The sequence below is a fragment of the Acanthopagrus latus genome, chromosome 23, assembly GCF_904848185.1.
Source record: "Acanthopagrus latus isolate v.2019 chromosome 23, fAcaLat1.1, whole genome shotgun sequence".
Lineage (NCBI taxonomy): Eukaryota > Metazoa > Chordata > Actinopteri > Spariformes > Sparidae > Acanthopagrus > Acanthopagrus latus.
In genome coordinates this window covers 22,535,276-23,688,708 of record NC_051061.1, presented here as the reverse complement: position 1 = coordinate 23,688,708, position 1,153,433 = coordinate 22,535,276, and the positions used below count along the sequence as shown (strand labels likewise).

At 43.5% G+C, this 1,153,433-nt stretch overlaps 24 protein-coding genes, 8 long non-coding RNA genes and 2 other non-coding genes across 72 annotated transcripts; 18 read left to right on the top strand and 16 right to left on the bottom strand.

Moving 5' to 3' along the window:
* Positions 1-10,668: 10,668 nt before the first annotated feature.
* On the bottom strand, positions 10,669-11,518 carry hoatz (HOATZ cilia and flagella associated protein). The gene has a single exon (XM_037088084.1). The coding sequence runs from the start codon at positions 11,375-11,377 to the stop codon at positions 10,853-10,855; it is 525 nt and encodes a 174-aa protein (XP_036943979.1). The 5' UTR covers positions 11,378-11,518; the 3' UTR covers positions 10,669-10,852.
* A 203-nt stretch (positions 11,519-11,721) lies between these two features.
* On the top strand, positions 11,722-32,985 carry LOC119013499 (myosin-11-like). Its single transcript, XM_037088081.1, has 43 exons — positions 11,722-12,768; positions 14,711-15,041; positions 15,299-15,469; positions 16,859-17,015; positions 18,478-18,505; positions 18,735-18,834; positions 19,787-19,819; positions 19,907-19,999; positions 20,080-20,143; positions 20,263-20,361; positions 20,712-20,855; positions 20,984-21,079; positions 21,173-21,291; positions 21,436-21,588; positions 21,688-21,861; positions 22,000-22,173; positions 22,404-22,518; positions 22,608-22,804; positions 22,897-23,018; positions 23,444-23,513; positions 23,623-23,783; positions 23,943-24,051; positions 24,373-24,504; positions 24,586-24,792; positions 24,882-25,019; positions 25,103-25,226; positions 25,413-25,584; positions 25,676-25,888; positions 26,030-26,174; positions 26,302-26,508; positions 26,632-26,736; positions 26,833-26,985; positions 27,105-27,353; positions 27,457-27,669; positions 27,754-27,966; positions 28,079-28,240; positions 28,336-28,464; positions 28,603-28,691; positions 29,063-29,186; positions 29,264-29,472; positions 29,564-29,672; positions 30,423-30,595; positions 31,156-32,985. Exons 2-43 carry the CDS (start codon positions 14,877-14,879, stop codon positions 31,376-31,378), a joined length of 6,033 nt encoding a protein of 2,010 aa, XP_036943976.1. The 5' UTR covers positions 11,722-12,768; positions 14,711-14,876; the 3' UTR covers positions 31,379-32,985.
* A 904-nt stretch (positions 32,986-33,889) lies between these two features.
* Positions 33,890-41,010, bottom strand: LOC119013500 (nuclear distribution protein nudE homolog 1-like). Of its 2 annotated transcripts, none has more exons than XM_037088083.1 (9): positions 40,784-41,010; positions 39,683-39,820; positions 38,671-38,824; positions 36,865-37,013; positions 36,633-36,769; positions 36,004-36,276; positions 35,734-35,819; positions 35,194-35,378; positions 33,890-35,077 (listed from the first exon to the last, which is right to left on the bottom strand). In XM_037088083.1, exons 2-8 carry the CDS (start codon positions 39,766-39,768, stop codon positions 35,229-35,231), a joined length of 1,035 nt encoding a protein of 344 aa, XP_036943978.1. In that variant the 5' UTR covers positions 39,769-39,820; positions 40,784-41,010; the 3' UTR covers positions 33,890-35,077; positions 35,194-35,228. The 2 variants fall into 2 exon arrangements, with proteins under 2 accessions (XP_036943978.1, XP_036943977.1); XM_037088082.1 differs by having other exon boundaries at positions 35,233-35,378; positions 40,784-41,009.
* Positions 41,011-42,553: 1,543 nt separating this feature from the next.
* Positions 42,554-47,757, bottom strand: mpv17l (MPV17 mitochondrial membrane protein like). Of its 2 annotated transcripts, XR_005072894.1 has the most exons (5): positions 46,785-47,757; positions 46,275-46,345; positions 44,985-45,014; positions 44,290-44,682; positions 42,554-43,901 (listed from the first exon to the last, which is right to left on the bottom strand). XR_005072894.1 is itself a non-coding variant. In XM_037089142.1 (4 exons), the coding sequence occupies exons 1-4, from the start codon at positions 47,089-47,091 to the stop codon at positions 44,467-44,469; spliced, it is 624 nt and encodes a 207-aa protein (XP_036945037.1). In that variant the 5' UTR covers positions 47,092-47,757; the 3' UTR covers positions 42,554-44,466. The 2 variants fall into 2 exon arrangements, 1 of the variants encoding a protein (XP_036945037.1); XM_037089142.1 differs by having other exon boundaries at positions 42,554-44,682.
* An 867-nt stretch (positions 47,758-48,624) lies between these two features.
* On the top strand, positions 48,625-66,415 carry crlf3 (cytokine receptor-like factor 3). Of its 4 annotated transcripts, XR_005072884.1 has the most exons (10): positions 50,317-50,431; positions 55,934-56,061; positions 59,874-60,081; positions 60,183-60,270; positions 60,559-60,736; positions 60,824-61,052; positions 61,937-62,075; positions 62,686-62,798; positions 63,045-63,232; positions 63,430-63,569. XR_005072884.1 is itself a non-coding variant. In XM_037089024.1 (9 exons), the coding sequence occupies exons 2-9, from the start codon at positions 55,945-55,947 to the stop codon at positions 63,693-63,695; spliced, it is 1,338 nt and encodes a 445-aa protein (XP_036944919.1). In that variant the 5' UTR covers positions 48,625-48,686; positions 55,934-55,944; the 3' UTR covers positions 63,696-66,415. The 4 variants fall into 4 exon arrangements, 3 of the variants coding, with proteins under 3 accessions (XP_036944919.1, XP_036944918.1, XP_036944920.1); XM_037089024.1 differs by lacking the exons at positions 50,317-50,431; positions 63,045-63,232 and adding an exon at positions 48,625-48,686 and having other exon boundaries at positions 63,430-66,415; XM_037089023.1 differs by lacking the exon at positions 63,045-63,232 and having other exon boundaries at positions 63,430-66,415.
* A 231-nt stretch (positions 66,416-66,646) lies between these two features.
* LOC119014237 (polycomb protein suz12-B-like) lies at positions 66,647-77,425 on the bottom strand. Of its 3 annotated transcripts, none has more exons than XM_037089235.1 (16): positions 77,290-77,425; positions 76,454-76,652; positions 75,770-75,816; positions 75,588-75,652; positions 72,477-72,545; positions 72,165-72,214; positions 71,981-72,066; positions 71,632-71,878; positions 71,381-71,483; positions 71,182-71,287; positions 70,311-70,655; positions 70,009-70,152; positions 69,769-69,926; positions 69,472-69,670; positions 69,264-69,343; positions 66,647-69,082 (listed from the first exon to the last, which is right to left on the bottom strand). In XM_037089235.1, the coding sequence occupies exons 2-16, from the start codon at positions 76,620-76,622 to the stop codon at positions 68,665-68,667; spliced, it is 2,286 nt and encodes a 761-aa protein (XP_036945130.1). In that variant the 5' UTR covers positions 76,623-76,652; positions 77,290-77,425; the 3' UTR covers positions 66,647-68,664. The 3 variants fall into 3 exon arrangements, with proteins under 3 accessions (XP_036945130.1, XP_036945131.1, XP_036945129.1); XM_037089236.1 differs by lacking the exon at positions 77,290-77,425 and having other exon boundaries at positions 70,311-70,399; positions 70,481-70,655; positions 76,454-77,215; XM_037089234.1 differs by lacking the exon at positions 77,290-77,425 and having other exon boundaries at positions 76,454-77,216.
* A 1,336-nt stretch (positions 77,426-78,761) lies between these two features.
* LOC119013974 lies at positions 78,762-81,535 on the bottom strand. The gene is made up of 2 exons (XR_005072863.1): positions 81,355-81,535; positions 78,762-80,578 (listed from the first exon to the last, which is right to left on the bottom strand). It is a non-coding gene; the product is annotated as an uncharacterized LOC119013974 (long non-coding RNA).
* Positions 81,536-82,078: 543 nt separating this feature from the next.
* Positions 82,079-82,150, top strand: trnat-cgu. The gene has a single exon. It is a non-coding gene; the product is annotated as a tRNA-Thr (tRNA).
* Positions 82,151-82,777: 627 nt separating this feature from the next.
* Positions 82,778-84,602, bottom strand: LOC119013973 (pentraxin fusion protein-like). Its single transcript, XM_037088909.1, has 3 exons — positions 83,962-84,602; positions 83,371-83,578; positions 82,778-83,262 (listed from the first exon to the last, which is right to left on the bottom strand). The coding sequence occupies exons 1-3, from the start codon at positions 84,011-84,013 to the stop codon at positions 82,857-82,859; spliced, it is 666 nt and encodes a 221-aa protein (XP_036944804.1). The 5' UTR covers positions 84,014-84,602; the 3' UTR covers positions 82,778-82,856.
* Positions 84,603-86,140: 1,538 nt separating this feature from the next.
* tsen54 (TSEN54 tRNA splicing endonuclease subunit) lies at positions 86,141-94,424 on the top strand. Its single transcript, XM_037088908.1, has 12 exons — positions 86,141-86,299; positions 87,679-87,837; positions 88,080-88,143; positions 88,248-88,331; positions 88,479-88,577; positions 88,655-88,707; positions 88,862-88,969; positions 90,060-90,510; positions 90,735-90,870; positions 90,968-91,028; positions 92,505-92,618; positions 92,931-94,424. The coding sequence occupies exons 1-12, from the start codon at positions 86,214-86,216 to the stop codon at positions 93,079-93,081; spliced, it is 1,566 nt and encodes a 521-aa protein (XP_036944803.1). The 5' UTR covers positions 86,141-86,213; the 3' UTR covers positions 93,082-94,424.
* A 488-nt stretch (positions 94,425-94,912) lies between these two features.
* On the top strand, positions 94,913-98,234 carry LOC119014313 (5-hydroxytryptamine receptor 3A-like). Its single transcript, XM_037089350.1, has 8 exons — positions 94,913-95,020; positions 95,179-95,223; positions 95,343-95,452; positions 96,394-96,566; positions 96,651-96,811; positions 96,875-97,094; positions 97,179-97,337; positions 97,583-98,234. The coding sequence occupies exons 1-8, from the start codon at positions 94,946-94,948 to the stop codon at positions 97,855-97,857; spliced, it is 1,218 nt and encodes a 405-aa protein (XP_036945245.1). The 5' UTR covers positions 94,913-94,945; the 3' UTR covers positions 97,858-98,234.
* A 494-nt stretch (positions 98,235-98,728) lies between these two features.
* Positions 98,729-156,151, top strand: tmem104 (transmembrane protein 104). 2 transcript variants are annotated; one of them, XM_037089243.1, is made up of 10 exons: positions 98,729-99,038; positions 99,724-99,793; positions 100,662-100,783; positions 102,509-102,590; positions 105,708-105,828; positions 106,749-106,832; positions 114,240-114,339; positions 115,580-115,676; positions 139,231-139,324; positions 151,123-156,151. In XM_037089243.1, the coding sequence occupies exons 2-10, from the start codon at positions 99,749-99,751 to the stop codon at positions 151,884-151,886; spliced, it is 1,509 nt and encodes a 502-aa protein (XP_036945138.1). In that variant the 5' UTR covers positions 98,729-99,038; positions 99,724-99,748; the 3' UTR covers positions 151,887-156,151. The 2 variants fall into 2 exon arrangements, with proteins under 2 accessions (XP_036945138.1, XP_036945139.1); XM_037089244.1 differs by having other exon boundaries at positions 98,730-99,038; positions 105,708-105,801.
* Positions 156,152-170,810: 14,659 nt separating this feature from the next.
* Positions 170,811-175,728, top strand: LOC119014264. The gene is made up of 2 exons (XR_005072910.1): positions 170,811-171,056; positions 174,750-175,728. It is a non-coding gene; the product is annotated as an uncharacterized LOC119014264 (long non-coding RNA).
* An 18,003-nt stretch (positions 175,729-193,731) lies between these two features.
* On the top strand, positions 193,732-356,373 carry LOC119014608. 13 transcript variants are annotated; one of them, XR_005073014.1, is made up of 6 exons: positions 193,732-193,996; positions 195,291-195,407; positions 290,741-290,838; positions 297,603-297,634; positions 298,553-299,124; positions 301,134-301,710. It is a non-coding gene; the product is annotated as an uncharacterized LOC119014608 (long non-coding RNA). The 13 variants fall into 13 exon arrangements; XR_005073021.1 differs by lacking the exons at positions 297,603-297,634; positions 298,553-299,124; positions 301,134-301,710 and adding exons at positions 344,869-345,010; positions 353,656-354,058; XR_005073020.1 differs by lacking the exons at positions 297,603-297,634; positions 298,553-299,124; positions 301,134-301,710 and adding exons at positions 344,869-345,010; positions 345,104-345,344.
* Positions 199,101-263,077, bottom strand: grin2ca (glutamate receptor, ionotropic, N-methyl D-aspartate 2Ca). Of its 2 annotated transcripts, XM_037089933.1 has the most exons (13): positions 262,794-263,077; positions 243,393-243,840; positions 230,511-231,112; positions 226,044-226,158; positions 220,922-221,133; positions 211,709-211,877; positions 209,263-209,416; positions 208,455-208,580; positions 206,586-206,815; positions 203,319-203,479; positions 203,013-203,200; positions 201,723-201,955; positions 199,362-200,984 (listed from the first exon to the last, which is right to left on the bottom strand). In XM_037089933.1, the coding sequence occupies exons 2-13, from the start codon at positions 243,822-243,824 to the stop codon at positions 199,362-199,364; spliced, it is 4,245 nt and encodes a 1,414-aa protein (XP_036945828.1). In that variant the 5' UTR covers positions 243,825-243,840; positions 262,794-263,077. The 2 variants fall into 2 exon arrangements, with proteins under 2 accessions (XP_036945829.1, XP_036945828.1); XM_037089934.1 differs by lacking the exon at positions 262,794-263,077 and having other exon boundaries at positions 199,101-200,984; positions 243,393-243,824.
* Positions 287,265-709,587, bottom strand: LOC119014606 (RNA binding protein fox-1 homolog 3-like). 9 transcript variants are annotated; one of them, XM_037089938.1, is made up of 18 exons: positions 709,075-709,587; positions 666,033-666,156; positions 622,053-622,162; positions 561,647-561,709; positions 558,640-558,697; positions 499,327-499,419; positions 425,709-425,818; positions 331,426-331,728; positions 322,199-322,342; positions 317,790-317,843; positions 314,081-314,173; positions 313,082-313,142; positions 312,932-312,985; positions 306,616-306,748; positions 304,646-304,685; positions 302,253-302,311; positions 297,941-298,019; positions 295,556-295,665 (listed from the first exon to the last, which is right to left on the bottom strand). In XM_037089938.1, the coding sequence occupies exons 6-18, from the start codon at positions 499,346-499,348 to the stop codon at positions 295,621-295,623; spliced, it is 1,197 nt and encodes a 398-aa protein (XP_036945833.1). In that variant the 5' UTR covers positions 499,349-499,419; positions 558,640-558,697; positions 561,647-561,709; positions 622,053-622,162; positions 666,033-666,156; positions 709,075-709,587; the 3' UTR covers positions 295,556-295,620. The 9 variants fall into 9 exon arrangements, with proteins under 9 accessions (XP_036945835.1, XP_036945833.1, XP_036945832.1 ...); XM_037089937.1 differs by lacking the exon at positions 558,640-558,697; XM_037089940.1 differs by lacking the exons at positions 295,556-295,665; positions 499,327-499,419; positions 558,640-558,697; ... (2 more) ...; positions 666,033-666,156; positions 709,075-709,587 and adding an exon at positions 287,265-287,505 and having other exon boundaries at positions 425,709-425,892.
* A 53,740-nt stretch (positions 709,588-763,327) lies between these two features.
* LOC119013595 (ectonucleotide pyrophosphatase/phosphodiesterase family member 7-like) lies at positions 763,328-770,335 on the top strand. The gene is made up of 6 exons (XM_037088279.1): positions 763,328-763,688; positions 764,131-764,276; positions 765,871-766,500; positions 767,915-768,164; positions 769,866-769,992; positions 770,085-770,335. The coding sequence occupies exons 1-6, from the start codon at positions 763,454-763,456 to the stop codon at positions 770,143-770,145; spliced, it is 1,449 nt and encodes a 482-aa protein (XP_036944174.1). The 5' UTR covers positions 763,328-763,453; the 3' UTR covers positions 770,146-770,335.
* Positions 770,336-771,723: 1,388 nt separating this feature from the next.
* cbx2 (chromobox homolog 2 (Drosophila Pc class)) lies at positions 771,724-777,421 on the top strand. The gene is made up of 5 exons (XM_037088278.1): positions 771,724-771,910; positions 772,011-772,054; positions 773,945-774,010; positions 774,221-774,290; positions 774,368-777,421. The coding sequence occupies exons 1-5, from the start codon at positions 771,839-771,841 to the stop codon at positions 775,694-775,696; spliced, it is 1,581 nt and encodes a 526-aa protein (XP_036944173.1). The 5' UTR covers positions 771,724-771,838; the 3' UTR covers positions 775,697-777,421.
* Positions 777,422-799,155: 21,734 nt separating this feature from the next.
* nog1 (noggin 1) lies at positions 799,156-800,742 on the bottom strand. The gene has a single exon (XM_037088280.1). The coding sequence runs from the start codon at positions 800,372-800,374 to the stop codon at positions 799,703-799,705; it is 672 nt and encodes a 223-aa protein (XP_036944175.1). The 5' UTR covers positions 800,375-800,742; the 3' UTR covers positions 799,156-799,702.
* Positions 800,743-833,885: 33,143 nt separating this feature from the next.
* Positions 833,886-839,428, bottom strand: LOC119014713 (phosphatidylcholine transfer protein). Of its 2 annotated transcripts, none has more exons than XM_037090121.1 (6): positions 839,222-839,428; positions 838,205-838,322; positions 836,998-837,077; positions 836,713-836,884; positions 835,988-836,055; positions 833,886-834,708 (listed from the first exon to the last, which is right to left on the bottom strand). In XM_037090121.1, exons 1-6 carry the CDS (start codon positions 839,348-839,350, stop codon positions 834,634-834,636), a joined length of 642 nt encoding a protein of 213 aa, XP_036946016.1. In that variant the 5' UTR covers positions 839,351-839,428; the 3' UTR covers positions 833,886-834,633. The 2 variants fall into 2 exon arrangements, with proteins under 2 accessions (XP_036946016.1, XP_036946017.1); XM_037090122.1 differs by having other exon boundaries at positions 836,998-837,094; positions 839,222-839,394.
* A 2,025-nt stretch (positions 839,429-841,453) lies between these two features.
* Positions 841,454-845,389, top strand: tmem100a (transmembrane protein 100a). 2 transcript variants are annotated; one of them, XM_037090326.1, is made up of 2 exons: positions 841,454-841,725; positions 844,108-845,389. In XM_037090326.1, exon 2 carries the CDS (start codon positions 844,192-844,194, stop codon positions 844,597-844,599), a length of 408 nt encoding a protein of 135 aa, XP_036946221.1. In that variant the 5' UTR covers positions 841,454-841,725; positions 844,108-844,191; the 3' UTR covers positions 844,600-845,389. The 2 variants fall into 2 exon arrangements, with proteins under 2 accessions (XP_036946221.1, XP_036946222.1); XM_037090327.1 differs by lacking the exon at positions 841,454-841,725 and adding an exon at positions 841,760-843,409.
* Positions 845,390-856,273: 10,884 nt separating this feature from the next.
* LOC119013982 (WAS/WASL-interacting protein family member 3-like) lies at positions 856,274-860,570 on the top strand. 3 transcript variants are annotated; one of them, XM_037088923.1, is made up of 3 exons: positions 856,274-856,952; positions 857,771-857,932; positions 858,679-860,570. In XM_037088923.1, the coding sequence occupies exons 1-3, from the start codon at positions 856,653-856,655 to the stop codon at positions 858,907-858,909; spliced, it is 693 nt and encodes a 230-aa protein (XP_036944818.1). In that variant the 5' UTR covers positions 856,274-856,652; the 3' UTR covers positions 858,910-860,570. The 3 variants fall into 3 exon arrangements, with proteins under 3 accessions (XP_036944818.1, XP_036944820.1, XP_036944819.1); XM_037088925.1 differs by having other exon boundaries at positions 856,274-856,998; XM_037088924.1 differs by lacking the exon at positions 858,679-860,570 and having other exon boundaries at positions 856,274-856,998; positions 857,771-858,013.
* LOC119013985 lies at positions 857,354-858,685 on the bottom strand. The gene is made up of 3 exons (XR_005072864.1): positions 858,518-858,685; positions 858,270-858,380; positions 857,354-857,987 (listed from the first exon to the last, which is right to left on the bottom strand). It is a non-coding gene; the product is annotated as an uncharacterized LOC119013985 (long non-coding RNA).
* Positions 860,571-860,630: 60 nt separating the features above from the next.
* Positions 860,631-863,010, top strand: LOC119013986. The gene is made up of 3 exons (XR_005072865.1): positions 860,631-861,307; positions 861,432-861,553; positions 861,990-863,010. It is a non-coding gene; the product is annotated as an uncharacterized LOC119013986 (long non-coding RNA).
* A 657-nt stretch (positions 863,011-863,667) lies between these two features.
* LOC119013984 (small integral membrane protein 36-like) lies at positions 863,668-864,160 on the top strand. The gene has a single exon (XM_037088926.1). The coding sequence runs from the start codon at positions 863,821-863,823 to the stop codon at positions 864,121-864,123; it is 303 nt and encodes a 100-aa protein (XP_036944821.1). The 5' UTR covers positions 863,668-863,820; the 3' UTR covers positions 864,124-864,160.
* On the top strand, positions 864,095-877,855 carry mmd (monocyte to macrophage differentiation-associated). 3 transcript variants are annotated; one of them, XM_037088920.1, is made up of 8 exons: positions 871,924-872,203; positions 872,540-872,573; positions 873,671-873,752; positions 873,851-874,011; positions 874,879-874,953; positions 875,049-875,150; positions 875,653-875,722; positions 876,107-877,855. In XM_037088920.1, the coding sequence occupies exons 1-8, from the start codon at positions 871,939-871,941 to the stop codon at positions 876,308-876,310; spliced, it is 993 nt and encodes a 330-aa protein (XP_036944815.1). In that variant the 5' UTR covers positions 871,924-871,938; the 3' UTR covers positions 876,311-877,855. The 3 variants fall into 3 exon arrangements, with proteins under 3 accessions (XP_036944816.1, XP_036944815.1, XP_036944817.1); XM_037088922.1 differs by having other exon boundaries at positions 872,149-872,258; positions 876,107-876,310; XM_037088921.1 differs by lacking the exons at positions 871,924-872,203; positions 872,540-872,573 and adding an exon at positions 864,095-864,259 and having other exon boundaries at positions 876,107-876,310.
* Positions 877,856-882,066: 4,211 nt separating this feature from the next.
* hlfa (HLF transcription factor, PAR bZIP family member a) lies at positions 882,067-893,364 on the bottom strand. 2 transcript variants are annotated; one of them, XM_037088744.1, is made up of 4 exons: positions 892,992-893,364; positions 891,788-892,144; positions 883,766-883,983; positions 882,067-883,201 (listed from the first exon to the last, which is right to left on the bottom strand). In XM_037088744.1, the coding sequence occupies exons 1-4, from the start codon at positions 893,104-893,106 to the stop codon at positions 882,986-882,988; spliced, it is 906 nt and encodes a 301-aa protein (XP_036944639.1). In that variant the 5' UTR covers positions 893,107-893,364; the 3' UTR covers positions 882,067-882,985. The 2 variants fall into 2 exon arrangements, with proteins under 2 accessions (XP_036944639.1, XP_036944638.1); XM_037088743.1 differs by having other exon boundaries at positions 883,766-883,986; positions 892,992-893,360.
* Positions 893,365-893,993: 629 nt separating this feature from the next.
* Positions 893,994-894,065, top strand: trnac-gca. The gene has a single exon. It is a non-coding gene; the product is annotated as a tRNA-Cys (tRNA).
* A 39,971-nt stretch (positions 894,066-934,036) lies between these two features.
* LOC119013723 lies at positions 934,037-935,591 on the top strand. The gene is made up of 2 exons (XR_005072809.1): positions 934,037-934,972; positions 935,020-935,591. It is a non-coding gene; the product is annotated as an uncharacterized LOC119013723 (long non-coding RNA).
* Positions 935,592-935,966: 375 nt separating this feature from the next.
* On the bottom strand, positions 935,967-949,994 carry LOC119013721 (forkhead box K2). Its single transcript, XM_037088534.1, has 9 exons — positions 949,008-949,994; positions 941,820-942,014; positions 939,879-940,032; positions 939,380-939,526; positions 939,092-939,285; positions 938,769-938,971; positions 938,434-938,679; positions 937,415-937,615; positions 935,967-936,573 (listed from the first exon to the last, which is right to left on the bottom strand). The coding sequence occupies exons 1-9, from the start codon at positions 949,298-949,300 to the stop codon at positions 936,371-936,373; spliced, it is 1,836 nt and encodes a 611-aa protein (XP_036944429.1). The 5' UTR covers positions 949,301-949,994; the 3' UTR covers positions 935,967-936,370.
* A 42-nt stretch (positions 949,995-950,036) lies between these two features.
* On the top strand, positions 950,037-952,192 carry LOC119013724. The gene is made up of 2 exons (XR_005072810.1): positions 950,037-950,169; positions 951,806-952,192. It is a non-coding gene; the product is annotated as an uncharacterized LOC119013724 (long non-coding RNA).
* Positions 952,193-958,749: 6,557 nt separating this feature from the next.
* LOC119013722 (phosphoinositide-interacting protein-like) lies at positions 958,750-987,458 on the bottom strand. The gene is made up of 4 exons (XM_037088535.1): positions 987,168-987,458; positions 986,756-986,828; positions 962,262-962,391; positions 958,750-960,649 (listed from the first exon to the last, which is right to left on the bottom strand). Exon 4 carries the CDS (start codon positions 960,631-960,633, stop codon positions 960,226-960,228), a length of 408 nt encoding a protein of 135 aa, XP_036944430.1. The 5' UTR covers positions 960,634-960,649; positions 962,262-962,391; positions 986,756-986,828; positions 987,168-987,458; the 3' UTR covers positions 958,750-960,225.
* Positions 987,459-988,191: 733 nt separating this feature from the next.
* Positions 988,192-1,065,410, bottom strand: LOC119013299 (protein shisa-6). Of its 3 annotated transcripts, XM_037087690.1 has the most exons (10): positions 1,065,331-1,065,410; positions 1,063,980-1,064,929; positions 1,057,679-1,057,836; positions 1,048,066-1,048,161; positions 1,047,563-1,047,631; positions 1,015,201-1,015,344; positions 1,001,785-1,001,847; positions 1,000,800-1,000,820; positions 998,970-999,098; positions 988,192-992,215 (listed from the first exon to the last, which is right to left on the bottom strand). In XM_037087690.1, the coding sequence occupies exons 2-10, from the start codon at positions 1,064,537-1,064,539 to the stop codon at positions 991,605-991,607; spliced, it is 1,851 nt and encodes a 616-aa protein (XP_036943585.1). In that variant the 5' UTR covers positions 1,064,540-1,064,929; positions 1,065,331-1,065,410; the 3' UTR covers positions 988,192-991,604. The 3 variants fall into 3 exon arrangements, with proteins under 3 accessions (XP_036943585.1, XP_036943586.1, XP_036943587.1); XM_037087691.1 differs by lacking the exon at positions 1,015,201-1,015,344; XM_037087692.1 differs by lacking the exons at positions 1,000,800-1,000,820; positions 1,015,201-1,015,344.
* Positions 1,065,411-1,122,441: 57,031 nt separating this feature from the next.
* Positions 1,122,442-1,126,536, bottom strand: LOC119014632. The gene is made up of 3 exons (XR_005073027.1): positions 1,126,314-1,126,536; positions 1,123,129-1,123,236; positions 1,122,442-1,122,565 (listed from the first exon to the last, which is right to left on the bottom strand). It is a non-coding gene; the product is annotated as an uncharacterized LOC119014632 (long non-coding RNA).
* Between the last annotated feature and the right edge of the window lie 26,897 nt (positions 1,126,537-1,153,433).

Genomic DNA, 1,153,433 nt, shown 5'->3' with positions numbered 1-1,153,433 from the left:
ATGTTCACACCTACCACAGTTGGGGCTTTTTGGAAAAGAAGGAATATTACACCTGCCGCCTTTACCTTGCTGTAAATGTGCCACCTTTTTGATGTAAAAGGGGCTAGTTTGTAGTTGTTTCAGCATTTTCCTAAACAACTGAAATAACTGGGAAAAACAAAAGAAAACAAAAGAAAACTCATAAAATCTAATCCAAGATCAAGATGCCAAGCTGACAAAAGCTGTTGATGCTGAGCTACAAGTGTTCTCTTCCATCTGAAGTTGATGCATCTTGGGTCCTTCAGAGACGTGGATTCATTCATCATGTTTTCTGCATTTTAAATCAAGTCTCCAGCTCCTTCAGTTGTTCAGCAGAATGCTGCAACTCTGTTTTGCTCCAGAAAAGTTTTGTGGACTTCACCTGACGTTGCATCAGCATGGAGGGAGGAGATGATGACTGGATTCACATGTTTGCCTTCAGTTCCCCACATCCACTTTGTGTGATCAGATCTGCCAGCGTCCAAAGAACTGAGGTTAAATCACTGACGAGTGGCTCGAAAATGAAAGATGGGGTCGCAACAACTTCTGGCTTCCAGCTCCACTCAAAGTTTCAGACTTTGGACTTGAGTGCATTTTTGGGTGAACTGGTCCTTTAAGGTTTCCTGAGAGTAAAGTCCTGCACAGTCAGCAACTGCAGCTAATCCAGGCGGCTGCAACAAACTCAGAGACAATCGTGTACGTGACCATGAACTCAGTCTGCATCGGCTCCACCACCCTGCTGCTGGAAATAACAAGAGAACTAAATGTAGTTCTACCAGAAACATCTGATAAAAGCTGGAGTGTCCTGCTGTTTTTAGGACATTATTGGATGATTTGTTTGAAAGTTGAAGGTCAGAGAGCACGGAGAGATGAGACACGTGGACCAACACTTCACACTCTTGGCTGTGAACCCTGCCAGATAACCTCCGCACTCATTTCTGCACACAAATTATTAATTCAAGCTAATTAATTAAGCGATGTGAGGGCACACATTACTAATACGAGTGCGTGAAATCATAATTTGCAGCATGAATAATTCAGATAAATTAGCGCTGCCACCTGAACTCCTCTGATTTGCAGAGACCTCCGTCTGAAGAAGAATCGAACTCCGAGCTGACCTGCAGTTATGGATTCCTCTCCCTCCCGTCCCTTACAGACGTGCCGACTACACTCACTTTGATCCATAATGTCTCCACACACACACACACACACACACACACACACACACTTGTGATGAATGGACTCTATGAGCTGTAATGGGCGGCAGAGATGCAGACTGGGAAAACGAGCTTCACTGCATCACCTGCTGTTTTAAATGGAGATATAACAAAGGAGAGAAGCAGCATCGTTCCTCTTTACAGCAATCTGACTGACACTGAAGGCAGCACATTAGATACAAGTGACACCTTTCTGTTGGGTTTTGTAGTTTGAATATAATATCAGAGATGTTTCACCCAGCAGTCAACAATAACACATCTTCAAGCAGACGTTAAATCTCCTCCAAACTGGCAGTCGGTTCGGTCACCGTTGCGTAAAAGATGACCCACTTTATGAAGTCCATGTTTTTCAAAATGAAGCCAGATGAAGCGATGAACTGTGTCTGTGTCCGCTGTGATATTTTGTCACAGAGCAGACGTCTCCTGGGAGAACAGATTCTGCTGAATGAACAGAGTATCATAGAAACACGACGGGCAGCAGTTTGTCTCCACGATCCTCTCGCTCTTCACACCGACCGATTTCAACGCTGCATTCCAGCCGGCATCAGGTCAGTTGTAGGTGGTTTGTAGATCAGGGGGTTCAGCTTCAGATCACGAGGGTTTGCAGTTTGATCGCAGAGAAACGATTTACTAAACAGGTTACTGCACATTCATTCTCACAAAGAACAACTCCTGGATCCATCATTTTATTTTCACAGATGGGAAACTTGATTTGCAGGTACATGATTGTGAATCTACGGTCTGAGAGCGATGCAGCGCTTCCTGTCCAGAAGCGCCTGGAGATGTTTCCACGCTCAGACATTCACGCTGCCATCAGCAGCAGTTTGAGGTTCAGGAGGCCTGCGGTCTGTTCGACTGGGCCATAGATCCTAACGTGTCCAATCATCAGTCAGATTGAGGATCGATGAGTTAACAAGATGGATGCACCCCCCACCTCAAGTCACCAGCCAATTCTAAACACAAAATGTCAAATATTTGTGTGTTAAAAAACGTGACAGCACCGACCTCACTGTCAGCTGATACACTCAGAAATAATGACATGAACTCTTGTTTGGCACTAAAGCAGCCACGGCACAGTGTCAGTCCTTGGAGAGTACATTAGATGCATATTTCTGTGCTGCTCTGGGGCTTAATGGGGCTTGATGATAGTAATGCTTCATCTCAAGGTGGACCTGCATTTTTCAGTCAGTACAAACAGCTCACTGTATGACCTTCTCTATTAATATCAGCACGGTATTAAACAGGAGCTTTTATTCAACATGGAGCGGGCGGAGAGACGTCACAGGGTATTGTGTCGTGAATCTGGCATCAGGAATACAAATAAAATGGTCAGAAGAAGAAGAAGAAGAAGAAGAAGGAAACTGGTTATTTGTTTGCATCAGACAGCAGGAGGCGTTTATAATGACACAATTCATTTCTAATGGGACATCCCAGCGATCAATAGGCTTTATTTTCATGAATTGATCTGCCATCCTTCACCTCAGACTCACCTCTGCTGCTCAGGCTGATCAATGCCTTTTCATTAACAAGGATATTTTATGTATGTGATCAGTGGAGCTGGATGTTACATTATTCAGTAAAACAATAATAAACAGCAGCGTTAAAAGTCTTGAAATCGGCCTAATGTGCAACAGAAAAGAGAAGAAAGACACATAAACTAGTCTGAATTCTATTTTTTTAAATCTCTTTAAAGAGAACAGGAATTAATCTGGACGTCTTTGTGAAATGTTTGGCTCTGGAAGTTCGTTTACATAATGACTTTACTCCAGGGTGAACACGCGTCCTCGTTTCTGGAGGCCTGTCCAGAGAAATGTCCCCATTTTATAACTGCCAGGCTGCAAAGTGAATTAATATTTTACTTGGTTGATGTCTCAGTCACGGTGTGTTACTTTTTACCATTGGTTGTGTTAATACAAACTACTATTCTGGACCACTAGCTGCACGGCTAACTGAGCTAACTAGCAAAGGGCAACTGCATTTAGAAGCAGCAAGCATCATACATGTGATTTATGGTACAATGGAAGTGTCACTGGTCACCTTACTGCACTCTCAGGACGAGTTGGTTAGCTCCTGCAGCGGTCACGCTAACTGCTAACTGCTAACTGCTAAAGGCTAACTGGCCACATAGCTAACTCCTGAAACTGCTGTTTTCTCTCTCTGCTGTTCTGTTTACTCCCGCTCTGGTGTTTTGCGCAACATTACACATAATATTATTTTTAAGCTAAAGCTCTCCAAGCTAACAAGCACGCTAACTGACCATTAGCAAGCTTGTTAGCTCACCTGCAGTTCATGGAGCTGACTGCACGATGGGCCTGCAGGAGACCCACAGTTACAAGTTTATGTACTGGCAGTTGGTTAAAATCAGAAGTTAATTAAAAACCTGAGACAAAGCTCCTCGTAAACTCCTCGTTAAACATTTAACACTCGTATTAACGAGCTGTCCATTGGTTCAGAGGAACCAGGCGGATGAGCTTCCTGTCAAGGCCATTTTCACTCCACTTGTGCCAAGACACAAGGAGGAGGAAAACAAGCTGATGTTTCTTTATTAGCAGTAAAACATGTTAGTGTCTGAGTGTGTCTGAGCGGCAGCAGCTCTCTGCAGGTACAGTCAGGCTGCCCGATCAAACACCCAGCAGTGAAGCGCCATTAATGCAGCTTTGAGGCCATTCTGTTGAATCCCAAAGGACGTCTGAAAGTCAGAGAGCGGCCGCGAAGCTTGTTCATTAAAAGTGGAAACCTTTTACGAGACTGCTCCTGGTACTTATCAACTGTAAAACATCCCGCTGGGTGCGCAGCTTTTACTGGAGAGGAGACAGTTGTATATCACCTCCCTTTAAACTCAGCCTCGGGGACTTGCCTTCGGAAAGCTTGCGTGTCGCTGTGATTTGTGTCCCTCTGCAGTTTATTGTCATTGACTGTGTTTTTCCATGCATCTTTGTTCTTGTATTACACAACAGGTTGTCACAGACGCCAGAGACGGATCCATAAATATCCCCAGTGTTCCTCTCCAGCCTGAGCACATAAAACACTCCAGTGCACTGATGTATGCAGGTGTGTGTTCATGTTAACTGGCAAACACTTGTTGTGGTCTCACATTTTAGCATTCCGCTCTCGTTTCAGACCCTGAAGTCTCAGATATGGTGAAAATAAAAACTCGCTTCTGATCTGTTGACTTATGTGTTGAGTAATGTAACGCTCCACTCCCAGCAAGACAAGACTTAAAGGGACCCAAAAGTGAAAATTCAGCCATCATCTCCCTCCAATTTGGGATCTCTGGGCTTCTGCTGACTTGGATTAAGCCACATGAGCTGTATGGAGCCAATTTACGCTTCTTGGACAATGAAAACTTCACGTGACCTTTCATTTTTGGAGGAACTTGTCCTTTAACATGTCCACGAAGATCTACGGTTACATCACTGACGAACAACTTCTGGCTTTGTTTGACATTTGAAGTTGGTTGAGGTTTGTTACGAGCACACTGTTACTTGTTTAGAGCGTAAACTTAAAGTCTAAGGTTTGAAACTCGCCCGTCGAGACCTCTCTGTTCCTGCCGCTCCTCCTCACCTGTCCTCACCTTGCCCACCGGCACACCGTACTGTCCTGATTCCATCATCCACCCACTTCCATTCATTCTCTGCAAACTCCATTTTCTTTTAATGCTACTTCTCTCTGGCCTGATCCCCTGTTGGATCAGTTCGCCTCCAGCCTGCCTGCTTCTGATGTTTTACCGCCCTTGACTGAACATACTGTATTTTCCCGCCTGGTCTCAGAGTCGTGTTTTTGGATTCAGACCTGTTTTTACAGAACCATTACACGCCAAGATATCTGAGTCTGCTACATAAGTGAGCATTTATATTAAAAATACATGAAACGACCATCTATCTTAGAAACGTCTGTTAACACACGCGCCTAACCCCGAACACTGACCCACGGTGCCTCACGGACCAACAGTCTGGACCTTACAGAGCTCGGCCGGCTACTTAACTGGACTGTTTCTGCGAGGTTGCGTCAGGGAGCAGCCCTTTGATGCTGTCTGTGTTGTATTATTAACCACATACGAGCATGAGAGGTCGACACAAGAAGGGAAAGTGTTTTAATACAGGTGAAGAAGAGAGGATTCAGACAGATAAAAGATATTTCTCTCAATAAAATTTAAAGCTTCAGTTATTAAATTTCAGCCACTAGGGGGCAGAAAACACCTTTAAACAAACTTGAACATGCAGTTCATCACAGATGATTTGGTCGTGTGAGGGGTTCACGTCCAGTCTTTCAAGCCGGAGTTTCTGATTTTCTCTCATTGTTGCTGCTCGGGACGCTTTACCAACCCAACATGTGTCTATTTGACGTCCTGGGAATGAGACTCAACAATCAGCTGTCTTTGTGGTGCATTCAGGAACAGCTGGGACAAATCCTACTGATTCTACCTTTAACTTTAATAGTCTTTGAATTATATAAATATGACGTGAGCTTCAGTTAGCTTTGAGCACGAATGTCCTTCAGAGGGAGACTTTTTACTCTGATACTCTGAGTCCATGTCAGAGCCTGAACTCTGTTACTGTACTGGAGGAAACAAGATGAGTACTTTGCCACCTTTGCATCTTGAACAGTGGTCTCTGGCCCGGCTGTCGGCATTTGATTTGAAGTCAATAAAAACAATTATACAGAGCTTTTAGAACGATTACTTCTGTGAAATCTTCTGGGTTTAAACATCCTCTGGAATGTAATCTGTAATATTATTCAGACGCTGAGGGCACAATGTTTGGAAGAATTGGCCAAATTTCCCCCATCTAAATGGAGAGAAATGTCAGTGTGTTAATCAGAGTCCTCTGTCAGTGACATTAACCAGTAACAAACTCTCCCTTCAGAACCAAATGAATCAATTGAGTCCACACCAAAGAGGCCGACTGTCAGCCCGTGTGTGTGCTGGGCCTCAGTGTCGAGCGTCAGACCTCGACTGTGAGGACGTTTTTGTGAATTGATGACATTTTGTCGGGTTTCCTCGAGATAAGGAGAATGGAAATACTTTATGTAAATAAGAGTCCTCACCAACACAGAGGTACAAACGTGTGTGTGTTTGTTCTGTATAAACAAATGCAGCTGATTGTGTCGAGCCTCTCAGATGGCTGTTTGAATGCCTGGTGTGTGTGTGTGTGTGTGTGTGTGTGTGTGTGTGTGTGTGTGTGTGTGTGTGTGTGTGTGTGTCTGCTTGACACACAAGACTTGATGCCAATTTTTACTTAATAAAAGACAAAATAAATGACAGTAAATGTGTTTTTCTTGTAGGTGTCGGCTGGCAGAGCAGCTGCCCCACAGTGATATAAAGAGTAATGGCTGGCGCTGGTAGACTAACACACACACACACACACACACATCCATTTTAATTACAGGTGCATTGTTGCGGTGACAGTTTGGGAATTAAGTATTTGTGATCAACAGGTTTTTTTCTTCTTCCTCCTGGTCCTTATTATTCTCTGCAGGTCCCTGAGAGGGGGAAGAACTACACGACTACACCGATCCACTCACTGCTAAAATTTAAATTATGATAAAGCAAAGAGTGATTAGATGAATATCAGTTTGATGTGATAAACCTTTGTACCATCCATCACAGAGGTTTATGTGTCGCTGATGTGGATCTCTTTTAACCTTTCTGGATCACCATGGTAACTAAACCTGGTCTGGACCAGAGGCCTCATTTATAAAAGTTTTGACGCACAAAAGGGGTTTGAAATGTGCGTATACCTTTTTCCGAGCCATACGAAAACACGTATTGTGTTTTTTAAGATTTACCTGTCAAGTAGCAACCAGTGAGTTAAAGTTAAAGTACTGAGAGACGAGCTTCTCGAGGCTGTCAGGGCCCACCGGGGGCCTCGTCCTACCAGTGTTTATCACCATTATGTTATAAATAATCTGACACTAACAAAAAATGTACGAAATCTAAACCTGTTTTTAATACCAGTGTCAAAAACATGAGTTTAGAGGAGATTTAAATATGCAGGTTTAAGTGGCAACAGTCACATGTCATGTAGTTTTGTGTTAAAGCGCTCAGTGAGCTCCATCGTCTCATCAACACGTCACCAGCACCAACATGGAGCCAACTGGGCTCAGAAGAAGGTCGTAAACAAGATGAACATCACAGTAAATCTGCTCATATTGACAACTGCAATTCTGTGAAAGGAGAGTTGGTTCTGTTTCAGTTCTGTGTCCAAGTCAAGACGACGTCACTAACAAACCTGTCGGCTGTGTCGTCTTCAAACTTTATTTTCTACAGACAAAATGCCTTGGAGTTGAACATTTGACTTGTCTGCCTGATGTATTCTTTCAAACATGTGCAGTCTTTAAACGTGAGGCTCAAAGCAGAGACGCGGCCGGACTCTGAGCGACATGTCGTCCACGTCGTGCAGCTGAAGGTTCATCAGATCAGCTCTGTATCAGACGCTGAAGTCTCCCGAGGCTCTGTACGAAATGTCAGTTAAATATCAGGAACATCAGTTCCCACTGACCATAATACTCCCTCAGAGCTGCGTGTCTCATCTGAGCGGTGATGAAGTGCAGCACACTGAGCGAGGAGCAGCTGGCGAGCAGATATTACAGCGATCTGTTTCCACCCCGGAGAAAAGACACTGCCGGGCTGAGATATCTGGCACCGACCAGCCACAGTCTCTGGATTTCACCCTGAATGATCAGGTGGAGCCGGTCGAGCTTCAGCTCAGGAGTCAACAGATCAGAGACACTGAATGTAAACAACAAGTTCAGCTTTACACCTTTTATTTATCTAGAATAAAAGTCTTTGCCCTCTAACACACACACACACACACACACACACACACACACACACACACACACACACACACACACACACACACACACACACACACACACACACTCAGGTTTCTGTATCAGGTGAAATCCATTAATGAGTGTTCACTGACATCTTATGGCACATTGTCATCATTACACCAGCTTCCAACTCATATACAGGGTGTTAAAACCTGATGAATACTGTTTATGCCTCTGACAAAAATAATGATGGAAATTAATCTGTTCCCTCGTGTGTTGTTTTCTTCTTCTCTTCTCTGTATAATGCACTTTTTGTTCACTTTTGCACCTGGAACACTTTGAGGTTGGAAGTCAGAAGTTTCAACTCGGAGATTACAACCTCCAATGTTACCTGGAACGCAATATTTGTGTATTTGTGGGAGGTTGTTGTTGACGATGTGGTCCAGCAGCGCCAACTTTACTTGTGGCCTGTTCTGTTTTTGTTTGGAGGAGTGCTGTTTTCTTCTTCTTGTGTTTTTATGATGCTGTGCGTGCTGCTTTCCTCCCAGCCACCTGTGCTCGTACATCGTCTGAGGTACAGTAATAGAATAAAAGCGAAGCGGTTTTGTATGTTGTTTTGTACAGTTGTCTGTTTTTGAATCCTGTGAGATATGAGTTCATACTGCAACTTCCTTATTTTTATATTGTTGTTATGCCCAAGACTAATCTCTCAGTTTCTCAGGTGATCAGAAACTCCTCCCCATCATTCCCTCCTGATCTCCTGCACCTGCTGCAATGCCACCAGCCTCCACCTGTGGTTTTCCTCTTTTCTTCTTTGAAAGCCTTTTAACTGGGCTTGTTCCCACTGCAACTGAACCCCCATCATCATCCACCTCTCTGCCTTGTTTCCCTCCTTTCTGTGAGACTGTCAGGGGTCAATGTGAGACTTTCAACATGAACTTCCATCGTCACTGCGAGGGTCAGGTCTCTCAGGTCTCTCAGGTCTCTCAGGTCAGAACCTCCTTCTCTTTGCTGATCTGCATCTCTTGAATTTGTATCTGTACCTTTTGAGATCATCCTCACTGGACAATTTCTCACATGATGCAGCTTTGTTTGGGCATTTCAAAGCATTTTCATCATTGGATGATGATGCTATCTGAATTACATTGAAGTCTGGGTGTAATCCTTTAAGGCTGGAAACTTCAGACTCTGAGGAATATATGTAGTCCATCTCTGTTGTCCTCACAAAAAGCATGTAACACTCTTTTGTTTGACACTTGTCATATTTCATTGGTAATTCAGTATTAGCCTGTTAAAATGATTTGTACTGGGTTTGAAATGTGATTAATAGGGTTACAACAAAACATGATTTCTATATGAATTGTTTGTGGAACTACATGGAAATATCTGGTATGTCTTCTGTTTTTATCCTGTAGTTTTTACGGTGTTTATGATGATGGAGAAGAAGGAGAGGGAATTAAAAAGACACCCGTTTGAAACTCGCCGTGTCTTGCTGTTAAATCCGAGAGGCCACTACACCCCGATCTATGAGATGCAGGAAGTGGCTACTTTCTCCTGTTGATGTTTTGGAGTTTTGGCTATTTTTTTCGGGAAGTCGGACCATCTCCATCCTGATCCTGGGGGACCGTAACAGGTATTTAAAGCCAAACGTGATGTTTTCCTGACTCTAAACCAAGTGGTTTGTGCCTGAACATTGTGGTGATAAGAAACAGAAAATTCACAATAAACAAATGTAAAGTTGAAACTTGAAGTTTGAATTTATCTGTGGTTTAGCACGAATGTACCCAACATTTATACTGGAGATTGGGTTGGAAAAACACGAAAGCCTTTCTGTAGAACCGGTGTCTGTCTGGTTCGTCCAATCTGGGCTACTGTAGAAAAACATGGCAGTGTAACATTGTGGATTATGGAAGAGGACCTGCTCCCTCTGCTCACTTTGAGATGACAAAAACACATTTATTATTTTCCCACCGCAACCATGATTATAATTCACTTCTACCAATAAATCCTCCTTAGTCTCACACACTTGACCTTTTAAGGTGGCTGGTAAAAGTTTCACCATGTAGAAAGATAATCCACTTTTCCTGTTCCTCATCTATCTTCAGCATGTTCCAAACTGTCACATATATCATATCTATATATACTTCTGCTCCCATCAAGTAAATCACATGCTATTCTTAAACAGTGGAGAAACTATAAACTTATGTTACAGAAGTGGACTGCTGATCCTCAGGAGAGATCTGAGGTGGAGGTTCAAAGCCACTTAAGGGTGAATTTCATGGATACTAGAGGTTAAGGAGCCTTTATGGGCGACGGGCTTCTGTATGCTCTTTGTGCTTTGACAACTTTAACCAAATTAGCTAAAGTCAACAGTCAGCAGGCCTCTTCTTATCCTATTATGGTTTGGCCGTCTCCACTGGATATTTGGAATTTGAATATCCACACAGGCTTCACTTCACGTTATGTAATGCTGGTTGAAGCAAACCGCTGTGTACCGGCTCCGGCTCACAGCAGCACGACTTCAAGAATACAACCAGATGATTCAGTCTTTAATAAACTCCATGTTTAAAATATTCAATTAAATTCTAAAAATGTGGTTTGCAAACAAAACTTTAATCTGCCTCATTAAAAAACACACATATAAAGGAGTCACTGATGACATTGTTCAACATTTTCTGACAACTAATCAATTTATTGAGAAAGTAATGGACAGATTGAAAATGAAATCTTTGGTTGAAGGTGTAGTTTTCTGTACACCTTGTTATTTTTCAGGAATTTTGAGAGAGTTTCTGCTGTTTGGAGTCAGAAGTGATTTTTAATTTTCAACATATTTATTTGTCCTACTGCAGCTGCCTGACCAGCTCCTGGTCCATCTCAGAGTCTGACTGTTGTAGCTTCACCACTTTCTCTCTGCTGATCTTCATCTTCGGTTTAAAGTCCACGGAGATCAGCTCCTTCTGGATCCTCTGCTCCCTCTGCCTCCCCAGCAGGGCCAGGATCTCCCTCCTCTGGTCGGCCATGGCCACATACCGCTGTCTCTCCTCTTGTCTCTGCCGGAGAGCGGGGACGCTCGGCGGCACAGGTGCGATGATTTTGGGGCCGGCGGTGCTGCTGCGCTGCGGCCGGGACACCGGCAGTCTCTGACGGATGTCCGCCGACACCAGCCGGGATTCCAGCGGCGGCAGGAGGGACAGGGAGCTCCACAGCTGCCTGGCGTGGGACACATCCTCCGGAGAAGAGCCGTCAAACACGGTGAAGAACTTATCAAAGTCCTCCTGCTGTGCAGCCTCAGCTGGGGCGGACATTTTACAGTAACAGTTAACAGGATTTAAAAATGAACAAGAAAAGTGTGCTGCTGTTGTCATGCAGTCACCATGGAAACAAGACTACTACGGCAAGCCAGTGAGGGCAAGAGAGAACACCCGCGCAAAATAAAACAAATTAGTTTGGCTAGTTAGGTAAAAATATTATTCATAGATAGATTGGGGAAAGATAACTTATCCAGTAAACTCAATACAAACTAGAAAATAATTTATAAGTTGTTTTCAGAATGCGAGTCCAAAGCCCGGGAAGACCGCCGAGCATTACATCACTGTATCGCTAAACCGGAAGTAGGCCGGCTCGTTAATGCTAATGTGTTGGTGGCTAAATGCGATTTCTTTTTTAATACCTAGCCTGAAAAGACGAGCTTAATTCGCATACTTGTCTAATAATTTGAATTTTAAGTAGAACAGACTTTATGATTTACATAAGAAGCATCAGGCTGTCTTGTCTTGTTTTTCCTTCTTGTCCACTGTATAGTCTTACATTATTTTAAAGGTAACATTCGGTTTATTTTAAGCTATAGAGGTGTGCTAACATTAGCTTAAGTCTAGCTTAACGCTACATTTTTTTAAAAATCAAAAATGACTTTTTGAAGAGTTAAAAGAGGAGAGAATAACAAACACAATTCACAATTCCCCTGTTGGAAAGAGAGGCAGGTATGCTTTATGTTTAAATTGTAAATGTATTTCTTTAGTAGTAGGCAATTCATACACATTATTCATGATTGCAGATTGTAGCCTAGATAGCATTTGGCATTCAGAGCCTAGAAAGAGCAGATTAGCCTATGGTTTGTTGTTCTTTCTAATCAGTTCAAGATAAAAAAAATAAATAAATAAATTTAAAAAACATGCAAACATTATACAAGTAACATAGAGGTATTATAAGCTCTTTGTACTAAAAGTATCGTAAGTTAAAATACTCATTTTGACACTTATTAGGCTAGCCTATCTTATTATCAGAGATGTTGATTTGAGTTCAAGTATGAAGAGAATGAGATAACTGGTACGCTGGTAATACCTTCTGTTTTGTCCTTATTAAGAATACTACTGTGGGTAAGATTGTAGTATATTTAACAGGAAGTGTGATTTTAAATTGGCTCCAAAAAATTACATGGCACTTGTTTGAGGCCAAATAACTTGAATGAGTCCCAGTGCAGTTCTACAAAACCAACTCTACAAAAGGTTTTATTTTGAAAGGCAGAGCAATTAAACCTCTCCTCTCCTCCTGATTGGCTGGATGGATGTCGCTTGTGGCTGCTGCCAACTTTGGCAACGAGGCCGGCTCGCGCTGCTGCTCCACCCCCAGGTGTCGCGGGCCTGTTTAAATAGCGGAGGAGGAGGAAGGACGACATCCTCATCATCATCAGCAGCATCACTTCATTTACCTGACATGATACTCTCGTTCCTCTGGTGTTGAGCCTCCATCCTGCACAGTGAGTATGGACTTTTTATTCTTCTTCTGTGGTGGCGACTGCAGAAATTACCTTTTTTTACATTACATTACAAGAACATTAATATTATATAAACGTTTAGAACACATTTTAACAACTTATTTTTCATCTATTTATCACTCTTAACACAACAAGAGGAATACGTGTTGAATATTTGCTGGTGAAGTGTATTTGAGTTTGTATGGGTGTGTTTATTTGTTGCCTGTTGCATTATTCTGGATCTCTTTAAGTGATGTCAGAAGGTTAAAAAACTCCAGGATGACATTTTAATGACTTAAGTTGATGTGTTAAGTGGCTTTAATTCACTCAGAGCACCACATCGCTCAGTAAATCTTCATTAGAGATACTGCTTCATATTGATTTCTGCTCACATACATGCTCTGTGTGCCCACGGCCACACATGGATGCACCTTGTGACATGTCACCATTTTGGTGTAAACGGTAAGCTTGGGTGGACACATGAGCTGCACCTTATAAGGTAGTATGCCTGCTAAGTCCCTAGCATCCCTCTTTGGGCTACCAAGCTACCAGGAGCAAAGGGTTAGCCAAACATGGGCATTCCAGCATGGCAGCTCACTTGTTTGATTATAGGGGTTATCTGTGTGCTGCTTTTCATGTTTTATTGCCTGACGTTCAATGGGAGGTCAAAGCAGCCTTGTGACCTGCGTGAAGAGACACAGACGAGGATAAGTGAGTAAGTAGCTGATTGCAAATCTAGGGAAATGTGCCAGCGGTAATCTGTCGGGCAGCTCAGTCAGACCAAATGTAAATGATCTGAGCGACAGAGGCTGCAGTTTGAGTCGAGGAAGGTGGAAGAGAAACAATTCTCTGTTCTGTGACGATGTGCAAAGAAAAAGCTGTGTGCCAGTTACTTAAATCTGAGAGATTGTGACCAAAGCTATGTGTTATTTTGCTCATTAAATCCAAAGTTGTTTTGGCGTTGAATCAAAATGGGTTGACAGTTTTCTGTTTCCAGCGCTGTCAATCAAATCTGATTAACTGGACCACACAGTCCTGAGGAAGAAGATTCGCTTGTGAGGATTCATCTCTTGAAGATTTCTCTAAACTTTAACTTTGATCATTGTGATATTTTAAGGCTTGATATTGTTATTGTGTCGGTATTGTACGGATCACTTTTGGTACTTTTACAAAATATGAACACAATGAGATTTTTTATAAATAATCATCAATAATGTGGATATCATGACTTAGTGGGTGAAAACAATATTAGAAAAACAGTCTTGTCAGTTCCGAAAATTACATCACTTTAATGTGATGCAGCCTTTAAACCCAGGAAATGACAACACTGATGACATATCACCATAAAACGATATCCAAAATCTAAGACAGTATATAGAGATGGATATAAAATGAATTATATGGATATGATGGTTGATTTCTTCAGCACTGGAGTCTCTTAATTTTCTTCGTCATTGAGTTAATGGGTTAATAGATTAATGAATGAAACATCTGGCTAAATTAATTCAACATGGACTTCATGTCAACATTTTGAGAAGGACACTTATTGAGGAGAGTTGAATGAAAATATTGGCGGCTAATTAGCTTAGCTTAGCATAAAGGCTGGAAACAGGTGGGAAAGCTATCCTGGCTCTGCTGGCCAGCTGTAAGACTCTATTTGGCCTGCAAGATGATGAGAAAATAATTTAAAAAATCAACTAGTAATGCTCAGAATGTTTATTCCTAATTATTGTGTTTTTTAGACAGACATGAGAGCGGCATCATCTAACTCCTTAAAGCTAACAAGTGTCACGCAGACTCACTCGCAGATATAGAAACAAGCAAATTAAAGGAACAGTTCACCCCATCTCATTCTTTTACCCTTTTGCTCAAATTAATTTTTGTGTTTATTTTGAATAGAAAGTACCATTTTCAGATCTTAATTTTCTTTCCTCTGTAATAACAGCAGTCCAGAGGTCAACCCGACTCCTGTCATCCCACCTGAGGCTGACCCAGTCCCCAGTAACGATCCAGACGTCAGCTCGACCACCTCTGAACAACCAGTGATCGACTCCGACGGCGACGCTGCTGACTGCACGCCTGACTCGACCACTGACGGTGACATCACAAACATGGCTGACCCGGCCACTGATGACAACAAGTTCCTCTTCTTGGAAAATGACTTTCGCAACAGCGGGCTGGCGCAAGCCGACTGGGCGGCCAAGAAGATGGTGTGGGTGCCATCAGAGAGGGAGGGCTTCGAGCAGGCCAGCGTAAAGGAGGAGAAGGGTGACCAGGTAACGTACACCTTGATGATGTCACCACTGTCAGATGATGCTGCATTATCATTTGGGGAGAGTTTTTATTATTTAGCAGCTGTCTTTTTATCTCTTGGTACATGTTACTTAAGATTTCTTGATGATAAGGTCTTCAAAAGATTAAACTATTGTCACTAAAGCAAACTTGGAGATACGGCACCAAGCTGCTTGATATCAGTACCACATTTATTAGTATTTAAAGTAAAGTTATGGTAAAATAATAATTTTGGCTGCAGGTGCTGGTGGAGCTCTCCAACGGTCAGAAGATGACGGTGAACAAAGACGACATCCAGAAGATGAACCCGCCCAAGTTCAGCAAGGTGGAGGACATGGCCGCCCTCACCTTCCTCAACGAAGCCTCCGTCCTCCACAACCTGCGAGAGAGATACTTCTCCAGCCTGATCTATGTGAGGAACACACACAGACACAGACACAGACACACACACACACAGACACACACACACACACAATCAACTATGTTTCTCTAGGAGGTTACATGTTGTTGCTTTAATTAGCCAAAAACTAAAAACATTTTATTTAGATTACAATCATAAACCTGCTGGTTGCAGCTGACCATTCTTTGATGAACACAGTCTTAAACCCAAAGACTTTTTTATTTACTGTCATCAGTAATTAAGAAAAAGCAGCAGATATTCACAGTTAAGAAGCTGGAACCATCAAATGTTTTGCGGAACAATTACCAGAATCAAAAAACTTTAGAATTTAATCAACTAATCATTGCAGCTCTACTTAATATTAGACAAATTAAGTTTCCTTTTATTATCCTTTGAACTAAAAATTATATATGAATCTTTGTGTTCACCAATTATTGAAGAATAAATAAATGAAAATCAAACACAATCCAAAAGAAAAAGGTGTTTAAATCGTGAACTTTTCAAACTGATCAAACATCAGCACTTTTACACCTGCTTGAAAACCTAAATATCATCAGAGCTGTTTACTGAATAAGAGAATCGACTTGATCTGAGGTCAGCAGACAATCACAGACCTGCTTCCAATTTTCTCCTTATTAAACCTAAAGTTCACACAGACTCCACTTTTTGGTAGAAAAGTGCTCGTTCGAGGTCTTTGTGCTCTCCAGACAGACTCGGGATGTACCGAGAGGATCATCAGCTTACGTTTTTATTTTTTCAGTCAGTCTGACAAAGTCTAATAAGGTACGGGATGTAAAATTAAAAACCCAGGCTGATGCATTTATTACAGACTGCCATGACAAGAAAGTTAAGAGCTGCAGTCCCTCCAGTCCATATATGAGCAGACAGCATCTGAGAGCCAAAACTGTCTCATACACTCAACTCTCAATATAAACCCAAACCCTCTGGAACATTATAGAGTCCTTGAAGATGGAGCGGCTTCTGTTTTCCGTTTTGCGCACCTAATTTTGAACCGTTTAGAGCATATCACCCGAAATAAATGTATTTGTAACCTGAAAAGTTGGTTCCCAGAGAGAGATGAGAAGCTGGAGAGGGACATTTATCTTCCACGTAACCGTCCTCTGTGACTTCCGTTCAGATAGACTGAATAGCAAAACAAAAGCTCACAGGTGATAACTGTGATCTGCTGTCTACTGTTTACCTCCACTGTGCAACTGTGAGTGTCAAATACATGAAGTATAACGTAGAATAAAACTGAAATACTTGTGCTGTTCGTACTTTAACAACATTAAAAGCAGTTAAAAAGATCACTGTAAAGATGTCTAACTGCTCTGATGTCATGATGTAAAATGATGATGATGATGATGATGATGATGTTTCCTGTATCCCTGCTCTCCACAGACGTACTCGGGTCTGTTCTGCGTGGTGGTGAATCCCTACAAGATGCTGCCCATCTACTCCGAAAAGATCATCGAGATGTATAAGGGCAAGAAACGCCACGAGGTGCCGCCACACATCTACTCCATCACAGACAACGCCTACAGGAACATGATGCAAGGTCAGTGTCTGTGTGTGTGTGTGTTTGTGTGTGTGTTTGTGCGATCGAGCATTTTAGTCCTTTCTTCATTGTTTCCATGGAAGGTGCTGTTGAGATTTAAAGAGTTATTAATAAGCCACATTTTGAGAAAGAACAAATATTTCCATACATTCTTGCAGGGAAATCTTTAGCACTCCCAGCTGATAATTCAAACCTTAAAGGGTCAGTTCACCTAAATTACAAGAGAACATGTTTTCTCTTGCCTTTAAGGAAGTGTTGTTCTTAGAACCAAAGTGGTTGCTGATGCAGAGCCGAAGAGCTGGAGCACAGATTAGATGAAGGGTTAACCCTCTCTCAGTGGTGCGAGTTGTACCTAATTCGGCAACAGGTAATTTGAGTTTTATTAACATTTTGGTAATCCTAGGCAGTTGTTAACGTCATGTAATTAAAGGAAAAGTTCACCCAAAAAGAAGAATTCAGATGGAAAGTCAGAGTTGCAGCGTTCTCCTGAACAACTGAAGTAGCTGAAGACCTCCGTCGCTCGTCTGGCATCATCCAAGTCTCCAGAAGAGCACAGAGATCCCAAATCCCTAACAGACGGGATTCGTGGACTACGAAACTTCACCTGACTTTCCATCAGCATGGAGGGAGGAGATGATGACTGGAGTCTCTTGAACGATGAATCCTTACTCTGTCATGCATAACATCAGATTGCTCAACGTCACGAGGATGTTAGCAACATTTTCTCTGGTCTAAAGTCAGCAAACTGAAGTGGTTGCATGCAGCATGCTTTGGGAAAGTTGTCTCCAGGGCTACCAGTGGAAAAACTTACATAGTGATGACCTATACAACAAAACTCATGACATAAGTATTAACTTATACACTCCTGTGAATTATGTATTTATCTTGTATCCAATGATCTACAACTACAGCTACTGTTACTGCTGTACAGCTCTGGAAAGGAATGCTGATTTATTGCACAATATGCCTCCAAAGCTAAATGTGTGACAGACCTGTGTGTTTCATATAAGGAACAGCAGAGAATTAGCTTTATTTAGCACTTAATGAAACAGCAAACACACACACACACATACAGGGACAATTATGAAATGAAAGCGATTAAAGTCAGACGGTGGCGGCCCCTGACTGAAGCCTCAGAGCGTGCCGGCTCGTCTCCGGATGGTCCACCGGTGACCTCAGACCAACTCCATACTTTCCACTCAGCTCAGGAATGGCCATACATGGAGCAGGGAGACAAGATTACGGCGATGGAGCCCTGCATCCACCTGCTATTTTTAGACGATATGAGTGATGGAGGCTAATCTCCCTCTGAACGAGATTTTCAGAGCCATTTTGCTTTCGTGTCCGAGCGGAGTTCATGTTTGGTCGGTTCAGCTTGGCTTCAACTAACGAGTTCAGCTCGGTCAACATCTCACATTATTTCCCCTTTTTTTAACGTCTGTCTCTCTCTCTCTCCCCACAGACCGTGAGGATCAGTCTATTCTCTGCACGTGAGTCAAAACATACAAGACTTAACCTTTTTCCATCACACTCTACCCTTCATGTGAGCAAACACACACATGTAGACTGACCTACATTCACTCCCTGGAGACTTCTTAACCATAGACCAAGTGTTTACCCTCAAACTGAACGATGTGCACTGTGGGGGGCTTCACATTTTGTCCCCACAGTGCGAGTGTGTTTACTGATAAATGTCCAGGTGTCTGCTCTCTCACACAGAGGTGAGTCTGGAGCAGGAAAGACAGAAAACACCAAGAAGGTGATTCAGTACCTGGCCGTCGTCGCCTCCTCACACAAAGGAAAGAAGGACGTGAATCCTGTGAGTAGAAACATGTTTTTGATAAACAAGATCTACATCACAACCAAATAAATATTTGACAAAACAAATTGCAAATAGAAGTTAATTATGATATTGATTATTATAGATTACAATAATGATACTGACACATTTTACTCGGCTGACACTACTCGCTCAACTATACTAACAAAACTAACAAATATGGAATGAAAATGTGCCTCAGGGTTAATTTCAATCTGTCAGCTCGATTATTTATTTGTTTTATTAATATTTTTTTAATGTTTGCTTAAAGAAACTACGTATTTGGAAACTTAACCACTAAAAGTGTGGTTATCATCATATTAAAGTTTCATCCAAACATGAAATAATAAGAAAAATCACAAAAATGAAGAAAACTATTGATCATTTTTGTGTTTAGGCAGTTTTTACAGTTTGAAATGTGAAACGTAATGATGTCCAGTTTGATTGATCTTTTAGTGTTAAGGTTTATCACAAAATATTAAATGACATGAATTATACTGTACATGACAGGATTCAGTGGCTGCAGCTGTGGCTAAGGTGAGGACAGATCATTATTGTCTCTGTTGCTGCTGATGCTGCTGCTGGGGCTTCTGACTTTTCTCATCAGCATCAGTGAAACAGGTGCTATTAATGGAGAGACTCTATACTTAGAGGAGATCATCATCATCGTGCCAGGTCTTCATATCTTTCCCACAAATCCTCCATAATGTGATTAGAAGTTACAGCCGATGTTCGCTCAGCTGCTTTTAATCCAGTGAAGAACTATCTGTGGTTTGTTTAGCCAAGATTTATTGATGCTTGACCTCTGGCCCTGCCGCTCTGCTGCATCTCAAGCTGTCATGCAGGAGGCCAATTTTGGGGAAATGCTAAAAGCAGCGCCTTCTCAACGAAGAAGGAAAAACGTTGAGGGTTCATTGACCTTCTTACCAGTTTGTTTTCCTGTTTCTTCCAGCAACAGCAGCAGCAGGCGGGATCTCTGGCCTACGTGAGTTTACAATCTAACACTTCAGATTTTGTTAAATACACTGAATAATAGATATGGAGCAGTGATGTGTGACCTTGTGGGCTGTAGGGGGAGCTAGAGAAGCAGCTGCTGCAGGCTAATCCCATCCTGGAGGCCTTTGGAAACGCCAAAACCATCAAGAACGACAACTCGTCCCGATTTGTACGTTTTTCACCAGTTACATGAAGCCATTTTGAACTTTTCCCTCAGTGGCTTCATGTTGCTGTCTCCTCTTCCTTCAGGGCAAGTTCATCAAGCTCAACTTTGATGTGACGGGATACATTGTTGGAGCGAATATTGACACCTGTATCCTTTTATTTCCTAGATGGAATTTGTTCATTAGATTGTGAATGAATTAAATAGGAATGAAATATTAGCTGAAAACAGACGTTGTTATCTGCTTAACCCTCTCCTGACCCAATCAGACCTCCTGGAGAAGTCTCGCTGCATTCGTCAGGCCAACACTGAGAGAGCCTTTCACATCTTCTATTACATGGTGGCAGGAGCCAAAGACAAGATGAGAGGTGAGCAAGGAAAAAAATCATAAACGCACTTCTCATCGAAGATTTCATGGGCTTAAAGAGTCTTTAACTCATTGGCTGTCATCCACAAGAATCAGTTTCTTTGAACAGGGAAATATATTTCTCAGTCGGGACAGGATTTTAGCATTTTAACAGAATAGGCTGAGAAGTTAAGATTGATCCATGTTGCAAAATGTGTCTTTGAAGTTGTTTTTAAGATTTTCTTCCTTTTCTATAAAGCTAGGTTGGCATTTCCCCTGATTCCAGTCTTTCTGATAAGCTCGGTTAAACACATCCTGATATCTCTGTCGAAGATGAAAGATGTAACTGATGTTGATGTCGTCTGTGTTCAGAGGAGCTCCTGCTGGAGGATTTCAGCTGCTATCGTTTCCTGGTAGCGGGACACGTTGAGATCCCCGGTCAGGAGGATGAAATCATGTTCGATGAGACTCTGGAGGCCATGGAGATCATGGGCTTCACCGAGGACGAGAGAATAGGTACCGACTGCTCCAACTTAACAGGCTGCTATGTGTAATTTAATCACTTTCAGTGTCTTGAATTACCATTTTACTACTTGTATCGGGCAACCTTTAATGCAGCATCCTGATCTTCTTCGTTGCTGCAGGGATGTTGAAGGTGGTGTCCACTGTGCTCCAGCTTGGCAACATCAAGTTTGAGAAGGAGAGGAACAGCGAGCAGGCGACCATGCCCGACAACACCGGTAACCATTTTGAAAACACAGAGAGCGCCACTGTCAGTTAACCTCTGAACCTCTCTGATGTGTTCTCTGTCTCGTGTCGCCCATCAACTCCAGCTGCCCAGAAGGTGTGTCACCTGCAGGGCATCAATGTCACCGACTTCACCCGTGCCATCCTCACCCCCAGGATCAAAGTGGGCAGGGAGGTGGTGCAGAAGGCGCAGACCAAGCAGCAGGTAACAGCAAACTCCTGAAGACAGAAAATAAAGGCTCTTGTGGAACATTTCCCTCTGAAATGTAGTCGAGGAAAGTAAGAAAAGAGCTATAAATAAATCATAACAGAAGTGTCTCCCTCTGTCCTTCTCCTTCGCCTCCTCCAGGCTGATTTTGCGGTGGAGGCTCTGGCTAAGGCGATGTACGAGCGGCTGTTTCGTTGGATCCTGGCCAGAGTCAACAAGACGCTGGATAAGAGCAAGAGGCAGTCGTCCTCCTTCCTGGGCATCCTGGACATCGCTGGTTTTGAGATCTTTGAGGTGAACGCTCACTGAAAACAAACGTTTAAACACTCAGTTGTTTTGTTTCTGTTGTTTTCTTATCGCTGACCCGATCGCTGCGATGTTTCCCCGCCTCAGGACAACTCCTTCGAGCAGCTCTGCATCAACTACACCAACGAGCGTCTGCAGCAGCTCTTCAACCACACCATGTTCATCCTGGAGCAGGAGGAGTACAAGAGAGAGGGCATCGAGTGGAACTTCATCGACTTCGGCCTCGACCTGCTGCCCTGCATCGAGCTCATCGAGAGGCCGGTGAGGACAAGCTGCACCTTCACGATAAACCTCGCTGTCACTGTGATATTTTGTCATGAAACCAACACCTGAACAGTCTCCGTATTCAAACAATTAAATGTAGATGAAAGATTTTCTCTTGTCCTGATCCTCATGCAGAACAACCCTCCAGGCATCCTGGCCCTGCTGGACGAGGAGTGCTGGTTCCCGAAAGCCACTGATGTTTCTTTTGTGGACAAACTGCAGACCGCACACGCCAGTCACAGCAAGTTCTCCAAACCCAAACAGCACAAAGACAAACTGATGTTCAGTGTTCTGCACTACGCTGGGAAGGTGAGGATCACTGAGGGAGACGATCATCCTAATAATATAACAACCGCACTGTTTCCTTTGATTATAAAGTAATATGGAGGACTGAAACTAAATCGAAAACAAATATTGAAATAAATAAATTATCCAATAAATAGATTACATACCATTAAATAGGCATGTAAGCTTTATCATTCGATCATTTTCTCTTCATGCTCGTCATCAACAAACGTGGTTTTCGTTTTTGTTTCCAGGTCGACTATAACGCAGCTAACTGGTTGACTAAGAACATGGATCCTCTGAACGACAACGTGACGGCTCTGCTCAACAACTCGTCCAGCAACTTCATCCAAGACCTTTGGAAAGACGGTCAGTCCTCCATGTCGGGACAGTTTCACTGCGTGTCTCCTGTTACAACTGTGGTATTAATCTCTCCCGTGTTTGTCCTCCGGTGGCAGTGGACCGAGTGGTGGGTCTGGACACTCTGACCAAGATGTCGGAGAGTTCAGCGCCGGTGGCCTCTACTAAATCTAAGAAGGGGATGTTCCGTACAGTGGGTCAGCTGTACAAAGAGTCTCTGGGCAAACTGATGACGACTCTGCACAACACGCAGCCCAACTTCGTCCGCTGCATCATCCCCAACCACGAGAAGAGGGTCAGTCGTCTGTGTTCTTTACATTAAAGTGAAGTGATTAGAGACTGAGCGAGTCCATACATTCATTTTGTTGGTCTGCTGATGTGCTGCAGGCCGGGAAGATGGACTCCAACCTGGTGCTGGAGCAGCTCAGGTGTAACGGGGTGCTGGAGGGGATCCGTATCTGCAGGCAGGGATTCCCCAACCGCATCGTGTTCCAGGAGTTCAGGCAGAGGTGAGGAAACAGTCTTATTGATTTCTTTAGAGGTTTCAGCGACGATATTCTTTTCTCTGTTTGCACTGATATTAAAAGTTAACTCCCCTGCAATGAACATTATCTTTTTGTGGATGTAGGTTGCAGTTGGATTACAGGAAGTGAAATAATCAGTGTGTTTTTTAGCCACATTAACATTATGTTGTAGTTCCATATGGTGACCACTGGAGGGCAGTGAACACTCACGATTCTCCACCAATCATCAAGACAGAAACAAAACAAAGAGAACTTTCCATTTAAATCTAAAATCAACTGAATTTACCATGAGATTATTTTGAGTGTGGTTTCGTCCAAATCGCAACAAACTTAATTAAAAATGTAGATTCTAGTGTAGATTTATGTTACTGATTGTTTGATGTTTCGCTGAATGATGTTCTTGTTTGCAGATATGAGATTCTGGCTGCCAACGCCATCCCGAAGGGCTTCATGGACGGGAAGCAGGCGTGCTGTCTGATGGTGAGCCAGAACTTTAAAAATGAAGTTACTTAAATAAAATAATATGAAGATGGAGTTCAAAGAGCAGAGGTTTCTGTTTCACTCCTCTTCTCCTCCTCTCCTCCTCCAGGTGAAGCACCTGGATCTGGATACGAACCTGTATCGCATCGGTCAGAGTAAGATGTTCTTCAGGACGGGAGTTTTGGCTCAGCTGGAGGAGGAGCGAGATCTCAAACTGACCGTCGTCATCATCGCTTTCCAGGGACAAGCAAGAGGCTTCCTGGCCCGCAAGTAAGACAAGCGGACTGGACACTGATATGAACAAATGTTTCCTAATATTTTTTTACAGCCTTTTGGGTCCCAATGCACAAAATTAACTTCTGCACACACACACAGATATACAGATATACACAGGCTTTCATCTTATCTCGCCGTGTGTGTGTTTTTCAGGGCGTTCAGTAAACGTCAGCAGCAACTGACCGCCATGAAGGTCATCCAGAGGAACTGCGCCTGTTACCTCAAACTCAAGAACTGGCAGTGGTGGAGGCTCTTCACCAAGGTTACACACACAACATTTTACTTTTCTTAATGTAATACTGAATTATTATAAATCACAAAATGCAGATACTTTAAAACAAAATAAGTTTAAAAAAGAGACGTGCGCAAGTTTTCTCTCAGTCCGACACATTACACACTTTATCCTTAATACTACACAGTAAATGCTTCTAACCATTTGAGGTCGTACATTCACATGTTGGCTTATGTTAACATGCTAAAGTTACACTGTGACTTGGCTGAATACTGAAGTTATCAGGATAACCATTTACACAATGGAAGGGAACCCATGTCTGAGTTGTGGATGTGTCTGGTCGTGGTTCAGGTGAAGCCGCTGCTGCAGGTCACCAGACAGGAAGAAGAGATGGGTCAGAAAGAGGAGGAACTAAAGGCGGCGAAGGAGGTGGCAGCGAAGAGCGAGGCCGAGCTGAAGGACATCACCCAGAAACACACACAGGTGATGCGTAAATTAATGTTTTAATCCTGTGTTTTTTTTACATTTGAACATTTCTTAAATGACAGAAATCTGTGTTTGTAGCTGCTGGAGGAGCGAGCCCAGCTGGAGTCGAAGCTTCATGCGGAGACGGAGCTGTATGCCGAGTCGGAGGAAATGAGGGTACGACTGGAGGCCAAGAAGCAGGAGCTGGAGGAGGTGCTGCATGAGATGGAGGCCCGGCTGGAGGAGGAGGAGGAGCGCAGCCTTTCTCTGCAGCAGGAGAGGAAGGACATGGAGCAGCAGCTACAGGTGGAAACATTATTATGGTAGTTGTAGTTTCTTTTAGCTCTGCTTTATTTTCAACCTGTCGTTTAACCACACATGATGTTTCTCCGCAGCTCATGGAGTCCCACATCGCCGAGGAGGAAGATGCTCGTCAGAAGCTGCAGCTGGAGAAAGTGGCCGTGGAGGGAAAAGTCAAGAAACTGGAGGAGGACGTTCTGCTCATGGAGGACCAGAATATCAAGCTGCAGAAGGTAGAAAGACGCAGGTTTGTTTTGTGGTCGTTCTTTAATACACAACACGCACATGTTTTTCTAACGTGTTGCGTCGTTTGCAGGAGCGAAAGCTGCTGGAGGAGAGGTTGGCTGATATGACCTCCAACCTGGCAGAGGAGGAGGAGAAGTCCAAGAATCTGACCAAACTGAAGGCCAAACACGAGTCCATGATCTCTGACCTCGAGGGTCAGTCAGCACCACCGAGTCTATGAACTGTTTGACCATCTTTTATGAATTAAAACGTCTGACTTTACCTTAAATAATGAACATTTAAATCAAAGCAATAAAGAAAAAGATTTAAATAACAGCTGCAAACATAAAAAAATGAGCTTTTACAAAGAGTCTGTTCACTTTATCTGTCTGTGCGTTCAGTGCGTATGAAGAAGGAAGAGAAGGGTCGTCAGGACATGGAGAAGGCTAAGAGGAAGGTGGAGGCGGAGCTGGCCGACCTCCAGGAGCAGCACGCCGACCTGCAGGCCCAACTAGCTGAGCTCCGGGCCCAGCTAGCCGCCAAGGAAGAGGAGCTCCAGGCCACGCAGGCCCGGTAAGTAATAATAAAGAATTAACCTTCTGAAATCAAAAGACAGATGTAAAGAGTGTAAAAAACTAAATATGTTTATTTTCCGTGTCCGCAGCTTGGAGGACGAGAGCAATCAGCGAGGGATGGCTGTGAAGCGGGTTCGGGAGCTGGAGGCTCTCCTTCAAGAGATGCAGGAGGACCTGGAGGCAGAGAGGGCGGCGAGGGGGAAGGTGGAGGCGGCACGACGGGATCTGGGAGAGGAGCTGAATGCTCTCCGCACCGAGCTGGAGGACAGTCTGGATACCACCGCCGCCCAGCAAGAGCTCAGGTCTGTATGACTGATTGGATCGCACATATACGACCTCTGATTGATCCACACGTCATAATTAGTGTTTAACCAAAGCGGACTCTGTAAGCCTGTTGCTGTTGAATGTGTTGTGGTGATGTTTTGTGTACATGTGACTGGCAGGGCGAAGCGTGAGCAGGAGGTGGCCCTGCTCAAGAAAGCCATGGAGGACGAGGGGCGGAGCCACGAGGCTCAAGTCCAGGACCTGAGACAGAAACACAACCAGGCCGTGGAGGAGCTCAGTGAGCAGCTGGAGCAGGCCAAGAGGGTAAAGTTCATCCAAACTGCATCACATCAGAACTGTTTACATTCTAGATTCTGATTTTGACCTGGACTCTGAGAAGGTCTCTTTAAACCACGATGTCGCTCACTCAGCACCTCGTCTCTTTATCCAGGTGAGAGCCGGTCTGGAGAAAGCCAAGCAGGCTCTGGAGAAAGAAACAGCAGATCTGAGCGCTGACCTGCGATCCCTTGCCAGCGCCAAGCAGGACGTGGAGCACAAGAAGAAGAAGGTGGAAGGTCAGCTGAACGACCTGCACTCACGTTTCAACGAGAGCGAGCGGCAGAGGACTGAGCTGGGCGAGCGAGTCTCTAAGATGACGGTGAGTCATGACGGGAGCGTTGGACAGTTTGTCAGATTCAAATTGTGTTCCAGGTGAATCTGAAGGATAAGACTATTTGGGAGTTTAACACCTTTCTGTGATCTCTCTCCTCGTCTCTGCCAGGTGGAGCTGGACAGTGTGACCAGTGTGTTGAATGATGCCGAGGGAAAGAACATCAAGCTGAGTAAAGACGTCTCCGCTCTGACCTCCCAGCTCCAGGATGCTCAGGTGGGCGACCCCACCAACATACACCTATTTCAGTGTGTCCCAAACTGAGGCATCGACCAACACCTTTCTCCTCACCTCCTTGTCTTCCTCTTCCAGGAGCTGCTGTCAGAGGAGACCCGTCAGAAGTTGAATCTGTCTGGACGTCTGCGTCAGATGGAGGACGACAGGAACAGCCTGATGGAGCAGCTGGAGGAGGAAACTGAGGCCAAACGGGGCGTAGAGAGGCAGGTCTCCAGCCTCAACATGCAGGTCAGTAACTTGTGGTGTTAAAACCTAAAGTAGAACTAGTTAATTGAGAACTTTTCAAGCACCTTTTTAAGAGCATGACAAACTCTAAACCCTCTAAACTCTGTTTCACTCTCTGTCAGCTGTCCGATTACAAGAAGAAGCTGGATGAGATGTCGGGGACGGTGGAGATGCTGGAGGAGAGTAAGAAGCGTCTGCAGCGCGACCTGGAGGCGGCCAACGGCGAGTACGAGGAGAAGGCCTCCGCCTACGACAAGCTGGAGAAGAGCCGCATCCGGTTGCAGCAGGAGCTGGAGGACGTCCTCATGGACCTGGACAGCCAGCGGCAGCTCGTCTCCAACCTGGAGAAGAAGCAGAAGAAGTTTGATCAGGTCTGACCGCAAATTTGGAAGACTGCTGAATTGCAGTGAAAATGTCATTGTACTCTGATTTTTGACATTTCACATTCATGTTTTCTGTCCTGGTGTTGGTCAGATGCTGGCAGAGGAGCGTGCAGTGTCCAGTAAGTTTGCAGACGAGCGTGATCGAGCAGAGGCGGATGTGAGGGAGAAGGAAACGAGGGTGTTGGCTCTCGCCAGAGCGCTGGACGACAGCCAGAACGCTCTCGAGGAGGCGGAGAAGACCATGAAGGGCCTCCGAGCTGAGATGGAGGACCTCATCAGCTCCAAGGATGACGTGGGAAAGAATGTAAGAGGAAACATCTGAACGTCAACAAATCCAGTTAGAGGGCAACTTCATTTCTGACATCGTCTTCATTTTGTCCTCCATCAGGTCCATGACCTGGAGAAGGCCAAGCGCGGTCTGGAGGCCATCGTGGACGAGATGCGAACGCAGATGGAGGAGCTGGAGGACGAACTGCAGGTCGCCGAGGACGCCAAGCTGCGTCTGGAGGTCAACACTCAGGCGCTGAGAGCTCAGCATGAGAGGGAGCTGCACGCCCGCGATGAGATGGGCGAGGAGAAGAGGAAGCAGCTCCTCAAACAGGTGGAGTTCAACTTACTACTTACTACCCCACCCACATTATTTTCTAAGATGAAATCCAACCACAATGAAGAGAAAAAGACAGTGAGTGTTTACAAATGATGAACCTCGGCAGGTGCGTGAGCTGGAGGCGGAGCTTGAGGAGGAGAGGAAGCAGCGAGGTCAAGCGTCAGGCAGCAAGAAGAAGCTGGAGGGCGAGCTGAAGGACATGGAGGACCAGCTGGAGGCCACCAGCAGGGGGCGCGACGAAGCAATCAAGCAGCTGCGCAAGATCCAGGTCAGCACATTAATGCAATTATTTTCAACCAATGACATTCACCTGATCAGAAATAATACAATATATACCCCTAATAATAAACATGCTCCTCACAGGGCCAGGTGAAGGAGCTCCAGAGGGAGCTGGAGGACTCACGTGCATCCCAGAAGGAGGTTCTGGCTTCAGCCCGGGAGTCCGAGCGCAGATCCAAAGCCATGGAGGCCGACATCGTCCAGCTGCACGAGGTGAGGCCAGTCGTCAAGAAATGTGTCTTTAAATCATCTATCACACTTTGACAACGATAAGTTATTTCGTCTTTCTTTCCTTTATGTCACCATCATCTTCCTCCCGTCCATCTGTGTCTCTTCTGTCCGTCTGTCCAGATGTTGGCAGCAGCTGAAAGAGCTCGCAAGCAGGCGGAGACAGAAAGAGACGAGCTGGCAGAAGAACTGGCCAGTAACTCCTCCGGGAAGTGAGTTTCTTATGTCATTAACATTTACATTATTAATACATTAATACAGGTGAAGGGCACTGAAGTAATAAAGAAAGTTTCAACATTAGATGAGGCAGATTTGAAAGAGACGTGAGTTATTTCTGCGAGCGTCCTGGAGGTGAATTATGAATTTTCTTCAAAACAATAAGAAAATACACTAAAAATGTCATGGAATTTCAGCCAGAAGCTGCTGAGATATCTGATGTGAACTTGAGAAGATTTATTAAATACCAGGAAGAAATAAAAGTTGTGTGATGTGCTAACAGGAAGTACAAATCAGTCAGAAATACAGATTCTTCTGAGTGGAAAAGTCTATAAAAGAAGAACTTCTCCTCCCTCCATCCAACCAGATCAATGCTGTCTGATGAAAAGCGCCGTATGGATGCAAAGATCAGCCAGCTGGAGGAGGAGCTGGAGGAAGAGCAGGCCAACGTGGAGAGTCTGAACGACCGGCTGAGGAAGAGCCAGCAGCTGGTGGGTCCGGGGTGGACATGAGCGCGAGGAAGAACCTGAGCAAAAGTTCCTTTCTCTTAATGTTTCTTGTTGTGTAGGTGGACCAGCTGGGTGCGGAGCTGGCGGCAGAGAGAGCTTCCTCTCAGACCAGGGAGGGATCCAGGCAGCAGCTGGAGAGACAAAACCGAGATCTGAAGGCCAAACTGCAGGAGATCGAAGGACAGGGCCGCTCCAAACTCAAATCCTCCATCGCCGCCCTCGAGGCCAAACTGAGAGAGGTGGAGGAGCAGCTGGAGATCGAGAGCAGGTAAAACAAAGAGGAATAGTGAAACAGTCTGAGCTAAAACACAGTTAAGAGACTCACAAGGATTAAATGTTTCAACGAATCTGTCGTGTAGAGAGCGTCAGGCCAACGCCAAGAATCTGCGTCAGAAAGAGAAGAAACTGAAGGATTTAACCATCCAGGTGGAGGATGAGAGGAAGCAGGCGCAGCAGTATAAAGACCAGGTGACAGCAAAGCCCACAAACACGCCACTCGACTGTCATTTATCCTGCTGTAAGTAAAGCATAGTGAGAGCAGCTGAGAGGATCATCGGTACCCCCCTCCCCTCCCTCCAGGACATTTACAAAACACGCCTAGCCCGCAAAGCACTCAGCATTGCGGGCGACCCCACCCACCCCAACCACCATCTCTTCAGTCTCCTGCCATCTGGGAGGAGGGTGAGGAGCCTCCGGGCGAGAACCAGCAGACTGAGGGACAGCTTCATGCACCAGGCCACCAGGATGCTGAACTCTCTCCCAGAACTGCCCCCCCCTTCCCTCTCCGCCCGCTGCCCCCACAAACTCTGGACCTTGCTGACCCCCCCCTGACCCCCCTCCTCCCCCCACGGACATTACTGACCCCCCCCCCACCCAAAAGGCACCAGCCACTTTACAAACTCAGTAAAAACTCAGTAAAAGAACACTTAGAAAAATATATATATATATATATATATAAAAATAAAAAAAAAAATGCAAATTGCACTATGTACAAATGTTTCACATGTTTACATTCCGTGATGTCACCTGTATATATTTAAAATATATATTTAAATCTTTATTTTTTCATTTTTACTTCTACTTTTTTTTTACACTCATTGTGGATAGAGAGTAACAGAATTTCAATTCTCTGTATGTCTTGCACATATTGCAGCATTGACAATAAAGCCAACTTTGAACTTTTGAACTTTGAACTAAACGCATCTCTGCTCCGTGCAGGCGGAGAAGGGCAACGTGCGGGTGAAGCAGCTGAAGCATCAGCTGGAGGAGGCGGAGGAGGAGGCCCAGCGCGTCGCAGCTGCTCGCAGGAAACTGCAGAGGGAGCTGGAGGAGGCGAGCGAGGCCAACGACACTCTGAACAGAGAGGTGTCTTCACTCCGCAGCAAGCTGAGGTACTGACGGCCGGCTGGGATCCAAGTGTGTGTGTGTGTGTGGAGGACAATGTCTTCAAAATGTCTTTAAATGCACTAGTCATCAATTTAAAGGAACAGTTCACCCAAAAAGTTAAACTCAGTCATCCTCTCCTCCCTCCACGTAGTCCACAAAACATATCTGTTGTCGTCCAGTCGTAAACGAAACGTTCATCTTTAAGTCTTTGTGATGAACCCTTTGTCGTGTCTGTGAAGGCCTGAGATCATTTGTGATTTTTTTTTTTTTTTACATTTCCTCTTCCTCCTTCCATGTCCTGTCTCACACCTGTCCTCAGACACTACTGATCTGTCCTCAAAGCTTCCTGGGAATATTCTGCTCTTCCTCAGCGGGCTTTTTTTTTTTTTTTTTTTTACTTCCTCATCCCTCCGGTTTACACCTGCTGCAGATTCCAGGGGCTTCAACTTTAAAAGAAATCTAGCTTTTGCAACAGCTGCTCTCTGTTCTTCCTCTGTCCTTCATCTCCTTCTCACCCTCCTCTTCCTCCTGTGTCTCTTCCTCCTGATGTGTCGGGTGTTCCCAGGCGTGGCGGCGGCGGCGAGGCGACGTACAGCAGCCCCAGTCCCCGGAGCAGCGGCGGTGGCAGCAGCATGAGGAGCCTGGGGCTGGGAGGGAGCATCAGCAGGAGGAGCGCCATCAAGGAGAACTCGGTGGAGCTGCAGGAGGAGGAGCCTCGTTCTCCGTCTCCTCGTGGCTGCTCTCCTCCTCTGGAGCCCCGCGGGGAAGTTTACACCCCCGACGAGTAGAGAGACGACTGTGATCAAGTGGGCGGAACCTGTTAGACTTTTAATTTGAAAGATTTCTTTAAGGATATCCTAGAAACTGATTTATGTTCAAATTTAAATTCATTTCGGTCCCTGAGTAACGACACAAACAACAAACGCTCCCAGAAGAAATATGAGCAGCTTCAATCCAGTTCAATCCAAAAACATCAGATAAACCCGCCGCTAACGGACCAAACGTCTGGTCGTTTCCTCCCTCTGTGGAGCTCCGTCAAGTCGTACTGCTTCGTTTTCATCTCCCCCTCTCAAAACACATCAAATTAAATTCAAAAATATAAAACAGGTCACAGCTCAGGAGGCCGACTTGTTGCTGGGTTCATATTTTGTAGTTAACATCAGCTGGACATTGACGCTGCGGCCATTTTCTTCTGACGTCAAGCTCAGATTGTGTAAAGATGAGAATCTGAACTATCATCTCTCCAATGAGATGGACAGTGAAAATATGGAGGGACATCGTAAAACAACATCTGATAACACGTAAGTTAAGTTATTTCTTGATTACATCCAGCGTCCTTAACTTCAGGTTTAAATGAATTAATTTACACTATCGAACAGTAATATTAGCGAGGAAGTAGAAGAATGCCAATGTTAGCTCCAAATTATTCAACTTCATTTAGTGGGCGTGCGTTTCATTATTTAATAAAGTTACTATCATGCAATGAGCACAAAGACGGACGTTTGAACGCAGCAGATTTTAACTCCTATAATAAAGTTTACACGAAAAAATTCAAATTCAAATCGATTCTGATGTGAACCTGAAATCTTTCAAGAGGTTTTGTGAAGAAAAAGTAGCCATTACTTTCTATGTTTGTGGATTAATATAACATAATTTATGTGAACTTAATATATTTACATTTATTTATATTCCAGGTAGTTTAAATTATTCTGATACATATAACGTCAGTTTGTGTCGTCACAGTCGAGTCAGAGTTTTTGTTTTTCCAAAAAATAACACGCTTATCTTTTAAAAAGACCAAGAAGTTTGTTAAGCAACACCTGCAGGTTTCCTTACGCTGTTTCAAGAATATTTTAACCATTTGGATTAAAAAAATATATTTTACTAAATGATTTATTTCAAGTTGCAACTGATACTTTGTAACGAAGTCGCCGTAAATGTCTTCTGTCTTTTCTTCAACCAAAAGAAAAATGCAAAAAGAAAATAAATGGAAAAAATTGAGAAGATGGACGAATAAATGATCAATATATTACAATTAATGAATACTTATTAATTGAATTTGTTCTGGAAACATCTTCAGAACAACAAGACGTTTTAATGACCTGGTTTTTATTTTTGGAGAATGAGACTCGACAGACACAAACTGGATCCGTCTGTTCTGGTTCTGCACTTCCTCAAAGGGCTTTTCAGAATCTTCCAGAGAGAATCTGTTCATTTGGAAACTGAATGTAAAACTCTATTTATAATCCCGCTGTTTGTATATTCATTCTAGAGATTTAGACCGTGTGGTGAACCCTCACAGACGCACCGTGTAGAACTAGAATAAAAAGAGTTGTACGATGACTTCCTGCTTTGTGAACCAATCAAGTGCGATTAAACTCCTACTCAAACCATCCGCACGTGTCGGCTTCAGTTCTTTGAATTTCTAGAAAAAAATAAAATCAAGACTTTCTTTTATTTTTTTACATTTCAAGTTTTATTGCTTTTTCAGAAACATTTAAGCAGCACTGAAGGTAACAAAGAGCAGAACAGGTCTCATGTACGTTCTCTTAACGAGTCAGAAGGCAGAAAAGAAAAATAAACGCCAAACTTTTCCACGTCTGCTGACCTTCGACCTTCACGTTTTAAAGGTCCAGTCCGCTGCTGTCGTTTCACTCTCGACCCTGAGCGGCTAAACACGACCTACAGATTCAACCTATGTTAGTGAGTCTACAGTAGAGGTACAGTATATAACACTACAAGTCAAAACTATTACATTTCATTTTTAACATAAAACATGAGTAGCCTTCACTGAAGTTTTCATATCTCCTCACGAACAGAAGACGTTTTCCTTTTTCACTCCTGGAGAAGTCAGAAGTAGCTCTGCAGAGGGGTCGTTCATCGTAACGAGCGTCTCCACGGACTAAAAGGTGCCGCCTCTCCTCTCCTCGACCCGAACTAGACTAAAACTATCACGCTCTGATTTCATCCCATCAGGTATCAAAGTATTGGACAGAACGAACAACATGCTGATGGATTTCTCCTCTTAGAGCCTAAACGAAGCAGAGCTAAACGTGTGAAGTTTGTCCTGAAGGTCCTGTGTTAAAATCTAAAAGCTCATGAATGTGATCTGTAAATTTCATCCCCTCAGATTTGATATTTTTAGTGTAACAGGAGAGTTTAGCGAGCGTCCTCTGAGGACCGGGAACATCCACAGGAAGACACTTCAAATTCTTACTTTTTGCCTTCAATTGTGAAAAAAAAAAAATCTGTAATTATCTAAAACTACCTAAAATATCAAGACTCCGTGTTTTTTTAAAATATTTTCTCTGGGATAAGTGGCAGAAAGAAATGTATTCCTGATGAGGAAAATTCACACGATCCCCTCAGGTCAGAGCAATGATGCTAAAACATGGTGGACGATAGTAAACACTGGGCTGATGCTCACATGCATGTTTGTGAAATATATATTTATTTTCCTTGTCACTTAAATACGTGAATCAGTCAACATGTTTAAAACCACATGAACACACTGAAGTCAGAGGAACTACATCCAAACTTGGACCATCCAGAGGAAGTTCTCTTCTTCCTTTCCTTAACTGATGGTGCTTAACTTTTTATTATGAAACACTTTGTAACTTGGTTTTTGAAAAGTGCTGTAAAACTAAAGTTATTAATTATTATTAAAATATGTCCCGAGTCTTTACAGAAGCAGCTTCGTGCTGCACAGAGCAGATCGAGCCGGGCAGGACGTCAGACACAAGAACGGTACAAAGCATCAGGTCAACTTTCAAAAAACACAAACAAAAACGCTTCCGGTGAGAAATGAAGCCGCAGAGGACGGAACGAAAGTCCAGCCCGTTTAAATCAAGGCGTTATTCAACAAATACGCCTGCAGAGACACACTGGACGAAAGCAGAACGTCAACAGACGACGAGGTTTAATGACGACAAAAAAGACTAAACTGAACTTCAACACTTAAATGAAGCTTTCAAAGACAAAAACCCTCCGTGAAGGTAAAAGTGTTCGTCCAGTGTTCACCACTCCGACACTCTGAACGTGTTCAAACTGAACATGAAGCCGATGTTCACTTTGGTTTAATTGCACAGGTTCTGACCGCTGAAAGCACAGACGCGATCAGGATGTCTCAACAGTTCACCTCCTGTTCAGTGTCGACGCAGCTTTTGGGCACAAATAAAAAGACACACAAAAAAAAGAAAAAGCAAAACACCTGGCAAACAAACACGAAGGAGGCGACAGGCAGCATGAGTCCGGTAAATTAGTTCAAGCTAAGTGCGAGTGCCGAGAAAACAAAGAGGCGGTATCAAAGTGTCCGTCTGTTTTATCCCTGCAGCTCGCAGTGAGAGGTCCGTATGATGTGCAGCACACAGTACCGGTAAACGTCCAGGCGGAATCGAGCAGCTCGCAGGAGGATCGAGGTGGACGCCGTCGGACACTTTCACAGCAGCAGTTTGGGTCCCGCTCCGAAGTCTAATCTCTTCACCAGCCTGCCAAACACAACGAAAACGCTCAGGGAGCCGTTTCCTCAACAAACACCTCAACAGAGCTTTAGGAAAAAATAATTAGACGTTTAGATTTCATCAAACAAATAAAGCTTTTCTACCCGGACAACAACAAGTCTCCTCGACGACTGGCAGCTCACCCCTTGTTGTAGAGGCCGTTGGTAGGATGAGTGTCTGAGGAGCTGTTCTGGCCCGGCGCCGCTCCCTGTCCTCCAGCGTGACCTCTGCGGTTCGGCTTCTGCTCGTTGACGTACTCCCGACACGACGCCAGCTTCGACTCCAGGTTCTACGTACAGGGAAGAAAAGCTTCAGCCTCACATCGATGCCCTCTGCCTCGACATTATTCATCGCCTTAACGTGCCAGTGAAACACCAGATTATGTTGAACATTAAGTACATTTCGTATTGAAGCACATTGCTAAACATGAAAACACATCGGTTCAAATAAAGCATTTATCCAAACTAATAACAAACCGTGAAAAAATAAAGTATTTATGTTCGTTTGAGGGGAGAAAGCAGAGACACCCTGCAGCGTCACATGATAAGTCACCAGTCGATGAAAACAGAAAGAGACGATTCTTTTTAAAAAACACCAAACTTCTCTTCGGTCCTTTGAGTCCAAATCACAAGCGAAACTCTTACCCCGACTTTTCTCAGCAGCTCTCCGACGATGTTCAGAGCCGAGATTCTCGCCGACGTGGTGAGAGGAGTCGCCGAGAGGCTTTCACCTGCAGGAACACAACAGCTGATGAGTGTGGAGATAATCAAGTCAAACATGCAACAGCGACAACACATGATGATTTACATTAAACGATTATCTGGTAATCACAAGTTCTGTCTTAACATAAGGTAGCCTGTAGTTTGGAGGAAGAGAAGAAGAAGTAGTTTTGACAACAACACTCGCGGGCCGACCTCTGCTGATGGAGGGCAGCGGGGTGCTGAAGGACTCTGCGGCGGCTGGAGGTCTGGACGGCGTGCTGACTGACGGGGCGGGCTGGCTGGAGGACGACGACGTGGGTTTGTCCTCCACTCTTTTGTCTGGAGGGGTGAGGGGTGGGGTGGGCAGACCAGCCATGGATGAGGAGGAGGAGGAGGAGGAGGAAGGCTCTTTGACTGCACCGCTGAGAGACGGCTTCCTGTCCTGAACCTGCTGCTTCTGCTGCACGGCGAGCTCCTGTCTCAGGTCTGACGCACAAATAAAAGACGTCAGTTCAGCCGTCAATTACAACAAACTGCGTTCACTCTGACTGGAAACACGTGAAGAAGAAAATGCTTTGTGTAATCTCTGTTTAGCTGGTTTATGATCTGCGACAGAAACAGAAGTTAAGTCACTCTGCCAATAGTCTGGGAACCTTCTGGAGAGAAAGGAAGCTAAGACTGAAACTGTTTGCACATAACAGTCTGGTAACTGTCACAGTAACTTGATGTAATTGGTGTTTACATGCTGAATCACATCACACAGATACGTCAAACCCCTTTCTCCACGACAGCAAAGGTCTGTAAAACCAGACTGATCTGACAGCAGATCAGTGAGTCTCCACCTCTGGCCTCGTCCTTCAGCCTCTGGACGGACTCCAGCAGATTCTCCTTCTCGTCCAGCTCGCTCTCCAGGAAGGCGTTCCTCTCGATCACCTGGTTCATCCTCTGCTCGAAGTCCTCCAGTGACATGATGGTCGCCCTGAAACACACACAGTCAGGCTCCAGAACTGCTGCCCATTTTTATTTAGGTTTACAGTTACAGTTAAAGAGCGTCTGCGTGTGACGTCCTCTGACCTCTTGGTCCTCTCCAGGTCGTCGTTGGCCTGCTCCAGCTCTCTGATGTATTTGTGAAGCTGGTCTCTGACGGCCGTGGTCTCAGCCAGGTCTCCCTCCAGGGTGGAGATCTGTCGGTAGGCCTCAGAGTGCTGCGTCTCATACTTCTCCTGGCAGGAGGACGACCGCAGGACAAGGAGAGGACGCGACAACGGACAGAATACAGAAAAAGAGAGGTGAGTTTAATATCAGAGGTATATTCAGCTCATGAAAAGTGACATTTACTCATCTAAAAGCTTTAAATTCTTCTCCAGGAAAAGAAAACTTTGACACACATACGTCTGTTTCATGACCATCAACACCGGATCAGAACTTTACTTGTCAAACACAGTGAAAATCTTCCTGTGCTGAGCTTCATGGAGGGTTTGTGAGGAACAGAGAGTCGATACCAGACAACACGGCACACTTTCAAGCTTCAGCATGCTTTAGCTACATTCCACAGAGTCTCTGCATACTGGTCATACGAGCTGTCAGAGATTATAAAGCTCGTTTTACTGTTATGGAAATCTTTTTATCTTCTCAGCACAGGAACAGTTCAAAGAGGGGTGTGGTCAAAGCAAAGGCGCCAGAACTAAAAGTGTAGGAAGGAAGCAGGACCGGGTCCACTGGTGCCCCACTTCACTTCATCACCCCGGGACTGAAGGCTTTTGATGTTGCGGATCATTTGAAACTCTAGTTTAGCTGAGACAGATTCTGTCAACATGCTGGAGTCACTAGTTCTGTGTCTGTACTTTGTTTGGTCACTGTTACGATCACGTCCTTGTGATGTGTATTAACATTTGGGGAACGTTTCAGTGGTTTCAGTGCTAATTTCTCTTTAAAGACTCTGACTTGTTTCATAATGCTGGTTTCTTCCCACTGTAACAGTCTGATTACTGACTGTGGTTAATGATGCTTTAAAAGTGAAGATTGGCTCCAACACGAGACTTTTTTCCCCCTCTCCTCTTCTGTAACGTTACATTTATGAAGTTAAATAATTTCCCCTCTGTGCTGCAGTCAGGTTGATAAACAGGAGTGAAGATAAATCCACTTTTTAATCCCAAAAGTTAAGAAGACTTGTTGCTGAGCTCTACAGCTACATGACTTATTCTCTCCTGAATGATTAGCAGAAGTGTTTAACACCTCGTCACAGAGACACTGAGCTGCAGCCTCACGTTAGGAACGCTTGTGGAAACAGCAGCACACATTTCAATGACCTCACCCTCGAAGCACCGGGGACGCTGGGCAGAGCACAAACAAGGCTTCACAACGGACGATATTTATGCAGCGTTTTGTTTTTTTTGCCTCTGAACGTCTCAGCAGGACGACAAACAAAATATACTTCTTTAAAAAAGGGAGAAGAGGGTGCGAATGAACTGCGACACGACTGAAGTTAGTCTTATGTAAAGTGCTATCCCCTCCAGACACAGACGGAGCGAGAGTCATCAGCTGCCTTTCTCTGCGCTGAATCAATCCTCTGTGTGTGTGTGTGTGTGTGTGTGTGTGTGTGTGTGTGTTCAGAGAAGAGGGTCAGGCCATAAAACTCCACTAACTATCAGCTGATGAATATGGAAATCCCCAGTCAAACACACTTTAACAGGTCAGTTGGTTGAGTGTTATGAAAATGACCTGCCTGATGCAGCGTCTCTGTGCTTCAGTGTAACATTATATTACAAGACGTGTACATCTAAATCTAAAACACCCAAACCAAAGTTTTTTCAAGAATCTACATTGGGAAAGTTGGGGTTCTCGTTTCCAGTCTCTGATATCTGATAATGTCGTGTGCACCTTGTAGTTTTCCACCTCCATCCTGAGGCGGTTGTTGGCTGCGATGAGCTCTCGGTTTCGCGTCTCGCACTGTTTCAGCTCCGTCTCCAGCTCCACCTCGTAGTCCCGACTCATCTGCTGGAACTCCTGCAGCTCCTCCTGGGCTTCCTCCGCACTGCGCACACACACACACACACACACACACACACACAACCGCAGAACATAAAGTTTGTCTTTATTAACTTTAGAGGCTATCACAGCAAATCTGATCTATTATTCAATTTGGTTTATTGGTTTAGATTTGCTGGTTCTATTGAGTGAAAACACATCATTCACAGTCATGTTTAGAGCAAAATAATCTGACCGCACTGTGGAGGAAGGCTGGGCAGAATTATTCTAAATTTGTTTGGATAAACAACATAACCTGATCATTTCCCACCCAACCACAGGAAACACTGGGCATTATGGACTAAACACAAAAGTTTAAACATCGCAGAAATGTGTTTAATAGGAAAACAGCTTGAGGTTCACAGTTGTTTGTCTTGCAGGAGTGTCTCCAGACTCCCATTTCTATAAACTGAAAACGAGAGAAACAAATAGGTACTGATTGTTTTTTTTTCAGAATTTAATTGCAGAGCACCTGAGTCCTGAAACATCATATTAGATTCTGTTATAATCTTGCTGCCACAAGCTTATCAGCACAAAATATGAATTTACGCAACTTATATAACAAGTTACATGAAACTAAAAAAAACTGGGACTCTGTATTTTCATGGATGGACTGTTTCTCACATGCTTTCCAAAATAGTCACTTATAATGTGATCATACTTCAAAACCAATAAAAGACGACAGTGGAGGGACAATAACAAGAAATGTGTATTACAAAGTGTTAAGATGTGGCCCAGATTTACTATATTTACCCAGTTGGACCAGTATAGCACTTTTGACATCTTTTAACATGAGGAACTGCAGTAAGCAGAAGTGAAAATGGATCCTGGTCTGTTAAAAACAACATAAATGGGGCCCACTCACCTCTGCTGGTGCTGGGCAGCCTGCTCCTTCCAGTACTCCAGCTCCTCCTCCAGGGACCCAAACTCTGGAGGCTCCGGATCCCCCATCTCCAGCCCGGTCCGGATGGAGAGCTCACTCTCCTGTCACACCACTCCTGGTCTGGGGTTCAATTAAAACAAGGCAATTAGGCAAGTTCTGGTGGAGCAGAATTCCGTTTAGAAATCGGGCAATTTGTAATCAACGTCACACCGGTTAATGGAAAATCTCAAATTATTAGAAAACATTATTTTAAACGATCCATCTTGATTTTTGCTTTAATACGGCAATATGTGAAACATCATTAACCATCATGTCCCACATAAAATCTGAGTTTATAGACTTTGATTGTCACCGTCCTTCATGGAGTTAACGGTGCGCTGAGTTAGGAAACATAACGGGAAAATCGGACTACCACGGACTTCTCTACGAATATCAACGTTACAATTCTCTGAATAGTGTTACTGAATATATGCCGAATTAAAGATTAGAGTCTATCGATTCATAAAACGCCTTCACGTTTAACTAAATTTAGTTAAAAGTGGCTCATGACACTGCTGAAATAAATTAGTCACCAAATTTATACGGAGTCTGGACGTAGAAAACGGGTACCCGAAATGCTAATGAGGAGAAAATCAGACTTATCAATAGCGACGTTACACTTCTTTGAATAATGTTAGTGAATACATGCCGAATTAAAGATTAGATTCTATCAACTCACAAAACACCTTCAATTTAAGCTCATTTTGGTAAAATGAGAATCAAGCCACTGCTGAAATTAATTTGTTACCAAATTTATAAGGAGTCTGGTCGCAGAAAACGGGAACCCGAACAAAACGGTGCCTCAAAGATAACGGGTAATTTACGATACTGTCACCTTCTTTATCATTAGTTACACCTGCTTTTATGAACTTTTGAGACACTGAGCTCAAACTGTTTTCTTTCTACGAAACTTATAAAACACAAGAAAGTCAGAGGAATGTTCTCAGTTGTCTAAAAGTAAAGTTAGCTAGTTGGGCTAACGGAGTTTAGCGTTAACCATTTAAATCCCAGCTGAGATAAACACAACAGCCAACTGGAACTTACGCTCAACAGTTCGCTTCTTTCGACGCAATGTTGTTTTCTTATTCTTCCTCTAGATCGTCGTCATGAGCCGGTACAACAACCGACGGCTGTGTCGGTGAAGTCTGAAAGAGAGCCGGTGAAAGAGAAGTAGAAGAAGTCTCTCCGGAGTTGGAAACCGCAAAGTTGCTGCTTTCTTGGGAAGACGTCGAACAATACATGTTGCCATTCATATTGTCCAGTCCCACTAACCAATCACAAGTTAGATGGCAGCCTCGAGGACTCCTGTTATTGGTTGAGTGTCTGTCAATCAATATGTGATAGGCGGGATTAGGATCCTCGTCCAATCGGAGGAGAGATGTCAGAGTAAAACGGGTCCAGACGTTTTGATGGATTAGCAGCGGCCGGTGCTGCGTTCAAGTGCAGTCGAAAATACCAGGTAATATGAGCACAACATTAGATACCAAGGTCAATCTTCATGTTTCTGAAATATGAGCAAGCATATTCTCTGATGTTGAGTTGAAAACTGAGTTAAGTTAGAATTTTACATTTGTATACAATTTATGTTCGTTTGTCTTTGTGTTGAATGTTTCACATTAGGAGGCCACCTGACAAGATATTACCTGTTTTTCTTTTTTTTAGCTCTTCTTATCTGATCTATTATGTGTTTTTATGTGCAGTTGAATCGATAATTTAATTTTTGTTGAGCTTTTCTTTAAGGTTCAACAAATTTTTCTTTGATTTTGGAAATAATGAAACCTTTTCTTCCAGTGTTGCATTCCGTGACAGCTGGGAAAATCTGGCACTCAAATTCTAAACACCAATTTTCTTTATCTAGGCTTTAATTCGTTAGTATTGCAGTGCAGGGAATTCAGTCAACTGGACACGTTTTATTGCCTGCGCCATTTTATTTTTTAATTCAAACTGATTTGTTCAAATATTAAAGAATCTAAACAAATCTTGGGGATATAATTACCTCTCCTTTTCTGTTCCATTCATCACTGTGGTATTCTTCTGCTCTGCTTTCAGGAAATAACAACCATGCACAAATATAAATTAATTTAAACTACATTCTGCATCTCTTCCTCTTATGAATAAATATTTAGACTATATTTAAAGAAGTTAATAGAAACCAAAGGTACCTTCCATAACCTTTAACAGGACACTTCAAGAAAACTTCACTTTTATTTAGAATTGATGCTCATAACAAGAATTTATTTCCAGCTTTTTTTTATTTTTTATTCCTCCTTCTATGCAGATGATTTGGCCTGACTGTGGGTGGATGTGTTGTATTTTAAATCCTCTGCTTCCCCTCGTAATTACTTCCTGTTTTTACATCTGGCCACTTACATTATGTGTAGCAAACAGATGTCGGAGCGCAGCACCTGACAGCGTCTTTGACTCTGATTGGGGGAATTTCACTTCCTGTTGCTGGGGTCAGAGGTCACACTGGGTCAACGCCGTCCTTTTTCAGAGGGATTAAGCAGGCCTATCTGATCCTGGTTAATCCACACGCACCATCACTAGAGCATAAAGCTGTTATACACTCCAATCCTCTGTGTCCTTGCTTCATATCTGGGCTGCGTGTTTTCAGAGAGTCTTTACAACACCGACAGCAGATTACAAACATGCACGCGTGACTGTCACGAAGTGTGGAGGTAAATATAGAGAGTAAAATATCAGGGTGTAATTGGCCTAGCTTGGAATAAAAAAACAAGTGATAAGCATCAAAATAGTTGAATAGTTTTTTAGTGTTTGTCACCAAACCATCAATATAAAGACTTTCACACAAAGTTCTGAACAATCTTTGAAGTTTTATTTTTGTTTCGTACATGAAAAAACAGAGAATCTCTATGTTGTTATTCACTTAAAGCTTATCTACAGAAGGGCCGTGTCCAAACATCTTAAAGTCCAACTAAACTTGCTCCACCTTATTGTAACTGACAGGTACGTTTTCTTAACAATATCCGAGCCGTTCACACCTGGTGCAGCGCTTGTTCTGAAAATCTTCAGTTCTTTTAATCGTCTTTTTTTGATAACTTATAATAAGAGTCACAAATCTTCTTAAAAGTCTAAAGGAGAGCGATTCATGGGCGTGGTTTCAGGGAGGTGATGTGTTACGTGATAAGGTATCTGGGCTGATGGCAACCTATGTGATGTTTCAAGTAAGAGGACAGGATTAAGATACTGCAGCTTCACAGGTCAGACTAGGAGACACAACACGAGCGGGATGCACTGACACATGTGGTGACAACACACCAGGAACTGTTGAGCTTCAAATATGGATTGGTATTATTAATTAATCCGCCACTGAAAATAGTCCCCAATTCCTGAAATGGTCTGATGACTTCCTGATGCTTTCTCTCCTCAAAAAGATACTGATGACCCCCAGGGGAGGAACCATTTGGATTTGGGACACTTAAAGGAACAGTTCACCCCCCAAAAAGTTACATTTCACTCATTATCCCCTCACCTCCATGGTGATGCTCTCTTGTTTGTGGAGACTTCTGTAGCCAGTGTTTTCTTTCTTTCTCCAGCTGCTTCAGTTGTTTAGCAGAACGCTGCAACACTGTTTTGCTGTGAAGCTCCAGAACTGTTCTGTGGACTACGACACTTCACTTGACTTTATCTAACATAAGGGGAGGAGATAAAGGCTCCGCAAATCCACTTAGAAACCCCCAAGCTAGACCCTCCTTACATGTGCAGAACTTGCCTTAGAAACATCATGTTTTTAAGTTTTCTCAGTGTCAAAGTGATCCAGCGACAGTCGTCTGTACGTCCATCAGTAAACTGCAAACAGGAAGTGCTAACAGCTAATTCAGCAAAGTTTTGATGTAGATTTGAAGCATTTCATTTGTTTTTTGGTTGTTTTTTCATATTTTAAATCAAGTCTCCAGCTACTTAAGTTGTTTAGCAGGATGCTGCAACTTTTAAGGACTACGAGACTTCACCTGACTTCACTTTCCATCATCATGATGGCGGAGGGGATAATGAATGAATCTGGAATCAGTGCATCCCAAAATAAAACACGTAAACTCAATTTATAACTGTACACTAACAAAAAATATATATACTGTACCTCACTGTATTGATTAATATGAATGACTGTCACCACTCAGCCAAACACTGCGAGCTCTCCGACCTGTGTGGTCCAGACAGTCAGTCACCAAGAGAAGGCACAACAAGTGTAAAGCAGAAAATATGGAACCTTAAATCTGATCTTCACTGGACTGCAGGCTCACGTCAGCTCAACATCACAACATCACATCATCTCAACACAGTTTGTTCATCAGCTGTAAACAGGATGAAGCGCTCAGACCTCATATTCTGTGAATCTGTTCCACTAGAACTATTTTCCATCTGTGATCCAAAGCAAAACATCTCGATAACTCACTGTATGAGATTCGTGTTCCCCTGAGAAGGACTTCTGATCATTTAACCCTCCACTAATGTACAGTTAACACCCAAATGTTCAAATATTATGAGAATATTCAGCAGAAAGAACACATCAACACACTGGAGACTTCAACCTTCAGATATCATGACGACTGTGATGATGGGCTTCTCCTCGGCTCTCTGTGGCTTCTCAGTTTGTGGGTGCCGATTCGCAAAAAGTAGGAACCACACTGTCCTGTGACTGAAGCTCCAAGGCCTGAGAGAGAGGCAGCATCCTCCTCCTCCTCCTCTTCTTCCTCCTCATGCTGTCTTTAGTTTTCCCTCTGGATCTTTTGCTTCTTCCGGGCCAGTCGGGCCTGCCGCATCTCCTCCAGGGTCTTGCGAGGGTCCATGATGAAGGCCAGAGCCACGCCGGCCGTGCCGTCACCGCTCTGCCGTGAGAAGCACAGGAAGGTGGCCCAGAGGAAGGCGCAGCAGCCCATGAAGGCCGTTCTCATGTAGAGCGGCATCAGGACAAAGTTCAGAAACTGTGAAGAGGCAGCAGGATGAGAGGGCAGAAACAGGATGAGAGGTAAAGTCGACTAATGAGGCATGAAGAGTAATCCCCGAGCGTCTGAGCGACTCATCAATACAATCAACTTCATCCGATTTCATCTGGATTTTCTAATAAATTTGACTCTGTCGTTTGGTTTCAGAGGACAGTTTCACTCTCTGATCCCTCCAGTGGTCTGATTGTTCTAAGATTTGAATTCAGAGTTTGATTTCAGTGAAGTTCATCTAATTAACAGATATAAATGTGCACAAAACAATAACCAGTTGTCATGTTTACCTGCATGAATGGCCAGTACATGAGTCCAGTCTGAAAGAGAAAACAGGATGTGATGAGCTGCTTGACGACACAAACGACCTGATACTGAGTTTTGATTGGATGTTATGAGCGTTCGATCCTTTTTCATCTAGAAATACCAAACTGAAAGTTGTTGAATTGTTACATTTCCCCTCAGAATGAGCGGTTTAAACTTCAAACTATACAACTATAGATTCACATGAGCTGCTTCACTCCCAGGTTACTCTGAACATCTAAAGTAAAATCTTTCTCCTTCTAAAATATCGTGTCACAGAGGCGGCGCTCTGTCTGCTATCAGGGCGATGGAGAGGTGGGACGGCAGCTTCTCTTCAAGCCTTTAAACAACAGAAATAAAGTTAAATAAAATAAAGTTTTCCTCCCTCTGAAAGGAGCAAAGAGTCTCGTAACCTCTGTGTGACGGCTGTCAGAAAAAAAACTGAATGATCTGCAGGTAACAGAATTATTCATAGTCTATTGAAACCACAGTTATAATATAAATTACTGGTAAAACACCAGATTTCAAAACAGTTCTGAGGTGAAACAGATGAATATGAATATAAATAAATGTATTAAGAGTGTCCAGGGTGAAGGATTATAATAGTAAGTCCTTTATATTCTGCAGAAGAAATGAGATAACACTGCTGGGTCGCTTCTCACAGTGACCATCATGTGTCAATTCTAAACATACAGTTTATCAAACTTTAGTTAAAAGTTATTTTCACTGTTACCAAAGTGAAACGCTTCATGGAAGGTTTATAGCGATCAGTTTTAATCGCTTGATAATTGGTTCATTACTAAAGTTTAATCAGCTCTAAAAGTTTCACCAGTTCAACATTTTATGTACTTAATCTGCGTTGGCTTTAGACAATATGATGCACTGTTGAAGTGGAGTCAGTAAGTGAGTAAATCTACTTGCACCACTGTGAATAATGTAACTTAAATACATTTCTTGAACGCTGGTCTGTAATCACTGATCTGGGTCTTTTTGTTTTGTTTTTGGAAGGAAACTCAGATTTCTGGACACAAACGTCTGCACATGTTCACCAAGACATGACCAAGCATGGCAGCATGACACTGTGATTTCCATTTGGCAGGACTTCAGCTCCTGAACGTCCTGAAACGCTCTGACACGATTGAATTACCCGGCGTGCTCCCGGGCCGGGCGGAGCGCCCACTGCGCAACAGCAGCAAGTGAGACAATCTGGGTTAATCTGGCTGTGAGCTGGCAGCAGTCAGTGTGTGAAGGGAAGGTGACTTTCCTTCCTTTCTTACCTTCCAGGTGTTGAAGAACTTCTCTCTCCAGTCTTCAAAGATATCCTCCTTTCCCTCCAAGAAGCTCACCCCTGCAGGACAGAGGACACGTTTACGCACAGTTTGGAGTGCGTCATTACGCACATCCTTAAAACGCCTGTAATGACTCTTCAGCTTGGTACACACGACGTTTGATTGATTGGCGACCTTAATAGAGATTATTAAGGTCATCAGCTCATTACAGTCATTAGCTCACTGCTCAGTCTTTTATCTTTTTTAATGATTGTTGGTCAAGAAAGGCACAAAGATTCTGATCATTTTACAGATTTCTAACGGATTAGAGATGATCTGTGTTCCTGCTCTGACGGTTTTCTGACAAGACAAAAATAGTTATTTAGATTTAAATATTTGACGTTTTGGATGTTAAGATTATATTCGCACAGTATCTCTACCCAATCTGAGACCAAGCTGTGCCTCCACAGGTCGTGTCTTTGCATTAAATGTGGGTCTGCTGAGCTGAATCCATCTTACCCGTGTAGAAGACACTGGTGGCCAAAGGCGACGCAAAGCTTTGGTCCAGCAGCAGTTTGCGGAAAACCATCCCGGGGCACTTTCCGGGGAACCGCCTCTCCAGGGCTCGCAGCCAGAAGTAATTAAAGTTTCCATGGAAGCTGATGGCCACGATGGCCACGTTGCGAGTGTGTCTCCAGTCAATGCGCTCCTTCTGAGCGATGAGCTGATGGACAAGGTCACCGCCGGCGAATAAGCACCCGTACAGAGTGACATTGGCCAGCCAGGGGAAGCGTTTAGCGGCTTCTTTCAGCACGGCTCTTCTCATTTTGGCACCAGGGGGAAGAAGCTGAGGTCCCGCTTACAAAGTGATGCTGGACTGCCTTCAATTCAGCAGTCACAGCGCAAACATAGCGGTTGAATCAATTCGTCTGGGCCCTGATGTCAGTCGGCTGGCCGGCAGGACGCAATCCATTTGTGCGCGGTAATCGGGGAGGGATTAGACGTTTCCACCGGCAGCAGGAGTATCACACATGATCAGATCTCAGACGACTAATGAGAAATAAAGAGTGCAGCAGAAAGTTTCTCACACACTCCTGTCGGCGTATTTCTGTGTGTAAAACCTGCCATGGCTCCACTTTGCTCCTTGGAGAGGGCTCCTGGCGTCCTGGAGTCAAGCGTGCGTAAAATGCGTCCAGGCATTATTAAACAAAACCAGACACGGAGAAGCTTCTTGAAAACGACTCCAGAGGAATAAACATGTAAAATCTAGATCATTCTGTCTGCTCTGACTGTCCGTGTCGCTCCCGGTGAATCAGGTGCCTCTCCAACAAATCCTGCGGGTCAAGCGCTAATCTGAGTGGGGATTGTCGCAGGCTGTCCAGACGTGGATCTCCGGTCTAACTGCGTCACAGACATCCACAGCAGCAGCTCGATGTCCCGACGCGCGTTCAGCCACTCCAGGCGCTGTGAGATCAGCGCATCATCGCTCACGTCTCCTGCAAATCAACGCAACTGACACACAGTGGAGGGACGTCTGGGGATGCAGGCTGAGGACTGCAGGCCTGAGGAAACAGAAATATGTAACGATATAACGATATATGCCACCATAAATACATTTTTAAAAAATCTCATCATAATAATGACATGAATAGTCAAAATAGTTGGATAAAAAGTGATTGTCATGAGATAACAAGTAGTCTTGATATTAAAAAAATATATTTATTAGATTAAAAATGGATATTAATTAGTTTAAAAGTCAAAATTATTAGATAAAGAGTCAAAATCTGAGATTTAAATTATATATTATGAGATACATTTCAGAATATTAAGACTAAAAAGTCATAATTATGACATATATAAAGTAGATTTGAGATTAGAAGGTAAAAGGAGAATATTCATAAATGTTCCCTTTTAAACTAACACACACACACACATATGAGATTTAAACTATATATTATGGGATACATTTAACAATTTTAAGACTAACTTTTATGACACAAAAACTAGAGTTGAGATTAAAAAGTAACATCTGTTAGATTAAAGATGTCATGACTCTGGATTCATGTTCTTTGTGTTGTGTTCTTGTGTCTGGTTTTTGGTTTCTTGTATGTGATTTGTGTCTTTGTATCATCTCTGGTTGTGTCTTTGATTTGAGGTTCCATGACCCTCTTTAAGTTCCTCCCATGTTCTCCCCTCTGGCTCCCTCTGTCTGTTGTATTGTTCCCCTCATGTGTTCTCATGTGCTCCTCCCCCTCGTCACCACACCTGTTCCATGTCTGCTCATTAGTGTTTGTGTTTTGAGTCTCTGCTTTCCCTCTTGTCTTTGTCCGGTCATTGTCTGAATCTGTCTGCCTCATGTCCCTGTTCATGTTCCTGTTCATGTTCCTGTTCCTGCTCCTGTCTGTTTCCAGTCCCCTCGTGGTATGTTTTGGTTTTAAGTTTTCCATGTTTGAGCCAAACTTTGATTTTTTGATTTGCACTTTGCTACTTTGTTTCGCTCTTGTGTTGCTACTTTGGTTTTGTTTTTGTATTTCAGCTTTGTTAAAATAAAACTCGCCCTGCGTTTTCCCCATTTCTCTGTTTTATAAATATTCCCTTTTAAACTAATGAACTTTATTTATTTTACTTTGTATCTTATATATGAAATAAAATGTAAAAATCATACTTTTTAAAACTCATCCACAGAAACAAAAAATGTGATAGAGTCCAAATATGATATTTAAAACTAATATTTATGAGATATAAATGATATTGAGATTTAAACTGTATATTATAAGATAGAAAATAGATATGGGATTAAAGAGGGATATTATGAGTGATAACAGAAACTGCAATAAACTGTATTCAGTGTGAATATAAATTATATTGATAAGACAACATGTCTGGGAGGTGACAGGAAGTCTGTGGAGGAGTCAGCGTGCTTCCTTGTTTTCCAAAATAAAAGCCCCTGACTGCCAGCGAGCACAGACGGAGCTTCTTGTAATAAGATCAGTTTCTTCAAAGGGTCGAAGCCAAAATCCTGCAGAGATCCTGCACACATGTTGTTTCCATCACGACCACTAGAGAGCCACGTCACTCCACAGTCACTGGATCTGACTCACAGATACTTTCATGATCTCAGAGGGGAACTGGGTGACGTCACAGTTACTCCCTCTGCAGAACTGTCACAGAACAGTGAAATGATATGAAGTAGAGAAGAAATAAGTATGTTAAAACGAAATTATGAGATATAAAGTCTACATTATCAGTTAAAAAGTCAAAGTTATGAGATAAAAAGTCATTTATCAGATAAAGTCATAGTTAAAGGGTCAAACTCACAATTATTAAAGAATTATAGAGTTAAAAAGATTTTATTATTATTGTCATAATGAGATTCAGTCATATTATGAGTTTAAAAAACTCACAATTGTGAGATTATAGATGGATGTAATGAGAAAAATTTCATAATTATTAGAGAACAAGCCAAAATTACGAAATAAACAGTCTAATCTATGAGATAGAAACTCTAAAACGTCAAAATTATGAGTTAAAAGCTATAATTATGAGGCAAAAAGTCAACATTTTAAAATAAAAAGTCAATTTATGACATAAAAAACGTCATATTATGACATAAAAGTGAATTAATGTCACCATTTTAATTTTTCAACTCTATGACCAATACGATGGATGAATGGCAGGAATTAATACAGAATATGTTCTATAAGATTCTTCAAGTTTTCAGCATTTTTATTCTGTAAGTGTAGATGATGCTGAGAAACATTTAAATATTTAAATAGTCAGGCCTGATAACTGACAATAAGTTCCAGTGTCTAACTGCTACAGTGTAGTTGTAAAGGCTCTGGTGATGTATTATGATATAATATTATTTATATGTCTGGTTTTATCAATTAAACATAAATCCGGATTACACATTAGTTTATTTCAGCAGCTCCACCTTGATCTGAGGGGTCTTTTAATTAAGGAGGGGACGACTGAACATTTCTCAATCTGATTGGCTCATATTCTTGTCAATCAAATCTATCTCGTCTGTGATTGGCTGTTACGCCCAAAGCTTCGGAAGTGTCATTTTTGGACTTGAGCAAAACTTGGACAGATTCTAGCGGCGGCGGCTGCGAGCTGATTCTCAACTTTCAGGACGTAATGGCCACCAGAAAGCACTAAAACAGGTACGTTTGGAAACTTACTCTTCGCATACAGAAGGGGAACCTGTCAATGAAACCGATTCGCTGTTGTTTTCAGCCGTAGTTAAAAGGGAGTGTTGTGTTGACTCACTCAAGCATGAGCCGAGTTTCATTGTCTTTGGCCACAAGCTAGCCTCAACTTTCCTCCTGTCTTGTAACGTTGCTGAGAGAAAGTAACGCCGAAACTCCACCAAAGTGCGGTCATGTCGTCTCGTTACCTGCCTTTCATAACTCGTAGCTTTTCTGAATCTCTCATACCAACTCCCCGCTACACCAGCAGCACCGCCTCAGCCTCCTTTACAGCTGATACTGACCATTTTTATGCTAGTTGTCTGTTATTGTCATCATCATCTTCAAACAAAATCCGCCGTGACGAGCAGCGCCGACCATCTTTCTGAGTTGACATTTCATAGGTAAATATGTTGCTTATTGGATTATTTTGACGCCGAATTCACGTAAAGACATTAGATATTTAGGAAAACTCTTGTTCATATTATTGCGATGTGTTTTAATTTGCCTGACTGTTCCGTAAAGTTAAAAACACGAGATTTCTTAACGGAGTTCGGGAGCACTTCCCCTGCACACATCAGATGCATTATGATTACCAGGACAATGTGCCTCCTCGTGACATACCAGCAGGAAAATATGCCAAATATGCATATTAAATTATGCAATTATGCATTTCACATGCGTTGTCTTCAAAAATGAGAATATATGGCAGCTCCAGTGATGGTGGGCGGAGGTTTAACTTGATGAAAATAACTTTAAAAAATACGGAAGTTGCTATGAGCCAGTTGAGACATGTCTGATGTCTCCTGTTGTCTCGTCTTGTCACTGGTCTGCTCTAATAATAATAACGTGGTTTGCACTTGAGTGCCTTTCATAACTCTCCTGTTAGTCAGAGCATGTGCAGCATGCTTGGAGGAATGTCATGCAGCCCCTTTAAACTCCATTCTGGTGACATTTATTGAAATATGACGCCTGTAAATGTGGGTTATGTCACTGTGAGGCGTTCAGGTGCCTCACAACATCAAAAACAAAGTGTAATTTGTGCTATTATTAGCTTTTCTTGTGTAGGTTTTGTCAGGACGGAAGCATGACAGTTAGCGGTTTGTGTTGAATGCTTCCAAAACAGCATCTCATAAACTTTGTAGTCACAGCCGTCATATTTATGGGTTTTAAAGGAATAGTTCACAAAAAAATGATGATGCAGTCATCATGTACTCTTTCAAGAAAGCCAGAAGATCTTCCTCTGTATGGAGACATTTTATTTTTTGTCTGCTGTGTTAAAACCAGAAATCTTTGACGACACTCCAGGACATTTTCAGGCTGATTTGTGGCGACAGAAGTGAATATTTTTGCTGAGATGTCGGGACTTTTCCAGCCGTGTTTTCGCAGACAAAACCACATTTTACTGATAAGATGTCAGGGACATTTCCAGCTACGTTCATGGCGACTAAACTGTTTGTCAGTCTTTTTCTGGAGCTTCGCAGCAAAGTAGATTTGCTCTCTTTAAACAGGTGAAGTAGCTGTGGACTAGTTTTAAAACAGGAAAAAAAAAACAAAACCAGAATTATTTTCAGGACATTTTCAGGCCTGTGAGGTGAATATTTTTGCTGCGATGTCTGGACACTTTCCAGCCGTGTTTTTGGTCTGATAAAACATGTTATTGATGAGATATCAGGACAGATTGTGCGTCTTTGAAAAGATGTTAATTACGCTGCCTTCGTGTGATTGAGCTGGTGCGCCTGCTTCAGACGGGGTGACGGTGATTTGAATGTGGTGTGATGTCAGATTCTTGGCTTTTCTCACCTGTTCTGAAGTTTCTTTTAGATATGTGAGACTTGTCACATCATATACTTCTCACAGAGTAAACAGAGTGACAGACCTGTGGAAGCAGGACAGGAGGACATCAGTCCACACAGTTTGACCTAAATACTCTGTAAACCACACTGTTGACAACTCCCTGACTCTGGATTTACCTCGTGCGAGAATTGTAGAATAATAATAAAGACAGAGTAGATTTTTATTTCCAGCCACACCCGTTTCATATAGACAAGATTTATTCTGTGTTTAAGTAAACCAGCTTAATGTTTGCTTGGCTAAGTGCCTGCTTCTACTGGAGTCTTTAGTTGGTTTTGGAGAGAGACGGAGGGATTATAAACCGCAGGATTAAAGGGAGAGAGTGCCAGCGCCCCTTTTTTTTTTTTTTTTAGAGGACAAAAAAGAAAATCTGTGTCGGCTGGTGGCTGGTGATAGCTCGACTGAAAGCTGCCCGTGTGGGAAGTTTGTTAACAAAAAGAAAAAGAGCCGGAGAGAGGGAGGGGTCTGAGTGTGTGTTGTTTATGTCAAAGCGAGTGCATGCCTGCATAATTCTGCTCTGCATTCATGTGTGTGTTAATGCACACTGGAGCTTTGTTTGGTGTCACCAGTTTATTAGCTTTGTGTTTTGTGTGGGATCGCAGCAGTCGCCAGAATGAAATGTTGGCATTTTTAAATTTCTGCAAACCACGAGATGTACGCAGATTTGTACATGTCATACATATTATATTAACATTCCTGCGATATGTGTCATTTCATATGAATATTGCATCTTTATGAGCCGCCCCGCTTGTCGAGAAGTTGAGGCGGTGGTCGCGTGTAAGCGTGAAACTACTGGATGTTTTTAACAAGACATCAGCCGGGTCGTAGCAACAGAACCGGGTGTGTAAACACCAAAACGTGATCTTTTATCTAAACATAACAAACTGGGTTTTATGCCTTAACCTAACCAGTCCATAATCAGAGTAGTAACGACATAAAAATGAAAATTGAATGTCAAGAAGTGTATGGTTGCAACATATATGCGTTTTTTTTCGTAACAATTACAAGTATTTTTACTTAAGTATTATTCAAATGGATGACTTTCGCTTTTTACCAAAAGAAGGTTTTAACATGATACTTTTACCCAAGTACGACTTTTTGGTTCTGGTCGGGGATCTAATAAGAAATATTCTGCTGCAATCAGTTCTGATCCATTCACAGACTTTCCTTTAACAGGAAATTGTGATTTTCTTTTTCAAAATATAATGAATCTACCAATATTTTTAAACAGCCACTTGTTTCAGTCACTCATTGTTGATTCCAGATCCTCAAACGTGACGATTTGTTTCTTTTCTGTCATTTCTGATAGTAAATTAAATATCTTTGGACTGTTTGACACAGGAAGACGTTTGTTGATGTCACCTCGGGGCTCTGGGGAATTTTGAAGAGCATTTCTACCGTTATTTTCTAGTTTTGAGGTGTTGCAGTCTTACAGTTGACTCTTCCCACAAAGATCATTTTTACTGTGTGGTCCTTGTTTCAATGGAGAGGAGAAACTGCAACTGAATATTTAGCCTGTAAAATGTCTGAAAACAGTAGAAAAGGCTCACAAATGTTCAGAACTCAAGGTGACTTCTTCCTGCTGTCCGTATTCCATGAACAATCTAATAAAACAGAAAAGTCTTGCTTGATAAATGACTTAAATTATTGATTTATTACCAACATTTGATTTTTTTCAGAGCAGTTAAGTTAGAACTGGAGAATAAAAGTAAATAATTCTTGATGAAGAAGATGTTCCACTCTTCTCTCGACTGGCTTCGATAAGAGTTTGATTTAGCGCTCTCCTACAGGTGATCTGATTGGATAAAGTTAAAGCCCGCCATAACCGGTGATGGACAGATGGCTCATCCAATCACTTGCCGAGGTTTCGTTTTGAAAGCGTGAGTCCGTCTCCAAACGGTTTCTGGTGGCGCCTTTCCAGATGCTTCTTTATAACAAACCATCTGGTGCGTCGGGTTTGTTGATCTGCAGCCTGACGTCAGATTCTGGATAAGAAACGAGCAAAGACACTGACTGATTATGGATTTGATCGCAGGAGATGCACGATGACGACGATGATGATACTGTATGTGGCAGAAGCATGAGTCCTGTGAGCGACTTCCTCTTTACACGCTGTAAAGGAAGCGCTGCCGACCACAGAGAGGAGACAGGTTGTGTCACCGCTCTCAGCTCTGAGGACGACGTTAATTCTATGAGAGAATTCGATACTCGTGCAGCAGCATGGAGTTTTTATTTTACAATGCTTCTGTGTGTGAGGCTGTCTATAAATCCGTTGGACTCAAACGAGAAATCGTGAGACATCGAAGAGCCTAGATGTCTTTAAATAGACCGATGTCCTTAAACACAGCGATGAGCAGCGAGACGAAGGATCAACGTCTGATGTGTTAAAGAGAGATGGGAATAAATGTAGGCCCAGTAATATCAAACACAGTAGACTTATAGCTTCTTTAATGACATGACAATTATCTGATAGGCTCGGCTGTATTAAACACACAGAGGCTTTATTAACATGTTCATGCCATGAGAAATGATAATAAACGCTTCTCTTCGGTCGGTAACGCAGATTGTTAAGTGTTACATGACACAAGTGTAGTAATATATCACTGAAATACTATTAGTGACATGTTATATTACTCTGTTACCTCTAATAATAATATATTACTGTAACTCGTTACCCCGACACTGATCACATCTCTCAGTCTTTAACTTCTGTGAACACTGTTGGAAACCGTCTCAAGTGTTGGTGACTTTAACGCCGACAGAGCTGCTGGTTTAAAACTCTACGTGTTGATGTCCGTCGCACACTGAATGACTTCATCATTAACACGCAGCCAAAATAACCAGAAGAGCAGCGTTATTTTAATGATCTCTGATAACAGATTTAAGGTCACAGGAAGTGACCCGGCCACAAACAGCCGGGTCTCACCGGGTGTGTTCAGTATCGTATCATGAGTTTTCACCTGTTCTGAGTTTTATTTGTATCGCAGGTTCTTATCCAAACTGAATGTAAATGTCAGTCTTATCTCACGCTGCTGCTGCTGCTGAACGCTGAAGTCAGTCATGAAGTCGTGCTGTTAACGGACTGGTGCGTTGGTTTCTACTCTGGGAGGAAGTGGTTTTTCTTGTTGTTGCACATCCTCTACCTGTCAGAAACTCTTTGTGTGCCGTGTTGTACGTACGTCTTGATCGTCCTCTTGGTGCATTATCTCCACTGAGCCGCATCACACAGTTTAATTAAAATTCATTTAAATTGCAGCCCCGTCTTGAGGACTTTATTTTGAGGATGATCAGTCGCTGCCTGGATCATGTTCAATGGCAAAATGATCTAAATTTACATTTCTGTTGGTAGGTAGGATGCTGCATGCAACACTGGAGTATGATAATTATAAGAAATGTGTAATAGGTAAAATTTAATATCCACAATATCATAATATCCTGCAAACAGACCTTCAACAGGACCGGCTGCAGTCCGTTTACACTCTGATGTCTCCAGATAAACTCGGCACGGGAGCTTGTTTGTGTCTGGTTTCAGGTTAAACTGCATCATGGTTGTGTTTTGTAAATACTGGTGTCTCGTGTGTGTGTGTGTGTGTGTGTGTGTGTGTGTGTGTGTGTGTGTGTCAGGAGGCGGGAGGATGTCTGTGGAGGTGGACGCGTTGCTGCAGGAGGCGAAGGAAAGCATCGAGGCGGCCCAGAACTACCGCAGTGAGCTGCAGCAGCGCCTGCATGGCCTCAACCAGGCACGCAAACAGGTACCACCATCTGTTCACACCTCATATACACATTTCACACAGTTTTTCTTGCTTGGTCGCCATCTTTGTCCATTTGACACCCTCACACATTCTCTCTGTTTCGAACACACTCGGCCGGGCCGGGCCTGACCCAGCTGAGTCCCAGGAGAGTTTATATATTCCCTCCGTCTCTCTCTGCTATCTCTTCCTTCCTCCTGCTGTCTAGATTTACCCTTCCAGCCGCTCACAGTAAACAATGCTGCTATTTCCTGTTGCGCTGGACGGACAGAAAGCCTCAGAGGGGAGAAATTCAGACTTCCAGTTCAGATGTTTAACCTCTTCCTCTTCACCAAAACAAGATGCTGTCTGACTTTAACTTTGACACATTTTGGTCAGAGACAGGAAGTTTCGAGGTTTGATTCTCTAAGTTATTATTATTATTCACTTGTTCCAACATGCGAGCTGATTAAGCGGTACAGTTGTGGCGATGTCGGTCGGTCTGTTGGTTTATTAGCACAACACACAGTGGATGATGTTGATAGACGTGATGCTCGATGATACGCTAACTGTAGGATGTTTTGAACGTGTGTGTCTGGCAGCCTGTGGGCCACATGAAACCCTTGAATTACCTCATTCCGGCCATTTAGTCATTTGGTTAGCAGACTAATTGGCCGAGAGAATTAAGAGAAACTTGCAGTATGTGTTCCTCAGGTTTTCAGAGAGGAGGGAGAAAGTCTGACTTAACACGATAAATCTTATTACAGCATGAAAAATAAACCATTCAGTTATATCTGAGCCTTTTTTTTACCCTCAGTGCTGCATAAACTACAGGTTATTAACTTATTTTTATTATTATTGGAACAGGTATCAACTGAAAAAAGTCCATATTGTGAATCCCTACTGGTTTTGGAAGCAGAGGTGATTCAGCTTGCCTCTAAGATAAAGTAAGAGACACTTCAAAAAGAAGTTGAACAGGCTGCGCTTCAGTTTGCTGACTCAACTCAACGTAAAGCTGAGCAAAGTCTGAGAGGGCAGAGTTCAGCCTGATGAGTCATGTTGAGTCTTGACTCTGCATTTCTCACATCCAGATGTTTATATATTTGTATGCAGGCATTTCATGTTCGATGTGTTTTCACCTGGAGGCAGTGAGCTTCATTTTTATGGAGAGGTGTTGCATCTTTAGTTGAGATCTCGTTTCAAGTGACTAATAATTAAAGAAAAGCTTCATCACATCGCTGCAGCTCAGCCAGAGCTTGAATCCAGATTTCCGCCCTCTGGACTTGTGGACTGAGCTCCTCCTGGGCTTCTGTTGTACGAACCACAATTCGTGAAGTCCAGACATTTGGATGCAGCAAAAAATATTAGTATCGTCTTTAAAATGATAAAGATTTAAACTAAACTAAAGATTCAACAGAGCTCGGCCACGTCATCAGCTACACTTACAACTCATCCTTCTATCTCAGCTTATTGAAAATGCATTAATATTCAGTTTTTCCAGGAACATTTCTGTTGCTACGTCACTGACGGAAGACTTTTGAACCTCAGTGCTTCAGACTTTTCATCCTCACTGTTCCACAACTTAAAAAAACATTCCGCTGTGGCCTGAATGTCAGATTCTTCTCATGTAACTCCATCTGAAATTAATTTATAACTTAATTGTCTGGGGACCCCTCGACCACATTTTTGGATCCACTCCGCTTAAACCACTGAACTGGTCCCAGACCAGTTTCCACAGTGGTGGTAAAGTCTTGGTTGTTGCAAGAAGATCCAGAAAGAGAGAGAGAGTAAATATCAAAAGGGAAAAGATGAATTAGTCATAAATTGCTCATCCTGTCTTCCTCTCAGTCGTCTTCACTGCTGAGTCACGACCAGAAGACTCCGCTGTCAAACAAATACTGTACAAATCATCTTCAACATTTAAATTGATGTAAAACCAAATTTGAATATTGGTTTTATTCTCTGGTTTCTGTTAGTCAGATCGGTCTTTTAGCTTTCTCTGCTACTTGTTGGTTTTGTCAGCGGTTGATTTTTTGGATTTATTTCGAGAGTTGCATCAGAATATATAGTGAAACTTTACCCAGCAGCTGATCTGAAGGTGATAAAATCCTCCAGTCGGCCCCTCTGAAGCTCACACGTTAACACACTATCTCGTTTTGTTTAATTTGTGTAAAACTGAAGCGTATACGTGAAAAGTGTAATTTCATCACAGGGTGTTGTGACCTCTACACGTACGTCATGATGCTGTCCTACTTCAATCTGCAGCCTCTAAAATCAGCTGTTTGTTGATATTGTAAAGAGAAATCTCTCTCACACACGATGTTTTGTGTTTGTGTGTCTGACTCTGCCTCCACCCAATCCCAGCTGCTCCATCGCACATTATCTTGGATCTAGTGTGTGATGGTGCTTCTTTCCCACAGTGAGGATGACTCGCCAGCAGATTAAAGGAATCCAGGAAGCATTACGCGCACACACACGCACACACACACACACACACACACACACACACGAGGAGGAGATACTAAATGTGTGTTTTTGGAAACTCAGACAATGCTATCACCGCAGCATCTCGTCCCTGTAAGAGGAGTCGTCCAAACATTTATGAAACCTCTTTGTCTGCGTGTGTTTGGCCTGATCTCAGATCAGCTCCTCCCTGTTCGCTCATATTTTTAGTCTGACTTGGGATTTTTTTTTACCCCCCGACGCCCAAAATATTGATCATCATCGGCCGTCTGTGTCGCGCTGATAGTCGCCAGGAAGTGATGTGTCGCCTCCAGAGGAAAATGTCCAGTGTGTATCCTGGCAAATGGTGTGTGCACGTGTGTGTGTACGTGTGTGTGTGTTTCCATTCTCATCGTCATACTGTCCATGTTTTATCAGTGCAGCAGCCGTCAATCAGCTTCCGTTTCCTGCTATCTCTCCATCACTCTCTTTGTGTACTCATTGTGAAATGCTGGGACGTGTGTGTGTGTGTGTGTGTGTGTGTGTGTGTGTGTGTGTGTGTGTGTGTGTGTGTGTGTGTGCGCGCGTGTGTGCATATAAAAGTGTGTTCTGTAAAGAGGAACTGAAACAAGAGCCCGACCGCTGATGACAAACCAGCAAGCTTCCTGACGAGCTACTCTGAGGGCAGTTTGTGCTCGTACTCAGTAGTAGTAACAGTAGAAGTATTACAGTACTTGTGTATCACAGCCTGATACATGTTCTTCCTCTGCATCAACCTTAAAATATATTTGTGAGTCATTTTTGAATATTAACGCCTTCAGAAGGAACCGAGCCACCGACAGGAACTGATCTAGTCATGAAGTTATTAATATCACCGGACTCCCTTAACAAATTGTGCAATTTTGAGAGTTTTTGCTTGAGGACAAACTTAAAAAAACATATTTTGAAACAGCTACAACAGTTTCCAAATCACTGGTTCCTTTTTGTAAATTCGGCAAAAGCAAAACATGAAGTTGTTTGTTTTTCCATGTAAAAAGTGCTAAAGTCTTAACTGGCAACAGCTGTTTGAACACACTGTTTTCACCATTTACACTCCATTTAGAAGGAAGACAACATTTAATTTGTGCTAAACATGTCACATTTTACAAATATACTAAACAGTAACCAATATAGGCTACGTCTTGGAGAAAATTAACCAGTCTCCCTTTAAAAAACTCTCAATTTAGTGAGTTGTTGAGTTAGGAGAAACTTTGTGAACATTGTGAAACGCTTTCTTTGACAAATTCTTAACGACTTGAGTCTTCTTGTTAATTCGGCACCTGTTCTACATGAACCGTCTGAACTATAACCTGTCCAGTAGTTTAACCTCCTTCCCTTCTTTCTGTGCCCTTCAGGTGCGTGGCAGCTCGGGTCAGGCCCGCGAGGCTCTCCGGCGGCACTTTGCGGAGCTGCAGGCGGCAGCGAGCCGGTTGCTGACGGAGCGATTGGCCTCCCTGCTGGCCGAGGTCGACACCATCGAGGCGGACAGCGTCAAACCGCTCGATGACTGCCAGAGTCTCATCGAGCACGGGGTGGGCCAGGCCGACGAGCTGCTGAGAGAGGGTAGGTTTATACCTCCGTCTGTAATCTGACTAAACAATCGATTAATTAAGAAATGTCCTGCATGTATTAACTCTCAGATCCTCTGTCTCTGTGTGTCTCAGGGGAAGCAGCTCTGCGTTGTGGTCTCGGGGAGAAAGAGGACAAGCTGGGCAGTTTCACCAAGAAGGCCATGCACATCCAGCTGGACAGGTAGGACGAGACGCTCGGTGTGACTGCAGGTGTTTCCAAAAACACACATTATCTGATAGATGTCAAACATTTGTTGGTTCCAGCTTCTTAAATGTGAGGATTTCCTGCTTTTCATTGTGATTTCTGACTTCTTTATTGAACATTATTCCTAATTTTTGCCAATTTATAGACGTTTGGCTGCAGCTGAACGACATTGGCTCTGACTGTCCTGTGCAGTAATCCGGTACTTTGTGGTGTTTTGTATTGACCACCTGAAACGTTTTCTAACTGGTTCTGTGTGTTTTCCAGTCTTCCAGAGGTACCAGCGCTGGTGGACGTGCCGAGTGTTTCGGCCCAGCTGGACGACTCCCTGCTGGGTCTCCTGAGGGAGCGAGTGTCGCGTCACGGCTCCGTCTCCTCACACCCGCCCGTCCAGATCGAAGAGCTGCAGGAGAGACCGGGCGGCATCCTGGTCCGCTGGTGTAAGGTCAGAACAGGAGGGAGGAATAAAACAACTTACTCAGGTGTATTAAACATGTTCAGCACCTGTGTTGTTGTTGTGTGTGTGCGTCAGGTGGACGAGGACTACGCAGCGGCAGATTACCGGCTGCAGTTCCGGCGGTCTGGCAGCGGGGGGAGCCAGTACGAGGACGCCTACATCGGTCGGGACTGTGAGTTCCTGGTTCTCCACCTGGACCCTCACACTGATTATCTGTTCAGGGTCTGCGCCCGCGGGGAGGGTCGCACCGAGTGGAGCCCCTGGAGCGTCCCGCAGACAGGATACACCACCCTCGCACCGCACGGTGGGTGGAGCTGACGGCTGCAGTCAGTCACCAAGGATTTTGAAAACAGATTAATTGTTTCGCTTGATTCCAGCTTTTTAATGTGAATATTGTCTGGTTTCTTTCCTCCTCTGAGACAGAAAATATCTTTGGAATACAATGAAAATGTGTGAAAGCTTTGAATAATTCCACTGCAGCTTGAATTCATTTACGCACAAACACACAAATGTTTTAACACACGAGAATAATAAAAGTGACGGACGTAGAAGAATGTTTTCTGAACTTTAAACTGAAGGGAAACGCCCGTCTGAGGCTTATTTGCACGTCAGGTCCTCACTGCCGAAAACACTTTTATCCCTTTATCCCCTGGATTGACCCGTCAGCCACGGTACCTGAATTATCACAGGGAGTTCCCAACTATTATATAAAGAAGGTGCGGCAGCTGAGCCACTTTGGGCACCAACTAAAACTAAATGACTTTAGTCAGGTCCAGTGATCCTCAGTGGACGAGCAAGATGTATTATTAATTATAATCATGTTTATTTACTGTCTGCTTTAGTTTTCCCAACTTTTGTCGACAGTTCAGGTCATTAAAATGTTATAAAATGATGTGAAGTTACATATTTTTCATTGAAATTTGACCAGGACTCAAGCACACACACAGTTTTATTTCCCTTCTCCCACTCATCCATTCCCAGAGCCTTTTAAAAAAATTCAAACAATAGTCCCTGACTCGACGTTTGTTAAGGTGTGTGTGTGTGTGTGTGTGTGTGTGTGTGTGTGTGTGTGTGTGTGTGTGTGTGTGTGTGTGTGTGTGTGTGTGTGTGTCTGTGTGTGTGTGTGTGTGTCTGTGTGTGTGTGTGTGTGTGTGTGTGTGTGTGTGTGTGTGTGGTCTCATCATGCAGAGTGGTGTCCGGGCACTGAGGGCTACATCCTGAGCAGCAGGAGGAACATCGCTCTGCGTAACGACTCCTCCCAGTCGCGCTGCCCCGTCCTTTATTCCAACGCACCCACGTACTTCTGTGGCCAGACGCTGACCTTCAAGTACGAACACACACCAACAAACTGTGACGCTCACAGACGGATTCATCCCTGCAGACTCATTTAATGAGTGTTAACTTGATAATGTCGACACATTTCTGTCCTGGTAGTTTTAGCGACACCTGATAGTAATCTACTATAAATGAACATTTATCCATCGTTATGTGAACAACTGTGATCTGATTTTATGAGTCTGGGATCAGAAGGACACTTTAATCTGAGTTTGTTACCTGGCTGAGACGTTGGAGGTGTTCAGCCTCAGCATCTCCTACTTGTTCCATCACTTCCAGAAACTGTTTAAAACTGTTTCGAGCTGTTTAAAACTGTATTTATAATGTTTAAATACTGTTAAAAAATGTTTAAACTTCTCTGACATATTGTCATACTGATCAGCTGTCAACAGAAACTGAAAATAACGTCATTATTTTCTCTGTAAACACATTTACAAACTAAATATAGCAGATAAATATTGTAAAACTTTACCATATTCAGCCACAGACATTTATGTCTGTCTGTTACTTTGGAATATTAGATTTGTTATTGGCCTGATTCCTGATGTAAATTATTTGTGAATCTATCTAACTTGTGTTTTCGTCTCATATTTCGTGTTTAGGATTTCTGCAACGAGTCAGATGGATCGCAGAGACAGTCTGGGTGTGTGTGTCGACAGCCAGAGGGGGGCGGAGTCACTTCAGAGAGACCAGGCCGTCTGTATTTCCACCAACGGTACGCCGACGCAAACAGCTTCATTTTTTTTGTCTCTATTGTCGTGACTGCAGCCGACCTGTAACAGGCGCCGTCTCACCCTAAAATCGATACTGAACAACAACTTCAACCGTCTCGTCATCTTTCTTCTTTCAAACATCCGCTGTGTTTTACTGTTCCATTGTGTTCAGTTTCAGCTGGTTCAGCTGTCGTGTTTAGTTTCCAACGTTTCCTGAATGGTCTTTGTTTGCTGTGATTCTTCGATAGTCCTGCAGGGGATCGAGACGAGCGTGTCACCTTCCAGCAGGTAGTCCAGCTGTGGAGGAAATGCAAATCCCTGCAACACCAATCAAACTGAGTAGAGTCCGGCAGTAGAGCCCCGACACATCGAACTAAAAAGTCGGCCGCGTCTCGGCCTAAAAGCTGCACTTGAACGCACCGCAAGGACGCCAGCTGTACGTTCTGCGCCTGTGTGAGAGGAAATAACTCTGTCAGTGTTCATCATCCAAGAAAGGAGAATTTACAAACCGTTGTTATGACAGATTGAGGGAATTTAAGAAGGAAATATTTGAAATGATGAAAGTGATTTTAATGAATTGATCCGAGGAGTTTTCACCCTAAACGGATGTTGTGGTTGTGTTTGGATGTTCAGGTGCCGTGTTCGTCAACGGCAAAGAGATGACCAACCAGCTTCCCGCCATCATGCTGGGCTCCGCCATCACCTTTGACATGGAGGTGGTGAACCTGTTCCCCATCAGCAACAACAACCTGAGCGAGGGCGGCAACTTCAAGCTGCGGGTGACCATCGGCTCGGGGAACCGGGAGGTGGTGTTCGACTGGCTGGTGGACCAGGCGGTGGACTGCCTCTTCTTCGGCTGCTCGTTCGTCCACTCCGGCTGGAAGGTGCTCGTGTATTAAAAGCTCGATCGTGAAGACGGATCATTGAGAGCTCGTCACACCAGCTCCGCTTTCTCCACCTCCGTTTCTGGTATCTTCCTGTCACAGCTGAGCGACTGACAGGACGACACGTCTGGACAAAAAAAAAGGAAAAATCTGTCATTTCTCCTCAGAATTTCTTCGGCAATCGTCAACTTCCAGATAATGTTTTGTTTTCTCTGCATCAGCAGCTGCACAGTATTTGTCTGTAACTCTTCAAAGACGAAATTGGCCGACATTAGAACTAAAGTTTAGTTAAACGCAGCAGACGTCCTTCTCATTTGGAAAACAGATATTTCTGTAGCAGGAAACTTTCTTTGAGGATTGCAGACAAATCTTAATATCAGTTGAAATTCTGCTGCTTTGGCTCGAGCGTTGCAGATTCAGTGTGTTTACGTACATTTAAAATACGCGGAGCATCATTGTCGCGTCTTTCTTCTGTTAAAATGTTATTAAATTATCTCACCGACACAAACGCAAGAAGAAAACCTCCTCAACCATTTTTCTCTGAGCTAATTATTATTTTCTGGGTGCTTGTGAACGTGCTGGATGTTTGGGAGGAAATGTGATCGCTCCAGATTTTATTCCAGATGTTAAATAAAGTCCTGTCAGTCTGGACCAACAGTCTCAGTCAGAAACTGGATCCTCCAACAATGATCCGGCTCTTCTTCAGCCACGCTGGAGCTTCTGGGCTTTTTAGTTTGATTCTCAGGCCGTCTGACGAGGTCGGCCGGTTGTTTACAGCTTTTTTTAATTATTTTTTTTTTAAACTTGGCTGTTTTATCTATGCATCGTCTTAATTTAGCCGTAGCGACGAGCCTCTCGGGACACTCGCTGTTTCCTCGGAGGCCACAAAATAATAGATGGGTTACGTTTTTTATTGGCAGCGGCAGGAGAGCGAAGATGTTACAATCTGCTGCTGCTAAACTTTAGTACTTTTTTTTAATTATCTAAATGAAAACGTCACTGTGAAAGTCGCACGTCCTCGTGTATTCTTCTATGCCTCCTAGACTTGTTCATTTAAAGGGTCAGTTCACCAAAAATACAAACCAGTCTGAGCGTGTTCGTCTGTCTGTCTGAGTTTTGGGGAGAATTCAGAGGATTTGGAGCTCAGTTGATAATCAGAGGCAACAACAGAAATGCAAAAAAAAAAAAAAATGGCACAAAGATCGAGTTGTGTCTCATTACGGTGTCTGCGTTGAGGGGGAGCGTTTGTGTTTTGGTTCCTCTTATTTTTCCGGATAGTGTTTTGTTTTTACGGTTTCGTACTGTTGGAAATGCTCGGAGCCTCGGCTGCAGCTCAGCCTTTTCTGATTTAGACTGAACTAAAGTGACTTCAGTTTGTCATTCGTCATCCTCATCTCAGCATAAAGAGTTTTATTGCAACATTTTTAAATACTGTAACCCAGATCTGGTGTTTCAGTCACATCCCGCTCTCGTCTGAGCTGCAGAGACGAGCGACTTCTTGATTAGATTAAATCTGAGCGTTTATTGTGAGTTTGAGGATTCAGATGAAAGATATTTTCTCTTAATGTCAACTAAACTTTTAAGAGAACTGAAGCTGTTTTTTGTCTCTGTGAAGAACCGTTCAGTCATTTTAAAATATCTTATAGTTGTTGGTGTCGGTGTAAAGAGGTTCTGATCTGATCCGGTGACTCAGGCTGAAGATCATCTTCGTTTCGTCGCCTCTAAACTAATCAAACTGTTACTTTGAATTATTTTGCTTTTTGCCTCGACAATCCTAACAGTATTTACAGGCCCTGATGTTGTTTTAGTGGGAGGGTGCTGGTTATTGATAAATCTGTTTACAGTCTGACTCAGTTCTGCTGTTCACGCTGTTAATTAGAGTGAGCTGACTTCTTCTTCTGTGGTGGTGTAGATACAAAGATATATATACAGTTTGAAAAACAAGGAATCTTTGGTGTTAAAGTGATACTGAGGACTCAGGCTCAGTTATGGTGTCAACTAACGATTATTGATTAGTTCCGATAATAAAACGTCGAGATTGTGACGAATGCTCGGTTTTCACCTGAATGTTGACTTTAAACATTTCGTCAATTATCGGCTACAACTAATCACTATTAATTATCTTTTAAATCGACTTATCACACCTATAAACTCATCCTCAGCTGACTCTTCGTTTCAGCTCTGTTGAGGATTTCCACCATATTTATGTAATTCTCACGGATGTATTTGTCTGCCGTCTGTTCTGTCCTTTATTGTTTTGACCCGTCTGTCGGAGTGAAGCCTTTAACAGCGATGACGTCTCAGCGTTTCTTCTGATTCACTCACGGTGGAGTGATGTGACACATTCACTAACCCCGACTTATCACATTTCAATGAAACGGGAGAAACTTTTCTTTTTGGGCGCAGCTCAAGTTCAGCCTCTTCTAACCCACGTTCTTCAGAGATGTTTACTTGTTTTTCGGCTGATCTGACGCCAGTGTTATGTCTTTGTGGAGGACGGTGGGTGCGTCCAGATGATGGTACAGATTTCCTGAAACCAGTGAACACAACCTCAGTTTATCTTCTTCCTGCCTGAAGGAGAGAAACCTGCAGCTGAGACACACCGAGGTGTGTTTTTTAAAAGTGTTGGACCGTCAACACAGTGACACCTGCTGGTCAAACATTTGCATTGAATTGTTCTCACTGCTGTCATCCTTCATGTTTTGTTCAATAAAGGTCATATCATGTAAACTGAACACTTCTCTATGGAGTTATTGACTAAACGAGGCTCAGTTAAACTGCAGGCTGACGAGACGGGAGGATTTCTTTTTCTATCCCCCCAAAAATGTTCTGAATATGAATTTATTTTTACAAACTTCAACAAACACTCGTCTGGTTGCGATGTTACAAATCTTTTAGCACAGTGTCGTTTGTGATTCACTGACGTTGGATCAGATGTAATTTGAGTGAAAGCAACAGACCACATCCTGTTTAATAGTACAAAATTGTTCTTTTAATAGAAAACCATTTTGACTCCACATAAATGTTCACAACGTTACGCTGGTTTGTTAACATACATTGTTGAAGAAAAAGTCTTGTTTTCTTGACATGGCTCCTCCCATCCTGTGCAAAATGCTGCTGGTCTCGTGTGAATGAACAAAGAAAACAAGAAAAACCTGCAGACGACTCAAACCAGATCTGTAGGTGCTGGATTTGGATCAGCGTCACACTTCTGACTGATGTAAAGCTTTGCACGAGCAGAGTCAAACAAATCTGAATAACTGTCATCAAACCTCTAAAACATTTGTTTTGTTTTCTTCATTTTGAGGCAGTGATTTTCAGGTTTTTGTTCTTTTTTTTCATTTTTAAAAACAAAAGGTTTTCACAGGAGACGAGAAACAAGAGCGGAGAAATCTGCAGAAACTGTATCCCCCCCCTTTGGTCTGTAAACTAAGAAACTACTAAACCTGCCGGGCGGCTGTCAGGTTTCCGAACAATCATAACTCCAACGCTAATTTATTACACATATATTCAGTCTTATGTACTTAACGGCAGGTGCAGCCACGGGGAAAAAAATAGACTAAACCAGCTTGAATATGATGCTTCAGTCTAGTTGGCGGTGGGCTGCGACTGTTCATTCTCTTTAATTATCATTTTGTCAATTAATGATTAAAGTTGATCAATTAGGAGTCCGGAGCCCTCGTGTCAGACTGAAAGGATTCAGCTCATAATGGAGACACAAAAGCAGCAAATTCACAAACTGGAACGAGCACCTGAAGCAACAGTTCTCTAACGGGTTGAGTTTAAAGGAGGCTTTGTGAGGACTGAACGACTGGCTCGGACACGGACTGAACTCAGAGGATACAACTCTTCTGCTCTGCCTTGAATCGTGGATTTCAGTAAGGAGGAGGAATACATCGAGTCTGTTTAAAGCACCAACGCCACATCTTGTGAAGGCGTTTGTGAGCGCTGGCAGTAGAGGTCGCTGTGAGGAAGGGAAGGAAGGAGCCGAGATGCATCTGATGATCACCGAGTGTTTCTGAGGAGTAAAAAGACGTAGCACCAGCAGTAGAAACTGCACTGGAAGTGAGTGTGGAGGCTCAGGAAGTGTCCCGGGTGAATCCTCCTGATTTGTCTGCGTGTGTAAACATCTGACATGAGCCATCGAAGGATTCAGGTCCTTTACAAAAATGAATAATATAATAAATATCATTATATACTGGTGATCAGATGGAGAGAGTAAGAGTGTGAAGCTGCAGCAGCTTCAGTTCAGACCTTATCAGACACGTGTGGAAGGTCACTGATTGGCTCTTCACACGGAGGAAGACAGAAGACACGATCACAGTTTGTTAACTGAACTGCAGAGCGAGCACAAAATGATCAGATCTCCCTTCCTTCCACATACACCACTGGGACAAACAATGTTTTTTTTTTACCCAAAAAAGAAAGAACTTTATATAGAACGTTTGCCGAATTTATGAGAAGGCCCAAATAGTTGAGATCTCGTCAGAGACGGTGTTGCACAATGTCTATATAGTTTGTCCGAACTCAACAACTCACTAAATTGAGCGTTCTTTTAAGGGAGTCTGGTGAATTTCTCCATGAAGTGTCAGCCATTGAAAAAGTGAGCAGTCACGGCTGAGCTCTGTAACGTTAACTGAATCCGTTCTGTGCTCGCTCCATAGTTTCGTTAATAGAAGTTTTGGGTTGAACATGATGGGAAGAAGGATGAAGGCGGGTGACTGACTGAGAGCGAGAACCCTGTTACATCTACAGCGTCTGTCAGGTCACATGACACAGAATAACAAGACAATAACGATGATTATCGGCTTCAAGTTCTCACTGTTCCAAGTAATGAAATGATCAACGTCTCTGAGGAATCTCTTCATTTTGTTTCTGAAAACATAATCCCTGCAGTAACCTGTGTGTGTGAGCACCTGTTTGATTCTCCGTTTTGTTGAAACCACTCGTCCAGTTTGTGGATCTCCGTCTCGCAGATTGACAGTCAGTTTAAAACGGATCCATTGTTGGAGAGTTTCTGCTGCTGCTGCTGCTGCTGCTGCTGCTGCTGGTTCCCGTTCTCCTGAGAGCCGCTGCTAGTCTCGTCACTACAGGGTTTATACTCGGACGGATCGAGATCTGGATCTGGATCCGGCTCCGGCTGGGACTCCACGGCCGTCTCCCAGTCCTCCTCTTCTTCTTCCTCTTCCTCATCCTCTCTGTCTCTCTGATTGGTCTGGCTCTGCGTGAGGCGGAGTCGGGCCATGGCCTGGTCGATGGTCTGAGTGGTGATCAGGTTGAAGTCGTGCATGCTGATCAGGTGCAGCAGGAAGTTGCGGAAGAGGTTGTGTTTGACGATGTGGGCGGCGTTGTGTTCGGCAAACAGCAGGCAGGCTTCATTCATCTGGTTGTCAGCAATGAAGCTGGAAGGAGGAGAGAAGAGTCGGTGTGAGTTAAAACACATTTTCAGATTTCAGCTACAAACTGTAGAGTTTCTGCCTGTTAATCATCTTTGAGTTGCTTCAGTCTTCAGTTGCACTTTGCCAAAGTTAAGGCAAACTAAATCAGACCTGATAAACTGAACCATCTCTGCTTCATACACACCCGCGCTTCATGACGTGGAGGTTCCACAGCTTCATGATCTCCTTCTCGCCCTCGTTGACGTCGGTGAAATCCTCAATTTGCTGCAGTGAGAGCAGAGAAATCAGACTTCAGACAGAATCTAATCGCTTCTTATGTCTGAGCAAACAGTCAAAGAAAAGCAGAAAATTCATCCTGACACGATCATTTAATCGTGCTGCTGTAAACCCACCTTGGCGGTCTTCTCTTTGAGCCAGTCCGGGTCCCTCTCATCCTCGCTGTCCACCTCCATCTCCTGCGGCCGGAGCGGCACGCAGCTGTCGCTGTGGAAGTAAAGGCGGTTGTGTCCGCTGATGTACGTCCTCTGCTGCTCCCGATCGCCGTCCTCAGACTCCAGAAACTCAGACAGACTCGCCTTCGTCCTCTTGGGTCTGGACAGAACGAGTGGGCAGGTTGGTAAGAAAGAAGATATCCAGGAACAGGAATTATTGGCTCTTTTGAAACATTTCAGTCAGATCATCAGGAGTACCTGCAGGTGAGAACGTGAGTGACGGCGGTCCTCTTGACCGGACCGTTCCTGCTGAAGGCGAAGCCCGGCTGGTTGTGGATGTCCTGCGGGTTTCCTGCATACGAACCATCGTAACTGTCGTTAATGGAGACCTCGATCTTCGCTCCTTTAGGATGAGGCTGCCGCGCATCACGAGAGGTACACTGTTAGACACAGAATTATTTTATGGTTCTGTATTCATGTGAAGCACTTTGTACTCACCACGTAGTTGAAGATGAAGCGGGAGTGGGACAGTTTGAGGTGTTTGATCAGACTGTAGAGCTTCCTGCAGTTCAGCGTGCACCAGGGACAGTGGAGGTCGTCTCTGGCCTCCGTCTGCTGCCGCGTGTTGTTGTTGTACTGGAACTGGACGGAACAACAGGGGAGAGCGAGCGTTAATGAGCCCAAACAGCACAGACAGAAACAGGGTCGTGCGTCGGGTTTGACCCCTGCAGAGAAAACAGCTGAGAGTGTCGAACGAGTGGATCAGATTCACATCAGCCCAAGTTTCAGATGAGACTCACCTGGTAGAAGATCCGTAGCTTCTGTCGCGGCTCAGCTGAGATTTGTTCTCTTCTGGTTTGCATCTCATTACTTATGGATTCTTTAACAGCTGCAGCACGGACGAGAAAAACACCATCAAAAACTGTTTCACCACTGACTGAATGATCCAACATGCCGAGTGTGTGCTCACCCAGCGTGTGCGTGGCTCTCAGGGTGCTGGGTCTGGGCTCCTGGTTGGTCTCAGAGTTGCGGGTGGCCAGAGGTTTGGCCACGGGTGCAGTGGAGCGATCGGACGAGTCAGTGGTCCAGCGCAGGGTGAACTGAAGGGTGGGGCCCTGAGAGAAAGTCTCAAACGGAGGCAAACACTGCAAAAAGAGAGCAGATCGTCTCATTACAGCCACTCAAACTCATTTTTTTTTATCAGCATGACAAACACAATCCCTACAGTTATGCAGGCTGGAGAGGAAGCGAGTTTCACTCACGTTCAGTGTGATTGAGGGCAGTTCGTTCTGTTTTTAAAGACTCGTGATTACTTGTTTGTCTTGGACATAAAGGCTGCCACATAAATACATAATGCAATAACAGATAAGTGCAGGCATAAACATAAATGAGGTCGTAAAACATGTTACGCTGCAGTTCCCTACAGAGCAGCACCACTGGAGGTGTGTTTACGCCTGTTAACATCTTTGTTGTGCCGTCATTCACGGCTTTTCAAATGACGTTGTTTTTACGTGTAACTTGACCCTGATGACTGAGTTCATTCAGAACATTTCTGAGGAAACAAAACTCCTCTGAAGCATGAAAAGAGGATTCAACTACCTGCTCGTTTCTGTCTACATTTCTAAAAAGTGTCTACTTGATGTGGAGCTGTTTAGCTTCTGTCTCACACACCTTTCCGTCCAGGATGGTCTCCCAGGTCGCCCTCTTCTTATTGACGGGACACTCCTCCATCTCTTGCATAGACACCTCATACTCCCCGTCCAACAGCTGCAGACGTCTGCACACAAGCACACAGCACAGAGATTATAACCAGACGCTTTCCTGTGTGTCAGGAGGTGACAGTTTGTGTGTCAAATGGTGTGAACTTCACCTGTTTTTATCAAAGACTGTCATCTGAGCCACAAATGTGGTTTCTCCCTCCTCCCTGATAGAGGAGCTCCTCCTCTTCCTGTTTACCACTTCCTCTGTAAAATCTGCAACACATGACAAAGTGACATGTGTTACCACACAGTGCTGAGGAGGCTTCAAACTGGTCTTAACAACCTGATCAGTGACCACAACTCTTCACATTATCAGGAAAAAGACAATATAAAATGAAACAATCCTTTAAAAACAACACACCTCTGCTGTGGTGATTCTCTCCGTTGGTCAGGCCGTTGATCTGTGTTCGGGGGTATCCGGGCCTCGACACTCTGAACAGCAGCGAGTAAGACTTGACCATGTGAGAGTTGCTGGGTTCGAACTCGCTGCTGGGGACCAGCAGGGAGGGGACGGAGCCCGGCTTGGCCTGGACTCCAGCGCCCGTGTCTGGGTTCAGAGGAACCTGCTTCTTCCCTGTGGGGACCTGCTTCACCGGACAGCTCACATCCTGGACACAATGACAGTCATCTTAGATCAATTTAGCACAGAAACTCTTTTAAAAGATGTTTACATCTGTAGTGACGAGGTACCGCATGATCATCTCACACACCTTCCTCTTCTTGTGACAGACTTTGACCAGCAGCACCTCCAGAGACACCGAGTTCTGCTCGTTCTCACAGTCCTGAGACGGCTTCCCTGAAATCACGACAACACAAACCAGGTAAAAATCACTTCCACTAACAGTATAGATAGACTGTGTATAGATTTACGGCTGACGAGACGGACAAACTTACCAGCTTTATGAAAGAAGCCAGTAAAGGTGAGCTGCAGGTTGGAGGCCAAACTGTGAAAAACAGAACAGAAAGAAAAAATGTTATCATTTAGACGTTTGCTACGCTAAAAGCGTCGATGTGAAGTAGGTGCAAAAACTCGAGCATGTGGCCGAGGGTGTAAATATCATCATTTCAAATCAGTGTGGGATCTTGCATGTAGAGACTTGGATCACAGAGCTGCATGCAGCAGTTTTATGGTTTTTTCTTTTGTCCCCAGTGACTTCAGTTGTTTTGGAAAATGCAGCAACAAATCTGTGTGGAATCGGTATTCACCTGTGAGTCTCCTGTTCGCCTCTCATCTTTTCCACTTTGAACAACAGATTGTCGACCTTGGAGCTTTTCCTGCACATGCAGACACACAGCAGGAGGTTAGCAACACAACACCACTATCAACACCAACCCACAGGCACAACAACAGATCACTACACAGAGGAAGTCAGATTAAATTCTTCCAAAGATAGATCCAGTCTGCTGACTATCATCTGCTGTAACTACAAAACATCAAGTATATTAAAATCCTGCTGATTTAAAGCAGATCCTTCACACAACATGAGTTTCTTTAATTCTTTAGATTAAACTGTTCAGACTGGAACTGTTTGTTTTAACAGAAAACAAAAGTTAAGGCCATTATTAGAATTAGCAGTGACCTCTAAAACATAACACACACACACACACACACACACACACACGGTCTGTGAAGGCTGAGATGTTGTGAGGCATTTTACTTTAGTCACAAAAGTATAAAATACATTATAATATACCATTCAAATGTAGGAAACCATCTGTTATATTAATGTTTTTATTCACACCACATGTATAACTTACTTCTAAGATTGTTTTGTCCCCAAAAAAAGAAGAATTTAATGATTCAAACTCCCATTTAGTTGATGCCTCCCACAGTGTCAAACAACAGAATGCTGCTGTAACCTTCAGTTTTAATTATTGACAAGTTATTATTGAACCATCTGAAGTTGAGCCTTGCCACAGCAGTCGTGTTGCTGCTGTTACACGGTGGCCAGCGTACACGGATTACATTTCTTCCCTCCTGTGTTCACCATCGCCTTTGCCTTTTTAAATAAAACGTAATTGGACAGGTGACGTTACGATTAAGTCGACACTGCAGCAGCTGGTTTGAGCTGTGATTTGTCAGTTCACAGCATGTTCAGCTGATATTTTGGGATCACCGAAGACCAAACTTCTGCTTCTAGTTTCAAGTTTTAAGAAGAACTCTGCTAAAGCAGCTAGTTACAGACATTACTGTGCCCTTTAATACTTTACACTTCTATTCTTATCAGACTGTTGCTCAGAGGGAACTTCACCTCTTTCTTCCCTTTCAGTCGTCAGTCTGGTTCAACTATTGTGCAGCGTTTTACTCTCCATGAAAAAAACAAACCCTTCATACATAGCATGAATTCATAAATGAGGACTGCTCTTTTTTGAGCTGTGCTGAAGCTAAATGGGAAACATGCCCACCTGGCTCAAATCGGCAGCGTGTCGACGGGGGTTTCGAGTGCAGTTTAGTGACCTCACATAATTCCTGGTTCTGTCCAACCTGAGTCGAGGTCTAATGAGCCAAAGTAACTGAAAACACCTGTGAGGCTGTACAAAGCTTCAAGAACCCCGCCCGCCCCCCCCCATACGTCTTCAGACTGTGTCGAGACTGACATTTACTCTGAATCAAACGCACCACCACGCTGGCCCCTGCAAAAACATTTACTGTGTGATGTGAATGCCATTGTTTTACTGTTCTCCAGGAGGAAATAACTGCAGCTGGACATGCTGCCAGCTGGCTGCCTTTCACTTTAATTGGGTCATAGTTAGATACATAAAACATGAAGAAGACTTCAGATCGAGCTCAGGTAGGAGAAGATATGCAGCCATTTTGGAAACAGCCCTTTCTAAGAGGCAGAACCACTTTACCACCTTTACATGAACAATAAATCAGTTTGAATTTTAGTTTGTGATCCAATAAATAAAGAACAATAACAGCGTTTAGTTTATGAAATCCCCAGCCCTTCTGTTTCTCTGTCAGTCAGTCATACTATGTGCACAGTTACTGCGGAGTTGTAATGATTAGATCTTATTCATCTCAAATCACAAGCAGCGCTTCATGTGACTGAAGCATGCAAGTGAAACTGAGCCAAGCGGCAGCAGACGAGTCGCCTGGTTCACTGCCTCCACTTCAAATCTTTACTTTTGTACCGGGTGAAGAACAGAAAGCGTACCTCCAATCTCATGAGTGCACGACCAAATAAGGACTGACAAAAACTACTAAACTTGATCTCATGAAAGTTGAATTTAAGTCTAATAATGATAATGCTCCGTTTAATCTTTGATAGCTGCGAGTACAAATCAATTAATTACCAACTAAATTATTCAACAACTATTTTAATAATTAATCAGTCAGTTAAAATTATTACCAAGACAAAAATTTAAAAAAACAACTGTCTGATTCCAGTTTCTTAAATGTAAATGTTTTCTGGTTTCTTTCCTCCTCTGTAACAGTAACCTGAATATATTTTGAATGTGGACAAGAAACAATTTCCACTAATTTTTGACTTTCAATAGATCAAAGAATCGACTGATCAAGAAAACAATCAACAGAATAATCCACAACAAAAATAACTGCTCCTTATATCTTCTTCATCCTTCTTTTTTATTTATAGTTAAAAATTAAGGATCAAAAATAATTTGTTGTAATCTAATCTTAAAAATATTACATGAACAACACATAAAACATTTTCATAGATTACTACAGTTAAATACTGAAAGAATGACTCAATGGTATCACTGCCCAGATAACACTATTTCAATACTTTACTTTTTAGACATTCAATGCATATTTCTGCAAAGTTTATTAATGAAACAGCTGTGTAAGAACAATGCATGAAACAATCAACACTTTCAGTCACAGTTTGACTGCTAATGGAAAACTTTAAATTATCAACAAATATTCATCTTGCCGCTACTTGGTACAAACGGGTTTGTGCCCAAGCTCTTTCCTTCAACATCACATCCACGTGATAACACCAGACAATGCTCTCCGTATTTCAACACACCCCTTCAGCGCAGACTGAACCACAAGAAGCCACATGTGAATACGTGCAGCGTCTGTATGCAAAGCAGCCTAACTGAAAAAGTCTCTTCTATCTCAGCTTTAACTGAGCCCCCACCTACAGCAGCCTACACGTCGGTTAGCTTCAGATAACAGTCTGACCTGATTTTTAAAAGATGGAATACTTCACACCAGGTTTCCATCTAGTGTACAGTAATGAGAAACAGAGAGAAACTTCACCACAAAAGACAACTGACTTCTATACCAATTAGATTTTCTGCACCACAACAGACTGAGAAAACCATCATGAATGGATTATTTTATTTTACCTTTTGGAGTTACTCCTTGAGTTTCTGTGGGACATGTAGGTGAGTGTCCTGTGCAAGAATATAGGCTGGAATTTAACAAGGACAAGGAAATAAAAAATGGTGTTAGAAATCTACTTCAACATGCCAAGAGGTACAAAAAAATATCTGCTCTTTTCCAAAAAAAAAAAAACTAGGTAACTCACAGCGATCAAGTTCCTGGTGCGGAGGAACCTGTAGATTTGGGTCGGTTCTGCAAATAAACACCATCAGCAAAATTATTTTATGTATTAACTATAATTCAAATGGGAAGTCTGGATCTTTATCAAGGATCAAGCCAAACCAAATGCATGATATCTCAATATACTTATCGCTGAAACTACTACATTAATCTTCTTATCATATTTAATTTGGCAGTCAAACAAAACAAGACATTATGAGGCATAAAGTTGTGCGAAAGCAACTTTGCTCACTCCATATTTATTAAAATTTGATTAACAAATTAACTGAAAACAATCCTTTGTTGCAGCATTGTTGAACATGTGGCTAAACAGATACATGCATGTCTGTGTCTAATTACTTTCTGATTTTATCTTCACTGTGAATTTAATTGAAATAACCAGACAAACTGCAGCTTATAACGTGTTATGTCAAAGATATAAAGGGTGTAAATACTTCAGCAGGTGTAATAATTAGAAAATACACACTGATTATGGCTGAAATCAAACTGTACAATACTGTCAGTCGATGATAAGTGTGGAGGTCAACTCTACAGCTGCAAAATTATCTATCCCTCACCACTCTGATGGACTCAAAGCTTCATGTGACCTTCAATTTAAGTTCAACACTGATATCTATAAATATGCAACTTGATGACAGCAGCAACTCACTCTCGAAGGCCTGCAGGAACAACTCGTGGTCGGCTTGAATGAGCTGCAGGTTGGGCTTCTTGGCTGCAGCCATCGCAGAGGACGACTGGTACAAGCCGTTGGCTTTTCCTCCAGAACCAAAACCCACCGGGTGGCTTCCACCTGAAGAGCTGTGCTTCTGTGGAGCCATTGTCCGAAAAAAATGGTCAAAGTAGCTGACCTACAATCAGATGTGAAGTGGTGTAAAGAAATCAGAGATGAAGAAAAAAAAAAAAAGAAAGAAACTCAGGTCGTCTTCCTTTGTCAAAACAAAAGAGCAGCGTTTGTAGAAATCCAGCCGGTCAGGAGAAACACAGTTGAATCCTCATTTTAAAAGCGGTGTAAAGAAGTTTCAGTCTTTTACATTCGACATTGGTGAAGTCGCAATCTAGTGTTTTCGTTTCGGTGCTGGTTTAACTGTACCAGAGGTCGGCGAACAGGCTCTAAATGCGCGAAACAAGATATCAGCCTCCGGCAAGCTGACGCGGCTTGCTAGCTAACTGGCTAACTTCCTTAGCCAGCTAGCAATAACGCCGGGCTAACTAGCTAGCATTGTCCGTCACTCTGATATCACTAATGAAGAACTCTAAAGCTGCGGCCAAACGACAACCGGTTAAACACACGAATGGCACAGGTATTCACGGGTTTTGATGCCATACTTTCACCGAAAGTCGCATTCTGTCTCGCCCAGCGCCCGTTGGCAAGCTGTGTTAGCGGTAATGGAAAGTAGCATAAAGTAACATCGCGGTTATCCGGACGTCATTTTCTAAATAAATTCCACTTAAAATTAAAATTTGCTAAACACACGGTTCACTTACTTTTGATGAATTAAAAATACAAATATGAAAATTAGAAATATATATCCATGAAGACAGCCATCAAAATAAACACACATTATCTAAGAATGACATCCTGAGCAATCACATGCTTTTATTTTGGAGGCTTAATCAATTTGAGTTTCTTCTTCTTCGTTCTGATTTTGGCGGCTTGACAGATGTAGGTTGACGCTTCCACTGTGACTTGTGTTGAAAGATCCCGCCTTCTGACACCTCTAACCAATCACAGTGCCTGTTTGTAAAAACCGGTGCTCTCATTGGTGGAAATATTTGGCCGGTCTCATTCAACGAATAAGAAGCAGGAGGAGCAGACAGAGGCACGTTTGCCGCCTGCAGCATGGCGAGACCGGTTTAAATAAGGTCAAAGACATAAAACGTTATTACATTTAAATAAACATACACTGATTAAGTCTGTTTTGACAGTATTATTTGGTAAAATAAAAGTCACATAAACTGTATGTTGTGATTTTCCTCTGATGTTTTCTTTTTCCTTGAAAAAGCAAAGAACATCAAATTTTAAATCACAAAATATAATAATTTTGAGACCTCCACCAGTTAAAATCCAGGCTACATGGAAGGTTGTAGCCATAAGAAATATTATCAGTGCTGGGTAGAATAATTAATGCCAATATCTATCTATTAAATGCCACATCTAATGCTTAAACTGTTTAAATTACAAATAATAATTCATTAATTGAAAATGTATTTATTTAATAATATATTTATTTAGCAACTATTTTGAACAATAGAACAATTTATCACACTCCCTCTTTTGTTTTTGTTTTCATCATAGAAGTGTTTGAGTTTTATAAAGATTTATTTCTTCAAATTAAATTCCTAAAAACATCCAAACTGCTTGTTGAAAAACAAAATAAAACTGGACACTACCAGAACAGTTTGAGGAGATGATATTATGTGGTTGTAATCTCTCCTGAAATGGTTCAACATTAGCACAGTGCTGCTGGCACATGACTAAACCACTGACCCCGAAACATAATGAGGACTAAAATAGCTTCAGCACACACAGTACTCAAACCTACACACACAGTCACATATTTCCACTGTTACGGACCTGCAGAAATATCCATCAGTGAACCTAGAAAGTCACTGACAGCACGCCTCACTTTAGCTTTGTTTTTTTTTTTATGCTGAAGGCACTTTAACTGTGATGAGACCGTTTTTCTGTTTTACAACCCTCATGCTGCTTTAATAGCACAACTGTAGCATTGTTCATGTAAATTTCCTTTGAAGTTTCCCATCTCACAAGGCTGTCACCTCATCATGCTTTATACAGATTTTATCCTACAACAACACCAACGATTTCATAGCATATATATATATAAAACAACTTAATGTGATAATGAAGAAGGGTAGAATGTTCTCTCCATTACGGTTTATCTATTTTAATTGTGAAATGGAACAAACATGCACAAATGAGTGGAGAAAAAAACATCTGGGATTTAAATTATGATTTATTATTCAAACATATTCCCTTTAATAGTATCCATGGTGGTGGTTTGTTTAAGTAGCATGAAGTAGTGCATACAGTACTATGAATGAATCCCAGGAAGTAAGCAGGTACAGTAGTGGAAATGGTGGAGTAAGAAAAACTTGGATGGCAGAGCGGAAACTGTCATTAAAAATATAAACTTGGACACATTAAAACACACAACACTTAATAAAAATGACTAACCTCCATCCTACATCTCTAATCCCTTCTGCTCAACATGAATATTTAAAAAAAAATCACATAAAAGGATGAATTCATTTCCCAGTGTTTGAACTTCTTAACAGTGCTTTTCTGTGCTTTTCCTGTCACCTGAAACCAGGTTAATTACAGACCACAGCAGCCAAAGGCAAACGTACGGTATTAAGATCTCTGCTTTGATTATAATCTTTACTGTAACAGTGCAACACGATCACTTCCACCCATTAAACTCTGACTCTGCAAGGTAGAATTATTGGCAGTGAGGAGGGAGGTTTCATGTTCTGGATTCAGCCCAGTTTCCTGTTCCCACCGAAACTCTGTCATGTCCCAACACCAAAATTCAAACAGTGAAACACACCAGTTTTTATGCTGGTCCACTTCCCTATAAAACCTATCTAAGAGGATGAAATTTCATCCAATTTACCTGCAAACGATTCAAGTGCTGGACAGTCACTGGTGGGTGATGTTGCCAGAAAAAGAAAGGGATGTATTTCTAAAATTGTTCAATTTCATAAGCCTGCTGTCTCAAGATCACAACTTAATGATCATATTGTGTTTTTAACCCTAATATCCAAATCAAGAGTTCACTATAATGCCATTTTATTTAGAAACTCTTCAGATAACTCCAGATGACTGTCCCTTTCAGATTAGAGGATAGAGGCATCTCAGAAGATCAACATTACATGATGACCACCATTTCAAGATAGAGATAATTAAATCATGATGATAAATTGTCAAGATAATGACATTGTTACTCAGGAAGATTAATAAACTCTACAACAAACAGATGTCAGATTTTTAAAAAAGTAAATTATCAATATGTAAACATGAGAAAACGGTTGATCTGGAGGTAATTACGTTGTGATCTTGTGATAACAGGTTGTAGCATCCACAATCTTGACTCTGCATGACTTCTGTAACAAATCCAAACTTTTAAATTCTACAGCAACTATTAAAACGATGACTGAACGTCTTCCCCCCTCATCACACACACACTGGGGTGATGTTTGCATGTATGGATGTGATCTCAGAGGGCTTTTCTAGACTGTCAAGTCTTCAAGCTTAGCAAAAAAAAAGTGCAATGTTGCCTTGAGAAGCTGTTACGATTTTACATTAGTGTAACTCAAACCAAAACAGACAAACAGACAGACCAAGCACCCACAACCTGACAGGTACCACGTGTGTTTTCAGAGACTGCATGTCAGTGGAGTCCTTCGTTGCCCATCAGTGCTCCTGACTTCATTTGGGGCATGAGATGTCCTGCGACAAACAACACTGAGTATCTTGGCCATGGTCCATGTTGATTTTTAGTGTTTTCTCCATAGTATGTATGTTATGAGCAGGATGAGGCCTGCCGACAGGCCTGCGATCACAAACTGGTGGATGGAGAGGACATTTTCCAGCGTGTGGATCCTCTCCTCCATGGCGCTGGTGTGGAAGTAGTCATAGATGCCGGCTCCAATGCTCCACAGCGCCCACACGGCGTCCACCACCAGCGGCATGGTGAGACAGACAGGGAGGCTCAGCTGCAGCAGGTCAGACAGCCTCTGTCAAACACCGGAGCTAAGACATAAGACATTAACATTTAATTTAGAAATTATTATTTATTTTTATTTAACACCAAAAGAATACTGTGGTACTGCTTTTATATCCCTTTGTTGTTGTACTGCCTTTCTATTTGATTGACATTGACAGAGACTGGGAGATATACTTGAAATCGATTCAATATTAAATTTTTTAAAAGGCAAACGTGTAAAACAATCACATGTAAAATAACCACACTAATGCCAAATGCAAAAACCTGAGCTTCAATAACTCCTGTTGTCCACTGATTGATACATACTGAAGAGGTTTGCTCCATAAAAGCAACCTTGTGCTAATAATAGAAGCGAGTTGTATAGAAAGGCCTTATAGACCCTTTATCAAGTTTTCCCTGTACATATTAATATTATTTGAGTTGCCGATTTGAAGAACAGCTCACAACTACATGTAAGAAGTCTTACTTCATCCTTTGCCTTGGCCGTAAACTTATCTATCAGGACGTTTTTCTTAATTTCACAAAGTTTTAAATGCAATTTGGCATACGTAGTACAACCCGCTGGAATGCTCTTAAACGAGCGAAACTAAACTACAGTAACAACAACATTAACTTAACCGCTCACACTAGCAACACTTTAGTTTAAACTATAAGTTGATATACTTAAAAACAATACGATATTAACGAAGATTAAGATTCTCTGCTAGCAAGCTAACGCTTTTAGCTAGCAGCATTCAACACTCCAGCCTTGTTTCTTCGTTCCACGCTGGCACTGATTTTTTTATGAAGTCTCTTTACTTACAGCATGAAGTTAGCAGCATGAAATAACTGCAACATCCGATACACGAAAATTCAACTTTCACATCATCGTATGACAAGTGAAACTACTCATGTTTCCAGGAAAGATTGAATCGCATCTGCCGTGAGCTGATTCAGCCACTTCCGGGTGTGTACTGGATCTAGACATCCCTCTTCGGTATGGCGTCACAGGTACGCCAAACCTCATTTCGACATTTTATGTTTTTTTATGAGTTCGATGCCAACAAAAAAACAACCAACAAAATATTACCCAAGACATTTTATTCTCAACATTGTTGTCTTCTGGAACTTTCGGCTGCATATAAGCATTCTATAAAGGTGTGCTTTATTTTAGATTGAGTCACATCTCATCAGCTTTTACATGGTGTACGTTGATTCGGCAACATAGAAAATGCATAGCAGACACAAGCGAACCCTTGGCAAAAGTCTACTGAATCGTAATCTTTGGTGTTTTGAGTTTTGCGGAATTTTCGCCTGCCTTTGAACGATATGAGAAATTGTCATTAATCATGTGAAAGTGAACGATTATTCCTTGTACTGCAAAAAAAGCCACAATGTAATATATTTTGAATGGAGTTTGGAACGTGTCTACCTTCTTGCTGGCGACTTTGTATATGATGATACAAGACGTAACTTGGTTAATCTATGACCGCATTGTCGAAACAGCGGTGTGTAAGTAAGCATAGAGTGGCCACTTTGTACTGCCAGGCGCGGTGGCCAAGTGGTAAGGCGTCGGTCTCGTAAACCGAAGATCGCGGGTTCGAACCCCGTCCGTGCCTGCGACCAAAGGCTGAAACATAAACACTTTTTCGTGCACAGCTGCTCTGACAGATCCATTGCAACAAAACAAGGTTAGTAATGAATTCAAATCATTTATGAGTAAAAGAGCCACAGAGATACTTTGTTTAGTACTTAAAGCAGATAGAGTTAGTCTATACTGCAGTTGCTGAGTGCATCGTGCTAACAGTTGTCCCTAATGGAGTTTATTGCTTCCACTGCAGCTCTCCTTCTCAAGCAGGGCCTGTGTGCTTTGTGCTAACATGACTCACCAAAGGAATTCGACAAAAGTTGGCTTCAATTTCTTCGACCTTCTTGTGCAACCAGCTCGCTAATTGCTTCAGCAATAAATCCGTACCATTGTGGAATAAAGTTACTGATAGCATTTGAGTTGTCATGTGGTGTATTTTCCTTCACAAATTTTGATTAAAATTAGCACAAACCAGTTCATTCTCAGTGACACTTTTTGGTTTGGTCTGGTTGTTGTCCCAGTCTTTCAGTATATGTTGGTACAGTGATTTCAGTCATTTCACCACAACAGGCATTGCCAGCATAGGTTTTTTAATTGGGCAGAGATAAGAAACATGTTTACAGAAGTAGTGACACTTAAACTGGTGCACAGAGCTGCATTTTGGTCAACAAATCATCATGTATATCATACAAGTGTTGTGTGTACATTATTCCAGCATGTTAGTGTGAGAATCAGAGCTACAGCTCAGTATTAAGAACCTCCACTGCCCCGTTGGTTCTAAGCTGTATGGTTTCCCAGTCAAAGATGTTCCCTCTTGGTACTCTCTTCCCGGAGAACATGTCTTTAATCGTGCTGTCAGAGAGGACAGAGTCCCACATATTCACATCATTGATCTCCCCAACAAAGCTCTGCTTGGCATCAAATTCACCCAAGTAACTGTCCGGATCTTGCCCGATGATGACCTTTCCCCCGGGGGGGATGGTGTGACCCTTCTTGTAAAGTTTGGTCAGGCTTTTCCTCCCGTCCATGAAGAGGGCGGACGCACCTGAACTTGAATCCCAGGTGATACAGAAGTGGGTCTGCAGAGCGCCGAGGTCAGGGACACTGAATATAACAGTGCCTCCACTCAGGGCAAAGGAATATCTAAACACACATACAGAAAAAATAAATATTTGTCGGAGCAGTATTGTGGTAGTCTTAATAGTAATTTTAAATCACACTGTCTTTGCTCCAGTACAGAAGTGTGTCTACCTGCCGTCCAGCTCACGCCACACGTTCAGCTCATCATAGTACTGAGTCCGGTACGCAAAGAGGATGATCTCGCGCTCTCCGCTGAGCTCTGTGGCCACTCGCATGCACAGAGTGAAAGCCTTCAGGTTGAGGGGTTTCAGAGGGACCATCTCCACATAACTGGTACTGGTCTCAGAGGGGAAGACCAGGGTCTGGATGGGAACGCTCCCTGAGAGACAACAAACAGACAGCTTGAAGGTTATCAAGAGCAGCAGCAACATCTGTAGGGTTTTTAGGTCCTAAATATGATAAAATAATGACAGATATTTATTAAAAAGTTTTAAATACTGTAAGGAGAGACACCAAATGAATACAGTAACAATTTAAACTAACACATTACTCTGAGAAGAAGCTGGAATTTTTAAACCAGTTTTGCTTGAAAAATGACTTAAATGATAAATCAGAAAATTAATTGCTTTTTATTGAATGTGAAAACTGTTTCAGTTGGTTTATTCTCCTTTAAACTGACAGACAAATGTCTCAAAATAAAAAAGCAAAACTTTACATTCAGCCTTTAATATATAAACAGAAAAGAAAATGGTGTATAATTACCAGCCAACACTGTGGAGATGGCAATGAGAAAAAGTATCGCAGGGAGTCTCATTTTGTCTCAGCAAACCTGCAGAACATTTATTCATGATGTTATTTCCAATTTCAGTAGTTTATATGCACAGAATTGGTTATATAAAGATATATAAGTACAGTTAAAGTTGTATACAAACCGTGCAGCTGCAGAGGTCCTCCTGCAGACGGTCTGAACTGGAGGGTTTTTATGTTGTGATTCCCAAAACTCCTCCTGATATGCAAATAACAGCATCTTTAAACCTTTGCTCACCCTTATGTATTATCTAGACACACAGAATCTGACTGTTTAAACAAGTTTGTACATCTGCTGGGTTGACAAACTCGACTGTGAGGCCAACATAGATAACTGTAAAGTTCAGATACTGAGTCATGTTGAGGTTAGCAAAATTCAGAGGCCCCAAAAAGAGGACGCCTCATCAACCAGTGACAGAGTTTAGATTAGATTAGAGGATCTTTATTGTCCCTGAGATGCAATTTGGTTTGCAACAACACAACCAGTACACATCATCCTGAAAGATACAATACTTAACAATCCTGTTCCAGTCTTTCAGTTTATGTTGGTTCAGTGATGCAGTCTTAGTTTGACATCATCTTGATACACATTTCACCACAACAGACATTGCCAGCATAGTTTTTTTTAATTGGGCAGAGATTAAAAAAAACAAACAACATGTTTACAGAAGTAATGACTCTTGAACTGATGCACAGAGCTGCATTTTGGTCAACAAATCATCATGTAAATCATACAATTGTTGTGTGGCTGCAGTGACTCACATTGGCTTCAGAGTTATATATTGACTTACATGACATCATGCAATTAACTACATTATTCCAGCATGTTAGTGTGAGAATCAGAGCTACAGCTCAGTATTAAGAACCTCCACTGCCCCGTTGGTTCTAAGCTGTATGGTTTCCCAGTCAAAGATGTTCCCTCTTGGTACTCTCTTCCGGGAGAACATGTCTTTAATCGTGCTGTCAGAGAGGACAGAGTCCCACATATTCACATCATTGATCTCCCCAACAAAACTCTGCTTGACATCGAAATCACCCACGAAATTGTCTGGATCTTGACCGAGGAGGACCTTTCCCCCGGGGCGGATGCTGTGACCCTTCCTGTAAATTTTAGTCAGGCTTTTCCTCCCGTCCATGAAGAGGGCAGCTGCACCTGAACTTGAATCCCAGGTGATACAGAAGTGGGTCTGCAGAGCGCCGAGGTCAGGGACACTGAATATAACAGTGCCTCCACTCAGGGCAAAGGAATATCTAAACACACACATATAAGATAGATTTGTTTGTATCTCCAGAAGGTTAAACAAAGCAAAATAAAAACACACTGGACATGTTTGTACATCGTCTGTGTTGACGAACTCAACTGTGAGTGTTTCAAGGACAGTAAACATCAGAGGCGCGGGAAAGAAGACACTGGTTATTAAACCGACTTTTCAAGGTCCTTTAAAGACCAAAATTTTCTGACGTACCTCGTCAACCAGCGGTGGAGTTTAAATTTCCCTTTGTTTCCAATTCAGCCCATTTCTACAAAAAATGTCTACAGTAAATTTGTTTGATTTATATTAATGCCTGTTTGACACGTTTGTTAAAAAAAATTAGGAAGAACTGAACTCAGTTCCCAGAATTCCTCTGTCTTCACGCCATCTTCTCCGGTTGTGCCCCCACTGGGCTTCACCCCACGCTCTTCTCCAGGATTCTTTTGGGCCCAACAGCTGCTGAAAGCTGCCAGCAGGCCCAAAGAAGTTCTCCCCACAGCACCGAGTCACTATCACTGCAAGGGAAAGGAGCGGCCAGTTTCCTCCATCCACCTTCTTGCATCTGACTTTTGAACGTCCAGGCTGTCATTTAATACTGTTGAGTGAATGCTGCCAAAATTGGAAATTATGATATCTTAATATTTATCATAGAGTTTATCAATCAAAAACAGTAGTAATAAATAAATAATAACAATAAAAAATACATTTTTAAAAAGCAGTTAAAACAGTATAAACAATATATTTACAATACTAGAAAGAAAAACTCGGTTAAAAAGTCAAATAAAAGTTTTGGACATTTATGTGAATTAACATTATTGTGGTTATTAACATGATTTAATGGCTGAATTATGTTTATTCCATATACAGCTGTTTGCACTTCAGGTCCCCCTGCTGGCCATGTTTGTAACTACTTTAATACTCAGTGAACCTGACAGGCGGTAGGACCCAGAGGAGATGTACAGGACAGGACAGCGCTGCCCGGTAAACATGGCGGACCATAACAAGAGCGACGCCGAGGGGTTCTTCGGTGAAGTGTTAAGGTCCGTTATCATCTTTATTGACACTTTTAATACATTTATCGACAGAGGAGAAATAACTTACACATTTCTCCCGCTCAGTGGATGTTTGTCGGACATTTTGTGTCGTCGGAAACCATGTGTGCGTCTTTTCTCGTGGGTCATTTAACTGTCAGCTAGCTAGCAAAGTTGTCAGGTTGTGGTTCCAGCATGTCACTTCATTTGCTGGGAAAACATCAGTGAATGTTTAGAAAAATACAGAAACCAGCTGTACAGCAGTTAGTAGATCATTATTCTACACTGTGCTCTCTCTGCCACACTCTAGTTTGTGGAAATTAGTCGTTGAACAAGATATAAACCATTTAAAATGAAAGAATTCATAGCAGTAAAAGCTGTTTACATGTGTACATTAGCCAGTTGTTTTGAATATAGTGTTCACAAAGGGACGTTTCACATAGTTGCCCAGGCATCATGCAGTTAATCTATTTTTATAAAAGTCAAAATAATAACTCAGGGCGAGGTCCAGTGGTAGTGAGTCATGGCTTCATGACTCACAGTGGAAATAAACAGTACTTGGAGCCATTCATGCAGCTGGTTTTCATTAAGTTATATAACAGAGACATGCTCAGGCAGAAGAGTGAGTTATTAGCTGTGTGAACGCACTCATAATCTGAGTCAGACTGTAAAACACACTCAGATGAAAAGTGATAATTGTGCTTCCCATAATAATGATAAATTAATAACACTTTGCTGTGTGAGCTAGCCTGAGTTAAAGTCACGAGCTCCTTTTTCCACTTCTTCTTTCAGCTATGTGATTGAACTAGGTTTGCAAGGATGTGAGATTTTCATGGTACGAAAATGCCAGATTACTTTTACTATCATCAGATACAGTGATCCTTAAAGGAATGAAAACAGAAAAGCAACAAATGCTTTATTAGAATCTCACAAAACATTGAGAAACCTGAGAAGTGTGAAACTTGATATAAACTCCAAATATATATCGTTTTTAAAACCCCAATATGTAAGATTTTAAAACTGGAGATAAGCAAATGAATAAAGTATGATAACTGTCAATACCAATACCGATGTATACCTTAAAGTTGCACATTGCTGCAGCACTCAAAGAACATTTATAAAACTGCTCAGGTGCAACACTACAAACTCATCTGTACTTTTCCTCTCCAAAAAGAACTATTGCGGTTGTTTTTAAACTTTAAATCTGGACCTAAAAACTTGATCTTTGCTTTCTTCTGGAAATATCTTTGATAAACCTGTCAGGCACAGTTGTTTTCCTTCTCACCTCTTCAGTGTCGACTTGAAGTTCAGTTTTAAAACATTATGTTATCATGTCCAGACTTTAAAGTGTATATTGATATGTTTACTTTTATTTCTTTAAATTCCAGCCCGTCTGAGCTGTTTGCAGCCCGGTCCAGGAGTCACAAGATCCCGGTCCGAGGTCAGAAGGACTTCTTCCCCAATGAGTCAGACGAGCAAAGACAGCGACTGGAGCAGAGTCTCAACGAACACTGGAGCCTCATATCCGAGGAGAGAGTGGAGAGATTGTGAGTTAGCGTCACTTAATTATCACCAGAAGAGTTGAAAGTTCATTAAAATTTCAAAGGGTGCATTTGCATTATGATGCCGCTATATTGCCAGTATATTAGTGGCACGAAGTGGTTTTAGAATTACAACAAGATGGTTTATTGCACTTTTTTCTGGGACAGTACATCATCTGACAAAACTAGTTTGTGTCACTCTGCTGCACCAACATGAGATGAACACTGTCTGTTTTATTTTCCTGCAGAGGAAACCTGGTGAAGGCCACATGGCTTCCAAGTGAGCAGATAGTGGAGCTTCAGTCTCCTGCAGTGAGTGAAACAAACTATCAGTACTCACACTCTGTAATCAGCTTTTCTTGTTATAAAATGTCTGTCGAAATATTAAACTCTGTCTCACAATATTTGTTTTTTAGGGGAAGTTCTGGCAGACGATGGGCTTTTCTGCCAGCGGCAAGCAGCATCTCCTCCCTGAAGAGGCTCTGTACCTGATGGAGTGTGTGAGTGGCAGTTTAAACCTGTTCTCCAGGGTGTGGTTCGCCCTCTTAGGACAATATTGTTTAATAGTATTTGTAAAACACAAATGCTGCAACACATGTGATCTGTGAAACACTGATTGATGACACGTGAGTGTCCCGTGTGATCAGGGGAACCTGCAGGTGTTCTACCAGAAGCTGCCGCTGTCCATCCAGGACGGCTACGAGAAGTTTCTGTCCTCGAGCACAGTGAGCCTCCAGCAGTATCAGGTACAGATAAACTCTCAGAGATCCTGAAGGACGACCGCTCTGCTGAACAGTTCTAACCATTCTTTGTCATCACAAAGGTGTTCGCACATCTGAAGAGGCTCGGCTACGTGGTGCACAGATTCGATCCCAGGTACTGGAATCTAATGCTTCATTCAGACGCCGTTAGAAGCATTTAAAGACCCTTTCAGACATGCACTTCCTTAAATATGTCTTTAGTTACTCATATATTGAATATTGTTGCTGTGGAAGTCAGAAAGATCTGTGTATTGTTTGTCTTTTCTCAGTTTGGAGCCGTCGTCCTACGCGAGGCAGCTGAACCTGCTGCAGTCACGTGACCGGGCGGTGAAACAGCTGAAGAGGAAGCGCAGCGCCAGTCCCACGGCAGCATCCAGGTAGACTGAGGCAAAAGTGCATTCCATTTACTGTCCATGTTATTACTGAGTGTGAAATATTTAATTTAAAGAGTTATCTGGGGCTCAACTAGATTTTATGGTTCAGATGCTGCTCGATGAAAGAACAGGAAGAAATAAAAAGTAGGATTATTATTTGTCGTTATAGAACAAGCTATTGATTTTAAAGTAATTCTAGAGGAACTCCAGTGATTATTACATAAATCTGCCAAACCTAGAAATTGATGTAGAGGCCTTGCGAGGGTGCAGCCCATCATGACACCAAACAAGTTTTTCTTGTGGCAGCTGGTCAATAGAGGATCAATAGAGGGCGCCAGACATCGAGACAGAGGAAAGGAGCGAGTTTAACAATAAGTTTCTGCTAACTGCATGCAGAGATGCTTTAATTCTCTCTCCCTGCTTCCTTTTTCAAACTTTCAGATTATAGTCAGTGTACATTTAGACAGGTGTGATTGATTTAAAGGAGGCTGTTTTCAATCCTGGTAACACTTGAACTTGAAGCGCCACCTTCCAAGAAAAATGTCACCAGCTGCCACCGGGTCGTCTGTAAAGCAGACGATCGAATTAAATCGATCGATCAGAGTGGAGGCAAAGTCACACTGAGGACACAAACGGAGTGTAAGGAGATATTCTGACTGTTTGACTCTAACAGGTCGTTCATCCTCAAAAATACTGAGTCCTACAACCCTGATAATACACTTCACGTCATGTTTTTATCAGTTTTATCGGTGTGGTGATCGCCACATCTGTCAGACTCAAACTTAATGTGTAATAGTTCCTCTTGACTTGTTTCACCTGTGAAAGTGTCAGAAAATAGTGAAAAATTACAGACTCTATTTCCCAGAGTTAAAGATGATGTCTCCAACTAACTAGATTTTTCTACATTTCAATGATATTTAATTTTCACTCATGACTGACTATTATTGGTTCTCACAACTTTTCTATCCATCACTACACTCGGACACATTATTGAGTTTTATTGCAGCTTCATCTGTAAAACGTTGCTCAGATAAATGACTGACTTGAGACTTTTGTAAATCAGAAGCTTACACAAAGTTTTCTCTCGCTTTAGTCATACAGAAGTACAAGAAACACCCACAGCTGACAGAATGGAGGAAGATGAATGTGGCCCTGAACGTGGTGAGGACAAAAAACCTCCTGAATCTTCCCTGACGGCGTCTGCAGGGACTGCCGCTGCAGCTTCCTCGGATGAAGGCGGGGGCAGGACCTGGTGGATGACGGACGATCTCGGGGAGCGATCGGATCACCAGCCCGCCTCTGGTCGCTCACGCTGGCACTTCGGCTCCATCCCTTTCCCTGACCTGGGCTCCAGGGGGAGCTCCTCCAGCTGCCTGGTCCCTCCAGACCCCTCTCTGCTCCCTGGGTCTGTCGCTGTGGGAGTCTGTGACATCGCCCCCTGGAGGCGGAGGATAAACCAGCGGGAGGTGAAGATGTCCTCAAAGGATCGGAGGAGGGAGGAGGACAAGCGAAGGCGCCGGTGGGACATCAACAGAGACAGAGAGGTTTGTAACATGTAGTATAACACCAAAATACAATTTAGGTGTCTTAATGTTAAAAGGACAGTTAGCTCAGCTCTGATACACATCAGATAAACAGAAGCTGATTCTGCTCCTTTCTACAAGCTCTGGGATGTTTTATTTGAAATAAAAGATTTCTCTGCATAAGAATGACCTTTATACACACAGAGCCACATCATGGGGGCTCACGTTCTGCTTTTCTGTTGAAGGTTCGGCGCTGCAGAAACTGGGCGGAGTATCGGGAGCTCCTGGCGAGGCGGGAGGGGAGACGTAAAGGCCGACCAGCTCACCTGTGGAACAGAGAGGTCACTCCTCTCCATGACCCCAGACAACCAATCCCCACTAGTGAGATCACACAGATCCAGTTTCTAGAGATGATTATAGCCTCTGGACCTTTTAGTTGTATCTGATTCAATCAGTGATGTTTGTTTTTTTATTCCAGAGGAGCTGCTGGATAAACTGAGTGTGATTAAATCGACACATCTGCTGGAGGACGCATCCAGGTATCACGTGTTTCTGCTTCTGTTGTCACACAGACAACTGGTCAGGAGTGAAAACGATTTGCCTTATCTGATGTCTGTTCAGTCAGGCGCGACTGAAAGCAGTCACCAGACATTCACCGCCTCCTATGACATACCTTTAAACTGATATCGTTCAGTCTGACAGGGATTTATGAGCCCCATCCGACTCCGCGTGGCGTGATGAGCCGGTGAGATTCTGCAGGTCTCTAGGCGTCTTTACCGGAGATCAAACTGAAATCAGCAGGGTGTCTGCAGCTCTTAAAGTCCTAATAAGTATTGAATTCAGCCTGCTGTTGACAAAAACGCTGATAAACTACATGTGGCAGGGCAGTGTCCATGCAGGAGGCTTTATAATCCTTTTTTTTGTAGCCTTTATCCTTTACCAGGCCTGTCACAATAACATACTGTCTCAGAAGTTTATTCTGTCATATGATATGATACTATGATCATATGATACTAATAATAGCTTTATTCATATAGCACCTTTCATGCAAAGACAGGATGAAAGAATACATGATAGAAACGAATAGAAGTGATATTAAACAGATTAAAACAAGCAGCAGTTGCAATAAATTAGAGGAAAACAAGCAGAAAAAGGGGCTAATATGCTACACTATCTTTTACAGCGTTTACTTTAGCAAACACACAAAAAAATATAATAATTTTATTAATCATTAATTGACTTGATTGTTGTGTGGAGCTGGAAAATACAGACAAAACAGTCTTATAAATGTTGGTAAATTAAAGGAGGATTATGTAGTTTTGGCGAATAAATTCAAATTATGAACTTAAATATTTATAATATTAATATATTATATTATTAAACATTTATTACATCAATAAGGTCCCAGAACCCCGTTTGAAGTTACAGATGTGGCCAGTAAAACAGTAAAACAGTATAAACTGTGTCGTCCTTTAAGGTCAGTTTGTTCATTCAGTTTGGGGAAAAAAAGAGTTTGTTAATGTTGTTTGTTTAAATATTAAAAAATCAGCTGATGAAGATCTTAAGATGTCTTCCCTAAAAACTACGGCATGCTCCTTTAATGTATTGACAAGTAATTGTAGCCTTATTGTCTGTGTTTGATCTCCGTCATCCTCTGACTGCTGTGACAGTAAAAACAAAGGTGTTGAATTTAATTTGTAATTTGTATGAAAGACTTGAGATGTAATGCGGTGAACGCCACATCAGCCCAGATGAAGTAAGTCGCCGCGTCACAGTCACGCCTGCGTCGCCTCTCAGAGAGAATAAATCAGTTTGGACTTTCTATGAACCCGACTCGTCTCACTGCTATCACACTTTATGATCTTTAATTTACAAACTCATAAAGACGCTGAGACAAAGGCGTGAGGTGCTGTTTGTCACGGCCTCGTGTCGCTCGCGTACGGCGAGGTTGATGTATTGTTGCCGTGATGGAGAGTCCATCATTCAGGCGGAGGCGCTGTGCTTTGTCTCCGCAGTATAAAAGCTTCAGACGAGTGGAGGATTTGTTTCAATGTTTACCAGCCGGATACGGTGGCCGACTTCAAGAAGAGCAACCCGGGGAAACCTTACTCCCGCATGTGTGTGTGCAGGTAAGTGATCAAACAAACTGTGTGTGTTCAGGATTACCTTACAGAAATGACAAATGTCATCCGACCCACACTGACTAAATGTGATGGTGGTAGTTAGAGATGAATGACCGTTTTGTCCCATCTAGAGCTGCAGTTAACTAATTGATCTTTTTATTGTTTGGTCAGTAAAATGTAATATAAAACTGAAATACTCACCACAACTGCCCAGAAGAAGAAGAAGGAGAGTCTGTTCATGGATCATTGTGAAACTGTTCAGTCGTCTCTCTCTTGAATCCGACAACATGAATTGATTCCCCTCCTGTGGTCTCTCAGTTTCGACGGTCCCGTCCCCGACCTGCGAGCCATCAAGCTCCTGACCTCCCAGAGTGGAGACGTCCCGGTGGTGTTGGCGGTGGTCGACCACGGAGACATCTCCTTCTACACCTTTAAAGACTTCCACCTGCCCACTGACGTGTTCCCCTGAGACCTCGCTGCTCTTCAACAACACCGCAGGACTTTTATATCAGCCTGCATCTGTTGGGTCGATCGGACAAGAGACATAAAAACACGTCTTTTTTTCTTAAACGATGTGAAGACGATCCTGCAAAATGCTTGTTTGTGTTTTCGTGCCAAAAGTTTGAATCCTCAGGTCGTTTCTGTGGGAAAGGTGGAGGCTTGTGCCAAAATCTGGTAGTTTTTTAATTCTTTTTTATTGGTTTTCATGATTTGTTTGACCTTTTGAAAGTGTTTTGAGACACAACAGGTCATTTTACAGCATCAGCACTGCAGTGAGGAGGAAAATATTAAAATTAAAGTGAAGGTCTCCTTGTTCTTGAGTTACACACACTTGTCTTCCTACTTTTTTAGGCGATAAAACTTGTCTGAATGAACTGTGTCTTCTTGTGCAGCTCTGATTGATGTTCTGTTCTCTATCTGAGAGGCTGTAATCAAATGAATGCTTCACTTTGCACGTTAGTTTTGCTCTTTGAGAAATGTGGTTCATCATGCAAACTATAAATGCAACTCATCAGGAACAGTATAACCTAAAAACTAACATCCAGTCATCCTCTCCTCCCTCCACGCTGATGGAAAGTCAGATGGAGTTTCTTAGTCCACAAAACATTTCTGGAGCTTCGCAGTAAAACGGAGTTGCAGCATAAAATGCATGGAAGCATAAAACGGCTCCACGCAGCTCGCCCAGTGTAAATCTCCAGAGTTGATTTGAAAAGACGTCGTTTACACCCTCGACTCGTGGTCGAGCTCCTGCACCGACTTCCAAGAATCCAGAAATTGTCATTGTTGTTGCAAGATTGGACATTTTCCAACATGTAAATGATGTTTTTTCAAATCACTTTGGGATCTTGTGGGCTTCTGGAGACTTTGATTACAGCAGACGAACTGTGTGGAGCCTTTTGATGTTGTCTTTTAGTTGTTTTTCTGTTTTATATCAAGTCTCCAGCTCCTTCAGTTGTTTAGCGATGTGATGCTGCATCACTGTTTTGCTCTGAAGCTCCAGAAATGTTTTGTGAGCTACTGAGATGATGTCTGGACATTTTTGCATGAACTGTTCCTTTAAACAGATTTATCTTAAGGTTGACTTACAAACTTTTTCTTGGACTTTCATCCTCGTCGGCCACTTTGCAGATGGAGATCGAGTTAATAAGTGGATCTTGAGTTGAGAGTAAGAGTGAAAATATGACATTCACAGTGAGACTCTTCGGTCCAGTCATTACTGGTGCTGGAGTTCTTGTTTCTTGTGTGAGATGTTACTAATGTGCAGGTTCTTTTTCTACATTTTCTAATTAATAAAACCTTGAATCATTTCTACTCGTGTGCCTGTTTCCTCTCGACCACAGGTGTTATCAGCATCGAGAACTCTGATGTAACTCTGAGCTCTCCTCTTGTTGACTTTCTTGCTTCAGCTGCAGGTCGACAATAGAAATGTTCTGTGTGTTCTGGTGATCTATGTTGTTCGTGTGCAGACCGCAGAGCAGAGCAGTTAATTAGATCTTTTGAAGTCCTTTCCGGGACTTACCTGTCGTATTGTTCAGCTGTCTTTGTAGCGTTGCAGCTTAAAAGGGTTTCGCTCAGATCGAGATGAAGGCAAACAGCCATGTCGGCTCTGAGGATTCTCGTCTTTGTTGCTCTAATTGGTGAGTTATTGAATTAAACTTTTAAAGATTGGTTTGGATTAAGACAGAGAAAACTGCAGCTGTTATTTAGAAACGATGAGGATGTTTTGAGTGTTTTTCCCTGCAGGTGTTTCCAGCAGTCAGACTTCAGACTGCTCATACTTGAGTCTTCTGCAACACTTAAACCTGAAAACATCTAATGAACTTCTATCAATCATGCGACCCGTGAAGAACTGGACGACACCCTCCAGTGTTCTGATGGACATGTATGTGTACGGTATTTTAAATGTGGTGAGTGTCGAGACAGATGGAATATATCACTCTGAATATATGTGTGGATAGAAACTTCTACATTTATCAGAGGAAAAGTGTTTTTTCGTCAAGCAAAGTTGCTGTTTTTGTCGTAAATGTTTCTGAAAACTCACCGTAGTGCTGCTGATTGTCTGCAGGATGAAAAGTCTCAGACTGTCACGAGTCACATCTGGATTCAAATGGTAAGAAAAGCTTTAAGAGTTTAAACACATCAGTGGTCATTTCTTAACTTCAGCAGCGGCAGGTTGCTTCAGCTTCAGTCTCTTGTGCCATGTTGTGTTTTAAAACTGCATTTTTTCAGGGTTGGCAAAATGAATTCCTAACTTGGAATTCCTCTGACTTTTGTGGGATCAACACGCTGACCATTCCGACATCGAATCTGTGGATCCCTGATATAAACATCCAAGAGGAGTATGTATTTATCTTAACACCATCTTATAACACAACAGCTGAAGTTTGTGGATCTGATCTTATTCTAAAAAAGGCAGGAAAGCTGCTCTCATTGTGACAAAAGTTTCATCAGGCTAAAGATAAGAAAGCTGAAGAGAAAATGTTTTCAGCTACAGAGCAACATATTAGAATTATAATTGTAATTATAATAGTATCCTTATTTATGTAGCGAGATTATAAAGTGCTTTAACGGACAAAACGACTGGAAACTCAGGAGGACAACATGACAGAAACAAGACCAGACCCAGGAGAAGTTAATGCAAGCATATGAATAACAGGGATAAGAGCGATTAAAACAGGCAACATTAAAGTAATTTAACACAAATTAAAGGAAATAAAATCACTCGCTGGTCAGCTGGGACACGTGTGTCAGTGGTTAGTGCTACATTCAGCAACCTCCCCGTTTTTTTGGTCAAAAAAATAGAAAAACAAGCGACTCAACACCTCACTTACCACTGTAGGTGTGTGCTTTGTGCTAACTGGGTAAGCTTGGCTCAGGTGCTGTGTGCTTTGTGCTAATGTTAGCCGCTGAAGGAGTGCGTTGCTGCAGCTGCTTTGTTCTTTGGATCAGGCGTTGTGCACTTTGAGCCCAGCCGGCTCGCTCAGAGGCTTTTTACTGTGAGCTGAACGCATCGCTGTCATCGGTACCCACATGTTAGAAAACTCCTCATAGCGCACATAAACAATGAACATGGCTTTTGTTATTACTGTCATTCCTGCGTGACTAGCTCGCCAATAGCTTAGCAGGACATCCACCTAGCCTTGTCGTGAAGACTCCAATATGTAGGCTGACAGACAGGAGAAACCAGCTGGTGTTTGATGAAGACAAGCAAACCAATTAATCCTGTCATTACATTTCATTTCCACTTTGCTCTCCATTCAAACCTTCTTTGCTCCCTCAGTGCCTCTGACAGTGGGAGCACTCAGAGAGGGACGCTTGCCAGTGTGACCTCCAACGGTTGGGTGGTGGTGAGCGCCCGTCAGCGCCTCACCGCCACCTGTCAGCTGAAGCTGCAGCTGTTCCCCTTCGACACACAACACTGTAACATCACATTTGCATCCATGACCACTGACGGTAAATGACACCATATCATCCAGAACTGTTTCAGGACATGTTTGACATTAAGACCTCATAGTTGTTTTCTTATGACCTTCACAGATAAAAGTATAAAGCTGGGAACTTTCAGCAATGACACGACCCTGACGAGACTGTCTGAGAACTTCATGGTCACACAGGGAGAATGGCAGCTTCTAAACATGGACACTTTCGTGTATGATCTCTCCATTGGCTCTAAGGCTCAAAGCAAACTTACATACAGGGTAGGAAAGGCTTCTTGACAACAGTTCTCTGTTCCTCAGGTGTGTTTGTCTCTAATTAATTAGGTTTTTCAGGTTAAAATCATCAGAAAGCCGTTGCTTTATTTGGTCATTTTCATCGTGCCCCTGTTCTACCTGCTGGTCCTGGATCTGGCCTCGTTCTTCATCAGTGAGGGCAGCGGAGAAAAGATGAGCTTCAAAGTGACCATCCTGCTCTCCATCTCCGTCTTGCTGCTCATTCTCAAGGACATGCTGCCGTCCACAGAGGACCAGCTGCCGATGATCGGTGAGATTTAACCGTGATATGACCTTCAGCGTCCTCGTCACCGACGTCACACTGACCTGTAACGTCTCTGCACCTTCATTCCAGCAAACTACTGCGTCGCCATCTTCGCCCTGGTGGGGATCAGCGTCCTGGAGGCCATGTTGATTTCCTTCTTATTTGAACTCGATGGTCATTGTGACAAGAAGAAGAAAAGATGTGTTGATGCGGAAGAGGAGATTCAGCTGGAAACAGAGTGTCACAAAGGTACGTTTATTCTAACTAAATATTTTTCGTTGTCTGTTTTCCTTCCCTTTTTATTTTGGAAAGACTTTAAAAAAACACAAATATATAAACACAGGATCCAGGTAAAAATACTGTAATTAGCCCTTTAAATGCAGATTCTCTATAGTTTCATCATCACTAGATCAATAATCCTACACGTGTATGTAGACACTGATGAAAACTTAGTAGTACCCCAGCTCATTCTGATGGTTTATCTTCCCACGCAGACTCTGCTGGATCTGTGGAGAACGGCCCAGAGAAACCAGAGAAAAGCTGCCCTCCTCTGGACGGGCCGAGTGGCCACGACCTCCTGAAGCGAATCCTGATGGAAGTGAAAGAAGCTCGGCGGGGAATAAAAGAACAAGAGAAAGAAAAGAGCAAGCCTGGATACTACAAGCGAGTGGCTATAATCGTAGACTCCGTGTTCTTCTTCCTCTATTTCTCGACTGTTGTCACTTTCCTGACGTTCATGTATGTCTCGTGGGTTCAAAATGGTATATGATGTTGTGTGTTTACTCTACCAATGCATGCTTATAAATTCAATGATGATGGGCTCTTACATAGATAACAAAATATAAACAGGGCATTAATGCATCTAAAACTAAAAACACCTCATTCTAATCCTTCAGTGATTCAACTACTTTTTGCACCACAGATCTCTAATTTTCCCAGACATGAATTCACAACCCGCATATACTGTTGTAAAATGTCACACATGATAAATATATTTTGTGTATTTGTGTGATAAGTTATATCAGCCTTAATAACCCAGTTCATTTTATGTCATTATTTAATTTGTCTCATATTGTTGGATAACATTTTTTGTCACGTTTGCATTTTACTAACATTTTACAAACTTAACATTTATCGTATTCATGTAAGAAAGTATTTGTTTGTATCTGACTGCGCTGCACTTTTGCACGTTTCATATTAAAATAGTGAATTAATTTACAGTAATTATCTGCTGGTTTATGTTTTTATTATATAGTTGATGTTGGTGGTGCAGAGGAGGGTTGTGGGTTTAGCTGGGGGCCCCAAATTAAATTCTGCTAAGGGCCCGGTAAGGGTTCGGTCGTTTTGGTGACCTAAACAGCACAGAGGGGCGGGTGCAAACTAATCAGGAACAACAAGATTTAAATAAGTAAAATAAATAAATAAATAATATAATAAAAATATGATAAAATTCATCATACAAAACATGCCCTCACAATCTGATTTGATTGAACCTTGTGATTTGTTTCAACAATCAGAGCATTAAGCTCCACATAAGAACAACAAAGACAACTCCGTGTCGCCTTCATAATAAAAGCTTTGTCACAGTAACCACCATTCAGCGCATCTCATAGATGCCAGACACTGTTTTATTTTGAATATCACTACCGGAAGTGTATGTTTGTGTTAGCATTAGCTTGATTTCTGTTCGTGCCGGAGCAAGTCAGCTGGTTTGTTAGTTTACTGCTTCAGTTAGCTCAGTGAAAGCCTTGCTAGCCCATGGGAAAGTGCTTTTCTCCAAACTTTATTTTTAAAGTGACTTCCCTCCATTTATTTAACAAAGAAACGCCTCATGTTAGCTAGGTGCCTGCGGTTATTCCGCTAGCTAGCGAGGATTTGATCCAGCTGGAAGCTTGGAGCATCCTGCTAGCCTAGCAGCTAAATTAGCAAAACACACTGGAAAGAAGTAAGGTGAGTAGAATTGACTTGTTTTGCTCATTAATGACATTCGTGTAGCTAGCTAGCGAACAGCATGACTATTTTCTTACTTTTATCGGCGTGTTTTATAAACTGACACAACAGTACATTACCCGTGTGTATTTTTGTGTGACTGGTTTTCAAACATATGCAGACATTTACGTTGCTAGCAAGTAGATTTAAGCTCACTGAGCTCAACACTGACTTTAACACAACTTTATACAACCCTGACAGCTGTTGGAAGTAACCATACCCTCCATAAAGCTAACACTGTGTCATGGTTTTAATGGAAGTGGTAGTTGTTGTTCCATAATCTCTTGTCACCAGACTACACAGTACTGTTCAGTAAACATTAGCCAAAACACACACTCATGTTGAAATATGTGCTGCTTATTCAATCATATGTATGCCGAATTAGAAAGAGCATCTTAAAGTATAAGAAATTATTTGAAATTAATTTATATCTAGTGTGATTTTTCTGCGAGCGTTAACATAATTCTTAATTTCAAGATATGTAAATGGGGTTCTTTATTCTTTCAAGATTTTAACTTTCTTACATTAAAGACTTTACACAACCAGTTGTGGCAAACTGAACTTAAGTGTATTCACGAAATTAATCCTAATTTGAAAGAACAAAGATGGAATTGGCTTCAGGTGGCTGTTGTTGTTGTTTCTTCAGGTGAGGAGGACCAGTGTCATCAACCATGGCAGGTGGAATTACAGAGACCGGGGAACCCTACTCTGCATTTGTGAGTGTCCTACTCCGCATTTGTGAGAATACTGTGATAATCCTGTTTTTTTCCAGTAGTAAAAGGAGAAGTCTTTAAAATCTGGGTTGTCATTAAGCTTTGTGGTAGCAAGAAGTTTGGTGCTGCAGTGGTCACATTTATGAAAGCAAAGTCCACCTGACACAGTTTTAAATGCAGAAGTTTTTTTCTTTACTGACTTGCAGATGCTCTAACCTTTAAATAGAAGCTTGTGTTGAACTTTTGAACCGCCTGTCTTCTGAGTCAGTTAAATCAGCTGAAATGAACTCGATATAATGACAGTGTAAACTTAAGACTGAAAAGAAAAGTCAGGGTTGTAAAATGAGAAATGTCTTTGTAAGAAGTCATGTTCATATGGAAATGAAGTGAAAACTAAAGAGGAAGCTAAAATGCTTACACACTTCCGTTTTACACATCAGGCCTCTTTATGGTCTGGACTCAGCTTTGACGACTCATATAAGTCCCTGCCTACGTCAGCAGGAATTGACCACAGAGATTAAGTTCTGCTGGTCAAGTGCTTTTTTTCTTTTCTTTCAGGAAGCTTGAGCTTTGAATCATTTAAGCACTCTGATACCTGATAGGACTGAGTGCTGCCCCATTATCCCAGTTGTCTTCCCTGACAGTGGTTGATTCCTCCACCTGGTCTTTTTTATCAGCCGGTGCTGACCAGCAGCTGATGCTGTAGATTTTGTAGCTGTTCATCAATTAAATCATTGATTGATTGATTCAGGAGTTACGTCAGGCTGCTGGACAAAAATCAGAGGTTGCCGTGTAGAAAAAAACTGTAGTAAACAATAAATTCTCAGTATGTTCATGTCTTTCCCTTCCGTCCTGCTCATCTCTCGATCAGGTGGGGCTGGTCTACATGTTCAACCTGATCGTGGGGACAGGAGCTCTGACGATGCCCAAAGCCTTCGCCACAGCCGGTTGGGTGGTCAGCTTAGCCCTCATTTCCTTTTTAGGTTTCATGAGGTAAGTGTTGTTCTCACACCAACTCCAGTTTGTATGCAACACGTGGAATACATGCAGGTAGACTGATTATTGGCCTGTCTGACTATCAGGGCTGATATTCAGCATTTTTCCGCATTTATTACTTTTCTGTCGGATTGCCGATAAAATAAACACATTTTTAAAAAACTTTTCAAATGTGCTTCTTTGGCTCTGATGCAGAATCCTCTCACAGTGTCCAGCCCACCACAATATGTGACTGGTAACACGTTATAATTCACTGCTTGTAAACACTAAATATACAACTGATTCTGCAAAGTAAATAGTAACTACATTTATCAAATGAATGTCGTAGGGAGGAAGTATCAAAAAATGGAAATACTGAAGTAGCGGACCTAAAATGTGTACATAAGAAAAGTACTTGAGTAAATTGAACTTTTGATGTATACGTTTAAATTTTTACGCAAATATCAGTTTCAGTCTCCTTAATTTCTAATAATCGGCATCGTTATCAGCCATAGTAGTCGCGCCTGAGTGAATATCTCTCCAGCTCCTTCTCATTTACTGCATGTGTCACTTCTCTTTCTGTTGAGGATGCATCAGCAGAAACATTATCTACCAACATCTGCTCTCTGTGGATGCATTGTAGTCGAGATGTGTTCCTCATGACTCATTTCCTTCCCAAACTTGGTCGCCGAGTCTAAAAGTAAGAAAACACAAGAGCAGAATTTAATCTATCAGGTCGAACGTTTACTGTAAAAATATTGCGTGTATTATCAGAGTGATTGGAGACCACAAACAACAATCTTGAATCACCAAATTTTACTTTAAATAATGCTTAAAATTGTGCCATTATGAACTAAAAGCAGTTTCTACTTTTATTTACCTACATCTTTTGCTTATTTTGCTGCCGCATTTTTAATAATTAGATGGTAAAATCACAACAAAACACCATTTATTTCTCTGCTGGCCAATTTTAATCTCAAATCTCTCAAACTATTTATCTCAATATTTTATTACATTATTTTTAGAGGTTGCCGTTTACGATTAGTTCTCTCAGTATCATATCTGAGAAAAAATGGTATTATTGAATGAAACGTCCCAAACTAGATCAGTATTTAATCAAATCTGGTTGAATCAGAACTCAAATTTAACGTTGAGATGCAACAGTTAAATGCTCACTGAACAAAGTAGACATGTAACGTACATGATACATTAATAAAATACTCATAACGAGTATTGCTGGTGCTGATTAGAGTCTTTGATTAGTCGCCCATGTCTGTAGTTTATATTCATTCAGTAGTAAAACATCTGTTTTTCAGCCTGAGCTAACGTCCATATAATCGGGTCAATCGTGTGTTTTCCAGTAAAAAGGTATGAAGAGGTGAAAGGTTGTTTGAATATTCACGCAGTGTCAAATCATTTCTGATTTCACTCTCAGTGTTTAATCAGAGTGTCGCACATGGTGAAGATCTGAGCAGATGAAGGACATTTCCAGACGACACGAGTTGTGCGTCTGTATGAAGAACAATAATTTCATGTGTGTTTTGGTTCCTGAATCAATAAAAGTTCTAGTTCTTTTGAAACTGAAGTGTGGGATTAAAGACTTAATCCAGATGTAATGAATAAAAAACTCCACTCGGGGAAATTAAAAGGTGCAGGTAAAGGCCTAAATGATGATGGGAAGTTAATTGCAGCTTTTCAACCTGTTGGTCGTCTTATCTTAATCCTTCCGTCTCCTCTCTGCAGCTACATGACGACCACGTTTGTGATCGAGGCGATGGCGGCGGCCAACGCTCAGCTGCGCTGGAAGAGGAGAGAGCAGGAAGAGGTGAGATTACCAACTGTGTGCAGGAGCCGAGTCTTACTCTATATGTAAATATCTCTAATAGGATGGTGGCAGGATGGACGGCTCTCTGTTTGCTGTCACGATGTGTCAGACTAGCCAAATATTAAAGAAGTAAATGTTCCTCTCTGTCAGGGAGAGTTTGTCTAATAAGACATTAAGCCAAACACTCTTTAAACCCTGCAGGCAAAAAAGTGGAACTAATGTTCGTATAAACGCTGCAGAGGGATGTTTCCAGTTCTTAGCTCTGGTTAATATGCTTTCAGGTCTCCGTCTGACATGTTGAAGCATGTTTAGGCAGCTAATAACACAACGAGCTCCGTCGTCTTTCACGGAGATAAACCAGTGAAACAAATCCAGAGTGATTTCTGTCGGGGAGACTGATGGTTTACTTCTGTCGAGCCGCACTGTGAGACAGATTAATGACGTCTATCCTTCTATCCTGCCATCCTTTTGGAGCTCGCCAGATCTAGTTTGTGTCATTGATTCTCAAAAAGAGACTTATGTTAATCCCCCTGCGCCAAAAACACAAACACTGTGTAATAGAGGAGTGTACAGTGGGCAGCGGTGCACTCACCACAGGATGAGACTAACAGGGCGATCATGAAAGGCAGGAAGTGGAGCCGAAAACTACAAAATAAAACGGGGAAATAACTGAAACAAAAACCTGAAACCATGTCAGACTTGTCAGGTCTGTGAGAGGATTCAGTAGAAGTGTCTCAAACCTGCATTCTTTCCAGTGGCCAGCAGGGGGCGACTCTACAGGTTTCATACAGAAGTCTGGTCGTATGTAAGCTTATGAGAAAATGAGCCTTCTTCTCACTTGTTTCCTGATACGTTTATATTCTCAATCTCTGGTTTCAAGTCGTCTTCAACACAGCACGGCGTTCATTTTCTCAATGAAGGTCTTAATTATGGTAAAATACAGGATAAAGCAGGATGTGTTTTATGGTCGACTCGGTGTCAGATCCAGTCAGGATTTCCTCCCCAGCTCCGGCCTCTCGTCCACGTTCGGTCACTCTTGGTACCTTCATTCTATCATTCGTAAAGCTTCTTTATAACTGACGTGAGGGTCTTTTCAGCAAATAACATGTTAGATATTAACAACACCTGACTGAGTTTATTCAAGGCTCACAGCAGATTGTCCCCTCTTATCAATAATATCCTCCTTATTCCATCTGAAGTTTACGACCATATAGAAAATGAACTTCCGCTGACCGAAGCAATAACCGTTTTCATTTGTATCCCAGTAAAATCAACTAAACTATGAAATATTTCACGTTTAAAGCCTGAAAAAGAAATCTCTGTTTTAATAGGAGGCTGTATTTTTTAATTTTTTACTCAGATGGCTGCTGTTGTTTTATTGTCCGGTCCGTGTGCAAGTGAAACGAGTCTCTTGCCACCCGGCTGTAAGAAACCCAATTCGGAATGAAGCCTTCGGTGGAGGACTGTACTCCACAACCCGCTCCTCAATCATTTTTACTTTGACTAAAAAAAAAAGACTTTGTGCACTTTAAATGTCTCGGCCTTTGCCTTTTGTTTCTCCCCCCGGTACACAAGTCATCTTGCTTAATGCATGTGGGTTTCCAGTTGAGGAGTTATGAGCCTGAGGACAATAGCCCGACTCTAACTGAGCCCCGAACGCTCGCCGCTGATTCATGGCGGCTGTACTCCTCTCAGCCTTCTCCTCCTACGTAATGGAAAACAAGACGGTGGGGGGGCGGCGGGGAAACTGGAAGTGTTTGCAGCCGAACGCGTTTTATGTCTCTCTGCTCGAGTGAAGCATATTAACTAAAATGAAGGGGTATTTTTTTACAGCGATGGATTGCATCATATATGTATTCTGAGAAAGTTTCGTTTAAGTTTATGAGCCGGAAAGACTCGAGATTTAAAGTTAGAGATCGGCCGTTCTGTCTGCTTTACCTGCTATGGACACAATTTAAAAGCAGTTAACGTAAAAGATTTGCAGTGAAAGAAAGTTTCGAGACGAAATACCGATCTCCAGAACCGTATGTCTGACTGTAATCGACCTAAATATCACACGATTGGCTGCGTTACATGTGAAGCTGAGTGACATCCTGATTGGGACACTGGACGGGGAGACGTGACCGCCCTCTGCTGGAATTTAAAGTTGAGAGATGAGATATTTTACACATTTTAGAGACGCGGAAACTGTCTTTGAAACGTGCCGTTATCTCCTCTCGCATCGAACATCGCCACAGTCGTTTGTTTCGTCTTGTGTTTTAACAGTAATGTCTTCTGAAAGTGAGAGGTGAAGATAACTAAAGTATGTTTTCTCCTTGTGTGAAGGAGCTTCGTAACATCCGGTTGTGTAACTTTAGATGTTGACAATCGCTCCCGTTTCCTCACTTCATTTGTATATCTGATTTGCCGTCTTCCGTCTGCCCGAGTCCACATAAATGCAGCTAACAGGTTGAACTTTGCTCTCAGAAACTTCTTCACTGCCTTTTGTGATTCACCTGCGTGAAATTTAAAAACTCACATTCAAACATTTGCACGTAGGCTGCTGTGTGAAAGTTAGTTTGACTTTGTTTCTTTATCGGCGCCTGAAGGCATCTGACTCTCGTCCTCAGCCGCACATATTAATCTCTTATTTTGTCGTTTTTGCTTCTGTTTGCTGTTGTTGTTTGTCACAGAGCCATTTTCTGCTGTCACTCCTCATCTCCTCCTCCTCCTCGTCCTCCCTCTCTCCCAGCCAGCTTGTCACTGATTAATGCAGCTGATGACGCTCACAAAGTTAACTATCATCGACAGCTAATTGACATTAATCTGCAGAGAATTTGCAAAATGATTCAAAAGCGCTGTGTGTGTGGGGGTGTGTGTGTGTGTGTGTGTGTGTGGGGGTGTGTGTGTGTGTGTGTGTGTGTGTGATTGGTGTAAACTGTGAAGTCACTCCAATCTCCAAAGTGCTTTTCCAGCTGTTACTTGTAATTCCCAGATGTTTCCTTCCCCCTGCTGCCTCTCAAACTCCGCAAATAAACACCAAGTTTAATCACTTGTAAACTGACTGTTGTTTACTGGGAAATTAGGGAAAAACAGGCAAACAAACGGAGCATTTACACACTCGCATTATCTCCGCAGATCAATGACAGCGACTCCACCTCTGACTATTCGGACGATGACGGCATGGGCCGAGGCCGATCAGAGCCGGAGACGAAGCCCATCCTGTCTGTTCGTGAGTATCGTGACAGAAGCGTTCACGGTAAATAGGTTTGATTACCTGTGAAAATAAACACGGCATTTTAATCTGGACTGGATCTAGTTACATATCAACATGCCCTACAAAATAAAAGCAGGTCGTTTGTGATTTTCCTGATAAAAACACGTCATTTGAAGGCCGTGTGCCGCAAATGTGAGCATCGTTTCACTAGTGAATAGTTTGGTGTTGTTTGTGAACAGAGCCACAGCAAAAAGAGACAAGTGCTGAATAATTATCATCAGTTTTGGTAATCAGCTCATTGTTTATGTGTTTATTCTGCAAAAATGTTAAACTTCTCTTGGTTTCATTCGCTCCAACGTGAAATATATAAAGTATTGAGTTAGATATATTCAGGTGTGGCCAAGATAACAATGTTATTAATCAGTTTAGCCAGTAAATCTCAACAAGGTTGAACAGTTGACGTATAAAATCCTTTTTTACTGCGCTTCATATGATGTTTATAATGATATGATCGGATTAAAGAACCGTCTTGTTCCTCAGTTTGTCGAACTGTTACTGGGCAGTCAGTTTTACGGGGGTCTGTTGCAGTCTGGCGTTTAACTTCATTGTCAGTTAATCTGTTTATTATTTTCTTTATTGATTGATTGATTGAATTGTTTGGTCTATAAAACCCAAGACGACATCTTCAAATGTCAGTTTACTGTCTCAGAGGAGGAAAGAAACCAGGAAACAATCACATTTAACAAGCTGGAAGAAAATAACATGCCAGTTTTCTTTAAATACTTGAAGTGAAGTTAATTAGTTATCAAATTGGTTCGCAAATTGATTTAGTAGTTGACAGCTATTGACGACTAGAAAAATGTCATACACCAAGGGATGCAAGCTGTAAACTGTCTTTGACATTTAACTCCCTCCTCTCATGCCTGGCATTTACTGTAAAATGGTGTTTCGTGTTTTCACAGAGAGATCGGGAGGTCACGTCGATCACTTCGACATCGCGGAGCGGGTCGAGATGGGTCAAATGGCCTCCATGTTCTTCAACAAAGGTAAAAATATTCCTGTGGCCTCGAGCTTCTAATCTCGGCGCCCATTATTCAGCTAACCGCCGACACCGCCGTCGTGTGACGTTTGTGGAGGAGGAGTGTTGAAGGTTGTGTGGGATCGTTTAGAAAATGCTTTTTCACACCTTTTCTGTCCAATCGTTACATTCTCAGAGGAAGGCTGCGGGCGCTCTAATTGGATGTAATTATAACTGAGTAAATTGCCTGTGGTTGTAATTACCTGTATGAGACTCCATCAAGGCTGTTAATCTTTCTGCGGTGCTCGTGTGTGGGAGGAGGTGCAACCTGTACTGGTGGCAAAGACGTTAAGGCTTAACCACGTTCACCTTGGACCGCAGAACAACCTTGCAGCTTTACATTCGTCGAACCTGTCAGTACGTTTTCCCTGCCTGGCACCTCCCTCCCCTTCATCTCCTCATGTCCTCATCTCCTCATCTCCTCATCTCCACCCTCCTCTTGTCTGCTTGCATTACGGCGACCGGCTCTTCTTAACCCGATGAGAGTGACTCAACAGTCCGCAGCGTCCCTGTTGTCGCAGGAATCGAGGAACGACAAAAGGTCAAATCTCTGACAACATCATCTGTGCTGACACCTTCTGTCCTTCGGCGCTTCAACACTAGGTGGAGCCCTCGCCACACACGTGCACACACGGTGTAAACGCGACACATCCACCCGGCTCATGTTCACACCCACACGTGTGAACGCACTCATGCATGCCGTCATGCAGCTCATGCTGATAAAGCTGCAGTGTGCTCCCGTCCCTCCGGCCTCTCGTCACTCAGCTCCACTGTCCTGCCCGTTAAAGGTGAAAAAAATCTCTGCTGACGACCTTTCTCCCCGCTGTGCAGGTGAGACACGTGCAGGTATCGATTGGCAATAAGGAAATGAGTTTTCTCTCCTCTTCTCTCTCTCCACATGCTATGGGAACGCTGCCCGGTGACTCCAATCAGAAATGAATTAGATCGGCACGCGTCCCAGCACATGCTGAACGAGGAGAAGGGAACGCTGCTCTTCTGTCTCCCCTGACAGCTCAGTTTTCTACCTGATGTCCAGAATTTTCACACCTGCGTGTGAGCTTCCTGTTTGTGCCACTAATGAGGAAATTTAACAGGTCAAGCAAGCTGTCATATTAATTTTTTGATACCAAAACAAATTAGAACACTGGTTAAAATCTACCAACAAACTGTAGTTACAATCACAAAGGTGAAGAATGTTTTTTGCGACCTCTTGAATATATTTTTAATCGCCACAGAAACTCTTCAGCGCCTCCCAGAGCTCAAAAGCTCAAACTGGCAGAAGAGAGTATGAGATGCATCTACCAGGGTGCTCCTCACCTTCTACCCTATACTTTGAATAAAAATCAAGTCAAAGGCTTTTCTGAGGTTTACACACTATTTCGCTTGCCATTGACACAATCTTAGAAAGTTTATTCTCAAATATGTGGTTCAGGTGAGGCAGGAAAATGAAAGGTGAAGACACTCAAAGGTAGATTTGACACCAGTTCGAACACCGAGGCTGTTAAGTTCGCTGAGAAAATCGCTGAGAACATTTCTTGAAAGTCTTCTGTGTCCAGAAATGTACCAAAGTATTTGAAGTATTCCCCCGTTTCAACGAGTCAGCCATCAAATGAAACTGGCTTTTTTTTTTTTTTTTTAAGATCTTGTTTTGTGCAAATAATTAATTCTCTTGTCTCGGCCACATTGATTTATAGCTGGCTAATGCGACGCCATGTCTCCAGGGCCTTTGCGTGGGCAATCCCAGCGATGGCCATGTCATCTGCATACTTAAATTAACCAAAGTATTTGTCACTGATTTTAAAATTCATTAGCAGAAAACAGAGAATAGCACCGGGGGAAAGAGCTCAGCCTTGTTGGCAGCCAGTACTCACAGTGAGAAGCAGATGTTGATGAGGCAAAACATTAAATATCGTGTGTTTGTGCGTTTTTCAATGGAGTGTGCGTCAGAAAGGATTAGTGAACGATCACATTCTGTGTGATTTGTGTTTTATACAGCATGCCAACGTTTTTTTGGACTCGAGGTTGAATTACAGCGAATATCTGAGTTTTGTATTGAACACCAAAATGCTTCTCAAGTATGAAATGTTTTCCAAACACAAGTGAACATTCAAGAAGTTTACTGTCCAAATTTAGTAGAAGTTTGATTTTAATTGGCATTATCGGCCCATCGCAGACACATTGGTATCTGCATTTATATTGGTTGATGTGAAAACTTTGTTTTGACAGATAATTATGCAGAAAATCATGCTCGAGGTGATATTAAATTATTATATTTACTGTTTCTTTGTCAACAGCAGTGAAGGAAGTCCCCAGACTCCTTTAAAAAAATTACTAGATGTTGAGTTAAGAGGAACTTAATTACTTTGTGAAGCATTGTCTGTGACGAATCCTTTATTATTTGGGCCTTCTTGTAAATTCAGCAAACGTTCTACGTTAATTTCTTTCTGTCTTTGTCCCAGTCATGTACGTGTTGTCTTTGCATATCGAACCTCCAAAATTGAACTTAAGTACTTCATTAAATGCACTTAGTTACATTCCATCACTGTCAATAGTCCCATTTTGTAGTTACTTGTGGATGTCAGCCATCAAAATTAATCTGATTGTATCTTCAAGACCCATTAATTACTCCCCAAGACATTAACAGAATGTGGAAAAACACTCTGTGTCACAATGTTGAATAAAGTGACACACCAGAAGTTTCTGAAGTCTGATCTGGGCCGAGAACAATCCTCCATCCAAGTTTGGAGGAAAAACTATTCCTGTTATCTTATTCTGGTTCTGCCTCTTGTGCATTCAGTTTTTTTAAAAGTGTGAGTTCAAAACAATCTGTTAAATATGAGGTTAAACACGTTTGGACCATAAGGCGCTCTTTATTTATATCTAGACTGTAAAGCCTGAACATGTAATTCTCTTCCAGTGGGAGAATGGCTGTGCAGTTTGTTAGAAGTAACTGCTTAATTCAAACCAACCCCATGAACCTAAATTGCGAGGGGATTATGTGTGCGAGGGGACAGATGTCGACGTGTGATAACCAGCAGTTCGTGTTTCTTGGAAAGCGAGTGCAGAGTGTGATCTGGAGCGACAGTTGTGTTCAAGCTCTCGTCTGCGTGTGTTTCGAGGAGCTGAGAGTGTAAACAAGTCCATCACGTTTAAAACGGTTTAAACGCCGCTTCTCCTTCTTCCTCTTCTTCTTCTTCTTCTTCATCTTCATCTTCTTCTCCTCACTGATAATAAACTGTAGGCGTGATTGCACACTGTCTGTCCTGCGCCGCTGCAGGCAATTAAAAAGCATCTCTCCCGCTGTTGAAGAAGCACTCTTAGAGGGCATCGACTTCCTCCTGGACTGAAATTGACGTGGCAGCGGCGGTGCGGCAGGCTTGGAATAAGGCCATGGGTATCGTATCAGCCTGACCTGCAAGCCACTGACAGGAATGTTGATGGGGGCCGGTTTATCTGCACCGCTGTGGAAAGGTGTTACTATAACCTTCACATTGATGATTTGAAAGTTGATTAGAAGACGACTTTGGCTAAAGTCACGAAGAGGGAGAGAGAGAGAGGGAGACGAACAGAGCGCTGTCCTTGCATCAGCATCTTGTCTCAGCTGTTTCTTACCCCTGTGAGGTGATGTGATGCGGCGGTTAGCATGCCGGCTAAGCAAACACCAGGATTTTCACCAGCGTTAGCCGTCCTTCCCCTGACATACGGAGGAATATGGCGGCGAATACTAATTCACTCCGCCGTTACCCGGCTCTGTCTATAATGAGAGCCAAACATGGGCACATCCATTTTTAATACTTCAGTGACTTTTACTTAAATGTCATACTTGAGCATCGAGAGCTCTGGCAAAATGAAAAGTGCCCGAGCCACGGGGAAGATAAATGGACATGTTTGCTTCAGCTCGCAGCCCAATCTTTTCCTACAAGCCTCCCGCGACAATAGTTTCCTGTGTCAGCTTGGTCAGAGATGCACTTTAATCTCGGGGAGTTTGTGTTATAATGGATAACTGCGATCAACCAAACAGATCGATTTTACAAGTTGAGCCCCGGGAAAGAAGCTTGATCCACGAAAGCTTGACTTGTTTCTTAAAAGTGAGGCCTGTTGCGTTGTAACTAAGAGCCTGTTCAGACCTGTTATTAACATCCATCCTGAGCGATTGATTACAGGTGGAAAGCTCCAACACTGCCCACTCAAAATGGATAAAAAACATGTACACCACTGGGACAAACAGGCATGTAACTTAAATGTAGACAAATAACTTAATGTAGAACATTTGCCGAATTAACAAGAAGGCCCAAGTAGTTAAGGATTTGTTGTAGACAGTGTTTTACAATATTTATAAAGTTTCTCCAAACCCAGCAACTCATTAAATTAAGTTTTTTTTAAGGAAGTCTGGTGACTTTCTTCACAGGCATCAAAAAAGTGTATACTGGTCACTGCATTTGTAAAATGTGACGTGTCTAGCATCAACCTATGACATGCCAGTGTGAACAGCACACTGTTTGTAAACACACCACTGAACTAGTAACCACAATATCACCAGACTCCCTTAAGAAATCGTGCAATTTTAGAAGTTATTGAGTGAGGAGAAACCTTTTCACAGCAAATTTTAAATCATTGGTGAATTCTTGTGAATTCAGCATTAAATCAGTTGTTTTGTAAAGTTGTTTTGTTACCTTGTAAAAAGTGTCAGTTTGTACCAGTCTGTCTGCTTCTGTGTCTTACCTGAGAGAAAGTCCCCAGACTCCCTTTAAAAATTGCTAAATTTTGAGAGTTGTTGAGTTTGGAGAAACTTATCAACTTTTTGAAACACCGTCTCTGACAAATTCTTAATTATTTGGGCTTTCTAGTGATTTCGGCAAATATTAAACTTTTATTTATGTCTTTGCATTGTTAATACCAGGTCTGAACAGCTTCTAAGAATCTGTTCAAGCCTTTCAGACCTCGACTGTGTTTCCTGATGGTTAGAGGCATATGTGGAGCAGTGGGGATGAACGTCAGAGGAGTTGTTGACTCATGCTTTCCATGACACTCATTTCTGGGTTCAAGGTGTGTTTGCATGTTCTCACAGCAGTGAAAAACTAGATCAGATTGACCTTTTTTAAGTGGCTTTTACGAGGCAGTTTGACAGAAGAAGCTAAGAAGAAGCACATTAATGGTTCATTAGATTTATGTCGTTATCTTCCCTTTTTGTTGCTGCCTGCTTGTGTCTTTCTCTGTGTTTTGGAATATTTCTAATGTGGGTCTTTATTCATGAGACGATACATTTAAAAGTCCAAATGAATCGTGCATTTTTGAGAATCATGATTTCCAAAACGAGTTCCAACACAAGTCATTCCTAAATTTGGCCATCTCTTCCTCTGCGCTGCCCTATTTACCTATTTTTAGAGACATATTGTTAATGGTGTTGTTGCCTGCGGGGCCGGCTCAATTTAGATTTGATTTGTGAACGTCTCTTATCTCACTTCATCAGATATTTCACTCTGATATTCCCACAAGAAGTAGAAGTGGAAAATAAGGAGAGAACGATTAATGAGTTGAAGTTCAAAGTTAAATTTTCCTCGTCTTCTTCCCTCCTCTTCATTTCAGAGGCGTTTTCAGTGTTACAGCGACTTCCTGATGACTTATTTGTGACCATGAAACTCACTTCACAAGGGAGGTCGAAGCCGTTTCCCTTTTAATAGGATATTAAAATAACATATATTTCCATTTCTGTTATGTAATGTACTGTACTAAATCCCTATTAAATGCCCCTGTACGAGGTAATAAAAGTGACTCCCCATATTATACACGATACTAAACAGCGGCAGCTTCTTTCTGTCTGTGCTCACAGTGAGGTTGCCCGGTCTGCTGTCCGTCAGAAGCAAACTGATGATGGATCGTGATGCGTTTCACAGCTACATGAAAGACCGGGCTCCGACGTGAAGACACATTTTGCAGCATTTTAGCCTGCGGCTCGGGGTAATTTGGAAATATTAGTTACAGTGCCGTGAAGGCCTGCATCCCTGCGGTCATGCAGGGCTCTCGCCTTGCTATCGCTTACTGCCAGTGGCGGCAGAGTACAGTCCGTCCTGTTTCTGCTATCTGCCACTGGGACGCTAATATGGCTCGTCCAGCGCCGTGGCACAGGAGACATTACGGAGCGTGGAGGAGGAGTTGTTTCTGCAGCTGACCGTGGTAAATTAGACCGAGAGAGAATTAATTTCCCTTCTTCTTCTCAACATATTGTTATCCTGGTTTGAACCTGGACTATATGTTAAAATCATTATATCATCATAGTGCTTTAGTTTGAACAGTAATTCATCCGTTGATCCACCACAGAACTACTTACACTGTGTTCAGCACCTTTTTGCTGGGCAATAATATACTACAGACTGATTTATGCTTATATTATTTGATCTATTTCTGCAAAACGCTTCATTTTATTCACCTTATTGAATGTTAATTGTTAAAAGAAAGATGTGACGAGTGAGTGACATGATTCATGAAGTCAAAACGTGCCAACTTCAGTTCATAAAATCAGTCATGTCATGAAGTATTGATCCAGAAGAGTGTCTCTGATTCTGACTCGACTCTGTCGGTCTCCAGTTTCTGATGTTGGCGTTGTGAATCAGCTAAAGTTAGATGAAGGGTTGTTTATGAGGCTGCCAGTCTCGTATGTTTTTAACTTCCATCACAGCCTAATTGAAGCGTTTGATAGAAACCCTCAGCCGTTAATTCATGAAAGAATCAGTGTACCCAGCAAAGCTGTAAATCTGTCACTTTTTTATTCCTCTTTAATGGACTCTGTGCTCTAATTTCCTTGTCAGTAATGAATTAGCCGAGGGGTCCGGTCGGACGTTTGAACCCCCCTGTGAGAGTTGAAGAGCATGATGGATGTGTGGCGCTCTGTGATGATCCGTCTGCCGGTCAGAGCTCTCGATCTTGTCTTGGCAAAGGCAGCCGGGTCGGGCCTGCCAGTCGGCCGGTGGATGAAAAGAAAAGGGCAGATGGTTAAGAGCCCGCCGCTGTGGAGAGTAAAGGCTGACGGGGAAAATTTCCTTCATGGTGTGATTAGTTTCTCTTTAATTAATGCTATTAATATTTTCCATCGGACCAGTAAGATGTGGCTCTGCTGTACAGGCCACGTGTCCCAGAAAAGAGATGGAGGGATGAGCAGAGCGGAGGTGTGGACCGGAGTGTATTTTAATAGAGATGACACCGCGGCGGTTCAGTCTGACACACATCCATCAGCCGCGTTTCACGACCAAGTGTTTGGACGGCCGATAAAGATGAAAAATGTGTTTGCTCGTCACCCGTCGACCTCGTGTTTGTTGATATTCGTCACGTCTTGACTCCACGTCTTGATCTTTTGTTTTTGAACGTTTTTGTCTTTCAGTCGGCGTCAACATGTTCTACATCTGCATAATCGTCTATCTCTACGGAGATCTGGCCATCTACGCAGCAGCTGTGCCGATATCCCTGATGGAAGTCGCCTGGTGAGACACTTTATCACGTTCATTTTTTAGTTTGATTGTGAAATATAAATTATATATCGATGGATTTATAAATTTTCCCCTTGAAGAACTTTTGTCTTCGTCTCATTGGCTCTTCTGCCCCCAAACATTGGTCCTTTTCTCACCTTCTGAACTCGAGATTAAGACAATAAAGCTCTGGTGACGGAGGCCTTCGGGCCTGCTGACCTTTTACCGGTGCTGCTGGCGTCCGAGTCCTGGTCACCTGCTTCCAGACACATTTTTATTACAAGTCAAGGCCAGACTGGGTGAGGAAAAAGTGTTTCATATAGTTAGATCCTGGACCGCAGAAACAACCATTTCCTCTTTGTTTTAGTGAGCTGATCTCAACATAAAGTTTCCAACAGTTTCAGGCAGTTTTTGTAAGTTTTAAAGAAAGTTTATTGTGCGATGTTTTTAAGAACTGACACTATTTAATCTCAGATACTTTTTCAGACTTTTGTGTTCAGTGTGAAGTAGAATTAGAGCCCAGACTCTTATATCAGGGGGCCAATACTGGGCTCAACAGATCAGATTGATTAATATCCTTGTATATGTTGACGTATTTGCACCAATATGAGCTAAATTTGTAAAAGTAAAAGTGGTTCTATACTGATCGGATCTTCCACCAGGACACATTGTTGTTGATACTTTAACTTCACCTTCAATAAGTATGTAAAACATTTAGATGCCCTCTGTTTCCTTTATTTCCTGTTTCATTGGTTTAACAATAATAAAAACCCCAGTTGTAGTTTTTTGAGTTTAAAAGTCACCCTGTAAACTCTCCCTTCTTCTTCTTCTTCTAATTGTTGTTGCGACAAAGCGCCTCCCTCATCCCGTCCTGAGGCGCAGCACACTGACGCTGTCTTATCGTATTAAATTCTCCTCCGCTGTGGTCCAAACCTTGCTAACCTTCCAGCAAGAATAAATGTGAGATGTAACTGAGACTTCAAAAGCGGTTTGCTTTGCCTGAAGGCACAGACCGCAGACTTCTCAGCAGAACGGGCAGAGCTGGATGATTTTACTGGAGCTCGGTCTGTCACGCAACACTGACGGTTTGTGATTACTTCCAAGAGATAAACAACCCCGGCCGCTGCTTTTCCTTCAGCTGATCCAACCCGATCGTGTCCTTATTATGTGTGAACTCAAACCTCTTACGTGAAAAGTAAAGGGTTAGTTTGGGTTAAACTTGAAGCCATGTTTGTTTGTGTTTTGTCCTGTTCAGTGGGAATCACTCCTGCAGCGCTGGAAGCGTCAAGTACAACGACACGGATCCGTGCTGGGGTTCCGTCACGAGGAAAGACGCTTACCGGGTGTTTCTGGTAAGTGTCGATTCCTTGTCCTTTCTTCTGCCGTGCTTCAGCATCACATGACGTCAAATTGTCGACCAGATTCTTGTGTTATTCTTTCTCCGGGTTGTTGTCCCGACACGAGGGGCATTAATGGCCTCCATTAGTAGATGCTTGAGCACAGTGATACGGTTGATGGGTGTAGTTCAGTAGAGAGAAAGTAGTTCCTACATGAAACTGCTCACATCAAGCTCTCTGGATTATCCTGAGTCACCTATTATCCCGATCTTACGATCAACTTATTGTGTTTTTTTTTTTATCATAATTTGCGACATAATCTATTATCGTCCCGTCCATAAAGCTGGGAGCTATCTGGTTCTGTTCTCCAACACTAAAACAGAATGTATATTTTTGATTTATGGGGCGAACTGTCTGTTTTTATATAAAATAAAGACTCCCTGGGTTTAGGAACGCTTCTGAGTGACCTACAAAACAACAAGTCAAAGTAATTACACGTCGACTTCCCAGCTGTGAAGACGACAGACAGTATAAGTTAATTTATCCGCTGAACTGTTTACATTTCGCAGAGACAAGGTCAAAGTTAATGATTGTTGTTGCTCAGTCAAAGCACAGCTCGTATTTTCTGGGGAATTCTCCTGTTTTGAAAGGTATTCTGAGGTGATGAAGCCGCTCGCCCGCACATACACCCTCTTATCTCCCCGTTTTGAACGAGGTGCAGCACGTCCAGCCGTGCCTGAATCTCCGACATCGTTTTCTGTCGGTTTTTTTTTTGAATCCTTCCTTCGGTTAAAACTTCCTCCTCAGCCCACAGGAAGTGAGCGTCTGCGTGTGTGTCCTTGAAGTCTTAAACGGGCCAAACTCTGTGATTTTCTACTCCGGCTTTAACTTTGCACAGCGACAGTGATAGATGTGCTGATCTCCTCCTGTATAATTTCTCAGCCTCGCTCTCTCTCACTCTCTCTCACTCTCTCTCACTGTTTCCTATCCTTGCTTGTATTTTAATAGAATGAGCAGACCCCAAATAATTTGCCAGTGAATTAACTCTTCCCCTTTTTATCTCTCGGGGGGATAAGCCTCTTACTGTGTGTAAGCAAATTGAAATAATGCTGATTTGTAATCTCTGGTCAATTTGTTGACACTTGCAGTTTTTGCAGACTCATTTCCGCAGTTTCATCATGAACCCTCGGGGAAATAGATATCTAACACTACACAATAGTTTTACCAGTGAACTCTGATTGGTAGGGATGCGCTGATCTCCCTCTTCTTTTCTCCGACTGTACTAATTTATACAAGTCCTGCACCAGTAGCATCATCTGAAACCTCTCTTGTGGCGTTACAGTGCATTAAACTCAGAACAGGAAGAAAAGACGTCACGTTCTGCTTGTTTTTTACATTTAACAGTCATTGTTTCTGTTTTTAATGGCCTTATAAATCTCTTCGTTCAGTGTAGTTAAATGTGTCGGCGTTGTCAGAAGAACTTGCGTCAGTTTTGTAAAAAATAAGCAATTTTCGATTGAGAGACTCCAACTGTGTTTTTAATTGTGCAAACAGTCAAATGTTTCAGCACTTCTGAGTCAAAGTGAAGAGTAACAAAAGCTATTTCTTCTGTGAAGTGTTTTCAAATGTTTATAAAGACTTTACACAAGCTTTCCGAATGTTTGTCGCCTCTGGCTGATGACCAGTCAGCGTAATGCGTTTGGTATTGATGGATCAAATTGGATTCCCCCCTACAGATAAGCCTTTAATGATATTTGTCACAGTAATATTTCCCCAGAGATGAAAAAAAAAAGTTCTGTTAATATTTTAATCAACCAGTTCCTCTTCGCTGTCGACTTCGTAGTCTTCGTCTCAGCTAATCAGAAGCCAGTCGAGCCAACAAATTAACTGTCTAAGTTAAAGTTATTGTCCAATTAGTTAGAAAAACATAATTAGACTGTATTTATTTCGTCTCAACACTCAGTTTTGCACAGCAGCGGCGTCTGTCTGTGTCTCGTCTTTAACAGATTCTGATGTCGTTGAACATGACGTACTTGTTTGATGATTGTTTTTGTCTTTGCTGATCCATATTTCTGTCCTGGAAATCTTCTTCTTTCTGTTTTTTTTTGTCCTGGTTGACCTCCTCTTAAATAAATCAGAAATCGTTGAGCTGTGATGAAACATTCAGCACTTCCTGTTAGGATACTGTACAGTCTCCACTGTGTGTGTGTGTGTGTGTGTGTGTGTGTGTGTGTGCCGTCACCGGGTCAGAGGTTCTGGCCCAGAGACACTGCCCCGACTCTGAACGATGAGTCTAAATGATTGACAGTCTCTCATCAGCTGTGCTGTAGTGGAGAGAGCAGTCAGAATCTGCCCCACCCAGCATCCACCTTTGTATTCTCAGTGTCACATCGGGGGGCTGAGCTGGAGGGACAAAGTGCCTCCTTCTGCCACAGAACCGACCCGAGTGTCTGTTTTAGTAACGGGCCATTTTCACTCGGGTCTTTCAGAGGTGCAGAGGGTCAGTCAGAGAAGCCTTGCTCAAAATTGCTATGGATAAAAAAAAAATAGCCTTGAAGGAAAATACCCTCACACAAATCATTAATCTGCAGTGAAACTGTTTGTCTCAGCCTTCGCAACAAACACAGCAAAGCTGTTTATATTTTCACACTGATATTCAACACTTTATCGACGATCGTATTAACATGATTGATTGAGTTGGTCTTGGTTAGATCAACCGAACACTGACAAGAAACCCTTAAGCCTGAAACACGCCGGGCCAACGGTTGGCTGTCTGAAGTGTTTGTGGAGACTCGGCGAGGTCGGGAACAAATCTGTTCCGTGTGTTCAGCTTCAGACACCACGTGGGCAGAAGTCTGAGAACGTTGGCATTGGTTGTGTGCTAGCGAATCAGCGCCGTGTGTTGGAGGGGCTGAATACTGTGTGCGCTTTGTTTTTCTGTGCACTCCGCTCCGTCATTTCCTGCTTTCATGTTTTGGATTGCAGAACGTACACGCTGCTGTGTAACTGACAGCCGTCGAAGCGGTTTGTTTCTGCTGAACGGGTCAGACGAGAGGCAACAGAGAGGTCAGATAAAGGCAGTTTATCCTTTATAAACCTCATCATGTACATAATATACATTAGAAGTATGAAAAATAAATCAGATGAGTAAAATACTACCAAACACAGTATATAAGAACCTCGTCCTGCAGACAGAGATGAGTTCACTGATGCCTCTCACATGAGTTTATGACAAATGATTCATGAGTTATGGAAAGGGGCTGTGACAGAGCTGCCTGTGTATGTCTATTCTACAAAGTTCAGCGACAGTAATTTGTGAAAGCTTCGCACGTCTTGTTGGCCGATTGACAGTTAGTCAGCTGTCCTTGGCTTGTGACCAGCCTTTCCATGAAAGTCTGTGCATCCATTTGGAAGTTATGTCCCATTTTGTGACAGGCTCGTCTGATTGCCCAACTCACTTTTCAGCCAATTGGCATGAAAACAAACACACACCTTCACAAACATCCACTTGACCTCCACGCCAAATTTCTGTCTCCAAGGGCGAAAAACTTCAGCTGCCAAAGGGCTGCGGACAGAGCGACCTATGGTCACTGCTCATACTTAACAAATAAATCCTACCAAATGATTGCACTTTATATTTTGTATGAGAGACACATGCAACATATATACTGTGACAGCTAAACAATCAGCAGCTGCATGTGCTTGATTCTTCCCAGTGTAGTTATTTAGTTTTCCTTGTCCGCATTGCTGAGCCTGAATTCTAAAAATCTTTATTCACCTCCTCTTATTCAATTTGTTCTGTAGGAACAGAGCTGTATAAGCAGCGGGGATTATCGGACATTGGCCTGCAGCAGTGTTGTCTTTTTGCCAGAGCGTGATAAGGGAGCCGCTTGCTCGTGTCCAGGGGAATCACTGAGAGTGATGCTACAGACGTTACTGCAGCCATAACATTTTTAGAGTTTGGAAAATGACGGGAGATTAAAGAGCAGCCTGATTATGGTGTTGCTCTAAGGAGTTTTAATCCATGTGAGGGTGATTGGAGCACAGAGAGTGAAAGAGAGGAGAAGAGACAGGGAGGGAGGTTGATGTCAGAGGGATGTGGACAGAGACGGAGAGTTGTCGTCCTGCAGGGAAAACCTTTTTCCTCATGAGTTCAGAAGCTTCCACTGACTGCTCTCCTACAGCTGGACTTCATCCTGACCCGACAACCTGTGGAGGTTTTTAGGTATCTGTTGGCCCAGATTCTGTGAATCAACAGATCAAATTCTTTAAGCTTTTAAAAATGTTTGTTTTTTGTTATTATACTGAAGCAACCAGGTTCCTGCTGCGTCCAGGTTCTTGCAGCAGCTGTATCAATAGCTGCGACCAGTCCAGTTCACTGAAATGTCTTTTTTGTTCAAACATAACAACAAAACAAAGAAAACAAAAAGCAGCGAGTCCTTAAATGCACATTGATCATGGGACTGTTGTCTTCTTTGTTAAACAGCCATCATTATGGTGATGCTGAAGCAGTTTATTCACATTTTGTTTTGCTGTGTTCGCTGTCCTCCTTCCTCACTCTGGACTAGATTATTCTGGGTTTTAAACACAGTTGGAAACATTTGGGATTATGTAAATGTGACTAAAGATGATTTTTTTTTTTTGACATTTTAATACAGAAATGTTGGATATATTATCTCTAAACTTTATGAGCTCTAATTCATCCTTTTCATAATAAATCACTTTATAAAATGAAATGGATTCCCAGAATTTCGTACAGATTAATTTACTGATGATTAATAGATTGATTAGACACTTTCAGCACTAATCTGTCTCATCCTCAGAGTTTCTTGACCTTATTCGTTGGTTCTCCGTCTGTCTGGACTTTCACGTGTGAATATATTCAACAGTTTTGGCAGGTTTCCCCCAGATGGCTGCTCTGCAGCGATTAGGGTGCTTTGTTCGCAGTGGACAGCAGATTGTGGGTTATTTTTAGGTTTGTGAACAGCTGTCCCGGTACAGATGAGTAGACCTTTACCAACAACAACAGCACTCCTGATAGACACTAAGGAAATGAGGAGGGAACGTTCAGCCTGAAACCCGGTTTGGTTCATTTTTCATCGCTGACACAAATCCTCTAAAAGGTTGAAAAAAGAAAAATACCCAGGCTGGTGTTTTTCTTCAACCTGTTGCTGAAAGTTTGTTTTCCACAGATCGCCTGACTCGTGTTTCTCAGCTTCAGCTCTTGGAGGGCATGTTTGGATTTAGTGTGTTTTCCGGCGCCACGTTTTCTTTTTAGCTCCTCACCTCCGGCCCCGTCCTTCATCATGTGTCAGTCACACCAGCTGAGTGTCAGTCTTGACACTGACGCTCAGCCTATAGGGACACTGCGGGTATATGTGTGGCTGTCACACATTTTAAAGAAACAGTTAATGCAGGAATAAAGATTTGGTCATCATCATCGCCTCAGTCCCATGCTGATGGAAATACCTGAACATTAGAACACCTGAACAAAGTGCATGTATACTTTAGCGACTCTCAGTACACCTGGGTGGCGTTGACGATCTGTACAGTCGTTTGTGGGGAAACGCCGTCAAATAAAAGGTATTTTTGATCTGCTGGATGCAGATTTCTACTTGGATTGACATCAAATTGTACTAACTCGTAGATATCAGCCACCTAAATATGGCTTCATCAAGATCCGCTGCTTCTGTTGTTTCGGAGAGTCCTGCATCGCTGTATTTTAATTTATGGGTGAACTGCTCCTTTAATTTAGCTGGACTCTGCACGTTATTCACAGCCTGTATTGTGTAGTGTTCAGTTTCTCCTCGGCTCTCAGAGGCCGCGAGCCGCCACAGAATGATGTTATAATGCACATCTCACCCTCATTACAGTCACATTGTCACTTTTATGAAGACCTAAGTGCTGAATTCACAGAGACAGACTAATTACTCATGATAATAAGGCCCGCAGCAGCCTGGGTTGATATTTCATCAGGTCACATCTTTGACTTAATCAGTATTGACTTGACACATCAGCACTCTCAGCTGTGGACATGTCACAACAGCCATTTTCCTCATCGCAGCTTCTGAAAGCTCTTAAGAAGATCAATTGACCGTGATTTGCTCCGCCGCTGATTGATTCTCGTGTTTGTTGCCTGACTGGACGACTGAGGGCTTTTCTTCTCATATCTACGATATTTGTTGATGGCTTTGGGGGGTGTGAAAGCGAGATGACGGGTGGCCATTGCATAACAGTGTTGATCCTCGGCCTTTACGCTGCTTTGATTGAAAAGATTAAGCGGCCGTGTAACAGTGGGGTCTTACTGAGTTTTTGTTCGGCTCCAGCAGAGATTCCAGAGACCTCAATTAAACTTCTCTGTCCTTGATTGTCCCCTGCTAAGTTTTCTTTTTGAATTTGACTGCAGGGGCTTCGTCACAGTGGCTAGCCAAGCAGTGGTCGGTGTACTCCGCCCTGCTGGACAGCCGGTACAATTTTAAACGGCTGATTTATTGTCCTCCCAGTATGTGGGAAGTGATGGAAAATCAATGCCGCATATGAGCTCAAAGACATTTTATGCTTACGCTGCATTGTTCACTGCTTATCTTCATGCAGATGTTTCAATTATAGCGTGTTTCTATTGGGCCGCACGCTGTCTCATGTATTGAAATGGAGTTAATTTGAAGTTGTTGCTCGTCCCCTAAGAGTTCAGAAATGACCCGGCCTGCCACTTTCCTCAATACTGAGCTGATTGATTAATTAACTGACTAATAAAGATTTATTCCAGGAGGGATTTCAGCGACCTCGATGCCCGTTCCCTGCAGGGGCCTCCTGCCATCCTGTTACTGCAGTGTTTTAGCCTGTTGCACACGTGAGTCATATAAGTTGTTTAGTTTAATATGTTTGTCCACAAGCACAATGGAGCCTCTTCAGCTGCAGCAGTGTCGTGTTTAACTGAGAGTGTAAAATTTTCCTGCATGCATTTTTTCTTTAAACCTTTATTGACTAAGAAATAACTGGAGTGGTAAAGTGAAACTAAAGTTGAGTCTGATAAACTTAACTAATAATAAAGTCGTTATCAGAAAATGGTGACAAAGACCAAGATGACGTCCGCAAATACCTGGAAGACAGTTTTCTGTCATGGAAGATGGAAGAACCCAGAAAATATTCACATTTAAGAAGCTGATGTTGGAGGATATCCAATCACTCTTACACAATAAGATTAAAAACTCTACTAAAAGCTCTAGTTACACAAATTTAGAGGATTTTTTTCACAGATTTTTGACTTTTTTGTGCTTTAAAAATGTATTTGATTATCAAAACGGTTGACAATTAACTCAGTAGTCTTTAGGTTACAATTTTAGCTTCATGTTTGTCTTCCTAACGAGTTTATAAATCAGGATATCGTCTGACTACTTCTGTCTCTTGCCCTGTCGGACTTGTTTGTCGTTTGTCTTCATATTTAAGTCTCTCGTTGTTTTCCCTCCCAGTGGCCTCTGAGATTTACAACCTAAACCGTTTAAATCCTGATAATGAAATAACTGCTCTGAGTATGTACTCATGTCTGAAGCACTCGTGTTAGACGTGGACATTAAGGAGGTATATAAATATATAGTATAGTGTAGTATAGTGTGTATATATACCTCCACATACCTCCCCATGAGGGCCTGAGCTGTGGGGGAGACGACGACTGTGCAGATGGTTTAATGGAGATTATCGCAGCAGGAAGAAGTGTTTGAGCTGCGATCCACACGGGGGGAGTCCTCTCCACGCAGCAGCAGGACGCCGTTTCAGAGCAGCTGATCGGGAGGACGGGGAGGAGGCGGCGTGGTGCTGCTGGCACTGGGATGACTGGTGCAGACTGGTGATGAGGGAACAGTCGTCGAGGAGACGCGGAGGTCACGGAGAAAATGACTGATTGGCTCCGGTTAGACGTCGGCAGTTCTTCAGCCCAGTTTGTCGCCGCCTGATAAACTGAATGATTAATTTGTTTGTACTAGATCATGAATATACTCGTCCGTCGTGCTTTTATTCAACAGTGGTGCCTTTTTCTGCGTCACACTGAAGTCTTCTGTCAGAGATCTCTTCTGCTTCAGCACGTTCAAGGGCACCGTGAGTGTGTTTGGCCTTGATGAGGCAGCCGTGCCAGGAAAAATAACAGCGTCAGTTATTTTTTTTTTCCCACAGAAATGTCTGAAACCAACAAATGTTTACGGTCAAGTGAGAAATCTCTGTAGCAGCTGCAGTGATTATGACTCGAGGAGGAAGTGGTCTGATGTCGTTGACCTGGAGGCCTGAGTGGGTCAACAAAATGTAGAAGTTTGAAACAATAGTTAGGTGATTGTTTCCTGTTGTTATTATGGAAAATTAAAGGATATATTGTTTCTGTCTGACGCTACGCGAGTTGTGTTTGTGCCTGAACCACAACAAAACTTCATTACATGCAAAATTATTGATTATTGAGTCTGTTTGGGCATCATGGCCATCACCATTTTGGCCGTTTTGGAGCCAGAAGTGATCATATCTGGACGAGGATATCCTGATCGGATCTGACAGAGAACTTGAGGATGTGGTCGTGGTAGAGACGTGTAAATCAAAAGGTGTCCTGCTCTATCGCCTGTTTTACTCTGTATGTGACCTCGATTTACAAACTGAAACCAGTGGATGGAGAATTCACCAAGTGTGAAGGTGGTTATCTGGTCCAAGGTCGTCTCAGAGTGATGTAATGGTCTCGCTCGCTGAAGGCAAGTTAGCGTGATTTGCGTGAAATCTGCACGAGTTCACGTCCACGTTTAAAATGTGGGCTGCACAATCGGCGTCCACACTGAGACCCGGTGTAACCTTTAGCTCATTATGTGTCGGGCTGCGTGTTTGTGTATTTATATGCTGCAGGCTGACACCTCTTGAATTGATTGGGTAGTCGGGTCACGGCGCCGTGGAGTCGCTCCTTAGGGAGCTGCTGCTTAAGTGCTGCCCACCGACCCGCCGTGCCCGAAAATACAATATCCAGTCGTTTTCAATTACATCTTGACGTATTGTGTATTCGTATCTGTTGATTTATTTTTTCATAAAGTCCATCATCAGTTTAATTTGGGGGGGAAAGTCCCTTGTGCTATAATCCTCCTCCTCCTCCTCCTCTGTCTCCTTTTTACAATACTTTGGATGAAGGGAGGAGTGAAATAACCATCGTCCTATTAAACCACTGGCAAATTATCGTTTCTCATTTCCTCCCCAGATACGTCCCAAGCCCGTCATAAATCTTCGCCGTGTGCTGTTGCTCGTTATTTTTACCCACGTAGGTGCGTAATGGATTCTTTTTTGAGGCGCAGAAACGGCACATTAGGAGTTTTAATTAGGTGAACGTCTTAGGAAACAGCAGCTTGTTCAAAGTCATGAAGTCTGCAGCGAACGGATGCTCGTCAGTGTTCACTTTGACAAGTCGCTGCCCTTTGCTTTCACCAGAGATGGATGCCTGCGAATACATGTTTTTAAATACAGCTGCAACAAGGTTTTCTTTCCACATTAGAAGCAGAGTTCATTCTGGACACGTCCCACTAACATCTGGCTTTTATCTTCTATTTGTAAAAGGTGTGATTGGAGCTCATTCCAGGTCAGATGACTCTGCAGAATCACAGGTATATAACTGGAAGTGATTTTCAGCAAGTTCTCTCGACACTGGATCTTAAATAACTTTCCGTCCGTCTCCGTTCAAGCTGCACTAGAACATTAATTAGTCAGCATTCAGTTTGGAAGTAGAACTAAAATAAAGTACATTTAAAATGCGATCAGCTTCACCTGGTCCCTGTTTTCTGAATGAAACAAACACGTCAGCTGGGATTTAGAAATGAATGATTCGCTTGTTTTGTTTTTGTGCGTTTGAAGGTTAAATATTCGACTTTGGCTGCCACTACATGTCGCATTAGAGCAGCAGCATCTCAGACCAAAGCAAATGCATGTGGCGTTCATTCAAGAAAGTTAGAAAACAAAACAAAAAAAAGGCAATATATGCAAACATGGATGAATATTCTGTTACTGTACAGCCTGTGTCTCACTTACAGTGTTTCTGTTTTTAGAATACTCTCGTCTGACGAAGTTTGTAATTATTATGGTGACATTTATGTTGGATCTTATTTACAAACTCTGAATAAAAGTTGAGTAAAGATGATGAAGAAGAGTCACAAAAACTGTCTTCCATCTTTGTGATAGTTAAACGTGCGTTAGCTTGACTAGTTTATACGACGTGTCATCAAAACGTGTCGGGAGGCAAAATTATTGATAGCTGTTCCACATGACCTGCGAAAGGTCATCGAACAAACTCGTCTTCTTCAAGCTAACATGTGTTCAAGTATCGTAAAGATGCTCCGTGTTCTGCCTCTCAACCATTTTCCTCCGTTTTTGCTCCTCTTAATTATCTTTTCGCCCAACTGTTATTCAGAGTTTGTAAACAGGATCCATGTAAATGTGACCTCGCTGCTGGAAGGTGAGCGCGCTCTGTCCAAAGACCTTTCGCTGTTATTAAAAACCGCGGAGGTGGAACATCGTAATCACCTGCTAAATCACACTGCAGATGACCAGTGTGTGATTAACTTTTTACACACAAGCAGTCCAGCACACTCATTAATTCTCTTCGCGTATTGCAACAGTCTTTTGTTGACAGTTAAAATATTGGTCTGATTTAGTAACGCTGCAGTGAAATGAAGGCGTCTCTGCTCAGAACTTTTTCCTTCAGGCAGCCTAAAGTTAATTTAAGTGCTTGGCTTGCCTTTTTTTTTTTTTTCAGCACGGTGACCCGAGTCAGGACACTTGGCAGCCTTTTGTTTAATCTAAATCTCAACTTGTATCACAGTTTAAAATATCCCGACCTGAACTTGGTCTCCGGGAACAGGATGATGCATTCTCCTTGCATCTCCGCCCTCACTTTATCCCTCCTCCACCTTTCCTTTTGTCTGAGTTGTCTTCCTTCCCCTCATTAGAGTCCTATCTTTAATCGCGTGGAGGCCTGGCGGTCTCCGGGGCCACATACCTAATTAACAATATAGGCCTCTGCGTTGGATGTGTTTTAGTTTCCACCAACTGCAAATGAGATGAAAGGAGCTGTGAGAGTTCGTCTGTAGATGATCGTCAAATCTGGTCACGTAGATATTAGTAGTTCTGGAGGTGTTTATTCTCATACTCAGTTTAGTGTCGTCAGTTTCCATCACTTGTTTTTCATCTACACTTTAATTGTGGGAGGATTGTGTCCCTGGTGTTCAGGGAGGAAAACACAACTGTGAATGCTTTGTTGGCACTGAAGCCACATTTTCCTTGCCGGGGTTTGTTTTGCATGAAGCTGTGAGTCAATGGCAACAACAACCGATATGCAAACATGCATACTCATCAATTTTCTTAATGCATTGTTAATAAGTGATCCATATTTTGTGTGTTTTCCAGCCCCCACTGTTTCTGAGTGCAACACAGCTGTTGTAAATATGAATACTAATGTAACTTTACGTTTACTACAAACAAAACTTGGCACATTTCAACCACGTTATGTCTGGAAAAACCTACGTCACAACGCAAACGTGAAATCCTGAATCCTGAACAAACGTCCTCCTGGCTTCTGTTTGGAGAAACACCACCTGTGAGTGAGCGAATGTACATTTACTCACTTACACTGAAGGCCAAAACACACTGGCAGTGCACAGGATTGTCCAAACAGACTGTTATTATCTGTGTGAGCACCGGTGGACGAGGCACCGACGTCCTGTTGTCATTGACGGGTGGAAACAGCAGCGCTTGTTATTTTCTAACAGCGTCCAGATCTCTGAGAGTCTCAGTGAGGTAAACATACTGTAACTCTCTGAATTCACTTGGATTTGTGTGTGTCTTCTGGCTTCACTGGGCTTTTTCTTTTTTTGCTTTCCTATGCCGGTACGAACACTTGGAAAAATTTCACATACGTTTCTGCCAGACAAGAAGTCGAACAAAGCGGCTGAAGGTCCTCCTGTGATTTGAACCGTCTTCCCGTCGGACCTGACAGTCGGTCCACCGCCTGCTTCACTGGTTTCCTGAAGTCTGCTGCTAGTCGTTCTGAGAGAGAGCGAGCATTACGTATTCATCTATACTGTATGTGTGTTGGTGCAGCTGAATATCTATAGCTTCACGGCGACCCAGAGACCCAGAGGGGGAGGAGGGCAGCGTCCAGAGCTGACAGAGTCGGTCGCTTCAGAGACGGATGGAGAGGCGCCTGTTGGCAGCTGATAAGCCCTCAGTTTAACCGTCGCTTCGCTTCATGAAACACAGAAATATGCACACGCATTTAGATAAATTAACATAGCATTGACCTTAATTCTGTCATCGGTTAATAGTATTTATAACAGACTCATTTTTTTACAGAGTTAGACAAGTGTTTCTGCCCGTCAGATTTTAGGGACCTGCAGAGGTTGAACTGATTTAGATCCACAGTTTTGACACCTGTCAGTCGTGTTGAAACAACACCTGGACGCACAACGTAACACGGCAGATGGCGGCTGATTTGTCGACGGAAAAAAACAGTGTTCCAACATTTTCTTCAAGATGTTTGCAGGAGGTCGACTCGTCTGTTTCTCTCGCTGCCCTCGTCTCTTGCTGTTGAATCTGGTCATTTTTCTAATTTCTCTCCAAAAGCTTTTCAAACAGGCCAAGTCTTAGAAAAACAGGTCAAGACCTGCTGGCACGGCTGTGTTTGTGTTTTTCCTCAATCTTCTGTCATTTGAATTTACACTTCTGCTTTTACTGCCAAGGAAATAAAAAAAAAAAAAAAAGTGGAGTTGAATTTCTTGATAACTTATGTAGTGATTTTTTTCAAGCATCACTTGGATTTAGTTTCTTTTCCAAGTGGAAGCATTTGTAGAACGAGATTTGTTCAAGGTACATTGGAAAATTAAAAAATCTTTTTTTCACTTTCTATGATAAATGACTTTCAAACCAGCCCAGTGTTTGTTTTTTGAAGGTTAATCTGGCACTTATTTTCTTTTTTAAACCCTTTTTTTTAAAATTATGACTGCCAGAAAATAGTCTGAGAGACTGGAACAAGAAAAAATGTTGCATTTCTCAATAGTCGGTTAATCCACATCTTCATCGAGCGATCATTTCAGCGTGACCCTCTTTCCCGACTTGTATTCATCTTCTTATTAATTATTCTAAATTACGGTTTACTGTCACTTCACGATGGCATTCGTACACAAGGTTAACCACCCACACAAGAAATCAAAAAACTAGGATGGAAACTTATATCTTAATTGGCGTCATTAACTGAAATATGACTGGTCGGATCATCTCCCTCATTCTTTATTTTTTTTTTAATTGATTTATGTTAATCAAGTCGGCGCGATGGAGACGTTTGCAGGTGATTAATGGCGCTGAAGGTAGACACTCGTTCATCCTGACAAAGCTCCAATATGGTGGTAAGTGCGTCGTGTTGCCTCCGAGGCAGCAGGTCTCTGTGTTACCTGCCCCGCGATAATCATGCTCGTGTTTGTCTTACTTCCTCCTCCTCGCCGCTGCCTCGCTGTGCGTTCACTGAATCACTTGACTTGTTATTGCCATCATCAGGGTTTGTACGTATCTCCTGGGCTTTTATGGCCTATTTTATACCGTTTCTATTCCATACCGCCGTGGTCAAGTTACCCCTCAAGTCTTTCATCATACATGTCACAAACCCAGGCAATGAATTGCCCCATAACATCCAATATTACGTCGTGTGTGTGTGTGTGTGTGTGTGTGTGTGTGTGTGTGTGTGTGTGTGATGTAGTCGAAGCTGCGTTTTTCTTTTTCCCAGCGTCACGGCAATTTATCTTGTTTTGCATCATTAAGATGAAATATCGCGTTGGAAATCTAAATAATCTGTCTTTTTTTTTAGACTTTGATACCTGTCTCTGTCGTGGACACACACACACACACACACACACACACACACACACAGACAACACTGCAGAGATGTGAGTCATTAAACTGTGTATCGGATACTTGGCTCATTTTCTTTCTGCTGATTAATTTCAATCAGTCCTAATGAAAAGAAAAGCAAATTGTGGATCATTCTCATTGGGAATATTTCTTAATTTCTGTCAAACTGTCTGCAGGATGAAGAAAGTAATAGATTGCTTGAGTATTCTTTACACATTCAAGGACTCAACTCAAGGTCTTGATTAACATGAAATGATGCGTGCAGTCATAGACGCCTGGAATTATTCAGTATCTTTTATTTTTACAGCTGCTCTGCTGGTGAGGAAACGGATCTGTGTTTCAGCTGGTGTAGAGACGTCTGCATTGCAACTTCATGTGTTCCTGCTGAGAAATGCATCTTTTCTTTAATCACAGCCGGCGTTTATGTGTGTTTTTATAGCTTACTGAAAGAGGCGGAGGTGCAGTAAATCATGCTACATATCTGCATGTGACTGGGAACATTGTTTTATTCTTCACACTTGAGGTCTCGTACTAATTACAGTCAGGAGGAGGAGGAGGAGGAGGAGGAGGAGGAGGAGGAGGAGGAGGAGGAGGAGGAGGATTCAGTTGGAATAAAAAGGATTCAGATGTCAGAATTAGTGTTGTTCCAGGTCCATTATCCCAAACTGTTGTACTCCCTGCTTATCACTTCCTGTTTCTTTTCAGTTTTCTGTCGCTGTTTGTTGAGGTTTAAGGAATTAAAGTCCCAAGAATACGTAGTTAGATCCAGGATGTGAGTATAAAATCGACCCTTTCACAACATTGACCACGTGTTTGAAAGCCTGTCTTCGCCCGTGTGTGTGTGTGTGTGTGTGTGTGTATATTTCCTGTCCTTCCTCCCCCGAGTCGCTAAGCTGTGACATCACTAAAGCGTGATTGGTCGGTTTCGATGACGGCTCAGGGGCAACAAACACCATCGACATCAACAACAGACTATATTTATCAGATATTGTATTAAGTCTCAGGGAAAATAAGTTGAGATGCTACAAAGAAAAGGACACGTAACGCAACAAGCAGCAATTTTAATGTTGATTATATTCTGATTAATTGTTTAGTTTTTGTTCTCAAATGTCAATTTTCCGTCACAGAGGCAGAAAGAAGTCAGAAAATATTCACGTTTAAGAAGCTTGAGAGATTTTTCTGTCTTTAAAAGTGACAAAACCTGATCAATCGTTTGTTCAAATAGGTGCTCAGCCGGTGACGATGATTGATTCCTCTCATTGCGTTTACGAGTTGGACAGGAACTGATGCGACTTTATTCACACCAGTGTCGTTATCGATTCTGCTTATCGGTCCAAAGTTCGTTTGATAAACATCAGCTGGACACTCGATCCAGATCCAGTTCATCCTGGTAGAAAACCTGATCAACATCATCATGACCTTTAACCTTGAATCACATCCAGCTTCCCTTTGCTTTAATCAGCAGAATAATTAGTTTTTTAGACTTTAAAGTGACAGCGAATGAGAATGACAAAGGCAGCGAGGTGAAATGAACGAGTGACGGCATGCAGGACATTTAGTTTCTGTGAACTCTGTGTGGAGTGAAGATTAACATCAGACACAAATGGCTGGGGGATCTTGGGACTGTGCGGATTGGGGGAATGATAATCCTGCGTTCTCTGTTTGATTGTCGGGGGATTATCAGCGTCCAGGCTGGAACCTCCGCATGGAACCAACAGGGCACTTAGGATTTTCATCGCTGGCCTTTCTCCCTAATGTGATCCCCGCTCGTCCCCCTGGGTCTTCTGCCGTTAACCCTCTTTGTGTCTGATGGAACATCAGCTAAACGGCGATTTCACAGTTGCTTGGCAGACCTGAGCGAAGCCGTCGTATGGCTCCCTCGGATATAAATTCCACTGCAGTGACGTCCAAGAGCTCGAGGACATCTGTGCCGCGGCAGAGTTTGGCTGACCCTCCCGAAAAATATGTTGATTAATTACTTAAATGGTTTGGGCGGTCATTGGTCAACTTATGTTGCCCAACTGTGATGGATGAAGAGCCTCCACAAACACGTGGCTCGGGAGAAAATGGCTCGCATTTGTGCCGGTCAGGCCGAGGCTCCGAGTGACGCAATCTAATGCCAATTAAATGTCTTTTCCATACCCGCCGCGCTCTCTCATCCACACAAATCCAAACACTGGCCTTTTATAGACTTCTGAAAGTGATTGACAGCCCGGGTCGCCTGTTGGTGGCGGGTTTCCACCATTATTGAGATCATTCACTCATATCTAAGCCCTGTTAATCTCTAACTCTCAAATTATAACCGCGGCGTCGCAGAGAGCGCCTGAAAAGTTGTGGGAAACTTTTTTACAAGAGCTGACGGGAAATAAAAGTAGAGAGATTGTGGATGATGTAGAATTAAAGAAGCCCAGCGAGAGTCAGTGTGTCTCGCTCCTCATCAACATCCATCCAGTCAGTCGTCGTCGAAGGTCTAAGGAACCTAAAGAGACTCACCTGAGGTCGCCGTGCCTGCCTGGAGATGGAAAGTGGTGAATTAGCAGCTTGATGGGCTGACATAATGATCAAGACAGATTTGGGTCATGGTCTTTAAATTTGACCTTCCTCTAACAGCGATGATTGCCTGAAAGTGTTGTTAGGAACTGAAACAACGTTGGTGACGCCACAAAAAAACCCCTAAAATGTTACGCAGCATGTTTTTCTTCTGTACTTGCTGATGCACCTCCAGTCGTGACCCTTCAAATCGAGGTAACGGGACTGATCTCGCTGTTCGTATTCGTCTCTGCCGTTGGTCACCTTCGCAGTTTCTCCTCTCAGACTCACCGTTTATTGTGTTTCACTGAAGTGTGTGATTGCAGAGAAGCCGGGTTGTTTTGCTGGCTGAAAGCGCTGTCTCACACTGACGGAGGGGGAAACCACAGATTTCTTTGAAGAATGTCTTTGTTGTCAGAAGTGAAACGCTCAAAGTTGATGAGTGTGCTGCTCCGGAAAACCATCAGCATTCCTGAAGTGGTGGGAACGAGGAGGTGGAGGAGGGATCAGAGCCAGAACTGATTCATGCCACTTTTCTCCTGACAGAATTTGTTTTTGTTTATTGAGACATTTATTAAACCGAGCATGAAACGTAAGCAGTTTCTGTGGCGAGGACGGCAAAAGATGCAGACAAAAAAAAATCCGGATGTCGGCCCTGCGAGCACGAGTACGATGAAATTGCTGGAACAGACCCGAACAAAGTATTAAATGAATAAATGCATTGGAACCAAGTGTCATTCAATCTGTCTACGTTATGAAATTCTGGTCATATTCATCTCTTGTTCTGCTGTTTTCTGGCAGTTTTATTTCTCCAGCTGAGGCAGACGGAGGGATACCGGTTTCTAAACTGATACGCGTGATGTTAATCTAATTATAACGTTGACTCCATCGATCAGAAGAGTTAGCTGCAAAACTCCTGCAAAAAATAAGAATACGTGTCTCATCTGATCGTAGCGTTGTTGCAGATTGACCTCGATTCAGTCGTAAAGAGGAGAATGGTAGAGAATGAAACAGAAAATTATAAAAAGAAATTTTAATTAAAATACACTGTCTCAGTCGTATCTGCTCGTTTTATTAGGTGTCTTAGACAAGAACATTAAACTATGAGAATTCATAAAATAAGAAAAGTAGGTCAGCCCAAAAAATCACAAAGGAGACGGTAGAATAACGACGAGTCCATCATAATTTCAGGAGAATTAGGAAAAATCCTCGGTGGTTAAACAGAGAGGTCTGAGAAAAGGAAAGTAAAGGTTTCTTTTTGTAGTTGAAAAATTGTTTCTATCCTCTCAGAGTATTCTTAATTTCTGTCTACGGTTGAAGAAGAGACTTTATCTTCTAACCACCCAGAATGTCACGGTGATGTGTGAGATGTCGTAGATTCCTGTCCATGCTGAACTCTTTCTCATCTGTTGTGGTAAAGACAGAAGACTGGAAGAGAAAATGTTCTTGTGCAAAAGTGTCCCGTCCTCCTTTAGAGGCTGTTGGACGAATGAGTTTCCAGAGATCAGGTGAGGAGCTCGGACATCCAGCAGGAGTTTAAAGAATAGCTTTTGCATCAAGATGAGCAAGTTATGGTCGCTTTGACATCTGAGGAGGACGCAGAGGGAGCAGAGGGATCAGATATCTCGTCGTCTGGCCTGGGAACACTTCTGCAGGCTGCAACTGAGGCCTGACCCACGATAAGCGGAAGTAAATGGATAAATGAATAAATATTCTGTAAATTCTCCAACAAAAGCTGTTCTGCAATTCCAGAACAAATCTAAAACACTTCGCTGAAACTCCTTTTTGTCGGAGAAGTTGAAAAACTGACGATGTAAGATGTAGGACCAGTCGGCCGGCATCATGAAGTGTCAGTTTTCATCAAGAGTCTTCGCACAAATAGCACTTTTATAACTGGCAGGGAGAGGGAGTCGGTCGTATGCTTTTAATTTGAAACATCTGTGCTGAAAGAGTTTTACAGACAGATTCTTAGAAAGCTGAATTTATCAAGACTAGCATCTATAAGAGGCGGGATCAGAAAACAAACAGAATTTACTTGTGAAACAAAGACGCTTGGCCTGCGCCTCTTGTGTACTTCCTGCTCCGTCGCTCACAGCCGGATCGTACTGAAAGAGCACTTTTATTGTGTGATCTCCTGCTGGCCGTTCCTCTCATGACCCGGCCAGTCTGCCTCTCTGCTTCGGTTCTGTCATGCCAGCTCTCCGGGTCTGACTCACCCTACAGCACATGGCATCTGATGCCTTTACAGCCGCCCACTCACTCGTCCTCCTCTTCTACTTTCTCATGCTCCCTGTGTCTTCTCCTCTTTCCTCTGCAGCTTGACTGTGATTTAATTCTTCTTCTTCTTCTTTTTTTTTTTTTAAAAACCAAACTAAAGCCAAGATTCCCTCTTCTGACATTTACTTTATATCCTCATTGTCTAGTTAATGGACTGTCGTGGTGGTTTTACATGTTTTAGCCCATTAACTTCGAGTCTTTTACACATAGCATTAGCGCCAGCCGTCGTGCCGAGTATATCAAGGATTTGGACATCAACATAAAAATGAAGGTGTGCTTTTTAATGGCGGTCGGACGGGGCGTTAACTCCGACCAGAGCCAACTGGACGAACACACACCACTGTGGAAATGTGAGAAGGAAATCATGATCATAAAATATAGTTATTTATTGTGTTGTTTTGGTTATTAACTCTCCAAACAGACCTTAACTTTTGGCTGCATGCAGACTGATCTGTTGAGACTGTGATTGTGAGAGACTGATCGCATGTTTGGACAGAAATATAGATACAAAACGAACCTCCAGCAGCCACATAATTGTCTTTCTTGGCGATCTAATCGGTACAAACGATGCTGCAGTGACTTACGTCCACGGTGCCGTTGTGCTCTTGCCTCGCTCTTGTTGTTGAGATCCAGTCCAGCAGGTCCGGTGTCCTCGGGCTGTGGGGAGTTGAGGGGGTTTATGGGAGGCTGTAAGCTGTTGGAGGTGCAGTCGTGATTCATGAGAGGCCCAGTTGCTGTTGAGAAATTCATCAGCCATGTGCCCAGTGCTCTTAACCCTCGGGGTTATTACTATCTCCTGCTACACCGGAGCTGGAGTCTGACCTGGCACTAATGCTGCAATCCGTTGCAATCAGAACTCGCAACAAAATGACCTCTGACACGGGAAAGTGCAACGGAACGGTCACCTGAGTCCGGAAACAAAAGCAAGACCCACACAGCCGACATAAACACACATGACAATTACCGTTTATGTCTCCATCGTTTTACTTTATGTGGTGTTTGTGCTGTGAAAACGTGCTGCAACAGCAACTTTGTCGTCTCCATTTTCGCTTCCATTCAGTTGATTCATGCTTGATGGAAGTGTTTGTGAGCGCGAGGATGGAGCCGACTCCTCCCGCCTCCTTTTAACCGACCTAATCTGTTAAATCAGCCGCTGTAGTTGCTCGTGAGCTTCACAGACTCGTCAGTTTGCAGACGCACTGGGACGCTTTTAGATCGGAAGTCGGGAATAGCGACTCGGAAATATCGACGAAGATTTAAATGTTCCTACACTCCCTCATTGGCACCAGCAAACATGTATAATGTCTAAATTAAAGTTACATATTGACATAACTTTTTTATACAAAAATCTTGCAGATCTTATGCAGCCGACCACCACAAGGCTGCAAGCAGCATATGAAGAATATGATGAGTGGTTTCAAACGGCTCCTACATGTAAAAGTATAATGTTATAGATTAAATGAAGCACAATTTAGTTTTTTTCTCACTTTAAGACAGATCGACAACCTTAAGCTTAAACTACCTTTTGAATATTTGTGGAAATTAGTTGTTAGGAACTTCCCTAATTTTCTCTTCCTGTCTTTCAAAGTAAGTTTATTACACAAGCAACTAAACAAACTACACAATCAAAACCATAAACAGCTTATAGCCATATGTGCTGACTCTATAAATGTTAGCTTTAAGCTAGCTAGCAACAAACACTGAACAGTTTATTAAATCGGGTTAATGTATTTGTGTCTTTTGTATAGTTTCTCTCCTTTTCCTCCAAAGTTTTGCTCCTAACGAGACATTTTTAATATTTTTCTGTCCTGGTCAGTTTTGTTGAGTTTGTAATCGGTTCTCTAAACTCCAGAATGCCGGATGATGTTTTTGATTTCATGTTCTCATTCCTGAACAGCAGATGTTAAATTCAGGCAGGGGTTTCTCTAGATGAACGTGTTTATTGACCTAAAACTAAGGTAATGGAAAAAAAAATGATTTTTCTCTTTGTGTCATATTGCAATTCAGCTGTCATATTTGTTATCGTGTCTCTGACAAAGTAAAATGTCAAAGGACTCCCGAGCTTATTTCTGCAACATTTACCCAAGAAACGAGTGGATAAAGGAAAGATTATGTTCACTGTTTCACCAAAAGGTCAGTACAGAAAGCTAAAATAACATGCAGAGTCTCTTACAGAAGATAAAAAGTGGAGTGAATGTTTTCATATTAATGTGTATAAAAGTCTGTATAAAGAGTGCAGCGTCTTCAAACTTAAATCCATCTAAACTTTGTCCCCGGGGTTGAAGTCACGCTGTAAGTTTACAAAGAGAAACCAAAAGGTGCTGATGAAGAGCCGACCGGGCCGAAACATCCGGGGCTAAAATACAGCCGTCTGTCAGCCGGCTGCCATTAATTTCCCTTTCTTCTTTCAGACACATCTCTCTTCATAATGGTTCGTTCATTACCTCCAATAGGTGTTGCAGATTTATGCTTTGGCTCGGCTTGAGCTTAGGCTGCACTTTGCCAAGATGACAGCTGGTAATACTTTAATATATAGACACGTAGGCACCACCGTCACTATTCAGCAGAATTAAAGGCTATTTTTTTTTTCCTCCCCTCACACCCACAGATACTCCAGCTGTCCGTCCGTACATGTGGACATAATCGCTGACTCTAGCTGTGTCCGAAATCGCTCCCTCGCTCCCTCATTCATTAGTTCAGACACAGAAACGCTCTGTAGGATCCTGTCAGAGACCCTTAAATCATCTTTGTGCACCACCTTTACTCTATTAATTACTAAGTGTCCCATTATCTCTGCTCCCCGGGCCCTCGTTCAGAGGCACGTCCGCTTATATACAAACAACTTTTAGCTAACATTTGGCACTAAGCGCTAAACATAAGAAACATGATGGACATTCATCCAGTAGTTGTTTGACAGGGTTTCTACTTGTGTATTGATCACTGTGCATGGTTCTGGTCAGAAATACAACATGGTTTGGCTTTACATACCTGTTTTGTTCACCACAAACAGGACAGGAGTTGGCCAGACGTCCCTTGAACAAATATCTGGTTTTGTTCGCCACCAACACGGCTGTAACGTCCGCAAGTCTCCCTAAAAATATCCAGTGGTGTCACGCTTACAAATGCCACAACACAGACTTGAACTGCTGTCGCCCGTTTGTCATCTTTCGTTTAGGCTCTTAGTCGATGAATAAAAAAATGCTACTACTCCTCAAGACCTGAGCTGAGTTTCATGTCTTGAAAATAATGTTGTTATAATCTTGTGAGAGGCTCAGTGGCTTAATAAAGGTCATCCTCGAAATGTCAAGTCGCTGAAGTTTAGCGCAAAAAACATGTTTTCTTTTATTAGAAATGTAATGTTTTGTTTCCGAGGTACGTCGTGGTGTGAATGTTGACGAGGTCTAAGATTACTTAACTCAGAATTTGATTCTACTTTTTGTTTTCCTGAAAAAATATTAATGTCTCTACAGGAGAGACGTGAACATTAAAACTGATAATAATAATTGTTTGATTCTGTGAAACTGTGTTTTATTAGAAGATTATCGCACCGTGAAAATGTCATACCTGTGCAGCCCGACTGCAGATGGAGACCGAGACTTTCTGTCCACTTTCTGGTTTCATTTTCAGCTCCGACCTGAAGTCTTATTCTGTGTGTGTGTGTGTGTGTGTGTGTTGGTGTGAGTCTGGATGGGAGGCTGATGTCCTTGTTGGAAACCCTGCAGGCTGCTCTCCAGATGAAATGGCACACAAGTGACTGCGTCTGAGCTCACATGCCAGTCAAACTCGGCAGTCAGACCTGAGAACAGGGAGAGAGGGAAGAAATGGATGAGGGGAATAAGTCTGGAGGTGTGAAGGAGGCGGAGGAGGAGGCGTGAGGGGGAACTGATGGAATTGGAGCTACAGTAGCTGAGCCACTGCCTCTGATTGCAGCTCCTGATAAAGAAAAGTATCAGATAGGCAATCAGAGTTGTGGCCTGAGAGGATTTGAAATTTTTTGGTGGACTATGGATTGGTCCACCTGTTTATCTGTTCGCCTATCTTTGAGAGGGCAGATGGGATTCTGACAGAGCTCGGGAGGATGATACGAACGATAGGAACACAAGTGCGAGGGTTAAAAACAGAGCTGTGGGCTGAAAGTGACAGCGGGTTAGTCGAGCAAACGCACACGGGAGAGACGACCGAGCCAGGAGCAAAGTCTCTGGAATTAATCGATTATCGTTTAACCCAAGAAAGGTGAAAATAATAATAACACAATTTCCCAGAGCTGAAGGTGGAGTCTTCAAATAACTTCAAATATCTTCTTGAATTTAAAAACGGTGGAAACAAACCTATCAAAGATCCTTTATTGATTTCCTTGGGAAGATGGTTTACTCTGGACAGATTTGAGAAACCGAACTGAATCGTGACCTCCTCTGCTCAGGAACAACTAACTGATCATTCACACTGTTTAGGCAACTAATTAAAGTCAACACTGCAAAATACAGGCTGAAGATTTACCATAACCTTGACTAACAACATGCTGCACTCTGAGAAAATTGGTTAAAAGTTCAAAGTATCTCAGAGGAAGGATGGTACAGCACCTGTAAATCAAACATTAGTCGCGACAAGCTCTGACATTTACGGCATCACTCGTGGCGGGTGACATTTTACAGTAATTGCCTCGGATTCACAGCGTTAGCCTGCTCTTGTTATTGGACAGTAAAGGAAGGTTCCTCACTTACAGCCTGATGTTACCAAACTTTGGTTGCCGACATCCCTTTGACTGATACCGACAGAGAGATTTGTTAAGCTGCTGAACCTTTAATAAGTTATAAGAATATTTGGGATTTAATCATCTCTTCTGTTTTGTCTCTTCCTGCAGAGCATCTTCACTGTCTTGTTGGGTCCTTTCACCTTCTTCAACGCCCAGAAGACCAAATATCTTCAGATTCTCACCTCACTCATGCGCTGGATCGGTAAGAATGAAAATAATCCTACAATACTTCCTGTTTAGTATTCAGCTCATCGCCAAACACGGGGTTCTGTCTTTGCCTTCCACTGTTCTCAGTTTGCTCTGTTTGGTTTCCTCTCCCTCTCTTTTCTGCCTCCACCAACATATATTTCCATTTTCTCGGTGTCTCCCCCCATTTCTTTCATCTCGCCCGCCCTCGCCTGTGTGGTTGCCGCGCTCAGGTCCGTCCATCATGGTTCGGTCCTGCTCTGTGTCTTTGATTCCCATCTCCTCTCATTCCTCAGCCTGACAGCCCTGACAGCCCGTCCCAAGCTTGATTGGACCGTCACTCACAGGGCGACGGGCGAAAATAAACCGCCCGTCCTGGGTCCGCGCTTAAAATCACAACACCACTGAATCATGGCGCTGCCGCCACCCCCGCTCAGCCGCACGCTAGCTCGCATAAACAACACACAAACACAGCAGCATCCACATACTGTCCACTGTCTGGAGGGCTGCACCGTTCCCTCCTCTTCATCCATCTTCACCCTCCTCTGGTAGCCTGGGAATTTGATTGGTGTTGTCTCTCCTGCAGGGCTGGCTAACGATTCAAAATGGCTGCAGTGGAAACCCCGTGTTTCCCTTCTTGTGTCCAAGCGGACACTCGAACAGCCACTGAAAACAGATTTTGACTTTTTTAAAATCTCAGAGAAAATCACAGCAAAGTTTGTTTTTGAGGAGAGGCAAACGAAAGCCGTCTTAGTCTCAGTCACAAGGTTTTAAACGCTTTGCATGTTTTGCTTGTCGCCTTTTAAGAACATGACAGAAATTCATCAGAGCGCAGACAGCCATCATCTTCTGCACATTTCCTCCTGTGTTAGACTGTCGAAGTGTTTCTGGATGAGTTGCTCAGGGACGAGAGAAAATACTACGCTGATGTCTCCTTTCAGCTATATATGCATGTGTGGGGTTGGTTTTTTTTGAACAGCTACAAGGTGTTTGCCGTGATGTGAAGCCTTGTTCTGCCCTCAGAGGCACTTTAACGCTCTGAAGCAAGTGGCTGCGGTTATCCTCGAAAACCCTCCTGTTTACATGTGGATCACAAACTGTGCTTATAAATCAAATGTTAGACAGTCTGCGCCGCTCCAGATCCGCCTTTGTAGTGTCAGACTCTCCCCTGCAGGCCGGAGAGGCGGCTGTGGAAGATTTATCGTTTGCTTTTCCACTAAAAAAAAAAAAAGCGCCGGTTTGGCCATGACTGATGAATTCAAGCTGATCACAGGCGCCGTTCTCTAAATAAGATGCTAACACTGGTATCACTACATATACAAGTACTTTTTTTTTCTTTTTTAAAGGGGAGCGATTATGCTCATTTCCAGCTCTCAGGGCTAAAGTAGAGGAGCTCTGCATTATTCACAGTTACATAAATTCATTATTTATCTTATACTGGCCCTTTTCTGCCGCCCTTGAGTTGATCCTCTGTCTGAAATACTCTGTCTGAGCTTGTATCTCGCCCTAAAAGCCCAACGTCTCCTGATTTGTCAAACATAATGAAGCCTGCCAAAAGTCGGAACCAACCGATCAGATAGCGACGTGAGCGGCGCCTGATACGTAAATGTAATCACTAATTTTGGTGAAACTGGATCGTACTTATGGAGGAAATTAGTGTAATTTACAGACTTTTTTTACAGCTAGTTAGCAACTATAACTAGCATCATATTAGGAAGCTGGAGATATTTAGATTTGACTGCCCTGAGGAGGAGGTCTTGCACAGTGTGGGTGCTGATAGGACCACTAACTGCATGGCTAATTGAGCTAACTTGTAAATGGCAATGAACATTACAATTATTAGCAGTTAGCTGTAGAGGTGGGTGAGAAAATCAAGGTTTAAGGAACACAGCAGGGAGAGCTGGCTAACTGGACTGCTAACTGTATGGCTAACAGAGCTAACGGCAGCTAAGAATCAATTATCAAACTCTGGGGTGAAGAAAATAATCACGCAGAGTCTGTTTTACCTTTTAAATCGATTCTGAATCCTAAGAATCAGAATGAAAAAGATTCACAGCCCTAGTTAGAAAGATGCACTTTTTGCTTTCAATCAGGAAAGTAAATACCTGAGTTCACACTGACTAATAAACAAGTTAACGATGAAATGTCATCAGATCACCAAAGAAAGAATAAAGTCCTGAAACCTTTTACTTTACATTAGATAAGTTACAGAAAACAATCTTTTATCTGCTCAGCTCAGTTTGGTTGTTTTTGAGTCTCTGCGTCTCTGGATATGTTTTATTTAGAACCACTGACGCTGAAAACTCTGCAGACGTACGACCCCGCCTGCCCTCCTGACCATTACTCACCACTCCCCCGCTACACCTGCAGTCACCTGTGCTGCCCTGCGAGGCGGCGTGGTGTGTTGGATGTCAGGGTTAACAGCTGGCTGGTGTGTTGGGGCTCTGCCTCCTGCTCCTCGGCTCTTGCCTTGTCACCATCGTTGCCACTCAGCTGTAGTCACCTTCTCGTCCTGCGAGCCCCATTTTTTTTTTTTACCTCAAACGTGAGTGATGGTGTGACTTCCTGCTGCGCTGCTGCCTGTAACATGCTGTGATTTTCAATGGAGTGTCCATTAGCTCGGGTCAGTGTGACACCGCTTTTACAACCACAGAACTCCTGACTGCAGTAATTTAGTCTTTTTGATTTTTTTTTTTTTTCCCGCCGTGCAACTTAATTGTTCCTTAATTAAAATGGAAAGTGGTGCAAAGGGCAGCGTTGGGGCTCAGGCCATCTGCTAACATTTCAGTTGGTCACCACCTTACTACAGGTATCAGCACCCATCGGGTCCTGGCCTGAAGGTGTCACCTCTAATATCTGAGACACTAGAGATCAGTCGTTCACCAGCCCTCCTCTTACATGTTCGAAATAAAACTCATGAAGACAACGAGCGTGCTGCCGTTCAGGGCAATCAAAGTAGGCCTGCAACTAACCACTTTTTACAGTGTGGATTATAATCTGACAGTTACTGTTTTAATCTGTGCTCATCACAACTTTCCAGAGACCAAAGTGAAACCTTCAAATTGGGTTTTTACACTATTAGTCTGACAAAAGAAGCAAAGACTCTTCATTTACTGTCAGCAATGACAAAGAAAAGCTGCAGATGTTGTGAAAGGTTTATAGAGTTTATATCCTGGGAGTTACAACTACTTGTGTGACGCATCCATTAAAGATGAGGACACTAACTTAATTCAGTGTGAAAAACAACTTTCTGTGCATTCACCAAGTACATTACAGAAGAATTCGTACCCCTCCACAGCAGCTTTATCCCTTCAAATGGTTTCTTTTGTCCAACCAAAAGTCCAAAACCCAAAGACTCACAAAGAAATGTGACAAATCCTCAAGTTTAAGAAGCTGGAACCAGAAAATGTCTGATAACTTTGCCAGAGAAAAGGCTGAATGATCAAGTGTTTATCAAAATAGTTAATAAATAAAGAGAATCTTGCCACTCCTCATATATTCTTCCTTCTTCAGAGTCTATATGTGAGCCAAACACCAGCCGTCATTCATTTCCTTTTTAAATTTTCACGACCTTTTCATTCGATCATCTCAGCGACGTATAATAACGAGGCCAAAATCTTCTACATCAGAGAAGTGTAACGCGCATTATTACTCACTGTAGCACATTAACCTTTAGCATAAAGCATTATTTGCAAAGTGGTGGTGCAAGATTGAAACAGGTTGAAATGAGGTGCCGTCATGCACAAATTAGCAATAACGTTTCATGTTAGCTAGCTAGTTAGTTAGCCGCCAAGACATCAACAAACTAGTAGTGATTGTTTAAAAGAAATGGACCAAAATATGTTGAAACAGCAACAAATCTCTGAAAAACCTCATGTTGGAAGGCTGTACCTGCAACAGCAGAAGGGGTCGGTTTGTTTACTAGGGAAACTACAAATCACAGTCCACAGTCTCAGTACGAAACACTAAAGAAGAAAGAGAAAAGAAACCACCGAGCGGACCGATCACACTTCACCCAAAGCTTCTATCCCAACAAAGTATTCGGACCAGCTAACTTAACTCTTGTAAACCTCTTGGACACCAAATAGAAATCTTCAACTTTCCTCTGAAGTAAATGTGACAGCTGCTCTCAGGGAGGCACAGGATCCATATGTCACTCACTCAACAGTTAATATAGATGGTAACCCCTCCGAGGCTCCACACAGCTCTCCGTCCGATCCCTGGAGAGACCGACCGAAGTGATTAATACTCGTTTACTGAGCGAGGAGGCTGTTAACTTATTCCCTTCCTCTCATACCACTCAATATCAATTAGAGGAGCTCTGTGCTGCTGTCAGAGTCGAGGACGTTGGTCTCCTGGAGAGCTGATAACGATCCGCGCTGCTTTCATCAGGCAGGAGGCAGGAAATGAAGAGGCCGACACTAACAGGTTGAAACAGTATTTACCTTTTCGACCCATTTAATATAGTCATTAACTCCATTTCAAACCTCCTTTTGTATTTATACTGTCTGCTGTAGTGTTGGTTTGGGTTCATGTGTCATAAATGTGGCTTGTTTTCAGTGTTTTCTCTCTTTGGATTGTCGTAGTTTAGAGAGAGAAGTCAGAGTCGGGTTGGTTGGATGGGTCACTGCATTTTACCCCCAGAGAGTATAGACGTCAAAGAGTCTTTCGTCTCTTCATCAGTGTGTAAAAATACACTTAAAATCCTCTTTACTTCCATTTATACAACAATAAAAACTTCTAAGGGGATTGAATAATTTTTACAGGCTCTGTACTTAAAAATATCGTTTATACCAAAAACAAAAATTCCCAGTTTTATATATTTTATTTGAGAGCACTTAAACATTTAACAGTCAAATAATTTTGTTTTATCGTCGAGGCTTCAGAGTTGCCGACCTGAGTGTGATAAACCGAATATTTATGTGAAATATAGTAAACGGCAAACGTTTTTCCTCCTCTGCAGCAAGAAAACACAACTGTTAGTGAAAGAGTCGTATCTCCAGCGATCCGTCTAATGCTCTTAGTTTACTACAACATCGTACACGGAGCGAAGAGAGGGACGTTCACAGCTGCCCGCTGCCTTTTTAAACAGGTGAGGGAGGGGAGATATTGTTTTCTGAAGGTCGGAGGGACTCTGGTGGCCGGTTGAGTGGAAAGTTCAGTTTGTCCAGAGCGAGCGACTCGCAGGGGAGCGGTGAAATATGAGCAGCTCTTAATGAACCGAACAGCAGAAACACAGTTCAGAGGTCCAGAAAAATTACACTTAAGGGGGGGAAACCTCATCATTCCTGTTCTGTCGGTCTGTGACGCTCCTGTTGTCACGCAAGGACTAAACCATCACGCAGCCGCCCGGCCGCTGTCCTCCACCCCGGCTCGGTATCGATGTTTCCTGGCGTAATGAAAGGGTTTGACTTCCGGCCGAGACGAGCTGCAGGGTGATTAGAGGAATGTTTGGGCAACGTCTGCTTTGGTCGGAGAGCGCGATCAATCGGATCTATACCCAGTAACTAAGCTTTTAATTATGGTCAGTGACCTCTGAGTCGTGTTTCTCTCACAAGAGCCTTCGTTCCGTTAAAAGAGTGATTGAAGGGAGGAATTAAAGCCGCGGCTGCAAACGTTCGTTTTCAAGAGACGCTTTTTGTTCATACAGAACATGTGAACCTCATTTTTAATATAAAACAGACAAGCAACATTTAAGAGGTTTTTCTCGGCCCAAACAAAGAATCAGTTATCAGAACTTCCATCCATTCATTTTCCATCGATTGATCAATTGTTCGAACACCAGACAGTTTAGTTTTGACATTTAAATGCACATTGATCTCTGCCTTTAGTTGTCCCTCAGTCAAAACAATAGCAGCTGGCTTTAATGCATCATTATCTTAATAATAATTAAGTAAAATCATATATTTCTCGTGTGTGAACATTGATGGAAACATAATGTACCTGCACAAGTCATTTTTATACATTTTAATGGGGAAATATTGCAAATTAAATCTATATATCAACAGAACAACAATAGAAATGCTGTCGTATCAGTGGATCTGAAACAAGAGGAGGACGTATCAGAGGATCTTTTTACAGACACAAGATGGTGGATAACGTACAAAATGAGGGGGCTAATTGATGTTTTGGTGAAGCTGTTGGATGGCGTCGTGGAGTCTGTCTGGCTCATCCCTGTGAACCGGAGCGGCAGCATGGAGTGCTAAACAGTGGACCGACTGCTGCGCCGCTCTGTGCTGTGTTTACTGATAGCTCTATCTGAGATCACACAACTTGTTATGAGGCAACGCAGCCTCTTATCACCCGGTCGCCCCTCAAACGCAGCGGCGGAGGCCCCCGCGAGCGCCGGCCGCGATGCGTTTGAAGAGATCCAGCTCCACCGGAGTCAAACATCCTGAGACCTTGGTGAGAGCTGGGCTGAGGGCCAGAGCTACTAATTGCCTGAGAGATTATCCAAGAGTGCTCAAGGAGCGTCTTTCTTAATTAATGATGGAATGATTGCTGTGCTCTAAACCCACTGGAGGGGGGAGATGTTTATATTGGCAAACAAGGTGAGAAAACAGTCGTGCAGCGTCACCGCGACCTTGCGTTGCGTTTGAAATGCTCTCACATGAAGGCACAGCCGAGGACGTCCTTGACCTTCTCGCTATCATCAGTGAATTGCTCACGTTTAAGTGTCCCGAGTCATTCCCCTCCGAGGAGCCAGACCCCCCAACTCGCAGCTTTCTCGTGCTCCGTCGCACTTGAGATTGATCACCTCTCACCTCCCACCATTTTCTCTTCATTAATTGAGTCCAGGAATCCCATCTCCTCTGAGATAACCGCTGAAGAATCCTTCTCCGTGCTCGCTCGATGACTCCTTGGAGCTTTGAGAGTGCGTTGCCAGCCTTGGATGAACAGCAACAGCTTTGTTTGCTACCAGCGAGAGTGCCGCTGTACGAGCCTCCTCTGGAGGGTTGTTAAGCTGAAGCATTCCTCACAAGGTCATTGCCATCCCCATCTAGGTAGAATAAATCACAGGCTGCAAGATGGACGGCCACTAGTTATGTTGACGTGATATGTGGCTGTTTGACACCTGCTCAATTTACTCAGTTCCTGTTGTCGCGCGTCAAGTGTGCCGGGGAGTGCTGCCGCGGCCCTGGGTGTCGATCTGAAAGTGCGTGTAATCACCAGATCCTGACAGACGTCTGCAGAGGTGACCGGCTCGTCCCGTCTGGATGGATGGAGGTTCGGGTGGGTGAGATGAGACTTCATCAGGGAGACGGTGACATCTTTTAACGGGGCTTTATCATCCTGTCAATGTATAATAAGAAGGAAGACTGTAAAGAAAGACAGAGGCAATAATGGCTGTAGGGAGAAAAGATCAGAACGTCAGGCGTGTTACAGGTTTCAGTATACGTTGGCGTCGCATCGTTTCCCTCAACAAAAGAGAAAATAAAATCACTGACAGTAAAAATCTAACACCATATAACGTGCTATTAACGAACTTCATCCCTAGATACGAGACATGCAGGCAAATCTTTGACTGACAGCTAATTTGAGCAGGAATTAGCTTCTGCGCCCGCCCTCGAGCCCACAGCAGCCAATGAGTGATCTCTCCTTTACACGCCACCCTCCAGATGATGAATGCATCGAGTAGCCAATAAGATTACAAATCCAGCAATATATATTTTATATGTAGATTTTAAAGCTCTAAATTAGAAATAATGCAAGTTTATGTAGTTTTATGCATTTTGCTCTTTCACTAGGCTGTTTTTCCACTTGAGAACAGTATTTTTTTTTTTTACTGTTTTTAATGCAGAGTTGGTGTAAATAAAGAACTAAATCAAGTGTTCTCCCCTGTTACTCTGAGGTCACAAAACAGATTAACCAGAACCCCAGAGACTTTGAGACGAGGGGTATTGGAAATGCAAACTTTTTCCTGGGTTTTATGACTCGTTGCTGCTCATCTCTTCTCATCTTACGTGTCAGGGTTTCCCTTGATTAATGCATCTCTCATAAAACAGTGAAACACTCCCAAAGATCATCAATTTACAATCATATAGAAGAGACGAGCAGGAGATTTTCCATCTAGATAGTATTTTACCCTCGACTAAGGGATGGTATTATGAGGGGGAAGACTATAAAGAAAGGACAGGAGATAATAGCTGTGAGACGAGATGACAATTCTAGATTAAAGACAGACGTTTGTTTCATTCTGTACGTGCTGCCGGTTTCAGTATACGTTGTGGTAATCGCTGAATAATGTGTCTGATTGTAACTCTCTCACGTCAGTCAGGTGACCTGTGAGGCTGTGCTGAATTTACTCCGTTTCCTCGGTCCTTCAAAGCCGATACGCCCTCATTTCGGTTGAGATTCATCGCTGTAGATGAGCGCGATAAACTTGTCGCGGCCCGCCGTGATTTTCCCTCGTGTGGGCGCGATGCAGCTGAGCGTCGGTGACAAATGAGCACATTATGAAACGCTTCGTTCTCGTGGCTTTGTTCCTGGTTGTTCCAGCTCCTCTCGACCATCTGATTGACTTTCAATTTCTTTGAAAAATAAGGGGTTAGTTCCTGCGTCTTAAGTAAGATAAATGAGTTCTCTGCCTGCAGATTAGCATAAAAAAAACCTTTTTTGTGAATTTGTGGAAGAAATGTTATGCTTTAGATTTTGCAATTTGGTAAATTATTTAGTTATTAACCTTCAGCAACATGTAACTGGGAGCAGACCAGTACGACCAGCCGCTCTGTCCTCTGCTGCAGCATCTTAATCTTGGCTGGACTCGCAGGAAGGTGCTCGTATTAGTGGCCAACCACCCCGAGGCACTCTTAATTAAAAGCCCCCATGCCTGTTTCCTTCCTGCGAGCGTTGGTGTCAGAGAGGAGAGAAGCTTCCCTTCATCCCGTCCTGCACCTTTTCTTTCTTCCTCCCTCGTGTGCAGCCGGCAGACAGGTGGTTCACACGTATAGCTCACCTTACAGACAGAGAGGTGGGAAGAAGACGAGGGTTTGAAGGAGAAAGAAGACAGGAGGAGCAAAGGGAGCAGACAGATGGGAAGTAGTGACGTCTCTGGAGTGGAGAGCAACGCAGGAAGGAAGGGTCTGAAACATGGCCGACACACGGAGACTGTCGTGTCCTCAAATAACACGGAGATGATTCTCAGACTTCCTGTAAAGCTGCGAGCGTGAGTCGATGAACTGAGACGTGGATCGATAGAAAATTATCACTTTATTTGACGATAATTTCAGTCCTGGTTTCAGCTTCTCAAGTGAGAGAATTCTCTGCTTTTATTTGTCTCATAATCAGACAGGAAATTAGATATTTATGTTGAGTGCTTTTAAAAAAACTATTGTTCAGAAACCACAAACACTGCAGATATAAGAAGGGAATATTAAAACGGCTTTACTGTGGAGGCTTAATCCTTAGAAAAAGAATACAAACAAGCTTCGTTTCTTTCCTCGTTTGAGCAGATTTCTGATATTTGCAGTAGCTGAACGTCTTCATGTTTTGGACTGTTGATCGTACAGAACAAGCGAACTCGCTCAGGACGACACGTCTCCGTCCAGCTCTCTCCGTAGTCATTGGCAGGTGAATGGATAATGATAATAATCTGTAGTTGCAGCTCTTCGTCTTTGCGTCCTCGTCCTTGAAAGTTGGTGTGCTGCCCGGCTGCTTGACCTCTCCACCTCAGGGTCGGAGTGTGTGGAGGATTGCTACTCTCAGAGCTTTCCTCCCCCCGAGCCAGAGATTACACCGGACCTGAGCCAAAGATGCATTAAATATTGAACACTTGTGCAACAGGTTCACAGACACAAGACTCTGATGTGTGTGTACATCTGCTCTGATGTTAGTGTAAAACAAAAGGAGAGGATTTATTTTTACTCTCAGATCATCTTTCCCTCGATTTATGTCCCACAGAAGACAAAACAAATTTATTGTGATCATCTGAGAAGCTGTTTTCCTTGCGGATGATTACGATCTGGATTCTCCTCTGAAGGCATCATGACACTGGAACAAACATACTTTGGTTTCCTGCGATGAGGAATTTCCTCCAGATAAACGTGATTAGATCAATTTATCGTTCTCGAAAAATGAGGGAGATTTTGTCGGGGAATTCATTTCACCAGGCGACTGTGAATGCAGAGTACAAGCTCTCAGGTAGATGATACGTAATATTAGACATGAAAAACGAGACTCGTGCTGCCATGTGGATACTGAACAGCCGCATCTCCGCCCGCCGTCCTCCAGATGAAGGACTTTCTTCTCACTTTGCGCGACGTGTTCTTCGACATATTCGTTAATTTCTCCGGTTAATTTCTCCCACTTTTTTAACAGCTTTGTTGTGGTTTTTGCATGTTGAATTTTAGTGCCAAATTATCCCCCAAAAAAGAGTCTTAGAAGGCTGATGTTGTTTGACGAATGAAGTTACAGAAACACAGATATAAGAAGATGTTGCACCCGAGGACAGCAGCGATCCAGCAGAGCCCAGACTGTGACCATCCAGTTCTGAGACTCGTGTTTTCAGATTGTTCTCAGGTGTTTTTTATGCCTCAGTCCTCGTTTCCCTTCTTGTATTTCTGCTTTATGTCTCTTCTTAATAAATCTGAAGTCGTGTTTTTCTTTGTTTCGGTCCCTCCAATCGTTCCACCTCGACTTCTCCTCATGGTAACGACATGAAACAAAACTCGTAATCGTGCTATTATTTCTTTATTAATCCCCCTCAGACACTTCCAGTCTTTTCTCCGGACACTCAGCTCCGTCCTGAGCGTCTTCGTTCTCCTTCCCTTTCGTTCCGTCCGTCCCTGATAATTGGAATGAATTTCACCCTCCTGACGTACATTAAAGTGCCGCTGCAGGAGCACCCGGCTGATTAATCGAGCTTGTTTGAAACTTCCCCTCCACCTTGTTAAAGCTTTTTAACCTTTTTCTAGAAGCAGAAACTGTTCTCGGACCTGCTGTGCCTCCCCTCCCCCGCTCGTCTTTAAGTATTTCCATCAAAGGCAGCAGGCGGGTCCGTCTGGAAGCGTGTGATATACAATCATTTCTGCATATGTGTGGAAAATTATGGTCCGAGTGGTGCTTCCTAAATGTCACCCTGTGTGTAAAGGACAGCATGCTGATGAAAGTTCAGGAGCTGGCTGAAGGCCCTCACAGGGCTATGACTAACTCCTGGTGTCACGGGCTGATTGAGTGTGCGCTGAGGTGAGAGGGCTCACCGGAGCTGCACGACTGTCAGACCCGTAACAGGACCGCACGCCACGCTCGGAGCGCCGCTTCAGTCACGCTCGCGGTCGTCGCCAGACAGGCACCTCCAGGAATCGATTGGAGACGCGATGCGAACGGCGGGAGGTGGAGACACACGGAGAGGCTTCTCGATCTTCGCCTGGTTACAGTGACTTCACGTCCGGCTGTGAAATGTTTCCTAGTTGGTTTTTTTATCCCGTGTTTGTGGGGCAAACAGCCGAGAGGCAGAATGAACTCTGGTAAAAGTTACTGAAGCTCACGTCATATTAATATAACTCAAAGACTATTAAAGTTAAAGGTAGAATCAGTAGGATTTGTCCCAGCTGTTCCTGAACGCACCACAAAGACAATTGATTGTTGAGTCTCATTCCCAGGACGTCAAATAGACACATGTTGGGTTGGTAAAGCGTCCCGAGCAGCAACAAAGAGAGAAAATCAGAAACTCTCTGCAGATACGAGACACTAACACGCCTTTTCTCCACATTCCAGCCTCCCTCTCTTACGTCTTGGTTTATACACGGCCATCATTACCTGCACTGAATCCTCGTCATGTTTCCTAACTCCTTCTCCTCTGTTGTCTCCCCACAGCGTTCACCATGATGATCATCTTGGCTCTCATCCGTATCGGTAAAGGTACCGGCGAAGGCACCCCGCCAGTCGCCACCCTGTCCGGGGTGCCCAACCTGTTCGGCGTGTGCGTCTACTCCTTCATGTGTCAACACTCTCTTCCCTCCCTGGTGACGCCCATCTCCGACAAGAAGCGCGTCGGCACCCTGGTGTTCGCGGACTACGTCCTGATCCTCGGCTTCTACGTCCTCCTCTCCTTCACCGCCATCTTCTGCTTCAAGAGCTCGCTGCTGCACGACATGTACACGCTGAACTTCACGGACAACTGCGACGTGTTGAACATCCCGTTCCTGCGCTACTTCCTGGGCCTGTTTCCGGTTTTCACCATCAGCACCAACTTCCCCATCATCGCCGTCACGCTGCGCAACAACTGGAAGACCCTGTTCCACCGGGACGGGGGCACCTACCCGTGGGTGGTGGACCGCGTCGTGTTTCCCCTCATTACCCTGGTGCCCCCCATCGTGGTGGCCTTCTGCACCCACAACTTGGAGTCCCTGGTGGGGATCACGGGAGCCTATGCCGGCACAGGGATCCAGTACATTGTCCCCGCCTGCCTCGTGTACTACGCCAGGCGCCATCTGGAGCCCGTGGTGGGCAGAGATGCCGTCAACAAGCACCGGTCTCCTTTCCGCCACGCCTTCTGGGTGTGGTTTGTTTTGCTGTGGGCCGGCTCCTGCCTCATGTTCGTCACAGCCAACATCATCCTGACTGACACCAAGAAATGAGAACAAGAACAAATCTCCCTCCGTCTGTTCGGCCAGTCGCTCTGCTCCTGCACACGAGGCCTTACTCGCTGCTGGTTGGACAGTGTGCCTTTTTGAAAGGGACTTCTGTTGCATATATTAAATGTAATTAAGAGTAATTTATCAAATTTGTTAAAAAGGGACCAAATGTCAAGTTGTTTTAGTTCCATGGATTGAAGCTGGATCCGTGCATGACGACAGTGAAAGGGAAGTGAGAAGGATCATTTATTAAACGGATGTTTTGTCAACAAACAGCTCACAGTCTGCAGTTTTCACAACAGTTTGCACTTACACAACTTTGTAAAAATGTATCTGACGGCCTCAAACAAAGTAGTTCGAAAGAAACGTCGCACAAAATGCACAAAGTTGTCTTGATTGTCGAAGGTTTGACGTTGGAAAGAAGGAGCTGGGTGTTGTTTGACCATCCGACACTCTCAAGCAGACTTGTGCCTTAAAGGTGGGAATCTGTAGAAATCGACCTGGATCATATTTTTCAATGTTTTTGTGTCAAAATTATGAGAATGATTCTGGCAGAGATGAACCTTGAAGAAATCAGCCAGACTCCATTTGCAAAAACTGTGAAATAAAATGCAGTTTATCAGAAAAAGGAGCGACGGACGGGTTGGACTTTATTCGACCGGATCATCAGAATTGATGATTGTTTTCACAGCCGAAAAATAAACCAAGATGACTTCAGTGAGTTTCTCGACAGTCGAGTTTGACTGGAGCGTGTTTTAAGATGATAAAATTACCGTTTCTGCAAATGGAGTCTGGTGACTTCTGATGAAAACCAGGAGGATCTCACTCTTGTCGAGAAGGTTTATCTCGATCTGATTGTTGTCAGAAATGTAGAATAACAATCATTTTGTCTGTATTAGACACAAAAACATGGAACAAAAGGATCCAGGTTCTGTGTGTCGCCCATCTTATGTTTCATTTATTGTCTTTCAAATCTCACACTGGGGAATAAGATGCGTGTGAAGATGCTGACGAATGTTCAAATAAAAATATATGTAAGCCGAGCAGCGACGAGAACGAAGAGCCTGTCACCTCCCAGACTCGCTCCTCTGTTGCTAAACTGCTCAGCGTCTCCACAGCTCAATAATGAAACCGGAACAGAACCCCAACCGGAGCGAGTCGCGGATGATCCGTCTTTCATGTCTGACGTGGATCCATCCCTCAGCGGCGGCTGCCTCCGATCTTCCTCGTCCTCCCTCGTGAACAACGAGGCCGGGCGCGGTGACAGATCCGCGGACAGATTGGCCTCCAGGAGGAGCTGCGTCTCTGTTTGTCACCGGGCTGCGGCGGCTGTAGTTCACACGCAGGGCATGTCTCGCATCTTTTACTGCTCAGCAGCCGTTCACGACTCTGTCAGACTCTCACTGTATCTATCACACGGCTGCGGCACCTGACAGGATGACGGTGATCCGCAGAGTTTCAGCTCCGGATGCAGAGTTCAGCTTCACGACTGTAGCTCAGAGGTGCTGATTTCACCGACACGTGGCAGCTTCCTCTCCGAGTCCATCGGCTTCGTCTCATTTCGTGTTGTCTGGTTTCATAAGTCGTTTTCGTCGGCGACATTGTTGGGTTGCTTCACCTCAGGAACAAAAAGAACATGAAGAAAAAGTAGAAAAGTAGTTTCCTCTTCACCGTCTGGTCCGTCGATCATCCAGAGGGGTTTTTTTTTTTGTTGTTTTTTTGGAAGCAAAATATTTGCTGCTGGAAAAACCACAAACGAAAAAAATCTCTGCTCTCGACTGGAGGGAGAAAAATCTGCGAGACGGATCCGAGTAAAACTAATTAGACCACGAGAGGTTTTTTTGTTTTTGTTTTGTTTTGTGTCAAGATGAAACTTCAGCTTCAGTGTTTGAGCGTCACCGAGCGTTGAGACGCTGCAGTGAAGGAGTGAAGCCGATCGATTCATGATCACTTTAACAGACAGCAGCTTGTTACCTGCTGCTCGTTAATATCTTTATTTTTGATTTATCTTTTAGCATGCTTTATTTCTCTGTCGATTACTTTCTTGGTTTGGTCTTTAAAATGTCTTGTTTTGTCCACAACCCAAAGAAGAAATACTCACATTTAACAAGCTGGAATCAGATAATTACACTGTTGGTGTCCAGTATCAAGATAATCACGATCAATACTAGAAAACTAAATACTGATTTTGTGTGAACGATCCAGTGAAGATGTGCGTCTTGTTTCTGAGCTGGTCTGGTTTTCTTTTCACTAATAATCAAGTGTAACTTCTTTATTTCTGTGGATATCACAATCAAATCTTTGGCTTTATTTAGTCTAACCCTAATAATCAAGGAGGGAAATCTGATATCATGACAGCCGAAGCGATCGATCGAATGATTATCAGCGTGATTGGTGATTAATTTAATAGTTGACAACTCGATTATGAAGCACCAACAGAAACGGTGTTGAATCCAAAGTCCAGTGATGGTGAGAAAAGTTTCTGAGTGAACTGTTGGAGTTACGTAGGAAATTGTGAGCGTGCTGCATTCAGGTGCTCCTCCGACAGTCCGACTTCCCGAAGTCCTGTCCTGTTTGTACATCAAATATAAACATTCCGATCGGCCTGACATCCAGAGATTGTGCTCCAACTTGAAGAGCGTTAAGATATGAGATGATAAAAAATAACCTCCATCTCGTCCTTCATCGTCTTTTCCTGCACACCTCGTTCATGTCAGATCATATTTGAGCTCTTGAAATGTTGTCAGATGATGAAAAATGTTTAAAAACTAAGTAAATTTTGAGTTTATTTGACTTGTTTCACCTTTTTTAGCAACATATTCACAGTACAAACAACTTGTTTTTCTCTGTATCGTCTGAAAGTGTCGTAACCAACATGAGGGCGGACGGATTTTCTTTGTGTCGTCTCGAACGTCCTCTAGAGAGATTTAGTTGTATTAAACTTAGATTTAGAAACCGAAGCAGCTCAGGGTGAGATATCAACACTATTCAAGCTCCATCAGGTCCGATATGTTGGATATTTATCACAATCTTTTTGTTAAATGTCTGAACTGAAGCTGTTTCCTGCAACACGACTCGTTTTCACACGTTTGTGTTTTAGTGCTTCCACAGTGGAGGTCAATTAAAATGCAGGCGGAGTGTCGGGCGAACAGTAGTTCACTGAGTTGTGCAGCTTTCTCATCAGCTGCTGTGATGCACTTTAAATTGAAAGCTAATGTGCTGTGACGCGACTGTTTTTAAGGAACTGCGACTGTGAGATTTTCTGCTCGTGCGTCGAAGAGCTGCCTACATTTTCTTTTTCTTTTTAGCGCCACGACTCGACGTCGACCACATCTGGACTCGACAGATTCTCTGAGGTTTTTCCAGCAATTCTAAAACTCTGCAGCTCATCAGTGCTCCTCTCTTCTGTCTGTCCGTAATAATAAATGCTGAGATTGTACCTTTCTGCAAAACCACAGACTTGTATCGTGTTGTAAGTTTTTAAGTTTAGTCCTGTTGTTAAGTTGTGGTTGGATTTAGACACAAAACTCTTTTTCGTACGATAAAATCTTCTCTTCTGGCCTGAATGACCTGGTGTCCTTTCCTCAAAGACGGCTACTAAAGGTCCTGATGTCATGTTAGAAATATTTGTTTTAAAAGCCCCAAAGACGGCAGCAAGAAGTCCTGATGTTTGGTTTTATTGTCCTAGAAATGAATGAATGAATGTCGCTGAAATATCCTGATAACTCCCGACGTCTTGCTAGAAACCATTTGTGTTTACGGACTCTGCAGAAAGTCCAGATGTCTCGTGGAAAGTCTGCAGAATTTAGAAACGGACTCTGTCACAGTCGCTGTTTGCACAAACTTAAAACATCCTCATTATTCGTCATGTTCATGTTTACGTTCCCTCTTCTGTGCCGTTTGGTTTCCTCCTCGTCACCTTGAAGTGAAACTCTTCAGTCTCGCTGTAGTTCGATGTTTTTAAGACGCGTGTTGGTGTTTGTCCGTGTGAGTGAACGATGTTTAACGTGTCGGTGATGAATCTTGTGCCTTTGTGGTTCTTTTTTTTTTTTTACAGGCTCATGTTTTTTTACTCGTCAACGTTTCGACATCGTCTGCATGTCCGACTTCTTCTTCTTTTTTTTAACTGACAATCTGTTTTTGGTTGTGATTTCTCGTCATGTTTCTGGGTTTTGTTTACATGGTTTGCTCAGCCTGGTTCACTGCTTTAATGTTCTGTTGTATTATTTTTCACAAAGAATAAAAGCTTTATGTTCATCTGAACCTCATGAAGGTAAAGAAGTCTCTTTATTAATAACATTAATAATAATCCACAGCTCAACATTTCCTTTAGAAGATTTAATTGCATCGAGACTAAATGTCTGAGGACGTTCCTGCCTGTGTGGTTCTGTTCTTCCTGGTCTGGACCGGTTATATCTAATAAAGGGAATAATGATATTTTAAACAATAGTGTTCTTTGGTGAACGCTCTCTTCCTGTTTCATATAGAAATGTTTCAACATTTAACATCCAGGCGTCCACATACTTCTGGCCACATAGAGTTCTGTCCGGTCCAACCTGCAGCATCGATCTTCCAAACTAACCTTAAATATAATATGTGTCTCATGATGTCATGAAGCCACAAACTGAACTCACCTGCTCACCAAAAGAATCAGTGAAGCTCCGCGACGCCACTGACGGTTAATATTTGAACATCCTCAAACGTCACACTTTGTTTTTTCGATTGAGAAGAAATTGAGGAATTAAAAAGCTTTTAAAAAGGTGAATATCTGAATATCAATCAGTTTTCTGAACACGTTATAATGAGGTTCATGTTTTATTTATCAGGCAGGAGCTGATTCTCTGTTAGACGAGACGCTGCAGGTGGAACTGAAACATCTCGGCTCGATCGACGGCGTCAGAAATACAACTGAGGTTGTAAATAAACTAATCTTCCGTTAAGATTCAATAAATCTAATTAAACGAGTCCTTGCTGAACATCATCAGTCATTAATTAGAGTGTAACTGGTTTTAAACGACACGTCACAGCGCAGATCCAGCAGAACCTGAACGAGTCCCGCTCCGCTCCGACGGCTTCCTGTGTCGAGTCGTTCTCCGACAACATTTCAACACATCGAGGTTTTTACCATCAAAGCGAGACTCTGAATCTGGATGTGAGTGAGTTCACCCTCTGCCCTGCGATGTGTGTGTGTGTGTGTGTGTGTGTGTGTCTAATTGGAAATGCAAACTTGGCACGCTTTAATTTACTTTAATTAATTAATTCACAGTGTGTTTAATTGCTGCTGGATGATGTTTGTCTGCAGATGTTTGATCTCTTGAGGGGACATTTGAATTTTTTTCATATCAAGCAGACGTGTGTTCTTCCTCACTGAAGCAGCAACAATCAGATTATCTGCAGAATTAAACTTCTCACCTCTTAATGAGACGATATTAATCAAGTTTGGACTGTTTATTTATTACCTGCAGCCACGTTCACATTTTATTTGGTCATTTATCCCTCAAAATTCCTGCTTTTTAACTTTTTAATGTAAATATCTAAACAACGATTGGACGGTTCGCGCTGACCTTTCGTTCAGACAGAGGATGGATCTTAACGACTTTGACGATGTTCTGACTTTTCTTCTTGATATTAAGGATCCATTTTTCTGGACTCCCGTGAAATCTGGGCTCAGACCTTCACGCCTCCCTCAGGATGAATCGTGATAACTGTTGTCCATCATCCCAGAAACTACAGTCAGTTTTGTAGCTGCTGAGACTTGTTGGTTACGAGCTGCCGGCTGCTGTCGCGGTGTGTTCAAATGCAGCTGTTAAACTCAGACACAGGAGACACAACAGTCGGCTTTCGGCGCAGCTGATCCCTTCGTGTCAGTTTGGTGCGTCGGGCCTCAACTTTTGCTCACGAGTGGCGCTGAAATGGAGCCCGAGATGGAAACACCAGTTGATCTACTTCACCTGAGGTCATGAGCTCTCGGTAGCGACTTAATAAACGGTAGACGTGAGTTTCTCCTCGAGGTCGGCTTTAGAGATACGGCAGGGGAGCAGAGCTGCTACTCCTCCATCTGATAGGATCCTCCTGGTCGCCTCCCTTTGAAGGATTTATGGGCTTTGTCCAACGAGGGAGGAGACCCCGAGGCGGACCCAGGACTCACTGAAGGGACGACACATCCTTATCCTGCCTGGAGACCCGACTGGATCCCCGGGAGGAGCTGTGGAGGTGTGGAGCTGCAGATGGAGCCTTCATGGGTCCAACTAATGATGCCGGAGTAATATTTGAACACGATATCTTTACTCTTCTTCATCCTTCTTCATCATTTTTGCAGACAAACCCGCTCGGTTCTCCCACTAGAGAGTCAGGAAGTTCAGTCCTGGCAGCCCGTCGAGCCGGTCGGTTGGTCACAGTTTGCCCTTGAGAGGAGACAGTAACACTCCGACTGTAGCATCTGCAGCTGAATCTGCTCCGCTCGCAGCTTTATTACTCCATTTATTTACTCTGGCTGCTTCAGGTGCTTCTGGGAGACCTGCCTGCCCTCACAGGTGAGCCCCGCCGGTGGAGCCGATTATGACTCTATCAGACGGCCTTATTAACTGTCAGCGGCGGCGGCAGGACGCGGCGTGTGGCGGCAGACTGAGTCGCAGACGGAGCGGAGGGGAAATCGAACACGGCGTCCCGTTTTCAGCTCTCGTTAGCGGGTCGCTGTCATTGCCGTACAGGTTGTGTTCACCTTGGCACCGTCGCTCTGACGGGAGCCGTTTCAGGCGACGGCGGTAAACACAGAACTACAAGATAAGACATGGATGCATTAAAGCGATGCCGGGGGCTTGTTTACTAAGACGCAGGAAGAAAGTCAAGAAAGAGGCATTAAAGTGGCGATCTTCCTCATCTGCCAGCTCGCTTTGTTCGACTCCAGCATCATTCACATTTCATATTTGCTGCCTGAGGTTTGTAGTGCGTTTGGACGTCATCAGCAGCCAGGTATAGTCTCATCTTGTACTGACAGATGGCTTTCTTTTAATTCCAGACAGATGCTTTCCCTTTTTTTTTAATGACCTCTTTTTTTTCCTCCCTCATGCCTCGCCGCTGTGAGGTTCATTAGCACAAACAGGGCTTAGCAGAAGTCTTGGGGAGGGATTAGGGTCACAGTATTTTAGGGATGGCGGCCAAACTCCGACTGAGCTGCTCTGACGGCCGGACGGAGGTGATCGTTTCCACCACCGTCTCTGAGCTCACATCCAAACTTTTGGACTGGAGGGAATTCACATTCCTGCCTCGACTGTGGAGGAAGAGAGAACAGGAGGTCTGAACGTCATTCAGTGATTAATAAAAGTGCTCGGTGCTCCCAGACACCAACATGGAGCCGGTTCTGTTCCGATTCGTGCTCCTAATTCTCACATTTTGACCGAGAAAGAACAAAAAGTTGGTTCCCAGCTGGAATCCAGGTTTTCCTCGACGTACTTCTGCCAAAGACGTTGTGTTTTTATGTTGGTTTGTCAGCAGATTTGCACAAAAACTACAGAACAGACTTCCACCAACCTCAGATGGACGATGGACTCCATTACCTTTTGATGGACGACTGGTTTTGGTTTAACCCTGCGAGATGCTATATTTTGAAAATGTTTTTAGCTTTGCAGCGCCGTCTGCAGCCTAAACCTCTGTATCCCTTCACACGAGAGCAGCTGTGCCTGCCATCATCTGTTTGGGTCGAACTTTCATCACGTATAATTAACCAGATATACATATTTTGATTTACGACTGCAGGTAACACTCAGACGATGGATGAGTGACTGGTACATCGCTGCATCAACGCCCGTATGAGGACGTGACAGGGTCAGAGGTCAACAAGCAGCGACTTGATTCAGTGAAGTCGTTTTCCTTCGGTCTGTTCGGCCTCAGCGTCTGTATTCGTGTCTTCGATCCTTTTACAGCTGAAATCAGAAGTCACACCTGAGCTGCTGAATCCAACATGGAGGTGTTTAATCTCTCAGCTCCTCCTTCTTCTTCTTCTTCTATCCTCTCCTCTTCCTCTCTGACTGTATTGACAGGAGCTGCAGTTGAATATTCAGCCGGCGTCGTGTCTGTTAAGAGTGTCAGCGCGTGATTTATATCCGAACACTTAACGTGCAGACGAGCGCCGAGCAGCCGCCGACACGCTGCTCGTATTCAGGAAGCGTTCACGTCCGACCCGATCGACCCGATCGACCCGATCGACCCCGGCAGTCGTTCATCACTCAACACACTGCTGCCTTAAATTAATTCACCATTTATTTTATTCTTTACTGAATTATTAATTCTTTTACAAACATTCTCTTGTGCACGACGGTTTCATGTGAAGGGCTGAACGCTGCTTCAGAGGCTTTCCCGTCCTGAGGGGAATCACTAATCCTGCCCTCTTCTACTTTCTGGCAGGATTGCTGTCGGATGTTGGATTCATGTTAATGGTAAATACTTCACTTTAGCGGCAGTGTCAGCCTCCAAAAGCCCTCACTGCTTTAATCCTAATCCACTCAGTGTTGTTGTGTCTCCGAAAACCTTTAGAGTCTGAAGCTCAGACGCCGAACGAGCCCAACAAATGTTCAACGATACGCACAAAAGAAGAACAGAGGTTGTTGGTATCGGAGGCTGAGCGGCTGCAGGACGGCGTTTCGTGCAGCTCAGCTCTTCATTACAGCTGCCGGGTCAACAGGCCGCCTGTCGCCGGCTCAACGCTCCACTGAGAAAAGCTTTTTACCGGAGCTGCAGAGACTCTGACACCTGTCTGGTTAACAGACTCGGTCCGTGACTCACGACGTGCAGCGACGCCGCTCTGTCAGTCGTAACGCTCGCCGCTCACATGCGTGACTCCATCTTGTACAGTACAGAGCTCAAACTGCAGGCGGTGAGCTCCTGCATGTAGATTTGTGGGGACTGTTGGGATTTATTGTGTTTTAAAAGGCTTTATTTAAACTAGAATACCTCCACAAAGGCCTCACAGATACCAGCCACCTCAACACGCCTGATATTTTGGATCCGTCCCCTAAGAACAAACTGTCAAACTCTTATTTTTCTCTCTGCTTTCGTTACTGAACTCTGAAGATCTGGGAACTGATGAACAAAGATTTAAAGTCAGTGACTTTGGATGACGTCAAAGACGAACCAGTGAATGGACAGTTTTGGTAATTTAATGTTTTACGTACCTTCATTAAAACCCGTTTGATTGATGGACTGAAGGTGAATAATGATTAAAACCAGATCTGCACTGTGCCTCTGCAGAGGAACTTTGGCTGTGTGCGCTGCCAATAAAAAGAAATCAATAAGCCACTACACCTCTGAAACAAGGAAAAAAAGGTGGAGGTGCTTCAACAGCGAAGGAGAGAAAACTCATCACCGCAGCTTCTTTCTTCACCGTGTTCGCCTGGATTCATTCACACACTCCCGGCTTTAAACCACAATTTTAGTTGTTGGATTTAGACAATAACAGGCTTTATGTTTCCTCCAGGTGCAGACATGATGAATCCAGGTGCATCAGAACTTAATGCGGTCCAATTCAAACAGCAGCCAAAGTCAGCGTGCGACAGCGAGGTGGCCTCGTCTCTGCCGTCCCACTGCGGCTGTTTCAGCATCATCACTCTGCTTCTCCTTTCAGCCGCTGTCATCTCCACTGTTTTGCATTCCGGCGGCGAATCCTAATGAGGAGCGTGGAGGTGACTTCACGACCTCCCCGCCGCCCCGCTGTCCAACCACATCAATCCAAACTTTGTCACTTAATCCTCAGTGGACGGACGCACGCTCGATCTGCAGCAGAACCTCCGACCTCAGTAAGAATCCATTCTTAGAGCCGCGCTGACATGAGAAAGAGTCCTGCTCTGAACAAGACTAGGCTGAGAAAATTCAGCTGAAAAGATGTTTGAGTAAACTGAGGAAATGTTGGATTGTTGTCGAGGTTGTTTTTGTTTCAAACCTGTAATTTTGCAGCTCTTTTTCTCCTCCAGAATAACGAAACACAATCGTCTCCACGGCCTCAGAATACCTGATTTCCTGCGACGTCGTGTCATCGGCTCTCTGACTGCGTCTCGGCTCGACACACGACTTCTGGCTCCGACTTAATGAGCGAAGAATATGTGAATGATGATTAGCAGCGACCTCTGAAGCCCCTCAGGAGGACAGTTACATATTAAATGATTAACCTTCCCACAGGTGTCCTGCAGGTGTGGCGCTGGTTTCACCCCGTGGAACAGAGCTGGAATTTTAACAAGGCGATTCATGAAGCACAAAAAAAACAAAAAACCAGGGAGCCGGAGTCACAGATGTGCACACAGAGATTTTCTTCTTGTTAACAGTAATTATTAACAACTTCAGCATTAATTACAACTCCTGAAACCTGCAGCTGGACCATCTGGAGTTCAGACGAGGTGTTGGGCTCTTTTGAAAGGTCGCAAGCTGATTAATTTGTGCAAAAATAATCCTGCAGATGAGCTGAAAAACTCAGTGTGTCCGTGTCATACAGCCTGACACGGTCCAACCTCAAATATAATAACAATATCACTGAAAATGAAAACTTAGCACATGTATTTCCAATTATATATTGAGGCGCCTGGCAACAAAATGCCATTCTGTGACCTCTAAATGCCCCGAATGAGAGGAGCAGAAACATTAAACTCATTTTAGCTCTTAATTTAATCAGAAACAAGTGCAAAGGTGAAAAAACAGCCTGTAAAACTATAAAAACTACTATAATTTCCAAATTGAGGCCTAAAAAAAACAATAAAAACAACAGGTGGCCAGAATTGAAATCTTATTGGCTGCATGATGCGTCAATCATGCGGTAGCTGGCGTGTAATTGGCTCAAAAGAGAAGGGGCGTGACCAGAGCGCGAGTCTGCTGTCAACACGATCACTCATTGGTTGTTGTAGGCCACAGGGCGGGCTTACAAGCTCCTGACTGGTCAAACGCACTGTCAATCAAAAGGCGGCCATGTTTGGATCAATCAGATGGATGATAACAGACTTTAAGAATTTTAGGACAGATGCCGTTACTGACAACTGATTACCTTCACTAGCTAGCCACTTTTAGCTAATTAGCTCGTGGCTCGGTTACCATCTAAGCCAGTGGATCACAGGTGGAGTCGTTAGCATCACCCCAAGTCAGCTGGTTTTGGCTGCTTGACTTGACAAGAAGACCGATGGAGGTCCGTTTGACAACAGGTGATAAACTACAGAGGTGATTTACAGCGACTCTGACCAGGACTATTCTTCAGGGAGGACAAAACATCAGCATCAGTTTAAATAAAATGTGTTTTTGTTGAGTTAACAAGGAGATAAATTCAGTAAAAGAAAGAACCGTGTATTCATGAGATGTCGAGTGGGGCTAGCTGGTTAGCACGCTACTAGCTGGTTAGCACGCTAGCTTCTGCAACACAGAACGGCGACATCTTGGACTTACAGTAACGTTTCTTCACACTTGTCATGTCGGCTCATTTTGTGAATGTCTCAAGCTAAAACTCTGGACACGTCGTACACAACATCTCACAGAGTTGATAGCTGCGTCAAATCAAAAGTCAAATCACGTCTTGGATTCGGAGAATCGTGACTCACCTTCGCAGCTCGTTTTCATTTAATTCATATTTTGGTTCATTCATATTCTGATTTATGTAACGCTGCATGTTTTCACACAGCTGCAATGACCCAGTTTACCCACATCCCATCCATCCTCACGCTGTCCCAGTCTGATGTTCTGTGTGTGTGTGTGTGTGTGTGTGTGTGTGTGTGTGTGTGTGTGTGTGTGTGTTGGTGTATTAAGGCCTGGATTTATGCATGAGCGTGCCCACACGCTCGACTGAGCTGAGAAGATTCCTGAGATCATGCAGCTTATCCCACTGTCTTGCTGTTACTCAGGGCAGATTAAGATGTTCTGTACTGTATCGGTCACACCAGTTTTGACTTTCCGGCGTTCCCCTCGGTGACCGATCTCCTCCCGCTCCACAAATCCACGGCCTCAGGTTCCGTCTGCCTCTGCCGGCAGGACATCTATTGATTCAGTCTCGAATACGCGGCGCTGACAAGGACAGAAAAGACGGTTACATTCAGTCGTACAGTCAGGTGAAACGTGTAAAGATGTCGTACAGGTTGTTGCTGTGATAACGTTCACGGTGTTCACGCTGAACTTTTCCCACGAACTTCAGAGCGACTCGAGCAGACGAGTTTGTAGTAATTGAAGCCGTCTTTGATGCCGCGGTGGATTTGCATGTCCGCGCTCCCAATTAAACCCTCGTTGCCGGGATTTTTTTTTTTCTCACAGGCTCGATGTTCAATCTGTTGCAGCGTCTTTGAAATTTTTTACCGGAGCATCATTTGGGATTCAGGCTGCGGTTCAGATGAACTGATGACATGCTGCACGGCCTCCTCCTCCATCGTCTGAAGCCATCTGTCCCTCCTGTCTCCGTCCTCCACTCCCGTCTCCTGCATTGTGCACAGAAACGCTTGGTTGTTGTTGTTGCTGTAAATGCCACAGTATCTCTGAGGGTTAGTGCTCCAGTCACAGGCTTTCCTCATTGTACAGCTGCTTCATACTGTACCAGACTGTAAGAATCACAGGAAGAGAAGGAGCTCAAGGTCATCGTCTCGTCTCTGAGGATTTCTGTGTCATGAATAAGAAAACGTGTGTCTGCTCTGTTTCCTGGTTTTGCCACCGTTATTATTCACACCTCGCGATAATATATCGAGCAGTTTGTCACTCTGACCTTCATAGTTGTGGCACATTCTGCTTTTTTTCCAATAAGCAGTCGATAACTAGCTGTTTCCTGGTTGTTTCTACCAATTTTCCACCAAATATCTTGAGTGCGTTTGTTGTTAACTTATTTTCTATTTACTTTACAACAAGTGTGCGTTATTTGTTTTGTTACTATGGTAACAGTTTAGACCCTAAAACTACTTTGTTAGGTTTCGGAAAACTTCTTGGATTGCGTTGAAATAACCACGAAGCTACAGTTACAAGTATATGAACATTTTGAAGGTGATGTAATTGAACTAGGCCAGTAAGTTAAAACACTCCTTCTTTACTTCTGGTCTCACACACTGGACATGAACGCCGTCCTCCGTCTTCCTCTGTATGCAGACTTCACCTGACTTCCTCCTTTGCACCTGTAGTAATTAGTGCAGCCACTAGAGGTCGTCGCCTAACATCAAATGTCAGTTATTATTAAATTCTAGGTAAATTTTGCGTGGTAATCTTTCCGATGAGGACGGGCAAAGTCTAATAAAGATATAAAATGACATGTTACAGAGAAGAACAGTGAATCCTCACACTGTTGGACTGAACAGTTCTTGCTGAATGTGTTTTGCTGTAGTAGAGTGTTTTAATCACAGGAGTTTAATTATTCTTCCTCTCTTCCACCCTTCGACGAGCTTCTCTTTTCTTACCTGGATGATTTGACCTTGGTCCTGGTCGTACCTGCCAAAACTGGTGTGTGTGTGTGTGTGTGTGTGTGTGTGTGTGTGTGTGTGTGTGTAGGTAACAAATTGATAGCAGGCTTTAGATGTCGTATCTAATTAGTCTCCAGGTGCCGTGTTTCCCCCCTCGTCCCACCACCACTCCATGACTTTGGTCTGTTAATACGAACCTCGGCCTTGTCGATAAGGCGGCTTAATAAACTCTGCATGTGCTGACGAGTGCCAAGAACTCAGCCAGCGGTCACTTCTTCCGTCTTAAAGTCCGCTCGCTTGTAGAGTCGACTCTGTTCCAGGTGCATCACAGTCGTGCTGGAGACGATCTGCATTCTCTTTAATCGAACTCGTTACAGCTGAGTTTCTGTTTTCACACAGCACATGTGAGACGACACGGCAGATCCACTGATCTCAGAACGTTCGTTGCATAATTGTGTTCAAGCAAACAATCATTCGTATTTTCCTCATCGGTTTTTCGAGCCTTCTGCTCTTTTGTCTCTCTACAACTTTTCGCTCCAGCTGAAAGACGACAGAAGACCTTAAATCACATTTACCACCGAGCTGATTCTCGCTGGCTTTGTTTCACCGCACAAAAAGACTGCAGCTGTAAAAACTGAGAATGGAGAAGGAGCCTTGGAGACTGAACATCAGCCTCTCGCTGTAACTGATTCGACGTAACAAGAATCATTTTAAGGCCTCAGTGTTTTTTATTTATTTATTTATTTTTTGCTGTGTCAGATCTTTAAAAAAGAAATGAGCTGATTTTCTCTGTTGAACAAGCTGAAGATGACGTTGGCTTCATCACCAGGAAGGATACGCTACTGGATGGAAAAGTGGTGGAGTGAAAAGTGAAATATCACTTTAATATCCGATCCAAACGGCTCGTTGCACCGCCATGTTTGTCCGCTTGATAAACACGACTGCCCTTGCCGTCTCAGTAATCTGAGCCAGTTTGTCCTGAAAGCTCTCCAAGGACCCGAGGATCCGTCTGTTTTTATGGCTCATATTTATGGAGACGCGACACAATATTTGTCCGCTCCTGCCTTCCGAGATTTACGCTCCTCCTTTCATCCTCTCGCTGCTTTTTGTTTCGGTCGTGGGCTCCCGTCTTCCCTCTCGAGGGTCGCTGGCATCACTGTGGTTAAATCTCTGATAATGCGTCTTGGCACGAGCCGGAGACACCAGTGGTTTCATGGCCGTGGGAACGGACGGAGATCACGGCGTTTTAAGCGTCCTCTGGGTTCAACCTGAGCTCTCTTAACTCCTCTTGTTCACGCCGACTCCTAATTGCCGCTGGATGCCGTCCTCGCTTGTCAATTATAAAACAGGAAGTGGCACCGAGAGCCGGGCTGGCTGGCTGGCTGGCAGAGAAGAAGTGTGGGAACGTTTTTCCCTCCAGTGTCGGTTTTCATTTTGAACACAAACTGAAATGGCTAACAGAGATTATTAAAGGGATCCTCCACGGTGGATTCAGACACGGCTGCTGTGGATGAAGAAGAAACTTTCTCCGACGCTGCTGAGTAACAACAGATCCACTCAGATCTTAAAAGGCCTCACGCGTCTGGAGACAAATTGAGAATTAAAGCAGGGTCGTCTCAGTGGCGTACAGCAGCGTTATGATAATACAGCAGCTATCTTACTGTCAGTGTGCCGTACAGAGAGATCCTCATTATGTCGTCTGTTCCTCCTGGAGAAATGCATTTAACTCGGTCTCTGTGTAACATTTTAAAAGCTGCATTTTTCGAAAACACGTTCAGCTCGACTGCAAAACCAATCTTGAAGTCAACGGAAAGCCAAGAGTGGATGCAAATTCTCGGAGTCACGGACGTGTGCAGGCGACTTAAAACACCTGCACTTATACCTGAAAGATAAAGAACTCGGTGTGTTCGTGACCAAACGGAGACTAAAAAACAGAAACAAAGGGTCACTGTCACATGAATAAAGTACAGAAAACAGTGCACAGATGTCCTGATGAGGCGAACTCTCACTCTGCCTCCACAACGAGCCGCCAGTGCTGAGAGTTAACGAGGGAGGAAGAAGGGAAACGTGACTTTTATTAATCTCTTTACTTGCTTCACTTCCTTTCTTTTCCCGTGATTTTGCCTGAATTATTGTTTTTATTCCCTTTCCTTTTATTTTGAGCTCATAAATATTCTCAAATATGTCTTAAGAGGAACCAGAAAACAAGAAATTACATCTATTCTGATAACATTTTTCAAGGAGGAACCTCCAAACCACCTTTACGTCGTCTGAGCCACATCTTAAATGCTTCCTGCGCATGTGGAAGATGACATTTTGGTTTATTAAAGGCTCATTTACGCTCAGCATCAGATTTGGATGTATGTCATCAAGACCTGTTTGTTGTTGTTGCCATCTTATGAACTGGCGGATGGTTTGTGGGCAGTTTTGGTCATTTTCTGATGTTTGAAACACTGTGAACGATCTGCTTCGTTATCTCTACAGTACTTACAGTAGATTACCACAGAACACTTGCAGCCTCGCTCTTGTTATGCATCTAGTTTGAACCCTCTCTGACCTCTCTTTCTCTTTGTAATCCCGTCCTTTCCCGTCCCGACGATCATAATCCAAATCATTTCACCGACGCTCACACAACACCGGCTCTAAATCCGCCCGACTCGTCCGCCTCTAATAGCCGGAGGAGGAAAGTCGTTAGTGCTGCGCGTAACGGCTCGTCGCTCTGCTAAGTGACCAAAGTCGTTATGGGAAAAAAGAAAAACTATTTTCCCATTTACTTCTACCTAAATGGCGACTGAGGAGCCAGCCGAGTGGAGAGGAGCTGAACAGTTTGCGTTTACATGCAAAAGCAAAAACCGAGAACCTTCATCAGCTCCTCCGCTGGTTCATAACGCTGATCTACGGGCCGACAAAGCGTTTCGAGCACCTTGTGACAGATGTGCGCCTCTAATTCACCGGGATTGTAATCACTCTAGGATAACTAGCCACTGGCGCAAAGTGGGATTCATTAAGGCCGTGATTGGTGTCATCAGTTGGTTCAACCAGGTAGCTTTGTGCTGTAATGATCAATGCTAATGTATGTTTGGACCCAATGCACACAGTAATTATGGGACATTTGCCCAGCACGTTATGGATGAGCACATTACTGCTCATCTTGTCGGCGTTTCCTCATCTATTCCCCTCGCAGGGCCTTCACACATGGAAGGAAGCGCTGACCACGCCTCAGTTCGGCCTCGCAGGATGATTCTGCTCCGACAGGCGGCGTCTCGTCCCGACAAGATACTTAGAGCTCAGAGCGGTCGAGCAAACTGAACATGACAATGAATCAGAGGTGCTTCAGCTGTCACAGGCGGAGTCTGTTAAACACATGCTGTGGAAACGAACCTGCTGTTTAAAAGCATCACGTTCACATTAAATGCTTTTTTTTACGTGACTTTCACATCAGCAGGTGGAGACGACAGACGTTCAAGTCACACCAGAGGATATTTTTGAGGATGTTTCAACCCTTTTCTGTCACATCAAGGAGTCCTGCAGACATTTCCAGCCGCTTCTGTGGCAACAAAAACGTCTAACATGATGTTTTCCTCAACCTAACCAAGTGGTTTTTGTGCCTTGACCTAAACAGAGCATAAGCACAGCAGTATGACAGCAGAGAAATATAATAATTCAACATCAAAATGTTGCAACATAAAGAAACGTTCAGTTTGAATGGGGGGTTCGTAGAAATTCGTCAGTGTGTCCACGGTCAACAGCACGTCCTGCTCCATCGTATATTTTACTCTAAATGAGACCTTAATTAACAAACAGAGCATCGTCCTGCTTTAAGGAAGATTAGAAACTAGAATTTGAGACCGTAAACTCTCTCAGAAACTGTTTATTTACTTGATAAATCAATTGAGAAGCAGCGTCATTTTCTCATAAGCTTACATGCAATCAGACGTCACTTCATGTATTGTGTCTTTTGGCTTCAGACCAGAACCAGACGTGACAGATGATATTAATAAGTTGTACAAAGTTGATAATGTTCTGAGAAAAGAGAAACTCTGTGACAAACTTAAATCCAGTTTTGTTTAGTCATGTGTCCGGGGACCCTCTGGTGGCCCTCGCCTGCCTGGAAACACACTTGTGCTGGTGTAGCAGAGTGAAAAGAAACCGCTGTGACCGGACAGTTCTGGTCCTGGACGGAGCCGGGAGCAGACAGACGGCGGCTCCGGGCTGTCGAGGCTCCGCTGGGAGCTCTGGCACTAATTGTGTGGGAGACGGAGATTGTTTTGGCTGTAATGAAGGATCTGTTTGTTAACCCCGCGACTCTTCCTGCAGATTGGGAGTTTGTCCACTCATTGTGTGCCAGCTGACTGTTGTTGAGCCTCGCGCTGGAAGTGATTTCAGGCTTTACAGCTTTGATTATGTTGAAAGCAGCCTTGAATAAATGCAAATGAGGCCCGTGTGATCCATCTGAACAGGTTGATACATTTCTGAATGTTGGAGCTGAAGCAATTATCATTGTTGGTGTTTTCTTTTCTTTTTTTTTTATCACTGTCAGCCTCTTAGATTAAATCTGAGATTTACGACCGCAGGTGAAATCTCATTAGTCGCTTTGTCAGGTCGTCGGCTGCCACAAATCCTGCGTGTACGCGGAGAATCACTCTTCTTTCAGCCTCGAAGGGTCAAGATGAAGGCTGAAGGAGCTGCTGAGGGTTTAGTGTCAAGGTTACCAGGAGGACAAAGACATACGGCACGAGACTGTGCAGTCATGTGTGATGTGTTTCTCAGACGTGTTGTCGACTCCGGACCAACATGTTCAAGGTTATTCTTTACAGACCCATAAATTCTACCTGGAGTGGAGAAAGTGTTGGAAATACTAGTAAAAGAATCATCTGGAAGAGCAAAATATTCTGTTTACTCATCAATATGGGTTTAAAAAGAACCACTAAAAGAACAATTAATGAAATCTATAAAGCTTGGGAAAGAAAGGAAACAATGGAATCTTATTACAGTTCGCTAAATATTAACGTAAAATATATTTATATAAACTTTCTCACATTGGATCTAAAAATAAATCTGCATTTATTTGTTTTTCATTAATTATCTTAAAGACAGGAAACAGTCAATGTGTCACTTGTGGTGAACCTCAGGGTCGCGTCCTTGGACCATTACTGTTTTCAACTTCTACCAGGGATTTATTTGTTTCAAACCGTCGGTGTCATTGTTTGCTGATGACACAATTGTATTTATTCACATAAAGATTAAAAAATTAACTGAAATTAGCAACAAAAAAGGATCAGTGTGTAAAGAAACAACACGTTTATATTAAGATTTAGATTTGGGCAAGAATTTCCCTCCAAATATTTGTAGCCCATTTCACAGAAATCTTTCATGAGCAGCACTTACAGGAAGATATTAGCGAACGGTTGCAGCATCACATCTCACTTATGATTTTTCAACAGAGCTTTTGAATCCTCAGGAACGAGCCACAAGATGCCGTTTGTTTTAGTTTTAATAAAACAGGCGAGGGGAAGTGATCTCATGTTGAAAACTGCTGACACAGGCCTCCTTGTTTTCAAACTCCAGTCTGAAGGAAGATTTAAGCCCCATTTTCTGCTTCTGGTAACTTTTATGGTTTATTTCACTGTCGTCCTTCATCACTGTCTACTTTTACATAGACAGTGAAAGGTTTGACGCCTGTCTTATATTCTTTCTTTTTTTTTTTAGCAGTTTGACGGGGAAAAAACATTAATCTGTCAGCATCCAGTAACGTCTCTGCGCCTGTTAACATCTGTAGGTAAGTCATGAAATAAACAAGGAGAGACTTTTCCCGCAGTGAGTGTAAATCTGAGGACGGCGACCAAAACGAGCTCGCTGGCAAATGTGACAGGAGGCTTCTGGGAAGTGCAGCATGACAGGCATAAAACTAATATGATTCTTTGGGGCTGAAAGAGACAGACTAATTTCCAGCTGATAAAACGGTCATTCCCTGTTTAAAGCGGCAGGAAAAAGCTCCTTCTGTGAGACGAGTGAGCCACAGTTTTATTGGCCATTAGTTTATTTTTTTCCACTCACATTGCTTCCTCCCTCCTCCTCCCTCCTCCTCCCTCCTCCTCCATCCTCCTCCCTCCTCCTCCATCCTCCTCCATCCTCCTCCAGCTGCAGCATCTTTGCTCTAAATCTTTAGACTCCAGGAATTACACTGGATCGATATCACGTTATCTGTCCATCCATGTTTTCTGGAGAGCGAAATGAAGCCGGACTCCTGCAGGACCGCCAAAAACCGACCTGCCTCATCTCACATCGCGTAATAATTCATGTCACGCCGGACGTGTTTGTAGCTTCATGACAGACGGGACATTTCTGAGACGTTGCGCTTTATGATAAAAAATAATAACTGCACAACGTGACCGATGACGAGCTGCACAAATAACCAGCTTCACGTGTGCTACTTTCACTAACACGAGGAGAGGTTATTTCAGAATATGCTCATCTGTTAGCGTGCAGCCGTCATATATTCACCCAAAGAAATGACGAACTGTAACTACCTGTACTTCTTGTGTTTGTCATTCCTGTGGTGAGCTGCCTCTGTCTGTCTGAGTATTCTTGGACATTATGTGCAGAGAATATACGCTATTTAATACATACAAAGTCTTTCTGCAAGCTTCCTGTATTGAATCACAAAACATGACCCACCTCTGTGACTTCTGCACCAAACTTCTGTGGACAGTTTCCAGCACGGCGCCACCATGACTGCATGTTCACCTGGTGGACAGATGATGGTCGGCCTGGGAGTTAAAAATACATCTCTGTATCGCAACTCAGCTCTCGGCCGACGAATCTCAACATGCAAACAAGTTTCTTTGCCTCTATTAGCTCTGTTAGCTGTCATCTCTGTTAGCTCTATTAGCTCTGTTAGCTGTCATCTCTGTTAGCTCTATTAGCTCTGTTAGCTGTCGTCTCTGTTAGCTCTATTAGCTCTGTTAGCTGTCGTGTCTGTTAGCTCTATTAGCTCTGTTAGCTGTCATCTGTTAGCTCTATTAGCTCTGTTAGCTGTCGTCTCTGTTAGCTCTATTAGCTCTGTTAGCTGTCATCTGTTAGCTCTATTAGCTCTGTTGGCTGTCATCTGTTAGCTCTATTAGCTCTGTTAGCTGTCATCTCTGTTAGCTCTGTTAGCTGTCATCTGTTAGCTCTATTAGCTACGTTAGCTGTCATTTCTGTTAGCTCTACTAGCTGTTATGTCTATTAGCTCTCTTGACACTGTTCGCTTTTATCTCTGTTAGCTCTATTAGCTCATTTAGCTGTTATATCTCTTAGTTGTAATCTCCGTTAGCTTCGTTAGCCATTGCCTTGTTTAGCACTTTGTTCTCGTAGCTGTTAGCTTTGTTAGCTGTTATCCCTCTTACCTATTTTCTCTGTGAGCTCTAGCAGCACCTTTAGCTGCTTTATTAGCACTGGTAGCTGTTATCTCAGTTAGCTCTATCAGCTCTGTTAGCTGTTATTACCATGAGCTGTTATCTCCAATGGCTGTGTTAGTTATTATCAATTTTAGCTCTATTAGCTCCAGTAGCTGTTATATCTGCTAGCTTTCTTGACCCTGTTAGCTGTTATCTTCATTAGCTCTTTTAGCTCCATTAAGTATTTTCTATTTTAGCTCTATTAGCTCTGGTAGGCTTAATTAGCTTGATCAGCTTTGGTAGCTGTTCATTCTGCTACCTCATGTCTCTGTTAGCTCTTTTAGCTTCATTAGCTTTTATCAACACTAACTGTTAGCCATTAGCTCATTACCCCATTAGCTCTATTAGCTGTTAGCTCCCTCACCCGGACACCGGCTGCTAACAGCTAACTGCTAACTAGCGCTCCTGCTGATTTGAGCACAGATTTGTTGTTCACAGTGTAGCATCATCAGAGAAAAACTATGCACGTCTGTTTATTGTGAGTTTACATCGTTGTTTTGGATTTGACTGACATCTTAAACCACTCCAACACTGGTACACTCATAAAACGAGCGTAGTTCAGCTGCTTTTCATAACTGATATGAATAACTTTAGAGTTTTATTCTCGTTCCTGCATGGACGGTGATAAATCTCCACTGCAACACATTGATAATATAATTCAGGGTCATGCCAATATTTATTCATCAGCATAATTAGACTCAGAGCATCGAGCGCTTGAAAAGCTGCAACTGATTAATGCAGTTTTTTTTCTTTTCATCTACAGAAACATACAACCGGACTGAATTTATGTTGTCTTTGGTCTCAGAAGGCCGAGTAGAAAAGGCTGAAAGCTGTGACTCACTCTGACGATGTCGAAATCAGTTTAGGAAAATCTGTCAGGAGTCGTTTCCTCAGATTTCTGCCAACATTGGCTCCAAAAAATTATGTTAACGTGCCTTTAATCTACTTTGACAAACACATTCGGAGGAAACGTGATTGTTGCCGCGACCAGAGAAAACGTTGTGCTCCTGCTGAGGGCGAAGGAAGCTGCAGAGTCGCTGCGATAACTGAGATCGATGTTCGGTTCCAGAAATGTCAGAAAGGACTCGAAGGTCAATCTTTGCTTCCGTTGAAAGTGGTTGATTTAATTAGCTTTCCTTTGGAAGGAGGAAGGCACGCTGAGGTTCAACTCACTCAGTCCATGAAGATGTGATTGTGTGAAGGCAGAATAAACCGGAGACCAATTTCCTGCTGTGAGATGTTTGACTTCTTTCTTCTTTGGCCGAGTGCAGCAGACGTATCAGCTCCTCGAGCGATCGGGGCAAACTGAAAATAGAAAGGTTTGCTTGTTGTGCATGAAGTCGTACCTGCAGGAGTCGTGCTCGTACCATCGCCCTGTTGAAAAGTACATTTGTACTCATTGATCAAAACCTTTATGATTGTCGAGCCCCCGACCAGGTTGATCCATTTGGAAATCGGGACTTAACGAAGGTTTGTGGATTATCTTCAGTATCCGGGTCACAATTTCTGGAAAGAGACATTTAAAACATTTTTTATTGGCGCTTTGAGCAGCGCGAGCCCAGTGTCGTCTGCTTCTGTTTTATTTGACACAAGGCTGATATTTTCCACAACGTGCGTGGTCATCCTCAGTCCTCTGTAGATATCGCTGGTCCTGGTTCAGACTTGGACCTTTTACGTTGTGGGGACTTGCGTTTGACTTTTAATCAAAGCAGCAGCTGTGGTTAGTGTTTGGCGGGGGCTTCCCCCTGGGTAATCAATTTGCAAAGGCAGATGCTCAGCAGGGCACAAACTTCTGTGGCTGACAGCAGCTGTTCTCCAACATATCAGGCAACATTGGTTTCTGTTTCTACAATCGTCAGTTTGTCTCTTCACACACGTGTCGGGTGTTACTCAGAAAATAATGACATGAAGATCAAGTTGACATGTTTACGACCGATTAGCCTCGGTGATGCCTAATTCCTGGTGGAAAAGCATCTTTGGTATAATTTGCAGTCATTAGTCTGCACCTTCTTCCCCCTCTCCTCTTCTTGCAGGTGGAGCCGGAGCAGTAGATATCAATTTCCTCGGCACCTCCAGCGCTCGGACAGGTGGAGACAGATGGTGCGATGCTGGCGGCCATTCAGAAAAAGTTTTCTGAACCTTGGACACTGATGAATAGCAAACAAAGTGTCTGTGAGTCGAACAGAAGAAATCCGGCGGCTTCATCAAAGAGTCAAAGAGGGAGCTGGAGAGGAACAGGAAGTGGAGTCATTAGGAGTAAACGAGCAGATTTAATGTGCCGCAGCATTTATCAGCACACAGAGAGCCACCTGTCCTCACCTGGACGCTCCGCAGCGCCCAGCACTTCCTGCAGGAGTCGTTCACAGACGGCCGACTTCCACATTTAGATTCAACTTACAGACAGACTGTGAAAAATCGTTAGCACATGAATTCACGAAACGAATGTTTTAAAATGCTCTTAAGTTTTACTTTTTGGTTTTTTTCTTTGATCAATGTGTTTTTATTTCATCCCAGCGTTCATTTGTCTCTGTGAAGTTTAAAACTTCGAGACGAATGACTTTAACGACACGTCTGTTACGTCCCGCCTACAAACAAATAGATATTATTCACCAGGCGGCCATTTCCTTCCTACGTCAGGTGAAGTGGGAGGTTTTGAGTTATGTTGATGCTGCCGTGCTGCAGGTTGCTCATCGTGTAACTGGAAGTAATCTGACTCATTTTTATGATTTCAAAGTTTTTATGAAAATCTAGAGGAACACTGAGCCACGTTTCAAGGAAAATGGCGGCCATGCTCACACAAATCTTATGGCCCAGGCCAGGAAAAAGCAAAAAGGCAACAAAAAGAGGTGAGAGAGCAAACATCTTGGTGTCATTGCCGTGGTTTTTAATGTGGTTATTTGCTGTTTAGTGTTGAAAGAGCCTTTCCCCATATCTGTTGTTTTGTTATCTTGTTTGGATTTTCTGTTCCTGTTTCCACCTCCAGCAGGTTTATTAAAGTTACTTCTTTCTTAATTCCACTTCCTGTTTGTCTCACGTCTGCACCTGGACTCTTAATTTTGATGTGACATTCTTGAACTGTGTCACTTGGAGCCCACTGGACTTCATCTGACAGTTACTTTGCTCTTTATTAACTTCTTTAAAATGGATCCATTGCTAATCGGACTGTGATTAATATCTGGAACATGAAAGAGGAAGTCTTGGCCATCGGTTATCTGGAAATGTGCTGGCTACAACGAAACACTCGTAACATCGGCTGTTCTGCTCTTGTTGTTCTTGGTTTAATCAGTAAAAAGTGTGCTGTCAGGGAATATTTATATATAACAGTGCTGAAATGAGGCTGTCAAATAACCGTCTGCAACACTCCTGCTCCATCCGTCTGTTCACACCACCACACTCCTTCACAACGAGAGCGGCTTCAGTAATGGGTTTGGTTAACGCGGCGCTCCGGTGATGATCTGATTGAGAGAGACACTGCGGTCCCTGAGTTCCTCTCAGCAGACAGACAGAAAAGGCAAACAGACAGTTCAATGAGCAAAACAATCAGAGTTCAAACCGCCAGATGACGGAGACTGAAAAGAGCAAAACAACAGCCGGAAATCAGAGACAAAGAAGGAGGAGGAAACAGCAGAAATGGTGTTTAATCTCCATCACATGAGGCTGATGCTTTAATAGATCTATCTGGTGTGTGTGTGTGTGTGTGTGTGTGTGTGTGTGTGTGTGTGTGTGTGTGTGTGTGTGTGCTGACACCTTGCCCTCTGCTGCACCTTCAGTCCCACAGGTCTCTTCTTCTACACAGATCTGTTCGCCCTCTCCTGACTCCTCTCCACTAACTCGTTTTTTTTTCATATATATATTAAATTTAGATTTTTTTTTTTTGCAGACTGTGTGGAAACATTCTGAAAGTCACCGGTGACAAGGTCAAAAGTTTCCTCGCATCACATCACATCACATCACATCACATCACAGCCCCCTGAGTTACTTTAGACACTTAAAACTCTTATAAAAATACAATTTAAATACTTCAACAGCCACAAACAAAAGTATTTCACAGAGGTATCTATAGTTTTAAACAAACAGTTAAAAGAATATTCAGCATGTGATGAACTGGTGGTCTAATGTCGTGAATCAGTCGACGTAGTTTTGCATAAAATGCTTCAAAAACCTTGAAAACTCTCAAATATGTACATCAGTTTGATCTGTTTTTAACACATAACAACATGACATATGTAGTATTTAATGTGCATGGATTATTATGCTTTATAGTAGCTTGTTGGGCACCATGAATGGATGCAGATCATCTTGTCTATCAGCAGCCCTGCTTCAAATACAAAAGCTTGCTCAGCAGCCCTGAGCTAAAACATAAAACACTGCATGTAGCACACTAGCTTGATTTTAACACGTGCAGGGCTCCACGGTCACATTAGAGAGATTAAATATGCAATTATTTCAAAATAGAGACAGTCAGGTGAGCTTTGTGAAACTCTCACCAATATGCACCCGAGTGCTACGAGCACTTTAGCATCAACATCGCTATTTTTAAAGCACTAAGAAGTCTCGACACAACATGAAACTCCGAAGTGACGTAACCTGGAGGACAGTTAAGGTGGAGCTACTGTCTTCCAGCAACAACTATCCACGCCAGATCTCACGTGACTTTCCCAGCTTTTGATTTTAGTATTGTTTCTTATATGAGGCTCCTTTTTCAACTTCAAGGTCAATATTGTTTTTCGCTAATGACAAAACAACAAATTATCTGCATTCATATGGAACTAAGCTTTAGGAGCGTTCCACCTTAATTGTCCTCCAGGTTACGTCTCATTCTGAGGTCGACTCTTCTCCACTGGCAGGACGGCGGCGAGTGGAACAAGCTACTGCTAACATGAGTTGTTCAAAAACTTTCTTTTTAGTAAAGTCTGTGTACACAAACAATGTTGTCAGTGCTGGTGTTCATGTGTAGAGACCCTGGTGATGCTACCAGCAAAGTTTCAGGTTGTGTCGAGACTTCTTACTGTTTTAAAAATACAGATTTTGATGCTAGGTGCCCCTAGCACTCCCATTGAAAATGAGTTTGACCCGAAAACAAAAACACAGTAAATCTTTAAAGTCCCTCTTTCATCGTAATTATGCTTTTACATGAAGGTTTGACTCGGGTACATTCACAAGAAAGCCTGGGTTGCATTTTGGCGAGAGTTTCACTTCAACACACTTGAAATTCATGACAGACCGTCCACGCTGCCTCAGTTAGTGGAGTGTTTTTATTACAAAAAAACATTCTTGGCAAACTTCCTGTTTACTAATCGTGTCTTCTAAACTTGAAATATGGAAATCACTGTCTTTATTTATTGTTCCCAAAGTTCAAACTGAATTTGGCAGAGAATGGAGAGAACGACGGATCACAATCGCATCTCTGTAATATAATTAGAAATGTGATGAATAAGCTGTCGATGGAAATATTTCTGTCTGGCGAACTGGTGGTGGGAAAAGAAATGTGCTGTTATAATGACTTTGTGCACGCTGAGTGAAAGTGATGCAGGTCCGAGAAGTCTTTATTCTTTCCTCTGAACATTAAACCCAGAAAAGTCCTGTTTCCTCTAAAGTTCAGCAGTAAAGTAACCTGGATGTCGGTCGGGCCGTTTTGTTTTTCATTGGAATTCATGGATATGTCAGTGTGTGTTATTCTCTGAAGCTCCAGCGCGCTCCACTTTTTTATATCCAGCACAAAATGGGCTGCAAATTGAGAGGCTTTACAACAGGTAGAGCGTGGTGAAGGTCAAGGTGGCTCTGCTCCCAGGAATGTGGGGGTTTGTACAGGATAATTTCTTTGCAACGGGGAGGACTGAACACATAAATGGTTTCTACTTTCTCGCTGATTTCCTCCAGGGAAATTTCCACTTCAGAGACGAGTGGCTTTAAGCTCGCAGCTCCTCACACCACTACCACCCTCACGAGCTATTGCTGTCTTCATCTTTATGTTGCTGCGTGGGTGTTTCTCCCTTTTACCTTTTTTTTTTTTATATGTATTCTATTTTTCTGTGAACATGCTGCTTTTTTGTTGTGCACATTTTTATGGAAAGCACTTTATTTGAACTGAAATGTGCTAAACAGAATAATAAATGCGCCTCTCGCCTTGTACTCCCTTCCATGTGTGAGAGGAGGAGATTAATGTTCGTCCTTGGAGGAGTGGATGGGCTTGTGCGAGGGAGAGATCTGCAAGGAAGTGCAGTGAATTTCTCCTGATGTTGTATTAAATCACGTTATATATACTTATAATTTTGAGCCATGACTAATTGTGCAGCATGCCAGCAAGTTCATGTGTAGGAGCTTGAGTGTGTGATCATAATTAATGATACTGTAATTGAAGATTTTGTGTTCTGATAAATGTATGTAAAGAGAGAGACGAGAGGGATCACATGTTGGCTGTTGCAGGCTGCAGGGTGGGCATAGAAGCTCTTATCTGATCAAATTAGGTGCCAATCAATAGGTCAATATTACTCGTTTTACTAAAAAATGTCGTTATGGAGTGAGATTAAAGATGCTATTTATTCTTGGGACTGAATATTTGACTGAAATGGATCTACTGGACTTTCCTAGACTTTTTGTTTATTTGATTGTACCTGACTCAAACCAAATCCCCCAAATCTTTCCAAAAATGTACAGCACAAGCTTTTATTTAAACTAGGTACTTGTGAAAATTGCCAAACCACAGTTGTATTGTCTTGCAAAATGAGCTGGATGACCCGTGAATCTGAACATTAGGAGGGTCGTACTCTATGCAACCCTTTTGCTATCACACTCTGTGGCAGAACAACTTGTGTTTGTTTCCATAAATGCCTGAGAGGATTTTGTTATTCACCGTCTTTTATCAGAATAAACAGATATCACCATCAAAGATATCCTGGTTTGGGATTCCACATCAAAACACAACATACACAACTCCAGTTGCAACCATTTACATAAAGACCAGATGGCAGCCAAAGAATAAAACTGTCTCATTTGTGTTACTATCATCCGTTTTTGGCACTTTATTCTGGTTTTGTCTAAAATGCAGGAACAGGACATCGAGCCCCAAAGATCAGACAGCACACAACCAACAAAGGGAACAATTAAACATTTAAACTAAAGTTTAATTGATTGCAGAGCAGCTGTACAGTAGAAATGGAGCTGTGTAATATAAGTGTTCCTGTGTCAGGTTGGGGAAAAAAGGGAAAACTATGGAAGGGAAAAGGTGGACCCAAACGCAGTAGACACGTGAGGCAGAGATGGGGATGAACAAAAGGCGAGCTTTAATAAAGCAAAAGCTGAATGCAAAAACACCAAGGCAGACAAAACGGGAACAAGAAACAAAGTAACAACCAAAAAGGCAAGACAACAAAGTGCAAAAGAAAAAGGCAAAGTAGCAAAGCAAAACCAGCAATACAAAGTAACAAATCAGAAATCAAAGTTCAAATCAAACAACAGGAACCAGAAATCAAAATCCAAAACATACCAAACTGGGATGGAGCATGAGCATGGGCATGGAGCATGGAGCATGGAGCATGGAGCATGGAGCATGGAGCATGGAGCATGGAGCATGGAGCATGACAGGAGACAGCAAACAGAAAGCACAAGACAGAATATACAAGACAGAATCCAGTGACTGGGCAAGGAGTGAGTGGAACACAGAGACTAAATACACAGATACTAATGACATGACAAGAAACAGGTGAGGAGAGAGGAGGAAGGAAACCAGGTGAGATAACGAGGGGGAGGAGCACAGAGGAACAGACCAGGAGGGAACAAGACAACAGACAGAGGGAGTCAGAGGGGAGAACACAGGAGAACTTAAAGGACACATGAGGGCATGGAAAAATCAGAACATGAGACACGAGACAAGGAAAAACCAAAACACAGAGCACAACAAGACATAAAAAAAAGGACATGAATCAAAACCAAAAACCAGATACAAGAACAAACAGAAACAAGAGTCATGACATCCTGAAGTGAAGCTATTGCTTATATTTGTCTTTCCTGGGATGTTGTTCTGTGTTTTAAGTCTTTAAATCAGTCTATACAAGACACAAATGATCAAAAACTTCAATTTTCATTCCAACTCCACCCAAAACCCTCAGGATGGCCCTCGCTGATCGCTCATTTTGGCCCGTGCTGCAGACTGAGAGCACTTTGCAGAGTAGAAACTCCTGCATGTATCACAGCAGATTTATGTGGTCATTTCTCCTGCCTTGTTGCTGTGCCACATTTGGCCTTGTGAGGAAAATCAATGACAAAAATGATCAGGAGTCAACCATCTGTAATGTCTGCGATGGGGAAATCCATAGGAGAGTATGAGGATGAGTCGATTCCTTGTTGCCAGACTGCAGGCTCATTAACTACGGAGCAGAAAACAATTCATGGATCAAACCAAACTGATGGATGGCGATGTCTGGAGGGAGAGGGAGCTGAGGATATGCTTTATTACGCTGGTACAGTAACTACATTTCCTGGCCTTGAAGACGACTTGGAGATGTTGACATACAACAGCTGATTTATATCCATTTTTCTAACACTTTATTTTTCCAGCGAAGGTTTGCTGAGCACGAACACTCGTTTTCTGTAAACACGCCGTCTCGAACTGTGTACACAGTTACACACGATCACACCTGTCAGTTTGACAGCAGTTTGTACGGAGTCTATGATCAGAGAGGAGGGAAGCTACCACACGGGCTCTCACGATGACTAACAGGGTGCTTTGGCCATCCGCCGAGGCATCTGACACAGCTGCCAACCAGATAGGCTGACCGGAGGGGCGTCTGGATTGACTTAAGGTTGGACACTTGGATTTACCAGATTGGCACTTTGGCTGAGGATCTTTGTACTTACTAGAAAGGGACTTTAATTAAAGGTCCATTAAGACAAACTCAGACCAGGCATTAGATACTTGGCATAACTAAACGAGGGCATCTTTATTGACTAGAAGTGTGTTTGAGCTGAATGCCAATCAAACACAACGTCAACGATGCCTGGACTGATTGAACACAGGTCATTTGGATTGAGGCACTCGGGCTGACCAAAGTGTCATTTTGGCTTTCTTGAAAAAGCAGGGTATTTGTACCATTAGGAAGGGCACAAGCAAAGACCAAATAGAAGAGCATTAACGCAGACTGCAACAGGCATGTGGACAAACCAGGGCCCTTGAGATAGCCAACGTGGCATTTGTAGTGACTAGAAAGGGCAGTGCGGGAACCAACTAGAAATCTGGCACTTTGGTTGAGTGCTGGGCCATCTTGGGCATTTGGATTGACTATAAGTTTGTCATGACCAACTCAATGAGCAATCTTCCATTAGGACTAACAAGAAATGCACCGAGAGGGTCTCTGTACTGATTTCATGACAGCCTGAGGAGTAAAGCTGCTGAGCAAAACCTTTGCTGGATAAATAAAGTGCTAGAAAATGGATATAAATCAGCTGTTGTAGATCAACATCTCCAAATCATCACGGGCATTTGGAGTGACTGTAAACTTGTCATGACCAACACAAGGAGGATTCATCGAGACTGATGTTTCAAGTTTCAAGGTTTCAGGACACTCACAGTCTCAGGAGTAAAGCTGCTGTGTACTCTGGTGTTAAGGCAGCGGAAACCTCTGTATTGTTTGCAAGACAGCAACAGGGTAAACAGGTTCTGACTTGTATCCTTTAGTTTCTGTGCAGACACCTTACTGTTAATGAAGATTTGGTTGGTTTTAATCCCCCCTGCAGACCCTTCTAGTCCTGGGCCATACGTGACGCCCTGCGGGTCATTATGTTTCCAGTCAGGATGCTTGCGGAGGTTAACGATATCACATCATCTCAAGGTAAATGGCTGTTGGGGGGAGCTGAGATCCATCAACCTGCAGTGCTTGTGCAACACAACCTTTTCTGTCAAATCTGCCCCTCATCGTCATTTTAAGGATAGAGGAAGTGTTTTATATCAGTTCATTGATTGATAGATTCATTCTGGAGAGCCATTCATTTATAAAAGGAGGGGGTTAAATGGACAAACATGTTGACATTGGACTTTCTTCGGGGAACATTAAGCTTTTATTGATTTTACCTTGATTACTGGCAGGACTCCCAGCACGCATACAAACACAGTCTTGACAATTTTCCTCCAAATAACTCTTTAAAAAAAAAAAAAAAAAAAGGCGGATGAGTGAATGGGAAACAGAATTTTCTTTACTTAACCTTGGAGCTGGCTCTGTCTCATTAACCACAAAGGAAATAGCTCTCCACAATGATCCGGCCTGTCCTCCTTTCATGTCTCTCTCGCAGACATGGGAAATGAAGTGGGGGAGGAAGGGAGGACCCAATTAAAGCACTCCCATTGCCCTTGCACCAGCCATCGCCAAAGACGTGCAACACTGGAGGATTAAGCACACGATGAGACGAGGCCTGTGACTGATATGGGATTTTGAAGGTCGATACCAGATGGCATCAGAGCTGGATAACACTGATTAGCTGATGTCCAGATTTGAACAAAAAGCCAATATTGGTTTTATTGATCACCAAGCTCGGACACAGGTCAAACCGTAGCAGTGACAAGTGTACGCACATCATGTCAGTGATACTGTAAATCTGGTACCTGACTGTCCTTTAAGTCTGGCTTCAGTCGGTGGGTCTAACATAGAAATATTACCTGTTCCTCTACGTGACAGTCTGATTATGAAGGACTCACGTAGTTTGTACTGAATCTTGAGCTGTCCTTAAATCCAACATGGATGAATCTGTTGGCAGTGCATGTTTCCGCAAAACCCCAGATGTTGAGACTTAAAGTTTATTTACGTTACAACTGTATGTTTGCTTACCCGGTTCTGTTGCACACAAACGTGGCTGGAAAATATCCTGACGTTTTGTTAAAAGACACCAGTGATTTAGCTTTAACTTGTGGTTTAGTCTAACGTCTCTCAGTAGTTTTGTTACCACTGACACGACCCTGGAAATGTCCCGACGTCTCATTTAAAAACACCGGGTTTGGAGCTGCAAATTGTCTTGACGTCTCATCAAAATAAAAATGTTTTGCTGCCCACTAACACGGCTGGAAATGTCCCAATGTCTTGTTGGAAATATCGAGTGGTGAAACGCCTCTTTCCGTACAGCACAGATGTGATTCTGTCCACTTGTGTATATCAAGTTAAAACAAACTTTCCAGGAATGTTGAAATCAGCAGTTTTTAACTAAATGATTGGGCATTTTTTTAAAAACTCTATCAGGTTTTATGAACGACTTTTCTGGGCACCAGGTTTTTTTTTCTACAGTCAAACTTTATGTTCACACACAGCTTATTGCAGTTATGTCAAAGTTCTGGGCCGACGGCATTACGAACCTGTCACAGTGTGAGATTTACCAGAACAAAAAAGTCATTTTCACTGCCCACTGAGCTATTATTCAGTCGGCCTTGATGATTTAGTTGAGGGGCATGATTCCGTGATTGCTGGGCTTTTAGTTGAGCCTGTAATGGATTCATCTATTATTCAAAGGTAGCTATGAACAAACTACAAGCTTCTTCAATTTAAACACTCACGAACATCCATCCTGAACAGGATTATTTATTTATTTATTTATTTTTTAATGTTTGCTTGTTTGCAGAATTGTCAATTATGAATGAATTTGTTTTTCACCTGGTGGCTTAAATCCAACTACGTTTCCTTTAAATGTTCTGGGTTCCCAGAGCAATTTATGATAATCCCAGTTAAACTACACAAGGAGTGACTAAACAAGATCTCCTCTCCTGTTTATTAATTATTTTAATTTAGTGTTTTGACGACAATATTTCAGGATAAGCCGCAGAGCTCACTTACCTGCTGCTTCCTCAGTGAAGCAGGTGGAGGGTGAACTTTACGACTGTCTTCAGTAGATATTGTGTCTTTTTCCAGTTGCACTTTCTATCTGTTGATCTTCTTTTTATTCTCATCCACACTTTCAGCCCCACACCACACCGCTGCACCTCCACCCCCCCACCCGATCCTCAAAGTGACTCTGAGCATCTGGGAAAATTTATGGAGTGTGAGGCAATTTATTCAAAGTGTGGATGTCCCGAGAATTCAGTTAAGGAGTGTCTTTGTGGGCGAACGGGAGGCTCGGGAGGACAGTGGGATGATACCAAGCATAGTGTGTGTGCGTGTGTGTGTGATGCCCGTGATCAGAATTGCATTTATTTCCATAATGAAAAGAAAGAAAGTTTCATAAGTTCGATAAAGTTATTTGCCTTCACCGTAAACACCAGCACTCTTCTTACTATCTCGCACGCTCTGAGTGTGTGAGTGAGGTGTAATGACGGGGAAATAAACACGGCTTTTGTAGGACGCCGCTGACATGAATGTGGTTTTATTTTGAATGCAGACTTGTGTGCTGCTGAGCAGATAAGTGCCATGACATTAGTGACATGAATACGAAGGAGGGAGGAGGTCATAAAATCAATTGTGCTTCCAAATGGCCCTGGAGTCGTGTGCCTTTTGGGTTAATTGATCAAACTGTGGCTTAATTAATGGCGTGCCACTTTAATGGAGAATAAATACTCATCAATGTCACAAGGTCGCTACTGTAAGTCAACTCCCCAGCGACAAACAAGAGGGAGGATCGTTAGCGGACTTGAAATTTAAACATTTGAAAACAGGCACTTTAAATCACCTCCCACCGCCGCTCTCCGTTCAGCTGTCACATCAACAAGAGTCTGAAGGAGTTTCGGTCATTTCGTTTGCACGATCGAGCTGATGGCAGAACGTGTCATCACCCCTGTCGCACTGTGGAGATGTGCTCGTGAGCAGCAGGTCATTGGTTTGAATGCCCAGGCCAGATGGCAGAACGTGCTGGAGAAAGTGGATGATTTAAGGCTGATTGTTAACCAGCAGGAGACTGTAGAGGTAAGCCCATATGGTCCTGAGAGTTATCCAATTTTCAAGGGTGTTCATGTCAAATACCAGGGCAATAAAGGTCAGCAAGAGAAGGAAAAATTTATTTTTTTAAAATATCTTTTGTCTTGTAATTTGGCAAAGTGCTGCACAACAAACACATTTAAAATAACACATAATAAACAAGGACATGTTTAAAAGCTACAGTTAATAAAAAAGGGGATTTTATGTCATTTTAATGTTTTGATGGAGGCCACAGACCTGATATGGAAATTCAGAAGTGCTTTAAAAACAAATCATTAAACCTTGAAAACAATTCAGAAATACTTGGCAGATGCTAATCATCTCCAGATAAAGGTTGAGACCAGTATCAGTTGGAAACGCAGGATCATTCAGTGTCAGTGTGTTTTGATTCAGGTCAATCACTAAACTCTCTCTTTATTTCCCCTCTCATCTCTACAGCGTTCATGAAGTGAAATACATTTCCAATCAGCTCCAATCAGCAGTCGATGTCACAGAACAGAAACACCCGACAACAGAGGTCACCTCCACGGATCACTGCAGCAGCCAGGTTGATTAAAAGCAGAATCTGATGTGACTGCAGATGTTTATTCCTCCAGATGTTCTGGATCTGCACCAGACTCTCTCCTCCAGAACTTGTTTTGTCTTGATAAAGAAGCCCCAAGATACAAAAACTGAGCATTTTGCGACTCATTTTTCACAGTTCACAGCGTTTGCAGCTAAAAAATGTTTGCAGGTGGATCAAAAACAAACTGAGACAGAAGTCAAACAGAGGATGAGCCCAGTGTGCTGATAGCTGCCAATAAAAAGCTGCGGCACTGAGGCTCTGTTGCATTAAATTTAATGGAGCTATCAGTACAGTGTGTTTGGTCTGACCTCCGTCTGCAGTTCCCTGCTGTAACCTCGCTTATTCTGTAGTTTATTTGCCATAACCATGATGTTCTCTTACCCGAACTGTAAACTGTTGAATATTAAAAAAACCTTTTCAGTGAACAACTTTGAAATTGTCATGAGATGTAATTTTGGTATTATGTTAAGAATAAGTGTGTGAATTAGTGACAAAATGTTTTCGTTGTGATACTGTGTGGTTTTTTTTTTATTAGTTTCACACATTTGTGTATTCTCTGTTAATCTACAACAGTTCTGACCAGCTGTCAATCAAAACTCCCAACCTCCAAATTCATTACGTAATCTAAGCCTGAGTAACCAGCGCTCTCTGCGTTTGTATCATCATTCCCCTGCTGTCCTGGCACCGTACACCCTCACATGTGGCCCTCCACCTTTCCCTGAGAGTGCAGTTCAGAGGAAGGCCCCTGTGGGACCCTGACTTATCTGCAGGCCTTGGATAATGGATGATGGAAATCAGGCTCCATCATGGCCAACAATCTGCTCCACAGAGGGCTGCTGGCCATGCACTCTGGCCGGCCCAGAGCACTTTGCTCAGCGCCAGCACATGCTGATGGTTGCTTACTAACCCTGGGTGCAGATGCCAAGGCATCTGCCCACGAATACAATGTAATTCTGAGGCCCTGAGGGCCAGGAGGCCTGGCTGGAGGCCAGCAGACTGGACCCACCAGGGGCCGGTGCCCAGCCTGTGTCCCCAGCTTACGGATCTATGAATTAAACCTGCTTTATTTCATTAACTCAGTCGGAACATGAGCCCATTTACGAATGATGAAAGCTGACTGATATAATCCAAGAGGCCGTTTGAATTATTACATAAAAACATTTTACATCTTCCATCAATCTGGATCTGGTTTACTGCTTTGTTTTATATTTCCATCAGACCTACAGAACTACTGCAGCCTCTCACCTCATGTAAACCCATCGCTGCTCCGCTGAGCTTCATATAGTGAAAATGAAATGGATCCATTTCATCCATCAGAACGACATCGACATCACTGACACACATTTAACTCTTTATTTCCAGTCTATCATTCAGCCATCAGGTTTGTAACCAGGGATGACTTCACAACACAGAACCGCATTGCACTCTATTTCTTTAAAAGCACTGCTTGCTAACCCACCTGAGTATATTACATGTCTTTTTAAATAAAGATCAAGTAAGAGCTGCAGCAGACTCCAGAAAATCACCATGACCCTGTTTTTGTTGTGGTCAGTTTATAAAAGAAACTGCCAGAGCTTTAAACAGTTTGTGGGCTGTAGTTGTCCTGGTAAACACACTAACCTCTTTGGCTGTTGCAGCTGCAGTGTCTCTGGGTTAGTTAGTTAGACCAACTGGAGGTCTGAGCCCCAAGAAGCCAGACAACACACATGTGGAAACGTTTCTCAATGAAGTGAAGACATCCAACACTTGAATCTACCTGCTTCAGACTAACCTTTTTTTTTCATATTATTTTGAGGAGGCATTAACACGTAGGATGATCAGTTAGTGCTGTGCCCGTTTGAGTCTGTTTGACTGATACACCTGCAGTGCAGCACCACCTGTTTCTCTTTGGATGTCAGTTGCATCATTCCCCTTTGAGAACTCAACATAATAAAGCTGCTGATTATCAGAAGTCCTCTAAAGCTGACAGATTCAAATCTCTGTGCTGCTGCCTCCATGTCTACAGTTTGGTTGGATTAAAGTAAGAAAATCTTTTTCATGTGCCGTTTCTGTTATTTTGTCCACCCCCCGCAGCTCCTCGTTTCCCTGCGCAGAGCTGTCATTCCTGCAGTGGAAGGGGAGTTCAAGGATTCATCAAACAAACAGCAGGCCAGGTCTCTGCAGAAAGCTGCTCAGCTGGCCGGCCTGGGTCCACACATCACGACTGAGCTAATGAGAAGGGCCTCGACGGGTCAGAGTGTGTGTGTGTGTGTGTGTGTGTGTGTGTGTGTGTGTGTGTGTGTGTGTGTGAGAGAGAGAGTGAAGTCTGGCTCTCTGCCAACACTTACCTATCCAGGTGGTTTGATTAAACACATCACTAACACATTGTCTGCGGGTTAAGCAGCGAGGTCTGGGAGGAAAACTGAAGGGTAAGATAGAGGAAGTCGACTCAGAGAGTCAGGAGTCTTTTCTTCAGATTGACCGCTCGAACACACCAACATCCTGAGAAACACACTGAATTTTTCACCAGAAGCTAATCTGGCATTTAGAGGACATATTGAACTATTGAAGCACCTCCCTCGGATGTGTGTCGGCTCTCTCTGGGGCTGCCAAACTACAAAACATAAATCCTCTCTTTCTTCTTCCTCTTTTTGACTCTTGCATTTATTTATTTATTTTTTGCGCTGTGATATTTCTCTCTTATTTTATTAACTCTAGACATGATAGGTAGCAGCATCACTTCGCTGCTTGAATGAATACAGGCCAAAGACTCTAACCCTCCCGAAGTATTTCCCAGTGAAATGCCAGAATAAATGTTAACAATGTATGTGTTGAAATTCAAAACTTTAAAGTATTGGAAGTAAAATTTTCATTAATAGGTGAGATAAAGCTGTGCTTATGTTGTGGTTAGGTTTAGGCACAGTAAACACTTGGAAGAGATCATTCTTTGGCTCTGTTTTTGTTCAGCCACAAACACATCAGGAAAAATGTCTCGAGGTCTCTTTTAAATTGCCAAGTAAAATGTAAATGTTGAAACACAGTCTTGAACAGTGGTCTTTGGCTTAGCTGTGATGCTACCACTGACATCCACCTCCCAACAAACAAGTCTTCTTATATCCATGTAATGTAATGTGATATAACACACACAGTATAATGACATGTGACCAAATTTCAACATATCAATTGTTGGCAGAAACTTTAACAGCCTTCATTTTACTCTGTCGACTGAACTGGGTGTTTCCCACTGATTGCACATTAAGCCTCAGCTAGTTTAATCTTTGACCTTCCAGTGCACAACCTATGAGATGGCAGCTGTTTGTGTCTTAAATTGACCTGTAAGTGAGGGCTAACGAGATGTGTCTTTTAGATTTCCCAGAGCTGTACATAAGACCCTGAGATCACACCACAATCTTGACAAGGCTGCTGGGTTTGAGAATCAGCTGATAAAACAACACACAAAGCTGTGGCAGCAGATGCTACAAGCAGTCTACTTAGCACTCCTCATGTTGATCGAAGAAATATGCCGATTTAAGAGTTATAATTTCTGCAAATTGACTTACAACAACCTGCTCTGTTGATCTCATCTGCGCCATTTTTTCTGGGTCTGGCACAGATCGATGACAAATATGATTTTGTTGTTGTTCCAACTGTGAGAAAACATCCAAATGAGCAAAACAACAGATTTCTTTGAATTGCTGAAATAATTTAATATGTCTGGATGGTGAGTCAGAGCTCCCTGGCGAGGCAGCTTGATTTGTGAGATCAGCTGATCATCTGATTGAGCAAATCCGTCTTGCCAAGCTCAAGCTATGTGTTTGTAGCCAACGACTGACAGGTACGAGTGTGGTTGCAGTGTGACTACCAGGGAGCAAGAGAGTTTATTTGAAACTGGAGAGTTTATTTCACTGAAAGAGCAAAGAACAACCTTTTTTGTTCCTTTTTCTTCGATGGAAAAGGTGTTTTATGCTCTTCTGTTGATTGGCTCTACACAAGAGTTCGTGGGTTTGTTTTGGGGTCTGCTGCGTTTTTTCATCTCACACCAACATTGTTTATTAGTAGTTCATCTTAGCTAATGAGAAAGATAACAATAATTCAACTGGCTTCAGGGCAGCAGCTGTGAAAATGAATTGTTAATTTAATGGGACGTTAGATGCCATCTTTTCCAAACCTGTTAGAGTAAAAGCCTGAGGCTTGTAGCCAACTTCCTGCCTACGGATGCACATCTGATGTACCTGTGACTTTATCTAATTTCAATATTTTCAATATGTTGAGGGAATCAAGAGTGAAATCATATTCATAAACTTATTCCCTGACGCTAGATATAATCTTGTCCACTATTTATGTTGTAAAATTGGGAAATGAATTGTCTTGCATGGCTCGTCTTTGAGCGCCCACCTTCTGTGAATTCATACATTTCAAAGAGGAGCGAGAGGGAATGAATTTGTCACGTTACAAAGCACACAGATCGCAGAATTAGTCATTAATTATTGTGTGAAATGAATGAATATTGGTCTGGTCGCTGAGCGTAGTGAAAGAGTTCTTCAGAGATTTACTTAAGGGTCTCAGAAATGGGTTTATTCAGCTGAGAGTCAGTTCTCACACTTATTAAGCGCTTGTGGCATTAATCTCTCCTTGTCCAATTAGGAGTCTTGTTTCTGTATGAAACTGGGCTTTGGTGAAAAGTGCTCATCACTCAGTGGTATCAGTGAGAAGCTTCAGTTAATAAGTGCACCATGCTGAGATGGAGCTACGCAGAGATTTTAACCCAGAAAGACCTTCAAATTACAACAAAAGTCAGCTTCCCTTGGAAGAGAATGAATGAACAGTTACACAGAGAATATATTACGGATGTCCACTAAACTGAGCATCCTTTAGTATCCAATTAGTCACGATAGTGTCCACATTGTTAAGGACCAGCTGAGAAGCTGCGGACATAATTATTAACAAATGTGCAGTAATAACAGAAATAATGAGACAATACTTCCTTTTCATGGCATCTCAGCAGAATATAAACATGTAAACTCTCCTTCTCCTTAAAAATGTGTCTGTGTCACTGTTTTTTCATGACAAAGACCAGAGGAGCACATTTATTAGTAGAGTGCTCAGCCTGGCTTTAATCCAGAATATCTTTACAGAGACCATCTTCACCACAACATCCTGCAGCATCTTAACAGAGTCCTGTCTCCACCACAACATCCTGCAGCATCTTTACAGAGTCCTGTCTCCACCACATAGACAGTGTTTACCTAATGTCCCATGCTTTTTTGTAAAGATGCTTGCCATTTTATCATCATCATCGATGCAAAATGCACTACATGTTTATATATATGTGTATATTTGGCTGCTTGTTAACGTCTTGAGACAATAACATAATCCCACAGTTTCTTCATTAAGCTATCCCTAACACTGCATGACTACTAATCATTTTCTTCAAGTCAGCGTCATGTCCAGGTAAATTATCGTTCTGTGTTAAGCACTGTATGTTAACGAAATGGAGGTACTTATGAATATTTTTCACAGCAAGACACTGTCCCTGATGGGAGCTTTAAATGGCTGCTAATGTAGGAAAAAAGTAATCAAGGTTAATAGTTTAGTTTGCCAGTGTGTTGCCAGGAGTCCCAGTGAGCCTTGAAATGTTCTGCAATGGCCTTAATATCTCCACAGCAGCACGTGTGTGGCGGTGGATATTTTGGACATTGCAAATGGCTGGTGATATTTTATCTGCATGTGTAGAATCATTTATCATCTGCACTGCAATCAGCCAGCCCTCCCATCAATTCTGCAGGTCTTAGAGTGGAGTGCAGAATACATAAATGCCTCATCGCTGCACCATTATATCGCTGTTTGTCTCTGGGACAACCTGAAAACACACAAGAGCCCAAGGCAGGAGGGTTTCATGGCTGCATGGATCACTGGCAGCATTAATGCAGCTGTGGTTTTGCTGTAGATGACAATGAGGGTGAACTCCTGTCCTTTTAAAATGTTTGAGTTTAAACGGGGGCTGTGTCGAATCAAACACTTTGGGCTGTGATATTTCAAACATTACAAGATGGATAATTGCTGTGACGGGAGAGTTCAAGGCTGCTGTGTTTGGACTGGTTCCCCACTACGGTGTGATTTTTAAGGATTAAGAAGAGAGTCTGGCTCTCAGCCACAGCTGTTAACATTTGTTTTATGGAAACAATGTCAGAATGAAAGTAAACTTTAATTCATATTCAGGGTTTTAAAGAGTTTGCCAGCAGGTCAGCGTCTTAACAAGGTAAAGGAAGCCTAACGAGATGCTCTTTTTAGAGGTTTGATCCTCCCTTTCATGCGTTGTACAGTCAGAACAAACTGCAAACTGCTGTGCAGCCCAACATTATTAACTTTTTTTTTTTTTTTTAAATTCTAGTGGGGAAGTTTGGATAAATGTGCACGAAATGATGTGCAAGTTAACAACTTCCATTAGATGAAAACTTTTTGTCACCTCAGCTCTGAATGCTCAGAGTTCAGTAAGAACTAAATGAGGTGATTCAGATTATGTGTGACATTGTTGGATATTTTAAAATAAGATGATTATCTTATACCGTGAATCTTTTGATAGAGGAATATTTGGGGAGATCTGGATTTTAATAGGCTATTGTTGCAGATTGTGGTAAAGTAGCAACATTGAGCGCAGAAAAAAGAGGAACAAAGACTTCATAATATATATCTTACATTGTGTTATGTGTAAAAGCTTAATTCCTCCAACTAAAAAAAATATATGAAAACTTAGCCTTCATGTGAAATAAATGAATAAAAGTTTCGTGGCAAGTTAAGTTGGTAAATGATGATATAGAAAGTCTACATTATGTCATAATCAAGTCATAATCATTGGATAAAAGTCAACATTTTAAAAGTTTTGTGAGACAAATGTCATATTTATGAGATCAAGAATCGATCTAGGAGTAAATTAAGAAAAAACCCTCCTCCCCAAAAAGACACAAATATTTGACAATACACACGTTTTAAAATATAAAAAGGGCTCATTTAAAACAAATTAAAAAATAAAAGACAGACAAAGGTCATATTTACGAGATCAAAAGAGATCACCTTTTATCCCCTTATTTTGATTTGCCATTATTTTTAAATGTTTATCTAAGTCATAATTATGGGAAAAAAAGTCAAAATTAGGAGATGCAAGTCTTTTTTTCACAGTTACCATTTTTTTCCTTTTCTTTCTTTTTTTTTAAAAATTTAAATAAAGGCTGAGCTGTAATCTCTGTAAGTTCTTTTTAACTGGCAGTAATGGGCTTCCATAATTTCTTGCCTGTTTGGAAAAACACATATTTTTTAATCACAGGATGTTTTGTGTTGCACAGTTGTTGATTCTACTCGCTGATTTATCTGTTTAATCCATCTACTTGTCACTCATACAGGCTCTTTAATCAGCACATATTAAGATTTTAAACTACTTTTCTTTGAGCTAATCGTGCTATATGCTAGCATGTTAGCATAGCCTAGCTTGCCTCTGGGACTACTGTGTGGCCCGCGCGCCCACTACAGGCCCCTGCAGACTGGCCTGGTGAACCCCGACACTTTCAGTTGGCTGCCGTCTCCTCGGTGAGTTAATGAACGCCGTTGAATTCGGTGTTTGTCGGTTAAAGTTTGTTGTTTTCCCCTCTCGTATGTAAAAATGAGCTCCCAGTTATCGCAGCAGATGTCTGTGAGACGTTGTTAGCAGTGTGTAATTTGTTGTAGCGTTATTAATTAGCTAACAGTGATGTCTCTAGCTTGATTGTCACCAGGAGTCACGGTAATTAGCTTGATTAGAAACGTCCGTGCTGGAGTTTGCTAACTAGGGGAAGGCTAAAGCGTTTCTTCGACATCTTTAGTAGGTATCTGTGATTTGTATCGTATTAAGTTGGCCGTGGGAGACTCATTTAATTCTGTTGATAATATAATTAATATTGTTAGGTGTCTACCGCTCAAATGAGATTCAAATACAGGTGTGCCGTGGGATTGTGTCACAAACACACATTTTAGTTGTAATATATAACTATACAACAACAAGCAATGAATACGTTTAGAATTCACTACATCAGAGCTTTGTATATATTCATTCCCCAATATATAGGGAAATTCTACACCCGAAAATAATTTAAAAATCTTCCTGGGAACTCAAGTTATTTCACCTTAAAGCAGTTGTTGGATGGAAGGAATTGTTAGTGTGTGACACATCAGAGGCTGGGGTTGTGCAAAGGAGGATAACAAGGGCTGAAGAGAAGCTGTTTTAATGTCATTTTACACCGTTTTGAATTAATTCTGGAATCATTATTGTAGTAAATGACATGAAGACAGGTGTGTCTTGAGATCTTGGCTTGCCTTTTGGTGTGTCTTGGACACAAACATACAAAAACTACCACACAAGTACAGATTAAGTCCTGCACTCATAAGACACTTAAGTAAAGTATGTGAGTATTAGTAGCAAGTACCAAAAATAAAACGTGCTCATAAAAATGTCTGCAGAAAAAAGAAAAATGTATATGAGGTTTTTGGGGATTAACATTTATGTATGCTGCGTTTTATTGCTGTTCATTTAATGTTTATGGGTTTTTTTTTTGCCTACCAAAAACTTGCTTGAGTAGACATTGAAAATCAGCACCCCAAAACTGATTGAACACCAAGTCTTAAATGGTAGAGAAACCCTGTAATCTAGTAGATCATCATATATTTTTACAAGATTACAAAGTATATGAAGTTGCCTATTTATCTAAAGAAGCAGAGGAATGTTATCAACACATCAACAAATACTCAACGTGTTAGTTTAAACATTCAAACATTCAAATCCAGAATCATCAGTTTTGGACAAACATTTATGTTGCTGAAATATTGTAATCTGAGAAGGTAACTAGTATCTGTAGCTGTCAGACAATTGTACTGGAGTAAAAATTATTGTACTAATTTGGTATTTGTTGTGTTTTTATCATTATTTTCACTAATTAACCTTGAAAAAATGTTGATGTTGATGTTTAGTACTTTAGTCCAGACATCTTTATACTCTATATACTGCTGCACCCACAAAGGATGGTAGACCTCAGGACCAAGTATACATCAGCATGTAGCTCATGTAATATTTGATAAAGACATTTGTATATTAACAGTCCCAAAATGTCGCTTCATTACAGCTTATTGGAGGAGTACATGGACCTGTTGTGGGCTGCACTCCTGTGACTTTGGCACCTCCTTTGATCAGCTGGTTCTTCACAGAGTGAACCTTCAGGGTCCTGTTTTACTTCAGCAAGGTAAGTGTCTGCTGCTTGTGCTAAAATTCATATTGTGTGTTTATGTCTCGGCTTTGTGTATGCGCTCTGAAATATGGCTGTGTATGCTGCTGGTGGTCCTGTTGCTTGTGCTGCCTGCTAATATTTGCTCTAATGCTGCTGTTTTTCATTCATGTGCAGTGCTTGCAATGGGAAAAAATGAGAGCATGCCTAGTTGTGGCAGGGCTTCATTTTTGAATTGTTGTCTGGGACATGCATTGTGATTCTGTGGTGCTCGACGCAGATTTTTGAAGTGATGAAAACGACACTAATGTTGTAGTAGCAGGTGTCAAGGCCCAGAATGGTTTTGCACTGCAGATTGTTTTTTCTTTGTCTTACCTCACTGTAACCTATCCTGAGGCTCAGGGTAGTTTAATGTTGGCTTAAAAGATGTGAACACAGCAAGTTGAGAATATTGGGCTTCTAATTGCTATACATACACTTCCTGTCAATGCATCTCGAAAAAATGACAACACATTGGTAGCACACACTCTTTGACACACTGACAATAACTGACTCATGTCAGCAAGGTAAGTGCCTGCTGCTTTTACTAATATTCACATGGTGTGTTTATGTCTGGGCTTTGTTCAGCTTCTGTTTATGTGCTTGGAAATATGGCTGCCTATGCTGCTGGTGGTTCTGTTGCATATGTTTTATGTTTTTGCTTCTGCTGGCTGCTAATATTTGCTTCTAACCCTGCTGTTTTTGATTCATGTGCAACATTTTCATTGGGGAAAACTGATTGCATATGTTGCTGTGGCTGAGCTTAGAGCTTGTTTATGTTTTGGTTTGTTGTTTTTGTCGTTGGGCACATGTATCGAGATGTGTTTTAGTGCCTGATGATGTTCTTTTACTGTGATGAAACATAATGTTTTAATATTCAGTGTTGAGGCCCAGATTGTTTTTTTTTTTTTTTTTTACTGCATTGCACTGCATGTTGTTGTTTGTTTCCTCTTAGCTTAGTCTAACCAGTCCTGAGGCTCACGGTCATTTTATATTGGCTCTACGGAGAGTTGATGGCATTGGGTTACTATTTCATGGCAGTGCATCTTGAAGCTATGACTGTTCCTCTACCACACTCCTTGTACAAACCTTGACAATCACTGATTCACTTCAGCAAGCAGAGTGCCTGCTGCTTTTACTAAAATTCATATTGTGACTTTATGTGTTTGCTTCTGTTGATGTGCTTGAAAATATGACTGCCGACACTGCTGATGGTTGAGCTGCTTGTGTTTTATGTTTTGCTTCTGCTGCCGGCTAATATTTGCTCTAAAGCTGCTGACTTGTTGTGGCTGAACTTATTGTTTGGGTTGTTGCTTGGCACACATATAATGATGCTGTGATGCGTGATGTTGATTTTTGCTGTGATGAAAAAACTACTGATGTCTGAGTGTTAAGGACCTGTTGTTTTGTTTCCTCCTGGCTCTCTGTAACCACTCCTGAGGCTATGGGGTGGCTTTAAAAATGTGAACACAGCAAGTTCATTATACTGCTTTACTGTTTCCTGTCAATGCATCTTGAAACTATAACTGTTCTTCTGCAACGCACTCACACACACCCTGACACTTACTGATTCACTTCGGCAAGATTAGTGTCCTCTGCTAGTGTCCTCTGCTTGTGCTAACAAGCTGTTGATACTAATAGTTCACACTATATGCAGGTGATATGTAGTACTGAGGTAGGAGATGATCTTCTTTCTTCAGTCCCTGCTCTCTTCAGTCAGTGATTACATGCTTGTGTGGCAGCTGACACTGCTGGTTGTTTCTGCTGCTGTTTGGTATAAATGTAATTAATTTGTTGTTGTGAGTGAGCTAACTGTCCTCTGGCTGTGGTTTGGCACGTGTATTATGATGCTTTTTAATGTTTTGCTGTGATCAGTTGTGATTTAAGGATGTCTGTGTATTGAGTGCACTGTATTCCCTTCCAGTTTGTTGTTGTTTTGTAACCAGGCCTGAGGCTGAAGTAATACTCTGTGTTGGCTCTTGGGATGTAAACATAAGTTGTGTCTTGCACAGAGCCACTTAATTATTTTCTGTTATATTTGGACGATGTTGACAGTTGTTTGTAATAATGCCCTTTCGAGTCTGAAGCAAATATGCTTGGAACTGTGTGGTTGACTCTCATGTGACACTCAATCATTGATTCACTTCAACAAGTCTCTGTTTTAACTTTGTTTTGCTGCTGGCGCTTCTGGTTTATTGTTTGGTGTCTGCTGGATGGTAGTGTGAGCTTTTATGCTGATTTTATGTGCAATATCTGTGGTTTTGTGTATTAATAGTGGATTTATTTTGCTTTTGCTTGTGCTTTGCTTCTTTTTTGGCACACGTTCTTTGTATGTGCTTTCATTTGTATACTGATTGATCCTTTTCTTTGAAAGTAGCCCCCCTAATTGTACTGGCTGAAAATGCAATTCTAAGGTCTTTGCCAATTTAATAACATAATAAAAATACCTTATCATTTTTTAGCTGTTAGGATTTAAAGGGTTTGTGATCCTATCAGTAGATACTCACGTTGTACCTTAAAATACCCTTTGCTTTTGATGGACTGTTAAAATAAACTCCACTCCAAAAGCAGGTGTTTTATGGAAGGGCCATATTTTTTCAAACTTTAGTTATTTTTATCTTTTCGATCTACAAATACAATTAACCATTTTCTCCGTCTCTGTGGACAGCCTAAAGCCACAGAACTCTTCTTTTACCGTGCTACGTTCTTTGAGAAAGTTAAAAAAAGACTTGAATTGTGGTGTTTCTTATTTTTTAATGTGCTAAATGCAAAAGATCAGGCTACCAGCTTTTTAAATTTGGTGCCAGCACTGTTACATAATTTATCTTCACCCAAAAAGGGGCGTGGTCACACTCATTTTCTCATCCAAACCCTCAGTATACACCCAATCTGAAGTGTATGTATGATTTTAATATGCATAAATTAATATTTATGTGCCGCATACATTGTGTTTAACCTTCCGCTGCACGCCAAGTAAATTGGTGTATTCAGTGTTATCCATCTCAGTTCACTATAAAGGTTCCTTTTAATGATTGGAGGCACTTTGTGGGAGCACTTAGCACCCAAGGTCACAGCCTTGACACTCAATATCACCTCTGAACATACTGCATTCTGTATTCACATAATCATCCACTCTGCGTGAGATTGGAAGATTGAAATAATAGATTGTGTGCATACGTAAAAAGTCACATTCATTAAATCACTGTATGATGTGAAAGCATGTTTAACATAAAGATTGAGATGACAGATGATTCCAAAAGGCCCTTGAGATGACCTTGTTCTTTATTAAAGGGTAGTGTAATAATGGAAATACACGTGATACGTTTTATGGTTTTCCCTTTTTAAAATCCCAGTCAAGTTGCAATAATGACCAATGGTGCAGAAAGCCTCAGATCAACTGTGTACCCAAGGTTGTTGACTTAGAAAATTTAGGGAAGATATGTCAGTGGTTTGATCACAAAATAATAATAATAATTTATCTCTCAATTGACAGGGTGGAGAATGAATTTGAAAACAAATGATAAAAATAAATGTCTCAAGTTGTAATCAGATTGAGAGGCTACAGTATATTGTCTCCCAGAATTCTTTAACATAGCAACACAGCATTTAAAAATCCTTTAAATAACAATCAACAGGTTAAATTTTATGTATTAAATACTTTTTAACATTTCCTTTTTTTTTTTTTTTTTTTTGATATTTTAAGTTTGGCTTACAAAGTCCCAGCAGTAATTTGCTACTCAGTGTCTTCTCCTTTACATGTCGCTGCCCAAGATATTATTGCACTGATGATTGAGAGTCACCACTCTCAAATACACTATTGGTGTAGAGTTTAATTTTTGCTTTAATCAGAGGCTGAGTGGAGAACCCCCAGGCATCCCTCTCTTCAGAGGGGCTCAGTTTGAGAGCCTAGTGGAGGTCCAGTAAGGATGGGGCTCAGACCTCAGACTCCAGGCTGGATACTCTGCCCCAGGGCTTTGGCACATACGGACTGTTGACTCTGCGCGCCACCAACACCTGCCTCCGCTCTCTGCTCCCAGAGCCTGGGTCTTCCCTCTTTCCTGTGCCATCGTAGGGCCCAAACATATTGTTGTGATAAACCACCGGCCTGTCACTCATGCGAGGCAGCATTGCTGCGTTATCTGGGCAGTGGCTTGTACAGGGGAACAAGTGGCACATGTCCTTGGAACTATCATAGAACTGGGATGGTCCCTGAGCCAGTGGCCCTACATACACTGGCAAGTCTGTGTACGAGTTTAGGTAGGTGGAGTAGTGTCTGTGCACCACTGTGGAGGAGGAGCGGCGCAGGGCAGCGGCATTCTGCAGGATGGCTTCCCTATAAGAGGGCAGCCGGGTGGACTCGGAGTACTTGAGCTTTTGCTTGTAGGGGTAGGAGCCCATGTGGGCTGGGTCCAAGTATGCAGGCTCAGCAGCCAAGGGGTAGCAGGACAGGTTGTGCCCCAGACTGCCGTAGAGCTTGTGGGGCTTTGGGTTGGCCACTACCACCCTTGGAAAAAGGTCAGGCATGTCTGCACGGGTGGGCTGCGATTTGGATGTGGAGGGTTTTGTTTCATCCACCTGATGGATCCTATCATTGCCCCAAGTGGCTTTGAGAAATGAGGCTCGGCGGTTGAGTTTCTCCTTCCCCAGGAGCGGTACATCATCCATTTCAGGCTCCAGGTAAGACTTCATACAGGAGTTGCAGCTGGTGCTGCCACCTGGGTAGTGTCCTGCAGTGCAGGCCATGGCGGCACCAACAGAGGCATGGTTGTTCAGGAGGTGATTGGCCCTCAACTCGGCAAGGCAGGATCGAGGTTCATCATAGTCTCCTCTGACTCTGGGGTCTGCAGCATCAAACACGTAACTATGGGACCTCCTCCTCCGGCTCACACAGTCAGGAGGGTAGCTAAACTTCCTCCTCAGCGGTCCTTTGTGCTCCACATAGATATCTGGCACCTGGAACTCCCTGTAAGGAACAAATGGGGATGTGGGGTGCCGGGCCTGGTTCTCCACATACAGCCTGCTGCTGTGGTGGGGGTTAGAAGTACCAGGGGGAGCAGGGTCCCGCATTGCGATATGAGGGCTGCTGAGGCTGGAGATGGGCAGAGTCCTCTCTAAGATATGCTGACTGTTGCGACTGGGTAGCGTGTAGCGGAGTGGAGTGGGTCGGGTCACCACCCGGGGCTTATCCAGAAGTGGCTGGGTGGAGCCGTCCCCATAATGAATTGGGAAGGTGGGTGTGAGGGCCCTCTGTGGGTATGGTGAGTGGTTATCTGTGATGCTGGAGATGTAGGGCAGACGGCCATGGGTCATGTCTGTGGTGGTTATTCTAGGTGGCAGGCCGGCCCGCACATTGTCGGCCCCACGCCTGCTCCAGTTCTCTATTGTTTTGGTGGCATTGTCTAGAGAGTTCTCCACTCTGGCAGAGGACACCATGTCCTTGGCTGTCTGCAGCATCTTTAGCATATTGGCTTGTGAATAGTTAGTAGTTACGTCTGGACTCTGCATACTCCCATTGCGGTCAGTTTGCTCTACTCCATTAAAGCAGCTGTAGATACCCTGCAGAAAGACAGATACTAGAATTAACCAACACGCTGTTGAACTTTCAAAGGTATTCAGTCATGTTTCTCTACAGATATGGTGTAAAATTCCTATTAACTTTTTGCAAATGAGGTGACAAAGTTAATAAGGAAAAACTGCCATTGCCGAAAGAGAAACATTGTTGTCTGTAGTAGTTTCAGGTTCGTGTTGTTGTATTCTAAATGTTGCACCGAACTTCATCTTGAAAACAGCTCAGGCTTATAAATGAGCTTGTTGCTGATCATGCACTTACCATATTAGTTTCTCCATTTTTATCGCTGCAGCTTTATTTTACTTTCAAATTGTGTGTCTGTTTAGAATCCTTAATATCACCTCAGACTACTGTTGACACACCGATGAAGGATTCTTGATGGGACAATTCAATTTCTCTGTCATTGGCCATCGCGATATTTCAGCAAGTTTCCGTGAAGTTCTTTTAGTACCTTAAACTTGTGCGTTGATTACTTACTGCATTACCACTATTTCTAAAGCCATGTCTTGAAGGATACCTCACAAGGAGACAGCAGGCCTTACAAGTGCATTTTATCATGCAACAAGGCCATCACATATGTAACTATTAGGCAGTTATTCTCAAAAACTTGTCTGCTAAAAGACAACTTGTTCCTGCTGTATTGCTGTAGTTAGCCCTTGAAAGTCATAGATTGCAGTAACAAAAAACACTTCATGCTGTAGTTTTCATGCATAAGGTGAACTTACTCTACTGATAGCTAGGAGGAAGTCCAGGCGCTCGGATTTGCGGACTGAATGTCGTAGTTTCCAGTATAGCAGATGCTCCCAAGCAAAAACCAGCAGGCTCAGGCCCATAGCCACAAGCAGCATGTAGAAAACTCCCGCCATGTTGTCAATGTCCAGCTTACTGCTCATCACCTCTTTCTTCTCATTGCGGCAGATGCCTGTGAGCCAGACGGTCTGCAGCTTCTGTGTGTCGCCTGCAGGGGAAGAGCACAGAATACAGACCTAAGCCCTATTTGCATAACACTAGTATTATTTGGGGACTTTGTGTGAGTAATGAAATGCCCTCCAGCCTCTCATGAAATTCATTTGCATGGGATAATGAAATTCATTCCAATAACCAGCGCTCCAGATACAACTGTGTAAGGTTGCACGGTTGTTCTGTTTGTGATTTAGTAAATCCCAAATTAATCAAGATCACACTTTTTTTTTTTTTAAATAGACAAATGTTGTTCAACAAGAGGAAAAACAAGTAATATGTCTGTTACAAATCTGCATGATAAAACTAGTTGTGACCAGTTTAAGGACTTTTTTTCTTGTTTAAGATGAGAGACCTGAGGCAAGTCTGGAAAAACAGTAACAATTTTTATGAACCAGAAATACCCTTTTCTGATCTTTTAACATCCTGCTGAATTACAGGGGCGGCTCCTGTGTGTGACCAGTTTGCTTGTACATGTGCCAAAAAAATTAAACTAGACGCATAGAAACCGCCTAGCAGGAAATGTTTATTCTTATTATCAAATACTGATTTTGCAGTACCCAATGAATATTTTATGCAGATGTATTTATTTGACCTCGTCAAGCACTTTAAACAACTGCACTTTTTCTTACTATCTGTACCATTATTTCTGTTTACAAGCTGGTGATATTGTTAGCAAAAAGTCGAAATCACAGCACTTTTTATTTGGCCTCTGTGTGACATGTAATATTAAGTGTTGCTTTGTTCATCTGACCATCTATTGCATATTTCTGCAAAGAGCTTCAAAATAACTCGTCTGAGAAGTTAAGTTAGCAGAGTGAGAAACACATTTTAATTCACAGCTTAAAACTTGGTTTTATTGACTTGCATTTATGCGTCTGTCAGTACATTTTACCATATTCTGTACCCAATATTCATTCCCATTTCCCCATGCCGATTTCTTGTTTTTATTCTTTCTCCTTATGCATTTATTCCCTTTCCGGTTTTTGAAAACATAGTTATAGCTTTACTGGTAATATTCAATGAAATTTATTGTATATATATGAAGAATTTACCGTCAGCCAGGAACTGGAGCAGGGCCAGGTCGATGGGTCGTTTCCAGCGTGAATCCTTCTGCAGAGCAATGCCATAACCAGTGGTAGCAAACACTTTCCCACTGCCAATGGTCACCAGCTTGCAGCCCTCATCTTTGCCAGCCATGTAATTCAGCACAGCAGCATCATAGATAAAGGCATCCAGTTTCCTAGCAGGATAAAGAAAAGGATTTTTATACTCAAAAGGGCATTATATAACTGTTTAGCTCCGCTTTGGCTCTCAGTTCTGTTGTAAATACATCGTTACTATCCTTGGCAGACACATACCCTGTTTTGAGGCTGTTGAGGGCATCCTCTACTCCCTTCTGGTTGTATTTGACCATGTGGGAGTGCATCTCAGGGTAGTTACTCCTTATGTTGCGCTCTGTGCTGCCATTTGGGACCGTACCAAATCGGAATGGAGGGTACTGCTCCTGTGGCTTTTGAAACTGTTGAGAATGAGGAATGACAGAAATGATCAGTGATTTGATTGATTGTTATTTAATAAAAAAGGTAATAATTCATTCATTATCACCGTCGAGACCTTGGCGTATCAACATGTAATCAAATCCAGTTTGCTTCAACACCTTGATGGTTGTTTGTGACTTGATTACAGTGCCATTATTTTGCATTTAGGTCCAGATAAAGCTGCTGGCCTCTTGCTTGGTACATTTTCAAATCTAACTTTATAATATGACGATCAGACACTGTATCCAAAGATCCAAACTTTCTTCTTCCTCTCCTCCTTCCCCGTTAGAAATGAACTCTTCATTTTATCCTTTCCCTTTTGGCAGTACTATATGCATTTCATTATCTATGAGGACAGGAAGTAGGACGTGGCGGAAATACAATCGACATAATTGCACTTTTTCATTAACCTTGTGCAAATATGTTCTCGCTGCATTAACAGAGGGACAATTTGCATTAAAGTTTGTGTTTGAGAAAGTGGACAATGTCACGTCTGGATAAGATGAACCGGGCTTCTTCTGCATTCTGTTATCAGCTCAACCTTTAATATCCTGAGGGTTGGAAGATACACAAGCTTGGATATGATTCAGAATCTTGTCGTAAAGTAGCAGTTGTAGAGTTATGATACAGAGAAAGTCATATATTGCTGAACAAAACAGGAGTGATGCTGCAAGGTACTAGAAAGTCAGAATAACAAAATTACACTATACAGCCAAACAAACTGCAGTGGTGAATGTTTATTTTTCTGTCTTCGGGGAATGAACCACAAACCAGAATAACTAAACTTTTACAAAGAAACCTGTTCAATAGAATTTCACCCTACAGGAGTGCTGGTTGTTTCATTAGTGGCATGATATGTTTCATGTGGCAATCAAGTCTCTGCAGCTCGCTCAAATGAAGCATGCGTTATGTCAGAACCAGAGGTTGCATTAGACATTCTCGTTGTCTGTCATTTTGATGGACAGCGTTGTAAAAATTCTGTCATGATCTGTTATTATTCCTCATTTTAATTTGCAAGATAATGACACCTTCTTTAATAGCAGTCATTTTCAAAAACAACTTGATCACTATAACATTTAGTGTGAGAACAACATTTTTAAGGGCTTGGAGAGAAAAGATTAACAGGGACACCGACTGTGCGGTCACTTTATGTGTCAACACCACATGAAGTGCATGATTTTATTTTCGGGAGTGACAGTGGAGGACACTAAAAGGCTGCTTTCAACATGCAGCCATCTTCTGGTGCCTTAACAGGCAAGTACGAACAATGCAATCTTAAAGAATTATATGGCTACAATTAAAATGTAACCAAACAATTACAAGACATTAAATGGTTCTCAGCTCCTTCAACATCGTCCAGGTCTGCATGGACTTAACTGGGTCCTGTTTACTTCAGCATAAACAAATGTATCAAGGGAGCCTGTTGGTCATTACTATTGCTGTGTCTCAATTCAGGGTCTGCATCCTTTGAAGGACCCGGCCTTCATGGTCTTTGAAGGCGAGTCCTTCAGGGAGACCTTGTTAACCGTGTCAGCTGTTGTTAAATGGAATGGTCTAGCCTTCGGAGCGTTTCCTGGTTGCGTCACCAAATGTTTTACCCTTACGTCATGATTTCTGCCACCCAGGCCTGAGAAAGTGACAATCTATGCCATGCAATGTCGCCATTTTCTCTCTTTCTTCTTTTTAGGGCACTCAAAGAATCTTGGGATGTGAGACCACAAAGGATAGTAGTGGTGCATCCACCAAAAAGAGGGAAAAGAAGGAGCATTTGTGGGCCGCATTTGGAGGAGTTAGGACAGCCCTCACGCAGTGTCAATGTTGAGAATAAATTGTGCAGCCCTAATAAAAACTGTTGTCCGGGGGGTCAAAGTCAACATGTTCACTCAGGCAAGTGCTGCAGCCTTTCCTCTGTTGCTGTGCTGCAACAGCATCCTGCTACTTTGACCTTGGTGTCTGAGAGCTGTTTTTGCAAAACCACAAGGTGTCTCTTATCAGGAACACACAAACATCTGTTGTTCAAAGTGTTTGAACAAACAGCTAATGCTGTTGTTTTCCTAGCGAGGACGGTACTTTTATATCTGTGTACCCTTTTGCTATATCCTGACAGCATGTCACTGAAACATTTTCTGTAGACTTCTTTCCTCATTCTACATAGGACAGAGATGAGTGTATCAGACACAAATGGTGGATGGAAGGAGGTTGGTCCATGTCAGAGTTAACATGATGTGTTACCCCATCACAAGGACTTTTCCTATGAATGAAGTGTCTGTTCTGTAGGGATGAGGCAATCATCAGCCTTAACACAACTCTGTGTCCTTACAGCAGCTGTGCTCTTCTTCATTGCTCATTCCTCAGATACAAGGTCACTTTCTGTGGCTTCATCTTGTACCTCATTTACATTTACTTAACCTGAGGGGTTCAACACAGCTGGACAAACAGCAGTTCAAACCTCCATTCCCCCCATGCTGCCATGCAGAATGCTGTTCAATAATCTATGGACTGGCTGTCAAAACGACTCTGCTTCTTTCTCTGCATAGCAGACTTAATGTATAATGAGATGAGAATTGTAAATGACTTTGCCAGAATCATAATGAGCAGTGGACAGATTGGTCTTTCCCTCAAATGCCCCTTTAATCCCCTCAGTTGCCTTTGAGCAAAGAGTCTACAAACCATTTCTTGTGCTGATGGTTTAACATGGCTTTCCTTGTCAATACTCCTATAAAACAGATCCTCAGGCCAGACAAATATGCATAAGATAATACCAGAAATTATAATCACTGTCCCCCCAGAAAATCCACTTGTGTGTTACATTTCATAGGCTTTTCAGTGACATTCCTGTCTAAAGAGTCTGGGGATGTAATTCAATTTCACCACTTATTCTGTGACCCTTTTATATTTTGTGGGGAAAGTGAAAAGTCACAGCCGTGACATTGTCACTTCTGGATATTTGCCTCCATAGCTCGACCACCCACTGTTTACACACCAGAAATAGACCACTTTTTGTATACCTAAGCTGTACATCAAACACAACAACACACCCGACACAGCGCACACTGGACTGTCAATGACAGTGACAGAGCTCTGTACCTTTTTGTCGCTCAGCCCAGAGACCGTGTCGATGTATTGCTCCTGGATCATGAAAGCAGCCAGGTTGGCTGTGTAGGAGGCAAGGAAGATGACAGCGAAGAAAGCCCAGACCAAGACCATGATCTTACTGGTGGTGCCCTTCGGATTCTCAATGGGGACAGAGTTGTTGAAGACGATTCCCCACAGCAGCCACACTGACTTCCCGATAGTGAAGGTGGGACCACCGGGATCTAGAGAAGATGAAGCCAAGAATAGACAGGATTCAGTGTCAGTCTGTACATGGTGGAAAGTGTTAAACAAAATATAGTCATCCCTCTATCTAACCCCCAAAATATTTTTGTCCTTCCCCTCTAGATTGATTCATTATTAATCTTTCTGTGAGTCTATAAAGTCTCAAAAAAAGTTGCAGAAATGCTTAAAACTAGTTCTCAGAGCCCAAAGTGAGGACCAACTGTCCAAAACCCAGGGACTCTTTATTAACTGTCATAGATTACATAGAAAAGCAGCAAATATTTGTCATTTTCTTACAAATAACTCAAAGAATTGATTGATTATCAAAGCAGTTGACATCTAATTTTCTTTTCGAGTTTTGACTGAATTGAAGTGTTTGTCTGAGTACTGGTGTTGTGTGTTGCTGTGTCTGTGAATCAAGCTCCTAGAATTTTGACAAAAGCTGAATTTAGTTTTTTTCAGTGTCAGCCAGCATGTAAGAAGAAAATTAGCTCCAGAGGCAGTTGACCTTATTGGTGTAGTATTTTATTAGAAATCGTTGTCAGTATTACAATGAAGAGATCTTAGACCTTTAACTTGAAATCAAATGTCAGTTGTCAGTGGACTGACTTGTGGAAGTCAATAATACACAACAACATTGAGTCAGCCTGTCTGAAGAATGACACATTTGAGGTAAAACTCAGTTACATGTGTGAACTAAAATGCTGACAACTGATTCAATAGATGAAATGATCTTTGTTCCTCAGTAAGAACACGTCATATTTGACCTTTCAGTTAATTTTGGCATCGTATATGTCATGCATCCTAAAATACATTAAGACGAAAATCAGAAGCTGAGCCTGGCGCGTAGCCTCTTTTGGCCTTTCTCCATCCATTATAAGATGTTTTATAGACCACATGGCTCTGAGATGAAACTGAAGTATCTCAATTTTGCAGGCATTGATCCAATATGTGGCCTCTGTAAATAGGCTTGGATTTCATATGTTCTCTGAAGCCTCTGGAGGCCTGTAAGACTTCTGTATTTATTGCCTCTCTCTGGAAGTTCAGGGATGCCAGTATTAGAAAGAAATGATTTAAGTACAAACATTAATTTGCTGCTTTGCTTCAAATTTGTATTGTATTGTATTTGTATGAAATATGTTACATGGTACCTCAACCTGAAAACAAACATGTAAAATGGGTGTTTGTGTTGGAATTAGTCAGCTAGTTGGACAGCAGTATTTTCGTTTCCTTGTTGTTTTAATATGTACAAAAATCATGAAGAAATTCTAATTTAAAGTTTTGAACTGGTTTTCCCATACAGTATGTTATCTTATCTTTGCAGTGAGTTATTCTTCAACATTATTTACTAATGACGCAATTTTCATAAAATATGTCAGTTCAGCGTTGTTGAAAGACCGAAGAGCTATATTTAGATCTTCTTGTACTTTCACACAGACCTCCACTAAATCATCCCTGATCCGATCTACAACCACCTGTAGTGTGTTTCTGCTACAGAATTGTCAATATATTGACCTGGCTCTTGGGAAACGGCTGTCTTTGTATTTCCCTTTCAGTTAAAAACTTAAGGAAACAAGACACTGTTTCTCTGAAGTAAGAAGACATCTACGATTTTGGATTGAGGGAGGTGAGACCTACCTTTTGCAGTAACCAGGCTTCGGTTGTATCCAACTGGACTGCAGTATTCAAAGACAAAGACTGTGATGGCCACGACAGTCAGACACATGACGAACATCATCACCCAGACCGCTGGACTGTACGGTTCTACAGGGACAGAGGACATAGATCAGAGTCAGACAAACAATCAAGTCTCAAACTTCATCTGTTGGCAGTGATGAAGAAAACTGGGTTCACTTAAAAACGAACGATCAGCAGTAACGACAAATCTGTTCATAGAGCATACTGTAATTTTCGATTTCCTGAAGGTGCAATATTCAACATACCTGCCTTTAGGTTTTTTTTAAATGTGATTTGATTTTCATTTTATTATTTTATTTGTCAGGGACCACGATCAATAAAACTGCTGTAAATGAGCCAGAAGGCGAACAGGGCAAATTTTCACCTTGGTGAAAGATTAACATACACATTACCCCCAAAAGTGACTTGAAATAAAATTTCCAACAATATACACAAATAAAATACAAACAGTACAGAATCACTGCACATTATCATACAATATAAATACGTTAGCCTAAAAATATATATTTAGAATGAAAGTGTTTAAAGATGAACCAGTCCAAAGGTCACAGGAGAGGAGGGGAGTGCTTTCCAACAACATTCCCTGACTGGAGGGAACCAGTGCCATTGCAATCACATTATACATTATGCAGCTATACCACTAGGCTCCCACAATGCTGTGTTGATACCTCGAGCGTATTTTTCCAAGCAGAGGCGCGACCAGCCATATGTCTTCATTACTTCAGAGGAGCACAGAGGAGTTTCTCACCTAAAAAGGCAGATGGTGAGACAGTCCCGTTACTTCTGGCCACCATCACGCTGATCCCCGTCTCCACAAACGGCACTGAGAAGTCAATAATCTCAGAGCGCTCCTCGTTTATGGTCAGTGAGCCGATGGCCATGTCCGCCCGCTTGTAGAACACCTGTGGCAGAGGGAAAGTCAATAGAGATATTCTTTGGGTGAGATGAAAGTGCAAATGGAAAGCGGATGTTTGTCTGGCGCGATCATAAATCGGACCCTGTGTGTCGGACATAATGCTGGACGTCCACCGCTGACCTCTGATAAATCTCATCTATCAGTGAAGTCATCACACTCGGCCTCCATCCCTGAGGGTGATATATCGTCTGATTCCTCTGGCGCCCTCCCAGCAGCCAGGCGGACACAACTGAAAAGCCTATCCTGATGTTATCTGTCCTTTTTTTCACCAATGCATTGTAAAGCAGCATCCACTATCTAATCCATCTCTAATCCACTAGAAGGTATTTCAGCATAAAGCATAATGCCTATTACATAAGTCGTCTGGTGACAGTATATCACAAGCAGGACATGAAACTAATCGCTCCAGGCTAAAGGTGACTGGGGCTCAGGCTGAATAGGAAGCGATGCTATTCTCGCTAATGTCAGAACCTTTCAGAGTCCCTACAGTACAGTTCAAAACCCCCAGTGACTGCTTTTTCCAGCCTTTTCTGCCACACCACACCACTGTTTATCATACTGATAGAGGACTGGTAGATTTACAGTCCAGACACTCCGTCTCATGCAAGCCATTAGCTCTCCTACGTCGTTTGATGCCTCATTGGGCACAATAGCCTTCTTGTTGGTGAAAAAAAACATAGAAATAAAAGGCCAGCTAATGTTGTATCCTCCAACTCCTCAAGAGGAGGGCCGGCAGGAGGATCCTGACTGTAGAGATTATTCACAAGGACACCTGCTCCTCCTTTTTCTACAGCAGTCCCTCCCTCACTCACCACACTGACCTTGGTACCTTTTCATGTACTCATTAATCTTGACTTCAGATTGCTTTTCCTTTTTATTTTTTTGCCCACAGCCACATGCAGTATTTTAATTATAATCAAGGTAAAGGTGGGCAATGTGACGATTTTAGGTTGTGGACACCTTCAGTCGTAGAGATCGAGGTATTTACCGATAAACGGATCAGGCTACGTGAACAAACCAATAGAGGGATGCATCCGACTAAATGGCTTTGCTTATTAGATGAATGACTACACATAGCCCTTTTTTTGGAGACTTGTTGTGTTTAAACTGTGTTTGTGTGTTTGATGCAAATGGAGAAATTCAGAGGCTATTTCAAGTCTGACTATAGTCTTCAAGGCATTTCACATTCGAGAAACAGATTGTTGGGCGTTGTGATGAAATAAATTGATTTTTCTTACGTGTCTATATATTTTCATTTTAATACCGCTATGACTCAATCAGTGCATTATACTCTGATCATATACAAAAGGAATAAACAAATAATCAAGAAAAGTTCAAATTCAATATTTATGCTCTGATTTCTGAGCACTAATGAAAACACTATCACACAAATGTTGACATTATAGATCCAAATCACTCTATATGCAATGTTCAAAATTGGAAATGGCAGCAGAGACGGGTGAATATTTGTACCATATTCTTCTCTTTAAAAAGGTCAAATGATTTGACTCCGTATGCACAGTAAGTTCGAGCTGAGTTATAAGGACTAAAAATAATATTGATTGTTTCTACTTGAAACTTATTATTAACCATAATAAAAAGGATTTCCTTCCTGCTTCTCATTCAAGTCAGATTTTAACATTTGGCCATGCTTCATCAGCAGGCTCCTTACTACTACCAGAATTAGCTCTCATTAGCCTCTATTATAAGCATGCTTACCTCTCAAAGCAGTTTGAAATGTCCAGATGTCTATAAGGAAAGATGTGAGCAAGCTGCAGTTCAGGTAATAAAAGCTCTCGATTTCTGGTGTAAGAATCATCTCCTGCAAGCACCCCCAACTGCAATACTACCCTTCAAAAACTCAGATTTCATGAAATTATTTATAAAAATGATTTGCATTTTGAGGAATATATTTCCCTTGGTTTGCTGTTCATGAAAGTTTCCCTGCGCAGTGAGATCAGCATATTCAGTGTTTGACATGCAAGGCCATGGATGTAGAAAGACTAAATCTAGCATTTGATCAATCAAGTGACCTTAAGACTTGTATCGCTGATTACAGGAAGGCCTTTCAGATCCACACACGTCTTCCGATTTAAGTCATTATTAATGATCTTTCCTCAAAAATAAATCAAATGTTGGTGAATTTTCAATCCAGGCTGTTTAAAAAGCAGCTGACAGAGAATTGATCTCATTCATAATCATGGCGTTGTTACTGTGTTGACGTCCTGAGTGGAGTTGGACTGCTGCTACGTTAAACTAGCCTTGTGGTTGTTCTTACCTCTCCGATCATCCCGTTCCAAATGCCTCGGACCAGCTTGCCGTGCTTGCCGTTGGTGACCAGGTAGAGGTCGTAGGAAAACTTAATGTTGCGGGACAGCTTCTTCAGGATGTCGATGCAGAAGCCCTTACAGCACAGCTTTGTGTACGGCTCGGTGTGACCCACGATACTGAAAGATAAAGACAGGACAAAAACAGAGTATATGATGGTTCTGATCATCATTAACAACAAATGTGGGATTTCATTTGGAGGTCAGCGTAGCGTCTTTCCTGCTCTCTTTGAGAACTAGTTTCTTTACATTATTGGTTTAAGTTTCTCTAGACTGCTCAGTTCTCATTGTTATCGATGATCCCATTAAACTCCCATTATATGTTATCAACTGCAGGAAAATCTCCAATTATTAGATCCAATATATTGTTTAGATCGTACCAGAATCCCACTGTAATCAGAAGTCATATTTGAGATATTTAGATGTGTTGGTTGATAAGAAAAGATAACCTTCAACAGTCCACTACAGTTTAGTTTTTTTTTTCTTATTTCTGTGTCACACCAAACGTCTGGCCTATCCCACAGCGGATTAAGACACTGCTGTTTTAGAAAACAAGCGTCTTCCAGTAAACAAAAGATTATGGCTGAGCTGTAATGATCAAAAACATCCGTATGATATAACAAACAGCAGCGTAGTAAGGATTAACTTAATTAAAGGATGTATCCGGTGTATCGTGCGTCTTATTACACAATGTAGTTGACGTCATCTAAACCACTGTATTTATTTTTGAACCCAGAGCAGAACTCAGTTATAAACCACAGAAACAGAAGATTTCTGATGTTAAATAATGCTGATGACAAGACATTTTTGCTGGTTATTTTTCACGCAGCAGTGTCAAACATTTTGTATTCTAGCATCTTAAATATGAGGATTTCCTCCAGAGACTGAAGAGTCTTTGGGTTTTGGACTTAATGTTGCTCCTTTTTTTCCCAATGTAAAGACATCACTTTGGGTTCTAAGAAACCCACAGTAGGTGATGGAGGTTTGGAGAGGACCAGCCATCTCCTCATCATCCAGGCCTGGGATCCGACGTTGGGAAGAAATGCGTAAGGGGGGTTTGCAGGTGGGAGGGTTGGAGCTACTCTACGGGCTTGTGCACTGTGTCACGGCCCCAACAGATGGATGGACAGCTGGTAGGACGAAACAAATCCGACATGAAATAATCACAAACAAACAATGGCAGACAGGAGTGGAACTCGTTGCTGAATTATTTGGCCTTGACAACGGCAACCAGTCTTAAAATGTTACCTTAAGTCCTAAATGAGTACTTGATGCATCAGTATCAACTATTTTTTATACAATATGTACCAGGGTCAGGATAAATTTAATACCAGTCATGCATATTTTAATGTCTCCGTTTACCTTTTCCCAAAGAAAATTTGACATAATATTTATTAATGCTGCCACTAACCATGATTTTTATTTTTTAATAAAAAAAAACACCTTGAAAATATTATCTTGATCAATCTGTTTCCATTAGCCCAAGGGATCATTTGGATTGAATGGTTGTATGAAGTATTTATCTGCTAAGCATTGTGTGGAGAGGGCCAGAAGCAATTTCAGTATTTCATTTCAGAAAAATCAATATCAGTAGAAAGTGTAAGCTGTATTCAGAACGTTTTCACCAATTTATCTTGCAGTCAAACAGGCCTTTTAGACGGGGAACTGAAGCCGTTATATGGCTGGCTTCGCAGCTTCCATAGTCTTTTGACAAAAATGGTAATTTTACCTCGCAGAAGACAGGATTTGCTGGTCTACTGCGGTGTTCATTGCAGACATGACCCGCACTTCAACTACAAGAACATAAAATGAATACAGATAAGTCAGTCCGGTCGTCAGATCAGTCACGAGTCATTTACTGATGAGTATAAGTTGCAACTCTCAAGTTGTTTATTTTCTTTTGTTGAGTTGAAACTCGAGTCCACTTGAGTCCAAGTCCACATCCCCACTTAATCAGTTAGTGTTACTGTGCGACTTTGTTATTTTAACATGATAGCTGTGATCCAAACTAACCCTTTTAGTTGAACAATTATACAAAAGAGGAAAGCAGCAAATCGTGAATTAATATCAAATGTTTCCAATTTGCGCTAGAAAAGTTGGTTTCAGTGAAATGCTCTAAAAATGAGAACGGTGTGTGTTTGATGAATAAATGAAATGGTTTCTGATTTGCATTAAGTGGAGAAACATTGGTGTCATTTTTGTAAATAAAGTTAATTTTAGGATTTGTTTCTTAGTTGTTACTTTGCATTGCTTCTGATCTTAAGATTAAGACCACATTACCCATGAACACCTACCAACTGACGGGGATAAATCAAGCTCTCATGTCATGACTGCTCTAATAATAGCAGCCTCTTTTTCTTTTTTTACTGTGCAGCACTTTCATATCTGAACTAGTAGCATGGGATCTAAAATGCAGGATAGAGTCTGGCAGACTGCCTCTTCTGTCTGTCTCCTGTTTCTCTGAAGTATCTGCTGCTGTATAACCATTAATCTTATATTGCTTTTAAAATGCTACACGTAGGCACCTTTATGTGACGTCTCTTTATTTTAAAGACCAAACACTTCGACCCAGACTTGGGTGTGGTGTGGACTATTAAAAGTATGCTAAACCCTTTTAATGAGAACACACTCAGGCTTGTGTAATACCCACCACATGCCTAGAGAAAGCCTGGTGTACCTGCTTTCATACAGTACTGATCTTCAGACAGAGCACGCAGCTCAAGCTAAACGGACACTTTCAGCCTCAGCATACCAAGTAAAAGAGGCTGACGTAAGGGCTGAAATCAATTCCCCTTACTTATCAGCAGGATTATCAGGAACTTGGGGATAAAAATGTCCTTCAGTCTCACATTAACTGGATGACGCCAGTGATGTGAGTCAGGATGAGGGGAGAAAACAAGTCCAGTGCCTTGTAAAACATCTTGTACTCTGCTCGGATTTAGAGAAGAGGCCTTTTATCAAGCAGCAACATTAACTGAAGTGTGAGGATTTTCTGCTTATCCGTGTTTATGTTCTTTTTCCGGACTGTTGATCAAACGAAACAAGTCATTTGGAGATGTCTCCTGTGTTTTCTTCCTTATTTACAGACAAAATGATTGATCGTTCTTTCTTGTTCCAGAACCACTTCATCCCTTCACCTCTAACATTAAGGTGTATTGTGCATAAATATGTCTCTTTGAAGGGCAAAATAACTGAATTTGATTCCTGACAGATGTTGCTCGTGCTCCTCACTCTGCTGTGGTGCTCATGATTAATACATTGACCAGACTCCATGATCTTTTTTGTCTGAAATAGTCCCTGTGTAAGATTAGCAATCATAAAGTCATAAATAGTTGTTGTGACTTGGCTAAGAGACAGACTAGAAGTTGGATCCTGACCAATCATAGCTCTCCGTCTGCCAGGAACTGACTTCACTGTTCCACTTGACAGCACCAACATTATCTCTCCGCTTTCATTTTGTCACGTTTACCACTGTGTGCATCGGCCAGTATCACCGAACACATCATAGGAGAGGGGAGAGAGAAGGCAACACAACATTTTGACAGATTTGTCTGTTTGTCAGGATGTTGTGAGGTGTCACAGATGCTACGCTGGCTGTCGTCCACTATGTCACAAAACATTACACATGATAAAATGAGCAGTTTTGCCTGCCGCTTTATTTTCATTCACAGTGCCTGACTTCTTCTTTTGGGTTGGGCCATCAGTGGGCTCATATCATGTCCAGTCCAATCAAAGAAAACCAAAACAAAATGATGAAAAGTATTTTTCCAGAAAAGAAGAAAATCAAGGCATTCAGTTTAGAGATTTTTTCTGCTTGTACAGCTTCAAAACGTCATTTAGTGACGCTGACATTTAAAATCTTAATCAACATTTGACTGCTGATAAGTCTCATTCTCAGTTGGTCAGATACTGACACTGGCTCCGGCCATGTGTTGGTGGAGTCATCACTCAACAGTCATCACTACAATACTTTTGCAATATTATTTATTGGGAATTTAATACATTTAATACATTTTATTTAATCTAAGTATATTTTTCTTCATTACAATGTCTAAAAAAGTTATTATATCTGCGCATTTCCGATAAAATATATTCTAATACCGATACATCTGTGACATGCCAATGCTGTCCGATAATATCGGCCTGCTGATACATCGGTTTAGCAAAATAAAGGAGAAATGAGGCATTAAATTGGCTGCTTGCTCTGACTGGTTTGAAAGAAAGTCGGCAGTACGTTATAATTTAAGTTTTTGTGTTCTCTCTGTGACAATACACAAAGGACCTTTGAAAGGTCAGAATTTGCACTGATGGCTGGTGCTTCATATTTGAGAATAATCTGGTTAAGTAATCATATAAATCAAATGTTACAGATGAACTTTACAACAGTGACACAGGCCACTGCACCTAGAAGAGCTCCTTATGTGGTGAGGCAGAGCTTTCCCATAAATGAAGCCTCTACATAGTTTAGGAAATCCATTTCCAAAGCTCCTTGATGTGAGCTTGGCAGCAAAGTTTAGCCAAACTTGACGATCCGTTCTGTTTATATTCATCTGCAGAGAGGTTACGGTCCGCCATTAAACGTCTGTTTGCTTTCAGAGAAGCCCAAACAGACCCACACACCTCTATAGAATATACGGCAGGCAGTGTGAGGTGATGCGGCAGCAAACTAGTGAGCCATGGGCGCAATGCAGAGAGCACTAATGACACGTCACCCCTAACCTCCCCCACACCTTCAGTCTAATGGACTCTGCGGCCACACATCAGGACCGGGAGGCAATGAGACGGACAGGCGGGGCATCAAGCAGGCAGAGCCGCGCCACAACAAACAGAAACAAATGAACACTTTCGAGGAAAACAAGGCTGCCACAGCAGACCGCGAGTAAACACAGTGGTCCCAACATCCCCCGTCTCACCAGATGCCAGGGTTCAAGGCTGGGCTTTAAATCGGCTGCCAATTGCATTAAAATAGGTCCTCGGGAATTGGTGCAAATGTGTGTGAGGTTATTTATTCAAAGTGTGTACATTCTTAGAATAATGTTTCCAAGCTGCTCCATGAATGGTGACAGGCAGCAGTTATGGCAGTGTGTGTGTGTGTGTGTGTGTGTGTGTGTGTGTGTTTGCACACTGTCAGTGACCATCTGTGTGGTTGTGGATTTCTGCATTTGTGCTCTAGAAAGTTTAAAGCCAACAGTCTCATTGAGACACCCTTAAAATATTCACTTATTTAAAACAGTTGCAAAGCTGCACAAAGCAATTTTTCTTCTAAAAGCTGTTATATTAAACCAAATTAGAGAAGTCTCACTCTGTTCTCCCAGTTGCGGTGATGTTGACTCACCAACATTGAAGAATCTGAAATTCAAAGTGTTACCAACTGCTGAGACCAGAAGAGGTCACAAAATAAATTTCAGAGGGTTTACCAGATATTACAAATTTGGAAGAAATAAAGTTGTTTTTACCAAACAGATTGATTATCTAGTTTCTTTATTCTGGCTAACTTTAAGAAACAACTGCATCGGAAAAGTTTTGCAGTCCATCTGACTCCAATGAGTCCCCTCTCAGCCTTTTGACTTTGCATTGTTATGACGTCACAGATTATTAAATCAAATGTCACGGCTCATACTCTGATTTTTGTTCTTGTTCTTTTGTTTGGTGGGAAAAATGAGAAAATGCTTTTGGGGGGGGGGGTGTGTGTGCAGGGGAGTGCTTTGCCATGGCCAGCTGGCAGCACGACTGTATCCTCTCATGTTTAAATAGTAGATTCATGGCTGTACCGCAAAAAGTGGCACTCTAATTGCAAAGGCCAGCAGATTTTGTGGTCTTGGTGTAGTTACTCTTCTCAAAGTGTCTTTTAGAGCATTCCTGAAAGTAAAGCTGTATTTTCATTAACCTGGGGGCCCGCTGCACGGCATAAACGCGGTGAACGTTTCCCTTTGCAATGAGAAATCTTAATAAAAGTCACTTCACACACATGCTCTTACTCAGGTGCCTTGTAGGCCTGTTGGGTAATCAGAATTCATGAGGGCTTACAAGTACAGCTGTACTGTGGACCAGTGGTGAGTAAGATCTCTATTTGAGTGCATAAACATTAGAATACTGCACTCTCTGTATACGGCTACAATTTTTAAACATTAATTTGTGAATCCAACGATGTGTGGAGTTTGTTTAATGCAGATTTGTGGTGCTGTGTACTCGATCCTGTTGCTCTGAGACTCAGGGGAACTCGTCTACCGCTGCACTCAGCCTCAGCTTTAATTAAATCAACTCATGATCTAACTCCCATTGTACACAGCTAATGTATGATGACATTATCTTCCCAGGTCAATACCACCCTTCACCAGGGCATTACCTCTGAATTAATCTCCTCCAACACGCTCTCAGGGAGAGAATAGTCTCCCTGCAGTACAAAAGCAGTGAGGACGAGAGCTCTGGACCTTTTTTCTGATCCCACTGGAGAAACATGTGAGACTCCAAGGGAAGAGCTGGTGTTAACTGCTTTGTGCCTCTTTCGCCAAGTCTGAGTCGGGCACTGGTGGCTGTTTGTCAGGCCTGTCTGTGGACGAATGACTGAGCAGCGCAGATGGTGTACTGGGCAGGCGGGATGTATGGGATTTAAGGGGTTGAGGGATTGGAATGGAGGACCTGCATGACCAATGACTCCCCATTTACAAAGCGCTGACGTGGGTCTAAATTGTGGACATGTTGAGCGTGGTGGGGAACTCTAGTAGGTGTGCAGGAAATTCAGATAAGGAAAGGTCACCCCGAATCACTGATTAGGAAACCCAATTCTCTTTTTTGTTCTTAACAGTGGCCGATTGATAAATTGGTTGACTGATAAAATAAATCATTCAAGTGTTGGCATACGTTTGCCGTGAGTAACAAGAAATTGCACTTCAGAAACACCAAAGATATGTTTGGCAGTGATGCCATTACATAGTCTGTCCAATGGAGAGCACTGACGAGTTAAGTTTAAGTTGATATTGCACGACAAGATCTTGACAGGTAATGAGCCTATCAGACGGATGACCACAGTTCGAGTCTGCGCTTTGGCATCTATGAGTGTGAAACTGCTGATTATTTTTACGGAGAACTCGGAACTGTTTCCAACTGTGTTTGTTGCAACTAAAATCAGATATTTTTCATTGGAAGTTGGACCATCTCCAGCAGTATTTGTGTTCACCAAAACAGGTATTTGATGTGTTTCTAACCCTAATGGAATAGTTTTTGTACCTTAGCCTAACCAGCTAAAATTTAGCCTACGTAAATATAAATCTGAACATAAAGAGACGTAAAGCTTTAACTTCTCTGTGGTTTTGCTGAAATGTACTTGGCTAACATTTATTTTGATGATTGGGTTGAAAGAGGTAAAATGATGTTCCAGTGGATTATCCCTTTTATTGATGTACATTTGAGCTCACATCATCCACCCCTTCTATAGATTCAGCCATCGCCTCATTAGGCACAAAGATCTATCTTCAGTTTGACCGTCGGAAGCTTGGAGAAGAATCTACCTCTTCACCCTTCATTGCAACGTTCATTGGTCAGTGTTTCTCCTTCAGCTGACCAAAGTGCTCACTGCTTCATTGAACTTCTTATTGACTTTATCTGGTTCTGCCTTTGATTTTCTTTGCAGATCCACGAAAAGAGCCTTTGTGCAATGAGGGGGAATTATGCACTTTTTTGAATACAGGCAGGGTGATTTGGTCAGCATGAGCAATAAAGCACTACAGTGCTCCATAACACTGAAGGGACGCGATCTTCGTCTTCCATTCCCCTCATCTCGTTAACGCTATTGTCAGTAATGGGTAATAGCCAGCGCTTCTCTCCCCCACTAATGAACACCAATATCAGTCTCTAGGTGTTGAGGATTGATGACCTGGCCTAATCGTCCCATCTAATTGATACCCCACCATGCAGCACATATATTTCCTTGATTGGGTCACAGGGTGATCCCTGGGATATTGCTCTCCGGCCAAGCAGCCTAATGAGTATCTCACCTCATTGGGTGATAAGAAGCCACGCCTGGGGTAATGGCAAGGGAAGAGCCTCTTAATCTCATACCTAATGGCGCTCTCAAGTTAGATACAAAATCAATTAAGCAAGGCATGTTAACATGTGAGCCCATGTGGGAATGTACAGTGATATAAGGTGAGTTTGATTCAGATGGTGGCTTTGACTTTAGATGGTCTACGCTCAGTTTGGTAACAGGAAATGAAACCATGACTTCCGCTTCTCCAGATTGATCCAGACAGATTTGGTTTATTGACTTGATGTTTGCTCAACATGGTTGCTTTCGATCATGAAGCTCGATTTTCGATGAAACCCAAACCGCTGATGTGGCAGTGTGTCGACAGCCCAAAGCATCAATATATGATGACCTGGGGATGAGCCTCAACAATCAATAAATTTCAATAGCTTACATGTCATTTGACCAATTGACTCAAAACCAATGCCAAAATGCCTTGTTATACTGGTAGAATGTGAGACACAGAACTTTTCTCACCTGCTGGCTGTTGTTTCAGATGGTTTAAATGCTAAATTAGCTCCAGGTACTTAACACTAATGCGGCAGGTAACTTGGCTGTTAACTTGTTTATGTACTTTCTGCCTGTGCTTATTTTTTTATGATGAAATACTGGAGGCAACTCCCTGTAACATCACTTTACAGTTATGTGTATGACTCTGTGATTAATTGTCTAATTTTCTCTAATGAAATCATCGAGCTGCGTCCCATTTTCGGAAACTTTCCCTCAGACATTCATGCATAACAGTCGTTAACTGAGTGGTTACGATTTAGGACCCCAGTATTTGCAGCTGTGTTAGTTGTTGCTGTTGAAAAGTGTCATTAGTCTGCAGATCTGCACACAATTTCACTGCAAGTTCCCTTACTTTCCTAGTTGTAGTCGCTGCGATGGTAGCTTGTAGTTTGGTTAAACAAGTGGGATTATCTTGTGGAAGTCTTTTCCTTCCACAAAGTTTGATGTGAGCATATCTCCAGTCACCTTTTTCACAATGAGTTAGCTTATCTTCTCTGCTCTGGCAGCATCACAATGACGAATGCTACTCTGCTTGCAAACGAGGGGATGAGAGACTTCCTCTAATCTGAAGCCTTTAGTGTGTTTGTTGGAAAGGGACAGTTGAGTGTTGATGAGCGTCAGCTTGACTTACGCCTCTGTCTTGTTGGACTGTCGTCGGCAGGGTACAGTGTTGCTGACACATGTACCAGTCACGGGGTCCACTGCCTCCACAATGACAAAGGGCCTCTCCTCCAGCGTGGCCACTGTCAGGTGCCTGTAATCCGACACTGGCTCCAGGTAGGAGCCGTACCGCGGCCACACGGGGTATCTCATTTGCAGGATCCCCGTTTCGTAGGTCCCCACCTGAAGGAAGAAACAGTGAATCAACAGTGAATAATCTTAGCACCAAGCTCCAGATGGTTACTGCTTGACTCTCATGTGTTACAGCACGGAAAACAATGATTCCTCTGAAACCTTCCACATAAATGAACAGCAGAGGATGCCATAAACTTGTTTAACTCAGCGTCAAATAAAGATGAGAATCACTGAAGAAATAAGCTTTTTTGTCTCTCCATAAATCTCTGATGAGACCAGTGAGGACACGACCACGTAACACTGTCTATCACAACCTACAATCTTAATACAGTTGTCCCCAATTCTCTGGCTGTATATGTTGTTATCGCGCATTTTTGTGATTTGTGCATCTGGACCCGGTGCAGCGAGGGGAGCTTTAGTTCGACGACAGTTTAGAGGAAATTGATTTTTGGCTGACTGGGGATGTAGAGAGAGCAATTACACATCTAATGCAACCAAAGCAATTCCACCCCCTTCCATATTACCAGTTAGCTAATTTTAATTGGATGTTGTGGGGAAATGAGCGTTCAAGCAAGCTGAATACATAATCAAGATCTGGAATTGAACATTTCAAGCTCACTTATTTGAAGAAGCCGTGACCTGTTTAGTAGCACGTTCCACAAATTCACCCATCTGACTCTCTGTGTTTAATTCAGGCGGGGAAATGAAGGAGTGAAGGTCGCAGAGGACCAGTTGGACCCCAATTATCCAGAAACATCAACACATAACACTGACTGTTAACTTTATGCTGAATCAGACGTGGCTATTAAAATCTGCTTTGGCTGCCATATTTCACCAAATTAATTCCAAACAGATTTTAATATTTGTAAGCACACTGTAATGACAAGCACTTCTTTTTTCTTTTTTATATTTTGCTCAGGAAACATGAACTCTCTGATTGTCGAACCTGTTTCGTGTACTCAGGATGTTTAGACGGAGGTGATTAATTAACAAAACACCCCACCCACAGTTTTGATGTTGTATGATTAATATATCACTTAACCTTTACTGAATTGATTTCAGTGTTTTTTAATCACATGCTTTGCAAAAGCTAGACGCTCGAGGCTGGTCAAGGTTGGAATGATTAAGTTGAATAATTCACCAAAATAAAGTGTTCAGGGATTCTCATTTACAAGGCTGTAATCAACATAATATAATTAAATCATCAAGCATGAATTTAAAAAACATATAAAATATTTATTTTAATTTCGTAAAGCAAAACAAACTATATGAGCAAGTGGTGTGGTTTTGTTTTTATACACAAATTAGTTTTTAAGTTACTCTCCAGAGCGCTTCTCTGTGAGAAAAATGAAAACTTTCTTTATGTATGCATACTAAATACCATTTTTTATCTTTCTGTGAGATTTTGGTCCCTTCAGCCACACGAGCAAGGTGCAACACTGATGTTTGGTGATAAGGTCTGGTTTGAAGTTTGCACTCCAGTTCATCTCATAGATGTTGGCAGTGGTTTGGGTCAGAGTCAAGTTATTCCATGCTAAACCTGGAAAGCACTAATTTATGGAGCCGGTTTTGTGTTCTGTCCTAATCCAAGTATTACATGTTAAAAGGCCAATCATGCTAATTAAAGAAACAGTAGAATTGGCCTTCCTGAGGCCAGTTGAGTATCTGGATCATCATCATTTGTGGGTTCGATTATCGTTTTCAAATGTCCGGAAAACAGTCTATTCATGCTCTGAGAAGTGACGGCTATTTCAAGAATGACTCCAACCAGAATGGAAAGAGAAGTGTGAGGTCCTGGTACAAAACTGAGCATGAGGACAAATGACATGATGTGTCACAGGTACAGATGAGGAATATGAGATGAGAAGAGCAGTTTCCTCCTGTTAGATTGTTTTCCGGAGATGAATCAATTACACTTACGATTTACCTCTGATATGAGGTCTGTGGTGCGAATGTGAGCCGATTAACATATAAACGATTGTCTGTTTGCTTCACAAACACTCGACTGTGCTGCTGTAAATGTCATTAACTTCCCGCAGAGCTAAAAAAATAAAATAAATAAATAAGTGTCTGGACAAAATGTTTTTCCTCCCACATAATCTCTGTTGTTCATGCAGGAAGCGGGACAATCCTGTCTGATCACACCGTCAGTCACAGTGAAATGAAAAAAACTGAGCGTGGGGGGGAAAAGAAGTGCAAATATCACAAATTCTCTCTGGATCCTTTCAGTTATTCCTCTCTGCTGCCAGTCATATTGATCCGTCCTGATGTTTACCTATCGCTCCACTCATGGGCATTTAGTCGAGTCAATCAGAATTTCAAATTTACTGAGATGAAAAACATCCCGTCCCTGTGGCTTCTCACACTGGGAAGATCTTCATTATTCATCCATCTCAGAAAACACAAGGAAAGAAAACCCCTTTGTTTTTCTTTACACTGCGTGTTAAACAGTGGTGTCATGACAGAAGACTGTCACTCTAGTAGCATAGTTTATGTTGGAAAAAAATTCCACCGGGGAAAAAGCTTCAATTTGATTATTTTCTGTGGTTTACAAACCAGCCGATGAGACTGTAATTTCAGAGTTTGTATGTGTGTCACAGATACACAGCCAGAGAACGGCAGCTTTCCAGTCCCGTATATCACCCTGCCAGATAACAGCGATGACAGGAACACTTCCCTCTCTCCTCCGGGGCTTCTTCTCTCTGTCGCCACTCTCTTCTGTCATGCTCTCGCTCCATCTTCACCAAGTTACCCTGACTTTTAGATCCAGGACGAAGTCGGAGCCGAACAATGACTCTTTTTGGAAGCAGCAAATTACAGCAAACTCCATTTGATAAGAGCATTGAAGCGATTTTAAGTTAATAAATAGAAAGGGTGAGGGGTGTAATGTGAGTTATCAGGCTGCGCCGTGTCAGGCTGAGGCTGGTTATACACAGGTGATGTATGAACGTAACAGACAGGCAGCCCTGCGACATGTACAATAAGACGGCTGGCAAAAAGGCAATCAAAAGGTGGAATTGATTTTCAGCTCTCAGAGAAACGAAGCCAGAAGCAACAGAAAGTGAAGCGCAAGAAAAGGTGTCGCCTCACACGAAAATCTTTCTGAAATGAGCAAAATGATGTGTGACAAAATAATTTTTTACACCCACAGAAGGTTTATGTAAAGGTCAGCGTGTTTAAAAAAAAAAGAGTGCTGGAGTCCGTGGGTGAATGAGAGGACACATTTGGCATCAACTCGCGGCAAGAAGTCTCTCTGTCAGTAGCATTTATCTTTAATATGAAACTGCGTCTGATTGGACACGACCATAACCTTATACCCAACTGTTCTGGAACATAAATAAACCCTGTCAGGACGGTGATGTATCCAAATCATGTTACTCTCACTGAAATGATCTAATTTCAGTCTTTTTGAGTCTGTTCTCTTTTCGTAGAATTGTTGGAGACGGCGCAACACTTCACTTCCAGGAAGTTTACAGAGCCGACTTTCCTTTTTGTCTTTGATAGCGCAAAGGATGAGGATATTAAGATGGTTAAAAACCTCCCTAACCTACTGGGAGTGTTGCAGTGCAGAACAATGCTCTTCAACGTGAGCAAACAACACAGGAGGCTCAGAGAAAAATGCAAAACACAGCTGCTTTTTGTCTGTGTTCAGATGAAAGACAGCTCATCAGGAATACAAAATGAAAGAAAAGGAGAAAGGAAAGCTCTAGCTTGAAGGTGCTCATCCCGTTAGTCTTTGTTCTCCTCACTCCTGTGTTTGTTTGTTGACTGATTGATTTAAGATTGTCTCTATTGTTGCTGCCCGACACTTACTGCTGTTTTATGCACCGCATTACCAAGAAGCACAAATGGAGAGGACTAGCAGAACAGTAACGAAAGAAACACAGCAGTTTTACCTCAAACTAATGATTTGCCTGCCTTCGAAGATGAACATTGTTAGAGTCCAGCAGCTCCCCCAAATCCCTAAATGTCAGTCTTTAAATACAGTTAGTGATTGTTGTCTACTTTTGTTTATTGCTTTGACAAAAAAATCCTCCGCAATTGTCTTGTCAGTCAACTCTCCTTGCAAGCGTGATAAGTGAAATGTCCGTTATAGCGCCCGTCGCCTGACTAAACTGCTGATTTCCAAATAGCAAAACGATGGTAGTGTTGGAGGTCAAGTAATGTAATTGGTGTGTGCACAGCCTTGGTGCGACACTAGGAATATATTTTTATTTTACACATTTTTGACTGACCAACATATAATTGACTACAAATAAATACACTAAAATGTCAAGTATTTTCTTTAAAAAAAAAAACCACACACACCCATATCATTGGACGAGGCTGCTTTCATACACAACCTGTTTGTTTTCTTCTTCTACCATCACGGCTTCTCATTAGCTGAGACTCTTGATAGCACATTGGAAATTAATCGGATGCAGCACCAGAAAACATCAATACAACATAATTAGCTTTGATGCTCCTGTGGCTGTTTACTCTGAGCGTGATGTTTAACTAAACACCTTCTACTCAACCACCAGAGGAAGTGAACGCCACTCGTCTTGTGTCCGCATCACATTTGCCCCCTGCGGTTAAATTAATGTTTCAATCTCCAACAAAGTCAATGAGGCGGCATGCTGCTGCAAAGTTACTGACTGAAGTGTGTGTGTGTGGGTTTTCTTTTAATATCTTCTGAAGAAATGCAAAGTAGGCGGCGTAAGAGAGATGTGTGTGTGAAATGTGTGGCACTGTGTGTGTGCTAAGGAGATGATCCTTCATTAAGTGGTTCATTGGTATCAGTAGAGCTCTGACTCCTCTAACTGGTCTTTACAAAGAGACCAGTGATGTATGAAATCACTCTGCTTTTAGCATGCAGGAGAAGACGTCAGAGACAGGCGCAGTGTCACTGTAGAACAGCTCTCGAAATAAATTTAGTAATTCTGCGACGAAAGTAAAGTGTTGTGTGAAAAGCTCACCTTGTCCCACTGTCTCTCTCGGTCCAACGTGATGATGATCATGGCTGGATTCACCAGGTAACCGTTACTGTTAAAGGAGAAGTCGTTGTTTTCCCAGGTTACATTCAACATGTGCCTGCAGAGAAACAAGACGCAATGGAGGGATGATTATTAAGGTATGACGTCTTTGAAGATGCTTGTTTTGTATCACCGACAGAGCAATCCTGCAAAGTTGTTCATCTTACAATGACACAAGACAAAGAAAAACTGGAAACAATTCTTGAGATGCTGGAGCTTCTCAATTGAAGTGGTATGAGTGATAATCATCGAGGGCTGCTGCACTTTGAAAGTCATGAAACTCGTGATGAACAGAACAGAATTTCTCATACATTGATCATTGCTAATGAACGAGTGAGATGAGATGAAAAAGGTTCAATAAGAGATTTGTTGTTGGAAACTGAAATGCAACTGCTATCGCCCAACCCTGGACAGAATCATGAGGACGTAAATATAGTTAATCATGAGTCAGAAGCGTCACTGTTCAGGTCAGACCTATGAAAAACTGCCTTAATGAGAAATACAAATATAAGAAAATCTGGTTATCCATTCCTTTTGTTGTGAAGCAGCTGGGTTCACAGGAAAACATGATCATGTGAAGAACGGCACTGAAGACTTTTTATGATGGAAAAGATGTTTTCAGTCTTCTCTCCTCTGGCTTCAGTGAGAGTTTGATTTACCAACGGCTCTGCTGGTGGAAATGATATCCTACTGTTGATCTGATTAGCTGAAGTCAGCCTGTGATAGATTGTAATAGACAGATTGTTTTATTTCTTTATTTAACAACGAATTTATCGCTTTGGTCGATGGATTGCTATGAATTTATGTACAGAAAGTTTATGGTCGTCGGAAGATGAATCCTACTGACTGGTGAACCGCTGACTTTTTGTTAAACACCAGCAGAGGTTTCTCTTTGGTTCTTACTAAAATATCTTCCAACAAAGCCTGACTTCCTACTAAAATTTACTTTGTGATCAGTGCTGATGAGTAAAATGTTAACAAGCACGTAAATCCAACACAGTGAACGTGGGACAACAAGTCTGTTAAACATCCACATGCCATCACCGATCTGAGTCCCCAGGATTAGCGCTTTGCTTTAAAGCTAATTTGAGATGGTGGCCAAAAGATATTTCTTATTAGCTTGCATTATCAAAGAAAGCAGCTGTCAGACCGCACAAAGTGATTTGTTTTACCATCAGAATTGAATCAAAACTGTCCGAAAACATTCTGAAAGATTTTGCACATTTAAATACTTTTGTCTTGATTCAAGTTGGCTAACGTTTAAACTAGAAGTTAGCCACGCTGCCGGCTACACAATGCGGATGTGATGTGTATGATCGGGGTGATTTTATACCAGAAAGTCGAACATTTTTTGTTCCATGCGCCACTGAGCAACATTCATAGGAATGAGAAACAGGGCTCTCCCCATGCAACTTCACAGAGCCTCTTAGTTTTGCTATGTATTTACATTTTTTATCAACTGCAGCTTCATTTCTTTGTTTTCTAAATGTCTGGCATATAAACACACGTTGCATATTGTTTCAGATATTTTCTCCTCAGTAGTGGGAATATCGCTGTTGGGATTGTGAACCCATTTTTAAACCCTTTGGATAAGTCACAAATGACTTGAAACACAGCTTTGTTTGTCTGTGACCCAGCAGAGCGCTGAGGTGTCCTGGCAGCTTCTGTGCAATGTAGGAAACAGCTACCTGCCTCCTTTGGTTCCATTGTTTCATCACTCACATCCTGTTACACTACACCTGTGGTGCTGCTCTATCTCACCTCGCCCGTCACTCCAGCAGAGGTGATGAAAGCCTGCTGGGAGGAGAATAGCCTTCAGCTTGGTCTGTGTGAAAAGCCTATTTAATCTGGTAATCTGCTATAATCCCATTAACAGGTGAGCTGTCTCATTATCAGAAGCGTGTTTGAAAAAAAATAAAAAAAACTCAAATCAAGTGAGGACAAATCTGAGAACCGAGGGGGATGTTAATGTTTGATGTGGCTGGAAAGCGACGAGATAAGTGACTATAAAGTTAATAGAAAGTGCTTTGTTCTATCTCGCCGACCTTCACATTACTGATGAGAGCCGCTGCTACTCACGTCATGCCTGCTGGGTTTAGAAAATCTAAAAGTAGGGGTTTGTACAGTATCAAAGCTTGAGATAATGTTCACCATTTCCACTTTTTCATGGACGGTTTGGCTTGACAAAAGGAAGAGTTGTCTCCCCTAAGGCTCTGACGACTGCGAAAGAAAAATGACTTGTGACATCAGAGGGGGACAGAGTGATGTTTCATAATGCAAGAGAAGTGTCTGATGATGCTCGTGTCGTGTTAGCAGCCCCTTGGTGACCATCTACAGCAACACATTCACACAGCACACTCCCGCTCTCCCTGAATGACCTTGGCTTATGTGTGCGACCCAAAAGCTGGTGCTGGAGCTTCCCCTGTGCTGATGAAAACATTTTTCAAACCAAAAAAAAGATTTGCTCCATGTTCGGTGCTCTTTTTGAATGGTTTTAATGAAAATAAACTGCGCCTTTTTATCTGTCGTAACCAAACTAAACTGCCCTGCGATCTCTAAGAGATGCAGACGAGCGCTCAGTGCTCAGGAGATGAGCAGATAGATATCAGCGGGGCAGAGGACAAATCTTTGGAGAGAGTGACAGTTGCCATAAAATGGGCTTCACAGCTCCAAACAGATGGGAAGTCATGAATAAATAAACGACTGTTGACCTCTTTTTGCCAGGAAGTCTGAGCCATTACTGTTGGATCCCTGACCATCAGACAACATTCTGCTTCATGTCCTAAACAAGGTTATGCAAACAATAGGCGGAAGATTTAAATTGAGACAAGAACAGTGACTGTCCTCTGCAGAATGGACTGATAAACGATCTGTGATTAAAGTTTGATGAAAAGTGACCCCTTGTGGAGCAACTACTGAACTAATTTCTAATAATGACTCTCCTTTAAGAAGAAGATTACGAATTTGTGCTATGCTGACACAAAATCTTTCAGGGTAGCATATTTTGGACCAAACAGCGTGGAGCACACATGGAGCCAGGCTGCAACGCCTGTGGAGCCGGGCTGTGTGTGCACCCGACCGTAATATGTAATCACGAGATCTATTAAGGAATATTGGTTTTCCACCTAATGTGTCTCTGTGTGATCGGCAACTTGGTAAGGATATAGTTGGACATGAAAAACGTCACATTTTACATTAGAAATCCAATTTTGTCTCTCAAAACTGAGCATTGATTTCTTTCATCCCTGACCACAAACCCCTCCAAACCTCAACCAAGTGATTTTATTACCTAAACCTAAACATAGAAGTAGTTTGATGAATAGGTAAAGGACAGACCAGCTAGCTATCCAGCCATGTCATTGTCCCCCAAATCGATTTTTCACAAATGTCAGAATCAGAATTCCTTTATTAGTCCTGCAAATGGGGGAATTTCCTGGCGTCAGTGATCAGTGACATCAGTAAAGACAAACTTCACACCATCAGTGCTGTTTGGCATCATGTCTCAGGGAAAATGACTTTTTGTATGTGTAATTTTCAACCTAATCTACATTAAAAGCTTGTAATAAGACGTCTAGATAACCAAGAATTAGTTACTAAGTAGAATGTCTAAGAAGTGTTTCCTAAAAGCCTTTTACAACCTTACATAAAAGTTGTCGGCTGCAGTTGCTCCAGAGGTGATCCCAAAGATATCGTTCACCGCTGTTGTTGTTGCTGTCATCAGCTTGAGTTAGAGCTATTTTTAAAGCAGTGTAATTCCAGTTATTATTAGAGTTATCCTTCTTGGTGTTGACAGCCGTTTAGTCCTGAAGATTGTGTTTTTGTTGGATTTGGCTCATCGTGCACAGTTGCTGTAACAGTTGGCCACATCAAGTTCATTGAGTACTCAGGGGTTCAATTTGATTTTAAAGCATCATCCGCTGTGTCTCGTTTACAGTTAAACACAACAAACAAGACACCATGAAGTACACATCTGATGGTTCTAAAGCTACGGGGCTTCATATCTCATGGTCACCATTAACAGTCTGGAGAAGAGCCTCGACTCTGTAACTCATTCTTGGCATTTATTAGCACTCTTCAAGTGGCCCTGGTGGCCATTATTCTAAATGTGAAGGCAGTGTTTGACTCGGGAACAATCACTGTCCAGCAGCTCAATTTGTCTGCTTGCATGCATCATACTTATGACTCTTCTGTATATTAAATGCAGGTGTAAATAAAATCTGACCCTGCCGTTGAACATGGAAAATCATTTTTTAAAGATAAGCATTGACAAAAACCTGAAAGAGCTGCCCTTGAACATGTCGTCTTCTCCAAAGATAGCAAAATGCTATATCGGATTGGGAAATTAAGTCTAATCCAAGACTATTATAATTTAGTATGAATAACTCTCCAGTTGCCAACACTTTAGCTTACCTGAACAGAGTGTCATTAGTAGCAGAGGGCTTGACGGGGTTGTGACAGTCACTGTGGCCTTCAGGAACAAAGCCTCTCTGTTTCCGAAAGCTTTGCACGCCTTTCACCACGATGGCCACCCCGTCCCGTACCCTCTTCCTCAGGCTCATCCTCCATCGGTCCGTGATGATGCTGATGAGCCCCACAGGGAAGCTGTCCGGCGGGGGGATGTCCGGGTTCCCCACTGCCAGGCTGGGAATAATCCAGATGTAGCCTGGCCCCACCAGTCCAGCCTCGGCTGCCATGGTGAACAGGTACTGCGCCTCTTCATGGGAGCAGTAGACCAGCAGCACCTGGGCGTCAATCTGCTGCAGCAGCCTTCGCGCTCGGATGTCGTTCATGCCGTCGGCTGACATGTCGAAGGTCAGCACGTCCTGCAGCTCCCATATGAAGTAGCTGGTGTCTGTGAAGGACTTAATGTAATCCACGTAGGTTTCATAGCCCGGGTAGAGGCTGGTGATGACCACAAAGCTGTCCCAGTTGTACTCCTCCATCACCTTGAACATGCCGTTGATCTGCTGCTCGATGGAGGAGCCCAGCTGGAGGAAGTTGGAGCCCTCACCCTGGAGGAAGAGGAGAACCACATCGTGAGGAGACGGAAAACATACGGAGACCTTTACGGTTCGTTAACTCAGCGCACGCAATTTGCTTCGGACTAACAAGCAAAATTAACTCCTTTTAATTCAATTTATTTAATGTGAAGTATGATCTCTGAAGGATCATCTCGAGGGCACACACACACACACACACACACACACACACACATACACTTGGATAAATCACATGGAGAAGTGAGTTGGCCAACCAGTAGGGTCTGTAGTACAGCTCTGTCAGGAGCTAAGTGGTTCTGTTTTATTTTGTTCTTCCAGGAGCTGCAGAACCATTCATCACTTAAACTCACATGTCTCACTTTTGCCGCGCAAACACTGGCCGTCATCCATACTTGCAAATTCAGAGGGATAGCACTATCACTGCGGCCAGCGTCTGCACTGTTTCATCTGTCTTATCCGCAAATGCAATGACCTTGAGAGAGCGATGAGGGCGGCTCTTGTGTTAGCACTTTTATTAAAAAAATAAAAAGTGGGAAGGATGGAGAAATGCGATACTTTTCGCTTGAGATTTTTATTAAAACAGTGTTATCTTTTTTTTTTTTTTTGAACACTTGAGGTGAAGTTAAGCTGCAGGTGGGGTTTAAAATGAGCACTGAATCATTTTCTCGCTGTGACATCACTGATAGTGGTGTGGCCAAAGGGTGCTTGAAAGATTTAAGAAGGGAACAGCGCAGTAACAGCTTTCTTCCCACTGACTGATTATTAATTTACCCTTAAAGGTGATTCCTGTAACAAATGAAAAGACAAGAACACCTGGCTGTGAAACTTTCTTACCACAAAGTACATTTTATTATCGTTTTTCCAGATGAAATAGAGATGAAGTTTCCAGACGTTGCACAAAGACTCCTGAATTTATCCTCAACACTCCTCCATGAATAGTCTATTTTTATGACTTGATATTTCTTATTCATCGGTCTGTTTAGGTTTTTGTGTGTATGTGTGTGTGAGTAGCTTTGGGAACTACAATGGCAATTTCATTACACAATCTTTTGTTGCATAATGACAATTATGCTATCATCAGATTGAGGCCTGACCAGATCAAATCTCTTCACATTAATTATACTGAGGCATTATAATCAATGTGACAGTGATGGATTGATGCCTCTCTGCATGTAGACATTAGTTTTAACTGAGATCAGCAGATACTCTGCCTCATCTTTACTCTGCAAAACAAACATCATCATTAAATTGTGAATATTAAGTAGTGTACAAATAAAGTTTTTATTTCCAAATCAATCAGAAACCGACTTTCTAAAACTTTCCCACCTCTAATCTCTCTGTGAAGTAGAAATCTATGTTTGACTCTGGTGTGATCTCGTTATATAAAATCTCTCCCTCTGCCTCCGTCAGGCTGATAGCTAGGTGGCCCCCTCCTGACCCTCTCCTTCTCTGGGGAAAAACCACTCCATCCCAGGCGTCGGGCCCTTAGTGCCGAGGATTGTTGGGGTCAGGTATCCTGAGACTGTGAACAGGGCTGTGATCTTACTCAGCCTGTCTCCCCGTTGTCCTTGAAAGGAGTTCAGCAGTCTTGTGATGTATGAGCATCTTATGATTTCAGACGTCACGGCTAAATCCACTGACTTTGTGCCTGTGACTGTACCGTGCTCGCACCCCTGAAAACATTTTCTTTCTCTCTCGCCTTGTTTCACTCGTCAGTGCCCTTGTTTTCGCCGACTCCTCTGACTTCTGCCAAACAGTGAGGCAGCTTTTAAAAAAGGAGTATTTGTGATTTACAATTAATTTATTCATTGAAGGAGAAACACAACATGTGGGTTGTACTAAACCTACAACCGCGATGATTTCAAAGAAGAAATAATATCCATTCTCGGGTAATTATTCTTTTTCGTTTTTAATTCATTCAATTAAAAGCTCTTATCTTTTCTTTAAAAAAAAAAGCCCAGTCTCATGTGTTACTGATTAATATTCACATAACATTCAGTTATCAGGGTCTGTACCAGGAATTGGCTTCAGCTCGGCGTAAAGGAGCTGCTGTGGACTAAGATGGATTAGACTGCAGTGGAGGCCGGCTGGCTGCATGCATCTGTACTGGGCGCGAGGATCTTATGCAGCTAAGGCACGGAGGAGCTCGAGAAGATCGTATAAATCTACTCATTTTCTCCCTCTGCTCACTTTCCCACAGCAAATCTGTCAGCGTTATTGCCTCATTCCTGCACGAGCTGCTGCCATCTTCCAGCATCTGCAATCAGTTTGTTCCCCAACAGGTGCGAAGATGTCGAATCATATATCGATGGTTGTGTTTGTTTATGCACGTGCTTGGGTTTCTGTATGCCACATACATGCTTTAAAAGCCCTGTGGTGTGTGAAAGCAAAGCCTTCCGCAAACTACAATCTCAACAGCTCAATTAGCAGCGAGCAGGCTGATAGCGCGGTCCAAATGAGCCCGGGGCATTACCACAGGCTCAGCTGCAGCTCAAAGCCTGAAGTCACGACCGCCCCGTCAGTGTGCAGAGCATGTACAGTACCGTCCAAGGCATATGGTTAGAGGGAATAAAATGAAGCAGTCACAGTCACTTTCACAGAATCTAACATGAACTCTCCACCCAGCAGTCATCACCACTCGTAGGAGCCAAACGCAGCCTCAAGAGTTCAGTGGAATGAAGAAACCATACGATGTGTTTTATGACCACATGTAAAGGCAAGAAAAGATGTTAAATCCAATTACAGACAGCCTCTGGAGGGAAAAGTGCTGCCGTTTTAGCCTCCTCCTTGTTCATCCCTCCTCTCCCCTGATCTCTCTCCAACAACCTGTCTGTCTTGAGACTTTCTGGTCTCAACATGATGAATCGTTCACATGCTGAAATCACCAGATCTCAGTCTTGACTGGCCTCACGATCAAGTTCGATTACAAGGCAGCTGTCAGCAATTTCAATGCTTCTTTACTCCGCTATATGAAAAGCATGTTTTTAATACCAGTATCCTTGTTACTGTGTACACATATATTATTTCACGTAGCAGCTTTCAGACTGGACATGACTCCAAACATGACTATGGCTGCAAGCTGACAGTCCGTAATCAACTCATGACTGATTAACCAGGCTCATTGTGTCCATTAAACGTGTTTTCTCAAGTCTCGTGAGGCAGATTTTACACACTGTGTATGTCTCGTCCAGCTCGTGTTTCCCAGCAACTTTATGAGATCTGAAATGTTGCAGATGTCCGCTGCGTTTTTTTCTTTTTTATTTCTTTAACTCTCTGCTGATATCTGCGACTCTCTGCCAGATCATCCAACGTACAGAAGTAGTTAGCCAGATGCTCACCCAGTAGTCAATGCTTTGCAACTCTTTTGCAGCTTTATTGTCCAACCAACAGTGAAAAATCAACATTAGTATGCTGCAGACTCCTGATTATGATGTTAGTGCATCAACGTAGAATCTTTTAAGTCTTTGCTTGCTGTGCATACGTGAATGCTAAATTCAAGAATGTAGGTGCACCAAGTTTATGTAGAAACAATAATACATCTTTCACCTCTCATCCAAAAGAGACATCTTTAATCTGTGATATTTCACAATGTTTAGTTTCTTTATATTGTTTTATGTCTGGTATGTGTGTGATGTAGCTCCACAGAATATTTTAATGTACTCTAGTCCTAAAAAATCTGCAAATGTGATTTTCACAAATTGTTTTTTGGGAGAAAACTTCCATAGATAAATTTACCAAAGTTGAAGTTTTTATGTATTATAGATATTAAAGAGATTACAGAGACTGTAAAGAGAAATATGTCCTGGCAGAAGAAGCTAGATCGTCAGCTCATGATATAAATGATCATATTGTCAAAGGAATGGTTAATGTATGTTTGATTATCTTAGTGTTTTTAAATGAACGCAAACCAAGACTGCATTCAGTAAGCTGCACTTCCACAGTGTTGTCCACAGAAGCTCACAGTAATAGTCTACGGTCCCAAAGAAGATTACAACCACTGAGTGGAAAGCTTAGCTTCTCAAGGCTGAGATTACACTCACAAGGGGGAAATGTACCGAAGAACTCGGCTCTGTTTACAAACACAGATGTAGAAACGCTGCTTAGTCCACGCGGGCAACTTTAACATTTTTAACTCTTTAATATGTCGACGTGTAACGCTCAAATCCTGCAGTGACCATCTGAGTGAATGACTTGCAGCCTTGAGATTAGACTTTAGATGCTTTGAAACTGGTCTGAGTTGGAGTTAGATGGGTGATTATCTCCCAACAACAGCTGTTTATATGGAACTGTTATAATAGAAATCAAAGGGCCAGTCCACAAACAGCAGTTTTTTTTTGCTGCTCTTAAACAGCCTCTTGTAACAGCTGAAGGTTATTTGAATGACTCAGGTGAGTGATGTCTATTGATGGACTTGGAATACGTCCAGACGTCTAAAGTGAACCAGAACTGCCACTTGGCTCCACGGGGCTGAAGCCACAATGAAATTATGTATTGCAGTAAATGTGTTGTGGCAGTGAGTGAAACTAGCACTGAGGACACGGACCACAAACTGGTCTATGGTCCTTTTTTTCTCTCTCTCTCTCTATAAAGAGTGATTTCTGGCCACAGCTCTTTGCTGCGACATATGTCTGCCTCCGCCGCGCAGCAGGAAATGCCCTGGCACCACCTTCCTGTGCTGCTTACGTCACGTAGATCCTGCACGGCAACCAGGAACAGACTCACAACTCCCTGGACATTTTCCACTTAAACACCAAGATTACGAGACTGTATAGATGGTGTGGAGCGACACTGAGCCAGAACGAAATTAGGCATTTCTCCCTTTTCTCTTAAGTTATCAAGAAAAAAACATCTAATTAAGATATCTCACATCAAATCAGATGCTGAAGTTAAGTTTTTAATTACGCTAAAAACCTTGTTAACATCGTGTGGAGGACAAAAACACAGTGACAGTGAAAGCAAAGGCATCACATTTAAATGATTGTTGTCTTATCATTGACATTATTTTAGAGTCTTTTTGTATTTTAGTACTGCTGGTTAATGTTGATGTCAGATATTCCGACACATGAACCTGATGAACTTGGTTGAATGCAGCCTCTCAGTGCTACAGTGCGACCCTGAAGACCCCCGGGGATCTCTTGGAGATCTGCAAGCTGGTGCCGTTTTTCTGCCAGTCCTACTTGTTTGCTTTTTTAATGAGATGGTGCATACTATCACCATTCCCATTTGAACTGGGGTGTGTAGTTTTAATGCAACGCATTTGCAGGTGATTGTTTCACATGTTTTGTCACAGCTTCAGCATGTAAAGGCTTCTCTGATAAATAATCTTCACTACTATGTGTGAATGTGGTGGTGGCGGCGTTGACAGTGGTACAAAGTCACAGTGCCATGTACACATCTGCAGACTCTCTGCTAACAACCTTGGCTTGCTCCCCACTGGTTGCTTTGTGTGACTGCTCTGTACTTTCTCTACCTGAGTCTAGACAGGTTACACTGTAACTGTGCCAGCGGTTTTCAAATGCAGCGGGAGGTGGACTCAGAGACGAGTGAGTCCAGGTCAAAGAGACGGCACACAGAGAAAAAAGGAACTGCTCCAGTTCTGAGAGAAGCCTCGGGCTCATGTTCACCAAAGACAATCAGGGTTCTGCTTGTGTCCGACTTACATTTTTGTCCACTTTCAGCGCCGTGGTTCAGAGGATGTGATCTGTCAGACCTCACAATGAATCCTTCAAAGGATGCTCTGAATTTGAGGTCAAGATACTGAACTGGATGCATAATGACAGAAAAGGTTCATGCTGCAGTGTCTGTTCAGGATTCATGAGGCTACAACAACCAGCCTGAGTGTGTAATTACTTCTGAAGGACATCACTGGATTCTTTAGTTGTTCAGACATTTGTCACCGCTTTTTTAGAACGACTTTGTCTGACTGAGAAACTGTAAATTGCCCTAATGGTCCATTCTGGTGTCACTTTTTCATGCTGCAGGAAGTGAGGAGTAAAATCTTTGATTCAGGCTTCAGAAATGAACATTCAAGCATCCTCGGATTCTTTATTATGAAGAAAATCTCTAAATCGCTACTCTGAAGTAAACAAAACGAAATGTAAATTAATCTTTACATGAAATGCAATACATTTCCATAATTAAAATAAAGTTTTATAGCTTTAATTTAAATATTTTTTTTCTTTTTTATAATTTTACACAAGATCTTGTTTAATTTTTTGTCTTTTAATGTTAGATGATCTTTAAACATTGAATTATTTTTGATAATGGTAGAACACTGCTATAATAAGAATAATCAGGCTTAAAATTGTGCTGCTATTAGTCTGTAATTATTACTTGTACTGCATATTTTTGATATAATTAGTGTAATAATGTGATATATGTGTCAAAGTACTTTTGTATAACTAATGTCAGATCAAGTTACAAGCCAATGTTGGCCTTGTTGAGAGTTGATTTAAAAAAAACACATTCAACCATTTTGTTGTGAAAACTTCCAGATTTATATTAAATATCTGTAATCTAATAATCCCACAAGAGGGAAATTTGCGAAATATACTTATTTTACTGTTAATTCCACCAATCTCATCAAACATGGCAGCTTGGGCCCCTTTTATACCAGCTTTATAATTAGAATTACAATGCTGAACTTGACTGTAATATTTTACTCTTAATTAAAAACTAAATATTTGTGAAATTTATGAAAACAGGACATGTTTTCTGGCAAAGGAGCAGCCATATTTCAGCTGCACTACCAGGTGCACTTCAGCTTTCTCCGGGCTTCGCAATCATTCAAGTCATTTGTTTCAGTCATGGTTACGGCTATTGATCCGTCCACTGTTTGCACATCGAGCAGGCCTGTGGGAACTGACTGATCTGTTGGTGATAGTGAGGTGTAGCCTTGATTTATTGTCCATCTGAAACTGACATATCGCTGCAAGTTTAAATGAGTTCTAATGTGCTGTTAGCTGAATAAATAAACCGGATTTTAAGAGGAGTAAACTTTACTTTCCTTCACTGGGAGAACTTTTGCTTGTCGCTATATTTCTTTGTTTTTCTCATTGTGATAAAAAATGAAGAGAACAATGTCTGCTCTGATGCCAATCACCGAACTTAAATGTCCTGGGGACAGGAATCGTTTTATCACCTAATTCTATGCTGTCACTTCTGGAAAGATCAAACTCTCGGCTTTCAGCGATAACGTATGAAAAATGAATGAGCTCCATCGCCTTGTTGACTACCTGTGACAGCATCCCATAAATCAATCGTCGGGCGGCATCCCTGATTATTGAGAAGAAGACTCAGAGGGTTGGACCAAACTCATCTCTGTGTGGCTGCTACAAAACTGTCATGTGCACATTGTTTAATTTATAGCGCTTAAACATTAGGCTAATGAAAGACTAATTAAAGCATAAGGACGATTCTTTATTGATCCCCAAAGGCAAATTTGTTTCCCCAAATGAGACATAAATATTTTACCTGAGACATTAATAATCTGTTGCTGCAATGAGTTGTTGTTTCAAGTCTTGAGTTTTAATCTCATGTCAATCCAGTGACTGTAATGATACTGTGCGTCAGTGGTAGTTCATCGTTTTCCACTTGTGTAGTCCTGGACGTCTGCCATCTGGATTCTGTGATATGCTCCACTATAATCACTCTGGACAGACTCAACCCAGAGGTAAAACACCACTACTTCAGCTCTCTTGGTGTGGTGTAATCCATCGCGGTCCCTCTGATGTTAAGCAGATATGCTGACAGACCCTCGTTTCTGCTTCCCCCTAAGCTCGCTATTGGCAGCCCTCTCTGAACTGAGGCAGCATGTTACTGATGAGTTGTAAGGAAGGCTCAGCAATCTTTAAAAGTGTGCAGATGTATTCAATATTAATCATGTAAAGCTTTATTTTATCATTTGGAACTGCTGGTTTTGTGTAATCTGAGAGAGCTGAATTAATTAGACCATATATCTGTCATGGATTTGGTTTTTGGTTATTTTCCATTTCTTTTCGTAATTATAGCCTCTTGTGTCTTGTCACTTTGACTTCCTGCTCACCTGTGTTTCCAGTGTTCCTGTGCTGCTTCTGCCTGATTGTTCCTCCACATCTGTCTCACATCAGCCTCACATCACACCACCTGCACCTCATCCCTTCGTTAGTTTAGTTCGTATTGGTGCTTGTGTTGTTCCCTCACTGCTTGCTGGTTAATCTGTTTTCGGCCATGCATCTCCTGTGCTCCTGTGCCTGTTCCCCAGTCCTGATTTGTTTCTCGTGGTTTTCTGCATTGTCCTTCTATTACTTTGGTATTTTCCATGCCCAGCCTTTTTGTTTGTTTTTGTTGTCTGCCCTTATCCTGTTAAATTCAGATTTGTAAGGTTAAGTTTACTGCTGATGTCAGGACATTTTAACATGTGGTCAGCAGAGGCTGGAAATGCAACATTTCAATCAGCTGAGCTGCAGCAAACTTTTCATTTGAAAGAGACATTATAGCCACGCTGATAAGATCTTTGAAAAGCCTTCCATGTTGGGTTGTCCAAGTATTTGCAGGAACCTTTTTTGACCCAACAAAGAAACATAATGCCTTACTAGAGCTTGTAATCTTGATTGGCAGATCATCCCAACAGCACAACAAAAAAGCTCACTAACAGTACTATTATGCAACAGTAACATCACCCCCATCTACCATAAAACAAGTATACATTTAATCAGTTTGGGGATTCTTTGTATTCTAAGCCACAATCGCTTATTTTGACAGGATTAGGTTGAAATGTCCTGAGCATCCAAGAAACCCCAAGGATGATTTGCAACCAAATTCTGATTTATGCAGCGTTAATACAGTTCTGTCACAAATAAAGGTTATTTCGGTTCAGCACAAACTGGGAGGGTCTAAGTGAGCTGGAATGGGATGATCCAGAATGGTACGCAGCAACCTAAATCTAAGAGAGTTGAAGTGACTCCATGAGGGCTCAAGACTAGAGGAAATTGTTATTTTCTTAAAATAAAAGATAAATAAATATCCTGTCAATCAGAGGCCTGGTACCTCAGTGGGTAGTTGAAGATTACAGATGGTCTCCAACTGAGACCATCCTTATTAATAATGCATGCATTCACTGATCTGTAAGGCACTTTTAATTGCATTCACTACACACCATACATTAATGTTCTCAACTTCCTTCGTTGCGTAATTACTGATGGAAAGCCTTTTGTTCATTTGAACAGCTGCCAGCCTTTGTCATTAGGCATATTTCTTATTACATGTGTTTATCTGGTAATTTATTGTGATTGAGTTGCTGTTACTGTCCTGAAGTTAGAATAGTTAGAGTGCAAATGAGCAGCAGGAGGCATTAACTGCTGAGTGACATCTCTTTTATTACCCCTGAGATGCCACGCTGATGGCAAGATCCCCCAACATGTTCTCTGAAATGGATGCGGCTGACAGGGGAGCCGTCTATAAACCCAGATGAATTAAGAAAATTACAGGATTCTTATGAGAGAATGAGTTTCTCACAAAATAGAAAATGCTGCAAGTGTCAAAATGCAACAAAAATAGATCAATCTAGATAACTATATTCTAATCCAATAAACATAACTTGAAGAATACAGAAGTTTTTGTTGAAAATATTTTGTTCTTTACACGATATCTCAAGGAGGCCTGGAGGGAATTACTTTTGGAGCAAATATCCACTCTGACTCAAGGATGAACACATTTGAATTCAGTGGCTGAAGGTCAGAGGTCAAGGTCACTGTGACCTCACAAAACACGTTTGGCCATAACTCAAGGATTTATACAATAATTAAGATCATATTTGACATGCAGATATTCATGAATAGAATTATACGTCTGAAAAGTCAAAGGTACAGATGTTCTGCCCGTTATTCAGCACCATAGCTCAGAACAGGAACTTGACTGGTCTGTGGACGTATACTACTGCAACGTGCAAATGCTAGTTTTAAATTATATTTCATGTCATCAGAAAGGACATTTATTGACAATGAAGCTAAAAGGAGATCCCCTGAAGTTTACTGTTAACATTACCTGAGATTACACACTGAATAATTTGTAAATTTAGGTGTGCAGACATCTGATGTGGTGTCCCACAGGGGTCTAGTTCTGGACCTCTTCCGTTCCTTATCTTCACCCATTGCTTTTCGCTGACAACACTAACTAGTTTTTTCACATGAACATTGTCCCACACTTATTGTTTGACACTTTCTGAATTGGTTATGTTTTTTTCTAAATGTTAAAGATAAAGTTTCGTTATTGCATGTAGCTTTTAAGAAATCCCTATAATGTGCAGTGTTTAAATCATCTTGTTGAAGAGCTTCAAACTCTATTTTTCTACGTGTGATGTTGTTCTGTGTTGCCAGGCTCAAAAGCAACCAGAACAAAAGCCATTCTGAAAGGATTATAGTTGGTCTCTGTGGCTCAGCCTATTGTGTAGGCCGTTCAGGCTCCTATAGATGGATCAGTGCTGCTAAACCTTCCAGTTTAATGGCTGCTTTAATGTTGCAAGTACGTCCTGAACTATTTTCCCTGCCTGAGCGTTAGTCCTGCATATGCAACAAAGACAGTACTGGGAATGATTCAACACAAACGATGTATAGTGACCAACTAAAAACCTGATATCAGTGTATCTGTTTCAGTGAACATCGAGGTATCAGACCTTGACAAAGTTACCTAATTAATTTATTGCTTTTTGAACATAGTGCTGCGCTACAGCATTCATGAGCAGACTGTTTTTTTTAAAATATTTATTAATCATTAAGACATTTTAAAATGACAGATTGTGCCTGTTCATTTCTCTGACACTCATTATTTCTGCTGTAATTAGCACTAAAATGACTTTACATGTGGGCCTCTGTGTGATTATCTGACTGCTTCGAAGAAAAAAAAAATCTGCACCTTGAGTGAAATTGTGATTAGAATATTTAACTTTTGCTTTAATGGTTGTAATTAACAGTTTGAGCTGATTAATCTGATATCAAAAAAACAGATCAAACCATCTATCTGACCTCTGTGAAAGGACAGAGTCCTCGACACCTGACGACAAACTCTCCAAAGCAAGGTTTTAATATCAAAGTCAAATGACATCAATTTGCTGTTATGGTCTGTTTCTCTATAATTTCACTGGTAACCGTCAGTCTGCCAGATGAGTTATGGTGTGAACAACCTGATATCTTCACTACTTGAGCTTAAAGGTTAGGTAAGTCAATTAACAATAATAAATGGTAAAAGTATGGAAGTTATATAAAAATCTGATATATATATATTTTTTTTTTCAAGGTTTGGTAGCATATTACAAAAATACTTTGCTTGAGAGATGAAACTAACACTTCAATTTGTTGTCGATAATTCTATCAATTGTTTTCTTGGTTAATCAATTAGAAAATAGTGAAAAATGTTGATCAGTGTTTCCAAAAGCCCATGATAATGTCTGTACAGGTTTTTGTTTCATTCACAACCGAAAGACATTAATTTTTCTGTCACAGAGGAGGAAAGGAACCAGAAAATATTTACATTTAGGGAGGTGGAATCAGAGAAGCTTTTACTTGTCGTACTGGAGTGAAGGAAGAACTTAATACTTCTTGCCCCACTGCAAAACACCAGTAAATATAGATGAGCCCTGTTTGTAGCCTGAAGCTAAACAGTTACATGAGCGTGTTTACAACAAACTGAGACAAAACTCTGCAGGCTTTTCGTAAAGCTGTCAGATTTCAGTCTGGAGGTATTACTGCCTGCCTCTGTTGCGCCGCACCTGCCCATGTCTTCTAAAACTTTGAATTTATAGCAGTTACAAACCAGGATGATGGGGAGAAGTGATGAAAAGCCATCGGCTCGCCCCCGTTAGCGTTTGAATTTAAGAGTCTGTCATTTAGCCTGCAACAATAGGAGAATTACATACGATTTACAACCCAAAGGTGGAGTGTAGCTGGTGGCATCTCTGCTGCTGCTGTTTAACGGCGGATGATCTGTATTCATCCTGTCATGTCTTGTGTTCATTACTTTATACAGCCCTCTGTTTAGCTGCTGACTGTGAATGATATCAATAAGAAATTACCTGAAGATTTAATCAGGATCCTCAGGCTTCCAAGTGGCCTTCAGAGTGCATCTCTCAGAAGTCCTTTTCTCTGAATTACTTAATGTTTGATATGTGGTTTCTGGGCATGTTTCATGCAGATTACGAGGTTAAGAATGTGATTGCCATGTTTGATCAGCTTCCAAATTATATTTTCCAATGATGCTCCCACAAGTCTTGGCTGTGGAAGAAACGCCGACCTGCCCCCCTCCCCGGCCCAACACTGACCTTGTATGGCAGGACGACAGCCGAGCCGCCGCTGATGCCCACGATGGGCACAGCTGTCTGAGTGGAAATGAAGTCCAAGATCTGTGCCACGGCCTCCGAGCCAACGTTGTCCTCGAACACCACTCCATGGACGCGGTTGGTGGACAGGGTGTCACAGATGCGGGTGAGCAGCGCCCGTGGGTTGGTGTTGTTGACCAGCACAGTGATGGGGTTCACTTCCAGAGGCAGGTCCATGAAGTTCTCCCTGCTTAACCGCCCCTTAATCTCAGTCTGGTAGGCCGAGCCGCTGAACACCACCGCCACGTTCACAGAGGGCATGGGAATCCCGAACGGCCTTCCTGAACAGCAGGGCAGAGTGCAGAACAGCAGCAGCAGCAGCAGCGGTGGCGGCCACCACGGGGAGTCGCTGGAGCAGCCTAGACGAACGCCCATCTCAGTCACCTACTGCCTGGAGGAGGGGGCAGAGTGGAGGGGAGGGGTCAGGAGAGAGGATTGAAATGTTAGATACACAGGACCAGTTGCTGCCTTTCTCTGAAATGTTGTCATAATGCTCAGTAATCCCTGCTGGCAGGCCAACCAAACTGCCTTTTGTTTAGACTTGGCTCGTTTTTGATTAATGACCTTTCAGCTTCATCTCTGTTCAGTGTGCTGGTCTGCCTGCCATATAACTAAGACAGTGTAAGAGCCCATTAACGAAGCCCAGAGTTGTATTTTTAGATTGTGTCAGCGTGCAACATGAGGCTGTGGCCAGGCTGTTGCGTCTTAGGGTGGCAGCTGCCACCCTGCTGCTGTTGTATTCTGTGGTCCAACCCAGCAGATGGTGTCCAGTGTTTAATGCTACAAATGGAGAACAAGAGGATTTATAATTTTTCTCTCGTGACAGTACTTTTGAAGCTGTTGCTTAATTTTTTCCCGCAGGCCAAAGCATCCAAACTTAATCTGCCAAAGGTATGCATGCATGGTTTTGGCTCTGCTGATTAATTGACATCCATTATAGTGATTTGCAAGCTGTTTAGGGAGTTTTTTTAGTTTGAAACAAGGGTTGAACTTTTTATCAAAATTGCAATATGTCTGAGTGCAATATCCGAATTGCAAAGCAGTTTTTTTTGTGTGTTTTACACAGGTAAAATGAGACGACGGCATTATGATAAAATAATGTAGCGCTGCAGAAATGTTCCTGCCAACAGATCTTATTCTGCATATGTAAGAAAACTCACACACATTTCACATCATCATGATTTTTTTTTTTGTGAAAATGTAAATTGTGATGCAAGAATTATCCTTCCAGCAATTGCGAATCATATAGTCATAAGAATTTCTGTCAAAACGTCTCTATTTGAAACTGATATTTCAGTTATTCAGCTGCGAAGTCTATATTTTCAAAGGGATTCAAAGTTTGCATTCAAAAAATCCAAGCTCGTTGTGAAGCATTGCATCAGTAATGGACTGGATTGCAACCAGCAACTCTTGGCCTATCTATCTATGTTTCTTCCAGAGCCCCTAATTACTTCGCTTTCTGCCCTGTGGTAGGTAATAGGGGAGAAGCACCGTGGCAGGACGCCCTGATGTCAAACCCTGTAGCGTTGGTTTAACATTCACATTGTAGCCAGACAGCGGTTTGTGTTGAGCTGTCAGACAGACTTAGGCTCTTTGTCAAATCTGTCACAGTTGTGTTTGTGGCCCTGGGGGAGTGCTGCACACTGGTCCCCTGTCACAGAGATCTGATCCACCATGTGATGGAATCCCAGTGGGGTGAATATATTGTAATCCTTTGGTAATCCCTGCCAGGCGTCATGGCCTACGGCTTGATTGTAGTGTATAAACTTATCAAGAGATTTGGCGAGTGCACGAGGCTCAGTGTGGCTGTGTGGCGCAGTTTTCTCTATGTTCCACTTCCTGCGTGGGACCGAGCGGCGAGCTCCTCGTAGAAAACATTGCAGATAAACATGCAGGCAGGGGCGCTTGGGTGGGTAGGCCAGCAGAATACTTATTATGGGATTGTTTTTCCAGTCGTGTCACATGATGAAATCCCAAAATAAAACACATTGCACATGTCGTACATCATCATCTCATAAATTGATTAGTCGTCACCGCGAGAGGGCATCTGCCACATTCCTTTCAATGACATTAGCCATGTTTGAGCTGCGACAGCACTGGAAAAGGTTTGGGTTAATGTCTTTGACGGGGAGCAAATGTACGTGGTCAAAATGCTTAAAAGCTTCAACCTTCCATGTGTTTAATCAAGGCGGGGAAACAGCTGAGGCAGATGTATGAAGGTCGAATTCCAGGCTGATGGATATGGGATTAAACCAAACAGGGAATGAGTCATCAATAACTGTGCGACAAGGCTTTGTATTAGGGATGCACGATAAGGAATTTATACCGCTGGCCATTTATCAGTATTGGTGGAATCAGTGCCAATAGAGAGAGAGATGATAGTATGAAGAGAAATTATTTTCATGGACTTAACAAGTGCAGCATCTTGTGTCAGTGTTCAGATTTAGAGTTGGTTTGCAACGTCCAAAAAAACAAGCAGAAGAAGAAGAGTATAAAGAGGAAGAAGAGTACAAAGAATAATTTGAAGAAGAAGAGCATGCAATACTCTCTTTGAATCAACCATCTTTGCTCACGACATCTTAGCCTTTTTTCTCACGTGTGCATAAAATACACTGCACACTTTTTAAAATAAAATGTGTAAAATCATTGGTTATCTTATTGGTATACAGCATGAGAAGCTGGTTATCATTTATGTGTATTGGCTGGAATCCAAGAGAGGAAATAACAACCTATACCAATTTGGCTAAATGCGGCTTCCAATACACCTTTTTCTAATTCAGAGTAGTGCAGTCAGCTTAGCTTTGTGACGCAGCCGAAATGCAGATTGGCTCTGTAGATTTGCTGGTCTCTGACCCCTCCAACTCTAAAAATCAGCAGAATCTGTAAACTGCACTGCTACATAAAGGAAAGAGGCTTTTCATCTGTGCTCGCACTAAATCCTCCAAAAATCATTGCTGTGTATACAAGGGCTGAAGCCCTCACTCTGATGTTGGGGATCAGAAGTCACTGTGGACATCCGTTGTATTGAGAGATTTTATTGAAGGAGGCTGCATGACGAGGTACATCCATCCTGAATCATCACGACACACTCAGTCTGTTTGACTCTGCAGCCTGGTTGTAGGTACATGCTGTAGTCTGAGCAGGAGACAGGTTGCTGTTTGCGTCATGACGCTTTTACAAACTGGATTGAGCATGAGTCACACTGATGACGGAGTGATTGTAACCAAAAGCCTGTTGTCCTTATGTTACACACAGACATGCTGCTAGGATCTGTTTGATGGTAGCTTCTTACAAACCCTCCTACTACTATATTATGATTCTCCCTAAACATGTAGTTACAGATATTTTCCTTAAGTATAATTAATTAATCTTAAGGTTACATACTATTGTTTTAATACATAGTTCATGATTCAATAAAATGCCCTATTTTTGTTGAATTGTGTAAACATCCAAAGCATTTTTAACTAATTTCAGTCAGGGAACTTTCTGTTGTCTTTAAGACCTAAGGCGCCAATTAAGAGTCATTCTAAAACTGGAGGCGTTGTTTGAAAATGCCTCCTAAAACCCGAGGGTTTCCTGAAAACGTGACAGAATTGCCGGCGTTCACCAAAACCTTTATTTGTCAGCTTCTGTGGCAGATAGGAACTAGAAATAAACTCCATTTGTGAGCTGATTAATTTAAATCAAACTGGTTGCTTGCCTCTGACTGCCTGAGAGGCGAGTTTCTGCAGTGTCAGTCCAACATGAGAGGATGAGGATGAATCGCCACATTTCACAGTGACGGAAAATGAAGGAAAACAGCCTAATGCTGGAGTTTCCACTGCTGGAGACAGCTCCCGGTCATTAAACTTACATATAGCATCTTTAAAGTTAGGGAAGGCAATCCTGGAGAAAGATAGATGATCGTTGAGTCTCATTCCCAGGTCGCCAAATACCGATGCTTTTATTTATGAGTCACCCATCTTCCTTCAGAATTACCTTCCCTACCTTTAATGTTACCACTTATCCAACCCGGATGAGTCGGATTCTGACCCGGTGACAGGCATCAAGATGACTTAAAGGATTATGCAGAAATATCCAGTGTTCTTGCTGATGGTGTTATGTAACAGCACACTTAAAAGTTCCTTGTGATTTTGAACAAGAAACATAACCTTTCACTGTTCTGCAGGGACAAGCTTTTTGTCTCTTAATCTGAATCACAAACTTTCACAAAGTACATGTGTACAAGGTTATTTATAGAGATTATGGGCGGAGGTTGCAGGTAGGACTGTGGCTTTCACTCTCAGCCTTGGCTGTTTGGAAAGGTTTGGAAAGGTTAGTCCTCATGATGTGACTGTTTGAACAGATATTTTCCCCCCCGCAATATTAATAATACAAGTACACGCACGCTGCACAATCCTATCTCCCAGTGGCAGATTATTATAATAGCTGAAGCTTTTTTTTTCTTAGAGCCTCTCCTGGCAAAGTCAAACTAATAAAAAAGTGACAGAAGAAGTTACTCCGACCAATATTTGCTCTTCTTTTGCTCATGTTAAAGTTGTGATGTTTTGAAAAAGACTCAAAGTGAGACTATATCTTCGAAGAAGAACCTCTCACTGACAGTCTGTGTATTCTCTGTCATCAGTGTTGTTTGACTAACAAACATTTAAGATGTGCTTATCCCCCTCTAGTGGGTGACATATGGTGGAAGCAGCTTCTTTACAGAATTAGCTACATTTGAAAGAAGATGCTTTCAGAATAACTGCTGGCTCTTTATCACTCAATCACATCATTTTCCTTTCCTTGAGGTTTACTCCAGCGAACCTTCACTCTGCTGACACCTGCACGGTTTGATAAACTGAACAGGTAATAATGCAAATACCCACATCTGCATGTTGAGCCTGCACATATGTTATCAGCTGCTGTAAGTTGAATATTGTTGATAAGGTGAATAGGATTTTCTGCACACATTGACACTTCCTGCTCAGTATGTATGGCCTCCGCAGACTCGGTGATGACAATACCAGCGCATTTTTAATACGCACTCGGCTCAGTATAATATGTATATTGTAATCTCACACATTGGATTTTCCTCTCATTTATTATTTTTTTTTCCTTTCAAAAGACTCCAACCGTGCACAGCCTTCAACTGTAAGTAGTTTATTTATATTATAATTTCTATGCATTTGTTATTTCAATGTCATTTCTCTGCGGCGTCAGTACAACGAAAAATTCTCCTTCTCTTCATTTTTCTGATATTGACCGTATGAATTGTGAAGTCAGTTGAATAAAGAAAAGAAAAAGGGCCTCTATTGATGAGTCGCTGCAGAGGTGTGAAGTCCTCCAACTGGTTCCTGATCCAGCTCATTAACGTGAGGCTGCCGCGGTAAATACATCTGGCTGAGGACTGAGGTCTTATCGGCGCAGTGTTTAATGACGGCTTTTATATTCTGGGCATGACGCCTTTGCTGCAGCTGTTTAACAATGTGCACCTGTCCCATCTTCTGCTCCGTGATCGATACACTCGTCCATGCATCTGCAGCCCGCTGCGTCGCCGCACACATGCTGATAAACTCGTCCTCCTCTTTGTCATTATCAGTAAAACTGCTGACCGTCCAGCTCCTTCGAGGACACTTTCCGATATTACACCATGCTCCGAGAGCCATTTAGTAATCCGTGACCTCTGTTGACCTCTATTGGTAGAAATTATAGGAAAACTGATAAGACATTTCCATAAACCAGCCTCCCACTTTGGCTCATGTCTCACAGCTAGCTCCTCTATAATTGACAAAAGCAGAGTCACAAGAGAAGCAGCTGATTCAGTGTTTAAATGAGTGAAGCAGCTAATTAGAGCAACGAACCAACAGAGACCTCCAGTGAGGATCTGCAGCATCACCACACAAAACGAGTCTGTAGTGCTGCATCAATGTTTTTTCTCATGCTTGGCTTGAGAGCTGAAACGTGTCACGACTCTCTTAACGCCGTTCTTCATGTCCTTCTAAATACAGAATGTTTAACTGACGTGTGAATTATGACTCCATGAGGCTGTCAGTCTGGATTCGTGGGTTGACAAAAGCGACTTCAACACAGGAACTTGAACCGATAGCATACACAAACATTCATACGTTTCTAATAAACAGTGACAGTTTGACAGGCTTGACTCTTAAATTATCTCCACACATGCTCCAGGTTACACAGCCTCATCTCAGTCTCACTTAAACAACTTTCAAAATAATGTGCTCTGTTGCTTCTTTTCTACAAATAAAATCAAACTGAAACTGTTAATCTCAGTATATACCACTTTATCTTACATGTCACAGGCTACTTTATTAGATAACCTGTCAATAAATTATGTAAAAGTGAATTTAAGTTCCACCCAGTTGAGCATTTATGCAGTGTATACTTGTTTTCCGAACTTTTACTGTGAAAAGTACAGAATTGAATGTATCTGTCGTCGCTGGTCATGCTGAATTCTCTCCGAATCGTTCATTTTACCCATTACCAGTTTTTCTCTCACCCTAACTATGTTGTTTTGGTCCCTAAACCTGAACAGAACAAAGAATAGGGTCAAATTTTCAAGCGTATCTTGATATTATTCTTAAAACTGCTACAAGGAACTTCAATTTTTTGTTGATTCTGGCGGCCCTTTAAGTAAAAAGATCACGATAGTCCTTGTTTTAGTGCCGTACCACCACCGACCACAGTGCAGCTTCTTTCCTCAACATGTCCTCAACAGTCCACCATAAAATGAATAGTTTTAGTTTATTAACTTATTAAACCCCAATAACAGGCTTTAAGAATAATGACAATAACTCACCATAAATAAACCTTTTCTCCCTGATGGCCTTGTCTGTTTGTGCAGGCCGTCAGTATTAAATTGAAGCTGTTCCAGAACCAGTTACATCATCCTTGTAGTACATTTAACATACTCATATGTACATTAAAAGGGTTATTAGTTGCTGAAATTGTTCCCTCTGTCGGTTCAGGCTGCAAAGAGCTCCCTCACTCCACAAATCCACAGTCCTTGTTTTGTGTAAAAGTGTTTTGTGAAGGTCAGCTGAAGTTAATGTGAATCTTCAGCAGGCTGAGTTCCCAAAGTTGGTGTCTATTAGTAAGAAAATGACTGCTTTGTGCTTTCGTGGTGGATGAGAGAGGCCGACACAAAGACAGAACTTGATACTAATGTGAGGACAGCAGGTTTGCAGCCAGTGATTATTTTCTAATGTCTGAGACGTATTTTCAGGATGAATCAAGTAATAATTTAGTCAAAACATTGAGTCACAGTTTCTTAGAGGCGTCTTCACATTACTTCTTCTGTCCAATCACAACAGACGCTGTTTTTCCACTCACGCTTTTGGCTGCAGGGAGTAAAACTGCTTTATAATAAAAGCTTTTAAATGACTAAATAACAAGCTTTTATTGTGAAGGAGATATAGGAAATCAAACATGTATGTAGCTGAACTTAGTGATGGTTCTTTGTGGGACTGCGGGGGATCAAGACGAGCGCCATATTGGTTTTAAGACGCACCTTCAAGCAGGTAGCCAGGTTTTTTTTTTTTTATTGTGTTTGTTGAGATGATTCTTCATGGCTTTTCTCTATGAATATATATTTTTAAGATACCTTATAAAATACAGCAGACTTGATCATCTATATCTGTATCATCAACATCCTCTCCTTGTAGATTTGTTGTTTGGATATTTTATTCTTTGAAAAAGTGAATTATTATAATCTGCTGTGTTCATTTCAGTATTCACTTTATGACGTGTAGCTTACTATAAATAATCCATGCATTCATTTTCAGAATATAAGCCTCATAAACGTGAGATTTACTGCACGACTATTGAATTATTTTAAATTTACATCAGTATTCCCGTTAGATTTGTCCCCCTGAACAAGGATCAATGTTTTCTGAGTTTGATGGATATTTATGTGATACTTCAAGATTTAACAATTAGAGCTGTACACTGTAAAAAGTGTGAGGATTACAACCAACGTGTATCTCTTTGCTTTCACCTGTACGAATACGTTTAACTAACTGAGCACTTTTGAAAAATACAGCTGTGCTAATCTCTCTAAACCTGCAACCATTAAACTAATCTGTAGATTCATCAGCATCATGAGTACAGTGTGAGCAAACAGAGGTGACAAGCCAAAGAAAAATAAAAAATCTGCACCCAAAAATACCCCCAGTGTGACACAGTTGGCGCATGTCCACAGGTTTGAGTCAGTGTCAAGTCAAACGTATTTTGTGTATTTAGTTTCCCTAAAGCTCCTCTCTGCTGGTCCAAATGTGATTCATCTTAAATATCCTGTGACCCATCTCCGATAAACAGAACAATATCTGCAGCCAAAATCACAGATAAATCTGCGACCCAGCGACTATCTGTGACCCTCCACCTGCAGGTCCTGACCGATCATGTGGGGAAAGCTGAATCTTAAGCCAGAGCATCATCGTAAATAAAGCCACATCTCACGCTATCCCCCGTTATCCTTATCTGATCTGGGAACATTTGTTAAGAACGCAGAAGACACAAGACAAATTGAAACAAAGCCAAATTTAGCGCTCAGCTTATAATTCATCCACGATTTGTGTGGCTGCTCTCGGCCGGTCCTCTAAAACATTTGAACAGCTTATAACATTAGTTATAGGCCAATACAGAGTCCCAACAAACACGCTGTGAGCTTTGTTAGACTTCTACTCAAACACATTAAGACAACAACTGGTCTTTATATTCATGAGGCTGAGGCTGGCACAGCTCCACATGCACTGGCTCTGAGTAATGGAAATGGAGTTAATTAACAGCAGTCGACCAGTTTCTCAATCACAACAGTCCAGATAAGAAACATTAGACTGGACTGTTTCTACAAGGCCCAGAGAGAGAGAGAGAGAGAGAGAGAGAGGCCAAACAAATGTTGGTTTGAATTTCCAACAAAGAAATAATAGCAGCATCAGAAGCAGTGGGATGTTTTTGTTAGTTTGTTGGTTCCACGAATACGTCAGTTGAGTCAGAAAACGACGTATATGAACGTTATGAAATCGAGAAACGTGTCGTAAGATGCTGCTGATTTTTCTGATGAAGACAGGCTGAAATGAGAGACATCGAGCTGCGTGCTAGTTACTTTGATGAGGAGACATTTAGGCAACAAATACTGAAGCCAGAGCTGAATTTAGCCGGCCTCAGTGGGACAGCAGAGCGCACAAACAACTCCTGCATTCGTGCCATTAAGTTTGCAAATATCTAATTAAATATTAATGAAGTAAAAAAAATAAATAAAAAAATCTCACTCCTCTGTGTGTGCTCACATTCCCAGAACCTCACAGTCATTGTTTATGTATGTGTATGTGTTGTGCCGCGTCTCACATAGATCAACTGCCAATCACAGCTGCGATGACTCGACTCACTGACTTTGACTGGACTGAAGCATGCAGGGAACCGGCTAATTGTCCTTGAAACGACAGTCTGTAGAAATGTGCATTGAGAAGTTAGATGCATTTGCCAAGGCAGGCTGGTCCACTCTGCTCTGCGTGATACGAAGTGAAGTCGAAGTGATACGACAATGCAGACAGTCTTGGTCATATTTTAAATGCTTTTATGAAATGAAGAACCCACGAATGTCCTTTTTTAGAATATTCTAATACACTATTGAATACAGATTACATTGGTATGATGTCTGTGAAGGTCACAGTGGACTGATACTATCCAGAAAATGCTTTACAACATCTGAATGAACTGTTGGGACTAAATAATCTGACCAGTAATCTCACAGCTGCATCACAGTTTTAATGATTTAACTGATTACTGATTTAACAGCAGCTTTACTCACACTAATGTCAGTGCTTAAATAGAACTAGAAGAATAGAACGGTAGAAGTCTTACTACTTCTACTTCTTCTGCAAGTCTCATTACACTGAATATGAAATCACCAGGAGGACAGCATTTCACTGAGATAAAGACAATTTTCACTCATTGTCTGGCAGATTTTTGACTTATTACATGATGTTCTCCATCCATCCTTCCATCCCAGTCCTGTGAATGCGATATCTCTGAAATTTGGTACAAATGTCCACTACCACATGAGGATGAACTGATTAGAATATGGCGGCCAAGGGGTCAGAGGTCAAGGTCATGAATATAACATTCTGCACAAATGTCTAAAAGGGATAAAATGACACAAATGTGTTCTTCCCATCATTCAACGGCACAGCTCAGGAGCAGCAACTTGACTGGAGTGTGCAGGCAGATGACCGTGAGGCGGTAAATCTAGTTTTAATTTATTGTTCAAGTGGCATTTTCCCCTGAGTTTTTATGCATCTTGTTTTCACAGCTTCTTTATGTTTGATTTATTGTTTAAGGGAAACATAATACGTGTAAAGCATGAAGTAAAATCCTAATGATTTAGAACAAACCAGTGCGCCTCAGAGTTAATGTGCTCGTATGAAGAGAGGTGATGACACGGGCATGTAGTCCGTCTAACGCACCGACACACCAGCTATAACTCAATCAGACACCCGGTCCAGGTTTCTTTGGCTCATTTGGAGACAATATCTTTGGTTGCTCCATTTCCTGAAGGTCAGGTTTCATAATTCCTCATTCCTGCAGAGACCGACTGCCGAGCAGCTCGGCTCGAAGTTCCCCCTGTTGGCCATCTCTAAACCTGTCTGCTGATTTACTGCTCCATTCTTTATGGTATAGTTTTCTGTATCATGGCCATGTGATAAATGGAAAGCTCACGCTGTCACGTGAAAAAGTGTAAGAGCGAGCCGGCGTCCTGCAGCGTTTCCTACCGAGGTGCACCCGAAGCTAAACCATGATGGAGGCTTTTCAGTCCAAACCACATGTGATTTATCCGTCCCCGCTGACCCCTGGAGACAGAGGGACATGAAACAGATTCACTCAGTGATATTGGCTTCTGTCACAGACTTCTGCCTTTAGCACTGCAGACATATTTAAGACATGCACGGCTCTACGTTAACTACACGCGACAAGTGATTGATCGGCCACAGGATGAAAAAACTGTCCTGGTGAAATCCCAATAAATCTGACGTGGTTTTTACTGCTGTGTGTGAGGCGGGGGGGTTTATAAGTGAAGAGGGTCCTGAAATGTCTTGTAAATTTTCACGTACTGCAAGAGGAATCAATTGAAGGGTATTCTGGCCTTTGGCTGGTGTCTCTGTGCATTAAAGGATTTAAATATTCAGGGGGGAAGTGGGGCTGAACCGAGCAGTTGGATTTTCCGATTCTATAGTATCTGAGGGGCCGTGATCAGCAGGTTTTAAATGCCACAGCAGATGGAAAGCGAAGTAGTTGTGCTTTATTGCAGTTCTGTCTTTGAAATCCCATCGAGTGCCGAAGCAAAGCAGCTCTCTGTAACGGCGGTCACGTGACGCAGCGCGAGTCTTTTGTGCAGCTTTACGTTAAAACAATCAAAGCGCATCTAAAAAGATTGATACCGCAGTAAATGAATCAACATGGTTCGAACGAGATCATCATTTACATCAAAATGCCAAACAGGATTTTTTTTTCCCCCCCAAGGACACGGGTCCATGTTCCCGCTCGTCACTGGACAGATGTTTGATATATATCTCCCCCCTTTGCTTTATCACATTTATTGCGATTGCACCGCTCCATCAGACGGCTTTGTCAGCACGCCGTGTAGCGAGATTGAACAGATTGTATGTGCAAGTGTTTGGAGGGTAATAATCTTTTGCCAGATTACAGTACAGTGGTGTTGTGAATGTAATCCATTTTGCAATAACACATGGGTGGATGTTTACCTGTGGCTTACAGGCCTCTACACGCAGCTCTGATATTAATATTCCTACTTTGACCCTGCAGGCTGACCCGGCTATAAACCCGTGTCGGTAGGTGAGCAGGAGGTCCTCCGTCAGTCTTTGGCGGCGCCCGCGCTCAGCGTCATGCATGTATGTGGAGCAGGGATCAATGTAAGACCCTGGTTAAGCTGAAACCGTGGCTGCCCGTGCAGAACCAGACCCCCCCCTTCGCCCCGCCACCGGTCCAGCTGTCACCGGGCCTGCTTTTCCCAGTTGACTCTGTGGCTGCTGCCCACACATACAGCTGATCTCTGACATGCACACACACATACACATGCTCTAATCCACATATGAGCATACCACTTTGTTTTTAATCTATTCTGTGTTTTTCTGTGAGCCTGTCAGGGCTCTGAACTGCAATTCTTCTTCCATCCGTCCTGCTAATGTGTTTAAAGCAGACGTGTAAGGAAATAAAAAACCCAACTCCTATCAGTTTAAAGGGCCAGTTCACCCCGAAAGCACACATTGCTTATTCTCAGTGGCATCTTATCAAGCAAAGTAGTTCTTTGAGTGTCTATATGCTACAACTGACTCAGGTGAGATGTGAGCAATTTGATTTTATTTCATTTGTCCAGATTTGGCTGGTGGTTCACTCTGACTCTGGACATACGACACATACAGAATTTTAACTTTCCGTAGAAAGAACGAACACGTAAGAAAAACTCTTCCTCTTCTGTAACTCTTATTTCTCTAACCATTGTCTCATGTTTTTCAGTGCGGTAAAGGCTTGAAAAATAGGATTTTTTAAATAGAAATGCTCTTTCAAAATTTAATTTATCAGTCAAAGATTCAGATTGCTGTAGTAAGTGATCTGGGTCCAGATTAGTGACCTCTGCCCTAAAGCACCCCCTGCTTTATCGTCTCTTTTACTAAATAACTACATACATTTACTAACAACACTTGAAACTAAAGCTTGAGGCCATAAACTCGTTAGGAAACTGTTGACTGAGGTAACAAATCCTCACAAACAAGCGCGAAGCAGCTTGGGTCATTTTCCCATAAGCTTACATACAATCTGACAGTCAATGGAATCGCCCCCTGCTGGGCTTTGGAAATTATGCAGGTTTGAGGGAACTACAGTCAATCAGTGGTGGAACTTCAGTCCCCCACACAGATCACACAGTTTTACCAAAAGGGAAATTGATTTTTAGCTTTTCCACAGCCTCTCTCACAGAGTACCTCTCCCTCAACTCTTTAAAGTTTCAATATTGCATTTTTGGCCCAGAGGACAGAAGAATACCAAAACACACAAAAGCATAAAATATCTGATTTTCTCTGCTCGCTCGATGCTGAATTACTGACCGCAATAAAAGCCAGAACAAAAATAAGCAAAACAACAACTGTGCAGTGAACAGCTTATTGTACATTACAGGATACAGCACAAAAATTGAACAGTGAGTTATTAGAAAAAAGAGAAATTTAAAGCAGAATCAGAAAAAAAAGATCAAGGTCATCTGTTTTCCACTGTCTGTAAAACCTGAGTGACTGACAGACCGAGTCCCTCTAATTGCAGCTCAAACATGTAAAACTGCTCCATGGAAAGCAATCAGAGCGTGTCGTAAACAACTCTGCCTTTTATGGGTTTCTCTCAAGATGATGTATTGATTTTTTTCTTTTTTCCCCCCCTGCAATAAAGAGTCTCCAGGAAAGTGAAAACAATTCCTCATCTTTTGGGAAGGGTGTTTATGCAAACTCCTAGAGCCAGTCTGGTGCCAAAAAAAGTTGTGCCTGTTTTTAGAGCGTCTCTGTAGGTCTGTTGAGCATTTTGCATGTGTTTGTTAGGTGACAACGGAGAGTGACAACACCGATGGGAGAGGGAGGGAGGAGGCATGTGACAAGAAAGCCAGAAAAAAACCTGAAGCACGTCAAGAGTCACGCTCTGCCAACTGAGCCACCAGGACGCCCTGTGTCACTTTTTGTTAGACTGTCGTCAGAGTATCCAGCCCGATTTCTTTAGCTCCATCACGCAAAGTCAATTTGCTCTTTCCGTGTGGACGCTGAGTGCCGCCTCGACCCCTCCTCGCTTTGCAGGCATCATTTCTAAGGTTATCGTTGTCATCATCTTTCACGGAGACGCTCCCCACCGTGTCACCGCTCAGGGCTAATTGTGAAAAATTAAGCGGCGCACATGCAGCTGTGAATAGAACACAATTAGGCTAATCAATTTCCCGGATTACAAATTACATATGCACCCATCCGCGCCACACATGCACAAACACTCAGGTTGGTGTCGGTATCCACAAGAGGCAGGAGAATGACAAGGAAAGAGCGGAGATGCCTCCTCCCCCCGGCCCACGGCGTGTCAGTTTTCCTTCTCAACAGGGACAGGACGTTAGACGAGGTGCAAGTGGCGCTGCGCCATGAATATAAATGGGCCCGGAGTCTCTGTTGTGCCCGTGAGCGCAGCCATAAACTTGGGGAAGGGGGAGCAGCACAGCCTGCCAGACTTCTTCTGCCCCGAGTTTAAGATCTCATCAGATAGCTTGCATAGTGTGAGAGCACCCCGAGGACTTGTGCATCTGCCGTATCGAAACACAGATCTGTGCTTGAACACGTACAAGTGGCCTGTCAGGTCTCTATAAATTGGCGGGAAAAAGGGTCACGTGGTGATGCAGCATTGCCTGATTCGGAGTGAAATTTACTACCCCTCCTCTCGTGACCTTGGATAAATTGCTCTGATATCCTGCAACCCCCCGTCCCTCCCATGCAGGAAATGTTTTACTGCCCTGGATGCTCGTGACTGGCTGTCAATCAGTGCAATATCCATCTGAAGCAGTTGTCTCAGCGAGCATACCCGGCATAATTTTTTAAAATCTCGATTCCACCAACACACATCTCCCCTCCTCTCTGTCTTTCCCCTGTCCTGTCAGCCTCCTCCCCTCCCTCTGCTCGGTCTCCTCTGTGGCTGCAGAGACACTGAAGATGGCGTGAGGTCCAGTGTTTTAACAATTGATTAAGCAGATCGGCTCTAAGTGTTCGTGGAGGAGCTGGACAGCTGACAAAGCAGCCGCTAACCCTGAGATACAAACCCAGAGGTCGTTTCAGTCTGACTGCAGGCTGCAAAAACATGTGGAGTTACTACAGCTGCACAAGCAACACGGCAGGTTGTCGCTTCCCGTAAAAGTCCAGAAGAAGAACAAAGATGTTTCCTCAGGAGTTTAACACTTCGGAAGTCTCCTTTGGGTTTTGGGCATTAATTTTAATTATGTTTACAGTAACACATCAGCAGCATTGCTCGATTGGCCGGGGAAAGTAAAATGCCTCGTCAGGCGGGTAAATCTATCAACACACTCCCCCAATCGGACAAGCTGGGGAAAAAAAAACAGCTTTTCAAGAGCTGGTGGTTAATTTTAGTCTTATAAATAAAAAAAAGAATGTGTTTCTGCAAATAGATTTCTGACTTTTCCAACCACGCAAAAAGAAAACGAAACACATTACCTGACATAAAGTCACACAACCCTGACATTTGAATGGAAAAGATGAACTTGTCGTGCTGCTGTGACACTTTGACCTTTAACCACTCGACAAAAGGTACAGTTAAGAGACTGCATGGCCCCTGTGGCTGTCTGACTGTGTGAAGGCTGTGTGTTGACTGCTAAAGCCACCTGTCTGCCTTTAGGAGTCAGCTAGTCCTCAATGATCTGATTTTAGTCCGAATAAACTGATTTCCGTTGGTAAAGTTCAAAACACGGCTGAAACTGAAACTACTGCGGGAAGTGTTGACAGACCTGGTCGGGTTTGCTAACAAATGCTTAATTTGCTGTGTAGTTATTCTTAAAACTACATGATAATCTGCACATTTAATCAGTACATTTTATTGATGAAACGCTTCTGACAGGAGAGCAGATCAGCAAACACAAATACATCATTTAGTTCTGTACTTTGAAGGTAACTCGTGGTATAAAACCTTTGTGTGTTTCCAGAGGAAGCTGCGTGTAATTTGATAAATTGCCTCCAGTGATGTTGCGCATTGGCGAAGTTGCATTGTGGGTAATGTGGGCACCATGGTTTGGAAAGCAGTCCAATAACACCGTTGGTTTCATTGATATTCATAAAAACAAATGATCAACATTAATACAGCAGAACCAGAGATATCACCATTCTTCTTCCACATGTTTTTCTTCCTTTATAAAACCTGCTGCCTACATTACCCACAATGCAACTCAGCCACTGAGTTGGTGGAGTTACCCTTTAAGTTCAGTTTGATTTTGGCTCATGAGCAAAAAGAATAAAAAAAGACGGACAGACACGCCGGGGGAAATAGTCGAATGTAGGTCAGGAGCTTTTTTTAAAGTTTGCCTCTTGCATGATGATGGTTTCCTGCTGATGTAACATTACAGCTGATCACAGCCGATCAATACCGTCTATAAGGGCTGATCAGTATCAATACCCGGGACTGACACTCCTTCATGCCACACTGTAACCGATACATGTGTCGAACAAGGCGGGCTTAACTTCAGCTGGATTAGCGGTGACGAGCGGACGATGCTGGAAATGTTGGTGAAATCCTCGACACGTTAAGAAATTACAAACGCGAGTGTGTGTGTGTGTGTGTGTGTGTGTGTGTGGGGGGGGGATTATTGGAGCATCTGTTTGCTTTATCACCTAATATATCAGCTGTGTTATTGATCAGGCTCCTCCTTCAGCCTGACGTCCAGTATCAGCTCCCTCCATCATGGCAGTCTGTGTGCGTTTTTGTGTGTGTTAGTGTTACCTTGTGTGTTTGTGTGCTTGTGTGTGAGTCCTCCTGTCACATGTTGCCTCGTCACACACACACACACACACACACACACACACACACTGACAGATGCATGGGGGGTTCATATTGCGCTCACATGCATACCAGTACATCCAATTACTGAAACTAGGATATGGTTGGCATAACATAATGAACAGCCATTTTTCACCTGCCTAACTGGCGCCGCGCTGTTCCCGCCATCTCATTCCACACTCTCGTTCACACTCAGGTGGAGGAAAAGAACATTTTATCCACTCAGAGTTAAACCTCCGCCTGTGATGGATGGATGATTTTCACCGACGTTATAACCAATAAGGCTTATTTAATGACACTGCCTGCTGACGTCTGACTCATTTTCAGCCAAACCACAGAAATAAATGAAAGTTTCTGCCTCATTTTCAAGCATGAGTTCAGCCAAATTACAAAAAAAAAAAAGACGTATTTCCTCATTAACCACAAAGCTGCGAGTACCACTGATGAAATTTAAACCACCTTCATCATGTTGAGGTACAGTTCAGGCACAAATCTCAATGACTGTTGTTTCAGTCTGGAACAGCTGCTCCCATCTTTGGATTTGTGAAACGATCATCAACAAGACACAGAAGAAGATACTCTATTTTCCAAAATGTTGCTGATAGAAACTTTTTACATGAACAACCAGAGACTGATACATTTCAGCAGATTTTCGGAAAGTTTACAGATGCAGACCAATAGCGCAGTACCGCCTGTTGTCATCGGGGGCAGTGTGGCAGCTAACAGTTCAGGCAAGGCATGATGGAAGACAAGAGGAAGAAGGTTTAAAAATGGTGGAGAGGCTCCGCGAGTTGGTGAGAAGTTTTAAATATCTGTGCGATGTTACTTCGTCTGGGCAAAGAGACACATGGTTTCTACAGCTGGGAGGAGACTGACTGTATGGATTTGACTCTGAGCTGCCATCTAGTGGTTTCTTAACATCGATACCAGAAAGAAAAGAAAAATGTTTCCGCTGAGGAAGGAAATAGTAAAAAGCGACGAGCAGGTCTCCATCAGAGCTTCGAAATGTGTATTTATTTCTTTGTTTCTTTGATTTTTTAAATTCAGAGATTGTTAAAATGAAATCAGTTGGAGTTCAACACAGCTGGTCGACTTTTCTTTCTCTGAAACAAAAAGGTTTGTGCTGAAGATTGGCTTGTCACAGGCTGTATACGTCAGTCAGCCGAGTAGATTTATGTTTCTCAGGTTCCGACTTTTCAGAGGCCAGAACCTGGACTTAACTCCAAAAAAACCCATTAGATCTAAATGCAACAAGAATATATTAGATTTTTCTGCTGTCTGGTCCTGTCAGTCATCTCATGACCTCTCAGATTCATATCGTGACCCTTCGGGAGACCCCGAGCCTTACTTTGGGAACCGCTGTCGTGGAGACAACTGAAGAGGGAGTGCTGAGAGAAACACCTGCCGTCGGTGTCACATAATATCCATTAGTTGACGATCGTTTTGGCTCTCTGTCGTACTCTGCAACAATAAAGTAAGCGAATCCTGCGTGGTGAGATATCGCTACAGAGAATAGTAAAGAGATTCGATATGTTGATTGTGTTTCCAATGTAAGACGACCCTTTAAATCAAACCGTGGCTGCTGGCCAGAGAGGTGGAAGGAGACGGGTTTGGTTCCTGAAAAGCCAAACGAATCCCAGTGGATTCCTCGTCTCACTGCACCACTGATTTGAACCAATCAAATACACAAACCGCCCTCTGACGTGTGACCTTTTATCGCTCTCATTTTTCAAGCTTTTTGCCGTCTGCGACATAATGATCTAACTGTTACTGTGAGATAAAGAGGCAGTCATTCAGTCGATCTGATCAGTTGTTCTGGATGAATCCCTCCCTGTGTGCAGACAGCTTCCTCACACTTTGCTGATAAATATATCTTTGTTCTTGTTCTGCCCTGCTGCTCTTGTTTCCCCTCTTATCTTTTTGTGTTCATTGTCTTGTGTGTGTGAGTGTGTGTGAGCATGTTTGCTTCTCCGGGTCGTCAGTGTGTGAGTATCGTGAAGTTTAATTTGCTCTACATTTCAGTGAGTCACTTTATCAGCTGACGGAAACTGAGCTTGTCAGTTTTTTTTTTTCCAATTCAGGTCTCATTCTCACGCCTGTTTTGTATTCATGGAGCCAAAGTGCCAGAACGGATCCCTCAATAATTACAGGAACCTCTCATTCTCACACATCCTGAAAAGTCACTCTTCAGTGGCAGTTCAATTTCCCATGCAGCAGCAGCAGCAGCGGTGGCAACAGGAGCAGCAGCAGCAGCAGCAGCGGCGGCGGTGGCGGCACTATCCCAGGTCCGGCGGGCAGGTATCAAAGCCCCTCTCAGCTGCTCTAACTGTTTACAATGACGCATCGATCCGCTCTGCCTAATCCCCCCGGCAGCTCAGTGAGTTAAAGCAACAGTTACAGCCACCTCACACACCTACAAGAGGCACAAAAGCCAAACACAGCGTGCCGTCTGATCCCCCCTGACAAGGATCCTGCCGAGTGCTGCTTTTGATCTGATCCTCTGCGCTCTGATAATTCCTCTATTGACAGTTAGAAGACAGGAGCAGCAGGAGGAGGAGGAGGAGGAGTGAGATGCTACTTAAAAACTACAACACACTTCCAAACACAATAAAAAGCCACAGAAAGCATTTCCACACTTGTTCACACTCAGTTTGTTAAAGTAAAACAAAGAGCACTTGAGGGCAGATTCTACCTTTTCAAACAGATAAAATGCTCAGTGAGGCGATGAAGGCGATGAAGGTGATGAAGGTGATGCATTACCTGTGATGGCAATCCACATCCAGCCCTGGCTCGTCACCACTCATCCCGTGTCTGCAGCTTCAGCTGTCCTGTCCCCGTTTCTCTCTTTTTTTTTTTTTCTCCTCTCCTTTCTCTTCCTTCTTCCTCTCCCCTTTGGCCCCTCTTCTTCTCTTCCTCTCCCTCCCTCGTCCTCTCCCTCCTCCTTTCCTCTTCCTCTCCCTGCACTTGTTTGAGTCTATTTCAGTGGCAGCAACAGAGGAGCCCGCTGCGACGGTGGCATGGTTTCCAGCACTTTGGCAGAAGGTCACATTATCACTCGCTGGTAAAAAAAAAAAAAAAAAAAAAAAGGAGGGGAGGGGAAGAAGAGGTAGAGGAGGAGGAGGAGGATGAGCGGAGTGATGGAGGGAGATTGAAGTGAGCAGGTGCCGGAGGAGGAGGAGGAGGAGGAGGAGGAGGAGGAGGAGGAAACAAAACAAATCGTAGCTGTCCGCAGGTGCCCGGTGCTCCTGGCGAAATGTTCCAGGTTAGAATGAAAGTTGAGACAGCTACCTCAGAAGAGGCTTTTCAGGTAAGACGTCCCAGAATGCTTTGAGGAGAAACCCGCCAGCGTGCATATTTGTGTGTAAAGCAGTTGCCTTTTTTTTTTTTTTTTTTAAGGTCTTCAGCAGCTGCTCACCTCTGGGGAAAAGATAATTCCTTGTCTTGGCTGGAGGATGAGACTTCAGAAAAGCTCTGAAAGCTGCCAGAAACTTACACCATGTTATGTATCGGCGCAGAGCAAATCCTCAACATTCAGCCTCGTCCCTCTCCGTCACTGCCCCGCTTCGTAAAGACACATGTACTCCATCTTTGGCTGAGACACCTGTCCACACCGTGAGTCCCATCTATCACAGATTCAGCAGGGTGACCCTGGTCTTCATTTCCCAGCCTCCCTTCTTCGCCCTCCTCTGGTGCGAGCGGCGCTCTCGTGGCCGCTCCATCAAAATAAGACTGGAAGATCTGATCCAGCTGCCCGGGACGAGGATGTCGGCGAGCGGCAACAGATGGCCGGGGCAGGGGGACAGATGCGAGTCAGCCGCTGGAGTTTTCTTCCAATATCTCTGTCTTTGCTGGGATCTGCCCCCTGCCTCTCCTTGAAACACACCTTGTTCGTTGTAATCTTCAGTTAACTGCACTTGTTGTCCTGTTGGTCTTTTTTCTCTCTTCCCACCTGAGCCCCTCCATCCCCCATCAGCAGAGCTTTCACTCTGGCTTCACTGGCCGGCTGTAATCCTGATTCCTACACTCCATGTCACAGGAAGGGCTTGTGAGCTCTAATCATTATGTAGTAAGGATTTATCCTCTCATTCTCCCTCCCTCCGCTCTGTCTCCCTCCCTCCACCCATCCCGTCTATTTCCCTCCCTCTGCTGCCGGAGCACCGGCCGCCTTACAACTCTCAACATACTACAGCCTCTTTTTCACCGTATAACGCATCATCTCTGCTCACTCTTCTCCTCGACTCAAGTATTTGTCAGTTCATCCTTTTTTAGAAATGTATTTCCTGGCGTGTCCCGCTCCGCTCCGTGTCTCCTCCGTCCTGCTGCAGCTCACATCAACAGGTTTGTCCTTGAAATGTTCTCTGGGACAAACGGAGTCGACGCTTGCCTGTTCCTTCCTTTCTTTGAGCTTTATCTCTTTAACTATGAGCCATATGTGTCTGTATACATACAGTGCACATGGATGTGTATGAGTACGTATGTGCAGTATTTATTTACAGTACTGCATGTGTACATTACCATACGCAGGCATACATTAGAGGCTGACCATCTGGTAGATCTTAGCGTGTCAAAGATGTGTCAGTATCAGCGACGTGTCGGCACTTACGAATGAGAAATCACCAGATTCGATTGAGTTGGTTAAGAAACAGTGTTGATGTCATTATATCGTTTGTCCACCAGAGAGCACAGACAAGTTTGTTCCACTCAGTACACACACGGCCAAAAGTATGTGGACAGCTGAGCGTGTCCTCTTAAATCCACAGGCTTCATTCTCCTGCTGTAACCACCTTCATCTCATATGGTTTCAGGCTTTTCACCAGATTTTCTAGGCAGCTGCAGGGATTTGCTCTGATTCACATTCAGGGAACGTCAGTGAACAAAAGCTCGAGACTAGCGGCATCAGCATTGAAGTCGGCAGGAGCAGCACTAGTTAGCTGTTAGCAGCCGGGAAGCAGCAGAGTCGTGCTGATTGTTTGTCTAGCAGAGCTAAACGCACAGCAGGACTGAGAGTTTCTGTTCAGAGGATCATGAGGCGTAAAACAGTGAATTGCAGTTTAACGTGACAACACAACAAGTTTTTACTTATTCGAGTTTTACTTCCAGCTTTTATTTGCAGTTGGAAAACCATCGAGGAAGATTCTCTAAAAGTCCTTCTTTGTATTCCTGTTATTGTTAAGTAGCCTTATAATTAAAAGCTTGACTTCACTCCCTGATGTCTTTCTGAGCAGGTTCCACAAATTAACATCATATTTTCTGTCATTTTGTCCTGATATCAATTTCCGTCTTTCGCCATCCGCAAAGCTGGAAGAAGGCTATTGTCTTAAATATAGTCGCATTCTGTAGTATTAGTTTCCAATAATTAAATGCTTTGTTATTGGATGGGTTCAAAGACTCGTGTACTCATTGATACCCATTCCATCATCTTAGGCTGCATTGGAGTAATTTCTGATGCTGGTGTTCGTGTCTGAATGACCCTCATTTAGTTTCATGTTTGGATTCAGGGACACGCATCTTTTCTCCCGCCGCCTTTCATTATCTGAGTCTACATGAAGTCCACTTAACTGAGCCTTTTTGTAGAAAATGATGAATAAACATGAACAAAAACTTCCGTCTTTTTCTCTGGAGCGCAGTGATTCATTCGGCTTCACCAAGACTCAGTAAGCTGCTTGGCTTCGGATCTACAGGACGTGAGCCAAGTACCTGAAACTGGTGGATTTCCAGCAGGTTGTTTTTAATTAAGGAGATCTTTTAGTTTCCTGTCCTGAAAAAAGTTTTTTCTGTTAGTGCTGGAAAATCAGAATACATACAGTGGACGTTGACATATCACTTACCCAAGTATATTAATGTGAGTAAAACCCAAACCTGACTTAATTGCAGCCATTTCATTGACTGATTTGTGCTCGATAACACCAAATACAGATCAGAGTGGCATTTGTTTCTCAATGATTCAGTATCCAATCTGATCTGTTGTTTACCTGATCAATTAACAAGGCAGTTGTTGGGGGGAAATGGACAATTGCAAGTCATCTGAATAGATAATCAAGACACCCAGAACCCTCAGGGAGGTGATTTGAAGGATTTTTGATTGAAACCTGTATAGAAACATTTTGGATACAGATAGAAGAGGATAGATGGTTGTTTGTTTTAACTAAACTCAGTTAATTTGTTTGGATGCTGTGTCTTCCCGTACTGTCAAAATTATCGAAAAATGGTTTTATTCGACGGGGAAAATTCACGAGCGAGAAAGTTTTGGGACAAAAGTTGGCGAATTGAAGTCGAGGATGTTGTGAAACATTGCAGACAAACGTAAATTTCAGACTGATAGTAAGAAACTTTTACCAAGGTCATGTTTGTAATCGTCAGTGTTGCCGTTGCTCGTCTTTGTCACTTGGAGACAGCTGTCGATGTGAAAACTACTTCTGTTCAGCTCCCACATCCCAACACGATGTACACGATCACAATCTGACTTCCCAGTTGGGAAATGGGACCAACAAAGGAGCATGTGAATGCAGCGTAACGTCCCTCAAGCGAGACAGCAGAGACTAGAACAAAACCAGGTCAGCGCTACGAGGTTGTTCAGGGTTAAGCTGCATTGGCTGCAAATTAATTAGAATGAATTACGGGATTGTTTTCTCTCAGTTCAACTTAATTCTTTTTAAATGAATTTTGACACCTAGCCTGGATGTTTATTGCTTTTAAGGATCAACTCAGTCATGGGATTGAGTATAAATGTGGAAAACAAAATGGTAAACAACTAGAATAGATCCCCACAACACGCCACGTCCGTTAAAGAAAGTTTAGATACAATCAAGCGATGTGAATTTTAACATAGACAGAGGATTTTCCTTTTGTTATCAACAATACTTGCTGTTGTGTTTTTCTCAGACTGAACCTTTTTTCACTTCACACCATAGATCACACAATGACCTACATAAATTATACAATTCTGTGATGATAAAGTCAGTCAACCCTCCAATCACAAGACTTCTCTGCTTGATTCCAGGTATCAGCTGTGTCCTGCATCCCATTAACATTTAGTTTAAAAATGTTCCATTAAACTCGCAGCGTGTACGTTCAGATTGTAATCACGCTTAAAAAATCTCACTGTTCCAGTCGGATGAGCTGTTCAAGAAACTTCTGACGTGCTGAAAATGGTGATTGCTCCTTTATGATGGTCGCTGTAGTTTGTAAAAGCCAACAACCTCAGCTTTGACATTGGTTGACCTTGGTCATCACCCAACAGTTGCTCTCTTGATTTCTCTCCTCTCAGCACAGAAGCTCAGTGTTGTCGTGAGTCTGCTAGGTTGTGTCAAGTTGTTTTGAAAGGTCATGCTGGTATTCAGGACGTGAAACAGCACTGAGACGGACTTGACTTTAATAGACCAGTGCAGGCTTGTCTGCAGGTGACTCATGTCTGTTTCCTCCTCTCTCAAACTCACCACAAACCCGCTGCCTCAAGCTATCTTAGCTCCATTTTCCTGTTTGTGTCAGGGCATGATCCCCCCCTAGAGTCCAAGAACGAGAAATGCACCTGCTGATTTGCACGAGGAATTATTGCCCAGAATTCCCTCCTATTGTCCTTTTCATGCACTTTGACTTGATTCTTAACATTGTAATTTTTTTAGCAAGTCCTGAGTTTACGCTTTTAAACCTCAGCTGAGACCGCCAGTGAGCACACAGTCATTCTGCGAGCACCCGTTCATTCACTTCCAGGTCATATTTGCATACATCACATTGCCAGACTGCAAACAATCTCCCTCAGAAAGACAATTGCAGACTGTAGCGGTGCACAAAAAGCCATTAATCTTAATTTTTTTCCCCCTGTGGATGAATCCCTCGGAAAAATGAATCCATTCTCTCAGGCAGGAGGACATCAGTGGGATTTTATTAGGCTGTCAGGGCTGCACTGAGAGATGTGTCAGCAAGGCTGTATTTGTTTCTCCGAGGCCGATGGTGGAGGCTGGGCAGCGTGACCCCGATCGATCGCTGTACAATAATAAATGTCCATGAACCCCGTGCTTGTGATCAACAGCATATAGAGCTGGCTTTCCTTGATCGATAGGTGATCGATAAGGCAAACAGATGGGACTGTAAAGCAAGAGATAATTACGTGGCGGTCGGTGTGAGGTGGGTTCTTCAGGTTAGTGCTTGTTTTAGGAGATAAGATGAACGGCTTCTACCTGCAGCCTGGTGTTCACATGAAACCACAACACACTGACGACTGTTAACTATAATAATGCAAGATTCAATTACGACATGAAATAACTCTAAGCATTACGCCATCCCTCCATTTTCTTCTGTTTGTTGGGCGTTGGGTCTCTCTGGCAGCAGGATAAGAAGGGTATTCAAGACGTAACACTTCCCAGCTCCTCCTGAGGGTCCTGAGATGTTCCCAGGTCACATGAGATATGAAATCTCTCCAGTCAGTTCTGGGTTCTGACTCCTGATCAGATGCCTGAACTGCTCCACTCGATCTTCTCACCTTATCTCCAACGGTGAGCCCAGCTACCCTACTGATGAAACTCATCTGAGCAATCTCACTCTTTCAGTCTCCACTCACAGCTCATGATGATAGCTGAGGGCTGGGAGGAAGATTGATTGGTGGATCAAAGCGTTGCCTTTGGACTGAGCTTCTTCTTGACCACGATGGTCTGATGTAACGCCTGCAGTACTACTGACGCTGCACTCCACCACCCGTCCATCTAACGCTCCATTATTCTCAGCTCAATCCCCCTTGGACCTTTAAACTGTCATCGATATATGATGTTGCAATCACTATCCATGAACTTAAGCACTATCTTTTTTGACATGCCTTTTACACTTTAGCCAGACTTGGAACAACCCATGAGTCTTGACATTTGCACCATATAAAGCATTTCACTTTTATGGCACCTGAAAAAGAGCCACGTGAAGGAATGCTTTGTTCTGATAGCACAGTTCTGTTAGTCAGTGAGATAATGTGGAGTTTAGTTACAGAAGTAAAGAGACATTAGATACCGTGATCTCTACGACGAGCCCTCAAGATCGATCACAATCCAAAATCGGCAGATTGCCCAACCCCGAATCGATTATTTATATGAAGGCACTGTAATAAATAAACAAATGGTTGGTTTTAAAACAAGCTTAATATTGAGTTCTGTGTAAGCAGTATTAATGACAGCCTGGTAATTGGTTTCTTCTCTGATGAGCCTGAATCTAATCTAACTGATCTCTGCAGACTGACACGTTCTGCATAGTGGTGCTGGTGCTTTCATAGTAAACTATGATGCTCGGCCGAGCAGGTGGGCTGAGCGAGGAGGAAGTAACACATGTCAGGGGCGGCAGCAGAGGGAAAGGCAGGCATATGCTCTCTCTTTGTGGCCTGGCCTTCCTGCTTCACTGGACAATATGGCAGAGAAGCACATCTGACCCAAAATAATATCCTCACAGACGGAAAACCAAACGTCATCTCAGCCGTCGCCGAGGCTCAAACTCCTGGCATTTACCAACTCGCTCTCCTTCTATCTATCTGGGTTTTTCTTGGAGCTATTTTCAGAAGTGTTTCTGTGACAGAGGCGGGGGGGAAAAAGTGAGCTAAAAGGCCAAACTTAGATGTTGTCGATCCCAAGAGGGAGGCCAGATTTATCCCTGTCGTCTCCAAGTATTGACCAGTGCCATCTCAGCTTACACCCTTAAAACCTGGATTTCTGTGTTGCACAGCGAGGCTCTCAGTGCTCTCTGTCTGTTCTACTCCAACGCTGCTGCTGACAACAGAGAATAAATCCCAACCAACTGATATTCATCCTCAGACATCTTGTCTGTTGATGAATAACGATCAGATGTCTTGATGTATTTGCCCTCTTGTCTAAAAATGAACATTTTGTGCTTTGCTTGCTGTATGATAAATAAAAGCAGCTGTTAAATAAATATTGATTTGTCTAGTTTCAGGTCAAAATAAGTTTATTGAAACATGCTGTGTTTTAAATAGCTTTTTAGGTTTTAGTATAGCTATTCCCCAGAATCCAGTTTGACTAATGTATTGATTTAATTTGTACGTTGCACCTGAATACATCGAGTGTGGTGAGCGATGTTTATACTGTGGCTCCAGTTCCATCACGAGACATGGAAACCCTTTCACTTAGCCCTACCCTTCTGTTTTTCATATTCATGCCCAGGGGTAGGGTGCACTGATTCTTGATAGGATGGAGTCTCTGGGCTACATCGCCAGTGGAGGCTTATGAAAACTGTTTGTGTTGGACTTCCATGTTGGAGAAAAGCTTTTCTCATCCTGTCTCTTTCTGATGTTCAACATGGTTCCTTGTGACTAAGAGCTGTTTTGTAGTTTCTGTTGAGGACCAAGCTAGGTTTGCTGCGATATTGAGGCTTTCCTCTAGACAGCAAGAATATCATATTTGTTACTCAGTTCAGATCTTCTACAACACAGTTGTTTGAGTGTTCAGATCAGATTTTGTGTATTCAGATTTCACCAACCTATCTGCATTAGTTGCTTAGTTGGGTTGATGTACGTGACGTACGTGATGTACGTAACGTTGTACGCTGATGACACGGCTTTCGATGTTTTTGTCGTGTGTTGACCAAAGCATCCGGACCAAGACGCATCAGTAGATATGTGTCCTGTATTTAAAGTTGTATAGATGTAATGTAAAGTATTGCACACAACAGTTCTCCCAATCCTAAAAAAAACAAACAAAACAAAACATCTAATTGTGTTGCACCAGTGAGTTTCTGAAAAATTGGCATTAAATCGGACAACAGCCATTTTTAGACCCCTCCAGGTGTAAAATTGTGCACATACAACTGTTCCATCAGTGACAGGTGGAGAACATCCATCAGTCATCATCCAGTCCAGTCATACTTCCACCATCAGAGGAATCTGACAGATGCTTTCACATAAAAACTGGCTGTAATTGAGAATAAGAAGATGTAAATTACATGTAAAACTTTCTTCACGTGTGATGTCAATCTGATGTCAATGGCTGCATCTTCAGATCACATTATCATCTTGAGCCTGTGCGTCATGGTTTCATTCACCTCAAACCTCTTTTTAAGCAGCCAGCAGCGTCTGAAGCTGCAGCCTCAGCTGGTGTGAAGAGCTGCTCTGACTGCTGAGTCCTCCGGGTGTCCTGAGGCTGTCTGGTGTCTCCGTCCAGCAGCCAGCGGCGTTTCGGTCGGGGCCCGAGAGCCTGGACTCAACCTGTCATGCCATTAAGCATCTGTGCACTCTGGGAACTCACGCCAAGCTGAGACCTGTTGCCTGATGGATGATGCAGTCACTGTAAACAACTCAACATCACTGCTGAGGCCTCTGCTACATTTTTTCTGTCTCCTGCCAACAAAAAAAAAAAAGAGGAAAAGGAAACTGATCCAAATCTACACAAAATCAGGCTCTGCTGCATTTTTACAGAGCTCGTCTGTTGGACAAGCAAGTTAATTTCCTCGCGTATCCATCTAGCACCTGCAGCAGAGCTGAGCTGGGCTCTGTGTTCACAAACAAGTGTACACAGAGCTGATTTATCAGTTGCTTACAATCTGATCTCCGTCTTTCTCCAAACACACATCCTGATGGCAGACACATGCTGCTGTGATCCGGTAACTTAACAGGGAGAGATGTTTGCAATCAGAAGCCATTAGCCGAGCTGTCACAGAGTGGTGGTAAGCCTCGGTGCTGCTGGGCGGACAGTTACTGCAGCTGATTCATGGGATAGAAAACTTGAAGATGCACGAGGGAGTTGGGCCACTTTACTGCCGAGTCCTTGATGCTAACTGTTCGCTCCAACAAGACATCAGAAAAAAGCGTATAGTCAAGTGTCAGGTTGATTTATATAACCTTAAACCACATGAGTGTGTCTGACTTCTTTTGTCGCTTTCCAGTTTAATAATTGTGCCCACAGTGATTGTGACTGGATAGGTGTGTCATGAATCACAAATATGATGCTTGTCAATTTAAAGTGAAACTCTCGCCAACATGCAACCTTGTCTAATATGCAATCAGAATGCGATGTAACATGGAGGACAGTATTGTTTGTTACAGTATTGTTTTTTGCTAACAACAAAACCAGGAATTATCCGTGCGTTTATATGGAACTAAGCTTTAGCAGCGTTCCGCCTTAACTGTCCTTCATGTTAGATCACATTTCTGAGATCGACTCTTCTCCACTGGCAGGACGGCGGTGGTGAATTTCATGTTGTGTCGAGCTTTCTCAGTGTTTTAAAAATAGAGATTTTGATGCTATTGTAAAAGTGCTCGTAGCACTCCCATTGAAAATGAGTTTGACCCGAAAATGAAATTGCGGTTAATCTTAAAAGTGCCTCTTTCGTCGTCATTTTGCTGAAGTTTTTAAAAAAAAAATCTTTTAGACTTTAGATAAAAGAGGTGTGAAAGGAAAGAGTGAGGTGTGAAAGGAGAGTTGTTCTGGTGGTCTGGTCAGTAACTCTTTGTCTGAAAATCTGCCTTCATATGAAAATAGTTTGAAAGTATAAATAAATACCTAAAAATAAATGTCTTCAGACTTCATAGTGTGAATGTACCAAACCCATATTTAGATGTTTTCCTGATAGATTTTTTTCTCTCTGGTGTGACGATACAAACTAAGATCACCGTCAGATCTGCTGTTTCCAACCGAGCGGCCTCCATGTTTTCCCTCCTGCGTGCCGTGACAGGCGCAGAGGTCTGATTGAGGACGCTCTCTGCAGGTGAGCGTCACTTGTTAGCACCATCCCCGAGACTTCACACACACATGCGGCGGCTGAGAAAGTGTGTCCACAGCACCTGTCTAGACAGCTGCTCCCATCGCCGGTGTGTCAGCACCCTCTAAAGGCCGCTCAGAGAAAGAGAGAGACGCTCTGACACCATTCAAACACAGTCGGATCTGGCTTTTGGCTCAAAAGAGAGAATATGGAAGGGAAAAAAAACAAACATCACATGCTGATTGGAGGTATCAGATATATTCCACATTTTTTCCGTGCTCTACATGCAGGGCATCCACCTGCATGGCCCTTTCTTGGCTTTCGGTTCTACTAGGGCAGCGTTGCCAGCCCATCCTATAATCCACAGGGTGAATAAAAATGGATTTGGCTGGAACAGACGCCCAGTAAGCTGCCTTAAACCAACCGGCAGGATCGTCCACAACACAGATTCTCTCATGTACATCCTCGTTTTTTACAGGTCACACTTTCCCCTGCTGTCACACTAACCTGCAGCTCTGTTAAACACACTTTAAAATTCAGATATGTTTAATCTGAAAGGAGAATTGGCAAGCAAAGATTAATAACTAGCATATTAAAATCATCCTCCTTGTCCATTTGTGAGTAAAGATGCAGAATAAAGCATTTAACTCTCACTGATCACAGCACAGATCGATCTAGGTGATCATGTGCTGACGATCAGTTTGACGGCAAAGAGAAACATACTTCCTAATTCGCTGACTGACTGGGTTTTTCGATACTTCCTGGTAATTATTTTATTTTCCATGAGAAAAGCGGCATAATTGCACATGTTTGTGGAGGACGGAGGCTGTCAGAGGGTTTCCTGGCACGCCGTCCTCTCCTGCCTCCGTCTCCAGAGGCCTCGGACAACAGACGGGTCACAGCGAAGCCACATTTTTAAATCCGGTGTGCAGATGGACACCAGTAGTGGTTCTAAATCCTGCACCGGGGCGGCAGCAGAACGAGGAGAGAGACCGATACAGCATCGTGTCGATACTGTGGTTTTTACTATGAATCATGTCGGCCAGTTGGAACAGTTTTACCTGTGATATCAGAGCTCATTCACTGATTAGTGTGAGAGATATTGAGGGTGATAAAAGGCCTTTATAAAAAGCCTTTTTCAGTAATTAAACATGCAGTGAAGGTCCCCAGGCAGGGTCCCCCAGGCAGGAGTTATATTCTTAAAGGTGAGATGCAGTTGTGATAATTACAGTTTATTTTTGGCTGAATTATTCCAGAGTGCTGCAGGAGAAGCCTGAGGCATCTGGACTGTAACATCTGTAAGAAGACAGCAAGTAACAAAGTACAAATACTAACATTTTGATGCATTTGAGGGTAAAGTTATGGATTTATTTTACTTGGCATCATCGTACGCTTCCTTCTCCAACATCACAGGACTGATTTCAGACGAAACAAAGCCGTAAGAAGCCGTAAACAGACAGAGAGGGAGGCTGGAATGTGGAGAAAAGGCGTGTTAGTGTCTCGTATCTGCAGAGAGTTTCTGATTTTCTCTCTTTGTTGCTGCTCGGGACGCTTTACCAACCCAACATGTGTCTGTTTGACGTCCTGGGAATGAGACTCAACAATCAACTGTCTTTGTGGTGCGTTCAGGAACAGCAAATCCTACTGATTCCACCTTTAACTTTAATAGTCTCTGAATTATATAAATATGACGTGATGAAGGCCACGAGCCCAGAAACTCTGACCTCATCTTCCTCACCTGTATCATGATTTTCTCTCCTTTCTCTCTGACGCGATCACATGTTTCTCACTCGCTCCACTCTTCGTCAGAGCTAGCAGATCTCGTGGCTGTTACTGATCCAGTTAATTTTGAAGATATAAAAAGAAATCGCTGCAGGAACTAAATGTAAGAAAACTTAAGTAGGCTGTTTTTAGCCTCAAACTGGAGAATGAGAAAAACCACATCCTCTCCTTGACCCCACAGTCGTTGCACTAGTTTCTGTATCTCTTCATGTTTTTCACTCTGACACTCTGACTAAATTATAAGAGAAAGAAGATCCACTGGACTGTAAAACTTATTTATATCCAAGAAAAAAAACACCTACATTTTCTGTGTGAGGATTCAAAATCTTCAGCTCATCTGAGGTTTCAACAGCGTTGTTGGTTTGTTCTCCGTTAAATTAACATATCTGTCTCTGTTGTGTTAAACTGACAGGAAGTATTAATTAGTGCTGGGTTAGGTAGTTAATCAATCATTTGTAATTTGTCAAGAAAACATCCCACCGTCTCCGATTCTGAGTCTTTAAATGTGATAATTTACTGTTCTTTGTCAGATAAAACAGACGAGTTCAGAACGTCTCCGGGGCCTTTTTCACATTTTATTTTGGTCTTGAACAATTGATTGATTGATCCAAAAATAGACGTTTTAGTTTTATTTATAATGGAATAATAATTTGTTTACACCTGAACCCTTTCCCGACTCCCTCCTCTCTTCTCCTCCCTCTCTCCATTTCCTCTCTCTCAGCGTCTTTGCATCCCTCCATCCGTCTCTGCTGTTGTCGGTTTTCGCCGCCTCGTGCCAACAGAATTAGTTTTCTAACTCGCAGCTCTCGGATCACCCACTTCCTCATCTGACCTTGCATTACTCCACGCGGCTGCGGGTCATCGGCCGTGCGCTCGCCTAATTCCACAAATTGTGTCTGGGGCTCGTGTTCTGTCGAGCTCAGCACTTTGGTTTCCTTTTATAGCGCGGCCGCTTTTCAGGATTCTTATCATTATTTCTCCTGATAGGTTTGAAGGAGGGAGGGAGAGTTTTTTTCTTTCCAGGCTGACTGAATCGCTAATGACAGCACCTCCACTGTGTCTGTTGTAATGGGTATTAAACCACAATCGTATTAAGCCGTCCGGAGTGGAGCGAGTGTTGCAGTGTTTCTTGCTGCCCGTTTGCTTCACGTTCGCCCTGCTGACGAGGCCGAACACACAGAGGAGGTCCGACATCCAGTCAAATCAAAGCCGAAGCACAGATTTATTTATTCTATTAGCTTTTTGGAAGTGAACGTGGTTTTATGCTTTTTGTTTTGAAAACTTTTCACCGTGAAACTTTGTGAAACTCCCCTCCGAGTTTTCGACACCATCACACGCAGCGTCCTGCTGTTCAGTAATTCTCTCGCCGCTCAGCAGAACTTTACTTTAAAGACTCGTGGTGATCCCAGACTTTTCCAGAGACACCAGTGTGTCAGGATTAATAATGTGTTATCAAAGTCTTTGGTTTGCATATTTAAACATTAGATAGCTTCAGTAAAGAACTAGAACACAGCGATAGAGAATACACAATCCTGTCAGTGTCTGCAATGAGATGAGCTTGTTAGTGCTAATTTAGGGACAACAGACAATATGATATTAATTTATTTAATTTTATTTCACCTTTAGTTTCCCAGGAAGTTCAATTAAGATTAAGATCTCTTTTTCAAATGACTGGAGCTCAGCTAAACAAAATCCCATCATCTTCAAATGCAACGTCACACAAAAATTCACAGTTAAACAGAAAAAGAGTGAAGAAAAACAATGATGTGGCTGTTTTTAGGGCTCAGAACTCAACTTACTCTCGAGTTAAAGTTGGTTGAGATGCTAAGAAAGCCTTTTCTACACATTTTTACTTTCCTATCATATTATATACTGTGATATTAAGATGTTTACCTACTGGAAATTCCATACAATATTTGCAGTAAAAGGAGACAGTATAGATAAATCTTCACTTCAACTCTTTAATCCACCGTTCCTCGTCCAGAAACTCAGCATTGTGCTGCTGAGGCCAGTCAGGAGAGTAAAACAATGAAATCAAACTGATGCTGTCGTTTGTTTCAGACACTTCAGTCTTCAGCTTTGACTTTAAATTGCCTACAGAATTTAAATAATAGTTTGAACGTTTCAGTGGTGTGGTCTGAATTACTGAGCTTGTTGTGATCCTGAGCCTGATGTGTTCAGTGTTCTCTCCGGATGTTTACATCTCTGGGATTTCCAGGCGTTTGTCTCCCTCTTCTGGATCATCAGTGCGGTTACAACCTTGATAAGTCGACTCACACGATATGAAAACACAATATTCACCCCAAACATTCACCACGATCGACTCTGTGTTTTATTCTCCTCTTTGCAGCTGCTTTGTTTCCAAACTGATGTGTCACCACGTCTCAGGAAGTCGCTCCTCTTCCTTCTCTCTTTCTAAAAGCCACTCAGCACTTGTTGTGAGTCTGGAGTTTAAAAAAGGAAAAAAAAAGAAACTTCTCAGAGCGATGGAAGGGAAGTTGGCTGCAGATGGCACTTAGAGAGGCCGAGCGCCGTGGCGTTAGCAAGCAGATGGTGGAGCGCCGAGCTGATGGATGCTCCGTCTAAAGCTCCAGACAAGAAACCTGCTGCTCCCCGACTCCGTCTGAGAGACTCAGAGTCTGCAGCTCCCGAACATCCAGATAACACACACACGACGGAGAAAACATGATGTCGAGCCTGCACCGGATATAAGCTCTCACAGTCATGGAAAACCTGGAGTTCCCCCTCTCTCCAGTCCTGGAAAATAACAGTTTTTGTTTCTGTGTAATGAAATCAGTAGCAGAATAATCTGTTGCATGTCGTTGAATCTGACGTGATGCATGTTTGACTTTGCAGCACCACGACGATTCATTTATAATCGTTTCTTCTGACACAGATAAATCAGCGCCTGCGATGTGGACGATGCACTTAATGCAGTTTGGATAATGTTTTGATAAGTTGCTCAGCCTCTTAATGTCGGGCGAGTGTCAATTAATATTTCATGGTTCTCTAATGATGATATAAGCTTTGTGATGAGACTGAACAAGAGAATGACCAGAGAGTGATTTACAGAAAGAGCTCTGATATGTTCGTACGGATAGCACGAAGCATCGGACGTGAAATTATTGGGAAAGATGGTGAACCGATCCAAGCAAAGTTCTCGTCGTGTATGTACAGGTTGTGTTTGGACACGGGTATTTAATTATGAGGCTGTGAGGTCATCAAGTTACATTCAAGGCCTTTTTAAAAACACATGATCACACATCAGCCATAATGGAAATCCTGCCGTATATCCTGGAGTATTTACTGTTACAGTTCATGTTTTCAGAACTTCACAGCAGTCGATAATTACTCCAGCAGTCTGCTGAACACAACAGCCCGCAGTCACGCAGCTCCTGATGAAACTTGGTGTTCATGCTGTAATTCACAAGAGAAAAAAGGCACTGAGGATATGAATTAATTGATTAAGGAACGTATTAGTCTACAGGCGTGCTGCCGGTCTGTCGTACCAGCTAGATCGTCATTAAAATGTCCTGGAAAAAGTCCTGCAGTAATGATACAGTTTCAAGCACTTTAAGCAAAATCTGAGTAATCTTAAACTATGATGACACCAGCATGATATTCAAGCGTTTTCAAGGATTTCCAGCACCTGTAATCCTTGTCCTTTTAAAAAACTGCAGGTAGATTAATCAATATTTTTTTAAAAATGGTGGTTCGTTCTCCTACAGTAGTATTTGTTAATATACTTCATTAAATATTTGCTTTGAGTGTTGACTCAATGACTCAAAAATACAAAAAAAAATATAAGACATACAAGAAACATTTACATAAAACAACACATTATAAATAAACAGCCGTCTGATATGTTGTCAGTTTGGAGTGAACACAGTTACACATGTTATATCCACTGATACTCTGCAGGATGTACACAAACAGCAGCAGTAAAAAAAAAAAATAAAGAAATAAAGAAATAATAAAAACCTCAGCAGCTCTCTCATGACAGCCGAGATTAATTAGTGTCATATAAATACTTGAGCAAACTGAAGAGCTGACTGTGTTATCAGCTGCTTTGGCTTCAGCCGTCGTTCGGCTCATGAATCATCTTTGTTAATTTCATTTGCCACCAAAATTACACGAGGGAATCCTGTACCTACAAAATTGATAGCGGCCCCACAAATATCCGCGCCGTGTTTTTTCTTTGACACCAACAGACTTGCCGTTTTGTCAGCCTGCTCGGCGCTCTCTCCCCCCCCCCTCTGCTAGATGTGCCGTGACTTGATATATCGGGTCTTTTAGCCCCTGCTTTGGCTCAAATCCAAGGCCCATTTGTACAGATGGGGTTTTACGTGGGCCATTTTAGCAAAGCACCCTCCCCATAAAGCCAAAGTGTCTCATCGCTTCATAATTGTGTGATTATGGTCAATTGCTGTGGTTGGGGTGACAGATTCTATTCGAGCCCAACAGATGCTTTTATCATATTTTAGATCCCCATTTGACCTTAATCAACCGTTACATGTATGAATAAAAGAGAGGAGATAATATTTCACTCCGGAGGTGGATCAGGTGTCTGAGAGACGCCGAGGCTGCAAGGGAAGATCAAACAGTCGAGTTAACGCCGAGCCGGAGCTGAAAACCTGCTGTTGCTGGATGAATTCTACAACCAGGAGGCCTCCAGGAGAGCCGAGGCAGGCAGAGAGATGGTGCCACCAAGTGGGAATTAGAGGACATTACACTTACTGTATCAAGCTTAATGTACGTGCAAATAATAACTTTAATTTAATGACTTATTACAGGCAGCTGCTTCAAATGTCTGCAGTGTAGAAATCAATTTAGTTTTTCTTTATAAAAGTCTTTTTGTAGAGAATAAATACTAGTGAGACACATGATTTGTGTTTTGTTCACGATATATCTACTAAATAATATAAACTAACAATCTGCTGCATCATAGCTGTGTCCCACTATAATTTGATAAATATATACAAGTTCTAGAGGCATGGTATGGATTTGTTTACAGCTGATAGGATAACTGATAATTACCTGACGTTCATGGCTGATGATGACAAAATAACTGATAATAAAAAACAAAACTTTATGCTTTTTTTAATGCACAGCTGAGTGACAGACGGGATGTCAGACGTAGAGACGTGTGCGTCTCTTTTCTACATTTCATGGCTCTACACAGGAGCAGGAACTTTCTCATGTTTCAACTGGAAACTTTAAATTAGCAGACACTTGATAAGAGTGAAGTTTTTATTGACATGAGCAATGAGCATCATATTTCATAATGATAAACTTTTACTTGTATAGCACCTTTACAGCAGCAGAGTTTACAAAGTGCTTCAACAATCAGACAAAAGCAGGAGACTCAGGAGGAAAGCGAGACAGAATAAACACTCAAGGTGAGTTAAAATGAGAAGGCAGAAAAGAAATTGTAGAAACAAAAAAAAAAGACAATGTGAGTCATTACAAGAAAAAGTGATAAAAGACATAAAACATCCAACATCACAGAGAAAGGAAGAGAGAGATGAATAAAATAAAACTAAGGACCATCAGAAGACGATATCACATCAGTGGAATTAAAGACAGAAAAAAAGAGATTAAAGATAATAAAAGACAGGAGGCGATGAAGCCACGTGTGGTGTTGTTTAAGTCAGACGGAGAAGGTTTCCAGCACCCAACGTGACCAAGAGCCCAAAACCCAAACGACTGTCAAGAACATGGAACCAGAAGGTGTTTGACGACTGATCGAATATCAAAATAATTTGTGTTTATCACCTCCATTAGCAGTTAGTTGTGTCAAAGAAACTAGATATACTTTGCAGAATTCAGGTTCTTTTGGCTCCTTAAAATCCTGAACTCTCTGTTTACAGTTCTGCACATACTGTTAATTATCAGCGTGTGGTATAGTAATGATATTAAGAAGTAAACCAGGTGGTTCCTTACTGTGGTCTACGTTAGATCTCACACGTTAAAGCCGTTAACGTTTCATTTTGGGGGGTGACCAGTACATCCGCCAAAACGGTGCCTCTACAAAAACTAACCCTTCACCAATGGGGATTCATGACTGGAAAAAAACACCACCCACATGAGAGGTTTGTGCCAGAATAGCAAACAAAAACACAGGGAGCGCCAAGCAGAAAGCTGGCAGAGCGAGCTTAAAGCTGCACATGAGAGCATGAAGCTGGGAACTGTGTGGTTTTAGAAGTGAATATGGTCCGCAGGGCCCGTTGGACCCAGTGTTGGTTTGAGCTCTCCGAGGCAGCAACAGTGCTAAAAAGGCTGAAGCCTGCTTCCTCGATAACCTGTTCAATCCCGAATGCTGAATCCTCCGAGAAAAATCAGGCGCTGGCATCCATGGACTCAAAGAAGACAAGCAAGCCGGTGGTCAGGAGGAATGTCCACGCTGCCACTTCGCGCAGGCGCAGTGAGAAAATAAAGGCACTGACGTTGGGGAATCGAGTCGTGGCTCTGGTTCAACATTTTAGATTCTTCCAAGGAACCAGTTGAACCAGAGTCACGACTCGATTCCCCAACGTCAGTGCCTTTATTTTCTCACTGCGCCCGCAGGAATTGGCATCATGAAGGTGATGCATCGACCGATGAACATGTCAGTCATCCGACCATCAGACTGCAGTTCAGGAACAGGTAATCACTCCTCGCTCCCCCTGTACACGGGTCAGAAACGGGCTAAAACCATACAGTGTGTACCCGGCTGATCCGGCTATCTTAAAAGGAAAAGAGCAAATAATTACAAATATGCAGTTCTTTTGTCACAGGGGACTTTGTGTTTGCTTCTGTGAGACCCATCTTCTCTCAAATCTTTTTTTTTATTTATTAAGTTTTATTTGATTCTTCTGCCACATATCTAATTCTGCGCTGATCACACAGTCCAGAACTAAAAGTCTGATATATTTGGGTTCCAGTTGAGGCCTCGGGTGAAAGACGCTGTAAGCCGGATGTGTGGAACATTTAGCTTCCTCACAGAGAAACGCTGAGCTCATTTTGATGTGCCATCGCAGTGACACAAATAACAACAGTGTTTTCTGGATTGTCAATTTTTCTTTCCATCTTTCTTTTTTGGGGGACTGCGACAAAAAAAAAATAAAAAATCCCATCTCCCATTGTTTGTAGAGGCTCAAAGGATTACACAAAGTCAACAGTGATGGAGAGGCACTGATCTTTTGAAGTATTTACATTTGTGTTTTTTTCGCGGCGCCTCCGTCCCCCCTGAAGGCGTGCGTCTATATTTTTCCTCTCGCAGAGTTTGTCTTCGCTCCGCTTAGGTAAATGGCGGCCTCGGCGACAGACAGGTGCTCTCCATCTTGTAAACCCGGAGGGGTTTCGGCATAAGACAAATGGGTCTGTGAGCGTCACCCCTCCCTGTTCCACCTGGCTCATCTCACACGGTGTTGCAGGCGATGTTGTGTCGTGGGATTTGTAGTCTTGCCAGCGGTCCCGGTCCGACTCCGAGCACGCACAAACTCATCACTCACCACAAAACAGCGCACAGACACCGAGGCTGAAGTAGACAAGTTTATTAATGATAATAATGAGGATGATGAGGATGATGATAATATTAATAATTAGTCATAATTATAATAACGTTAATGTCATAATAAATAGAACTCTTCATCTGAAGCACGTAAAGAGAAGCATACAGAAAGAGAAAAAACAAAAACACAAAGTTCAGAGTACAGAGCCAGAGGAGGGGGCGGGGACTTCTAGAGACATTTTTTTAACCTTTCAATATATCCATTTAATTTTTTAACATTTTTAAACTTTATTTAACTGGAACATTTACAAAAAGGAGAAAGAGATAGATTTTAAAAAATCCTTATAAATAAATTTTGTCATTATTAGAACAAAATACAAGATTTCGGGGTGTCAGAGGATGTAGTTTTTTTTTGTTTGTTTGTTTTGTTTTTGTTTTTTTTTCTTCTTCTTCTTTTTTCCCCCTGAAAGGACAGCTGGGGGAAGAGGGGTGAGGAGGGGGGTGAGGGTTATTATGTACAGAACACCAGGAATACAAAAGGGGCCAGTCGACTCACATACTAGAAGGCTATGGGGGGGAGTGGGGGTGGCGGGAGGAGGGTATGTCGGGGGGCCAGGGGCTGGAGGCGGGGGGCTCTCGGAGGGGACATCCTGCTAGTGTCACAGCTCAAGCAGTTGTGCTCAGGAAGATCAGGACCAGTTCATTATACTGAAGGCATCTGAAGGAAGGAAGGGAGGGTCGCTCTAACCCCGGCCCCCCGCTTCATCCCGCTGCTGAGGCACAGGCTGGAGTTTGAGACGGACATTTTGTTTCAGGCAGGACGTCTCTGGATGCAGGAAATAAAATCTTGTAGTCGAGTTCAAGCCGAGCAGAGACGGAAGACCACAGAAGACCACGGGAATAAAACTGAATAATGATGTTTTTAAATCAATAACCACTGATGCTAGTAAGGCTACTAACATGGAAGACCAGCCAGACTAACGAGTTCGATAAGTTGTAGTTCGGATAATAAAAATTATTCATATACAACGATGAGTCAAAGGAATAACGCGAGACATCAAACAGGTCGACACGGAAAACTCTAAGGCAATAAAATCTCAGGTGCATTTTTAACCGAGTATCTCGTCTTCCTAGCAAAGGGAAGAAAAGCCAAAATCCTCTGAGAGAAATAAAGTAATTTTTAGGGATGCACGATCCATATCACACCAATAAGCTAACAGTTTACATTATTGGTGAAATTAAGGCTGATAAATAAAGCCGATAACACGAAGCCAAGCGCCTACACTCTGATACAGCCTTAAACACGAAGCCGAAGAAGAAGCATCGCTCGCCGATGTTGCAGCAGAGACTACAGATCCAAACATGTTGTCGTTGATGTAAACATTTGTTAGTTTTTTGTTTTTTTTTTTACAGTTACACGACTGCAACTTGCTCCACATGTTCCCAAAGAGGAGGATAAAAGTCTTCCATCTCTGGTCACTACATCGTTTAGCCGTCTGTAGCCTCAGGTGAGTCTGAAGAAGGTCAGGGCCGACCTCTTTTTTTTTTTTTTTTTGTTTTTATTTTACAGATACAAAAATGTGAAATTATCGGTCAGCTATTAAAGTGTTTCTCAAAACTAGCACCTTAAAGTTTAGGCGTTCAAAGTCCCACCGACGTTGGCATACAGTAGCATTAGCATAGTCTGTTTAGCTCACTGGCTCTGTTTACAGCTACTGTTAGCATGCTTGCACTGCTTGGATCCTGATAAAGTGGGATTGTGGGATTCCTCTGAGTTCCACTAGAGGGAGCTTGAGTACCACACAGAATACTGTTACTGTTACCGGTATCTACCACGAGAAGCAGGTCATTATCGGCTCTACGTATCGTTTAGTGCCGTGCATCCCTAAAAAAATACGATGAAACCTAACAAAACAGGAGCTAACGGGGAGCTAACGGGGTGCTAACTGGGCTCCAACCCCCAAAACATGTGGCTACACCAAGACACTCGAGTATCTTAAAGTCAAGAAGCTGTTATTTTCTTTTGCTCTTGTTCACAACACACATCACAGGAAATATAATATTTTCATAAATGTTAAAGAAACAAATAAATATGATTTTTAAAACAGGAAGTGACTTGTCTTACATGTTCAGTGTTAACTGTGAGCTGCAGGTGAAAATGAGCTTCAAGCTACCTTTTAGTACAACACCTAAAAACACTTACTACACTTACTACTGATAAATAATACTTCACTAGCTAATAATCACATTAAAGAGACTGATATCTGTACCACACAGCTCCATTGTTGTCTAAAAACTGTTTTTTTATACAAATTTACACGTTCAGTGGGAACCAGTCGGCTACAGACAGGAAGTCAGAAAGTATCGACAGAAGGACAAACACGTTGCTCGTTTTGGTCTTTTTCGTGTGATTTGATGACGAGAAGAGAAAATAAAGAACAGCACCAGCCTTATTGCCTCAGATGTAATGAACTACTAGCTAATAAGAATAAATAGATAACAGTGGTGTCTTCCAAAAATGTGCCTCTCACATGTGACATCATATTTGTTTTTGTTGCAAAGTGCATAGATCAGTCAGTGGACGAAAAAAAAAAAATCAGATCATGTGACCAAACGTTAAAATGGAACAAAAAAAAACCCAACTAAACTGTGGTTCTTCGTCTCCGTCCGTTAAACTCGACCGCTCGGCTGACTCCAGAGCAGCTCTGCCTCCCAGGAAGTTCCCGTCAAAGTAAAACTCCAGCCTGCCCCTGAGTCGTCTCTGACCCGCCACAAGTCTGTAAGTAGGCCAGATGAATCATGTGACTCTCAGAAACAAACCTACAAGTATAAAAATGCTAAGCCTGCATATGATTGCTGCATGGGAGAACAAATGACCGACTTTACCCCAATTAGACTTCACAACAGTTAGTTGCCATGATATAGATACTCTTTGTAATATATGAGAAGCTGTCTACAGATGAACAGAGGTCGCGTGAGTAGGAGCCCTGATTCAGAACAAGATTTTTTTTTTTTTTAAACCTGAAATAAGATGAAGTTAATCAAGAAGTGTGAGGTGAGATTTACTGTACAGGATATTAACAGTACACACTGTAGTTTTGTACAGGAAGTCAGGAGCTTTAACCGAGTGTTACCCTCTTGGATCAATTCACACAAAACCACTACAAACTAAGTAGTGTACCCTGAACTCTCAAACAAAGTTGTGCTTCACCCGAACCTGCTCGCCACTGATGAAAAAGTTTCTTCTCAGGGCCAGCAGGTTACTTCCAATATGCAATAAAACCGCCCGCCCACCAGGGTCAGCATGAGAACAGCAGTTCATAAACCGAGGGGCTGCTGCAGGAAGCTGCGAGCCGGGGCCTCGTCAGCGGCGGCTCCTTATATTAGCAGAACAGCGAGCTCTTCCTCAGCGGTGATGAGCGAATGGAATCTGGGTCACGTCAATACACATCCGGGCACCGCCGTCATCACAGAGTCTCGCTGTCTCCTGATCAAAGAGCACTGAGACCGTGTGTGTTCAAATCATACTTTGGTTCAAGTAAGAAAAGAAAAATCAATATTCATAAACTTTGTATCTGACAACCACAACACCTTGCGCTAATTAGCGTGAGTCTTCCCAGCTCCAATGTAAAAAGGGGCCGAAGATTTACTGCAGTTGTGATTTTCTTTTTCCTGAAGTGTTTGTCGGCTAAAAGTAGGATGTGATGTTTTTGCATTTGATGGGGCAGAAATGTAGCGTGTGTGTGTTTGTGTGTGTGTGTCTGTAAAAGGTTTTTTTTCGGGGGAGATCAGTTCACACTATCACCATCACACTTTCAATCATATAACACATGATCACATGTTACAGTAAATATCAGGGACATATTTAGTTGGGGGGGGTCTGATATCTATGTTTGGGGGCCAGAGGCTTTCCTGCCCACCCCCTCTACTCCCTGACATCACCACAGCCCATATAATAGATATGTATATATATTTATATACAGAAAAAAGAATACATACTTATTGGACACCCTAGACATTAATGTACATTCAAAGAACTGAACCAACATTCTTGTTTAAACACGTTTACAGTGACTCTCCTGATATAAAGAATTAAGGTTTCGCTTCCACCAAAAAGTAAAACTTTTTTTTCTCTTTAAAAGTTTTCAGTGCTGCAAAAAATAAACGAAACGGAAAAACACACAAATAAATATTCTCAGAATACATTGACAAAAAAAATCGACATATTTTTAGCCCTCGTTCCTTGTTACCGTTGGATGGGCACTACTGTATTTCTATAATGTTTTATCTAGCGACATAGTCTATATGCCTCAGGCTTGTGTTTTGGTTATGCACCTGCTGATGTAGTACAATGGGATTATTCGATTATAATTCAATTTGTTACATGGACGTTGATGAGTTATTCTCGTCAGGTGGAAACGTGCATCCTTGGTAGTAACGCACCTTCGTTATCGCGTCGGTCTGATAGTTTGTCCGTCGGTGCAGAGTGACACAAAGGCTTGGGCTCGGAGTCTGGCAGGTGAGTAAAGTCGGCGACTTCTGCGCCATTTTCTCTAACTAGTCCTCAGTCATTGACCTCTGCTGGGGCGTGGAGAGGGGCAGACCGGGGAGGCTCGGCTTTATACCGTCTCACCGTCCCGCTGTGGCTCACCCCCCCACTCCCCAACGCTGTAAACCAGTGACACTGCCCATTGGGGAGGGCGGGGATGCCCAATGGTGCTGCCAGGAGAAAGTGACATCACGACAGTATCCACGGGGGACGCTGCTAACAGGAGGCGCTGCCGGTCAGTGACACCGCAACAAGGAGGAAGGAGCGACATCACCGGCCCGGAAAAAAAGGAAGGAGTGAAGTTTTAAGGAAGGAGGTTGGGGAGGTTGGAAGGAAGAAGGCGGAGCAGTGAGACCAGGAGGCTGACCTTTGACTCCCGCAGGAAGTACAGCGTAGAAAGTGCTTCTGCCTGGATGCCGAGCGCTCCCTGCCACCTTTCTGTTTATGTTTTTGTTTACACGACCTCGGCGACAGAGCAGTGTGCCATAGAGAGAGGAGGGGGGGTTGGGGGTCCTCCCTCCTCCTTCCTGCATACCACAGAATCAGCATCAAGGGCCAACTGTTCATCTCCCTTACCAAAAAACATAAAAACAGATTTGTACATATATACTGCTTTATACACACTTTTTACCATTGTAAATCACAAAAGTATAGAAAAATAAAATGTTTTATAATAACGGGACACTTTTCTTTCTCTCTCTGTCTTTTTCTACCCGGCAAAAAGGTGGTCCCTGGTGGAAACTGGCTCACTCCGTCTGTCAAGTTTGTGGCTGGTTTGACACCGCTGCCGCGGCGCCACTTTGTACGCCTCCCGTCTTCCCTCGCCAGCCTCAGTAGAGGGACTCCTTCTCGTCTTCTTCTTCTTCTTCTTCTTGTGTTATTTTCTTAAAGCTAGTTCTCCTCCCTTCGTTGTTTTCATCTGTGATGTCCATCAATACTGAGTACAGCTCTTCCTTTTGTATTTACTGGAAACAGGGGAGAAAAGTGGGGAGACGGGTAAATATGCAGAAGGTTATGTATTTTTTTTTTTTTTTCGACAGGCATACATAATGAGAGGTGCTATAAAAAGTCAGTGTGGAGCAGCTCAGTGCAAGTTTATTTTCTTTTCTGAACAAGTTTTTCTAGGAGTATAGGCCTCTTTGAAAACAATATGAGCAAACATATGAGATAATGTATGGAATAAACAACACACACCCCCTCTGAAGTCCTAACGCCGCCACACTTTCTCACATTTATGTAATGTACTGTTACGGGGAAAGTAAAAAAGTTCCCGATGTAATGCTAAGAGACAGAAAAGGAAACAAACGCTCAAAACTCGGCTGGAAAAAAAAAGTTTGAGCGCGGAGAGACAACAGCTTCATTCACTTTTCATCTCCACTCTTGTAATGTGGCATAAAAGAAGCGGGAGCAGCGGCCTTGCGCCTGCCAAAACTAGTGCTACTGCTCTCCCCAGAATAAAGATCAGAGTGTGCTGTAATCATACAAGTGGAGATCGGCACTTTGGCAGTGCAAAGTGAAAAGTCTCAGTGTAATGGGGCTGGATGGAAGCTGAGAAGGGAGGGCGGGTTTGTGTGGGTGTTTGGAGGGGGAGGGCGAGTCGAGGCGAGGGCGAGGAGAGTGTCCCAGGACCCTCGTCATGACAGATGCTCGCTAATTCGGAGTGATCTTCAGCAGCTCCGCAGAGCCTCTGACAAAAAAAATACGGAAATGAAAGAAGACGAGGCTTTAATTTGGAAAACGCCTTTGTAGTGCGTTACCCCCCCCCCTCTCCTCCCCCACTCCCCAACCCACTTCCAATCCACGGAGACAAACAGTCAAACAAGTGGCGTGCTCAATCAGCATCCACCCTGAATCTCTTTTGTATCTGAGGAGCTGGCCCGAGCCTCAACACCTCCCCTATCCATCCTATACCTCAGATTTACTGAGCGCTCGCTGGGGACCCACCATACAAAAATACACGCAGGCTTATAGCTCAGCGGGGAGGGAGCACAATAGCGCTGGAGCTACATATAGTCCTCACTGACAGGCAGCCTAGAACTGAAAGGGCTGCGGAGACAAATATATTAATCACCCACGGACGTGAAGGAATCAGGGGAGGGTGAGCTCAGGTGTTGGAGCCGCGCTTCTTTCACTCACAGTTTGTTTAAACAAGTCTATGTTTAGCAATTAAAACTTTGGCCCACTATAGCGTCGGTTCACCCAGATTACATAAAGACGCTTTTGTCCACGTGGACCTTAAAAATAACGAGCTGTGCAGGAGTGCGTTTCTTTAGATTTCTGCTGCCGTCCCCAAAATAAGTTGGGAGACTGTAACCAACCAGTAACTGTAATCAAATGTCAAACTAAGATGGAGGATGGGTCTTGGCCCAGAAAAGACCCCCTGTCGACGTTTTTTTTTGGCAGTTTTCATAGTTTCTCAGGGATCTTGATTCTAAAACAATCAGGCATATCTAGGTAGCTGATATCTGTTGGGCCTTGGCGGAGGTATGCGCTCTCCTTAGTGCCATTGCAGTTCGATGTTAGCGACGTTCTGTTTGGACTTGAGTCTCTAACGAAATGGTTTTGAGTGACGTTTCCATCATCATCACCAACGTGATTTCTTTAGATCTGATCGACGCTGATCGCTGTTTTTCAGAGTTTGCTATCTTGCTGGCTACGTAGTTTGGTATTGTCGCCATTCTTTAAGGTGTAGTTGTGATAAATGAGCAGAATCTGAAAGTAACTCCTAAACTTCATGGGGCGTTCTGTGACTTAAGCACATCTTAGTTCAGTTAAAAAGATAAACCTGTATGCAGACGATGTATTGTTGTATTTTTCTGTTAGGCAAGAAAAATAGTTGTAAAAAAATCTCCTTCCTTGTGAGTTATTTTGTTAATTTATTCAATTAAAAACCAAGAGCGTCTCATGTATGTCTCCTGGCCGAAGCGGTGTGAGGTACAAATTTATAACGCCTCAGGCCTGGGCTAGCTGGTTAGCACGCTAACGCTGGTAGCCAACCCTAACATAACGTCAACACTGTTGTTTTCTCACCCTGTGTTGATATTGTTACCACAACAAACATTTATGGGAGGAAAACTAAGGAACTAATCTGTATTTAGTAAAATGCTGTTGCTCAACATGTAGCCAATACTTCCAATAGCATTTGCAGCAAGCAGATATTTTTAAATTTGTGCTTCTTCTTCCCAATTTTGAGGTGGAAAAGATGTTAATTTCTGTCATAAGTTGCCTTGCATTTAACTTTCTGGGCCACCATAGAAAATAGTACACCACTGAGTAAATGTCTTAAAGAAACAGTTAATGTGCACATATACAAGAAAAAGAAATCCCAAAAAAACAAAACAACCTTTTGTTGACAGCAACAACATCCATGTGTGAAGGCAGACATAATGTTCTTATAACTGCTTTTATTCTGACACTCAAAAACAATCAGAGGTTACTTATATGTCACATGTTGACAACAAAAAGTAATTCATGAAGAAAGAAAACGAGTCATAATATTATACTTTTTTTTTTTTAACCTAATGAAATTAATCCATAAAGAAAAAAGTACTTTACACCTGTCAGACAATATATTCTCATGATAGAAAGTACATACAATTCAAGAACAAGTTCAGCTGAATTGAAAATACACAGATAACCCCACTTCATATAGGAATACATATAAAACAGTTACTCAGAGAATTTGCGATATAGTGTGTGTGTATATACATTTAAATGTATTTACAGGTACTGTAACTTTTTTGCTTGGTTCTCTTTTTGTACAAATCTTTTTTTTTTCTTTTTTTTTTTTAAGTGGATTAATAAATGCACCTGCCAGCTTATCAGGGCTTTAAGTGGATACTTGTATTAAATATAAATGATGGATAAAGAGTGTTTTTTTTTTTCCCCATGTAAACATATCTCAATATTTATAAGTATTAATAAGTTCGGAATCAAATAGAGGTCTGGTTGCATATTAAGCTGGTTATGGAATACAACGAAAGCAAACTCAACGCAAAAATATCAAAGTGTCTCTTCTATAAATTCACATTTAAATTACGTTCGACTGACTGTAAGCGTAAGTAAACGGCTCAGACCTCTACGATACTGACTACCAGAGTTATTTACATGTTATGTCTTTTACATTTAAGCCTTGATAAGCTGACACTGAAACAGTTAAACAATGCTTATAGTAACTTCTTTTTTTTCTGTAAACTGTAGACAGACCCGTGCAGACTGATGACGACACTCAGCACGACCCTGTGATGACATGACAGCAGGAGTAAACAATAGTCATGGTGATGAGGATGAAATATAAGGTGAGATACGTTCAGGACACGATCGTTATTTTCTCTACTGTCCTCGTTGACCAGCAGGTCTTTTACCATCCGGATGCACGACAGCAGACGTTCGTTACTTTGGGAACATTAATTAGCAGGTTTATGAGGCGCTGATGAAGATGAGTACAGTCCGCTGTCGCTTTAAGGAACGTTACGACTCACGTGTTATCCAGAGAAACGATTAGGAATCTAAAGTTGGATTTGATTTGCAATTGAAGCTATTTGTGCTCCGGACTCGAGGGAAGACCGAATCTGCCTCACAGGGCCTCTTTTTCTGTTTTCATGAAGTTGATGGTGCGATCGCTCCGTGGTGCCTCTCACCAGATGTTTCTGCCTTATTTTAGGCTTTGAATTAAAAAATAAATAGAGGTTTTGTCTATTTACCAACCTGATATGTAACATCTCTAAAAAATATGACATTCTTACATGAGGTTAATTTAACAGCGAAAGTATGAAATTGTCAGTCGTCGTGTTTCTAATAGATACAATAACAATTGTTTGATAACTTCAACGATTGACTGATTATTTATCCTTTACATTCTGAGTAGTTTGACTCGTTTTAATTAAAATACTTTATACCGTCATGTCTGAGGAACACAACACAGGCTGGTCCACTTTGTACGACGTCGATCAATCGTGACAGACGTTGTTTTTTGTTGAGGTAATGACACAGCTGAGTTGATCTGATTTATTTTACAGGCTAACATTTCTACACATTGCTTTTTATTTAAGAATTCAATTATTTAAAAAAAAAAAAAGCTGCAGCAAAAGACCATGAAAGTTATGTTTGCATCTAATTATTAAAAAGCTGTTAAGAGAGAGTAAGTAATGATGTATGCATGTAAGGAAAATAAGAGAAATAAAAGCTTTAGTGTAGATTTTGGAGTTTACCAGCTGCACTTGAATGCACCACCCTGACTACATGCTCTACCATTCAGAGAAATGTAGATTTGAAAGGTTACGAGGTGCGCCTGAACGCACCATGAAATCTGTTTCTGTCTTCTTGCAAACAGTGTCGCTTTACAGGTCTTGTTTTCTGACAGCCATCCTGACGGCGTGACGTTTTCTTAATTTCAGTTCAAGTCATCACACACGATTACTCATAACGTACGGAAAAGCATCAACTTGTGCGCCCGCTGTGCTCCGAAGCCAGTTAAGGAGATGAAATGGAGATGAGATAAAGCTCCCGAGAGCCGCAGAGTCCTTCATCGTACGAGATGAGAAGAAAATGATTAAAGGTTATGAATATTTTTTCTCGGCCCTGATGCGTTCGAGGTCAGAGTTCAGCTGCTGTGATGTGATTACAGGGACTCAGAGTGAAGTCATGTAAACTGTTAGCTTACTGCGAACTACAGTATGTTAGCAAAACCGCCCCTCACTTCCTCCTCCTCCTCTGTCTCCTCCTCACACACAAACACACATCCTAATGCATATATATAGATGTGTATATATATATATATATCTATATACACACACACACACACACACACACACACACACACACACATTCAGATCAGAAAACAAAAATCTATTTCATTCCAGTCTATCTTCCTGATCGTGGTCCATACAAGGAACTCCTACAAATGCACAGAACCGCTTCTCCTGGTTTGGAAAATGGTAAAAATAATATTCAAAGTTTCGTTTTCCGACTCATATAAAAAATTCCCTAAACGGTTGCGTACGTACGAGCATATAAAAGGAAGAACAACGTTTTTTTTTTTGTTAAACCCACATAAAGATTTTTCTGAAGACTTGTGAGATAAATGGATAAATCTTCTTTTCTCTTTTTTTTCTTTTGGATATACAACATTACTCTTATATCATTTTTAACATCTCGACTAAACATAACTAGCTTTATATGATACTTTTTTTTATAAATATGTTACATCTCGGAAAGTTTAGGAAAAAACAAAACAAAAACAAAACAACCAAACAAACAAAAAGAACAAATAAAGTGCAACAAACATATATTTCTTTTTTTTTTTTTTGTATCTTTTGAGACCACAGACACTTTTCGTGAGTACATATAAATTAAATATTATTGGCAATAGCTTTGAGTCGTGTTTCCATAGCTGCACTCAAATCTGGACAGCTAGCAGGAGCTACACAGAGAGCCTCTTTTTCAATTCACCTCACGTAGCACAAAGTTGTAACAGAAGCGACCGCTGTATGTCGACTAGGAGGCGAGCACTGCTGCACTCTACACACATTAACTCCTCGGTGCTTTTATATAATATCCTACTGTACTTGTGTGTGTGTGTGTGAATACAGCTGAAATGTTTTTTTTATACAGTATATGTCTACATATATATAATACAGTAGCTTTTAATAAAGAAAACAACAGTACAGTCTTGTTTTTTATCTGCCTCTCTTTCGGGTCTCTGCGTCAACAGAAAGTCAAAAATAAGCTCTTGTAGAAAGCCGTGTTGCTAAAGAGTAAAACAACCTGCTGGTTTGTGTTAGAGATGAAACTGTCCTGCCTGCTGAGAGAGTGAATAGCTCTGTATTCTAGTTTTTTTTTTTTTTTTTTTGTGTGAGTTTTTCAGTTAGCTTATCCTGAGGTAAAACATTTTTGTGCAATGCTTAAAAAAGAGACCGGTGACTCGTAAAAAGCAGAACAGCCCTCTTGTCAGGTTCACCCCGCCTCGGTGCTGTGTCGTTAACTGTGACGAGTGTGTGAGAGTCGGTGTGGACGTGATGTGTGTCGGTGCTCCTTGAGTACAGTTTGTCTGCCGTGGTGTATTAGTGAGGATATGCAACCGTTGTCTTCTGCAAGTGCGGTTCACGTGCGACTGTTTGCGTTTGGCGGTTACGTTTGGGGGGGAAACATCCGCTGCAGACACTCAGATGACGACCCGCTTAGCCTGTGAGATGTCAAATTTAGTAGTGCATGATGGGAATTTAATCAGTTTAAATGATCCTGAGCATCTTTTTCTGCATTATGATCTTACAAAGCACATATCATCCAGGCCTCCAGGGGGCGACTGTTTTGTTCGTACATGTGGCTAAAAGAATTATAGTGCACCAAGGTGTGATTTATGATTCATAGCTAGCAGTTTTAACACTAACAATACAGTTTTATATCAACAAATTGGTAATTTATCTATTTAACTCTCAAGTTTCTTTAACAATTTAAACATCCTAATGTTTTCAATTTGTTAAAAGGCAAAAAGCTGGAATAAGTAACTTTGGGCCATTTTGTCCAAATTCCCAATTATCCCCCTTTTTCTTTGGGACTATCAACTAATCAGATAATTGATAATAATTCTGTCCTGGTTATGGATTTGATTGGATACGTGTGTGTGTGTGTGTGTGTGTGTGTGTGTATACACACTGCATATTAATTTCACCCAATAGCAGAGACTATAAAGTTGCATTAAAAGTTTTAACAAGTAATTGACTTGCTGATATGTTCGTGCATCCCCGCATGTCATTAAAGCTTTTTACAACTTGCTGTGATGTTCAGTCAGACTGCAGTATACTGTCAGGTGTGCAACAATAGATAATTTAACAATAAAGCTGCACAAACACTGAACTTTAAAGTTAAACGCCTCAGTGAGAGCAACAGTCTGATGCAGCAATAATTATTAAAACTGGATTACTTCTGCCATAATTTTGAGCCTCATAAAGTCGCAGTAATGATGCAGTAAGTCTGTAAATTCTCAAAAATCCTTCGTTATGAACTGAGTAAAAAAAATATAAAAATAGACGTGACTGTTTAATGAAAGTTCACTTTGGAGTAAACTCATTTGAGGCGGCTCAGGATTCATTTGGTTTTGCTCACAATGGCTCCTGTGAAGTATTAAAAAAAAACATCCTCGCTAACCTCATCCCGCCGTATTTACCCTCGTCTCTACACACTTCCTGTCCCTGAACGCTCCCCAAACATAACCGCCGCTGCAGAACAGTTGCATGTAAACGTGGAGCGACCTGCAGGAGACGGGGGGGGAAGCTGGAGTATGAGCATCGTGAGTCCAAGACAGAAATCTGACCTTCATGACCTCTTTTACTCTGCATGCTGTCAAACCACATCGTACAGCTCGTAAGGCTCCACTGCAAGTGCACAACAGTAGGACTCCAAAAACGTTTAAAGGAAAAACAAAAGCAGTCAGAGCAGCGCGCCGTCTTTGACCTAAGAATCACCGAGGCATGTTGGTCAGCGCTCGCGCTGAGCTTTAAGTTCTGAGTGTTGGATAGAAGGTAAAGGTGAGAAGATTAACAGACTGAGACAGATCCAGGATCAGACTCGTCCTGATCACTCCTGCTGTGTTTGTCACGTCTACATCACGGTGATAAATGCCTCAGTACATTCTTAGTCAGACGACAGCGGCTGCGTAACACACCTCTGAGCATGCATCATGCGTGCTGCAGTAGGCTCACATTGGTTAATGGTGACACAGCACCCATATACAGCAGTCAAGATAATGCACATGTGCATAAAAAGAAAACTTTCCAAAAGAAAAGAAGAAAAAAAACCAAACCCAAAAGCACAAAATGAATACAAAAACAAGAGCAGACCAATGATGACATCAAATAGGTTGTTGTAGAAATATCAGCTTGAGAGGGTGTCGGGGGAGGAGAGGGGGGGAGGGGCTCAGGACGGGGACCTGGAAGCTTTTAGTTTGATTTAGCTCTCCACCGAGGACCAGGTGATCGCTCGATTTGAGTTTTTTTTCCTCTTTTTTTTTTTTTTTAAGTTTGTCTGTTTGTTTGTTTGTTGGGGGAAATGTCTCTGTCTTTTCTCGCTTTTTTTCTTTTCTTTTAGTAGGGAGTGAAGCGACTGTACCCTCCTCTGTAAAGGCTAGCCTGCAACATCAAAGATGAAAAAGTACCAATCAGTATTCAGGTGACAGCTTTAAGTCCGTTTTTTTTCTCTTTGTCCACAAATTTCCTTCCGTTTTCCACGCGACTTATTTTTTATCAATCAGGTTGAGTTTTATTATATTTAAGCCAATAATTAAGAGTGTGTGTTAGGACCAGGGTCGACTGGATCGGTGGACTCGGAGCTGAATTGGTGCAGTTGAGGAAAACTGAGCCTGGTCTGAAGTGTTTATAAATTATTCCTTTTAGAAATTAAATCAAAAATAGTGCGCTTTGTGCTTTTTTTTTCCCCTTCTCTTACTTGAGGAAACCTTTCCTTTTCAGGCGGTAACAATATCAAGAGATTGAGCCAAAGCAGAATGAGTTCAGAGAGGTTTAATCACAGCTCCTTTTCAAGTCTGTCGGAGGTGTCTGCACCTTTTCTGGAGGAGCGAACCACCGCAGGATATTAGCCCTCAGATTTAGCACCATGCTCAAGATATCTAGGGCAGACGCACACATAAAGCATGCATGTGGGCCTACGCATGCACACCTGCACATGCACACGCACACACACACACACACACACACACACACACACACACACTTTCTCTCTCTCACTCACACACACACACACACACACACACACAGGCTTCCCTCTCATCTTTCGGTGGCTCTGCTGCAATTAAGAATTCAGACTCACTCCAAAGGCTACTGAATGTCTTCAAAGGCTAATTTTTGCCTAATTTCGGGGAGCCCTCTTGCTCGTACAAAACTTTCATCCATACGAGATGATTCCGTATGCTGGAAAATGCGTAAAGAGAATTTTCCAACCTCGGAGGAACTAATTATTGTATAGCTTTTAAATGCAAAAACGACTCCTCTCCGCTGGAGAACCATTAATCAAATATGATTAAAGAATTAGGAGCCAAACTGGTCGTTTCTGCTCGGCTCGAGAGTTTATTTCGATGTCGAGGCTGAGCGCCGCCCTTCTCCCTGAAGCCTCGCCATTTGTTCAGCACACGCACACCACACACACACACACACACCCTCTGGAGTCTTGTGTTAGCTCCCTGAGCTCCCAACACACACAAAACATTAGCTCTGATATTTTTAGTGGGGGGGCCAAATCCTGTCTTCTGCTTTTTTCTCTCTTTTTTTTTCATTTCATTTCATCGAGAGGACGAACAAAGTGTCAGAGAAATGGAAGGAAATTTGGAGGAAAAAGAAGAAAGAATAAAAAACATTCAAGCACATTTTCTTTTTTTTTTTAATTAAGTAAAATGAAGAGGAAAAAGAAATGTCTTAATTAATGAAAGCTTTTAGCTAGCAGCTGCACCGGGGAACTATACGCTTCTTCTTTTTTTTTAATGTTGTTGAAAAATCGCATGCATGCCGGAATGGTAAATTTGAGTCATTTCTCAAGCAGAGAGCACGCCTCCGATCAAGCTTGTGGGCAAGGAGGGGAGGGCGAGACAACTCCCTCCCTCCGTCTCGCTCTCTTTTATGTCCCACGGCACACTGCTGCATGCGTTTGATGGTCCTTAATCTCTAGGTTTGGTCTGTGAGGCCGGTCCCATCCCCTCATCATCATAACACAAAAACCAAAGAGAAACGCTCTCTCTGTTTCAAAAAAAGATGCCTTTTTTTTAAATATATATATATTCATCATCACTTTTTCATCTTTGATGTTACAGTAGCTGCAAAAGCTAGCTAAAAACAGACATTAACAATTCAACTTCATCCCTTCAAGTTTGGTTTGGCTGAATGGGGGGAAAAAAAAACAGAAATAAAGATGATGAGCCAACTCACTCTGCAGCGAGTTGAGAGATGTAGGATGAACAGGAAAGTGTACGTTTGTTATGTAAAGATGCAAAGTTTGTGTTGAAGGAAGAAAGAAAAAAAAAAAAACACGCCGCAGTAATCACTCATTCTCATTTCAGGAGGAACTCGTGTCAAATTAATGTTGCATGAGGTGAGTTTGCGTGGCGTCACGTTAAGTTGTCTGAGCCACTTTCCACATGCTGTTTTTTGTTTTTTTTTGTTTTGTTTTGTTTTACAGTGCTGCTCAGCTCCAGCAGGGTGTGCCAGATAGCATGACAAAAAACTGAATCAGTTGATGAATAAACACTTAAATAAAGACCAGCGACTGCTGCAGCCTCTGGTCTTTATTTTTTTGGAGTGTGTGAGTCGTGTGTGTGTGTGTGTGTTTTGTGTTGTCGTGTTGTGATGTTTCACACGGGGTGCACACAGAAACAGGGCGGCGCTCTCAAAGACTTACCATAGTCCCCACACTGTATGTGGCAGCAGGGCCAATCGTGTGGTGGTAGGGGTCTGCTGTTGCATAGACTCTGCCATAGCTGCACAACGGGAGGCACAGAGAACACGGTCATTGATCTATCATTGACTAGGAGAGCAGAACATTTATGCATGCTTGTTTAATGCTCAACCCCTCAAGTCAACTCTTTCATGTCTCTAACACAATCAATTATTTCCCTCCTCGGCCTCCTGGGCTTCCTGCATTATACAAGGTGGTTCAAAAAGGGGAGTTCAAAGGTTGGTGAATTATACTTGTCTTTTCATTGTCATCTTGATTAGTTGGATAGAATAGGTAATGAGCGCGGAGAGAGACAGAGGAAGAAGGATGCAGAGGCACCACAGTCGGCGCCGGAGGGCCCGGTCTCTCACCCTGTTCTTGTTTACCCAGGCTGCACACTGGGCTCACGCCCCTGTCTTTTCATTGTTGCTGGTTTGGAACTAATCCTTCCAATTTCCTTCTGAGACAGGACAAGATGTGTCTGCTTTATTTATTTATTTATTCGACTTCACATATTCCTCTATTTACTTCCTTTTTTTTTTTTTTTTTTTCCTCAATGCTCGCTTGCAAATGAAGGTCTGCATGGAGCAGATAAGGCACACCCAGCCAAGGACTGAGGGCACCAAATCAACCAGGAATAAAAAAAAAAAAAAAAAGAAAGACGAAGAAGAAGTGGAGAGAGGAAGAAATCCTCCTAAAGGAAGACAACAAGACATACAGTGCTCATGCCTTTCGCGTGAGCTACATCGAGTTATATAAGATCTAAATATGGCTCGGCCCATTTAAGTCCAGCAGCACCCAAGGTCAGTGAGCAGGACGTGAAATCAGAAAGGGCTGCGTGGGCTCCCCGGGGAGGAGGCCGGTGCCATGAGATGGTCAGGGGGAAGTCTCCGTGGTCCTCTTATCTTTAGTGAGCACCGAACCCCACAGGCCCTCCAAGGCTAATATATCTACAAAATGACTCTCGCCAGAGTGGCACTGCTGACGACCAGCAGGTCAAACCACCCTGTGCAATGTCACACAGCCTCCACAGAGCTGATTGGAAGCCAGCAGGGTCTCTCCAATGTGACTGGCTCCTCACAAGGACCCTCTGAAGCCTCACACTCACTGGTTTTAGTTACTTAAAGGGGGCTTTGGTAATGCAGCCGGTGAGCACTGTGGGCTTTTCAGATAATAAATGTTTCATATTTTGCAGGGTTTCACACGCCTTTCACAATCCCGGTGACCTCTTTTTTATGATTGGCTGACTGGCTCCTCCGCGGTTAAGTCCGATAAGGTATTGCTGAGACAATACCGGCAAACCCTTATTGATCCAATGGGCATGACCGCTTATTCAAAAGGAAACAAACAGACAAAGCAAAAACAAACAACTTGGGGGCGAATTACATTAAATCTCAGGGAAAAGTAAAGGCAAGAGAAACGGGAATTAAATCACTCTGAGAGGGAGAAGAAAAAAAAAAGCTGCTGTCCAATTTCTGCTCTCGCCGAGCACGGCTGCTCATAATTCGAGCCGCGGCGAGGCCTGATAAATCTTACATTATCGATATGATCTTCAGGCTCTCAGGCAGGGTGTACGTTATCACAAGTGACATGCTCAATCCTTCCCAGATTAGATTCCCAAACCAGCCCACATCCCGGCTGACAACGGCTTTCAGGGGCCGAAATGAATCAGCGACGCCTCCTCAAACGGAGCACACCTGAACCAGAGTGACATCACTCAGAAGTGATAGAGTTCCTGCCGGTCCATCTCTCCCTCCTTCTCCCTCCTTCTCCCCCTCTCTCCGTCTCTCTACCTCCCTTCCACAGACCTGAGGCCATTCATAAATACCGCAGTGATATACCCACTCTCCCATCACAAGCACAGAGTCACGACATATATCACTGCTTTTTCTCATTGAGTCCAACAAGGTTAGTCTTTTTTTTTTTTTTTTTTTTGTCTTCTTTAGCTCCGAGCTAAAAAGAATACGCCGGTTTTCCTAATAGAAAAGATAACTGGAGAGGAAGAGATGGGGGGGGGAAAAAGCCCAAGAAACCCCAAATAACCCACATAGAATATTGAAAATATAGAATACGCTGTTGAAGCGGCGCCTCATCCATCACGTACATTATTCAGCTACGATTGTTATGAAGGAAACGCTTTAATTACCTGAAACTAAACCCCCCCATGTGCTGCTTTTATATGGTTAGATATCATTCTGCAAGATTCAAAGACTCGCGTCGTGCTGAAGTTTGTTTTCAGGGCTGCAGCTTATTGTTCTCCTCGTAGATGAATCTGATTATTGTCTCGAGCAACCGATTAGTTGTTTACTGTCAAAGAGGAGGAAGGAAAATATTAACAGTTAAGACGCTGGAATCAGAGAATTTCTAGTGTTTCTTTCTTCAGCAATGATTGATGAATCGATTTATAATTCCTTACTCTGCACTCAGTTTCCTTCAACTGTCTTCGTCAGTAGAGTCAAACAGTCTGAGAACGTTAGTTTGATTGTAGTATTTTGTGTCTAATCATCTAAATATGTTAGTATTACCTATAACTTTAATAACAGTGTGCATGGACTCCACAAGTCTGTGTAAAAACCTGATGTGTTCTGTTATAACAATATTATTAGTCGGTGTTTCTCAAAGCTTCTCGTGACGTCACAGAACACGAAGACAACACGAGTTATCAGGTTTTTGCAAAAAACCACTTGTGGAGTCCATGCCAGCTGGAGAGAACGCTGTCACTGAAGCTGAAGAAGAGGAACAGCGATTCAGCTTTTTACTGTGATTGTCGAGTTTATTTTAGCATTTTAATTCCAAACGAATATGAAATAGAAGTGTTTTGACTTGTGGTCTCTGCACTCTGTCTCTGCTTCAGTTTGTCGTTTCTTGTGTTTGGCAGCCAAAGTTCTTATTAAAAGTCCTTTTGTAAGAAAAGTTTGAATAATTCCAATACTGATGATTTGGGATTGTAGGTCAGGTCGTGATGCTGTGGCAGTTTTTGGGGCATGACTTCTCTCACAAATAGGACCTTTTAAGAAGTTTGTCAATTTTCTCTCAACTTAACATTTGTTTTTATCAGATTTACATTCTGTTTCTTTTGCTGAGAAAACAAAGAAACTAGGGCTGCAAAGCTAATTCAAGTCTAATTGTGGAAATGTCTTTTTTTTTTTTTTTGCAGCGATGTCCCAGACTACAAATCCTGTTCTGCAGATGTAAGAGAACGTGTTCGCTTGGATCAGAACCCAACAAAAATAAAAACTGTGATGGGAAAAAGATAATTTCCTCCAATCGTAAATCATAATAAGTCGTAACATGTCAGTTTACTCAAATTTTGTAGGAAAACACATCTTTTTTTTTCAGTCCTCCAAAGTAAAACATAAACCAACGGTAACAATTAATCTTAATTTCAAATATTTCTCAGCTGTGTTTCACTTTTGTTTACGAGGGATAAAATTAAAGAGGTTCAGTCAGTGACGGAAAGAATCAATTTCCTGTAGCAGCAATTTAAAAATTAACGTAAGACTTTTCATTATGAAGCTAGACAGCTTTTTAACGTCACTCAGGAGGATGTTCGGTTAACGTCTCCGCAGTGTTTTTATTGATAAAATCTCACATCGTCCCGTCTCTAATCGTAATACCTGTCTAAATAATCGCAATATCATCTATTTTCTTTATTTTTTTATGTTTGCGTGCAGCCCGATTTGATATTATTCTGGGATGTTTGCGATGTTGCATTAAAGTCTCATTTCCCTTCAGTCGTTCTCGTCTATTTTCTACTTCGGCTTCATTCGTTTCCATCTGACAGCCTGCAGGATCAAACTTATTGCTCTAAATCAAAAGTTCACATTAACAAAGATGGCTTGTCGAACATAATATACACATGTTTATCATTTCTCTCCGAGCTCACTGTGTTTTCTTCTGCCTGATGAGTAAAAAAAAAAACATCTTTTCTTCTCTGCGATGGATTTCTTTGTGTCGTCTCAAAACAGAAAATCGTAGCTTTTAAGAAGACGCTCTTTTTTTTTCTTTTTTTTTTTCTCCTGCTCTAAATTGCATTTGATCTTTGCTGGAAGTCTTGACGTGGCATCACATTGTTTGTCCCTGATGGAAACATCCCCCCCTCCCCCCCCCCAAAAAAAAATGGACCCGAGAGATTAAAGAAACATTAATCTAATTACGTTTTTTCAGGGTCGACTGAATCTGGACGATGCGGCTCTGCTGAAGCATGCAACGCTTTACACGCTGCTACATCTCTCAATTCAGCCCTTTTATTAAAAAGATGTAAGAAGCTCCTCACCTGTCACTGTAAGCAGCGGTGGTGGTGGGCTGGGCAAATCTGTATGCTGCATAGCCGCCCTGTAAAAAAAAAAAAAAAATACCAGAGTGTTAATCAATGATTAAGCTCAACCTGCGCGGAGAAAGGTTAGATCTGAGAGACACAAGGAAACAACAATACACATGTAGAGCTTTAAATTGCCTTAATAGTTAAATGTCAGTGCACAGTGTTTGGTCTTCACCCCGACTGCAGGGTCCCCATCAGACACCAGAGGGTGCTGTTTGATATATGGTGTATTAAGCGAGTGGTGGCAACTGGGAAATGAATGAATATTCGGGGGGGAGCGAGTCATTGTCACACTAGAGTAGCATAACAGCATAACAGAGGCCACGTGAGCCCCACATTCAGCCCATTTTTTTTTTTTTTTAGATTGAGGAGGTTCTGCTGCTTCATTATTGAAGAGCCCCTTTTTTCCCTAACACGACCCCCCCGGCTCACAAATGAAGTAAGAAGGCAGAAGACGGTCGGACCGTTGGAAAGTCAGGACCGCTGTATTAATTTGCCAGAGTGGGGAAGGAATTAAAGACCTCATTGTGGAGTGCTGCTATTACTCTCTTTGAAAAATGAAGCCGTTCTCCCACTGTTTTTCTATTAGTGCCAGTGGAGTGTGTGCCCATCTGCGTCCATACGGCGGATAGGTGGCTTTTAATAATGCATGTTTTCATTCATTTTTAAACTCAAGGGGAAAGACGTCCGACGGAGAGGCAGCGGTGCGACGGTCGCTGCCACGGCTGCACATGAAATCAGGTCAGGGGCCACAGCGATTGAATCTCGCTCCCCCAGTTCCCCCTCAAGGTTTCTTCCACAGAGACAGGAAGTAGCTGCGCTCGAGGCAGATGACTTCCTGTGGGACGGCCATGCCTTGGGACTGCGCTGATTACAGCAACAGCCTGAACAAACACGGACCAATAAATCACTCTCCCACATTGTCAAATCCTGCACACAACAGTGCAGCACATTTGTTATTTTGTCGTGCCGAGTGTGTGTTTGTGCATTCATGTATGTGTGCGCTCATGTGTGTTTCGACACGAAGGCGCACGCATGCATATGTATGAGCGCATGCAACGCGCGGCGTGTATATTTCCATCCGGCTTGCCTCCCTGCTAATGTATTAGCAGGTCATCTGTTTTCCAAGAGGAAGCTTCGACACATCAACCAGCTGCTTCTGTGTCCACTGAATGATTGTGGGGGACACTGAGGGCTGAGGGACGGCTTCCTCTTGGTCGCCCGAGACCTTCGCGCACACTCAGCCAGTCTGAAGCAGTGTAGCGGCCAGTGCCAAAACTAATGGCAGTAAAGCACCAGGGGCTGGCATGACGGGTTGAGTGATGAACCGACCTGGCCGGGCTTTGGTCAGGGGACGTCGGGGTGCAGGACTTAGCTGGAGGTGGCTGAACGAGTGCGAGAGACAAACAATATCACTCAGAGCGCGGCCCCGGGTCTCGTCCACGGCGGTGGATGTTGCCACAATAAAAAACAGTGAAATACTGTCCTATCATGCGGGCTGCTGTGGAAGCCATATATCACTGGGTTTCGTTCCCAGACGTTTGTCGTCGTTGGGGTGAAAGTGAGAGGCAACTGTCATTGCTGCCGTGCCCCGCTGTCATCTCGCTATCTCAGCAGACGGCAGTGCAGGGAGGGGAAAAAAAAGGCAGCAGAATCAAAGGGACAAATTACATCCTCCCCACAAACGTTTGGACTAATGTCAAAGTGGGGCAGCGTGGTAATTTCAGCATTATCTCCACAGCGGCCGCGCTTTCCTCTGTCAAGGGCGACGTGCAGCAGGGCCGGCCCCTGATGTGACCCTGCCTGCACGGACAGCTCCGGAGGGACAGCTAATCCCTTTATCTGCTGCCGCTCCTCTTATCTCCCACACGGTGATGGCTGGGAGGAACCGGCTCCACTCAGGCCCGCACAGACCCCCTGGGGGGGGCGGGGGGGAGGCAGGGATATCCCCTGCCAAACCCCTCCGAGTGTACACAAACACAACACATGAGGGAGGTGGCGAGGAGAGGGGCTGCAGAAGACGAGCTGCCTCAAAAACCCCAGACAAATCTAAAGTAAGAAATGACCTAACTTGACACGGGACACTGAGCCCGGGTCTGCCTCTTTGCCAAAGTCTGAGATCATAGGAAGGGAGAAGAGAGAGGAGGGAGGAGCTGAGGGGGTTTTAAATTTTGTTGTTGGGTTTCTTGGCACAGTAGACAGAGGCCTAATCGACGCCGGCTTGGCAGCGAGGCTGGGAGAACGCTGGGGGCTGAGGAGATCACGTTTTTGTCTCCAGGGCTGGGCTTTTTGTCTGCGTTACTTCTGTTTCATCTAAGCAGGCGAGAGGAAAAGCCAACTGTACTTACATAGATCTCTGCACCATAGAAGCCATCTTGGTACACCACCCTGTGAAAGGAGAGAACAGGAAGAGGAGCGTTAAGTTGATTTTTGGCATACGTGCCACCGACGTTCTCGCTATTTCAACCGTCTGTGCCTCCGTTTGGGTCAGCTCGCAGCCGCTTCGGTTTACTGTACCACAAATAATGAATGACACATTAAAAAGGAAAAAGTGCAACCGTTTCACATCCCCGTCCAATTTTCTGCTCTGGTAAAAATTGTTGTCTTTCTAGTTGCTGCAGTGTTGTCAGGAGGGCTGGTGGCGGCGAGGGAGAGGAGGGGAGGACAAAAGAAGGCAGCGAAGGAGCTCCGTCACATGACTCCGCCATATAAATCAACCAGCTGCCATCGGTAGCAAAGGGCCCCGTAGTGGGAGGGAGGGGAAAGGGGACGTGGGATTTCCAGTCCCGGCTTCAGCGGCGAGTCTCTCTGCAGTAAGACGGATCCTGATCTAATCACAGATAGACAGCTATACTGGGCCCTCGGCCGGTCTCCGTCAGACCTCTCCCACGGCCACACAGACCACCGCTGATAAGAGACGAGTGTGAGGCAGCGCTGCACAAAGCCAGGAGATCAGCATAGGCCCTGGTCACAGTCCAGTGAGATCTGCCCAGTAATACGCTATCTCAGCTCTCTACAGCTCTCCCTGTGGCTTTGTTAGTTCCTCCTTTGTCAACAGACAGCGTACAAATATAAGGATGAGCAGGGTACATACCTAGATACCAACAATGATTCCACTCCCCAAAGACACCTCCAGGAGGAATTACAAAGCAAATGGTCTGCAAAAAACCCTGAGACCAGCATTATGACTTAAAAACAAAACCTGCATTAGTTAACTCTTGGTTTTTATATTAAACTCTTCTATATAATTGACAATGCGTGGTTTAATCCCATAATAACGAGGGCCGAGCTTCAGAGCTTCTACATCTAAATCCTCGTGTTTCTGCGTCGACTGCAACAGAAATGAGGCAACAGACGGACAAAGAACAAGAAATGGACCTTATCTAAAATCCTGTGCATGTCAAAACAAAACACTATATAACGAAACGCATCACCCAGCTTCCCTGTTGAACTTGAAATTAAAGGTCTTGAGACGTGATCGCATCAGTATAAAATGTATAAAACTCCAACGTGTGATTGCAAACGTGTACAGTCACACACAAGTAACGCTACACTCAGACCACCTGTCCAAATCATATTTTTTTTGTATATCCAGATAATATTCAGATTGATTTTAGGAAGTCTGGACAGCAACACAACAGTGACAACATTGAATCCAGAGTCATGAAACTGTATCGGCTGCAGGATCCATGCTGCTCCGAGAACTGTGGACAATCATGCTGAGATAAAATAGTCTCTCCGTGACTTTATAGTGTCCATTTCTCACATTGTTTGTGTTAGAAAGTCACCTCAACACTGTTTGTAGTCGCTGACGCCTACGTTGTTGCCACAGCAACACAAGCTGATAGGTTGCTAATCTCTGGACAGAACAATCAATCTGATCACTTTGCGATGTGAACATAGCCTAAAGGTCTGGCACTAGCTGAAGTAGGGCTGCAACTAACAATTATTATGTTGGTTATTCTCTTGATTAATCGATTAGTAAAAGTGTCAAAGCCCAAGATGATGTTCAAAGATATTTTTACCATCATCCAGGGTTGCAGTGATTCTGGTTTCAACGTATAACTTGGTATGAATGTTAGCGTAAAGATACATCTGCTTATATACACTTAATGAAATTTATATCACGCTTCACAAGAAGCTTCTTGATCAGCTGTGATATTTATACTGTTTCAACCCTTTTGTCATGAAGAAACCCGAAACTATTAATATTTAAGAAGCTGGAATCAAAGATATTTGACCTCAATCAATCATTCAAGCTCACGTCTGAAGCGCTCATACTTGCTTTCTGGATTCAGGTTATAGATCTGATACTCACGCTCCATAAGCTGGGATTGGTGGTGGTGGTGGAGCTGTGCGGAACGTGTTGTACACGGCCCGCCCTCGACCTCGCAAGTGGGCACCCCTATAGGCCACCGTAGCGCCTGTGGCAGGGTAGGGAAACCCTGTGACTGGAAGGAAACACACGAGAGAAGGGAAAATGACTTTCAGAGAACATCCTCGGCTTGGCATTGCTTACCTTATGACAGAATACATTAGAGAGAGACGTGTGGCACTGCTTTCCCTATGACAGAATGCATTATGGGGAAGACAAGGAAACAATAGATTTAATCTTTTCTAGGTGCGCCTCATCGAGCACTCTCCCCTTTCCCAGCTCGCTGCTTTGTGCCGTACTCAGCAAGGATCCACATTTGCTGTACGCATCCTTTCCTGATGCCTGGCGAGGGGCAGCCTTGAAGCATAGGCAGGTAATGGATGCAATACCACTAGTTTCGCACCACGGCTTTTGCATAGTTTAGACACAATGGGCTAGCAGCGAGGAGAGCAGTGGGAGGGTGGACCGGGGGAGAGGTAGAGGGCGTTTCTAGGTGTTGGCGAGAGTCAAATGGGAGGCGAATTCTGTTGAACAACCTGACTAGATGTTCTGAACTTTCCCCAAGGGGAATTGGAGCAGATGGGCTGGACAGCCAAGGCCCAAACCTCAGCATGACCCCCATCTCCAAACCCATCTGGGAACGTCTTTAGCCAATCGCACAGCTACACATGTCCTCTGCTGACGGCTACCGGTGGATCCAGGCAGGAGGGCCGGGGTGAAAGCGTCAGAGGTTGGTGTGATGGTGCGACAAAATGCCCGCGGTCACAGATTAGAGGACAGACGATGTGATCCTCGGCTCTCTACTTAACCTTCAATCAGTCCAGTGGCTGTCTGATTACAAGCTGTGGAGGTGCATACAAACACTCCGGACTCCAGACGTGATTAAGTTGGCCTCCTCTATTCCAGCAATCGAAATTCCCTCACATCCCCCCTTCGCTCTGCTCCTCACCCTCAGCCCATCACCACGCAGTCATCCCCATTATTCTTCATCCCCAGCGCCGCCCCCTCATCACCCGCCCCTCACCTTATTCTTTTTTTTAAAAATTCATTTCCATGACATGTTTTGGGGGAATTCATCACCGACCACTTGAGTCTCTCCAATCAGACATCAGTGTGTGATGGGGCTCCTGTGGTAGTGGTAGTGGGGGGGGGGGCAGCTCAGTTGGGGTTAATAACATGAATCCAATGTGTTTCAAATGAACCCGCTGCCACAAAGGAGACGGCAGGCAGTCCCTCGGCATTGCAGATAAACTCCACCGCAATGAAGATCCATGGCAGCTCGTATATAATGGCGGCGTATATGTTCCTGGCGTGCCGGCGTTACCGTGTCGTGCGCAGCGTTAACCCTGCAGGTGGACGAGGCCAGTGAGCGCCCTAATGAACGATGCACACCCGAGCCCCGCTGCTTCAATAAAGCTGACAGGGAGACAGATTAGTGCTGCTTTTAAAAACACAGAGAGCCAGGTTTAATGTCTTCTGCCATTAACATCACGCTCCATTAGTGGGTTCTGCACACATATTCAAACTCTGCGTCTCATTTGGCCAGGTAACGCCCACATAGCTCCCCTCAACACACCCGCCAAGGTGCATGGCACTTTGTTTGCTGCCAGCGTACCGATAGACTGCCTGGACTTGCAGGGTGCCCCCTTTCCCCCCCCAAGTGATTTATAATGCTGACCTTGACATTTAAATTAGTCTCTTTTTTTGGAGCAGTGGACATCTGAGCGTAGTTGCTAAAGGGCAAAAACAATCCTCTTTGATAGTTTCCGAGGTGTGTGTGTGTGTGTTTTCTTTTTTTTTCTTTCCACCCTGCTCTTAACAAATCACGAGTATTTCTGGGCCCCAGAGAGTCCAATTGCCTCTTTTTCTTTTCTTTTTTTTTGGGGGGGGGGGGTAAATTTGTATGCAATATGCATGCGGTGATGTATGTGAATGTAAACTTATAATGAGTTGGCGATAGGCTACACTGCTTCAATAATAACCCATAAATCAAAGGCACTGTCACACCTTGGTAAGCCCGTGAAAAGCAACAACAGCCACGGCGTATGAGAGCACAAACCTGGTCTAGCCACCAAAGTCAAACACCTTTTTCCGAGAGGGGGGCTGGGGGAAAATATGAGTTATGCGCTGGAGGGCGGCGGGGTCACGCTGCACCTCATATGTCATACGTGTCAACTTGAGAGAAGCTCAATACCTGCAGAGCCAGTTGGACCTGAGGTAATCCAGCTCTGTGCCAATGATGGGGTCATAACCGGCTCCCATAAAGAAAGATCTGATTTTCCACAAGGTTGATCTCTCTAATACTTCCTGCTCAAATACATCGGGCAATGAGCACTTAATCCACGCACTGGGGACCAAAAACAGCTTAATCTAATCAAGAGTCTGGAGCTTAATTATCCCCCTAACGTACACTCCGACAATGAAAGGATCTGTCTACATATATTAAGATGGCAATTAGCCTTTCTTTGTCTGTCATTTACACAGCTGGTAGCTTTTTTTTCACAAGTCCTCGAGAAAACCCCACCTTTGTAGCACAAAATATGAACCGGCGAGTGAACAAAATTCTCATCTCCCGTCTCCACGGGAAGGAGCTGCAGAGGAGAGACTCTCTGTTTTAGCCTGAGGGGGGAGCGACCATATGAGAGGGGGTTTCTAGGTGGCAGCTGTCCACGGTGCTGAAAACATCCAACACGAGGAAGGAAGGATCCAGAAAAAAGTTGGCCGATTCTGCTAGAAACAAGCTCACAGTGCAGATCAGCTGATCTCTCAGTGGACTTCTGCTTCATTCAGTTCCATTTCTGCATGTTTTCATCCAACAGTCGTCTCTGTGACGGATTTATAGCTTAGTTTAAATCTGGAAAATGATCATACATACATGCAGGGATGCCTATAGATACAGGATGTGGTTAAAACAGTTACGTGTAATCAGGACTATCTAATCCGATTACAAAAAGCAGGTAATTGTAAACATTACAGCTTTGCCGATACTGGATTTTTGGGGCTGAGAAAATTCTGATATAATTATATTTTGGCAGATATAAACACATTTTTTATAAGAATCCCTCACATGTGGTTATCAAACACACAGGAGAGTGTTGGAATGTAACTAAGTACATCTACTCAAGTTGAACATTTCCATTATCTGCATCTTTATCATTGCGTTTTCTACTTTTACTCACATTTCACTACGTTAGTTAGACAATTTAAATTACGAGTTACTTTGAAGATTACAAGCTGTGTCAGAGGCAAAGTAAAAACACCCCGATAATCAGAAAAATTATGAATATCAGATCAGATTATCAGTTAACTGATGGTACACAGTAAATACATACATGTTAATATATGTATGATTTACTTTTACTTGTACTTTTGACACTTAAGTACATTTTAAATCATATTATTTTAAGACTAAGGTTTGATATCGGACTACATGTCGTCTGATACGAAACGTTTCTTTACAGTGTTAAAATGATGGACAGTTATTTAATTACCAGTGAAGCTGTTCTGTTATCGTATTATACTTTAAGACACATTGACATCAGAATTTGCAACTACAATTTTGATATTCTAGTCATATCAGCTGAAAGTTAATTGTAAACTTTTCCTTTTCCTTTCTTTGTTGATTTAACATTAGTTGTAGTTGCTGTTTGTGCTGCATAATATGTGATGATGGTCTTGAGTCACTTAAATAAATGAATAAATGGATGAAAAAGGAACTTTTTACTTCCCGATATCAGTATTAGCATCAGCCCCAAGAATCCAGTGTCAGTGTAGCTCTTAAGTACGTAAAGTATTTAGATTACTGGCACGTAATTTGTGGTCAGCAGGTGATTACATTTCTGAAACAATGAATTCAAGCGTAATATAAAGATATTTATCTTGAGCTGCATGGCCATATATAGTAGACAGGTGAACACGTATCTGTGGTGAAATAGAAACAGACCAGGACGGCGACAGTCAGCTGGTCCTTGTTATATATGAACAGATATATATAGACGAGGTGCAGGACGAGGACAGATTCCGGGGTTTGCTCTACAAAACTTTCCGTGTAAACCAGATCAGCGCTCAGTGAAAGAGGACAAAGGTGAGCGCAGGATGCTGGACGCCTACCAGCTGCCACACACTGTGATTTGTGGCACTGCCATGTTTTATTGCCAATCCCTCCATTTGACTGGGAACCCAATCACCTTGCTCCTCTTTCCTGGACCACCACCACCTCCTCCGCCCCTCTGTCCTCCCTCCATCGGGGCTCTGGGGGAGGTTTGGGTGTTGGGTGGTAACACAGGACATGGACTCTGGGTTGGCGCCGCATGCCTGTACCCTACTGACTACTCCACATCCCCCCCTCTCCTCCACCACCACCGCCCTCCTCCAGTGGTAGGAGGAGCCAATCTACCCTGGAAGAGGTTAAGAGCGAGGAGCCGGCATGAGGCTCTCATCCGTCATTCTCCTGAATGGGTTTTGAGGACAATAAACCTGTAGCGCCAGGACGAATGGAGACGAAGTGTGCTGTCACCGAGCCAGGATTTATGGCTCCCAATTTCACTGATCTCCCGCACAGAAATGAGGACTGATAAACAGTGATTAATCGCCTTTATATCCCATTTTACTCCCACCAAAAGTATATTAACTGTAGCTGTAATGATTTTGGAATACGTCCTGAATCCTGCGAATCTGATTTTTTTTTGTCTCTTAGAGGAAAAGGAACATCACAGTTGAAGGCTCACAGTCCGGATGTGTGTGTGTGTTTGTTTGTTTGTTTTTTTGTTTTTTTTTTAAGAGCTCAAACGGCCTTTTTGCTGCTCATCAGGGCGTTTTTTGTTTCAAAAAATGTATCTCTTATTTATGTTTCCCATCTTCCCAGCTGGCAAGCATATGTTGTCGTTTAGGCTTGGCAAACTCCAGTGCCATGTCAAGACGACTTGAAAAATTAGCAGCCAATAAATCACCCAACCCCTCCTGCTTCCCCTGCCTGGAGTGGTGGACCACACTCCCTCTGATTTATGAGATGATTTGGGAAGTGTGTGTGTGTGTGTGTGCGTGTGTGCATGAGTGTGTGTGTGTGTGTGAGTGTAAAGTGAAGAAAGTGTGCATGAGAGAGGCGACATGTATTAGTGTCTGTGCTCTACATAGGTTATCTATTTCTGTGTGCTGGAATGCTTTGGTGTGAGTGTTAAAAAAAAAAACAAAAAAACAGGGCAGGTTAGTGTGTGTGTGTGTGTGTGTGTGTGTGCGTGTGTGTGTGGGTCAGTGACTGATTGTTAATAGAAGTTAAGACTTACTTAACGTCCAGATTTTTAATTTAGTGAATATTCCACCTGACCACAAGCGTAACGTATGTGTTTGAGCTCGTGTGTGTGGATGAGAGTGTATTTGTGTGTGTGTGTGTGTGTGTGTGTGTGTGTGTGTGCATAATTATCAGGGGGAGGAAGTCGAAATCAAGGGAGTGTAGGGGGGAGGAGGAGGTGTGTGGGAGGCAGGGAGAGGGTGAGGGGTTGGGGATGAAATAAAAATGATAGATGACTGCTTTCTGTCATGGACAGTTATTTAGAGGTTCGCCGTAAAGCTGTCCGGGGAATGAACAGATTTTAGTCTAATGAGCAGAAAGGAAAGCCGTTAAAGTGGCGCGATGTGCTCAGCACTTCTTCCAAATGAAATAGTACCATTTCCCCCTCATTAAAATGCAAAGGGTTCATATAACATACAGCAATAAAGCTGGCATGTCGAGGCGGGGAGAGATAGGGAAAACCCCACTGAGCTCATCACATTCCTCCATTACTGAGACCAGAAGGAATAGCGGCCTTCGACAGGGTAGGTGCCAACAATATCGCTCACTCAATCTCCCTTATTCGGTTAGCTCTGTAAAAGTCAATCTGGCGCACTTGGCAAATCCATCCACAGCAGCAGCCTCCACAATCTGATAACAGTTGCAGGGGCGCTTGCTCTTGAAATCATTTTTTTTTTTCCAGCTTTACAGTTGCACACCGCGCAAACAATGGCTCAGGCTCCCTCAGCCACTCAGTGGAGGCTTGGATCATCCACTGCTTATCTGGGCCGCTCTCTCAGATTCACTTTGATTTGAGGGGAATTTCATGTTCAGTAGGTTCAGGATGAGCCCGATTGTAGAAATTCAGGGGGTCAGATTGGGATTGGCCGCGGCTGATAGCGGCCTCAGGTGCGGCGCGGCGCTTGTTGTGGTGGAAGGCAGAGAGAGAAAAACACTCAGGAACTTGAACTACGGGAGCTGGAGGTGACTTACCGGCGTACAGTTCAGGACCGTAGACGGCTCCCACCACTGGATTCAGCTTCCAGCCTGCAGAGGAAAAACACCGAACGCTCAACTCAGAACAAAATGGAACCGTTATCGTTTTCTTTTTGAAGGTTTTAAGATCCGGGTTGGGGCTCGTACCGTTCGTGTAAGGGTTGGCCACTTTCTTGTTTGTCATCACTCGTGCTGTTGCGTTGTTCACCTGTTTAAGGCAACGCAACACACACACACACACACACACACACACACACACACACACACACACAAACAGCCCGTTATCACTGACCTTCACATGTATTAACCAGATATCCACGTCTGATGGGCTAAAAGCAGGCAGCAAACCAACGACGACCGAAGGCAAAAAATTCATAAAATAATAGATAAATAAATAAATGATTATGTAAATGTTTGTAGCACTTTGGCGTGATTGAGTTTGGGTTCAGCCCTTTTTTTCATGAATTTATTCATCGTTTCAATTCTCTTACACATTATTAAATTACTGGCAAAGAAGAAGGGGGAAAGCATGCACCAATTACCCACAGGTATGAATCAAAATAATAAAAAAAAAGCAACATCCTCCAAATTCAGTAATTGGTTGGATAAACAAATGGATTCCAAAAGAAAAACACAGACAGTGCTTTGATTTTTCTTCTATTGACCTGATGAGAATGACTGAGCGGGGGCTCGGCTCGTCGTAAACAAGAGCGGAATTAGAGCAGGCGACACTAAACGATGGTGACGGGCGGGGTGGGGGTGGGGGGGGATGCAGGTCTTCTCAGATTTGACAGAAACCCGGAGGATGATGGCATGCATTCATTCTGCATTGTCAGGTAATGATGGACAACTGGCGTGTTCAGGTCGACATGTATGGATCCCACATTTTCTACTGAAGTTATGCGCACCATTATGCATGCATGCATCCGGGCACACGCACATTCAGGGATGCAGATTTCCAAATGCACATACATACATACATACATACATACATACATACATACATACATACATACATACATACATACATACATACATACATACATACATACATACAAGCACCCACATGCTAATCCAAAGGGTTTATAGGTAGGAGGCGGCAGGCAGGCAGGAGAGAAAGATTTGAAAAAAGGGAAATGAAAGCACCTCTATTTTGCGTCCCTCTACGATTGTACCGTTTAGTTTCTCCCGTGCACGATCAGCATCTGTGCTTGTTTCAAAAGTTACAAACCCAAAGCCCTGAGAGCGCCACGTTAGAGACCAGCAGAAGAAGAAGAAGAAGAACAGGGAGAAAGATGGACACACAAACACACACACCCACACACATTCACACAGAGAGAGGAGAGAGAGAGAGAGAGAGGAGAAAGAAAAGGGGAAGGGAGGAGAGAAGGGAACGAGAGGTGAGAAGAGAGGAGTAGGTGAGCAGCAGCGGCAGCAGAGTCGAGTTGTAAGCAGCCAGATTAATTAGAGGCAGTTAGTGAGGCGTCAGGAAACAGCAAACAGAGAGATCCGAGGAGGAGAGGATAACGGTGACATGACCTCGCACAACAACACCAACAAACCTGCCTGCTTTACCCAATTAAACAGCACGGCACCGGTGCCACGGGTGAATGTCAGGAAGCCGTGGATGCAAAACACTGTGTTAGCTGCCATAATAGTCGTATAATTATCTACACAGCTCCGGCAGCGCGGCCGCTCAAACAGGGCCGCCTGCCTTTTTGAAGAAGGTGGGCAGCGGGAGAAGGACTGTGAATCCTCGGCGGAGAGATGTTAACTTGATCTCTGACTATTTTCTAATGCGCTGCTCTAATAAGTCGGACGACTTTTTCTTTTTTTTTATCATGGAGGCAGAGTTACAGCGGCGCATTGATGTGAGGAAGCGAAAGGTGTCACCGCAAATACCATCCTCTGTGATAGAGAAGAGCGAGGGTATTGACTTTAAACCCCCGACCAAAATATACCCAACCTCTCATTTCCATCTCCCTCCCTTCCTCCCCCCACCACAACTCTCTGTCTCCCTCGGTCCCCTGGGGAGGTTTGTCACTTCCTTGAGTTATGTGGACTGGGATGCTGGACCTGAGCTCTATAGTGGAAGCATTAAGATATGCTGGCCAAACAAGTCCCATTCCTTTGGTTTCTATATATACTTCTAGAGGTACAGGCGGGTGGGGGTGGGGGGGGCGAGGGAGCATGGCCGGCGCTGCCTGATAATTGCTCGAGGATGTAATACATGTGAGAGATGGCGAGCGGCGTGATCTCGTATGCATACACAGGATCTCCGGGGCTGCTATTCCTAGCATAAATAACACGGGACCTGTCCTTGGGGAAAGAGAGATAAAGAAATAAATTCAAAAAAGGAATTGAGGGCAAAATTAATCCTTTGGACATTCACCCGACTGTGGTTACCCCCTCTATCTTTTTTTAAATTTTTTATTTATTTTTTTATCATGCACAAATAATTAGCTTACAAGAGGGGAGAGCGGAGCCACCATTTTTCAAAGGAGACAAACATATTGAATGCAAATTGCCAAAGCTTCATAGGAAATAGATTGTTTATTAATGGCCTGGTAGGTTCATTATGTAGCACACGGGATGCGGGAGAGAGAGAGGGAGAGAGGCATCATGGGTAATGGCTTTGTAGGGCACAAACAATAAATGCTTGTTACGGCGGAGGAGGCAGGTTTATCCGGTGCTCAATCTTGTCTGGCAGAGGGGGCCGAGTGCAGCAGCGTCGCCTGGTTGCGGGGCTCCCTGCATGCCTGTGTACGAGCCCGAACTACTCCCAGGTATGAATGGGAATCAATAGTATTCATGCCTCAACACCCAGCCAGGGATCCTGTCTGCTTTATGAATGGGAAGCTGTGGAGCTTAGTACACTCTATTAAATGAACAGCTGGATGAGAAGCACTCGGCTGTTCACACCACCGCAAGCTTCACCTGTCCATGGTAGGTGGTTAGGAGACTGATACTGCAGCGAGGCTGCGGCGCGGCGGCTATTTGTCTGGTGGCTTCTCGGCGCGCTCGGGGTTTAAGAGTTCAGATTATCTTTGAAAATACAAACTTGCATGTTCAAAACTGTTTAAAACAATAATAACAGGAGGTAAACTTTGAATGATAATGGATATTTCTGATCTGGCTCCTGTAACGTCGACTAGGAAATGTTTACATGCTTTAATGTCCATTTTTAGTCTCTTTAAGGTCCCCTGCTCTGATTGGTCAGCTCTCACAGGCCCTGAGTGTCACAGTGTCTATGCAGAACCAAGACCTGCTTTATAACTAAACCCAGAATACCATGAAAAGACCCAAAAACCAGTGTTTGTCCTCTGTGCCGCACGGCTTCATTGTTGTCGCTACGAACACACACCAGTTTATTTTAACACAATCCCACAGAAACACAGTCCTGCCACTGGCAACACTCAATGGAGCGCCAAATGTAGATTAATCCGCCACTAAAAATAGTCCCAGACAATGGCACACTTCAGTCCCGATTAAAGGTCCAGTGTGAAGGATTTAAAAGGGGGATTTATTACCTTGCGAGGCAGCTGGATTTGTGAGATCATCGCAAATCCATCTTGCCTGCAGCTGTGAGCATGCAGTGGTTGATCCTTTGAGGAACGACTGGTTTAGATGTGACGACCAGTTTGAAAACAGCAATGGCGGCGACTCAGGAGGTTAGCGTGGTATCAGTTGTATCAGCAGAGAACAGCGCTGAAGACTGCCTCGATTAAAAAGATGTTTGGTTCTGATTGGTTGAAGTTACCCCGTTACAAACAGATGGTTCATCCAATCACCTGCCAAGTTATTTCCCCAAAAACAGTTTCTAAGTGTGTCGTCCCAGATGGTTTTGTGAAAGGAAACATCTTGTGTTTCAGCTTCAGGGATTTAAGGACCAGAATAGAAGAGAATATTTATAACTATGTTTTAATTTGTGTAAAATAAGACTTGTTGTGTTTATTAGCTTTAAACTAGCCTCTCAAACACTGGCTGTAGTTTTTGGACGTTTAGCGTTTCACTCTTTCTTGAGTGTGAGATGAGGGGTGTTGAGTTGGTTGCCATCTGCAACCTCACAGCTTGATGTTTCTGAATCCTACAAACTGGACCTTAAAGGGAGGTTTTCTAAAAGCTGCAGCGACCTGCAGTGAGCTTTTTAAGAGTATAAATAAATCTATATATAAATGACCTCATCTTAAAGATTCACTGTACGTCTTCAGTAGGAACCAGCGGACTTCAGGGGACATTCTGGTGGTTTTGGTCTTTTCTGGGGATTTGTTGACAGTTATAATTATACCTAACTATAAATGTAAGTATCCTGGATTTGGCCGTAAATTGAACATGTCAAAGCTTCCACGCATCAAACAGGAGACGTTGCTGATTGTCCGGAGTTTGAAGTGTGTGAGGTGAAAAGCAGGATTAGCCTTCAAATTTATTCACAAGGCATCCAGCGGAGTCTTATTCTCATCCTGATTTATCGTGCATTTAAAAAAACAAAATGATAAAACCTGAATAATGTAGGACCAACAGCAAGGCTTCAAAGAGGATCCGGTCCCTAAACAAGCAGTTTCAATTCCATAAGCTTGAGGACCTGCAGCCTGCTGGCGGATTAAGTGAATTGTGAAACAGCTCAATAATGAATTGATTGACAGGGCTAATGATTCACAACTCGGGTTAGAGCTGCAACAACAAAAACAATAGGGAGGGAGGGAGAGCGAGAATAGAGAGGCATGGTGGATGCAGCTCTCCAGGACCAGGCTTAGGGACCACTACTCTCAGCCAATGTACACACTACACTAATGCCATCATTAGGAAACAGAAGAAGTACATGGTAATGAAGCAGCTGGCGTTCTAGTTCACTTACCTTGGATCCTCGCTCATTAAAGATAATCTCCACATCTAAAATCTTTCCAAATTGCTGCAGAGAGAAAAGAAACAAGAGAAGAGAAGAAGCGGGGCAGAGATGGAGTTAGAAAGCCTCGCTGACGGTGAATTCATGAGGAGGACGACTGGAGAAAGGAAAAAAAAAAAAACAAAACATTAAGGCAATATGGAAGTGTTACTTTTGTGAGGAGATGGTGGTCAATTTGCATTTGTTAGCTCGGCAAACAGTTTCTTGAAGCCGGCTGGCGCGCCTTAAAAAAGAGAACTCCTCGCTCGCTGCTTTAATGCATTTCCACCGATGCTATATGGAGGGAGATCACAGCGACTGTAAAAAAATACCGGATCTTTGATTCCATATCAGCATTTTCTGATGTTTGTTTGCTCGCTTGTTTCAACGCTAAGAGGGAGAGAGAAAAAAAGAGACGCGTCAGATAAGATTTTGATGTTTTGAGAGATGCGAAAAACGCCTCCACCTTCACGATCACCTGAGGAAAACTCGCTCCTTCACGTCTCTCGAACAGAGAAAAGTTTTTTATTTTTTTTTTGGGTGGATCAGCTCCGAGTGCACCTTGCTATCCTTTCTATATCTGCCTCTTCTTTATTCTCTCTTCCTCTCTTTGTTTGTGTGCTCTCACAGTCAACAGGACTAAGGGCCAGTCCCCGGGGGTTAACATGCTCCAGCCTTTCGATTTAACAGGCCTGCCTTTGGATCATTAGAAAACAGAGGAATGAAAGTAAACTGTAAGTTCCTCTAATGAGTGGAGTGAGAGCGACTTTTAATTGCTGTCTACAATGGCCGTATTATTTCATTAAAAGTAATTACCCTGTCAAGCGGTCCGCGTCGCCTTCATTTCGGCACAACAGGGAAGAAATGGGCCTTCCATGTGGTCGACGCTCAATGGGAATGGATGGATCGTTTGACTGAGCCACTAATAGGGGTTAGGAGGAGCTGGCTATTATCTGGCTGAAGTGAGTGGAGTGGGCTCGAGGAGGTGAAGGGTTTACGGGATAGCGAAAAACATATGTTGCCTCCCACTCGAAAGGGCTACGCGGTGACCTAACCACAACAAGTTAAAGGCAAAACGAGGCTCAGTTATTTAAAACCGCCTCTGTTCCAGAAAGCTGCACCTCCTCCTCCTCCTCCCCCGACACACATCCGCTCTGGAGAGCAGATTCCATAGATCCTATCCACACATCTGCCTCATATGGCGCTCAGCTTCATTGATTCGAATGGGAAGCGTTGGCTCGATCGCACTCACAGGCATTTATATCCCAGCGTGATGCCCCTTTCGCGCCTGAGATGACAATGCTTTCCCCACGCAATGTGCAGATGCTAATTGTTTTAACCGAGCGTAATGGGCTTGTGGCGTCGATTAATTAGTTTCAGAGGAAGTCGTCTTTGTGGATTTCCACATGGCGCTGGGGACTGCTCGCTGCTCACCAGTGATCTCATGCACTCCCATCCCCACCCACCTACTCACACACACACACACTCCTGCACACACACACAGAAACAGCTGCATCAGCAGCACCGATAAACAATAGCTTCAATGGGAGGAGCCTCCAGAGGGAGGATGGGGGGAGTGATGTCAGCTGAGACGCTGCAGCTACATCCATCCATACATGGACTGTAAGAACTATTCAGTACTGATGTGAAAGTATAAGTTACAGAATCACATTCACCACATCTTGTCTTTTTATGAACATTTAGCAAATTGTGCGGCTGCATTTAAGACCATCGTTTTTTTTTTCCTTTCATTTCCACGACGCTTCCATTACATTATTGAATCACGCCGTGCAGAATCATTCTGCGCTATAAATACAGAGGAGTACGTCGGATTAATATTTGATATTTACATAGAAATGAACAGAAACCAGTGGCAGCCTGGAGTAGTTAGAATGCACCGCATGAATACAAAAATCGGAGGCAGAAATGTTAAGTATAGTGCATGATTCGCAGTGAACACGCTGGCACAGTGCTTTGATACGGCGTGGCCTTTCTCCTAAATGAAATTACAGCACGCCTTAAGCCTCAGAGAGTGGAAGCAACAAACAAGATCGAGGCCACTGTGCCTCCACCTTTGATTAGCTTGAATATCTTTAAGCTCTTCACAAACCTATAATTACGCTACCGCAGCCCTGTGTATTCAAACAGTCGAGAGCCGGAGTGGAGCGTGTTCAGACGCAGCAGTCAGTGTGACAGCAGGATGTGGGGGCAGGGCAGAGGTCCTGATTGCTCCGGGGAGCGCTGTGAGAGCCCTTACATGCGCTGAGAGAAGCGGCGCTGAAGAACCCAGTCGCACAAACGAGGGCACCCTCGAGCAGCGCAGCATGGCCGCCGCACGGAGCTCGCCGGCTCCCCTCGCGCTTGGAGTGTTTTCATTTCCCCCCCCCGCACTTGCTAGCTCTCAGAGATCACAGTTTCTAATTACTGATTAAGGTCCGCTGTGGTCGTCCTAATGAGCCCTTCATTCAGCACCTCGTTAAAGGCTCACAGGTTTCTCCACACCCTTAATCCTGCGGCGCGCGGGGTGCATCTTGGGCCACCCTGTCGTGTTTCAGGGTGCCAGCTCCGAAAGCTTTCTACTGCTGGTGTCACTGCAGAGTTTTTTATTTTTTCTTTTTCCCCTCCTCGCAGCGACTTTGCTCTGCTGTGGGGGGGCTTTTCTGTAGCAGCACCTCCACTCTGTCTTCCTGCCTGCATGTGTGTGGGGTTTCACTCATGCGCAACAGTAATGGTGTATTGAGCCGGTGGCGCTCCAGAAGCCATTAGAGCTAGAGGGATGAGGCTTTGCACACGCTGATCACACAAAGGCCCATTGTGGAGGCCATGTCAGAGGGTGGAGCAGACCAGCTATCTCCCTGCCAAGCTCTACCCAAGACGATCAATCCCACAATCCTCCACGATGCCAACCCACCGAGAAGGGCAGGGCATGTACCAGGAAGGACCGGGCACCACGTGGGTGAGGAGGGTGATTGAGGGGAACTGGGTGGGCCGCGATCAATTTGGTATCGTATATCTGCATGCGGCCGGCCAGGCACACAAAGCCTCCGAGCTAATTACTGAGGCGATTTGGATTCCACACGACCTGCACCAGAGCTGGGAACAATAAAGCCAACAATCAGAGAGAGAAAAGCCAGAGAGAATGAGAGAGAGCGAGCAGCCATGTTGTCTGCAATTTATAAAGCCACAGCCCGGGCCTCTCGAGTAATAAATATCATCAGCTGGATGTTGTCTTCATAACGATGAGAATTAACGCCTCTGGGCTCTAATGGTCCAATTAGCGCATAACATTTAAAGTACATTTTTGGCAATCGTCTCCATTCAGATCCATTATCGTTATTGAATTGGGGGATGTTTGGTTCAATTCTTATTGAGGCTTTTGTGAGGCATGAGGGGTGAGCGGCTGAGCTATTCATTGCCTCATTAATTTGGCGAGAGACGGAGAGAGAAAGAGAGAACTTCTCTTTTTAAAGGACCTCTGCTGTGACGACGTTTGATCTGACGGTCTGCAGATGACCGACCGCTGTGGTTGTGTAACCTCCTGAACTGGTAATAAAGAAGAAAATGAAATAAGAAATTCTGTTGTTAATAAAAACGTGTGAGATCTGGAGAAACACACGTCAAAACCTGAGCAGTCAGAAGATCAAATGGATTCGAAACCAACCTCAAGTTATTTAAAATCTCTTTGGGAAAGACTGAATTATTACCGTGCCGGGTTTCATATCTCAGCTAACTGTTGTCAGTGCAGCAGTTTTATTCTTACACATCAGCAGGCCTTTATGACTGATTCGGATGTTTTTCTTTACTTTTCAAGGTTATTTTTACCCGACCGTGTCGTTCCTACAATTAAAAACGTGGCGTTTGTTCGTGAGATTTTAGCCCCACGGCTCATTTTCCCCCTGAAGCTTAATAAGCCAGATATTCTATTTAATAATAGTGTAATCACGTCTATTGCTGTTGGTGAAGGAGCCATATGTGTCAGTGGAGGTGGAGGTGCATCTAGCATAAAACACAACGGGACAACCTGCAATAATTACCAACACTCCTGCCATGCTAAATTAAGCAATATTACAGGAAAACAGTCTTGCCGATAATGGCGGTGAAGCACACCCTTGAGTATAATTTCGCGATTGTATAACGTTTACCGACAGAATAGGAGATAAAATCTAAATGTGTTCATGTTGTGGGGCAATAAAAGAACTTTCTGCGTGTTGTTATTTCCGTTTCATACATGCGGGTCTGACTAATAACTGTAACACAACCCTGTCAGTCAGTAAACTCCTGCAGGAGTTAACCTAGCGAGTACGGTGTTTTACCGAAAGCCACAAAAAAAAAAAAAGGAAAAAAAAAAAAGATGTGAGTTGTAATGCGTTCCTGGTACTCACCCCAAACATTTGCCTTAGGTCAGGGTCCCGGAAGCGGAAGGGAATGTTGGAGACATGTAACCTTTTGGGCTGCTGCTTCTCTGAAGAGTCTGAGTGCTGGAGCTGGAGCTGCTGAGAGCCCTCTGTTTGCGTCACATCATCTGTCTGCCGGAGGGAAACAAACAGAGAGAAGACACAAGCTGCTCATTAGTGGCTACAGTATACTGTACCTCCTGGTCATGAAGTATGGGCAGGGTGGGGGTTTCTGAAACAGGAGGGTGGATGCGGGGGATGCAGGGTTTTGGGGGGGGGGAGGCCCTGGCTAACTAACTTACTCAGCGTCTGCCATTTTTCAATCCGCCGAGAAAGCCAAAGCGATAAACAGCCGATGACTTATAGTGTCAAACCTGAGGTTGTGCATTACAAATCCACTTATTAATCTCTTGCACTTAGCTCTTGAGCAACAGGGAAGATTGAAGGCGCTGACAAAAAGGCGTGGATATAGATCCCACAGAGCCCTGACATGTCTAGACTAAAGACACATTATTGGTGACGTTTGCACACAGCCATCGGAGTGCGAGGCCCAAAGCCCTCAGCGTTGTTGTTTCCATCATTATGCGAATGCTATGCTGACATTTCTATATAAATGACGCGTCGCGTGTCAATGACAAATTCCACTTGTTTCTCTGTGTGACACCGGTGATGGATTTCACTGAGGGAGCTGCCGGCTTGTCTGTTCAGATGGACCTCGTTTTTTTTTTTGTTTTTTTGAGGCCGTTTCTTTTTCTGCTGTTTTTTTTTTTTCTGTGGACAAAAGAGACTATCCTCTCTTTTAATGTTGCCTTGTGGAGGATACGTATTCTGATCTCAATAGATTTGTTTGTTTATGTCTTTCAAAAATGCATTTGACTGTTACAGAATATAGGTCACAAGTGTTCGCTAGTCTGCCGTCTTTGTGTTTCAGGCTTTGGTTGAGTTTAAGCAGCTGAAACTCGTCAGTTAAATGAAGGAATTGTTAATATAGTTCTTCATCTTCAAAGGTTCAGTTATTTGTGTTGTTTTTCTGCCCTCTTGGCAGAAATGGAATATAAATCATTATGATTTCCTTTGTGTATAATCACCTGAAACTGAGAATGAGCCTTTATATCGAGGGTTACTTTTGTTGGTTGCGTTGATCTACAAACTTCACTGCTAGATGCCAATAAATCCAGCACACTGTACCTTTAGAACACAAGATCAATATCGATCTCATGTATGAACATCAAGAGTAAAGACAGAACCAGCAGGAAACTAGCCTAGCTTAGCATGAAGACTGTAAACAGGGGAACAGCGAGCTCGACTGTGTCTGCAGGAAAGGAAAACAGCCCTAATGAACACTAATTAACACACGTCTCATTGTATAATTGGAACAGCTGCACAGATTAGTCAATTAATCGATTGACAGAAAATGAACTGCCAACTATTTTGATAATTGATTAATCCTTTCAGCAGTTTGTCGAGTAGAAAATGTCAAACAGATTTAAGATCCCGGCCTCTTAAATGTGACGACTTGCAACTTTTTTTTTGTCATTTATAAAAGTTGATATGGAGTCTTTGGGGTTTTTTAATAGTTGGTTGGACAAAATATCTAAAGACTGAATGATTAATCGGGCTCAAAATTAGCACCAACAACCAAAGTATCCCTTGCTAACAGAAAAGTTCTGTTTGCACCGTGAAGCGACAGATTTGGGTTTTGGTTGTGAGTTCTGGCACTGTCGCGACGACGTCCTGGACTCACTGTCACGGCGGGGTTGCCAGGTTTGGTACCATCTTGCCTGAGACCTTTACTAGCAGCTGTAACTACCAACTGCACTTGGCAACGCGCTCTAGAACTGGTTGTTTGTCAAGCATCACGAATTGGAATTTTTTTACATTGTATAACGGACTGAAACAAACGATTAATTAAACCGTTAGTTAGTGAGCGATATAGATGTTGTTTGGCACTTTAGGGAGAAAGACGGTCGTGGTGAGAGGAAAGTGACCATCAGTGTGATTTCCTGCAGATCTATAACACTGGACAAGAGGACAATAATTACTCCTACGGCCACAAGAGGTCACTCGCCAGGACGACGTAACGTTTGTTTTTTTAGCGTTTGATCAAACAGCCGGCGCCGCGCGTTTTCAGCGACGGGAGCAGCCTTCGTTCTGCAGAAGCAACATGATTAAAACAAATAAAATCCAGCCATGATGTGGTGTAGATGACTCGGAGGGGGACTAACGACACACACACAGCGAGGAGGAGGAGGAGGGGGAGCGCGAGAGACAACGAGAGAGTGGAAGTGGCAGATATTGAGCACAAAAGCTGTTTGAATGTGATATGTAAACTGCAAGGTCTCCTGGGAAGTGCTCTCTGAGCATGGCAAACACACTATACACTGGCTGGGAAGTCACAGACACAGGCGCAATCTTGTACCGAGATACAGACGTGGAAAGGGAGTAGGTTGTTGCCAGAGTACAAACGGTTCAGATGACACACACACACACACACACACACACACACACACACACACAGTGATAACCCTCGCCCTGCTCCGAGGCTGTCAGATGGCTGCAGGCCACTCTTAGTGATACATTTCCCACCATTTAGGAAATGGGGTAGGGATTTATTCATTATAATTCATCATCACAGTATTATCATTATCATCATGATCGTAATGATGATCGCCTTTATTATTCTCATTATCATAATCACAATCTCCACTGTAATGGCCGTCATTTATTTGGTTTTTATGGCCCATTCCGAGACGGTGACATACATTGTTAACAGTGACAGTTGTTTGATTCAAGGTCCCACTCCGTCTCCCCTGCAGCCATCCAGGTAGGGCAGGTGGGTGGCAGATACCTAAGTCCCGCCTAGCCTTGACGGCGGCCGGACCAGAGGTTAACAAGTGGCGAAGGACACGGGAGGCGGGGAGCGCGGCGACCCGGCGGGCCGGCCCGTAAGGAGTGGATTTGTGACAGAGAGAGACGGGCGGCGGGGTCTTAACTCTGCTGTGTCCTCGCGTGCTGGAGGTTAATAGCCTGAGTAGCCATGTTGGGCCCCGGGGGTGACACATTGCAGACAGATGCTGGGACCGTGGAGGGTGACAAGGTACCAGAGCCCCGCGGGTCAATCTGTTTCATCGGTCACACATGACACTATCGACCTTTAGCGTATGTTGCCAGACTACCGAGCACCTCTGTCCTCCAGCTCTGTCTGTCTGGCTTTTTATCGCGGCGAGCGCAGTCGCGTGTTTGCAAACATCCAGATTAACTTTCACTCGGCGCTCAGACAGGCCGGCAGCACGTTGACATGGAGGGCAAATACACATATGGAGAACACAAATACTGAATCGCTGACTCCAGAGCGCCCCTGACTGCATACTACTAACTCAATAAGTTGGAGTGTCACTGAGATCCGGGATGGCTGCCTCTGCGCCGCTGCTCCCGAGGCTCTAGCCTGCCTGCCTGGTTGTGAGATGGTGGTGTTGCAGTGGAAAATAATTACCTCCGTATTACCATAGGAGGCCACCTTCAGTGGCACTTTACTGTCCCGACAGCTGCTGTCATGGGGAGGAGGAGGAGGTGGGATGCAAAACATGCCGTCACCGCCGAAGCCAGCAAACCAGAGAGTGAGAGAGCTGTCAGCTCCGGCAACTCTCCGGCTTCCTGTTCAGTCATTTCTCTAAAAGACTCCCTAGCTGTTATTTGCAAATCGCCTGCAAAGTGCTCTGCTCAGCACTTTCCCCCTCCTCGCAGAGTGGCATTACAAGAGCATAATTGAAACTATCTGATTGGAATGCTGCCAAGCAGGTAGATTACATCCGATTAAATAGGGGGGGATACTGAGTCTTCGCTCACAAGAATTATAATGCCTGAGCTTTAATTCATTATTTTCCTCTCCCAGTCCTCCACTGTTTGTTTTTCTTTTTCTAAAGAAGCTGTAAATATATTTCCTCCATCACCTGAGAGGGAGCAGGGGGGAGGAGAGGGGCCGCCCCCACCTCCTCCTCCTCCTCCTCCCCCGCGTTCATTTAAAGTAGAGGAAGGTGGAGGAGTTATTTTAGGGCGGCAGTCACGTTCGTTTTCTGCATAAACAACGTTCGGTGATTGGGAGTCGACGTGCCAATAAAGTTTGAATGGGCCAAAAAATCTCCTACGACGGCTGCATGATAAAAATACTTCGGTTCGTTAATTATAAAGAGGCGAAAGAACAAGTGTGGATTCATGAAAAAGGAAGTCGAGCTGAAATTTGAGATTCTGGATGAATTCAGAAACTGTGGTGCAGTGCTCCTCCAGGTACAGCAGCTGAGGCTCATGGGTAATGCAGTTTTTAGAACCAGCCTCTATGCTAAACTGACCTGACGACGAACTTTAAATGCACAGAATGTTGAATGAAAACAATAATACACAAAGAGATGTTGTGCAGCAGAAGAGGATGATGGGAGTTGTTCTTTTCCACCATTTCTACCTGATAGTGTTGTAGAGTTTTATTTTGAGTTGCTACGGGCGTCACAAATCGATTGGAAAGCAGCATTTGTAAAACTGCCAAAGATCCTTTATTGATTTGCCAGGGAAGAGCTCTCACTGCGGTCAGATTTGAGAAACCAAACTTTGTATAACAAACTGATGTTTTCTCTTTTGTTTTTAATTGTTGGTGTTCTTTGTTGAACTCTGGACTCTTTATTAGATATGTATATTTATAGATTTACCTTATATATGTATATATATATGTGAAATACCTCCATTTTTTTTTTTTTTTAAAGAATTGTGATTTCTTTCCCCATCAGAAGACAAAACAACAGGAAAACTTCTTAATGTTTCTAACTCCTCTGTCCGACAGAGCTCCACTGCTCTCCAAAAACTATTAAAAACACACCACTGAGCAGTCCTGCTGCCCCAAATACCCACCAGGGCACCAAATGTGGATTAATCCGCCACGGAAAATAGTCCCTGAGCAATAAAATGCACTGTTTCCTCCGGTTTGTTTAAAATGAGGAAGGTTTTTTTTTTTTTTTTCTTAAGTTTTATGTGTTCAGTAGAAACCAATCAGCTCTGAGTTGAGAACAGGTTAAAGGAAATAAAGAAAGTTTCAGGAGACGTCGTTGGTTTTGGTCTTTTCACGGAGACGTCTTGACCATAAGTAATATCGAGTAACAGCAGCCTTCTCCTTTAAATTATCGATGAGAGTTTTATGTTGGGGAACACTGAGGGCATCTATAATATATTTGGAATGAGGGTTTACAGCGGGGTGAGTGTCACGTGGCTCCTCCCACCTCCTGATAACGCAGTCACCCCCCATTTTTTTTTAAATGGTGGCCTACATGCTGCCATCAGCGCCGCCTCTGAAAGCGACACCGCCCGTGAGAGAGCGTGTGTGTGTGTTTGCATGAGCTCGGCCATGTTTTCCACATGCCCCTGTGTGTTTCGGCGTGTGTGTGCGTCTATGTTATCACAGTCCCCCAGAATACCCTTTGGAAAGTCTTCACGCCGCTGACACGGGCTGTGAAAAATCTGGAATTGAGTGCTGCCCTAACGCCACTGCCTTAATTTGTTATCTGAAAAGAGAATGATTACTCATGAAATTCAACCAAACCACAGACTATTTGAACTGAGCCAGATAACGAGCTCAGTTTTTTTTTTTTTTTTCCCTCTCTTTCTCCAGCAGAGCTCCCTGGCAGCCCTCTGCTACCCTCATCTCTAAGGATTTGGAGAAAAGTTGGGGGCTGCCTCTCTTCCTCAAGTCGCCTGCTTTCAAGTCAGCTTGTTTGAACATGGCACAGAGCGAGGTCCCATAGGTCTGACTCTGGACAACACCACCTTCCCCAGTATAGACGAGCGACTGGTAGACACAGACGGATACAGAGAAGCCGACAGAGTCCCTGCGCCTCATTAAAACATACACACCATCCGCTCTCTGCGGGGAATTCACACAGAATCCATACGTTTCACTGAATTTTCACTCTCTCTTGACTCTTTTTAAGTCCTTAAGTCGAGAAGATGTGCAGAGTAAAGCGTCGTCGTGGGGTAGAGAAGCTGAGCGCAGCAGAGTCGAGCCGAGGGAGGAGGAGGTGGGTGAGGAGGGTGAGGGAAAAGGGAGGGAGGGGGAGTCGCTGATCTGCTCCCTCAATCTGTGTTTCTGCAGGGTGCCCTAATCAAAGGCACCCGTGCCCGTCTGTGGCACCCAGAGCAAACAGGCTGGGTCTGTCATTAAAGCCGGGGAACACAGCGGTGGGCGACACTACACCAGCGGCCCCCGAGGATTAGACTCTCTGTTTACACCCCACTAATCTCATCCCTCTGTCCTGCCGGAGAAAACGATGGGTGGAAGTGGGGGATAGCGTGGATGCAGAGAATGAAGATGGAGGGAAAGTAGGGATGGAGCGCGAGAGAGAGAAAGAGGAGGAGAGAGGGAAGGCATGAAGGAAAAGCAAGGCGAGCTCTCATCTCTCCATGGCCACCATCTCTGGGCTTTCTTCACAGCGGGTGAGCAGATGAAATGAAATCAAATGCGAAATGGAGAGAGAGAGAGAAGAGGGGGAGACGGTGAGAGATAGCGAGTGGAGGAGTGGTGCACAGTGTCGGGGAGCGAGGGAGGGAGGAGGAGGTGGAGGCTGAACCTCCTGCCAAGTCTCTCCTCACTTTAAACTCTCGTGTGTCAGCCATTACTGTAAGTGCAGGCGCATCAGCACCGAGCGGCTGGAGAGCGTCACACGAATCGTCAAATCAAACACCGCCAACATTACGGGCCGGCGATAATACGCCACGCAGTTGCGATTGCTCTGCTTGTGCTGCATAAGCACCTTTTTTTTTTTTTTCTTTTTTTTTTTCCGGGGCGCCAAATGTTCGTCGCCGTGCGGTAATTGTGCAGCGGGGAAAATGGAGTTATTAACGGCGCTCTTTACGAGTGACCCAGATCCCTCTCAGGAGGGCTGTGGCCTCGCCGTGACCTCTCCCAGCAGGTGTGTTCATGCTACAGGAGAGACGAAGGTCTGGAGGTCTTAGCATTTTTTTATTTTTTTTTTCCTTTGCCAGTATTATCTGTCTTTCTAGGCGCGTCTGGAAAGTTTGGAGCTAAGTCCTCCTCCTTTTTTATCTACATCTGCCTCTTGTGAAGGTAAATCCCAGGTCAAGGCATTTCATATAAGAGCACCAGCAGCACGCGGGAGTGAGATGTGTGATATATAATTCAGACTTTCACTCTCTTCCCAGCTGTGCATCTCAACGTGCGGCGCTGCCAGAGGTTTGTTTTACCTCTCGCAGTTGCCAGTGAATTTAAATACGTGCACTCTTGTGCCGAGGTGAAAATGAGTGAATACAGGATTAGAATCAGGTCCTGGCACGGTTTCGCGGAGGGATATTATCTCACGTTGAAAGGAATGTCTTAAACATTTGGGACGCAGTTACGAGGAATTAGCTGATCTGACTGAGCAGCGATTGGTTTTGGCTGGTCGAGGGGAAAAAAAGAGCGCATCTCCCGTTTGCTCTCTTAACAGACCTCCTTTCAGAGATCCTGAATCATTCATGTCTACAGCCTGTCACATCTCCTCAGGTTTACATGTCTTTTAGGGTGCACTAAATGGCTCTTCAGAAATGCACTTTTATTTTATGAGCACATTTTCAATCAAGTTCACCTTCCAACGTCGAGCACAAAGCATTAACGCCACATCAAAGTCTCCCGCTCGGTGCGGCGGGATCACGCTCCGCTTCACTTTTTAGTCTCGACGGTTTTGTGTCTGGTGGAGGAAACGTTCCCAAAAAAAAAAAAAAGGAAAGAAAAAAACTGGAGGATTACCTGGAAAATATGAAGGTGGAGCCTGAGATGTAAACCCTCTGTGAACGCAACTGTGTGCAGAACTCACTCCAACATGTGAGTTTATTAAATATACATCACAACGCACCAAATTAAGCTTCTTAAGCACTCATCGGGCGCACCTTGTTTGAAATTATGTACAATTTTATAATATAATAATGCATGCAATGTATAATTAAAGGTGTAATTATTATTAATGCATTACCGCTTTAATTTTTAAATTTTGTGGCTATAAACTTCCAGTATTAAACCAACGGCGACTGCTCTTTACGAGCTGTGCAGCCGTGCTGGGTTTGGGGCAAATATTTTTAAATCTTCTGTGTTTTCTGCAGGAGAGACGTCACGTTACGGCACACATGGAACTGAAGCTTTCAGGCGTTGGGCAAATGGCAGACGATCGGCGGGAGGGAACGAGAAAAAAATCTAACTTCTCTGAGTGGAATGAAAAGTCGGGAAGGGGAAACAAGTTGCAAGAAACATGCTGACTTTGTCTGGTTTGTTAATAGAGCTGCAACGATTAATCGATTAGCTGTCGACGTCTAGAAGAGAAGTTCACCCTAAAATACACAAAAAAAAAGAAATCAGTCGACCACATGCTGATGGGAAGTTGGTGGAAGTTTCCTACAAAACATTTCTGGAGCTCCACAGTAAAACAGCGTTCTCCTTAAAGAAACTTGTATGAATAAAAAAAATCTCTGAGATCCCAAATCGATTTGAAAAAGACGATTTCACGTCCTCCTGTAAGACGAACTCTTCACTGGAGCGTGCGACCCGTCTGAAGTGGGAGCACGAACTCAACTCTTTTAAAGAAAACATCTTTTTAAAATCATTTTGGGATCTGAGGGCTTCCAGAGACATTTATATCGAGCCGTTTTATGTTTTCTCGGTTGTTTTCTACGTTTTAAAACAAGATCTGAGCTTCTTCAGTTGTTTTAGCTGCAACGCTGTTTTACTCTGAAGCTCCAGAAGTGTTTGGTGGACTTTCCCTGAGGAGAGGATGACTGAGTTTCACTTTTAGGTGAACTGCTCCTGTCCAGCTTGATCCTTTACTGGTAATAATAATCTTTATAATTAGTTTTAGACATTTTTGAGGAAAGAAAAAGTCCAAATTGTCTGATTCCAGTTTCTTAGATGTGAATATTTTCTGGTTTCTGTCGTCTGTGACAGAAGACTGAGTGTCTTTGTGTTGTGGACAAAACAACGAGACATTTCAGGACGTCATGTTAAACTCTGGGAGACACCTGATCGATTAACCGCCTCTGGCAGTAATCATTAGTTGCAGCCCTGTTTGTCATCTTTACCATGTTAAAGATAATCTTTAATCACCGTCAATGACAAAGCTTTCAAATAACAAACATCACACTTTAGCTGTATAGATGTAAAGAAAAAGGTAAATAATGATAATAATGTCTTTTACTTGCTGACAGCGTGTTGAGAACAGTGTTTGCAGGTGATGAAGGACACTGACCGGTGCGGTCGTGGTGGCGGTGATGGCGGGCGTGCTGTTGTCAGTGCCGGCCGGCTCGCTGTGCGTCTGTGTGGGCGTGTAGAGGGTCATGGCGTGCTCAGGAACCCGGCTCTGCCCGGTGTAGTCCTGTGTCGGGAGCGGGTGCGGTGCCGCAAACTCTGCGGGGATGCCATTCTGTGGGGGAGGAGGGTACTGGGCTGGGGTGTACGGCTGGGCCATCGCTTCTGGGGGGTTGGTGGCCTCTTGGTTACCCTGCGAGAAACACACAACAGGAGGCGAGCGTTAGAACTGCCGTCGAGATCAAAGTTGAGCACATTGTTTGATTGTACAAGCGGCATGAAAGACGTGCGAGTTCGTCAGAGCGAGTTGGGGTAAAAAAAAGAAAAGCAACCGGGGAGAGTTCTCCTGCAAACCAACTAAGTCAGGGGGAAACAGCCATCATATCACATCTCAGCTCGGATTAAAGAATTCCTTGATCATTGCTAATGAACACAGTTTATGTTGTAGAGCATGGCTCGCTGTTGGAGGGGGCAAGAGTCAGGGGGAATCTCAATTGCACTTGTGGCAAAGCACAAGAGGAAAGATCAATTAATTGATAAAATTTTGATTAGGGCCTTTGATTCCTATGACAGGTCTGTTAAAGCAGCAGCTGCTCCCTCTCCCTGCTCCACTTTCCCACTTCTGAAATTAACCTGCGTCTCACTTTATCAGCTCCCCTCCTGCTCTCCGTCCCTCCGCCTTTTGTTTCTGTCGGAGAATCTTATTTGAAAATTGTGTGAAAATGGCACCAGAACGGTGCTGTTCTGTTGGGTTTTGATACCTCTTTGAAATCCCAGATGCACTCAGGTTTAATTTGGAGGCAAAGAACCTCAGATTTTTATTTCAATCAGGGAAATTTTGACACGTTTTCCTCTGCGAGGAGACTCTCTCGTCCGTATGCTTCCAGAACACACACTTCGTATTATCAACGTTGCAATACTGTGTTTTTTTTGTTTTTTTTTCCCTCCTCTCTGCTCTTGACTTAAGTGATAGATGGCCCTTTGCAATGAAGCAGTTTCACAGACCCTTTGTCTCGTGTGGATGCTTGAGATGATGAGCTGCAGAAATAATGGACTTTTCTGGCTGGTGCACATTGTTAAACTCGGTAATGGCCGGACTACAGAACTGCATGTCTTATTGTTGCGAAGCGCTCGGCTCTGCGAATCCAGACTAATGAGCAGAACAGCGAGATCAGTGCTGCTGGAGCGGATATCCATCCCAACATTAAAAAAACGCAGAGGGAAAAAGGTGAGACAATAACACCGAAATCCAATAACACCCCCTGCAAATACCCTCAATCAAATTTAAAGATACAGATCATGCGAGCACAATGCATAACTCTGTGGGTAAGAGAGGAGGAGGAGGAGGAGGAGGAGGAGGAGGAGGAGGAGGAGGAGGAGAAAAAGAAGGCACACAATAGCAGCCAGAAGTGAGAGTTTATGATTGGAGAAAAACAATAACAGTAAACAGATAGAGAAGTTTCTGTCTCTTCCTTTACAAGCTGGCTGGGGATGGTGAGATAGGAGATAAATGTGTTTTATTCTCCTCTTCTTCTCCTTCTTCTCCTCCTCCCCTGTTTTCTTTTTTTTTTTTTTTTTCCTGCCGTGGTGTTTGGCCTCTTTCTGGAGATTTTCCACAGGAATCTGGGCAGGAGGACGCGGCGGTTTTAATGAGAGAGCTGAGCAACACTGTGCTGTAAATGTAGTGGAAATAATTCTGCTCTGACGTGTTGGCAAACAAACCTCGGCCTAAACTGTGCTCTGCCAATTAAGGAAATGCTCCATTATCTAAATGAAAAAAGAGAGGAGCCTTGAGAGGAGGAGGAGGAGGAGGAGGAGGAGGACTGACCAGCGTCTTGCAGCCCGCCGGGCCTCAAGGCTGCTCCTGCTGCAGGACCGGACCCTCACTCCTGCCTGACCTAATCCCCCTCCTCTCTTTCATTATACTGTATTTCCATCTCCTCTGTCTCTCCTCAATCCCTCCACCTCCCCCCTTTCCCTTTCATGCTCATCTCTTCCTCCTCCTCCTCCTCCTCCTCCTTCTCCTTCTCCCCCCTCTCTCTCTCTCTCTTTTTATGCAGAAACTTTTTTAATCTCTACCCCTGTGCTCCACTTTTCCTCTCCCTCCAGTCATGGCATTATATAACACACTTGCATTGCGGGGCATCCTAATTCAAGGAAGCTCTTGATGTTGGCAATTTTCAGCTTCTAAGCGCCCATTTTTTTTTTTTTTTTTAAAAAAAGGAGAATGGGGTTGGTTACCTAAAAATACAATAAAAAAATAAAAACCATGCACCTCCTGGTACGACAGCTGAACGTACTACCAGATCTCACGTCCTCTTTTTAACCGAGCCTGTGAAACCAACAACACGCCGGCACTCGTCGGTCCAGCAGAGACAGAAAGCTCAGCAGCCCGGAAAACCCGAAGGTGCTGTGTTCGACTGTTCGTACATCAAACGCCGCTCATGTCGTTAACGAGATCAAAGCTGCAGTTATGTCTTTTCTTTTTTTTTCGGGGGGGGAGTCACTGTCAGGATCTCTGCCCGTGGTCCTGATTGGCGTTCTTGAAGGATTTGCTGAGCGTTGTTTACACGATGACTCAAACACGGGGTCACGATCAAACATCACATAAACATCGACTCCTGGTTTTCAAAATTCAGGACAAACCCTTTTTTTTTTTTTTTTCCTCTCCTCTGGGTTGAGAAAACCTCGTTATGCTCGCCGGGCTTTTTCTGATTTAATTCAGGATACTCCTCATTACTTTTTCAATGAGGCCTCTGCATTAGCACTTCATACTCCATGGACGTGTTACTTAAATTGGACTTCCTGGATCATATTTCATACACCGGTACCTGTTGCTACGACTGGGATTAACAATTATTTTCACAGTTGATTATTTATTTAGTTGGAGAAGGAAAGAAACCAGAAAATATTCACAGTTAAGAAGCTGGAATCCAGTTTGCAAGTTTCTAGTTTCTAGTTTCTGTTTCGTCAAAACAGCAATTAATTAAATAGTTAACAACTAATGCCTCCACCAACATGAGGTCATTAGTTGATCAATAAATCAAGTAATGATGATCCACGTTCTGAAACGAAGGTAATCAGGTGAAGATAAACAGCACTCTTGCTCAAATTAGTCAAAACGATCAGAGGAAAATTCATTGGCAGGTGTTTCTGATAATCGATTGATCACTTCAGGTCAGAAACTAAAATGAAAGATGCCACTTTTCCACCAAATTATCTCTGGTTCTTTGACGGGTTGCTACGTAGTGAACTAGCTCGTGTTTCCACCGAGGTCGTAGAATACGACATGCCCACTTTGGTTCGCACTCATGGTCTTTCTTTCTTGGTTCCAACTGGGATCGAAATGTTTTCAAATTAGCTGACAAACTGGAACTGAACTGGTTCCATGTTGGTGGAAAAGCCCCAAGAGTGTCCGAGCTGTGCATGTAAACTAACACACCGGGTGAGACTCGGACTGTGGCCCTAATCAGCAGGAGGTGTCAGCTGTTCTCTCAGATATCTTCGGATCTGAACCCTCAGAACTTCTTGGGTTCTTTGTTCTGCCTTGCTGTTTCTGCTGAGCGTGTTTTCGGAGCGGCCTCTTGTTTTTAGTTTGCTGTGTCCTCAGCTGTTTGACAGTTCCTTAGTTTAGGGAAATGTATGATGTAGTTTACTTTCCTCTCTGGCAGCCCTGCTTACTGTTTCTTCTTCACGCCTCGGTTCTGCGTTTGTCCTGACATGTTCTGCTAAACTTGTTAAATTGTCATCTGCCTTCCAGTGGTCCTCCCCTGCGCTCGGGTCAGAATCTAAATCACTACGCTCGCGGGGCACAAAGGCCAGTGTATCTGTGTCAGGTCTGCTGCCATTTGAGCTTTTTAAACAAGTGCAAAAAGGACCGAGACAGCCGAGTGACACACAAACAGGCTAACAGCCCCGGAGCTCCGTTTTGGAGAAAGAGAAAACTGCGAGAGTGTTGTAGCGCCAAGTCGTCGCCGTTTCAAAGGGCAGCAAGGCAAAAGCAAGGAGGCGGAGAGTACAGGCCTCATTAGTGAAACACAAAGTAACACTAGCTCTCGTATGATCTTCGCCTTCCTCTGATGTATGTGACAAACGAGTTATTCAACTGGAAATGAACTGGGAGAAGAAAAAAGGGCCCATGCAAATCAGGGGAGTTGTGTTGGTCCCAGTGCGACCACGAGTCCTTTTTTTTTTTTTTTTTGTTCGCCTGGGCTGACTCGCAAGTCGTCAAGATAATCCGCGGCGCCTAATGAAAAGCCCTCCACGACAAAACCAGTCAGGTACGCGGCACATCTCATTCCGCCGAAACAGATTGCTGTTCATTACGGCGTCGAAGGAGCTCCACGACTTGTTGTTATATTGGGATGCCGGCGAGTGTTTCTCTACCTGTTTATGGGGAAAGAGCAGGTCCCCTTGCGGCACTTTAATGCCCCCCTTACGTGGCCCGCTGCCATGAGCCGCCTAAACCTCCCTCGTCCCCACGGACACAACGACCACGTCGACGAATAAAGGCGAGCGGCGGAGAGCAGCATTTATCGATCTCCCATCCTTTTCCAGTCCTCCTTCCCTTCATCTCTCCTTCCACCCTTTCTACTCCTATTACTGAAGAGCACAATAAAAAACACTATCTCTAATCTTAAGCACTCTGCCCGTGTAAAATTGGATTGGAAAACCCTTACTTAAGGAGATCACTTCTGGAGCGCAGGGTTTTTTTTTTGTTTTTACAGTCAGCATCAGGAGCCAAAGAGGTCAGGAAGGCCTCGTGGTAATGCCCACTGCCGAGCCTGCCAGTCCGAGAGAGACTCCCAGCCTCCAGAGCTCAAAGAGGCAGAGCGAGAGAGACGCAGACTTTCTCTGGTGCTAAACCCCCCCAGTGTGGACGGTCAAGGCTATATTCCATCTCAGCAGGTACAACGACTTGGCCGCTCGCCAGCGATCCGTGATCCTCTTTAGCGGCGCTGCGAGGGACGGCGATGAGAGGCCAAGAGGAGATGGGCTGTGCAAATACAGGAGCTGTTAGGAGGAACTCATATCGGCAGAGTGCTCCACTGACTCATACGTGCGATGGAGGGTCAAAGAGCAACGCAAAGGCAAAATACGGCGGGCGACTAATTGCGTTGCATTGAATCCGGAGGGAAATCACTCAAATGGGGAGCGGGCTGATCAATCTCAGCGATCCCGGGCCGTGATGGAGTGGGCAGCTTTATGGCTGCAGCTCAGTCACATGCAGCTCGGATCATTTTTCAGCGGAGGCCTCCCTACTTTACATGGATCCTTACTGTATGACACTAATGGTCCCCAAGCAAGAAATGCTCCTCCTGATTCTATACGCTAAGCAATTCACGCAGATTTATGAGCGGCTCTGCAGTGTTTCTGCATAATCCAAACAGCATGAATAGTTAAATGTTGACTTAACATAAAGCGTTCGCCGTCTCACTCCTTCACCGGAGAATGTACACAAGCAACTTGCTTTGTCAGGGCGCAGATGACATAACATTTTCTAATTTAATCTTAAGCTTTCCAGCACCTCGTCTAAAGTGTCACACCGCACGGCGTTCCTCTCCAGAACAGTGCTCATTTGGTTTTAATGACCGCCTGACAGTGACAGTGGCAAACTTGTGACAAATCCCGCTGGGCCGTCACAGCGCAGAGCCGCGCCGAGTTTACAGTGAAAAGTGTAATGCGGCACAGCGGAGGCCGGCGTGCGGCAATCAGTTGACGCAACACAAACGAAACACTGAGTGGTTTTCAGCCAGCTGCATGAAAGCCTCTTGTTGTCCCCGGCTCGGCTGCTGATGCTCGGTTAATTGTAGCCCCACACACAGACGGGCAGGCAGGCAGGCAGGCAGGCGAAAAGACGGCCTGAGATGATTTCCACAGGCAACTGGCATTCATTTTGTCTTGAAGGCGCATAAATAAAGGCTGTCTAGCCGGGTCCATTTTAATTAGGCGAGCCACATGATCTTACTCCAAGTCTCTCTGTTAACACTCACCAGAGGCTGCAGCATGTGTTAATTACAACCACATGCCACACAGTGAATCCAAGGTGAGCCGGAGAAAAAGCGAGGAACTCAAAACGCGGTAAACAACAACAACCAGAAAACAAAACACCTTCAGCTGAGTTTCTCATGATGAGGCACATATTTGGTGCAGCGGCGATTCCCCTCCCCCCCCCCCCAGTCAACCAATTACAGCGCGGTGTTGGGAGAGCGAGCGTTGGGGAGAGCGAGCGGGGAGATGTGGAGAAGCAGCCCTGTTTAATGCAGATTCACAAACACCCCCCCCCCCTCCAATCTCAACAGCAGCCCGGTTCCTCCTCACCATTACAGTAGGTTTATGATTTCAGATAGGCTGGGGAGCGGGTTATTGTTTTGTCTCACATTTCCTCCCCTTGCAAACTCCGCTCTTTCCATTTTTCCACCTCATTTGTGGAAAAATCAATCCTCGAAAATAAACACTCGGTGTCTTCGCTCCGCGTCCAAGTCAATTTAGATTTCGTGCATGTTTCCCTGCCGCTCGCTCTCTTCTTCTTCTTCTTATTTTTTTCCGAGAGGCTTAATCGTTTTCACATGTCACATATGTTTCATCCCCTCTAACGTGATTTTTCCTCGTTATTGGGAGCACTTATTTGCTCCACGGCCCGGGATGGAGGTATTAGAAAGAGAGTTCATTTTCCTCAATCCCTTGCTGATTTCTTCATTACGTTGCGGCGGAGGCGCTCCACGCGGCGCCTCGCACCGAGATGGGGGCTGCTCTTAGCGATGCGACTGCGAGTGTTACTATACCTCAGAGACGCCGGAGCGCCACTTAATAAACAGAGTAGACAGAGGATCACTTTGAACTCCTGTGACATGTAATGAACCTGTCTGTCTCCGCCACAGCTGCGTCTGGGCTCCGGCTCTGCATGGTAAAAACTCAGGTAGATAAATAAATAAGCTAAAACACATCCAAATAAGCCCGGAGGCCTGTGTGAGAAAGCCATCAGTTACACATGGTTAGACTCGTAGCGTTTTGCCAACGCCATAAGAGGAGATAATTGTCTGTTTCAGTGCCGTTGCCTCTTTTGTTGCATAACAGATATTTACATCTGGGACTAATTACTCGAGTCTGGGTGTCAGAAATGTGGATTAACTTGTGGGATGCATCCAGTTTGGTGTTTAGACTCGTTTATTAGCGCGAACAGACGCCGTGTTGCTTTGACCCCATCACATATTAAAAAAAAAACAAAAAAAAAACAGAAGAACTTTTCTTTTTTTTTCCCAGCTGCTTTTCTCCACTCCGCTTATTTGTTTTATTTTTTTTTTTAGTTCTTCCAAAGTTGTCAGAACAAAGTGATATCGACACACAGTCAGAGAAAAAAAAAAAAGAAAACTCCCAAAACTGAACAACCTTCTTTTGAGATTGCTATTGATCACTTAGATAAAGACCTGAGTGGAAAGAAGAAAAGAACTGATAACTGAAATGTTTGGACTGTTCTGTCATTCCGGTCATATAAACCTCGTGAATCAATTCCACATGGCCGTCATGCCAGCGCGGCGCTCGTCAGACTGCAGATGAGTCTTCAGAAATCCTACGGGGGCTAAAAAAAAAAGCCAACATTTGTTTTAGAATCAGCTGATTGTCATGTTAATTCAAGTCTTCCTCATGCTGGGATTATGATACAGGGGCCAGAGTTCCTCGTGGGGACAAAATGCCATTACTTAAGCATGCAGGAATCTCGACATGACATTCCTTGACCGCTGTGACAATGGCAAACATATGCAAATGAAGGAGAGTGCCACTCTCATTATGACCCTGTCACGGAGTCTCTGACACCTCCCACCGGACCCCCGAGTGTGGAGGGAAGCTAAAAAAACTGGAAGATAAACGTTGGGGGGGGGGGAGGAGAGAGGACGCGACGCCGAGCAGCTTCCAGCGAGGAGAACAGGTGTAACGTGGTTGTTTGTGTTATCTCGGCTTCTTCGTCATTCTCTCTGCTCTCTCATGATTCCCTTTTTTTTTTTTTTTTTTGTAATTTATTCCATTGGCCTATTTGCCTCGCTGAGTCTTTCTCTTTTTTGTGTGTGCGTCTTTGCTCTGCAGTGGAGGGAGGGACAGGTTTACATGGGCGGGATTCTTTGAAGTGAAAATGCCGACTACTCCCCGCTGTAGCCAAAGCTCATCTAATCAGGGGCTAATTCCAGTTATTAAGATTTGAGAGATAACTTTGATTCATCACAGTCCATCTACCCCTATCGGTTAATCACTGTCGCGCTAAGCTCTTTTTTAGTCATCCTTTTGTTTCCACTCCCTCTGGCACGCAGAGAGGGGGAATAAGAGAGATAGAAGAGAAGGAAAGGGAGAAGATATTAACAATATTAATGACCCGTGATTCTCGTCTCCTTAATGAGAAGGGTTATTAACTGTGATTATCCGTGATGAAATGGTGGTAATTCTTGAAAGCTTGAGAAAACTTGTACAATCGCTTGTCTGCTGATTTGCTCCTGTGATGTTTAAGAAAAGGGAAGAGGTGAGTGCGGTGAGAAAGAAGAAAAGGAAGAATTTAGAGGATAAAGAGGCGAGGGGCGACCTGGGGAAACAGAGATGCTCGCAGCGGGAAGCTAAGAGGGATTTATTTATTTTTTTCAGTTTTAAGGAGGGCGGAGGAGAACCGTCTACAGTCCCAGCGCTGCCGCATTTCAGACAGTTAGAATCTGTCTTCCTCACAGAGATGAATCCAAACTCTGAAGTGTTTCTACTCTCTTAAACAAAAAAAAAAAAACCCTCAGCGGCACGTCGCCTCTCTCCGCGGTGGCTAACGAGTGGGCCAACGTACGCACCCAGTCCCCCATCTGCTGGTTGACACTGCTGAATGGCTGTTTGAACACCTATGCCGCTCTCGCCAGATCCCTGATACAGCATTTCCACCACTCGCCCCTTTTTTCATTCCAATTATAGGAAGTTGCATGCTCGTGGAGTCCCTGTCGGCTCCATATGATTCCCTCAACGGAGGGGAGGGGGGGGAGGGGGTGGAGGAGGTGGAGGAGGGGGGGTAGCTGTCTGGTGAATCATTGATGTGCAGTCAGACTGTTTCATTGCAGATCTGTGTGCATGTGTGTGTGTGTATGGGGGAAGAAGGGGGTAAGCAGCAGACAGATAACAATCCTGAATTATGCATGTCTGTCCCTTGTGAGGAGATGCGGGATGGTGGCGGTGGCGACGGGGCGGAGTGGCGACGGGGATGAGCCGCTCTCTCTCTCTTCCCCCCGGGGACAAATTTGGATAGAAAAAGCGCGAGATGTGGAGGAGTCGGGACCACCGCGGGCGCCACCTGACCGCTTCAGACGCCTCTCTTTAGCTCCGCGAACTCCTCAAGCTGTGATGGCTGCCGTCTCACGCAGACAACTGCAGACGATGCAGTCGTGGTGGAAATCACTTCTGGAAAACGGCCTGATCTGCCGGTAATAATGCTAATGGGCAGGAGTGGAAGGACTTGCCAACTTATTTGTTAGATGTTCCTTTTAAGAGTATCTGTGGGAATTTAAGCCCCGGACCCTGCGCAGAGCTATCACCCTCCTAAAATTACACTGCATCGCAGAAACACCTGCTGGGCCCCATTTTAGATAATAATCCCATTTCTACATGCCAGTGCGGCGCTCAGACGGGAGAAATTGGATTGTTTGCATTACTGACCTGTGGAGCAAGGCAGTCTGGGAGGAGGAAAAAAAAAAGGAAAAGCAACAGCCTTGAGGCTTTATTAGATTCAATCGGTCTTTCATAAACAAAAACCTTACTTCTCAAAAAAAAACCAGCAACAAAAAACAAAAAGAGGAAGAAGAGAGAATCCACTAAATGTGGGTAAGCCAGCACTTTGTGGACACACTCCATTTATTTTCTCCAATTAAATCTCTTTAATTGGATTGAGGGCTGGCACCTGGTTTACACTCTGTCAACCACGCAATCCACAATAATTGATGCCAGAGCCACCGTGTGTGTGTGTGTGTGTGTGTGTGTGTGTGTGTGTGTGTGTGCGTGGGACGTGTAGCGATGGGGGAGGGATTTAGAGCATGTCTCACTACTCCACAATTTCACCGTGATCAATTTATCAATGGTCCGCCTCGCTGTCCACCAGCGTCCACCGCTGCACCGAGATGGGAAATACCTCAACAGTTTCACGGGCAGACGGGCAGAGACACACACACACACACACACACACACGATGCAGGAAGAGTTCAGATCTTTTCATGAAAGTAAAAGCGGCGACACTAAGACGGTTAAAGTGCTCGTGTTATCTGCATAATGCTGCTGTTATTAGCAGAGTGTTTCAGAAGTGCTTATTTTGTGGGAAAAGTTTTGTGTTTTCTCTTTTAAAAAGAATGAATTGACACACACACACACACACACACACACACACACTGTCCTGCTGCCCCAAATACTCACCAGAGCACCAAATTCGAATCGTTACGCTGCTGAAAATAGTCCCTTAAAACTGCCCTCAATCCTCCTGTTTGACTTTTGTTTGCTAAAAATTGCAGCGGGCAGCTGTTTTAGGAAAATACTGAAACCTTTTTCTTGAAGTTATACTTTAAATGTGGGAGCCATTTTCTAAAGCTTTCCGTGGGCAGTGAGACAGAAAGCAGCACATAAAGTAGAATATCAGGTTTATTTACGGGAAATAACGGCGGTTTTCTGAAACGTCTTCTGAGAAATATTATTCACAGACTGTTCGTCATTAACAACGTGTTAATTAAGCATCAAAATCCAACACTTCCATCCAATCGAACGAGCGATCGTCATTAACAAATAATCAGTGGCTATAAAAAGTATTCTGAGAAGTTGTGCATGTTTCATCTGCTTAAAAAATGAATAAAAGAAAAGTTTAATATCAAACTGAGACAGATCCATACGTAGTGATCTGCATTAATCACATGTACAGTTTAAAATGTGTCATACAAACACGGTATAGTCGCGTTAGTTAATGATTTCTGATGGTTTTAACTGCAGAGTGACTTTCACCTACAGCTGTCAGATACATGCAGTAAAGTAAAAAGTGTAAAGTAGCATAAAAAGGAGAACAAACTGGAGTGTAGTACGAGTAGCTTAAAATTGCACTCGGACCCAATTTACCTCACACATGTACACATTAACAGAACAAACCGGGCCCGGTGCTGCAGATTTACATATATAGTTGTGAGCTGTGTAACATAGGAGCGTATGAACACCCACAGAACGAACGCTGGCGCCGCTCCCTGAATACAAATGCCCGCGTGGAATACAAATGGTGTGCGCCCACACGTGGAAACACGCACGGATACAAATCCAAGAGATGCATCACGGTGCGCTGACAGCACCTTTAAGACACTTTGAGAAACACCCGGCTCCTGAAGCTGCTCCGCCGCCGCCGCCGCCGCCACCACCGTACAAATGGAGAGAGGCAGAGACAGAGCGAGAGGGAGGCCAAGGGAGACCCGACACAGTAAATAAAAATACAATTTCCTCCAGTGACATGCCCATTCTGTTGGAAGCCTGACTCTAATTATTCTAAGCACTTTGAGGGATGGCTTTCCACCGCATTAATCTACACATCCCACCAGCCCATCCACAGTCGATGCACTTTTAACTACCTAAGGACGCCCCGAAACTCTTCTTAAAACCTCGGGAGGAGGAGATTGACTTTGTACAGTGATGGGGTAAAGCGCTTTGCCTGAGTGAATCTTTCTCTAAATCTCACAGCACAACACCGCGCAACAATTTTCATTTTCAATTTCAAATACCACGTCTCTCTCTCTCTCTCTCTCTCTCTCTCCTTCTACATCCCCCCCCTCCCCAAAATAAAAAAAAAAAAAAAAGATCGGAGAGTGTTCGTCGGTGCTGCTGCGGCTCAGAATCAGTCAGTGAATTCTCATTACAGCAGCTTGTGTGAGAGTGCGGTTGTTTTCCTCTGGGCAGGAAAAAAAAAAAAAAAGCACTCGTAGCTCATTTGGAACGGAGATGAATCGATAAATCACCGGGGACTATCAATCAATCAATGGGCCTATCAATACTCGGCCGGGATGAGGCTCCTCCCACCGGGCGAAGAGGCCATGTTGGCTCAGAACATGTCGGAGCAAATGGGCTTTTAACATAATAGCTCAGTCCACTTGTGCTGAGTGCAAGATTGATGCCGTGCAATGTTTACATGTTGACACAGGCTGTAATAGTGATACACAGCAGGTCCTCCTGTTTACGTGTGAAATAATCAGCACACACACACACACACACACACACACACACACACACACACACACACACACACACACACACAGATGTGTTTATCAAAATCTAAACAAGATCAAACCATCTTTGAACGGGCTGTGCTCTCTGATGGAGTCGGTATATTTGGCTTTGCTGCACTGCAATATCTCCTCTGTATAAACATCTGCCCCCCCTCGGCGGAGAGGGAGGAAAAAAAAAAAGAGGAGGGGATGCAGAAGTAAATAGGCGGAAGCAGAGATCCATCTCTCCTAATTAATCACCGCTCGTTTTTAAGTTAAAAACAAACAAAAAAAGTTTGGAATAATGGAGCTTCCAGCTGCTGATGAACAGAGTGAGGATGTTAATGTTAAAATCACAGAGTCGCTGATGGCATGTACGTCTCTTAAAGGAGCAGTCCACACAACAATGCAGAGTCAGCTCAGTGCGGATGGAGTTTCGTCTTCGAAGAAACGTTTCCTGAAAACTGAAACAGCTGGAGACTCGTCCGTCTACAGAAGCTTCAGATCCTAAACTGATGTTAAAACACTTTATTTACACCTTTTATTGAGCTCAGATCTTCACTGTAGCTGCTAAGCTAAAAGCGTTTGCACCCTCTTCAGACAGGGTGAGTGGGTCGACATCATGTGAGAGTGTAAATAAAGTCGATTTAATGTTTACATTTTAAAACGAGCCTCCATCTTCTTCAGGTGTTTAGAAGAATATTGTTTTACTGTGAAGCTTCAAAAATGTCAATAAATAGACGTTTTGTTTGGACTAATCCTTTAAAATGAATGAATCCCATGAAAAGAGTGAATTAAAAGTATTTTTAATATCTTTTTTTTCCCGCCTGCTGACACAAAGACTCACTACAATGTGGATTAATCCGCCTAATGAAAATAGTCCCCATTAATACCCAGAATCCTCCTGTTTGCTAGAAATTCATCTGTTCAGCTGTGTTTGTAAATGACTTGTTAGCTTTTCTTAAAAATATGAAATGACATATTTGTGAGCTGTTTTAAGAGGTGCAGGAAAATCAGTAAACGTTCAGTTCCTGTAAACGATTCCTAGAGAAACACATTAATACGATGGATATATAATCTGAATGTTTCACCTCTTTCAGAAACGGCATAATACTTAAAAATCCAGCGTTCACCGAGAGGAACACATTTGTTATCAGAGGCAACAGAAACCTGAGACGTGGAGAACGTTGCTCCTGCTGAACATAATTCCTCACGCTGGCTGCGAGCATAAAGTGTTGGCAGGTAAATTAACTTCCCTCCAAGTTACCATCTCCAGCCTACGTGCCCTTCAGCAAAGCACTTATCCCCCTAACTGAGCTGCTCGGTGGCCATCAGCAGAAAACTGCACCGAGAGTTAACGTGCTGTGTGAAGAGCACCGCAGGGCGACGCCTCGCCCGAGAGAGGCTGCCGACTCAGCAACACGTGTTGAAGAAGAAGAAGAAGAAGAAGTGAATGAATAAACAAGCAGGCAAACGAATATTTAAATAAAGTTGTTGCGTTTTTTTTATTACTACACAGACTGAGTGTATTACAAACACTCATTGACTTCACTGGGAGCTGTACTCTTTTAATTCACACCTAATGAAGGAAATCTGAAGATGAGCCGGTTGCAAAAAGGAGACACAAAATGGCGTCTGGTGTGAACTCTGCTGCAGCAACGTAAAGATACGACACGACGTGAGAGAGAGCGCTCGTTCAGTTTGTTGGAGAAGTGTTTGTAATCTGGTGTTTTTCTTTCTGCGCTGACTGTCCTCAGCATCGTGCTCGAGCTGGTCGGTGTGTTTCAGACGGTGTCGCCGGGTGTGAAGGGCTCAGCTGGAACACCTGAGAGGAAACTTCAGATCTTCTACCGGCTGTTTTTGTTCATGATTAGTGTCAATTTAAATCAATTATTTGTTCTCTTCTTATTTCAGAATCAGAACCAGAAGATTTGTTGGACTTTTTTGCTTGAGAAACGACTGAAACAATGAACCTTTTGTCAAAATAACGGCTGATTTGTTTCTCTTGGACCGTCTGATCGTTGCCGCTCTAATGAAGAAAAACGAACTGTCTCCTGTCGTCCTGAAGCGTCTCGCAGTAAAATGACTGATCCTACTAATTTAATCTAAATGTTCTCGTTTTACGATCCTCGTGGACCCAAAACAAACTATTCCACTGCTGAAGAAGATGGAAAAATTAAAACCGACACGAACACAACGGACACATAAAAAGAAAATGATACGTTACCAGACGGCACAACACTGCTGCTGCACTGCTGTTTGTTTCTGTGATAGTCTCTGTCGAGTGTCTCTTAATGACGAGGAGCACTTATCGTCCAATCACACGAAGCATTCACACCTCGCCAAGGCTGCACAGAACCTGACGGGAGAGGACGATCACTCAGCATCTGAGAGAAGATGCACGTGCTGACGGATAACGGGAGGTCGCACCATCAGGAAATGGACCCAAAACAAACAACATGGTAAAAATAAAAACGGTTTCGGAGGTTTAGGAAGCGTGAAAGCGACTGCAGGTTACAACCACTTGTGTCAAGTATCCCTTAATGATGAGGGCTCTCAGGCTCTGCTGCTGGAAGGGTTCTGTGTGATCTGCTCTCAATCTGGATTAAGATTAAGAGGACGGACGATACACGTTTGCACTGGAGTCAAACAAGAAGGAGCTAATGAGGAAATTGTCAAAAATGATATATAGATGTATTCCTTGCAAAGTTAGGAACAAGGTTGGTTATTTTCAAGATCAATCGATGAATCATCGCGTCTGTAAAATGTCCAAATCCCAAAGAGATTCGATTATCTTCAGATCTATTTTGAGGAAAAAAAAAATGTTCGTGAGAAGAAAAAATTGTGGAAAATGTGAAAGCGTCCACACGGCCAAAACTAATCACTTTAAGTTTTGTGAGATTCTGTGAGATTTCCGGATGCTTAATCCCGGCCGGCTAACAACCAGAACATCCACCAAATTGGACCGAAAATCCCCCCTCAGCGGCGGCGGCAGGAGTTAAGGATCCGGACCCCTTATTAATTTAATTGAACACAAGCCTACATCATATCTGACAATCAGCTGGATGTGTTTGGTGGTAACCCGAGTACACACCGACGTGTGTGTGTGTGTGTGTGTGTGCATGCGGTCGCTGCTATGTGGCAGCTGACACAATGGAAACAGATTGCCACGGTGGCTGTGCAGCTCTCCATCACGTCGCAGCAGATAGAGGGAGCGTGGAGGCCTAAGGGTCAGGCGCCGTGGCTGCCTGCAGACACCCGGCACCGGGCCCGGCCATTACTGTTAGCTAATTGGAGTTTTCCTTGGGGTCAGGCTAGTCATCTGTGCTGCCTGTACCAAGCGAGGACCCCCACTCGAAACCTCCCCCCCTGCATCATTTTTAACACTGTGTCACCGCTTGACGGGACTCTTTCTTTCTTCTCCTCCCCTTTAAAGACAGGGAGCTGGAGGCTGGAGGGTGGAGGAGGATTTAGGAAAAGAGTGTGATCTGCCTCCACCCTGGCTGGTTAATAGGAAAAGTCTCTGTCTCCTCTGTGCACCATTCATCATGTCAAATGGTAATATCTTTAAAGGTCAGGCCGAGTCATAAAGAAAAAAGGAGCCTTGGCTAAACTTTCCCTGGGATTTCCAGAGGTCTAATCACCAATCACCAAATCTGAAGTGTCTCTTTTGATTGGCTTTTGATGGCCTTGTTTCAAAGTGAATCATTATACATGAAAAAAAGGGACATTTAGAAGAACGAGAGTCAGCTATTTTTTTTTTTTTTTTTTAACACAGTAACAGGAAAAGCTGGAAATTCTCTGGATTGAATTAACCAGCTCGGCAGGAAAAAGGAAAAGGAAAAAAAAAAATAGAAGCTGGGTGAAATATGAAAAGGAAAAAAAAAAACCAACCCTACAGTTGCGCGATTTATCCAGCTGACTTGAAGCTGAAAAGCAGCGGGGGTACACACACACACACAGACACACACACACACACAAAGAAAGAAAGGAAGAAAGAAAACGGCGCGTAAAAAAAAGAGCGAGATAAAATAGAAGAAGAAAAGGTGGCAGGAAATAAAAGAGAGGCAGAGGAGCTAAAGACTGCGACTGTCTGACAAGTGTCACACTTGCGCTTCGATCCAGCCTTCCTCCTGCGCTAATGACTGTCAACACGACAAGCAGGGCCGTCTGAAGGGGGAGAAAATTACTCGCTGAAAAGCAATTGACTGACCCCCATCATTTCTCAGGGAACCAGTGACCTGTGAATATTTCATTATGGGGAAAGTCGTGAGGCCCATATAAATGGGGGGGGGGGGGGGAGGAGGAGGAGGAGGAGGAGGAGGAGGTGTTGATCTGCCGAGCTGCCGTCCCGAAGCCGGAGAGGGAAACTGGGGTCCGACCCGCCTGCTCGCTGCCTCGTAGCCTTTTCACCACAACCAACAATGCACATCTCAGCCGGAGAAAGAAAGAGAACAAATGAAAGGACTCTGTTTGGAGAAACATTTCTTCTTCTTCTTCTTCTTTTTTTTTTTTTTGCCAGAGAGCAAATGTAGACAGAGAGAGAAGGGGGGGGGGCTTCTCTTCACCAGCGTCTGAAGAGAAAAGAGAGGATTTAAAGGGGAAAGAAGAAGAAGAAATGTTTTGTAGGTGTGGGTCAAAGCGAGCCATTCTTTTACCCTCTGCGCGACATTCGTCTTACATTGAGAAACATCAGAGGCCTCGGAATCGAGAGGGGCAGGAAGAGAAAGAGAAGACGAGAAAGATGAAAGAAAATCAATCCCCTCGGCAAGCCTGATTGATCGGTGGAGTTTTGGACAATTTCATCAGGAGACTCCACTAACCAGAGATGACACGACCCATATTGGAGGGGAGAACGCATTGTGGAGATTAATACCCGCATTAGAGGCATCAGGTCGGATAAACGCGGGCTCTGGCAGTAAATACACTGGGCCCGCGTGCCCCCTCAATGACGACTTAATGCCAGAAAAATCCTCGCAACCCACACTTTACTTTTCAAACTTTGGCTGGACGGGATAATTGAGTCAATTAGGAGCACCTTAATCCACGGAAGGGATCTTCAAAAGAAAAATATACAGTCAAGGTTTGGGTTTGGTCTTAAGGATATAAATAAAGAGGGCTTGAAGATTGTCTCTGTTTATCCAACGACGGAGGGAAAGAGCAGGAGGATTATATCTGATCTCACGCAGAAACCTCATGTTACATATTAACTTCTGCTCTCGACTGTTTGAGTGAAACTTTAATTCATCATTTTTCGGTGGGAATAACACTGCTTTATAATTACTTTCTGACAGTTAAGTATCCGTCAACATTGAATCTGCACCGGAGATAAGATCGGGAATGAATTTTAATTAGATTAAGAGCAGGAGAACAGAAGAGTACAATATCAGTTTCTGGTCATTCTGACATTATTCTAAGACGAGCTTCAAAGACGAGAGGCGAAAGAAAGTCAATAAGCGCATCATGATCTAAACTTCCGCTGAATCCACGTCGGTGTGAGAGGAAAAAATAAAAAAGAAAGCAAGTTCTCTGCCGTGTATGTCAAACCAATGGAGGGAGGAAATGGACAGGGTGAACTAGGGGGAAGTGCAGAGGGACAGAGGGAATACTGCTGATCGAGCAGATCGGGCAAGAAAGCATGAAATACTACATTACGGGGGGAAAAGGACAAAAGCAGCCACCAGGGCCTGATCATGTCGGCCTGACAGGGAGGCAGGGGGTGGAAGTAATCGAGGGTCACGCAGGCCAGATGACTGATCGGGCGGCGTCGGGCGAAGTGACAATTTTTGCGGATGGTAAATATTTCAACAGCGCTCGGTCGTGCGGTGGAGGTCAAGCAAGCTCCATTTTAAAACACAATAGACAGACACCTTTAATAAAACATCCCACATAAACACACATCGCAGGGCTGCTCACACACACACACACACACAGGAAACTCTCGCTGTTCTTCTTCTTCTTCTTCTTCACCTTAATGGTGTAATTTCCTCGGCTGCAGCCAGAGGAAGAAGCGGGGATGAAATTCAGGTCTGCGCTCATAAGCAGGTATGGGTGGAGGGTGAAGGAGGAGGAGGAGGAGGTGGAGACGTGACCGTGACTGTCGGTGACATTTCGCAATGATTCCACATTTCACGCATTTTAATGCAACAAAAAGGCCTCCTCAGTCACCGTCTCATATCTGGTTTAAAAAGCAAAGCCTTAAAGAGCGTGCAGGATTCTTTTTGCTCTGCTGACGAGGGAGGAAGGGGGAAAAAAAAAAAAGTAAAAATGTGCACCAAAAAAAAAAAAAAAAATCCTCGCTTCCAGCTCATCAGACTGGCATCCCTCCAGACGAGAACTGGAGTGTCTCACTGATATACAACACCAGTGCCGGTGTGACAGTGCACATGGATCTCATCCATGTATCGCTGGCTCAACATCACTTGCAGCAGCTCCTGCGGACACGTCCAACTCAAACCCTTTGTGGAGTACCCAGAGTGCCCCTGTTCTCTTTGTCCGTCAGCACAGGTTGCTAGTCAAAGCGCAGACTGACAAAGCCTGAGTCTGGTCCAGAGGCGTTCTGCTGCCCCCCCTTCCCTCAGCGCCTGTGAACCTGGCAGCTGATGTCAGTGGGCACTGAGTGGGGTTGGAAAAAGCGATGTACCTCCCGTTAGCTCCTCATCCTCACCTAGTCGGCGATGAGGCAGCGGAGAGGGGAGGTGGTGTGGTTGCCTCCCTCCTCATCCTCTGTTTTACATTACTGCATGTCTGCAGGAAAGTTGATTAAAGCCCGTTTGCAGATGTGAACTCGTCACCTGCTCTGCCTTTCATCACCGGTGGGGTGGGGGAGGTTTGGGGTGGGGCCTCGCATGCCGAGATTATGACCATGAAGGCTGCGTTACCGTGCCCTCAGAGGGTAATCAGACGCTGGGTGGTGGGTGGGGTGGGATAGGGTGGCCTGGGTGTGGGTGGCTGCAGAGAGCTGGAATGGTGGGTGCTCATTTATCACACACCTCCAGGATAACCTCCCTACTCTTTATTTCTCCCTCCATCAAAAAAATGTGCCACTGCTGCTTCTCGGCCGGCGTCGGCTTTGAGCCTGAACCTGCCGCTTTCTGCCGCTCCGTCCTTGTGGCAAATTAGCGCTCGTAATGAGCCGGGATCCCGTCCTCGGTGCTGCCATTAAAAAGGGCCCTTGGGTTCTAGGTAGAGTCACTGACAAGCCCATTTGTGTATTAAAGCAGTGAAACGCATACCGTAGACCTCAAGCATGTACCAGCTGAACTCTTGACCCCCGTCCCCCCTCCTCGCCCGCCACATCTACATCTCACACCGGGCCCCTCTGACACGGTTCCTCAGAGCTGTGTTTCCTGATCCCAGAACCCATTCACCCATTTACCCATTTTGAAACAATGAAATGGCCACAATGACTTCTTGGACCGGATTCAATAGGTACTTCAAGAAAAGGGAAACCTGCTGGGATTGGCTTAAATGATGAAAACTATTGTGCTCAGAAAGAATCAATCGGTGCTTTTCAGCGTAATTCGATTCTATCCACAAAGGGGCTCGGGAGGCAATCTTAAAATGGAAATGCCACTTTGCTTGAAGTGGGTGGGGAAGAGATGGAGAAGGAAAAAAAAAAAAAAAAGCGGGATAGTTTGCATGGCAAGACACCATCTCCCACATTTAGTGCGCCTTTCAATCACGGCGGTATGTGTCTTACAAACCGCTGAGGAGTTTGTGCTGAGTGCAACAAAACTCGACGAAAGTGGGTTATCGCTTTCAGCCGAATAATTACGGAGATGTGGGTGGGATGCACCACACCTCATCCCCTTACATCCACCACAAAGCAGCCTCGCGGCGGCTGAAATTTTTAAATTGGTCTCTGCTTACATTTTCACAAAACCACAGTCCCCTTTAATTGCGCAATATTAGAGCAATTTAAAGGAGTTGCGTGTAGAGTCGGGGACTGCAGATCGGTTTCTTGAAAGCAGGAGATAAAACAAAAAACAAAAATGGCGGCGTGTCTGCTGCAGCTTCAGGTAGCAGCCAGAGAGCCTTACAGGTATTTACTGTCGGAGGGGGGGCTGTGTTACATATGGTTGCATAAGATAGGAGAATATGACATCCTCACAATAGCTGCATGTCGTTATCTAATCACGGCAGAGGAACAAATTGGTGCATTCAGCTGCTTTGATAAAAGAAGGCCAGAGGGCAGCCGTGGCACCAAATACGAGCAACTTTAATCACAAATGGCACGTTTTTATTAAGCACTTGTAATTTCTTTCTTTTTTTTTTTCATTTCATCTGCACCTTGAGTCACAACACCGGGTGTAAAATAACTTCACATGCACAAGTCGGTCGAGCTATGAATGAATGGCGGCTCTCTGCTCTCCTCTCCAGCGCCGATCCAGCAGGATGTCGCTTATCTCTCTGGCCGGTAAAGTGCGGTTGAGGCTCCGGTCAGCATCCTTAACCGCTATCTGTCACTCTACCTCCTTCCCTTTCCCTCCCCCCCACACACACCCTCACCTGCCTCTCCCCCCTTTTGCTGCTGTGGGACCGGCTCAGTTTCAACCTGGCTGCGGTCGGAGACGGACAGGATGAGGTAGACGGGGAGTTGGACTGAGTCTGCAGCCGGGCTGGGGTGTGTTGAGCGTGCAGAGAGGAGGGGAGGGAGGTGGGGGAGGACATTGTTAGAGGCTAACCCATGGGGCTGTTCAGTTCAGGGGCCCTTCTCCTCTCCCTCTGTCTGTCTTGGCAAGAGAAGAGGTAGTGTCTCTTGAATCATTAATGAAGGCGGTTGACGCCCCGTGCAGCAGTGCCCAGCAGCCAGAGTCTCTGCTGCCTGCCTGCCACCAGCCTGGAAGTTTGAAAGAGAGCTGATGTAGTGTATATCCACACTATGGTAATGACAGAGGTAAAGCCAGGCCTCACTCTACTTTGGCAGTCCATGCTGTATAATCAGCCATGACGAATAGAAGTACTCGGAGAGATGGAGGGGTCTGCTAACTTTGGGGCTGGCACACGTTGGACTCCATTGTGAAGTTTATGAGTAATAAAAGAGACGTACTCAAAGAGAATCCATCACATGAAACTTCTGAACATGAAAGCCGGCTGTCTGCGTCTATGAAATTTAATCTACGCTGCGAAGAACAATGGACTAATTAAAAGATACTTTTTTTTTTATTTCCTTCCAAAATGCAAGTTTGATTGAATCCTGGATAACATGCGTCTCAAAGAGAGATGGAGGCTCCGTCAGAGGATGTTTACTGCAAAATGCATGATGGAGACCGACAGACAGACGGAGGGAGGGAGGGAGGAAAAAAAGAAAAACTACCTCGACTCTCCTTTCATCTACAGCGAAGACAACCATGTCACTATTGTTGCCTCCTCAAATTTCCTGATCAAAGTGCTTCGGTTCAGTTCCGAGCCTTCAAATCACATCCATGCTTCATTTTGGGGAGTTGAACTTTTCCGTCGGCGCAATCGATACTTTTTTTTTTTTTTTTGATTTCGGCTGGAAATTGCCACTTCTCAGAAAATCTGTGCGAGCAGACGACAGCGACATATAAACAGTATTTAGAGGCCTGTAATTCAGAGATAAACACGGGGTAGCCCCGCTAAAAACCAGCGACAGCGAGCCATCGTCTGTCCGACGCCCCGGAATGAAACATCGTCGTGTCAGAGTGGGACTGCGAGATCCGGTGGTGCTTTACAGTCCATCAACACTCACTTAACTCATTTTTGTTGCGCACCCAAGGCGGAGACGACACAAATCCTGAACCAGAGCTGCAGTGATTCATCCGTCAGCTGCTTATACTATTTCACTAATTTCCAACAATTCCAGCTTGTTAAATGTAAATATTTTCTTTCCTTTTTTTCTCTGTTTTCTGACATTTTTATAGGTTTTACCATTCCAAGGATCCCTGAGCTCCTGCAGCCATGGAGCAGAGACGCCACACTTCACATATTGTACATTAAATATTAAAGTGTAGCGTGCAGGACGACCTCCATGTTGCCGTGTACGAACAAGTGGACTGCAGTATTAACATGGCTTGTGTTGGGTGCTGCAGTATCACTGGTGGATTCTGAGGCGGAGGGTCACTCAGAGAGTTTCTCAGTTGCTAAGTTACAAAACAATCCACAGATAAACTGGACAATATGTTTTAAAAAACACGCACTTCACAGACCAGGATGCACAAAGCTGTAGACCAAACAGCTTAAAGATTAATGGAGAAAACAATCGACTGATGCACGACAAAGAAAATAATCGTTAGTTGCAGCTCTAACTGAATCTCTGTTGTAAAATGCAAATGTATTAACTAATCCAACATGTGGATGTGATTCCTCCCTCTTTTGTTAAAGTCAAGCAGAATAATGTCTGTTCTGGTGTCTGTGGTGTTTGTGGCGTGATGAGTTCAAGTTCCACATCTGAGCTCCGTCTGTGCAGATTTTAGGGCCTAAAACCTAAAATAATTCACTTTTAATTGAAAGTACACCGCTTGTACACTGTCTTGTTCAGGTGCTGATTGTTGTGAAGTTTATCTGCCTTTATACTATTTGATGTTCCTGAAAAGTCACTGATGAGATATTTTACAGTAACGAGCGTATTAAGGAGCCTTAATTATTAATTTTCACTTTTACTTTAACGATATAGGAAACACTCTCTGAGGCAGAGAGAGAGAGAAAGGAAACGGACAAGTTAATTCTTCCTGCAGATAAATCCGTCTCCATTTGTGGTCTTAAACATTAAGCTCATTACACACTCGCGGATACACTGTTTCCTACACGTAGCAGATAATTAGCAATAAAAGAAGCTGACCTAGCTTTACTTGTAAGCCCCTCAAAACCTTCCGTGTTGACGTTGACGAGCTGCCTGAACGCTGTAAAAATGTTTTTGTGTATTCATGTATTATTATAGATGAAGCGGCGCTGCACAGGTACCACAGGTGCATCACGCTGTGGGTGGTTTGTTCACTTCAGAGACATATGGACTGGACTTATATATACTTTATGCGATGTGTATGTCCGGAGAACGTTGAATATTTTATCCCACGCCACCTGTTTGGAGCGCGAGCGATCGACCTGACAGCCGACAGTTTGTTTGTATGTTTGTTTGTTTGTTTGTTGCTCCGTCAGCTGAAGATTTCAACACGAGAGTGACGGAGCAACAAAGAGTGGCGTTTGATTAAAAGAAAACAAATAATTAAAGAACGCATTAAAACAAACTTCACATTCACGGAGGATTTTCACCTCCCAAAAAACTCATCGCAACGCGCCGGTAGATTAGAAAAGAGACATTCGTGCGACTGTTGACAGAGCGCTTGTCAGTTTTCCATTCAAATGTGGGAGAGGAGAGAGAGAGGACTCAATGCTAATCGACATATGAATGAAGCCAGGGAGGCGAGCTTATTCAGGAAGTGTACCGCTGCAGCCCCTCCACTCCCAGAATAGCCTCCAGCTTTACTGTATCTCCGGCTCTTTGTTAGCGCTTCGCCTCTAGCCTCAGCCTGCTGCATCTGCGCAAAAAAAAAAAAAAGCGACAACAAAACACTTGTTTTTAGAGGGAAGAGCCCGAATCTGATTCAACTTCAGAGGATTAGAGTAACAATGGGGAGCTCGTGCACTCAATCGCACACACACACACACACACACACACACACACATACACACGGTTTCTCTCTCTCTCTCACACACACACACACACACACAACCACACACCCACACACACACACACACACACATGCTGGAGCAGTCCCTGCCCAAGTGGGAATGAACTGCTCCAGAAAGGCCAGGGCCTTGGCAAGGTAATTAACTGAGGGTGCTTGTTTCACATGGCAGAGTCCATTAAGTGCCATGTCACACTGATGTCAGGGTAAAGGTAGCGCGCACACACTCACACACACACACACATGAGAAGACACACACACCCTGCTTTCAAATGGGGGCAAGAACGTCTGAGGTGGAGATAGTGAAGTGAGAACGACAGAGGGGAAGAAGTGGCTGTGGCTTCTCCGGGGCTCTCTAACCGATCCCTCCCTAATCAGCAAACCCACTCCCCCTCCTGGTCCGGCCATCGATCGGCAGCACCACCATCCCAGCGCCGTGATGAAGAGCAGAGGGGGGGGTGGTGGAAGAGAGAGAAGTGGATGTGTTACCCCTCCGTATACCCTCTAATTGCCCTGCCTGGGTTACCACCGCCCAGCCATCCCCAGCAAAATAGCCCCCGCACTCACTGATGGAGCAACAATTCTGCTGGCAAAGCTCGAAAGACGGGCCCCCGACGTAAGCCCATTAGGCACGGATGACCACACCAGACGCTCCGAGAGTGGAGGGCGGTGGGACGGGTGGGGAAAGGGGTGAATTAGCCGAGGGAGGAAGTGGGAACACCCTGTCCACAGAACTACAACGGAGAACAAACCGCGAGGGCGCCACACACCTGAGAGCCAGCGCACACATCTGCACACCAGCGTATATACCTTTTTTTCCCTTTTTTTTTCCCCCCCTGTGCTTCTTCTCGGAGCGCTGCTGCATCTCAGATAACATTGTCCCCACTGAAGAGACTTCCACACAAGCTAACTGAGGTTTATCTCCCACTTAACAGATGAGCCAAAGGAAACCAGAGAGGCACTCGGGGACTGAACGCAGAGAGGAGAGAGGAGGAGAGGGAGGAGGAGAGGAGGATAGAGGAGAGGAGAGAGGAGAGGAGGAGAGGGAGGAGGAGAGGAGGAGAGAGGAGAGGAGAGAGTCGAGGTAGACAGATAGAGAGAGAGAGAGAGACAAAGCAACATATCAGTATCAAAACAAAAAAAAAAAGTGCTGCTGCCTGCAACACGCTGCTCAGTGAGAAGGTGGGTTTCTCTCACTGCTCTTAAAAACGATGATCACACCGAGCGTTGCCTTAAACTTGATTGCATGGACTGTGTGTGTGTGTGTGTGTGTGATGTGCGCGAGCGTTGGAGCGTGGCGGAGCGCGGTGACGGATGGATGTGCGCCCACAGCCCTATGAGCTGCCGTTACGCTGCCCAGAGCAGCATTGCAATTAAACGAGTGGAAGGCCTGGATGCTAAGACCGGAGGAGCCGGGGCCGGAGAGCTTTGGACGACGAGTGCTGAACTGAACACTGTGCTGATTTGTGCACTGACTGTCCCCGAGAATAGGGCCATGTATTTTTAATCAATGTCAAAGTGATGAAGTGTGTGTTTGCCTCAAAAAATCCCCTGACAAACACAAATAGAGAAAGACAAACTCCCCACGGGGCCCCTCCTTTTGTGATGGCGTGCACACTTGCAGATATGGAGCGCCACCGCGCAGCGACTGACCCGGACCGCCTCCGCCATCTTATAACACGACCCGATACGAAGACCCACTTCCTCATTAGTAGTACGTGGAAACGAAGAGGAAAAGCAGCCGGATTTGGAATGCAATTAGCATTTTTAATAACAATAAATACTGTTCGGATAAGTGGGCTGCTGGCCGATAATTAGAAATTGGCGGATCCGTGGCCATCCCTCAAGACAGACACATGCTGACTTTTCTGCAGGTTATCTGGTATTGGGAATCATTCCTGAAGCATAAACAAGCCAGGGAGATAGGCTGGCTCCCCTCCAACAGCCTGTCTCCTCAATTTTACAGGCTTCTTTTCCCCTTTCAGCCAATTCAGCCCCAAATATCGATCAGCCGAGAGAGAGAGAGAGAGGAGAGAGTGGGAGAGAGAGAGAGAAATTGAAAGAAAGAGATGGGTAGCAAGAAAAAAAAAAGAGAAAGGAGGGAGGGAATTGGAGAGATGGGATGGGGTGAGGGAGGAAAGGCGGAAATGGAGGCCAAAGAGGTGAGGTATGTGGGTAAGTTGCAGAGAGGCAGAAAGTTTCTTGGTGAATTCAGCGCGCGCACACACACACACACACACACACACACACACACACACACACACACACCGCCGTGCGACATGAGTTAAAAAAAGAGGAGGAAGGTGGAGGAGGAAGGTGGATACTGTAGAGGAAAGCAACCCAAACGGAGGTGTGTGAGGGATGAGAGCTCGTGTTGTGTCTCAATCCCGGGCAAACAGACATCTAATACTGAGAGCCGTGGCGCCGTAATAAGATCATTAACCCAAAGACCGCTGACCTAAAGGAGAAAGCGCAGTGATCCCTGACTGAGACGCGCAGCATTAAGGAGGCTTCTGGATGATTGCTCGAGAATTATGGGACCACAGAACACGAGCGGGCGGACTTGTGGGCGTAAATGAAGCCGCAACCGCAGTTCTGTGATACATTATTCTCATAAGTTCTCTCAGCTTTTATTGGACCCTTTACAGTCCCCCCCCCCCGATTCGGACTCCACTGTGCTGTATGTAATCTGACAAGAGGCATCACAGGCCTGATGCGATTACACCAAATGAAATTACATCACATTCAGCGTGCCGAGGCGCTGCGCCTTATCAAAAGGACCAATTGGAATGCTACTTAAAGGAGCGCCAGATGTTATGTGGCGGAAGACTCGCGGTGAACTTTGACCCCGTCGGGGAGCCAATCGGCATCAACGGACCTCCAGCCGCGGGAGGGGGCGGAGGAGCGAAGAGGGGGGCAAGTCAAGAGGCAGGCCGTACATAGTTTTACACACTATAAAATATGCATTTGCTAAGTGGTACAGCATTTTGCCCTTTGAGAGGTTCATGCATTGTTTAGGTGGCGGAGCAGAGGAGGAGGAGGCCGGATGGTGGTGGAGGAAGTGCTCGGTAATGGGGCCAAACAGGAGTGCTGATTTATGTGCACAGTCACCAAGGTAGAAGAGGAAGAGAGGGCGGAAAAAAAGGAAGAAGAAGAAGTGTTTCACCGATGCTCTATCTTCTAAAGCAGTTCACCTTCTCTGCACTGCACCGTGTTTGGCCCGACTATCAACCCACAACGATCGCTCAGTGCTCGTGCTGCCGAGCGCTCCAACAACGCCGCACTAAAATCCTTCCTAAATTGCATCCTCTGTATTTTTAATGGCTCGTGTTCTCCACTGTCGGTTACGCCAGAGCCGAAGTTAGAACCTAGAGGACTGGTGTTTTTTTGGCGGCGCAGCAGATGGCGGGCTGCAGAGAACTGCCCAGCAGCGCTGACTGATCTGTGGCATGTGCCGCTGACAGCCACACAGCCTCCGCTCACTGCTGCACAACACAGTGCAAACCCTGTGATACCGTCATCAGGGTGTTGTGAAATAAACAAACCCTGCCCAGCCTACTACCTTCATACCATTCTGGCGCATTTACACCAATGTTACAGCAGCCATAAGTAACATAAAAACGGAAAAAGCGAAAACCGGGCTAGAGCGGACTCAACTCTCCGAGCGCAGAGGTCCCTTCAGCTGAGCTGCCGGAGCACCAGGAGCCCCCAGGCCTCCGGACCTGTAATGCAGCGGCCCCTCCCTGCATCGCACGCTCACAACAACAGCACACGCTAATGCACAGGCCAGAAGTGGTCGCCACATTCCTGGCAAACACAACCCAATCTTTAACCTCTTTACAGTGCACATGATATACTTTGCAGGCCGGGGCCAAGGGTTTATCCATTATGAATGAACCCATATTACTCCAGGCATTAGCAATGTATGAGCTGGGCTTTAGAAACACAAGGTCTGGGGTTTTTCTGCCTGCCTCCCTGCCACTCCTTCCTTCCTCCGCTCCTTCCTCGCTGTTTTTCTTCCCTTCCCAGCCACGTGCTGCCGCTCTCACACAGCCTCCCATGGATGCCCTGACTCCTGCCTGACAGCTCGTCTGGGCTGAGCCCCGCCTGTCCGATCAGCAGCTCTGCGAGCGCAGGGAGTTTGAAGAGGCAGGGCCACGCCCGGGGCTGAAGCCCTCCACTGATCTTAGCTTTGCTCGCTCTCGAGCTCACGACTCCAAACCCAGCCGACCCTCGACTCGCTCGCTCGCGCTGCCCTGTCTTCTCCGGTCTGATTTCAATGCATCTACCGCCTTTGTGATGGTATCTGATTTCTCAAAGCCAGCCGACTGAAACTTTAATGAAATGCAAGCATGAAGAAATAAAACAACATCAAGGCAGAATACACTATTGTGCGATGCTGACCATCCACGTAGCTTACAGCTTTCAATACATTTTTCATAAATGTGCCAATTCACACAGCCTTAATATGGATTATTTTGTCCGCTGCCGTGCGAGCGTGTGTCTGGCAGTTTATGTGCTGGTGGGCAGAGTTTGTTATAAAGCACTCATGTTAGAAATGCCAGAGCGAGACGACAACAGCACGTCACAAATCTGTTAAAAGGTCATCCACTACCTACAGAGAAGAACGGACGACTTCTTCATTTCATCAGCAGCAATTCCTTTCTCATCAGATCTAACGAACAAATCAATGAAGGCAGAGCTTGCAGAGGAGCGGTTGTGATGACTAGAGCATCTTTACTGCTTACTTTTAGCATTTTGGCAGCACAGAGTGAGGTGGGAAGATGGAGAAAGTGCTCTCAGCGGAGGCTGGGACTCCCCAGGGCTGCAGCCCCCTTCTCCACCTCCTCTCTTCATTCCCCACTGTGGGACAACGAGATTACAGCGTTCCCCAGGGAGAGCCCAACTCCCAGCAGGCGCCGCAGCCCCCCCGCTGGTTTCCCATATGAGAAAGAGAGTGTGCTTCAAAATCCCTCTCTGGACCTAACATGGGTCAACCTGATAAAGACCGTCTCACTTTTAAATGAACAAAACAACACACTCAAGCCATTAACCTCTGCTGGAGTCTTGCATCGCATTACTACACAACTGCAATGTGATTACAGGCTAACAGAGTCTGAGCAGCGCGCTCTCCGAGCCCTCCGTTAATGATTTGGAAATGTACAGCGCGTTATTAGCTACGAGGTAAAATATGAGCACTCGTCCCGTGTTGTCCCCATGTAAAAAGGAAATTAACATAGTTTCAGCTGCGTTTCAGCCACAACAAATAGCGGAGGACAGGAAGGAGTGTGGTGAGCAGCCGAGCGGCAAGAGGCCTGGACAAGGCCTATTATGACAGGAAGCTCGACTCATCAGCCATTCAGGGCGCTGTAAGAGGAGACATAAATCAATGGTGTGCCAATTATGACACCACACTGAGCCGTGTGAGTGCAGGGAATTAGCCGCACAAATCTCAGTATCAGGTTCAGTTAGATGGGCTGCTCTGGAGTGGGGAGGGAACGCCGGAGAATCACCACAGGGAGGATAGAGAGTAGGCAGGGAGAGGAGAAGACCCGAAGCCAACGCTGAAATGTGAGGCAACTCATTACGGTTGATAAGGGGAAAAAAAATCAGCCAAATGCATCCCTGTTTATCTCCTCTGTTCCCCCCCTTTTTCAGCCCATAAAAAAAAAAAAAATCCACAGCGTTACGCAGGAGGAAGGTGGAAGCTGGAGAGAGAGCTCTGCGAGCCGCCCCATTATCGGGTCTGCAGCGAAGCAGGCGAAAAGCATCTGAGGTGAAAACTGTAAGTCTGCAGTCGCCACACATCAAGCAACGCTCCTCATATTTCATTCTCTCACACTGAGATTTCTCTCTTAAGAACATTAAACTTCACCTGACACCTCCCCCCTCTCTCTCCACACACACACACACACACACACACACACACACACACACACACGCTGGCAGAGTGCAATCAAGCATTCGTCTCGGCCGGTCTCGGGGAGGCTGGGAGCGGGTTTGAATCAGGCGGCGGTGGCGTTCAGCTGGGCCTGAACACGATACCTCGACACCGCTGAACACACAGCTGTATCCCAGAACTTAGATTCTGATTAAATGGAAACAGAACAGCCCATTAAAGTCATTAACATACATCTAGAGTATGCATGGGGGGGATGTGCACCGAAGGGTGTGCATGCACAGTAATGTAGCGCATATATTAAGAAAAGATCCGCTGATAGAACTTGAAAGAGCATATCTTGCAAAAGCTTATATATATTATTTATCACTCAGACATCAAAAAGGAGACTTTGTAATGACCTTTTTAATTCATATGCAAAGGTAATGCAGATTTCTGAAACTGGGAAATTCACCAAAAAAAAAAAGCCTGAGCACAGGAGAGAGAGAGATGTAGCATGACTGCACCGGCCTGTATGTTTCATTTAATGTCATACTGGAGATTGGTGCTGCTTTATCTCGCAGATTATCATGAGGCACATATGCTGCTTTTAATTTCTGAGATTAGGATGTGGTAGTTATCTGGGCTTGTGGGGAGGAAAACGTGCTGGGAATCTGTGACTAATACCAGAATGTTATGTTAATGTGTTCCTTAAATAATTTCTGTGAAGCTTGTGAAGGGAAATCTGAAATTTAGCAAATACATACGTCCATGTTTTATTTTTACTTTCATACCTCTGTATCATACGTGTCGTCTTTTCCTGGTTTTAATCGCCGCAGTACAGTAAAGTGATGATGACGACTGATTCCAACACTTGCAGAGGCTGCAACTAACGCCTGTTTTTAGCGATGCGTGATAGATATCAAAACAATAAATTCTCGGCCCATGAATGAAATTATCGGCAATAAATAGAGCCGTTAATACGAAGCCACTCGGGTTCGCTGAGCCACAAAGTGTAGATCAGACTGTCAGACTGTCACGGCTGCAGAAACTGCAGATTGTGAACTTTAAAAATACAAAAATATGAAATTATCGGTTATCGTACTGGCTCAAGAAAAGTCTCACTGGGGAAATTCACTTGTTACAGCAGTTCTTTAGTGATACTTGTTATTTTTATTGTTGATTTATCTCTTGGTTATTAGTTGTTTGGTCTGTGAAATGTCTGAAAACGTTTAAAAAATGTTGATTAGTGTTTCCTCAAACCAGAGAGGACGTCTCACAACCCCAAAGATAATCAGCTTAATGTCAAAGAGGAGGAAAGAAAACAGAATATTATATAGTTCACAAATCATTCAACAACCAATACTTGATCTTTCAAAATAGTTTTGTGAAAGTACGAACAGCATTTCAGAATATCCAGCTGTGTTGTTTAACCTGATACAACCCAAAAACATCCTGATTTTGTTTTTATACCGTATTACGTGGCCTTATCTCGAGGCTATCACGTAAAAAATACCCCAGATTTAGTTGTTTTCCATGAAGTAATATCTGCTGTCTGCGTGTTTGAAACACAAACATCAGCATCAGACAGAAACATCGGCGCTGAGAGGTGGAGATGAATCCTCCACACACTCGGGAGCAGCAGGAGCCCGAGTGTCACTCCGGACTGAGAGTTATTTGATATCCCCTGTGAGCTGCTCAGGTCACACCCCTCTACAGAGAGTGTGTGTGTGTGTGTGTGTGTGAGAGAGAGAGTGTGTGAGAGTGTGTTGAAGTCATCAGACATCAAGGTTTGTTGCCTGCGATCCCTGCTGATTTTTGGTTTCTGTTCGCCGGCTGATAAATCATGAATGTTTTAATTGTACGCTGACCTTGATGAAATGAATGAACATCATTTATCAATTAGGAGTGCAATGGGGTGATGTGGGGAGAAAGTGTCTGCTGACAGAATTATTTTTCATCTCGTCTTTGGCTCGGTCAGCCTCTTCTCCCTCCTCCCTCCTCTCTCTCTTCTATACGCTGCACCTTTTTTTTTTTTTTTTGAAAAAAGGAGAATCTCAGGTTGGAACAGTTTCCATCCTGCGGTGATGATGTTGTTGTCTCTGTCTTTATTATTGTCATTATATTCCCCACTGCTCATAAAATCCCTCCCCTCGGTACAATCTCAGCTGTTTACCAAGTATAATTCAAAAAGGAAAAAAAAAAAAAAAAAGAAAAAGAAAGAAATAAAAATGTAAAAATGGAGAGCGAGCTGGTATGACCAGCCTAATCTGTGCGTGGGCGCTTCCAGTGTGCTTGCACAGTATGGCTTTTCATGACACGAACATCAAATCCCCAGAGAATACAGCTGCCACGATGAGATGTGTTTTTATGGGGATTTAGGCTCTGGAAGAGAGATTTGAGTATTACCTATTGTCAAAAATGTGCAATGTTAGGAGAGCTGTAGCGACGGAGGATGGGGATATTAAACAGGCCTGTTAATGTTTTACACAGTGTTGTTGATGCTCCTGCAGACCTGTAAAGTCTTCACAGTAACTCTTGGTGTTGAGTGGTACAGGAGACTTTCTCTCTTTTTTTTTTTCATTTTGAACGGTGGCGAGTGGGAGGAACATAAAGGGAAGATAATTCTGCTCCTCGGAAGGGTTTAGAGGAGCTGCAACCCCCCCAACCCTCATCAGCCGTGTCTTCCTCAGAGCAGCGTTGCATGCAGAGGGACATCGTTTTTCATCCCTCACAAAAGGCTCAGTGAGCCCTGTCTTTAACCAGCTAACAACAGACCGGCCTACCCTTTAGTTCCTCAGACATCTAAATGCTGGCGGCGTCCGTTTTCTAGTCGAGGCATTGGAGAATCGGGCTCGGGCCGGTTTTTCTAACCTGGAGTGTAGAAACGGCAGCGCAGAACCCAGATAGATGTGTGTGACCACGAGCCAGAGAAGCCCAGCGCCGACCTTTTTGAATGGTGGGCTGCCATTCTCAAACACCGGGCCCCAGATTGACTTCGCCCTCAGCCAGATGAGAGAGCCCGCTCATGTGTGAACAGCCCCGACTGCCTGCATTGGCTCGCCAGATCCAAATGCCCTGCAGGTCCGAGGGAGCATTTTACAGCCTGTTTAACAGTAACTTCAAAAATCCCCCCCCCTCCCCCACCAACCCACCCGTCCCATTTTTTATTTTTTTTTTTCCACAAAGAGATTTCTCAGACATCAGGCCTTGGTTGCTGATTGCCTCTGAACGTGGTGTTGATTAAAAAGTCAGCATTGTTCAGGCTTTCTTGTTTTCTCTTTCTTGTGGATCCTGGGAGTACAAACAGCTCGATAGGCTGCGTGTGAAAGTCTTCGGGCCTTGTGTCTGACGAGGGACCCGCGGTGAGAGAGAATGGGGCCTGCTTGCCCAGCTTTTGGAATCCAATAAAGTGCTTTATTCCAGGGCTGGGGCCGACGTGAGGCTAATCTTTGATCTGAACTGGAAGCTGAGGGCTCCGGAGTGGGCCACGCTGCCCGATTATTTATGGGAACTTCAAAGGTTCCGCTGATCACACTTGTGTCTCTTATCTAGCGAGCGAGAAACAGCCACAACAACAAAAAGTGACTTTGTGAGGAGAGTGGAAATTCAGAGCACGGAGAGAGAAAAAAGGTGGGGATATAAAGGCGTGAGCGTTTGAAATGGAACGGGGGAGGAGGAGGAGGAGGTGGGGGAGGAGGAGGAGGGCTCGGCGCTGCTCTGTGGGGAGATCTCCAGATTAGAAGTGATCAGGCCCGATGTATATGAGCCGTCTGCCTGGGAATGCGCCTCTGGCTGGGTCCGAGAGGCAGTCGGACCCGGGGAGGATAACTGCTCGTCTTTTCCTCTCTGTTCCCATGAAAGAGGAGAGAAAAAGGCCGCCGATATCAGGGAACCCCGTTCTCTTCTCTTCCGCAATCCCCCCCCCTTTTTTTTTTTTTGTCTCCCTCACTTCCTCTCCCCCCCTCCACCCTCCATCCCTCCTTTCACTATCACCACCGCCACCTCCACATCACATCAGAAATGTGACTGGGCTCAAACTGCTGACTTGCTCACAGTCCATTGAGTTTCCTCTCCTTATCAAATTACAGCCACCTCAATAACCCACTCGCTGCAGCACGCCGGAAGAAATGAGGTTTTCTCCACCGCCCGCCCCTGGCACTGCACTCTTTCCCTCACTTTTTTCTTCTCTCACATTTTTCTTTCAAAAACAGCAGACAGGAGGGAGGAGGAGGGTGGTGGTGAGAGGACGGGGGTGGCTGATGTGAATGTCGGCGTATATTTTCGAGCGGGCGTACGATCGTAATGTTTCGTACGAGCGTGTGCGGTGGGGGATGGACGTAGAGACGGCCCATCGGATGCACGTTGCTGATTTGCAGACATGGGCCGATGTCCAGATGGCAGGTGCCTTCGGGAGACTGTTTTTTTTACTTCCGCATCAACAACTGCTCAGTTGCAGCAGCCCACCAAGAACCCCCAGCTACCTCCCAGCGCCATCTATCCCGGGTCACTTCTCCTTCGCGAGCCACCAGTCGTCAGAAACAAGCCCCGCCGTCTCTTTCTTACGAGCCAAAATCGCCTTTCCCTTCCTCGCCCTCTCCAGCGAGAGAGGAGAGAACCACCGCCACGTCTCGGCGGGGGGAAAATGACACAGTCCCATCACCTGTTATAAACCCGCGCTGAGAGAGAGCTTTGGGGGGAGCCTACAGAACGGCCCTCGCAAGGTCATCCGTCTCATTTTGTGAGTGAAGCCGCAGTTATTACAAAGTCAAAATGAAAAGCCTCATCCCCGGGTCAGCCGTCTGACAGCTGATGGATGTCATTTAACCTTCCAGCAGCTGGTTACTGGTCGAGACACCAAAGTAAATAAGGCCGAGGGAGGAAAGTTGAAAACACCTCTGTGGGCGCCCTCGGATCCATTTTCTCCTGATGTGATATAGTCGCCTTCGAAAGAGCGTTTGATTTATTTTTAACATCGGCGGCACACTGATGTTCTTTTCTTTCTTTTTTTTTTTTTGAGGTGGTAATTGCGCCGCGTTAATGCATGCAAATGAGAGTTCAGGATGAATTTACAGGAACTTGTACCCTCCACATCACCACACACACACACACACACACACACACACACACACACACACACACCACTCCTCCAGTGTGAATTAACATCAATATTTATCTTAGTTCTATTATCCAATTCTTACCTCATTCACATGCTAATTGCTACAATTACCATTAAATAAGGGCCCCGGTTCAGAGGAAATAACCTGCTGCTGAGCACTTGAATTACTGACTCGTCACCTGTGCCGCACATGATGCACACACACACATACACACACACACACACACTCACACTCACACTCACACTCACACACACCTACCCACACAGACAGCGAATGAGCAGAGAAGAAAGAGGAGGTATGTTAAAATCTGCCTCTTTTTTTTTTTTTTTTAAATCCCCAAACACCTGACAAAACAATGCAGCCATGAGTTTATGAATATTTTTGGAAACCGATCCTGTCAGTGGCATCACCGCGGCTGCGTCTCTGAGACGACAGCAAAAATAACTTGATTGGAAGAGCGGCCTAAATCGAGAATGAGCGCTCATGTATAATGATGGGAGGGAGCCCGGAGAGGGTTAACATGAAAGCCCAGCAGAGTGCCAGCACCAGTTACCTGCAGAGCTGCAGCCGACGTGCTCTGCCTTCACCTGTTTTATTGGAGACGACGCCGGCGTGTCAGTGACAGCCAATGTCCAAGTTGAGTGGGAGTAGATTAGATTAACTCCCCTGTGAAAGAGCCTTGTCTGCTTCCATTGTGCATCCTGTCTAGTTAAAACTACACAGGTATGCCACAGCAATAAGCAGGTGCGCTGACATCAGAGTCGTGTTGGGAATACCGGCGGTGATTGGAAAACCTTTAGAGTATTCCTCAAACACAAACACGCGGCTGACGAGCGGCTCCCGCCTCCCCCGAGCGAACGTCTTGCATGAAGATCAAGCGAGTGATTCTTGAGAGCCACCGGGGTACAAACTGTACCGCGCCGCACCCACCGGACTCTATTCTCCGTCCCTTAAGGGGACGTCTCTCCCTGCAAAGACATCCATTTTGTAAATGGTGGAAGTGCGACGGTGTTATTGAAAAAAGGCCTTGCAGGGAGGAGAGACTGGAGGCGATGCTGCAACCAAAAAGAACGGCCTAAGAGCCTAACTGGATAGAGACACACAGCCCGGTGCTAACTGAGTTGTAAACTTCCATCGCCCTGGGCTGCAGTCACACTCTGCTCATCGAATCAGCTCGTAACACAGAAGAGAGAATTCAGACCTTGTCAAAAAACAGAGAGAGAGACGGCGTTCACCGGGAGAGAGAGAGAGAGAACACGAACAATGCAAACGAAATAAGCAAGAAAAATAAGTAAAGAAAAATCCAATTCTCCCTTCAGGAGCGATATCAATGCGTTTGAAACTTTCGGAGGAAAGTCTTTACAGTAGTAACGCCTGGAAACACCCTGACCTCAGCAGCTCGTCCGGGGAGTGTTTTTCCTTGCTGGGATGCGAGGTTAGTTTTCTGGTTTCAGTACATCTGCTCACCTCAAACAGAAATATGCATGAAGAATGATTACCGATGTCGGAGCCTCCTTGCCTTCTTTTTTTTTGGCCTGGCCTCGCGCTCGTGCAGCACAATCAGGGAGCTGATGACCTTTTGCTGATGGCAGAATACCTAATCGCCCAAAAAAAAAAGCCCTCCTCTAGTTGTAAAGTAGTAAACGCGCCTGCAGAAGATCTATTAGTTTGCTCTTTTATCTGTAATAATCCTGACAGAACAAATAACATCCCCGGCATATTCTCAGCAAAAAAAATAAATAAATAAATAAAGGGTGAGAGAAATTATCATAATCATTCAAAGTGATGCTTTGGGAATGAAAAAGAAACGAATGTGAAAATAAATTCAGATTCGATAAATCGACTGCACTTGCGGGGCTGAAGTGAACGGAGGGGGCCGTGGAGTGGATGGATACCGCCGAGCGCTGTCTGTCTTACGCACACAAACCTCCCTCGTAAATTATCTTGAGCAATGTAGAATTTATGAGGCAGAGATATGTCACTGCCGGCCTATCATTTCCATGGCTCTGTCACCGTAATTCTCTCCAAAACTGCCCAAACCCATAGATAAAAAAATGGCCACTGCAGCTACAGATGAAGCAGCGTTAAGGGATGAGGAGGCGGCGGTCCTTTTTATTTTATTTTCCTGACTCAATTACCCACTACATCCGGGTAGAGGCGACCAAAGAATATGCAAAAAGTAGAGGAGAGGAGAGGGACAAGTGTGACAATTAGAATTTGCTCTGTTTATGTTGCGTGAAATCAAGTGTCAGGGGAATTTTGGGCGAATTGGAAGACGAGTCAAATTGCCAGGCAAATACGCTCGCTCGCATCTTTTACCTCAGCCTGGCGCCGGCTCCTCTCACGCCCTCCACAATGGCTTTTTTTTGGTACCTTTTTTTTGAAATATGTGTTTGTGTTTCTCTGTGTCAGTGTGAAGAGTGTGTGTGTGTGTGTGTGTGTGTGAAGAGATTTGGGGGAAGCTTTTAGAGCGCTATCATAGAGTAGGTGGAGGACGGTGGAGTGTATCAGAGAGGGCAGTCCGCACATGCTGCCCTGCGAGATTGGATTCTCACCCATGAAATGTAAGCACACAGAAAAACGCTCCGCCGCAACAACCTCCTATTTACACAGCAATTTTCCACTCGCTCGCCACAGAACTAAATCGCATTTGTCTCCCCGCCGTTGATACCACGCCGCCCTAGAATTTCATTCATATCCAAGTTAATTAGCAACTTCCCCTTGCCGGCACCAGAAAGAGCAATCATTGGACAGAAAAAAAAACAAAAAAAAAAACGCTGCAGAGTAATTTATTACAGTTTATTACAGTTTATTGAAGGAAGCCAGAACGTGTTGGATATTAGAATGATTACTTGTGTTTGTGCTGATAGCAGTCTGTGTGACGAGGGGGGAGAAAAAAAAAAAAAGTTATTTACCAAAAAACAGCTGGACGGATAAATTAGCCTCCTCCTCTACATGACAGTATCTCCCACCGCCGCGCTGTTTCTACATTTGTGGGTGAAAAGCGACGTCTCTCCAGCTTTACTCCCTCCTTTGAAAGCGTTAATTGCTATTCATTACTCGCCGTTGCTGAATGATAACAATGTTGGAGTTACAATTCTGAGTCATTAAATTAGAAGGAAAAGGGGAGGAGGGGAGGGTGAACAGGAGGGGAATGGTGGGCAATTGAAAATCCTCATCCCTGTCGAGCCCTGACAACGTGTTACGGTTTTAAAGGGTCGCTTCACCCAAATTAAGGGGAAGAAAAGCTCAGTTTCTTACTCACCTCCAGCGGTTATCTCCAGCAGGAGGAGCACGCAGGTTTAATCTGCGTTGAATAAACGAGGAAAATACATTTTTCTTCTCGTCTTTCCGGTGGCGCTTTACGTTGAAGTCCCTGTGTTAACCTGTACTAACTCCTGATACGACATTTATCAACATTAATACGATGGTAGAAGCGTTAAACATGGCGGCACACACAGTTTTGTTGTTGTTATGAAATGTTTAATAAGACTGTGAGACTTTAACTGTTAATAAATGCATAGTAAAGTCTGTATTAATCTAAATAAAGCATCGGGAAGCTAAGAAAAGGTTTAACCATGACACAGGTATGATTTTAAGATGCTTTTTTATTAATAATCTATCAAATAATCCAAAAATAGTTGCGTTTATGATGCTGTTATATTCCTAATAATGTTAAGAAGCATCTTATGAGGACTTTATTACATGTTAATTAACACAAATTAAATTACACAGCTTTTATTAGCATTTTAAGCCTCTATTAACTGTGAAGAGTCTTTAAACGGTCTTTTATGTCACTGTTGAACCTTTACTAAGCTTTACTGTTGCTTTATGAAGATAAACCCACAGTTTATTATACATTACCTGACAGGTAACTATGTTTTGATGCAGTTATCAGACCTGAAGTGAGAACAATTAACAAGTAATTAGTTTATTATTCCAATTATTAGGGCAGATATTCAACATTTTCCCTGATCAACACAACATAACCTGATCTAGTAACAAGTAACTGAAGTATGAAATAAATGTAGTGGAGTGGAAGAAAATGGAAACATTCTAGATTTTCACCCTAAGATTTGTATCTTTAAACAGCATGGTGGTTTGTCCTTATTATCCTTATTGTGTTTATGATTCTTTTATAATTACTTATAGAGTTAAATTCATGTTGTAAAGCATCTTTTAAGGACTTCATAATGTTTTAGTTTCTCTTAACACGACAGATCAGATGTTTTTTTCTTTGTGTTAAGTTTTTTGCCGGCAGCGGATGTTGCAGTAAAAAAAAAAAGAACATATTAACCGTGTTGTCAGTGGATGTTCTGCTGACGTGTTAAGTGCAAACAATTTGTGATTTATGTTTCCTCTTTATGTTGATGAGAAAAAAAAGACGCATTTTTAAAACCGGCTGTGACTACGTCCTGGATAAATATGCTTCTGTTTAGCAGACGGGATTCCACTGAAGGGCAGTGAAGTGTGAATTTATTTATCTTGGTGTAATTTGGGTGAACAGACCCTTTAAGAGTGAATATCATCAACCTGGTAAACGATGCCTCCTGGACCACCACCACCTCCTCCTCCTCCTCCTCCACCATCATCACTAATGCAGCACTCCTCCAGCAGCTGCGGACATAAACACATTCATGTGGGGCAGCTTGCACCACCTCTCAACACACACACACACACACACACACACACACACACACACACACACACACACACACACACACCAACACACACGAACCTTCATCAACTGGCCACACTCGCACCTGTCTCCGCGCACACACCAACACACACTCGGAGGTGGATGCGCGCGCCTGCGGAGGCTGTAATCTGTAATTTGTAAGTTCCATTTGTTTTTAACACACACCAAAGCAGCGGTCCTGTGGGACCTAATAAAACCTCATAAGCACACGGAGAGGAAGCCCGAGGCGCTGCTCTTTCCCACAGATCTCACCTTGATAGATGATTTTAGAAAAACACAGAGGCGTGCTCCACTAACAAAGTGCTGCGAGAAAAAAAAGCAGTGATATTTAGACTCTCCATCTGAGGAGAGGAAAAATGAGGAGGAGGAGGAGGAGGAGGAGGAGGAGGAGGGCGGCTGAATTATACGAGCTTCTCGTCTTCCTTACCGATTACAGGAGCAGCGGAGTAATCAGTGGGGTACCTGTTCGTTCGTTCGGCTGCCCGAGAGGAAAAAGGAAAAACAAAGTTTGAGCTTTTTGCTGTTTTTTTTTTAACGTCTCCTGCTGTTGGAGCAGCGCAGAGCTCCGATTAAGCAAAACGAAGGCCCCGGTTTTTATTTTCAAGTCCGTCCCATAATCATTTGTTTCATAGTGTTAAAGGGAGTAGCCGGTGGAGAATCGTGGCCATTACTTTATATTACTTTAGGTCTCTAAAAACGAACGTGCCATAACTGGCAATTTCGGACCCCCAGCTCTGCAATATAGAAATAATAATAATAATAAAAGGGCTCATTTAATTTGGAGAAACAAAAACAATTATGAATCTGCCTGGGTGGAGGTCATCTCCCCTCTGCGGCACTTCTTCTCCTCGTGGTTTCATTTCCCAATACCTGTAGACTTTTTCAAGGAGAACTTGAAATCAATTTCAAGCCCCATTTAATTTTATACACCCGTACATGCTGACCCCACAACAGCATAGTTCAAATATTGATCTTCTCCGGCGGGTGACCCAGGGTGCCTCTCGGTAGTCAAACACTCTGTGCAGATGCATCCGTTAAAAAAAAAAAGAATAAGAATACTAAAATAATGAGATCAGAACGGAGGAGAAAGGAAACTTCTGAGGCTCGTTTGATATGAGAAATAATTCCTTCAAACTTGGTTCCCATGCAACGCGCCTGCTGCTCCGATGAAGACAGATAACGACCTTTTGAAAAACAAAATTTCAGCGTTTGCCTGGAGATCTATTTGTCAGCAGCAGCAGCGTGTCTTCTGGCAGTGGAGGGAATCAGGCTTTGCAGGAGCACAAGGAGAAGCGGTAATAATGCTTTGCTGTTCACCACTGCCATTAAGCCGCTGGTGATAAAAAGGTGCAGTGCTTTTAATGGCTTGTGATAGCTTCTTCTTTTTTTTTTTTTTTTCTTCTTTCTGCTTTCACTTGTACGGCCACTCTGTTAACTCAGCACACAGGGTAATACGTCTCATTTGAGAGGATCCCACCGAGAGGAGAACGCTTGAAGGACAGTGTGAGAGTGACACTACATTATAAACATACTAATCACAGCTGGCTAAGATACTGCAGTAAAGAAATAATTGGACTCAAGCTGGTCTGGCTGCTTGAGCATTTTAGCGTGCCATTTGCAGAAATAGAAAAACCTCGGGACACATTATATTCTCAGGGAAGGAAGACAGCACACAATCGGTTCCACCGCGAGGTGATCCTCCCGTCTTCATCCTCCTGTAACTGTGTGTGTGTGTGTGTGTGTGTGTGTGTGTGTGTGTGTGTGTGTGTGTGTAGAAGTGTGTGTGATGTAGTGAGAGCTCCCGCAGTGTAAAGACAGGGAGGTGTTGTGTCGTGCGTCTCGTCTTCTCCCCCTCCTCCGTTCTCTCTCGTCCGGTCTCCGTTTGGCCTGAAGGAGCGCTGAAGCGAACCGAGCAGCAGAGATTTCTGAACCGAGCGCACATTCCTGAGCCGTGTTAAGAAAAAAGAAAAAAACGCCGGCGTGGGAAAAGACGACGGGCCACCGCAATGCAGATTCGACAAGAGTGAGTGTCAACTGCAGCCTTTATCTGACCCTGGAGATGTGATCTGATTCTGAGTCTGAGCGCCTTTTTGTAGCGTGAAACAAGAACGTGTCTTCAGCGTCAGAGATCTGGTCAGTTTTGCTCTCATGCAGCTGCAGGAACGTTTAACTGTCACCTCAAAATGGACTTCAGTTAAAGACTTAAATGCAAAAGAAAAGATACCATGGACATGTCGTGTTGTCGTGTCTTTTCAATGCACGTACTCACTTTAAAAAAACATGAATTATTTGTGGTTGTTCTGTTATTTAAAGCAGCAAAGTCTTTAAGTATGCTAGTTTGTACAAAGCAGTTCCATCCTAATATACCAACAAACGTCCAATGATGTCGATTTTATGAAATACCATCAGGAAACAACCACTCTGGGGACTTTTATCTTGAAAATCCCTCAGAGTACAGGAATTTGTATCATATAGCAGTTTGCCAGCATCTCATGGAGGCAGCACGAGGGACTTATCATCGGATTTTAACATTTCCAACGGTCCTTAAAGTGACAAAATCCTACGAATGGTTGGAGAAACCAAATCTAATCAAACTGTTGTTGTAAAGACGTCTGAGTTCTTCTTACGTTGGCAGTGATTGTGCTGTTTCCATCGAGCTGCAGGACGTTTATATTCTGCAGATCAGAATCACTGTTTTCTCTCTAACATTATGACAGGAGCGACAAAAAAAAAGCTTCCTGGATTTCTGAGGGTTAAAGTTTGAGAGACATCATCGCTAACTAACCAGACGTGGTCCTCAGTGCTGCAGATAAACAGGTAACACAGAAAATCTCTCCCGCGGTGTCGTATTTTTCTCCCCAGCAGTAATTGTTTGACACTCACGTTAATTAAAAGCTTCATTATAAATTTGCCACCTTGGAAGAAAAAGAAAAAAATAAAAGCTGGGTAATTATTGGTGAGGTGAGGACATCTGCAACTGCAGCTTTGTTTTTCAACCAGCAGTGGAGTATATTAGCATCCGCAGCACTGTGAATGCTAATTCACCGGCACTGTAGGTCCAGGATATAGACAGGAGCACTACAGGCTAACGCTCAACATTAATGACTGGAGGATATTTAGCATTATTGGCAAAATGTAAATACACATTTATTGATGCAGTGCGCAGCGGCGTGCATGCAAAGCCCCGCGAGCCTCCACCTACAGACGACAGGAGTTCCTACATATGTAAGCTCAAAAATGTGGACGCTCGCATTAAAAATCCAGCCAGACCCCCGGTGGAAAGGCTTTGTTGGTGAGTAAATCTATTGCACTGTTTGTGCCAGTCTTCTATACAGGGAACAAATTTAATTTTGTTCCATTTACAAAGGTCTAGTGGAGTAAGACGGTGGGTAGCCTTAAGAAAAAAAACACACAAGTCAGCCCGACTGTGAAGTCTCTGTGAAGAACAAGGCAGCACTCGCTCACACACCAAATGAAATTTCAAAATAAACGACTGAGCTGTGATTTACAATTCTCCTCCGGGCCAGAGAAAAGTGAGAAAACATTTCAATCAGCCCCTCCGCCTTTGTTATGCCGCTATGAATCAGCTGTTTAAGGGACAAAACAGCTGAACGGCGGCGAGAGAAAGACTCTGAGTGATTTCACACCAGAACATAGAACATATTGAGAGGTATATTCCAGTGCCCATGAAATTGAGTTTTAAGTTTTTTTGATTTGTGCCTGATTGAATCTGAGTGAATTGTGCTCGACTGAATTGACTGAAAAACAACAAAGCTGCAGCCACTCTGTGATATAATGGAAATATTTCAAATACAGCGTTTACCTGTAACAGCGTGGCGCAGGAGGATCAGATGTTTGTGAAAACAGATGCAACAAACGTCTCGATCGCGACGAGAGCTGTGTTTTGTTAACAAAACCATCGATGTGTCAGTCTGCCTCTCGATGACTTCCTGTCTGTGAACATCAGCTCTTACTGAATCCTTTAAAAACACCTCACAAGTACAAAGTTTCAGTTTTAATAAAAAGTCTAATTTGTGTAATAAGCCGGTCCTGTTGGAGCTGCAGCAGACGTTAGCAGGGATTATTTTCAGCTGCAGATTATCACACGTCCGCTGCTCTGCTGAGCGTTTCCAGCAGCAGGACGGCGTACGTGGGATCGAGTCAAAATAAAAACTACAGTGACGCTCATTGATGTGTTTCTGGAGCTCCACGACACAGGAAGTGGATCCATCAGGGCTGGAACTGCTGATTATTTCAATAATAATAATAATTTTCCTCGTTTACTTTTAAAGATCAGCGATAGAAAGCGTTCTGAGCGGGAAAATCTGAATCTGGCCGTTTGTTTTCACGATTAATTGGTCGATTGGTGATAAAATGTTATAAAAATGCTTGTTGGAGCCAAAAGTGAGGTCTAAAACACAAACACTCTTCATTTACGGCCATAATTGACAAAGAAAAGCAGCAAATTTTCACATGAAAGAAACTGGAATCGACACACGTTTTGGCATTTCTGCTTTAAAAACGATGATTCCATCTCCAAAACAGAAGAAAACTAATTTCCTGATCGACGTATCGTCACAGCTCCGGCTTCATTTTTGACGATTCGTTCGTTTATTTTCATGTGGTTATAAAATATCACCAACCTCCACAGACGGAAGGGCGGACATGAGCAGTGAGAGTCGAACGCTGGATCGAAACAGAACCAACCATTGTATGTTAACCCTTGTCCCGGGGGGGTCGGGCTGTGGGGGTGGCGGTCCCATATGAAGCCCAGCGAGGCCGCGGCTCATTTCTCAAACTCATCTCCGATGCACCCACACCGGCCTAACGAGAGCCCATGTAGGGACAAAAACCTATTAGGCCTCCCCAGTTACAGACAGCATCTCCATTTACAGCTGTCAATAGTACAGCTTGGCCTACAATAATTATCCCCCAGGAAGGAGCCGTCTCTGCACGGCTCGCATTAGTCCGTCCCCGAGAGACCGCCAACCTGAATCCTTCGATATCTAAAGTCCCCGTGAATAGCGGCGCTTTGGGAGGCAGGATCAAGGCCTGAACCGAGGGGGAAGTGTGTCACGAGTATTCCCAGTCCTCTCCGCTCTGCATCCCTCGCCTTTAACCAGATGTATCAGTGTGTGTGTGCGTGTGTGTGTGTGAGGAAGGAGGGAGTCGGTTCCCAGTACAGTTGTAGAAAAGAGATCAGCATGAGTAGGAAGAGGAGGAGGAGGAGGAGGAGGCCGCTGAAACCAGAGAGCCCGGGCAATTCCTCCCAGGATCCACCGACATAAAAAGGATCGCCTCCTCTCGGTGACCTGAGCGTTTAGAAACGATACCGAAGCCGTGTACAGTTAAGGGGGAAATTCAAAACAGGCCCGACCAAAGAAGCCACAAAAAAGAAATCAATAGATGCAACAATAACAATAGACATCAGCGCGGCGGAATGCCATGATAGAAAATCCAATTACAAATCAAAGAGAGGCAATTTTAGAAAACGGCAGATCTGGAGATAAGTCCGAGGCAACGACGGAGAGAGAGATGTGACATCAAGACAGTAACAACTGCTGCTTTTTCCTCTTTAGACATAACTAACGCCCTGCTTCCCACCCAACAGCACCGTCTTAGATAATAGAGTTACATTTACGAGCGTTGCCATATGCCCACCCAGTGCCTGGTAAATAGAAAATCCATGAGATGCCATGTTTTTATGGCTCTGAAGACAGCTACTAACTACCATGAGCAAACCTGAGCTACCCCGTCAGCTCCGGCTCGCACCATAAATATATTTATACTTTAATACGGGCCTACAGCGGTGAGCATTGCATCCCGTAAAAGCCTCACCACACTGTAATTCATAACTCCCTCAATATCCAGCGCCATAACTCACGAAACGAGCCACTACAATACAAATTGACGGTAGGAGAGAAGTGACATCATCCTGCGGAAGGATGAAGCCGGCACCCCGTGTGGTGGAGAAACTCTCTCCCTGTCGAGGAGAGGGACGGCCCTTCAGCGCTGCTGTGATACCGCCACTTTCTTTCTTTCTTTTTTTTTTTTTTTTTTTTTTGTAATCAGAAGCCCACAGTTCTCCCACCACACCGCAGGGAGTCTCTCCTTGTGTTAATGAAAACAAACATTTAGCCGGGATTTATACGCGCCGCAGCCGACTACAAAGAGCATCAAAGCAAACTGCCTGGGAACACACACCCAAACACTGCTGCACACAAATAAAGGCAAGGTATGCTTCGCTAATCTTTTATGTAATAAACTCCTGTCTTCCTGTGATATCACGCGGCGCCATGTTCACACATAATAAGCAAAGCTGTTCCGAGCCCAACTTAATACAGTGTCTTATTTGAAATGCAAACAAACTGTGAGGCAGAGGCTATCACCTCAATCTATTCCCCCTTCTGTTCTCTGGCTGTCATCTTACACGAGCCGACGCTGCAGCCCTGCACTGTGGCAGGAGGAGGAGGAGGAGGAGGAGGAGGAGGAGGAGGAGGAGGAGGAGGGGGGAGGAGAGTGGCGGCGGCGGTGGTGGTGAGGGGGGGAGGTGGGAAACGGGGGCAGCATCCTACGAAGGATGGGTGATGTGGGAGGAAAGGGATGGTGGTGGTGGAGGGAGGAGGAGGAGGGATGGGGGAAGCTGGCCACAGTGTGATTCAGAGGGTTGTTTCCCCTCGCAGCGCTGCAGGGCGAGGATTTACCGCAAAGAGAAAAAAGAGAAGAGAGAGAGAACAAAAGCTGCTGATACATTAAAGGGATTTGAAACAGAAAAGGGATGTTTCATGAAAATAGCACACAGGAAGTGTCAGTTTCAGCTCCGCGCTGGACTTTTTTTTAAAAGGAACCTCGTGTGGATGTAAACACACCAACACACACGTGGACAGGTACACACACACACACTAACACACACTAACACACACTCTAGAGGCTTACCGGCCATCCTGAGGATTTGGATGTAACGGGGGGATGTAGTGGAAGGTAAACCCACCTAAAACTCACGTCGCTAACATTTTCTTATTTTTTCTTACTTGTGGAGAAGAAGCTCTCGAAAGCTTTCTCACAGCCTGACATAAAAAAAATATAAGGCAGCCATCGAAATATAAGCTATTAAAATGTTCTGAATCTGAAGATTAAGGTGCTCTTTAGTTTAATTTAATCAGAAAATAATTAATCTGAGAAATGTTTTCCCACCATCCCGAGGTGATAGATTATCCTCCAATTTGTCACCACTACATACACCGAGCCTGAAATCTAATTAACTGGAAGAAGAAGAAGAAGAAGAAGGAAAAAAAAAAACATGATCACAAATCTTTTTTGCTGCTTTATATTTTTGAGAGTTTGTGGCCTTGGCTGCTCTTCAATGTGTGTGTGTGTGTGTGTGTGGCACCTGGTTTGTCCACCCCCCCTCCATACCCTGGCGGGGTGTGCCCGCTCTGGACAGATGGGTGGGAGGGGGTGAGGGCCATTACCATGATGGTGGGGGAGAAAGTGGGGGAGTCAAAAAAAAAATGAGAGCGCAGGAGTTTCCATCGCGCACCGTTATTTCCCCTCAATCACTGCAGCAGCACACACTGTTTACTGCAACACATGCTGCTGGTAGTAAAAACAGAATTGGACCCTCACCTCACCCCTCCTCACCCCTCCTCACCCACCATCTCCCTGAATTAACACACGTGAATAATTCAGCAGACCGACAGCGTTCGGCCTCTTAAGAGTCACCTTGTTGTTGATTTTCTTTTTTTTTTTTTCTCCCTCCACACACACACAAAAATTGCCGTCTTCAGGTTTCACAAAACAACAGGATCAGTGACAGAATCAATTTCCAAAAGGAGGGAGGACACACACACACACACACACAATAAGAGTGGAAAATCAATGTTAATTTGCGGAGATATATAATTATTCAAAGTGCTGTCACTTGGTGGTGATCACCATTAGAAAAATGAAGGGGTGTAACAGAGATTGAAGAGCTCTCTGTGATGAATCAAGACGATATCAAACATTTTTTTTTTTTTTTTTTCCCCAGAAAGAAGAAAGTTTAGTGTCATTATTCGCGAGGCTGAATGTTTAAAACACATTTGTGGATTTTCTTTACAATGTAAAACAAGAGATATTTAATCCGAGATAAGCCCCCCACCCTGAAAAAAACTGCGGTAAGTAAAAGATGTAATCACTCGAGAGAGTTTTTGTTCCACGTTACAAAACTGAAATCTCTCTCTGACTGAAGCCAGCAGACGCAGATTCACTCAAATAATTTAAATAGCAGCGAAAAAACATAAAGCTTAATGTTACATGTGTTCATCCCAGAGGCCTCACAGCTCCGACTGTAGGAGTTTTTAAGGAAACTGAAATGTGTTTCCTAAAAAAAAGAAATAGAAATAAGTGAGTTGTGAGGAGCAGAGGCAGGCTGGGGGTCAGATTAGGTAACAGCACTCAGGAACAACACGGAGAGAAAGATTGAGGTGTTTTCTGCATAATTCTCAACAACAACAGCAACAACAAAAAAAAAAGGAGCTGCAGAGAAAGTTGACATCGAGATGATTTATGGAGGAATTAAAAACCACACAGCTCAGCGTGAGGACAGCCTTTATCTTCTTTTTACAGCAGAGAAGTGATGAGGAAGTCTGAGCATCAACAAAACTGACCGAGGAAACGTTTCCGAGCGCGGTGAGTCATGAAGCGACTGTACACAAACACTGCACGTCACACTGATCGCTAATTCACTGCTTTGATATCAAGAACAGAAAGAACAGAGGAGGAGGAGGAGGGAGAGCACACGAAGAATAGATTTAAAGAGCCGACCCCCCCCCCCCCATCACCTCCTCTCTCCACCCCCCTCAAAAGCAGGGTGAGGGTCAAGGGTTAGGGGGGTGGGTGAGAGTACTCAGGGTAACAACACAAAGCGAGCGCGATGCTATCACGTGCCGCCGCCACCGCCGAGGAGAGCATGGAGGAATGAGGAGGAGGGAACGAAAAAAAAAAAGGCACGCGGATGGAGAGAGCGTGAGGGGAGCGAGGAGGAGGAGGAGGAGGGGGAGGAGGGGGTGAGGAAGGGAGAAGAGCGCGAGCGAAGGGGCGACAAAAAAAAAAGAAAAAAAAAGCGAGCTTTCATTCAGTCTTACCTCGGGCAGGTAGAGGAACGCAGGGGGACACTGGAGCGAGTGAGGTAGCATCCCGGAGCCGGAGAGCAGCAGGCAGCCGGAGTTGGCCATGGAGCTCAGCGTGGGGTGACGGGACGCTTTGCGCATTTAGCAGGGAGATCCTTTCGCTCTACTCTCTTTCTTCCACTCTCTCTCTCTGGCTCGCTTGCTCCCACTCTCTCTCTCTCTCTCTCACTCTCTCTCTCTCTCTCGTCAGATCACTTCCTTTCTTCAGCCTCTTCTTCTTCTTCTTCTTGGCTTTTTAAATTTCCCCTCTCGCTGGCTTTTGTGTCTCTATTGAAGATGTAGCAGGGAGGCGAGCGGTGCGCAGACAATGTGCATGTTCCACCTTTATCACTAATGCACTCTCTCTCTCTCTCTCTCTCTCTCTCTCTCTCTCTCTCTCTCTCTCACTATCCCTGGCGCGACTCTGTTTACTTTGAGCGCGATAAAAGCCAACATAAGCATTCAGACACAGAAGGGGAGGTTCTGTGCAAGCCGAGGAGGGAGGGAGGGAGGGAGGGAGGAGGAGGAGGAGGAAGAAGAAGAGGAGGGGTTGTAGAGCCGACAGGGGGTTGGGTAGGTTAGGGTGGGGTTATAAAAGTGGTGGTGGTGGTGGTAGCAATGAGGGGGTGGGTGGTGGTGGTGGTGGTGGGGGGTTACTGATGATGTCCCCGATGGATTCATACATCAAACGGGGCCGGCTGAATAACAGAGGGGATGTGAATGACATTAGAACAGCTGATCCTGGGCATTAGCACCTCGTGGGACACTGCATGCTGCCTTTTAATTGCGGGGCCCCCCCAACCCGCAAACACACACATAAACACACACACCCCCTCGGTGGCCGGCGCCACCTCCCCTCGCCTCCCCGCATATGTGTGTGTGTGTGTGCATGCTCAAGGACACACACTGGTGTTACAGCATGTATAACAGATACATCCACGAAGCCACCGGGAAATGCGTTAAATCCAAAAGGAAAAAAAAAAAAAAGAAAAGGCGGTGGCGGCAGCTTTCAGGGGCCCCGGCAGTGACGATCCTTCTTGCATCTTTCCTGAGCTGTTAATATGCATCCAGCCACACACGTATCAGCGAGCACGCTAAACTGTACAGGCAAAAAAAAAACCAACCCAGAGCTTCCTTTTAATGTATCTTTTTTTGATTAATTCTGTTTGATACGGCTTTAAAAGAAGCAGACAAAGAGAATGTACAAGATGTATCTGTTACATCACAGGCAGCCAGTTTTTTTTTTGGGGTGTGTGTGGAGGCTCCATTACCTTGGAGTTGTTGGAAAACACAAGAAATATATCTTCACTCTTGTCCAACAAAAAACCTCCACAAAACCTCAGAGAATCAGTGCAACACGGGTTGTCTACGCCGCACCGCACTGCACCGCGTGGGTTACTCTTGATCTTGTAATTCTTCTTAATACAATCAAGTCGAGGCGATTTATATTTATGAGGCCCGAAGTTACAAATTACATGCCCTCTGTAGATCCCAGAGCACGACGCCGTCACGTGACATTAAGAAGCGGGCCGGAGGAATTAAAGGGATGGATGGAGAGTGGTTCGATCTATCGGTTGGCATTTTTTTAGTGATTTTGTTTTCTCTCTGACTCAAAGATCCGGTGCACACTGATAGCTCTTCCCCGGTTGAAAACACAGCTAAGACAATCAGGCCTCTTTTAAGCAGGATTAAGAAACAAGGATTGTTATCTTTCTGTGCCGGAGCCAGAAGAACGGCAATGGAGAGGAAACTGCCACAAAGACGGAGATGTGCATGGGTGAGATGGATGCAGCTGTACGAGTTGCTGTAAATCAATGATCTGAATGTGCCGCTGCTGTCTGGATGTAAGCGAATCTGCACCGATGTGTTTTATTGTTGCTGTTGTTGCTCAGGTCTGCACAGTGTGTGGACCCAAACCTCAAATGTCTCTGCTTTTACGGCGAACAGTAATTCTTAAGATTTATAAGAAGTCCCAGATACTGAATGCAAAAGACGGAGCCTTTACAGTCCGATGAGAATTGCTCACTTCCTGGTTAGTTTAATTTGTCTGCCCTTGTTTTTAAAGCATTTTTTTCTGAGCTTGACGATAGTTTTACAAATGTAAAACCTCTGGAAATCCAAAATTCTTGTGTCTTTACAGCCCGTTCTCACTCCCAACGCATATAATACAGCAGCTTCGCTCCTGAGTATGACTCTGTAGTCTGTGGTAGACTATAGTATATTTGTATATGTTATGTAATTCAGTTAATGTACGTTCATTAAATAACATGCAATGCACAGTGACACACTTTGAGTTTTACGACTCAAGCAACCTAACCAGGTAGATTTGGTTGCAGGTTTTCTCGCCGCTGTTCCCAAAAGGGAAATATTGGTACTGTAAATAAACTAATTAAAGAATTTAGTCTGGAACTGCTGCAACTGTACCTGCCATGTGATATGATTTGTTGTGATATGGCACCATACAAGTAAAACCCTAGCTCATTATTTGAAGCTTTATTGTGAAAGTCTAACTGGATGTTGCACATTGCATATTATTGCTCACTGAGGGGCAGGTGGAGCATCGTAGTTCGAAGCTGAGTTGAGATTGAAATGCGTCAGATTTTCTCACTTTGCCTTATTTTTGAATAACTTTTCTAAGCTTGACAAGAGTTTTACAAATATAAAACCTCTGGAAATCAACAAAAACATTCTTGTATCTTTTCAGCCTTTTCTCACTCCCAACACGTAAAATACAGCAGCTTCGCTCCTGAGTATGACTCTGTAGTTGGTGGTAGACTAGAGTGATTTTTTTTAATGTTACATATTTCAATTATTGTACATTTATTAAATAACTTATGTTGCACAATGACACACTTTGAGTTTTACGACTGAACAGTTATTTTAACCCAAAGCAACCAAACCTGGTAGTTTTTGTAGCAGGTTTTCTCGCCACTGTTCTCAAGTGGTTCCCAAATGTTGGTAGCGTAAATAAATTAATTAAAGAGTTTAGTCTGGAACTGCTGCAACTGTAGAGTGTCGTGTGCTACGTTTTGTTGTGATATGATGCCAATAAACCCCTAGCTCATTATTTGAAGCTTTGTTATGAAAGTCTAACTCGACGTCGCATATTATGTATCACTGCCCACTGATGGGCAGGTGGAGCGTCATAGTTTGAAGCTGAGTTGAGAATGAGACTCCTCGGTCTTTCATAACATGTTCTGGGCTGCAGAGGGATGTTTTTGCTTCAGTACTGCGAGCGGCCTCCGGGTTAAATTGGATGTACCCTTTGGCTGAGTGGTGCCACCACATCCAGGTCTCCTAAATCAGTGTCTTGGTTCCTACCACAGCTCCCGTGTCGACTAAAGAAGCCGTCGACGGGTCAGATAGACGATGTGAACATGAAGTCGTGCTGTAGAGCTTCACTCAGAGATCCTGCAGCACATTACCTGCAGTCTCACCTTCTGAGTTTAGCTGCTCCGGCCACACTGACAGTAATAATAGGCTCCTGCTGCGGGCGACACAACACGAGCACGGAGGAGAATTAACTCACTCTGGGACGCTCCCGCCGCAGATTAAACAATTCCCAGCATGCAGCAGGAGGGCGGCTGACCCGCAATTACACAGTCGTACTTGTATTTCATGAACTCGACTGAAAGAACCAAAATTTAAATGAAACGCTAAGCCATCTTGGGTGCAGGTATACAGTCTCATTCCTGGATAATTGGCTCGACTGTTTGATGCAAAGATCAATCGTCACGTATGTGGCGTGGACGCGGCTCGATGGTTTGGCGTCGAAGACGGGTATCCGTCTCCGTGTCTCGCCTCTGTGTGTGTTTTTCTGTCTCTCGCTCTTTTTTTCTGTCTTCCTGTCTTTCTGTCTGTCTCACCCAGTTAATAATTTAAATGAGCACTGCCAGATCACTCCCTTCAAAGGGGAGTTGCTGGAATGTTCTCAACTGTGCCTTTTTCTTTTTGTCATGTGAAATCAAAGCCGCTCAAACGCGGTGGAGATATCCTCAGTTTAACTCCCCACGCTGCTGTTCTGCCAATTAAAGAAAGATCAACAACCGCTGCGAACGGCTCACAGTCGATCACCAAAAGAAGGGAGGAAAAAAAAAGTGATCTTAGTCATTATCATCCTCATCATCACTTTTGTCACTGTCGCCCTTTGTCTTCCTCTATTTCTTCCTTGCGGCGCAATCACCACATCGCTGTGGCAGCCCTGTAATAATCAGCATAATCATTATTACCACAATCACCATCATCATCACTGTCACTGTCGACTCTGTCACGTCTGTCTTCCCAGGCCGTGTTGCTGGCCTGCTTCAGAGCGGGGAATCACCCTCCGAGGCAGGACTTAAAAACCTTTGATTCTCATTCAGGCTGCATGTGTGTGGATTTGCGCAGGTGTGTATGTGTTGTGTGTTTAAATCCTGCCTCTGAGATTCAGCTGATTTGAAGCATTACAAGCTTTTTAAATCCCGTTTTTAATCTCCTCTCAAAAAAAAAAAAAAAAAAAACATCCACTAACACATCCGTCCGTGTTGTGTGTGTGTGTGTGTGTGGAATAGCTTGTCTTGTTGAGGCTGTGTTATTTTAATGTGCTCCTCAAAAAAAAAAAAAAAAAGAAAAGAAAAAGGTTGAAAGCAGCAGTTCTCGCAGTAAGAAGCCATCACATGCACCGAGAGCTCAGTCAGCAATAATCAAAGGCAATACAAGCGGCGACTAATGGGGCCCAAACGATTGGCGGCACATTCCTGTTCTCCACTGTTTATCGTATGACCGCTGATCAATACCGCGCACTTGCACTAATCTTCATAAGAGATGACTGTTTATTTCCCTTAACTCCCATCACTCTGACAGTGGAGGAGGAAGTGCTCACATCCTTTACTTAAGTAAGAGAAGCAATAACACGGCGGTGTAAAGTAATCTTTTAAAAAGACGAGAGTCTGGCTGTAAAAAAAAAAAAAAAAAAAAAAAAAAATCTCTTCAATCAGCAAAAAGAAATCGTTATGTAGTCGGACTCAGTGTTTTAAGTGTTTGATCTATAAATACAACATTTTGTCTACAGATTGTGTGTTTTATGTGAAAGCGTCAGTGAATGTTGCTGTTTTTAACGGACATAATTACCATGTGTCATCAAACTACCTTCACTCCGACAGTAGAGGAGGACATATTCAGGGTTTACACGGCGCAAAATGATCCTACATACAACTTCTGTAACGTGGAAGTGTGTAAAGTCTCATCAGTAAAATAATAGTGTAAAAAATGGAGAGAGGATCTTGATGGTTGAGGTGCAGTTGAGTATTTTATCCATAAATGCCACATTTTGTGAAGAGAGCTTGTGTTTTATGTGCAAATCTAAAATGTTTTTATTGTCATTTTTCATCCCTGTGGCTTCAAGTTTTTTAGTATTCAGATCCTTAACTTAAGTCATAGAAGCAATGACACAGTGAAATTATCCTGCATTCAACATCTCTTATGCGAAAGAGCAAAATAAATAGCTATGCGTCAAAAGTAACACACACATGTTTGGTATTTGCTTGGTGATCAATCGATCAATGGTAATCATTTAATCTCCTGTGTCATTTCTCAGGAACAATGTCGTGACATTTGCCTCTTAAATATGAGGATTTGCTGCGTTTCTTTATCATTCGTGACTCAGAATGAAGAGTCTTTTGGTTTTTGTAATGCTGTGATGAGATTCGTCACCATTTTTTTGACATTTTATCGGCTGAACGATGAATCGACGAGTCGTGAAAACTCGCAGCCCAGAATGTAAAATTCCTACCGTTTTAATTTACATTATTGTCGTCTCTTTATCATTTTAATACCCCCCTTTTTAAAATATAAAGTCTTTAAAAAGATTTTAATAGTTTGCATTTGTCATCTTTTATTCACTGTTCAATCGCAGTTTTTTAAGTTTTATGTCTCAAAGCCTGTTTCAGAAGTTTCTCTGCACGCTGCCAGGAGTAATGTTCTGCTGGGGAAATACATAATCTATAAGTTTCTAAATTAACTTATTGCCTAAAAGTAAAGAAATTTGAATATAGAGAGTCTGAAATGACAAAAATCAGTTTATAAAACACTCAAACGTGTGTACATTTTTAATGATGGGATGTAAAACACCCCTCCGGTTGCTAAACCTGTCAGATTTATGTCCAAGTACAACACCTTCTACTATAAAGTAGTAGAAATAAGAAGGGGAGAGCAGAAAATGAGAAGCTGGTACAGTTCTGCTGCACTTCACTATGGACACAGCTCCCCCATCAGGACGACCGCCAGAGTTAGACAAACACAAACATGTGAGAATGGGGATTATGCAATATTATGCACGGACACAAACTTTGTAAATATGTATGAAAGTAAACACGGACCTCTGTCACATTCTCCATTAGTCACAGTGTAGGGCATAATTAGCCCATCTGAGCTGCTGCTGTGATCAGTCGAGCTGGAGAAAGAGATTGTCGAGTCCGAAGGGGGGAGCAGTGTGTTTCCCTCCACCACCACCACCAGCACCACCACCCCACCGGACACTCAACCGAGTCCTCGGGAGACGCACTCTGAAGAAAAAACAAAGCAGCAGTGTTTGGTGCTGGTGGACTTTCGTTGAGAAGCGGCGAGGCCTTTGGAGGGGCACCCTTGAAGTGCCCCTCTGACAGGCTTCCTCATTATCTGGCATCTCCAGAGTGCCAGCCAACCCCGCTGTAGAAGAGGGGGCACGAGGACGCCTCAATCAGCCGCCCCGGGGGTACCCGGAGAGGGGAGGGTTGTGCTCTCGCTAAAGGTCCGCTGATTATATCTCGGGCCCAGAGCTTCAGGGATCCCCACTAATTAAAGGTTGTGTCATATCTGTTAGAGATAACAAACCTATGTAGCTCATCTTTTTTTTAAATCAAGGAGTTCCCTCCCCTCCTCCCCGCCGATATCTGCGCTCTTCTGCATCATGTCAGGTTTAGGCTTTGGTCTGTATTCAAGGCTGACCAGCTCCTCCTGCACCCAGAGGACAGGGTTCCTGTTTAACCTGCCCTCACCCATCGCAGCATGCCAGCAGTGTTGTGGAGGCATCAGGGATCCTTTGTCTAGAGGCATAATTAAAGCTCTCGTTCATTATTTCTTCACTTTGAGCGCAGATCTGAGTAATTAGGAGGCAGTGCCGCGGGGAGGAGGCAGTGGGGGGGGTTTCATGGAGGGAAAAAACACGCACACAATCACATGTCTGCACTCATAAACTCCAGAAGAACGTGTGCGGGGGGGGAAGAAAAAAAAAACAAGCACTTGTTCAATCTCAGCACCAAATGAGCCGCATTCATCTCCCACCTATCTTTGGATGCCAATATCTGGCACCGAGTGAAGTATGCTTTTTCTCCCCTCAAAGCTGTCATGTACTAATGCATTGATTAAAAATTTTGATTAAATGGACAGTTAAGGGAGGAACTGCAAGAGTGATCTGCGATCCATGCCTCAATTGGACGCTGGGATAGGATGTGGGGGCCTTGGCTTTTTTGCTGCGTGTGGAGCTCAGGCACTTGCTTCTCTAATGGATTTTGAAACAGAGCTTGGCTTTTATATGGTGTCATTCATCCTCATATGTTTTCGCCTGCCGCGTCTCAAAATCACTGCTTCTTTATGGCAAACTAATGCACCCGCTGCTAAGATCAGCAGGTTGGCTGCGGCCATCGCTCACCGAGCTCCGGCCAGGTATCAGGACATTTTTTTTTTCTTTTTTCGAAAAAAGCTTCCATCGGAGGAGGCAGAGCGGAAACCGAAAGGTGCACTGACTCTGTCTCCCGCACCATCATACATCAAGCCCTCCACGCCGCACCGTCTCCACCCAACACGCACATACACACACACGGCTCCTCCCGCCGCTTTGACAAGGCAGGAAAGGAGGGGGTGATGGAGCTTTATGGCAGCGGACAGTCATGTCAATACATCGAGCGTTTTACCACCCTCTTATCCAAAGGTCTGGGTTTGCTTGTCTCCACGAAGCACAGGGGCCAGAGGATGTGTGATAGTCGTGGTGGTGGGTGGAGGACAGGGAAAGGTTTTGTTGAGGCATTGTGGGAGACAACAAACGGGGTTGATGGCTCACGCCCTGCTGGCCCTCTAGGCCGAGAGACGGCTATGATGGAGAGAGAGCTGACAGGGCAGAGGGACGGCCAAGCATGGAAATCACATCAGATCAATGATGAAAAATTCAGTGGCGGCAAGAGTCGCTCCTGGGGATGAAGTCACATGGTGCATGTAAGCGTGTGACTACTGAATGTACATGGGGAGGCTAATGTGTCAGCCAGCAAATATGCATTCACCCATTTTGTCCTCCAGGGTTGGAGCGGTTAGTTAGAAACAGGCTTAATGGCAGCAAGGAATGAATGTAAGAGAGACAAAAGGACACGATGGAGGAGCTACACTTGTATATGCAGACTTCTGTCGGTATTTAAAATTACAAGTTTGTCCCCGGGGGCTTTACAGTCTGTCACACATCATCCTCTACCCGGCCGCCTCGTTTCTTTTTCCACACGGTTTTGTTTTCAGTCTGTAATTACGGATGTTTGCCTCTAATATTCAGTGTAAGGAAATGCATTTCTTACGGATGGATGGACACACCACTGCAGACATTTTCCTGTTTTAAGATGTGCATTAAGGAGACTGGCGATGCATGGCGACGAAGAAGTGAGGAGGGTGGCCTGTCAGGTGAACCGTGCAACCACTGCGCATGTTACGAAGCTAGCAAACGACAAATGTTAGCGACATATGCTGTCGAACCTTTTACTGGGAATCAAATTAATGAGGAGTTTCTTGGGGGGGTTACCAGGAAACGATTATGGGGGATGCTTTTAATAAAAGTTCAAGTCCTTTCTTTAGCTAAGTGGGCTAAACAGTAGTAAAAATGTTGGTAGTCTTCACTTGATGAAGCTGCTATCTTCATCTTCATGAATTAATGATACACCTTACCAATCACTCTCAGAAAGATGATAAGGATCCTGTTACCGTGGAAAACACTGGTTTTAGTTTGGAACTTTGCCCATATTCCGCGCAACGTAACATGGAGGTTAGGAATAAGCCAGATAAATATGGAGATGTATTACATTCATAAGTCAGTTAGTGGATTCGTCTTTATGTGAACACACTCTCCAGCACAGACTCGGTCACTGTCTGTTTTTGTATTATTTGTATCTTGTGTCTTTTTTGCAAATTTGAAAATCAATGTCATAACTATTTTAAGTTTAAAGGAGCACGATGTGATTCAGAGAGGTTGTGTCTACAATATCGATAGTACAGAAACTCAGAAATATTCCAAATTCCCAAAACTGAGTAGACAGGGTCCGCAAAATATAAACAAAGTAAAACGGTATGAAACTGTAACCTCCTTAAACATCAGTTTGTTTATCCAGTTATTCAGTCATGAAAACAAATAGTTTGTTTATTGAGTTTAGATATAAAAATAGTCTTCTAACGTGTCTAGTGCCAGTTTGAACCTCATCCTCGTCTGTGCTTTCACTCCACACTCAACTCTCCGCTCGTAGGAGTGAAGCTGCTGTACAACTTCACTTTTGTCTATTTTTATAACGCAGAAGTGCAAGAAACACACGCACACAACCGAGCACTACTGTAATCATACTAAGTTACCAATCAATAAGTCAGGCCAATGTTCTCACATCCAGTCCTCAGAGTCCAGACTACTGCTGCTTTTCTCTTCTGCCACCCACCTAATTGCATTCACCTGTTGTCGCAGGGTCCTGAATCCGAGAGTGGATACTACCTGGCAGCGCCGCGTGTGAAGGTACAGGACGCGCTGCTCGACAGGCGCACATTACACATATCAGTCGTTCTTTATAGCTCCGAAAAAATGTGCCATAATTCATATCCATCCACGGCAATCATTCTCAAAATCTACCATCTTTGTACGTTTCAGATTTCATTGACGTTCTGTGGAGAGAAAAAAAAAAAAAAAAGGCAACCTTAACCATAATGGCTGCAGCCCAAAGCGAAGTCAATTACATAGATTGGTGCAGTGACATAAAGTGTATTCCATTTGGGAGCAGATTGGTCATGCCCAGTAATGTTCTCTTCCAGCAGGCATACCTTTGACCATTACTCTAAACAGGCAGTTGGGGATCCAGAGACCTATTTCCCACAACTGTGAGCGCTGCTGTGTCTCCCAGAGGGGTCAGGGGTTCACACTGCTGCTACCACCCTCTCATATTTAGCAGCGGCAAGTGAGAAATGGTACATCAATACTGCCAGACGCGCGAGGGCCACAGCGGCACACCAACACACACATATCATATCAGGACGGCGCGGGGCGTGTCGGGAGATGTGTGAATATGTCTGCAACTGTACGACTGTCGGCACGTGAAACACCTCGACTACACGTGTTGTGTTCGGTAGATTTTAAACCCGCTGTTGGTGGATTTAGCAGTCATACGTTTGTGCATTTAAATGGTATTCATGTTTCTTCAACTTAAAGATATAATAGGTGACATTTCTGCATTAAAAGCGTCAAAACAAAGAGACCTTTGTTGGGTATTCTGAAGTTGAATTTAGGCAAATTATTTGAAACGATGTGCAAAACAGACATCTTTTATTTTACTCAGAGAAACAGATCTAACAATGAGTCAGAGATTCACATCAGATAGATTTCCATCAGCAATGATAGTTGTCTAAAACAACAACTCCCATGATCCCACGCTGCTTGCATCTTTTGTTTTGAAATTCCAGACTGTGTGTACTGCTTCCTGTCAGAACATTTCTTTGAGTTGGAGTCGCAGTATGTCATTTCTGCCACAGTCAAAACAATAAAGAAAAAAAAAACATGAATATAAAACGGACTGTGTTGTTTTGTTGACGTTGTTAAGCAGTGTGGGATCATGGGAGTTGTAGGCGTCATTGTTAAACAACCACCATCGCTGATGGAAATCTGTCTGACGTGACTCAGGTTGAGTTCATAGACAGGAATTACTTATTCAGGATCCAAAGGTATTCTGTTAACATTACAGGAATAAATAAGGTGCACTTAGATTACAGATATATTTAGTAAAAAAGGGGATTACAGGAAGTAATCTCTGATCAATCATCTGATGTTTCCCAGAAGTTATAACGTTTTTCTCTTGGTTTGAACAGTTTGTTGGAAACATTTAGAATAATCTAAGCTCACAACGTATCAGAATATATATCAACAATCTGTTTTTTTTGTGGAAATGTCACAGATTACAGCCTTGAAAGGTCCTATGTTTACGATTAAGGAGAATTAATTAGCAGAGATGTGACACAGTTTTCATAATTATGTTTTTCTTAGTGTATCATCGCCTGAAACCAATAATTGTTGTGTTTTCATGAGCCTTTTACATCTACAGGGGAGCTGGGACTCTCTTTAATGTTTCTACGGTAGCCTAGAACAGACAAACTACTGAGTCTTACACACTGTACATTTAAGACTGCATTTCCCATAATCCACCTTACTTCCTGTCATCAGAGGAGTTCTGCTATTTTACAGCTTGTTTCTTTATTTGCTCTCAGCTGACATATTGATTTATTGTTATTGTGTTGTTGGTTATTGTATATTTTCTGGTTTTTGGCTTGTTGGTCGGGCGGTGCTTATTATTCTCATCCTGCCAGTTGGCACCTTTTCACATTTTTACAGAACAAACTCAATCAATCACCTCCTCAGAAAAATAATAATCGACAGATAAGCTGACGATGAAAAACGATCCATAGTTTCAGCCCCTCGTTTTTCACCTCTTTCAAACATCTCTAATAACCAGAGAACTAAAAAAAAAAAGTATCTTGACGTCAATCAATCCGATGAGTTTTCCATCGGATCTGAACGAGAGGCTCGCCGTGTCAGATGCAATAACGAGATCATTTAACATCTTTAAACATCGTGAAATAGAAGAGCGCTGGAGGATCCACAGCGTTTAATAATTCCTGATCAGGGTTTTTAAGACAATGACGGCATCTGTACTTTGCGTGATTGTTTGTTTTAATCATTTATGGAGTTGAAGAGCTCGCTGAGGTTTCCCCTGCAGCTCCCTCTCTCTCACCTTTTAACCCCCTTTTAAGCTTAATTTCTTCTCCCAGAGCGAAACCGTCAAAGTCCAGGCTAAAGACTGAAAGTGACCCAGCTTCTCCATCGCAGCCCCGGAGGCGGTGGACGTCGCAGTGGCTAAATCAATGCCTCCCTTTGAATCGCTTCACAAATACCATTTGTTCCAAAAGGCCTTTTCATAAATCCGAGTGTTGAATCTTTTATGTGGCGTGTTTTTTTTTTTTTTTTTTTCCATTTTTCCGGCTGCATCTTTTTTTTTTCTTTTTTTTTTTTTTGTGTTACGACGTCTGCTTGGTAAGCGCCTGTGTTTTGAGAAGTGCTTCTTAAATAGAAGCTCTAAATATAAAAGTTTGCGTGGGCGTGTGCCTCTGTCCCAGTCCCGATGTGTTTCCCTCAGTGTTTGGGTGTTTGTATCTCTGTTGGTGTGTCTCTGGCTGGAGATGTGCTTTTTGTGTAGAACCTGCGAGGCTATAACACCCTCCTGTGTAGCATGAAGTGCCCGCAGCGTCTGCTGTTGTTACCTAAGATCCAACCCTGCCCTCTGACCACATCACCAGCAGCAGCAACAACAGCGATCCCCGCCACCTCCTGCATTCTTTCCATTCCAGCGCCATCAAAACGTAGCTACGGGGACTCTCGCACTGATACAGATTTTCCACGGACATCTGCCCGCGGAACGACGGCGGTGGTGGCGGCGGCTCGGAGAGAAAGGGGTTTGAGAAATTCTGCCCAAAGGTGGTGGAAGAAATGTGAGCGTAATATCTCTGGAGTGTGGGAGTCATGAATGTAATATCATACTGAAGCAAAATGCTGCGATCCCTGCTCAATATTTTAAAAGATGTCTGGTTTTAATGCCGCCCTGTTGAGGGCATAATATCGATGGTTCCAATGGAAAATGTTAAAGTGTCAAACTCTGCGAGGCGCATGTGTGTGTGTGAGAGAGAAAATTACAAACATACATATATACACACACACCGAGGTGTCAAAGGTAAGTGTTCAGGCACAGCGCCCTCGGCGAGAGGGATTGTTTTCCCTGGTCATGCGTGTCCGTCGCGATCAGTCATGCTCATGTTGCTGTATTACTTCCTGTGACGCTCACTCGCTCTTTCCCTAATGCTTCTTTTTCTCCACTCTCTAAATGCTATCTGTCAGTAGGTGTTGCAGGACTGATAGAGGCTCGTCTGTTGCCTTTCTCATTACAGCGGGGGAGACAAAACCCGGCAAGCGCAGTAACCTTTCATGGAGACAGAGGGAGGGAGGCATCCACACAGAGCCAGCACCTCCGTCTACTTGACATAACCCTATTACCGCTTCCTTAATTTGTCCTGCCGTGACAACTCGCAGCCAAAGAAACGGTTAAAAGAATGAGTGAACAAAAGCTGCATTGCATTATGGGGGGTGGAGGAGGGAGGGGAGGGGAGGGGGAGTTGTTGAGGGTGGAAGACAATGGGGAGGCAGAGCTGATGCATCAGCCATATTGGATCATTTCTAAAGCGCCGCGCGTTGTCCGGAGGTGGGCCCTGATTTACTCCACGTAACTGATCGCTCGCTCTCGGAAATCCTGTTGTTCATTAGTTCAACTTTTTGTTTCACGTGTCTTTCTGGTGTGCAAGCCTTAAAAAAAAAATCAGCCGGCTCATCAACTTAATCAAAAGAGTTTACCTGAGCGAGATTTAAAAAAAAAAAGCTGCAATATGTTGATAATGTTTTATTCCGTTTGGCCTCGTCTCCGAGAACGAGACACTTTGTGTTCAACGTAATAATGTTTCCGTCCTCATTTAATATGTACAAACAGCACGACTCTGAAGAAAAACCTTCAGCGCGCCTCTTCTTTTGTTTCCTAAATCTGTTTGTACAAAAAAAAAACATGATCAAAGCTTCACGCAGGCAGCGAGTGTACCTCCACACCGAAATGACAACGTCTCAAACAAAAAAAAAAAAGAACTAAATGACTGGCAAAATGAGTAACAGCTTCAAAATGGCTGATAATAAGAGCTGCTGAAGTATGAGCTCAGTGAAAGTGCCAGACACTCAGACAAATGTGACACTAAATCCTGCATTTGGCACATCCTAAGTAAACAAAAGTGTTGATAAAAGGAAGCCAAAGCAATCTTCTTTTGTGCGCAAAATTTACAACAAAAAAAAAAAGAGGGAAAAAAAAGGGCTTTCTTCTCTCTGTGGCAGCCCCTCGCTTCAGCTCAGACACCTCCGCTGAAAGACTTCTCTGTAATCACACATAAGCTGTGACATCTCAAATATCCACTATAATAATCTGTAACAAACTGATCAAACACAACGCTGAATTAACCTAAATACACACCCTGAAATAACTCTTTTACACAGTATGTTTCCCTGTCAGGACACTGCCGGCTGTTTCTCAATAGATATTAAGTGCATTAAGTGCAATTCTGAGGTCCATTTTTATACAGCTGCTCTATTTTTATATGTGATTCACCTAAATTGTGTTTTATTTATTTGTCCAAGTAATCGCGCACATGTGAGGAATCACTCAGTTTTTACGCAGCGTTCAGTGTAACTACAAATAAACAGAAACGCAGCTCGGAACGAGAACTAGACAAATACGTTAAAGTTAAAGAATAAAAGTTACTAAAAGGACGGACTTTGCAAAAAACATACCCAACGGTACGGCGAAAGGTAAAACAGTCCAAGAAAGTTCTGTTAAATAAACAGTTTTACATTCAGAACTTGAGGGAAGAAGCTGCCACTGCTTTTTATATTTTGTTCTCGTCAGCAAATCCCATGAAAAAGACTCACTAGTGGAGGAAACAGTGCATCTGTTGGGGGACTATTTTCAGCGGTGGATTAATCCACACTTGGCGCTCCGGCGAGTGTTTCTAACAGCAGAATGGTGAATATGGGACGGAGTCAAAATAAACTTCAGTGTGTGTGAGTTATGGCTGCAACTAATGATTACTGTCATGATTATTTTCACAGTTAAAGCAGTGATATATAATTATTTTACTTTAAAACTTTTAAAAGCATGCTAACCAGCTAGCATCCCCTCCTTCCTGTCTCGTGATACCATGTTGTACCTCAAGAGGCGATAGAGAGTAACTGTAACGTCTCGTCTGCCTTCAGTCCAGCGTGAGACGATGAAGAAGTAGCAGCAACACATCCAACATGCAGCACTTTTAATTCATTGTTTAGTTTATAAATTACACAAGGAGTTTGAAAAAAGCCCAAAGTGACGTCTTCAAAACACAAAATCTGTTGAACTCACAGTCCAAAACCTAAAGACTATTCTTTTACATCACAAATGACAACGGAAAGCAGAAGATTGTCAAGTTTAAGAAGCTGGAACTGACACATATTTGACTTTTGTTGCTAGTAATCAATCAATCTACTAATTATTGCAGCTCTATGAAGGACTGTGTTGCCCAGTGTGGCTCGCTGAAGTGTTTTTCGGACAGCGATGGCACAGAGGAAGAAGATATATCAGACTTTGATACAGAGATACTACTTGTAAGTAAATATATTCATTGTTGGTTGTGTTTGTTGTTGTAAATTTCGACTTTTCCTCGGGTAAAGGAGGAGAATATGTCTTCCACCGCTGTGTGTTTTATGTATCTGGTTGCAGCAACAGTGGCGTGTTTGGAATTTTTTATTTTTTGTTTTTTTTTGGGTGGAGGGAGAAGAAACAAAAGGCCGGGCAGCGGATGAGTAATAAAGTCGTCTTTCTGCACACTCCTGAGCTTCAACTGTGGTGAGTCACCTGGTTTACAAGCACACTTTAATGTGTTTGAAGAACGGAAACGGTACTGGAGAGTTTTTTCCACCAACAGTCCCACCCCGGGCGCCACGATGACCCCGCGGTGTCGGGGACCGGTTCCCCTCCTCCCTCCTCTCTGGCCTCTGATCTGGGCTGCAGCGGTGGCAGCCATGGGTGTGGGTTCAACGCCTGAGCGCGGGAGCTGTCTATGTAGAGAGATTAAAGGGCCGGTATCGATCCACAAGCGCTCATGCATTTTGCATGAGGAAGACATTGTCAAAGAGGCGTCTCAGATTAAAAAAAAAAACTAGTAGAGGGAGAGTTCTAGAAAATATGCTGAACTCTGTGAAAAATCTTAATGTTGAAGTGTTATGCATGTAAACTCGCTTTTATATATTGGATTGTCCATGAACTCTCATCGACCCGAGATATTACTCGTTTTTCATTTCTTCCCCCTCCTCACCGCCGCCTCACCGCCGCCTCACCGCCGCCCTTCCTCCTTCTTCTCCTCCTCCTCCATTTTTTGGTGGTTGAGGTTGTAATGTTGGAGTCAGAATGTGAAAAACAAGCCCCCCGAAAAAAGAAAAAGAAAAACTGGCAGCCAGAGACTGTCTAATGGCGGCAGCGAGTCCGTTGGAGAATTCTCAAGTAGAGTGTGAATTATTTAGGATGTGTGGCTAGTGTGCAGAGCATGAAGCCACCCCGCCCGGCAACCGCCAGGCAGAGTGGCCGAGAGAATTCAGTCTGCAACAAACATTCGTCTGAGGTCTTTATTTCTCCTCTTCGCCATAAGTTTTGTGGAGTGAGCTGCTGAGTTCGGGCTCCCGGCTCACAGCTCGAGCGGATTCTGCACTATTTCTTTTTCTTCTCCTGCGCAAAAAACCCGATGCGCTCACACCGACAATCTGCCAAAAATACAAAGTGAAAGCGCAGAGCCGTCACTTTGACCCATTTACAGCCCCGTGATGCAGCTGATTATTCATCATCAACATTTCATGCGGGTCATCATGCATGTTTTAAAAGGCAACGCCGCCGCAGCCGTGCCGGGGACCCCCCTCTCCTCCGCATCCGGAGAGCACGTGTCAATCTCACCTGAACGACCCCGATAACAAGACAAAAGCAATCAATCTCTGATATTGGCTGGGTGGGAGAGTCGGGGGGGGGATAACACAGACGATATCAGTGAACGCCAACAAAGACGGAGATTTCCTGCGCGGGGATGATTAGGAACACGGCGGCTGCTGTGACACGCTGATCTGCGGCGGTTAAACAGAGGCGGCTGTCATCGCTGGCAAATGATGACGCCGAGCGCCGATAGAGGAAGATGGGATCTGGGTGTGTTTGTGTGTGTGTGTGTGTGTGTGTGTGAGGATCAGAGCGGCTGTGTTGATGCAAAACACTGCAACACTTTGAACACACACACACAGAAACAACCAGTCACAGACACACAAACATACACACACTCTGTATGTGCACACAGCAGGCAGGTGAGACCTGTTCCGGCTTCTGATTGGTTTAAACTCTAATCAGACGCTGCAGTCGTGATGAACAAGAATGAAACGCATAAATAAGATGATTGTGAAACAGTAAAACTTTTTTTTTTTTTTTTCCTTCTTCTATCAGTTATTTATCACTCCCACATATTCAGCAGGAGGGAATCACTCCAGGACGCTTTGGGCTTTTAAAACGATGACTTAATTTACTCCAGAAAAATCTATCGGACAATTAAATGAAAAGTCCAAAGACATAAAATTGATCGAAGGTTTTTCAGACTGTTTTATTAGCGACTGTACGAGAGGTCGTAAAGATAAACCTGCAGCCTACCGACGCTGGACACTCCGACCTGCTTCACATCCAAAACAACTAATTATTTTCTGCCATATTATTATTTTTCTGATTAATCAGCTCATCACTTTGGTTCTGCAAGGACAGGAAGTTGCAGATGTCGGCTCTTTGAGCAAAGATTTCAAAATAAAAGTCACTCCTGCACTTATCACTGAAAGGTAGGAAAGTAACGATCAGTTTAAAGGTGCTCGGTGGAAATTATTTTGTCAGCATTCTGGATTTTCTTCACAAAAACACATTTATTTGAGGTTTTCAATCGTGTATTGTTTGCAGCCTGGTTCCACCACTGTCGGTGCATCGCTGCGTTTCTACGATACGTCAGCATGATGGGTAATCAAAGTGGAATACAAATAAAAAACAGAGACCTGATCATAAAAACTCCACATGGCACCTTTAACTAGATATTGACGAGGATTTTTTTTTTTTTTTTTAAGGCGTGTCAGAGATTGTGTGAAAACTTTGTTCCCAAGTGACAAAAATCCATCTTTAAATTGAGAGTTTTGTCTGACCAACACTCAGAAATCAAATATATTTATTTACATTTCCACTAAAAGCTTGAATAAGTTCAAATTGAATGAATGAATGAACATAATTCCATTTTAACTTCTTAAACAGAATCAGTATTACCAGATTTAACACTATTATGTTTGTTTGATAACTTTTCCGCAACAAATATTTATTATTTGACCATTTTGTGACGTCTTATATTTATAGTTGACTTGAGTCATTTCTCGATAAATGATTAGGAAAGTAAAATATGGATCCTGAGTGACCTTTTTTCCTGCCAGTCATGCTCTGCGTCGGCTAAAGCAATGAACGGGATTCATCAGCTGATCTGTCGTCGTCCAGAGAGAAGAGATCAAACTTTGTTGAAGTCCAGTAAGTTTTTATTTGATTAGCTTATCGTGCGGTGTTCACTGTTTCCATGCAGAGAGTTAACGGGCCTCCAGTCGTGGTGTTGGGTGCAGTAAGGTGTTTATTAGATTATCAGACTGATGGACGCCACCTTCAGTGCATCAGAGCTGCAACAGCTCGCTTTAAATTATGTCATGATTTGAATTTACACCCATCTCTTCTCATCTGGCAACGTCTTCGACAAGTTGGTGCGTTTGTGTTTTGTTTTGTTTTCCTCTCCCTCTTTTTTCCCACATAAAGACCGAAGAGATGCATCCAGAGTTTCACGTGTGAAGTGCTTCTAATTAAGAACAATTTAGCGTTCAATGTGTTAATCAAGAAAAACGCTTTTAGACATGTAAAAAAAAAAAAAGCCACACGTTCTCATCGACACTAGTTGTGGAGATTACGTCGACACGATACTGTGAGAACTAACTGCGACAGTGAGAGTGCGAGAGCAGCGGAAACGTACAGAGCAAAAATGTAAAAACGCAATAACACCGGGAACAATGCAGCAGAAGACATAAAACCAGACTTATGTTCCTGCATCTGTTGCCCGGGTGCATACATTTCCCTGCACGGCTGCAGCGGCAGAGACAATATAAACCCAACAACCTCAAACATTCTGAGTTATTCTTCATAAGTAATTCTGATATTTACTGCCAACTACACCTAATCCAACAGGAGCTGATCAAAGCAGGAAGCACAGAGAGACGTATTGTGGCGTTTCTGCCTCATCAGTGAGTTTCCTGTTGATTAACATCCTCTGCTAATCGTTTCTGCACAAGAATCCAGAATACAACAGAGTCGTACCTTCCTTCCTCCTGTCGCAGCCATACATACAGCTGCTCTCTCTCTCTCGCTGTAGACGCAGGATGATGTGTGAAGGGAATTTTTCTTCTTCCCGACATCAAAAAATCAAAGCGTTTAAGTAGATTGTACACAAGCACGTCTCGGAAGCTTGATCTTACTAATCTACAAATGGCTTCTTGTTATTAAACTGCTAATTCAGAGGATTAAAGGATCCATGAGAACACAATCCCCTTTACTTCCTTTCCAGGGTATGCTGAAGGTGGCTTAAATATTAATTAAGCACACGCACACATGTTGGCCCATATGCGCGCACATACAGCGCGAGCGTATACAAGCTTTGCTCAGGATTAAGTGCAGTATGTATACGCGGGACTTTCCTCGTTTCTTCGTCTCGTTTTGTCAAACAGTGCCTTCATTTCTGTCTTCTTCTTCTGTTAAAGCTCCATTTGTCTCAGCCACACACACACACACACACACACACACACACACACACAGACACACACCAGCCTATTTTCATATTGCAGACAACCATATCTTACTGATTAATTCCTTTCATTCTTTTTTTTTTTTTTTTTTAAGATGCTCAGTGCTGTCATCTCCCGGCTCCTCTCCTCTCACATCACCCAGAATCCTCATTTGACTTCTTCTTCTTCTTCGTTTTTATTTTTTTTTTAAACCACGGTGGTCCAGGATGAGGAAATAAAACCGTCAGTTTGCAGAGTGCAGCGCTCCGTGTGTGGTACGTACGACCGTCATGATTCCAGTCTTTATAAATTATTCTGCAGATTATTTTTTTTCACTATTTATCGTTTCGTCCGCTGGTTCCTGACCGGGGGGTCCAAACCCTCCAGAATCCTCCAGAACCCGCTGCTCCTGATTTTAAGGGGTGTAAGAAAACTTGTGATGTGGTTGTTGAGTTTCATTCCCAGCTCGCCAAACACTGACTGAACCAACCCGAAGTGTCGGTGTTTGAGGCGGGGATGACAAACCAACCACCTGAACACTCGCTGTAAACAGCCCCAGTTAACACAAGAGTAATAAAACAATAACTAGGCATCAAGAAAACACTGAATTCATCAAAGAACAAGCCTGTTAGATGTCTGCGGTTATTAAAAAACGACAGAAACGCATAAAGAACTGAACAAGAAGTTCCTTAAAATCATTAAAGCTCCGATCACAGCAGTGATTCTGCACAAAATTCACCCAAAACGCTTGTTTAACACAAACTGACTGCACCTGTTGGGTTGACTGTGTGTTAACTGTGCAGCTGATCAGCTGTTCCGTGCTGTTATTGATCTGCACCGACTACAACGTGAAATATCTGTAAAATATGTCACTTAATCCGAGAGCTTAGTGTCAAACTTTTGCCTCACGTTGCCTCGATACGATACCAAAGGCCGAAACAGTTATTCTCATCAGCCAATGAGAACGCAGCATGCTCGTTAAGACCAGATCTAATAGTGCCTGTGATTGGCTGTCTCTTACATGGAAGGAAAACACCAGGTTGCAGCCAGAGACGGGGACTTTTATAATGTTTGGTTGAAACAGATTTCATAAAATCAGTACCAGAAGCTGAATTTCTTCCAACCAACCATCCAAAACTCAACAACTCCTCAAGAAAAAAACAGTAAATTCTCTCATTTCAGAAGCTGGAATCTGACTGAAACAGTGATCAGAATGGTTGCAGATGATTTTCTTTCTGTCTCTTCTGATCGATGGATCGATGAATCCCTGCAGCTGCTGTGTGTGTGTGTGTGTGTGTGTGTGTGTGTGTGTGTGTGTGTGTGTGTGTGTGTGTGAGGTGCGTTCAGGACACACCTGGATGTTTGGGTTGTATTTCCTGCCTGTTTACAGACGGACGGCTCGCTGTGAATCTGAAGCGCAGCCACAAGATCTGAAAACACAATATTTCCATGTCTGGAGCGGAATAACAATCTGAATCATTTTTATTGAACTGTTTCTCCAACATAAAACAGACCGAGGCTCAGTTTGTGAGCCAAGGGCACGACAGCTCCGCTACAAACTCCTCTAAATTCTTCCACTCTCTCTTTTTTTTCTGATTAATTTCTTGTTTGCACATTTTTCAAACAGCACAGATCTCATTTTTTTCTTTTTTTTGATTGAATCTGTTATATATAGCACATTATACATTATATATAGTACATTAAGACTGACACTAATAATACATTTTGACATGCTTGCCTCGCCGAAGCCGCACAAACTTGCTGATAACGTGGATTTACAAGGTGTATCAGCGCGGCCGCGTTAAATGAAAAGTTAAATTATGAACCAATCTATTTCTGATTTTAACAACATCCTCCGACCACACATTATTTTAAGTGTTCCTGTAAAAAAGCCATTATGAATATAAAACACCTCAAATTATTGTAATATCCTGATGAAAAGAGGAAAAGTTCATCCCGTCCGAGTCCCTCCTGGTCTTAAAACCGAGACAGTAAATTGACATCAAGTGTCGAGCGTGTAAAAGTCAAAGAGTCAAATCTTTGCGGCCGTAACGGCGGCGAGGAGGAGGAGGAGGAGGAGGAGGCATGAAAAACTACTCGCAGCAGATCACATTACCGGCCTTTTTCACTGAAATAAGCAGTGTAATTTATCCTGACCTTTTTAGATTACTATGAATGTGCTTGTCTGTGTAATTTTAACTGAAGTCCTCAGCAGCTTTGCCGGTCTGGAAACACTGGGCTATGAAACGTGAGGAGGCGGGCCGCTGATGGGGATCAACGGGGGCCGATGCCACCAATACAGCCCCGTGATACAATAGCAAACAAATACTGAGGGACCGCCTGACATTCACGGCTATTAACACACATCCAGGAAAATCACTTTATTCCGTCATCATCATCATCAGCAGCGGCGGCGGTGATGGTGGCGGCACGGACTCACCTTCAGACTGTGTTCTCGTTTGATTCCTCATCACTTCTACTGACGCTAATAACAAAAGTAGAAGCCTATTTTAGCTGTGACAAGTGTTTCAGGATTAGAATTTCATTCCTAATGGCTTCTCTGGTAACGGTTTAATTCACTACCTATGTGATATCAATTCCATTATAATCTCATTAAGCTATTGCACACTGAGGTGATTTCGAATGAATGTGAAACAGCCAACCGTACGCTTCCCCCCCTCCTCCCTCTAATTGAGCAATACTTTTTATTCATTATTATTGCCCATTATTAAATTAATGAACTTAATGGACTTATTTTCTAAATTGCAAAGACCCCTGGCAACATGTTTTTAATTCCATTAGCAGACGTATTGAACAAAACAGAAGAGGAGCGAGATGCGCAGAGGTGTGTGGGCAATTAGCCTCCTGCTGCGACGGATCATCAGCGGCACAGTTTCCCTCCTCTCACTCGCGGGTGTTTGTCCATCTTGTCCCGAGTCTCCGGTGACAAGAACTCACCTTCACACACTCTTCGCCAACTCGCGTTTCATGTTATTCCACAGGAACAAGTGTTTCCATCTCGCTGCTGTTCTGCTCCGGCTCGACTCGGTTTTTAACCTCCAATCTGCCGCCCTCTGATATTAAGACACACTCCACACGGCCTGACAACATATTTGAATATTGTATTGTAAGCTGAACTAAACATAACCTGAATAATATATGAAATAGATTTTCTGAAATGAGATCTTTTCAGTAACCACAGGGCCGACACGCAGAATTGCCCAGAAGATGAAAAGCTGCGGATCTGCATAACTGAACGCGACGATCGATACGTCTCAAACTAAAATGGCAAGTCTTGATAAGGTTATTGAATTTTTCTTTTTAATTAAAAAGCATACAACTGTGCTCTCTGTCAAATACCGGCGGCGTGGCTGACGATGAGGACGGGGGGGGGGTCGTCCTCGCGTTGTATGTTCATCGCGATATGAAAAACGGCGTCCCGTCTGTCGGCGCGTCATCAATCAGCGCCGCCGAGGAATTTATTTTCTGTTTGTCTGCGTTGCGTCTTGGGATTAAGCTGTCATGAAGCCCTCAGAGCACAAACAATGACGTTCATACAGTAGATATTAATTCTCATCGCACGTCAGTCGTCAGCTGTAAAACCATCAGCGTTGTTTATGTGACGCTCGTGCGTTTTTGCACCAAAGCGAAACAACTTTTCATCCTCCTCGTGGTTTCATGTGATGGCAGCAACAGAAGCAACACTGGTGCATCATGGGTTACGTAACGCTCTGAGACATTGTGTCCGTTTTGTTTAATGTAAACATCCAGAAGTGGCACGCAGTCTTCCCCATATTCTAGTCATGAAAATGCATAATTTAAAACATCCGAGGCCGAGCTGTTCCTCAGCGGCGCCGGAGCGAGCGCTGCATCGTATCAGCGCCAACATCAGTGGATAGAAAAACTCTCTGCTCCCCGGAGAGAGCGCCATTACATTCAATCGTCAACCGCTGGATAAAACTCATTCCGCTCTGCACAGTGTCTGAATGGCTCTATACATTCAGCACGGGCCGCGCTGTGATAGCACAGCATGTCAGAACCACACTAAAGGGATTTTAAGCAGGTTAGTGTGCTGCACAGACAAAAAGCCACAGAGTGCCGGAGCAGAACGGGCCGCGGCGCCGCTGACCGTCCTCACACAGCTCGTCCGGAGGGTCCGAGACAAGTTGTTGACAACGAGATAATGTCAGCTGCTATTTTTAGATGAATGGAAGCGTCTTTGGGCAAAGCGAGCCTGATTTAAATATTAATTCCTCGCCTGTATTTAGCGCCGCACCTGACGAGCAGACTCAAGAAAACCGTTTCTGATCAGAACTCAGCGGGTCACGTGAGCGTCAGAGTTCCCTGCAGTCACAGAAGAGTTTTTATTTCTTCTGGATGTTTGAGCTTCACTGTGCAGAGTTTAAAACCAGAAGGCTCAAAGTGTAAATGTTCTCTGAGTTCATTGAAACGGTGCGTTTTTAAAGAGGCGGGGCCATCGAGCGTGATCGGCGTTATCGCTGCAGTATTCAGGGAAATACTGACATTTTGTTTTTTTCCCCACAATATGAATTTCCTCCAGATTACTTGAGCAGCTCTGTTTCAAAATAATTAATCCTTCTAGAAATGATTGGGCTGATTTATTAGGGGAGAACATTTTTTATCCAGCCCTGCTGCGGTTGATAAATTAATCAAAAAATGTTTGCAGTTTGCTGCGAGTGCAGAGCCTGGACGTCACTCACAGGCTGCAAACTCCCATGAATCCAACATCCCTCACATCAGACTCAACAAGGTGATATCACACAGACTTCTCGTAGATTAGTCGCTGAAAACAGGAGCTGTTTCTGCATTTGTATCAAGATGCAAAAAAAGGTTGTGATGCAGCTTTTATTGTTGCACGTCACGATGACACCAAACCTGGGACGATACTCAACACAAACACAAAGTGTGACACGAACACCTGAAGGCTCCTGGACGTCACAGTGAAGCAGGAGGCATCTTGTGTCCAGCTAACAAACATCAGCATTTAATCATTTTCTGGGATTTGAGAAGCACACAATAAGATTTAAATGCAGCATATGAAACACAATGATTTAGAGTTCTGGTCGAGCATTGAAGATTAAAACAAACAAAACTAAATACGGTTAAAAAGACCAACAGTTGCTGTGTGGATGTCTTTGGCCACACCCGCGTGATATTTATTTATATATATTTATATATATATTTATATATATATATATATACATACATATATATATATATATATATATATATATATATATATATATATATATATATATATATACAGTATATATTTATATATATATATATATACATACATATATACAGTATATGGGGGATAAAGTGACACCCGTGTCACATTATACAGCGTTTTAAGTGAGAATTATTTATCAGCAGGAGTTCAGTCATCTTTACGGGCTGGCCCTTTGCACGCTGCTGAATATTTCCGTTTCTAGTGGAGCTTTAAGCAGCCGCCGCTCTGACCGGCTCGCACCGGGCACAGCAACAGACTCCGGCAGCTCCAAACATACAGCAGGTTATATAATGATCATGAAAACAACATGAGAACGAACACCTCGCCTCACATCCCCCCTCCGCCAGCCAACAGGGTGACAGGAGCGTGCACACATGATGCACGTAAACACACACACACACACACACACACACACACACACACACACACGGAGGGGGGGATGGCGGCTGACACCGGGAGAGGCCGAGCCTGACATGAGGTGAGATGAAGCAGCGTTTCTCATCACCGGCTGACCTGCAGGGATGGAGGTAGGCTCGGGGCCGCGGCCTCTGGACCCCTGGCAGCCGGAGCGAGCGTGGCCCCCGCCGAGACGTATAAAGTCCCGGTCACAATTTACTGGGCAGGCTCAAATTGTGGCGTGTCCAGTGGTCGCAGCGCGGCGCCGGCTGTCAGCGCCACTCTTATTTGCTTCATTCCCTTTGACACCGCCTCTCGATTAGGGTCATAAATTCCATGAAATCGGTCAATAACCTATAACACTAATGTCACTCTCCTGCCATTAATTTTACGGCCTGTGTGCCACACTGTTTCTTAACCCCCCTTTTTTTACGTGACAGAGGGGTTTATACTCGCAGGGATTGATTGAGAAGAGTATATAACAAGCTTTGAATGGAGTCTGTGCAGCTGTAAAGATAAACACATGTATGAAAAGGATCCAGAGTGGACGAGTGGAAACGAAAAGGCTTGTTTTTATTTGGTTTTTCGTGATTTTTGCAGCTACATTTGAGGATTTTCACATGAAGCTCGACTTTCTGTCTTTACTGTTCACACCTGTGATGCAGATGAACTCTAATTTAAGATAAAATAACAATAATACAATATAAAAAATATTGTGACATACAAAAAAGACAGACACATTGAAAGAAATTACTAACAGGATTAAAAACTCTTGTTATTAAGACTAAATAACACAATAATTACATGCTGACTACATTATTAACAAGTAATTATTAACTGTAACAGAGAACATTTTTGAAGTAATCCTCCCAACCCAAGTAGTTAAAGTAAAAGTACTCATTGATCAGACTGGCCTGTTACAGGTGGAGATAGTTTTTCCTGCTTTACATCCTGCTGGGTGTCTTAATCTTCTAACAATATATTGTTATTTATTAGTTGATTTATATTAGGTATTAATAATCTGAATCATAATCTGAAATGATAATATGTGTGAGTATAAAATGAGGAAGAAAGTCAGAATGTCTCTTCAGTTTTCTCTCGGATCATTTGGAAATCTTATGTGTCACAGAATCGATGAGACGATGCGTTTAAGTACCTCTAAGCTGTAGATGAGTAAATGTACTCAGTTACTCTCCACCATCACCTTCACTTCATCGTTCTGTGATTTTATTCTGGAGTTGTTTCCGTCCTGTCGTGACGCCGCTGCTGAGCCGACAGAAGCGACTCGTTCTGGAACTCTCTGTCCTGATTGGATGAAGTGGGCAGGGATACCTGCGCATGCAGCTGTTTAACACTCACTTTAATAAGAGAATGATGCTCGCGGCAGCTTTAATAAACATTAATACGAGTAAATGCTTGCGAGTGGATTCCAGAGACGGCGGTTCGCCCGTGCTGACTGCAGCACTCAGTCTGCGACGTCTTTATCGTTCACTTCTTCTTCTCTTCGCTTGTGTTTAATTGTATTTTCTTTCTTAATATGAAGACAGTATAGTTTTTTTTTCCTGCAAACTGAAACTCTGGTGGATACATATTGAACGCATTACTTATCTTTTTTTATTGGGGGTAAAAACGCTGGAGTCAGCGGATCAGCGATGCACCGTGTGCAGCACTGCAGGTTGTTCTCCTCCCGACACTCTGGAAATGACCAGAACGCCTCGTTTACATCACGTGCAGCTTGTTTTTTGATTTGTGTTTCATAAAACATGTATCGGCTCCGACCGCTGAGACCGGCTCTCTGCGTACGCCGCACATTAACGCATGCAAATATGTGTAAATGTGAATATTTTAATGCAGATAGGACGGAGCGTGGGGGCTCCAGATTATATCATTTGTTTGTATAATGTAAGGAAAGTTTCCCGATGAGGCAGAGTTCAACGTGTTGCACATCCAGAACATGAGGAGCGTAACATTCAAACTAATAAACTTTATTGTTTTTGTAAATAAACACTCATTGTGAAGAACCACAGCGTCTCAACTTTTTTTTTCACTTCTTGGAATCGATCACTACTCGCAGCATTTTGTCATCGTTCGCGGCGCTTTCTGTTGTGTTTTCCGTTGAGTAATGCGTTTTTGTGTTTCTGTTTTTTTTTTTCCTACCTTTCTACGAGTTTCACGGCTAAAATAAAGCTGCAAATAAACACTTTGCGAGAGAGATATTACAACGGCGACAGAAGCTCCTGCCAACTATTTTTTTTTCTTTTTTGTTTCTGCATTTTAATGAGTGCGACTTGATGATTCTATTTGAATAACGGAGTGTAAAAAAAAAAAAAAAAAAAGTGGAAATTACATTTGTTGCTCTGCAGCGAGAGGGAGAGAGAGACGGAGAGAGAGACGGAGAGGAGAGAGGGCAGGAGTGGTTTTCTTATCATGCGTGGCAGGTTGCCAGTGGATATGTTGCTGCCGTTCTCACAGGGGCCTCTCCTCCAATCTTTTCCTTATGTGAGAGCTGACACTTCAGGGCATATCTATGGCACAGGCGTGTTAGCAATGCACACGCCTTCTGCTGCAACGCTGCCGAGGAGGATGAAGGACTGCCATGAGAGACTTCTGGAGTTACTGGCAAACGCAACAGGCCAACCGCAGAAAGTGGAAATAAATAAATAAGACTGAAGGAAAATAATTACGAGGGAAATGGCATTTGGCAAACGGGGGGCTGAGGAGGGGATGCTCACTTTAACAGATACTTCTGTTCGAAGTACGTTCTGGAGCTGGAAGAGCAAACTTCTGCAAATGAATCAGTGCTGAGAGAAGCGGTTTCTTTCTTTAGAATCAGCTGAAGGGGGCATTTTAGGCCATAGAGCTGAAATTGCCAAGAAGTGTGTGTTTCTGCTCCTCCCAGGCTTAAATGACACATGGTACTGATCCGGAAACTCACTGCGAGTCCCACTGTCAGCGCCTAACGGAAACCAAATGTGCGGCTTTGAACCTTTGCTCCAGTTTTTTTTTAGGTCCTTGTTTCATTGCTTGTCTGAGGAACCGTCCATTTAATAATTAATTCTTCCCAAAAAGAAAAAAAAAAAAAGATGTCTGCTTCACTTTAGTCTAAAACATTATTCTGCATAATCACACGTCCCTCTCCGAGTGTGATTCACTCATCCGGGTTTGTTCGCATCAGTCACGAGCGAGAAACAGACAATATCACCTCGTGTTCTGGCAAGTTGGCGATGCGCTGGCAACTTTCCATCCTACAACTCCACCAGCAGCTCCTCCGCTCCCTCACTGTTGCTCCGCTGAAGGCTGCACTCCTTCACTCCCTCGTTCTCCCGGAGAGAGCGAGCCGAGCCGAGCCGAGCCGAGCGAGAGAGGAGCCTTTTAAACAACGCCGCCGCCGTTAATCATTAAATCCGATTTTTCTTTCTTTTTTTATTTTATTTCTGCCTCCTCTGGAATGGCTGGAGCCGAATTGACACGGAGAGACTCGGCAAGCGGGGCGAGGCAAAATGGCCGCTCGTAGTAACAGCTCACAAGCCCCCTGGACAACCTGAGGCATGGCCATCCAATCCCACATCATTAAGGCTAGAGTCCTTTATTGTGTTGGAGGCATTAAATGGTGCGCTGGCTATAGCCCTGAAGTCACACTCCACTAGGAGAAAACAGCAGAAAAATAACGGCACAGCTGGATAATGACTTTTCCCTGGGAGGCTGACCATGTGTACAAAAGCGCTAATGATAGCAGGTGCAATAAGCGAGCGCAAGGCTTTTACTGCGTCCGGATCTATTTTCCTCTGCTAAACTCGCCAGTGATTTCCCCCGTGTAGGTGTCTTTCTGTAGTTTAAGAACACCTCCCCCCCTCCACCACCTCCTCCATCCTTCCCTTCCCTCCCTCCCTCCCTCCCTCTCTCCTCTCCATCCTCTCTCTCTCCTCCTGTATCTAATCTCTTTATCAGCTGTGCGGCTAATATCAAAGAGGACTGTGGTGTGAAAATCCTGCAAGTAAAACCTGCTGTCAGAGCCCTAATCACAATTAGCCGGGCTCTAGACCCATTAGCCCCGAGGGGCCGCAGACCAAGAGCTGACAGAATTATTGTTACTAGTAGCGCTAAGCTTCTGATTGCTAATGATCCCGCAGAGCTCGAAGGGTGGGGCCTGGGTTTTTTTTTTTTTTTTTAATTTATAAAATATACTTTATCACTCTTCTCTTCGTGAATTGATCGTCTCTGCTCTCTGATTCAAACTGGAGAAATCTCAAACATTCACGGCCCGATGAAGTCGCTGGAATCTGATCGGTATTAGCGGGTTTAGCAGATAACACGTTTCCTGGATGTAGCGGCTCCTCTTGCTTCCTTAGCTCGGCTTTGTAGCGGAGCTGATGTAACAGCGCTGCTACAAAGGCCTTGTGTGCCTTCCAGATTATAAAACATTGAGCTGGAAGTTAATGACTTGATTGCAACAGCCCGTTACTGAAACTTGTAAGGAAAGGAGAGCAACAACTCGCAGACAAAACAAGGCCACGTGACGCCCCGGAGTGAATCACCTGCAGTATAAGCCTTTCAAAGAAGCGCCTCACATTTGATGTTAAGCCCCCAAACCGTTCTGGCTGTCGGAGGACTTGCCGGGGAGATAGAAATGTCTAAAGTTATTACAGCAGTCAGGTAAAGTGTGTGGCAACGCCGTCCTGTAATGGGGGTGGAGAGCCGGCCAGCAGCAGCTAATGAAGGCGTCTCGGGGAGTACTAAAGAGTCTACGTGACACTACTCCTGATTCGCCCGTCTGAGGACACAGATCAATTAATACATTAACAAACGATCGCAAGCACTTCATCTTGCAATATGAAACCGGCGGCCTGGACTCGCTGCCCTCCCGCCCGGAATGGCTGATCAGCTCTGCCTCCAACACACCGTCCGCCATGAATTTCAACATCCTCCGCCGGTTAGACTGCAAACGCCTGCGAGTGGGTGTGTAATGTCTCACCAGAGGCTCAGAACACATATGCATGCATTGTAACCACAACACATGCTGAACGTATATATGCACAGCGTGCAGATGTAGCAGCGCTCCGGGCCATTCTTCATCTCGGGAAGAAAATCTAACCTACTGATACAATTTGCAGTATAATGCACCATATACGACCAGACCACAGCAGCTTTGATTGAACGTGTGCCTAAAGGGAATCCACTCCACTAATGACCGCCGCTCCAAAAGCCTCAAACCGGCTCCTTCCTGATTTTTAAGCCACTGCTCGTGGACGTCTCTGTCGGGTTTTTATTTTTTTTTTTTCCCCGCACAGATAAAAAACAAAGCATTAACGCAGGCCAAAACACTCCATGTGAGCAGCCTGCGGCACACTTGAGTGCGTTGGTTGGGGAAGTCTAACGTAAACCATTGCTCCTTGCCATGCCGTATATATCCAGTCTCCCCATTACCACCATCTCTACTCGACAGCGAGGGCCCTGCACTGCTAAATTATTCATCACACTGAGGGGAGGACAGAAGCATGCATGGTTTCTCCACTCCATGCTTCTTCCCTTTTTCTCTCTGTCTCTAATGCAAAGGAACAGCCGGGTGGAGAGAATGATATACAGGCCGTCTCTCCATCACTGTGTGGCCATCGCAGGAGATGTCGCCTCCACTTCCTCCAATTACCACGGCGCAGTTGAGGTTGGCTTTGGGTTTTCTGTGTGGCAGACCAGACGCTCGCTGGCTTTCGCCCACCGTGCATATGGGGGGAGTGAGGTGGGTGGCACCCAGGGGCCCCATGCATAACCTGGGACGTCTTTGTATACACATTCATCTATATCAGTGGGCAATAGGGAAATGTAAGCCAAAGGTAATTGCCCTGGATAAGAACATCTGCTTGGTGAATAAATATTCTAATGAGGGGAGCTTGCAGGTTCCCCAGACTGATGCACGGCTGACAGGCCTCCGGAGGGACCGCAGGTAATGCTCACCACCTGCAGTTCAAACAGGAGGCGGTCCCACCCTGCTCTCGCAGCTAAACGCTGGCCGACGAATGCACACACACACACACACACATGGACACACACTATCGATAGCAGGGATGGGTGGTAAATCATTGATCACACACCGGTTGTGATGTTTCTGTTCTCACGAACCACACGTGACTCTTCCAGTCCGTGTTGCCCAACAACAACATCGAGACGTTCACATTTCTGTAACTCCACTTCCTGTTTCGTCACGTGACGCTGAAGTCGTCTCTCGATCGCCTCACACCTGCACACTCCGGCTTTTTTTTTCTATTTCGCGGCAGCTGAAAACAAAGTTATGTCACTGCCTGCGTTATTACCTCGGGGCACCGAGGATCATTAACTTTTTCATTGTCTGTTAATCTGTTTTCTGATTATTTTTCAGTTTAATTAATGCATAGTTCAATCATCGTGTCAGAGAATTATGAAGAAGTTCCTTCATAATCTCCTGACACCCCCCTGCTTTGCTTTCAAATTGCTTGCTTTGATAGTTAGATCAGAACTTTCTGGTCCACACTGTGGGGAACTGAACTGAGAGAGCTGATCAGTACCAACTACGATCTGCTACTATTACAATCCAAAACCTGAAGAAATTAAATTAAATGTAATAGAAAAGTGCAGATTCATATACTGAGTATAGTATTTGGCATATTTTATTGATTAATAACGATACATTTAACTAGTTTTTGGTTTATTTTCTCCTGATCATAATAATAGTTTCAGCATTTTTACATCACTGTAATGTTTTATATATATATATTTTCACACTTTAGGGCTTCAGTTAACAAACGCTGTCCTTCTTTGTAAATGTTAATGATTATTTCATCGATTATTCCATCTACAAATCATGTGAGTGTCAAAAACGCCCAGTCACAGTATTCTCGACCCTTGACGGCATCTTTAAACTGCTTGTTTGGCAAAGAAAACTGAACAAAAACGACTATTTGGTTGTGAAAAGCAGCTTTAACTGTCTGCTAACTGTAAATCCAGAGGTTCTTGGTGCAGCCGCCATTTTGAATGTGTGATGCCTCGTCTCAAAATGACACACGGCGACACACACGGATAGAAATGAAGTGTAACTGCGGCTGAGACGCTGGAGATCTACCAGCTGGTGATCAGGACATCGTACAGCCTCACTGGACATATGGAAACAGTCATAAACACCACATGTGAAAGAGTGAAGAGGTTTATCTTTATATATGACGTTACTGATCAGTCTATAATATAAACGTACACATCTCTGGTCTGATCTGATCTGTCTACATACAGTAACTATCAGCTGTAACTGTCCTGGACACAAAATGGCGTAAAACAACAACATCCAGTTTCTCAGTGCGGAAATGTTTTTTTGGGACATTTGTCGTCTGCGATCGTTTAGAAAATGAGAAATCTGATGCTAAATAATTATCGATTGTGGAGTTTTAGAAAGGAAATGATACAAAAACAAGGAGTCACATATTGAATTATATCTCACAGCAGAATGATTCTTCTGAAGCAAATAGAACGTGAAAGTGTTTTTTTGCCACAATAATGGATCCGCTCAGAAGCGCACAGAGCAAACAGAGGCAGCGGCTCTTGAGCCTCGCTTCAGTCGAGGCCCAGCGTCGCACCGACGAGCCTGCGGGGCTGTAAACTGCTCCCGCCTCCACCTGTGTGTGGCCATCGCTCCGACCGGCCGCAGGGTCTATTAGTGATGAAACCGGAGGAGGAGGAGAGGTGAGCTACACCTTCAAAGAGGACCAGAAGACAGTGACGAGCCGGGCTCGGATCAGCACCGACACCCAGGAGGCATCAGCAAGGCCTCTGTTAGACTGAGGCCTCCACACACACACACACACACACACACACACACACACACACACACTGGATTACTTTCCTCAAGTTATGACACAATTTGGAAATGAAACACCTTCCTGTCACTTCCACTCGACTCGGAAACACAAAAAGCTAAAACTTTTTTCTTGTGCTCGACTCTTCGGCCCCCAAACATCCTCTCTCTCCAGAAATCTGAGCTCGGGATCAATACGGCGCTGTTTCATTCATGGCACGCTTAAAGTGGGTTTTTTGTTATTCATGTTTTGCTCTCACTTCCACGCTTTAATAATAATAATAAAAAAAAAAAAGAATTGCGGTTCAGGTATTAAGTCACGTAATGGAGTCATCCACGTAAAATAACTTTCCTTCCATCCAGCCTCCCCCAAAAAAGATGCTCTCTCCCCAGAAATCTGAACTGGAGATCAATATCTGCACACACACACACACACACACACCGTCTGCAGGAGACACATCTGTAACTGCATTACAGCCTCGAACTGTTTACTGTGGCAGTTCTGGAAAAAAATATGTGATGCATTGGAAAATAATTTCATTTACTTTGTGCTTCCTTGCGAAGGTGCAAAGCACACGTTAGCCACGACGGTGGGAGGATTAAAATGATCTGCAGTGTGCATTAGTGAGAAATATAAAAATGAAAAAGAAGAAAAATAAATGGGGGGAGAGAGAGAGAGAGAGTATGAATGCAGAAACGAAAAGCGATCACTGGGCGGGTATATTGTTGTGGTGAGAATACAAAAAACCACGGAGGAGACAAAACCAATCTGACTAATCACACATGATCTCAAACAGAATTAATCAGCAGCTCTGGTTAACAATCTGTAATCATCCTCATTCTGCACTTTAATGCTGCTTAATTTATGAAAAGGCAGAAAAGGGGAAAAAAACAAAAAACAAATAGAAGGCCTGACGTGGATATGTGACCGACTGAAACACAGACGAAGAAATCACAAATACAAAGTGTCTCTGGAAGACCCTGCAGCACTTCGCTTCTCAGACGGCGTTTTTTTTGTTTTTAAAAATCGGAGGAGTGTGTGTGGGGGGGGGGACACAGTTTCAAATGGCAGACATGCTGCATGCTGGGTAGTTTTGACTGTCAGTTGTGAAGTTGAATAACAATAAGTTGTGAGGGTATTAAGTGTGAGGAGGTGGGGGGGGGGAACAATCCTCCGCCTCCTCCTCGCTCAGTTAAAGGGCTGAATAAATGCGACGCTGCGCAGGCCTCCGTAGCATCTGGCTGCAGCATCAATAAAACACATGGAAGTGGAAAAACCATCAGCTCTGTTCATGCATGTGGGAGGTGCCACACACACACATGCACACACACTCTTACTGTATATACTGTAAAGGGGGGCTCTGACGCATATGACACACACACACACACACACACACACACTCGCTTGTAAACACACACCGGCTCTCCACCCATGCCGGAGCGGTGTGCGAGCGCTAAAGCAGATCCACACTTTGTGGTTCCGGTACTCACCCAAAAGTACATCATCATGGTGGAAGTGGGACAGGTGTGGGCAGGCGGGCGGAGGAGAGACGGGCCGAGCGCTGGGACCAGTCCAGCCAGTGTGGGAGTCAGGAGGAGTCCGAGCGGTTCTTTTGGACCACAGAGCTCTTTACTGGTCCCTGTTTCCACTGAGGCTTCACGTCAGGTTTCCCCCCCGTCTTCTTCTTCTTTCTTCTTCTTTCTTCTTTCTTCTTCTTCTTCTTTCGCTCTCGTCAGTTACTATTTTTTCTTTTAAAAACCCCCCTTTTTCTGTCTCTTCCTCCTCTTCCTTTGAGCCAACACAAGAGAGAGAGAGGAGGGGAGGAGGAGGGGGGACGCAAAAAAAAAAGGCAAGAAGACGAGAGAAAAAGGGAAAAAAGAGAGCTGGGGAGGTGTTGTAACCTCTTTTTTCTTTTGACACTCTTCCACTCCACTTGCCTCTCCACACCACTCACTTCGAGACTCTCCCTCTGTCTCTCTCTGCTCTCTCTCTCTCTCTCTCTCTCTCTCTCTCTCTCTCTCTCTCCCCCCTGTGCCGTCTCTTATTGGCGAATGTGAAATCAGTCGGTACAGCGCCGAGGCTCAACTAGAGCAGCAGCAGCAGCAGCAGCCTGCGCTTGACAGCTGCCTCCAGCGTTCCTCCACCCGAGCCGTGTTGCTCTGCATAGAGGAGTGCGCCGAACAAACCGGGATCCTGCAGACGGTACTGTAAAATTCAGCGTCCCGGGGAGGAGGGGGGCGAGGGAGGAAGGGGGGAGGCAGGAAGCTGGGAGAGCTCTGCGGGGAGGAGGGGGGGAGAGGGAGGGGAAGAGGCTCGTGTTGATGATGATGCTGGTGATAGTGGAGGGCTAACGGATCGCTCCCCTTTCTTCTCTCTGTGACTGAGATGTTGCACTGAAGTTGTGGCAGTTTTAGTTCATTGAAGAGAAGAAGAAGACAATGCTGAAGAAGAAGAAGGAGAAGAAGAAGAAAGAGGAGGAGGGGTCTCAGAGAAAACCTTAAAGTATGCCACAGGCAGTTGGGAGGCACAGCCTATTTTCCACTTGTTTTCTACTTTTAGCTTTTAGCTGCTGACGTCCCTCTCTCTCTCTCTCTCTCTCTCTCTCTCTCTGTCTCTCTCTGTCTCTCTCTCTCTCTCTCTCTCTCTCTCTCTCTCTCTCTCTCTCTGTCTCTCTCTGTCTCTCTCTGTCTCTCTCTGTCTCTCTCTCTGTCTCTCTCTCTGTCTCTCTCTCTCTGTCTCTCTGTCTCTCTCTGTCTCTCTCTCTCTGTCTCTCTCTGTCTCTCTCTCTCTGTCTCTCTCTCTCTGTCTCTGTCTCTCTCTCTCTCTCTCTCTCTCTGTCTCTCTCTGTCTTTCTCTGTCTCTCTCTCTCTGTCTCTCTCTCTCTCTCTGTCTCTCTCTCTCTGTCTCTCTCTGTCTCTCTCTCTCTCTGTCTCTCTCTCTCTCTGTCTCTCTCTCTCTCTCTCTCTCTCTGTCTCTCTCTCTCTCTGTCTCTCTCTCTCTCTCTCTCTCTGTCTCTCTCTGTCTCTCTCTGTCTCTCTCTCTCTATGTCTCTCTCTCTGTCTCCATGTTTGTAATCTCTCTGTTCTCACCCCCGACCGACCACGAGCTGGTGACCAGGGCTGTGTTTGGTACAACAACAACAAAAAAACCCCTTTCTGTGGCAGATCAGAGGCCAGATGAAGTTGGTGTGAAACACCTTTGTGCGCCAAGCTATATTACATTACATGCTTTACTGTGTTTTCCATCTGGCGGCTGTAAAGGGGGAGGGGAAACCAGGGAGGGAGGGAGGGAGGATGGAGGGAGGGCTTGGCTATCTTCTAGACAGCACTGTAACAATGAGCCTGCCTCAGCAATTTTCAAAACATATCATCAATACACGACTGGGAGCTCGCGCCTTTTAAATATTAACCCTGTGGCGACCGGGGGCAGGCTGCGGAGAGCTCGAGTGGTTTTGCGGCGTCCTCCAGTGCTGGATCATCCAATAAAAGACGTCCTGGGGGGATGAGCTAATTTGCTGTAGGATCCTAAAGAACATTTGCCAGCTATAGAGGAACATTGGCGTAATGAACAGAGCAGATATTTTTCAGGTTATGTTACCCGTCAGTAATTGCCACATAAGGAGGCCGAGTTAAATCTGCAGCTGGCTTTGAGCGGATTGATACACGAGGGGCCTCGTTCATATGGCGGAACTGTCATCTTAAATTTATCACCCATTTTATTTTTCCCACCTCCTTCAGGAGAGCGAACGCCGAGACGCGAGGCGGCGTGGAGGGCGGCGTGGTGGAGGCACTAAAGGAATCGCAATTAGTGATTTTCTTATTTATTTATTTTTTTTGTGTGTGTGCAAATATTGTGATGTTTTAGAGAGAACGCTTTATTCCAGAATAAATCAACACATGCATCATATAACCCTGACACGCATCCTCTTCCCATCACAATACAGCCTCTCTATTATTTTGCACACACAGACACACACACACACACACACACACACACACACACACACACACACACACACACACACACAATCTCTTATTGGTGGCATTACCGTGCACATGCGAGACCTCCATATCTTTCTACATGTCCACCAGAACCCAATGAATTTACATTAGCAATCACAGAGTGGGTAACCCGCCTCGCTCCTCCATCAATCTCTGGTGGCGGTGGCGGTTGTGGGGGGGGATAAAAATGAAATGCACTTCTCAGGCAACTCGGATTAAGGATCACGCTTTTATCAAATACTAAAGTCTATTTCAAGTCCCGTTCATAAATAACTGAGGGGGGACGAGGGAGGGGGAAAGAGGAAGAAGAAGGAGAAGGAGAAGAGGAGGGAGAGAGCGGAGGGGAAGGGCCAGACAGGCGGGGGTGGAGTGGATGTAGACAGAGAGCATCATGGTCTGGAGCTGAGGGCACTTGAGGTTGGGAGAGATTAGAAACAAGGTAGGAAATAAGAATCTGAGGGCATTTCGGCAACACATAATCCCCACGACTCCTTTCCAGGAATCTCCTTCAATTACAGATGAAAAATGGAAGTCGGGTTAAGATGGCGTTGCTCGGAGGTGCGGACCCGCTCTTCCTGTCTCCCCCCCCTCCTCCTCCTCCTCCTCCTCCTCCTCCTCCTCCTCCCGCTCCACGCCGCCGCCGCTCTACCGAGGATGCGAGTGGCTTTTCCCCCCGACCATTTAGATTTTCCCACCATAGTCTAGACACTCCCCGGAGACTCTGCCATCCATTACAAAGATGGAGCTTTCAAAGAGGAGAGGAAGTGAAGGCCTCACACGGAGCGCGTTCTGCCTAAAATGTCCGTCTGTCTCCGACTCGCGCCGACGCGAGCTCTGTTGTCTTAATATTTCATGATGATCTCACCTCAGAGCAACTTCTGTCAAACTCGGCTCAGATCTCTGTCATTACAGAGACTCCAGAGGAGACAACGAGACGCACTTCCCCCTCTACGAGTTCTCACTCTCCAACCCCACATGATCCCAGCGGAGATCCGGGCGATAGTTACGGCGAGCTCGACCTATCGTCCCCATTCATCAAACGCCTGCGCTGTCTGGTCTCAGCTGGTGTGAGATTCTGGCCGGGCGGAGGAAGACGCAGCTCCATCCTCCCAGTCTCTGAGGTTACTCCTCTCTAATCACACACTTCACTTTATGGAGTGACCTGTTTTACAACTCGCCGACAAGGATCCTCAGCTAGGCTCCTTTTAACTGTCTTCATCAGCTCCACAGGTAAGTATTGACATTTCTGTACTAAATAAAGCTCACGGTGAGAGTCGGGGGGGAGCAGAGGGAGAGACCGCCGCTTTGAAATCCTCAAACTGAAACAACATTTAAGACTCCGGGAGATTTTTTCCAGTTTTTTCTCTCTCTCTGTCTGAGCCGGCAACATACCAGGAGAGTAAAATGTTGGCGTTTAACATTTCTGCGAAACCTGCTGTCGAATTTGTACGGTTTTTTTTTTATGAACCGTATCCGACATTTCTACAAGACGCTCCGTGTCACGTGAACATTTCACGTTTATGAGCTGATGGTCATGTTGTTGGGTGACGGAGCAGAAGGTGGCAGAGTCGTAACATTCGTATATTTTTGACATCGAGGATGATTTCCAGCTGTTTGCAGCACAAACATGATCTTTTCCTAAACCTAACCAGACCAGATTCATTCCCACGTGCAAAAACAGAACACTGAATTGTAATAAAATGTACTTTAACTGAAATATTTTCAGAATATACTCCACTTCAATGTGCTAAAAAAACATATATATTACTTCAGCAAGAGTCAAGATGTATGTAGAATACTTCAAATGGTTTATTCACTAACATGTATAACTTGATAGTGTATTGATTCACATATTGAAGTTAAAAAAGTTTTACATACTGTATTTCTATTTTTACTTTTATTCTTGTAGTGACAGGAAGTCGCGTTATTCAAACTGAAATACTCACAAACTCAGCAGAGAAATGGTCACATGAGCTGATTTCTGGACTTTATATTTGAATACAAAATCAAATTTCATTTCCAGAAATGAAACTATAGTGTTCACTTTGCTATAATAGTCAATTAATTTAATAATTCTGGGTTTATCCAAGAGAAACAAGCTCTGCACTAAATGTTTCTGAGTGATCCAGAGTGTGTTTGTTATCTCAAGATAATCTTTTACGTTTTCTCGTTTAAAACATAATCAAAGTCGAACATTGCTGCCATTAAAGCTGGATTTAAACTCCATCTGCATCAAAGTTTGATCAGAGAACAAAGATGTGACAGCAGGAGGGCGAGCATCATTAAAAAAAAAAAGAAACTAAAACTAAAAATCCAGTTTGTGGCTCGGCACCTTGTTGGAGTTTCGAGCGATCACGTGACATTTCAGGTGGTTTCTGAACAAACTGACTGAAACGCCGCCGCCTCTAAGAGTCGCAGAGAAAACGAGCAGCACAAAGTGCAGCTGGCGTGAAGCGGCGCGCCTGATGACTGACACTTCCCCTCCGTCGCTCTACAAACCCTCTGATTTGCTCCCAGCTGAGATTACTGTAAACCCGCGTGCTCGACTCGACCTGGCTGCTGGTGATACCAACTCCTGTAATCGCTCGCTGCTGCTGATAATTCCTGTACACAGCGAGCTGCTCCTCATACGCTGCATAATACCAACAGATACACACAGGAGGGGATTCATTCATGCAGCAGCAGCAGCGTCAGGCAGCAGACCGCCTGATTGTCAGACGTCTTATTTTGTGTAAATATATATTTTTTCTCATACAAGTAGTCGCTCCAGGATTTCAAGCATGTGCGTAATGTAGTTTAGAATTAACTATTTCTAAGGATGTTGGATAAGAGGACTGTAGTAACCCCTTTAAAAAGATGTAAGGTTTGTTATTGTCAGAGGTCCAAACCTACGACCCAGTCACCAGAGTAAATGTTTTTTTCTGGTTTATTCTTAACTGTATCTTGTCACAACACTGTGTTCATGATCTGGGTCGGTTTAGACACTTTGTTAGGATCGGAAAAAAAGATAATTTTAGCATATAATGAATGGGTTTGTTACCAGAAACAGGACTGGAAAATATACCGACGTGACGCTAAAAGGACCCGGTTGTTTTCAGGCTTAGAAATGCTGTAACACAGACTTGAGCAGTGGTCTGTGGCTTGGTGGCAAAATGAATATCATCATATCAATATTTTTTCACCAAAAAAACAAACAAATCTTATAAACAAGTTTTCTTTAGCGATCCAATCCTAGGATACATTTCTGCACACACAAATATGTTTCTACATTTCTTAATGTTGCACCTGCATTCTTCCATTTCTTGTAATTGTAAATGTTTATGTCATGACAACACGTTGCGTACGCTCTGGTTAGCTTACGGCACAAAAAGCATTTGACTGGGGTTTTTAAAATATAATGTTTTGATTTGAATTACCACAAACGCAGCTGAAAAATGTGCCGACATGACTGTAAAACCACCTGGTAAACAGCAGCCGTCACGCTGAGCTGTCACCTCGCCACCTCCTGGTGTCACAGGGAGCTCATATACTTTTATCGTGGACGTTAAATGACACGTACAGATTTTAACGTATTCGTGGTTTCGCAGGAACATAAAAATGGCGACAGTACATTCAGGCAGCTGGGCTGAAACCTGGTGTTTAACAGAGCTACATACGATCTGAACTTCCTGTGAATGTGTGAATAGTGATGCGAGTCTGTTAAAGTACATCGGCCCCATGTTGGACTGAAATAGTCTGGGGAGCACCCTGCTTCTCACGCAGTGCATGCTGGGATACGCGCCTGCCCTGCGCAGGTAGAGATTTTGGTGGATTAGCTTTAAGCCTCGGCTGCTCTTCACTTTTGTTTTTCACTTCCTGAAATAAAAAACTGAGTGGTTGATAAGTTATCTCATGTGTGGGCTGTGGATTACTCTAATGACAGCGGAGAAACTGCTTCATGGCATCAAGACTCCCTGACAGCCGATAAATATGCACAAAATAACAAGAAAATTCACGGTTTTACTTCTTTAACTCCCGCGTTCTGACACCGCCTGCATATTTAGCCTCAGAAACAGTAATGTTTTGTTTCCCGGCCCTGGAAGACATCATTAAACATCATTTGTAAGCATACATTACACTATACGCAGCAAATTGCCCATCTGGTGATTTTGGAGCTCACTGTCTGGGAAACAATAAATCTATTGTATGGCTCCATGTAAAGAATCCCACTAAAGTAACGCCTCCGTGTAGACATACGTGGAGTATATTAAACATAGCCGTGTGCACAGACTGTATGTAGTGTTAATAATGCAGTGTTTACACCTTGGCATTGAGCAGCCGGTACTGGCCCAGGGCTGAGAACTGGCAGGGCTGTGCAGTAATTAGGGGCTGTGTGTTGGGGATGTGAAGGCTCGCCGCGTGTCATGCTGATACCACTGCTGGGCAGAGCCGCTGTGGCGGCGGCGGCGGGAGCACCGAATCACACACAAGGCCACACCTTTTTTCCCGTCACAGCAGGAAGTCGCACCTTTTCTGCTCCCGCAGCCGCTGAGCTCGGTCGTTACGCAGCGATCCGAGACGGGGACGCAGAGGATGTTAACGCCGTGACAGCGGTCGTTAGCCGTCCTCGCAACGTGAGCGTCGCGTGGGGTCTGTGTGTTCACATTAACACCTTAAGTGTTTACATGTCGGCATCAGGGCGCCGCAGCAACATCAGGTCCAGTTTGAAAACAAACCACACCTGTGTTAAAGGGTAACGCCGCCAATTCTACACATCCAGCCTTTGAACTCGGCAGAAGAGAATAAAAAAGATGTGCCAGAGACTACATTTGTTTTCTTTGCTTATTGTGATGTGATATCTTGTTTTTTTTTTAAGTCTTTCATATCCCTGAAATCAGAACAGCCTGAGCTAAAAGATTATATAAGTTAATAAACCGTAATATATGATGAAAGCCTGCCTCTGTGCTCCCTCCCACCACTGTAACCACGTTTTGCAACGTACATCACGTGACATAGTGACGTCATCACACACATACAGTGTGACACTGAACTTTCTGCTGCAGAAGAAATGAATGCTAGACAGATTGAAACAGGATCATGCAAACAAGGATCTCCTGCAGCCATTTAGGGACAATCCTTCTGTTGCCACCGCTAGTTTTTGCATGTAATGACATCATTGTGCACGTACAACTCAAATAAGCCAAAGATGAGAATGCTTTGGGAATCAAGGTTTCCAAAGACGATGATGTAACAAACAACCTCCTGCAGCCGCTGGGAAGTTAAAGTGTGTTTACAAGAAAGTAGCATGAAGCGTTTTTGGCTCCAGAGGAAGCTGCATGGACTTAAACAAATCGCCTCCAGTGATGTCACTCAGTGGCATTGTGGGTAATGTAGACGTAAGGTTTTGTATGAATGTGCGGAATAAAGAAAAGGTGATACCATCCGGTCTGCTGTAACGACTTTGGATCATTGTTTTTAAATGTGCTTTGTCTGATACACTCACAGGCCCCGCCTCTTAAAAATCTGATTTTCAATAAGCTCGAACAAGAACATATTTTACACTTTGAGCAGTAAATATGAAAACAGCCTTCTAGTGCTGAAGTCTGCGCATACATCACTCTGCACAGTGAAGCTCAAACATTCAGCGAGAAGAAAACACAGTTTTGACTGGAGGGGACTTTAAATTAGAGTGTTTTCATGCTGTGCCTCACTTTTATGCATAACACCTTGTTTGTGTTACACTGTAATTACTGTTTATTCATTGAACTCTATTTCACATTTATTTCCGTCTTTGCGTGTCCGCGTCTGTGCCGGATTCTGTTCTTCGCTCGCTAATGACGACCATGAGGAAGAAGTGTCTTTGTAATGTGATTTTCTTTGAAGCTTTTCTTTTTTAAAATATATACGCACGTATCCACGTCCATCCGTCTCATAAAGAAGCCATCGCACTGATTCCCGCCGTCTGCGTCTGACTCCTGTGTGTTCCGCTGTTACTAATTTATAAGTGAGAGGAAAGAGGCACGGTTTTGACACAAATTGCATCATTTGTGGAGAAAAAGGCTCAAAGGCGAACACCAGCAGTTTAGTCTGAACTCCCATGAAGAGAGCGGAATTACTGCAGACAGATTAAAAAAAAAGAGAGCAGATGAAATTAAAGCAGCGGCGGACGAAATATCCCGACTGTTACTCCAAGCAAGGGGTCAGGCCCTGAGAGCACTACATATCCCACAATGCAACCCGGCTGTGTCTATTTAACACAACTACATACTTAACAGCCTGATGGATGTAACACAGTATGTTTGCTGAAGTACTGTACTAACAAAGCCACAAATTCTACGTTCACTCCACATATATAACGTATACGGACTGCTCCTTTAATGCTCCCGGCGGCTAAAGATAGCTACTGTTAAATGTGTAATAGCTTCTGAACCGCTCGTCGTCTCCATACGCTCTGAAAAACTCATGAAGGTGCAGCTCCTCAGGTTTCCAGCTGTATCGCACAGGATCTGTTTGGACGTTCAGGGCCTCCGTAGTGAACTCACCGAGGAAACCCACAGAGTTTGTTCGCTCATTGAACATTTCTGCAGTGTTTTAATAACCTTTTTTACTTACTTCTTCTGGGGTACATCTACATGGTGAGTAGATTAAGTTTAGGATTACTCCTGTTTTTACTGGAAAAAAACCCAGAGCATGATATCATGATGAATGGCGCTGAGGACGGAGGGTCCTGAGGTTCTGTCTCAGTTAACGAGGTGAGAAAACACCATATTTGTTTAGATTCTGCTGCATTGATCTATGCAGATATAAAATTGGGACTTCCGGTGAGCCGAACTGAAACTTCTCCTGAATCGACGGTTGGAAAACAAACCCGGTGCAGGAGAGTCGAGAGTCGCTCCAGATCTTTGAGAGTTAATTTCATGGAGAAAAAACTCTTTCTGTGGTCGTCGTCCCATTATATTAAATTCCTTTGCTTTTTAAAAAGGTGCCATGAGGAGACTTTTGAACTATGAATATAAGAGTTTAATTATTTTTCCTCCTTCGGTCCCTTTACGACTAAAAAAAAAAAAAAACCTACAGATACATTCCTGGTTAATTGAAAGCCCAAATCTCTGTCAGCTGACGGCTCTGATGTCTTAATCATCTGCTGCATCTCTCAGAGACTTGTTTACTGGCTGCAGTGTGCACTCAGTGTGTCGGAGCATAAATTCATTAGCTCGTGTGTTATATATTAATATATATTTATATTTATACTTCACTGTACGAGCTGCAGGTTCTTACAGTTGTGAAGCTTCGCCTCTCGCAGACACAACTGGAATCCTAACAGCCTCTCGCGTCTCCGTTTGACATTAATTGATAATCAAACAAGCCTTCACATTAGACATTTATGAGATCAGCTGAATTATCTATTTAATGTAACCCAATTATATGCAACCCTTGTGCACCAATCAACAGTAATTCCCGACTCATAAATGACAGCTACGGCGACAGATTTAATCAATAATAAACATTGATGAAAACTTGCGACCCGCTTAGAAAGAGGGTAATTAACAGGCAGGAGAAAGAAAAAGAAGAAAGGAGGAAAAAAAAAAAAAAGAAAAAGTGCTGTGCTGAATTTTTCTTGTTTCTCCAGGAAAATCTGTCTCTGATCCTCTTGGTTTATTACCGCTCACAAGAATCTGAGCTTCACATCGCGGCGCCAGAGAGAGCGAGCGTAAAACAAACATTCAGTTTCCCCTTTTGACAATTAGGGATAGACATTTATCATTAATTCTTAACAGAGGCTTCAGCTGCTCCGCTTCTTAATTAAAGCCTTATCATTTTTTTAAGTTGTTGCCATAAAACTGAATTCCATGAATTATTTAGTCGGGCCCTTTTTTTCCTTTTCAAATTTTATTTTCAGTGTGAAAAGTAAACACCGGGCCGGATTCAGCCGGGGAGACATGAATCCGGCTCCTCACATGGGACGTTTCCACCTGAAGACTTGGAATAAGATGCTAAGATTATCGGAGGGCTGCCCTCCTCGTACATCCGCAGCAGAGGGCTGTCACATCCTGTAGTCTAACTTCCACTAACACATGTCAACAGAGCAGGCATCAAAAGCAGCCCATTAGCGACGTCGGGGAATTCTGCCCCCTCGAAGCCTGTTTGGGTTCAACAAACCTGCACGAAACTCTTCTGACAAAATGGAGGTAAGTGTGCACACAGGGGCCGGCTGCTCTTACCAGTCTTGTAAAGAGGGGCACTCCCAAATGCCAGAGGTGATCGTTCAGCAGTCCGCTGTACACCACGTTCCCGAAGACAGCAATGCTTCCTGACTTACACAACGTGTTTCCTACAGGGAGACAGAGAAACACAGGCCGCGTCATTTAAATGGACAGGAAGCAGCCGGAGGGGCAACGGCCACGAGGAACAACAAGACTCCGAGCTGAGCTGAGCTGAGCTGAGCGGGGGGGGGAGAGAAAAAGGGCAAATTCAATCAAAGGAAATAATTGCAGAGAAATAACAGAGAATGCATCATCGATTGTTATAAATATTGATCTCAGAGGTTTATTGACCTTACATGTAATGACAAATACAGATAGGTTGCTCGTCTGCAATCAATACAGCGAGGCGAGCCGGTGATACAGCGCAGTGTGAAGATGGCGACGATGACAAAATCTGAATAAAAAAAAAATGTGTGAAAATGCTTCATGGTCACATTAAAAAGGATCATTTTACTTCTTTTTTTTTATTGTTTTGGGCTTTATGGGTCTTCGCTATTAGTCGGGGCAGCTGCAGAGAGGACGGCGTGCAGCAGAGCGCCTCGGGTCACAATCGAACTCGCCGCTGAGGACTCAGCCTTTTTTTTTTTTTTTTTTTTTACAAGACGCTCTGGCAGGTGAGCTGCAGGCGCCCGACAGCATCAAGAAGCAAAATTACACACCAGGAATAAAAATACTGTGACTGCAGTTACAGTTACTCTCTCCCCAAGACAGCTGAGCAACTTCAGGAGGCACAAACATGCTGATGTTTCGATGTTTTCCTGTTATTTTTCTATATGGTTTCACTGTTCTGTTGGATCTCTCCCCACACGAGATAACAAACTGCCTCCTCATCCAGAATCAAGACGGTTTATTGGGATTTATAGCAGCCAACATGCAGCCGTATCGTAACCCACCTACAGAAATGTGTATCGCCTAAAACTGATTGCAGGACATTTGTTTCTTGCTGCTCATTGTGGTTCCTGATTTGGTAATTTGGGAAAAAACAGCTGTTCCACAAACTTATCACACTAGAAAAGTCAGACTGCTCCTGGGATTTATTACCTGCAAGTCTTCTGCAGGTTGAAATATTTGCGTTGTAACAAAGAAATTAAATCGGGTAACACATCCAGGATTGGGCCGAATGAATCACACGGGACAGATAAAACCTGTCACCTTCACACCTATGAGTGTTTCACAAACAGCCGCTTCAGGTAAACAGGAAGTCGGCCGAAAGTTAAACAGATACAAGACGACAACAGCAGCGCCGCGCTGTCAGGGTTTGTTTCGTCAGGGCCTCAGTGTGTGAAGCTGCTGACGACGTGCAGCGATGAATTAACACCAGTATATATGTACGTTTGTTTGTTTCCTTATTGCTGGAAGGGAACCGTTCCTGGATTACTCTGCTTCTATAGGAGGGCTTGAAATCAAAAAGCAGGGGTGGGAATAAATAACTGCAGTTTGAACGACGCGTACTTGACAGGTGCGACGCTGGCGTTCTGTCAAACCTGCTGCAGGATGTAAACGATGAACCTCCTATAGAAGTCGTGTCCACTGCCGCTGAGCCTCTGCACACAGTTCACCCTCTCAAAGACACTCTTAATTAGCTCAGTGCCAATGAAGGGCCTCTGCAAACAAAACACACATGCACATATGCCCACACACACACACACACACACACACACACACACACACACACTCGTCCCCAGGAGTGTGATGCAGTGCGTGCTGCCATCCCCATGTATGTGATGAATGCAGCTTATGGAGCAGACAGCACAGAAAACACAGGTCCCCATTGTAATTTCTGCACAAAGGAACGCTGCAAAGGCGCACCAGGGGTGGAGTGAAGCAGTGCTGACAAGCAGCACATGCATTATTTAAAAACAAAAGTAAAAAATGCCCATTAAAGTGTCAGTGGTGCTTTCGGCAGTGCTGGCTTGGGCGCGGTGTGCGTATTACTGTTATTAATGGGCCAGGCGTGGGGGGCATTTCTTCAGTGTGATTGCTCTGCTGCTGTTGCTATCCGCGGTTCCTCTTCTTCTTCTTCCTCTTCTTCTTTCCATTTCTTGTGTGTGTGTGTGTGTGTGTGTGTGAGGAAGAGGAACAGATAAAGAGCACGACACAGACAGAGACGGAGAGACACGGCGAGACCCCGAGTGCACAGTCAATGAGCTCCTACAGCTAATATCATTTCACATTATTGAATGCATATTAAGGCAGAGAGAGAGAGAGACCTTGTCAGACGAATAGGAGCAGCGGCGCTTATATCAAATTCTGATCCGCCGTCACGGCCACGTCTAAAAAAAAAAAAAGAAAAAAAAAATGCCGGGAATGTAGTCAGCATATTGAAAATAAGTGCATACCATTTTTCTTTGCAGTTTAAGATCAAGGGGAGCTATACATTACAGCCACTGACACAGCAGAATGAGGTCATGGTGCATGTTGTAATTACAGCTGGGTAAACACTCTGCTGCAACATGCAAGAGGAGGAAAGAAGAAGAAAAAGGAGGATATAAAGCAACGACTTCTTGATCTCTCTGCTGACGCGATCGGAAACATATTTAATACATCAGTGGGAATAAATAAATTGCACAAAGCGATCTCTGCTGGGTTTTTTTTGTTTGTTTTTTTTTGTGTGTGTGTTGTGGTCAGTCCCACAGCAGCCGAGCACGTTTTTGGAATCAATGCGTCGGCTGTTAGATAACACGGTTAAATACACACATCCCTGACCTATTCCCTCCATCAGCAGTTAGTTGTGCAGTTATTAACGGTGTTTACATGCAGAGCACATCATCATCACATTTATCCATATCTGCATGTAGAAAATGTCACATAGAAGAGACAGCTCCCCTCCTCCAACCACCATCAGCCCCTCATAAACTCTGCAGAGCTGAAGGTTTTTATTTTTTTTTCATTTCTTTATTTTTGTTTATAAAAAATTGATTCCGCTGCATATTCGCGCTGCAACTGGAGCATCTGCAGTTTTCTTCCATTTAATAAAATCGAACCTAAACTGATGATGTGTGGCTTATTGGTTCACGATGAGCTTGTTAATGATCCTTTTTTTTTTTTTTTTTTTTGGTTGTTAATCCTGCTTTTTTATTTTTTTTTTTTTTTAGGGCTCTGCTCAGCAGTTGGGTGTTCTCTCATCTGCAGACTCGACAGCATTGAGCCCAACCTCTGATTAATTATTAATTGTGTGATTAAAGTGTGCATGGGTGGAGGAGGGCGGTGGAGGAATGCAACCTGCAGTCTACTTTGCATTATCTACATTTTTTTTTATTTTATTATTTTATTCCCTCACTGTCTCATGTTCCAGAACGAGGTGCTTAACTACAGGCGTCAAATTATTTAACATGTACAATACCTGCAAGAGCAGAAGCAGAGGAGGAGCGTATTGTTTTATTAAGCGAGCGATGCCCGGTCGAGTCCGGCTCAATTTTGTTCTGGCTGCGAGTCAGAGCTTCTTATCTCAAACACACATGGAGGGTTCGGCCGACAGATCTCAAGGCTGACGCTGCTACCAATATGTCAGGATTCAATCTGCTTATAAATTATTCTAAATGCCGATATTGAACCTTAAACTTCACCACTTTCCAAACTTTTTTTTTTTTTTTTTTTTTAAAGAAGAAGAAAACAGAAATTTATACTTTGGGATAAACTTGAGAAATTGGAGTGAGTCGGATCGCTCGGCACCGACAGTCGTTACATCAGAGATGATGCGCTGATTTCACTCCGACGCTCTCAGGAAGTTGTTTCTGACGATATTTGAGTCCTAAAAACCTAGTTTTCATAAAACCTACAGGAAAAGTTTTTATATTTGAGCGTCTGCACGTTGAAAGAAAGAGAAAAGGATTTGATAGGACATGAACAAGACGGCAACTTTGTTCCACTCGTTTTTTTTGTGAGTGTAAAAATTAATTGATTTGGATGAAGAAGCTGATAAAATAGTTGCTCCACCTGCTCCAGTTTAACTGCTGAAGAGAAACTGTTTTGGTTTTTGCAAATAACTGACTTCACTTTTTTTTTTTTTTTTACTTCTAGTGTTTTATAGACTTAAACTTTGCAGTCAGCTTTGTATCCGGGGTGTTGTGGTTTAGCAATATCGATGATTATCATGATATTAAAAAATGAAACATGGATATCGTGCAAACACCGTTCGCCATCCATCACAAGAAAGAAGAAGAACGCAGCTACAAGCTAACTAGCTACAACCACATGTGAGGCTACTGCTGCAAAACAATGTCTGTGTCTCAGTTCAGGCTCTGCGTCCTCTGGAGGACCTGGTCTCTGTGGTCTTCGAAGGCGAGTCCTTCAGAGGGACCTTGTTAACTGTGTCAGCCGTTACGTCATGATTTCTGCCACCCAGGCCCGCGACAGTGACGATCTACGCCACGCGATGTCGCCATTTTCTGTCTTTCTTTCTTCTTTTTCTGGCGCACAAAGAATCTTGGGATACATGTTCCGTATTTTGTAACCGTACATCAGTTCTCCTAATCTATTAACCGAGATTACATTTGTGCTCGTTTCTCTTCTGAAATTAAATGTTTTAGCATTAGCCGTCGCTGCTGCAGAGATAATGGAGGAGGCCGCCATGTTGTTTCTGTACTGATCCAACATGAACCCTGATCCAGTTCATTGTTATCAGAATCTTATTTTATTGAACGCACAACAAACCAACACACCGAACACCATCCAGCCTGTCGTGCGTCACCCATCAGCATCAGTGTTAATCTGTCCTGTGCGCTGCAGTGCATTGTGGTTATCGTAGGTTTTTCTACCTTTCTCTTCAGAAGGGAACGCCACAGTCCCGTTTCTCTGTTTTTCTCTGGTTACGGAGCACCAATTTACAAAAAATATAAAATAATAATCGTGTCTTCCTGCTGCAGAGACGGCCTCAGTTTGTGTGCCGTCTTTCCAGCGGTGAAATATTTCTTTAATGACTAATCAATAATGGAAATATTCGTTAGCTGCAGCCCTACATGCTGTAATGAAAAACAGTTTACCACGATTAGATCCTTTTTCACAAAGCTCTCTGTTTACAGCCTATTTAATATCCGAGCACAGAACCCCGTCCGGGCGCGATGTCCACATTATAGGTGACGGTTGTTATTTAGATACATGTGTTTGTGTGTGTTTGTGTGTGTTTGTGTGTGTGTGTTTGTGTGCCCCTCCGGCTCTCCGGCCCTCCTCCCCCGGCTCTGCTGCTGGAGGTAGGGTCGCTTTAAGCATTCAAACTCCAGAATGCGCTGCTCACTTCTAGCAACGAGGCACATTGCTGCAATGCAATAAGGGAAAACAACACTTTTAATAATTCAGGCCCTGAGACCGTGAGGGGGGACGAGGCGGGGGGATGGGTGGAGGGAAGACGTCTTAAAGTACCGCAGAATGGCTCATTTAGCTCCTGCTACGCATTATTAAAGTTGTATCGAACCCCCTCCTGGGTCTTTCCCAAAGTTTTTTTTTTTTTTCTCTCCTTTCTTTTTTTTTTTTTTTCATTTTCCTTTCCTCTTTCCCCAAAAGCCTGCAAGGTAACCAATAACAGCTACCAACATTTATAAACGACAGAGTATCCTGCACCTCAGAGGAGGAGGTAAATAATGGTGTAGCTCTTAATCTCTCTTTCTCCCTGTCCTCCCCGCTCACTAGTCCTCCGGTCCGAAATTTGTCAGTGCTTTATCCTGTTTGAACCGTAATACAGAGCCCTCGCTGTCCAGATTATTTTCTGCCTGAGCTAAGCTCACGATGCATAAAAAATGTGGGGAATGAACCTTGTATGGAATCAAATTGAGTAATAAAATCGTGTTCGCCGTGGCGCTGATGGACGCATGATGGTACCGTTAAGGACGTGTTCAAAGGTACTGTAAATTGCCTCTGAGCCTGATGGCTGTTTCCAGAGCAAAGAGGGCTGAATATGAATAAAAAATCGAGAGGAGGGAGAGAAAGGGGAGCAGGCTCGGATGCAGATGTTCTCAGTTTTGTTATCCTGAGAAAACAACAATACGTCACCGCGAACGACGAGACAGTCCGACTGTCGCCTGCCGCCAGCGTTTGGCTTTTACTTCCCAAATGTAATGAACTACATCGCACTGGTTACTAACACAGACTGCCCTCCCACACACTGTCAGGGAGAGAAAATGATTGGCTCCAATCAGCGCTGATTGATTTGTTGACAGCCAATAAACAGCTCGTTGTGAGGTGGGTTTTAGAGATACGTGAAGGAGCCGCCCGGCCTTCGAACCTGCGAGCGCTCGCTGCACTCCAGGGGGTTTCGTGGGAGCGAGCAGTAAACAGAAAAGGGTGGAGACACTCTGATCCTGTCGGCAGCAACATAACCAAAAACAAACACACATAAAAGTCTCTGCTGAGCTAAAACTCATGACGCTTAAACACACATGAGGAAGCTGGAAGCTGCTAACTGTACTGTGTTTATACTTCCATGACTGAAGCTACTGTTAGCTCAGTTAGCCGTGCAGCTAGCACAGGAGCTTCAGGTTTTTAAGGCTCTGTGCTAGCTGGTTAGCATGCTAACTTCAGTAGAAGTGTTATCCCTTCACATTCTGCTGATAACTGAAGCTAATTTTTGAATTTTTAACAAAAAAAAAATTAAACATTGCAGCTTTTTTTGCAGCAACAGATGCTACAAACTCCCTGAACATCCACTTTCCTCTTTGTTGTAAACAGACGTGATGTTGCAGAAGTCTCCTTCACCCGCAGTGTGCTTGTCTGGCAGCACCTCTCTGTATGTGCACTATAGTATTCTGTATCATGTTGTTTCAGCTCCTAATCGAAGCTTTATGATGTTTACATTTAATGAAATATTCAGGCCAAACACTCAGTGTTTTATTGCTGCACCATTTCAACAAATGGAAATATTCCAGATGTCTCGCGCATCATTGTAAAGACCTCTGTGGTTCCCGGCTTGACATATTCGGCATCCTCGCGGACTTCTGCGACTACAATCTGAAATTAAATATGTTGTTTGGGTTTTTGAGCGATGTTTGGGCTGCACGGCGTGAGCTCATTAAGACCGTCCAGAGGAGAAGACGTCGGGGGGGGAAAAAAACAGAAATCCTGCAGTTATTTTCCAAAATGTGATGTTTGTACTTGAAGGTACGCAAGCGTCTGTAAACGGCAGAGAGAGCAACTCAAAAACTGAAGTCTAAACATTTATTAATTATCCTCTCAGCTCCTCACACGGTGGCGGCGGCGGCGGCGGCGGTCAGCGTCTGAACGAGGCTGTTTCCCCCCTTTGTGAAAACTTGACATTTCAGAGATACTGTGTGAGGTTTTTCAGCCGGCAGCAACAAATTATAATTATTATAATTTATGATCACTGCTTACATTGCACAATACAATGAGAGAAAAAAAAAAAAAAAAAAAGAAAGAAAGAAAGTAAAAGCCTATTAAAATGTCCATTTAGGATATATACACCATAAACTGCTGCAGAGATCTTAAATCAAAGTCCGGCGTGCTGGAAGAGACGCGGAGACAGCAGACAGGAGGTCAGCAGACAGAGGGAGACGCCGGGTGTTATGATTGGCTGATATATTAGCCTTTTTATGAGAAATCAGCGCGGCAGAGTCGGTGTTGTTCACCTCTGGAATGGCGATTACATATTTCATAGCAGAATATGACACTAGTTGTCCTCAGGAAGCCTTTAGATGTGACCTGATTGTGATGCTGATCAGACTGCAGATAATTAATAAAAGGCTTCATGTGGCTCTGTAGATGTTTAGCTTAGCATGTTAGCTGTAAACAAGAGGAAGCAGCTAGCTTCACCAGCTGACGTGTTGCATCCTGCTGATCTGAGCTGCACAAACATGTTTAAAGCGGTGGACACGTTCACAACCACCCGTGAAATGACTCGTTTGGTTTTCATAACATATGAAGCAAAAAGTCTAGAAGATGCAGAATTAAATCATTTTATCTCGATGTGACTAATCCAGAAGTTAGCCGGCTCGTCGGCTCGTTGTTTCAGAGGTAAACACTTGATAAACAGCGTTGTAGCACAATATCATTAGTATTAGAGCCTGAAACCAGACTTTTTTTTAACATAAACACTTTGTTAAACTATATCATAATGTGATTCAGCCGACGGTTAAGAGATGATAATAATTAATTGTCCTCCAGCTCCATGTTTTTATTTTTTTACTCCCTCATCATCTGTAATGGTCTAAACGCTGCTTAACTTCTTCTTCTTCTTTCCTTCCTGTCAGCAGCAAACAAATTAAATAGTTTTTTTTTGGGGGGGGAGAAAATATTTTTGCTTCTTAAATGCATAACAACCCGACCAGCTCCGGTTTCTGTGCACCTCCATAAACACAGTATGCGATGATGAGCGAGGCCGTGCACATCAAAGTGCAGCCAGCCAGTCATCCATCCAGCCTCGCCGTCAAACCAGCCAGTCAGCCAGCTGCCTCGCCTCCCGCTGAGAGTCAGACTCCGACGTTCTTCCTGCTTCTGCCATCTAAGCTGACTAAACACAGACCCTGTTTTCTTCAAAGCTATGCAAATTAGCCACGCTGCTAAGTGGATTCCTCTTTTTTTTTTTTTTCCCTGTTGTGGAGCCACGGGGCCGATTAGGGCCAATTTCTATCTACAGAATGTATACACACCTACATACAGTAGGGAGAGCGTTCCCCCCTCCTCCCCTGACGGGAGGATTCTCGGTGGTCTCTCCTCTTTCTCATAACGCTGCTCCGCTTTAATTGTTGAATTTAAAGAGAAAACGATGTTCGCTCTCTGCTGCGAGGGCTAAAAGCTGGAGGTGGGAGGGAGCAAACAAGGAGCGCAGCACAGCAACAGACGCACAGCGGCGCTGATCTCTGACCTCCACAACATGGCTGCTCATTGATTGCATGATGTGGCCAGAAGTATGTGGACAGGCTGTTTTTTTTGTTTATCCATGGTTTGCTACAAATCTCCAGTGATGGAGGTGGACGTGTTCAGATACTTGAAGTAAACATACCACAGGGTAAAAATACTTCTTAATCAAGTAAAAGTACGCAGGTATAATCAGGAAAATGTACAGCATGTACTGAGCGTAGGAAAAGTAATAAATCATTACATTTGGGCTTGAAAAATGATAATAAAAAGAGCTGCCGAGTGGTTTTGTGAGGGATTGATTGACTCCTTGTTCCAGCTGTATAAACTGTTCGATGGCTAAATTCAGAACAAGACATCACATTTTATAAACGCATTTCTTTTGGGTGCAGAAATCTAAATTTATGAAGTAACTGCAGAGCAAAAGATGTTTCCTTCTGAGAAGTAGGAGAGGAGAAGGAGGAAGTGTTGTGAACAAGGACGTTGTTCTCGAGTAATAAAGGAAATGTTTTGTTGCACAACCTTGCGAAGTTAAAATATTGAAGGTGGAGAGATTTTTACCAGGATAGGAAAATCTGCTTTACACCGAACAACTGCAGAACAAAGCATCTCATTGTTTAACAGTAGAATTATTAGTTTAATTCACTATTTATTTAGTTGCAAGGTAAATTAATGCATCACAGACACAAATGCATATTGGAAAATGTGAATTCTGGCATCTGCGATTGATTGAAATGTTTCATTTCATAAACATCTTTGCCCGCCACCGTTTTCTTGCACATGTCCGATCGAAGGAGTGAGACATCGTACCTTCTTCCCATCTCTGTTGAGAGGTGCACATGTGCATAACAGAGATGGGAAGAAGGTAAGATGTCTCACTCCTTCACTATTTCCATCCAGCGACTCTTATTGTGATTGCAACCCAACAGTTCATGCACAGGCCGAAGGGGATGAACACAAAGACAGCCTGATAAAGAAAAAAAAAAAAAAGGTTTCCACAGTTCTATTTCTGTCCGTCTTCCTTTGCCTCCCTTCACTCGACACTCTTGTCTCTCCACACGCGTCTCCTCGCTCTCTTTAATCAGTCCTCATTAGTGCACAGGCCCGTTCACGTGTAGTTCACAGATTAATAAGTCATCGGCTCGGGGAACTTTTCACCGCTCACAGGCTGCAGAGTCTGAGGATGTAACCGAGTACATTTACTCTCACATCTGATGTTCTCGCACATCACGTTCTTCTTCTACTGGACTACATCTCGTCTCTACCAGAGAGCGCTCGTTACTTTACAAATGACGACTTCTGCAAAGAAAACACGTGAAGGTCTTATAAAATATGATCCTCGTAACAAATGAAACTATCCGACAGACTACACAACAACAGATGGAACGATTAGCAGATTATTCAATTAGTCAATCGACAACTATAATAATTCTGATCCTTTTTTTTTGTGGGATCATTTTTCACGTTACAAACATTTCATGGCTTCCTGGATGAGAAGATGTTCTGCTTTTTCTTTTTGGTGACATCAATCACAAACCAATCAATCAATCAAAAACCAGACCATCTACACTTTGAGTACTCAGGTACGAGTATCTCCTCTGTTACTCGTGGCAGTATGACCGGCTGACCTTCTGCTTCTAATGAGCAGCAGCGGGGGTGAAGGGAACGCCGGATGACGGGGGGAGGGGGGGGGATTTATGAGTCATCATCATCATTATAATAATTATTATTATTATTGTTGGTGTAAAGAAAAGTGTGTTGTTGTCTGTTGTGGAGTTCATGCTACAGTCATTTCCATCCCTTCTTATCATTATCTCTTCATTATCGTTATCACCATTACGATCGGTCACGGCGTTATTATCCTAATTGTTCTCAGCGTCGCCGCGACACACTGCGGCTAATGACAACCTCAAGATGTGGAGAGAAGGGTGTTTTTTTTTTGTTTTTTTTTTTAAATGCAGGAATAAATAATGCAAATGCAAGAAACACGACCAATGAAAGATGGTCTGAACTGCCCATCTGGCTGGAGAACGCTGCGCAGAAACAAACGAGAGGATAGAAAAACCAAAAGCTGTTTTGATGTCTCAGTCTGGATGTGCGTTGGCAACGAGCGAGGGGCCTCGGGATTCACTCAGACTATTGATTGTTACCAACGCTCGAGTCCTGCTTTACCACCCTTATAAACAATCTCTCTGTCAAGCACACTATAGGGCAACAAATGATTTTATTTCATAGATTTTTGGATTTGACTGATGAATTATTCATTGATGTTCTACCCTTGGTGCAAGAGCAGTTGGGGGTGGGGGAGGGTGTTGACAGGGAAAAAGACAAAGAAAGTTCAAAATGTATCATGCACAGGCCCGAGTACATGAGCAGGCTTCTCCTCCAAAAGGTTTTTTTTTTTTTGTTTTCTCCACCACCCTCCATCAGCCCTGCTTTGTCAACATCAGCTGAGCGAGAACTCCCAGGGGCCGACAAATCTCCTGTAATCTGCCAGACCTCCCCTCCATGTCCGGCGCTGTTGTTTTCCTGTATCCTTCTAAGTGTTATTGAGTCTGCAAACTCTGAAAAATTGGTATCAATTTGGATCCAGTCCAGCACCTGTGAAACTCACAGTATGGCTGATGTGTTTTTGGTTTTTTTCCCCCCCTGCCTGTGTTGTTGGATCACACAGTTTAGTGGCACACACTCTTGGCCCAGATGTTTCGGGATAATGTGACAGTAAAAACTACAAAGAAAGATGGTTACAGGCGGTAAAAATTTCACAGTTTATGTTTTGCGATGTTTTCTGTTTTGTAAGGCGTTTAACTGTGGAGGTCAATTGCTGCGGCCTGATTTGTTTGTGTGTGTGTGTGTGTGTGTGTGTGTGTGTTTGTGTGTGTGTCCTTGTCTTGCTGCTGATGACGTCTGTTTGTTTAAGATCTCTGGTGGCCACGGGTGGATCACATTAGTAATCCTGCGCTGGGAAAATACTGGGCAGCTCATTCTGGGTGAAGCCGAGTGGGGTCTATAAAATATCAAAGCGGATCGATCAGTTCTGACCTCACAGCGCGTCCACGCTTTGCAGCCCGGCCGGGTTAAAGCCAGTCAAGAGAGGGAAACAAACACTTCACAACGGGCTTTTTTGCTGCCTCTCCTCTTACAATAAAAATACATAACAACGCCGCTTCGTTTTGCATGCAACAGCACCAGCTGGAGCCGCGCTGAAATTAACTTTAATGCCATTCTCTCTTGTCTGAGAGACAGAGGCTGAATAATGTAGCAGTGGTAGCTCACTTCCTGAAAAATCGCCAAAATCACAGGGGATGATGATTGTTGCATCGCGCCTGGCATTTTCTGTTGTATCCAGTATCGGACCAAGGCGCTCTCAATTGCACCCTGGGGGCTGGAGCCTGCTAACTGAAGAGAAACCAGGTCAACTGATAGGGGAATTGTGTTGTTATCTTTATATGTGCACGCTGCAGATACAGTGGCACAGCTCTCGCGAGCAGCTCGCAACATTTTACAAAGCAATCAGGGCCTGTTATCGACGCATGGGTAGCAGGGCTAAACTACAGTAATCCACTTCATGTTTACTAATGAATCGCCATTTAGGGCCGCAGCTCAATTCTGCATCAGGGCCGAGGGCGGGGCCAACGCTCGGGTGAAATCACATCCGAGGGAGGAAGCGCGAGGGGCGAGCGGCAGCCTCCCGGACTTTGACATCTCATCGTGAGGGGGGCCGCTGGCTGGGCGGCTTGCTGGCGATGCAGAGTCTGTTTGTTGTGCATCCATCAACCCCGGTGTCCTGCCCAGGAGCCGATCGATAGCCAACACAAAAGCTCATTGATGACAGACAGCTCTTGACAAACATATAGCATTTTTTTCTGTCTAGTATAGCAATAATCTCCAAGGTCACCGTGAGTCATTCAACGGCGGCCGGAGCGCGAGGAGCTCATACCAAGTCGAGTCTGTGTCTTTTCACGCGGCGGCGGTGGCGGTGGCGGCGGCGGGGCGGGCTGGTGGGGGGCGGAAAGGGACGGTGCATTTTAAGTCGGGCCGCTGAAAGCTCTTGGCACATTGTTAGGCAGCTGTATACAAGGAGAATGAAAGCACACAAACTTGACAAGTGGCGATGCTGACGTGACATGTCGCTGACTGACAGCAGAAAACTCCCCCAAGGACACGCACACAGCTAAACTAAACCCGATGCTTAATGTTCTGATGGGGGGGGGGAGGGGGGCAAATTAGCGATACCGGTCCTGGTCAGCGCCAAATACAAACAGTGGTTAATATTTTAGGGGCTGTTTTGTAAGAGAAATATTAACGTTCTGCTTCCCCCCCCGTTTGCAAAAGTAAGTGTGACAGCTGAGGAGACGGACGGCAACACACACACACACACTCAGACTACAGGTGTGTCAGGCCACAGACTTGGAGTTATAATAGGAGGGCCAGGCTCCCCCCCCCAGGCCATCCTGCCAGCTGGCCGGACTGAGTGTGAGTGATGCCCGAGCGAGGCAGCCCCATTAGGGAAGTGCTGGTGGTGAGTGCAGGATAGCTCAGGTAATTAAAGCCAAACCAAAGCAGGCAGGCGAGGCGGGGGCTCCCAGATTTATGTGGCTGAGTAATGCACATACTGAAGTCAGCTCGCCATCCAAAAGGCCTCCCTCACTTACAAACAGTCTCAAGAGGCATTAGCTTCCTCACCACTCTGATGCAGCCTATTACTCTCGCTCTCTCCATTCTTGTTCCTCGTTTAACGGTTTTGTTTTGGACTCCTGCTCGACTCTGCAACTCTATCAGATACAAACATCCACGTCTTCGGCCACACACACCAGATTTTTATTTTTTTTAACATTTTTTGTCTCCTTTTTTTCTTCCGATGAAAAACTATCCAGTGATTGTCCATGAAGAATCTGAGACGTTGTTTGAATAATGGAGATGGAACCAGCACTGTGTACAACCTTGAGTATATCTAGGACCAATTATATATTGACGGCAATGTATTTGTGGACGGGCCGATGCAGCTGGGAGAAACACTGGATAGAGCTGAAAACAATGTGCATTATGAAGTGTTAGAGGCGAACCAGAGTCACAGTCCAGCCCCAGAATTTAACGTTTCTGCAAACGAGGCGTATCATCAATTCTACAGTTTGTTATATCACATTCTGGAGTTGTGACAATTATCAATTAATCAGTTTATTGCCAATTCTTTTGTCTTATTATTTGTTCAGATTCCAGCTCAGTAAATATTATCTGGTTTCTTTATGTCTCTGTGACCGTAAACTAAATATCTTTGCATTTGTTGCAGGCATTTGAGAATATCCTCATGCGCTTTGGGAAACACTGATCGGCATTTTACTGATTATTAGACGAAACAATTAATTGATTAACGGCATAAATTATTCATTGCAGCCGTATTATGTTTACATCCCACATTTATGGGCTGACTTTCGCGTCAATAGGTGGAGGGAGGCAGATGGTGGTGCCATGATGGCTTCCAAGCCAAAGACCACTGTTCAAGACTGCGTTCCAACATCTGTAAAGGTGAAACCACTGGATATTTTTAACGTCACGCTGGGAAAGTTTCCAGCCGTGTTTTTGGCGACAGAATCAGGTGTTTTCAGTCAAAACGTGATATTTTCCAAACCTCCACCAACTGATTTCGTGCCTAAACCTAACCGGACTGTCAGCACAGTGTCACAGCATGAAATTGAAGATGTAGAAGAAGAAAACTGAAGTCAACTGAAAACGTACAGTTGGAATATCTCAGTGGCTTGCAGAAATATTATTAATATTTATCTATAATTGTAGATTCTACCATTTTGTATTCGGTGTTAGTGCTCAAAATGAAAGTTAACTTGTTGTTTAACTGTATGAAAAGTGCATCACAAAATAGAGATTGTTGGGCTTTAGCTTTCCTCTCAGTATGACCACGACATCCTCATATATAATAATAGTAATTATAATGATAATAAAGGCAAAGTTTTAAAACCTGAACAGACGCAACGTGTTTGTTAATCTTATTTTAACTTCTCTGTATCAGTATTTGAGGAGTAACTTCATGTCTACAGGATGAATATTTCCAAAGAAATATTTCATACCAGGATTAAGCGGCGTACATAGAATATGTACAGATAATGGATGGATGGATATTTCATACCATCAATGACAGGTTGGAAAAAAAACGCACTCACACTTCAAACTGTAGTATTCATAACATCTATAACGTCAGGGCTCATGTTTAACCTTCTAAAATTCACGCTTATGTAATACATCCGCTAATGGAAACGATGATACAGGAAGAGAAACCACTTCTTTGGTTAATGTAACACATAATTAGACGTGCCGGTGGAAACTGAACTGTGGGTTGATGGGGATCACTCGTGTGAACTCTCAAACCTCACATGACTCTCGATCTTTGCTCTGAATCGTAGCGACTAAAAAAAAAGAAGCTGAGTGCAGTTTAAGTGCAGCTGTGATGTTTGCCACACCTTGTCACATCCTCCTGACACCCATTAACATGATGTTGAACATTTCAGAAAAATGATAACAGCATGTCTGAGAGCTAGATACAGTTCTGAAGTCAACACTGTCAAGGAGCTGTCAGAATAAAAAAATCTCAAAGATGAAGCTCTCAGAGGAAACCGACCACACTCGGCGTTGAGGTTTTTGGTCGATCACACCTGTCAGCCTGAACATCAGTTACTTATGTGGGTCCTTGTTAGCCGGCTGATGATGTGAATAGCTTCAGACTGGCTGCTGCTGCGGATCGGCTCATTTTTTTTTTTCTGACCATAACTTAACCCGGCCTCGCTGATCAGATATGCTGCAGAATGGATCAGTTCAGATACTCAGATCAAACAGCTGAGATCAGTAGGAGGCGAGGAGAGGGGGGGTGACTGAGCGACTGGAAGGTAGCATACAGTAAATCCAACCTCCTGTCAGATCGCATTTCATTCCCATCTCCACAGATGGAAAGATAGCCGTAGACACACAGACGTATCAGATGGACAATGCTTAGATTGTCAAACAGAAAAACAGATCAGCGGGAGAGAATGAGAGACGGGCAGCCCGGTTCTCTGGAGAGAGAGAAAGAGAGAGAGAGCCAGTGAGGAAAAAAAAAACAAAAAAAAGCCAGATGGGCAGACAAGCATAGAGTAAATCATGGAGAAGCTCCTCAATGCCGGGGCAGGATGGAGAATGGCAGCGCGGGGTTGGGAAGAGTTAGCCGCAGTGTGCGCGGGCTAGCATTATCAATGCTGACAGGCAGACAACCCGTTTATAGGGAAAGGGAAAAAAAAAAGCATCAAGGAAATCCTGCTCTTGTCTATCCCCAATTGAATTACTGCCTTGATCCAAAGATGGGAGGGGTGAGGTGGAGGTGGAGGTGGATGAGGTGGGGGGGGATAATATTCTTTGACGAGAAGGGCCGCTCCAAATGCGCACAGAAAATGTATATCCGCACCGTGCGTCCCTCAGGGCTCACATCTCACAACTTTGCCCATCTATTTTTATTTGTTCCCCGTGCTTCTAGTTAATGCAGTGCTGCAGCCCACAAAATGGAGAGTGGGGAGGGAAGGGGAGAGGAAGAAAGGGGGAGGAGGAGGAGGAGGGTGCAACGAGATGCACTGCTGGGAGGGAGCGGGGCGTAGATCGCATGACCCCTGCGATGTTGTCGGAATACTAATGTTACACAAAGTTCCCCAGCAAAAAAAGATACCAAAGGAACAAAGTGCATAGTGGAGTGTGGTGGGGAAACACATACACAACACACTCAGGTATGTGCGCACACACATGCACGACATCCACCCCATATCCACCCACTTCCCCCCCCAAAAAATAAAAAACTCACAGGATGGAGGAGATGAGAAATCTGTGGGAAGTCTGAGGGGGGAAAAAAAAAAAATGTCCGCCAAACGAGACCCTTTGGGCAAGATGACAGGAATTTGGATGAGGCGTCTGGTCCGGTTCCATCCCGTTTAGCCAAACGCATTCTCTAATTACTCTTTTAAAACGAGGAGCCACCCGGAGCCAACAGACGCATCACACATGACACGACGCAAACTTCAATCCCCTCGTGAAAACTCTTCATTTTGTATTTTTGGCCATCATTTCCTGTCAGCAGTAAGAGTCGAACATGACAGGAACTTGGAAAGTGAGAAAAAAGTTTAGCCAAATTATCTTAACCACTTTATTTGGACGTGCAACCACATAAGGTGCCACGAAATCCGACCAGAGCAGCAGAGATGTTGAAGTTGGGTATCAGATCGGTCTACAGAGGCGTCTTTCCCCGGACTGTCAGAACCTCAATCCTCAATGTTCAAATCTTCCATCACTAAATGACAATTAAATTAATCTTGAAGCTTGATTTGCAAGTACTGTACTGTAGGTCAACGTTAAAGCAGGAAGTCGGACCTTCACATCAGATTGTTTTTTGTTTGTTTTCCTTCCTGGCATCGATTCCAATCCCTCAAATTTGTGTAGCGGCCGGTTTTCTGACAGCTGTTAACTTCAAACCCTGCGTGGCTGTTATTATCTCTGCGTATTTGTCGGCTGTTTGGTTTTGTCAGCAGGATTACACAAAGAACTTACTGAACAGATTCCCAGGAAACTTGGATGGAGGATGGATCTCAGCCCAGAATAGACCCCATTAACATTTGGTGTGGATCCGGAAAAAAAGGGACGGATCCAAAACCTTTTTTGTTTTCTCACTTCCTTTAACAATGTGAGATTTGTAAAACATTTTCATTGTTTTTTTTTTTTCATGAATCCTGATGTCGGGTCTTGGCTGAGGTAGTCTAGTGCCAGTCTAGTGTTTTGGATGTGTGGATGGTGTGTAATAGCTACCTGTGCAGTAAAACATCTGTTAAGTTGCACACAGGTGTACAGGGCGCCCTGTCTAATTAATAAAGTACATGGTATTGAATCGGTGCAGATTTGTTTACTTGTCCATAAGGCATCAGAGGCATTTCTGTAGTTTACCGTTAATTGTCCTTCGAGTAACTTGGAAGCAAAATCTCGTACAGTGTCTAACTTGCAAAGATACAGTTAAAGTTGTAGCACCGCGGCGCTGCAAATAACAATCCGCTTGATCTACTCGTCCCTCTCCTACACTCCTGTCTTATGAAACAGATCTTCTTTCAATCTACTTTTCTGGTTTTACGACCTGCCTGACTGTCCAACTGTTCTTGCACCTCAGACAATAATTCTGATATTGGAATTATTCAACATTTATGGAATGATAGAAAGGATCGACTGGCTAAAAACTACAGAAATAAGACCCCTGACTCGGTTATTCTTTTATGTGCTGTGGGGTGGATTCTTTTTTTGTTTTATTTATTTTTTTCTAGCTTTGCAGGAAGTCATATCTGCCAGTGTTTTAGCTCTCAGAGAGACGGATGCCCCAGCGGAAATTGTTGTATGACTGCTGATACTTCCCCCTCAGTCGTCAGTGAGCAAGAAATAGGAAATGATGCATAAGTATCAAGGATTTACCGTCACATACAGTACGGCTGTCATCACACAGAGGTGCATCACGATGATGTACGCCTCCAATCCTCCGTTCCTACTGAATGTCTTTATAACTCTGCATTAACCCAAATCCCCCGGCTGGCACTGGGAGGTGTCAGTGGGAGTTTGAAGGTGGGGTATTTCCTCAGTCACACCTGCCTATTACGCTTGCTACTCAACTTAATGGCACTCCCAGGCACACAGAACGTCTCGGCGAAGATCATTTTCTTGACAAAATGCTCCAACTCAGGAAGCTATTCTGCAATATTTTTCAGAACACCTGTACATAAGTGTGTTTGGCGGAGGGAGAAAAAAAATGATGCGAGCAAAAAGGAAATCTACACAATGGCTCTCATTATTATCCATTTCTTCTCACTCAACACCTCGGCTGGTATCACGGTTTGAGATATAAAATAGTAACTAGGCTGTTTTAGATCGTGCGGGAACCTCGTTGAAACGGTGAGCAGAGACATAAAAACACGTCTCGTGCTCCTCTGAACTTGTATCTTAGATATTCATAGCTTCAGATATAAACATATGACCACTCTGATGATGGCACTGTGGCCATGAACACAAAGCAACTAACTCATTAATAGGGACAGACCATTTGGAATGAGCTAATTGAGCACATGCTGCTTAGCTAATCCCACACATTTCTGTACGCCATTGATTTCATTTGACCATTATCGTCCGAGGTTGTGACCAAAATTAGATGCAGCCTGGCTAATTATCTGACAGTCGGCAGCTAATTATCCGGCTGTAGCGAGACGGAGAGACAAAAGAGGGAGAGAGAAACCTCCCACCACCTCTCTCCAACTCGCAAACTAGTCATCTGCAAGACTTGTGATAGAGACCACAGCGAGGGTGGGGATCAGGTTGGGTGATTCCACTTAAGATCTGAAGCAGGTTCCCCGAGAGAAACGGAGCGAAATGAAGCTGAATATAAAACCCAGCCAGACTCCAGAAACAGTCTGGCTTCACAATAAGTCAGGAGAGAGAGAGAGAGGGAGAGAAAAAAGAGAAAACATGCGGCGTGATGCTTGGCCTGATTTTCATCTGATGAAAATTATTTCCATCATTCACCTGACGGCAGGAGGACTCGGCAGACAGAGCCAACAGACCGTAACACACACTGTGTAGTCAGTCAGCCAAACAAATGACTGGGAGACGACGCATAATAGCAAATTAGCGCTGGTGCTACTACCCGCGGATCAAATGCTGTTTGGTCTTTTCGGTTTGGCAGAGATTGATGAGGAGATGACAGCGTGGACGTCGGGGCGGAGGGGGAAAGGCTCACAGTGTTGGAAGACGACTCCTGAGGTCAGAGGTCAGGAAGACGAACCTGCCTGAGATACCGCTAATTACCCAGGAGGCTACGCCCAGCCTGCTGCTCGCACACGGAGACGAGCTTCACTGCACAGATGACACCCAACGTACACCAGGAAACATCCGACACATTTCATATATCTGTCTCAGAGGCTCAGGACTACTTGGATTGAGGGCTGCTACGAATCTAAAGAACATTTTCAAGATGTCAAATTCGTAGATGTTGAGACATCTTGGACTGTTGGTCAGACAAGAGGAAACATTTAAGGATCTTTCCTGCTAAAGGGACAGTTCACCCCACAATCAAAAAATACATTTTCCCTCTTACCTGTTGTGTTGTTCAACCATCAATTCTCTATTATTTGTTTCTGAATTTTAAAGAATTCTGCCTTCACTCCAATATAACGAAACTACCTGGCACTCAGCTCGCAGCGCTCAGAGCACCAAAGGATTCCATTTAAAAAAATCACGACCTGGTTACTTAAGATAATCCCCAGAGCTGGTGGCGAGCATGTTAATGAGCAGAAGTAAGTCTGCACTGCTGCTAAGCTAGCTAACGTCGCCATTGTTGTCGACATGTTGCACTGCGTCCGTGAGAACCTGCACAGTTCCTTATGCACTGTGTGGCGTAGTTAGACAGAAAGAAACTAGTTCCAACATGAAGCTGCTCGCAACAAGGACAGCAGATTAATGATCAGTGTTACTCAATAATACAACCTGATGTTCCTCTAGCATTTACAACGCTGCTTTACTATTGGCTGACGAACCTCGTTAGCAGCTGGAAACAAATGTCCGAATATTCACGCTGAGATAAACAAAACAATCATTTTGGATCTGACAAACATTTGAAAAATCATTGATTCATAATCATAATAATGTTTACATACAACATAAAACTGTCTTTCTACAGGCCAAGTTACATGTGAGCTGCATTTTAAACTATCTGTACTTTGTAAGAGAGTTTAAATTGCGGAAGCTCTCAATCACAATTGTACAAGATCCTGGCTGAGACATTAAAACAACGAGATGTCAAAAAACACGCAGATCGATTCAGCTGAACTCTCCTCGACTTCACCGGCCGAACGCAGAAATAATGTAACAGGCGTGCGACTGCTGTTGGGATCCTGACTGTACCAGCAGACAACACTGCTCTCTTTTAAGCATGACCAGCGGTTGTCTGAAGCAAACTGTGGAGGTGGCAGACCAGAAAATGGTGACATGAATCATTTTTCTAATAGTCATTTGTAACAGTTTTAGATGGCACTTATAAATGATGGTGTCCTGCTGATCGGGGCGCTGGATCAGAAAATGCTCAAAATGTGTTGTTTCTGAAGGCATTGACAAACGACCTGTTTAGTCATTTAGTTTGGAGAAACCGACCTAAATGTTACTGAGGGCCTCAAAAAAAAAAAAAGCAGAACTTTTTTCCTCCAGACTTTCAGTAGTATAGAGGTCAGCGTGAAAAAAACAGGAAAAAAAAAAAAAAGAACTGTCGAATGTGTGTTGTAGCTTAAGTAAGCTAAAAAGTGCACAGCTGCACGGAGCTTTACACTAATGCATCGCTGAATAATTAATGTTTCTGCTTCATACTTTACATTTTTCATCCAGTATTAGATATAGAAACTCAGTGACTACTGGTCCCTCTGTCCTGTTTTTCTTCACCTCGATACGTCTCTTAGCATCTTCTCGTACTGTAAACACACCACAGGCGTCCAGAAGGTAACCCAGATAACCCTCTCCATCCCCAGCCGCCATGCGTGACCCCGGAAGTTCTCTGACAGGAAGCCACCCCCAGCAGGCGCAGGCTGCCGACGGGCTGGAGCCGCCTGGCTCTCGGTAAACAATCGGCGTGTTTGTGTGAGCGATGGGCACATCGTTTGTTTTGCTAATGGGTGTTTTTCTCCTTCACACTCCGCGGGGAGTGCTGTCTAATGAGCCGCCCACCCGCGCCTTCCCTCCTGCAGCCCCTGTGCCCTGAGTGTGCAGCTCTAACCCCGCTGCAGAGGAGGATGGATCGCAGCGGCCCGGCGCTCCTCGCACACTCAAACGCACATATTCAGACGCTATAAAGAGAAAAGAGGCACGAACGCAGCTAAACTCAGCTAAACACACACGCCGAGGACAAGGGAGTGACCTAAAAATATGCTTCATGGAATGTGTTACACGTCTTTAAATATTGATAAGCGGATGCGGGGAAAAAAACCACACCCACGTGAATATAGCATGTAACTATTCCCAGGCTAATGCACAGAAATCTTTGCTAACACATGTGGACATTCGTGAACTGACAGGAACTTGGTAGCTCAGCTGTGCAGCTCTCTAATGCACCAGAGAGGGCATTAAATATACATGTGAACCTATGAAGCCGGGGTATCGGCTTCTTAGTAACATATCACACAGCGGATGTCACGCAAAGGCTGTAGATGATGAAGGAAGTGCAGTGATCAAAGCTCCCGCCTATATGTAAGTACGCATGTTGATGTGCTCCCCCTGTGCATCGCCTGGCAGGCCGATTGTGTAACATGTTCCAGCTATTTCTGAGCATGACGCTGGATGTGGTTATGAAGTAGATTATGCATTCAGAGGACGGTGAAGTCAAGACATCGGAGTTTCTGATGGTGTCAGAAAGTCTCCACGGCGAAAGGGACGGTCGCAGCGTTGATCTCTCCGTGTTTTAACTGCGCTGCCGGCCTTTTTAAATCGACTCCAGCGGGTCTGCGGTGTGTCGGATGCGCTCTCAGCAGTTCACGTTTTATGTGCGTGGTGCGTCGTGCAGCTGAAAAAAAATAAAATAAATATATAAAATGGAAAGCTGGCGGTTCACGTCACTGACTGTAGAGCAGGAGTGCCAAAACAGCAACTTAACGGTGGTCCACGGGCCAAAAGCCAACATCTATTATATTGTTCTAAATTGTATTGTTAAGATGCAAAATGGCACCAGAGTCCCAAATTTCCTTAATTGACTGATTCCTGTGTGAAGCGTCAACTGGCCCTCTGCGCTCAAGAGAGAATTTTTACCCCGTAAAAAAAAAGGAAAACAGCATAAAAAAACATTATTATCCTCATTATTCTTTGCTCAAAACATCGATTGAGCCAAATTGTGCCTCATGGCGTGCCAGCTTTGACCCACAGGCCTGACTTTGGGCCGCCCCTTTTCCCTCACAAACCTCCTGCAGGACCGTCCGTAGGCTGCTTAAAACGTCTTAATTTCTCCCTTCTGCAGATAGTTATCACATGTAGCTCGCTGGCATAGAAGTAATTGATGAACGTAGGTATGTGTTACCTACGGACAGCAGGACTCCTCTTTTTGCAGCAGAATCAGTGGGAGAAGCATCGCGGTACACTTCGCTTCTCATGGATCCAATGTGTCGCCGTCCTACGCATCTTCACTGGCTCATTTTTTTTGTTTGTTTGTTTTTGTTTTTTTTTTGTTTTTCCCCGTCCCACGCTCACCCTGAACCGTTTGGGTCTTACAGTGTCATAAATCGCTTTAAGTTCGACTGATGCGGCTCCTGCGTGTGCTGGGAAACAGTGTGAACCTCCAGCGTCTGCAAAAATGATCAAAACATTCAGCATCATTATGGCAAATAGTCGCAAAATATGGCAGAATATATATAAAGTGAGTTCTGCTGTGAGGAGTGAAGAGTGTCAGATGAATCCAGGGACGTTGTGACGGATTTAATCTTGTTGTATGTTTCACCCTCTCCTCCTCTCCGTAGCGTCGGGGGCTCCACGGGCAAAATATTGCCATAAAACGACATTACTGTAAACATGTACTCATGTATGATGGCATATGGATGCCACCATCACCACCTAAGGCATAGGTTTTGATGTGCGCGCCATGCTATATTCAGATTAGTGTGACATCATATAAAATGCATTTAGATTTGCTAACCATCTGGAGGCAGGCTGAAACAGGTGTTCCTCCAGAGCGGAGGCGCTCCCTCAACCCAAATCTCTGCATCGATGAGAAAACACATCAATAGTGAAAAAGCACGTCGCGCGACAATCCTAAAATCTCATATGCAGAAATAATCCGCCCGCCGCCTCGTCTTAAATAAGCACTCCTACTGAAATATTACGGAGAGGAATGCTTTTCTTCGGTCTGAATGGGAGTTTGATGTTTTTCTAATTCAGCCACAATGTATTTGCTCTTTCCCTCATTTAATTTTTTTTATTTTTTTGGGGGGGAGAATAATCTCACAGAAGAAAAAAAGATATCGCATCAACGCCAGGAGACACCCACGTTTGAATTGAATTATAAATTCAAGTCAGAGAGTTATTTTAGCGGAGTGGAGCCGGGCTCTTCCCGCTCACTTTGCCTCCCAGGGTGTCTATATTCATATGTCAGATGATGAACGCCGCCAAAGCCATCACGGATGAGGCGTCGCAGACAGACAGGGGCAAAGTGCTGCGGGTGAGAAGACGAAGGAACAGCTTTCCTGGGAGCGCTGAGCGTATATGGGCCTTCTATAAAACATCGGCACAAAGGAAAGGAGGACTCTTTTTTTTTTACACCATATGCTCCTGTTCCGCACAGGAGCTCGCCTGAATGGGATATGAGGTCCAGAGACACTGCTGGTCCAAGCCGAGCAGGTGTGCTGCCGAGGCTTTCAATCACACACACACCAACACACACACACACACACACATATATATACTGCTGTTTACACTCTGCAGAGTCATAACGCAACAACTCTCAATGTAGCAGCTGCCCAGATTGGCCATCTTGAGCTGGGACGCTGCATACTTAAACTGTTAAGCAATTTTCAGTCAGTAAAATGAAAGTTTACGACTACAGCCGCGTGAGACAACATCAGCGAAAGAAATATAAGGTGGCTGTCAGTAATGCTGCTTTCAGCTGCGGAGGTAAGCACTATGGGCCAACCAATAAATGTGGCGCCTGATGTTGGTAATGGAGGTCAGTTATTTGTTCCTGGGAAACTTTTGTCTCTATAACCGGCCCGTCAGGTCGCCATTAGGTTTGGTGCAGATATTCATCATCCTCAGACGGTTTATGCTGATGGTTCTGCTCCAGAGAGGACGGACCCTTTCCATCCTGGTCAGACTGTAAGTGTTCCTCTCGCACCATGCTCACCGCTAGGTCTTTAATCTAAATGGGCAGAAACGCCGCCATGATGTTCGATCTACAGAACTTCTCGCTTCCTTTGGATTCAAAGTAATGACCACATGTTTTAGCGACACCATCAGGACGGACTTAAAGCTCTCCCAACATCCAAATCCCTGGCATCTTATTTGTGCCATGCAAGAGAGACTCGTGAGCTGGTGGTTACAACAGTAAACACAGAGTATACGATGTTTTCAGTGTTCAAGTGGTGAAGTCGTGAGATCACCGCAGTGAGGCGACCACATCAAGAGGCAGCTCAGGCTAACAGTCTAGCTAGCTGGCTAGCAGGAAATGTTTTGCAGGAAATGCAAAGGTATAAAAACAAAGAGATCGTTGGGAAAAATACTAGTTTCCTCAGACATATTACAGAAATTAGGTCCACTGTTGGTCCAAAATTGAGTCTCATTGCAAACTCGTGAAATACGGACACGACCTACATTCCCAAATCATCTGTATTTCACGACTTCGGAAACCCAAAGCCTCCTAATTTAATGAGTTTGGAATGAACGTTCTTAAAAAGTGGACATTGAACTTAGCATCCACAGAAAAATATGCCTTCATGCCATTTTGTAAAATGTCTGCAAGGATGTCCTTTTATTCTAGTCCTTAGAGCCCGAGATAACAACAAAACTATCTGCAAAGAACAAATTCACGTGTTAAAGGCAGATTATAATGTAAATATGTAGTCGATCTCATCAGAACTGTGATGTGGCGCCCCCTACAGTTTCAATCAACATGATTTTAAGCAAAATTATGACATAACGTTGCATTAATATTAATTACTAATTATTCTCCACTGAACACGTGATGCTGAAGGAAACGCTGCTCTGTTGTACACATGTAAATACAGCCAGGTGTACGACACACACTCCTACTGAAAATCCTGCCTTCAGACACACACACACACACACACACACACACACACCCATTAATGCATCCCTCCCCGTCCCTCTACTGAGGCTCTGGTATTAGTGAAACCCCAGTCTGCTGGCAGCCCTATCCATCATCGCTCCACGCCGGATAGACAACAGAGCACACCCTCACGCAGCCCACAGTCCCACATTTGCATTGGACCACCTTCATTAAATTCAGAAAAGGTAAGACTAATTTAGACTCCGCACGGCAACTTGATCTATCCATCCAAAGTTTTTTCATTGTCCTCTAATAGAATTAAAAGTAGAGGTCATGTGTAGTGTATTAGTCGGGGTGACTGGAGTTAGCTACCTCATCACCTGCTGTCCTGCAGCAGCACAGCGTGACGTCTTCTCAGTCAGGAAACATGGCGTCTGTTTTGTCGCTGTGGCCCGTATGTGAAGTAGAACCACACGATGATTCTATTTTTCATGAGGCAGAATTATTTAGAATCGCTTGCAAATGAGGATTTCGTCCGAGCCAACCGAGCTGCACGCCGCAGACGAACTCATGTAGCTGCTGATCATCTTCAGTCATCATCAGAAGCTTCTGTTTCACCTCTTTAACGAGGGAAAACAGAGACGGGAGTATTAACAAACAATCCTCACCCGAGGTCCAGTCCCTTCATGTTCTTTGGTTCTGGAGAAGTCCAAAACCTCCAAAGACTGAAGCTAAAGACTGTTTCCACCAGCTTGTTGAGATGCTTCAGTGTTTGTGTGACGCTACTCAACATCCTGAACAACCTGCAACGATCCTGCAGAACTCCATGTGTTCTGTTCTTGTACCGTAACAAACTGTTGGTTTGCACTGGAAGCTTTGGTAAGTGGACCTTCTTGAGTTTTGTTATATGTGTTTATTTCTTTGGAACATTTTATTTCAGGATCATTTTTTTTCCGTCTGTCATAGTTGGCAGGTAATCCAAAAAAATTGCAGCTGATTTTAATGATTTATTTTCATTTAGTCAAAAAGGCCGAAGAACAAGTGATTCACTTCTGGTGCCGATCCAGGTTTTGGTTTTGGTTTTGAAAAGAGCTGCTGCACCTCGTTCCAGTAGTAAATGTTCAGTACCTGTGTCTCATCACTGCCAACGTTTAATCTTTCAAATAAAATGACATCATGATGTGGAATAAATGCATCTCTACTCTGCAACTTTAAGAAGAAATCGATTGAACGTTGCCACTTTCTGCTTGAATCTCTCCTCATTTGCATGAAATCTCTCGGCCTGAACGCCGGCTCTGCGCTATTTCTGGCATCTATCTGGAGGAGGAACCGTAACCTCGTGGCTCCGCTCTCAGATGACCTTACGATCTTTCCACTATATCGCACGCTACTTTTTTTTGTAGTGCTAGGTGGTGTACAGTTGCACCCACCTCTCACAGCTTCGGGGGGGAGGGGGATGTGAACACAGTGCACCAAACACAGGTCTGAACTCTCCGGCACATACAGTGCGAGAGGATTCTCGCTCCTCTGTTGGCCTCTGGCCCGACTGACTCCTGACTGCTGCTCCGACCAGGTTCCTCTGTAAAGAACGCCGAGTGAACAAATGAGATGTCTCCTCTCGCCACGCTGCTTCGCAGTCTGCAGCGGAGTACACAATGTTCATGCAGTCTCAGGCGTGGTGAGCGCCGGGGCTGTTGTTCAAAACCCTTTCAATCTCCTCCTCCTGTGTATTACCGACTGCAGGTAATGGAGAACAATATGACAGGATATGTTGACAGAGTAGGTTGTAATATCAGACATCATCACCGGCACGCTGTTGCTCATGTAAAGGTCAGAGACGGGGCAGAAACTCGGTATAATAAAATATTCTTTTCAACAAAACATTAAATAAAGATATAACAGAAACAATAAATACAAACCTGCTCGCGTGGACATTATAAAGCTTAAAGAATACATTAAACGTGTGCATATACCGTCAGCCGTGTCAATCAGGCAACCTACAGAGCGCAGAAATAATTTCATTTCCGATCCTCGGGGAAACAGAAATCAAGTTGCCGGCTGACAGTGAGCGGTGACTCAAGCTGTTCAATAACGGCCTCGGCGAGCTTCAGCGTCCGCACGCCACGAGAGGCGGGTAAAAATGACAATCAGATAAAAGGAAGAAGAAGCTGGGTTTTAATTTTGGTTGGGGGGGAAAAAAAAAAGTTCCCATTACACACGGACGTCCTCATCAGGGGTATCTCGGTGAAAGTGGTTCATTCTTTCATCGATTCTGTCGCCGTGTTCGGTGATAAGAGGTCATTTCTGTGATGTTCTTACGCCGGCGAACACGGAGACTCACAATCAGACCGTGTTGTTGGCTGTGACACCTTTTATCTCAAGTCGTTTCTGTTTTTTTTTTCTCTTCATGGATTTTATCGCTTGTAATGCTAATGACTGAATTATTTCTCGTGTTTGCAGAGATGGAAAGTCGGGATATCGCGTATAACCACTGGAAAAGAGGAATCAGGCAATACAGACGAGTTTCAGTTTAAAACATTCAAATTAATGAATGCATCACCAACTCAGTGCTCCAGGCTCACAGGCCAGACTGCTAGCTGCACTGCTAACTGAGCTAACTAGCTAACAGCAGCTACAGTTAGCAGCTAACTGCACCAGTCGTTCAGCTCGGTCAGAAAACGTCCTTGTTGTCATTTTATAGCTGAATGAATATCATTTATTTTCAGTTTATTGACATACGTCACGTTTCTTGTTTCTAGTTGTACTCTAAAGCAATTTTTTTGTGTTTTTCAAGCTTTGTAGCACCAGATTTGGGAATCCAGCCCCAGAAAGATTCAAAAGAGCTTGACTGGGTTTTTGGGAGTCCTGGATAAACTGTATAAAACATTACAAACTGTGAGCCAGACTTTTGGATTGTAAATCCCTGCAGCCATGTTTTAAAATCTGATGGAAAGCCTGAAACTAGAAGGATGAGGTGCTGTTACAGCAGCAGATTAATGGACGTGGTGTCAGATTCTGTGCTCGTGGTCACTTCATGTTGGCGTCACGTTTTAGTTTAGAATTACCAGTTTTGTCGGCACACACACGACTGGAAATTGTTTCGAGGTTAATGATAATGTATTTTTCAGAAGATTTAAATGCTATACTACATGTTTTTTCTTGTAAACTCTTGGATTTAGCTGAACTGAAACACTTGACAATTAATTCTCAGTTATTTAAACCAACGTTCTCTTGATCAAGTTATCAAACCGTTCAGTCCGGCTGTTATCGTCTGTTTTTGGTTGTTGAAGCGTGAGTTATTGCAGTGGAAGCGATAGAAAACAGATGAGACAGAAGTTAGCTCCCTTCCAGCACAGCTACATGTGCATTCAGTTTATAACTGTATATCTCAGATTGAAATGGGACAGAGGAAGCAAAAGGGAATAAGACAAGGTCGCTCGCTGACTTATCACTTGTCTCATTACTTGAAACAGCGACTGTCAGCAGCGGTGCATCTTCCTCCTGGTCCGGTTATGAATCCACACTCCAGCAGAGAGGAGAGAAGTGGAACGAGGACGCTAACTGATATTCCTGCAGGTTATTCCTCACAGCGGCGATGTGACTTCTGTTGAGTTAATTAACAATAAGAACTCACAATGAGGATGATCGTGTAGAAGATTCAAAACAGCACTGAAAGATACCGGCCTTGAACTAACGCGGTGTTTTTGGCGGTGCCGAGGACACGCGGCACATTAGCAAGTAGCAACCGCCGATGATGAGTTATAAGTAAAAGCCAATTATCTCGGCGGGGCGGCGTATTACTGTACCGACGAGCCCGCTCGGCCTCTCGAAGTTCTGTCAAGGTTAAAAAACAATGTTTCAACCTTTAGCATGCTGAAGAGAATGAGACCGCAAACAAAGGGAGTTCAACAGGGAGACACGCAGAATGCCAAAGAAGGGGGGAGAAAAAAAAAAAAAAAAAACGTGTGAGAGACACAAAAAAGGGGAAAGAGGGAAAAGAGAAAGATGAGCGAGAGAAAGAAAGAAAGACAGACAGAGCGGGAGAGTGAGAAGGAGAGAACACAAAAGTGTGGCCCTCCTGGGTTGGATGCTGACACCAGTGAGGGATTACTGAGAGGAGGAGCGCGGCCATATGGCTGCATGGCAAAGTGGAACCCACGGGGAGGCAGCGGGTACATTAGCTTGCACGGGGCCCTCCATCGCTTCCTCTGCACTGCGGTTTGTGGGACGCACAGGAACATTGACAATGACATCAGGCTCTCCCACCTCTGTGATGGCTCCTGGATCCCAGCTGACACAGCTGGCAAAAGGCCAGGAGGAGAAAAATCACCTGCTCCGCCCCGCGAGCACAGAGTTACTTATGCCACTCAATAATGACCCGGGGACCGCCGCAAAAACAACAAGCGCGATGGTCATGGGAAGGCTGAGACTGAAGGCGTTCACCCGGCGCTCAGCATCGCTGGCCCCTTTCAAACAACAGAGGAGAGAGTCATAATAGCACCACGTTTCACACCAAAAGCGCCACTGTCGTTAAATCAATAAGTCATTACCTTTAATGGGATAAGCACTTTGAAAACTAATTGAAAACAGCTCCATTTACTCCAGCCAGGCCCTTAATGCAAACAATACTGTTGTTGCAGCGAAAAAAACAAAGAAAAAAAAAAAAAAAAAAACAGAAGAAAAAAAGTGGAGAGAAACACAGACGCTGCAGCTCGGAGTCTCGCCTCTGATCATTTGGTCAACTGTTTTCACTTTGTAATACACTCTCTTTTTAAAACCGATGGAGCCGTTTAACCCCCATCACATCTCAAGCAGGACTGTAAAAAGGCAGGGAATCAAAGCGGGCGGCGTAATGACACCCAACAATGGTTGACACCAAAACCGCCGAGGTAAACGGTGCCATCAGCCGCCGTGAGCCGACGCACGTTTAAGGTGGGGAGACGTTTCAGAAGTTTGGGGAGGAAGAAGGGATCTGAAACTTCTTACTTAGCGAAAGGTAATATGATTAAGTCTGAGTGGTTCTTAAGTGATTTGTTTTCCCAGATTTCACAAACAGACTAATCTCGCCGCACAAAATGTGTCAACCGTTCTGACCGTTTCACTAGTGCGCCGAGCCGCCATCGAGGCAATAGTGAGCATCTAAAATGTGTTGTGGCAGGTTTGGAGAGTATTGATTTATATTAGAGAAAATGACTGTGCATTCAATTCCAATCAAAAGCCTCTGTGGCAGGCAGCCAGTTCTGTTACTGGGTGAAAGACACTGTATTAAATGTAAAGCAAATTGAATGCGCAAAGCCAAATATAAACCTTGGCAAGTGTTGCTTCATCAGAAATGGATTCTCATCAACACGGGTACTAAGTGGGACACGTCACCGGGGGTTTTTAAACATACGATAAAAGGGCAGGAAGAGATTCTGCACATGTGTTCGTGTTTAAACCATCAACGGCACGTCGGGAGAAGATTTCAGATCCGTGCCGCTGGAAGCAGCTGTTGTTGTGACGGCGATGAAAGAAATAATCTACAAAAATAAAGGAACAAATGTCAAAACTGTGAGAATTTCACCAAATATCTCACTTGGATGTAAAAAAACATAATGTGATTTTTGGACGAATGTGGAGAATCTTAATAGTCAAAACATCAATATGTTCACCCAAAAATGAAACTTCAGTCATCAGGTGAAGCTTCGTCGTCCACAAAGCATTTTCAACAAGAGAAATCATAAAATGGCTTCATACATTTTCATCCAGTTTCATCCCAAGCATGTTGATAGTTTTAGCTTCACAGCTACAACAAAGATTTTTGGTGTAAATATCTAAAAAAAAATGGATTTATATTCTTGCTCTCTTGGCATCTGGAGACTCAGAGTATATCAGACGAGCTGCATGGAGCCATTTTATGTTTTTAAACAAGTCTCCAGCCACGTCAGTTGTTTCAGAGCGCTGTTGTGCTTTGTTTAGTTCCAGAAACGTTTTCTCAAACCACAAAGCCACACTTGACATTCCATCAGCACGACGATGAGGAAATAACATCTAAATCTTTAATTCTGGGTGAACTTTTCCTTTTAAAATCTGAGCGAATCATTTCTCACGCAGGTTAAATCTGACATATTTCGCTGCTTTCACAAACAACCTTTAACTTCCGAGCTGCAGACGGCGGTGTGGTCGGTCGCCGCGGAGCGCCACGCGTCCCACCGACACCCGTGAAATTCATTCATCTAAGTGTGGAGGCCAATCAGCGGTGTGTACAGTTCGCCTGATAACGAGGTTAGCCATTAGGCTGTTGGAGGAAGAGATGATCGTGCTGACAGACCGAGCTGAAAGATTAGTTAACAGGTGGGAGTCACACACCGCCAGCCAAATACACACACACACACACACACACACACGTATGCAAACACTCATTCCATCTTTTTTTTACACTTGGAAGAATGACATGCCCACATAAATGGGTGAATAAAAGAACGGGGGCACCATCTGGTTGATCCCGGTGCTAATGGAGCAGCTCAATTATGCTTTGACTTTCAGTGGACTGACCGGGACGGCAGCGACAGCAGCGGCGGCGGCGGCGCTAATGTTGCTGTGTGCTGTTTATGTTTAACACCAGACGCTGAGTGGACATGCCGGATTGTTGGAAGGAATAAAAAGGGAGAAGAAAAAAAAAAAAACTTCCAGAGGCTTCTGCGAGGCTGCCAACAATGTGTCACCGGCAGCGTCCAATCCAAGAAGCACTTCCTGGATCTCTTGATGTTCCTCAGGAAAAAAAAAATAAAAATACACCAACCACACAAAATGGAGGGAAGGTGGTGTGGTTTAGGGGCGATGGAGGCGGAAGGGGGGCCATTCGACACTTGTTGTTCTATCCTTGAACGAGGTGCTCAAGCTAAATTGGCTGCGCAAATGGCTAATGTGTATAATGGAATTGAGAGTTGCCCTGCATAAGGGCGTCTGCTAAGCAAATAAATAATTTAATGCAAATCCCAGCGTCGTGCCTCCTGCCAATTAAGCTAACCTGTTTTAGCTGTAAGTGATTTTATTACATTAGCATGCCGTAGCTCTGACTGCATTAGGGAGGGTTTAATCAGTCTGTAATCAAATTAGAGCACAAGACAGAAGGAGGAAGTGCCGCGCTTCCACAAAGCACCTTGCATGCACACCTGCAGGTCTCATCTGAGAAATCTGTATTTAAAATGATTTTTATACATATGTGGTGTGCACCATCATGTGGCCTGCATGCATATGTTTAGATGTTTTTTTTCTTTTACCCGCTTTCATTCACAGCGATGCGAGTCCAACCTGCCACTGTGAAACAGGTTTTCTATTCGAGCGCACGCACCACAAACCAAACTGTGGTTGTTTATGACCGACTCTGTTACAGTTGTGGTGAAGAGCGAAGACGAATCGATTGACGGAATGCTCCTTTTGTTTTTGTGTACGGCTAACTACATGTCATCTTGTCCCCGTTGATGTTTGCTGTCACATTCAATAAAGCGCCACCGACGGGCAAACTGCATTACCGGCGTGATTAACATAACACGCTCATGCAATCATCCGCGTTGCTTCATCACGCTGACCAGAGAGAGAAGAAGAGAAAAAAAAAAGAAAAAAATATTCAGAGATGATCTATGGCTACTTTTCACACAACGTTTCAGAAAATTCACAGTGAGGTAGCTGCTGTGCTTAAGCTGTCAAGGAGCAGCCTCGCAAAGCCTGACAAATCTGCCTCCGTGAGAGTGAGCGCTCAGAAGGCGCTGCCAAAACTGATACCCTCATTGCCTTGTTTTCCAGCTTTTGTTTTTCCTTTGCTTATTGGAAGCTGGGGTTGCTGGATTGATGGTGGGTGGGGGCGGAGGGGTAGCAACATGAGAAATGTGTTTGCCCTGAAGGCAAAGTGCAGAGAAGAGTCTTTAAAGATTCTCTGGGCTGACAGATGGTGGTGATGGCTGACAGACATTGTCTCACATGAAGGAGATCTGCTGGAGACGAGCTTTCTCGTGATCACCTTCCTCCCCATCGTCCTCTGATCAAGATGAATAAATAACTCAACGCTCAGCTCACTCGCTGGCAATTAAAATGAGCATAAAAAACATACGTTGAACATGCGATCGCAGCAGAGACGGCCCTTCTCCTCTCACCTCTCCTCCAGAGGAGGAGGGAAAGGCTCACATGGTGACACGGTTATCGTCTGGCGGCAGGTACGAGTGAGTAAAGTTCATACGTTCGGACTAATTAACTGACGACTCCTCCGTCGCTAATGAGGATCATTACAGGTGTGAGAATGGAGAGATTTTCTCACCCTGACATCTCTCATGACATTTCCTATACCAACATACATTTAAGTGATGAAGACGAGGCGACAAGACGCGTTGGGAGGAGAAAAACAGCAGGAACGGGTCGGTTAGGTTAATGTCAGAGGAAGAAGCAGCTGAGTGGCTCTGCAGGAGTGTGTCAGGTGAAAGGTGGTTGTCATCTGAGTCTGACTAAAGCTTTATTCACATGATAAGAATATAATAATATGTGGAATGTGTTGAACGGCAGTCAGCTGAAGGTGAGGAGCGACAAAACGTTGTCACATGAATCAGATCTTTGCTGTTGTGATTCTCCTCCACAGTCACTTGGCCTCAGTGTTTTATCCCGGCGCGGGTCATCGGGTGTTTTTCCTCGGACTTGCGAGGTCGCGTGCTGTCAGTGAAGAGGACGGAGGACGATGGGACATTTATGTGGGAAACAGTTTTTCACCTGGATTGTGGAGAGGGTGGTGTTACTTTGGTGACCGTCTTGTTGGTTGTTTTACTCAACAAAGCACATCCTCAGGTCCGAAATTCCATTTTTTAAAAAATATTTTTTATTGCATACTGTGTTCGTTGGGCTGCACGTGTGGTAAATAAGATATAATTAAATCTATTCTATAGCTAATAGAGAATTAAATATGAGTGAAATATTCAAAACATACAAAATATAAAGTGTTTAAAGAGTAAACGCAAAACCCGTCGGTTAATAGAATAACAATAGATATTTTTACTTTACAAAAGTACATTTTTAGCAGATGAGAGTAAAATAAAAAAAACAGAATATTGCAGATGATGATCATTGTTTTTCATGGACGGCTCAGAAGCATCTGCTGCTTGATCTAAATGAGCCGCTGATGTGTATTTACGTGTCGGACACATCCAGGAAGTGGACGAGTGAACGCTAAACTACATTAATGATGTGGCTGCTGAAGAAAAGGACGCTTGACATCAGATGAGTAAAAGTAAAATCTCATCTCGTGTGAATGTGCCACACAGACGACCGTCATGGTGGAGTCGTTTCTAAATGCGAACAGGGTGAAAGTCAACATGGATTTTAAGCCTCGCATGTAAAGTGCTGCAGGAAGCGAACGTGACGTCACGCGGTTTTCCATGCACTCTGCACTCAGGCCTTGTTCTCTCTCAACCCCTACAGCCCTCTGTCATGAGTTATGGCCTCACAGTTTGAGAAGTCATTGATAGGAAGGCAGTAGAGGAGGAGGAGGAGGAGGGGGAGGAGGAGGAGGGGGGAAGTGAGGGGTGGAGGAGGAAAAAAAAAGGAAAATCAATCGGAAGCGTCTCAATTAATCTGGCGAGTGGCGGATTGATTGCGGCCCTAAACTGGGTAAACAGGATTGTCTATTTAAGGGCCATGATCCCTTAATCATCACTTTAGCTCAAATAGACCAGGATCGCCACATCTGCTGGCCTGGCCGGATGCAGATGCCAAGGCCTCGCCTTTCAACTTCAGCCTGGGCCCCCGTCCTCCTCCCCTTCCTCCCGCTTCCTCCTCCTCCCCCTCCTCCTCCTCCTCCTCATCACCTGTGATGGACGGACAAGGCGCATGTGGCCTGGAGCGCTCCCTCGGCCCAAATTGCCGACGTGGGACCACTCCGAATGGTCCAACCTGAACCCTGACCAATGCGCAAGCTGGGGCCCCGTGGTTTGTGGCTTTGCTGAAATGGCTGCTATCGGGATTGAATACAAAACATGGCATTATGGCTCGCTCAGCTCGCCATGAGGACCGTATTATAAGGCTGCGAGTGGGGTGGATGGAGGAGGAGGAGGAGGAGGGTGGTGGTGGTGTGTGCACTTGCGAGCCTGTACCAAAAGCCCAGGCTCTCGCGGCATAACATGAATTACAATGGGGAATGTTTTACGGCGGGATGCAGGGCGTAGAGGACCTGAGGGTGCAGAGATGCAGCTCTGAGAAGATGGCTGGGGCCAGATGAATGGTATACCTCACTCTGAGTGTAGTCATCACCATACGGGAATATCACTGTATCTCCTCCTCCCTCCCTCCCTCTCTCTCTTATTGTCTGGAGTGCCAGAGTTGCCCGGGCTCCATTCTCTAGAGCCTGATTGAAGAGGCTCTCCTCTCCTCCTCACCGGTTTGATTTACTTAGGCTATCTGTGGGAATTGGGCTGGAAGCTTCCTTATTAAGAGGAGACTGTCTGAAGGGTCCACTGACTGATTGGGCAATTGAAGGCAAGGCACGTGAGCGGAGACACAACAGCTATCGCCAGCGCCCACAACACGCACACACAAATGCATACAAACACCCCAGTGGTTTATGTATGAGGTCTAGCAGGCACATGTCTGTCACAATTCTTGGTAGCCAGCTTCAGCCCAGTAAACCGGACGGATCTATCTCTATAAAAGGCCCTTAAATCGCTCCCCGGTGGTGAGTAGCTCGCATTCAGCGGCTGCTCCCACGCAAGCCTGTACACGCACCGGCACACTCGTGAGGAAGGAAGACAAACAAAAGCCAAGATCAGATCCTGAGACAAAAACCTGCCCCGTCTGGTGTGACGCGGACTGTAAATGACAGCTCATCATTTACATTGTAGACACACGTCCCTTTATTCCTAAACACCCTCGCATGTTGAGCAACACGGGCTCAAAGACGGAGGGCGGGGTGGAGGAAGAGCGCTGGAGGGAGGCTGAACACAGAGATTCAGGTTTTCTTTTCTTTTCTTTTTTGTTCTGAAGTCACCCGGCCCTGCGGTCACACAGACGAGCCGGCATGAATACAAAATGTAGCAAATTCCACCACTTTCACTTCATCTGAGAGACAAAAATAAAGCCAGAGAACAAGAAATCTGGTTATGACGGGGTGGTGGGTGGAGAGGGGGGGAGCGGGGAACGCATTCATCAAATTATCCCTGCCCATTGACGGCTGTCTGTGCCCAGAGGCCCGTCCTCTCCCATATGTGCTGAATACATTTGCACCAAAGACACCTCTTTAAACAAAACTCCTTCCTTCCTTTACACCGACGCCTGACGTCTCCGACGCACGATTCACAAGACCTGCTCGATGACCTCAATTTGCTTCAGTCTCTGTATCTGTAATAGCCCATCTGTTTCTTCCTACTCATAAGCAAACCCGCCGTCGTCGCAATCTAATATCATGGCACTTATTTTAGACACAACGGATAGATATGGATTGCAGCAGTAACTGTGATTGTGTTTCCGACGCGTCGAAAAAGAAAGCGATGGGAGCTATAAATAAAAATTCAAAAGTGGTTAGGACTTGATTCTCTCGGCAGCTAATGAAGAAATGAAGGTGACATATTGCGAGAGGGGACGGCGCCTCGCAATCGCCAGACTTTCCCATGATGCTTCAGCCCAGAAAGACAAACGCCAGCTGATCATCCATCTAGCACATGACGGAGCGAGGGTGCATTCACATTCAGCCATACATGCCTCGTAAAGATTAGCCTTCATCTTAATCAATTCTGCAGATTATTTCATCATTCGGGGGGGGAAATGGCATCGATGCCGGCTGGATATATGTTTTTTTTTTTTTTATCTGCAGGTCGCTTTGCTATTCTGTATACAGAACGTGTGCGTGTCATGAATATTTATACTTTTTCTGCTGATGAATAATGTTGTCTGTTTATCCCAATGAAGAGGATTGTAATGATCAAACAAAATTACCATTTATGACAGTTATGGTTCCCTCCTAAGACCGTGTGAATTATTAATGAGCGCCATTGATTCCTCGGCCCCCGAAGAAGGTGAACTGGGTAATTCCATAAGTGCCACAGTGTAGATGGGTCTGTTCGCTCCGGTTCTGCCTCTCCTCCTCACTCCATCTCATCCTCCCATTTGTACCTTTCGCCAGTTGCGACCGGGGCAGGGTCTTTTCCCGTAATTCCATTACAGCCGCTACTATGGCATCCCATCATCCCACAGGACGACTTAGGGACCACTTAGAGACTTGCGCACGTTTAGCTGCGTTACAGTAATGCTGCCAACTGGGCAACAAGCGCTATCTATCACGATCTAACAAACAGCAGCTCCGGCTCCAGAGTGCGGATGGATCCATTTAAAAAGACACTAGTGGGACGAAATGGGAACGGGAAAGTACATCAAGACAGAAAAGAAGAAAATAAAGACCAGGATGTGAAAAATACTTTTGATTAATATACGGCATTGCCTTTTTAAAACTAGCGAAACACAAAACACACGCATGACAACACGTTAAATGACACAGAAGGAAACAGAAGACGAATGACAAAGAACATAATGAGAAATGAAATAAAGATAAATAACCACAATAACACAAAACCACACGCGACAAAATGACACATAATGGCTCAAAATATGAAAACACATGACAGAAAATAAAATAAACCTACACAACACAGCTTTACATTACATCATATATATTGATATTAAGATAAATACAACGTAAAATATAAATATAATGTAAAATGATGCTATATATGTTGACAAATGACTAATAACTAATATAGAATAACAACATTCAGATATACATTACATAACTACACACAACATAATGATAGTGATGCATTGTGGCACATACATGACAAAAGAACATATAACATGACAAACTTAACAAAACATTATGATAAAACTAATGTAACGACAAATCAACACATTCTGACACGTTACACATAACATTTCATAACTCTGAAATAACATTCATATAATGACACGTAAAGACGTAATGATGCCGTATATTATTGTTAAGATAACATATCTTAACATATTACTCATCATGTGACATAACGTAGCACAGTTAGTGACGTAACAACATCATGCTCACTAGAGTTTATCCGTAAGTCACTTTAAATCGCTCAGGAATAAAGTCCTGAAATCATATGTTCAGCTGAACGGAATCAGAATTGAACAGAACACGTAACGATGGTTACGTGAGTGAATTCTTACATCTGCGGGCGTTTGACCAACTCCCTTCTGCTATTTTCTCTTATAATTTAAATGCACAACCATCACTTGTAAAAGATTCACTCCGTGGCGCTGAACACAGCTGAGCAGAGCCGAGCCGAGCGGAGGACCTATCAGAGTATAATGGTTTATTTTAGTGCTGTGATGGCTCAGTGGATTAGAGTGTGACCACAGCGGACTCTGCGATGGGCTGAGGAAGTGCTCCCCCCCCCACACTGGGCTCACTGCTGTACTCAACAGATTAGCAGCCTTTGTTACACAAGTGGTGTTTTCTGAGAAAGGACAGGGTGTCTGAGAGGCTGAGAGGAGTGTGTGCGTGAACAGCAGAAAACACACACACACACACGACAAAGCTCAGCGGATCAGACTCAGATCTCATCACCGGCCCACTTTAGAGCTCCCGTTTCTTCTCCCATCTTCTCCGAGCGTGGACCAAGTCCCTCCTATGCCGGGCCTTATCGGCCTCGCTCATCTCCACCTACGCTGCTGAGGGTAAACCGGGGCTGGAGGAGGGGGTCAAGCGTGGGCTCACCCAATAAACCCGCCTCCCCCTAATCACCCTTCTCTCACTCCTCCCTTTCCGTCCCTCCATCTCCCAGCCTCAGTGCATAAATCTGCCCTTCTTGACAGCTGCAATCAACAAGGGCCGTAGTGAACCATGCGTAATGGGCGGTTAAGACAGGGGCGTAGGGGAGCGGCAGAATTTACAGCAACAATTATAGCCCCCATACAACGAGATGCCTTCGGGGGCGGGGAGCAGCTCGGGGGGAGGAGGGTGGAGTGGGTGCAGGGGGAGGTAGGCTGGTTTTAAGTGAGACACAGGTACGCCCCCCCCCCCCACCATACAGCCAGCCACTCACAGAGAGTAAGTGCCAGAATCTGCGAGGAGAGGGCCGCGAAAAAATAATGTGCGAGAGATAAATGATGACAAGTGTGAGGAGAATACACGGATAATCCTTTTCAGCGGGCGCTAATGCTACACGTCTCGTGTACCGTATCTCTGCTTTGGACCATATTACTAAAAAAAAATAAAAAAAACTAGAAAGAAATCCCCCCACGTGCACGCTCGCCGGAGCAAGTGACACGAGAAATATGTGACAATATTTCAAGGGAGTGTGGAGCTTTTCATATATTTGCCTGACCTACTCCACTAATTCATGTATCTGTGGCCCCTCTCCCGCATCCATCCATAACAAATGGCACCACACACCGGTGGACATGACCCGCGGATATGCGCGCGCACGTGTGCGTGTGTGTGTGTGTGTGAGCGCGTGCACACGTTACCAACGGATGCTTTTAACGATCAGTCATTTTAATCAACACGTGACCTTTTAAAAGCCATTATGACAAACAGATCAGCCATGAAAGCCGGTGACCTGGTGTGTGGCCGCGGGACGTCAGGCCGCCGCCTCCCAACGTGACCCCTCCCCCCCCCGTCGCCTGCCATCACACACACACACACACACACACACACACACACACAGGAAGTCCCAGTGCCAGTGCCGACTCTGCACCGGAGGAGCGGGACACCGAAACAATCTACTGAGTAATCTGAAAACACGCATCACGCCTTCTTGTTTAATTATAATAAAACCTGCTGACGTATGACTGAATGCATTGCCAGGGAGTCGTAATTGGACTTACCTTTTATAATATATTTTATTGCGCGGCGTCAATGTGAAGGAAAGTGAAATAAAATACCGTCTAATTAGTGATTCAATGTGCAAATTCGTTTAGTTTCAATGTGTGGAGAAACTAACAATACCAGCGTTCAATTTCAAATCTAATTTTTCTGCACTACTTATTGAATTAGTGAACTGCATGGGGAGGGATTAGGTGGTGGTGGTGGTGGGGAGATAAACACTTGGTCATTAGTTCTAAACAAGGACTGAGATTCATTAGGATTCACTGGGAAAAAAACGGGGAGAAAAAAAAAAAAAGTTTAGATAAACTTTAGGGGAGAAAAGAGAAATTGTAATTAGACATGAAAAATATTCCCAATAATCAAATCACATTTTGTACTCGGGGCTTTGAAATTAAATTAACTGAGTTCATATACTGGTATATCTCTCAGCCACTTTCTTCACTCTAAAATGTGTTGCCGGAACACCAGTCCCCAGAGACTAGATAGGAATCTAATTAACTAAGATCAATATTACTCAGAATTTTCTCTGTCTTTCCAGCTCTCCAGCTACGAGTGTCTCCCTTTGTCTGCCAGTCTGAGGCTCAGATGAAGGTTTTATTTCTGCAAATGTGCTCAGTATGAAGAGGTCAACGCGCGAGCCGGTGCCTCCCTCTCCGAGGCGGGCGAGCTACAAACACGATCCCACCGACATCGACGTCTACAATCAGCAATCACACGAAACGGTTTTCACTTTCAAATGCAATCCAACAGATTCTGTGAATAGATGTTTAAAAAAAACAAAAAAAACAAAGCAGAGTATCTGTGTTATTGTGATCACACGTTTTTGAACAGCCATATGTGTTAAAGAGTGGAATCTGGCAGAGCGCCGTCGCACAGGGAAGCCAAAACGTGCTGATTCAGGTGAAAGAAGTGCGATTGGGCGCAGGGAGAATAAGATCCCACAGCCATATGCCGTGTACAGATCAGTGGTTGGCCTTTTCCTCTCACGACGGTTCAGATTAATTACGATCATCACGTCTCGAGTCTGGGCCCCCATAAATCACACTGACTTTGAAATAATGTAGTAAAATAATATTCCATATATGGCATCGCTGCATATTCAACACCATTATCGCCCATCTTCAGAGACGAGGGAGAATTAGATAAAATGTGAGACTCCTTATAAAATCGTGTCTCTACGCTGGAGCATAAATAATTACATTTCTAGTAAATGGCTGGAGGTGGAGAGCCACTCAGAGCAGGACGACGCAGCCGTGTGGACGTGTAAAGTTCAAGTAAAGTGTAAAAGAGGGTATATTTGAGGTCCAGAGAACTTACCCCTGCAGCGCTGGCGCCCACAGAACATAAATCCACTCTGAGGAAATCTACAAGGCTGTCTATCAGCAAGATATGTTGGACTGGACACAAATCCTCTCAGTCATAAATCTGCAAAGGCAGAGAGGGACAGCCCCTCAATCAAGAGTCAGCTCCCGTCAACATGTCTCCCCAGGTGAAAACACTGTTTACGTGTGTGTGTGTGTGTGTGTGTGTGTGTGTGTAACAGTGTATTACCATCTCTGCAAATACCCCCAACAAACCACCCTGTATTACCCTACAGCCAGCGTCCCTGCAGGTCAGCCCGCTGTGATCTGCTCTGCTGAAGGATATGAATGTTGACACTTTACTGACATGACATGCCGTTCTTTTCTAAATTACAGAAACCCCAAAGTCCCAGAAGATGATGATGATGGGCCTCCGAATCAAATGCCGGTGTATTCCTGGTTTCACCGCTGCTCAGAAGGGATTCCCCCTCATTACGCTGGGCGACTATTTTGTGGAACGCCGCCGATGAATTTGTAGACGGTGGCGTAAAAAGTAAATAACCCGATGTGCCAGATGGTTTCTAAAACAGAACCATCTGGGAAGTCGACATCACAAACTGTTTGGAAAAGGGACGGCACTTTCGGGAAAAATACGCAGCAGTTGATTGGACGAACCATCTGCCTGTCACCATCAATCACAGGCTAACTTCAACCAATCAGATCAACAGGAGGAGTGAGCTAACACCAGGAGCAAACGCTCCTTTTGTAGCAGTGACACAAACCTCTTGAGGAGGAGTCATTTATCTCGCCGGTCATCACACCTAAACCGAGCTAGTAGCTGCTAGCTAGCTGAAAAGATGGATGTGCGAGATCACACGATCTCGTTATCTCACAAAACCAGCTGCCTTGCAAGGAAAGTAGGTGAACCTGGTTTTGGGGGGTTTCCTGGGACAGAAACAGTCAGTTTGTAGTCATTTGGTCAAACACATTTGTTTATTTCTAAGCACAATGTAACCCAGTCAGTCGTTCAGATGCCGTCACATTGTTCATTTTAATTCTGCAGCCTCTCACATGTTTGGAGGAATTTGTATTGGACCCGACAACCTCTGTTGTTCCTTCTAATTCAATGACTTGGTGTCACGAGCAGGACGAAAACAGACATTTAGAGCACACATTCCTCCACACCTGCCTGTTTTTCCCTCCCTATTTTCTTACACTTTGTATGCATGTGCGTGCCAGTTCTTACTATTTGCAGTATTGCTGTTTCACATTCACACATCATGCAACTTCTCACATTTTGGAGGTCTGCTTTGTAGGACTCAGTTACAACGGTTTGATTCCAGCGAGGACCAGTTGGCAGTTAATATGCGGTGGTCTTGTTTTTTTTTTTCCATGGTTGTTTTCAGTCGTGTCGCCGTGGAAAAGGATGAAGGCTTTTCCCACTTTAAGAAAACGCAGTGTGCCTCGAATTTTAGAGCTGATCAAATCCCCGTCTTGTGGAAAAAAAAAAAAAGCACACATTTTCAACTAATCAAATTACCTTCAAATACGTGATATGCAATGAATCTGGGGGCTTTGGTGCACTTGAGGGGTCCGGGGGCCCCAGGCTGCACTTGATTGGCTGGAAAAGAAAATAAGAGTCGGATGAAACAAGGCTGAACCGCGTACGTCTGTTTCTATTAAGCTACATTTGAGTCATAAATGCGGTTGCGAGAACAAAACCTTTGGCTCATATGAACACCTATTCTAATTATCTAATAACTCCCCCCCTGCTGGGATGTCTCACTTTTCTATGAGTCACGCTGTATCGGGCGTTTGGTCAGTGATTGCTGTTTGGGGTGCTTTAACTCTCGCCTTTCAGCAGACGGAGAGCTGTTTTCTCTCTGTTGGACTGTTACAGTGCGTAAAAACTTAATCTCCGGCATCGCATCAGCTGTTGCGCCGCATGTGCGCCATCTACATTATGATATATGACTCATAGCATGTGCTGTGACACATTGACAGAGTATGGACTGGTTATTGATTCCTTGGGAAGCGGTGTGTTAATGCTTGTGGGTACTGGACGGACCCAGCGGGGCATGGACCACATCCTGCTTTGCCTTTATTCCTCTAATGATTCACTGAGAAGGCGAAAAAAAGAATCGTTAGTTATGTGATGTAACTACCACGAGTCTACAGTCCTCTAAGCTGCGGGAAAATCCTTAAACCAGCTGAAGAAAAGCTGTTTTTAGGAGCTGACTATCCGGTCTGAGCCCATCTCATACACCAGGTGAGACCAGGTTGGGACCCACATGAGTGTGTGCAGACTTAAAGTCTTCAGTGCAGATTAAGTAAGGGCTGAACTCTCCAGCGCCCCCCTCAGGGCCGGTCAGACGGGGCATATTCTAGATTTTGTTGTGCACTTTTTCATTTAGGCTAGCTGTAAAGATTAAACTTTCTCTGAGCTGTGATTGAGGGTATTCTGGAGTCAGGAAGTACCATCAGCTGGTCCGGGAGTTTCACCTGGATGATGTCCAGTTCAAGTATTATTATTGTTTTTCGGAGGAGATGACGTCAGGCGCCTTTTCTGCTCTAAGTTGACATTCTTTAAAGTTGAGGCGTTCAGAGCGCTCCTGCTCGAGTGTGAGGTGCTGCAGGCGACTAAAAACAAGGAGGCGCCCGGGGCGAATACGTCATGTGCAAAATACTTCCTGCCTGTAAAAATAACGCCTTTCATTGCAGAAACCACAGTCGGTGTCATTGAGCCGTTTAAAGGCTGAATCTAAATTTGTAGATTCTCAAAACATTCATTCTGAAATAGCAACGGCCGACAGGGAAACTCTGATCCTCAACCAACCGATGGTGTAACTTCATCAGACAGTCGGTCAGGTCTGGCTCTCACTGTGCAGCAGTCCACTCCTCCCCAGTCAGAGCACCAACTGGGACTTAACACTGATTTCCTGGTTGATATTTGGTCTGATTGTGTTTTCACCTGGCTTAGATTTGGTTACAACATCTACAAAACATAAAGACGTGTTATTATTTTGATAATTGTGTGAATGTGTTTCTGCAGAGTCATGGGCAGTAATTTCAATGCATTTCATGTTTTGTACAATATATCCTAAATATACAGCTTTGTGGAAAAAAAACTACACAAGCTGAAGAAATAAATACAGCTTCACCCTCTGAAGACTCGAGCAAGTGGCTGCTTATCAATCAGAAGATCATCTGCAATAACATTTATTAATCTTTGAAAAACACCTTTTATCATCTAGAATGTGCAAAATAACAGCGACATCATCATTTTGGAGCCTGACTTAGAAACCACGTCCAAATTTCTCTGAAAAAAAAGAAAAAAAAAAAAATCTAAATGTGAACTTTAAATCAAATAGATGGTGAAGAAACGTTTAATTTTCAGCCAGTTATGAACGTAAAAATGTTTCCAGCGCTGTCGAATACACGAAAGACAACAAGATGTCGCTGCTCACATCCAGCAGATCAGCAGAGAACATTTTAGTCTGAATTATGTGCGAAACACTAATTAGTTTTGGAATACTTGTGCGACAGTGTGTGTGTTTTTTGTAAGACTCAGCAGTGGTTGAGGCGTCTGCTCCTGTAGAGACGGCGGCATCAATACCTTCAATGTAACAAACAGGAAGTGTTTGCTGCCTGCTTCATTTCAGAAACACTGATGCCGCCTGGGGAAAACAAAACGCAAGCAATGTCTGTTTGTGTTTGCGTATGTAGTGTACACAGGTCTAACACAATATCGCATAATGTCTCCCTCGCAAATAACTCCATCTGAAATGCGATCCACCGCATTGCACACGTGTCATGGCGTGCATAAAAATCCCTCTGATTGGGAGTGACTGAAGGGAGGTGTTTTACATCTCCGTCCACCGTAAAATGGTGCGGTGGATTGCATGGTTGTAATTCCTTGGCGGTGATTGTTATTTCTTTTTAGGAGCAAAAGGATAAAAAAAAGAAAGAAAAAAAAAAAAAAGAAAAGCAACAGGCGGGGGACAGTGTTTACTGATTCACAGCAGCCTGGATTTACCTACACGAGCATCGTTCATAAACCGCGAACCGGTTTGTGCTGCGTTCAACAGCCACGCAAGCTCGTGCATTTGTAAAGTAGGAGTGAAATTAGAGGCTTCTCCTTGTCCAAGGCTGTTGCACCGGGGGGACTGTAAAAATTGATTAGTCATCGTTTCACTCCTGATGAGATTCCAACACTTCATTCGATGGGAGAGGGTAAAAAAAAAAAAAAAAAAAATGCGATGTAGATTCCTGCCGTCCTTCCCCACAGCTCCTCATCTTTATTTCATCCTCATGAGAACATAGTTTGGACTCTCCGTCTTAAATAAGAGAGGGAAAAAAAAACCAAACAATGTATTTCTGGCTTAACATAACACCCACATGTTCTCGCCGTCTGTAATTCTCCTAAGCATCTCAAACAACGGATAAAAGCACAGAGGCATCAAACATCCCGTCACAGAGCTCGTGGCCGTGCTGGGTGTGTTTCAGGCCATTGTTCTGAGAGAGGAACTCTTTATTTCTGGAGTACGATCGTCACACCTCCCACCTTCACCATCCACCAACCACCTCCTCCTCCACCACCACCACCGCCACCGCCGCCTCCCCTAACCAACTCTCCCTCTTCACGGGGAGTCTGGGCAGTTCTGTGCGTTCAGCACATTTCAGCACACTGGATATTTGAAATGTCAGGACATTTACTTTGCTTATTTGAGGTGGATCTGAACTTCCATACTGCGAGGCACATTCCCCAAACCGGCCACATGTATTATTCATGCTGGGATGTATACAGGGGCCAGTGCACTTGACTTTGTCAACGTTCTGTAAACACATGCACTAAATTATTGAGGTGTGTGAAGGAGGGCCTGTTGCCGGGCCGGTGGGCCGGGTGCCATGACAGGTTGGATGGGCAGTAACGAGGAGCTGCGTAAGCACCCACAGACAACCATTAAAAATGTATGAATCGTCATCTCCCTCTGGCCAAGCAGAAGATCATCCCACCACCCGCAACTTCAGCTCACCCCCCCGGAGAAACGGCAACAAGATACACCTGCCAATTCAGTCCTGTCACCTGCCTGCGCCACATCACTGTCACCTCCATCAGGTGGGGATGGAAAAAGGCCGACTGTCACTCCTTCACCATCAGCTGTTAGATTCTGATCCTGCCGGGTCATTACACCGACACTGATGTTCACAGCAAACACCCCGTGCACCCGGCAATCACTGTAACAGGGCCGCCGCGATGACATAAAGATGATATCCACCGGTATAAAATCCCTGCGCCGCGTGTGAATCACCTACATCATGTTTTCCTGACAAGTGTTTGTTGAAAAGATCCTCAATATGATTTTTTCTAATGGTATACAATCCAATAGATAGTAATTTCCTGATGGTCTAATTGGTCCCGGGGGGAGTTTTGTCTTCATCTATTTCGAGGAGACCCACAGGACCTTAGCTTTATTGGATTTATGACAGCAGAGAGAGAAAAGATACTAAAGGTATAATTTATTAACAGTTTTTTCTTTTTTTAATTGAGCTGTGTACAGTAGCTGCTTCCTCCTTGAGGTTTCTTATTTCTGTTAAGAGGCGAGCAGAGCCACTCGGGTGTGGGTCTCAGCTAACAACTAACTAATCTTCAAAGTAATGAAAAGAGACAGTTATATTGATGAATTAGAGGCACTTGTTGTATATCACAAGAACAAACGTTGGCTCTTTACTTTTCTGCAAACCACAGATGTATTAAAAGTTTTACATTCAGCAACTTCACGTTCCTTTAGGTTTAATTAAACATTTTAAGTAGCGCCTGTGGTCCGATTAGGGTTTTAGGGACGAAAACAGTTTGGTTACGTAAAGATCCTGTTTAACCTGGTTGCCAGTGTCTCATCAGAAATACACGGCTGTAAAATCTCTTGTTAAAATAATCAACTGTTTAATGATCAGACATGTTGAAACACAGTCTTGAACAGTGGTGTCCGGCTTGTCAGGATGGCAATTGATTTGAATTGCGTGTTTAATTTTGTTTTTCGTGTCGTCATTTTCAGCCGTATCTTTAAACACGATGGTCCAACTGATATAACATTTCTGCTGTGGTTATTATTTTTATTTTTTTTTATCATGGCGATGCTTTGCTAGCATCTTTGTGATCGAGTGAACAGCAATATCTCGGACTAAAAGCTTGTGTTGTTCTTTTTTTTATTTTTTGCAAACTCAACTCGTTCCTATTGAGCTTTTTTTTTCTCATCAAATCCTGGTTGTGGTTCTTGGCAAAGTGTAGAGTTTAAAAGTAAGCAAAACACACTGAGTGCAAACACCAGCTATATTCTCAAAAATAAATAAATAAATAAAAAAAAAATCATAAAATAAAAAAAAAATTATATATATATATATATATATATATATATATATATATATACACACACACACACACACACACACACACACACACACACACACACACACACACACTGCTGTCAGAAGTGTCTTTGACTCCTTTATGTTTACATTTGTCTTTGCTTCAGTTATCCATGCGGGACACTTCTGACAGTAAGTGGAGACGCAGTCACGTTGGACAGTCCTCTCGTGATTAGATTTTGATGTTTAACTTCTCTCAGCCGCAGCCTCGGTCAGCCATATTGCAAACAGAAGGTCCGAAGTTCTCCGTTGAGGGATCAGAGCACAGGTTTCTTAACAAATTACCAATTCTTATAAATTTTAAATCGGTTTCTATTCAGAACTGGGGCATCGATACTCAACCCCAACCTGTCAGAGAAATGGGAATTAAATCCTGTATACTCTATTCCCACCATGGATCTCAGCCTTGTGTTAACCCTCATAAATAAAACAACAGCACAATCACAGACTCCACCTTAACCTCTCCCATTGACAATATCTGCAACACTTGCTCATCTCCCAGAAGACCTTCCCTCCCTCTGCCTCTCATTGGCCCCCGGTATGCATGCCTGCGGAGCAAGAGTCAAAAGGCAAAAGCCAAAGCAATTAGAAAAGCATCTCCTCCCCTAAAGAGCAAGGTTGATCTGCAGCACCACGACAGGTCCCTGAGGTGCGCCATTTACAGCTGGAGCACCATGAGCTGCGACACGGTTAGGCCTCGCCATTAAGGCGATCTGTTTTGTAAAAGGACGGCCATCATAATTTATCTGTTTTTAAGCTGCAGTTGAGTACTTTTCCACATCCATCTTGGCGCGCATTAGAATTTCAAAAGCATCTGTGAATCAGGGCTGGAGACCGGCTGAGATGATTGCAGTGGTTTTCTATAGTCTCCTGTGGCGCTCTCCCTGACCCCGAGTCTGTAATCTATATTTTCAGAATAATACAGAGAACTGGAGATGTTCAAGGGCATAACCCTCTAATCTACTCCACTTGCTGTGTACTTGGAACGTCCACAACCGCTCCTGAGCTTTGGAAGAAATAAAAGCCGCCTGTTATAACCGGCTGCGGGTTTATTTTAACACTCCGAGAATCAAGTCAAAATATTATAACAGGTGCAGATATGCTCTCTGGTGACATCATACCTGACACACACACACACACACACACACACACACACACACACACACACACACAGGGAGCAAACACAAGCCAAGAGACAGACAAACACAGAGCATATGCTCCTTCCACAATGATCAGTGACCTCCCAGGCTCGCAACACAGTGCTAAATGAGCAACTTTCCTCTGTGGAGTAGTCAATAACCACACAGCCACAACGATCGTGTCAGCGTCCAGCCTGGCCAACATCCCCCGTAATTAATTAGTTCATGTCTCCTCCGCTCAGAGAGAGGGAGACAGCACGAGGCATATGTACTCATCCATTACATGTGCTATCCAGGGGTCAGCGGCCCTGGCAGGAGCAGTCGGCAAGAACGCCTGCAGACTTCAACCCGGGCCCATTTTAGAAAATTGCCTTTTGGGTTAAAAAAAAATATCGTGCCTCTTGGCTGCTGTGTCAGTCAAAGACAATTTGATTAATATCAATCAGCATTAGAAGACGGCGGATCTATACGCCGGAGGACGACTTGTCCGGAGGCGAGCACCAGCCGGGTCTGAGAGGAGTCTCTGGGCTCGGGGATGGTTGGAATGAAGCAGCGCGGCAAATCCCTTCAGTCTCAGCCGAGCCGGCCGCCAGCTTTTCCATCTCTGTCTCAGTTTTTCACTTCTTTCTCAACTCCAATCAGTCCTGCCTATCCCCACATCACCATCCTGTCATCTCCACCAATACCAATCCCACCGCCCCAGCACAATACCTCCCCTCCCCGTCTCCCCCAGACCCCCTCTGAAAGTCTCATATCACCCTATGTGAAAAACAAGCCCTATCTCTGGGTTGGAAGAAGTGTGTGTGGGGGGGGGGTGGGAATCAATCTCTGCTCGCTCTGTGGAATCCCTGACCGTCAGATACCAAGAGGAGGGAGGAGGACCGGGAGGAAGAAGAAGAAGAAGGGGGGGTGTATTCAGCACATCAGTCTTCCCTTCGGTCACATGCTGCCTTTTTGACTTTGTGCTGAGTCAGGATAAACACTAAAGACAAAAGCCCCCCCCCCGCCCTGATCACAGAGCATTCCCTTTATCGATTCCCCCTGCAGCCACCCCCTGCGTCCGAAACACGGCGGAGGGAGCGCAGCACATCTGTATCAATCTGTACATTCCTATAAGTCTGCACTTTGAGCATCTGCGTTGTCTGTGTGGGGTAGCGTTTTAATCAAGGCCCTGCACATCAGATTAATGGAGAAATTTGATAAACGTCTCCTATTCGCGGGCGGAAATTTTGCCAACTCAGGACTTCAGCTCGGAGCAATGGGAAATGAAGAATTAGAGCGGGGATGAGAGGAGTGAGATGTTTGAGGTCATCCCTTTTTTAAAAAATGACTTTTAATCAGAATTAAACCCGTCCGCAATATCCCAGTGATGATTTCATTACCGGGGAATCAAGATGTCATCCATTTTAAGGGACAGGACGTCAGAATTTTTTTTTTTTTTTTTTTTTTTTTTTGGCGGGGGGGGAACTGGATCACGAGTGGCTTTGTGAAATTTGGAGCAGCTGCTAGCAGAACTCCTCACAGTCATCCAGACAGAGGAGACAGGTCTCATGAAATATTCAGGGTTTTAAATTTTCTCTCCGCAAAGTGAGCCCGCTCACATTTAATTTTTTAATGAGCATTAAATATCCCCAACAAAAACTAATTGACACGACATGATTTAACTGTCAGGGTTAAGATTATGTGAAGTAATTCGAGTTCAGGAAGCGTATCTGTGTATAAAACCTGTGCAAATATGTTCAGCTGCACGCTCCAAATAATGAAGCCTCGCTGTGACCGACAGTACCGCGAGTCAACAAAGGCACAAAAATACAGAAGCCGAACGATGAAAACACACAAAATCAGCATCAAACTCTTCTTCTCTGCACAAAAAATAAACATACCTCCATTTTTCATTACGGTTTAAACGGCTGCACGCCACGCTGGGAGGATGGCAAAGTTTCATAACAAATATAGATTGGTTGTTTTCTTGCTCTCTCTTGACATTGTCACAAAGCTGGGATAATATTGATGGTGAAATTATTCTATTTATTAAGTAATCTTTGTGAGGCAGGGTTTCAATCGTACGCTGGTTCCACAGGCAACCAAAGTGGCACTTTGCGGGCACATTGAACCGTGTCACCGCTAAGCGAGGCTGACACATCGGGAGATGAAAGTCTTGTCATTCATTTACCCGTGACAACCTGTGTATGCTAATGTCCAAGCATCTTTAGCTCAACGGGGACGACAGTTCTGCCAGTGTCGGCGCACGGTCGGGCCTGAAGGGAAGTCTGCAGGGACGTACAGGGCAGCCTGGTAACAATGGAATACACTGATACAGCATGTGGGTCATAACGGCAACGCATGCTGAATTTCTGATCTCGGTTATTAGAACTGTAACGCTGTGCAGGCGGGAAAAGATGCTTCATAGCATTTTATCTGAATTTGTCTTATTTTTTTTATTTATTAGCTTCATCAAGGAAGTGATATTCTGCCCTGTTTCTGCTGGTTAGAAATATATATATATATATATATCTAATATATATATATATATATATATATATATATATATATATATATATATATATATATATATATATCTAATATATATATCTCCTTGACATTAAGTGTCAAACAACTGGATAGATTCAATGTTAGTAAGCATGATACCACTGGATCGTTGTTTATTTTTACATTAGAAAGCACAAAACCACTGGGTAGTTTTATTATCTGTAGGCATGAAAATGCTAAATGTTTAACATTTGTATGCATGAAACCACTGGACCTGTAACCAGTGGATATTTGTAACAATTGTAAATGTGAAACCACTGGATAGTTGTTGGTATCTTTCAAGATGAGTAAGCATGAAGCCACCGAGTGGTTTTAATATCTGTAGGCATGAAAACATTGAATGTTTAACATTTGTAAGCATGAAACCACTGGACATTTTTAACAACTATAGGCATGAAACCACTGAAAGTTTAAACGTTTGTACATGTGAAACCACTGTCTAGTTTTAATATAAGTAAGCATGAAACCACTAGATAGTTTGGTATTAGTAAACATGGAACCACTGGACATTCTTATCCACTGGATAGCTTCAATATTGCTTCGCGTGAAACCACTGGATAATTTTGACGAGACATTCTGAGAGACATTTTGCAGCAGATGTAAATCAAAACACAATCTTTCTTTCTAACCCTGACCAGGTGTGTTTTTGTGCTCACCTGGAGATCACAGGAGGAACGATGTCATCGTCTACGTTAAACTGAACCCGACGAAACAAAGTTGCGACATAAAGAAAGTAAAACCATCAACACGTCTGCGGTTTACACAAACTTAAATTGCCAACAGCTATTACCATTTGGTTGGATTCATTCTGAAAAGACCAGATCACATTGTTACATCTCAAAAAGCTAAATGTTGCTGCGGCTCTCTCCCACAACAACATCTTTGTTAATTAAAAAAACATGTAAACAGAACAATAGACGCTGTACAACAAGCACTGTGTGCCATCAGAACTCCTGCACTCTAATCAAACTCTAGATTTCTTACAATTCATTGTTCATCGTAATTGTTTTATGCCCCTCAACTAATACGCCTTTTGAATCATAACACAATAATGCGGTTTCCCCCGCCGTATACATCCCGACATTACACAACACTAAAAAGCAATTCAGCGGCTGTAAAGGCTGAAGAATCTGAGAATCATTTTGATGAGTCTGAAGCTCTCTGTAATCATTTATTAATGCTAAAATGCAAAATGCATATGCTGTTATTGTTAAAGATCGCCGCGCTCCACATCGTCTCCACATAAACAAGGCAGTGCTTATTAGTCACGATGATACGAAACATTCGATTGCAGCCACCTCGAGCGAAAGGTCTGGCGCCCGTCACCTGGCAACAGAGCCAAATACTAAATTCTTCAAATGCTGCGCGTCGATAGAAGTCGCCTTTGAGCAGTATTGACATACAATTAGCTTTTCAAGTCTTCACAGGGGCTATTTAGAGGGGCAATAATTGCATTGTATGGATCTCGGTTTGTTCAATGAATTCATTGAGTGGATTGATACATTCAATAGGTGGATGATGTATTTAGCGATTAATGCGAAATCCATCATGCACACACGCCGACCGGCGGGTCAGTGGACTTTTCTTTGTGCTGAGTAAAAAAAAAAAAACACACTTTGGTTTCATGTGTTTACTCGGAGTCTGTTTCAACATTACATCAGCGGCCGCTCTCTCTTTTTTTTTTCCAAGGTCCTGTTATCCAAATGTTAAAGCAGCTGAGTGAGGCGAAGAAGCTGCGGAGCATACATTATATTGATTGGGCACATCTGTTGAGGCAGTCGTGCTACATGGGAATGACTTTGAGACAATGCAGACGACTAATTCTGCTGAAAATTATGGCTATCAGCGTTCTGCTCATTCACGTTACACCCAGCCGTGTAATCAATGTTCACTTTGGTCTCTCGGTTTAACAATTCAGGGACACTTGGTGGTTTCCTGTGCATCATGAACCCGAGCGACGGATGGATCGACGCAACGCAGAGAATCGTGTATTCGAAAGATTAAACATGAATGGAGAGTGTAAAGGTGCAGTTTGTAAAATCTAGTGGCATCTAGGGGTGAGGGTGCAGATTGCAACCAATGACATAAGGCCTTTTTAGCCCTTTTCATGTCCCGGTGGATCCACAAGGCCCGGTCCACAATATTAGCTGATTATGATCTTAGTATGTCTTTGTCATTTTGACATATGACACCATAGATTCAAATTGAGAACCTCAGGTAAAAAAGAATATTCAACTTAATGAGAAATACTTTTATCCAGGGGGGAGTTATTGTCTTCATTGATTAGTTATTGATTTTTCACTTGTTTTAAGGGTACAAACAAACTGATTGAAAGGTTTTGAGCCTCTGTTTTCTTTGTGCATCATGGCGGATGACGTGGAAGATCCCCCGAAAACCCTCCATGTACGTTGGCGTCATTGGTTGAAGATGTCTCCAGCGAATCACGGAGACGGTGGAAGATGTTCAGCGCTGCGGTGTATTTTCAGGATCTTCCTTTTGAACAGACCGACGCTACATTTCTCTTAACCGTAACCGCTCTCCAATTACCAGCTTGGATCGACCCAGTTAATAAAACAGTCCATTTGATCCTCTGAACCCGTGCGTGTTTTGGCTCTGAGCGCCGGTGTGTGTTGATGTCGTGATCAGATGTATCCATGCAGACACCTGACATGATAGTGTTACTTTCACAGCAGCTGTCACTGCGGTCTGTCAGTGATTGACTCACACCAGATCTGCTTTCAGATTAATATTTCATCTCTCACTTAATAGAAAAACAGATGTTCTGCAGCCGTGTACACTGGGAAATAAGCTGGTGGTAATGTATGCATTACTTACAGCCAGCTAACTAAATTTAGAATGAAATATGCATCTGACAGATGCCTCACAATCAAGTTCCAAAAGCCTATAATGGGATATCGACAGATTTCATTTATGCAGGGCAGACTGACCTCATTGGGGGAACTAATAAAACTTTTGGTACATTCAACCGGAAAGATGCCCTGGCTGTATTTCAGTCTTAGGCAGCTCTCTGGGTGCCCTTTAAAGCATTGACCTCTTCACAGAGTGAGGGCTCCTATGTGATTAATACTGCTAGGCATTTATTGGCACGCAAGGCACTTTTACCAATAGGTCACCTGCTTGACCTCAGCGCGAGCACGCGGATCGAAACCGAGTGGACAGGAAACTATATGGCTTAGGGTGGTAACAACGGGCAAGATACTAAAAAGGCATCTCGAACTCATAACCATCCCACTCATATAAAGCTATTTGGGCACGCACACACAAACACACACACACACACACACACACACACACACAGATCCTTAGTCTCTATCACATTCACCAAGACCCACCCACACAACACACACAGCCCGGGGCATAAAAGGTTTCTGCGGCCAGAACACAAACAAACTCATTTGTAACCTGCCATGACACACTCGCAACACACACACACACACACGCGCACACACACACACGCACACACACACACACACACACACACACACACACACACACACGCGCACACACACACACGCACACACACACACACACACACACACACACACACACACACACACACGCACACACATAGAACAGAAAAGCCAAGTAACATTATCCCTCTGTGCAGCTAGATGGATCAGACTGTTTATCAGAGGCTCTCCACCAGCACGCTGTAAGAAGGATCATAATGTCAGCAGTCGATTCAGTGGCAATCAATACAGATACCCATTCAGATATCTATCGATGCGATCTAACAGGGATATTAGTCCGAGCTCAGGTAAATGTCAGGAGTTCTGCTAAACAGTGTTTCTAGGTCATAATTGGACCGAGAGGTGCGCTAATGACACCTGACCGTTACATAAAGCTAACCTAAGTGAGCCAAAATGGCGCTCGATGATAGAAACAGAAACCGTTTTGCTTCTATATCGGGGCAACAAGCGTCTTAAAATAGGATACAATTTGTCTTCTGTAAAAGGAGGATAGATGGAGCATCAGAAGGAGAATAACAAGCAACCCGAGAAACGGCGATGCAACACAACAGCATATGCACACTCTGGTTTATCAGCAGTAAATAGCCAGTGCCATGTTCCCATGCTCCTTAATCATACTGATGCATGTACACAGACACACAATAATGTACAGGAATGCACGCGCACACACACACACACACACTCTTTCTTCTCCTCTATCTTCCGCGAGCAGTCGAAGACGTGCACGCGCCGCACACGCGCTCATTCGCACATATTTTTTTTTTTTTTCCGAGACCAAAGGAAGAGCTGACTGCAACATTTTTCTCCACTTCAAAAAAGTAGCCAGTGTCAAAATGATAAATGAGGGATCATGAGGGAGAGCGTGCATACTTACATTAGACTGCACAAGAGCTTCAAGAGCTGCAACAGCGCGGACGAACGCTGCTTTCAGACGGCTTTTCGGCGGCGCTTTGAGGCTGTTGTTATTACACAGAAGGGGCCGACATGCAAATTACATGCCACGACAGTGATTAGCAATGTGAAATTACTATCAACGTAACAATAACATTTTCAACACAACGGGCGTGCAGAGTGTGTGACCTGACATTACGAGCGCCTGGATGGGGGGGAAATGTTGTGTTCCTTATACAGGTGTTGGCTGGTAAAAGGTTGATTGCTAATTTCCCGGAGGTGAACGCGGCTCACAGATGTGTGCGGGAGAACATCTGATAGGCCTTCAGACTGCTGATGCGGGGCAGCACGGGGGATATTTTCAAACATCATTTATAACATCATTTCAGCATCAGTTACAAAATGGCGTCGGGAAGATTGATGGGCGGCGAGGGCTGGTTAATATGCGTGATTGGAATGATACACAAACCGTGCTGTTTGTTGTTGTGGGAGTGATGGTGCACATACAGAAGAGACACGCTCGCGGATTTACAGGATCAACATTAATTCCAATAAAGCGGATATTGACATGTATGCATTTCTGTTTGTCTGCGGTTTTTATTTTAAAACGATTACAAATGTGTATATGGCAGAGAATAAAAAAATAAAAAATAAAAAAATCAACACTTGCCTTCATATGTTTATGTTACTGGTGCAGTGCCCGTTCAAAACATGATGTTCGTCACAGATAATCCTGTAAAGTGAGAGGTTTACAGAGCCGACAGAGGTTTAAGCTCCTGAACTGCTCACAGACTCACCGATCAGACGTGTTTGATATCTCGTTTTTTTTTTTAAAATCTGGAGGATTATGTCGGTACTTTCTGAGCTGGAGAACAACGACCAATGAGAGAGGCGATCCCGGAGCAGCTGACAGGAAACGGTAAACGTTAGCTAGCGTGCTACTGTTGACAGAAACGTAAAAACTCACCTCTGTGCCGATCGTTATTCTGTCAATCTGTTATTTCTCAATGCAAAGCGGTACCACAGCATGTTGTTGCACCTGGCTAATCTCCATTTTGTTTACGTCTGCTTCCCCATGAGAACACGTGTGAGCCTAACCATGGTCAGAAAAGCAAATGCAGGCAAATTTAAAGTCGCCTGCCGGTGCTGAATGTAGGCTGTGCAGCATGTGAGGCACACAGAACCTTAATGTGCTGGTTTGTAGTCCATTTAACAGTCAACACACACACACACACACACACTGTCTTTTTGCCTCTGTGCGCCCAAAGAATGGAAGTGAACAATAGGTAAATATTTGAGTGTTAATTTCATATAACTGTGTACCTTCAGTCTGCAGAGAGCTTGTGTTTTTTTCATAATGAATGTGTCCAAATCGCACCAAAGTCAACACTGGACTTCTGTTGGTCCTCAGCAACAAACATGCCAAGTGTGAAGTAAATCAGTCAAGCGGTTTTCTTGATATACTAATAACATACAGAAAGATAGCAGAGATTCCTTGACTTCTAAGAAACATGCATGCCGGAGTTTAAAGTGTTTTCTGTTGCATTTTGTCTGCCGTGTAATCACTTTTTAATCTTTTAGCTTTTTCCTGTTTTACGGGAAGATTTTGGCCAGACAACAAACGGTTGTAAAAAGCATCAGAAGGTTTGCTTACAGCGATACTGTAGCCCTCCTCCAGATAACAAGAGAAAAGAAAAAGCCCTTGCAAAGTTACTGCATGGGCACTGCCCAGCACACCCTCGGATCAATTACAATGTAATTACAATAGCAGACAGAAATACAACCTGGGTCTGTGCTCTGTCTGCACTGATAACTGATAGATAAGCACCTGAGGGATGGCTGAGAGAAGCACCTGGCCAGAAACACATCTCAATGCTGTCAATAAATTACTCTGCTGGGACTGTTCTTTCCTGGGTAAGGCTACACGATCGGCGGCCACCAGCCACATCCCAACCTCCTGTGCAGTCCATCTAGGTGTCCGATGGGAAAGACAAGTGGGGTGGGAAGCAGGGGAAAAAAAGCAGCAGTTTCGGATACTGCGGTAGAAGAAGAAAAGGGTCTGGCTTCCTCCGGTTCTCCTCTCTCTGCAAGCCCTTAGGTAACCCGCAAGTCAGGGCGCAATTACAAAACTCTGATCAACCCCCACCCCCACGCTCGCTTATCACCAAAGCACTCCGAGCTAAAAAAAAAAAAAAAAATGTGTGACACCGATGCAGATGTGCCAGTGATGGGCGGTCAAAGGCACGAGAGGAAGAGCGAATTTCACTGCAGAGAGTGTACAAAGACAAAGAGATCAGCGATAAGACAGAGAAGTGCACCCGTATCGACTGCTGTCAGTTAGGAGCATGTTAAGGAGTGTATTAAGGATTAGAGGGGATTAGTCATATCAGATCACTAGAGGGTTATCAGTGGTCGCAGCTCCACAAAGAGGAGCTCCCGGCCGCTCCGAAACAAGCGCCCCGCCATCCTCGTATAAGTCTTAATATTAACCCATTAAGTTAGACGATTTATGAGGTTGGAAAAACAATTAAGCCTGTGATTTTTTATTAGGAGCTTGATTGAGTGCCTCCTCCCTGGTGCCTTGACACCACCAAACTTTACCCCCTCCAGAGAGCGGAGGGCCCGCTCCAAATATTACCGTGATTTAAGATGCAAAACCAACACACATTAAAACAGCTCAGAGCTTATTCCACGCGCGCTTCCACACAAAACCAATTTAGTTTCCATTGATCGCTTTTCAAGCAATTAGATTTCCATTGATGGAAAAAGTAGAGGCTGCTTGTATGAGATGGGGAGGGTCAGCGGTTGGGCGCTGTGATTTGCACGTTTATTCAGGCCGCTTGACCACCTCCTCTAACCCCTGACAGATCCCTGGCTCCCTCCCTCCTTCCTTCCCCTCCACCCCGTCCACGTCTCCACCTTCCGGACAACAAATAATTCAGCCAGCATGAAAAAATGCCTGGCGTCAGATTATATATCCGTCTTTATTTCCGATATTGCCTCTTTGTTTCTGCAAACTTGGCTGATTTTCTAAATTGTGGAGTATTGACTGTTTCAGAGCCTGACCAAGCGAGTCTGATGTAACACATTGGAGGTAATGATATCCCAGCGACGGGAGAGGCAGTGGCTGGGGCAGCACTGGACGATGGCCAGGCCCTGTAACCATTAGTCTCCTCAGGAGCTGGAGTCTGTTCTGTTCCAGCGCGGCGAGGGGCTCGCCAAACGGGACAAACGGTAACCCAACTCAACCAGTGAAACCACCAGAACCCCTCCCATGTGCCCCGCCACAGACAGACAGACAGAGATGCCATCAGGAATCACTTCCTTTCATACAGCCAAGGTCACTCCTCGTCTTTCTGGAGGGAAAAAAATAAAAATCTACAACATGCTTATTCCTGAGCTGTCACACCGCTAAGGGTTTTTTTTTTTTTCCCTTAAAAGTGAGCGATTCCATATTCAAAATACGTTGTGAAAGGTGAAAGGGTGAAATATAGATTCAAGGTATAAAATAGGAACACTGAATGCCATTAATGTGAAAGTAGGGAGTAATTCCCAGCATGCTCCCAGAGGAAATCCACCTTTCGCCAAAGCCCGGGGATTTTGACAAATGCCTTTCTCAACACCAGCAAAGGAGACAAATGTTACATTTAAACAGAAATACTTAATTTCCGCTTTTGGTGACTTGCAGCAGATATCATTAATCAACAGAGGCCTACCACGCTCAGTGAGCCTGCTAAGAACCAGATGATCGCCCTCTTCCACTCAATCCATCAAGTATGATTGGAGAAAGAAAAGGTTCAAAAATTTTGAGTTGCACCCACGCAGGAAGAGTAATTACCCTTGTGCCAGTCGCTGAGGTGTTCCCGTGACACCTCGACCCTCTGTTTATCACGCGCCAGATTACTCATGGGGTTGTCAGCGCGGCGTGACAAGAACCAGCACCTCCACCTATGTTCCCCTCACTCACTGCACCCGGGGAAGACAAATATGACGTACGAGTGCCCTGAACTTTTTAACGAGCAAACTTATCTCGGGGATCCGGAAAACATAATGCCCTTCATGTTTGGCGGAAAAAAAAAAAAAAAAATCAGAAGGCGCCGAGGTCCGCGTGTTGACGGATGGTATCTGCGCTCCATCTTTAAAGACTGATCTGTTGATTTTCATCATTATCTCGCGCTGTCACATCAACCAATTGTTGTGCCTCGAGGATATTATTCACTGTCGGCTTCATGATAATATGCATAGAAACAGGTTTTTTTTAAAGGTGCTATGTGCAGCATTTTGAACATCTATATATCATTGTCAAATTAATTGTGATACATTTGTTTACCTCACTTGTAAACAAATGAGACCATTATACCCTCCAGCTCATGCCACCGAGCGTCGTGGTTCTGAAAGTTAGCGCCACAGGACTTCCTGTTGTTGTTCGCTTCTCCAACCAAACTTTTTTTTTTTTTTTTTTTCCTTTTTCCTCATTAAGGATGAGAACTTGGTACGAAGAAATTAATCAGCAGAACAGTGCATCATATCAAGAACAATGAGTTTTGAGTTTCCTTTTAATCATAAAAACAGGACACGTTAGGAATAAAGTCCAGTCTCAAAAGGCCCGGTTCTGTCTGCTGGAGGCAATTAAAAGCAATTATTCTGAGAATTTATGCTAAGTGTTTCTTCCACACCAAATCCCATCCAGCGACACGCAGTTAACGCTCATCATTTCAAGTAACAGTTCATCCAAACATTTGAATTCTCTGGTTATCTGCTCGCCCCCGTGCTGACGGAACGTCGATCCACAAAACATTTCTGGAGCTTCGCAGCAAAACAGCAGCAGAAGAGGCTGCAGACTCGTTTTAAAACATAAAGAAATAACAGATAAAAAAACATAAAATGTCTCCCGAAGCCCCCCGGGAATCCCAAATTAAAATGTGAAAAGACCAAAATCTTTACTGCAGCACTTCAGCTCGGACCTCGACTTCGCTTCCAGGGTTTAAAATATTTTCTTTTAAAATCGATTTAATATCTCCAGGCCTCGTGGAGACTTGGACAAGCTGTTTGGAGCCATTTTATGTTTTTAATTTGGTTGTTTTTTTCTTTTGTTTTCAAACCAGCGCCCAGTTCCCACTTCAGCTGTCCAGAACACTGAAAGCTGTGAAGCGCCAGAAATGTTTTGTGGGACTACAAACTTTCCACCGACACGGAGGGGCTGGAGGTCAGCGGTGCCGGTTTAACGTTGGGGGACAAAAAAGAAATGTTTGACGACGGCCTCGTCGTGCTCCACCTTTAGTCCAGGCTGCTGTGGGCGGTTGTGGCTTTAATTGCCTGCAGGTGTGAGGAAGAGGTTTTGCACCACAAGAAAAATGAAACTTGCAAAAGAAAAACCGAACTAAAGCTGTAATACGTAGCGTTTCCTTATTAAACTGCCCTTTGATGCGTACTAGGTTGAGTTGTGTATCATCTCAGATATTCCCAAAAGTGTTCAAACCCCAGAAAAATCTCATTTTATTCGAGGAAACGTTGCATTTCACTTCGTCAGCTGATAATAAAACTTTCACATACAGTTTTAACGCTGCTTGATCCACGTGTGGCAGATTCCCAGCTGCAGTGGTTGGTCAACAGCAAAGACAACAACTCCCATGATGCCACACAACTCCATGACATCATCAAACTGCGCCTTTTGTTTTCATTTATGTGATTGAGAGACTTCTGTTGTTCAATGACCCCGATGCAGATTTGTTTGGCTCCCTGCTGTGAGAAGACACTAAACTGAGGTCCTTTAAATTCCAGAACATCTTCAAGTGAAGATAAAAAAAAAACAAACCAGAAAAACGAGGACGAAACACTAACGAGCTGCTGATTAATTCACCGCAGCCCAAATTTAACCAAAAATCTAACTTTTTCCCTTCAGATTTTTAAACACAACTTTGACCCGTTTTGAGATGAATATCAACAGAAATCTTTTGTTTTTGGTAAACAGAAGTAAAAAATAATGAGGCGTTCACACGGTGTGGAAAACCGCAGCACTCAGACTGGATCAGGACACCAATTTTCTCAGCGATGGTCTTGTGTGTGTGTGTGTGTGTGTGTGTGTGTGTGTGTGTTTCCTGGTAATTACACAGATTTCTTAAACGTAATGTTTTATTGATGTTCAAATGCCACATGCAGCTATGTTAATGAAGTTTACCGACAAAACAAAAGAGGACTGATGTTCTTTAAAAGAGGGAGAGCGATCGCTTTCCAAACATCAAAGAAGGGACAGATTTTTTTTTTTAAAAAACGTCCGAGCGTGAGGAGACTCAGACGAGGACGGACGTGCCGAGGCAATAACAGTAAAGCAAACAGGCTGCTGCCTTTGCACCACTGCTTCTCGCCTCCCCAGTGATACATGCCAGAGATAACAGCTTAATTTCAACCTCAGCACTTTTACTGCACTGTCCGAGGCATTCACTGCATCAATGTATCAGTGTACCGCCATGCTAGTCACTCTCCACTGCGACAACTAACAATTTTTTCCATGATGGAAGCTTTCAGAAAAAAAAGAAAAAAAAAAAAAAAGAAAGGTGGCCGCGATTTAGCTCGCAACACAAGCCGCCCTCCTCTGATGGCTTTGGTCTGGGGAGACTCCGCTGGCTGTTTGTTTCTGGGAGAACAGGTCACAGGCCAGACTTTTGATTGAATCCCCCACACTGTGACGAGCGAAGGGGGCGGAATCGTTCCTTGATTTTTTTTTCTTTTTTTTTCTTTTTTGCTGCAGAGGCTCTTCCCTTCTACAAAACATTTCCTCCTTCACTTTTAAAAAAAAAAAAAAAAAAAAAAGCAGCTGCTGCTTCTTGCCAGAGCTGCTTCAACTGTCCAGGAAGAACAAAAAAACAAAAAACAAACGTGAAGAAAAAAACACAAGAAGTCTGAGATTCTTTATCTGAAGGACTCCAGTGACTGAGTCCAGTACATCATGACAGAGGAAGAGGAGGAGCAGCAGACATCAGAATACTGTCAGATCTACAAAATCTGAGTCACAGTATACTCACTTCTCCTTCTTTAAATGTTCTCTTCTTCTAATTTTAATCAGCATCTCCACAGAAGAAAGCGAGACGAAACTACAGACGCGTTCTTGTGTTTAACAGCCACACTGGTGCTATTCATTTGCAGCTCCTCACAGTCATAAGAGAGGATTTATACGGAGATAACTCTGACACGACTCTGCTGAGAGTCGACATGTCAGATCCCTGAACGCACGTTTCATAAACATATGTGTGTTTTGTTTTTTTTTTTTTTGCTTTAAATTTAATTTGCTAAATTGTTTTTCTTATAAGCTGTGGCTTGACAAGTAAACAGTGCCTGAACTGAGACTATTCTCAAAGCAATTAGCGGTTAAATTTAAAATGTGCTAAGATAGATTACATTCATCGCAAATCCTCTTGTCAATTTGCATTCAGTGTGGCGCTCCCGGTGTGGCGGGAGCGTCTGCACCACGCCGGCTGGGGTTTCTCCTCAGAAGGCGCCACATCTCGCCGAGCGTTGACCCCCGCGTGGCACCGACAGCATGCTGGACTGATATTAACACTGACGTACGGGAGGCCGGAGCGCGGCCGCCCGGGGTGCTGAGGCCACCGAGGGGATCTGGGCACCGGTGGAGATCCACCTTGTTGGGGCGTCATGGCGAGAAAGCGGCCACATCACACATCACCCTCCATCTGCAGGGGGTCGCGGAGGGCAGCGTTTAAAAGGGCAAACATGAGTGGAATGAAGAATATGCTCTGTAGCACGTTTCTCTGTCCTCTCTTACAAGCAAGTGAAAAAAAAAACAACATTTGCTCACAGCCGCCTGGATTGTTGAGATGTCATCTCAAACACGGGGAACGCCTTTTTTTTTTCTTTTTTTTTCATGGAACATATAACCGGGAACGACGAGCTCTTTTCCCAGGCGCTCCCAACGCTCGCCGTCCTTTGTTATGACAGTGGATCCTCCGTTAGCTCATGCATCTTACACATGAGTAATGATCGCACAACTTAAAAATAACACCGCTACCCTACACTTTCACATAGGGGAGCGCCGTGGCAGCTCCATGCATGCACGTCTCCCGTTATCCATAGGGAAGGCGAAATGAAATGTGCTTTTTATCATGTGTCATGAACACTCTTCATGCCTTCCCTCCATCCCCCCCTTCCCCTTCTTTCACTCCCATCCACCGTTGAACCACCCGTCAAAAAAATATTGGCAAATGTTGTAATTACGTGCAGAGTATCTGCGCCTTACATGGCTGGAGGCTGGGAGCAGTCCCGGGCCTGATATTTCAGCTTTATCATATTTTAGTTTTATTTGAGGATGGTGGCAGCGCCGTGCCTCCAGTCAGCCATAATTGAAATGAGGGAAGGAAGATGTAGAGGCTGTGCGCCCCACTCCTTGTAATCAAGCCCTTAGTCCTGTGTGCTTTGCCATTTTTCAAAGTGAAATATCTTCGCAATCTTTACAGTAATATGCAGCGAGTCCTCTTCATGCCGTAGCCTGTGGGTAATTAGGCATGAGAAAGTGTACATTTTACATGCAGAGGAGAGCCATGCATTAGCAATGTTGAGGCCCCGGATGCTGCGAGTCCGTTGGACGTGTTGGATTAAATTCATGATCGCATCCATAACAACATACGGCTGCTTTTGTAACCAATTTATTATTCTTTTTGTAGCAGCGTGACATCAGTATTCAACAAGCGATGCTATCTGCTCCCCACATTGTGCCGTGTGTGGAGAGAGTCGCGTGTCGGGAGGCGAGCGGTGAAGAAGTGAAGCCGCGGGGACTGATGGGAGAAGTTGATGTATGATCCCTGGTGGCTGAGCTTGTTTGAAGCGTGGAGCCGTGCAGGTGATTCGGAGGCGCCGGCTCTTTAAACAGCGTAATGAGCCAGAGAGGACGCTGCCCCCCCCCAGCACTCCCCCAATACCCAACCTCCCCCCCAACACCTATCACACCATCTCATGTTCAAATCATGTGAAGCAACATATTGAGATACAGTGTCGTTAAAAGTACCCACGACTCAGACTTGAGTCAAAGTGAAGACGCCGTGTTGAAATAGTTTCTGGGGTAAAAGTGAAAGACACCTGCACAACTGACCTCAGAACGAGTACAAGTAAAAGTACAGATATACATATATTTAAACATATGTTTACAATATACACTAAGTCCAAACCAGGCTGATTTCTGATCTGATATTCAGCTTTTTTCTTATCAAGGAAATCAGCGCTTTTATTATCCGATTACAGAAAAAGACAATTTAACTTGGCGGTGATCCAACATGTAACTTGATAAGTAACTAGTAACTAAAGCTATCAAATAAATGTAGTGGAGTACAAAAGTACAATATTCGCCTGTAGAAGTGTAACATCAGAAAATACACACATCAGCTACAAGCACCTGAAAGAGTGCAGTACTCGGGTAAATGTACTTAGTTACTTGTACATTACTGGTATTTAAAGCTACTAATCAATACTTTTAAATCACAAAGTCTGTGTGAGGCCGAAGAAGTCGCTCACAGTGTTTAACCCACAAACTCGCGGCCATCTCGCATTCAAAACAAAAGATGTCAGCAGTGTGGCATCTTGGGAGTTGTAGTCGTCACACATCTGGCACTGCAGACTCGGACAGACGGAGGTAATGTTTTAAGTTTTCTTCACATCAGAAGTCGATACACAGAGAAGTATCTTCACTTTTGGAAGGTTTTTGAGCTTGTTTAGCTGATTGTTTTGGTTTGTAGAAACTCTGATACGACCAGCAGTTACTGTTGTGTTTCATAAAGACACAAGAACAGACGTACACAACCTGCCGAGAACCAAACAGATGGGAGAAGTCAAAAACGAGCTGGTAAATGAAGTGAAGCATGTTTTAAGTATTGTGTCTTCATGTGAAATGTTTTTTCTTCACGGTCGCATCCCGACACTCTTCTCCTTCTCATCGTGTCGTTTGGTCGGAACAAAACAAAAAAACGTCTGCTATCTTGTCAAAATCCTTAAAATGTCACCTTCTCCTCCTCCAACATTTAAAACAAATCCTAAAATCTATGAATATTCAGATTTGTGTCATTTCAAGATCATTCTCAGCGTGTTTGTAACGGAGGCTTCAGGTTTCACACATCACGCTTCTGTTTGCTGAATCTTGGAGGATTCGCTTCCAAACTGCGACGTGTCCTCAAAAATCCTGCTTCCACCAGCGATGACATAGTGTCGAACTCTGCACATACATCATCCCACACAGTGGAAGTGGAGGAACAGGAGGAGAAACTGGGAGCGGGGACTTTAAATAAGGCGTGTTCCTGCCTATAAAGCAGCCTGGCGAGTCTGACACCGTCATAAATTCATGACAACTTAAAAGTCCAGATTCATCACACGAGTGTAAAAATTAAAAATAGTCTTGTTGTATTCATTTCAGGTCGACCGAGGCGTTAAAGACTCCAGTGTGTGAGCTTTTTTTTCTTTTCTTCCTGAGTGCACACTTCTGGATCTGCCCTGCCCTCTCCCTATATTCTGGATGCACTGCAGGTTGAATCCAATCCTCCGCCGGCCCTGCAGACTCTGTAACACTGCTGCTGCTCTGCAACGCTGCGCTCCACCAGCAGCAGCACATCTGAACACACTCCAACAGGTACGAACGCCGAGGGGACGCCAGAGCGTGGGCACAGAGTGTGACAAACACACAAAGTTGGTTGCGGATACTAAATGTGTTTACATAAAATAAGTATGACTGCCTGAAACTGGTCCTCATGCACAATTTACCACGTGTCTGTTTGCAGACACAACGCGGCCGACCGCAGCTTCAACGACGAGGAGACAAAAGACGAGGCGAGGGGAGGCGAGGGGAGGCGAGGGGAGGCGAGGGGGGGACGGAGCCGCGAACCTTTTTCGACGCAGCGTTTCATCGCAGCTGATAATATACAAATGCATGCAACACATGGATGCTGCTCGTAAATGAATAAACACATACATCAATTTCAAAATCCAACACATTTGAAATTCAAATGCAGCCGTGTCTCTTTTTTCTTTCTTTTTTTTTTTTTTTTTCTTTACGATATGTCTCATTTCTCTGGCGGAGATATAAAAGCAGAGGAGAAATTAGAGGGGTGGGAGAGAACAAATGCTGTGTGGAATCTGAGATTATGTATTTGGTTTGTGTGTCCCCCTCCTGTTTAAATCAGGCGCGTGGGGGCCATGCAGCCCTGGGCTTGTTGCTGGTGACAGTTTCAGTGTTTCTAGACTTCTCTCCTCCCCCTTTCTTTTTCTTTTTTCTTTTTTCTTTTTTTTTCAGCGACAGTCCTGAATTGAGAAGCGGGGTGGAACGGGGTGTGGGCTTCTGGCGGAGGGTGAATTAAATAGTCACTCTCTCTCACTCTCTCCCTCCCTCTCTCTCTCTCTCTCGCACTTTCTCTTTTTTTCAGTGGCGTTTAAAATCAATTCATTCAGTGGACTGCTGACACAGCCCGGCCCAGAGAGCCCAGGATTTATGGCTCCCTCTAATGGGCATGCTCTGAACCAAAGCCCTGCCGTCAGCACAATCCTGCCAGCCACCCGTCCGCCCCACTCCCTCACTCCATCTAGCTTTTAAAGACGCAGGCACCCCCTCCTCCTCTTCCTCCCGCCCCTCCTCCTCCTCCTCCTCCTCTTTTTTTTTTTTCCTCATCAGCCCCGTGGTGGTGGTGGCGGCGGCGGAGGAAACACTCCAGGCCCTAAAAATGTAGATATCTAGAGAATTTACCATAACGCTATACGATTAAAAAAAAGGAACACGTGACTTTTTTTTTTTTCCCGCTACACTGACTGATATCTGGGGAATTTCCTCGGCCTCGTTCACAGGAAGCCTCTCTAGAAAGTGATGCTCTCCAGAGCTGATGGAGAATAATCTGTTAATATCTGCACTATTTGTTATAACAGCACAGGAGGCCTGTTTTGTTTAGGACGCGGTCGTCTTAAGTTTAAGACTTAAATGTAGCTCTTTTAAAAATATTTTCTGGCGTCATTATCGCTCGTTTTCTCTCACCGCCGTGCTTCTGAGAGCAGAATATAGATAATATCTGTTAATATTTACAATAACAGGAGGAGAAAAAGAGATAAATGACCAAAACAGTCAAATTGTATGTATTTAGTCGTGTTGTGGAGAGACTTTTGATGTTAAATGTTTTATTCATGATTATCCAAACTGTAAAAACCCAAATTTTATGTTGTTTTTGGTGTTAAAATGATTAAAAATGGAAACTTTACCAACACGTGGTGCTTCATACAACAATATACAACATGTGTGTGATTATTTACTGTACTGCAGATGGTTTTAGCTTGTTTCAGGGGGAAGAGGACTCACATTTTAAGTTGTTTAGTGTTAAATGTTTATTCATGATTATTGGAATTTAATACCGACAAACTTTGCTTTCAAAGATTTGCATTTCAGAGCAGAGTATAATGTTTATTTCTGATTATTCACCGTATTAGCATGAGAGTTAAAGCTCAAACTTAATGTATGTTTAGTTTTGCTGGCAGACGTTTGGTAATGTTACTAATCATAAATAAACCTTCAAACACTAAAGACAAACTTTAATCCTGCCCACAGCTATATGTAATATGTATTTTATGATTATTTATCATAACAGCAAATGATTTAGCTTTTTACGGGAGGAAGACGACTGAAAACTTCAACTTAAAGCTCAGTTTTTAGCGTTCTTGGTGGACATTCGGTTTTTCGGTGTGTTTCCTACAGCAGAATGTAACATTTCTTTCTCATTAATTTCCAGAGGAAGAGGAACGATGATGTCAAATTCAAGTTTAAACTTAAATTTATTGTTATTTTTTAGCTTTCTAAGCAGATATTTGGAGTTAAATGTGTTTTTTTTTATGATTATTAATAACAGATCTTTATTTACTATAACAGCAGAGATTTAGTCAAACTTATGAAACTACTAAATTTTAACTTTGTTTGTGTTAAGTGTTTTCTGATCAATATTAAAATATGTAAAAAGACAAACTTCAGCCGTCAGACGCTGTTTTCCAAGAGCAGCATGTAATATTTATCTTTATTATTCACCGTAACAGAAGAGGATTTAGTTGTTTTTGTTTCCGGGGAGAAGAAGAAATGTCTGGCTACAGCTTAATTTAATATATTCTTTGTTGTTATCTTACAATTATTAAAAAAGTGGCAAACTTCTGTAGGAAGTGTTTCGTCCCAGTGGAGTTGATCTCCTCTCTCTCCGGTCTGCAGGACTCCGTCCACCCCGGGTCAGAACTCCAACATGTCGTCCTAAATGTTTATTTATGAAGACTGACACATCACGTTGTACTTCCCAGGACAGAATATAATATTCCTCTATGACCACACGGTCAACTTCAAATCAGATCTCTGCTTCCCAAGCCGACCATCATATTTCTCTCGGAGTATTTACCACAACACTGGAGACAAATTCAGGTTGAAACTCCAGTTTAATATGTTTTTTCCTGGTGTTGTGGGCGGACATGTGGTATTTAATGTTTTCCTTAAGATGATTAAAATCCAGGCGCAGCTTCACTAACAAGTGGTGCTTCCCAGAGCAGTATATAATATCTCTCTATCCATTACCTTGTCCGACTAGTGGAGCTTTTAAGGTCTTAGGAGTGTATATATATTCATATATTCATAACCACGTCCAGTGTCACAGGATCTGAAACAATTTATGGCGCGAGAGAGAGAGAGAGAGAGAGAAAAAAAAAAAGCGTGATTGAAAACACTCGCCTCTGAACCCGGCCGGTGTAAAGACATATAAAAAGGATCATGGCCTGAAATGCGTCGACAACATGAAGCCGGTCCTGTGCAGCGCCGCCTCGTACGGGCCGAGTGTGTTTCCCGTGTTGTATTTGTGTCTGTGACACCGCCTGTTGTGTACACTCAGGGAAACACACTCGGCTGCTGTTGACCCTGTTATATCCTCAGGCAACCCGGCAATTTGCAGACAAATACAGACCTTTACTTCTGCCCCGGAGCCTCCGACGTACATCCTTATCCATATTCCAGCTCCGCTCTGCAGCCTGTCAAGGCGTCACGGGCCCTGAATTAGCCTCCCATTACAGCGAGACTCCGGCTCCCCCCTAAAGTTAACCATAACTGACCATTTGCCGTGGCTTCATTATAAAGCCATGCATGTAAAATCAAGTCATGGTCCCTGGCCGTCACATCCAATTTCAAAATACAATCCCCAACCCCCCCACCAGAATCTCCATCTTTCTCTCTTACTTAAGTTCAAGCTTCTCCTTGTTTCATAAAATATGATCTGATTAAAATAGATTACACACCTTGTTAGCAGAGCGTTTCATATTTGATATAGCGGTGCTTGAAGACGGGCAACCTCCTCCATGATTCAAAGCGATTGTGGCCTTGTTCTCCGGCCTATTTGTTTAATAAGCTCTGCTACATCAGCGGGCCTTTTAAGTGAACACACTCCCCCTGCAGCAAAGGCAAAGATCAATACCCACACCTGTATTAATAAAAAAAAAAAGAAAAAGAAAGAAAAAACAGGAATCGCAGCCAAGGATTTTCTCCTTCTAAGGAATAAGAGGCGAGATAATCAGCAGCAGTCCTACTGTACGAGAGGAAATCCAAAAAAAAAAAAACAGGAAGCAGCTTTTATGTGCTGACCCGTCTGGAGAGCCACAGGTCAGCCGTGAAATATTCAGCGCCGATTAGTCCGTCGCAGCTTAAAGACTAAAGCTCCTCCAATGTCTCGATCACGAGAGGCCGCGTTATGCAAATGGGATATTACAAACACACACAAAAGAAGAAGAAAGTCTTTGAGGGTAAATTAATTCATTATAATCCTCACCTCATCTGCTGACTGATGGAAGACTCCTCGTGTAATCGCTGATGAAGAGGAGGAGGAGGAGGAGGGGGAACCTTCCTCTGTGGTGAGGCGGCTCAGACGTGGGAATAATACCGGGTCGTATCGCCTTCGAGTGAAAATAACACTCCCCTCGTTCACCGTGAACAAAGTCCATGTAAGAGGGTGAAATGTAATACTGCGCTGGAGGAATGTAATTATCATTTAGCGAGTCCGTGAGCTGTGTTTGACAGGGCCTGAACCGCGTGAAAAACTCATTTTCATTTTTCTTATTATATCATGATTATATAAACATTCTTAACCAGTGGCCACAGCAGCAGCAAATTATTGCAAATTAGCCCCATATTGCCAGTTTTTTCTTTTTTTTTTTTTTTTTTTGTGCGGAGGCAAATGAACAAGCACTAGAACTCCAGTGTTTGTTCCATAAATCAGCCGAACGCTGCACCTGTTGAGAATGTAAATAGCCGAGGCTATTTGATTAAACTCTTACATCAAAACATTTGAAGAGCCCATTCTTTTTATTTCTTTTTTTTGGGTGGTGTGTGTGTGTGTGTGTGTGTGTGTGTGTTTATCATCCTGTTCTCTTCTCGGCGTTGACTTCGTTCTCTCCTCCTACGCCCACTGAGAGTGGAGTTTTTTCGATGGGCGGTGGCGGGGGAGACATAACACCCACCGGCTATACGTGGGGGCACGGGAGGTCCATCATTACCGAGCCACAGTGGTGATCACGGCAATAATATAGAACTATAACCGAGCAATTAGACTAATGGAAAACGTCCCTATTTCTCCCGGTGTGCTGCAGCTAGATGCGCCGATGCCCCGCGGGCCCCCCCTGGAGATGAGGCTGGAGATGTGAAGTGGAGAGGAGGTAATGGCGGAGGACCATTGATCCTCGCTGCCACCTGCTATATGGCTCCGCGGAGGACGGGCAGGGAGGCAGAGCACTCCATCTGGGGAGAGATCGCGCCGGCTCCTGGGCTCTCAGGCATATGGATAAGAGTCTTTCTCTAGTCTTCCGCTACTTAACCGGCGCACATTAGCACAATATGGCCGGATAGGGGAGAGTAAGGTGCGCATACATACAGGCTATATTACGGCGAGGGCGTGAAGCCGTTTTCCTCTCAGACTTCCGGAGCTTCCTCGTGTGAGGTCAGGTGAGAACGCCGAGCGCTCACAGTGCCGACGACGTCAGTCTCACTTCTAAATGAACCGTGTGTGGGAGTGGAGAGGAAATTCACCCCCCCCAACAAAAAAAGAAACGCATCTGAAGAAAGAAAGCACAGTGTCCTTAGAAGTAACAACAACAGCATCGATTGTTCAGACGCTCTCAAAAAAAACAAACAAGAGCTCGAGTAGCCGAGTGGATCTGACGGAGACGCTGCGATGGATCCGTGTGAGTTTAAAGGCTCGCTGTGAGGGATTTAGTGGCAGCTAGAGTTGAGGATGGCAGATAACAACCAACTAAACACTCCTCATTTTACAGAGGGTAACACGAGGCGTACAGTTGGCACTAAAATCAATCTGTGGACGAGCGACTTCAGATATGAAACACAACGATTGTTCATTTCAGGTGATTATACGCCAATGAACAGCGACGTCATGGTGTACTGAAACACTGAGCATGTTGGGAATTTACCACAGGAGGTGCGGACGACCACAGAAACACATTTCTCGTCCTACCTTGCACAGTATGAAGAATGCACCTGCTCATGGACGTAAGGTTGTGAGGTTCGCTAGCTTGGTTTAGCTTTATCAGCTAGCCTCTCATCAAAGCTCAGATAAATGTTAGGACAGATGAGAGGTAAAGTCTTGAGTCATCCGTAGTGGGTGAAGATTTGAAAAAAAACAAAAAACAGCTGACACACGAATGATTATGCAATAAGTTCTGGAAGGCTCCGACGAACGACCTCCTGCTGATACGAGCAGCGTATTAGACAACAGTTATACAACTCACTGGAAAGCAATTAAACGCAACTGTTTAATTGCCTCGTTCGGAGGATGTGATGAGAAGACTGACGAATAAAAAAAAAAAAAGGAAATGGAGATGAACAGAAGATACAGGACGCAAAGAGGAGCAGAGTTCAGATGGTCCGGATCTGAAACAACAATCAGGATTTGTTTTATTCTGGAGGGGCCACAGAGAACGAACACCGAGACGGTTAAATCAACACGATCCGGGTGTTACACACAACATGTCGGGCTGCTACTGGAGATAAAGGAGAAAATAGACGATGATGATGCTTCATTTTACAAGTACATCTTGTTTTCATAGCTGGTAATGAGGTCTGGGGAGTTTTTAAGGCACAGATTCACAAAATTATACGATTCTTTTGAGCGTTAAACCCAAATTTGGAAAGTCAATAACCTTTCCCACCGAGGCTCAGTCCAGAGAAAACAAACCTGAAGCAGGAGAGGATGTAACATCAGACACATGCAGACAGACGTGACCTCACAGCAACACAGACAGCACGTTGTGAGACTGACCTGCCCAGCTGGGGGTCTCCATGTACAGGTAAAGCCGGTCGGGCTGAAGCTAGGTCACTGGACTCGCTGCGGCTGCCACAGGTGCTGATGAACCTGCAGACAGGTGGAGACATGAAGCTCCTGTTAAAGCAGCAGAAAGAGGCTGAACACCTGAACGAGTCAAGATGATCTGATGACCGCCGGCAGAAAACACAAAACACATCCACCCAACATCGACTTCAAGACATCGATGAGGGAAATATTGCACTTTTAAAGGTTCCCTCTCATGATCAAACTCTCCATGTTGCAGCGATGACGAGCCGAATGCTCCTTCTAATATTTATAATCACGACACATCTCGTCCTCGTTCCATCCGAACAGACAACATGTATTAAAAACAACATTTTGTATTTCTAGAAGGATGCTGGAACTATTTCACTCTTCATCCATTCACCCACCACAGCACGGGCTGCCAGATAGAGATGAGAAGTGCACGTTTTTGTTTTTGCTTTTGCTTTTGCACAAACCTGGCAACCTCCCTGCAGTGATGAGACTGCTGCTGCTGCTGGTTGGATCAGTGATAAATAGATTTTAAATCATTCCTCGGCTACTTTTAGCAGCTTGTCAAGTGTCTCTGTGAATGAAAACAGTGTCTATGATGGAGCTCTGTGTCTGCACATCAGGTTCAGAGAGGTGTTACTGCATCTGAGTAATAACTGGTTTGTTATCATATCTTTCCAGATGAAGCGAGTAAATGTGCATCTGCATCGACGTCTGCAGCCTCCTCGTACGTCCGCTGCGCAGCACGTACGCTGGAGTGTTACAGCATGTTTGTGGCTCGCTGTGAGGCTGCTCTCATGCAGCGGCTGCCTTTTTCTGCTGACTTGTGTATGTTTCCGCAGGCCTCAGGTTGGCTGGTGCCCAGAAGCCCAGCCGGTGAACCGGGGAGAAAGCGCATTGATTTCATCCCAGCAGAAATCCCTTCTCCCGGTACCCGCCTCCCTACCCCGCCCTGCACCTGATTAAGCATTTGCAGGGAGCCATGCCAACACAATTTGTCATTTATCAAAAGTAATTAAAAGCAATTTCTTTTCTCTTGTTGATTGGGAATTGACTAATTGTTGAGTCTGTGAAAACGGGGGAATAAATAAAACAGGGAAGGATGAATTTTACATAAACTCAGAGGAAAACATAAACGCTGTAAAACGAGGGCCAGACATCTGGCTCTGTGATTTCTCTCTACATGATTATGACTGCGAAAAAACCGAAACAGTTGTTTAGCGCATTCTGATATACAGCCCATAGGCAGTAAATAATATATTAGAGACAGCATATTGACTAGCCGACTTAAAAGAGTGTTTTCACTTCGTGTTGTGTGAACACAAGAGTGGGAGGAAAATACAAACACTGGTCGGTTACTTGTTAACAGAAAATGAGAAAACGCTGCTCCCACTTGTGCAGAAAGAGATATTTGAGCCGGTAAACACCGACGTCTCCGTCTGAGAGGGAAAAACAATGAGACGGAGAGGTACGGCGAGGAGAGGAGAGGCGGAGGAGCTGAAGTCATCCTGCAGCAGAGGGTACAGTACGTCCGTCCAATGAAACCAAGCAATACCGTTTCAACATTATCGGTAACAACCTCTGAATGCACCATTACCTTCTATAAGGGCAGAATGAAATGTCAGAATTGATTCGAGAGGGGAGGGTTGAGATATAAGTGGGCAGCTAAGGTGGCCATTTTGTTTCACTGGCCCTTTATTCCGTGTGTCCCTGGATCATTAGCAAAGGGGGGAAAAAAAAAAGAAAAGAGAGAGCGGCGAGAACATGAAGTAGGTGTGGGCGGCCGTCACGCGAGTCTCCGGTGACAGCATGTGAAATGAAAACAGAAATGAAAACCACACACACACACACACACACACAACAGGCAGAAATCAAAGAAGAAGAAGGAAAAAAAAAAAAAGAGGCGTGCGGAAACGCCAGAGGAGTCGTTTAAATTTCCCACCACTTTGTAAATAACTTTAGCTGCACAAATACCTGGCTTTGCTCTGAGCGCATGCAAAAAAAAAAAAAAAGAAAGAAAATTTCTCGCCAACAATTTATTCTCTGCCAACAAATGGAGCCGTTGCTTCAATGAGACGATTTGAATATCCCTTTGAAGGCTGCAGATGGACAAGCAATACTATCATTGCCTGGGAACACAGAAATAATTGGGCAACTGTGGGAGAAAGAAAGCCTACGTCCACGTCTCTGCTGAGACGCCGCCCGCCGCCCGGTTTCTAATTGAAGCCCTCACTCTCCTGCCTTTTGTTTACATTCCCATTCATCATAAAAAACTCAATTACTTATGTTCCCTAACATGTATGGTTATTAATGTTCTAATTATGCTTCTCCCCTCTAATCTTTCGCCTTGCAATTTGGGTGATGTATGTCTGAACGACGCGGCGAGTCCCCTGGAAGAGAGCGAGCTGAATTAAGGAATCTACGTGCAATAACGCACCTTCTCCCGGGAGCCGCCTGACGAAGAGGGAGAGCTTGTCACACTCGTGTCTGTACAACGCGGATTTACGCCAGCTCAGTGAGCACGTGTTATCGCACACCGTCTTTGTTCGACACGCATTTCCAAGCAGAAAAGTTGACTAATCAGCTCTCCCTTTAGATGTAGCCGCGGGAAGCTGACAAGAACGGCGAGACAAAAACAAAGCGAACCACCGCCGGCCCGGCTCCTCTTATTCTTCTTGTGAAGGGCTATAGGTATGACAGCTTTAGAGGTATGAAATAATGTCAGTGAGAGCCTTGAGGAGCCCCTGCAGAGAGGCTGAGAGGGTCCTGTACTGCCTCGAGCAATGAGTGTTCTTCAAGGCTTTTCCTCAGAGCACTTTTACAGGAGCACAAATTAGGTGTAAGGAATGCCTGTGTTGGAGGGCTGCACCCCAGCCAGCACGCACGAAACATGAAGAAGAAGAAGAGGGGAGAAAAAAATGGAAAAGGGGGCAGAAACTTGGATGACAGTGAGGAAACGGAGGGCGTCATAAAGTGCGGAAAATAAGCTCTCACTTTCAAACGTTTACGGCGGCTCAAATATCTGATGATACCTCTCATAGCTTTTAATCTTTAATGTGAAAAATTAATCATCCCATTCATTATTTTAATAGCTGTCATTTTTCTCTCCCCAAAGTGATGATTTATAACCATTAAGCCCTGCGTAGGCTTGTGTGAGAGGGATTTATCGTAATGTTTGCACCAGGTAGCCTCCAACCATATTTCATTACTCTGACAAGCCATTAAAATGCCCTGGTGATTAAACAACAGCTCTGAGGTCAGTGTGTATGGCTGTTTCTTTACCCATGCCGGAGCGCGGCGGTGCAGCCGTGCAGGCAGGGACCCCGTAGCCTAACAAAAGCCCTTTCCCCCTCCCTCGGTTCCCTCCAGACTGGCGATCGTAGTTATAGATCTCTATCTGCCGTGCTGTGCGAGGGCGACAGGGGCGGATGAGAATAATGTACATGCACAGAAGCTACAATGAAGGAAAGTTAAGAATGGGGCCATTATGCCTCGTTTCCCTCTGAGGTCTGACACCGTGATAACTGTGCACTTAGAGGAAAAACTCCGGCTTCACATACTCTTCTGTCCATCCGTCTGCGGCGCTCGGGAGTTATTCTGCGATCACGTGCTGCCGTTGATGCCTCTGGTCCACACACTTGTCTCTGCTACTTCTATTTCAGTTATTGATTTCCTGCTGATGCTAACAGGCAGGGGCGTGCTGAGGATGTCTGGGGGGGTTTGAGGGGCAGTGCTATCGCTGGCTGGACCCCCTTCCCCCCCCGAGACCCACCTCTGTGTATTTTAAGCTATTCAACACCTGTTGCTTCACAGAGGGATGTCTGTGCTGTGATCTGAACCACACAGGCGACATTTTGACTGTAGCTGGATGTGGCAGAAAGCCTCCATGATAAATGTTGACTGATGGCAACTTCAAGCAGTGTTTTTAAATCAAATTACCTCAAACTTTTAGTTCCTGGGAGGATTTTTTGAGGAGCTGGAAGGTTCTTTCAGCCTGTTGTTGTCTGTGTCTCCCAACGCGGTCCACCCGCGACAATTAGGCAAATTAGTTTGCTAACATTTGAGAAGCAGCGGATGTTTTTGCACGGGAATATACACCAATGGTCATCATCAGTCGGTCTGTCTGACGTACACACTTCTGCAGCTCCATGCAATGAACAGAAGACAAGCTGATGTGCGATCAATCATAAATCTCATGCACTTTCTTTTTTGGGGGTTGATAAATCTGTAGTTCCTCCAACAGTTCCTGCAGAAGGATTTAAAAAATGCTCGATAGGTTTTCTAACAATGCTGGATACTAAATATAGGGTTTCGATTTGCACTAAAAATTAAAAAGTTGACCACGAGGACAAACATGTCAGTTGTTGGATAGTCTGAGTGTCGGTGTTTCGATCCTCAGCTCCGGCTGCAGGTCAGAGTGTCTCCAGGGAAGCTACTGAAGTGCTGGTGTGTAAATGGCAGAGCGTAGAGAAGATATACGTTCTGGTTAGGAGGCGCCGTGCAGCTTGTGACGAGCAGGTCGGGCACCTTTGCATCAGTGAATGAATGTGTGCATGAATAGATGAATGTGTTGTAAAAGCGCTTTGAGTGGTCCACCTATATAAACTCCGAGGCCATTTACCACTTAGGCAAAGCGCTGGACTTTTGAGTGGGCTGCGTGCTGATGTCCCTGAATGCATCGCACGGCTGAAAGAGAAACTGCAGACGGTGACGGGATGCTTCAGGAAAATATGAAAAAATGTAAAAATATATATACATTTGCACATACTCTATGATTTGCTGCTAATAGAAACAGCATTGTACATTGTTTTTTTCTTGCACTGACAACAGTGATGAATACATACAGACTCTGTTGCTACATTTACTGCCGGTCAGTTGATTATTTTGCCTGCATTGCCGTTAAACGTCAGTGAAACTCGGCAGTTGCAGAGAGAAGTCGTCACTGTTTCATTCTGAGGGAGTGAAACCAAAAACCTGACGCTCCACTTTGATGTTTTTGGACAGCTGGAATGGAAAATGTGTCCTTTTTTTCTTTTTTTTTTTCAATCAAACCTGTTTGTTTTGTGCGGAGGGGTGATATCACTGCATTTGGCCGGTTATCTGACAGAATAAGGACGACGGAGGGAGTAAACAACAACAAGCGCTGATGTCCAGGAACACGAGGGACGGTGTCAGACGGTGTTCTGACATCAGTTGGAAAAAAAAAAAAAAAAGAGTTAAATGCTGGATTCTGGTGTATGAAGCGGGGGAATGTTGTGGCTTTTAAAGAGCCAGATGTGGCCTGAGAAGCAGCAGCAGAAACGGCAGCCTGCAACACAAAATGGATTCCCGTTGGGTCCCAGCGGAGGGAGCTGATTGAACAGCAGGCCGGGGAGCTGGGGGAGGATTTAACTCCCCTGCATGTATGTTCATGTCTAATGTCCTGAGTCCAATGGGCGGGATTGATCACCGATGCCACATCTGACAGTGACTGACAGCGCCTGTAATTGCTATGTTAGCTTTGGGAGAAGAGCAAACTACCATGGTGGGACCATGAAAACACGGCAGGCATTTCTCAATCACCTGCGAGTCCAGCGCGAGATATTACATCACGGTACACAATGTGTAGTCGTGGTCGGCCTGAATTGCCCCGAGTGTGGTGAGCTGCTTGATTAATGGATGTGATCAGTGTCATTTATGGCGTGATGGTGTCATGAAAAAGAAAAAAGAAAAAAAAAAAAAACATCTGCTGTGATTCCCTGCAGTGGTTCAGGCTCAAACCTCCTGTAACTGATGATCACCAGTCAGTCCGACATTGTTTTCATCACTCAGCGATGTTCAAGTTCATTTATCGCCGTGACGGACGGCGTCACGTCTCACAAGGAAGGCGAAGAACAAAAGGACAAGAGATAGAGACGGAAACAAAAGGAGGGGAAAACGTGGTTAATTGGTGCTGTTGAGAACAACAACATGGACATTAGCGCTGCTGGTATCAGAACCGCCTGAAATGTGTTCATGCGTCGTTCAATTCATGTTTCTCTGACTGTCTTTATCTGTTTGATGAACGAAGAAACAGTTAAAACATCTTTTATAATCCTGCAGGCTAAACGTAACTCCATGCAGTGTGTAGTTTCTGCCACTAGGGGTCTCTCAGTCAAAACAAAACAAGCCGTAAGCAGCGTGGGATCATGGGAGCTGGTTGTCTTCAACGTCAAAACAATGCTGATGAATTAAAACTATCCAACGCGAATCGTAAAGTTTTAATCTACGCTCCGTTTCGCTGCATTTGCTGTTTTCCTTCCTCACTCTCACCCGACATGCCGTTACTGCGACTAAAGTCGTGGGGAACATTTAGGATGATCGAAGTAGACAGAAATGTTACGTATCATATCAGGAGTAAAAGTACGTAGGTTGATTATTCATTGTACGTAATATAGTTTATGATCACGGGCCCATTAACTCGTATCCGGACGTCGTAATATAATATGAAAAGAGTCAGCTATTATTATAGCACTGTTTTGTTTTGTGAGTAAAATCTTAATTTACAGCCGTCAGATTAAACGTGGTGGATCGTAATGGGAACGGGAGGGAATACATCGCTGTATCTCAAATTTGTATTTAAGTAAAGCGCAGGCAGAGTCGCTCTCCATCAGGGCCGGTGACGCCGGGTTAAAGCACATTAAACGGCAGGAAGATATATTGGCAGCGAGATGGGATATCGGGCCGTGCCAGCTTCTAAAAAACTCTGTGTTGTTAACATTTACAGCTCCTGTTCCTCGGGGGAGGGGGGAGTGATCATCAGTAAAATCACTCTCATAGATTTGAAAGCCTCGGCCGAAAATTGGGACATATACTGTAGGACGTGATTCCTGCAATTTTTATTTTCCTTCTCGCGGCCGATGCTCGTATCCGCCGTGGATGGATGTCAGAACATCCTGTTTTGGCCGCCGCTGCTCGCTACAACCGATCCAACAGTTGTCACTGCGACAGAACAAAAGCTGCAGAAAGGAGGGGATGGTGGAGATGATGATGGGGGGAAAATTAGCATCCTAATGTGTCTAACGTCTCGTGTTTGTTGTGTCCCCGATGAGAGGGAAAAAAAAAAAAGAAATAGTGCTAATTTGTAATAGATATCAAAATTCCCAGCATTAAAAAGTTAATTACCACAGCAAATACAGCGGTGATAAATGGCTGATAATACCATTTTCTGCAGATGACTGTCGTTTCCGCCAACCAGAAAAATGATATTTAGTATCCAGCTGTACTTCTGGATGCAGGAGGAGGAGGAGGAGGAGGAGGAGGGCGAGGAGCAGGAGGAGGGAAAGGTACTTGTAATTCTGAATATTTTTTTCTGCAACTTAGCAAGTTTTTCATCTATCAGCGAGGCACATTAAATCCCAGCTGGTCAGATGCGAGGCTCCTGATGCTCGGCTTTAGACATGAAACAAACTACTGCTGAAATGAAAGCCGTTTTCTTCGGCGCTGTGAGAAATTCCAACTCCTACAAGAAGTCGATTAAAAATACATGTTCAAATGAATCTTGGTGGTGATGACAAGTTTTACCATATTCTTCTTGAACTTTTAATGTACCCAGCCGGGACTTCAAAAGGGGGGGAAATTAAATATTAAGGCTATTATCTAAGCTGTTCCCAATATTATCCAAGCCGAGGTTATTTATATAGTACAGTAATAATTACGTTATATAACCCGGTTTTCATTCTGGAGCCAATATAATGATCCAGAGGTGGCTGGTTTGTAGTTTTTGCAACCTAAAATGAGTAACCTAATTTATATATTTGCTGCAGTAAAAAAAAAAAGAAAAAGCCAACGAGATTATGTAGATTCATTATAGCAAAGTCCTAGGTGGATATTGTGAATGTAAATATATTTATAATTTATGACTGCAGGGAAATAGATCATTTTTTACCCTGCGTATATAAGGAGCGCTTCTACTTTTGGCAGCGGCTCGGTGCACACTCAACATAATTTTGTGCATCTGTGTGAAAAAAACAAACAAACAAACAAACAAAAAAAGAAAAGAAAAGCAGTGAATTATTACGTGGCTCTGATTGAGAGGAATCACAGTAAATCTGGTGCGACCGAACCCGGATCACCACTGTTTACCCACCGGTGAGACGGTAAATACTCTGGCTGACATTTGAGGGAGGTTAGTGTGCTCAGAGAGCCGAGTGGAAGTGGAGGCTCAGATGAATTTGTCTGACAAATGCTCCTGGAGTATGTGTTGTCGACTGTGCTTCGGCGAGGCCCTGGACTGGGATTTGAGTCTGACTGAAGCCAAGCAAAGCATGCCAGATCACTAATTGCACAATTTAAAACCAAAGTCCCTGGCAGCTTGTCATTTGAAATGGAGAGAAGAGCCATTGCTTAATCAGTGAGCTCAACATAGATCTGTGAGGCTCTCCATCGAGGAACCCCAGACGTACGTGGCTGAAGCTCCGTGTCAACAGCCAAAGCGCAGACTGAAGTGATTGGCTGGCTGGATGCTGCGATTGGATGATTGAATCACGGCGCATCAAAACACTGCTGCGCTGACAGCGATTTTAGTCCCGTTTAATTGTTCATATATGAGCAGTCAACTGTTGCTCACAGTTGGTGGTGATGAAGTTTACGGCGGCGGTTTGATGTCTCTTAAAGGCATCCGGAAAACTGGCAGGCGATTCAGCTGCAATTGTCGTTTTTTTTTTACGTTCCTCTGGCTCTCGACACGTTTGTCTAAAATAACTCGTTCCCTCCTGGAGTGTATATCCACGCCGGGAGCCATCGTCGGCTCAGTGTCCTGCCGAGGGACACTTCAGCAGGAGGAGTGGACGAGCCAGGAGTCCAACCGGCCCGACATCAAATATTAAGACTGCATGCACACTGGCTTTCCACTATTATTCAGAATATGATGATATTCAGAATTTGATGCAGGTCGTTCAAACAACATATTTCCATTTGGATCTTTCGATTGCGCCTCATTCTGAAGGTAGTTTTCCCGATTATGACACGACAGGTGGAGCATGTCAGTATATGATTCAGGTTTTATTTGTGTAATTTGGACACGCGGCCTGTTTACAGTCAGCTCGCCAACAGCTTGAGACGCACGACCGAAAGAAAAGACACGTTTGTGGTTCGGAAGGAAAACAACACCTACGTTTATACGTAACAAAACTTGAATCTCTACAGTTTTCTTGGGGTTTATGCATCAAATATGGCAGTGCTGACCCAGGAAAGTTCAGGAACAAGCCCACCACTGCTGGAAAAAATGTTGTTTTGACACCAAGAAGTAAAAGTAAAGTAAAAATGTTGCTCCGGCAGGTCTAATAGTACAAATTTAGACATGATAGACAACATGTTCGGGCTCCTATTAATTAATCTGAGTGTGCAAGGCTCCGTGTTCGTAGCTGTAAATGTTTGTTTCACAAACCATTTTCAAAATGTTTGGACTCATGTTTCCTCTCCACCAACTTTTTCTCAACCAACGACAAGATATACATAAAATACAAGAACAACAAAACAGCGCTGTGCCATCATTTAGTGCCACTAAATGATTATTTTATATCACACTTCACATCATGACACCCATATTTTAAATAGAAGTGTGTAACTGACAGTCCAGGTACGATATCGTGCAGCCTGGCATCATTTCTATCTGCTCTGACGTCTGTATCAGTTCTGTTCTGCGTTGTTGGTAGTTGTTACCCTCAAAAAAAACAAAAAAGGGTTCCAGTTGTTCTTTTTTGCAACGGCGGCAGCAACAATAAAACCGCTTTGAAAAACCCCAATCAAAAAGAATAGTGGATTGGAGGAATCGTGACGCCCCCCCCATCACCCCCTTTATACTGACAGGCCTGAGAAAGAAATCTTGTTTAAAGTGAGCAGCGAGATCCAGTGACCTATTTAAAAAAAAAAAAAAAAAAAAAAAGTCCTGAGAGACGTCTGACTCCTCCTGATAATCCAGGACCGGTGAGAAGCTCCTGTTCATTAAACAAGCTAAACAAAGATCTTGTTAATCGTCCCACTAACAGGCCGGTGAACTCTGCAGGAAGTGTTCACAAATGAAGGAGAAGAAGAAGAAGAAGAAGAAGTAGAAGAAGACGACACACTTCGGTCTTCATAATATATAATGAAATATATATTTTACTGCTGCATGACGTAACTCTACGGGGCATTAAATTCTCTATTTCCTGTTATAGCTATGTTACAGGTTCAGGCAATTCTCCACCGGCTATTGGGAGAAGCTGTAAACATTATTATTATTATTGAGGCCAGCTTGTATTTTGGTGAGAACATTAGCAGGGAGGCAAGTTACTCATCGCCCCAGCGAGATGGAACTGAAGAGGAGTTTTGTTTCTTGTTTTTTTTTTTTTTTTTTTTTCTTTTGGCGCGAGCCTAACGAGAGAACACACACACACACACACACACACACACACACACAGACACACACACCATCAGGGAGACAGTGGTTCACAGAGAGAAAGGGGTGGAGCTGCAGACACACACACACAAACGTGCACAAAAAGAGAAAGAAAATAAAAAAAACACTGCCCTGAAGTCAATTCCACACTCAAGCAACATCCGTCTCTGATCTGGGAGCGTTCGTGCAGCGGCGGCACAACAAGAGTGATGCGGCACTGAGGGCCATGAATTAAAAAGTCAATATGTAAAACCATGGAGGGATGCCATTTTGAAAAAGCGTTCCATCAATGGAAATCATATTAACATGATAAAGGGCAGATTGGGAGGCGAGGGCATTGATTCAGATGCCGCTCTGTGGCCCCCGCCATGTCCACCTCAAACATGTTAATGAATCGCACCGCAAAATAAATAAATAAACAAGAGGCGGGGGCTGTAACGGGGGTCACGTGAGGGGAGAGGGGGTTCAGCTTGAAAGCAACAGGAGGAGGTCGGCGGAGTCGTCCCCTCCTCCTCCTCCTCCTCCTCCTCCTCCTCCTCCTCCTCCCCCGGTGAGCTGCACCTCTGGCTGTCACATCAGTCGGTGTCTCAGCATCACTCCCCGGATTGTTTTTCTGAAGATGAACTTTCGAGGAGGGAGGAGAGGAAAGGTGGCTGACTCGCAGAGATTTTTCTTTTCTTTTTCTTTTTTTCTTTTTCTTTTTTTTTTTTTTTTTGTGGCAAGTTGGGAGTGGATCCAATTAGAATGAAGCCTGGGAGAGAGAGATGAAGTGCTGTAATGCCACCCAGAGACCAAGAGTGCAAGAGCAGAGAGAGCAGAGGATTCACCCCCTGTTGACCATGACTACAGACACATAGCCTGGGGGATGGAGCATCCAAGGCTTCACGCACACACACACACACACACACACACACACACACACACACACACAAATACACATAGAGAGAGAGAGAGAGTGACATGAAAGCAACAAGGCAGTGCTGCGAGGCCAAACAGATGAATTACTTATCAAAGACGCGCACAGCAGACCGGCTATGAGGCTGCAACACACAGACAGCTGGGGCATTATCAATTCACCTTCAATTAGCTGTCCTTGGCACTGCCTGCCAACTGGACCCGGAGCATCGGCGCATTCACACACACACACACACACACACACACACACACACACACACACACACACACACACACACACACACACACACACACACAGGCATATAAGCGTTTCCCCATTCAACGAGAAGAATGTGGCGAGGATCAGGTGGATTCTTTTGAGGAATTCAATTAAAAAAAAAAAAAAAAAACAGTGTTCGGAAAATTACAGAGAGACGGAGGGAGAAACACACAGACACAACGTTTCTATGGAGGGATGAAAGCAAAAAAAAAAAAAAAAAAGGATTATTTTCAATGCATTGGAGGCAAAGAAGAAGAAAAACAGAGCGGGAGGGGGCGCGGTGGGAAAGGTGGGAGGGGGGGTGAGGACGAGAAAAAAAAAGAAAGAAGAAGAAGCGTTTCTTCCTCGGAGTCTGATGGCACAGCACCTTTGTTAAATATGAACTAATTAAGTGGAAAAATGAAAGTGTTTCATCTTCATTAGTATCAGACAATAGGACTATGAAACATAATTGAGAGTAGTTCCACTTTAATAGAATGAACAGAAGTCATTTGGTATTGAAATGTGCGGGGTGATTTAGCCAAAAGAAAGCGTATTATTAGATTTAATAGAATACCTACACATGATCAATGCTCGGAGCACAGGTGGTAGTTTGTCTCCGGGTTCTTCAAATGATTAGGCTGACGGAATAATGGCCAGCCGGATTCACGTTGCTCCCCTGCATTGATTACGGGGAGCAGCCCCATTTTTCATGAAGTGGAGCCGCGCACACCATTTATTAAGCTTTTACACATGTGACATAACAAGTGGCTGCCGCAGAACTCGACGCGCCGACTGGATTCTGGTGGCGAAGGCCTGTTGTTGATGATGATGATGATGATGATGATGAATTAGCTGCACGGAGGGGGGGGCTACGTCGCCAGAAGTATGTGGACACATTTGTGGTATTTTAATGATCGTGTCGCTCGCGGCTACAACAGCCTTTCACCAGGTTTCAGAGCCGACTAACTGCTCAACCAGAACCACAGATAACTTCAAATGTTTATTTGTGTTGCAGCTTTACATTTCTGTTGTCAGAGTGCTTGTGCTCACTTGATTAAAGGGTAGGAAAACATCATCCGTTTGCGTAAAATAAAGGTTTTGGTCACCACAAATGCGGCTACAGATCGCCCAACTTCCTTTTGTTTCCATAAATGATGCTGGGAAATGTCCCAAATTCTCCTAAAACAATATCCAGTGCACAAGTGGATCCTTGTCAGTGTTCCCAGATGGGAAATGTTAAAACTAGCAGCCTAAAATTATAGTTTGGGGGTGAAATTATCCTACTGGAATCATAATCACAAGAACAAATGTGCACGTTTAAAGCGAATAACCAGGATCACTGATACAACAAGTGTTTGAATACGTGTCGTCATGTGAGACGCAGGATCTGCTGTGGATATAAGCGTCAACAAAATGGTCAAATTCTCGTACGCTACAGGATTTCTTTTGTGTCTGTGTAACCACGAGTAACTGATGCTGGGTGATAGAGGACCCACGAGCCTCAACCGGCATGATTATCTGGTCTATATTTAAAAAAAATAATAATCTTATTTCAGTCACACACAGAAACTGGAAAAAAAATAAATAAATCCAGAGCCGACAGGGCGTCTGCAGCACACACAGGGCGGGAGATGGATGGGTGGAGGCTTCAGTGGAGGCTCAACGGCAGCTTTCTGCCGCGGGGCCCCTCTAACAGGTTAATCCGGCCATGGTTGGATGGGGTTGAAGTCATGGTTCTTTGCAGGCCGGTCGAGTTCTTCCACACAGAACTGGGAAAAAAAAACCGTCTCTGTGTGGATCTGGCTGTGTGCACCGAGGCACTGACACCATGAAACCAGAGAGAGTCGGTGCCACAAAGGGTGAAGCACACATCTGTTATTGTATATATGTGATATAGATCATATGTCACTGTAGGCTGTAGCATTAAAGGGACAGTCCATATTTTTTCCCTCCTACCTATAGTGTGATTTATTTATCTAGAATGTGTGAGTCGCAGAGTTTTGGAGACACTGACAGCAGAGACGTCTGCCTTCTTTTGAGCGTAATGGAACAAGATGGAGCTCGGTTTGTGGTGCTGGAAGTGCCAAAAGTGGGTCCGCGGGTCTGAGTTACCGTGACAAATCATTCAGATTGGCCTGCAGATGCTTCGAGGGATAAATATTAATACTTTTTTGCATCTTAGCAAAGTGAATCTCCTTGTCTCTTTGCCTTTTGGCCCGTCATAAAACAGGCGCTCCTGTTCGTGAGCAACCACGTCATTTCTTGCTTTTGAGGTTTTTAAATGTCTTCTGAAAGTAAAAAACAGTCCTACATCCAATAAACTCTTCACACCAGAGCTGGATGGATAAATATCCCGACATGAGATCGTAGCTAAGGCAGCCGGAGACAACAGGGCGTCCACATACTTATGGCCACGATGCCACAACAACACCAGAACCAACACAGCCCGACTTTCACAGAGACAGTAAAGAGTTGAACTCATGCAGCATGTGACCACCTCCACCACCCCGACCCTGAAAGGAAAGGCGCAGTGCACGAAAAGCAACACGGTCATTTCTTTTTAAAAAACATGAGCGCATCACAGAGCTCGGCCATATTGAAATGGCTGTCTCGAGGAACAGTGGGTCTTTATCACTTCAAAGGCTGACATCCCTCCGGCGTCTCGGGGAAGCCGTGACTGGCACTCGTACAGCCCTCTTTCTGCTGCATTTGTCCAATCTTAGAAAGCCCAGAGTCAGGAAACACAAGGTCTTTTCAAAGTTAGTCAACAGGCCTTTGAAGCGCAGCCAACGGAGTCAGCAACCCAGCGACAAGGTGCCGAGCCATTATCATTCAATAGACAGCCGGGATTTTGCATATTTAACAGGAAATTTCACTTTGCTTTTTTGACACGGGGCATTATGCATCCTCTGTACATAAAATCCATCAGCACCTTGCCAATTTTGTTTGTGCTTTTTTTTTTTTTTTTTTTTTTTTTTCCCATTTCACTGGGGAAATGTGTTTCTCTTGCAACGCACACTCTGCTCAGAAACATGCAATGGAATTAAATTACATGTTTGTTTGGACAAACAAATTGGACCACAGGTTCAAGGTAAACTGCTTTGTTTATTTATTGAGTTAGTTAGCCTGTTTGTGTCAGCGCCGGTGTAACCTCAGGGGGGGAGGAAAAGCCTTTAATTGTGACGTTTGTTATCTTTGTTCGTTTGCGGAGGTAAAACTGCTGCGTTCAGATCAGTTTCATCACAAAGAAGACGCCAGAATATAAAAATGTTTTTATTTAAGACATGAACAGATGTGGGAAAAAATGATTTGTCTTATTTGTCTTCCACCTGCTGATGATTAAATTATGTTAATATTTCCTGTGTTGTACAATATAAAGGTTTAAATGCAGCCTTGATAGATAAAATACAAAACTAGACCTTTGTAATATATTTTGTTGAGTTGTGTACTTCAGTTATCCCAAACGATGTCCGGAGGAATCCGTATGCACGTGCAGCGCTGAGTTTACCGACATCACGTTACAGGATATGAGTTTCCTCCTCGCTGTTTTTTGGAGATTACAGTGCGAAATGTTCATCTAATTCTCAAGAAAACAGGGTGTCAAGATACTCCAACTTCTACAACCTTTTTGGGTGACATGTGATGTGTCAGACATCATATTTGTCTTGTTTTTGGTCATTCAGGGCCTCCGTACAGCGTCGGTAAACAAAATATACGCTCTCACCTGCTTTTTCACTGAAGTTTATGTTCTAATAAATGTCTGTAACTCACTCAGAGCGGGTCGGACGTGGACGAAGAGCCAAGTACATCTTCTAAAAACTGAAGAAGACTAAACTTCCTGAGGTTCTCTCTGAGTTCACAGTAATAAAACACAGGTAAACGTATCAGACAAAGCCGATGTAAAGCTTTAACTTTAAACGAGCTAATATAAAACTTAACGTCCTCCTGAGTCAAACGATGTGCGACACTCGCACTGACGGCTGGAACGGAGCAGGAGAAGCAAAATAAATACAGGAGAGTCAGGCGGCACGCAAGGAAAAAAAAGAAATCTCAATCATATTAAAATCTCTTCTTCAAAAGGAGGAATGGACGCATCAAAAGTAGTTACGACGATAAACACAACACAGACCAATAACGCTGTCACACGCGGCGACTTAAACGTCCTTGATGCAGTCAGCGCCACGTTCGCCGTCACCACACAGCTGGAGCTTGTTTCTCGTCTAACCAAGTTTGCAGTGATGAATAACAGTAATAAGAAAAGCAAGTGTAAGACGACACGAGGCGACCAGATCAGAACGTGAGCCGTCGGGGGGATAAACACACTCATCGACGCCCCCTGACACTTAAAGAGTTAGTTAGCTATCGAGCTACATGTCGCCTCCATGTGACTGAAGGGGGCAGAAGTTGTCCTCTCCTCTGGGATGTTGTCTGAAATGGATCAGAACAGGCGTGAAACCGAGCGCCACAGACTGATTGCTTCTGTTTAACAGCGAAGAATCTCCCTTTTAGGAGCGGTTCATTATTTTAAACTCTTCAGTACAAAAAACCCACCGGCCAAGAAATCCATCAACAAAAACACACTGTTGGCATTTATTATTTGGACTTGAGGGCACCGTCTCGTCTCTCTGGTGTCTTTGCGAGCTTTTGGAGTCCCTCAGCAGTCTGAACAGTTACAGTAATAGCCGCCGTTCTCGCCCGGTGGGATTCGTTTCCGACGACCCGACTCGAGCGCATCCATTCCTAATGAGCGCCCGTCTCCTCCTGTGGGCTGTCGGCTGTCTGTCCCCTGGTAGACGGATAGAGGGAGAGCACCCAGCACCACCCTCGGCTCCCCCCATTGAAGGGCAACTTCGTAGGACGGGGGTCCCACGGCGAGCTGCTAATGATCCATATGATGGCCTGGGCCAGCCATTGTTTGGGCTACATTACCCAGAGAGGGACAAACAATCGTTCGCAGTGTCACTTGATAATGGCCCAAAAAGCAAATCTCGCAGACCTTCATTCTTCACAAGGGTAATTAATTCGCCGCTGTGCTGGGATGCTTCGCCTCTTCCAGCTCCTCCCGCGCTGCCCTCCACTATACTCTCCCAAAGATTTCCAATTGTTTTGCAGACAATGGTTTCAGAAGGCAGTAAAAGAGCATTGATCTGAGGGCTATTTGCAAATACCCGTCTCCATACAGAGAAATGCATCTTACTGTGTTGCGTTAAGCAATTCCACATTTTAATGGGTGGACTATTGATGGTTGATGCCAGAAGAGTATGGTATCGACGCGCTCAAACACATCCACAATGAGGTCTGGAGGGGATCGCACCAGCTCAGCACAATAAATAAAAGGAGCGGGCATCAAACTGAGGAGGAGGGATTGCATAACGTCACAGAGCCCTCATAAAAAAGTTACTATAATGTGTGTCATGATTGACTTTTATGATCAATGCTGCTGCACATCCAAAAAGTCCGCAGCAGGAGCAGCGAGTCAGATCTATACCTCTCAGGCTGGAATACGTAGTAATCACAATTGCCGATTAGCTACATGTGCATTATTGGATGTAATTAGGTGTTGATTAAAATTGGAACATTACTCGGCAAGAGTTCCAACGAGAGTGATAATAACGAGGCCCGCCGTCGGATTTATACATCTCGATCCATCCTTCAAAAAAAAAAAAAAAAAAAAAAATATATATATATATATATATATATATATATATATATATATATATATATATATATATATATATATATATATATATGTGTGTGTGTGTACAGAACACATAACAGAGACAATTTACTCCCCTCTGTTTCTGCATCGCCAATAAAACAAAATCCAACGCACTCCGAGAGAGAAATGAATGATCTTTCGACGAAACCAAGACAAGCACGAGACAAGACAAATGCCTGTGCTTACATCAAATGTTCCCAGATACGAAACAATCCAACCACACCAATAAAGCAATCAATGCTAACCTAATCTCCGCAGCCTCAGCGGCACTTGCTTGCCATTTCTTAGCCCCAAAATGAAGAGGGAAGGAGAGCCCGAAAGGCATAAATAAATAAACCTCAAACCACTCATGTTCTATTGCTGCCACTGAACACAGAACAGCCATCGCACATCTAGCTACAGTGTCTAAAGCTCATTCTGGACGAGGAGCGCGGCTTTATTCAAGCGCAGAGGTGAATTACAAACACAGTCACTTTCAAATCTGGTTAAAGGGAGAGAGAGAGGAAGAGGAGGAAGGACGGGAGGCTGAGGATGAGTCATCTCTGCCGGTGTGGGGTGCCCTCGCTCCTCGATCGGGGGGCCGGCAGGGTGGGGTGAGCACTTTCTTCTTCTTCTTCTTCTTCTTCTTCTGCTTCTTCTTCTGGCGGAGTGAGGCCGGCCCAGTCAAAAGGTGCTGTCGGGGGGGATAAGCTGGGCACTGTGTTTCAAATGGGGACACTCGAGTGGGTAAAGCCTGCCTTAAAGAGAGCTGCGCCTGTTTCCCCCACTGTGACTCTTCATACCTCCATCCAAGCAGAACTAAGGGCGCCGCTCGCCGAGATACAAAAGGGACAAAATCACTCTTTCACACTTCCACACTCCACATCTCTGCATACACCCCGAGTGTATGTGTGTGTACGTACTGTACAGCATTGACTCACACACACACACACACACACACACACACACACACTCGCAGAGCACAAGACTGCTCCCTTCTGGTCGCACCGAGCGGCTACATCGCCTCCCCCCCTTCACACCTCCACCACCCGACCCGGCCCAGCGTCACACAGGTTGAGCAAAACGTGGATGGATATTGTCCAGATGCAGTTAATAATTTCACTAATGCTCACTCAAATGTCAATGGGGTCCGGTGACAAAGGATTCTTAATCCCTCATATGAATTTTAGCGCCCAGAGGCAGCCGGCTAGGAAGGTGTGTGTGTGTGTGTGTGTGTGTGTGTGTGTGTGTGTGTGTGTGTGTGTGTGTGTGTGTGTGTGTGTGTGTGTGTGTGTGGCGAGCTGCATGAGGGGGCATACATTACACACGACTCGTCTCCGGCCTTAATGGGCAGAGTGTTCGGTGAATTCAGCTGATATTTAAATCAGCGGGCAGAACGAGGGCGAGAATGATGAGCGCGTCGAACTATTGAACTTCGCTTTATTCACCTGTCCTCCGCTCGGAGAGCAAGAAAACGCAGATTTGTCGCCGTCGAGCCCAAAAAATACAAAATACAAAAAAAAAAAAAAGGGCTGCGCCACACAAACACACCCATCCCATCAGCCTAAATCACTTAAGTGGGGCAGAAACAGAGAAGCGCTTCCCCCTCGTCCCCCTAAGTGAGATGCTGTAGTTTCACTCTATTTGCCCAAATTATACTCCGCTGTCGGTAGGGGCTGCCTCGTCCTCAGGAAGTGATGAATCAAAAGTGAAGGGCTAAAACTGCTGCAATTTCACTTTTTTCCTCCCTCTCTCTCCCTCTCCTTCTCTCTCGCTCTGCCGTTAAAGCCTTGTGAGAAGTCCAAACCTGGCGATGTATTTCAGAAACTGCACGACAGTCTGTTCGGGCTGCAGGTTTGCTTCCGCGCCCATTGCTCTCAAAAAAATCCATTAAAAAACAGCTTGCAGAGCCATACTGCTGCCTTCACAAACGTAATATACATCGGGCCGAGCAGCACTCCGCTTTTATTGTTTTATCTGTTTGTGCTGCAGCGTTTTGTTTTTTTTTTCTTTCTTTTTTTCTCTCTTTCCTTCTAAACATAACTGTATCTCACAGCTGATGATCGGCCTAATGGGAACCATTTTACACTTTTTAACATCGCTTCTCACTCTCGTGTCGTCGGTGGCAGCCGGTTAAAGCCGCCTGCGTGTTGACTTCTGATGGCGTGGAGCGAGAAAACATCGTGTTAGTCACAGACAGTGTTAGAAAGTCCCGGTAACAAAAAAAAAAAACACAATCCAGGGGAAAATGTGTAAGATTTCTGCATTTAAACATCTACAAACGCCGGGAGCTTTGTTCTATATTTTGGCGAGTCGTTTTCTTACGTTGTCCCAGGTGTTTCCAACCATTTAAGACGAGGTACCTGCGTCTCATCTGGTCCCCGATCGCTTTAACTTATCAGATGATGTGTCAGAGCGCGAGGACGGCTGGTGACTAAAAACACAACCTGAATAAAACTTTTTTTTTTTTTTTTTTCACAAAACTATGTGGTCCTCGATTCACACTGAATAGATAGTTCACCTGCAGCGGTGGTTGTTGAACAGCGACGATAACAAACTCCCATGATGCCCCGCAAAACTCATGTCCTCTGCTTTGATTGACAGACCCGAGGGGCGGGAATTACATCCTGAGGATTTAACAAAACGTCTAACATCAGTTCAAATCCTTTTGTGTTCTGTATTTTTGTGTAACTGTAAGCGTGCGAGTGCTGTGTAGTTTACTGACGTCGTGTTACAGGATTTCTGGGTAATCTAGTTCAGAGTGTGGGATGAAAGTGTGAAATTTGCAACTAATTTCTACGATGATAAATGTTTTTTTTTGTTTTTTTTTTAAGCCCTGACAGCTTATATTTTGAACGTAGTGGTATTTCAAAACGACAGCTTGACTTGTGTTACAGTCAGAGGGCGGCTAGTTCAAATAATGCTGACCCAAAATTAAGATTCCAGGACGACAACAAGAAAAAAAAATAAAGAAATTCAATTTATTACAAAGTTTGGTTTCTCAGATCTTTCCCAGAGTAATCCATCGTCCCAAACAAATCAATAAAGGATCTCTGATGAAGAAAACCAACATCTTTCGTGCACACAGGAGGAGTCTGGGAGGTCGGCTAAGCTAATTGTATCGTCACAAGTTGGTGCAGGAGAAGAGGAAGAAGAAGAAATACCTGGAGACTCTAGACGGATCGCTTTCATAAAAAAGTGTGATAAGATTTAACGACTATTACAACCAACGTGTTGTTTTCTCTTTAATTTCCACCGAACATGAATTACCTTGGCGCTGGCTCTTGTCACAAACGCTGCTCGCTCACAGGGACCATTGTTTCCCCGCAGCGGCGGCCCTCATCAGAAGGGACAGCTCCTGCAGTTTCGGCACCAATAATTACTTGACTTCATGTCATAATCAAATCCCTTTAATAATGGGAACAATTCAGCGATTGCCTGGCGTAATCAAATTAGCCCGAGTCTTTTTTGGATTTTCAATTATCTCCAGTCGGCGGAGCACTTTATCCGGGGCTCTGGCTCCGGCTCTGACTGGGAGCTCTGTGCTGCACCGGGCTGACAGCAGCAGCCTCACAATTACAATGAGGCCGGGCTAATGTGATGACAAGATCGCCTGCCCGCCTTACTTAGCCTTTCATTTGTGCCGGGTCTCCTCGGCGTCCCCCCGGTCTTATCATCGTGTCCGTGTACCTGCTCTGCACCGCTCAGCCTCAAAAAAAACCACACCGCCGCTTCTGTTTACTGACTCTTTATATGGAGGGCGCGCCGCATTAAAGCCGCCGCTGCAACATTTACTCCTTTACAGTTTGCATAGAAAAGGTTTTGCAGCCTCTTTTTATTCATACGGCTCTACAAATGCACACTCGGGGGGCTGCTCGGTACAGCTACAGCCCGCCGCCGCCGCTCGCCACGAGCTTTGAAGCAGAGTCAAGGCTTTGACACTGGCAGCGACCGGTGGGGCAAACAGGTCTGCTCCAATGAGGGGAGTGGAAACTTAGCATCCACCGCTTGAAGCAATATGGCAGCCGGGTTCAGCCGAGCTGTTTAGTTTGGAGGGAAAAGAAAAAGAAAGAGGATGAAATGAACTGTGTTTGGGTTCAAAATGTCCTTTTGCCTTCAGAGGAGCTTCACCTGAACACAGCATGCAGCCGCACAGAGGACGTATTAGAGTCATTACGGTCGTTCCACACAGGATTCAGTCTCACGGTCGACCACAGTGAAGCTTTCTGTGTTCTGTGTGTCTGAAACAGTCCAGTAAAAAGACTACAAACTGTTTGTTGGTGTGGGTAGAATATGTATTTTCATTTAATGGCAGTGATTATAAAACAAACACAGTTGAAAGTATGTTTGTAAAAAATGTCTCACCGGTGCAACAGCTGTACGACTGTTTTTTATCCTCTTATATGACCTAAAAATAACATCAAACATCCAAAATGTGTAAATAAGAAGTTGTTAAAATATGAACTAGTACTTTAGTCTTGAAGTACCAGACATCATACATATATTTTCATGTATGTAGACGTCATCAGTTCCAATATCTAGCATTTTTTTCTTATCACAAAAAATCATGATAAACAGATAAACGCTGTTATTTAAAAAAAAGCGCCTCTGTATCCCTCCGACCTGATCATCCCTCCAGGTTTTGATTGCCTTAATGTGGAGCAGAAACTGACTCTTCCATTCCCGAGTACTTAGAGATCAACTTAATTAGCTCCTGTGAGTGCGATGTCGTGCTTGACGTGACCTCTGACCTCCTGTAATGATTTGTCGTTAACTGTTGGACTCGAGCGGTGAGGAGCCAAACTAAAATCTGCCAAAATTCTGAGGCTCTCCGACAGACTTTGTGCGTTTTCTGCTCTCATTATTGCCGAGAGAGGAGGCCGACGAGATGAAGGAAAAAACCAGGCGGTGACGTCGCAGCTTTCTTGTGCCAAAGCTCAGTTAATTGTACCTTGATAATGAAGTGATGGAGACGCCCTGACATTTAACATGTTGAAGCAAAATCTGCTCATTCAAGAGAGAAACTCAGAAAACGACTGCAGAGAAGCAGCTATTTTTAAAAACTCTTGAGTTTTCTGAGAACATCAAAATACCTCATCACCTTCTTTTATTTATTTTTTTAAGTTTGTCTGCAGCGTTTCTAAAGACAGATGACGTCCCCGGTTATGCTTCATGAAACTTGTGAGTAACAGATTAAGAAAAGCGAGCGACGGTGTTTGAAAGACACTCAGGAACATAAAGGATTCTGACTCACCGAGAGCAGAGTATGGCAGTTTGAGAAAAGTAAGAGAAGTAAACGTATATGTTTTCTTTTTTTTGGGGGGGAAAACTTTGAGGCGGCAACAGGATTCGGCATGAAAAAGAATTATTCAGCTTACAGTGCGAGGCGTTTTGGATGAGATCAGTCTTTGTTGTCAATGTGAGGACAGTTTCTGTCTGCGGAGGCGACGACAGACGACGATACGGTTCTGCGGTGAGGACGTATAGAGAGGAGTCCTCTCGTCCTCTCGTTAACCTCGTGGGAAGTATTTTTGGGGGAAGAGGGAGGCGTATAATTTCCAGAAAGTCGTGCGTAACATTTAGTTTTGTGAGAAGCCGCTCAGTGTAACGATGCTCGTCACCGAGACCAGAATAGCTGCCACCTTGCTGCAGAAAACATATTTTAAAAAAAGGGTTAAAATCATAATCTGGTGATACTGAAAGGTTGTAAGGTGCAGCTGATTCACAGGACTCGCTCGAGGAAGTTTTAGTGAGCCTTCAATGAGACAAACAAGTTGGATGTGTCGTCTTTACAACAGTTTTATGACAAACTAGCTTGTCTCTGTTAGCGCTGCAGCTAGCGGTCCGGACTGGCAGGTTGGAGTTGGTGTCGTTCACGCTGCTTCCACCAGGATGTTTTTGGGGTTCATCCAGCAGACAAAACTGTTATTTCTTCTTTTAAAATATCTTAAAAACTGCCCCTTTAAAATGACACCATACGTGTTGATCATCTCTCATCGTTAGTATGTCCTTCCATCATGGCGGTCCACCGGAAGGGGCGGGACTTGGCCTCTCTCTCTGGCTGACATGACGCTGTTTGTGTGGCTCAGTCACAATAAACCACCCTGTGTGTGGTTTTTTTTCGCTGTCAGTGAATGAACGTGTCACCCAGCGCGACGCCGTGACTCACTGATGTTCTGAACGGCGTCTGCGGCTCCACAAACACAGATCCGTTCGTCGGATCAACTCATTGTTGGTTTCAGCCTATTTACGGGGATATTGTGACAGGGAATAAAACTATAGAATATCATCCGACTCATCTCGTAAACTACGGGAGCTTGTCGCCGTTTTTTTCCGAGGCGCCTGAATGGCGTCTTTCTAATGTAAAGTGCCTTGCCTAAAGGCATGTCAGGAGTAGCATAATTCATCCTCCCGCCGTACCTGCCTGCCTGCCTGCCTGCACAGTCAAAGCAGCTGCTTCCAGTCACACAAAATAAAAACCTGAACAACGCACAATCAAACATTTCCATAATTTAAACATTACATTTTAATCACGCTGTCTTGTGAGAGGACAAAGGGATAAGTACAGTCATCGCACTATTTACTGTAAATATTCCTCCTCTCTTTCTGCTCATTGACAGTTGCACTGAAGTGATTATTCACCCCGTCGAGGATTTTCTTCTTCTTCTTTTTATTTTTTCCTCTTGAATATTCTCTATTTGAATATTATTCCATAATCAGCACAACATGTTGCTGCTTGTCTGTGTTTACATCACTGATTTGCATTCAAATCATATTTCCTCCCTCGTTCTCTCCCAGCATGCTCAAGTGCAGATGCTCCAGAGGTAACTGGGAGAAAAAAAAAAAAAAAAAAAGGTTGCGTGTGCCAAATATACTGTAGGAATAAATAAACACTTTATCAGAAAAAGAGGGGGAAACCTATGTACGGGGGAGGAGCGGCAACCGAAAAAAAAGGAGGGGGGGAAAAAGACTCCATTGTCCTCTTTGGAACGAGCAGTGTGAGAAATGATAATTAACCGGTAATTAATTTGGTGGTCTTTATCTCAGAGCAATGTGTGCTCTGCGAAAGATTAGGAGAGCTTTTTAATAAGCGGCATAGAGTTTGATTCTGCCTATTTCCGCCCGCAACAAATAAGCCTGTGTTTGTTTATTCCAGACAGGCAGCTGGCAGAGAGCTGCTGATACGTTCACAGGAAGGCTTTCCCACTTCATCCTCCATCGTCTGCTGCTGCTGCTGCTGCTGCCGGTGGAGGAGGAGGAGGAGGAGGAGGAGGAGGCCTGGAAACCCTGCGTGTGCCGTGCACATGACATCAGAGCACGAGTGATAATCACACATGAATAACTTTCTTCTTCTTCTTCTTCTTCTTCTTCTTCTTCTACTCCTGCAGCTGCAGCAGCAGCAGCAGCAGCCGCATTGTATTTACTGTAGCTGCAGCAACACGGTGGCGGCTCTTCAGGGTTGAAGGACCGGAGTGTTGCTGTGAATGTGATCTGGCTCAAACTGATCGGTCAACAACAACAACGTGTGGAAACCAACGAGGAAATGTCATGAAAGTAAAAAGGCCCAAAACACCACCTGGTTCCAGACTCTCACAGTAGTTATAGCTGTTTTTTTTTTCATAGACTTCTATTGTTCTATTGACCTGAACAAATGAGAAACTTCATAAATATTAAATATAAAACATGTTACATTTCTGCATTTCGAGGGTATTATTATCATATCTATCTCTGAATCTGCCCTCAGATCTTGTGGTTTAAATAAATCCTCATTCAAATAATTTGTTTTATTTGTCTTTTGACATATTAATGTTTGGTTTAAAGATACAGAAACATCTTGACTTCATGTCACGTGCACATATTTCCTGTTTCAACTGCATAACAGGGTTTAAAGGCGACTGGGGTGTAAATGTAGCATTGAAATATATTAATATGACAAAACAGAAGATCTTTTCAAATCCGTAGTTAAAGGTGTGTTCTGTCGCCTGAGATGTGGACTTGACATTCACTGTCTGACTTGTTGTTTTCAGGGTGTCAGTATTTCATTCATAAAGTGCTGGGGAGGGAATATTTATAATAACATAAATAGCTTTTATAAAGTTGTTTATTTGATTAAATTGAATCTGTTCGCATGTCTTTATTCGACGTGCTAACATCTTGTCTTTTCTCTTAAATACAACCTGACACTGCAGGTAAGATTGTGCGAAAACGACTCGATGTCTGTCGATCGCTACAACTTCCAGCAGAGTGACTTCACCTCGTCTGCGAACATTTCCTCCTGAGTCATGTGGACATTTTTCATCGCCGTCTGACAAAAAAAAGGACAGCAGTGACGTTGATCCCACGACGCTGACGTCTTTTGTTTTGCTTTGATCGAGCGCCCTCTAGTGGCAGAAATGACATGCCACGCGTTTAAAGACGCCACCTGCAGGCTCTGAGCCACTGTGTTCGCTTTTCTGACATATTTTTGGATAAATGATGAGTAGAATCAAAGCTAATGGGGAAAAATGGCCCCGTGCACTTAATGATATTTTAATACCAAACACTCTCATGAGCCTTTTTTCAATGCTTAAAGTAAATATTAAGATGAGGAATCCACAAAGGAATGTGATTTCAATTATGTTTGTGTGGAAACAGTGATGTTCTTTAATAGAATAAATTGAAATGCACTAAATATAAGTTGTGTTATGACCCAACGCTGTATGTAAACAGCTCTGAGTAATTTCCTGCTGTTCATGCTCGTCACTGTATCAGGGAAGGAGATGAATAAAGGAGGAGATGAGATAATCTCATTAAGAGAATTATTTCCTTTGCAGTGTGAAATCACACAAGGTGTTTATTAGGTTCGATAATCACACGTGAGCATGCAAGTAAAGGAATAAAACAGAGAGATACGAGCTTCATTCCTTCACATGCAGGAGGCTGTTCAGGGTTTGTTGTCTTGCAGGGAAGCAAATCCAGAGCACTGCTGCCATCTACTGGCCGAGACCGGCAACAAGACCTGCAGAGTGCTGGGAGGCCTTCAGTCAGAGGAGCGCACAGACACACAGCAAACACATGAGCTGCACGTCCAGAGGTGGGCTCCATCCAAACAGCTGGACGTGACTCTGCAGAGGAGATTTAATATGTCTGCTAAATGCTCCAAACGTCTGTTTCTGTTTTAATATTTTAATCACAGGAGGATAGTAAAAAAACAGGAAGTTCCATCCGTCTGGTAAAGTCTAACAACTTGTTCGGACTCCAAACACCTGCAGCACAAACCTGCTGCTGACCCGACACCCACAGACAGACGTGTGGAGGTGTTGGAGGGCCGCGCTGCAGTCCCCCTCAGCGTCCACCAGATGTCCCTGTGCAGACAGGAATGCCACGGGCGCGTGCCACTCCTCTGTCCTCAGCCGACCCCTTCCAAAAAACTGCAGCAACCACGCAGCGTGCCTCCACCGGAGCCCCCGCCGATCCGCCCCCCAGCTCCCCCCTCCCGGCCCGCTTAGACCCATTAGCCCCTGCATCCTAAATGAAGGAGAGTCATCACGTCACCTGTGTGAACCCTGCAGAGGAAACACACTCAGCTGGTTAATCAGGAGGTGAATCCTCCTGGAGGAGCAGGAAACTGCCACCCCCCCTCCCCACGGTTTATATTTAGCGCCCCCACACGCTCAGAGGAGGTGGACTCCGTGAGACGCCATGTCCGAAATGTCACACAAACCCACGGCCCTTCCTACTGTACGTCCTTCACCGGATGACCTAAATCAATTGTCAGCCCACACGACGGGGTGAGTGCCCCCTACTGGAGCTTGACCTTAACACTCCTGTCTGCTGTTCAGAAGGCCTGGAAACAGAAAAAAAGATTAAATTAGACTGCTCGCAAACACAGCCTGCCTGTGAATAATGAATAGGAGATGAACGCTGTTCGAAAACAATGGCGAGGCCCCGGTGGCCGTTCCGCAGCTGTTCGCACGGCTCCCAGCATGCACTTCACTCCCGGGCAGTCCGAGCCTTTATACCCGCTAATACAGTAACACACAGAGGCCGCACCTGCTGTCCCCACGGCTGCCCCGGGCCCTCCGACAGCAACGCCACACAGCCAATAAAAGAAATATGAGCAGGATGTAGCGGGAGGGCAAACACACATTCACACGCAGCGCTCCCACTCTCTCCATGAAGAATGAGGATATACGAGCACACAAAATCCAACTCTATTTGTCTCTACTACCCCCCCTCCCCTCCGTCTCCATCCTTTCCCTGCGCACTCGCTCTTCATCTCCCCACGGCAGAACTGACTAAAAGTAATTATACATGTTTAATAACTTCAAGGACTATAAAAACCGCTGTCGGGGGGCGAGAAGGTCCAGTTTAACGACGGTGATAAAAATGAGGGTAAGGAAGAGGGGACAGAGGAGGGAGGAGGGGGGGAGAGGAGGAGGCAGCGGTGACAGTAAGAGAATGAGCTCGTGAGAGGAATCGAGGCCTCGGAAAAATATCCAGGGATTTCACTGCATGAAAAGTAGTTCAGGCCCATTTCAACGGTGAGTGTAAACTCTGCCGGCATTAGATGAGCTGAGTGGCTCCCAGTGAAAGGCGGGCGTCTGCAGCGTTACCCACAATCCTCCTCCTTTTTCTGTCTGCCGGTTAAAGCCGAGAATATGCCGTGCCCATATTCCTCGGGAGTATCGTCTTTAAAAGTCAAACAGACAATGGCGATGAGGGAAAACCTGTTTCAAAGGCGCTGAAGTGAAGCAAATCTCTTGTAGCTCGCATCCTGACGGAGTGAGACGCTCGTGGGCCGGGCTTGTATTAGTTTGAATTCTGGGAGTGTGGGATTGACGAGACAAAGCTACGCTGTCTGCTTGCGTGAGAACACAGGGCGGCGAAGGAGAGATCTGGCTTTTTTTTTTTTTTTTTTGCTACAGACACTGAGTGATCCCCGGGTTAGTTCTGAATTTCTCTGCCTGCTCCGACTGACTGTGGTTCTGCCTATTTGGTGTGCAGCACAGCATGAAAATCCCCAGAATAACCCCCGGTTCACTCATTCCCACAGCAGCCTGAACACAGAAGAGTCTCGCTCTGTTTTTTGGGCGAAGGAAACACGGATTGGAACACGCCGCTCATCTACTTCTACTGACCTTGGCTGAGTTGTATTTTCTTGCTCTCGTTTTGTTTTCACTGTAACCTCCTGATCATTGAATTATCGGAGAAAAAGTGTGTTTTTTTTTTTTTCTCAGCCCGGTCGAAACTGTACAGTGGAAACTCCTTTTTTCCAGTTCATTGTGAAACGGAACAGAAGGTCTGCTGGGTTCACGCTGCCTCTGCTCTTGCTTGCCCCGGGCCTGAGCATTTTCGCGGTTATGTATTCCTTCCCAACTTCCTGACCTTGCGCAGGTCCAGGTGAGTGTGGACGGGTTCAGTCGACCCAGATGCCCGGCAGGTCTGTTTGGCCCGGGCCGTGCGGAGGCGCCCGCTGCCCTGCTGAGGGTGTGGGCGAGGAGTGTGAGGGACGCTGGGAGGAGGAGGAGGAAGAGAGGACATTCCTTGGCCTCAGGTGAAGCTGGGCGCAGTGCCGCAGTGCCGGACGCACACTGAGAGCAGGAATATATAAACACACTGAGCTGCAAGCTGCGCCCGCTGGCACACACACACACACACACACACGCTCAGGCTCAGGAAAAACATGCGCAGAGACGGCTCGGATGTACACATGCAAATCATATTCATAACAAGGCCGAATGTAAACAAACAAAATGAGTAATGTGTTCACGTCTGGCATGGAAATACACGAGCGCCGTTTGACTACACAGGTACTTCTTCTCTGTATTTATACCGCAAACACAACACCGACACACTGTTGGGTATTACAGCACACTGCCATCCTCCTGCTGCTACTTCCGGTAACGACAGCCAAGGCCCCAGCTCTAAAGAAAGAGCGAAGCCATGGATCAGGCCTGCGCGCCTGCCAACACCACCACCACCACCAGCACCCCCTCTCCCTCCAGGACCATACTGCCCCTCACATAAACCCACTCAGCTCCAGCAGCAGAGCACAAAAGGATGTGGGAAGACCGTGGCAGGTGTCCCAAAACCTTAGTGGACACACATGCACGACAAAATATTTTTTTGCTGATCCAAACACAAAGCGGACTGAACAGAACAGAACAGAACAGAAGAAGATGTGGGTGCAAAGTTGCACATCAAAATCCGATACGTGCCCACAAAAAAAAAAAAAAAAATCCAACAGAAGGAGAGTACTCAATACTTCCTCCAGATTTTTTATTTTTATCAGGTCGGAAAAGCCTCTGAAACACAAGTCGGACATCTCTGAACACGATACCGCCTTACATTGAAGCTCCGCTAATCAATAGCTTTACATTAACAATGAATCAAAACACAGTGTACTGCTCGTCGACCCGCAGAAGAACAGACCCGCCGAGAATGATCCCCAACTCTGCAGCCGGGTTGAGCTCTTTAGCCTCTCTGAGCTCATAGTTTTAGTTTTACAGCACTTCTGCCGGCTTGTTCAAGCTTCACCGCTATCAACTCATCCGTCTCCAGCACCGGCAGGCGGCTGCTTTCAACACACAGTCAACGTTTAGCAGCTGAAGCACCAGGTACTTTTCTCAGGGCTTGGCGAGGAACCACAGCAGAGAGAAAAGGAGAAGTTTGGACTCACAGAAACAAATCCAAGGTAACAACTGTCTTATTTTTGAGTATTTAAATCCTGCTACACAAGATGTGACACTTCATTCAACACAACAAATCTCAGTTTCAGCTGATTAAACACATATTCAGACTTAAATATGAGTATTTTCTTCAATTTCTGCTGATAGATTCCCTTAGATCTGACACACTGGGTCTTCTAGGGTCTAGTTTTGAGGATTTGGTGCTCTATCTTGGTAGAAGTTTGATTCCCAGCTGTGGATATCACGTCTGCTTTACATGTAAAAGGCTAAGTTCTTGCGATACGATCAGTTTATATCATCTTAAACTAAGAGCTTTCCATGTACAACTCAACTCCTATTTTCACTTAGTTTTAATTGACAAGTCGATGCCAGAAAACAGACAATAAAACATGTTTTAGAAGCTGGAACCAGAGAATGTTTTGAATTCTGTGTCGATAAATGACTGTTTCTAACTAATACTTGATATAAATATTCATGAAAACACAATGGGAATGTCTTTCTTCAGGATTTCTGTTGTGTTTAACACCGGATCAAATCGGATTTTTAATAAGAGGCCCGTGTTGAACCGATCCAGACGCGGAGCAAGACGAACACGCTCTGACACAAACACTCTGGCGCCTGCAGAGTGACAGAGGAGAGGGATCTGTCGAGGAGACGTTGCCTTGGCCTCAGAAGATGGCTTCCCCTCCAGAGCCGCAGGAGACAGGAGACTCAGCGCTGGCTGGCTTCGGGTTAGCTCCATTTGGCAACCAGCAGGCCGAGCTGGCCTCGGCGTGTTCACAAATGAGCGTGGAAGGGAAAGGTGATGATGTGTGCGTGGCGGCGGAGCCATTGGAGTCATTATGAGAATCCATCATGACTTATTATCACCATAACTGATCATATCGTACACACGCGCGCTCGTACTGTTCTTGGATGACAGCCTCTTATTTTCTCGGCACAAACGCTGATAGAAATGAGAGGCTTGTTGTTGCCGACCGCCCCCGCAGCACCCAGCCCGGCCCGATCATGAGATACACGCAGTAAAAACCGCACGCCTGCTCGTTTGATGACAATGACCTCCCCGACTCCGCCGCCTATTTTCAGGGAGCTTTCAGGAAGTGTCTTTTTGACAGGCTGACATGCCGCTGCGCCTCGTCGGGAAAGACAATTCCAATCAGAGCTTCATTCAGATAGCGCCATTCAGGAAACATGAACAATGGAATAACTGAAGTCTATCATGTTCCGCCATGTAAAACAACCTTTGGGCTAATTGTTCCCAATTAGGTGGCTGACACAAAGGGAGGCTGACAAGCACACAGGTGCCTGTCTGGCTGACTGTCTCTCACAGGGGCATATCCTCGCTGCTTTAGCTTTGTTAGCGTCACACGGCTCACAATGCATCTGTGCACATCAAACCAGGAGCCTGAGAAAAGAAGTGGTGTGATTTATAATGAAACACAAACTGAGGAGTAGGAGGGAGTCAAGGCAGCGACGACTTCTTCCCAAAACATGTTGATAGAGCCGAGTGAATAATTCAGGGAGTCTTCCCCGACTCTCGCTGGGATGTGGTTATCGTGTACGTTTGCTTCAGGGCTCGCTAAAAGTTTCGGACAAGAAGTCGAGAAGGGACGGAAAAAAAACTGCACAGTCCTGTTTGTCATCTGGGACAAAAAAAAAAACACGCAGTTATAATCAGTTATAGCTGAAGTTCTTCATTAAAGGAACAGTTCGCTCGGGTCATTATATACTCTATTTCTGGAGCTTCACAGCAAAACCAGCGTTGCATCATTCTCATAAACAAACTGAAGCAGCTGGAGACTTTTAGACGTTATAACACTCTTGTGCACCAACTTCAGACGGTGTGAGCGTTAACGCTTTTAGCTCAGCAGCTCCAGTGAAGATTTCAGCTTTAAAACATTTGTGAATAACATCTTTTCAAATCGATTTTGGATCGCAAGGCTTACATTTTAAAATTCGGCCCCAGATACTGTGAAGCTCCAGAAATATGTTTTGTGGACTAGGAAACCCTCCCTGACTTCATATCAACATGGAAGGAGGAGATGATGACTCCATGAATCCACTTAGAAATCCTCAAAGAAGACACGCCTCACGTGTGCAGAACTCGCCTTAGAAACATCATGTTTTTAGGTTTTCTCAGTATCAGAGTGATCCAGCGATGGCCGTCTGTGCCTACATGAGTACACTGCAAACAGGACGTGCTAACAGCTAATTCGGCTCCAATTTAATGGAGTTTTGGAGCATTTATTTAGTTTTTTGGGTTGCTTGTTTACATTTTCAATCCAGTCTCCAGCAACTTCAGTTGTTTAGCAGGACGCTGCAACGCTGTTTTGCTCTGAATTACTTTTTTTTTGGGTGCATTTAAAGGCCAAACAGTCAAAATGTTCCTCCTGTCATGGCTGCATGAACACAACGTACTCCCCATCAGTGTTGTGATGCTTTTCGCTACGCAGTTCCGTCTGAAGCGCGTATGAAATCAACCGGGAAGATGAACACAGACTTCGTAAACTTCTCCTGTTGTCTTCTACTCTCACACTGATCCAAGGTCAGCCTCCTGCAGTGGATTGTTGTTTGCGTCAAACTTCTCTCAAACTGGAGAGACAAACACGTCAGCTTCGTGAGTGAAGCACAAAACTAAAAAGTGATCGATTCCTGAGCTCCAGTTCCGATAAAGGAAACTTGTCTTTGACACAGAGATCCTATTTACTCTCGAGTTACCTTACAAACTCACATCTTATCACATTATCAGCCGAACTGACATGCATTGAATCCGGGACCTTGGAGTCTGCGTCCCGCTTTTGTCTCCAGCCGCTGAAGAAGTGCATAAAGAACCACTCTCGCACCTCGACGGCTTTCAATAGATCAGGTTTGATTAGATTCTCTGTTGTTGTGAATTTATTTGCTATTTTTGATTTATTTCTCTCCAACAGGGACCTTTTTTTTTTTTTGTTTTTTTGTTCTTCGTTCTTTTGTGTGTGTTTGTCTGCGGCGTGACAACTGGATAATGGACAGGAGGAGGATTATTAGATTCTGCTGTTTAAAAGTCTTCAAAAAAAAAAAAAAATCTCACATCTGTTGGAAGTAAAAAAAAAAAAAAAAAAACCCATCTCCTGCATCTCCTAATTTGAATATTGACTTGACATGATGGGACCTTCCCCTTGAATCTGCTCAGTAGACACAAACTGGTGCCATTCATCACCAAAGTGAAGATATAAAACGAAGGCTGACATCTAAATGATTCCTCCAAATCCCCCATATTTCACAGGAGGCCTGCTAATATGAGTGTTGACATTTAAATGAACATTCTCATCTACGGGAAGGTCTAATTTGATCAATGCAAAAATCCCTTTCAAAAAAAGAAAAGAGCACACACACACACACACACACACACACACACACACACACACTGATGCACATCTCCCTGTACATCTGTCACCTCCATGAAAGGAGACCTCCCGGTGACCCGGCCCCCGTAAAGACAAGTCGCTAGTTCGCCGATTCGCCACAAGCCGCCCGCATCTGAGCCTCATCCGCCACTGACGCAGCTTTCATCCCGCGTGGCTGCAGGCGGCGGGGAACAAACAGCACAGCGGCTTCACAGAGACATGTGACTGCTGACGGAGACGAGTACACACAGATAGGAACAAAACACACATTTCTGCGGCGGCCATGGCGGCATAAACCGAGATAAAGATCCTGCTATTCTGCAATAAATCTCCCCCGAACCCGAAACAAAATCTCAGGTTTTTTTTTCTTTTCTTTTTTATCCCGACAGGGTGTTGGGTTTGATGTAACGAGGCCGGCGTGGCGCATTATTTCCTCTCTGCTTTGTAACGACTTATTTTCCCAAATGAGCTGCTACACAGGAAATGATGAAATCTCTTGATAACTTCGCTCATGATGCACAGAAGAGGCAAAGAGGAGCAAACTGGAAGCAACCTGCCGCCAACCAGAGGAGGAGCCGAGTCGCACAGTTACATTTCAAAATCCAGATGATACTCTGTTTAAATCTGCTGCAGCATGCCAACGCTCAAAGTTTTCTTTGAGATCTGATCGTCTTGCTCCGTTTTATTATTCTTTATGTTGTGATGTAGCGGTCGGGTCCTTGACACCTTCAGACGTTACAGTTCGGTTCACGCACATAACACCGTTTATAGATCCGCCACAAAGCGAGATATACAAGATTTACTCTTCAGCTCGGCGTCACGGAGCAAAACAAGCAGCTCTTGTTTTTTTTTTTTTTTAAAGATGAGGCAAATCGAACTCTCACACAATCACCTGTGGGAGTGTTCGGCGACGGCGTCCGGAGGATTACAGGTTCACGTCATCCATACTAAAGCAGCAGCCGGCCTGCGAGAGCTGATCCATCTCCACTTAAACATTTAGCTCCCGGTGATGCCGGTCAGATTCAGACTGGAGACACTTATGATCAGCAGGAGATTGATAGTCAAACAGCAGAAATCAGCCTCCCTCCTCCGTCTGAAGCCGAGCAGCCTCGACCACCAGCGGGGTCATTTAGTCCGTCCAGCTTTGTAGTTAAGAGATTTTTTATTGTTTTGACTATTTAAAGAGGAAACAGAGTGGACAGACAACAAACTGTTACTGTTGCTGGAGAGTAAAACGATGTATAAAGTCATTAAATTCAAATTCAGTGTGAACATTTGCTGGTTTCTTTGTTCTGTGACAGTGAGCTGAATATTTTTTTTGGTTGTGGACAAAACGAGACAAACACTGGTCGACATTTTCACCATTTTCTGACATTTTATCAGATCATGTTCATTATCATGTTAAGAAGCAATATCACTTATTTCTCTGACCCTCTCACCTCCTGGTCGTCACTGTTTTTATGTTTTGCTGTGCGTTTTTTCTAAAGAGGAATCTCTGCACAAGAAGTTCCTTTGGATTAATAAACTTCTGTATTGTCTCATCTTCTGTTTATTTGCTGGCTCATTTCACAAGTTAAGTGCAGGATCAGGTGTGTGTTCACACACACGGACAGATACTGGAATTGTATTTTTTAACCGGAAGATTAATGCAAAACTACGGGCAGCGGCGTGACTTTAACAAGAACATGTGTTCATGTTATTGTTTGTCCGTCTTTCTCTCTCCTCTGTTTCTTCTTCTTCTTTTGTTTTTGCTGTTTGACACAGATTATTTCCCCTGCTTCCATCAGGTGTGTGCAGATTGTGACAGAGTAACAGCGAGTCTGCATCGCTGCCGGTGCTCGAATCGCTGGTTTAAAAAAAAAAATGAGGCAGAACGGTCTGAAAAGATGAGTTACTCCTAACAGTAGCTGTTGTCCTTGGCTCAGAGAAAGAGAAGAGAAGAATGGATAGTTGGCACATTATCCACTGAACTCCTTTGTGAGATACAACCAACAATAAAGAGTGACATTACGGAGCGTTTGCGCTCCGAGTGGAATCTTTATTATCTGATTTTCACCTGTGCTTCTCTTTAAATTCAATTCCTTCCCATGTTTTAATGAGCCCCAAGCAAACAATAACTCATACAATTCCCGGGATGCACCCTACTAAAAAAAAAAAAGAAAAAAAAAGCACAATACCTGAATTATAAATCAGACAAAATCTCATATTGCCCTTTACAATCACGGTGCGTTCACTGTCTCCTCAGTGGCGGCTCCCCATGCATGAAATCATAAACAGGAAAAAAAAAATGTGATGCTGCGTCTTCTTACAGCACATTCAGGGGCTGAATCCTAAATCTAACATGTATAACTGCAGGAACAGCTCACCTGACCTCACCTCATGTACACACACACACACACACACACACACACGCACACACACACACATCAATCGGCAGCATATCAACACCCACTGTGGCCTCCCGCCTGCTTATGAGAATGTGTCACCTCTTGTGGCACCCGGAGCCGATAGCAGGAGGCCAAACCGGAGTGTTTAACTCTGGGCTGCGGTGAATGGCTGTAGGTCACCACTGTATCATCTCCCCACACACACACACACACACACACACACACACACACACACACACACACACACACACACACACAGGGGCTGCCAGGTGGCTTTTATTTGACTTTAATGTGGAGAAATATTAGATTTTTCCTGGGCAGGCTAAATCCTTCCCCTGGGCTCGCAGATAGCCCTGCGAAAACCGTACACAGAAGACGGGTCAATAAGAGCCCTGATGCCAAATCTCCTTAAACTCGCTCTTTATTCATGAATATGTGCTGAAACAATCTTTTGGAAGGTATTAGGGAGTTTGTGAACAGAGCACCGGGCCTCTCTAATCCACTCTAGTTAACACTTCGGACAGAAATTTAAACACGCTCACTACTGCACTTTAAGTCTGTAAGGAGGATAAACGACGTGCCACCTCTGGCTGCTCCGGCTCGCAGAGGCGACATTTTTACTTTTTTTTTTTTTTTTAATCATCTGTGTGTTATTGTTGGAGTAATTAAGGCTACCTACTGTAGGTATAATTACTGCAAACAAATGAGGCCGCGGTGGTAATGATTAGGCGCCTCTAACTCTGTTATTGTGAGCGCTTTGTTTTGTTTTTTTTCTTTCTTTCCAGACCTCATTTCCTATAAATATTCGTGCTATGGCTAATGAAGCTATTCCAGCCTGTGTTTAATAGCATTCATTTTAAAGTAAACATATTTCATTTTGCAGCTCCGGCGCCGATCACGCCAGAGAAGCTCAACTCTTTCAGACCGAGTTTATAAAATACAGCGCCGCTCATTTTCCCGCCGTCGACCAGCCGTCCAGCTGTTCGGGTTCAAATTGATTCTCAGCTGGTGTTTTTCAGAACTGAAATCCAGCGGAGCAAACTTCAGGGCTCACTTCAGTGACACCAACACAATGTAAAATGCGGAGGAGGCTGCCAGTCCTCACTAATTCTCCTCTTTCTCCCTTTGTTTAATTACAACAGTGTGTCACAACTCATTCAGTTATGAGAATTAATGCCAAAATAACGCATGAATCATCTTTTTTTTACTGCATTTCTTTCTCCTAATCAGACTAATCATTCTCACACGTCGGGCTTGTGTTTCATTAGGGCGCCATTATTGCCATTAAATCAAGCACGGAGCTGTCATCGTTACCTGAATCGAGCCCGGCTGACGAGGAATAGTAAGGTGAGAAATAGAAATCCAGCCACCGCCGCGCTAACAATCAGCCCTTCATTAAGAGAAAATCCAGGGGAAATACGGCGCAGACTGATTGACTGACAACTTATCTGCTGTGTGTGCGAGACGGAAAATATCCCCGTGACAGCCACCACAATGACTGCAATTTAATTTAAAGCTGCACTGATGATTATTATTATAGGAGAAATGCAGACAAACGGCTGGAATGTGTGCAGGACGGTTCAGTCCCTCGTTGTTGAGCTTAATGAATAATGCAGCTCTAAAACGCTCCAGACGATCTGCCCCAAACTCAGGACGAGCGTCCATCATGACGTCATGATTTATAGGATAACACAGATTTGAGCAACACCTCAAATGTGTAACTTATATCCAGCATTGTCTTCCAGACAACTTTTAACCTTACAGATCAAATCGTGCTCAACATCCACTGTTGTCTGACTTTAAGGAAATCTAAACTTCAGCGATATTAGCCGTGAAGAACGATCCCTCCCCGGCACCGAACGGCAGACATGAAAAGGTTAGCGACTAGCTGCTGAACAAGACGGGAGATTTATCTCAGAAAATGCCGAAGCTAAAATTAGACCGAGCTGTCAGAAATACACCTCTGAGGGAGCGATGCATATGTTGCTCTGCGTCTGCTGGATGTGTTAATAGAATATCATTTACCAACACATCACACACGTTTACTTCACGAGGCCACGACGTGTCTGATGTTGTGCTTCCAGCATGTTCTGCTGCCCCCCGGTGGCCGTCAGTAATCAATTCCTGCAGCTTTAGCGACAAACGATCTTGAACTTTGAAGTGTTTTTTGACGACCTCGCTCCGTCCTTGTGAACTCTCACCTGTTACCAATGAGCCCGTTCACCTGTGGGATGCTCCTCACAGGTGAGTCCCACACCTTTCACGGTCTTTTGTTGCCTGCGTCAAATCCACAGTGAGCACAAATTTACAAAAATCACTGAGGTTAGAGAAGTAACACATGAAATAAATTGTCTCTCTACTGTTTTTTGTTTTTTTTTCTTTTTATAGATTAATGTGTCAAAAAAGGATTAGCACGTTATCACATCCTGTTTTATTTGCGTTGTGTATTATTATTATTATTATTATTCTTAGTCTGACACACAAAAGATTATCAGCAGCACACGTCAGTCTGCTAATGAGTTACCCAGCATCCTTTGTGCACCCATCCTGCCCCCCCACCCCGACACACACAAACACAGGAGCATCTCAGCAGCGTGGAACATTAATTAGTCGCTTCCTTTTCCTTAATGTAAACACACAGTACGGCGGAGGGGTGTGTGTGTGTGTGTGTGTGTGTGTGTGTGTGTGTGTGTGTGTGTGTGTGTGTGTGTGTGTGTGGGCGTGGCTGCTTGTGCGAGTGTGTTCTGTGGGTGGGGTGCACATATGTGAGTGGGCTCGTCTGCTTCACCCCACATTACAACACAAACACACACTCATTCCTGCACACACACACACGCACACACATCTGCAGATCTATCTCAACTAGTTATTGTGCACCGTGACCTCATGACTCTGAGGCTCCGCCCCCCTTCCTCTCTCTCTCTTTCTCTCTCGCTCCCTCGCCGCATCCGTCGCTTCATTCGCTGTGTTTTACACTCGTAATAAAATGCTCCATCCTCGCTCCTACACACCCTCCTCCTCCTCCTCTCCTCCTCCCCCCCATCCACACACGTTCCCCTAATGAGATAAATTAGCGCCTTGCAACAGATGCATGGAATATACACTAATGGCCACCATCTGTCACTCATCTCTGGGAGACGGAGTGAGAACGCGGCGCTAAATCCGATCACAAGCCCCTGGCAGAGCCCCACCGTGGTGAGGAGGAGGGAGGAAGACACGGAGAGAGAGGGAGACAAAGAGGGAGAGATAAAGAGTACAGTACAGAGCGAGGAGGGGGTGGCAGTGTGGGGGTTTAGTGCAGACTGGACCGAGGTATGGTACAGTAAGTGGTGGAGAGGCGTTGGAGCTGCGGTACAGCGGGTCCGACCTGCTGGTGATTCAGCGAGCACAACGAGATGTTTTTTAAGTGTCGAAGGGGGTTCGCGCAACTCCCTCTGGTCACTGATAACAAAAATCTTTTTTTACATCTTGTTATCGAGTTTCTTTTGAACCGGGTGACTTTCTGGTGTTTTGTAAGTGAACGCAGGAAGATCACGCCGCTTGTTTCCTGCTAAAAAAACTGGTGGTGAACGCTGCAAAGACCTCGTTCACGCAGGCAGCGAAGGACGAGTCAAGGACTCGAAGCACATTTCTCTTAATTTTGGGATTTGAATTTTGGGTATTTTTCTTCTTTCTTTTAAAAGAATTAACTACTTTGCATAATTCTACCTTCATGAATAGAGTGAAACAAAAATGTAAACAGCAACATTGAACCTTGAACCTGGCGAGGCCAAAAAAATTGTGATTTTCCAATAAAGGAAAACATTTGAGATGAAATCAGTCACGTCACAGACTCTAATTTGACAAGTTGTTGAGATTTGACACAGTTTAGTATTATAATATCTTTTGAGTTTAGTCATTGATCAGTTGCATCTATTTAACCCTCATATAAATAAACCAATAATGTGTTTCAGCATCAGCCTTTGAGGTTAAAACAGGGTGATAATGCTCAAAATGTTCCCCACTATATATATATATATATATATATATATATATATATATATATATATATTGTGCCACGGTCGTCATAGAAACTGACCAATCATGACTCTGTGATGTCAGAGCGTAGCCTGGAAACATACACACGAGTCCAAGTTATCCTGTCAAACACTGTCAGAGGGTCCAATTCAACCCAAACCATGTTGTCCTAAACCTGATGAAGTGTTCTCTAACCCGTTCTCCTGAGTGACTGGGTCCTGGTTCTTGGTTCTGAAGGTCCTAAAACAACATTAAGTATGAATATTAAACACTGACCGGAAATTAGATCTTCTTTTTTTTTTTTTTTTTTTTTCTTTCAGGGCCCCTGATAGATTCTTTTTTGTCCCCAACAATATTTACTCCACGGTTGCAGTCTTGGATTCAAAGGTGCTCCGGTGAGATTAAAAGCTCCAGAGACACAATCCCTTCTCGAGGTGTGTGTGTGTGTGTGTTTGTGTGTGTGTGTGTGTGTGTGTGTGTGTGAGGACTGCTGTGGTTGCTGAATCGTCCCGTCGCCACCCCGTCACAGATGCATTGTGTTTTTTTTTTTTTTTTCCTCAGATTATATAAATATGAGTCAGAATCTGTATGCGACTTCATAGCCAACCTTTAAATAATGCAAATGACCGTTGTGAGAGTGCGGCTCGCTGCGAGCAGCATGGCTTTGCACTTCAGTTCAATGTCAGAATGAGCGGGGAGGAAATTGTGTGAGAGAGAGGAGACTTAAGCACCTCTGCAGAGGGCTTAAGTAGCAGCCTGAATTGCACCATTTATGCATAAGGTACCTAAAAAATCACTTGGAGAAAAAAAAGCTTCAACGTCAACTCTCACTCTGGGATCCATCACAGATATTCTAATAGAGCTTCCCCCTTGACGGCCGGTAATTCCCTCAGCAGCGTTCGCCGTCAGAGTGGCGAGCTGCCGCAGAGCAGACGGACGTTCTGACAACCTGCTGCGGCTGTACCTGCACAGAAAAGTCAGCTTTTCATATCTAATGTCGCCGTGACACTTCCTCTGTGCAAATAGCCACAAATCCATTTATAGAATGTAATCAGAAAATGATATATTCCAGCCTCTACCCCAGCCGCACTGTACATTAGCATGCGGCTTATGATGAAAGTGAGGGGAAACAATGAGAAACAAAAAGGGGGATGAAAAGGCAAGACGAGCCACGTATCTCTGGAAGCAGGAGAAATGAATCACCCGGGGAGCTTCCCTGTGCAGCTTCCATGAGAACAAATGGACTAAAGCCAGCTACAATTAATCACTATTTGCATGGAGTTGCCCATAATTCTTTTTTTTTTTTTAACTGGTTTAACTAATGACAACAAGTGGAAATTAATTACTTGTTGCAAGAAAGAAAAAAAAGAGGGTTTGGGCCAGGAGAAGATATGGAAATATACACTCTCAAATCACAAAATAACAATAATTTGCAGGAGTTTTAACCCTGAAGAATTTAGATTAGATATCCATGTATCTGAAAGTGAAAGTTTAAAAAAGAGACAACTACTTCTCGGCTGTGAGTTTCGTACAGGAACCGCTGATCCCCCCATAAACTTCCCAATCCAGCAATCATACCGCATCAACATTTCCACTGAAGGCTTCACATAAAATGTAACTGGCCTCATAAAAGCGGTGTCAAATACGGCCAACCTCTCATAAAAGCACTGATGAAATTCTCAGACAAAACTATAAACGGCATCTGTAGAGCAAAAAATAAAATACTGCGCTTTATAGAGCCGCGCCGGAACCTGCTTCAGTGCGGTTTTACAGTCGGATACGTGGACCCGGCGACACGCATCCCATCGTCTGAACAGCAGCAACACAAAGTCCGCTTCAGCCTCGAACATCAGGAGGATGCTCGTCCAATCAGCTCCTCCGATGGTGATTAACTCAAAGAGGTCACCTTGTGAAAACTTAACAAAAGTCTCAGCCGGTCGAGACTTCAGTGACGTACACGGTGGTGGATAATAAAAGCAACGATGTGAACGAGAAGTCGAGGGTACGATAATCTCACTCCTCATCACAACAAAAACAACCAATCAGAGGCAGAGTAGGGCGGGGCTTCTTCCCAGTAGTGTGATCCAAAATAACGCGACACAGCTCAAAGTTAGCAGGTGTAAATATGAATGAATCCTTAGATTTGGCGCAGCCCTGTTTGAAACGTGTAGTCCGCCTCGTACTCACTGGAGCTCTAACACGCCTCAGTTGGGTTTCCCGCAGTAGGTAACAGCTATTTATTGTATAATTAATGAAATAAACTGCGCCTGCAGAGAAGTGTGGAGCTGTTTTATTGAGCAGACTTTTGCAGAGCTAATAAAGCATCAGTCTGTCTTTTTTTTTTTTTCCCCGGTCTGATTAGAAGGTTTGGTAAGCAGCCACGTCCTTTCAACACACTGTTTCATTTTGTTTTGTGATTGGTTGCTGATTAGCTGGATGTAATTGGATTTTTTGCTTTCTATTTTTTTTCCCACTCCTGTCTTTTTTTGTGTGTGTGTGTGTGTGTTTTTTCCTCCTGTCTGTCCCTTTTTAAAGTCCCTCGGAGACGCACGCGTGATAAAGGACTATGGAGATAAATGACCTTGAACTTTAACTTGAACTTTGTCTGCCTCTCCGTCTCGTTCCCGTCGTTTCTTTTTTTTCTTTCTCCTCGTCTCTTCGCTCCATCTTGCTCATCCTCATTTACATGGCCCGGGCTGCAGAGCTCTAACAATCCATTAGCTCGGCGAGGATGTTGAGGAGATCCATGCAAATAAGTGTGAAATTACACTGTAATCAGTCATGTAAATCGCACCGGTTCTCAATCTGGGCATCATCATTTCTTTGTACTTGTTTAGAAAATGGTGTGCGGAGGCGACGGGTGAGGTTTAAAGGGAAAGAGAGAGGGGGAGAGGAAGAGCACAAGGGGGAGAAAAAGACAATAAAAGATGAGTTTGACAGGAAGGAGGATGATATGAAAAACACTCCAAAAAAAAAAAAGGAGAGCTTTGATTCCTTATTCAGGACTGAACTCATTTTTTTCCTCTTGGATTTAGATTTAAAAATTCATACCATGATCAAAATTGTTCAGCAATGCGAGACTTCCAGCGCAGAGGCTTTTTCCGCCTCTTCTTTGATGAGGAGGATGGAGAGGATGGAGAGAAGGAGTCTGATGAGACAGAGGAGGATGAACGAGTACAGTGAGGGTTTGTGAGCTTTTGTTCACAACAGGCCGCGGAGCAACGGACGGCAGGAAAAAACACGCCGAGCAACGTTTTCATGCAGCGCCAGAAAAAGAACAACGTGGGAAAACTTTTCCGACCACGATCAACAGTTTTTTTTTTTTTTTTCTTTACTTTTGAAAAAATATTCAATTAAGGAAACTAATCCCACCATAATCACAGTCTATACTGCAATTCTCTCAGCTTGTCTTGGAGAATACAAATGTGGAGATCAGACGCTCGTCGAGTCTGAAAAAAAAAAAAAAAAAAACCTGCAGAAAGGAACAGTGAGTGCCATCGAAGAGAGATGTTTTAAAGCTGTCAGGGTTGTACAAAAAGGGGTGTTAAAGGATTACAATCTTCTTATTGTCGCAGAAGAAGAGACAAAAAAAAAAGTCAACAACAAATTTATTCCACTTATGCCACCGTGTATCTAGTAAGGTGGCCTCCTTTAAAAAAAACATCCAAGCGACGCAGTGACATCCACCAACGCGCCGCGCCGATCAGTCAGGAGGATGCAAGCTTTCTGCTAAAATCCTGCTTCATTAGTGATCACCGGGATCACAGAGATGTGATCTTTGCAGAGATGTGTAAGAAAAAAAAAAAATAATAAAATCCTGTCTCTTATCAAACAGCTGCAGATCTGTGAGTCCTTCACACTGACGGATGTTTTAAGTGACCACGCAGCGTCGCGTCGGCGCGCCGCGCACCGGATATCGTGGCCGCCACCGGGGAGCAGACGTGATGGAGCTGGTGTGTGTTTGTTGGTGTTGAGCTGCAGGAGTTTCACAGTACATTTGATAGCGTACACCGTGCGTCGCTGTGGAGTGATCGCAGTAGCGGTAGTATCTGACATCATAATGCATCACAGGAGGCGGCTCAGAGCTGCGAGATGGCGTCCTAACAACAACAACAGCACAGAATTAAATCATCTTCTGTGTCATGGCACGTTAAAAAAAACAGAATTTAAGGTCTTCTGTTCCTGCAAGACAGCTGTGTTGTTCGGTCCAACAGTACCTGCAGCTCAGAGAAGCTTGCTGGAAGTTTTAGTCCAATCAGAAAGGCCTCTCGGAGCCAATCGAGGAATCGCCAGCCCTACGTTAGTTAACCCTTCGCTGGCTGTATCCGAGAGTTTCGAGACAAGAATTGATCATCGTAATTACAAAAAGATTACCAGATCGTTAACTGTCATGAAGTATTATTTATCATCCACCAATGTAATATCTGTGGCCAAAAGGGACGACAAACAAACTTCATCTCGTTATAAAACCCTGTTGAAACCGAATAAAGAACAAATAAATCACAGATATAATTTTAAACGTCTGTAGCGGCTTTCTCTACATAATTAAACTCATTATTCTTAGAGCCTGTCACCAGATTCTCACATATCTGAGGTTTGATAAGTCATAAAAAATAAACATTTATTTTGATTGCAGAGTGCTGAGGATGAGTCGGGGAGAACAGCATCAAAAACAACCTTTACTTTGCGTTGCGATCGTCGTCTTTTGACCACAGGGGGCGCCAGAGTCAACAGACAAAAGCTCCCTGTCGTCCCTTTAACGTAGTTAAAGATATATTGCAGGGAAAAGAGATTCCAAATCCAAATTTCCCATCATGAAGTCAGATGTACAGAGAGATTCTGGCACTAACATCAGCACTGTTGTGCGTCCTCGTCTAACTCAGCAGCCACAGCCTGATGAACATCCCGTCTTCTCTGCGACCTGTGGCAACATGTCGTCTTTTCACTGGATTTGATCATAAATATAAAATACAAAGCCGCCCCGAACTTTGACTTGACACAGAAACAGAACCTCTATAAAACAACAGGCAATTAAGACGCTTAATTATGAAGCTTGAACTGCAGTAAACACGATCTCTAGCCAAACAGAACGAACAGAACGGCACCGACTTCCCCCCACCGGCCCCGCTGAGAGAGACTGGAGCCCATTAGAGCCGCAGATGTGGAGCTGGATCTGGATCTTACACAAGACGAGATCCACTTTCACATTCAGCTTCACACGCCAGTCGTCCTCCTGTCGAACGCCACAATCTGCAGCACAACATACTGTCCCTGCGTTGCTGTGCGAGCGCTTGTATATACATGCCGTGAGTCGTGTCAGCATATGCGAGGAGTGTGCGAAGGCAAAGCACGAGAGGAGCAGCGAGACGAGGGATCAGGATTTTGGCTCAAATACAATCTGTGGAGGAGTCACTCAATGAGCTGACAGCCGTCAGTGAATCCTGGTGGGGAGAGGGCTGAGCCACTGTGGTCAAACACACACACACACACACACACACACACACACACACACAAACAAACACAGAGAGACTCCATCAGCACGGGGAAGCTCAAACAGACAGATGGGCTAATTCGTGACTGACTGTGTGTTATGAAACATTATCTCTGTGTCAGTGAAATCAAAATAACATTTTGGGTGTAAACGCCGAGCGCGGAGCTGCCAACACAACACCACATGGCCGTGGTGGATGCATATGCACCGCCATGCATCAAAAACAAAAAATAAATAAATAAATAAATAAATGTTTTGCTGCTAAACTGCTGCAAAATGCTGTTTATTGAGTCATCTGGGGTGAAGACCGTATATGTTTGCCAATCGCATCCCACCTGCCACAGTCGCCAAATTAAGCCATCGAATCAATTTCAAGAGTCGGCAGGAAAATGAAGGCCATTACAGGCATTGAATTTTATTTGCTCTCTATTCAAAATTAAAGGCTATTGACAGACGGCTTTGTTTTGTTCTCTTTCAGCCACTCCACCGTTGGAGTGAGGATAGGTGGTTGCGGCTGCATTTTAATGGCCTGCCCCTTTAACGGCCGGCTACAGAGCCACTTTATAATCCCCCTCACTGGGTATTTGTGTATGCGGGGAGTGTATTGTAGCTAACTGAACCTGGCTCGCTGCTCTCCGCGGATGTTTTGTTGTCAAATAATGGGAGAGTGATGGGGTCCTACCCCGCTGCGAGCCACCGCTAAGATTAGACAGATCTTCACACTGGACGATTGGTGAAATTTATCACTGTCACTGGGTGCCAATCCGGGCTGCGTTTTCTTTTTTCTATTTTTTTTTTTCTTCTTCTCTCTCCGTCTCTTCCCGGCGCCCCCACCTACACTGTTTGTGGTGGTTTCTCATTTGGAACCTGCAAACCAGTTGTCATGTGTACTTTCCACTCCGATAGTGATAGCTTTAAGCAGCGCCTCAAAAAAAAAAAAAAAAAAAAAAATCACCCTCTGCTTCATGGTCTCTGCACAAATGCTCATTGCGCTCTCTGTCTGCCGTGCATGGGAAATTTGTATTTTTGTATTGTTTTCGAGGGGGCGGAGGGGATTTGCAATGGCGTTGGATGCGTGTCGTGACATCATAGAGCAACATGTGACAGGGAGGCATGTAATACCTTCCCCTCAAGTCGTCTTCTTATCATTCCTTCTTTCAGTCAAGCCCTGAGGGATTTAACATGAAGAGAGAAAACGCTGACTTCTTCATAAATAGAAGAGGTAGGTTTTTTTTTTTTGTAATCTTAATGCATCAGGTTTGTATAAATAAAAGAAAAACATCCAGTCTCCAATTTCCAGGTTCAATCTCCATATTTATTGAGGGTCTTTTTTTTTTTTTTTTTTGTGCCAGCTGATGCAACACTCGAGGAAAATACCCCGACTTGCACTCTAAAACTACCTTATTTAAACAGCGTGTGCAGCTGTGTGTTAATATGCATATGTCTGCAAACTGGTTACTGGTGGAGCGTCAAGCAGGCAGCAGGATTTTTTCCCCTTCCTTTAGTGAGTTGAGAGGCCACGTTTCCCAGCCAGCAGATTCTGATCCCTTTTCGAAGCGCCGGCGGAATTAGCATGCAGAAGAGAGCGCTGAAAAGGTGCTCTGGCCCTTAACTCAATCTCTCCCTCTCTCTCGCTCTGCCTCCCCTCTTTCCTCAGGTAAAAGTAATGGATTGTAGCTGGCTCTGGCCTCCGTCCTGTCGCGTCACGCCTGCTAGCCAGCCAGCCAGCCGGCCAGGCGGGAGGGCAGAGCTGTAGGCTCTGTTATTTAGCGTCCATTCCTCCACAGTCACACTCGCTAACTCTGAGGCCAGCTGTCCAAGCACACCAGGCCTCGAGGATGGCAGCGCCGCCTTAACTGAGAGGTGACACCCCCCTCCACGTTCTTTAACAGATTGCCACCTCGGGCCAGCATATCTGAATACCAATGACTGAAAGAAAAAACTCCCCGCCGCAGCGACGGACGGGAACAGCAAGGTAAAATAAAGAGATGTTAGAACAAACACCGAAAAAGAACATCGAGTAAAACTTTCTTGTGGCACAAGGTCGGGGTGTAAAATGTTTCCACAGAGTATTATGTGAAGGCTCAATTTTACCTAAAGCTCCACCGATCAATATCTGTTCTGCTGGAAAGGATCCAAATGTGGCTGCAACAATAGATTATTGTCGTCATTGATTATCTTGTACGAGGTCTTTTTCAGCCCGGACATCTTGTTTTGTCCGACGAACGGAATAAAAACAAAGATGCTCAGTTTTATATCACAAAAATAACAGTGAGCGGATGTAACGGAGGCCTTTTTTACTCAAGTACTGTAGTTTTGTACTACACACTTGAGGTAATTGTACTTAAATATACACTGAAATATTGAGCCTCTTTATACCTACATTCCACCATGTTGCTCCGCCATCTTTCTACGGTGGCCCAGAACAGTCAAACCCAAACATGAGACTGTACGTATTTGACGCATCATTTTGTCGTGTACGTATTCCATCAGATTACAAAAGCAGGATGTAATCTAATCCAAATACTTTTGCATTACTTCAGAATCAATTATAGAGAAATGTTTCACTGCAGCAACAACAATTTGAGCTTTTTCCTTTTTTAAACTTCTCGTGTTTTAAATATCCAGCAGCGACAGTTGGTCAAATCAAACGACCCTTACGTAACGACTTCTGGCACAAACTACAGGTGTACAGGTGTGTGTGTGTGTGTGTGTGTGTGTGTGTGTGTTTCTGTTGCTACTGCTTTTTTTATCAACATGGTCAAATAACTTTGAAATAAAATAAAATTGAGTGATCTTGACAGTAGTTTCCCAAAATGTAATCTGGGATGATTATCTTTACTTTTTATTTTTTTTTGTAATTTGACATTTGATCTGTTTCTACCACCCCAGCTCAGTTCTCCAGCAGCAGCAGCAGCAGCAGCAACCATCTGTTTTTTCAGCAAAGAAGCTCCGATAAACACACCGTGCACCAAAAACTGTTGCCAAACACAAGGCGGACTAAACTAAGTGAACATGGCTGGTGAAGAGAGGGGAACACTTCGCAGCGGAGGAGTCCAAAAGCAGCTAAAAGCAGAGCGAACACTGGCCTTAGATCCATCATCAGGATGATGTTGCTGGACTTCTAACTGAGCGGGTCTGTCGTCGGCCTTCTCCTGCCATCAAACGGTTAAAAACTCGATCCATACAGCCGCCGCCGTGCACGATGCATCCACTTTAACATAACCCTCAACTTGCACATTTGGATACACGGGGGGAGCAGAGGTCGTCGCCACGCAATCGATCCTGACAGTCACCCAGCGCTCACACACACACTGCAGCGGCCTCCGTGTTGATGGGTATGTAAATGTCGAAGGTAAGTAGATGTGCAGTGGAATGTGCGAGTCGGAGTGAATGTTGATGTACAATCAGTGCAGGAGTCCCTCACCGAACTGACAGCTGTCTGTGAATCCTGGTGGGGAGAAGCCGGAGCCACCGCGCTTAATGAATGTGTGCTGCCATCAGCGCCGCGTCTCAGGCGAAGCAGACGGGGGAGCACACACACCAACACACACCGACACACACAGCATGAACTGTACCGCAACATTAGCAACAAAAAAAATGCAAAATATCACCTAATAGACAAAAAGGAGTTCTTCGAAAAGGAGCTTAATCACAATTACAAACACGGTGGTGAGTCACATTAAGGGTTGAATGCCAGCGAGCGAGCGAGGCATTGTCATCTACAAAAAGAAAGTCTGGCAACCGGCACTTATGTGACTTTTTTTTTTTTTTTTTCAAAGTAACATATCAGTTCCAAGAGAAGACAAAGTCGTCTGTGCCCACATTACTCTGATATCACTCACACACACACACACACACACAAAAAACACACACAAGGATTTAATATCTCAGGAGGGACGAGGCTAGAAAACATCTGCAAAACACAAACTGCATCAGAGGGATGTGACAACAGTGTGGAGTAGATGTTCAACACCTGTCGACTATTAAAAAGGTGCAAACTGGAAGGATGATGTAATCCTTCTGTGTAGAAGTGTTTGCAAATATTATTCTGCAGCTGCACAGAACCGATCGAAGAAGGCAGACGTGCACCGAAGCAATTTAAACGTAACAAAGATATGATCAGCATGCTTTTGCCTGTTTCTCCATCATGTTTTGTGTGTCCGGTAATATCTTCTTGAATATTAAAATACAGAGAGTGTCAGAGTGGACATGTTGTGTCAGGAGGCTCTGACAGCCTCTGCAGCAGTATGGAGGTTTTCATGAAACGATAACCATCTGAGAAAATATCACAGTTTCACGGTTTACGGTACGATACGATTGTTATCATCATCAGTTACATCATCGCTTAAAGGAGAATTCTGAAGCAGAAGTCTGTTTTTTGTTGAACGTAAACACTGACTGATAAACTTACATTTTGATACCGTAGAAAAGATAAATGTACACGCTTCGATAAGTGTACATTTTGACATTTTCAGAAATCTGTCTTTGCTGCGACCCGACTACATGAATTCAAATATCAAGCGGCCCTTGAGAGGTTTGAGTCACCTACAAAATGTTACTCTAACAGACACAAGATGACTGTTTTTTAACCCTCGTAACCTCACAACACGCCAACAGGCTGTGAGGCACGTTGTCGAGAAAAAATACCAAAATAAAACCACATCACAGCCAGAGACAATAAAACTACTGTCAGATTCTCACATATCTGAATCATGTCGAATAAATCATGTGAACTGTACGTCTTTGTTGGAACAAACACCAGAACTGAAGCTTGAAATAGTGAAATCAAAATCATCCAAATGACTTTCTCAATTCAAATGTAAACAAAAATCATTTGCAGTAATCAGACGTGATCCTGATGCCCAAGATTAAATGTGCACAAGGTTCGAGTGATATGACCTTAAAATAATATTTGATATTTCCAGGCTATATTGTGACACATTATATATCTCAGCACTCCATAAACGCTCAGACTGGATGACACAGTCAGTATTATATCACAATATCATGGTGAGATCATAAGTCGAAATAAGAGTAGTTGTCATCACATTTGTTTTTCTTTAACTGGCAGAAACTATTGATAATCACCAGTAATGTGGATATAAAGACCAAATGGGTCTGATAAGTTCAGGAAATGACATCAGTTTACTGTAATGCAGCCAAATCAAAGACTGTATGAAGTCTCATATCACAGCAGCAGCAGCAGCAGCAGCAGCAGCACTTGTTTGTGATGATACAAGTGTTTTTTTTTCATTTTTAGCTGAACTCCAGGCTGGGCGGTGAGAAACAACACAGTCATGTCAGAGTGTATATATAGAAGAAAAAGACAATTACGAGCAGCTGCTCTCTCACTATCCGTAGCGTGTATCTTAAATCGTAACGTAACACAGAAAAGAATCCTTTCCTCTCCGACTGCAGCGGCACAGACTCGTCCTATTTTTACCAGATTCCACTCCAGTGTAGCGAAGTGAAACAGGAAAACGTCTCTGCTCACTTAGGGTGACAAACAAAAAAGCACAGTCCATTAGAAACAGCATGCGGAGGCATACTGCTGCATTAACAAATGTAATTGTGTTGAGCGGCACATGTATTTTTCATTTCTCCTGCCGTCGCGTTATAAGGCCACAGTCACGCAGCTGCAATCATATCACAAGACAAAATGAATTTGAAGAGCTCGCAGTGTGTATCTGCCTTCCACGCTGCCTTAACTTCTGTTCTGCCTCCTCTGCTGCCAGGAGAATTAAACCACAGTGTGCAGTAATGGCAAAAAGTGAAAGCAGTCCCCATTAAATGTGATAATAAGCTGTGTGATAAAACCATGTTCGGGAAAGGAAAAAAAGTATAAAAATTGCAATACATGTGTCGTTCAACAAGATGTATTAGTTCAGGTAGCAATTTGTCTCCGCAAGCTGTTTTTAATGGATTTTTTTTGGGGAGCCGAGGACTTCCGGAAAGAAAGAAGTGTTGGGGGGGATGTGCATTAGAAAAACAGACAGCGCGAGCGTTTGGAGTCTTAAGTGGGTTTAGATGTTTCCTGGGCAATAATGGAGGAGAGGAGAGAACAAAATGCATCATCTCATAAACAACAGGAAGTGAGTCCTGCATCCGAAGGAAGGAAGCCGGGGTCGCCGGCCCCTTCGTCTTTAGCTCGACGTGTCCATTTATTCTACTCCTGTAAAAAGCATTTTCCGAAACGTAGGTGTTGTGTAAAGATTAATCACCTCACAGTATTTTTATTTTTTTTTTGGGGGGGAGGACCACTGTTCATTCTGATAATGAAAACTGACGATCATCCGCCACCTCTTTTTTTTACCACGACTGAGCCGAGACGATGACGAAGCTACGCAGATGTCGTTAAACACCAACTGCGACCGCATCAACATGAGATACTGAAGCAAAAAGAATAAAACCATTACGAGCTGCGACCTGCAGACTTCCAGAACCAAATGAAAACCAGGCTCAGATGTCAACACAGAACAAGAAACTACTGATGGAATAAAATCACGTAATGTAACTTTACAGCCTGTGAAACATAAAAAAAACATAGTTCATTTAAAAATGTATATATAAACAATGAAGTAATCCTTCTTGGGAAAACTTTTACTACTCTTGCGGCTCTAAATCTTAATTGTTTTCCTATGCAGGACCAAAAATTGGTGTTAAGAAAGAGGAAAAACTAGCGGAGATATTACATTTTTGAAAATTACAAATTCTACCACCTCCTGTTATCGATCACTGTAACCATTCAGAAAGATATATATATATATATATATTTTTTTTTTTCCAAACGAGTACATGTAGCCAAGTTTCTTCAGGGTCTCTTGGACGAATTTCAGCCTGATCCAGTTAAGAAAAAAAAAAAAAAAAGCAGTTGGCGAGACTCAGAATAGACACAAGAAGAATCACTAAGATGCTGAAAATTAACTCTGAGAGCCAAAACTTAAAAATATTCTGAACTAAATCAGTATTTGCAGGACAGATTCAGGATTCTCTTGAGTCTCAACATGATTTAGTTTCAGGAAACTCCCTAACATGAACTGAGGCGGCCCTGGTGTGTTTATGTCATGTGTAGCATTAATAACATGTGCCAAGCTGGTGGCGGCTTGAAAAATGGAGTATAACTGGATATTTGACAAGATGTTGAGACATTTTGAGGTGTTATGGAGACATTCTTGGGTATTTTTAACGAGACGTGAGGAATTCTGCAGCCGACAGAACCTGGTATTTTAAGCCAACACGTGATCTTCTCCTAACCCCGACCGACCAGACCATAAGCACACATGCTGCGTCTCAATTCAGGAGCTGCATCCTTCAAAGGACCCGACCTTTGTCTTCGAAGGCGAGTCCTTCAGAGAGACCTTGTTAACCTTGTCAGGGACAGTCTAACCTTTGGGGCATTTCCTTGTTGCATCACCAGATGTTTTACCCTTACGTCATGATTTCTGCCACCCCAGCCCGCGAAAGTGACGATCTACGTCACGTGATGTTGCCATATTCTCTCTCTCTCTTTATTCTGATTTGGGTATGCAAAGAATCTTGGGATATGTGAGGCCACGAAGGACAGTAGCGTCCCCCAAGAGGAGTCTTTGGATTGGGACAGCCTTCATGTGGCATAGTGACGTAATTGGCCTTCAAATGCGGCCTTACAGAAACATAAATCTGCAACACAACAAAAAATGGAAGGTTGCAACATATCTGTGGGTTGTTGGAAACGTACATCAACAACTACGCCACCTTCATGAGCTCTGAAGTAGAAAAAAATAGTCCTGGTTGGCAGAGCTGCGGTGTTGGAGCCGTTGAAAACAGAGAAAGACGACGGGGGGGTTGTTAGAAGGACGAGTCATGAGACATAAATGCGGTGACCCCCCCTCCTCCATCTGGGACCGAACGCCGCAGCTTAAACTTTTCCATCGACCGAAATCTGTCACACGGCCATTTCGCTGTGTGTTTTTTCTTCTTAAATTGCCCGATACGCAGGCACCAATGACAGTCATCTCGGAATGTCATCTGAGCGAACAATTAACAGAGCAGCAAAAATGTGAGGTCAGATATAATTAACATATGTGCTGCTCAGCTATAATTGCTCAAGTCTAAAGCAAGTAATTAAATCATTCAAAGTGAGCCATGCAGACAATGACTGACTGAGTTTTTCCACATCTGCGAAAAGGAGGGTGGGGGGGGGCACGGATGAGCCGGTACGCTTTGCTCCTCTCCGTCACACCACCCCTGGGACTGCCACCGCATATTCCCAGCGCACACATACACAACATAAAGCAGCAACACACACTGTGCCTGTAATCGTCTGGCAGACAAAGCTAACAGTGAGGGGATACAACGTGCACCCGCGAGGAGAAATGGCGCTCGCTCCCATGAGCCGGCAGAGACCCTTCATCTGTTTCCTTTTTATTCTCAGGAATCACACGAGTTCAGTCACATGCTTAAGGTGCTCCTAATTGACGGCGCGGAGATCCGCTCATTATGATACATGCATCGGGCCGGCCTGTCAGACAGGAGGTGGTGGAAGGGAGCGGCATTAAGCAAGTGGCAGGAGCATTATCAGTCTATATTTCATAGGTGTCAGCGGGGACTTGTCCCCGTTTCGTCCTCTGGGTGTCATTTATTAAATGAAGGAATGAAAGGGATGTTTAAGGTAGAAATACAGGCCTGCTTGGACAGAGGATTATGCATTGTTACGGGATGAAAAATTGCATTTGAACCTCAGATACCAAAATCCAGGCTCCAGGGTGTTTCACTGATGTATTGTCCTAACAGCTGTTCGTGGTCACGTTTACTCCACGTGACGAGGAAAGTTTCTGCACAAACCACCGAGCCGAGGCCTCGGCGACACCAGAATTTATGCCCGTCAGCGAGCTATCTTAATAATTTCCACTGGAACTGTTGCAGTTGGCGGATTCGTTTGCTTTGCATTTTCAAAAATATGACACGTCTTTGTGCAGCGGGCGAATTGTATTGTGTGTGTTCAACGTCAAACCAGTTGGCACTTCTGACATTTTGCTGGAAGGGACAACGCTGTTCTCCATACCTGCTACATCCTGTTAGATTTTCAAAATAAAATGTGCCAGAACTACTCTGTTAGGTTTAGGAAAAGATATTTGATCAAACCACCAATCATAATCTGTTGTTCCTGCCATTATCGCCCCCTTTTGGTACTGCACCGCCATATACAAGTCCACTTTTTGTGCCCAGGCGAACCGAACCATCACCCTCACGTGCTTCCAAGTAAAACAGGAAAAACTGCCCTCCAGAGTGACATATGTACTTGTTTTCTGATCCGACGCTATGGTAATAGTTTTCTCAGAGTTGTGCACAGAAAACAACTTCTTCAGCTCAAGGACGACTGTGGTTTGGTTGACGTTAAGGAACAATCAGTAGGAATCATCATGGTTGATTTACTGATCAAACCACTCCAAATTCTGTGGACTTTGTTCATACGACCACTAGAGGGCTTTGTCCCTTACACATAAACATGTTGCTATCTGCGGATGATGCTGTTACACAACCATGATCTGAAAACACCAAAATGTCCAGTTGGAATTCCAAATTAATCAAAATCATCTCTTATTTGTATCCCTGCCTGGTCGCCAAACCACATGTTTCAACATCTGTAAGTGTGAAATATTCAGACAGTCATCAGGACATATTCCAGCTGTGTTTGTGGAGACAGAAGCAGGTTATTTAAAACTAAAACACAATCTCTTCTCTTTTTGTTGAATCCTAACCAGACGACGAGCACAGTGCAATAAAAACAACCAGGAACAACCTGTATTCTCCACCACCGAGCTTCCTCCGGCACTTATTTCCCGACGATGCCTAAATAAATTCAGCGGGGCTACTTTTCTTGGTGTGACCGAGCACTATAAAATACACATTTCCATTCATGAATTTGGGGAGCTGCGAGTCTCTGGTCCACCTAACTTGTATATCTTTGAACCGTTGAGGGGAGACTGGAGCCTCAGGGGAAACCCACACAGGCGAGGAGAGCGTACAGGCTGCACACAGCGGGGGGAGGGCCACCAAGTCCTTCCTGAGGATTTGTTTCTGTCAAATGAAGAAAGGCGCTGGCAACTTTTGACACTATGTTCTCAGCGGACCAAGGATGAGGTCAGAAGCAGTATATCATCTTTTTTTTTTTCTCTTTTTCTTTTTCTGATGGTAAAACCTCAGCCACAGAGCGCCTTGTTACAGCGTGTCTTCTTTTCATAATAAACCAATATGCTTTCAAACCTGCGTGACCCGGGGACTGAGGCCTTTCCTGAGCAAATTCAAAACACTTTGCGTGCGCTCTGTTCTTGACATTTAAAACCATATGAAAATGAAAATGGATCCCAATTAGAGCCGCAGGAAGCATAAGGCCCTTTTGGTTCTCTTAGTAACTAGCTGGTTTAAACATTTTCCCCCCACGAAATGCCTTGAAAATTGACCTTCTCATTCTGCGAGCGGCGATAAAAGCAGCCTTGAGTGGCCTCAGATCAGGCTATTTTGATAGTCGTGTGCAAGGATGAAAATGTGAAAGTAAAAATAAGGCTGAGCAAAAAAAAAAAAAGGGAACATAATCACACGGCATATTATTGCGGTGGTAGCCGTGCACTTAAATGTTCCACATACTCTCGCTACAGAAACATGACATTAACCACTAGGTATTAATGTAAATCACAGGAGTGGAAGACACTAATAGCCACTTTACGACAGGTGATTATTATTGAGGCGATCGTCAGGGGATTGACATTGTGTACTGAATAAAGTCTTAAAAATACATGAAATAATGTGAGTACATCCTACAGTGCTGCTGACATAAACACACAGCAGCCCTGTAACAGCTAATGTGAAGGGAGGGCGGCACATAAAAAGAAACAGAAGTATGCTATATTTAAACTTGAGGGTGCCGAGGCAGGGATGTCGGGTGGATCACCTGTTGAAGAGCATTCATTTCAACAGGGGAACAAAGGTCAGCATCCTTGCTGGAGCTTTGATTGGCAGGCGGGGGAGCTTGATGCCCACAGCAGCGGCCCAGCGGAGCAGCCAACGGTGGCGTGTGGCTTGGCTGGGCCACATTTCTGACTCAATGCTGACTAACTGAGTGTGTCTGCTGACAGTGTGTCTGACTGATAGGATCACCCCGGGAGGCTCTTCCAGGGCCTTTACAAAGTGTCTCTGATAGGCCAGGCCCGTAGCACTGCCGCGAGGGCCCACCGACAAATTAAATTTAAGCCCTGCTAATGCATAGCGTAATCATAGAGTGAGGTGGTGATAAATTTTTCAGCGGGGTTACCATGGGCGCAGCAGAGGAAGAGCTCGGTGTAGAATCCGAGATGACAAAGAGAGGCAGAAGCGTACGGCGGGTGTTGGGGGGGGAGAAATAGCCGGGTGTGACCTCAGCTCGGCGCCGACAAATCCTGCACTCAGAAGCCAAGAACTCGTATGAAAGAACAACAATAACACGCCATTATGAGATGTAACATTTTGCGACGACCTGCGTTTCCAGGGGGAAATTTGAAAGAAAAGCAATTTCACATTAAACTATCTGACACAATGCAGGTCGGTGGAGTGGATGAGGGGGGGCGGCGGGTGGCGAGGAAGCGGCGCGGTGCATGCGTGTGAATGGTTGGAGGGGTTCGGGTGGGGGTGCTCGGGAGCTTCCTAACAGCCATTGGCCGACTGGAGCGAGACACACACACATCCTATCCGCGGAGTTAAAAGGGATGGAGTGGATGAAATTTCAAAGCCTCCCCTGCAGACACACACTCTGCTTTGCACACATCAGCAACTGAGATGTTCAAATATTCAACTCCGTCGTTCCAGCCTGGTTTCATCTCCTGTACGCGAGTATCAGACATGGTTCTGCTGTGATTAATGAGAAAACCAAACCCCCCCCCCCCCAAAAAAAAAAATGGGCTGCACATGCATATGTGTGTGTGTGTGTGTGTGTGTGTGTGTGTGTGCTTGTGCGTGCGCTTCTTCCTCCCAACGATGCTGAAAACTGTCCTTAATTAAAAACGGTGTCTCTGAGTCGTATATTTTTTTCCCGTGATTACTCGCTCAAGGCGCTCACGAGGAAAAGTGAAAGTCACTGCGAGATAAGAAGGGAAGTGGCAGACGCTCACCTATTAAACTCCATTCACTTATTATGACCAACAATGCCGCTCTGATTAACTGGCACATTGACATCGTTAAAAGACACATTCCAGAAGCGTAACACAAAGAGGAACTCTGCTGCCCTTGTACAGACAATGAGGAGTCCTCAGTGCTGCAGCGTGTTCAGCTCTCCCTCCTCCGCTTTTTTTTATTTCCCTGACTGGACAGCCTTGATTTGACCACTCGCCTCCTTTTCTTTACGAGCGCCGCTCACAATGGACGTCTCTTTGTACAGGCGGTCAACGGCAACGCTGTAAAAAACTAAATTACGTACACACTAAATAATTCTGATGTCTTCCTCTTTTTTTTTGTTGTTGTTTTTTTTTTCTTTCCCTTTTTCCCTTTTTTTTTTTTTTTGTTTTTTTATGTTGGCAACATCTTTGTTGCTAAGCAGTCGTTGCTGTGGTGATTTTGCACTGCACTTCCCAGAGATCACAAGTCAGTCAAAAAGTGTGGCTGGCGCTGTGAGGTCTTTCCTCCGCCTTCGACTTCCCCCCCCCCCCCCAATGCAATTTAAATATATCACACCCAGTTATTTCTATATTTGAAATACAGCTGTTGTGGCTCAGAGACACACCTGCACAGGAACATCTCTCCCTTTATAGCGCTGTATTTTTGTTACTATACTTGTCACCGTGTTGAATTTGTACTCTCGCTTTTGTTTCCTTTTCTTTTTCATACTTTTATGAATCTTAATCAGAAGAGAAAGAATCCAAATACACACACCATCCTCGCTTCCATGACTGAATGCACAAAGTGACCTAGAAGGACAACGCAGTTTCATAGCGTTTCATTTTGTCTATATTCGGCGGACCCTGCCACCTTTTCTAGTTTCAAACAGTCGTTCTTGGGGACCTCATTTAAAGAGTTTGAATTACTTCTCCGAACTCACATTGTGCCGCCTTCAGAAAGCCTCCTGAGGAGAGGTGTTGTAAATTAGCATCTTGCTATAAACAGTGCATCTGGTGCTGGCGCGTGATACGATGCTGCAGCATCAATGTTACGGTCGTGTTTAGAGCCAAAGTGATGAAGTAAAAACATCTGACGGCTGATTGATGCACGTTGTCTGCAATGATTGTGGATATGAAACACTTGTGACAAAGAGGCTGCACGTTTTACAGCTTAACAATAAACGCTGTTGTCTTACATGACACCAGTGCAAAGAAACCTCTGGTGTTGTATCACATTGGACAAGAAATAGGTCGATGTTGGTGCTTGTGCATGATATGATGTTCCTACTGTTATATGTTTAGAGCCTGGCTGATTAGGAGGTACATCAGCTTTGATATATCAGCTACTGTACACACATTTTTTGGCAATGATCCTAAAAATGTGGTTATCAAACATGTTTTCATCCCTGAGTTCTTGCATTGTGTTGGACAACAAATCGGCCGATGTGGGTCAGGCTCTGGTTAGTTGGTCCTTGCAGGATAAATAAACAAACCTAAACTCTCGAGATGCTCTGGAAGCATGAAACACATCACTCCGATGATGCATTTGTAAAAAGCTGTGTAGTTTCCAGCGACTTACATACTGAGGACGACGTGCCCCAGATTATGACTCATTTGAGGAAATTGCTTTAACTCGCTGACACATCTTGAAGCGCTCCTTTCATTCCTTCCTGACCGGAGATCTCTAACATGAGACGGAGTCGGGTTCACCTATCGACTGGTCCTAACACCACCCGCCCCCAGTCCTCTACTGGTATATGTACTCAGACGCACCTCCAGAATCACTGTCACCCTCGCTGAGTAATTACAGCGATTAATGCACGGACAGAGCTCGCCTCTGGCTCTCGACACTCTATCAAGACAGCGTGCGGTAATGGATGAAAGTACATTCTTAATAGAGAATCCATAGTGTCTAAACCTAGTGACGGTGAAGGAAAAGAGAAAAAAAAAAAACTAAACATATACCTTTTTGATCAAGACTGACTTTTACCCACAATCCTCTTGGGGGAGATCGTTTACCAGCCTAGAAACAAGAGAGAAAGCGGTCAGGTTCTCGTGCCCTTGTCGTTTGCGCTCGCGCTGACCTCTAAAAATGGACAACAAAGATCATATCACGACACCAATACTAGCGCCAACAGCCTTTGCACAAATTGATTTAGCCACCCAGAACTCACTCCCATCTCAATGAGGTGGCAGGATGCTCACAGCATATATCACTGTCACACAAGCACCCTCTAGTGAAATGTGATTTTTATCTTTATGAGCTTTTTTTTTTTTTTTTTTTTTCCTTTCCCCCTTTTCGGTACAGCATGTCGCGGGTTGTGATAAGTGATGAGAAATAAAGGGGTTGGCACGTTACGCTAATACAGGTGCTCTCGCCGCATATGGGTGCTATCACACAGGGGGGAATGACATTGTTGTGGTCCTGCGCGTTTGAAAGCGGCTGGCGAGGCAGCAGGGGGCCTGTGGTATATGGCTCATAGATCACTTATGTGTGGGTGAGAGTTGTCACCAGCCAGCGCTTGGCTGCGAAGCACAACATAGTTTATGGCACACAACCGCCAGACGTAAGCATGAATCGTGGCCCAGGCAACAATGAGGAAAAGTGCACTAAAAATAGATGATAAGCTTTTTTTTTCTTTTTTTTTTTTTTTTTTTGTTGCGCTCGCCCCAGAAAACAATGGGCTCCTTTTGATTTTTCATGTGTTCAAACTGTGGAACAAAAGGACAGAGGAAGTAGTGTATAATGTCTGACTGGGGCCTGTAGTAAGAAGATCGGCGAGGAGGGCCCACGCTAACGTGAAACGCAACCCTGGGTGAAGCCTGGCAAGACACGATAAATGTTGCACTTTCAAGTGTGTTAAATGCACTAAGATAGTCGGGGCTTTCTCTCTTTCCAACTGACAACCTCTGTTACACAGTTAATTACAGCCAACTGCAACACAGCGCTGTGTCAATTATCATGTGCTTTAGCTCTCTCCCAATGGATATTTTTACTGCCTTGGTTTCACTGCTAAAGTTTCTACCTTCTTTTATTGCTATTCTGCCCAGGTCTCGAAGCTGAATTACATTCGGCAGACAGAGCTGTAAAAACAGAAGGGATTTAAGGATTCAGATTGGTGGAGGGTAACCTAATCTTCCGTAATTGGGGGAATGGTTCTCATTTATATCAGCCTACTTTAGAAAGCAAGCTCATCGGCAGGCTGCTATCATCCCGGGCATTTTACTCTGACAATTCATTTTCATAAAGGCCGGGGAAAGGGAGGTCGGGGCCGCCACGGCTACGAACACACATATTAAAGCTAATCATCATTAATCAAAGCACCACTTTTACTTCGCAGGTCGCGGAAATCAACATACACAACATAAACGCTGCACAAAGATCCCTCATGTGGCGTTTTTTTTTTTTTTTTGTTGCCTGAGCCGCCGTGCTGCCTGCAGGAGTGCTGTGAAATAACACATTCTGGGCTGCGTCGTCTCAAAATGGAACTAAAATGGTAATCCTCTGCCAGGCGAAGCGTTCTCGCCTCGCCAGATGCTTAGTTCTGAAATTTGCCTAATTGCCACGCTCAGATCAATCCCTTTTACTCTGCCAAATGAATCTGCCAAAGTGTGTTCCGAGCGTTTTGTTGGCCCAATATGCTTTTTCTCTTGCAAAGATTTGTGTTTTCGTGACTCCCCGCGAAGGCCTGAGAGAGGTTTTTGGTCTCGGTGACATATCCGCACAGCCGGATGCGCGTCCACCCCTGCTGACCTGCGTGCCCATTAGCCATGGAGTTGCAAGTGAGGGTACAGGGCCTATCCATCTCAGCGCCCCCCCACACCACACACACACAGAGTACACCCACTCTTCATATGGCTCAGACACATGCCGTGGGCGGACTAAATGTGGCCCTTTGATCAAAGGGCAGCGTGTGGGAATGGACACTGACTTACTGACCTCACACACACACACACACACACACACACACTACAAACACATCTATATATATCATGTATTCATATGCCTTGTGCTCATTACTGTGTGCATGATAATAAGTCGACTCTGACGCCGATTTCTGCGACGACATGTAAATAAACACAAACTGAAACTCGCACATATGCGGGAACAAATGTTGAACGAGGAAAAGCTTTTGCAGCTGCTGCTGTTGGTCATTAAAACTAAGTGCAAATTATGAATGACACACACACACACACACACACTCGCTGACGCTCGGCACATCTTGGCACAGGTATGCAACCGAGGCGAAAACAGCTATCTACGATTCAGCTCCCCCATCTGCACAGACGCTGCCGCTCAACATCATCATGATCGAACGAGAGTCCCTCGTTCCACAATAATACAAGAGTGAGTGAAGAAGGGATAAAGGAGGCAGAGCGAGAGCAGGGTGCCTCTGTGTGTGTGTGTGCAAATATAGAAAGTGACGGATGAATCAGAAGTTTAGTCAACAGAGAAAACCTTGGTTCCAGCTGCCCGGCTGTCTGATGAGCCACTCTGTGCTTGTCAACAGCATCCCCTATCATTCTCGCACAACTATCTACTCACAAAACCCAAAGACCCGCCCCCTTCATCCCTTCGGCAATTCCACCATCCTCCAAGAGAAACACCTCCGAAAGCAGAACGGGTCGCTCGCAGCAGAAGCAGCGGTAAGCAGCAGCCAGCAGCAGCAGCAGCAAATCTCTTCCCCCCTTGTCGCTTTTCTCCCCTCCCCTGATTCCTTTTCCCCTCTCTCCCCTCTCTCTCTCTATTTCTGTGCATCCTCCCTCGTTCCTTTTTGTCTCCACTTCTTTCTCTCCCTTCCCGCGCTGCCGCCGCCGCTGCGTTTGGCGCGGTGGATGAAAACATTAAAAGAGGCAGAGATTGAAAAGAGAGGAGGGAGAGAGAGAAGAGAAAGAAGAAGAGGAGAGGGAGAAAGAGACAGACCGACGTTGGGAAAGGCTGGAGACGCCAAATTAGCATGAGAATACTCACAGTGTTGTTGTTGAAGGAGCGTGGGGATGGGAGCGCGGCACCGGTCCCTCCGTCAGATACAACCTGCACACACAAGATTGAAGAGGAAAAAAAAAGAAAACTAGGCTGTGAGAGCGGCAAAGAGGGGAGAGGAGGAGGAGGAGGAGGAGAGAGAAGAGCAGGACACGGAGGAGGAGGAGAAGAAGAAGAAGAGGGAGGAGGAGGAGGGAGCAGAGCATCCAATGCACGCACCAACAGGAGCCCAAATAAAGAAATAAAGGATTCCTCGAGGAATGTGAGTGTGTTCGGGCAGCGATGCGGTGTGTGTGATGTGTGTGTCTGTGTGTGTGTGTTGCTATGAGGGGGGTGAGGAGGTAGGTTGTCTTTGGGAAATATAAAACACACACACACACACACACACACACGCTTGCTCACATGCGGGGTTGCACTTGGGTGCGCAATCACATCTGACAGGTCTGATCTGCGGTCCACCTACCTCCTTATCGCTACCTCACTCTTCCACAGCACTGTGCTCTCTCTCTCTCTCTCTCTCTCTCTCTCTCTCTCTCTCTCTCTCTCTCACTGTATCTCTCTCTCTCTCTCGCTTTCTCGTTTGCTCGCTCGCTCGCTCTCTCTCTCTGTTGCTCACACTGATGCCAGAGATTCAGCCGCTACACGGGAGCTATCGCCCTCATCGCTGTATGTTACCGAAAGAGGGAGGGTACCGTCGGATCTCCCGCCCGCCCACGCCACCCGGCCCAACACTCCCCTCCTCTCCTCGTCCTCCTCCTCCTCCTCCTTCCTCACCGTGCGAACGCTTTCCACCTCGAAATGTACGGAGAAAGAGAATGCTTCAATTGAATGAAAGCAATCCCAGTGGCATTGAGGCAATTATAGAGGCTGCTGGCACTGTTTTCTGCCTTTTTCGTCCTCCCCTCCTCTTTCTCGTTCCCTCCGTCCTCCGTCGGGCTGGTGGAGGGTCTGTTTTCTCTCTCTTTCAGTTTCTCGGTGCTTCAGACATATGCCACTATTAATGTAGCTTCTGTCACTTCAGCTGTTTTGGTCAGATCACTTCTGCCTCTGCTTTCCACCTTCACGGCCCACGTAGAGGTCTGAATCCTTCCCTGCCTGCCTGCCTGCACGGCCCCCGAAACAGCTCCACAAAGACCTAAACTCTCAGCTCCACCTTGCACAATTTGACAGCACCATTCAGCTCCAGCAGCTGCCGAGAGGTAAAATATATTAATCCTCCTGGCCTTATCAGGTCTTGCAAGGCTAGTGCGGCATGGCACGGCACAGCGCCGAACAACACAAATGATTCAGGAGGAACTTTAATAACTGTCTTTCAGGTCGGGCTTTTTGATGCATGCTGCTCCTGTGTTTTCTTTCTTCTTCTTTTTTTTTTTTTTTTTCTCAGGGTGTGTGTGGGGGGGTGGGGAAATCTAGCAGTACATATATCACCAAAAAGAGCTGTAAGTCAAACACCTCAGCCTCTAATCAGGTAGCCCTCCCTCCTTCCCCTCCACCCCCGCACATTGCATCCCTCCAGCCACTACTGCACTTTATCTCCCCTCAATTAACATCTTCTGAGCGAGCCTCTATTATCTTAACCACACAGAGCAGAGAGGTCCTCCGAGGAGACGCCGTGGAGGACGGCTGAGCTGTGGACAGAGGGCTCCCAGCCCTGCTGCCGCCGCTTCAATTCGCAGGCCTAATTAAAGCCCAAGTCAGACATGACAAACTGCGAGCGGAGGTGCTACAGAAACAAACACCGACAGCAGCGTTGCCTTGCGCGGGTGCATGTAGCCCGGAGGATTCTCTTTGTGAGGATTATCTGCCAGAAAACAGGCACGTTCACGTCAACGTCATGACAACATCATCCAAATCTCTTTTGACTGTTTGCGCGGTTTGATCGTGTTTATTTTCTCCCCCATGTATAGACATCACCGCGCCGTCAGAGCATCCTCTGTAAATCATTTTTCCATATGAAGGAGAGGCGGGAGAGAGGGAGACAATGCCACCGCGCTGAAGCTCAAGGATTCCTATAAAATCTATAATTGATACAGTTGGTTGACGTCACGCTTATATATGGCTAATTTCCGTTTTGTATAATGCCCCTCGCGCCCTCTTTCATCCGTTTGGTCGCCCTCACCAACTTCAATTTCACCCCGTGAAGCCATCAAACCACCCATTAAGCCATCAAGCTGCCCTCTTTGTCCTTGCTCCCCTGTCTGACAACAACAGCGAGCGCTCGTGTCGCGTCCTCCTGCACTCTCGCCGCCGAGGTAGCCCGGCGATTTGGCCGGCCCCCGCCGCCGACTTTGGCTCGAGCCAGACTATTAAGAGTATTCTATTACTGTTGGGTTAACCTGTCACGCTTGGCTGTGGCTCTCTTTATTGTCTGGCGGCTCTGAAAGGGCAGGGGATAAAACTCCATCAGCAGGACAAACGACCACACATGCCGCCATTCATCAGACACCCGGGGTTTCCCCCCGTGGACGCGGGCCACCGCAAGCTCTCCAACGCCGCGGGGGTAGCCTTCGCTCTCCCTGAAAATGTGAGCTCCCGGGGGCCAATCCACACAGGCGAGGATGGACAGAGTGGCATCTTTCGGTCACATAAGGTTCCCCTCCTTAATCATGACTTGGGAAATAGCAGTTCTATCAGCGCTGAAGGAGCTAATGTATTGACTAAGATCAGGTAGTGCAGCAGGCGGTGTGTGTGGGGGAGTGATTAAGAAGGCAGACTAGTGATCAGTGGATGACAGGGGTCAATCCCCTGTCGGGCAATTGGGTAGTGGCCTTGGGCTAGGTACTTAGCCCCAACACACCAGCTAGACACTCAACTGTGTGAGTGGGTAAAATGTCAAATTCAACTTCACCCTTCGCAAAGGTTCAAAGCAAGGAGATGACAGCGAACGCTTTGGTTATTAAAAAATTCATATCGTAATGAAACAGCCGTGTTCCATCTTCACACATCCCCCTCCAGCAAACACGGCGCTCCTTTTTTCATGGGATCCATCAAGGGAGGGCCACAATTAAGTGACTAATTTGATTAGGAGATAATGTGAGTCCCACTTAATGGAAAGGACAGACTTCACAACACAGGCAGATTAGTTTGGTGGATGCCTGCTTATTAATTAAGACAGCCCTCCGTGCCCATATTAAGTCAAATGCACAGATGCAGTTTTAATGGGTCAGAGTGTGCACAAGTAGCGGAAATCAGTATGTCCAAAAATAGACGCTGATAACGCCGGATGATGAAAACTGAAAACGACCGTGAAATGTTTGAATTAAACTTGAAATATCTTGAAAACACTCGGGTGTACACTTGCATTATTTACCCCCTTCATGGTGTGACGGGTCGGCTTGTTGTTAAAACATGTCGAAGCGCTTCTCATCTAGAATTTCAGTGTGCTGCGTCTGTGTTTCCACTGTGTGTCATCGCACACCATGGCAACAGCGAGTCGTTATACTTGTTCAAATTACCTCTCCTGCTGCCATTCAGGTTTTGTGTCTGATACTACAGAAGCCCTTCAGAAGAACTCCCGCTTTTCATTTATGATTCGATCCGCACGCTGAACCGCGGCTACAATCGGTGCTCCGTCTCTCAGAAGATTCGATATAAACACACAATGAATAATTTATCCATAAACTAGTTTAATGTTTGAGCAAAAAAAAAAAAAGCTAATAAATGGGGCCAATTTTCTCTTCTGTAAACTCTGATTAGTGCCGAGTTCTTGCTTTGACTGAGCGGCTTTATCATAAAGGATGACACGTGTAGAGACGAGAGTTTCTGTGTGAACAACTCTGCACTAAAGTCATTTTCTCTCTGTCATCTCATGATATATCTTGTCTGAAGTTTCGTTTGTAGCTTATGTCCTGCACGCCCCAGCGGTTGCACGCTGACAATCAGCCAGACGGATCTCCAGTGCGCCGGATTCTGAGTCCCCCTTAGGAAAAAAGGGGGGAAAAAACCGCAACCGGGAGCATGAGAGATTACTGTATTTTTGCGGCAGTCCTTGAGTTTGTGCTCGGCGACTGAATGGCGTGTTCAGCCGCCGTGGTGCTCTGTCATTCCGGGCACACGGCAAACTCCCAAGCGCTCTATTTACGGTGGCCGGATCCCTGCTGCGTGGAGCGGGAAGGGTATAATCTCCCAGCGGTATTCTGGGTGGTGAATCTGCCGGTGTTGTCTGTGCATACCAATGGCAACCTCACCTCTGTCTAAGGAGTTATGATGTATAAAGAAAGAAAAAAAACAAAAACTGCAAGCCAGTCCACGCTGCGTCAAGATGTTGCAGAGGGGGAAACAGGGGTGTCTGGAAACCCCCAGCGGAGAAATACATTCACATCACTCCCATCAACACTACCGGCGCCGGTGTTACCACTTTGCTACTCCCACCTGCCTCAGTGCAGTCACACTGTGCTGGATTCAATCAAGCAGCCATGTAAAACAGCCACATCTACGTAGTGTTTATGCATGCCGCCACCTGCAGACACGTGGCTCGCTCCGAGGACTGCGATGGTCTCGGTGCACGACGACAACGTGATGGAATTTCATTTGACGAGTGGCACATTTATGCAAAACCGAGAGGTTAAAGGGAGACGTAGGTTAAACTGCTGTGCGACTTATTGTCTTTGGATTACGAGTAAACAGAACAATTCTCCCCTGAGAGAATACACACAGTTCCCCTGAAATCTGTTTAGGGAGCGTGCACGCCGCGTGTGCGCATGTAGTCGCCGTATACATGCATTGTATCATAAAGCCCCCGAGTGAAAAAGCTTAATGAAGCCACGCGAGGGGCTAGTGTCTGCAGAGCGAGGTGTCAGGTGACTTCCCTTCTGGCTATATGTGCAACTCATTGGTATGTGCAACGCGATGAGGCCTTGGCTCTCTTCTGATTATGATGTCTGCTGAGAGCTGGGCCAGCCCAGGGTGAGAGCCAAACCGACAAGGCTGAGATGGAGGGAAGATTCAGAGAGCCTCTGTTCTCTCACCGGGGGATCCCCCACATCATTTAGCGCCTCATGCAGATCGCTGCTAGTGGCAACACAGCCCTCTGGGCCCGGGGAATTAATGTACCAAGCAATGGCAGAAGTGATTTATTAAAATAACACACCCTGATGAGAGAGAGGAGCCAGGGTTGCTCTTTCTCAGCTCGTCCTCACACGCCGCCGAGGGAGGAAATGGAATCCTATAGGTGCTGCTGAGAAAGGCAACCGAGGAGAGGCCGAGAGAAAGTGCACAGCCACTACACAAATTGTGCGACAGTCCTCGCTGTCATTGCTTATTTATTTACCCTCTTTCCATTTGAGTCAGGCCTTGTATTAAATTGATCCCTCCTGCCGCGTTTTGCCTTGTTGAACAAGCGCAAAGCCCCGTTAAGTGTCTGTGAAAGGCTGGTGATTGTGTTTGCGGCGCCCCGGGTGCGCCGCGGCCGTCCGCTCCCCTCTATCTCCCCCGGACAGACGGGATTAGAAGCTGGGAGAGAGGCTGAATGACCCTCTGGAGGGGCCGAGAGACAGGCAGGCAGTGAGCAGCTTGATTCCCGGGCTCACACACAAATACACACAAACAAAGAGCAGCCTATGCATGCTCATGCACTGCACATTCTGTTTGTCGCAGGCGCACAAAGTGAGCAAAAGGTTGAGCTTTAGCCGTCTGCTTCCCCCCCAAAGACAGATGTGTGGCCGTCCAGAGGCTGGGCTGCAGCAGGCGGAGGTAGACGCTCGCTCATCCAGCAGCTCTCACATTAGCGACTGCACAGGCAGAGCAGCTACTGTATGTAGCCTCTCACTCACTGATGATACCACAACATCTGCTGTGCTGCTAAACATCTGCTCTTCAGTCTGAGCTCTGATATTTTATAGTTTACCGTTTTGTTCGTTTTCCATTAGGCCAGATGAGAATCGTGTAGATCAGCGCCAGCATCGCCCCGGATGTGACCGAATGAATGAAAGGAGTCGATGCGGTTTTCCCTTTCCGAGAGCCGCTGATGGCTATGTGCAGTCACAGACATGCAGTCGCACACGGGAGGTCTCACATTTACATACATTTACATCTTAGACATTTAGCTGACACTCTCATCCGGAGTGGCTTACTATACATACACGAGTGGAGTTATTCTACATGACTGAACTGCAAACACTTCAAGCAGATGACAGTCAGGTGTGCAAAGGTTAGAATACGAGAGGCTGGATTACAGAAGGAAATGAGAAAACCATTGTGTGTAAAAAGGAGATGTGGCACGAGACGGAAACTACCAGCAAAGTGGATTTTTTTTGGGGGGGAGGGGGTTTATGGGGGAGGAAATCGGGTACAGATGTAGCGTGAATGCAGCAGGAGTCTGGGATTTGAAGTGCTCCTCCTCGAGGAAAAAAAGAAAAAAAATGGATGCCCTGAAAATAACTGCACTCCACATCTCAGATCCCCGAGAAGCCGCAGCACACATCTCCTCGCCTGCTCCATCTGATCCACCGAGCCCCCCGGGGGGACGTTACTGTACGGCTCCCCCCTCCGTCAAAGCAACGGAGCAGCACTCATTCACATAAAGGAGCACACTTTGAATCCGTTCAGATCAGATGATTACGATGCCGGGCACCTTCCTCGGCGGGGCAGATAAGTGGAGAGGCTCCGTTCGACATTTACATCTCATACACCTCATCAAACACCGGGTCTTTGTAGTCATGTGTTACATTTGAATAAAGCAAAGTTAGAATTTTTAAGCGGCGCGAAAAAATTCATCAAACCTTCCAGCCGGCGAGGCCCCCTTGTCTCTCCTGGCAAATAACTCTTGGTTACCTTATTCAAACTGAAAGTGGCAGGGCTCAAATCAAATCAAGTCAAATCAAATTGTGCTCGGATGAAAAAGTGAGGAGTGGGGAAGGAGACGGGGGGGAAAAAGGGCTCGAAAACAGTCGCATTTTCCCGGGGAGTTCACGTTCTTTCCATCCTTAAATAGCTCAGAGCAGCAATTTAGTAAATAATGCATTTGAATTTGCACAGAGCCGGCTTTAAAACCGCTTTACTGAAGACGGTCGCGCACAGGGGGAAGGTAAAGAAGTGAGTGCGGGGAATACAAAAACACCTGAGAGTTTTAAAGCTCTCAGCACGGTGACCTTTCATTGTGTAATTGTGTCACCGGCGTCTGATGTGAGAAAAGTTAGACTCACACAAGTGTTTACTTGAAGATCTGAATAGGAGGAACGAACAAAGCGAACCTCAACCGCATGCTATAGAAAACACCTGGAAAGCCTCCGATAGAGGAAATATGTCCTTCAATAACACGCCACCGTGTTACAAAAGTGCATTCTGTATGATGAACAGATCCAGACAGAGAGCGAGCGGGACGGAGACAAAAGGCAGACGAGGAAGAGGCAACCTCGATGCACGCAGGGTTCCTCCGCATTCAGCTTGAACTTTTTGGTGCCAGAGATGAAATAAAATAACAATGGGTTACCATAGCGATAACAGTGGAGCACATAACTAAGTAGTGTGAGAGATGGGGAGCATTCTCGGGTGGAGGAGGGTGGCGGCGGTGGTGGTGTTGGAGGGGGGGCATCCAGCTTTTATCTGTCAGCCGCAATCCTCCATCATCAAAGCTCTTCTCCACTTTCAGTGCCAAGACTGAAAGACACCAGTGGATCATTAGTCTCCAGTGAAGAAGACAGTCATTTATCCGTGCGCCTTTTTTTTTCTTCTTCTTCTTCCTCTTCTTCTTGTTCTTTTCCACAAAAGTTGAGCGTGAAAGAGGGTTCGTGTGGGTAAGGTGCAAGAAATATATAAAAAAAAAGAGGAGATAGAAAGAAAGAGGGTGTAATCTTTTTTTTCAGCAAGTCAATTTCTCTGGGCACTAACCGAGCTCCCTTCGGGCTACCTGTGCAGGTATCAAGCCTGGGGTCTGACGGGCTCCTCTCTCTGTGAAGCGGCAGCCCTTTGCAGCACATCAATACACTGAACTTTTCCTGCCGAGTACCTGAGCTCTCCTGCATGACCCGCTCCTCCTTTATCTATTCTGTTTAAAGATACCGGTTGCGGGGAGAAGGAGCTTGATTACCTCCTGGGACGACCCCGCTCCTCTTTAAGTTTGCCAAGTGAGAAAGTCTTCAGAAGTTTGTTGACAGATCTCTGCAGCGGCGGGAGGGAGCGATGGACATGGTAACCTTGACTCTCCAAAGGACAAACGGAGAGTTTTGAAAAGATCAAGCAGGAGGGGATTTTGTTTATGGAGGAGACGGACAGGAACAGGACGGTACAGGGAAGACAGGTGCACATGGGGAATATATATATATATATATATATATATATATATATATATATATATATATATATATATAGGGGCTTTCTAGGATTCCTAGGATTCCTTTCTTTGCTTGCGATCAAGCTATAGCGGCTTCCATAGAATCACTTTCATTTCCAGGAGGATTCAAATCAGAAAGAAAAAGTTCCTCCTCCAAATGTGTTGAAGCTTCTTATTCCTCTGCTGCATTCAGAAATTCAGGCCCAACATGCTCCTGTAGCCAAACAAGGATGCTCGATCGCACAGGAATGTTTTTTTTTTAGAACCGGTGCGTACAGCTCAGGTGAGACAGAGCGCACGTCAGGATTTGTCAAAAGCAAAGACAGAAAAAAAAGAAATGTACCGGCTACGTGTTGGACAATTCAGCGTCGAGGGTGCAGGGAATTTGGGATGTTTGTATGTAATTCTCTGAAGAGACGGGAATGCATAAAGCACCTGTTCACAAGTGATCAGTGAATTGGATTCATGCAGTCAGACCTGTAAAATGGATTTGAGCGGTTTAGGAATGTTTCTGAAAGCCTCGACATTTACAAAAAGCAGCACAACCAAAGCTGAGCGCTGTGTTTGGCATTGAGGGTGCAGCGTTGTTAATCGATACCGATATCAATGCCGCCACCGTAATTTGGTGCTAAAAAAGATTAAATATTGCATTAAAATATGTGAAAAGTAAGAAGCAGCGGAACATTTATTTTGACTTCTTTCAACAGTGAGAAGTTACACGGCACACCGATTCACCAGGTGGACCTTGGACTGAACGCAACCATTTAACATCCCTAATTTCCGCTGCTTTTATGATTTTGTTGGTCGATAATTAGCCCATTCATTGGTTACGTCTGTCAGAGATGAAAAAAAAAAAAAAAAAGCGATACAGAATGAGTTTGACTTGAATCTCTGACTTCTGCTCCCTGCTGACGAAGTTGAAACTGTCCATGGGATTAATGAGAAACACAATCACAACGCTTAAAAACAGATGCTAACCTGAGTTAATATCTACGTGACGTTAGCTGCAGTCCAACACGCTGCACCAAACTCTGTTTCGTGTGTTCACTGTCTTCATTCCATTTAAGCTGCATTTTGACTAAATTCAGAAGAAACTTGTGCCCACGCTTCTTGACCGCTCCGCCCCGGGACAGCAGAGCAGGATGTAAACGGTCCTGGATCGACACCAGCGCCGCAGTCGTGCCAAAAACCATAAAAAATGTTTTGAATGGGCGACGAAAAACGAGGGAAAATGTGCTGATTACAGATCTTTGTGTGACTCACACCAGTAAACAAGTCGGCACTGAAGGAGTTTGGTGTATTTTTATATGTATATTTCAAAAACAACATTATGTAACATTATGAGTTTAGTTTGCAGCACCTACATTCATCTGACAAACTGTTACAGATCTGTGACTTGTAATCACAACAGCAGCCAAATCACATATAATACTAATTACGCAAGCTAGCTAATGTACTATGTACTATGCTAAAGCTCATGTAGCTACAGCTCTAGAGTAGATAGACGCTAGTGTGCTGATTACATATTTATAGATGATGAGGATTGTGTTCAGTTAAATTTGGAAGTTAGCTGAAATAATCTTAAAAGAAACCCTGGAGCAGCTCACAGATGATGTCAGTGGGCTGTGATTGGCTGATTGCAGTGTTGGTCCGCAGGAACAGGTAGCCTAGTTAGCCTACTAATGCTAAATCATATTATACAAATGTAAACACGCATATAACGTCGTGTCAGACGCCGTCACATAATGCTGGCAGCTGCATCATCAACAGCAGACGGTTAGGAATTCACAAAAATACAACTCGGGTATGTTTGAATTAATAAATGTTGACAGACCAAAAGATCCAGAGTTGGTACCTGTTCCACAGGCCCACCGCTCCCTCGGGATAGCCAATCAGGAGCTGGTACCAATCCAGTACCGGTCTGTGGTACCCAGAGAATAAAGCATACTTTGTTACGTCGGTTTAATAACACTGGGATTGTTTTATAATCCGCCCACACTGTTGTTTATGTGAAAGCCTTTGTCAACATGAAGGAGAAAAAAAAACAAAAAAAACCTTCTACTACGGTGAACAATTCTGCATTCAGGCGATCCAGCACCGAGACCGCAGTGTATTTGGACAAGATGATGAATATACCATACATCTAGTCAAGCCTGTATAATGGATCCATGTGTCAGGGTGTGACTTGGAGGTGTTTCCTGAGGAGCGCTGTGTGTCTCCTGGCCTTTATGAGAGCCGCTTGGTTGTATAAGTGTGTATGTATGTGTGTGTGTGTGTGTGTGTGTGTGTGTGTGTGTGTGTGTGTCTGGCTTTGTAGCTGCTGGGCTCCACAGGTACACAGGCCATCGATCACACGGTGCGGCCATTATACACAGGCAGGGGTGGAGGTGGATAATGCTCCCACCGCTGCCACCGCCGGGGCCTCGACCGCTCGCGGGTCAAGCGTTTGGCTGGCCAGCGGTAATCAAGCCGACAGCGGGCTGCCTGTCTGCGTGACAGATAATGTCACTAACACTCATCTGTACACACGAGCACGCAAATACAACCGCCAGCCCGCCCACACACACACACACACACACACTTGGTCGGCTGGTTTGCTTCTGTGATGCAAAAAACGAGGCAGGAGGAAGCGAGGTCGACGGTTAACCAGCAGAGTTTCGAGGTGAATTCCGGCGCCACAGAAACAGATATCCAAGGAGAGTAAAACCTGCTGTATTTTTAAATCAAAGACCGAAACCAACGACGAGTTACACTTTCCACCAGACCGTCCTTCATCAATTGGAAGACGTGCAATTTGTTTCTTTGAACTTGTCATCCTGGTAAACACTCAGCTTGGCTCGGTGACATTTCACAAACACGGAGCTGCTCTCCAGAAATTCAGTTCATCCAGAATTGAAAAAAAAACAAAAAAAACACTGTCGGTGTTCATTATGAATTAATATGTTCTTGAGTGCAGTTCTTTGGCTGCTTTGTGGGTTTTAGTTGGCAGTGGCGGGTTGTGGTTAGGCCCAGGCACAAAAAAAAACCCAAAAACACTTGGTTAGCTTAAAACATCTGGTTCTGTCACCACAAACACATCTGGAAATGTCCCGATGTCTTGTCAATATTTATCCACTTGCCAAACGTGGCTGGGAAATGTCCAGATGTCTCATTAAAAATGCAGAAACTTAAACACCGTCTGCAGTCACTGGCTTGGAAGTCTTATAGATACGTAACTGTAAAGTCACCGTCACTTCTTCTCGTGTGATGTCAGCGTAGAAACACAACAATGATCCGTGTGACACAAACGGATCTCAACAAATCGTAAGCTGCCAGCATTTTATTTTGGCGGCTGGGCTGAAAGACTCTCAGCAGCACTGAGACTTTATTCTCAGCTCATTGTTGGTTTTTGGTCTCTTCAGGGGATTTATTTATAAAATAATAAGTAAAAAAAAAACACTTCTGTATGAGATATTCCTGCAATAATACAGTAACCTCATTAACTTCAAACTAGGAAATGAGGCAGAAACAAAGAAAGGACTCTTCTGCTCCTAATTGCGCGCTTGAGCTGCAGAGTGAAGACTCAAAACGGGACGAGTTAAATATAAAACTGTCTCCAGAACAGCAACCAGCTCTCACAGATTCAGAGCTGGTGATGGCTCCACCTGTTCTAATCCTCCACGCAAAGACTGATAGGAAGGGTTTTTTTTTTACGCTTTAAAAAATATCTTCAATCATCAGCCAGCTGCTATTTGTTGTCGTCAACATGCTCAAAGACACGTGCAGCCCAATTATACAAAAGAATCCAAATAGCAGGTAACAAACAACTGCACACTTTGTCATAGGTTGAGCCGAAGCCGGGCTGTTTTTTGCCATATATCTAATTTGCTAAAGGTAGTCGACGTTAATGCGAGCCGTCACATCGCCCGTCTAGTCCGCGCATGCAAACATCTGCCGTTTGAGCTTCTCACATGGCAGGTGGAGGACCGAGCGAAGGGAAGGGAAGCAGGTGAGACGCAGACGGGGAAGGGAAGACAGCGAGAGAGGGAGACAGAAATAGAGGAGAGCAGATAAATAGAGGGGAGAGGATGTGGTGAGGAAGCAGAGCGTAGTAGAGCCGGCCGCTGGGACTGTGAGGAATGAGCTGGCTGTGCTATAGGAGGCCTTAATGAGCATTTTCTCTAAACCCTGGAGAGTCTCTCTGCAGCTCTCACCCAATCTCTGTCTTTTCTCACAGCCGACGCGGAGCAGACACACAGGGCTGGTTTCGCGGTGCCGTATGCACGAGATTCATCCGGAAACATAAAGAAAAAAAGACAAACACGTGTGACCGGATCTGTCCGTGAACCTCAGCCGCCTCTCGTAATGAAGCAACGTTAGCGGCGCACACATGACACACTCCTGTCTCCCCCTGCTCTAATATCTTGGCTCTATTTCAATTCCGCCGCGTTAAATTGTTGGAGTGAAGTCGGTGTGGATTCTAATAAACCAATAAACACCTCTGAACCAAAGGGAGACGTGTGGCAGCGGTGCTCAGATAATGGCCACTTTATGCATTAGCAAAAACACCTGTAGTAATAATGGCCTCCTACTGTAGGGCCACATCTTCTCCTCCTGCCCCCCTCACTCGTTCTCTCTGCAGACTAATGTGCCCTTGATTGTCTCTCACTTATCACTCCTCCCAGCTGTAGTCGTGGATGGAGGGGCACGGCGTCAGTACCCTTGTAAGTGTAGAAGCCTCAGGGTTTAAAAGGGAAAAAAAAAGAAAAAAGGAAAACCAGCCCTTTATTTTTTCCTCGGGAAACGGCTGAATGACAAGGTATCCTGGCGATCCTGAATTATGGCACTGACGTGTGCGGGGCCTGAAAAATGGAAAAATGATGAACAACGGGACAAAAAAAAAAAAAAAAATTCAGAGGGAACAAGTTGCCGAGGCGACGGGGACGGCTGTAAATCTGGTGGCGGGACAGGGCAGGAGATGAGGCGGGCAGCGAAGGAGCGTGTAGGTGCGTCGGTTGTGTTTGTTTTCTATCTTAATGTGTGTGTTATCTGCAGAGGGGTGAGGAGGAGGCCAGCTGTATTTAACAAAGTGATTAGAACCTCTCTGTTGCCTCTCAATCCCAGCGCCCGGGCGGCTATAAGGCTCGCTGCCGCCGAGCCCGGCCGGACCTCAGAAACCATCAAGAGCCTCCGAACGACTCGCTCTCATTAACTATTAACCAGCAACTCAGGCCTTAAATCATCTGGGCGATCCCCAGGCTGCTGACCCTGCTGCTGGATGGTGGAGGCAGCAGCCGAGAGGTGTTTCATCAGAGCTAGCCCACCGGACACCGTGCTGATTTAATGGGCTACAATTACGCTGCTTCTGACACAATATACGGCAAACATTTATAGATTTCCCCTCCCACCAACTCCACAGCCAGCAGCAGCAGCAGCAGCAGCAGCAGCAGCAGCGCCGATACAGGCTTTTATTTTTTTTTCCCTTTTCTTTTCTTTTCTCACACAACAACCTGCTTGACAACCCGAGTGTTGGTACCACTAAATTACACGTTGTGGATCCAGCTCAGCTCTGACCTGCAGGCTGGTGCATATGGTAACTGCTGCATAGCCTGAGGCTGCTGCACATGCGTACAGTGTATATGAACTAACTATACAGCCGGATCTACCTACACACGTCACGCGGCCGTTTATTTATTTATTTCACGCCCTGCAGGAGAGGAGCTGGAGATAGCTGCTCGCTGGATCCGATGTAATGAGGAACTAGCCGTCATGGTGGAACCATATGGCTGGCCTGCTATTTATGTATAGCTGGTCTGATTAAGTCAGGTCTGGAGGCCCCAGAGTGCAGCAGTTAGTTGATGGTGACTGGAATGGGCTACTAGGACGCCACCGAGCCCGATCAAGCGCGACGGGGTAAAAAAATAAATAAAAAATTAAGACAACACAATCCCCCGGAGAACCGCGCCTTGTTTATGTTCCTTCGTTAAAGAAGACATGCTAATGTGCGTCTTACTATAAGTGGATCACAACTGAGACGGAGCTCGCGCGGAGCTCTGGGTCGTCATCAATCATAGCGTTGATGCGTATTGATTCTGTCCAGACTCATTGTGACATCCGAGAGACGCTGCGCCTTTTTTTCACCCAACATGTGTGTTTGACGCCGGTGTTGTCGGGGACGCACGGACGCGTGATGCTGTGATGAACACGTGTCGGGAGGTTTTTCTGGTCAGAACGCCGCGTTGGCACAACTCCACTTCTTTATTATTCAGCCAATTAATGCAGGAAGACGCCCTTACTGTATTGATTAGCATATTTATTAACAAAGCGTGCACCTGAGAGACTTCAGAGCTGTGAGTTTACCTGTACCTGCGCTGCTTGGCTTTGTCTGTACCGTGATCAATGATGCGAGGTCGACTTTAAAGGGTAACTCCACCAATTTTACACATCAGAGTGTGTTTACAGGGAAAGCTGCATGCAATCTGATAAACTGCAGCCAGTGATGTCACTCAGTGGCTGCACTGCATTGTGGGTAATGTATTCCACCAGTCTGCACCGCAATCCTGTAATGCATTTGACTAATTACGAACAGTTTGGATACAGCAACTCCTTTTTATTTTTGTTTTTCTTCTTCTATTTCCAACCCTGCCACCTACATTACCCACAATGCAACAACTGCTGGTCTTATGTAACACTGAGGTACTTAACTTGCTGTTATAGCTCAACCTCACTACAGACAACTGAACCTTTTACTCAACTACATTTATTTGGCGACAGTAGTTACGAGTTTCTTTGCAGATTAAGTTTAATTCAAACTACAATACATGAATAAATGATGATGTAATGATGTAGATTAAAATTAAATGTATAAATTTAAGTAGTTGAACCACCTTCGAGGCTTCAACAACAGTAATCTAATGATAAAATATACATTATTCTAAAAGACTGTTCGCCTTTAGTGCATTTTAATTCTCATATTTTTTTGTATTTTCACATAAAACAAAGGAATTCAGTGCTTCTTCTTCTTCCACGTTCTTTGCACACTATTTGATTTCATGATTTCACCCTGTAAACATTACATACATACATCATGACCATTATTGGGTTTTTTTTTTGTTTTTTTTTTATGAAAATCAGTCTGTACTTTCTAAAACTATGAAAGCAGCCGACCAACAAACCGCACCTGTGTTATTCCAGCGGACGTCGTCTAATTAAAGGAAACTGCACATGCAGCCGGAGGGTGCGACACTTCTTTCACTCTATAATTTCTTCTCCTTGACACATCCCTGACCCCTGAAACCACCTGTCACTTCACCGCGCTACTCTCTCCTCGTCACCGGCTTCTCTCTGAAGGTCATCTCGTCGTCTCCCGGGTGAGACGGCGCGCTGGAGTTTCGATTATCAACGGCAACACCTCCCGGAGAGGCAGCAAGGAGGAAATAATCAGCCGGATGATCGGAATTTTGTTTTGACATTTGCTGTCTCCCCAAACCAATCAGTGATTGACACGTCCATCACCACAGAAGAAATACCACACGCCACTTTAAGATTGAAGATACCACAGGTGAAGAGACAAAACTTTTCCAGATGATTATTTACATGAAAACCGTCTGAAATATCTGGAAAAAGTTAAAACAAAAATTAACGGACTATGCACGACTCTGCCTAAACTCCAAGACAAATCTGAACTTTGGATTTCAGCCAGGTTTCAAAATTCTCGTTTCATTTTGTTCACGTCAGATTCAAAAGTCGCCCCATAAATCAGAAAACACTGTCAACGGCCAAAAAGTAAACAGATAAATAAGTAAACATTCCGCCAGTTGTTTTCAGGAATAAAATGTTCTATAAATCAGGCTGTGAGGGATGTGAGAACAAACACGTTGGTGGAAAAACCTTCAGAATATAGATTGGAACAAAACTGGAATGTCTGGTGTAAGTGTAAGTCCTGCTGAAGTGGCTCAGATTTATGAGAAAACGACCTTTAAAGACACGTATTATATATAAAATTCAGCTGATAACTAATAGATGTCGCCATGAAACTTCCCTCGTTGATGACGTACAGTGAGGCAATTATTTTTTGCATTACAAGTTTTCAGATATGTGACGTTTATATATGCAAATAAGGCTATGAAATTAAAAAACTGATCCTTGTCTGCCGCCATTTTTCCACCACAACCGCTTCCAGTTTGTTGCAGGATGACGGAGAAAAAGCCATCGGCGCTCTAAAGTTGTAACACCTGTGCTTTTCTTTTTTCCCCCCTACGATGTCAAGTGAAAATGCTGCGAGCAAGAAAAAAAAAAACACCAAACCTTATTCCAGTCGCTGGAAAAGATGTGGACGATAGTTCAGAGGTTAGACGCAGGCAAAGAAATAATCTCATTAGTCGAGGAACGAAAATCACAGAGGCAGAAGCTGAAAAAAAAAAAAAAAAAAAACTTGCTTAAAAAAAGGAAATGCTCTCATACCCATGTGAGATGGAGGAAGAGAGAAGATAATTTAATGAAGCAGTTTTATATCTTCAGCACTTTAGTTAAATGCACTCAGTAGAAATGGTGGTTATTAGGCTCTGCCCATTAAAGTTTACCTGAACTAGTGATTTTATTCCTGCCTGTAGAGTTTCTCTGGCTTTCACAGACACACACTCATATATATATATTATATTTCCAGTCGATTATGCTGCAGGTAGAAAAAGGAATCCATCCGATTGCTTTAGAGGAGCAGAAAGGGGGCTTAACATGACAAAAAAGTGAGGCGACTTCCTGTCAGAAGAATAACAATGTGAGTAACGTAGGAGTAATGCAAAAAAAAAAAAAAAAAGCCCTGACACAAAATGACAGTGACCTCTGCGTTCCTCCGTTAGCCGGGTTTAGCTCTGTCAGAAGGCTGACACTGTGGGAAAGCCTCAGTAAGAGTTAATGATTCAGAGCGGGATCCTGGTGGGAGGGAACCTGCTGGGTAAATCCGGCCTGTAGGAGTCGGGCCTCCGGGCATGTAGGAGGCCTTTGTGCCGAACACAAGGCCTGAATCCACCACACCACCGCACAGTGACAGGAAGAGGGGAAGAGCCTGTCCACCTACTCTGTACTTCCTGAGATGAGTGTGTGCTGCAGTGTGTGTGTGTGTGTGTATATATGTATACTGTATATGTCTACTGTAAACAGAGCGCCCCTGTGCAAACACGCTGTGTGTATATGTTGTGTAATATCACTTTGAGGCTTGTTTGCTCGTTCTGCGGGTCGGTGTGGATGTTTTGGGAGCAGAGCGGTGTGGAGGCGACCGCGGCGTCCTCCGCGGCTCGGTTCTGGCCTTTGGACCGGGCGTGCAGTGTATTCCTGCTGACAGGCATGGGACTGATGGACTTCACACCTCCCTGCAAACCCCCCCAACACACACACACACACACACACACTGTTATACTAGAAGTGAGCTCGACTTTGGCCCCTTGATTTAGCACCGTGGGTGGTAGAAGTCAGAAGACAGGGATCTAAAAAGGAGGAGAAAATGGCCCGACTCGTCTGTCGTGTCTCCACCACACTCTTGTTTTTGATATCTCACACTCTTGACTGACGCTGGGTACGAAAGCTGTGCAGTTTCAGACTCCTGCTGGACAGCATTCACTAAAAAACACAACAACAATCCAACACCGTCGTGACACTCGAGTTTCTATACAATGACAAAATTCCCTTTTCTCTACGTGTCTTAACACTTCATGATCCCCGTCACAGATAACCGGTAAACTGATTAATCTTAAATTAATAGTTAATTTACTGTTGACAAACAATGAAATTATAATTCATATGTTTTAGTAATTATTAGTTGATCCTGGTAATAATATCACAATATATTTAGGCTGTATCAGGATAAACTAAGTACCAATAAACATGAATAAATAATTTTTATCAGTCATTTATGAAGCCGTATGAACATCAGTTCTAATGTTGCAATAAACAGTTTAATTAGCTTTTAGATTAGAGGTTTTTAGAACCGTACAAACAGAATACAGACTGAAACAAAACTGGGAAGTCCTGTGTCAGTGTAAGTCCTGCTGAAGTGCCTCAGATTTATGAGAAAACGCCCTTTAAAGACACGTAGTATTCATAAAATTCAACTGATAACTAATAGATATCACCATGAAACTTCCCTCGTTGATGACGCACAGTGAGGCCATTATATTTTGCACTACAAGTTTTCAGATATGTGATTTTTAAATATGCAAATAAGGCTACGAAATTAAATCAGGGTGTTTTTCCTTCTACTAGTCTGAGAGACGACTCAAAATCTGAAATCGGCCGCTGTTGGCTATCAGCTTTATTCCAGTGGCTGTTATTAAGCTGCATCTGGGTCTGGTGTTAATATTCTGTATGTGAGGTGAGGAACAGTTTAATACAAACTTCCAGGCACATGGTGCTGTGGAAACATTGTGGCTGTGGTCATTCTGAAAGTCTCTGTGTTGTGTCGTCTGTGGTGTTTTTGAAGTAAAGTTCAAAAAATGACTCATGATTTACATAATGTTTCTATTTCCATGTGATGGTCAGTCGCCTGACAGCAGAGGTGGATCCACTCGTCTCTGAAGCCCGATCGGGTTTAGCTGCAGACGGCTCATATTCTGTGCTAACAATGAGATTATTGGCACAAAGATTTTTTTTTTTCTGTTGTCCTTTAGTCATAAACTGTGCTCAGATGTTTTAATAACCCCGACTCCTTTAACAACCTTTCCTTTCCCACTTACTTACTACGGTAATAACTGCATTTCCTTCTATTTTTTTTATTTTTTGCAGAGTGTGAAAGCGACTGAAACTAAACTCGAACTCTTCAGTCAAAGTGTGCAGCACACAGTTTCACATCGCACTGTTGCACAATGCTACATCACAACAAAGGAGTCGCAGCAGCAGGCTCCCTCTCAGGCCCGGAGCTTTTGGATGTGTTTAGTGTCGAGCATGTAATTTACATCCTCGGCCTAGATGGACACTTATTTTTCCGCTCTTGCCGCTACAGTGGAGGCACAAAGAAGAAGAATCTCATTTCTCTGCATCGTCTTCAAGTCCCAGTAGCTCATTAAAGTTATATCATAGTGAATGGGGAAGTCGTTTACCATGACGATCGGCTCTCTCCCACATTTGTTTGAAGCTCTCTTACATAGTTGAGTCGGAGCTAACGGGTTCAGCCGCTAACAGCTGAGCTTCTGTTTCTCAAGGGAATCAAAAACACGGCTGATTGGTTGTCTCCGAGCTGATGCTCCGGCACATCAGAGGAAATGTGCAGAGAGTCGAACCTTTTCTCAAGTCGCGCCGCTGGCTGACTTTTGAATGTTGCATCAGCGGGGCAGCTCGGGCGGCTTATTGCAGGTTTCCGTTCACGATGAATGTCGTGCCTCAAGTGTTGGAGTCCGTCTGTGTACGTGCATCAGAAACTCTGCCATCATAATTTTTAATATATCGTAACATTTAGCTGTGTAATTCACTTATTGAGGCTTTCTAGCCACAAGATTTCATCCTGTACCGTTAACGAGATTTTAAAAAAATTACAAGGGATACATGATATTCAGTGGGCCATAAATGATCGACCGGATAATTAGAAATGTTTGTCATCAGCTGTCGGCCGTGGAATCTCATTCTGAACCTCTTAAATACTGATGCGTTAGGATGGAGACAGACCTGAAGTACAATCCCCCAAATCACCCAAAAATAAGTTTTCTTACAAAGTGGACTTTCACCATCATACTGAGGAAGAAGGAGAAGAAGGAGACGAAGAAGGAGAAGGAGACGAAGAACAAGGATACTCAGGAGAAGGAGAGAAAGAAAAAGAAGGAGATGAAGAAGACAAAGGAGAGGAAGATGAAGAAGAAGAAGGTGATGAAAAGACGAAGGAGAAAAAGAAGAAGAACACATTTAGACACCCCCAAAAAAGAGGCAGCATATCACCGGAGTAACTGCTAACTGCTGCTAACTGTGATCTTTTTCATACAGCTGTTTTATTCATCCATGGCTGTTAGCTTGTTAGCCCTGTTAGCCGTGCAGCTAGCTGGGACTGCTCTGGGCCGTTGGGACAAAGTGGTTTCAGAACTGTTGCTAACTGGTTAGCATGCTAACTTCAGTAGATATCTCTTTAACACGAACCCTGCAGCAGGCGTCTTTAACATGATGTCACTCTGTTGGTAATTTATAGTTTTTTGAATGTTTTTTTTCACACTTACAGTTTTAAACTACACTGCACCTTTAAATCACCCGTCACAGAGGCCACGTGGAGCAGGTAATCAGTATCGGTGCTGTATTGATCATTACCATAACAAGTCGTGGAGATCATACTTGGTTACAGCGGCGAGGCTTTACGGGAATGTTTCTAATTAACAACCAGTTGGCTGTTGGTTTCCTGCTTGACCATTTAAAGAACCAATGAGGAAACAGAAAAAGCACATCACCTATTAAGAACTTTCTCTATCACCTGACACGGACCTATTAAATATACTGCAGTGGTGCAGCCATAACAACACACACACACACACACACACACACACACACACACACACCTCTCTTCTCTATGACAGCTGGCCTGAAATGACAATTTTAAAGCCTAAATGTTAAAGATTTGGAAAATCACTTAAATCTGATTACCTATCAGCTGCAAATCACCACGCGGGAAACTTTATCGACCGCAGAGAGTGAGAAAAGAAGTAAAAATACATCTAGCGCACACATTTGACAAATGCGATGATAAATGGAAGTTAACTGGTGGACGGGAAAAAAAAAAAATAAGTGTAGGAGTGCGGCTGCCTGCTGCTGTCTTTTTTAGAGGGAAAAAAAATGTTTTCAAAGATATTAACACTATCCATCACTTATGTGTCACCATTACTCATGCATGATCCATCAATCAGATTAGCTATCATGCGGCTTCTATAATAATGTTTACTGATGGTGCGCCCAACCGAGGGAAAAAAAAAAAATATATATATATATATATTACTATACTTTATCAAAAAGGTGTTAAATAAAGTACAGATGCTGCAGAAAAAAAAGGGAGGAAATGCAAACACAGTGATGAGCGGCTCACTTTGTGTCGTCGACACTTTCACGCTTGTTTCAGTCACTTGACGACGATCGCTGTCATCAATTACCAACAAAACTGGCATCAAAAAACATCCGGGACAGGCAACACGCCGCTCAGAAAAACCCACTTCAGACCATCAGACGGGGGTCCAATCAGCGCTGGCACCAGACACAATTAATTGGACAGGCGTTTGACTGCCCCTGACAGTCAAGGTTGTTTCTTTTTTGTGCAATTTGTTGTGTTTTTCATATCGTCCTTCTCTCGGCAGAAGAGCTGCGGTGCCTCGGAGACCTTTTTCCCCAAATTTAAATGATGTGCCTACTTTAATTTTTGTACATATTCGTCTGATAACATGGTTTTGTCAGGGCGATATTCAGGCCACTGCTGATGGAGTAATGCAGAGGGCGGCTGTACCTTCTGCACCAGCATCAGACAGACGAGCTGCAGAGTATTTATTTGGCCTTCGTGGGGTCACGGTACCTGAATTTTGAAGCTGATTGTGCACCTCCGTTCCTGAACTTATCGATTGCTGGATCTGATTCTTATTTATTTTTAATTTTTTTTTTTGGCAGAAAATACTGTAAATATGTTGAAGTTGGACTTTTTCTTATAATAAAGTAAACTTAGCTTGAATTAAGGCAACTTTTTTCTCCTGAAAAATGACATCTGTGTGCTATTAGAGGCTCTGTGGAGCTTCTGTGTCGCGCCGGAAGACGGTCATTAGTTTGTGTTAGTGGACTCCGACAATAGCTGCCGTTGCTCTCTGCTGTTCTGTTGTGGAATGGAGAATGTGCACGAAGTCACATAGAGTTTGGGGTGAATCCTTCCTACAGAAATGTATCGGATAATTCTAATATTAACAGAGAGGTGCATCTCAGGTGGGTGAAAGAAGCTAAACAGCTAGCAGCTAGCCATCACTCACAACAGCCATGTTGTTAATTATGCATAACTTGTAATAAATGGCTATAATTTGAGGGTTGGGGGCAGCATGCCGCTAACTTCTGCTCAGTATATTTCCTCATTAGCATGTAGCTAGAAATGTTTTCCCATGTGACTGTGTGAGTTGAAGAATTAATTAATTTGGACCAAACCAAGACTGTCACAGTGAGTTTAACGTTTATGTCGATTAAGCTCGTCTTATAGAAACCTGAATTCATCCTTTGCACGGTTGTGTTTTACTGTGTAGTGAGGAAAACGGGTGTAAAAACATTCCTGTCTTCATATTTTGGGGGTTTAATTTGAAAACTTGCTGCTTATACATCTTCCAACTGAAACTACAGGGGCGATCAGACCGTCACCTCTTGTGGCACTAAGTGGTATAAAGAGACGGGATGCAGCGGAGATAGCTTGTAGACATCTCTTTAACACAGAACATGGGCGTCTGTGACAACTTAAACATGTTAAAAACATGTTTTTTTAATGTTGCAAACTAAAATTCTGGCCATTTCTAACTAAACTCTCCCCTTGTACAATTTATCTCTGCTGTAAAGGCATTTTAACATGATCTTTGTTTTTGTAGCCTTAATAATCTAATCATGAACAAGGATGATCAATTATTATGTTTCTTTCCTCAACATGTAGAAGACAAAAACATTCAGTAGGACAGAAATGTGATTTTCAGGAGCAGGTTTGTCACAAAGAACGAGGTATTGTGTCATTCTGCAGCGTTTCATCCCGTCCTCGGATGAGCACCTACTAATCTTCACCGGAAATCAGGAACAGTGCTGACAGCAAGCCGAGTTTTCTCATCCGCTCCAATTAGAGCTGCAGCAGTTTGTGTTATTTGGTTTGGATTCAGAAGGTCTGAGATTCAACAGACTACAGTAACACTTCCCGTCACTGCTTATCAATTAAACCTTTCAACTCCTCCACCGGTGCGACAGAAAAGCAAAAGATGGATCAAACGGGGTCACAACAGTCGCTTGTTAGGTTCAGAAACAGCTTATTAAAAGCTGCATTATTGAGAATAATAAAAAAAAAATAATAAAAAAAACTGAAAATATTAGCTTTAATAAGCTTATCAAAGACCCTGCAAGGACGTTTCAGGCGACATTTCATCTACAGGAGCAAAAGAGGTGCTACGTTTCCTTTCTTCTTCTCGTAGCAGATTTGGCACGTGCAAATAAAAGAAGGCAAAGTAAAGAGAATCTGGTGTCAGGAGTGAAAAGGCTGGTAATTGTGCTGGAGGTCTGACGGAAAGTTACGTTGGCATGCAGTGCGCCGCGGTCCACATGTTGGGCAGGCAGCTGTTTGTAGCAACAGCTGAGCGGGGCAGGTGGTATTTTCAGTCGGAAAACACTTTGAAACAGTCGACTGGTCGGAGCGAGGATGTCACCGACTGGCGTGATATCAGCCTGTTCCACAACTCATTAGTCAAGGTACAGAGACCAGCCAAACATCTGTGGAACATTTTAATTCCAGCCCCAAATCAGCAGCTTGGACCTGTGCTGCTGCTTCCAGTGACCTCCCGCCTGCTTCCGCCGCCGAAAAATAACACATGACTGTACAGTGAATAATTCCTCTGTCCCTCATTTCCCCTCAGCGTTAAGCCTCCCTCCCTCCGTCCCCCACCCTCGTCTCTCCGCTACCCCCATATTCCAGCAGCTACTTCCCGAGCCCAAGGCCACGGTGTTGATATTGCTTACCCAAGTCCCAACGAGCTAATTAAGGGGGCTGTTTCTAAAGTGCTCTTGCGTTTTGTTTATTTGTGTATCACCGGAGCCCCACAAATTACACAGACCAAAGGCTTGTCTGAACTTTTAATCTAATCACGCCTACCGCGAGCCCCCGTTTCCTGGTGTCAGTTTGCCTTAATGAGGCCTGGTCTGAGCCGTGGCCATTAGTGGAGCTCAGTAGTGGAACAGTACCGCGACGAGACAGGCCTCGGCACAATGCTGCCACAGAGCCTAATCCCCGGCTGCTCCCTGTGGACCGGCAGTCATGAAGCAAGTTGTAAAAAAAAAAAAAAAAAAAAAACCAGCTGTGCCGAACACGGATGACATTTTGAAAACATACAGTATCTGGGCGGCAAATTAAAGAGATGAATGCATTAAGTGCAGCACTTAAACGGCGTGGAAATGACTGCCAGGTGCGGCGCCGTTAGATTATTCAACCGTTTCTTTGTGACATAAGCACCCGGGTAAAAATCTGGGTTCAGGTGATGTCACTTAGTTGTTGAGTGCACAAACTTTCATGGATAATTGGCATTTTAATGCAAGGGGGTGTTTATTATCAGTGACAACATTATGCTTTAATGCCACTTACCTTTTATATCTGATTGCATTCCCCTGAACCGGCAGCATGTTGTTTTTTTTTGTTTTTTTGTTTTGTTTTTTTGCCTCGGACAGATGCACTAACGTCCCCATTAGAACAATAATCATGTGGAGAAGGTCCCTACACTATTCATTTCTCCATGTAACTTTCATTAATTCAAATTCTGAGAGAATTTAGTGCACTTTCCCATTTCCAATTTGAAGTGCTTTGAATTCTGCTCACTGCACCCGTTTCTGTGTCATCAGCCCACTCAGAGCCTGAATAATTCATAACAATATTTATTAGCACTCTGAGGTACAATTAGATGAATTGGGATTAAGAATTGGCTTGTCTGTGGAAAGAGAAAGTGGAACAGCTCTGCCGATGGATTTGGGCAGGCGTAGCTCTAAAACATTATCAAAATAAAGCCAAGCGGATTAATTCCCTTTCTCTGCCGTTTCTTTTTTTTTTTCTCTCTCTCCTTCTCCCCTCCCTCTTGTGTTTAAAAGAACATACTTAATATTCCATCTGCAAGAGTAAATCAGAGATGACAAGTTAAAACAAGGGCTGTGCAGGGGCCGCACGCTTTTACTTAATCTCCAATTTTCAGGGTAACATACATTTGTACCAAAATCCTCATAAGAATGACGGACATATCTTTTCATTTGGGGCCATGATTTTGCATTTCTTCAGCGACTGACCTCAGGAAGTGGCTGTAATGTGTTTCTACCAGCTCTGCAGGAGAGCGTGATGAACGACACCAAACCAAATGGCAAAATAAGTATTAGCTATGTACGTTTCTGCAAAACCACAGGTAAGTTAGGACTGAAGGTTTCTTCTTCTTGTGTTAACTGCACACGCTCCACTTTGGTTAGGGTTAGGAGAACATCACGGTCTGGCTGAAGATGCTTGTTTTGTTCTCCATGATCACAGATGGAGAAGTTCTGGACATTTCTGCAGCTCTCTATAAAATAACTAACTTCTGACACGACAACAATGGATGGAATTATCCCCAGGTGTGACTCGAGCTGTGGTCAGCCCTCGCTGCCTTTAACAATAGCTCTGCCATCCCCTCCGCCTCTTGGTGCCAATGTTATAGCTAACAAGCATTCACCGTGCAGCTTCATAGGCCACGTCTGGTGCAGAGGGTGGCGGTGATGCAACCAGAAGCTGTTAGCCAACCTGCTACTACATTACGCAGCAGAAGAAGAAGAAGAAGAAGTGTGATATGCTGCAGGGGGAAAAGGAGACTGTAGTAGTTCACACATACACACCCTTTTAAAACCCACAACAGTGCCTTAAAGACGACCCATCAGGACGCTAATGCAGAACCAAACAACGCCGCCCCAGTGTGTGATTTTGGATCGCATGTCAGCATTCCTGAAGCAACAGTGGCCGAAGATGCACTCGTGTTTTAACAACACATCCGGGCGTGCATGAGTGTGGTCCTGTGAATCCTGCAGCTGTTCCACTCCACGTGTGAACATTTAACACCGGACGACGAGGTGGAATAAAGGTACATCGTGCCTATGCTGTGTGAAAGAAGCCACACACTGAAAGTAACACAACTTATTAAGCTGCCATCTTTGCCGTCTTCTTCCTACAACACAGAATCAGACTAGATACAGATTACGGTGTAAAAACCTGGAGGCTACCTGTGTTATTCACTGCACTCGTACCTGCTCCCTTTCACGTCATATCATCCCTCAAAAATGTACTTTCCATTTAGTTTCAATCTTGTTTTCATTGTCAGCGGTGTCATCGACAACATTAATGCTAATAGCAAATGAAGCGGTCAACAAAGGGAAACGATCTCAATAATGAAATGAGTGCCACAGTACTCGGCATTAATCTGTATTTGTGTAAATTGAAACCACCTCTGTGACAATGTAATTCAACGACTTGCTCTGATGAAATAAAAGAAATTCACACTATGGGCTCGCTGATTACCTGAGTCACCTCCGTCCATCCTCAGGTCACGTCACTGGCCCTGATTTCCAGCGCTAACAAATTGTAAAAAATAACTTGTTTTTCCACCGAGGCGGAAATGAAAAATATATGAATTATAGCTTCAACTCTAAACTCATTATCTCTCGGCACACAAATAGAGAAATAAAGCTGTGACGAAGTCAGTCAGGCTGGAAGGGAGAGAGAGGATCGGAGGTTTCTATGAAAAATGTTGACCTTAAACGCGTGACCCATCCGCTCGACTCAATTGTTTTTTTTTTCCTTCTTTTTTCCCTCATCCCCAATTAAAGGAGCTTCCGTCTGCCCGTCTCTGTAACGGATGAAGCCAGCAGTTCTTGAACTCTGCGTTAATTAAACATAAGTGCACGTCTCAGTGTAACTTATGGCGCTTCACAGTCCCTCCTCTATCCGGATAATATCCCTTAACTCCTCCGGGTCATCACATCTCCACATGTCATCACAAACAAGGACTAATCTCCGGGTTTTTATTCAGGTAAAAAGGCGCGCTGTTGTTTTTCATAAAATGTACCTGGAAGCTCTTATGCAACACTCGAAGCTCGACGGAGGCCGGGGCCAATTTATTTGATGTGCGTGTGTGTGTGTGTGTGTGTCGGCAACAAGCTGACTGTGCTGTCAATTAAAAATCCTCGAGCTCATCTTGGGAGTTCAGCTCATTAGGATTCATCCAGAGCTAACTTTTATCCTTTATTTTAGACATTTTAGGTATTAAGCTGCATGTGTGTGGGCAAAAATCGAGCCGTATCAGGAACCCGTGCATAAATACAGGCTCACAGAGATCTGCATGCTGAATATATCAAGTCTGTGTGAGCGTATATATCCCGTAGCATGCAGAGATGTAAAGTCAACTGTTGTGGCTCAGCTGTACTGAAGAAATTCTGCTAGCAGACAGCCTCGAGCAGGTTATCACAGCCGGACAAAGAGCGGACTGCGCTTTGTGAGCGTCGTGTCAGGATGGTAACACCCTAACCTTCACCCTAACCGAGGGTGAAGGGTACAGGGAAAGAAGGGAAAGAACATGATCTTGAAAAAAAATATAAAACATAATTGGTTTGTACAATGTGCAAAATCTCACACGAGTTCAGCAAATCTTCCATCTTGCACTGACTCCACGTTTAAATGCCATCATGAAATATGACTTTGAAGGTTTATTTAAATCACGTTGCTCTCTTTTCTGATTAAGAAACATTTCATGACTTTGTTTTTTCAGCGTAGCCCTTCACTGTGTGTTTCCAAGTGGGATTATTGTTGGTGCCACAGTCCGAACGACCACTAGATCGCTTTCCGTTTTTCTCAGAGTAGCAACCAGGTGAACGATAATCTTGCTCATGTCAATTTTGTTTGCCAGCACTGGCGGCGATGCTGCTGTTAGATTGCACCTTTGAACTGATAGTTCTACTTCCTCTAAACTTGACTAAATTAAAATCTAATTTTGATCGATTTAGAGTCAAATCATGAGTCTTATCCGTCACTAAATCATGAAATCAACATCTAATTTATAACGTTAACCCTCTGGGGCCTGGGGTATAATTGGCCGTTTTGGACCTTTAAAACTATTTACCTTGCCTTGTTTGGTGTCATTATTTTTAGCGCAACCTCACATGTGTTGTTGTACAGTTATTTTTTCACTGTGACATACTGTATTAACACAATGGACCTAAAATCACAAAAAAAACAAACAAACATAAAATCCGAGAAGGAAAAGGTTTGTGATTATGAATAAGTTTTTAAAATTTACAAAGTTATATGTAACTATTTACATTGAAATGTAGGCAATGCCTCAGACTCAGGTCTCCCTCAGCTCCTTCCTGCCTGCTCCACATTTAGCAGTCTCCTCCTTGTTTTGACTCGCAAAACAAAAAAACCGACTCTACTACACACTAAACACACTACACGCTACATAACACACTAACTATTCACTCCAAACACGCTAAATGTCACAAATCTCTCAACTCTCAAACATTGCTATCTCTGTCGTTGTCTCTATCACTGTCACTGCTGCTGTCACTCTTTTGCTGCTGTCCCTCCCACAACTTCCCCCCTTTTCTCAGCAATTATTATTTATCATGACTCCAGTTTTACTTGGCCTATCAACACAATTTAATACCAAATAATTTAATACAAATACCAAAAACTGGTATATAGTTTGAAGGCCGCACCAACACATAAAGTCGGAATCAAGACTCACTGAGGCTGCGTCTTGCTGCTACGTCATCTTAAATCAGTCACGTGATTTGATCACGCCGGCGTGATTGTCGACTCCAGAGGGTTAAAGCAGAAAACGTCTCTGTCGCCAGTTTAAGAATTCTTCACCTTCATAATCAAGAGCCTTAAAACCACACTTTGGTGCTTGGACTTGAAGTCATCCACTTGTTCCTCGCGCTTTTATCACCCATGAATAAATTCTTTGAACTCAGTCAGTCGCAGTTTTGAACCGATGATTCAAAGAGAGCTCGGTGTACATCCCGGCAATAGAAATGTTCCTACGGTCGCCTCGCACCGTCTATTCAAAACTGAATAAAAGTTATACTTTCTGAAACGATTTAACCCTGATTACTTAACTGCTCTATGCACAATGATACTTTGAATTTGCAGTGTTAGAGGCAGATTTTCTGATTGGAACATCTAATGCCGTCTGGACCTCGGTGAAAGAAAATAACGTGTCACGTTTCACAGAAATGTTCATCTTTGGTTTGTTTCCGTTTTATTTAAAATAACAACAAGGTAATGCCATTCTGTCTCGCTCGCTTGTTATTTTTCTGTTTTGTGTTTGCACGAGTCGACCACTGCAGCGCAGGAAACAGATCTGTTTAATCTGTTTTATCAAAAACCCAGTAGGCTCTAACCTGGCCGGGGCTTCTGCAGGCCATGGAGGTACAAGGCTCTTTGTTATCAGCGGAACAGTGGTGGGTAAACACAAGATAAAGAGGCTGAGTGAGGCTCTGCCATGTCTGTTTTCCCATCTTGTCAGTTAGAATGACTCAAGCCATTAAGGCAGTTACCACAACATGCTGACAACATGTTCGGATGCCACCTGGACCCAGATGTGCCTCAGCGGTGGGTAAATGGAGAGAATGATGGAGAGGAAGTTTAGGGGCCATGTCTGCGCCAGCATATGCCCCAACCTGTGCGTCCTATTACTCTTCCTCTGATAGTCCCTGCCTGGCTCGCAGCGAGACACAGAGACAATAAGCCATTGTTATTCTTTATGAAGAGGACACAAAAAGCCACAATGAAAAAAAAAAAAAAAAAAAAGTGGAATCACGGTGAAGTCCTTGGCAACTCGGTCGCATTTTTTCCAGTGTCGTCTTTTGATGTGCGCTGCGAATTGAAAAAGGCAAAAGGTATTGTTGACGGCTGCCCTTTCCCGTGCCTGAATAGCGGAGTACATATTTTCATACAGTGTCTGTGGCTCAATGAAAGCGATCGCCCGGGATTGAGGTTTTGTTTGTGCAGACAATCGCCGGTTCTGTGTCGAATAGACTGGGGACATCGGGATCATAAAGAACAGAGCAGCGATGAGCACGGAGACAACAAAAGCCCCCCTCGCACTCTTATCCCATCTGTGGCAATATAGAAAGGGAAAAAAAAAACAAAAAAAAACAATGGAGGATGAGCCTGATCGCTGCGTCCAACAGAATCATCCGGAATATTCAACCCCGTGTCACTCAATCTCATCTGTGCACATCACAGATGAGACTCTCTCGCCGTCTGAGCCTCAGTGTCTCTCTCTTTCTCTTCCTCTTGTATTAAGCAGAAGGGTATCAAGCAATTACAGACCAAGGTCTCCACTCAGTTGGGAATTCTTTCATCTCATAAAGTTTTACTACAAAGACTGACAGTGACCTTCACGGGGTCAGAGAATCCGGCAAGAGGCGTCCAGTGCCTATTTAAAACGACACAGACTCTTTATGGAGCCTTCAGAGAAGATTTAGTGGAATAACATGATTTAGATAATAATGTTGATAGAGAAAGAGCCATGTCAATGTTACCGCACAAACACAATGTCAAGCTTAAACCTAGTTCTTTACTAATGCAGTCGTGTCAAAAGTCAATGTTAACCATGATTTACCTCGCAAGTGTTTCTTCGTGCAGCAGCAAACTTTCAGGGAAACCATTTTGGAGCCAGTTTGCAACGAGAGCCTTTGCATCTAAAAAAGTTTAAATGTGTATGTGTTACATGAACCATACTGACATCTCTGCAAGACCTGTCACATGATGTTAACATGAGAGCTGACTGTCATGTTGGGTGGTGGAGGAGACGGTGACATCGTGACAACCAGAACCAAAGCGGCCAAGCCAGAGACCACTTTTAGAGACTGTGTTTTCAACGCTTGCAAGTGCTAAACGACGGGAGACATCGGGACATTTCCCACCATGTTTGTGACGCCAAAACTTGATCATTTGAGGGAGATGTACAGATATTTTCCAGCCAGGACTGTGGCAAGATGGTAATATGACAACAAGCTGTGCTATTGGCAACAAAACTGGTTACTTGTGATGAAAAAGACTGTATGTCGAAACACAGTGTGGAACAGTGGTCTCTGGCTTGGCCGCAATCTGTTCCAATTGCAACAACGCCATTGTACCCTCCATCTCCCGACATGAACATCTTCCTAACCATAGGCACATCGTCTCAACATACAAATTCTAAATTGTACCTTAAGATACGTAGAGATGTAACAAAGAAATGGTAAGTTCAACATAGCCGTACCCGAACATGTATTTTGCAGATGGGGTCTTTTTTGAAGCTTTTTACAAGCAAAATGGAAAAAAAAAGTCAATAGTCAAGTCCTCTATCGTCCTAAATTCACAATAATGTAACACAAAGAAATGAAGCAAACCTTCACATTAGAGATGTTGGAACCTGTACATATGTTTGGTATTCCTCCACAATAAATAACTTGTGGTTGTCAAGAGATATTCTGTCAAATGACCAACATGAAATAATAGATAAAGTCGTCTTTTCATTATTCGATGGTGGGATGGAACAAATAATCCTACTGTGTGGACAGAGGTGAGCGCCTCTCTATATCTCTGCCTCAGTGTTCTTAATGTCATTGGCAGAGACACGGCCTCCTGTGACTGCCGTGATGCCACTGCACTTAAAAAGGGTTTAGAGCACAAATCAATCACCGTAGTCTGACAAATGAAAAGTATCACAAACTTAGACTTTTAATCTGCCAAACAATCTGGGCTAGGTCACCTCTCTGATTTGGGGAAGATTTTGTCACTTTTTCAATCTACCCCACAGGCTATCTTCATCTTCCCCCAACACGAGGCCAGTGGGGGCTTGTTTCTCAGTGCTAGGCCACCCAGGGGAAATGTAATTCCCTTCCTCTGGTCGGTCAGGGGAGTGAGGACTACGAGGAGGAGGAGGAGGAGGAGGAGGGACGCTGCCTGGCTCCCTGATTAGGAGCTGAGGATGTGACTGGCTTGTTGCCGGCGTGTTTTCACACACCCCCGTGCATGTTTAAGGTGATCAGAAAGGCTGCTGTAGCGCTCACGCCGCGCTACATAAAGCAAAACAAATGACCAGCTGTGAATCAAGGGTAAGGTGGGGCGAGCATCAAACGCTCGCAGCCCTGCCACTGCCTCCCCACCCGCTGGTGTGGTTCACCCACCCTCCCCTGCGCCTGCCTGCAGGGCAGTGGCAGTGTATGATGGAGAAGGTGGGTTAGGGAACAGGGACCCCTCTCTGTCCATTACTCATGAGCGTCCTGGTGTTTTCAATCCCCATTCACAATAGGGTTTTTGAGTGATCACACACCAAACACCATGATCACATACTGAACTGATTATAGTGCGCTGCGAGGGGGGCCTGGCTGGGGGCAAACTCGGCTGCTGTAACCTTTCACTGCACAGCTCCTGCTCCTTCACACTGCAGCTGGACGACGCCATTAGCGGGTGACTTGTGAATCTTTGCCGACGCCTTCAGGTGAGTGTGTTGGCATTTTCACAGTCCCCCTTTCTGCTGTTCCCTGCTTGCTTATTGCTTTAAAGATAATTACAATCTCACTGTAATCAACTTGGGTGTTTTTTCATATTTTTTATTTTTTTTGCCACCATCCCTCCCGTCATCTATAATAACATTGTGCATTGCCGCATTCCCTTGCCTAATTCCTGAGCTTTAGGTGGTTCTTGAAACACTGAGATTGCAAATCCAAGTGGCCAAACTCTGTTTCTTTCACGGGGTGGCTGGAGTCACGCTAACATAGGGTTGGGAGGTCAGACATCTGGAAAGAGCTCGGAGCATAAGAAGTGCGCCTCTGCATTGAAAGGAGCCACTTGAGGTGGTTTGGGTATCTGATTAGGATGCCTCATGGATGCATCCAACTGGGAGGAGACCCCGAGGCAGGCCCATAAACCTCTGCAGGTATTACATATCCCATCTGGCCTTGAATACCTCCAAGTCCCACAGGAACTGCTGGATGAAGTGGCTGAGAAAGGAGGTCTTGTCTACCTCGCTTAGCCTGCTGCTACCGTGACCCGAACCCAGATAAGTGGAGGGAAACAGATGAGTAGATCTGTGGATTGCACATTTTTGGGGGGGAGTTATTTGCTTTAATCTGAGAACTAATACCCCTTTTACACAGGGTCACACCAACATCTGGCCTTTGTCTTCAATAGCAACGGGAACAATTGGCATTCAATCTGCTGTCAAATGACTCGAATGCAGTAGTCCGGCTCTGTTCGGCTGGGTGAGCGGCACAGTGCGATGATGTGTTTTGATATCAAGGCCGCTGATTTGTTTAGACTTCTCCATCTGTCTCGGTTAAGGTGGCACTCGATCATTGTTCTGTCGACGCTGAGTTTGAAAGAGAGACTGAAGTATAGAGTCTTGCCAGCTGCCTGATCAGTACAACTTACTTTCTCTCATGAGCTCTAGAAAGAAACAATGCGTCTAATTCAGTCAATTCTTTTAAGTAAGTACTGTTGAGGACAAGTTGAACTACTTCTGGATGGAGTCTGTTGAGTTTTAAACGACCTTCTAGATTTGCCAAACAAACCAAACATTGGAGAAGATCATGACCCAAACGGTCCGCTGCAAACACAATTTACAGTTAAGATTCTCCGGTTACGCTTTGACCTACTGTACCAAGACAATTTTTCCTGTGCAGCGAGGGATTTATTATTATTTCCAACTATTTGGGTGTGCTAACTTCCAGTTTGGCCTCCAAATAAAGTCTGTTTACAACCGGTGTAATTGAATGCTGAAGTTTTCATGACCCATTGGTCTTTTTTGTCGCAACTTGGAAGTGTTCTCAGAAAGGACCACATTTTGTCATTTGTAATATGGAGGAAAACCCAAGGTGGTCAAATATTGATGCTTTGGCTTGGTGGTGGCCAACTATCTTTTCTCTAGAATTGCCTTTTGCACCTTCAGTGAATCATCACGAGACGGTGACTCCTCAGACTGTCACTCATTTCCCATTCAGTACTCTTTTGCTGCCATCTGTCCCCTTATGCATAAAAAAATCAGTTAATCTGAACCATAGTAGTGTTAAATCAGAGTCAGTAATGTTGTTTTGATTTTGAAGGCATTGCAAATGTGACATTTACAGCATTTACTGTATATTTTGGTGAGTACTGTCAACGTAACTGATGGATCTTATTGGACCAATGCTACAAAAATTGGATCCAAACTCTAATAAACTGGAATTACCCTTTAATAAATCATCACTATGCCATCAAACATGTCCTGCCATGTTGCTGATGTTCCATGAATCTGTTATCATAGCAGTCTTTTCCTGTAAGCGCCTGTGTGCGTGTCTCTGGACGACGCTTCCTCAGCCAGCGTCTCGCCGATTAATCCGGCAGATTCTCCTTCAATATCCAATGGCACCAATACATTTTAATGTAGCCTGAGATCTGGGGATGAGACCTGTCCTTAAAACCTCTCTCTCCCTCCGGGCTTAAAGGAATGTGTGTCCTCTCTCGGCGTAATTGAAAAAGATGGATCTCACCAAGTGTTTCACCGACGCAACGGGGAGGAATTGGATTGGGGAAATGTGTTCGGTATCATATTGCTATGTATGTGTTCGCCAGCGGCCTCGCGCACAGTTGGTGAGAGCGACGTGTTTCCGCAGCCCATATTGAGAGGCAGGAAAACAGAGAAGGGGAGACATTTGCAATTTTATTACTACTTTAATGGGTTTCTCTATCATTCAGGAATTGCACTTTCTAATGCATTGGGCCCATAAATACAAGGTTCAATAGACAGCCGCTCTGCTCTCCTCATTATTCATACATTCAAACAAATTAGAACAGAAGGTTGAATAAAATATGCTGTCCATTTCCAACGTGACACCATCAGAACTTGATCATGCGTACAATCTAATCGGCAGGCATACTATGAAATGTAATATCTAAAACTTGCACACAGTGCGGCTACACGTGTACTAATCATTTGTAATGTCGCCAGAATAGTCTCGACTGATTATTGAGGTGAAAATTGGTCTGGCCGCGCCTCCTTCAATCATATAATGAAGGTGTAAATGTTGGTATAAGCACTAAATCACCAGGTATGATACGTCGGTGAAGTTCTGATAACACGACGTGCGGGTTCACCGGTGTCAGTCTCAGTTTCCTCAGATAACTCTCCCTCCCCCGACTTTTTTAGGAATCAAAGTGTTGTTTTTTTGTTTTTTTTTATTTACCTGCTCAGTTTGATTTCCGGTGATGGCTCACAGAGGGACACTTAGAGAGTTGAGTGGAAATAAACACTCCAAAATAAAAGTTTAGATGATTGTTGTTTTGGCATTGTTGGGTGATGCTCACTGAGTTTGCCTTTATTGATTTTAGAGGTGATAAAAAAAAGAGAGAGAACGAGTCGGAGCTTGTTAAAACCGGTTGGTGCAGGTTTAGATCTGGCAAAAGGAAAGATGCTTTGAAACAACTTCTTAGTTTAGTTTGTAGGCCGCTGGTTTCTGTGAATCAACTAGTTAAACATAGAACAGAATAGAATGATGATTGACAAGTTTTAATATCGATAACTGACAAAACACTTGCAGGTTCCAGCTTCTCCAGTGTTAATATTTGGAGTATTTCCTTTAAATCTTTTAAATTATAAACTGTTATTACAAGATCATCATTTCATTTATTCAATCATCTCAAAGGTGCTGAGATATAAACAGACACAACCACAATCAAGAAAGTGAAATTAGACGTAAAATAAACAAATAAATTAAATAAATTACATAAATTAAACAAGAGAAACACATTCATAAGAATGAAAGCAGAAACAATCATTACCAGTCAAATTTGCTACTAAGTCTTGGAATGAGGTGGTTTGTTAACATCGGGGTGATGATGATCACAAAACTTCAGCAATGTTGTGTGTGTGTATTTGTTGTTATTGTCAAAAAGTCCATAAAAAAGGCAGACAAACAATCTACTAGTGCATCTTTTCGTACCTTGACCTCCCTCTACCCTGTCTGCAGGCCCACTGGCTCCAAGTGAAAATCTGAAATCTTTAAAAAATGTTTCACAAATATCTGGTTTCATAATGCTGCAGTTTTGTTTGTGTCCAACTGTTACTCAAACTCGACAAAACAGTGCTTTTGTTGGGGATTATTGTAAGTGGACGGTTAGCCTTAAGGAAAGGGTGACGAGATGACAGTTTCATGTGGGATGTAATAAGAAAAGAAAACAGCACGTACAAACTGAGATTTTTTGGAAGGACTCGACATTTTCACGTGTGAATTACAAACGCTCACCTGAGATTAGCTTCGTTCACGTGTGGATTAGCATATCTGTACATAGAAACATGTCTGTTGCTGCAGTATTTCAGGCGTTATTCAGGATTGAGGGCCGTGAAGCAACATCGGCATGTTTTTACAGATATAAACGGAGTCAGCAGAGTGTTAGGAGATCCACCAGCTGTAGTTGTAACAGGATCATTGTGTTGCTGACTTATCAATTATTTTCCAAACATAGTATCTGTGAGTAACTGTGGGAAGACATTTAACATATTCAACATATCCAGAAACTAGTAATGAACGTACGAGTAACGCCTCTAATCAGTCCGTCTAGCATCGATTGTGAATATATACAGTTAATATATGTATATTACCTGTGAGGATTAGCCCATCTGAAATTGCTTTTATATTTGAGGAGGAAATATAAGGTTTTACTCTCTTCTTTACATAAGGTAAATATATTGTTGCAGAGAGATAAGCAGTAGACATCTTGCATCCTCCGCTGTCTAACTGTGGCTCGTGTCAGCAGTGAAGCAGTGACTTCCACCTGTCTCTCCGCCAGTAAGTGACAGAAACTATAATGATTTCTCCTGCCTTCACACCACCACTTCTCCTTCCATGTGGGAGGAAAAACTTAGTTCTTTTGGCAAGTAAGCAAGTCTAAATTTAAGCCCAGGTCTTTAGCCAGTATCTATAAGAAGGAAGCAGACAATTAGCAGCTGATGGGATGCCAAGCGCTGATGCCTGGCTCTCACAGTGACAGACAAAACACCAATGAAAGTCTGACCCGTGGGCTGGCCGACCCCCTCCACCTCCTCCGCCTCCTCCTCCGACTCATCCTCCACCCCCCCCAACGCCACCTCGCTCCTGCCTTTCAAGTCTAAACTGTTTTCATAAAGCGGAGCTCTATGGCCAGCCAACTGGAAGGGAAGAAGGATGTCAGGGGGGGGGGGAGGAAAAAAAATCAAGACGTGGTGATAAAAGAGAAAAAAGATCAAGTGTGGATAAAAGAGATCAGCTTATCCGTCTGACTAAAATCGAGTGACAGCCAAAGACAGAGGATATGAGAAGGCAGCGGCTGGAAGACAACAAAATGACTCTGAACTAAATATATATATAAAAAAAAATCTCAATGCAGGAACGAGCACATTATAAGATGGATGGCGAATTGAACGACTCCAAATGGACTCATAACACGTCTGCTGTAGCCGCTGCACAAAATCAAATTCTGAAAATGGATTTTTTTTTTTTTTTTAACACTTTCATCTCAGTTTTGATGCCAATAAGTATGTTTAGATTTCACTTCTTTTTTTTAACGCTGTGGCTGCAGGACAGAGCATGCAAAGTGGTGTTTAGGTATGTGATTACTGAGAAATTGGTCAGCATCGTGTGCTGGACTGCAATAAAGACAACAAGTCTGGGGCCCCACATTCTTGTATGTTCGCCCAAAAGAAAAAGACGAATGTGTTGCAGAGAAGCCGTAATCAGAGGCCAAAAACAGCTCTGGCTTTTTCCAATATGTTGTGTGATATAAAACCCAGGTACAGCGCTGCAGCAGCAGCTATCATTAGACAGTAAAAGTGTCATGGGGAGCTTGGAAATGGAGTGCATCTAATCAGGGCAAAGGGAAGAGTCCCTTCCTCCAGCCTCCCAGAGGAGGCAGCTGTTCCGAGGCCCTCCACCACTTGTTCATTAATTACTGTGAATTAATGCTTTTCTGCCGCCGAGAATAAATAAAAAGATCGTGGTAAGGCCTCACTAATCAAGAGTGGCTTTTATTAAATACTGTGAAAATGTCAGCTGGTTGTGGCTCAATTGGAAGGGAACAATCTGATCCGGCTCCACTCCAATCAAACATTATGTCTCGCTGGTCCAGGCTAAATTGCCAGCACCTGTTTCACGAGGCCACAAGATGTATTGTCTTGGTCCAAAGAGAGGAGGGGTGGCTGGGGGGGCGCGGCGGTGCTGGTTTGTATCCAGGGCCAACCTTCAGTCAGACTGCGGGTTAGTTCAGCCTCTCAGGAATCTACATCAAATAAGACTATTGACTGCCAGCGCTTGCAGTGTTCCACGAGAGGAGCCCTTTGTTTGGTCAGTTTTGTCTGTCGCCGGCCTGATCCAACACGCTGGTGACTCAGTCAACCTGGGGCTCAGCCTGTCGACACTGTCGTCACTGTGAAATGTGATTCGTTGGTATAGTAACTAGCGCTGCAGGGGAGCTTCGATCTGCATGATCTGTCAATTGTTTGTGACCGGTTGTTTGCTCTGTAAAGAATGTGAAGTCTTTCCGAGAGCCCGAGGGACGGTTTGAAAACAGATGGTTAATCTTAATGCTTCGTAAAACTGAGAGAAGTGTTAAAATCATGAGCTTATGTTAAATGTCAGTAACCAGAACCAACTCAACTTCCACAGAACTGCAGTTGTCAATAAGAGAAGATTTATTGTGATTTACATTTAGACCTTTTCTGTGTCGAGGTGGCGGCCATGTTGGTGTTGGTGACGCATGATGAGTAAGATGATGTAGGGAGAAAAAACATGTTGGGCAAAAAAAATAAAAAATGGCATGACATGGTGATAACAATCGTTGTTTTCCATCATTTATTAGCGGCTAACTTCTTTGTCAATGTCCAGCTTGTGGGTTTGCACACACAGCACGTCATTAAAAGATCATAACCTCGACCCGTCCTGGAACAACAACAACCTCACGATTCTGACTTCTGTTGGTTTTACACAAAATAGTGGGACAGTAAAAAAAAAAAAAAAGGTGCAAACTCATGACTGACTGAGAACAAATGGCCTACACTGACTAACTAGCCTACTGTGCTAGCATAAGATGAGCAATATCTAGCTAAGAGTTGTGAACATCAGTCAGCATCAGCCACTTGTCATCCCACACCGCGTGAGGCCTGGAGAGTTCGCTCATGAATCTGTAGTTTGTTTCTTTCCTTTGTAACAGAAAGTTGTTTTATTTCCTCTTTGAGAAAGTCACACACTCTCTCTTCAGGATCTCATTTCCAGTAAAAAAAACCCGTCTTCCCCCCCCCCAAAAAACCAGCTTCTGTCGTCTAATCGTCTGAGTTTAAGACACTCCAGCGAAACAACATGAGGACGGGAGACAGATGAGGACAAATCAGACAGCAGCTCGGCTGATGAGAACAAATGAGGAGCCCGGTGATTCATTGTGAGAATGACACATCACATCCAAACACCGCAACAGTCTATAATACAGAGCTGCTTCAAACAGATGGGAGAAAGAACAGCTGTGTGTTTTAATTGGTCACACATGCTATATCAAGCACACAGCCCATCTAAAACTGTAAGGAAGCTCGTCTCTGTTCAATTTTCTCCTGGAGAACTTGGAAGGATCGTTTGCCACAAGGACACAAACAAACAGCGACTTGGCTTTTTTTTTTCTCCTCGTGCTCGATGCTCACCCTCTGAATACACCCCGAGAACAATACCTGCTTCCTGTTCTGGGCCGTGAAGCGATCTGTCTTTGTGCCATAAAACAATCCAGCAGATTTACCACCAAATGTAACCGTGCGCCGCTGAGCTGGATTTTATGACAGCGAGAGGCCGCTGTAAAAAATACAACACAGCATAATCCACTGTGTGCACCGTATGCAACAAGTGAAAGCAGCCGCGTCTGAGGAGATTTAAGCTCGCTGTAACATTGTGCCATCACTTTAAATCAGGCGTGTCGTTAGTTACATGTAACTGGATGCGTCAGCTTCAAGTCACGGGAGACTTGAATGATTATTTATAGTTATAAAGTTCATAAAGTCTTGTAACTTTAAAGGCTGAGTTGATTATACAGCACGCTGATCATACATTTAACTACATCACATCACTGTGTCATCGGCGTAGAAACACGCTGCTGCTGCACAGACCCTGATAGTCCTCTGACAAGCAGAATGAAAATAAGAGTGCTGTAAACACTGAAACATCTGTTTAACAGGAACATATTATCAACTTACAACAATGTAAACATGCAGATTTCCTCTACAGGATTATCTTGTTAGTCGCTGCATCTTTTTTTCTTACATTTTGTGGCAGCTGTTAAAGTGCATAACCTGCATTTACTATGACGCTGACACGATGAATGTTTGGATAGAAACATATCCAACTGTTCTGTGGCTGATACACATTTTAATTAAAGATCTTTGAAACTACATTTTTAGTATAGTTGAATAAAACATTTTATTCTTCTTCTGTTATATTTTCCAGCAGATTAGAGGCTTCACAGTGGGTGGAACCACTTTGCGCCCGTCTTCTCTGATCACTTTGTTTCTTATCGTCGTTGTAAAGATTTAAGTCAGAGTCTTTAATCGAAATGATTCAGATCGGAGTGAAAACATATCGTCCTTGTAACCGCGGCTGTTGTTTTCTTTCCTGCATTCAATTTGAAACTTTCCTGAAAGTCTCCTTTTGTAATTAAAAGACAAAATGTCATCATGGTTATTGTGTTTTTGCGCGTGAGATCTTGAAAGTAAAACAAATAATATATGTTGACAGCAGATGTTATGCAGCTATATAACCATTTACCAAAAGCATTGTAATTCCACTAATTATGTTGACCTAATTAAATTTCTTTAAAATGTGTGGGAAATTTTGCAAATGATTAATATATAAATAAATGTAATTAAAGAGGTAATCTTGATGCAAACATGAGAATGCTTCACTTGTTTTCATGTCTAATTAGAACAGTTATCTACCTCATATTTCTGTTGTAGAGGAATCGACCCAATTAACAAAAAAAAAACTAAGTTGATAACTGTCAAAACAACTTATATTCATAGTGCAGCAGAGGAGGAAGTGATGACTCTGTTCTACCTAAAAAGAAAAAATGAAAATGTTAAATTAAATAAATGTGAATGATCCAGCTGACAAACTGTCCTCAGCCGAGCCAGCAGGACGTGTTGAACTTGCCAAGACTCCGAGGTTCACAACGTTTGGCAGATATCTTTTTGCCCTCAGCTCATTCGAGTCAATACTGAACACTCCTGCCAGTAGGATCAATATATCACCCAGATCCAGTCAAAGTATAAATATCTCCACGGAGTCTGAAAGGAACAGTACCCTGGTGAGGCTGATGTATCGGCCTCTGTTGCTTTAATTTTCTGCTACACATTTTCTTACTCCCTTTGTGTTTATTTTTCATAATATAACAAATTCACTCGGTTGACCCTTATTAAAAAAGACACTGACAACAAGCTCGTTAAATCTTCACACCAGCAAAAGTTAGACGTCATCACAAAGTGATATTTTAGCATTTTGATTCAACTTTGTAAGAGAAATGTGTTATTAAAATAAACCCGGTTTCTGATCTCTATCTTAGAAAGTTTATTCATTAAAAGTCAAAAGAAAACATTTATAGTGCAGTATTGAAGTAAGTAGTATTTATTTTTGTATGAATTACAGTTTTCTATAGAAACTCTTGATCTTTTATAGACTATTCGACTTCGGAGGAGCTTTCCTGGTGAAACTTTCAGGACTCGCTCTCTGCAGTCGTGCTTGTTTCTAGTCACAGTTGTCGGTTTTACAACGGGCTGACTCAACCTTTGAGCCTTTCTGCAGATAACAGCAGTGTTACCAGCGATACAGTGATGAGAATCACTTTGAGGTAGCCTTGGTTACTTTGACAGTTTGGTCGGCTGATAGTAAATTGCTTAAAGCTCACCGCAAACAAAGCATTATGCAAAACGCATGCAATTAATCACCGAGAGGGCGGTTCATATTTTTTATGATTATTAATGGCCTTTGCCATGCTGTGGGGTCAGCTCACCTCTCTGAAATATTTACATCATAAACAGCATGAATTATGGGGGTTGCAGGAAGGGCGCTGCTTTAAAATACAGTTTCCTTTATTTTCATCAGCTGGGGCGGTCAGAAAACTAGCCATCCGGAGAGCTCCGTATGGAAATGAGATGCTCCCTTTCTGTCGGTCACGTGATGCCTGAAGGACGTTGTTAGGATTCAAATCTCCTGGTGGTCAGTCAGTCGGTCGGTGTGGTGGAGAGGAGAGTATAGCTTCCAGCTCATTAGCCACAGTACGAGATCAATATGATAATGCTGAAGGGAACAGTGATAGAGATGTTATACAAAATAAAAGAGCTGTGAATAATAAGCAGAAGGTTCGGATGGTTTCTCCTCACATCACTGGTCCCTTTTCGACCTATTGTAGCTTCTAACTTTCGGAATATGATCCGGTAGGAACGAGCAGAACGCAGTCAGATAGTTGCAGAAGGAGTTTTGTATCGATGTCAGTAACATGCAGTTGCACCTCCGGGCTGCAGGAACAATACAGCTGGCAGCGAGGATTTTCTGCGCCTGTCTGGATTTCAGTTGGCAGCTTCTGTAGCAGGAAGTTTGTTAAACTGTGTTTTTAGTTTGTTTGACTTCCTCTCAGAGGCGTTTAGTGGACTTGTTAGTTGAGACGTTGTGCTGTGAATGCAACAATACAACTTGAAAATTGCTGCACAAGTGTTAAAATGTGGGAAACACACAGCCTTTGGCACAGTCTGCCAGACTCCCTCTGCAATTCATTAAATTATGACTTTTATGTAAAAATGTGAAGCATTTGTTATTTATATTAATGCAGCAGAGCATTTAAAAAAGTACCACATTACAATGTGCATGTTTACTGGACAGTATTAATGCTTCTGAAGGTGCGACTATTAATCACAAAATTAATAATTCACTGTGTAAATGTTTAAAACATGTTGGTAAGTGGGTGGATTATCTTCATTTGTATCGACTTATTCTTGTAATTTTGAATGTTGGTTGTATATAATATCTTGGAATCAAGTTATTAGCAGAGATGGTTCTTTGTCCTGCAGCCGAGTCTCCAGGATGTAATGTTCGCAGTTAACATTTCTGCGAGGTGGACGTCTGTGGTAAATGTGGTATATCTCACATCCACAATGTATTCTGTTATTAGAGGCAACGAGGCTGCCAAATGAGGATGTTTCAGCCGGTTATGTGGCGACAAGGGTGGGTGATTTTAGGGAGACTTGCAAACATTTCCATCTGTTTGTCACGGGAGGCCAGACCGTCTCCACCTGTGATCGTGGTGCCAAACCAGGTATTTTAAACCTTAGCAGAGCACAAGAAAGAGAAATAGAAATTTGAGCCTAAACAAATGTAAAGATTCAATGTAACATACCTAGCTAACATTTATTCTGGCGTTTGGGTTGTTTTCTGTTTTCTGTAATTGATGTATACTGTTGACAAATGACAATATTTGTGTTAAAGTCGTCATAATTGGTTGTATTAGTCAAACAGCTGTTGTGTTGTGTTGTTTATTTGACTCTACAGTCGATGTGTCTGAAGTGACAAATCTTTTCAAAAGTCAATGTTTTAAGCCTCGCCAAAGATTGTGGTTTTGTATAATTCCATTATTGGATAGTTTAGACTTGAAATTAATCTGTTTGTCAGCTTGTATCTGTGATTTTAATGTTTTTTTGACATCAGAGTTTGAGGCATTTCAGATGTTGTTGAGGCCAGCCATATCTTTTTGTTTGATCCACAAATTGCCGTCATCCTTGGCAGGTTTTGTGTCTGAATCTTTTCACATGTCTAGCTCTTTGAGAGACTTAAATAATGTAGAAGTGTAGTGTCGGGTTCTTCGACACCGTTTTCCCAGCAGAGCAAAATGAAATAACTCGGAGCATTGTAGGCTAGACGACGAGGTATGGATTTCAGTTGGTTGTGCATCAGCTAGAAAAATGGCAGCATAAAAACTGTCATAAATGAGAAATGTGTGAATGAGATTGAGACGGCTGTGAGAGTCGTTGTACGTTACGGATACAACTTGTAAAAAGGCGTTTAACTTTCACCACCTCTGTCACAACCAGCCCTGTCAGATGGAAACCACGGATATGTTCAGATTTGGACGTGTCGTGCGTGGCGTGCCCATCATATCAACATTTCTACAATAGAGCTGGCTTTAAGATCAAACCAGAGACCACTGTGCAAGATGGGTGGCAGAAAAAAATGGATGTTTTAAACCGAGGCCTCGTCTTTTTCCTGATCCTGAGACCAACCAGACAATAAGCACAACATACCATTTAAAATCCAGACATTCTGTGATTAGCAGGCTGCAGTGAAACAGTGATAATTCTCCCTGATCATCATGATCCTGTCGGCCGCGCAGTAACAAACACGTCATTTGTTGATATTCCACTTTTGGCTGATATCTTCTGTCGGGCACAGAGGCCGAGGCCCTGACACAGATTCTGCATGTCAATATATCTGTATCCAACATGAATGCAATTTAATTAGCCTGGGTGAGATTCTATACAATACGACTCAAGCAAACCAGCCCTTTTCCCTCAGTCCCTTTTTGTTCTGTTCTGTTCCTTTTGAAGGTCTTTAAATGCTGCGGCAGCGGCGGCGGCGGCGGCGGCGGCGGCTGCTGTTGTGTGCGTAAACCGCAGCCAGTTTTTGAGAGAAGGGAAATCGTCCTTGGAGCAGATCATCAGGAGAGAGAAAGAGCGAGGATGCCTCCACCTCCTGTTGTTTGTCCGGGATGCCAAGCTCACGCACAGCATGCCAGGCCCCATGCGGACGCTCAGGCCGGCCGGAAAAGACAGAGCTCTTGGAAGACTCGGGCCTGGTCGGAGCCAACACGATGCTCATGCCAGGCAGAGCAACTGTGGCCAGCGTCTGCTAGTGCATCGCTCCCCTTTACCCGCCGGCACACGGCGGACCTCAGGGGAAAGGATGCAACCATCAGGGGAGCAGTAGTCCATCCGGGCCGAGCTGGAGGACAGACCCCGCGTGGAGGCGAGTGGGAGGTTTGTGGCTGTTGCTCGAAAAAACAGCCAGCAGCACTGCATCCTGTTTCACTTTCTTACTGGTGATGTCTAATTTAAGCCAAAGCTTCCCTGCCGCCTTAAAAAAAAAACTGCCACGTAAAGCATTTTTTAACATGAATTTAGTGTAATATGGTGCAGTTAATTATGATCCCTCTGTGGCCCAGCGGTGATATAGGTGCTGGTATAAATTAAGGTCACGCCTCCAATTATTTCCTCTCACATGGAGGCTATTAGTAAATCATCTTGTCGTGGACGCAGTGCTTTCTTTTACCTTTTCACTCACACAAGATGTTTAACATACGTTTTTCCAGGTATCTTTAATCAAAATACGATGTTTTCTCTAACTCTAACCAGGTGGTTTCTGTGCCATAACCTAACCAGAGCAGAGTCACAGCATACATTTAATAATTCAGCTTAAATATATGTAAAGCTTTAACACATCTGTGGTTGTATGTTGGTGATTTAGGTTGATAGAAACTTTCCAAACCCCTGCGCTTGTACAGTCCCACAGATATCTCCAACATTTCTCTCGTGCACAAACGATTGCAACACCTTGAATACATTGTAGATTAATTTCATCATTATGCTTTTATAACGTCATTTATTTCCTCTTTTTGTTTGTTTCCACCAGTTGTTTTAAAGCAAACTGAACCCCCCCGAGCACATTAACAGCCTTCCTTTGTGTCGTGAAGCGACAGTTTGTTTGTTTCATATTTCCTTTTTTCTTTCTTTGAGTCTCTTCTGTCGTGAGTCAACACATTATTATGATTTCATCCATCAGGATGGCTGACTGGCAGATTCAAACATATGAAGCTTTTCAAAATGTACACATTCACAGACTCATTCTGCTGCTTTATGTGCAGAAATATTTGCTTTGTGCCTAAAACAGAACATAACTATCTTTAATGTCCCTTTTATTTTGAAAAGCAAAGTTAAATTCCCAATCTAGAAGCTTTGGCATAAGATCCTGCTCCAAGAGTTGGATATTATCTAAAGAATAACAATCCAGCTCGATATTTTTAATACATATGGAGCATCACAGAATATATCTTCACACATATATTTATATCTTTTATGTCTGTGTTTCAGGGTTTCCTCTAAAGCCTCTAAGACCACGGAATAAATGCACACAACTATCAAGGTTAACAGCTGCACGGGAGGTTTTTCTCTTAATGCAAGATGAACATTTAATGAGTTTCAATACACAGGAGTCACATGTCATTTCAAAAATATGATCAATGTCTCGCTGTACACCTGCTTTTTAATCACACTGAGGTGCAGGCAGGGAGCGAGGACGGCACTGAGGCAGCCAGCTGGGGAATCCAGCGACTCGCTCAGTACAAATACATTCAAATGTGGGTGTTTTCTACCGAGGACGGCTTTAAAATATGCATACATTTATATTTCTATCGTGGAGTCTATCTCTCAGATGATGAGAGTGCAGCGATTCTTGTGGCAGAGGCATAGAAAGAAAGAAAAAAAAAAACAACTGAGAGGCTGTGTGACATGAAAACTAGCCGCTTGTTCTCTTGTGCTGCTCTGAATTCTGAATTAGTGGGCGTTTATGTTTTTTTGTCGCTGAGGAAATCCTGATGACTTAACAGAGGCGGGATGCAATCACTCCTCCTGCAGCTGCTTTGATGCGACTGATCATCTCAGCGGGCGTTACACAACATCTCAGCTGTGACCTGCACGCACCTGACGAGGAGCCGAGGGAAAACCGGAGAGGACGGCACGGCGACAGGCGAGCGCGGCGTCAAAAAAATTAACTTTCTGCTTGACACGCCGGCGCGAGCGTTATCTGTTTCACTGTGTTACTTTCCCCTGTTTGTTTTATTTTAATGCCTCCGAGCTGCCAGTCAGATAAGACCTTTCGCCCACTGAAGCTGTGACAGCACATCTGCGGCAGATCGGGTTGCCACACGCCGCTTCTGAATGATAATCCTGCAGCATCATGTTTCACGTCATTTTCAAAAAGAGAGTCGGTATTATTTTTTATCGATCGGCCTTTTTTTTTTTTTCTTTATAAACAAAGATGATATATAGGCCTGGTAATAGGAGGATTAAATTACACGGCTTCGAAAATAAGCCGGATCGATAAAAAAAGTAATTTAGCGCAATTCGGTTCAATTTGTTTGAGGAGTCCTGGGCCGCCGCTGTGTGTCTGAGTTAGCAGGTGGAGGTGAAATGCCACAGACGGGATTGAGCCGGCGCTACAGGCGTTCGCTATTTCTGCGCTTTACATCATTTTCCTCCCGCGTTATCAATGCAATCCGAAGGTGAGAGTTTGTCGACTTTAACTAGTCGACAGAAAACTACTGATACTGCAGTAATGTTGTATCACTCGACAGACAGTTGCAGCTGTTGATGAAACCCTCACATCATCATGTTCCAAAAAGTGTGGGAGGACGAGGGAAATTAACATAACGGAAGAGCAGAAACTGATTCTGTGCCACGTCTCAACACGTACTAACCAGGTGTATATGAATGCTGCAAGAATGAGGCAGTCACAGCTCCCCCTCCTCCCATCCCTCCCTCCCTCCCTCCCTCATCAGCGCCGCTAAACCAAATGCTGTGGCTCTCATTTGGGGCATTTGTTTGCTGTGTGAAAAATAATGGCGGCAGGAGCAGGTGGAATATTGCTTCGCCGGCTAACCCATATGGATCGGAGAAAGCTGCCTGCCAAGTCCAAACTCCACTTTTACAAGCACATCTGGAGCAGAATCACCATATTAATTGCCAGTTAATGTGTTTACACACAGCACGGATTAATCCCTGAGAGAAGTTGGTTGACCCGGGTCGTGCGGTCAGCGGGAGGGGTTGTGTTTTTCCGGCTAGGAAAGCAGCGGGGGAGAGGTGTCAAGCCAAATGTGTGGACAAAGGCGCATCCGTAAGCTGAATAATGCAGCCGAAGGCCATCTGTCACGTAGCCTTTTCTGGTATTTTGACAGCACTTCATGTCAATATATCCAGCGATGGCTGCAAAAACAGCTGAGTGGCAGTAAAAGTTCATGCGGGGATTTACGAGGCTGTGATCACACGAGACGCTTTCCCGAGCACACCTGCATTTTTTATTGTTTATGTTGGATGTTTGGATGCAGCACGCAGGGCTTAAATGATTCAGAGGCCCCCCGAGCTGGACAGAAGCCCTGGAACATGTCGAGGATGACAGATATATATGTGCCGGCGCTGCTGCTGCTGAGGTGTTTTCAGGAGGACACGACTGTGCAAGCTCAGGTAGAGATATAGGCCGGCACAGATAACAGAACAAGCCTCCAATGAACAACAACAAAATATTCAATTTGTCTTTTTTTTTTTTTTCCCCAGGGCGACTGTAAGAAGACTAAACTCTGCCTGCTGGTATTGCAGTTATTCATTCAGTTTTAGGAATATCGTTTAAATATGCAAACGAAGAATTATTAAATAAATTAAAAAATGCACCAGTTTGCATTTTCATTTTGTTTGACTTTCTAGAGTCAAAGGTTTTTTGTTTTTTTTTGTTTGTTTTTCTTTTACAGAGGGAATTTTGAATCTGTCTTTTTATTACTCCATAATTAAAAAAGGAAAAAAAAAAAAAAGAAAAATCTCTCCACAGCCATAAAAAAAAATCATTTTGTCGTGTGTTCAGGGATAAAATGTTCTCTAAACCAGACTGTGAAAGATAGATGAACAAGAAACCCTTCAGACAGTGTCACAAACTGTTACTAAGGGTCAAAAAATGGATAATTATAAATATTATTTCAGTAAAAGTCACTCATATGGATGGTTCTTGAGTCAAAGTCTTAAAATATCTAACATTAAATGAACTAAAGTATCAAAACTGGTAGAAAACTTGAGTATATAAAGTACAGCTTCACATATAGATTCACATTTATATGTTCTATCAACATATTATCAACCTGGAACATAAATCTGAACTAGAAAAAACACTTCTGGTGTATTAACGTGATTTTTTTCTTTGCACTGGTCTGGTAGCAGACGTGTTGACGATCCAGTGCAGGAAACAGTTTTTGTTATTTGACCTGAAGTGTTTCCTGTCGAGAAAAGATGAAGCTTCATTTAAACAAACGCTTTTTTCGTTGAAGTTCAGGACTGAACTTTTAGGCTCGACCCCCAACTGTTTCCTGAAATAATGCCTCCGTAAGCAGGAAGACGTCGCCTGTCTGCACGCAACCACGAAGCCGCTTCCTGATCAAAGACGCAGGAAACTAAACGGTTAACGTTAAGGAAAAGGAAAAAAAAAGAATTCAGTCGCGGATGAAAAGAAAACAGCGAGCGGCCGCTCTCAGAAAAACATAAACAGCTACATGCCTCTTTTGTTTTTAGCAACCTGAGCGAAGCCAAAACAGCTAATTGCAGGAAGTGTTTTATCACACAGTGTGATAGCTAACACAGCCACTTAATTACCTTCATGGCAGCGGCTGGAGCCACCACGAGTGGAGGGAAATGAAATAAGCACAAAACAGAAAAATGAAGCTGGAGGCTGAAGCTTTGACTCTGCGACCCGTCAGGTGAGTCTGTCAGCGTCTGAGCTGCAGCTCCCTGACAAGAGAGTTTCAAGTTCGTCCTTCTATGAATCATCACCCACATCAGGGTTCTTTTATCCTGGAGTACGTTTATAATTTTGTGTATTCTGATGGCATACCGCTTGTACCCGCCACCTCCGTCAGTCCTCGCCCCCCCACGGAGCCTAAACCTGTCTGATAGCAGCGTCAGGCGCCACCTGAGCCTCCGTCCCTCCCTCTTCATCCTGCAGATAGCCCGGCGTCTCTGAGGGTTTGGTTTGGAGGGACCTCCTAATGAGAGATTTACTGTATGGAGATAATTATGGGGGGGGAGGCAACGTCTCGCTCAGGCCTAATGAGTAAGATAAGAGCCCTTCAGTGGCTTTTCAAGCAGCGCCCTCCTCCTGCCGACCTGTCACAGTATGGGGCTTCTAGTGGTCGCAGACAATCAGCTAGAAAAACAGCGAGGGCGTGCCCATACGCAGCGACGAGCGCAGCCACACGCCGACACACACACCCGCACATTCACACCAGCGCTCGGCCCTGGAAGATCACAGGTCGAAGCGAAGAGGACGAAAAACAAAGCACGGCGCTCCTCGATACCTCTGCCATTTTATAAATCAGCCACCTGGCCGATTAAGGGGAAAATGAGTGAACGGAATCAGAAACGCGTGGTCTTGTTTATTGCTTTAGAGAGTAAGCTGGCGAGGAGGCAGCCATTGTGTGATGATGAGAGTGGCGCCTCTGGAGACGGGCGTTCACACACTGGCAAAGGAGCTAATACAGACTTTCATTAGGATGCACACTTCAACACACTGTCATAGTATTTACAGTCTCACACTGGGGAAACAAATAAACTGCGTGATTAACAAGTTTTCCTGATGCCTGGCGCTTCGCTGTGCGCGCATTGGAGTGCCACCTCGCCGACTTAATGATTCTTAATGGTTTCTTAATGACTTCTTAATGACTTCATCAGGAAGATCCTGCAACAGCACATTCTGACAAGCGGGAGCCTCCCCCTGAGACCCGGGATCACACCACAGTGCTAACCCCTCTTCAGTTTTTCTGCTCAAATAACACACACTTTAAATCTGCTTATCTGAGACAGCATCTCCCGACTTGGGTGACACGAGCATTTGATCCGTGGTTAACTACGGGGGGATGTGTGATGTAATGTGATGTGAAAGCATGCAAGCCGACGTGTGGAAATGCACTAAAAGGCGAATGGGGATGTCCACCTAGGTTGTGGGCAAATGCAGTCACATCAAACTAATCTCGGAACATTGGAGTGACATCTAGTGTTGTGTAACCAGAATTAAACTGCATTGTGCGAGGCTATCTGGGAAACCCATTTGGTGGCGTTCAGTGTAAAGAAGCTGTGACTGTGATGCAAGAGCGGAGGGGAGGGGAGCGGGTGGTGGGTGGGGAGCAGCAGGAAAAGAAAAAAAAACAACATCAAATCGGCCTGAAGAGCTCCAGTAATTGTAGAATTTCATTACAGCGGGACGGACAAAAAGATGACACTCCGGACTGAGGCGAGAGAAACAAGTGGCGTGTCGTCGAACTGAGAACGAGCCGCGGCCGGCCGCCAAAAATCCTCCAAGCATTTAATGACATAGAATTTTCTGGGTCACCTCGATGTCACCGAGCAACAAATAGTTTGGAGTGTGGAGTACATAGTGTCATCGACCGCCGTGTCACGCTCAGCCGGCGGACACCGGCTAAAGCCTGCAAATCACCAGAGTATCAGCACCAGTTCACCGCCGGCTCAGGGCTGCTGTTTCATCTCCACCACGTTCAACCGGATTAAAAAGGGAAAAAAAAAAAAAAAAAAGTTTGTCTTTCTTTGAACAAATTCTTAATTATTTTTGATAAAACAAAAGTTAATTAACTGCTCGGCCGAAATTACGATCGTCAGTGTCCTCACACGGGAAAAAAAACACAAAAAAAAAAACAGCTGAGGAATCAAAAAGGACACGAGCGGAAAATTGAATGAATTCTGAATGAGAAACTGAGAAAGTTATTCAAAGTTCAAAGAAAAATAAATCAAAACTAAATCCCTGAAAACACACAAGGGTCACACACACACTCTCACACACACACACACACACACACACACACTTAACAACTGGTTAACAAATTGTATTAGCAGAGAAGCGTGACTGCATGGCAAATTACACCTGTCCTGATGGATGTCCTCTTTACGGCGCGGTGGAAGCGGGCTGAGAGGACGCCGCTTCAACCAAACACTCCAAAAAATGATGCATAGCCGGCCGTGTGTCACCGCCTGGCAGAGGGCGGCGGCGGGCGGCGGGCGGCGGGCGGCGGGGTGCAGCGCCCAGATACCAGTGTCTGCAACACGGAGTGACACGAGCTCCGCTTTAATCCGTGGCAATCAGGAGCACGGTGATTTATTTGCATGGTAACAATTAATGCATCAGCACTGTGAGCAGGTTCTGTTCAGTCTGCACGGCCTTTATTTACAGGCATCATAACACACAGACACTAGAGCTTTTTATTTATTATCAACAGCTCCCTGAAAGGCCACAATGACTTTGGGTGATGTACGTTTTTTCCGAAATCCACAAATATGTACAAACTTTACATTTACGTTTGTTGGTTTAAGCTTCAATTGTCAGTTTTATGGTGTAGTTAGACTGAGGCAGAAAAACACTCAAATGGTTTTGCTTGGTTTTGTCACCAGCTGGACATCCTGTTAAAAATATCGGGCAGTGTCACGCTTACAGATGTCAGATACAAACATCGGTCACATCCTGGCATGAACGTCAGCTCGTATGGATGTAATGTGAACGTGATATGACACCAAAAAATGTCAAGATGATACAAATCTGAACATATCTGTGACTCATCTGGAAACAAATGTAATAAAAATGTAATATAGTGCGAGTTAAAAGTAAAATACTGTTAAATAATGTGCACGACTAGTTAGAAAACAGTGTGATTTGTCTAAAGGTTAGAGTAAAGATCAGACACAGTTCCCAGAAATAATGATGAATGAATATTAAACTTTAACTGGAATCTGAATCATAACTAAATTATCTGGGTTAATCTCTTTAAAGGCCACAATTGGCACTAAATTATATTTTTTATCTCTATGCGACTGAGGAACTGTTTTATTTTTACCGTCATGTCCACAGATTTGATTTTCAATATATTGATGGCGATTGAGTTTTGGTGCGTCAGCAGGAAGGATCCTGTTACTGTGAGCTCTCAGCTTCACATCCAGACTTGTTTTGCTCTTTCTGAAACAGTCTCAGTTTAATTCTGAGGCCTCTTTAACCAAATGAAACCATCAGCAGAAGTTATTTTTAACGCCGGTCACCTGGTTGGTCAGAAAATGAAATCACGGTGGAGTGAAGATGAATAAAAGAAGTTTGTTGTAGTTAATTGTATTTGAAACATTAAACACAGAGGGAAGTTTCACTCATGTGGCTAAACTGAATAATACAATCCTCAAAATATGCTGCTGAAATGAAATTCGTTTTGTTGTCGGTGCTGAATTATAAGAAGAAGAAGTCTATTTATGAATGTTTATCTTCAACAAACATTTGGAGCGAACGGCTGCAACTTCTGATCCAAAATACAGAAGTCCAGGTCCAACTTTAAATATAAAACGGGCGACTCAGCTGGTAAATAAGCCAAATTGGGAAGAGTCGGTCTCAGTGTGAGAGGGAGAGAGAGAAATAAAAAAATGAAAGTAAATGATCCCGGCAACATCTAACAAGCCACTTGTGGTATTAATAGCGTCTTTGCTCTCTTCTTGTATCTCCGCGGTGTGTCGGACTCATGTGATGTGACCTTCCACTGGAGACCTGAAAAAAACACATCCTGTATCAATTAGACCACCGGGGAGTTTGTCTGGCTGTGGAGATCACAGAGAAGCAGCCCATGACGCGTCTTCGCTGTGAAGATCGACCACGTCGTCCTCCGAAGCATCCAAACGGCGCTTGGAGAGACAGAAAAAGAAAAGCGAGCGATGGAAACAGTGGGGGATTTACCGCCGGTGGGATTTACTCCTTGTTCCAATTTGCGAGAGGATTACTCATTTTTTCATCATTCCTTTTTATTTATTTATTCTATTTCCAAATTCATTTCTAATTCACCTGAAGGGGGAAACAAAATATCAAGCCAAACGCATGAATACTGTCAGAGCGAATGGATAACGACAGCGGGTCAAGTTGTGAGTGAGTCACGCCGTCGCTCCGGGAAGAAAGTGATTACTGTAACACGCCGCCGACAATCACGACCACAGATAATTTCCATTTCTCACATGGAGCTCAAAATTGTATTATGTCACATTGTATTTCCGCATACGCTATCAAAAACTGGATTTAGATATGCAAACTATGTGTGGAGGGGGTGGGAAGAAAAGAAAAAAAGTAGAAATTGTAAAAGGAGGGAGGAGAAAGAAAACACGCAGCCACGGGGTTGGCATCCAGGCGCGTCACTTTGTCATGCTGGATGGTTTCTGAGAGAGCTTGATGGTTTCTAAGGGAGGGGAGGAAAAAAAAAAAAAAAAAAAAGTGTCGCAAAGGCGTGCTCTTCTCCAAGATGAACAGATGGCAGAGTCTAAGTGTGGAGATTTGTTTTATATCTCCATCCCATGTCGTGGCGCGGGAGATGTGGGCTTCCGCTTTTTTCTTTTCTTCCTCCTTCTTCAAAATGTTATCTTACAGGATAACGGATACACGCAATGTTTAAGCTAATGAGGAGTGGGTGTTGCTTTGTCTCCCTCTTTATTTCTTCCCCTCTCTCCCACTGACACATCCTCTTTGCTTTCCATTCTCCCTCAAACCCACGCTTGGAGCGGAAAAAACCTATATGCCAAACAATTATGAAACACAATTTTCGGAGCGCCGCTCGCTGCCCGGGTGGCCGACGGAAAAAGCATCGCCGACCGGAGAGTTCCCGCCGACGTTCAGCAACACAACAGTCAAAAAGACACATAATGCGCACGGAGCTGGAGATGATATCAGGTCGGTGCACCATAATGTTCGCATTCATCTCAAAGTACAGCTTAGCCCCCGAGAAACTGAGGCTGACAGTTTACAGGTAAGACCGCTGAAAGCCGAACCAAAAACCTGACAATGCAGAGCCGAGGATGACAAGCTGAGTGTGGATGTCCGAAAATGGCCACCGTGACGAGGATTAACTCTTTGAATTTGGGAAACAACATGTTCCTCCTTTCTTAGATCCTTTGAAAAATGTGGCTTGTACAGTTTGTGCTGAACAAACGGAGCACATTGCGTCTTGGACCTGACAGAGGTATGATGTTTTCATAACACGTGTATTGTGCAACCTGGGGGGGGTTTTAAAAAGCAGCTAGCAGCAGTTAGCAGCTAACAGCGACCGGAACCAGGACACTGACAACAAAGTCCTGGAGCTGCTTGGCCTTTGACCTTGAGTCATATCACAGTGAATAATTGTAGCTGCAGCGAAGATGCACAACTTCATCCATCGTCTCAGGAGCACACAGAAGGGGAAGTTAGTGGAGGTTTAGTGGTTCTTAAGCATCTCTCATTTACGTGGTGTGTAGTGTGCTTTTATGATGATTTTCCCGGCTGCTCTGCCCACTCGTTCTATATATAGCAGCTTATAAAAACTTCTACAGTTTTAAGTACCACCTCTGAGCTGCTCTTTACTAGTCGGTGGGCAAAACGTGGAGTTAGCCGACTTGTCACCCCTGAAAATATACGACCACATGAACAACTCACCTTCACAGGCGCTTTTTCAGTCAATATGTGTTTGGATGTGTATGATTGGTTGTCTTTCAACATCTTTTATCTTCATATCGACGTCAAAATGCATTAGTTTTGACCTCTTGTTGCTGCCCGACACGTGTAACATGTCACGTCTAACCGTGACATCTTTCCATAACACATCGTGAGTTTTCAGTTTGGTTGTGTTTAGGAAAAGACCATGATGGTTGGTGCTCAGTCAACCTGACCGTCCATCCTCTCCCCCATCAGTCTTCCTACTACGTCTCCTCACTTCCTCGTTTCCACCTGTAATAATTACTGCAGTCATCAGAAGGAGCAGATAGCCTGCTTTCATTTGTGACCTCAAATCACACACTTGGGCGAAAATACGCTACTGGAACGACTGATAACTTATACTTTATTGTTTCTATATTTGCCCTTGTATTGTATTTTGATTGTTTTTTGCACCAGCTGCTGAGATAACCTAATTTTCCCCTTGGGGATTAATAAAGTTAAAGAATTAGAAACTCCATCTGTCAAATCTGTGTGTGTGTGTGAAAACATCTCAACAATAAAAAGTCCAACTCTCAGATGAGATCCTTGACTTTACTTACCATATTAACAGCAGCTTCTCTCCTCACAGAAAAAAAACGAAAAAAAAAAAACACGTTTGACCTTTTACTCTACTTTCAAGGATTTCTTCAAAATAAGTAAAGGAAGCTTCTGGTAACGACTGAGTCACAGAAACAGGAGTGTTCAGTCGCACACCGGGGACGAACCTGAGCAGCTTAATCAAAAAACAGTGTTTACAGCTGCTTCACTCCTCTAATATCAACCTCAGGTGCATTCACACCGAGCATGTTTGGAGCAATTTAATCATACTGGAGAGCGCTGGATTCTTCAGTCCAGTTAATTTGCAGAGGTGAGAATAACATCAGTGAAAGGCAGGAGCACTAATAATTAGAATAATTATACCCTCCTCGAAAAAACTTGACAACAGGAAGCTCCTGCAGGTTATCAAAGACCAGCAACACCGAAAAAAGAAGCTGGCACTCAAACTTTTTCTTGTGCATGCGTGACTCTTCAGACTGTAGACGGGCCTGCACTCGGCTAAAGTGACAGGAGACGTGATGCGGTTTGACTCCTCATCTTCCCCCAAAACTCCAGTCTGGCAGGATGACAAAACACAATCCCTCAAACGTCCACATGACAAAATCACTTCTTCTGAGAGTCAAAGGAAACTTTGTTTTTTTTGGAGCTCTGTCTCATTTTTTTTTTTTTTTTTTTTTTTAAACTTGCCATGGAAGAACGTAAACCAACCAAACACAGACATGCCGGAGCAGAACATGTGTTGGTCCGTCTCTGAAACACCAAACGCTTTCAGGTAAACAAGCGAAAGAGCCAAATAAATTCCCAGCGTCCTGCAGCCTGGGAGACCAGCCCTTGCACCTGTGACCAGGTAAACTTTCCACACACAGTCGTTAATGGACACGGCGGCTGTTGTTTACTGAAGACTCCCTACAGAGGAGACTAGCTGACCCATGTCTGCAACCAGTGAGTGGTACAAATGGCAAACATCTCCTGGAGTCATTATTTATGCAGGAATGCCCTTGGGAGTCTTTGCACTTGTTTACACAGTCACGGCACAGTCCATTCATGACGGCTCCGAGTAAATGAGCCGCTTGCTACCAATTTGTCCTGGACGACGAAGCTTTGGGGCTCTACTACCCACAGTTACCTTGGGGTGTGTGTGTGTGTGTGTGTGTGTGTGTGTGTGTGTGTGTGTGTGTGTGTGTGTGTGTGTGTGTAGGGGTATGGAAAAGAGGTTAACGCAGCACTGCTGTGCTGTTGGGAACCGACCTGGAACTACGGACACAGAAGTCCCAAGGGTATTAGGAGGCACGGTGTCACATTTGGAAATAAATGAGAGAATGTGTTTTTTTTTCATGACGAACGCCGCAGACTTTCACCTTTGAAATGGGCTGTTTGTTCGCCCGAGGACGAGGACAGTGGTCAAAGTTAGGGAGCGACACAAAAAAAACCCCAAAAAAACAAAAACCTAAGACAGGAGCTTTTGTGGAGGTTGAAATCAAAGGCAAAACAAACAAAAAACCACAAAGTAAATTCAGCAAAAGTTTGAGAGGAAACAGTAAGTTCCCCCTTTCTATTTTTCAAAGCTGGTACCTGAATGCATCATGAAGCAGCTGCAGCTGTGTTGGAGTGCAGATCACTTCTCGTGTTGTGTTGCCCAGAGACGGATGAAGAATTAAGATGCTTATAAAGAGATTTCACTCCCGGTTGATTCAGTGACACCCACGGCTACTTCTGGTAACTGCAGGTACGGTTTCTAAACACTACATGTCCCAGAATTCACTGGGAGAAAACACTAATTGAGAGAACAGGACAGGCTGCTGGTGTGTTTATTTACAGTCCAACCAATCAAACTCCGATAGGAAGATCTGAGGGATGATGACTGTAACGGAAAGTGGAAGCACCTGAACAGTCTTAACATTTTACTCCAAAAAAAAAATATAGAATTACGAGCAAAATGTGCATAAAATATAAAAAGTAGAGGACGACATTATGCAAGAGGAACAGCTGCTGTCAGTGATACATTTCTCATCGTATGACACAATCTCAGGGAATATTATGTCCGGACAGATGAAACCGAAGATGTACACAGTGTGATAATCGTCGTCTTTCAAACCACAGTCGACCTCAAGACGATGCACCTCTGCAAACATAGTTACTGTATATTACTGGATTATTATAGATGTACATGAAAGCAGCATTAAACTATTTATTTGTCTCACTCAGACTGTGATTTCAGTGATGTTTCTTGGTTTCTACAAAGTGAATCTGCAGCTTTAACCTCTGTCAAAGAAGAAGTAGAGAGATCATAAATAATAGATATATATTAAAAAAAAAAAAACAGGTTTAAGTAGCTCAGATGTACTGTACTATCCAGCAGTGGTGCAGACTTAAGAGTAGGTTGTTTACATCGACTAATAAAGTATCTGGGATGTCCAGATTCAGCTGTTTGACAAAAGCAGCATGAAAACAAGAGGAATATGTGAAGAGGGAAACGATGGACATGATTCTTCTCGTACGTAAACAAACAGCCCTCGAACCTTTTCTCCAACAAATCCTGATTTTACTTCAGATATGTTTCATTAAACAAACAGGTGTGATGTGCTCTCAGATGTATGTCAGTGTTATGAGGCTCCTGCAGAATATTAATAACCGCCTCTGACTGTGAACAGTGACGTTGATCTCACGGCTGAGTGTTTTAATACATTGCATTAACTTTAGATTATTTCCACAGTTTGAGTGTCTGTATGTTTTATGTTCCTAATTCAAAGCTGCCATCAGCTGGCAGCTTTTGGCATTTTTTTTTTCTTCTGCCGTCGTCCTCACCTCGACAGAACGAGAGAGTGGAGCTGGAAGAGTGAAGGAAAGACCCAACCGGAGGAAGGATTCAATAAAAAATGTTTTTTAAAAAAAAGGCAGCAGAATACATTCAAGGCAGATGACTCCCCCTGTAGTCCTCATCCAGAGAAGCACTAAATAACAAAAATTTGATAAATAAAAAAGAGGAGACAGAGCGGCAGAGCCACAGAGAGAGAGGGGGGAAAAGAAGCGATGGGATAATTTAACAAGCTTCCTCCTAAACCACTCCAAAACCTCCAGAGTTTAATTGCTGGGAGGCAACATTATCCCTAGCAACACTGTGTCTGTCTCTTGGCTGGGATTCGGTGGGTACCTGCTGTATCCACTCCCTGCACAATACAGCGCCCACTGAGCCATATAATCCTCTCAGGCCCTCCTCTTCTGGAGAACCACATTCAATCCCGTTGTGACACAGGAAAATCTCCTCTTCTCCTCATTTTTTTTTTTTCTTGTGTGTGTCAGGCTACGTGCTTCAAATAAGCCCAATCAGTAGGCGCTGTTATGTGTGCACAATGCTACAGGGAGAGAGAACCAGGTTTATGGGGGAGAAAACAAGAGAGGAAGAGTTGAATAAAAAGACGTTTTGATTATTTTTTTTGGGAGGGGGGTTACTTCCCATTCCTCCGCGGAGCTTTCCCCGGGAGCAGCCATATTCCTGCTCATGTTTAAACGTGAATCAGTCAGACGGGCCGTTTCCCGGGTTCCTGCTGAATCATCCCGCCCTCCTCCTCCCGCCGTCACAAGGCGCCGGGTTACTTTTGAACCCGCTGCCTTGTAGGGAAGAAAACACGAAACTAATGCCACTCTCTTCCTGACTTCCTCTTTCAAGTTGCCCTTGAAAAGAAAATTGCAACGGCGGCTTTGATGCAAGTCTGACATGCTTGGAGATATTCTCTCCGTAAGTGCAGACACGTACTAGATTATCATTCCAATGAGTCTGTTCTGATGTCTTTTAACCGGCTGCATATAGCCCGGGCTGACGAGAAGAAAGCATTTTCCAACAGCGGCTCATTACCCAAAATGGCAAAAGAAGAAAAATGGTATTTCTTTGTTGTCCAGTGGTTTGCATCTTAAGTCAATATGGCATTTAGAGACCTGCCGAGCCTCCCTTTAATTAGAAGATGTGCTAAATAATGAGAAAGTAGAGGAAGCAGTGTACTGAAAAAGATTTCTTTGTTTTATTATTTTTTGTTTTATATACTTTTAGGTCACCTCCGTCCTCCAAATTAGTTTCTCTCTACTTTCTCTACTTTTTTTTTTTATTTTGTTCTCCGAGCAGAAAAGAACAGTTTGTTGTTTTTCTTGTGTGAGAAAAAAACAAAAAAAAAAGAAAAAAAAAGAGAAAAGAACAGTCTGCATTTTTCTTCTTCTTCCTTCGGCATCGTTTCATTAGAAAGCACATTTTGAGAGAACAAACTGTTCCGCCGCTGACTTTTCCTCCCTCTCATTATCGTTCCTGGTAAGTGAGAGGTCTATTGAATATTTGCCGGTGTCATGTTCGGCTGTAACCCTCTTAAGATGCTGTATTTATATCTAAAAGGTGAAGATCTGGATGTTCCGCTCTCATTGTTTCTCAGGATTATGTACAGTATCATCTCTAACAAAGCTCTCAAACATTTTGCACCATTATCGGTCGGATGTGTGCGTCCAGGTGACGGTGAGTCATCCTACCTATGGGAGGCTGGAGGTCAGAGGTCGGAAGGTGTCGGGGGAGGAGGGAAGAGTCACTTGTTGCTGCAGCTGAGGCTGAAGTCAGAGACGTCACTGTAACCAGTCAGTGTCTGAAAGAAGAAGAAGAGCAGAAACACAAACGTTGTTACTCTGTTCAGTTCATTTTACACAACCAGGTGAGAAATCAGTGTTTCAGTTTCAGTGAAAAGGTCGCAAGTCAAGCACTTAAATATTCAGCTGCCTCTGATCTTTATTTTCTCTTTACAGCTTCAGCGATTTTCAGGCCGATGAACCCTCAACTCCAAACTCATGCGTGATCTCGTATGAAACGTTGTTGCAGATGAAACTGGGACTACAGCAACGTGTCGAGTCACGTATCAACGCGTCAGCAGCGTCTCTGCAGCCTCTCCAGCGGTTTGTGTGGACGATACGTCTCCTGCTCCATGAGTTACAAACTCATCCTGGGTGTAAAATCATCGTGTTTACATGAAAATCTGGCACCCACCACCGCAGAAACCCTGAGGACCTGCTGTTAAAGACCGAGGCCCGGTGCCGTCCTCTTACTTACTGTCACTGTTAATCCGTCTTTTGTTTAATTTGACTTGATGTAAAAATAATTTATCTCGACTGAACTTTACGCCATGAGTGAGAAGTGCAGCAATACAGATAATTAATAGCTAATTTTTCCCTTTGAGGGCTGAAACTGAAACTTAACGATGGACAAAGAGACAAAAACAATCACGTTTAGTTTTATTTTGTTATAATGCAGAAATGGAACGAGGATCCGAAGCTGCTTTGATGCAAAGAGTCACTCTGCAAACTGCATAAAGTTTTAAAATGTATTTCTTTAACATCTGTTTTTTAGCTGCAAACATCTGGGGGAAGTTTTGAATCTGAAAGGTTGATGCCGACTGAAAAAACAACCAAATCTTTTCCTATAAAAAACTTAAAAAAGAGCTTCTCACTGTAGTTTCTAAGAAAAGTCACTCAAACAGGAAATAGTGGATTTGTCGGGGACTACTTTGAGCTGAGGAGTGATATATATACGTTTGGTGAGTCGTCACAAGCTGTGTCGGATTGAGTCACGATCAACTGTGTGTGTGTGTGTGTGTGTTCGTGGTAATAAAGGAACATGTCAGCCGGCACAACAGTGATGTGTTTTTATTAGTTTCTGGACACAGAGGAAGAAGATATACACGAAGAATTCTCGCTGGTGGATTTTTTCCCTGGTAGTTTTGGTCTTCAATAAATATTTCCATCAGGAAAACTTTCCCCCGCTGACTGAAACATTACAAAAAACTTTGCAGCCGTGGTTTCTAATGACGGGATGTAATATCTGCACACAAAGAATCTTTCCCGTCCAACACTGGCGTATAAGAGGTGAAAGGTCGGCTCAGAATCCATAACAGATCGTTAAGCTCGGCCACGCTGGCGTCCGATCCTTATGAAAATTGTAACGGGCCTCGGCACGAGCGCCGAATCCAACAAATCAGAACTGTGAGGCTTCCACTCGACGCGCGAGATCGGTTCGAAATGTTTTTGTCAAAAAAAAAAGAAAAAAAAATGGTCAGCTGCTCGACTCCCACCTGCTGCTTTATCTTCTCCAGGATTTATAGCGGCGGTGGCTGCGATGGCGGTTGTAGTGTTAACGCTGAGTGAGATCCGCTTTAAAAATAAACACATTTGCCAACACAGCGAGGGCTTCAAGTAACATTAGATTATATAAATTGTCAGTAATGAGGCACCGGGGACGGCATCTGTGATCCGCAGAGGTCGAGCGCAGCATTCTGCTCCGCCGCTGAATAAAATGCATCCTGAGAGCGATTTAACAGCCTTAACATGAGCAGGTACATACAAAGAGACAAGCAAGAGGTCCGAGGGGGGGCGCCGGGCTCGCTGTAGAGGTCACACACTCACACACACACACACACACACACACACACACAACAGTGAAACACAAACACTGCTGACAAGGGGAAAATATGAGGACTTCTGAAGCACTGTAAAATGTATGAAGAAACGGATGTGAGGGTCATTTTACTGAGCAGAACCATTAACATCTCTGCCCTTGTCTGAACTGGAGCTCAGATCAGTCACTCACACACACACACACTCACACACACACACTCACACACACTCACACACAAGACATGTATGCACACACACACACACACACACACACACATAAAGCAGTATTTTCTCCTCTTTTTACATGTCTCCCCTCTTTTCGCCCTCGGAGAAGGAGAGGTCGACATTTTAACTGCAGCAGCGAAGGAGATGGCTTCCTTTCACCTTGACGGGCATATAATGAACATTTTTCATTTTGAGCTTAGCTTCACTTACAGAGTCAGTCAGCTATTTTCTCTTTGAACCTTTTTTTCTTTTTTTTCCTCCGTTCCTGACATTTCCCTCTGTGGTTTTGCCAGGATGATCTTCACAGTAAATTTGTGCCCCTTTTTAAAGAAATAGGATACATTTTCTGTTGATTTCTTCTTTTTCTTTCTTTTTTTTTTTTTTTCTCAAAGCGCTCATTTCCATAAAAGGTACACAAACAGGCCTACAGTGCAGCATGAAGCACAAACAATATGCTAATCACACCTGTTTCAATTATCCATCAATCATCCATTAAACCCATATCGTTATTTACTTATTGTTTTTGCATTCGGCATCAGAAAGGAAAAATACGGCGCCTGCAAGGAATGTGACAAAACATCTTTCACTCCTTTAACCTCGACACAAAGAAGCCTGACTGGTCTGGTGACGCCTCACCTGAGTCAGGAGGTCACAGGTAGCTCGTTAGTGTCAGAGCCTGTGTGTTAAAGTGATGTGACAGTTCTTATCAGAAAGTTGTTCAAACGAGATGTGGAAACGACAACAGAGATACACAAAACAACCAAAAAGAAAAATGCAAAATGACCACAAGAAAAATACACAGTGACGTAAAACAGCCAAATAACGTGACATCACTACTGAGAGACACAAAAACAGGCATTAAGAAACACAAAACAACTACAGAGACACAAGACAGCCACAAAAATATGCAATACAACAACAAAGACACACAAAGCAACAATACAGAAACAAAACAGCCATAAAATGCTCAATGACAAAAGGACACAACAACAGTCGTGAAGTGACACAAAATAGCCACAAAGAGATGAAACACAACAACAAAGATACACAAAAAACAAAACGGAAACAAAATAACCACAAAGAGATGAAACGCAACAACAACAAAGACACACAAAACATGCAAATGAGAACAAAAATACAGAAACAACAATAAAGACACACAAAGACGACCACAGTGAGACACAAAACACCCACAATGAAACAAGTAAAACTACAAAGCAACATGTTTAATATGTTTCCTGTGTAGTTTTATATGTCAGGTAGTTCAGTGTGTCTTCGGTTCTGATCGTCTGATGTTCTTCGATATGTTCAAATGTATCGTCATCCTCTCAGTCAAAGTGATGGATCAACTTCACCAGAGGAAAGAAAGGAAAAGTCCCAAAAAAAACAAAAAAAAACCTCACCGTGTGCATCTCAGAACCAACGATTAGAAACAGAAACGATGCACAAACACAACAAACACAACATGCGAAACATCGAAACTAAAAAAAACCCTCCGTGCAAAAAACCCCTAACTTGTATTCAAAAGGCTAGTTAAACAGGACCACATGTACCACACACACACACACACACACACACACACACACACACACACACACACACACACAGGGGGGGCTGGCAGGGTGCGTTCCAAGACAGCTGGTGAAAACCGGGTGTGCTCTGGCTGCTAGAAGGAGCAGATTCAGGTGACATCTGTGCCTCCTGTTGCAGCGCAATAGTAGAAACACTAAAAGTGAATTACAACATTAATGATAGTGCTCTGCAAGCTGTCGTTCCATATTACGCATCCATTATTCCTTGCATGGGTACTCAGAGGCATCGTGAAGGAATCGGAGGGCCCCGCCACCCACCTCCGCAAAAACACACACACACACACACACACCAAAAAAAAAAAAAAAAAAAAAAAGAAGCAGCGAGGAGCCACCTCGCTGTGAAGAGGAGCAGCGGTGCTTTATAGACTAACACCGATACACCGTGTCACCACATGGCACAGTGCTGCTGACTGGATGACTGATTCTCTCCCTCTCCATTCCCATCACTCGCTTCATCTTTCAAGCAAGCAACCTCCCACCCCTGACCCCCCCTCCTCCTCGTCCTCCTCGTCCTCCTCGTCCTCCTCCTCGTCCTCCTCGTCCTCCTCCTCCTCGTCCTCCTCCTCCTCCTCGTCCTCCTCCTCCTCCTCGTCCTCCTCGTCCTCCTCCTCCTCCTCCTCCTCCTCGTCCTCCTCCTCGTCCTCCTCCTCCTCCTCCTCCTCCTTGTCCTCGTCCTCCTCCTCCTCCTCCTCCTCCTCCTCGTCCTCGTCCTCGTCCTCCTCCTCCTCCTCGCCGCACCGCCGCCGCTATTCCAGACAACATTTGTTTGATCTTGCCGCCCTCTACAGCTGAATGAAATCAATCTGGGAGAGATGTCATGTGTGAGCAGAAATGATTGGCCGCAAGAATAACATGTATTTGAGAACATGGAGGCCCGTGCCCTCTGTCTCGCCCGCCTTTTTTTTTTTTTTTTTTTCGAAGCTGGACACACATGGCGGCCGTGCACGTGGCTCAGAAAACACACGATGGCGGCGGCGATGGCAGCGGCCCCCGGCGCTCGCCTGATGGGCATCACACAGACATCTCCGAGCTGTCACCCGTCCCCAGACTTTCAATAACTTCAAATCCCCCGAAAACCTGGAGAATAAAGGCAGAGTCGATCACTCATAGCTCCCCTCACTCCGCCGCTCTCTTCAGGGAAATAACAGCCGAAGGAGAAAAACAAAGTCAGGATCCCGTCCTCTCCCGGAGAAAAGCACCAGCGTTCCCGCAGGACGCAAGAAGAACGTTTCTTTCATCAGTCTGGTTAACGCACAATAAAAAAAAAAAAAGATTCATTTAAGATGTTGTGACTTTAATAGCAGGCTGGTATAAACCAACTGTAGGGGGGATCAGTGGTAATCAAAGATGGATTTCTAAGAATAAAAAGCTGGATGACAAGGAGAGTGTGGTGGTGCTGGTGGCATCACGCACACAGCAGCGTGGCTTTCACACCAGCCTACACATTTCTATAGGAGTCTGTGTGTGTGTGTGTGTGTGTGTGTGTGTGTGTGTGTGTGTGTGTGTGATTTGGATTCATGCCATGCAGGATCGGGTGGCGGGCGTTCCCTTTCCCTCCACAACGCCGTCTCCCGAGAACATAAACAGATCGTCGGCACATCCACAGCATCCAACCGCAGCTCCGTGTCGCCGCCGCCGCCACCACCGCCGCCGCTGACTGGCTGGCTGTGATTTCTTCATTCAGGAGAGAGTGCCACAAAATGTGTCGTACTTGAAGTGTTTTACAATTACCAGCTGATTATATCAGCCGCATTAGCATATTAAAAGGAAAGACTACTTGAACACAGAGATAATGACTGAGTGTTAAAAATAATTTCCCCTACTCATTATCGACAACAGACACTGAGATCTGCGAGAGGGAAAATGTCGATAAATAAGCGTAAACCTTTACTGTGTAAATAACAACAATTAGGGCAGAAATGAGATCAGGCTGCGTCGGAGAAACGGGAGATAATTCTAATTAAAAACCTGCAGATATCTGGAGAAGAAGAGCATAAAGCTGTGCGTCTCTTCTTCTGTGGTAGGGGGAATTATTCTGCACTCGTGTGTGAAAAACTTTTGTTGTCGTTTACGAGGTGTTACTAAATTCTTTTTATTCTTCTCCCGCTTTTTAATATCAGCCGCTGTTGCTTCAGACTGCCATTCAGAGAGTGTCGAGCTCCCATCGGCTGGATAAAATGACATCAATACCTCATAAAAAAGGACTTTATGTTTCAAGTAACTGAATGCAAATGTGTTACCCTCCGTATGTGATGTATGTATATCCATAATCTCCCAGCTGGTGAGACTATTATTGGCTCGTTGATGCTGAATTCTATCGATTTAAACATTTTCACTCATGTGTTTGCAGGACACACGTGATTTTTTTTTTCCAGGTGGCTTGATTTTTTTTTTTTCTCTTTGCAGCTTCTTACATACGCGAGAAATGCTGCTAATTGGCTTCCAACCAGGTCACGATTTAGTTGCTACTATTTTGAGACTAATTATCATCATTTCCATTATCAAATGATCCATCTTGTGTTTCATCTAAGCAACAGTCCAAAAAAGTGCCGCCGCACCGTCACACATGTAAGAAAAGAGGCGTTTAATGACCGGCGGCGTGTATTTAAAAAGGCCCCGGCAGTCGTTTGACTAAAATATAAAGTAATCTTTGGGTTATCTCTGTGGGTTTCTGTCTCTCCACGCCGGCCTTTTGATGTAAAACACGGCACAAAGGAACGTTTCTTTGTCATTTGCTGTTTTGGTCTGAAACACGAGCCTTTCATCCCCGTCTGAATGTTGCTGCTCGCTCACGCCGGAGCTCCGTCCTCCATTGCTGAGCAGCTGTAAATGCGTGTGGACGTGAAGGAGACTGTGAATGTCATGAAATTCATCAAGCTGCAAGTTGGTTTTTGGTGTGTGTGTGTGTGTGTGTGTGTGTGTGTGTGTGTGTGTGTTGAGTTGAGTTCTCACAGGCAGAATTCTCAGCACCGGGGTCGAGAAATCATTAAGTTATTAACATTTATCAACAGTTCTCCCTGCAGATACGCGATGGCCATTTTGTGATTTTCGCCCCTTTGAAGTATTGTGATGCCTTCAAGTACTGTGAAATATTTAGTTTGACGACGGTAGGCAGATTTCTACCCACCTCTTTTTTTTTTTTTTTCTCCTCGACTCCAGCACCACCTGCACGGTTAATCAATACGCACTTTTCTTGCCCTTTTCCTCCGTCGTACACATATCTCCCTGTCTGACCAAACTGGCGAATTTGTGCTCTTAATCAGCTTGCCAGCCTTGTCTCTTCACTGGAGGCTGGCGACACGCTTCCCTTCCCCCTTAATTCCCCAGCTCTCAACAGACAGGCGCGCTGATTAACATGCACGCCCAGGTAGGAGCTCCCTCCAACACAACCCCGCTGCCCACCAGGTCCACACACCATTATCCCCGCTACTCAATAGCACCCATCTCCAACGCACATCTGTCGGGGCTGCTGCATCCCCGCTCCTTAATTAGCTTTACAACTTTCCCCCACTTCTGGATGGAAAATAAGGGATGAATCTGTGGCCGGTGTGCAGACAGAACGAGGGAGAGAGAGAGAGAGAGGGGACGGGGACATACGCTGAATGCTGAGATGGAAGATGAAATAGAGAGTGTGGCTGTTTGTGTTAGAGAGGACAGGATTCACATGAATTCCCCTCGCGTCCCGGCCCCCCCCAGCACCGCCAGGAAGCCCCGTCCTGCTCCGCCCGCAGCCCTGCCGGCACGTGCCCCATCTTATCTCCTCCCTCTCGCATCGATCCACCTTTAGCGCTTCTTCAGCTGACGTCCTCAAAGCTGAAGCGAGCAGCTTTTGATTCTCATCGACGGCCCAGGTGACGCCGGCGGAGGCGGCGCCCCTCGCGTCCGAGCCGAGCTGGCGCCGCGTGGCTAATGCTAATCCGCCATGCTCTCTGTTAGCCCGTCGCATTTGTCAGCTGCTCGAAAGAAAACAAACCGGGGAAAACAGACAGTGAGAACGGAGAGGCATCCAATTAATATGAAATTGTCTCCAGAAGTCAATAAGGTTTTAGTTCCACTTGAGTGTGTCTAAACGCGCAGAGTAAGGCTAATTATAATCCCATGGAGTATTTATACTATTTACGCTTTGCCCCTGTCATTACTACAAGCTGTAATCCTCCGACCCGTGTTGTCTGCATGTGTTGATGAGCCTTATGCCGGTTGCCAAAAATACTTAAGATCGTTTCCCCCCCACACACACATGCCCGATTCCTGAAGGCTTCGGCAAACTATTTCATGCACAAACAATGTGAAAATAATCACCGTTACTATGGCAATGAGCATCGAACAATATCATAATCAGGCGCTGCCATCAAGAATGGAGTTTCAATCCAGAGGGGCAAAGGTTGCAGAGGGAAGAAGAACAATGAGCTATTTTAGTCAATCTGCTATTCTACATACATGGCAGCTTCATTAGAACTACCCACTGCGTGCATAACCTTCCGCAGGCCTCCTACCAACCGTCTCCAGTATTAGAAATACTAATCTCCTATGTGTATTTCACCCTCCATCCTTCCTTCCATCCAGCAATTATGCCCCCCGCCATCAAAAGCCATCAAAACAGTAATTTCACTTTTTCACAGGCAGGCTTTTCACATTTCCTTCCGTGAAAGGCCTGAATCATCCCCTTATCTCCATGGCTATTACACAGTGTGCATGAGAGTGAAAACAATGGGCTCGGCGTGATGAGATCATGGCACTTCATTTCTCCGAGGCCACTCCGGTAGACACAAAGACAATCCGGGCAGCGGCGAGGAGGATGGGGACGGTGAGGGACGGAGGATTTCTCGGTCACTGAGCCCAGGGCTGTGAGGCAGGTCATCCCCCAGTAATAAGAAAGAGAAGAAGAAGAGGAGGAGGAGGCGGAGGGGGAGGAGATGTAATGGTGGTGGAGGGTCTCGCGGCCTCAGTGGAGACATTTGAGGCCCTGAAACCAAGGTCGGTGACTGGAACTCAAACTCCAGCCCTTTATTCCTGCCTGTGTACGGGAACCCTCGGAGGATTGAGCGATGCTGCTGCTCCTGCTTGCTTGCTTGCTTGCTTGCTTGCTTGCTGCTGCAGGATGAGTGCCGGGTTGCTTGTGTGGCAGGTTTGGTCGGCGTCTTGCAGAGACGGAGAGAGAAGCAGGGAGTGCTCCACTGAAGAGGATATGGCAGAGTGAAGTGACAGGCCCGGGGAGGGAGGAGGAGGCTGGAGTTGCAGGAAGAGACAGCTCACTAGTGACTAAAACGGCAGGTCTGAGATACAGAGTGTCTTCGCACGCTCTGTTCGCTTCTCTTTCTTCTGGCTTGCAGCGATCTCAATTTCTCCTTTTTCTCTCAATCAGTCGCAATTCTGGAGTTTATTCTAAAGGCGCTGAAAGGAGTAATTTTTTTTTCTCCCTTTCTATAAAGTGCGAATGCACTGTGACACAAAGAAATGTCTGCTCCAGACACGTCGCCACAGGTTACATAAGGTTTAATTTAATAACGTTTAAAGACCTGAAGGAATAAAATTACCCAGCAAACATTAAACAAAGTCTGAATATAGAAATGTAACAGTGTAGCAGAGATATGTTATTTTGTGCTGCTATGCAAATATAAGTCAGAATAATATTGTTTCCAGTCTGAAATATAACAAAGTCCTGAGTATTTTTCATTTTCTGCGGCTTTATAGATCAACTTCACCTCATCTCAGAGGCAAATATTCAACTTTTTACTCTACTACATGTGTCTGACGGCTTTAGTTACTTCTCAGATTAAAAATTTACACGTCTCTCTTTCCATGTATCTGCAAACAATGTTAATTTGAATGTGAAGTTGTTTTCCTAAATATGTCTAAACCTAAATTAAACTCGGATTAGCTGGAAAATGCATTTGCACGAATCTGAAAACTGTTTTCCTGACATGAAAATCTGACTTTTGAAATGATGCATTGCTGTGACATTAACCCAGCCGACAGTCGTTAAGACGATCTCAACCTTCAGAGGAAACGTACACGTTAATACGGGAGGAATATTAATCCAAAAACATCAGATATAACAGCAGAAACACTGACAGGAGCATCTTTACGTGACGACGAGTGCTGTCGGCGCCATGTTTTTACCGTTACTGCTGTAAATGATCTGAATACATCTTCCTCCACCGCTGACAAAACATCAGAAAATATTTTAGTGATACATACAAATAATGTTTATAATCTGTTCACACTGTATTCACATATTTATCCAGCCGCCTGCCTCCATGTCTCAGCTCTACTTGTTTCAGTTTACAACACAGAACGTTCGACCCGTTAACCTGTTTTCAGACGTCTGTACTTCCTTAACGGTGTTGCCATGGCGTTTTCAGTCTACAGTACCACACAGCAGCTTTACTGTCACGTCTTATTCTTTATTTCATTCCATCATTCTTCATCCTATTTGTTTTTGACCCGAACACTGTATATCTGTTTCCTTTTCCGACAAAACGCCGAGATTAAATAGATTAAATACTTCAGTGAGTTGTCTGTGTTGCATTATTGTGGTGAGGTAATGCAGATTTGCTCAATAAATGCAAATATATGCACGTTTCCTGTCTCTGCTCATTGATTTTCATACTGTACGGAGATGGAGGGAATATAAATGCATTTAAAACTGTAGGCGTGCAAAAATAAATAAATAAATAAATAAATGTATAAACTCTACAAGTATATAAATAATGACATCATTTGTGTGTGTGTGGAAGCTGAAACCCTGCAGTCGCACGGTGGTTTCCTCCAGCGTTGTGCTGTAAACTTCACATGCTCATGAGACGATTTGATTCACTGACGTATCTCCCAGCCTCCATTTCCATTACTGAGGCCTGTTTCTGTGTCTTTAACTCTGCATTTGTCTGTCTTGTGCAGCAGCGTGTACACACACACACACACACACACACACAGGCAAAACACACACACACTTCCTCTCTATCTCTCACTCCATCTCTCTTCCTCTTTTTCTCATTGGAAAGGGGGGAATCGGGTGGGGTGGAATGATCGTGTTAGGGGGTTCACAGAAGACTGACTGTTTATTATTGTCTTCGGCCCACTTAACTCTGACAGTAACAGAATGAGATGGGGAGAGAAGCGAGTGCCATTAATCACGGTGTCGGGAGGGCCTGAGCCGAGTGGAGACGCATCCATATCGCATGTGCCTGGGAGAGGAACACAAAGTGATTTTCAGGCCAGCCGGCCTCGTAGCGCCGCTGTGCAGCCTCCAAGTTCAGGCTGCTGGCGGATGAAGAGTGCAGGAGGAGGAGGAGGGGGGAGAAGTGGGCGGCTTTTCACACTCAATCTTCTTCAAATGTTCTGACACATTGCACCTACAGCCTCCCCCTGCTACCAGCAAACCTAAACAAGGATCAGCACCATTTAAAAAAACCCAGAACGTCTCCTGGAGGGAGACGCACTGAAGCGGGTGTGTGTGTGTGTGTGTGTGTGTGTGTGTGTGTGGGGGGGGGGGGTTAGTAACTGATGCTTTTATTGTGCTTACATGAGATTAAAGTTTTAATGAAACGCCAAGTGGAGTGCCATTTGTGCTCCGGCATAGTTTCCTGTTAAAACATGCAGCTAGGGGAAGGATTTCGCTGATACTGATTGACTTGCGCTTTAGCAAGTGGTGCTAAATTAACATTACGCCTTTCATCGTGGAGCTTCTGGTCCACTGACTCCTCGAGCTGGCAGCTCTGAGTGAACACGACCAGAACCAGACACAGCAAAGACGAAGGCCTGGCAAACCCAAACTAGCAAACTGCAGCTACATTCAGACCAAACAGAGATACAGGCTGAATATGAAAGCAGCTTATTACACCATGATACACGTTTCTTCTCAGGTGGTGACCTCTAGTGGCCATGATGATTATTACAGCCGCAAAGGAGGAAGTCAGTTGACTTATAAGTCTGCTTTTAGTCTAAAGTGAGCTTACTAATGCAAGGAAGTTATTTTAATATAATATTGTAGTCATTTAAACCCAGAGCACAGTTTTCTCTGTTTTGTTGCCTGAACTGAACCAAAGCTGGAGAGCAGGTCCTGTTCACCTGCAGCTGGCACGCTGCGGGAGCCATGTTTGTTTTTGGGGCCGGTCGTATGGATTATGTTGTTTGGGAAGACATTGGCAAGTGACCCAATTAGTCATTTTGGGATGTGTTGGCATCGTTATTATATTTGCCCCGGAGTGAAGGATGAGCAGCCAACATTTTTATCGTTTGTCCTGGAAGTTACAGACTCAACAACACAATTAAAAACACTGACAACGTAATGTTTTGTCCTTGATACTGGTGTACAGACGAGATACAGAGCGAGATATACGTGATGAAAACACTTCATGGGAACTTTACCTGGATTAGATTGGAGGTGTGCAGACAGGCTGAGCTGATTCAAAGTGTAAGCTGGTGGCAAAGTTGGCATACAGTCCCTGAAAAGTGCATCAGCTCAGGTGTCAGCGGCAGCTTCAGCCTCAGTCTGTCTGTCAGGCGTCAGTCTGTGTGAGCCGGCCCACCGTGCCGGGACACTATGAAGCCTCGGCACCCATGCCACCCGGCTGATTGACAGCTGTGTCTCTCAAGTCCCCCCCAACTCCTCCATAGCAACACCAGCCGCACACCTTCCTCTGCTATCAGTGACACCCAGATGTGCTACAGCAGCTGTCTCCAAGATTATTCCTCCGCGTCTTCGAGCCGCCATCTACATAGACAGCCGTCTAAATATTTAATCGTGCCAGAAGGCGCTGCTGCACCGCACACTTTAGGCCGGGGAAATACAGTGTCTCCGAGATAGACTGCGGGAGATGAAAAGCAAGAGGGACGGAGGAGGAGGAGGAGGAGGAGGAGGAGGAGGAAGCGAGGGAAGAGGTGAAAGGCTGGCGGGGTCACGACTGGGCCTGGCTGAGCTGAGTTACAGGTAAAAACCAAAGATGACAGTATATGCCACAATTGTTTGGACAAATGACAGCGGTTGCAGGAGGAGATGACAGGCTGCGTTTTTTGGATACACCCCGAGGACAAGCTCGGCTGACATCAAGTGTCTAACAAGGCAGACGAGACCATTCTGATTTCCCGCCGTACCTTCGGGGACCGACGCGGGCCCCCTTGAATGTGACATTGCTAACCATGATGCAAAAATTACAGTGCGTATATGTGGATGTCTGTCTGTCTCGCTCTCGAGTTGCTTTTGCATGTGCGTGTTCATCTGAGTGTGTCATCACTGACAGCTGATCAGAATACACACAGCGCCTGAGGTACTTTCTGTAATTTTGACTTTTTTTTTTTTTTTTTTAAGCCTTGGCTCAGTCCCAAGCAACAGATTGCTGCTGTCGCTGGAGTTGCGCCTCACAGATGGAGCAGCATCACTTCCTGAGGAGCCTGACAGGATCAATCCAGGAGCTCATTCGCTCGCAGTCAATTAAGCCATGTTAGTTTTGACAGGAGCCACGGGCGAAATAACAGCCGTCACTGTCTGGGAGGAAAATATTGTGACCACACAAAAAAAATGCACTTGTTTACTGGAGGGTGGTGGTGGTGGTGGTGGTGGTGGTGGTGGTTGGTTGGCGGGGGGGCGACTTCGCTGCCGGCTGCATCGAGCCACAGCAGGAGCCCCCCGGCAGATACGACGGAGATCGACGGCTGAACCGCGGCATCAGTCACAGAGTTTAATTTGTTTGAAAACACAAAACGCCCCGGGCAATTTAATGAATTCCAAAATGAGGACTAATCATGACCTTCATCGATTCTGATGGCATATTCGGTCCATCTGTCCGACTCATGCCTCTGCCTTTCTCGCCCGGCCAAGATCTCTCCCTCCTCTCCTCTCCTCTCCTTCTGTATCTCGGGTTTTCATTCTTCCCGTGTGATATAGGTCAACCGAGTTACTCGTGAAAAATGCTCCTAAAATGCCTCCTCTGATTCCTTAATAAAGCAAATTATTCTGAAGTGAATAATACAATACAGGAAAATGAAACAACCCAGAGATCTCTGTGTGTGCCACCCACTGAGAGAGGAGTCGGAGCTGGTCTCTTTGAACCTATTGGAACGAGAGTGAAACTCTTTGATTAGGACATGTAGGTAGGTAGCTGTGGGCGATGGACTGAAAACACTTGGCATCTGCTTGCAAGTCTCCACACACCCGAGGTGAGGGACACACACACCAACACACACACACACACACACACACACACTTTTCCCTGGCTGAGCTCGGCTTTACCCTGGGCATCATTACAGACACTACACATTCCTCCTTTGAAGGGTTATCAAGGCTCCTCATTAAAGATGTCCCTGGCTTTCTTAGTGATGTGGGCCTCCACAGGGCGTAATATACCCCCTTTAATTAGTTTGCAAACTCATTAGTGTGTGCCGGGCAATTAAATGTCCTTCCTTCAGAATAGTTTACAACAGGACAAAGGGATCCCAGGGGCTGTCAAGGAAGTAGGGCTCCTAGCCGAGACGACTGTCCCTTCCGCACAGGACCGTGGTCGGGGGGGAGCGGCGGACCCTCGATCGGTCCTCGTCCGACACACTGCTCCTGCGGTCCGTTCACTGCGGTGAGATACTGATGACACGACCAACAAACACCGTCATGAACGACCGACTGAACTGCTGGTTTAAGTGGAGATCGATGAGATGTCTGCCCTCCTTATCCCTGACTTATAAATATCATATTCTTTTGTTTGGGTATATTTAACCATATAAATCATAGAGTAATATCTTTGTTTGGACTATTTTGAAGTAAAATGACAGGTCAATAACTGCTTTGTCAGGGTTATGTAAATAATCAACCATATAAAAGTGATTCAGGAATAAATGTTGAATGTTTTCACTCTCAGAGAACCAGACAGGCAAAATAAAAAAAAATAACTCAACAAGAGATGTTAGAAATATTTATCATCCACATCGTTTTTCTGTTTTTCTGTGACTGTAAATACATCCGTCCACTCCAGAGGACGTTCTGCACTAAAGGCTACATTTAATTTGGCCTATATTCAGATAAAATCTGAAGACTGTTTTATAGATATTTCAGTCAAAAATATATCGTATTTTTAAATAAACACACAAAATAAGGAAGATAAAGTTGCACTGGAGTGAACAGATGTTTTTTCAGCCACAGAAGAAAATAAAGGAGGAAAAACTGTTTCTGACACCTTGTTTAGTTAAAAGAATTTGTTTTACCTGCCTGGTTTTCTGGCAAAGTACAAATTGCATTAAGGACAGGACATGGTTTGACTTAAATGTTTTAGAAATGGCTTTCAGAAATCCGTCTACTGTCATGGACACCGTGAATGAAAGGATTAATACAAAGAATATCTAATGTCACCAGACTCCCTTTGAAAAACTGTGATTTTAAGAGTTGTTGATTGAGGAGAAACTTTTAACAGACGTTGTGAAACAGCTACGACAAATTCAAAATCATTTGTGCATTCTTATGAATTCGGCATTAAACACGAAACATTAAGTTATTTATTTCTTTGTAAAAAATGTGTCGTTTTGTCGCGGCGCTGCTGTTCCAGCCGGTCTGCTTCTGTGTCTACAGTGTGTAAAACACGTGGCTGAAATCAAGTGTTTCTTTGCCTGGAGGGAGAAACAGGAGACACTTCTAAAGGGATTAAGTTCTAATATCTAAATACTCACTGTGAACACTTGTATGACCTGGAGTGATCATCATCACTGTGATCATGCTACATTTAAATCTGTTACCATGTGACGTTAATGTTCATATTTCTGGTGGATTAATTAACAAATTAAGTTTTATTCGCATGTCAGGGCTGTAAAGTCGAGTGTTAAGCACTCACATGTGAACTTGCTGTAAACTGAGTGTATCACGGCCCATATATACAGTATATTATATATTTATATATATATGTACATAGAGAGAGAGAGAGAACGCCCACTCACACATTCAGCCTCCATATGTAACTATAGTTCCATGAATTCTGGATGACGTTATGTAATATGTGGTTTTTATCATCCGTGGCAGCTGAGAACAATGAAAGTGAACTCCTCACACCGCTGAGAGTTGATTCCTCTATTTATATATAGTGATACAGCACGTGGCCCGGATCAGAGTGGTTTACTTTACAGTGAATATACAGTGAAGTCACAGGTTTTTAGTCCAGGACCAGAATTTATTGACCCTGCAGTAAAGTGACAACCTCAGGTCACCGTGTTCCATGTTCGGGATTATACTGAGGCTTTTTTTTATATATATATATATATATATATATATATATATATATATATATATATACAGTCGTCCTCAAAATTATTCATACCCTTGTTAATTTTGTGATTTTTTTATTTTTGCGATGAAACTAATGCATTTTTGTCACGTTTGTTTATGAATTATATGTGACCAACAAGTGAAAGAACGACAACAATACACAATTCAAGAAACTCTTAAATTCATGGGTATTTTATTGTCGGATTACCAAAAAATGCCATGTTCAAAATTATTCATACCCCTGGCAATATCTCAACAAAAATGTCCCAAATGTGTTCATCTTTGTCCCAAAGTTATTTCATGATGTCTCATTGGAATGAATACCTTTTTTGTTGACCAAATGTTAAACAAGGTTAAAAAAAATAGCATCTTTCCAGAAGAGTATAAATAGTGGGAAAGTGTTCAGGTCATTGTTAATCTCTGGTCATCATGGTAAAGAAGAAGGAGCTCAGTGAGGACCTGCGTCAGCATCTTGTGCAGGCCCACAGTGAAGGAAAGGGTTACAAGGCCATTTCCAAGCAGTATGGTGTCCCTGTCTCAACCGTCCAGAGCATCATCAACAAGCACAAGAGGTTCAACACTGTCAAAAACCTCAGTGGGCGTGGCCGAAAGTGTAAGGTGTCCCCCAAACCGTCCAGGAGAATCTGCCGAGAGGTCAACACCAACCCACGGACCACAACCAAGGCCCTAATTCAAACCCTTGAGCAGACAGGGACAAAGGTGTCACGGTCCACCATTGAGCGAGTTTTGCACAGAGGAGGTCTCCATGGACGTAAACCTCAGAAGACGCCGCTGCTCAGGAAAAAACATCTGGTAGCTCGCCTGGCCTTTTGTAGAGGTCATCTGAAGCAAGATCCCAGCTTTTGGTCAACCATCCTGTGGTCTGATGAGACAAAACTGGAGTTATTTGGCCATATGGATACCCAGTATGTCTGGAGGAAGAAAGGAGAAGCCTATAGACCAAAGAACACTGTGCCCACTGTCAAGTATGGTGGTGGAAGCATAATGCTGTGGGGATGTTTCTCTTCCAGTGGCACAGGCAATCTCGTCAAGGTCCAAGGTATCATGAAAAAGGAGGATTATATCAGGATACTTGATGAAAATGTCAAGGAATCTGCTGAAAAACTCAAGCTTGGCCAAAACTGGATGTACCAGCAAGACAATGATCCTAAACACACCGCCAAGGTAGTCAAGAAATGGTTCAAGGACAATGACATCAGTGTCCTGGAATGGCCAAGTCAAAGTCCTGACCTCAATCCAATTGAGAATTTGTGGCATCACTTGAAGACCAGAGTGATGGCGAGGAAACCAACCAACCTGACCCAGCTTGAGGCATTCGCCAAGGAAGAGTGGGCCAACATCCCACAGGAGACGTGCAAGAAGCTTGTGGACACGTACAAGAATTGTCTGGAAGCAGTCATAAAGAATGAAGGCTATGCCATTGACTATTAAATAAAGACGATGGACTAGGGTATGAATAATTTTGAACATGGCATTTTTTTTGGACTCCGTTAATAAAATACCCCAGAAATGATTTTTTAAAATTATTTTATATTGTTGTCATTCTTTCAATTGTTGGTCACATGAAGCTAAAACACAAATTTGAAAACAAGCATTTATTTCATCACTAAATGAAAAAATCACAAGAATCAGCAAGGGTATGAATAATTTTGAGGACGACTGTATATATAAATTGTTGCATCTGAAAGACCTGGATAGTAAAAAGCATAGATGGGGATGAGTGGCCCGGCTGCAATATGTGACTGAATTAAACATAAAATGACCTGAAGGAGACTTGGAATGAGCTGAAACTGGCACAAAACCACAAAAATGTACACAAAGAAGCATAAAATGGCCACAAAACCACAACAAACATCTCCTTCCACCTTGTTCTCTTGGTGTATTATAGCAGGAGGTGGGTCAGAACCACGACACCCGTCCACTCATAAGCCTTCCTTGAATGAAACAGTTTTAAAATGTATATTTGAAGCACCTGTTATGCAGAAATGTGGCCTAAAATCCTTCACAAATGAAGATTAGACAAAGAAAACAAAATGAAAAGTACTTTTCAAACATCAAAACAATCACAATAAAAAGTGCAGAGATGAAGATGAAGGTCGAGCAGGGAGGATTACTCCCGTATGAAAGTCACAATAAAAAGATGAGGGTCTGTTTTAAAAGGCAGTAAAATATATTCATTCCTTATTTTTTATATATTTAGTCCATCATGTGAACTTCACAGCTCCGTGCGCTCCCTCTGTGATACCGGCCCCCGAGGAGCCCACGGCACATTCCACTGCACTGTGACTCTCTCTATAAATCCATCCAGCATGAAATCTCAAGGAGCTAACGTAGAGAAGAGAGCCAATCTGCCTGTTTACACCATCTCATCTTACACAGAAGCCTTGGCGCCTGCCCTGCAGAGCCGACCCCCCCCGCCGCCGCCGCTGCCGCCGCTGCCGCCACTGCCGCCACTGCCACCCCTCCAAACATGTTTGCAGAAGTGTTCATGCTGAACAAAGTGATTGTATCATCTGGGCCTACTCTTCCATTTGTGTTGCTGCTTCTCCTGAAACCCGTTTCAAGCTGTGTCACCCCCCAACTCAGGCGAAGTTTGAAAAATGGAAGAAGGGAACCATGCAAAGTGGACATATTCTCCAGCCTGCCGTAAAATAACCGGGGGATGGACCATTAGCCATTTGCTGCTACCGACCGAGTTGCAGATCTCGCATCTGCACAAAACAGAAGGTCACGAAAAGCTTAACAAAAAGGACGACGCGAGGAGGAAATAATGTCACAGACAAACAACAAGAGAGAGAGAAACATCTTTTATGATCAGTGTGAAAAGATGGATTACCGCTCACACCTCCGCAGTGTTTCTGCCGACTGTTTTCACCTTCTGATGAGTAAAGTTAATGTCGGTCACAGATTTATCAGCATTTTTCCAATTATGGGCATCTGCAAAGTCGCCAGAACTGAAGTTATCAAATAAATGTAGCAGAAGATCAAAATTGTCCTTCATTTCGTCACTGGGTCAAAATCAAGACTCTCATTTTTACAGGAAATGAATATCAGTTCCAAATATCAGATATCAGTCTCTTCGATTTCTGATAATCTGTATCAGCATCTTCCTGGAAAAATCCATATCGGTCGACCAGAACAAACTGTTGGTAAAGAGCCGAGCCAGAAAGAATCACACAACAAAAATGGTGGATCACCTTTTAACAAACGTGACTGGAGACGTCTGTGTTGTTTGTAGCATTTAGAAAATTGGCGTGGATTGCATACAGTGAAATGGAATTTGTTATTTTGGTGCGTTTGCAAGCATCACGTGACAAAAACTGAACTCTAGACAGACTCAAATGTAAAAAGTTCTGCATGTTTGTGTGCAAGACGTATTTCTTCTGCTGGGAGATGGATGACAACTCAAAATGCTTGAAAAACTGATTTTAGTCATGACTTGACATGGTCTTATAACTTTTTATAACCTTGTGTCACATTATAGCAGCTTATAGCCTCCTGCATATTGAAATAGATCAGGTTGTGCCGAGTACATTTACTTTTTTGTATCTGACTTTGTACTTGTGCTGTTTATACCTGAGGCACCGGCACACTGAGAAACATGGCCGTGTCCCCACAGGGTTAACACACTTTAAGGACCTACAGGAGCTTTATTACATATTACCTAACACTTGTTACATGGATCCTAATATAAAGCATAACCTGAAGATGGAAGTGGTTTTGTTTTATTTGGTCCAGCAGAGCTGTGCAGTAGATAATCCGGCTCATCCTCTGACCTTGCTCGGCGATGATTTGACTAAAATGCCAGCTCCGCCTCCCTCTCTCCCCTAACGCTAGCCCACCGTTAGCGAGGGGCAGGGTGGACTAGACATGTTCCACCACTTTTCCAAGGCACAAACCAGTCAATTTGTCATCCAGTGAAGAGGTTGAACCTTTAATTAAAGTGGAGAGCTGCCGCCATCAGGGCCCAGCTAAATGTCACATGATAAATAACGGCAGAAGATCTGAAAAGCTCCCTTGGAGTTTCCTTCACTCGGGGGGATAAAAAGGCCACACACATTACAGGGTAACTGCATATCAATATGTTAAATAGGTTCAATTGTATAAATTGATTAAATGACCCAATTGCGAAGCAGCCATGCTTCAGAGACCCTGTTGTTTGAGCAGTGAATGTTGACAATGTCACGTAGGATGGCTATTAATGGAAACCAAGCAGAGAGAATGTGGCGGTGAGTGACATTATTAAAGTAGATGATGGGTTTCTGAGCAGATCATTCACTGAATGCAATCGATAGCTCTGTGTCTAAACGCTCGGGCAGAAATTACACCTCGAGGCGCACCGCCCGGGGTAAAATGACACTGCCGTGAAAATGCATTGCTATGGACACTATTAGAAACGATTGGCTAATTACATCCACGAGAGGGGAAAAAAAAAGAAAAAAAAAAAAAAACCTGGAGTCTTTTATTGGTCTATCACAATTTTTTTAGCGTGAAGAAAATGGCAGCCTGCAGGAGGAAAAGACCGCGTGCAGCCTCGAATATGATCTGTGCATAAATATAGTGCGGCAGGCAGCGAAAAACTGTCTGACTGTACAATCCAATATTTCCAAAAGCCTGTTGTCTGATACCAAGTCATTTGTGGAAGCACTGACAACCCGCTTTGTCTTCTTCACCCCCTCCTCCTCCTCCTCCTCCTCCTCCTCCTCCTTCGCTCCGTCCACACTGCATCAGCATATATTTTCAAAATTGGTTCATTTCACTCTGCTTATTATCAGGCAGCTTAATCTTGACCCTTCAAATCTCTAAAATTATCGCCCTGTCTCTTGTCTTCTCTTCCTCTCGGAAACCCTTGAATGTGCTGTCAATTCCACTAAATTCCTCTCTCATCTTTCAGCACTTGATCCCCCCTAATCTTGCTTTTGTGTCAGTCACTCGACGGAAACTCTTTTCCTCCGTAGCTCAGTGCTTAAACACAGCTTCACCTCCGTGTTTGTTAATACCTCGTTGTGCTCGTTGTTTTGCGGCACGCTGATCTTGAACCTCGAGTGTTTTTTTTTTTGATCATTTTGACAAACCATTTATTACCCGCCAAAATAATCCCTCCGACGTTTTAATGTATTCTATAAAAATTGGATATAATATACTTCTAAAGCTAAAATGTGAAAATGTGAAATGTATTGTCGTCGTCTGCTCGGCAGGACCGACGCATCCATTATTCATTCCCACCAATTTCAAAAATATAATTACTGCCCCGTACGTATATTTTCACTAGATTCTACTTTTCGTTTAATTTAACACTTGATTAAAAACATGTATTATTCATACACAATCACTCCATTCACATTTATACTTTATCTCAGATATGTCATTACTTCACCCTCACATGTACTTTTACCTTCATGTGTTTTTTTTCTCAATGCCTTGAATATTGTATTTTTGCTCATAAATCTACAATGTTATTCGCTGATAGCATTCTGTAAAGTGAACTATGCGGTACATTTATATGTGATGTCATTTGTTGGCGTATCTTCCATGAGTTTGCTTCATATCCCTGAAACCTGGAAGTCAAGAAACCGTGATAATTTATAAATGCAAGCCTACGAACGCAGAAGCATCAGAAGCATCAGAAGCATCAGAAGCATCAGAAGCATCAGAAGCATCAGCTCTCCAGTGATAAAAACATGAACGCTCGAGCTATCCTGGTTTTAGTTTTAGATCGATTTATGCGAGTAACCATCTCCCACAGCCAGCTCATGGGGTTTATTGTTTTCTTTTTAAATGATTAACATGTTTATGGGTTCATGTAAAGAACGATGAAGGAACATCTGACCTGATTCCATGTTTCAGTCAGTGTTTCAGTCGCTGTGTTGTTCACTGTTTAGTTAACACAAAGGTGAAGAGGACTGAGAGCCGGCCAATCATATGCTGAGTCTAGGACACTGTCATCAAATTTTAGCCAATGAGAAACAGGAAAGCATAGCAACCGTTTCCATGAAAAAACCCCAAAACATTTCATTTTGTTCGTAGCTCATTGTTGGCTTAGCTCACCCTCGGCTTACCGTCAATGCATGTCAATTTAATGTCAAGGTGAATATACACATTATCCACTGCTGTGTCGTCTAAAAGTACACATAATCATGAAGTCGCAGCTCTGTATCAGCCTTGTAATACAGACTCATGTTGACCGTTAGCACGGCCGTTTGAGAACGAGGAGCTGAGAACTGTTTATTACACGATTCACCGCTGAACAACGTTGAACCAGAAACGTGACTAAACAAACAAACGAACAACAAGAACGATTTTCGCTGCCGAACTGACCGACGGGAACTGAATCTCAACACTGAAGGACGAAATCCACCTTTGATTTCATGTTTGTATGCGTCATACGGCTTTGCCAACATGTATCCTGGAGACTGGGTTGAGTTTTACGAAAGCTTTCACTGTCACGGTTTATTTATGCAAACTGTCCATTAATACCAGTCATTCTAATTGTATTTAATTACTTGTGTGGTTGTACGTCTGATAATAATAATGTGTGGATTCCTATCTGCTGTCTCTCTTTCACATCCTGTTAATATGTTTTTCTTTATCTCTTTTCTTTTTTTTTTTTAATGGACTAATGCAGCTTCTGCACTGAAGCGTGCCTCTCTGAGGGCTTCAGTCACTTCTCCGTCACATTAATATGCATATTAATCTTTTGTATACGTGCAAAAGGAAAAATCAAAAGCTCAAATCAAAAGGTATGCTGATAAGGGGTGGAAACATATGGATATGAGACGCCACGCATGTACGCAGGAGCTCCAGAGAGACGACGGCGACCGCAGCTCTTTATATATTTTTCGCTCCTCTTGGCCGTCGAGCGTCTGGATGTATAATGGATGTGAGTCTCCACCTCTAATTACTTTGTCGCATGTCTGCAGAATGCGCTCTCGTCCTATAACATCTTAATCAACTGATACAAATATTGTTAATAATTCAAGCCTCATTGGTGTACTTAATCTAGCTCGTTTTCTAATCTTCCTAATAATTCATTTGTTCGGTGATTAATTACACTCATTTATGTCATGTGGAAACAACATTTGTTTTTAATTGTGCATGTCAAAAGAATTTTCCAGTCGTTCCCGTTTATGCTCGCGCCAGGGTGTTCGGAGCGTTTGGTCACCGCAGGGTTTCCCACCCGCGTTTAGCTTTCACTCTCTCTCTCTCTCTCTCTCATTTTTGTTTTTTTTTCCGACTCCTCTACATCCGCCAGCGATCAGACTTTTCCACCATCTTCGCCATATGTGGCATCACAGTTAATTACTCAAGAGAAATTGGCTGAAGACGCCGCGTAACAGCAGGTGAGGAGCTCCAGCCCAGAGCTAAACCAACAGTAACTGGTCAAGCTCAGCTGCCCTCGCTCCTCCACCGCAGCGCAGGATGAGCTCGTTCATGCTGTTTGGCCTTCATTACAGATCAGGGAAGGTGCAATTAGTAGCAACCCCCCCACTAGTTCATAATTACCTTAAGACACCCACTTAAACAGGGAACCTTATAAATCAGTTCCCGTTGCCTATCAGAGCCCTGGACGCTACATTATGCCAACAGATGTCTGCGGCAGCCATGGACAGGCCCCTCGGTGGCGGTGACAGCCAACAACGCTGCGAGCTCCTCTAATGAATACGATCGGCCTCTGGGTTTGGCTTTTACTGGTTTTTTTTTTTTTTTTTTTTTTTTTTTTGCTGCAGGTTTTATGGCTGCATTCCTCGCGAATTGAGAATTAAGAAGAAAATGAAAAAGAGGGGAGCGAACAAAAGGTCAATTAAGAGTGGGTGAAATGCGGCAGATTACAGTTCGTTTGATGTTTTCCCCTCGCGTCGGTGACATTTGAGCCATTTGTGTGGATTTATTATTTTCCGATTTACAAATGCAAGCGGCGTTCGAGGGGTGGGCGGGAGGTAATAGGTTATGTTGTCCCCCCTCGCTCTTTTTTTCGGGGGCTAATTCCAAGACGGAGGTGCTTTCCCGGGGACATCTGCATATATTTGCATCCAGAGAAGTTACAAATGCGGCGACAAAAAACATTGTTTGCAGACAGAGTATCTTCATCGGACACCCGCTGCTTCTCAATTATGTGAAAGTATTTTTGGGTTTAGGAAAAAAAAAACAACCCACAAAGCAAACAAAGTATCATGCAGACAAATCCTCCAAAAACAGTCCCATAACCACAGTGCAGATGTGGGGTGCATCATGAGGGCGAGAGGGAGATTTTATTCATCAGTAACTATTTCAAATAATAAACCACATCTCCCTTGTTTTTCCCGTCTGTCTTTTGTGTTCAGTTTTCTTTCCTTAATTCCAAAATTGTCAGTTTGTAAACTCAGTTTGACTGTGAAAAAATAATAAAATACCAATTAAATTTGATTCAAAAGAAACCGGAGTCGATAAAAGCGGCACGCATCTGTCTTAAGTGCTTGTGAACACAAAGAGAAAGCTTGACCTTCACACATGATGCTGTCGGGGACCAGGAGAGAACACGGCTGGATGTATGAATGCCAGCGACACCTTTTTAAAAGGCTCCTGACAAAGACATACTAGTCGTGCCGAGATAACGTTCCCGCTCCTGGACCTGAATCGTATTTATTTATTTTTTATTTTTTTAAAAAGCACTGAAATCCACTATAGAGGAGATCACCTCCAACCTCATCTCACTCGTGTTTGCTCCAAGGAAACATATTGCTGGAGTACCTGCAGCAACAGAATAAAAACCCACAAGACTGCGCAGAGAGAATCAGCGCCGCCATAACCGTGAATGTCTTCTCTAAAAATAAACCTGAATGAATCTCGGAGGTTTAATGAACAAAGTTTGTGCAGAGGGAATTTATCTTATTGGAAAAGATGAATACACTTTCAAGGGAGGCATGCCGACAAGATATAAATGTATTTTCAAACAGTAAAGAGGTTTCATGTCTTCCATTGAGAGAAATTCGTTCAGAAAAGAATTGCTTTGGTGTCTCAGTTTAAAGTCCCACCGCAAGAAACACTGGAGGAGAGGAGGAACAGCGCCGTCATGAAGAAGCGTTTGGCTCATTTTAAGGCCACTACAGACTTAACTGCTCAGCGCTAACTTCATCCAGCAGGATGTGCATCTACAAATGAAACACACTGTTTTTCTCTTGGACTTGAAATGTAACGTAAAGTTATGCAGTTTATTTACGTTAGTGAAGTTAAGTGTTGGATTTACTGGCATCTGGTGGTCAGGAGGCGGATCTGCAACCAAGTAAACACCCCTCATACACAAATAAAAACTTAACTATGAATGTTATTACATTTCTGACCCAAAATCTCCCCCAAAATCCTCCAAACTGCACTTTAAACCAGCCATCAAACAAGTGACTGGATTTTAATCTTTAACACAATCGACATTTAAGAGCCCTTTTCATGTTGCAGCATGAGAAAACTAACTGGTTTATATACATCTGAGCGGATTAAACTACAACACCAGTAACAAAAATGGAATATAAAATTCATATGTATGTTTTCAGTCCACCATGTTGCACAAGAATATTTCTACAGTGGCCCAGAATGGACAATCCAAGGCCACAATAAAGGACAGTGAGGCAAAGGATGTTCAGTTGGTTGCAACCTGCAATTATACATTGTATTTACCATCATTATCAGCAAAGTACCACCAACAACACTAAAACACTACAAACTGTAATATTTCTGTCTGTAAGATGTAGTGGAGTAGAAATATAAGGTCTTCTACCTGCTCTACTTTATAATCCATGTCTGGTTTTTGACTAAATTGCAGCTGCTCATCTTTGTTCCCACTGTGATTGTTGATTGTCTTCAAACAATATTTCAGGCTCAGATAGAGACTCAACAAGAACAACAACAAACAGTTGTTTCAGCAAATTACCCCAAAACAAAATATTTTTTTTTAAGATCCTCACAAGGCCAGAATTTGTAACTTTGCTGCAACACCATAAAAACAAGAAAGCAACAATCAAAACTATTGAGATATCGACACTTTTGACCATTTTAGTTTGTTTATATTCAGGCGACAGTGCCATCCAGTCACTAGAAAAGCATTTTTAGAAAGTCGGATGAAGTTTTTACAAAAGACAAAGTTCTGGTTTGGTTAACAAAACTCTGGACTTCAACCCGTGAAGTCAGTTTGGGTTTCTTCCAACAACATTCACTATTGTTTGTCCCCTCGGCTTCAACAAACCACAATGTTTCCCTGAACATGACCAAGTAGTTTTTGGTCTTGTGACGTCCTGAAGGGCACAAAAGACATAATCGTTTATTTGTAAATCTAGCAGTTAGAATTTGGACACAAATTCAAATTACAGTGACCAAAATAAGGTAGAAAACAAGCATCAAGGTCCGACTACTATCTGATAGCTCGACGACAGGGCTCCTGACACACCACAAACAAGCTAACACAAACCCACACACAACTCACTAAAAAACAAAAGAGATGTATATCTGTGTGACATCTTTCATTGTCAACACACTTGTCTGAGCTCGTCTGAGAAGTGTGATTAACCGTGACTTAATTTCACCTCCCCGTCAGCGGCGAGATACGACTCCATCAGGCTGGAAAAGAAAACGTCGTCCTGTCATTTGTATGAAAAGTTTACTGTCCTGCTGAGTCTGACACTTCTTCTTCTTCTTCTTCTTCTTCTTCTTCTTCTTCTTCTTTTCTTTGAGACGCTGCGACTGAGATTGCTTTCAAAACTGCTGCTATTCTGCTCGGAAAAGTAATGACAAGAGAGCAACAGTGTTTTCTATTCATGGTCTAACCTGCCCGTATTGCTTTTTTTTTTTTTTTATTTGGCCTTGGCGGCAAATATCACGAAGATAAGAAATGCTTCAACGTGAGGACACCTGGTCAGCTCGGTTCAGCCGCAGAGTGAGAACAAACTCAACAATATTCAGTCTGAGTCGATCTCCTGGTTATGTTTCCACTTACGTTTATACGACCGGATGATTTAAGTGCTGTTCGGTTTACTTCCCTTTTTGTTTATAACATACAGAATAAACCATGTCGTCATTATGTTGTGTAGCATTCATCACTACTTGATTAACTGGTGAATGACAAAATCTTTTCGTTTTTTTTTTTTTTTTGGTCCTTCAAGATTCTGTTTGTAGGAAAAGTAGATTTTTGAGTCACATCCCTAAATTCTACCAGGTACGTGACTGGTCCGTATCCGATCCACCACGGCAGCAGAACAGATGGGTTTCACTAAAGTCTGTCAACACTATTTTCATAATAAGCACAAAATCCAAGCTCTTCTTCTAAGCCAGCGGCTGGGAACACTTCTTGTTGTTGTGTTAAGCTGTGGTTGCATGTTTCTGTTATTATCGCGGGAACTCGTCGGTACCGTAACTCCAGCTGTCCGACAGTGCGGCGCCAGACCTGGACTCAAAGCGCAGTAGGTGGACGACTGCACAAAACCGAGCCAGAACTATTTCGTAACACGAAAGTGGACGAGTTGGGCATGAGACTCAAAAAATCAACTTTTCTTACAAAACAGTCTTATTTTTTTGGCCAAAGGTAAAACATTCTGCTAGGATAATAATTATTTAAGCCTTTTTTTTGGTGAAAATTGAGACATTTCAAAACTCTCACCAAATGATCAGATCTCCATCTTCACATCACATCTTCAGCCCTCAGTTTTCATTGGATTGTGTTGAATTCTTCATTTTAAAGAAAAAAAACTTTTCTGCCCATATTGATTTTCCAGAACAGCCACTCAACAGTCTTTGTGCTGCTGTAAAGATTACTGTGTTAACTGCTGCTTTCAAGGTCAAGAATGAAGTCTGAACCTCGGCTTTTTGAGCCAATGTTGATGAAAAAGGCCTTTGAGTGTTCAGAAAAAGAACTTCTGAGCTACAACAATAACCGACTTACAACTATGTTCACTCCCGTCTGCTGATAAAGATCATGTCAGGGAATTAAAAAAGGTTCTGAAGAAGCTAGTAAATCAAATATAAATAAACTTTTTTCCAAAGATTTATATAGTCAGTTGCGAGAACACTGCAGAGCTGATATGGAAACGTGATGGGTGGTGCCTGCTCAGGCCTGTGAGAGCCGACCAATCAGAGCAGGCTTTTCAGGAGGGAGGGGGGGAATTAAAGAGACAGGCGCCTCAAATGGAGCGTTCAGACAAATGTTGAATAGAGGTGCTGTTTCCATTAGGCTCATATTATAAAAACATGAACCTGATACTGAACATAACATCGGGCCTTTTAATTTGTGTGCAGCAACCTGCTATTTTATTTCTTGTTTTTAAAGATACAAACACTTGTTTTAAGAATATAAGTCCTGTAGGACTCAATTATAGACGACAAAGTGCATTTCACAAGCTGGCCTTTGATTCTGATTCAATAAAAATATAACTATACTTTAAATAACCCCAGCTATTTTTGTTTTGCCTGGTTTTGTATTCATGCAATACTTCTGTACAATGTTATTTAGTAAACTATGGCTGTAATCTGGCCTATTGTTGTGTCATCTTACTCTCATTTTACAAAAGGTCAGACCGTCCCTTTAACACGTGCACAGGCAAACACAACTGTCAAAAAAGTACAAAATTAAATCAAGCACAGACGTTAATATGCATCAGTAACTCTTCTGTAACTTTTCTCAGTCAGAGTGAACTTTCCACTTTTCACTTTTCTCTCTTTGAAACTTTCTTCGTCTGAATATGTCTCTCTCTGACTCTTTTTATGTGTGTGTGTGTGTGTGTGTGTGTGTGTGTGTTATGATTGTGGCTGCTTCATCTGTCACAGTTACTACAGCTGGACACTTCACATTTGGAGGTCAGCGAGAGGTAAAGGCTTTACCCTCTGGTTGATTCGCGGTGACACTCGGCGCGGCGCTCCGTGTCGCTCTGACAGAGGCTAAAGCAATCTGTTTCAGACACATCCTCGACCCCCGTCGTCTCCATGGTTGTCCCTGAAATACCAATTTACTCATTTCCCCCCCAATCAGCTGTCATTGTGTAATTATTTCGGCCCGACACGACATCCTCACCTTCCATTACCAAATATCACGGAGATGTTTTGGGGGGTTTTTTTCGGACGGGTTAAAACCTGTCGGATCAAATGATAGCATTCTGGCAGCGGCGGCCCGTCAGACTCAACAACCTCTCAACCTGTTATTAAGCTTCACTGTTTGCACCTCATCTGAAAAACGCTAATATTTCTATGTGGTTTTTCTTTTCTGCCTTCAAGAAATGAGTTCAGCCTTTAGTCAAGCCTCACTTGCACACCGTATCAACATCATTTGTCATTTCTCTCTCTCTTTTTTTTTTTCTTTTTAATAACTCGCTCAATATTAGCAAATTAAATGAGCTTTTTTTTTTTTTTTTTCCCTCGGCCCCTTTTTTCCTCGCAAAGTTTTGTGAGAAATTATAGGTTTCTATGGTTGACGAGACAAAGCAGGACAAATAAATCAATACAAAGCAAATGAAAGCAAATTGAATCTATTAAAGTAAAATTACTGGGTGGAAAAAAAAAAAAAGAAAAAAGAAGAAGAAAAGGAATCAGCCAAACGCAACATAACCCACAGAGTCGTGGCCGCAGACAATTAATGACAGAGGGAGCAGAGAGGTGCTGGCTCATTAAGCCCGGCCAGAACCGTGCATGCAGACAAGGCCACCAGCCAGACCACAGCAGACCAGCACAAACCAGTCTGCTGCAGGACCGCGGGGACGCAGCCTTCTACCTGCAGCCACCGCGGGCTAAACACCAGGAACTGTGTTTCATTAAGCTAAAAAATGTTGCCCAAAAAAAATAAAAATAAAGGAAAATTAGAAAAGATGAGCTTCCCTGTAGCCTCCTCCGTCCCCTCAGCACCTCCCACGTCCCCGCAGCCTCCTCCCGTACCTGAGGAATGCCAAGCAGCAGGGTGCCGCAGAGGACCTTCAGATCAGTGCGAGCCAGCGAGGGGGGCTCTCCCGGGCAGCGATGAGTAATTAGCACTAATTAGTGGCAGTGATTAACCGCACTGGGGAACGTGGGGGCCGGAAGGGAGCAGATTGATAGAGCTGGCCCTCCTAACCCATGGAGGCTCCACTGCATCTTAAGCAGGGGGGGGAGGGCGGCTGTGGCTGCCAGCCAGATGCTCCTCCGGCCATAAATAAAGGTGGAACATGCAACGAGCATCCGTGAAGCCATTTCAACAACAGGGAGGTGAGGTGCTGATGCGCAACTACTGAAGCAGAAGCCTCAAATCAAAGGCCGTCAATTCATTATACCCCAAGGCGGGGTTATTCAAATGGTGGTACGTGGGTCGAATCGAGCCCTCAAGTCATCTCACAGAGGCCCTTTGAGCGATTCAGCTAATTGAAAACAGTATTGACTAATTTATTGGATAAAATGCGTCCGTCCTGTGTACATTTCCCCCAATAGCGGAATAAATTATCGGGTTTTACAGTAGTTATCAGTCCTGTGGCGTCCGGCGTCAGAACATGGCAGCAGACGCTCTCTGTGTTTACAAGCACAGCAGAAGACAAGCGAGCGCAGAGAGAAAAATGTACCGGAGTAACCGGCTTCCTGTAAAATCCATGTTTACATGCAGCAGGTCAGGGATCAGATTTCACACCCACCGTCAAACATATTTTGGAACGATGAGTTTGTTATTTTAAGCATCGGAGGCACATTTGGACAGAACGAGCTCTGCAGTGAGAGCACGTGTTCTGCCACAGGATGAATGTGACTGATTTTAACTGTTTAGACTCGCTCAGACTTTCAGGAGCAGCTTATTGTCAGCTTCAGTTGAAGTCAGACTTATTTTAAACACTGAGGGGTTTTTTGTTTTTTTATTTTCGCTCGATGTCGCGATCGTCCCTCTCATCTCACCACAGAGATGTTTTCCCTGTCAGGCATCATGTTCTCCCAGAGAAGCAAAAGAAACATGACAACGACTTAACCCGATTATTGAAACTGGGTTTCTCATAATATTACATTTAAGAAAGGTTGAAATCTGACAGTAAACCAGGTACCAATCGCTGTATTGATCATTATTTCTATTTTTATGAGTTGTCCTCTAACTTGTGGTGCTTTTTATCCATGTAGATTATTTTGTACTTAGCTGTGTCAGGAATAGAAGCTCTAAATATGCTACAGTTAGCTGATAAGTACCAAGAAAACAAACAGAGTAAATATTGGATGAAAAGCTTCTGTTTTCTCTGTGCGATGACAAATGTGCAAGTTTGAAATGCAACCAAAATTGAAAAGGTACATCTAGCAGACGAATAGATGCAACCAGACAGAAATGAGCCTCCTCACCTCCGTGCTGATGGAAAGTCAGGAGGAGTTTTGTTGTCTACTATTTTCTTGACCTTTGCAGCAAAACAGCATCTCAGAATTATCCTTATTACCTAAAAATAAAGCTCATCTAGCATAACTCCAGCCTCTGGAAGCCCTGAGATCCCAAACTGATGTGTGTGCATGCTAACACCTTTAGCTTAGCAGCTACATTAAACATTGCACCTTTAAATAAAAAGAAGGTAAACGACAGTAAACGTGTTTGTGTCGTGGACGACGACACCTCACATGACTTTCCACCAGCATGAGGATGAAGAGGGGTGAACTGTTCCTTTAAAGCAATATCAAACTGTTTGCACATAAAGAATCTGACACGCTGTATCACTTTGTATTTCAAATGGTGTATCCAGCATTAAATGTCACCGCAGGGGAGGACGATTCTTTATAAAACAGTCTTTGCTATTTTCATTAGGCTTCAGAGCTCCACAGATTGACTCAGTGAGCTATAGTTTTACACCTTGCATAAGCAAATTAATCTAAATATCTCAAGCAGAGCTCTCCCCCTGTTTTAATGAAGTGACACACACATGCTAGTTTCTCCACATGGCTTGAAAACAAATGACATGATAACGACACGACGCGGGCCGGGTTTGAGGAGCTATCGGCGCTTTTTTGTGGCAAAACAAGCGGGACGTGCGGCGCCTGATTTTAAACATCAATGACTTTAATTAGTGTCATTCTACGATCACCAATAATAGTCCTGAAATGTGCCGGGCGCCGCCGCCGCTGACAGCCGTGCAGATCTGTGGCGAAGCAGGGGGCTCTTAACAAGATAAGCCCTGAAATCAAGCGAGCCTGAAGGAACATTACCTGAACAAGAAGTGCTGATGAAAATGAGTGCAGTGTCGGCCTGCTTGGAAACAACTGAAGTGTTGTTCACACGTCTTACGGTGAAACAAGCCAACAACACAAGTAGCACTACAGCGGATAATTCCCATCACTTGTAGGGCTGAGAAGGAGGGATCATCCCTTTGTATGTAAATGATCCGTTTGAATCTTTGGATCTCGGGTAAAGAAAAGGGAGGAGATAAAAGTGTTTGCCATTTAACAAGGAAACAGATTAAACCTCAAATCCTGTCTGGGGGAAGAAATGTCTGCCTGGAAATGTTGTTTTTTTTTTGTCAACTGTGCTCAGGAAACATTATTATCTTCTGTGTTTCTAATTGTCACCAGTTTATATCAAGATCCTAAACATGCAGCTTTACTGCAACACAATGATATGAGAGTTTGCTAAATTGAAGTATTTAATCTTTTCTTTGTATCAAGACAAATGTCCATGTTTTCAATCCGGGCGTATTAGTTTAAAGATATCTGTAGGTTATTTGCTACAACAATACTGTCGTTGGAAACAGCAGCGGACTAAATCTCCCTGAATGGATCGCGTAGATGTTCCTGTTGAACTAGTTGTCATGGAAATACACATTTCCCCTCCATTTTTACTGAGAAGTTTTAAGAATGAAGCCTCATCAATGGCGACTTAATGGTCACGTTTCAATGCGTTCCCCGACCTTGACGTTAACAAAACAACCTGACCTTAAAGGTCCATTTCTCTGGTCGGTGCTGTTGGTTTAAAAAAAGCTGTGGAAGAGCTCAGGGAAAAAAAAAAAGAAAAAAGAAAAAGGAATTTTGAGCTTGAGGATTTCCATGACAACTGGGCAAAGTGTTTTTTTTGCTCATGAATAACATGTGATGATCAAAAGCTAAAGAAGAGCTACATTGAGATGAGATCGTTTTGCCAACATTTTCTCAATGGTGTCAACCCATCGGCCGCTTCTGATGACAAACATCTACTAAAGGAGCCCAGAAATAGATATTGTCTTGTTTTTAAAAGGATTCAGCTGCACATTAAAATCAAAGAAACATAGAATCCTTGAACATATCTCCATCCTAACCCCCTTGTTGTCTCCTCGTCCGTCAGTACAGAGCTACAAACCTTCAAGACCGTCACACATCATCCTAGTAGTTGATGTCGATGGCGCTTACGTGAACCGACGCGTCGATTTCTCTTGCGTTACTTTGGCAGCATCACAGTAGAGAGTAGAGAAGTACAGACGCTCGCAAATCACCCACAACTTAACTCTATCAATCAGGATATCTGTCGAAATGCGTCGACATGCAAAACTGTCAATAACAATGTAACATTAGCTAGTTAACAACCAAAACATCCATAAAATAAGGACTTTTTCATGCTTCGTATAACGTAGAGGACCATTAGACATTGATACAACCAGTTCTAACACCCCCCTCCACCTGTTTGGAGATCAATGAAGCCCTGACCTTCACCTTTCCCCCTCAGGACTCGGGCTCTAGCCCTCGGCATGAACGTGCAAAACCTGGAGGGTTAGAGCTAAGTGGTAGGGAGCACCAGGTGTGTTGGGATCGGGCCTGTATGTTCTAATGAGTATTTCCGGCAGCGGGATGGTGGTGTGTGTCGGATTGATTTAAAATGAACAGTGTGTGAGGTTCATGGTAATGAAGGAACATGTCAGCCGGCGCAGGAGCGAGGCTCAAGAGGAAGACGACGTATCAAGCGGTGAATAGTCCGTCGGTTCGGTGTCGCGTTTGGCCTTTTTTTCTGGAACTTGTTACAGATAAGAAAACTGCAAAAAATACAGTTGGCCTCGTCCTTTAAAGAGACGCATTGATTCCCCTGGATTCAGATGTCTACGCGTCCTTGGTGGAAGCGCACTTGTTAACGCTCCCTCTTGAGGTGCATTTCACTCAATGTAAGGTTGGGGGGAGGGCAGAGTATGGTTTGTGCATGTGCATAAGGAGGTTTATGTGTGTGTGTGTGTGTGTGTGTGTGTGTGTGTGTGTGTGTTAGGGTTTTGTGCTCGTACTGCTTTTGAAAGCAGAAGATAGTGTTTCCCACAATGCCCCAGATATTGACTGGTTTCAATTTCCTCCATTCTGACAGCCCATTTCATCCGCAACTTTGAATAAAGGCGGCCATTGTGCAGAGGCATTACTGTAAACATCAACACATCACTTTCAGATCAAATGGGCCCCACGAAACACCGAGACCTTCAGCCGAAAACCCAGCGCAGAAACACAAAAGGTGAGGCCGGTGTTTCGTATCATAATTAACAATAATCACAAGCAAAGTGGCCGCAGCGCGATTTAAACACCACAGAGGAAAATATGAAATAAATTAAAAAAAAAAAAAAGAAAGTCGTGCCGGCGGATGGTGCGAGCGGCGCCGGGCGAGGAGAGATGAAGAAAATGTTCAAGCACAGTGGTGACACTCATTGAATTACATGTTGACAGCTCTGTGTTAGTGAAGAGATGAAAGCAAAATGAGATTTTCAAAAGTGAATATGGGGAATGACAGTATTGCTTTCTCCACATTGTCAAACTTGACAGTGCTATTACCATCACTATAACATCAGGTGCTGGCATATGGTATTCAGTTAGCAGAAATCAGCTACCTCGTTTGAATATTGATTGCATTCCAGGCAAAGAGGATGACTTAGTCTTATTACCCTCTTTTGAATTTTACTCCTTCTGTGAAAAATTACAATAAAAATAAAAAACGGTGGCAAGAAAAGAGAAGATGAGCATGAATCAAAGTTTCTGAAGCGCAACCAAATAATTGAATAATTAGCTGACAGGCTGCGGAGATGTTTTTTATTTATACGGGATGATTTATAAATGATTTTCATGTGGAACCCAGTTTAAAATATTTATCTTTGAGGAAGATGAATAGAGACGCAGTGATATTGAATTTCGAGGGCAGATAACGATAACGTAACTCTTTCATGAGAGATTTCTTTTATGTTTGTTTTTAACTCTGAAAAAAGCCAAAAAAAATCAATATTATTTTCGATATTTGTTATTTTTTTAAGGGGTTACGTACATGTTGACCATCGACTACTTGAAAAGTGACTCTGGAGTAACAGTTTAATCCAGTAATAATGTTTTTTTCTGAACTGACTGAAGATACATCCGTCCTCTGCGCTGGATGTTATGGACTCATGGGTTTAATCTTTAGATAAAACGATATTAAGAAGAAATCTGTAGGCTCATAATTCACCCAAAGGCCCAGCAGTCCTCTTTTGTACTCACTCACAGATACCAGTTATTTTTTCATTAATGTTAAAGAATGTCTGAACATAAATTTCTCGCTCCACAACACAAGTTAAGGTCAAAATTGGCTCGAGACTCGACCTCCATCCACGTTTTGTGAAAATCCGTCGAGTAGTTTTTGAGTAATCCTGCCGACGAACCAACAAACAGACACGGCTGAAAACAACAACCTCCTCGGTGAAGGTAAAATCTGGATGAAAGTATTATGAACACCTTCTTTAGTTGACGAATGTGTTCTACCTATCTGGTTTTTGGGTAATAAGATGATGCCAGAGGTTTAAATAGAAATTATGACGCCATATATACCCGATGGAATTGAGGATGAGGTTTTAGGGGCTCCACCAGCTGGAGATTACGACATAGTTCTCCAATTGAAGTGGTTAAAAATGGCTTCTGAACGTCCTTCCACTGTAAGGACACCGCGCATGAAAGGGTTGATTACACAAATGTGCAGAGGTCCTTCTTTCATCAATCCGAGTCTTGTGATCGAATTATAGCTGAAAAGAAAGGCCACATCTTTCTTTTTCATTCTCGTTTCATCGTGCAATTAATATAAATTAATCTGTGGCGTTATTACACATGTGGTTTTCATTCACAGCCACATGAGAATCACAGCGTCTGTAATAAAAAAAAAAAAAAAGAAAAAAAAAAGGAATGAAGCGTTCCCATCAGAGTCTCGCAGCCGCAGATACATCGTTCATCACGAGGATCCGCTCTGATGGGACGTAAAAAGATTGTACTCTCAAAAAAAAAATAAAATATGGCAAAATTAAAAAGTGTAAGATGTGGAGTAGGAAGCTGAGACTTCACTACAGCGACAAGAAAATGTGGAAGAAAAAGGAAAGTGTTGTTTCTTTTTGGTAAACATCAGATCGAGAACAAAACAAGGCCTCCGTGCAGCTTAATGGCAGAATAATGATTAGAGAATATAAAGAAGATGGAAGAAAAAATGCAAAAATCATCAGTCGGAAATAAATGGAAGCGAATGAGCTTAATGTGCCTTAAAATGGATTAATCTTCGAAAACTAAATGAAATCCGAGCGAAGGGTACTTCATCATGAGAGTGTGCAGAGAATAGAGTGAGCAAAAAAAAAAAAAAAAAAGAAAAAAACTCACTATAACTTGAATTAAAAACTTCCTGAAGCGAGTAACAGTAAGAAAGGTAGAAAATGACAAATGACAAAGTGGTTCAGGATTCTGTGCGGAGACGTCAAATCTCTTCATTAAACATTTGTGTTGGATCTCTGCTATAATTAGTGAGCTCGCACGTCTCTCTGGGAGTTGTGTCACTTTCAGGTAGAGCTGTCGGCGCTGCGGAAAACACGCCGGAATGACGGATTAGGAGTGAATCTGTCGGTGCGTTGAGTTTGACATTTTTTTTTTCTCCTCGGTCACTGGAAAACTGCGGCGGCGGCTCCGGTGTTTTTTGGATGAGCCTGAACTTGCTGGTGAGCTGTAACGCCTGCCGCTCCGACAAACATCAACCCAGTCAGCCAATGGAAGTACAGCTAGAAAACATCCAGCCTCTGCTGTCATCTCCCTGAGAAATCAGCATACTGAGCATCTCCGGTGCATCTTCATCGCTCCGGAAACACAGGGCGGCCGGGAAGAACTCAAATACTCGGTGTGTATGATCCCACTTCATCAGCCATGCACGTCGCCTTCCTGGTACTGGTGTCGGACTGCGTCTTTTCTTTTTTCTTTTCCTCTGAAGACCAGGCAGAGGAAATGTTTTGGCCTTTAATTCAACATGTCAGACTGACCCGTTAATGTACTTTTCCTCCGTTACCTCGCAGTTCATCACTTCCTGATATCTGCAGGTTAAAGCGATGCTCATTAAAATGTGGAGGAGACCATTTTAATTAAGGTTTCATACTCTTACATATGTTTACTGTAATTGGAGTGATTTACGCCTGAAGATCCCTTTAATTAGCTGGCGGCGCACTAGAAGCTAATTTAAACTCCCTGACAGAACTGCAGCGTCTTCTATTGATTCCCAGTCGTGGCAGTCGTAGTACTTCCCTACAGGTAAGTGAGCACCCAGACAAAGTAAGGCAGAATTAAAGGTAACAACAGCTAGTTTGGCGACCAGGTAAGAGTTACTGGTCATTTTCAGTGTGTCGGCTGTTTTGACAGGAACATACGGGACGTAATCGTCTGCGTCTGATTGGTCAGACTATGATCCGGATGGTGGACGGGAAGGCGGTTTGTCCAACTTTACGTAGGTGTTCAGTCATTGTGTGATTACCTGTGGTTCTGTCATTGATTGTTAAAGATATGAACGGAGCTTCTGGGTCTAAAAATAAAGTGGAGCCCTAAATCTGCATTCTTTTCAATGACCAGCAGGGGGCGACTCCACCGGTTTCAATAAGAAGTCTGATCATATTGAAACGTATGAGAAAACAACCGTGTTTCTCACTTGATTTACTGCCTCAGTAAACAGTTTATAATCTCAATCACTCATTTCTTCTTCAATACAAGATGAAGTCCACTGTGTAGATTACTGTCACCATTTGCGTCCCCTCATGTTCAGTCTGATCCAACTACCCTCTTCACTTCCCTTCCCTTGTCCAAATATGGTCACGCCGGGCTCCAAAAAACCAAGATGGTGTCAGCCATCGTGCCAGAATGGAGGCTGCCAAATGGAAGTCAACAAACCAGTGGGGTGCCATCACAGTGGTTTACACTTTGGTTTTGCAGGATCATGCAATATCAATATTTCTCGTCTGGTCAGTAATTGTTGAGTATTTCTGCTGCCATAAACGGCCTCCAATATTTCAGTTTCAGGCTTTTCCACCAGATGTTGAACCTGCTCGCTTCCGTTCAGCCAAAATAACATTCATGAGGTCAACAACGATTGGCGAGACGAGACCTGGCTCGCCCGGAAGGTGCTGGATGGGGTTGACGTCAGGGCTTTGTGCAGGCCAGTCGAGTCCTTTCACACCAAACTGGGGAAAAAGCTCTTCATGTTGTGAAAGGAGACCGACGTCACCAAGCTGTTGCCACAAAGATGGACGCACACAAGTGTTTAATATATGAGTGTGTGCAAATGAACTCCAGACTTGATATATAAAGACCATATATTGCATTTAGGTACTTGATTTTCTGGTGAAATACTCATTAAGCTATACCCAGAAGATGACAAAAACCTCTCTGGAACTGCTTCTTTACTGATGTTATTGATTCACTGTGAGGGGTTTCTACATTTTTAATTGCAGTGGTTTTATCTTGAGCATCAGCGTAGCTCAGCCACATCAACGCTAATCTGATCAGCTGATCCTCCCCTCCTGTTTGGCACTTCAAAATGCAGCGTATTACAGGCTGCCAGCATTTTCATTCATCTAAAGGTTTATTTATGCCGTTATTTGTGCCAACTGTGGAGGAAATCTCCCTTCAATCAGTAATAATTAAACTGTGAGTCACCCTGATTAAGATCTAGCATGTTTTTTTTTTTCTTACTGTGAGTCATCAAGTCAAACTGGTGGTCAACTAAAAAAAAAAAAAAAATGCACAACAGATATTTGTCTGTAGGCACTTTTGGGTTAAAATGTCTAATTTTGGTCAACATCCTCGTGGACGGCACAGATACAGCTTTTGGACTCAGCAGCGAGGCGGTAAGCAATCAAATTGCAGGACATTAGTACAATAATATCCGCGACAAATTGCTGCTGGCACAAACCGAGCCCATTATCTGATCAGATTTGACCACACATTCTTCAGTCCATCCAGCTGACAAAGACAGCAAAAGTGGGTAATGTGCCAGCCAGGCGCTGACCTCAGTCTGGGGGAGAGGTTTTCTCCGGCACTCAGCGACTCCTCTTTCCTCACCGTTTTGGAGTTCTTAAATCAGATCCACAGCGGAGGGAGACTTCATGAATGAGCCTTAATGTGACAGAGAAATTGGGGATCACTTTCTCTGTCTGGCTCCGCCAACAGTCTGATGATATCGACGACTAGATGGCGTGAACGCGGGAGACTCCAAAGAGAGGATTAGAGAGGGGAGATAAGGCTATCCACTGTAATTAAGCCCTATCTCTGTACAGCCACTGAAGAAAATAAATCACCCTTCAGAGGCTGCCAGTGTTGAAATGCATGAACAATTATTCAATAATTAATCGTTATACATGCAGGCACCAAACACTAATAGGACATATTTTAACTACAGCATTATAGCACTGTTAAATTAAATTAAGTCTGAATGCATTTAAGATCAATGTAATAGATCACCTATTTAACCTTTTTTAATCACTCTAATGTAATTGTATTAGCTCTGTTATCAAGCTTTTTATGATGTGCCCTATGTTAATTTCCCATTCCAGCCATGTATAATTGAGGACGGAGATATATAAGGTGTGGCACCAGACATACGAGTGGAGACATTAAGCGGGACCCCCTCGAGGAAGGTGCCAGTCGTGGTGCTGCGATAACATGCAGATGAGGTCCAGTACGGACGTTATCGAGTCTGTGAACGGTGCCAAACTGATTCCTCGTCTGGTAACTTCCTTCTGGTGTCAACTAAGTGAGTGTTGTTGCATTAATACAAAAGAAAAAAATGTAGTTTTGCGTGTGCGGTCATTGCTAATGTAGCTGGAGTGATAGCAAGAACATAAAAACAAAAGACAGACAGATGGAGGTCTCACTGATTAGCAGTTAGCGCTAATGTTTTGGTGCAGATGTCGCCAAAACTGTGAGAGTCACTTTAAAGTTAATCTGCTGCGGACATCATTGGACGCTCCTCCATCGGACCCATATTTACATTTGATGTTATTGATGGATGGTAAACCTCTTGCAAAGGAGGACGTCGGGCGATGTCGTGTAATGATGTGTTCACACCGGAGAGTCGCCAGTGTTTGTGTTTCACAACCAACGTGAATGTGTCCAGTAGCCCGAGCACTTAGCTGTGCATTAGCTGTAAGCTAGCAAGCACCATCACGCGTCGAGTGTGTGGGTTTGAATTTAGTCGAGCCTCTCAGTGAACTCAGCACTCACCAGAGACTCCGGTTCTCTCCTCTACGTGACGTTATGCTCATGAAGTAACGTACGATTCCCCTCCAGCTGCAGTCGCAAGTCAACATGTCGCCTGGCAGTGCAGGTCACCTCTACAGTTCCACCTCACATCTTTATACATTTCTAAAGCATCTTACATATTTGAACCCAAACCGACACCTTTTCCTGAACCTCAAGAAATTATTTTTGTGCCTAAACCTTCACAACCTGCAACTGTTTTATGGCAGTAACCACCTGACGACAAAGGTCCGGTCCTGTTGCCTCTTGCTGGTATGTTTCTTTTCTTCCCAGCCAAAACTTTGCAAAAACTACCAAACCTTTTCACTGAGACGTTCTGCTCTTCCTCGTCTGACATGATAATAAACTGTATCCTGAACATCTTCGGTGTGTTGGTGGGAAAAACAAGCAGCCTGATGGAGTCATCTTAGGTTAGCAAAGTTGTAACAGCAATTCTTCATTATTTTCCTACATTTTATAGACCATACTGTTCATCAGTTAATGGTGGAAACAAAAGGCAGATTAATGATAATGAAAATAATTGTTAGCCCCAGATAAATTATTGCAATTAACTACACACTCTGCCTTAATTGCTTCTCGATATTTTGCTTGAGCACGGAAACTAATTAGAGTGTCATAGGCATTATGAAGGAAAAATATAAATGTTTAATTTTATGAGAACAGAAATTGAAAACCGGCATCGTTAAAGTATACCATCCACACATGTTCCCGTCTGATGTTCTCGTTTCTCAAAACGAGCCCTCAGAACATCTGTTAAAATAACAAATCCGTTGTGAAAAGAAGAGAACGGCTGTTATCACAAAAAGAGGAGGAAAAGGGCAAAAAGATATCAGATTTGTTCTGCTTATAAAATATGTGCAGATAAAATCTGTTTTTCTTTTCCTTTAAGAAGAAAAAGGTAACTTCATCCTGACCAATTTCCTCCTCTCCTGATCATCACTTCAAACTGAAAGGCATAAATAAGACTCACAGAGGAATCTGCTTTTGAATCATTATACAGAAATTCCCTCTTTACAGAAGAGATATAATAATAATTCTCCTCAGAAGTGTTTACAAATATTGCAAAATCCCACGTTTTTCTGCAGCAGAACAATCGTTGGGTTCACTGCACCTCCTACAGAAACGCTCCCAGTGCTCTGCAGCAGCCCGGTTCCAGCTCGTCCAGGTCCGTATTAAGCAGTCAGAAGTAAAAGGATATTACACATGAATAAAACAGAGGTTCTCTTTGAAATGATGTGACATTTCCATATCAACTGGAATAAAAATATTGTGCTAGCCTTGATCTGTTTATGTGAAACTGAGCCAAGCAGCGAGATACTGTGATGTTTGATGTTCTGCTGAGGGTCTGAGTCAGTCGGTCAGCTGCTGGTTAGACGGACAAACGGCTGAAATCTCCCGTAAACACTGCGGTCAACAACACGCAGAGACATCTGAGGCAGCACACACACACACACACACACACACACACACACACACACACGGCTGGATGAGATGCCAACACGGTGAAACACAACCCAACATGCTGTTTATCTCAGTTTTTAACCATTAACATGCAGCATCATGGTCAAATCTGTGTCAGTATCAGCACGATTTTGGACTAAAAATGATCATTTTTCACATTGTAAATGATATTAATGGAAATAAAGACATGTTGACTGGTGCGTTTAAGACCCCAGTCACAAACACAAACCTTTAACAGCATCAGGAAACAGTAATGGCACCTTTAAGGTTCTGACTTGTGTCGAAGAATTTAAACAATGTTTGTCATCTTCCTGCTACGACAGCACCCTCCTTACATGGATGTCGGTACCATAATACGGCCGGTGCAACAACATCTTTGTGGGTACCAGACGGTTGAAGATACACTTCAGTTCTAACAGCCTAACAGCTGGAGCTCGAGCGTTGTTTGCCTCAGTTCTCTGTGTGAATCCAGGAGTCAGACATCAGAGCACCGAGCGGCTTCGGGAATACTCGTTTCTGTGAGATTCGACAGAGTGGTCAGAGACAATCTCTTCCAGAAGGTTAAAGATATCACAGAAGACACATCCAGCTACAGCAGCTGTGTCCACCTGCCTCCATGTTTTACTTCTGGATGCAGCGAGGAGTTGCTGGTTTGAGGTAAACTCAAGCCCAGACGTCAGGAAGGCTGCGGGCGACTGCAGTTTCAGTCTGCAGTTTAAGCATTTGTAAGTGTGAAACCACTGGATGAGCCAGAGAACGAGAATTCGTCCAAAACAAACGGAAAGTTGCGACGTAAAGAAACTTCAAGTTTGAACTTGTCTGTAATTTTGCAGAAACATACTCAGCTAATGTTATTTATCTGCAGCCTGTGGCTCTACAGGTAAATTAGGCATCTTAACTAACAGTACTAAAAGTGTCGTTATTCCATGAAAGCATCCAGCAAGCATGTTGTCCTACGTCTGGTGGGAATCCCTGCTAATGTTAGCTTGGGTAGAGTAGCTGAAATATAAACTTTAGAGCACGATGGGACAGTTTGGATCACCAGTAGCTGATTCTGTGGGTTCCTTCAGGAAAACAAATGCTTTTTAATCAACATTCTCGACACACACGGGGAGACATCACAGGGCTTCGTTTGAGGCTCCGCTGCCGGTTCAGAAATGTTTTTTATCTTCTCTTTGAAAAGGAGAACAATGTTCGGTCGCTGGAGTATTATTTAAATGCATATTTCCTTACACGGAGAAAGTGCGGAGGATTCAAAGTTGGGCTCGACTTTTAACAACAGATGTGTCAACTCATCATCTTTTATTCTGCGCTACGACGGTTTGACAGAAAAGGTTACCGTCTACTTTAAGGTCAGAGCGTCACGTCGAGGGGAGGAAAGCTGAACTGTTTAACCACCGACCGGCCTTGATTACATTCTGTAACCATCTCAGCACTGTTTGAAAAAAAAAAACTTCTTTTTTTATTTTTTTCACCTTCTTTCCACCTTACCCCGAGGCGGTCGCTGAGTTCGGTAGAAAGAAGGACACAGAAGCATTTTGCCAGGAGCGCAGAATCACTAGATTTAAGTCAGTTGGCTGCTCGACTCCTCAGGAGAATGACAACCACAAAGAAACAAAGGCGGCGTGATGGTTTGACTGACAGCGCTTTCATGTCTGTTCACTACAAGGTCAGATGTACCCTAAATAGAAAAAAAACAGGAGCGAGTGATCCGGAATTTCTTAAAGGACGCCCTTCGTGTGGGAAAAAAATCAACACTGTACGTTGAAGAAGAAGAAGAAGAAGATTGTGAATTATGAGCGGCGGTGAGAAAAGGACTCGACATCAGACGAGGTAGCCAAACAGCAGCGGAGGAGAATAATCTAAATATAATTGTGTGACTGCTGGCATGTCAACTTCAACCTTGTCTCATAAATGCCATAAGGAAGAAATGTTCTCGGAGGTTAATTTCACTATATCACCAGGAGAATTAAGGCAATTACCAACAAATGACAAAAAGGGCTATTCAGAACCAATTCTGAGGATAACTGACCGTGCTATGTCCTCTCAGCAGGTGGTTATTCATAATACAGCAGGTGATTCATATGAATTATTTCCTACCTGTCATTCACTTTGCTCCGCTGCCTCAGTCTGTCCGAGTAATTGTAGTCCTGTAGATTTCACTTTGGCACCTACGGCGGGATACTTGGCTGACCTTCCTGGGCGCTTTCCTTCTAGCAATTATCTGTGGACATTTTCGAAAGACAGCGAGAGAGAAAGAGAGAGAGAGAGAGAGAGAGACGGCGTAAATATTCCTGAGGGGGAATCCCAGAGCAGATACCGCTCAATACGTGAACCGCGGGAAGCAAAATATGGCTACATAAAAAGAAAACTAAACAAAGCAGAGTCATTGTTTTCACGTCTGATAACTAGTCTGAGGAAATATCCTGCTGTCAACACGTGCCGTATTAAAGAGGTCAGGGGTGTTCGTTTGGTGGAATATCACACAAAGCAGTCGGATGTGTGTTTGGATTGCTGCTGTTCCCACCTGATAAAAACAGTGCAGCACCCCTGGCATCACACGTGCCGTTATCCCCCCTGAGAAAGCACAGGAAACGCATCATAATCTGTTTTTTTTTTTCCTAAAAACTGATGTGTTACAGTGCCACGCTCTGGTATTTTCCCACATATGCTTATTCAATATCCCGGCGATAAAAAAAACCCAGCAGGACCTCAATTTTTTATTTTAATTATTATTTTTTTTTTGCCTTCGAACATTTAATCTCCAAAAAGAAAAGAAAAAAAAAAAAAACACTTCCACACAAAAGCGGCGAGAAGCTAAGTAACAGTACAGGGTCATTTGGCTCCGATGAAGTATTGGCAAAACGAGTTTCCATGGAGACTAATATGCTTTTGCGACTAAAGACACATAGAGTGGCATTTTGGACCGAGCGAGGTAAAAAACCGCGGGGCGCGGAGATAACAAGCGCGGGCGAAGAGACGTAATGTCAACACAGTCTTAATGCAGGAGGGCTCAACCTGGAATCAACATGTACAGTCGCTGCAGGAAGGTGGCAGACGTTTTCACACAGGTGAATGTCAAACAGAATTAAGTGGCCCTGTTGAATGAAAACATTAAGAGCCGGACACATTAGATCTACACGGCTATTTTTGTCAACTAGTTCTTCAGATAACGGGCTCTGAGTGCCGTATAAAAGAATACAACAGATGGAATTCAATATATTAATATGCTAAATACAAATATATATCATCCTCCGAGCGTAGGGATGAGTACAGCTCTCATTTTTTAGGATAACAGCTTTTGTAGCCGAGAAACTGAACGTCTGTTGAATTAAGAAGTAGAGAAATTGTTCTGTAAGTCTCTGGAATGAAATAACGGCCTTCACTTTTTCAAATGTAATTTGCAGAAGAGAATAAAAGAGGTGATCTTCCACTGTGCTCGTGACCAAAATGGTATAATGAATTTAAAAAAGAAAAACACCCGTGAAAGTCCCATTTTGTAACACAGACCCTTCAGAATTGAATATAATTATAATACTGTAATATTTCCAAGTGACTTCTGCTGATTTGTAGGAATGAATTCTGCATTTTTTCTCGACATGAACAACATTTTGAGGCGGTTCTTGTCATTATTGGCCTTTTTTTTCAAAATATCAGAGCATAAGAATGATTGAAATATATATTTTATGTTGTATTTATGTTTACATGTAAGGGGGTGAAACATAATGATTGACAGCTGACCACTACTCATCTGGCAGACGAATGGGTCGGACTTTGATACCATGGCGTCACCAACTGATGAAGCTGGTGAATGCAGGAAATCCGTCTGTTGATCGTTCTTTGAATAAATCTAGAAAACTAATTGCCTTGACAAAGATCTGCAAATATAACTACTGAGACGCTCTGTTTCAACTCCTGTCTCTTTAAGGCCCCGCCCCCCCAATACTAAATCTGCTCTGATTGGTCAGCTCACACACACCTGAGCCTGCACTGCTCGCTGTGTTTCTGCTCAGCTCTGTCATGTTATGGGCTTTCGGTTAACTTCACTTTCACCAAGAATATAAGCATATTCTGCAGATGTGTGACGTGGTGACATAGTGTGATGTCACAAAGTCACGGAATAAAGGGAGGACTTCTGACGAGGCATTTCAGACACTTCATGACCTTCCGTTGGCACAGACTTTCAGATTTTTAACATCCAAAACCTTTTACACTGAAAGAAAGGAAAAAAATCAAAAAGTATAAAAGGTCTCCTTTAAATTGACTTAATATTTAGTTGCATTTATTTTAATGACAATGGAAGTTAACTTCCACTCCTTTTAATAATCTAGATATGTTTCAAAACATATAAACTGAACCAACTGACCTCAAGCCTCTATGAAGGTACAGAAACACACAAAAGGTGATTCAGATTCTGAAACTGTGCAGCGGTGGATCTGCACGGCTGCCTATAAAACGGATATAAAGCCGTAAAAGTGCTGCCCAGAGGTGACCTTTATTTTGAAGAGCTGCTGTGTGACATGCTGTGAATTAGCCAACATCAACGCTCTTGAAATTTATGCCTTTCGCGCGGCTTGACCTCTAAAGTCAACAGTATGTCGAGAACAAACCGGGACGATTGTAAGGAAAACAGACGCTGCACACACAGCAATAAATGTATGACAATGCACGAACGCACGCCACAAAAAAACCCTCTGATGTCTATCGGCCTGCGAGCCGCCGTGGCCACTGTCATTGGTTACAAGGTGAGCCACCTACGTGCACCCGAGCAACTTATTGATGTGATCGAGTTGGGATTTTTTTTTTGCTTATCATCACAATATCAAGTCACCTTGTTCTTTTCTTTTTTTTCTAATCAAAAGTCAACAGTGGTGCTATCTAACCCTGATATGGAGCCAATTAAATCCTTGTCTCAATCTATGGCAGCGTGGGCCGCATTCTAATTCGTTGTCAATTCAACCTTTAACTCCTCTACGTCTCCTGTCCTGGCTTTGAGTTCACTGAAGTAAAAGTTTGGCTACTTTTTGATCCTGTGATCAGAGGATTTTCGCTGCAGATCAAGTGAATAAAGTTATAAGATGAAAATTTAATCATACAGGGTTTATCACAGATGTACACCGACCCGAGATTTAAGCGCAGCTCGCCTCTGTTTTTATCACAAGGTTGAGCGAGAAAGGGGGGGGGGAGCTATTGACACACAGAGGTACGGCTAAGCCACTTCACATCCCAATCGATCACAGGTCCACTCCACTACAAGTGGCATTCCCCTTATAAAAGTAAGATTTTCCTGCCCGCGCTGACTTTCAGGATCCAGACACCTGCCCGGGACTTCGGTCCTGCGATATCTTCATCCTCCTCCTTTGTCTCTTCTTTACTCAAGACTCAAGTCAGTTTGAGAGTTGTTGTGTTTTTGTTTTTTTTGTTTTTTGTTTTTTTCGAAGCTTGGCTGGTGCAGAAGCAGGAAACAGATGGCTGGCTATTTCTGGAGGGATACTACAGAGTGTCCAGCTCAAATAAAGTGTTCTTTCACAGGATCTTAGTGTCTTTTAATGCCTGCGTGGGGAACTTCATAAAACTTGGACCAAGAACTCGCAAATGGCCCGTGACAATGAGATTACAAAAGAAAGATTTTTAGGGGTATTTGACATTATTATAGTGAATCCAAACGCCTCCCTCCGTACTTTCTTTAACTCCGGCTAATCCCTCCCTGGAGGAAGCCCATTAACCTGGACCAACACTCTGCACCCCCCCTGACGAGACGGAGGACAGGCCTCCTCTATTTGCCTCCCTGATCTCTGTCACTCAAACGGGTCACATAATTATTGTGTGTCTTCACAGGTTGCACAGCGGATATTAGCTGCATTGTAAGCAGACATTAATTACATGAGCGGGAGGACAGAGTTAATAAGGCTGTTTAAAACACTTCTGAGGATGCACCTCGGCGGACGGTAACCATGGAGTCATGTCGACGGATCAGACGCCGGCGAGCGCCGCTGTTTACGTTCGCGGATGTAAATAAAAAAATCCACGGCGCCGTGATAAGCTCATTCATGACGCGCCATCTGGCAGCCGCTGACAGTTTGAAATTGCATTAATCCTTATCTATTCATTATGAAATTTGTGAGTATAGGTGTAGCAACGCCTCGTCGACGGTACAGTGCCTCAGCTGAATTTGAATTGATTCCTATCTATCTGGAATCCATTGCACATTCCTCTCATGGCCCGGCGATGCAGGAGGCGGCGACTGCTGCTCACAGGTCAAGTCAGATTCATCTCAGGCTATCTGATCAGCCCCGTCCCGGAGCTGTGTGAGAATGTGTGAGATGTGTGAGAAATAGCACATTTTAGATTACAGCACTCCCTCTAAAAGCCTTCAGCTGTAGTGCACGTCTTTCAATGGTTTGGTACAGAGCATTCATTTCATCTCTGGGTCGCTTCTTTTAAAGGCTATCCCACAAGGTCCTATCACTAGGAGGTTCAAGGGCAAAATAAATCAGCGATGACACGTCCCATCGTTGTTATGTAGGGCGCAGAGGTCTCCTGTCTGCAGCAGGAAGCTCAGGTTGAGAGATCCCCTTTGTGTCTGAAGCAGGATCACATTAACAGCCTGACTCATTACATTAATAGCGGTGCCACCGCCGCAACATGAATAATGCCATTCCTTCTGTGAAGCGGTTACAAACCAGTGTGACAGGGGAGAAAGCATCCGGCTATTATTAACCATAAATCCATAAATGACACACACTGTCCATACATGGGGACGGATATATATAGAGCTGAGCCGCGGTGCTCTGTTGATCCATTAAAGGTGGATACGAGATGATAGGAGTAAAACCCATTGTTTACATTTCAGCGAGAGACGCATGGAGAGCGTCAGATGATAAAACACCACCGGGCCTGGACACATCAGTTATCGAAGACGTACGCCGTGTAGGTGCAGCATCCTGGATCTGAATCGGATATTGCTGCAATCCGTGTGATATAATGTTCGTATCGTATGCTGATGACCTGACTTTGTATCAGGAGGCTGAGCGGATGGTGATGAAGATGTGCTTTTCAACATTTGCGAGGAGCAGATAGTTGTGTGGCGACCTCGGGACGATTTCCAGCTGGCAACAAAAAAGGAATTGGGACATTGCAAGACGTGAACACCAGGTGCTTTAAAACAAAAACCTTGAGACCATTTCTAGCAGTGGTTGTTGCAACAATAAAAAAACACATTTTTTTTACTAAAAGCTGGGACATTTCCAGCTGCAGCTACAGCGACAAAACACGGACCTCAGGACGATTTCCAGCTTCGTTTGAGCAACAAAAACTGATTATCATAATGAAAAGTTGGAGCATGTCCAGCCGTGTCGTAGCAAAACAAAAAATGAAATGCTTTCAACGAGATCTCGGGACGATGGGATGATTAAAAGTCAAAGCATCTCGTTGTGTGTCTGTGGTGACAAAACAGGGCACTTTTAACAAGACCTCTGGACGATTTCCAGCTACGTCGGAGCAACAAAAACTGATATTTTCAATGAAAAGTTGGAGCAACAACACCCAGTGGTTTCAGCAAGACCTCGGGACGACGGGATGATGAAAAGTCAAGACATCTCGTTGTGTGTCTGTGGCGTCAAAACCAGGTGCTTTTAAGAAGAAACTGAACCTAAAGAAGCGTAAAATTTCAACATATCTGTAGTTTGCAGGATATATTTCTGACAATGATTGTGGTGATTGGGTTGCTGCTTCTCCTGTTGTTGTCAAATAAAGCAAAAAATAAATAAATGAAATGACAGAAACATAATCTTCGACATAACGTCTAGGCTGCAGATTAGTTCAGTAGCTCAATGCCCTTCGTTGTTATGAATTGCAGGAATGCTTGTGGCAGCTCCAGCGGATCAGCAGAATTTGGGAAATTCTTCAAAAGCTGAATCCTCCTCTAACCTTCCACCACCTCCCCGAGCACCTATCCCCACCCACCCCCCTCCACAGCACCAGGGGATCTGTCACAAATCAAGGATGGGAAGGTCAATAAAAGCAAACCATGCCAGACTCTCTGACTGACACATCAAAAGTTCCCTCAGCAGCGCTCAACACTCTGCCTTCCTTCCCTTCCGACCAATTTAGCCGAGTCCGAGGGGAGCCCCCTAATCCATGCCTCTGAAAGCGCGCTTAATCAACCTCTGATTAAGAGGGAGCACGCCGAGGTGTCCGGCACCATCTCCACTGCCCCCCTCCCCCCCACACACATCCTCTCCTGGAGTCAAACCACACGGAAGGAAAAGGATTTATTTGTCCTCCATGTTCCCTCAGAAACGCCTGAAGTCTGGTCTTGTTGCATTCATCCGACATCCAACAACGGCAAACACAAAGCAAACATTTAGCTCCTTCTCATTCCTAACCCCCCTCCTCCCTCCCTCCCCCTCTCTCCTCCTCCTCTCCCTCCTCCTCTCGCCTTCTCCTTTTGTTTTTTTTTCTTTTCTTTTTTTTCTTTCCCCCCGTTGTTGTTATGAGCGTCCCCCAGGTGTCCGGGAATGAATTAAACATCAGCGTGTTGGTAGGAAGGGCACAGCTTCTCCTGAAAGGATTGAATGCAGAGCGTTGTTTGAGAGGAGAGCAGCAGTGGAGGTGACAGAGGAGGCTTTGCTCAGCACGAGGACGCCGAACCATCAGGGAACCACTTTGACCTCTAACATCTGACTGCCTTCATGAATAGTCATTTTTTTTTTCCAAGTCCCTCCAAGTAATTGGGGTTTTCCAAACTTTTTAAAAATGGCAGGCCCACGTTTGGCATTTGTTTATCTCGTTAGGCCGGCGTGTGGGTGTGTAAGTGTGGCCCGAGAGTGGAAAACAGCAATAAATTTGTTGCTGGAGGGTTTGTTAACCTGTCATTTGAGAAACACCGCTCTGATTTTTCACCCTTATTGGTATTGATTAAGGCACGTCTACAATGTCCACACTGCCTTGAAATGTGGCCAGACTGAGCCGCCTAGTTCACCTCCTCCATCCACCTACGTAAACATAAAGAGGCTCGGTGGTGGAAGAACCTTTAAATAAGAATTATATCCACATATCAGGGACATCCAGATACAGGTCATTATACTTTAGGCTTATATAACTGCACATATGTTCTCCTTGAATTAAAAATAATAAAATGAACCCTGTTACCTGGTAATTAGTCCCACATCTCACTATATTATGTATTAGCTTTCGCTATCCAATGCAAAAACAAGCCTGCAGGCTACAGCTGCAGCGTTATCTCTCAAAATAGTACAAATTTATACGGCTGTGCAGCTCGACAAGATCCTTTTTATGAATTTTCTGATATAATATTCCATTTCTCTATGTGTTGGCTTTGCCAAGTGTCACATTAGACAACTCTTTACAAGGACACATGACATAAAAATGGCAGGAAATAAAATTTGAAGGTAAGTTTTTACTGGTTTGATTATTGGCCTGTGAAATGAAATTATTTTCTGATGGATTTTTTACCAAAATGCTGTTGTTTCACAGTAAAATTGTGTGTTTTCTACTTGTTATGATGGTAAAATGTTTCATGTGAGATGCTATTTTGGATTTCATCTCATTTTACTGTTGCTGTTTGATTTTGTTTCACCATAATTTCATATTTGCTGAGAGTACGTCAAGCTAATTGACCTCCTGAGTATTTTATCAATAATCAATCGATTGCTTTTTTTTGCATTAGCCTGTAGTTGTGAATAAACCTTCACTAAGATTCAGAGGGATGAAAAACTTCAAACAACTTTTACATGTTTCATATGAATTTCAAGGACTTTTCAAGCACTTTGTCAGAAAAGGAGATATTTTTTTTCAAGGTATTCCATTTCTTGATTTTCTTCCTTCGGAGTTCAAGCGCTTTGAGCACCTGGTGCAAACCCGGTATTATTTCTTTTCAACATGTGGATGATAATTTAAAACCACTTTACTGTCAGAGAAAATCATAAAACATAACAAACGCAGAACACACAGGCTGAGAAGACACTTTCATCTCGTGTGTGAAACCAGCCATCAGTCTCAGAGGTCAGTGAACACAACACCAGACTGATTCCAATCACAGAAGAAGAAAAGAATCTAAAGATGTGATCCTGAGATGTTTAGGCACCGTCTTTAACCACTCCAACCAAAAAAATCCAAATCCAGAGCTCATTATGAAGATTACTGTCATTCCAGAGTGAGTTCACGGTAGACGGACGTAGAATCAGGCGCAATAAAACCCAAAGTACCAACAGAAACTGAGGATAAAGAAGAAAAAAGCAGTCATTAACAGGAGTTGAGTTGAGTTCACAGAGTACACTTTTCTGTAACAGTTGCTGGAACAGTAAAAACAGCTCACAGGGATTCTGGCTGAGATTGGATGTTTAGTTAATTAGCAACAAAGTCGTCCTTTAACAGCGGTTTGTGCTCTGCGGGGTGTTACTGTGTTAAAACTCAGATTCTGACAACACGAGCGTTCGCATAAAGTCGTGTGTGAAACTCAGAGAGCCTGAACAGACGTCAGGACGTCAGATCGTCTCAAGGAGTTTGTTACATAATGTTGTCTGACTCTATTTATTAAAGGCACAGTATGTAATTTCTGCAGCCGTGCGTCCTTCAATCAAAACAACGACAACAAAAGACGAGTTTGAGGATGTCGTGCAGCAGCGTGGGATCATGGGAGTTGTTGTTTTTCATCGTCAAACAACTGCGGATGAAAATATATCTGATGTGACTCACACATTTATGTTCACAGATAATAATAATAATAATAATAATAATAATAATAATGTAAACTTGATTCAAATTAGAGTAAAACGTTGGCAGCCTTTGTGATATTATAACTACACAACTCAATAAAATACCCAACAAATGTTTTGTCGTTCTTTTTAATTTCAAAGCACAAATGTTGATGAAAAGCCTTCTGTGGCTCCGGAGTGAAGCTGCATGTAATGTGATGAACTGCCACCAGTGATGTCATTCAGTTGCATTGTGGGTAATGTAGGCACCAGGTTCTGAAACACAAAAAAAACCTGATATAGCAGAAGCAGAAATCTCTCCCGTCTGTCTTCAACACGTTCTTCTTCCTTTTCAAAAACCCGACGCCTACATTACCCACAATGCACCTCAGCCACTGAGTGACATCACAGGAGGGAGTTTAGCAGATTACACGCAGCTTCCTCTGGAGACACAAAAGGCTTTATTTTACACGCTTAAAATAACTGCAGTTACCCTTTAACGACGTTCTCATGTATCCTGTGAAGTTTCCCCACATGCTCACTGACTGACTGATGATCTTGTTAGTTAAATGGTTTGGTAAACATATTCACAGCCCACCAGAACTGGTCAAAATAAAGTCTTTAGCCCAGAATTTATTTATTTTTTTGCATCTGCTGTCGGCTGAAAAAAAAAAAAACTACATTTCAATTAATATGGGCTTTCATGAAGATTTATTCATTTGCTTGTTGGCATGCACACAGCGGTGCGCATGTGTTAAGAGAAAGCTGTGCTGCAGAATCCCAGCTTTTATTTCATTAGTTTTCTTTCAGTCTGGTATAATCAGGCATGAGCATGACGAGTTTAGAAGCCCGCGAGCAAGTTATGAAGCATTTCAAGGTGAAATATCAGATTTTTTTTAATGTTTTTTTTTTTTTTCCCCTTTCCCTAAGTTGATTATCCAGGAAGGAGAAATGAGTCTCATATTTCAAGGCAGAGTTCAGTGAACTGTGGTCATGTGATTAATACCCTTGTCTGAGACTTTGCCAAAGAGCTAATGGCTGCCATTTTTTTTTTTTTTTTGGTTTACAATAACAAGAGATTTGTGGGGTTTTTTGCGCATACGGTCAAAACAAGAACAAAACAAAGAAAGAAAAAAAACAAGTCGGAGGCTTTTCCACAGCGAGAACAGACTCGGTTGGAGAGTGGGTTAAAAGGAAGCCTCTCTCTCCTCAGCCCAACTCCTCTGTCAAATATCTCCGCTATTTCAGAGAGACTTTGATCAACAAAGTACTGTGCTCGTCCACGGCAACACCCACATAAAACACACAGTCGGTAGGTTGCGTAATCTCTTTTGCATTGCATGTAACACAAGAAGATTCTTCCCCAATTTCAGCACTTAGCAACAGAGAAAACGTCCATTGATGGCGCTGACCTGCAGGAGCTGAAGGCCGATGCTTAATACACTGCGCTGATGTTTTAATTACTACCGAATGTATAATATGGGTTTGTAAAAATGCCCGCACAGCCGACTCAGTGTGCTTTAACAGTTGCTCAACACAAACAAAAGGCTCAGTGAGACGTCAATCAACTGCAGAGTTCACCCGAAGCACAAGTCATGCAGACTGGAGATATCTGCACCTCGACACAGGGGAGGTGACGGCACTGAGTTTTAGGTCCTCACGAAATCTTACAGGGTTAATTTGAAAGATACAAACAGAACTTGAGTTTAAAAACAGTGTTGACAACTGGCGTTAGCACGCTAACCAGCTGCCGACCCTGTATCCAGTCAGCAAACACAAAAATACAACCGCACACTTCAACTTTGGCTGTTTGGACGACACGATTTCATGCTGGTGCTTTGGCGGACCCTGCCACCTTTTCCAGCTTCAAACGGTGTCAGTTATGCTGACAGAGGATTTCCATGTGCACGCTGGTGCGCTGGACTGGAGGGAGGGATATCGATGGGACCTGTTCTTGGCTGTCCTCCAGTGTCCACACCTTCCCCCCGGGTGTCCTGGTGGTCCTGCTGCACAACCAGAGGGAGGGAGGGAGGGAGGGAGGGAGGGACTGCGACTGGCTGTTGTTTTGCAGTTGTATGTCCAGTAATTCATTGCCGAACACATTTCATACATAATATAGATAATAAATCCTTTATTATGCACTTAGTAACAGATTACAAGCTGTGCAGCACAGTTTTTTGCAGCCTCGCTGAATAAAAGCAGCCATATCTGCCTGGCTGTGTGACATTCGGGGTTGAATTAAATGTGCTGTTTGTGTTTTCGGGTGATTTGACCCTTCAGCAGCGCCGTGTGATACGCAGAAATCTTCACAGCACCTCCATATAACTGCAAATGCAGTGGATCAGCATTGTTAGTCTTGGTGGGAGGCGGAGAGGCTTAAACCTTTATTTAACCTCCACTTTTCCACAGCGTAAAGTTTTTACATCACGATACATTTCCTGCAAAATGAGCAGAAATACCACCTGTTCTGAATTTTGGACAAATATGGCAAATCTGAGGGGGCTTAATGAACCCGTGTTGGACACTCTTATGTCCTGCAGCCCTACTGTTTTTTGTCGAAGAAGAAGTGTGCAGAGAATTTTAATTTCTCACATTATGCAATGTGAAATCAGAGTTGTGGAGGAAGACATCACCTCCCACATCTGCTCAGCCCTCATTCTTCTCCATCCCTCCTTCTCCGCCTTGTATCAATTTGTTTTTTTGCATGTCACGTCAAAAAGGGAGGTTGTCACGGGAGACAGCTCCGCTTGTCTCTCACGCACATGATGGAGGTAGCTGCGATTTATAGCGCAGCCGCTGCAGAGACAGACCTCACTTATCTCAGGCCGGCTCCTCTGCCAATGCCCTTTCACTCCAGCCAATGAGGATGAAAGTTGCAGGTTGGGTTACTCCGTCAAAAGCAGAGGAACCATTACAAATCTACACTATCCATCCTTCTGGAGGGCATGGAGCTTTTTCCCCTGGCGCAAAAGAGCCGCTGCAGACCTGAGTCTCCTCAAAGCTGTCTGTCTATCTCACACGGCCGGGAAGCTCACAGGGGGGTTGTTATCACAAAGGGCCAATTTGTTATCCTGGTTTCACTCCATCACAGAAGCCATTATTTGGGACTTTTATCTATCAAGAAAAAGCTGTTAATGTGAGCACGAAAGTGTGTACTCTGTCATTATGCCAGCGTGGCAACTGACTTCACCTCATACTGATTCAGACTGAATGAACCTGAGGCAATTACTCAAGTGAAAAAAAAAAAAAAAAAAGATCCACAACTACGCCGGTGTGAACTACCTTGAACTTTTAAGTTGCGCCCCGGTGGAAACGCCACGTCTGATCCTTATGTTAATATTTTGTGTACTAATTGCACTGCAGCACAAAAGCCCTTGATGGAGTAGGCACTTCCACCGTAGGCGGATCCTCCTATTAGTCGCAGCACAGCTCTGCCTACGTGCTCTGACACCGGCACCTCGGCCCTGCAGGAATACTGACTGCCGGATAATGCATCCGCACCTGCAGGACCGACGATATTTCATAAACCTGAGTGCAAAGCTGTGATTTATCACTTTCTCTTATTACTTGAGACACTCTGAATGATCGATTGGTTTATCCTCCAACTTGAAGCCGTGTATATATATCAGGAAAAAAAAAAAAACGAGAGGGGGGAAAAAGACGATTACCTGCCGAGGTACCGGGGTGGGAGGATATTTCCTGAGAGTTCATGCGACCGTCTCGTGCCCTTTGTGTCTCCATCATGCACTGTCACTCCGCCATCAGCGTCAGACGGACGGCTGCTCCGTCTATGCAAAACGCTCTCTGTTCTTTCTCCGGCACGTTCGGATGGATTTAGGAACAGAAGTGAGGTCAGGGAAGAAGGAGCCGGGTCGCCAGGGGAAAATGATGGAAGGTAAGCTTTCTGCAAACCGCTGATACGTTCATATCCGTGTGTTTCATACGTTACTATATTCTTAGTCTTAATGTTTTATGCTGCTGTCTTGGCCATGAGACTTTGAATATGAATTGGAATGTTTCTGCTATTATAAAAGATAAATAGAAAGAAATTAAATGTACCAGTTATGACCTTACTTTCATATCAAGAGGTGGAGAGGACGGGTGGTGGAGTCACAAGTAACAAGGCCAGTGATTTGCTGACTGCAGACCGAGACGGCATTTTAATATTTCTACTACCGTTGTGCCGACAAAACCCGGATATCCTTCTTAAGATACGTTTTTAGGCTTTTATTTTGACAGGATGATTGAGAGAGTGGAGGGAAGCCGAGACATCTCCAACTAATGTTTTAAAACCAAAACCGGATCTTTTCCCGACTCAGTCAAGTGTTTTTTTTCTGCCTGAACCAAACCAGAGCATCACCACAGACGAGAAATTGATAATTTAACATCATGAAATATAAAGTTGTAACTTAATAAACATGAGGTTTCAATATAAATGTGGTTTTGCAAAAACATACACTGCCCCGACATTTCTTTTGGCTTTTAGGTTGAAAAAAAAAAAAAAGTAGCTCTCTGAAAATGTCAGGGAAATGTTCCCGGCGTTCACACGTGTAATAACTGAGCAGGTGAAGAATTTTATCTATTTGATTTAGTCGGAATGAAGGAATTTAAGGTGAAGGCCACAACACGAATATTTACCGTCCAGCGGCAAAACCGCTTGTAGATGAAATACCACAGCAATTCATGATTATGAACTTTCGTTCGTCACATCACCCTGCAGAAACACGTTTAGCTTCCTGACATCTGATCAGGAACGTCTTCACAATGCAGCGTGAAGCTGAGATACCTCATCCTCTGCTGCAGCTGTTCTGTTTTGTGTGAGGTCCTAAACTTCATGAAAAGCTAAAATGAATATCTCAAGTATCTCTTTGAGGTCATTAAGGTGGACAGTTTAACTATAAAGCAAGGAATGTCTTTGTTTCTGTCTGTCTGTTATTCACATAACTCCAGAACTGTTCATCTGATCTACTTTGGACTTGGCAGGTTTGTTGCTGAAGATCCGAGGAAGTACAGTGTCGACTTTGGTGTAATTTGGACGGACAGTAGCCCGGCTCTCACACGATTCCTCTCACGGGGAAGCAGACGTAAACAAAATGGGGATTGTTGTGGTGCAACAACAACCAAAAAGCGTCTGGATGAGCGGGGAGATGTGGAGGTGAGATTTAGAGGTGTGTCAACAACAGCGTGATGGCTAACGTTAGCTTAGCTGCTCCAGATTTATACATCGTACATACTGAACACGTTCGCGGCCCATTAAGTCTGCGAGCAGCTCAGGAAGCTTAAGACTGGATCTGTAAACCCCTCACATTACCAGATAATCTGTGCTGAACAGTGTGTTTTTTTTTAACAGGCTAGTCTGAATCAATGACGGGCACCTGATCAATATTAGGCTGATTAAATCACATTACAGGCTGTTGAAGGTGTTTTCACAGCAGTTGCCATGGTGGAGCAGAGTTACTGTAACAACCTGCAGTCACCTGCAGGAAGAAGATTTTCACTGATTGGATTTTATTTTAAAAACCGAATTGAAGTTGAATTTGATGAAGCAAATATTTACCTTCCAACCCCGAAAAGAAAGAAAGAAAGAAAAAAGCAGCCAGTAGATGAAATGCTGCACTGCCAATTTACAATTAGGTGCTCGGAGCTTTTTCACATCAACCTGTGAAAACCATCTATTTGGCTTCCTGACATCTGATCCAGAAAGTCTTGACATCCACAAACCGTTCTCGGTCCGAACCCGATCACTTGTCACACGGCGAGTGTGGGCAGCCGGGCCTCCTCTCTCCTCCCCACCCCCCCTCATCACAAGTCATCATTACACCACAAGCTGTCAAATTAAAACTTTTAAATTGTGTGAATGCCTCCTCGGAACTTTCCCTTTTTCCCCGCAACATATTGCAGAGATAATTGAGGATATTAGCAGGCAGACTGTTACCAAGAGATGAAAGGCAAGGAGGGAGCGGTGACAGCTCCTCTCGCTCGTGGCGGTAACGAGGGACTGTCAAAAGTCTCTCCGTGTTTATCTCGGATCATCTAGGGGGATTTAAAACCCTTACCTTCACAATTCCATTCTTTATGGCGCGTCCTTTATCCACAGTGATTTACGGAGGCTCAAGCCCTGCGCCGTGTGATGAATGAGCACTCTTCACAAGGTGTCAGGGCCAGGCGGTGACTCTCTCCCCCCTCCTCGACTCTCCCTCCCTCCCTCCCTCCCTCCCTCCAGCTTCATTTTTTTTTTCTCCTCTGGTTTCTCTCTCTCTCCTCGTCTTCCCTTCATTTCAAATTCTGCTGATTAGATTGTTGACACGCCGAGGCGATTTACACGAGGAATTCTGATTTGCAGAAAAAGCTTTAACGGACGGGTCGGATCGATGACATTCAGACGGATAACTTCCTGATTTTAAGGAACACTTCTCGACACCTGACTTTCATTTTCCAGTTCAAGGAAAAAAAGCCTTGAGTTTACTGAAATCTTCTCATGTTGAAACAGTTTAAATCAGTTTACGATCAAAAGAAACCAACAGCTATGATACAAAGAAACCCCAAGAATCAAGATTTCAGTCTGAGAAAACTAAAATATTTTGTAATTGGGTTTAGAAAGACAGAAAGGAGGATCTGATGACGAGATGTTATTAAGATGCATTATGGGAAGTGTAGTATTTCAGAATGCCAACTGCAGTGCATCAAAACTCCTGCTCCTACTGCATCTGCTCGTATCTTCCTGTATGCAAGCCAGCATGTTTTTCTATCTTTTCTGACCCATTGCACTTTTTTCTTTACTTCAAATTTCTTGTCACATACGGCAACAGATGTGTTTTGGTGAAATAAGCGCAGTGCATCCCAGTTGTATGCATACTGAGGACAGCCCAGAGAGACAGACGGGTAAATATATGTATATTCTGGTGATTAATTTCTGATCTAACGCGTTTTCTCGTGTGTGTTTATGACTGAAGAACAGGTGAGGAAAAGGGGTTTTTCCCAGGATAATCTTTTAAGTTCCTACATGACTCTTACGTAGTCGCGTCCTAAGTTTGCTCAATTGACCGAAATCCCTCAAAAACTGTCATCCTGCCCGCCGTGCTCAGATTCTGACACTCAGGGATCCTACAGAGTTTTACGATTTGGGACACAGCGAGTCACGAAACATCTTAGTGCTGCAGGATCCGTCGTCAGGATGTTCTCTGGGAGAGATCCCAAACTTTACTGAAGAGCTAAAGTACGACTTTCAATTAAAATAAAGCTTTTACACGTGGACAGGTTGTTAAAGTCGAGGCTGTTTTTACTTCTCTGTACATTGAAAGGGAGTTTTTCTTCTTTTTTCAGACTAAATGATTTCAGGCTTGTTGGCACATCAGTTGTGTTAGATTACCTGCAGCATGTTGTGACAGAAGCAGTAGCTCATTTTTGTGACTTGCCCGTAATAAATAACTCAGTGGGTTTCCTAATTCCTGAGCTGAGAATGAGAACCTGACCGAAATGAGGCTGAATAATTAATGAAATAACTTTTCGGGGGGTTATTATATTATATCGAGGTGTTTTTTTTTTCCGCAGTAATTAACCTGCAGTCTTTTGCTTTTTCTCTCACAGCCTGAAGAAGTGGCTTAAAAAATTAAAAAGCATCAGTATGCAGGTAAACCGGCTCTTTATCACCGTCGTTCAGCTTTCAGCACTACATTAAAAATGTGTCTGCAAAAAAAAGAAAAAAACAATGTCAATATAACCTTACCTAAAATGTTAATGCCAAAACCTCACACCTCAAATGATTTGCATATCAAGTCTTTCAGCGCTCACGTAAAAAAAAAAGAAGGAAAAACTCGACTTTAAAGAATCTGAAAAAACGCTCAGAAGCCGAGAAGACTCTTCCTGCCAGCTACAGAAGCGCAGACACTCGACTGCGTCAAGACAATTTCTCAAACTTTTCCTCAACTTTCATGCCGGAAAACTCGCCAACAAATATAGAGTCCTTAAATATTAATAATAAAAAATAAAAAATGTGCCTCTGGGTTCGGCCCTGCGCGGCGCGAAAACAGTGATTACAGCAAACATTTAAAACAACAGAGAACTTCTTGAAAATGAGCCGGGCTGCATTTGCATTTTTCAGTTCATACATTTTAATTTGTTTTAGGGCAGCTGTCAGGCTGATTGTAGAAATTGTGTCACAGATTTAGATAATGTGCACTGCTGCAGGGAGGAGGAGGAGGAGGAGGAGGGTGTTATTGAAGCTTTTTCCTTTTTCGGGGGGAGGAGAATATAAAAAAATAGCTCGCTGACACAGAAAGTGAAGTGTCATTTTATTGACATTGTTATGCTGACAACATGTTAAGATTTGTTTTTAAGACTTTTGGAAATCCGAAGGCTAAGATCCTCCGGGGAGCGCGTACGTGACTTTGCATAAACGCGCCGTATTTAGTATTCAAGGGCGAAAGTGGATTCTCGCTGACAAGTCATGGCTCAATCATTTTAAGAAATAGCAGGTCCTTTTGTGTCGGCGCTGCCGCTGTTGTGAGTTCGGCAGGTTAGTCCATTAAGTAGCGTTCGGCGGCAGACGAACGGAGAGCGTAACGCGACACAAACACGATGAGACGGAGCGGCGCCGGGCGAGGACGAGGAACCACATCAAGGTTACTTTAGTTCCACGTTTTCATCTTAGTTTCAGTTTTTATATCAATTATGTTTTTACTCATATAAGCTGTTTCAGTTTGGAGCAAACGGCAACGAGAAACTGCGCTTCTTTCTCCATTTTGGGTCCGTCGACACCTTGCTGAAGGCCGATTATTTCACATTATCTGGTGAACGTCGCTTTTTTTTTTCAGCAGCTTTTCACTGAAGCCTGGTGTTGCAGTCTGTCGGCTAGCTGCTTCATGCTAACTCTGCTATCACTGACCGTATCTGTGGGCTACAGCGTCTCTCCGCTCTCTCACATATGCTGCATGCTGCCATAAACAAGCAGCAAACAGGATACTGGAATTTACGCTTTTCATCCGTTTTGACTTAATAAACCTCAAATCACTTAATTGAGAAGTTGGCTGACATTAAGGGCTGTTTTAAATGATAAGTACTAATCACAGAGCAGCTGCACGGAGCGTCACAAAGGCAGCTGACGGCAGATTTCAGTGATCTTCGCTCTGTATGCAGGCCGACTGAATACTCTGCCTCTCTGAAGGACATCCATTCACAATCAGCCTCTCCCTCCTCCTTTTCTCTTTGGTTGCAGCTCTGTCTGCTGTTTCCTATTAACTCTGACTTCTCACAGAGCCAAGAAACCTTTTATTTTTATATTTTTATGTACACATATATATACAAAAGTTTGTCCAAATATGTGGTGTCAGCTGAAGCATGCAGAGGTAACAAACTATCAGAAACTGAACATTTTGCAGCCAGGTGATGACTCATCTCTGTAGGTGGTGACTGACTGCAGTATTGATTATCAACAAGTATCGATCCTCTTATTAAAATGATCTTCAGGTAAAACATAGTTTGGAAGTATGTATCAGTCCAAACACCAAAGATTACATCAGCTACTCGCTTTAATTTAAAGGATTAGAATATTTACTGACAGATCGCCTCTGTTGCAAAGTTGCTACGACTGAAAACTTTTCTTCATTTTACTTAAGTCGTCTGTACAGTGACGGTTGATATGCTGTAGATTGAATAACAACATAATAATTGTGTTATTTACCTTAAAATTTTGGACTTTTAAGTGTTTTTTTACGCAGTGAAAATCTATAATTCTGCTCAAATCTGACCGTAAAATTACAAAAGAACATTTATTTTGCAGCCATATTTTCATGTGTTTTTCACGCTGCATGATGCTGGACTTTGGTGTCACGTGAGGCGGCCTGTGTTATATTTTTATGTCTAATAATAAGCGTACATGACATGAACTGGCTCAAGACCACAGTAAATATGCGGGACGATACTCAACTTTACATTCTCAGTCTCGGGAAGCAACAGTAGGTGTTACATAATGAAAGTTACAGGAACAAAGCTGAAGTCACATCATCGACACACTCAGTAAAATGGGGATTATTAGCAGGATTACAATTAATGGAATCAGAAGGTACAAAACAACAACAACGTCTCTTCCCAGAGAACATGACCCGCTTCCTCGAGACCTTTTCCCTGAGCAGATTTATGGACCTGTGCTCATCTGTATAATGGATCTTTGTGTGAACTGTCCCTTTAAAGTAACCTTCCCAACCCCTGTCAAGTGTAATACACAGCACACATGCCTCCCCGCACCCCTCCACAGTAACGTGACATAATGTGATGTAACGTCACGTGATTACGAGGCTCCGTGAAAATCAACGCCATCATGTTTGATTCTGTTGTTTCCCGTCGACGCGGCTCGTCGTCCCGTCTGTAGCCCGTCATCCTCCTCCGTCCTCCGTCCTCCATTCTCCATCCGCCGGGGAGACGTATGAGGACCGCGTGCCCATCCATCTCCCTCCCTTTACTGTTTGTCTTGCTGAGTGTCAGTGTCACATGTTAGGGCATTAGCTGTGAAGACATCAGTGGATGAGGTCAGCGCTGACACTGTGCCTCTATTAAATCAGTGGCCTCTGAAAGTGTGAGAACAAGCCTCGCTGTCACATTGGGTGTGGACGCGCTCAGAGCTGAGGGTGACAGACGTTTTATCCTCAGCTGCTGACGCCGTCCTCCACCCACGGTCCCACCGTCCGCCATCATGGGTGTGGCGGCGAGGCCTTTTCCCCTCGACTCACCTTCCGCCACAAAAGCAGCCACGCAGCCGCTCACGAGAACGATCCCGCTAACCTTCAGCTGCTTCTCTTTCCTCGAGGAGTATTTCACAGCCAAAAGCAGCCAGCAGATGGTTAAAGTGACACCAGTCTGCTCTCCGGCTGACGGATCGCTCTCCAAAACAGCAAACACGCTCAGTAGGACGTTATGGTTTTAAACTGGGATAACGACACCAGGAATTAGTGCTATATTAAAATATATGGAAAGAGTCCATTTAGCAAAAAAAAAAAAAAAAAAAATGAACCAAATGAGCAACGAGAATCACAAAGCCATCTGCCCTCGAGTGCTCGAGGGCTCCGGCGCTAAGTTCCCGTCTAAATACGTCTTTGCTTAAACGCGCGCCCCTCCTATCTCTGTACAATAATCATGCCTTTAGTGCTGCAGAGTGTTGCGGTGCATTAAGATAAAAGCGCTAAAACAGTGTTTGTGCTGTATCCCAAATGGAGGCTGCTAAGTGAAGTAGCATGCTGTTATAGGAGTCGAGGGATGATGGTAGCATGAGTGCTTTCCTGAGTGGGAACACTTCACACTGCAGGGGTTTGCACTGATGCCACAGCATAAATTTGTCATATATCTTTTTTTTTTTCCTCTCTCTCTCTCTCTCTCTCTCTCTCTCTCTGGCGTGCATGCTTATACGTTCCCAACGTATGCGAAGATAAATTGATCACATTTTGCTCATTTAGCTCATATTTTAGAATCCGGGGGCCGCATCACTATTCATAGCGTGATTCTACACTTTTTAGAATATTTCTTTTTTTTCCAGATAGATGACTTTGAAGGCTGCGAATCAAAGGGTGGAGGATGGGAGGAGGAGGAGGAGGAGGAGTGATGGCACAAAGGAGCGTGATAACTTGTGATGAAGAAATTCACAGTCAGAATGTGTCGATGCGCTCCCGATACAAAGAGAAAGAAGGAAAAAAAAAAAAACTGTATCAAAATAGGCAGGAATATAAAAGCCACATCGGGGAACTTAGAGGGGGGGTCGGAGCAGAAACTACTGTTCCCATAATCCAGTAAGTCACACCCTCAGCTGGAGAGAATGCTGAGAAAGACTATCGGCTTTACACTCTAATTCACCTTCCATACACTCTTTCTTTCTTTCTTTTTTTTTTCGAGAAGCTTAAAATGGATTTAGCTCATCGGCCCTGAGATGAGAAATAACAGAAAGGTGCATTTCACCATATAGCCATCAATCTGCTCCGTGTTAAGTGACGGGGCTAATCACCTTGAGAGCTTGTTTTCTGGCTACACCGAGAAGATAAACACCACTCGGTGAAACTGAAGAAGCCCAGAGAGGAGGAGGAGGAGGAGGAGGAGGGGGGACGATGATGAAGGCGGGAGAGAAGAGCCTGTTGCTGATTGAATCCGAGAGACTTTGCCGTGATCTAACATTGAACCCGCCGCGAGACGTGTCGCCCCGGCAGAAGTGCTTAACGCGCTGAAGGAGCCGTTCGGTCGGCGGCGGCCCTCCGACCGCTCTCTGACGATTCCGAAAACATTCTTATAAAACTGTGAGGGGGGGATGAGGAAAATAAATTTGTTGTGATGTTTACGAGGCTTGGGCGGTTGAGGGGCACCGGAGCGCTGCATAATGTCATCCTGCAACAGGGGACGGGGAAGAAGGGGGGACCTTGGCCCCTTACTCTTTCACACAAATGCATACATGCACCGAGCCCGATAATGAGAATCCACCTCACCAAATCTTTCAATTCAAGGACTTGCTTAGATTGACTGTAATGCCTAAGTAATCAGCCTGTTCTGACCCACCTTGTCCTCGGCCAGGATTTATAGCACCCAATTACTGATCTCTATTACCCAGCGTGCCAAGGGGATGGAAATCAGACGAGTGGACAGACGGCCAGCGCTCTGTCTGCCGTTCTGCGTGACCAGGTGATGAGAGGTTGGCCTCCACTCCTCTTCTGATTTCCGCCCATCTTTCATATCACATTATGGACCCCGAGAACCGGCGGAGAGATTTTAATATTCTCTCAGGTGTCGAAAACACATTCTTTTCTTTTCTTTTTTTTTGGGGACGTCGTGGTTTCAGCTCATTTGTTTCACAGACGTCTCATTTTCTAGGAATATGCTCCGTGTTGTTCGAGCTAAAGAACCAACAGTTTTTAATGAGAAGTAATAAAGATATTAACGGCGCAGTCTGTCCCTCAAGGAAACAACCAAAAAAAAAAAAAAAAAAAAAATGATTGCAAGGGCAGACAATACCTGCGATGTTGGCAAAATATTCCACAAAGAAATTATCCTGCTGAAAGACGTTGTTTAGTCCCCGCAGTCTTTCGCATAAGATAATCTAATTCAGAAGCACTTTTACAAGCAAAGTCAAATAAAATCCATCAACAAACCAACACCCTTGTAACTATGGTGAAGGACTTATTTCCCTAGAACTTAGCCCCGGGCTCTTTATCCCTCCCAACACAGAGACAGCTCTAAACTAATACCCCAAATTAACTATTCAGTTTTACAGAGTGTGTTGCCACCACTGTAAATCACGGGGAGAAGTACCGGGGTAACCTTAACTGACTCGGTTCTCAGCAAAAAAGTTTTTTTTTTAAAAGCACAGATCAGATTCACTCTCTAGAATAAAGAAACAAGACAGAATTAAATCAATTGTTTTAAGCAACGAAGCTTCAAACTCATCCAGCAAAGTCGACAGGATAAAATGTCGGCATGTCGGAGACGTCGGGACGTGTGTGATGATCTCCGGCTGTGTTTGTGGTGACAAAAGCAGGTATTTTAAGGCCAAAACAAGATCTTTTTCTAACCCTAACCAACTGTTTTTTTATGCTTAATCCTAATCAGATCGTAAAGTTTAAAACAAAAAATTGCAACCAGAATAAATGTAACGTTTCAACGCAGAAGACAAGATTTGTTCTGGCGATTCTGGTTTGATTTTAAAGTCAATTCACTGCCTCCTGTTCCATTTCAGATACATCATGATGATCACTTTTAAGGCTTGTAGAGGGAATAAATCTGACTTCCCGATAGCCAACTGACAGATCAGTCAGGCCTGAGTTGATTTTCTTGCTGGGTTTGTTTCTGAGCATCACAAGTCCGCTAACAGGACCGCTAACATTAGCCAGGTGGCTGAAGGTGCTAGCAATAACCAACCGTCTTACAGCGACTACAACAAGTTACATTAAAGTTGTTTTGTCCTTGGAGAAACTCTGTAAATCACAGTGAGATCTGTCAGAGCAGCCGGACAATGAGAGAGTAAAAACAGATCATAAAAATCTAGTTTTAATGAATATATTTGTTTGTTTGTTTTTCCAAATTGAAGTGTACAAATAGATGCACAAAATGAATTTAGATGCAATTTGAAAGTGTTAAACAGAAGTGGAGCTCCTGTTTTTAAGTCCTGTTTATTGACTTTTTATTGATTACTTGTTATCCTGGGCTACATTTCATCTTATTATCTCGTCCTCTGTTGCTCACTGCCTTTGATTTGTATGTTAAGTGCTTTGTAACAAACAAAAAAAAAAGATATCTGTTGATGTTGTTATGTTGTGTTCTCAACAAGAAGAAATGACTAAACGTGATGAAAGTGATCCGGTTCAGACGATTTCTACGTTATATCCTCAAAGAGCTGTTACTTTACAGTTTGTGTGTTGGAAAAGTCTCTTCATTGGTCTGTAAAATACACCCAGATGTTCTCAGGTGCGATCGTACGCTTCACACCGATTATGAAACAAACACCGGTTGCATTCATGTGTGTCGCTGCCGCTTGTCCTTTTTGTTCACAGACAGAATCACTGTTGATCTTTGTTTTCTTTTTTTTTGACACGCTTGTTTACGTTTTTATAGCTCGCAGTGAAAGTGGCGACTTGCTGCCTCGCTGACGACGTGTGAGAAATGAACTCCGACACTCACGAAGAGGAAGAGACGACGACGGCAGCAGCAGCAGAAAAATGTTCAGGTCGGATTAAAGATCTTTTAAGTGGCTCAGTGAAGAAGACGGGCCTCAATTTGAACCCGATTTGTCCGCCTCTCATGCTGGGAGCGTCTGCAGCCCTTCACAGTTTGTTCTCAGTGTTTGTGTTAAAACTGAAATCCATGTTCTTATTTATTTTATTTACACTTTGACATTGTTTTGATTAGTAACATCAAAGTCCACATTACGTCCTGTAAATACTTCCAAAAGTTGATGGATATTTTATTTATTTATTTATTTTTTTGGGGCGGATGGGCAACGCTGCCTTTTAAAATATTTAAGTCTAATTCATGGTTCATTCATGGACGACATTTGAGTCCAATTTCCGAGATTTTTTTGAAGCGGTGAGAAAAAAAAAACATTTCATACCTTCAGAATGAAAATGAAAGGCTCGTGTGAAGTCGGTTATTGGGAGGAGAACGGCAGCACACAGAGATAATTTGGAGGTACGCCGGTGCACAGTTTAGATAAAGTAAAAAAAAAAAATTCTATGAATCTTTTGAAAATATACTTTTAACATTCAATGACTTACTTTCTGAGTAACTTAAGACTTTTGAATATAAAGCTGTCATTCACTAAGTGGCGACAAACGTGCAGGTTCTGTTTGATTTGTCGCTGCATTTTGGATATGAAAAAATAAATCAAGATGATATTATCTGAGTGCACGTCGTTCTGTTTTTGGTTCTGAAGTGGCTGACTCTCACAGTTCAGCGCCTCTAACAGGGCCTGACCTCAAGCATGAATTATTAATCTATATAAAAAAAACAGGGTTTGAAGGAATGACGGCTGCTGTGAGAAAAAGCGAGAAATGTGGCATATTTTGACGAGCGCGTTGTGTAACGGGCTTCTGGCGGCGCTCCAGATAGCAGCGAGGGTCGAGGTAATGAAAAACCCAGCTCAGAAAGTTTCACAGCTCGATTCAATCGGCTCTTGTTCCGCTCAGAGAAACTTAAGATTAGGTGACTGAAGCTAAAACACGAGTACCACTATTGAGTCTGAGGTGCCGTTTCAAGGCAACAAGACGTTACATAACCTGGAACGTGAACCTGCCGACGTCTCACATCCGAACACACCGGATCTGATGCAGAGCGTCTCTTCTTCCCACGGGAGGCTTTCATACTGTACATGTAGCCTCTGTGATTGTCATCGACATCAATTCTTATCAAATCAGGATAAAACACAAAGTTTTCAACAGGAAAATATCATGCAGCAGTTTTGCTCCCTGAGTGAGGACAGATTTAATTTAGGTCAAAACACTTTTAAGGGTAAAAAATGCAGATTAAGTTTGTCCAGAGGAATTTATTCCAATTAAGGTTTTACTCTGTAACGTACGTGTAATTTAATCAGCATTTAAACGATGACTAGGCTACATTCAGGTATTAATCCGGCTCTAATTACGAGTAGGAATCATTATATGGTTAATTTTCATGAGATGTCTGGTTTTTACAGCCTTGAGGTGAATTTAGGCTGATTTAAAAAGTAAACAGATGCAGATTATCTGAAGAAAACAGCAGGAAAGAGGAGAAGAACTGAAGGATTATCGGAGAAATGTTGCCTCAAATGTTCGGTTGTGGCTAGAAAAATCAAAATATGCAAAAACAATTCAGGACTCAAATATCTGCAACAAGGTTTTTCCTCGATTGGAAAGTACATCAACTAGAAAACAACCACTAGACTCTTTATATTATTGGCCTCAAAGCTGCAGGTTGCAACTCTAGTGGTTGCAAAGGTTTGTCCGTTTGTATGTAAGCTTATGTGAGAAAAAGAGCCAACTTCTCACTTGATTTGCTCAGTGAACAGTTTCCTAGTGAGTTCATGGTCTCAGTATTGTAGTTTCAAGTCTTCTTCAACACAGCATGATGTTTATTTTATAACTTATGGTCACATTTAGAGTGAAAACAGGGTGTGCTTCACTACCATGGTGCATTCTGCGTTTCTCAGTCAGGATTTCCTCCTCAGCTCGACACTCTTGTCCAAATATTGTCACTTTAGGCTCCAAAAAAAAAAGAAGAAAAAAACGAAGATTGCAATGTCTGTTATCTCAGACTGGAGGCTGTAGTCACGGCGGGTTAACACTCGGTCTGATCCTAAGAAATTACTCTTACAATATTAAATTATTTTACCAGTAGCATGGTGAGGTTAAATGTTGGCGTCCTGGATTATGATCAGAGGTAAACTCCCTTTGAGTGAGTCCATTTTGAAATTAAGTTGTAGGGAGATGATTTGAGCGGACGCCAGAATTCGCACTTAAAAAAAAGTGGGTATTAAGTCAGATCTGATTTATTTTTCAGGAAACAAATGAAACTCAAACATGTCATGTCAACATATTCCTCTCATAAGATCGGTATAAACATTTTTGGGACGTGCCAGATATTAACTAACAGCATTTCCTCTTTAAGTCAGTGAATTGAAAGATGTAAAGACAGAAGCGAAGTAGTTGATTGAATCTGACGTTGATGGTTAAAGCATTTTAATTCAGCCAAGAACGCTCGGAGAGGAAACATATTGACTCAACAGGAGACCTGAGTCATCTCTGCCAGACACCGCCGAGTTGTTATAAGAAAAGTCTCGCCTGGAAGACTGAACTCATGAGAAGCATTTCATAATTCCTTTTCATAGACTCGACACTAAGCTAAAGGAGCTTTTTGTGCATCGCCGGTCTCGTCGACAACAACAGCAGCAACAACAACAACAGCACCACGATGATATCTGGAGTTCTGAGGTAAGGTTAATGTCGTGAGGCGAGGACTCCCACCTGGAGGAGGACGACGCTGTGAAATGTGAGAAAGCGACGCCTGTGTTGTCCGAACAAAGGCAGGAGGTCAGAGCCACGGCCGCTACCGCCGTCCCCAGAGCGCCGCCCGACAACAACCTCCAAGACGGAGAACACACACATTCATACAGATTCTACATTACACACCTGAGCACACACACTATCAAATGTAGCGTACGGTGTGTGAACGCCCTCCGTCTCCTCTCACGACAATCTGAATTCTGCCATCGACTCTTAATGCATCCGTCGGGGTAATAAAACTGAAATGACTTCTTTCTTCTGACTGCATTCGAGACCCTGATTCAAATAACAACACTTGATACTCGAGTTATTTTCTTTTTGCAGACAACGTTACCAATAAAAGCTGCGCAGAGAGAGGTCTGTACATCAGCTGGAGCAGCTGAGGCCTCTGTTTCTTAGAGGGAGATGTTAATAAAAGGATGTAATCCAAAAGACTCCAAACACCCTTTGACATTTTTATTAGCCAATAAGGTCTTCTTCTTCTAGTGGTTTGTGTTTGGATGGTTGACCCCAAACAGCGCTTCACAACTGAAGGCCCCTCAGTGTTTTGGCTGATTCAATTACAAGATACAAAAGATCAGAGCGGTTAAATCTATTAAGATCTACGACGACATTACACGAGTCATCATCAGCGTAGAAACTACAGACAAAGTGCTCATTCATCCAGCGAAGCAAAACCATCAAATTGAATCTAAACTCAATCGCGGACCGACAGATGATGCTGTATAAACGTAGCCTGACAATCAGACGGAATGGCCATTTTGTTCCACTTCATTATTCAGCCTGGCATTATGTTCGTGCAGGCTGTTTTCTGTTCGGGAGGGACTGTACGCAGCTGAAACCAGTCAGCAGTGAGCGATGTGTCCCTCCATTCAACACCGTTTACGGTACACAAAATGGCTGCAGTAGGTGGATAAAAGGAACAGCTAACATTTTGAAATAAGTCTTCAAATTTAAGGTTTATTTTCCTGATACTGTAAATTAAGACATTAGCTGTGTAATTGCTGCACAACACCCGATCCAGAGAAATCTGAGACTTGAAGGGTTATTATAGAAACTCGACATTTAGATTTTTGGCATCACAAAAATATGTTTGCTAACTGCACTAAACTTAGAGTGTGAAAGGAATTTAGCTACATGGAAAAAAAAAAAAAAAAAAAAATCCCATCCCAAATTCAAAATAAGCTAACAGTGTTCGAGAAGCTAACACTGATGTTAGCCTTTGTTAGCGTTACATTTCCATATTCATTTCCTCCACCAAGATGCATCAAAGCTTAAGAAGCTAACACTGACGTAAGCCTGTTGGAGAAGATAAAACTTGTTAGCCCGTCATTTTAAATTTTCATCTTTAACTCGAGTGAAACTAAAATTGATTGTCCATATATTCTTGTCCATTATAGCAAGTTAGCTAAACATCAACTAATGAGGCTCCAGGCGACTTGACTCATGAATATAAATAAAGTCAACTTGAAAAAAAACATACTTTTAAATCTGTAAGTTGATGCACGAAGCACGCTAAAGAAATGAGGTCATACTGTTGGTAAATACAAAATGTCATTCACCTCCATAGTCATGACAGAAATCTTAGCGGTAGAGAACATCAGTGAAGAAAACTAATAATCTGCATGACTAGATACCACCGGGGGTAAATGGGTAATTCACCTGCGGGGCTTTAGGGTTGCTGTTTGGATAACAGGAATCCAAAAATATTATTCCATTATCAGCTCGACCATGAAAGGGAATAAGTTCACGCTATTAATTGCAGCCCATTAGATGTTCTTACAGTTCGCGGGTGTAAAAAGAGAGCAAACACACACCTGCTCCTCTAACAAGGCTTTCTGATAAGGTTGAAGCTTCTGTGTTTATGCAGCGGGAGAAATATTATGAATAATTGGGGGAGTTGAGGCACCGAATTCCTCCAGCATTAATCGAGCCTCTGAAATCTCTGATATTAGCTTCGCATGAATCATTGTTAATTCCCATGAATCCATTACTGTTCCATGTGCAACTAAAAATAGCGTCCTGATAAATCAATGGGGACGCTCACGAGTGAAGACGGGGGTTGATGCCGCTTGCTTCTGAAGCTTCCTTTTCTTTCCTGTACAGCACAATGCCCTTGCCTCTCATCAATAATTGTTCCTCCATAATTCACTCATAGATTTCTGTGTTACAACCGACGGTGGGGGTGTGTTGGGGGGGGTACGACAGACCTTGAACAGCTTCAGCACAGTCACTCCAAAATGAATGTGCATTCTTCACATTTGGACTCAGTCAAGGCCCTTTGACGCACGAAAAAAAACAGCTTTTTATTTTTCCCCTTCTTTCACTGGCAGCATCCTTGACTTGAATATTTCTGTAATGACAGCGACCTTTTCAGTGTTTACGCCAACAATGACAGGAGGGTTTTAGCCAATTTTCCTCCAACGTTGAAAGGAAGCATAATCCATTTGAAACGGCGTGGCGATCTTCCCTCCCGATTGCATTGGTCACAGCTCGGCGAGCGTGCTGCCTCGTGTGGAGACGGCGTGACCCCGCCGGCCCTGCCCTCCTCTCTCTCGGCTGCACGGGACGATGCCTTTGCAGACGATGAGCATTGCATGGCCTCGCTCATGCACCGGGGCGCAAGGGCAGACAGGTTCATCTGCACACAATCACAACGGACGGCCGCATCCCATTCCAATTGCATTTCCGCTCACGGGGACTGGGGTGGGGGGGGGATCCCGCGGTGCATATTACCGTGGCTGAGGCAAATTTAGCTGAAATGGAAGGGGAGATGGAAAAGGCTCACCTCTTACACTAATCTGGGCAAACAATGCCGGTGTCAGCTCCCGACAACCACGCCGAAGAAAAAAAAAAATGTTTTCTGGGTGACAGAGCCGCCCCTGCCTGTCTCTGACGGAAGACAGTAAATTAATTAAGATAATAAATTGCACGTGTCACATTTGTAATCTTTTCAAATCTTTACCTAACGAGCTGGAACACGTGCACAGGGGTGTGTGTGTGTTTGGGAGTAAAGTTGTCTCGGAGTAAAGATGATACACCGTTAAAAAGAAAAAAAAAAAAACTAAATAAATAAATGCTCGACGTTAAGAACTGAGCGATGCTGACTGATATTTAATATATGTCATGTATACATTCATGCTTCCTCCCGTCCTGTGTGGATTCGCAGACGGACGTGAATGCAAATGAGGCCGAGAGCGAAGGAACGAGACGGAGTGAGAGGCTCAGAAGTCTGCATATCTGATAGCAAAGCGCCCTGATTAGAATTTTGTCATGCCACAATTTACAAATTAAAATGAATTAGGTCTTCCATGCCCTGACCTCCATTAAAAACACTTCATTGTTGATGGGCCATGATAGCATCTGCTATTGATTGGAGGAGCACCAGTACGGCCCGGATCCCCGTCTCTTCACTAGGAGGTCATCTTAAGCAATTTGGGCATATTGAGAGATTGATCAGAGCGACGGCGCTGCCACTTGGAGCCCACTCCAGGTAAGAAAAAAAAAAAAGAAGAAGAAGAAGAAGTCTGAGGTGTGACGCAACCCGCTCCCTGCAGCTCCGCGGGGGGAGCATCTCAAATCTAAATGCTAATGGTTTCTTTAAGAGCCTGGCTGCCCTTTAACCACTACAGTCAGACGTGAAGGATGGCTCTCAGTGTTTCGACAGCTCCGTCTTGTTTTGACCCCCTCCCCAACCACCCGCAACACCACCAACACCCAGACCCCCATCTTTTTCTGGATACAACATCAAATCCAAGGGAAAACCCCCAACAGTGATGCAAACAGTTCTGGTGTGGTGTTGGATGTGTTTCCAGCCTGGGTGGTGGCAGACTGATGGTTAATTCTACCAAAAACCCACAACAGCAACTCCCTCTCCAGCTCCTACTTCAATACTGTTGCCTTTATTTTATACAAAGCTGGTATTTTTTAATTAAATTTGAGAAAGCATTCTTCTCAAATCCCGGAAAATGTCAAAATCCATTTCTTTAAATATTGAGCAGAGATTAATTCAAAACTGTAAAATGTGAATTTTTACACATTAAAGTTGTTTTACAGGCTTTTTGTGGCTCCAAAAAGAAAGCTGCATGCAATTTGTTAAATTGTGTCCAGTGATGTCACTCAGTGGCTGAGTTGCATTGTGGGTAAATGTAGGTGCCAGGTTATGAAACAGAAGAGGAAGTGATTTGAATTGTTTGTTTTCAAACAGTCCACGGTGAGTCTCACAGTGTTACAGGAGTGTGATGACCGCTTTTCAAAACATCCTGCCTACATGACCCACAATGCCACTGGGTGACATGACTGGATCTATCAGATTACATGCAGCTTCCTCTGGAGCCACAAAAGGCTTCATGTTACATGTTTCTCGTATGCAGAAGTGCTCCTCAACAGCTGTAAACACACTTTAATGTGCAAAGTTAGTGAAATTACCCTTTCATGTTAATTCTCCAAGAACGGTGGAGTGTTTTTAATTGTTTAAATGTCTCTAATTTCTACTAATCTATCCCAGAATTCACTCATGATCCAGATTTTATGTGGAGGCTTTGGCATGAAATTGAGTTGTTGTTGTTGTTGTTGTTTGTTTTAATTTGGGGGCGGGACTTCAATGAAGTTGGTCCATTTACACCCTTAAATTAATTGTTGATCAGAAGTTGCTGTATTTAATGGTTAAACTCCCAAAGTACAGATGATTTATAGTCATACTGGTAAAAAATCCATAATATATAATGATCCTGAGTTGTTTCAAAGTCTTAATGAGTGAATGAAACAAATTATTTTCCCAATTATGTCTCAAACGGCAACATTTTACAGCCACGTTTCATCCAGACGGTTTGTAAACTCCAGGAAACTAAAGCGCTCCAGCTTCATTTGACCGCCTAACCCTCTCCGGAATCTTTGGAGGACTATAATTTAACTTTAAATATCGTCATCAATCACGAATGAAACGTGTCAGAGAATACGAGGGGAATATCGTTCGGTTGCCAGGTGGTGCAAATTTGCCTGTTGAAGCGTAGCAGAGGTTATGTGCCTTTTATTGAACAGTACTGAGGACATGCATGAGCAACAAAAGGAATTGTTCAGATACAATAAATACATGGATTCAGCTCCTTTTTTTTTTTTTTGCAATTTGGGCCAATTTGAAAAATATGTATCTGTCGCTTAAAAAGGAATGACATTTTCAGAGAAGGGAAACGAGGAGAAAATCTCTTCACCGGTCGACACGAGCTTCACGTTAACCAGAATTTTTATCTTCTATTCACTCGAGCAGGTTTTGTACTTTGGACCTGCACCGAGCAGCAGATGACTAAACTGTTAAAACTTACAGTGATGTATTCAGTGTGCGGTGGTGATTTTTATTCTAATGGAAACCTTGTAAGTCTGGTCGCGTTGAGTCAACTACTCAAGGGTGAACCTGCCTCTAGTGGTCAGAGGAACATCGTACTAAAACATTGTTGAAGCAAGGACAGACTGTCTGACTGACTGACTGAAAGAGTTTCTGACTACCGAACTTGCAACTTGGAATAAACTGTCGATTTGCAGAGATAATCTGTCGACTCGTATTGTCGCTTAACCTTCATCTTAACCACTTTTACGCTCCTCCACCTGCTGGAAGTGCATCGAAAGCACATTGTGCTACTGTATCATGTGTCTATTGAGCCTGAATCCACAACATCGCGGGCTTCACCATGGTAACAGAGATCAGAAGGCAAAGGTCACGCAAAGCGTTGGTAGAGGTGTCGCTCGGCAAGGGCAGGGCGGGGGCGGAAAAAACCTCCACATGGGCCTTTTTCCATACACTGAGCACGCTCATCATCTCCTGTCCTCCAGCAGCTCCCTGCAAGGTTAGTGAGAGTCAATAAGCCTTCTGCAAAGGTTAAGGAGACCTATAAGAAAGATATTATGCAAACAGTGATCTCTCTGGATCCTGCAGAACCACAAATAGAGTGGCATAACCGGTCTTTGTTCATTTTCCATCTAAAAGTGAAATCACAGGAAAGGGAAGGTGCTCGGTTTTGTTCCCCGCATGACTGACTTTATGAATTCAATATGAGCCGTCTATACACCTCGACACAGATTACTTTGTGAATACAGAAAAGCTAAGCGGGTATCAGATGGCGTGAACCGGCAGACTCTCACAAAGAACAATCATTATTTGTTAATCCCTCTTCAAGGAAATTTAGATTCTTCCTTCAGATTTTAAGATGCAGACGGCTGACAGATTCTTTTATCATTAATCAGTGACATATTGATCACCCCGCTGCCGCTGACAGTCCCTGCCTCAAAACTCACTTTGAAGATTTTTTTTAATTTTCCAAACACGAGGAGGTGATTCTAACGTCTCACACCTGAAGGGACCTCGGCTGCCGGGTTATTTGTACAAACAGAGGAGAGGACAAACAGGACGGGACAGTGTCCTCCATCTGAGATTTACTGTCCTGTAAATGTCAGAGGATTAATTAACACATCTTTTAAGACTGGAAGTCACATTCATTACCAAGACGATGATTACAAACACTGCTCGGGGAAACTTGGAAACCCAGCAGGAGTCGTTCAAGCCAAACCCTGACTGACTCCATCAACCTTTCATCCCCTGATCTACAGACGAGAGTCGCAATCAATGTTCTCACTTCAGATCTCTCTGAGCTTCAGGTAGTCTTGTCTGGGAAAAGCAACTGAGGCGAAAGGGTTTAAATGAAGAAGGCAGCAAAGTGGACGAATATCAAACCAAAAGTTTACCTCAATCCATCAGGACATCAGAACAATCCATCAGGACATCAGAACAATCCATCAGGGCAACTGTGACATAAAACCAGAAAGCAAAACAAACCTCACACCGTAGTTCTTTTTGTTTCTGTTTATTGTATTTGATATTTTTAAATGTAATGTCTCTTGATAAATCTCTTGAACATTTTTCTCTATGCTTCGTCTCTACTTGACACCAGCACTCTTGATTAGCTTGTTTACTTCTCTAAGATTTAAGGAAAAGTGGCTTAATTGTTTGTTTTTTTTCTCTCCATTACAGGATCCTGTTCCCTGAAGGCGACAAAAGAGGCTTAAAGAACGTGTCACAGATTTAAAGGCAGGGAAGCCGATTCTGCAGAAAGATAGTTGATTGTTAAGTCTCAGGTCATCAAATACAGACGCTCTGGGTTTGAGTCTGGGGCTGAATACTGATCCAAAGCATCAGAATCAACTGTCTTTCTGCAGAATAATCTTCCCTACATTTAAGTAAGGCACAAAAAGTTTGTGTTGTCCTACAGAATCCAGGTCCCAGACCCTCTGATCACGTCTCTGATTATTCTAATTTTAAAGTCCTGAATCTCAGAGGAAAGGATTTTAGAAAAGTCAAATATAATAAACATAGATTTCATGAAATCTCATTTCTTTATTAATCATCCTTCACTGTCCTGGAACACACCGTGTCCCTTTAAACCATGTCAGAAACAACAGGCAAATGTCAGTTTGCTGAAAATAGGCAAATCATGTGTACAGTCGGCTTTAACAACTTCAAATGTCAGCTGCGCGGAGCAAAGCTCGGTAATTCCGTGAAACCGGCACGTGGAATACAAAGATCTCTCACAGATTACATATGTACTTCCGTGGAGGTAATCCAGAGAAACTTTGGGAGTGAAATAAAATCTTTTTTTCTTGGCCCTCCGTATCTCCGCGGTGGAATTATGTGTACCGAAATTAGAGTGCAAATTTGAATCAAACCTCTAAGCGAGATCTGTGGGTTCTTGGCAGTGTGGGGGGGAACACAACAGGATTCTCGCACATATGCCATGCACATCCGCGAGAAGCTCAGCAGGCTGCCAACACCAAAGTGTTCATCACTCTCCTCCCACTCCTTTTCATAATACAGAGAAAGGGAGAAAAAAGAAAAAATCCCCACAGTATCGGAGCGAGCCTGACCAATCAGTGGCGAGGATCAAAAGGCAGACATTCAAGGAGAATGAAATGCCCCCATTGATTGGCCGCACCGCTTTGGTCCCCCCTGCACAGTCCTCCAATCGATACCTGGGAGATAAGCAGCCGTCAGCCACTGATATTGGTGATATATAACCGCCGTGGCTGCGCGACGACTGATGACTTCTTGTCGTCTTGGTCAAGACTCAGTGGAGCAACTCGGGCCAGCACCAAGGGCAGCGCTGGCTCAACCAACCAACAGCTCCATCATGATCCAGCTCATCAAAACAGCATCTGTTAAACCAAACTGCCCTTTATTCTTGTTAATTATCTGCTACATAACACGACCCTCCTCTTTTGATGGGCCGACATCCGACCCGTGCACCGGCTAATCAGCTCGGGGTTAAAGCTCCGCAAGGTGAGAGTCGAGCAGCAAACAAGGCAACGGGGATAAATTACCTGAGAAGGAACCGCTGTTATCGCTCGGTTTGTTTTTCAAAAGACAATGAAATAAATAAATGAAAGGGAGAAAAAAAAGGGTTCAGAGAAAATGAAATGATGGCGTGGCGGTGTTTTGTGAAATTGTGCTGTCAAACGTTTCTCCTTTCTAATTTCCTGGAGCGCAGATGATGGAGCATGTGCGCTGACAGCCGAATCTGATAAAAAAAAAAAGGGGGGGGGGGGGGGAGACTTCTCCTGTTTTTCCACCTACCGAGCATTTCTTAAGCGACATTTATAAATATAATAATAAAACAATTAGTCTGCGGCAAATGACAATTGACAGATACCATGTCCTTGGGTGCACTGTACATTTATTCTCACTGTGGTCATTCATTAAAGTGTCGCCGCTGACAGCCCGAGACATAAATACAAAAGACCGGATATCAAGCCTCAAAGAAAAAGTAACTCGGTCGAATGTTTATTCACCAGCTGCTTACTTACTAACTTACACTTTCACAGAAAAACAGGTGGAGGCTTCTGCATGTATTCAAATCAACTCGTGGCACAAAAGTCTATTAAATTTCTTAGGATGTTTTGACTGGAAGCTGTTATTGTGTTTAGAGACTCGCAAAGGTCTCCGAGCGACGCGGTCCTGTGTGTGCATGTGTGTGTGTATGTATGTGTGTACGTATATTTGTGTGTGTGTGTGTGTGTCGGTACGTGTGATGGGATGGGACCGTCCCAGCACAACTGTCACTTCGCTCCCCCGTTACAGGTGCTCCACACAGGGGAAGCTGGCAGCTCTGACGGACGCCTCCTCCCAGGGATTTATGGGAAATGACAGCTCCCGCTAAATAAAGCCGGAGTGGCCGGTGGAAAGGGGGGGGAGAGGACAACGGAAGTACAAAAAACCAACGAGCGCGCACACACACACAGCTGACACTAGCTTGGAATTTATTTCCTCCGCTCTGCCTAGCAATTTAGTTGGAAATGTGCTATTCATACTTTTTTTTTTTTTTTTTTGGAGGCCCGCAGAGCGAGTTAGTGAAAGAAAGACCCGCCCTTAATCTACTTCCTCTGTTTGGGGTAATGGTCTACGAGATTTTTTTTTTTTTTCTTCTGGCAGAGCAAAATCACATTTCTTACATGGCTGCCTCTTGATGAATTATTTCACATTTCACTTACTTACCTTTTTAAAAGTTAATCTACATCAATAACGTTAAAGGGAAATTTTCACAGCTACAAATGAACAGTTCCCCCCCCCCCACCTCTCATTCAAACTCGAAAGGTGTGGAAGCGTACGGCTGCTTAAAAAAAGTCCATTTCAAACTTCATCATTTAAGCGTTCGACAGCATATCTGAATGCACACGGAGCCCGAGTCTGGCCGGCGTTCTGATTTTTTCTACGTATTTAAATATGGACCATCTTTAATTGAGCAGAAACCGCTGTGGAGAACAGTGCTGAACTAATACTGAGGCTGAAATATCATTACGCTGATGGAAGCCGGGCTCTCTGACTTTTATTGGCAGCTCCCGAGCTAAATGTGTGGTTCAATTCAGAGGCGGCCATCGCTGCAGAGGCAAAGTAATCGACTTTGGGACAAAATGGTGTGGAAAATGACGTGTGTAGGCCTCCTCGCCTAAAGCCAACCTGGTGCGGGCAAGAAATCTATCAGTCAGGTGCACACCAACATTGGCATTTTCACAAATGTGATTTAGTCGACGATACTGGAGAGCTGATGTGCTGGACCAGTGCGTCCGGTGAAAGAAAACTAGTATTTGAAGCCATGCAATCTGCTGCTCCTGCTGCTGAGAAAATGTCTGTGCATTTGCTTTCTGGTTTGAACTCAGATAAAAACAATGTTTTACATACAGAAAAACCCAGCAGCTTATTACAGCATATTTAGGTCAGAGTAACCTGAACCTTTGCGAGCATTTGACTCTTGAATTTTAAAGCTCTAACCCTCATTCAAGTCATTTTTTCCTTCTGCGCCTGTAGAAAATCACTCCTTTGTTTTGAGACTCACTGCTGTTCCACACTACTGTGCAGAGTATTTTTGGCTCAGCGCTGCCAAAGTTTTGGACACAGCCATTTATAATTCTCTCACAAGGAAAGCAGCTTGCTTCTTTCTCCCAAACAGACTCCATGGGATACAGACCGGTCCATGCTGTCATGTGGTCCGCTCGCAGAATCACATTATTTCTTAAGCAGCTCAAGCTTTTTCTAAGCGATGGAACCACGACCAGCAAAAGAAAACATTAATCGTCACAATACGGCACAATTAAACAGCAATTATGTAAAAGACCTTGTTTCTTGCTTTGGGAGTGTCTCAACTCTTACATCAGCCTCTAAAACCCTCGGATTCGGAGTGTGTCTCTCCCAGCAGTGAGCCTGGAGGAGCAACAGTCACACCCACACACTCGTGCACACACACACACACACACACAAATACACTTGCCGAGCCACAGAGCAGATCAAGTGTGCCTGGAGAGCTCTATAGAGAGGCCAGTTTTCCTCATTAGACCGGCGTGTGCACCACTCTCCAAAAAACCCCTCACTCTAATCACTGTCACCAGACCTCGGCTGAAAAACAGATAATTAATGTTGGGCCCTGCCTCAATCGGCTTCCATGCTAAACAGCCCTGTGTACATATGTGTGTGCAGGCGTGTGGGTGTCTGCATGTTTGTCTATTTGGAGTCTGTCGATGTAGGAGGCCCCCCACCACCCCCCTCCGTACACCAGCCCCAGGGGACCGCGGATGCTCAAGCCATCCACAACAACGATTCCGCCGGAGCTCGCAATAAGCTCTCAGAAGAACAATTGCACGGCAGATAATGAAGAAACAGAAGAAGCATCCCACTGTACCACAAAAAGCTGTCGGCTGCTCCGACTTTTCGTGCCATGGCCGTCTTTAGTCACAGCTTTTTGTGACGTCTCGGCCTCTTCTTCCTCTTCTTCTTCTTCTTCTTCTGCCCTTTTTATTTCCCCTTCACCCGTTTTATTAAATGGAATGGACTCCTTAATCGCCTGCTTTGCGGAGCAGATTTATTTATGTTCCTTTTTTCTTTCCTAAAGGCAGTTATTAATATCATAAATATTTGATGATACTTTGCATGACCCTGCAGAGAATGACACAGGGAGGTAATGAAGGTTAGCGCTGGGGGTACCGGCTGATTAAATAGCGACCGAGTAGCAAAAGCCCACCCAGGGCCGCGATAAACCTTCTAATAAACCGGACTAAATAAACACTTTTTTTTTTTAAACAAGATTTAAGGCGCAGGACGACTTTAACAAGGTGTTTTACAAAAACATATTTTCCCCTTCCCCCTCCCGGTGATATCTATCTAGGCAGTTTTAGTTTTGAGATATCTGTCTTAAAACCACAAGAGGCGAATGAGACATACGATATTTGAGAAACATAAACGCTCAGTATATAATTTCTGCTGCTCTCAATCAAAAATGATGCTAAAGACATACGCAGCGTGGGATCATGGGAGTTGTTGTTTTCATTGTTAAACATCCACCACTACCGCTGCTGTCGGAAATCTGACGCGACAATCGGGCAACATGTTTGCTGTCGAGTTCGTGTTTTACGTTGCAGAAACATTTGGGATAAAATACACAACTAAAATGTAAACTTGGTAATTTTTTTAGACATTTGAATGCAGAAATGTTACATATTATATCTTTAAATCTCTGCTTATCGATATATTTTCAATACTCATGATTAAAATGAATCTACAACACCTTCTCTACAAGTTTTTAGCCGTTTTTAGCCAACTGTGTTGGTTCGGGGTCAGTCAGCAGAAACAAAACAAAAGATGTAAGTAACACAGAATTTGATAGATGAGGAGTTTTTGTCTTCATTGTTAATCAGCAGCCACTCTTGATTAAAATCTGCCTGATGTTCACAGACGAGGTAATGTGTTAAAGTTTTATAATCCTTATGTTTAGACTTGTTTGCCGACTTCCTTCCTCACTCTCTGACTCGCTCCTGGCAGTTACAGTGACAGACTACTGAATGAAACACAACGTTATCTTGAATAACATTCAGCATTCATAGTCATTCTGGGGCCTATTTAATACAGAAATGTCACGTATTATATCTTTAATGTGTTAGTGAATTCAAAGATAACTTGTTCACATCTATTTGTATGGAAAAGCAGAAAAAAAATCCAGCATTTCAGTTTTCCGCTCATGTTACTGCTTTCTGTTTTTAATGCTATTTTGGATGTAACCATGAGATTTTAACCATTTATTTACATGTTGAGCACCACTTGATAAAGTAACAGTTCACCCAGATGTGTAAATCCCATCATTATCTCCTCACCTCCAAGCTGATGGAGAAGTTGGGTGTAGTTGAAGCCCACAAAACATTTCCTTAACAACTGAAGTAGCTCGAGAACTGAAACAAAATCATGAAATGGCTCCAAACAGCTCAACTGGGTTAATCCAAGCCTCCAGAAGCTCAGGGATAAACAATTGACTTGATGAATATGTTATTTACACCCATGACCCATACAGTTACATCGCTGTTAGCTTAGCAGCTACAGTGAACAGTTCATCTTAAAACTGATGTAAACACTGTATCTTCAAATCAGAGTGAGAACTGGGGCCTTTTCAGAGACGTGGATGGAGCCATTTCATGTTTTTGTACGGAGCATGCTGCAACGCTGTTTTGTTGTGAAGCGCCAGAAAAATGTTTTGTAGACTACAAAACTTCGCCTGACTTTCCATCAGCATGGAGGGAATCAAATAATCAGTACACCAACTCATAATTTAACCAATTTTTCATATAGTAGTAACCAGAACATGAGGACACACTGATGGGTTTTCAATGTCTGGTAAAACTAATTCCCATGAAGTTAGAAGGTCATCGTCCAAACTGATGATTCGGGTGATGCACATGTGCTTTACTGGCTTCATGAGTTGACTTCGAGCTCAATAAATAATATTAATATTTGATATGATATTTGAGCAGAATTTCTCTTATTTGTCTGGGATGTTGAAATCTTCCTGGACGCCCCAAACAAAATTCCATTTCCCTCCAGTGTTTTGGGCTGATAGCAGGAAGAAAAAAGTGTCAAAATCCAGACAAATAACATCTGCATGGATGGAAAGCACTACAGGCAAATGAGAAAATGCGCCGTGAACTGACCCTCGAAACGTGTTGCACGAGTGGAAGCTACTTTTGGCGAGATGAAACCAGTGTTTTTGTTGATATGTATATCTTTCAAAACCCCCTTTGCAATTGAAGTCGTATGGTAATCCTCCTGTATTCTGTCAGCGGCTCTTCGCCCTTCAATTACCACCGTTCTCACAAAAGTTTCGGAGGAAGAGGCTCTCCTTCCCAGGCTCACTCAACAAATCAATTCTGCTTTTTTGGCTTTCCACCAAGAGAGAGAGAGAGAGAGGAAAAAAAAAAAAAAAAGCACCTCCAATATTTGCTACACATGTCCTTCATCACTGAATTGTGGTATTCATGAGTTTTTGAATAGGCTGTGTTTTCCATTGTCTCGGAAGAAGCACGAGAGAGCAAACAGCTCCGCAAAACACCAATTACAGCATCAACTTTTCCGAGCTCTGCGTTTGTGTCAAGACTGGGAAACATATGATGGGATTGCAATTGTAATCAACGTCGTTTAAATGGTAACCAGTCTGCAAATTAGTAAATTCCTTCACTCATTTATTCAAGATGTGCAATTAACTGGTGTGCAATACCCCAAAGTCAGGTGGAGATTCTGTGAAAATAAATGAAAACACCCAGGAGGAGCTCAAAGCGTCTCTTCCAGTAGACATAATTTAATAAGCAAAGGACCTGAATATTTAAAGCGCTGCAGCATACAACATTTATTGACTCCCCAGATGTGTCTTTCTTTATACATTCAGATGTGGCCGAATACCTCAACAAAATGATTTGAGGCTGGCATGTATAATTTGACCTTGTCAGAAGCTGAACTCCTTCCTCCTCCTCCACCCTCCCACCACCACCCCACCTCGCATTTCCTCGTGCATGCTGTGTAATTGAGCCTTCAGGGAGAGAGGAGAGACTATCTGGCCCTCGCCTTGTACGGATCTCTATTGATGATCGGGACTGGTTACCAACCAGCCGATCAATAAGTGCAGATACACGAGCGAGATAGTAATAAATATGGGATGACAGTAACTTATCTTGCCTTCACGAGCGGGTTTAATAACTGCAAAGATCACGGACTTACATTAACAGCACCTCTGGGGTAAACGCTCCGCGCTGAAAGATATACGTAATTAAATATGTTTCCTATCATAAAAGCCTATTAACTCCCCCTTCAATATATTCCTCAACAATGAAACATACAACGTGCGGTAGATAAATTTAAATTGACGGTCAGTGACCGAGTCAGGAGCAGGAAGGCTCCCCCCCCCCTCGCATTTAAATTACAGGAATTTTCCTATGAAAGCCACAGGCGAGTCCAAAATGAAAGTTGCATTAATCGAGAGAGTTTAAATTACTTTTTGTGATGTAGCTTTTGTAATTTTCCTGTGCCACGAATATCATAGCTTTGATGGTTGGTTACAGGCGATGTCGGCGCTGGTCAGAGCCGGGAGTTTTCTTATGTAGGACACTAAATCAGTTCTCCTGTTTAACTCCAGCTCATCAGTCTTCTCCAATAATCCCTGCATGGGAAAAAGGGGGGCAACCACAGAGCAGTGCAGGATAGATAATTGTCTTGTTTACCTTGATTTAACGTTGTGTGTGTGTGTGTGTGTGTGTGTGTGTGTGTGTGTGTGTTAAACCACAAGGGTTCGGTAAATTTGCCGAGGCCCGGACCGAGGAGGAAGTGAGTCTCAGGCTTTTTTTTCATTCACTTCTGCTGACACATCGGCACCCAGAGGCTCATCGGGCCTCGAGAGCCGTCGATGTGTCACTTCACATTTCTAACAGTCGAAATCAATCCCCTCATTTAGATTCAACAACATGAGAAAAAAAAACAAAAAAAAACATTAAGGAATGTCACCTGAAGCGGGCTGCACGTGCCTGAAGAAAACAGCATTAAGATTATAAAAAAATAAGAAAGAACAAGGAAGAGGAAATGGGAGTACAAACAACTTAAACTGAGGAAGGATGTGAATTTGATTCTGGAGCATAAACAGGAGCTGTGGAGCATGTGATCCATGTTAAAGCTCGTCATAAAAATGCAAATACTCTCGTCCTCACTCCCGGAGTTTATAGTCAGACGAGGAATCTAATATACTGTCTGGTGTTTAACATATATATCTTTTCATTTTCCACATTTGCTCATCAGATTGTCAAAGCAAAGTGAGGCGCCGGCACAATATCGCAGGCCTCGCAGATGTAATATAACCTGGATTGCGACGGGGGCCGGTGTGATGCCGCCGCGGCATTAGGGGCCAATGGGAGCTCTTTAAATGAGAGAGTGGCGGTAAACACCACGTCTACTTTCTCCCCGTCGCCGGCATTACCAGCGGAGCTGATGACAAGTGCCGAGCAGCCCTCTAGTGCCTTTAATACAGCGAGAGCATTCTCCAGGGGAAATGCAATCTGTGTCCTCTGCACAGATCCACTGTCTGCACTTCCCCGCATGTGAGCCGCTATCATATTATACTCCCCGCTCTCGAAATGGGAGAAGGGAAATAGGAAATCGCCTCGGCCAGAGATGAACCAGGAACATAATCAAAAAATAGTGTGGCGCAAACGGTGCAGATCAGCCGCGGCGCGCAGACCTCCCCCGGCTGAGCGCTAAACAATAAGCAGTGGGGATTGCTCCGGATTCGTGAGCCGTTGAGAAGAAAGTACGCCCCCTTTTTTCACCCCGCAGGCATCTATTGGCTTATAGCAGCTTATACGTTTAAGATGGGAGATAAGAACAGGGACGCTTGTCCTCATGTGGTGATCCAGCGTGCTTATATTGCCAATAAACACAGCAGAACTGCACAGACACAAAACAAAGCAGCTCACAACATGAGGCGCAGCGTGTGAAACATTATTCAGTTGACCTTGCATATTGCTTTTTTTTTTCTCTTTCTTTCTTTTTCATCTGAGCCAAACAAAGAAACATAAAAAAAAATGTTGACTTTTGGCACAAAAGAATCAAAGTGAATCCATTAAAGTGGGAGAAAATGTCGCCCACGTATTGTAAAGTGTGAAACACACTTTTTTTTTGTGGTGCTGGATTTGTTTTTGTTTGCATTCTGTGCGATGCAATAAATACAAGACAAAGCTCAAAACCAAACAGCCGACACGAAGGATCACACACACACACACACACACACACACACATATACAACACACACACACAACCCTGCACTTCTTTCAATGTTGCCCGAAAAGAGACAAAGACACTTGAGCGACGGATGGATGGATGGAAGGTGAGGACGCTCTCGGATCAGAGTCAAGTCACCGTGCTGTGTGTGAAGTAAATGTGCCGGACACGTGTGTGTGTGTGATTGTGTGTGTGTGTGTGTGTGTGTGTGTGTGTGTGTGTGTGTGTGTGAGAGTGTGTGTGTGAGAGAGAGAGACGAGGTGTGTGTGACAGCGTTAAGCCTGAGTGAGAGGTGAAAGGACTGCTGTACTCACAGTTGTGCTCTTGTTTCCCTGTGGTCTGTCGGCGTGTCAGAGTTTCATCCTCTCAGCGTCTCTCCCTGGGCTGGGCTTCCTCTTCCTCTTCTGACCAAAAGGTGTGAGGAGGAGGAGGAGGTGGAGGTGGAGGAGGAGGAGGAGGAGGAGGAGGAGGGGATGCACGGATTGAACGCAAAGGAATGAGAACCCGAGAGAAAGAGGAGAGGAGGAGGAGGAGGAGGAGGAGGGAGTGTGAGAGAGAAAGAGATAGAGATAGAGAGAGAGAGCGAGAGAGAGAGAGTGCTGAGGATGGAGGGAGGGCGAGCGGTGGCCTGCGATTGGCCTGTCAGTCCGGGAGAGGGAGCGTCGGTCTCGGCGGTGTCAGCGTGGCGGGCAGCCTGCACCCCAGTCGCTCTGCCGGCGTCTCTCCGATTTTAAACGCCTCGAGAGCCGGTCGCGCGGATTCCTACGGCGCACACACACGCTCGCTCGGCTGGCTCACGACTCACACACTCTGCATCCACATCACACGGAGAGAGAGGAGGCAGAGGGAGAGAGAGAGGGAGAGAGACGGAGAGAGAAAGAGACGGAGAGGGAGATTGAGGAAGGAGGAGGGAGGGATGATAGAGTGAGGCAGACAGATTCAGAGGGCCGATGACAGCTTCAAGCTGAAGCTTCTCCTTGGCTCCTCATCAATGACAGGTACTGAGGAACAAGAGACAGAGGGAGCCCCCCCCCACCATCCTCCCTCCCATTCACACGCCTCTACACACACACACACATTCATGCACACACACAAATCACTCCTGCACATCCCACCACCGACACCCCTCCCTCCCTCCCTCCCCATCTCAATTACCATGGCCATGGCAGATGTATTGGGCTTGTCAGCTCTCAAGCAAGGCTGTGGAGGAGATGTGGGCTAACTTATCTCATCTAATTTGACCGAGCTATAATCAGACAACACTGTGGAGCTCATTTAAGGCCGGACGGGACGCAGGGTGGTGTTTTTTTGGGGGCGAGGTAGGAGGGGGTGGTGAGGATACAGACGGGGAGGACGGACACGGTCAGAGAGCAGCAGCCTGAGGGTTCAGATTAAAGCCATCTGCACTTAAAAAAAAAAAACACAAACTGGGGAAAAGAAAATTAAAGATAAGAGATCAATAAGTGTCCGTGTGCAACCCAGTTACACTGATCTAACCGTGATGCATAATGCTGCCAATGCAATTTGACTAATGTGAGTGAGCCCACACCCTAAACGTTCCTAAAACGAGATTCCGTCTGAAGAAGAAGCACCGCGGAGTAGATTAGTCCTGACGTGTCTGCAGTCGACGCCCAGCTCGCAGCCGAATGTCAACTCCGGTATTTTTTCCCTCATTAACCGTCGTGTCCGGTCAACAGAGGACCGACTCCAATCGGCTCCACACAAAGTCCCATGAATGCTATCTCTGCCTCTTCACTCCACCAAATTCAATTAAAAAGAGAAATTGGCAATTAGATCACTGTTATGATCCTGTAACAATGATCTAATCTGTAATTCATTGGCTGGTGCTCCCCTGGGGTGGGTGGTGTGTGTGTGTGGGGGGGTTGCTGCTTGATGGAGTGGCTCGGAGACTCCTTGGCATTCACCTCGACTCATGGCAGCGGTGCACAAGGGCGCGGGCGGAGCCGCGGGGGTCCAGGTGCTACCGGAGGCCTCTGAAGCGCCACCGGTGGGACCACGGTTCAGCCCGCGGCAAGAACACGACCTGTGACACGCGCTCGTTTGTTTTGTTTTCATATGCATGAGAGCTCATTCTGCAGGTTGCACGTGTAATGTATGTGTGAGCATGAGTGGCGAGCAGCTGATGTGCAGAAGGCAGAAATCCACACAAACAGCAGCTCGTCTCATGGGAGGAGGGACATTTTTGCTCCTTAATTGAATTAAGTCAATTCCATTTGGTTAATGAAGGGGTGGGGGGCAGTTTGCCCTTTCAGGGGCATCAGGCTAACAATCACATTGAGACAAGGAGGAGGAGGAGAAGGGAAGGGTGGGGTCACAATCTGCAGACTGGAACCGGTGTTTTGTCACCACCTTTGTGGCTGGAGAGCGGCACCACAGCTCCACCACATGTGGACTGTCTGCAGCACTCACCGTCACCTCACACAGCCGCCATGTTTGTGTGTCTGTTATTTAAAAACGCTTGTTACCGGGCAACTTTAATACATTAAAGGCTTTTTTTTTTATCATCATCCATCTCGTGGGCGCTTATATTTAGTCTGAGGGATAAATGCACTGTCCTTTATAGCAGACACGCACACCTACACAGACACAGAGCCGGTGGCAACAGGAAAGCACAGCGACTATCATATATATATATAAATATATATATATATATATATATAGGTGTGTGCAGGCTCGCGACACACACACACGCACACACACAGGAACAGTGTGATTGCTCTGCTTCGCTCGTTTAGCACTTCTAAGGCAGAGATCCCCAGAGGCCACCCATCACATCCAGTTACTGTGGCACACAGACACGACCGGGCCCCACCTGGCTGCTCTCACCTCAATCTGTAGGAGGCAGGAGGCACTCGCACCATGTCGCTCTCCTTTCTCACACACACACACACACACACACACACCACTCGCCAAAGATCAAAGATGTGGTCACACACACTCACACCGATATCTCTTATCAAAGATCACAAGGACTGTCCGCTGTACAGACTTTTACAAACTTGCCGTCACGCAGATAAACTTGTTGCGATTCGCCCCCTCGTCTTAAAAAAAAAAAAAAAAAAAAGCCACAAAAGTACATTCCTATAACTGCTAACTGACTGTGTCGTAGTCACACTCAGACTTTTTCAGGGGAGGTGTGAAGAAGCTCATGAATTTGCCAGCCTGCAGTCCCGTAAGAGCAGACAGACTATTATCATTTTCGATCCCGGCACCCACACTCGCAAGATTTTTTTTTTTTTTTTTTTTTTACGTAATTAACATGAAATGAGTAAATGTGTCAGCGGTGAGAACAACGGATGGAATAAATGGTTAAATTAGCAGATAGTTTTAATGAGACACAAGCGCTCCGGCTGCTGAGTCATGCTGATGGCGTCAGGTGAGGCTGAGGTGGAGATGTGACGGCGTGCTCGGGGGTGATATCCCTGCAGATGCGACAACAAAAAGGACGGGAGGCAGATAGCTGCAGCGCGTTGAGCGGGATGAAAGTGGGCGTAGGTGGGTAACGAGAGGCTAAAAGAGGTGGAGGTCGTCGAGCCGGTGATTAGTGAAGCTCCCCGTGCTGGTTGAGCCTGACTTGTCACAGGTTGACATGGGATGCAATTATAGAGGGGAAGTTTCCCAGCCCCTCAGGCATGTGCCAGCCACGCTGTCAATGCAGGCTGATGTGTGGGCTCTTGGCACTGCCAAAGGTGTCACAGGCGCTTATGTGTGCTCAAAACTGCTATGCTCCCATGAAAATTGGCCTTAGCTTCTCCCAGATGCTCTATGTGTGTGTATGTGTGTGTGTGTGTGTGTGTGTGTGCAGTTACCTTTTGTTTGAGTATTAGTTAAACCCTACTCCACTCCCAGCCTTCACTCGGGTCTCTCACTTTCTTATTTCCTCTGAAGCTACAAGGTAAAGCCACAACACTTGTGATTCTGCTGGTTTCTCACGCTGTTCCCACATCTTCTCCTTTTCCCCTATCAGCCAGCGTATGACTCTGCCAGCAGTGCGAGTAAGCTCTATAAGACCCAAGGCAAATTACCTCAGCGGGACACTACACTTCTGTTCCCCATGCTCCTTCTTCCTCTTCCTCATCGTCGTCTGTTTCTCTCCCCCCTGCCCCCCTTCTCTGCATGTCACAAATCAAAGTGTGTACCTCAGCACTGGCTGCACATCATGGGAGTGTAGCTTGAAACAAATTCAATATCCTCCACCAGCAGATTCATGTCTATCCCACGGCGTGAGAGAAAAACCCTGCTCCACCGGTCCGCCTCGTCGCTATGTGAGAAAGAACACGGTCTTTTACCAAAGGACACAGATGGTCATCTGGACTTCTGTCCAACCTTTCTCTTTTTGTCATAACCCCTTTTTTTCAGAAGACTGATCGGTACAAAGACTTCCATACTACCATCTAGTGGCTTGAAAGCCATGCTAGTGGCCCATCAGGTGTGATTTTCCACTTCAGACAATTTTTTTAGGGAGGGGAAATGGCCTGAAATTGGATCCTCTGGCAGCTCGCAGTTCCTCGGGCAACACAATACTTAAATGCACCCCTACTTTCCCTGCTATCATCTCCAGAAAGTTTTTTAAAAGATGCTGCCACTAATCCCGAGACAGGGGGTGCAGGGGATGCCTCTGATGTTCGCTCACATCCTCTCCCAGCACACATCTGTGCACAATCTAATAATTGATAATTGCATAACGTGTTCAGAGGAGCGTAATTAGACGGTAAGTGGAGGCATGAAAGGTGTTAGACAGCAACCTGTTAGCGGGCCTATAGGAGTCACCGAGGTCTGCCGCTGCGCCCTGTTAGTGTTGTTAGCAATAACTGGAGTCAGGCGGCAGGACGAGTCCCCGTGTCCTCTACCTGAGGCCCCGCTGTGATCACACAGCAGGCGAACATATGATGCTTCTTCGCCCCTCACAGTTCGTAGCCCGACACCCCAACCAAGAGGGCCTGATTAAATCGGCGGAACAAGGCCTAATTAAGTAGGGTCTGATCAGGGAGGAGTAAATTATTTAACACTGCCCACACATACTGATGTCTCCTCTTCAGATCCTGAACCACACTCTCTCTCTCGCTCTCTCTCCGTCGCTTTTGTCTCCTCCCGTTTCATTCTCCCTTCTTTGTCTGTCGTGTCTCTTCAGCCGGTGTTTTTCTTTCTTTTCTTTCTTTTTTTTTTTTTCTTCTTTTACGACATCTGCACCGCGGCGCTTTCATCCCTGAAATGGTGCCATTCAGTAGCCAACGGTTCAGTCTCGAAGCAAGGCGCAGAAAACAAATGCGAGGGCCAGGGCTGGTGGGAGATAACATTGTGTGTTGATTAAAGACACGGAGGGAGACACCTACAACATCCTTTTGACTCGACACAAGAGAGACTGACAGAAATATCCCCCTGTGGACAAATACAACAATGGGACAAGTGAAGATGTTAACTGTCGGTTCCTTCTGCTTTCACTCTGACATTTTCTATGAGAGGAGAGGAGGAACCCCCCCCCCACACACACACACACACACAACCCCCACCTCCACCCACCTCGCCCTAACCTATGCATTTTGAAATAAATAACCCTTCCTGTTTTATTATACCCTTTAGAAACCTGTAGACTGTTAAGAGTGCTTTCTGCTGATGCTGTGATCCGAGCAGCACGAGCAAAAGTTCACAGAGAAACTCATGTATTCATTCACTCAGCAGGGGATGGCATTTTCCATTTCTTTTCTTCAATGCTGTGGTCGTTTTCTGACAGCGGTGCTCTCCCCGGGCCAATTTCAGACTTTCTGATCACCTACTGCACCATGCACATCTTTCACCTGCTACACTGGCGCTAACTACAAACCCTAAAGCCCACAGAAAATCACTGACCCGTGACAGGGTGGACTGCAGGGAAGGAAAAATGTGCTCCATTACAGTGTAAACACTGAATTTTGCATTTACAATCTGTTGTCATGAAACGATTAACCTTGAGGAAAAAATCTGCAAACGACCAGAGGAAGGAGACATTTGAATGCAGCGCTCACACATCTCCGATCGTTACGAGGCTTCTCCCCAACAAACTGTGACTCTAAAAAGGGGAAACCAGGAGGAGTGATGGTGCACAACTTTAGTTCAAACCATAGCAACACATTTTGTTGGTTTTTCCAAAAAGAAATTCAAAGAGCTGTGCGAGATGTACACGTCGCTTCCAGTGCCAGAGAGATGAAGAGATTAGAGCTGATTAATGTAACTAAATACTTTTACGCAAGTGCATTTTTGAGGTGCTACACTACATTTGTTAGGTAAGTATATTAACTAGTTGCTTTGCAGGTTACGTGCTGCATCAGAGCTGAAGCAGAGAATCCTTCAATCAATTTATTTTATCAGCATTCAGATGAAAAACACTAATTGCAACGGTCAGCAACGCCGATAATTGGTCGACCCAATAGTATAACTTTAACTTGGAATTTTGATTCTTAACTACATTTCATTTCAGACACTTTCAGATTTTTACTCAAGTAATATTCGTACAGGTGTCTTATACTCTGGGTAACTTCTAAAACACTGATCTGCACGTAATCTGATTGTTTGTTAACTATGTGATCAACTAAACGAGGAAGAACTGAGGACAGACCGATCATCAGCCTGGACGATAATCAGGGACGGTATTCTGCGATTTTTTACAATCGATTTTTCGATGAGCTTTAATTTTGTGTTGATTCTGGCGCCCCCTATGGACGAAAGCGATACGAGCATCATCATTCTTCGTGTGTTGAGAGCTCGATCTAGCATGAGCATTTTGTTTTGGAAGCGAGTGAATGAAAATCAAGTTTTTTCCTCAACACATTTTGGAGAGCTCATGTTTCTACTTGTGTAGTTGTGTGTGATGTTGTTTCAGTGCCGTGCCACCAGACTACACAGCAGCCTTTTTCTCATTTCAGTAGTTCAATTTTTAGGATTGTTCTGATACTCATCCGATGAGCCGACGGTGCTGAAACGCTCACATCAATGTCTTTAAGTCTTTAAGAATGGGGGCAGGATGAGTCATGGTGCGGTTGGTTTGTTTTTCGGGCCATCAGCGTTTTAAAATAATTCTGTGTTTGCGGGTCTATTTTTAGATACTTGAAAGAGAACAATTGTGAGAAAATGTCAGCGTTATCCCAGAAGAACTGTGGGATTTGTCCGGGTTTCATTAAGGACATCGGTCTGAAGCAGCACAGAGAACGTGAGGAACATGAAAAGCATCTTTAAATCAACCTGTGCGACTCGGCATTACTTGATTATTAATGTGTCTTATTGCAGCCAAAGGAGTAAAATATGTCTCGAAGCTGAGAGACAAAAAGGCAGCGACTTTAAAGCTCCTGTTAACAAAAGTATGCGATGGCTTTATAATGTGCTCTCGCTGCACCCAGACTGTATGGGGCCGTGTTGTGTCTGTGCATAATCTAGGGCATATTCATTATGAAAACAACACTTTACTCCAGTGGCAAAATGATGTTGACCTTTCAGCGAAATCGAATACTAGCAAACCGTGTCTCATTGTTCAAAGATAATAGCCGGGCAACATTCCTTGTAAGGCAGATGATGTTGCTGGCATGCTGAGTGCCAGCCTCGCTGCTGGGTGGGTGTCGGACCGCTGATGACTCATTCTTCACGCGCTTCAGAGAGACCTGGGTGACAGGTTTTCTGTTTTTTAAGCTCGCTGTAACAAAGTGTTTCCTGTCGTTTGCTGCATTTTTTTTTTTTTTTTACTCCTCTTAGATAAGTGATTGAGCCAAATCTCCTTTTTGTCTCTGCAACACCTACCTGAGGTTTACTCAGCATAGCATGTTAAAGAGAAGGAGGAGGAGGAGGAGGAGGAGGAGGAGGAGAGTGAGAAAGGGAGAGCGAGGTGGGGGAGACAGCGTGCCAGCCACCCCTAAAGAAGCCTCGCTCATTCCCCAGGGAAATTGCATCACATATTGATCCACGGTCCCTGCATCTAATGGACACAGAGGGTGGAATTGCTGGTGGCAATTGGGAAATAGCTATGAGAGTAACAAGGAGTCATTAAGGCATAAAAGCCAGGTTAGTCACCTGAGGACCTCTCACCTGCCTTCACACGGTCCCTCTCAGCGCTGCAGCCTTGGCGGCTACATGTAGCAAGGAGTTAGATTGCCAAAGCAGCAGGTTCGCCGGCTCAGACGAGCATTTGTCTCCATTACAGGGCCCTTACTCTGGCAAATAAACAGGGGAGACAGACAATCATTCTACATTACATCCATGACTATAGCACTTTACATTTTCTATCAGCGTAACAGACTCCCTGGGCCATCTCGCAATCCTCGCATTCATTTTTTACTGCTTCCCAGTGTGCACAGATGGAGCTTTAACCAGGGTGGGATTTTCCAACCACTGCTATAACATTCATGGCCCTCTTTTTTTTTTTTTTTTTGTTTCTCCAAGGCAAAAAAAAAATAAAAAATTCAAACACAAGGTCTGGATGCTAACCCAAATCTGTCACGCCATCAGAGTTGTCCTACTACTTCAAAAAAAACAAAAAACAAAAAAAAACAAAACAAAAGAGTGAATGCAAAACATCGCCTTCAGAACTAATCTGCACCCACATTATTCTTCTCCGCTTCCAGCTCGGCGTTCCGACCCGTCCGAGGGAGAAAAAAAAAAAGGGCAGCGGCTGCGATTCAACCCACCGCGGTTTCACTTTTCCTACAACAACAAAATGTATTCAAAGAGGGGCGCTTGTGCTTTTTTTCTTTTCTTTTCTTTTTTTTTTTTTACCGCTTGTGCTACGGCGACGAAAAGCAAAAATTGAAGGCTAAAGCGAGGAAAAAGCAAAAGACGGGAGCAGCCTGTAGTGAGGGAATCTGTGATTATCATTGAAGTAGAAGGAAGTGGGAGGAACGGCTTCTCAGTGATTTTTTGGTTTGCGGGTCTTGCAGTCTGATGTAACGCTCGACCTTAGGGCTGCACAAAAAAGACCAATGTTCTTTTAGTCCACTATTCTGCAGCTCTTTCCACGCCTAAACAGGCACAGCTAAATATTCCTACAATGTATTTTTAATCGTGTTCCCTTTCGGTGCTGAAGCACAACAGAAAGGACTCGCCGTCCTGCACAATCTCAATTTTTTAATCAATTTTTATGGCTCTTTCCAGCTAATAACAACTCTAACCATCTGTATCGCCATTCAAATACTTCTCCATTATTCTTCCAGGCGCGTGGACAATTTCACAGATATATGGCACTTTACCTGCATGTAAATTATTGATCACCTTTCAACCACTAAAGAAATGAATCGGCTCTGTGCATGTAAATAAGGGTGCCGCACTTAACGGAGGTGTTTTCAGCCCCTGGTGTCAGACCGGCGGTGATTTTGATTTGGTGCCATTTGGATATTAAGTGCAGTGGATATTGAGTGCTATTACAGCCAGGGACAGGCAGCACATCAATCTCTGTCACAGAAGTGGAAATCCGTCTCCAGACAGGAGCAGCCGGGGAGGGAAAGTACAGCAGCAACACCGGCTGCATGAAAAACTGCAATCCCAGAGGAGCTGGAAAAGTACAGAGTGGTGTAATAAGCTGTGTAGACTCTAAGACACACTGCAAAAACTCATTATTATGAGTATATTTGTCTGATTCCTGGTCAGAACATCTCATTACATCTTAAAGTAGCTTTTAACCGGTTATGAAACAGCCTCTCTGTGACCTACATGAGCAAACGAGACCATTGGGGAGAAGATACATTGAGGACTCTCGCAGACTGAAGAGAGAAGAAGCTGCTGTGTAGTCTGGTGGTTCGGTACTAAAACAAACTTTATGATAGCACTTTATGTTTATGTCCTTAGTTAACAGGTCATAAGACCCTAAATTAACCCTTAAGTACAAAAAAAATGATCTATAAACCCTAACAGGGCATTTTTCTTTCTCATTAGCTACAAAAAACAGAGTTAATTGTTAATAATTGAACAATAAGCATGTAATAACCATAATAAAGCAACAAAATAAGTCATAAATGTCTTTGTAATGAAACTAAAGATTCTTAAGCATCTGTAAACTTAGCAAATGTCTTAAAAGTGCCTATTAATGTCCTTTAATTTAACAATAAATGTATTTATAATGATATTATTAACACTAAAATAGACTTATTAATGTTAATAAGCTTCTTAAATCAACTTATTACCTATAAACTCATGCTTATGCTAATATACACACTTTTCAGAAACTCCTAAAGCTTTTATTAACATTAAGCATTTTTAATAATAGGACTTCTAACGGCCTTTATTACCTTTTAACCAGCAGTAATTACAATTGTCATATTTCAGATCTGTACAGCAATCAGAAACGTTATGTCATGTTTCCTGCTAACAGCTGTTTAATAAATGAAAATGCTAACAACGTACGTTTCTTTAGCTTGATTTCAAAATAAAAGCACGTACCAGCCAGATCAAGATATCTGGAGTGAGGCGGGGGGAGCAGTACTGCTGAAGTCCACAGGGGGCGCCAGAATCAACAAAAATCAAAGTTCTTTGTAGCTGCTTTAATATCAGACACAATCATCTCGAAAATAGTATTTGACTGAGTTATAGGACACATGTTTTTTTTTTTTAAATGCATTATTTATATGTTTTTATTTATTTATTACAAGCAAGAAATCTTTTGTAGTTTCAGGTTGACTTGGCCCAGATTTGCTTTTTTGCGGACAGAGAATTTCACTTGTGTGGAACCGAGATGAAAATGAAGGATAAATATGATCCGAACCAAAAATAGAACCATCTAAAAATGTCGTAATGACTACATGGTAGTCATGGCTGGAACACCAGCATGTTGACAGGGACTGTGGCTGCTGTGATCCTTTCGCAAGATGGCCTCTAGTTTTTCGCTTTATTTTTGAAGTGGCAGTGTTTCCTGTGTGTAGCATCTCATCGTGGCCTCGTATAATGACCTGTGCACAAGCTAAGCTATAGTACCTCTTCTTAGCCCTCAGGCACTGACAACATGACAGCTACGATAGCGGGCTGCATACAGACTCGGCTAAAGATCTCTCCGGATCCGTGTCACAGAATCCCATCTCAGCATCATCTGCTCAAGTTTTGCTAGTTTACTTGTTGGCACAGAGAGCTGCAGCATATGTGGCCAATTCTGTTTTGTGCATATTTGCTAAAGATCGACAAATCTCGGGCTCTCTTCCTCTCTCGCAGTGCTACTTTTGGATTTCGAGCCGCCTCTCATGGGATCCCCTTTCCTAAAAAGTTACCTGATGAGCCACCGTCCTCACAGGAAACGGGAGGATGAGGTGAGACGGGGGGAGAGGAGGAAGGGGGGGAGGGGATGGTAGAAACAGAGACAGAGAGAAAGAGAAAGCTCTCATTATTTCTCCCTAATTGCCCACGAGTGACCCTCCTGATTCCCCCCTCTGCAACCAGGTACGCTGCCTCATTACAGGCAGCCTCCTCAGTTCTCCCTGGAGAAAGCCATGAAAAGGCCATGAAAGGCCTCGTCTGACAGGGGCCAGCCAGACTGGACCAATTAACAGGGTTTTTCTGTGCTCTGACTCGCCACACTGCAGTTTGCAACTCATCTATGGTGTGAGACTCGCAGACGTCCTAGGTCAGGTTGGGGATGGTTTGTTCAGAAGGTGGAAGCGATAAGGGCATCGGCATCTCGCTGGTGGCCCCGCCGCCATTTACATGATTCTCACGCTCCTTTTTTTTTTTTTTTTTTTTTTTATTTTTTAGTGGAGACACTAGAAATAATGTGCTTTTTTTTTTTTCTAATTTGCTTTGAGGAGGAAAATTAACTGAAAATTAATTAAAGTTGAGAGCAGAGCCCGTTTTTTAATTTTCCATCCAGGCCAGAAAAAAAAAAAAAAAGTTGTTTATTAATTCTGGATTAGCACTCAAACAGTGACAGGTCATTGAGAGTTTAAAATATAGATGTTTGGCGTCATCGCTCCATGAAGGCTGAACGCAATCGTGTCTCAGCCTCCAGGTGCCAGGTGACTTAGTGAGCGTCTGAATAAATGACCCAGTCAAGGTGAGCGCCCGTGTCAAGCCAGGAGCATCAAAGACAAACCACGCAACCTTGCCAGAGGGCCTGTTTTCCTTTCACCTGGAGAACTCCCATTTTCACTCTCCAAGGTTTGATGCATTCAAGCCCGTGCTGATCTTTGTAATGACTGGTCAAAAAAAAAAAAAAGGAGTAATTCAGACAGCCTGCCGTCTATTAGTGACATGAAAGACAAGTCTTTCAAAGAGTGCTCTCCTTCCTCTTCAGGTTTTTAAAGGCACAGGCACTCTCTTCAAGGTCACATCAGTTTTTTTTTTTTTTTTCCACTGGAGTGATTTAAAAAAAAGAAAGAAATCACCTGAACGTAAAAGAGCGCTGACTGTAAAGAGTGGAGGACAATGACGGGACAGGAGATAGCGATACCACTCAGCGAAAGAATCTATGACAGTCGCGGCGACAGTTTATTTGGGCAGAGGAAAAAGGGAATGACGGGTTGCGAAGGGTGGGGCTGGATGGAAGAGGGGTACTGATTGGCTTGCCGTCTCATGGGGTGCGTGTTTGCCTGCAGGGAAAGGTCACGGGAGGGAACAGGAGTAACGAGGTGTGAAGGGAAGGCACTGTCCTCGGCTCCTGGGCCCTGGGAGACATCCCCGGCAAGGTGTTAATGCAGATGCTGCAGCCTCCCTGGTTCTGTTTATTACACCTTTAGAGGGAAGCCAGCCTGGTGTTTCACCATCAGTCAATACAGCTGAAAACACGCTAATCAGAACCAAAAACTGGCAGCGAGTCTGACTTCCAGGTCCAAAAGCAGATAAACACGATACGAGGAAAAAAGCTTGGCTGTGTTTTTGTTTTTATTTCAGTGTGAACGCCTCAAACTGTAAACAACATCTTTTCCTCGCAAACTGTTGAACGGGATGCAAAACCTGATATGTTATTTTTGTTCTGTTCTCACAAATCAGCCAAGGTACAAATTCAGTTTACTTCTCCCTGAAGCTTTCCGCTCTCCTGTCAGAGTCGAAACCTTCAACACCACACTGTGAACTGTGACATGAGCTGCAAGCGACTGCGCTGCTCAAATCGTCCCACACATGCTTCGTGTGTTTATCATAAACGATGAGGAAAAAACTTAAGACAGCAAGTTTGCGTTTATCTTCCACTTCTGGTGTTGTTAAGGATCTGGACAACATTTCCCCAGAAACTTAACTCCTGTTGTAGAGAGGATGTTAGCTGACAGCGCTCCGTGTATGTCTGCAGTTTTGTTTTTCGTCTTGGAACAAAAAGAGGACCTCAAAGTCAAACGATCGGACAGGAACAGGGTGTCAATGTGACGGCAATCTAGTCAATACCTCTGGTTTCACATTTATTTAAAGCGGCTACAAGGCTACCGTGATGTTATTAGCATGTGCATTTATTTGTGCAAATTGAAAGATCCAACATATTTTTTATACTATTCTTTGTCTTTAACACATGCTAACATACTAACAGGCCGGTTGGGTTAACATCAAACACAGCACATTACTGTTATTTTACAGTAAATTCACATCAGTACACAGTAATTATTTTACAGTAACATAGATGTAAATCACAGTAATATATTGTGTTTCTACAGTTAACTAGACACAATTTTACTGTGAAAATACAGCAGGAATATACAGTATGATACCGTAATAAGCATCTGTAGTTATTGTAAATATGTCTATTTACATTAAATGTATGGTAAAATTACAGCAATGTACTGTTTTTATATGTCAACTCGACCATGTTGCTTGTTAGCATGGTAGCCGTGCTAGCTTATGTTAGCATTCAACCACTTTCTAGCTAACACTGCTGTTTAATAGTGTTGCACAATATGACAGGATAATAACAAAATAATTCTAAAATGTCAAAATACATCTTGGACAGTGAAACTCACAAAGATTTATTATTCTTTAATTTCTTATTTTTTATTTTCAAACATTTCTAAAGGCATTGTCTGAAACACACATGTACACAGATCAACAAAATAACCAACAAATGTCGTTTTTAGACCCTTTATTTGGACATTTTCCATATTATATCATTAATATTAACAATATCTCTCATGTAATTCATTGATAAATGACCCAATAAACATCAGAGGCTTGTCTCAATGAGAATTTGCGCTTCAAACAGACAAAGTCATAACAAAATGACCTTAACACAACCTGACACAACCCCTGTTTTGTTTCCAGAATATTCCCTGCAGCCGCAGCAAAACTGCTGTCTCTCCATGAACTCAACCTGAGAGAGGACCACATGGGAGGCCGACCCTCATTATGTATAAAATATCATTAATTAACTTTATTGAATGAGTCACAGTATGGTTTCCACCACATGGTTCCCTCAGGGTCCCTTGCCCAAGACCCCACCTTGCACTGTTCGGAGCCAGTGAGCCAGCATCCTTCACACCAGCCCCCGTTCTCTTCGCCGGGGCTGCTTCTAGGTGACTTTCTCCCCTCTTGTCATTGCTTAGAGAGCTGCCAGTAATTTATAATGTTGTGACAGTCAAATAAACAGGGCTGCTGCTTGCTGGAGTGAAAAGTCCTGTATTAAAGGGAATCAAAACAGCTCCAAATGGTGCCTTGAATGGGAATAATCTTGGTGTAAGATCTGTTCTGGGCTGGCTAATTTAAATTTGTTCAGGGTGACAGCTTACTGGAAGAGGGACATAATGAAGTCCATTATCATCAGTGGTGCAAATTCTAAAGAACGAGAACTCTCATTATCAGCGCTTTCCTGTATACGAAGGAAATATGTTCATCCATTATGAAATGTGCTGAGAATGACAACATGGAGCAAACATAAGACAATGTGAGCTGTGACTCGCCTCTGGGAGGGAAAAAAAAAAGAAAAAAAGAATGGAATGGAGCTCGCTGGAGACCGGACAAGTCGTTTCTCTACAATGCCGTCACTTGCTTTATTTATGGATGAGGTGATGGAGATTTCAGTGCACACAAGAAGGCCATGGATTGGATTTTAGCACAGTGGAGACTGTAATAGGCTGATCATTTTGATATCTCACAGAGCTGCATGTATACAGTGGTATGCAACAGCAAGGCAGCCTGTGCTTTTTATTTACTGTGCCTTTTCTTGTGGTAATCTGACATCTGGTAGACCATGCCAGACCTTGAACAGTGTCTTCCCAGGCATTATCTCATAAAAACAGAGCCTTGATAATGCTGTTCCATTAGACAAGTAGCGGAAATAACAATAAGTCATTTTGGCCAGAATTAACTGATAAACAGGGAAATGAAGGAAGCCTCCAGATCTGTAACCCACGATAACCACAGCTCCACTAAACATAGGCAGCGAGGACTTCAAGCTGTTTCTAAAATATATTCACTTCAAAGAGTATAAAAATACATTTGGTGCCAGAATAATCATCAAAAGTAAGTTCAGTGCCAGCAAAATGTGTCGCTGAATGAACTGGAGTGGAGGAAATGGGAACGCCAGGTGTTGGGGGGAGTCTCACACACACATACTAATGTGCCATTAAAAGTCAAGTGCACACATTCAGGGACAAGAGACTGAATCACACACAAAGTGATGCACCGGTAATTAGGAAATACTCATTAGAAATATGTAATTATCATGTTATTTTGTTCAGTGTAAAAATATTAACATGTTTATTGCCAAACAGAGCAGTTCTACTGCCGCCTGTGGCTCACATCATCAAATCAAAAATGTTAATAATAACAGAAACACTGTAAACTAATCCATTAACATTGATGTTCATCACATAAATCTTCTGGTAAACTTGAAGGTGTAATGAGTAAGAAATGGTCGAGATAGCTCCAAAACTAACTGCTGCTATATGATTTGCTATAGTTGTCTTTGGCTGTAGCTAGCTGCTGTCAGCTGTTAGCCACAGAGGAGAGTCACACAATGTAGCTTCAAGAAGCCAAAACTAAGATCACAGTATGTGATGTCCACAAAGATGCAACACAACAATAAACACTGAAGCCAAGTCATGTCCCCGTTTCAAATCTTGGGATCAATTCAGACGGTATGTAAGGCTGTATTTCTCTTTTTAATAACATAAATATGTGCAAATGTATCTCCTATCTTGCATGATTCTGTATGAATCTAACATGTTTGCATACATCTACAAACCAGAGGGGCGATCAGACTATCGCCTCTTTACAAACAGTGGGTTACGAGACAGGACTAGCTGGTTAGCATGCTAACTTCAGTAAATATCTCACAGAAATCACATCAAAACTGTTGTTTCTTCACACTCTGTTCATAAGATTACCTCCATTTTTAATCCACAGACTGTAAATCACATTACACTACTGGTTAAAATGTTAAAAATCCACATTTTCCCAACATACCGAGCAACCTGAAGGTTGTGTAATCCATCACAGTGAAAATAATGTCTGCATTATGTTTTTTCTCTTTTTTTTTCCTCTGCAAAGTACCATTATTGTTATGGCATTACCTTGTAATAATACTCAAACTTTGGAGAAAAAAAAAAAAATAGCTCGGCAGACTTAACATTCTCTGTGATGGATTACACAACTGAGAGGACTCTCAACAGTCTGGTAATTGATTTCCGTACCGACATGAATAGAAATCACCGGATGCAAGAAATAAACCTTCAGACACATTCAGAAGTGTGAAACTCTGCAGCATGCTTTTCAAAACAGTCAAAAGCCGCCATGCACAATTTATTAAGGGCCGACACAACATCCCTCCATAACTGAAAACATTTAATTATTGTTCCGACAATGGAGATTCAACCGGTACAACAACAGTCTGGAGCCTTTCCTTGACAATAACTGTGGTTCTTCTGAATGAAAACCTCTGTTGTAATTATGTCACAGGGAGACAGATGCATGTAGGTTTCTGCTGGCATCACAACACTGTTAAATCTTGTTGACTGTAATTATAGTGTAGCCCATGATTTATATCGTTAATAGTTACGTTCTGATGATCAATACAGCCAATTTCAAAAGCACCTCTCTCTTTTTTTTCATCTAGAAGAGGCTGGTGGTGGCAAACGGCTTTCTGTAGGTTATTGAAGTTTGAGATTGAAATTAGTAGGAGTATTTAAATCAACTTTATTCCAAGGTAATTCTGCAGTAATACTTTCTGAAAATTAGGCAATAAAGTATGAAAAAAAGGTTTGGGATATTGGTTGAAGCTTAAACAAGGCTATATCCACCTGTAAATTGTTGGTGCAACTTTCTGGACGTCTGGTCACTTAACCCAAGCATGCAATCAAAGTGATCAGGATTAGGTGACAAAATCACTTTGTTTGGTTTAGGTCAACAAAACAAAACTGCTTGCTCAGTTTAAGGCTACAAAACTACTCAGGTTTAGGCCACAGAGCTACTCAGTTAAGTTCAGGCTACAAAACTACGCGGTTGGGTTCAGGAAAACATGAAGATTTGACTTAACATCACCATGCTACTTCTGCAGCTTCTGTTCCGACTGTACCAGTTACTAGGTAACTTAAATTACATTATGTACGGTTGTTTACCTTGACACTGGACATAAACGGGCCAAAAGTTATTGTTTAATTCCCTTAATCGCTTACACAAGAGTAATGTGTTTATACTGCCCACAATTATGACACATTAAATGATTATTGGCCCCTAAAATTCCTTATCTGTTGCTCTCTAATCTGCACTAATCCATCCTTATAAAATGCATGGCGAGGTAGATAGCACACTGTGGTAAGTGTCGACTGAACTCTCTGACAGGTTCATGTGAAGAAAAAAAAACCTCAAAGCAGTGTTGAAAGACCTTAAAGGAGCTACCGTCATCTTCATTATGAAAATCAGATGCTAAACAAAAAGTCTTGGATATGAGTGACTTTCAAGGCGAGGAAGACAAAGGACACATATCAAACATAAACGTCCTCTAACACTGTTCAGTCCCGGCTCCATCTCGGAGGGATCTTCATGTCCCACACGTTCCTTTTTCACCCACTCCTTCAGGTCAATATTAGCACAAGGAACTCCGGCTACTTGATGTACCCCAGTCAAATTTACCATACACTGTTTGACTCGTTCTATTAAATCTGAAGATGAAAGAATCGCCAAGGGCAAACAGCTCCTAAGGCTATACACCAAATACCCAGACACTCTACTTTTACCAGTAAGGCACAATTAAGAATTGAAATGGATCCTGCATAAATGTGCTTCTGCTGTGAATCTGACTGACTTTGAAAATATCGTAATTAGCGTCAAACCTTGCTGACATTGTGCAAAGTGTAAAGTCCGGCTTTTTTCACTGATGTACCGCAGTGATAAGTTCATCCCTGTGATTACAGGGTAAAAACCAGGAAATATGACACGAAACGTACCCAAGAAAGAACAATATAATTAAGTCAGAGGAAGCAGTGGAAGTGTTCCCTCGGGGGGGGGAGCCTGCCACAAAAAAAAAAAAAAAAAAAAAACCTACATCTATTTTACTTCTACACTATTTGCTTTCGAAATATAATTCCAGCTCTATTACAGGAGATAGAGAAGGACAAATATGACAGAGCAACAGACAAATGGGAGGAAGAAGAGCGAGAGAGGTGCAGTGAGAGAAAAGAGAAGGGGAATAGGAGGCGGGGGGAGCTGATAGGTAGAGTTGGGGATGATAAGGAATCACAGATAAAGCCTCTAGGGTGCAGACGTGTTCCAGAGAGGAGTGACCAATCAAGATAGAGTGAAAGAGGGGGTAAAATTGTGATAAGAGTGATGACAGAGTGTAAAATGACTCAGTCAGCCCTGGCAATGGCATTGGCTCTGACCTCGCATTCCTCATCCCAGTTCAGTGGAGTCCTGAGGTTCAGGACGGTGCCAGCTTGGTTGTAGGACGCCGTTTGAACCTGCTGATTTCGACAAAAGCTAAAAAATCTGTAAACCTCTCCAACTCAACGGTCTCTCCAGACTCAGACCGCGTTTCACACACAAAGGACGGATGTCAGCAAGTTGTCCGATCTAAATGACAAAATGGTCGTTTGTTGGTCGCCTTTCAAAACGACACGAGCGTTTCTGATCCCGCAGCCTGGTTGTCGGCGTCGTCCAACACTCATACGGCGTGTTTTTTTTTACAGATGTGAACTGCTGCGTGTAAGCTTTCAGTCGGATCGGGTAAGGGGAATAATGTGGTCACAGTTAAAATAAACCAACACTGATTGTTGGTTGAAAGTGTGTGAACATCAGTCGTTTAACCAGTGTTGTTGTTTGTCTGGTGAGAACAGTCAGAGTTCGATAACAGCTAAAAAGCTGTCAAACCTCTGTTACAAAAGCTTCTCCACACACACACACACACACACGACAGATGTGTGGAAGCTCTCCAATCATAATGACCAAATCGATCGTTCGTTAACTTGTACTGTATGTTCTCTGATGTGAACTGCCATGATTATTAATTGGTTTGGGTTCAAAGAAACCAACATTGATCGTCAGTAGAAAATGGGATTCTAACGCCGGTCTCTCCTTGTTATTGTTTTTCCAAAACATGTGTTTTAATCTCAGTAGCCTGTTGGCAGGACTGTATTAATTTCTAACAACACATTTTGCAAAATAAAAAGAGTGATCACGATTAAAATTCCGTCCTTGAGTGTAGATTAAGAGTCGGATCTGTCTCCCGTATCTAAGATGCCGACTGTGATGACCAATCCAGCCCGGACCTCATTTCAATCAGGGTCGTGTCAGTCACTCAAGTGTTTGAACAAACAGCCAGTGTTGTTTTTCGTCTGGTGAGGACTGTGAAGATGTGAACGCTCCCACACAAAAGGCCTCTTCAGACTTAGTGACAGTGTTTTACACAGAAAGGACAGATGTCGAAATTGCAAACATGTTCGTTTGTCGTTGCCACACAACGTCAGTACCTTCCTAAAACTCACAACCATTAGATTCATACTGATGTATCGCTGCTATAATTCAGCTTTGGTTAAATACTAACATTTCATTGGTCTGGATGAGTGAAGCATTGTGGTTTTTATTGTTGCTAACCAATCGGTGAGACGGCATTTTTTTTGCAACATTTGACAGTTAGAAAAAGACTGCAGTCATGATTTAAGACCCCGTCTCTGAGTGTACGTTGGAGGAGGGATGTGAACATCTTTCTCTCGTATCAAAGTTAATCTACTTTCCAACGCAGCTGTTCCTTCCAAAAGCTTTCATCAATCATTTAAGTGTCTGAACAAACAGCAGCGTGGTTGTTGTTTTTCTGGTGAGGACAGTCTGAGCTCGACAAAAGCTATAAAGCTGTAAACGCTCCGGCTGACAGGCCTCTCCACACCTTTGCACTGTTTCACACACATAGGATATAATCCTATGTGTGTGATGATTTGCAGGGCAGCAGACATCCAGACGTCAACAAGTCCTCCAGACTAAATAACAAAGTGCTGTTTGGTGTTGCTTTGTTTTGATTTGATTCCCAGTTGGCAGGACGTAGTTGGTCCCTGTGCTTCGTATGTTTTCTGATCTGCAGCTGCTACAGTGTGGTTCATATAGGTTAAAAACAATAACTACAGGGTTAAGGTCAGGGAGAGATATTATGGTTTTGGTTCAAAAGAAATCAAATCTTGCCTCTTCTGTGACAACAATTTATCCTCTGAGCAAAGGCCAGAGATATCTGTGTAACGAATAACGGATATCCAGGTCAGGACTTACCTACCCCTGCGTCACTGTTTACAAGTTATTAAGAAACTTATGATGCAAAAAATTACATTTTTCGCTAATAGAAAGCTAAATGGCATGTTTTTTTTTTTTTTGCTCTCATCAGGTCATCATGACTGTTTACCTGCACGCAACCAAATGGAACCCAGAAAGCTTCAGATACCAAAATCTCGTCCCTCGCCGACAAATTCTGCATTCATATGAAGACATCTGTTTATAGAGATTAAAATGAAACTGACTAGAAATAGGAAATTAATGCAAACGGCAGCCATCCGTGTCGTGGTTCCCCACTTTATTCATGCCACCGTTCCCACCGATCTCCTCTCTCAGTGATTTTGTTTGTTTGTTTTCAGTTTTTTCAGCAAACTAGCCGTGCTGTGGTTCCTCAGATATGGACGATTTCTGATTTTGACAAAAGCTAAAAAGCTTAACTCTCCAAAATAAAAGCCTCTGCAGACTCCGACAACACCTCACACAAACAGGATGCTGTTAGGTATGCAGTGATTCAGAGACTTTTGTTTCCAACTGAGCTAAATTTGAATGTTAAGTTAAAGTTTCACAGACATCCTCATTAAGTATGCATGACAATTGTTTCATTAACTTCACTTCGAGATGCAGTTAGTTCCTGCTTCATTTTGAAATATGGCACATATGTTCGTAAGTGGGTTAGGAGCTCCTTACAGGGGAGGCAGGTTTTATTGCAAGTTTTTCGACACATCCATCACTGCAGCTGTTGTGTAAGATCAGATCCTCGGGTGTATCATCCGTACTGAAACTGTAGCAGGACGCTGTCAAATGCATCCTCGCTGTTCGTGCTCAGAGAAAAAGTTCGCTCATAACCAATCTGTGTGCAGCACCGTGAAGACTTTCTGGACACTAACCTTTTCAAATAAACAGCGACTGGAACAAACAAGACAGGAATGTATGGATGTCACCTTAACGAGGAGTGGGTGGAGTTTTAGTGGAGGTGTTCTGCAGCGTCAAGAAGGTGACATCCTGAAGTGCCTCAGACGGATCCTGGAAAAGAAATTGCAAATGAAGGCGCCCGAAATATTTTTGCAGAAGGACACTGGAGTCAGAGCTGACAGAAATTAAGTTGAACTGAGGATACTAAAGACACTTTTGACCGCCAAAAGAGAAGATGACTTGTTTTTATCTCTTTATGCATCAATAGGTACAAAGAGGATATAATGTATGTCGTTCAGGCACATTTGTATTCTTCTGGAACCTCGCTCACTAATGCACATCCTCGTACTTACGCGACTGGAAAGGTTGATCGCCAGAGACTCCTCCCAACACGACAAACAAAACTTTTCTTAAAACAAGAGAAGCTGTTTCCTTGAACAAGCCATCAGGACTTCCTGAGGGTTTGAGATGCCACAACTACACAGCTCATGCCCTCAGCCACGCCGTCAGCACGGCAGCCGTTACAAATACACAGAGCAGACCTGGCTTTTCAGGAGGGGGGTGTTAAAGACACAGGCCGACATGTCGCAATAACAAATCAACTGAGAAAGGTCGATTGCCAGTGACTCCTAAAACAACATATCACCGTTCACTGTAAGTCAAAATAACTTTTTTCTGCTTTTCTCATATCACACCAGTGTTCAATTCATCGGCCCCCTCGAGTTGTTGCTAGTTTGTTACACTAGCAAGCATTAATATTGATGTTACTGACTAGCTTACATTAGGGCCGGGCGCATTCTGCAGAACCGTTCTTAGTGTTCTTCTCCACAACTGGCGAGACTACCAAGACTATCGATCGCTAACGAATACACAGATACCTCCTGACGCCGATGATGTTGTACTAATTGCTCCCAAAAAATAACTAAATAATTGACTTTAACAACGGACAGACAGTGATGTTGTTGGTGAAAGTCCTGTTCTTGGTTTAACCACCCATTCACCTCATCTTCCTCCATATGCAGACGTCCTCCTTTGCTGCCGTAATAATAACGATGGCCTCTGGAGGTCACCGTATATCAACAAATGTTAATACTATAATAAAATAAATAATAATAATAATAAGCTGCTTTCACAGTCGACCTCTATGTTCGTTTATCTGATGAGGACGTTTGTTTTGGTAAAGAATACAGACTGAACTATAAAAGCTAATTACAATGTTGGATCTGTGCTTTTAACGAGATCAGCCGGAGACAGACAAAAACTGAGCAGATCAACGGTTCCATAAAGCCACAAACCCTCAATCTCCTCATTACTGCACATCATCTGAAAAGCAATTCCATTGTTGGAGCTTAGTGTAAACCTCAGTTAAATATACGCTCCATTTTTCTACCTGCATCATACATTTTCATAAGCAGTTGGAGCGTTGGGGCATATTTTGTTTTCTGAATAGTTGACAGTTGCAAAGTGCACACATATTGACAGTGATTAGAATCTGTGAGGGCTCCCTGCCAATGAATATTCACGAGCACCTGTCTGCTGCTGAACCCGCGGTTCAACAATGCGTGGTCGGAGCGTTCAATTGGAGTCTCTAAGATGGAGTCCTGCTCCACTCTATGAAATGAGAAATCACAAATCTGTGTAGGTTACACCACACGGGCGTGCACAGCAGAATACACACTTTTAAAAAAAAAATAAAAATCTAGCTGATTTACTGATGTAATGGGTGTTTTGTTGCTCTCTTAATGGATTTCATTTGTTGTGATTCTGCCTGTCTCGGTCGGCTTTTAGCAGTTTGCTCCTCAGTGTTTTGTCGGGTTGTTTATTTGTAATTTCCACTTTATTTGATGGTGATAGTAGAGACAGACAGGTCAGGGGAGAGAAACGGTGGGGGAGAAGGGGATTCAAACCTTCTCTAGTGAAGCAATGTAAACAAAAGGTGGATCAGGAAAGCAAAATAAATACAAATATACTGAAGGTATTTTGAGTGATCTGGCAGTAAAATGGTGAATTTAAATCTGCCCTGATGAGCTCTTTGACAGTATGTACATCTAGTGCTTTTATTGTGAAAGGTACAAAAACTGAAGAGTCCGTGGAAGAACCGTTTTTTCAAATTACCACGTATTTTATTAAGCAAAAAGGCACCGCTTCTAACCCCCAGCTACAATATTTATGAACATAAAAATTTAGTTACTGGCTTCTCAGGTGACCCAGTCAGCCCTTCAACGCTGCACAGGCCGTTTCTGGAAATCCAACTTCCTTCAACATCATTCTCATTCATGCTAGAGCTGCAGTTGGATATGGAAGATTCGGAAACAGAGGTGGGCGGTGCCTGCTCAGGCCAGCAAGAGCTAACCAATCAGAGGAAACTGGGCTTCATGGCACGGGGGCGGGGCTTAAAGAGACTAAACAAAGCGTTCAGATCAATAGAGGTGCTGCAGCAATGGACCTAAGTTTCAGATCTGGAGGTGGAGGGGAAGGTGGTGGAGTTACAGGCGATGGGGCCAGTTTGAGACTGGGTTTCAACATTTGGAGGAGTGAAACTACTGAATATTTTCACAGAGACCTCAAATTTCCTTGTTCGTGGCGACAGCAGGTGTTTATAATGAGACCTCGGGACAACTCCAGTCATGTTTGTAGTGACTTCAACAGGTATTTAAAGCCAAAACATGACACAGATGTTTTTGTGCTTAAACCTAACCAGACCATAAGCACAGAGTTCTCACTGCATAATTGAACCTGAAGAAAAGTTCATTTTCAGTAAATTCAGCAGATATGTACGTTGCCAACATTTATTCTGGCGATTGGGTTGCTATGCTCTTGCGGCTAAATGCGGGCAGACCACTGCAGCCAGGTTTGAAGCTCTGATGGAAAGCCTTCAAAGACGAGTGGAGGCTCCCCACAGCTTATTAAATTTGATGGTTATGAAATGAGATGTAACAGAACATGTCAGCAACTTAGGGGTATAAACAAAACGCCGAGAAAAAGCCACAATCTTTGTAATTCTTGACACTAATCTGTCCCAGTTCTGCTGACGCGCCACCCGCTGTGCCTCTCCTCCACCTTTGGCGCAGTCGAATTTGCACTGAGTCACCAAAATACCGAACAAGAAACAGGCGACACTTCTCCTCCAACAACAAAAAACATCAGAAAAGACTCCTCGCTGGGGGGGAAACTATAATTCAGGAATCTCTCACATGCAAGAATATTATTTTACCGTTTAATGAGAAAGCCGTAAGAGTGGTTTCTGCATATTATAGTCCGGAGACACAATGAGGGCTTCCATCATTACATCAGTTTAATTTTATTTTAGTTGACTCATGTACAGTGATATAACCTAGTAAATATAGATCCATGTTTTGGATCCTTGCCTGACAAAGCCAGCTGGTTCAATTAAGTGTGTGATGCTTTCTCTGGCACCGAGAGTGAAATAGGTGGGTGGGCGGCAGTGAAGCAGTTTCAGGGTCTGGAATTGATATCATTGTTTGTGCAATTTAAATGATGATAATATTTGATAAACAAGACACAGAACACCGATGCAAGCCATTCTCAACAGCACTGCACACCATCATTTACCACAAATATTCAATTTGTCGGAGCAATCGTTGGAGAATTTGATCACAGTTTGGGAATTTGAGCTCCACACTGCCGAGAGCGTTTCGTGTCCAGCTGCAAAAAAAAATTTTAAAAAAATAAAAATAAGCAGCGCTCACAACACACCGCCTATAAATCAGATCAACACGAGGAGCTGTTTGTGCAATTTAGCTGCTAACCACTATCATCTGTGGGAAAAATGCAGTATTTTGTGTGAAGTGAACGCCGCTATAGATAGGAACTGTAACCCTGCCATTCTGTAACTATGGAAACAATAATGAGGTCACTGTGCTATTTTAGCTGGGTTTACTTGGAGATCATTACTGACATCACCGCACTTTCAGCTGAAGTTTGTGGAAGTTCAGTAAGACAGAACCCTCCATGGAAACTTGGGGGGGGTGGAAACTTGTCACACAGAGAGTCACATTAGGCTGCGATGCTGCCGGCTATAACCTTGAGTGATCTCACATGGAGCTCATTAGTCACTGCAAACAGTTCAATCCTATTATCAGCCATGTTGAAATTTAGAAAGAAGAGGAAAAAAAAAAGTCAAAATATCAATTTTTTTTATTCACAGTAATTACGTTTTGTTTGGCCTTCAATCTTCTCAGAAAATTCTTCCTCTCCAATTTAAATTATTTTCTGAATTAAACATTTGTTCGGCAGGAGACAAGCTGTGCCAAGAATGTGAGAGGTCTGATTCACCGAACGTATCCGAAGGTATTTTCTTTAATAAAAAGGTTCCCATCACCGACTAATTGAAGTGCTTGCGTCGAGACTAAGAAGTCTAAATTGGAGTAAATTCCCGCTGCAGCATTTCACACTCGGCGGAGGGTTCGGCGCCATTTGAGCACCCTATGATAATGCCTCCATCAATTAAAGCATGCCCATTTAATAAATAACATAATTAAAGGGACACTCTGTGCCTAGAAGAGCAAACCCAGTATTATGCTTCAAATTACACCCTAAAAAAGACTCGTTCACCCTTCATTCATAGCCCTAATTTAGACTTCAGAGTAACCACTCAAATGTGCGAACTGAAGAATAGACACTGGTCTGCTTTTGTGGCGAACAAAAAGCAGGATGAAGGCTGGATGTGTTGCTCAAGATGAGTCACAAAGGGAGACGCCTACCATTATCTAATGATAAATACACAAGTGTGATTCCATACGACCTGCGAGTTCACGTTTTCTTTCCCTTTTTCTCTTTTTCTTCTTTTTTTTTTTTTTCCTCACCATAAAAAAAGAAATGACAGAATCTGTTCTTTGTTTGCCTGAAATGACCTATATTTATGTTTACCTGACAAGGACCTCTTGTGGCTATACAAATTATGACAGATGTTGCTGAGGAGCAACAGCAGAAGTAGTGTGAGACGTTGTTATAGCTCCCCGAGACGTATTAAGGAGGACGTCGGAGGAGCGGCGGGTGAGCGGACGATTTGACACAGGAGACCGCTGTTCGCATTCAGGAGCTGTTTTTGTGAAACCTAACAGAACGATAATAATGTAGTCGGCAGATCAGGAAACAGTTGGATGAATCATTTTACGGCGTTCAGACAGTTGCAGTCATTTGGGTCACCGGGGAGGTGATGTCACGGGAGCTGTTTGTCATTTAGTCTGCATTGAACGGTTTTCCCTCGTGGCCGATGGCACACAGAGCGCATTTCATCGAGCGGCCCGGTGACGGACGTGAATGCTGTTGATTTAAAGGTCCAGCGTGGAGGATTTAGTCGTATGTAGCCGTGAGACTGCAGATTGCAGCCAACTGAGTCTCATCCTCCTCAACAATGGCGGCTAAAAATGTGAAACAGGCCGCTCCCTGGAGCCGGAGTTTGGTTTGGTGGAGTCCGAGGGTCCTGACGCACCGGGACGACGATCTACTGCTAATGTGACGTCCTGGAACTAGTAAGTAACTTGTCAGCTGACTACACTGAATCTCAGAGGAGCGTAGACTACCGCCACCTGCTGGTCTGGAGGGTTGTTTCCTCTGGAGCAGGCACACAATGTTTCATCTAGTGGGCCTTTAGCTGAAGTCTTCGTGGTGCGTTCAAGTGCTGCTTTTTGACTGACAAGGCTGCCAAACAGTCAGCTGCAGTTCAAATGACACCGGTGGAAATTTTTAGGACACCAGAGTATATTTGCAGCAGTTTTTGTTGCGTCAGAAGTTGGCGTTCACATGGCAACCAAAACTGGATATTGATCACAGGAAGTTGGACCATTTCCACCCGTGATTGTAGCGACCGAAAGCAGGTTTTTTAAATCCAAACCATGATGTTTTCCAAACTTAAAACAATGAACATCGCATTTTGACAGGAGAGAGAAATAGCAAAAATTAAACTCAAACGGATGAAAAAGTTGCAACATAAAGAAACTTTCTGCTTTAACTTATTCGCGGTTTTGCAGAAATATACTTAGGAAACATCTCGTCTGGCGACTAGGTTGAAGACTCTTACTTGAGGTGATTATACTCTAATGAAAACATAATTATGAATATTATATTCCATTACTGCTGCTAAATCATCCTAGATTCTTACACTCTGGACCTTTAAGGCTATAATTATTCATCTTTTATCTTAGTTTATCTGTGGATATTTTGAATATTAGGTGTGAAAGAATCTTTGAGTTAGAAGAAGCTTTTCTGAAAAGTGTTTTGCACTAGATAACACATCTTTATATATTCTATGGTGAAAACTGGTAAAACCTTGAGAATGACGGTCAGATGGAGGGACAGGAGGAAGTGAAGGTCTTGAATCGATACCATTGTTGGTGCAACTGTGCTGAGAATCATACGCGTCAAAACAAAACAGTTGTTCAAGAATTTGAAAACAATCATTTGTGAATTTCGATCTTCACGCCGATGCGTTGCATCAGTGTCCAGCTCCAAGATAAAATAAAAACCAACACTGGCACAACACAGATTATAATGAGCTGTTTTAGCAAAATGTGGCTGTAAATCAATACTCAGAATTAAAAACGAGGGAAACAGATATTCAACCGCTGGTGTTACAAATCAGAGCAACCCGACAACTCTCGTTAGCATTTCTCACCGACGGAGAGCGTCTGGAAATGTAACACTTATAACAGTAATTACACAAACATGTTATTAGGGTGTTGAGGAATGTGGAGGAATGAATGAACTGAGCGGATCGCACATCGCAGCCCTCCATCTCTGCGGACCCGATTGTGACTCGCAGATAACAACAATGAGCAGTTTACACACATTCTCTGCATCTGAGCGAACGTTGTCCCCCGTGTCTCGGCTCTGTCCTTAACCATTTGTACTCTGGTAATGACTCCCAACATGCTGTGTTCACCAGATCGAAAAGGAAGAGAGGATGGGGGTGGAGGTGGGGGAGCGGTAAGAGTGGAGGCTTATCGTACAGTTAAGCTGCAGCTGCAGTTTCCATAACAACTACCTGCAAAAACCCTGCTCCCTCGACCATCATTAGAATAACATTTTTACTCGTCAAGTAAGCATTAGCGGAATCTACATGAGCAATGAGAAGGGAGTAGCACAAAAAAAAAGTGTCGGTGTCCGTCGGAGCTACCGTTTGACAGTCGTGGTTGGAACCTTTCTTTTTTTTTTTTTTTTTTTTTCCCCTCCCTGTGTGAGGATTCCCAACAGTGTAATTACAGGATGTGTGAGTGTGAGCTGTGTAGTTTCCCTGCGAAATGAACACATGATGTGCTGGAGCAGGAGTTTAAGCAAATTATTTATACCGCAGGCTCGTCGGGAGCTCACGTTGAAACACGCCGAAATACAAAAAAACATCCGGAGCATAGCTCGGGGCTTAAGAGGCAGGCCCCCTTGATCATAACCTCTCTTTCTTTTCTTTTCTTTTTCTTTTTTTTTCTCCCAGCAGGAACTCCGGCGACCGACTCAAGGAGAAAACGCGTCTCTCCCGTTCAGCCTCGCCTCTGATCACGCATTACAATATCAACTTGAAAAGAGGATAATCAAGAGTTTAAAGAAAGAAAAAAAAAAAAGTAAAGGGAGACGGAACGCATTAAGTGGTGGCTAGTCCGGGGTATCATTTAAAATCAGACCTGATGGCTTCATCGCTGCCAGGCTTGTGTGGGGCTGTAACCTTGAGCGAGGGGCTGGTGGGGCCCTGGTGACCAGGGAGGGGATGGGGAGAGGGATCGGCTCTTTTTGCATTCACATTCTGCTCAGCAGGCACCCGGGGGCTATAACCCTGAGAATCCGTATTAGGTGAGCCAAAGTCACCATTAATATAGAGCACTGGGCCATACTATAACCTTACACTTCACATCTCTGGGGTGTCCTGAACTGAGAAAAAATGGTACTTTCGAACAATCACTTGGGAGGACTTTCAAAAGTGACCTCTTACCAAAGTCAATCCGTTTGCTTTCTCTCTCTCTCTCTCTTTCTCTCTCTCTCTTTTTTTATTCATTTTTATCTGTGTTTGCTGTTCCTGCTCAATCTCTTCCATCTCTCTCTGGCTTTGCGACGGCCGGCTCTGGCCTCGTGCTCCATGGCCGGTCACGTCGGAGAGGCTGTTCCTCCTTCACTGGATGCAATTACAGATTAGGGCTAAAACACAGGTTGAGGCCATGCTGCTACCACATCTTCAGCCACTCCAACCCCTCCGCTGACTGTGGCAGAGGACTGAGAAACCAGGTGGAGTTAAATAAACTTTTAAAGTGTAGCTACATGTCGACTTAAAACCCTGATAACCGCTCGTTCCCGCGCTGTTGAGCGGTGACTCATCGCTCTGAACATGTAGAAAATACGTTGACAAACAAACGTTGACACCGCTGCAGATTCTGACCTTTTTAAAGGTTATTTAATTTTTTTATTTTTTTATTTTTTTTTACACCATGTAGAAGCAGAACATGTCGTTCTTTTTTTAATTGACTTTAAAGTCAAAAAAGACACAAAAATCTACATTCCATCATACATTCTGTAACAAACTGCTGCTTGACACCGTTTGGACGAGGCCGGAAACTTTAGGGCAGGTATCACAATCTGTCATGAACCAATCAGATGTGCAAAAAGATTCAAACTCTAAGTGAATCCAATCAAACGATGGGCACAAACTTTGGTGCAGTTCTTTGCTATTCGCTCAAAGAAATATACTCTCCAGTTCTGATATAACTGATGCTAAAGCAGAAGCTACGCTAACTTCTTGAGGAGCCACCATCGTTGCCTAGTTGTCAGGATGTAACGTTAGCAGGTAAACCACTGTTACGTCGAGGATGGTGGCAGCGTTATTAGGAGCCAACGAGGCTGCTAAACATCCGACCGCAGTTTGAGTCACACCACTGGAGTTCAAACCATCTCTACCGGTGATCGTGGCAACCAAAACAGGTATTTTAAGCTACACCATCATGTTTTCCTCAGCTGCTAGCAGCCCCTCATAGGAGCCTGGCAAGATGAGATCCCGTTATCATGAGATGATCAGCAGGAGAAAACGTAGGCTCAAATGTAGTTAATTCTACACAATAAACCTCACATCCACTGTTGTTACCGCGTGCTTCAACCCCACATTTATTTTTAAACGCTGGTGCAATCACCATAAACAAATGAGATCATGGCAGAGAAGACTGAGAGCCTCCGCTGGCCTTTAGACCACACTGTGCGGCACCGGGGACGGAAATTTGGCTGGAAAAGCTGCTGGATCGTTTTTTAGGCAACAAAAAAAAAAAAAAAAAAAAAAAAGGGATTCTGCTTTACAGCACAAAAAAGGGAGAGGGTGCTGTTCCTCTGGCAGAACGACAACCGGAGCTTTTAGAGTTTCTGATAATAACAGATGGTGGAAGGAAAAGCGTCCCAAGGGGAGGTGGGCACGGAGAACAGTGCTGTATGTGACAGGAAAACAGCGTGGTTTGTGGGTAATTTAGTGTTTGGGGAAAGACTTGCAGTGGCGTGAGATAGAGGTGATTTCCAGTAATTAAACTAATGTATCACGATGGATTTGACACGATCATAGAAGGCAGAAATAAAGCAGTGAAATCTAAAAAAAACTAGGTCATATATACGTGCTACCATCGGCGCCTCTCCACAAGTTTCCACTGCAGGATTATTCCCACCTAATCCTGACATGAGAGAGAATACATTTTCCTATATCGCTGAATTATTTCAACATTTTGCCATGAGAGAAGACTACATTAGAGGAGAACAATCACTTCGTGGCAGAATCTATATTCCGTGCCTATGTTACATGGAGAGTGTAAACGTAAAGCACATGATGGTCGGCCCTGGGCAGGAGCGAATACATGAATAAATAAATGAATAAACAGAAATCCTCTGGTGATGTGACACATTGTGAATTCAGGTTTGTTTGTTTTTTTTTAAATAAAACAAAAGAAATACTCACTCGTGGCTCAGTTGCACTGAATCTGCCGGTGTGAGAGGAACCTTTTTTGTGTCGTCTATGTGATGTATTTCAATAGATTCTTCAAGAAGCGATGCTCCGCTTTCTTTGGATAATCATCCTCTCTTTTTGTGTCATATCATGGTGGCAATGACATTCCTGAAAACAAGTTCCTCTCAGAGTAATCTACAAACCTTATTAACATCATTTAGTCTACAAGCACGCTGGTTTGGGGCAGAGAAATGTTGGTTGTGGTTAAAAAAAAATGCAACATGTAACCGCAAGAAGAAGACTTTGAATGAGTAAACGTAACCTTCAAACAGCCCAGTCACCACAGGTATGTTTAAATTTGTACATGTTGTACGCAGCATGTTAACATTTCTACAATAGTTTTCACATCTGGCCATCACAGGTTGGTGAGAAGGCTGCCAAGCCAGAGACCACTGTTCAAGACTGTGTTTTACTAGATATCCACTGTACATTTTCTAAACGAGTAAGTACCGAAACAAAACAAGTATTTTAAGCCACAACCAGGCCAGACACTGGGATCAGATGCTGACTATTAACATTTCGGCAAAACTATCATACATTCACATTTGTATGTGTCATCGGCTAAACATACTGACATTTCAACAAACCGTGTCGTATCATATTACATGTTCATGACTCTGATATTTTTGAGGGGGAGGCTGTTTCTTTAAGAAGGCCTCTGGACAATTTTGATCCTCTTTGTGGTGAAAAAAAGGAAATTATTGACTAGAAGTCAGAATTCAGTGTTAGTTATAATGACAAAATGACATTTTTGACAAGAAGTTGGGACATCATTAATGAGCATTAACGAGAAGGAAATGTCAAGTTTTAACTTATCTGTGGTTTGCAGAAACCTACATGACCAACATTTATTCTGCCGATTTGGTGGCTAGTAAAAATCTTGTTGCCATGAGTGGATACTGCAGGGGGAGTGATGTTGCAATCCTCCAGCAGCCTCCGGGCTTTTAACTCACTGACAACACCCTGAAAAAGACGAGATGTCAAAAAGAAGAGGGGTTTTCTTCTCCACAACCATCCGACGACCCGTTGAAAATTATCCCACGACCCCCAGATTCAGAACCGATGTCGTAGATGAACCAAAGATAAGTTGACACTGAACATCTCGCAGCTGTTCGGTTGGAATGAGTCGACAGACAGACTGATTTGTTGGTTAAAGAACAATCCAGGTGGAGTGACATTTCCTTCAAAAGGACTTTGAGTGGTACGTAATGTTTAGGAGAGAAGGTTGTTTCCCTGTCGACAGGAGAGTCAGTCTGAATAAATCACTGCTGAAACCCGTTCATGACTTATGACACAATGACAAGCTGACAACATAATGTGTGAGATGTTACAACAAGCTACAGTAAACACTGCGATTCCACCATTTTTTTTGTTTGTTTTTTTCAGGAATGTAACAGCATCAACAAATGTAAGAAAAAAGAAGAAGAAGAAGAAGTAGCAGCAATCAGCTGCTCTACCAGTTTTCATTAACACTGCGGCTGCCTTTGGCGCCTGTTTGCCCTGATTTGATCTTGAGTTCAATTTGATTTCTGTCTTGCTGTCATTGGTTTAACACTGACCAGTCCATCGGGGAGAGCAATAAAGTTAGTAATTCATCTCAGAAAAGGGCAGACCCAGCCAATCGCTAAATATAATCTGGAAGCCAGGCTCACTTTTGACCTTTGGCCTTTTTGGAAATGGGTAACCTTTGTCAGGTGACCCCCCCTCTGAATCCCCACAACAGCTGGGAAATGTGTCCGGGGTACATGAGTGGGAGAGACGGGGAGGTAGAAAGCTCTGCCTTCCAAAACCATTAGTTCCTACTGTCACGACGCCCTTGCACAAGGCAACTGCTCGAGTGTAAGAGCGTGCATGCTTAGCGGTGATGGGGTTCGAGACTCTTTTGTCCAGAGCTTGATGGAGAATAAGGCTGCCAACTGGCTCGAGAGAGGGTCAAAGAATCCGGCCCGTCTGCCAGAACAGGGAGCAGATTAAACCCTCCTCTTCCTCAACAGAACTGCCGTGAGGCCCAGCCACGTGCCGTCTGCAGGTTGGGCAGGAGACGGTGCTGGTGCTGGAGGTGGAGGTGGAGGGAAGCTTGATTATAATGATTGGCACCTGTGAAAGAGGGCTTGGGCAAGTGCAGGGACCATATCAAAGAGGATCAGCCGGGGCACAGTGTGACCTGACTGTTATTAGGTGCCAAAATGAAATGGTCGCTCTATAGCCCTTCAAGAAATCATTTAACCAGTCACAGCTGAGAGAGAAATACACGCATGCATGCACACGCTCACACTCATAAAGTCAGACAAACACACACACACAGATTGTACAGTAAAGACCAAAGGTGGCTGGTGTACATTAACCATGCACTGAAGGTGGGCGGTAGGTTGAGGAATCAGTTGTCGGGAACTGTGTTTGTCTACAAGCAAAGAGAAGCGAAGACATAAATCATGTGGAACGTTTCTGAACATTAGAATAAAAATGTCATGATTTAATACACAGAGGCTGTGACTGACTGACACCGGCCGAACGTGGCTTACAGCACCATTTTGTTTAAGGTATATGCTGGATTTAGATTATTCTGCTTTAAGTTCTGTCTTCTCTGGACTAGCTGCAAACTGGAGACTGTCTTGTCTTGTGCTAAGATTGTACAGCCGTGGCTGGAAATTGAGAATATCCTCGAAAATGTTCTATCCAAGCAAAACTCTTTGACCAAATCTGGTATTTTCCTCTGAAAGGATAAAGAGCTTTGATAGCCTCGCCATTATGGCAGCTGAAAGTGAAATCGTGAGGATCTCCCGTCACACTCCACAGTGGATCGATGAGGTAAATTCAGAAGCAGCCCACAGTTTTTCAAAAAGACTCTGGAGACATTTTGGGTTACTTACACTTACAGTAATTCATGCATACATACACTGATGGTTGATCAGGAGCAGCTGATTCAGTATCTTACCTAAGGACACTTAAACATGCAGACCAGGGGAATCAAACCAGACGCTGGCTCCACCGATGAGCCACAGTCGAAAGAATAAACACATTACTCTAAAAGGAAGCTACTGACTAAAAACTCACGGTAAATACAATACAAAAATGTCCGACGTCAGCCTGTGAAACTCTCTGCGTCTGCGTTGTGAAGAACGAGCAGAATAAAAGCAGAGGAAGAGAATCAGTAACAATAGTTTCACTTCTACAAGGTTGGAACATTTAACCATGTATATTTTTATATTTTTTTTTATCCACCAGTGTAAAAATAAGCTCAGTTGAAGACACTAGCTTTGCCAAAAGGGAGTTTGGCATCCGTCTTTACAAACTTCTCCGGTTCGTCCGTCCTCTCACCCTGCAGAGTCGATTCAGACGGTAAAATAAACTGTCGGGGATGGAACAGTTGTTAACGGGTCAGATGATCCGGAAAAAAGAAGCAACGTGAGCGGCACCGTTTCAGAATGAATGTCAAAAATGAAGATGCAAATATTGTTTTTTCACTCCTTCTCTGTCAGATAAACAAAACTTTATGTAAGAACTACAACCACATTCTGCGCTCGCCGCCTCTCTCAGAATAGAATTGGCCCAACTTCAGCGGGTCCTTGCCAACATATTTCTTTGCATTTTGTCTATTCTCCGTCTGGTAACAACAAGCCTAGACTTTGCTCCTCCGTCTTCAAATGGCCTACAGTTTGTTCATAACAAATATTTCCTGTCACTTAGCAGCACCCCCACACTCCCAGCGCACCCCCCCTTTGCTCATCAGCCATATCTCTGTTACCATTTCCTCATTTGTTGTCTCCACATTGGCCGAGCCCGCCGTCCCCTTGAGGGACCGCTTCACTCATGACTTCCACTGTTGTGTCTCGGCAGTCCTCTGCCTTTTGCACAAACATATCGATCACTTCCACCTCTCCTCCCTTGTCACCTTTTCTGTCCTGGGCTAAAAATACATTTTCACAACCAATCCGCGTCGCCGACGACCACCTCCAATCCTCTTCCCTTCATCCTTTGACCCCTCTCCTTGGGCTTTAATCCTTTTCATATTTCTATCTAAAATGTTTGTTTCATCAAAATCCATCTCGCGACCTCCTTGAGGCGCGGCGACCTTAAGATACTATCGATGTTGTCCCGAGGTCGGAGCATCTCCTGTGCATTTCGAGGCCGGTTTGGCACTTTGGATTCCCTCTGTGAGAGCCCACAAATGTGCCGTCTTCAAATAAATGCTGATTGCTGTGTTATTAGGTTCCTTTAGCTCATAAAAAACATGACAGCCCCTAGATGTTTACAGAGCCGGGCACTTTACAGGGGTCAATAAAAGGAAATTGCTGCTCAAAGAAGGTGTGTGAGTATGACTTAAGACGTACAAGTCAATCTGTGACCTGATCCAGACGGAAAAGGAGTAAAAGCACCTCCTTCTCTGCAGAACAGAGAAAGTCCATCGTCATTGTTTAATTGTATAGCGAGGCTCGGTACTGTTCCGCCCCCGAAAAGTGTCTCAACTCTGCCCTCGTTTACCCTCATTGATGAAATCTCACCTGTGATCCTCTTATCTCTTTGACAAGACTGACAATAACAAGCGCGAAGGTCACCGCAAAGATACTGCTTTGCTCTTGAAATAACAAGTTTGGGGCTTCATAAGGTTGGAGTAGCGGCAATAATGTCCAGATCAGTGGACCACACGCATACCCTTGGCAGTACAAGGAAGGTCTATTTGCTGGAGGCTTTTCGGAGGAAGGTCACGGCAGCAGAGGCCTCAAGTGAAGTGTCTCAATCACGGCAGCGCCGAGACGGGGGTCACCTGATGGCCAGCGCCGTCTGTTCCGGAGGGCACTTAACCCTGGATGAGTAGCTAATGGAGGGGAGTCATCCAGAGCAGATTCACCTAACCGATTTAAATAGGCATGCACTCACAAATGCATGGATAAGCATGGAACCGCTGAGTGCTGCCAAGCCAAAGGTGCTATTAAAGGGGGAACCAAAAAAAAAAAAAACTCAACCAAAAAATCCACGGGAGCTGTTGTTTTTTTGTGCGAGTGGTTTAAATTTAAGAAGCGTAACGTAAAGAAAGAATGAGGATATTTGAGAGTTTGCATTCAGATTTTAAATGTTCGATCGGGGTCGTCCGACGCCGACGACTTATCCGCGCTGTAGTCGACGCAAAATACATTTTTTTTTAAAAAAGTGAAGGGGTGGTGGATACATGCAGTAAAAAAAAAAACTCGACAACATATTAAATCTGATCGCGCTGTAACGAAAAGCGAGCAGTGATAATAATAAGCTCTGATGGGGCCCTCTTATGGCCCATCGATTTCCAATAGCTGAGATCATAGAAAAGCTGGGTGGGTAATTACACTGTGCAAGCAGAGGTCGTCCTGAGCAAATATCATTATCATCAGATTAGAATGAAAGGCTGGCGCGGGTCGAGCGAGCGGGGGTGAAGGAGACCCAGAGGAGACGCTTCTCGGCAACACATATTTGACCCTTCATCTGTCTCAATGTCCCCCCACCCCCCTCACTACCTTTGCTTCCCACCTCCAGGGGTCAGCCCTACATCACACTGACACAAACAAGGAAGAAGGCAGGTCACCGAGGCACAACCATTCATCAGGGAGAGACAAGGCAGATGATGGGAATGATGCCTCAGTGTCACAAAGAGATAAACAAGAGGACCTCACACTGTAGCCGGCTGAGAGCAGGGCGGCGATGGCGGCGGCGATGGTGGCGGCGATGGCGGCGGCAGCGACACCTGAGGGTGCAGGAAGCGTTCTCTGGGATAATCGATCGGAGGCTGGATTGTTTGTAAATGTTTGTTTTTTCTTTGGGTAAAATTCCTGACTGCGTGTAAAGATAGACAACATGGCAGCCGGAGGTGAAACATCTCGATCGCCCCCTGGTGGCTGGCTGCAGTACAGGTCGGTAACTTCCTCTCTCACAATATATTTAAAGTAAATAAACGTCAAATAATGAGGATTTCTGTCTTTTTAGGTTCTTCCACTCATGCTAATGTGTGTTGTTTTTCTTACACGTTTGGTTTAAATGTCTAAAAACGACTTTTGTTGAGTTGGTTTACAGTTCTCAAACCAGAGTAATCAACAGTTTTATTCAAGGAAACGCTGCATTTTAAACATTTCTTCATCTGTGAGTCACAGCAGATGTTTACAACAACTTTTATGATCACCAGCTACTTAATATCTGTTGCTTTGTTCTGATTGAGAGCCCCCTACTGGCAGAACTGATGTATTTGTGTTTAATTAGTTATCTGATGCTATAAAAAGAGGGTGTAAAGTCACGATTGACAGCTGAGTCTGGATCTAAAAATTATGTCACCAGCATATTTTGGCTTCATTTTTCCAGTTGGAGGAAGTCAAAAGGGAAAATAAAGCAAATAAAATATAATTTTCTAACAAATTCTTCAAATCAATCGTGCCGAACATGCTGATATACATAAATAACAGCTACTCTACTCTGAATGACTTGGATGTCAGAACATTGTGAAAAATGGCCTTTAACGAGTTCACAGAGCTCAAAGTGGCGTCATCAAATCGCTCGTGTTGTCCATCCAACGGTCCAGAATTAAAGGATAGTCCTTTCAAAAATGACAGAAAACATTAAATGTCAATGTTAAACTGACTTTGATGAGCTGGAACCAGGAAATGTTTGGCATTTTAGCTCAGTCATTGGCTTCAAACAGTTGTGAATCATCATAAACGCAGCAGATCGTCTGTTAGAGTCACTTCACCCCAAAAGTCAGACTTTACTTGGTGACCGGAAAAGTCTCCCGTACAAAGAGTAGTTTAAAGTTTAAATGTTTTAAATGAACCTACGTATCAAAAGTAAGAGTAAAATGAAATCATACATATATAATTACATGTAATTATTATATACACTGTAGGCAGTGAGTCACTAATTACCTGCCTGGCTGCTTATTAGATCCAATATTCAGCAGCAATGTGGTTTTGTTTAAATCCTTTTTTTTTTTTTAGATCTGTGTGTTTTTATTGCATTCACTCTTCGCTGACTGCGTGTCGTTGGGTCCATCAGTTATTCCAGTTATTTTTTTTTTTCATGAACAACACAACACGTGCGTCAAACATGAAGGCAGAACCCGACAGTGCATGGCCGGGTTTGAATGTAACTGTCAGGATCTGACCCTATCAAAATAAAACAGAAGAGAAGAGAGAAGGAGTCGGTATAAAAAATGCACATTTTTCAGAGACGCATACATTAAAAGCAGAGTTCTGTCTCTCTCTCTCTCGCTCTTCTTTTCTTCCAAGATGTCATTTGTGGTTCAAACGAAGTGTGGAGAGGTAGATGAACCATCCACACATGATTAGGTGGGAGGGAGTCCCAGCAGGCCCGCCTCACCTCGCCCATCTCCCTCGCCCCGGGTACTCCTCCACAGCCGAACCACCCCCCTCCAACACGCCAACGCAGGGATCCAGGGCGGCCCGGCGAGAGGTTGCGAGTGCCACTCTGACGAGCCTCTGACGTCTCTATCTGCGGCGCTCAGCGTGGGAGCTGGCCCGGGCCACCGACATTAACATAAACAAGGCGTGCTGCTGGGGTCCGCCTGTCAGGGGCTGTCACCGCCGAGGACAGAGGAGAGACGCCTCTGCATTAACCTCCGGGCTTATCTCGCTCTCTGTGCGTCCCACGAAAAAAAGTGGGGATTAGTGCTCAGTCAGGAATTGCTTTTGGGTTCTTGTCACTCCTGCACGATTATTGAACTCCCTCCTCTGTACTCAGACTATTATTCTCATCCTCCTCCGCCACCTTCCCACAGGGAGGGAATCCCTGGGGTTTTAAAATGGCCACCCGCGGGATCGGATCCTTTGATTGTGGTGACACCTCCGGCGATAAGTCGTCACTGCAGCGATTTCTGTGTTTACGTCGAGGTCGCGGGAAGAGCTGCGGGCTTTGAAGATGATTTGATGTCGGCGTCCAAAACCTTGAGAATACGACCTCACATGATGCACAGAAATGCTTTTTTTGTGAAGCTGAATCCAGTCACACTTTCAGAATAAGGGCACTGAAACTGCGTAGTTGCATTCAGGAAAAGATCGCTGTTCTCTTAAATCTTTCACGACTGACTTCCTGCTTCTCTCTGGACTCGTTCTCTGGTCACCTGGTTGTGATGGTCACACCTTGCTGGTGTCTAAAGCTCGTGCACACCAGTTTTGCGCCCTTGTTAGACGAACCGTCACACTTACACGCTGCCCTCTAGTTGATCGGCGTGTCTAATACCGTCTTTGCTCCGAGACTAGCTGCAGAATTTGATCTCGAAAGAGCCGCATGATTTAATGATTTTTTTCCCCCTCATTCAAGAGCTGAACGGGAATCGAGCTACGCAGGAGATTCTGGTAATTTCACGTTTTTGATCTGCTCTGGCAGAAAACGAACCCTTCCTCCACTGTCTGCCGTTGTTTCCACGAGCACTACGTGTTCTTCCGTGTGTTTCTACGACTCGTCCTTGTGTGTATAAGCTCCTTTCAAGCGGACAAACAAATTCAGCACTCGGCCTCTTGCATAAACTTTAAAAAAAAAAAAAGAAAGAGAGAGATGCATGAAAAATATACCGGAGGATAATTTGACTGGATTCAAAATGCGGTGGAGCTGAACAAACCCAGAGAAAAAGAGCAATCACGCCGGCAGCAGCAGCACGAAGCTCCACCAATTAAAAAGAAGTCATGGTCCAAAAAAAAAAAAAAAAAGAAAGATTTTCCAAACACTTCACTTTGTTCACGCTCAGAGTCTCACCTGTGAAGACACATCGTTACGAGCCGCACCTGATCAGAGCCGATAGAAACACATATCGACACCTGAGTCCAGACCAGGTGTGACACATCGAATCAGGAGCATCTCGAGCCTCCAACTCAGACGACTGGTAATGGCAAAATTAGAAAATAAAAGAAGAAATAAATGACTAATAAATAAGTAAATATGTCATTAAATGCAGCAGAAATCATTTAAATAAATAAATAAATTTGGGAAGCAGGGACACAGACTTTAAGCAGCTTTGTTCGTTGACAATCAGCTTCCTTATCAATCGATTATCAGTCGATCATCAATAATATATAAAGTCAACACCATGTTACTTGAATGGCAAACTACACAAAACACAACATAAAATAATGACTTTAAATGTCATTTTGTATTTTTAAAATTATAAATTACTCGTATAATTGAAGGAATTTTCTCATACTGGTATTTTATTTTGATATATTTGATAAGGACGTATATTTGCACTTGTTACAAGAAACTTTCTGATGTATTTGTGTCCATCACTGATTGTTGGTTACTATATTTTGCTTCTGTATATATTTGTTTGCGTATTTTATCTACTTTGTCCTCAGTTATTTTTATTTTATTCATTTATTTATTTATTTTCAAATGTATTTATTTTGGAGTGTATATATATAAAAATATACATATATATAAATAAAAATGTTTTTATTGCTAAATGCAAAGGGAAAAGATGGTAGAAATAGTTACGGAAATAAAATAATTTCAAAAATGTTTTAAATAAATTTTTTTGAATGTTATCTTTGGTGCATATTAATTCATTCACTGAGTCATTTATTGCTGTATATTTATTTTTGGATTTTGGTAGTTTCAGTCCTCGTAACTGTTCGTCCAAAGTTACAACTGTCTTGCGTCCAAACAGTCTCAGACAGCATCAGCAGAGTTGATCAAACAAAGTGCTCAGGACGAACACTTCCCTCACTAATACAAGGCTACCAGAGGTTCAAGTGTTTTTTTAAAAAACTGAATTGAATTTCTGTCAAAATAAACTTGTGTTCAATCTCTTTTTATCAGGACTTCTGCTGAGGGCAAAATTCTGTCTATTTATTCTGAATAGCGGTTGAATGAAAGGTTCTTTTGGGAAACACCGCTGATGCTGCTGTGGACAAAAGTGCTGAACAAGTCTGAGAAGAGATTTGTGCGAAATCGCTGCTTCTGGGGTCAAGAATGAACTTTCAGACTTTGTTGAGGAAGTTGAGAGTTTCTTTTTGTTGTCTGTTCACCGACGCTGCTTTATATTTCAAGCTAACTTTTTTTTTTCTCTCTGAGAACCAGAAGAGGGCTGATACATCGACAACAACATCTTTCTTTTTTTCAGGCGTCTCCTGAACTTTCAAGTAAAAACTACTCCAGCGCTGCCTGAGGATTCACTCAGCAGGTTCCTGACATCCCCGTGTCGGTTTGGTTGGCTGATTTCTGTGTCCTCCAGCTCGGAGACGGCGCGCAACACATCAGCGTCACCGACAAAGATGTAGCGCGAGAGGTAAATATGCTCCAGCTCGTCCGTGATGAGCACGGGCTGCTTCACAGTCGACTTCTTCCTCGTCTCCACCCTCCTCTTCCTCCGCCCGTATTGGCGGCGCAGGCTCACGGTCGACCAAAGACGGCGGCGTTGTGAGAAGCCTAATCCATATCTCCAGACCTCAGGCCTAATCAAACAGACCGAATGTAGGGGAGCAGTCAATAGCTGCTTAATTACTAACGAGAGTAATGACAATAACAATCACGTTCCTTTCTGGCTGACGTAATTAAGGGAGGCATGAAAGGCATACCGAGGGAGAGCAGCCTCCAAGCAAGGCAGCAATTAGGGCAGGAGTTGTGGAGGCAGCTTGTGGCGAGGAGGCGAGCTGCAAACCTCAAGCCGCCTCGGCCTCGTTCTTTCGTCTAACACCTTGTCCTCCTCTCAGGCATCAGTCTCATCAGTCTGGTGCCGTCCGCTGACAGCGACGGGCTTCATTATATCCGTCCTGCCCATCGGTGCTGCGAACTCTGTGTTGTTCAACCGGCTTTTTTTTTTTTTTTTTTTTTTTTCGCAGCGCGTCGCTGGCGGCTGCCATGTTTAATGACCCTCCTCCTCCTGTATCCAGCACTCAGTAGGCACAGCGTGAGACGTGGGGAAACACTCAATTTCTGTAATGGCTTGAAATGGAGTAAATATCACTCGCCCCCCCCCCCCCTCCTCTTCCTCCTCTTCCTCCCCCTCCTCCTCCTCCCATCATCCTCCTCCCCCCCTCCCGCATTTGTTACTCATTCAAGCCCCGTTATCACTTGCTGCCTAATTTCCTGGTGCACTGACAAAGGCAGAGGGCGTTTCCATGGAGAGGGAACCCTTGCGGTTTTCCGTGCTTCTCTCAACTTGGCACTCTGTTCATTTCACAGCAATTATCCTGAGTCATTCCACACATTCTGCCACAGAACTCAAGGGAAGGACCTTTCAGCTAATTGCTTTCAAATGGAAATAAAAAATAATCACACGGCTACTTTGTCAAAATGACTCCTGTTATGCAGCATTTGGTATGGGGGGGAAATTGATGTGGGATTCTTTTTTAATGTTCCCATTTACAATGCCTCCCGCTCCATTTCCAGATGAAAAACCTTTCTTTCTAATGCGTTGGGGATGAAGTCTTGACATTGCACGCACCCTGATTCTTCAGTTTTCTTCAGAATTCCAACACGTTCGCCTGGACAACTTCTTTAAAGTCGAGTTGATTTGGTTTTCTACGCCTCGGATGTATTGGGGCTATTTTTTTTTGTCTGTCAATGTGTATAAATACAGATTTCTTATTTAAATGAATATTTAATGATGTGTTTCACAGTCACTGACTCCATTTTTTGTTTACGTGACTTCTCCACAAGTCTGCAAAGGAATTCTGCAGGGTTTCTTTTCCTGCTAATATCCAGGAAACACAGAAAACATAACGATTTAACTGTGTGCTGCACGCGGTAATTAAAAGTCTGGCCACATAAATCATGAATGAGCTGCCAACACGAGTTCAATATGCATCTGAAATACAAAATATGTCGGCCAAACGACTGTAAACAATGATTGAAATGCAGCTGCTGTGAGGAAACGGGCCGCTTGAAGAGGCACCAGGTCTGAAACGCTGCCAGCGGTCTGCGATGAAGACGCGTCTATTGTACACCAGGTTCAGTCCGTGGAGATCCTCTCTTTGTCCGAACAACAAGAGCCCTCGACGCTTTCATTGTGCGATCTCACAGCTTTATGTTGTCATTCATGCGAGGATATTACACCGATGATGAAAATGCACAACAATCAACTTAATTTGATTGGGGTTTTTTTGTTTCTCAATCTGAGATAAAAACCTTTAATTGTCAAATGTTTGGTTGAAACATAAACACAAGTTTAGAGAAACAATCGGGAAAAGCAAATAAGAGTCCACAGACATGCTAGCAGCTCTGCAGTGTCGTTGTTTACATGCTGGTGTGTCATCTTTTAGCATGCTAACATTCGCTAATATCCCTAATTACAAAGTACATCAGAGGAAGATGTGAATGTCATTTATTTTGCAGGTACTTTTGCATTGACAGTATAAAGTATTGAGGGATCTTTGGGGCTTCCACTCCACTGGTTTCAAAAAGAAGTCTGATTGTATGTAAGCTTATGAGAAAAAGACCCTACTTCTAATGTGATTTATGACCTCAGCACTCAGTTTCCTAATGAGTTTACAGGCTCAGTCACTAGTTTTTATTCAACACAGCATGATTAGAATATTCTCATCCTCGCGCCAACAAACCAAGATGGTGACGGACATGATACGAAGCTGGAGGCTTCGAAACAGCAGTCCACAATGGACGACATCAAGCTGGGTTTACACTTGGTGTTTGGTCATAAACCATAAGTTTTTACTGAATAGTTTTCCAGCTCCAGAGGTTTAATTCGACACCAGAAATATGAACCTCACGGTGGAGCTAAAGAAAAGGTCAGGAGGTCTCTGAGGTCTTTAAGATTCATCGTTGAGGAACGAATGTCTAGTCAGAAAACAACCAATCCATCTCGTAGATGTGGGGACATTTCACTAACAAAAAAACAAAAATGTCAACCTCACGATGGCGCTAGAAGAAATGTCACCAAGTCAGTAGGCTTCGTCTCTGGGGACCATGAATGTCAATGCAAGATTTAGTGGCAATTCCCCTCAAAGTTGTTGGGATATTTCCGTCCGGACAAAATAATGTAATGGACCAACCAAATGTCATGCTGCGACTGTGGGTTAATTTAAACTCCCCATCTTCCTCTTTTTCTGCCTCCATGCTCCAGAATAATTTTTATACACCCCCCCCCCAGAATTTTCCACTCAGCTTTACACTCTGCGAGCTCAGTCTAGCTGCAACTGAGGTATCCGCCAGCCGAGAAGAAAAAAAATATATCTGTCAATACATATCAACCGCTGTAATGTGAACTGCGGCAGGCTATTCTTTCGGGTTTAGCGAGCCTCATATTTTTGGGTGTTTGAAGGCAGGCAGGCAGGCAGGCAGGCGGGCAGAGTGGAGCTGATGCGTTGACGTATGGTGGGAGGCAGGAAGAGGCAGCTGCTGTTCATCTCCATGAGAGGAAGGCCACTCTGAGAGGATGAGTGGAGAGGGGCCTTTCAGAAGATCTCTGAGTCAGAGCGAGTGGGGAGGCATCAGGATATTATTAGGGAGGTGTGCCTGCTGCCCTGCTATTATGGCTGAAATAAATGGCTCTGCTGCTTTAGACCGGAGATCCACCTGCCTGCCCTGTGTTGTTTCATCAGGTGTAAAACTCATCTGATAATATTCAACCTGTAATTTCCGTTCTGATTTTAGAGTTAATGACACTTCTGACTGTTGTGAACGAGACAAAGGCCACCGTTCGTGTAGAATAACGTAGCTGCTGGTGACATTTGTACTTATAATATGGCAGAAATGTAGAAAAACGACGAGACGTTCCACCAGAAATCCACACATCAACGTCAGGTAGATTTTCATCAGCAGTGGATGTTGTTGAATGATGTTTTTTTCAGATTACTGTTCCATATATTACCCGTAAGCTAGCAGGCGACGGGTGCGTCTCCTCCGTGGATCGCTGTTGCAGTCAGGTTGATAAACAGGAGTGAAGATAAATCCACTTTTTAATCCCAAAGGTTTGCCAGCTATATTTCCACATATCAACCTGTTTCCTGTCTAAAACAACTGGACCTCTGTTATATATTGTGCTGAGTTGTGTATTTACATTATTCCAAATGTTTCAAACAATGTTCAAAATCCAAATCCACAAGTTTACGTCGCTGTGGTTCTAATTTACATGAGCGTCTGAGGATGGAAGTCTACCAGTGCTGGTTGTTGAATGTTGTGTTTACAGTCAGATAATCTGTTTTAACTCACATCACTTCCTGGAGTGTTAATCACCCCAAACAGCCGGGTTTCTTTACTGCAGATTAGCCGTAAACTAGCAAACAACCACATGCACTTAGAGCCTGTGTGTGTCTGTGTGTTTGAATTCAGACAAACCTCTCTCCTTGTAGCGTTCATCAAGAAACATACGTTTCCCCTCCGGCAACATCACAGAACATAAACACCTGACGATCACTGCTGCAGTCAGGTTGATCGACAGGAATGAAGATGTACAAATATTTACTGACTGTTATTTGCTTCAGCATATTGACGTGTCTTCTGTCAAAATATTCAGGTAGGGAGGGATTGTTATCGTAGCTAGTAGCATTAGCCACGCAGCCACATGTCAGAGTAGCCGACTCTGCTTCGTCTTTCTGACATCTTAGATTAATGCCACTGCTAGGAACTGGGGATTGATTAATGATATTACTGGTTGAAACTGGTTGATTCAAGTATGCACATGTAGTGGAAAAAGGAAGAAGACAGAACTGGAATTGGATATAAAAACATGGAGAAATGTGTTTTTGGTGCATACTTTGACCATGGATGTGATCTAAATTTGCTTAAAAAAGGCATTTTTTCGTTTCAGCCTGACTTTAAAAAGTAATCTCTGAGTTCCGCTTGAATGGCTCTGAATGGGCTCCGGATCAGAATATCTGGCTCCTGACCCGGCTCTCTCCTCCAGAGCTGGCCGGCTCTGATCATCTGACCAGCTGCTCTGCCCTCCTGCTCAGCCCAGTTCTCTTTTCCCTAGCGACGAAATCACATATTGTGCGTTTAATAAAGTCAAGAATACAGACTTCAGTCTTTGTCTGACGCCGACTGCAGTTAATTCTGTTATTTCCTTGTCTTCAGGTTTGACTTTAGTATCCTGACACAGTTACAACATTTAACAGAGCCTCCAATAAAAGACAAACAAGTGGAAGCCTGCTTTTTATTCTCTTGAATTCCTCAGCCGACTGAGGCTCGACACACTCCGTATTATCTCAAGTGAAACAGCCACACTGCACTTAATCTCTAGTTTAAATGCACTTAAATAAATGATTAAATGTATAGCGCAGCAACCGAAATGTCACTGATGAGCTCCTTTTTGAAGCTTTGTGTAAAACATAAAGGCAGAAAACGAAAATGTTAATGAATTGTCTGAGGAGTAGAAGATCAGAGGAGCCAAACGAATTTCATATCACACCTAAAGACCTGGCATTTAATTAAAGTGGCCTGAAAAATGGCTGCCTGGTTGGCTGACAACAGTTTCTCTTGAAGCAAATTAAAGAAATCAATTACTGCCGTGTGAAAGTGTAATGCCAGCACACTGGAGCCCCACAGCGCCACAATGAGACACCAGGCCAAGGTGGGAGGGGGGAGAGAGGAGCGAGGAGGAGGGCGCCTCCGCCGCGCCACATCTGACTGGCTCGGCTGCAGAGTTTATCACGTCAACCTGTTACAGGCAACAGAGCCTGAAAGGGCCCACGCGCTGGAATGAAGCCGCAAATCAAGCCTAGCTGCCTCCACAAGCCTGAGCCTCCTCCACTCTGCTCCCAGCTCTTACTCATCCTCTCACCTCCCTTCTTCCCTCTCTGCGTCTCACAAACATACACAGTGCACACATATGGTTCGCATGCTACCGCCACGGATATCTCAGGGTAAAAATAATGGTTGTTTACTACATGTTGCTTGCTCATCAATGCTGGCAAACTGATTAAATGCAAAAAAACATCCCTTTGCAGGCTTCGGTTCTCCGTTCGAGCCTCGACTGCGGTCCAGTTTTATATGATTTATGTGACAAACTTTATCAAGTAGAGATTTCCAGAAAACTCCAGAAGAACATTTGTGCTCTCCGTGATGAACCTTTTGAACTTCTCACTTCTCTGCTGCCACCCTCAGGACAACTTGAACATGAGCGGCGACCGCGAGGGGCTGAGAAACTCCACACAGACCGACATGTTACTTTACAGAAGGACAGACATGTTTACAGCCTGCTACAAGAGGAAGTTTTCCTTCAGCTTCCCCATTCATGATGACCGTGCTGGGTGAATTTTTATAAAAGTCTCAGTGTCATAAAAAGTCACGTTTGAGTAAAAGTAAAGATATCGTGTTAAAATATTAGTTATAAAAGTGAAAGTCAGCCACTCGAACAGCAACTATTCATACTGTTTTACTTTGTTTACATGTGGCGGACCCTGCCACAGTGTTCTGGGACCTTATTGTCCTCTGAGAACAGCTTGTTGTTTATTCACTTATGGAACAAATATCCTTGTTTTTATTACCTCATTAATATTGTAAATATTAAAATTCTGAGTTTGAATTTCATCTGCAAAACAACAACTTGCCTAATTTTAATTTTCCAGAAATAAACATGTACGTATCAAAAGTACAAGTCAAAATAAGTTTGACATGTACTTACATGTACTTGTGTATGTATACTGTGTACTCTGGGTTTACTGTGGTGTACTATATACTATACTCAGTTTTTTCTTAATTTATGTTTGTTTTTATTTTCTGAAATCTTGCTGATAAAACAGATGAATTTAAAATTGTGCTCCTTTGACTCAGATGCAGCGTGAAATCTGAAAAGTGTTTAGTAACTGAGGTAAAAGTAAAAGTATTAAAAGTGCAAATTTTGCCTCCAAGTAATGAAAATTACATCGCTTGTATTACGGTTATAGATTATAGTTTTGCATATTTAAGGTTGGGGGCACGTTGGCGACACCTAGCTGCTAGCTGTCAGTAAACAGGCTTCACTTGGCCTCTCTTCAGCTTCACCCACGCTCCACCTCTTCACCCATTTTTTTGAATTAGACGTGGCTTGAGTGCAGCGAGGCACCGCCAACATGCCGACGCCTGAAGCCACACATCTGACTCTTAAGAGAAAACCTAAGGGTGACATAACAGAGACCGCGACCACGTTTTATACTCGGTGCTCGCTACATGCTACTGGTGCTGGTAAATCACCACAAACAGCAGAAGAATCAGTGTGTTGTTTGTCTTTATGTTGCATAATAATTCTACATTTTTAACTATTGTGCACAAAAACCATGAAAAGACCAAAACCACCATGTCAGTCTGCCACAACACTTCCTGACAGTTCCACAGATTTTCAGCTGCTCACTAGTTTTTATCAATCGTTGCTTCATCAGGAGAAAATGGTGCATCTGTTGGGACTATTGTGTGTGGCAGCAGGACGGTGTGTGTGTGTGTGTGTGTGTGTGTGTGTGTGTGTGTGTGTGTGTGTGGGGGAGTACAAGTAAACTACAGTGTGTGTGTCCATGTCACAGGAGCATCGTCGCAGCTCGCCGATGTGTTTTTTTTTTAAGTTCAAGCTCAAGTTTTTTTGGGACAAAGCAGCACGAGATCCGTCAGGCCTTGAAGCACACGCTCGGCACTCAGCGGATGCATTCACGTCGCTTTTGGTTTCTTTTTCTCATTCGCTGACAAAAAGAAACGAAATATTAAGTATTTGTAGCCTCGTGAAAGTTTTCATTGTACCGCAAACTTGCTGTCTGCAGTCAAGGCTTCCTCATTGTGTGCGTGCTCAATGCCAAACAAACATATTTAATGCATTTTTCTGCCTCATAAAACATTTGTCAAACAATTCTCTGTGTTCAAACCAACATTGTTTACATCTGCTTGTGCTTGCTGGTGGGCTTCCACAGTCAATATGTATACAGTCCTCCTCGGTCAGCGAGGAACAGGATCGCATTACCGGAGGCACTGCATTTGCTATAACACAGCACACTATACACACAACAGAAAGAAACCTGCTTGTGCTCTACAACGCCTCCTCGCTGGAAACTCTACAAGGTATCTGCTTCTTTATTTACAGATGTCTGCATCTTGTCATTACTTGTAACTTGTACAAAGATCCAGATACACGGTAAAAGCGCAAAACCAACTCCTTTTCTGGAAGGACGGTATTTATGACGTCTTTTATGGTGAAGCCTTGAGCTGATCATTAACTGCATTTCACAATTTTTCCAACATAATGCACCAATGAATAACTTTGCTGCAAAACACAGGCGCTATATAACAAAGTAAGCACGGCCGTGTTTACCCTGCAGAGCGTTCACGAGAGCGAATGAGGAATTAGCGGAGAGGAAAGCTGATACACTGCAGGTCAGCAGCTGTGAGAATCAGGACGCTCGGCGGACTGAAGAGAAAAAGGAGATTACGTGCCGGTGGTCCGCTGAAGGAAGAGCTTCAGTGTTACTGGAATATCTGCTGTCATATTCCTGCTGTTCAATTCTAATACAGTACGTAACGTAACGCTGCGCCCGCTCAGGCGGAACTGACTGCCACCCACTCTAAATGTTAATCTCATTGTTATCTAATCAACGTCAACACGCATAACAGGAGCAGCGTTCACATATAGACTTTGTCCAAGGATACACACAGACACTCAAGGTCAGTCTGGAGTATAAATGCAGGTTTTGATTAAGTGCCGACATGGATATCAGATCGTTAATGGTACAAACTGTACGACTCGCAGCCATGAGTGGATGTGAGCGGAGCGGACTAAATAAATGTTCAGCGTCTGTTCGTTTAAAGGTCCCATACTGGGCTGATCTTCAGGTGCAAATTGATATTTCATTTGTGTTTGCATGCTTTTTTTTTTTCTTTTTCTTCTGGGGCCTTTTAATGACTGTAATTCAACGACATGGCAGCTGAAGAGTGGCAGGAAGCGAGGAGAGAGAGAGAGAGAGAGACGGAGGCTGGGACTGAATCCACGACGTGTTTGCATGCCAGTCTGCTGTGATTGGTCAGTTCTCACAGTGCGTTGTGACATCACAACCTTACAGAGATCCTGACGTCTCGTTTAAAGACACGTTCTCTGGATTGAGTGTTTGAATACTTTCACAGACCTGTTTTATAATCAGAGAATCAGAGAATACACTTTCTACCCAATCGGATCTTTCACTCTGGCTCTCCGGGCCTCGGTAACGGCCCGAGCCCCGTGCTGTCATCACATGTTGACCTGTGTGGGTGTTCACTCTACTGGATCAGTACAATTACCACAGATTGACACACATGATTTCTTGGTTTCAGCATGTCAGTTTGACAGACATCTTACAGCCCAAAGTGACACCTTCAGATCTAAAACCCAACGACTCTTCATTGGCTGTCATTAATGACAGAGCAGAGCAGCAAATCCTCACGTTAAAGACGCTGGAACCAACATTTTTAACACGAAAACTGACAGAAATCGACTAAACGGTTAAACATCACAGCACTACTTAAGCAGCCAGGTCACCAGAATAAAATATTAACTTTTTATTGTTCCTGCAAAAACCACAGGGATGTTTAAACTTGTAACAGAATAAATGTTGGTAAAAATCACCAGACTACAGAGATGCTTCAATCCTCAGGCCTGAAACTTCTGAACTAATCCTCAACTTTGAATTTACCTTGTAAACGAAGGATATGTTCTTTATGGTGCAACTTGAGTTTCTTGAGGTCTGGTTTTCTTTTTTTATGCTTTCAGTCTGGTTAGGTTTAGGCACAAAAAACACCTAGTTAAGGTTCAGAAAGAGCATGTTTTGGCTTAAAAAACACTCAAAGTCCTGATGTCTCGTTAAAAATATCTGGTGTTGTTGCCCCAAAGACAGCTGCAAAATATCCTCGTGTATTGTTAAAAAGATCAGCTGGAAAAAGTCCTGCATCAGAAAATATCCCGTTTTGTTGCCCCAAAGTCGGCTGCAAAGATGACTGAAACGCTGTCTCAAACTGTGGCTCTCTCCTGTCCGCTCAGCATCTTTCACATATGGTAGAAACATCAATATGGTTTATATAACAAGTACAAACCTACAGTTGAACAACACAACCTTGAAAACGGCACAAAGTTTGAACATATCCAGAGTTTACGGAAACGTACGTTGCCAACGTTTATTCCGTCTTTGCTTCCAACCAAAATCTGATGAAACGTCACACTGTGTTTCTCCAGCATGGCGTCAATTAACTGTGTTGGACAGACTGTTAAACATGTTGCAGAATCAAAGACACGCGTTTGTATGAGTCGTTTTGTTAGAGAGCTGTTATGTGAGAAGCGCTGTGCACTTCCTGCCGTTTGAAGTTTCACGCTTGGCCTTATTTGCATGTAACCTGATAATAAGCCGTTCATGCATTAAAAAGTTTGTTTGCTCACAATTCAAAACACATCGATCTCGGCACGCCGGCGTGAACTTGATGGTCTACTTCCAGTCACAGCAGGGAAAGAAGCAGCTTGCCATTCAAACGCCACAGTGAGCAGAATACCGATGAAGTACAGAGTGTTTTTTCACCTATAAAGGACGGTTGTGTTGGTGCCTTTTTTTCTTTCTTTTTTTTCACTTTTAGATCTCACTCCCTCCTTCCTTCATCTGCAATTCTGATTCAGGAGCAAACATTTCATCTCATTTATTTTATTTGTTTAACAGTTTGTTTGTGTGCGAGATGACTCAGCGGATGTTTTCTTTAAAACCTAAATCCTCACCGTCGCACTCAGAGCTACATTTGAAAATGTTGTGATTTGGCATCATTTTCTAACAACTCTGCTGACATTTAGGTCTGTTGTGTAAAGATTAAATTAAATCCTTACATCCATACAGCGCTGAAACACCTACTTGAATTGTCTGCGTCTGAAAATCGAGCAGCTTTATTCTGAATGTTTGTTCAGAGACACCTCATGTAAAACTAAAGAGGCTGTTTCACAGTAACTAATCTTTAAAAACTCGACAATATGTCTTGAAATAACTGACATTTATTCTCTTTTAAACAACTTTCGTCGGGTCTGATTCACACGTACAAACTATCAAATGAGAGGGAAACAAAATTAGGTCAACTTCAGAATCAAACAATCCACATCTGCAATAACTTTCTTCATTTAAAGTGTGAAAATTGGTGTTTTTATTAGCTGATTTGAATTCTCTATCTTTTGGACAATATGTCTCATGAGCGGCAAAGTTGTTTTAAGAATATTTATCGCCATCGTGGCCCAGATCTGCCCCAAGATACCGTGTGGAATGAAGGCACATGGTCCGGGTCACAGTTTGGTCACATGTCAGTCTTGGCCCAAGTTTGGTCCACAGTTCATCTGTATTCTGGTCTGCTGGATCCGGCCCAGACCCGGGAAGGTGCTATAAAAAAGTAGAGAGGCACTTTTGCCAACTGTCCCCTTTAATCTAATCAAGCCTTACATCAATCTAGATAGCTCTGCATCGCTCTACATTTCAAACTACCCACAATTAACCGTAATTAAAGCTCACCAGTTCCGGGATTTGCATCGAGTATTACTCACTCATAGATACCAGGCTGCTTCTTTAACACGCCTGATCCAGAAGTCTTCAAGTATGTGAGAAAAATACAAAAGTTAATGAGGTCTTTTCTCAGCCGAGACCCGTCCTCTGTCCAAGCTCTGTGGAAATCCGTACAATAGTTTTTGGATATAATCCTGCTGACAAACCAACAAACAAATCAACAAATAATGTAATAAAGTAATCAAGTTTTACTTACTGAAGGTTTATTATCGTAAACAGATTATCAAATGAAAGTAAATCGAGAGGGTGTGTGGGAGTTCTTTCAAAGAATAAATAAATGTCCTTTATTTGATCAAGTTCAAGAGTTTTTTCGAGTTGTTGTGACAGATTCAGACGTTTGTAGAGTACAACTTTTATTGTCTTCCTATCTTTACGGATGTTGTAAAAGTCGTACACAGATCGGCCGAAGGTGTCGTAAAGTTATGTCTCCAGAAACTAAGACACAGAACATTGTATCCTCAGCTTCTTAATTTGTCTGTCGCTGCACTCGCTCCGGCTCATATTGATGAAGTTGTTTTGTTTTTTTAACATCCGAGCGAAGGTACACCCCTGCAGTGGTTGCACACGAGCTAGCGGGGAGCGCTAAAGGCAAAAAAAGAAGAAAAAAAAAGGAACCCCTCACTTTTCTTCTTCAAGAAAAAAATGTGCGAATCCCTGTGGAACGTCTTTGCAGGACTGAGAGGGTCAGATAAAGTTTGCTCGCCCCCTCAAGTTCAGACTCTGTGTGTTTGATAAAGTTCTCATAGTGAAGATCTGAGCTTCGCACCGGTCTCAGCAGTCAGAAAAAAAAAAAAAAACACTCCTCCAAAAATCTTGCTGACGGTGGACGACGAGTGGATAGAGTTAATACGAGGAAAGCTAATGAATATGAATGAGGTAAATGAAAGCTGATGAATGTTATCCCTTATCTCCATAAAGATTGGACAATTCCCTTGAACCTCCACCAAGGACACACACAATAAAGAGCGAATTTGAAGAGTTAGCGTGTCTGGCAATTCGATGGACGTTGATAAGGTTACATCGCAACGCAGTGATATATATTATCAAGATGAGAAGGCAGGAGTGTGATCTGAGCTGAAACACCGAGGAGGGGGTGCACTGCACGTTTCTAATAGTTTGTCCATCGTCAAGGCAATTGCTCCGAAAATCAATGTCGAGTTTTTTTAACAATATCCCGAGGCTAATACACACATTAGAGTTATTACAATGAATACGTCCATTAGGGTCTTTTCTCCCCCCGAGAGACCACTGCCAGCTGACGAAGAGATATATACTCTCATTTTCCTCTTCATTTTCCCGGTGTCAGATCAATCATGCACCATCCCAACTCAAGGTGAAAGCCATCAAAGTGTCATTCCCCCATTGTCGGTGATTCACAGGAAACTCCGACACACAGACGGGCCGCGGCAGACAAACAGAAAGACAGCATCAACAAGCGAGTTGGGGGGGGGACAAACAACCGCGATGCTCAGGGAGATTAATCTGCTTTACTGCCGGTACTCAAGAGCAAAACACGGGGGGAAATTCACTGTGAACACAACTCCCAGCTGTAAAAAACCAGCTCATAAACATCATCAGTGCCGCGTGTGAGAGAGCGCTGAGATAACGTCTGTCCGAACTACGTGATAAGATAAGTTGAGGGGGAAACTTTGCTCGGGAAGACTGTCGGGGCAGGTGAGAAGCCAAAAGGTTGGACCGGCTTCAGGATCGAGTCAGTTGACATCTGACGCAGCGTCTGTGTGCACCATGCTGTGGGCCGCCAGCCTCTGCCTCCTCTTGGCCTCGTCCGTCCTCGCGGCGCCGACAAACAAACCGAGACAGAAGGTGCTGTTGATCTCCTTCGACGGATTCCGGTGGGATTACGACCGCGATGTGGACACGCCGAACCTCGACAAAATGGCCGTGGACGGAGTGAAAGCCCTGTATGTCACACCTCCCTACCTCACCATCACCAGCCCGACACACTTCACCCTCTTGACAGGTAAAGTGTTTCATTTTCTACAACAGTGCTCCCCAGTTGGCAGGGGATCTGCATATCATGGCGGGGGGAATAGAAGAACCCCCCGCTCTGAGTTTACTTTGGAAGGATTGAAAAAAGCCACGGGTAAAAAGGAATTAGTTGTAATTGAATGTCCCAGGGTCCAACAGCTTTTATAGCTGAGTAAGATAATTATGCTTGGATGACTGAGAGGAGGAATTCTGCGCTCCCTTTCTTATTTTGACTCTCAAATCATCAGAGCCAGCTAAAAGAAATTTAACTTCCTTGAAATTAAATTCCTCTAATCTCCGAAGTTGGTCATAAGACCTTGTCCAAAAGCGTCATGCCACTCAACCCGTTAAGTTGATAGAATTTTTAATGTGAATGTGTCACGCTGTGAATAATGAGTGCGAGCTTTTCGACTGACAGCGATTCTCCTCCGCAGGCCGCTACATCGAGAATCACGGGGTGATCCACAACATGTGGTTCAACACCACCAGCGGTCAGAAGTGGCCGTACTATCAGACTCTGTTTGTGAATGAGTGGTGGGACAATGGCACTCTGCCGATCTGGATCACAGCGCAGAGACAGGTCTGTGCAGCACAATTTCCATCTTATCATCCTGAGAGACTGTTGGGCTGTTTACAGCACTAGAAGCCATTTCTCTTGACAAAACACCTCTGAGAGCCCGCAGAATCATTTCAGCCCAGATTGCCGCAGTTACACTGCAAATTATTTTGTGGGGTATAGATGTTAACTGCATGCAAATGACAGCTGCTGTACCGCTGGCTTAAAGGTAAGGCTGCAGATTTAAAGGAACAGTTCACCCCGATGATGAAAAGTCAGTTATGATCTCCTCACTACCGTGCTGATGAAAAGACGGGATGTTTAATCAGAATTGCAGTGTTCTCCGAAACAACTGAAGTAGCTTGGGACACAAAATGGCTCCGTAACAGCTCGTCCAGCATCGTCCAAGCCTACAGAGGGCTACAAAAGATGTCATCTAAACCCTTTTTAAGCCAAATTCTTGAAAATAGCCACAAAGCTAAATGCATTAGCATGTACCCAATCTGAAGCGGGCGCACAAGCTCGACGAACAAGAAGCTAATAACGTCTTTTCAAATCAGTTTCCAGTCCCGAGACTTGTGACAGTGCTGTAGTCAAGAGCACCTAAACTGAAACCAAATCGTGAACAGGAACAGAGATTATCAAGTCTGAGATAAGAATTGTCTAGGGCTTGAGACCGAGGCGGGGACAAGACCGGAGCGAGTCCCACACAATAAATCATGATAAAATGTGGAAGCTTTCGCAAAGTTGATCTGAAATATCCACAATGGCATAAAAACACCTACAGCAGACAAATGAAAAATCCTCGACATTCTTTTATTGCCATATATATTTATGTGGGTGCGCGTCTCTATAAATGTTCCATCAGCAGAGTCTTAAAAAAAGAATCACCAAGCACTGAAGAGGTTGTGTGTGGGAATATTACTTCAATTTCAATGAGCAAACAAGTAAACAAACACTCCCTTTTTTTTCCATATTTTAGCGCTGACCTGACATCGTACATTTTGCTTCCTCAACAATTAAGTTTTCTGGGTGACTCACGTCGCAGAAACTTGTCGTAGAAACGCGCTAAGTTAAGAAAGTGGCAAACAATCGATTGAACAAGACGAGACTGATTAAAAATGCAGCTGATCCCTTCAAAACGTTATATTTATGTTTTTAAATTAGTTCCCAGCTTCTTCAGTTGTTCAGGAGATTTCTTCAACACTGTTTTTTTTATTTTATTGCTCTAAAACTCAAATATTTTGTGGACCGCAAGACTTCACCCGACTCTCCGTCGACATGGTGGTGAGTAGATAATAACTTTTGGATTAGTTTCATTTATGGGTGAAATGTTCCTTAATGAAAATTAACTGGCAGGTTAGTTGATTCTGGGGAGAGATAGCTGATGACTGAGTGTCATTCCCAGGTCAGACACAGATGCTTTGAGTGACTCAGCCATTTACTGTCTTCCTCCAGAGTTGACTTTCCTGCCCTTTGATGAAAAAACCCAGTGATTACTGATTTGGCTTCCTTGGATGTTGACCCACAGTGTGAACAGATGAACTCTTGGTATCACGGCAAGCGTGTTAAGAAACATGTTTCATATTCATGTCTCTCATTTTTCCGACCGTTTCAGGGTCGGAAAGCTGGCTCTCTTCACTTTCCTGGCACAGCTTGCACTTACGACGGAGAGACCGCGATGATCCAAGAAGTGGAGCCAATTCTTTACGACTACAAGAACGAGACCGCTTGGCAGGTGAACACCGACAAGGTGATGAGCTGGTTCAGAGACCAGGATCTGGACTTCGTGTCCATGTACTTTGGCGAGCCAGACGGCACGGGCCACAGGTACGGCCCCGACTCCCCGCAGCGCCGGGAGATGGTCGCGCAAGTTGACCGACAGGTGTGCTACATCCGAGAGTCAGTTAACCGACACGGGCTGAGCGACCACCTGAACATCATCATCACAGCTGACCACGGCATGGCCACGGTGTTACGCGGCGGTCTGGTGGAGGAAATCATCTTGTCCAAGATCCCGGGTTTCTCATTCAGCGACCTCTCCTTCCACCTGGTGGATTACGGTCCTTCCGGGATGCTGCTGCCAAAGCCGGGCATGCTGGATAAGGTTTACAACGCCTTGAAGGGGGCCCATCCGCACCTCCACGTGTACAAGAAGGAGGACATGCCGGAGCACTTCCACTTCTCCAAGAACGAACGTATCCTCCCCATCATCTTGTGGGCCGACATCGGATACGTAATAAACGGGGTGCGTTCTATCTTTATTCCTCCTCAGCAAACAAACAAACAAATCCCAGAAATACAACTGCTGAATGTTACAATGTTACCCGATCACAGCAGCGGCCGAACGCGTCAGGTTGGATGTTTTCTCTGACATTACCGACTCGGGTTTTGGCCAGAAATGAAACACGCTGGAGCCGTAAAGAGATGTGCAGCAGCAGTTTTCTGCCCACTGCAAGTCCTATTGATTTACCCTTTAAAGTCAACAGTTACCTCAGTTTGCCATTTGTGCCCCACCAGCGTGCCAAGTGCAGCTTTAAAAGAAAAAAAAACAGCACCGAAATGTGGAGAAACATTACTTCAGCGCTGCTCCGACGCTCAGATTTCATGCTTTAATGGTACTTTAATTGTAACTTATTAACTGGAGTGAGTCATTAATGTGATTATGACCCAGTCGTAAAGAAATCAAAAGACAATGATACAGAACGGTTAATCTTTACATGCCATCCCAGTTTATTCTAGAAATATCCTAAAGTCTTGACTACATAAATGCTTAAATTAGCAGTTGAGCTGAACGTTTTTTTCTTTCTTTCTTTTTTTTTTTTTTTTTTTTGCTCACAGGAAACGGGTGAAACTGGGCTCTTAGCACATTACAATTTTAATCAAGAGCATTTGCACGTCCTCGGGATAATCCAGGCCTGGCTGATGACATGCAGTGCTCTCAAAATGCTTCATGGAGCTATTCATGCCTCAAAAAATTCAAAATGAGCGTTTCTTTTTCTTCTTCTTCTTTTTTTTTCATTCCACTCCACTGTGTGGTAACTTTTTGTGCCGAACGTGTCTGTCGTTAATTCATCCAAAGGCTGGAATAATTAAATAAGAAGAATGTTTTCAAACGCTTGAATGTGAGGGCGAAATAATCAGTCATGATGAAACTGGTTATCTTGGGTCTATAGGTTCGGACTGATGATCGTGACTCTTTGTTCTCTTCCCTTTATGGCCACTTAAACTCCTTTTTAGTGCGATCTGTGAGCAGGATAAGCACACCGAGTCTGTTACATAATAGCTAAAAAGATAACCGGGCGCTCACACACTCATATTTCTGTCACGTTTTGTTGATAACAGATAATATATACGACAATAGCATCAGAGGAGTGTATGTCTTATAAGTGTTTTATTAAAATGGAAATTCAAGAGATGGATTTTTAATTCTCCTTTAGCCTCTTTCATTGGCTGATAGTCGTCACAAAGAGAAAACAGGCTTCACTCGACTTGTTCTCTTGGCCAGCACCTCCCTCTGGTGGCTAATCAGGAGCCTGCACGCTCTTGCTGTTAAGGTCACATTAGTAAAACCACTGTCTTATAAACAGCGAGAGCCTGATTGAATCGTACAGACTGGGTCACTGAGGTTATGTCCTCCTTCCCTGCGTGTCCTTCTGCAGTATTTTCCGGTTCAGTTCAACAAGGGCGAGCACGGCTACGACAACCAGGAGATGGACATGAAGCCCTTCTTCAGGGCGGTGGGGCCGGCGTTTCACAGGAACCTGCAGGTGGGGCCCTTCGAGACGGTGAACATCTACCCCTTGATGTGTCACATCCTGGGCATCGAGCCGGAGGTCAACGACGGCGACCTGAACGTCGTCAAACACATGCTGGTGACGAGTGAGGCGACGACTCCAGAGACGACTCCGGGTGAGTTTGCGTCTGACTAATGAGTCTCTCCACGTGGCCTCTGGAAAGTGTGTCACTCCAACACCTGCTCCTCCATTATGAGGCCATTCATCCATCATTTCCCTCTTCACATATGTTCCTACGGTTACAACTAGAAAGTAGATCTGGCACCGCTCATGGGATGGTTGTAAAGATTTTAAGGATGTGTAAAGATCTGGTGCCAGGTGTCTGACGTTAAAACAGAGACACTGCAGAGTTGCCTGAAAGGACTTTTATTTTATTATTATTATTATTATCATTAGTTTTCTTGACCACTTTATAACAATTGTGCATTTGTTGGGAACTATTTCCTGCAGCGGATGAATCCACATTTGGTGCTCGAGTGAGTATTTTGCTGTGTGTATCGGACTGAGTCGAAACAAACTACGATGTGTGGGTTCGTGGTGGTGAACTGAAGGACTTCACATATTCTCAAGCTAACAAAGGCAAGAAAAAATAAAAACTGTGCAGCCGTGAAGAGGTTTCTAAAGAACATCCATCTCTTACCGCTGTAAGCTGCTGGAAATCATTTGTTAGGTAAAAGGTTAGCTAAAGATCCATAACATAACACGTGTTAGTTTAATAAATCCAACGTTGGATATACATTTATAAAACATTCATCATCATCCAGTCGCTGCCGTCTACCTCCAGAATGGATGTGATCCTTTTTTTATTCAATTTTCTTTATCAGGTTTGCATCGAACACTTTGATTAGACACAGTCGGACTGGTGATAAATCAACATCCTGGTCCTTAATATCGTCATAACGAGAAATGAAAGCAGACTAACCCTCGCGTCTCGCTTGGGTGGAGATCTGCACATGTTCGCCTGCTCTGTTACACTCATACCGGTCCCTCCTACAACAACAGCAGGTAGGAACTGATGTTAAAGCCTAAACAAGCAGACGTGAAAATACAATTTACGATGTAAATACAATACAACACATTAAATAATAGTTAAAGTGCTAAAAATTATGATGACATGAATATTGCATTCAGTTTAATTTTAGAAGGCAAAAATAATGTTGCGGAAACATTCCTACTTATGTTGTATAATTAAATATTGTATATCGTTTAATTTAATAAAAGCAGAATAGCAAACATGATGAAAATGTAATGTGTACACTGTGGTATTCTTCATTTGTTTAATTGTATGGCATTAATATGAAACGTGATGTTCTTGTGTGTTTTAGCTGACACAGTTCAACATTTGTTGTGTTGTGTTTTAGATGTTAATCATCTTCACAGTTTGGTGTGTTTGTCTGCCAACGGAGGCGACAAAACCTAAAGAAACCAGCTACCTGTGTTAGTAGTGTTTCCATTTTATGTTAGTTTTGTCGCCACACGCCTTGTTGTGTTTCCTGCTGCAGGATCCCGATGACACTGCAAAGTGTTTACAGTCAGCTGGATCTCACTGCTGCATGAAAACTAATATAGGAAGAATGTTGTGTCTCTTTGGAAAGAATGCAAAAGTTGTTATTGCGCCATCATGTGGTTAGTTAATGCGACTTACTGTCAGAGTAGAGGCAGTGCTTTGGTCCAGTTCAGATCCTGTTAGGGGGGAAAAGCAAGAAAAGTAGAATAAATGTAAACACTGTGGGTTAGAATAACAGCTCCAGGCCTTCCATAAACACGTGATGTAAAATTGAATGTGTTCTCTGTGTATTTTCTGTTTTTCTGTCAGTTAAAGCTCAAAACTCGACCAGGCACAACGTCTTCACTGGTCTGGCTGCAGTGGCTGGATTTCTCACTATAGTTTTCATCGCGTCGTTAGCCAACAAGTTCATCAGGAAGTCACACAAAGACAAAAGGTAATGACTGAGTAATTAGAAACTAGTGATTTACTTGTCTTTATTCATCTCTCAGTCCTGACCCCCATTAATTTCTGTCCTGTGTGTTTCAGAGAGGACATTTCTGACAATCTTCCAGAGAAAGACGAAGATTCAAAAGTAACTTCATTCTAATCGTTGTGCAGAAAAAAGACTCTACAGTCTGAGAAACGGCTGCCTGTGGACGGTCCTTTCACTCCTCACTGATTCTATTATTTATACCATGTAAATAATGTAATGATTAATTATTGCTGGTTCAAAAATGTGTAATACAAATGAAGAGAATTGGTGGAAAACAATTAATAAAGTAACTTATCAGCTTTGTCTTTGTTTATTTGATACATCTGATGAGTAATGAGAGTTATTTGCTGCCTGTGTCACAACTTGTTAATATATAATACATAATATCATGTAATTACCTTTAGCTTACTTGTGTTTATGAAGTTTAAATGTGCACAACGGGGACATAAACATGAAGCAGCAGTTCAGCCTGATTATTTACATCTATTTGACAAGATGTTTAAATTATTTTAGGTTATTTAAATGTGTTTTAATTGATGATCTGAAATGAGAAATCCTGATTTTATTACGTCTGTGTGAACATGTTTCCCTTATAGGACGGTGGCTGCTGAGGGACATTTTAAACAACCGCTTTCTCAGTTGCCCGCCTCTCTTCGCACAAAAGAGTCAAGCTCGGCACGATGGCGGTACACTTCCGGTTTTGACTTTCAAAATAATACTGCTTTGGCTATACTGCTACAAATACTAACATTACAAAGTTGAACAGATTAAAAAACTTAATATCATTAACTTTGCACTTTAATGAAAACTTTTTTTAAATTGTAATTGATTGTTTTTTCAAATAACTTTAAATGTACAGTGCAAACATTTGATTAATTAGTAGTATTAGTGGTGTATTAAACTTTGTAATAAAAAATACATATGTAAGGAAAATGATTCATGATATTTGCCTCAAAATAATACATGGCAATTATTTACAGTACCAGAGTAAATGCACAGTTGAATAACTGCACCCGAATCCAAGAAAGTGAAAAAAATACACGTGTATACTATGCCTAGGAAAAGCATTCATTCCCTTGGATGTTTTCCCCTTTTAGTGATTTGAGTAATGGACTTGTGGTTAATATAATCTGTCTTTTTTGACAAGAATTTATGAAATACAAAGATGCATCTGACTTGAAGGTGGTGAACACAAATACTTATTTTAAATTATATCTTCTTTTTTTATTAATGGCATTACTTTGTAGAAATCTATTTATTTTTTGTTAGTTCGTTTGTTTTTTTGTAAAACTAACTGGAGGGGAGCTGCAGGCTGTTAAACTCCCCTAACTTAAGCTCCCCTCCAGCTAGTTAGAAATAAAGAAGCCTAGACAAGAGAACGAGAGATGAAACATCCACAAGAAACAGAAACACGTCCAGTATGCTACCAGAGACAGAATCAGAATCAGTATTCCTATATTGTCCCAAAATAAGCAGTAAGTAAATAATAAGTAATAAGTAAATAAACAGTATGATTATAGGTAAGAAACAGAACAGAACTATCATTTACCTGAATTATAACCAGTGAATTGTTATGTCAGGTAGAATCAAATCTGTAACCTACAAACTTACATTACATCGGTCAACACTGTCTTACAAAAAATCTCACAGCCAAAGTTACTGATATGTTCCCAACGTGTAGCTGCGATCTTATTTTGAAGGCCAGACCGCGAACATCCGGTCCCGCGCGAGCGTCACTGCGATTGGCCTGACGGCGCCTCTCGTGTTTCTGATAAAAGCTTCTTATTCGGGGCGAAGGAAGGCAGACATGGAGGAGCTGAGCGCCGTGGGAGAGCAGGTCTTTGATGCCGAGTGCATTCTGAACAAACGGCTGAGAAAGGTCGGAGCCGCGAGACAAACGGCACTATCGACACCGCGACATGTTTCTTAACGGCTGTTTTTAACGAACCCGCTTCTTCTGTCGGCCTCTTTTCTTTCAGGGAAAGTTGGAGTTTCTGGTGAAGTGGAGGGGATGGTCGTCCAAGTAAGTAACGAGCGGTGCTGCTCAGCCCGAAACAATGAAAACAACAACAACGTGTCGCTTGTTGCTCTCAGTCCGGAACGAGCTAGCTTACAAAAAAACAAAAAAAACAAAACAAAATGGAAATTTAAAAAAAAACAACAAAAAACACCCGCTCGGTTGTTTAAAACGAACGAGCGACTTTAAAACTACAACGTTGTTTTGTTTCCCCGTTAATTTAAAACGCAGGACACCAATTCTGCCTCTTTTTTTTCAGTCGCTTTCTTTTGTTCGTAACATCTCAAATTTTTGGGAAGTTGGCGGAAAAGCTGAGACAATATTCCGTTAGCCTGCTTCAGTTTATATTTCTGCCTTTTGAGAATCATTTTAACACATATTTCTGATAGTTAGCTCATGTTTCATCCTTGACTTTAAGCAAGTTTTGTGTTGTGTGTTAGTGGGACCCCCTCCCCGCCCCCCCCCCATCCAGAGAAAAACAACCCCTATGTCAAATTTGCCAGGATTATTTAATATTAGATTAATAACCAGTTTATTCAATGTTTGAAGTCGTTACATAACTCCACTTTTAAATTGTTTTTTTTTAATGTGTTTTTATTAATTTTTATTCTGCATGTTTGCTGTTCCTTGTGAAGCTGCAGCCTGCCTTCATTTCTTGTCACTTGCCCTTTTCTGTTCTCTCCACATTGTTGCTGTAATCCACCATCAATGCACACTGTTGCCTGCCAGCTCCATGGCTTTCTGTTAGAACCACATCCTTTGTGTGTGTGTGTGTGTGTGTGTGTGCAGGGGGAAAAAAAGGGGGTGGGGGTTGATTATTTCACTGGTGACTGCTGATCAGAATGGGCCATTCAACCAACAAGTGATGACTAGAGGGAAAGGTCATTTCACATGCATGTGGACAGTTTTCAGTTTGTATTTTGTAGTTGGTTTTTTATTCTAACAGGTGTTTTAATTTGAAATATAGTGGGGGAAGCGTAGCGCGGGTAAAGAAAATCAGAATAGGACACGTGTTTGTTGGATAACGCTGGATTTTGTCATGATGAACAGGTGCAAATGGAAATAAAAGGTTATTTATTTTGCCGTGCCGTTACCAAGCTGTTATTTTCATGACTTCCTATTAATGTCAGAGCTAAAACGGTGCTTCCTTCCTGGTGCGTTCAGTCGGGTTCTCACCGGAGTTGTTCTCGCTGTGGAAAATTTAAAATAACCCTGAACTGCGTCTGACTCGGTCGCTGTGGGAGGTGCAGTTGTAAAGCGCCGTCTGTGATGTTTCACTGAAAGAGCTGAACTTTCCCGAAAAATTCCCCACATATTTCTGTATCAACACCCCCCCCCCCTCTCAGAAAATATCTCTGCCCGGGATCCTTTTTACAGCCTTGGAAAATTGAGCACAAAGCTTGTTCGAATTTCATATTTTTTTGGGGGGGGGATATGGAATCCAAAAAGCTGGCGACCCTCTCACCCTCTGTGCAGCTGGCTGGTCACGTTGTAGCGCCGGGGCGGGACTTTGAGATTGTTTCGCGGTTGGAAATTGTTCCAGACGAAGCCAAGATTTGAATTGTGTGGGTTTGATTGTTGCAAAAAACAACATTTTGTTTTATTTAGATATTATTTACAAGTGAGAAGATGCACGTCTGTGTCTTTTTTTTACAGTTGTATCATAGATAATAGTTCTTTTGACCCGACTTGAATAGTTTTTCTCAACCAATCTTTAAAAAAAATTAGTCTCAGCTAACATGCAGGATGTCGTGGCTGCTGGAACAGCTGAGTCTGTTGAACAACCATTCTTTCTAAACTTTGAGGTCACTGCTGTGGCTTGAGGGCGGATTTGACCTTTCTGGGCTTCTTTATCTCCACTGCGAGGTTTGACTGTTCCTGTCAATTTTATTTCAGACACAACAGCTGGGAGCCGCAAGAAAACATCCTCGACCCGAGACTGTTGGCTGCGTTCAATAAGAAGTGAGTGTCCTGATTGAGATGTAAACACACCGATCTGTCTGTAGTTACGATGAGTAAAGATGTTGCGTTTTTGGCCATGATTTTGATGTGTTTATGTATTGTTTATTTCCTTTTTTCCTTCATGTTTTAATCAAATTTAGTCCAAACAGTCCTCAGAAAGTGTAGTTGATGAATACTCTTCAAACCGTCACTGAGCATTTGTTTTTACAGAGAGCAAGAAAAGGAGCTTCTGATACGTAAGAAAGGAAAAAGGCCGAGGGGACGACCGCGGAAAATCCTAGTAAGTGCAAATCAAAGCAGAATGTGATTCTTTGACAATTTAGAGCACAGTTTTTTAATATTTTCTCTTAATTTTAGGAAAATGTGCCCGAGGCTCAAAAGTCCAGCAGCTCTTCATCTGGCTCCTCGTCATCGTCCTCTGATTCCTCGTCCTCCTGCTCCTCCTCTTCATCCTCATCAGACGACGATGATGACGACGACAGCCACGTCAAACAGGCCGCCCCGAGCACCAGAGCGCGAGATCTTCATCCCGTCCCGCAGAAGAAGGCGCAGATTGTCGTGGCAAAGCAGGAGCCCCCAAAGAAACGGAGCAGGAAGCCTCCGCCCCCCGACGTGAAGGAATTCCAGCAGAACAAGGGCCCTCGCAAAATGTCCAAAGATACAGATCTTCCAGGAGCAATCAAGAAGCCGGTTCACCCGGCGAGCTTCACCTTCATGGGCTTCCATCGAGCCTCGGGTCGGGAGTTGGCGGGCGGTCCGAACAGGAGCCCTGTGACCCAGGGTGGGGCTGTGAAAAGCTCTGTGGTATCTGGCAGGTCAGTCCAGCCGGCCTCTCCCGCCGTGAACAAATCCAACCCGAGCAGGAACGCCACCGAGGGAAAGGTGTCTGTCTCCAGCATGAACAGCGGGGCAAGTCTGGATTTGAAAGCAGCTGCTAGTAAATCAAAAGGAGTAGCGGCGTTGAATTTGAATACATCCAAACACCCGACCCAAGGAACCACTCAGCATACACTAAGTTCCCCCAACGGACAAAAGAAACCGCAGTCCCCTGTGTCCACGCTGCAGCGGATACCCAATACTAAAGCAGTGGCAGCCTTACAGCCCAAGAACGCCTCCTCCAACCAGGGTTCTGGCATTCAGCCTCTCAACCTCCAGAACAAGCTGGTGCAGAGCAGTGATGCTCCTGGAAACGGCACCGCCCCGGTGTCAGGCCTGAGGAACGCAACAAATCCAGCAAGGAAAACTGCCGTCACAAATCAGGAGTATAATCCTCCAAAGAGTCTGTCGACCCCGGGAAGACTGCAGACGAGGAAGAACCAGCCCGGAGCAGACAAGGTCAAGGAGGCGACAGAAATCCAGACCCCCAGAGTCCAAGGCAGGCTGGAGAAGAGCGGCGTGCAGAAATCCTCCACGGAGGTCCAGAGCCAGCAGGACAGATCGGCCTCCAAAGATGGCAAGAAAGCCAAAATGAACGACATGAGCACGGGCGAAGACGAGAGCAGCTCAGAGTCCGACCAGGACTACGCTGGACAGAATCCCTCGGTCACGGTCCAGAACCAGGACTGGAAGCCGACACGGAGTCTCATAGAGCATGTGTTCGTAACGGATGTCACTGCTAATCTTGTTACGGTCACGGTCAAGGAGTCGCCAACCAGCGTGGGCTTCTTCAGCATCCGCAACTACTGACAGAACTCCACACAGTGCAAACCAGATGGGATTCTGGGGGTTCGGATGGGAAACTGGATAAACATTTGGCCGGAGAATTTCCCCCTCCCCCCGAGGTTCATTTGCTCTTCCTCTTCTTTTTTTTTTAGGAAAGACCAATTTTTAGGTTTAAACAAAAAGAAAGATAAACATCAGTTCTTGATTGTGATTATTTATTTTCTCATGCCTTGTGCAGCGGAGGAACAGAAATGCACGAGGAATGCATTTCAAACGTGCATCGTTACGATCCCGGACACAAATAACTTATTCATCACATCCATTTCCAAATATCAAGATAAAACTCCCAAATGTAGGTTTTTGAATCTATGTGAAACATTCATACACACATTCATGTTGCTCCCGATTCAGTTCTGTCACAACAGAAGACACAGATGAGAGGAATGTCTTTAAAGGGAGAGTGCACCCCAAAATTGAAATTCAAGTCATTATCTCCTGACCTCTGCTGATTTCTGGAGTTTCACAGCAGAACAGCGTTGTAGCATTCTCCTAAACAACTGAAGCTGCTGGGGTTTGGTTCTAAAATATAATAAAACAGAACATAAATAAATGAAATGACTTCATACTGCTCATCTGGCATAATCCATAAAGTCTCCGGAAGATCTAAGAATTGTTTACATACTAAGCTAAAAGCGTTAGCGTCCAGTTTGAAGTTGGTGCAAGAGCTTGACTTTCTGTCAAGGATGTAAATATAACATCTTCTCAAGCATCTCAGGGCTTCCAGAGACTTGGATGAGCTGCATGAAGCCATTTTTACGTTTATTTATCTTTTAAAATGAGTCCCCAGCTACGTCAGCTGTTCAGGAGAGTGCTCTAACACTTTTTCTGCCGTGAAGCTCCAGAAATGTTCTGTGGACTACTTAACTTCACCCGCCTTTCCATCGGCATGAGGGTAGCAGATAAGGATTCACATTTTTGGGTGAACTTTTCCTTTTAGTAAAGAAGTAAAAAAAAAGGGTAGACATGAGCAGGAGGGCTAGCTTCTTTGATGGGTAGCAGACATATAGTTCAGAATGTGTCAGTGTTGTGAATCCATATCAATCAATAGCTAATGTAAAGCAGTTTTAATTCTTAGTATATAGTATTGTTTATTTTTTTAAATGTTTCATAAATTAGCTACCTCTTCTGTTTACTTCAGCGTTTGCTGCATATGTATATTCAATTCTCGTGGGACTGGACAGCCTCTCCCTCCAGGGTAAACCATGACTGTGTCCATATATATTTTTTTTTTATATCGCTCTAAATGTATCATGCTCTTTAGTACCAGCGACCTGCAGACAGCCGCTGTGTTGAACTTCGTGCCTCGGAGAAGAAGTTTCACTCCATACCAGCTTGATTTTTATTTTTTTTTTCCCAAACGGGCCGAAGCATGTGGGGGAGTCAGATACAGTATCTGTGCTCCCCCCTGCTGTCGAGATAAGACCGGCTGAGGTTTTTTGCTCTTCTGCCTCTGCATCACTTCAAGGCTTTCACCAGCAGACTTGTGAATACCCTGAGAGTAAGTGCTTGTGTTGACACGGCAGGATGATCACGGACATTACAACCTGACGAGGCTTCCGAGAGAGCGAGAGCTTTTCATGAGCCGTTCAGATTTGTGAAGGCGACGGCCTTTAAAACCGCTGTGGGAGAGGTTGGGTGTGGACGAAGCCTGACAGTTAACCACTCGGCTTTGTTTGTCCTCGACCACAAAAACACCAGATTTTGTTCTGTCTGTTGCTGCTGGTGTTTCAAGATGTCGAGAACTGAAACACCAGATTCTTTTTTTTTTGTTGTTGATTTTGTTTGTTTTTTTTTAACTTGCAGCTGCAGACGTCTCATTTTCACCCGCCTGCATGGGTTCAGGAGCTGCGGGCCCGGCCTCCCAGAGAAGCAAAAAAAAAAGGTTTTTATCTGATGTAACGGAAAAGAAACCACAACAATGTGCGCTACTTTCTGCTCCCTCGAGAGGAGTTCAGCAACCAAGCACTTCGACTGAACTCTTCTGTCTAATCCTGCTCTGCAGACTGTGCCTTTCCTTTCTCTCAAAAGACTGAACACAAAGGCATTACCCCAAAGATAGCTAGAATTTCAGGTCGTTCAATAAAGGAGTACCCCCAGAGCATAGCACGGAGACTGCTGGACGTTTTTTTTTTTCTTTCTTTCATTCGTCTTTGTCTGAGTTGTTTTGAAACCGGAGCTGCAAGACTTAGCACAACAAATGTATGGAACTTAGAAACATATTTGATGTCTTATTGAGACAATAAGTCGGGTTAAAGATGGAAGAATACCTTCCATTCAGGACAAACTGCGAGACAAAAAGGAGTAGATTCTCATATTACAGGTGAAAACGGTGTCTCCTCGTCAGTGCAGCTCCAGCGTGTCCGTTTCAAAGATTAGTCCAGGCGTAATCAGACCGTCGGTTCTCACCAGCATGCGATAGGCTACGGGGTAATGCAAGGTGTTTTATATGAAAATGTTTTTTATTGTTTCTGATTTCTCAATGACCAGAACAAACTTGGCATATTTCCAGTTTCAGTCTTTTGTTTATTTTTATTTTTTTCTAGATCTACTAACCATCTCAATGGAATGTTCTCTTTACAATCTATTTATTTCAAATCAGAAGCCTTTTCAGGGTAGGACAGTGTCATCAATCCTTTTTGTATTGTGCCACTTGTCAATTTAACTAATAAAATGGTACAAAAACTACTTTATGTCTTGACTTTTTCTTTCTTTTTAATCAGGCACAGAAATGCCAAACATTTGCTGTTTTCCAGCGGCGGCGATGATAGAAAACTGTCTTTGGTACGAACAGATTGTACCCGAGGAAGAAAGGAATGTTATGCATGAGTATGTAGAGCTGACGCTTCGCAAATGACGAACTGAACCGAGCACCGAGGGAAGAAGAGTCTGGGGGGGTTTCTCATTCTGTTACCATAGTTACTATCACTGAATACTGTGTTCAACGCCGATGACGGAAATCATGAAGCATTAAAATCTCTCTCTTTTTTTTTTTTATGTGCCTGCATTGTAAAGAATAGGTTGGACTCAGCAGGAGGGCTGGTTGTAGCAGCTGTTACATGACGTGTTTGGCTTAAAAAAAAAAAGAGCTAACAGCTAAAACACAACATGACAGAGTGCGACAGACGGAACATGAAGCTGATTTATCCACACGGTCAATAAATCAGCCGAGTTTGGACGTAAACATACTCTGAATGCTGATAATGCTTTTAACTTTTAACTGATCGCAGCTGCTCAAATTACCGCTTGTTTTCCACTTTGTATATTTCTTCTCGTAATCTACTTTTACAATCATGTTTGGGTTCTGAGCACATTTTTGACTTAAGATCTGAACCTTTCATCTGCTTTTTCGTAGCCAGTAAGACCTCTTCGATTGATCGCCTGCTATTGATAATGCACCAAACATCAACCGTTAAAAAGGTGAATGAACACTTAGTAGAGTTTAAGATGAATACTTTGTGCTTTGACTTAAAAAAAAAAGGCGTGTTGATAAAAGTATTTTGCCTGGTTATACATTTTAATACCAGCAGTTTAACTTGTGAGTCATATTTCAGTATTGTAACTGTACTCAACAGTCCCCTTTAAATCAATCAAACCTGATCCAATATCAAATTTAACATATTTATTTGGATCTGCATGACATTGTACTCAAGATTTGTGCATTTTTCCCTCAGAAAAGTAACAAAAATGTCAGAAAATGCTGTCACAATATTAAAGAAAGTGAGTAAGCGTAAGAGTTTAATGGGGTCTATAGATGTTGAGACTCATCCAACAAACCAAGGAGGAGATAATAAACATTTAGATATTTTGGGACATCGGAAATAAGATAATCTGGCTCCGTCCTCTTAAATGTGAGGAATTTTGATTATTTCGGTTTTATATCAATGTCCTTTAAATATCTTCTGATCTGTTGATTGTTATCAGACAAAACTATCAACTTTTTCCTGTCAGTTTCTGCCATTTCAAACTAATCAGTTCATAAGAAAAACAAAACAGAAGAGCGATGAAAGTAACTGTTCTATCATGATGTTTGGGTTTTTACAAAAGGCGCCACCAACTTTACAAATGTATGATTTATGGTCCTTAGAAAAGATGCCTTTCAACAGTGCTGAAGAAGTCACATCTGTTAAGGAGAAAACCAGATGTTAGAGACCAAGTGGACGATCTGATCTCAACATGTGCTGCAGTCACCACTAGATGGTGCTGTGGCACTTGAAGGTAAACAGACCCACCAGAGCTTCAGTTCCTTAATTAACCACAATTATGTAATCTGTCATCTTGCACACTTGAGTTTAGATCCTTACATTTAAAGTCATTTATAAGAGGCGGCAAACATAAACTCCAGTCTCGTCTCTGTTATAATAAAACAACACCTCACAGGTTTTTATTCCTCGACAGTGGCTCCAGTTTTTCGGTTATCTTCGACCACAGTTTCTAATTTCAGCTTGTTGCCAAGAGAAATGTCGACGTCCTCCGTTTGCACCGCGTCCTCATCTGATCATCTCGATAAGGCGACATGCCTCCGACATGCCAACGCGCTCGCTGCGTGGCCGGACGATTGAATTTCAGCCAGTCATTCCATTTGATTTGCCTCAGGTCTTTATAGGTATTGGGTGTATGTATGAATTGGCTCTGTGACGCACTGTTTGTGTACGAACCCACAGACCCTGAAGGGCCAGAACAGGACCGACCGCAGAATAACTCGGCTTTTGATTTGGCACTTAGTCGTTCAAATCAAATATTCTCTGGGTAACAGCGGCGTGGCGCTCTGACAGGACGGAGGACAATACATCCAGTCAGCTTCACCAGTTTCACCATCACTTCTCAGCAAGCGGAGGCCCGAAGCAAAAGGCCCGTTCTGTCGGATTAATCTCTGCTAGCTGTTGTGTAGCATGAAGTGTTTTCTTTAGACACGAGCTAAAGGAGATCTAACGTCAGAGAGTTTTACTATCAACCTTTCTGGGTGCTGATTATTTATTATCTTTACAACTTTCTGTACACATCGAGTGAAGAAGTGGAACGTGTGAGGATAAGAACAGCGTGATACTGACGCGACCGGCTGGTCGGCGTGGTCTCATTACGTACGTGGTGTTTACTGACTTCTATTCAGCGAGTTGTTGACTTGTTTTGAGGGATAATGTGCACAAAACAAAAATTACTGAGCTGATTTCAACAAAACCTTGATGGAGGATGAACGCAGTAACTTTTAATCAAACTTTGTGTCTTCAACGCTGCAAAATAGGGCTTTTTTTCAACATTTTCCTTTATTAATTTGTGATAAATTGTTGATCTTGATGAAAAAAAATCAGGTGTGTTTAGGTGACTTGTATCATGTAGGCATGAGGACTGTTAAGGCGGACTGTTGGGCCTTGGCGGAGGTATGCGCTCTACCAAGTGTCATTCCCAGAGAGGAATGTGACATATGCAATCATTTTTCTGACAGTGTTTAACCCAAAATATTTACAATATTAATGAAGTGATAAAACAAATTCTTCTTTTCTGTTCTCAGAGGACAGTAAGGTCTGAAGCCAGAGAAGGTGGCAGGGTCCGCCACATGTAAACAAAGTAAAACAGTATGAAAGAGTGTCAGTTTGTTTATTGAGTCATGAAAACAAAGAGAGTTTGTTTATTTAGTTTGTTGAGTCAGAAAATGAAACCGTCTGCTCCAAAACTACATGTAAGTGTAAATCTGACATGATTTTACTTTTTACTCCATTACGTGTATTTTTATAACTTTAGTTACGAGTTACTCGAAAGATTGAACACATCTTTTAATTGATTTATCAAACAAAAACATGTTGAATATTATTAGATCTGAGTGGCCACGAGTATCGTTTATCCAATAGTTTACAGTATAAACGTACATACATGTAAATATTTAATTTATTTTTACTTATTACTTATTTTTACATTTATTGATACTCAACTACTTTTTATTCCAGACATTTGAGGACTTTGACTAGTTTATTAATCACGACTGACTTGACACGATATCTTCTCAAATATATATAGACGTGTGTATATAAGTAGTCAGAGTACATTCCGGCGCTGGTTCTGGTGCCGAGCGGTGTGAGAAGCCCATTCTCAGAGCGTTGTTATTGTTCTGCTGAGGAGACTAAATGAAACACGAAAGTCTGCAGCACCTTTCAGCACGCAGACACCCCTCTCCCTCTCTCACCACCACCCACCCCCGCCTGTATTTACACACTCTTAAAAACACTGTCACACAGCCCGACTAACTGACAGAAGTTATCATTACACAAAGCGCTCGATTCCATAATTTATAGAGATCCGCGTCCCGGTCATGTGGAATTCTCCCAAAATAAATTCAAGTAAACACTTACGCGACAAAGAGGCACTCACAGTGGCCTGGTATGCATAAACAGTATGAACAGTGTGACAGTGTAATCCCCCCCCCCCCAACACACACACACACACACACACACACACACACACACACACACACACACACCCAACAACCCAGCCCAGCACTGACTTCAGGCAGGGGTTGGAAACGAGCCTAAACCCCCACCTCACTTCCAACGCCGATGCACCAACCCCACCTCCTCCTCCCACCTCCTCCTCCTCCTCCTCCTCCTCCTCCTCCCTCCTCCTCCACCTCCTCCTCCTCCTCCTCCTCCTCCACCTCCTCCTCCACCTCCTCCTCCACCTCCTCCTCCCTCCACCTCCTCCTCCACCTCCTCCACCTCCTCCTCCACCTCCTCCTCCTCCTCCACCTCCACCTCCTCCTCCTCCTCCTCCACCTCCACCTGACTCCTGGCAAAATAAGCCAGACTCCAATCCATCTTCCATCGCAATAACACACACCCCCCTAAACCATGTTGTTTTGAAGAGCATTCAGCAAGTTCATCTCCGGGGATGTCTTTTGTTTTTTTTTTTGTTTTTTGTTTTTTTTGTTTTTTTCCTCCAGGACATCTTATTGTTTTAGCAACACACGCTGCCATAAATCAATCCGCTCTTTGCTTAACGCTGGCCTTTGTTTAAACGCCACAAATAAAGCTTTTTTCCATGATGCATTGTTCAAAGTAAGCAATTGATACAAGAGGATGCAACCAAAACCGTGACTGGGGACTGAATTTTTACTGGAATTTGTATTTACAGGAGAGATTTTTCTTTCCTTTGGAGACAGATGTTCTCTGCTGCCGCGTGAATGAATCATATAAAATACAGAAAATGTCCTCAAATCAGGTCAAATAAGGTTTTTTAAATAGTCATCAACATATCTGGCGACACAATCTCGCTCCCGGCTCGTCCAATCCGGCGGCTTCGTCAGCATCAAACTATGACGATCTACCAGCCGAGTCGACAGGATGAAATGTCAACAGTTAGCGTTTCAGTTAACGTCAGATACATCCAGACATACTGTAGATGTTGTAGCTTACGTATTTTATTGACATGTATACAAAATGTGTTGTATAACGTTCACATTCACACGTTCAGATGTTACCTGACCTTCACATCGGCCGTCGGAGGAAACGCTGGGAGAGATTCAGGCGACGAGGCGTAATCGCAGTTCAAATCTGTGTTTCAGACAATTGTTAGTGTGAGACCACTAAATATCTTAGATGATGTTTTAAGACAAGGGGACCGCGGCGTTTCAACATTTCTACACTTGACACCACTGGATGTGTCCGGAGGCGCTCGGGACAATTTCCAGTCGGAAAAAATTACATTTCTTACGGGAAAAGTCGAGCCACAAAAACAAGAATGTTCTCCTGACACTAACCAGAGTGTGAACACAGAAACAAGAAGGAAACAGAGAGTTAAACATAAGAAACATTAATTTTACTTATGTTAATGTGTGAGCGTGGAGTTACTGTTTATATGTAATATACTACGTCTGATTAGACTTTCAAAATAAAGCTTCTTTCGGACAGTCGCAGTTTGATGAGGCGGAGGCACCAAAAACTTCTTGGTTAGGTTCAGGAAAAGATCGTATTTTAGGTTGAACTAACTTCATTCACTTTTGTAACTTAAGTGGCGTAAATTATGTAACTTACTTGGGACTTTTCTCACTTTTTGTGTCAAACTTTGCTGCTTTTTCACGCTGGGAGTGAGCGGCATGTCAAACTTAATTTCCTTTCTTTTATTAGATAACATTTCTTGACAAAACCATTTTTTTCAGACTTTTTAACGAAGTTTTATCTTAAAACCTGGGGGGGCAAAAGTGTAAATGACACCTTTTCCTGCTCACACATTATTAGCGCGGCTCATAACAGATGTTTTGTATTGATTTATGATCTCTCCACACCAAACTAGAGGCACTTTTTTTCTCCTTCTCTGCTTTTATCGTTCAGAATCCCGGCTGGATGTTGACTAATAGGAGCATTTAAAAGGCCAACGCCGACACTGATTTTTAATTCTCTCTGTTTGTGTTTGTGTTTGCCCTCCTCTCCACCTCCAGGGATTGTAACCGAGCGGGGCTGGTTGAGTTTAAAACGCCTGGGATGGTTTGCTATTCGATTTCAAAGGGAATGTTTAGAAACCTGATCCGACCCTCCAGCGAGCATACCTTCTCCACCCACGTCTCCCTCGCCCCTCATTCTAAATCACTCCACTGGAGCAGTGTAAACAAACTTCAGTTTGCTCTCTGATATTGAGAGGTTAAGACAAGCGGCAATCCTCCACTATGACAACACGGCCTCAGACAGACGATGTCATCTGTCTTACCTCACTCTCCATCCATCACTACGGCGGAGTCGACATGTCTGACAGTCCCACTCTCGCTTTTTCTCGCTGGCACAGGCCTCCACATCTGTCACATTTTCCTCCGAGCTTTACTTTTATTACACCCCGATGAACTCCGCCCCCTCTTCCCCCTCTCTCTCTCTCTCTCTCTCTCTCTCTCTCTCTGAATTCACAGACACCTGAAGGGCAAGCAGGCAGAGAGAGAAACCTATTGATTAGTCACGGTATCTGATGTCATCCCGGCTCCATAAACATTTTTTTTTTTTTTTTTTTTTTTTTTTAAGTTGCTGCTCAGCAAACCTGTAAAACAAAAATGTATTTATTTGGTTTGTAAGCAAAGTTTTATAAGTCACACAAATACTTTGATATCAGTTTTATGGAGTGATTTAAATGTCGGTAACTTGATGCAGAAAATAACTGATAAATAGAAATTGAAATAATTATTAAAAGTTACAGATTGATCAGAGTTTGTGTCTGATGATATCAACTTCTTCTGGTTTTCTCCACTCGAACAAGAGGTCATGTCAAAGTTTAAGTCCCGGCCTTATTGGAATCGTGTTTAGGGAATCCTAAAATACTTGAATTCATAATTAAAGTTAAGTCCATTTTATTTGAATGGCCTTGACATGAAACCTCGTCCATGACAGACCACATTAGATGAACATTTAAAATTTGATATAAGTAAATTTGAAAAAAACATTTTCACTTTGTCCACAACTGATTTACTGCCATTTTAGGGAAGTCTGACCAGAGAACAAGCACGTCAAAGTCTAAATGTTGTTTAAACTTCAGGTACAAGTGACATTAAATGTCGCCCAGCTGACCACAGGTACAGAACATGCTGTTGTTTAATGTCAGCACGTCAGAGGGAAAAGTGTTTAAAGATTTAGAAATTAAAAAAAGACCAAATACTGAGCCCTGAGGCACACCGACTGATACGTCACACCTCTACAGACAGAGAGGATAAATTCAGTCTCTCAACAGATCAACGTTTCTCAATCATTTCTGTTTGTTTCTTGGCACCTTAATTAATTTGATTTAACACCTGGTTTCATTTGTTCCTGTCAAGTTCAAACAAAGTCTCAGATATCTGTGACCGAGCTGCAACTATGGAGAATCAGTTTATCTGTGTCAGTTAAAAAAATCTCTGATTCCAGCTTCTTAAATGTGAATATTCTCTGGTTTCTTTCCTCCTCTGTGACAGTCAGCTGAATGTCTTCAGGCTGTGGACACTTGAGGACGTCATCTTGGTCATTTTGGGAAACTGTAAGTGAATTTTGCTGATCATTTTATCTGGAAAATAATTAAATGCGGTTCTACTAGATTTACTGGAATGATGATTTAAGACCAAATGCCTGAGAAACAGATAACACTCCCATCAGCCTTTCATGTACTTTGTGTTTAGAGCTCATTAGCAAAAGGTAAGCGCGCTTAGATGGCGGTCGACCTCAGTCAAGGATAAAAACCATCATACGAAATGCTAACGCACGTACAACAGGAGAAAGTCAACATAAAAGTGAGTCAGAAGGTGGAACGACTCAAGAGTCTGTGGAGTTATTACACAAAAGCGGTTTCTGGAGATGAAAAAGCGTCTCTTCCAGAGAGCCGTCTCTTTTAACACCCACGGGGAAGGAATGAGGAGGAATCTCCCTGTGCTGTGAAACTGAGGTAACAAAGTCAAACTGTATCCAGCAGACAGAAGGTGCCAGCGGGAAGTTTGCCCTTCTGATCTTGGTATAATCTGCTCTGGGGAAGACACAGCTCCTCTCCTTACCGCCTTCAAAGTCTCGTCTCCTTAACTTTGAGCCTCACATCCTAATCTGATTGAGGAGGAGGGAAAATATTGACTACTTCGCAGGACAAAGCAGGGCAAATATCTGAAACCACTGTTATGATACACTAGCGGAAATGGAGCTCAAACGTTTGGCATTTTATCCAAATAATTCAGGAACAAACACCTCAGATGTTGCTTTTCCAACAGACAACTTCATTCAGATTTTGGAGTTTTTTGTTTTTTTTCCTGAACTACACGTCAGAAAATGATTCATAAAGAACCTTTTCAAAGCTCTGACATCCACAAACACTGCATTAATTTCCCCCAAACTGGGGTCCTCTGGTCAACCCACATAAAACTCCTGAAAGCCAGTGGCACCAGGAGAGGCGCGCTGATAAATCAGCGGCAGGCCGCGAACAAGGCCCGGTGCCGGCGGACCTGTGTGCAACAGGACAAGTCTATCGGTGAATTTCACAGGTCATTACTCTGGCTCCAGCCATCGCAGCCTCCAGTGGCTCTGGAGACGGCCAGCTTTTTTCTCAGAGACAACAGCTTACTGGGCTTTGTGCTAGCTAAACAAGCGTGTCTGTCTCACAGCAGTAGATTAATGTCTAGATAGAGGCTTTGCTCCTCGGGGAGACCTGTAGAGGAGCCATCCTTCAACCTTTGGAGGCCATTACACAATAACAAAATAACAAAATCTGAAAGAGGGGCTCATTGACCGAAGCCCATCCTCTGAGGCTACGCAGAGGGAAAAAAAAAAAGAAAGAGTCGAGGGATGAATTTCCTCACAACCAGAGTCGGCACGTAAAAACAGTTTTTTAATACACTGCAGGATCAAACAAGCCGGCGGCTGACGGACGTGAATAATCAGAAACAGAGAGAAAAGTTTAGAAAGGTGATTATTTTAACTATACATGAATCTTTCAAACATCTTAGAGATTAATCAATTAAATGTTTTGTGTAAAGAAGTGACTAATCGATGCAGCCGCAACTTCTCACTGCTGCATTTAAGAGCTGCGACCATTGATAACTTCACAACTTTTCCATTTTATCTATTATTTAATTGATTCTGTGTGTTTTTATAGTGCCTCTCTTTACATTTCTATGTCAGCTTTTATTGTTTCACAAGTTCTTTCTTGTGCCTAAATCTGTGTAATCTGCAAAAGTGTGTTTGATTTGAAGATGATCTGATTCCAACTTCTTATTTTCTTCTTTCTTTCCTCTTTTATGACAGTTAACTGAATATATGTGAGTTGTGGACAAAACAAGACATTTGAGGACGTCATCTTCATCATTTTCTGACATTTTAGAGCTCAAACAACATACTGATTAATAAAAAACAATGAAAAGTTGTTACTAGTTGCAGCCCAACTCACTCAAAAGCAGCACGAGAACAATCTGCAGCAGCAATTTTGGTTTTCTGTGAAAAGCTAAAACCATCTGCTCGAAGCTTTAACCTCAAACATTTAACCTTCAAAGTCTTCACGCAGCTCCATCCAAACACCGACCGACTAATCAAGAAAGAACTGACAGATTAATCATCAATGAAAACAACTGCTGGTTGAAGCCCGAGAGCCTTTTCATTGAGTGTCATCTGTGAGAGGTTGTGTGTGGTGAACACACACACCCTCAGTCCTTCACATGAATGACAGTAAACAACACAGGATCTCCGGCTGCGCCCCCACCTCCCTCCCGGCCGCCCCACCACCCCTGAGGAGAAAGGGGGTCACACAAACACAGCATCTGACTGCCTCTTAATTTGTTTAAAGCGGCCCATTCAAACAGGATCATCAACAGAGAGAAAATCTCGTTTCCAAGGCTGTCGCCATGGCTCGCGCCGTGTTGTTTGGGAAGGAGATCAGGACGCCGCTGACGACTCAGCTGACTTCCAGCACACACAGCTTCACAGAGGCGCCAGGTTGTAATTAACACTTTGCAGATTACGTTTACAGGACCAACATGGTCTGCCTGAGTTTTATTACCGCCTGGGTTGTGCTTCAGCCCTCCGGGGATACAAAACGCTCTCTGTTTGACGTCGGGCCGTCCTGTGTGAGAACGTTTGACAGGTTTAGATGGCGCTGAGACACTTCTGGCTGTTCACAGATAATGAGAATCTCCCCCTTTCGCTTCTGCCAGTTTTCCAGCTATGACTGGATGAAGACACACGCCGCAGTCTGACAATATTAATCTATTTCTGTCCCCCTATCTGCAGCTTTCATTCATTTATTTGAGCTCACGCTGTTGGTCTAACAGTCTTATTAGACGGGCAGTGAAACTAATCTATTTCTTGGCAGCGGGCTGCAGACAGCTGGCCGGTGAGGAGTCGCAACAAAGTGGCTCATATAATTGCGGTGTAATCATTTTCATGCAGCTCCACGGCTTCTTCTTAGGCGGCAAGCGGCGCTTCAGGTTAACATGCTATGGTAATAAAGCGGCCATTAATGTGCCAACGACCTCGGAATATGAGGGCCGAGCCGCTCTGCTTCCATCAAACGCGCCATTTAGTGCACATTTCTTGTGAGCCAACACAAAGGTAATTGTCTTCAAACACACGCAGACATGCTCGGTGTTTAAAAAAAGTCTCTCTGAAGTCACAAAAAGCTTTATAGATGAAGTGCAACGAGGAAAGCTCCTGATTTACTGCGTCAGAACGGTTCAAAGGGATTCCTCAGCGTTAGAGTTCGATCTAAATATATCGGATAAAAGCTGAGCTAATGTCCAGAGCTAATATTAGCCCCGGTTAGCATGCTGAACACTTGTGCTTTTTAATCACGGCAGTGTGCATCATCACCGAGACAGAGCGGAGGGAGGAAACCCAGCGAGCGACACGTTCAGTGCAGCAGCAGCAGCAGCAGCAGCAGCAGCTGTGGAAAACATCTGCACACATCTGCACCACTAGATGGCAGATATCCCTCTGAAATCCTCCTCGAGTGCAGCTCAGAACAAAGCAGCTGTCGTTAATATTCCCTAAATGAAGGTCCTAAAGTGATGGCTTCCAGTCGTGTCAGGGAAAAAAAACTAAAACAAAACAAAACAAGAACATGTGGGAATTAATCTGAAGTTCAAAACAAGACATGCTTCAAATACTGAACCAACATGCAGTAAACTACCACTTCAACCTGTCAACAAGTAACTGTGACTCCTGTGAGAGTTCATTACGGATCAGAGGACGGAAGGTGTCAGTCTCCACGGAAAAAAGCCTGGCTTTCCCATTTATCTCCCCAAACCACACTCGTGTGTCTTAAACACTTCACACTGAATTAAAGTGAAGTGGAAACGCTGCTCTCCAGACCAGCAGCACTTCTTTCCACTCGGTGCCGCGGTGATAAATCTAGTAGTCTTCCATCCTCGGCCGCCTGCTTCCCCTTGTTTCCGTCTTTTAAAAAGCCTTCTTCACCTCCTCTTCGCTCTGTTCAGGCGGCGGCGAGGCTGTTTTGATCACAGAAAGAAAACGAAGAGAAAGGACCGAAAAACAGGACTTTTTGAGGGACACTAATGATCTTTTATGTCATTTTTATGGCTCCCTGGAACAAAAAATCCACCAAGAGAAAAGATCATGAGATCTACAGTTTTGTATCCGGAAAATCTGTCCAGGTTAAAGGTTTCAGTGAAATGCATTTATTCACCTTTTTGTCTGACAACAGGGTGAGAAAATTGGTACCACGCTCAAGTGTGTTAAGCACAGAGCCGGAGCTGTAAGGGGATTAGCTTAGCTTAGCATAAAGACCTGGAGGAATTGGGAAACAGATATCCTGGCTCTCAGCAACACCTAAAGCTCGCCAATCAACACGCGGCATCTTGTTTGTTTAACTCACACACAAAAACGCCAATTTGTGGTTTTGGGAGGTGTAACAGTTTTATCTTTTCAGTAAGAGAGATGTACAGTAAATAATACAGGCATCTTAGTTGTGAAAGATGATTATGCCTGAAGTGGAGGCCCGACCTGCACATAACACATACAGTATTTACAGCGACATGTTTGTGCAGCACCTTGACAGAAAGCAATTATATCAGCAACCCACAGGCGTGTTAATGATGGTGCTGTGTCGTCAGGATGGAGACACAAGGTTGGTTTAGTCTCAGCTTCTGGCGCTGGAGGGCGTTTGCTCCTGATAACCTTTATGTTTTAGGAATTTTGGTAATCTCGCCTCTGAGATAGTCAGATAATCCGAGGCTGCCGCGTGAGTTCAGGTTCTCTTCGTCGTTCTTAGACATCATGGTGAAGGTTTCATGTTCTTTGGAAAGTTTTCTTCAGTTTTTAGCGACACAGCACCTTCTTTTCCTACACAGCAGCACTGAATCGAGCCTGTTTTTCTGTTTTATTGACAGAAGACTGTTCCACTGGTCAAGATTCAGGATCTTAATTCAAAACATACAACAGAGTTTGACATATAGATGCCTTCTAGCTGAATAGTGACGGAGCTGATACAGCAGCTTGTGAGTTGTAGTTTCCCCGGTAAACACACCGACCTCTTCAGACGTCTCTGCCTTACGGACACCTGACCCGTCCACTTTGGAAGACGAGTGACCCCAAGAGGATCATCAGAAGACCGGGAAGGTTTCATCAGATCTGCAAGACAAACCGAAACAACCAGAGCTACACTGTGAGTTACAGTTTGAGTTAACCATGGAGGATGAAACTGATGAAGAGGGAGAAGGACCAGTGGGATCCGTAATATCTCAGTGTTAATATCAAGTCTCAAAGTTTAAGTAGGGATATATTTTCATACAGCGTCCAAACCAACCAGATCAGAACTCCTGACAGACTTGGACTTGAGACAAAGATACAAAATGCTGCGGCAGATGCGGCCATCAACACATAGTGTTCTCTTGTGGTCATGCTTCTCAAGCTCCCACATATTAAACCTTTCAAATTCCTATTGAACCGAGTTGAGCTGTCTTTTTTTTTTTTTTTAAAAAAACCAACAGTATTCATGTAATATTCAACCCCCAGAGAAAAGGAGGGAAACGCAAAGACAATCCAGCTGAGCCGATCCAGGAAAGAGGCCAAACTTATCCCCAATTTCCCAAACCAGAAACTTTGCCTCCTGTCATCCGACCGCTGCCAGGACTCCTAACTGTAGTGAATTGTGCCGAGCCACCCAGAACCGCAACCTCTGGGCAAGGACAAAGATTTTAAGACACGATTCTAGTTAGAAAACAAATCCAGCTCGATGAGAAGCTCTCAGCCTCCTCCTGGCTGTTTCGTTCCTCCTTCAGTTTTTCTCCAGTTGGATCTCTGGATTCAAACCAGCGCTGTGTTACATTGTGGACCTGGAGGATTTGGACTTTTTTTTTTTTTTCCCCCCCAATATCATGTTGTTCTTGGTATCAAGTGAACACTGAATACGTCTGGTATTTTAGGAATCAGATAGAAATATCGACCAGGCAAGCGCTCCTTTGGTATCGCCCTCTGAAGTTATTGTAGGTGAGAGGCTAAATCAGAAAGAGGTGGACCTGGAAACAATTTGCAGAGATCCTCGCAGTTACATCTGAGAATCTACCCAGACCTCCAGAAATGATACTTAACATCTGATCAAAGCGCAGCCAAGTGTGAATTAATAAATATCCCGCGGCAGCTTGTTTAGTTGTGTAAGATGACAGAATGATAGGAAAGACTTGGCATGTACTCGGGAACGGGTAAACCTGCCAGTGGAAGAGGGGGGGAGGGCGGCGGCAGCGGCGGCGGTGGCGGGGTGCTCGGGAGAAACAGGGAGACACAGGAGAGGAATGATGGACGGCTCACACGCCAGCCATTGTGAGAAAATTATAGCTAGGTGCCGCCAACTGAGGCAGCGTGGCGGCCGGCCAAAGCCCCGGGAGAGAACAAAGGCCCAGGATCCCTGTGTGAGTGAGTCCGCGGAGCCCCGGACCTTCATATTTACATGCGACGCTCAAGAGTTAATTGCAGTGAATTCCTGCGCTGGGTGCAAAGTGGGGGCTGTTGTTGCTTTATTTTACATAACAAACACACCGTTTTCTCCTCATTCTTCTCCGTTTCCGAGAAACTTGAACCAAAAACGTTAAAAAATGCACCAAAAAAAATCGGTTGCGGGTGCGTTATTAATTATCACTTTATAGTTTTTATCAGAAGGATAATTATGGCGAGCCTTGAAAGTGCATTTGGTTTATGTACTCTGGGTTATCACGGGGCTTTCGGCTTATAAACTGCAGCAGCGGCTCCCCGAGGAAAACATACAAGTTCCACACATTCCTCCAATTAGCCTGTGTGTTTGGGAAAAAGATTTCTATTTGATTCGGCTTCTCAGGAAATGTTCATGTGTGCACTTTTTTTTTCTTTCCCCCTGCTGCAGGAGAGCTAAGAGGCCCCCCCCCCCCTTTTAACAAACCAGACCTCATCCTCACAGTAGTTGATGGACTGGAGCCAGAATGTGTCAGGGTTGCTACAGTTCCTGATCTTTGCTAAACGGCCGGTGCCCTCTCGACTCTCCAGACTTGGCAGAGCCGGCCCGTGCACATCAAAGTAGGGTCTGACCTTGCATACCAGATGAGGTTTGGATTAACGAGCTCTGGACATCAAACAGCAGGATCACCCCCCACAAGTCATCAAACCCGGCTCGCTGAAATTTACAGCGGACAAAAAAAAAAAAAATTGCTGGAAACATCAACATCAACCTTGCCACGCACCCAGTCTGAACATCGTGACCAGGACGGCAGCAGAAGCAGAAGCAGAAGAAGACGCAGAGGGAGGATATTTCAAAAGCCTCCAATTATCTGATGTGTGGGAGAGCACAATGAACTGGGCCGCATGCCAAACAGCATCCTTTACCAAACAAATAGAAACTTTTGACAGGACGTGTCTGCCTTTCAGAGAGACTGCACACCAGCAAACTGCGACAAACGCCATCTCGTACTCACAGCTCGCCGATTGATTTCATTTAACAAATAACTGTCATAGATTTTATTTAAAACTAAAGATTCAAGACGATCTGGTTGGAGCAAAGCCCAAGATGTTAAATATACTGAAATGAATATCTGTCTATCGGAGAGGACGCCGCCCTCTCAGTCCCAGAAACCTTTTTTCAGCTATCAGTCGGATTTTGTTCAAAGTAGAGAACAAGGAGCAGGCGACTAAAGACAGAAGTGTTTTGGTTTCAGGGAGTTATTCTCAAAGGTCGGCTGAAAACAGGGATAATAGTATGTTGGCAGTGTTGCTCATTGGCTGGTTGGGTTTAGGCACCAACACTTGGATTATGCAGGACGAGGTGTTTGGAGCCATCTCATGCATCCTTGTTTTGGTTTTTGATGCTCCTCCACTGTTTTGTTGACTTCTCAACTTCACCCAAAAAGTGATCTAACATGAATCAGGTTTAACAGCTAGCGGCACCTTCAGATGGAAGATAAAAGCTACTTGTCTGTGTTTGTTCAGTCACAGATCAGACAGAATGATGGATGACTGTAAACCAACAGAATATCGAAGGTCAAACAAGCATTAAGAACTTTCTATTCGACGATCAGGAGGCTTTAACAGAGCGACGTGTTCATGTGTGAGCTGCGTGAGACAACAGAAACAGCTGATCTCTGTTCCACTGGGACTGAACACCTGCCTTCATTCACCGCAGGACATCTGGACGGTGAACGAGGAGCGGCCACTTCATATTTGATCATATTGACAGATGTACGGGGAAGAAACCACTTCGGTCATCATAAAGCAGGGTTTGTCTCCGCCGACGAGCCGTTACAGCCGAATGACACGGAAGCTAAAAAGGTTTGTGACGGACTGCGAGGCTCAGATTCAAATCAGAGTCAAAAGGTTTCAGTAGCAGGAGGCAGGCCAAAGATATTTTGGAAATCCGTGTAGACTTTATAACCACATTCGTCCAAACTCCAACGTTTTATAGACCAACTAAACAAATCAATCAACCACTTGTGAGAAGCTGTCAAGAAAATGAGACAATAAACATTATTTTCTTCTGACTTCACGACTGAATTCTGGCTGATATGAAAAATCAGGAGAAATAAAAACTTCTGCGACTGTAGTAAACTTCTACTAACTAACTAAAAATAATATATCTCCTCTGGGTATCAAACATATCGTATCAACATTTGAGCAATATGTGTCATATCACGTTCACATTCATTCACAAAACCAGAGACCACTGTTCAAGTCTGTGTTTCGACATTTGTAAGCGTGAAACCACTGGGTAATTTTTACAAGACATAGGGACATTTTCAGCCGTGTTTGTGCCAACAAACCAGATATTTTAATCCAAAGCATGATCTTTTCTGAACATGCAGAAGCGTGAAGAAATGTCAAGTTCCTCATGTTGGTAGGTTGCAGAAATGTCTCACTGCCGACATTTAATTTTGGGGTTTGCGTTGTCTTGTCTCTCCTCATAAAGGAAGCTGTCTCACGTCAGGATGAGTTTGTTGTGGATCTGAATTCAGAATTTCCCGCACATTAAACTTGACTCAGTCATTTTTTAGACAATCTGGGATCTCAACAATGCTTTTTTTTCTGCACAACACGAGTTTGTAAACAGTCATTTTTCTTTTGGAATAATAAATCATTTCGCCTCCAACGTAAACACAGTTTTGTAAAACAATAGAAGTGGGCGGATAGAAAAAGTGGCTGCAGTTCACTTTCCTTTGAATTTGTGGCTTTTTGTAAAAGATTTAAATGGCATATTTTATACGAACTGTGTCTCAGAACTGGACAGTTTCTCTTCCCAGTGAAACTTTTCTCTGCTGCCAGCGTCACGGAGATCAAAAGGTGGAAGAGAAAACGTTGTGTATCATTTTATTACAGAGCTGCGGTCCAGACGCAGCGACGAACACATACTCAGAGCGCCCAAACCCGATCGTTACAGAACATCCTTTCATCTGCTCGACGGCGTTATTTAAAATTTGTCATTTTCATTGAATAAACAGTCTGACTCGCAGAAACTGAGCTCGGTTTGTTATCGTATCCGTAATGAAGGTGCCACAGAGGCTACCTTTGGCCTATTAATGAGCCGGTCCAAGTTATTAAAACCAATTTTTATCATCCCGTAATGAAAAATGAACGACTCGTGTTTGATATCGTTGGCAAAGCTAACAAAGAGAAGTTTGCTTTGATCAGGAAAATATCTGAAGCCTGTAGCAGAATTTAATCAGCGGCAAGGTTTTGGCTTCGTAATATCTCCACAGAAAAGAAAAAAGAAAAAGGGAGAGCTGATTAGGTTAAAGGGGGGGGAGGGAGAGGAGAGGAGAAGCAATAAAAATGAGCCCACTACCCAAAGATATCATTAAGTTAATGGATTACTGGAGGCTGGGAGCGTTACGCCGCTGGGTATCCGAAGGCTGCAAGAGATCCGCGGACAGCCGAGCGGCACGCTGTGCGACGAGAGCCAGCGCAGGAGTGACGAAGGGCATTAGCAGCCCTGCATCCTCCAGTCTGCAGCTGGTATTAGCAGGCACCGAGCGCTCTGTCAACACGTATTACTGCACACACAAATCATCTGACCGGCGTCAGCACTTAGTCTGCACTGCAGCAGGAACACTGAGGGAAGGAACGATAGGAACTCCAACAAGAGTTTTCTGGTTATATGGTTGTAAGAAAACAAACGAATCACGGGAAAGATACTGAAAGAAAGAGGAAGCAGAAGTAGTCCGAGTGGGACACCTGTTTCTTAAAACAACAGACAGAACAAGGTGATAATACAGAAGGAAGTACAAGAGACTGTTACGATACAAATACAGGGCACAATAAGGAACATTTAACTGGTTATGAAACTGTCTTTAACACTGATTCCTCTCTATGAGCTATATCGGATTACAGCTTGGTCGGGTTGTAGTGTGTCGATACAGCACAAAAACAGTTTACTTCTATTCATCATCGTCATATTACAGTTATTAATACATTACCTGATCAATATGCATCCCGCAAACAGCTGTGTCTGTAAAAAGTGTCTTTCGTTCGCTGTCAAAATCAAAATACCAGCTAGTTCAAGATCTTCACTACAGGAGGCGGTGAAAACACTACCGCTTGTGTCCACAGGGGGCGCCAAGATGAACACAAGGCAAGTTTTTTTTTGCAGCTGCTTTGATGAACAAAATGTAAATTCAGTCATTATCTCGTCACCTCCATGCTGAAGGAGAGTCAGGTGAAGTGAGCTGAGACGTAAAAGAACAACGTCATGAAATCTTCTTTGTAGCCGCTAAGCTAAAAGTGTTAGCAGCCCGCCTGAGGTGGATGCACGAGCTCGACGGTGTGAATAACGTCTTTTTAAAATCACTGTCGGGACATCGAGGCTTCTGAAGAACAATTAGCATCTCTGAATTTTTCCAACAAGGAAACCTGTTGATTCTGGCGACCCCTGTGGACGTGACCGGGAATGTTTCCGTCACCTTGTTTTGTAAAGATCTTGACCCGGCTAGCGCCTGCGTTTGTTCTGCAGGCGAGCGTTGTCTCCTGTAACAGGAGACACTTTCATTTTGTTTTCCATCCGCAGATTTGTTTTGTTTTTTTTTACTTATTTGTCTTGCGAGGTGGCATTTTGCTCCCATGCATCAGCCGTTTCTGAGGCAGCTGTCGGCCGTCCAGCCTTTAATCCCTCCGGGGAGCTTTAACGCCTGACGGTGACACACGAGACCTGAAATAGGTGGACATCCACACAGCTTGTCGACTGACCATCACGAGCTTTACGCATCAGGAACAAACAGTATCATGGAAAAGACGAGAGGATCACTGTCACACACACTGAGGATCCAACACACACACGTTCACCAAAAGCTATTTATTGTGTTTGTTTAAGCTGTACGGTGAGATCTTCGCCCCTTACGTTGCTATCCGGTGACAAGTAGAGGGATTTGTCAGCTTGCATGTGTACGTGCGGAGCTGCCTCTGAGGCTGAGGAGCATCATTACGGACTAAACACAAGTAAAACAAAACACAGGCTTTCTGGTGCCCCACAGTCTGCCCGACGGAGGCTCTGCTAACACAGGGAGGGGGAGTTAGTCAGCGAGGGGCAGAGAGGAGCCGCTACGCAGACGATTACAGCCACTAATTTATTGAAAACGATTATTATTATTATTATTATTATTATTTTCTTTTACATCTTAAATCCTCTCGTGACCCCACGACGGCTCCGTCTCGCGTTGCTCGGTCCAAACTTTGTTCAAAAAGCACACGGGCGATGTGAAAGTTTCCAAAAAACACCAAAAATGTCAGTTTGAATTTTGGGGGGAAATGTTCATGAAACAACACGCAAGGACACGGAGGATATTTATTTATTTTTTTCCTTTTGATGTCGACGGTTTAGAAATACGGCATCGTGGGCCTTTTAATGAAGAAGCTGGATGCAGAGAAAAAAAAAACTTGTGGAAAACATGTAAAAAAGAGAGTTGAGGGAAGAGTTGAAGAAGAGATTAATCGTTAATCATCACATTCGTCCGTAAACGTGGCTTATTATGCGGTTGGTGGTAAAAATGAGAGAGAGAGAAAGAATCCGACTGCCAAGATGTGAAGCAGGCGCTGACGTCTCGAGCCAGAAGGATGTGAGTTACACAGCGGTGGAGACGTGTTTTGGTAACGCTGCAACTCTGTGTGAGGACAAAAACTACAAGTCCTGCACTCAGATTACTCAAGTTCATACGTATCAACAACAAAAATGGACTTATTGTCTTTATTCCTCCGTCTGTGCTGCACATTTTGTCTCTAGATCTTCTTTTTTATTAGTTTTTTTATTCTGTTATGTTGTTTTTCTGAGTTTCTGATCCACATTTCAAAGCTGCAACATAAATAAATTTACTTTATTCGCCTCCAAATTGTACCAAAGTTAAAGTATATTGTACTTTTACTCAACTTTAGTTACTAGTTACAAGTTAACAGAGCGAAAGTAACACATTTCTAAATGAATGTATTTTACTTTGACTTATACTTTAGTACAGAAAATTACTTTTTTCTTCACTCAAGATACTTTAAGTCTTACTGAGTATCCTGCAGGTAACGAGTACTTTTACTTTAATTAGATTCATCTTGTGTATTTGTTTATTTGTTTGTTTGTCTTGTTTTACCTGCAGCTTTTACTCACTACGAGTAAAAGTAATGTGTGTTCGTCTTCCAACCTCAGTACGTATGAGCGGATATGAATGTGTGTTTTTCTCTTTGATTCGTCTTGACACCACAAACTAAAGAATTTCACCGCATCAGCTTCTTTATTTCTGCATTTGACAACAATCCTTTGAATTTTTATGACACCGAATTATATTTTTGCTGCAAGGTGCTGATCGTCGTTTGTGTTTCTGGACACGTCAGTGGATTATTTCTGTCAATATCTCAGAGGAAAGACTTGTTAGACACAGGTAAGGATGACATACTGTGTCTTCAACATGTGCAGTTTTAGGCAAAGTCATGAGTTGATCTTATGAGGTGAGAGCGAGGGGACAAAACTGCTCAATATTCATTTAATCTCATTTGTAAATTAACATTTTGACAGATTATACTTATAAAAAAGTGGCTTTGATGTGTCTCCAGCAGTGTAAATGACACAGAAGACTTCAGCTTCAGTGATTTATTTATACGACAGATGGAGTCAGAGCGACAGGAGGAGCATCAGCTTCTTCTCCTGGAGTAAAACCTCAGCTCCTCTCCTCAGATCAGCTCCTGCTGGGCTGCAAATGTGGAGGAGGAGCTGTTAGCAGCTGCTGACTCCTTCAGTCGCTCCAGTCTCAGCCTCTCTCCTTCATCAAGCTGCTGCTGATGGTCTGATGTGACTGACGGCTCCACACAGATCAACACGCTGCTGGTTCACCACTGAGCAACATGTGGAGCTAATATTAGATTATAGTCCCAATAAATCTGCTTCCAAGTTCATCTTAATCCTCTCTTGTTTGCTATAATTACCACCATAAGCTGCGATGCAGAGTGGAGCCACACACAGAATATAAAGGTCATGATTGTGAAAAGTAGGTGATGCGTAAAATGGTGTCAGCGCTGCTGTGGCAGGTGACTGAAAACAAAACAAAGCAAAATGAAACCAAGGTATCCTGGGCTGTGATGTGAACAAACAGAAAAGGAAGAAGAAAAAAAAACATTTAAAATCATTTCAGTGTCGGTTTATTGTCACGAATATAAAGAATAAATAGCACATGTCCTTAATTTACAGGATAAAAACAAAGTCTGGATCACAAAAAAACAAAAAAAAACAAAAGTAAGCCACGTTTAACTCTGAGGTCGAGCTGCTTCATCCAAATATGGGAGAGAAAACAGCGAAGTCCTGACGTGGCTCTATGCGCCATAATCTCCATAAATACAAAATATATAACCAATATTCTCCACAAATAAAGTAGACTCTGGTTACAGGTAATACTGACTCTGTACAGTGAGCTATATAAGAACTGCATGGCACCGCATATACAGACAATTACATTCCTACACTCGGTAGTGCACGTGAGAGAAAGAATCACAAAAATAATGAGCTTATAATTTATTCTTTTCTTTTGTTTGTTTGTTTGTTTTCAGAGTCTCGTGTCCCTTCCGGTTTCTAGCTGGCGCACGAGCACTTGCAGTCTGTGATGATCGGGTACTGCACAGGTATCCACGCGCACTTGAGTCCTCCTTTCCTCTGCACGCACCTCCAGCGCAGGACCGTCAGGTGGGTCGAGTTGGCGGGCTTGCACACCATCCCCTCCGGCACCGAGCACGACCTTTTGCTCAGGCAGCTGCCCGCGCGCACGAACCGCGGCCAGAACCTGTTCCCCAGGTCGGTCCACGTGTACACGACCGGGCAGAACGAGTACGCCCACAGCCACTGCTGCAGCCGCCGCTTCAGTTTCTTACTGGGCTTGTGCTTCTTGCCGAGCTGCACGTCGAAGTCCACCGCCCGGATCTCCTTGGGCAGAACTCCACCCGGCTTTAGCGCCTCAAAGTCATCCAGCTCATCGTTCCCGGGGTATTTGTCCTCCACCGGCGGTAAAACGGACAAAAAGCGGCTGTCAAAGTCCCCCAGGACGCTCTTCAGCTCGGTCTCGTTAAGGTCCCGCTCCTTGGGGTCGAACACCGGGTCCGGGTCCTCTTTTAATTCCACAAGCGGCAGACTGTCACTCGGGATGGGGCGCAGAAGGTAGTAGTGCTGACAGATCCCTCTGTCCATGAGAAGTCCGAGGGAGAGCAGCAGCAGATACATGGCCACACACTGCTGGGGGCTCTGATCCATGTCGGGGCTGCTTGGGGAGATCAGCGCGCACAAGAGGGGAGCTTTTATCTTTTCTTGTGCGCAATTACGCGTGAGCCAACAAAAAAATAAATAAAAAAAATCCAAACCTGCGTCTTCAAGTGTCCCGTGAAAACTCAGTTTCCCATGATGAAAAATCCCCGTGACAGAATATAAAACTTTATTTTCTCGTGACGACGCTCAGATGTGTCCTCGGGCTCGGTGCGCGCGGCCTCGGCATGATGCTCCCGGTGTCTCCCTCCGACAGAAAAGCGCTGTGCGTAACGCGCCACCTCCGTTATATTCTCCACACGGAGCGTGACGTAACGCGTGTGCCCCTCTTTGAATGTGGGTTTGTTGTCTAGGAGGAGATCCCCAATACCTCCTTCTTCCACCGCACCGGAGGAGGGAGGGAGGGGAGGGAGGGGAGGGGGTGTGCAGGCAGAGGAGACGCCCCCTGTCGGTTTTCCAGACGTCCTTAAATCAGTCTCACAGTGGGGATGATTGTTTGAGTCTTTCATCTGGAGAATCCTTCTGCTGGAGCTGCAGGACGAGAGTCTGTGCAGCCAGAAGCTTCTCTGCTGCAGATTCAAAGTGTATTTGTGGTAAATTACCTCTTTCTATGAACACTAATAATAGTAAAAGCTATATATAGATGGCAGTACTTTTACTTTGGATATTTAAAGTACATTTTGCTTCTCTCTGTGCTCGCTCAAACTTCTGACGCTGCAGATTGTTCTGTTCGCCTTCACACATTCACTTTGTCCAGTTTCTCCACTCAGGAGTTATTTTACATTGTGGTATTTTTATTATTTTTTTTCTACTCAAGTGAAAGCAGATTTCTTTCACCACTGGTATAAGAAAAAAAAATAAAAATACATTTAGTCTGGACGACAAGCTTCATTTCCTTAAGAAGTTTGAAAACATGTCACATCTGGATCAGAACCTCACTTTTTTCTGTTTTCAGCCCAGAATCATTAAACCTCTGAGCTCATGTCTTTTCTTTTTCTGAGCTGAACTGGGAACATTTCTGGTCGTTTTTTAAAAGTCAAATTCAACTGGAGTGGCACTCTGGAGCGCATGAGGGCCAATATCAAACCCGACAGCCCTGCATCACTCTAAATTGCTGCTTCGCCACAATTTAAACAACCAACCACGACAACAAAACTATACACATGAATTTATATTTATATCCACGTCAGTCGTCCTCAACTTGTTGATACCAGAACCTGAATTTACCTGATGTTTTTCATCCAGATCCGTCTTTTTATCCACATCAACACCAAAAGTTAACGTGGTCCGCTCTCGGCTGAGACTCGTCCTCCAACTGAGAGTCTTCTCCGTGTCGTAGATAATCAAAGTCATCGATCAGCTCGAGGTCGAGCTTGCAAACAACGAGCAAATATTGGGAAATACTGTCGTCTGTGTTCCTCTGAAGGTTTTCACCGCAAAATGCAAACAATGTTCAGTTAAGTTTGGACAATATTAGTCTACTTTGAGAATTAAAATAGTGTTTTAACGACACGGAGGAGAGTTCATAGAAGGTTGCATCTTATTTTTCAAATAATATCTTAGGCTGATAATGTGAAACTGACTTCTGGTGGAGATCCCAAAAGTTCCCACACACAGAAAATGTGTCAGATTGACTTTTATGGAAATGCGTATAAAAAAGAAGATGTGAGAGTTATTTTCATTTGACGACTCTGTGCCGTTAAAACAGGGTTGGTTTCAAAAAGAAACTACATGCAGAAACAACCGGATGCAGAATATATGATGTGTGTCAGAGGAAGTTTAATAAGACAGCTCGAACAACCTGAAGGTCACAGGAACACAAAAGGAAACCTGCAGTGAGCGCAGCGTTTATTAAAAACGGTTTAAAACAATCCCACAACTGCACTCGACACCGGAAACGAGTGAACACATCAACCAAACGACCAGAAACGTTCACTTATTTGAAGAAAGTCACAATTTACAGCCTGAACAGGAGATGAAACGGCCTGTTAAGTGCACTTTTTGCAGCGTATTTTACTGCCTGTGTCCAACTCAAGTGGGACAATATTTCTGGCTGTACCGGTGCCACAGCGAGCCTTCTCAATAAAGCCGGCCAAATTAGCTCCCAAATAAACAACGCTCGCTAAGCGGCAGCCATGGAAAGTATCACAATTTGCGAACCTGTCTAAACTCACGCTCAGAGAATCATTCTCTGAAAAAATAATTTAATGGAAGAACTTAGCCAGCTGCTACATCAGCCATAAACCATCCGCGTGAGATAAATGCATCTCTGTTTCAATTTGAATGAGCTAATTCACACAAGCACTTTGAGCACACGACTCATTTAGTTTACGGTCAAATGATGGTGAGGTAAAAAAAAAAAAAAAAGTCTGGAAAATGTCACCCCTTATATTTTTCATCTGACCGGCACGTATCATAAACCACGGCTCTGACAGATAGGCTCAATCCAGAGCATTCACACGCGGAGACGCTGCCGAGTGAAACGCTGCACAGACGCGGAGATACAAACCTGATAAAACCACAAGCTAACACTGAAATCAGACACTGAGAGCAAACACTTATTCTCTTATTGACAATTTCTAAGGGGATTAAAATCGGTTTTGAGGTTTCGGGCGCAAAGAAAATGTCCAAAATGCACATTTAAGTGTTTGTTTTTACTTTAAATTTCTAGAGAAAAATAAGTGTATGTTTAGTTAAACAGCCTCATTTTCAGTTTTAGGCAAAAAATATTAGAAAATTTGTCTTAAAGGTGCAATTTGTAGGAAAAAAAAGAAGCTCTTTTTACACTTTTTTGCTTTCTTTGGCTGTAGCGACTACCTGCCATTAGCATGTAGCTCCGTTAGCCATGGAGCTAAGCTGTTAGCTGACAGGAGTCTACCTGAATCGTGACCTCAGACAGGGGAGAGTAACAGCGATCAACGCCATGCTGGGATTGAACGCAGCCTCCGAAATCGACAGATTTGGGATTGACTGACGACGGGGAGGATAGAATACAGAGGCGATTTACAGCAGCTCAGACCAGAGTGGAAACAACGTTGTATTTTCACATCTAACTCTGTGAGCTGTGGGTTTATTTGGACCAAACCAGTGGAAAAAAGAGTGTTCTGGTGAGCTGTACTTGATTTGATTTGATTGAAGTGTGTTTTATGATGACTTAGCGAGGAGATTCAGCTGATCTCAGGTCTGCCAAAGAGAGAAACTTGAATACAAAAGGTGTAAAGCTGTGGAAAAAAAACTGCTTTCATGACATTTTGTGAGTTGAGTCGTAGCAAACTCGACACTTTTACATCCCCTGAGCTGAAACTACGGCTATCTGACTATCACCTCTTGTGGTATAAAGCGGTATTACAAGAAGAGGGGCTAGCATGTTAGCATGCTAACTTCAGTTGACATGTCTGCGACCCAACACGTAGATGTCAACAATGTTTCTTCACATTCTGTTGATATTCATTCATCTTTTTAGTATTTTAAATCAAAACCTTCAGTATTAATGAATGAACTCAACAGGAGTTTGATCTCCACAGTGATTTCATGATAGTTAAAGCTGCCGTTAGCATTATTTTCTTACTAAAATAGTGAAGAAAAACAGTTGAAAAAGGTGGAAATCTCCACTTCAGCAGCACTTAAACGGTCCAGTTTTACTTTTTAACAGACAGGTTTGTTTAAATATCACTCACAGCATCATTAAGAGCATTTTATTCCTAAAACATGGGGGGAAATAGATTTTTTTATGGCTGTAGTGAAAAGAGAAACCCTTTGACTTTGATACGTAAAGAAAACACAAGTTTATCCAATGTTCAGATTTCTGTTTTGGATGTTTGCAACTTGGCACATTTTTAATTCGACTGTGACTCAACTTAAGATAAAATGTCTTGTGGAGGTTTCACATCATTCATCTATCACTCAGGAAGTTTAACCCGTTCACCTGCAGTCGTCTGGTATTCTGACTCGAGGGCTTCTCGAACTCGAACCTGGCACGTATAAAAAAAAAGTATTTCACACGCTGGAATATTTCATTTCTAATGTGGCTGCATGGGTGAAGTCCAAACGTGGTTCTCATTAAGTGTCATCAGGACTGCCAGGCTCATTTAACGCTGAGTTGTTTTTGTTTCTTCTAATCCCTTCCTACTGTTTTACCACAGGAACATTTTGATAGTGAAATATTCCTCCTTAAGAAGACAGGCTACTTGAGACAGACGCCTGCCTAATGGACGAGTTAACCAAACACAGTCCCCCCCACCCCCTCATTTTTTTTTTTTTGTTGCTATTAAACCCAGGCCCGGTGTAATGACCTGGGTCTGGTTCTTCGGGAAGACGTTTAAAAACCTTTAAGGATACGCGTTTAAAATGAATCCGCCTTGTTCGAGCCGTGCGCCGGGTCATTGTAGCCTTCCCCTGCTGATTTCTCATTTAGTGAGGAAAAGCAGACTTCTCTCTTGGCAGACACCTTCAGCGCCGGTACCAAGAAGGTAGAAACACACACACACACACAGAACTGATTCTGATCCACTCTCATCCAGAGCACAGCCACAAATACCTGAGATACTTTTAAAACTTCAGGAGTCGAAAAACAAAAATCTGTCCGAGCCGAGGCCGCCGCCGCTGCCGTGTGCGCTGGAGGTTATCAATGACAAGAGAGGAAACACAAAGCACCTTTCAGGCGCTTTATCTCCCTCAGTACGCCACTTTCACACCTCCAGCTAATTGAGGCCACATTGCCAAGCTGAATACACACAGACACGGAGTGGGTGCTATTCTGTTTACTCTGGCACTCGGGAGGTGTGCAATTTGCTAGTTTGTTTAGCACTTTTTCCATTCCTCTGCAATCCAAGAGCACACAATCACAATAATCACTCCTGCTGGGAGCTTAATTAAAATTAATTGCCGCCTCGGACCGCTGACCATGACTCGGGTGGCGCATTTGCATTCTCACAAAGTCGCGTTTTTTTTTGTTTGCCGTCACCTTCCTCGTCGTAAAGCAAAAAGAACAGAAGAAATTCAGACTTCCTTCAACCTGACACACAAAATCAGCTCATTAATTGCATGTTTTCTCTCTTGGAGTGTATTTGAATCGAACTCCAGTCAGTCAGCAGTCAAATCTTACACAGAGTCATCTTCGGGTTGAGCGAGAACGCTCATAAATATCTGCGGCTTTTAACGAGCGCTATAATTAGCACATTTAGCTCACTTTTCCCACAGGTTGCGGAGTCGATGCTCAGAAAGCAGCAGAAGCCCGGTGCGAGTGTGTGTTCCTTCCATTCGTCCATAAAACGCTCTCACAGACAGAAAACTCTGCATCCAAACAAAGTCATTAAACCAGAGAGAGTCAGAACAAAGTGCTCAGTGATTTCTCAGGAGACTGGACTTATACTGAAGCACACAGGTGACCGAAAAATATACTTAATTTTATTTTTTCTGCGTGCAAATAACCTGGAGAGATTCCGCGGATGATACTCAGGCGTGGAGCTGAAGTACAAGTACACAAATGGGTCGACTGTTGGCACGGTAACAAGTATTTTTACGAACTCCTGTAATACGACTTTGAGTCTTTGGCTCATTGAGCGCGCTGACTTTCCTCTTTGCATCATCATTTTTCCAGTATTTTGAATTTTATTGAACTTTTTTTTCTTTTGCACACAGTTCACTGACTTCCCTACATTATTGTGAATACCAGGAGTTTTGATAAGCCACATTATTTCATGATGTGATGTAAAAAAAAAAAAACACAATTAACGCCTCGTTAATGGCAATTGTGGCAGCAGGAGTGCCGACAAAAGATCCTCCACCAACAATCGTCGGAGTGAAATAAAACCGCCGTGAACGATAAAAGACTTTCTAGAACTTTAACATCCCGTCGGTGAGTATTAAGTTGTATTTTCAGTTCGACACTTTTTCCCCGCGATTTCTGTAGCTGCTGCTCCGTCACGTCAGCCAGATTTCTTAGGTGAAATCTGTCTTTTTCAGACACTTTTCAATTCACAAAAGTCTCCAAACTTCCGCCGAGAGACCGTTTCTGCTTGCAGAAATACATTCCCATGAAGCCTCAACACTTGTCAAGATGACTTTGTGAGACTTTGGGTGCGACGACAGTTGCAGTCGAATATTTGCAGGTAACCTTCACTGAAAAACTGGAATTTTAGTTTTTCTCCGTGGTGGCTACTGTCGCATTTAATCTGCATCAAGTCTAATTAAAGACAAGAATCTAAACTCGAAAATGATTCCGAGCTTTGCACGGTGTCTCATATCGTGTCATTTATCTGTGACGTGAAGCTGCAGAAAGAGGTCTTGAATTCACACAGATGTGGACCGTGATTCAGCTTGTACTGGGTCAAAACCTCCTGTGTACTTAGACCCACAAATACGCAGGTACACAACCGCCGCCGCCCTCGCTCACGTTGCCATGTTGGCGTGAGAACAAGTCCAGGTCAACCTTTATTTTACTGGAATCAAAGTAAATACTTGTGCTCTTGATGGATGATTCAGCACTCAATCAACCCGCCGTGCGACATAAATGAAGCCTGACGACCGGCGCAGACGCACAGCAGGCGTCTGCTGCAGCTCGCGGGGGCGCTGAGGCGTTGATCCCCACATGGCGATCTGGCCGCGTTTCCACAGATCGTCAGAAGCCAAAGCTGCAGCCGCGCCAGAGGCTGCTGCGAACGAGCGAACAGGCCGGGAGTCAGAGCGTAGTGGTGGTGGTGGTGGTGGTGGTGACGGTGGGGGGATGACGGGAGGTCGCGGCGTCTCCAAGCCCCTCCAACACAGACGGCTGTTTGTGCCACGCAACCCTCCCCCCTCCGCCCCCCGCCGACCCCACCTCGGTCTCAAACTCTCAGCTCCTAATTCACACTTCATAAATCAAGATGACCCGTCCTCATGTGAATTCATCTCTCTCTGCGCCGGATAATAGTGGCGCTATTGTTCCACGGCGAGGATTCATTTCAGGGACATAAACTATCCCAGAGGCCGACGCGCAGCCGCTTGATAGCTATAGCAGCTCCTGGATGTCCACGCGGAGACGTCGGGGTCTGAAATTGCAGTCCTCCGTGTCAGGCCACGTCTGGTCGGTTATATTTTCAACTCCTCTGGCAGCTTAAATAGTTCCAAAAATAAGAACACTAATTGGCCGGTGTTTATTTCTGTACGGGAGAAATACTCTAAGTGTTTTTAGCAGGTTGTTTGTGGCACGATGGCTTAACAGTCGGGGCTCTCTGGGAGGTACGGCTCAGTCCACTGCATGGAAAAAGAGCCAACGCTCCCCTTTTTTTAATAAATAAGGTCTTTTATAAGAAAATTGGTACTACAGTATAGTTGTGTGTGAGGCTGGCAGGGCAGCGTGTGACATCATGAGTGTTGACTCATGAGCAGATGAGTGATGCACACTGAGCTTTTTGCCTCCTCTCAAACTCATGTTTAGTGCCACAGAAACAGCAGTAAAGCCTCTCTCGACTCCTGTCCGTCTCCCTGTCTCCCTCTCTACAGCTGGAGGAGGAGGAGGAGGAGGAGGAGGAGGAGGAGGAGGAGGTCTGGTAATGAAGCAAGTGTTCCTATGCGTTGCGAGGGGGCTGTCAGCTCTACACACAGCAGACCTCTGTCACCTGTTGCCACCAGCGGGAGGCTTGGGCGACGGGCGTGGGGCCAAGCCTGGCGGCCAGTAGCAGGGCCCTGGCTCCACCTATAGACAGCTCAGCGGGGTGATTTACTCTGCCTCCACGCCGAGGTGTCTACGGACACTCATGTGTACGCTGTTATAGCAGCAGCAGTGGCGGCGGCGGCACGCGGCCAGGCCAACGTCTGAGTGTTGTTTTTTTTTTTGTACACCCCGTCGTCGTCGTCTCATGTTGACATGAAACAAAGTGCAGCTCTCGCCGTTGGATTGTCTGGCACGGCGACAAACATCAAATGGACGGACGGCTAATTAGTTCTTTCTTCGCCGAATTAGGTGGGAAAATAACGTCTGCAGGCGACACTTTGAAACGGGCCAGTCAGGGTTCAGTGTACTGAAAAACACCGAAGTGTTTATGTCTGTAAGAAATGGTTATGATCGACGGCGGGGCGAAAAAGCTCGCCATCGTAGACGTGCCCCGGCTGCATCCCGCTCTAATAACTTATGTGTTTTATGTTTCCTCTTAGTTTTTAAGAGATTTTTTTTTTATCATAGACGAATCTGTTGATCATTTTCTCAATTAATCAGTTTGTTGTTTGGTCCATAAAATGTCAGATTATGGTGAAAATTGTTGAACTCTTGCATCCTCAAATGTTTCGTTTCGTCCAGGACACAAACAGCTTTTCAACAAAGGAACCAGAATTTAGACTTTTTTTCTTAAGAATGACTCAAAACAGTGATTCATTTAGTAGTTGACAACTAATCGATTACCCGACTCTACATCACATGTTTTCGGTCAGTCTCTCCTCAAAAGGTGTTTTTCATGTTGATGGTTTCTTTACTTTCACTCTACAGTTTGCTCGGGATTAAAAGCATATAAGAACCATCTTAGGTGAGTGTGTCTGGCCTTTATGACAACAATATCCTGACACCACCGCTGTCTGATCGACTTCATGGTTTTTGGCACTAAAAGGATAACGGTGTTTAAAACGTTAGTGTGTGCCAACAGACAGATGTTTAACCCAAGGTGAGAAGAGGTGCAGTATGAACTGTGCGGCTCAGTTTAACCCTGAACTAACAATGTACATGAGGTTAAATCTGGATCATCACACTGCAGGATTTTAACAGCCCGTCACCTGCACCAATAACTTCAACGTCTGGGAACCTTGAGAGGCTTCGACACTACGTCCTTTATTTCCAACCACATACCAACGACACTAAGTCGTTATAACAATGTCACTTTTTAAAATTTTTAATCGAATACAGTTTGAAAACGTGATATTTAATTTGTTTTCTTTTTTAGACATCCACGCCTGCAGCATGCAAAGTGTAAAGAACCAGTAAGTTTTTAGAGATCAGCTTCGACTCAGTGCATCTTTGGATCGACACGTTATTTACGTTTATTTACAATGAAAGTGAAAGTTTTCCAGGTGAGGCTGAAGCAGCAGATGAGACAGAGAAATGAAGACTGACAGAGAGAGGAATGAGACTTGAGTTGGGTGGAGGAGGTGGAGGAGGGTGGTTGAGGGGTTTGGGGCTGGCCAGTAGCAGTCGGCGCTGCAGAGGAAAGGGTTAACGCGAGACAGTAAAGTGAATCCAGATGTGCTGTTATTATTAATATCTCTGGCTGATGAATGGGAAGGTAAAATTACAGGCGCCAGCCAGGGAGGCCCCGTGTGTTGCCCTGCCACCCAGGCGCTTCCCAGCTCACCTCCACAGCTCCGGCGGCCGCAGCGGATCAGGGGGTGAGGCTGTGAGCAGGGGGTGAGGCAGGGGGTGAGGCTGTGAGCAGGGGGTGAGGCTGTGAGCAGGGGGTGAGGCAGGGGGTGAGGCTGTGAGCAGGGGGTGAGGCCGTGAGCAGGGGGTGAGCAGGGGGTGAGGCAGGGGGTGAGGCCGTGAGCAGGGGGTGAGTGGGGGGGGTGAGGCTGTGAGCAGGGGGGTGAGGCCGTGAGCAGGGGGTGAGGCAGGGGGGTGAGCAGGGGGGGTGAGGCTGTCAGTCGGCCTCCTCGTGGCTTCAGAATCGTCAGGCATCAGGAGGTGAAGCCGTCAGGTAGAAGATGAAACTAAAGATGGAACAATCGGTCAGTTGTTGTTAAGTTGTTGCCAGATATTTTGTGTTTCCGGCTCTGAAGACTTCCTGTTCTTCTTGGTCCGGTCCAGTATGACAGCGGTGGGCAGGTTTATCAAGTTTTAGTTTCTGCTGTCTGCACGCAGCGATACCAGTTCTTTATTCTGCTTTCACTCCTTTTGCAAACATGAGGATCAGAACCGGCCTGGATTCAGACGGGTGTGCCAGATCGGTTCTGGTCCAGGATTCTTACACAAGTGTGATGTGAGATCTTGACTTTTTCCCAACATAAAGACTAAATTATTTATCATTTCATCTAGAAAATGATCCGTTAATCGCAGCCGTCATGGAACAAATAATCTTTGACTCTGTATTCTGAATGAATGAATTAGAATAAGAACTTAATTAGTTCAGATTGAATCAATAAGTGATAAATTAACTAAGATCTGTGTGTTTGGAGAGAAAACCAACATGTTTGTTTTGCCTCTCAGCTGCTGCTGAACTGAGCCGTCTCTGTGGGCTCTGATAGGAAGGAACCAATAATCACTTTATTGGCTCTATAAGCTTCTCACACCTCCTCTAATTCACACCTCAGAGAGGCCGACCCCTCTCGCGGTGGTTCGACGTGCGACCGTGTCGTTGCTGTGAATTCAAACAGACGTGGAGACGGACGGGATCTCAGACCGGCTCTGGCAGACTCAATCGTTTTTTTTCTCGCTCTCTCTCGTTCTTTTTTCCCCCCCTTTCATCATAAAACGTGACAGTGAGGCCGTGAAGTTTCTGTGTTCTGTTATTCAACAGGAGGTCGGCTGGTTTACGTCAGGAGTTTCTCAAACGGTGTCAGAAACTCACAAAGCGCCTCAGACTTTGAGTTGAGGAGGAATATTTGCGCTAATAGAGGATTCAGGTCGGAGATGGCAAAATAAAACGGCGTGATGTTTAATTGGTGTTCGTGAAGACGAGGACACAGTTTCATGTTTCTGTGCATTAAAACAGAAAACGATAAACAGTCAGAGAGTTTAACGCTGCAGAAATCAAACTCTCCTCACCAGCTGATGTCGATCCTTGTTCCTCTGCAACAGGTGAGAGACCTGGAATAAAATCTGTCCGTCTGTCACAGGATAACGGAGGTCATGCAGACTGAAAGAAGAAGAAGAAGCAGAAGAAGAAGAAGAAGAAGAAGAAGAAGAAGAAGAAGAAGACATTTCAACTCTGCAACAGCGAGTCATTTGTTGAAGACGACAGGTCTCAACACCAACTTCTATAAGTGGTTAGCTGGCTGTAATCCAGGCGTCAGATCTTTGTTACCATTTTTATTCACTTCACATTTTGGGTGATGAAGATACGACGCAGCCTGATAATGAAAGATCTAAAGCTGCCTGTCGCACACATGCTCAGTATTTGGTGAGAACTTATTCCTCAAGCTTCATCGCTGCAACAGTTTTGCTGTGAAGCTCCGGAAAATGTTTGTCAGACGGCAAAACTTCTCCTCACTTCATTAATTCATTTTTCATTTTGTTGTGAACTGTTCCTTTAAGTTCGAAACATGAAAAAAAAAAACAGGCAGTTGATTGTTTAAACTGCTCTGAAGATGAGCTGCAGTGACAGTGAACGCACCGTCTCTTCTGATCAGACGACCTGAGAGAGTTTCTCTGGCGAGTGTTTACTCTGGTAACCCAGAGGGCATCTGCTCCGGCCCGGCCCGGCCCGGCCCGGCCCGGCCCGACCCGGCCCGACCCGACCCGGCCCGACCCGGGCGTCTGTATTAGGTTGCGCTCTTAACATTTACACACTTGGCAGCAGCAACAAAGCAGCCATTCCTCTGGCAACCACCGCCGGTCATTAAGCATAATTTGTCTGGTATCCCTGTGTTGAAAATGCACAAAGGAGGGTGAGTAAAGCCAGCGTGAGGTTGTCTTCTGAGCTGTCATGTGGAGGGGGACGCTGGGGGCCCCATGCTGGGCGGAGGAGGAGGTGGAGGAGGTGGAGGAGGTGGCGGTGGGGGGGCAGACAGCGACAGAGAGGCTGGCTGCTTGGAGCTCCCACAGGACTGTTTGGGGACAGCAGCAACCCGAGAGGGACGCCCCCCCCTCCAACCACACCACCCTCCTAAAATCCAACCTACAACCACAGCACCACCCCTCCTCCTCCTCCTCCTCCTCCTCCTCCTCCTCCTCCTCTTCCTCCTCCTCCTCCTCCTCCTCCTCCTCCTCCTCCTCCTCCTGCTGCTGCTGCTGCCGTGTGTCTGACGGTTAAAACAACAGCCCCTGTGGCCAGCCAGGCTCCATCTCCCCTACTGGATTTACGCTTTCCCACCACCACCACCACCACCTCTCCGCTACACCCTCCTTCTGTCTCCTGCTCCATCCTCCAGGAAGCCTCCGTCCGAGGGAGCACTGACACCGACCCAGCCAAGTAGAAGTTCTGCTTTTGCATCCCGAGCTTGATTAATTAAATTCAAACCTTTTTTTTTTAAGTCAAAAGAACAAGACTGTGTTTGGAGATCGTCGTCTGGATCTGTCCAGCGTCCAGCCGAGGATGATTTGTTCATGATTCAGTGTTTTTGGTGCACAAACGCTAAAAGGAAGGTTGTCCAACTTCACAGTAAATCACCAGGAGGATAAGAAGGGCTGGAGTCTGATCTGCTGCCGTGGTCCGGTCCGGTCCGGTCCGGTCCAGAGGAGACGTTACGGAGGGATTTACGGACATCGTTCCTTGATTGTTGTCCAAAAAAAAAACATTAATAAGACAAATTGAATAAAATAAACTTCATCTGTCGGGGAATTTGACATCCTTTGACATTCAACAGGCTCAAATTTAATTCACTTAATTACTATATTTGTTTTTATTGGTTTTATGCACAGATAGTTTCCTCCTCCTGGACGATGATCTTCTGTACTGAACTCTTCTGATGACAAAGATAATTTTGCATTAGTTCTGTATCTTCATTTCTTCGTCTCAAACTTCAGGGCGAAGCAGGAAAAGTATCACTGTGAGAGTCTCCGCAGAGTAAAAATGTTCCCAGCTCTGATTTATCTCCGGCGGAGTTGAATTACAAAGCGTCTCCAACAAACAGGAAAATGTTAATTGATTTCTAATCAATGTAACTGAGCTGTGTGTGTGTGTGTGTGTGTGTGTGTGTGTGGGAAAAGGGGGCAGAATACTCCTGAGCTAGGATTTCGACTAATTCCAGGAGTCTGAAAAATGAGGAGTGGCGGAGAGAGGAGACTTTTTAAAAAGCTTGGAGTCAGTCTGATTGCTCCCCGGGGAGACATTTCCACCCCAGTGTCCCACAAATGACATGTTTGTATGTAACGTAATCTGCTTTCTTTAAGAGGTGACGCTTTACTGGGAGACACATTCTTCCCCCAAAAGGGCCCTGCAGCCAAACACTAAAAATGTGTTGGTCGGTTCTACTCCATCTTTCTTTTGTCAAACCCTGGTGAGACTTCTTACCTGCTCAGGTGGCTGATTAACTTTGATTTATACCCGCTTGCAGATTCCCAGAATTCCTGGATCGCCTGCAGGAGCGTAAAGAAGTCGCTTCGGTTTACACTCGTCGGTGCACGCTGCGCACAGAGTGTCAAGACTCGCGTTAAAACTGGAATCTAATCTGATCTGTGCAACGCTTTGCTTTCAGGGCACCCTGTGGAGTTCCTGACCACTAGTAAAGTTATGGAGTAATGGCGTTTTCTTAGGCGCGTGCATGTGAGAGCTGTAGCAGGATTTCTACAGGATCTAGTGGGAGTGTAGCACCGTGAAAAGGAAGGGAAGAAGAAAACTGACAGGGATAAACAGTGATGGTAAAGATGCAACACGTAAAATCATTTTGGTGTCAAACAGTTGGAAAGTAACCTCCTTTTTTTTGCAAATCTTATCTGCACGGCTAAATGAGCTGGTAGCCGTTATTCTGGGGATCTACTGCCCCCTATCTGTCTGGAGTATAAACTCAACTCGGCCAATTCTTTTAAACTGTATATTGCACCTTTAAATAATGAAGCTTTAAACTTTGTTTCATGCAAAAGGGAAAAACACTGAAACTCTGCAGGTGTTATTTAGCATTAATAACAAAGTATATTGTGTAATATATTCTAAAAAAAAAACAGAGCCAGAAAACAGAGCTGGAATTTATTGTGGAAAAATATGGAAAAAACTTGATCGTCTGCCACATTTCAAGGTTAAATACTTACATTATTGTGCTAGCTGGATGGCATAATCAATCAAGAGCTGCGTTCAATCGTTACAGACCAGTTACATCTCTAAAATAAATAAATAAACTTATGCATATGAACATATTCAAGATTCTTTTATCACTCGCCTCCACTGCAAGTCACTCAGACTGTCATGTATCGCTATAAATAGAAATTAAAGCCTGTAATTATAGATGATAATAGACAATAAACAGAGAGGGAGAAGGACAAGAATAACAGACGCAATAAATGAACCTACAAGTCTACAAATCTTTTCAGAGCCGTAGAAGATTAAATCATCCATCTTTCCTCAACAGATCGAAGCCGTTCTTGCGCTCAGGTGTACTTACACTGCAGGTTGTGAGCTGCAAAATGTGAAATATTAAAATGTGAATCTTCCTGGTGTCGAAGTTGAAGTTTGCAACGACGTCACAGGTTCTTCCCGATGTTCTCGACATCACCGTCAGATAAAACGTGAAATCGTTTAATTCATAGGAAAGCTCGTATTCAAACACACGGATACCGTATGAGGATCCCACCGACTGAACCCCGACGTAAAATATGCTGATTAATATGCACTTAAAACCTCCTTATATCTGTGTGCAATTACTTTACAGCGTGTTGAATCGAATGTTTATCTGCAGCTTATAAATGTTAAACTGCGGTATTTAAACTAAAGTGTCGGGTTCTTGTGGGTAAAGTTACTGGACTATGAAAATAGAAACATCTGCGCCTCACACAAACAAATTAACAGGCAATTTGTACCAATGAGATCTGTTTTAGTTTAAATTAGACCGTCACGTAAACACGGAGAGAGAAAAGTCATTTTCCACCGCTGCGGGCCGCCGAGCTGTTTGTTTTCTGAGGCATTTTTCTCACGCGGGGACGAAACATAAAGACGTCGGACGGATAACGACATGAAGCTCCGCCAGATGCATCCGTGGAGCTGTAAAGAAAAAAGAGGATTTACGTTCATTTTTGGCCCTGATGTGGCTGCAAGACGACGGAGACGGATGCAGTCGTTTTCACAGCAGATAATAAGGAAACAAAGAGAAGAAGTTTGCCCTCGCTTGCATTTTCTGTCTGTTCTTGTAAATCAAACTCAACCTCAAGAAAAGCACAAAGACTCCACCACACTGGTCGCACGACCGCATTATTTCATGTTTCACTCAGGCATCGCTTTTCTGGAGGTTTGGAAATTAAAGCGTCGGGATTTTGTAACTGATTTGACCGCAGAATTTCAACTATTTTTCCCAAATATGACTCTTAAGAAACGCAGAAACCAGGACCGCAGTGACTCTGCTGAATATCTACATGATGAAACCTTTAATTTATATATTTGACCCTCGGTTGATTTCCTTTCTTTGTAACTCTTCTTTTAAAGAACGTACGTGAGAAGAGAGCACGTCCAACTGAAAAATGTGAAACTCAAGCTTCATATTTTAGGGAAATTACGTGCTGCAAAGATGATAACGATCATTAATCTGTAATTCAGTGTTTAAATCTTCTCCCGGGCCAAAGAAAGAGCATTTGAATTAGTCTTGATTTATATTTGCAGGGCCTTGAACGCCTCTTTGTGTTTGTAATATTGGAATTACTGATTGTTTCTTCCAACTGTCCAAAAACCCAAATCGACCGATCAATTAATGCGCTAATTGTTTCCACACCGGGTGAAACCGCGGAGTAAGAAGCTGCCGCAGGGAGTCGTTCCCCTGCGTCTCATCTCGGAGCAGATAAAACGTCGCGTCCTCGATGGGGGAAAATCTAGATTGATAGATGGCAACACGGCAATTTGCCGTGGAATGGTGCACTGTCGCCGAGGTCCAGTGATCAAAGCGGTCGCGAGGGGTCAGCAGGACAGTTCACAGCCTTCACACCCGAGACCTCCGTCACTATCACTGCATGTTCCTCCATCTTCTCCCCCCGCCGTGTGAACTCTGCCGCTCTGCAACACAAACCCTGTTTTTTGTTCTTTTTTTATCTGGAAAAACCATTTGAATCGTCTGACCGAGCCGTCAGAAGAACTTCAGACACGTTTTAAACGTTTATTTAATGACCAAACGTAACGCAGAGTTCAGCGCGACGAATTGATGATGAAAACACTGCATGTTAATCTGCACTTAAAGGACAATTCCACCAATTTTCCACATGGGAGTGTGTTTACAGGTTTCAAGGAGTTCTGATGAATGTGGGAATTTTTTTTTAAAAAAGTAGTGTAAAGTCTTTTGTAGCTCCAGAGGAAGCTGCATGTGATCTGATAAAGTGCCCTTCAGTGATGTCACGCAGTGGCTGAGTTGCATTGTGGGTAATGTAGGCGCAAGGTTTAAAATAAATTATGTGTGGGATAAAAAAAAATCATGGTTCTTGATCATTTGTATTTAAACTTTCTGCACAATTTGTCGACTTCTTCTCCAGATCTGGTGCCTACGTTACCCACAATGCAACAGAGTAACATCACTGGAGGGCAATTTATCAGCTTGCATAAACAAATAAACAATTAAATCCTTTATAAATCACTTACAAAGTGATTGTAAAGGTTTGTAAACAACAAGATGCAACTTTGCCAACAATAAAATGATTCATAAACTATTGATCAACTCAATCTGATCTAGTGTGCAGAACTTATTATAAATCTTAGAAAATGTAAAAATATATATATTTTTAAAGGAAAGAAGTGACAGTATATGATTTACTTATATTTTACTGAATAAAGTTATTACCATGACTGAAATATTCAGTTTTACAGGGTTTGTTAACAGTTAATTAACCTCTGACTGAAGCTTAACGAACCCTAAATGTTTGATTTAATAATGGCGTTGTTATGAAGTGTTACCGTCGGGTCACACGGCGTCAGGAGTCTCTGCAGGCGCTCGCTCAGTCCGGAGTGTTTTTCCCAGAGAGACCAACCTCACACTCGGTATTTACAGCCACAATAAAAACTTTAATGAACTGGATGCTCATCAAACCACTGCAGCAGGAGCCGAACAGATATTTTCCTCTTTTAAACTATCGATTGTCTCTTTTTGTCTCTTGCTGTTGTTGTTGTTGTTGTTGTTGTTAGTTAAGCCCCTCGGTCGGTGACCCGGCCCGGAGGGGAGGCTGTTCAGTAGCTCCGTCAGATACGAGGCTCTTTCGGGGAGGAGGAGGGGGATCAAAGAAATTCTCGGCCAGCATGGTGCTGTTCGACTGTGCAAACTCAACGCCGTGCCGCTGACTGGAAGGGATTCACTGCGAGATAGAGACGAGGAAAGGATCAGTGGCCTGCCCCGGCTGCAGGAGGATGGGATGGGATGGAGGGGGTTGAAAGCAAACAGCCTTCTGCCAGTGTGATATATGTTTAAGCCCACTGGGTGCACAGCAGAGACACCCAGCTTAAGATCTTTAACTCGTCTCAGCAACCGGGATGGTCGATCCCTGCCGACTCTGCGATCTCAGCCCGGCGCTTTATTAAAGAAAAACACAAGCTGTGCTTAAATGCCCATATGAAGGCAAAGACCAGAGCATTGTCTCCTCTCTCTCTCTCTTTAAATATATGTTTCATTTTATTGTTAAAAAAAAGGGTTCAAGACGTTTGAGACGCTCTGAATCAATAAAAAGATCCTCACTCTGGGTGAATTCCTCACCAGCTCTGAAAGAGTTAAATTATGTAACCGCCGCTGAGCTTTTATTGCTAAAAATGTGCGAGTAATATACTGCGGAGTATTTTTAGACGGGAGGAGAACGTGCTCACTGAGTTCACATTAGCATAATACTCACGTCCAGAGAATGAGAATGAATTTACAAAGATATCTGATTAGTTTGAGTCATTATTTTACTAAATAAGATTATTTTCTGGTGTCTTTCCTCCTCACGGACACTAAATATATTTTGGGTTGTGGACAAAACATCTGAAGGCTTCATGTGTCGCTTTTAGATTAACAGCTAATCGATTAATCCAACAACTAATCAAACAATGGAAATAATTGTTGGTTGCAGCCCTGGTAGTTTTATAATCACAAAAAATCAGTATATTCTCAAACTGTCTGAATTTAATACTCAAACCACCGACTTTATAAAACATGGAGAAAAAGTCTCCGGGTCTCCCCCAGCAGTTTTCCAAAAAAGAAGTATGTAAGCTTATGAAAAAACAACCCGACTTCTCACTTGAATTATGAGCTCGCTGATCAGTTTCCTCGTGAGTTTATGGTCTTAATCTTTAGTTTCAAGTCTTCTTCAACAGAATGTGATGTTAGTTTACCAAATTATGGTCCCGTCCCGGCGATAAAGCAAGGAACGATTTGCCGTCTTCGTCCTAATATCGTCACTTCTGGCTCCAAAAATCCAAGATGGCAGCGGCTGTAATGACGAACTCGAGGCTTCAACCATGAGGTGACGTCACACGGATACTAAAATCCAAGTAGACAGCATGAAGGGGAACTAATAATGATTTTCACGATGCCAGGAATCAAATTGGAAATCATCAGAATGTGCATGAACATTTTATGGCATCGTCAATAACAAACAGCTTCTTCAGGACGAGTGAAAACTGATTTAAATCTTGTTTATTTGCAGGATTTTTATCTTTCAGCTCCAGAAATTCACTTCATAATGAGTAAACTCTCATTAATCCAGCACTTCTCAAACTTAAGACCCCCAAACTCATGTGTTAGTGTTCAGCCGGACCCCACCTGGAGAACCAACACTACCTCTAAGTAAACCATTAAAGTCAAACGGGCGTATTATTCAGATGCTTGTGGTGAAGTTCTGCTAAATGTAGAATTAGTGGGTTTGACGGTGCGTTTATGACTTTGTGCATCTGTCGTGATATTTCATCGGACTTTGTTTTTCACGGTGTCATAACCGAGAAACTGCCAGATAAAATACAAATTAAAAGCCGTGGAGGGTAAAAAAGAAAATGTCCGTGGTAGGTTTCAGTCAGAGTGTAAGTTGTGATTTATGTGTTTGTGCGTACAAAGTGATATTTAATCGGATTGTATCAGCTTTTTACGATGTCGTAAGAGATGATGATGACCACACAAACAAAAAAAGGCTCATTCTTCTGGTCAGTGTTGGACTAAATGTCCTCCAGAACTTCACTTCACAATAGTTTGATGTCATTTTAATGTCCTGCGGTGGCTCGTTGTGAAACCTGATGGAGAAACTGGAGAGTTTTAAGCGCGATGATGCGTCGTCACGATAAATCCGACATCCATCCGCCGCCGCCATCATCATCATCATCATCAGCAGCAGCAGCAGCAGCAGCAGCAGCAGCAGCTCCATCTGGTTTTTCCGTTCAGCGTCGATGTCGCTCGGCTCGATCCGGAGCCCGATTCTCAACTGTGCCGTGAAATCCATCATACCGTCAATGAACATTTATTGCTCCAATTCAGCTTCCCAGACACTGAAGTATGAAAATAGTGGTTCGGAGACAAAGAGGCCCGGTTCCCCTCGACCCTGAGACCAACTCTTTTAAAACACGAGTCAGACGCCAGCGTGAGGTTCTGCGAGGAACAGACGGGGGCCGCTTGCTATTTGCCATGCTGTAACAATTAATTAGGAGTCGCTCAAATTACCTGAGCAGGTCCGGAGACGGTCAACCCGAGAAGCTCCCGCAGAGAAGGAAGAGCAACTCGGACCACCCAGATCCCGTCGCAGGAGCGCTGAGATCTGGAAAAGTTGAGTTATGACGGACATCCTGGGTTTCCTCCATACAGCTGATTTATTTAACGTAACGTTAATAGTAAAATATTTCAGGAGGATTCTCTGCAGCAACAAACAGGCCGATGTGGTGGAGGAGGTGTTGAAGTTGTGCAGTTGGGTTTGTTTTCACTGCCGTTCTGATTCTGCTTGGCAGGGAGTCCGGTTCTGTGCCGCCTGATACCTCCTGTGCCGGGCTTTTTCTTTTCCTTTAACATGGTGAGATAAAGTCAACACTCTGGTGGCCATTTAGCTGAAGAGAAAACGTACGTATATAGATCCTGGAAGAAGTTTTCGTGCAACCGTTTTTAAATCACCCTCGGCTATTGAGTTCAATTCTTGTCGAGAAAGAGGCAACAAAAAGAAAACGGTTATTCAACGATATACGTGAAAAGATAACGTAGTTGGAAGTCGATCTGCTGAGGTGTTGGTGTTTGAGACGAGCTGACAGTGAGTGATGTGCTGCTGGTCATTCAGACACTCTCAGATTGGCGTCTGCAGAGGTTTACGGAGCAGCAGAGACACGCCGGGGTCAGACTAAACAAAGCCCGGTCCGCCCTCCACCTTCTCCGCCGACTACAAAGGGCAAAAAAGCTGCTCCTCTCAATCCGCTTTGAGTCCAGAGCGACGCTGCGAGCCCGGCCCGGCGGCAGGTAAACTTAAAGAGTTCAGATTATACGGTAACGCGTGTAATCAGAGCCGTATATTCGCTCTGTCACTTCAAAGATTTACTTATCCGTCACATCGGCGCTTGTTTTAAATCAACATCGCAGCTCGTTACAGCAAACTGAATAATGTGTAGTTTTAGGACTGTTGCTCGGAGTTTTCACTTTTTTTCCAGATGAGTAACTGTTGAATTAACAGATAAAAATCTGGGAAATTAATTCAACTGGCGATATTCGACTGATTTTTTTGCTTGTTTTAATGAATCATCGTGGAGTAAATGTTGATTGCGCGGCGTAATGGCAGAGGAATAACGGCACCATCTGTGTTTAGATTTGCTATAATCGTTGGGCACGAAAAAAAAGACAAGCTGACTGGCGTTCCAGCGCAAATGCTCGAAAAATAAGATGCCAGATGACGTTGAAGGGACGTCCGGCGCAGGACAGCAAACGTCAGCGTGAGACGTAGAGAAGTGGCAGGAAGTTGGTGGTCGAGGAAGTGGAGGACGGCTAAACAAAGGCGATGGATAACGTGAGTATCTGAAAATCATCCCGTGCAGGGACATGATAGTTACTGTCCAGTCTGACAGCGAAGAAATATCCACGTGGAGATAAAGGAGCAGGTTTTGATCTGTGATACATCGTGAAACAGCGATTATTACACTTCAATCTCCGTCCAGATTTCCTCTAAACTGAGCTCAGATTTTTAGATTGAGTCATCCCGTGCTTCTTGTGGAGATCGGTATTCAGAAGGTCGAGACTTTTCCTCTCTCACAATATTTACACAGCTCAGCCTGCGAGCGAGTGTGTGTACATATCCTTAATTTTGAAAGCGTGTGTGTGTGTGTGTGTGTGTGTGTGTGAGCGGCCACCGACGGTCCAGAGCCGCGGCAGCTAAAACAAACTACAACGTGTGGAATCATCCCACGTAAGAACCGTGGCACCAGACTCATCCCAGACGGGCCTGGATGTCGAGCTCTGTGAGAATCCAGCCCGCCTGCTCGGATTCCCGTCAGTGTTTTCGGCTTTAATAACCGTCGAATTAAAACTCATTACAAACACAAAGGCGGCGGCGGCGGAGCAGAGACGTGCCAGCCCTGAGAGTCTGGACCTCGTCCTATCTGCCGATTCCAAAAACAGGCTAACACAATAACCACTTAACTGAGGTTGATTGGATAATTTATGTACACAAGCTTTAATTCAGTGAAGCCTGTTTTGTTTGTGGACGCAGGAGGAGCTGCGTGAAGACGTGAGGACGATTAAAAAAAAAAAGAAAATGTGCAGATAGGATTCGACTCTATCAGCGTGCGGTGAAGCCGATTACGATGCTATTTTCCAGGGAAAAAAAGTCAAAAGCGAGACAGAGTTTCTGTTGCCATGGCTGCAGCTGTGAAACACTTTCGATTCCTGCCGGTGTGTGTGTGTGTGTGTGTGTGTGTGGATTCAAGGCCGAAAGCCGTAACGAGCAGTGGCATTAATGATACTGCAAGATGTGCTCCGCGGCCACGGCCCGGATTGCTGCAGCTAACTGGGTTTTGTAAAATGTGGGGGCAAGTTTTTTCAAGGCACGCGTCTGAAAAAAAAAAAAAGAAAAGGAAAAAAAAGACGAAGACGCAGGATTCAATCATACGTGAGTGTGTTACCGGAGAGCAGCGGAGAGGATGAGCGGTCATTACTGCTCATTACCGCTGCTGGATGGAGAGAGCAGGTCGACCAGAGCTTCATATTTCACTCCTCGGTGACTGTGAAGCCAAGAAGAGGAAGAAGAAGAAGAAGAAAAAGAAGAAGAAGTGAGCTCAGTCGTCTTCCAGCAGGTTGAGAACATAAACACGGAGAGCTGGATCAACTGGATTAATCACCAGCTGTTTTCATAATCAGTATTTTCTGTAGATGCTTCTGTCTGCTGATCGTTTCACACACACAACACAGGGACTCCACGGTGCATTCAAGTGCACATCATTGGCATTTCTAAGCGTGAAAGTAGTGGATATTTCTGACGAGGGACTGCAGAGTTTCGGACAGTTTCGGGACAGTTTCCAGTTCTGTTTGTTGCTACAAAAATCAGATCAATCGGGCAAACTTCAGCAATGTTTCTGGGGATAAAACCAGGTGTTTTAAAGGAGACCTCGGGACACTTTCAGCTGTGTTTGCGGCACTCAGATCGAGTAGTTTTTAAGCCAAAACATGATGTTTGAAGTGTTTTTTGCTCCTAAACCAAACCGGACCATAATCACAGCGTCGCGACAGGAAAGGAATCTAAAACTGAACCTGCAGAAACATAAAGTTGTCTGTCGCTTTGCAGGAGAGGCCGACAACTCAGTCGATAGCCGTCACTACTAACAACTTACTTAATGATTAGATACTAAAATTCTTCATGTAAACCTTCAAATACAATTTCTTTACTTTTCTTTATACTATTTGTTCTCTCAGAATCGTTTTCATATCCGAGCAAAATTGGTAAAGAAACTGAAATGTCCGTAATTGAATCAAGATTGGATCGAACCAGAATCTGACTCGGTGCCTTGTGAATCTGGAACATCTCCTGGCTGGACAACAGAAGCGACTGTCCGTTTTTCTTTCCGTCAAACAGTCAGTTTGAATCGTGGAAAAAACAAATCTGCGGCTGAATCGATGATGAGGAAAATATCCGCACGCCTGAAATTCTGACATTTCACTGGATGAAGCAGTTGCATTATGTTTTTGTTTTGTTTTTTGTTTTTTTCTTTCTTTCAGAAGCCAAATTAAAAAGGGGGGGAAAAGCTCATGAATCATATCTATTACCAGTGATTAGACAGCGCGGAGCGAACAACAGCGGAATGATAATAACAGGAATACTGTCGCAGCCATTGTGTGTCCTCCCCCGACTCCCACTCTGTTTGTGGAAGGCGACGGTATGAGGGTGAGCGGCCTTTGATTCTGGGAATCAGTAAATCAGTCTGCAGGCTACAATGAGACATCTCATTTGAGCTATTTGTGTATTTTGGGTTTATTGGTCCCAAAATGCCCCCTATCCATCTCTGACCAACACAGCATTGTTTTTACTAGGGAATACTCTGTTGAGAAGTTTATAGAAGAGCACTTAAGTTCACAGACGGGTTTACTGCTGGCTCCGTGCGCTTGGTGTGAAATAACAAACATTTCTCTTAAAAACTGTTTCACTGCTCCCACAGAAAGTGTTGGAGGTTACTGAGGAGACGCGGAGATTCGTATCTGCAGCACACATTTCATCAAAGAGGGTTTTTTTTCTTCTTGCTGTCATTCTTGCTTAATTTGATAATTAGGGTGTAAAATGCAGCATGCAACAAAACCACAGACTGAGCTGCTACCCGAGGCGTTCAAAGAAAATTAGGTCGGAAAATTATGTTATCAACGCCGGATTATACGTGAGAGTTACAGTAAGACTGTAAGAGTGAATGAATATATAGATTTTAAAAAGGGTGATGCTTCACTGAGCAGCTGTTTTATTAAAAAAAAAAGAAATGAGCTCAGAAGAATCAAACCAAAGTTTTCCTTTCCTGGTGTTTTTGTCAGTAAAGTGATGATATTTTCTGAATTTACTCATTATATCCACATTACTGATGATTATTGATAAAAAACCTTATTGTGTTAATATTTTGGAGTAATACAGCAGCATTTCAATAGAGAATAGACTTCAAAATCTAAAATACATGTAGGTAGGTTTATTTCCTGGACCTTCATCGTCACAGTTTGGTTAGGTTTAGGAAAACATCGCTGTTTGAGTTAAAATACATGTTTCTTCAGTTACAATCGTGCCTGCATTACTTAATTAACATAACTATTATTTCTAGTTTCACACTGGTCATGAACAGACATCTGCAAAATGAAAGTCCTGTGCTCGTTTGACCCAACTGTCCATCTCATTTTTTTGGACATTTGACCTTTTCCTCACTTCCTCCTTTGCAGCTGTAATAATTACGACAGCCTCTGGAGGTCGCCGCCTAGAAAGAAATGTAAATATGGGCTGTAACAAGCTGCTGACATTTTTTTTGGTTGAACTGCCCCTTTAAATAAGACATCGTATACTTATTCTGAAGGTGTTTTATTTTATTTTTGGGTTACTACTTGAAGAGGTTTACATGCTTCAGTTTTCTCATGCCAGAGATGCTCTGTTTCAGCTACTGTCTCTTTAAGGCCCCGCCCCCTCCTCTGATTGGTCAGTTTACACACGCCTGACCCAGAACTAGCCAAACTAGCCACTAAACGTAAACGCGTGACACGGTGACAAAGTGTGATGTCACAAAGACAGAGAATTAAAGGCGGAGCTAATGACGAGGCGTTCGAGGAGCGGTGTTTTCTGTTGGAGAGGGGAGCTTCTGTTGGTGCAAGATCTTTGACACGCACAAAGAACAAATCTAAAACACTGAAGGGAAGGAATAAAAGCACAACAGGTCTCCTTTAAGTTTACAGCTCCTACCAACGTCTACTGCTGCTTCCATGACGACGGCGGGAAAGACACATCAATCACACGGCTAATTGTTGGATAAACACAAGCAGCTACAAAGAGAAAACTGCTCGTACGCCCACGAACGTCTGACTGTATAATGACATAAAAACAAAATTACAATTTAGTGTGATTATTGGGCCGTATTTTAAAGCCAGCCATCTTAAAGTTGTGGTCGTATTAAAAACAAGACACTGTGGCAGACAGCCAGACGGATTAAAACAGCTGAGCGCCATTTGATCCACAAACAAAACCAAACATCACTCATCAGAATCGTTGGAGATGTTGTATTTAGTGGCATTAATTAAATAATTATCAGCAGATCTCCGTGTGGACTCTGTGTTTACATTATTGATGCTCCCACACAGCCAAAGTTAATTGACGGTACATTTAACATCTAACGTAAGTATGAGAACCATATTATCAACACAGACGCGTTTCTTCTTTTTGTAATCACCCCAACATAAGTACAAAAAAAACTATAGAACTGTAACATTTCGGCACCTCTAGTGTTTACAACTTGATTTATACATGTATATAAATATCTATATACATATATTCTGTTTGTGTAGCATGACGGAAGTTTTGTCATGTGTTATATTACGTAATTTATCTACATGACGTAAAGTGAAACTCTCGCCAAAAAGCAACCCAGGCTTTTTTTTGTTAACGTATATGAGTCAAACATTCGTTTAAAACCATAATTACGACAAAAGAGGCACTTTTAAGATTTACCGTATTTTCGTTTTCGGGTCAAACTCATTTCACGATAGCATCAAAATCTGTATTTTTAAAACAGTAAGAAGTCTCGACACAACATGAAACTTTGCTGGTAGCATCACCAGGGTCTCTACACATGAACACCAGCACTGAGAACATTGTTTGTCGACACAGAGTTACTAAAAAGAAAGTTTTTGAACAGCTCATGTTAGCAGTAGCTTGTTCCGCTCGCCGCCGTCCTGCCAGTGGAGAAGAGTCGATCTCAGAATGAGACGTAACCTGGAGGACAGTTAAGGTGGAACAATCCTAAAGCTTAGTTCCATATAAATGCAGGATAATTTGTTTTTTTGTTGTTGACCTTGAAGTTGAAAAAGGAGCCTCATATAAGAAACAATACTAAAATCAAAAAGCCGGAAAGGTCATTTGAGATCTCTCGTGGATAGTTGTTTCTGGAAGACAGTAGCGTTCCTCCAAAATAAGGTCAATCTTAAAAGTGCCACTTTTGTCGTAAATATGCTTTTACACCAAGGTTCAACTCGGGTACATTCACAGAAAAAGCCATAAAACTTAAAGCTGTCCGGTGCTTTGCAGAGACGCCGACAACTCAGATCGCTAGAATAGCTGTTAGCCGTCACTACTCTCTTGTTCTTTCATCATTAGATGATAATTAATGAGTTGTGTTTCTTACAGTTGTCGTCAGAAACACAACAAGACTCACAGGTCAAACGTTTGATTCGCTGTCAGAGAGGAAACCCTTCACATTGTTTGACTGCAGGTCAAATTGCTGGGCTGCTGTTTCTCGAGGTGTCTCAGTTTGATTCAGTCTAATCCGAATAATCGCTGAAGGTAAAGCTGCGCTCCAAGAAAAGCACTCAGCTGGTGCCAGCGCACAATCATGCTATTTATCATTCCTCGGTAAACATGTCTCTGCATTACAAGCATTTCTAACCAACACCCTTATTTTCTGGATGCTTTACACCCTCTGCCACTTGACCGGGACAATTAGCATATCAGCACGTACTTTGGTTTAATGTGTATTGTAAGCAAAAAAATCTTCTGCGAGAGGGGTAGTGATTTAATTTGAGGTGTGTTTCAGGTAGTCGGAGAGATGAATCAGCTCAGGAGACAATCAGGGAGAAAATACACAAAGTTCCTCATAATTGTGTTTGAAGTTTAAACATATTTAGGACAAGTTTTTGCTGCTCCGAGTTCCTCTTCTGGGGAGGAAATGATGCGAGCTGCTCCTCGTCCTCATTTTTTAGTAAATCAATGAGCAAAAAAAACAAAAAAAAAAGTGACCAAGCCGAGAGAGAAAGCACAGATTCCTGCTCTCAGCATCCAAAAAGAAATGCTTCACCTACTTTATGTTCAGCCGCTCATGCTGCTTTGTTTCAAGCTGCTTGGCTGACTGCAGGTCTGGCCTGCTGATTGCAGTGATAGACACGGAGGAATCTGGCGCTGGCTGCCAGAAACCACAGAAGAAAAAGGAGAGGACCCCGAGTCTGCCGTCGGTCTGTGCTGGTAGGGAGAGGTAAACACAAGTAGTCCCTCCTCGGTATGCGGGGCTTATGTTGGCCCGGAGAGGAGCTGCGACTCAGAGGAGGTGCCAGTCTGTGGTCTGCTCGGCAGAAAACACAATTATTTTTAATGAACGCAGGAAAACAAACAGCTGGCATTAACCGTGCAGCCCATGAGCATTACCGTTACGCAATCAAATCCATGCAAGCGCAGACAGGCAGCAGAGTTCAGTCCTTTTAAATTTAGACATGCGTTGACTGTAAGTGTACTGTAAAGACGTGCTCGTCTTAATTGCAGCGAATCTGCCACGCAACGTTTCGCTCGCATGTAGTGGATATTTTTAGGATTATAGCAGCGTTATTAGTGAAAGAACAAGACGGTGATTAGAGATTTAGTGAGATGCATTTCACTGAGCGGAAATAGAACCTTTTTTTGTGTTTTAAACACCATTTGTGTCCATTTAGGTGCAGATTTCCACGAGTTACGAGGAGAACTTGAATGCACCGTGAAGTACCTGTGCTGTCTAACGTTGAAGAGCACCTCAGCATAGTTTGGGTACAAACATTTATCCGTCAGGGTGGCAGGTATGAAGAAACGTACCCGGAAAATGTACGGAAAATCATAGAACCTTCCTAAAGTCATCAGTAGGATTCATTTACGTCCTCACATAGTCGTCTAAATCTGAAAATCCATCTTTATTCCCTCAGTTTTGGCCCTTTTGTCCACATCATGCAGATGTTTTACACACCAGAGCTTTCTGAAAAATGAGGAATAAGGAAAACTGAGATTGTCAGAAACGTCAACCTGACCTGGAGTCTGTATGTAAAGAAACAACTAATGAGATTAAACCATAAAAGTATGTAAATGAGAACAACAACACTGTGTTTGACTGTATTAAAGCTCATTATAGACGGTGGACAAAGAACAAGTCTGTCAGCGAACAAAGAAGAAGACATTTAACCACCTGAACGATCCAGTTTTTGCTCGTTCCCTAACAGTTAAAAAGTGCAAATCATACATTATCTTTAATTCCACTGTGATCCAGTAAGTGTCCAGTATAAATAGCCTCAAGTCTACCAGTGATTGCAGGTGAGTAGCTTGCAAAGACAATATTGTGTGCTCGTAAAGAAAAAAAAATTTAAAAAAGAGGCCATTCATTTTTCAGGTACGAAATCCTGGAAATGTCGGAGAGTCTCTGCCTGGAACGACGCTGGAAATAAACCTCAGAGACGAAGATCTGATCCGAGAGGTTTGAGGTTTGTCTGTTTTCCAAGTGACTAAAGACGTTGAGTTGTGAATTCGGGTGTAAACGACAGCTGGATATGAAGTAAGACATCAACTTCTTTGTTTTGCAATGTTGGGAGAATGTAAAGAAGTCGTGTTTAAGCGGTTTCACCCTGTTGTCGTTTCCTAAGTGCGCACATAGATCATATCTAAATTACACCGCCTGAAGACAACTCCCTGTTTTATAGGAAACCGCTCATCTGAATAATAGCTCGCTACAGTTTGATGAATTCTCCTCGCCGAGGTTGAATTACCTCCAAATGTTTCGCCGTTTTGATTCACTCGACTGGCGAGCGGCGAGAGAGAAATACAGCTGTGCTAATGTTGACATGAAAACCGCTTCGTGTGAGTAACGTGTGTTAGCCTGAAGACGAATGTTAGACACCAGAAAACATTATCAGCTGGGAACCGTCCAAGTTTCAACACACAGGCTGAGTGTATTAATTGCTTTCTCCTCGTTTTTTTTTTTTTCCTTTTCCTGAAGAACTCTGACAAAACGTTGATAACGGGAGAATTATTACAATGATGGAGGAGAAGTTGGTGTATTTGTGTCATGTTCAGGGCGTCTTTATAAGTTTTATAATCAAGTCAAGAAAGACTTCCTGCCGAGAGCCGGTTCCGGTTTATTCCATCGGATTTTATTTCGGAAAAACTCCGTATGGTGAACGGAGACTCGTTGAACTACACATATGATGTTTGCCAATTTAAGAGATACTTTAGATCACTGTTTCTACGGCGCAAGTTTGTGAAAAAGTTTTTGGATCCAGCCTCCAAAAGCCCAGTTTTTCCTCCAACCAGCTGATTAATTACGCAAAGTTGTCGATGCCTCATTTAAAGTTTCATCATCCGTGAAGGGTTCAACTTCCAGGCTTGTTAAAACACGCCACATTTTTCAGCTTTTGGACGTGTTTCGCGTTTGACCCGGAGATTCCTCCAATTAGACGTGTTGCCAGTTTTGCGTTCGACGGCTCAAATATTCTGTGAGTTAAACGTACCGAACTGTAGCTCCGTTAACCTGGATCGAACAGTTATCGCCTCCCTCGTCTCTATGACCGCAGGCTTCCCACCCAGCCTTCAGATGTGGTCTAAGAGACCAACAACAACAAAATATTACATAATCTGTACAAAACAAATTGTACCTTGCTGCCTGCCATGTGAACTGATGCACTTTACACCCTGACAGTTGTGGTTTGGAGGCAGGAATGTGAGAGTGTCCCTGACATTACAGGAAATAACTGCATTCTCTTTCACTCCGCGATGCCGAAAAAAGAAAATTAAATTCAAGCGCTGAAATCGTTGCCTCCAGTTTCCCCTCTCCGTAAAAAAAAAAAAGAAATGGGCTCACATTAAATCTGCATGCATAATGGAGCAGAGGGCCCTCCACCAAAAAGCCGGAGAGCTGATTAGCGCAGCAGAGTGAACAAAAACAACACACACACACACACACACACACACACACACGGCACATTAAAAGAATAAATAAATAAAACTATTCAGGGTCAAGAAAATCCCTCCACCAATATCTCTAACAGTAATCTATTAAAAATCACACAAAAAAAGCATGTTGAAAAATCAGTTTCCAAGCAGAGCCATTATTTTGTTACCTCTGGCAGACAGCGAGGCACCTGGGAAATCTGAGCTGACGTTAAGGGGCGAGCAGCAGTCCAGCAGAAAAACTAGATCACTTTCTTAAGCTAATTAGCCCTGAATATTACCAATCAAAAAGAGCCTCGCTCTGAAACACAGCGGCCGGCCAAGAAATATATTTGTCTTCCATTTGTGAAAGACTGGCAGTGGAAAGAATCCAGCTCCGAATATTATTCACCCACGACATTCCAGGAGGATAAAACGCTGCGTTGAAGTGGATCTGAGCGTCTGATTTGTGTCACCGCTGCCGCTGTTACTCCAAAAAAACATCGACATCGATGAAACTAGATCTCATCGGTCACGCGCAACATCGCCGCTCGCTTGTCGACATCTCTCTAAGAAGTTAAATCTTTGTCTGTCAACTCACATTACGATTAAAATCAAACGTAGATTTACTCGGGTCGCTGACAAAGTGAGTCTGAGCCGTCTTTCTTTTCTTTGTTTCCTGTAGACTAACAAGCCTGTAAGTCAGAGCTGCAGTTGTGATATTAAGAAAAGAAAAACATTGAAATCTCCGTCACCCCATGTGCCTTAAAGTGAAACTGTTAAAGCATAAATACGACAAAAGTGGCACTTTTAACATTTACTGACAGGCAGGAGAGTAACAGTGGAGCTCGATCTGCCTGTGTGGTGGCGGCGTGCCGGAGATGCTACCGCTAACGTGAGTCACCCAAAAACTTTCTTTTTAGTAAACATTGAATGTTGTCAGTGCTGGTGTTCCTGTGTAGAGACCCTGGTGATGCTACCAGCAAAGTTTCATGTTGTGTCGAGACTTCTTACTGTTTTAAAAATACAGATTTTGATGCTATGGTAAAAGTGCCCGCAGCACTCCCACTGAAAATGAGTTTGACCTGAAAACGAAAATAATAATCATTCTAAAAAGTGGCGCTTTTGTCGTAACTATGCTTTTACATGAAGGTTTGACTCGGGTACATTCACAAACAAAGCCTCGGTTGCATTTTGGCGAGAGTTTCACTTTAAATTTGCGCTCACACCTCTCACGTTAAGTCTGGTGTTGATATCTGACAACTGAGGAGTTTGAGGTCGGTGCAGCAGGTTGTTCTCCGTCGATGCACAACTTCCACCAGCAGAGGGCGTAAACACATCAGAGATCTGTCAGCTGGTCTGTGCATCTTCATTCAGGTAAAGCTGCTGAGAAGACAAATATGTTCATTTGAAAGACGTTCATACTCTGACAGACAGACCTAAAACAAATTATCTCCCTCTGAATATCCAAATTAAGCCGTTTGTAGAAGAAATGTGGGTTTTATCAGCAGTTTTAATGAAAAACACACAGAATGCTCCAGAAGATCCCGACTGATATATCGATTTCTGAATTGTTTTACTCCCAGGAATTGATTTCAGTGCTCCACAACATTTTATAAAGTACATTTACACTTGATACAGTTACACCTGTAGGTCAGTTTAAGACTGAACGTGCTGTCCTGTACGGTTCTCCATCATTTATCTTGTATGCACCTGATTTTATTTGTGTTTGTGTTTAGCTCAGCATAAAACTTCCGTTCATACGTTCTGATTGTTCTGCCTGAAAATGTTCTTCATCTTTATCTAACAGTGATGTCACTGATGCTTCCTGTTCACTTTCAACTTCATTAACAAATCATGAAGTTATCACAGAATTGTTTAATCTGGAAATAAGCATTTAGTAATCGAGGACACATAACAGATATTTGGTCCCGATTCATCGTAATTGATCTTATTTCTATTTTCTGCTACTTTATGCTTTCAGTTCAATATATTCTGGAGACATATTATACTTTCTATTCCACTAGATGTGTTCATACTTCACTTGACACCACTAACGACAACAGAGAGGAAGAGGCGGCTGCATCAGAGCCAATATATTGCATTTTTACAGTCAGTTTTTTGGGAATCAGCCGAAAAAAAATGGAAAATGCAGAAAATCAACTGTCAGATCTTCCATGTTAGTCAAGATATTAACAGGTCTGGAAACTGGACTGCTTGTCCTAAAACGTTCAACTACAACTCTAATTGCTTTGATTGACTGAACTTTGAAACTGACAGTAAAAGAAGAGGAATAAAACACAGCAGCCGACCGAACACCATCACTGCACCAGCAGCTGAGTGACCTCACAGGAAACTACGACCATCTTCTTCCCTCAGGAAACATCTGGGCCGACGCTTCAGTCCCACGACTCATCGGCAGAGAGAGAAACAAGAAAGAAACGGGGAAGTGGTGGAGGGCGTGTCACAGGGTGGAGGTGGAGGTTCCTGTCCTGGTTTCACTTTGAACTCTGCGGTTGAGGAGTAATCAGGAGGATTATAGGGGCGGCGAGGAAGTGACCCCGTAATTCATTGTTTCCACTGACGACTCCTCTGAGGCTGAAAGACGTCGGATACACTGTTTTATTAGAAATCATCCAATGGTGACGTAGTCTGACCGACGACATCGTCACAGTTTCAGATGAATTGTGAGGATTTGCTACTTCTCTTCATGTTGTGTTGGAAAAGTGATGTTTCTGATGGTTAATAGACCAAACAGGTAAGAATATACTCTGACTGATTGGCCAAAAAGTAGATAATTAACTAAAAATTGTAGCTGTAAATTAGATTAGTTGGAGGATCACCTGCTGGAGGAAGAAGTCACGTCCCTGCTGACTCTAGCTGATGCACTTCATCACAGGTAAAGAGATCAGATTGTTATTCTAAGAGTCTGACAGCACTATGAAAAAGTTTTCCGTCTGATTTTGTGCTTAAAAAAAAGAATGAAACCTCTTTTTATTCAACCAGAAAAAGCAGCTAAATGGCTTTTGCTAAATCCACCAGACTCCATTAAAAAAAAACAGGAATTTAAGACACACTTCACTCAAGCTCGTCTTGTTAAATCTGCCAATGGTTACATGAATCAGCTACCTGGTTTGGTCAGAATAAAACTCTTGATTTACAGCGATATGTGAAAATATTCTTTAACCTGGACGCAGTTTAGTCCTCTGTTTTAAAACTTGACATGGATTAACTCGCTTTACTCTTTGACTAGCTTTATAAAATCTTTATAAAGTTTATCAAGTAGTCAGAAAACACACCTGCATTTATTATAAATCTGTAGGAACACTTTCGTATGATTTAACAAAACCGTGTCAGTTCGTTTAGTTTGCAAAGCATTCAAGGTAAAACACCTGGCAGATGACAACAAAACCTCATGGTTACGGCGCGTATTGTTTAACATGCTGCAGTTTAATAGCATCAAGGTATTTTTTATTAATTTGTGTTAGAAGCAGAACACAGAAACAGCTCCTTCCAAAATCATCACACAGTTGAATCAAAAACTAAACATCTTGACCTTCAGACCTTCAAGATGGATCAACTGGAACTCTGTTCAGCCCCTCCAGGGTTTTGCAAACTTTGTTTTTTGATAATTGTTTTGGCATAAATGTCAAATTTCATCACATGTTGCGACATTTTCAGGCATTTGTTTTGAAATGAAGTTGCAGGATCACGTACGAATTGCAAAAGAATCATTGCAGCAGTCGTCTGCTGTAATTTTTATGTTGGAAAATGTGAGACGTTCATGTGGTGATTCAGCTTCACAACCTGGAACGAGCAAGTTAAATTTGTTTTAATTCAACTTCCTGACTAACAAACTGGCACCGAAGTGTGTCAATGTGAGAAAATAAGACAGTTTTCAGTTCCAAATTTCAGATAATACTTTATTCATCTCAATAACACAGCAGTATTACACAGTAATAGGCTTTTTTTTGTTGTTGTCATGACCAGATAAAACCACATTCACCTGTATGAACTGGAGCACAGCGCAGTATGAGTTCAGATCCCCGTACCTTTGATCATACGCACCCATAATAAATCAGCACAGAGTGTCATGACACTACTGTTGCATAAGTAATGACATCATGGGAAAAAAAAAATAATAATAATCACGAGACGCCCATCAGGAAACAGAGAAGATTTGTCATTTTTACTTCGTTATAACACATGAAGATAAAAAGATTCCAGTGTGACTGAACACAGAATAAATCAGTTTCTAAACACAAATATAAAGGGATGAAATCATTTGCCCCAAAGTAGCAACACAATACATCTGAGAATCATGTTTAAACTCTAAACAAGTCTTTAAATAATATTCTACGGACGCCCCTGAACCCTGGAGGAAAGAGGAGTGAACAGTGATTGCACAGAAGAGACGACACAGTATTCAGTTATTACAGTACAGAACAGAACTGATCCAACAGCAGCCGATTATTGAGGACGGCTGGTCATGCACGTCATGCCTGAGAAAACAGCATGCTACAGCGACGAGTAGCAGCCCCCCCCCCACAGGAAAAAAACCTCTAATTTAATCATCAAAAAACCTTCCAAAACTAAAATAAGTAAACTAAGAACCGAGCCCTTTTGTGCGTGAGCCGCCGTTCTGTCAGTTTCATTTCTTCTGGCAGTAGCTGCCGTAGTTGCTGCAGGCCTTCTGCATGTCTGTCAGGAACCCCGGGACGCCACTCTGCACGGGGAAGCAAACACACAAAGAGCGTCCATCAGCAAAGCGTCACCAAACACATGTGCGCCTGGAAGACCCGACCCGGGAGGAGCCGCTGACATCATCCCCCGCAACACATCTGCTAACGATAATGATGGAGAAGCATGAAACAGGCGAAGGAGACGGAGCCGAGGCCCGAGAGTGAACCCTTTAAAACGCTCTCTTTAAAAGGCCTCATCACAGATCCGTTGAAGTAGGTTAACAACGAACATGTGCACGTTTAGAGGACGGTTTCTTCTCGACTTTCACTTGTGAATGAAAGTTAAGTTCATATAAATCTTACCGGCGTCTCACTTTCACTTTTTAGGCTTTTAATCTTTCACTGAAAAGGCTTTTTTGTGTCCTACAAACGTCAGTAACAACCTCATTGTAAGAATAAATTACATTTCTGCCACCACAGATATGTTCCAACTTTATATTTCACTAGGTTAAATTTTAAATGCTGTGTTTGTGGTCTTATTGCTTAAAAAATTACTGATATTTTTGGCACAAACAAGGCGAGAAAATGTTCCGACATCTCATCAGAAAACATCCAGTTTTGTCGCCACGTCTCGTCAAAAGTACATTGTTTTTGTCGCCAACACAGCTGGAAATTTTCCCGACGTTTGGTAGAAAAATATCCGGTTTCGTCGCCACAAACGAGGCTGGAAATTTCCTAAAATCTCAAACATGGATGATCATCGAACTAAACCAACATGGACCCGAGACGAAAGTGGTGCACCATTTTTTGTTGAAGAAAAAAGAACAAGGAAGAAGAAGTGTAACTGTTTTCATACAGTATAAGACTCACATATGTCACGTATCAATACACAACCACCTCCTCAGTGTTTTCTACCCTGTGCTGTTTTTTTCCTTGTGCAGCTGAGGAGAGTGTAATCCCCGCAGGCAGCCGTTCAAATCACATAAATCCCCCTTCCTCGTTGGGAAATGTCTCCAGATGAAGCTGCTTTACACAAACTAAACTCAGTTCTCTCCACTGTAAATCCTGCACAAGCTAAAAGGGAGATTTGCTGCTAACTATATTATTAATTTACTTCTAAAACATGAGAATAAAATCACCTTAAATCTGCTTCTTTTACATTTAAATAACACCTCGATTCAATTCTGTTATGTTACTTACATGTTACTATTCTTCCAAGTTTAACCGTTAAGTGAGGCCACTGCCTCTTAATCTGCTTAATGGATTATTATTCAGGTTTAAGACGTTAAATATTTCATGCTCTTATTGTTTGCATGCACTCACCTTAGCTGCCCAGTTCACCAGCCAGGTAGGAATCATGCCACCAGGGTTGTCGAAGTAATTCAGGAAAACTGAAAGAAAGAAACCAGAGAAAACTTAAAAACAAACAGTCTGAAATGTAATTTTTTTTACATGTTTCCAGAGCTCAAGATGACATTTGAAAACTGTGTCAAGTGTCCAAAACAGCCGTCCAGAACCAGAACAAAGGTCTGGACGATGATGACACTATAATAACATTGTGTTAATGCTTCTCTCACACTTAAATGGTAACAAACGTTGATATATCTACCTGAAGTGAAAGTACAGATGATACTAATACAAGATGAAAGTCACACCAAACTCCATTCATAAAAACATTGATTTAAGGGCCTTGTTTTTCTTTAGCAGTGGCGCGCCAACCAAAAATAATCACCTTTTAATTAAAATGAATTACAAACCCCTGGCTTGATGTGTGGGATGTACAGTAAGCCGAGTTGAAGAGTGGATCTCTCAGATTTCATAAATGTTTTCAACCACCTTTAAAGAGATATATAACTGTGCCCAAGGGAGAGGCTGAATTAAATCGCCTGATTTGTAAATGGAGTTTGGTGTGAGCTGGTTTCTGAGCCAAACAGCCCTCCAGATGTTTCCCCGTGTTAGTGTGCATTCACATAATTTCTGTAAATGTTTATGCTCGACTTTCACTCAGATTGGATAGCGTATCATCATATCCCCTCATCATGAGCTACCTCTGGTTCCACAGCCTCCATCGCTCTCCAGGGCGACGCTCTGCTTGTAGTCTTTGACCCGCAGCACTCCGCTCTTCTCTGCACACGCCGTCTCCGGAGAACTTCTGGCCAGGATCACCCAGATCTTCCTGCCGTCCACGTCCAGGTCTTTCCTCTCCCTCACATACACGTACTGAGAGTTACAGCTGTCAGGGAAAAAAAAAAAAGAAAACGCTCTCCGATACACCCTGAAGGGAAATAAACTTTGAGTGTTGACGTGTTTGACTCGTTGTGTTAGAAGGATACGTCTCTGTTTGACAGCGGGAAAGGGTATTTTACTTCCCAGTAGATTGCATGCTGTCCGTCGAAGTCCTTCTCATAGAGCTCTGAGTAAAACAAATAACTTAAACATTAAAAAGAAAAACATCAGCTGCAGGTGGATGAACACGAGACGCACAATACATTTAAAAATGATGGGCAACACATGGATGTTATAAGGTAACTGTGATATTTGTAAATTACTTTTTCCTGGTTTTTAAGCGCTGAATTACAGTAAAGTGATGTCATTTTCTTTACTGTTCTACTTGTTCTCATACATGAGATAATTATTCCTAATTTATCAAATTGTTTGCATGAGTACGACACAATATCGTGGCCATATTTCTAACAATGTTTGGTTACAAAAATATTGTGATATTCAAGCCAAAAGCTTCAAAATATCACAAATGTATTTTAAGGTCGTATCACCCAGTCCTTGTTTCTATGGTAAGGAAATATGGTAAGGACACTGGAATTGTCTTTAATAAAGATAATTAATGAAGTTTGACCAAAGAAATAGAAAGAAAATAGGACGAAAATGTATTTTTAAAGGTTTAAATAACTGTGGCCTCCCAGTGGGCTAATGTTGTTTCAATAAAGTTTCTCTTGATCAAGAGAAACCTTATTGAAACTCCACTTAAACACAATATTATCACAATGTTATTCTAAGGTCGTATCACCCAGCCCTAGATCATTTAAAAAGGAAATTGGAAACGGTCTTTAATAAAGTTCAAGGTGTACATTTGAAAAACTACCTGTAACCAGTTTATTAGAACAGAATTTTAACTAAAGGCCCCCAAAAGACTAATGTTGTTCCTTTTAAAATACCTGTGAGCCAAACAGATTGAAGAAAACATTTAAAACACAACTTGACCATTAACGTACGTTACCACCACAGACAATAAGACTTAACCAAAAACACACACACACTACTTAAACTATGAGTAAAACCACACACGCTACATCTAAAACGTTTGTGATTCTGAAGCTGGATCTTTGTTTTTTTTCTACAATATAATATGTGACTATAGACTAGAGAAACAACATGTTACCTGCAGCTTACTGTAGAGGTGCATGAAGGTAAGATGAGGGTGACATTTAAAAAAAAAAAGGTTAATGTGAATATGAAGATGTATTCTGGATCAGGAGAGATGAGAGAACAACGTGTGAACCTTAGCTTTAGTTTAGTTTTTACCTTTTGCATATGAATCCCAGTGTTTGCGATACTTCAAGTCCATGTAGACATCTGCACACAGCTCTGGAGTGCAGGTGTCGAGCACACCAAAGACTTTGTACTCGTAAAGTCCAGTTTCCTGAAGAAAAAAAAAAAAAACAGCACATGAATTTTCCCTCTTTCAAATGCAGACTTCATGCCACACCCACAGTATGTAACTAATCCCAGACAGCACAACTGTGATTAGAGCCGGTCTGCCTGCAGCTGGAATGAGGAAGTGGGTTGGATTTTATTCAGACATGTGTGGAGACTCTTATATCACATTGAAATGTAAATAAACGAGGCACACTGCGTTCAGAATAACTGATTTTGTGGCCGAATGTATGCCTACCTGAGAGGAAAAGTAAATCCACACCAAACTCCATTCACAAAAACACACATTTAAGGATGCCTTGTTTTCCCCTGTAGCAGTGAACAACACACCTGAATAACTCTGAACGATTGAGATTATTCACGCACTCGCTTTGTTTACCTCTTGCATACGTTACTTTTTGGAATACAATTTAATTGTGTGTACTTTCACTTGCTTATTTTATGTTTCTTTTGGTCAAAATGAATTAAAAAGTACTTCATTAATATGTGAGATGTACGCCGAATTTAAGAGTGGATCATTCTGATTTAACTAATGTATTGATATAGGTTAGATCAGGTGGACAGCCTGGCCCAAAATGTAAGCAATTTTAAAATGACAGATTTGCAGATGGAGTTTGGCAGGAGGTTTCTGTCCCAACAGCTCTCGCTTAATTTCCGGGTATTTCCACTGTCGGCCGCTAGGACAACACAGCTGATGTATCTTCTAATGTTTATAATACGTTAATTACATTACATATAATTATCTCACATCAGTTTTCACAGAGATAATCAATGATCGTAACGACGCTACAAGCGCAGGAGCGGAACCTCAGTCGGATTCTGACTGATTAAGGCAGAACCGTCCTTCCGGTTGTAAAAAGCAGCACTTTGATTTATTTTTCCTACCTTGTCCAAGAGCCGGTAGATTTTCACTCCCATCGTCTCGGTGAAGAGCTCCCATCCTCCCTCCAGCTGCGGCTCGTCCAGCTCCCTCCACGCCTCCTGGAACTCTTCATCTGTGAACTGCAGCGACATGACGGCTCCTCTGCTGCAGCAGCACCGCGGCGACACACACGGCTTCCGCTCTCACCTTTCACAATAAAAGGGTTATTGATTGAGGTGTGCACAACAAGGGAAGTTGTGTTATATTTAGCCAGGTAGTTTAGGTTGCAGTACAGTTTGGAGTATGATTGTCTTTATTTAAGTATAACTTCAGCTCGACTGCATTTATATTTGTGTAGTTATAACTACTCACTTAATGTGATTGTTTTACGTTCATTGTATTGTATTTTTATACTGGACTGTATTTAAGTAAAGGTTTATTTTTACAGGATGGTCTTGTTCATTTAATTAAGTAAAGAGTTGATATACTCCCTCCACTTCTGATGATCTGCTACAAGATTTTATTCTTTAAAAATCTGAATTTCACTCCACTTCAGGCTTTCACAATAAGAGACATACACTCTAATTTGCAGGGGATTCAGCCCCGAGGTGCTCAAACTGTGGCAAGGAATCATATTTTACAGTAGTGTCACCATACATTTTGTGTTTGTTAATATGTTTTTATGACTTTATTACTGAATTAATTGGAGGAAGGTGATACGAAATTAGGGGAAGCAGAGAGTTTGAAATGCTCATGAGATTTTCTCCTACTTTAACCTGAATATCCAACGTCAATGAGGGAGAAATGTAAAAAAAAATGGAAACTTGAGTCTTCTAAGAAACATGTTTAACAAATTAAGAGAAACTGTCTTTCATCAAACTTGTTCCACAGCTGATTATTTGGCTTCTCTCTGGATTTAAACGCTGACCTAACACTATGTGAGACTCTCTCGGGGATCACTGTTATTGTCATGGTTACGTAAACGTCCCACAGCAGCCATCGATTCACAGTCTAACACCTGTTGTTCACACTGTCCATACATTTACACAGTAAGGTATCTGTCCCTTCTGCTCAGGGATTGTCTCTCTGTTACGTAACACTGATTATCTCACACTAACAAATGTGAGCTGGGATTTCTGTTTCTCATCTGCTTTTCAAATCACCGCAAACGTGTTTTTAATATCCAGGACAATAATGTTCAGCTGTCAGCTGTTAGCTGAATTTATCCATCTCTAAAGAATCACAGAGTGCCATCAGTCACCTGCAGGAGAAGCTCATCATGTTCATGGTTGTTTTTATTTTACAGTTTAGATGCAACTCCAGTTTTATGCTTATTGCTTATGTTATTTTAATGTTCCTATTTGTATTGTATTTTTACTTTATTCCTGACATTCTACTTTATTTTACTTGTTCAGAAAGGTGATATATAAATAAATACTATAATATTTTTGTTGTTGTTGTTGTTTATTTAGAGGCAAACACAACAAACAACATAACACAATATAATATGACAAAATATAACAATAAATAACACAATATAACATAATATAGCATAACATAACATAGTATCACGTAAGACAATATGGCATAATATAACAAAACATAACAAAGGAAACAACTAACACAACAAAGTTAAATGTAACATAATATAACACAACATCACAAAACACAAGATAAAACACCATAAAATAATATAACAACATAACACAACAAAATACAACAGAATATAACATGAAGAGACCAAAACTAACAAAGTTGTACATAATATAACAAAACACAACATAAAATAATATAACATGATATAACTAATAATAACACTTCATAACACAATGCAGCATAATATACATAATATAAATTACAACACAACAAAATACAACACACTATAATATAACAAAAAACATGACGTAAAACAAAATAACACAACAAAGTTAAACATAACATATCATAACACAACTCAGCACAACACAACACAATATAACTTAACATACATTAACACTTGAACCGACGTCTATAATGTAAACATTTAATTTACACTCATCATGATTACAGTTTGTACTTTTTGAACATTTTGAGCTTCAGCGTCAAGCCATCTAACCGGAAACAAACTGGCTGTTTACACAATAAAAGCATCCAATGCCTTGTCAGCAGATGCAACAAACTCTGGGTTTCTGATGGGAGATTTATTTTGAAATACACCGGAAATCACACTTCCCCTGACTGCGTGTAGCTTCACGGTCCCGTCATCGATACTTGAAATAGTTGGTGTGAATGGGGATGGCAGTCGGACAGCAGCTCCGAACCTGAGGACTTCACAGGGGGGACGGTCCTCATGAATGGGAGTCAGATTCCAGTCCGGCTGTCTGTCTGTTTATCTGTTTGTTTGTTGTCGTCTTCAGCACAACAACAACAACAACAACAACACTTCTTCGCCCTTTCCAGCAGATGAATGTGAGTGAATATTTCATGAGAGGAGTTGGACCGAGGAGCTGTGAGGAGGCTGCGGAGCGACATGGAAAACGTCTGTGAGGTAACTCAACTCTCCTGCGTCTGCATGTGTGCACGGAGCAGATCCTCCACTCTGACAACTGCTGCATGAAGTTTAATTTACAGCTAATTAATGTAACTGTGACTCCATATACAGTTAAACACATGCAGATGGTGCAGATTCATTTTCTGGAAATTAGGAGTATTTTTTAATTTTTATTTTATTAATTTGCAGCAGCTTAAACAAAGATAAAGTCTGTTAGAGATGGTGTAAAACACATTTTTCTTTTTCTTTAAGTATTCACAGACACATTCCACTGAACTTCCAAGTGAACGCAGTTTGAGTTTTCTTGTTTATTCCACTGATATCAGAGGAAGTGGCTGTTTAACTAAAACAAAGATCTTCTGATAAACACTGCAGACCTTTAAAATCTGTTTTTTGGGGGGTTTTACATCCTTAACTGATTTGTTAAGTGAAAGAAAATTAGCTGCCAAACATTTTGAATAATTTTTTTTTTTTTATCCTTTCAAGCGTCAAATGTTACAGATTCCAGCTTCTCAAATACAAAGATTTGCTGTTTTCCTGTCGTTTAATGAAGAGTTTTGGACGGTTGGTTGGTTTATAAGAAGCTATTTGAAGATGTCATTTTGGGCTCTGGATACTTTTCTGACTAAACAATTTAATCATTAATCAATACGTTGATTTTTCATGTGTCTGTGATGGATTGTAACATTGTTTTTCGCTTTACGTTTAAGAGTCTGAAGAGACAAAATTCTCTAAAAAGTTGAGTGTGTCGAGCAAAGATTCTTCTTTTTCTACTGCTGTCTGCGTTCAGGCACAACACATGTTTTCCTTATCGATTAATCTGTAAATTATATTCTTGATTGATTAGTTTCTGCAATAAAATATTGTAAAATGCACCGTATAAATTCCCTGCAGCAAAATAATCTGTCTTGTTTTATTCAAGATTCACTTTGCAATCTTTAAGGACAAAGAAAAGCAGAAAACCCTCACATGTGACGGGCTGCGACTAACGATTATTTTACTTTTTTGATTGCGAAGGCCAAAGATGTTCAGCTTTCTGTCTCTGAGGAGTAACTAAACCGTAAAATATTCACATTTAAGATGCTGAAATCAGAGAATTTAGATGTTTATTGTTGTAAAAAGTTACACATGGCATTTAATCGATGATCAAAATACAGCAAATTGCTGCAGCTCTCAGAAAACAATCAACCAGTTAATTATTTCACTCTGTCAGGAATAAAATCCTGATGTGGAATCTGTTATCAGCCACTTAAAAACCCAACATGCGTCATTTTTAAAGCTGCTGAAAGTCCCAAATGTTCCTCTGAAAACAGGACAAAACCTCAGCACGCAGCCACTGAAACAAATGCTTCTAATGCAATGAAAACGACTCAGCAACACGTGTTGAGACTGCGACACTGATGCAGAGTGAAAGTGACACCGTCCTGCTCGTTTATCGTCTGAATCACAGCTTTTCCTCCCTGCAGACGTCGAGGTCGAGAGGAGGAGGACGGGGGAGGAATGAGTGCTTGTGAAATTGCTTGTGATTTCGAAGCTCCTCGCATTTCACGGAGCAGTTTGTAATGTCATATCCTGCGCTCTCCAGGGAATGTCTCAGCTCGTGCTGGGCTGAGAGGTCCTGCGTCATTCAGGCAACCTCCCCTGACTGGGTCAGGAGGCGGCGGGCGGATTGTGCAAAGAGGTTAGTTTAAAGCAGCAGCAGGGTGGCTGCTCAGAGGAACCCAGGCAGAGTTGTGAAATGTGGTGTTGAATTCTCAGAAAAAGCATCTGCGGGGGTCTCTTTGTCTTTCCAGTGTTGAGCAACACGTCTGCTCTTTCACTGCTGACTCCACTTAAAACATGAAAACTGATGGAAAGTCAGGGGGAAGTTGGACCGACAGGACTGAGTAGAGCGCATACCTCCGCCAAGGCACAACAGTCCCCTTTAATTCAGTCAAGCTTAATCCAATATTCTTATGTTAACTCATCGCATCTGAGAAAAGACTATGCATTCTACGCCTGAGACGCCTAAAGAAAAAAATAATTTTCATGTGTGATGTTTGCCGAATTAACAAGAAGGACCAGTTAGTTAAGAATTTGTTATTGACGGCATTTCATTGAGTTTCTAAAGTTTCCCTTAATTACACAACTCTCAAAATTGAGTGATTTTCTAAGGGAGTCTGGTGACTGTTTCCACGGGTGTCAAAGAAGCAGCCCGTATCGGTTTCTGTTTACTTTTGATCATCTATAAATGTAATGCACTTAATGTTGAATTTACAAGAAGGCAAGTTTTTGTGGCAGAGTTTTGCAAAGTTTGTTGAGTGCTTAGAGATGCGAAACAGCCTACATTTTCATTTTTGTGTGAACTTTTCCTTTACTGAGTGGTTTCTTCCTCCACAGACCGGGAGACCCTAGTGAGGAAACCTGGTAACAGCGAGGAGGAACCATCTGTGGTTGGTCACCAGAAGGCTCCTTGATCCTGCGATGCCAGAAGAAGCTAATAAGGACGCCATGAGAACGCCAGCGACCTCAGAGAAGGTCAACAACAACAACGAGCGTCCCGCAACACCCGTGACGACCGTGAACATCCCCCTGGTCAATGAGGTCCAGCTGACCGCGGCCACCGGCGGGGCCGAGCTGTCCTGCTACCGCTGCACCATCCCGTTTGGCGTGGTGGTCCTCATCGCAGGCATCGTGGTCACCGCCGTCGCTTACAGCTTCAACTCACACGGGTCCACCATCTCTTACTTCGGCCTGGTGCTGCTCTCGGCCGGACTGGTGCTCCTCGCGTCCAGCGCCGTCTGCTGGAAGATGAGGCTGGAGAGGAAGAAGGAGCGGCGGCGGGAGAGCCAAACGGCCCTGGTCGCGAACCAGAGGAGTATTTTCACATGAACAAGCCGGTCGACACACATCCTGGTTCTCTGAGTCGTCGGAGAAACCAGCTGTGGACAGATGTTGTCCAGCATTTGGATCCCCGACCTGTAAAAGCTTTCGACCGCAGACCCAGAACTGTAAGCTTTGAAGACATTGTCGGGGATTTATTTGTCAAACAGACGCGGAGCATCTGGCGAGCTGGGAACGCGGCCAACAGGAATGTATCACAATTAAGATGAATTACCACTGTGCGAAGCGATGTAGAGGAAGTCTCCCATTAATCCGCCCGTTGGATGTGGCGGCTTTGATTGTTGTGGGAGGGATTGTGGTATGAAAGAGCGCAGGAAAAGGAGAGGGAAAACATCCAGGACAATGATTCATGCCTCGTTTACTATGTTTTAACTCGGACACATGTGTTTATAAAGTGTTCATCTCACAGGGAGGGATTATGGATCGCCTGTTATGGATGGTACTTGATGAGGACTGTGTTTAAAATCTGACTGTATATCCTGTTCAGATCAGAAGGCACGTGATGTTATACACAGAGAGAATATTTAACCGTACATATATTTTCTCTTTTAAGCACTTTGATCCGTAATAATCATCATTATTCAACATTAAACAACATCTATTAACAATAAGCGACACGTTCAGAATTCTCAGTCATTTTGAACTTCAAATAATCAAGTAATACTGTAAATTGATATTAAATGTAGCATAGGTTTTGTTTTCATGTAATCATTTGCATGTATTAACTGTCAACATGACGTCATGAGCTTTAATAAACTCGTTAATACAAAAGTTGTAATCTGTGAAGAGCGAGTTTCAGTGTTTATTAAGACCAGATTGATCGAGGATTGTTGGGACGGATGCTAAAGTTGTCATGTCTGGGGACAAGGTTAGCCTAGCTTAGCATAAAGACTGGAAACAGTAGAAGGCAGCTAGCTTATAAGTTAAAAAGCAGCACACCTAGCATCACCTCTGAAGCTAACTAACACATTTCATCTCATTTGTTTGAGGACACACCGTGGCAGCGACTTGTCAATCACAAGGTAGCCACGCCCCCAAAGAATACCCTGCTTTATTGTCTATTTCACTCTAAATGAGCCCAGAATTCACAAAATGAATGTCATGCTGTGTTGACGAAGACTTAAGACTAGAAGACTGACACCATAAACTCATTGGGAAACTGTTTAGAGAGGAAATAAATAAAGTACGGTCATTTTCTCATAAGCTTATATACAGTTGGACTACTGTTTGAAACCAGTGGAGCCAGTGGAAAATCTGGACATTGACATCTAAATATTTTTGCTTTCTACTGTTCCCTGATTTCTGTTTTGTTTGTGGCATGAGTGAGATTCAACCAGAAACCAACAGCAAGGCAAAATCTCCTTCTAGCGCTGGGAAAGGAGGCGATCAACATTTTTTGTGGGTTAAAAAAAACCATGAATGCTATAATTTGGGGTAAAAATGGTATTACTGAGCTCTGCAGAGGCAATAGAAGGAGTATTTTTTCCAGGCTAGCTGCTTCATCTTGCCTCCAGTATTTATGATATGCTGTGCTATGCTAAGCTAAGCATGTACTGACTCTTTACACAACAGATTAACATCAGTGTTGTGATTTTGCTCTGGGAATAAAAGCAAACAAGCTAATTTCCCCCAAATATTTAACTCTTCTTTTTATTAAAAAGTGATAATAATAAAGTTAACGCTCTTAAAATAAACTTGTCAGGTGGACAAACAGCTGTTTTTGATTACACACAGGTCAGGATTTGAATGTTTGCAGGAACTCTTGATGAGCTGACGTCACTGTTTTTGTTTCTTGGAGACGGTTTATGAGTCGGACGAGTGATGAGTTATATTAACATTCAGCTCTTTGCTTTTTCGTGCTGAATTGAAGGAAATGTCTCTCTCTCTCTCTGTCCCGACGTACGTGGGTGTGCCGGAGGCTTCACACACAAACAGACTGCCTTCTGTTGATTACCTCAAATAATCAAACTGAGTAAGGTAGGGGGAGAAAAAAAAAAGCTTTGGATTGTCATGTCAGTTAAAATAATAAGCTTTGGAAATATTAAAACATATCTCAATTAAATAAAAAGTCATCTCACTCCAGTGTTACAAAATCTGTGACACAATGGAGGTAAATTTAATATATCCATTGAAAACAACATTTAAAAAGTCTATACAAACATCTCTCGCCAGAATCATTGATCCCATAATGCCCAGATTTAACAAAATGCTTTTTTTTTTTTAATGGTCACTCTGTCAGATCAGCTCATCCAAGTTATGTCGTGAAGTTGTCGGGTCGTTGGGAGGCATCCTGGATGCTCCGGCTGTGGCCTCCACTGTGACACACAACATGGAATAAACTCAAAGGGTCCTTCAGGTATTTTTAAACCTGGGCCCTCTGTTTACGTGCTTGTGTTTGTTTTGGAAACTGGTTCCATTTGATCGCCTCAGCCACCAGCCTGCAACGTAATCCTCGAGGGCAACTTGGCCTGTCGAATCACGTCCACTGAAAGTGCCTCTTTTTGGCCCTAACAGGCTCAGACTGAGTATAATCCTTTTGGTTTTAACCACAAACAGCTGTTGTGTTGCTCCCACCAAATCCACCAGGCTCCATTTACAGAAACAGTCATTTTATCTTGGTAAAGCACGAGTTCGACGGAAATGAAATTAAACCCACCGAAGCGGTCTTGGTTCATCTGTCCACTGTCCCAGCAAACACTGGTTGGTCGACATAAAAACCCTAAATTCACAGAGCTGGATTCAAAAAACTCTGGAGAGGAAGGAGAAACATTTCGAAATTCCACATTGAAGTCATGATAACAACATCCACTGATGAAGGCCAAGAGATGCTGCAGAAAGCTCCAGCAAGACAAAGTTCAGAGGAGTCAAGAATCAACCCTAAACACCCCTGGACATCAGTGATCATCTCGTTTTAGCGAACTGACCCTTTAATCGTCTATTTCTAGTCTGTTTATTTTTCCAGTCTGGCCTCATCACAGATGTTGTGACTGTGTTAATTGAGTTAATATACTGTATCATCCAAATAATCATCAGCTCATTTCTCTGCCGGCTCCTCCAGACATCTCGGGGATATAAATTCCCTGCGGTAAAAGGAAGTTGAACTCTCCTGTTTGACCCGGTCGGGTCTAAAATAGCCTGGACGTGGAAGTGTATTTATAGGCAGCATTTGCGTTGCTATGCGTCCCCGTGACACCAGACACTACAACTAAATGGTTTTCTTGCGTCAGAGGAGAACCTCCAACACACTTTGTCACTTTTGGGAGATCACCGCCACACACACTACCCAGCGCTGAACGGACTCTGAGACCAGATCGGTGACACATTTATGGGACACATGACACAGCGAGGCGTCCCCTGCACCGCTCGACAGGTTAGAGGAAGGCAGACTGAGGCTGGAAAAACGGGTGACTTGATATGAGGTTTGACAGGTGCTGTACACCTTCAGCCTCTTTACACACTGCTGGCACCTCATGCAGGGACTGTGTTGGTCACTTTGTGCCTGGCGTGGTTGTCATTCCACTCTGTGCCACGCTGACGGGTTAGTTTATCAATAAACAGGAATGACTCGAATCCTGCTAGTGGAATTAGTTACGTCACAACAAGGAGAGTAAAATAGTCTGTTAGTATCTTGGTATCAATTTATTTTCCAGGTTTAGAAATGTGATAATGGAGGGAGATATGGATGAAACTGAAATAGGACAAAGCGAGGAAGACGAGCAAGGCTTTCTTGAAGCGTTTTTTGTTATATTTGTAGAAAATCTCTTAACATCCAGCCAGCAATCAATGAATCAAATGCTCTGACTCATAAAAGAAATACAAAAATCAAGCATTTATGGCTGCTGACACAAAAAAGGCAGAGAAAGTGCAGCCACAATTTCTCAATGCTAACATGTTAGCTTGACAGTGGTAGCCATGTCTACGCTCCTTATCTTAAGCGATACATGAGGTCGTAAGTTATGGTTAGCAATGCCAATGACGTGCTGTGTTCAAACTGAGCTGAAGAACAGACTCATTTGGCGGCTAATGTTAGCACAAAGCACACAACCTCTCTGCCAGAGAACAGGACCCCGGATGAGGTTATAGACCTGTTCAGTGGCCAACATTAGCACAAAGCACACAGCCTCTGAGGCAAATTACAGAGACACTTATGAGATTACAGACTTGTTTAGCAGCTAACATTAGCACAAAGCACACAGCCTCTGAGGCAAATTACAGAGACACTTATGAGATTACAGACTTGTTTAGCAGCTAACATTAGCACAAAGCACACAGGTGTATGTCTGGTGTAATGAATAAGTGTTGCACGGCGTAGCCTTTTCAGATTGAGGTACATTCAGGACTATTTTTCTTGTGTTTACATGATTGTGCCGTTTAACACAGTTATCTATGTATTGATTCGTCCAAAAAATGTAAGAGAGCTTGGTGACTGTAGCATCTGGGTGCTTTGGGGTTTTAGGTTGGATACTTGCTTGCTCCTGCAGGTTTCTACAATCTTCCCAACTGGAGTTTTAAAGAAATAAATCAGGGGCCGGCAGAGAGGGAAAACAAAGCAATCAAGTAAGACAGAAAGGAAATAAAGGAGGAAAAGAGGAGGTCTGAATGAAAGGAAGGAAACAAAGACAGAACGAAATAAATCAAGGAAGAGGAGAAATAAAGAAGGAAAAGAATAATGAATACATGTATAATAAATGAAGAGGCCAGAGGGAGGAAAGAAAAGAGTAGAACTTCAGAGAGAAATGAAGAAATTAAAGTGGCCAGAAGGAAGGAAGAATAAAATCCGACTCTAAATTCACAAAGCAGATTTAATTACGCTCCAGCCTTCAGGTCAATGTAGTGGATTAGTCCAATAATTCCCCCTGAAACACAGAAGAGGAAATGGAAAGTGCCAGAACCTCAATTCTGTTCTTACTGGTAAGTACAGCACTTTGGTTACGACACATTTACTTTCCACCTCCTTAAACAAAAAAGAGAAGCCAAACACAGAACGAGCTCAAGTCTCAAATTCCAGACTTCAACCTCACCGATTGCACATTGTTCAAATCCGACAAAATTAAACGTAATGAGGTGAGCGTTACAGGGATCCTGGTCCGGTTCAATAAGACAGCTGTGCAGTCGGAGCATGAACAGCGACCTGACAGCTCCCCCCGACCAGCTGACCGGACTGCAGCGACATTCGGTCATTTTCTGGAACAACCTGGAACAAAAGGACGGGGGGAGATGAATGTTTTCAGAGGCTTGTTGTACTTGACCTGGACCAGGTCGTCTGATTGTTAACATTACTCTGCAGGGCTCTGTGGCTGGAGGAGGAACAAATACTGTGTGGATAAGATCTGTTCCAAGAAAAAGGCCAAAACTGAGTTCACGCTCTGTATTCTGAGAGCAAAGATAAACCGTCCGGGTGTCAGGAGGAGAAGATGGAAGACTGAATCCAAACTCAGGATATTTTAGGCCGACAGTCTCAGTCTCAGTCTCTCTCTCTTACAAATGAACCCCCAAAACAACATGTATGATCTTTAGCTTACTGTATGTGACCTTTGGAGAGGACTAATGACAGGTGTAATGGACCGTAGTGGTTCCTGAACTTAACGTTGTGAAATGGTTTCAGTTTGGTTTAGTTCAGCCACCAAAACTACTTCATTAGGTTCAGGAAAAGATCCTGCTTTGGGGTTAAATACAAACATTACGTTACCCAACTTAAATCACTTACTGCTGCTGGAGGCTGCAGCCAAACTGTGAACCCGAATTGTGGGTTGTAATAAGCTGCTTGCACAGACGGATGGCCCGACGTAAAGCTCTTTTCACAAGTCATAAGGATTCATCCTCTGCAGACCAGGAATGTCGTCCGGTTGCTGTTGAGATGTGGACGGATGGTGGACAGATGCTGGACGGTGTATTCGTGAACGGGTTGCGGGTGTCTCTGCTGCTGGAGAGGACGCCGCCCCGCTGGAAGGAAGTTGAACACCAGAGTCAGATGTGGACGTAAAGGTGAGCCAAGCCGTGTCTATGAAACACCTCTCGGTCTCACGCAGCAGCTCAGCTCCTTCCTGCCCCAGCGAGGTGTGTCTGCTCCGTGATCGCCGGGTTTTTAATTTGAGGGAAACCACAGCGACGGATAATGAGGTGAGTGAAGACATTTCAGTTTACATCCAACCTAGTTTGTTTAAAGCGTACCGAAGACTTCAGCCAACTCATATACAAAGAAATCTTCCTCCATCATCCGAGGACCTGATCTTCCTCAGGTCTCAAAGTCCATTGTGGATCGTTGGCTTTTTTTCGACACACCTTTTCCACAGGGCGTTCATGTCAGAGTGCCAAACCTCTCCGCTGAACATAATGAGAGCCGGCAATATATTACAGTGTGACAGTGGCGGTCACTGACTGCACGATATGCTCTCTCTTTGACTCTTTCATGTGCTGCCAGCGGTTCTTGGAGTGTCTGAAGTGTTGGCTGCCCACAGTCCCCAGAGGTGCCGCCGGCTCGGTTCGCCCTCATTCCACCACATAATAAAGAGAAAGCTCTTCCTGAACAGTTCCTCCCTGTTTCACTGTAAAATCCCGCAGCAACAGAGCAGCGGTGTCATCTCCAGTACGAGAGGCTACATAAAAAAACTTTCTCCTTCAAAGCTTCACATGGACTCAAAGCTCAAAAAACACGAGAAGCTAACTCGCCATGAAAGCTTTTGTGTCCTGACTTTCGTAAATATTCCAAAAATCATCTTGATAAATCTCAATATTTCAGTTGCTTGATGATAAAATGCTCGTTGTTTCAAAAGCAACAACTCTGCAGCTACAGACAAACACTTTAGCTCACTGCTTTGGATTTACAGCTGTTGGTCTTGATGTTTTCTACCAATCGAGCTGTAAAAACCCAAACCTCTAGCGAGCGTCTCCCCTCAGGAGTTGGAAAATAAACTTGAAACCCAAATGCAACCCTGATGTCCCGTCGCAGTGATCAATCATCAGTCAGCTTGTGTATTCGCTCAACCCACACTTCTTATTGAACTGACTTTTTCTTTTGATTAAATAAGAATTTTCCATCCAGAAAGCAAGAAAACACCCGGCTTTTATTTCACATGACATCATCGGTTTATTTAACTGATTAGAGAAGTTTTCGAGCGTTCACACCCAACGATCTGCGTGCTCGTAAACTGCTGAGACATCACATCGACTTTCCAATAAATTGCTTTGGCGCAGGGGCTTTTTTATTCTTTGATGCTTTCTTGTCCCTTTCCTATTGTTCCTACACTGACATGTCACTTCCTAATTAAACCCAGGGGTGTAATACCGATGAAAATAAAATGTCAGGGATTCAGAGAAGTGTATGAGGCCACCATGAAGCTCATCTGAGAGTTTTTATCATTTGCTTCATTAGTACGAACACAAAAGGATGTTTTGCATGTAGATCTTGGGACAGAAAACCAGCAGTTGGGGGAATCGTGCTGCGGTTTGATTTGATCCTTTAATTTACTGCCGCGCCACATCTGAATCCTCCTCTCTGCAGTTTGAAGTTTGTGGTCAACAGCAGAAGAAGAGGGAGGAATAAAAGAGGCAGGACGCAATAACAAACAGAACAAAAGGAACGTTAACACCCTGCTGTCGGTCCCATCGTGCGTCGACAATGATTACGTCCATATGTGTGTGAGAGGGGGAAAAAAATAAATAAAATCACCACCAGTTTGACTTTTTTTCTTCTTTGCAGGCAGCTTGTTTGGCTTCTCTCCGGACTGTGATGCCACTCTGACGCACAAGACATTGCAAAAGACGGGGAAATTGCATGAATGGCCGATGTGTCAGCGTCTCGTTCATCCTCCCACCGTGCGATTAGATACTGAAGCCGACTCAGAGGCTCATCTATGAATACCAAGTAAACAGGCTTGTTTTTCTGAAGAAATCTGGATGGATGGAAGATTCTGGAAAAAGCTGATTCCTTAATCTGTGTTTGCTCATCAAAGATTTCGCTCCTACTGTGCTGACGTTGATCGCCTGTTACATAAATATCTGACAAGAGCACGTTAAGCAACTGGAAACTGTGTTTTTTAAGCTCCCGCAGATCAAAAATCATCTTTTATCACAAACAGGTCCATGAAACGTTAAACGCATGGATCCAGTCCGATGACGCAAAGGCTGCAGCGCTGATCACACGGAGTCAAAAGTGCATGAAGCATGAACGTCGTCAATCCCTTTCAGAAGCAGTAATGAACATCACATGCAGCCGAGAGAGCGTTCAGGAACATTATGTCCTCTCGTAGCTGAGATCTGAGAGGGTTTCTGATGAGGACACGCTGCCAATCGCTCCGTATTCTCATGCCATGTTCAGCCACAGGAGGGCGAGAAGTTGAATCGATGACCAAACAGCTCGATGCACCTGTAGAATCATCCTCCACACGGTCAAACACAGACACCTGTGACTTTCTGCCACGCTTTGCTTTGCTTTGTGAAAATGTAGTGAAAAGCTCAAAAATCAGGAGCTCAACAAGCAGTGATGAGAGGCACCAAATCATCTTTTACTTTAAAAATGAGTCCCACATACAGGCATAATGTTCTTATAGTATTAAAGTAAAACTAGTTGTTTCCAGACAGTTGGATCATTTCATCGGTGTTGTTCAAACATATCCGGAAGTCAAACTGGAGTAAAAGTTAAGATAAAATGTTAAAACATTACTTTGTTCATGAATATATGAGTAGTACTTGAGTAAACATCTCAAAATAACTGACATTAAAGGTACTTTAGCATCAAAAGTACAAGTAAAAGTAGATTATTTACATGCATCTGTACTTCTTCTTGATCGATGATCAGATCTGATATTTCTCAGTTACTTGTAGTTAAAATGTCGGCTACAAAATAAATACTTACAACCTCTTAAATGTAGCGTAGTAAAAGTATAAAGCAGGTATGCATTTAATATTCTGTTGGATAGTTTAATGAGTATTTGTACAGTGTTGACCAGAACCAGAAGTTCCTCGATATTTTACTTACTTGATGCTGAGCTAGAAGAATAAAACAGAAGGAGCTCTTCGAGGTCGTCATTTTTAATTTCCAACATGTGTCCCTGAACACATCCTGCCTCTGAGGAAACATCCAGCATCAATCCTCACTTCAGCCCGGAGGACACGTCAGGACACCAGGCTTAAATAAATGTTTTCTTTAATATAAAGTGAAACAAATAAAACAGGATAATAGATAATGTTGGTAAAGTGCTCAGAGAAAGGTTTTATTAAACCAAAACATCATGAAGTGAAGAATTTAAAGTCTGATAATGACGTGTGGAGGATCAGCTATTATTGTGGATGAACTATATTCACATTAAGCTTGTTTTTCATTGATAAAGTAGATATTTAAATATTCAAGTGACAGATTTCAAGGCTTTTCTTTCTCTTTAACACTTCTGATGATCGATTAAGTAATTCAATTTCAAGGAAAAACTATTTATATATCTTTAAATATCTTAAAAAGGAGAAATCTGAAGACGTCACATCAAGTTTTATGAGTTTGTCTCTTTATTCTGACATTTCATGAACCAAACAAGAAGTTGCTTAATTGAGAAAACAACAAGCAGATTTACTGATAATGAAAACGATGTTTGAATTAAATCTGTTTTACGCTGAAAGAAGGAAACTCTTGAATATTATTTCAAGGCACGAGAGAGATTCTCTCTTTAAATCTCTTCAAGATGAACATATCTGTCACTTCTGAATCATTCTGGGATTAAAACCAGGGACAGGATTTGGCAACCGCAAGCTGTTTTTCCCCTCCGTCTGTAAATCAAGTAAATAATTTGAATGGCTCAGGGAGGAAATGAGAAGGTGTGCCCGACGTGCCCGCCGAGGTCATTCAACAAACACAATGATGTCATGGGAAGTAGCTTCTTCACAGCGCTTGGTTTCCTTTTTTCTGCCGAGCTGCTGAGCTTCTCCGTGATGCCGAAACTTCCCATAAACCCTCCGACTGACCGCGTCCTCGGTCACAGTTTATCTGCAGCGTTTAAAGACCGGAGAGAGTCTGAAACCGCTCAACAGTTTATACTCCCCCCTCCGAAAAAACAGCAAACACTCCCAACATCTGTTTCCAACAAGTTTCAGTTACAGCATGAAGCTTTGCTCTGATAATTGGGTTTAAAGGGCCTCTGCATGCACACAAATCAAGTCAGCTGTGGTTTGTTTTTACTCTGTTCTGCTGGTTTTCTGGAGGAGACAGAAGAGTCTGGAGCCTCAGGAGGAATCAACACCCAGTCAGTCGGATTAGACTTCAGCTTCAGTTTTCCATCATGTGTTTCCACTCCTGTTTTTACTCCACCACATCAGTTTGAGGACTTTTGTCACTTGTTACTTTGCAGATTTTTCATGCTCCTTCGGAAACAAAGTAGCTGCACAAAACACACAAAGAAACAAACAAAAAAGACTGATAATAATCAGAAAAAAAGGCTGAATATCAGATGATGATGATGTTGACATGGTGCCTTCAAGGACTCAGTCGGGTTCAACCTAAATATGTTGGCTCTGTTGCTGTATCTCAGTTCAGGGTCCTTCGTGGCCTCACACAACATGAGATTCTTTGCGCACCTGAAAAGAGAGAAAATAGCGACATCTCGTGGCGTAGATCGTCACTTTCGCAGGCCTGGACGGCAGAAATCATGACATAAGGGTAAAACATCTGGTGACGCAACCCGGAAATGCTAGACCGTCACATTTAACAACGGCTGACGAGGTTAACAAGGTCTCTGAAGGACTCGCCTTCAAAGACCGGGTCCTTCGAAGGATGCAGCCCTCGGATCTCTTAATCTTGACACAACAACGTCTTGGTCAGGAAAAGATGGATCCCAGTGGTTTCACCCTTACTAATGTTGAAACACCATCTCAAAACAGTTGTTTCTCGTTTTGCAGCCATCTTGTTTGAAAAGTGAGACCCAAATAAAGTGTTCTGGTTCCTTCCCTCACTGACTTCATGTCAGTGATGAGAAACCATCGTATCAGAGTCTCTTGACAGTACAATCTGATTGAGTGTGAACACAGTTGACGTCTTGCGACACCTTCTCAGTTCGTTTCACATCGGCGGGCCCATAAAGCAGCAGGTCGCCTCCCTGGATCCGACCACGGGCCTCCCCCCTCCTTCGTCTCCCTGAGAGAGAGTAAACAGCGTCAGCGTTAACTCCGGTGGGGGGGGAGGCATGTTTTGATGAGATCTGTGGTTTTTATCAGCCGTGGACATTCCTCTGAGCGCTGCCTGGGAAGGAGCGAACAAGCTGTTGTGATGACGTACGCGGGACAATGGTGAGGAGTCAGTTTTACAGCTCCCCGCTGATTTAAACTGGGTGTGAATGTGGAGCTGCTGCACAAAGACTGTTTTAAAACCGAGAGAGAAAAGCTGCAAGAAAAAACACCAACGTGCGTCTGCAAGCTGGGAAATACCTGGAATTTACTGGAGGAAAGAGAATAATCTGCACAGATACAGAATCTTAATTTATTTCATGTTGAGTTTGGAAGTTTTTTCATATTTTCTAGATTAATCAGTGCACATTATTAATCCTTTTTGGATTTCAGATTTCTACAAAACACATCCTATAATATTTACAGTTTGTGTATATTCGTTGACTTTCACAATGTCGTCGTCGTCTCGACATAAATTAAAAACTGAACCTAAAGAATTATAAAGTTGCAACACTTCTGTGGTTTGAAGAAATATTCTTTTATTACAATTAATCTGATGGTTGGATTAAGAGTAAAGCTTTCAAAAACACAATTTCTTTACTTTTACTCAAATATGACTCTTGGGAACTTTTTAGCACCTTAGCACCTTTAGAGTCGATCATAAATCTCATTTCTATCTTCATATCTCAGATCTGTCTTTGTTATTATCAGTTTTCCAAACAATTCATAATTTTAAAGCGGCTTTATTACTGTGTGACATACAAAAAAAAAATCTGAATTAACTGTTCAATTGAAAGCTTTTACATGAATCACTATCTGAGGATATATAATAAAACTTTTATTAGTGACAGAAGCAAACATTTTAAAAGCCTGTTCATGCTGGAGATGACGCTCACATGCAGGCTGCTGGTGGAGGAGGTGGAGGAGGAGGTGGAGGAGGTGGTGGGTCCTTGACGGGAGGAAACCATGAACTCTGGGAGGAGCAGGTTCCCACACCCAGAAGAAGAGACGCACAACGCTGTAACACAAACAGTCCAGCACTCAGGAAGGAAAGGGCTCTCTTTGGGCCTTTATCAGATCTGCGAGATCCTCGACCCCGTCCGTCACCCGCTGCTCCCCGAGAGGTGACGCCCACCCAGCCTCCTCCTCCTCCTCCTCCTCCTCCTCCTCCAGCCTCCTTCTTCTTCATGCTGGAGGTGAAGTCACTCGGTGCTCGTCATCGTCACACTCAGGAGGAAAAAAGTACAGTTTGACTCTTTATATGTCATTTTGACACGAGAGGCTCGGTGACATTAAGATCGTTTGGTTTTCCGTCTGTTTGAGTCTTCAACTTGTGTTTTTTGTTTATTGTGACTTTAGAGGAGATGATATTTGACTCACAGCTTCCTGTTAAAGGTTTTTGTGTTTACTTTTAGCTTTAATCAAAGCATTTAAATGGATTTCTGCTAAATTGTTGACTTACAAATTTTGAAAAAAGCTTTACTAACTACATTTAACTTTACAAATATGAGACTGAACGACTAAATTTACTTAAACTACATTACCTGACATACTGAGTGACTATTTTCTTCTTGTTCTGTGAACAAAACATTATAATATATAAAATATTAAGTTTTCTTAGAGATTAAATACTCTGAAGTACAGATGTAACAATCAGTCAATTAATTATACCAAAACAGTTCAGACAAAATGAATATTTTGACAGTCATTTGACATTTTACAACAGCGAGTACTCTTACTTTTAATGTTTAATTACATTTACATTGCCAAAGCAAGTATGAAATAAAAGAAAAACAACAAAAACGTGCATAAATCCAAGAATAGTTCTTTCATTGTGAAAGAATTACACAAAGAAAAGCAACAAATGCTATTTTTGTACATTTGTTATTATTTTACTTCCATATATTTACATGAAGTATCATTTTGCTACTAAATATTTAAATTTCACACTTTCAGTTTGACATATTATGTGAAATATAACTGTGTCTGCTCTCTGTCCTCGTCCTTCCCTCAGCTGTCTCCTGGTTGTGTAACGGCACCTCCTTTGCTGACATCATGGAACGTCTCCGTAGACGCGACGGAGACGGAGGATCACGTTCACCACGTCGTCGCCTCCCTCCTCTCCGTGCCCTCCGACCTGCAGGCCAGCTCAGGTCCAACTCAATATTCCCCCTCCGTAAGATCAGAACGGACGTGACCAGAACTGTGTGTTTTTACACCCAAACATGAACCTGAAGGTTAAAAAGGTTTCAACATATTTTTGGTTTGCAGAAATGTACATTGGATGCATTAAATCTGCCGACTGGTTTGTGTTATTATGATGTTTTACATAAGAATGTTAATTTATTTATTTAAGTGATATTTAGACTGTAGAAGAAAAAGGGAATAATGAATATTTTTAGACTTTTTTACTCCGCAACTAGCGATAAAGTGTCACATTTACAACTGTTTAGGTTTGTAGAGGAACATCTTATGATGACGTAACCAAATGAATACCCCTCGTCTCACAATACCAAAAACGGAGGCCGCCGGCACCGAGAGGAAAGTATGAAAGCTCCTCTTCTGGAGCCGGTGTTTGGTTTGTCCATTCAGGGCTCCCGTAGAACATGGCGGACTCATTCCCTCTGTAGATATAAAGAGATTCATTCTAAAAGGTAACAAAATCATAATCTCAGCCCCTAAATTCCACATGAAAGAACTTTAAAAACAAGACATCACATGTTTCTCTGTGTTAGGCCGCAGTCGGGGGCTCGTTTCTTACTTCTGATCTGTTTTCTGGATGGTTGATGGTGGGAGAGGTCACGATGTGTCTGATCACGGTGGGAGACTCGGCTTCACACCGAACAAACAACCAGTTGAGGCTGATAAATAAAGCAGAGATTTGTCGACACATCCTCTCCCATCAGCTGTCTGTGTGTCGAGGTCCCGGCGAGGCGGCCGGACTCCCTGGCACCAGCGTCTGGCGCTGAGGGGGGAAGATCTATCTCCGAGATACGAGCAGGAGCAACTCCACCCAGGAGGCCTGGTATACACTCAGACAAACCGATTACATCCTCTGAGCTAATCATTCCCCCGAGTCCCCCGACAACACAAACATCCCCAGGACAGAAACGCCACTCTTCCTCCGACTCCGGGCTGTTTTTAGAGCTCTAAATCTCAGTGACAATCCACATACACAAAAAACTGCAGCTTCTCTTTGTCTTGAGGAGAGACTTACAAGATGTATTGCACAACGAACGCGTCGTCTTCTTCTGTGCAGACAAAACAATGATTTGCTTAAAAATTGACTGTTCTATAAAGATTCGTTTTGTGATTTAAGGTAATTTAAGCTATTGTTATTTAAGCTGCATGCATACGCAGTTGTACTGACATGCCAACCAGCTGTAATGATAACATTCATGTGTAGTAAATTGTCAAAAAGTTTGCAAGGAGTCGCAGCTACTTTTGCCTTGGATTTGCTCTGGATTTTTCTTGTCATTTCTCTGTGTTTTTCACGCCAGTAAATTGAAAAAATAGTCACCTTTAATAGTCACCAACTTTAATCTGGGTGGATAAAACTGTTGTGCTGTTATAAAGCATCTTGAGTCGTTCCTGGAATCCCACAGTGATTACAATTTGGACGCAATTTGTCCTGTTTTTTATGGGGAAACTGTAAAACCTTAATTAGTTTATTTCGTTCTGGATTCCAGAAAGGTTCCCATCAAAAATGTCTCTGATTTCTTCCCATGTAAAGTCTACATCATACATCTGATCACATTATGAAGTCCACGTTGCGCACGCCTCCATCCAATACTCAAAAAAGTTTTAATGGCTTTATTTGAAATGGGAGGAGAGACGATGGACGAGGAAGGAGCTGGAGTGAAAAGTATTAAGGAGAGAAAGTGCATTGGAAATCCACGCAAAAACAAAAAAGCATCAAGGTGTTGTATCAAACGAACAAAAACAGGCAGCCATTGAAACTTTTATGACCAAAAAAAGTTCACCAGAAGCAGACCGATGTCTGCCAACAGATTACGGCAATAAAGAAAGTGCAAGGATCTTTAGTGATTCTACTATCGCCACTAAAATGTCATGTGGAAAAATAAAAAGTGAGTCTTTAGTTCAAAATGTCCTTGGCTCCTTACAGTCAGCAGCATTTAGCCACAAAACACCAAGATGCACCATATTTCTGTCTGTTCTGACGCATCAAACTCCGGCGACGCAAAACTGTATCCATACACATACGTATCCTATGTATCCCACCCAAGTTAGTCAAAGTTCTGTGGTCATAAAACAAAGCCAATGACCCAAAAACTGACCCCTGGATTCCACCAGGTACGTGTCTGCTGCGTTACGCCGCCGCCACGCCAAGAGAGCTGATGGTTTCACAGGAAACGCAGAAACTCTTCCGTCTCGTGGCACCAGCTGTCGACCGTACTGTGCCGTAGTGGACTCAACATGCAACCGGTGGGGTACACGTGACGGAGCGTCGTCGTTAAAGTTTTGCTATGCGCTTCTTCCTTCGTCTGTCAACCCCCACTGTTGTTTCCACATCTGACTTCCTGTCTGCTCCAGGCTGAATTCGGCTGAATTGATTGGCCATGCACCAGTATCCTGCAGAAACAGAAGACCTGCATGTCTGCTACGGACAAGTCCGAACTGCCGGAGACGCAACGGAGCCGGTGGAAATACAGACTTAGTTTCATTCTGCTACTACTTCAGCATACGTTCAGCTAGACAAACTGTTCAGCTATCAAAATATTCATATTTTTCAGCTCTTTCAGTTTTGTACTTTTCAGCTTTCTTCCTTTTCAGCTTTTTCAGATATTAAGCTTTTTTTCAAAAAAACAAATTACAATGGAAATGAAAAGGAAAATCTTCAGACCCACCTGGACTTTCAACCTCTTCTCCTTCGTAGTTTGACCTGCAGACATCATTCCAACGTTCAACAAGTAACAAGACTAAAATATGTTTGTGCAAGTGTGCACACATGACCACACATGTACGCACAGCAAAAATGAATCAATAAGCAAGAACTAACACATACAGTATATTTCCCAACATTTAAACTACATTTAACTTCATCCGCTCACTATCAAACAGTTCAGCCATGCAAAGCAGCCAAGAGCGTCAAAACCCTCGAGAAATGACTTGTTCTACTGTCAGAATTTGAGCCATTAGGTCCAATAAAATTGTGAAATTCTAGAAGAACTGCATGATTAAATTATTCATTCATGTTAGCTGGGCGCTAAACCGTAAGTTATACAGCTCGGTCGATAGAAGTTTATAGTGCGCATGCTCAATCGGCCCCACGATGCAGGATATCCAGGTATTTTTATCTCGCCATTTTGTCTTCATTCCTTCCACGTGAAGTTGTGTTGTTGAAACTTAAACTAGTGAAAATGGAGAAATGAAAAAAAAAGAAATGGGTGGTGCTGAAGAACTGAGAATTGAACGGTCGGCACAAGATGAAGCCAAATGAGCGATGACCGACCGACCGACCGACCGACCGTCTCCTCGGTGGAGGAGGAGGAGACCAGTGGACCGCTCCGACGCCTGCTGGTGATGTGAGGTAGGACAGTTGATCAAGTTTAATTATGGTGCAGGTTCCCTGTCCGCCCATACAATCGGGTATGAGTTAAAATAAAGCGTTTTTCTTGTGCATAAAAACTTAATGTCCCTTCTGTTCTTCCCAGATTTACACTTGTGGAGAAAGTTTCAAGTTAAAACCCACCAGAGGACTGTGAGCACCTCCATCAGCAGCCAGCGTCGTGGGGTTGGCGTGGTTTGTCAGTTTTTCTCCACCTCCTCGGTGGAGGTAATAATGTTGTTTTATCATGTTTATTCCCAATTACCCTGTCAAGTGGCTCCTAACAAGCAGATGTGAGACTATAAAGATAATCACAGCACATGCTCCAGGATAAAATATCAAAAATAATGACATGAAAAGGCCACAAGACAAGAAGACATGGAAGAAAGAGAGAATACAAAGATTTAATGTCTCATTATTGATGTATTCTCTTTGTAGAGTGATGTATTCTCTGTATCATCTCACAAAATCACAAGAGGAAGCGACTTATGTTGTAAATCAGATCAACTTTTATGAAACTGAGACAGAAATATGTTTCCCCGGAGTCACTTAATCCAGATTTATGTGTTGTGAAGCCTTCTCTGTAATCCCCGTTGTAACACGATGAATCACGACGAGTGGACTGTGACATGTTTTATGAGGATTTTTTTTTTTTTTAAAAAAGGTGGAAAAATGATGCAGCCGTCGGTGACTCGGCGGAGCGCACTTCTTCCAGATGCCGAGTCCCGCTGACGCACGGAGGGTCATCGCGTTTCACTGACGGATGATTCGTCAGTGAGGTCGCAGGTCACGGAGCTGGAGCTGTGGTTGGAGGGGAGGTCGGGCCGGATCGGGGTCAAGCCTTTGGCTGCTGACACCAGTTTCCTGGCCGTACAGAGGGATTACAGTGACAACATGAAGAGAGGAGTGAGGTCATTGTGAGCTCTGCAGATGTGATGTGTGCATCTGCTGCACTGTTATATAGCAGGAGACATTATGTTCAGCAGCAGATTAGCGTCTGATTTCATGCTCGACTTGTTTATATTAGATCATGTAGATTTAGTCTTTTTCAGTAGATGTGTAAAAGTATTAATTCTGGTAAATGACATCTGCATCAAAAAGTTCAAATCTTTATATTGTAGTTAAGATGCTGCTGTTTGCCAAAAATGGTGAATAAATCTGCTTGACTTTTTAGGTAAAAAAGGTCAGACCTGATTTCACTTCATGTGTGAAACCAAGTGAAAAAACAACATACGGACCTTCAGATCAGATCAGTGCATCACCCTAAAAACCACATTCTCACTTGTCCTTCAGGGCTTCTGTAGTTTAAATTTCATCCACTACATGTTTTATTGATATATTGATTCTGCAGCCACGTCACCACTTTCTCAGTGGACACATTATGCAAACGATCCAGCGTGTAGAAAGAAAGGCCTTGCACACTAAACGCTGTATTTATTGCGGACGTCAGTGTGAGTTATTGCTTTATTTGTTTCCCCGCTCCTCCGTCTTGTCTGGGCCAAAGTTCAGCCTCCACCTCTGCTTCTTCTGCCTCTCCTCCCGCCGCTAACGTTGCTAATTGCTGCCCTCTGCTGTCTCGCAGCCACCCTCTGATCTCTGCACCACATCGACACACACAACCTGTTGAAACACTCAAAACTCAAAGTGGCGTCTTTTCTGACGCAAACGCACATTTTTTGATGCCTGTCCTGCACCTGCACATATGCTGCGTATTGTCATCCATCAACAGAGATTAAATAAGCCGAGGAGTTCGCTTGGTAATCCCGTCTCTGATTCCCCGGTAGCCTTCATCAAGGAGTGTGACACACACACACGTACATGAAGGAGGGTTTCTGTAATCTGTCCAGATTACACGTTCGACAGAGATAATATGAGGTCACAGATTTTAGATTTTAGAGAGAAAAACATCCTCTGCTGTTAGCATGTTAGCATGTTCTGAGTGGCTTTTTAGTCGCAGCCTCTATTTAGCCAGATGGCTTCCTCTGTCAATCCCCACTCACAATCGAGATTAAGATTACACCGCGCGCACACACACGAACATGCACTCAAATACGTCACATACACAGTAATTAATGTTCATTTGCTCGCAGATGATGTAACGCAGAAATCTGCTGTCACAGTTGCTGAGTTACGGCCGAGGCTTAAGTTATTAAAGGGAGCCATCGATCACTGGAATTTCGAGGCTGGAGGAGTGGTGGTTGCGGATTAAAGTATTTTTACCACAAAGCCACGTATCCGCGGCGCTCATCTGAAACGGAGAGGTGAGAGACAGAAGCTGAGGCAGAGAGGATGGAGGGAGGGAGGGAGGGAGAGAGCGGGGGAGGAGGACAGTAGGGAGACAGATTGAAGAGGATAGAGAGGGGAGAGCGCCCTGCTGTCGCCAGGCTCCTTTTAGAGTTTCTCCATCTGTAGCAGCAGTCCATCTACCTCCCTCCGAGGCCGCCGAGGTGCTGGTTCTGCGAGGCCTCAGGGCCGCCCAGCATGAAGCAGGCACCATGGGCTTTCTGGAGAACTACCAGGAGATCGACCCCGTCACTTTGAACCTTTGCATCCTCATCGCCAGCTACGTTATCTTGCTCCTGGTCTTCCTGATATCGTGTATCATGTACGACTGCCGGGGCAAAGATCCCACGAAGGAGTACGCCCCGGACCCGCAGCCGACTCAGTCGCCCATCAGGCTGGTGGTGATGCAGAGCTCTCCAGCCCCGGTGGGTCGGTGGGACACGGCCAACATGATCACGACCTACCACGAGCCGACGCACGCGGACTTCAGGGAGAAGAAGAGCACGATGGTCTGAGCGAGACTCGGCGGACTTTGTACATACACGACTCTTTTTATTATTCTTTTTCTTTTGTTCTTTTGTACGTTTGTTTCTTTTTACATTTCCTCTGGACGATGTTTGGAATTGACCTACACAGGACCAGACTCGCACGGTAAGGGAGAGTGACATGTGTTGTGTTGTATGCATGTGAAATCCCTCTTTATCTCAGAGGATCTCAAGCCAAAGCCTGCAGTCTGTTGTGGGGAGGAAGTGTCACAACTGATAAAGCAAAGGGAATAAAGAGGGCATTTCTGTTGTGGTGTGTTGACGCACTGAGCCGGGGAGGGGGGGTTTAGGATTAAGGTTAGCGTTTGGAAAACACACGGAGGAGTGCAGTGGAGCAGAAACTTCACTTGCTCCTGAATTTTGTGGCCTTTTTAAAGATTTTTAAGGATCTTTTATGAAAAACAAATGAGAGAAGGAAGGAGACGCTCGTCGAACTATTCAGACTTTGCTCCTCTTCTCCAACGTGCACGTAAAACCATTATCTCGACTTTAACTACTCTATCGAAATAAAAAGCTAAATTGCTCCTGATTGGCTCTCATTCGGGGATTAGTGTTCAACATTTGGTTAAGTCTGGACGGACGCTGACCTCTTGCATAATTCCAGGAAGTGTGATGTGCATGGAAGTGTTTGTGAAAGCGACAGACAGCTGGGTGAGATCTCTCCCCATCAAGGTCCTGACCTCCAGCGTCTACGTTCTTATTTTGAGACGTGTAATCACGGCAGGAGGATGTTAACCCCTTTGATCCAGTCAGGGATAAAGCTGCCTGGCACTCCACGAGCGAGAACACGGTGGAAACATTTCGTCAGCGTGAAAAAAAAAAAATGCTTTTCTCTTCGTCTCTCGTATCGCTCGAGTGCAGATAAGGCGTATCGACGTGCAAACAAGGCTTTGTGTAAACTAGAATGGACACGATAAGTGTGTTTAATCAGTCAGCAGAGTACAGTTGATACGACTCCGCGCGGATGTTTCCTCAGTTCAGGATGAATAAACTGACCAATAAATCCTGATGAGAACTTGCTACGATCGATTTCTCCTCTAATGTGCTCGACATTTATTCTTTAAGTGGCCTCGACTTAACTCGTCGATTACGTTTGGCTCCCTGCTCCTGTCCAGGCAGTTTCACAGGTCGCCCATTGTAGAGGATGTTGCGTGCGGCGGGCGCCATGTTGTAATCTGTATGGCGATGTGGCGAGTCACACTGATTAGCCAGCCTGTCAGAGGGTCTCAAATCAAAGCAGAGGATCAGGTTAAACTGTCAGGCTAACTGGATAACTACCGAGAGAAAACTGCTGATGTCCGATAGGAAATATGGAGGAAAAGACAAAAACTTTCCCCAGCAGACACACAGAGATCAGTCAGAGAAACGGCCTCGTGAAAAAGACCCATGATTGGAGTTTTATGGTCCAATTTCCCGAATTGGGAAGTCACTTGATGTTGGAATGGAGGAGCGACATGGACGCCAAAATAACAAGCGTACAGCTGTTTCCAGTGACAAGGAAGAGCAAAGGAAACAATACCATGACTTTGGTTAAAGTCACATTTCCTAGAGACACAGTAATGCTGTTGGTCAAGTCTGAACTTAGCTTTACGCCAAAATTAGAGTACTAGAACGGAAGTTAAGCCTGTAATATATATATTTTTTATATGTATTTATATGTATTTACCTGCATTAGCTTGTTAGCTTACCGTGCAAACTATCCAAACATAAATCAGCCTTACACCAGGTTCATGTTGGAGTTTATACAGTTACTTATTTATTTCCCATTTTGCAAGTTTGCTGTTTCTAAGTGTTCACCGCTGACTGCTCAAGTAGCTGCTGTTAGCTCAGTTAGCTGTGCAGTTAGCGGTGTTTGGAGACAGGACGTGTCAGTGCTGGAAGGTTAGCATGCTACGCGTCTACATAAAGACACAACCCCTATTTCTTATTATTCTGTTGATGATTTAAGTTAATTTTTAGTTTGCTCTTGAATTAAATGTTTTTAATGAATATACATATTGATATATTGATAACCCAACATTTACACAATTCACATGAATACTCTGAAGTTGCTGCAGAATCTGTTTTTTTTGAGTCACATCTGAGGATCCATCAGCGATGTTTTGAGCCTGTAGAAGCTGAATTTGCCTTCCAGGAAAAAAAAGCAAAGGTCACACTAGAGTGTCTCAGAATAAGAGAGCAGAGGAAGAGGTGTTGAATCCAGTTTGTGCTGCCAACAACAGAAATAGATCTCGCAGCTCTGAGAGCTCTTAACAGTAAACATGGAGAGAAACCTGGACGGAGCTCAGAGTAATCCTGCTACTTCTGAGAAATGTGCACTTAATGGAGCTCATTCATGAAGTAGATCAGCGGAAAAAGATCAGACGAAAAGTTTATAAATACATTTTATAATATAAATAAATCACATGTTATTTATTTCTTATTTTTAAATGGCTCAACTTGAGTGGAGCTTTTAATTTCTCATATATATTATATTCAACTGGCCTCCATCTTCAGACAGTGCTGTATTTATTTCATCACCATGTGAAGACAAAGAAGTGGAACGATGTGAGGCTGAAAATAAGTCGACTTTTCGATATTATTGTAAACGAGATACTGAAACACGGGGGTGGTAGAAGTCATTAGAAGTTCAACCTCAGAAACATCCTGCTACAAAAAATATTAGCATTAAAATATAACCTACATAAAGTTAACACAAGGATCTTTTTTCGTATTTCGTTTATTTGTGGACAAAAGTGGTCGTGTTTCCGCTATTAAAACCACAAAATACAATGTCAAAAATACAATTATTGAAAGAAAAGGTTGTTTTAACTGGCTAACACAATACTTATTGTAATTTCATCTGGTGGAAATGGAAACTCAGCCCTCTGCCAGTCTGAATGCACGCTAAGAAAAACTAAATTAATCTTCTCGTTGATGGTTTCTCGTTTGCTTCAGTAGAGATTGAGATTGTTTTGATATCCAGTTCGTGTCGTGGCGTTAAGTACCAAAAGTTATTTTAATGCAGAATTCTTTATTTCAGAATAAAACATAATGTATGTTTGGATTCTTACTGTGTCACTAAATGTGGAGCTAATGTCTGGATACTTCGAATATTTCTCAGACTACATTTTTGTGTTCATCAGAATCTGTCGGACGGAAATGCAACACGACGTTACTTTGGGAAACAGCTTTTCAGGAGGCTTTAGGTTGTTGACTTATGTTCAGAATCTGCAGACAAACAAGAGAAGACGCACTTCCTCTTCCTTTCCCGAGCCAGCACAAACAGTTCCACTGGTGCTAGTTAATCTTTGAAAGCCTCTCCAGGATTTGAACAAAGTCACTCAAATCAGTCAAATCTTCAACACAAGTTTGACTAATCTCAGTGTCATCAAATTATTCAGGTCGTGTTCAAGAAAACAAGAGGAACCGGCAACATTTCATCTGGACCCTGGGTGGTCAACAGGGCTGTGAATGTATGAATTCAATCAGCTCAATCATATCAGCTTCTTTGTGTGTACGACTCCACACCGAGACGTAACAGAGACGAGATCTTTCCGATCGAATGTCCGTCACGCTTCACCGTGAAGGTGAAGTTGTGTCGCTGACACTCTGGTGTAAAGTGAGTCGAGGAGGACGGCCACGCTTCGCTGCACTCTGTTACCCTCGGACAGACGCACCACCGTGTTTTCCGACTATAAAGCAACGCCGGGCTCAGGTTGTTAACTGAAAGATTAATTAACTCAGATACGACGGAACAGAACAAAGCTGCTGACCTAAACATACTGATTTCTTTAAACCCAATGATCAAACAGTGCAGAAATATAAAAGTATACATGTTAGATATTGTATATTTTCCATTACTTGTGATAATAATAATGATAGATAATATTACAGAATAAACAGTCGAGCTGAACACAAAGAAGTCTCGTCTGAGGCGAGTTAAATCAAGACGGCCGAACAGGAAAAAAGACAACATGAGGTCGGGAATAAAAGCCATAAAACGGGCAAGATCACAGAAAAACGAAAGAGAAAGAAACAATAAAATCCATGAAGGACGATTAGAAGACGACGTCACATCAGAGCACTTAGGATTTGTTGATCCAAAGTCTTTACTGTTACATTCCCCTCTGAATTCATTTCCACACTGCGGGTTATCTGCGGGCACTGCATTCTAGCATGAAACAGTAAACCACTTAGAAAGCTGGTTAACCTTTGGGTCACATGTGTACATAAAGCCTCTTTTATTCTGAAGGCACTCCCACTGTATACACCGGGTCTGTCCTGTAGCCTACATTCACTTCCATCAGCCACCAAAACCAAAAGAAGCGAGAAGCACAAATTATCATCATCCTCTGTTATTTTATTTATCAGAGACAACAGTCAGTGGAAAGAAGTCGATGACTGAAGTCTGGGACAGAAGGCAGCTGCCGAACACGAGCGAGCAAACTGTCTGATATTTTTGTTCTGAGGGTCAGATGAGGTAACGAGGAGTGTGCGGGAGGATCAGGAGACCGGTGAACAGGTGGGTTCTGGTGGAAAGGACGTTTACAACTTGACCTTACGGCAACTGTTCACGTCACTGGAAAAAAAAAAAACCTCGAGGTCGTCACATAATCGGAGTGTCACAACACGTGTTAAAATATCCGACAGAGAGGCGTTTGAAGACTCCTCACGTCCACTCAGGTGTTTTCTCCTCCTTTGCGTGATGAGACGTCTTCTTCTGACGACTGTTTGGACGAGAACAGACGATATTTTCCTCTAATCGCTTGTTTTTTTGTTCGTAGTGAGGCACAAACCACGGCACTGCTTGACCTACTGACTTTATTGACTCCTGATGACAGATATTTTGTAGAATGAAGGTCATGTAGACAGATTTTTATTCAGAGGGAAGGGACAAATGTTACTTTACACGACAGCTGTCCTATTACGTTTGATATAGGACAGATATATTAGTTCTTTATCATTCAAATGGTTCATGGAGTTTGGTAAATAAGTTCCAACTGCGTATTCAAAAACACACAAAACTGACATTTTTTTGAACATTTATGGATGACTAACTTCTAAGAAAAGCACAGCTGAGTTTAACTTGTTCACCCATTAATCATATTTCTTCTTTTCCAACAACAATTTGTCTCATTTTAAGGAGATTCTGACAAACAAAGCAGTGAAACCGCACACGTCCACACAGGTGTTTTCAGTTATTCTGCCTGATTAGAGACGCTGTGTGTCGGGTGGAGCTTGTCATCGAATAACGTGATGGGTCATGGAAGCAGAAACGCCAATTAAGAGACAGTCACATTACCAACAACTGACGGGACAGTCGGCGTGAAGCTGCAGTTTGTAGTCTGGTACAAGAATTCAGGTTTACAGGCAGAGCAGGCTTGAATTTGTCCCTCATATGGGCCTCAGTCGAAGTGGATGGGGGCAGATTAAATACCTGCAGGAGTGTAATCCAGACTGAGGGTGTGAACTGTCCTGCTGTTGTTAGAAGTTCTGTTCAACTGGCAGAACAGAACCAACAGTGATCCCAGTTCAACGGAAACTTTTTTTCAGGTCTGTAGACAAAGTTTGACTCCAGAGGAACCCTTGTGTGTCCAAAAAAATCATTGATTTTAATGAGACATCAGGATGTTTTCTAGCCTTAGGCCCAAAAATGACATTTTCCTAACCCTTACAAATTTATTCCTGAAGCTCAAAGCTACTAGCATTAACACACCTGAATTTCTGGCTGAGGTGTCGTTGGTCAAATTGCATTGTGGGTGATTAGCAGAGGAGAATGTGTGATAGCAAAACAATTTCAAAGCGTTAGATCTCAGTATGCAGCCTAAAACTGTAACCCCGAACCTGATGACAATCAGTCAAAGTAAAAACAACTTCCCATGAATCCCGGTTCGCTAACACGTTCGGGTGTAAGCTGATACGGCTGCGGTTGTGATGTTTAAACACCAGACAAACGTTCAGCGTTGACGTCCAGCAGCACACAGAGATATCCCGACCTGCTGTGACGCTGCAGCTCTCAGGTCCGTGTCGCGTCAGAGGTGTTAATGAAGCAGCGCAGGCCGACGCCATGAAACAAGGAGACGCTGTCCTCTGACATGCGGGCCTCCCTTTGTCGGACAATGAGCTCTCTCTTTGTCTGGATCAATCCCATTCTCTGCAACCACAAAGACATTCATTTAATCAGCTTTTCTATGGATTTCTGAGCCTTATTATTGTGGATCAGCGCTCGTAATTTAAGAGAAAAAAAGTGGTCATGTTCTTCTAGAAGAGAACATTTGTCAGAGATCAGCGGGTTCAGCTGGTTTTTCTCTCGCTCGCTCTTTATCTCTGGTGGCTTGCAGCAACATTCGCAGCATGAACTTCATTAAGCCTGAGGAGGATTGCACTTCGCTCTTACATAAAGCCTCTGTTATATCTCAGAGTCGCTGATCAAGTTACAGCACTATTATGCAACCGAGCTGCAACAGCGTGACACCGACTGTGTGCAGTTCGCTGTCCGCCTCTGTCACTTCGTCTCCCGCCATGAATCACTGATTTCAGGCTACGACTTCCTCATTCACAAACCCGATTTAATCATTTCTGTGTCCGTGATGTCGTTCTGGAAAAAATAAATACCTGTGGCGTCTTTCTCTCTAGAGCAAAAGTTTTTGTTTTTTTTTTTCCAAGGGGTTTAGCTGCAAGATACATTGAATTGAGTGGAAGCATCCGTTAGTTTCAGTTCAGGGTGAATGTTATGAATCTTATGTAACGTTGTGTTTTTACAAAGAGCAGGTTTGTTTGACAGAACATGCTGAATGAGACCGGGTCAGTACCGGGGGATGTGAAGTACATTTAGTCAAGCATTAAAACACATTTCAGAAGGAAATATTCTACTTTTTAACTTCACTACGTTCATCTGACAGCTTTAGTAATGAGACACATTTAGATTTTAGCTCTCAAAATACATGAAGAGCTTATTAAATGTGACTTTTTTTGGTCTTTAATCAAACTATCAGTACAAAAATATGATAATATTATGATCAAATGATAATACGTCCCACCCTACATTTATATTTTTGTATTTGTTTGCCAGAAAAAGACAAAGTTCTTGAATTTTTATATAGATATTCCAATAATATTATTGTGGAGACTATTTTGATAATCCTTTGAGTAACTTCAAGGACTTTTTGGACATTTTAAGACTAATCAAACATTGTTAAGGTGTCATTTTGTCCTCTGGTTGTTTGGCATTTATCAGCAGATTGATCTCTATATTCAGAATAATCATTAGCTGCAGTCCTGTACAGAACAGTCATTAATAATAGCAATGTTTACAGGCTGTGAGAAATCCCTTGTTGTTTTTCCTCCTCATTAACAAACGCTAATGGATCCAACTTTTTAATAAATAATGAATTCTGCAGGTTCACATGTTAAATAATTCATTAAAAGAGGTTATTTTGAGTTTTTGACTGTCTGGAAAACCATTAAGTACTGTTTTATTTATTAAATAGGCCTAATTGATTAATTAAGTGTTTTACAACAATTCATCAGCTCAATGCAGATATTATTAAAGGATCTGATATATAAAAATGATTTATTGATTTTTTATTTATTTTTTTTTTTTAACTGTTAGTCACGACTTGGACCATAATCAGAAAAGGAAGCAGTGTTTTGTTAAATGCCAAATTTTAAAATAAAAATTAAATAAGAAATCTGAAACCAATTCCTACAACACAGAGAGGACAAAGAGTTCAAGGAAATGATAGAAAAATAAATAAATAATGTCTTATTTGTAAAAAATTAAATGTTATTTGTTTGTTTCTCATGAACGCTGACGTCCTAAATCTGCAGTTTTATCACGAGCAGAATGTGACTGTTGCTCCTCGTGCAGGACCCCGCCCACCTAACACACGATTGGCCATTCCCCCGCTTATCTCGCTGCTCATTGGCTCACGCGGCCGTCACTCGACATCTCACCACTGTTTGGGCGGTGGGGCACAAAAAACAGAAATCATATTTGAGCGGCTCAGCGGGGAGCAGCCTGTCACTGACCGGCGGAGCTGCGAGGCTGCTGGGGTCTTTTTTTTCGGTTTGTCCTGGCTGCCGCTGCCGCTTATGGATATTTCAAGCTTAAAGACGAGGCAGTGAGCCAGTATTTGTTACAGAATGGTATTAAGAAAAAGGCTAAAATGGTGCCTTTGTAGTAGGAGTATTAATGCTGCCGGTGCCTTGTAACGTTAGCTGTAGTGAAAGTTAGCTAGCTTATGAGTAGCATCACGTTAGCTCATGCTAGGCCTTCCGTTTCCTTTGGTTGTCAGGACACTTTATTGTTTTATTACCCCCCTTTTGTAAAGCAGCGTTTTGTAGCTCCTTTGTTTGCCGCCGTTTGCTGACCCCTTTTCTTTGCTCCCTGTGGCGAATAAAGGCTCTGAAATGAAGAGAGTAAACAGCTTCCAGAGGTGGGTGAAACACACAAATCTCTGTCAAACATCGTGTTTTGGGTTTGTTAAGACGACGACTGACAGAGAGTGACGGTGAGGTAACGTTAGCCAGGTGTGTCCGTTAACACGAACCCGTTCGTTTCTCAGAAACAGTTGAAATTCCTGTGTAGACATGTCATGTTAGCTAAAGAAAACAACGATGCAGCGTTAAATTGAGAACTTTTTGAATGAGGTTTGGTGTACAAGATGACAGTTGCAACTCCAGTAGGTCTAACACATTACTCATTCTTAATTGAGGATCTGTGATTTTTATTTTTCTGAGCACTTGAATGTGTAATTGAATTAATTGACTAAATCACTAAATTCTTGAATAAAATAATATGTAACAGCTCCAAATTTAACCAGTAGAAGTGCCTGTTAACTCACACAAAGTGCTGAATATAGTATTAATTTATGTATTTAAATTTAGATTGGGATGTGCAGAAACACTTTTAAGGAAGTCATGATCAACAAGTTACAAGGCATTATAATGGAAATGCTCTTCAGAAAGTCAATTTACAGCTTCAGATCACTTCTTTTGTCCAACCAAAGATTAAAAATACCCCAAAAGACTCTTTATGTACTTCCAGAAATAAAAGATAAAATGATGCTAAAATAATTAAAATAGTAAGAATTTATTTCCTGACAATAGACTTGTAATTTAATGGAATAACTGTAGCAGCTCTAGTGGTGTCTGATTAAAGTTTTTTTTACTGAAGGTGAAGATTATAGTTTATCTTAGTCGTTTGGTTTTGTCATTAATGTGACTTGGCTGCTGTTACATCTGTCCATCTGTCTTGTGTTTGTATCTAAGACTTTAAGTGTTACATTAACGAAAAAAACTTTGGATTATTTTGGCACACTTGTTTTGACAGTAAATTTCCATTTTTGGCTTGAAATACATAGTTTATCATTTGTCTCACTGTGTTTTTGTTTTGATCATTATGCACCAAAATCCCTGAGACATCTTTACTGCAGAGGAGATGTATAAAACTTCCTTCCCTTTCTGATCAGGACTGATTCAGATCGATGGTTTTGGTTTATTTGTGTGTTTTGTGTATTTGCGTGTGTTTCAGGTTCATGAACAGACGAGCCGCTGCTAACTGCCGCTACCAGCCCACCTGCTATGAGCACGCTGCAAACTGCTACACACATGCGGTGAGCGGCTTGAATGTATTTTTTTGAAGACACGCGGTAATCTGAGATAACGTCGTTGTAACGGTGGCGTGATTTTTTATTTATTTTTTCTTCATCAGCTCCTCATCATGCCGGCCTTCGTGGGCATGGCGCTGCTGCATCGTCTGTCGGACACCGGCTGGGAGAGGATCACTGCCTGGGTGTACGGAATGGGCCTGTGTGCCCTCTTCCTGGTCTCCACTGTGTTTCATATCATCACCTGGAAGAAGAGTCACATGAGGTGAGGACAAGCTGACATTACCACCGAACACACAGGACGTGCTCGCGCTTGTTTACATAATACATGAGGACAAGGACAAACGAGAGAGGGACGCCCACAGATTTTCCTTTTTTAATATTCAGAGTGAAATCAATAATTTACCGGGAGACGGTCTGTGATTTAGAGTTTTAGAATATCAGAGTCCCTGTGGGGGAATATCAGCACGGCACTGATGCCTCACTGTTGTCAGATAGATATTTACATGTGTTTGCATCTCTAGCTGTGTTTGTTGGTTTCCAGTTCAACGGATGAAGGTTTCACGTCACAGTTTGTGGAAATATTCAATGTTTTCTGGAGGAGAAAACCTGAGAGTGTGTTTTTGTTCAAAGGTTTTTTACCTGTTTTATCCAAGTGTCCAAAGATAGTGTTAGCTACATCTATCAGCCTGGCTAATGTCCTAATGTTTGACCTGGAAACCCTGATCTCAGTGCTCTGAAAACATCCAGTTGTATAGATAAGAAGCAGGTTTTGTTACTTTGTCATCTCGTAGAATGAACGCCGTCTTTTTCTCCAACATCGGAGCGCTCTCCATCGAGTGAACGCCCGTCTGTTCACTCTTGTTTCACCTCGGTTTCTCTCCCTCCTCACCTTCTCTGCCTCCTCAATCAGCTCTCAGTTCAAGTTCATTTGCAGTTTGAGGATTGAATGTATTTGCATCCATGTCTCATGTTATTGCTGATCAGCATTGTCACTGACTTAAGATAATCAGCTGTCTTCAGCGAAACCTGACGTCTCTTCTTGTGTAACAACAAATATGCAAATAATGTTTCTGCATTACACTCCCCTGAGTCAACAAGAACTAACCTGTCCACCTGTTGGTTGTTTCAGGTCTGTGGAACATTGTTTCCACATGTGTGACAGGGTGGTCATCTATTTCTTCATCGCTGCCTCCTACACACCTTGGTGAGTGTCTCACAGAGGAGTGTATACAGGTATACAGAAGGTCTGGTGTAATATCTGGAGAGGACGAATGTTGATTCAGATGTTTTTGTTCTCAGGTTGAACCTGCGTGAACTGGGCCCTCTAGCAGCACACATGCGCTGGTTTGTGTGGCTCATGGCTGCTGCTGGGACCATTTATGTCTTCAACTATCATGAAAAGTGAGTTGATTTTACAGCTGGAGCAACGAGCGGTTGTTTATTTGTGATAATTACATGTAACAGTCATGGAGGAAGTCTGTGAGCTAACTGTGCAGCAGCTCTCTGTTAAATGTCTCATTCGACTGTCTGACGTTAAAGACGATCACAGTCATGAATCGGCTGTTTTTGAAATTGTGATTTGACTCGCCTCACTGTCTCTCTGGTGTTTCGTTTTGATTCTGTAGATTAGGGGACGTTTTAAGGCAGGTTTGGCGAGTTTTCATTTAATTCATAGTTCGTGCTCAGCCACAGTTTTGTCCCCTGACTGTTAACACCTGTTACGCGCTGAGTGCTGCCACATGCGGGAAGTTGTCACAACAAGCTGCCAGGGTCCTCATGACCTGCCAAGAAAAGCTCTTTTTTTATCGTCTATAACTCTTTTAACATGCAGCTTAATCACCGTCAGTATGAGATCACGTTGTTCTCATCAGTAAACATGTTTTGTGTGTGTTTGTCTTCACAGATACAAACTTGTCGAGCTGGCCTTCTACTTGACGATGGGTTTTTTCCCCGCATCAGTCATGGCGTCAATGGTAATATTCTGACGTATTTCAATTATTTACAGTCGCAGTCAGTTTATTTGCATGTCACATAACACGTCTTCCACGCTGCAGGGTGGAGCTGCGATGAGTGTTTTACTTCCTCTTCTTGCTGAAGTTGTTTATCAGCAAAATGACTATTATTTATCATCAGTTTTATTAATGAATACATCTCGAGCCGTATCAGAAAGCGCTCTGTTGTGTAACAAACTTCAACAGGTCAAATCTGTTTTCCCCCTCCTGCCGCCCTCTAGTGGTTCGAGTGAAAACAGCAGCCCGATACCCCAGTTGTTGACAGAAACTTCAACGCTGAACAGTTTAATTTACATATTACCTGACATTTCTCCTGCATGTCGTCTCGTTTTGTCCGTTCTGCAGAGCAACACCGAGGGGCTTCATGAGCTGGCCTGCGGCGGACTGATCTACTGCCTCGGCGTGTTCTTCTTCAAGAGCGACGGCATCATCCCCTTCGCCCACGCCATCTGGCACGTGTTCGTGGCGCTGGCTGCGGCCGTGCACTACTACGCCATCTGGAAATACCTCTACAAGGCCCCCAGCGCTGACACCCTCCTCCAGTCATGACCACAGCCGGGGCTGGACGCCGGTTCCCCACCTTCCTCCTCCTCCTCCTCCTCCTGTGCGCCTGAGCGTCGGCGCCCTGCACACCGACTCCCTCAACTGCCCACTGAAGCTGCGACGACAGCCAAAAAGTTTACGAAAATGCTGACCGTGAATTGTTTACTGTTTTCTAACGGAGGAGAACAGAATTTTTTTCTGACCAACAAAAGCTACTTTCAAAAAGCTGTTTTGTACAACTTCAGCGAGGGGAGGGAGTTTAGACTTTTTTTCTAATGAACCCTGGCCCATCCGTGAGTGTTTGAGAAATTTGATAGCAGTCTTTTGTATCACTTGAATCGAGTCACATTCCACATCGGGGGTTATTTTTTGTGTTTCAAAAACCTGGAGATTTCATCCATTTCAGCTGGTGATTTGACCGCTGGGGGACGTCGAATGAGGTGCTTTAAAAAAAGAAAAGAAATCAGCTGGTGTCAGAAGCAGGGCTGGGTATCATCATCAGAAAAGGTTTACGTACCAATACCCACAATTATATAGTTTTTGATACTATAAACATTTAAAAAAGAAACCAAAGAACCCACAAGTAGCCGTACAGGAACTTTGAATGACTAGAAAAGTTTAAAACCGGCAAAATTCGCTTTAAATCCAATCGAAGCGTAAGTACAGTAGAGTCTGATGCCAACTTTTGTACCAAATAGTATCGCGGTTTGATTCCCAGCCTTTATCAGTAGTTTAACAGAGACTTGACATGATTTGAAGGAAATAACAAGCGTTGATTAATTGTTTTCATTTATTCTGTATTCAGTGTTTCAAACATCGTCGACCCATCTTCTCTTTCTCGTGTTTTGTTTCTAAATGCAGTCCTCAGTTTTTCAGAGAGCCAGTTTCTTCTGCGAGTGTTTAGCGCCCTCTGCTGGTGGGCGGCTGTAAGAAGGTGACTGACGGCATTTCAAGGTGAAGCTGTTTGTTTTTTTTATTATTAATGAGCCAAACGATGAGAGAAAATCAGTTCAGGAGAACTTTTCCACTTTGTTATTAATGTGAACAGTGTGTGTGTGTGTGTGTGTGTGTGTGCACGACCTTCGTACTGTAGCTCAGTATTACATTTCCACTGATTTATAACTCGCACCACTAGAATGACGTGTTTCCTGTTTGTATTCTGACGCAGGTGGAGAAACTTCACCTTCGTGTTTTTCGTCTCATGTTTTTTTTTCTTTTCTGTAAACGTGCTCAGTGGCTCATAAAAAAACTTTCCTCTTAGTGACGTGCAAAGCTGAACGGCTGCATATTTCTTAATTTCGTCTTCCTTGTTGAAATGGTTTTCCTTAACCACTCTGTTTTGTAATGTTTGTATATTCTGTCCTTTGTTTTTGTTTTTGTTTTTTTTTTGTCCTGTCGATGACATGCTCCTCGCCTTTTGCAGGGAAAAAAACTGCTTCTTGTTTGTTCCATTGGCTGTTAATGGTGCTGCATATACTGTACATGAATGCTCCTCTACTATACTGAGTATCACCTTTCTAATGTGACAATAAAAAAAACAAAAAATGATAATGTCCCACATTGAGATCCTCGTTCTTAAACTCTGTTTGTATCCACCGAAACAATGCCAAGAATTGGACAAATTAACACCAATCTCTGGTTCTCAGACACCAAAACTAATATTTTCTTTGATGCATTTGCTTGAAAGTTTTTCTACAGATGACATTTATTTTTAAACCAAAACAATCCCAACTTTGATGACAAAGAAACTGTATTTTCGATGACCTCACAGACTTGTAAGTCCTTTTTAAAATGGTAAATATAGAATAAAGTAATAAGGAATCTGACTGAACATTCAGTGCCAACTTCAAGCACTTCACACACATTTTCTTTTTTATCCTTCAACCATTTGACGCCTGAGTTTTGTTAACAAAATGATACTTTCGTCCACTTTGAGTGGAAATTTTCATTTGGTGTGATTTGGCGCCCCCTACAGTTTCTGGGTTTAACACCACTGTCGTGATTACATAATGTTAAGTAATGAAATGATCATACAAAATGTTGCTTTCATTAATATTAAATTCACCAATCTGCCAATTATTTCTCAGACATGTTTGAAACCGAAAGGAGAATATACATTTTTCAGTATTTTTGTGTGTGAAACAAGAAAAATAACATTTAAAAAAAAAAACAACAACTTTGTTTTCTAGGTGTCTGAATCCTTGTGAAAATAAAACTATGTGTCATTTTCCCACATAAAATTTTGTTTGTTTCCTCCTGAAACAGTTTTTGTTTTTCACCTAGCTTCAGCCACCAAGAAAAACACATTTTCTAACTCTTAATTTTACCCGTTTGACTCAAATAATCTCCAGAAACATGTATTTTGAATCATTTTGAACCATAAAACTTTGTTGTTTCCTCCTGAAAACAGTCTGAAAAAAACATGTAATGTAATGTAAGAAAACATGTAAATATCTGGAGAACTTTTGAAACCGAGTGGGCATCTCTGTAATGTTGTTATAACACTTAACATGAAACATTTAATGATTTAACTTGATGTTTTATATCGTTTTAACAATCTAAGTGATACATAATTATAGCAAAACAAGTTTCTACTTTTTAAATCCTTATTTATTTTCCTCCCTACTTTCAGTTACCAAAATTGACTAAAAACATGAATCAATATTTTGGTGTATTTGGACACATCTGGATCTCGATCATCAAGCTTTCCGTCATGATTTCACGTTTCTGAGAGCGCTCTGCACAGAGAAATGAGACAAAAAGTACGTCAGAAAAGAATCGGGATTTGTTTTATTAGACACTACAAATTACAGAGAGATGGAGAGGCCGAGGGCTGAACAGCACAAATAAATGTTATGCATCCATTCCATGACAAACAAGACCGAATACACCTTTCTGTTGTATTTTATACACTCTGAAACAGTCCGTTGGTGTTGCCATGAATACAATGGTTACAGGTCTGTTGCAATGTCCAAAATAAGAACTGAGGAGTCGTCAGTATATGTAATATATATGTATATATATATAGATAGATATTTTGATGCACTAAGAAGCCCTTCAGTGCAGATCTGAACTATCCGATTGTGATGAGAACTTTACATTGCTCAGAGACTGGGGAACAGTATTCAAGGCACTGGAATAGACTCAGATTTATGGTTAACGTTTCCGGGTGAGGTAGTGAAATCACTCGACAGTGAGGTAATTTTGGGATACACATGGATTAATTATTGGCTTTTTCATATATATATATATATATATATATATATATATATATATATATATATATATATATATATATATATATATATATATATATATATATATATATATATATATATATATATATATATATATATTTGTGTGTGTGTATGATTTCATTAAAAAAAAGATGCTCCCCAGTTTCAGGAGGCATCGCTCCAGTCTTCGCTCGCCTGTTCTCACTCGAGTGCGTCTGTGCAGAAAAGATGCAGAAGGGAAATTTTCCCTCTAAAGCGCAAGAAGTACTAAGACGACAGTTTGTGGTTAGAAAAGAATCGTTTCGCGTCATGCAAAAACACACAAACGCACCTTTGGATCGGATCAATAATGCTCAATAAAGCCCAGACAAAAGATCTGACCTACGTATCCGTATTTTCACCGGCTGATATCGGCTTGTTTTTCCTGATTTTAAATGCTTTCAGTCTATTTTTACGCTGAAAAAAGTTCTGAGTTCAGAACAATATATGGAAGTTCAGGGCTGCCACGTTTAAATAAAGTGATTCAGTTTGTGTCGACATAATGTTGTTTCATTTTTATTTTTGCAAATGCAGAAAAACTTTGAAAACTTAAATGAGAACTCAATAAAAAAAAACGGGAATGTATAAAAATGTTAAAAATCACATTTACTTGATTTATTTTTAAAAGTAAAATTAACTTTCTCACCTCAAAACGAGCAAATAACAACAAAAAAAAAAATGCAAAAGCAAACTGAGCGCTGACATTTGAATTCTGATTTTTAGCTTAGCTTTAGCTGTTAACAGTCAACACCACACAAAAACAAATAAAATGTAAGCGCTGAATATGAGAGAAGTGAGAAATATCCCCAAAATGTTGACGACTTCCTTCAGATTTAATATCGGCAGCCCTGGACTTCCACACAAATCGATCAGAAACGTCAACATCAGCCGTCAAAAGCACAAGTCGGTCACGTCTGTGAGTCTCGGAGTGATCGGCAATAAAAAAAAAAGCAGCATGCAGCTCTAAACTACGACTGAAGGTTTGGGCTCCACTGTTAAGTTTTCATTTTAAGAAAAACAAGGAAGTAAAGCTTCCCAGCGTCCATCACTCAGGTACAGGAACACGCGTTTTACAACTGCATCGGCCGAAGGAAACCAGACACACACGGAGCAGCAGCGGTCGCCAAGCTACAGTTGATTTCCCTTCCTTCATAGTAACTTCATCCCATCGAATCAGATCAGAAAAAGCGACAAAGACTCACACGAAAGCTGCGCGGTTACAAAAAAAAAAAAAAAAGCCTGGACGACTCCTTTACGTGTCGGGGAGGTTAGAAAGTGAATTCTATCTGGTCAGATTTGAGGTTTTTTTTTTTTTTTTTTTTTAAAAAGGGCTTTAAAATGTACATTTTCTCTTCTCCAACTGCATTTTCAGCATCTGCTTCTTTTAGAGTTTAATGGATTTACATGTTACGGGAGCCTAAAAAAGGCGGCGCCTACATGTCTATGCTAATAATAATAATAATAATAATAATATTCATAATGATAATAACGATAATGCCCAGGAGGTTCGGGTGCTGCTGAATATCCAGAAATCTCTGTAAAACGTCTAAACATCCTAAATCTAATATAGAATATCAAAATACCACTATATGCATTTGTCTTTTGAGTTTATATACTTGTATTCTTTAATAATATTCTGGATCTGTTTGTGCCGTTAAAATACATATTTCAGTAATGTATAGGAAAAATACTGTACAAAAAGAACAACTTATAGAATAGGTTCATATAAACATATCTCTTGTAACCAATATATCATCTCTGTTGTGAATCGTTTGGTCTGCAGTAAACAAACTGATTGGGTTTAACCACAGTATTGGACAACACCATCCAACTTTTGTGTGTTTTTTTGTTGTTGTTGTTTTTTGTTTTTTGTTTTTTATCTTTTCTCTTATTTTTTTTGTTTTTGAGTTTCGTCAACATCTTTTACATTCATACAGCCATCTTTAAAAAAAACAAAACAAAAAAAAAGAGGGCGGGGGACACAAGAGAGCTACAACGAGAGACTCAACAGACATCCGTATCAATTTTCATCTAAAAATAAAAACACGCAATTAATAATCATGCTAAAGTTAAAACAAGAAGCAAAAAAAAAAAAAGAAAAGAATTATCGACAACTTTTGCAAAAAACAAAAAAAAACAAAACAGCTTTTCGTTCTGTGAAAGAAAATCATGCTGAAATCTGAAAACAAAGAGGAGGCTAAACGACAATGTCAGGAGTATTAATACTAACAATTATATCAACAGAATATATATATATATATATATATATATATATATATATATATATATATATATATATATATATATATATATATATATATATATATATAAAACAATCTTCCATCTGAGAAATAAAAAGGTAGATAAATATGAGGCAGAGGAAATTTTTTGAGCGAGTGGAAACATTGCACCGGATCAGATTGTGAGACACGCGTTAATTAGTGCAGAGGTTAACTAAGGTGGTCTTAGTTAACGAAGGTGAGTGAAGATGAGGAGGAGGAGGAGGAGGAGGAGGAAGAGGAGGAGACCAGGGAGGACTGAGGAGCATGTTAGGTAGTCATGTCAGTTTAGTTCTGGACAGGAATTATTGCTCAGTGTCTGGCTGATGGAGAGAAGAACACAATAAAATAAAATCTACATCATGATCGCACAGAAATGTGCAAAAAAAACAAAAAAACAAATCTGATTAAAAGATACTCAGAGAGCTGTTAGAGAAGCGAGAGTCGCGTCAGACGGCTGAAATACAACAACATCGAAAGCAAGAGAAGATTCTGATCGGAAAAAAAAAATAAGAACAGGATTTAAAAAAGAAAACAGGATTTTGTGGTTGTCGGAGGAGGAGGTTGTGTAAAAGCTCTCGGACACGTCACACGTCGTAACACAGAAGACGAAGGAGGGAAACAGGAAACAGTTTTCAGTCCTGATATCACGTATAAAATCGGTATGAAAGTGAACAACAAACATCATGGCATCGTTTCTCAAAAGGTAGCGGCGGGCGGCGAGGAGGAGGAGGAGGAGGAGGAGGAGGAGGAGGGGGCGGGGTCTCAGCTGGTGGGTTGGCTCATTACTCCTCACAGTACATTAAAGTGGGAAGTATGCATGTGTAAATACATATATTTATCTATGTATATATATATATATATATATATATATATATATATATTTATATATATTTAGTCGAACGATGTGTACAGAAAATCAAAGAAGGAACCGACAAATTGAAGCTTATGATAGAAGTCATAATACCAGAATCATACAGGTGTGTCAGAGGAGGAGGAGGAGGAGGAGAACGGGGGGCAGTGCCACTAAAAGAGACACATTGTCCTTCAAACTCGAGGGACGGTGGGTGGGGTCGGTGGAGCGGGTCGGGTCGGGTCTCGGGGTGTGTTGGGGGCGGGTGGAGGCTTCACAGGGGCCCGTGTCGGGCCTCGTATTTAGCCACAATGTTCTTGCAGCGGCCCAGCTCCTTCCTCATGTCCGCCACCTCCATGCGGAGAGCGGCGTTCTCCTTCTCCAGGAAGCCGGCCCGGATGGCGATCTGGTTCTCCTTCAGCCGCCGAGCGTCCCGTGACCGCTTTGCCGCCACGTTGTTCTTTCTGCGCCGGGCCCAGTACCGATCGTCCTGGAAGAGAAGAGAAGAGTGGACGGGTCAGCGACAGAACCAAACACAAAGCGCTCCAACGATCAATCGATTGAGAATATTTTCACTTTTCTTTCCTCCTTTCTGACGGTAAAATAATAACTTTTGGTTCTGGACAAAACGAGACATTTGTGGACGTCATCTTTGGCTTCTGTCTTTATAAACCAAAAACAAACTTATCGGTTAACCGGGAAAATAATCTGCACGTGACCTGACAGTGAAACTAACTGTTAGCTGCAGCCTGATAATAAAAACGTTCCTCAGATATCTGTGTTTTGTTTGTTTTCCCTCAGTGACCCGGAGTCTAACGAGTCCCATGACTGAATACAGTCCAACATGTATTAAACTGGACGGAAGCTGATGTGCAGATTTTTCTTCCTGCTGTTTGTTTGTCGTCTTTATGTTTGGGGGAGAATTTAAAGTGTGAAAATATCTGTATCTATTAAAGGTGTCAGAATAAAATGATAAAGCTTGTGGGCCTCAGGGTCCGACTCTCCTCAACAGTCCAGACCAAAGGTTCTGACCCGTGACAGAGCAGCAGCTCACCTTCATGTCCTCGGGGATGAAGACCTTGCGTGCCTTCTTGATCATCGGCTGCGGCTTCAGCTCCTCGGCGGAGAACTTGCGTTTCCTGGGGTCGAACATTTCCTGGCCGGGCACGCTGGACAGGGCCAGGTCTGCCGGGTCGGGCTCGTAGGTCAGGGGCACCTGGATAGACTCGGGGTCGATGGGGCTGGGGGTGTCCCGGGCGGAGGGCAGTGCTGCTGCTGGGGAACAAATGAAAGATAAGACACGTTAGCTGCCAGCGGGACACACACTCATCCTGGTGAATGACTTGGCAGTGAGTCAGCGGGGAACCGAACTCTCACCACCTCTAATTTCGACTCTAATGGCACCATTAAAAGGTCAAGGTGGCCCTCGGATTTGGGTTAATTGGTTATGTAATGTCATGAGCGAGCGCTGATGAGTCACACTGAGCAGGAGGCCCGTGAGGGGGAAGCTGAGCGCTGCCGGTCTTCAACTCTGAGCTCACGATTGTGTGTCTTTAAAGGCCGATTCACAAAAGAAATGTCAGCCAGAGCTGCAGCTCATGACATTTGTTGGTTCCAACTTCTCCAAGGTGAGAATTCAGCTGCTTTTCTTTGTCATTAATGACAGCAGACGAAGAGTTTGGGGCTTTTTGGGGAAATTGTGACGGCCATTTTTCACAATTTTTTACCCCCAACCAGGCAATGAGTCCGTTTGTTTGTCAGCAGGATTCCACAAAAACTACTAAACAGATTTAAACTAAACTTGGATGGAAGATAAGTATAAACCCTGAGTATATCCAAGTACATTTTGGTGAGGATTCAGGAAGTTTTTCTCAGTTTCGTCTGGGCGTTTTCCTGCAGTGACATTAATCTCTCAGGGCACAAATATGTGGTATCTATGAATGAGTACAATGTGATGCAAGATTCAAATAAATTCCAGATTTTAAAGGATTGAATTAAAGGAGACTTGTGCTCTTAAGTGCTCTTCTGAGTTTCACATTTTATTGTCTAAATGATTAATCAGTTTGGAGTGAACAGCAGCAAAAGTGCTCTGATGAATCTAACGTTGCAGCTCTGATGTCAGGCAGAGAACCGGTGACAACAACAGGTGCGTTTGCCTCGTCTGACCAGCAGGTGGCGCCGTCACACCGGCTGTTTAAAACGACAGCCGAGCACACTGAAGTCAAACAGTCCTTTTCTGAGGCTGTGCAGCCATCAGCAGCTCCTGTCAGCTGATCTCAAAGCACCACATTTTGTCTGCGAACCGATCTGCATGCCTTCACGTCCGCCTCGAGCTCCCGAGGGGTGATTCACTTCATTAGCCGACCTAAATGGAGGCGATTTACTCCGTGACTCATTACATTAAGCTTCAATTTGTCTTTTGTCACACGCCGACAGCACCTGCGTTCAAGCGACGGGACAATAAAAAGGAGAGCGACAGAAGCGCAGTGAGGCGCAGGGGGGCGTTTTCATTAACTGTCGGCGGCTCGTACATCATGACCTACATCTCTACCAGCCCGCTGTGACAGCCAGTCAATGCGGCTGACCTTCAGTCAGAGCGCTTCACCGCCCAAACTGTAGAGATGTGAGCGTCCTCTCGCAGAGGCAAAACAGGAAGCGTGTGCAGGAGAAGACGCGCGCCCCACCCAGAGGAAGTGAAGGTCTTCTTCATCACAGAAAAACCTCAGCCGAGAGTCACACAGCCGCTCAGGACGCCTCTACGTGACCAGAGAGGGAAAAACAAAAGTGTTTGGGAGGAAAAAACTATGCGGGGCTATTAGAGAGCGCTAATTATCACCTCGTAAAGTAAAACAGAGACGTGGAAAACACACCCTGGAGACAACAGAGCGACTTCGACAGCGTCCTCACATGTTTCACACATCCTTCAACAGATGTTCGTGCTGCACACAAGTAGTGTCGGACACACCTTCATTTCATACCTCTTATCCTCAACATGTGTGGAGTTTTTTTTCTATGTTATGTTTTGTTTTCTAGATTAAAACGTCTCTGCAGCTGCGGCGGTCCAACGCTGACGAGGAAAACACTCGTCACAGCCCGGCTCGCCGAGGCGTGAACTAAGAATTACGTTGATTTTACGCAACGTTAAAAGGAAACTAAATACAAAACAACCAAACCGAGAGGAGGAGAACGACTGGCTGAATGTGACCAGGTGAGCTCAACGACCCAGAACCACCTGCCGTTCTCAAGGAGGAAAACAATTAAAAGAAAACAAGTTGCCAACCATCTTTTTAAACTGCTTCTCTTTGTCATTAATGACAGTTAAACGAAGAAGTCTTTGTGTTTTGGAAGACGTCGCCGCTTTGGGAAATAAATCGGTAATGAAAATAATCTAAAAATGTGTTTGTTTGTTCGAGCAAAAGTAAAAAAAAAACAAAATAAATTGGACAAATAATTGTATAAATGTATTCAACTTCACAAAGCTAAACTAAACATTTAATATTATTTTAATCGTCGGTGAATCTGTTGATTATTTTCTTGATTAAAACAGTCGATCAAGAACCTCAAATGTCGTGTTTTGACCACAACCCAGAAGTCTTTTAGTCTATTGTCAAAGACAAGGAAATAAACCAGAAAACATTCACATTTGTACAATATTCGCTCTTTTTTTTGTGCCTCAAAATAAAAAAATTAAATTATGGAAACAGTTGCTGACGACTGATCGATCTCCTGATGCGTTTTCTGCCAGTTAACTAATCAAACAATCGAGTAATGGTTTCAGTCCCACACACACGTGATTATTTTTCCTCCGTCAGCTCCGTGAATCACATGACTCCTCCGACCCAAAGCAGCTCCAGACACACATCACCCCTCGTCGACAGACACAAAGCTACTTACCGACTAAAACTGGACACTGTCCATCTCAGACAGTCTGTCGGCCTCGCCTCACCTCGCCCTGACCACCTTTACCCTTCATTCTGATCTCCTCATTAGCAGAGTTTAAAAAACACACATTGAGAACGGTCACGGGCTAAAAATGGACTTCGATGACCCGTAATATCCTCGCTAATGTACGACACATTCCAGCAGGAGGGAGGAAGGGGAGGGAGGAAGCGGCGGAACGTGGAATCACAAAATAGTCTCTAGAACAGGAAGTCTAAAATTAACGAGCCGGGGAGACGTTGATTAAAAATCCTGTGGAACGTGTTTTCATTTGACGTCGGAGTATTTATGTATTTACACTCAACACCGGCTGCAGGTTTGGTGTCACGCTATGATCATATCAGAGCCGTTAATGGGGGTGTTATCAACGAGCTGTGTGGGTGATAACGCCGCATTCAGCGATAAACGGAGCTGTTGGTGGTGTCGGAGGTGTGAACTCTGACCCGGGTGTGACAACGGTCACATCTCGCCCTCAAAGACGTCGCAGTGAGGGCGACGGGCAGAAAGGTTTTTTCCCTTTCTTCAAAGATGTCAAACTGGTTTACTTAAACACGTAAGTACATTAAGTCCCTGCGATGTCCTCGTGTACAAGTTGAAAATGTCAAAGTGACGTCGTCAAATTGTTTCTTTTGTTCAACCAACAACAAAGACTCTTCAATCACTGTCAGATAAAACAAAGACAAGCAGCAGATACAACCACCAAATGTTTGACGTGTTTTTTTTTGTTTTTTTTTTTAAAATAGAGCTCAACTAATTTCCCTCTCGATCAGCTAATGGACAAATCGACTTACACACCAATTAATCCACCACTCGTCAAATATTAAATTAATCACCAGCTATTTCGGTAATCAATTAATCCGTTTGAGTCAATCTTCATTGCTCATCTTTGACATTAATCTCAATATCTTTCCTTTCGTGGACAAAACCAGACATCTGAGGACGTCGATCAATGATATTTTGACCCTTTCATGACATTTTATAGACTAAAGAAATAACTGTGAAATTAACAGACGCTGAACATAATCGTTACTCGCGTCCTCACACACACACACATACAGTGGTTTATTCTTACACACACACACCTCACTACAACTTAAATAGCGTAGTAATCCGCAGCTGTAAATAGTCCCCCCAAACAAGCGCGCTATTTTCTCTAGCGACTACGATTTTTAAGCCACCGTTAGATGACAAAGATCATCGAAACCTGTTGTCGTTGTTTCTGGATCAATACGGTCGAATAATTTACAGTTTAACAATAAAATTTACTGTCCAGAATGAAAACAGTCGCCTGAAAAAACTTAAATGACCCCCCGAGCATTTGTTTGTGCAGTTGCTTTCATACTGGGGAAAATCTTCAGTCAGTTATTTTTTTTTATGATCCATTAATTTGATGTTCTTTTCTGAGATTTATTGGTTAATCATTGTCAATAAATGTCATGAAAATAGCTTGTTTTGCGCGACCAACAGTCTGAACCTCAGATTGTTGATTGATTTGTTGACAACATCATCAAATCCCGCAGAATTTACTTTTTATTTCCTTTGCGACAAAAGTCAGGAGGACTTGGTCGCTCTTGTGGGAGACAATTTATCCCGTCCACTGTCCACATGACGAGACATTTAAAAGGAAAAGCTGCTCGGTTTGCAAAGAAACTAGGCCAGAGGAAACGAGCGGGTGCAACAATGGGACAGATAAAGTTAAGACCACATACTTGTCAGCGAAGAGGGCTGATGGAAGTATTGACTTTGCTCCACATTTAGCTCCTCAAAATGTGCTGATTAATGTCTCCCAATGATCTTTCTGTCCTTGACTAACACACTGGAATGCACCACAACACACCCTCCTCAATCTGACTTCCCCTTTGGACCCTGCCAACAGCACACAGGGGTCCATCTCCTGACCTGAACCGCCCCTGCTGCAGACCCTCAACGCCTGCAGGGCTCCTGAACACACGGAGAAAAACACTGCAACGCCCGAGCGTTTGTTCTGTAGTTGTGATAACAATGTTATCAGCCGCCTGCTGTATTGCTTCTAAAGCAGAGCGCGTGCACGGAGGGATTGTGGTTGTTGTTGTTGTTGTTGATGTGGGTGGTGGTGGTGGTGGTGGAGCGGCTGGTTAGACGAGACTCTGCAAGCTGGAACAATATTGCGCGCATGTGACAAAAGCACACCAGAGTCCATGTGATCTCTGCAGGGTACAGCCTGTGCCTTGGCTCCGAGTCCAGGCTGTGTGGAAGCCGAGCCCGGCCAAGGGAGGGAGAGGAAGGCTGGACGGGAAGTGTTCGAGGAAGGGAGGGGAGGGTGAAAGTGAGAGAGAGAGGGAGAGGGAGAGGGAGGGAGGCAGGTTCATGCCGTGACAACCTCCTGTTCGCAGCCCAGCGCTGCACACGGGCGCCTGCATGTGTCCGTCACATGGCCCGACACACTGCAGGAAACCCTAGCCGCGTTCACGTGAGAGGTAAATGTGAAGAAGCACACGGAGACAAACACACACACACACACACACACACAGTCCTGCCTCTGTTCATATGCACATGTGCACTGAGGCTGGAATAAAGTGTCCTGTACAGATGCACCGACTCCGGAGCATATGTTTATCTCACCAGCTTCATCTACACACTTCTTCTTCTTCTTGTTTAAAAAAACATCATGTTACGTGCACGTGTTCATTTACAGCACAGTTCACAAACTTCTCTAACAAAACGAGTTACAGGTGTCTAAAGCCTCAAACATTTTGTCTTTAGATCAATTTCTACTGCAAAAAAAGCAACAGTTTTCAGTCTCTGAGGATTTTGCTGCCGTCTGCTTGTGATTTTAAAGTTTGTTCATTAATGTTTTGCAGCCAGATCACGAGAGTTATCGTCTGACTGTTCCTCATGTTTCCCCCCTGTGAGGGGTGTCTTCTATATTTGATGCCACTGGATATTAAAACTGGCAAACTCTCTCAATGTTTGGAAATGGAAAATTAAAAGATCTTTGGGATAATGTTACAGTCTTTGTTTTTAAAGTTTTAATCAATGTTTTTTATGCATTATTTTATGTTTTTTTTGGGTGAGAGATTTAATCTATTGTTGTTTATTTTTTGTTCTGTGTGGACGTGAGGATGTGAGGATTTTGTATTTTGGAAGAGGAATAATAAGATATATTCAGTGTTAGTATAAGAACAAGTAGAACAGTCTGTCCAAGTTCAGAAAATGACATCACCGCTCTGTAATTCAGCTCTTAAGACCAGGAAAGAAACAACACTTATGTCATATTTAGATCCTGCCAACTGATTTAGATTATATATTTTATTTCCAATACAATAATATGACTAATTTAACCAATTAAAGCAAATTTTCTCTGCAGGCTCACTCACTAATCACTAATCACTCTGTTCATGTTCTGTGTTTTCTGTACAGTAACTGTCTCCTGTTAAATCAGTTATGTATTTTTTATTGTTTTATTAGTTTATTGTGCATTTAAAGCTCTATACCAAGCTCTTTGGTCAACACGTGTTGTTCCTAAGTATAATTTTCATCTGCTGTCTGATTGGCTGGTTGAATTTGGAGTTGAATCTCGCTGGTTTTTGCAGCTTTTCTCTGTTAAAATTTTCACATATTCAACATTTTAATTTTTGCCAAATCATTTATAATGTCACGTCACGTTTGTTGTAGTTTCATCATGAACTATGAGACTTAACACACCCTCCAGAGGAAGTGAGCATGTGTGTGTGGTGTTGACACGGCAGCTATGGAGATCTAAGAAACACACACACACGCGTCAACATTGAGCAACAACAACCTCAACGTGTCTGTTGTTAAGGGACACATTTCGGGTAATTGGGCTGATGAACGAGTCTCAGTCAAATCACCATTCATCATCCGGATCAGCACACAGACAGTGAATCTGCATGAGTCCATTAACACGACCCAGTGAAAGCTGCTTTTCACCTGGACCACCCCTCCTCAGCGTTTACAGGTAAAACACATGTAAACACAGAATTTACAGCAACACACACACACAGCATCTGTTGATCCATCACATATCTTCAGATCTTCCACCAGGAGACCCTCTTTGTCTCTTAGTTTGGACCTGAAACATTAAGCGTCTCCCGTGGTGTGGTCGGGTATTTCTCCACTGACGCTTGGCTGTGTTTATGTTTACAGCGAGGGGTCCGGCCCCTTTAAATGATTCAAACCGCTCTGGTGTCTGGTGAATTGAAAACCCAAATAGTGTCTGGCAGCAGCTTAACAAACTCAGTGACACAGCTGAAACGCTTCGGTCTGAATACTCAGCTGCCTGCTTAATGTCCGCTCACTACGACCAGAGAGATTTAGCATCACGAGACGCCGAAACAAGGAACCTTCGATCCAAAGCTTTTGGGTTCATAACAATGTTTTGACGACTCACTGTCGATCTGAAGAGCCACATTACAATGTAATTTAATATAACTATTAAAAAGCCTTAAAAATCAATCAGGAATTTGTCTGAGTGAGTCGTCTCTGCAGGCCAAAGGCTCAATGAAGTTCAGCGTAAATTCACAAATCACATTTCTGACTGACGCACGCACGTTTAATTAGAAGTCACAGAACCCGGTGGGCAATTCCCGGGAATGAAAAAACCCAAATTGAAACCAAATCTTACAAACAATCTCACTAAACATGTTTATAACGACGGCACAAAAACCGACCAACGTGAACATGACTCATGGCAGATCAAGTAAACGCAGGGAGAGCCTTTTTCTGAATCACACTGAGCTGCATCCTTGGCCGCCGGTTTACACTTTAATCCAGACTCCAAAGTCCAGTTCTGGGCTGTAAATCAGAGCCGAAGTGTGTCAATGTGTATCTAACCTGTAGTCACCTGCTCCAAACAGGAGGAGGTAGAACAGCAGGAGCTAAGTGAGCGACAGCGCTCAGTGGGAGAGGGGGAGGAGGCGATGCTTTCAGTGACTCAAGACAGAAACCACAATACCTTATTTTGTCTGTTTGTGTACTCTAATGAGGATGTATGAGTGTGTGTGGCAGGTGTGAAAACATCAGCGCAGCCCTCTCGAGCTCCCCCCCTCTCTCCCTTTTTACGACAAAAGAGGTGTGAATCCACGTGAAGGTGTACTTTCAGAAGCACATCAGGCTCCGCTGCACGTGCGACTCCTACCTGCTGTGCTGGGGCTGTGGAGGCAGTTCTGAGGCGCCATGGCCGTGTGAACCGAGGTGGTGGCGCGGCTGCTGAGGTCCACAACAGAAGGTGTGGGCGGGGTAGGTGGGGTGGGTGGAGGGGCCTGCTGCGGCGGCTGCGCTGCCTGCCGGTCCTGGTCACTCTGGGCTGTGTTGGCGGGGATGCCGTTCTCCGACAGGAACTCCTCCAGGTCCATGTACTCCAGCTGGAAGTTGTCGCCATCGTAGGGTAGGGTCTTGTCCCAGAGAGTCGGGCCCAGGAAAGCCGACTGTGGGTGGTTTGCCGCGTTGCTCTCATCCTCCAGCTTCTTCCCTTTATCCTTGTCTTTTCCAAATCCTGCAAATGTTTAGCACACAGGCACGTCATTGTCTTACAGCAGGGGGAGGATCACGGGTCATTGCATGGGTATAAATAGAAAGTATGCCTGGAGCTTCATTTTTAAAGGGTCAGTTCAATCAATTTGCAGAAATTCTCTGGCTGCAACAGAAAGATGACAGTATCTGCACCTTTCTGCCTCATTTATCAATGTTTAATTGCTTTACTATCAACATTTAATCATCATTTATCTACTGAGAAAATATGTTTTTATTCATGTGGGTAAATGGACCCTTTAAGGTAAAAATCAGGCCTCTGCTCATGATAATGTCATTACAGTCAATACATGCAATAACAAACAAACAAACAAACAGCTGAGCAGGGCAGAAACGACGCCCTCTACCGACAGCATGTGGTATCACTAATATAAATCCCCATTGAAGACGAGGGGTTTAAAGATTATACACAGCTCAGTCACAATAATAAACACAAACACACAGAGAGCCCAACAAACAACGTATTATTGCTACTTTTGGCTCTAAAATTGCTAATTAGCTTGAGCTGGAGCTCCCGTCAACACAAATGCAGACGCGTCAACCATCATTCTATTTGACTTATCTCTGCAGCCGCGCGCAGGAATTCTGTCAAACGGTTTGTTTTTTCGACAAAGATCGTAGAATTTTAAGAATCGTCACTCCGGGTGGATTTTTGGGTCCACCTGTAATATCACCTGTCAAAACCGCGGAGAAACGATAATATCCCGCAGATAAAAACCAGCACAGACACACCGGCTGCAGCCGAGACGTCAAGTGGTTAAGTTTTTTTTTTTTTTTAAATTAAACACAACAAAACAACAACAACAACGTACCTTCATCGTGATGGAAAGGCAGCTTGAGCGGATTTTCCAGAAGGGATTTCAGGACGCCGTGAGTCGGCGGCAGGAAAGTTGGATTTATAGGAAGAGGTCTGGCCATTTTCTCCATATGTCTTCAAGGGCAACCGGAGAACGAAGCTCGCAAAAAAAAAAAGAAAAAAAAAAGACAACACTTGACTTTTTTGTTGTTGTTGTTCGCCCCCGAAGAGAGAGACGCGAACCAACTCGCAAGCCGGCCCGTGGAGGATCCTAGCAGGCGGGGAGAGAAAGACAAGAGACGACGCCGGGTCTCGGAGGGAGAAGACGGGACTCCGCGCTGCAGGACTGTGAGCGGCTGGCTGTCTGTCGTCGAGGCTGGCTGGCAAATAGCTGCAGGAGGAGGTGGAGGAGGAGGAGGTGGTGTTGGTGATGGGGGAGGAGGAGGAGGAGGAGGAGGAGGAGGGCGGGGGGCGCGGAGCCGCTACACTTCTCCATCCATGTGCGGAGACGGACGCCGGTGACGTCAAACCAGCGAGAGGGCGGGAACACTTTTTTTTTCTTTTTTCTTTTTTTCTTTTTTTTGTCTGGCGGCGCGTTCAAGTCGCGCGTGGAAAAAAACGACCTCGCAGCTCTGGAATATCGGTGCCTTCAGGGACCATCGGAAATGTTACTTTTAAACGACCAATTCAATATTTGAGGTTACAAATAAATAACAGACACGGAAAGAAGATTGAATTCCTTCGTGTAGACAGTTTGTCTATATATTTTTCTTTTTACAATGTGATAAAACATTTTATATATCCCAACTTATTTATTTATTTACAGCTGTTGACATGTAGTATTTGCAGTGTTAAACTTGTATTATGTAACATCTGTGTCATAGCACACTTCTACAGAAAACTTTAATTGTAATGTTGTTTAAATTATTGTTTATAGCTATTATGAACATTACCTGCATTACTGTGATTCATGTATTATACCGGTCACACCTCTATTTGTTAAAGCTCACAATCAGCTGGGGGTATAGCTCAGTGGTAGAGCATTTGACTGCAGATCAAGAGGTCCCCGGTTCAAATCCGAGTGCCCCCTCTTTTCCTCAATCCGATGCTGCTTGGCGTGAGTGCTGCCAGTAAATGAAACATAAGAACCTGTCAGCACAGACTCGTCCGGTTCGGCAGCTGGTGCTGGTGTCTGTTTACATCCTGGGCACTGCAGAGGTGCCCATGAGCATGGCACAGGCTGGCTCCTGTACTCCAAATGTCTGATTACAGGCCAGTTTCTCCCTCTAATATTTCTCAATACATTTAAGGGTTTTGTATTTTATTCTGTTGCATGTACGCATTCATTCATACTCAGCTGTTAAATAAACTTGACTAAATATGATGAACCAGGATCAAAATGTACCAGAATTGGTAATATTTGTCTTTTTCTCCCAGAATTCAACAGGTTCATGCGTTAAAATGTAGTTTTTGTGGTTTACACCTGCTGACCGTGAACTCACATCCATCATATATTTACTGCCCGTCACAAACTCTTGTTGTCGTTTATTACCAAAGTCTTTCATGTTCTGATTGCTCCCATGTCACTTTCTTGCAACTGTAGCACAGCAAGGTATTCAGCGCAGGTATGCTAACACTTTTAAATGTGTGGACAGGACTGTAACTCTTCAGTTATGCTACAGCAGAACTTAGTTTGATGTTGTTCAGCTGTTTGTTCAACCCGACCAGAAACATTTTCCAAAATTGCGACCGCGGGCAGTTTTCTCTGAAAACACTCCTAAATCATCTTTCATCACCCAGCCCATGAAAACTGAGCGCTTGGTAACTTTGTTTGTGTACTAGGCTAAAAATATCAAAGTTTCCAAGGTGAATGTATACAGTTTACAGTCTGTCATTATGTCTCGGGTCAGAAATGGACTCAGAGGCAAAACAGAAACCGATCGTGACACGTAAAACAACAGATGCGACCAGTCATGTCATTTGTTTTCCAGGTGAGAAACTCATTTGGATGCTCTCAAAAGTAAAACTTGAGTCCTTTATTGTGAATAAATCAGCTTCCATCTGTTCCAGTGACACAGATTTGACCTCTGACTGCTTCAGTTTCTTCCCTCAGGTGATATAAGTTCATAAATAAATCTAAAACCATCCAAAACAACTGAGCCATCCCACAATGCAACCTGAGCGATGGTCTGCTGTCAGTTCTTTCTTGCAGTCACGATCAAATGAGCATTTCAGGGCTGCTGTATAAACGACTCTGAGTCTGAGCAACGAGGACACGGTCCAGCGTAGTGCCACAGCGAAGAATGACGTGAATCTAAACTTGACCTACTTTCATCCAATGGGTGTTGTCAGGCTGTAATTCTATCTGCGCAGGTCGTGGCACATGGAAACTCATGCTTTCTAGAGTAGTAACGGCTGAGTCACAGTGAAATCCTCGTCGGCGCTCCTGCCCGTTGTGTTTGTTTTAAAATGATTAGTAAGCCTGTATCATCCGCGCCACTCGCTTCACACAATGAAACTCCACCTCGGACAGGGACGACAGGAATGTCTAGGAAAAAACTAGTTGCATGAGGAGATATTTGACAAAAGAATTATGAAAGGAGCCAACTGTGCGTGTGGGACGAATCCTTTCACCTGAAATGTCACGGCGTGTCAAAACTAAAGATCCTGAAGTTTAATTTCATGCATGGAGACATTCAAAGCCCTGTCGAATGGAAAACGTCCTCCGTGCGGTGAAATTCAACCACGTCGGACGCTGTTGATGTTTTGTGAATGTGCTTATTAATCTCCTCTAAACTGTTGTTTAGTGTCTTACTAACTTATTTCACTGGCTTTCTTTGAATAATCGACGGGCTTAAATGGATCATCTGTAAGAATGTGTTTGGAAAACTTTGTCTTATCGATTGAACATTGCATAATTACCAGTTAAAACAAAAAAAAAAGCAACACGAAACTGATTTCTGTTTCATTTAAATGGCACACTGAGCAAAGACAGTTGTATTTTACTAAACTTTTTTTACTATCACTCATGGATTCATAATATCAGAATCAGAATCAGCTTTATTGGCCAAGTATGTGAACACATACAAGGAATTTGAAATTGACTTTCCTTCACTCAGGTGACTGATCAAGTGTTCATCAGTGTGACGACCTGGGGGAAGAAACTGTTCTTGTGTCTATAGAACAATAGAACTGGAATAGAAATTATCAGACTCAGTCTCACTAGAATTGCTCACTAGGCGCCACAAAAAAGTTTCTAGCTTCTGTTTTTTCACCCCCTATTTATGTGGCTAATCGCTTTTATCGTCCTCAGGAAAGTTTTACAAATATTAAACCTTTGTGGATCAAAAATGTACAACAGAAAGAGGCAAAACTGACCTTGTTTGTTTTGAAGTAGGGATAAATAATTGGCCCGATGATGGGAAATTTGCATGAACGTTTAATGGCAGATAAAGAAATTATAGCAGATAAATAATTAGTAAATTTGGTTTGCCAGCTACCAATAAACATAGAGAGGAACGACAATGCTGTGTGGAGCCACGCAACGTAGACAAGATCCACACACATCGTCTCTGGAGTGGACGTTGTTTTACGAGTTCAGAAGAAGACGACACGATTGTAACATGCAGTATGCGTTCAGAGTCAATGAGTGTAAGATAAATAAATCTTATCAGAGGTATTAATAATAAATCATCCATCTTTGCCTGCTACATATCAGCCTTTTTACCCTCATTGGTGTGTAAACTACAGGTTATTAACGTATCTTTAAATACAAAAATGTGAAATTATTATTAGTTATCGGCATCGACTGAAAACATCCATATCTTTCCTCCCTCTTTTAAAGTTTTATTCACGCTATGTTTAGTATTGTTTGTCAACTTCTCTATCCCGGATGCAGTGTAAATTAACTTGAGTGAGTTTCTCCGAGTTTGAACATTGTTGAAAACATTTGTGATAATGTTTTTAGACATTTTAATGCAGAATTCTTACACATTATCTCTGACTTTTACTGTATGCATGCTGATGTGCAGCTGCCTGTGTAATCGCTATAAGAAATATAAAATCAGTGCCACCTCAGCTGCTCCTAAACGCTACAGATTCATAAAAAAAAAAAAAAAAAACATTTCTGTGAACTCTTTATTTGGGGGTCAGATCCTGAAATAGGACTGTGGCAAAAAAAAAAGGGAAAGTGACGTTTACCAGTCTCATGATGTTTTACGAAGATGGTGAGCGAATGTATTTTTAGTTTAGGTGTATTTTTAGGCGAATCGGAAGTGTTTTGTTCCGCGGCGACAGAGGCTGAAGACACAAGAGTGACTGAGAGCGGAGGGTCAAAGGTCAGGACACATGTACAGTATCTGCAGGTCACATGGGGCCAATCAGCTGCACGTAAACAATCGAATGTCAGAGCATTCCTCCGTCTCTCTGCTGCAGTGAGGTGTTTATGCAACAAGTGCAAGAATAGTTTGTGTTCTCAACTGTGAGAAAAACTCGGCGGAGGGAAATTTGTGACGTATGAGCCGAACAAAACGTGTGTTGTCTGAGAGCGGTCAGCTGAATGGAAGCAGCATGCCCCCCAAATCACTGCAAGTTAGTCAAGGACATGTAAAAAAAGACGAATTCAAAGAAGTTCAGCCCTATGAAAATGTGATTTCAGACTGTGACAGCGGAGCACAAAGACTTGTGTGTGGAAGCAGAGGGGATTACACGGTTTAACAGAGGCCTGCTGCTCAGTGTCAGGGCGAGATATTTGTGCTATGTTTGCTTTACAAATAAAGAAAATATTTTTTTTTAAGTCACCAAATCCTTCTTGAGTAACCTGGAAGAGAATGTTCTCGCACGATGCCTGACAGCATTTGGTCTCGTTCACGTTTATATTCAGGGGAAAAGAAGGAAGATGATAGAAAAGAGAAAAGTTGACCTCATGTTTTGCAGGAGATTTTCTTTAAATGCTTGAATGTTTGTTTAATAATCTTCAAATGTTAAAAATCCAATCATTCCCCTGCAACATTATCAGAACTTGCAGGGAAGAATATGAGAAAAAGATGAACTTGTCACATAAAAAAAAACTCTGGGACCATAAACACTCGAACCATCTGCACACTAAAGCCGTAACAAATATCCTGGATTCTTTGTTTTTATTTTGATGAACCCAGCCACACCACCCCACCCTCCCGACGCCGTGACTGTGTGAACACATCAGACTTGTTTGAGGCGTGTCGGGACTCGCCTGGACAGTGGACGAGACTGGTGGATTGCAGTCAGGCGGAGAGGTTTCAAAATACGGCGTAAACATCTCAGCGACGACTTGACTCGTCTTGTTATGGCGTAAAATGTTATATCATAATGTTATATCATATCTCGAGGAAAAGATGTGGAAACACAACAACCCTGTCAGGATGGAGAATGTACGAATAAAGAAGTAAAGAAGACATATCATTATAATATACTCGTGCTTTAGTGATCAAAAACACGTCTCTTTTAGCTACTGTCTCTTTAAGATGCCCCCTCCTCTTCCTGTGATTGGTCCGCTCACACACGCCTGAGCCAGCACCGCTAACGACAACAGAGCAGCTGCGCTAAATCAATTCTCACGTCTCAAACTAGACGCTCGGCTTTAAATTGTGTAGCTGTGCGACACGGTGACATAACGTGATGACACAAAGTCACGGAATTAGAGGCGGGACCGCTGACGAGGCGTTTAGGGAGCAGCGTTTTCCGTGGGAGAGAGTAGCTTCTATTCTGGACTTGAAGACAACGCTGTGGCGCTGAGCTGCGGAGGTTGAGCCTCCAGAGCAAGAAGGACAACATCACTACCCATCATGCAACACACTCCGCAAGACACTGACCCAGATTGTCTCGTCTCGCAGAAGCCTATTTTGTTGTCTGAGCAGTTCTGTTGCCGTGGTAACCTCTACCTGAACATACAGTGGTTATTAAATGACACTGAACCGTCTGCTGTTGACGAAGAGTCTATTTCTGATGTTCTGTCTCCGGGTAGGCTGAATAATATGTTGTTGTTTTGTTTTTTTGGGGTTTTTTTGTATTCATTAATTTTGTGAACAGTTCAGGGCTGCAGGAGGCTCAAAACAGACGGACGGCATGAAGAAGACGAGAGAAACATAGTCCCTGACCCTGTTTGCAGAAAGCTTTAATGTTCATTGTGAGGTCAGGAAGCGACGCTTCACAGACGTGCAGACGTAGATGAAATGATCCCTGCAGTCATGATAAGTTTCTCCTCAGTGCAGCCCATCAAAACGCCTTCTCCGACTGTCGGACTCATGACACGTTGGTGCTGAAATAATAATTTTTTAAAAAGAAGGTACGGATCTAATGAGCAAAACAAAAGTCCTATAACCCAGGTATGAACCTCACCTGTGGCTGTCAGTGTCGAGTTGAAACAAGAACTTTTCCCCTGAGCTGTGAGGACACGGTTGTCTGAAATATTTATCCTAAAGCAGAAAATGCTGTCGGTGCAGGAACCAGAAAAACATCAATCCATTGTCGAAAAGCACAAGGTGACAGGTGTGTGTGAATGTTTTCACTGCACATTTATCTTCCTTTGACATCTTTTTCCCCACTTGCTCAGCAACGTGCTCTTTGTTTGCAGAGCGTTCTGACAATATGAAAATTAGATGACAAAAGCAAGCGAAAGCAGAAGCCCTGAACCCGATGTGATAAATGGGTCAAACGATGTCACACGGACAGTTTTTTTTTTTTTCTCTCTCTCTTTCTGAGAAACGGGATAGCGGGAGGAGGGAAGCACAAAATAAGCTTGATTAAAAATACCAGAATAATCCAGCAGCACTGAGGCTTTAAGCCTGCAGCTCTCTGCTGAAATGATCCTGAATCTGCAACAAAACTACTCCTGTTACGTAACACTTAGCGGAGCAATTACACAGACTCACAGGCTGTTATCCGCCTCGCTCGTCACAGCAGAGTCCGACAGAACACGACCATCCCAGCTGACACCGTCGGACCTTCACTCGGGGCCCATCTGACGCCTCCATCTGAATATTCACAGGAATCCCGTGTAGTCACCTCACACAATGCTTGGAATGCGGATAAACAGCACGAGTCGCACATTATTCTCTATTTCGGAAGTTAAACCAAAGGGAGCGACTTGACTATCAGACTATTTTTTGAACAGATTAACAGTGGTGCATTCCTGTGACTGGCCAGAACCAATATTATCTTCCACAGATGATGAGTGAGAGTTTTATAGCATGAGAAGTGTTTAAAAATGGATCAGAATGTGTTCCTGAATGTTTCCTTTAATCCTGAAATCAGAGAAACTTTGAGACGAATTTGCAGGCCGACTGAGACTCGAACTTATTGGCCTGTTTGTGGTTTTGCTCCCCTTTGAAACTACCTTCATGCAAATTCAGGAGAAACTGCTTGAGCAAAGAGCAGCGACAGACACAAATACAGTTTCACAAACAAGCTAAACCTTCCCTCTACAACACCAGCTGTAGATATAAGCTGAGGCTGAAGCAGGTATGAGGTTGTTTTCCTGACAGCAGCTCGATTATTCTTTATTCGGGGCATAAATATGTAACATGAGACACAAGAGACGAAAAAAAAACAACTTCCATCAACGATATTGTTTACAAAACTACATTTTTGTGGCTCAAACCCGCTGCAGACATTTTCTCTTGTGACAGTTTTGCATTATAGTCAAAATTAGCCCCATATTGACGACCGAGCCGGCTCATTTACATCCTTCTGCAGGTGTTTAATTTGCTGCTTTAGCGAGAAAAAACATTTCCCAGAATTGACAGTACTTCCTCGGACACATAATTGGCCGATGACAAATGCTTTTACAAGATCTAATTCTCCGGAATGTCCCCGACAAAAGACTTCTTTAGAACAACGGCGAGTATCAGGTTTGTGTTTTTCCTGGTTTACTCCGCCAGACGAGGAGAAGGAGGAAAAAAAACAAAAACGCGCCTGATAAAATCTGCATGATGAGTCAGTTAATGAAGCGAGACGTCATCTTCATTGTTCCTCGTTTTAAGAGACTCACACAGCAGAAGCACAAAGTACATGTTCACAGCATGGCAGAGACTCTCTTGTGTTTTCAGGCTTCAGGCTTCCTGCAGGAAACAGAAACCAGCAGCCGCAGCTCTGCATTTCCATCAGCCGCTCTTGCCGGCAGGTGAGAGATGTTTGAGTCGTAGGGTCATTCATCTCCGCCTCCCACACACTGCATTAAAACACTCACACACCCCCCACCGCTCGCCGCCATACACTCAGGTGCCCACACACAGCGAGAGGGCTGCAGGTGAAACAAGTGGCTGACAGATACTGTATATTTCTGGAGCCTGTAATGTGCTGTCGGTCCATTTATAGAGGAGGGAGGGGGGAGAAATGATGCTCTGCTGGGTTTCTTCATTGTTAGCACTTGACTGTTTAACATGCAGATGGATCAGGACCCATCATAAGGAATATTTCATTTTCATTTTGAGAGCGCACTGCTGCCACAAAACAAGCTCAAACTCTCTGAACCAATGTGATTAAAGTGATTATTCGATTTTTTTCTTGATGAAAATGCTGCAGTTTTTTTTTTTCTGTTGGAGCAGCGAATGATTTGACGGCTCGGGGCGAGAGGAAAGTTACTCACAGTGGTTTTGAAATTCAGTTTCATGAAGCCGTGTTGAAATTTGCTCTCAGCTTTAATGAGCGAAGAGGCCGAAAATTAAGGGGAGAAAACAACTTGAAAGGCAGAAATGATTTAGATTGTACGTCAGCCTCCGCAGTAAATGTGCTGTAAAGGAATATCTGATGTTGTATCTTTTAAAGTTGTTGGATTACAGCATCGAATCCACAGGTGCATTTTTAGAAAAACGGAACTCTTCTCTCAAAACGTGATGATTTCTAATCATTCATTTAAGCAGATGTGTGGCAAATTAAGCAAATCTTGCATAGATCAGTGGGAGGACGTCATGAATTCAAATGCTTTCGTTAGGTGAAATGATGTGAATCGCAGTTAAGACGAGACAGAGCTCCACCGCCACCAAAACAGAGAATTATTAAGTACGTTTCTGAGAGAAAGAATGATGTTCTGTTCAATCCTCCGGTAGGAAAATCTCTGACAGGGAAACTGGAGGGTTGAGCTGGAAAAACACTCTCTGTCTGACTCTGTGTCGGCCCGCTACTGTGACCCAAAGTGCACAGGAACCATAACAATAGTTGATATGTGAGTCTGGATCAGACAGTTATGGGTGCCAGAGGAACGAGTCCGGCAGACTTTCCCCCCTCAAGTCGACATCCGTGCTATCTAATCTTAGACGTCTAATCTCTGTAAAGACTTTGGTATCATCATCTGTTTTTCATCTGTAGTCCATCTGTACTCTGAGTAGTATTGATCAATCAGTTACGAGCAAACATCGGTTACATTCAGGTGATTAGTTCTCGTGGAGAGCGAAAAATAGGCGAGAAGCGTTTGACAAAATGGGAACGATAAGTTTTTGTAAGCGGATGTCTCTGTTCAGAGATTAGTTCTCGTGTCTTCAGTGACTAATCAGAACTACTTGTGTTTCTTTGCTGTGTGAAAAGTGCAAATAAAGTCTGATTGATTGAATGACTTTGACACAGTGGTGCTTTGCGCTAAATGCTAACATCAGCATGCTAACCCGAGTTACAATCCTGAATCTAAACAATTTATTTTTCAGTTATTTCTCTCTTAAAATCTATTCCTGTTTGTCTGCAGTCCGTTCAGTTTTCCACAGATTGGCTCTCAGGCGTTCCGGGTTGTTTATTACCAAACATCTGCTTCTATTTTCTCCCTCTTTTGTGTTCAACCGTGTCTCATCACCCGATACGCATCATCGCCTTCAGTTGATGCATCCTGTCTTTTCCACCTTGTCACCTTGCCGGCCTTCACGTGGCACATAATATTTCCTCCCATCCGAGCGGTGGTGGTGGTGGTGGTGGTGGTGGAGAGTGTTACTAGGAGGCAACATCACACATGGAAGCCAATCCTCCCCTGTTGGAGACGACCTGCCAAAACAACAGTGCCCGTGAGGATTAAACAGAAAAGGACCGGGATGATCCTCCACGCTGATGCGATGGTGATGGCGGCGGCGGTCGGTTTGGTTACATACTGTCGCCTGAGTCAAAAGTAACATGATGACCAGGCTTCATTCACAGTCTGAGTGATTCTGCAAAAAAAAAAAAAAAACGAGTTCAAGCAGCTCTGCTCACACATGCAGAGAGAGAGAGGCTGAGGCGCTAACACACACACACACACACACACACATCCATTAAAATCACACTCACACAGTCATTCAGACACACACACACACACACACTCTCCCCTGCTGTGTCCTGCTCTCAGACTTGTACAGAGTCACATGCTGTCAGCATGGACGAACACGTTTCCGAGCACATGCCCTCCGTCTCCTCTCTTTCTGTGTTTTGCGCTGCCTCCCTCCTCTCCCTATTTGGACAAACCTTTTTTTTTTTTTTCTTTCCTCCTCCTTCCTGTTTCTGCATCTCTCTGTTCCCTGCCTCGTATACAAAAAGCCTTTTGTTGTGTTGATGTTATGGCCGTGTGTGCCGGCGTATTTACATGTTTACAGCCTCCTTTGCGGGAGAGCGTTTGTAAAAACAGAGAGCAGAAGACAGGTAGTGGACGTCCACCCGCTGCAGCAGAACGTTTTAATTTAGCCCCTCTCGTTTTTCCATGACACCGAGCGTAAACAATCTGGACCCAGCAGAGCGCCTCATTAAACGACGGCTGTCTGCTCCCATGCCAATGTTCGGCTGACTGAAGTTGTTGGTGTTGAGCCACGGCAGCCCTCGGTGAGGGAATGACTGCTGCAATCAGAGAAGGAGTGATTATCCACCGCCGTTAACTTCACTTGGCTTGTAAATGTCAAACGCTTCCAGTGTTTGAGAAGAGAACTGTAGATGGATGATCGCCGCAGTTACAGACGGAGCGGCAGACTCGCATCATATGACTCGAGTCGTGTTGACTTTAGACTTTAATCCAAAATGGCAGGAAAAGTTGTCGAAGAGTGCTTATCGACTTGTTTAGGGCTTGAAATGTAACACTGGGACCTGTTGTGATGCTCTCGGATTTGAAGGTCTTGACTCGGGACTTGTTGGTCTTAATTCAAGACTTGTTGGTCTCGACTTGGGATTTGTTGATCTTAACTTGTTGGTCTTGATGTGGGACTTGTTGGTATTTACCTCTGCTTAGGACTTGCTGGTGTTGTCTTGGGACTTGATTTGGGAAATGTTGGTCCTGACTTGTTGATCTTGACTTGAGTTTTGTCGATCTTTACTTGTTAGACTTGCCTTGAGACTTTTTGGTCTTGACCTGGACATTGTTGTTATTGTCTTGTTCATCTTGATTTTTATGACTTGTCACTTTCTGCTCTTGATATAGGACTTGTTGCTCTTGACTTGGGACCTGTTAGTCTTGAATTAGGACTGTTAAAGTCCTAAATTTGGGTTGTAACTTAGAACTTTATGGCCAACACGTGACCTGTTATTTGTCCGACCTCTTTAATGGCAGCTACATCTGGCTTCATCAAACAGTTTCTTTTGTTTGATTCTTGTTATCTCTCCACTCGAGACATTCAGTGGCAGAATGCTTGAACTTCTTATCGAACGCTGACTCACCTCCACCTGATCGAACACCTGTGGAAGTGTCGGGCCTCACTCACACACCTTGTGGCCTAATGGATGCAAATCCCTGCAGCCAGGTTCATCTCAACATCGTTCAGGTGTCCACATATTGAATCCCGATCTGTGAGGCGTGATGTGTCATAACAGCAAACAGGGAAGCGTATGAACCATTGCTCATTCATGCAACCCACTTTCCTAAAAATGAACACGTACGTGATGCTGCAAAGACTGAGTTATGTTCAGCGATGATTCATATCTGTCCTAGTTGCAGCACCAATACTGTATTAGTGAAATATAATTTACGAGACACTTTTCGGCAGGTTAATTCCGGCATGTGGCGAAGTATGATTAGAGAAACTACTCTGCAGGCGATAATGAGATTGTGACTGCGCACGCTAAAGATTGCTAAACAAATTGTCTTGTTACTTCATTGTGATCATTTCCTGTTGAAGCATCTGGACACAGCCCAGTGAGAGATCAATGTGACCGGTGAGATATGTGTTGGGTACAAAGGTTGTTTAATCTGAAAAACAACTTTCATAAAGGCAGAATTATCCATTAATGACAAATGGCTTTGTTGCTTGGACTTCTTGACACAAGCTGGAACAGAATGACTTCACCGTTGACTATGAACAGAGTCTGAGGAACTTCAAATCCTAAAGTCATCGGATGACTCAGCTTTAAGAGCTGGTGTTCAAGCGATTAAGACACATTATTAAGCGCTTTACGAGACATTTACCGAGTATATTTCCAAGTTTAGACAACTGAGATGTTGACAAGCGACTGACGACTGAGTTCATGTTCAAACTAGAAGGGTGCACCCAGTAGAACAACAATCAGGATCTCCGCCAGGTGCATCCGCCAACATTAAAGGTTCGTTTTTGCTCCCTTTACGCACAAAAATAGACAAATACGTTTCAAACTATATAACCGTCAAGCCCCACAACCATTAGAGGGGGCCGCTAACAGTCAAAACAGTCTGACATGGACCTCCACTTTTCCTTCACCACCGTAAAAGTCCAACCATTGAACTTGTGTCTGCATTGCTAATCTACTGCACAACAATCTGAGTTACTGTTTCCGTAAACTTGCAAGAAAACGTGCAAAATACAGACGAAAAGTGAACACTACTATTTGTCGACCCTCGTGGAAACAGCACTGAAGTGGTTGTTGATAATTTCCAGCCTCTACCAACCAGGGCAATAAGAGTCAGTTGAGGTTTTTAGGTTTTAAAAAAACAACAACAACAACAACTACAAAGCTGATCGGTTCAGAAGCATACAGATGCCGACACGCCCGGGGAAACAACTGTCTGAGATTATAATAAAACAGCCTGACCAGGATGCCAGAGTGGAAAACGCCTATCCCACCGCTGTTTTATCTGCAGGCGACTTCCTGGATCGGTGCTGGTGAATTTGCATGAGATGATAATTTGTCAAAACCTGCTCTGCTTCATTTGCCTATTGTGGTTTAAGATCGGGACTGATTATCTGAGGTTATCACGCACAATCCCTCTCTGAGCTAGCTTTAGCATGTCGGCTACAGCTTCTGTGATGTTGATAACAAACAGGCCCTATGGGAGAAGTCTTACTAAACTGTTAAATGACATACACAGAGACTCCTCACTGTTTGCATGCACTCAGTCATCCATCTATTGGCAGATCTCCAGTTCGAGTCCTACATGGGCTGAACTAAAGGTGAAATACGTTTCCACGCCGCAGGACCCAGTTTAAAACGGGCGCGAGCCAAGTGCCCTTAATCATAATCCGATAATACTTCTTCTCTTCTTATACTCTTCACCTTAGAACCAGGTTTAAAGAGTTGAAGTCTCTCAGATAAATGATGGTGCACCGCTTGTCCGGCTGAGCGCTCGTCAGGCTCGTCTGTTATTTCCGGTGTACCAGTGTTGGTGCGGCAACGGCAGCTGCTGCCCTGGCGAATACCGTCCTCCTGCCTCCAGGCGGCCGGAGCAGAGCCGGGCCAGCGTCTGCAGAGCCAGCTGAGGATTTGGAGTAGAAAACGAGTTGTGTGTGTGATTGTATGAGTGTGTGTTGTCCTCTGGCTGTCTGGTGTTGTCACGGAAGCCCCTTGGAGGCTCGCCAGCCAGCCTCCAGGCCAAGTGATTCACACAGGCCTGCGCTAATGTCACAGCGCTAACAAGTAACAAGCATTTATCCGCATCTGCTCTGAGTGAGTGAGGGGCGGGAAGTCTTTAAGAAACAGGGCTCAGCTTGGGTCTTACTGACCAGATACCATCAGAAATAGTTTGAGACAGAAGCTTCTAAAAGCAGAGAGCCGACGTTCACTGACGTGGTTTGTCATTTAAACCTTTTCTGGTGGCCTGTGACTTGCTGCAGTAATTTCCTGTTCAGAGTTACACAGAGAAGTAAAACAAGAAGACGTGGCAAAAGCATTGATAGTAACTTAAACAATCAATAAATGTGATAAGAGGAAGTCAAAGAAGTTACAGAGATATAAACAAAGAGCATAAACCAGGTCAAACTGACTTTGTGGTATTCTTAACAGCAACTTGGTGGTGGTTTACTTTTCAGAAGTCCTGCAACACTTTTGTTGTGCTCTACAAAAAATAATTGACTGATTGATCTGTTTTTCAAACTGAACATTAGTTTATAGTTTTTTTTAAATTTATAATCATGATAATCACCACATTAGCGATGTTAGCCAGTCAGCTAACTTACGTGGCTGGCTGCTGAAATGGAAAAAAAAAAAAAAAAAAGTATGATTTTTTTGTCGGCTCCTGTAAAAAAGAAGCGGCTTAACGTTAGCTAGTGACTAGCTGACATCGCTAACAATTAGCCTATAAAACCTCAGGTGATTATCAAACTGATTAAAAACACTACATAGCCCGAATGGCGGGCTGAATACTATTAGCCACATATACAAAGTGTGAACGGTGAAGTTAGAGGCTAAGCTAACTTAGAGTAGAGTCAATTCTAGAAAGTAGCGTAAATAGTTTGGCCTACTTGACTTTTCACAGCTAATATGCGTCAATAGCAGATTATTTATAATGTTTCTCATCATCAGCGTCTCACATTAGCTCATCAGCTAGCTTTGCTAACGCACCTCATTGCACATAAAATTGACTGTGCTTTATTTCTACAGTTTAGTAGCCTGAATATACAATAATGAGCAGCAACAATGAATAGATTGTAAAGGCTATAAAACTAATGGAGGCTGGAGGTGAAGGTTACAGAATATACTGTGTTACTGTCACACAGCAGCTTAAAATAAGTGGAAAAGGTGTGAAACTGAATGTAAATCTGTGAAAATATCAAAGTATCTGAACACTTTTAGCAGACTATATGTCAACACCACTGGCTTTAAACCTTTTTAACTCTGTCCTTTAAAATCAATTCATCCCGTAACCTTGTGAAGATTAATCTACCGGCTGTGTCACTCTAAAATATGAGCAGCCTCCATTTATTTTTTTATTTTCAGTGTGACCTTTTTGGGGGATGAAAGGCTGAAGGTTAAGCTTGTAAACTGAAGTAGCCTCAAAGTCAACTGAAGCCAAGTGATATAAACTGACTCGTTGACATTTGTAAGGGGGAAAAAAACGCGATTTTTCTATCAATCAAGCGATTATTGTTCCCACAAGATGACAGAAAACAGAGAATACACACTGATGATGTGACACAGAGAGAATAATCAAGTGTCTCTGCTGCATAAATGACTATAAAAACAAGTGAGGCTTGATTTTCTGGTGCTTGGTTAGGACATTAAATCCAATAATTCTTGCAGGACCTTTGCTTAATTATTAATTTGTGTCATTGTTTTGTTTATGTATTATAAAATCTGAGCTCTGATGCAACTTGACCCCAGAATCGACCATCAGAGGGGGAAAGCAGCAATTCTCTCTTTTAATCAAGCAATTATTTCTCCTACAAGTATCAGAAAACACTGCGAAATGCTTCTAAAGATATATAATAAAATACAAGCGTGTTCTTTTGTCTGATAAACAACCTTTAAAATGCGAATCAATCATGAAAACTGTGATGATTGATTTTGTGGCACTCAGTTTGTTAATTAAACCCAATTATTAATGCAGGACCTTTGCTAAATTATTAATTCATCTTGTGTTTTTCTTTATAAAATCGTAGCTTTGATGTAACTTTGACGACTGAAACGACCTCATTATCAAGCAAAAGATACCAACTGACTCACATTTCTAAGGGAGGAAAAAAGGCAATTATATATTAATCAAGTGTTTACTTTTTTTTTTTTAATATGTCAGAAAGCTGTGGAGAATGCTTCCTGTGATGTGTAACAGAGAAAAAAACAACCTTAAAATGTGAATAATTATGAAAACTGATGATTCATTTCCGTTAATTATTGCAGACCAGTAGCGATTACTGATTTATATCGTGTTTTTGAGCGTATATTGTAAATATCTAAGCCCTGACGTTCATGCATGACACTCAAAAATGCACGTAAACCACCGGTTGAACTCGTGGTTAATGTCCCACCCCGTGATAATCCACACGGAGCAGCTTGTATTCCTGCTGCTCATCCGCGAGAAGAAAAACACTACAGGAATAGTTCGGTGTGCTACGAGCAGAGCAGAAATAGTCGACCACTGGCTTTGACCAGCTGATGGATGGATTACTCGGTTAATCCTCTGGTGTCCTGGAACTCTTAACGAGCCACCTAAATGTGTCGGAGGGCACTTGAGATCAACAGAACCAGAAGTGAATGGGGAATAAAACGCAGCGTTGCTATTAACGGCGCCAGCACAACGTGAATGTCCAAGTCTTCCCGTGTGCTTCCGCAGTCAGGCCCTTCAGCCGCTGCTCGATCAAGAATAAAGGATTAGTCGTTGTTCTCGTAACCCCCCGCACTTATGTCACCCCACTGAGAGGAAAATCCATGGCGGACGCATGTGACTCGAACAGAACCAGCACTCTGAGTTAAGACGCTGGTGTCCCACACTGTAAAGAATCAGCTCACGCCGGCTGGAGAGTTCTGGTGACGCGTCGAGAAAAGACAACGACGATATGAAAACCTGAGATCTGAGGAATAAGCAGTTTCTCTGTTTCTAGGCAACCTCGTCTCCACCGGCCAAGTAATCAGCGGCGAGTTCATGCTCTCACTGTCTTACGTATGCTGGTTAGGGTGACCTAGTTTCACATGTACGCTCTCTGACACTAGTCGCCTCTGAGCCAATCACCTCTTTACAAGACGGTTGACTTACGTGTCTACTTTGACTCGCTCTGACCACTGTGTTTTTTTTATTTTTGCATCCCCTGCTCTGGAGGAGAAATTAGCTGCAGAGGCAAGTTTAGCCTGCAGGTCTGAACACTCAGTTTAACCCTCGGTGCCCGTCCACCTCCACTGCTACTTCAGTAACGCTGCTATTTCTGTCGTCAGCAGATCCCTGACCAGCACAACAATCACAGCACAGTGTGGGAGGATGTTCTTCAAGAGCTACTGGAGGAGGATCAGTCTGGAATAAAACAGAGACTCTCCAGTTTTGATATTTTATTACATAAATGTGGTGCTTTTTGTGCTCAAAGCTTCCACAGAGGCCTTTTCTTTTTAAAAAAAAACCTGACAAGTAGTTTGTTTTTGCTCCGGAATAATCAGATTACAGATCAGATTCAGGTTTATTGGCAAGAAGGTGCTCACAAACATGGGATTTGACCTGATTTATTGGTGCAGAGAACTGTACAAAATGCATGTTTTTTTTGTTTTTTTTTTAACAAATGTTATTAACGAGCTGCAGACTGTTGAGAAGAAATGTGCAGAAACAGAAGCACAAAGAATATGTGAAGATAATCGATCTTTCAACAGTCTCGCGTCTGCAAGCTGTTTCCTGGTGTGCAGGAAAGATTTTACATGAAAAGAAAAAACTGGGTTAATTAGCGACGCTGCACACAATGAGTCACAGAAGCACCTTCAACATGCAGGTGGTGTCGGTCAGACAACCACAAACACTCAGGAGAAGCTGTAATTTCTCTGGAAGCGATCAATAACGTTACGTATCAACCAACATGTCAGACAAGATGGACTTTATTGATCCTGGAAAGGGAAATTAAAACTGTCACAGAGAACAGAAATTCTCAGTAAAGCTCGATATGCGTCAGTGAAAAAGCAAAATAAATGTAAATCTTTACGGCTAAAATGTTGATTGAAGAATCTCAACTTGAGGTTTACTTTGTTTGTTCAGGAGTTTTCAGTACGTCACATATAATCTAATTAAAACTCTGAAACAAGGGGACCTTGAGTTTTAATAGTTTTGCCAATAAGTAGATTTTGAAGTGGAGGATTTCATGAAAATATGGGTTAAGTATGTGTTGGGTCCACAATCCCCGTCCACTGCAACTGTGTCTTTATTCTACTAATACGTTCCTTGTTTACTTCTTCGTCTTCTTTGTCTTTTTCTACATAATTTTCTTCTTCTTGATAGTCTTCGTCTTCGTCACCTTCTTTGTTTTTTCATATCCTCCATTTTTTTGGCTCAGTCTTTGTTATATTTACCTTCTTCTAAGTCTGTTTTTGTAGTCGTCTTGTTTGTAGTCTAACGGAGATTATTCCTCTCCAAGCTCGTCTTCGAGTCAGATTATCTATAGTAGTAGTCAAAGTAAAATCAACTGGTCCTGCTGTGCCAAAGTAAAACTGCCCATTTGATTGAACACGTCATCCTGTAATCATGAAAATATAGCCACAACAGAAGCTAATCATTGATCTCGTACTCTTGATAAATCCGTCATTAACAAAACCATCAGAACCAGCTGATGCACAGTGAACCCGGGGCTGTTATCACTTATCATACATGTCACCATATTTTTATAAAGAGGATGTCTGAGTTTTGAGGATGTTAAAAAACTAAAATCCCTTTAAAAAAAAAAAAAAAAGGCTGTCACAGTTAAGAATTAGAGCTGCTGTCTGCGTGACCCTTCTACCCTGAGTGGAAATAATGAACAGGGAGTTCTGAGTTCTGTGAATTTGTGATGATGCGGTGCAGTGGGTACAAACTGATCTCTTCATGTTTATCCGTCTGACTCCCGAGGCAGAAGCGGGCTTAGTAAGCATGAATAAAAGCAGCACTCAGGGGTTGTACAGGGTAAGACTCTCTCCCGGTTTCAGCCTCTGAGCTCAGGGTGGCGCGGCAGATGGCGAGTCTACGTTCAGAGACCGGCCACATTTTTTTTGACTGACTGACTCGTCCGTGTCTGTCTGTCTGTCTGCAAACAGGATCCTGCAGAAAGCATGAGGCAACACGCCGTCAGAACACAGAACATCCATTTTTCATCGCATGACTGATCTGATCGCTGTTTAACGCTCCGTGACTTCTGGTACATTTGGTAATTTTCTGCAGATTTCAGAGGATTTCTTTTTCTAATTTCTGTTTAAGATTAAGACTCGTCAGTGACTAACGGAAGGGAAATTGAATCTTTGCATATGAAAAGGGAAAAATGACAAGGCCACAGGGACACAGAGTGCTTTTTTTTTGCTATTAAGTTCTTATGAAAAGAAACCGGAGTTTGATTCAACCTGTTCTCACCTCAACACGTCAAACACAGCAGGGCCGGTCAGTGGATCTGATCACCGAAGTCTGACGCTGTAGCTACCCCGCTTAGTTTAGGAATATAAAGAACAAGAAAAGACCAAGTTGGGGGTTAGTTGGATGGATCATACGCAGGATTTTCCCCGGAAGATCACGGTGACATGACTGAATGTTAATTCGACACAGAGAAGGATGTTTTTCCAAACCAGAACAGCTTGACAACAGTGGCAAAATGTGAAAGTTTTGTCCACAAGCTTGATTTTGAAATGACACTTTGGGGGTAAGTTGGGAGTGAGAACATGTTGGATACAAATAATTAAGCCGCCATCGGTATTAAACTCTCAGGTGGGTTATAACCATGGCAGCAGCAGTAAGTGGTTTGAAAAGAGGCTTCAATCAGTTCTCGCTTTTTTCCTTTTGGTTTTTGTGCTTCATTGTCTCGCCTGTTTCTACCTCGACACGTGCTCCGTTCTCGGCTAAAACCCGCCTGTAGACGGTCAGACGCGAAGACAAAACACACAACAGGTGTCGGGCAGTTTTCTTCCCCGTGCGCTCTTTCCTTTCACTTTCTCTCTCGCTCGCCGGCTTTCTTGCTCTTTCAGCGGCGGTAAAGGAAAATCACGTCATCAGCTTTATAGATAATCATCAAAGTCAAACTCCATGTAGACAGATAGCAAACAGGCATCCAGTGTGTCCAAGCGTGTTACCGAAGGAAGTGTTACAGGTTGTGTCAGTAGACAGCCAAAAGAAAACAATGAACCTCTGAAGTAAGTTAAAAAGGCAGGGTAGGCCATTATGGAGGAAGGAACTGGGAATTTGAGTGAAACTTTCAGGCCGAATATGGAGCCAAAGTGTCGGTTTTAGATGGGAACTCAGTCTAAAAACTGCTGTCAGTAATTTAGTTACTGCAACATTAGCTACAAAAGATAATGAGCAGACGGAGAAGGTCTTTCAGACTCATTTCCTTGCTTTCCTTCTTCTGTATGATCCAGGTAACAATTCCAAATTGCTTGGCCCAACACACATCTGTGTAGCATGACATCAGCGTTAGCTCGAGCGCTAACCAAAATCTAACCACATCAGAAGTCCGTGTCCACTCGACCAAAGAAGCATCATTTCTGTGAATGTTTTTTGGTGTTTTTCACAGAACTCGAAGCCACAATTATCAAGATTGCCGATGACACAACCGCTGGCGATGAGACCGCCTGGACAAACTACACAACACCATGAAAAGCACAGCGAGACAACAGCTCTCCGTCCTCCGCAGGTGGCGAAGACGCAACACGGACTCCGGGAAACTCAGCAGCGTCTACAGGCGCATGATTGAGACTGTCCTGCATCAACACCAGGATGGACCTCCGCTCTCGTTTTCGTACATTTGACAAAGACAGAACTTAAGTGGAGCAGACGGTGGCCTCCATCTTCCGGCTCTGCAGGACGTTTTGGATGATTTTCTCGCCGGTCCCTGTGGAGGACGAGGCAGAGAACAGCACCGGCTTTAAACCCACCACTGAGCCCAGAGACAAAGACACAGTGGAACATGCAGGCAGCTGTGTGGGCTGATGTTCCCTCTGAAAGCCAGCTACATTTTTCCTTGTTGCTTACAGGAAGGAATTTGTGTTCAATACGCACAAGGAAACAGGACACGAAATACACCAACGTTCCTGTCATTAACAGGACTGTCAGATCAGGATCATAAACACTGCTGATGACAGTTTTGATGTCCAGGAGGTGAGTAACAGTCAAACTGTGACAAAGTCATCGGAGGGTTCAGGTTCTCCCTTGTTGTTACTGATGATGAACAAAAAGAACATTCATGCCGGCGTTATACTTCATATTTATAAGAAAATGACACAAATGAGTCTAGGGAAAGATTGTGATGGTGATTAAAAGAAACCAAGGTTGACTTCGGTTTCTTTTTTTCCAGCTGAGAAAGCTCGGCTAATTATCAGTGATCAGTTCGACCGTCTCTGTGGTAAAAGAGCATCGAACCTCACAGGTGAGGAAGAAGCTGGAGTTGAATTTGCTCGTGAGCCATAAATGCCGCTCATGAACGTGTTTGTGTTCGTTGAGTTTACGGGTATAAAATGTTAGATGTTACCAAAGGGCTTCGGGTTCGTTACCACTTCCCCCGTGGACAGGAAAACCACAGTGCATGCAGTCAAGAGTTATCACATCTGATCCCATACAGATATGCAACACTGAATTACCAAGTGTTAGCGTTGGCTTTAACCATTTCAACAACCGACTCGTGTTGTTGTTTCTGTGGTATCACAACGTATTGGCTTGAATCAGGAAGTGAAAGGTGGTTACATGATCACGGCTGAAGGAAGAGAGTTGACATTGTCCTTTGTTTCTGTCACTGAGGGGACTTTTCTTTTTAAGTTTGTCGCACTTTTTCCTGGACTTGTGTCACGACTTCACACAACCCAAGAGACACTTTACTGACAGGTGTGGCTGTTCTCATCCACACCTTCACACCTATGATATAATAACGTATCAGTGACAGGTAAGTGACATTCTTTAACTTTGGCATGACACGAGGAAACAAACTGGTTTTCTGCAGTTTGTTGAAGCGTCTCTATCAACCTTCCCATGTTGCGGGAGCAGACGATAAACCTCTGCAGCCACACTTCTTTTCCAGGAAGTCGAGATCCACACACTACTTTTGTATTTATCCAATTTAATGACGAAAAGATGAGCTGCAAAGATGAATGCGGGAGCTGTAAACAGCGTGGCAGGTCAATCAGACATCGACGTCTGATGGGTTTTTATCACGCTGAGATGAAACCATGACAGATTTCAAAAAGGGGGGAACATCTGTAATCTCCATCTGTTAATGAGGAAAGGAAAAGGTTATCAGAATCGCAGCAGGAGACGAGGAGATGATTTATTCCTGCTCACCGATGTCTTTATCCCGGCCAGGGTATCAATCTGAAACCTGCAGGCTTTGTGTTTCGGAGGTATTCAGCCTTTCAGCCAATGGCATTAACATGATGACAGCTTACATCATCTGTGGATATTACACCGGTTATTTATTCAGCCCCGACGAAAATGAGAATAAATTGTATCAGGAGGGGAAAGAATGAGAGTAACTGGTGGACTGGATGGATTTACAGGCACAACATTGTAATGGATCCTCTCCTGTGAATCAGAATTACACTTAAATCCACAAAAACAACATTGAAACTGTTAAAGAACATATCATTCAATTGGAGTCATGTTTGCGTCACCTAAACATTTTCTTTTTGCTCCGTTTTTGGTCTCCACCATCTCCAAATTTCACCCTAACTGTCTTCGGTAAAGAAATTTGTGAAATTTGACTGCAGTGCTGCTAGATTGCAAGTTATTGCACCCTCTATTGGCGTTGGTGACGTGATGCCTGTTTGTTGGTGCCAAAAACTGAAGAATGTTGACCAAAAGCAGCTCGACAGCTAAACTGTGAGTTTAAAGTCACTAAAGCTGCAGATTCAGGAGACAATTCTCTTCAGTTTATCACTACGAGGGATCCTTTCACACCGTCTCATAAACTCAGTCTCAGTTGTTGAAAACGGCACAGACAGAGAGACAGCTGATACATTTTCCAAACATACAGTGTGTTTGATTCAACAGATGGTAACTGAAGACGTTGTATCCACTCTAATCCACCTGGATCAGGTCGGCTTTACCCAGGGTGGCTTTTAGCAATTAATTTTAGGAGGGCCCAAGCAAAGTATGCATGTGACTAGCTCAGTCCAACATGCAGTGCAGCAGGTATCGCTGGTCGGATACCTGTCGCACACACTTTTCCAGACACGGTTTTGATCTTACAGAGGATTACAGTATCGTCTCATGAGCCTGATTCATCAGTTTAAGTTGTTCCTCGTCTCCATTACTGTTTATGTTTTGGAACAATGAGTGTGTGCAACCGTGTGTTGAGTGGTGGTCATGATTTCAAAGTAAATACGTATGCAGATCTGCTGTGTTTTACTGTTTCAGCATCGAGTTCACGTTCAGCTGTTTCAGGAGTCGTGTTTTAGTCACTGCTGGCAGAAACACAACGTTTCCTGTAATGCTGCTTTATAATAAAAGCTTTTAAATGACTAAGCAACGTTTATTGGTCACTGGTTTAAGACACACCTTGGCTCAGGTGAGACAGGATGGAACAAGGAGTGGGTCTGTTGCCCGTGAAATCAGTCGTTGGCTGTTGCAGGCCACAGGACGGGCATATAGGCTCATAATCATTCAAATGTGGTGTTAATCAATATCTGGAAAGTGGAGGGGATGCAATATTTGGGGGTTATGGGTTGGAAAATCTAATTCTAAAACATAATTTGGGGCTGGCCTCATGGAGCAGAGCTGATGGATGTCTTCTTAGACGGACTATTTTATTCTCCTCCCTCTCTTTGTATATTCCAAAACCTTGGTTTAAAAAATATAAACAGAATGTTCTCCTCCTTTGTGCAGAAGGACGAACATTAGTCAGAAAAAAATACCAATGTCAAGAGACAGAGGAGGCCTTAAGAATACCGGATGCATCATTTAATGCAGGATAAAGTCTTATTCTGGGATATAAAATAGATAGAAAAGGAGGTAAGAGGTTGGCTGGAGGACAAGAACAAATTCATCCATCATTACTGTGGTACCATCCTTTCAAAGATACATAATGGGATTATTAAAGCAACATTATATAACTTTTACGCCGGCTATTCTCTGCGGGAAGCTGGATGAACTCCTGTTGTTTCTCTAATGCATCTTCGTCGTTATTGCGTAGACCAAAAACAAGCTAGTTTAAGCCAAACCGAGATGTTTTCCTAACCAAACCTATCTCATCTGTGGTTTTTTTGCAGAAACGTACTTGGATGACGTTTATTCTGGGGACTGTGTTTGGAATCTGCTAACAAACCATGTGAGGCAGCAACGCAACACCATAGAAATTAAACAAATAACTGTCTTGCAGTTTGTCAGATCTCCTGGACGTGGACCATGAGTCCAGAGACAGTTGATTCAGGTCCTGAGCATCAGGCGGAGATTCTGTCTCTGGTTGTCTCACCTCCTCTCTCTCCTCTTTGATTTGGTCACAGCGGGAACAAGATTTAAGGCCTTCGCTCACCTCATCAGAGCGGCAGACTGACCCTGCAGTTGTTTCCCAGTCAGTCAGATTCAGGCATCTACGGCTGAAGATCCTTCACAGATCATATATCACTCCCTGCTCTGATCTCTGCCAGCATGCCAGCGTACGAGTCGAGACCGTGATTCATAGGCTGTGGCGCTGCAAGAGTGCTGCCCTCGATTTCAGTCATAATGGATATTGTTTGCCGGGTATAGAGCTGGACAGCTGAAGCAGAGAAGCAGAGAGACTTTGTGGCTGTTTTAAGAAGGATTTTGTTAAACTGCAAGATTTGTTAGCGAGCATTTTCCTTCGTAGAGTGCTGAAGGAATCCTAAAACAAGGGAACCTGTTAGCATTTTCCGCTCTCGGTTTCCTCAACTCGAAGTCAGCCGGGTTTTTTGAACTGGTTATTAGTTTGAGGTTTTTAGCACAAGCTTAAGAGATTTTCACGTTGTGTTTAACAATAAAATACATCAGTAGAAATCCTGCACGGGAATTTTAAAGCTTTTATGTATCTTTAAAAAGACAACAAGTAGCTCTATGAGACTAAAGTTGAGACATTAATCTCGATCATGCCCACTAGTCCGTCTTCACAGGTCGACTATCTTTTCTTTCTACTTGTAGATTCATCAGTTTAAAGTCCAGTGTGTACAGCCGAGTGCAGGAGGAGGCTCAGTGCTGGTGATGTTGATGCTATGCTACAGCGATGTAATTAGCTTATAGCCTAAAATTAGCATTTTGACTTGTGTGTCCATGTGTGAGGACCGTCTTGCCGAACAGAAATCACAGAGCAGTGGTGTGAAAAGTGAAGATTATCAATTATTTTGTTGTTTTTCCTTCTTTAAATGTCGCCTGAATGCAGGAAACCGTCAGAATCTTGCTTTGGTTTCAAAATCCTCCCTATTTTTTAAGGTCTCTGGGTTTGCAGGTATGTGATTTTCATTGTGTAACATTGATTTATATAAAAGGTCAGATAATTCAATTAATAATTAACTGGCATATGTAATTGTGAGGGCCCACCTTCCTCCTATAGTATGTGTGATTGTGGCCTTCTGCACTTTTTGCTTGTTTCCTTTTGTCTCTCATGAATATAAAAGTGTACATTTACAGTAAAACATGGTAATTAATGAGCTTACTCAACACTTGCACCAATAAATGTGTTTTATTGTTTGTTAGTGTGTGTGTGTGTGTGTGTGTGTGTGTGTGTCACTGCTGTAGCCTATTTTCAGATGGAGCCGCTCCAAAAACAACATGCCGCAAAGTGCATCAATCACAGATCATCCAAAGTCCTGCAGTTATGCAACAGCTCTGCATTCCAGGTAGGATCCCAGCCTGAGCTAATACCCCTGTGGACCGAACACAGACTCTTTTAAAAAGCTGAAAAAATATTTCAGACCAAGTGGGCACAGATATGCCGAATGTACCTGCACACAAAACAAAAACTCCGGCCAGATTTTTATCTATTTATTTATTTATCTATTTTATCAAAGTGCTGCCGGCTGCTCGGGGGGCCTGTGGTGAGAACTTCGATGACTCTGTGTTTCTGCAGGCGCCTCGTTTCATTTTCTTTCGCGTTAAAAAAAAAACATTTCCTCACGGCTTCGGTTACTGTATATTAACGGGCGTCCTCCTCATGACTGCTCATTGAGGATCTGTCTTGTGAAAGTCAGAGTATGCTGAGAGAAGGCCGAAGCATGAGACTGCAAAACTGATTGGGAAGTTTCACTTTGTTTTCCAGCGTCGAACACTATCTGGAATCGACCGGTCGGGGTGTGTTGTTGCTTGGCCGGTTCGCCTCTTCTGTCCTTTTTTTTTTTTTTTTGCTCTGCACACCACCGGCTGGCTGCATGTCACCCAGATCACAGTCAAGAGCCCTCACGCACAATCATTCCAGTTGCTGAATAATACAAAGCAAACAGTGACCTACTTTCGAAGTAGGGAACAAGCTCGAGAGAAGACGTGGAGTGGAGTTCGGCACGGGAGCGGACCGAGGGAGGAGCAGCCGGGGATCAGGAGGCGGAGGGGAGCGCTGACGGACCGGCGTCGGTATTGGTTTGTGTTGGTATTTAGAGACAGGAGGCGTGTCAGACCGGAGCAGAAAGCATGGTATGCCATGTGAGCTCCAGAGTCCGATCCAGCGGTTCTAGGAGTCCCTGACCGCGGCTTGTAGGCGCCTCCAAATGTGATTAAACAGGCAGGCACAAGAATACTGCAGAGCCCCTATCCTGGAGGCCTCCCTGCACAAGGAATGCAGTTCAGAAACAGGGCCTCACACATGTGTCATACCATCAATCTGGGCAATGTAAACCTTCCGACCCTGTACTCACTCTTCTGCATTCCTGTTATTATCTACCTTTTTTTTCTTTTCTTTCTTTTTTTTTTTTTTTTTGTTGCTGTTCTTTGCATCCTTTTATCGTCTGCAGCCGCGATGTGATGTGAGACTTGTTGCCGCGGCGATTTTCTGGTCAGAGCGAGGGACGGAAACACAGGAGACACGAGACACACAGGAAGTGAAAAATAAAACAAAATGCACACACACACACACACACACACACACACACATCACGCCGTCTAAAACTCATAATTATCATATTTGCTTTGATTTATTGCTACAGTCTCATTTAACATGCCTCCCATAGTAATTAAGGAGCTGATTACAGGTTGTTCGGGCCGGTTATGTTTTGTAATGGGAGTAATTAATGAGTTCTACAGCATCTAATGACTTTTAATCATCTGGGGGCTCTCTGTCGGGCTGGAAACATACATTTTGCCGTTAAGCAGAAGGCAGTTGTTCCCCAGATGAATAATATTAATGCATCATGTTCCTCTGGTCTGCAGGAGGACGTAGACTTTCTGTTCGATGGTGCATCAGAAGAGATTCAAAGAGGATCGACTCTGTTCAAATGTTGCTCGTCTGTTCGGTATCTGATGGTTCATATCGTCGCAGACTGTTGGTAAACACGAACCCTCTGCGGTCATCACATTTTCTCTCCGACGACTAAAGTTCAACATCGTCACATTCGGAGGCCAAACAAAACGTTGCCCACCGACTGACCAGCACGAGCTGCGGATGTCGGGTTCAGCTCTCTTCTTTCTAACTCCACACCAACAGGTTTTATCTACAAACTTTTGGTCTTCAGACACAAATAAACTCAAGAAACCTCAACGGCAATCAGCTCAGACATACACATGCAGTCCAACTCCTCAGGAACTCCCCCAGAGTTTGAGCTGTGAAACCGGTGGGGTTCCCCTTTCTTCCCCGCAGATACCAAACAAACACGTTCTGAAACCTTTGAAAATTTAATACAATCTGTAAGACCTCATTTTTAGAAAAGTGAAAAGTGAATAACAACATCGGGGGAGTCGGTTTCTTGACATGTTGATACTTTCAGTGTGCGAGAGAGAAAGTCTGACTAGCTTGTAAGTTTTGGAAATACGTCTCAGCGCAGCACGTGTTCATCAGAAGTTGCTGTATTTGTTATGAATCTGTCTACAGAAGGTTGACTGACTGAACTTCAGCGTGATAATGAAGATATTCTCCCAGTGCACTCGCTCCACCCTCGTCGTGGAACTGACCAATGACCACGTCTACTTAGAAAAGACGAATTGCTTCACAGTTTTTGTGCAGGTGAAAGCCTCGTCTTCGCCGCCAGAAAAATTCACCGTGTGGGTGCAAATTATCTCACACAAAGCTTGATGACACACTTTCTCTGTGAGGTGACAGCCAGCGTTTCCTCTCGGCTCACGGAGGGCCGGACTCGAGCGAGGGGGAAATGTAGGACACACCGTCAGCACTCTGCGTCCAGCGGCAGGACGTATGCGGGGGACTCGCCGGCTGATAAAAATAGATCCGAGGTCAAACACGAGGTGGACTTAAGCTCTTGGTTCTGAGGGGAGGACGACCGACGCCTGCCGTCAAACAAGTCAGGCTGTTGGGCAGCAACGTCTTCCAGATTGCTAATTAATAAACAGCATGGTTGTCACGGCGACTAATGGATGAGTCACGCCCACTTCAACCGCTTTGAAAATCACTTCAGCTTTTGACTTTTACATGTTAAATATACACACACACAATAAACAGCAATGGAGTGTGAGTCAGAGCAATATGAAAAGAACAGAAGCACACATCACTTCGACTGTCCGGATATTTCTTCACCTCCGTTTATGTGACCTGGGAGAGGAAATGTGTAAAAATTAGAATATATTTAACCATTTGTTATATTTATTGCAGTCAGTGTCACAAGAGTATAAAAAAGTATAAAAAGCACAAAGTAAAACTAAATTATACCTGCATGTACTGTATAGTAGGCGTGAACTTATCGACATCTTGACCAATATTCAATGTTTATTTTGATATGCTGATCATCAAAATCTTTGTTTTTTTAATGCAAATGACAATAAAATACATTATTTTGAAATTGTCCTACTTTGGCTCTGATACAGTAATTTGATTAGATGTAATTAGTTACTTCCACTCCTGGAGCGCGTATGTTAAGTGACTTGGTACAGTTTCCTCTGTTCTGACATTAAAAAGTCAACTGTGTACAGTTTGTTGTCTTCCACTTTAAAGAAACCTCTGTCAGATAATCACCTCCACAACTAACAGGGATGATCATTCAGTCTGGTGTCAGTCTGCTGCCCCCGGTGGCCGTGAACGGAAACACAACAGCCTCAAGTTAAATTTACATGTTCAAAACATGAATCCTCCGTCATTTATAGATATCTGAATACTCCACGTGAACGTTCCTGTCGATGTTTTGAGTCCAGCTGCTCAAACCGTTTGTCTGCGCCATGAAGAATAAAACAAACTAAGCAAACAGAGAGTCTGCACAGATGTAATCTATCAGATGTTCAGAACTTTGCTCGTCACGGATCATCAGATGTTGGTGCAGACGATCGAGCATTAACAGCACGAGATGTTTCTGTAGCCACTGACTTCTCTGGATCTCCATTCACCTCGTCATGCGACTTCTAAAACAAGCTGCACAGGTGATGATTCAGGTGTGTCCTCTGATTCAAACGCTTTGTAGACTCCTGTTTTCACTCTGACACCTGAGAGGACATTGTTCTGTTGATCAGTGTCATAAAAAGCCACATTAAATCTATTTTGACTCTCGGGAACGTTTAAAAGTGTTTAAAAGCTGCGAGTTTTCAGATTTTTTCTGGTTTTCACAGACTGTTTCTGATCATGCAGTTTCTTGCACAACAGTGACAACTGACATCAATTAAACAGGAATCGGACGGTTGATGTTGATGCACTTTGAAACGTTTTTTTTTTCATACACAGTTTGTCCGCGTTCACCTTCCGCTTGTCAACATTCTGTTTTATTGCCACCGAAGGTGAAGAAAGACACGCGATGCTTCCCAGCTTTGCACGCCTGAACAAAACAGCCTTCACCCTCTGCTCGCTGGCCGCACTCCAACATGGCAGCTTGTTTGGGACGTTCTCGTTACATCATTACAAAAATAGAATCTGAAGACATTTTACGGTCACCCTGATTCACAAGGAAGTAGCCAGACTTCAGCTTTAAGCAAATGAGGAGAAGTGCAACATGTCATCGTGTTCGCCAGGTTTCGAGCTTGTGGCTGAACACGCGGGTGGTTGAAGCAGTCGGCATCCTGTGAGGAGCGAGATCGACCGACTGCTGGTTTGAAAATGGCGGCTCGTCAAGACGTTAGCATAGCTGCTGTAGTTATAATAGAAGTGGAGAGCTCTGATTTTTCTGTGAAAAATCATGTGCGTCTGGTTACTGAAAACAACGAGATAAAACCTCCATCTTGGTCCTGTTACGATGTACATTTGTGCTCATTAAAAATCCTGTTTGTGATGTACTTCATTACAGATTATATCATCAAAGTAATCAGTAGAAAGCATGTTTTCAAAGCTTTATTCATCACATATCCAATTATCAAGGTCCTCAAGGTTTGTTAGCTGTCAGACGTCATTAAGGACGAGCAAGAACGCATCCTGGGACGTTTTATCTACGAAATAATCTGCAGTGAAAAGATAAAACAGTCACCGTCAGACAGTAAAGTAGATGGACGATGACATAACAAATCTCTCTGTAATTCTAATGAGTCTTGTCCAACAGAGGCTGAAGAGTGTCGAGACCTCTCGTCTTCGTCTTCCTTTCTGCTGGCCTCCATCGTCGCCGTCACATGTCGCTGGTTGCATAAGTCTCCTTCAACTTTATTCTTCATGCGGACACGAAGCAGGTCGAGTAGCCGCCGGTTACGTATTCTCAGGGACGACACGCTGACATGTCACAGCATGATGAGGTCTGTAATTAGTGAATGATGGCTGAATCCCGTTCAGCTGATCAGTCTCAGGGTCACGCTATTGTGCACGATGTCGAGCCATCGTTCGTTTCACATCAACTGGATTTCACACCAAGTCAAAATGTCTGCAGTGAAAAAGACCAACTGATGGACGGTTTGATGATGTGAGACATTTTTAAGCACCACTTCATAGACGCCTTTGGAAGCTTTCAGCCACATCTGACCGTCTCCGTCGGGAAAACACAGCAGGGACGCGCTGTAAATCTCTTTCTTTCCACCTGGTTTTATGCTCGACCTCACTTTGTTTCAGTGCTGGACGTTTGTTACTAAAGGCAACAAGTCTGCCGAGCGGGCGACCACAGTATGAGTCACACCGCTGGATATTTTCAAGGACACCTGGACCGTCTCCATCTATGATCGTGGTGACCAAAAAATGCATTTTTAAGCCCAAAGCATCATGTTTTCCTAACCCTCACCTCGTGGTGTTTAACCAGAACATAAGCACAGCGCTGTGACCAGAAAGAAACAGAGAATTCAACCAAAACAAAAAAGGCAAAGATGCAACTTGCAAGGTGCAGCTTTTGAAACACATTAAAGTCGACAGGTGCGTAAGGAAAAGACAGAAGGTGGACGAATTCAGGAAAAAGATTCCTGCACACTTGTGATCTGGACTGAGTCTTGACTTCTCTCTTTTCTTTCATTTCAAGTGTTTCACTTCTGTCATCACAACATCCTGCAGGATATAAACAAAAAACTGATATATTATGAGAGTGACACAAACTGGATGAGAGGATATTCTTGGCTGATGGACTGAACAGAGATGTGGAGTCAAGTCAATATTTTGATGACTTACAGCTTGACTCGACTTGACCTGAGACATGATGACTCGTCTGTGTTTGTGTTTGATTGAGAAGATATTAAAAAAAAAGCTTTTGTCAGTGAATCTCAGTAAACCAGTTGAATGTTTTCAATGTCACCAGTTTCAAAGACAACAAATATTAACCGGGAATCCCAAACCTCCTCAGTAATAATGAAACTGAAATTATTTTTTCTTCTCTTTCTTCTGCCTCCTTCTGAAAGTTTCCCAACTGAACTCAAACAGAAACAGTCAGGTGTGGAAGGGCTTCGACATAATAAAGAAGCCTGCAGGTGATGTAAAGTGAGCAAAACTCAAAGACAGCAGAGAAACTTCAGAGCAGAGTTTCTGTCTGACGGTCTGATAAAGTGAGCTGCTCCCCACCTGTCTCAGGCCTTCATGAAGGAGCGTCGTCACACCTGATTGGCTGTTAATTATCAATTTGAACGTTTTTGGACGTTTCGCAAAAATAAGAGGACACCTAGCACTGAATGAATCTCTAGAAACAGCTGACAAATATACATTTTTTATCAGTAATTTCATAAAAGAGCCGGCGACTGTAGTTTTCTAGGAAACAAAATATTTGCTGGCGTCTATTTTCGGCGGTGGATTAACCCACATTTGGTGCACACAATGACAACGAAGCAACGTGTCAGCGTGGAGTGTCATCACACGGCCGTCCACAGGTGAACAGGTGTGATTTCTCCTGGAACCATGAGCCGTCTCAGTGTTATGAAAGCCTTTCGCCATCAGAGAAGTCGTGGAGACGTGATGCAACACATTCAACAGGAGCCTTTTACATCATGATGAGTTACAACATGGAGAAACGTGGCGTGTAGATGTGAGGCTTTGTGACCGCAGGAGGTCCTTTCGCAAGACGACGACGGGGTTAAACAAAGCCGCCGTGTAAAAAAAAAACACCACTCAGTGAAACACAGTCTGTGTGTGTGTGTGTGTGTGTGTGTCGAAGCCCACGATTGCTACCCAGAACAAAAAAATAGAAAAAGAAAAGCTGCTGCAGTGCGAGAGCGGCCTTGTCGTTTCCTTGGGAACTGAGAGGAGGCTTTCCATCTCCGAGCCGAGTGCTGACCAATTAACAGGCGAGAGCGAGAGGCCGGCGGTGCTGCACCTCTCGCACGCCATCCGTAAATTATCTTCAAGAGCTTTTCAGTCACCACAGCGAAGAAATGCAATTAACGAAAAAAAAAAAAAAAAAAAGATTGGGGGATTATTAATAAAGCTTTTGGCTTCACTTTATTTGAAGTGTGCAAAACTTTTTTTTCTCCCCTTTTTCTCCTAAAATGTTCTCGGTCTTAATGAGAACATTAACAAGAGAGTCACTAAACGTCTTTTACGCTAATTGGAGCTATTATGGTTCATTTGGAGAAAAAGGGACGCTCGGATTATTGAGATTATATGAATTTTTGGTGCGTACACATTTTTTAAAGACGTCAAAACATTTGGATGAACAAGAAGAACATCTGTGGAGGTCAGGAGCTGAGTGTAGCTTCCTGTTTCCATCTAGACAACGAGAAAAAAATGCACTTTGCTTGTAGGACAGAATTGATCCACCCCGAGCAAAACAAGAAGACGTCCGCTGAAGAGCCAGAATGAAAAGTTACTGAATGTTTTTCGGTCGAGCGTGCGGGACGATGACGACAGAGGAAAGGTCAGGGGATCCCCAGAAACATCTACACTGAGTCAAAATCAAATGGTTTGTCCTCTGGAGAGCAAGAATGTGCAACACATTTAATTTAAAATCCAGTTAGCTTCAGTTTTTAAGCAAAGCTGCTCAGAAAGTGTTCAAAACTGACGTCTTTTTGTGTACAACTGGACATTTTTTTTCAGATTGTGCCAAGGATTCATCATCTGAGGACCACGAACACCCACAGTGACCAGCTCAGTTTCTATGATACCTCGTCATAAACAGTATATTGGTCTCTGTAAAGGTTTGGATTGAGTTGTGGTGACAGAGAAAACAGGTCCTGGAGTCAGCAGAATCATTACGGATGATCCTCTGGGGAACGCGAATATCTACAGAATTTTCTTGACAAACGTAATAAATGTGAATGTTTCCATTGGAGGTTAAAATGAAGATGCTTAAAAAGAACATTACAATTTTCTTTTCTGCTCATCGCTGAGAAAACGAACACATCTTCTCCCTGTTGCGGCTGCAGTCTGAGTTATTGATCGAATGGATTCCTGATAAACAAACTGAACTCGTTACACGCTGGTCATACATGACGCCGTGTGTTTTCTTCTTCATGTGTTCATTTCGGGGTGCGAGGCTCAGGCTGCAGAGGACACGTAGCTCACGGACGTTAATACTCGATGTTACAGAGATACAGTGTTCTGCTTTCATGGATTCTTGTAAACGGGCCAAGCAGACATGAGATCTTGTGTTCTGCTCAGTTGAATGTTATGAAATAAATTGTCCGCCTCCTTTAATCACTTAATCAAGCTTCACCAGAAGTTTGTCCCATTTGGGAAACATTTTGTCTCGTGATGAACGCAATTTCATCGTCCAAAGGAAATCATCGTGATGACTTCAGGGTCAGAAGCGGCGAGAACAATCTGTTGAAATTCACACATTGAAGAAACGCCCGCAGGCTTTTTAACCACAACCGAAAGAAAAAATGCGAATCAATGAAGTGTAAACCCAGCATGATGTCACCCGCTTTTGAAGCCTCGAGTTTGGCGTCGTGCCCGTTGTCATCGTCGGAAGTGACCATATTTGGGCAAGAAAGGGGCGGAGCCGGAGAGGATATCCTGATCTGATCTGACCGAGACCCAGAGGACACGCTCTGTCATCAGTCTTACTCAAAATGTGACCATAATTTACTAAATGGACACCGTGCTGTGTTGAAGAAGACGATTCAGACCATAAACTCATCAGGAAATAAATGAAGAAAGAACTCGGCTCATTTTCTCATAAGCTTCTATACAACTGGACCTTTTTTTTTTTTCTAGTCGCCCTCTGCTGATGTTCCCAGTCAGTGAAATAAATACAAATCCTCCTCACCATCAGATCATAAACCTTCTTTATGGCCAATCAACACCTCTGCCAACCACTGGAAAGGACCAATCAGGAAGCATCTCTGTATTTATGAAAGACAACAATACTCAAGTCCTTGACACAGATTCTTTTCTTTGACGTCTGTGCAAATGAGACACATCGAAGCAGAGGCAGGTTTCTCTTCTACACAACGATGTGACTGTCACAGCCTCACCGAAGCTTCAGTCTGAGCACATTTTCCAGGAAATGAAGCCAGAGGAGACGCAAAAATAAGTAAATAAATAAATAAAATCCGGCCCTGTTAAGTAAGAGAGTTACTTCAGAAACTCGACAACAGACTTAATGAAATTTTGGGAGAAATTCTGGCCATGCGCTGAGGCGGAGGGAGAGCAGATTTTGATGCCAATCCAGAGAGATTTCTTGGAATTCGTCACTGCTGCTTTTCACTCCGAGGGGCCAAACTTCAAATGTCTGCTGGACGCGTGAATAGAAAATGTTTTGCTAACACTATAACGACTTATAAACCATCTCTGCTGCCCTCAGATGGCCCAAAAAGTGTCTTTAAAGGAGCTATATGTAAGAATTTGAGTATAAAATATTCAAAAATTAATCAACAGAATGTGTAGAAACATCAACGAAATGTGAAAGATGTCTATATATTGTGAGTGCACTGACGTCAGCGTGCCTCGACTCTTGTCCAGTAATACCACTGTAAACCACAGGAGGCGGTAGAGAGCCACTGTGGAAGTCAACATTTCCACCGCTCACCGTTTTTTAACCGTTACGCGCCTGATCGAGTAACTTGGTCATCGAATTTACTCACTTGAAGTCAGTTTTTGGTTTCTGCCCTGGACAAAATGTTTTATGTATCATAACAAAAAAGACGAGAAGTAACGAAATGTTTTATCTCGTCCGCCTCGATCTCAAACTTCCCCCACGTCCTCTTACGCCACCCGACTGAACTGGGTCGTGTGTGCTGTGCTGTCCGTCCATCCGGTTAGTGAATCCCGCAACTCACCGGCCCGATCGTCAGGTGCTGGGAAAGACTTTTTCAGTTTTCCGGAGAGAGCTCCCCCTAGAGGCCTGGAGCACTTCTGTTCTGTGGCGACTGAATACTCAGCGTTTTGTGTTTTTTGACTTTGCATCGTTTATGTATTTGCACGTCAGTGTTTGCATGGCGTTCGTATGTTTGCTGTCCTAAATGTTGCCTGATTGACGAAGAGGTTTTCTGAATTTGCTCGTGTTTTCCGACACTGCGGCTTGTTCGCCCCGTACAGATGTGGCATCTTTACTTTCTGCAGGCAATCATTGTTGTGCCCTCGTTTCTTGGCGAGCAAACGATGATGTTTGATGCTGAACTCGCAATATTTCCTTGTTTGTTATGATTGGATGGAACCTCCTGCTTTCTGGTGATATGCTGCCCCCAGTGTTAGATCAACAGGTGGCCAGTTCTCACATTTAGGATCTTTTTAAGCCTCTGTTTAGAATCTGGAATCTGAAATTTGGATGCCACCCTACAGTGACATAAGACACAGTAGTAATCAGCAGCAGTTCTGGTCTTGAGTCTTGAGAAATACTAAGTCTTGACATTGTCTCAGACACATAAAAAAAAAAAAATACCGAACTCTGCCGTCTGTGCAGCCTCCAGTGGGGGTATTAAATTTCTAAGTACTTGAGTCTGTCTGGGTTGTAAAAATGTGAAGAGTTTAAACCTCTGCTGACTGTCTGGACAAAGGTTTCATCCCTCCAAGAAGAAAACAGAACAATCACTGAATTGTTCAAAGTCTGAGATACATCATCAGGATAAGAAGTCTGGTTTCAGGATATCATGAGGCAACGAGACAGCGAGCTGCTCGCATGTTCTCACTTCTTGACCGCGACAGATTGTGTTTATGACGGCGTCTTTCCGGTAGCAGTGCGCCCTCGCAGTCTGAAGCGTGTTTGTGAAGCTCCTGAAATGCGTTACAGGACGGACGAACACGCTGCTGCTGCTCCTGAGACGCCTCTGATGTCGGTCCAACAGGACCTTGTGATGTTTTCAGACCATTTGATGCCCTGGAGGCACCGCTTGACACGTAGCAGAGCGGCAGCGAGACACATGCCCGAATCCATCCAGCGGAGACGGAGAGATGTAGCATGAGATACACCGAGCGGAGGTCAAGAAACAGAGGGCTCTTCATGGAGGCTGACACAAAGCAGGAGCAGCTCATACTTTGCATGTCAAATGATTTTAGCATCCCATTAGCGTGAAACACCAGCAGCACAGTGCGTCTGTCGAGGCCTCTCAGAGAAATGAGTGCTCTTAGCAAACCAACTGAGAGAGGGTTTTTTTTTTTTTTTGTGAGCGCTGAGACTTGTGGGAGTCCTGTGAGTTTGGGAGCTCGGCGGAACCGGTCTGGGCCGGTTGTGGAGCAGCTGTTACCCGGGGTTACAGTCTCCGCAGAGGACCACGGGCCTCATCCCTGCGTCCACGCTGCCACCTCCCAGAGCGGAGCATCGTTCCCTCTCTGCTTCTCAAACCCACCCACACATCTCCCTCCCTCTCTCACTCCACCAGGCTCTCATCCCTCCTCGTCCTCGTTCCCCTCTCTCTCTCTCTGCTGCTGCTCGGCTGCCGTCCAACGTCGGAGCAGTCGAGAGGCTGAGAGGGCGAAATAAACAGCCATTAGATTCGACAGAGGTGGCACTTGTGCTGTGCAGCGTTGTGAACGCTCAGGTATCTGGTGCAGCTCTTGGGAATGTGTTGAAATGTGTGTGTGTGTGTGTGTGTGTGTGTTTGCAAGTTTGCATGTTCTGCTCTGCACTGCCATCAAGTGGTCAGTAGGAGTACTGCAGGCATGCCGCAGATGGTTAAAATAATCACCTGAGGCACATTTCTTGTGAATAAACAGTCCGTTCTGGTCTTTATATTAAGAAAAAGCACCAATCAGACGACTTAAGACTGAAATGTTGTTCATAAAGTGATGACAGAGAGAAGGATTTTGGTTTCTGTGGACACATCCTGACAGCTTTTCTGTTAGCTGTTCTGGGAAGACATCTTCTCCGTCGACAGAAACCTTCAGTCTCTCTCGAGGAAGCAAACAAATGTCGCTCTCGCTGGTTTTAACACTTCTTGGTTTGGTGCCTGTTTGTTCAGCCACAAGAGGCGGTGTGCTCTAACGCCAACCCGGTCGCTGACGGTGCAAACCGAGGATGTCACATTAAATCCTGACGCGGCGTCGAAGGTGGAGCCCCGTCCACTCGTATGAAAGCTGCATGGTGGCTGACTTCCAGTCTAAGTTCTAGACTTTCCAAATGTTATTGGACCGTCTCGGTTGTGACGTTGGTGCTAATGTCCTCTCACATTAATCCTGAAACGTCTCACAAACTAAATTAAACGTCACATTTGCAAACCAGCGTGCGAGCGTGTCAAGTTCTCTCGAGTGCATCTATAATTTATGAGTGACGATGATTCCACCATTTTGCTGTCTGGGTATCGAACAAGTTCGCAGAGAAATAATGGCGTCAGTAAATAATCAGACCAACAGGACGAAAGCTGGTTCACGATCCAGTCGCAGCATCCGGAGCTCCGATCGGACATAAACTCGGTTTCTGTGAGGCTGAAAACACTGAAAGGCTTCTTGTTGTTGCTGTTATGTCAAAACCGGGATTGCAATAATTACCAAATAACTGGATTTGGTCTCTTAAAATAGCAGGATCACAAGTGGAAAGTCCGCGTGTTGAGGGGAGATTTTTGTGCGTAACCAGGACGGTTCCTCTGCACACTGGCGAGATTCAAAAGTCAGGAGTCACCCAGCGATTCTCAGTGAAGGGCTCCTGGTTGGAACGGGGCGGCTTTAAGGCGAGCTGCAGTTCAACATGCAGAGTGCAGATATTATCAGAGGATTACAGTCTTGGAATAATTCCCGCCCCCCCAACGTCCCTCCACTCTGTGAATACAAACAACCAGCAACCACCTCATGACCTGAGAGACGAGCTAATAAAAGACACCAGACTCTGGTTTTGTGTGAAAAAAAAAAGTCTCTTCTTTCAAAGAAAAGATGATTCCAAGAACAGTTTGGATAAGAAGGAAATCATGCGGAGCAGATTTTTTGGTGTTTCTTTTTTTTTTTTTTTTTTTCTCAGCAGCTTCCAGAGCGTCAACACTCGAATCAGGCCGTCTCAATAAGCTCCTGGTTTCTATGGAGACTCCACCTACACAGGCAGCAGTGGAGGCAACACAAATGTGTTCATAATGCCAATCTACCCCCACCCTCCGCGTCTCTTCCCAGTGTTTTAAACGCTGCCTCTTCTTCTTCTTCTTCTTCCCATTGTTAGTCACCTTCCCGGGTGTCTCTCATCAGCACAATGTCAGTGGCAGTGTTACAGCTGGTTACGTAACTGAGACTGAAGGGTTTGAGATGCAACAGGGACACAAATCAAACATCAGACACTCAGAGTCGCTCACACATTCAGTGCATCACTAAATATAATACAGTAATGTAAAAATATATATTTTTCTGGTGCTTCCTATGTGTGTATATTTTGATGCTTGCTATCTAGCTTTGCAGAGGGAGTTTAAATGCAGGACTTTTATTTGCAAAACAACCAAAAGAGAACAAAAAAGAGGCTTCTTTAGGTATAATGTTTGCCGAATTAACAAGAAGGAACACAGAGTTTAGAATTTGTCAGCGATAATGTTTCGCACTGTTAAAAAGTTTCTCCACAGCGTCACAACTCACAAAATTTAGCGATTTCTTAGTGGAGTCTGGGGAATTTCTTCAACAACTTCAAGAAATGCACCTGTATTAGTTACTGTTTACTGTATTTATAAGATTTGACTGCACTCAAGTTATGACTTTAATTGATTTATTTTTACAAACACAGTAAATAGAAACCGATAAAGGCTACTTCTTCGAAGCCCATACTGAAAATCACCAGACTCCCTTAAGAAATCGCTCAATTCTGTGAGTTGTGGAGTTAGGAGGAACTTTATAAACTTTGTGAAACTCTATCGTCATCATATTTTTAATTGTTTGTTCCTTCTTGTAAATTCGGCATTGAATGCATCAGTAAGTTGTTTATTTCCTTGTGTCGGCATCACATTACCAGCCTGTCTGTCTGATATTCAGCAGCTGTTGGAACGTTTTTTTGATGGTAAACATATCAAATTGTACAAATAATGCAAAGAGCAACCAATATAGATTAATTTGCGTTGCCCATGAAGAAAGCCAGCAGACTCCCTTAACAAATCGCTGAATTTTGTGAGTTGTGGACTTAGCATAAACTTTCTTAACCTTGTAAAATGCTGCCAACAGCAAATTCTTAATCATTTGGGCATTCTTGTAAATTCGGCTCCTGGCAGGTGTTGATATCAGCTCTGACTTTCACAGTATTTATTCAGCACCTAGACCGGCTTAACAATAAAGACAAGACACTGAAAAAATCTCACTTTCTACAAGGCGAGACCTTTCACCCTTTTCCTGTCTGTCGTCCTGAAGTCTGTTCAGTGGTTTTATTTCTGCTCTGAAATAGATGACACTCCACTTTCTAACTTTGTAAGTGACGCACAACCCACATCTGCCCACAGCTCCTCCATCTGTGCACCTGAGAGTGTAAACAGCTCGTGGTGGTGCACACTCCTTAATGAGCTTCCACCCTGTTAACGTGTCAGCAAACGATGCTTTATGTGTTGTGTGTTGTGTTATTCCCAGTGGATGCTGGTCATTACTGTGTGTGTGTGTGTGTGTGTGCCGTCATGAGTCAGTTTTCCAGTGGATTTATGATAAACTAACAATCCTGCAGGAGACGATTTCTTCTTCATCACTCTGTTGATGTTTGCACACATCTGTTCGGTGGCATCGTCTCATATAAAACAACTCGGTGTCATGAGGCTCCCGAGTTTTGGTTGCACATCTGCTCGCAGCTTTCTGTCGCAAGCTCGAGTGAGGAAACACCTTCGACGCGGCGGCTTTATTTAGCTCGCCCGAAACACAAAAGGAGGAATGTTTGGAACTCAGCGGGCAGCAAAGTGGATGATTGTTTCACTGTCGCGGGGCGTCTGTTTATCCAGCGACACATGAGAACAACATGAGAGGGGCGGCGAGCGGCTCTCTGCAGCTGGATGACGGATGGAGGGAAAAGGTCAAGATCCCTGCGAAACGTCTCCTCCGGGGAAGAGTTACATCCTCGATTGTTGTTGACTCTTTTCACAGCAGACGTGTTTGTATGAGGCCGATCAGAGCCCGACTGATCCTGGACCTGTAAACATATTTACGGCACCTGACTCTCCTGTATTTCTTTAGTTTTGCCTCCTTGTTCTAGCAGTCACCATCAAGAGCCGTACGTCATCTGACCCAGGAGGACTTCAGGTTTCAGTCCGGCTCATTTAAAGTCACAATCCTACATTTGTGTTTGTCTACAGCAGTCAAAATGTGTCTTTTAACAGTAAACTTAGACAGACGCTCTCGTCTTAATCTGATCTTTTATAAGTAAGTTACAGTCGTTTATTATTAAATCACTGCAGTGAAAAGCAGCATCTTTCATTTTACCGACCACGGAGACGTGACCAAAAAAGTAAACACAACGTTTATTAAATCATAACAGAAGATACTGAAGGCTTTTTGTCCCCGAGAATGGTGCAAGAAATCAAAAGTAACTCAGCTACAACCATCGCTTGTTGGTGTGATCAGGTTCACTACGGAGTCCCTGAAGGGCCAAACGAGTCGTCTGATACCACTGAAAAGATCAGAAACTCCACTTTACACGAGCGTTTAAAGCACATGGTTGGATTAGTGGTTTAAAAGTTATTACACAATTTACAACGATGGCTATTTTGAGGCCTTTGAGGGTCAAGAAAGTTGCAGTTTGTCGTAAATAACCAAAAATAATAGATGATTTTGTGTTAAAGCGCTCAGTGAGCTGCTGATATTCAGCGCAGCTCTACAATGTTTAGGTTTTCATTGAGACCGCTGTTGGCTGTCAAATGTGGGAAAAAAAAAAAAAAAAATCACAAAGAATTAAAAAGATCTCAGTGTGTAGTGACGATCCGTCTCATTACACCTGAACTCAACTGAAAAAACACTCATATTTCATGGCTTGCTGAGTAATAATAATAATAATATTTAATAGTATTAAAATGTTCCTGCTCTCCTCGTGTTTGTGTCCCTGACCTCTCGTGTCATCAGGATGCAGCCATCTTGTGTTAAAGGACAAACATGCTGCTTTTCCGACCATCTGACAGCCTGTAAAAAAAAAACATTCCTCCACTGCCCCCCGGTGGACGACAGGAGGATTACAACCTTGTGTTGAACAAAATAAAAACAATTCATGATTGTGGTTGGGAAGCAGACGTCGAGGATTCAGAACAGGGCTTTAAATTAATTTATTAAAAAAAAAAAAAAAAAAAAAAAAAAAAAAAAAAAGCATTTCTCCACTGAAGCAGAACAAACATCAATTTGTTTTCGTTACTATTGTTTGGAACGTGTACAATCAGAAAACAGACTCGCCAGGTCGCCGGAACAGAGTAAAATAATCAAGCAAAAGAAGGAGAAGAGGGGAGGAGGGAGGAGGGAGGAGGAGGAGGAGGAGGAGGAGGAGGAGGAGGAGGAGGTCTGCCAACACCACAATGTCAATACAGCCGGGAGGACCAGAACCAGGAGGAGGAGGAGGAGGAGGAGGAGGAGGAAGGTGTAAGAGGAAACAAAAAAAGAAGAAGAAGAGGAAGAAGGGAAATGAAAAACACAAACATTTAATCAAGTGCAGGTGTGGTTTTTGGACAAAGCAGGTCTTTTTTTTTTTCTTTTCTTTTTCCTTTTTTTTTTTTTTCCTCTGTTCAATTTACAGTTTAACTTCTCTGTTTTGTCGGATACATGCAAAGTCAACATCTGGAACTACACATGGAGATTTCATATGCTTAATATCGGTTATCTGTGCAAGTATTAAAATATGTAGGTATAACTAAGCAAATTTCATTATGGATATGTCAGAACGAAGGGGGGGGGAGGAGGAAGAGGGGGAGAAGAAAAAGAAAACAAATATTAAGAAAAAACAATTACACCGTTTCACCGAACAGGAGGAGGAAGTCCACGTAGGAATAAAAAAAAAAACAAAAGTAGTGAGATTTTTCTAAATTAGTTACCGAAATGTCCTCGACCTCATCATTGTGTACGCTTCCTTTAATTAAATTACTTATCTAGATAATTGAAAATACATTAAAATAAAAAAAAAAGAGAGAGAGAGAGAAAAGAATCCTATGCTCCACATTCTCAACAACAAAATACTGCATATCTACGTACAGCTGCGATAAAGGAAGGTCAGTATTGTGAGAGGCTAGCTGCCAGAGTTTCAGGAATATTGGCTCCGAGTTGATCCCTTTCTGAATGTGGTGACCGTTTTTTTTTTCCGTTACACGTGTTGCTTGGTTGGTCGCTTCGTCCCGGCGGCGGTGGGGGAGGTCCGGTGGGAGGGAGGGGGGGTGTCGTCTGCTGGCTGCCGGAGTCTCCTATCTGCTCTGAGGTAGATGCGACAGAAAGGTGGCGTCCAGCCCCGAGCCGAGTCTCCCCGCTGGACCGCTTGAGGTCAAAGGTCAGCTCTTAAGGGTTAATTGTTGTTAAGGCTTCCTGTGGTCTTGTTTTTTTGTTTTTTTTTTCCTTTTAGTCACTCTCCTGTTTCAGTGGCTCACAGGGGACACCTTTGAGTTCATCTTTGTCCCATTTTAGTTTAGTTTTTGTTTTTTTGTTCTCAACCCACGTTCCAGTCTTTAAAGGGGTGGACATTATTTCTTCCTTTTTTTATTTTTTATTTTTTTGTCGATGCTCTAGAACAGATAAAACCCAAAGTGAAAATGAAAAAGAGTCCTCTCCGTTTTGGCACCTCGGGAGTCAGTGGTAGAAGGAGGAGAAACAAAACGAACGACAGGGACGAGGAGAGAGAAACGGTGGAGGGAGGAGAAGGTGGATGTGGATGTGGAGGAGGAGGGCAGGGTCGTGTGGCGTGTGGTTGTACAGACTAGTTGTGGGCTCCCGAGTTGTTAGCTGCTGACGAGTCCGCCGGGGTCGAGGAGGTCGGGGCCGCCTCGTCTTCTGATTTGATGCGCTTGGCGTCGGGCTGTTCGGCGGCCAGCTGGTCCCCGTTCTGTCGTTTGGTGGGGAGGAGGGCTGAGGCGGAGGCGTGGGTCGCCAGCAGGTGGAGGGGGCTCGCCACGACTGTAGCTGAACGGGAGGAAACAGAAGAGAAGAAGCAGGTTAGCAGAGGAAACACCCGACTGACAGAGCTGCTCACGCTGCGGTTAACCAACGGGCGGATAACAAAGACTCGTGATTCACTGGAGGCTCAGAAAGTCTTTATTGCTTCGACATCTAGCTGACTGAAGGAGACAATGTGGTCGACTTCAGAAGAGCTGGTAACCACAGTGGAAACGACTACAACTGAAGACATCAAACTAGAGTTTAAAGGAGGCGTACAATAAGCAGAGTGAGCAAAAGAATTTAAAGCAAAAATGACAAAACTTCTCTGGTTTCAGAGGTTTTCTACTTTTCTTCATCGTATGTGATTATTAAATTTAATATTTGGATTTCGGACATTACAGGCGATCAGAACAGAGATCTCCTGCAGGGTGATCGGGATTTTTGTACATACGAATGTTTAACTGTAGCTAAACAATCAACAAACTCAACCAATGTTCATTACAACAAGCACATCTTCTCACGATGTTCGTATAGTTACTAAGACTGAATGTCTCATAGCGAGAGATCTACGCTGACATCAGCAGGAGAGCTGGTTAGTTTCTGGGCAGCTAACTTGAGGTGTGTTTGGCTAAGGAAGCTAACGAAGCTAATGCAGCTAACAGGAAAACACAGCAGGACTGAGCGTCTGCTCAGAGAAACATGAACATACAAGTTAATTTCTTCAGCTGAGAACAGCTTGAAGACTTGGAACTAACAACTTCACTTCACTTCAGGGCTGTTAAAGTAGTTTTGTCAGGACAGCGGTGAAGAAACACGGCGATCACCGGGTGCAAACATGAATACAAACACAGCTGACGTGTCTCACCTGAGCTGACGGGTCCCTGGATGGCAGTGGTGATGCTGTGGGTGCCGTTCTGCGTGATGGCCTTAATGGGCAGCTGGTGCTGACCCACGGGGGCCGACTGCACTATGGTAACGGTCTGCAGGGGCGTGGCTGACTGGGTGCTCTGGATGATGCGACTGGAGCCGCCTATAGAGGTGATGGTGGGGACCGTCTCCACTTTGACTGAGAGGAGGACACAGACGTCAGCGAAGGCTCACGTGGCAGAAAACCGGGTTTTATTTGGGAACATGTGAGCAAATAACCAGGAATCAAAAAAAAAAAAAACTCTGACTCTGTCATGAGAATCTCATTTATATATGAAAGATCAAAGTCTGGAAGATTTCCCGCTCCCTCCCTCCTCACTTCATCTCATTACTCTGCCTCAGAAAAAAGACAACATTTGTTGGAAAAATAAGCCCAGTACAAATAATACGATGAGTGGAGAGTTATGAAACAAGCAGATATCAATTTAGTAAACTGATATCACTGCTTTTAGATTATAAACAAGAAGATATGAACCATAAACTGAATGTTGGTGCATCTTTAGACCTTGTTTGTACATGAATGATGATGAAACACCAGATTATATTGAAGATTAAGCGTTCATCTTTGTAATTAAATATAAACGCATTACAGCTGCGATGAACTCAAAGCAACTCATCATTTCTGATAATCAATTAATCTGGTCGAGTCATTTTACAGGAAAACAAAGTCATAATGTTTTGATTCCAGCTTCTAAAATGTGACTATTTGTAGGTTTCGTTCCTCCTCTATGACAGTAAACTGAGTATTTTGGGGTTTTGGACACACCACTTTATAAATAACAGGACCTGAGGGACTTTTTGCCGAGTGATCGAGCTCTGGGATCAACAGCTGCCGTTGCCAGAAGAGCTGCTGTCTGAACTGTTTGGTCACCAACTGAACATCTTAGTCTCGATGTCAAAACGATACTCTCTGCGATCACAGTCCTCAGTTACTGGTTTGATAAACAGGCTTCTGACCTTTGACCTCTGTGTGCTCTCCGTTCTCCTGCAGTTCGCTCTTGTTGATGATGGTGGCCGGCTGGGCGATGACGGCGGAGCTGAGGGACCCTGCTGGGATCTGCTGCAGGACGTGGACCGTCTGGACAGCAGGCTGGGAGGTGCTGGTGCTCACGGGGGAGGCCATGGTGTAGGTCACTGGCTTAATGGTTTGAGGTAACTGACGCGGGACTGCTATGAGTACCGGCTGGTTGTTAACAGGCGAGCCTGAAACACAAACGCTGCTTTAAACCTCGGAGTCAGAGAGAGGAAGCCAATCAGACAGGAGAGAGGGAGAGAGGGGGAGGGGCTCGTACCTGGTGTGTTTTGTGCAAAGCGTGCTTCCTGGATGACTGCCAGTTTGGGCTGGGTCACTGTGGTGGAGGTCGGGGCAGGAGCCGAGGAGGTGTCCAGCTCCAGGGGGACCGGGGAGCCCTCTCGTGATAGGCTGTCGGGGGTCTGGACGCCGCTCGAGTGAGCGGAGAGAACCCCCGAGTGATTGGGAGACGCTGGGGCACTCCTGCGGGTCAGACAGGCCCGTCAGGTTCACCGTCACATGTCAGTGTGTGTATTCAGGTAGAGTTAAGAGGTGACTGATGACTGTTTGAGTATAAGAAGTAAGAAAGGTTCCTGTGCTGACCTGGAGGAGAGAGGTCCGTGTGGGGTCCTGAAGCAGGGGACTCCCCGGGGCCTTCGTTTCCTGAAGGCCTGCTCGATGAGCTTGCCCTCCGAGGACGGGTCTATCCTCCAGAACGAACCTTTTCCCGGCTCCTCCTGCGACCGCGCCACTTTGATGAAGTAGCGGTTCAACGACAGGTTGTGACGGATCGAGTTCTGCAACAGGGGAAAAAGAAAAAGGTCATCATCAAAAATACACGTTGTTTTGGAGCAGGCGAGTTAAACTGCGTCCTCTGACAGACGGACTCACCTGCCAGCCCTTGTCTGCAGTCCTGTAATAAGGATAATTCTTTGTGATGTGATTGTAGATTCCATTTAGTGTGAGCTGCTTGTCCGTAGCCAGTGTGATGGCCTGAACTATCAGCTGTGCATAGGAGTACGGAGGTTTGGAGTCGTCCTGTGGAGAAAGAGCAGAAATGCACATGATGAATTATGTTTCTACAAAACATCAGGAGGCCTCACGACAACTGCAGCTGTCAAATACATAACACAGCACTTAAAACTGACCAGGGAAAACATATCTTACAGACAATTTGATATACATTACATAGATATACATCTTATGATCATTTGCACGATCAATTAAATCTGATTAGGATGCGACAGAGGATGTGTATTGTGTGACGACAGCAACATTTCAAAGACGTATTTGAAAACCAGTTTGGAGCAAATGTTGACATGTTGAGCAGCATCTCAAACGAAAAGGTCGGGTCTGAAACACTCGACTGGACGGTGAGTCCCGCTCTCACCTTGGGACTGTCCCCTCCGGAGGCGTCTTTGTCGTTCTCGGGCTGCGAGTTGTCGTTAAGAAGCTGCAGCTCTGCAGAGCTGACCATGCGGCCGCCCATCCTGTAGCCTGACGAGCCTGCGCCTCGCGGGCTGGAGGGGCACGAGTTAGCAGCACTGCAGGAAAAGAAAAAACAAAACACAAGAACAAGACTGTCAGCTGCCAGGAAACTCGACGCAGAGATGACTTACAGGAATAAACAACCAACAATAGGTTTGGATTAAGTGCTTGAAGCTAAAACATAACTAGCCTGTCGTGTCCCAGAAGGGCCACGGTTCTGTTTCCTGGCTCGGCTCATCCGCAGTCTGTGCTGCAGTGGCACGCTTTCGGCCGACTTCTATGCAAATCACACTACCACCTCCCAGACTGTCTCCAAACACTGCAGTCATGTTAGGAGACACAATCAGGCCTGAAGCTACATTCACATCTTAATCACTTCCAATTATCCGCTTAATATTCTGAACATGAAGAGACTGAATGTAAAGAAGCGTCTCCATATTTATTGTGTGTTTCAGCACTCGGGGGAGTCTGGAGATGTTGGTAAACCAAACAAAGACGCAGCAGCAGCAGCAGCAGCAGCAGCTCAGGATTCAGGAACATGTGCTACACCTGCTGCCTCCTTCATTACACTGACTGTTCATCTGCCAACAGCAAACACATTTTATCATAGAACCTGCAAATGGATCTGGAACGAAGGAAGAAACCTGGTTGGTTTTCAGCCATCTGTCTGAGATCAGGGGGGCTGAGAGGATCTAAGAGTCTGAGATGGAGCCGGCTCTCTCTCCCTGAGCCCTGCAGTGGCTGAACTAAGCCTAAGCTGATCACCGTGCAGGGGCCATATCAAGGTCAGCTGACACGTCAAGGTCACCCGGGGGCGAGTGGGAGTGACTCCTCGCCACCCGGCGCCGATCGAGGGTCGCCGGATCAGAAAACTGTGCTGTAAGTGACAAAATGGTGGAAGGAGCTCCAACAGTCTTCGTTCTGGGAAACCGACACAGCTCAACTTCTGATATTTAGTTTATCACCAACATTGTGATAAGTAAGAGGTAAATCCCACCAAGGTGTTCGTCATCAGGAATTAATGGGATGCCGGATTATTAGGCCCATTAATTCCTGATTACAGACACAGTCAAGAGGGGAATTATCCCACTTAGGCCATGGCCACTCGCCAAAGAAAATAAATTACGCCATTCATTTATATTCTCATGTGATTGTAGCCGGAACAATCATCGCCATCCCATAAGGTTCTTATGCAATGGAAACGTTTGCAACTCCCATAAGTCGGATGAACTGAAGCCTTGTCCACGTGTTTTTAACGAGGTTTTAATAAATGCAACAAGACAAGTGATTTAGCAGCCATCTTTATCTCTTTCCTCCATCACTGTTTGATAAATCCCTGTTCAAAATATTAAGTTTAAACAATAAATATCCATCCTGAAAACGTGCAAGCGAAACTTCTCCACGTACTCTGAGATCACATCTGATTCTCATGATTCTATCTGCTCTGATAAACGAGCGTCTTGTTTTTGTTTCCAGAAATCTGTCATCCAGAATCAAAAAATAAACCGAGCTTCTGAACATCTTCAACCTGGACGGAGGTTTTCTTATTGTCGAGTTAAATGTCGTTATGAAACTGAAATATCTATCGATGAAACAACGAGACGTCGACGGCCTTCAACCGTATCAAACGTTTGGATTAAGCTTCAAAACTAGCCTCAAACCAGAGAAGCAAATTACTGCTAAATCTTCGCTGTGACACAGAAAGAGATCACCAACTTCGCCACAATCATCAGCCGACTTCCTACTCATCTGTGGAGTGAAATCATCTCGGCAGCAGTTAAATATTGAGTCACAAGCGGGAAAGTCACTTCCTGGCTGAGAAACACGTAATGATCTGCAGTACCTAATGGTGCCGGTGGGCGATGGCAGGGGGCTCATGAGGTGAGCGATGTTGTCTGGAATGTTGATGGTCAGCGGGGAGATCTGGGGCTGCACCGGCTTCACTGGGGACTCTGGAGCTTCGCGCTTCACCTTCTTCCCGGTGGACAGAGCCGTGAATGTGATCTTGATGTTTGTGCTGGGGAACCTGAACGTGCACCTGCGAAAGGGAAAAAAAAAACAAAACACAAGATTTACAAAAAAAGTGGAGGGAAATCAAATCAGTCTGTACTTGATAACGACACGTCAGCTGCAGCTGAGGTGGAACCGCTCGCCGACTGACTGACTGACTTTAATTAGCCGAGAGAGACGACGTGCAAGTTAATTACATTTGAATACTGATGCACGATGAGACTCCCGTCTTTCCAGCAGCATCATCTGAACCCGAGGATTTATTAGATGGCTCTACTTTGCTACACTGCAGAGGAGTGAAGCTGTTCTGGTGTGGCGGCTCTGGGGGGAGCGGTGGCCTCGATGGACGCCCAAATTAGTCCGAGTGGTAAATATAAAGCGCGCTTAGAGCGCAGTAGCCTCAGAATCGTGCCAACTATTAGAAACACGTCTCAGATGACAAGGTGTTCTGCTGCTTAAAATGTGTCAATTGATTCACAGCAAATGAACTGATAACAGAAACATATCAGGTGCAGAATGATAAATACTGATTACTTCCAGTGTCATTTTCTGTCTGCAAGTTGATTTTCTTTTGGTTTTGGGCGACATGATGACATCATTAGCCCTATTTCTTGCCGTTTTCTTAGAGTTTCTATACTACATGATACACAATACAAATGCTGGGTGGTTTATTATTCTGCAAACAATCAATACATGAAGCTCAAACAGTTATTTAAGACCTGTGATATCCAAAACGTTTATTTCACTGTTACTCCCCAAACATCCTCTGAACCTTCGCTTCATCTACATTTAACAATGACTTTCAAAATGTTGCTGAAAAACAGGTTAAGGACTTGTTCCACTTTCCTTTAAATCCAACACACCCTGTGGTCCAATGAGGCTGCCTCCAACAGAACCTGGTACCTCTAGGTCCAGAACAGACCTATAGCGTGTCCTGCTGCCCTCGATAAAGTTACTGCTGTTCTCCTCATTACGGCAAAAACTGAGAAGACTAGCGAGCCGTGCCGTGACACCAAAGGATCTGAGGAGTGAGGTGCTGATGCGTCCAGGTTCTGACGCCACGGACGGAAGAATCCCAGATACAGGTGAAGCTGGATTCAAACCTGCAACCACCTCAACAACCAACCACATCACAGACTGAAGCCAAGTCAAAAGATCAGAGTCAGGCTGATAAATAACAAAATATAAGACTGTAAAAAATTTACGGTAACTGGGTCTGAGGAGGCGGGCCTGTATGGGCACTGCAGTGGGGTGTGTGTGTGTGTGTGTGTGTGTGTGTGTGTGTGTGTGTGTGTGTGTGTGGACTCGCTGTCATGAGAAAGCGCAGCTAGTATCAGTATCAATACTGAGGAAATGCGTACTGAAACCGTTTCAATTATTCATCAAACGATATCGACTGATGTTTCAGTACTTCTGACAAGACTATACGGGATCCTTCTTCAACAAAAACACGTGTTTGTTATGTGTTAAAGAAAGAAAAGAAAATCAAAACTCAAATATCAGTAGTGGTATTAATTAGCTTATAGAAGTCAAGGGAATATTTTAGTATCTGAAGTGTTCTGGTTTCCATTTTTAATAGATTTGTAGGTCCAAATCGTTCTGATCAACCGTGTGTGAGCAGGCTCTGGATGCATGTCGACTGCAAAAGAGCTACAAGACACTTATCAAAGTGTGATCTCAGATCAGTTACTGTCTGATGGTTTAGCTTTTTAATTTTTAGAAATCTTGGTGATATAGTTTAGCAGAAAAGCTCCACTGTTGCTCCTCAGGTCATTAAATCGCACTGTGAGCAGTGACCAGAACACGAACAGGTACGTCTGGGCCCGGATGTTCTCCAAGAAGCTACATGGTGAGTCGATAGCTGATGGGTTCCAAGATTATATCTGAATTTAATGATTAAGTGTTGACTGGTGTCATGAATATCTGTGCTGGATGCAACAGGTCTGTGCTGCTCATGTTTATTACTGAACATAAAAAAAAATGACCATCTTCGTGTCTCTCTTCGATGTTATAAAGACATAAAACTACAACAACAGACAAAATGGAGTTAGGAATGCGCCGCAGCTGCCGACAGAAACTGAGCACATCTCAAAAAAAAAGGTGGTTTCCTTGCAATTAAAATACTTTGGAGCGGCTCGTCATTGGAGAATTGGAAACATTTAAATCTGACGGATGGAGGTAAAACGTTCACAGATACCCAGTGAATAGAAGGACGGCTTGTCAACACCCAGGAGACGGAGCGGGCACACACTGGTTTTCATTTAGCTGAAGGGTGCCAGGCACAGTTTCTTTCGCCAGGCCCTCACAGAGCTGGCATCTGCTGAGGGAACCGTTTCCCCGACACCTACATCTCAAATTAGCTTTGCCGCTCGCAGGAGGAGACAGAAACACTTCCTGGAGCCGGGCTGCTGAGGGGAGAGGCTTTCATTATGCCCTCCGAGCACCCTTTCCTTTCGGGGAAGGGTAGAGAGACTTCTCTGTGGATCTGACGAAGTTCTGGAAGATCCTTAAATAACATCAGAGCGATCTCAATATCTGGAGACTGCGTTTAACTGACAGAGTGGGGACAATGACATCTAAATATACCGATAAATAATAAATCATCAAACACAGTCCTGCTCCTTTATGCTCTTCCACGTGGCTCACCGCCGTCAGCGAGCACCGCTGTATATTACTCACAACACAAACGAGCTCGGCTGTCAGCCGTTAGGGCGACTTTGATAAGGGAATATTAAAATCACGCTGCCTGTGTACAGTATAGTACACAGGCAGCGTGGGTTGGTTTAGACTGTGCATGAAATATTTCTCTATTAGGAGACTTTAAACAAACAAAGTCGTCTCCTCAACTATTCCCTGCAGCTAACCTGATATATTTCAGGGTTGTAAAGGCCAACCAGATCATCTCACGCCACGGCCGATTTTTGGCAGTAAACGACGGCCTCAACAAAATCACACCTCATTCATTTTGGTCACTAAAGGTTACAGTTTTATTTCACAAAGGTGTGCGCTAAACAGAGCGAACCAAGATGGAGGCACACAGAGACGCAGCAGCAGCAGCAGCAGCAGCAGCAGCAGCTTCGAGCTCTGAGTGACTATCTTATCTGGAGGTTATCAATTTCATTCTACGGTAGCCATTTTAATTTATTCTATTATTAATACTATCATCTATATTCTGCACTACAACGCTCAGAAAGATGTTTTGCACAATGACAATAAATACTTGAATCTTCTCATTATCTGCTAGAAAACGATATTTGTCTCCCTGTCGTGGTTTGAGGAATATAAGAATGTTCTTTCTGCACAGATCCAAAGAACTGGGTCAGGAACTATCTCATCAAATACTGAGCAAACCAGATGGAGGAAATATTTGACTGGATCAGATTCCAACTTTTGATACGGGTCCACATACCAATCAAAACATTTTCATAGTCCAGAGTTTCCAAAAACAGCCAAGACTTAATGTTTAGATTTAGATTGTTTTATGACACCTTTGAGAAGAAGATCAAAACTACCATTACAAGCCGTTTTATCTCTGCAACTGAGGCCGAACACTATGAAGTAAAATACACCATGAAGCTGTGATATATGATGTTTATATCACATGACAATGTCTGTTATTTCACAAAAGTGTCCTTTTTTGTTGCAGTAACAACTCACAGCCTTTACAGGAATATTTCTGACGACAAGTTGCATTCTTCCACACGGTATTCTGTGAAGACCTGCCCCTAATCAGGCTGACTAACCCTCGATCCTAACAACCCAAAACAACAAAGCCAATGAACGCAAGTCAAGGCTTGAAAATTGCTGGTGTAAGAAAATAAATCTCGTGTGCAGCCAGGAAATCTGCATGAAGGCAACGCACACAATCATGGAGGACAAAACGAAGAGCTACTTCTGTGGTATAAGCATGAAAAGTCTCTAGTATTTATACATTAATATTTTATATTTTGTTGCATGCTTAAATGAAAATTTGCACAAGATGATGTAAATAATCTAACATGAAAACATACTTTTATTTGTGGCGTTTATCATAAAAAAAGTAATATGTCTTTCTACCTGGTTATTATGCATAAACCATATATTGAATTTAAAAAAGGATTTGCTTGTTCATAATATGTTCCGATTGTTTGTTTTTTAAAATGACCTGTATGTTGGGATACGAGATTTTGCTCATATTGCACTGGTTGATGTCTCAGGTAAATCATTAAATAGTTTATAAATGTTGCCCAAATTCTCAAAGCCGCAAAAAGATATTTATCGCCATGATATCAAACTTTACATTTGAGAAGCTTGGACCAGAAAACATTTGCTATTTTCACATCTTAATGACCAAAACAAGAGACATCTGTTTGATCAAGGGGTTCAGTATCATTTGAAAGTTTTAGTTAAAGAGATCAATCCATCAGAGTTAATTTGATCACCGAGTGTGTAATCAAGCTATACATATTCCTAGCATTGACTAATTGCTTAATTAACTAAAAAGCACTACATGCATCTCGTTTAATTCATAATCAGACATTTTTGTTTTGTCTGAGTGGGGACTTGGTGGTCCGGAAAAACTGCATCCTCATTGTTGAGAGTCCCCCCCCCTCAAAGCGAGCATTCACTGAAGCCTCTTTATCAACCTCATTTCTCTCCTGTATGAACAATGAGGCCCGAACTCCAAAAAAAAAAAAAAAAAAAAAGACACAAAAAAGCCGCACAGTTGCTATGCTGCTAAGCTGCGAGGACGGCAACAAACAAAGCCCGACCGACTGAAAACTTTCACTTGATTTTCAGCCCCCGCCCGCCCCGCTGAAAAACAAGAATGTAAACAAAAGGAGGACAGCAAGACGGGGAAGAGCACCAACTCGGAGAGAATTTGCGGGTGTGGGAGAGGACAGGGAGGTGGAGGGGGGAGAGAGAGGGGAAGGGGAAGGCTGTTCCTTTCTCTTCAGACTGTTTACATCACCAAAGAGGAATCCCTGGAACACAACCGAGCCGTCCCCTGAGCCACAGCTCAACCAGTTCTCTCATGCTGTCAATCTCTGGCTGCAGCCGTCTTATCGCGGACAGTGAGGGTCTTTCAGTGTCCTATCTGGCTGGAGGATTACAGTAAAGCATGTCTTACTTATGGACGTGCATTCGGTAAAGAGCGCAGCTGATTAAAAGCTCTTTATTGGCGGTCGGCCTGATCGATACGTCAACCTGAAACCGCCGCTGCGCCTTCCTTGTTCCTGGTGGTGAACCGGCAGAATGGAATGCACGGGTGCAGGCTTGATGTGGCTGCGAGCGGGGCAGAAACTGACTTAACCACCACCCTCAACACAAAAACACGCTCAGCTGCTGAAAATACTTTAGTGCAAGAAAACAGTTTGGTGGTGCCGAAATTTCATCAAGTCAAAACAAGCTTTTCCTTTGTGGCGTACAAAAAAAAAAAAAAGGAAAAGTGGTTTCACATTGAGGAATTGCACAATAGCTGAGAGCAGTGTGGGAAGTCTGGCCAGTGTTGGCAGAGCCTGGTAGGTTTGTCTACATTACAGTGAATAAACTGCAGCCACTCTTTGGCGAGCTCAAATCCCAAATAAATCTGTCTGCTCCGAACGTCAACAAACTGGGTTGTTGGATTTTTTTTGGGGTCGAGATGAGCTTCCCGTTCTGTCTGTGGAGCTACCGAGTAGTTTCACTGTCGGTTTATCTAAACTAACCGAGTCATCTTTTAATTTTCAGTAACATATAATCACACGAACATAATATTTCATCTTGTATCTCTAAGCTCTAACAAAATTGTTTTGTATGCTCTGTGTATGCAATAAATAAAGCAACCTGAACCTTGACTAAAACCTGTAAGATACATTTTTCCCAACACTGACAAAATTGTTTTTTGCCCAACCAACAGACCAAAAGCAAAAAAGGTATTCAGTGTACAATGATTACAAAGTGTAAAGCAGCGGATCGTTGCATGTGAAAAACCAGAACCAGGAAATGTTTTGTCTGTTTTGTTGCTGTGGTGATCAGGTGGTGATTAGGATTCTGCTGATGAAATCATAGTTTCATATCGCTTCAAAACCAATCTCTTACCACTTTATCGCTTACTTCCATCTGCGACTTGCTGCATAGGCCAACTGAAGCGTGACTTACACCCAAAGCAAGCACAAATTGTTTACTTTTATACAGATTACAGCCCATTAGTTCAGTAACAGGCATACAGAGTGTGAGATGTGTGATAAATGCTTGTTTAGAAAGAAGCACATTTCACAACATTATCAACAGACCTAAAAGTTGAACAGACGAGCTGCAACCTGCACAACGTGGCCTAGCAACTTTCAATGAAGATGTGAACCAGCCTCCCTTAAGAAAACACTTTAAATTAACTTTAAATCAAAAAATCAGGCTCCAATTCTTGTTTGATGGTTAATGTTGGTACATGATTAGTGGAAACCACTGTCTGGCTTGATTTCGGTTGGTCTGAATGGAGGCCAAAGGTCCCGCAGGCTCTGCTGTTGTGAGCCGGCAGGGCGGGGACGGACTGGTTTGTTTACGTTTCGGGGTCGAGATGAGCTCCATTCACAACTACACAGAAGCCGCGGCTAACTTACTAGCCAACTTGTTTGCATGACAACAAGGGAGCCTGTTTACAGTATCGCCAGATGTAAGTTTCCGACTCGAGAGTCTCCACGTGATAGAAAAACACACCGCAAGTCAACATCAACAATGGCATCCCTGAAGCTAAGAGCTAGCAGAGTTATTTTGGCTAAGGTAGCGCCGATAGCAGTCACTGAGGAATGCGGCTAACGCTAACTAAACCACGGGGAGGAATGTGGGATAAGAGCAAGCGGCTAATTAACACTGTTGCTAGCAAAAATGTCAACAAAGAAAATGGCAATGGGAACAGGATGCGGACTTCTTGCTAACATGCTAAAACACGTGGTCCCCTTCGACCCCTGCTAGCCGTTATAAACCCAATGTTGTTAACTGTTAACTTTAGCCGACTGGCTACTAGCGCTAGCATCCACATGTTCACCGAGAGGGGAGAACTTACATTCGCGGTAGCTGCAGAGGAGGGGCGCCCCGTCTGAGGAACACTCCGTCTACAAACACCCCGTTTTTACCGAGACACCTCAGGTAAAAATCTCCGCTGCCGGTGCCGTCGTCGCTGGCGGTGAATATCTCCAGATGCCTCCGCGAGATGAAGCTGGAGTGGCCCATGCTCACGTCCACGGAGCCCTGAGACGAGTTCCGGCCGACGGTCACCGAGCGCTTTTTCATCATGTATTCGAATTCACGGCCCTCGAGCCGGGCAACCGGCCCAGACGATCCGCTCACCACGGCCATGTTCGGGTTAAACTGTCTGAACGACAAATACTGGGACAAAATATAAAAAAAAACACCGGTGTGCAGACGCCCGACTGTGGCCTTACAGAGGCGTGAAAAATGGAGTAAATCTACAAGAGGGGCATCAAATTCAAAACAGGAATTTAGAGGGGAACATGCGAGGCCAGGGACAGCGGCTCCGACCCACCGCCGAGAGAAAGGGTAGGGGAGAGATCCAACCAAACAGAGCAGGAGGCGGATATGACTTGACAGACAGCGCGCTCCGCCAATGAGAATCCAGTGAGCTGTTGCAGCTCCGCGGCTGCGACCAATCACGAGCGAGAATTAATCCGAGGACGATTCAAGGTCGGTTGGTGGGTAGCAATACGCGCATATGCTGCCTGGTGAAAACGAAGAGGCGGAGTGGACTTTTTTTTTCTCCCACCCCCAACTACACGGCGAAGGAGTGGAGCGACGAGTTCACACGTGCTATCGGTCACAATAATCCCCACAGCGATCGATTATCGATTATCTATGTTAGTGCATCGATATCACTGACTAATCACGCTTTAAAATCAAGAAACAAACACGCGTGTCCGGTCATTTTGCAGGATTCGGCTCCAAAACGGTCTCCACGTCGCAGCAGCGTGAAGACACAGTGCACGACGGTCTTCCTCCTCCACTACAGAATCCATGCCGGGTTTTCCACGTTGCCCCCTTTGCAGCACCTCGCTGCTCTATAATGATGAGGTTTGATATCGTTTTAAATCCACATTACAGACTGTAATCAGCGCAGACACACAGATTGTGGCTGTGACAGGCAGACATGTCGGCAGGCTGCAGGTCTGTCGGGCCGGGCTGTCCTGTCTGCACGCCTCGTTATCACCAGGGTGAGTGACCCTGCCATCTGTAGGCCACTTGTTTGTAAACACTGAGGGACTGTCTGTGCGGAAGTGGTGTGTGTGTGTGAGAGTGTGTGCGTGTGTGTGTGACCAGCCAAGGCCTCCATCACAGATGATAACACCTCTGACAAGGTGGGAACTAATGAACAGGCGTTAACAGGTTTTCATTGAACGCATCACGGAGGAAGGTTAGTTATCATCAGCAAACAAACAACAAGCAGGAGTCTGGCTGGAATCAGCATTGAAATAGAATAAAAGAAGATAAATTAAGTTTATGGTGCAAACACAAATTTTAACTGAAGGCTGTTTTAATTTATTGTACTTTACAACAGGCATTTTCACAATTTTCTCACATTTTATCAACCAATCAACATTATTTTTGCCTCCCTAAACACCACGTTGCACTGACCCATGTTGGGCTGAAACTGATAATCATCACCCATTAATCTGCTGATGATTTTCTCGATTAGGTCTTTTTATGTAAGAAAAATGTCTACTAAGACGACGTCCTTAAATATTTTGTCCCCAACCCAGAAGATATTCAGTTTACTGTCATATGGGAGGAAAATATTCACATTTAAGAACCTGGATTCTTCCTTTGTCTTTAAAACATAACTCAAAGTGATTAATAAATTATTAAAATAGTTGTAAAATTCATCATCGCAGCTCTTGACCTAAACATGTTTCAATCAATGATCCTCGCTGTTCATTTCCTTATTTCAGCAGAAACATAAAAAATGAACATTTGAAGGTTTCACACAAAACTAAAACTGTATGTATGTCTGACTATTTACAATATATTTACTAAATCTGAAACACTAACATTATATTTAATACTGGAATGTTGCAGCCCAGCCACCAGAATAGTGGTGATATATGTCTCTGCAAACCACAGGTATTAAATTTAAATTTGTATATGTCATTTCTACAATGGATGTCACATCAGGTTCACATCACCTGCCAAGTAAGACACCACGATGCTCGAGATGGTGTTTCAACATGTGTGGATATTTCTTTTTTTATACCAGATGTTGGGACAAAACCAGGTATTTTAAGCCAAAACATGATCATTTTTGTGCCCAAACCTAACAAATAACACATATAACATTGAAAATGTAACTTTAAATTGAACTTAAAGAAACATAAAACTTCAGATGTATCCATAGTTCGCAGAAATGTTCATTACCAGCATTTTTGTCAGATGATTGGGTGGCAGGTTATCTTTTTCCTCTCCCAGATTTTATTTGGTCATTTTTCCTCATCTGTCAATATTGATGGTGATTTTATCCTCATAACACGTACAGTGTGTTGATTCTTATTCTTAATGCAATGCCTTGATATCCAATGAATGCATTATTTCACTGTGATTACAGCGTGCAGCACCATACTGTGGTATTCTTGTAGCATCTCTTGTGATGTGAGCTTGCAGTTTATTCTCCTCATATAAAACAGGAAGACTTTTATGTGGAAATGTGTCTGAATAGCCTTTAAAACCAACAAGCAGCTGACCTGTTAAATAAAATCATCTTTCTCCCGGTAAATTAAGAAACTGTCGTCCAAAGTTTCTGACACAAAACAGAATAATTTGCTTTCATGTGTTCATATTTCCTCATTGCTGATACAGAAACGGTTGAACTGCCCCTGAAGAGTCCGTCACATTAACCTCGAACTCTGCCGGCCACTGGAGGGAGACATGCACCATCACAATCCTGCAAGGATGACATCATGAACTCACCAGCCATTTTAAGCTTTTAAGGGGCTGAAGTGGTGTTCACACAGGGAGCGCAGTGATGGACATCATCAGCTTCATCGCCTGGCTAAAGGCCAAAGCACGCCACCATTTATCTGTTTATTAATAAGAGAGCAGATAACGTTCATACGCATCAGATTGATCGCACTTTTTAAATAAACAATTGCAGGTAATAATTCATGTCACCATTACTCTGATGTAGCTGTTTAAAAACCCACATCTGAAATATTAAAAACCTCTGGAGCGAGGATGTTTGAGCGACCCACCTGTGTGTTTTGTTCTGGCCCGTTCTGTGTACTGTAAAGCGCTCGTGTGTCGACTGGTGACAGTCAGTCCAGTTTCACTAGCGTCCAGGAAGAGCAGTGACCGCTGTGGCTCGGCTAATGGGAAGTCAAAGCTCTCTCCAACCACATGATTGGGATTCACAGCCTTGCAGTGTGTAATATGCTGCATCATGCTGCGTTATTTGAGCTGAGCTACAACCGGCCAGGGTTGTACATCTGGAGCTGAGCTGCTCCGCGTATCTCATGGGAAAATCCTATAATGCGTTGACGAGAACAGTTGTGATTAAGGTTGTAATGACATATACAGTGAGGACAACTTGGGGATTTGAGCACAACAGGGCGGCATCCTGCGGAGGGGAGGAGGGGCCGAGCAGCAGGGTTTCCATCTCTTTGTAGAGAGAGAGAGAGAGAGAGAGAGCCATTACGCCTCTCCTCCATTTCCTCTCTCAGGGGCAGGAACCAAATGGACACATTAATAACACTCCCCATGTCTGAGGGAGCTAATGGTGCCTTGAGTGCTGATTAAGGCTGGGAAGAGTTGGAGGAGGAGTATTAGTTTCATCCTGCTCGCTGGCTGTTGTGGTGAACAAAGTGAAGCGCACATCGCTGCGGTGTTGTTTGTATCCGAGGGGGGGAAACTGCTAATTGGCAAAAAAAAAAAAAAAGTTTCGGCACATTACAGGTGCCGGAGCGTCAGCGAGACTTCATGAAGAAACTTGTTTCCCGTCTCTACATACCTCAGTAGTTTTGTTAGAGTGATGTTTATTCCTTCCGCACTGGGTGGATCTGACTAAAATAACCCCGAGCACAAACCGACGGTGCCTGTTTGGTTAGTTCTTACAAAGGAGCAGCTTCACAAAGAACATTTAACCCACGCAGTATTTGTTTGAAGATTTTACGCCTTCAATCAAGACTATCTGACCACTGAATGCACACGTCACTGAAGAATTCATTGTCTTAACGTCATGTTTGTTGCCTGTTTCTTCAGCACAGTCACCAGGAAGTAAAAGAAGAAATCTAAATGTGTCAAATTTGTCACAAGCGACGTTGTCGTATTGACGCTTGTGTCGACAAAACCTAGCGTGTTTATATCTACAACAGCTGTAGACCTCGGGACGTTTCCAGCCGTGTTTTTGTCGACACGATTGTGATATTTTTGATGAGAAATCGGGCCGAACCAGCTGTGTTCATGATGACAAAACCGGGTGTTCTTACGGAGAACTTAGCACATCTCCAGCCGAGTTTTGGGCGACAAAAAACAGATATTTTAACCATGATATTACCTTTTTTTATTCACGAGACCTCCCGTGGTATTTCAACTTAAAACTTGATGTTTTCCGAACCCTAACTAAGTTTTATTTGTGCCTAAGCCCAACCAGAGCATAATAATCACAGCGCTGAACCTAAAGAAACACAACATAAACAATCAGAAGACACGAACATTGTAAAAGTTGTAAAGGAGATTTTGAATCTCAACCTAAAGCCGAAATAAATCAAATCAGCAACAGCAGGTGATTTTTAAAGCATGTTTAGTGACTATTTTCAAAGCTTTTCCTTCTTACATGACATGTGCAGAGACATAATGTAATAAATATCAACTCACAATGTGCATATGTGTTAATAATGAGATAAATAAGTTCAGACGGTGTCGGCCTGGTGCAGCGTGTAAAAGTGCTGAGAAAAAAAACATTTTCCACTTCAACAAAGTCCAGGAGTCAGTGCTGTCTGTACACAACATGACAAGTTGTTTTCCCTGGAGTCAAAGGATGGAACAGTTTTTTTTATCTCCTGGGATTAGTCAAATGTGTTCCTGCTCGTGCCTGGATTTGGATTTATCACATTTCCTTCACAGAGGCAAAACCTCAGGGGGGTTCAGAGAGCCACAGGTCTCACACAAAATTCATGATTTTTGATGAAGCTTCTGTCTGACCTGCCTGTTTCCCCTCCACAGCGCCATCAAACCGCTGATCTGAGTTCAGTCCGGCTTCATTTGAAGTCACAGGATGTCGCGTTTGGTGAGGCTGAGCTCCTCGTCAGACACTCTGAGGTTCCCCAAGTACCAGAATATCCAGAAGACGAGGCTGAGGAAGATCAGCAGAGGCCCGGACAGCACGAAGAAGTCCCAGAAGCTCAAAGGTGCGAAGATCCCGAGGAAGAAGAGGATGAGGCCGACGACGTCGATAATCACGGCCAGCGCGAGGAAGAAGGCGGTGGCCTTCCCCTCCTTCATGGCCGAGCCGGGTGAGTCGGACGACGTCTGGAGGTCTGACAGGAGCGAGTCTCTCGGGTAAAGTGCTCCCCTGTCATGTGGATCAGTCTTTTTCACTCACAAGCACGCCTCACATTTCTTTCATAGCTCATGACTTAGTGGCAAGACTGGTATCCAACCACAGTGACGGGCTGAGCTGCAATTAGCCGTCACACGGTCCATCTTCATTCCTGTGCAGGACCGACTTGTTTTGCACCTCTCATGACATTAATGCGACACATCAGCCCCATTGTCTGTAAGCAGTGTGGCAGATTTATGCACATATATTTCACAATCATCCGCCATCGAGAGCGGCGTCGACACAGCGATAAGCCTGCCGTAATTAATTGGGACCCCCCCCCGAGATCTTTGTGTTCGGCTAATGAAACTGAAGTGCGTTGCATCTTTTTAGCAGCTTTATCAGCCCGTCAGAGTTTCCTCTTTGACTTCTCCCCACCAGTGTTTCAGAGATTTATTTTTTTTGTTTTACCCCTGGAAATATATTTACCCTTTTGTATATTTAGCTTGGGAGCAGCTCTGCAGGGTGGATACGCTGCATTCAAACGCTCCCTAAATATTTAACAATCCACGGTTCATGCGCCGCGACAATAACGACAGCTACTGTGAAGCGACTGTCACAAAGAGGAAATGCACGTAATGGAAACTTCCCTCTGAGGTCCTTGTTTGACCTGTTAATCTGCCACTATTTGTCTCTGCTCCGCCGCTTTTTGACTTACTGTCCTGCCCTCCCGGAGCAGGTGTACACAGCAGAGATGGATTTTATTTACTGTATCATTCGCTGGGAGTTTGATTAAAGTGCATTTAAGCTGTCAGTCAAGGCTCGCCCTGCAGAGCTGTGACATTTGCATAAGGCGTCATCCCGGCGGAGATACAGTCCCCCACATCACATGATCCGCTTGTTTAACCAACACTACGCCGTGGAGAGAGAAACCAGTCGGACCAGTGTTGGAGTTACGTTGCCAGCAAATCAAAGAGGAGCATGACTTGACAGTTTTACTGTCTAGCAGCAGCTAAAACGAGTATAAAACATGTTGAATGTTTGAGCTGCTGCACAGAACGAATACAGCTGGAAACAGGAACATTTCCTCTGCAAACTGGAGGTCCAGAGGTTCATCTGGACTTCCTGAACTGGGCCACGGCTACAACTGAGGACACAGAAGTCATATTTTATAGCTGCAAAGATGTTAAGTTTGACCAGATATTGTGCATTTATCACTAAGGTTGTAGTTTAAAGTGATAGGAGGTGTTTCTGATATTTTGTCCACCCTATTAACAGAGGGTTATTACAATCATCACCTTTCAACGTCCGCAGAAATAAAAGCTTCGTAAAAAACCGGTAGAATTCACGTCAGAGCGGCTGTTCTGGATCGTGTTACTCTGTATGCGTCTACCTGAAATAAGTGAAGTGACCGCTGAGAGTTAATCAATACACTCCTGCAACAACAACTACAGCAAAAGAAGAAACAAATAAAAGAGATCGACCGGCTGTTGGTCCCTACTGATCGATTCAAACGTTCGTCTCATTCTCCGCGTGAGTATTTAGAAGACGTGAATTAACTCGATTAAGCAGAATTTTATTGATATCTTTCTAAAAACAAACAAATCTAACCTGAAATAATCTCACCTGAATAATTAAAGTGTTGACTGCAGTGGTGAATAGAATATAAAGTTAATTGCAGCCACTTGCTGAACATGGTTAGTGAACCGGTTCTGCTGAAGGTTCTGTGGTGCTGTGAGGAGAACCAGCCCGAGCTGAACAAACAGGACACGCCCACTTCCATTCAAAACTTCTGTTACCAATTTATTTAAGCTGGAAATGCTCCAAATGGATCAGATTTAAGTGCAGAATCTGGATCAGAACCAGTTGAACGTGGCGTGGGAAAGTCCCGTCTGACATTTGGGAAATAAAGTGCACATAAAAATACAAGAAGACAGACGAGCAGATGAAATTAAAAATACAGAAATATGACGTCATTTGGTAGAAATTTAAGGAATTTCCTCGACTGGCTGAACGTCTTCATCTTGTCCTCGATTGCTACAAAAACACGTCTCTCAGATCATCTATATCATTCGCCATTATTTCATTAAGTGATTCATCTGCCAAGTATTCACACAATTAAATATGCATTAAATTGTCCAACAGCTCGTCACAGTTTTCCTTCGATCCTGATGTGACGTCTTCAGATCGCTTCATTCATCCGACCAACAGTCCAAAACAAAAGCAGCAAATTTAAGAAGCTGGAACCAGACGACGTTTGACAAAACAGCTGACGTCTCTCCTGTAGCCCGGCTGCACACGTTTCCTGTCGGCTGAGCTGCGACTCGACTCTCAGCGGGTCACAGTGAACTGAAATTGATTAACTGAGAGTGCAGAGAGTGAACTCGCGCTCGTTATGAACTATGAATAGAACCAGAACCACAACGTCCCTCTGAAATCACAGACCTGTGAGGTAACGTAACAGAAATGTTGAGACCTTTGACCCCGCGGCTATAAATGTCATTCTCTTTTAAAGGAGCGGTGCGTCACTTTTAAGACGACATTATAAAATCTCCACTGCCTGATCAAATTAACCAAACAAACTGTCGTTGTTGTCATGTCTGTGGCGGACTCTGCCACCTTTCCAGCCTCACACAGAGTTCTGTGGACCTTATTCTTATGGGAAAATAAATATAAGACGTATCTAAAGATGCACAGACATCCAGTGGAGATGCTTCTACGTCTAAGTCACATCCCACAGGGTTCAATATGAAGTTTTAACAGTGTAATTTCAGACATTTTTTCAGCTTGCGTCACAGATAAGTTAGGTTTTTCTGACGGCCGTGCAGCAGAAGCTACAGGAAGGATTTGATTGGTCTAAACGAGGCGTGTTCTTTAGCAGGAGAGCGACTTATCTGCCGGATTACGTAACGTTACTCGATGAAGGCTCGACGTCCAGAACACGGTCAGAAACATTCATCCTGGCTCTCCGTCCTGCACGTCTTCTCAACGCCAGACATACAGATTCACCTCTGATGCCTCTCTAAAACTACATAATGCACCTTTAAAAGAGGACTAAAGTGTCAGTGTGTAAATCATCCCTCACACAGCAGTCCAGTCTCTCCAGCGGCGGTCAGTCACACGTTAAAAACACCTTTCAGACGCTCAGATTTCTAGTTTTCCTTCTCCCTCCGCTGTCTTCTCCTCTGAGTCCAGACAGTCGTCGTACCCTTCGTTGTGATAGGCCGTGGACTTGTCCCACGTCACCCGGCTGGCTTTACGCGCAGGTGGGCTCACCTGGCCGTGGCACTCCTCGTCCTGGACGCACTTCTCGCGGTCCTCTCCCCGCTTCAGCGTCTGGCTCAGCCTCTCGGAGAGCTTCCTGGCCAGCTGCACGATGCTGCTCGTCTTCCTCAGGCCGTCGTCCTCCGACACCGGGACGTTGCCCACGTACCACATGAGCCAGCAGCCCAGGCTGAAGAAGACGATGAGCGCGCCGGTGTAGATCAAGAAGTCTCCGTAGAAGCGGCCGTCCAGGCGCAGGTTGGCGAAGATCCCGACGAAGAGGAGGATCAAACCGACCACATCCAGCGCGACGGCGAGGAGGAATAAAGGCACGCAGCCTCCGATACACCTGAGCCGCTGCATGCTGGGAACATCACCGGGCTGCTGCAGGCAGGATAACGGGAGGAGGCCTGGTGTGTGTCTGTGCGTTACCTGCGCACCTGAGGCACCTGGAGAGCAACGCCCCACCTCACAGCGGAGACAAACAGGGTGTTTCCTCCCTGCGCACACACACACCTGAACACACACACACACACACACACACACACACACACACACACACACACACACACACACACACACTGTAAGCCTGCAGCAGGTAGTTAAATAATCTTTACGTCGCGATGCAAATGAAAGCAGAGCTGCAGAACGTTTTAACATCTGATTTGACTTTAAAATGAGATATTGATGTCCACACAGGTGAGCCGGCCTCTCGGCTGTGACGCAGGTCGTCTGTGTTTTCATTATAAACCAGGTTGTGTTTATCACTGGAGCCATCAGGTGTTTAAGTTGAACCACTTCATCTCAGATTGTTCCCCACTTTACTCATGCAGATGTAATGACACATGATTGTCCTGTAAGCTGGAAGTCTTCAGTCTCTTGTTTAGGTTTTTTTTTTCTTTTTTTTTTTTTTGCATACGCTTCTATAAGTGGATTCACCATCATGACCTTTCTGAACAGGGAAGGTCACGCGGCACATTTCTTCCTCAGGGCCGATACTGGTTACTGTAAATCGAGGAGACTGGTACCCAAATCCATTTTCTGCTACTTTATTCTTCCTCTCCATGACATTTGTTTGATAAATCTAGTCACTAGTCACCTCATAGTTTCAGTTTCAACAGTCTACTGCTATTAAAAACAATACATATAAAGATTAAAGTGCATTTTTATTAAGAAATAAAATCAAATCAACACGTATGAAGCAACAGAGGCAACATCTACGTCTAAATGGAGGAATGATATGGATCTTTTTTCAGCTGATGCGATAACAGATAATTACTTGACTCTTGTTGGCTGATACCGATAAAATAACCAGTTCTTTGGACGTTGAAACGAGTAGGAACCGGCTCGGAAGCCAGAACCTGAGCCGCCTCGGTCAAATAAAAGATATTGTGTGCCATCCAAACTGGAGGGATTCTGCACAGCTAGTTTGTGACGGGACTGATGAAGCTACATCGAATGTTACAGCGACCAAAACAAAGACAAGAAGAAACGACGAGGCGGATCTCATCCTCAGATTCACCTGCACAATGACGAGAAATGAAGAGAAACCCACATGAAGAGCAGGAAAAGTGTAACAACCGCCGGGTTAAGACGCTGATGTGGAGGATTCACACATCTAACAATTAGTATTTTGTTTGTAAAAGACACCAAAACAAACGAAATGTGAAGACATTTCCACTGACGTCACTGATTCCGATTATGTAGCTGATGATAATTCAGCTGAAGCTAATAAAAGCTATAAGAATCTGAGATTACAAGCAGTCATGTGACCCATTCAGTATTGATGACAGCAGCTTTAAATACAATCCCTGCTGCAGGTCAGAGTCTTATTTTAAGTGCACGTGTACATTAAAGACTCTGGTTCTGAAGGGGTTAACCAGAAATTTCCAGCCACATAATATTTAAATCCTATGAAAATGTGCTTTCGCAGCTCGCAGCAGTCAAATTGTTTTCCCCCTTTTACATACATTTGAGGATGAATGCACTCAGATTCAAAGTGACTCGGTTCCACATTAAGGACTTCAGTGGACGCAGGAGACAAAGTAAAGCGGGAACCGACAATTACAAGCTCTCACATCCTTTAATTATTCATGAATTGGCATATACTGTACCACACAGCATTAGGAAGTCCCCCTCGTCCACTCTCCCCCTCATAAATATTCACGAGGACAGTTTGCTTTCGAGTAACCTCGCTAAATCGTGTGTGAATAATTGCATTTCATTGTTGTCCGTCGTGCTCTCACCTTCCTCGCCGGCAGCCGCGGGAGGTTATTGATGCGAAAATGTTGTCATGCACGCCTGAGACTGAGATAAGTGCTTAGTGTCGACGATCCTGGTAAATCAAGAGAATAAACATTAACGTCACCACGTGCAGGTCTTTTAAGTAACTATCTTCCACAGAGGCTCCCCATGCTGCGCAGGATCGTTTCAGTCCAAGTCAAGTTCCTCAGTGTTGAACAGGAAGTGTCGTGCTTCGTCACAGGTTGAACATCGGTTGCCTGTAGTAGCTGGGCACCTTCTTCCTCTTCGCCCTCTTCCTGTTCTCCTTGGTGATGGGGATCAGGACCACGCCCACCACGAACACCATCAGCCCGATGGACAGCAGGCCCGGTCCCAGGATGTTGGTGACCCTCTTGCAGTGGCCGGCGAAGTACAGGCCGCTGATGATGATGCCGCACGCCAGGAAGCTGCCCCCGGTGGACATGAGGTGGATGGGGAACCAGTAGACCTCGCTCCTCTTTTCAGGGACCTCGGTGGTCCAGACGGACTCGCTGCGGGACAGGCTGAACACGGTGCTCTCCGTGCGGCTGGGCGGCGTCAGCTGGTCCTTGGACTCGGAGAGGGTGCACTCCCCCAGGGGGATGTTCTCTGGGCTGCCCGGCATGGCCTCCTGGGTGACTCTGTGGGAGGAGGAATCAGTCTGTGAGGGGGGGGAGGCGTGACTTTTTTTTTTTTATCCATAACATGATATACAACGTGTGATATACATCACAAAACATGCAGATGACTGTGATCGGGAAGCCGCTGTCGAGCACTTCACAGGCACAGTTCATTATCCGCCCGCCTCCCGCCTCCCGCCACGCTGATGGAAAGTCAGATGAGGAAAACATTTCTGGAGCTTCATTACAAAACAGCCTGGCAGCGCTACACATCCCAACACTGAAACATAAAATGGCAGCTCGTGCGACTTAATTCAGTTCTCTAGAAGCCGAGAGATCCCAAATTGATTTAAAAAATCATAATTTTCACCCACGTGCGTGTTAACGCTTCTAGCTGAGCAGCTACAGTGACTTCAATCCTCAATTTTCGATCTCACTCTTGGATCACCGGACGAGCTGCACGGAGACATTTAATGTTTGTTTTTTTTATCTTTAAAACATTATATCACCTGACTCTCCTGCAGCATGGGGGGTGAAGATATAATGAGTGAACCTTTCATTTTTTTGGGTGAACTGTTCCTTTAATCATCAGCATTTCAAATATAGAATTCGTAAATCATTAAATCGTTGAGTTTTCCCACATCAGCATGATGGAAAAACACTTTTTTCTCTCTCATAACGACAGACGGTGTAAAGTAGCTAAATACATTTACTCAGATACTGTTTTTAATTTGAATAATTCCATTTTGTGAGTCAGTCCGGAGGGAATAATTGTCCCCCTCTTTACTACATTTATTTGATGAATTGAGTCATTAGTGACTCTGTGGCTTCAAATAATCAATACCTGACATTATTGACAGATAACATATGACCTTATTATTATAAAATAAGCTACGCAGCAGTATGGAAAGCCCTGACATGACAGTCATGCATGCATTAATCAATCAATTTATATATAATATTATTAGTTATGTGTATTATTCTTCATTCTTTAGACTTTCTTTTTCTTTTGAGCACTTAGAAATATATTGAAAGTTTTACAAAGCCAGTAATAATGATAGAGTCATCAAAACACTGTTTAAAGCCAGAAAGGTGGCAGGGTCCGCCACATATAAACGAAGTAAAACAGAATAAACTGTGTTTGTTTATTCAGCCACGAAGACAAAAATAGTTTGTTTGTTTAGTTTGTTTAAGCTGAAAAAAAAAAAGGAAAAATAACCTACTAAAGATTTTTAAACGTCTTCCTCAAAACTACAGATTGCACCTTTAATGGTTCTTTTACTGAAGTGACTGATCTGAGGACGTCTTCCTCTCCAGCTCCAGACATTTACATTTGCTGTTTCCTCCGCAAACATAAACACGTAGAACAAACAACCTACCTTCCGATCATGATCAAGCGTCTCTGTATTCTGTATTTCTGAAGAATCAACAACAAGTTTAAATCTCTTAACCGCCAGCGAACGTCCAGAAATCTGAAGGAGAAGCCGAGGGGGAGATTTCCGCCCACTGTCCGACCAGAGAAACCAGTGGAAAAAGCGCAGTGCTACAGATTCCCCACTGAACAACCATCCAGCCCACCCTCGTGTGCTATCTCCACCTCCTCGAGACAAATCTGTGACCACCATCTCCTTACCATCATCTACCATCGCAGCCTCTCAGTCCTGATGTGGCGTCCAGCGCGAGGAGCTCGCCTTCCGGTCCCCAGAGGACATCCATAGATCCCCCTCCCAAAAAAAAGCACTCAGGCCGAAACCGCCACCAGTCTGTGAAACGATGTGAGAGAAAGTTTTAGTTTCAAAACGCCTGAAATGTTCCAGGACTTCCGGACAATAAGAGGACAAAAAAAAACAAAAAAACAACAACCCTCAATTGTATCTGGAAGTCTTTCCACACAAAGAGAAGCAGGGCAGCAACTAGGAAATGTCTCTCTGTGTTGTGGTCGGATTGATGGAGCGAGCAATCACCCATACAGAGATTTTCCAATACAGCCTGATATGTCGGTACGGTATTGATCCCAAAGTACCCTGGAGCAATTATCTAGCAAGTTGTAGTTTTATCTGCTGAACATGAGATCAATGTAGCATAATTAACCCCCCAGAAAAATGGAGGAAATCAAACAGACGCTTGGATTGAGTTTGGGATTTATACTTCCTGCCAGGAGGGGAACGAATGAGGAGACTGTTTTCTGCGATCTGACACTCTGACGGCCCGAGATATCACGTTTGTGTTTGTGTGTCCTCCTCTGGAGAAGACACAGTGTCAGTATGCGACCATTGATCTGAACCTGAGCCTCTCTCTTTAACACAGTTACACTCTGCAGAGAGCTGGAGAGGCTCCTGCTCCTCCTGCGTAGTAAACACAGGAGCTCCCTGCCCGATCTCGTTACTGCCGTCATCTGTTTTCAAATGCACCATCCTCTGTTGGACGTGATGGAAACCTGTCAGCAGGCCTGCAACGAGCCGCTCCGGCCAACAGAGGGCAGTACTGACATGTGTCTTCACGTGAGGGCAAACGATCGGTACCCAGTGTTGCTGTATCATTAACTTTTAGTGGAATATTTCATAGCAGGATAAGCTAATGAATCGCTTAATTCGGTATATTTGTAATTACCTCCAGCTCCAGTTCTCTCTGGATGAAAGTCTTTTATTTTGCAGCCACATGTGGGAAATTAATCAGCCGCTCCGTGTAATGTGCTACAGTATCTTGCGATTATGATGCGCCTAATTCTCCTTAATGGTCCATTTAAAGCGGGTTGTGTCCCGTTCACTTGATCACAGTCAACTGAGGGTATTTTATTTTTTTTTACACCGCTGATGTATGAGGCGGAGATGCAGGCCTCCACTTAACTGTTTGATCAAGATGTTCAAGATTATAAAAACATTTAAGCATCTACAGAAACATGCAAAGGAACAGTTCACCCAGAAATCAGGCGTCATCCTCTCACCTTCATGCTGATGGAGAGTCAGTCAGCTGCGGCGCTGTTTGTCTGTGGAGCTCCAGGAATGATTTGTGGACCAGGAAACTTCACCTGACTGTCAGTCAGCGTGGAGGGAGGAGATAACGACAGGTGAACTGTTCCTTTAAGTGTGGCGCCTGTGCATTTAAAGGTGAATTAAAGTACAATTCTCTGAGTAACTGCTGAGTTGATGGACGTAACTGTCACTGCTGGAGTCATTTTTCGAGCATTTGGCCTTTCATGTCTGACTTCTGATGCTGTTCTGTCTTTTATGTGAGAATATTTTGAGTATTTTTAGATTAAAAACAAACAATTTCACGACCTGAGATTCTGAGGCTTTCAAATATTGTGGCCAAACTCAATTGGCAGATTTGGGAGTGTTTGTTTCTGCAAACCACAGATATGCTGAAACTTTATCTCATTCTCTGGGTTTAGACACGAAACCACTTGGTCAGGATCAAGAAAATACCTTCATTGGTGATCTGTGGCCACCAGGGCAGGTGTTTTACACCAAAACATGATACTTGCTTGGAAAATGTGACGACATCTCGTCAGAAAATCCTGCTGAAACACAGTCGTGACGCCACAAACGAGACTGAAAATGTCCTGAAGTCTCGTCTGAAATATCCAATTTTGTCGCCTCAGACACGACTGGAAAATGACTCCTCTTTGACTCCTCGCCTCAAGAATATATGTCAGGGAACATTTTTAAAAAATATACAAATGATGTGCAGGACCAATTAAAACGTAGCTGCGGGTTTTTCCACAGTGACGTCATCGCAGGTGGATTATTGGACTTGTTGGAGTTTAAAAGTTAAAAGTGGGGCCGGTGTGTTGGTAAACCGACACACAGGTATCAGTCTAATCCTGCTTGATAATACAAACACAGGGGGCTGCCGGGGATTAGCGCTAATAAGCCTCGTCTTGAGTCAGCACGCTGAGTTCGTGGGTCTGGCAGAAGGGTTTTAGGACTCGGATTCAAATGAACTGTGGACTTTGAGGTGCAGCGTGCACGCCCTCCGGTTAAAGCCACCAGAACTAAGATGCTCTAACAACTCCAACCCTTGCGGTTTTTTTCCAAGGCTGTGGATTAAACAGAAATACTTTTTGGCCAAATGAAGCCTCGCACAGAGCCTCGTTAACTCCCGAGCAAATATCAATAAAAAGCCGCGCGGCAACTCGTCTGCGGACGCTCACCCGTCTGCAGACAAATCACATTTCCTGTAACACACCGTTGATTTATCAACACGTGGAGCCCTTTTTTTCTGTACAGGTGACCTTGGGAAACTAATTAATCTGCTTTGCATATTTACAGCTTTTTGTTGAGTAATCCCAGAGGGGGGAAAGGCACCCAAACAACTGTAGCATAGAGGCTCTTTCAGCCGTGGAAATACAGAGAAGATCTGTAATTTTCAGTTTCTCTTTCAGCCACCAAACAACCTCTAACAGGAAGAACACCTCACTGACACTGTTCACTGTCACTGCTCCCTCATTTAGTTTGTACTTTGGAGGTGTTTCCACTTTATTTTAACTTGCAAACACCTACTTTTCTTCACATTCACTATCTTCGATGATCTCTTTCCTCTGGAGCAGTGATCAGACCAACAGCAGCTATGTCTCCACAGTGAATTAAAGTGTAATAACAGCCCTAATCATGTTGTTTGATAATCAGTACATCATATTAGAAACAGAACGTGTAGATCTGCTCCTGGATTTGCCTGAGTGAATGATTTATTTATTTATTTTTTCCATTTCAGGGGAGGAAAGTGGAGGCCTGCTTTCACCGCATGCATTTCCTCGCTCTGATGATCACAACATCCATCTGTGCTAATATACACGGGCCCGTCTGGTCCATTCACCACACACTGGAACGAAAATGGAGCTCATAATAATACGTGCCGTCAGCAGTTAGAGGACAGGTATCTGCGAGTGATGCTGACCCTCCCGATGACGTCAATGGCCTCCGCTGCACCGCCCCTGCTGTGGCGTGTCGGAGACGGAGAGAGGCGGGCGGCGCTAATAGATGCTGTGGGAAAGGAAGAGATGTAGATCGGTGTAAACAGATCAATAGCTGAGCCACATCTCATTCCTGACAGTTTTCACAGTCTGATAATTGGGACGAAGAACAAAGTGCGGCCTCGCTCCTGTTGATCTCACGGTTCACGGTCTCTTCAAGGTGTGGGGGGGAGGGGGAGGATGCTGACGGAGTGAAACTGGCCAGTGGACACGCAGGTGAGATGTTTATACTCCAAACTGAACCGGACCCAAGCTGAGACTGAGACCCGTGAAGAACTGACACAGATACCAAACAGATCCACTCAGGCATCACACATCATTTTCAACCAGGACTCAGTGATAGTGAAAGAATGCGACCCAACCCATCAAATATAAGGTGGATCCTGGACCTGTGCAGGTCCTGGGTTGGGCCTCTGGGTCCTCAGGTGGACCTGTGAAGACCTCATCCATTTATCATCCCGAAACACAGATACTGGCACGTTCAGGCACAGAGAGAACACATACCGGAGCAGCTTTTTTATCCAAATTAAAGGAAAAAACACGTCTGTTTGTAGATTTTGAGACTTGATAAATAAATCCTCTCTGTGGTTGGAAAAAATCTAGTCGGCCGTTACAGTGAAACGATTCCTTCGCCTAACTTCTTCTTTTCTTCTGCTGCAGCTTCTCGAGCATGTAGACGCTCTGAATAAATCATGACCTGCAGCTTCCAACATGTCAACAGAAGTGATGCACAGACAAACAGGCCGTGAGTCTGGTGAGTAGATCCCTCTGCAGCACACAACGACAGTCGTGTCTGTGAGCGCTTCGGGTTAAACTCAAACGTAAGCCATATAATTGCCTGGATAATTTGTTGTTTTGTCGTTAGCGAAAAACAATATTGACCTTGAAGTTGAAAAAGGAGCCTCATATAAAAAACAATACTGAAACAAAAAGCCGGAAAAGTCACGTGAGATCTCTCGTTGTTGCAGTAGTTCCACCTTAACTGTCCTCCAGGTTACGTCACGTTCTGAGGTCGACTCTTCTCCACTGGCAGGACGGCGAGTGGAACAAGCTACTGCTAACATGAGCTGTTCAAAACCTTTCTTTTTTAGTAACTCTGTGTACACAAACAATGTTGTCAGTGCTCATGTTCATGTGTAGAGACCCTGGTGATGCTACCAGCAAAGTTTCATGTTGTGTCGAGTCTTCTTACTGTTTTAAAAATAGAGATTTTGATGCTATCGTAAAAGTGCCCGCAGCACTCACACTGAAAATGAGTTTGAGACGAAAACGAAACTACGGTAAATCTTAAAAGTGCCTCTTTCGTTGTAATTATGCTTTTACACGAAGGTTTGAAAAAGCCTAGGTTGCATTTTGGCAAGATCTTCGTTTTATGTGAAATCACTATCCAGCGACCTCATTACATGAGTTTTTAGAAAACTATTTCTAGAAAAGAAAGGTGAATTGTGTAAAAACTCAGAGCCTCTAAGGTGCAAAAACTCCCGATGCAGCTTCACCAACTCTCACAATCAAATATCAACAGAGTACTTCAGCGTTTTCTTTCATATTTGACCCTCTGGATTCTGGTAAAACCGTGAAAAAGAAGCTTCAGAGAATATCTTTGTATTCAGCCCTCCAAAAAACAGAACTGAGGAATTGAGGATTTGAGGACAGTCACTTCAAACAGCCTCTTAAAAGGTAAAAGACGGGTACGTGGCCTGGAGGTGTCTGCGTCAACACGGTGCTTCAGGTGAGAAATCAACCAGAAGACTGAGAAGTGTCGGCGGGTGAGACCACACACGAGGCCGGAGGACGACACTCAAAGGGTGATTTTCACACTCCAACTGAATAATTCGATGATTTCTCTAAAATGTTTTCTCACAGTGAGTCTGCGATGAGTCACGTATTTGAAAAAGAAAGCGGCTGCTGTGGAGACACAAACACAGCTGAGAGGAAAAACACGTGTAGTTTCATCTGCTGAGCGGGAACCGAACACCTTTCTGTTATTTTATTTTTTTTTTTTTTTGTTTTATGATGTTGGCCGGATTGATTTCTAACACACAGCTCGGCGGATGATAAAATACTCTGAAAAATAACACGTCTCTGTTCAGGCTTTCATTGCTGAACTCGTACAGCTTTCATCAAAGAGCATCACAAGTGTTTCTTTTTTTTTTTTCTGTACGGAAGAAGACCAGCAGCGAGCGTGGTATAAAAAAAGTCTTGTTATATGCACTTACCATAGATTCCTGCACAGAAGTATATAAAAGCCGTGTGGAGTGATGTGCACTCAAGGTTGAATTTCTTTAATAAGAGCTGCGTGAAAGAGTTTCTGCGGTGCTTCTGTTAAAATATGCAGCCTGAACAATGTTTTAAGAGATCACGAGTGGGGGTGCAGATTATGTTGTTGCTCTGTGAGAGAGTTTAAAACACACACGTATACTGTAAGATAGAAGACTCCCACTTGATGTACAGGTGTGAGTGTGATCTGCATTAAGGTAACACTCAGGACGAAGTGTGTTTTGCCTCTTGTCATTGACTGAAGTGACACGGCAGCGATCGAAACTAAGGTATGATAATTTTTTTCTTCATTTTTCACTCGACCTGTAGTTCACAAACTGTCAGAAAACAAGAGTTACATTATTTGAATGCCATTAATTTAATGATCAGCACGGATAACGTAAACCAAGAACTTCAAAAAAAAAAAATGTTGTTTCCTCCTTCCCTTCAGTCTTTGCTGTTGCGGACAACAGGAGATTAAGAAATTATCTCTGTAGCGCTGTGACAAAGGGTTCGGGGGGGTTAGACGACACAATTCCTCGCCGCCTTCCCTTCTTGATCGCAGCGCAACCCAATCGCCAGAAAACATTTCTGCAAAGCCACCGATAACTTCAAACTGAGCGTTTCTTGAGGCCGAATTTCCTTTCTCCTCTCTTGTCACAACGCTGCGGCACAAAAACCTCTCGGTTAGTTGCAGCTGGAGGTTCTCCAACATCCCGTAAAACAAAAAACAAAACCTGTTTTGGTCTCTAGAAAAGTCTCCAGGTGTCCTTAAAAATATCCACTGGTGTGACTCAAACTGCAGTCGGCAGTGTGCCACCACCATCTCCTCCGTCAGCTGATGTGATATGACACGTTTGGTACAAATGTCAACCTTGGACGTATCTTGCAGAAACGTTACCTGCTGCATCCTGCAGACTGGACGGCACGGTGAGGCCGAGCAACCGCGGTGACTCAGCGGTGCACTTTTATTCTACTCTCTTGCCTCTAAACTCTCCAATCAGTCAATGTGCTTACTTAATTAACTCCAGCAAAAACAAAAAAAAAACAAAACACCACCAACAACCCTGTAATAATAACTGTTAGGTGATGTACGCTTGGCTGCCTCTGCGCCGTTAAAGGAGCACTCAGAGGAGAAAGATCTTCATGGTCTGATTTTTCGAACAAACTCTCTTTGTTTTCACGACTCAGTGAACAAGCTGACCTTAAAGGACAGCTTGTTTACTTTGTTTGTATGTGGCGGACCCTGCCACCACTCCAGCTTCAGTGTTCTGACCTTGTTGTCCAGCTTTGTTTATTCTTGCTGATTCACAGAGTAGAAAAAAAATAAATATATCAACTTAAAACCCAGATATTTTCTCTCCGGAGCCGGTGGAGACCAAAATCAGAGCTAAAAGATGGAGAATATCTGACGCGATGGACACGAACACGCATCCGAATCGACGTTATTGTTGCTCTGCTTTAAAAAAATGAGCTCGTCATCAACTAATAAAGATGTAAACACATCAGCGTTGTGGTCATAACTTGTCTCTGCTGCCCCCAAGTGGCCCAAAATCTGTTACTGCAAGCTAATCTGATCCTGTATCAGTTTATAAATGATGTATATTCCTGTTTCTTTTGTCTCATTTCTAACAACCTATAAATAAATAAATAAATAAAAGGTCAACAAGGCATCGCTTCTTTTTCCCAGGAGGAATCATTATGCCTGTTATATCTGAGAAAACGTGTATTTTCCGATTAAAATCATTTTTTTTCTAAGGAGCAGGACATTATGTGATTTACATTTCAATGCTGTTTTAGTTCAGCCTGAGGTTGAGGGTAGTTACAGGGATCAGCTGCTGTGTGATGGCCTGACAAAGTGAAGATGAAGGAAAACAAGCACCGCCTGCATCAAGTCGAACATCATCAGGAGAAAAATCCAAGGACGACGCTGTCGCAGGTTATTGATTGAGTGCTGACCTCTGTGGGCTTTCAGGAGATGTCGAGGAATCCACCGATCGCCGCCTTAAAGACGATTTCTCCGGTATTTATAGACGCTACCTGGATGTTGCGTATCAGAAATGAAAGAGAATCGCAGCAGACAGGTGAAGCAGCGCTATGAGCATCATATTTTCAAGGTGTCATCTAAGATCACGTCAGTTTTTTGTTTTTTTTTTAATGGTGTGAAAGCCCATTTTCTTCGAGCGAGGAGGGGATAATGTTTATTTTCAGTTTTTCTGCAGGTGATGACCATCGCGCATCGAAGGAACTCTGGTATTTCACACCAGATTTGGAGATTACAAAAGAGACATAAAAAAAAATAAAATACTCAGGAACTCTCAGAAACCCTCTCAGAGCGCCATCTTCCTCCGTATGATCCTTTTAGAAGCAATAAAACTCTAATGATGTCAGCGGCGAGAAGGAGTCGGGAGCTTTTCAGGGTCGAGGTTACAAACCAGCTAAAGCAATATACAGCAAGTTATGACTCTGCTTCACAAGACAGACTCTGACATCTAATTTCAGATATCAAGAGGGCCTGGCTTCCTGAACCATGGGAAATAAGTGCAGTCTAGCCGGGGTCAAAGGGATAAAGGGAGTTCGGCCTGTCCGCATATATACAGCTGAGATCTCACAGTCGGTGCTCCATGATGCCGAGGTTTCGAGGCCGCGTGGCGTTCGGTGCAGCCCGACTCTGCCGAGATCACAGGTCAAGGCTTAGACATGTCTCACCTTTGATGGAGAAACCCTCCGGTCGATTTAATTTCTCAGCTGTGGCTGGAGTTCCTTTTGAAATGCTAATTCCCCCCAGAGCAGCAGGGGACCGATCAATGATATCGATCCCCATCAGGAGTAAGGAGGAGAGCCTGCGGTCATATGGATGAGTATTTTACATCCTCCCCTTTTTCTCTCCTCGCAGTCCTCCATATTTTGTGCGTGTCCTGAGCGCCGGGGCTAATGCTCAGTGACACTTTGATGGTCGAGGCCGTACAGATGTTCGGGGCTAATCAAGATAAATGTGGAGTCTTTTGTTGCCGGCTATAAAGTCGATAAGGTGGTCCTACTGAGCTACCTGGAGAAACTCCCTGCGGAGCGCAGACGCCTCGCAGACTTTAGATTACTCAGAGGAAACAGTTCAGGAGTCGCGCAACAAGCAGCAATTTGCAAGTTTTCCTTCCGCTGTAGTCTGATTCTGCAGCTTCAGCTGAGGGCGACTTGTGCAGAGAGTTCAGGATGTGAAGCAGCAACAGTAACGCGTGAATGTTTTCTGTATCACAACACAAATATTCTACAAATCCACAACTCCATTTGTCTTTTAATTGGACTGGATAAAATGTTTGTACATTTCTTTTCCAGCTATACGACTGTTTCCTTCCAGACAGGAAGTCTGAGCGGCATAGCCCATCATGTCAACTTTCAAAATAAAACACTGTGTGCTGACTCGATATCTGCAGCACAACAAAGTCAGAAAGTCATTAGACTTTTGAATCTAGATTTACAAATATCAACAAATCGGCGGTTTTATGCCCTGATAACTGTCATCTATATTTTCTGATGGAGTGGAGTCTGTAGTGTAGTAGTTTCACAATAATGGCTCTAAAATTGTGAGATTCTGACATTTCAGTCTACGATAATCTAAAGCCGACAATGAACATTCGAGAGCTGTCGAGACATTTTGTCCACAACCTTTTTCCTCGACCAACGTTTAAGGCAAAAAATCTTCTCACATAAATATATTAAATGCATCCCCTCTAATGTGACGGGCATTAATACATAGAACTGACAGTCAACCCACTGTGAAATATAATGGAGATTTATATTTTAATGTGAGTGCAGCAGGATAAAAAGAGGTAACGCAGATTTACAGTCAGCCGCGTTTGTGATGATGATCGCATTCGGTTCAGGACTCAAAAGGACTCGACGCATCGACACCGTGAATATCTCTCTCCGGTTTGTCTGAACGTTTCTCTGCACAGCAAGCGATGGAAATATAACAACCAAATCAGCCAAACGGCATAAAAAGCGATTCATACCTTCCTCAGACTGACACATTAATGGAGCGAGTCGAACAGGTGGTCTAACTTCATCTAACGCCGAGCCGTCTCCACACCGAGCCACAAATTAATCAAATGAAGGCGTGAGAGGCCGGAGCGGCGCGTCACGCTGATTGTTTGTGAGAGCAGTTCCCCCGCGGTCGCACCGACAAATGGTGATTTCACGTCCAGGTTTTAATGTGATCTCTGACACGTGAGATGATAAACAGCAACATTATATTCACAGAGAAAACTGAGAGCACACACATGAAGGAAACAGGTTATAAAGACTGTTTGTATGGTGATAAGATGCTTTAAAAACTGAACCAGGATTTGAAGGACGTTGTAGTTGAAGACTGCAGAGGTCATGTTACAGTTTACAGCTTCTGTTCGCCGGCTACAGTTTTAATAAGTCTGTTCACTCCGCTGACAAAATATACAGAAGTATCTGCTGCCGTACCGCCAGACTACAGAGCAGCTTCATCCCTCAAAAGGTTGAGAGACTCCTGAACTGCTGAGGATTTAAATGGGGCATCCTGATGCCCCGTTGGAAAACTGAAGAAGAAGAAATGCGTCATCACATCCAGGAAGTCCCCCAGATTTTGAAGCTGATCAAACAGGAACGTAACACAACACAAACACGATGATTCAAACGTGGAGACTATGACGACGAAACCTGGATAAATGTTCAAAATAATAATAACCAACAGAATAAAGATCACACACATTCACTAAAAGAAGACAATGAAAATAAAACTTTAAAATGTATGTCATGTGCGGAAACTATCTTAAAATATTGCATTTTCCACTGATATGAAAGAAATAGGATGATAGAAAATTACAGGGGTGGAGAAAGATCATGTTTTGGTTTAAAATACCTGGTTTTGTTGCCAGAAACGGGGCTCGAAATGTCCCGACGTCTCATCAAAAACATGCAATTTTCTGTCACAAACAAGACTGAAATTGTCCTGATGTCTCATCTGACATATTCGATTTTGTTGCCACGAATGCGGTTAGAAATGTTCTGAAGTCTTGTCATAACTATCCTAATTTATTGCAACAAACACGGCTGTATACATCCCAACATCTCATCCAAAATATCCAATTCGGTTCCCATGAATATGGCTGTAAAATGTCCCGATCTCTTTTTAAAAGTATTTGGTGGTTTCATATTTACAAATGTTTAAAGAAAGTCTCAATCAGCGGTCTCTGGCTCGGCAGACGCACATCCTACGTGCATCCTCTCCACCTCCTGACGTAGTGATATAATATGCACAAAGCTTTGCAGAACATAAAACTCCGACATTTATTCTGCCGACTGTCAAGCTGTTCGGTTTCTCGCTGTGGTCTTTGTGGACGATGGACGTCTGACTTCCTCTCTGCCGTTTGAGCTTTAAAGATTTCATTCAGCGCTTCTCCGACAAGCGAGCGCAGGAACAACCGACTCCCTCGGATTTACGTCGATACGATTGAGTTTTTTCTCCTCCGTTCTCATCTGCCTTTCCAGACAGCCATTGATTTCTTTTACTTGCTTCATTTCAAAAGAGGAGCTGTGGTATAATTACAGCAGCCCCTCGCTGTCAGAACATTCACAGTCAAACATTTTTCATCCTGCAGAAACAGTTTGCTTGTCTGAAAATCTTCACTCGTGCAAAAGTTAAACACTCAAACTGTATATCTGATTGCGTCCGTCGCCTCCTCTCTGCACGCCCGTGTTCTGTAATCGACTCGAACATTGTCAGTATCAACACGTTCTTGGCAGCTTTATTTTTCTTACACTCATAGTTCATTATAAAGCGGATGTTTGCTGAAAGACTAACCACCCTGAATTATTCATGAGTGTACTCTTTTTCTCCCCGAATCTGTTTTTGTTTGCTCCAAACTGTCACGCCGCATTTAATTATTCGGCAGCCTCTCCACGCTCGCAGAGGAAACACAAAGAGGTTTGACCTTAACGGGGCAATCTTTCTGCCACTTTAGATCAAAACATTTATGAGCTTCTTTATTTTTATTTTTTTTCTTCGGCCAATTCCTTCGCAGTGTGTTCGCAGGACACTTGAAATGCCAGATAAAGAGAGGCTGCTCATTTTCTCTGCCTCTGCAGTGCACACCAGTTAAGGTCAACAGTCTTTTTTTATCAGGTTCACCGAGAGCCGGCGCATAAATCCAAAGAGAGACACGCATTTAAGAATCTCTTGATGTTATTTCTTTTGTCTACACGTACGTGCAAATCAATACATGTGAACTGTGAATGAGAGTGAAGACTCAAACTGGACCGTGGGCAGTGAAGATAGTGCAGCCGAGCGATGCAGCGTCCATCGTTACTCTCCGGTGATATAAGAGTCGACTGACAACGACCGTGAAGGATGAAGCCACGAGAAGTGAAACTCGAGAACAACGAGGAGTGAACAAACTTTTCCAAAGGTGGGAAAATGAACTGGTGCTGCAATCTCTTGTGATAATGGCATCAGTGCTGGGATCGTCTCTGTCGTGTCTGTTTCATCTGCACTTCGTATTCCAGCCAACAAATACAGACTGATTCCTGCATCACAAAATATTAGTTATTTGTGTAGTTTAAGCAGCTAAAAGGACATTTTTTGTGTTGATTCTGGCGCCCCCTGTGGACAAAAGCGGTATGAACTGGTTTAACATTTACTCCAGGACAATCGTTTCTTTCATTAATCTGTTCAGTCTTTAAAGGTATGAAAGCATATCAAGCTATCAATCTATTATTGTGTCCACCATCTGGAAAGTAAGAAAGAATTTCCAAATATGAAACCATCTTTTAGAGCCAAAATTAAATTGTTCTTGGATTAAAAAAGTAAAGTTTACACCCCATAATTGGACTCTTGCTCTTGAATCTTGCTTCTTTTTTTAGCCAAAAGACTTCTGCCTCACTGGATCCTGACGACAAAGTCACAGAAGTTAGTTGACACCAGGTATCTTGTGCAGCGCCGGGTGAAATTAGCAACTCTCTGATTTGGCAAATCACAGAAGGGAATTTGTTTTAATTAGGTTAGCAGTTAACCTGTTTTTTTCAAATGTGGCACGTTTCATTTAGCAAATTATGAAGTTCAGCTCCTCTCCAAGATGATTAAGATCTTTTTGTTTAGATCCTAAAATTCAGATGATTTGAAGCAGTGGTGTGAATTCTGCGTCATATTCTCACATACAAGCATCAAGACGAACTTTAAAAAATCTCCATCGAGCCTATTTGCATATCAGTTAACTTGACACGGCTTCAATTCCAGGGAACTTTACAACCTGTGAAGCCTCTGAGCCGCCATTAAAAAAGAGAAGTTGCACAAAAAGTCTGAGATTAAAACAAACATTTAATGTAATTCGTCACAGCAAGAGTTGTTTGCTATTCAGCTCCAGTGTTGGAGTCTGGCCCGCTTCCAGCACAGATACAGAACCGCAGCGCCGATCCGTCCTGCCAAGTCAGGCGCCAGCAAAACACAGCAAAACAGCTACTTTACTCTTTTACTCGGGGAAACAAACTGCACCAGAAGAAATGAACTATCAGGACACAAGCGTGGGCCTGAGGCCAGACACTGAGCTCTACCTCACAAGAGATAAAAAATAAACATTCTTATTCATTTATGAGCTCAGATTTAAAGCAGGAAAGTGGGAACGTGTCGCGTCAGTGAGCAGAAAACACAGTGAAAGTCATTTCTTAAATTTTATCTCTACATCCTCACATTTTCAAAACAGGCTCGTCTCTTTAGTTTGATGCCTTTGAGGGGAATTATGGATTAATCTTATTTGGCGTCATCGCGCGCCGCCTTCTCCAACATCACAGGACCGATTTCAGATGAAACCAAGCCGTAAGAAGCCGTAAACAGACAGAGAGGGAGGCTGGAATGAGGAGAAAAGGCGTGTTAGTGTCTCGTATCTGCAGAGAGTTTCTGATTTTCTCTCTTTGTTGCTGCTCGGGACGCTTTACCAACCCAACATGTGTCTATTTGACGTCCTGGGAATGAGACTCAACAATCAGCTGTCTCTGTGGTGCGTTCAGGAACAGCTGGGACAAAATCCTACCTTTAACTTTAATAGTCTTTGAATTCTATTAATATGACGTGAGCTTCAAGTAGCTTTGACCACAAATGTCCTTCAGAATGAGACTTTTTACTCCATGTCAGAGCCTGAAGTCGGATCAGTACTTTCTGCCTGACTGAAGAGTATTTGTACTCGTGCCGCCTCTGCACAGCTGCTGTTCATTAGTATCCAGCTAGTCCCTCATTAGATCCTACACGTACATTTATTCTGGTTTCAGAATCAAACCTGTGCGCTGTCGGTACCAATCAGTGTGAGTCGTTCTCACTCCTCCCCGCCAGATTTTATCCTAAAAAGTAGGCTGCACACCAACGTCGACACAAAGTGCAGCTTTTCCTTTAGGCTCAAGGAAAATAAATCAGAGCGCTGTAGGTTTCCCTCCTGTAGAAATCAAGGTCATACAGTGTCTTTAAAATCTGGGACGGTTCGCCTCATGGGACGAGCTGTTCATCTACCTCGTATTACCAGGGCGGCAGAGCGACCGGGCACTTTCGGAGCTGCACCACAAAATGTGCGCTGAAGAGCTGAAGAGGTTTATTGTAAACTGTAACTTCCCCTCAGAACAAGCTGATCTCCTGAAACTCCCCTCAAATCCTCTGTGAACTTTGTGAAGAGCCAAATCTGCTGGAGGCCTCTCCAAACTGTTTACTGCCGAGAAAAATTTATGGAGCACGGTGGGTATTTTCTTTTTTTCTCTTTGTGTGCTTACTTTGTGCCCCTCAGAGTAAATCCCTCAGCGAGACTTCAGCCTAGTTGCCCACATTAAATATCTGCCTGGAAGTGGTCGGCTCGCGCTGGAATGAAACTTTAAACCAAGTAGAAAAGTGAGTTTCCCTCCCCCGCCCTCGCTGCTAAACATCCTGAAAGTGTTCAGGCTGTTATGTCTTTTAAACCCCTCACTTATACAAAAAACAATCGGAAATCGAGTGTGAACAGAGATCACTGACACAAATGAGCACATCTCCAAACACACCCAGTAAACAAGCGGCGGTCTCTGCTGGGCGCTCCCTCCCTCCGTCAGATAGCTCTCAGCAGGATACAGTCAGATCAGCGGCATCTTGTTCAACATCCCCGTCTCATCATGTTCAACCAGTCGGAAGCCTCTCCACCTCACCTCAGAGGAATCGGGAGGCCCCGCATGATACTGCTGTGTCGCCGCCGCGAACCAGACTCACAGATAATGTGTGCTCTTACTGGAGCGCCACGAGGCATTTTACATTTCTGCAAACCACTGATCGGTCCGTGTTAGCAGGTGGAGGCAGGTAAGTGCTGTGAAGGCACAAAACTGCATTTCACCATTCGTATGGGTGAAACCGCTGGGCAGTGGCGGTCTCAGGATGTTTGAGGGTCCCTCCATCATGTTTTGTTCTACCATAGAGGCATCGAAAGGTGGCACTTCCACCCTGGTTTTCCACCCACTGGGGTCCCAAAATATGATATTTTTCCAGCCTTACAGGTCAAACTGAGTGTTAGAAATAATGTGTTAAAATAAAAAAAGAACTGTAAACTAACCATTACGTTGGGGACACACCAACTTTCCACTGGTGCTCGGCTACATCTTGAACTACAACAAATCAGTGTTAAAACTGACAGGAGGGGAGCTAAGTTAGCTGTTAGCATTTGGTGAGGGGGAAGACCTGCCGTGTGTTGATGGGTTAATGGAGCTTACAGCTAACAGAGCTAATGACGAAAAAAGTTAGTGAAGCCCTGTGGAATCTGGAAACTGAACTTTGTACTGAAATAGTTGGCTGCTGAAACCAAAACAATGAATTCAGAGAGCTAAAAAGCTGCAGATGTGTTGTTTAAACCTTCATTTGAGAGCATTATTTTAACTGGAGAAGTTGCTGTTTTGCCTCAGCGGGAGGTAAAAATTCCACGTTGACATTTTAGTGCTCACTCCACCTGTGAGGGGAGTTCAACCTTTCACCGACAGGTCAGCTCAACATGGAGCTCTTGTAGTGGCTGCAAATAAACCGAGAGCACTTTGACGAACCCCCGAGCTCTTTCATCGAGGTGTGAAAGGTGTTTTCTCACATTATTCCTCATATTTTTTTATATATATTTTTCTGCTGGCATTCGATCAAATGGACCTATGAGCCGAGTCTCAGACTCTGGAGAGGGTCTGATCTCTGGTGCGCTGCACATTGATCCGCTCTGTGGCCTCAACCCGTCTGAAGCTTCATGGCTTAAAGTCCAGACTGGAGGAAAAAAAAAAAAAAAAAAGACTGAAAGTGACATTGAAGCAGAGGATGAAAACTTCAAGGTGAAGAGAGGAAGGAAGGAGGCAGAGTGTGGAGAATTTAACAAACCACTGCCATTGTTATCTGCGCAGCAGATGGAGACTGAATTGTGTGTATGTTTTGTGATTAATGAAGGTGCTTGTCAATAAGACGATGCAGGCGGGATATTAATTCATCAGTCTGGCAGGAGGCTCTGACTATAATTGAGGAATGTTTCTCTCTGGATGTGGAGCACATAGAAATAAGACTTTTTTATAGCTGGGAGTTGTTTTCAAGGCCGTAACGTGTAGAACATACTATTCACACCGGTCGATATCTGGGCCTGAGTGACATTCATCAGCCTCTGCTGATTAGAAAATGTTAGAAGTTTGCAGTTGATTCATGGCAACAGAATTGGATATTTCTTGACAACACATCAGGACCTTTCCAGCCCTGTTAGTGGCAACAAAACCAGAAATTTCTGACCAGACATCGAGACTTTAAGAGACGTGACTGTGGCAACAAAATCTAATATTTTGGACGAGATATGGGGACATTTTCCAATCATGTTTGTGGAGACACAATCTGATTTTTTTATTTTTTTTTTAAATGAAATGTCAGGGCATTTTTAAGCTGTTTCTGTCAACAAAATCAGACATGTTTAGTGAGATGTTGCAACATTTTCAGCAGAGTTTGTAGAAACAAAACAGGACATTTGTGGAGAAAAATCAAGACATTTTTGGACAAGATGTCGGGACATTTTCCAGTCATGTTTGTGGGGACAAAATCAGATTTTCTTTATGAGATCTCAACACATTTTAAGCCCTGTTAGTGGTAACAAAATCAGGACATGTTTGGTAAGATGTGGGGACATTTTCCAGCCATGTTTGTGGAGACAGAATCAGATTTTTCCAGCTGTGTTGGTGGCAACAAAACCAAATGTTTCTGACCAGACATCGAGACATTGACAGCTGTGATTGCGGCAACAAAATCTAATATTTTGGACAAGATGTCGGGACATTTTCCAGTTGTCATCATGACAACAAAATCAGAATTTTTCCAAAATGAGAAGTCAAGACATTTTCCAGCTGTTTGTGGCGACAAATCCAGACATTTTGATGAGAGGTCAGGACATTTTCACGCACGTTTCTGGCAACAAAATCAGACATTTCCAGAGTTCATGGTGTTCAATGTTTATTGTGCCTAAACCTAACCAGACTATAAACACAGTATTATCACAAATAAAATACAAAATCTAACCTGAAAAAGTTACAGACACACATCTAGCTTGTGGAAACCTACACTGCCTACATTCATCCTGGTGATCGGGTTGAATTGTTTTCATTTTCTCGGCTCTAACGACACCAGTTTAACTCAGTGTTCTTTGTTTCTCAGCTCATTGCCACAATTAAAGATTTGAATATATATCAAACGGAGACATTTGGGCGAATACAACAATAAAAGCATCATGTAGGCTGTGATTTGTTGTAGAACTCTGCAGCTGCCGTGGTAAACATAATGCTTCCTTCGAATGCAGTTTACCGTGATGAGGATATTTCCGCGATATTTGAGGAGGGATTTAATAATAACTCCCATAATTGTTGTGATTACGTTTATGATGCAATAATCATCATCATTCTCCGGTCCTTGTGCAGGATGCTTTGTGTGGCTCACCGGACCTTTTAAATCGTTGGCTGGGAAAAAAAAAAAACTGTGCGAAGTGATGAGGCCTGAGCACATTCAGCGTATACGGCCGATTATCATGGTGCCAAGCCTCATTAGGAAATTACTCAAATCACATCCAAGTTATGGATTATTACCTGCAGGTAGCCACTTCATAATAATTCACATCTTAATTTGTCGAGGGTTATAAAAACAGGAGAGAGCTCAGTGTTTATGTGAAGACACGGCTCAGAGATGGGCCACTTTAATGTGAATAAATACACGTAATGTTTTCTTATCTTGACTGTTGATGCAAGTACAATATAGACGTTTGAATAAATGTAGATAACATGTTGTTATTTCTGGAAATGTCTCTAAAATAATCCTGAAACACCCATCCTACTCCAGCCCAAAGTAAGTTTGAAGCTGTTGTTGCACCAGTTTATTACCTGTACCTGCTTCTGTCATTGATCTTTTGAGTTTGAGTGAATTGAATTATTACTAATTAACTGCCGATGTTAAGTCAGAAAACACAATCTGTCCACATCTAAGGAATGTTAAAATACCCCTGCTTTAGACTGAAAAATCATTATAGTTCTTTATTTTCTTATTTACACTGATTTTGTGCTTATTAAATAGTAAGGAATAAGTGCTTAGGTGAGTCAAGTGTCTATAAGACAACTATTTGGCCATTGTAGGCTCTAGGATGGGCATAGTAGCTCAGATAAAATCATAAAAAAGCATTCACAATTACATTTTGTGTCACCATTTAATCACTGAATGCTGTGTTTTGGACTCACTTAAATGCATCTAGTGGACATTTGGGTGTTTCAGTCGTGCATCAAACTCCACCAAAACTTCATACATGCTAGTTTGTTTGCTTGTTTGTTTGTTGATTGAACTTTTCCAACAATGCATTGTGTGACTTTACCCTTAAATTTATTTGTTGTACTCTGACTCGAGCCTGTAGGTGTTTAATCCATTTTTTTCTGGGATTTACTCAAAACTCTGCACTTTATATAAAGCAAATAAACTCTTTGAAGAACATGAGGTGTATCATGTTGGTGTATTTTACAGTTTAACTGATGGTTAATGCTTGAAAATAACTAGTTTGTGTCATGTGTTTACATGTTCGCTGTCACAAACGCGCTACACATAAAGGTGGATTGAAGTTTTTCAGATGCAGCTTCTCAATCCGAGATCCAAGAAGTTTGTGGGGAAGTTCTTGTCACCCCAGCAAAGTCTGATTCCCCCGGCGGGTGATCACAGCGAACAGCGGGGCGCTTCGAGCCTTGTCGGCGCCTTGATTTCTCAGTGTCAAGAGAAAAATATCAAAGTGCAACGTCTGATTTATTCAAGAGAAATGGTAAAGACGTGTCCTTTACCAGTGATGAAGAAACTCTATGATGACCACACAGGATCAGCAGAAACACGCTGATGCATAATGTTTTGAAGGTCTTTTCATTTCAAACTCAAAGAAATCCCCCCCCCCCCAAAAAACAAAAAAAACCAAACATACATTCAGATTGTCTACTGCGTCTGTTCTGCAAACGCAAATCGATTTCTTCCTCTTTAGGCTGTAGTTACACAATTTCCCTCTTCTTAAAATCTTTCTGTTCTTCCTCAATCAACAGCTTTCCATTCCACTGCAGAAACAACACTCGGGGGCCGTCTCAGAGACAGCTCTGCTATTGACTGCTCTCATTTAAGCAGTGGTGAAGCAGTATGTCAGAGGGATCGATACCGGCCGCCTATGAGAACGACGTACGTGTGTGTGCGGTGCAATGAGAACTGCCTCGGCCTATTAGCTGCATTCATCATCACGCTCCCATGGTGGTACGGTCACCGGTGAATGCCACGGTGTTTACACACTCGGGCTCCTTAAGCACCCGGCTCTATTAACTCGCTGCATTTACATGTTGCCCACATCCAATCGTTTCTCCCTGGAGGTGAGCAGCTCTGTGAACCATAAATAACACGAATTGTCCAATTTCTGCTCAGGTTGGATGCTGTTGGTATAATTGCAGCTCAGATAATGGTTTCCTATTTCTGCCCAGGTGGTTTGTTCAGCAGTGGAAATAACCAAGTACATTTATTTATTTATTTATTTATTTTTCATATCTTTATATGCTACGACACCGAATTTCAGAGGGGAACAGTTTTCTTTTCAGCCCACTGCAATTAGGTGTTTGTGCTTTTTCGGCACACAGAGTTAAATGTGATGCATTGTTATAGATTTAACTAAACAAGCAGGGAAATATTTGAGTTTTAATATGAGAAGAAATGCTGGGAATGTTTTATCATCTCTGTGCTCATTGTCTGGTTGGTTTCAGGCTTTGGTTAGGGTTCTGAGAAGATCCTGTTTTGGCTTAAAATACCTGGTTTTGTTGCTACAAACACGGTCAAGATTGTTCCAGTGTTTCCTCAAAATGACACACACATTTTGATGCATCAGTGGTTTGCAGAAACATAAACTGCAAAATCTAAGCGTGGAAAACCAGACAATTCTCTGTTTGGAGTGCCTGGATGGCCTCTGTTTTTTTTGTTTGTTTGTTTTTTTAAATATAAGTGTATGAAAAATCTAAGAAGATGGAAAAAAGGTTGATACAATTTGAATAAAACTTGAGAAAACTGAATTCAAAATATGAGCACAGTGACACAAAACTAAGAACTATTGAATAACAGTTTGGATTAAAAGCCAGTCGCTCTATTTGTATGAACATAAAACTGAAATACAATCATGTTAATTATAAATATTTGGCTCACATTTTAGCAAATGATGACGTAGAGAACAACCCTATCGTTTTAATTACCAGTTGATGAACGTTAATCCAATATTCACTCTGTTTTTGGTCTCCACCACTTTGTCTGTCTGCAAAACTGCAACTGGGTAACAAAACCAAAACAACGAGCTAAAAGATGCTAAAACGCTCCATAAAACTGAGGTGGAAACTGCAGTCAGGTGATGGTCGTCTGTGGGTTCATCGCTGCAGTTGACTCCTTTCACATTACGTGTAGTCCATTTGATCCTTCGTTGATAGAGACGTATTGATTAGCGCAGCTTTAAACGACCTCAGTAGCACTTCAGCTGATGTTTGTTTGTGTTCTTCCTTCTGACCTGCGGATCTTTGTTTGGCACGTCAATCAATCAGGCCAGACTTGTCCCTCAAGGCGCTGTGGCTTCTGATCGGATAAGGTCAGCCGGTGATACATAAAGTCGACAGCAGCCCTTTTTTGAAATCCTTCACTCTGCCAGTCAAGTCGGCTCACAAATTCGGGGATTAATAGGAAATAAAATGGGAGGAAGGGGAGAAAAAAAAAAGGGCGGAAAGCTCCGGCTTCATCCCAGAGGTCTGCATGTTTCCTTTTTTTCATAAAAAATGTAAAGGTCATCCCATCAGAGACGAACCTCAGAGCACGACATCAGACACAATGACTGAACAGGAAGATTTATGGGCGAACGGTGGATATTTTACATTGCTGGCGGTGGCATTTGGTTTAAATGGACACAGTGTTCCTCCCCCCGGGCTCAGGCGGACCCCTCTGATGGTTGGATCTCTGATAATAACACTGCATGTTGGCCTTCCGCAGACACAACATCACCTTTTTGTATGGTGGATGACCAAGTTGGTTTGCGATGATCGGGATCATTCGAAGCAGCATACTGAATTAATTCACCTGATAAGGACACTGGCAGGACAGAATTGTTTAATGGCCAAACATTTGACCGTTGCCCCTCCATTTGGGCCACTGTCGTCCAAATAACCTTGTTCCTTTTTCCATCTAAATGCAAATGGACGGGTATTGAAGAAAGTGGAAACCACTGCCATTTGCTATCTGCCCATTTGTGAGTGCACTATTGTAACCACCGGGTTTTTGTTCTGGTTGTGTGAGAAATGCATTGCCCCACTCGCTCCTCTATGAATTTCAAGAAGGCTTCAGATGGCCCAGGACGTGATGGGAACTCTGGGTATTTATACATTTGTCATAAAAGTAATAGGAGTCTCGGTGCGTTCGGTGATGGTGTCAGTGACCAGATGTACAATGACCCACTAAAGTTTTTTCTTTTTTTTTTGCTTGTGAAGCAAAGGAAGGTTTAGTTTTTTCAGAATAAAAGCATGGTGGTGGAAAGAAAGCATGAACTTTTTTTCCACAAGTTAGACAGAGCTGTTGGCACCAACGACAACACCGATGACGCACACTCAGAAGTTCTGAACCCGTTTGCTGGATGAAATAGCCGCCAAGAAGTATTTTATTCTAATAGTTCTTAATCAGTGTAAAAGGACACGTCATCCCAGCTCTTTCGCTCCCCATTTCTCCAGAATTAAATGTTGTCATTATTCGTTCCTGCGAACAACAGATGCGTCACTCTTCTCCTCTCCTCCTCCTCCTGGTGGTGGCTGACGACTGGCCAGATGGCCGACATTTCAACATTTTGTGTCAACAAAATCAAATATTTCTAAGGAGATGTTATCTTTAGTAACCTACTACATGTCAAAGCCAAACAAAATCTCTTCTTCTAACCGTAACCAAGTGTTTTGGTCTTTTTGTGCCTGAACCTAACCTGAACTGAGATGAACAAATTCAACATATCCGTGGTACGGCTCCTTTATTCATTGGTCTTCAGAGTGAGTTACTGAAAAAGAGGATATAATCGAGTCTTTCTAACTTCTAAATGTTTTCTTCACAAACTAAAATTGACAGAAACAGAAACTTGTAGGCGAAAACGCTTGAAGCCTACGTTGACTACGAGTCTTGTAGTTTCCATGTGATGTCTAGAGACACTCGACAGAATCAATGTTAGTTAAGTACGCTCATGTTTCTGTTGCTACTTTACATTTGTTTATGTTCAATTTTCTATGTCTCTCTTGTCAAAACTGGTGACCAAAAATCATGCTTTGGTTTAAAGTAGCTGTTTTTTAATTTTGTCGCTACACAAACAGCTGGACAGCAGCATTTTGTGTGTAACAATACAATAGAGGAGGGATTTGCTTTTGGTCCTCTGAGGGAAAAAAAATACATTTGGTCACCTCTAAATTAATTGGATTTTTGCCCAAAATTGCGTCTCTGCAACCCTGTCTCTGGCTTTTCTTTAAAGGTCAGCGTTGATATTTGAAACCTGGCAAATCCTCTGTGGAAACGTGTAAGTCAAAAGTCTGATTTCAGGACAAAACAATTAACGCCAAGAAGACAGAGCTAACAGAACAGGTGAGGTGTGGCGAGTCTAAATGCTCACTTAAATAAAGACACATATGCAATCAGAGCCACGGTGACCACGTAGGAAACTAAAGACCGGCGTCTTTATCGATCCTGCACAATGTCAAACACAAAGTCTGTCTCGAACTGTAACAAAGCCGTTCTCTCCAAGCGGCTTTTCTCTCCGAGGAAACTTGGGAAAGACTTTCTCTACAAGGTCACAAGTATCGACTTGCATTCTCAGACATAATAATCACGGATGGAGCAGCGTGTAGAAAACGACAACAAACCAAATGAAAACACAAGTTGCCTTTTGTCCACATCTTTTAACCTATTAGGAGATAAACTGGATTAAGGGTAAAATCTTACAAAGACTGCCTTTACGTAAATGGTTGTTCAATCACATTGTGGGATTGCTTTGACTTTATCAGCCTTTTGATAGTGTGAGAGCTGAAAAGCCTCATTCTTCAAGGGCCGCATTCGATTACATCGTGCACTGGCTGCAGAAACACAGAGACCAATGTTACAAACTCGGCTATTACATCTGCTTTTCTATTTGCTCCGTGTTTCTGGGCGAGAATTTAAAAGAATTGACTGTGGCACGTCGTTAGGTGCCTTACTATAAATGAACAGCGAAAACCACGTGGAGGGGTGGAACCACTGGAAAATAATACCACAACAAAGCTGAGCCCTCATCAATAAGAAATGAAGACAGAAAGTAGAAACTCTGGATCGAGGAGGCAAAACAAAAGGAGGTGAAAAGACAGATCTGTTGCAACAAGGGGACTAAAGCTCTACACCTTCCCCTGTTGGATAAACCCTCTAGAGATAAAGGATAAAAATGCCCCTAAATAAATTTTAAGTACTTATTTTAAAAATGCATAATCATTTCTACAACATTTGTATTGCAATGAACTGTGGGTAATTAAATCAGTGAAGTCCGGAGAAGTCTGCAGCCCAAGTGGACTCTCGGGAAGTCTGCAGAAAGTCCGCTTGAGAGACCTTGTGGACTGGACGAACGCCCCCGCAAAAACCTTGAGACTGCAAGTGTTGTGAAGTCCAGACGTTCGGATGCAGCCTTACAATTTAATATTTGTCTCAAAGGTCTTAAGTTTGTGAGAAAAGTTGATATTTGAGTTTCATTCCCAGCTTGTCAAATAATGATGCTTTCAGACAGTTTTTTGTAATATTTTGAAATGAGAGTTGTAGTTTCGAAGCACACAAAGTAAGTGTTAAAATCATGAAGGTTTCAGTTTTGAATGGTAGAGAACCATTGTTGCTATGATCTATTATTCCAAAAACACCATTAGTCCTGAAAACAGTTGCCCTGAATCTTATTGTTACGCTGATGACGAGGTCCAAATACCTCAATAAAAGGACGGTTGAACTTTTAAAGCTTTTGGAATCAGTTTAGTATGTAAGAAAAACATTTTCTGAACTACAGGCCTTCCAAGTGATGGACGTCTTTGGCATTTATCTGTCGGATAAATGGGGATTCATTGTTACAGCTGCATCTTTGGCACGTTACGTAGGAAAGTCACTGCGACGAGGTGTAAGTCAGCCTGAGATGAAGAGCAACGCAGGCTAATGCTAACGTGACCCAGTATCACGAGACGAGATATTTTAGGTGTAACGGTCCCAAGCCATTTAACCTCTATATTTTCCTACTGTACAGCACTTTGCCTTTTTTAAATGCATCATAAGTAACTGGAACAAAGATAATCAGAACAAGCCAGCTGAGAAAATTAGGTCTTACCTCATGAAAGTAGGTCTGTAGTCAGCTCGATTTTCAGAAAATAACCACCAGGACCTCTTCTGGGTCACTGTCTCTGTGTTTTTAGAACAGTGATGCACTGATATTACTTTTTATTTATCCCATTAATTGTTCTGACAGCTCCTGAACTTAAGCTTTTAGCTCGCCTGGGTGGCACTACAACATATCTTAGCAAGCAAGTGGATTTCGACTGACTTTTTGGCAAAACACGAGTGTGAAATGGTTGGATAAAGTTACGTTAGCTTGTATTTTGTGTTAAAAGATAGCTAAAGGGATGACAACGATCAAAAAAGGGATGCTAACATCAATGCTAACATCAACAAACACTAGCTTAACCCCCAAACTGACATGCTACACTGAAATAAGAGAACCCAGAACATGCAAAACTCCTCACCACTCCTCGCAGCCGGGTCTCGAAACCAGGACCTTCTTGCTGAGAGGCAACAATGCTAATCCAAGAACGATATATTACATCATGACACAGCCTTGGAGGTAGAGACCTGTTCAGTCCTATGACGGCTGCTCAGTGGCCAAAAAAGACTTGACTTCTCAGCTATGAAAATAACCTGATCTCCCATGTTGTGTGACCCCTCGAGCGTGCGCACTAGAGACCTCCCCGCCTAACTTCCTGTTTAGCGCCCGGTTAACTTGAATGTGGATTAAATCATGTATTCATTCGGCTCTTCTAGACGTGGTTATTGGACCTAAAGGCTTGTGTTATAACGAGTCATATCGCTGAGGTTTTGACGCTCAAAATAGCTCACAGGAAACAATCTTTTTGGGCCGCAGAGCATCACGTGACGTTGTAATTACACAGTTTGTCCACCGTGAAAAACGATTTGAAGCTGGCTTCAAATCCTCGTGCTCCTCTTGGGGGTTAGAGCTCATGACTGCACCTCTGTGAACTAATTCACCGTCTCTTTTGGTGCCATGTTACTGCCCCAGAATTCACTCCACCAATTACGGCCGTGTCGCTTGAACCAACATTTTCCGTGACGACAGGACAATAATCGTCTTTCCCTGAGCGTTTGTTACGGAATAACATTTATTCATGAAGATCTAGATTAGTGACTTTATTGCGAGAATATAATAATATATAATATATAAAGGCAAAGCTTCTGAAACCTTGAATAGTCCACTACAGAGTCCGTTATTAAGATACTTTTCTTCCACTACTTCCGGCGAGTATCAGATGTATCACCTATAATCGAACTTTAACTCAAGTTTCCAATGCTTTTGGTGATAACAACAGCAACAATGATCTTATTGTCTGTTTCTAATAATTAATTCACAGCTATGAAAGACCATACGTGATGAAATTGACGTATACAACACACATGATGTGCTTTAATAGTAAACAAACAGAAAAATGCACAAGAACAGTCATATTTTGTTGTTTTGAAGCCTTTAAATTCGTCTCCAGTTATTTGTGCAGTTACACAGACACCTTTTTTCCACCATTCATACAACATTGAGCTGTATTATGTTAAAAAAAAACACAAAAAAAAACCCTCCTCTTTGACTATGAAAGACAACAGTCCTAAATAAATAAAGGACAACAGAGCCTTTATGGCAGCAAATGAACCTCACGACATTTTTCAAAAAAGAGCAAGTGGCTATAGAGTTATGCTGCATGAACAGGAAATATTGCACATAGAGAAAAAGGCTCTCGGGATGACATCATTATTAATTAAGTGAAAAGAAGGAGCGATTTCTGAGCGAGGTGAAACGGTACAGATATCTGTCTGAAGCGGTCTACTCCACCCGCAGCCATAGCTATCAAATATACTTACATAACCTGCAAACACTCTCCAAGATAAAGAACAACAACAACAAAAAAAATCATATGTACAATGACAATAATTTGGGGAAAAACAAAAAAAAAATACCATTTTTAATTGACATCATTTAATACAAACCTGACATAAAAAAAAAAAAGAAAAGCAGCACATCAATTTTAAGAGACATGAGCGCATTTCAATATCAGGACAGATTTATGTGTAACGAGACATCTGCCATTAAAAAAACAAAAAACAAAAATCAAGTCTTTACATACAGAAGCGTACAACTGATGTCAAGCTGCAGTCTGATTAATGTTATCAGTGATCGATACCCACAATTTAATAATTCTTGGCATTTTGGGAGTGGATAGTGCACGTTTACAAAATATAAAGGCTTCTCGTCCGACTGTTTTTGACCCTCAAACTGTTTAAACTTCCATATTAAGGCCTTTGGACTTAGTTTAGGTCGTTATGGTGGACATGAATGGAAATGGACCTGCGGGAAATCCACCCAGACCACATTGATTCATGGGTCTTCAACTGGGTTGGGACCATAGACTGTATAAAACATGGATGTAGTCTGAATGGTCTCACCCACAGGTTCTTTTGGAAAGCCATTGTGAGGCTCTACACGTGGCGGCTCAGGCTGTTGGTTTCGGAGCGGAGAAGCTGAGACGGGCCTGCAGTTGTCATGAACAAAACGTTTCTTGTACAAGGCATTTTAATATGAGGGATCTGTAGGGATTGACTCAGTGGCCATTTCTGGAACCTCTGCGTTGGCTTCAGTTTTCACTCATGGCTTGTTTGGGTCCAAATTGTCCTGACTTGGGAGTTGACTTTGGACTTCAGCTTCCTGACTTAAATTTGGACTTATAGTCAAGACTTGAGACTTTAAATAAAAAGACTAACATCTCCTAACTCCTAATTAGCAGTTGAAACGAGTGATACAAGGTATGATACAGAACTTTATTCGCAAAAAATAAGTTGTCTTTGCAAACAATGTATAACAGTCCATTTGTGTGTTTCTTGTTGAATGGTGACCTCTAGTGGCTGCAGTAATTATGACAGGAGCAAAGGAGGACGTTATTACTATAAAGAGCTACAAAAGTCCACTTTTGGAGGAGGTATGGGAGGATGGATGGTTCAAAAACAGGGTTTTCAACCAGCGGTCTGCTCTTCATGTACCATGTGAGATTAAAATCAGTAAGTGTTACGTATGGTTAACGTAACAAGGTCCGTAACGAAAGCTTACTTATGTAACATTCTTGTTTTAACACTAAACCTATACAGGTCATTTTGTTGACTAAACTGAACCAAATTGCGACAATTTCAGAATTGGAACTCTTCTCGGGTCAAACGGTGTTGGGACGTGTCGGTAATGAGTCCAGAGACCGTACAAATCCAGCGGGACCCGAACTGACCCGGTTAGACTGGCAACAACTCCGAAAACCAGTCACAACTCCTGTCTTGAATTCTGGGAACTAGATGAACCCTTAAAGACTTCGACTCTGCAGTTCATCTGACTGAAACAGCTGAAATCAAAAGCACTGTATACTAACAGTTCTCGAATAGAAATACCCTCTAATATCAAATATTCTGATTGTTTCTCCTTTAAAAAGTTTGACACTCTTTCAATTGAATTTAGTCTTTTTTGAGGTATAACGTACTGCATCATCTGCATCGTCTATCACTGTACAGGTTTAAACTGCTGGTAAATTACAAACCAATAATATCGCACAAAAAGCGTAAGACAAACGAGACATGTGACAAAAGCGTGATTGTTCAATCAAGAGCATATGGGAATCCATACAGTAAGGCATTGCTTTAATGAAAACATCCGGACAAAAACAGTTCACAGTTTTTTTTTTTTGATTAATGCTTGATTGACGAGCGACTATGACGTCCTTTCTAACACTGATTGTTTCTGTCAACACATCGACACGAAACTACGACTCCACCTAAACGCTCCCCAGAGTACCTGATACGTAGAGATGGAAGCAGCTGGCCGATCACTACCCGAGCACGGTGGGAGGGTCACCCTCGCAGATGACAAAGCAAGGAAATGAACGAGAAATTAAGCAAATTCAGGCGATCATCAGGCTCCAGTTTTCACCTGTGGATTTAGACTGAAGCTGCCAATCGACGGTGGTTTCATACACAATCATTCTATGCTACAAGCACAGTTTTTTTTTTAAAAAAAAAGAAAAAAATACTCCCCATATACATATTACATCCACATATTTTGCAGACATCTGTGGAAATAATATCAACGTGGGACCTTATCTAAAATTAAAATTACTAATTGAGGAATCCGTGATAGATTCCAGGTGGGAGAGAAAAAAAACAAAACAAAAACAAAACGTAACGCCAAAAAAGGGCCAGCTTCTCTTGTTTAAATGCTGCTAATATAGCCTATTTACAATCATCTATTGTACGCAACAGAAATAGCCTCTGTTCTCACTAATAAGCTGATATGTTCTGGCCGTTTACCAAAGAAGAAGAAGAGTGAAATAAAATTTAAAAAAGGGAATTCATTAATTGTGCTTTTTAACCCACAAATCCACTTCATCGTTGAAATGGGACGCTTTTTAAGAGGCACCACTTGAAGTGCTTACATCAGTCAATGAGAATCTCTAAAGCTATAACAAGGACTGAAAATACAAATAGTAAATATAGTGTATTTATATATTTATAAAGTTGATACAATTCCCTTCCAGTCCCATGTCCAGTTTAAAAAATATGTCCTCACGCTGTTGAACGTCTGACATGAAGGATCCCTCTTTGTGTCAACGCGCAAAGCCCTTATGATGCTCTAACAGAGAAAACGTCTTTGCCGGGGTTTGAATCTGGGTGACACGGGAAGCTTGTGCTAAAAAGCAGGAAGAGTTGTTTTTTTTTTTTTTTTTTAAATGTAGGAGGTTGTTTTTTGTTGTTTTTTTTCTTTTTTTCTTTAAGAAGATGACAGAAACACCTCCGCTGAGGGGACTTGCTGATTTCTGTTGACCGTCCGCGGTGAGTCTCTGGAATCCTTCAGCTGACCACCCCGCAGGTTAAACAGTTACCTCGTTCTTACTGGCAGTGCGGTATGTGTGGTGGTGGCCGGGAATGTACTGTAGGTGGTCCACCGTGTGAGTTCGTCGGGAGGCGAACGCCTGCCTCTTAGACGTGGTCATTTGACCGTGGTTGACCGTCAGCGTGTTGTAGGAGTCGCTAGAGGCACTGGGCTGCGAGTGCATCTTGGCTATCTTGTGGCGGTCCATGACAGGCGTGACCGGCATCAGCATGTCGGCGTGAGACATCGCCCGCGCCATCGCCTTCTCCCGGAACTTGTCGCGCCTCATTGCCGGAGACAGCAGCAAGGGATCCTGGGAGTGGAGGCGGTCCGCTGACAGCAGCTGCTCCTCTGAGAGGTGGCGGCTGCTGCTGTACGCGTTGGCTGCCATGACGCCGTATGAAGATAGGCCGTAGTCCCCGCGCCGTGGCGTCCTGGGAGGAGACAGGACGTGGTCCTGGGACATGGCCCTCTGGACTCGGCGGGGACGCTGCCGCTGCTGGTGCTGATGGGGATCCGCGTTCAGCTTCACCATGTGGGTCGTCCCCTGGCCGCCGAAGTCCTGATGATGATGCTTCCTCGCGTAATACTCATCGATGTCCTTATCACCTGAGGACGAAGACAAAAGGTAATCAGAGAGGCGACAGTGTCAAGACTGCTGGCTCTGCTTTGAATAAATACACCCTCAGATACATTCTTGCAACCCATGCGTGATCATGCAGGGGGGGTCTGAAGGACTTGCAAACTTCTCTGCAATTTGCAAGCAGCAGTCGCTTTTGTGAAATGTATCCGAGGATGACTGTGTTTAGTGCAGTTTTTTTATATGGAAGGCAAAGATTCAGTTCTTTTTCTGTTTCCAGTGGCACAAATATTCTTAAAAAAAAGCTTCAAGACAAGATCTCTTGGCCAGACTCAGGCCTTGATGCCTGGCTGGGTGGAGGCTTCTTGTTTGGAATAGTTTCCAAATGTCTGGTTGCTGTGGCTGTGTGGACACCATCACAGTTTGACTCACAGCTGATCAGTTGGAAACTCTGATCCTTTCCTGCTGAGCTCCGACCAGCCGGCTGAAATGTGTCCAGAAACAGCCCCGAGCTGAGCAGCTTCACAGGGCCGCGTTGGCGGGGACGTACGATCGACAACGAAAGATCTTGGAGATCTACTTCGAGCACAGATTAGCTGAGATTACTCAAAGACAAGATTTTCAGGTTACAAAGTAAAGCACCTTGTTTTGTTTCGCCAGAGCTCCCTGCATTTTCTCAAGTCGGTCCACATGCAGCACTGAACTCTAGATGTGTGTCTCTAGTGACGTTCGATCAAAATGGAAATCAAAAGCATTTTGTGATGTGTTTTTCTGCAAATATCATCAGGTGACACCCGAGATCCTGATGGTACAGTAAGAGTGGGTAAAGAGGTTAGTCATCTGTACAGTTATAACATTAATCAACATTAAATTAAGTTACATTAATTAAAGAAAAAATTAATCTAACCTGAACTCGGAAAACTTTAGGATTACTTGAGGAATATTGGAAATATTGCACCTTCGACTAAAAAGAGTTATTTTTCAGTGCATATAAAATGAATTTTGCACATTCAGAAATGTAAATTTGGTCAAATCAAACTTTCTTTGTCTTACTAATAAAACAGTCCAACACATTATTCTACAGCATGAGGGGAAATTCAGTCAAGAAATCCTTCACAAGGTATTTATAATCTCATTATCAGGGCACCCATGGAACATGATTTGTAGTGAGGTAATCTAAAAGTAACTATCACGATATTAAAGTAATCCCTCCCGACCCTGCGGTGCAAACACAGCGGCTGAACGTGAGCGGTTGAAAAGCGTTTGGAAGGATAATGTCGACTCATCAGTCTCCATTATCTCCGTCCTCCACCTGCTGCCTGCTGCTGAATGGATGGATGACGTGATGATGAAACCAACGCGCCGCTGAAGAGTCCAATTCAAACTGTTTTTCAAAATGGTTTTGTCCTTTTGCATCACGAACAACAGGACAGCAGCAGACTCTCATCAGCATCATTGTCCTTCAGCGTGGAGAGGACTCATCAGGCTGCGGCGATAACTCGACGGCTCATGAGCCGGTTGTGCCTGAGCGCTCGGCGGCTTGTTTAATTCCTCTGGCAGAGAAGCGAGTCTGTGTCTCTGCGGGTGCACAAACGCTCCTAATGGTGAAGTCGTTCACGGCTGTATTAACCACAGGTCGGCAAATCGGCTCTCAGCACACTTCTGTCTACCTGTTTTTTGGCAGCGCTGGCTCACGGGGGGGAAACGCTACCACAGCAGCTCGGTGATGAACCGCTGTGGCTGAGGGGTCGTTACCTCTGCGGTAGTTAATTATCGCAGAACACAGAGGTCGAACGGCCGCTTTAGGACCATCCCACGCTTCAGCAAGTTGGGGAGAAGAGGGATGATGGGAATTGCTCGTCTGGATGCTGGGCGGCTCTCTGGGAGAGATGTCATGCCTGGATACAGAAGGTCACCTTATTGTCCCTCCATCAGGGGCTTCACATCCACCGCTCGGCTCGCATTTTTAATGACGGAGGGCCCAACTTTGGCCCGTGGCGATGTGCTCCACCATCCCTCCCTCATGGGGTCCAGTTAGATGTGACATTATGGCAGGAAATGTCAACCAAACTCAACCAGAGGCTACAAATATACAGACGATTCTACAACGCAGAGGCCCAGAGCTCCAATAATAGGTCAGACGCAAGTGTCCAACCACAGACAGAGACAGAAGTTCTCAAAGAGTCCCAGTACCTTTCTGCAAACCACAGTTATGTTTAAATTTGTATGTTTAAATGACTTTCATGCCAGGAGGTGATCGAGCTGGTGGTGGCGTTAAAACAAGAACCGGCAAGACGGCTGCCAAGCCAGAGACCACTGTTCAAGACGCTGTTTCAACATCTGCAAGCGTGAAACCTCATCGAGACATTTTCCAGGCATGTCAAATGACTGTTTTGTAGGTTTCATACCCACTGATGGCAACAACAACTTAGGGAGTCCTGACAAAAATATGTTTTTGCAACAATCCCAGACTGTATTGAGATATCCCTCAAAGAGCACAATTATAAATGTGTGTAATATATGCATGATAGGCCGATATTGGCCAATAATATCGCCCGACTCCCGAGTGTTGAAGCAGTAAAGCACGAGTGAGTGGAAGTAATTAGTCAATGAAAACTGTGAATCAGAGCCGGATGACATCACTGTTGTTACTGAGCTGTGGAAATGTACAACACTCTGACATTTATTATGACAACATGGAGGCAGTTAGCATTAGCTGTAATTAGCGGCAAATTAAAGCGGAGCGGACCAGAAAACAGGGTCCAACTTTAATCAGAGTGAGGCGGACCTCTCTCTACCGCCGAGGTAAATAGAGCTGTGATATTAATTTCAAAATGTGCACCCACAAACACACTTCCTCTTCCTGCAGACCGGCCTCCACCGCCGTTTGATTTAGGACCCGCTCTTTACGAGCGTTCACTTCTTTCACTGTTTACACTTTAAGTGACTGGAATGATTTAGCAGGGGCGGTGCAATACCGCTCGATCTCATCTCCGCGGCGCTGATAAAATGCAGCACTTTACAATTAACATGATTGCGAAGGGGGCGAAGGGGTCCCAAACGTGGAGCGGAGCTACAAACACAGTAAATTGCTAACAACGGCTAATTAAACCCCCAGCTCCCACTCTGCTAGATTAGATTCAATATAGCCGGTTTATTTATGTGTCAGCTATTGATCACGGAAGCCTGTAATCATATAACGCACTAAAACCCGCAAAACTGGTGGAACATCAATTATAAAGTGATCTTCAGAGCCGGAGCGCTGGAATTAAAACGGGTAAACACGGCAATATCATTTCATGTTTTTGTTTTTTTCACAGGCGACTGTTTTGTTCGGAGGTGTTTTGATCCCTTTTAGTGCGATTAAGACAACAGATTTGTTTCTCCTCCTCCTCCTCCTCCTCTGACGAGGAGCTGGGGTTACTTCAGAGCAGCGTCCTCCATCGTTGAAGGACGGCGGGATGGAAGAGGAGTCGCACACACACACACACACACACACACACACACACACACGATCATTTAAAATTGCAAATAAACCATACTAATTTAATTTTGTCATCATCAGCTCTCCAGATGGTTTCATTAAAAGGCAACTAATTATATTACTTTTAGGCTTGTTTCCAAAGACCTCACTCACGCTTCAACCTGCAGCAAAATGTTTTTTTTTTCTTTTTTCTCTTCCTCTCTGCGAGTGAAACGGCCTCCGTCAGGGGACGACTTGGCTCGCTTGTTTGACAAATTCCGCAGGGCTCCCGTCTCAAATTCGAAACGCTCTTTTTTGTAGTTCGCCGTGATTCATCTCTGTGATTTTCTGTGTGTGTACAAGGCTCCAGTGAGATAAGAGCAAAGCCCCGAGTTGATAAGGGAGTGAAGAAGAAAAAAACAAAAAAAAAAAAAACGCAGAAAAGACAAATGTTGAACGCGCTGAAAGGAGATTGCACCGATGCATGTTTCCTCTATCACGCAACCACTGATGGCACTTTTTAAAATGGCTTTCTGTCTAACTTCTCTTAAGAGTCAAGGACAGAGAGCGGCGCAGTGCAATTTGGAAACCGTCGCCACAAATAACGCTGTTGAAGAAAAAGTACGGCACAAGTATTCTGTGTGTGGACAACAAGAATAAATCGATGTGAGCCACTTGGGGCTAAAGGAAATGTTTCTCGGAAAAAAGATTTACTGTCAACAAATGTGTTAAATGTGATAACTCACAACATAATACGCTCGCGAGCGCGCGGCGTGTTTTCCACAGTCGGTGCTTTCACTCAGCTGACAAATGGGCGACGTGGCGGCGCGCCGAGCGGCACACGCTCAATGCCTGTTTACTTGAGTGTGTCACAAAGAAGTCTGAAGAGTCTGAAGGCACGAGCTGTGAGAGGGAGAAAAGTGCCCTTCGATTAGATTTCACACTTTCTTGACGGAATTTTCATGCTCAGACGAGACGAGTCCAGCTGAAACCTGAAGCGCCTCTCTCCGACGATCCCATCGCTCTGAATCCATCTCAAACACTGACGCAAGAATAAATGAAAAATGGATGTGTCTCAAGTGGAGCATCTGAAGTGGAAATAGTCACTAAATATGGTAGATTTTATAAAATATTCCTGCTCCTCCTGCCTCTCTAAAGGGTTTCTTTGAACCACGTTTGCATAAAATCCTCCAGAGCTCGACGTCAGTTCGAAAAGGACACGATGATGCATTCCTGCTGTTTGCGCACCTCGTCAGAAGAGCCCAAAGATGAAAGAAAGACGTGTAACTATAAATGTTTTCACTCCATTAAACTTCAAACCAGGATGCAACAGAGCATCGGGGTGACCGCATCTCATACTTTATCTGACTTCACCAAACTCCAGTTATCATTTTACCAATCGAATCGAACGCTGAATGGATGAAAAACACATTTATAACCATCCTGTGCAAAGAGGAAGCTACGTAACACAGGCTGGTATCATTTTTAGGAACATTTCATCTGCAGAGTATATTTTTCTAATTTCTACACAAAAAATGTTTGTACTTATTTTGGAAGATGTTATTTTCTCCAGCGTGTGAACCGATGCAGAGGATTCAAGTTGTGGTGACTGACATTAAGACACTTAATGCTTCTTATGTGCATATTTATGTCCTCAGCTGTCACACACAGCTAAAAATGTTTATTAGCATTATTACTGGGAACTGGAACTTGACTTTTAGAGTTTGAATAATGAACCGATGAAGATGTCACAGGTGGAGGAGGAGGAGGAGGGTGGCTGCTGTGTTTCACTTTTAATGAGGTGAGCTGTTGAAGAACACAGAGAGCGAGACAAAACACAACCAAACAGGCTGATCAGGGAAACCTTTGCACGATCTGATGATCGCTGTGTTGGTGTTTTTTCCTGCAAGATCATAATTAATGATGCTCCGAGACTGTCACTGACTGTCAAAAAGATACAGCTGAGCGACTCTGGAGGAGAGAGACCAGATAAAGATGCAACTTCATAACCTAACAAAGTGTTTCTGTTAGCTTAACGTCACCAAAACTGAAAAGAAACAGAAAATATGAAGTGAGTGTTATAATAATATGCTCCAGACAGGTTACAAAATCCAGTCTCACTCGCTCCCGGAGCAACACTGCTTAATTTTAGTAAGAACAACACCAACACGGTGAAATCAGTCACACCAAAAAGCCCTTTCACAATCTTTAATTCACAGTGACGTACATACACGTTACCAAATCCTGAACCTTGGATGTGTTCGCGGCTCAGAACTTGATCGTTCATGAGTGGTTTGACTTTTGCAGTCTTGGTTGGATTGTTCGACCGAACGGTTTAATGTGAAAACAGTCTTCATCTTTACGTCTGTTTTGAATGTTGGAACAAAACTGCATCACTCTGTACGTGTGAAACTGAAGGATCCAACTAAGAACACAAAGGGAAGATTCACCTTTTCATATTTAAAGGTCAGTGTGTCCAGATTCTGCTCTGCATTCGACAAAACTCCATTTTTTTTGGTGGGGTTTTGGAATAAAGTACAAGATGAAGCTACATTGGAAACTCTGCCTTCCTGTCAGACAAACATTCAAAACATGAGGGGAACTTTTTAAAGTAGTCGAGCTCTCGTTCAAGCCGCTCGTCCCGCCAGTCTGTTTGCTACTATCGTCCACAGGATACATCAACACGTGGATAAACTCAGGACACATGCATCTCATCTAAAAGAAAACTGGCCATGCCGGGTCAGGAGGTCAGAACCACATCATCCACGTCAAATGCCACAGCACAGATAATGAACTGATGCAACGCTTCGGATATTAACAGCGCCGTCTTGTTGCCGTATAGAAGCCATTCAGCTGCGAGGAAACGGCCCTTAATATGTCATTAAGAGACATTAGCAACATGATATGGGTTGCAGATGGAGCCAAATTACACACCAATTAGTTGTCCGTCGATGGGATGAGGGGATGGAGATGAGTATGGAGGCGCTGGCGCCGCGTCATGCATTTTAAAAAGGAAGTTTATTTCCCTAAAAAAAAAAAGGTGAAAAAGTGAGAGGGCGACCTGCGTGATGAGGCGCCAAACATCTGGAGATACTTATCATGATGCATGTCTCTGTAATGGACATTCAGATGTTTCGCCGGGCCGGACGTGGTGAATGCGGCGACCCTTTAATGTGCGGGGGGGCACGAGGGTGACGTCATTCCCGTCTCTCTCTTTTGTTTATTTATTTATTTTTTTTCAGTGCATCAGGCAGAACACGGCGATGGAGGACGAATGAAGGACCACCTACTTAATCTGTGGAGGGAGGAGGAGTATTTACTTAAGTCAGACTTGAGGGCCAGCTCGTAGGAGGGCGGCAGATGGCTGAGGTTCTGGAAGGATCTGGACAGGGACAGGTCGTACGGCTCCGTGGCTGAGGTCAGGATGTTGTTCATCCGCTGGGGTCTCTCTACAGGGGACAGGGGGAGGAAGCGGTGCGCTGCAGTCAGTCAGAAATAAGGGTTATACACTGGGAGTCGTTACTGGAGGGGAGAGAGAGAGAGAGAGGGAGGGAGGGAGGGAGGTAGAGAGGGTGTGATGAGGAGAGAAGTGTGGAGTGAGAGACTGGAGGTGACACCGTTTAGTGGAGGGATTTAGAGATTGATTGGTTTTACGTGTTGGGGTGTTTAAAGCCACGGCTGCAGGCAGGGAACCACCTCGTAGCATCTGCTGCTGAAAAAGGTGCATTCAGAAAATCTTACAGCTGCGACAAAAACTAGATCAAAAGTGAATGAAGCGCCAACTTTTTCAGTGATGTTTGAGCAGAAAAAGACAAATATTTACAGGTTTCAGCGCCTCAAAATGCTTTTCTTTGTAAGTGATGGCAGTAAATGAAGTGTTTTTTGGGCTTTGGACTCCTGATTGGACAGAAAAAGCAATGTCTACTAGCTGTTAGCTACCGAGATATCCACTAGGTAACAGTCTGCTTCTGTTTACTGGATCTGAACCACAACATGGACTCGTGTCAGCCAGGATAAACCAGAACGGGTCCAGGTCTCGGCCAGATCCAGCCCATGAGGAAAGAGAACTGTGGCCCAGATTTGGATCAGGGCCCGGACGAACGCTGGTTCTGGTTCCTCAACAATACCTCTATCTCTGTTTTAACTATGATCCAGTGGCACAAACGAGCGCCGCCTCATTAATTACTTAATCATTAGCAGTTCTTTACTATCAAGAGAAGCAGCAGCTCGGTTTTAACTTGGGGTCACAGCTAATTGTCATAATGATGAAGTAATCAGGGACTACTTAGTAACTACTTAGTGTGATATATCACTTTACTTACGGCACTAACAAGAGTAACATGTTCCTTCATAACTGCTCGTACTGTTTTCTGTAGGTGGAAGACAAAAAAAAAACATTAAAATCCCTGATTTTTGAATGGAGTCTGGTGACGCTACCTTAAGTCACGTTTAACTGAATGTTGACGAGTCGTAGCGTCATTAAAACGCACCAATCTGTGATTCTGAGCGTCGAAGCAGCTCGACTGACGCCTCATCGTGAAATTCCCTTTAACGGTTGTGCGTCTGCCATCCATGACATGTGTGGCACCATTAAAGGCTCCCCGCACTGCGCCGGAGCTCCCGTGGCTTCGGTATTTGGGACGCCCAGTCATGGGTCAGGAGGCGCAGCGGGTGGGGAGGTGCTGGGATACGGGCAGGGACTCTGGTGCTGGATTTAAAAATAGGACGGGGGCGACTACTGGCGGAGCAAGGAGGACAGGGACACACAACACCGAGGAAACATATGGCGTTAGAGGGGGAGTGTGTGTGCATGTGTGTGTGTGTGTGTGTGTGTGTGTGTGTTGAGCCGGTTCGGTGGAAATGTGAAAATGTGCGAAGAGAGAGATTGTAGCAGATTTTCGGACTAAAGGTCAAGGATTGTAATGCAGCAGCGTGAAGTTTTGTGACTGCAAAAAATACACAAGCGCTTAAAAAAAATTTTAAAAAATGAAAGGAAAGAAAAAGGAGAATTTGAAAAAGAATAAAATAAAAATATGACCCCCAGTGTGCAGGTAGAAAACAACTGATCTCTACATGACAGGAGTTGAAGAAAGAAAGGTGGAAAAGGAAAAAATATACACATAGACGCCACGTGTATGTGTATTACTTACCGTATCTCATTTGTCTGTGGGCTAACGAATCCAAGTGAGAAAGAAAGGATCAATAACAGTCAATGTGCACAGTCAAACCCTCCCATAAACCAGGGAGGTTGTTCAAATATTACAAGAATGTGTTAACCAGAAAAAAAAAACTCTTGAATTATGCAGAACAGACACGACCCCCCCCCCCCCCCTTTTTGTCGGATGCTAAATAGCCTCGGAAAAAGCGCCGTTTGAAGGGTTTTATTTGGCGCTGGAAGTACTTTTGAAACCCATTTCCCCGGTGAAAAGGTGGCAGAACGTGGACCGCGGCGCTCCATTAACGCTGGAAGAGTTTGAACGAGGACTCTGTGAAAAAAAAAAAAACTCTTCCACAAAAAAAAAAAACGTCGACCTCTGTGGGTTTTTTAGAATATCAAAGAAGGTTTTTTTTTCTATCTTTTGTATCGAGTTGAGGCCTGATTCCTTCTTTAATTACATGGTGTTTCATTTCATTGCCGTTTAGTCGCGGGAGCGTTCAGTAATTCCACACTAAGAGCCGCTCCCCTTTCACAGAAAATCACATTAAGAGGAATAGATGGGATGCAATAACAGTAATTGGGCTTTCAATAACTTCTTCGGCAAACTGCACAGATGATCTTTTGATTATCAGACACTTTTTTTTTTTTTTCTCCTCCCTTGCTTTTCATTTTCTCAGAGGACTTCTTTATCGGCTCCTCGGATTTTTTAATTTCCCCGGGAGAAGATACACTTTTTGTCCTTGAAATTGGAAGCGGTCCATCGCGAGAATTGTTTTGGTTTGATTTCATTTACAGACGGGTAATGAAGCAGATCGTTTATGGGAAAAGTCGAAGTCGGGTCAGTTATTCTTGTTTAAAAGTCAGATAAGAAAAAAAAAAAAAACTACACAGAAGTTTTATTTTAACAAACCGACACAACGCGGTGAGACTGTGTTTATTTGTGGCGGTTGGACTACGTGTGGTTTTCGTGTTCTTACCCAGTTTAGGTGTGAGCGCCGTCAGATCCAGGTGGCTGTGCTGGTACTCATGGTGGTGGTTTCCTGTGGAGAGAAAAAGATCCCAGAGTTCATTTCAACATGTCAGGTTCAAGTGACGAGAAGGAAATCAGACGTTTCGTCGGACAGGTCCTTCGCCTTGATGCTGAAGGGTTAGTTTGATCAAATCAACCCAGTAAAAAACATATTTTCTCTCTCGACCTTGATGGTTTATAGACATAACAACTCTGTCACTTGCGACCCAACAGGCAGGCTTGAGGAGCGGTCCATGATCACTCTCCTGCCTGTTGGGTCGCACTCGGGGATCGACACTTTCTGTCTGCCATGACGGCGGCACGCAGGAGGTGCTACTGCTAACGTGAGTTGTCCAGAAACTCTCTTTTTAGTACACAATGGTCATGTGTAGAGACCCTGGTGATACTACCAGCAAAGTTTCATGTTGTGTCGAGACTTCTTACTGTTTTAAAAATAGAGATTTTGATGCTAGCGTAAAAGTGCGCAGCACTCTTTGAAAATTCGAAGATTAGCTTGCCCAAAAACTAAACTACGGTAAATCTTAAAAGTGCCTCTTTTGTCACAATGCTTTTACACGAAGGTTTGACTCATATTCAATCCCAAATAAAGCATTTTTGGCAAGAAAACTACTGCACCCCTGACTTCAGACGGGGTATTTGTTGGTCTGTTTTGTAGTCGCTTTCTTGCCGCCACAAGATAATAATGTGCTAAAAATCAGCCGGACCAAACCTCACATCATGACCCACGAGGCCACGGTCGCACAGACTGGCCTGGGAAGATGTTATCTGTCAGATAACATGATGATGTGATCTTGCTGTGAGCCAAACACAGAGCCGGTCGAACCAACTAGAGTCCTATGAGCAGCTGCTGGCTTTGCCTTTTGTAACCCTCACAGCATCGTCTAGATACTGTGTCACCGCGGACGAGTGGGTGAAAAATGTGTTGTGGGATTTTAGTAAACAGACTGTTTTTTTAAAGACAATCCCTCTGTGAGTCGAGCACAACAGGCACAAGTCTGGCTGACGGAGTATCAGCCGGCTTCTCCGTCAGCGTTGGCTGTTTTTTTTTTTTTCAGATATAAGAGCTTTGATTTTCTCGCCGTGTCTCAAGTGAGCAGTAAACTGTCACGGCTCAGTTACGGGCCTTTTTTTTTTCCCTCCCTTCTTCTTCCATTTGACAGAATCCACTGCGAACCACTGCTTTGCCCCAAAATGATTGATTACAGCCTCTTTATTCGGGAACATGGAAACAGCTCGTGGTGATCCATCTTTTGCTGCGGCGCAGTCGTTTGATGCCGCAGTAATATCGTTATGTGTTGTTCGAGCACTTAGAAGAACAAAGCGGCATCATCTGAGACCTCCATCACCGCGCTGCGATGGCGAGTTCAAATAATTTCAGAGAGTGAAAATATCGCCTTTATTCAATTACAGCGGGTGTTTTCTGAACGGCGCCGCGCACAAAACATGGATATGTGATACTTGTAGCTTATTTGCATTTAAATATGTTCATCTATCATCCTCTAAGGGTGCTAAAGACAATAAAAACACAGCTCTGATGGCTTTAAACTACAGATATGAGCTCTTTAAAGCGACGACGACGACGGGGGAGGTTGTGTGTTCTGCTCTTGTTAAAGATCAGTGTGTGCGTTTCAATCATGATGCTCTCCCAGCGGCTCCGCGTGACATTTCCGACAGATGTTATTTGACTTTTTGCTCAGATCCGAAGCCCGTATGAAGATTAATCTCACATATATTTTTTTTTTTTTCCAGCTCAGCTCAACATAAAGACTGAGAGTTAAGTAGCTGCGTGGCATAATTACAAAACAAAAGTCGTATTCGGTCCGTTCCGCCTGCAGCTGTACTCTTTTTTTTTTTTTTTCCAATCACAGGTTTTGATCAAGGGACCAATTAAAACAGCTACAGAAAGCTTGAGCTGAATTAACCCACCACCAACTTAAAATGGAAGCCGTTTTCTACCAAATAAACAACAACCTTTTTACTATCAGTGTAATTGCGGAAACTGATTTTTTTGTCCTTCTCTCTCCCTCCACAGCGGAGAGACAAACGACAGCCTCGTAAAAATGTCACACATTAAAATGTAGCGCGAGTGTTTAAACCAAGGCTCACGAGTTTATCACCGAGGATGCTTTTTTTAATTTATTTTCTTCATGGAGGTACTCTCTGGTTCAGGGTTTTTAACATTCCCATGATCCAATTATCCTCTTTATGTGAGATATCTGACGGTTTATTGCTGGTGTTGTGCAGCAGCTGGGGCACTAAAGAAAAAGAGAAAGACAGAAAGAAATAAAGATATCTGTTTATTTGTGGGGTTATATTTCACAGAAGAGTCTGGTCCAAGTACTCGACCGGTGTAGCGAAGCATGAATCAGCCTCGCTCACGCTCATGTTCCTCTGTTTGTTCTTACATCAGAGGAGAGCTACAGGTACCAGAATCTGACTGGGTTTTTTTTTGTTTTTTTTTGTGTGTGTGTGCAGAGCAGGATGACAGGTCGGTTGATGAAATTGAGTCCAACCGCTGCTGCAATAAACGACAGTCTGTTGCGGCAGCGGTGGATGTGGCAGGAGTCTCTCTCCACTGTTTGTCACTCTGCATTTGCAGTTTCCACAAACTCTCGACATGTGCAGAAAATCTGACAGAGCCAATAAACATGAAAACCATGTGGGGACAAAATAACCTGTACTGTTTGAGTAAAAAAGTGTGTAGACGCTGGATCATTCCCAAACATTACTTGAGTCCGTCCGTCAGATGTTTATACGCCTGGCTGCAGGGATGTCAGGTCTGAAACTGAATTCTGGCTCACAGTCGGTGCTCCAGCCTCATCCTGAAGGTGTCGGATGAGGCTGAGGTTCTGGGCTCTGTGCAGACCGGTCCACTCCTTTCATTCCAAACCAATTCCTTCAATTATTAAAGAAACTCTTTGGGGGCATTTCCAGCAGAGAGGCAGGGGTGATACGCACAAAGGGCCCCAAGCTGGAGTCAAACCGGAGATGCTGCAAGTGACATTATGTTTATATTGCTCTCACAGAAACACATACAGCTGGAAACAGGGACGAAGACAAAGAGCTCTCTGTGTTATCACGAGTACAATCAGTGCAAAGAGGCAACAGAGGTACTGCAAAGGAATAGTTAAGAGAGAGAAAGAATAAATACTGCAGTAACGAGGACGCTCTCCCCAGAATGTCTTTTCAGTGCAGCACAGCTTGTGTCTGAATACCTGCTGCCTCCCTCCACCACATCTCAGTTCATAATGTTTACCCACAATGCAACGCAAGGCAGCGAGGTTGAAACTTTACATAGTTTCATGACGGCAGCAAACTCCTGATCATTTGGTCTTTTCATTAGTTTTTATTGATACCAAGAAAAATGCAGAATATCAGCCGACTTACACACTTCAAGAAAGATGATCAAGCCGCTTAAATCTGTCTCTGCAGTATTTTAGTGTAGTTGTAGATGTATTAAGTGCACATAGAAACGTATCTGAAGCTGAAGTTGCTGCTGGTGTTAAAGGTTTCAACTGTCGCACGACGACAAGACCTGACCGAGAAAAGTGGAGCAGGAATGTCAGGGGACCTCTTCCAAAATATCAGTTTTATCATTCACACTGAAGCGTTTGACATCCCGAATCCAGCTGAGGTGAAGCTCTGTGCTGTGTGCAGTCCACGGAGGGGAAACGTACCTGCTAAGTGTTAATACATAATGCAGCAGCTCTCGCTGACGGTTAAGTGTGTCACGCGGATTGGCAGGAGCAGCGCGGGGCGGCCCCGTCACAAATGAATCGAACGCTTCCAGGTTCCGGCGGGTGGACGGAGTGGGGGGATCCCACTGTGACCCAGATCCATTTTAAACGCCTCGCTCTGGGGAAGCTGACGGACAGACGCTGGCGACGGAGAGAGAGCCCACGCTATGTCATTATGCTGGCAGAGTGCGGAGTACCATGTGGACCCGCCGGTGGGACGGATCACCTCGCTTTGTCCTTGTGCGTATCCATGTGCGTGATGGAGAGACAGAATGGAAAAGAGCGAGAGCCCGCTGTTGTTCACCTTCAAAACCACTCAGGACTTTTAATGGTCACCGCTGAGATTCACAACACAAACGCTAAAGTTACAGGAGAATCTGAAGACATGAAAATGATGAACAGGCAGTTTAATCTGAGTTTTTGCCAAAACAGCTAGAATTTATCATCATTACGACGACGAGACTTCTGATCAGAATCGAACGACACAAGAAGCCCCAGAAAAAGAAAAAAAAAAATTGAACTGAACAGATCACAGAGGAAAGTTTGTCCTGTTTTTGTCTCGTCCTGTTCAGTAATGAGATCTTGGTGTGTGTGTGTGTGTGTGTGTGTGTGTGTGTGTGTGTGTGTCGCTCTCGGAGAAAAAGAGGTTACGGTAGAATTGGTCCAACGCCTCTAAATTGCTGCTTTTTGTTTCAGCGGCTCATCTGGTCGAGTGCTCCTGATTGGCTGTTTCCTCCTGGCTGGAGAACAATCACAGTTTTCCTGGGCTGACACTGTATCTGTCACAGTGTTTTATACATTGTGATACAGGACGATGTTTTCTAATAGTTATTTTGGGTTTCTCTACATAGACACAATTCCTTCTGCATTCAAATGAACCATGGAAAAATGGTGCTCAGGCGTCTCTTTTCTCCTAAAATAAACCTTGAGCAGGTGAGTCACTAGGTGAGTTCATCAGTGGTACGTTAGCAAAATGTAGCACAAATCTGATCAACATCCCAAATTTCAGCCTCTTAGGGTGAAAACTGAAGCCACCAATGATGAGGACATTTCACTGGAGCGACTGACCGAAAGACCAAGCGACAGATTTACTAAAAATCCAAACTAGGAATGTTTCTAAGTTGTAAGTCATCTTACAGAAGAAAACTCAGATGGAAACTTAATTTTTTTATGAATGAAATTAAACAAAAACGCAGATGCAAATGCAAACTTGTGACAATGAAACGTTTTCAGACTGTTCTTCATCGGCTAGCTGGGAACGAAACATTTCCAAAGTCTAAAGCAAGTTCACGTCCCAACAAAATGTCCTAAGTGACATCACGCGGCGACGAGCTGCACCGCTGAATGTTTCGTCGTTCGCTCCTCATCTGAGGGTTTGTATTCATCTTTGATGACTCGCTGGCGTCTTGCTGATGTCACGTCTTCTCTTCAGTGAAACTCCTCTGAGCCTCTTAATGGCACATCGCAGCGTACTGGGTATTTAAAACATTTACGCTCTGTGCGCTTCACTCGATAATATTATTTCTCTCTGCACATGAATTAAGATGAACCCTGTGTTTCCTGGAATCATCAGTGAGTAACTTCCTCCGCTGACCACAGATCTCTTCATTTTCCATCTCGTGTTGCAGCAGAGAAACAGTCACTGTGTCTCTGCTGCTTATTTTTACTTACTGGAAAGTGTTTTTTCTTACATTCTCGCAGCACTCGGCCTGTACACCTTCTTACCCGCACAAGTGTCACGATCTTGACCGACGACGGCGTCCGAGGGAGCTTCTTCTGGAGTCTGTGAATTACTAACAAGGATAAGCACAGATTTATCTGATGTCTTCTCCGATACGTCAGAAGTAACATCACACAAAGCTGCCGTTATCCTTGCCGTGGAATATGCGACTCCGTGAAGTGCGGGGCAGAAAAACGAGGCGATGCCGAAGGATCCGTGCTGACATGTTGAGGCTGAGTCATGCCCGGGTCTTCAGAGAAAAACCTGCACTGACACACAAATCTACTTCGATACATAAATGTGAAAAAATATATGTTTTAAATGGCTTGGCTCATATTTTGATGTGTACACTACATGGCCAAAAGTTTAGGGACACAAAGCCACGTCACTTACCAGCTCAGAGCCCATCAGACGCCGACTGTGAGCCGTTCTGAGCGTTCAAAACCCCCCAAAAAACAAAAAACACTGTGAGAAAAGTCCAGTCTGTGCCGGCGTGTTTCTTCAGGAACCAGAAGTTTTATTTCTTTCCAATCCTGCCGCCTAGAAATGAAGTTTGTATGTTGCATGGAACGTTTTTCTTTGAGTAAATGAAACACTACGTGTAACGCTGGAGCTGCAGGAAGGTCACTCATGTCTCAACGTGCTGCTAACTTTTTCAAAACTCAACCAATCCTCATACAATGATATAATAGCTTTGTTGTGCACTCGCGGTCTGGTTAGGTTCAGGCACTGAAACTACTTAGTTTAGTAAATCAGAACTGTTCGGCAAAGCAGCAAAACACAAAACCCCAACGTTGCCTTTTTGTTTCACACTGGACACAAATATCCAACCATCCACCCCGTCATCGTCCTCCATATGAAGACTTTTCGCTCTTTATACGACATCTCCTGACTTCCTCCTTTGTGCTGTAATAATCACAAAGGCCACTAGAGGTCGCCACCTAACAAGAACCATTAATACTGGTTGTGTATAAGCTGCTCACCTGTTGATCTACAGGTTGTTTTTCTACAGTGGATGATGCAAAATTGCCTATTTCAGGGGGAAAGCAACTGAAATACGTTAATTTCATGTTCAGTATCAACACTTTCGCTGATGTTTCCTCATCATATCATGACAGATATGGCTTTGATATTTGGTTTGTCCACATACTAATGACTATAACGTGCATAAAAACACTGAGTAAATTCATCTGAATTATGTCAAATCCATAGTTTCAGTGTGGCATGAAGAAAACTTCTGGCTCATTTTTCTTTCTGTCGAACTTTCAAAGACTGTAACAAGTTTTTTATTATGATTCTGCATCTGTTCCTCCGAGCACTTAGAGAACAACTGCAGACTACAGCTCAGTTGTGATGAAACTTTAATGGTTGGAAGCTGAAAAGCAGAATTTAATAAGACACAAGACAGTATATGTCAGAAGTAATTAAGTGAGGACACCAAACGTTCTTATCGGGGTTTGGAAAAAAAAAAAAAAGGCAGCTGAGTCTTCCAAAAATGAATCACCCCTGTAACTTATTTCCCATAATTACACTCCGTGTTTTCCTGAAATTATGTTGGTAGTTTGGCACAAAGCTACTGTTGATAAGCAGGATGATGAAAAGATTAAATAAAGGGGAGAAAAGGCCGTCTTTGTGAAGACGCCACGCACTGGAAAATTGCCGCCGAGATCTTTTAATGACTTTGCAATTACGACTCGAGCTCGGATGCTTGTTGCGTTCGGCAGAATGCTAATCCGAAAAATGTTTACGTCTCTCGCTTCAATTTAGGGGAGTTCACGTCGGCTCACACTTCGATCGGACGCGATTACGCAGACGTGCGCCGTGTGAAAATTCATATCGGGGTGTAAGAAGTGGAGGAAACTCAAGGAGAGAGGAGGTTGTTTCCATTCCAGCTGCTCTTATTTGTGTGTCTGGCCTGTGTGTGTGTGTGTGTGTGTGTGTGTGTGTGTGTGTGTGTGTGTGTGTGTGTGTGTTCAGACAGCCCTCCCTCGAACAGAGGCGACCGGCTCGGCATTACACATGAAGACTTCCCACCAGAGGCCCCCGAGGCCGAGGATCTTTGTTTCTCCTTTATCGATTAGGGATTGTGTGTCGCAGCTCCTGGACACATCATGCGCCCCTGACATGGTTTCTTCTTTTTTTTTTTTTTTCTCCAGTCAAGAGAAAGACTCAGACTGTTGTTTCCTCCCCTCGGGCCGACCTTGTGACTTCTTAACAAAAAGAAAAAAAAAGAGAAATTCCGGTAGACAAACTCCTGAGCTCTCCAGAGCCTGAAGGCCAAACGTGCAGCGGTAAATGAGCACGGAGGGACAAGGAAATAAAACCAGGATGTGATTTTAAAACATCTACATCTGGAGCTCCCAGCGAGGACTTGTTTTAGGACGACATCATGAATAAACTGCTCCAGTATTTAATTTGTGGGGGTTTAAAGAAAGACCCTGATATTTTTGGTCTTTCTAAGAACAGGGGGATGAATTGTGGCCTCATTTGTCTGTAATTAATTCACAAAGTTCTTTGTCCAGCTTCTTTTCCTTCATGTTTTTGATGCTCATGTGTTCAAACGTTCCTGAATATTTCCAGATATTTTCTATAATCGACGATACAAGCTAGTGTCCGACAGAAATCAGCTTACAGTCTTCTAACTTTCCCACTTGTTTCAAGAAAAAGAACCTGAATTACAGAAACTAAAAGACTCGCTGAGATGATTTTCTGCAGCTCCAAGAGATTTTTGTGACCCAAGTGGACAAAATACTGGAATCCTCGTTCGGTGAGCGAACACGAAACTGAAAGCTGTGATTAATATGGATCCCCAGCAGGAGATTTAGTATTTTTTTCCCCTCTGCAGATGTTTTCGCTTTCTTGTGAAATCAAAGCTAACGTAACCTTGGCGTTCCTGGAGGGGGAAATAAAAAGAGTCTCGCCGTTTCCTCGCAGAGACTTTCATCAGGAAGCCTTTTTGAGTAAGTGGGTGTTTCTTTTTTTTTTTTTTTTTTACAGCCGCTTCCGTCGGAGACGCGTTTCTTGGCTCGACGCTTTGTCTCCTTCACACTTCTGCCACTTTCACAGAATTAAAAAGCAACAAGCGCCCTTCTCTTCCTCTGCCTCGTGAGTAATGTGTGATGATTAGAACAGATAATTGCATCTATTTACATATAAATGTGATTGATACTTGTCCCACGGAGCTGAGCTTCCTTAAGCCGCCGCAGGAGCCGTTTGCCACTGATCTTGTTATAATCTATCCATAATATTTGGATCCTCCATCTGAAGTTACCTAATTAAATGATCATTCGCGACAAGTAAACAATTGGGGATGATGATGCTAATTAACGGTGGCTGAACACTGTGAGCCGCGTTGAGAGACGCCACTGCTGCATTCGTCTAATGGTGTTTATTAGGAGACTTATGATTAATACGACTTCATAAAGAGACGGAGGAGGATCTGTTTTTCCCCCCAGTAGCAGCAGCATCTCTGCACACTGTCTGAGAGGCCGCGGGCCTAATTGATTAGGTGCTGTCATCCCCGAATATCGACCGCCCTCGTAAGAATCTCAAATGAGCACTCGAGTGATAATGCCAGCACTCGTTAAAATTTGGGCACAGTGGGACTTTTGTGAAATGTCAAGACGAAGCCAAACGGGTTTCCAAACAGGAGGACCTTTTATAAATAGATGCCGTGAATCCCATTTTCATAACAACGAGCAACAGCGTCTTGATTGTGCGTTCGTAAATTTCAGATATAATCACGTTCCTGCTCCTCGTCCCCGCTGTGCTTTTTAATTTTTACTGGCCCGGCCCGGAGCCCCGTCGGTGAAGGTGTTGCGAACATTTGCTCACCCTGTGCAGCCTTGTGTCAAACATGCCCTGCAGTCGGGCTGCGCCTCAACAGGTACACAGTCAGACTGCTTATTAAAACTCTGGCTCGGAGCCCAAAGAGCCTCCGGCTGCTCCTGAACTGGTAGCGTGTGTGGGGCTCGCTGGTGGGCTGCAGGTGCAAAGTGTTCGCCGAAAGGCGTCTGGATGGCGGTTCTGACCTCGGGTCAGACCGAGCCGCCGTTTCAATCGACATGCTGTAATAATCTTCACACGGCGGGACGCTTTCGCTCACAGGTGTTTCTGCTGACGTGACACCGGGACGTTTACAAGACGTGGAACATGTCACAGTGCAACAGAATGGTTTTCCCACTCATAATGTTTAGACAGATGTAACAACAGAGACCAGCCTCACACTGAGTCTCGTCTTTGGTCACTTTGGATGTGGATTTGTAGTCAGCTCGGCTTCAGAAAACCTCCAGATTTCCCAGTTAAATGCCTGACTTGCAAATCTTAGTAAAATACAACAAAAGTGGTGACAACACTTTAACTTTTAAACCAGTTTCAACACCTTCACCAATGACCACAGAGTTTTTTAACGTCTTTTCGGTGGAAAAATGCTCAGCGGTCAAATGAAACTAGCCAAATATCGTGAAAATGTGACATTCACATGTTTCTACGTGTGAATTACAAAGATTCATGCGAAACTGTCACATTTCTATATGTTTAAATTTTAGTTCCTGCATAAAATATGTTATAGAACATGCAGTTCACAAGTTACGTTTTCATAAAGGGACAAAAAGTCGCAAAAAAAGTGGCTGAAAACAAAATAATTATCTCAACACTTTACTGACAGATTCAATATCAACATATTTGTGTAGGAAGATCATTTCAAAGAGATTATTTTAGATATTCAGTGAGGTTTGTGCGCTCCACCTCTAAATACTGAGCTGTGTTTGAGCTCCTTGTTCAGGTTTAGCAACGATTACTTTAAAGAGAGCAGCGATGGCTTCACACCTCTCAGCCTGACCTTCTCCCTCGAAGATGTTTCTCTTCAGACGTCACACACTTCCACGACCCAAAGAGGCTGTTAGGAAAAATAAACCGATGCTGTCGTCTCCTCAGTGTCAGACCTATAATTCTGACTGCAGCAGCAGCAGCAGCAGCAGCAGCAGCGTTTACTGGGACTGAACACCTGAGAACAAGAGCATCACACTGAAACTGTCCCGGTTCCAGAAGTACTGACCGGCTCCTCGCTTCTGATGAACTGGGTTGGACGACCCGACAGGACGTGGACACCTGCCGTCCCTTGTCTCTTTCCTGAAGTCCGTTCGTGTCATCGTTTAGTTTTCCAGCATCGACACACATTCAGAATGGCAGCAATTTCATGTCATCCGCTCACTTTGACTGACGAGTCAGTCGTATGTTTGTGGGTGTCAAATGATGCAACGCTATGCAAAAAGCAGTCAGGTGTGTTCAACCTCCGTTATCGGCGCCTAAATGTCCCGGAGTGAAGCGCTCGTTACGACGCCAGCAACACATATTTAACACGCTTCTCTGTCCGTGCACAGAAGTTCACAGAGCCGCCAGATTACACCGCCGTACTTTTAGGAAGCGAGTTAATTCTCGTGTTTGTCAGGGAGGTCCGTTTTGTACTCACCGTGTGTCCACGGTTGTCAGTTGTCTACCTGGAGCTCCACGCGCCCCCTGCGGTCCTGACTGCAGGAGTGATTACTAATTATACAACAGCAGGGAGGCCCGCTGTGAGAAAGGTAACTCACCTGCCAAAAACATCAGAAATGTAACTTTTTGTTGTTTTTCTCTCTCTCTAATAAATATAATATTCTGATGCCGCGTTGTTTCATGTAGCTCACGGAGAAAGCAGAGGTGAAATCCGATTGTCGCAGCAGGAGAAAGGATTTATTTTGATGAATGCATGCGAGGGAATATTTGGGGGACTGCAATAAGAAAATCAGGAAAATACTTTGCATCCTATCTGATCTCAACCTGTGCGATAGGGAGGCGGGATAAGGAACGAGGGAGGGAGGCTGGAGATGAAAGGGAGCGCTGAGAGAGAATGAATGCGTAGGAAACAGTGAAGTGATTGTCAGAGCTTTTGAAGAGCCGTCTGGTTCGTACAAAAGGACAGGTCAGCGAGCAGATAAGGGTAGAGCGGTCTGTCATATGCACAGGTGAAGAAAATCCCACCTGGACACAAACAAAGAGAATGAGAAACACGGGTGAGGGAAGAGGACGGACGCAAGCCAGCCCTCCAAGGGACGGGAGACATTTTCTGACCGAGGCGACATCAAAGAGGACGAGACGGCGAGCAGCGAAAACACAAACCTGGTCTTTAAGAGCAGGTCTCGGCTTTTTTAAAATTACTCGAGCTGGGAAATGTTCCCCCAATGACACGACGCGAAGAGAGCTCTTATCTTGTTGTTCTGACGTTATGAAGAAATTAGACAATCCCAGTGAGAAGGTGCAGCAGGGCGCAGCAGCCAGAGATTAAAACTCATCATTCTGGCATTTTAAACGTTCTTATCATCAACAAAATCCTGTGAAAAGACCGAAACCAGCAGCACGGTCGTCCATTTTCTGAATCCCCCTACTGTGTATCTGACAAACAAAACCCACTGTTTCCCACTGAAGCTGTGGAAGAATGCCAATAACATATTGAAAGTCTGTTATTCACATGTGGAAATGTGGAATAAAGGCCGATATCTTCCAAAAATGAGATCATGCGGCATGTTTTGTTGCTACATTTGGAAACAATCGTCTATTTTTACTGCAAATGGGACCTGAAAGACTTGAAACTAGCAACTGAGACCACAAACACATCGAGGAACCGTTTACTGGGGTGAGAAGTAGGTTCGTTTTCTCATAAGCTTACATGCACTTAGACTTGAAACCCAGTGGAGTCGCCCCCTACTGGCCATTAAAAGGAATTCAGAGCAGGAGGCTCATGTCAAAGCATGACTCGCTGAAAAGGCCACAACATATTAATGCTTTGTATTTGTTTTCTTATTGATAAATGCTAAAAACTCACCACATATTCCTTTAAGTGTTCCAACAAAACTTCTATTTTTATAGACGCTCCAACATCGTTTGATCGATACAAAAACAAATCAGTAAATCCCTTCGTGAAGGCTTGTTTTCACCTGATTTACACCTCCTGCTGTAATGACATTTGTAATGCCAGCACCTCCTCTCACCTGAGAACAGCTAGCTCGCCTTCCTTCAGTTTAAATACCTGATGTGAGGAATCAATACGAAAAGTTCCAGCGTTTAAAAATCCTGCGAGTGTCGGTGTACAGTCACAGCTTCGGTTTTAACAAAAGCAAACAGCGACCTGTGATTTGCATTCCTCGGTGTACGCAGGATGTACACTGCAAGAACCTCGGGGCGTTCGTTTACAGTCGCAGATGAGGAAGAGAAAGAGAGAGAGAGAGAAAAAAAAAGGGAAATCATTTGAGAGATTGATTTGCTCGGAGCCTCGTTGTGCCTTCAAGTGTCTCACATGGTGGAGCAAATGAAGTTCCTGCTACCTCTTGTCTCCCATCTGAAGACTCCTGCTGTCGGTGAGCCACCGCCAGTCACATTTTGATCTTTGCTTTCATGTCTCTCGGTTTCTTCCCCCTCTAACCAAACATATCTCGCTTTTTAATTAGAGCCGGGGAATAGGCTTGGCTTCACTTTTTCATGTGTGAACCTTAAAATACATTTTTCAATCTGAAAGGAGATTGCATTAACCGAGGCACGAAATCTCAGTGTAATAGCCAGCGGGGGCCCATATGTGCGGTAAACACACCGACGACCGCACAGACACAGGCACTTTATTTATATTTAAAAAAAAAAAAAAAAAAAATGGGAAATTGCACTTTTACGACCTGATAGATGAAAACTAAATAAAACCTGAGAACCTGGAGAAATGGGGAGGTATGAAAAAAGGCCGGGTTGGTCCAGGGGAGTTAGAAAACACACCTCTGCGACGGCGGGAACAACAACATGGAGGCACTTCTCACAAGACAGAGCGATGCACTAACAAGCCCCTCGGAGTGGCTCGTTTTTTTTGTTTTTTGTTTTTTTTTTCCACCTCTTGCTGTTTTCTGTTCATTCCGGGTGCCAGACGCATCAGTCTGTGGGGTTCGCAGGGGGTTGTGACTGCTTAGAGATGAAATCCAAGCGGGCAGTGCATGACTGGAATCCACGCAGGGATTCAGGCTGCTGTCTGTCGCTCCTGACGAGGAAACATCATGTCAGAACTGCAAATTTCCGACGAGATTGGCTGCAGATAAGAAAAACATGCGCTTCTAAATTGGACAGCGGGCAGGAATGTGCTGCACTGACCTGATGAACTCCCTCCTACTGTACGACTGACATTTTTAATATGCTCACTGATGACACGCTGATGTATTTCAGCTATAAAGATGAACGGTATGGCCAAACGTATGTGATCTCAGGATGTTTTTCGAGGCACAGATGCAGTGACATCTTTATACAACAGTGTCATGTTTGTCCTTTTCCTGTTGCAGCACGACAAATCCAGCTCCATAGTTAAAGGTCTGCGCAGAGCCCTGACCCGACCCTGACTTATCACCTGATATGAGTGTTAGACCTCCCTGATGCTGTCTGCAAATCCCTGCAGCCAGGATTCAAAATGTGTCGGAAATCCTCAGAGCAGAGGAGCGAAGGCTGTTATACCAGCACACAAATTGTTTTTCGAACAATGTCTTCAACAGTTACATGTGTCATTATTAGCTGTCCGCATACTTAAGGCCGTGTTGTGCACAAAACAAAAGCACCTTTTTTCCCTTTTACTCAAGTGTTTTTCTTCTCTGATTCGATAAAGTGAGCAGGGATATGAGAAAATGTGGCTTTTATACAGCAGCTTTAATATAAACTTTAATAACCACGTTCCTGTTAGCTTTCTGCAGTAACCTGAGTCTGGACATCAGAGGAGGACGAGTGAATGACAAGATGATGAATGAGTAAAACTCCAGAAAACAAACGATTCATCACTATTTCATTAACAACTTTGACTTGACAGTGATTCACTCTCAGTTTGTGTTGCAGCTGTTCTCTCAAATGCTCCAAAAATAAGGAAAACACAGGTAAAGAAGCTTCTTGTATCCCAGGTTTTAACATCATCTGATCACTGACTGCTGCAAATCTAAGTTTTACAGCAAACATTAATATAAACTTCTGAGTTTTTGCACTTCTTGATTTTTTTGCAGATGCATTTGAAGATCCTGCAGGTCTCTTGAAGAGTCACAAGTGTGTTGTTAGGTTTGATTAGCGAATATGTAAAAATGAGCAAAAAGGGAACAAGCCTGTGAACGACAAGCCCCAGAATCTCAAAATGAAAAAATCTCAGATCTCTGCTGCACAATAAAGAGTTAATTCAGTCGCTGGTAAAATATTAATTTCAGCTGCGTCTGTCAGAGATGTTGTAATTACTCTTGTAGAAGTCGACAGAGGTCACAGATTAACTTTAAATTGATCTGGTTGACAAAATCATCAAGATGGAAGCTCTTCACATAATTGAAGGAGGAGGAGGAGATTTAAATCTTATTACAAAAAACATTCTCCACCAACGTCCCAGAAATGCTGATCAGGACTGTGTGAAGTAATGAGCCTCCATTATGAACAGCCGGGCACCTCGGTTACTGCTGACACTGTCGGAAACCTATCATCACCTTGGCAGATTAAAAAACAATCGAGCGCAAACATTTCAAATTCGTAATTCATTTCCGGTTGTGCGGCGTTTGATGAATGAAACCAGACTGGAGATCATTGTTTGAAAAGGAGCCGCTCCGAGAAAAGAGGAGTCGTTACCGTCAGGTCACAGAGAGAGGCGCAAATAACAAAGCACAGCGGGAAAGACGGTTTCAAATAATATCCTGCTAATTAAATTCTGCCAAAAGTCGAGCAAAAAGCCATTAAAATGACACGATTGCTATTTGAGTGGAGCGTTATTGAAATTGCCTTCATCTGAGGCACGTCCAAAGATTAAAAAAAAAAAAAAAAAGAAGTGATAAGAGTGAAAAACATTAAGTGTGAGCCACTGCTGGGTCACATCATTTAGTTAGTGTTTCTGGTGGCAGCACTTTCTATCCACCACATGGTTTTAAAGCTAGTGTGTGAACAGGTGTATGTCTTCACGAGTATTTTCACAAAAACACAAACAAATCAGACGTTAATCACAAATGGTCGAGTATCAGAGTGACAAATCCACATGTAATATATCTGTATATATTTAAGATGTTCACTGATGCTCCACTAAGCCTTTTGGCATCAGTTTCGATCATCCTGGGCTCTGTAGTCAAGTTAGGTTAGGTTAGGCACCAAACTACCTGGTTAGGTTAGGTTTAGGTTTAGGTGAAACAACTACTATATTAGGTTAAGTTTAGGCAAAAAAACCACTAGGTTAAGCTCAGTTAGGTTTAGGCTAAACAACTACCAGGTTAAGCTAGGTTAGGTTTAGGCTAAACTACTACGTTAAGCTGGGTTAGGTTTAGGCTAAACAACTACTACGTTAAGCTAGGTTACGTTTAGGCTAAACAACTACTACGTTAAGCTAGGTTAGGTTTAGGCTAAACTACTACGTTAAGCTAGGTTACGTTTAGGCTAAACAACTACTAGGTTAAGCTAGGTCAGGTTTAGGCTAAACAACTACTATATTAGGTTAAGTTTAGGTGAAACAACTACTTGGTTAGGTACAGTTAGGTTTAGGCTAAACAACTACTATATTAGGTTAAGTTTAGGTGAAACAACTACTTGGTTAGGTACAGTTAGGTTTAGGCTAAACAACTACTATATTAAGTCAAGTCTAGGCTATGCAACTACTAGGTTATGTTAGTTTAAGTTAAGGCTAAACAACTACTAGGTTAGGTTAGGTTTAGGCTAAACAACTACTATATTAGGTTAAGTTTAGGCAAAAAACTACTAGTTAAGATAGGTTAAAGCTAAACAACCGCAGGTTAGGTTTAGCCACACCTGGTTATGTTTAGGAAATGATTACGCTTTTAGTTGAAATACCTATGTCACTTATATATTTTAATTACATAATTTATATAACTTATTTACAGTACGAAACATAACAAATCAATCTTTGCCACCCAGGATTCAAAGCTCCATGTCTCTGGGGACAGTCAGGTGTATGACACAGTCAGAAACATGCAATTTCTCTTCTGAGTGACATTTTATCAGATTACCTGCAGCTTCCTCTGGAGCCACAGTGGACTAATTTACAGTAATACTCCTGTTAGCACAATTTAACGTGTAAATTGGTGGAGTTGCCCTTTCCGATGGCAGACCTTTCAGCGTTTTTCTTTTTTTTGCAATTTAGAATTATAGTTGTCAAATGTGCAGAGTAAAGTATTTTTTATTGGCAGTTGTGGGCTCAGTTTTATCATCCTCTTTATCTGATCTGCTTCTGGCCTTTTTACGATTTCATAATTTCCTCCGTAACCATTTTATCTTTTATGGCAGAGCGAAGTCTCCTTTAATACGGGAACTATAAACTGAATGGATTCTCCTCCTAACTTTTGATGGCAGCAATAAGAGATAGATCACTCTAAATGATAGTTTACAGGTCAATTAGAATGATTTTTTGCTGTTTTAAAATAGCCAGAGCATCTCACCCCCTCCCAACCATCAACAATTATTCATTTCCACCGTGACTGTGATCCTCCCACCACCAAAATAAAGTTGTTTTTAAGCAGAATTGCTCCAGAAACAATCCACTTTGTTCCAAACAGAAATAGATCAATAACTGCTGGAACCACATGGTATCACAATCTACCAAAGATTCATGGTACCAAGAGGGTGAAGCCTGCCGAGTTTAACACTGTAGTTTGTAGCTTCCGTTGTACTTTTTGTGCAAGTTAACACGTTTTAGCGAGCAGACATGATCGAGGAGGAATGAAATGCTTCAAATGGCCTCAGGTCAGCTGCAGCGAGGACACGAGGCCTCTGTACAGGGAGCACATGCTTCACCAGCTGAGCCACTGGGGCACCCATAGTCGCCCAGATTTTACCAAACCTTCACAAGGTGGGCGATCATAAAACCAGTCACCTGAAACATCTTTTATAGCGTAATTTGGAGGTAACAAACAAAGAGAGAGAAATAGCAACATGTATTCAGTTTGACAATGTTGGATCAATCATATACATCCACATTTCTTAAATATATATTTATATTATCTTAACGTGCACATCGTTAAAATGTAACAAGACGATGGTGTAACAATCGTCTCGGGCTCTCTCCTCGCATCTGACACTGAAGGAGGCTTCAGAAGGGAGAAAAAAAAAGGCTGAACTTCAGAAGGATACGAGGGCAAATCAACCCGTGTGGGAACTCTTAAAATACCCCTTTAACTAGGGCAGCACACGAGGCTCGGGGTGTAGCACGCTGCATGGCGAAACCTGTCCATGCAGGAGGGAGACACGAGTTATATAAACCAACACGAGACGCCGCAGGATCCCTCCGACTGGCGGTTGTGATTATAAAAAAACGGCGTGGTGGGCGCCTGCGAGGGGTCGGGATTGGGCGACTGGGCAGGTAAACACAGCGCACAGACCTGCGGATTAACTCCAGAGCTGCTTCTACTTTTGAATTCCAACAGTGCCAGCCAAGCAACTTCAACAACTGGGGGAACGGAGCGGCGGTGGTTAAAGATTCATGGGCTCCATATTCACAGCCATCCGTTCCACTGATGAGGTCTATAGCGAGGGATTAGGGGAGCCTTGCATATTGTTAAAAGTAAATTGGTGCCTTTCAATTCTCGCAGCATTACCCAGTCTGTCCTGCGCGTATAATGAATTCCAGTAATGAACTGGCCTTATACAGGAGAGCACAATATCAGCCGTAAAGTGTTGTACTATGCACACCACATTTGTCACCATTACAGTCAATATTTGGTGACTGCCACAAGATTTATGTGGCCCTGGGGAACAATGAAAGAAGCCTGGTCTAATCTAATGTGAGTCATGATAGTCTCCGTGGCTCCGATTGGGCCCAGGTACTGCTCGGCATTATATACACACACAATGCAGCACCAGCTATTCTCCATTGCTTCACTGTATGCATCACACCATTAAAAGGCATCATTATTACTTTGAGAGAGAAATAAAAAAAAGTATAAAAACAACAAAAAGATGCGTTTGTGCTCGAATTGAAAAGTTTTATCTCCGAGGCGAGGCTGACCCAAATATTAAAAAAAACAAACAAAACCAAAAAAACCCCCTCCTTCTCTATTTGTGCTGCTCGTCTCTGGTGACTGAGTTTAACGTGGAATCAATTCAACTAATTGGAGACTTTAAATTGTTCTTGCCCTGAAACTGAATCGTCGCCAGAAGCTGCAGCCTTGTTCAGCCAATGGAAAACAAATGATAGTGTTTTGTCTTTTTAGCTCCGTCTTCAATTAACTTCTTAAACTCTAGATTTTCACTTTGCATCTCGACTCCCCAACCCGTCTAATTTTCTTTAAATTTAGCGAGGGAGACATGTGGTTATATAGTAACTTCTGTTCTCTGAGCGAAGAGACCATCACAAAGCTTTTAGACGACTGATGACACTAACGACGCCACATGAGGTGAGAGAGGCCGGCATGTGTATATCTAAGGAGAGTCGCAATAGTTTCTGTGCCTGATTGGCTGATTGGCGCCAAAGAATAAGTCGTTATCTAAAGTACTCGGGCTGATTTGGTCACCTCGACACAGTCAGCAGCTGCGACGCACCGCTTATAGGAAATATAACAAGCTGCTTAAGAGCACAAATTTGCATCAAATGTTCCACTTCAGCGTTATAACTCGGAGAAATGATCCACGTAATTTTAGATTGAGTGGGACGTACACATTCTGAGGAATAATGATAGACTTTAAAGGTCCCAGATGTGCTTGAAAATTGTCACAATTTAAAGTTTTATTCAGCCTCACGGTGATCCAGAAACAGCAGGCTGTACATCCATGAGCACACTGGCAACAGGAGCTGCTGATATGTAATTCGGCCCATGTTTGTTGCCGTAGTTACAAAACGGATCTCTGACAAGCCAAGGCTGTTGTTGGTGTGAACTGGTAGGATGACCTTGAATCTGTCTGCAGTAGCAAACTGATGCTTTCTATTCACCACTAAGTCAGAGGTGAGAAGCTCTGCAGTGACTTGGATAAGAGACAACAACATCTGAGAGTCCAAAAGTCATAATGTGAGAACAGTTTGTCAGCAGGCCTTTATTTTGAAAGTCTAACCAGCGCACATCCAGACCTGATAAGTTGAGATTAAAGCCACTGACCATGTTATAGCTCACAGTGCTGTGCTGGTGTTTCCACATTATCTGAGGAAGGACCCACAATGTCTAGACCTTGAGAAGCTGCGTGATATGAAACATATTTCTCTATACCCTCTGACATTATCACAGCAATACGCCGTCTCTTATCTCTCTTCCCCGAAGCTACACGCACGGTGAAATATTCAAACCCGACACTTTTTGCAGCCGCAGCGTCCCATCAGACAGAAATATTCCCGTTGTCTCCTTTTGGAACACTTTAAAAACCATTTCACTGATATTCAGCCTGACATTGTTGGGACGTTTAGGAGCGCGGCTATCTCCGCTGGAAAGTTTGGTTAGTTTGACAAATGTTGTGCAAAAAAACCCCCAAAAAAACAGCACGAGAAGGTAGAGATGGATTCACCAGAGGGTCAAAGGCTTCCAGGTAATCATTAAGTTTGATCAGGGTGGCTGGATTTGGTTCATACAGGCCACATTTGGTTGTGTCATTAGGTGCTGAATTAAAGCAGCACTCAGGGCGTCTGCCAGACTTTGCTATTGGATCTGAGATGTATTCATGTCTTAAAAGTCAAGATCAGTTAATGCCCCTTTAACCCAGAGGTAATGAGAGTGTTTTTCACCCACTAAACCCTTTTCATCCAGCCAGACTCTCAGAGGAGGAGGAGGATGAGGAGGAGGAGAACAGCTTGCTCAGCGATTCGCTTGGATTTTTTTCCTCCTCCTCCGACCAGCTAAATCCTGCCACAAACAACCTGAAACTGCCCGACCGTAACAAAAAAAAAAAAGCATTTATTCTCCCCAGCAGTGTTAAGAGTACCATTCCACCTCCCCACATCTCCTCTCTCAATATTTCTCCCTCTTGATACTTCATAAGAATCTGCCCGCCAAGAAGAAGAAGAAGAAGAAGAAGAAGAAGAAGAAGAAGAAGAAGAAGAAACGCCTCGAGGCGGCTGATGTCCAGCCGGGCTCGGACATCAGCATGCACACACAGTCCGCGGGCTCGTGTCCACATCACGTCCATCACATCTCGCCCCTCCCTCCGGTCATTCGCTCTTCAGGCAACTCCACTTTACAATAGACACGTTGCCATGGTTACCACATACCGCAGCCAGCAGCCCGGCTCGTCTCATGAAGCGTGAAGCTGCTCCGGATTTTCATTTTTCCTTGTGTGTGTGTGTGTGTGTACGTTCGATGATCTTCAGTCCGTATGTTGAACATTTTTTTTCTTTTATGAAAGCCACACTAATTAAGATTTTTTATATCAACAGCAGATCAGATGGCGCTTTAGTGTCTTTTGGCTCCTTGTTTCTGTTCCTCAGGCTCCATCTTTACGTTCACTGCTCTCATGGAGCCTGTTTCCACTGTTGTACTTTACTGTTACTCGCCCAGCGAAGGCAGGCGCAGAAAGTGTGCGACAAGCTGGTGACATTAAGGAGCATTCAGCTGCTGAAGAGCCAGACATTTACCTCTGGAGTTAGTAAAGAACAAAACGGAGCTAAAGAAGGAGAATAATGAGCTTTCTTGCTGGTTGGAAACACTTGAAAAACTCCAAATGAATGATTAAAATAAATGATGTCTTCTTTACAGTTTGTCCTGCTCTTCAGCTGCCACAAAACATAGAGAAATGCAGATATAATATGAGTTCAAAACACAATAATTCCCTCCCAGCATGCAAAGCTGCAGGAGCAGATCTGCGGCTGACCGAAGTCCCTCCTGCCACTCGGCAGCCATCTTGGCAGGCTCACGTCTGAGTGAGTGTGGAAAGAGTCCTGACTTCACTTTAACGGTCACAGAGACGCAAAAACCACCAGAGAACACCTGAACAGATTTAGCGTCTAATCTTTAAAATAACTTCACCTTTTATTTTGGTAATCCTCTGAATTACTGTGACATCCTCCTCTTCTTCTAAACGCGCCTAAAATTAAAAATCCTTCTGCAGCCGAAACCAAATCAGCTGAAAACTGGTCGACTTGCAAAACAGTTAACTGGAAAATCATGAATATTTTTGTGTTTTGGTGATTTGATTGTCTTCATATTTGTCTTTATCTATGATAAGAAATTAATTTCTTGCATTTTTAGCTGTTTTGGCTCTTATGTTGTCAAAAAACTAGATTCAAAACCTTTATTATTGTCGTTTAAGTTGATCTGCAGTGTGTTTCGTTAAATTATTGGCATATTAACTGCTGCACAAACACTTTGGAGCGATATTAATGTCAACTACAAACATCTTCTTGTTTCATCCTGCTTCACATTAAAGCTTGTTGTTAGTTCCCTCCTGTGTGTTTCTGCGTAACGCAACAACAACATATTCAAGTCTTAAGATTTAAAATGTGTCAACTTAACTCTATTTTTACACAACCTGACTTCAGTTTTATGAACTTCTGAACTCTATATTTTCAAAAGTGCTCATGAATTCCTTCTTACATTTGAAAGAATAATAAAATACCCTGAAGTTCTTCTCAGGTGAGCAGTGAGTTTATAGTTTTTACTCTCGAGTTGAGGCAGCATTGGAAATAAAAAAGAATATAATAACACTGGAGGAGAGAGATTTAATAATCGGGGAGTTGGAGAGCAGCGATATAAGTATTCGAGTTATTAATTCAGAGTCGGATCTTGACGGTGTGGATATCACGGCAGAAAGTAGGCCACGGATCCCGACCAGAGATCATGTAATTTTCTCAAATGAACATCATCGGTGTAAAGGCCGATGAAGAGAGCCACACCCCCTCTCCAGAATGGGGTCAAGTGTTAAATATGCCGCCTTTCACACTGAATTTCATTTCCTCTCTGCCTCTCTCTCTGATCTGCTCACGTCTTCTTCTCCTTCTGTGACATTTTAATTGCCGGCAGAGCTGCCGAGTTGAAAATATTGCCAGCGCAACATCAGTTAGGAGATCACCACGAGTCGCTTCATTCATGACGCAAGAACATCAAAGTCGTCTGTAAACAAAATCTGAATGAACGGCGACGTTGGAGCAGCGGAGGGTTTATCTTCTCACAGGAGGGGGGAGGAGGGAGCCGGCGTGAGGACGTTTCTTCTTCCTCCTCCCAACACGTGAGTGTCAAATAAGAAAATGAAGTGTTCAGCTGATCCTGTGACGACTTCTTTAATCGCTCTTCAGATGTGTTTTAATCACACGCTGCCACTTTTGTTTTGTCGAGCTGCGTGCGCGCGCCAGTCGTTCGCCGAAAGGGTTCCTCCGCCGTCGCACAAACGCATTCCCCTGAAATCTAATGAACTCATCAAGAGATGTGACTTTTCATTTGAGATCCCTGCTGGCTGCTCGGCTAATTGCATTTCCCCCTCCGTGACAAACACGTCCCCTGCAAATACTGGGGATCTTCTGGAGTGACGTGTGTCACAACAATACCAGTTTTTTGAGGCAGCGTGAATCAAAAAACGCACATCAGTGAAACTTCTTTTCATGTCATTAAAATCTGTCTGAGGAAAAATGGTGGAGATGCAGCAGGACGGAGACGCCGCGTGAGGATTTAAACACCAGAGAGTCGGCTGACGAAACTACTGATCTCATGCTGCAAATACAACGCGTACGTACAGATCAGCTGCATGTTCACCATCCTGATGTTACATCTTGGTGAAGAATTAATGGTCTTTGTTACGAGTCTTTTCATGGAGCCGTTTCTCATCGTGTCATCAGGTTTACAGTCTGTGGAGGAAACGCTTCTCTATAAGTATTTCACTGAGAGACACAGAAGAAGAGCTGTGAGTTCCCTTTGGCTCAAAAAAAGGAGTAGAAAACTACAATAACCACAATGCACTGGGCTGCAAGGATAAATACTGGGCAGTGCTTGACTTTTAGCTCTGAGCCTGTTTAGAAAATACATTTCTGAAAACATTTCAGGAGAGAAAAAAAACACAAGGAACAGGTTTGTGATTGATCAACGCGTCCTCATTTCACAGTTGTCGATCTGATTCTGTCATACTGAAACTTTATTATGTTGGTTTTTATTCTCTAGACACAAGATCTGTTTTATATCTTTAGTCCGACTTTCTCTGCTATCCATCTCAACTACTATCTACTGTCTCAAGCTGTAGGATGCTGCATGATGTACAGATCGTAAAGCTCCTCGAGGCAAAAAAAACCCATTATTTTCAAAATTGGGCAATTCAAATAAATTGATATGAAACAGAGAGAGTTGTAAATCAGAACAGGAGACACAGTCTTCACCTCGTCAAGGTGCAGAAGGTTGTTTCAGCTCAGTCCAAACACATCTTATCCGATATAAAACACACATTTCCTCGATGTCGAGTCATGATGTCGACTGAGTCTGAGCATCCTCTCCTCTGAAACTCTCGTTTTACTACTTATTTTATTACATACTTTATACTCTTTTCTGTAAATTCTCTCGATTCCAGTGCAGGAGCCTGTTCAAAGGCTACAATCTTCGACAAAACCGACTCGTTAACATGCTTGTTTTTGTCGCACTGCCTACGTTTCTTCAGCTCTCAGTGTTATGTGCTGGAAGCAGCGTCGCTATCGACGTCCCAGGAGTCTGAACAAACAAGTCTTCCTCCATGCCACCAGGAAACAGTTGATAAAATCACCTCATGCCTCTTTTTTACAAACAAACCCTCAGTAAGTGTCGTGCTGCCCCTCATCAGCCCGACGTCTCCTCCTCATGACTGAAGAGAGTTTAATAACTGAGGTAATAAAAAATAAAAAAAAAAAGGAGCTAAAGTGTTCGTCTGCATTCAGTCAGGCTGCAGCACAAAGAGATGGTGGAACTTCGATTTTTACTTTTTTTTACCAGCGCAAACAAAAGCTGTTTTCAAGCCAACAAGAATCCCCGACGGTGTCAGAGAGGAAACACCATCTGTGCACAACAATCGAGCCGGTGAGGACCTGCTGCAGCGCTCACAAAGACCGGCAGGATTACATTCAGAGTCTGTAATCACAACACACGGAGGGAAAACAGCGGAGGAAGAATCTGATTAACATTAGAAGTAGGAAGCGATAACAAGAAACAGTGTGAGAGGGGAAAAAAAGAGGTTAAATTAGCAGGTTGAAGAGATAGAGAATGAAGCGGTGGCCTGTTTTCATGGAGGGACAGAAGGATCGTACAACAGATCCGATTTCATCCCGTCCTGCACAGCCGGGCCTTTCTCCGACCCGGTCGGGCTGCACCCGCTATCATTCTGCTGTCGAGAAAAAACGCGTCAGCTCGTTTGTTTCTTTAAAATCAATTCGTAGTCGTCTTTGGCGACATCCGGCGAGTCGGACTGGATTTAATCCCAGCTGAGGTCTTGAAAGTTTATGTTCTGGAACAATATTCAGTCTGGTTCAGCACCACGAGATGGTTTTCTGCGTTTATTAAAAGTTTCCTGTTGCATCAGGAATGTGTTGGCTGATAACGGTTCCCGTATTTGTTTCTTTCTAAACAAACTGCAGAAAAAAAAGAAAAAAAAACTGGTAAGAAGAATATTTGAGCAGCTGGCTGTCTCCGTCTGCCTTCAGTTATTCAGACAGACAGGTGAAATATTTTGTTCTGCAATTTTCAGAAATGCCAGCCAAAAAAAAAAAAAAAAAACTACACATCAGAATTCAGCATCTGATTAGATGTCTGACAGATTTTTGTGTTTCTGGAATGAAAAACAAAGCGACCTGCTGCTTCTTCAAAAACAGGGTGAGGGGAGGAAAAAAAAGTATGAGGTTCAACTGAGAGACAGATTGAAGTCAAAATTACACAAAACACACACAAAATTAAAAATAAAAAATAAAAAAAATAATCAGGTTCTGCTCAAGTCCTCACATGAGCATCTAATAAAACCATCCAGCCAACAAACAGACACGGTGCCAAACATCCTGTCAGAATTTGGGCCAGACGTCTCTCAGGTTAATCTCTGGTTGATTAAATGGCTGCGTGGAGGTGAAAACCCTCTCAGGAACAGTTATTGCTGCCGTGTGGACTGACAGCTCGCTAACGATCTCAGCGGGGAAACTTGATGAGCTTTAAAAAACACCGTGACGCCGTGACGCCGTGATGCCGTCCCTCCGGTTCCACCTCGACTTCGATCTGTATCCTGAGTGTACGACCGGTCCACAGGGACGAACTGACCCGGATGTCATGTTCGCTGCTTGTTGTCAATAAAGTCTGATGAAGGTGAAGATTCCTCGTTTAAAGTGGACGTGCTCAGCTCGGAAAAGAGTTAATATGGTGTCGGCAAACTTTCTGATTTGATTCAGAGTCTTCCACTTATTACCCTAATACTCTTTAACTTGTTGCATCTAAAAGTCTGCGAGCAAAATTTTAAATATTCAGCTTTTTTTTCCCCCCGTGAAGCAGAACTACAACACTCTGACTACTTCTTCCTCGCATGAATTTGTTCAAGTATTCCCCTGCAGTCCCACTTCTGCCTGCATCGCAAGAATGTCGAGGACATTTTTCACTCATGAGTCAAGAGAAAGTTGGCGTCATACATCGCAGAGACACTGAAACCCCTGTGGGAGAGCTCTGCAGCTCCGGGCCGTATAAATAACCCTGACAAAGCAGCGCTGAGCTAACTTAAACGAGATTAATCTCAAACACCTGCGCTGGTCCTCGTTAGCGAGAGGAGCTGCAGCGCTGCTCCGTCCTGAGGCTGCTCGGGAAAACTGTGAGCTGATCCACAGAGGATGATCGAAAAATTAAGCAATCAGCCAAACGTGTCCAAAAAAAGAGTATTTTACACCCACAGTCAAGGAGGAGAGAACAAGAACAAGTTGCTTCAACCGTCTGAACTGTTGTGGTGACAAGAAATTGAAAATTAAACGTAAATAAATGTGAAAAGTTTGAACAAAATGCAGCTGAATCAGGTTCTTCTCAGCTGGAGGACAGGAAACCTTTCGATATGTCAGCCTTTGGACATCGATTGATTAATGTGTTTGCAAGGTTTTATCATGTTTATCGCTTGTTAGAGCTGCTTTCTTTAAGGGAGGTCTGTGGTTTTTGTTTCTGTAAGAGACCGCAGCAAATCGATGCGTCTAAACATTAAATCTCAGAAGAAAAGTTTGGATCAGCGATAAAAATGTCGTCACTGAAGCCCAAATGTTTACATACGACGACGACATCTGAATTTACATCTCTAAAAGTAAAGTTAACAGTTTACTAAATCTAACACGTCTCCACATCTGTGAAAATATAACTAATCTGGTTTTAAAAGGCACGTTTCTTTAGTCCCAGACAAACTACAACTGCCTCTTCAGGAGAACAACGAGGCGTTCTGCGTTCTTCGCTTGTTTTTTTTTTTTTTTTTATTCCACTCTGTTCTCAGAGCTTTTCACACCACTGCTTGACATTCAGACTGTCTGCTGGCACGAGAGAGAACAAAACAAAACGCAGGGAAAAAAAAAAAAAATCATGAATTAGTTATCTGCAAAAAAATGCCTCCAAATGCATCAAGGCATCGTCGATACAACCCACAACATGTAATTATTTCTGGCACACAAAGAAACATATTCATGTCTGCAACTGTTGTAGCAAAATCTGGATAGTGGGGAAAAAAAAAACTTAACGAGCCGAACACTCGGAGCCGTGTTGTGTTCAAGGCCCTGCAATTATCACGTAAAACATGAATATTTCTATTAACTGATAAAGCTCACGGTGAAATCCTTGAAAAGAAAAAGAAGCTGGGTTGAGAGGAAACTCGTCTGATCTCTGCTGCACACAAAGGTCATTTTGCCTTCCTCCTGTTGACACCTGGCTCTGTCAAAACAGCCGTGGATGCTTTTATATTCAAGGAGAGGACACGTGACTGTCCTTACACCTTCGCAGCCGACCGTGCGCAGATATCACAGACGTGGTTGGATGTGTGTTCATGCCTGGAATGACTCAGACTGGTTTTCGATTTCGCACAGTGTCTGATTTCTCTGTCGCAGCCTCCCGGTCTCCTCTCCTCCGAAGGATGAATTACGAAATGATAAAAGTGCGTTTTTTGGGGTTTTTTTTTCAGCATCCAATCTCCACAACACAATGCCGACGGCTCCAGTAATGAGGTCGTTATTATGCATATCACAGATATCAAGAGGAAAGAGCTTAAAAGCTTACACGTTTAATTGATTAAGGCGGGCAGGCAGCCGTGGAGTTTTATAACAAAGGAGGCTGTTTTTCTTAAAGGTTGTGGTATTTGAACCACATATTCAAAGAGTTCTAATTAAATATCACTATACTTTGACTTCTATTAATAATTGAATGTCATGCTGAAGTTCATCCTTGAACAGCAAACAGCTACTTTTTGTTCTATCGCCGTTTGATCGATGCAGCAGCAACACCGGGACACATTTGGGGCTTTTAACATAAATCTTTAAAGCTTTTTTGTGAAGGTGCATTAAGTTCCTCGCTCATTATGCCACAAACATAATGCTTCACAGGGGCAACACGCTTTAGATGGTTTTGGGTTTTTTTTGTCACACAGGTTCATGTGACAGTCAGAAAATCGTGATGCGTCGATGCAGTTTTCCACCTGAAGACTTGAAATCAAGTCAAACTTAAATCACAACAATACAGAGTGAGATTTGATTGTTGTGAGATTTAATTTGACTCCCTGAAGACTTGAAAGCAAAGTCCCAGGACCCGACTGGACAAGAAAACTGATTCAAAAGGACTTGATACTTGATTTGGACCTTACTGGACAGGACCTGGATTTGTCCTCAAGGATTTAAGACCTGATGAGACTTGCTCAAGGACTCAAGACGTGACCTGATCAGGACTTTGACTCTGGACATGATTTGAAGCTTGTCCACAAAACTTGACTCTAGTCAGGAAAATAGACTTGGACATGATTTGAAGCTTGTCCACAAAACTTGACTCTAGTCAGGAAAATAGACTTGGACATGAGATTTTACTCTATCTGGACTTTGTTGGACTTGTACTAAGGGACTTTAGACTTGACTTTACTTGGACTTTGTTTAGACTTGACTGGAAAGGACAGCACACAAACTTATAGTCAAGGACTTGAGACCTGGTTTGTAATTTGCTGGACAGGACTTGAGGTTTAACTTGGACTTGGGTGGACATGACTTCTGACTTGTCCTCAGGGGGTTTTAGACTTCACCTAGACTTATGGTTCGGTCTAAATGACTTGAGGCTTAACTCAAGATTTAAGACTTTTCCTTAAAAACTTGTGAGACAAAGGACTTGAGATGAAACTCGGTCTTTGTTGGACATGACGGGAGACTTGGCTAGACGTGACTTGAGAGGAGGTCTCACTACAAAAGACTCATATAAATATCAGCAATTCAGTTGCAAAACCTCAGTGTTGATGTTGTTTTATAACTGGCGGGACAGAAAACACAAGTAAAGTTTGATAAAAGAGAAACTGAATTCTTTACGACCTCTCGATGAGCAGAACCAGCGGCGTCAGATCCGCTCGGTGCTGTTGTGTAACTCTGCTGACCTGAAACACTTTGGACCAACAGGCTCTCTCTCTCCGTCACGTACGCAGTGTGTTCCCTCCACCTGAGCAGCAGCAGCAGCAGCAGCAGCAGCAGCAGCAGCAGCGTGTTGGAAGCCCCTCTGCTGCACTCTGCGGCGCGGTGTGACCTGGATGAGAGCTGGAGGATACTCATCTAATGTGGGGCAGCGCAGATTGCGTTGTATCCGCGGGGCCGAGCCGAGGAGAAACTTCAGGGACACTAACTGCTTAAAGCGGAGCGCTGGTAGAGATGGCCTACTCTCGTCGGCGCTCTGAGAGCCTCCGGTCTGCTCGGCTCGGCCTCTGGTCGGAAAGGCCACGAGGAAAATTAAGGAAGTGTAATTGATTCTTTGACTCCCCACTGATTACATCTCATCAGTCGTTGGCTCGAATATGAAAACAGTTTGGACGGAGGATGGAGGCAGCTGTTGTCTAACTTCACCCCTTTTGGCACCGATCACCATAAAACAAGCTTCAGTAGTTGATCTCGGTTCAAAAGTAGCTTTGTGCTTCACTTTTATTTCGGTCTCTGGAGGCCCGAACGGAGTTAAACGAGATTAATTTCCTCCACCTGTGTTGGTCCTCGTTAGCGAGAGTGCCTGCACGCGGCGCCAAGCCCGAGGCTGCTAATAACGAGAGCTGGAGTAAATCACACAAAGCTGTTCATTTGTTGGAATTAAAGGAGAAAGAGCAGGAAAACAACACTGTCAAAAAAAAAAAAAAAAAAAGTAATATAATTAGCTCTACAGCGCGGTAAACATCGATGCAAATATGTTTTAAAACAAAAAGCAGTGAAATTATCTCCACTGCAGTTTTCCCAACCTGCCTGACTTGGCTGCCGGTGTTTTTTTCTTGACGTCTTCATTAAAATAGTCCAAATAATTCCTGTTGATTCCGCTGGCAGACGGCATTAATCTGAAGTTAAACCTGTCTCCTAGGAGGATTTCATTTAAGCCACGATTTAGACCCGCAGTAACTCTTGATCTTCATTAAGGGAATCAGATCACATATTTTCCCGATTTAAGGATAAAAATCGAAGCTCTTCGGGGCGTTTCAGACGGATCCATGTTAGCACAGGCAGAAGATTGTGCAAATGTGGTCCGACAGAGTGTTTTAGCTGCTGTTAGTCGCTCCAACGAGCGCTTTTGTTTGAAACCACACAGCAAAAATTGAAATATCCTCCTATATCCGCCTTAATCCCTACACGAGTACACGATCGTTATCTACAAGACCCATCATAAACTTGACGCGATGGATCTGTCCGACTTCCCTCCGAAGTAATGCCTCTAACAAGAGCCGGCGGCGTGACAGCACGTCTCACACACTCTGCTGCAATGTCGCGCAAGTCAAGTGAAGCTCGGCCACGTCCGGAGACATCTTGTCGAGGAAACTGACCGCAGATTCCGGTCGGCGCCTCTGGGCTCGGCTGTTCCTCTCTCATGAACTAATGTAAGAGTGGTTGCACACTCGCTTCCTCGAGGCCGGATGCTGGTCTCTACCCCTCGGATCACAAGTTCAATTAATTTCACAGTTGGCGGCACCCACAGTCATTTCGCCGGGGCCTGTTGTCTGGAACTGGAGAGAAATGGGAAGACTATGATGCACCCCGAGCCTCTCACCCCCTCCTCCTCCTCCTCCTCCTCCTCCTCCTCCTTCGCCTCCATCCCTTCTCCGCCCATGAAGGCTCCAGTCGCCCGGAGCCACATGTGATCTGATACGGCCGCGGCTCTGCAGCACATTAAAGCTCACATCACGACGATAAGGGAGAGACAAGACGGCCGCATGCATCATTACTGCTCCATAAAGACATCGCTTTTCCATCTCATTCGACAGAACATTTCAGAATCGTACCATCTGAAAAACGCGGCTCGCTGAAGAGTTGAGTTAATTGACGGTCTGCAGATCGATCGTATCATCTGCTTGATGAGGTCTCGAATGCAAAAATAAAATATACCAGTAAGCTTTTTTCCAGACATGACCTGCAGTCAAACTCAGCTCCACACGGCTGAGTAAAAACGTACAACACCCTCCCCGGACGTTGGCTTTTCCATTTCACTGAGTCCAACTCCGACTTTTTTGTGATATGAGCTTTTTCAAATATTCTCAAACACAAACTTGGAGCAGCAGCACTCCAAAGGCCCCCAAAAACAAGTCAATACCACGGCCCTCGGATTGCATTTTATTTCTGACAATCATAAAAAAAAACAAAAAAGTATTCTGCAAGAATGGACTCACCCTGCGAACAGGAAACGATCCGCAGGTGTGGAGGAGAAGCACGGACGTACTGCCATCGATTTAAAGTCTAGACGGATGTATTTATTTTTGTTTGGAGCAGCAAAAGGAACACAAAGCCATCAAACAAAACTCTTTCTGTATGCAAAGTTTTTTTAAATATACGCACTTAAACAAACTGCAGTCACCGTCATTGGAGTTTTAACAGGCTGATAGAACGACGACAGTTTAATCAAGCGATGAGATAAAAGTGATCATTTGAGGGACACGTGCATGTGATTAACCAACGATAATGAGCCTGCTCACTCAGTTACAGCCAGTCTAATGCATTAATGATGCCAAACCAGAACCTACAACCTAACATGCTTCATCCTTCAGCACGTTCACATGACTGCAATAATCTGATAACTGGGAATAATCAAGGTTTTGATAATAATCTGATCTGATTGGAAAAAACCTGGTTTACGTGATTCAGTCAAGAGTACATGAAGTAAAACTGTTCTGTCCACCGTCCTGGTGTGGGATTTGTTTGGTTTGCAGAACATGCAAAGAAATACAACCAGTTTCTTTTAGGTTTTTACAAATGTGCCGATGAGAAAGAAAGAAAGAAAGAAAGAAAGAAAGAAAGAAAGAAAGAAAGAAAAATTTGCCTGTGTTCATCGGATTTCCTCATAATCCAATAAAGCGTATCACGTTATGTCGTCTAACGTGACGGCTTGAATAATCTGACAGCTCCATACATGAGATACTGATCAGTTTATTAGTGTGCATGTAAACAAAGCTGTCTTATGTAAAGTTTAAAGCCTCCATGCAAAGCGATTATGTGCGTCGCTGCACGATCAGCGGAGGCTGCGGGTGATATCAAGCAACGACAAATCAAATCAGGGCTTTAATGAAATCATAACGAATCAAAACACATTCGACTGTCTGTCTTTCAGTTTTTTCCGTGATGGAGTGATGAAGACAAAACAAAGTAGGCTGGTCTGAAAAACACAGTTTGTTAAAAGGTTTTAGATTAGATCCTGTTTGACCTTTCAAAGAACTCGGATCTGATGTTATAACTTCAGAACATGTGGACCTGCAGGATGAGGAGCACATTCAGCTCCACCGTGGAAAGTCTTGGGAGACAAACAGTCTCAATCTCTGAACAATAGAACAGGATTTAAAATGTCAAAAGTAATGACTGTCTGCGTTGTCCTGAAACTCTGCCACACAGACAAGCAAGCAAAGAGTATTTGCACACCAACCTTCACAGACTGCAGTCACAAAGTGCTTCACGTTCAACAAAAATCAAGCAAATTAAAATAAATACAAATTAAAATGTGCGATCAGTGAACTGGAGATGAAAGCTTCCTTGAACAGTTATTGCAAAATACTCACTGTGGAAATCATTTTTAACATGCTGCCAGCTGAAATCTGATTGGCCCATAAAATGTTGAATTTAAGCGTCTAATATAATTTTTCTTGCAGAGGAAACCAGTCGTCCGATACAACATCAGGCTTCTATTTCACATGTGCAGCACCTGGTTTAGAAAACGTCAATAAAAGTTGCATTTAGTCACATTTTTAAACCGATATTTAAATCTAAAGAGTTCAGCGGATTGGTGACAAATACCAGAATTTAGCACGAACACAAGAAAGTAGCAGAGTAGAGAATAAAAGTCTGCTGGGTTCTGAAAGGTCACTGTCTGGTGGACGAACCACCAGACAGTGACCTTCCAGAACCTGCCATAAATCGGACCATACCGTCTGTAGCTGCCGGGCCCAGATTCTGTAGAAACATCCGCTGACAGAAGATTTACATGATTATAAATGTCGACCTTCTTTACTGCGAGCCTCAGACTCGAGACTGACTTTGTTTCAAGGGTGACCTGGTTCCATTTCTGCTTTGCATACCTTTTTTACCCGCTGGCTGGGAGAAAAAAATGTAGATATGGCCTCAAAACTTCCTCAGCCTGCAGTCGCCCATGCATTCATTTTCTATACTGCTTATCTTATTCAATGCAGAAGCAGAAGCAGGATAACTAGGAATCTGGTCTCTAATCCACGTTACTGCACCTGCATTTGGGAAACCAGCCAGAGGAAAGATCAGAACCAGAGGCAAATTAAAATGTTGGCACTTTTAGGTTTCTGCCCTGAGTTGGCTTTCTTGTCTGGAGGAGGTGGAGATGGCTGCCAAGCAAGAGACAAGATGGCCTTTCAACATTTGTAAGTGAGAAACAACTGAATATCTCAAACAGAATACTTCTGGACGCTTACCAAGGATTTTAAGCCACGACGTGATGTTTTCCTAAACACAACCAAGTGTTTTTTTGTGCCCGAGCGTAAATGCAGCCATGTCACAACATACAACTGAACTTGTGTATCTTATATATCTGTGGCTTGCAGAAATGTACTCTGGCATTTGTCTTGGAAACCACCCAGCTGTCCTCCTGCTGCTCCAGGACCTTTTCGCACTGCGAGGCACCAGGCGGCTCACAACAAACACCCGACGCTGATGGCTCTCTGCAAACCGCACTGCACCCCGTGATGAATGGGAGCGAAAAGTGGGTAAATATTATAATGAACCATCATGCATTTCTGCAGGCACCCAGCTGGTGACGACTCTTAATGAGCGCTGTAGAAAAGTGGCCACACAGCTTGTTGAAACATCGCTGATGGATGTTTCACATTACGGGAGGGAAGAAAAGGTCCTCGTAAGGAAATCCAAACCTGGGAATTGAACCTGCCGCCCCCCCTCCGGCTCGCTCTCCTGTCTTTACCTCCGCCTCCCTGTGCCGCTCCGTCAGGGAGGGCAGGGCAGCCTGGTTGCTTTTCCAGGACGACACACAAGGGACGGTGCTAATCACAGGTTTATCACTGCGCCTCAGTCTGACTCCCAAGATTTAAGCCTGCAATCCCTGATCCTACTGCCACAGCATGCTGCTGCACGGATGCTGAATTTTTCACTCCAGCACAGGCGAGGTCTCCCCGCACGTCTGGGCTTTTTTTTTTTTTTTTTTAAAGAGCCAGATTTATGAATGAAGCCTGCTGTGCGTAGGAAGCATCACTGGAGCGACTGCAGGTCCGCCCGAAGGGTCAGGGGAATGTGGTGGGCGGCGGCTCCCGTTCACAGAGAACATTCAGAGGCAGTGACTAATGAAGCATTTAGAGGAGAAAAACTCGGTGTCGTCGACCTGCAGATGAGCCGCAGTTGTAATTTCGGATGTGTTTTTACATACAATTACCAGCCGCCGCTCGCAATTTGACAAGTAGCAGCAGCGCCGTGTGGAGAGGAGTGGGAGGTCTGATGTGGAACAAAATCACATCCCCACCCGACTGGGCTCTGATTTGTCTGCAGGCCGATGTTTCTGTCTCGCTGATGAGCTCATTGTGCCTTTTACCAAGTCCATTGTGTGATGAGTGTGAGTGTACTCTGCCTGTAGACGTGTGATCACTCCAGATTAGATTATTGTCTGTGTATAAACGCTGCAGTCGCTGTCCTGTAAAAACCATGAACCGATAGAAAAAAGGTACGTTTGTAGTGGAAGCTGCAGAAATAAGGAACGATTTTGAACCCGAATCGAGATGATTTCCTTGAAGAAGACTTGAAACTAGAGATTGAGACTATAAACACAGTTTTTTCCCATAAGCTTACATACAGTAACCACTAAATAAACTGTCAATACTTTATACTGTCATTGATTGTGTCACTGCCACTGCTAACACCCTGCTAAGCTAACACAAAGCTAGCAGCCGTCTTCTGTCTCGGTGTGATTGATTATCCAACGACTGCGTATGTTTAAAAGAACTGCTCTGTTTTCTCCTTGTGGGGAGTAACCTTTCCTTTAGTTTAGATTTAGGACGAAAACCTATGAATAAAATTGTAAGTGTGTGTGTGTGTGTGTGTGTGTGTGTGTGTGTGTGAGTGCCAGTACTCTGCATTTGTTTTCCAAATGAGGACGTCGTCCTTCGGCACTCAGTCGTTAACACTCTGCCTCGTCTCATCACACCAAGGCTTTTCTCCGTCCTTGGTTGTCAGCGGATTTTTTTCTTGAATTATTCTGTCTTTTTTCTCGCAGCTTCCCGGTTTGAATACAATCCCTCCTCGTCTTGAGGGAAGAATATTTTCCCTGTGATAGAAACAAGGCTGCTTCGGGAGGGGAGACGGCCTGCCTACTGTATCAGAGCTGACTCTTTGCATACCAATGCACGCCGTCCTCTTAAGCGTTGGTATTTGATTGTGGCCGGCGTGCTGACTGAAGCGTTTCCATGTCCGGCCCCGGCCTGTCCTTGCCCTCCAACCATAATAGATATTGACAGGTGCGGCGCAGATAGCGCTAATCTGCATCCTAACAGGATTTCCACATGTCTTTCTCATCGCGGCCGCATTCAATTCACAACTTTGTTATGCCGCTAATAGCATTTCACGGTGGCGCAGCCCGCGGCCTTCAGAGGGAACGATGCGAGAGCAGAGCCCGACTCGTGTGAGCCGAGGACGAGCAGGTGAACGGATGCTTCTTACACTCAGCAGACGGCACATTGTCCCGTTAACACAGATGACAGGAAGTGTATATCGCTAGAAAAGCAACGGTGAAAGATTTAATTAATGAACTGCGGGGGCTGAAAATGATATTTTGATCAAAAAATAAAGATGGGAAATCACAAAGTCGGAGGAAAAGGTCCAACAAAAAGCTTGTTCGAGGGCCTTCGCATCAACAGCTGCACAATGCATGCTGGTTAAATCTGACTCATGGGTAAATAATAACCTCACGAGACTCGAGGAGGTTGCAGTGTGTCGGTCCAGGCTCAACAGCTGCTGTATCGTCAAGCGACAGGTTATCACGAGCCAACATGGCTGCCAAACGGCCGACTGCAGCTCGAGTCGTAGTTTTTAAGCCAAACCGTGATGGTGTCAGTTGTGAGCACCACAAATGTTTGGATTTCAAAGTGGCAGCTCGTTCGTTAAAAAAAAACATTTTCACCCCGTTATGCTCTGCTGCCAGGTCCAGGTTCTGTTTTCCCACCACTTCCTATCACCTGACCTCCACATCCCCCTCGCACACCTGCTCTCCCAGTTCCCTGGTGTGTACCTCCCCGACAGCTCGTCTGTATCCCAGCTGTCACTTTCTTCCCTCTGTTGTGACCTTTTTTCCTGCCTGTTTTATTTTGGTCAGAACGTTTTTTTTCTGACTGTTATCAAACTGTTCTTTAAAACAAACTTCACCGTCTGTGTCTGACTCAGTCCACACGCTGTTTTACAGCAACACACAACTGTTACAGAGCAAATGTGATTAATATCTGTGTTTATTTTCCGTAGTTACTTCAGTTTTACAGCTCTGGCGTGCATCGCTTCATCTCGTCTTCACTTCCTTCTTGAATGCATGTAAAGCACTCTGAAACATCCTCGTGTGTGAACTGTGCAGTATAAATAAATGGGTTTTGCTTTTTACTGTTATGTTCTGTTTATGTTTTTAACACCGTCGGAGAGACGCTGGTTCAGTGGAGGGTAAAATGCAATCTCAACGCAATCTAACGCAACATCGGAAAAAACTGCAGCGTCAAAACATGAAGACGAGGACAGAACGCGGCGCTCAGGACACGAGAATCTCACGGATCAACACCGACGCCGCACAAACACACAATTTTAAGAAGGGGTTTTTATCAGTATTGGATCATAAATAAGTAAATGAAAAACGGACTGACCTATCACATCGAAGATAATCTGACACAAATATATACAGACAGATGTGTGGAAGCAGGACGAAGAGGCCGTGTATATATATTTCCAATTTGAGATAAAGAATGTTTCGAGGAGGCGCGTTAACGTCAGATATCGCAGGTTGACGTCAGGTTGGTGATTTCAGTGTATGAACACGCTCTACATGATGCATGAGGGGAGGCTGTGTGAGGGAGGTTATCTGCTCGCTGTCTCACTATTCACTCTCGGGGGGGAAGACTTGTGAGAGCGTGAGCTTCATCTGACCGGCCTAATCAGCTTCATTAGCCTCCCTATTTAACGGACATGAGAGATGAGGAGGGGAATCAATTCATATTGTGCTTTTGGCGGGCAGCAGATCGGAGCTATGTGAGAGCGACCGACTTCCTGCTGCTCTGAATCATGCACAGCGAGAAAGGAAGAGGAAATGACCAGTCGGGCGAACGCTGCGCCGACTTCAAATGACCTGATCAAAGACCGTCAGAGGCTCGACGCTGCGCGGAGACAGACGGAAAGGTTTTGGAGCTGAAATTGGATTTTCACACATATCAGGATAAAAGTCATACTTGTATTTGTTTTGAGTGTCGGGCATGTTGAACCTCGGGGGGGCGTCACATATAGAATGAGTCATAAAAATGGAGCTGAAACTCAAAATGATCCTCTAACGTCGAGGAGAAATGACTTGTGCCTCTGAGTGAACGTGCACACATCTTTTCCTGCAACTTGTGTCTTTTTTTTGCAGCATTTCTTGTGGAAATGTCAGTATTTCAGTGAAGAAATCAGACTTCCCTATCTGTGGTTATGATCCCTGTGTAGCTGCAGCTCCTTCTTTTCATTTCACAGCAGATTGCAGCCATTGTTTTTTAAATTGCTTACGGCCCCTTGGGACAAACTCCTGTATTTTAAAATATTTAGAGGGACGTCTCCCCCAAGAAATCTACATCTTCGGTTAAAAAACATAATCTACAGCGACATGTTGTTCATCAGGAATCAAATATCAACCGTCTGTCTCACCGCAGACAGGAAGGTCTTTCCTTCTCCGCTGATGGAGACAAGAACAGCAGGATGAACTCCTCCTAATGCCGGAGACTCTCCCTTTCAGTTCTGTTGCACCTCTGTCATTCCTAACTGGACTTTGGTACCGTGAGTCCAGAATAACTAGACACTTAACACACTGAGCAACAGCTGAAAACATCTGAGCACCTTTCAGAAGTGAAACATCTCATCACGGTTCTCAATCTCATTTTGCACAAATATTTTGCCAAAAACAATCTTATAAATATGATTTTGTTTCACTAAACCCGACGTCAGCATGGCTTTCCTGGCTGTTAAATATCCTCGACCCAAATCCGACCTCTGATTCATATTTCGTTCCTCTATCGGACGCTTAAAATGCAGCAAACTCATGCATTTATTCATCGAGTCTGAGAAGCAAACGTAATTCACTGTTTCTGGTAAACATCTTGGGATCGGTGGGGTTTAAGTTTTTGCTCAGAACAAATGTTTTTAATGGGTTTTTTCTCTTAAAGCTGGAATTTTTTAATGAAAATGTAATTCCAACTTTATGCAAATAAACCAATTAGGGTTGCAAAAAGTGTCTCATTTAACCTTGTTGTCACCTGCTTAATCTCAGCGGCTCACAAAAAGCCTCCTCGGCTCGAAAACCTGATGAATATTTTAGGCTCTCCTTGTTTTTGTTTCTCTCTTTTTTTTACCTTTGATGGGAAAAAAGAACTTCCTCTGTAGACACATCTGAGAGTTCGGAGTCGTGTCGTTTTGGTCAAAATGCTCAGCTTTACAAGATTGGTGTGCGTCGGGGGCTCGTTTCTGTCCCACGACACAAATCACCGGGATGAAAAAGTTTGCAGCTCAGTGACGGGAAGCTTCAGGGGCAAGAGAGCGAAGCTTCGCTCTCGTGTTGTCTTTGAGTCTCAGTCCTGTGAATGCTTTGATCGTCTCAAGACTTCCCACATCGCGGCTGCCATTTGTCTCTGGCGTTTTGTGTTGCACTGTATGAATGTGGCCGAATGTGAGATCAGCTGTGATGCAGCGCGGCTGAATGTGTGGAGGACGAACCCCTGTTAGGAACAAAACAACAGCAGCATCATTGTCCAGAGCACAGCGGGACTAACAAAGGCTTCTCTGCCTCGCCCATAGATTTCCTGCAGCTCTGCTTTTTGTCTCTGAATCTATTCAGGGACTGTTAATGGTTGAGGAAGATGTCAGGGTTTCCTTTCAGTTCAAGACTGAATGTGTCACAGCACGATGAAAGGAGCAGAAACATGACCTTTCTACCTACATGTGGTCTTAATAACCTTAATGCTTCTGCACGCCGGAGAACGAGAAGCTGTGACGCACGACTTGATTGAGATCCGTCTGTATTATTTGTGTTCAGAGTCAATGGGAGACGGATGGGGGGAAGGATTAAAGGTGCAGGCCGTGTCCACTGACGGAGGTGGCTCTCACTAAAATCACCAGGTAATTACATCAGTATTGGGGCTCATGGAGGTTAAGATGCCGACCATGAACCACAATTTACTCAGTTCTTCATTCTCCAACACTCTCGCCCTCATTTCTCTACTTTGCTGTCACAAAAAAATGCTCCAAAATAACAGAGAAAGATTCATCAGTTCTCTACAATACCTGCACATGGTTCGGGTTTTGGAAAGTAGTTGGGGTTGATAAACTCTAGATTAGGTTGGGTAACTAAATCGCTGGGTTGAGGTCAGGAAAAGGATAAATTCCTTCCTGCATCAGCGTTGGACACAAATAGGGCTGCAGCTAATCAACTAATCAATGTCATAAAACTGTGGAAAATGCTCATCACAATGTCCAAAATGGCGTCTTCGAATCACTTCTTTTGTCCAACCAACAGTCAAAAGACTCATTTTCTGTCATAAATGACAAAAAAAATCAGCAAATTTTCTCATTTAAGAAGCTGAAACCAGCATTTTTTTTCACATTTTAGCTGAAAAATAACGTTGATAATCGATTATAAAAACAGTCGACGATTAATTTTCTTTCGATCGACAAATTGTTGCAGCTCTGATCAGAATTTCGAACTCAAATCCTGAAGGATAGTTGGCTGTTAAATCGCACCACAACCTTGAATTAATGCACAAATGGAATTAAAAGGCATCTCAAGTTGCATTGTGGGTAATGTAGGCAGCAGGAACTGAAGGAAGGAAGAAGAACGTGTGGAATAAAAACTACGATGTGTCTCCGGTTCTGCTGTATCAGCTTTGATCATTTGTTTTTAAGGAGTCCTACAGAGTTACAGGAGTGCTGGACCAGTGGGCTGTTTTTTTTGGCAACAACAAACCCACCAACAGCTGATCAGAACGCTAAAAACATCATGAAGCTGCAACACGAACGAGAATCTAATCCTGAGTCCTCACACACTGAAACTCTGAAACTTCAGAGTGGATTTGAAGCAGCGAGCGAACACTCGATCCAGAACTTGACTCACCACCGCTCGATCATCTCGAATCGATATAAAGCATCATAGTGAGGTCGGTAAACATGAGTGTGCAGCATGCTGATGATGTCACATTACATGATTTATTGATCCGCCATTCTCAAGATCAAAGTTTTAAATTACGGCCCGCTGGAGTTCAGAGCCAGCCGCCCGCTTTAAAGACGGAGACATATAAGGACTCGGTAATGGAGGCAAACCGGGCAAGTGATACCTTCTTGGCACACGCCGACCGCCATCCATTTGCACTCACACTCGGCTACACAGCCGTGCACAGACTCACTGTAGGGCCTGGAGGGATTACAGCAGGGGGAGGTGGGAGCACTGCAGCAGCGCGTCCCAATAAGACAAGGTCACCTTAAGTGGATTGGGATGAGGAGGAGGAGGAGGAGGAGGAGGAGGAGGAGGAGGAGGGAGGACGATTCCCTCGGGATGAAAACAGGGAGCAACTCATGAAAAAGTAATTAAGCAGGATGCACATCAGTGGATGCCACAGGCGGAGACGGCAAGGAGAGCGACGAACGAGCCCCGAGGACGACGGGGAATGTTTGTACACAAAGATATCTGCGAGCCGATCGCTGAAACCAACAACACGCACAAATCGTTTAACCTCGGACGTCTGTGGGCGCACGGGGTTTGTTTTCAGAAGAGGAGCGAAAGCGATCAGTCAGATGTTTGTTTGCTGATTTGCTAATCGACTATTTTTGGTAATGACTGTTGGTCTCTCTATTTAAAGCATGAACGCACACCTTCAGAGACAAGCAGGAGACGCTACGGGTGAACTTGGACAAAGTCAGTCAAAGCCAAAGACATTTTCTCTGAATGACACGTTTGTTCATTTAATAAAGGATTGTTCCTTCAAGGTTGTTCCACACTTCTTTCTTAAATCCTAAACTGTCTATTCGACCACGATTGGCTTAAAAAACTCTGTGATGTCACAAATCATGCTCGTAAGCCCCGCCCCTTTTAAATCAGGCTTTCCAGTGAGCGCAGAGACAATTCACACTCGTGTTCGTGCAGGGTTTGACTCCTACTCGTCGCTCAAAGCTCAAACATTCACCTGCAGGAACAAGAAGACAAACACATGTTCTGACTGCAGGTCGACTTCCAATCAGCGCACAGCTCCCTCAGTCTGAACGTCTCCTCCGTGACAGTTGTTCGCCTCACCGTCAGACCGAACCCGCCGCGGTCCAGAGCTGTTAAATGGCCGCTTCACTACAAACAATCCATCAGAGGCGACGGAGACGGACAGACGGGGGGAGGGGAGCAGTGAACACACCGCTCTCCTCCGGCTCTCGCTCGTATCAGACATGAATCCATCTCGCAGCCTTGGCGGTGTCCTCACACACTCTGCCGTACCACATGAGTCAAACCCCGCGGAGCAGGTAGAACCGGCGCCGCTCAAGTGGATCCACACAGACCTCCGAGTGTCGTGTTACATCACAGACGCATGAATATTAATGACGGCGTTACTCGGAGCTTTGTTTAGCAGCTTGTTAGGCCTGACGTACACGCAGATCTGCACTGTGTGTACTGTTCCTGCACTACGATGCGCCCACGCAAACAATCCGATGTTTCACACGCCGGTGAGTTCGCGGTCGGTTCGTCGTTAGAGAGAGTGAGGAGATTTTCTAGGAATTACTGGAGATGTTTTCAACGTTCAACGTTTGAAATGTAAAGCGAGGCCGTGATTAAATGTGCCACAGTGTAAAAATACTCTCACCCACAGATTCAACTCATGAATACAAATATTTAACCAGCTAATAGCAACAGTTTGTAGAAATCATTAGTCTGATTCGCTGCTGCTAATCCGAGGAGGAAAAGAGAAGGGAGGTTAAAGAGAAAGAAGGAAAGAGAAAACTTAAAGAAGGGAGGGAAGGAAAAAGGGATAAAGTGAAGAAAAGAAGGAAGGGATGGAAAAGATGGAGGAAGCAATGCGAAGTAGGAGGAAAGGAAAGGATAAGGCAGAGGAAGGAAGGAAGAATGGAAGGATTAACACAAAGTAATGAAGGAAGGGACAAAGTGAAGTAAGGAGAGAAGGAAGGATAAAGCGAAAGTAGGAAGGATGGGACAAAGTCAAGGAAGGGAGGGAGGGATGGAGCAAAGGAAGGATGGAAAAGATGGAGGAAGCAATGGAAAGTAGGAGGAAAGGAAAGGATAAGGTAGAGGAAGGAAGGAAGGAAGGAAGGAAGGAAGGAAGGATTAAAGCAAACTGAGGAGGGAAGGGACAAAGTGAAGGAAGGATAAAGGAAAGGCAGGAAGGAAGGCTTAAGCAAAGGTAGGAAGGAAGCGATAATGTGAAGAGGAAAAATTGATAAAGGAAAGATGATATCAAAAAGAAAAGAAAGATAACAAAAGTAAGTTAGGAGGAAAATGAGAAGAAATGGAAAGAAGAGAGAAAGAAAAGAAGACAAGGAAGCCAAAGAGAAGAGAAGAAGGGATGAAGCCTAAAGGTGAAGATAAGACAGAAGGAAGCAAACAGAGTGGAAATTATAAATATTAAAAAGACAGAGAAGAACAGACGAGAGGGGAACGAATGAAGAAAACAAAACGGTGGAATATTATCTCGTTAATAAAAGCTCAAAGTCGTCCTCACATACAGCTGTGACCCGACGACCTGTGCACACGTGTCTGACTCCAGATGTTGTCTACAGATTTGAGGTGTGAGCTGTTTGTTCAGCAGTCGTTCAGGAAGCGGTGACACGCTGCACATCTGTCAGTCTGCTTCCTCCTGACAGCAGGTCTGCCGATGATGGCGGGGAGGCTGAGAGCTCGCCGACAGCCAGCTGTTAAACTGAGTCACGCAGGATGGAGGCTGACAGGACCTCCGCTTTGAAATGACAGCTGCCGCCATCAGGCCGCTGCAGAGCGTCTCCTAATAGGTGCAGCGAGAGGGTGACGGAGGGAGAACGGCGGGGAGGGACGCCGCCTCACACACCTTTAAGTGTTAGTGTTTGACTGAAGCTGATAACACACGTAGGTAGGTCATGTTCATGGACGAGACGATTGTCTTTAAAGTTTCTTTCACGTTGCATTTACGTTAAAACGCTTAACTGGGTTTGAACACAACTCAAGAAATGTCGACGCAGACGAGTTGTTCGTTTTAAACGATGTGTTTAAGTGACGGATCTTCTAACACGCAGTCAGTCCTCACTAACGCGTTAACAGCCCAAATCTCTCCGCCGCAAAGTGAAACAATGCAGAAGTGAGTCACAGTTCATGAGCGCTGACATGCTGTTCGCAACCTGCTGCTGACTGTTCGCCTCCAGGTGTTGTGTCAAAAGTTTAGTGTGTGTGTTTGTCTTTTTCCAAACGGCACATTTTGTGTTTGTTTAATTCTCAGAGTTGCTCAGCGCAGGGGAATGAAACACAGATATTTCGGTTGTGCCTCCTTCAGTGTGTCATGGTTGTTTCAGCTGAGTCACTCGTCACCAACAATGACTGTCAGTCGGTTCATTTCCAGCAGCAGAACCGGGACTTTTAACAAGAAAGATGTCCTCAGATTTACCCCTCGTGGAAAAGTCTCGTAAGGCCACTTGAAGGCAAAAGGGCGGCGGGGGAGGAAGGCAGTTCTGGAGAAAGATGGCTGACGAGTGAGTCTCATTCTCAGGTCGTCAAACACTGATGGCTGGGCGAGAATTTTGCGCCGGAAGCGACGACCTGGGAATGAAACTATCTCTCTCCGACAGAATCGCCTTCCCCGCCTTGAAACAGCCGCAGCGCCGGTTGTATGGAAGCGAGTGGTAGATGCACGGAGAGAAACACTAAAACCCAACATATCTACGGCGCGTGACACGCTTCAGAGACGAGGCTCGACGTAGATATGTTGGGTTTTAGTGTTTCATAGACTTCCACACAGCTGACGCGATGACCCTTCATCCTTCAATAAGTTCCTCGGTAATAACCAGGAAGTTAATGCTCTTTTCACCTTCAGCACTGATTTATTGGGTGCTTGTGTTCTCTCATAAGTTTATAGTGCTGTAGAGATCGCACACTGTCAAAGAGGAGGGTTCATTTTGGGTACGTTGGGTCGCCACTGGGGCAGTATCCTCTACGTTATAGCTGTTGTACCCTTCGTATTGTGTACTGTACCTTTAAAGAACCCAGTCCTGTATCTCTGCTGTCAATTTCAAGCCTTTAAAAAGGGTAAAATTAGAAAAAAAAAGATACATATATGTATATCTTTGGCCCTAAAAAGAGATATACAAAGCTTTTCCACTTTTGAGTCAATCCGAGGCGCTGATTTGCATTTCCATACACATTTTTGTGCTGATCCACTCCCAGGATGTTCGCTTTCGTGTCCACAGCGGCTCGTCTGACCACCACACAAGCTAAAAACTGTCATCAGTTAAAAGACACACCTTCGAGCAGGTAGCCCTGTTGTCATGACAATAGCAAATCCCTGCCGCGCTGGACTGACGTGCCGAGTCAAACCGAGTGGGAAAAAAAAAACAAAAAACAACCGTCACTGGTTTTCCTGGAGGTCCGATATTTAAGCCCATCACATTAGTGCAGATTGTACCTCGGACTCTTACTGTACTGCTGCTTCTGACAGCCGAGATTGATAAGACAAAAAGGAACAAGTTGGAAGAGAATCTCAGAAGTAATATCCTGTTCAATAGCAAACCCATCTCCACAGCGAGCGTCTCTCTATATCACAGAGTCTGTGAAATAAAGCTGTCAGGTCACAATCATCGGTTCAATAAAACACTCGGCCCGACACAAGACTTTCTTTTTTTTTTTTTTTTTTAACGGAGAAACACCTTTTTGTTCTCGACGCTCTCTGGATATTTATGTCACTTAGAACAGCAGCAGAACTTTATGAAGTAACTCGAGAGGAACAAACTGGATGTTTTCATGGACCTGAACTGAAACAGAAGTGTGGAGAAGCTGAACGAAAGTGACGTGTAGTTCAAAATAAAAATGACCCAAAGGAAGTCAGAACCAGGAAGTGATGTGCGGCTCGTGAACGATAACTCAAACGCTTCATATTAAGCATCTGAATCAACCTTTCACTTACCTTACAGACACCTAATGACACTCTCACCTGCCCGTCAACGTCTATAAACGTATATAAAACACATGTTGACAGTCCGGCAATCACTTTCATTCAAAACCACCAGTGGAAAATATTTTGGCTCATGAAAAACCACTAAACTGAAAAGAAATAAATAAATGAAATATTACGACTCTGGCATTCTGCAGACCGATGACGGCGCTGTGATTATCAGCCAAGTGCACTCGACTGGCTTCGTGTGTGTGTGTGTGTGTGTTTGTGTGTGTTTTCTTATCAGGTGCGAGCAGAGAGCCGGGGCGCGTGGCGAGGTGCAGAACATTCGCAGAACGTACCGTAGGAGATGGGGATGTCCAGATCGCCCTGCCAGGACATCTGCCCCGATTCGTCGATGGAGTGCTGCGCTGTAGAAACACAACAACAGACCTCTTGTTTACAGCTCGCTCTCTCGCCGACACTCATTCATTACAACTCCAAAGGAAAGACAATAGCGTGGGGGAAATCTACCGCCGTGCCATGCTGCACTCTTGGCACGCTGGCTGCCTACCAAGAGCGGAAGTGTTACTTTGTCATTGCAAAGAAGTGTGGATTTAATCATAGATAATAAAATGTGTGTGCGTGGACTTTACAGCGCAGAATGGCTTGAAGTGACATCTTCTTGCCAAAGTCCAACTTCCACTGAGCTGGAACAAAAGTCACACTCACACATTTGGCAGAGAGAGAAAGAGAGAGCGACAGCATGACACTTGGAGAGTGGACGGATGATTTATTATTCCGAACTGTGAAATGTGAAGAAAAAAAAAAAAAAAAAAAAGCTGATAATGAGGACGGACTTTACCTTTCAAGTGGCCGCGTCCGAGTGTCACAAAGCCGGAGGAGATGAAGTTGTGCATGTCCTGGCCTCCGCTGCGCATGTTTTCCTTCCCATAGTGACCTGGTGAGAGGAAGAAAAACAGGAAATAAATATTTCAGTGACATTACGGTGAAGAGACGTCGCAGATTTGTCCAGGATTGTCTCGCTTTCAAGTTTCAAGCTGGGTGTCTCGAGTCCCAACAAATATTTATAAAGCACTAAAATGTCCCAGCGTGATAACAATGACAATATTCTACTTGTGTCCTCACTCTATATGCAACCAAACACGATGATTTTTACTCAAAGGAAGAAGGAACATACTGTAACTGTTCAGTAACTGGACTTGTCATGTGCCGAATTTACAAGATGGCCCAGATAATTAAGAATTTGTCAGAGACAGAGTTTCACAAAGTTATAAAGGGTCTCCTAACCCGAGAACTCACTAGATTGAGTGATTTTACAAGGGAGTCTGGGCTATTTCCTTCAAGGAGCATACAGTATGTGCTTATGTCCTCTCTGACATTTTGCTCCCAGGATTGTTCATCCGTTTATTCAGGAGATATTTACTAAAGACTGTAAAAACTCTGCACGAACGGAATTTTTCATTGACCATCGGTGAGCAAGCTTGTGAGGTTTGTCGCAAACGGGACAATAAGTTCATTGTCTATCCAAAAAAACATATTTGTACCATTGGAACGTGTCTTATATCTGTCTTAAAAAGGTTCACAGCTTGGAACAACATGAAACTCTCCAGTTCACTACGACACCCAGGGTGCATTTCAGCAGGAAACATCCAACTATCTCGCTTTAAATCTGAAAGCTGAAGGCCTAATCTAATCTAATCTAATCCCTAAAACGATGGACAAGACCTGATTCCTCATCAACATAGTTGAGATAATTAAAACCGACCCTCTACTGTACGCTTGATACATGATCTGGGTTGTTGTGTGTTTGTAACAGAACGAGGAGATCCGCTTCCTGCCACGTTACGATCTACGATACTTCCTGCCATTTTAGAGTCTTCGCCCACGGTGGCCTCTCCGTTTTAAACGAATTCACTGCCAAATTTCAGCACTTTAAATGCTGCTGCGAGCCGGCCATAACGCCGAGCAGTGTCTGTACTCAATTCCCCCGTCATCGCCTGTCTTTTATAAAGCAGCGGCCGCCGATGACAAGAATACTAAACAGGGCTAAAATGGCATAACTGACAAAACTGAGTGTCAGGTGGGATCAGCTCGTCAATACGTGTTGCTTAAGGATGCCAGAGATGCAATCTGCAGGTTTCAGGGCATCAGCGTAACGTATCGGCCATTTATCAAACACTTCTTCTGTTTTCAGCACAGTCAGTGAAATATTTCATATAACTGGAAACACTTTGGCTCCCTCGGAGGCGAACGGACTGAGGTTTGATACACTTGATCTCAGATCGAAAGGCTCCTCCTTCCTCAAGGATGCCGGCACACCTCAGGCAGGTACAGACGTTTTTTGGGATTTTCTCTCCGTAATGCAGTTTGTGTTAACTCTACTCCGAAACAGTGCTGTAATTGAAGAGCGCACAAAGCACAAAGGAGCGAGACGAGCTGCCCGCTAGCACCCCGACAACATTCAATTGTCCTGTCAATCACAGACCAGTCTCGCAGCGAAACTGAAGAATGTAGAATCGACAAAATAAAAGAGGAAAACAACGATAAAATCCAGAAACTGGAGAGTTTATCAAACCTCCTCCTTGTTTCTCTGGTTTTGTTTTTTTTCTCCGTGAGTCTCCATTAACTCGTGAACGGCTAAATGCCTCTTTCTCCGAGGAGCCACTTCAAAGTCAATAACATCACTCAGACCTTTGGGCCTCTGGAAGCCGAGATCAAACAGCATTTCAAATTATCATAATGAGAAGAAACACCTGGGACCGGTTCGGCCCGGTCTTCATCACGCCGAAGGTTTGGCACTGGAGCTTCAGGCAGCACAGCTCGTTTGTTTCTTATTAACAAACCCAGAGGATGACTACACACCGATTACTGACGCACTCTGACCATCTGTTAATTTGGGAGACCTTTAAAGAAATCAGAATAATTCACACATTTCGCAGAACCTAATGATTTTTCTTTAAAAAAAAAAAGCAGGCATGTATGCGGTGTCTCTGAGGGTGATTCATAACCTCCACATGCTCCAAGGACGGCACCGTGGAGCTGAAATCAGGTAGCCGGGGATGCTGACCGTGATATAAATTGCTCCCATGTGGCTGCACAAACATACATCCCCCCCGTATTATCTCTGAGAATGGTCTTTAAAATTGCCTCATCTACACCGCATAATGAAACAAGGTCTAACCTTTCTGTTAAAAAGGTTTTCAGCGTGAATGAAGGATGACGGGGGGGGGGGAGGTTCATGTTGGAGATAAAAAGTCAAACTTGGTGATGGAAAAAAAAAAAAACCCTGAAAAAGTAACATCTGAATTGGCCTTTTGGGGGAAAGTGAACAGTCATCAAATTAGTGACTCAGTTCTGCACTCCAGTCATGCAGCACAGGAGCTGATGTCACAGAGGGTCACGGATCAACACATGTTTGTCTTAACTGACTGAGTGCTGTTAACCAGGAGGTAGAGCGGGTCGTCCTAGTCATGGGAAGGTCGCTGGTTTGAGTCCCTGTAGGTCTAATAACTACTTTTCCTTTGGCTTTCAGCCACATTTGACGGTCTTCATGAGCAGACAGAATGGTTTGTATAAACTTTGGTCTGGAGCTGATGCTCGTGCTGGTCTCCTCCATTCTTAGTCGCGAATAGTTTGACATTTTGGGAAACAAAATGCTTCACGTTCTTGCCCCAAACAAGCTGATTGATTCTGTTTGTTCTGCATCCTGCTAGCTTAGCCCTCCTAGCTCTGTCCACCTCCCTGCATCTGACTCCTGATTGATTTACGTATTGAATCCAGTATACAGACATTGTAAGCTAGTTAGCAACAGATGCATCAGCTGTTATTTGTAGAAATGTGTCTGAGAGTTTGCGTTCAGCTCGGCCTCTGACTCGACACACAACTAACCATAAACTCTGGTTCTTTTCCTACTTTATCCCCTCGTCTTTGCATTTTCTCGAAGCATCCATAAATCCCAGAGATTCACACAAACGGCTCCCATATTGTAAATTTACGCCACGATGGGTCAAACTGATGTTGTCTTGTCCATATGAAATTGTGCCTCCTGTAATATGCGCTTCATATTCTAACTGACGCTCACCTACATACAGGTTATACATTAAAACATGAAACTCATTGTGCGTTTTGTGTGCGCCAGTTTGTGGGATGCAAGCAGTGACTTTCCTTCGTCTCCGCTGGTTGCCTGGCAACCTCACTGTAATGACAAGAGTCTTAGACGTGAGTCAGTTAAACAGACGACAGAAGAGAAGACAGTGTGTTCATTAGGGAGCTAGAGTTGGATGACGCAACCTGGCCGACTGCACCCAGCTTGTTTTTACTCGCAAGGCTAAGCTAAGCTAACTGGCTTCTGTCTGTTGGGGTTCATAAACCCCTTTCACACTTAAGTCCTGGTAAATTACTGGGATGACCTTTAACTATTCACACATGCCGGAATAGACGGTCCAGGTGAACGTGGTACTTTAACATCATAAAAACCAAAAAGAAGAAGAAGATGGGGGACGTTTCTGTATCATTTTATTTCCGGAACACTGATCTTCTTATCTTTTCCCGACTTGCCTGAAACTATTCTCGGATGCGACACAGTAATATTTAAAAAGTTGCAATAAAAGTTCTTCCAATTCTGTGGAAACAGTTTGTGTTTATCCTTCTACTTTTCCGCTGGCCTGCACAGTGACCTCAACCGAATCCATCACCTCTGGGATGAACTGGAAGGCCGGCTGCGAGCCGGAGCTTACCTCCCCCCCCAGAGCCAGCTCTTATCTCCCGACATCACTGCTGGACCTCGCTAATGCTGTTGTGGTTGAGAAAGAGAGCGAATCCCTGCAGTCGGGTCCCAAACATTATGGTGGAGGGTTTCAATTCTGTTGTGTAAAAATGTTGTGTTAGCGTCAAAGACGTGATGGGGGGAATTTAACGGCTTTCAGCTGAATGAACGCTCACAAACAGTCTCTAATTGTTCCTCTGCAGGCAGACTGAGGCATCCAAACTCATTACCATCAGCAGCACGACGTCATCCTCTGAAAATATCACTCCGAAATTGCTCTCATACTGAACTTCTGCATGCTTTTTGAAAAAGTCCAAATGAACGCGGCTGCTGTGAGTGTCCTACAGAGATGATTCCCGTTCTTTTTTTTTCTGAAAAAAGCTTGGAAGACATTTGTCGCCTATTTTTTCTTTTTTTCTTTGCAGCGCTGTGGAAACTTCTCCGAGCACAAAATGAGAGAAGAGAAGTGAACTCTGGGAAATTGAAGTGATAATGCCTCACTGCAGGACAATTCTGGAGAGTGCTATCCTCGCCGCGGCATCACATGTGGGTATAATATCTCCTCCGGGTGATCGAGTGGGACGACTTCACATCATATACTGCTGATGTTTTCAGTCCAAATCCGGGAATCCACCTCTGCATCCGTAGCATCAGCCTCTTTTTATTGGACGTTCTGGTAAAAAATACCATAAAATTGCTCTCTTTTGACTGAACTGTAATAATGATTTTACGGTCAGCTTTTATCACTCACTGTATAAGAAGGAGCGATAAAAAGGTCTATTTGATTCCCTTTTATGACTCTACATCAGCGTCCCAAAAAATATCTATTAAGATCTATCTTTATTCTCAGAGCCGACCCAGGAGATGGTTTTCAGACCGAAGCTGCTGGCTGCCCTCATAAGAGCCATCGTATGAACCTGAAGAGGATCGTTTTCTCCTCCCTGGTACTTATCCTTGACCACAGCGAGAAACATCAGCAGGTCACAGAACGGTGTGAACGAGAAGAAAAACAGCCTTTTTCTTTAACCACCCAGGCAGACTGCCGCTCTCAAGAATGGACTTAGACGATGGATACGCTCAAATGTTCACATATCATATTGATATTATTACAATAATGTGTCACATCATGTTCATATTACACATGTTATGAACTGTTTAACGTGAAACTATTGGACATTTTTTGCCATGGTGTGGTTCTTGCTTTTTTATTGTTGTCCCTCTGGATTGATTGCAGTTGATTCAGATCACCTGAGTCTGGAGACCGGCTCCTAATGAATGAGTGAGAGCAGCTTGAGGGCGTTTCCTCTCACAGCCAATCAGAGTGTGACGTGAAGGCTTAAGAGAGGTGGAGGGACTCTGTCCATGATGCAGACCTGGTCCAGAAACTCTGCTCTCTTTGGCTTTGTTGCCATCCTTGCTCTTTCTCGTTGGGGGAAATTTTGAGCATTCAACAACCATCAACTCTGACACCTGCATCTGAGCTGTGCTTATTTCTAGAAGTGTTTTTTTTTTTTTTTTTTGCGTTTTAATAGCCCAGTGCCTGCAGGTTTCTTTAGCTGTTCATACAATCTACACTCTTTAATGCCAAATCTCCTCTATACACCTTCAGTTTGTTCCCTTTTCATTCCATTGGGGACTTTAGATGTGGTTGAAAAAAGTGTATTTTAGTTTCATTACCCTTTAAAGAGGTATTTAATGATGTATTTGTGACCTTTTTGTTTATGTGGTTTGGGGTTAGTTTACAGGAAACCAGGTGGCCAAAACCTGATTGTTTCCAAATGCTAGACAGGTGATTGAAGAAATATAGTTTCAACATGTATTCTGGTGATTAGGAACATTTCAACTGAACTTCTGTATAAACCGAGACGTCATCTGCATATACATTTATCTATAATTATCTAAATGGAGAGTAATTTAATCAGCTTAAGTTTCAAGAAGTTTACAAAATGAGAAAAACCTTTTATTGTAAACTCTTCTGTTCTCTTCTGTCATGAGTCAGTAGAATGAAACGTTTTTCATTTCATGTTTTCTGTGAACCAACAATGTTAAATTTGTACATTTCTAAGATTTCATATCATCCTCAAATAACACGTGTTAACATCCAGATGAGGACTGGATGGTCATGGTGGCATCTACGTTTTGTTTTGTTTTGTTTTGTTTTGTTTTGTTTTTGCCTCAACATAACCAGAGCATGATTACAGCATTATGACAATATAAAATTGTATAAAAATAACACTTATTCTTGTGATTGGATTGTTCCCTAACCTCAACCTGTAATTAATCATAAGCTTTTTACCCAAAAAAAAAACAAACAAACAAGTGTCAATCGTTAAAATGCAAGCTGGGAAACTTCAGTCACATTATGAATATGAATATAATGAGCTTTGAGCATTTCTACACTAACAAAAGAACAGATTCTTTTCCTTTTTTCTTTTTTTTTTGTTAAATTCACATCACTGTTGTCATAAAATCTGAGTCACGTCTCCCCTGGAGCGCCTCCATCCCTGCTTGGACTCCCTCCACCCTCCTCTCTGAAGGCTTCTCGTCCCGGCCGCGTGACGTCCCGCTACTGTTCACCCAGCAAACAATAGGAGGCTGATATGACACAGGTTGGACAATTAGGACATCTTTTCCGTGGGCGTTTGTCATATAATGAACAAAATGACAACGCGTGGCTTTGTGAATCACACAGACGGGTAATCTTTTGCTCTGTGTTTGCACTTGGAAACGGAGGCACTGTAGCCGCCGGCGTGCAGTCAAGATGAAATATGAGTGCACAATTAGCACGAGGGCGAAGCTTTATTAGCTCTGACTGCTACATTTTTCAAGCTGTCCTCTTTTAAAGGTGGTATTTCCACATCTGAAAGGTCGTGTTTGAATAAGAAAGACCTGTAACTGTTGTCACACCAGGCATTTTTCTGCTGCTGATACAAAAACAGCAAAAATATGAGCCAAATAAAATGTTATAAGGTAATTCTCATAGATTTAGTCTGATTATAATGTACTGCTTTCAAAGAGACTGGCTGTTAATTGAGTTGTCCAATGTGGTGATACTGTCTTCCTTGTGTGTTTTTTTTTTTTTTTTTTATATTCAGATGAAGTTGAAGCTGCATTAGTCGGGGGGCTCGGTGCCAGCGTAACACTCTGGACCGCCTCGGGCCACAAATGATCTGTGGCCTCCCACCGCCACTCTAATTTCTTCCACTGGTAATCACAATAAATTCTGGCCAAACAGTGTTTCAGCGGTGCATGCAAACAAGTCTGCAATAAATTAAATTACCCCACAGTGAACCTGGAGCGTTTGGGTCTCATGATGGTTTAATGATTTGGGACAGTTGCCCACTTTGCCCGGTGGATAATCAAGTCTTAGTGGCACCACTTCTGTCTGTTCGGCCCGGCTGGGGTTTAAATTCTCCAGATTAGCTTCTTCTACTAGTCCATCTTTTACGTATTACAGACAAACTTTGTTTTAAAAGGGACTTCATCACTTTTTAATTGGTCACATGTTCCAGTCTCTCTCGGTTGCCGATACAAGCCTGTGGATGTGTTTAAGTCGAGTGCAACACGTAGCTAACGTAGTCTGACAAAAACTAACAACTGTCAACACAGCACAACGCAGAAGTTCAACAGAGCCCATCTGACGAACTTTGTAGATTGCTGGACTTTCTGAACTCTCTTAAATCTCATAAAAACTGTAAGTTTGGACTTGCGAGGGCCAAATCACAACTTTATTAGGTGATAGAAAATTACTTAATCTTAACTTTTGACTAACATATGGTGGATTTTTAACGTCTAATTGCAGCCAGAAATCTCCAATATTCATTCCGGCAGTCACTTCTGATGTTTTGAGACTCAACTGTGACACTTTGTCGACTGTCAAAACATCAACTATGTGCTGCTAATGATGAACAGAAAGAGACAGATGAATAATTTATATAAAAGTGCAGCCCAGTCGTTTTCTTTAAGGAGCTGCGGACATGTTTCCATCCTTGTTTGTGGCGACTGAAACCTGCCATATTCCAGGGGAAGTCGTATCATCTCCATTGGTGAGCGAGGCGACTAAAACAAGATGCTTTTCTGACCCTAACAACAAAAAGCATTGTGACAAAAAAGAGGAAAAAAAGCAACCTAAAAAAAGTGGAAAGCTGCATCTTAAAGACGATGATGATGCTTTGGATGCAGCAGCAGATGTACGACAAAGTCAAAATAATTCAGGACCATCTGCCGGCGACCAGACGTGGTTTAATCTACTGTTCTTTAGTGGAACGAGAACTTATCTTCTCCTCCTAAAAAACTGAACTCCTCAACAATCATTCCTCTGCAGAGAATCAGAATCAGAGCGGTCTGTATCAGCTCTCCTCTGACACATGCCCTCCATGTTGGGTGGTGGCGGCGGTGATGGGGAGAGAGAGAGAGAGAGACGGGTGGAGGCAGGGTGACACCAGAGTGAAACATAACACTGTTGAATCTGGGACACCATACTGGGGCACTTAGCAAACGAGCTGATCCCTGGAGCAGGGATCTGGAGACCGAGCGGATAAAAGTAGGAGGGAACAGCGTTGCACGACAGAATTATCTCTGGACAAAAAAGCAGGCGTCTCCCGCAGAAGATGATAATTTGCATCTCAATTTTTCAGCCCAGTGCTGAGTAGGCTTATGGGACTGCAGCATTGCATTTAATTCGCTATATATTTCCTTATATGTTCTCTGGGAGAGGAGAAGCTTAAGATTCACAGCCCGTCCATCTATTTCAGTGGATGTCAATCAAAGGAAGTGGCAGATTTGGGGGGAAAAGCAAATGGAGTTTTTCTATACAACACTCATGCTTAACTCCATCGTAGTGATGTAAAGTTGGATTTCCTTAAAAATTGGACGTGCAGAGAAAGCTAAACATGAGACACTTATTTGGCCTTCAAACACACTTTCTACAGAGCAAACATCAGAATAAAACATTGGCAGTTCATTGGCATGTATATGAACTGACTTTCATATCAGGAGGTGAAGAGGATTGTGGTGGTGCTGGCAAACCAGTGACCCCTGTTCAAGACTATGTTCCAACATTTGTAAGAGTGCAAACACTAGAAATTTCAGGATTCCTCAAGACAATGTTCAGCCTCATTTTGTGGAGATAAAACCAGGTATTTTTAACGAGACGTCAGGACAACAACAGCCATGTTTGAGGAGATAAATCCAGATATTTAAACTGAGTCCTGTCAGTTATGTGACTGGAGAGAGATGTCATGGCAATATGGGTCAATTAATTGGACTTTCACTCAAGACAACTGAGTTCACATCCTGTCTGGAACACAGACTGTTGACTGTTTAGCTTTAGGCAGAGATGGTTTGGGTTAAAACAGACACTTTCACAATGTTAACCACGTGGTACGAAGGCTAACTTCTCCCATCTGTGGATTTTTGACAAAACCAGATCATGAGTGGTGGGTCACACACAGGACCTTCACGGGGATGTCAACTGTCTTTTCAGAACCTGAACCAAGTTATTTTTGTGCCTAAACCCAACCAGACTATATTCTCGGAGTTGTAACTGTCTAGAATCGAGCCTAAATAAATGTAAAGTTGAACATATCCGTTCTCTGTGCAGTAGCAGAGTAAGCATGGGCAACAAAACATGTCTGCAGTCAGAGATGTTAATCTGTAAAAAAAAAAAAAAAAAAGCTGAGTTTCCTACCGTGGTTTGATGTCTTGCCGTGAACAGGTGTGTAATGATTCTTGGAGGTTCTGACCGGCGTCTCGTCTTTGGGCGACCCATCAATCGCTGCGATGTTTTCATGTTCGTACTGAGATATTGGAACCGGTCCCTGTTGCCTCAGAATGTCTGCCAACGCTCTGAAAAGAAATCACACAAGTGAGGAAAAAAGAAAATGCTGAAACTGAAATGTTTTCCAATTACACACATTTGCCTTTTTTCTTTTTTTTTTTTTTTCCTCGCTTCCCTATTCACCCTCTAAGGTCTCCCTAATTCATTTAGCTCCAATTTGAATCATAGAGGTTTGAAGCGAGGCAGAAAGGAAATCCTAATTACACCCACAGTCACGAGGGAGTGAGGGAGTTTCAATAGCCTGGTACACAAGGTACAGACAAGTTCTATTATGTGTGCCGGACGCAAGCTGAAAGCCCATTTATTGGGAGTTAAGTCGGTGTCTCCTCTTCAGCCACTAAATGAAAGCACTATTCCACCAATTCCAACTTTTGGAGGCACTGCGACGCACCACCAGCGCTGCGTTCTTCTTAAAGGAAATGATTTAACTGTGTCAATGTCAACCTAAAGGAACCGCACAGTCCACTTTTCTCCAGAACTCTGTGACTTTGGGAGATACAGTATATATTAATAGCGTTTCCCTTCCAGGATGAGCACATTTTAGCCGTTTTCTTTTTCGCAGACGGATGCGACCTGATTTTTTTTTTTTTTTTTGCATTGTCCCAGTTGGCGGATACGTCGTGTGCAGCAGGGAGCTACAGCAGATTTGCAGGGACGGGCCCGACTTTTAACATATGTTTTATAAGATGGAACAACATCTGGTCCACGAGATGAAACCACAGAAGCAACCAGAACTTCTAATTGACGTCTAGTCGCATGAGGATTAGTCAGAAAGGCTGTTACTGTTTTATACTCTGAAAAGAGTCTGGTTCAAAATGAATTCTGGGGATAATACTCATAATATTGAGAGTTTAAAGGTCCAATTTATAAGAATTCACAACCCATCGTATACTGACACGTTAGACAAGTTGGGAATGAGACTTTAAAATCAACTTTCTTAGAGAGAAATGCTAAAACACTTGTTAACATATCAGACAACTTTATAAAATGTATAAAAAGCTTCACAAAAGACAGTATATAAACTTTGATAAATGAAATTAAGTGCATGTATGGAAGAATAATGTTGACAGTAGATGAAAACCTGAATCAAACATATGAAATATTGACAAAATGACAAAAGAATATGTAAATTTGATATGTATGAGCGTGTATATAGGTGTTGACTGATGGTTTGGTCATCGTTTATCTTGAGTTGAGACCTACAAATTAGCAGCAGAGCTCCTGTCAAACATCTAAGGGGACACACTGGCAAGTCAGGAGTCAACAGGAATCAATTTATTTCCTTTTTAATATCTGATGTAAAGATTTTAAAAGCCATGTGGAACCAAAGAGAGATACAGCAAAGTGTTTAGAAGTGGAAACCACAGTGGGCCGAGAATGGATCCTTGGGGAACACCACAACTAAACTGTTACTAGTAAGATGGTAATATTTCATATTTTCCATTTTGACAACAAATCCCATGAAAAAGCCAAAGCCAGCCAAAACAACTGCAGAACTAGCTAAGTTATACAAATATATTAAACCTCCATGGATCAAAAAATGTGATGTATTTAATGCTGGTGCTCGACGGGGGAAATGCTTTTTGGTCTGCAGGGCTTCATTTCACTGGAACTGGGCAAAATTGGAAGCAAACCTGAGCAGCAACATTAAGCGTCCAGCTCTTAATAGTCGATCAATTTCTTTGGCCTGAGGGCAGCAGACGAGATGGATCAAGTATCGTGAGACGCACATTATTGGGTTTGTTTGTTATAATCGGACATTATTGAAAGAAAACATCAGCCTTAACCTTTTAAAGATAAAGTCAACTTTCAAGAATGTAGATGTCGAAAGAACAAGAATCAAGCTGATGCTGCTCATCGTTGTTCTCAAGTGGACGAACGATGTAACGGCTGATCTGATGTTCTTTATAGTCCAGCACATATAGAATCAGATCTAAATCCTCACTGCAGACTTCTTGAACAAACTTTGCCCTTTTCTGTCCATTCTAGTTTGAACTTTGTGTCTGTCTGATTCTATTTCTGCACATCCACAGTTTGCCTTTCGGGTCCTGCAATCGGAGAACCGAGCATTACTCTCACCACCTTGCCGGCATAAATTGCATCTTGGGTTTGCTCTGCGAGACGGTGATCAATACATCCTGTTCAAATCACTGGCTTCAGCTCTCACTCGGCATTTTCTTGTGTTTCGGTGAAGGTCACGGACTCAAACAGCAAAGGTCTGTCAGCAGCTCAGTATTCTGCTCACAGTCCTCCCCTCGGTCGCAAAAGGTAGGAGTCCAAATGACATTCGAGAAAGCGCCGGAAATTAGCAGAGACGCTCCCACTTTTTAAGGAGCCGGGGCCCTTTGCCAAATATAAAGCTAATCCCATGTTCCACTGCTTCTACTTGGTCACGGCTGTCAGCGTGAATGTCTTGCTGCCAGCCTCTGAGGTCTATTCCAGCAGACATCATTACGACAGCTCTGTGCGCCAAACGGTCGGTGAAAAAATAAACAAATCATAAAAAGGGAAAAAAAAGAGACTCTATTGAGCACCCAGGAGGCCGTGTCGGCTCTCTGAAACTCTCACGGCCATCCGCTCGTACTGAAGTGGTGGCATTTGCGCTGATCCACTTGAAAGGACGCCCAGTGGCTGCAACAGAAGTGTGATATGAAGACATAAACTTCACCATCTCTTCATCTCTCAGCGCAGAGATGGAGACAAAAAAAAAAGTGCTGCATCAGGAGCTTTTGTTGTTCCTTTTGTGTTTGAAATGACAAAAAAAAACCCTCTCATGAGTCCATATGGATATTAAAAGCCGACTGTGCCAACTTTCTGAGAAGACACTTACGGCGATCGCTGGAGCTTAAATTTAATCTATAACTGATCTACTGAAAGAGCTCCTTTGTGTCGTCGTTGTCATCGCGGCTCGAGTTTTTAGATTGTTTTTGTTTTTCTTTTATCAGGAACGTGTCGCCGTGTTTGTCTGCGCGAGGGGAAGCTGAGTAATCTCCCTTGACATTTTTCAAAGCAGCCGGAACCAAAGTTTAATAGCCGAGGCAACAATGCTCGACTATATTCATGTCTTTTTTTCTTTTTTTTTAAATCAGTCATCCCCCTGCTCCGTCCAAAATGAACTCCTAATAGCAGGTGACTCAGGTGACTCTTGTGTAAGAGCGGTGACTAAGAGGTGAGGGTGGAACACATGCAATTTTATTCAGTCGTCACCCCGATTAAAAGTCAATTTATCCGTCTTTTTTGCAGCTTCAGAGCCCGTGTAGTCGAGATATTTACACCTCTCTGAGACGAACACATTCAGTTTCACGTTTCCTCTTCACCTGACCTGCATGTGTTTGAACTTTGAGACGAGTGGACAAGATGAAAATGTGCATCAAACCATCGAGACTTCCTAAATGTGAATCAATCCAGAATCATTTCTTGCTTTAGGCTTTTCCACACGATACACTGGAGTGTTGCGGACGGGGCTGCAGCTAATGATCGATTAATCATCTGCTCTACAAACTCTTAAAATCAGTTTCCAGTAGACCGAGCTGACACCTTTTTACATTTCTTGCCTTGGGCCCAAAAACTGAAGAAGAAAGAAATTCAGTTCGGTGTCACGAAAGATAAGCAAAAGCTTAAAATGTTTGACATTTTGGTTAAAAAAAGACGATTAATCACTGATCAAAGTGGTTCAATAAGTTAAATTATCTGTCACTCAGCTCTCGTTACAGGATCCGTCCTCCTTTATAAAAACACAGAGGAACTTTTCATCTCAACATTCAAGCCGTTTGTCACATGATGGACTTACTGTAATTCTGAGATGAAGTGGGCGGGGCCTAACTGGGAAAACAGGTGATGTCATATCTCACCTCAGGCTTTTCCTCACACTACACTAACCTTCACTTTATGCACGGAGTGTTCCAAGGGATGCAACTAACGATCATTTTTTATTAGCATTTAATCATCTAAAGCTCTAAAAACTTGTAAAATAGTGAAAATGCCAAAAGCTGACTTCTATAAATCGCTCGTAAAAGTCAGAAGTTCAGTTCAGTATCATGGAAGACGATGAAAAGCATCAAATCCTCATGATTTAGAAGTAGAACCAATAAATGTTTGATATTTTGGTTGAAAATTACAAGTAATCAATCATCCAAATGGTTAAAAACAGGATTAATCCTCATGTAATCAGCTGATCTGCCAAACTTCAGTTTGTCACATGACACATTCCTGCTGGTTTGAAGTGGGCGGGGCTCCGTCAGAAAAAGGTGATGTCATATACTTCTGTCCACCAATAGGAATCCAGCATCATCAACTTTCTGCCACTAGAAGTCTCTCAGTTGAAATCAGGCCAATTTTTATTGATCTCATGACTCAGTTGGTCAAAACCGAGGAACTCATCAAAGACGGACGGGTCGTTACGTCACAGAATCTCACTGTCGGGCCCGACTGCGGTGCTGGTTGTGTGGAAGTCGATGCATGAAGAAACACTTCAACCCAACATATCTACGTCGTCTGACACACTTCAGAGACGAGGTTAACTACTGATTTCTCCCTCTGAATGATAATATTCTGATCAAACGAGGCAGGTCCGACTGATTTCCAGCTCCAAGACTTCAGTTACACCACGAACAGGAGCTTTTCCTACACGAATCTGAGGAAAGGAACACCGTGTGGATAGAAAAATGGAGTAGTTAACCTCCTCTCTGAAGGCTGTTCTTCCATTTTCAGGAGGCGTCTCTTCATCAGAAGTCAGACGATGAAGATAAGTTGGGTTTAAGTGTTTCTCTACATGCATCTCCCATAGACTTCAATACAGCTGTGAGGCGAGATTCAGTGACGTAATGATCCTGCTTTCTTTAAAAGTTGAAACAAGGGAAACTAAATAGTCATGCCGCGTTCCAGACATCTTGGAACTCAAAAATGTCGGGCCTCTGATGTCATGAAGTAGCGTGGGATCATGGGAGCGATGGCTGACGTCACTCAGACCATCTGAACCACCGTCGCCGACTTCCGTCCTCGTTCTCTGACGTATCATCTGAGGTTTTAGCGACAGACAACCGAGTGAAATTATGGATTTCTTTGGATTCGGCACATGAGGCAGGAAAATACATGAAATGGTCTTTAATGCAGAGATGAACTGATCATATGGTTAATGTTTGATTTACGATCTGAAACTAAGTGTTTTCCGAAGCTCTCTGGATGCATTTAAACACACATGTGCTTAAAAACCCAAGTTATGTCCACAATTTGTCGATTTTGAGTTGTTTTGAATCTATTAATCGCTCTGTGAGGTTTGTTTCGGGACATAAATGCAGATAACAGCAGCTCCCTGGAAGAAACTATCTCAAAAATAAAAAAGAAATCACTGCCAGACGTTAAGAAATCATTTGGTGTGGAGGTGATCGGGAGCTGTTTGTTCAGCAGCTGGCTGAAACGACCACAGGGTGTCTTTTTTATATATATATATATTATATGTTTGCTTTCACGCTCATCGAGCAATCCTCTGACCGCTGTGGGTGCCTGGGGGAATCAAACATATTGTCACTGTAGCAGAGACCACTCCCATCACAGAGAACGTGATCACAGATAATGGCTTTCTGTGGCATTTACTTCATCCCCCTCCCCTGAGGCTGCACCGACACAAAATACCACGGCCTGCCCCTCCTGGGATCCACTGGGATGGGATGTGTACCATAGAAAGGTATACAATGGTGACATTTTTTGACAGGGGAGCTCTGGGGAGGAGAGTAATGGCACGTGTTAAAGGGCAGGAGCTTGATTGAACCTGTGATACTGACGCTGTGAGTTATGTAGGCTGCAGATTTGCACTCACAGGAAAATGTCAGTCATGTTTTTTACAGTTTTACGCACGATGAGACATGTTGGGCACCAAACAGTGGATATATGTGACATGTGAAGTCATTTTTAATGCAGTTTTTTGGCAGAGGAAGATTAATTTCACCCGTTTTTTCACCATCGATATATATATATATATATATATATATATATATATATATAAATATATATTTATATATATATATATATATATATATATATATCTCCAGGAACATTTTTTTTTTTTTTTTTTTTTTTTGGTGCGTTAAGCTGCAAATCCTGCGCAAAAAAACATTTTCTGTGCGCATCATGTATGAAATAAAGAAGATCTCACCTGTGTACATTCATTTCCTGAGGCGGCTTGGTGGCTTTATCGTAGGCAACTTTAGCAGAAATCCCAATGGCGATGATGAGCGCAACGACCCCGCAGCTGATGTACACCGTGGTGTTGGTCTGGTCCAGCTCCGGGTCGTACGTGTCACCTGTCGGCGCCGGTGACGGGGGCTGGGTTTTGATCCAGTCCGGTGTGTTGTAGTTGGTGCAGCTCTTCTGCTCCAGCCGCTTCCCCCGGTCCGCGCAGCAGAAGCGCAGGAAGCAGCTGCCGCAGCAGAAGCGGTGGTCGGTGTTGTTGCAGGAGAACTCTTTGTCGTACTGGCCGCTCACGTCGTAGTAGCCCAGGCAGGTGTCGTGCTGCACCGAGGGCGCCTGGACCTGCGTGATCCTCCCCGGGACGACCGCGGCCAGCGGGACCGCAGTGGTGCTGCCGTTGACCTCCTTCACCTTTGAGGTCCTCTTCGGCGCGTTTTTGCTCTTTTTATTGGCGGTGGCGGCGCACAGGACATTCAGCGGGTCTAAGTAAATCAAAAGAAGCAGAAGGTGCTGTATCCCCATCATTTGAGGACGCGCTGGTGTTTGTTCTTCGGCCTCCACTCTCTTCTGACGGATCTGCCTCTCGGAGCGTCACTCTTCTTTTTACCGACTGGCGGCTTTCTCCATCGCAGCTACTCCTTCGTGTGCCAAGCGCTGACTGACGGACTTTGACTGCTCATCACACGCACAAGGAGGCATCTTCTGACTTTGTCACCCAGAGCAGAGCCGGTCTTCTTGGGGGGGAAAAGTTTCGCTTTGGGCAAATGTCCCTTCTCTCTCTCTCTCTCTCTCTCCTTTTTTTTTCTTTTTCTTTTTTTGATTTTCTGCTGCAGAGACGCGTAAAGAGCCGATGTCCTCCTGGGAGATCTGTCTTCTCTTTGCTGCGAGCTGTTGATCTTGAAGCTCGTAGTTAGACTGTGGAGAATGTAAAGAGGGATTTAATCGATGAATTAAATATCAGTGAGAAACTTGACTTGATTAGAGAAAGAAGAGTTCGGATCGTAGCTGCAGTTTGAGCGCGTTCAGCACCGCGGACAGCGCCCGAGTTCCCATTTTGGGTGTTTTACGCATTTCAGCACCAAAAAGTACCAAATAAATCGACATTTTTCTGTTTTTAATTTCACTTTAAACATAAAACCAAGGTGTTAAACTATAAAATACAAACACTGTGTGTTCATGAGCTGCACAGAAATGCAAAATAAACCGAAAAATCGCTTTTACGCACGAACTTTTCTTCCACCCGGAGCTTTAACTTTGCCTGTTAAAGATAAAAACTGGAGACTTGGTTTGATTTGGAGAAGATGTGGAGGACTTACCGGGGGAGCGGTGGCCGGTAACGGGCTCGTCTCAGCCTCTGCCACTGAATCAAAGAGCCTCAGCAAGACAAGAGCCAAGACCTCTCTCTCCTCTCCGGCCCGCCTCCCTCCCTCTCTCCCTCCCTCTCTCTCTCTCCTCTCTCTCTCCTCTCACCCCTCCACCCGCGTCACCGATTCAGGTACCACAGTTAATTATCAATCGGCATCTCTTCTTCTTCTTCTTCTTCTTCTTCTTCCTCTTCTTCTCCTCCCTCTCTCCCCCTCCCCTCCACTCTGCTCCTCTCTGTTTCGGTCATATACCTCCAGGCTTCACTCGATAACTCGCGGAGGAGGAGAGAGGAAAGGAATGAAAAGAGAGAGAGAAAAAAAAAAGATAACTGTGTGAGAGATTGTGTGTAAGAGGCGCGAGGCTGCCGCTGCTGTTGGTGCACGTTCACGCACCTGCGCGCGCGCACAAGCTGCATCCACTCACAAGTCACCAATCAGCGTGCGTGAACGTGTGCGTGTGTGCGAAATGTGGAAACATGCCTGAGCTGGTTGACTTTAGAAATCAAATAGCAGAGAGGAGGAGGAGGAGGAGGAGGAGGAGGAGGAGGAGGAGGAAGGATTCTGTTGCTGTTTGACACAAAGTGGGAAATTTCAGTTCTGACTTTCAAAGTAAAATACACTTATTATGGGATGTATGTGTGTAAAAGGATATGATTTTTTTTTTTTGTTTTTAAAAAACATTAAACTGAATTCTGACTTCTACTCCCTCCCAGTCCCCCAGATCGGATCAGTAACCCTGAATGCTGAGCTTTTGGGCTTTTATTCTGAAAATCCTCTCATGAAACTATAGATACTCTGATTCAATTCAAACTTTATTTCACACTCAGGGTTCCTGGTAGAAGACAGGACACTCTGTAGAATGAATTGCATATAAAAGCACATGAAACAAATCTCTTTTTTTAGGTTTAGGATGTTTTTCTTCCTCACAGACGTCAGAATTTATCTCAGATTTTTGACTTTGAGCGATAGTGTCAAAATATTCAATCATATTTTCAGAAAACGCTCTAACCTCATCTGTTTATGACTTGAGAAACTTCTACACATATCAACTTCACCCAGAGAATTATGACTTTATTCTGAAGATTACGACTGAAATGCCACTTTATTCAGATTTCAGTTTTCATATTTTCCGACTCTGATCCGAGATTCATAACTTTAAAGCCTGAAATGTGACATTGAACTCACTCTTACTCACTATTTCTTTAACGTATCATCATGAAGAAAATGTTGAATATACAATGTCACAGCTGTTAGATCAACTTTGCTCTCACTTTGCTATTCTGTCAGTCTCCAACGGTAATGAAGTCACGTCTGCTTCTGCATCTCGATTTATACGACTACATTCATGAATAAACTTGGCTTTGTGCTTCATATAACTGTCAGAATTATTAATATTATCAAATTGCAGAACTTTCCTCAAATGTGAAAGTCTCAGGCAGTCCAGCTTCTTAGTCTTTACTTCAAGCTAAAGCTAATATCTGAAACTTTTCACCTGAAATTCAAACTTCACTGTCCTCAAACTTTGTGATTTCTTCTCCTTCCACAGGTGCTGATTCTTTGAGAAGGACAAGAAACGCATCATCTCGTTTCATCCAACATCAGCATCACTTTGTGAGTCTGTGTGCGTTTCATCGAGGCAAAAATGTGGTCCTGGAGAAAACTGTTGTGGCAGAAACAGACACAGAAACAGCTCAGAGTTTTTGTACGAGATGCAGATGAAGGCTGAAGATGGATGTGGTCCGAACCTTGAATAATGGCGACTTGTGGGTCACAGGACGGTTCCTGGTTTTATTTGTTCCTATATTAAGTTCATTTCAACAGTCCGTCTCCACAAAGGCACCACAAGGAGAGGAAAAAAAATTAACTGGTTTTGAAAAATGTAGTTAATGTTATTCACCGGTCTGGTGAAGTCTGGTTGTGCCAGATGGTGAAAACGAGCCCATTAAAACATCGCGGACAGGTGAAAAGAAATCAAATCAAAATTGACTTTCAAATACTTTGCTGTCATTGGCTGAACTCGGCTGTCCTCATTCATTCAGTTATTACCCGGCGTGTCAAAGCTCATCCATCTGGTGTGCAGGCGAAAAAAAAAAAACACAGCCTGGATTTATTTGTCGTAGCCGGCCTGAGTGCTGTTTGATCAAGGTGAACGCTGTTTGACGAAGGTCTGCTGTTATTACCTTTACAGCACGGAGGGGTCCGTGTGGCCCCCAGTGGACCCGAGTGATTATATTCATCTGAACCTTCTGCAACATTTAACTGCACTGGTTACGACACCGACGCTGAACCTAACAGTCTTTAACAAAGTCGTCTTCATCACTCGGCACGACCTGTTGGGTTCTTACAACACCAGACACGACGACGACGTTCGTCCATCTTTGTTTTATGTTTTTATCAGATCAGAAAAGTCCACAGTGTCTCTCCTCCAGGACAAGAGAAGAAGAGAAGAAGTACTGATTCAACTTCTTTACTCCAGTTAAAGTAATAGAGTACAGGCTCTAAAATGTAGTCAGAGTAAAAAGTTGGTCAAAGCTAACAAGATATCTACCTTCTCCTGTCTTTCACCTCTACAGATTTCTAATTATTGTCACAATAAGACAAAATCAAACATTTCTTTTCTTGCTACAGGTCCTGAACACATGTTACCGTATTTTGGGCTTGTGATTTTGTGTAAAGAGTCACAGTTTTCTAAAAGAAGACTGTCCTCACATCTCTTTATCAACAGCATATATTAGTCCCGCTGGTGTTTCAGTCGTTTATAAACTGTAGATAGATTATAGATCATTTAAGGTCATTAAAACACAGGATAACACCTGTATTTGCACCACACTGATACCTTTTAAAGTCATTTACTGTTTCTGGCTTATATTACCTGTCACTATTAAATGGTGCATTTGCAGTAAAACGTGCAATATAAACACACATAAAGAAAGGAGCACCTATTTAGCTAAGTTAACCGTGTAGCTAGCACGCATATTAGCTTGTAGCACCTCATGGAGTTAAAAAGTGGCTAGCTGGTTAGCATGCTAATATCAGAAGATATCTCAGGACCACAAAACAAAGATGTCTGATATTTTTGTTATTTGTTTTGTAAGAGTTTAAACTAAAAATCTTACATATTGCACCTTTAATCAAACATTGTTAACAGGAAAAGCACATTAACTAAAACAATTAGATGCGTTTTGAGCCGTTTATCCTGCAGTTCTTTATTATAAAGCCTTATAAATGCTTCATAAGGTACTTTATTGTTTAATAGTAAAATAACAGCTAACCAAAGTTTAATTAACAACCATTTAACCGTCACTTAATGATGGTTAATTTAAAGACCCTGACTCCTGCTTCCCTTCTGGACCTCGGCTGTACTTTTCTGTCAGACCGCTGACTTCACAGCCCTGACAGAAGAGGAAGTGGACCTTTTTTTTTTTTTTTTTTTTTTAATTGTCCAGCCACATTTTACACCAGTCGTTTGATCCATTCGTTCAGGCCGTAGAAATAAAGTGAGATCAGCTCGGCGGTGCTCCCCTGACAGCACCGTACAGATAATATGACAAGGAGACAAGAGAGAGGGGAAAAAAAAAAGGGCACGGAGCTTTTGATGAATGTCTTTCCACACTGGATGCTCCGGAAGTCAGCATTTGCAAATTGGCCCCTCCGTTCGTCTGTCAGTCAAAATGGCACATCAGATGGCATGTTGAGCACAAAAGGGGAAGAGGAATTGTCCATTAGTGTTAAACAGCTCCGAGTGCACATAAGCTGGCCTCAGCAGAAAAGCGCTGACAGGTAACGGCGGGGTCGACATTGGCTGAAGAATAATGAGGCCATATTTCCAACAGAAGAATGAAATAACGAATGACACCAAAGAAGATCCGGCGCTCGGCTTTCTGACGCCCAACAGCACAAAAACAATCACGCGGGAGAAAGTGACACGGCTCCGCGGCGCTGCGGGGAGGCTCCTCAAAGCTCTCGCCTTGTAATTGTCACGTTGATTAGTCTCATGAATATTTGCCCCACATTCTCTCTCTAGTATCTAGTTGGTCTATATTTTGTCTTTCAATCAGGGAGTCTATGTGGGTCTTGATTTGGTTTAGCTCAGAGCAACCAACCAAAATGTCTGCCCCAGTTCTGGTGCAGAGGGGAATTGCTCTCCTCTGACACCGGCCCTGTTCAAGGGTCCGCTCCGTCGCCTTTGTTAATGAGCCAGGCAGCCTCAACACGTTTCAAAAAGGCTCAACACTCGATGCAAAGTGAATCTTCACACCATTCCGGTATGACGGAGCACCTCTAAAGGGGCCAGGCGGCTCATTTTCCCGTCAACCTTGTAGGCGTCTGATCCTCCGTGCTGCGCCTCTCGACCTGAAGTGGTCCCGTAATAATATATATATATTCTATGTCGCCTTCAGAACTGAGCAAAGACAAAGAGGATGATGAGATCAGAAAGATATGGAGGCCAAGAATGTTATTAAATGAATATAAGGTGGCCCGGAGGGGTCAAAACAGCAACGTATCACAAAAAAACTGACACATTTGGAAAAACAAAACGAAATCAAAACAAAATGTCACAAAACATAATATATCTTCAAAATATAACAACATTTTGGGGATAGAAAATATGGAAATCAACATTTAATATTTCAGAATTAAAAAAAAACATTTTGAAGAAACAAAATAAAATAAAAGATTTGGGGGACAAAAAATTGGGTACAGATTTGGTCGGACAACATTTCTTGACTGTGATCGGACAGAACCCGAGCTGTGTTCTCCAAAAAATGTCCTTGTGTTTTGACCTTCAGGGCCACCATACAGGTAATTATTACACAATAAACACAAGTGAATAGTGTTAAATATTCAAATGGGAAAGATTGTGTTTCATTTCCAAATGAGTAACTTATTAAAAAACGGGGGTCTGGATTTGTCTGTATTCAGTCAGTCAAATCTGGCAACACTGGCCGTAATAACTAGAGAGCTCGTGTAACTGAAGTAACGTCCGCTGCACCGAACACATTTTAAATCAGAATGAAAGATACATATACACATATTCCAGACTTACAGCATCTTTTTCTTCAGTGGTGAGAAAGAGGGAAAAAAAAAGAAGCTCTGATTGACAATTTCACTTGCAGAATGTTATTTACTAATTACGGGACTCTCTCGAGGCAGAACAAAACATTTCAGCGAACGGATAATATTTTAAGTGATGCCGCTGCACTCTGACTGAGCGTCGTTCCTCGCTGCCAACCCACCTGTCACCAACACTTCTTATTCCCATGTGCAAGAGCTCCTGATGATCTGATGAATTATTTACCAAATATTATGGAAATGATGAAACTCTTTGTTGCCCTCTTCTTCTTCTTTTTTTTTTTTTTCTTTTTAATTCACGGAGAGTTCTCCTCACACCCTGTTGGGAATATTTGAGTTACACAAAGTTTTTTTGATGCAGCCGATGGAAGACAGATACATTAAACAATTAGTTTCCGATGATGTTATTTGAGGACAACGTATTCAATATTAGTTGACTAAAAGCAATGAATTATGGGGATTCAATTAAACTGTCCTGTCCTTCATTAAAGTGTTGCTTCCACGGCTTGCTGCCAGTATCTAGGATCGAACACTTTTGACTTCACACAACAACACATCGGACATTTTCAGCCAACGAAGCTGCCAAACGTTTCGAACTCAGCTCAAGTCACAGCAGCGGATATTTTTAAGGACGCTTGGAGACATTTTTATGGCAACCAAACCGGTGATTTTTCACAGGGAATTTCAGGGACCATCTCCATCCGTGAACGTGGTGAGCGAGACAGGAAAACATCATGGTTCGGCTTGAAAAGCAAACGTTGACGTAAACAATTGTCCTGTCCTTCATTAAAGTGTTTCTTCCACGTCTTCCTGCTGGTATCTTCTGTCAGAAGTGGTTTTCTGAGGGTTGAACACATTTCACTTTACACTATAACACTCGCCATTTTCAGCCAGAGAGGCAAAACGTTTTGACCTCAGTTCAGGTGATACCAGCGGATATTCTTAAAAACACCTGGAGACATTTTTATGGCAACCAAACCGAACCATCTGTGTCCACGAACGTGGCGAGCAAGACAGGAAAACATCATGATTCGGCTGCAATAAGCACAATGTTGTCATAGGAGAGAAATTCAAACTTCAACGTAAACAAACGTAAAGTTACAACACAGATTCTTACTTTAATTCTTCAGTTGCGTTATTTAAAAGAATTCCCACTGATTGAAGTCGCTGGGCCGGCAGCAGTAAACAACGATATCCTCCTGTGGATGGATTGGTTGTGTAAACTTCTCCGAAGATGTTCGGTGTGAGAATGACCGAGGATTGAGAAAAGTTTCAGAAGCTTGTCTTTGTCTTTCTCTTCAAACTCAGTAAACCTGAGCTGCCACAGAGACCTGTTGGTGTGTTTTGTTTCTAATTGACACACCTCACTGCTCTTTCATGCACAGAAGAGGATTACAAGCTGCACCTAAACTTCTAATTTGGACCTAAGTGACTGGGATGAGTTGCACCTTAAAGAATACCTAATGAATTTCCTGAAGAGTGCAAAGAAAAGGTCGAGGGAAATTAAAACTTCCGAGCATCTTTTTGTTTGTTTTAAACGCGTTGTTTCAGGGTGTGAAGCCAACGTACAGAACCGCCGAGCAGGAGGGAAGGAAAACTGCAGAGGTTGTTCTCAGAGGAGACGAGTGATTGCACAGTAAATATCAAAACAGAGTCGAGGAGCAGACTGCGTGAGTGCATCGCGCCGTCGCAGGTGTTTTGTGACTAGCAAACATTTACTGACGAGCAGACATCTGGCCGTCAGAGCTGGAGGGGAAACACGGCGCCGATTTAAGAGAGAATGCTTCAGTCTTTAAGAGGAACATCACATAAAAATCTAAATATAATAAACCAGAATCACCACATCACAGTTGTCCACCTTTGTCAGACAGGCAAACTGCACTTTACACTCACATCTATCCAGACTTCTATATCGTAAAGACTTGAAAAAAAGTTATTTTTTGAGTAATCTTCCATCGTATGAAACAACAATGGCCTTAAGGTCGATATCAGGACTACAATGTTTGTTGCAAAGATGCTGCAAATTAGAAAAATAGATGCTTTACATCATTGAACCGAACCAAACACCACCAGCATGGACACGAGGCTTACTTATATTACTTACCAATCGCTGTTTTTACTTCTTAAAATCAATACTTAGTTGCACGATTGATTCTTCAATTATAAACGGAGGGCATCTGCAGCCGCAGCAGATTGTTGTAGACACTATTTGGATGAACACGTTGCATTTCCTGTCACGAGCCCCCTTCATAATAAAATTCAACCTGCGTTTTGCGAGTTAAAGGGTTTTAATGTGAAGCTTCGGTTGACATTAGCATCCTGTTCATTTGTGCAAAGATGAGTCCCTTGGAGAAAAAACTGAATTTGTACCTTTAAGCCTGAGATGTTTGTTTTGAGCTCGACCTGTAAAATCCCCAAAAAACGTGTGTTTAAACACCTAAAAACATGGAGGCAGTCTGATACAGTTGGTGCCAAAATGAAGAAATTCCCTCCAGGCGTTCCTCCCATTCTCATGAATGTGATATCTGAGGGACAGAAGACCTGAAAACACCATGAAAATATTAAAAAATGGTCTAATTGTAGTAAAGGAGCGGAGTCTTGATTAAAGCTGTCAGTCATGCCTCCTTCTCACGCTGGTTTGCAGGCCTCTGAGATAGTGGAGCTTAATGAAAGACGCCAGAGGAAACCTCGCAGAGCCGATGATTTCCTCTTTTCTGTTCATCACTTGTGCGACACTAACCATCGGGGCGACTAGATTAGAGGGTGTAAACTGTCGAGCACGGCGCATTTGTCTTGTTTAGCAAAGACTGTGGCGCTAAACTCGTTCCACCTCTGCTCCGGCCCGATTGTTTACTCGAGAGGAGCCCAGCATCGCTGTAATGAACGGAGGAATCTTCGGGCGAGGGGTTTTATCTGGTGATAAGTGATCGCCTTCATCTGTGTGAGCAGCTGTTGAAAGAAAACACACGCTCAGGAAACACACTGAACCTCCGCTGCCAGTTGCAGAGGTCACATTACACGACCAATCATAGCTTCATTTGTTCCCCTTAAGTGTGTCATAATTGTAACGGTTCCACGGCCGCTGCTCACGGGCGGTAATCATGAGTGACAACTCTGGCGATGTTTGCGAGGTCTGCATGCAGACAGCGTGCTGGATGTGATGCCATTATTTCTGTGCAGCAGGCCTGACAGTATCTGTGGAGGATTACTGCAGCCTCTCAGTCCCTCATGTTGTTGTTGTTGTTGTTGTTGTTGTTGTTGTTGTTTTGCCGTCGCCGTCATCCGTGCTGGTGTTTGTGCCTCGACTTTGTAGGTGAGACGCACCAGTAAACACAGCCTGCAGCCTGAGCGGAGAGTACTGCCTGTGGCAAAGTCCATTCTGTCAGTGGCATCCAATCAATAACAGCCTCAGCAGCATCCCACTGCACTGTGTGTGTGTGTGTGTGTGTGTGTGTGTGTGTGCCGGGAAGCAAAATGCTGAAAACAAGCCACCTCTCTTTTTTTACACAATCTCTCCCCTCCTGTCTCGAGGGGAGGTGGCCGCCTTAAACACTGAAAACAACAGCTACATAAAAAAAATCAAATAAAAAAAAATCTTGTATCTCCTTCGCGGAGCTTGATCCCTCCTCCTCCTCCTCCTCTTCCTCCTCCTCCTCCTCCTCTTCCTCCTCCTCCTCCTCTTCCTCCTCCCCCCCGAGAGGAGAGTTGTTAAATTGTAGCTGCATACTAACAGCCTCCCCTGAATCAATTACCATTTGGATATAAATGTCATAGCTTTGGAAACTGTCACTGGGCAGAGACTGAGAGGAGCCGCTGCTTTATTAAGGATGGAAGAGATGCTGAGGGTTTCATAAACACACATTCCTGCTGCTGAGAAAAAAAAAAAATAGAAGAAGACATATTTCCAATTAAAACTCATCTTTTACTCGCAGAGGCAGAAAACAGGAAATGGAAAACTCAGTGCTCACAGTAGCCGTGGTTACATTCACACGACGTCCTCGATCTGATCGGAGACGAAAACTTTTACAAGGACGTTAAACTAAATGATGTGATTAGATGTTCCTTTACATGCACAAAGCTTTTAACAAGGGTGCTGCCTGCTCGAACGCACTCGCGTCGTGTCCTGTGAACAATATTGTTGCTTTGAGCCTTTCGACCGTCGAGACGTTCAACAATCCTTTAATCTCAATAAGATAATGTTGTATCTTGCAGACATGTTGTCACCTAGTGTTAGCCCCACATACGATACGATAACATACAAGTTTATTGCCAGTATACAATTAAATCAATTCTACACATGGTCCACATGAACAAAGCTATTATGTTAAAGGTATAAGTTGTAAAATAGGGACAGAATTCAAAGGACACTGCTGTTTTCTAGCTATTCTTGGCTATAGCTAGCTACCGTTAGCTCATGTTTCTGTTATCTGTGGGGTCAGTTGCACTAGAGTTTTCCTGGATCAAGACCTCGGATCACGGGGGGAGTCATCGTAGGCTGCAGTGGTCACCTCAGCCAGGTTTAGCAGCCTGAGAGTCAACATGGCCGACCCATCTGGAGACCTGGGACGCAGTACAGAGGCGATTTACAGCAGGTCCGTACATGTTATGTGGAGCTGTAATATTCTCACATCTTAGTCTGTGAATTAAGAATGTATTCAAACCAAACAAGAGGAAGAAACCAAGATTGTTCTGGTGAGTTTAATTAAGTGTATGTCAAGTTTGAATGAATTGTGTTTTTAGGATGATTAACGAGGAGAGTAAGTTCGTCTTTGTTCAGAAAAATAGAGAAACACTGGTCACTGCCACAGCTGGAACATGCAAAACATGGTGTTACGATGCAGGAACAGGGCTAACTTCAGAAGAAATCTCTGCAACACCGTGCATTTTTTAAAAAATGTTTTAAGCCAAAACTCTTGCTCCTTTTTATTCATTTCCACTCTATATATTAGCTCCCCAGAGAATCAAAAGTATGACTTGTATGTGTTATCACGAGAACCTCATTACGTAGCGTAAAAGCAGCTGGAGAGACGCTGCAGACTCATCGATGACCTTTGCTCTGGCAACAGAAGCTCTGCATGTAACCGAAAACACACAAGTCCAAAGAAAATCACCTCGGATACCAGCGGTCACCGTCAGCGACTTGAAGAAAGCAATAAGGCTGAGTGATTGAAATGTCAATATAACATTTACTTTTAATAACCTCGAGGCAATAAGGACTTGATGTGTATTATGAGAAGAGGAATCTCTTAAGCCTTTTCTTCCTCCTCTCAAGCTCGGTGGACGGTGTTTGTTAGGAGAGGAGAGGTGGAGGAGGAGAGGAGATTGCAGTCATTGCTCCGACTTCATTCAGAGATATTGTATTCAGGCTCCTGCTGCAGAACAGCGGAGCGCCGTTAACTCGGTTTCTGTGATATTGTCTCACTTTAATGCGAGTGAAGATGCAGGCGTGTGCTGCTGGAGACCGTGGATGCGTCCATATAGCTCGTGTCGTATATACAGAATGTTTAAATCGCAAAACTATTTGTGATCTCAGAGTTTCTAAAATAACAAGATACAAATCTGGCAAAGGAATAAAAGTTGTTCTACTTTATGTAATAATAATTGCCTGGGGGATGAATATAATTACTGATAAGAAATACTGGCCAAAATACTTAATTAATCATCCGTGCATGTTTAAATGTATATTTAACCAAAGACTGGGTGCAGATTAATAACTCAGCTTCTCCTGGAAAATTTACTCTGCTTGTTTACAGTCGTATTCTGGTTTTGTTTGACATTCATACTCTGTAACACAAAGTGTGTTCAAGACTAAATGGAAATCTTTAATGTTTTATTTAGATGCCGATAAATGTATTTTGTGTTTGCTCACTGCGATGTGAAATTCCAGAACGATAACAGAAACTGTTGTATTAACTTGTAACGCACGAGTCGTACTTCTATGTAAAGTACTTGACAAGATAACAGAAGCTGACAGTCGTTAAGGATATAAACTCATGTTCGCTGTAACGTGCAGTGGATCGTTTGCAGTAAGGATGCCGGAAATTTATTTGGATTTAAGGCAGAGAAACTACTTTGTTCGGGTGAGAAAATATCAGGTTATCTTATAATGTAACAGGTTTTGTGCTACGAAAAAACGTCTGGAAAAATATCCAGTTGGGTTCCTGCTTAGAAATGTTGAAACGCAGTCACAGCAGGTGGTCTCCGCCTGCCGACTGGGCTGATGAGGGAGCTCGACTGCCAGCAGCTTACTGAAGTCTGTTTAGGACAACTTTGTAAAGCAATTCTAGCTTTTCATGCACATTTTGGATCAAAAAACGCAAGTGATTTTTTGAAAATAAGAACTGTTGCTAGGAAGTTTTGTTAGATTAAGTCGAAAGGTCAGTTGCTAAAACACAAACAGTAAAACAAAAAGCAACGGAGAAAGATCGAGCTAATGAAACATGAATCATGAATCACGTGACTTAAACATCCAGTGAAGAGAAGAAAACATCAGGTCTGTGTTGGAGCGACGTCACTTTCATCGTGGTTTTTCAACATTCGATCTCTTCTTCTATGGTTTTTTATCATTTATATCGTCTGACTCACGATGAACTTCAAACTTTAGTGGACGGGAACGAGCATAAATTCACATTTTCTCCAGCTGATTTTTAGAAACCGTCGCTCAGATTTCCCTCTCAGATTTGGAGGCAAACTCGATTATTGTGACGGGACGAGCAGCTTGATCCCAGACGTTTTACTCCACGCTGAGAAACTGAGAGATCGCTGCTCGACTTCACCACGTTAACGTGAATAATGCTCACGTACGTTCTGTGAGATGATTCGTCACTGTCAGCTCCCGCCGCCGCTCTCTTACATTTTATAAAACCCTGATTCCACTCCGGCGTCTCTGCAGCCTGTGAGTCAGCCTGCTGTTGTCACTCCCTACTTTTTCCTCCTCTTCTGTCGGGGAGTGACGGGATCAGAGCTCAGACTGCAAACATCACGTCGTATTTGATATGTTTCAGATGTGTTTGCAGACTCCCATTCCAACAAATATACAAGTTGTGAGTCGACGTGTCGGTCAATGCTCTGCTGCTCCGCATCGTATTTACCAGCTCTGCAGTAACACGACCGCAAACACTTGCTGCTGCTGCTCCATGTAGCACTTTTAACCCCACCTTCATCATCCACCTGTGTCCAGCGAGGCGTTCACTGCCATCTGAGGCGTTCACTGCCATCTGAGCTCCAGCGCTGGGGTCGTTCCTCCGAAAGAAACCAAGATGTGATATGAAAGATTTCTGCATTGAAGTAGATTTTTTGTTTGAGGTGTGCGCTCGCATTATCCCAAATGTACACGGACCCTGTGGCGGACCCTGCCACCTCTCTAGCTTCAGTATTCTGGGACCTCATATTTCCTCTGAGAACAGAACTTGTTTATTAACTTATGGATTAAAAAAAAAAATTACATATTTCTAAGTTTAAAACTGTAAACAGGCCAACAATCTCAGACTAAAAACTGTGAATTCAAGATTTAAAACAAACTTAAAGAGCCTTCCTCACACTGCAGAGTAGAGATATTAAAATAATGACACAAGCTTTCCTGTCGCACGTGATGATCTCATAAGTTCGCTAACTAACCTCCGATATTCAACAAATGCAGAAAAATGAGGCCGTTTGACGAGATCGTCAGTCTTTGTGGTGACTGTACGCGGCGTTCACAGTTGACTCGGCCGCTGAGTGTCACTTCCAGTTGTCCACAGCAGTAAATCCAGTCTCACATATATAGCTGAGGAGCGAGGATAAGCTTTAAGTTTTCCTCCGTGGTTATAATATTCTCTTTTTCCAGGCGCACGATTTTCCTCCTCCTCACCCGGCGCACACGACCTAATTCCTTATCAAGACTCGTGTCCTGAAATTACACCGCGAGGCCGACAGTAGGAAGGCTTTTAACAAGAATATGCCCCTTGTGCTTTTATTTCTCATAGTAAGTGTTGTGTATTCAGCAGAAACTGTGTGTGTGTGTGTGTGTGTTTTTTTAAAACTAAAAACATTTAAAAAAAACAGCCTGACGTCACCAGATTTGGAAGAAAAAGCTTGTTTGTGTCTGTGGTGTGTAAACTCAGTTACAGCTCACACCCTGCAGAGCCACATGAGCATCGTAGCTTCCTCCTCTCCCCATTTATTGTTTTTAAACTGAATTTTAACTTGTTGGTGTGTCTCCAAAAAGGGGAAATCTAATCAGCTTTATTATATATATATATATATATATATATAAGTACAGCTATTGAATTGTGCATATTGCAGGAGGTGCAGGGGGGAGAAAAAAAAGGGGTTTAGGGGTCCAGCAGCATAAACGCAGAAGAATGAAAAAGAATGAGGCGATTAAACGTCGACCGAAGGAGGAAAATGTGAAACTCCCGGAGCAGAAATGTTCCTGCCTCTGCCCTCGCTTCTTGTTCACACTCGCAGCGTGTGTCAGCCCGTGAATGGCTGCAGCGGCAAGACGCGTGAAGCCGACGCCGGCGTGAGATAAATGACGGATACGGTCACATCTCGCCGCTCACAGAGGACGGGATCCCCCGTCCAGCCAGGAGCAAACTTCTGCTTCACTCTGCTCGCTTAATGGTCCAGCGCCACCTGCCAGTCGGCCTTTATCACCTCCATCACTCCACTTAATCAGAAGTGCTGGCGTAGGAGTCCCTCTAATCAGACCAATTACAATTTAAAGCCTCGTCTCTCTGGCGGTTGTCCTCTTGGTTCAGGAAACTCTTTGGCTTCCTCCGGCCTCCGCTGGCCGACGTCCAGCCGAGCTTTCAGAGGACAACCTTGAGCTGCTTTTTTTTTTTTTTTTTCCTTCATATATCTTTTCACTTTTATATTCCACATCACCTTTATTTAACAACGGAGGTCAATTAGGAACAAATGGTTGTTCGGGATGACAGTTCAGATGAATGCCTCAAAAGCAGAAACAACAGAGGTCCACGCCAACGGGACGATTAAAGGAACAATCCACACAAAAGGAGAAGTTCAGTCATCGTTTGTTCCCCCTCGTGCAGATGGAAAGTCAAGTGAGCAATGCAGCATTCTGCTAAACAACTGCAGCAGCCAAAGAAATGTGAAATGGCTCCTACAGTTTCTTCTTCGCTCTGGTAAATTCTGCTGCTCTGCTCTTTTTTTTTTTTCTCTAATCGAGCTTCAAACACGCAGAGCTGAACTTTTAATGACCTCTTCAGTTTCTAAGCATTTCTTGTGTTCCTCGATACGCTGGACGTTGCATCTTCTGCAACAAAGAAGTCAAACAGACCGACTTGTGAGACTTGTGTGACTGTTGTTTTGTCAGCTTTTAAATTGACTGTGACAGAAATACTTTTACCAGCAGTGGAGAAGAAAGCAGGTGTTTTTGGATGGAGAGTACTGGACTTTGAGAGGATCGACGTCCATGGAAACTTTTTTGGCGATCCAACTCGACTGTTTGGAGAAACCCCAGGGAGGAAGAGAGCCGTGCTGATCTGGCTCGGCTGGTCGCAGGAAAAGTTGTCGCTCTTCTGTGTTTTGCGTATAATGACCACAAAATGACCTCGTACCTTGAAAGACGTGGAAACTAACAGCACTTCCGTGTGTAAGGAAAAAAGTTGTGGCACGGTAAAAGATTGGAGCTCCAGGAGGGGAGGGAATAATTCCTGTACTGTACTTTTTTGTTGGATAAACTGTTCCTTTAAATAACTGCGATGCCATTCTCTCCATTTTGTTTCCTGCGCAGACGCTGACGGATGACTCCACATCACTCGCTCTGCCATCACGTCTTCCAGAAAGCATCCATCACGGTCCTGGCAGGCTTCCGTCAGTCAGATAAGCCGGTGGTGAAACCTGTCTGACTAAACATCAGACGAGTGTATTTTCACAGTCTGCGGCGTGACAGCCACGCTGAAGAGATTTAATCACGGTAAACAAGGCACACATGGTATGTAGAGTACACGCCGTCTGATTTCATGGCACGTGGAAGCTTTTCGCAAACATCACGTGATCTCGATTCTTGAAGGTTTCCGACATTCAAACGTACAAACTCCCGGTGAGCTCCGCGGTGACATCATTTCAAATAAATCATAACGTGGAGAAGCGGCTCTTCCTGTGACCTTGTAACAGTTTTTGACATTTGGGATTTCTGAAACATGTTTAATCTCAGGATAATCGTGGTGATTCGGACAGCACTATCCATCATGGCCAATTGTAATTACCTGCGTATAGATCACTGTCACATGAAAAGGGGCCATTAAGGGGAGTTCTGCGTGTGAATAGAAAACATTCAATCAAAATGCCACGGGCGACACGACCGGCGGCCAGGAGAGCGCTGATTGAACAAGAACCGTGAACCAGGACATCCCGAGCACTGATGGCGACGCTCCCAGGTGGGCTGGCTGCGTGTGACAGCCTCATAAACAGGTCTATCAGTGTGGAGAGCAGGGCTTGTATCCTCTGTTTGACCAGCTTGGTTCAGTTGAGCTGGTGGAGAAACACCAGGCCAAACAAAAAAAAAAACCCCAGAGAGAGTAAAGCTTCGGTCAGATTGTTCTCCATCGTTTCTAAAAGCAGTGAAACCTTTTTGTGATGGATTCATTTGAGTTAAATCGCCTCGAACGTTTCCAACAAAAGTTCAGACCCAGAACTCAACGTCACCTCATCTGTGGACATTTCTGTCTGACTCACAACCGACTGGTTTTCATAAGCAACTTCCCATGATCCCACGCTCCTTCACGACATCGTCAATCTGCATCTTTTGGTTTTTGATTTGGTCATGAACACTTGATGGAGATGGAAAGTTCAGATTAAAGTCTCCAACAACCTAATTCTCATCCCGAGGTCGTCAAAAACCAAACAGAGATGTGAAAGATCGTGTCGACGATGTTGTAGTCAAGAACAGCAGGTCTGCTTGGTGAAAGTCACTTTATCGTGTCGCCTCATTCATCAACCTCAACATCCACCTTCCACAGACTTTATCTCTCTGTTCTTGTCCCGATTTGCGCTGAACTATTAAAAAGTGAAGGGTTAAAACACAAACATGTTGAGCTTCTGTCCTTTAGGAAAAAACACTCTCACCAAATTGCCTATTTTTTAGTCCAGCTCTCCTGATGCAGAAACGCACCGAACCTGCCTGATGAATTAGTTACCCTTCAGTGTTTCTGTGGTCCGGACCGAGCGCACCAAACTATTCTGAAGGTGTCAAAACAAACCGGAGAGGTCGCGGGAAGATTAATGGGGAAGAGGAAGAAGAAGAATTTTGCGAATAAAGATCGTTTTAATCTCGCTAAAGGCAACAAGAGGCCTCTTCTTCCTCTATCTGGTTGAACTTCTCAAAACTCACATTCGTTCATGTGCTGATGGGCTGAACGACACTGGAAACCACGACTTTATATCATACTTTGATTAAAAAAAAAAACAAAAACGCCTGGATCTGTGCTGGTTACACTCGCTAGAGATTGAAGGTTATTGTGCAGGTTCAAAAAAGACGGAGCTGTGAATAAAATCAGCTAATAAAAAGCCATTTCACAGCTATTTCAGAGACTCCGATACTGCAGACTATAAATCAGCGACGGGGGAAATCTGTATGCACGAAAGAGAAGAAGGAAACAGAGTGAAACATCCAGGAGATTAAAACAAAACTCGCCGCTTTGTGGAGGAATCCAGGGCGGTTTGGATCTCGTGATAGTAGAAAGATTAAGATGACTATCAGCTGCGCTCGTAAGGAACTGTTTGGTAAAGTTATAAAAGGGTTCGGAAGAGACGGATTTTCTGTAGAAGCGAGTGTTTAAAGATTCATGTGAATGTCATGTTTCACCTGTCGCTCTGCAGACGACGACGCGGCTGAACTCCACGTCGTTGAAGTTATACGTGACGGACGGAGACGACACGTGTGAGAGTCTGCAGAGTCGACACATAACGTAAATATTCACCGTATCTAAAAGCAGATGCAAACACTGTTTTGCTTCTGTTTAGCATCCTAGACAGGCAAACTGCGGCGTAAACTCCAAACTGTATCGATAATGAGGTTGTTATTGCCCTTTAGCAAAAACACCCAGGAGGATGTTCTTCCCTGGGATTATGGCTATGATGTCGGTGCAGCACCAAAGCACCCATAATCAGCGAGAACATCCTGAAGGTTATTGCGGCTTTAATACAATGGCTGCAGAAGTCAAGAGTGTGTGTGTGTGTGTGTGCACGCTGAAAAGTTTGCTCCCAAGTGATAAAAATAATAAAAAATAAAGTTTTTGAAGTAGCTGCCACAGAACGCACGACACAGATAGATGAGTGTGCAGTTCGTTCATCACTCTTAAATCCAACATATGAAGATGCTTTGAATCATTTTCAAGGTGTTTTTTAGTGGAAATGTTAGCGGACGTGTGGAGGCAGACATGTTTTGTTTGTTTTGTTTTGAGGAATCCAGCAAAGAGAAGTTCTCATCTAATCTCTCCTCATCTGAACATTTTTCCTCTCGCAGCTTTCCCGGGGTCACGGTTTTGGAGAAATTTTTGGATTTAAATGTTTTTTATCGCTCCGGGCGAACATTTTTATCATTCTGAGCTGAGAAACATCCGGGTTGGACCTCGAAAAGGTTGTTTTGAAGATGCTCCCTGCTGCAGGATAACAGATGAGAGTGTTTCCGTTGATTCCTTCCCCTGATGTTTGCAAAAAAAAAAAACAGAAACACGACGTCTCTGAATCGTGGGAGCAACGTACAGTACGGAGCGCTGAGGTCACAAACGGGACATGTGACCTCACGTGACCGCCTTCTATTCACGTTATTTTGTCTACGTGAGTTACCAGCATGTGAGGAGCAGGTCTGAGGGTCTGGAGCGGAGAAGCTGCCGCCCGGCAGGTTTTCGGGCTTCTCGCTGGATTTCTCAGCTCCCTCTGAGGCCGATCTGGTGAAAAAGTCTCTGAACTGGGTCACAGCTGTGCTGCACACGGTGGCACCACGGCACATTTCTCTGCGAGAGAGGACTATCTGAAGGCCGGGGGGGAGAAAACGAGCGTGCTTGTTAAACTGCCCCCCCTCCAAGTAAGATGAGAAGAGCGAGAAGTCAGAGCAATAAATCATTAATCCACCATAAAGGGGCTGCGAGAGGAGAGGCAACGGCTCGCTGTCTTTTAATGTGAGGCGAGTGAACGGCTGTACCGCCGAACCTCCTCCGAACGGCCCCCAGGAGACGAGAGAGAGAAGCTGGAAAACACTAGAAAACAGAGAGGAGTTGCAACAAAACAACAAGAGTCTTTGAAACGTCCTCGATGGCTCTCCAGGAGAGGGCAAAGGCGCAACTCAGCAGGGTGCCGGTGGGTCCCGACCCGGCGCTGTCTCCTCATTCATCACTGGAAGCAGCAATCAGAACTCCTCCAGCTCCGGCTCGGTCTGAGCCACCACTGATCCGCTCACATCTGTACATGTCACCGGCTGTAAACCACACTGACACTGACAACACGTCATATCACGCTCACATTACATGTTTATGACCTGATTTTTCACGTTTGGGGCCAAAAAAACCCAGATATTTCTGACTGGAGAGACGGAACAAAAGCGTCTGTTTTTAACGAGACCTCGGGACGATTTCCAGCTGTGTCGGTGGAGAGAAGAAGACGGAGAGATCTCTGACAGGAAGCTTCAACTCTTCAAGCTGTTTATGTCGAAACAAAACTCGGTGATATCAGTGAGACTTTGGGACAATTTCCAGCTGCGATGGTGGTGACAAAAAAAAACAAACAGATATTTGACAGGAAGTCGGGACATGAGCAGCCGTGTTTGTCGCAGCAAAACTGGGTGGTTTTAAAGAAACCTCCAGATAAATTCCAGCTGTGTTTGTGGGAACAAATGACAGATTTTTCACAGGAAGTCAGTACATCTCCAGACATGTTGGTCACCATGAACACAGGTGCCTTAAATTAAATCTAGGGACAATTTCCAGGTGTGTTAAACTGGGTGTTTTTAATGAGACCTCGGGACAATTTCAGGCCGTGTAAGTGGTGACAAGAAGAATCATGTTTTTGATGGGAAGTCAGGACATCATGTTTCGTGACCTCCAGTCAATTTCCAGCCGTGTTTTGGGGAACAAATAACAGGAAGTCGGTAAATCTCCAGCCGTGTTTGTTACAGAAACACTGGGTGTTTTTACTGAGACCTCAGGAAAATTTCCAGGCGTGTTTATGGCAACAAAAAAGATGATTTTAAAGTGTTTTTTGTGCCTAAACTTAACTGTAGTATGAGCACAGCACTGTAACTATAAAACCAAAAAGTAACCTGAAGAAGAGTAAAGTCTGAGCTGTTTTTTTTTTCTTTAAAAAGAGTAAAAAAACATACATAATGCAAATTAAAAACATAACAAAGTGAACTTAACCATTTTAATAATTTATGTATGCAAAGCTAATAGATTTAATTCCCTTCCAGCCTCGACTCTTGTGAGTTGGAGCTCCGGCGTTAAATGACTTTGTCTTGCCCTCAATTACCGCCGAGAATAAAGATCACCGAATCAGAGCCGAAGTGACGCAGACGCAGGGTAATAAATTTGTATAATCTATAACTCTGTTGGCCCAGATTGTCATTAAGACACGCTCTTATGCACTCATTGTATTAATTGCTAAATCGAAAGCGTGACCACATACCTGAGAAGGTTTTTTTAAGCAATCTTCATGATCAGCATTAATGAGCGAGGTCAGGTCCGAAAGGTCTTAAAGTCAAGCTGAAGGTTTGAGGAGAAGGGAATCGGTTTCCCTCCTGCTGACGGGAGGCAGACGCCTGCTGAGAAATCCTTCTGCCCTCCAGCTTTGATCCGCAGAAACACACCAAAACATCCTTATTACTTTTCCTCTCTCATGTTTTCTCTTTCCACCCGGTCTGTACGCTACCGCCCTGATTTTCTTTAGGTACTTGTTTTATTTCTGTGTTTCGAAGTGTTTAGGTGTAACAGACTGATTACTGATTGGTGCCGGTGGTTCTTAATCAACTAATAAGCAAACACGAGAGATTTGTCGGTACAAACTTCCTCCTTTGTTTACTCTGGGAATGATTGAACTGAACATAAATCTCTTTTACAGCGATGCCTTGACTTCACATACATACGTACATACATGCACAAATACAGAAGTAACCACTGTGATACGAAAATAGAGAAATTATTATCGAGAGCAAAGAGATTAAACCCAACAATCGTAAAACAAAAAATGGAAAATACAGTAAATCAACAACCAGAAGAATCAAATATAGACTCTAATAAATTGATCTCATGACACACATCTGGATTATACCTCTTAAAGTTTGTTCCATTTTTTTGGTGCAAGAATACAGAAGTCCCATGACTCAAAGTCACAAACTTGGGCCTGATGGTTCTTCCGGAGCGTAACATGTTTCTCTAGAATCTCATGTCAATCCTTCTGATAGTTGCTGAGACATTTTCCAAAAACAGAGTCATTAGGATTCGTTGTGTTTTGTCAGGAACGAAGCAGAAGACTGACGGGTTTTGCTACAGAGCTGCAGCGTCGGCTTCAAGATAACCCATCTAACGACGTTTTTGCCTTTTTGGAGAAAATAAAAGTTGATTCTGGGGATAAAGGACAGTTATCCAGCCCGTTCCTACCAGTGTGTGTCGACAGAGGAGCATTTCTGCATTGGCTTCTTAACTAGCAGCGGCCATGTGCAGGAAAATCTTGGATGCTACCTGTAAAACATTTCATCTGACCAGTCTTTAGACATTTGAACGATGATAGGAAACCAAATAACAAATAATTCTAGCAAAAGATAAACACCCCAAACAGACAGACTGTAGGAGATCTGAACCTCTGAACGTGGATCAGTTTTCGGGGGCCTGTGAACTCATTCAAAGTCATGAACTACTTTTTAACTTGTGTAAACTAAACTGTGAGCTTCCTTTTGTAAAATTGGTCCAACGTGTCGTCGTCTGTGATCATTTCCTTCTTCTTCCTCCGTCGCTCACTAACTCGTAAGAGCAGAAATGTTGGAGGATCGCAGCAATGTAGGATGAGTTGGGAGGACCTCAGAAACCAGGAGGCTGCTATTTTTACTCCTTCTGTTCTATTGCAAGGGCTTACATGATGTCCTTATGAATAGAGGTCAGGTCCTCTGCTCACAGTCAGGTTCTTTGTTTAACTGCTGTATTAAAAAAAAAAAAAGAGGGACTGGAGTTATGTGACAGGTTTGGAAATGAGCAGCCGAGTTTTTACTGCAACAAACACACAACGCACACTCGACGTCGCGGTATTCTCAGCGCTCAGTGTTTGTTCACCAGAGGAAATCCAGATATCCAGAGATCACAGGTGGATTATTTGTGGGCCGCATTTTGCACACAAACTGCAGAAGGCGTTACGATTTTTAACCACGGCAATCTCGCAAGACAAAAGTCTGTTCCCCCTCCGACAGAAACGCTGCGTCTCAGCTGTTGCCTGCAATCACCGGCTAATTGTAACACAACCTCGCTGCTATTAGCCCTCCTTGGCCACGCTTGCCATTAGCTGATTACTGCACACCCACTATCTTATTAATGTAAATCCCTGAAAGAAAATATGGCTCAGGCACAATATTTGTTTTGCAGGCTATTCAACACGGTACACAGTCTCAGTTGGCTCCAGTGCTTTATAGAGATTTTTAATGAGTCTTAAGCAACCACCAAAGAGGACGATTTATTATTCCATCCTGCCGCCCGCTTAAATGGAAAAATAAATAAATAAATAAGCAAATAAATTAAAAGGGGGGGAAAAGATGTTTTTTGCAGGAGCAGGAGCAGGAGGAGGAGGAGGAGGAGGAGGAGGAGGAGGCGCCTGCTGAGGTGAATATGCTGCATTTTAATTTACTGTGTGGGAGCAGAGGTAATCCATCTACGTTTGTATCTCAACAAATATAATTTAGCCCCTGTACTTATCTTGTCTGCACCAGGTGATATACAATGCCGTTTCCTTTGTTGACTCTTTTTGTTATAAATTAATCAGCGAGCTTGTCTCGTCTCTCATTATGTGGCCCAGGCGGCTCGTTGTTTTTCGACTGCGGCTATACTGCAACCCTTAGCAAAAAGAAGTATAATTGATAACAGGCCAACTTTATTGATTTAAACAGAAAAAAAAAGTGTCTTGTTATCATATTTGAACAGACAGCCTATGAAATATTTCTGAGGCAGTCCTTGTTTATCATTTGTATTTTCTACACAGTTTGTTTTTCAGGGCCTTGTTTTTGTGTCCCATTAAAATGCATCCAGCGTGCAGCACTGTGACGACGCAGGGAATGCAAATATGAACACACTCTTGTTTATTTTTTATTATTCAAATGTGGGGAAAATGCACATAAAACATGTTTATATGAGGGCATTAATGATATATACACACAGGAAGACAGACGTGGACACAAAGGAAAGATTAAAAATATAATATTTGGTCCTTGTAATAGTCGGTTGTGCTGTATCCTGACCAGGCGCAATATGTCTTAATATACATTTTGTCCCATGTTAATAGTGGATTTGTGCAGTTATCAAAGACATCTACATCTTTTAAAAGGCAACATTATAATGTTAAAAGAGTTCCAGTCACATGAGTTTCACTGATTGGAGGTCAGGTTGGTCTCAGTCTCAGACCCAAAACTTCAACTTCCTCACAAAGTCTTAATTTAACACAATATATTAATGCCACAATCTTTAAGGATAACTTTAGCAAAAAGCTAGCTCACTGGCTAGCTAAGGTATAATGGTTTGGTAACGTTACATCAAGAGGAGTTAAATCAGATCACCAACACTCGTCAGGTTTGCTTGAAGGCGTCTCGCGTTTTTATCGAGATCAGAACGACTCGACCTCATTTCCTGTTTTGCTGTGTTCATAAAACTGATCGATCATCATCTTTTACAAAACAAACTGGCTTTGCAATGTATTTTAGATTCAGATCACAACTTGTTTGAACTTTAAGAACATATTTTCCCTAACAGAGGGAATGATATTTACTATCTTTGGACCTTCTGTGTTAGTTCATGTTTAGCAGACTCATTTCCTGCGCTAATGTTAGCAACAGCTCTGTTAGTGGAGCAGAGACGAGGCACTCGAGAGCATAAAAGTCCAACCTTCAGAGTCCTTCAGAAAGAAATCTGCAGTCCAGCAGCATTTAAACTTAAACAAATCATCCACAGGCTTGTATAGGCAACCATGAAAGACGAGGCCACTCACATAATTCCCAATAAAACGTGATTTATACATATAGATTGCTACAAATTGTTACACAGAGCTCCTTTCAAATAAACGTCCAGTGGCCTGGGCCAGTCTGTTCTGGTCCACAGACTTGTAACATATGGACAGTGGAGGGAAAAACGTCCCTGACCCTTTTCTTCCCCATTAAAACCAGGGAGGATGTCCGCGGTCGCTTCAGCACTCTTGGCTGCAGCCGGCGTGAAGCCCTCATCCCGTCTCACGCTGCTTTGGGCACCTGCCAATACGTCCTCATTTAAGAAATCGCCCGGGCTGATAAATGGCCGCACTCTCTGTCACCATAACTAACAGAGTGCCGGGCCGCACATCGGGTCGACGGAGAGGTGCTCAATCTGGTGTGACAAAAATTACATCTCGTATCGGCCGGTGGGACGAGAGCAGAGGGCTGCAGCCAAAACAGAAAAAACCTTCCTATTGCATCCTAACCGGGTAATCCTTCTGTTCTGTCTCACTCTCTAACAGTGTTATCTGATTTGCTGCGATGCCCCCCACCTCCAAAAAATAAGTGTGAAGCTAAGAGCAGGGATCTCTTTGTGTCCTGAAGCAATACCAAATCAATATATCGAGCTCCATTGTGTGAAAAGAGGCTGTTTTCTGGACTGGGTTCTTTCTTTCCTGCCTGCAGCAACCAGCCAGTCAAACTAGAGGAGCTATAATAGATTCATGTCTGTTTAATTAGCCTTTCATGATAAATTAATATGACCTTCCTAATTTAGTACCTGCTCAGCATTATATTTTATGTTTTACTTAACCCAAACAATTTCAGCGCCGGAGTCAATTTAATATTACCTTAACCTTTAACGTTATAATGAAGGTTTCTTCGTCTCTTCTTGGCAGAGACGGGAGGGATATTTGGGACAGGGTATTCCTGCAGAGGGGGGAAAAGTGGGCTAAATTTGGTGACATGTTAATTTTGGACTCTCCCCTCGTCTGTTGGACGGGTTTGATTAATGCAGCTCCTCGTCACAGAGAGCTGGCAGAAGCAGGGCAGGAGCAGAGTTCCTGCTTCCTCCGTCGTCCATCGACCAAGTTCAGTGTTGTGCAGTGACCACGACACAAACATCTGGTGGGATCAACTCCAGAGAAACATCACGCGGTCCGTCAAGAACATCAGCTGCACTCTTGTCGCTCTTTTTATCCGATATCTGTGAAATTATCCGCAGCGTGAGAGCTGAGGTCGCTCAGATCGTCCTGTCGGTTCACCTGGTCGAGAAGCAGGAGATTTCTTAATGTTTGTTTTTTTGTCTGAATCCTTAAAACGCAGCTCTAACCACAAATCTATTAATCAGTCCATTACTCACCATCTGTGCTCGTCAGAGTTCAGACATGCAGATATTTTATTTCAGTGAAATCAAACCAAAAAATCTGTTCTGTGTTTTTGTCCAGCAGGGATTTTTTTTTTTACATTCATCATTTCATATTCTCTTTGGGTTCACAATGGTCTTGTCTACTCTAATTCCATTTCTGACACATAATCAATCATATCTGTGGTTCCAGTGCACTCGACTGAATGTTTTATAAAATGATTTGCTGTGTGAGATCTGAGGTTGCTCGGCGAGGTTTTGGTTTTAACTCTGTGGTCATTAAATATATCGTTAAATCGCTCTCCAGTTCAAACACGAGGTTTTAAACTAGAGCTAAAAGAAAAAGCAATTTTTTGTTTTGTGCAGAGACGATCAGATCCGTGTTTTTATGTTCTCGTTAGACTCCAGAGAATCAGAAGGAAGGTTGATGTCGTTGTTAATTCTGACCCAGTGAACTTTTCTGAACCAATCAAGTCATAAAAATAATGGTGGCGTGTCGAGGAGAATACAAGTATATACTGTATAGTAGATACACTGCAGCGACACACACCCGTATCATTGCTCAATTTATTTTCTTCCTATAATCTTTTAAGTATTTAAAGATTGGCGGCATCAAAATAAGTCAAACAAATACAAATGTTGATTCTGCATCGATGGTTTTAGGTATTACTGGCAAAAAAATATCATCCATCCACACATTAAAGGGTGAAATAAAACAGGTGTACCTCTTCAGTTAATGTGAGTTATCCCTGATAAAATAACAACATTTATTATTTTGATCTACTTTCATATTCTCCAGTATATAAAAGAAAAGAAATCCTACTGAAGTTGTGTGTTTACTCCTGGCGACATTCTTGTGAACGCCTTGAGGGAATTTCTTTAAACTTACTACAAATATCCACTGTAACTTAAAGATGTACTGATTCAAATGTGGTGGGCAAAGGTCAAAGGTCAGGGTCACTGTGCCCTCACAAAACACATTATTGGACACACAAATGTCTGATATGACATTTGATATCCAAAAGCTTTCAGCACAGATCTTAAATGCACCGTGACGTCATGATATTCTGCAAAAACATTAGATATTCTGGCCACAACTCTGAATAGTTTAATATCAAGGTACTTCAAATCCACTTTATTTGTTTAGGGAGGTTCCCGTGATTCTACCGTATGCATGACTGCACAGGAGGCGGAAAAGAAGCAGCATCTCGCGTCTCTCTCACGTATCGGTCTGTGATTGTGCTCGCTACAGAGTGCCACCGTATATACACAGCGCATTATGTGAGGAGAATAAACTGCGCTCCCCCAAGACGGCAGTTAGATGACTAGCACAATGCTAACAGACTGAAGGTAAACACAGTCCTGCCTGTGTGAGCACCTGCTCGCAGAGATTAACGCGGGCGCTGGGGCCAGTAAACACATCATTATCATTCAGTCTTATTTAGTTGGCTCCGCAGTACGAGGTCGGGCCAGATGTTCAGTGGACAGAAAGCAGCTTATCAATAGTGCTGCATTCTCATTATTAGGCAGGAATGTGTTGTTCACACACAGATGTACACATAAGCAAAGCCACGCGAGCCGACCCAAAGTGTTGTTCCGCTTTGTGTTTCCCGGAAAACAATTCAATAATCTCCATCGTTTCTACAATATTTACTAAAACAGCTTTGATAAATCATCCAAATCCAATTAGCAAACTTTACTCCAGCTGCTCGGGTCACTGTGGATGATTGCTTTTGTCACAACAAGCGCGAGGAGAATAATTGGTTACACTTTCTAATAAGTGCCGCAGGATCTCGGAGACAGAATGACGGTTTTTAAAACGTCTCAATTCCTGGAGGTAACGGGGGACACGTGTCAACAGAGGAACAGACTCTGACACAACACCGCAGTGCGCCGGTTGCCAGTAATTAACCTCACCTGTGTGTATTGATTGTGAAATTGCCAGAATACACATTGGCAAGCGGGTTTGAGTTCATGTTAGAGACCGAGCAGCAAAGACAGCGACACGAAGGTTAATCTCAGAAAATTAATTTTCAACATCAGGCCGAACTTTGCAAAACAAAACATTCAATCAGTGGAAAAACACAGTGGGAGAGTGTTTGAAAAACACTCACCAGCAAAGGAAGAGAACAAACATAGTTGTTCTCTGCCCCTGAACTTAACTGATGAAGGCAAGACAAAAAAACAGAAGAACTAAACAAACCTGACTTCTTTAAATATACACCGACCAGCCGACACAAACGCAAAGAAGACACACCAGAAACTGTAAACGGTGAAAATAACAATACCACCAAAAAACCAAGATGCTGCCGTTCCTCAAGTCTTTCAAGGACCTATTTGTAAGAAAAAACGACATTTGAGTCTATGATTGGTGCTTTGGGATGGCGGCCGACCCGTCCTACGATCTCAAAGTGTCAAAGTGTGAACAGTACAAGGGGTTTGAGCTGACGGTGACGCCATCGCAGTCGAGTTGCGCAAACTCGTAATCAGACAACTAAAGCTGAAAGAAAGCAAATGTCTTTCTCTTATGTTGGCTAACATGTCAACGACAGACGGTCCTCCAAGTGTCTGACTGAAGATTTTGCACTTGTAGCTCCGGATCAGTCGCCCGAGAGCTAGAAAACAATCCGTGTCCAGTGAGATGAAGCAGCGGTTTCCAGTTTCTCCTCACCAACACTTGATATTAATTCTTCAGCACAGCGGTCTTGGCAGCTTCCGAATATAAATATCACTTCTCATATTATGGATTGTTCTGGATACATAAAGCGATTAGTCTTTATGATTTTTATGGCTCTCCGTTGTATTTTTTTCCCCCTCCGCTCAAAAGTTTCAAAGCCGTTAAAAGTCTGTTTCTAAACTTGTTGTTTTAACGGTCTCCATCTGATACATATTCCAACTCCCTCAGTGGCCACTTACAGTTCTTCTGGACCCGGTCGGTGCTTTGGGTTAAAACCAGGTTGTTGTATAATTCAGCCCCATGCTTTTTTTTTGTATTTAAAAGATTGTGAGAATAAATACAAGCAGTTTTTTTGTTTTTTGTAAGACATGTTACATTGAGTTTCCGCCCGTTGTGCGTCTCAATTAACTGAGAACTTCCTGGCAGAACTGAACCACCTTTATTACGACCAGCGAATAAGCGAGGCGAGATGATGTGACTTTACACCCACGTTAGAGCTTCAGCAGAGGTTCATCTCATTTCTTGCACTTAGATTGTGTGGATTCACCTTATTAGCGCTGGGAATCTTTAAAAGAGACACTTCTAAATGACATCATACATCCTCGGAGTCTCTACAACCAGCCCGTGAAACATTTAGACCTTTTGCGTCAGAGAGCAGCTGCAGATTTAGTGCTGGTGTCAGTCTGCTGAAGGCTCCATACGGAGAAGAGGGAGGGAGTAAACACACCTGTACGAGACAGACAGACAGCACTCCTATCTCCGTCTCAACAAGCTCTCCATCAGCGTCACTCCGACTTGTGATTCGGCTGGCTGGGATCTCGCGTGGCAACCTCATCCATCTTTATCGCTGCCGCGGGAAGCGCGCGGTGATGGGCGTCTGATGACAGCCGCAATAGAGCCGCCGACTTTATCCGTCGGCGCGTCTTCTCAGCTTCGCCCTCCGAGAGCTTTGAAGGGCAGCGTTTCTCGGGGGCTGATAGCAGGGAGATGAATGCCGGGCGATGAGGCCCGGAGGCTTTTCTATTACCTCCAGTCTCAACTTTCATTCATAGTATTCATGCACAGGGCGTTTTTTTTTTTCCATCTGCTAGGCTGAGAAAGAGCCTCTTTAGTTTGACTTTGCAGGTAAGATGCACAAACACAAGCAGAGGGGAAATAACGAGGGAGGTCTGAAGCATTTTACATTAACAATGGAGGTTTTGTTTCGGGGAGCAGCGAGCAGGAACAGCAGTTTGATTTATTGAACAGCCGACAGAAGATTTTATGACACGTCTGGTGATTCACTCGTCTGACGTGCACGCTTTCCTCTATTTCTTCATCAGCCTTTGTGACATTTTGTTGTTTTTCATCCACATTCAAGCAAATCAAATGTTGCAAATGTTTATGAAATATGAAAAAAAAAAAAAAAAGGGACGAGCCACTCAACCTCCACCTCCCTCCCATTAAATATCCACACAGTAAAGTGAGACAATTCAACTGGAGCTATTAAGATATGCAGCTTAATTATGAATGAGCTATGTGTGGGCGTAATAAGCGCGGCTAATACAATGGCTCTTTGCACAATATGTGCCTCGGTGTATAAATTAGTGCCAGTTTAAAAATAAAAGGGTGAAAACACACCACATTACACTTTAATTATGGAGCAGTAATTACATTACGCTGCTGCAGGTCACAGGTTGGTCTTTTCTTTAGTTTGAGCTACGAAAAAGCAGACGTGGAATCTGTTTTTTTTTTAAAAAGTACGAGCAGATGGACGGATCGCATCGAATCCCGTCAGTAAAAAACAACTACGTAATACATCTCCACAGAGGAAAAACAGGCAATTTATGTCTCTGCAAACCAGGGATACGTATATGTTGAGCATTTAACTGATATGCATGACATCATCACTACGTACGTATGTCTTATAACTGGCAGATTACATGCAAACATACATGCAAACGATTTGGTCGCACTAACTGAACACGATGCCGACTCCAGGAGGTTCATGTTGAAGATACGTGATAATACGCAGAGAATGTAAGAAGACATTATTCCATTTCTCTCAACAACTGGTGAAATTAAAAACTATATCCGACATGTGGGAACCGCAGTGACCTTCTGAAAGGCTCCATTATGATATTAGTTTGTTATGTTTGTTCAGCAGTTTGAGATATTTACGTGTTGGCCATAAAACCTGATGCAGACGAGGAAATACATCAGTTTTATCTTGTAGTTTCGACATGATGCGTCTTGCAAAACACGACACTAACAGGAGCCTCTAACTACCTGCAAAATGTTTTTTTCAGATAGTTTCTAGCGGTTCCTTACCAGAAAAACCATCTTGCACGTCAGGTTGGTTAGTCATGTTCAGCCCCGACCGCCTCTTCAACGAGGGTTTGCATCATAATTATCCAAAGCTATGGATAAAATCATCAGCACAACGACTGGCGCTTGTTGCTCAACAGGAAGACTTCTCAAGGTCTCCTTGAACGCTTGAATAATGACTCGTATTATTTTTTCTGTTCTGAACTCTCAAACTCGTCTCATTGAGCCTCATGTTGTTACTAAACCGTCTGTGAATCAGCTGAGTTGTGCTCATGAGAGAGCGCTCCAACCTGGCAACCGCTATGAGCACAAAACATGAGTTAGAAATAAGGGGAAAAAGCTATACTTTGCAAACGTATTTAACAATTTAAATGAGAGAGAAACACACAGGTAGAACCCAACATGATGAATCACCAGAATCTCCTCTCCGTGGCCTAATATTTGCGTTAAAGTGTTTGGGATGCCTGGGAGGGACTGAAAGGTAATTCCATTAACGTCTAATATTTTCTTACATGCTGGCGGCCTATTAAGAAAAAAAAAAAAAAATCCAGCAGGTTCATTTTCTCAGCCATTTCATGCCGGCTATCTGTACCCCTTGTCAGCAAGAATTAATGTGCAAATTAAGCTGTAAGAAGTTGCTGTAGGCTGCTCTCTCAGGTCTGATGTATAATGGTGTGGAGCGCTCCGTAACAAAGACTCTGCGTCCACGAGGAGCTCTGCAGCATCGCGCCTGCAGCCTGAACCGCTGCGTTATCACAGCCCGGCCTGTGGAAGATTAAGGCCGTGTCAACACCAGCGCTGTTTTCTTTTTTTTACTTCAGTAAACAAAGTTAAACACGGAGGTTGTTGCGCTTTTGGTGTTCAGCAACTGGACGTTTCGATAACGCTGCATTTTAGAAACTAAAGCGTGAAGAACTGAGCTGTTTCACTTTGAAACAGAAGAGTTTGAAGTCTTTACAGAGGAAACTTACAGTAAGAGGAGGCTTTTACAGCAACAATGCAAAGTAATTAGGGATATTTGCTCAAGTATTGTATTTAAATACAATTACAGATGTACGTATGAAGGTATGGAGGCAAGGATTTCCATTTTCAAGGGAAATATTCTTCTTTTAAACTTCAACCAATATGAAAAGATCATAAATAGAAGTGTGTAGTTGGAGTCTCTGGTCATGATTCGGATATCTGAGACACATTTTCGCTCTAAACCTCTCACATGTTTACACAAAGAAAAAGAGATGAACATTTATCATCAAAATATGTGGCAGAATCCCATTAATCATCTCAGGGCCGCTCACATGGATCTCAGATGGATCTCGTGACACTTTCGACCCAAGATGATGATCCAACAACAACCTGAACAACTCTACGTGAAGGAGATGTGTCACACTGCAGGATGCAGGAAAACGCCTAAAAACCAGATGAACAAACCAAAACATCTTTGGGGAACGCCATCGTTCACTAATGAACACTTGGATGATCATGATTTAATGCCTCTTCAGGGGACAATGACCCTGAAATACACTTCCAACCACATCTAGAGTCCTAATCTAAATGAAATGAGAAGCAGTGAAGGTGTAAAAAGGAAAGAGAAACCTGCAGACGTCAGGATATTGAGTTGACTGTTGACTTGTGATGGTCACCAGCTGGGCAGGTAGATGCTCACTGTCTCCCTCAAATAGAAATAAAAATGAAAGCAAAGAAATCAACACGACCCAAACAGAGCAGCGGTTCTGCAGGGTGTCATGGACAGAATCAGAATAATGAAATATAGAGAAAAAGCAGCAAAACCTTCATATTTCAGACGCTGGAATCATCAGCGGTTTGGATATTTGCTTGATAAATGACCTTATGTCTGTATTTTCACAATTCTGTATTGGTCCCAGAGTGAAGGTTGTGAATTATTCCACCATCGTTCTCTATCTTTTATTAAAAGCTAAAGATAAAAAAGAAAATGGTGAACGAGTAAATAAAATACACAGAGGACCAGACAGATCGGAGGATATTCGACGTTCTGGATTTGTCATCGTTTGTCTCCCGCGCCTCACCGAGACATCCATCCCTGTCAAGACCGTGAACGACGAGGAGAAACAAAACTCGCGGGCCGTGATAAGCTGTCAGCCGCGGCCATCGAGAGGCAGTGCCGCCGCCGGAGCCCGTCGAGGAGAGAGAGAGTTTATCTGCCCCGCTACGAGTCGAAACAAGCGTCTGGGCAGAACATTCAGGAAGCAATTAGTCACGTAACGTCACGTAGGGAGAATCGCGTCGAGGCGGCTTCACGCGTGAGAATCTCCAGGTAGTCGGAAACACGATGACAGGTGACCTCAGATTGTCTCCGAGTCGCCAGAGAGAAGTCAAACTTCCCCCTCCAAGCAAAAGTTTTCTCATTTCCACGACATCCAGCGTTTATCCAGCGAGGGAGGCGTCTCTGTCTCTGCCCTTTATGAAATTAAGAGAGGGGGGAAAACAATTCCATCAGTAATTCCATTTTCCTCTGCATATTGCTCATTAAATATTAACTGACAGGCCGGAGCTTCCTTGCATTTTGATTTGATTGTTTTTTTTTATATAATTATATATGGTCGACAGGTTAAGACTTACTGCAGAATGTCAATAAGAGGCGTTTCAATTTATAGGAATTAAAGAGCAGGAAAATAACCAATTAGATGTTTCACTGAAGAATAATAACGTTATTATTCACCTGAATTTGAGCGATTTCTGGGGCTAAAGCTGCGAGCGACTCGGGATGACGAGTCGCTGTAGGTCGTACGGAGTCGCAGAGGTGACGTGACGGCAATCTGATTAGTCAAACGTATAATTGAATACATAAATAAGTAAATACATAGTAAGAGTGGGATCAATGATTAATGTGGTTATAAAAAGATTATGTTCATGTTTTCACAGTTTTTCTGCAATAGTTCTCATTTTCTTACTGATAATAAAGAGCGATGTTTTTCTAAGAGTGCTAAAGTTGTTTTTATTTGTCGTTGCACCACCTCATGTGAATCATCTTTGATATTTATTTACCTATTTATTAATTGCTCCCATGAGTCTGCCAACACTGGCAGATAATCAGATAATCAGATAATCTGAATCGGAGTTCGGTACCAACCAAGATCGTAGACCAGATTCTGTTTTTTCTTTAAAGGTGTCAGTATTCATCCCGCCGAGGACAAACTGCAAACCAACCTCTGTAGGAAGGAGGATTCATGGCCCTGAATTCCCAAAAGGCATCATGGGAACTTGGAATAAGGTGGATACAGTACAGGTCAACATGTAATCAACCTGACTGAATATTACGTCTGATTTTTAAAGGTTGAACAACACAGCAGCGACAGGATGGTGATGCTAACGTGGTAGCTGAGGTCAGATAAACATCCTCTCCTGGTCCAGCTGTGGTCCTGCCATCCGTCGGCTCAGAACGCGGTCCGGTCCGCCTGTCGAGTGCAGCCGCTTGATCGGAGACGATGTGTTTGGAGACAGGTCTCTGGTGACGGGTCCAGTCATCGACTTAACATACAACTCACACCACAGAACGCCTGCAGAAAATGCAGGAAAATGTTGGCAAGAAATTGAATATTTTTTTCCATAATGATCTGAAAATACTGCATTCTGTGTATTCAGTGACACTTTAAATTGATTATTAACGGCATGTGTCGCGGAGACGTAACATCACGGCAGTCGCGGCTCGCGCGGCGTTCGCTCGGTCCGTCGCTGTCGGCGCCACTTTCTCCTCTCAGCTGCCCCCGGACACGAACGTTGGCTCCGATCATAATGTCCCCCGAGACACGCTCGCTGCAGAGATTTGATTATCAATAAGCCGGCTGAATCGAGAATGTACTTGACACAGCTTGCTTGACGAGCTCTGACTAGCACCCGTCCACCAGGCGGGTGAATTATAAAAACCATTGATGGATGAAATATGAACATCAATCTCTCGCTGCTCCTGTCTGATGAATAAATTACTTTTTAAAGTTCACTGCCATGTTTGCAGACATGCGCCTCAGAGAACACTAACCTCTGGTGAGAGCAGAGTTAAAATGAGAACGTGAGGATTTTTATCCTGACGAGCGTCTGGATTGCAGGTTGATTGTCTAATGATTTGCCTGATTGTAAATCAATAAAAGAAGATACAGCGCTGTGAAATGTGAGAAGGAGTGCGCTCTTCATAGTCCGTTGGGCGTCTCGCGAGTACTTCTGCAGCGTGGCAGGGTCATTTCTCAGGTTTTACAGGTCATAAATAGAGTTGTATTTCTTCTCTCTTGCCCCCCCGAGTGTCCATAAATAACACACCTCTGCACAATAGAGAGAAAAAGGTGGCGCATGAAAATGTCTTCACCTCGATACAAAGCTCCTACCTCTGAATCTACCGCCTCCAATTTGGATCTCATCCCTTATTAAACAGAAGGAGAGCGTGTACAAAATGTCTGAGACTCTGATATTGTGAGTCTGAGCCGAAGTCCTGAACTCGGAGTGAATCGTCAGTCTGGACTCATGAATTTTTTTATGGCGTAAGAACGTCTTAAAATGCGAACACATGTTCGGTCCACAGAAACCGAGAGACGGGTCGTACGGCGTGTTTAATCTCTGCTTGTATCGAAGCCTGACGGGTCAATACATCGTGCAACTGAACAAACGATGTGACAGGAAGCAACATTCAGAGGTTATAAACTAAAGATTGATTAAAATGTGAGGAACAATTATCGACACAGCAATAAACAAATCGATCAATGAATGGTGTGTGAGTGAGGAGATCGTTTACGGATTCAGACGGCGTTTTACCCACAACCCTCTCTGTTACCAGTCCTGCCTCTTAACCCGCTGTAATATCAGGGGATCCTGAGCTACATCAGCTCTCGCAAATAATAAACAGATATCGACTCCAGATAAGAACGTCGGCTGAATCACAACTTGTTTATGAAAATGTTTCTTGAGGGGTGAATTTTCTGCAGATTTCCACCTCAGTCTGATATTTTCCTGGCCTGTCAAAGATCTTTTAAGTTAATTTAATAATATAATTACTGTTTATTGTTCCTTCCTCATACGTACGTATGTCAATAACTTATTACAGGAAATTAAATCACATGTGGAAGAACCAGGATCCATCAAACCTCTGCTGAAGTGTTAAGATGCAGCCTGTGTTGACCCGAGTCCGAGTGTCAAATCAGCTTGTTTCGATTGGTATCGTCTCCTGTAACACACTCTCGTCTGTAGACACTGGAGTCAACGTGGTGAACGTATTTTTAATGCACATCTGGTCTGTTGCAAGTGTTTTTATAGGTTTCAGTGTATGTGATAGTTTTCCCTGAAATGGGCTCATTCTTGAGCGTTTCACAGTGCTGTTGCAGTCGTCAGCAGAAGGTAAAAACTGGGATTTAAAGGTAATTGATCCCAATAAGTGTGTTTAATGGACAACATACATGAGCAGACAGTCATCACTTCATATCTGGATTCTGTTAGTGACACTATATTGTTGAAAGAAATACATGCACGCATGATCAGTCGCCTTAAACATCACTACTCTTGCTAACGGCCACCAGAAATACCAGCTGGATAGACATTATTGGAATACATCACCTAAATTTTCAGTGTTTTCAGTTGCATTTAAAATACAGTTTGGTGATTGACGAATACAGTTTCAAATGGTTCTTAAACTATCATAGTTTTTTTGGACATTTGTTTACCTTTTATATTAAAGATCGTGATCATTTTTGTGAGTTTTCTTACTTTAAGACAATCCATCTAACACAGGGTTTAAACTTCCATTTCAGCATCAGGGACTTTAATCCACCGTCCATCATCATCATCCCTTAAAACCAAATATGAGATCAATATGAAACCAAAACCACAGAATATTTTAAGCTCAGCGCTGCGGTTGGAATACGTGCAGCATGTTCAGAGGTGATTAAAATCAATATGATCGTGAAGCAGCAGACGAGTATATCAGCGTCGTGGTTGCTGTGCTGCCTCCTATTAACAGCCTCATTATGATGTGAAGGCCATTATAATACCTTGTCAGCCACCAGTATGGCTAATCATCCGCAGATTTACATTTTCATTAGTCTGTGAAGTGTCGGAGGGCCTCTTCTGACAATCTCCACTCATAAACAGATGACACTGGGTGCCATTAATCCGGCAACCGTAGAAGCATCAGTCAGCGTCATTATAAAACACTCCGGAGAGCCGCGGCGTCGAAGACCGTCCACGTAAACTTTGGTCAGACAAAAAACAAACACCGTCTCTGTTTCGCGCTTGTACATAAAAAAAAAAAAAAGTTCCTATGATATATTGCAGGTTTCTCCCCGACCGCTGCTTCATAAAACTGCCATGAAATACCACTTACAGTAATTGATTTTTTCCAGATAAATCCAGTTAAAGGTAGCAATTTATCCCCAGAGTATTACTGTCATTGAAGATGTGGGGGTCACCGTGTCTTAAAGAGCCGCTCAGACGGAAAGAGATTCATTAGTCTGGGTTACGCCGGAGGTGGAGAAGAGGAGGAAATCACACGAAGCGTTCACAGTGGAAAAGGTTTCATCCTCCGCTGTTTAAAGTCCAATTATTTGGATATTTATGGTAAACAAGTGGAAGTTTGTGGCCACAGAGATCAACCCGACTGTCAGACTGACTGTCGGCAGATGTATGTTTCTCCAAACTACTAATATTGTTCATGTTGCAACTTTATATTTCTTTATAAATGTTGTGTCGACCCCTCGCTGTGCTTATCCGTCCGGTTAGGAAAACATCATGTTGTAGCTTAACGCACCTGGTTGTGTCGCCAAAAAATGGCTGGAAATGTCACGACTTTTGCCAAAGATATACAGTTTCACATTCCCTCGACCTCCAGATGTGAAACATGTAGCCAACGTACAACATATGTGAACGTAACAGTGGTTTAAAAACGTTAAATGCCAACATTTTATTCCCTTGACTGTCCGCTGAGATCGACTGACTAACAAAGAGAGCCGTCAGCAGCACATAAATGAGATTATAAATCATGCTAGGAGTAACTTTTTTGACACTGTACGCTTTGTGATTCCTCAGGATTTAATTAAAAGTCGACTCAGACATTTTGGCTCTCTTACATCTAATGTGCCGGCTGCAATTTCACGCTGATAATTAACTCAGTTTGGACTATTTCAGAGCCAAATAAACACATTTAGAAGCAATTATATCATAAATTGATCCCATTACTGCTCACAGATTTTGGGTTGCTTTCTGATTCCCTTTTATGCACCCTGATTTAAAGACAGAATTATCTAAAATACCCAAAAAACAGCCGTCCCATGCATTATCCAACCATTGTCTCGGCACTGAAAGCCTGGCTTTTGGCTCCATAATACCGTCTCTCCCTCAGTGCAGAAGCAGTAAATATGGAGGCCCGGGCTCTCAGGCTGATCAATAATTCCTTCAGCCCCAGATTCCACCCTGATAAGGCACTTTGATGTGGACCGAAGTGCAGGAGAGGGCGGCCATCCTGCGGGAGAAAATGTGAGGAAAAGAGGCTTCATTATTTCAGACAGCTGTCAGCGGGTCATTTTCAATTAGCTGTAATACGTTTGTCCGTCTGGGAAACAAAGCAACAGCACGGAGGAAGAAGAAGAAGAAGAAGGGATGGATAAATAAAAAAATAAACACAAAAACCCCCTTTTGTAATTTTTGGGATTGTCTCTCAGCCGTAGCCGGACGCACAGCGGGCAGCCCGAGAAGCATCAGAACCGAGAGCGTGTTGTGAAGCCGAAAAAACAGAGATGCAATCAGCTGAAGGGCGGCGAAACCCAAACATCTCTGACGCCAGCGGACCATTTCAGCTGCACTGGAACATGTTGGGTTATTTTTTTTTTAACACATAAATCATGTCAACAGAAAAGTTTAAAGAACGATGTGAAACATTTCTGTCTCGTTTCAGTGGAAATGTTTCTCCAGCGAGCTCCTCTTCCTCAGTCTGTATGTAATTTCACTGGATTGAATCATTTGATAATAAATAGTTCACCAGCAGCTCCGTGCGGATGTAATGTTTGCTAATTAACTCGGTGATGAATGCCCGTTCCAAGAAGCTCATTTACTTTGACTATTAGAGCTTTTTTTTTCAATTATAAATGGGGGTTGATGTTTATTTCAACAGGGTCGAGAATTTATCTGAAAGCGACTCAAACTCAGAGTAGTTCAGTTATTGAAATAACATCATCTTCATTTGTTTCCTCTCTTATCTGAATTAGGTCATCACTATTTCCCGACTTTACTCAATAAACAGCTGTTTCACTCTTGGTGTGTGTAAACAAACATTTTTGTCTTCTCTCTAAACGGCTCCTCGGAGGTTTTCTGATTAATTAAATATGCGGCTGCTATCTCGAGGAGGAAAATGCTGATATAACACAAGACTTCTGCCTGAAAATGTTTTTAAAAAACAACCAGACTTGATGTACGTGTTGTTGAGTTATGTGCTCACGTTGTCCCAAATGTTTCCACAAATGTTCAAACCCACAAATCCACAAATTTGTTGAGAGTTAATGATGCTTTGACTCTCCCGGAGAGAGTCGGAGAGTACAGGGAGGGGGGAGTAAAAAGAACATGGAAAAACAGTGAAATGAAAAAGAAGAAGAAAACTATTACAGAGCGCAGAGACGGACGAAACAAAAGCAGGAACATTAACGATAAACGAGGAGGAGAGAAATACAGGACCAGGGAATAAATGTTTTTTAAAAGGCAGGAAACACACAAGGACAGGAAGCGTAAAACAGAACAAGACACACAAGGATGAAACTTTCAAAATAAAAGAGGCAATAACAGATCACTGCTGCAGTCAGGCTGATAAACAGGAGTGAAGATAAATCCATCTCACCTCTCGTCGGTTAACTGCTCCGGGTGTTTTCTCCTCCGGAAGCTCTGGATCTTTGCACACAACACGTTTGTCTTGTTTTACACTGCGACCCCTAACAGTAGAAATTACATGTTGTGTGTTCAAGTCAAGGACTGAAGTTAATTGTGCTTGCAGCAGCAGCAGCAGCAGCAGCAGCTCTTCTGTAAGTAACTCCTGTTTGTTTCTCTGAAGTCTTGTCAGGTGAGGCGGCGAGTGTGTCGGAGCAGTCATTATGTCTCCATCCTCGCGGAGCAATTAGCCCTTCAGAATTTAGTTACTTACTCTTCAGTGTACTTGTGGATTAAAAAAACGGAGGATCGGTGCACTTCATCCTCTCTGCCGCTGCTGCTCTTGCTGTAGAAGTCAATGATGACACAGATAAGATAAAAGCAGTCTGAGAAGAGCACTTCAACTTTATGGATGCAAGGAAAAGTGTTTTTATTTGAGAATGCAGCACTTTTTGAACCTTAATAGTCTTTTATTGAAAGTAGTTACATTAACCACTGGACCTCTTCACATGTGAAATGTTTTGTTATTTGGTTCTTGCAGCGTCTTCATATAATGTTTCACTCGTTTTCCACTGAGGCAGTTTATGTGTTCAGGATTTAAAGGTGCAATATGTGAGATTTTTACAAAATGAACAAAAACGATCAACGGAATTGGAAGAAATAACAGCTGTGACATCATGACGTCTACGTATTATGTTGCAGAGAGATAAATATACTGAAGTTAGCATGCTAACGAGCTAGATCCATACGCCCACCCACGCTCCACTAGCTTCATGGCTAACTGAGCTAACTAGCTGGCAGCAGCTACAGTTAGCAGCAATTAAAAGTTAATATCAACATATTGGACTTTTTTGGACTTTTTAAATTAGATTTATTGGACGGGATATATGTTTCTACATAATTATTTAGTCATTTTAATGTTTTCACGTTTTAATGACGTTACACATATATTTATCTCTGTTACCATGACAAAATTAAGGACCTGACATCCTTTCATGCATTCACAAAATATGTAAATGCACAAAATGACACCTGAAATGATTAAAATGCTGGAGATGACGCACAATATGTTCTTGAAAATGACATTCATATCCCAACTTTTATGAAATATCAAGTTTGCAGGTTTTTTCTGACATTCAGCATGTTTGTTCGTCATCTTAATGCAACATTACTGTCGTAAACACAAATCAGTTTGTCAGACGTCATGTAGGAACCAAACTCAAGACGTTACAATGATGTTATGTGTTAAACATGGTAAAAATGTGCGTAAAGCTGAGATCCTGCCCTCTCACTGATCTCATATAGTGCAGGAACACGTAACAGAGACATCAAAAAAGTCACATATCTTTGCTTTAACTGCGCAGGACACCTCACCACATAAATATTTAACTACTAAAAGTTGTCACGCCTAAAAAAAAGAATCACCTAACTTTGTAGCGTGACAGTTTCTGCAGAGAATAAAGAAGTTGAAAGAGGATGAATACTGGATGTGTTGGATTTTTTCCAATGCTGAATAAGTTACCTCCCCCCGTGTCTCCCATCTCTTTTAACCAATCGCTCCGACGGCCTTCTCTGCCTGATTGGTATTCACCGGCGTGTGCGCTCGCTAGCTTTCATTTCATGTAAGTTCTGCTCTGCACCCCTGATTCAAATGACTTTCAATCTCTTTGTTCTGGGCAGCGGTCCAGGCCAGAGGGCCGGAGAATGATGCATTGAGGTGGTTTATTAATGTGATATGCTGCACAACCACCGACGACGACGTTCATATTTCTGCCCCTGCCACCTCTGAGCCGATCTGCCAGAAGTACAAGATCACCCCAAGGTACCACTTCTGTCAAACCCGGGCCGGTTCCTCCATAAAGGCTGTGCTCACTGCCACCAAATCATCTGCTGGGATGCCATAGATCACATCCAGTCCTGGGCTGCTGCCATATGTCTCACTAACTGTGATAGAAAGTCACCAACTGAATGGCAACTTTTTTTTTTTTTTGGGTTCGTCACACAAATGATGACAACAGGAAGCTCGTATGTCCGAACTTTGATACGCTGGCAGGAGCGAGAACATGTTCGGAAACTCAACCCATGTTTTAATAAAGCGGATGAAAGTGACGCCTGCTGCAGCGGAATAACAAGTCAGTCCGCTGCTTATCAAGAAAATAACAAGCAGCACACAATAGTTGTGGTCATGAAGTAGACGTGGACTCTCTCCTGGAGGATCGGACTCAACTTCAGCACCTCGATAATCAAACTTTAAACTAAGTCACCCCGAGCAGTAGAAGCTCAGAACTTGGTCTTTACACCTTCATCTGTGGATCCAAACAATCTGTCTACTAATCAGCTGCTGCTTACATGTTTCCCAACCCCTGCAGTGTGTCTGCAACAACTTTAAAGACTGTTTACTGTGAACTCTAGCTAACCAGGTTTTAATAAATAAAAAAGGGTTCATGCCGACTTTAACTTCGAACATGTCGGCAGTTTCAGTCGCGTCCCAAACTGAATTTAATGTGGTTAATAAACACGCAGAGCCGAACAATTACAAATCATGATCGAGGTTTGTTGTACCAAACAAAACATAACGCTCATCGTGGATTTATACCGATGCAGTTAGAGGATTGTGTAAATAAATGACTAAGATTTCAGAGGATTACGTTTAAGCCGAATTTACCTCAAATCACTACAGAGTTAACGAGACGTCTTCAGCTTCATGTTCAGAGTTATTGCATTATAAAATCTGAAAATGTCCCCAAAACATGAACTGCAATTCCTCGTAAACCGTGCAAACTATCAAAATGTGCATCATGATATATTTAAACTTTAAATCACTTTTCTGTATTAAGGTACGCAAAGCTACAAAGCTGCAAAGAGGGCTGACTTCAGTCTCACTTGGGTTTTTTTAAATTGACGTAGCACTCGTCTCCCGGTCATTCTGCACGTTTCGATGTATTTTATGTGATTTAAAAAAAACTGCTCATGTATTTTGAATAATATGCAGTTGTGCGACCAGGTGCACTACATTAGCAGCGAGATCAACGCAGGTGATGTTGATCAGGGTGTCCGAGGTGGAACGAGGCTCGGGGCGTCTGTTCGACTCCGGCAGCTTCTGCCAGAGACGCTGCGTGTCGACATCTGTTCATCACACGGCTCCAAATGAACAATATCTCCTCCCTGCTTAAAACGCTCCCGACGCCGCCTCTGATCACTCTGACTGAATATTTCATCATCTGCCATGTTTCTCCTTCTCCAGCGCCACATCTGCAGCACACACACACACACACACACACACACACTCGGATAATCAACAGACTTGAAGGCACCAGTGCAACCCCCAGATAGAACTGGGCTACAGTACAGTATGTGGCTGCGAGTGTGATCCTCAGCGGAGGAAACCTAGATACACCAGTGATAACCTGTATATCAAGCTCTCAATCTGCCAGGCGCTGAAGGGGGAAAATAAATAGCCTTCATCTCGGTGAAAGTGTGCTCTCCTCGTCTGCAAAGTGGTAAATCTTGCCCATTGTGAAAGTGGGACATGCTGAGGCACGGAGGGAGAAGAGACGGCGACAAGGGCACTGGAGCAGGACCGCGAAGAGGGGAGGAGAGGGGGAGGAATGAAACACCTCCCCTCCCCTCTGTTACGTTTCACTTACATTATCTACATTATTCAGATTCTCCCCCTGGGCCGTCCCCGGCTTGGACGACCTTTCCCTGGCGGTGCCACGCTGAGATTACATGTTGACAAAGCAATCAATGGGAACCGGCCCAAAGTCTGCAAATGTCATTTTTGTCCTCATCACGGCGAGTTGGTGGGTTTTTCTCTCTCCCGCGCCCTCATCCTGAAAGGAGTCGGTCATCCAAACCAATTCAGAAGTGTCCCATAATTATAGACTTGTCAGTACTGATTTTCATCAACAACTGTGCATGTGATGATCCGGCAGGAATGTTAATGAGTCCTCGATTGGAGTTAATCAGCTGCGGGCGCCGCAGTGGCCGCCTCAGCATTCCCCCATGGTCCTCTGCGGCGGCGGCTGTCAAACAGACATTACCGGCTCTGTGCAGTTTGTGATGAGGCCGGTGGACAATAAGACCGAACGCGACATGACTCTCCTCTTCTGTTTCCCCCCTGGGTTTCATAAAAAAGAAAGTGCTTCCCCAGCAAAATCTTTTATTTTTTAGTCAAAGTTTATGTCCACTCGCTTCGGCACTCTTGCGTACAATCCCCTCACTTAATTAGGAGAGCTATTTCTTCTGCAGACAGGCCTCCCCGAGGGTCACGGACTCAAAGAAATTCAACAGCTAATGGGAGATGGTGAGCACTTTGTTCATTTTAATGTGCCACGGCTGGGAAGTCTTTTGACACTTTGCGAAGGCGCTCCTCCGACAGAAAGGTCTGAGAATGTGAAAAGTCCACGGCACGGCGTGGCAACGTAACCGAAACAGTCAACCTTAAAAGTCACTCCTTTCTACTGGACAGGATGTTACTGTAATTAATTATGTGTCTCACCGTGTGTGTGTGTGTGTGTGTGTGTGTGTTATTCATGCCGGTGGAAGGAGCTCGGTTGTAAATGTCATGTGATTACGGCGCAGGAGATGTACGACCTGAGGAGATGGTGCAGAGGTGACCGGGAGTGTCGATCAGGACCTGAGTCGAGGTCGCTGAAGGTGGATTTGTCTCTCCGTGAATCTTCTGCTCCTTTGTTACACTGCTCGGTTGGCAGGAAACAGTGTTGGAAAACAGATAAACACATTTTTTCCAGTACCAAAGTCAAATCCATATTATCTACCTGAGCCAAAATCACTTTGAAATAACAAAAAATGGATGTACGTGGATGTAATATGTGTGTTTTGCTACTTGATACTTCTTGAAATATTGCGTTATTTTAATCTGTGATGTTTTTATAACTGTGGTTATTTGTTACTTTAAGTCCTGTATCAAACATACAAACTTTATTGCATTTTTAGACAGTAACTCCAACTTCTCAGCATAATAAAGACGAGTTAACGTCACGTTATCACAAGACAACATGGCTGCAAAACGGCCGACTGCAGTCGACACCTGAGGATATTTCAAGCGTTTCTATGGCATCAAAACAGGTATTTTAAACCAAAACGTGATGTTTTTTTAACTCACACCAGGTGATTGTTGTGCCTGAACGTAAACAGAGTGTAAACGCAAAGTTGTGACGAGAGAAAATTAGAAAATTCACCCCAAACAAACGTAAAACACAGGTTGAGTTTATCTGTAGGTTTGCAGAAAAGTACTGAGCTAACATTTAACAATATAATAATAATAAGGATATGAGTATTACAAATCATCTTAGTTTATCTACTTGCTCTTAATGCTTTCATTTAACCTCATGGTCATTATATGCACATTATTATTGATCAGAAACCAACAGTAATCGCCACAGTATTGATAGTGCAGTGCTGATTGAGGTGTTCCATCAAACTGTTGGGACATTTGATATTTGTTTTCCACTCCTCGCGTTTATGAAGCACTTTTGAAGCGATGTAGCCGATAAAGACTGTGATAATATATTAAGGATGTATTGTTCCTGAGAGATCTCTTCAACTGCACAAAGTTTACCAGCTCGTAATTAACTGTGACTGTCGGCTGTTAGCTGCTGAGCAGGTCGTGTGCGCTCTGCTTTTTGTGTTTGTGTTTTCATCGAGATTGAACTAAACACTGACGTTCTGGGCCGGAAAAACAAAAACAATGAGCTGAAAGACGCTCAGGTGCTCCTGAAAAAGGCGGGTTCGTCACTCTGAACATCTTCTTTCACTTGACACGCAGTCATCGATCCCACTGAACCCGTTTCAGGCTCGGATCGGAGCGCCTGCCTCTCTTTAACCCGGCCGACCTGCGTTTTCTCACCTCATTGTTGGTGTTGCGCCGCCTCATCTCATCACAGCGTGTCAGAGACAAATACGTTTGTGGCATTTAAAAAAACACATCACAAATCACCGTCCCTGTGTTTGACATTAATCAGTGAAGCGGCGTAATTACCTTTTGGAAGCACACAGACTCAAACAGAGCCGCTCCCTCGTCTAATCATAAAGCCCCCCCCCCCAAAAAAAAGAAAAACTGCTTCTCTGCTCTCTTGGTTGTTGAAATTCCTTTGAAAATCTTAACTCGGCTTAATCATCAGGCTCAGCCGTTGTTCCACTAATGACTAGCACAGTGTGTGTTTGACGCGCCGGCACCGGATCGGCAGCAGCTGACTGCACACGGAGCCCCGATGCCAGCAGTACTGACAGCGAATTCTAAGTAGGACACCCGGGCGGTAAGAAGGAGCTCCTGAACGCCTTTTTTTAAAAATATTTATTTATTTAACTTCTTCTGCTGGCTCAGAGCAGGGATGAAGAGAGGGCGAGCAATGAATCACAATCCACGGTTTGTCCTTCACCTAATTTCTCTCCGCTGCTAAAGCTCAGGTGAGTTTAACCTGTTGCACACACACACACACACACACACACACTCATTCTTAAGATAAAGAAATTGATTTTTCTGGAGGTTTCTTAAGGAAGTGCACATTTGAGGATTTTGAAGGATGGGTTTACGTCCACAGCGGTGGAAAAAAAAAAAACGCCTTTGCACAAATAAATGTAATTGCATTCAAAACCTCACTTGACTTAAAGAATATCATTAATCTATATGTTGCATTATGCTGCTGCGGATGTTCACGGTTGAGCTCATTTTTGTGACAAAAGTGTAAAAAAAAAGTTGGTGTCAGGAGAACAGCCTGCTTTCAGCTCTGTGACGCAGCAGTTTCCGGCTAATCCAACGAGCTTCTTAACGCGTTTAATTCAGTCAGGGAGACTCTCGTCAAAACGGTTTAACCATTTATTGCAGCAGATGGAAATACAGTTGCGAGGCTCCGCTCTTAAGATGCTCCCTGAGTCGACCGCATGCTAAGCAATGCAGAAAACCACCAAAACAAAGCTGGTTTTAACTTGAGCCCTGATAGGACTGAGAAAAAAAAAGATGGCGGCTGGTGTGAGTGACAGCGAGATTTTCCAGAAGTTGAAGTTGAGCCTTTACTCCCATAACGTCTGTGTATCACTAGTAACAGGCGTTATAAATATATATATATTTATATATTTGATAAATACACTCCGGTCAGTCAGCAGACATGAAGTTTCTTCAGCTGTAGCGGCGTTATTTTAGATCACACTACCTTGCTCAGCGTGACACACACCCTACTCTGCCTCTGATTGGCCACATCCTGCCTGTGCAGCTCTCAGCAAAGATAGAACAGAGGAGAGATGTCTCACTCTGTAGCTAAAACAGAGCGCTCAAGACACAGCGTTGCTGCAGTATTTAAGTATTATTTTGCCTTATTTGGAGTCAGACTCACATCACTACAGACTGGGATGTGATGGTGATGCATGTAATTTCAACTTTTTTTATAAAAGAACGTGATATTTTCTAACACTTAACACTCAAAATATATAAAGATTTCCACTGAGGACTCGACCGGGAGAGTTTCCTGCCGATTCAAGCTGTAGAAGTGCTCCGACTGTGAATCACAACACGTTCGGGGCCTTTTTTCACTTTCAAGTCTGAAAAGCTCCTTTTACTCTCTGTAACTCTACTCCATGTCATTTCAAGCTGTGCTCTGATTGGTCGGTTTTGTAGATGTGGGTCATCCAGCAGTCACATTGTGAGGATTTGTGACACTGTCAAAGTTTCAAGCTCCAAATCAGATGATGCTGTCACACAATAACAGCTACGGATACAAATCATGTTTTAGATCGTGAAGCAACTTTTGTCAGAAGTAGTTCAGAGATCAATAATGATGAAAATAAACTAATTCCACAAGTGTATTAATCAACTGGAAATCCAGACACACGGTGGAGAGAGCTGTCGTCGTATTGCAACCCAGAAAAATTAAAGTATAAAATCAAAGGGCAACCAACGCCGACGTCTGATAGAAAATAGGACAAAGCTGAGAACAATATGGATGAAATACAGAAACACAGTTTGTGGTTGTCATCAATGACATTTTGCAAGAATGCTTAACATGTATGTGTGTAGTGTGGTGAAGAAATGGGGAATGTGAAAAAGAGTAAATGTAGAATAAAATAGAAATACGTGTTGAACAAAAAAAGAAAAACTCAACCTAAACAGGCAGCAAACGGAACCTTCAGGTAGTTATTTTTACACAACAACACTTTTAGAATATAAATCAGAAGTCATATTTTAAAGGGTTTAGATGTCACAGTTAATAAAAAGACTCAGAAATATATATATTTTTTTCCATAAGTGACATACGAGCTGTTCTCAGAGGAACATAAGTTTCCCAGAACACTGTTTGAGGCTAGAAGGTGGCAGGGTCCGCCACATAAACAAACAGGAAGTAAAACAGTTGAAGTTGTCTTGTTCTTTAAGGTCAGTTTGTTTATTCAGTCATGAATACGAAGAGAGTTTGATTATTAAGTTTGTTTGGACATAAATTAAAAAAAACAGTTAACATCTCATTCTCAAAAACTACATACTGCACCTTTAAAGATATATTATGTAATATTTGACATTAAAATAAGTACCTGTGGGATGTATTTTGAGTTGTGTACAAGGCGAAGGTGTGTTACATCTGGACATCAGTCGCTATGACTTCTGGGTAAACAGAAGAGCAAGGAAGGAAGTCGGCGATAGATTTTAATCATCAATAACGGCAGTTTTAATAATGAAACCAGCTCCCATGGTGCCGTGCTTCTTTACAACATCATCAAGCTACGTCTTGTGTTTAATGATTGAGAGACACGTCGCTGCAGAAACGACACTCTGCATGTTTAAGATGTTATTAATTTGTGGAGCAGGATTTTGATCCAATGAGGTGAAAAAAAATAACGTTCCCCCCTGAGTGATAAGTCTTTTGTCCGCCGCCTGTGAGAGCAGTTAAAGGTTACAGGATGCACGGGAAGGTCTGAGCCGAAGATGTACACGCAGAAAGAAGGAGAAAAAAAAGAGAGAGTGGCTTTATCATTACTTTCCACATTTCGCTCTTTCTCTGGCTGAAAGCTCCGTCGGTTGGCAGCTGTCCCTTTCTGCCTCAGACATAATCATCCTCGGCAGAATTCGCGGCCTCAATCACAGAGCCGCATGCAAGACTGTGCACCGTCAGAGGAGCACTACAGCAGACAGATCTACATGAAACACCTGGGGACAGTCATTACAGCCCCGCAGCCCATCACACGCCCAAATCCAAGAAATGCCCCCAGAGGAGGCGACGCTCCGTCTCCAGGCTGCGCTGAGGCTGCAGATTGCAGGAGGAGGAAGTGACTGATGATTTCTTGATGGGTCATATTGTCAGATGTTGAATTCTGAGAAGAGACGGGGCGTCCGCTGCGAGATGTTTCCACATTAATCTGTCATTTCTGTTCAGTCTTAAACTCCGTGTCTTTGAGAGAGCGTTTCAACACGACGGGAATCAGACAAATAATTATTTACAGCCGTCGATGGAAATCCGAGAAGGAGAAACACGGACGTGAGTCACTTCTGAGGCGTCTTTCACCTCTGCGTGCGTTAAAAAGATAAAAGCTGAGGTTGTAGTTGTCGAACATGCTCTGATAAAGGCAGACGGAGATGTTGTGTTACATTATTCAACAGGAGTGCATGAAAATCAAAAAGCAGAATGCTGCTACAACAATTTACCGAAAATGAAAAACTCAGAGCACTCCTTCACGTTGTCGACCTTTGTGATGTTATTCCTGTCTGGATGTTTATACAAATACTGTCTTTTTCAAATACACACCACCTCGGGGCGGCTCGGGGGGGTGGGGGGGTCGTCTGGTAATCGGAGGGTCAATGGTTTGAATCCCCGGCTCCCCCAGCTGCATGTCAAAGTGTCCTTGAGCAAAGATACTGAATCCCAAATTGCTGAGCAGACGTTCGACGACTGCTCCTTCATGAAGTTGGACTATGGATGTGTCCAGAGTATTGAGCATGATCTCAGAGTTGCATTGTGGGTAATGTAGGCAGCAGGTTTTGAAGACAGATGGCATCTCTGGTTCTGCTGTATTGATTGTGTTGTAAGTCTTGTTTGTGATATTTTTACACATGTTGTGAAGTATTCCTGAGCGACTGTACTCGAATATTTCCATTATCGGCGACTTTATACTTCTACTTTAATCCACAACAATAATTCGGAGACAAATATGAAACTTTTTACCCCTCTCTCTATTAATTCAACAACTTTGTAGATTTAGTTTAATACAAAATATGATCAAACATTTACATTATGATATTATATTATAGATTAACATAAAACTGTATTGATCCCTGAGGAGGAATGCCAGCAGCTGTGCAGAAGATGAAACTATATAAAGTGGTAAAACCATTTTTATGCTTTTATTTAAGCAAACATTTTAAAGGATTACTTCTTCCTCCTCTGGTAACTAGAGGATAACTAGAGATATTTATGAGTTAGAGACTCGAAGCAGAAGAGGTTTGTTTTCTTAAATATTCAAAGTTTGCAGTGTTGACAGAGTTACCAGCGTGTTGCTGAGAGATTCATTTCACTTAATTGAGAAAATACTCTAATTAGAGCCTGAAATAACTTGATTAATAAAGTTTTACAGCCTCTCTAAAGGTTAAAGCAGCCACCATGAATTTTTTTATGAGGGTCAAAATTTAAATCGTAGGTCATATTTTGAATTTATCTCGGTCTCGCTTGCAAATCAGGAGAAGGTTTTAAAACATTGAACATCTAACTCTGTGTGTCCGACACATCCTCCGTTTCCTCCGTTCACCTGCGAGGCCTGAAAGTGCTGATAAAGTTGTTAGCGGCGTCCCTGCAGCGGGAGGGAGTTGTTTTTCTCTCAGTGCGCGCTCCTGATAAAAGACGGAGGTGAGGCGGGCGGGGTTAAGCAGAAATGAGACGGTTCCTTTTATAGTCTGGAATCAGAGCCCGGAAACACAGTCTGACTTTCAATTAACATCCTCGCGCCCTCGCCATCGCTCCACATTTGCATCACGCCGCTCACCTCGCCTCACACATATACTTGTTTACGAGGGAGGAAATTGGAAACTGAAGTGTGTGACTTGACTTTGTGGAGGACATCCTGCTGGGGGGGGAGGAGGGGAGGAGGGGGGGGGGGGGGGGGTGAACAACATGCCGTTTTCAGCCGTCAGTCCAGAGAACACCTCCTTCCTCCCTCGGAGGCCCGGGGGCCGTGGCAGATGTCACAGCCCACAGAGGGAGGGTTCACTCGTGGGTTAAAATGGTGAGGAGGACTCTGGGAACAGGACGCATATGTTCCTGAAGTGCACTGTGAGATTCCACGACAGTTTGAGTTTTAGTGTCGGGTCAGTGTGTCCAACACGAGGGGAGCGAGCGAACGTCATCGTGAGGACGCCGCAAAGGCTTTTATTATATTTACTGATCTAGATTTGTGTTGTTTGCTGTAATTATGACCTGAAAAATCTGGATTTTTCTTGATTTATCTCTCTTTGTGTCTTTATCGATCAATTCCTTGGTCCTCATAATCATGTGGAGAAGATGTTAAGATGTGAAACAAACATTTTTTCTGTTACGTGCTTAGATTGTTTTTATGTTCCAGTGGAGGTTTCATCAGTACAGAGGCACAAAAGGAAAGATTTAACAAAACAAGCACTGTCCATTTAATACAGAATCAGTAATTAGATTCACAAAGTCGGTGTCAGGAGGAAGAGGAAGAAGAAAGAGGAAGAAAAGGAGGAGAGAGAAAAGGAGGGGGAGGAGGAGAAAGAGGAGGAAGAAGACAGATGAGGATGAAGAAGAGGCGATAGATAAAGATGAGGAAGAGGTGGAAGAGAAAGAGGAGGAGGAAGAAGAGGGAGAAACAGAAGGAACAGAGAGGAAGAGAACGAGGAAGAGGGGGAAAATAAAGATGAGGAAGAGGTGGAAAAGAGAGGAAGAAGAGAGAGAAAAAGGAGAGAGAGATAAAAAAGAGCAGGGGAAAGAGGAGGAGGAAGAAGGAGAAAAAGCAGGAAGAAATAGAGAGAAAGAGGAGGTAAAGATTGGATGGATTAACAAAACATCAGATTTTAAAACTGAAGAACATCTGAGATATTCATGATCTTATTGACGGGAGCGTTTGTCTGTTTCCTCTCAGGACTGACTGAATATAATGAAATGATCGAGGCGGTTGAGATATTTTGTTCTGAACAAACACGTCGACCTGACCGACTGATCTGTAAACCAACATCAGTCCCTGAATCACTGATTTCCAAACTAACTTCAACCATTAATTAGACGTAAGAGCATTAAAACAGTGCTTCATACTGCAGATTACACTCCTGTGGTTTTGTTACGGCACCAAGTGACGCAAACACAAATCCCCAGATTTTCCTCCAAACTCTCTGTCGATGATTTCAAACCATCACAGTTTAAATATCGGGGCGTTATTAGTAAATCTGTCGCCGGCGTAAATCCTTCAGGGGAATAAAATATGGTGACTAATGGATTTCATCGGATGATTTCTCACATTATGACAATTAGTCTTTGTTTTTTTTATGTTTGTCTAATTAAATGTATCCAATTAAAAATGCAATAATTTGCATACATGTTTCATTTTGTTTTTACACCTCAGCAGCCAAATAAAAATACATTTCCAACAACTTGTTGGAATAAAATGTTCTATAAATCAGACTGTGAATGATTTAAGAATTGTACTTCCCACCTTTAGAGAGACGACACGTAATAGAAGCAACATCACCTGTTTACACCTGGAGTGTGTGAAGTGCCGTCCAGCGAAGACGTACGAGGGGAATTTGCTTCCAATCTTCTCGTCAGGTTTTAGTTAAGACTCAAACAAAAAGTCTGTCGCTGAAACAAAAGTAACATCGGCGTCGTTTATTTCTCGACTGCAGAGACGCTGGGAGCATAACAAACGCTCCCATGTCAGAGCCCTGCGAGGCTGTAAAGGCAGTAATTACCAAACTGAGGGAGAACAACAGGACAACCTGATTGTCTATTGATCCTTCATGTTCTGCTGTGAATGGTTTTAAGCGATCGCCGGCAGCTGAAGTGCTAGAGGACCGGCTAGCAGCATCCAGGCTCAACAGCGAGCGTTTCATATTTGTGTCTCAACAAAACTTGTGTTGCCCAGTAAAATAAATGAAAAGAAAGATGTGTTCTGTCGCTCGCTCACACATAATGAGCTCCGACTTCCCTCTCCTCGATCTGCACGCAGACTTTGATGTGATGGCCGGGGTGTAATTTCAAGCAGCAACATTCGTCTGATTTAGTTTTTCGGGAGATGAAACATAAGCCCGGGCTATTTACGCTCCATTATTTAATGGTGCATGAGACTTTAGTCCGGGAGAAGAAACAACATTTGTCTTGTCTGCAGCAGCCTCTTAGTATCTGCTATTGATCTAAATCCTCATTCCATCCCCCCCTTTTTTTTTTTTGGAGAAGATCGGTGAACAGACCCGGCTTTTGTTCTGGAAATCAGATTGATCACTGGGTTTGCTTTTTTTTTTTCCAGAAGGCAGCGTCTGGATTTATAAACACACGCAGCTCAGCAATATTTGCCCCCGTGTTTTGTTTTTTCGTTTTTTTTTTTTTTTTTTTCTGACCTAAACGGGCGCCGGTGACGCAGATTGATTTTGTTTTGTTGTGAGGCTGCGTGATAAGCAGAGAGGGGAAAATAATGAGCATTGTCTCATTAATGGATAGAGAATGCATTATGGGTCATACATTTCAAATGAATTATGCATAAGGAATAAACAGCCACGGTGGCAGCTGGCTATACATCATCACAGAGGCCCAAATCATTTCTAAAGCCGCTGTTTGATCACGTCGACTTCACCTGACTGATACTTAGTGACACTTCGTTGAAGGCGCCCGCATCGGAAATGCATCACGGTAAAGTGGGAATGTTTGCCTTGTACTGGAGAGCGAAAGTGCTCCTGTGATGAGCAAACATTATGTCAGCGCAATATCACAGCTGTCTGACGAGGAATCATCTGAGGAGGAAGTTTTACAGCTTCAATCCTTCACTAAACATTTGGACTTTACATAAGAAACAGTTTGATGGGTTTCTCTAATAATGAGACACGAGAGGGAGAGGTGTCTGTTCAAGAATAAAGCTCTTAATGGAGCATTTCTGCAATTAAACCTTTGTTGTATGTTTGTTGATTTGTAAACGTACCATCGTCCCAAATCCACAAGTCAACTCCAGGTAACGTTGTGTTTCAGAGTCAGAGAGCGACGAAGGACTTAATATAACATGATTAAACGTGATTATTATAAGAAGAAGTCAGAAGAAGCACACAGCAGGGTTGTTAAATTGAGGTCAACTCTGACTGAACTGAGCACTCACCTGAGACTCTGGTTCTCTCTACATTCATGAAGTGAAGTACATTTCCCACCCAAACAACCGACAACGGATGTCAACAACAGGATTTTCTGCTGCTGAGAGATGAATTCCCTTTTTAAATCCTGAAAGTTAAAGAAACCGCCGCTCTCTCCTTCTGTCGGAGCAGAATCTGTTGTGACTGCAGGTGTTTATTCCTCCAGACAGTCTGGATCTGCACCAGACCAGCTCACACCACCAAAAACAAATCACCAAATAAGAGAGAAGAACAAAACCAAGTCAATACATTTGGCTTTTGTACCAGGCTGATGTATATTCAAGTGTTAATCTACCCGTCAGAGTTGTTTAAATAGTTATTTGATTCTATAAAATGGGCGCAAAGTGTCGAGATCGACAGCTGAGCTCTGATTGTGATCGAGCAGGAACTCTTGCTCCAAGATGGCGGCACTAGTAGACGTGATGTTTTGGCTTCCTATTTGCACAGGAGGAGGAAGTACAGACGTGTTGTCCATCTTTAGATGTTGGCCTTACAGAAAAGCTCATGAAGGGTCTGAAAACTGTATAAGGAGTTCATTCTCTTCACATTAAATTCACGTTTCAAATGTAGCCAACAGCTTCATGAACATAAACACGTAGCCAGAAGGTTTTGAGATGCTTCCCATCCATCCACAGGACCTGGAGCTGGTGAGACTAAACAGGGAGCTTGTCTGAAACCCGGTTCAGGAGGTTTTTTTTAAATATCTAATTTTCATGAATAACAACGCTGCGAAAGGAGCGACGCCACACCTGCAATTAATATTCTGGAAAAGTCTCTCCTGTATCGAGCAGAGAATTACAAGGAAGGAGTTCATCAAACAATACACTTTGTTTCTGTCGGCCCAATGAAAGGTTCTGCCAGCTGCTCTGAACTATCTGGGCCTTTTACAGCTCAGTTAATTACATTTTCCTGCACACACACACACAAAAAAAACGCACATAATAGTGGGTGAAGCAGCGGTTACAGTGGCTGGGTTAAAGTCCAGGAAAATTCATTTCTGAATGTTCTGAGGATCAAACTGAAAGAGGCTGTTAGTTTTTTGTTCTTAGCTTTTAGCGTTTTATCAGCACAGGGAAGGAAAAGGACCTTCACAGTGTGACCTGATGTTGTTTTTAATTAAAGTGTACATTGTTTTTAAGTATCCTTCACCTCTGTTTTACCAAAGGATATGACAACATAAGACTAACTTCTTTGCGTTTAGAAATTCGGTGCATTTAAATAGCTGAAATGCCCTTTTTGCAAGTGTTTTTGTGTTTCATTCATGATCCCCAGAGGATGAATCTTAGTCATTCTGAGGACTCTTTCTTTTGTCACAATCTGCTTGTGTAACACTAAAGGTTACTGCAAATCACTTGCATCAAAACTGCATTCACGATCATCATCCTCAGAGGATGAACCATCCTAATAATGTCATTTTACTTTAGCGTGAGCATCAGGTCCAATTGTTGCGTGATGTAATATCGCTATAAAAGAATAGATTGAGGGAGATTTTAAGTCCTTCTCCCCACAGGATGAACCATTTTGGTGTTGGTGGCACCACTTATACGCTGACATTTAAGTTTCTAAACAATGTTCATTAATATTTTAGTTGTTTCTTCAGAAATATAAACAGGAGACTGAAATGCAAATGTCTAAAATGAGTCAAGTTCCTGCAGTAATTACAAAATTTTGTCAACAAACAGACCAAAGGTTGGTGTTCGCAGCCACAGGATTAGAAAAAGAAGAAGATTTGTCTCTTTCTCTTCACAGAGTCTTTTATTCTGAAAATGAACCTGATGTTTTGTTGCCATTGTGCTGAAATCAGTTTAATTTATGTGTCATGCTCCAGCATCCGGCGGAGATAGAAGCCTTGCGTATCTGCTACGAAAGAGTCCAGACTGCCGGAGCTGCAAGAGTAGAAACACAACGCAGCCGGTGGAAGCAAACACATAGAACAGAGTGAAACCTTGGCGGATCTGACACGGACCGAACATGGAATTACAAACATATCTTATGCAGATCTCCAGTGACACAAAAAATAAATAATTAAATCCAACTTTAACCAGAACACTCTTAGTGTTCCTCCCGTACATTTCTGGCATTTTCTCGCAAGTGTAAAAAAGAAAAACACAAAAAGTGTGGTGTCACTCTGCTGCACTGAATCTCTGAAATGGAGATTTTAGAGGCCTGCAGTAACAAAAAGTACATCTTATAAGAGATAAATGTTTTATCTGAGCCCATGTTAGCAGGGAGGACAAAGAAAGGACAACAGTGAAAAGAAAAGACGAAAGTTTGGGTGGAAAAGTTTAAACAGACTCATAATATAACGATGAAAAAATGTTTAAGAAGTTATCTGTTTCTCCAAAAGTACAATTTGTCTTTTATCCCTGTAACTGCTGATAATCTCATCATAGACTTTATATCTTCCACAAAAGCAGAACTGGGGGGTTGATGGACCTAAAATCTTTACACTGAGGAGAAACTGCAGCACTGCAGCAGAAAATGACTAACTTAATGTGACACTTGTGATACAAACATATTGGAAGGCAATATTCACACAAGCTGTAAGTTAGATTGAGAAGCATAATCTCATCGTCCCCGCTGAATTGTAAAACTGTCATCCGCTGATAATTTGCAGACAGACAGTAGGTGAGTGTGCTGATGCAGAGAGTGAGTTTCAGAGAGAAGTTTCCTCAGCCGGGCAGGAGGAGCGATGCTCATCAGAGCTCGCAGCACTTCTGCTTTCTGGACCGGAGAGCTTTAGTCCATCAAATCCTGTTTACAAGACGTTTGAAGGACAGAGATAAGGGCCTTACTCTTTTCATGCTAAAAGAAGAAAAAGTACCCTCTGATACAGGTGGATTTAAAAGTGCTGAAGGTAAAAGGTAAAAGAAACATGTCATGGACTCTGGTTCCCTGAAACAACCGTCGTCTCCTGGAAATACATTTATATACGAGTTCACGCCAGGAAACACATTTTCGTTGTTATGATATTCTGTGTTTGCTGAACAAAGGGGCAACAAAAATGTGATCATTTTGTCAGATTATGTTCGGTACAGAAGAAGCTGCAGTGCCTTGAGACATATGGTTTTATTGAGAAGGTTTAACAGAAACCAGGATGTTTCTCTGACCCGAACCAAAGTGCTTTTTCGTTAATTACATTTTCCTCCACACACACACACAAAAAAAGCTCATAAAAGTCCAGTGAGGCACCAGTTTTTTTACAGTGGCTGGGTTAAAGTCCAGCAAACCCATTTCTGTGAAAGTAAAAGGAGTCGCTCATATTAAGCTTTTGGTTTTTTTTATATGTAGATTGAAGCAAAAAATGACCTTGAACTCATGTTGTTTTCAATAAAAATGTATATTGGCAGCAGCTGTTCAATGACCTCCAGTGACCTGTTCCTTAGAAATTCAAACATATTAGATAAATGAGACTATATTTAACAATCGTAGCAATTTACATGTATTAATCACTTTTTTATTGGCCGTGTGTGAGCTGATTTTAATATGACGAGACCTTCCATCTGTCTTGGTTGCCTACACAAATCCTGTGGATGTCGAGACGGTCTTTGTCAAGGACTTGGCTCGAGTTTTCCAGGAAAATCCAAGGAAGTGATTTTATGAAGATCGTCTCAGTGCCTCTGCGCTCACCTCCCGTTAAATAGTAACTAAAATGTCCTTTTTCGAAGCAATCCTGTGCAAATATTCATGGTCCCCGCAGGATGAATTTTGAGGATATCCTATTGCTCTTTACAGCTGTGCAGTAACTACATATATTAGACAAGTATCACCAAGTATCAGGTCAAAGCGGGAAGTTAGATATGTCAGTAGATACTAGATGGATGGTCATCATTTAAAATCGTGCTCCCCAAAGGATGAACATTCATGGTCCCAAGAGGATGAATTTAAATCATTTTGAATGGACTCATTTCTCAGCATGAAGTAGCTATTTCCATTGAGCTAACGCTGAAACTAATCCATTTAATCACAATACATTTATCTCAAAATTGCAGTTATGATCGTGTTCCTCGGAAGATGAACCCTCTTAATATGTCTTTTGCTTCAGCATGAGTCATCTGGCCAAATTGTCAAGTTTGTGTGTTAGATTTTGTGACACAGTTTTGCAATATACAAACGTGACCTCTCCGAGACTGAGGTTCCTGCACTCACACTGTCCATGTATGACAACTGATCGATACTTTTAAAAACGTGTTTATTCTCTAAAAGCACCAGATCCTCGTACATTCGGCTGTACATGCACGAGTGCATCCCAGTTGTGCAGACGTCTACGTAAACACATCATCCTTCTGTCTCCCGCCGACTGTATAAACCGCTTCTTCTGATTTTTTTCTTCTTCTTCTTGTTGCTGATACCCAGAGATTGAGCGCTGATTGCCTGTCCCCTGCTGTCCTGCAGCATGGGAGTGATCTGCAGGCGTGAGGACAGCAGGCCATTATTCAGTCTTTAGATGTGCTGCTTCTTATCAGTGCGCAGGGTTGACTGAGGCAGCTGCTCTTGTCAACATGCCAAGCGCCCGAGCGTCCTCCGGGGGGGGGATGGGGGTGGAGGTGGAGGTGGAGGTGGGGAGGGGGACAGGATTTGACGGGGACGCTCGACAAACTCCTCCAAAATAAAAAAATAAATACACAAACACACAAATACTGCCAGACGGCAAGTGTCGCGCTCTTGAAAGTGCACACGTGTAACCCCACCACCACCACCGCCTCCTCCCCATCACTCCACCCAACATCCTCACCCATTTCACCCTCACCGCGATGTCAGGGTGGAGGACGTGGAGGAGGCGTTTGACAGGTGACGGCGACAGAAAATAGGACGACAATCTCTGGTCACTTCAAACAGAGAGAAGATGACTATCTAAAATGAAAACGCTTCCTGCCGCGTTTCCCCCTTTTCGGTGATTTGTTCGCCGGGTTGGATTAGAAGATATCAGCTCGTGATTCCACCCGGGTGTGTTTACCCTCCGTGATTACCTGATTGTGTTGTGATGTCCTGACGTTACTTCAATGGAAGTTCTTATCGAGTTTAATAATACTCGACGTGTGGGACCTTCAGACACGCCGTCCCAGCGAGGTCAGAGCCTGGACACCAGCAGAGAAAACACAAGTCCTCATGTTAGCTTCCATACAAAAAGCCTATTATTTGGCTCACATGGATCAGATTAAAGCGAATAAAGGTTTTCGATGAACGTTTTAATATGTTTTTTTTTTTTGTATGACCCTGGACTTCCATTTTAAAGCTTTGGCCATCTCCACGTTGGGTTTTGTGGACACGCCATGGTTGCAACTCATCAATCACAAGGTAGCCACGCCCCTAAATCATCATATCGTCCATTTTCCTCTAAATGGGACCAGAAATTTACAAAACGAACCTCACGCTCTGTTAAAGTCTTCCAACGAGGGATTGAGAACATAAACTCTGAGGTGAAATTTCAAGTGAGAAGTGGGCTCATTTTCTCATAAGCTTACGTACAAGTGCACTAATTTTTGAAACCAGTGGTGTCGCCTCCTGCTGGATATTAGAAGGAATGCAGGTTTCACTGTTCAGACCCTGAAACTCGGTCTAATATTTTATGAATTTTAATCATAATATTTGGATGTTACATTTTTTTATATCATATCATGACACTGTGCCAGTCTGGTTAGGTTTAAAACATAAACATATGCATCTAACAGCAGTCTGACCGTTGAATATTGATGTTTTTGTTGCGACTGGCGACATCTCCGCTGACTGAGAGAGATGAAGGTCAGTAAGAGAAGAAATCTTCTGCTTCTGCAAAACCATAATATGTTCAAACTTTAGGTGTTTTTAGGTTGAAAACACAGCTGGAGATGTCCCAAGGTCCCGTTGATTTTCTTGCCACATGGCACAGGTGCAGGCGGCACGGCGATTTCTCTTTTTTGTCGCAACAAACATGGCTGATGATTGTTTATTTAAGCAGACCTTGGGACAGTGTCGTCACGTTGAAGCGCTGTGGTCCTTCATCAAAAGTATGCAGTGGTTTGGCTGGCTTGTCGTCTGTTCTGCAACTCTCTGGTGTTCTCCGGTCCACCTCCTGATAAGACAGTTAGGTAATGAAGGCTTAATGTGAGAATAAGGTGCAAATGTCGCCTACGTACGGACATATCTGGTCTGCAGAAAACGCTAACTGGAGACGAGGCTGTTCAGGAGTTAGGACTCCGGCCAAGATCATAACGTGATGGAGGCGCAGAGGGACGGAGCGAAACGCTGATGACAATCACACCGAACATCAGGCTAATTGGACGTCAGCTCCACTGCAACCAAGTCCTGTAATCATCTACTTTTAACCACAGAGTTCTCGCTGAAACAGCTTCCAACTGTTTCATGATACTCTGAATCTAATTTGGTTAATTCTGCTGAAAACAGATCAAATGAAATTCCTCTTCCTGGGGTAAAAAAAAACTGTTGGAAATTACCAGAGCTGCACAGGAACATTTTGCCAAATATGACTTCATCCAATTTTACAGTGTTTATAAAATCCTGTGGGTGAGTTAAAACGGGCTGATAGCGAGAAGCACACACACATCTTAGACTCAATTTCTCACATGGGATATTTGATGCGTTCTATTCTTCTGCAATTAAACCTTTTTTTTTTTCTTTTTTTTTTTTCCGGGGCAAAACTTTGTTTTATTGGCTCGCTGTCAAAGAGGAAACTGTCATGTGAGTACTTTTTGCTACAGTTCTTATTTTCACTGATGAAAATATCTCATTAACAGCAGCTCTGGTTAACAGCTTCCCAGTGAGGCTGCGATTAAAGGAGCTGAATCAGATCGTTAGCCTTGATCTCATTTTTAATAAAAGATAAATACAATTTAACCCTACAGGTATGTTTTTTTTAGTATAATCCCTCCATCGTCTCCTTTTCATTTCTTTGGTTGCCAGTAATCCAAAAGGATTCATTTCCTGTGGCTTCATATTTAAACAAACCTCAGTGTTTACAGTCGTGTCTGCTGGGAGAAAGCGACAGTGTCTTAAACGACTCGGGGAAAGAAACAGTCGGAAATATAGAGGTAAACATAAAACTTTGCATGAGACGACGTCGTCTGTAAGCCTCTGCAGACCGGCTGCACGCAGGTGTGCTGAACTCTGTTTCACTCTGTTGGGTGGTTTAAGCCTCGGGGATTCGACGGTGGGCTCTCATTTTCTTTTTTCGCTCTTTAGGCTGAAAATCATAAATAAGTCTGACACGTAAGGAAAAGTAGGAAATAACAGGTAATGTTCTGAGAGCAGAGGGAGCACAGAGTCCCTGCTTCAAAACAACAACGACGACGACGGTGGTCCGCAGACTTTTATCCCCGAGGTGGATTATTTTTCTTATATTTGTCTCAATAAGAAGACAGGAAGGAGGAACCAGGTGATCTGTAGGAGACAAAACACTGACATCTCAGTTGTTGGTAAAGATATTTAACCAAACTTCATGAAGCTGCGACCTGAATCTAACGAGCAGTCTTCCTTCCTGAACCTGTCATCGTTTTTGGTTTTCACTTTAGATGTTTCCTGTTTTATTTTGTAGGATTCCTCGTCAGGTGTCTTGTGACTTTCCACTTCCTGTCTTTGTCCTTTTCCTCCTTTTCTCTGTGCGCACTTACAGTCGTTCGTTCGTTAGCCGTTTTGTTTTTAAGTCTGTCAGTTCGTCCTGTTTTCCTCCTGGTGTCGAGCTTTTGCCTCTCGATCACCCTCTTAGTTTCGTCTTTTATCTTCCTTTTACGTTGCCTGTTTTTTTTATTGCTTCGTACATTTAGCTTTTCGAAATGTAACTCACCTTTTGTTTCTTAACCTTCCTCCCGCTGTGTCAGCCAAACCCAACAAACCCTCACTAAAATGCCAGCGTACAACTTCAATATTTTCTTTTTCTCTTGCCTTGTTGTATTTTAGTGAAGCTTTCTCAACACCTTGGCCTGTTGATCACAGATGGAAATTAAACTTTTGGATGTATTGCAATGTGTTTTTATGAATTAGTATTGTTTCTTATTGAATAAACTAAACTAAACCACTTAAATGTGCTTTTATACTGCAGAAATCTAATGTTTGTATGTCATTATCAGTATTTGAATTATTCACCGGAGCCTGCCGGTACATTTTGAACCGTCCCTGGGAGACAAAGATTTTTCCGACCTCATCTGTTTGAAAGAAATACCTTCGTCATATTCAACCTTCACTCAGTGACCACTCATCGCTCTGCTCCACGCGTCATCAGATGACTCCACGAAAGGCTCAAAGTGTGTGACTAACACTGGGATTTAACTTATTCTGAGATAAAAGGTTGTTTTGATGATTCTCTGAGTTTTTTTTATAGAGAGTTTTTTCACTCTTTTCTACTCTGAGCTGTGAATTTGCACAACGTAAAATCCCTCAGGATGAAAAATGAGAATCTGGCTCATGTTCTGAGATACATTTCCTTTGAATTCAGTGTTGGATGGTGAAGTGCTTAAAGACCTACACCTGTGCTGTTAGTGCAGCCACACCCACGAGAGGAGCTGAGACTGTTTGTTCAATGAAAAGCCATTTTTGTTTTGTTGAAAGGTTTTATTTCTTCTGAATGCAATAAACAACATTGTGCATGTGTTTGAGAAGCAGAAACTTGAACGTAAAAAAAAACATGTCTCACACTGTCTGCCTTCATCTGACTGACTGAGGGTTATAAATGTTGAGTCCCTCTGGACTCAACCAACAGCTGATTATCTCAATTATCTGCCATTTTACACAATTCTTCAACTTTACTGCCCATTCTTACGTCAAACTAATATTATTCATCACTACTTCCCAGTAAATACCTTTAATTCATAAAGTAAAATAACCCCCGTCCCAGTAAAACATGGTATCTTCCACCATCAGCACACCTGAGTGTGATCTCAGCAGCCTCTTTATCAGAAAGCTCTCAGGCCGTGTTCTGTTTCAGACCCTGAAGCTGTGAAGGGGACGAACATGTGATTAAGACACATTTGACAGAAAATGTCCTTGCAGTGGACAAAAGCCACGACTTGCAGAGGTGGAGAATTAGAAGTACAGATACTCCCAGTTGTTCCTGAACGCACCACAAAGACAGTTGATTGTTGAGTCTCATTCTCAGGACGTCAGATAGACACATGTTGGGTTGGTGAAGCGTCCTGAAACTTTCTGCAGATAAGAGACACTAACACGCCTTTTCTCCACATTCCAGCCTCCCTCTCTGTCTGTTTACGACTTCTTACGTCTTTGTTTCGTCTCGCTGCGTCTGAAATCAGTCTTGTGATGTTGGGAAGTTTGAAAAAACTCAAATTAAAGTAACAAACCTGTTTTTTAAAAATGAGGGAAGGAGAAAGTTCAGATGTTGGGAGGAAAAGTCAGAAGTTGTCGGATACAGATGCCTGAAAAATCTACTGAAGTGCAGTAACAAAGTATTTGCACCAACCACCTAGTGATTTGTGTTGCGTTCACTGACTACACTGAGTGGATAAATCAGTTTCTCGGTGACCACTGGTGTATTTTGAGTGTCTAGATGTTTGTCTCCACTCCTTCGTGCAGCATTCTGACTTTAATCAATACCCCCGTGAGGTCAAACCCATTAATTTCCATCAGCGTGTACTTCAGTCTTCTCCATCAGTGTATTTCACCGTGTTGACATGAATATTTGCACTTTGAGGGTTTCTTGATCGATCCTCTTTTCCTGCAGCTTTTGTTCCCTCGGCATCGCTCGCCGTCGGCTCCTCGAGGTGACCGAGCGGCGTGGATATTAACCACGTCGTTCAGCAGCTGTCCTCCTGTCATACATCCCTTCAGCCTGACAGAAGTCGGGACTTAAAAATAGCAAGTGCTCCTGTCAAAAAAATCCCATCTAAAATTAAGCCCTGTTCAATCATACATAAGCCACATTTTCAAAGGAAGGCGGTTGAATAATAGAAGAAAACATGGAGATTTCCCGGCGCAGCGATTGTGTTTTTACATGAGCTGCTCTCACGCGACGTGACCTGCAGCGTGCCGTAACATGTAACGCTGCAGCTGCACAGCGTCTCAAAAAGTCATTTACACTACAAGAGGCGACGCCGCGGGGTTGCCGCCATCGTTCCTTTTCTTTGTCTCTTTGCATTTTCACTTTGCACGTAACGGAAGGAATATAACACCCACGATGCATCAGAGATAGTTTTAAAAAGGTGCAGCGTGCACGAGGAGGCTCTGAAAACTCTTGTTTCATTATCCGACAGAAGGATTTAAAATATCGCCTGTGTTTTGTTCTGCAGGTGTCATGAACTGACAGGACGGAGAAGTCAAGCAGTCAAATGAGATTAACATCAAACTGGCAACAGGAGCAAACCTGGCTAATTTGATTTTGACCCTGTGTGTTAAAACACTTGTTTTTCAGATGAAGTTCTGTCAGTAACACAACAAGAGCTTCGTTAAAAACACCGTCTCACAAATACAGCAGCTTCGGTCGGTGATCTTAAGCTTCAGTCATCTGTTCTGCATGTGGAGGCCTCAGCAGTCAAGTTAGCTATAATACGTCATGCAGCGTTTGGTTTGGATTGGTGACAAACAGTTCACATCTTGTGACTTTTGGACTGTTAACGTTGTCAAACAGTCACAGGTTGGTTAGGTTTTGTCGAATCTGAATTCTGATATTTGGCTGCAGAGTTTTCCTGAACCCGGCCTGATCCGACTGTAGTTTTCCTGATCCTGACATTAACTTCCTGCCTCCCATCCCCTGCAGTCTCTGGAGAGAAAGTCTCGTGTTCGACCCGTCCAACAACCTCCAGAACTTCTGATTTTGCAGCTGTGTTTATAACTGACATGAACTTTAAGGGTTCTCACAGTTTCGGTTCTAAATCAAAACTCGTTGAGCTTTAGATTTAAATCATCGATGTAAAAAGCAGGATAGGTGATTCTTCGCCCTGATGACAGTTAGTCTGCCGGCAGCTTTTCCAGACTCTTATCCCGTGTACGAAGGCGATCGAGTGACCGGTACCGGAGAAAACTCCAACAGAGTCGGAGGTGGAGTTGTTTAGAGTAAGAAAAATATAAAATATCAGCAGATTTACACATCGAGTCTGTGAATAAAAACTGCCTTTTTATGAAGTTTAAAGAAGTGTCCACATCAACATCCACTTACAAGATGCCAGAAACAGTTTCCTAGTAAACACTGCTGACACACACACACACACACACACACACACACACACACACACACACAGTCTGCAGTAGGACATGTGTCTGGATCTCCGGCTGGCAGTCTGACAGCAGCATCTGCGACGGTGCGAGCGCTGCAGCTGATGACTCTCTGCTCTGAACTGTCACAGGAGCAGATGGTTTATCAATTCAAAGTAAAAGGGAAAACAAAATAAGAGAATCGAGCTTCACATAAATAAACAAACAAACAACAAACCGCTGAGCGATCAAAGTATCACCGGCCTTTGGATCCTTTCCTTCTCCTCAAAGATGCATGAGAGGAGGATGGAGCGGCTGAGATTTCCAGCAGTCTGGGAATTATACTTGGAAAGGGAAGCGCGTGTCGAGGGCAAATGTTTTATTCTCTTTCAGACTGATGGGTGGAATGTTGCAGTTCAGGCTATCTGGAGAGACACTTTAGCTTCTTTCTTTTTTTTTTTGAGGCTGTATAGTGTTAGACGGAGCCGTAATGGAGGAGCCGTTGAACAATAAAATCCATATTGACATGGCCGAGGATTTTATGGGATGAAATAACAAGCCTCTTCGATGTAAGAACCCACAAATGAGTCCGACGTGAGTGCTGAGTCTGTTTCCTCAGACAGACTCGATCATTTATGGGAAACATTCACCTCACGTATGGTACGAGTTTATTTTTTTATTTATTTTTTGTCTCCGACTGGATCAATGTTCAAAGGCCTAAACGCAAACGACGGCGCCGCTTCATTTGTGGGGGGAAAAAATGTGCTGCTGGTCAGAATCTCGAGGCGTAACCGAAATGATAAACTCATTTCGTTCGCCTCAATTTGCATCCGGGGTAATGAGTTTACAATCAGTCGGATCTAATGTGATATGTCTCTCGTGGTGATGCAGATTTTCATGGCAAATTGAGTTTTCCACGACCTGCCAGAGCGAATGTACGAGAGACGAGGACGGGCGGGAATCATCCCTCATATTTCACATCTCACCCTGTGATTTATTTTTTATTTTTTTGGAGGCCTTGAAGGCTCCGAGTTTATCAGTCAGGTACTAACAAGCGCAGCTAAAGTCCTTTTTTTAAAGGTCAGCCGTCCATTGAGAGGTGTGGACTTTCTGAATAATTCATCCTCACTGTTATCCTTTTGGAAATTGAGAGCAGGAAATCAATTCCACATGCACGGCACCGCCTTCCATATTTACTGCCTCGGTGTCCGCGGCAACATTTACTCTCTAATTAGTAGATAATCAACAAGTATAATGGATTTTACAAGGTGGAGGATGGAGAGAGAGAGAGAGAGAGAGTTTAGTTTCTCAAGTAAATTATTTCCAGGTGGTGAAGATACTTTTGATACGACCGTCCGTCTTTATTATGACAGCGTTTACAGTGTCGGCAACAAGGTCAAACTGAGTGTTAACACGCCCGAACGACTGTTTGTGCCGTCTGCAGTAAAACACCAAAGCTGAGATGTGTGTAAGAGGCTGTTCTGACCCGTATTACCATCCGTCCTGAGAGATCCAATCACGAGTGGACAGCTCCAAGTCTCAGCTGGTGATCAGATCTCACTTCCCCGCTCTATATGCAAATAAAACACCACAAGGACAAACGGACACAAACGCAGGAAGAACTTCATGCCGAATTAATAAGAAGAACCATAAATTTGAGACTTTGTCAGCAAGATCATTTAATTACTTTAATAAAGTTTCTTTTGACGCAACAACTCACAAAATTAAGCGTTTTTTTAAGGGAGTCTGGGGACAGATGCAGATTAATGTGGTGTTTTTAATGCTGAATTTACAAGAAGGGTAAAAAGTAGTTGCTCCTCATTCAACAAATCTCAAAATTGGATGATTTGTCAATGGTGACATTGAACACTCGTCACTGGATCAGTCAGGCGACATGTCGGTACCGGTTCTGAACGGCCTGTAGAGGTCCACATCTTTCAGATCTCGGCGGGCGGCTTGTTCATCATCGTGTTTTGGTAAATATTCAGCCGTGACTTCACTTGAAACTCCTCTTACTGACTCTGACTCACATTCCCATCGTCATCTTCCTGCAACAACTCGCCTCTCACGAGATTTCAGAGCCTGAACGAGACTCCGAGAACAAACTTTGTTTTACGAGTGATCGCCTGAAAGTCCGTGGGAGGTCGGTTAGTCACTGAAGCCCACAATGAAAGTAGTTTCTCTTTTTGTTTTTGTAGAAAGTCACGTAAACCTACGTGCCTCTAATTTAAGACATATGACAAATCAACATTTAGTGAGGAGGATGCACCATTGTTTCACACGTCAGTGTTAGTCAGGTTTTAGTTGACTAAAGTTGACTAAAGGATTTCAGTTTTATCGCAGTTGAAGAAAACTGTTTTTATCTCGTTCAGCCGATGAAAACTTGACAATCGAGTTTCATTTTATATCGAACATTTCTTCAATCTGGTCAAACTTATTTCATGTACGACTTTTATTTTTGTGATGAAAACACACTGAACGATCGTCCTTCGACTTTCAGCTTTAAACAATAAAAGGACTTCCTATAAAACACTTTCAGCTGTGAGAAATGTCGATTTTAATTTCTGCTGATTTTTTTTAGGGATTTCCACCTGTAAACTTTCCGTTACAGCCTCATCATGAGACTGTCACTCTGCTGAAAGCATCATAAAGACTGTTAAACTTTAAAAACAAACATTTATCCTGTTTCATAATGTACATTATTTATTTTTTACTTCATATTTCTCAATCAGTGATTTTTTTCTCTGTCCGTGTTGACCCTTTTTAATGATTTAATGTCCACTGTCACCACTGTAAGTTAGCAGAACAAACGCTCTGTTTGCTATTAATACTCCTTTTTTTTCTGACTATTTGCAGCTGAACTGACCCATTTTTCTCGCAGCGATCATTAAAATTCATTAAACTTTCATCTGATCTGCCTCTAATTTAAGACATATGACAAATCACCGGCCAGCCGTGCCATATAGGCGTCACTACATCCTCTGGAGACGTGTGAAAATCAGCTTTTTTTTTTTTTTTTCTCTTTTCCAAAAAGCCTCGCTGCTGCTGCTGCTGCTGCTGCTGCTGCTGCATAGCAACCGGGCAGCGCCGGCAGAGCCAATCGCATTCCGGCAATCATCTTTTGGCCCTTGTGGGTGGCATTTTAAAGAGGCTGTCGTCACAGTGGAAGGAGAGGGATAATGGTGGGAGAGCACTCCGACGTGGCCTGTGGCAGATGGAGTGGGGACGTTCAGAGGAGTGAGAGCTCCGTGGTTACCTTGGGATGTCCTTGAAGAAGACCGTTGATGTAATTTTTCCCGCCCACGCGAACATCAGCGCTCTCTCTGACTTTTGTCTTGCCTTTTCTTTCTCTTCAGCAGTCGCACGCAACACAACGGACCCACACACACGGAGAGGAAAGTGCTAAAGAAATACATCCTGTTGTCGAATCAAACCTGCTGATAAAAATAATTAAAGAGATTAAACAATCTCAGAGTCTGGTGGGAAGTTGAGCTAAAGAAGCTACAGAGGAGCTAATCAGTCTGATAAACATCTTTATGAAATTTAATTCAGTCAGTGAAAAATAAAAATTCTTCTCAGTCTTGGTTGCAAAACTTTTGCAGGTGAAGTTTTTTTTCTAATATGCCTCAAAATGCTGAACACACTCGCACGCAAATGCAACCAAACATACTGAAATAAATCAAAATCAGCGCTCGATTCTGCACATTCTGGTGACATGTTGCACTTTAAAGCAAAAGCACATTTATTTTCCACCAGAGCAATTTAAAGTTATTTACAGGAGCATAGAAATATACAATAAAATAAGACAATCAGACATTTTTAATGGTGTAAATAAGAAATGAGTCGCACTTTACAACAAGAAAACTGTGATATGATGCAGATTTGCACATTTCCATGCAGCTTTAGTCATGTGAGCTTTCTCGCTGTTTTCTGGTTGGAATATTAAAGAGATTTAAATATTGATTAATCAGATTAATAATTAAAACTGCCTCAAGATATCATTGTTGCAGCTGACCGATCCTTTAAAACATGTTTTTAATGTTGCAGAAGGATTTATTTTAAAGTATTCTTATGTGAGCAAACAGCAACAGAAAACTATGAAGTTATAAAAGTTATAAAGTTAAAAAACTTCTTGCACCACTCTGAGACGTCTCTGTTGGTTTTATTTCTGTCTGAATTAACCTTTAACTTATTATTCCTTGTCTGTAATGAATTCACAGATAATAATAATAATAATAATAATGATAATAATGATGACGATGATAATAATAAAATAATAACCTTCGTACTTCAGCCTGACTATACGAGCCTCCTGCTGTGTTTCGGATCTCAGATTTGAAGGATGATTAATTAAACAGTTTCCTGCTGCTCGTGTCATTTATATCTGAAGTCGCTCACTAATCAGACGGAGTGACGGCTGGTGTGTCGCTCCTGTTTACTTCCTTCCCTTTTTTAAAACACACTTTTATTTATTATAACGCCGTCACAGTGACTTTCCAGGTTGTTTTTCCTAATGCAGTCTGGCATGTTTCCATATAATTAATTGCTTTACAACAGGAGCGAGTGGAAGCACCTCCCCTGCCAGCGGTTACTTCTACATTCCTGCACAGCTTCCCTTGTTTCTCCTCCTCTTCCTTCCCCGACAGCTCGCCTGATGAAGTTAACCTGAGCCTCCGGGTAATAAATCACGGCACCTCGGTTGTCCACTTGATAACAACTCATACTCAGCAATTATCTGCTGAATCAGATTGGTCACCGCAAGTCGAGGGAGCCATAAATCTGCTGCACCTTGTGATCCCCGAGATATAACGGAGGGAAATGAGCACGGCGGAGGAAAACCTGCTGACTTGTCGCTGTTGTGGGGGGGTTTGTTTTTGTTTTTTTGTCTCTCCAGGAGAGAGCGAGGACAGAATGGATGGAAATCATGTGAAGATTTCAGACGCGCTGAAGCCACATGAGGCCTCTTGTAGCGTAAAAATGTTACGTTTCCACGCTGATGACCTCCAAGGAAACGTCTTTTAACACCTCCAGCAGCTTTAATTGAAACAGATTCCATTAAAGCTCCACTTAGCAGCGGCGACAGCGACACCGAGGTGTTAACGGGGATAAAATGATTATTTTTCTCCCCAACAAGACGAGTTTAAGAATGTGAAAATGTCACTTCTTTCCCCTCTTTCTTCATCCCCAGGCCTGACTCATAACCTCCATTTGAATTCCAGCTCACGGTGCGGTTCATAGCCGAGCGGCTTTAAGTATCAGTCCGGCGCGGGAACACTGGAGTTGTTTTTTGTGCTCGGTGACAAAGCACTCGCGGGGCCCACCTCCTCTATTTCACCGCCGCCCGGCTCAGTGGTGCAGTTAGAGGTGATAAATGATTTATTTTCCTCGGTGTTGCTCAACTTTGCCCGAGCTGTTTCCACTCATAACGCCGCGTGATTTATGTGGGAGCGTTCACTCCTCTAACTTTGGGGCTTTCTTTTAATGCTCTGCTGCGCGGACCGCAGTGGATGATACGATATAAATCCACGTCGTCAGCCGCGTGAAAACAAAGCACCGGCGAGCGCGCCATGAATAATGCAGCGCCGCCGCGGGGCCGAGCCGGCAGGTGCTGCACCTTTTTGATTTCACGTGGAGCCGCACTGCATCTCTCAGGACAATCAGTGTGATTATTAACACATCAGGCCGCCGCGCAGCGATGCTTGGTTTCCTGACATTTTGGCTAAATTGGATTAGCATAGAGGCCGACGTCATTCTGACAAATCGACGACGAAGGGAAACATGTGAGGGGCCTCGCTGGGGATGATTAGTGTGATTTCGAAATATATCAGAACAGTGAGGTGATGCGCTCGAAACCAATCTACAAACAAATCCTGCTAATCGAACAACCTCAGCTCAACTGGGAACATTAAAAATCCAGACGAAGCGAAGAGGATTGTGACGTATTTTGTGAAGATTTGTGGTGGTGTAGTGTGGTACAGACTGAATTGTGGAGAAGAGTGGAAACATCTGTTACGTCAAGAAAAGTCCTCAGTGTAAAGTCTTGATGCTATAGCAGCTACGCTAACCTCTCGAGGAGCCGCCGTTGTTGTTGTTGTTGTTGTTGTTGTTGTTGTTGTTGTTGTTGTTGTTGTTGTTGTTTTCTAGCAGTCACTTCTCTCGCTGACGTGATCTCACAAACTCTCGCCAGGTACTAAATCCCAGCCAGCGAGCACGTTATCAGAGCTGCCTCTTTCCTCAGACAGTTTGATTTTATGACTTATCAGTCCGTTCAGAAAGAGGCAATGTTAATTTTGGGGATGAACTTTTTCTCAGTTTTCAGAAAACTAACGACCTGTTTGGTTGGTTGTGAAAGTTTTATCTGGATTTTCTTCTTCAATAAAGATGAATAAATGAAAAACTTTTGCTTTTGTTTTAGGAAACAACAGCGGAGCTTGATTTAAAACAAACTTTTTGAGTTAAATTCTCATTAAGTCAGCTCGTGGGTCTTGAATTTAAATCATACTTCAGGGCAAAACCTTGTATTAAACATGAAAAATGAATAATCAAACACTCTTTATTGACCCACTTTTTGCGCTAATGAGCGGATCGATCATGCACACAGCAGTGAGATGATGCTCGTCCGGCTGCATGTCGAGACGAAGCCGCCGTTCCCTCGGTTGACATCCTGCTGTAAAGCTTCTGACGCCGGCTCCTCGTCACACTTTTTGTTTTGTGTGTGTTTTGTTTTTTCCTGAACTGCTCAAATCTTGTTCCCGTCACCGCCGACGTCTCTCCTGGGCGGAGACGCGAGGCCAGTCCCGTTTCTCCCTCATTATGCGTGACCTCCTCCCTGTTTGTCTGCGCCTGCCCTTGCATTCCTGCCCTCCGCTGTCTGTCACCCGCCGTAATCATATTCACACAGTGGAAATCACATTACATATTAACTGCCACTGTGGATGGGTTCAGGGCGAGCGGGCCGGACAGGCCTAATGAATGCCTAACCATCACAGTGACAGCGATAATGGCATGAAAGGAGTGTCCCGAAATATCTGCAGCTCCCCTCCACCGTCCTCCTCCTCCTCCTCCTCCTCCTCCTCCTCCTCCGGCTCCTCTGGGCAGCAGGTAGCACACTCACCTGTCACTGTTACCTCCACAGAGAGGCAACATCACAACACTGTCAGTGCACACGGGGCTGATGAGAAGGCTGCCGGTGTCCTCGTCCGATAAGGAGCAATTTGAAAGATTTCCCTTTGACAAAATGTGAAGAAACAACAGTGTCGACGTCAAACGCGTCTCTGTACTGCAGATGTCCTCTGAAGTTAGCATGCTAACCAGCTAGCCCAGGCCCGCCCTGTCTCCTAAATACCTCATGAGGTGTTCATCTGACGTAAGACAGTCACGCTATTAGCATAAAAAATGAACGAAACAAACCTACAAAATGTCAAGAAATGAAATATTCTTATATCTGCTTTCTGAACTCAAGATTTATCATGAGACAAGACGAGTGTAACGTGACTAAAACTTGAGTGAGACGGGTTTTCATCTTGTGTTTTGTTTCGATAGAGAGCTCCCTACTGGCAGAAATCCAAAAAATCCTGACGGGTTTAATTTTATTCTCAAACTCTATACCTTTTATAGAGATGCTTTAAAACGCTTCGGTGAAGTAAAGATAAGCGCGTACGGAGCGATAAGATCAGACGTGTTACAGATGCTAATACAGCTGTGCCTGGAGATGTTAGCTCGTCCGTCGGTTATTCTCGGACACAAGAAGTTTGAAAACCACGGCGATAAACATGGAACGGATCGCAGACCAACTCCTGCAGACGGGAGGAAAAAAAGCAGTAATTTGTGATCTGTCAGAACCGTAAAAACAATTAACCATACGAGCATCATCTGCCCTCAAAGTTCAAGGTTTCAAAACTGCTGGTTTCATTTTATAAAAATATGTCTCAGGGGGAAAAAAGAGATGACTGTTGACTGGAGAGACGAGACGTGAGCCGTGGCGACCCGAGCGTCCACCTCGTCCCTGCAGACGGTTTGCGATCACATAACATCACGTGGCTTCTTCCTCCTTTCCTGTTTTTAAAGAAGATAAAAAAGAGGCTTCCAAAAGTGTCGAATGAGATCATGAATACTCGTGGAAATACATCCATCGCCGTGCACCTTGAAGCCGAAGTTAGTGGACCATTGTTCTTTAAAACCAGAATGTCACGAAAGTGCAGATCAATTAAGTCAAAAAGGTCCGCGGTGAGCGCCGGGCTGATGAGCAGAGGGAGGGCTGGAGTCTGAGGGGGTCAACGTGATAACTAAAGCAAAAGCTCACATCACCCAGACGATCCGAAAGCCTGGTGAATATTCATTAAATCCTCCACAATAAGAGAGAATTTAATCTGCCAATTTAATTATGAGGCCGGCGCACAGGAAGGCTCTGGTCTAGATTCTGTTTCCCCCCGGAGATTCGCCCTCCATCCCCGACTCCCACGATGAGAGCGAGAAGGAGCGAGAGCAGCCATTTGACCAGCAAATGAAGAAGGCAGACCTGGCCTCGCTGCACAAAGCGCCCGGAGGAGGAATAATGAGTGAAGGATGAGAAGAGGAGAAGATGCAACTATACGGCAGTGTGGCCATTACTCCTCTGCGTGGCCTATTATACTGAGAAAACAAGCAATATCCCCACACCACAAATTAGGACACCAGAGGAACAGGGAGTTATTGAGGATGGGAAATGATATTCCTGAGTGGGATGCAGTGTCAGTAATAGCTTTCAAATAGACTTTTTACAACGCGCCGCAGCAGCAGCTCTTCTGGATTTCTTCTATTCTTCGTCTTCTTCTTCTTTGTAATGTGGAGTGAGTGATTCTGCAACAGGGAGGCCGAAAGGGACCGAAGAGCGGAGCTGCGTCTGATCTGAGAATACCAAAACACAAGAAATTATGCAGAGGGCAACAAAAGAAGAAGAATTTGTGCAAACCTGCTTCTTCAGATCTTGGTGGTGGAACTGGTTAGAGATCTACGGAGCCCCTGAAGGGTCACGGTGGGATCTTCTTCTCCTGAACCGCTTCTTTATTCGGACCGGGCTGTATTTTTGTGTAGTATTATGCAGCAGACGGCTTCTGGTTCTGTGTCTGCTCAGGCGAAAGTATCACTTCAGGACCAGCAGAAGCAGTCGCGCTCGCTCCCTCGCCGACTGTAACGGCGATTGCGAATATCTCTGTGAGATGACGGTTGTTTCTGTAACCATCATCGTGCAAGTTTGTTCAAGTTCACGCCACACAAAAGTTACAGTAGCTGCTTGTTCGGATTAAAAGACACTAGTTTGAGTTTTGCTGCAGATCTTCTACAACGTTTTTCCAGGCGATCCTCAGAAAAAATAATCTTATTGGTTGACTGTGAAAGCAGCTTATTACGACCCAAATCTACATTCCTCTAGTGGCCGTAGTAATTATTACTGCAGCAAAATGTGCCAACATGTCGGGTGTAACAAAGCGCGGTTAACTCTCGCAGGAGTTAAAGGTGAAGTCAGCGATTCTGGAGAAAGACGGACGGTTCACCGATGCTTTCAGTTGGTGTATGATGGGAATCAGACTCAACAATCAAGTTGTTGATCGTCAGAGTCACTGACCGGGAAAAAGAGTCCGGTCAAGTCTGGTGGTCACCAGCCGTTAAGTCCGGTTCTGCTCGAGGTTTCTGCCTGTTCTTGGCAGATAAAGATTGAAGAGGCCATGTGGTGCAAACTGCAGGAAAAAACACAGTTGTCTCACATATTTTGAGTCCAAAACAAACTCCTGAAACCTGAATAATAACCTCATGAGTTTGACACTTTCTAACAACATGTTTACATTAAAAAGAAAACAACTATTATTTTATTATTTTTCTCTTCGGGAGTTGGCGACTTGTTTTTCTCTCCATACATAAGCTCATCCATGTTTTTTGTCAGCAAGCAAAGAGGCGTTTCACAAACACCCAGAGCTGAAGGTGACATTTTCAGTCCAACGGGAATCTAATTTGCAGGAATGTAAAACAGACAAAAGAAGAAAATCCCCACATTTAAGAAGCTGCAGCATAATAACTTGATAAATTAAACAATTACCGGTAATCAAGAATGAAGTTAAGCTCTTTGAAAGGTGTCCTATAAATAGAATCTGATGAAACTTTCCTCCGGCAGCAGCGTGAGACCAAACTTTACTTATTTTGTTCCACCAGACTACAACAACACCACGGTTGTCTCATTTTCCCGGCAGCCTCCTGGTTCGTAATGAGCATTTACATCTTCACAGTGTCATGAATCCCCCAGCTGTAGGTGTAAATGACTGTGTTGTGTACACAACATAAAACCATGTGTTTTCCTGTAAAAGGGCCCTTGATTAAAATTACTGATTGGGCGTCTGCACGGCTCATGGATCAGGACGAGCGAGCGGGGGGGGGGGGAGAACAAACTTCCAGAGGAAATCCACAGAGACAGACAAGTGAAGTAAATCACCTCTGCTACAAATCTCTTCTTCTCGCCTCTCACAATCAACAGCGCGGCACACGCAGAGTATTGCCTGTCCAGTGTAATCACAGAGCTGTCGAGGAGCACAGGAAGCCTGGATGTGCACTGGAGGCTGAATATGACAGACACAGTGCAGATAAATTGCAGCCGAGTTCAAGAAGAAGAGGGAGAAGAGACGGGGGAGGAGGGAGGAAGACAGTGTGTGTGTGTTGTGTGTGTGTGTGTGTGTGTGTGTGTGTGTGTGGTGCTGGAAAAATCTAAAGTTTGGTTCTGGAGGTCCAGATGTGTGTCGACAAGTGTTTTGAAGTAAACACGCTCATATATTCTAGATGTGCAGCAGTTTATGCATTTCCGCAGAATTCAGCCCGACGTGTTTTGTTCAAACTCACAAAACATTTATTTTAAAAAAATTCTGGTGGCGATTCTGAAGTTTCCTAAAGTTCGTCTGCACAGCAAGAGTTCGTACCGACGGCTCCGCTGGTGGGTGAAGATTTGAACTGTGGGGGAGAAAGTCTCTCTACATGAAGCCCTTTGAAATCTTTAATCTTCTGCCCTTTTTTACTTCTTAAAAAAACTGTGCAGAAACACGTGACGGACACCATCCACCCTGACACTGAACCATCAACATGAATCTGAAGCTGATATTTTAAAATGTTGCTCTAAGATGCTGATGTTGTCGCCCTCTTCCTCCTGCTCGTTAGGATCCTGACATTAATTAATTTAAAGCCCTGAACGCTGAGGCTGATGGGAATGTTTTTGACCCGATGGTCAGAGGAGGGATCAATAAAGAGTTCACCAGCGATCCTCAGAGGAAAATTAATGAATGTCTGTATGAAAATATGTTACGAGAGAATTTATCCATCATCATCTGCATCTGCTCGTCCTCTGCAGAACTCGGACGCCAGTTCAATTCACTTGCATGTCTTTGGACTCCAGAACTTGAATCCAGGACCTTCTTATTGCAAGTTATCAGCCTTCATCACTGTGCAATGAATCACTCCACAAAGTTTTGTGCCAATCCATCCGGCAGCTACTGAGATATTCCACAGGATAAGTGTCGACTTGTGGCAGGAGAGGTACGATTCATCCTCTGGGGACCTCAAATGTCAGATTTTGACACCCAGAAGTGACTTAATCCTGATCCAAATCACATGTCATGTCAAAATAAATCCGTCTCCGGTCTGCGTGAGAGTCTCGAGCGTTAACAGACGCAGATCTCGCCCATTTCAACTCGTTTAACGTCTTAACAAATCTAAGCAGGGCAGCAGAGGAGCTGACGAGGAGAAAAAAAAAGGAGTTCAGATCCCCGGACGATGATGCTTTCAAACTCTGAGACACTCGGCGTGACTCCACATTGTCCTCTGTTTTCTGTCGTGGTGAAACATTTAGAGGACCTCTCATCTTATCCAGACGGGGGGGTTACTCACACATAACGCTGTAGAGACAGAAGATGTGTTACAGGAGAACAGGAATTAATGCCCCTGCTCGGACAGCGCCGGTCCCCGAGGTCTCCCTCCACTGTGGGAAACACCAGAAATAATTCATGATGAGAGGAAACTGTATCCGATGTTTCACAGATGCTCAGGTGTCTCAGGTGAATCTTTCCCCACTGTTGTTTTTCACTCAATTCTTAACAGCCGGAGACGGATTTTGTCTGCAAACAACTCACTCAAAGCCGATCATGTGAGGCGGCAGAGATTCTCCCTCTCCGTCCATCGCACTGTACGTCTCCACTGTCTGGTGAACATGTGATGCATCCCACCTCGGGCGGCAACGCAGCTCGGAGTGCAGGAATATTAACGGTCCACGGTTTTGATTTGGATTGTGAGGCGGTCGGAGCAATGAGGCAGAACGAAGCATATTTACACTTTGAGCTGGCGCAGGGAGGAAAACGGAAGGATTTTAATCAAATGCAATGAAAGTGTTTTTTTGGTTTTTTTTTTAACGCCGCAGGTCAGTGGAGAACAAATATTTAGAGATCTGAGGAGGGAAGGCAACGTACAGTACGGAAATTCAATATTCTGCATTCAGCATCACACAGCTCCTCTCAGACATAAACTATCTGTGTTTATATTTCTTGTTGCTGCACTTCGAAAAACCCTCTGACATAAAAATGGTCAAATACTGAAACTGAAAAGTGAAAGTGGCGACCGAACTTCTTCTAATTTGACTCACCTCGACTTCAGCCATCATACCTGGTCAAGAGAGATTCGGGCTTCGGGAAGAACTTGGCAGAGACGCCTGAAGCATCCCCTCCTCCATCGTCTATCTCACTCTGAATCCGACCCGACTCCCGACCTCTGGGATGGAGGCCGACCCGTCCAACAGTCCCCGAGCTGGAAGTGAGACTCATCATCTATTTTTCTTATAAATCAAACATTCAAGATCCAGTTTCCACCTCGCATTTTAAACCAATCTGCATCTGAATATCCATCCAGGTCATCCACAGCATGGAGACCTGGATGATAATGACACCTGATTGCTGCCTTTTTGCTTTAACATCTGATATTTAACAGCCATTCTTGATCGCTTTGTGATCAGATCTGAAAACAGACATATCGCATGTGGCAGGACGGCAGGAAGAAGCAGATCATCACGCTCGTGTGTCTCTTTCCAGAAGTGACGACGGGGTTATTGAGATAATCCGCAGACCGTGTTGTGAGCAGTTTCACACAGGAACTATTTTCTTTCCAGGGAATGTGTCACAGTGCAGAAGTACGAGCACGATGACTAAGACCGCTAACCGCTAAGAAGTGTCCTGACCTCTGGGGATGTTGCTGTTTAGTTTTCTTTTAATGTTTTTATTCATTCATTCATTTATTTTTTTTTCAGACACTTCGAGTAGCTGAGTACCATCGCAGACATCTCGATGGATAAATGTCACTGCAGCTAAAAGGAAGCATCATTTGTTTGTATCTGTATCTTGTCGTGTGGATTAATATCTCAGGATTGTTGCAAAGTTGTTGCCGAATAGAAAAGTAAAAGTGTCAGAAGCATTCGGCTCTGTATCCGCGAACACACAAACCTCTTGACAGCTTCTCAAAACATCCAACTTCAGGATTCAATCAGGCTCAGTGTCAGTGAAACAAATGTTCTGCACGGAAATGAAACCTGTTTTTATTTTGATCTACCTTTAATAGGTTTATTCCTCCGAGATGGGAGGAAGTTGATGACGGTGTGAAACTTCCCCACTCGTTTTTTTGTTCTTTGCTGAGAAGAAACAGCAGCAACAACCCCGACAACACCTGATTCACAGAGTGCATGTGTTCACCTCAGCGGGCATATTTCCTTGAGAATCTCCTGAAAATACATTTTACAGTCTGTATTTATGTCGAGGTTTAACACGAGTCTCGTTCGGCCGTGTTGGCCGTTTTCCAAACCAAACTGTGGGTGAAGACCAGAGCAAATAATCACTGAAGTGAGAAATAGTTTGACACCCGGTGTCTCGGCTCTTAAACAGAAAAACATCCAGGTCAAACTCTTTTGTGCGGCGGTTCACGACGGAATAAATGTCTTGAAACTCACAATAAAACAAATAAAAGATGTGGAAAAGTGATTCAAATGGTATAAAACTACAGCGTGTTTGTTCCCACTGGCTGCGACCTTCCTCCAAACTGAAACAACACCGTTTTACAATCCTGGACATATTTTGAAAAAGGAGAACATTTTAATTACAAGTCAGCAGAAATGTGACCTGAGATTAAAAGCACACCTGTGTTTTGTCTGTATTCAGAAAATTGGGGTTGTTTCCATTCGTCTAAATCCGTCTTAAAGCTGCGAGTCTCTTACAACACCAATTTCTGAGCGCTACATAATCTCCGGCGCCGTTACCGCTGCCGCATTTTAAACAAGTTGAACTCGGCTCACCTGTCGGGTCCCGTCCATCACGCGTAAACCCGTCATGGCGGAGCTGTAACATGAGCTGATAAGTAACTCAACAACATGCAGCTCAGAAAAAAGAAAGGACAAAAAGTAATTTTCTAGAGTTTATAACTCCACGTATCTATGACTATTTAAGGCGGAAATCCAGATGAATCGAAGTCAGTTTAAATGGGTTATTATGTCATTTAACATTTAATAAACACAACTTCTTCTTCTTGTGATTCCAATCATGCAAACTATTTCAAGATCCCTACTGTTGTTCTGAAATGGCGATCGTTGGACTGAAGCCTCATTGGATCAGATATGAGCATAAATATATACGCCCGTCCTGAAGCCTACAACAGCCAATGAGTGGTCATGTAGGCAGGCGATCCACTTATCTGAGCCAATTACACGCGAGCTACCAGATGACTGATGCATCATGCAGCCAATGAGATCTCAGTGAGATTTTTAAGTATATTTTCAGGGATGGAAAAGACAACAAACATTTGTGAGGACAGAAATCTGTTCATTTTTGCAGATTTCACCTTTTTGAAAGGATTGAACGGGTTCATGTCATCGTGTCGGACCGCCGCCGCCGCCGCTGCACGAGGCAACACAATGTTCCTCCTGTTCTCTCGTTCGACTTGAATGCATTTCCATACATATGGATTTCTTGGAGGGGGTCGTACCGCGGGGAGCAACTCATGCAGTTAATTTAGTTCGAGGGCACTTAAGAGATCTCGGCTAGCGCAGGTGTAATAACCAGCTACCCCTGCAGCTACAAGCCCACAGCTGAACTACACCTGCCAGTCAGCGCTCGGGACCCACAAGCCCTCCTGTCTCTGTTGGCCGGACCTCCAGGCCATCCTGCGGCACCGGGCGGATTACAGCAAAATCACTGTATTCATAATTAAACAGCTCAGAGGTTCTGGTGACTGTGTGTACCTGCAGTATAAACTTGCAGGCGAATAAATTTAGCCTCTCTTGACTGGTACATGCAGAATCCTCTCTGGATAAAACGGCCACTGTCGCTCCCGCTGCAGTAAAAGTTTTGTATCATATAGTAAATTTAAAACCAAGGACACAGCCGGGGATTTATGGAAAGGCTGAGATTATATCGCCACACTGTACGATGATAATAAGCCTCCGCCAACTCATCACCGCGGCCAGGAACCCTTACCTCAGCTAAAGTCTCCATTCATTTCTCCTCAATAGTCTCACATCCTTTTCTCATTTCTGATTCTTCCCCGTGATAAATGAAAACTTCCCCCTCGGCTCAGAAGCTGTCGGCCTCCCCGCGCCTTTTCAGAAACATCCTGCCGAGTTCATTCGTTTGTTACCGTGAGCCGACGCCTCTCATTCAGGGAGAAGCCTCGCTTGTTTGTCTTCCCGTCACAATTATCAGGGATTTGTCTGGTGTTTGTATCGCGTTTGGACGCGGCTCAGCTCGTCTCCATTCACGCAAACACGCTCGAGTGAAAGGTGACGGCGGGATGATGGACTTTCAGAAAAATAACCAGCTCTCCATTTTCCAGTGACCTTGCATTTTTTCCCCCAGCAGAACAATAGTCACATCACAGCTCAGTAGAGGGACCGCAAACACAATAACTGAATGTTTATTTGACAAAGGAGAAGAAGAAGAATGGGAGCGTTAATCGTTTGCGATGGATGAGTGACGGGATAAAGAAATGTTTTAACCTCTCGGACGGTGAGGAGGTCGCGGCGACGAACGACAGCACCGACGAGTAACTACGAACTTACTTTGCTTTGAGGTAAAATCTTGACCACGTCCCTGCTGATCATGTAGAGGTGTTGCATTCTGGGATAAACACACGTCATATACGAGGTTGCACACTCTGTTATGTTTTGTTTTGATCAACTGTTGCTTTGGCCTCTGGGAGATTATGACTCATTTTTTCCACCGTCTTCAAAACATTTAGCTTTTTCTTGTGAAAGTTTGTATCAGTTCCTGTAATTCCAAAAAACAAAGTACAAGCACGGCTTGATTACCAACCAGGCGACGGGAGGAAACGGCCCTGAGGCAGAACTGAAGCATTAACATAAGAGTCTGAAGAAATCTAGTTTTTAAACCTTCAGTTTTTTAACGTTGTGGTCTGGCTGCTCATTTATGACCAGGACTAAACATACAACCTTGAAATAATAGTAATGTGCGCTGGTTTCTTTGATTAAGTGCTCAATCTTTAAAGTATTGAATCAAACTTCTGTATATTTCAGCGTCTTTTAGAGGTTTATAGTTTGTTCCTGCAGCTGTGATCTTAAATTCATGTAAATCGACGTTTTTGATAAAAAGACCTGAAACCACGTCTTCACGCTCGCAGTGTTCCAGTCATCAAATGTGACTCAACACACATCTTCTGTCTCCGTCCTCCGTGTCTTGTCGTTCCTCTGGTGAATTAGTGTCTGTGTGATTCTGATGCAGCCCGTCCAAAGTGAATCATGACGCCATTTAGAAGAAATGATCCACTTTCTGGTTGCTGGGTAAACGTCAGAAACTTCACTTTAAATGTCGTCCTCGGTGTGTAACGGCGACAATCATCATCATCATTACTCTGTTTTGGTTTTTAAGCGTGTCATAAAGGAAGCGTGTTAGCTGTGATTTAAACCCTGTTTTCACACTTGTCATCTGAAAAACACTGGTACACTAAATCTCTGCGGTAATGTCTTTTTGTCTGACGACAGCGGCGAATCAGTCTTTATTCTCAGACGGTGTGTGTCGGATCAGATTTGCAGACGCACTCCGTACGACTCAAGCACGGTCGAGATGAATCGAAATGTATAAAAGTGTGAATATTCAGGCTTTCAGGCATCTGTTTCTCCGGTGTACCGTCAGAGGCTGAGGTCTTAATTATCTCAGGACTCCTTAAATCAACGTCTCACGTATGTCGCTGTTGGAGGAGATAAGACAAATCCGTCTTTGTCTGCCTGCTTTTCCCCCGAGGGAGCTGTGTTTATCTCCTCACTGCATCTCCACACTGAAGCCACTGCAGAGCCTGATTATCCTTTTCTTCTCTGCTCAGCAGTAAATGTTGTGGCTTTCCTCTCCGGCTTGTGCAGACGAGGAGAGCTCGAGCTGCTCACTTCGCCGCTGATTAACATTTGTGGGAGAGAAAAGAAAGAAATGTTTACATCCCTCCTCCTGGAGAGCTTGTTACTGGAAGGACCGCATTTCATCTGGAGATCACAGCACTCTTACTTCACAGAGGTGGGACAGACTTACAGAAACACAACACAGGATGATGAAGCATGGGCTTTTCCTTCGTCTTATCTTAGGTGTCAGGCGACATCAAGAAGCGAGGGAAGCCTGTTTTTTTTTTGTTTTTTTTTTTATTATTTCCTGAGGCATGGACACAGCAGGACATCACGCCGGCCTGCAGGAAAAATGAGGCTGCGGAGGTGGACGACTGAAGCTGAAGACTTTAGAGCTCAAACACTGAGATCTGACACCGAGAGACGTGAAGTGTTGGAATATCCAGAGTAATTGGAGCAAGGAAGGATGGTTACATGAGTCTGATGACACTGATGGCAGCAGGGCTCCTCATTCAGAACACTTTCACTGCTTTTAATGTGATTTAAAGAAAGTTGAATGTGATCCAGGAGAAAAAGGAAAAAACTGCCGACAGTTGGTGCTGTTTGCATATTAAAACAAGAAGTCCAACAGATCAAATAAAAGGTGCTCAATGACAATAAATCAACTTTCAAGCTACAGATTTTTTTTTCTATAAATTTCAATATAAATATATGCACTCCTTTTTTAAAAGGCTCACTCAAGCCTTTCAGTAAACTTAATATCATATCAGTAATATATAATGCAGCTTAAAACATTTCCTCATCATATCAGGGGGAAATATCATCGCAATAATTTAGGTAAATCGTTCAGGAAATCGTTTGAAGGACACGCTTATAAATGCTATCAAAAATAATAAATTATGCTCCAAACATAAGAGCCTTGGAGGGGACACGGGGAGAAAAGAATCAGAGGGTGAAAAACGATCTACATTAGCACGATCTTGCAATTTGTCCCAGTTGATGTTAGAATAAATGAGCCGGAGGAAACTGGGGGGGGCGGGACCTTCTGTTGTGGACTCTGCTGTGATTGGCTGCCACATCATCACTTGGGTTTAGGAATTAGCTGGTTAACCATATGCAGCGTCGGTTGTGGTTGCTGTGGTTGTCCCAGTAAACACACCGACCTCTTCAGCTCTTCTTCTTCTTCTTCTTCTTCTTCTTCTTCTTCTTCTTCTTCTTCTTCTTCTTCTTCTTCTTCTTCTTCTTCTGGAGTTAAACTATCCGAAGCTGCTTTTCGCTGCCAGAGTGTCGACTAGAGAGCCGATTAACTTACTGCTGTGTCCAAACTCCTTGTGACCAGAGAGGCAGCGGTCAGTTAAATGGGTCGGTGTGTTTACTGGGGAAAGAAGTACAACTTTATCAGCACTGCTGGTGTTATCTGTGTATCCTGAGTTTGATAAATCTTCTTACTCAATCCCACAAACACCGTCCTGCTACTGCCAATTCTCTCTAAAGCACCAAATGGATTAGTCCACCAGAGAAAATAGTACCCAAAAATGCACTATTTCCCCCTGATTGAGGGATGTTTGTTAAAAGCTATGGTGTTCAGCTGTTTTAGGAAATTACTGAGCCGGTTTTAAAAATTCCTGCATTTGAACAAACAGGCTTCAGACTGACAGGGAATAATCTGAGATAATATATATCTTGTACTTAGTGTCAGCCATATGGTTAAAGTCATTTCCTCGTCTTCATCGAGAACAGGTGTAACTCACAACACAACACAACACTGACGGCTCTGTTTCATTTAGCTGTGCCAGGTAGTTGTCCCTAAACACAGGAGATGCACAAAAGCAAAAAGCTATCTGAACGAAAGGAGTCTAACTGGGAAGCAGCCATGATTGTTGTTAATCACACCTGTGCTTTTCCTGCCATGACAAGTCAAAATGTCCGCTGTAATGAAAGCTCCATTCTCACATCGTATGTTTTTTTGTTTGTTTTTTTTTGTTCTGCAGATGTCTTCTGTTTTCTGCCGCTCCTCCCTCAGGACGGACAGACCGACCGACATCTTCTCTGTTCGGGACTCCTGGATCGAGTGCAGACGGACGGACTCGGAGTGTTTTGATGTGCAATTTGCTGTTATTCTCCTCCTGTCTGATTTCAGTTCACACACGCACGTCCACAATGCTCCAGCTAATTGGTACAAGCCAGGAAGCAGTCGGATGCTGGCAGCTGTGAGCAGCAGCGTCTTCATCCAGGTTTTTTTTTTTTTCAAAGCACAGCACTGTTAAAGCATCGTATAGCGGAGGAAGATTAGCAACAAAATGGCATTTTTGTGGCAGCTTGTTCTCCTGAAAGTTGTTTTTCCGGCGCAGGAGTGTACTGTTGTTTTTCTTACAGTCCATGTCAAAGCCAGCAGAGTGTGAAGAAGTTGTCACACATGATGCTTCGACCTTCACACATACTCAGTTCTCCTGATTCCTCGCTGCGTCTCCTGCAGGACACTTGTCTTTGTGGCTTTACTGCACATCTTCCCTTTCTCCTCCTCGCTGTTGTCTGTATTCTGCAGCCTCGTCCAATTACTGCGCGTCTTTACCACTCTGTGTTATTCGAGTGGATTCTCAAGAGCATTAAGAGCTCAAACGCACCCCGATCCTGACTGTACAGTATGTTTTTACGACCGACTGTATGTGTGATGTTTGCATGTTTGTTGCTGAGACGTCTGGAGGGTGCTGGTGGGTGGTCGGACTGGAGGGGAGATGAAACTGTAAATCAATAAAGACGTGATTATTTTGGTTCTGTGCACTTATGAACACAAATACATAGAAACCAGCATGTAAACATCTTGTGTCCTTGCCTGCAGACACAAGAGGTTTAATATATAGTATAAATATAAATATATATATACATTATGTCACCAATGCGGATAAGAGTGTTTACCCATTATATCAGTGACTCAGTGAATAGAAGAAGTAATAGCAGAAAGCCTCATCAGATGGATTAGCATGCTGTTCCCCAGAAGATTAATACTTCTGACTTTGTTGACCCACCTTGATTTTTTATCCAGCGCCATCATCAGGTGAAGACGTGTGGTTGTTAAATACTTTGGTTTGTGAACGAGCGTCCACCTTTGGGACTGAAAAATGAAGCCAGTGCAGAAGCGGTAAAACCTGCAATTCCTCAAATGAATTAAATTTAGTCTGAAAGTTGAGCTTAATTAAGATCAAGGCTTCATTCAGCCTCAGCTCAACACATGCATGTATTTCCCCCTTTCCTTGCACAATCAAATTTTTCAAATCATTATGTTAATGAATAACATCTTACAAGATGGCTGCCTACGCACCAAAAATGGCGACTTACTTACTAGTGCTAGCCTGTTTGCTAACGACACAAACGTAAACAGGCTAGCAGCTTTTCGCTTTCCGTCCGAGGGGATTTGGACATTTTAACGCTTCCTGACATGCACATAAAGTTTCTATCGTACTGCATCCAGTCCTGAGATTGTGATTGGTTTAAAGAAGTTCAAACAAGCCAGAGCTTTTCTTTATTTCCCCTGAACCAGGATGAGAGTTTGGACCCGTGTGGCTACGTGAGACTAGTTTACTGTTGAATTGTGCTGCAGGTGATGCAAAAAAAAACTGGCGAGTAGTTTTAATGAATTAGATTGAAAATGATTTTATGAGTCGCTTTGAGGACCATTACAGAGACACAGACACATAATTGAAAATGAAAATCATCCGAATTGGAGTCGATGTTACGACAGAGACGTGTTGAACCGCTGCAGCCTGATTCGCACTTAAATTACTTTTTTTTTAATAACACTTATTAATTAGTCGATGACTGCAGACTCTAAAATAAGGCTTAAACAGACATCAACAGTTCAATAAATAGCTGGATTTTACGTCCTTTCTGTTGTGATGTACTCTTTAAATTTTAAATACACTTTATTTTTAATGCCAATAATATAACAACCACTCATACACTCTTCTTATATTCCTGCCCTGATTTAAAAAGGCCTCTTTTTCTTGACATGCAGGACACGAGTGGTCGCCGACGCTTTCTGTAATTACCTTGAAGCCGTTTAAAGTGCATCGTTCAAATTAAAAAGCTCACATGTTGTGTTAGTATCATCCAGAACAATCAGCACTTACCTCCCGACTCTCAGAAACAGAACGCAGCTCCTCACCTTCCCGTCACCTCTGCGCGTGGAGACATCTTGTTCTTTTGTTTTTTGAGGTCTGTATGAGATGTGTTATAATTACTGACGTTCATTAGTATTCCCCACAGAACAAATCTGTGTCAGTCACCACGTCTAAAGACACCGAACTCGGCTGACTGTGCAGCAGCAGCAGCAGCAGCTCCGAAACAAAGCATCAAATAATGACAAGTTTGACCCAAAAACGCCGCCTCATAATCCTCAACTTTGAGGAGAGAGTCCCTCATGGGAACTCTTTACTTTGCGAGTTGAGAATAATGCATGTCGAGCATCTTTCTACTGTTTCTCCACGGGCTTCCTAATCCTCAGCGAGTCTTTATCTGAATGTCAAAGCAGAAAACAAACAAGTTTAAAAAGAAAAAAATCAATGTTAGTTTATCCGGCTCACCATGTTCTAAACACAGATTCTCAGAGCCGCCTCTTCTCCTACGGAGCAGCGAGCAGGTGTGATTTGTTTGGCGACCGCTCGTGAATATCGGAGCGGCTGATTGTTTTCTCAGGTGGGAGGAAGGAGCTTTACTTTATTCTCATGCAGGACCAGGTGAGCGCCGGTGCTTTCCCCCCCCCCGAACCTCCTGAGGTTTCTCTCTCAGACAAACCCCGGCCAGAACCTCCGTGGAATAATAACGGCCAGAAGCTGCTCGATCACGTTCGAAGAAAAAGTTATCAGAGGTCTGGCTTGGATGTTTGATCTCGCCTGTGCAGTCCTTACAGCAGAGGCGGTGCAGGCGTCTGAGCGGCCCCTGGATGAAGATCTAGATGCGAGGTGACAGCTGATGGACAGAAACTCAGGAAACTCAGCCGGAATGCATCGTGTGCCCACAATTACCAACCTGTCCGCGGAGCTGTGACCTCCAATCCGAGAGTCCCCTCAGATTACCTCACACTTTGATTTGCGGCTCTGTGAATCAGCAGCCAGGCAGAAAATGTGAAGGGAGGCGAGCGGGGCCGTATAATCGACTCTGGATTGAAGCGGAGGATTCAGGTGGACAAGGTGTGTCTGATTGGAGGCGTCCCGCTCCGCTCGGATCCGTCTGCCTTCGTTCCGCAGCAGATACACAGTGACAAACATGAATAACGCAGCTGCCAGTTAGCTTGATGATGTTATATGCTAATGACTTCCTGCTCTCGCCGAGTCATTTTCTGCAAGCCGGTCCCAGGACGAGCCGGCGAATCCAGAGATTGCGGCAAAAATCTGTTCCTGTAATTCACTCGTCGTCATTTCCAATGCACGACGATTCATGATGCATCTGAATGAATCATCCTCAGTTTTCTACTCTAATGCACACGGCTACATTTCCACATTTAGTCATTCAAAAACAGTCTACGTATATAAAAAGCTTCATCTTTTGTGTGACCCACCTCAGTCCATAAACATTTACAGAAACAAAACATAAATCCTTGTACAGAACATTTAATGTGTTCTGTAATCCACAAAAATCTTATTTTGATACAGAAGACATGGTATCTAAGATATGGTACTCACAGTAAACTTGACAGTTCCTGCTTTATTAATTTAACTTGATGTAGTTTATCCTTGTCATGAAGCAGATTTTACACCCCGCGTGTCTCTCGTCCAGTTCGTGATTCCCAGCAAGTTCTTAGCATCCGACAAGTGCCCCAAGGTGTAACAGATTGAAATACTGGGTGCAGTTTTTTTAGCATTTGCTGCTGATTTCTGCCTCCCTCTGCGATATTTCCTGACATAAACTATATTAGCCTAATGTTCACCCACAATTCAGTGCAATAAAGTGACTCTGACTCTCTGCATCCAGCCGATTCTGCTCCGTCTCTGCATCGATGCAGATTCTTTCACGTCTGCATCGTCACGCATCTTCTCATCAGGAATCCTCCTCGCCTCCAGTCACTGAATCCGAATCTCTGAAAGTCACAACATAACCAGGGAATGATGATAACTTTAGCTTTAAAGAGGAACAACGTCTGCACACTTTCATGCCAGAGGAGTGTAATGAAGACTTGAAAAAAAATGGAAAACCACACCCAGTTTCTACACATCATGCACACCGATCAGCTGAAAAGCTTCATGAGTGCAGGAGTGCAAACTGCGCTGAGTCATAAACATCCAAAACATCCTAAAAATAATCTGTAAAGTCCAGGGGAAAAAAAAGCAACATTAAGAAACAATGAGGATACAAACCTTGACTGGAGACCATGACTGATTTATGGCGATCAATCCGACGGTTGTTGTGGACTGAGAGTCAGAATACATCCAGAACTGCAGTTTGAAGACAACTTCAATCTTTATATGGGAATTTGCGGCTGAATAATGGGAGAAGCAGGCAAGTGAACGAGTAAAGACACTTAGACAGCAGAGCAATGAGCCAGTAAAGAAAGAAGTGCTGACAATCTATGAGTCCTGGTCTCTTATGGATATCAGTGCAGGAGGACTTCTGGAGCCAGCGCAGGCCTCATTAGTCACCTATAAACTTAACATTTACCGGGCAGAAACGCCTTGATGAGACGGGAACTAGATGAAAAATACTCGCCAAGTTCAACGCCGAACACGGTGACATCACTGAAGAACAAAGTAAAAGTTCCAAACT

What these genes read in the sequence shown, in the direction of transcription:
- mmd (XM_037088920.1), top strand. Translation starts at nt 871,939, where the DNA reads ATGAACGCTGACGTCCTAAATCTGCAGTTTTATCACGAGCAGAATGTG. An exon ending in AGAGTAAACAGCTTCCAGAG is followed by an intron (nt 872,574 to 873,670) that starts GTGGGTGAAACA and finishes CGTGTGTTTCAG; the next exon opens with GTTCATGAACAGACGAGCCG. An exon ending in CATCAGTCATGGCGTCAATG is followed by an intron (nt 875,723 to 876,106) that starts GTAATATTCTGA and finishes TCCGTTCTGCAG; the next exon opens with AGCAACACCGAGGGGCTTCA.
- crlf3 (XM_037089024.1), top strand. Translation starts at nt 55,945, where the DNA reads ATGTCTGTGGAGGTGGACGCGTTGCTGCAGGAGGCGAAGGAAAGCATC. An exon ending in TCAACCAGGCACGCAAACAG is followed by an intron (nt 56,062 to 59,873) that starts GTACCACCATCT and finishes TGTGCCCTTCAG; the next exon opens with GTGCGTGGCAGCTCGGGTCA. An exon ending in GGCCAGACGCTGACCTTCAA is followed by an intron (nt 62,076 to 62,685) that starts GTACGAACACAC and finishes TTTCGTGTTTAG; the next exon opens with GATTTCTGCAACGAGTCAGA.
- mpv17l (XM_037089142.1), bottom strand. Translation starts at nt 47,091, where the DNA reads ATGAGAAGAGCCGTGCTGAAAGAAGCCGCTAAACGCTTCCCCTGGCTG. An exon ending in CACCAGTGTCTTCTACACGG is followed by an intron (nt 46,346 to 46,784) that starts GTAAGATGGATT and finishes TCTGTCCTGCAG; the next exon opens with GGGTGAGCTTCTTGGAGGGA. An exon ending in AGTTCTTCAACACCTGGAAG is followed by an intron (nt 45,015 to 46,274) that starts GTAAGAAAGGAA and finishes TTTCTCTTTCAG; the next exon opens with ACTGGACTCATGTACTGGCC.
- LOC119013595 (XM_037088279.1), top strand. Translation starts at nt 763,454, where the DNA reads ATGCTGTGGGCCGCCAGCCTCTGCCTCCTCTTGGCCTCGTCCGTCCTC. An exon ending in TCGGATACGTAATAAACGGG is followed by an intron (nt 766,501 to 767,914) that starts GTGCGTTCTATC and finishes GTCCTTCTGCAG; the next exon opens with TATTTTCCGGTTCAGTTCAA. An exon ending in AAGTCACACAAAGACAAAAG is followed by an intron (nt 769,993 to 770,084) that starts GTAATGACTGAG and finishes TGTGTGTTTCAG; the next exon opens with AGAGGACATTTCTGACAATC.
- LOC119013973 (XM_037088909.1), bottom strand. Translation starts at nt 84,013, where the DNA reads ATGAGACTCCCTGCGATACTTTTTCTCATTGCCATCTCCACAGTGTTG. An exon ending in CATCTCCACAGTGTTGGCTG is followed by an intron (nt 83,579 to 83,961) that starts GTAATTATACAC and finishes GTTGTCTCTCAG; the next exon opens with GGAGCGTTCCCATCCAGACC. An exon ending in TGGCGTGAGCTGGACGGCAG is followed by an intron (nt 83,263 to 83,370) that starts GTAGACACACTT and finishes ATGTGTGTTTAG; the next exon opens with ATATTCCTTTGCCCTGAGTG.
- LOC119014313 (XM_037089350.1), top strand. Translation starts at nt 94,946, where the DNA reads ATGCGACCCGTGAAGAACTGGACGACACCCTCCAGTGTTCTGATGGAC. An exon ending in GTCACATCTGGATTCAAATG is followed by an intron (nt 95,224 to 95,342) that starts GTAAGAAAAGCT and finishes GCATTTTTTCAG; the next exon opens with GGTTGGCAAAATGAATTCCT. An exon ending in AAAGCAAACTTACATACAGG is followed by an intron (nt 96,812 to 96,874) that starts GTAGGAAAGGCT and finishes CTAATTAATTAG; the next exon opens with GTTTTTCAGGTTAAAATCAT.
- cbx2 (XM_037088278.1), top strand. Translation starts at nt 771,839, where the DNA reads ATGGAGGAGCTGAGCGCCGTGGGAGAGCAGGTCTTTGATGCCGAGTGC. An exon ending in TTGGCTGCGTTCAATAAGAA is followed by an intron (nt 774,011 to 774,220) that starts GTGAGTGTCCTG and finishes TTGTTTTTACAG; the next exon opens with AGAGCAAGAAAAGGAGCTTC. An exon ending in GACGACCGCGGAAAATCCTA is followed by an intron (nt 774,291 to 774,367) that starts GTAAGTGCAAAT and finishes TCTTAATTTTAG; the next exon opens with GAAAATGTGCCCGAGGCTCA.
- nog1 (XM_037088280.1), bottom strand. Translation starts at nt 800,374, where the DNA reads ATGGATCAGAGCCCCCAGCAGTGTGTGGCCATGTATCTGCTGCTGCTC.
- hoatz (XM_037088084.1), bottom strand. Translation starts at nt 11,377, where the DNA reads ATGACAACAGCAGCACACTTTTCTTGTTCATTTTTAAATCCTGTTAAC.
- tmem104 (XM_037089243.1), top strand. Translation starts at nt 99,749, where the DNA reads ATGGCAGGTGGAATTACAGAGACCGGGGAACCCTACTCTGCATTT. An exon ending in AGAGGAGAGAGCAGGAAGAG is followed by an intron (nt 102,591 to 105,707) that starts GTGAGATTACCA and finishes TTATCTCCGCAG; the next exon opens with ATCAATGACAGCGACTCCAC. An exon ending in CTCACTCATGCGCTGGATCG is followed by an intron (nt 139,325 to 151,122) that starts GTAAGAATGAAA and finishes GTCTCCCCACAG; the next exon opens with CGTTCACCATGATGATCATC.
- LOC119013499 (XM_037088081.1), top strand. Translation starts at nt 14,877, where the DNA reads ATGGCTGACCCGGCCACTGATGACAACAAGTTCCTCTTCTTGGAAAAT. An exon ending in GACCATGCCCGACAACACCG is followed by an intron (nt 21,080 to 21,172) that starts GTAACCATTTTG and finishes CATCAACTCCAG; the next exon opens with CTGCCCAGAAGGTGTGTCAC. An exon ending in TGAGGAAGAGCCAGCAGCTG is followed by an intron (nt 29,187 to 29,263) that starts GTGGGTCCGGGG and finishes CTTGTTGTGTAG; the next exon opens with GTGGACCAGCTGGGTGCGGA.
- LOC119013500 (XM_037088082.1), bottom strand. Translation starts at nt 39,768, where the DNA reads ATGGGGGATCCGGAGCCTCCAGAGTTTGGGTCCCTGGAGGAGGAGCTG. An exon ending in GACCTGGAGAGGACCAAGAG is followed by an intron (nt 36,770 to 36,864) that starts GTCAGAGGACGT and finishes TGTGTGTTTCAG; the next exon opens with GGCGACCATCATGTCACTGG. An exon ending in AGCTGCTGAGAAAAGTCGGG is followed by an intron (nt 35,379 to 35,733) that starts GTAAGAGTTTCG and finishes CCCTGTACGTAG; the next exon opens with AACCTGGAGTCGAAGCTGGC.
- tsen54 (XM_037088908.1), top strand. Translation starts at nt 86,214, where the DNA reads ATGTACAGGACAGGACAGCGCTGCCCGGTAAACATGGCGGACCATAAC. An exon ending in CAGACAACCAATCCCCACTA is followed by an intron (nt 90,871 to 90,967) that starts GTGAGATCACAC and finishes TTTTTATTCCAG; the next exon opens with AGGAGCTGCTGGATAAACTG. An exon ending in CTGCTGGAGGACGCATCCAG is followed by an intron (nt 91,029 to 92,504) that starts GTATCACGTGTT and finishes TTGTCTCCGCAG; the next exon opens with TATAAAAGCTTCAGACGAGT.
- LOC119014606 (XM_037089936.1), bottom strand. Translation starts at nt 425,852, where the DNA reads ATGACGCGGCCTGTGTTTCTCTGTCTCCCTGTAGGAAACACGTTGTGT. An exon ending in CCAATCCCAGCTTATGGAGC is followed by an intron (nt 304,686 to 306,615) that starts GTGAGTATCAGA and finishes CTCCTTTCACAG; the next exon opens with GGTGGTGTACCAAGATGGCT. An exon ending in TCTATGGTGCAGAGATCTAT is followed by an intron (nt 302,312 to 304,645) that starts GTAAGTACAGTT and finishes TTTTTTTTACAG; the next exon opens with GGCGGCTATGCAGCATACAG.
- LOC119013984 (XM_037088926.1), top strand. Translation starts at nt 863,821, where the DNA reads ATGGGCTTTCTGGAGAACTACCAGGAGATCGACCCCGTCACTTTGAAC.
- LOC119013722 (XM_037088535.1), bottom strand. Translation starts at nt 960,633, where the DNA reads ATGCCGGGCAGCCCAGAGAACATCCCCCTGGGGGAGTGCACCCTCTCC.
- LOC119013982 (XM_037088923.1), top strand. Translation starts at nt 856,653, where the DNA reads ATGCAGGCTGCTGGTGGAGGAGGTGGAGGAGGAGGTGGAGGAGGTGGT. An exon ending in CCTTCTTCTTCATGCTGGAG is followed by an intron (nt 856,953 to 857,770) that starts GTGAAGTCACTC and finishes TCCTTCCCTCAG; the next exon opens with CTGTCTCCTGGTTGTGTAAC. An exon ending in CAACTCAATATTCCCCCTCC is followed by an intron (nt 857,933 to 858,678) that starts GTAAGATCAGAA and finishes CTGTGTGTCGAG; the next exon opens with GTCCCGGCGAGGCGGCCGGA.
- LOC119014237 (XM_037089235.1), bottom strand. Translation starts at nt 76,622, where the DNA reads ATGGCTCCACAGAAGCACAGCTCTTCAGGTGGAAGCCACCCGGTGGGT. An exon ending in AGCTACGGATCTTCTACCAG is followed by an intron (nt 70,153 to 70,310) that starts GTGAGTCTCATC and finishes TGTTCCGTCCAG; the next exon opens with TTCCAGTACAACAACAACAC. An exon ending in CTCCACGTCATGAAGCGCGG is followed by an intron (nt 69,083 to 69,263) that starts GTGTGTATGAAG and finishes TCCTCCTTCCAG; the next exon opens with CTTCATTGCTGACAACCAGA.
- hlfa (XM_037088743.1), bottom strand. Translation starts at nt 893,106, where the DNA reads ATGGAGAAAATGGCCAGACCTCTTCCTATAAATCCAACTTTCCTGCCG. An exon ending in GCCTTTCCATCACGATGAAG is followed by an intron (nt 892,145 to 892,991) that starts GTACGTTGTTGT and finishes AAACATTTGCAG; the next exon opens with GATTTGGAAAAGACAAGGAT. An exon ending in TCATCCCCGAGGACATGAAG is followed by an intron (nt 883,202 to 883,765) that starts GTGAGCTGCTGC and finishes CTTCTCTTCCAG; the next exon opens with GACGATCGGTACTGGGCCCG.
- tmem100a (XM_037090326.1), top strand. Translation starts at nt 844,192, where the DNA reads ATGCCAGAAGAAGCTAATAAGGACGCCATGAGAACGCCAGCGACCTCA.
- LOC119013721 (XM_037088534.1), bottom strand. Translation starts at nt 949,300, where the DNA reads ATGGCCGTGGTGAGCGGATCGTCTGGGCCGGTTGCCCGGCTCGAGGGC. An exon ending in CACGGACCTCTCTCCTCCAG is followed by an intron (nt 938,972 to 939,091) that starts GTCAGCACAGGA and finishes TCTGACCCGCAG; the next exon opens with GAGTGCCCCAGCGTCTCCCA. An exon ending in AGAGCACACAGAGGTCAAAG is followed by an intron (nt 937,616 to 938,433) that starts GTCAGAAGCCTG and finishes TCCTCCTCTCAG; the next exon opens with TCAAAGTGGAGACGGTCCCC.
- grin2ca (XM_037089933.1), bottom strand. Translation starts at nt 243,824, where the DNA reads ATGGGCGTTCGTCTAGGCTGCTCCAGCGACTCCCCGTGGTGGCCGCCA. An exon ending in CTGTCGTCCTGCCATACAAG is followed by an intron (nt 231,113 to 243,392) that starts GTCAGTGTTGGG and finishes CTCTTCCTCCAG; the next exon opens with GGTGAGGGCTCCAACTTCCT. An exon ending in ACTAATGACACTCTGTTCAG is followed by an intron (nt 226,159 to 230,510) that starts GTAAGCTAAAGT and finishes GTTTCTCTGCAG; the next exon opens with GCACATGTTGAATGTAACCT.
- LOC119013299 (XM_037087690.1), bottom strand. Translation starts at nt 1,064,539, where the DNA reads ATGATGGGGATACAGCACCTTCTGCTTCTTTTGATTTACTTAGACCCG. An exon ending in CGGCAAGACATCAAACCACG is followed by an intron (nt 1,048,162 to 1,057,678) that starts GTAGGAAACTCA and finishes TCCTCTCACCAG; the next exon opens with GTCACTATGGGAAGGAAAAC. An exon ending in GGCCCTCAAGTCTGACTTAA is followed by an intron (nt 992,216 to 998,969) that starts GTAAATACTCCT and finishes CTTCGTCCTCAG; the next exon opens with GTGATAAGGACATCGATGAG.
- LOC119014713 (XM_037090121.1), bottom strand. Translation starts at nt 839,350, where the DNA reads ATGTCGCTGCAGTTCACAGATGAAGAGTTCCAGGAGGCGTGGAGGGAG. An exon ending in TCTACCGGCTCTTGGACAAG is followed by an intron (nt 838,323 to 839,221) that starts GTAGGAAAAATA and finishes TTTTTTCTTCAG; the next exon opens with GAAACTGGACTTTACGAGTA. An exon ending in TCCCGCTGTCAAACAGAGAC is followed by an intron (nt 836,885 to 836,997) that starts GTATCCTTCTAA and finishes TGTAACTCTCAG; the next exon opens with TACGTGTATGTGAGGGAGAG.